The sequence below is a fragment of the Alligator mississippiensis genome, chromosome 1 (assembly GCF_030867095.1).
Source record: "Alligator mississippiensis isolate rAllMis1 chromosome 1, rAllMis1, whole genome shotgun sequence".
NCBI lineage: Eukaryota > Metazoa > Chordata > Crocodylia > Alligatoridae > Alligator > Alligator mississippiensis.
Window position 1 is genome coordinate 463892577 of NC_081824.1, and position 977154 is coordinate 464869730.

At 44.7% G+C, this 977154-nt stretch overlaps 3 protein-coding genes across 10 annotated transcripts; 2 read left to right on the forward strand and 1 right to left on the reverse strand.

Annotated features, from left to right (window-relative positions):
* The first annotated feature begins 6572 nt into the window (after nucleotides 1–6572).
* TENM4 (teneurin transmembrane protein 4) lies at nucleotides 6573–773080 on the forward strand. 6 transcript variants are annotated; one of them, XM_059722139.1, is made up of 32 exons: nucleotides 6573–6973; nucleotides 267745–267828; nucleotides 299212–299267; nucleotides 344628–344916; nucleotides 353352–353621; nucleotides 467697–467906; nucleotides 530940–531192; nucleotides 537827–537925; nucleotides 540116–540351; nucleotides 567677–567847; nucleotides 573720–573934; nucleotides 574821–575031; nucleotides 597619–597720; nucleotides 601866–602060; nucleotides 607123–607323; nucleotides 628743–628928; nucleotides 645238–645384; nucleotides 659256–659472; nucleotides 676309–676428; nucleotides 685088–685349; nucleotides 691427–691694; nucleotides 694161–694304; nucleotides 696896–697145; nucleotides 709186–709418; nucleotides 717680–717834; nucleotides 721298–722175; nucleotides 732618–732790; nucleotides 737136–737371; nucleotides 745015–745311; nucleotides 746083–747697; nucleotides 754457–754599; nucleotides 766161–773080. In XM_059722139.1, the coding sequence occupies exons 4-32, from the start codon at nucleotides 344694–344696 to the stop codon at nucleotides 766917–766919; spliced, it is 8469 nt and encodes a 2822-aa protein (XP_059578122.1). In that variant the 5' UTR covers nucleotides 6573–6973; nucleotides 267745–267828; nucleotides 299212–299267; nucleotides 344628–344693; the 3' UTR covers nucleotides 766920–773080. The 6 variants fall into 6 exon arrangements, with proteins under 6 accessions (XP_059578122.1, XP_019349124.1, XP_059578125.1 ...); XM_019493579.2 differs by lacking the exon at nucleotides 299212–299267; XM_019493580.2 differs by lacking the exons at nucleotides 6573–6973; nucleotides 299212–299267 and adding an exon at nucleotides 7197–7405.
* A 98890-nt stretch (nucleotides 773081–871970) lies between these two features.
* Nucleotides 871971–877072, reverse strand: LOC102576197 (rano class II histocompatibility antigen, A beta chain). The gene is made up of 5 exons (XM_006260855.4): nucleotides 876921–877072; nucleotides 876416–876682; nucleotides 875095–875376; nucleotides 874800–874910; nucleotides 871971–873400 (listed from the first exon to the last, which is right to left on the reverse strand). The coding sequence occupies exons 1-5, from the start codon at nucleotides 877015–877017 to the stop codon at nucleotides 873312–873314; spliced, it is 846 nt and encodes a 281-aa protein (XP_006260917.3). The 5' UTR covers nucleotides 877018–877072; the 3' UTR covers nucleotides 871971–873311.
* Nucleotides 877073–881858: 4786 nt separating this feature from the next.
* On the forward strand, nucleotides 881859–960723 carry NARS2 (asparaginyl-tRNA synthetase 2, mitochondrial). 3 transcript variants are annotated; one of them, XM_019493596.2, is made up of 15 exons: nucleotides 882205–882294; nucleotides 882958–883131; nucleotides 888106–888215; nucleotides 889290–889410; nucleotides 891344–891484; nucleotides 897221–897301; nucleotides 914284–914384; nucleotides 930721–930853; nucleotides 939531–939629; nucleotides 939766–939803; nucleotides 942951–943017; nucleotides 944820–944957; nucleotides 949301–949398; nucleotides 951277–951303; nucleotides 959461–960723. In XM_019493596.2, the coding sequence occupies exons 2-15, from the start codon at nucleotides 883117–883119 to the stop codon at nucleotides 959603–959605; spliced, it is 1314 nt and encodes a 437-aa protein (XP_019349141.1). In that variant the 5' UTR covers nucleotides 882205–882294; nucleotides 882958–883116; the 3' UTR covers nucleotides 959606–960723. The 3 variants fall into 3 exon arrangements, with proteins under 3 accessions (XP_014462087.2, XP_019349142.1, XP_019349141.1); XM_014606601.3 differs by lacking the exon at nucleotides 882958–883131 and having other exon boundaries at nucleotides 881859–882294; XM_019493597.2 differs by lacking the exons at nucleotides 882958–883131; nucleotides 888106–888215 and having other exon boundaries at nucleotides 882189–882294.
* The last annotated feature ends 16431 nt before the right edge of the window (nucleotides 960724–977154 follow it).

Below are 977154 nucleotides of genomic sequence, written 5' to 3' on the forward strand. Positions count from 1 at the left end.
GGGACCTACCCCTCACCCAGTCAGCGGGACTGGTCAAAGGGGGGGCACATGCCCCCCCTGACTAAGGCGGCATGAGTCGCCCATGCATATGTCCGTCCATACCCCATCCAGCCCATGGCTGTCCTCGCAGTGCTCTGCATGGGGCCAAGCCCTACCCACTCCCGTGCCCACCAATGTCCCCAGCCCTGGCCAGCATGCACAGCTACTCAGCAGGGCTGCTCCTGGGGCGGCTGCAGCTGCAGCCGCCCTGGTACTGCTCAGCTCCCCTCACCTCCAGCAGCTCCTCCTCTTCTTTCTCCTCCTCCTCCTGTCCCCACTGTGCTGCTCCAGGCACCAGGTAGCACAGGGAATCAGCAGCGACGTTGGAGATGTGTGCCAGGCACCGCACACCCAGCCAGGCTGCAGGGAAGCTGCAGCCAGGCAGCTCCTGCCCCTGTGAGCGGGGCTCCAGCTCCAGCTGCCTTAAACCACTCGGCTGCCCACGGGTGACTGCTTATTGCACCGGGTGGGCTGAGTAAGAGCAGTAGTGCAGATGTGGCTGTGTCAGTGAGCTAAGGTAAGCTATCTGTGGAAGCTGCATAGAAATGTATAAATATGAGAAGAAAAGTGAAGGCTCTGCCCATTCCCTCCTCACCTGCACAGAGAGGAGAACAGCAACTCTGTGGTCACTGTTCTTGATCCTTCCACATTGAGGGTCTCATGAATTAGATACCCTTAGTCCTTCATGTGGGCTATCTCCTGTGCTGGGCATTTAGCAGGACGCATGATTAAGCCGAGAAAGACTAGCAAGTAACATAATTGGGTGACAGAGTTAGTAATTAAATGCAGCTCTTCCGTATCATGTCCCAGTATCTTATGCACAGACCCAACTCTCTTGTCTTCATTGATGCCAGAATGTGCTCAAGTTGCCCACCTCCAAGGTTATTAATTAGCTCAAGGTATTTAGAGATGCTAAGATGATTCTTCATTTTATCTAATGCACTATGTGTTAATGGCAGAGGGCCTCTGATTAGGCTGCTTTTTTTGGTAGTACTGTGACTGTTCTCAAGCGAAACGGTTGGTTTACATTTCTGAATAATATACCTGATATATTTGGGTGCTCTCGAGTGAGCTAAATATAGATCTGGTACCAGGATGAACGTGCAGAGAGGCATGTCAAGTTAGCAGAGTTAGGTGGCATTATCTAAGAATGAAGTGATGACGTCAGAGTTTGTGGCAGTGAGGTAAAATCTCCTTCACGATTGCAATAAAAATAGAAAGACAACTTGGTCTCAAACATTGTGTCTTGTTTCAGCTACTGTTTAATATGCTACATGACAGTTTAACAGCAATTTTAGTTCAAGTTGCCATTTTAAATATGTTCTTACGTTGCACCCGTTATCCTGCCACAAGAGGTTTTATTAAAAGCTCTGTATCAGAGCGTCTTCGTTGACAAATCTAAGCATGAAACATTATTAAAAATACTAACAAAAACTGATTTTGTAGCCTGCCAATTTTGTATAGCGAGGTGAACAAAATATAGCAGATGTCAAATAACGCTGCAATTTTAGAGTGATTATAGTTTGGGAGGTCTTTAAATGTGGTTATGGTTACTTCTACAGAGGATATCAAGTAAGTTTTGGAGTTGTTTAAGGCCATTCTATTCTGTCTCCTGGAGTTTAAAAACTTTGATATCTATACCCTGTTTTTGTAGAAGAAAATACACAAATGGAAGGGAATAATTTGGTCCGTTGAGCAATTTGTACAGCTTTTGGCGTGATTCTCACCTTCCGTATGCAAATTTTTTCCTCCTGGAGTAAGGAATTGAGTGGGATTTCTGAAGACAAAAGAATCCTGGTCCCACCTAATTAGAATGAAAGAACTCGTCTCTCATTTGAAGTTGGCCCCATATGGTGTACACAACATGTTTATACAATAACAGACCGCATTATTTCAAGAGCAAGCGCCTTTCATGCACGCTACATCCCGAAATGCCTTCCGTAGTAAAAAAAAAAAAAAGAAAACACAGAGTTAAAATATAAATAATTCAAAAGAAGAGAGAAAATAATAGGCCTAGGCAAGGGAGAATACAGACCTATACACTTTCAGGACCCTACATCTAATTGCCTATAAATAATTGTCTCGTACACATTACCCATAAGAGTGCACAGTCCCTGACAGAATTATAAAACTGGATGTCAGCTGTGGAGCTCAGCTGCTGTTTGTAAATGGTTGTAACTCTGCTCTTGATTTTTACTGTGCTTACCATATATAGTTTTGTTTTATTGGCACTGGACTATAAGCGTATCCTACAATAAGCAAGTAAAAGGGTTTACAAGCATGCGGTCCCCATCCTGCAATATCTATTCAGGCAAAAACTAGACCGACTCATAGGATTTTTGCCTATGCATGAGCTAAGAGTTGGGCCTGTCTTCATCAGCATCTCTGCTACCTCTGCTCATTTCAGTGACTCTCATGTTTAAAGCATCCTTATGTGCAATGAAGGAAAGCAGGGTTTAGGGCATGGTGCTATAGAGAGAGCTTCTGTGAATGACCTGCTGTCTTGAGGGCGAATACAGGATCCTTGCTCAGTTTTGTTGCCTTCAAGCCCCGGGTTCAGTAGAGATCGTGTGGCAAGCCAAGAGGAAGTGTGACATTCCCCACTGTCTGGCACCTGGCTAGAAAAGAGATGATTTCATAGATTTCATAGATTTCTAGGGTCGGAAGGGACCAATTAGATCGTTGAGTCCAACCCCCAGCTCTGGGCAGGAAAGAGCGCTGGGGTTAAGTAACCCCAGCCCGGTGCTTGTCTAATCTCCTTTTAAACACCTCCAAGGTAGGGGAAAGCACCACCTCCCTTGGAAGCCCATTCCAGATTTTGGCAACCCTCACCGGAAAGAATTTCTTCCTGATGATAAGCTGATACAGCCTCATGTATGGAAACACCTCCCCTTCCACTCCATCGAAACACGGTCATGGAGCCGCCCATGAAGCTGCAGCAATGAAAGGTGCAAAGGCTTTGGAGGCAGCATCGAACGGAGGGGACGGAGGTACTGAAACCACATGTGTAAGGAAAGATTTTGGCAGGAGTCCTGAGTCCACTTCTGACAAATGATATAGTCTGACCAAGAGGAGGGCCTGCCAGGTTGGCCATAAAACATCTCGGTGCTTCTACTCCAGCTCTGATCCATGAGGAGGGTTTTGAATTTCCATTATCCCACATGAGGGAAATGTGGCTACAAATCTGGGCTCCGATCCAGATTCCTCTGCGTGGACAGGTCTCCCTACACACCCTCAAATGTCTGCTTCATTTTTTTTTTAAGTCTGTACTACAAACAAGTAGCCTGGAGGCATGTTTTCCTGCTAACTTTAAACTCACCAGCACAGAGCCACTAGCCCCCAAGATGCATTGGCACAGATGTCAGTGCAGGCTGCATGAGCCATTGGGGATGATTCCTACATAGGCAGGTTGCTAGTCTGTGCCATCCACTGCTTCCCTTCTGTTTGTTGCCTGTGTTAGCTAGGTGGTGACTGGCTTGGTTTGCCTGCTGATCTTATACCCTTGTCCATGATCCTACACCCTTGCTCGTGTACAATGTCCCATTAGCTTTACCCGGATGGTGCACATAGGTAAGGGTAGGAGGAACCAACATTTATAACCTGATTCTGTAAACCCTTCTGTATCTGAATTTTCCCATTGCCTTAAAGGGGATTTCTCTCGTGAGCAAACATTTGCAGAATTTGTTTAGTGATAGAAATGGTTTGCTCCTTGGGGGAAAGAGGGAGAAGTGGCATGTTTCTGGATTTGGATTGCATAGATCCTACCAGATTTGGGGGACTTCTCCAAGCAGAACACAAAAGATGATGCAGGATATGACTTCGCATTTAAAAAGAGATCTGATTAGGAAAAATATCCCATCAAATAATGGGCATGCGTTATGTTGTGCTCTCTGAATCAGTGATTCATCCCCCTTGATTAAAACACCAGTAAATGCATTCGTGCCTTTTTATTAACCTCCTGAAAAATCATCTGTAGCAATGGTTGTCAGCTGGCATGGCACCTCTTGGTAAGGGCATCCCAATCAGCAAAAGGCACCTCAGCAGCTGAACTTCTTCAGTGAGACACCTTTGACCACAGCAGATGTTGCTACTTTGGGCTTGATGAATGGGAACTTTATGATCGGTGTTTTCATTGTTTTCTGGGAGCAAATGTCAGCCTGGAAACACAACCTGACATCAGGACCATTAAGTGCTAATCTGAACAACAGCTTCAGGACTTGATCTCGTTGTCCTCTGGAGCACAAGGTCTAATGGGCTAATGCATTAGTCTTTCCAGTCACCTTCTTGCACCACAGACACAGCCTCTTAACAAGTTGGCAAAAAATGCCCTGTTTTGGGAAATAAGCTAACCAAATGCCTAACCTTCACATCAAGCATTGCATTGTCGCTTGTCTGCTGTGTTGCAGAACATGCACATGGCACAGCAACTGAGGCTGGCAAAAGCATTTGAAAATGAACATCTTTATAATGACGCACTCCAAATCTGTATGCCACACACTTCTGCAATCGTGGTAATTTGTACTGAATTGAAGCGGGGGAGGGGGAATTTTCTTAAGCAGAGTAGTTTTCCCCATTAAATTTACTATTGTTTTTTTTTTTCTCCCAAAAGCATCATTGTCTAGTTCAGTTAACAAGAAAAAGCCAATTATAGGATGAATGCTGATCTGTTAAATGTGGATTTAGCTGCCACTGTCCTAATGGGTCCTTGGGTGTTCTGCTTTCTATTAATAATTTTGTTTGAAGTATTAAAAAATAAAATAGCTGCAGTGAACATTTTGTCAACATGGCCGAACTTCAAAAAGTAGTACAGAGCTAGTAAAAACCCTAAACAGACAGGAGAAAGCAAAAGTTAGAGTCAAGTGCAAGTGAAGATGTTCTACTTTCCTTTTCTAAAAATCAAATGCATACTGCTCATGTGACTGATTTAGTATTGAACAAGAAGGGGAAAATTGCCTCTTGGCATTTAAATGGAAATGTTTCTTGTTCAAAAATTTTGGAAGCTTGCACACTGTATGATTTTTGAAAAGCTGATACAATTACCATTGAATTTGGATGAGGTATCTTCTAGAAGATGCATACATTTCCCAATTAATATCTGCCCTTCTAAAGACCCATTCCTGGTTTGGAATGTATTCCAGAATCGATAACGTCAATGCAAATATAGTTCATTTTTAATATATACAATTCAAAAAGCATGAATAACAGCAGCTCTTTTGCATAATAGATTTTTGCATTGAGAATTCTGCCGCCTATGATGATCCTCTGATTTACTGTGTGCCCTTTCACTCTGATTTCTGGTTTGGATTAAAATATAATGGTACCTGCTTGCTCTTATCAGAGGATGGAAAGAGTAGGATGAGAGCTAGAATGAAAAAATCAGGAGACTGCAGGTTTATTATTATGTAGTTTAAACTTATGCTGAAGCATTGCATTATGTATCAGTCTTACTGGTAGTCCTTTTTTACAGCATGGTTTTGGGGCCCAACTTTGCAGTTGTCCTGTGCGTGAAACTTTCCCAGAATTCAGCTTTTATTTTGCATCACGTCCTTCATGTCAGCAGCTTTGGGTGCTATAAACATACTCCAGTGTGTGTGAATACACTAGGAGTTACAGTCCTTGCCGTGGACCCTGTAGCTAGCAGGGACTTGGATGAAACAGGTCAGGTTTGTATCGCATAGTGCATGATGCTTCTCCCCTGAGACCTTTTGGAAACCATGGATACATCGTTACTGAGAGGTTTCATAGGCGAGAATTTTGAGATGAGACTTTAAGAAGGTGAGGAGAGGAAATTGCAAGTAGAAGGCATCCGGGGTTTCGGCCAGAATACAGTTTAGCTAAGGACAGGGATCTAGTCAACAAGATGTGCCTTTATAAAGGCAGCTTCTCCCTAGCCTTTGGGCATGCTGGTGGGTGTCTCACCAATAGTGAATCCACTGGGGGGGGGGTCAAGTGACTTGCCCAAGGTCACACAGGCACTCAGTGTCAGGGCCTGCAACTCCAATCAGTTCCTTATTCCCAGATTGCCCTTCTCCTTTGCAAATCTGAGCTGGCAAAGTGTTGATTTCCCGGTGCCTAAACACGTTCAGGAGGATGATTAAAACCACCAGTCTGGCAGCATTACTCTGTCCCCTCATTCAGAAATCATCTTTGAAGCTCTGGGTCTAAAAAACAGGGCACATTTCCCCCTCCCTCTGGTTATGTGTATTAAAAAAAAAAAGAAAATCTAGATGCCTGGCATTAGAGACATGATTAAAAAAAACCCAGTCTCCTGCCAGTGCTGCTATTTGGTGATCTTGGAGTGAGGGACATGAAAGTCCAGACACAGGGCAAGGAGTGTAACTAGTGGCTGGGAAGGCAGAGCCTGGCATTACGTGTGTGGAGGCTGCAGCAGCTTGAAGGGAGCCCAGCCCCAAAGGTGGAATCCGGCCCGGATTGGAGCGGGAGGGGGAAAAGGGGGCCGTGCTGGGGATGGAGATGGAGCTGCGAAGCATCACCTGAGCAGAGCCTGCCTCCCCCCTGCTCCTGAGTGGTGCAGACCAGCTTTGAATGCATGTGTGCTTGTCATTCCCAGGCATTGTAGGATTGGTTCCTGCCTCCCATTCATGTAACCTGTGTGTGTCTCTCTTTCTCTCTGTGTATGTGTGTAACGGAGGGAGAGAGAGGGAGAGAGAGGCAAGGAGAGGAGGGGAGGGGGGTGGAAGCTTTAAATAAAGCCTTTGGATTGCAGCTGCTTGTACTGGGCAGCCTTACCAGGGACACTTTCTGCCAGGGAAGAAGCTGGACCGGTCTGTGTGGTGGTGGTGGTGGTGGTGGTATTGTTCCTCTGCCTCTTTTTAGGATGAGCTCCTGTGCCTGGCTGTAGTTGCCCACTTTGGGATCCTGCTGAGGAGCTGTACCTATAAGTGGCTTTGCACTGGGGAAGCCTGCAGACATGGTAAGCTTGCCTTTTTTTTTGCCGTGGAAAATAATAATAATTTTAAAAAGGGGCATTTTGTATTTCTTCCTCCAGCTTTTTCCTCTTCCCTCCCCCACACATAGTCTTTTCACCGCTCTCTCGAGCTGTGGGGATTTTTTCCCACCTCTCTGACCACCTTTTCTGCAGTGAGGCACTTTTTCACCTCCCTCCCTCCTTGCCCTTCCCTGCCCTGATCCCCCTTCTGGGGCGGGGAGCAGGAGCCCCTCAGCCCCCTGCATGGCTCTGCTTTCCCAGCCTCTGGCAGACACATTCCAGGCTGCTGCTGCTGCTCCAGCTCCTTCCTTGGGCACAGTTGTGCAGCTGTAGTTCCTGGAGCTCATGGCTCAGTGGCGGGGAGATGCTGGCTGGATTATTGCTGGGGACAAGCTGCCTGGAGCCTGGACAATTTAGGTGTGTGCTGGGTGTGTTTGGGAGGGTTCCCCCCCCCCCCGCAAATGCATCTGGATCAGTGTCTAGATCAGGTCCCTCCAGCAAGACTGGAGAAGGAGGATGGAGACTGGGAGAGGGCTGTAGCTGAGATGGGCTCCTGGAGCAATCAATCCCTGTTATCATTTATTAAGGTGGAATAGCTGCAAAAAAGGGGGGAAAAAAAAGAGCCCTATTATTTCCCATTTGCACAGACCATCTTTCAATTTTTGTGCCCCTCTCTTCATCCTTTAGGTCCTACATGCCCTGGTAGTGTGTGTGCGTGTACAGTGTGTGTGTGTGGGGGGGGGGGTGCGCGCACATTTGGACCGGTGCTGGAGTTGAGGTTGTGTAAGGGGTCCCACATTTTGAGAAGGGTGGACTCCCCCCACCCCTTTATTTTAAAATCAATCTGCTAGACTACAACTTGCCTAAGAAAAGGATTTGTCTCCCATTTCACATGCCTGCTTCCTGCCTTGCTTCCCTTCTCCCCCCCTTCCCTCCCCCTCCCACCCCCAAAAGTAGTTTGGCACTTTGAACGGGTTTTTAATACAAAATACCTGATGAAACATGTCACGTTTTAGATTTGTGTTAGATTCAGATGTCTTTACAAAGCGCTGTTTTATTACAGAACAGGAGCACGCAGACTCCTGCTTAACCACGCATTTATCTGTATTCGCAACATTATTTATTTTGTTTAAAAAAATGAATTCATGGACTAAAATGGCTGGGAGCCTGAACTTTGGAAGTGGCCACTGCTAATACGAATGCAGTACTTTTTGTTTTAAAGAAATGCTGCGAGTGTTACATCAGGAGATATTTATTTACGCTCTAATGCCATACTATAATGGGTTGAAAGTCATTATAGTTTCAACCATGTAAACAAATACTATGTAGTTTGAAAATGATTGGGAAATATGCATTTATGCAATAGTCTTTCCAGTCTATTGGCTGGATTATGCACATTTTCAAAATATTTTATTCATACATTCAAAGCAGGTCTGCCTAAATATTTATTTACTTGATGGACAAGTTTGGGGGTTTTTTTCTGTTTCTTCGGCATGTATTTACTTATGACCTTCCAGGAAAGTTTTATTAAGATTTGCAAGAGAATCCTAACCCCTCCCCACCTTCCAAAAAATCATCCCCTTCCTTCCCCCCAATCATTTTAGGTTTTTATTTTGTATCCCTGCATTAAGCTTTCATAAGCCAAAATGAGACTTTAAAGTTGCAGTTGACTCTTTCCTTTCCACATAAACTTGTGCTTCAGCATTGCAAGTCATTGCATGTTGCTGTGCTACGGACACAGAAGTTGTGGGGGAGGAATTATGGCACTAAACAGCCCGAGTCTAATATATTTCTGTCTGTCTGACCCCAATAAAATGGTTTGCTTCTGGGGTGGCCCCTCCTCTCCCATGAAAAGTGTCGTTCCACCAATGTGTGCGCCATATGTGCTTGCCATAGCCAGGGTCCGCTACGTATGCCTGGACAGCACCACAACCCTACGTACCAGCTGTGCCTGGGCACATATGCCCACATTGGCCCCAGGAACAACAAGTCAAGGGCGGCAGTTCACTCTAACAAATCGAGCTTCCTTGGGAGTAGAGAGCTTTGTGGGAGGATGGCACCAAGTCAGTAATTTGTATTTAATTTATTTCATTGGCCTTTAAAGAGCCAGACACCTCCTACTTGGTGTCTTGGTCTGTAGCACTTGCATAGGCTCAGATGAAGAAACCGGAGCGGTGTGCATGTTTGTATGTACGGCAGAGGGAGAATAAAAATCCCTCTGCACCTTACTATGCTTGGCAAAGACAAGGACTGAGAGTGGCAGGGCTGGGTGTGCACACACTTATTTTTATTTCTGGGGGGGAGGGTTGTGCTTGTGACAAGGTGCTGGCGTTTTATAGCTGCCTGGCTGTTGTGAGTCTCCCTCCCCTCTTATTCCTACATGCTAGCCTTTTCCATTCTGCTGGATAAATCCTCCCAGGCTGAGACTGTTCGGGGCCATTAGGATTTCCTGCTGCCATGATCCTTCCCCGAGCAGTTCAGAAGCAAATGCTTGTGCAAGGGAATGATCAGTGCTTGTGCCCAACAGATTTGGAGGGCATGTGAGGTGCTTGTGGGGGTGGGTGTGTGCATGCACACGTGCGATGGGGGGGTCATTTACTCTGGGGGCTTAGACATGCCTGGTGGTTTTGCTTGCTTCAGGGGTTGGGTCGTCTGCTTTTGCACACTGGATTTCTTTGCGACAGAGGCAAGGGGGGGTCTCTCTGTGTGCAGAGCTGGGGTGAAGGATGTTTGCAAGCAACCTGTTTCCTGCAACCTGTCCCCAAAAGTCACTGCGATGGAGAGCTCCTGCCGTAGCGTACATAACAGGCAAGCATGCGTCCTGTTCCTCCAGCAGCTGCTGAGATCAGCTTCTGTTGCGCTCTCCCCTTCCCCGTGAGTGTGTGTGTGTCTTTGAAAGGGGAAGGAGTCAGTGTGTTCACTTTTTGTGCAATTTACTGGAGAGATCATGGTCTGCTCATTGGAGGGGAAAACATGTTTTGGATTTGGGGGGGCTTTCTCAGACTTTCTTCCTTTGGGGAGCGTGGCGGGGAAAGAGGAGCAGGTCTGTTCTTTAGAAAGAGTTGCCTTCTAGTTGTCTTTTCAGTTTAAAGGGGGCTGGGGCAGGCAAAGCTAAGCTCTGTTTTTAAGTGGGAGGGAGATAAGGAGGGATATTGGGAAAAGGGAATGGGAGGGAGAAGGAAGAAAGAATCTAATTTTCATCTTCTGATCTAATTTTGGTCTTCTCTGGTTCTTTGGTCTTTTGCTAAGCTGGTGGCAAAGGGAAGACTGCCCTCTGTGTTTTTGCAGGTATGGGGTGCACTTGTATTCTGTTTTTCTTGAAACAGCCCTCACAATGATTTGCCTTGCCTAGCTTAACTGCAGTACTTCCATCTATTTTGTGGTCAGGCAGTAGCATGAGAGTTTTTTCTTGTTTCGTTTCAGAGGGTCTCTTCTTGTTGTTATTTAATTTTTCTTTTTTCTTCTTGGGTTGTTTACCTGGAGTGCATGCCAACCCAAATGCCGTTTCATCCTCTTTACAGTGTATCCACTGTCTCAGTTAAATAAGTCTCTCCTCGTCATTTTTTTAAAATCCGGTATTACACCGTTTCTCTTCCCAGGAAAACATAACCAGGCACTAAATGTGGTTTCACTTTAAATAGCCAACACACTTAAAGAAAACTATCCTCCTTTTCCCTGGGAAAGTCATTTCCAGTTCTGTTAGGATTTCCGCATCGTTGGTTCATTTTTTGACAGAATCGCATCCTTGTAGAAGGAGTGCAACCATGATCTTATGTAACTTGATATTTCTAGATCAAAAGTTACAAACATTGCAGTAATAGAGCAATGTGGCAAGATGAATGTCATGTGACAGAAGTGATTTCTGATTAGGACTTCAGGTCACTGGGAGTGTTCGCATTCAGTGCCAACGTAATAGTTGAATAAAGAGCAAACCTTCTCTTTTCTTTGTTACCAGAACTTCTTCTCTTTGTCTTACTGCTTTAGGTACAACAAGCCCACTATGTGCGCTTAGAAAAAAGCCTACATAATATTGAAAAGTGAAACAATTTGAAATTGCCTCTCCCAGACTTGATTTAGAGAGATGAAACTCTGTGCATCAACGTCGCTTCAGATTTAAAGACTGGTGGTTACCTGCCCGGCTACAAGGTCTATCAGTCTAGCTCATTGTAACTAAACGTTAAAATATTCTATTTCTGCTTTGAACTGACAGGCTGGCATTTCTGGGCACTTTGACAGAATAACATGAATTACTTGCTAGTGAATTGGGTATTCATGGATCTCTGACCAATATGTTTTCACAGGCAAAGCTTGTAATTAAATATTTTCTTTAAAATATATGTATATATTTCCACTTTCACGTTGATTAAAAATATATATCCCTGAAATCTGATCGTTACCTGAGCTGCTTTGCCGAGAAGGTGTGGTTCGATGAACTGGTATATTACTTGCATTTCCAAACCGGCAAAAGGGTATAATTTGGATTCTTCTGTGCCATGCTACTGTCACTGTGCTGATAGTCAAATTAGTTTCCTAGAAATATTCTTCTTTGCCAGCTCTCTTGAATCACTCTTTCCAGTGCATCTTTTTAAGCCAGCAGTATAGTTGAAATATGTAGAGTAGGGCAAGCTTGCCTGTGTGGAGTGACAAGCCCGTCTTGCAGAAAGTTGACATTCTTTGGGAAGTTTGATCCTTTTGCACATAAAACCTTACGCCTAGCACAGAAACTAGTGGTGAATGAAGCTGTTTGTTCTGTAGAGGTAGTTAAACACCATCCTGTATTGCCCTGTTGAGCATTCACAAAAACTTTGGCAGAACACTTTTGTTTTTAATGCAAAGATTATCTTAAGAAAGGGCTGTAGACACTGACACGTGTTCATGCAGGAGCACAGAGGTCCTTTGGAGGGTGGCAGAAAGTATTGGCAATCTGGAGAAAAATAAAATAGAAAACCAAATAAAAAAAATAACAGTTTAGATTTTTGGTCCCAAATGAAGCTTGACGGTCAAGATTATCTTAAAGGAGATAAGGGGGAAAAAATCAGTGGGAGAAGTTGCTGATGGCTTGTTTAGGTGAATGGGCCCGCTGAGCCACTTTACCAATTCACATGTATCCATCCATTTACACGGAGAGAATTCAATTAGATTTCATTGTTATCACTTCCAGCTTTTGGCCGGTCGTATGTTCTACAGTATAGGAGAACTGCCGTGGTTCAAGATTCAGCTTCGCAGCTGTAAGTAAGGCTGAGATACTGGCAACATATCTCGTACCGAGAGAGAGGTAGTTAGTCTGAAGTCAGCCAGATGGCAGGGTAGCGATGCACCTTATAGACTAACTCACAGACCAGCCCTCACTGCAGATCCAAGGTGCTGGGGCCAGTCCGGTGTGGATGCTACATGCAGCTTGTGCCCCAGCCTGCCTTGTATGCTGTATCCAGTGCATGGAGTCAGTGTGATACACTCCTCACATGGCACATGCATTGCATTTAGCACGCGGGACCAGTCTGGGGCACAGGCTGCATATGGCATGTCGGGTTGGTCAGGTGTGGACGCTACATGCAACACATGGGGCTGGTGTATGCTGCATGTGATGCCTTGGGCCGGTCTGAGAACCACAGGCAGCACCATAGGCCCGATGATAGGACTTCATGGGCAATATCTTTGGCATCCATGGACTAACTGAATCGGAGCCATAAGCTTTCATGAGCAAGAGCTTGCAGCTGATGAAATGAGCTCTTACTCACTAAAGTTTATGCTTCTCTGATACATTTAGTCCATATGACACATCTCTACCCTGCCTTCTGCCAAAAAATAAATGCAACACGTGTAGTTGAAGGGTATTTGATTGATAATCTAGGTGCTTGAATACTAGTTTGTCTTTAAAAAAAAAACAACCCAAAAGCCAGTGAGTCAACTGTAAACAAAGCCATATTGTCCCTGCATAATCTAAGTAAACAGAAAGCAAATAAAACAATTTGAAAAAGTGTTATTAAGTTTGCAAAATCGAGCACTCAGGATTACGCCATGTCAGAATTCAGACTGCCTTTGCAACCTTCTTTACATGAGTTATGTATGTATAGTCTTAATCATATCTATAGTTATGATACAGTCCTAACAGACATGATCACATCCAATTTTTCTGCGAGACCCATGCCTCATCCAGTACAAAGCATAGCGGAAGTTCACTTAATGAGCAGCTGTACACTTTTTCCCCGCTTCTTCATTGTTCAGTGTGTGGTCCCGGTGCCTCATTCACTGCATGCCATTCAATCTCTTTGCTTCTAATAAAATAACTCATTTCCTTGTGGATTTCCCCATGATGTTCACTGCTGTAGTATCCTGTAGGATCCTTGACAAACTTGAATAAAAACTCCCAGGTAAATGCTGGGATTTTATGAACAAACTACTTCTTGTCCTTGCTGTGGCAGGCCCCTGTGGCCCTCCTCTGGCTGCTTTACCTATAGCAAGTTTAAGGTAGATTTTTTTTTGATGTTTCAGGCATATTTCCCAGTAGTTGTATGACATGGTTGTTCGTGTAGTTTTAAGAATAGGTTAGAGACAAACACTTGGCTGGGATGGTTTAGATAGGGATGATCCTATCTTGAGCAGAGTGCTAGACTCGGTGACCTTGTGAGTTCCCTTCCAGTCCTACTTTTATATAATTGTGTGCCTTATTTAAAGCTGGGAAGCAGGGACATGCCGGTAGTAAGGTCGAAGGTATGTACCAATTTGGAGCATCTAGCTGATGTTTCACAGAGGAGTGTTGGTTCCAAACACACCTCCCATTGACTTCATTTGCTGATGTGGGAGCTCCTTGCTTCTGTATTGACAACAAGGATCTCAGCTCAACTCTCAGAAAAACAAGGCGGATCTCAGAAAACACACGGTGAGGACCAGATTCTGTTCCAGCTATTGGGCCCTGATAGGGGTTTAGATACTTTAGTGTGGTCCTGTTCCACCCTGCTTAAGTTCCCGAAATAAATTTGCTAATATGAAAGGTATCTTAAGGGTGAGATGATGGCATGTTACAAAAGTAGATGCATGAATGCATTTCCAGGGACTAAGACAGCATAAAATATCATCACACTTAGGGCCCAATGTTCCCATAGACACCTAGCAGGTGGCACCGAATCTGGACCTTTCTCAGCATCTGCACAAAATTTGGATTAAGAGAATTGATGAGCATTACATAAGACCTCTGCGGCAAAGATAAGTGTAGAATTCAGTTCCCCATGTTATCCTTCTGCTGCCTTGACTGCACAGGCATCTTTTCTCCTCCTGGATTTTGGTGTCTTATTTATTGTCTGCTTTCTGACCTCTGCAACGGATGGGGCAGGGGTTTTACAGAGCACAGCTTCCTCTATGACACAAACCTGAACTGCTCCCATTGCACATGCACCCATTGCACTCGGTGGGTGTGTCCCCATGAGCAGGAATGTGCCGTTGCAGAGAAAATTGTCACTGCTAGTTGTCCCCAGGGAATGCCCGTGCACATGTGCTCTGGTCCATGGCAAGTTGCCCCGGGTAGGGTAGGGTAGGTTGAGGCCGGCACCTGGGTTGGCCCCAGCAGCCTTACCTGGGGTCCTAGGGGCCTCCCAGGGCTCCAGTGCTGGTGATCCAGGAGTGCAGAGCCTGGCCAGCAACTGGAGTGTGGCTCTGGCCAGCCAGGCTCTGGTTTCAGATGACACATGCTGGCGCCATGTGCACCACCCCGCTTTGTTCTGGCACAGGATTGGTTTTTTTTTATGCCAGGATCTCCCGGTGCCAAAAAACAACTCTGTGCTGCAAATTAGCAGCGCACCAAATATCTGCATGTGTGGCGTGTGAGGTTTGTAGCTCCACAGACAGGTCTGCCACAAACCGCACGTGCACACTTGTCTGGATGCACCCAGTTAGGCAGAGGTTTAATGGGGAAAAAATGCATTGAATCATGCCCCCCATGTTTGATATACTTCTCATCTTGCCTGGCCCATGTCCTCGCTGCTTCTGATCAGGCAGCTTCCTCCTCCATACTACCTGGGATCTGCACAGAAAGCATAAGGAGCACGAGAACGGTGGTCAGTCTCCTTTCTCTTCTGCTGCTGGAAACCAGATCTGGCAGAATAAGTTGCAGCCCGGTACTTTGGCTGCAGGAAAAGTCCTGCCCAGTCTTGAACATGCCCAGCACAGATGGGCTCTTCAGAGATGTTTGTTGGGGAGCTCTACTAAACATCTACTGAGCATTTATTTGCAAGCTGTGACTTATAATTTAGGCAAAATTCTGGGGATGTCAAAAGGCACAGCAGCCCTGACACAGACTATCCCTGGCCAAATTTCAAGTCTCTGCTTCATAGCACCGAGGTGTTAACATGTTTCAAGGAAAAGGTCTCGATATTTTAACATGGGCAAAGTAGCGCTTCCCCCCTTGCCTTGTGTTTAAAAACAGCTAAACCATTTTGATTTATTTATTTTTTTTAATGTAGCTTAGCAAGGAACGTATCAGTCAAAACAGTTAGCTTAGTAAAGTTATAAGCAATTGAACATTGATGATAATATAAGAAGTGTCAGGCAACTCTAATGATAGGCTGTGCCACCAGCTTTACTTGTAAATAATACATATATAATGAAATTTGAGTTTTTGTTATCTTATGTATGTGTGGCTAGCAGCTGACAAAGCCCCGAGCTTCCTGGAAAAGAAGGGAATACAATTAATTAGAAGCCGACAAAGCTACATCAAAGGGATCCCACATTGCCGGATTTGTAGAATGGGATTAAAAGGAAAGAGATCCCAAGAGAGGTTGCCTTGACAAGAGCAATCATACAAATTTCCCAGCATCGCACCTTCATGCTCATTGTCCTTCTGACAGAAGAATTGTGGTGGAGTTAACAGTATTCAATTGCTAATTCTGATTATTAGAAATCAGAGCAAAAATATAGAAAAAAGAAATGCTTGCTTAAGAAAAAGATATACTTTTTAGTTATCAGCTTCCGAATAAGGAGGACTACTAACTTTGCGTCTGGTTCAATGCATTTTTTCATACTAGTTTTTTCAAGGCAGATTCAGAGCCTCAGTCTCATTCATACTAAGGTTCCCTTCATGCTGTTCTGGCAGAGCCTTAACGTAGGCCTCTATTACATAGAGGCTGAAAGCAGATGGACTTTTGTCCCAAGACAAACCATTTAATCCCAGGACAATGTGCAGTTGTTCAGACGTCCATGTCCATTGTTCTGGGATAAGTCCTAAAAAGGGTCCTAGGATAAGAAGTACTAATAGTTTATCCCGGGACACTGCAAAGCATGTCTGAACAGTTATCCTGGGATTGCAGCACTGAATCAATGGCAGAAAAGTGACAATGCATTCAGCTGCTCATTAAACCCTGTTTAAAAGAGGGGTGCGTATACACGTAAGTCCTGGAACAAACACAGGCACAACTCATCCAGGGACAAACGCAATGTCTGTTCCTAGCCGTGCACTAACTTTAAACTTCCTTTTATGCTTCCAGAATGTAATGTAGCAGAGAAGAGGGACCTCAAACTCCTGAAGCTTACTTCCCATCTCATTTGATTCACAAAGGTGGGGTGTCCTTCATAGTCTTGTGAAGCGCTAAGGAAACTCTTCCTAAGTTTTCTTCTCATGTAGTTCATGCTTGTGGTCCTTTGTCACTCTTGGGTAAGGGTTCCCTTTTACAGTGGCTGAACAGCAGAACTGCAGCTTTGTAGCTTCAGGTGGAGATTGAGTGAATGATGGCATGGACAGAGCATTCAGCCATGATGAGCCCATCCTGTAGCAGTTAAATTCTGGAAAACATCGTTTTTTCTTTAGTCTTCCTTCTTGAAACAAGATGTGTATATTACTTTGGGGCATGTGGTATGTGAGTCAATATGGTATCTTGTGGGCTCATTTGGATGGGAGAATGAATGTCCTTGGCCAACAGGTGGAATTGAGCAGGAGGAGTAATAGTTGGTGGAGAAGATTAAGTGGAAAAGTAGCCTCCCGTTGTAACTTTTATTCTTGCTCTCCTGAGGGCAGCCTGGACAGGGATGTGAATAGCAAAACACTGTCATAAAGTGGGAAAAAAAAACTTTTCTATCCACCTTTCCATCCTGCTTATGACTACAGACTATAGAGTTTCCCCTCCAATAAAGTTTTGGTCTCTCACCTGCTATGGAATAGGTAGGTTCTTCTACAGTTCTTTTTAACCACAGTCCCTGCTGTTCCCTCAAGCAGTGTATCATTTCTACAGCCCCAGCCCTACCTTATTACTTCAAGTTGAACACTGGTTTGTGACCCAAACAGGAAGATAAATCCCTTGTTACTAATGAGTTGAGGCCAGTTCACCCTGTCACGGTGACTTCTTTTTCGCACCTCCATTTGCTACAATTTGCTCCCTCAACTCCCAAGATCAATCCAGACTGCTGTTAAAGCATCATTTCTGCACACTTTGTAAATATATTCAGGATTTTTCCAAGACTTGTGACTTGCAAACCAGGTAGTGAGCGGCTGGGTCTCAGGACAGGTGTATGAAGACTGCAGACTGAAAGAGTGAGATTGTCTGTTGTTTGAAATTCAGAGCCATGTGTTCAGCATCTTTGGAAAATATAAGGAACACAAGAAAGAAATTGCTCATACAAAAGAGGCATGCATGGGACTGTGTGGAAAAACTGCCATTTGCACGATTGTACTTTTCAAAGAATATGGTCATGATTATTTATATGCTTAGAAAACCAAAGCTGAGCTATATCTCAGTCTGATAAACAAAAGAGAAGATAGACTTAGTATTAAGAACCAGAAATGGGAAGAACCGGATTTTTGTTCTCTGTACTGTATTAGATTAACTGTAGGACCATGGCCAAGCCTCCTGGGCCTTTGTTGTCAGAAGTGAACCCTCATGTTTGGATACCTCTCATTTTTTGGCTGGGAGCATTCAAGGCATTTACAGACTCAGGTCTTGTGGGCATCACACTGGACCCTACCTTTAGCAGCCAGTTTTCAGAAAAGACAAAAGAATTTATGGACCTGAAGTGCAGGTCAGATCAGTAGTGGATATGCTAGTTATAAAGTGGGGAGGGGGTTACTGATTTTTCCAAAGCAAGAACAGAATTTGAGTTTCTCCCCTTTTGGATGTATAGCTTGGGGATTCTGTGACTGGCTTAGAAAATGTAGGATGCAGCATTTTAACTATTAGGAAATGCCACACTCATTGTTTTTAAAAAGTTCAGACTAGTTGAATCCAGTAAAACTGGTTGCACAAAACACACTACCGTTGCTCCTGGATTCACTAGGTCAATGGGGTTTGGAAGTTACGGGATACCCTCCACGATTCTTTATTAGGCCCTGCAGTGAGGCACTCATGTAAAACCCCGGTAGCCTCAGTGTGTGTGCAGGGATCTGTGGTTCTTGGTGGACTTCCAGTGGTGCAGCCATTGTATCAGCTCAGGTTGGAAGGCAGAAGAAATCACACCTGCGGAGGGGGTGGGAGGAGCCCCTTTTTGCCTCTTTCCACCAGCACACATACCACATTTGCCTCAAAACGTCAGCTGTTGGCAGATGCCTGAGCCAGAAGCTGCTGATCACAGGCTCCAGGGAGTTGTAGTATTATGCACCTGCATCATTTGTTTTTGCATGACTTTATATCTTCTGCATAATTAATGTTTTGTTGAAAAAAAATTGCGTTTTATGTCTACTTCTGAGGTAATCAGGCAGCAAGTGTCTAGCTGGAAGAAAGGAATAAAATCCAAAGGGCTATCAGACTGACACAAGGGTGAGGTGGGGAATGTGGAAAGGCGCTTGCCAACTCCTCTGAAGCACCATGATGCCAGCTCTGTTGAGATTGCAACGCTTCTGCTACATGCAGTGGAGATTGCCCAAGTTTCTGGTTTTTTCCCCCAAGAACAGTGAACTATAAAAAATAATGTAATCTCCATGCTGTGCACAAACCTAAAAAAAGGTCTGGGTTAATTTCTGCACGCTTACTTCCCCAAGCTCGGAAGCACACACGCTGCTGACAAAGTGTGTGCGTGCTCTTCATTTAACTAATCCTCAAATATATTTATCTGTCCCTTCCCTCTATGCAAATAAAAATATCTTGAGTAAGCTTTGCAGACCTTTCACAGACTATATGATAGCTTGCCTTACATCATATTCCTGTGAATATTTCATGAAGGCCTTTCTAAATGCATGCTACTCTTTCAGACTGTGTATTTGGGAGTGGATATTGTACCGTGGAGTGTTTTCTTTCTCTCTCTCTGCTTTGGTGGGGTTGAGCTGGGAACTGGATGCCTTCCATTGGCCTGGAATAAACAGGGTTTGGTATTAAAAGCACTCCAGCCAAAATTAGGGCCATATCCAAAGCTCATTAATGTGAATTGCATTGACCTTAATGGGCTTTACATCAGGCCCTTAGCTCTTGCCAAAGCACAGTGTTGGTTTCCTCTCTACAGAAGCATCAACTGGCGATGAACATCCGACTGCTGGTTGGGAAATAGCTGTGATTGTGAATGCCCGACTAATTAAGTGCGCTAGAATGAGATGGTGGTGGGTTTGGTTTTTTTGTGTTGTTTTTTTTTACCGTCTCCAAGCCAAAGCTGCTGTAATGAAAACATGTAGAGTGTGGTGTTTTGTAACTATTTTTATAACTACATCAGACTTGATGTTAGTGGCTTTGAATTATTTAACATTTTTCTTCCTCAGCTGTCCTCTCCAGTGAGTTTCCATTGCAGGGCTGGAGTTGTTGTATAAGAAACAATGCAGACAGGCTGGCATTGTCTATCTAGGGTTCCCCCCGCCCCCCTTCTCCCTCCTGCTCTGTTTTGTTTTTTAAAATGTATTTTCTCCCTTCTGCTGCTGGTGAGGGGATTACAGGCCAAGGTATTAAATCATGCTGACCAGTGTGTGCTGGAAATGAAGTATATGCCAGCTGAAGACACAACTGCAATTTTCTGCTTAAGCCACTGAACGCCCATGTCTGTCATAGGAGGAGCCAAGTATTCAACACTCAGTCCATTCAAAAAACATTATTACATCCCAAAGGTAATTTAAAACCACATCTGTTAGAGCCATATGTGGGGGAAGCACACCTTTTCTTTCCTTTTTTATTTTTTTATTTTTTGTAAGTTCCAAGTTATCCTCTTGGCAGGGTTATCTTCACCCTGGGTCTCTTTTAAAATTTAAGACTGACAGCCATGCAATGCCTGGAACAAAAATACCTAAATGAATTGAACTCTTATCTTTTTCCCTCCCCTTATATTTAATATGTAGGGTTTTAACAGCTATCTCGGAGTAGATGTCCAGCTTTGAAAGGAAACCCTCTGTAGATTGGGATCCTGCCTCATGCCCTAGAACCCGATATTTGTTTGCATTTCTGGGTCGCTAGAGATTTTGCATGTTTTTCTCTCCGCTGTTCTTTCAGCTTTGCTTTAACAATCTGTGACCTTTTAAAAATGGCTCTTTCAGGCAGTTCGAACTTCCAGGTTTTCACTCGCCTGGCATTGCAGTTGGATTATCCTGTAAAAGCTCCAATGTACAGATCTTAATGCCTTATCTTAAAAGCATCCTGCCATTGTTATTTCGCTGGTAACAAAGAAGCACAAGCTTGAGGTTCTTAACTCACGACCCGCTTGTGCTAATAGCACCGAGCCCTCTTTTGGGGTGACAGCTGTTGGGGCCTAAGAAAGCTTCCTGGCAGCATCCATTTTCACTGTAGGAAAAGTGCTTTGTGTTAATCTTTCAGGATGGGAAACCTACTTCCAACATGCACCAGGCCAGCTCAGGTGGCCGGTGTGTACAAGAAGTGAGATGCTTGCAGGACGTGCGTCTTGCTAGAGTCCATGTGCTCACCTTTCCCCACATCTCCACTCCCCCAAAGTAGACACTGTTGTCTTTGGTTTCTAAGTTGTTGGTAAATGGTAAATGTATCAAGGTGAAGGTTACACATCAGCTTGAGGGATGCCCTGCAGTTTCTGGCCTTTGTTCTTAGGACTCCTGTCTCGGGCCTTGATGTCAGTGAGATTTGGGCTTCGGTGCTGCATTGACCATTGCACCAGCTGAGTTCAACTGCTGTAGTTCAGAATTGGTATAATGCATGTTCACCAAGTACCTTAACTAACACATGGGCTAACTGCAGTGCCCTCATGGCAATGCTTTCTCAAGTACCTGACCTCAATTACCTACTCTGTTGTATGTTGTACTTCCTGAAGAGCTGAATGTGTAAGGCCTTACTCCTACGTGGAAACTTCTTCAACTAATGGGACTCTTTGGGCATGTCTACACATGCACTTTAATGCACGGTAGCCTATTTTTCTACACATTAGAGCATCACGGCAAAATCATACTAATACGCTAATGTGCAGTAAAATTAGTCTACCTTGCATTTAGCATCACTGAAAAAGTGCATGCTTTCACTGTTGCGCATCAGGGCAGCCTAATTTAGTATGTCATGTTAGAGGTACTAAATTTAATGTGCAGTAGCAAAAGTGCACTGATGAATGTGCAGACGCACCCTTTGTTGACATGTGCAGATCCATGACATGTGCAGATCCATGACATGTGGAGGATCAAGCCTTTTGCTGTGGACTACAACTACACCTGTCTTTGTGGGGGTGGCGGTAGAGGGGCAAAGGGCCCCCTCCCTTTCGTTCCAGAAAAGTAAATTTGAACGATGCTCCAGAACCATGTCGAAGCCTGTTTCCAGTGGGCCTGTCTGTAAATAGGTACCTGGTCATTTAGGTTGGGAAGACAAAGGCAGCCAGATGCAATGTTACACATTACTTCCTTGTATACTATAAGCTATAGAAATGTCCCTGTTTTACCCGGAAGCCCTGTGGACTGCCAGGCGTAGGAGGACTTTTTCCTTTTTGTGTTTCTTGGCTTCACTCCCTATGTTAAAGACAGGATTTTGAGAGAGACCTACAAGCAAAGTGGCCTGGAAGTAGGTACATGTGAGAGGAGTTTCATTTGAGAAACCACCACTCACAAGATACAAGAGTTTTGTTTGGCCTTTGCATAGTGTGTTTTACATCAGACTCCCCACTCCAAGGCTTTCTCTGGCTTCTTAACTAGGCAAAATGTTAGTGATGAAGGTATGAAGTACCTGGAAATCCAAAAGTTAGGCATGATGTTATTAGCAGGCCTCCATCTTCCATGCAATGAACTGTACTGTCATTGTGGTTGAATGTGCTGTGGGCTTGTAATGCATTTGAGGAACATATATCTGAAAAAAAACCGAGGTGGTTGTTTTTTATTGTCTGAACAGCCTGGCAGAGCCGTGCCATTCTACATGAAGTTTTACGAGTAGCAATCCAGCAAAGAGGTTTTTTTGCATGTCAACAAGCAACATTTTTTTTTCAATTCATTTTGGGCTAAATAAAGTGCCCGGGTTCAATCCAAATGCATTAATTTGCTCTTAGTTTAAACAAAAACTTTAGTAAGTCCTGGCTGACTTAGGCCTTCCTGTTCAGAGTTTTACATTGGAATGAATTTGCAAGATTGATCATTTCCAGACAAGGGGTGGAAAAAAAAAACAACCCTAAGACGAGAGGCCGTTTCATTTGAGGCGTGTGTATCAGAGGCTTGGGAAAGATGGGAGAGATCTTCAGGAGAGACTTATATTTTTTTATTGTTTGCATGCTCAAAGCTATCGTTTGGAACACAGTGTTTCATGTTCCTGTTCCCTGTCCTTGCATTAGTCACTTGAATGACTAATATAACAGAATCTCTGTCAGTAACACTTGCAAGAAATAATTCATCGCATAAAAATATTTTTATGCGTTCAAAATACAATTCTTACCAAGCACCTTCCCGTTGTGTCCTGGAGGCAATAGGAGAGGGCATTTTGCTTTCCATTTTCTAGACATACCCAGTGTCACCTTTAGGACTTTTCAGAACAACATTCCTATTTCTTTTAGCTCTCTTCATCTGTGAGGTTTCACTGAAGTCGTTCTGGAGCTTCAGCAAAATCACCACAAATGATGCTTTGATTGTTAGATTTCTGCACATGATAGAGTTGGATCAGCTCCAGGTAATTCTTGTCTCGCTAGGTAACTCACTGCAAGGCTTTGGCAGCTGTGACAATGAATAAGGGAAATTTAGGCTAGTTCACTTTTGATTTTAACCCTAGGGCTCCGCTGCTGATTTCAGGCTTATTTCTGAGAAGAGGGCTATTAGACTATCTGTTATAAAGCAGTTAAATTGCACGCAATGTTCTTACTCCTCTATTCATAACACATTGGGCAAAATCTTTGATCAGACTCTGCTTTAACACCCGCATATTCCCACTGGAAAATGAGAGCGGGAGTTGTCCCACCATCTGTTTCGTATAAAAAGCAAGGGGGAAAAATAACCCTCGGAGAAACTATCCCTTTGGAATGATGATCATGTCAAGCCTTGATCTAGAGGGACCACCTGTAAGGGAAAACAAGGCCGGCTGATTGATTGACATTTGAAAGCGAAATCCTTTGAAGCGCTGATTTTTGCATAGTGTATTCTCCATAGGGGAGACCCTGCTGGCAAGGGGGGTTTCCCTGGGGGATTTTATTGTATGATGTACTTTGCTATGGCTTCGAGTATGAGTACATGCTCCATTAGCTCGCACTTGTTGTTACAGCATGTGTATCAGATGGTTTCAGTGGGGAAACATCCTGCCAAACCAGCACGTTATAGGGCAAGTTAAGCGGCCTTTACACCCAGCCCTTGGTCTAGAGATATTCCTGCCGTGCCGGTTCCTGCAAGGAGCAAACTCCCTACCCTGCTTTCCCCCCAGTGCCCTGTTACTAGCACTGTGCAAACACAAGTCTAGTTTAGTTGAAGTGTAAAAGCAGGTCTAGTTGTAAATATTGTCTGGGTTGGGGGTTTTTTTTTGTACATCTAGTTTTACTTGTGCTTACCGAGTCGTTAATGAGAAGGAGTGACCTTAATAGCTAGGCTGAAGAACTAGGACATAAGGACTTCTGCTTCTAGCTCTCATCTTGCTCTGTGATCTTGGATGAGTGTCTTACCCTTTCTGTGACTCAGTTTACCCATCTGTAGAACAAGGAATGTAACAAAAGCAATTTTATGTGCTTTCCTGCTTGCCAAAATACATTGGTATCCTGTCATCATCCTATCTGCCTTCTCTATGGATATACCAGAGCAATATCTGAGCAAGGCTTATTCTCAGGTAGAATATCCCATAGAAATTCAGAGCAGCGTTCTTTGTATGAAACGTACTTAAAAAGGAAGGACACTTGGCAACTGGAATGAGAAGTACGACGCTAGTCAACTTGTCTTTTAGGGTATTTCATTTTACTATATTTCTACATGCGATGGCTTTGATATCTTCACTGCCGTTCTAGAAAAGGATTCCGTGTCTGATCATGAGGCACGCCTTTCTTTAAGAAACCTGTAAGAAATCCTTTCCAAATTTGTCAGTCCAAGTATATTACAAACTCATTGTTCTGTGTAAGACAAAGATTGTTACTTCCATTTTGAAAAGATTACCTATTTAGCTGTCATCGTGGCTCTGAAGATCCAGGATTGCTTGTGTTTAATACGGTGTGTTCAATATAGATGTATTCCCAATATTAATACATCAGTAAAGAGCTATGTGTCAGATTTAGAAATGAATTAAATTCTGCGTTCTGCAGAAAGAGCCGAGTCCTGGGACGTTCCCAGAATTTATGTACTAGTATCTGCTCTGCAGAGCGGCATTTCCAAGATTTGTCAGGGATTAGTAATTTCAGAGTGTGCATTTGAACCTTTGTCCTATGTATTCCGGATGAGACTTTTGCCAACTAAGGGTTCTTTCTTCTCCCCAGAGTCAGCTAGGAATGAGTGCAGAATCACTCACAAGACTGTATTCTGGGTTTATATTTTTTCCTTCCACCATTTCCTTGATGATCTAAGACAAAGGGGAAAATGGAAGACGGCTTAGACCCCATTAGAAATACTCAGTGATGCTTAGGGGAGTATGAAGTATGTAGCTGCATACATTCACCTAGGTGCATTCTCCTGGCACCAGGAAGTTGATCAGTCTTTTCTCACTCAGTTGACCCTGCTGAGGTATCCTGCAACCTCATCAGAAGCGATTACCCTGTAGGGTAGACAAGTTTCTGAAGAGCCTTCTTGGATTTCTTTTCAACCACTGGAGATAAGGCCCAAGAATTGTTGACTTCCTAGGAACTCAAGTTTCTGGGCCCAGATCATCCCAGTTATGGTCCTCAAAGTCAGTAGCTGTCAAAATTGGACATAGGGAGGGGGAGAGGAGGAATCTAACAGAAAAGGTTAGAGCTTACAGCCTCAGATAAAACAGGATGTGTTCCCTTGGACCTCCATGGGTGAGTCCTGTACTGCTCTCCAGTGGAGTGACAAAAGAGGCATCAAAAGGCAAGACAAAAAACACGAAGCTACCCAACTCTTTTTAAAGCTGGTGATGACTCCCACCCAAATCCAGACTTGTCTTTCCCAGTTTGAATCTTAGCTGGGATGCAACCGGAAAAAACAGGCTCAGGACCCCTGTACCCTGACAAAGAGGTTGCCCAAAGAGGGAACCTTGTCAAAGAGACCACCACCGTCAGGTGTTCGTATCAGTTTTAAATGTCTTGGATCAAAGGAGGCACAAGGCATATGGCAAAGTCAGGTGAAATCTAAAAGGGCAAAGCAAAGTGGATCAGGTTCAACTCCCCAACTCGCAGCCTGAGATAAAAAGGGGAGGAAATTGAGCTGATAAATTCAGATATTTTGAGACCTGGCTCAGGAGAGTCGTTCTGGGCTTAGTTCCCTGTCTTAATAAGGCTCCCATAAAAGGAAGAGGAGAGAGAGAGAATACAAAACTACCAGAAAATATTTTCTAGCAAGGTCAAAGCTAGATACATCCATCCATCTCCTTACATGCTGCACTGGGAGATGTGATAAGGACAGACTGGGAAAACTCCCTTAGGCAGTCATGCCAAAATATTTTACAATGTTCATCCAGCTAAAGAAGACTTAGCAAGCCTACCCGAGGTAAATGCAGCTCTCGCTGTCTCAGTAAAGGACACTGCAATACCCACGAATGAGGATTTCCTCCCCAGTGATACCACAGGGTTTTTTATGAAGGAGAAACCTTGAAGTAACCTTCAGACTTATAGGAGTGTCAGCTACTTTTCCCCCTCCTGCTTCATTAGGATGATTGTGGGATGGGCAGATTTCCTATCCGCCTTCACCCTGCAAGAATTAGAAAACTCGGTTGCTTCAGTTCCTTTCTTCCTGAGATTTCCTTGGCAGGGGCATTTGTACCAGATGAGTCCCTGGGAATTCTAGCTAATAAATAATTACATTGGAGGGAATGTTCACCTTTCCCTGTAGCCATACTAATTAGGTTTTTTCCAGCAATTCAGGTCAGTGTGTATTCTTGATGTTAATGTAGAGCAGGCAGGTGGGACTGTATGTTATAGTCCCGTCTAATATGTGAAGTAAACCAGATTCCTAGATTGTGAGCAAGCACCTCGTCAAATTCTGGGCTTCAAAAAGTGGCACCAGGGGGAAGCATTGGAATAACGTCCGCTTTATCTGACTTCTCTGTTGTCTTCGTATTGTAGCAATGCAAATTAAAATATACAACTGATAAGAAGGATGCTATCTGGTTTGGATTGTAGCAGGATAATATGGGTGTCCTTGGCAAACATTCTTCACACCCCTCCCACTCTTTTTGACAAAAAGTTTCACGGGATCATTAATAACTACAAGGCATATTATTTCCTACTTGATAAAGAGCAACTGAAAGACAGAGATAAAAGACAGAGACCCTGCCAAATAATAATTCGCAGAACAATTCTGAGTGCATTTCAGCCAAAAATAGAAAAAGAACCCACACACAAAAAAATGTTTTTACGGTAATGGTAGTTGCTTCCAGAAGTCCCTGCAGTATTCAGTATATGCGAAGACTTATGATAACAGAATGACTGCTCTAGTAATCAGACTGCAGGTAAGAAGAAAATGGGAAGATTAAGGACCCCTTTGTGAGATGATCAAGTGTATACTAGTTTCACTTGCTTTTGTTACACATGATTAGTCTTTTGCAGATTTTAGTTGAATCAAATAACTGCAGTTCATTCATTTGAAATGATTTTTTTTCCTCCTCCATAAAGGATATTGAGCATATTGACATAAATAGGTCAGAATTAGATGGACAAAGGAGGAGCCTTTCCAAGGAGAGATTTATTTCCCAAGTTGTTTCTAACGTAACACTTACATCTCTAATCCTGAGTTTTTGCTGTTTTTTGTTTTTTTTGTATCCTTTTGTACCTTTCTCTCCAACATTTTTCCCAATTTGAGGAATGAGGTGTTAGCCCTACAGTGACCTGAAAGTAACCACGTAATCATCGCACATGACACAGATATTAAGGGGGTCATAAATAATTCCTCCAGATGACGAGGATCTAATTCAGACAGAAGTGGATTTCCTTGGCAAGACACATAAAGGCAAAATATTGTGCCATAATAGGGTCAGACATAATCAGACGCGGAGGAACAAAGAATGCAGGCCGTACTTCCAAGATGCAGGATTCTAGCCTGGAAATCAATGACTGATAAATACTTGAGGGTCATGATGGATTAGTTGAACGTCATACAGCATGGCCCTTTCAGGGGAATCTGCTTCGGGACTCCCCAAGAAGAAGCCTTCTTTGGTCTCCCACTCCCCAAGGACCCCCTGAAGCTAGCCCTGGCAAGGCTTCTTGGGGGGCAAGCCCTATATTCAAGACCCCAGCTCTTCTTTGTCCCTAGCTTGTCTGACAAGCCATAGCATTATCTGCATTCGATCCCATCCATGGCACGTTAGGCTTATTTGGAGGGAAGGGTGGCCAGGTTGGGGGTGTAATCCCTGGTCCTTTACTTCTGGGTTTTGGAGAACTGGGTATTTTGGGAGCTGTCCAAGTTCTCCACTGCTTTCGGGCAGCTCTTTCCCCCAAACTGCTGGTCGACTTCATTCCATTTGTGGCAACTGACCAGGCTTTGGGGCATCCCATGCTGATCTGGACCAGAGGAAGGGTGGCCAGAAGGGAAGAGGACTGGGCCACTGCTTCTGTGTTCCCGGGGGGCTGGATGTTTTGGGGGCTGCCCAGCATTTCCAAGGGTTTAAACAGCACTTTTACCTAAGCCACAGTTCAATTTTATTCCACATGTGGCAATTGACTAGGCTTCCAGGCATCCCAGGCTAATTTTGGGCTGGAGGGCAGGGTTGGACAGGAGGGTAGGTGTCCATAAGCTGCCCAGTTAATTGCATTGCTACAGTTTCAGATGTGTATGTATGCAGGGTGGAAATTGTGTTGCTTTAGTGGAGGTCTGTATGAGCCAGAGGTGCAGAGGGGCGCGCGTGTGTTTTTTGTGGTGTCACACATTCACTTGCAAGGGTTACAAATTAGCAGAAGGCTGGCATCTATTAAAGTTAGTACATGATAGGAGATAACCCACTCTTGAAAGGGAATAACTGCAATGCAGTGAGAGCATTTAACATGTGCTAAACTTCTTGAGCGTGCATCTGCTCAGGTTTTCACTGTGCTTAGTAAGTGTTGAATCAAACGTTTGATACTTCTATGTGTGTGTGTCCATGCATGTGTGTAAATTATGCTGCCTTAATGGAGGTCTGGCTTTAGTGGAGATCTGTATAAGAGCCGGGGGTGGGAGGTTGGAAACGGTCCAGGCTGAGAACACACCACCAGTCACTGGATGTGGTAGGGCAGCATTGCAGTTCCTAAAAAGAGACCATATATTTAGACCCCTTGGCAGGGTGTGTGCAGGCACCTCTAAACTGGGACAGTTGTGAACTAGTTCCCAATCAGTGACATTCTTTGAATGGGTAGAAAGTTATGTCTGTCCGCATCCTAGATGTCCTACTTGTGAAACTGTTTACAGCACCTGTTTACATCGATGCATCCTTACATTGAGCCCCAAAAGTTTTATAGATTTCATAGACATAGGCACCCACAAGAACTCAGCACTTTGTCTCTCCAGTCACAATGAACAAGAGCCTCCAGTGCAATTCTGTGGTCCAAAGGACTAAATTGATCCTAAGATGCTTGAATGGGAGTCTGGAGTAGGAGGCTATTTCTTGCCTCATGTGGCAGTGTTGTGTCTACTGCTAAAATACTGCATCTAGCATTGTTGTCCACAGTTGAACAAGGATGTTGGCAAAATGGCAAGGGTTACAGAAGTGTCAAGAGAATGGTTAAACAACTGGAAAACCTGCCATGGTAGTGAAAGACTCTAGGATCTCAGTCTATTTAGGTGATCAAGTGAAGGTTAAAGAGTGACTTGATTACAGCCTATGCATACCTACATGAGAAATGGAAATATGGTTGCAGACAGCTCTTCAGTATCCTAGACAAATGTCTGGGAAACATCTGGAAGGTGAAAAAGAGTCAAAAGAGGAAAAAAAAGAGTTAAAAAAAGTAAAAAGAGTTAAAAAAAGGTTTTGTTTTTTGACAAGTGGGCAAATAGCCATTGGAGCAATTTATGAAGGATGGTGGTGATTCTCCATCACTGGAGAAATCTTTCATCAAGATTCATTTTTTCATCTAATATATATGTTTATTGTTCAAACAAAGATTAGCTCAAGGGAAATTCTATGGCCCATGTTTTGCAGAAGGTCAGATCATCGGGTCCTACCAGTCCATTCTTGCCTTAAAATCTATGAGTACATAATATATAGGCTCGATATTTGAATAATGGGTTGCATCCTTTGTAACCTTATGTGGGGTTAACACTCAGGGTTATTCTCTGGCTTATAGATGTGATTTTGTAACAGCGACAAGTGCAGTTCCAGAGCCTCAATTTCACTTGCAAAACCACCCAGAAGTTTTGCATGCTTATCAGGAGTTGATCTGAATTCCCCAAGCCTCTTTGTCTGGAAACAATATGAGGCTGAAAATTTAAGTAAATGGGCTTGGCTTGCTCATGAAGAGCTTGATTGTCCATTGCCCTGCACCTGCATCGTAGGGGATCAGCATTCACTGTACACAGATGTAAATTACTGCACAGTTTACATCTGTGCAAAGTGAATGCCGATCCCTTATTATTTAGTGCTAGTCTGTATCCCTTCTACATTTACCCCCCGAGGGGAGGCTGGTAACACAGACCATAGGGCAGCAGAGAATAAGGTGTGAAATTTTTGACAGTGCTGCCCAAGGCACAATGATCTTATATTAATTAGATGCAAAAATGAAATTGCTCATGCTGAAAAATGGGCAAAGTTTTGTTGGGTTTTTTTGATGGGGATTTTGGCGTGAGTCTTAATTTGTCTCAGCCTGGATTGTTTACATCTAAGCATAGAGATCCAGGTAGGGGACCTCATTATGGGCTAAATTCTGTTTGCAGGAACATTAAGGTGCCTTGGTAGTGTGGTATCTTTTGCCCATTCTTCAAGAGTGCCTTCTCCTCTATTTTAGCACCAAGTTATGCACTTGTTGAACAAACAAGTCGACTGACAAGCCCGTTTCTCTCACTGCCGGGGACAAAAGAAAGACTATGGCTTCAACACACGTTCATTCAAAGGCGCCATGCGATCTAAGCCCCGATCTCAAAAATGGAACCTCCTGGCATGGTACAGGTTGGGACCAGAGTCAGAGTCGCAGCAGCTGCCCACCCACCTGCAGCCTTGTACTTAAATGTTAAATAGGAAAAATAAAAGCAAATTCTTTTTGGATTTGAGTAAATACAGTATAGAGGTTTTGCAATGGTTTAAGATAAACCTAAGCAACCTCTGGGTGTAGGCAAGCCTAGGGGTGCAGACAGGTGGAACAAAACGTTTCAGATGTGTACATGCCGCAGGACAGGTGTACATGCCCTTTGAAGCATTCCAAAAGCAGCTGAAACTCCCCAAAGTAAGACCTCTTTGAATGAAATACCACTTTGAGGGGTTTAACTTTTGGTTATGTGTGCACGAGGCAGCACATGAGAGCTGGGTTGAGGCTGGGGCTTGACCCCTGGACCCCACTCCTTGCCAGACCTCTGGGGCCTCCACTGATGCAGGAGCTGGACCAAATCCCAACACCATCTATGTCGCAGCCCTGGGCAGGGGGGGAGAACTGGGGACAGAGCCACAAGTTGCTGCACCCTGCTCTGGCACCCCTTGGCCAGGGCTAGAGAAGATAGCAGCGCTTTGAAATGTGGCCTGGAAGGGTACTGGTGGCTAGATGTGTGTCCCCAGCTGAAACATCCCCTTCGGGAAGCCTTTTGCATAGAAACATTGCAGTTGTTATGTCTGTCTGCACCGCAGTTCCTCATTCTCCTGTTCTTTTTGGTGCTATTTACACCAAAGTAAAATAAGGGTGAGAGAAACCCATTGGATGAAAATAATAGTATTTTATGCTTGTGTGCCAATGACTCTGCAGTGGTTTACGTAAGGGCACAAGATGCAGGGCAGTAGAGAAATAGGGTGTTTCTATATTATGCAGTTTGAATCCTCTGGGCAGCAGAAGCCAAGCAGGAGGCTAGTTTCTTCCAAATCTGTCCCTGGTGCAGGCAGATGGCTGAAATAGAGTTGTGCTGGCATGAATTTGGCCCATGCACTTTTTAATGCTTTAAGGTCAAGCAGAAGGAAGGGCATGCTTTTAGTAGGATGGTAACCTGCCAAACGACCAAGTAGGAGAGAATTCAACCTGGCTTTTCTTTGTATTCCCAGCTATTCCCAATCTTCCTTCCCAATTAGGGCAGTGATTAGCAAAGATTTGCATTGTCAGAGAGCTGGAAGCAAGGACAAGGGCCCTGGATAGATGTGAATAGTTTGGCTGCTTTTGGAACCGGAGAGGCAGAAGTGAAGAGTCTATTCAGTGTTATGGAACCACATTATTCCTCTTCAAGAAACTCTTGGGCCTTGAAAAACTTAGCAGAGCTTTATTTCACATAGTTATGGGCAGCAGTAATTGATGAGTGTAAAGGTATACAGGGTTTGCTGCTGTTTTTCTCAAACCGTTTAGTTTGGCATTCATTACAAGCTGAAACCCTGGACAACTGACGATTGAACCAATAATTGGTATTGCAGAAGTCTACTCCTCTACCACAGAGGTAGAAACGGGCTGCTTATTTCTCAGTATAACCCACTTCACTGACATTAGGCCAACGTTATACACTTAGGCTTGTTATTCTTCTTATCAATTTTCTTCCTTTAATAGATAACTACCAAAATACTTAAGGAATTGATATGAAGCTCCTTCCCCCTCACCCCTTAATTAACAAAGAATAATGCATAATTTTCCTCCCTTCTAAGGGATTTTCTCACCAACTGGGATCCAAAATATCCAATGCTGTTAATAACGTGCCATTGTTTTAATGACTGAGGGCCACTGGCAATTTAAAAAGTGGCTGGTTCCTAATTAATCTGGAAGCTAATTGTTTGTTTTCTGTGATACTCTTAACCAGTTTTCTCATTGGCTTTGTCTTTCTCATTTGCCCCAAGCACCGTCTCTCTCCACCTCTTGGAGGTTAGCAAAGCTTCTCATGTTTAAAAATATAGGTGAAGGCTATTAGCCAATGTATTGTGCTAGGTTGTCCATTTTTATTTCATGTCTTAGGAACCTAGGAAATTAAGGCTGGGAGAGACCCCAGAGCGACATCTAGTCCAGCCCCTGGTCCTCATGGCAGGATCATCCCTAAATAAACTCATCTCAGTCAAGTTTCTTCTAACGGTGTCTGTCTAATCTTACCTGTTCTTATCTTTGGAACTGCTTTTCCTTTCCTTTAGTCCCACCACAGCCCTAGTATAACTCCCCAGAAAGTGTGTTATATGGGGCAGTGCAGGTGATGTAACAGAACAGGGCATCAGGACCATCCTTGCTAGAATCCTATATCCAATATAGACATATGTTATCAATGCTAAGAGTGTGGCCCTTTGTCTCCCTCTCGTGCCGACAAGCTGCACACTGGGTTCGGTGCTTGCTCCCGTCTCTGAGATGGCGGGCCTGATTTGCTAGCTCACACTTCGGAGCCATAGCTTTTTGATTATTCACTCCCCAGAGATGACCTATTCTAGAGCAGTGTTGCATGTATCAATGGAGTTGCTGTGGGTCAATAATCTTTCACTAGCCCTGTCTAATGTTTGGGGCAGTGCTCCACCTAACTATGCCAGAATGAGCTCAGAGAAGACGACAATAGGATGCATTTATTTCTCCCTCATTACATTCCCCTGCCATCGTAACCTGCCCTATGTAGTGTTGCCCCAGAAGGAGACAAAGAGCCCTATGCTGAAAATAAATGCCCAGATGTGTAAAGGGTTGAATTACTCCAGCAGGGTAGCGAGGAGGGCATATTTGAATGAGGAGGCTTAGAGTTTGCAGGCATCATGAAAGCAGTGAGTGTTTAGGAAGGATCTGAATGAATCAGCAGAAATGTCCTGTCATGTCAGAATTTGGGATGCTGGGCAGAGCTCGGCGTGCACAGAAAATACAGCTGGAAACGTCACGTAGGCAAGCGCTGGTCCGTAGCTCTGCTTTCTCTCCTGTCGAAGGGGTGGTTAAGCCCCTGTTCAGAAAGCTGCCCCTTCAGCTGTCTTTGCAGTCACCGTGGTTTCATTAGCTTTGGAAAACAGTGATGCCATTTGCTGCCCAGCTGTGGGTAAGATAAATGTAAAGCAAACAGCTGTCCTGTTTCCTAGAGCTGTCCCAAACCTGGTGGCCATACCTTGGTCCTCCCCAAAATGAGACTCCCGCTCCTAGAACTCTTCCTGAATCCATCGACTCTCCCCCCACACCCTGTTTCCCCAAAATATTTTCACAGCCCAAGGCAGCAGCCCCAGAGGCAAAACTAAATAGGCCAGGCACAGCCCTGTGTGAGTGTGTCCCTTGACTTCCAGTAGCTGCAAGCTCTGCTGGATTTACTGCTTCCAGTGTGGGAGCTAAGTAGTACTCCCCCCGCACTGTGCCAAGGTGGTTATGCTAATCACAACTGGAGGGGTTGTAGACGGCTTCTGGTTCTGAAGTCTGCTTTGCTACCCAAAAGCCACTTGCTTCAGCTGAGCACAGGATGGCTGCACAGTTTTCACAGAAGGTCGTAAAAAGCAGAGAGAGACCCAGTTCCTCAAGGAGTTTGGGATGACATGATGGGATATTTGGAGGCCAGGGACCTTCTCATGTGTTTTGACAAATCTCCGTAGCTCCATTGACTTCAGCAGAGCCAGGGCCATTTAGGTCAGCCAAGGACTTGCCCGCTCATGAATACATTGACAGGAGCTTGAATGGTATTCCAGTTGAGGCATCCTTTATTAGGGCCCTAATTTTTTAAGGTCCTGCAGCACATGCTTAATGTCAACCCTACAAGTAGCACCCTTCCCTTTGGCAGCACCCTTCATGTGCTTAAAGTTTAGGTACCTGCTTTACTACTTTGCTGAACCAGAACCGGAGACTGCACGTGCTGTACCCCGAGCTCTAGAGTATAGAACAGCTGTACTCTGGGTAGCGGGTAGCAATGTGAAACCCGGTTGATGCTGCTTGCAGTAGGCAGGTCACCTACCCCTTCAATAAATGGTTGGAAGGGAAGAGTGGAAAAAAAAATCAGGGAAAGCTGCAGTATGGTCTCCTTGCTATAAGCCATTCCAGGCCAGGGCCTGCAAACAGCAGCCATTGATCCAGCAGCTTGTGCATATGTGTTTGTTTGTGTCACATCAACAATGGAAGGTCACATTTAATTTTCTCCCTGAAGAGCACCCTCTGAGCTGACACATGGAGATAAAGATACTACTCATTACAGCGGTTGTGATTTTTCAACCCAAATGGGTTGTGGAGGAGGGGGGAGGGAGCCAGGCTCCAGTCCCTGGAGTGCAGCACAATCCATAAGCCAGCCTCAGTTTGCTGAGCCAGCAAAGCAGCTCTTGCTTTCTTTCTCATTTCAGATAAGAGTTAAACATAAATAATAATACCAGGAGGGGGAAAAAAAAAGCCTGATTATCTAGCAAGACGGTTTAAGTGCTACATATAATCTCTGTATTAAAAGAAAATAATAATAATAAAAAACCCTTCCAAACTGAGTGTTTAATTCCTTAGTTTTGAGGCAGCCAGAGCTGGAAACAGATGCCTTGTTTTCAGGGGGCGGAGTGCGGGGGTGGGGCGCTATGTGCGGCAGAATTTAACTCCTCTTTATATCTGGATGAAGTCTGGAAAATGTAAAGCCATGACTGCTAAGGACATCTCAAACTGCAGTGATTTGTTCAAGTCAAGTTCAGGGTTTCCAGCCCAAGGCCAGATCTTTGGCAGGCCTGAATCGGGACATCTCCTTTGGAGGTAACGTCACTATATGTCAACTGAAGATTCAGCCATTGCTTGCAAACCCCCCCTGAGATTGGCCCAGGTAACTTGTAGGGCTTGCTAATGTTCTGTAATTGGCTCCAATGCTGACTGTATATTCATCCAAACCTTGCTTTACCAGACCCAATGGTAAGTGGGTACCTAATACAGGGCTTTTTGACTTCTGGGTGCCTGGGGATGGCAAACCACACACCTCATGGTCCTTACACCCCCTTGACCACGTGCTATACTGTGTGCCATGCCTTGCAGTCCCCTGCTGCACTGCTTAGCAAGCAACCACACTGCACCACACCAGTGCCCTGGGTCCTTCTGGTCCCCTAGCTGCCCTGAGTCTCCCTGGGGTTGTGGTAGGAACAAAAAGGTAGAGAAGGGAAGGGGAACCTGGACAACAGCAGCAGGATCGTGTTGGGAGCAGTGACTTCCAGATAACAGGAGGCTGGGAGCTGAATTGTAACCCCTTGGGGTCTGCATGCAGCCTGCAAGCCACCAATTGGATAGCCCTGACCCAACAGATCCTCAAAATGTGATTCTTCTTTTGTCAAGTGTTTTGGAGATGGAGTAGGAGTTCCAGGAAGATCAAAAGGATAGAAGTGGGCAGGCCTCAAACAGAACTGGAGGAGGAAGGGTTATAGAAGTACCCTGCAGAGGATAGAGGTAGGGGGTGGACAGTTGACGGGGGCAAGGAAAGAAGTACAGGAGATGGTAGAGATAGGGCTCTTTTATAGAGAGCAGCATATGCAATGGGGAGAACTGGCATTGAAATTATGGGTGAGGCTTTCTAAGAGAAGGAGTAAACAGAATTGGTAAGATACAGAATCATAGAAAATGAGGGTTGGCAGGGACCTCAGGAGGTCACATCTAGTCCAACCCCCTGCTCAAAGCTGGACTAGACCATCCCCAACTAGATCATCCCAGCCAAGGCTCTATCCTAAAACCCCCCAAGGATGGAGACTCCACAACCTCTCTGGGTATCTTGTTACTCCCCTTCTCATGAGAGAGTTTTTCCTAATCTCGAACCTAAATTTCTCTTGCTGCAACTTGAGACTGGTGGTCCGTCTTCTGTTATCTGCCACCACTGAGAACAGTCCAGCTCCATCCTCTTTTGAACCGCACCTCAGGTAGTTGAAAGCTGCTACTAAATCCCTTTTCAGTCTCCTCTTCTCCAGACTAAATAACCCCAGTTCCCTCAGCCTCTCTTCAGAAGTCATGTCCCCCAGCCCCCTCACCATTTTCATTGCCCTCCAGTGGACTCTCTCTCCAATTGGTCTACATCCTTTCTGTAGTGGGGGGCCCAAAACTGAACACAGTACTGCAGATGTGGCCTCACCAGTGCTGAATAGAGGGGAAGAATCACTTCTCTTAATCTGCTGGCAATGCTTCTACTGATGCAGCACAGTATGCCATTAGCCTTCTTGGCAAGAAGGGCACACTGTTGGCTCATATCTGGGCATGCAGCCCACAGAAATAAAGTAGACCCTTGAAAACCTAAGAGGTGAACTACCAGGAATGACCAAGTATCCCCTGTAAGAAACCTTGTAGGCTGAAAGTTCATATTCTTCACTATTCAAGCATTAAGGCATGTCACTGTGTTTCAGGGCTATTACTGAATGCCTTAGGTGATGCACAATGCTGGACAACCAAGGCCAAGTGACTAACCACTTAAGAAGCGCAATAATTGCCTTGAAATGAGCTGCCTGGGGATACTCATTGCCAATGCAAAATAGAATTTGTACAAATAAAATATGAAAAACAGCTAAACCCCTCGATGTATTCCTGCTGAGGAGCACAACAGAGCAGAAAGTGGTCGGCAATCACAAAGCTACTCTTGTGTCTAGAATGCTAGAAAGATTAAAAAAAAAACCTCAACAATGTTCCTTTTTGTGTATCTTGTGTGTAGAGGGCGAGCAAAGGGACTTTGGGAACTATTCAGGATTCTTCCCTTTGCTAGCACATTTCCTGGGTTTGTTTAAACCATCTCCTGTAGACATCTGAATTCCTGAGAACTGGTCTCTGACTAGAGTGGAAAGGAATGGACTGGAAAGAGTCACTATGGAGGTAATTTGTTAAAGAAGAAGGTCGGTTTTTTATATTTTTTATATATGTATTTCCATCACGTAGAACGGAAAGATGTGGTTTTCAGAGGGAATTGTATGGGTGTTGTAATCATCATTATTATGTCAGGATTGGTGGGCCTGGCTGCAAAGTCTAGATCCCATCCTCTATTTTGGGATACAAGACTCAGAACTGAAGGGCGCTACAGCAGTCTGTGGTTGCTCTTGTGCATGTATGAAGTAATGTTCAGATACTTTAAGCATTTGGTACCAGTTCTTCATGTTCTAACCATACAGGCCTCCGAATCTGTAGGCAGCTTTGAAATCATCACTGATTTTTGCTTTTGATTCATGGACTGATGTACAACCACCTATATTCTGCTCTTGTGCCCCACATCGTGTGGATCATAGCAGTGATGCACAGTTTAGAAACTGGTGCTGGTTTTGTTCATCATGTCCACAGTCCTCATCTCTACCAAATAGACACCCAACTGTTGTCACTTCATGCCCTGAGCTCAGTGGAAATCATGGAATGGATTGCCAGGAGCATAAACCATCTTTTAGCTTCTTCCAGAGTCTTGGTCCTTTAATCTACAGCATATCTTTCCAATTCATTATAGAGTTTATGAAGGAGATCAGTTCTATTTGGAGAAATAGCATAGTGTAAAGGTTGAGTGCAGGTGACTTGTAGGTGTCAGGAGTGGTTGGACACTTCTCCTTTTACTGGTATATGATGTTGAGTGAGCCATTTGATTTTTTTTTTTTTCAGCTCCAGCCTTCTAGCACCTGTCTCTCTCATAAGCCATATGTGTGGAAAGTATTATTATTATTAATGCTCATGTACTGTCTCTGTGCTTCCTTCTTTGTTGATCTAGTGAAGCGATATTTAAATGAGCAAGGTGTAAAAACTTATTACCATGGTGTAGGTTGGGAACGTTGCCACAGAATTCAGTGGAGTTATTTCAGATTTACAGCCGTGTGAGAGCAGAATTTGACACAGCATTTTTGTTGGGTTTTTTATGTATTCTTTTCTTTGTTACTTTTAGCATTTTGGTTGCTTTGTGTGCAATTTTCTTTCTGTTGCTCTTTCATTTGAAGGAAAGGTTTTTTGGGGATATTTTTTAAATAAAAAGAGTCTCCGAATGTGTAAGTTCTGTCAGTCATGCATACAAATAAGGGAACCATGGCATGTAATTGTCCATTTTCATGAGTGTTGCTTACAAATAGATGTGTATATGCATTTTCCCATTTGCACATGCAAGGGAGAATATGTAAAAATGGCGTGTGAGTTGCTCCTAGGAAGAAGTACTCACAAAAATGAACAGTGGCTTGAAAAAGTTGCTGTAGAGGTTCTGATTCTCTGTGGTCTGACACTGAAACCAGGGATAATGAAAATACCTGTATGAATGATTAAAAAATAAGTGGCAACCCTGGAGAAACAAAGAAGGAATAAAGATTTTTTTTTTTCTCACTGTGAACGCCCATAGCATTCGAGGAAGGAGGAGTTGCTCCTAAAGAGGATGGTTGCCAAAGTTTTTCCATGAGATGGAAGTTTTCTAAAGCGTGAGTATTGGGATGGCAGGAAGAACACAAGTTCATGCAGGGAAAAGCACCAAGAGGGAGATAGACTAAATGGAAAACATTTTCAATTTGCCTGCGTGTTGCTTGGAAGAAAGAGATGTTGTTCAGCATGTTGCTTATCATGAAGAAGCAACAGAAAACCATCAATCCTTCCCCAGCATTGGTACAGCTCATTATTTTCTATGGTGAAATAAATACAGGTTGAATCCGTCCAGCAGAATAGCAGTAGGAAAGTATTGTTTCTGGTTTTATAAAATGTTGAGGGTAGTGCCTCTCTCACTGAATATAATACATTTAGGGGGAAAAAAGAACAAGTGCAGCAAGTCTAAGTAGGGGGGCAATGTGCTCTTTCAGTGTGATGAATGTCCTGCTGTTACTTACATATGGTCCATACTCTGTGAATGGGCAAAGGTAGTCAACCTTGAAATCAGCATGCAAACTTATTTAGCCTTAATTAGAAATTTCTAAGGCCCGGGTTGCCAGGCCAGGCATTTCCTCTGATTGAAATTGTGAATGAAGTCAATGAGAAACATTAACAATTATCATATGACCGAGTGCTTAAAAAGAGTAACCTCTTAAGAGGTCTGTGATGTTCCAGCAGACAGCAAACATGGAAACAGAAAAGGAAAAGATGGGTCTATTAATTAGCGTCTTCATTAACAGTAATAGTGTCTTATTTCTGCAGAACAAAAGAATTAAGATAATCCTTTTTGCACAGGCTGCCCACAGAATATTTGAAATCCTCATATGTTCTTCCTGCTTAGCCCTTACCACGGAAGTCCCGCAGGGATCACTACTGAAATCCGAGACAAGAGACGGGACTAGAAGTATCAGTAACCTATTTAAAAAGCAAATGGATCAGATGTATGTCCACGGTGAGGGACAGATGGGATTTAACTGTGATTCTTGTGTGTGTACGTGTTTACCATAAATCTTTAATTTGGGGCTGGCTTTGTGGTGATGAAGAACTGTTGAGCTTTATTTCAAACCTTTATTTTTAAGAGCATCCTTGAAGTTCCTTCTTTCACTGTGTCTGGCCTCCCCTCTCAGATCCGCACATGCAAAATATCATGAACATGTATCTCAGCCTCCTCTCATCTAAAACATGACCCAAATCCAGTAGCATCTACTCTGCTTTCATTCAGTCCTACAGCTTTGTTCTGTCCGATATGGTCTTTCACTTGTATGAATAGGCAACAGCCTTTGATATTTTGCAAACAACTTGTACAAGAGATGAATGGTCCCATGTTCCCTTGTCAGTTAGCTTATTTTCCAGTGTTTTTCTCTGATTTATTCCACTGGATTTGGGAGCTGGAGGTAGTGGGACTTTTTTTTTCCAGAATCTGAGCGTGATTTTCTAAGATTGTCTTATTTTCAACTATGCGTGCATGGTTGAAAGAAAGAAGCGTGGTCAGTCTGTACCTCAGGGCAGAACTCTTCTTTACTACTTTGGGGTCTGCTGTTGCCTTTCTCTCTCACTTTGGGTTTCACTAGTCCTTTGTGCATCACTTAATCCACCTGTAAAACAAGGGAATTAATGGGTTTCTTTAGAAGCTTGGAGAGCTAAATTCAGCCAAAGGGTTTGTACTTATTACGCTCTACAAATACACAATATTATAAACAAGGAAAAGTTTTCTAATTATGAGCCAGACTGAATGAAAGCATAATCTTTCAGGGAAGAGGACAAAACCCCACCCCTTAGGAAATTTCAAAACTGCCTTAACAAAACTGAGTCCAGGAGAGAGATGGGACGAATAACTTAGGGAGTGTTTCTCATGCTTCTGAGATGTTCGGTTGCTTTAAGTTGATAAGGACAGATGCTAAAAAATAAAACAGCTCATTCACCCCCTCAGGTCCCCTCCGCTCAAGAAACAACGACTTCACGAGATGTGATTGAAAGTGCAGACTACCACGGACACAGCAAATTTAGCCTGAGTTGTGTACTGATGCAGCATTGTAGCAGGTGGTGTTTTTGAAGAGCTCTGTATTTGCTGTACATCTGCCTGTGCTTAATGCGCTGCCATTAGAAAAAGTTCCCAAATAGCTTTTCTTTATTTTAAGTAGTCTCTGGGAAAAAAAAAAAACAACTCTGGCAAGTTTTTGCTATTATTAATTCATTCCTAATCAAATGTATTGCAAGGAGAGACTTGCCAGGAGACTGAAACATGATCCGAAAGGTGCTAATTTGATAAGAAGAGCAAGCTGCATTGTGTCTTTGTGCACGTTTCCTATATAATTCTTTCCGATCCTGTTCCCCTGCCTTGTGCCAAACTGGGCAGCTGGGGTAATTCCAGTTGTCTGCTTCCCTCTGTTTTGAGATTTTTCTTTGGGGCTCTTCAGAAAGTTTGACACTCACTGTTTTCTGTCCTGCTGCAGTTAATGCCTCCATGTTTAACGAGCCATTTGGACTTCTAGAACGAACACAGTCTTGGACCATGGAGCTCTCAGTTGTCCTTGCTCAGTTTATTAGTAGGTACCTTTGCATACAGCGTTTCTTCTTCATTCAGTGAGATGCATTCGTGATGGAGGCAGTCATAGAATGGGAACTGTGATCTGCAGTCACTACAGTGATCACATCTTCCTGGCAGTGAGGAAGCATACAGGGGATATCCTTCTCCATTTTCTTGCCTTCAGACTTGCCAGTGTGGCCCGCATTGGGGCATGTTTTGTTTGGTGACTATTAATAAATACAACCAGGTATTGTAAAAGCATAGTGGACATGGTGCTAAACCCTTGTCATAGTCTCCTCCCATTAAAGGCTAGTCTACTTGAAATCATACTGAAAAAGAAATGCTAGCAGCACAATTCAGTCTGTGGTTTGGCTGCTGCTGTAAAGTGGCCATATGCACCCCTGGTCTGACTTGAAAAGAGGGACTATGGACTGGGTAGGGGACATGTCCTTCAAGCCCTGCAGTGTGCAATGAGGCAAAAAGCTTGATGGGTCTTCCTAAAGTTGCTTTCCTTCACCCAAGTGGTGCTGGCAGACTAGCACCAAAGGTACTCTGCTGTCCTTGGTGGGTCTTATGACAGCTGTGCTCTCTGATTCCCTCTTAGTTGGGACCAAATGAGAATAGGAGTGAGGGAGATATTAAAGATCCTCTGTTGCCAGATAATTCTCAGATTTAGTCAAGGTTTCACCAGACAGTTGTCAGATTTAGTCACCAACGCATCACCTTATGTTCTGACCTGACCACTTTTCCTTCATACGGGGCCTAAGCTAGGTGCAGGGTTTGCAAGCAGTTTCGCAGGGAGCGAGTGTTTGTTCCCACCTAATCTTTTCCCCCTGTCATTGCATTTGGCCATGGTTGTCACACAGTTCAAGGGACCCTGAGCGTTCCCAGGGCAGGGAGAATGTGTCTATGTAAAGCAAAGCCCAGCAGACATTTGAGCTTATATGGCCCTGCAGCAAATAGATGAGACTTGGCGTGGATGTGGAAGAGTGGACCTTTGTAACAGTTGCACGTTTAGGCTATAAACACAGGTTGCATTTGTCCTGGAATAAACTAGGTGTCCCCTGTCTGTTGTCCTGGGCTAAATCCTAAAAAGGTTTATGGGATAAGAAATACTAACAGTTTACCCCAGGACATCACAAAGCACATCTTAATGGTTATCCTGGGATTGCATCATTGAATCAAAGCTGCAGTGCATTCAGCTGCTCACTAAACACTGATTATAAGTGTGATATGTGGTCACACCGGTCCCGGGACATTTTTGTTCTGGGACAAACACAGGCACATCTTGTCCAGGGACAAATGCAATGTCTGTTTCTAGCCCAAGAGCTTATAACTAGGACCCTGTGGATCTCTGCAATCTGTGTCTCAGAATTAACAACCCATCACTGCAGGATAATGGGGCTTAGGAAACATGGTCCAGCATCAACCTTAGACATCTGAATTAGGGAAAGCAAGCCGAAGGCCTCCTGGAGGTTTGTGCAGGGTGGTAAACAGTCTCTTTGTAATTTATTCATTGCAGCAAATTGATGGCAAGTGAAAGATGGGCTGTGATAAAGCAAACTGCTTTGTGGGGTCTTGTTATGGTGAGGTGGGAAGCATCATATTTTGTTCTTGATTGCATGTTTTAGTTGTAGTACAAAGTGGGTAATAGTGTGAGGCCTTGCCAAACAGCCTTGTTACCAATTAAAAGAGGAAGGTTCTGCCTCTGGGTTGGCACACCGGTATGGCAGCTCTGACAGACAAACCAGCCAAATGTATATAGTAGTCACTAGTAAGAAAAAATAGGCTGTTTTTACATGCCAGAATGTTATACCCAATATTCGCTCTGTTGTGCCTGCTTTTGATAGCCATATTCACATGGGGTATAAACTTGACCTCAGTAGCCAAATTTCCATAGATTTTCCTGGGGTCAAGATTTCACCCATTTGCTTTTCTATGATCAAAGTCCTTGTGAAGTGACTGAAGCCTCTTTTGGAGTAAAGCACCAATGTTGTTTAGGGTATCAGAACATGGACCTAGATTTAAAATAAGTCAATGTTTTCTATTTGCAGGGAAATGCTAACAGCTGTATGGCAACCACTCTCGTAATAACAGCAAACTATGAATTACCATGCAAAGGAGGAGCCTTTTGCCCATCGTGGACAAAGTAATTCTGTTAGTTATAACTGAATATGCTTGTTCAGCTCACCATTCCTCTTGCTATATATTGCTACATATTTCTGCAAGAGCAAATAGTGACATAATACAAATGGTCAAGCGATCAACAAGTACATAGCAATTTGTTGTGACCCAGTGTAGTATATATCCTCTTGGCGTAAAAAGGGAACAACAACAACAACAAAGTTTTCCTCCACACAAGATCCAATCCAAATGTGAAGCCATGATATTTTGTCTGTGTTCGTAAGGGACATAAATGGAAGAAGTGCTGTGGTATAGAGGGCTGAAAAACCTGCCTCTGGTTGGGTAGTCCACTGTGGGGAGGGTGGTGGATTTGGTTATAAGCTTATTGGCCTTTCAAGTCAAGGCAACATATTACGCTATCCTATCCATCCCATTTCCATTTCAACTGTTCTGTTCTAGTCTCACCTCTAACTATTCAGAATCTCGTCAAGTCTTCTTGTTTCGTCTTTTCTAACGGCAACAACACCCTGGCCCAGGATGAATTGTTTCACTCTTCAGCCAGTACCGTTTTCCTCTCTTCTAGCTCCTTCACATCTTGCATCACCTAAAATAACTCCGTCTACAAGTCTGCTGATCAGAGCACCATCCTCTATCACTGCTGTCACCACATCTTCTCTCTTGTCTTCTCCTTTCATTGTCTTACCTCTCCCCTTCCTAATGACATTCAGACTCCTCATCTTCACATCAATATCTTTGAATAGCATTTCCCCATTTACATTTCTGCTCTCGCATTTTTTTTCCTTTCAATCCTTTTCATCCATCTTGGCCATTCCTTTGTCTGTTCATACAGAGGGTTGGACTAGGTGACCCCTGAAATCCCTTCCAGCCCTTGGATTTTGTGATTCTGCTCTTGGCTTGAAACATTCCTTCAAGCTGCACTTATGTTTCCAAAGTCCTCCTATATCGACTTTAAGTCTTTTAACCAAAAGGCATAACTGTGATAGCCTTTTAATCCATCCTGGGTGATACTGAGTGCTACTTTTTTTTTTAAGAGAGAAGAATGAAGCCTATGAAGACAGCTTCATGAACAAATGATTGTTGATGGTTCTTGGATGTTTGCTATTTGAATCCTGATTCGGTTTTGTGGTGCTCAGTTTATGAGATTAATGTTAGGTCCCAGGATAAGATGGCATGGCTGTAGACAACTTACTGCCATCTTCTGTTATTAAATTATGCATGATTAGAGATACCGCCATCAGATCAGTTGGTCCATCTGGTCAATACTATAACTTTGACAGTGGCCAGTACTGGAATAAGTTAGAAACTGGTAACTGCTATGGAATAAGTTGCCCTCATGGAAAGTTTCCTCCCCACCCACATCAGACAAAGCTTGAATGTTTCTGTGTGTTCAAAAGCTCTTAAGTTACCTTTGGATACTCTCATTTTTCATATCAATATTTCCTATTCCTTTGAATCCTCCTCAGTTCTTGGCCCCAGCAGGATCTTGTGACCGAGATCCACATGGAGCGCAACATGGAGTACCTCGCATTTCTGGATGGAAACAAAAGGTAGTCCATTTGAGTAGAGCCAATTCCACTTTTTTACTTAGCAGAAGGTCTAGTGATTATAGTTCCCAAGCAGATCTAGGGGTTTGAAGTACTTTGAATTCTGTCCCCCAAAGCACCATAGAGGCACACGGGGAAGTAATTAGGCTTAGTGTGCTTTAATTAAATTTTCCATTTTTTAATTCTTCCGAACGTCGGGGGTGCTGGCATCCAGCATAATAAAAGCAGCAGATGTGGCAAGAGATCTTATTCCGTGGCTCCCCTTCATGATGAAGAGAGAAAGAGAGATAATCACATGCAGAGTGGGGCAGACTCATTATCTCTATACTTTGTGAACTACAATATAGAGTGTACCTACTAAAACTGTTGAATAATATGTAACGGTCTCAGGGTTGTCAGAATGGCAGTATCTGCTCATCACATCCAAATGATTATTTGTACTATATTACCACTATTATCCTTGTCTGTCCATTGAAACATATGCATGTTTAAGTACACTAGATATGGAGGTTTATAGGTTTTGAGTGGTAGACTCCTGTGCTGTTTGCATTAGCTTGTAGGTAGGTGGGCTGTGGTTATTGTCCTGTGTTTGCAAGTGGTTCAGAAGCACAGCCCAGCAAGATTTAATGGGAAGATGCTGTGCAGCAAGTTGGCAATTTCTCCATTAGCTACCACTGTGTTTTATTTACTTATGTATTTCTTTTAAATGGCCCATGCCATCCCTTATTGACTCCCCACTGGTGTTGGGAGGCTGAAGACATAATCAACTGCTGTCTCCTGGCTTTCCAGTGGATTTTCTGACACCTGCCTCTGTGCCAGCCTGACATGAACCTAAGTTGAATTTATTGTTGGCTTTCTGGGTTTTTGGTTGCAGCCGTGTTGGTCTAAGGACACAGGCAGGCAAGGTTTTTGGGTAGATGTGATGTCTTTTATTAAACCCACTGAGTAGTTGGGAAAAAATTCTTAGCAAGCTTTTGGGTGCAGTCATCCTTCACGCATAGGAAGTCTCTGCTGGTCTGAGACTCCAAGAAATGAGAGAAGCTAAAAGTTTGGCAGGGTGTCAGTGAGAATGTAAATAGGTAGAAATTAGAAAGACAAAAGGTAAAGCAGGGCTTGTTGGCTTTCTGCCTTTGTTGTCCAAGGAATAGAGCCATCGGGCTGAAAGTTAAGGCTACTGGCACCTACTCCCCACCTTACCATTGTCTCGCTGTTCAACCTGGACACTCACACTCTCCATTCTTCAACTTCCTACTCTGGAGACTGGTGATAAGGGTGCTTGCCCAGCTTTACAGGGTGCTTTGAGAGCTGTAGATAAAATGCTCCATCAGTAGCAAATACTGGATTTTCAAAACATAATATATTTTGCTGCCAAGAGCATGTACCATGTTGGTACCACCATTATATACATTTTAATCATGTTTTTCTTTAGAAGTCTCCCAATTAATGGTAGTTAAGCCTTTGCCAGTTTGTCTCACCACCTGCCCTTTTTTCTTAATTGAAGTAAAATTGTGAAAGTAGAGACAGGTAAAGGAAGGACAGTAAAGAAGAAAGTAGCCTGAGGAACAGTGAGAGATGAAGTGCGGGTAGCAAAAGCTCTTGGATGTCTCCTCCTCTTTCTCTCACTTCTTTTTTTCCCCTTCTTCCTCCACAAAGCTGGACATTTGTTGAGCTGCTAAACCTGGCATGGAGCAAGTTAAAAAGACTGCTTCCCTTCTTCAATGTCAGTCCTTTTAATGTCCCGCTTCGAACTTCAGTGGCTTCTGTACTGAAGGACTAACCTCTGTTCGTCTCCATTTCTTTGTACCCCATTTGTCGTTGTCAGGGAAGGAGAGGGGAGAGAATGAAAGAAAGGGCTGAAAGCAAATGATAATCACTGTGAGATGCAGTTTTCCTGCCTGAATCTACAAGAGTAGATATTATGTATGCTGATTCCATCTTCCTCTTAACTCGGGGATAACAAGCCACGTACACAGAAGGCGATTTAGGCTTCGGTATCTAAACATATTTTGATGAAGTTTTCCAGCCTTCACTCACTGGCAAAATGTTTCTCTTTGGCATGTATTGTCTTGATGCCTTTGGTTCCAGAAATCAGAACTTAGCACCAAAACAACTACATCCTGCTTTTAAAAAAATGGGCCTGGTCAGAATATGATGCTTCTTATCTGCTGAAAACATATCTGTTGTACAATTAAAAAAGAGGTTTGGCAGAAATTTGATAAAAGAAAAATCCTGGTAAAGGAAATGGATGTGTATGTGCTGAAAATTCAGCAGCCCTCTCAAAAAAGTTTGAAAAGTCTTGTAATAGAATCAAGAACAATAAATATCTTGGGGATTTCATATAATCATAGAAAATGAGGGTTGGCAGGGACTTCAGGAGGTCACATCTACTCCAACCCCCTGCTCAAAGCAGGACCAGCCCCAACGATATCATTCCAGCCAGGGCTTTGTCTAGCTAGGTCTTAAAAACCTCCAAGGATGGAGAGTCCACAAGCTCTCGGAGTAACCTGTTCCAGTGCTTTACTGCCCTCCTAGTGAGGAAGTTTTTCCTAATATCTAACCTAAACTTCCCTTTTTGCAACTTGAAACCACTGCTCCTTGTTCTGTCATCTGCCACCACTGAGACCAGTCCAGCTCCATCCTCTTTCGAACTCCTCTTCAGGTAGCTGAAGGCTGCTATTAAATCCCCTCTTGGTCTCCTGTTCTGTAGACTAAATAAGCCCAGTTCCCTCAGTCTTTCCTCATAAGTCATGCCCCCTATCCCTCTCACCATTTTCACATTACTCCAGATATGGCCTCACCAGTGCTGAATAGAGGGGAATAATCACTTCCCTTGACCTGCTGGCAACACACCTACCAATGCAGCCCAATATGCCATTGCCTTCTTGGCAACAAGGGCACACTGTTGGCTCATACCCATCTTATTGTCCACTGTAACCCGTAGGTCCTTTTCTGCAGAGCTGCTGCCCAGCCAGTCAGCCTCCAGCCTCTACCAGTGCATGGGATTGTTCTGTCCTAAGTGCAGGACTTTGCACTTGTCCTTGTTGAACTTCATGACATTTCTTTTGGGCCAATCCTCCAATTTGTCTAGGCCACTCTGAATCCTAGCCTACCCTCCAGCATATTTAGTACTCCCCCCAGCTTAGTGTGATCTGCAAACTTGCTGAAGGTGCACTCTATGCCATCTGCCAGGTCATTGATAAAGACATTGAACAAAACCAGCACCAGGACTGACCCCTGGCTGCCAAATAGATATTGAACCATTGATTACTACGCTTTGAGCCAAATGCTTCAGCCAGTTTTCTGCCCACCAAGCGCACACAGCCCCAGTGGCGTCTCTGGGCCAATGCTTAGACTTGAGCTTGCAACCTTTCCACCAAAAGGTCATCACACAAACCCCCGAATCACAGAAGAAGTGGTTTGATAGGTGTGGGAGCCAGGGCAAGTAATTCGTTTCTTCCAGGCCTCGCTATATACATGTGCAAGGTTTCCTCACTTCTAGGGGAAGATTAGATACTTGAAATTGCCATGTCTTTGCATGCTTAACTCTTGCAGCAAAGTAGAAGTCCTTAGCTTCTTGTGTCATATCTAGTCATGGAAACTGACTCTATTGCTGCTATTAATACTGCATGAAAGAGACTGGAAATTTATATCATACAAAACTATAAGACACCCCAGAAGACAGAGAAGTAGCATACCAAACTGTGGCCATTGCAAGGCTCGAAGGAAGGATGTGGCTTTTCAACGCAGGCAAACTGTTCACGTCACACTTGTTTTGTAATCCCTTGTTTTATTCTGTCCCAAGCATTTGGATCTAGAAAAGATTAGCTCCCCACCCCCACAGTCTCCGCTGGGTGTTGACATAAAGAATTAACACAAGCGTATTATTACTAAAAACTCCAATATACAAGCCAGAGGAAATGATTAACAAATACCTAAGTGCAGTTGTTTGTTTGTTTCTTTGTTTGTTTGCAAACTGTCATTGACAAAATGAAGGTGATTTGTGCATTATCTGCAATCAATAACAGATGCATTTTGAGGAGGCTGTGATATGTGCTGCCTTAGCCTCTGGCAAAGAGGAGAGAAAGCATTTAGGAAGAACAGTTTTCCCTCCAATTTGAATACTTAGCTGTGCTCCATGTAGAAAATATAGTTTAGCACCACACTGTGTAAATATTCTCCCATTATCAAGCTTACATCATTCGCTTGACCCAGCAGACGTTAGTTGTTGGGGCAGGAGGGTGGTTGATTAAGCTCCAGTTGCAGCTGATCTGGGGAGAGAAGCTGCATGTCTGAAGTATCTGTCCCCTAGCCCTGCCCCCACTCTCCAAGCTCCCGTGCTGTCTCAGGATGGGTGGGAGGGAAGGCAGGGGAATGAGGTCCATTCTGGGGTTTCCTCAGATGCACTGGTATGTGTGTGTGGGGGGGGGGGGAATTGGACCTCCCACCTTGGGGAACCTCTAATCCACCTGCCCCACCCTCCAGTGCTGGCTCGGGAACCCCCAAAACGAGCTCCTTCCACTCCCTTTCCTCCCTCCCATTTTGGAAACAGCACTGGGAGCACTGCTGGGCTATGTCAGTTGAGCCCTGCTCCCAGCACGTGCAGGCATGTTAGTGAAGGCACTCCACTTAAGAGCACCTTCATCTGAACCCTCATTTAATGAGGGTTTAGCTTTTTGTGGGATTGGACTCTTTTAAAGTGCTCTGCAGCTGTGCATGTGTGTTTGATCACAGCTGTAAAGCACTTTCAGGGTCCAGGTTAACCAAAAATTCTCACTTCTGTCTGCACCTTTAGAGAGCTGCTCTCTGCTGAAGCCCTTGGCTATCATACTGCATATGCATCTGGATCCAGAAAATCTCTCCATCATGAGCTTTCTTGACCTTGAGCAGTCTTGTGGAAGTCAGCAGGATTTATGGAAGTACCTAAGTGCTTTTTAGGATTAAAGACTTGATAAGTGCAGTTGTTATAAAGACATAAAATCATCAGAAGATGGGGCTAAAAGGGACCTCAGCAGTCATTCGGTACCTGCTCCAGGCAGGATCATCCTTGGTGAAACCATTCATAGCATCATAGAAAATTAGGGTTGGAAAGGATCTCAGGAGGTCATCTAGTCCAACCCATGCCATTCCATTCAAGTGTTTGTCTAACCTGCTTCTAAACACGTCCGAAGAGGGAAATTCTCCAATGTCTCTGGGTAGCCTTTGTCAACATTTAATCACCTTCATAGAGGGGAGGTTCTTTCTACAATCCACCCCAAATTTCCCTTCCCACAGTTTAAGACCAGGGCTCCTGCCCTGTCCCCTGGGTCCACATACCATTGACTATCTTCATCCTCTTTGTAATTGCTCTTTAGGTATTTGGAGAGTGATGTTAAATCCTTTCTCAGTCATTCTTCTCCAGACTGGATAATTCCAGTTCTTTCAGCTTTTTTTTCACAAGTCATGTTTCTCAGACTTCTCATCATTTTGTTGCTCTATGCTGGATTCTTTCTAATTTTCCCACATTGATCTTGGTGTGGGGCCAGAACTGAAAACAGTGCTCCAGGTAAGGCCTCACCAGTGCTGAATAGAGCAGAAGCATCACTTGCAAGTGACAGTCCTATTTATAAAGCCAAATATGCTGCTGGCTACTTTTTTTTGTCCAAGAAGACTACACTGTTGGCTTATATTCCTGCTGTTCTCCACTGTAACCCCTTGGCCCTTTCCCTCAGTATTGCAACCTACCCATTAATTTCCCAGCCTGTATTTGTGCTTGTGAGCCTGCTTCTCAGTCAGGATGTTGCACGTGTCCTTATTTGATTTTATCTAATTAGTTTCAGACCATTTCTCCAGTTTATCAAAGTCATTCTGAATCCTAAGCCTATCCTCTGGAAAGTCCCTAGCTCCACCCAACTTGGTGTCATCTGAAAATTTGCTAAGTGTGCCCTCAGTCTCATTCTCCAAATCATTAATAAAGTTATTAAATAACAGCAGACCTAGGACTGGCCCTTTTTACCTCCTTGCAATTAGATGTTGTCAGCCCTTGATGACTACTTGTTGAATATGATATCCAACCAGTTATGTGTCCACCTTCTAGTACTTTCATCTAGACTGAAGTGACCAGCCTACAGCACGTGTACCACAGGTGAGATGGGCATGAGACAGGCACCACAAAGGCAGACAGGGCAGGAAGCCCAAAGCCAAGCAGCCAATGGGGATTGGAGTAACATTTGGGGATGGCGAGAAGCAAATTTCTGGCACACCTGCCAAAAAGGTTGGTCCCTATTGATCTAGATCATATTTCCTTAGCTTACTAATAAGAACTGTCATGGAAGACCATGTCAAAAGCCTTGCCAAAATCAAACATCAGCTGTTCTTCCTTATCCACAGAGCCCATCTTCTTGTCATAGAAAGAAGTCATGTTGATCAGGCGTGACTTGCTCTTCATGAATCCTTATGGGGGCTCTGCTAAAACATGCAGCTCTTAATCAAAAATGAATTGCATGGGGCTTTGAGTAGCAAGGTAGAACAGATAATATCCTTTAGCAGAGCTTGCTTTGTAGCAACTGGACTCACTAGATATGCTTTGCATAGTCCCACAACAGTCTCACCCTGATATATCACCCTTTGTTTCAGTGGAGTTGACTTGTGATTTGCACTGGGATGAATGAGAGGAGAAGTCCCAATTACTGTACCCTACATTCTTCCATAAACATGTCTTGATGCACAAACACTGTGACCCATTGGTAACAGCAAGAATATTGGTAAGGTAGGTATATTTCCAAATTTGGACTCGTAGAAAAACTGGCAAGCTGCATGTGTCCTAGAAAATATTCTCTATTTGCACCCTGAGATATCAGGGTACTTTACAAACCACAGCTAAAGCAGCCCTGTGAATAAGGATTGTTTCCATTTTACACATGGGAAGGCTGAATCTGGGGGGGGAAAGTGATTTCCAGCAATCAGGGGCCGAGTCAGGAGTAGAACTCAGGCATCCTCCATCAAAAAGCCCTGCTCTAACCACTATGGTTAAATAAATTAAAAACCCTGACGGCCATGTCCAGATGACCATGGACGTTTGGTTCCCCAGGGATAAGTAGCAGTGGTTCACCTGGCGCCGCAGCTACTTGTTCCTGGGGAATGCCTGTGCCACACATGCTTTGGCGTGCAGCAAGTTACCCCAGGGGCAATAGGGGAGGCCAGGGCCAGCACTGTACTGACCTTGGCACCTTTACCTGGGTTCTTGGGGGTCTCCCAGGGCTTCAGCGGCAGTGATCCTGCCAGACAGACCCTGGCTGGCAGCCTCAGCGCGACGTTAGGTGACCCGGCTCCACTTTTCAGCAGTGCATGCTGCCCATGTACATGCTGCTCTGTTGGGTTTTTTTCCATGGGTATCCAGGAGTCAAAAAAACCTGCAGAGAAAAAAAAACTAGAGCAGTGTACGTATGGGCAGCACGCCCTTGCAAAGTGGAGAACACCCAACAATGTGGTAAGTTGGCACTACAGACATGTTTGCAGCACCACATACCGCACGGCTGCGCTCGTCTGGACGCACCCTATAATTTTGTACAGATATGGTCCAAAATGCTGCAGTATCACCATCATAGGCATCACTTTCACATGCACATAACCATTACATGGACTCAGTTTAAATATTCAAAATAAAGAATCACTTTCTGTTGTCTGAAAACAAAACTAACGATACAATAAAAGACAGTATTTCCATAACTTTGCCTCACGCATGTGTATTCAGTATTTGGAAGGCAATGAGAACCATGTGGATAAGTGCTGTGTGACTCTGGAAACAGAAAGGGAGTCTGTCTGCCTTCCTTGTGGCAGGCACAGCACTGTCCTCTAGCAGAGGAATGTGATTTGCATTTGATAAGCAGACTGTATCCAAACCATAGGAGATGCACATTTTAGCAACTCGGGAGACAAAAAAAAAAAAGAGTTGAGTCTGGCAAGCATAAGAGGCACTTTCCTACTGGAGGCTGCCAGCTCTAGAAAGGGAAGAAGTGGTCTTGTGGTTAAAGTTCAGCCCTACAGGTTGAGTGAAGGATTCGCTTTTTTCTAGTAACATCTTGAGCAAAGTGTTTATAAAGGTTTTCAACTTCCCATGGTGTTTAGATAGTTTTGTTTTTTTCAGCTGGAGGAGTAAGGGGCACAGACTGAATAGATTCTACATGGAAAAACAGGAGAATTGCCTACTGCGTACGGGCCCGCCTATGTGGCTCTGTTAGTAGAATAAGATGCTTAAGTATCTAAAAGAGGATGTGTGCAAGTGAGTTATGCTGAATTAATCTCTGTTTATGTGCTTTGAGATTCCTAAGCTTTATTGTTATACTCCTGTGCTTGTGAATCAGAAGACAATTCCTTCCTATCTGTTTGCTAATTCCACATCATTGAAACTTTGAAATTGGATGCATTTCTACGACAGTCTGAATGACAATTGGTAATCAGAAATGTTATGGACTATCAGGTCAGCAATAAGAGAATTATTAGCAATGTGGATTGAACCAGCGAGCTTTCTGTGGCGACTGTTACTTTCATTAAATACTACTGCAATGGGAATTCAGCTACAGTAGTATAAACCCAATGCTTGCCAGAATCCAGAACTAGGGGAGATGCAATCTCCACCAAAACCAAAATCAGACCCAGATTAAATATTTGGGTTTTTTATTGTGGCTTCATCTGCTATTCCTCTTGTCATGGTTCATCATTTGACTGTTATAGCAAGGGTATGCATATCCCTGGGGGTACTTGGGAAGGCCCCAGGGGTATATGGCAGTGGTGCGGAGAAGCAGGGGCACTTCCAGTTTCGCTGGCAGCACTTCTGGTTTTGTCACTGGCACTTCTAGTCTTGCTGCTGCTGTGCACGGGGGACATTGCCCCCGCTTGTCTGTCAGCTGCCGGGGATCCCCCTCCCCTATTCCGCCCCGCTTTCATCGACTGGCCAGGGAACTCCCTGCTTCTCAACCAGCCACCAGGGGTACACCAACTAAAAAAGGTTGAAAACCCCTGTACTACCCCTGGATTGCAGGTGATAAGGCACCTTCTTCTTAGACCCCTTCGTTAGGCCCAAGGCATAACAAGATCAAAAGAAAACAGAGGAAGAGGAAGAATGTTACTGAACTGGCCTAAAGAAGGTTTCAAATCTTCACACTCAGGTTTGAGGCAATGGCTGTCAAATGTATGTGCATTTATTCTAAATCAGGAGTACCCAAACCGCAGCCCATGGGCCAGATCTGGCCCGCAGAGCTATGTCTTCTGCCTGAGTCTGGAAATTTGGAAGCAGGTGAGTGGTAATGACTCCTCCCAGCGCTCTGTCACTGCCAAATTTCTAGACCAGTGGAGAACCTGGTGGCCTGGATAGCGTGGCCCTGCACACTAGATTAGAGTACGATCCAGATGCGTGGGGCCAAGCCAAGGTGGCAGGGGGCCTGATCCAGACCTGTGGGGCCCTGCAAGGGATCCTGTCCAAGGACCAGCCCTGTGCCACTCATCCAGCCTGGAGCCCAAAGGCTATTCGAATTAAATCACAGCAGCATAACAGTGTAGGTTTTCAGCCTTCAATCCACATTTCCTTGCTTCTTTAGGCATGAATTAGTACTTCACTGTTACTCCTGCCTGCAGCTCTCTAGCGCATTTTTGTCTGCTTAGATGTGCAGGAAATTGTTCCACATAGGATCGAATCATCTTCAGTACAGAGGACATTGGCTGGTCCAAAGCACTGCTGAGGCCCCAACTCAGATATGCAGTGAGACAGCTACAGGAAGTGTAACTGCCTAGAGGAGGAGAGGTTCTCTCCAGCTCAGTGCCAGTCCTGCAGGGATATCGATTGCAGCCCTGGGAGCTGCACCTGTATAGATGAGGTGGCTTTTATAGCAGACACGTTGAGGCCAGAGTCTCTAATTAAATGCAGCGAGGAGTGCAATCTCTGGAGGTTTTGTCCTGCAGTCTGATCCTGAATGGGGTGGCTGAAAGTCTGGGGGCCCCCTGATTCTCTTGGGTCCACGTCTATAGATCTCTTCATTGCATGGAGCTTGTCTCATCATTCTGCTGCACTTCAGGGATAAGAAAGCATCTTGCCTTACAGCCATAAAGTCAGATAAAATCATCTTCCTTTTTAATGCCACTCTTCGTAGCATTAAAATACCTGATTACGCTTGAGGAGGAAAGTGCATTGGATATTGCAGGCGTGAGACTAATCAATGCTGTATGTTTCCCTCTGATTACTGCTGCCAGCCGTGTTGCCACATACATTTCACTTTTCATGGAGCGGGCAGCTAATGGTGGGAGGAGGCAGGCTTTGTAACCTACCATTTAGACCTCTTCCCAGTTCACATCTTGCCCTCAGTTGCTGATGGAGCCATGGGAGGTGTTTTGCTCCATGGGCCACATCACAGGAAATGAGGCCATTTGCATGTTTCTTTTTAGCAAACATCATGCCATAAAAATGAAGCAAAAGTTGAATTCAAACTTATGTGAATAAAGCCGTGGCATGGGAGAACCATGCAGTCTTCTGCAGCCATAGGTGCCTGATTCTGCAGTACACAGATAGCTCCTGTTGAACCAAAGTGGGGGCTGGTGTGTGTAGGAATGATGTGTTTGGATCCAACGTCTGTCAAGCCAAGAACAACATTTGTAACTTGTCGGGAGTGGAAGGAATCTTGTATGACTGACTTGCATGGGAAGGTGGACAACATGCTGAAGCTTTTAAGATGGGGACAACCTGTGGAGATAGCAGGTCACAGCTATTACCACCTAATTCTGGGGCTAAGTACAGACAATCAAAAAGCCCAAGCCTGAATTGATTCATTCTTTGCAGGTTAGTTTAACATGCGTAGATTGAACCAGTAAGCAAGTGAACAGACATTCACTTTTGGTTCTGGAAATGCACCCACGTGCCTGCAGTGGCTCAGGCCAGAAGTTGGGAGCACTAGAGCGAGCCCTCCCTTCCCTTTGGTAGTAGCAGGAAGGCTGGAGGGAAGGTGAGCTGAGAGGGGTTGGATCCAGGGCCCAGTAGGCTGCTGAGCGTGATTGGGCAGGGGTTTACACCCCCCCCCCCCGGCCTGCAGGGATGCAAGCCTGGGGTCTGATGGCTTTTCCCCAACCGGACTGGCACGGGACCCCAGCCAAGGTCTGCCAGCCAGGTGGGAAAAGCTGGCAGACCCCAGCTGGGGTCCTTTGCTGGTGGGAGAGGTGAGGCAGGGAGTGTTAATCCCCCCCGACTCCCATCTGCCTGAGCCTGCTGCCCCTCACCCCTGCCCCCTCCACTCCAGTGAGGAAATGTCTGGCAGGGGCTGCTCTGCCCACCCCCAGGCAAACCAGCCGGGTTTCCCACCCCACCCCCTTGTCATCCAGCCCTCATTGCTCCAGCTGGGGAGCAGAGGAGTAGGGCCACCCCAGCTCTGCTTGAGCAGACCAGCCCAGGGCTGCAAATCATCCTGGGATGTGAGGGACTGTGGTTTAATTTGAACCAGGAAGGTGTCTGGGGACAGAAGTTCCACAAACCGGTTTGACCTAAATCACTTAAGTCTGATACTACATTGAACCAGGTTTATCTTAAACTAGTTTTGGCCATTTTCAAACTGGTTTATGTGTACTGAACTTCTGTTCTGTTACAGGTTTAAACCAGTTTCTGGTCACTTGAACCAGTTTTATGTGTTACTTCTGTCCCCAGCCTAGAAGAACAAGGTGGAGAACTGCATTCTAGGACCTGACCCACATGCTCCGGACTAGATTAGATTAGACTATACAGTCCCAATTTAGGAAGGCATGTAAGGACGTGATTCATTTTCAGTGTGTACTCACCTAACTCAAGTGCAGTCCCTTTGGCATCAGTACGACTGTCCACAAGCTTAAATACCTTCCTAAACAGGGAACTAAGTGATTTGTTGAATCTGAGCCTAGAACTCTAAGTCAGATCTGGCTCTTTGCATTTAATACTTGAAGCTGCTCAAAGGTCTCTAAGATAATTTATTGCCTGTCCTGTTTAGAGGGAAACATTTACTGAACAGAGTAAAAATATTTAATATGTTGTAAATTCCTTGATGGATTTTCTGCAAGTTGGTTCTTTGGTTCACTGTTCAGTTTTTCCCAGAGCTGAGGAGCATGTTAAAGAATTCACCGAGATATTTAGTATCATGCTTATCACCCTAGAGTATCAGCTTCAAGAGGAGGCATTATAATAGGGGCTTTTATTTTCCTTCCTTTTATGAGGAACACACAATGTTAGTAAATATAGTTTTGAATATGGTAATTACCGTGTTAACATTTGAATGTGGAAATCTTTCCATTCCATTTAGAATATTTCCATCTTACAGTTACCTAATGCACAGTCATGCGGACGATCTCTTTAGATATTCCAGGAACTGCGTATCTAAAGAATACAATATTTGCTTATAAATAAATATCTCACTTAGACCCATTATTTCTATAGAAGTTATCAGAAGCTGATAAGATGACTGCAGCCCACTAATTGAAAGGCAAAATAATTCCATGAGTTTTGTTCTCCTGCCTTCCCCACCACAAAAAAAAAAAAAAAAAAAAAATTCATATTGAATATAGATAGACCACAGAAACACAGGAAATAACACAGACAATTGGAAAACGAAACTATATACAGATGCATTTCATTATCTCTTTTCTGAATAACCATTAGATTTTTAAAAGTCATGGATTTTTTATTTTGGCAAAATAATACATTTTATGTTTCATTGTACTGTAATGCTTATTTTTGGTATTTCACTTGGTTTGGATAGTGATTGTTCAAATGAAAAATGTATTAAAATTCATTTTATTTCTCATTATTTAGGATCTTAGGTTATTTGGGGTATTCCCTTTAATTATATTCAATTACCCTTATTATTCTTAGAGCTGCAAATATTAAGGTATATCACCTTAATATAAGGGAATATTTCTTTAATAACTATTTGGATGTTATTTGAAGGAAATCTTTACTCTGATTCTTGAATTATATCATTTTTTTTTTTTACACCAAAAAGAGCCAAATGTAAAATCCAATTCAGGGCCACACCTAAATTTGGGAACTTAAACCTGTGGTTAATTTTAAGTACTGTTAAACAGCTTTATTGAATAAAGGTTTACTTCAAGCACCAACTTAATTTTAAAATGGTAGCACTTTGCCTAATTTGGGCACTAAAGGAATGTTATTTTAATTAAATTATTTATTTATTCATATAGCTTTGGCACCTAGAAACCTTAATAAGGATGAAGATCTCATTCTGCTGCTGGGCACAGTCCAAACACATAGTAAGAGACAGGGCTTGCTACTGGTAGTATACAAGCAAGTACGGTGCTGACCGAGAGAGAGAAAAGAAACTGCTGTATAATAAAAAGAGCTTTATTCTTCAAATCTACTGTCATACAGATTCCTTCAGCACTTTGCTGTCCTTTCATAAAATGGCATCCTCGCATAGGTTTCAACTGAAACGAAACTTGATTTGCAAATTTCCTCGATGGGAAAGTGTATCCAGAGATGCCAAAGGCCATCAGCCATCAGTTTTCAAACCTCATTCTAGAGGTCTCACATACCTTCTGGAGACAAAATCAGCAGATAATGGGCCTGCCCATAATCTGAGAAAGCGGTGGGGAGCAAAGGCATAAAACCTTGCAGATCTTCCGTGGTTAAAAAAGAATTGCACACAAATAGTGCTAAAGTGAAACTCCTTTAAAATCTTTAAAGACTACCTCAACAGCCTTGCAAGCTCCAGCCAGAAATGCTGAAGAGCAAAGCTGTGTGGGGCTGGTCTTCATAAAACTCGAGATTGAATACAATTCCCTTGGAAGCCGGGGGGACAAGGGCAAAGCAATTCAACAGCAGCGCACACATTTTAAGAAGCGTTTTACTGCCCTGGCTCCTCTGACCTCTGCAGTGGTCTCGCTGTTACTCAGAATGGAGCAGGTTTATATTTCTCCTCTTTTGAAAAGTTGTTTATGCAACGCTCTGCCTCCCTTTGTTCTGCATCGTCTTCCCCGTCAGCTATTCCTGCGTCTTGCCAGAAACAAGGGGCTGCAAAAGGAGCAGGCTAGCAAAAAGCAAGGCTAGCCACTTGCTCAGGGCACAAACATCATCTGCTCTGAAAGAGCCAAATCCTCCACATGTCTTGGCATGTACACATGCAAACTCTGGCACTGGACTGGGAGCCTCTAATTTATTTATTATACGTACCCTGGTATTTGCTAGAAGATTCATCCAAGATCATGTTTGCATTTAGTTAGGCATTGCAAAGTCACACAGTATAATACATTCTCTGTCCCAGAGCTTATGCTCTATTCTAAAAGAAAGACACAGGGGCCACGTCTGCATGTGCGCATTTACTGCACAATAACCCAAATTATTGCGCAGTACAGGCGCACATCTACATATGCATGCCCATACTGCGTAGTAAATATGGTGAATTACACCGACTTGAGTGTAAGTTTGATACCTGCATTATGCAGGTATCTAATTTACACCCAATCAGTTACTGCCTAAAGTGTACATGCCTGACTGTGCAGTAACACTACATGTATGTCAACTGACTTGGGACTAACTTTAGTCCCAAGTCAGTCCACACACAGTGTTCATGCACTTTACTACCTGCATATGTAGACGCTGGCCTATTCTCGCTTACTGCAGAGTAAATTACTACGCAGTAAATTTAAGCCAGCGTGAATGCACGTGTAGACATGCCAAGGGAGTTGAAATGACTCAGTGAGGCTTGTCTAGCATGTTGGCCAAGGAACCCAGAATAAAACTCATGCCCTGGACTTTGTCAGTTGTACTGCTGCCTCCCTGCAGCTGGAACTGCACGTAGGACTCCTCCCTAGCTCTTTTCCATGCAGAGTCGGGTATGGAGGACAATGGCCACTGACTGTGGAAATTCTTCTCCTTTGCTGAAATCCCTTCCACTGTTCAGACCTTCATGCTCACAAGATCACATGCTCCTTGGGGTAGCAACCAGGCCTTTGTGTCTGAACTATTCAGTGTTTAGCACCTGTTTGGGCATGGTGGCAGGGATTTGGATTTAATTTTCAAATCCCACCATATTCAATAAGAGTAGGGCAAAATCCTGAAAAATGGAGTGTGCGCTCATGGGCTGCCCTTTGCTCTACCATAGAGAAAAAGACATGGCATCACTTCACAGTGCTGCTAGCAGTACAGTTGAGCAATAAAAACCAAAGCTGCACTTGTTCCTGCTTATTTCATATTTAGCAGGCAAAGGCCAGTGTTTACCAGCTTTACAAATTTAGGTGCAAAAACTTGGGTGTGCCTCAGCCTGTGGCCTGACTTTTTTTTCAGTTCCCTTGGCTTTGATGACAACACCAAACTTCTTTTAAGGGAGATCATGTAAAGCATGGCTTGGTTTCTCTAATGCTTTATCTCTGAGAGGGGAGGACTGAACTTAAGCATAGCAAGAAAGAAAGGAAATGAAGCAAATGCTTTTTCCTTGGACAGATTCTCACATCCTTTCTGGATGGAAAATATAATTCCCATGTAAATGTTGGTGGCTGTGCATTAGTGAATACAGGTTCCTCCTGTACGGTGTGTTCCCTAGAACATTATCTCCTCGTTGTTCCCACTCACTGGCCTCGTCTACGTGAGTGGCGGACTGCACAGTTGTTACTCCACAGTCATTTAGGACTTGCATAAGTACTTACTGACTGGCAGGCAGGGAGGAATAGTCACTAGGGAGACGAGAGGCAACACAGCAGTTCCTGGCATGCTTTAAGTATAGACATTTGGGGGAACAGAACCCCGAATTCCCTGCCCTCACCCAACAGGGGTACATTCCTGATCCCTTATGTACTCCCTCCAACAGAATAAGTAACTTGCATAAGCAAATACTAAATGGCTGTGCACTATCCAACATTACTACACAGTACCATCCCCACATGTTTTTTTCAGACACTACTGTGCAGTAGCAATGAGCTATTGCTCAGTAGCTCATTACTATTGTGCAGTAGTGTTGCATCATGGTTAGTGCCCATCAGTGCTACTGCGCAGTAGTGTCTCTTGTAGACATGAGCGCTAATTAGGAGAGAGTTGTATAAACCTCCAATGAGTCAGGGTACCGTAACTTCAAGTTTTGGGGGTTTTTTTAACTTGAAGCTCAAGGCCCACAGCCACAGAGCAGTGTGTCAGCTCTCCATAAACACCTTGTTTTTGTCTTGCACTGCTCCTAGGTCGGGTTGCATCATACTTTGTGCAAGCGATGCTCTCCTGGAGTTGTGCTGTCTGCGTCCAAAAAAATAATAATAAAACAAAAAAGCTTTAATCACACTTGCCTGACAGCTGCTTTTTAAACCAAGATCCATCAGGAGAGAGAGGGAGAGCAAATGGGGCTGTTTCTCACACTCCAAGAACATCCCTTCTGCTAAGCATAAGAAACATGGTTTTTTTTTAAGGTAGCTCAAGTTTGTGACTGCCGGCTCATGCAACCTCTGTCATTTAAATTTCTGTCAAGCTCATCAGCCCAAATATTTGCACATGCTAATTTGTTCAGCTGAGGCCTCTTGGTCTGTCATATTCCTGCAGCCCATGCGTTCTGTTGGCTCGCTCTTTGGGACAGATTGCCTACTTTTGGATTTGTTATTAAAAGATAATATTGACTTAGTTTCCTTTGCATGGAGCTGCAGTCTTGTCTCCTAAATGCTGGAGGTGGTTTTCTTTTGGTGGTTGCAAGCTGCTTACAAAGCACTCTGTCCTCCTGCTTTCAATGACACCAATCATTATTGACTCTTTCCCAGGGCTGCCAAGTGTCTGGCACCTTACAGCCCAGCCGTGTCATACCCACCAGCATCTCTACCTCATTCTCAGCTTCTGGCTGAACTTGGGGCCAGCAGCAGTCACTAGCCTGTACTTGCTCATCTGGGATGCTTGTACACGCCACAGGAGGTTAATTTGGTTTAGTACTCCTTAAATTGAAACGGTGGGTTTTTAAAAACACAGCTTCGATTTAGGGAGAATTAAACCGAACTAAACCCCTGTAGCATGTACACAAGGGTGGGGGCCCGATCCTTACCTGCCTCTTTGGCAGTGGGAGGGGCGAGCTGCTGGCAGACCAAGCGGTCCCTGAGCTACGTGGGGGCCCCCAGGCAGCACCTGCCCGCTGGCTCCTGGCCCGGGCGGTCCCAGGGGGAGCCACAGCCACGGAGGGAAGCATCGGGCCCCGCACAGCTCAGGCAGGCAGGCAGGCTCTGGGGAAGGGGAAAAAAAAAGATCAGACTCGCAACCATTTTTTTCCTTCAGCGGAGCCTGCGTGCATGGGCTGCCGCCGGGTCCCACAGCCCCTGAGCTGTGCAGGGCCCACCAAGCCCTGAGCACGTTGGCTTCCAGCACCCCATGCGCTGTCACACTTTGTTAGGTAGCAACCTAAAACACCTCGGAGGTGCTTTATCTTGCTACATACCAAAGTCATTTAAAGCAGAGCACGCCATCAAGCATGCAAACAGCAGTGCCATTAAAGCAGAATACACCGCCGAGCGTGCAAACAGCAACACCATTAAAGCGGTGCAGGAGGGCATTTGAGCTGCTTTAAAATCCAATTGTGTGGCATGTACAAAGGCCCCTGATCTGTCAAGAGCTGAGCCAGCCTCTCTGCTCCCTGTGCTGGGTCCCAGGAAGGAAGGCACAGTGGGAGGAGGAGGAGGAGCAGCATGTGGCTGAGCAGCCCAACAACCATCCTTTATCTCTGACCTCCTTGGTGAGCTGCACTGGCTCTCCCCATCACAACACTTCCCTGCTCCCTTCCCCAACATCTATGCTCAGTCTTAAGTCTCCCCAGCTATCATAGCCCTAACCCCTCCCCTACCTCATACCTTCCCTCCATGGCAGCCTAAGCTTTCTTATCTGGCACCATCCCTAACTACTCTGCAGCCCAGGACCAGCTGTGCCAGTGCTTCTCTCCAAGCACACCAGGTGTCCACCACCCACGCAGCTGGCCTGATCATCTCTTCTCTTGCTTCCCTCAGCCTCCTTGATGTACCAGTAGGGGCCTTGGAGGCTGGAGTGGGTCCTGAGACAGTTGTGGACTATGAGCAGCTGTTTGCATTCATGGACTATGGAGGGGATGGGCAGTCTGCTCTTTTTTTCCCTGCTCTCGACTGGCAGGCAGGGAGGAATAGTCACTGGGGAGAAGAGAGGCAACACAGCAGTTCCTGGCATGCTTTAAGTATAGACATTTTGGGGAACATAACCCTGAATTCCCCCCCCCGCCCCTTCCCACCTGACAGGGATGCATTCCTGATCCCTTATCTACCCCCTCCAGCAGGATCTCAGCCCTGTGCCACAGGTCACCTACAGGGCAGCTCAGGTGCGGTACCTGTGCTTTACCCGTCTGTTCATTCCCCATGGGATACACGCCTGTAAGGAAGACCAGACATGATGGGGGTTGTTTGCAGGCAAAGAAGGTGAGGCAAGGACTCAGATTTGTGAAGGTACTTAGGCATCTAAATGCCTTAACAAAATTGACCCTGATGGCATTTGTGAAAGACACAGAGAAGCCAAAGCTTATGGCAGAACCTATGTTCCTCAAACACCCCTGCCAGGTGGATTATCCTTCCTGATATGGCCCACCAGGTAAATACAGGGGGCAGGGGCTGTGCCAGTTGCCCTGTGGAAAGGCCAAACCATGCATGCTTGTGCAGGAAGGGAAGCCCCAGCCCCAGCTGAGTGAGGTGCCAGGGGACCATACATGATTCATCCACCTTTGGAGAAGCCACTCGCATAGCACCTGAACCTTTCCTAGGATCCTGCCCCTTTCATTTCTCATTCTTTGCCTGGGCTCCCTCCATCTGTTACTCTGTCAACTGAGTACTGTCAGCTTCTCGCAGGGGGATTAGCTGGGGTGAGAAAAACCTAAGGGCTTTGGCACCAGTTCCAGAACCGTCACATTGCACAGGGCTGTTATCCTGGAGGAGGTCCCAGGGTGAGGACCAGAAAGCATGAGTCCCTGCCTATTCTGACATGGTTGGGATGCTCAGCACGAGTCTGTGACAGCTGTATCAGTCCAGAGAGTGCTGCTGATCTCAGGGTCCCAGTGGAGGTGGTCTAGAAAGGTATAGAGGTGGGAGAGGACCTCATGCCTCTGGTGGCATGAGAAAGAGGTGGGTTGCAACAAGGCTGCAGAAGAGGTGAATGAACTCTGATTCTATCCTTTAACATGGAGATGCGTATGACCCTAACATTGTGCAAGTTAAAGGGTAATGGCTTTCTGTCCCATTTCTAAGCTCACACATTGGCCCTCACTCCAGCTTCCGTATGCTCTTTTTAAATTGCCTTATAGACCACTGGCAAGGGAAATTGGGGTTAACCCTTTCTTTAGAGCAGCATTGGTCAACGGCATGTTGGTCATGCTCTCATTGCATTTAAAAACATGCATGGAAATACCCAAAGCAATTGTGAGAGACAGGCTGCAGAGGAGCAAAATGAGGCCTTGTACCTGTCTCTCTTCTCCGCTGTGCCCAGCTCCTGCTGCAGCATAACAGCTGGCTCATGACACCAGCAGAGGCAGCCTCAGCTGGAATACCAGTACTGAAACAGCCTGGCCGGGCTGGAGAAGTTGTGAGTTAGAGGGCCATTGTTAAGCTAATTTCTAAAAATCTCAATAAAACACTTATATGTTTTCCTCCTGGTTTCAGCAATGACTCGAGGCTGTTTAAAGTGAAATTGGATTTTTATTATCTCCTTTTTTTATTCCCTTTTGCTGTGTGTTTAATTTTAATTTTATTTTGCGTTCCACCCAGCTTGAAATATGAAAGCCAGCCCAGCCAAGTCCGTGTGTGTTTGTAATGGGCTTTCTCAGTCTTGGAAACAGAATGAAACACAGATCAGGAGGAGTCTGGCTCTGAAGCAGAAGGGTTTGGCAGCTAGAGAGTCTCCTGGTCTGCTTTGGGTTTGCTCTGTGACACTGAGCAATGCACCTGTGTTGTGTGAAATAGTGACCATAGCACTTCCATCCTTCAAATGAGAGGTGCACAGTTCCCATATACAGCCTGATTCTGCTGTCAAAATTGAGAGAATTGACTTTGCCCATTGACTTCGGATGCAGCTGCCTTGAAAGCAAGACATCCAAGTCTAAATTGTGTGACCCTGTTCCCAGGCTCAAGGAAGCATCCTCCATTCTCAGCTAACACAGGAAATTGCCTTGCTCAAGGTTCAAGGGAGTGGGTTTTGTTAAACCTGATAGTGCAAAATGTTCCTTAATAATAATGTGAACTGCCAACTTTTTGCAGCTAATATTCAGGGGCTCACACATGCACACACTTATTGAGAGGACATATGCTTCTTCCTTTGCTGATTGCCCTTTTTCAGGCTCCTGTAATCTATTTCTAGGTTGGTAGAAACGGTGCTTATTCTCACTTTCCTTTCTTCTCCCCAGACTTCAGCAGGAAACCAGGCCAGGGACCAGGCGTATGGATTACTGTGCTTCACTGAGTGTAGAAAATAAATAATTGTTGTCTCTAGCACCCATTACTTATCCTTGCTGCATGTTTTTAGCTTCCCTCTTCTAAAACAGGAAGCTAATTTATAATCATGTTGTTTGTCGGGAGTGTTTGTTCACATCTGTCTGTCGGCAAGTTTTATAAATCAATTAGCCCCAGACAGACACACTCTGTAGCTTTCCATGTTCCCACAGATGTCACTTACTCATCAGCTAGAAAGAAAGAAAAAAAAAACAACCCTTGCCTCTGCTGCCTCTTAATTTGGGTGCATGTGAAAAGCAATTAAGTATGTCTCTTGCACACGTGTATGGATAGTGTTCTAGTTACCTGGCAACCAGTGGAAAATTTTGTTGGAGGGCCAAACATCTGAATAAAACAGAATACTGTACATATCTGCATCAACACAGGGCTGCTTATGCAGGTTGTCAGAGGGGTAAATGAGGGGCTGCTTTTGGAGCCAGGCGCTGCTCGGGCTAGCACTGCTGATCACTCGGCGTTAACCTCCTTGCCTCACCAGAAGCCGATCGGGAGCAGTAGGAGTGTGAAAGAGATTTGGAAGAAACTGGGCAGCTGAAACAGTGCTAAGGGCAGAGGCAGTTTTGAGAAAGTCTAAATGGGAGGGTAAAATTCACAAGCAGAATATGTAAGATGACTGCTTGGTTTTAACTGGACAATAGATAGGAGCACAAGTGCAAGAGTAACTCAGACCACGGGTCCATTGAGCCCAGTATCCTGTGTCTCACAGTGGCTGAGGGAGTGCTAAAGGGCAATCAGGACTCGTAGTAGAGATGGTATCTTTTATTTAGCTCAACAAGATTTTTGCAAAAAAATATATATCTGTATTTATTTATTTATTTATTTAATTGCAAGCTTTTGGGCACTTTCCTCAGGCGTTGGAGAAAAGATTGCAAAAGTTCTCCTGGGTAGAAATGAAAGTTCATATTTCATAGGATTTCACAAAGGAGTCAATAGATGGAAAACTCCTCTGGGCAGTCAGTTCACAGCTGGTGTGAAGCCTCTCACCTCCTGTGAGGATCTGTGATGATGCAAATTACCTTGAAACAAAGGCAGGAGCAGGGTTTCAGGTTTCACGTGGTCACAGTTGCTTCCTGCTTGGGAAAATATGAAGGGGAAGGCTATTTATTCAGGGTCTGTTTAGACTTATCTGTTCTCTGTCCCCCCTTCCTTACAGGTCCCAGCACTCAGAGGCTTAGGAAACCCTGGTTTAGAGCTTACACCCATAGCTGGGATGTTCAATGCCCAGGAATGGACCTGTCCTGTGTGAATTTGACTAACCATCATTTGCACCTGGTTTAATTGTCAGCTTCTACATCATCCTGTGGCAGTGAGTTCCAGAAGTATATTAAATAGTAGAGCCTCCATTTGTTTTCACCCTGCTTCCCAATACTTTTTTTGCTGGGGTTAGTTCACCCCAGCAGTCTTTCCTGCCCAGAGCAGGGGGGCCAGACTCAATGATCTGACGAGGTCCCTTCCAGCCCTAAACTTCTGTGAATCTGTAGTACCGATCCTTCTGGATCATGGTGTATGTGTGAGAGGTCACCAGGACCTTCAACACAAATGCCTAGGCAGGAGTATGGAGGAGCGGAGGCTGCCCAGACCTTCCACCCCCCACATTAGACCATTGAGACAGAATCCAAAGGCCAAATCATGTCTGGACGCTCGGTGCCTCCATGACTGTAGTTATAGGCCAGGGGTGGGCAATTATTTCGGGCAGAGGGACGCTTACTGAGTTTTGGCAAGCCATTGAGGGCCTCATGACAAGCAGCCAGGGGCAGATAAATATTGATTTTCTAAATTTTTTAGGGGCCCCATGGGCCCAATAGAATGGCCTGGCAGGTCACATTTTGCCCACCCCTGTTATAAGCACATCCAGGAATTGAACCCCAGTCTCCCTCATGGCAGACAAGGATTCTGCCTTGTTATGCCTCATTCTTGCGCTAATTTTGCTAATTTGCTTATGGAATCACAGTCCATAGATGATTACTCTGGTTCACACACACACAAACAAAAGCATGATTGCATGCTGGCTGTTAACTATGAAACGAAACGGTGGCTATGGAAGCAACCCATGAGTCAGTTAATAGGCCCTCACTCCACCCACTGCATGGAGCGATTGGGTAGGCAAGCTCTGGTGAAAGAATACATTTGCTTAAGCCTGTTTAGGCCACGTCTACATGTTAAGCTCAGTCTCTAGGGGTGCTGATCATGGCAGGCTGCCTCCTGAACTGTGCCCACCTTAGGAGTGGTCTACTTGGCAGTGACACTCAGAAGGGCTAATTAACTTGCCCCTGTCCTCCAATGGCTGGACACTGCCTTTCAGTCAGGAGGCAGCTCACCTAGAACAGTGCAGCATGCTGGAAGTCACTGCCCATCGGGATGTGAGCGCACCAAGTAGACATGGCCTCAGGGTTCGAGGACTTTGGATGCATATAGAAGTTGGGGGGTGGGGGGGTTGTTCACCATTTAAAGCGCTTTATTCCTGTGACTTAACAGAAGTGCACAACTTTACAGGACTTTAAAAACGGATACAGCACTTTAAATTAACCATTGTTAAATGAGGTATTGCATTTGAAGTGCTCTATTTTACAGCACTTTAGTAACCTACAGCACTTTAAATCATTTCTCTATGCCAGTCAAATTTCTGACAAGTAGAGAAGCCCCAGGAAGCTGTGGAGTGCCCCCTGCCGCCTAGCCTGGAAAGTGCAGGGAGGCTCAGAGTCCCTTCACCACCAAACACTGCACTTCTGTCATCTTTAAGAGCACTGTAACTTTATAGTGCTATAAAAATACTCTAAATTACTGCACTTTAAAACACGCATGGAGCACTTTTATCCGTGCTCTTTGTGTTGGGGTTACACAGCCCTATTAGTGATTCACTTTATAACCTCAGACTAGCCAGTGAAGCATTCTGCATCTCAGTTTTCACCCCTGGGAAATTGCTTGCATAGGGACTTCTTTTCATTTGAGTATGTGTGTGGGGCTGGGGAACCAGCACACTGGATCTGGGGGGTTGGATCTAGTAATGGAGAGGAGGTGATACAAATGTGGGGTATGGAACAATGGAGGGGAGAGTGAATGGAAGTGAAGAAGAAATGAGGATAGAGCAAAAGGAGGAAGGAGTGGGGAGGGGAGAGGTTTCCATCTTGTAGGTTTTAAACTAGGGTCTGGATGGTTATTTGTACATAGCAAAACAGAGGGAACATTGGCAGGATGTGACATACGTGGAAGGGTGTCCCAGGATCACTTGTGCACCAGACTATGAGCCTCGGGGAGTTATAGCATGTTGCATTATAGAAATAGAGGTAATAGTCCTTTCTGCACTGGCTTTTTAAACCTTAAATTTCTTCACCTTCATGCTACTGGTTTATTTTCCATAGACCAGTGGAGGGGTTAATCTTTAATACCTTGCAGTAATAAAACTGTTTTAATTAGCATTAGCTTGGAATGACAAGACTACAAGTAATTAAGTTACGCTGGGATCTAGTTGGAATAAAATTGATACCAGGGGATAGTATAAACATAAATCAGCATTTAAATAAACTGAAATCAGATTGCTGTAATTAAAAGGAAAATCCATTGGTATTAAGATGTAAAAATAACTGATACCGATTTAATAAACACAGGGAAAGAGAAAGCTAGAGAAATGTAAATCAGACCTGTCTCCTCCCATCAAAAAAAGAAGAAAAGAGACTCACACTTGGGTGAGTGTTAAGAAAATATAATTGCAGGGTTGGGAGCAAAAAAGTTAGAAGACTGAATAAACATTGAGAGCAGCTGTGTGGAAGGCTATTAACATTAACCTGTTGCATTGCAAGTGAGTTGTAGTTATAAAAGTAATTACAAGAAAGGAAATCTATTTGGAATCCACAATCAAATGAGAAAGCAAGAAGAAGAAGAGCTTAGAAGAAAGTTATTACCTCTAGGAAGTTATGAAAGCCACATGCAGTTGGAAGCTAGCAGCTGACAACTTCTGTCAGGAGTTTTATCAAACTACAGAAAGAAGAAGCCAAAATGTACCCAGCAACATATATTGTTTTTTAGATTGCTTGCTATTATAAGACACGGCATTTTTGTATGATTAAAAAATGGTTCATTAGCCTTTTGGATTAAAGGAACCATTGTGCCGTCTTTTAAATGTTACAGTAATTAAGGTATAATAGATGGAGTGCCCTAGTTTTTTTACAAGGCAATAATCTCCTTTCACAGAACAGCTACCGAGATGATAAAGAGTCCAGAGTAATTGATGTAAGAGAGAAGATTAAGAGAATTCGGCATGAGGAGATTCAGAATTAGTTGTAACCTCTCAGGAAGCAGACTCCTCGCCGTGGCTGGGGTTAGCTCAGTAGAGATGTTCACTCGGCGCTCAGTCACAGGCAAGTGAATATGTACTTAGGCTGTGTGAGAGAGGAGGTCAAGGATGCAACACCAAAGCCTATCCTACCGTTGTATCTGTTGTGCCATTGAGCATGGCATCCTTTCTTTGAATGTGGTTCCTTTTGGTCACATCTGCTAAAATTGGATAAGGAAAGAAGAAGTGCAGAGGAAACGAATATAAAATCTTTGAGAATCGGGGTGGTTTGTGAGAGTGGGCATGTTTTTCTAAAGAGAAGTCATAAAAACAAGGACTGCTTTACCTGTAAACAGCCAAGGAATGGCAAATTGTGTAGAAGAACAGGAACTACCTTTGACCTTCGCCTAAAAAAAGGCTAAAGACGTGATATAATATATACCGTGTGTGTGTGTGTGTACACACACACACAAACACACACACACACACAAGGCTCTGCCTTGTTACACCTTGTTGAGACCAACACTTGTTCTTCCCCATCTTCTGAAGTCTTTCTCTTCCAGCCCCAGTTTGAATCTTCAGTGTCCACAAAATATAACCCCTTTTTATGTTATATGTATGTGTATACACACACGTATACATATACATATATAGACTTCAGAAGATGAAGAAGAACAAGTGTTGGTCTCAACAGGGTGTTACAAGGCAGAGCCTTGTGTGTGGGTGTGTGTATATATGTATATATATGTGTGTGTGTGTATGTATATGTGTGTGTGTTTACTGTGTGCGTGTGTGTACACACACATGCACACATACACAGACACGCACATCACACACAGCGAACAAGCAACAGCCTGGGGAGGGTTAAATGGAGACATACACTGAGGTCTTGTCTACATGCAGGCTTGACTCAGTGTGATGTGAAATGGATTTACTGTATTTATTCATTTACAACCTCCCTGCCCCAATCAGCCATTCAAAATTGGGTTGTGTGCCTTTAGTAGGGGAGGTGATTTGTCTTTGCTGGAATAGCAGCACGGAGGAATAGAAGCAAGGAGACATGGCTGCAAGATGGCTGCTGTGCTTCTTCCTTCACTGGCCTCAGGGAGGGAGCGGGGCTGAGTTCACCCTTCAGGGTCAGAGCTACAGTATTAATCCTCTCGGAGCCACAGCTGCTGGAGTCAGGATCTCATGCAGTCAGCATTTAGCCATGACTGGAAACATCTTTTTTATCTTCATTTGGCCTTCTCAAAACAAAATTGTACGTTTTATTTGGGGACGTTGGGGTGTATGGGGAAACACAGTAATTAAAGAGGTGGGGAAACTTTTGTAGACAATTTTAATTTGGTTCTGCCCATGCTCATGTCAGTTTAGTAGAAGCCATTAAGTGGCTAGGAAAAGTTTGAAGTAGAACAGAATTAAACCATTTCTGTCTCAACGTAAGTGTGTATGCATAGGGGGTTACACTGGTTCAACCGAACTGGTGGCATTTTGTGTTCTGGGCAGGGACATGGTGTAATTATGGGGCTTGAGGAGCATAAAGAAGGGGTTACATCTTGTGGACACAAGATTCAAACTGGGGCTGGAAGAGAAAGACTTGAGAAGATGGGGAAGAAGAAGTGTTGGTCTCAGCAAGGAGTTACAAGGCAGAGCCTTGTTTCGCTCTTGTTATAGTAAATCCAAGGCAAGTCTGAATTCCGTGGAATTCACAACGAGGTGAGCGAGAAAAAAAATGGGAAACCTTGGCCCCGTTGAGGTCAGTGGGAGTTCTGCCAGTGGCTTCAAAGGAGCTGAGATTTCATCCTCAGTCTTTAATGAGCAGAAATGCCATTTTATTTAGGGGGTAATGGGAGAGCAATTCTGCACCGCAGATTAGAGCATGCACTTAAATACATCAAAGATGTTCCTTGCATGTTGATCGTGCTCCTTAGCACAGGATAATTAGCTTTAATAATGGTGTTGCCATGTGCCAGAAAAGAGTAGGGATCAAACAGGAACATTAGTAGAATAACTTTCTGATATAAATGAAACAGGCATTATTCAGGCTTGCTTGACCACACATTCAACTCCTTGCACAAAATGAGACCTTGTAATACAGATCTGCTAGTTAATATTGGAAGATGAAGTCTTAAGGGCCGGGTCTTATTTCCCCTTCACACACTTGAGTGGCATTTTCATGAGCATGTAAGTGTAGGTTTTGGTACTTCTGCGTGGTTTGGGATTCAACATAGCTGTCTGCTCCCTGGGAAAGTGCCCTAGCCACTAAACTGTTGGGTTAAACATTGGGAAGGACTATTTTCCTTTTCACTTTTGACAAGTATTTACACAGGGCTGTCCTGTTTTCTGTGTGAAACAGAATCCCTGAAGTGCCAAAAACTGGTTTTGTACCTGTGTACATGACACTAAGGAACATGAGAGATAAATAGGATTTGGCCCTGAATTGCTTTCTATGAATGAGTGGATCTTTCCAGGTGTATTTGTAGCCCTGGATGGTGCAAAACTGAAGAATAATTTGATATAAGTCCTTCACTTGGCTTTTAAAAGCTTGATGGCAACTTGTTGATCAATCCCTTGAGAAACACTGTATCAGAGATAGGGGACTGACTGGCTGCAGCCTGGTTGTGATGGTTCTAGTTCTGCATTTCCATAACCCCATCTGAAACCCCGAATCCTTTTATTAGATATTGCTGGCTGTGACTGTGCTGTGGGTCCATCCAGCTCTGATGTGCTCATGGCTGAAGCACGGCAGCTGAGTGACGGTGGAGTGCATCATTACATGACAAATTTGTTGCATAAATGAGAGAGAGCGTTACCAGTTGATGTATGGGAACAGCTTACATTGACATTTGTAATGACTGATGACGAAATTAGGCCAAGACCAAAACATAAACAACTCTATATCAATATATACAGGGAGAAAAGCCATGGAATTAGTTGCTGTCTTTCCTTTCAGATGTAGCTTTTTTTTTTCACTGTATGGAATATCCCTTGTTACTGGAGGTTTAGCGGCAAGAGGGCTCAACTTCAGCTCCAAGGGTCCTCTGAAAGATGGTGCTGCCAGCAGCACAGTGCCGGTCCTCTCCTGCTGCCTTTGCTGAATCAGCAAGAAGAGCGTCACCTATTTCCTGACGCATCCATACTTGCTGTCCAAATCCTCATTTGGTCTGACCATGTTTTTTTTTCTTGGGCAATGTCACAGAATCACTGCCTGAAAGGGCACGGCTGCACAGTGCCTGGATTTACCATTCGCTGTGTTTCCCAGTGGGCAAAAGCAGATGAATGTGCTATGCTACAGTGCCCCCGCATAAGAATGTCAGACAGTTCTTTAGTGCAGCATTGGTGTCAGGTCGAGAGAGCGCTGCTATCTCTTTCCCTTGCTTTTGGAAGCTGGAGCTTAACTTAAAACTGTCAAGATGAAAGACTTTGAGACCAGGGAGAAAGGAGAGGACAAATTTGATATCAGAAGGTACAAAGTCCCTAGAAACCCGTAGTGTGCTCTCTAAAATGCAGCTCATTTTGCAGTATCAGATCTTTTTTGCCAAAAGCCTCATGTTCATTTTTTTTAACAAAATATATATCATGTTTGCAGGCTAAAAAATAACAAAGCCACCTACTAAAAATCAGTGAGGCTGACAAAATGTCAACAATTCTGTAAGAATTTTTCAGCCCTGACTAAGCCAAACAACAGGGTATGCTCGAATAAAGTGATTAGATCCTGAAATATCCCCTGGTGGTTAATAAGACCCTGTTGACTGCAATAAAAAGAAAAAATAGCTTTCAAAGTCAAGGATCATTCCCTGAGAATATTGTACTTATGACATACAAATCAACAGATCTGAGGTCATAAGCAGGAATACAAGAAAGGAAAAGAACTCAAAGCATCAGTCATAAGAAATACCTTGAATTGCACCTATAAAGCGAATGAGATAACTAGGTGGCCTACGGAGAACAGATGTTCTAGGTGCTATGTATGAAACACCGTTAAGGAAGCAGATCATCCGTATTTGCACGAGCTGCAATTTATGGATGAGTTCCAATTTTAGGAGTAAATCATCCTAGCATTGATTTAGCTTGGGAGCGGTGTTATCTCTGATGTCTACCCTCCACCCACAGGAAATACCCAAGTTAGAATTTCTGCACTATTGTCAGTGTTTCTCACTTCTTTTTGCAAGGAGTTGAATGTATGGTCAAGCAAGCCTGAATAATACCTGTTTCATTTATTCTATATAGTAGAATATGGGGCTTCTTCCCTCCAGTGAAGGAGGTGACACCGGTCTACTGGTCAGAGCGCTAGAATGGGATTTTAGAGAATTGGGTTCTCTTTCTGGCTCTGGCGGTGGCCATCTAGGAGACTGTAGCACATGGCTTCACCTCCCTATCTATACAAACAGGGGCAATAAGACTTACCTCCTTGGTACAGCACCTGGAAAGGCATTATACAAGAGCTGGATTGTGTTGTTAATTTATGTAATTATTTTCAGGCTGCTCGATTCAAGATGTAGCATTGCATTAAGGATCTCCTAGTTTCCTCTGTAATTGCTCCCAATTACAAATGTCACCAAGCCACTCCTTTGTTTTTTAAAATGCTATATGATAATACGGTGTGTATAATACTGTTCTGGGCTCTGGCTTCTAGCAAGTTACTGAGCAAACGCAACATGTTCCTCTTGCTACCTGCAGAGTCTAGTGGTTGAGTACAGATTACCGCAGGTCAGGGGAGTGTCTGTGACAGTGAGACCTTCCAGTGTCTTTTGGCTACTGCCTTGTCCAATGCATCAGTTAAGGCATGGGATCGTGGGGGTTTGTGGGGTTTTTTTGATTTGTTTTGCTGGCATGCTATCTAACTGATTTGTGTAGAGTCAGATACTCATTAGAAAACAGCTGAGCAGGCAGCAGCAGCCTGCACTCAGGGAAACTGGTCCAGGGGCATCCCCGCTCTATGAAGAGCACGTATGCAGGCGAGAGATGGAGAGAATCAATCCCTGTTGGGAAATCAAATTAAGGCTGCATTGAAATGCACAAGCTGTTCATCGAAACAGAGTCCAACTTGGGGTGGGAGAAATGTGCACAATGGGAATGGGGGGAGGGAAACCAGGCTTCTCCTAGGAAGCAACATGTCAGCAAAGCTGCTTAGTTAAACCACAAAGTTTCTTTGCCAGCATGGAAAGATAACAAAGCTGGCCTTGCAGTGCTGTTGTGAATCTCTTGATACAAGGAGCCGGGTCTGGGGCTGCAGCATTCCCTGGAAAGGAATCGCTTTCTCTGTATGGGCTTCTCTGTCTTGCTAGGAGAAAGAAAGATCACACTTCTGGGAATGTACTTGGTAGCCGTGTTGATCTAAGACAAAAAGAAATGCAAAAATCTAGACCTCTTGGTTCAGAAATGATACTTTTTATTAGGCCAATCAGGAAATCGCCAAAAAATTACCTTTTTCTGCAAGTTTTTGGGCTCAAACGCCCTTCATCAGGCTCTGGGAGATTAAAGATGGTAAAAAGGGAGGACTCTTTACCATCTTTAATTTTCCCAGAGCCTGATGAAGGCATGTTTGAGCCCAAAAGCTTGCAGAAAAAGCTAATCTTTCTTTTGGTTTCTTGTCTCCCAGCTTCCCCATGCCGAGTTTTACTGAAAAAAAACCCCCAACCAGCAACCACTGAAAAGTCTCCCACTCAGATGGTGCTGGCTTTGCTCCCAGACCTCCATAAGTAAATCTTCTCAGCCAGGATAGCTGCCTTACTCTTGCTTTCTCTTCTGCATGGCGGTGTTTGCTTGTTGATCCATGCCTCAGCAGAGAGCACCGTTAAATGAAGAAAAATGAAAATGTGGTGCTATGCCGAGCCGTCTTACTGATCAAGAAAGATGAGTTTGAAACTCGGCAAACAGACAACAAATGTTTAAAATGGAGCCCTTGATGCATCTCTGCCCCTGCTAAAAGCTCAGTTACACTACTGCAGTTTGCTTTGTCCCCTGCGCTCTCTTGGCAGCGGGAGAAGATGGGAGCAGGGATGCAGGTGGGAGCTGTCCTAGACGGTTCTCAGTGGTGGCAGATAACGAAACAAGGAGCAATGGTCTCAAGTTGCAGCAAAGGAAGTTTAGGTTGGATATTAGGAAGAATTTTCTCACTAGGAGGGTAGTAAAACACTGGAACAGGTTACCCAGAGAGGTGGTAGACTCTCCATCCTTGGAGGTTTTTAAGACCCAGCTAGACAAAGCCTTAGTTGGGATGATCTAGTTGGGGTTGGTCCTGCTTTAAGCAGGGGGTTGGACTAGATGACCTCCTGAGGTCCCTGCCAAACTTGATTTTCTGTGATTCTTGTTGTGCACATTTCTTATGAGGCAGGCTGCAGCATTGAACACATGGCTGCGTGATGTCCATTGACAGTATTATTTCACAGTAACTGTGGGGGTGTGACATGAAGTCAGCGCTTGATGGAAGATCTTTTGGCATCTTTTATCAAAAGGTCCCATGACATACTTGGCCTGAGTGCAAGGAGGTGGGCCCTAGCATGCCAATCGTTTTAGATAACTCCTTTCTGTTTGCTTGTGCTTCTTTTGCCATTTCAATTGCATTCATTGCTCTTCTTGACTTTCTGGCCTGAATTGTTGTGTAAAGTGCCTATTATTTTTTTCTAATAAAAAGTAGCTGCTGTCTTGGAACAGACAGCTGCCTTTTAGTGGTGGCTGAAGTCAGTTCTGTGCTTAAAAGTAGCAATGGAAATGCCTCATAGAAAATCACTCATAATTACTCATTTGTGTTATGTTAGGGTAACATTTCACAAGAGCTAGAAACATTTAGCCTGAGTCCCATTTTCAAAAGCGGAATTCATAATGCATTGAGCCACTCCCCACTTACCTTTAGGGCCATATCCTGTTCTGTCTCTAAGCATGATTTTGTTCCACCTAGCTCAAGTCCCTGAAGATCTGCTAGTGCATCTAGTTTTGTAACACACCATCAGCTTAGTATTAAGGCTAAGCCACAAAAACAGTGAAGAAGAGGGGTTGGAACCATCCAACTTCGTATTAATGGTTTTCAGGGACTGCAGCAGAGTCAACAGGATTACACTTAGGCACTGAAGTCCACTTCAGTACCTTATAAGGAGCAAAGGAACTGGCCTTTGGTGTCTTTTGGCCCTAGCTATGTCAGGGGGCTCAGTTTGCTGGACAAGCTAAATAAATGTAGAAACAAATCCTAGAAACAATCCTCAAATAATTTATAATCTAAATAGGCAAAGCACAAAAGGTGGGAAGTAAAGGGAGCAAAGCTGCTATTCACTTCATTCACAGAAGGAGGGAGTGACTTCCCCAAGGTCAGACAAGAGACCTGTGGCAGGGAGACAAACTCAGGCCATCTGCTTTTCTTTCTTGTGCCCTACCCCCAAGGTCACCTTTTTATTGCTTTTTTTTTTGCAATTTTAATAACAGAGCGTGACCTGTGCCATGAGACAGTATAAGTAGTGCCTAGGGATTTATAAGTTAGTGAAAGCAGTTACGTGTAATATAACATGATCTCCCAAAACTTTCTGTTCTTAACTGGAATAATTACTGCCCAGACTCTGACTCCTGGTCCGATCTCTGCATGTGCTCTCCTGCTGATTGCCACTTTAAAATACATGATCAAACAAAATGCTTTACTGAGCAAGGAGGTCCTGTGCTGTGCTATCTGAGATGCCGATATCGGCTCCCTGTTTGTGCAGAAGGGACAATAGGGTGTGTCAGCCCCTATTTTGTAGTAACCATTGGTAAATGTTGGCTGTTTACGGCATTGGCCGCAACTCCTGTTATACAGTGTCTGGGGATACCAGCTGCTCGAAGCACTTTTACATTATTTCTGGAGACTGATTCTGTGTAAATTGGGATTTGGAGCTTCCAAGCCCTAACAGGAGAAGAGGTGAATATTATGCAGCATAGGTAAAAGCTCAAGGTTTAGGTGTTCTTCAGATAACAAGCCCAAGGTACCATGTAACATTAAAGGTATGCAGGAGACAGCATCCATGTTCCACGTCTCCCATCCAGAGCTTTCCTCAATGCTCACACAAGCACAAGGGAGATGTGTCCCGTGATAGAGAGAGCAGCTGGGAGTCGAGGCTTCTGAATTCCTTGTTCAGAGACAATCCTTGCCTGATACGGGGCAAGTCATTTCCGTCTCCCTGTTAGCTAAATAGTCATGATCCTGCTTGCCCAGTCACAGTGCTGTAGACTAGACATGTTTGTAGAAACACTTTGTGATCTCTGGATGAAGAGCGTGCCATGTTTGCTGAAAGCAGCACAGGCCAGAGTGTCCCATCCTTCTACCTTTCAGTACTTCCACTCCTCACCCCTGCTAATACGAGGAGGAAAGAGGCATACAGAAACAGCCGTAGAAAATTAAAAATAAATTTGACTGCCTTCCAGATCATGGCTCATTTCAGCTGGAGCAGAACTGATTTGTTTCTCTAGGCTTCTTTGTGCTCATTGGATCTGAACCCAATCCCATTGGTTCAGTTCATGCAGGGAGGCAGTAGGGTTGAAAGGAGACAACAAGAAACCGAGGCTCAGGAGACCTGGACTCTGTCACGAGTGGCTGCAGGCCTGCTGGGTTGACCTCCAGCAAGTTATTTCACTTCTCTGTGCCTCAGTTTCCCCATCTCTAAAGTGGGGCTAATGCTAATGGCTGCCTTTGTAAAGCACTTTGAAAGCTATTGATAAAAGATGCCACATAAAGGCTTAGGTGACAGATGGATTTTATTTTTGCACTGATTTTTCAATTGGAGCAGAACAGGACAGTGGGAAATGTATTGAGATGCTTCTGTTTATTCTAACCATACACGCGATTTTACCTGCCACGATAAAGCTCAATCCATTTTTCTTTTAGAACAAACCTTTCTGGGAGGTTTTTAATCTCTCTTTAAAATTAAAAAAAAAAGAAAGGAGCGAGTCAAGTCACAACACAGCTAGTATAAAGGGAAAGAGCCCCAGCAATGCAACACACAGCACCTTGGACATTATAATTGTAGATGCTGCAGAGGAGAAGGAGGAACAGATGTATTTGCATTACTGTCAGAGGTACTCCACGGTACACCATTATAGTGTGTAATTGTATTATCATGCTGCCAAGGAAGTCAAGTGCTTTGCAGAAACTTCTGAGTGCGTTTGCCTCGTATCCCTGATTTAGGCAGCAGTTTCCTTGTGCCGTGACCAAAATCAAAGGCAGACAGTTGCTTTCTGGAAAGGAGGGGAAAGTGGGTTGAACTCAAAGAAAGGAAGGAGGCGACACCTTTATTTACTTCTGTGATGAATCATCTCTTATTGATTTGGGTTTATTCAGACACTTGATTCTGCAGGTGAAGGGGTTGTGTTTTCCTCCAAAACGCCAGCCTCACAAGATATGATTAATCATTGTTTAAATAAAATGCAAAAGCTTAAACTTGTCTTCCCAGCTTTCATCTCTGTGTGATTTTAGTTTCAGTAGCAATGTTGTCGGTGTCCTGAATGACTCCCCCCCACTCCCCTACCCCCAAACACTCTTAAACACAAAAATAAAACGGGATGAATTTAGCCTCAATGAAAGACAACCAGTTAGACGGCCAATGGGGCTGTGTTCAGCACAAGGATATACAGTGCAAGCTGATTCATACGCTGTACTGAAACACTGGCCAGAAACAGCCGCCAGGAAGGAAGGAATAGGTTAGGATTGGGTGCAGCCCTTGACTGTGTTATCAACTCTGTGAACATCTGCACTTGACTCACTCTCTCTGTGTCTCCACGCTAAAAAAAGAATGGTAATACTGCCTTTTCCCCACCCTTTTTCTGTCTTACCTATATTGATTGTGAGATCCGTGGGGCAGGATTGGGCACATACAGGGTATGTGCACAATAGCTGACATCATGGAGCCTCACACTTGGCAGGGCCACCACAAGCAGATCTATCATCATCATCATCATCACCTGCTTTCAGCTGCCCCAAAGTAATTTCAATATGAGTCATTTCAGCCTTAAGAACAATTGGGTCTTTTCACTCTGCACCTTGCAAAGGTGCCAAATTCTGCCTCGAAATAACTGCCCTTTTTTCCGGTGTCCTGCTCCTCTCTCTCAATGGGTGGTTTGGGGCACTGCCATCTCAGATTCCCTCCGCAGCTGTTGGGATTTTGCCTTTGTTTCTATTACAGGAGCACCCGGCAATGCTAAACAAGGATTAAAGTCTCTAACAAGCAGTAGCAAAGCACACTGTGAGTTGGACAGGTCGCAACTGGTGGATGAAAAGAAAGAATAGCTGAGTAACCCTGCAGCACAAAGTATAAAGGCAGAAGCCTCACTTCAGCAGCTGCCTAGCCAGAGCCATAGTCATTTGTGATTGTCAGCCTGACCGCTGGAAATCTCGTATGGACTCATGCAGGATTTTCAGCCACCTTGTAGCCGAATGTTATTAGTTGTATTCATAGACTGGAATGTGTGTGGGCATGCGTGTATAATAAATGCACAAAGTATCTATCCCAAATCCTAATGTGTCTTGGGATCATGGACATGCCTGTTCCATTTAATTGCTTGAATTGAGTAAGAGGCGAGGGCACTGAGTCCTTCGGCAAAATTAGGCTTATAATGAATGATGAGCATAAATATGACGAAAGACTATGTGGCAGCTTTAACTTGGCCTTTGTTATGCAGGAACTCAGAGTAGACAATCTCTCCCGGCCTCCAGATCTATGAATTTATGCTGCCAACAAGGTTAAATATGTCCAGCTCTGCTTCTGCCTTTCCATCGTTTTCCACAGTTTTGTTTATGATAAAGTAAAACATTATATAAACATATAATAAAAATAAAACAGCATTAATTAAGCTCCATAACCTTCCCACAAATTAGGGAAGTGTGGTGAATCACATTTGGGAGACTGGGAACGTGAGGCTCAGAGATGCAGAAGTAACTTGGCTGAGGTCATATATGAACGTGGTAATAGACTGCCTCCAACATCTGGAATACCTGCCTTTCACTCCTGGGCCTGGATCCATTTTGGGTGGAAAAAGGCTCTGATCCAGCAAGGAATTCAAGTTTTTGCTGTGTTGTAAGTTCATGAGTTAGCCACTCTCATGCTTCAAGTAACTCACCATTGCATTGACACTCGATTGAAATAAAAGATACCCCCTTCCTCTACCTCCTCCTCTGTTCCATTCAGCTCCTCCTCCTCCATGAGTATTTACCCCCAACTCAAATTTAATCTGAATATTGTCTTGAGATTCAAAAGGTTTGGGGGACCTTTCCCTTTGCTTCAGATTTTAACTAATGACCAGTGTTTCCTGCTTGTGGCTCTGAATAGAAATGTTCATGAGGATCCTCAATCTAGGATGGCCAGAAATAGGTTCTGGACTATATTATAAAATGCTTAATCACTTCTGTTTTGAAAAAGGGCTCTCATCTAGTGTGTACTTCATATTAAGCTATACCACTGGCCTCTACACCAGTGGTTCTCAACTCCGCTGCCTGCAGGCCACTTGCAGCCCAGTTTAGCACACTGCTGCAGCCCATGTGGCACCCATTAAAACATTTTTTAAATGGATGCACAGGAAGTAAGTTGTGTGGGTGCAGTCCACATAACACGCTGAGAGCTGCATGCATGGCCCGTGATGGCAAATAGGTTGAGAACCACTGCTCTACACCCAGTAGCGGCCTTAGGGGAGGGCAAACGGGGGGACCGCCTGGGTCCCCACACTTTAGGGAGCCCCAAAATTTTGCAACAAATGTCCAACTTGCTTATAGGTCATCAAAATTAAGCCTTTAAGGGGCCCCAAATGACTCTCTTGCCCAGGGCCCCAACAACTCTAAGGCCACCACTGCTATACCAGCACCGTACCTAGACTCCTGGTGGCCCTGGGCAAACTTTTAGTATTGGGCCCCCCTTTGCTAGCAATAATGATGATAATAATTGGACAAGGGGGAAAAAATTACCATTTCAGCCCCCCCATGTGCCTGGGCCCATGATGGCCACCCAGGTCGCCCCTGCCTCTGTCTAGCCCTGCTCTACACCCATAGACTTCCAGTGACCTGACAATATTGTACAAGTACTTAGGGCTGGACACTTAAGTCACTTCTGGCTGCTGTGGACCCAGGTGGCATAAGAGATATTGGAACTTCCCACAATCCTCCCATTACTGGGAAAGTCTTTGCTGATATAAGTGAACTACAGCTGCCTTCTGTATCATTGCCTTCCTCTGACCTGGTGCATGGAGCACGAGAGAGCAAGGAAATGGCCTGGTACAAATGAGATCTGTCTCTCTATGACATTATCTGATCCCAGAGCCAGGCATCACAGGATGGGGGAGATGCAGGTGTCAACCTGGGAAACCTCCAGCCCCTTTCCCTCCATCATTGTGTCTGCAGAGAGTTGAGATGCAGTAGAGAACCAAACCGTTTGCAGCTCACCAACTGGAATCAGGCCAGATCTCCTGTCCACAGTCGCTGCTGGCTGGACTGAAGCATGTGATCAGGCCTGAGCTTTCTAGGAATATGCCCACAAGGGCTAGTTCCACTTCTCAGTGAATGGGACAGGATCGGTTTCGCTACCTCTGAGGGCGAAATAGCAGCAATATATGGAGCTCGCCAAGGGTCAAAAAACCAAATTTGATTTTTCAGTGATGGGTCTGTCTGCAACGGAGTGAACAAATTCTCCATTGTATTCAACACAAACAGGCTTTTCTTCTCCTATCAGCCTGCAAGGCCTCTTTGTTCCAACTATTTTTTTTTCTGCCGTAGAACAAACATATTTATTGTCAACAGTGCAAGAAAACCCTGCTTCCCTTATGTCTGAGTTCCCATGTGTCTCTCTTACACTATCCCAGGGCATTGATAGACTGCAGGATCTTGTTCCAGACCCTTATCTGGCTTTTATTTCATTAGCCCCTTTGAGTCTACTCCCATACAGCAACTCACCAGCGTATCTCTGTGACCTTCTGCACTAGAAGCTGCTCCATCCTTTAAGCACTGAAATAGATTTCCCTCCTCTCATCAGTTCGGCATGTGAAGATCCAGACTTTGCCCCCAGCCCCATTGCTGTGGAGCTTCTATTGATACCGAGAGCAAAGCAGGAACTTGGTTGGAGGCTGTTAGTGTTTGAACTGAAATATTGTAGTGTCACAGAAATATCATGGACCAAGGCACTCCTGGTTGCGCTCCATTGGGATCACGGAATGGAACAGGATCACTTCTACAGGTGTGCAAGGTGAATTGTTACTTGTATGCAGGAAGAAGGGCTTTGTGGTTAAGATCCTGGGCTAAAGCTCAGACCTTTTGGGATCAGGTCACAGCTCTACCCCAGGTTTCATGTGTGGCCTTGGGCAAACCACCTAGGTGTAAACGTTTTCATGGTGGCTTGAGTTTTCAGGTGTCCCACTTGTGACCGTTGAAGAAATGGCTGTAGTACTGAGCATTTCCTTTCCAATACTAGAATTTTAAAAGGTCCAGAAGATCCAAATACTGGGATGTGTCCAGCCATCAGCCAGTTTAGGAAATGTGACCCTTAGTTTCTCTGTGCCACAGCTCTCCACCTATAGAAGAATGAAATAGTACCCCCTTTCTTCCACCTTTTGTCTTCATCGAGAGCAGCAACACTTAGTTCTGACTAGCTCAAGAGCCATAGGAGCTGTCAGTATTCACCGAAGAGCTGCAGTACCATATATTCCCCTGTGTGAACTGTGGCTAGACTGACATAGCTGATGCATGCAGAAGGGATAAGGGTGAGGAGGAAACTGGAAAAAAAAGAAAAAACTTATCATAACCACTTTTGCCTAAAGCCACAAGTGATAAGCGGAGGAGCCATTTGTAACTTGGGAGCAATGGCTCAGACTGTCCCTGTGCATTTCTAAAGCACTTAACACAATTGGGTCCCTGACACAGCATATCTTTTGCAGATGATGTGAAACGTCTGTTATCATCCGGTGTCACTCAAAGGATGTGCTCATTATGAGATACCCCTTTCTCCCCCTGTCCTCCCTCCAATGACAGAAGCCTCTAATTGATCATCCTAAGAAGGGTATTGGGCAAATTAGGGTGCATCTGAAAGGTGACTCAGACATTCATCTCTCCAGATGTGCATTGGATCTGCAAATAAAAGTTTTCCTGTTCAAGGAAATGGCCACTCACTATTTGATGATTAAGAGCTGCTTAATCATCAAATGAAGTTGCAGAGCGCAACAGTATTATTTCAGGGGAATGCATCATTGCAATCTGGCAGCCTCCCATATTGACGCAAGGCTGTGATGCAAAAATGGCAGCGTGATACCAGGATGGCACCTGTGAGTATTTTGGGCTTCCTTGCCTTTCTGTTTAATACAGACTCTCTCCTCTTTGCTGCAAGGATGCAAATGAAGATCCTGATGTGCTCAGTCCAGTTGCTCATTTCTAACTGTGCTGCCTTGCGGGTGTTGGGCAGTTCATTCCTGTGATCAGCGTTCTTCAGGGCCTGAGCTCAAATTGCCTGAGTTTGCAGGGAGCTGCATGTAGCTGTACAACCAGAGGCTTTGTGCCACTGGGCCTTTCAGAGGATCCTGTAGCTACAGCAAGAGGGAATTATCAGTTGCTTAAGAGCCAGCATGTCAAATAAATGAAATCTGGCGGAGATGTCCAGCGGATTTTGTATAGGTCTAAACACCAAGGGCCAGATGTTCTGTTGCATTCAGCTTTCGGCTGTGGTCCAGGTACAAGTCAGAGCAGGATACAGGCTGCTGTGGTGTATACTGGCTGGCTTTGGTCTTTATAGGACATTTGCCAGTGGAGGACTGCCAGTGCACAACATGCTCCCACCACTCCCATCACCTTATACCCATAGGAAGTTGGTGTAGGAACCGGCTCTACTGGTTCTGTGCCTGCCTGGGAATTTCCATATATTGAAGAAATCCTGATTGTTGGCTTTACGGTCTTCTCTACCCCTGGGTGGCGCAAAGGGAGCAAGGGATCTGCCCTGAATAGGGGGAAACCCTAGTTCCCAGTATTTGGGAGCTGGACACTGAAGCAGTGCTGTTTACACTTGGTGATGATTAACAATAAGCATTCCCCACAGCATGGCTAATGCCGGGGATGCATAAGCGAGGAAGCAAATGCAGGAACTCATACTGGTATTCATTTTTAGAAACACAGAAGGAGGTGGGCAGGGAATCAAGCGATAAAACTAATAAGGCACAATAGAAAATAATATGGAAACGTGTCCACAAACGGAGATGCCGCTTAAAGCTCTTCTGGCAACAGTTATATTTTAAACACAGTGAAACCCTCACTAATGATCAACCCTCCAAAAGGCAGTGTCTTGGCTAATGTGACCATTTTAAACTGTCCCCAAGGCTTCTGGTGTAATTATGTTGGACTGTTAAAGACCAACTCTACAACACAGCTAATTTTTGCCAATCCCCAGGGAGCTTCCTTAAGACAAGTTTTATTGCCTACTGAATGCTGCAGCAGTCCAGATGTTTTTCTCAGGCGGATCGTCCCTGACTCAAGATTCAGCTGTATCTTTCTGAGCAGTTGCTCTGTATGTACAAAGTGACTGTCCCCGAAGCTGCAATTCAGAATGTGTATTTCTTCTCCCCCCTACAATATCATTGAAGCTCCCTACACAGCTCCAAAAACTCAAATAGGTTCCTGTTTAAAAAGTGTGGTTCCAAAGTGGCGTCATTGGTTTAAAAACTTCTGGAAGATGGTAGCTTTAGATGGTGAATGCTCTGTGGTTTATTTTAGTAGGATCCTTCAAGAAAAGCCCATTCTCACTGCAAGGAGCTTTCAATCTCCTTTGCAAAAGCAATTGATTGGATTCAGGGTCGTCTTTATGGAGCCGAGATAGCGGTGTCAAAACAAAAGCAAACAAGGTCATGTAATACCGCTAAGCTTAGTTTCTGGGGATTGCTGGCTGAATCCATCGGAGTTCCTCACTTTAAGTGCTAACTTTTGGTTCCTTGGCCAATTAAATCACTCTGGTATCTTTCTGAGTGCTAAGTCCTGTTTAATTTGCTTTCTGAACTCACGGGTTTAAAAAAAAAAAATCCAGATAGATCTGGAAATAATTAAGATGGCTGGAACCACGTCAGCCACGAGACCCTGTGACCTGCCCACCAAGATGCTTGGAGCCTATGAATCCCCTTGTTCATGCCTTTGCTCCAGGGGCCTAGAGAGAATACTCTCTTTTTTACTCAATACTTGCAGCTCGGCTTTAAGACAATGGCTAAAATCATAATAAAAGATCTTGCTTCGAAGCTGCAGCCAAATCGCTTGCAAGGGGTCAGGAAAGATTTTATTTTTTTTCAATTAACTGATACACACACGTCTGAATGAATATATTCTGTCATTGGTTTGGTGGGTTTTGTTAGGGACCAGGGCATGGGCAGTTGAGGAAGATCACTTGGTTAAAGCAGGCAAAGTCCAGGACCTAGGTTCAGAGGGAGCCAGGAGTCAAAGCCAGCATCACAGTAACCCAGGAGTGTAGCCTGGAGGTCCACGTAAGCTGGGTGCCTAGGCCTGAGCCAGGCATCAGAGCCAGCGTCAGGCTGAGCCAGGAGTCAAAAACTGTGAAACCATCAGGAGCAAACATTGGTGCCTTTGGACAGACAGTGTACTGCTGTCTGCAGCAAGCTTTTAGGAGCAGGTGGAGCCTGTTCCTTGCAGCATCAGGAGATTGATTATCACCTTCCTTCTTCTGGGACCAGCTGTCCTCTGGCCCCGATCTGAGCACATTACAGGCTTTTTGGGTTTCTTCTGAAACAGAAGAGCTGGCAAGTGCTGTGCGGGGGTGGAGAGGGTCATTTCCTTGGATGTGTGGCTGCTGTGTTTTGCTCAGAAGCTGGGTGTCATTGTGGTTGCTGCAGGTGGGGTAAGGAAGGACTTTTTCCGCCCCTCCCAAGTTGGTTTCGCAGGGGTCATGTTGTCCCAACCCCACCCCCAATTTTCTCTGCATCAACTTATAGGCATCATCTGCACGTCCATCACCAATTCAGCTTCCTAACATTGCAACACCTTTGGACCTTGCTTGAACTTTAGGTTTGTTCCCTTCCTCTGATACATCACGTTTAACACTGTGACACTTCATCCAGCTCAAGTTATGGGGCTGCATGTAGGGGTAATAGGGTGCAATTCAACTCTATATAATACATACACGGTAGATTTGGTTGGATGACCTAACAGACTCTTCTGACCTGATCCTCGTTGACCATAGAAGCAGTAGTATGTTTTCAGAAATCCACATGTATTGGCGCAGTCCTCCTTAAACCAAGTCACTGAAAGGGTAGGCAGATTTCAAAACTAAGAGACAGCAGGGAAACAAACAGCTGCCTCTGAATCAGCACAAGCTGCACAGAAACCCGCCTGCTGCACCTGGGTAACAAAGAGAGTTATTTACAGGGAAAAAAAGACTAAAAAGATTAAACAATACTACCATGAAGCTGTCAACTGTATTATGTCAACTGAGTACATAGCTCCTGGGTCTCCCTCCAGGGGATGAAAATTCTGATCCAAGAAGCTTTTTATATGAATAGTTCACAAAACTATGGGATTGAGAGAGGAGAGGGTATCAATTAAAAAGAGAGGGAGCCCATCATGAGCTAGTCTTCATCCACTTCTCCATCCTGTAACGGTAGAGGCTGCCATGAAGGTGGCTGATCTTACTAAACCATACTGGAGGCTGAAGAACCGAATAACTTAACTTAGACATTTTAAAGATGTTTCCTGCTCTTAACTTAGTGTTGCTATGTAATGTAAAATGGCAGTAATGAATATTAATTGAAATAAATACAGCTAATTCAATTTTTCTTATTAATCATGCTCCTGTTCTTGGCTCTAGTGATGGTGTCTTAAGTTAATAAGGGAGCATTCTCTGTAACAATTTCGTAAGTCTCTTAACTTTGCTTTTGAGTGTGTGTGTGTGTGTGTGTGTGTGTGTGCGCGCGCGCGCACGCACGCATGCGTGCATGTGTGGTATCCCATGTGGTGTAATGCTCTGTGTTCTTTCAAAGCTGTGTACCACTTTTTCTCCTCCTTGGAAGTAACACATTCTCGGTCGCTTGCTTGGAGGAGGTCATTCAGGCTCCTTCAAATCTGAATGATATAAATTCAACAAAACGATGACCCTTCCATTCTGTCCTTCTGACCAAAACTGTTGACGTCTGGAGGCATCAAAGCCCGGTGACAGAAGCTTGACTTTCCCATTCCAAAGTCTGTGATTTCTCCTTGATAATTCCTTTGCTTTTCAGTATGGATTTAGCTTCATGATGCACTGTTTGCCTTGGATCATGCTGTAATATATACCTGTGTTGAAACGGTTTGGCAAGGACCAGAAAGCCAGAGGAAGAGGTGTTTCTTTTATAAAAAAGAAAAGCCTTTATGTATTTAATCAATGATGCTATGCAATGAAATTTTGAAGTAAATTATGACAGGCTATATTCTCATAAGTAGTTTAAAACAGGGATGTTTAACCTGTGGCTTCTGGGCCAGATCCAGCCCGTACAGCTGTATCATCTGATCCATGGGGCTCCCCAAGTGTCTGGAAATTTGGTGGCAAGGATGCAATGCTATTAATTACAGTTCCCCTGCTGCCAAATTTCCAAACCCCTGGGTAGCCCCACGGGCTGGATATGATGGTCTTGCACACCAGATCATGTTGGCTTGTGGCCAGATGTGGTAGGCAGGTGGTGTGTGGCTGGATCGGGGTTGTGTGTGGCCCAGGGCTGAGCCAGAGTGGCGTGCATCTGAATCTGGTAGGCACACAGCTGGATCAGGGTGGCATGGATTTAGGCCCATGCACCAGTCCTGCACAAGACCTGGCCCATGTACTGACCTCACACCATTCATCCAGCCCATGGGGCCAGAAGGTTTGGTGACACTGGTTTTAATAAGTCTTCTAGGTACATTTTAATACAATATCCTTTAGATAGTGGCATATGACATAGGCTGAAAGATCTTTTAGCAGAATCATTCATCTCAGAGAAGAAAGTACAGTTGACTGTCACTTGCAAAAATATTTGGTAATAATCATAAAATCATAGAAAATTTGGGTTTGAAGGGATCTCAAGAGGTCATCTAGTCCAACCCTGTGCTCAAAGCAGGGCCATCCCCTGGTAAAACTGACTGTGGCTAGCAGAGAGTCAGTAAGGCTACAGCACCATCTATACAAAGATGAGATCAGTTCTGATTCCTATTTAATCGAATCCATTCCTGTCTCTATCTGGGTAAAATGCAACTGGAGAAGATGATGGTGGTGATGGTTAACATGCTGACACATGGCAAAGTCTTAAACTGGTGGTTACACCTACTGTCCATTATCAGATTAGTTTTAATCACAAGATACTGTGCACCTATGAAAACCACAAGATATCCTATGAAAAACAGTTCTTTAGTAGGCAACTAATGATCCTCTGGATCGTGGTGTACACATAAGAGGTCTAGTCAGGTGCCTGATTAATCCATTTGTAGCTGAGAAGCCCAGTTTGAGACTGACACAGCTTGTTTCAAGTTTCACAGATCCATATGTTGTCTGAGCTGGAGTCCAAGTTTACAGCACACTACTTCCTTCAAACTTGCTCTGCTTCCATCCTCTGGATCAAAGCCGCTTCATGTTGAGGTATAAGATTTTCCCTCCATATTGAATGAGATTTCGTGTGCTCCTCCCAGCCTTCTACACTGATGTTGAATGATTTCATATAATTTTTACACACATCATGGTACTGTCATAGAGGGTGACCCCACTTTCTAGAGCTGTCTCAAATCTCACTATATTAAATATTCTTAGGGATGCGGTCTTTTGCCATTATTACGACGTGGCCGATCCATTGCAACCCGCTCTTCTTGATAGAGGTTTCTAAGTGTTTCAGTCCTGCATGCTCCAGTACCTCTGTGTTTGGTATTCTGTCTTCCCACTTTATTTTCAGGATCTTAGACATCTCATGTGGCAGCTGTTCGTTCTCTTGACATGCGTAGCATATGTAGTCACAGTCCACGTTCCTGAACCATAAAGCAGGGGTGACAGCACATGTGTCGTAGATTCGCATCTTCACATTAGCTGATAGTTTGCTGTTATTCCATGCACATTTCTGTAATAGCCTGAAATTCTTAGCAGCTTTTCCAGTTTTGTTAGTCAGTTCAGTCAAAAGGTCAAGATTCCTGCTGATTGTTGAACCCAAGTAGCAAAAGCTGTCAATGACACAAAGAGATTTATCTTCCAGAGTGATGTCAGGTATTGGTTCTTTCACCCCCTTGGTGCATCATCACAGGCTTCTTGAGACTAATTGCCATCCCAAAGCTCTTGCATGATTCAGAAAATTTGCCCAAGAGATTTTGCAAGGAAGGTTAATGGTGGGCAGCTTGAAGCCATGTCATCCACAAACAGCAAATCTCTCAGAACCAGCCCTTTCACCCTGGTTTTTGCCCTAAACCTTGCTATGTTGAACAAGCCTCCATCTACTCTGGTCTGAAGATAAATGCCATCGCTTCTGTCCTTAAATGCATGAAGAAGCAGGAATGAAAAGTAGATGTTAAAGAGCACAGGGACTAAGACACCCGCCCCCTCCCCACCCCCCATTTTACCCTGTTGCTCATGTCAAAGGCATTTGATTCTTTGCGTTCATGCACTACAGTTGCCTTCAGACCTCGATGTAGTGAGCTCTGGGGGCACAACCCAGTTTCTTCAGAACAGCAAAAAGACCCTGTCTGTTGACCTTATCAGAGGTCTTTGCCAGATCGATTAAGACTATTTACAATGGTATTTGTTTTTCTCTACATTACTTTTGCAGTTGCTTGACCAAAAATATCAAATCAGTGGTGGAGTGTCCTTAGCAAAAACCGCACTGACTTTCAGGATACGTTCTTTCACCTACAGATTGCAGCCTAGGAAGCAAGTTGTGAGTGACAATTTTTCCGACAATGATCACAATAATAGTTGTCACAGTCACTTCTATCCCCTTTGTTTTTTTTATAATTGTACAAACCAAGCCTCTTTGAAATCTTGTGGCACCACTTCCTCTTTCCAACAGAGCAGTATAACTTCAGGAAGCTTTCGAAGTAATTCATCTCTGGCACATTTGTAGATCTCATCAGCCATACAGTCCTTGTCAGATTCCTTGTTCCCAGGAATCGATTTACTGGCTTTCTGCAAATCTCCTAATGTAGGCTCATTGTCTAACTCCATCATAACTTCGAACTGTGGTAATTCTTCGAGCTCTTTGTGTTTGATTTCAGTCTCACTGGAGTATATTATTCCATAGTGTTCAATCCAGTGTTCAAGTTGGGGTTTTTGATCAGTAATGACATTTCTGTTGAAGTCTTTCAGCACAGCTGTTTTCTTCTTGAAGAGACCAATTGCTCCATAGATGCCTTTGTCCGTTCCATGGCTATCACCTGCATCAGCTGCTTTCTGAATATCATCGCAGAGTTTCAGCCAGATATCTTGGGCACATCTCTTAGCCTCCTTTTGCACTTCTCTTTGAGCCTTTCTCAGATTTTCTAAGGGTATTGAATTGAAAGATTTCTTATAGCTGGTTCGTGCTGCCCTTTCATTCTCCACCAGTAGTAGAAGGGTTTCAGCATGTATTTCAAACCAGTCTGCATTTTTCTTGCATTTCTTACCAAATACTGTTATAGCACCACTGTACATGTAATTTTTAAAATTTTCCCAAACCTTGGTGACCAAGTTGTTAGGTACACTTGCTTTCACAACTTCTGGATTGAGTAGTCTCCATTGTTCTATGTCTTTAGTTTAGCTGATGCCTATCTGAGGGCGATCGCTAGTTTTGCTACGGTGGATCTTGTTGACATTGATTTGGATTTTGTGGCAGACTAAGGCATGGGCAGTGTCACAGTCAGCACTGTGATGAGACCTCACATGCAGGATTTCTTTAAGGTGGTTACATCTAGCCAGTACTAGATCTAATTGGTGCCAGCGCCCTGATCTTGGATGTTTCCACAACGTCTTGTGATTTTCTCAGTGAAGTAAGTGTTGGTAACACATAGATTTTGACTTGCACAAAGTTATAGCACTTGCTGGCCATTTGCATACGTATTACCAATTCCATGTTTGTCCAGAATACCAGGCCAGTTTGTAAAACTACATCCAACTCTTGCATTGAAGTCACCAAGTATCATCATGGTCTCGTTTCTGTGAGTTTTCTTAATCTCTTCTTCAGGTTGTTGGAAGAAAACGATCTTGTCTGTCACTAGCTTTAATGTAGGCTCATAGACACTAAAGAACATGATGAAACCATTCTGTGTTAGCACTCTGAGTGTTATGAACCGAATAGATACAGCAATGGGGCTTTCACAGAAACATAGTAAGCTGTTTCTAATAGCAAGCCTACTTCCTGCTCTCTCCTTCTGCTGTTGGTTTCCCATGCCAGAATATCATGCAGTCATTCCCTTGGATACAACCTGTATCTGCAAGGCGAATTTCTGATAATGCAGCAATGTCAATTTTGAGTCTAACCAATTCATAGTTTAACAGCGCCGTTTTCTGTGAGTCCGAACTGAACCTGAGGTCAGAGTCTGAACACGCCAACATGTGAGTTGCTTTATCATTTTGGCTAGTATAGATCACACCAAGACCTTTGGTGCATATGCCTAGGCAAGTGTATGGAGGATTGGAGGCTGCCCTAGACCTACCATCCTCCCTTTAGTTTAGACCATTGAGACAGGGTCCAAAGGCCAAACTGAGCCCAGACATTCAGGCTAGGGACAGAAGTTACACATAAACTGGTTTAAGTGATCAGAAACTGGTTTAAACCTGTAAGAGAACGGAAGTTCAGTGCACATAAACCAGTTTCAAAATGGACAAAACTGGTTTCAGATAATGTAGTATCAGACTTAACTGACTGACGTCAAACCGGTTTATGGAACTTCTGTCCCAGACCTCAATGTCTTGATGGCTGTAGCTTCTGCCAAAAAGCAACAGATAAAAGGTGTTAATGATCGCCAAACACCTCAGTGAGGGCATGTTTAAGTCAGGGAGTTGTCTCTTAGCCTTTTTACAGCCAAGCAATACCCACAAGTCAGCAGGAGAACCCTGTTTAGAAGCACCCTAAATTCACTTTACTCTGGAGGTTGCAGCATTGTGGTATTTTATAGAAACTACCCCGCCACGAGTAGCCCCGTTGCATGGCTACCGGCCATCCAGTTGGTTGCAGTTTATGGTCATACCCAGGAGCGATGTATAGAATGGAACAGAAAAGTAACCTTTCACAATTTTATAGAATTAAATAAAAAATTATATCAAAACTCTGTAGACTTGTTTTTTAAAAGCAAGAGCCTACTGTTTAAAAAAGTCCATTTTTTTCCACCCCCAGTATTGCAGAACCCAGTTCATTTAATCTGTTACGGTCTAAGGATTTTCCTTAAAGATGAGCACTGTAGCCATACAGCATGTTCAGCTTACACACATCTGTAAGGGACAATCAAGTGAACAGGCATCAGGCTGGGGTGTCTGAAACAGCTCATCACTAGTACTCCTGAAAGCACCAGCATCTTAATATAAGGCTACGTTTCTTTTTCCTGACTGGCAAGTGTTCATTTAAGCATTGTGGCAGCTATCTGGTTGTGTGAGAGAAAAAGGAGTGCAGGCTTTTGGGGCTAGCAAGTTTTTTGCAACGTGAAAATAGTGTTAAAGGATGTCCATTTAAAGAAACGAAGAGTGAGCTGTGATTGTCAAAAGAATATTCTATAGACATCTTTTTTAGCGAGCACTGTACATGTACAGATCTCTTACAGTGGAAAAGATGGGTAGGTATCACTATCCCTGATGGATTGATAAAGAAACTGAGACGCAGCAAACTGAAGTCACCTCCCCAAGGTCACAAAGCTGCTTAGTGTTAGGGCAAAGAATCCCACCTGGTTTTCCTGAGTCTTGGGTAGATGCACAGTGTATGCAGTTCCCCAGCCAGGGGGTATCAGAGATGATGATCTTGAATCAAAGTAAGCTGGGGAATCCTGATAGCTTGTGAATATTAACAAACCATTGGCACCAAAGTTACGGTGTGTAGTAATGCAATATCTGCCATGATTATGCTTGTGCAAGACTGTATGAAAAGATGCAATTAAATGTCTTGCCATCACAATATGCAACATGTTAAAATCACTTGGCAATGACTCTGCCACTGCCCTGGACAGCACTTGTATCCCGGGGAAATTCGAATGCATTCGGCTTCCCTCAATTATGTGACATTTGGTCTATATACTGTATCTTCACCTTCTGTCCCATTGCTGTTGAAATCAGCTTTTAGTGGATGTTCTCTTTTCTATATCACAGTAATGAAAAATCGTCTTGGACTCAGATGTGCTCCCTCTCTTTTGTTTTGACTTCTGTGGTATTTAGCATGATCACCATATGTCAAAAGCTTTCCTTGAGACAAGCATTTAATATTTGGGATCTTCATTGTGGGTATTTGTGCCAGATAATTTGGGTTGGAATTGCAGCAAACTTCCTTCATAGTCTCTAGTGCTTCTTGGTTTCCACCGTGCCAAAAAAATAGCATTTTTCCATATCCTGTAGCTGCTAAAATCAAAAGAAGCCAGAAATATGTGGAAACTAAAACAAAAAGAAATAGAATATCTAGAAATGCTGACAAAACTTCAGAAAATATTTGGGTTCCATGTATTATCCTATCTGAACCAAGACTGCATGCCTAGCTTCACCAGTGGTGGCTACCACTGCATACGACACACACTTCACTGTGAACTCAGATACCCAGTACAATCCTTACTCAAAACCCAGTGTCTGGAAGTTGATGTAGTGAAGTTAAAATGGTTTGAAAGAAGATTCAAATTTTTATTAGTGGGGCAAATTGACAATTAGGACTGATTGCGAAAGGCTGAGGTCAATTCTCTGTCACTTGGAATCTTTAAATTCGATGGGTCATTTTTTCAAATGATAAGCTCTATCTCAGGCACAAGTTATTGGGCCTAATATGTAAGTCACTGGGTGAAATTCTCTGGTCTGTGTTATGCAAGAGGTCAGACAAAAGGATTGAAAGGTCCCAACTGGTTTGAAAAGCAATGGAGGTGTTAAACAGGTAGTGATCTATCAGCTTTGACAGAGTTGCAGGCAATTTAACCTGTGTAACTAGCATCCGAATCATTTCTCCTGGTTGTGTGCCCAGCTGTATGCTGCCTCAAGTACCTTGATATCAAAATTAGGTCCTCGTCTTACGGCATCCCAAGTCAGTGAACCAATGAGGTATGACTGCTAAGTTACATCATTTGGCCATGTTTGTGACTCCTTTGACAAAACACATTTCTGACTCTTGTAGGCATGTTGCATCAGATTTCAAACAGGCTCTTGTAATAGAATCAGCTTTTTATCAGAAAAGCCCAGATCCTGGCTCCTCTCCTGTAGCCTGTCTACTGGTTTTTATCCTTTCCTTTGTTGGGCATTCCCCAGTGGGTGTGTATGGGAAGTGTGCAGCAGGCAAGAATAGAAAAATAGGTCCCTATGTTATCTACAGGAAGACCACAGCACAGGAGCAGTGTTGTAGACAGGATGTGTCCAAAGCATATGAAATCAGAGTGGACAGCTCCTCAGGAACAGCTACCAGCTATGTGTGTCAGCTTTTGCTACTTCTATGACCCTATTCCTGTAGTACCCGAGCATCTCAACATTACGGTGATGCAGGAAACTAATGATGTTTCCCATATTTATACATGAGGACCAGAGAAATGTAAGTGCCTTGCCAAGAGTCAAATCAGTCGTAAAGCAGGGAATGTATTTGGCATCTTCTGAGTTTCAAGACAGTCTAGTAGGACATCTGTACTCCGTTAGTGGTTATCTGATTGAGGTATCTTGATTTATTAAGGACCTCATTGATCTCAATGATGTCACGAGGTCCCTTCCAGCCCTAATGTCTGTGCATCTATAAACCAATGGGCTGCTGACTCTTCTGGTCTGTATCTAGATAGGGTTTTGGAGGTGAAGTCTAAAACGGAGTGAAGTTTTCTTACCAGATCTTTTGTTCAGGGGCTTGTAGCATTTTTGTTTGTGAATGAATTGTTTGTAGAATCTGTTGCTTTTCATGAATTTGGTTCTTATTTATGACTGCCTGGTTCAATGTCGGTTCTGCTTTGGACATGGGCAGATCTCACACAATTAAAGTAAATGGTGGTTGTACCATTGATTTCAATCAGAGGAAGTGCCTGCATTCCCAGGTCAAGGGTCTTGTTTTCGGCGGGTGGCAGTTGGCATTCCTCCATTGATTTCAATGGAGTGGTACTCACGCACAGCAAGAGGATCTTGCCAAGGCACTGCCACTTAGGGTTGAATTATGCAGCGGGCTTGGTAGTAATTTCCATATTTCTTCTGGCTCCGGTTCTTAGATGTGGAGGGTGGTCTAATTTCTCTACAATGCTGACCCTTAATGTGATTGTTCATTCTGTTTCTAATATTCTGTTTTTTCAGCCTTTCTAGTCCATCGTGTAGCTTGACTTCCATTGTTTGTTATGTATTTTAGAAAAAATGCAAGCATTCTTGAGGGATCCTCCAACAGATCCCCTTCCCTTTCTGCTTGGCATGATAAAGCTTTGTGGGTGAACCCTGTTTTGCAGACATAGCATTCTGTACGTGATTAAAGGGCTTCAGTGTGCAACGCGCATTTCCTAGCTCCCTTTTCTTTTTCTTTTTTTTTACCCGTCACAAGTTGTGAATTTATCACTATTACCTGAGACTAAGGAGAGTCATCAAAAGCAAACAAATTATGAGTTGCTTTCAGCACCAAAAGGATCTCCAGTTTCCTGAGGGCTATGACTGTTTGTTTATTTCCCAGCAAGAATTAGGTAGTTAACTCCCCAGCATTTCTTGCTGGTCTTTTACATCAGCTTCTTTGATAAATCATTTGGGACATCACATAATCAAGTGTTGCCATAAAACCTTTATACAGATCTATAAACTAGATTACATTGTGTGGGAAATCATTAAGCTGCTCCACTTGAATTGGGCTGTTTGGATTAAAATGTGCAGATGTGCATGGGTACCGCACGGTTATCCCAGTAGTAACTTTCACATTTACCCCTGTACCGCGGAGGCCGAGTTTAGCACCAAAGACCCTGGGATTCCATGTTCCTGGTTTCTTCTCTTTTCTTGATCTCTAATTTCTCTTCAGTGTTGCTACTCTTAGTCCAGGGCAACGGCAGAGTCATTGCCGAGTGATTTTAAAATATTGCATCATGTGACAGCAAGGCTTTTAATCGAATCTTTTCATGCTGTCTTGCACTGGCGTAATCATGAGGGATATAATTTTACTGCACACCACAATGTAGGTGCTAAAATAAGTGGAATGGATGTGGCTGCTAATTATATGGGGACCCTTTGTGAACTTTGCCTTCAATGCAAAATTTCATACCCGCGTGATAAAGCTCAGTTCCTCCCTTTCACTTGATACTAGCAAAGGCAGATCTTGCTGTGGAGACGTGAGGGCATCCTCATATGATCCAGCAAGCTGCTAAGTACTTGATTGGTAAGGTCCAGTTCACTGATGTGTTACTCTTCTTTTACACCGTTGTTTCCAACATAATTCGATCAAATCTGATTGATCTATCTCTTGATCTTAAGGTTTTATACTGCCACCCATCACTGTATTATCTGAGTGGCTTCCACATAAAATCAATAGCAATAGCAAGGTCCCTATTGATGTGAGACTGCAATTATACTGGTGTAAAGCTGCAAACAGTTCTTCTTTGAGAGAGGCCTTCCACAAAAGCAATAATGATCTTCATAACATTGACACTACTTTGAATCCAAACCCCTAACCCTCCTTGACCCGCTCAAAATAAAATAGATTTAAAAAAAAAAAAACTTGTCTCACAAGCAAATCAGCTGAACAAATGAAAAACTGAAACCAATCAACTAAGCGAAACAAAAAAAGGTACTCCCGAGTTTTTACCTTGGAACGAGGCAGTACCAGAGACTCCAGGATTCAGGGTATAGGTTGTAGCCGTGTTGGTCTAAGGACGTAGGCAGACAAGGTGTTTTGGGTAAATCTGATATCTTTTTGTAGTCTACTGTGTCTAATAAAAGATATTGGATTTACCCAAAGAAACTTTTCTGCCTAGAGACCCAATGAAGTTCTTTAAGGCCTTTGCTATTGCACTTACAGATACTCATGGATTTTTACAGAGAGGCAATGACATAAGATCCTAAGGATAGATTATTGCTGTGGTAACTCAAGGTATTCATTTCGATATAATTTACTTTTTAATCTTGTAAAATCTTCCAAGAGTTTTACTTAAACAATCCTTTTAGGTAGATAAATGTTTTCCTCACTTTCCGGGTGAGGAGATGGAGAGGGGGAGGCCTTCTTGGTAAGCGTCCCATCATTAGGACTTCGGAGAGTCTGGTTTCCCATGTAATACTCAGACCCATTGAGTCTAAGATCATGGAAAACGTGGAACGAACGTACAACTAAATCCTTTTTGATGTCAGAACTACATAAAAATGCAGGCTCATAAAAAGTGAAACATGGTTTTGTTTCTAGAATAAAGTACTTTGTAGGTATGGCATAGTGGTAAGCACGGAGTGGTACTGGAAATTTATATCCACTTTTGGAATATAAAGATAGGATTGTATATTCATAACTGCAAACAACTGCCTCTTGAATTGTGTTTCTGAGCAGATTGGTTACTTATCCCACCCCAGTGTACTTTGTAGTGAGAAAATATAGTTTTTCATCTTGTTGATTTTCCTGTAGCCAGTCCTTATGCCTCACCCAGCATCATAAAGTGTCTTTCACCATTACATTTAAGTACCAGTGTTTCAAATTTTGCGTATAAGCAGATACATGTATTTAAATAAATTTCCATGTCCTTGTTTACCACTGTTATTATTATTTGTGAAAACAGAAAATACAAAAATATAAATTCCCTCCCCTCCTTACTAATTCTTGTCCTTTATTGAGAAATTTGCATTTAACCTTCTCTCAGGTTTGCTACAACATGATGCTTTTGCAGTGCAGGCAAATGATTACTCTAAATGTTCGATTTATTCTTACTCCCAAGCGTTTTATTGCATTTAGAAAAATAATTATTTTATGTTTGCATGATAGTGCTGTGATTTCACGCTCCTACCGTAGAGTTGCCAATGTGCTAAATATTTCAGGGAAAGATCTTGGAAATGCAATGGCTAATGTTCTGGAGGCAATCCTGTCATCTGGGTTTGGCGGCAGGTGTGAAATCCAGAAATTCCACGCTTTGATTAGTTGGAATTGAGCTATTCTTTTTTGTAGATCACCCAGATCATCCATCTGGAAATATCTCCAGATGTGTGCAAAGTACTTTCTCTCTTCCAAAAGCTTTTCTAACCCTGGGGATGAATCACCTTGGGACCCTCTGGCATTAGAAATGACAAAGGTGTTACTGTAGAACATGTGTCGAATTTTAGGAGGCCTGGCAGGCTGGGATAGGACTTTCTTTTGTAGGCTGAAGAAGACACTAGTGCATCTACCTCTACATGGATCCTCCGGTCATCCCCAGACTACAGTAACAGGGACTGCTCCTTACCAGAAGCTGCAATACATGTTTTGCTGGAACTCTGTGGCTTTCATTTGCTCTCTCTAATTTTTCAAGACCAATAGGTTAATAGATTCATAGATTGTCAGGGGCTGGAAGGCACTTCGTAAATCATCGGGTCCAGTCCCCATGCACTAGGCTGGAAGGGACCTTATAGGTCATTGGGTCCAGTCCCCATGTCCCTCCTTTTACCAGTGCAGAATTGCTCTGTATAAGGTATACACCACAATATAAATGAAAAATTATTATATCCTTTAATTGATGAAAATTGCTGTTAGGTTTTACTGTAATGCCACAAAACCATGGTAGCTCTTCTGTTTTCATGTAGACCTCAGCAGTGATAAAGAACATAGGGCTGAGACTTACAAGCAATATACTAACAGAAGTTTAGGGCTAAAAGGGACCTACTAAGTTTAAATGCTGCACCTTTTGGCTGTTCTGCTTGGTTCAGGTTGTTATCCAGGCCTCTTCCCTGTTGTATTGGACCCTCTTTCAGGAGTGCCATAAGTACATAGAGCAGCTCCTGCCTGTGGTAGTTCTTTCTCACTGCCTCTCGAAAGGGGATATTCGAAAAGGACTTTGAATGCTGAAGAAAGCAAGGTGGGAGTTGGTTCTTCGCTCCTTATGGCCATGGCTCCAACATCTTAGACTAGCCCACTCCTCAGTAGCAGCAGAGTTGTTGACTGTGCCTCCTGTCCCCAGGCTTTACATGCCAGCATCCTCTCTGCTCACAGGTCCTTACCATTTTGCATGTTCTAGGAGAAATGAAACAAAAAAAAATTCGGTGGGCTTCAGTCCATCCAGCCCATCAACATTTACCAATGTTCTCCCAGCTATTCATCCTGCCATTTTGAATTATGGCTCCAGTTTGCTGAATGAGTAGATGGGGATGCAGCCAGGTTAGTATTCATCATTCATTAGAGGATTGCAGTGGTTTTGCATTGGGCTCAGGTGAGGATCGGTCCATTCTGTAGGTGAAATCTTCAACAACAACAGGATGAACCAGCTGTACAAATTAAAAGTAGCTTGCACAGTTTGTACTGCCCGGGATTTGCTTGTCGATTGTTTGCCCATCCTTAAATCCAAACAGGGAAGACCTGCTATTTGATCAGATCTGACTCTCAAACAGAGATCTCATTATAGCAGCTTTAAACATCGCAGTCGTGTTTTTAGACTTTCAGATTCACTGTGGCTTGTCGTTATTGCCAAAACCGAGAAGAAGCATGCTCATTTGTTTAATGACCATTAAAAGAGAAATTTCCACTCCCTTTGTACTGTCCGATGAGGGGCTGATTCTGAAAGTGTTAAACATCTCAGCTCTCAATGAGATTTGGGGCAGGGGGCTCATTCTGCAGGAAACCGTGTCCTCAATCCTCATTAATTAAACTAAATAGTCTTCAGTGCCTCACCTGGAGAAGGTGAGGTCACAGATGCTCAGGCCCTCTCTCAGCATCGAATCCAAAGTTTTTCCTCATGCTTATTTTGGCTTAGCAATGAACTATTAATCTTGAGAGCCATCATCTGTCTCTTGTTTTTGACTCAATCCCTTCCCCCCAGCCCCACTCCTTTATCTCAATTCACAATTTACCTTTGCAAATGAGATCTGGATCTCTGGGATTAAAATCTCGTTTGAATTCAGAAACACGGTTTAAGAGTACCTCGGCAAATCTAACAAGACAACATTTGATCCATCCAATCTTTAATCAATTTAATAGGGGCTGGGGAGTAGGTGGACAGGACTTGGCTTTTCCTCTTATTCCCAGGGAACCCTTCTGGGTATTGCACAAAGCTGCTAAAGTTCACATTGTAGGACAAGGTAAAATGTCTTTGAGGCATTGACTAGTGCACATTTAATGAAGATAGAAAGCCAATCACTTAACATCAGATGAGGAACAGCAATTTCCTTCAGTCTGGCACTTTGTGTATTGAACAAAATTGCATGAGAGCTTTGAGCGTTAGGAGAGCTGTCAAGCGACCGTTTGTCTAGGAGCTGGAGCAGTCCCCTTGGAAACAGCTTAAACCTTTTAAATGAAAGCATTACAAAATGTACATCTGTGTGTAATATGTTGTCCGTAGGCTCGGTTGTCGAGGGCCAAGCTGCACAATATTTATGTATTTTTTGTTAGTCATTTTCCTGTTTACGCTCATGAGAAGAACTCTCTTTAGGATTGCAGCATGCTAGGTTACTCAATAATCAAGCGTCCTATATAATGTTTGCCCTTAAAAACTTTTCAATTTGCTTAGCTAACTAAATAGCATTTGCCTTAGCATTTGCAGTATCCCCGAGGTACCTCTAATATGAAGAGCACTGCAAATACCAGGTTCTTCTGGTTAAGATGAGGTGAAGCTGGAAAGAGCTAAGGCCACCATTTTATATTGAGGAGGGGATTAGAGACTTCAGGGAATCCTAACAATAGATTTCCCTGATGGATAACGTACATGTTGGTATCTGTCATCATCACGAGCCAAATTCAAAGACCTTTATTATAGCAATACGTCACAACTGTATGTCAATGAGTAGGGTATTGAGACCTGATTTTCTACCTAAAGTGAGTAGGAGACAGAAGTGCTCAGCACCTTTGAAAACCAGGTGCTTTGTGTGCATGCTTTGGAAATGTTCGGTCATCTGAAAAGTGCATCTGTAGCTTGTGAATGCAAACTCTTAGTGAAATTTGTTACTGTCACAGAACAGGCCCTTATTTATGTTCTTTTATATATTTTTTTTTAATCTTTTTTGCTAGGAAAACAGTTCCTCTTAAAGGAATTAGAGAAGACAGAAAAGAGTAATGGGTTATAAATAGCGAAATGCCTCTCCCTGATATTTGGATTTTATTTATTGGGCCTAATTCTCTTTTCATGCCAGAGTAAAGCCAGGGTCACTACTGAAATCAAAGGCATTATACCACCTTTAAGTGAGAGGTCTGTATTTCTTAATCCTTTTTTCTCTATTTTAATCTATCCTTGATCCTTTTTCCTCCTCATCTTTTCCACACAGAAACATGGCTGTCCTTTCAGCAATGGTTTGTACTACCAACAGGTATTTCCTTCAACCAAACAGCTCTCTGGCCATTAAACAGCTCTCACTTCATTCTTGACACTGGATTTAAAGGGTCTGACAGAGCCACAAAGTACCGCTGGTTGGGCAGCTTGGCACTTGAAATCTGTCATGTTTTCCTTCCTTAGCATCTCACTTTCCCTTTGCAGGCTTCGTCTTTCTCTTTATTTTTCTTAGCCTTCCATCTCTACAGAGGTCTTATTATCCTTGCCTTCCTCTTAGTTGTTCCTCCCTGTCCCAGGCAAAAAACACCTAGGTAAGAAAATGTGTAGGGATATTCTTACATATAGGGAAGTAATGCAGTCCTACCCATGTACTGCTAAAAGCATGTCCTTCTCGAAAAGGCCTGGTTGGCCAACGGAAACATGCCTTTGTTCAGTCAGTCTCCTTAGACAGACTAATGAGTTTTACTTAGTCTGCTAGTTTACATTTTCCCTTGTCAGAAGTTCCCGTAGGACGGCAAAGGAATGTCCTCAGTGGAAGAAGTGCAGGATTTGGTGCACGAGTAATGGATGGTTCTCCAGCTCCTTTCCTCTGGGGATCTCAAAGCACCAAAGAAATGGATTGTGTTTAATATATAAGCCTAGACCACATTTTTGGATCTCTGGGAGGTTCATCGAGAACCTTCTTATGGCCTTCTTATTTGACAGTGACCAATTGAAGGGGGTTGCAAGAATGCTTTGGTAGGCAGATGTGGGATAATCTTCCTTTCTTTCTGAGCAGCACAAAGCTCTGAGCTTTAGTGACCTCCTGTGGCATTGGACCCCATAGTTCAAATATGCATCCCCAGAAAGAATATTTCTTTTTATCAGTATCGAAGTAGCCATTCTTTCATTTCATTAAATGTCCCCATTTTTTTTGTAAATTGGAAACTTGAGGAAACTGAGAAACGGAGAAGTTAAGTGTTTTGCCTAAGGACACAAAAGGGGATTGCTAGGAATAGACTCCAAGAATCTTGAGCCTGGTCCCCTATTACAACCACCAAGAAATCTCTCGTCTTGAGGTAATCATTAAACTTAAAAACTTGAACATTAAAGCTCTACCAGACGTCTGTAGCTGTCACACTTCTGTGACCACATTGCTATAAATGACTGTAACTCAATTTTTCTCTCATTTTCCAAGTTCAGTTTTAGTTGTTTTCCCAGAGTCTATGGGGAGATCAACCCTGAATGTGGGTGAAAATGCAATGACTGAGGATCGGTCCACTATTTCATAGCAGAACAGAGGATCTACGTTGCTCTTTTCTAAGACTTTTCATGATGATAGATGAGCATGCATATTTTGTTTTGAAGACATTATTCATGCCGGGGCAGCGACACATTGGGATTGAAATAAATCCACCACAGTGAGATAAACAAGCATAAAGAAGGGATTATTTTAAACAACTGGGGGAGAAAATGGCAGTTTCAAAATGACAACAGGGCCGATTTCTGAAACGGGAAAACTGGCAAAGACCACAACCCATTATTTACAAGAGGGCAACGACATAAGAAGTAGGAGGTCATAGATCTCTGATGCTGGCTTTTTATCAATTGCCAGTAAAATATTAGGAGCAGCTTAGTGGGATTATCTTCCTGGAAACCATGATGGTTTAGATTCTCATTGAGATGAATTTGGGATGACACTCTAACTTCAGGCCGCGTCTGGAACATATAAACTTTGTGGGAAGTGGGAAGAGACAGAATCCTTTCTATCTACCGTCAAGAAGAGGGTGAATAACTGCTCTATCTTGCCACAGAGGGCAGGACATGAATACATGGGGTGAAACTATTTAAATCAATGAGCAGAATAAACCTCATTGTGCAGGACAGTAGGAGAGTTTGCCCAGGGAAGTTGTGGAGTCTCCTTTACTGGAGGGTTTCAAAAAGAGGCTGGATAGACCCCTGGGATAGCACATGCTGCGTTCATGCACGGGAAGGGACCATTTAAATCCTTTCTAACTCTGATCCTATGCTTCCATCCCCAGGGCATCCCAGTTAAGTTGCTTCTGCTGTGTGCTGTTGCCCTTGCACCGGCTTGCATTGCTCTACATGGAGAGGAATTTGATTAAGAGGTCTAAATAGTCTGGGATTTGCAGCAGTGAAAAGTCCTGCCAGGAGATATACTTCTATCCAACCCCTCCCAGTGCACCCAGTTCTTGGTGTTCAGGCCCACTGTTCTTCCAGCAGTTGAGGACTTCTCCTCCCACTGACAGAAAGGTTTTGATTTCCCCCCACCAATTTGTATCAGTGAGATGGGTTGAAATGCTGTGACAGGTTGTAGGAGCATTGTGATATGCACTGTGACTGGTGTGTGGTGGATACTGTGGATGCTGCCAGAGCCTTGACTGATTCATAGCCAGAGATCTCTGCTCCAGAGAGCTCACAGACCAAATAGACAAAGCAGGAGAAGGAAGTAGAGGTGAGGGAACTAGCTCAAGGATGCACGACAGGTTGGCGGTAGTCCTAGGAATAGAAATGGAGTGTTCTGAATCTGGGGCCTTAGCCAATAGACTAGGGGTGGCCAATCCACAGTATGCATGCCATAGGGGTAGGGACAGCTGCTGTATGTGGCACTGGAGCCTCAGTAAAGGCAAGTGCCAGAAGAGACTCTGGCCATGGTTTGGAGGATGCTATAAGAGCAGATGTCAAATGTCACTGCAAAGAGCCAAGCTAACCCTTACATTGGCCCTGCAACTGCTACTGAAGCAACAGCTTTGGATCCTTGCTCACTGTCTACAATGACAGAGGCTGTGGGGCCAGGGATAGGTTTAACCTGGCTTTTGGAGGTGACCCCTTTCCTGTGCAGCTGGAGGCTCAGCCCCCACTTCTTTCCACCCCAGGGCACAAACTCTTACCAAGTACACTTCTTGGGGGTGGAGGAGGGGAGGTGGCACACAGGAGCAGGGTAGGACTTGACTTGTGGCACACCTGCCAAAAATGTTGGTGACCACTTCATTAGACCAGGCTGCTATGTAGACATTACAAGATTCCCCAGGCCAGCCCATTAATGCAGGATTGTTCCCTGTGGCATCCAGTCTGCTTCCAGGTGCCTCAAGCAAGCAAAGGGAATTGTCCCTTTTCTTCTGGAAAGCTATTCCACAGTTTAGCAGTCACGTCCCAGTACTTAGCCTGCATTTTCCCTTTCTTAAATGAATGCCATTACATTCAGGCCTACAACCCTGAGCTATCAGAAATAAATTCCTCACTCACTCCACTGCTTAGTGATGTAATAAGACAGCGAAGTATGTCTTCACATCCTAAACAAGCTAGTAAATATTTAATATAATGCAATCCCTGAAAAGCAAAGTAAAATTAAATGAAAAGTCAAATAAAATGAGCTTAAATGTAATAAAAAAAACAGTTACTTTTCAGTGCCTTGAAACTGCATGTGTATTTGCTCCCTATGATTTAGCAGTATTGGCAGCCAGAGTCTCTGTGGTTTTCAAATGCCAACACACATCCACTTGCAAGTCTGCTTCACTATGCCATGCCTGTTAAAACAATAATTCACTCATATTGGCTGTCATCTCCACTTCCTCACACATAGCAATAGGAGGTGTTGCTGTGCCTCTGGACATCCTGGAGTTCAGAGGAGATGCAAGTCCAAGGAACTGTCCACTTCCAGTTTTTTGAAAACCGGGTGGCATATTTTCCTTAGTGAGTTTTAACCGAAGCTGAGAACGTTTCTAGGTTTTTTTGTCAAAAGGTTTGAGGTTTGGGTAAAAGAAAAAAGCTTATTTTATTAAAACCCTAAAAAAATCCACTAAAAAGTATATTTTCATAAGAATGTACTAAGTATATTTTAACTACTGCCTTTCTAATTCCCCTGGCAGTTTTGTTTAGGTACAGTACTCTTCATTTATTATCCCAGCCTCTTGTCTGCAGCTGACCAGCTGCTGTGCTCCTTTGAGATGTCTACTTTGCAAGTTGGTGAGATGATCCTTGTGCACACCTGGGGGATTGAAGCACTGAACATCATAGCGCTGGAAAATATTCCTCTGTCCATTCAACTATTAAAAGCTGTGTGACCTTTCCCCAGGAGAAGAAGTTCTCATTCAGCATGCAGGAAAAGAGGCATTAGTTATGTACCAATTGAGAACATGAACTGTATAATGCTGTCTCGAAAGCTTATTGCAGAGCAGGTTTTATTGGTATCCCAGGTTTCCTTTTGGAAGTTCAAGATTAATTATGGTTAGATTTTAGTGCTTGAGAGAAAAAATATTGTCCACAACTTAATTAATTGTTAACCAGAGTGGTACAAATAATGAGCATGTCCTGCTGTCTGGCTATAAGAACACAAGAATGTTAGTCTGTTTAATTATTCTAATTTTAAAAGCACTGAAGCATCCCTCTTTTCCACACTTACTTCTTGAGCACTCACTTGAATGCTGCTGGTTTTTCCTCCCTTAATTCAATCCAAATAGCATTTCCCTATAGGAGGGTAGCCCATGTTTTGCACTGATTATGTAGGATGGTTGAGTCGTATGACCCTGGAGAGTAAATGGGTGAGTCAGGGGACATCTTTTAAGTGTCCGATCATCCTTTATCACCAGGGACCTACTTCTGTAATGGAAATAATAACTACTAATTGTTGATGTCCTGACCCTGACTTAGTGACGAGTCAACTCACTTATCCTCTCTCTGCTTAAAGATTGCATAGCACTCACTTAACTCAGAGGCCTGTTTCAGTATGAAAATAATGGCAGACAGAGGTTGCCTTAGGAGTGAAAAATACTATTATAACAATGACACTATTATAGTATAAAAGTATTCAATTCGAATATTAACTTCTACCTGGTTTTAGACCTGATCCAGCAAAACGTTTCAGCCGTTGCTGGAATGGAAACATGTGAACCACATTGATAAAATGCCACTACCGGCATGTGTCAAGTTATACACTTACGCACATACTTAAATATGTTCCTATGTCTGGGTCAGAAAGAGAAGAATTTTTCCATTTGAATATTTATATTTCTTTGAGTTAAGCATGTACTTATCTTTAAGCACCCACTTAGCTCTTTTGCTGCATTGGAACTGACCTGTAACTGTCCCGGGTGATGATCATCCTGTCAATCAAGCTAGTAGCAGAAGTCAATTCTTACCTGCAGACACCTTTTCTTACCCCTTTTCAGTTCTCCTAGCAAATTCACAGGTTCTGCCTTGCTGACACACACCGAGTGGTTGATTTCATGCAAATGTGTTTTAGTTGAAAGAAATCTGAGAAGGGTTATGGGAAAAAAGTGGGATGAGGTGAGACATGTGGGGTGGTTGTTAGAGGCACACTGCAGGAAGCTGCAAAAGACATTTCTTTTACCCCTAGGTAAGGCTCTGCATCCACCAGACTCATACTTCCCTGACTATTAGTATGGTCATCTGTAGAGATTGATGTCACCAGATGTGGCCTTTGATCTTGACTGTGTTGCTCAGGAGTCTAATAGAAGTCTCTAAGGCCAAATGGTGCCGGGATATGCCTGTGCAACTGCATCATCTTGAAATCATTTTCTCAGTAATGCATGTGCAACCTTCAGCTCCCCTGTTTGGTTGGGATATGGGGTCAATGGTTGGAACTTGTAAGAAGTATGATGATATGCGAGAGAGGCTAAGAAGCCAGTTTACTCCCATGGCTGTGTTGGATATGTAGGGCTCAAGTCAGTAAGTAGGACTCTGAATATAAAAAGAAGATTTTGGCTGAATAAGGGAACACTTTTTGCGTAGTCATTGTTCAGTTTGGACCCACTCTGTCAAACACCTTCAAAATATGCAAAGTGGGAAAAAGCAGGAAGATTACTTTGTAAACACACCCAAAGCAATGTGAAGAGCAGAACCCAATAGCCTCAACAGATTGAATTTAATGACTTCCAGTAGGATGGAGAGAAGATGGCAATGCACAATAGAGCAGTCTCCCTTAGAACAAAGACAAGTTTTAAAAATATATCTTTCTATACTCTATACAACGGATTAGGTATGACAGTGTACTCAAGGTGTCTGATCTTTACGGAACATGTTCCATGTCGTTAAACCAAAAGTATAAATGATAGTTACCTCTGTAACAAAACGAAATTTCTCTCATTGTAATAAACTTAATGTACAGTGTCATATGGTAGGCACACACCTGCAAAGGTGACAGGTTTAATAAGTGTTCAGGGATTATGACATATTGCTTTGCAGAAAAGTAGTTAATTAGTTTGAATTTTCATCTTCAACCTCCTAAAGATTGAGTAAATTTATGAAGTTGAAAATTTGAAGGGAACTGCTGACTGTGGCAGCTAGAGCTGTGCTAATCTGCCTGACCTGTTTTTCTTGGTGCTATTATTTTAGCAGTAGGAAACCACTGCATAGCTTTAGAATGGAAATTTCTCTACTCTATATAAACGTAAGGCTGACAATGTATGGGATTTATTTGGTTTTTTTCTTTATTTGAATTGCTCCGTAGTTTCCATTATCTCTGTTCACTGGAGTCATCTCATTTGCAGGACTAGCTCAAGGTATTTATAATGCCAGTGAGAGACAACGGGATAATGAAAATCATGATTGTGAAATACTTTGTATTAGGTGAGCATCTGTTGTCAGCCTTGAAGTAGAAGGCAAGATAAATTCTTTGGACCAGCTATTGAGAAGCTGGATGCAAGATATAGTATTCCTGCGGTACTCTAACTACCTAGACATTTGCTGGGTAAAAAACAGTTACTCATAGATCATCAAAGACATTCTTAAATTGCATGGAGGAGAAATTGTATGATGCAGAAAGAGTTTGGCCATGCTGATTTTGCTTTTTAGCAAGAGGAGGGAATTGAGAATGAAAGTAAAGAGGGAAGCTGGATACTGGTATGTGCAAGATATTCCAAGTCAACAGGTTTCCAAAATGCAACAGGATCTGATTGGTGGGTTTCAGGAAAGGGATTTTGTCAGAATTTAGACACCTACTGAATATGGCACCGTATTCAAATTCAAATTCAAACGTGCCTGGATGTGAGACTGTTTTTGCAGACTGCAACCCAGCCAGAGATATGTAACACAATGTTGGCTGTTGGAGAGAAGCTCCTGGGATCTGCTTGGTCACAGACCCATTTACTATCTGCACTGAGGATCTTCAAATACACATTTCTTATATTTGCAGCTAATGCTAAAAGCAAGATTCTACCTTGGGTAAAAATTAAGCTGCTAGAAAAGGAGGGTGGATTGGGACCTCATCGCATCTCTAGAAGGGCTGGTCAAGATCTGGCTCAAAATGAGGAAGTATAGTTCAATTCTCAAGCAGATAGAACAATAATTACAAATAATACAGCCCAGCAAGGGAAAATGGGAGATGTCAGAAATATGACCTGCGACTAACATGATGAGATTTGCCTGGAAAAATGCAGGCTAATAAATCTGGGGGAAGATAATCCAAAGCACAGATATGTGGCAAGACAAAGATACCTGTAAAGCAGAAATGTCAAAGGAGGCCCTGGGGCTTTAGCAGACAGCAAATAATATGTATAGGTTTGAAATGCTATAGGATGACAAAATGGGCCAGTGGGGTTTGGGGCTGTAGAAGCAGAGGCATCATTGCTTTGTCCATAGGGAGGTGATATTTTTATGGCACCGGTGTGAATACATCTAGAACATTGTTGATCAATGTTGACAAATTAAAGGAAATTCTGAGACCAGAAGCAAAAATCATCAAGGACTGTAGTAAGCACAACCGTCGATCCTCTGGATCATGGTGTGCACATAAGAGGTCTACTCAGATGCCTGATGCAATGATGCAAGGAAACTACAGTAGACAGTGGAAGGGAGAAAAATCACTTCTGTTATCCCAAAGGTGACAAAAGACAGGAATGATGGGCTTACCATCATATCAAACCATATCAAAATTTGGGCTGCCTATTGAGATACATTTCCCATACATTGAGACTTTATGGAGTCTCAATGAGAGCAAGAGTGGAAGCTGTTTCAGTGACGTAAAGAAGCTAGTGAATCACTTTTTGGATGAAAATTTGTACTTGTACATTTTAAAAATTGTACTTACAGCTGTAAGAACTGAAGGGATTGCGTTAAAAAAAAGTTGTTCTTTTTTTAGTTTGTTCACTTGAGGATGGTGACTACTGTTAGAGAACAGTCAGCGTTACTGTTTTCCAGCTAATTGCATTACATGTCTCCTGAAGTCACTCTCATGAACTATGTTGTGGGAATAAACGTGTTTTACTTTCTCTGGCACTCTGGCCCTTTAAAAAAAACCCAAAACTGCACACTTCTTGGTGGAGCATTGTAATCGTGACATAGATCCTTGGGGCATGTAAAGTCCTAGTACTGGTATTTAATGCAGGAGCACTGAAGTTGAAACTTAGAAAGCAGTAAGGTGTGTACACAGGACAGTAAGGCCAAACCGTATGCACTGGGCTGAGCCAAAAGACTCTTCTAATCATGAACAAGAAAGCAGAAAGATCATTTTACTTTTCTGTCAAGATTACATATGCATGCACATATTCATAGATTCATAGATGTTAGGGTCGGAAGGGACCTCAATAGATCATCGAGTCCGACCCCCTGCATAGGCAGGAAAGAGTGCTGGGTCTAGATGATCCCAGCTAGATACTCATCTCACCTCCTCTTGAAGACCCCCAGGGTAGGGGAGAGCACCACCTCCCTTGGGAGCCCGTTCCAGACCTTGGCCACTCGAACTGTGAAGAAGTTCTTCCTAATGTCCAATCTAAATCTGCTCTCTGCTAGCTTACGGCCATTATTTCTTGTAACCCCCGGGGGCGCCTTGGTGAATAAATCTTCACCAATTCCCTTCTGTGCCCCCGTGATGAACTTATAGGCAGCCACAAGGTCGCCTCTCAACCTTCTCTTGCGGAGGCTGAAAAGGTCCAGTTTCTCTAGTCTCTCCTCGTAGGGCTTGGTCTGCAGGCCCTTGACCATACGAGTTGCCCTTCTCTGGACCCTCTCCAGGTTATCTGCATCCTTCTTGAAGTGTGGCACCCAGAATTGCACGCAGTACTCCAACTGCGGTCTGACCAGCGCCCTATAGAGGGGATGTATCACCTCCTTGGACCTATTCGTCATGCATCTGCTGATGCACAATAAAGTGCCATTGGCTTTTCTGATGGCTTCGTCACACTGCCAGCTCATGTTCATCTTGGAGTCCACTAGGACTCCAAGATCCCTTTCCACCTCTGTGCCACCCAGCAGGTCATTCCCTAGGCTGTAGGTGTGCTGGACATTTTTCCTCCCTAGGTGCAGCACTTTGCATTTCTCCTTGTTGAACTGTATTCTGTTGTTTTCTGCCCACTTGTCCAACCTATCCAGGTCTGCCTGCAGCAGTTCCCTGCCCTCCGGCGTGTCCACTTCTCCCCATAGCTTTGTGTCATCTGCAAACTTGGACAGAGTACATTTCACTCCCACGTCCAAGTCACATATGTGTGTGTATGAGCGATCATTCATAATATATTCATTATACACACACACACATATATATATATGAATGAATTATTCATTATATTTTGTATATATAAATAACATTATTTATTTCTTTTTTTATATTTATAAAAAATTATGAGGTTTTTAGCAACTGCAAACCAATCCTTCTGGATCATGGTGTATATGCATGAGACGTAGGTAGGCAGAGTGGAGGCTGTTGAGACCTTCCATCCCAGCTTTAAAGTATTGAGACAAAATCCAAAAGCCAGACCAAGTCCAGGTGTTTATGCCTTTGTGGCTGTAGTTGTATAAGCATCCGGGAATTGAACCCGTCTCCTGTGCAGCAGACAAGGAGTTAACTACTGAACTACTCCATATATAATCACTTCAAAAGCATTTTCTCCCTGACTTTTCTTTTTTTTTTTTTTAACAATTTGGTCGATTAAAAAAAAAAAGAGTCTGGTTTAAACCTTATGTGAATAGGATAGTTCATCAGAGACTCTATTGTAGAGAACAATTTGCAATGGCAAAGGGATGAATTAATAGGTCTTTCCAGCTGTAATTTAAATTATTTTACGATGAGACTTATTCACCATTTCATGGTGGACTCTCTTCACAGCTAGATCATATGGGGCAATAATACAGGAATCTCATTTCTTCTGCTATTTAGCCATGAAAAATGAATGGCAATTAACTTAAAACCAGTTTACAGAAAATAGAGCTTTAATGTTATTAGAACCTTAAACTATGGAAGCTCTATTTGTTGGGTTTTTTTCCCCTGAAATCTAGTAGTTTCTTAATCTGCTTTAATAATTATGGGTACTGATGCTAATAGTAATTTCTCGGTTGCTTCTCTTTTTTTTTTTTTTATTCCTGTTGTTTGGGAGGTCAGTTCTTTTAAAGAACATACAGCTGTTCTCTGTAGTTGTTTGCAAAGCTTGACTTCAGATATCAAACCTCAAAGTGGCTGTCATATGAATATGCATCCCAACAATAGTGTAAGGAAGGAGGGAGGTATCCCAAGTACTCACTTATGGGGCACAAAAATAGGGGCCAGCTGCAGCTACTGCCCTGTGCACCACTGCTGCCTAGCATACAGAGCTGCCAGTTATGTCTTCGCATGCCGATAAAATGAAACTTGCTGAACCAGACTCTGCACTTGAAGTTCCTTTACATCATGTTGGCCGTGTAAACAGGCTGTAAACTGAGAAGTCATCTCATCGGTGTATGTGAGAATCAGACTGCAGCAGTGCTCTTCTATGATCTGCCCCGTTACCAAAAACGCTTCGTTTTCTTTCAGTCATTGATTTCAATATTGAGTTAACCCTCCATTTGCTTATTCTGGCAGAGGAAGTGGGGATGTGAGCAAAGAACATGCAAATTGAATTATCATGTCTGCAATTCGTCTGACAAGGATCTATTGTAGTGGGCCTCTTTCATTATTTATGGGGGATTATATCCTATTGGCTTCTGTGGGCTTGGAGCGGTGTGAGTAAGGAGCCCAATTTGTTCTTGTAAGTCTGGGCATGATTCTCTGGTTACAAAACCATTTTCCTTTCGTAATCATTTGGCAGGGTGGAAGTGTGTGAGAGATGTGGTACCATTTTATAATCTTTCTATATTCTCCTTGTCTTGAACAAATGACAGTACAAAGGGCAACAAAAAAGCCGGCCCTGTCATTTATTTACTTTAAAAAATATGGATTCCATGATATGCTTAATTTTGATCGTGTCTGTCACCTGATGACCCCAAATTCTCCACAGGCCTTAAATAACTAAACAGGCAGTCACTTTGCTGGGGTCACCTGACCCCCAGTTATCTTTCCTGCTTGGTGCAGGGGGCTGGCCCCGACGATCTTCCGAGGTCCCTTCCAGGCTTACAATCCATTGATCTATGAACTCAACGGCAAAACTCCTCACTGATTTTACAGATGAGAAAAAATGTTGTGCTTGAATATTAGCTCCTGAATAGTAGGCTAACAGGCCATCTAGAAACAGTTTAGGCCCAGATCCTGCAATCACGTAAGCATGTGCTTAGTTTTAAGCCTTTGAGCCCATTGCAAGTACTGAAAGTTGACTTGCTCAAAGTTTAAGCATGAGTGAGGCAGAATCCTTTATTTTACAGATTCATTCCCACCCTCTCCTGCGTGTGCACTCCCTTGTACCCACCACAAAAGCCACTCTCCTTGCACTGCTTATTTCTTGAGCAGGGAACTAAGATGTGTCCAGGTTCCCTCTTAGAGCCTTTTTAGGAATTGGACTTTGGCCTGCTTGTCTCTCCCTCCATGGTTTTCTGTACTTACTAAGGACATGGAGTAGGTCACAAATGGACACCAAGGGCTGGAAGACAGGAACGGGAAGTTGTGGGATTGCTACCGGTGGACTTCTTTGCTGAAGGCCTTCGGTGCTCAAGTGAGTTCCAATACACTTCATGGGGCTTCCACGCATGGGGTGGGATGCTGTCCAGGCTCAGGTTGGGCTGCTATCAATGCTCAAGCATTGAGGAGGTTCTGTATAGATGGGTTTGGCCATGAGAATGGCCTTACAGGCAACCCTAACAGTCAGTATGGACATAGCCATATTGTGACCTGGGCTCTTGACTCCAAGGGTATGTCTGTACAGCTCGAGAGATCCCTGTGGAGAGAGTGCCCTAAGCTAACTCTATACCTGGAAATAACATTTCCATATTAGCATGGCTAATGAGCTCTGCTCTAGCCTCTGAGGCATGCCATGTCCTGGGCTACTCAGCATGATGTTTTTTAGCGTATCCACTAACAGTGTAAGGAGGCACAATTATTAAGTAGCTGCTTAGACAATATATCATGAGTTTTCTAGAGCTAAGTATTGCCTTGTGTTTTAAGGCCCGCAGTCCAAATTTTCCTTTGCTATTTACAAACAGGGCGTAAATCCTAGATTTTAAAATGCCATTCCAAAACCTAGTTCACTTCCAGTGCCTGAAAAGCTGTGCTGTCTGTCGGGTTCAGATCTAGATAGATTTCACACCCACGGAAACTGAATAAGCACCACGTGCTTCTGCCTTTTTTTTTCAGGTTAAGGCAGTGGGTGTATCTTACATTAACCTGAAGGATGTTTACTTTTGCTGTTGGCCTGGTCCCCAGCTGAGTGTTTTGAAGTGGGATGGGGAGAGAAATCTGACAAGGAAGCAATAATTCATAGACAAAATGACAACTATAATGAAGTGCTGAAGTGCTAGCAACACTTACCCAGAAGACACAGCGGTCTCAATTCATTCCTGGTGGAAGTCCATTGACTTCAGCGCCGCTTGCTGTGGCCTGACTTTGGCCCAACATGTATTGCTAAACCATTTCCAGCCTACACTATCAGAGCACTGGTCAACCATGCTGGAATAAAGTTCAACATAACCCTAACAATTGTTATATGAATCAAATCATAGCAACATATGACTTGAGTGCTGATGCTTCAGTATTCTCCCTGAGAAATGTCTTAACCTATGGTAAGAGGTAGTGGATTTCAAATGTTAAGCTCTCCTGTAGATCAGTGGTGCTTAACCTTTTTTTAGAAGCAAGGCACCCCTTGTGAGAGCCAAGGCAGCCCTTGGAAAATGCCAGCTCGTAGTTTTTACTCTTTTTTTTATTTATTTTTTTACTAGAGAGAAATAAAAGAGCAACTTCTCTGTTGCAAAAAGTCAGAAAGACCACAGCAGGGCAGGATGTTTTTGATGTTATGGATCCCTATGTGAAACTGCTGGATTTAACTTGTGAATCATATGCAGGTGTTTGCACACCTAATACCATGTGACATCCTGGGGCACCCTTGAGATCATCCCATGGCATCCCAGAGTGTCACAGCATGCTGGCTGAGAATCACTTTTGTAAATTATTTGTTGCATGAGCAGGTTGGTGGGGTGCTACAAAGAGAAGGGGTGAAAGTCAGAGACTTTAGAAGAGAGTTTGCTTCTCAGGTACCGGTGGCTTTTAACAAAAAAAAAAAAGTTGTCAGTCCCCGTGAGGCCATTCTTTCTGAGGAAAGAAAGTACTTAAGAGCATAATTCTTCCACAGTACCTAGTAACAACCTTTTAATAAGCATCATTAAGCCTTTAGATTGCAATAAGAGGCCATCCACCCTTTTATCCCATATTAGATTGCCCAAATTCTTCCTTGTCCTCTTGTGCTGTGGTTAGATGAAAGCAGCCTGTATTCATATTGATCTCTAAAAGCACTTTCTCTCCCTCTCCTTGTACCAGTTCACTGCATCACTTCTAAATGCAGTTTATCTGATCTCTTACATTGCCTGCTCCCCATTCACGACATACAAAACTGTAGTTTCATGCAGGTCTTGGAACCAAACGATCATGTTTCTTACCTCATTCCAGCAGATAACATTAGGGTCTTTGTTTGGATGGGTTTCAGAGGAAAAATCATGCACGCTTTCCTTTCCTCCTCCCCTCCCTTCCGTAAGTGTCATTTAGATCCAGAAACAGCCAAGACCAGCATGTGTGTGCGTGTTTGTCCCACCCTCACTGCCCTTTCAATTCAGTCCTAGATTTTCCAAATGCTAGGCATGAGAGAGAGGTGTAGCTGTGCTGAAATATAATTCTTAGTACAAACTAAGCCCTTCAAAGCTGTGGACTGAATGGTTCTCAGAGTGATTCTTTTTCACTGGGAAAGAGAAACCTGCTCTTTGACAGGGAAATGAAATGATATAGGCAACAAAGTTATCAGTCTTAGGGTTATCGAGACTATAACCATAAACAGGCCTTGGCTTCGGTTACCCTGTCTGTATCCTTCCAGCTGTATGTCTGTATAGCTCTTATTTCTGCTTTGCTGTTTCTGTTTGAGCAGAATTACCAGGTTGAGAATCAACGCAAGTGTTTCATGTCTTACTTTTCCCCTTTGGACCTTAACCCAGCACAGATCACTTGAATTTCACCTGTGCTGATGCTATTCATGGTGACAAGGGCCATTTCCAAAGCCCCAGATAGCTCCGAATCTAGCACTAGGGTGCTTTCTTCCTGCACTGAATTGAGAAAAGCTGTGTGTATGCACATGGCTGGGCTGATTATAGGAACACGCATCCCTGGACTGATTGCAGATGCTCAGAGGACAAATAATCACACAGGCCACTTGTCTTGCCTAAACCTTTGAAACAATTTGGGTTTCTGATGGGAAATTTATTCCACTTTCCTACCAGTTTTAGCCAGGGCAGTTCCCTGCCTTGTGACCATTCATACTCCCCATGCAGTTTCATTTTAACATGTCCTTCCCTTCTGCATTCCTTGTGTGCGCGCCAATGTGTGCGTGTTCACATTGCATTATATTGCTGTCAGTTGGGAAAATTCCTTTCTGCCTAGTGTTTTTTTTTTTCTTTCCACACGGTAGCGGATCAATTAGCTGTTTCATCATGTGCAGCTTAATCTTATGCAAGGATGTGAAATGGCACATGGTTTTCATCCCAGGGAGATAATTGACCCCCATGTGATTTCAACCAAGTAAGAAGAAGAATTTTTTGCTTTTGGGGGAGGGGCAGTGGAAGAAGATAGACAGGATTTTCACCTTGGAGGATTTTTAGAAGGCTCAATCCTAAAATGTCATCTTTGCCCCTTGTCTCCTCTTTTAAGGAAGGAGACATTTGCATTGGATTTGGAGGCAACTCACCATGGCATTATGTCAAGGTCCTAGAGTATTGCAATTCTGATCCATGACACATCCTGCCCCCGAGTCACTGAGAGGCCTTGCTGCAACCTGTAACCTGACTGGCATAGCACCATCTCTTTCAATTGATGTTTTTATCTGGAGGGGTTAATGTTCTGTGGCCTGCAGCTCCTTTCTCTTTCTAGTTGTCTAACTTAGCAAGCTCTATCAGATCTCTAGCACAGTGATTCTCAACCTTTTGCACCTTACGTCACAATAACCATTGGTCCCAAAAACCCTGGTCCCGCCATGATAAATGACGAGCAGGGGGTGAAGAGGGGGTCTCCTGGCGGCCAGTTGACGAGCAAACCTGGAAGTGCCGGCGGCACACGGTGGCGGAAGTACTAGTGGTAAACCTGGAAGTGCCCGCCACTGCTTCCCTGCGTCCCACCTACATGACCTTTGCGTCCCACCGGTTGAGAAACACTGCTCTAGCACAACTGACTCCTTACAAAACAAGAGAAATGATCTCAATCTCCCAATTCATATATGCTAGTTAGTAGCTAGTAACTATTAGCTAGTAACTAATTACTAGTTAGTAGCTAGTAATTGTGTTCGGTCCACCCCATTCATGCTTCCCAGTGCAGTTCCATCCTGTGACTTCATGTCTATCATTTGCACGTATGCTACATGTAAGCTGTAAAATGGATATAATGCATCTTCCCCTACAGTGTCTATCCTCGTATGTGGTAGAGGCGTGTTTGTAGCATTAGGCTTGCTAGGATAACCTTCCAAATATAAACCAATGCAGGACCACCCTCCAGAGTCATCCTGTTTTTAGGGGCATAACTTTAATTCTTAAACGTCTATGGATTTCTAGTGCTGACATAAAAGTAAGCACCCCAGGTCTTTATTTGGATCTGGCCCTTATCCCGCTGGCTCAATAGTTTCTGGTGAGTGTTTCAAGCCCTGATTCCTTAGTCTTGCTTGAGGCTGAATGCCACTGAGCTTAGCAGCAATCCGTGTCTGCAGCTGAACTGGCTTTTTCAGGCTGGGAAATCCCAGCCTTGTTTTGATGACAGTCCTTCAATCTGTGGGATTTTCCTTTTGCCACCAACCATCTGCCACTTCTCTTTACCACGCAGGTAGAAAGCAGTCTTGCCAACAGGACACTGATAATCACTCAGCAGTGAATTTACAAACAAAGTGTAGCTTCCTGAGGTGGGGGAAGATTTTCTGACTTCCTGATGAAAAGACCTGCTTCTCCTCAACCAAAAACCAGACAAAAATAATCATGTTGAGGTTATTTCTTGCTGATAGGTAAAAGTCAGAAGATGGGAGGCTGTAATAGTTGCTCTGTCTAGAACTACACATGGAGCCCAGTCGCTTCAAAACAAGGAAATGTTGTAAGCTGGACAGGGTGCACAGGTAATAAGGTACTTTCTTTCAAGCCAGGGACCAGCAGCAGTTCAACACAGCACAATGCATCCGAGCCATTTCTGCTGCTGGACTGAGCCTTTCCACACCTGTGAGATGGTAGGGGAGGTCTTTGCAGGGTATTTCCACATGATAATTGCACTGCTTGGAGTAAAAACTAATGCAATGCAAAACATTTTCTCAAAGTATTTTTACCACTTGTAATGCCTGGTAAACTCACCAAGGTTGTGCCTCTATCCCATTCCACTATAGAGGCCTTGTGTCCTGTCATTGTAGAATACATTGGGTTGATACATCTATTTAGGGGCCTACTGAATTCCCAGTGGAAGTCGGCAGCTCCTTTAATCTTGTAGGTTCCCCTGCACCTCCTTCTCCCCACCCCCTGATTGGCGGAGGGGCCCTGCCTCTCGCTTCTGATTGGCAGGGAGGTGAAAATTGCAGTTTTAAATATGGCACCATTTTTGCCTCCCAGCTGGTTAGCAGCAAGTAGCAGAGCCACCATGGCCTCTCAGCCAATCAGCACTGGGGTGGTGGGGGTGCACATGGGGGAACCTGCAAGATTAACGATGCTGCCGCACAGCCCACTTCTGCTGTGAATTCAGAAAGTCCCTATATATATTCCTGCCTGAGTGTTGATGTCCAGTAGTTTAATCTGCATGAAATAATAGTTTGGGTTTACCTAAGTGCCTTTCAAAATGGAGTACGCCCATGAATTAGCCCCTCACGACACTCCTGCGGTGTAGCATTACTCTCATTGTACAGAAGGTCCAGGGAGTATTCAGGATAATATGTCTACAAATGACCCTTGAGATCTTATGTGGTTGCCCAGTTAAAATCCCGGTCCCACGGGGTGAGAAAGTCTGGACCAAGGTGTCTCAAGATGGGTGCTTCCCTCCGAAAAAAGAAATACTACAGGGAGTGTGCCTGAGCTCTCACCTTTCTCAGGAGCTGATACCCCCCGCCCTTGGATGGCAACTTATATGCTTGTCTTCACTTACTTCCAGTCCCACTTCTGAGATGAGGAGCCTACCAGCGGTAACAGTGCTCCACTTACCCTAGCCCATAGCCTGGTGGCTACGGCTGTCTCCTGGGAAGTGGGAGATCTGGGTGTGAATAATTTTTTGTTGAGGATGGTCTAGATATGCACTCTCCCACTTCCTGGGTGAGCTCTCTAACCACTAGGTTTATTATACAAAATGTGGGCACCAACACTAGCACCACCGCCACTGGAGGTTTGAGCAGAACCCAATGCTGTCGGTGTGAGTTAGGGGCTCACAGAGCATGCCTAAAGGATTTGAGTCCCCCTGTTGATCTGGATGGTTTAAATACTCCCATAGCACCAGTCTGGATCACAGCAGATTTTAGACAGGACTGTGTGAAGGAGATCACTTCTGGCTTACTTCTAAGCATGCTCCGAAGCCAAAGTGTAGACACATAGGCAACTTTGCAGTCCAAAATGGAGCCACCTAAACAAAGAGAAAGTGCCCGTTCGAGTTTTGTGGCTTCTGTAGTGAGGTTAACATGAACATTTTTTGTTAACTAAGCACCTCATTCCTCGTAAGTCCTGGTTATGGATCTGGCCCTTATTCATATCTTGGACAAGAAAGTAAGTGTCAGAGCCTGGGATAGACTCCTGGAATAATGAGCTATTCCTCTCCTACTTCACACTCTCCACCCTTCGTGGGACTTAAACATTTTAACTCCTCTGCTGTGGATTCCCTGATGACCCAGATAATGCATATACATGGGGTAATATCCCGTATTTGGTGGATTAAAAAATATCTTTTTGCCAAGCTTGCCAACCTGTCAGCATCTTAATGAGTGAGGTATCCATAAATAATTGAGCTTTCTCAGCTGAAGCAAGGCAACCCTTGGCCTTACTATTATTCATCTCATTTAATAAAGGAAGTTCTCATGATACATGGAGGATCAACAAGAGTTTTGTCAATGCTGTAGGATGGTACTGATATTGTAGCCGATTAATGTGCCTGTTCCTACTAATGATAAATGGGTCTGTTGTCAGTTCATCTGGCGCAGTGCCTCTAGCATTACATAATCATTTGTGGATATACCCGAGGGTTTCAGTAGCTAACATCTCGGCTATTATGGATCATCATAATTCTTTAAGGAAGATATATTTGGTAAATAGCGGCATTCAGCTGAAAGCTGGTGAGGTAAAGGGAAAAAAGCAAAGGTCAATTATGCAGTTGGTTAGAAGCACTGTAAAATGGATTGAAAACTGTCTGGAACAACACAAACCCCAGGGTTAAATGAAGATATATCAGGTCAGGGGGGAGAGGGGAGCACACCTCAAGGGAACTGTGTTGGGTCCACTCTGATTTAACACCTTCATTAGTCATCTCTGTGGAACGGAGGGGCGGGAGTTAAACAGCTCAGTCATGCAATTTGCAGAGGATACGCTATTGAGTAGCATGTATTGCAAGGGCAGAGAGATGCTACAGAGGGATTTCTGGGCAAGGACTAGTAACGTGCCATACAGATGGAGGAGTAATGCAGGCTAAATAATCTGCAATTAAATGACCTGATTTCCAGGTCACTGGTATTCAGAGATTTGTGTGGACTGGTGGACTTCATAGGAAGCTGTGCTCAAATCCCTTGGCAAGGCCCAGGGTGCTGTGGCACTCTGGTAGAGCAGATTGGTCGTCACCTTGATGTCATTTATATAGAAATGGGAGGTATTCAAACATGTTGAAAGCTGGGCCTTGAATAGCTTTGAACTGTTACTGTCCTTGGCTTGTGGTAGAGGACATGGTAGTGGACCGAGGGGAACAGAGTTTGTTGTCACTAGGAGATGAGGTTGTGTTGGGACACCTGGGAGGGGACCCTTCTGGTTAGGTCCATCTCCTGCTGTTTGGCAGAGCCTGCTCTCTGCACGAGAGAACGACTCTGGCTCCTGCCGCTCGCCCCCGTGCTGGGCAGACAGCACAGAAAGAGCTTGGAGGCCGTGGGTGGGCCCTGCTGTGTTAAAGAGGCAGTCAGCAGGTGTACGCTGCACACAGAGATGCAGCACCTGCTCCAGAGAGGCCCCATGGAGGTTGGAAATGGGGGACAAAAGGGGACAGGAGGCACGAGAAAACAAGGGAGGGAGAAGTTGCAATGAAGAGAGGAGGGGAGTGGCAGGGAGCCCAGCTTCCCCAGTGCTTATCGCTCACTTTAAACCTCTCGCTCCCCTACGCTCATCTCTGAGTCTTAAAAGTCAATAGGCTACTTTGTGAGCAGGCGTAAAATGGTGTAGCTCCTTTGCAGTCAATCCTGCCCATAGCATTACCGTCTGTCTCAGCTTGCACGGACTATATGTGTGGGGATGTCACCAACTCATGTTACCTGCATGCTGAAGTATACAAAGGCAGCTGGTAATCTCCTTAAAGCTTTCTGGCCTCAATTCCCCTGTGCTGTACTCGCAGTTGCTCTGTCATCCTGAGTCTTTCAAAAGCCTCTGCAAAAGATGGTGAAAGTGAGGGTTTTATATATTTGTCCCCTTTTCTTTGGATTCATGTAGAAGAAGGTGGAAAGCGCTGGATTGTGTAATTTTTTGCATTATGATATGGCCAAACTCAAAAATTCAAACATGATGAGACAGACAAGCAGACACAGACAGATGCATATGAAAATAGATTAAAAAAGCATGAGATTTGAAAAAAAGTGCCGTTATTTGCCACAGCACTAGTGCGTCACATTCTCCTGGCCGTCACATGGATTTGAGGTTTACCTTTTATTTTTAATGAAATCTTAAACCCTCATATAATCATAGGACTCCAGCAGCTGAAGCTTTAAGACAAAAATCAAATATTACGTAACTTGTGGGGAAATCACTGAGGCTAAAGATTTTGAGCCAGGCCTTTTTTAATCAGTATGGTGTAACTTAGACACATCTTGCTTTGCTCCATTAATTTTAATGAAAGATGTGTGTCGATATCTACTAGATTGCTTTAAAAATCCAATCCTTCTAATTATTTTCCTTCCCTTTTTAGTTCCTCCTATAAATAAATGAATGAAATTGCTGAAGGCAGAAAAATAGAGTTTGGTGCCAAATACTCAGGTGGTGCAAATCAGGATAGCTTCATATTGACCGATGAAACTGCAATAGTCTACACCAGCTAAAAATCTCCCCCTTTAATAACGAAGTTGGAAATAAGTTCTTTATATTTAAACTACATGCAACGTGATCAAAGTTTACAGCATTATCTCTACTGGAATCCATTTATTCCAGGTCTTAGCAATCAAAACAAGTTTTTCAGAAGCGTTTGTACTTTAATTTTCATGGAAAAGCAAGGATATTGCTGTTATGATTTAAGAAGAAGTATAGTCCCAGCACTCACTGACACTTGTATAGCTGCATAACTTCCCACCCTCTTATACTACCACAGAGCTCAGTGAGACAGCTCACAGATGTAAAATGGCAACATTCATTCATGCGTTTTCATAAGATTGGTACTATTGCATTTATGACATTTTCAGCTTCCAGTTAGGTAGTACAATGCTGCCTAAAACGATGAATTCATAAGTATATGAAAGATCTGGGCAAGGTTGCTATTCCAATTTTTTTTTTTTGCTGATAATCTGCAAACTTTTTACTGACAGCCACACTTTTTGACTGAAATATGTTTTACACATTATAAATGTAACACCTCTATAAGGTCCTGGCAGAAAGAAAGGTAAAGAAAGGCAGTAAGAAAGGTAAAATTCAAATTTAGGGGTTTAATACCTATTTTCTAAATCTGGCTGAGCCCCTGCCCAGAAACCTGGGAAAACAATTTTTAACTGGGTGTTCTAAAGTGAGCAAACTTCCCCACTTGAAAGCAGCATTCAAACAAAGCAGTGTTTATTACAGGGGAAAAGGGAATAAACACATGACCTTAGAGAAAACCTTAAGCATTAAACATTAGATGAACCCCAAACTGTCTTGACTACAGCAGTGGTTTTATGTTGTGCTGCCCCCACACCAGGAGTCTCCTATTTACTCTGATACCCCAACCATGACCTGATTTTCATGTCCTGGCATGGACCCCTAACTACCGCCTCTTCTCCCCTCCTGGCCCCACAGCTGTGTCCTGGCCACACCATCATCCTCCCTGTCCCACCTGCTACCTCAGACTACCAAGAACTGTGTGGCACTACCTACCTTCAAGGCAAATGTGTGATTATGGATAGGCTGATGGGGTGCAGCAGCAGCATGGGGCTAGGGCTGGGGAGGGGGTTATGGAGGCTCCTGGAAGCTGTGCTGTGATGGAGAGCTCTCTGTGCTCCTACTCAGACACATGGGACACAGACAGAAGTGACAATTTTTGCCTGAACTGCCCCTAGAAAGCAGTCTACAACCATGACCAAACAGAAGCGCATTCCTGCAGGCCGCTTAAAAGGGATTGACCCTATGAAAATCTGAGCTGGTGACTTTTGTCGGTGGAGCTCCCAACCTGTTGCTTTTTAAGAATGGGAGGGGAGAAAGGGAGTGGAGGGAGTTTGATATAGGCTTTTTTCAGCCTGTGCTGAAGGACAGAGCAGGTGAATTGAAGCATCCCCAAAGTGAGAAGGGGGGCTCTGATCAATACACCCCCACCTGCCAGTGCCAGCTGGGAGCCCCAAGAATGAGCTACCTCTGCTCCCTTCCCCCCAGGCCATTCTGAAAACAGTGTCTGGGATGGGAGCAGGGAGTGGCATTGCTACAGAGACCAGCCTGTAAGCTTGGAGCAAGCAGCTGGACTCCCCAGGTCCTGGACACAGCAGCGAACCTCTGTTAGGTCCATGGGTGCAAAGCACTGTGAATTGCAACAGGGAGCTACTCTTCTGTCAGTGCCCAAGGTGGTGCTGCTCTGCTTTCCTCTGTCTATCTGTTAACACTTGCATCTTGCCTCATTCTGACAATGGATCTCCAATCAAGCTCATGGTTTCTAGGTTTTTTACAAAGTGCTCCATTTTTTCAGACTTTATGGACAAGCACTTTTAGCCTTTTTTATGAACTGTCCATAAATTTACAGTCTGTTGGCAATCCTGGAAATGGGCCAGAGAATAGATTCAGTTTTATGCTGGCACAAGTACCTGGAAACAAGTAGAGTTACATTGATGTAAAACGCAAGAAATACAGTGATGACTCATCTCTACTGTTTTTAAGCCAGGCCGATCCAGCCCTTTAAGAATGTAAAGCCATATGAAATTCTAAGTAAATAAATCTTCCTCCAGAGGTGCTGCAACCACCTACCATGGAAATCTTCAAGAGGAGACTAGACAGTTACCTTGCTGAGGTCACCTGATCCCCAGTTATCTTTCCTGCTTGGTGCAGGGGGGTGGCCCCAATGATCTTCTGAGGTCCCTTCCAGCCTATGAAATCACCTTTATTTCACAAATCTATGTCTTAAACCTAACGAGGGGGAGAAAACCATATTATGAGGTATTTCCTATGTAAAATATAAATGTAGCAGATGAAGGGATATAGTTATTTTCCAATATTTTTCTAAATGCTTCTGTGAAGTCAGCATTTGTGGAAGTGAAGGAGTCAGAGCCAAGGTTCTGGAAGATGCCACACAAGCATCCTGAATAAAGCCATGGCAGACTTCTGACTCACACCTGGATCCTTTTCTGTAGTAAAGATTGCTGGTATATGGCAGTGGTGCACTGATTTCTATGGATGGTGAACACTAAAAGGAGATGGAGAAGAAACTGCCAGATTACTACCTCTCATAGGGTAGTAATCAATGGCTCTATTTCTAGTTGGCAGCCAGTATCAAGTGGAGTGCCCCAGGGGTCCGTCCTGGGGCCAGTTTTGTTCAATATCTTCATCAATGACCTGCAAGATGGCATAGAGTGCACCCTCAGCAAGTCTGCAGATGACACCAAGCTGGGAGGAGTAGTAGATATGCTGGTGAGTTAAGGCTAGGATTCAGAGTGATTTAGACAAATTGGAGGATTGGGCCAAAAGGAATCTCATGAGGTTCAAGAAGGACAAATGCAAAGTCCTGCAGTCAGGACAGAACAATCCCATGCACCAGTACAGGCTGGGGGCTGACTGGCTGGGCAGCAACTCTGTAGAAAAGGACCTAGGAGTTACACTGGATGATAAGATGGACATGAGATCAAGGGAAGTGATTATTCCCCTGTATAAATCACCAATGAAGCCATATCTGGAGTACTGTGTTCAGTTTTGGGCCCCCCCCTACAGAAAGGATGTAAACAAATAGGAGAAAGTCCAGTGGAGGGCAACAAAAATGGTTTGGGGGCTGAGACACATGACTTATGAGGAGAGGCTGAAGAGAAGAGTAGGGCTAAGGACAGCCATTACACATAAACCAGTTTAAGTGATCTGAAACTAGTTTAAACCTGTAACAGAACAGATGTTTGTGCACATAAATACCCAGTTTGAAAATAGTTGGAACCGGTTTGAGATAAACCTGGTTGAATGTAGTATCAGACTTAACTGATTTGGCTCAAATGGTTTATGCAATGTCTGTCCCAGACCCCTTGCTGGTTTAACTTAAACCACACTCCCCCAGAATCCTGGCATCCTCTCTGGCCTGGGCAGGGCTCTCTGCTTCACAGCAGGGCTGGCCTCTCCCCTCTGCTCCCTGGCTGCAACTCCACAGAGACTGCAAGCATCTGCCTGGCATCCTCCTCCCCCCCGATCCTGTTCCCTCTGCCTTACACAGACACCTCTCTGCATTAGCTAGCAGGCCACATGCTGGCTATGATCCATGCTGCAGCAGATGAGACAAAGACAGAGTCAACAGGTAGCTGGTAATGTCCCTCTGCTGTTTTCTTAATGGGGTGATAAACACTGTTATCAATTCCCTGCTGGGTTGGCCAGGAGGTTGGGCAGGGGCTAAGTGGGGGAACCCTTCCTAATCAGAGTGTCCTGCTGAGGCCTGGCCATACCCCACTCCCCGTCAGCTCAGCACTTATGGGAGGAAGCGAGGGCAGCTCTAGCACCCCCCGGCTTCTAGCCTGAGCCACTGCAGGCATGTACATGTATTTCTGGGATGTCTCTGCAGTTACAAACTGATTTAGCCTAGCCAGGTTAAACTAACCTGCAAAGACTGAATCAGTTCAGGCTCAGGCTTTTTAAATGTCTGTCCCTAGCCCGAGAGCTGATTTAATAGCAGCCTGCAGCTCCCTGAAGAGGGGTTCAAAAGAGGATGGAGCTGGACTGTTCTCAGTGGTGACAGATGACAGAACAACAGTCTCAAGTTGCAGCAAGGGAAGTTTAGGTCAGATAGAAAGAATTTTCTCACTAGGAGGGTACTAAAACACTAGAACAGGTTACCCAGAGAGGTGGTGGAGGCTCCATCCTTGGAGGTTTTTCAGACCCAGGTAGATAAAGCCTTGGCTAGGATGATCTGGTTGGGGCTGGTCCTGCTTTGAGCAGGGGGTTGAGCTAGATGATCTCCTGAGGTCCCTTTTAACCCTGCTTTTCTATGATTTTATGATTCTTTTCATGCATTGCTTAGTCAGGATGCAGTCGCTTCCTGTACTTACTAAAATGAAGATCTGAAATATGTAAGTATGCTCTACTTGCTTTTAAGGATTTTTTTCTTTGCAAAAAGAACTAGGGACAGGTATATATATTCCTGCATCTATGACTGACACAAGACCATGAACTCATTTGCTTTCCACCTTCCTAAATGGGGTTGATAAATCAAGCAAGTTCTTGTAAGATTATAAAGTATTGCTATTGGTTTCCAAATTAGATCCATTCTTCTGTTTACAGAAATGAAGAGTGCAGGAAACACTGATAAAAAATATCCTTGCAGTTTAATTTTACTTTATTTTCAGCAATAAATAGTATTCAGATAATATCTGTGTACTTTCTTTTGTGCTCTCAGCAAGAGATTTAACTCACCAATTTCTTGAGTCACCAGAGAAAATTGCATGCTGGGATGTAGAATTCAAGTAGGCTACACCTCCTTTTAATGTTTGTGAATATCTGAAATTCTGGAAATTTCAGGTTTTAAGTTCCACACCATACCTGACTGGTAGGAGGGGTATGGGGGAGGTGGGGCACATGCCCCCCCCCAACAGGGCCATCCCCACCACTGATGCCACTGGCAGCTTCTGCAGGTGTTCGCCAGCCCCGTCCCCACCACCACCGCTGCCAGCGGCTTCTACAGGTGCTCGCCAGCCCCATCCCCACCGCTGATGCCTCTGCCTGCGTCTGTAGGTACCCCCCCAGATTCAGGAGGCACTGGTGGCCTATGTTCCACACTAATTCCCTCTCCTCCCTGTGTCTCTAAACAACCTAGTGTTTGGCACTGTGTCTGCACAGCACGCATGATACATTTCCAGCATGGTCAATGCTGCCCTTTATGCCCACCTGTATTCCTTAAACCGAAACCAGATATAATCTCCTGAATACAGACCCTCTCCGTGACCCTTCCAGCTGAGCAACTGCTCAGCCATTTTCTGTGCCCCTCTTCTCTTGCTTTCTCACCATAGTCAAGAAACAACAGTTTTGCCATCTACTCCTAGCAAAAAGCATCTTGCCCCTACCTGTTCTTCCACTGCTCATTGTATAAAGTACAAACACCACAAGATTCACCTGTACCAGGTGGATCTGGGATTTAATCATCTGTTAACAGTTAGATCTGCCCATTGCTGTATAAAATACTACTTAGTTTGTAGAGATCCTGTTTTCACAGACAGCCCTGAAGAATGGGAGCTATTGTCTCCTGTGCCAGAACACATTTTTGATGTTTTGCAAATACCTGCACTGTGGTCTGTAAACCACAGGATACTGCACCTCATTCTCTCAAAGAATTTTACATCAATAAATATGAGAGGGAGAGGGCAAGAGGAAGTGGACGGATATTTGAAACATCTTTAGGTGCTTGCATGACTGTACTTTAACCTGCTATGTGATAAGTATGATTCTAAGTTTAATTCTGACTGTTCAAGCTTAAAAGTAAATGAACAAACTAACATAAGTGACTGACTTGGAATGCCCTGGTTATTGAGTACAGCTCTACCTGTAGCAGAATATTATTAATTTAGGTTTCTGCACACAAAAAAAATGCCTCTGTTCTGGGAGGGCATTTCCACTGATGTTTCAGTTTAAGCACATGCTTAAGTTTCTGTGGCTTCAAAAGTTAAGTTCATGCTTTATCCCTTAATTATAACCTTCCAGAGTATAGTAGCAATAGAAAAATGAGCCTGCCCCAAGTTCTAGGAGCTTCAGACAATTCTTGAAGAGCATGCGTTGTAACAGAGACAGACAAATTATTTTTGATATATCTTTATAAAAACAACTGCCTCTTAAAGATGGTTTTGGTCTGGGAATATAGAATGTGTTACTCTAGCCGTTTGCTGTAGCTGACCTATTCAGCAGACTGATATTGCAATAACTGTACAGTATCAGGCACTTTAATTTTTATTTGGGGAGTCTCTGGAGATGTCTCAATAAAGACTCTACCGCAACGCCAGTGCAGACATATCCACTGTGTTAGAGGGAAAAATATTTCCAAGCCCAATGAAAAGTGTTGCAAGGTAATATTGGAATTCTCTGATTTCCTGTCAGGAAAAGAATGTAATGGGATGCCTGTGGGCATGCCAAACTGTAAAATGGAGTAGTTAGCCCGTCTCTCTCAGACATTAAAATACACAAAGGAGGTTGATGTTATCATGCAACTTGTAGCCTCCATTTTCAGACATGCACCTCTGCATTGTAACTCATTTAGCAGCTCTTAAACTGTCTCGTTCCTGGGAAGAGCAAGCCCCCTCAGGTATCAATATCAAGAAATGAAAGACACAAAACTGGACTGCCTGAAATAGCAGTTTTTCCTTTAAGAAATGTATCAACTTAATATGGACTTTCTGACATGTGGATAGAAGCCAAAGTTATACTAAAAATAGCCATTGTGCTGGGGTGGCCATTCCCTGCCAGATACCCTGTGGTGTGTAGGTATGTATATGTACACAAGTTTTATGGAAATGCTCCAGCCGAGGGAAAAATCATAACCCTGGAGTGCGTGCTAGGGCCTGGGTGCATGTGGTTACAGTATAGCAAAAGATAGCCAGTGCATTGGTACGTCACACCAGCAAAACAAGGGGAAAACTTTACACTGATGTGTATTTTGCCAATTAGCCAGTCATTCAAGAAGATGATCATCATTATTTTGCATTTGCTAGGAAAGAGTAGAAAGGGAGACCCATTTGTCCTGTTTCTCAGTAATTACTCTATCTGAGAGAGGAATCTGTCCATTTGAAGTTACCAGAGGGTCTGGTCGAACTGCATCGGTACTTCCGGCTCAGTCTTAAAACACCAGGAGCACCACTGCTGTCTGCTGGAAGCATGTAGCAACTTGTGGGCGTTCAGGTCATCAGAGCTATAACCTCCCACATCTGGTATTAGGATTGGGGTATGAATTTACAGGAAAAATAATAGCCTTGCAGAAAGACACAGTAGTTATAAGTGCCTCTGATCAGGAAGAGTCTGGCCAGTTGGGCTCCTGCAGAAATTTTGCCGCATATGGATCTCATCTGCGGTGCTCAGATAGCATCGTGATTAGCGTGGTACAAATACCTAGACAAATCCCTGTGTCACAGAACCAAGCTCAAAGCTTCTGGAAGAAAAGGAGGCCTGAATGTCTTATGATAATGTCTTTATTATTATTTTAACAAATGATGTCTGTGGAGCACTTGCCTACCCACAGATGAAAGGCACTATGTAGTTTTCAAGTAGTATTTTACATTTATATAATACCTTTCAGCCCCTAAAGTATTCCAAGAAAGGCTTGCATTTGGGGGGAGATCATCTTTCCTGGCACACTAAGCCGATCTAAAAGCTGAGTCACTGAGATCCCTTCCTAAACACATTTTGAACCTCCACGGCACGACTACAGAATCCAGCCTATTGTTTTGCTGCTTCTCAAATACTCTGAGACTGAGATCTCTATACAAGCAAATTCTTTTCTAGTTCCTACCAGTAATGCATTAAGAGGAATGAGGACCATTGTTGGTAGTCAGTGGGGCTCACATTTTTAATAACTTGGATCCTCAAGCCCAGGGGGTCTTGGGCATCACTGGGTTTCACTGAGGGGGCTGAACACATCTAGGAATTTTTGAAGGTCCCTACAAATGATTAAACAGGAGCTTTGTCCATAGGAAATTTGTGGTACCTTGTACTTTTCAGTTAGTAAAACTCCTCCCCCTTCAAAAGGATGTCAGCTCTTTGGCCATTTCTGCAACTTAATTAAAGGATGCAGTGCAGCTTAGTCCACAGGACGCTGGGTTGGAGCATGAAAGAGATGGGTTGTGTTCTCTGCTGTGGCATTGTTTTGCTGGGTGACTATAAGCAAATTATGTCCCTTTTGTGCCTCAGTTTTCCCATCAGTCGAATGGGAACAATAGTACTTAACCACCTTTGTAAAGCACTTTGGGGCTTGCGCATGAAAAGCAGTCTCCTAGAGTTGTTCTATTTTATTATTAATGACTGTTTTTGCTTGTCATGGTGATTTCAGGAAGCACGCGTGTTCCAGGGATGTCTAATGCTCTCGGGCTTTTGCAGCCATAGCTATATAAATTGATTTCTACCTCCCTGTCCCTTTGGCTGAACATATTAAACTGCAATACTTCTTTCCTTAGACATGTATCACTTCTACAGCATGCAGCTGACACGCCTGAATGATAGCTTATCACAGGGATTTGGGAACGATGCAGAGTGCCACAAAACTGGCAAATAAAACTGATGCAGTTTTTATGTGTGGAAGAAGTTAAAAAAAAAACCTCTCATATTTGTTGAGGTGGCAGTCATTCTTCTCCTTGCATATACCCATCACAGCTGCCGCGTTTCCCAGAGACATGGCATTCTCCTCAAAAGCAGATTTCCTTCAGAACTATAATAGCTTTAAGGGCTTTGAAAGGGTTGCAATTGTGACAAACTGGGGATTGCTTTCTGCTTCAAATTGCTGCCTTACCAGTTTATTCAGATCATTTTGGATGTGTAAGATAGCCATAATATAGAGACTGATTCTCAGCCTTTTGTAATCTCATGTATCGGCACAAAATGAGTGAAAAAGGCAGCCCAGACAAAGACTACTGGTGGTGTGGCAGGGAAGGTCACATATCCCCAGGGAGCTTCTAGAGTAGCCTTACTTCCCTAGAGGGGACAGGATAGCTATCACCTCTTCTTGGTTCATGTACTCCTTAGCGGGGATGCAATTTTTGTGCTCCTTCACAGCCCCAAGGGTAATATCAGGGAAGGGTATTCTTTGTTCTGGTCGCACAGGTTGATGAAGCTTAACACGTTCAGTTTTCCATTCTTCCAGTGGTAGGGGGCTGCAGCTGCTGGTCCCGGAGTAAATTCCCACTGAGTCCAGGGTCCCAGGCTCGGCAGTGGGATGGGATGTCTTCCAGTGTCTTTGCGGAGCCCTTTCCACCCTTGTGCTAAGCGGATTCTCAAATGACCCTTTCTTCATCCTGTGCTCTCCCTTCCGTATTTCATTGTATGTTGGCTAGTCATTCTTCATCCAAAGTGGCTAAAATGGCTTTGTCCACTTTTTAGTACCCCTGGACATCTATACACATGCTTCAGGCGGTGTGGGGGGTAGGAGGGGTGCTTTAATTAGCACAGCTGCAAGAGCCGCGCTAATTAAAAGCGCCCAGAACGTCACGTGTATCAGCACCCCCACACTGAAAAATGATAGTGCGGTACTTTGAACTAATGCTTTTCTAACAAGCTTTAGTTTAAAGCGCCCCACTGCCATTTTTTAGCACAGGGATGCTGATACACATGATGCCAGAGGCTGCTGGAGCGTGTTAATTTGCACTGGAATTACAGTATTCTTGTGTATAGGAGCCCCGTGTTTCAGAGTATGCCCACCTCTCTCACATCCTGAAAATCCAGTGAGTATCTAAGGCAATGGCTTTTAACTTGCCACCAACAGCAACACAAGACCCATCAGAGGAATCCTCTCCCACCTCTTCTTCCCAGCCTGTTCTCTTAACTTTGCCCCACTTCTTCTCCCCTATTTGCCTTCCCACCCTCAGCACAGGTGGGGGATCACATGGCTCTAGCTGCTTTCCTGGTGCTATAAACCAAAGAGCCAGGGTTTGATTCCCAGGATATGTCAATAGTTCTTCAGGGAACTGCTCCCTGAAACTTGGCTAGAAAGTTCAGTAAGGTTCATGATCTCCTTCTATGGAGCTCCTCATCATTATTTCTTTCAGTGAGACAATGCTCTTGGTTTTCCCAGGAGAGGACATTTGAAATTGTCCCCTCTTTTAAACTTGCTCAGGTATAGGACACACTTGGGGACTGGGTGGCTGGGGTTGGTGTCTCTTCTTGGCCAGTGTGCAGAGGTTTGTTCACTCCAAGCAAGTTCATTTCTACATCTAGGTTTCGAGTCCCAGAAACAATGACTGAGATCCTACTTAGATGGATTTCTTACCCACCACACCCTTGGTAGATGCTTGGGTATTGTGGAGAAACTTGTACATAAAAGGAAGAGGTAATAGTTACCCCACAGGTTTGGTGTGAAGAGTGTATGTGAACCACCACCATTGCTGGGTGGTGGTGGAGAGACTTTACTGACCCCTGCCAAACGAAGTAGTTTCAAGCCCCATCTTATTCGGAATAATTGAACAAGGTTTGGCTATGAAAGCGCTCATGATGAAGCTTCCAAAAAAAGAAGGATATGATGTCTTTTCATTCTTAAAAACTTTTGGCATTTTCCTCCTGGTAGACTAGATAGTAAGAGTCACATTGCATCAGCAAATAAAGCAATTATGTATGTAACACTGGATTTCAAAATGAGTAGAGTGGCCACATAAAAACTCTTTTATTACCTGAATGTTACAAAGATTCAAGGGCCTACTACTAATCTCTTAACTTCCCATTGCAGATAAGGTGAGAGAGAAAGAGCCTGCTTTCCAGGAGAAGGTGAATTCTGTATTTGCATGCGTTCTCTACAGTAGGGAAATGGTTAAGTTCCTGGATAGATTGTCTTCAATGAGTTGGCTTTTTAAAATGAAATTTAATGAAATACCAGTGGGCTTTTCATAAAATATTCAAAGGACTCTTGTTTGATACCACTTGTCAATCAGTCTTGGGCTATTGTTCCTTTTTTTTTTTTTTTTAATTGGCATCTGTCTGGGAGGACACAAACAATTACCAAGCTGGCATCTTAACGAGGGCCTTGTGGAACGGTTCTGCTTCCACCTTTGAACTTGTTTGGTGGAAAGAAAAAATATTTGCACAGTCTATATTCACAGACATCATAAACTGCAAGGGAGAGAGAGCGTGAGAAAGGGGATGAGGGAAGCGGTTTCTGGATACTGTTTGTATGCTTCACCTTGTGCTATAGCAAGATATGCGAGGTTCTGAAAACGTTAGTGCTATTAAACATGGCATGTGCACGGTCCATACAATCAGCCAAAGTCGCAGTGACTGATCATTTAACCTCTGTGTGCCACAAGCTTCCTATACCTAAGACAACCAAACCGACCATCTTCCAAAAAGTTTCCAAGTCTTTGGAGAAAGTCGTTTTTTTCTGTATGTAAAATCAAATGATTGATAATCTGGTTATCTATATTTAATACTCTCATTTACTATTTAAAACCTAAGCCTAGGTTTCTGAGACAGTCTCTGTGATTCATTTACAGTTTGACTGTACTCTAACGCATGAAAGCCAGGACCATTTTATTTTAGATTTGTAGGTGATTCCCATAAACAACAAAGCTGTGTTTACCGATTTAGTCATCAGATCCTTCTTACTCTACACGAAAACCAATAAACCCCACATTATTACTTACCCGGCTTTAGCTGGCACCTAAACTGTTTGGTATACAGTTTAAGGAGGAGATAATAGAGATTCTATTTAAAATAAATCAAACTGTCTGTAGCAACAGTAGGTGGAAGCGTGAGCATGTCCATCAGCAATCAAGACAGTCCAAAAGGATTGTCGAATAGCTTTTCTGGCATAATAATTATTATGCACAAGAAAACAATTTTCTTACTAGGCTGTGTTATGAAACCTTTTATTATGGCATGTTTTGTCAATACTCATGCGAGCTAGAGAGATTCACATTACATTCAGTCATTGCAGCCTGCCAGATGAATAAACTATATTTATAAAATAATAATAACCCCCTGAATCCAATTTTAGTTCAGAAGAGTGAACACAGCTATTGAACAGGAATCTGTCTTTGGGGGGTGTATGGTGATATATATGACACGCCATATGTGTTGCAGTATTGAAATCCATCAGGTTGGATTAAAGAAAGGGGCATCCAGTGTATAACATGAATGCTTTTGACTCTGGTGCAGAATGGCAGCATCACAAGACAGACACATGTTATGGAAGATTCCCATTTCACCTCTTTTTATGCCATTTCCTCCTGATTTTTTGTGTTAATACGCCTCAAGTCTGAAAGCAAAACTTAGAGATAGCCGGGAGCAAAACCTTTGAATTTCTTTGGGTTTAAGCAAAATCGTAGTAAGATTTTGGCATAGAATTGCTTGTAAATGGTTTTCTTGAGAAGTTCAGGAAGCTTGAAAAACCCCATGAAAAACCTAGGTTGTGCCAACATTGTTCATAAGACATTAGACCGTGGGAGGTTAACAGGGAAACAATTGTATGGACCTTGCCAAAGTTGGCTACTTGGGTTGTTTTAGCTTTGCTTGATAATAAGAGGCTATGCGTGGTAGTAGTGCCTGACACTAGCAGGTTCCCTAGGGCCTTGTTGGGTGTCTGCTGAATTTTAAATGTATCTTTAAAATAAAAGTTACTAGCCACTTCTGCCTGACAAGAAAACCAAATGGATGCGATCAGTATAGCACTGCTTGATTGAGCACTTGTTCTATTGGTACAATGATGCTCTATCCTGGGCTTGGGCTTCTTGAATGGTCAGTGGCACAAGCGACAATGGTATAAGGCACCATTGTACCTATTTAATTCTATCCAAACTAGTGGTTGTACAAGTAGAAGTATGTGTAAGAAAGTGCCCTCATTGATACAGTGGTTAAAAATAGAAAACAGTATAAACCTAGAAAGTGACTCTGTAGCGTGTCATAGCAAAGAGAAGAAAAGGCTGCCCCATTTATATTACTGGGAGGGTTGGCTCTGGATCCCAGTGATGGCAAATTAAATGACATCACCCACCACTGGTTACGTTAGCAGAATTGTTTCAGTTCTCCTGAAAACGTGGGTGGCTATTTAAATTGCACATAATGTTTAGGGGCCGCACTGCTTTCCCCGGCTGCCTTCTAACACGGCATACGTGCAACTGGGATGCTGCTATCAGAGTCAAATTGCTGTGCTGTGTGGAAGTAAATAGCCAAGGTGCCAAAAGAGGCGTGTTTTCTTTTTTCTTTTGCTTTTTTTTTTAGAAAACACCACATAAATATGTCTAAAGGACATGGTGGCCTTGGGATTTGATTGGTTGAGAAAGTGTCACAGACCTGAATCTGAATTAGTAGTTAATGGCATCAAGCAACTGCATGGTGTGACATATCAACAGGGATATTGGTTTGTTTGTTTTAATTTAATCAGGCTTCGTATGTTAATGCCTCTGACGGACAAGAAGCCAAGTGACACGTACCAAAATCCCAGGTTTTCCAGCCTTGCTTGGCCACCAGCAGTGCGAGAAGTAGAGAAAACTGGGGAAAATAGGCAGGGTGGGGAAGGAAAGGGGAAGTCAAAACTGAGGGAGAAGCAGCTAAGAGTAAGGATGAAAAAAAGAGCCCAAGATGCAAAGCAAACAGGAAAAAAATAGTGTGTGCAACAGGAAAAATGAGCAACCCTGGGATTGGAGGGAGGAGGAGCAGGGTGAGATTGCTGCCTACTGGAGCTAGAAAAGCTTTAGCCACGCTTAGGTTGATGAAGGGAAGGCACAAAGGAGTTCACTTGTTCCCTTTTAAATTCAGAGACCCAAAGATGGGTAAGACCAGAAGGGACCATCAGCTCATCTAACCTGACCTCCATTGTAAGACTGGCCATAGGACTGCAGGCAGCTACTCCTGCACTGAGCCCAGGTCATTGCCCCATGTCATCTCCCAGCAGCTCCCCAACCACCATTGCTCTTAATTGCTGCTCATATTGGCCAGCATCTTGCTAGCTTGGCCATCGGCTGCACTTCCTTTAGGAACATACGTAACCTAATACATGAACAATAGCGATAGAAAGGAGTGTGACCATAGGAGAGAATTATTAGTCCAGGGGAGGTCATTAATACGCAATGCCCTGTTTGGCAGAGGCACCCATGGGCACCCCAGCTGCTCAGTCCCTGAATCAGGCCACAGTTTTCGACTACAGACACGTATTATTTTTCTTCTCTTTTTTTCCCCCGCCTCCCTCCCTTTCACATGTGTAACGACCACTACTAAGATATGCGATGTGCCAGCATTAACCCTCAGAGAATATTAACAAGTCAGGTTCTGCTTGGCCAATGAGCAGAACCAGACCGTCTGGTTACTTGGCTTCATTATGAGAATCGTGTCTTCATTTTATACTGACAAATCAATTACCGTGCCATTAAAGACACAGGCTTTTAAAAATGCATTTAGACAGTGCTAGCACTAGCCCGGTCAATCACTCCCCCACCTGCTCTCTAATGTTCGCTTGCTTTGTTTTTCCAACTCTTACTCTTTTGTTGAAAGCATCTATTTAGGGGAGAAATTGAAGAAAGATGGAGGTGCTCTGACGGGGTGATCCCTAGAGCTTTGCCTAACTGAAGTTTCACTTCCCAAGGTCTCTTCGATTTCAGTTCACCGAGGTCAGCCCCGCAATTTGCATGGATTTTCAGGTTTAGCACAAAGCCCAAGTTTCATCTGTTTTTGCATTGAAACCATATGAGATTGCAGGGTTTGTATGACTCCGTTCAAAGGTGGGCTGCCATGGACACCTCTGAAATCTGAGGATTTGAACTTAATGATCGCTTGATGGCATGCGTTAGAACCAGGGATCTGAGAACCCAGGAACTCTGGGAAAGTCCAGCTCTGGGTCTGAACTTGTGGGGTGGGTCCATTATCAACCAGGGATCATATTTGCTGGTAAGGTTCAAGAAGCTTTAAGAAATGAATATAATCCCTTACAAAGTCTGTAGTAACACATACTGAGTTTCATGTGATTTCTTGGATCGTTGCGTTCTTTGCCTTCCTTTCCCCTCTCTTCTCCCTGGCCAATCTTCTACTGTGAGACCTCTCCTAGGATTTACTGCTTAAGAAAGTTTGAATTCCTAAATTCCCATGTAGATTGTAGCTGGTGGCCAATGTATTGATCTGCATGGAGCATGTCTCTGCAAGGTCCCTCTATATAGAAGTCCTGGTAACAAAGAGATTTGCTGGATAGGTTTCAGATAATATATTTAGCTTTAAAAAGACCAGTAGAATTAGGCTTACAGCTCTGGGAAGAGTGCCAGTATTGGGTATTAATAATAATTCCATTGTTTTTAATTCACTTGTAATTACATACGTTAGGGGTGTTTAATTACTGTTTATTAATATTATGTAATTGTTTTAGTAATTCAGGATAGTTTTTGATTACAGAACTTTTATAAGCAAAGATGGATGGGAGGACTGGCCATAAGAGATTTGGAAGGCTTGGAACACGCTGCATGCTGGGAGTTACTGTATGAAAACCAGCACTTCTTTTTTTTTCCATAAAGGGACCATGTCAAGACAAAAGAAGTTGATAGACCACAGTGAGGCTAGCATTACACACTACTCAAAAGAACTCTGTTTCAGCTACAGCAATTTGCAAACTAAATGTTAAAGTTAAGCAGCTTCTATTGTTAATAATCACAGATTTGAATAATCACAGAATTGCAGATTCTGTTGTTCATAATCACAAAAGAGGCTGAAACTAGAACATTTTAGTCACTCGGTATAATTGTTGCATAGATTTTTAAAGCCAGATGGGGTCATCTGATCGTCCAGTCTGACCTCCTGGATGACTTGAACATTGTACTCTCTTGCTCTTAGGCAGAGCCCAGTTTGGATCAAACATATCTCCCAGAAAGACGTATAGTCTTGATTTGACTGCTTCAAGGGATGAAGAATATACTGTGGGCTAATCATCCTTGCACTCATTTATGCCTTGGGAATTTAGGCCTGGCAGGGGCCTCCTGGGCCATCAAATTCATTCCCCTGCTTTCACAAGAACACCAGGGACACCCGTGGCCCGTGACAGGTAGAAGCTGGGGAGATGAAGGTCCTGGCAATGCCCAGCTACTGCGAGAACAAGGAAGTAATTGGTTAATATGTGCTCAGAAGATCGTACGAGGAGGATTCTCCTATTTCTAATTTGTCCAGCTTGACCTCAAGCCGTCGCCCCTTGCTTTGGCTTTCTGTCCTAGATACAAAACTCTTTCGTGGCCACTACTGTTTTCTCCCCTTGAAGACACTTATAGAGCCTAATCAAATCACCTCCTGAACTTCTTTGTGAATGCTGTTTGATTGTTTGGGGTTTGGGTGTTTTTGGGGGGGGGGGTTCCGTTTAACTGGGACATTGCAGGCAATCTGGTTTCTGCTCACTTTTACTTACAGTCTGGTTTTCATGTGCTAGCACTGTAGCTTGCCATTTGCTTGCACTGTAGTTTGGTTTCCAGACTCTGAAGATTTTTTTTATTTAATTCACAAATCCATGTCAATCCATCTTTTTTTTTTTTTTAAATAAAAAAGCTTGTATTTTTTTCCCCCTAAAATTCCCCCCAAATATCTTTATACATTTAAAAGCAATGCCTCTACAAGGACCTGGCTCCAAACAAAAGCAGCAGCAGCAGTAGTAGTAATGATTGCTTGCTTATGCACCCACCTGCCTCTGTCCAGTACTTACTAGTAATAAGAAGATTGAAAGGAGTTTGAATATACCAGCTTTTTCCTTGGCCAACTGCCTCCCATTATTGTCCAGCTACTGATCTTACTCTAAAATAATTCCTTGCTGCTATGTCTGTGCTAAAACTACACGAAACATGATTTAATATAGGTGCTTTGTAGCACATTATATGTTACAGATTTCTTTTGAAAGGTTTCAAAGGCACATCTTGACAGTCTCATTTTTGCAGATATGCCTTTAATAAAGGTCCCTTGCTGAACTTCAGAAATGAGGGAGGAAGGCTGAGCTTCAAAGCATTGGCAAAATAAAACGAAATATCCAAATATAGTTGGGAAGTTGCTTCCAGTTACAGCAGTTGCTAATTCAGTAGTGAGCCCTGCTATTCCCCTTCTCCCCCTCCTCTTCCCTCCCTTTCAAGACACCTCCAAGTGTTTCTAATTTAACCCAGGATCTTTGTTGTACCAGTCTCTGTTGCCATTTTTGAGCAACAGGTCCATTATTCACTGGTTTCAAAGAAAGGAATTGGATGTAAGACAAGAAAACAACCCTAAAAGCTACTGGTTAACATAATAATGGGTTGCAGTGCATCTATTTCTATTTTGGTACCCTGGTATAAATAATTTTAACACCAGTGGTTTACACAGGCCTCCATCAATGCAAATCAGAGACTTGGCAGCATGTGTTCCTCCAATATAAGATTAAAGACACCCCAGTAACTCTTAGACAGTAAGGATTACACCTATGTGGTGGTTCTTTTCTTCTTCTGCGATATGGAAACGTAAGAGAAAGTAATAAAATATGTTAATTATTAAATAGCGAATACTACATTATTAATAACATTGTGAGTCACATTAATAAAAGACTCTTGCATATGTTCCCATATCTCTCTTTTATATGAGTCTGTGAATCATGTGGTAACCTTCCTTTACTATTTCTTTGGACCACATGCATTACAGTTGGTTATTACAGGGACTCCACTTGCTGCCCCTCCTCTAAGACTAATTCTCACATGTCCAAATTATAAACAATTAGTTTCAACGTGAGATGTTTCTGTGGGCGTTGAGGGCAGGAAACAGTGTTGGGTTTTTTTCCCCAGATGAGTGACCTGAAGTGGAGCTCAACCATTCACGGGGGCCGTACCCCTGGCAGCTTTTGATGCTACAGATCTAGCAGCTCTGTGCCATTGGGAAGGAAAGAGCCCTAGCTTTTCAGTGGGGAATGCAGCACTCATTATAGCAAGCTGGGCTAAACAGTTGAGAGCTTTAAGGCCCCAGTCTTTCCAAAATGTAATCATTTGCTTTCTTCTACATACCTAGCTTTCCCTTTGAAGTCCAGTTCATATGGACATGGGGCCTCAAGTTAAATACGAGTGTGATTATCTGCAGGGTTGGGGCCCGAGAGCATAAGATTGTTCCTGGCAGACAGACTACTTAAAGGCAATCCTCAGAGAGTTTTCAGTGTTGTTAGGGTTTTTGCTGGGTTTCAGCAACGTGCCGTTGAATCGGATAACCAGGGTTTATTGGCATTCCCATCAAAAGGATAAATTAAATAGTCCCCTTAAAAAAGCTGGAAACAGTTAGGCTTTTCCTTTAACTGTGAGATATGTGCGTGTGCAGTATAGGTGGGGATTTGTTGCAGGGTTTGGTTGGAAAGTTAATTTTTGGCTGGTAAATTTTTTTTCTGGTGGAGACAACTTCCAAGTCTTTCATTTTAGCCCCGCTTGATCCTCCTGCTCAGTTGTTCAGCGGCATGAAAACTTTGCTAAGTGTTGCCTCGGCTTTCCAAGCTGCACGAGAAGCTTGAGCCCTGATGGGGCATGACAGTACAATCTTCCCAGGCTCTGGCTTGTGAGATGATATTTCTCTCTCCTCCTTTCCTGCTGTCTCTCCTTTGCCTCCCATATAAGCTTAGCAGAGTGGCTAAAACCAGCCACAGGCGTGACTCCCAGGCAAAGGGATCTCGTGGGGGAAGCAGGTGTTGCATTATGCAAGGGGAGCGGGGTCCTCAGTGATATTATCCTGGGAATTATCTCCGAGTGATTGACCTGCGAATAATATCCAAGCCTTCAGGGTTAGTCTAACGGTAATTATCCTCTAGACGTTTTCACTAGCTGAATCCTGTCAGGTCAAGAGGCAAACATGAGAACTGACATCAGTGCTTCATGGCAAATTATCATGCAGTTTAAGTGACTTTAGAAGGCTGGCAAATGCAAATAGAATTGTCCTCCCCCAGCTGTACTTATTTTATTTTAATAATTGCAAAGAATTTGAAATGCAAAATTACCAGCAGCGTAGCAGCAACCGCCACCAGAATTTGCAACGGCAATACAGAACTCCTGTTCCAGCGACTTAAGATGTACCTGCGGATCAGCTGTGAGAGGTAGGCTGAGCCCTCACTGCAGAGTTAGCTGGCATTACATGCGCTCGAGTTCACCCCCTCTTCAGTTAGCCTAGCTTGAATGAGTGTCCACACAGCCCCATAACCCTCCAGCAGCATCAAATGATTTATTAACTGCATTTATTAACTGCATCATGTTTGCAGCTGATGAAGAATTATCTCCCGCTGGAGCAAGCAACTTGAATTGAAAGCATCCCTGTACTCAAACGAAAGATTGTGTGTGTGTGTGTGTGTGTGTGTGTGTGTGACTAAGGACTCAAAGGCAAAGCTTGACTTGCAGCTCAAGTTGACTCAGCAGTGAAGGTACACCAGTTTGCAAGCATGAGGAGTTAGCCCCTAAGCCTACAGCAGAAGCAACGTGATATCCATCTTGATGCCTATGTGTGAGAGAGAGGACTGTTCTGTTGAACAAGCAACACTAAAAACCCATGCAAGAGCAAGTTGTATCTTATTTATAGCTACAGCGGTCAAAGGAGTCTTTCATTTCACTGCCTGTGGCATCATTAGCCTGAAAACATTTTTTTTAAAGGCCTTGAAAGGACAGAGTCAACTTAAAATGGTAATTTGTAAACGGGTTTCTTAACCTGGGTTACTGTAATAGCGCCTTAAAAGATGGAGAGGGAAATCATTTAAAAATCCACTTTACTTGTCATTAGTTATTGATGACCTTGATTTGCTTTTTGCATGTCTGTCAGCCGAGATGGTGAGAAATCGATAAAAGCCAGGTTCACCTTTGTTTATAGTGCTTTTCACTCTCGGGGTCCCCAAGCAGGACGGCTGGATTTCAAACCCTCCCCAGGGACACGCTTTTCCAAAAAAACAGGTGTTTGTTATTAGAACTGTGTTGTGTTTCATCTTAGGATTTTTTTAAGGTTTTTAGGTGGAGGGGGTGCCGAGCTGTGAGTTTGGTTTAACAAACCCAAGTTTTGGGCTAAAGTGAAGGTGACGTATGGTTTGAAGAAATAGCCTCTGTCTTGTAAGCTCACGCTGGCAGCTGGTGGAACTTTTGTTGGAATAAAAATGTATTAGGATGTCAATAAATGAGCACAGAGAAACATCAGCACAACGGATAGCCACTGTGGGCTAGTTATTAGGGGGTCAACTGAGACTTGGCAGGCAAGAAGGAACCTGGGTCTGTAGTAAGGACAGCACCAATGGTAGAGGAAGGAAGTCCCGGTTCTCATCCCTGGGGCTTCCCATACATTGTTCATTAAATAGATGCTCGCTCTTCTTGTGCATTATTCATTTCTTTACACCACCTGGGTCAGCTTCGGGGTGGGGAGGGGGCGGTGAAGAATGCCTTCAGGTCTGTCTAGCCCATAGACCCTTGGTTTGGGAGTTGTCTTGGAAAGAGGGAGATGTGTGTTCAAACTCCTTCAAGCTGAGGGCCTAGAAACCAGGCTACCACTTCCTGGGCAATGGTCTAATCATTAAGCTCTTGGGCAGAAGGTATGTGGGACCTTCCCTTTCATCTAGCTGTGATTCAATAAGGCCATGGCTTCAGGTGACTAAGATGAGGCAGGGGTGGTAAATCCCACACAAAAAGAGATGCCTAAATCAGAGGTACAGGGGATAGTATGAATGCTGCCCAATTCCAGGACAGTGGTATTCCAGACATACACCCCTCTTTTCTATTTCACAATTAACAAATGTCTGCATCTCCCTCCTCAGTACATTGGCTGACCCAAATCCTGCCATCATTCAAGGCAAGGGGAAGAGACCTGGGATGCTTAACTCCCTTTTGAATCCCATAACAGAGTTGCTACAACCAGTGTCTTTTTAGTCTAGGTCCAGGTGCAGAATGAGGAGCGCAGGTAGAATCAGGCACCCACATCCACGTGTGAGATCATCATATCCTCATCTAGCCCCACGTGCAACTAATGTCCACAGGTGTCAGGTTAGCACCAGCAAATTTTTCTACGACCCTAAGGTTCTGCTTCTGTGCAGTCACAGAACTGTCTCAATCTTCCAAGTGCAGCCACGTGTATCTCGGGCACAAGCCCCATCAGGATCCACAAGCTCTAGATATTCCCCTGCTTATGTTCCCTGAAGGGCCTGACTGGTTAGTGGACACTGCATAAAGGGCTGTGTGAAGCAACAAGTATTTGCTTCGGGTTTGGATTTGGATGATTTGGAGGGACAGTGATTTGATTCGGTGACTTGAATCATTATCCTGATTCGATTCGGACAATTCAGATCCAGAGATTTGGCGCCGATTTGGAGATAAATAGGCAGCAATCCTCGATGACGCTGGACACAGCGGCCTCCAGCTGGTAAGTCTGTTGTGGTGGGTGGAGAGGGGTGGGAAGGGGTATGGGGGGGAAGATCAGTGCTCCACAGCGAAGGAGGGTTTGGGGCTGGGACAAGCTACCCAGCTGGGAGGGGGGGCACAGGACTCGGGTGGTGGGAGGGGTCCTGCCACTGTGCGCTGCTGTGTGCTGCCAGTCCGGGAGGGCATGGGAGCGGGCGTGTGCCCCTGGATCTGAGGAATGGGAGGCGGAAGGCGCTGGGAGCGGGGGCTATGCCTTCTCGCTGCTCATCCAGCTGGGGCAGGGAGGCGCGGGATGGTGCCGCTGTGCTGCCTTGGACAAGTGGTGTGCAGCAGCAGAATCCACTCCAATCCAGCCTCCCCACACCTCCTGGACAAGCTGTGGCTTCACTGGCTGGGGAAGCACCAGCAGGGCATGGGGGTGGGTGCATGCACCCAGTTGGGGGAGAGTTGGCAGCAGGGGCTATGGCAAGGGCTGCAGCCCCCCCATAGGCCCTGCTGCACTGTGGTCTGCAGGGTGGGCAGAGCCAGGGCTGTGCTCCGGGCTACAGCTGGGGCTAGCCGCTCAGAGTGCAGCCCTGGCTGCACCCGCCCCACGGACTGCAGCCTGGCAGCGAGGGTTTGCTGTCTGGAGCTCAGCCCTGGCTCCACTCACCCTGCAGAGTGCAGCCCAGCTAGCCTCCCGGAGCGCAACAAGCCGGCAGTGGGAGCTTGCTGCCCAGAGTACAGCCCTAGCTCTGCCTGCCCCGTGGAGTGCAGCCCAGCAGCGGGCAACTGGGGCTAGACTCCCAGAGCACAGCCCGGCCCAGCCTCCCCCTCGCAGATCCGGGGGCACATGTCGCTCCCATACCATCCCCGACTGGCAGCAAGAGCAGCTTCCAGAAGAGCAGCTCCTATACTGGTAGTGCGCAGCAGCGCACAGTGGCAGGAGCCCCACTCCCTGAGTCCTGTGCCCCGCCACCCACCCCAGCTGGGCAGCTTGTCCTAGCCCCAATCCCTCCCTCGCTGTGGGGGGTATTGATCTGACCCCCCCCCCGACCACCACAACAGACTTACCAGCTGGAGGCAGCTGTGTCCAGTGTCATCAAGGACTGCTGCCTGTATAGTCCATAGGCGAATCTCTGAATTGATTTGGAGGCTTCTGATTCGATTCAGACCTTTTAATCTGAAATCAGGGTCTGATTTGATTCGGATTTGGACATTCAGCCACCGAATCAGGCCAAATCTCCTTCAAATCAAATCAGCTACCAAAGCTTTGCACAGCCCTAGTAAATAGCCCCTGGATAAAACACAGCAGTAGTCACCACTTTTGTTTGAAAAACATAGCCAAAGAAGGTCTTGGGAAGGAAAGAGGTAGTGGTACCCCTTCTGTAGTGTATTCTAGGTCAAAAAACAATTTGGCCAATTTGGTGCCTCCAATTTAACATGAAATCTAGTTCATAACAGGGCTTATGTGAGAGCTAGATGCCCTAGCTCATTTAACTGGACCATTTCTGTTACTTTTTAGGGCCCTTATTCAACTCAATATTTCAATACATGCTTAACTTTGAGCAGGTGCCCCAGTCCCTCCATACGTAGCAAAAACATATGAGTAAGTTCATTGATACACCTTTCGAAGTACTGGAATGTAGATGGGAAATATTTATGGAATAAAAATATGCTATACTGAAGGCAGGAAAATGAAAAGAGAGTACAGGCAGCAAGAAAAGAAAGGAGAGGATGATACAAGGTTATAACTTAATAAGTCTCAGTTGTGAAGCTGAATTTGATAATTCCCTTCCTACCTTAAAATTGAGCTTATTGGGGGCAGTGACTGCATCTAATATATGTGTGCAGAAAATGTCTACATATTATAATCCCTGAGTAGTTATAGCAATAATTCCAATTAGGACCCTTGGATAGTACCATAGCATAAATATTTCCTATTAATACTAAGTAATAACACACCTGTTGCTAACATTGCTAACACATACTGGTCAGGTTCCTGAAAAGAGACGAGGTAATCAATCTCTAATTGGACTAGTGGTTAATAAAACTTATCATTATGATCTAATGGTTTTGGTTTTCAAGGAGAAAGAAAGAATAAAAAAGAAATGGAAAGAATAATCATTTAGAATATTTAGCCTCCAGTTGACCTGACTGTTCCCCTTTTTTTCTGTGCCCTAATTAGTATGCAAATCAATCTTGAGCATTTCGAGGAAGCAAAAAGTAAATTAAAGGCTCAACTTTACACAGCAATATAGGAATATTAAAGAAGACAAAAAGAAGGCACAATAGCTGAAAGGGTTAAAAAAGAAAAAAGCCTTTTTGCAAGCTTTCCTGGTTAAAAGAATTGAATTTTTATAATTCCTTGGGTATGTTATCAGGCCAGGCTTACTGTAATCCTCCCAGAAGGATCCACAGGTATTTACTGTATTCATGAAGACTGTGCAGGTTTTTGGCAGAATTTGGAGACTGGAATGGGGAATTTCTTCAGCAAGAGTTACTGAGCCAGGACCACTGTTGACTCCTGAATGTTATGTGCAGGAATATATGCAAGACACCATCCGCACTGGGCAACAGAGCTGTATTTATCAACAGGTGTCAAACAGGGGCCTCTCATCAGTCCCCCGCTCCCTCTCTGCTCCCCTGTTGAAATCAATCAGCCTGTTGAGGATGAACAGTTTTTGACACCCTTCGTGGCCAGCCATGCCTGACACTTCATTATACCTGGTGTTTAGTGCGCTTTGCTGTGGTGGGATTTGAATTTCTTTGACCCTGTGCACCAGAAAACAGACGTTTTCAACACCCTGCAACAGGAGAGGTGTTTCTTGACAACCACTGTCAAAAACAGCTCATTTGCCTGGTACGTGTAGAAGAGAAGTGTGGTATCCATTTGCAAACTATTGCTCAGTGGACTCTACTTTTCATCTGGTTTCACAGGTTGGAGAAGTCCACCGGACAGGACCGGGAGTCAAAAGACTTAGTAACTGGCAGACTGAATCAATCCCATGGTTTATCTGGTACAGAGGCTACTAGCACAGGTGTGGGATAATCTTTTCCCTGTATCGGGTCTCATCCTATATTCCATGAATGACCAGTGCTTCCCGAGACTGGTGGGGGCACCATTTGTAGTCGGCAGTGAGTGGGGAGCACCCACAGACACCGGTGACAGTGGCGGGGAGGGGTGGCAAGCTGGGAGTGGTGGGGTGGGAGCAGCGGCGAGCGGGAACTGCCCACAGGCACCTGCAGCAGTGTCAGCTGAGGTGAGGGGGACCACCTGCAGATGCCGGCAGCAGCTTTGGCTGCAGCCAGTCTTAGGGGGGGCATGTGCCCCATCCCCCCGTGCCCTCCCCCTACACATCGCCTATGCTATATTCTAATAATTATTGATACTTAAATATACTTAATAACAGTAAACCCCTGAGGCAAGTAGTTTACTATCCCTTCCAAATTAAGATTTAATTTATCATTACAATGAGAAACTGTGGGATTTATTGGGCATTAAAGAAGTTATCAAAACAGTTGTGCACATTTCCTCAGCTTGAGCAAGTAGCCTCCACGCCGTGAACTTAGCCTAACAGCACTGATGTAAACCAGCCAGTGACCTGGCCCTCTGAGTTTATTTAACAGTAAACTCTCTGAAAATATTGATTTGCACTGTCTGGGCTTCTGCTCTCTGTCTTTGACCTGTGGCCTTGTCTTGTGTAAACACACATTCTTGGGTTAGTGAGAGACATAATGATGATCTGATTCCTTGAGCTGGAATCAGGTTTGTTTAAAAAGCCTCTCTGAGGACACTTCACCCACTGCAAGTCAATGATGATGATCCTTATCAACCATATGCTAATGACAACATCATGACCCAAACAGCAACATGGCAGAGCTGACCAAAAAGCAGCAAAACAGCTAAACAGTGTTTAGCATAATTAAGGCTTCTCCTTTATATGAAGGGAGATTTCAAACCTGAGCTTAGGATGTATTACACGGCTCTAGTATCATTTGTGATTGTAACTACTGTGTCAGGATGGGGCTTAGGGGTGGTCAGGAAGGGGCAACTCATTGAGTTTGGTTTGACATGTTCCTGGAGATGTTAAGCAAGCTGCTACTTCTTGCTATTCATGTCTCTTCATTTTACAAACTTAAGGAGATGGGTCCATGAGAAACCCTCCAACCCCCCATGCACAGGATGCCTGGGTGAGTAGACTGAGCATGGTCAAAGGAGCTACTAGCTCTTTCTCCGGAGAGGTGAAGAGAGGAATGAGCACCTGGTCCACTCTGAAGGATGAAAGGGAGCAAAATATCTGGAGGTCCCTAGGGTGGATGAAAGGGTAGGGATGAGACAGCAAATTAACTCCCTGAGTTAGTAGTTTTTCTCATGGCCTGAAACAGAGTACAATAGCCTTGTTTAAGAGATAGGGTGGAATGAGAGGGGAGCCAGGAGGTGGGGGGGGGGGGGGTTCATTAGGAGCCTGGCATCTTAGGTGTTTCTGAAAATTCAACTAGCTGCCAAAGTCTCTCTGAAGCTCTGGTCCAGAGCACCTGAGTGCAAGAGGAGAGGCTGGCTCCGCTGTGCCCCAGAGTTGAGCTGCCCTGCAAAGTTACAGGTTCAGCAATAAAGGGTCTTATGGCTTGGGGGAAATGATAGATAATTGCTTAGGGGAGCAGCATTAATTAACATGTTGGGCTTGAGGGCTGCATTAAATGACTGTGGGGTAGAGAAATGATTTCTGTTTGGAACAGCGCAATGTTGAATGAAGTGAGAATAGCAGTCCCCTGCTGACCAAGCTGGCTCAAGGGTCCATGAGGAAAAGAAGATATTCTCTCCCTCAGAGGCAGAATTGCAATCAGCCCAAAGTCTGGGACTTTATCTGTGCTTAGTTCGTCCTTTTAATTCTCCTTTGAAAATGCTGAGCACCTTTGATTGCCATTGCCTTCAGTGTGGTAGTTTTGCTTCAGATTGGGCCTGAAGGCTTTAAACTCTGTGAGAAAGGGACCATCACCTCTCCTCTACCTCTATTGATTTTCATCTGTACAATGTATGTATTTGGTAGGGCTTGGTGCGGTACCGATCAATCAGGGGTTAGATGTACTGGGCAAACACATTCCAGATACTAAGGCTTTGATCAGCTATGAAGACATGTAAAGGGCTACAGATAGTAGAGAATGAAGCCCTGTGCCTCAATTAGCCTGGTGGCTCTCATACTTGGCGCACTGTTTAAATAACAGAACATTTTTGTGGTTGTTTTTTAATGATGCACTGGTAGGGGTTTAACTCTGACGCTTTTACACGCTTACAATAATAACACCAAGGCTGAAAATACACGAAGGCAAAACTGGATACACCTGAGAAAAGGAGGAGTTTAAAGGGTGCCTGTAGGAAGCCAGTGAAATGCTGCGACTGTGAAATGCAGGTGGTTTTGAGAAGAGAAATATAAGGAGAGGAGCGAAAAGCAGAGTTAACATCCTTGTAGTGTGCTACAGAGACACTGAGATCCTTGTCGCTTATTAAAGTTTTATTTTGTTCCCCCATGAACAAGACAATTAATTATTTAGAATACCAATCAATCAGGGGTTAGATGTACTAATCAAACGCATTCCAGCTGCTAAGTATTGCTCACTTAAGACATTGATCAGCTGTAGGATGCTCTGTAGACCATTTAAATGCGTATTTTCAGACAGTATGCTTTCAACCCCCTTGAGGTCAAATCCTTGACACCATCTGCTGGACCATGTGGAAGATTGAATGCCAGACAGTCTGATAGACTGTAATTATTTTCCATTCTGATGCCCTTTATGCACTCATTAGGGGATCAAATTTCTGAGAAAGTCAGGAAAGTTCCTTGTACAGCAAGCAGCTAATGGGTTGAAAATAAGCCTCTTTTGCTATGTTGATTATTTAGCCACTTGGTGGTAGTTGAACTCTGGAACTGATTATGAGTGTCTGACTATAGGGTCTCAACACTGGTACTGTCTGGTTCCATGCTGGTTTTGGTCCTGTAGTGGGTAGAATTAAAGCCAAGGGACCTAAGGCGGAAAGGTGTCTCTTGGTCCGTTATGTCCAGCCCTCTGCATTCAGTCAATCACTACTTAAAGAGGTCCTTAAAAAGCAACACTGTGAGCCCTCACCTACAGCTAGAAGGGACAATACCAAAAACACGGTACAACAGGGGTGTCGAACACTGGTCCAGGGACCAGATCCAACCTGTGGAGACACTCTGTCCTGCCTGCTGGGCTACCAGTGAGTCACTAAGGTTGGGGACAGAAGTTTCATAAACCGGTTTGACCCAAAGTGTGGTACTACAATCAACAAGGTTTATCTGAAACCAATTTAGCCATTTTGAAATTGGTTTTATGTGCACCAAGATGTTCTCTTACAGGTTAACACCAGTTTCTGATCACTTAAACCAGTTATGCATAATTTCTGTCCCTAGCCCAGAAGTTGGGGGTGGGGAGGGTGGGCCGCTGCATAACCTAGACCCTGCTAGACATGGCATTGAGTGATGGGAGGGTGAGGAAGGGCTGACAAAACCCAACTTGCCTGCTGGCTGCATTGGGACCATCAGGTATGATATAGTTGCCAATGGTCCTGCTTTGAGCTGGAGGTTGGACTAGATGACTCCCGAGATCCCTTCCAAACCAAATTATGTATGATTCTATGTGACTATCAGAGCCCTGCCTCCCTGGCTGCCACATGCCTCATGCACAGATCCAGCAGGGGACAGGGCATGCAACAGGGTCTGTAAGCAATGCCATATGCCTGTGGTTGGAGCCAGAGCTGTCATCACCACCGCCACTACTGCCATTGCCATTGCTTCTTCAGGGATCTGGCCTGGACCACAAGGTGAGTTTGACACCCCTTAATTAGGGGAACCTCCGTTCTACTGCTCTACTTTGAGCTGCTGCTTTTGTAGGGCTGAGTCTGTGGCACACTAGTTCTTTGAGTTCTCAATCCTTTGAGACTGGTAATGAGGTTTCATTAAGGTTACTGGTGAAAGCAAGGGAAATGAAATGGTACCAAAGCCCTGCCACTGCAGTGACCTGGGAGTAGTTGGTTAATGTGTGTTCAGAAGATCTTAGGAAAAGGATTGTGCCCCACACTACAGAGGAAGGCATCTCCCCCCCCGATCTTTTGTCTGACTAACGTAGGATCAAAATTATCTCCTGATCCCACATTTAATGACTGATATGACCCTGAGTTGAAGAACAAACCCTCTAACCAAGAACATGTGTGTTTCTGGTACCAGCAGGAGCATTGGCACATGCTACCCCTGACCCACACCCCAGTTTACCTTTGACCAACATCTCAGAGAGAGGCAAAGAAAAAGAAAAAAACCATCAGAACCCAGTAGCATTTATGAGAGGAGGAAAAAAATTCTTCCTGACTCCCCTCAAAAAACCACAAAGTAGCTGAAGTCCTTTTAGTTGGATTTTTGGTTTTAAAGGGCAATATAACTATATTCCTGGAAGTTCCATGCAAGTCCTTTCTGCTGAGTAGCTGAAGGAAATTAAGACGACATCCGCAATAAATAATTGAAGAACAAGCCACATTGTTTGCAGTCCCAACATGATTGCAAATTTAGGCTATTGCATAGCAAGTTGCTGTACAATTTCCCCTTATGCTGACCCCTGTGGTAATTGGAATTTCAATTATTCATTTTCAATTACAAGCATGGCATGATGATCACAAATGTCATTAAGTATTAAATTACATCTAATGATGGATGGATGGACAGATAGATGATGCTTTGGATCATTTCTTTATTTAATGCCAGTAAATCAAGCCTATGGTTTGTTTTTTTTTATGGCCAAACTTCTAAAATAGTAAAAGTATGGTAACATGCAATTTATTTGCAGTAAATGAAGCATCCTGTAATGGATACCACTCAAGAGCAGCAGAAGTTTTCTTCATTTGTGGTATTAATAAGTGGTGCCAAATGTGTGTGTATCGGAACTGCAGATAGTCTGGATGGTGCAATTTCTTCCTCATTGCAGATGATGATGATGATACCTCACAGAGCACAAACTTTTCCAACATTGGTGTGTTGTCTAAGGTTGCATGAGCTAAACCACAGGACCAAATGGCAATATCTCAATGTTTAAATGTGGAGTATTGAAATAGTGCTACCAGACCTAGTCTCTGGTTCTCCGTCAGTTGGCATGGTTGACCCTATGGGAATACAATATCCTGTCCAAAACTTTCTAAGGATTTGCTGGACTGTGTGGGCCCAGCTGTAGTGCTTTTTCCAGCACATAGCTGGGTAATTGAGGTCTGCCAGGGCCTGTCCTTTGAGCCCTTCTGTTAGTTGTCTCAAAAAAATGTCTTCTACCTCCCTCTCCACCCTAAGTTGTCTATAGTAGATCTCTTCTCTAACATTACCTGTAATCTATATCCCTTTTATGCTTCACCATGTTGTGTAAGTATTATTGTAAGGCAATCTTTTCCCTCTGCAATTGTAGTAAATGTCTGAATAACCAAGCACTCTCCCCCAAGTAACGTTTCTTTGGCTAGCAGGCTAAGGATGTCCATGGCAGCCAACATCTTGAGCTCCTAATTCTGGCTGCTATTGTGTTGCTCTGTAGACTAGAGAAGTAATTTCTGCCTCTTTCGCTTCTGTTTCTCCAGCTATAAAATGGCAGTAATGAAGCATAACTACTTTCCTATAAACCACCCTTGGGTTGATGCTGTATGGACATGAGTAAGGAATGTCTCCAAACATCTCTGTGAGCTGGGTGCCATTTTTCCTGTTTTATACAAGATGGAGCAGAAGCCCTTGCCTAAGGTCACATAGTGAGTCAGTAGCAGAGGGGGGAGTGGTAGATCTCCATGTATCCTGTCTTGCCTTCTCTTCATTTCCTGGTCCTCTGGCAATGGGGAAGGGATTCATTCCCAACATCTCTGAGAAATCAGGCACTCCAGAATTTGGGGGTGCCTGTCTTTTGTGGAGGTTATTCTCCACCTATCTATTGATGCCTCCTTAGCAGCAGTATCTCCTTCTTTCACACACACCTTCTATTCCCAGCTTTTCCATCTTTTTTCTCCCTTCCCTTTTCTATCCATCCTCCCCCCCACACACCCTTTATATCAAAATATCTTTTTTTTTCCCAGATTCCCCTCATTCTCTCTGTTGTCACAGCCCCTCAGATACCCACCTCTACCCCCACAGCTGCATTTATTTATTTATCTGTTGGCTCCCCTTTTCATCTCTCCCCTCCCAGCCCTTGCCTCCTGTCTTTCCTCTTTGCAGCGCCTGTAGCAGCCACAGGGAATCATCCATCACTGTGATCGCACCTTTGCTCCTGCACAGCACCACTTTTCACAGCGTTGCCAGCAGTGTCACGAAGCTGATTAGAATTGCACAGTCTTGTGTTGCTGGCAAGCACTTCCAGGGGATTACTACTGTGCAGATCGTACAGATGCAGTCTCAGGTCAGCTGATGCATAATGCTGCAGGATTCCTCTCATTCAGGGGAGTGGCAAAAATGCAGGACGGCAGGGTTATCCCCTCGCTGCTCAGGATCCCAACCCTCCCCCTGCAACACACATATACACCATTCATTTCAGTGATGCACCTTCTCCTCAGATGGTTGCCATTGTGGCCTGTAATTTTAGTTTCAGCAAAGCTGAACCTCAAAACAATTAAGCACATGATAATAAAAGCAAGCAAAAGAAGACTGGCCCTAGTCTCTCCTGAGCGTGAAGCTCGTGCTTTCATATGGTCTGTAGGTCATCCTGAATTATTAACTCAATATGATTGCTGGGGTCTAAATTATGGCCTAATGCAGGGCATGATTGTGGAAAGCTTAGGGAATTTCCTACTTAGGGTATGAGAATGCTGAAAAGATTACAACATGGAAGACTGTCGCTGTTTCCATGCAATGCTGTGCTTAGTCCCTGTACTTAAGATAAACAGGCTTAGTGAAAATAGAAGAGGGCCTGAGGTAGGTATGGAAAATAGCTGGTACCAAAGAAAGACTTTGCATGGAGCAAAATAGAAAATATCAGCGTGATTTCAATCTAAAAAGAAGTTGAATAGGCTGTAGACAGGCTAGAAGGGTGTGAAAAAAAAGGAACAGCATGGCTCAGAACAAAACGTCAAGGAGATGGCCAGTAAAACCAACTGGCAGCAAATTTAAGATTGATAAAGACATAATCTTTCATGCAGTGTATCACTTACCCCATAGAACTCATTGCCACAATGTATTGAGGCTAAGGGTAGAAGTGGAAAAGGATCAAATGTTCATGTGTTTGACATGCACATCCACTGTTACGTGAAAGAAGGCATGTTATGTGAGGTGGGGATGGTGGAGGGAGTTGGAGCAACTTCTTGTAAATCAATTATGTTGTAATTAGCCACTGTGTGGTTTGCTAGGCATCCATCTGAAGAATTCGCTGTTGGCCTCTGTCAGAGACAGGCTGTGAGACTTGACTGACGATTATGGATGATGACAGAAGTGATGGTTTGTCATGCGATCAGGCCCCTGAAGCACTCTACAGCCATGCACTGGCAAAAGTGCATGGCTGCAGAGCAGTTTAAAAATGCCCGATAATGCAATAATCTAAACCCTCATTACATGAGGGTTCAGATGAAGGCACTCCAAACTGGGGCTCCAGACTTTGGGTCCAGGGGATTGCTGTAACTCATGGTGCTTCCTGTGAAGTGTCATGAGTTACGGTGGGGAGCTGCACATCTGTCAGTCCACTGTATGGCAATTTCTACCGAAGGTATCTCCACCAGCTCACTGTTGAGTCACTGTTATCTGCTGGTGGCAGGAATCAGAGCTTACTTATCAAAGTTTGACATTCAGAGTTTTGATTTGCACCATGATATGGTGGAATTAAGTCCTTGGTGCAGAGAGACGTTCAAACTAAATCCAATTTGGGATGTCTGGATAAACAAGTCCTTGTCTTTCTGCCCCAATACTTATGCAGCTCGCTGTGCCATAGTTTATGATTGCTTTTCATCTGCATAATACTCCTCTGAGATAGGGAGGTATTATTAGCTTGGATGTAATCCCAATTTAATCCCACCTAATGCAAGACTGGGGAAAATAAAATGCAATTCATACTTGTAGGACAGGAGACTTTTTATCTAGGAAAGCTGTGACCCAGAAAAGGATATGGGGTCTTTGTAAATACCTACCTGATCATGAGCTCTCAAAGCATGTGGCAGCTAAAAAGGCTGACGTGATCCTTGGATGTATGAAAAAAGCAATAAGAAGTAGGAACAGGGGAGCAGTTTTCCTTGGTGTACAGCACTGGTAAAACCACTGCTCAAATGCTGTGTCCAGCTCTGGGCCCACATTTCAAAAGGGAAGTGAAAATACCTGAGAGTTCAAAGGAAACCCACAATACTGATGCAAAGACTGGATAACAGGTTGTGATGTGAAATCCAAGGAGCTAAATCTATTCACCTTATCAAAGAGAAGGTTGAGAGGTGCCTTGATCACTGTGTACAGGTATTTACACACAGAAAAGATATCTGATATGGTACTGAGGGGGGTTGATCATATAGTCAAGGGTACCATAAGACCCACCGGCTGGAAGTTGGGCAAATTCAGCTTTTAAATTAAATGCAATCTCCTAGCACTGCAAGTAATTAAACACTGCAGCAGTTTACCAGGAGTGTCTTTACAGCAAGATTAGGTATGTTTCTAAATGACATGGCTTAATCCAGAAGTGTTTGGCATATAGTTCCATAATTGGTAGGGTTGGAAGGGACATAAGCAGAACATCTAATCCAACCCCCTACCATGGGCAGGAACGGAAAGGATGCTGGGGTCAAAAGACCCCGGTTAGGTGATTGTCTAGCCTCCTTTTGAAGACCCCCAGGGTAGGGGCGAGCACCACTTCCCTTGGAAATTGGCTCCAGATCCTAGCCACCCTGACTGTAAAGTAGTGCCTCCTGCTGTCTAGCCTGAATCTACACCCTGCTGACCCCTGATCATGCCGGTGGCCCTCCTCTGGACCCTCTCAATGCTAGCCACATCCCTCCTGAAGTGCGGCACCCAGAACTGGACGCAGTACTCCAGCTGCAGCCTAACCAGTGTCGCATAGAGGGGGAGGATCACCTCCCTGGACCTGTTCGAGATGCATCTGTGGATGCATGACAAGGTGCGGTCGGCCTTCCTGACCACGTCCCTACATTGGTGGCCCATGTTCATCTTGGAATCAATAATGACTCCAAGGTCCTTTTCTGCCTCTGCACTGGTGAGAAGGGAGTTCCCCAGCCTGCAGGTATGCTGCCATTCTTCCTCCCCAGGTGCAGCACCTTGCACTTGTCAGTGTTGAAACCCATCCTATTCTCATCCGCCCACCTCTGTAACCTTTCCAGATCTGGTTGTAGCCTGTCCCTCTCTTCTAGCATGTTCACTTCTCCCCACATCTTAGTGTCATCTGCGAACTTGAACAAGGTGCTTTTTACCCCCTCGTCCAAGTCGCCAATGAAGATATTGAACAATGTACAGAAGATCAGACTTGATGCTCTTAGTGTTCCTTTTTGGCCTTTGACTCTGTGAATCTTTTTCAAGATGAAGAGCTGCGACACAGAGTGTGAAATTTGTCCCTGGGCAGAAGGATGGTTCAAGGCTTTCCAAAGACTTTCAAGGTCTTCAAAATAAGATTTAATCAGGGCTTAAGCACAGGCTTAGACTTTGTGTTTGTCTGTTGCCCAGTAAAGAATTTCACTCAGGAAACTTTTCTGGGAGTCTCACAAGAAGCCTATGGCAGAACTGGGCATTGAATACAGATTTCATGACTGCTCTTCCAGTACTTTAACTGCAAAAGTATCCTCCCGCTAGGCTTCCTTTTCTGGAACAATGAAAAGTGAAAAGGTGTGATGTTTCAGATGGACATGATTTTAATGTGATTGCAGCATGCTGTCTGTCCTACCTGGCCTTCATCTTCATAGTATCGGAGTGTCACTAGGTTTTCAGCCTGTGTTTAGAGCTGTTTTTTTTATTATTGTAAATAAAGGGTAGTAATCTACTGTGATGTGTATTATTTACTGTCTTCCTGCTGTGCTATGTGCAGGCACTTTCAGCTTGGAAGTGTTGGCGCTGGGATGCTTGGCATTCTTTGTCGGTCCCCTGGGCTGACCTTAGAGGAGGCTCTGAAGCTAGGCTCTGCCAAGACCAAGTCTGGGGCTTGGCCATCTCTGTATTTTGTGGCCCTCTGTCTCATGCAGTTATTTGCCAAGGTTTAAATAGAATCCTTCATTTATTGTTACCAATTAGATGCCTTTGCAGTATGACCTGGAAACCATTTTCCTGACAACTTGGTGTTATTAATAACATGCGCTAAGGCTGGGGTGTGCCACTAGTTCAGGAGTCACAGAGGAGCATGACAGTTTAATTTGGTGCCTTGATGAGATTTCTGCCTGCAAAATTGTACAGAATATAACAGACCCTTCCAGCTTGACATTGGTTTCAGCTCCTTGAGGTTTTTGCCAGCTCTTTTTACCTATTTGGAAACAGGCACATTTAGAAATAGCCAAAAGAAAGCACCTTTCATAAATTATAAGAATGGAAGAAACAGCACTTTACATCTTCACAGTGCTTTGCAAGTGTAACTAATTAGTCAAAATAGCTCCACTAAGGTAAATATCATTATTATGGTTGAACGTTCCATCACTACTAGACGCATAACGAATACTCTCATTAAATGATAAAAGGGACCACTATAATGATCTTGCATGACCTCCTATATAATGCAGGCCATAGAATTTCACTCAATAAACCCTATACCAAGCCATTACCTTGGGGTTGATTTAAAATATTTCAGTAACCGTGGTGTAATTTTACAATAATTCCACCGCAGTCTACATTATAAATTGTTCCATACTTACTGTACGCGAGAAGTTGGTGATACTTATTATTTGTATTGCAGTAGGACCTTGGGCAAGAAGAAAATCCCTGCCCTAAAGATCTTGCTTAGCAGCATTCTGATGACCTTGTGAAACATGAATATCTGAGACAGGGATTTGGATAACACAGTGCCATTTCCAGCATGTTAGTCAAAAGCTGGAAAAGAGTCAACTGGAGGATTTGTAGAAGTCCAGCCAAGCTAAACCCTTCATGTCAGCTTCCATTGTGCTTTTTATAAGCTAAGATATTGTTTAAATAAAAAAAAAGTCTAGGCCATATGATCACACAGCTGACATCTAGGATGTGATGTGGTCCACAATCAACAGTTGCCTGAGTCTGCATAGAGCCTGAAACTGTAGCTCTGAAAGAAACATGAATCACTTCTGTTTCCTCTAATTAGATGCCAATTCTGATACCTAATTTTGGCAGGGCAGGCCCTTTTGGAAAGGCTAAGGGGAGTTACGTATCCAACTCCTACAAGACTTGGGACAGGAGTTGGATGCTTAGTAGTATTACATTTGTTTGTATACCCTGACATTTGGCAGATACCCTGATAGATGCCAGCACTCTTAACTATTTCGCTGCTAGTTTCAGGACACACAAAAAAATGTCTGTACCCTCTTCTGTGTATAGTATCTAGGAATATGCTCTGTACTGGCACAAGACAGTTGAGGATGTAAGGTGTGATCACAACATGATACAAATACTGAAAGTATGAAGAAGATGCTAGTGTAGGTGGAGCACTCAGTCCATCTGACCTGCTGTCAAAAAGGTTATAAAGAAAGAAAGTTTATGATATACATTGAGAAGAAGGGTGCCCGCACCAGAGAAGCAAAAGGCAACGTGTTGCCTACCTTTGTCTGAAGGAACTCTGTGCAAAGTAGCAGTATCACCATGCTTTGTACTGGGCAAAGAGTTTTTGATCTCTTTTTAAAGTTTGCAGTGTCACAATAAAGAAAGAGGGAGCAAATGAATAAACAAGTGGATGATTTCTCCTCTATCAACTCTTTTTTTTCTGAATGAATGTGACTACTGTACTTATATTCCAGCTGGGAAGTGAAATTAAATTGTCTGGGTACTTGATGGCCCACTGTTTTTAGAAAGCTATTAAGATGCTGCTATCAAGTAGAGGACAGGCTTCTTGACCCTCTTTAGCTGGCTTATCTAGTGGCCCCCTGATGACTTCATCACTGTGCACAAGACAGAACACCAGCGGTGTCCATGTTTAGCGTTGTCTTCCACTAAGTGGCAATTTAGTGAGCAGTTGGGAGGAAGCATGTCAGGTTTTTCCTCAATGCAAAAGAAAAAAAAAAACAATAAAAGGAAGGGGGGGGGAGGGGAATATTTTGTGATGTTTGCCTTGTGTCTCATGACTGCAGCGGTACATCAGCTTTTCAGATACTCCAGATCAAACATAAACTTAGTTTGTGCATCAAAAATGTCAGGAATAATAATTCCATCTGAGATCTGAAACCAAAGTGGCTTGCTCTGATCATCGCTTATGAACGTTCGGCTCTGAAAACTGAGTTCAAAAACATTGTTGATGATGCATGAGATGTATGGATCCTGACTTGTAATTCTTACTTGTTTTTGCAGTGTCAACAGCAATAGAAACTTGATTTTGCCGAGGAAGTTAGCAGATTGTACGCTCAAAGCTGATTCCTGCTGGGTTTAACTCATTTCTGACCTGACACTCAGGGAAAGCTCCTACTGACGTCCATGCCTTTGTCTGAGCCAGATCCTCAGGTGCAGATCTGCTGAACCAGAGGATGACCATTTTTAATGACCACTTCAACCACAAACAGCACTTTGGGATGACCTTGCTGCATCTTAACTGTGCTCAGGTTTCAGGGTGCCCCCAATCTACACAAAGCACATTGTGTTGCTTAAGTATGGGTGGGCAAACATGTCATATTGCATTGAAGGTTCAGCAAGTAGTGTTCATCAAGTGTGCTGAAAGGTGTTTTGTTCATTCAAAGGGCTGGTGTCAGGAGGCACCTGTTTTTCAGAGCTTGAATGAGTTTGCACACCGTCTCCCTTTGTGTGCTGGATAGGTTAAAGACAATGCTTCAAGAATGTCTTAGTGCATGGTCTCGTGATCCTCAAATGACTGATTGATGAATCAGACTCAGATTTTGTTGCCTTGAAGACCCAATACTTCCTGCCAGGGGTGTTTTCCCTCTTGTTTCCTTTATTTCTGTCTTTAGTCAATGCCTCTGAAAGGGCACAAAGGTTCGTCTTAAGGGGAATGGAGATAGATACCAGTCACTCATCAAAAAGAGTCCTTTTCAAGGAAGGAGAAGAGGAGAAAAAACAAATGGCAACAAGACCCTCTAGGCAAATGGCTGGTTAAATGCTTTGGGGGCCTCAAGTTCAGACACTTGTGCTAAGAGCAAGCAGCCCCTTTCAAATCCGGTGTTTTCAATGTAGCTGTTTGCGCTGAATCCACACAACAGCACCAAGTTTGCGGTCGCCGGATGGATGAATGAATGAATGGCTGCTTCAGCTGGCTCTGAAGCTTTCACTGAGGATTTCTGAACTATTATCTGCAAAGAGCAAAGCGGCCTGTTAGACAGTGTCATCAAATGACCCAAAAAGAGACCTAGTTTCACTCTGAAGGGAGCTCATTGTTGCAGCACTTTAGCATGTAGCAACATCTGCTTAAGATGCTCCTTTCCTTTTTTCCTCTGTGGATTGTTCTTTTTAAGAAGCTAGCCTTGCATCTGAGCCATGTGATCTAGGAAAAGGATGTGGAAATGGCTTATCTTTTTTGTTTGTATGAGTTCTCTTATCTCACCTAGCTAGTCATCCATTGAAAAGCACCAGGGTTTCATATGATACCCCAGGCCAGATTCTCAGCCACTTGTAAACCAGAGCAGCTCCACTGAAGTTAATTTAATTACACCATTGACTCAACTGACTTTTCAGCAAATGTGCTCTTTGTCAGCTGAGGATCTGGCCCTGCGGGTTGGTAGCTTGTAATATACCAACTTGTAGGAAATAAAGGCATGAATATAATTATAGGGTATAACTCCAAGATAACATAGCTGTGTATTTTATTAGAGCTCTTCAACTCTGGAGCTGCACAACACAACCTCTCCTTTCTTCTCCTCTTTCTTTTTTGGTGAAAGTCATTATGGATCCAATTTCACAGAGGCAATAAAGAAAAAAAAAGAAGACGAAGAAGAAAATGCTTCCCCTGTAATTTTATAGGAATGCTGCCTATAGAGTAGAAGTGTTCTCTCAAAACCCAAATCACCAGCTTGCCATTGACATGAATTGCTTTAATCATTGAAATATTTTCTAAAGCTGGCTAGTAAAGAAAATAATTGTCAACTTGTTGAAATACAGGCTTCTTGTTGTTGCACAAAATCTAGCAGTTTCCATAGGTATTTTTAATTAGACCAATATAAATGGGAGTCGTTTTAATCTACTTGTCCTGACTGCGGTTTCCTGTTCCGACGGGACTTCTGTACATGCAATGACAGCGGGACCAGGCTTTAAAGGAGGCATTCAAGCTAAGTTGCTAACTAATCAGAGGAGGCAGAAGCCCAGGCATAGGGGAAAAATAAGTAGGATCTGGCAAAATACAGACCCATGCTTTGTGCCTTTTGTGCATGTTCCTGCCATTGGTTTTCACTTGTGTGCAAATAGACAAGGAGGACCAACTGGACCTTAACCCCAGGTGTGATGAGATAAAGTGGTGTTCCTTCACTGGCTTTAAAGTATCACTACTTATTTACACTTGTTGAAAATTTGGTGAATAATTTTTTGCGGTGGAGGCCTGTTCAGGCAAGAGGTGTTCTCTTCTGTCTGGCTTGACTCTCTTATATTGACCCTCGGGCTTGACCTTTTTGACCTAGCTTGACTAATCCAAGCACTTCTTTCAGAGATTGAAATTACTCATTGAGAGACTCCTTCAAGGGGAACTGCTTTATTGGATAACAGGTATGACAAGACACCCAAAGGAGTGTGGACTCCTGTTCCCACCATCCTAACATCCTATGTGCCCAGGAAAGTCCAAAATGCCTCTTTTAACCATCTGCCTCCTGTCGTTGTTCTCCCTTAAGAAAAAAAAAAAAACGAAATAAAGCATTAAAAACAAAGGTGAAGTGAGATGAGGAACATTTTGTTCGAAATAAGAAGCATGCATTAGTTGAAGTGTTCACTCTCACCTCACGCACGCACATGCACGCACGAATAATATGCAGGTGACTTGACCATATGCAGCTGAAGACTTACCAGTTGCCATGGCAATTAATGGTGTTAAGTGCTCTTCATAATTCAGAAGGTCTCAAGTTCATAAAAACCCACAAAAACAGAAGAGTAAGGAAATCTTTACTCCAGTGCTCACTGAGAAATTCTTGGGGGAAAAGTCCTTCTGCGGGCACCTCTCTTCTGATGAAATCTGAAAGGTTTGCTGGGATAAAAATATACAAAGCGAATGTACTCTTGTCCTTGTGTAGCCCCTCTCATTTGAGGGTCTCCAGCCACTTTACAAACATTTAATTAATTACGCCGTACAAATCCACTCCAGGCAAGCAAAATAATGTGCATATAAATCAGCTGTGCCTCTTTCCTAAGTTTTCAGTTGGGCGCCTTTCATCTTAAAAGATCTTCAAGGGTTTCACAGGATGTGGGCCCACGTTTAAAAACAGGCACTTTAATCAGACCCCCAAATCCTGAATTTGGCTGTTCCAATCAGGACTCAACCACTCAAGCAGCTGTTCATTAATAACAATTAATTATGTTTCAGTTACCATGTGCAGCGGTTTTGTGTGAAATTTTCTGTTAGATCCTTCCAACAAAACAAGGGCAATAGTATTATCCCCGGCTTTACAAAAATGAGTCATTATTCCCGAGGAATAATTATCTAATTCACAATTAGGTAAAGAAAACATTCCCTAGATTCATCACGCAAATGGAATCCACAGGTGAAATTCGGGCTGCTTTGGAAACCAGTGAAAGTTTTGCCTTTGCCGGCAGTGAAGCCAAGATATTTTTTTTTTATGGACTTCCCGGCTTGCCACCCTTTGATGTGACGGTGATGACTGTCAAAGAGCCATGTTCAGGGACTGATCCAAAATGAACGGACGTCAGCCTTACTATTATCGAGGGGTTCCCAGAAGACAACATCATCGTCCATCCCTACACCACCTTCATCTTCCAAGAGGTCACTCCTTGGGACTTTCTTCTAATTTCCATCATGAGCCAACATCCAGCCTGCCCATTTTGTTCCCAGAATGGATGGTGGACAACATCCTCTTCCTCCTCTCGAGGACAGCTTTAAGGTTTGCTTGACCCCATTTTCTCTTCTGTTTGTCCAAATAACGGCGTCCTCAACTTCCCTTCACAAGTTCTTTCTCTTACAATTTGTTTTCTGTCCCCTGCTTTTTTGAAGTCCCTATACATTTGCCTTGTTTTAGAGAGACTTTTTTTGTGTGAACCTGTTTCCATTGCCCAGGTTCCCCCAACCAGTGTTTGTGTGGCATATCCAGCAGGACTGAGGCAGGGATGATAAGCAATTTCATGAGAGATGGGCTGCTTCTACCATGATTTTCAGCTGTTACTGCAGACCCAAACTACAGTCAGTTAATTGGGATAAACCAACTGGATCTTAAATCAGCAATTTGGAGAATTTCCTAGCACAGATAATGGTTAAAGTTGGCCAGGATTAGGAGGGTAGTCTCCATGGATTTCTTTATTTTGATCTTCAGTAATGTAAATCCTTTGTTTGACCTTGGTGGAGGTCCATGGATTTCGGGAGTGATGCTCTTCCATGATTTGCACTGTGCATGACAGGGTAATCAGACCCAAAGCTTATGATAGTCTTTCTAGGCTTTCTTTAGTCTTTAACAATCAGCCCCAAAAGTAGGGAAGAAAGAGTATTTTCGGGTCAGAAGTGAGCTGTTTCCTAGTCTATGCTGGTAGTCATGGGAAGAAAGGGAGGATGGCCCAATGCTCAGGGCAAGTGGCTGGGCATTTGGGGAACCTGATTTCAGATCCCAGTTTCACCACGTCTCCTTTATGGTCTTGGGCAAGTCAATTTATTTCAAGTGTCTGTTTCCCATCTGTAAATAAGAAATAAAAACACTTGCTTACCTCACAGGAGTACTATTGTCCTTATGGCACACACAGTTACTATGGTAATGGGAGCCATTTTTGTATCTCCGAGAGAAATAAATTACAGTTTTATGTTGATATTTCAGAAGAGCAGTTTTCATGCCTGCTTTTTTATTATTCAAATCAGTACTCTAATGTTATTCATGTTCAGGTTCGTCCTCCTCTTAGCCACAGGGGAGATGGGTTAATGCTTGGAATAATACCACCACCATTTTTAAGAGGATGTTGCAAAGGAGACACTAGCAACCAGTGTTGGTTGTCGTTTTCCTGTTATTTATTTTGGGGACTTTTATACTGTGTCTTTCAAGAGAGATGTCTGTGGTGCAGTTATTAATAACTTTATGGGTTGTTGTATTTTTATTTTTTACTTGCACATGTCCCATTCGCCAAGGCAATTGGTAACACTGAAATGAAGAGCCGGGCTTCTCAAGCTCAGAACAATGATGCTGCTGCTTCTTGGCAACACTAGGATTTGACCTGGGGGTCCTCGGGAGCACAGGCTACAAAAGATTAACATTTCAGTCTGCTGGGCCCACCAGTGGGGTCTTGCCTTACCTTATAAGCTCTTCCAGAGGAATGAATTACCCTAGTTCATTAAGACTGGTTTTGAACTGTGGTGAGAGGTCACCCCCATAAGTCACCTCGAGTCTATTTTGCGAAGAGTATGGATTGTGATAAAAGCTGGCTGGGAGGCTAGGGCTCAAGGATTTTGTTTTCTTTATTCTTCAAGGTGGGCAGAATGGAGGGTGGGGAAACCCTGATCAGGACATTTCCTAACACTGAATAGTAGACTATAGAAAATCCCTTTTTGTTCTTTTTCTAACCCATGAATGGGTGACCTCTTGATCCTCCTGACCCCTTTATTTGTGCCATGAAAGAACTAAAACTAGCCATGCCCATACAAAATCTTCTTTCTTTTCAGTTTTCTCATGATTAAATTCCCCGCTGTGTTTTTGTTTAAGTGCTCTGATGCTGCCTCTCAGAATTGGGCAGATGTTTGACTCTTTGAAACAGCATTTTTTTTCCTCTTAGATTTAACAGTGGGCTGCAATCAAGGCATGTTCATCCATATCAAGAATAGCTAAGAAAAAGTGTTTCTGTAGTGCCATTCATGCCTAACCACCTAAAAGTGCTGTGCAAGTGATACATTTGGATGCAATAATTAGTAATTTACATCAAAACATACTCCGATGTGCATAATGCTGCACATAATAAAACAAAGGCTGTATCAGTGTTGGGTAGATTAGTGGAAATGCGCTAATTACAGTTGTAAACCTCTCCATATATAACCATGTCAAAATAATGTGATGGGGGCGAGGTGGAAAGCAGATGGCACATGGTGATCCATGTTAGTGACTTGTGTAAAAGTGAGCAGAGGCTAAGCATGGGGGGAAACGCATGCATATAATGTTGAAGGAGATAAATGTGCTTTAAAGAGCAGGAGTCAGCTGTTTAGCTGGTACAAAATGCGGAAATTCTGTCATTTCATGAGAGTTTGTAAGTTTACTCTGGTTTTTTATTTCCTTAAAGAAAGAAAGCGTGGATAATGCCTGGTACTTATTCAGGGGCCTTATGGCTAATAGGAATGAGCCAAGTCCTTATTGCAAGGGGCAAGAATTCTTGTGAGTGATGACTTTTATTGGATCAGCTGTATGGTTGGAATAGGCATAGGCATCACTCATAGACACAGGCATAGGTATCATAGTAGCCTTCCTCAGCCTCTGGAAGAGAAACAGATGCAGGCGAGCTATGTAAAACACCAGCTTTTATTCCATCTGCTACTTGGTTGTGCTGTGTCTGCTTCTCTCTGAGGCCTGAAGAAGAGTACTCTGGTACCTGAAAGCTTGCCTGTGTCCATCCCAAGCATGCAGTTGATCCGATAAAAGATATCACCCACAACAATGCTTGCATCTCACATATTTCTTGGACCATCACGGCAACAAAATCACCCCATCGCTTCCAAGTCCTTATTCTGGTTTGTGTCCTTTCTTAGGCTTACCTAGACTCCAGTTATTAAAAATGATTATTTGTACCACAGTAGCATCAAGTTGAGATCAAGACATCATTTTGATAAGCACTATACAAGTAATGACAGTTTTACCTCTAAGGACAGACAGACTTGAGATTTTGCCATGTCAATAATGTACTTAGGAAATGTATTGAAGTTTGTGTACACAATTGTTCCCCCATATGGTTTCCATCCTTTCAATAATCAGAAGGCTGGCGGTGTAATTTGAGCTTCAACTTGAAACACCGTACCTGATCTCCCTCTGACCAGGTGCTGGAATCCCATTTGAATTGAGCTAAACTTTCTGTATTTCTAAGCTAAGTAAATTAAGTCCTACACGCTATTTTGTGTTCTCCGCCCTAGATGTGGCTGCATGTGTGTGGTGCTAAATATACACAATATTGAAGAGATGAGGTAGTATGTAAGTTTGAAGTAAATGCTACTCAGTTTTCCTTTTTATTGCAGAAACCCAAATGTAGGCAAAGCAAAGTTAGGGAGGAATAATCCACAATAAATTTTATATACATGCACTGACAATGAAATCCGGGCCAAAGACTACCTCCACTGAGAAACTTCTGTTTTAATTGACCACCTGAAAATTCTCCAAGGTTTCTAGTATGGTTTTGTTTGACCTTTAGTAAAAACCAGCTTCCACTAAGAACCCAATTTTGTTCTGAACCACGAGGATGTTGCTTACATTGAGTTCATAATTGTACCTATATTCCAAATATTTTAAACCGAGAGATCAGTACACTTGATAGTATACCTATTCTGGCCTTGAACTTGCATTGCCTTGCATATTCTCCATGCATTACATTTATATCACAATTAATGTGTTAATTGAGGCATACATGGCAAAGGGGTTGCATGTGCACCCAATTTAAGGTGCCGTAAAATGGTAAACGAGTCATAAAAAAGTTCCATAAATAATGTAGAACATTTTAATGGCTGTTTTGTATGGCACCATCAATTTAATGTGTGGCGAGGGCTGACAATCATGTGATTGCCTTTCCTAAGGTTGGGACTGCATCAGGGTCTGAAACTAGTGGCCTTGGTGCAATCCCACCCCTGGGACTGCTGATTGTTGGCCCCTACTTGAAGCTGCGGCTGGGAGCAAGGATGGGAAGCCAAAGGCGTCTCCTGCTAGGGACCCCATGTCTGGCAGCTCTGGCCAAGTTTCCAGTGATCAAAGTCTCCCTGCAAGGTTAAAAGTCTTAGTGGGGAAAACCCTTTGGCTCCCCTCACCAGAAACCCCTGACCTGCTAGGCAGCCTGGACAGAGCTTCTGGGCACAGGGTTTTGTCAATCAGATGATTGTCGGCTCCAAACCCAACAGCTGGCTAATTGTCAGTCCCAGTCCCAGACTTCACCAAGGCCACTTTGAGACCCTGGAGCAGTCCCAGGGCCAGAGATGACAATCATCTAATCATTGGCCCCAGTTGGACCTTCAGGCACTCGTTGTTCAACTTCCCCCCGGATTATGAACCTAGACAGGTGATCCTGGGGATCATAATCCCAGCCTCCCTCTGCACTAGTAAGCAGTAACGGTGCAATTGGGACCTGATCCCTGATCTCAAAATCATGCCTCCTACTATACAGATGCGGCATGGTAGGAGGTGTGATTGTTGGTACCAGGGTTCAGATCCCATTGTATGCCAGGGGCCTTAGACATGTAGCAGTGAAGTTTGCAGTGTGAATGAGTTAACAGCATTTGTCTAGTGGCTTTGCCTAAGCTCCTCCATGCTTTGGAATAAGGACAGTCATTTTTTTAAATTTCTGACTCCAGTCTGGGCAGGGGGAGAGCAAACGGTAGTTAAAATGCACCAGCCTTTTCCTGGGAGTGATTGCACTGAAGTAAATTATTGCCTAGCCAGTGAATTATCATTTTTGTGAGATCTTAAAAACCAACAACTGTGAAATTGACTTCTAACCGATTTTAATTGAGATGGGCCAAAACTTAAAATATCAGAAATAAAAATTCTGGACACCCAGTCTCCTGGTTGATATGTGAATTTTCTTATGGCATTGACTGTACATCTGCTTCTTTCAGATATGCACAGAATATGCATTTTGTTATGAGGCGTTACTTCATACAGAACTTTAGGATTATGCTGAAGTTCAGAAATCTATTGACCAAACTTGAAAGGACCATGCCAAGGTGTCTTTTTCAGCTCCCCTAAATCCTGAATTAATTTATGTATTTATTCATACATATTTATGTCAAGCTCAAGGCTTCTTTTCTAGAAGTTAAAAATATGCTTGTGTGAAAGATTAGATCAATATCGACTTCTCCCCAAATGGGAAAGTATCCAACTGGAAATACAATCAGTCCCACAGAAACATCTCACCTCCTCCACAGACGTCTGATCTTATCCCTTCCTTACCAACAGGCTGGTTGAACTCTTGGGATTCCCATTGAGTCTTGAAAGGCAGGCTATTTGGCATATTTCAGACAAAGGGGATATATAATTTCTAAAATCAAGTGTTCCTTTCAAAAAGGCACTTGGTAGGTTAGTTTTTTCAGGGGGCTGAAGGAAGAACGCTTCTATTGACTGTAGCTTTGAGAGCAGTCTTCCTGATAACATTGGAGCATTGGACGTGGAAGCGTTTCACTCAGTGAGCTCTTGAATGAGTAGCCTATCATGCTGTGTACCAGCTGCTATTTCTGGGTTATTCTGAGGCAGGGGTTCATGTGGCAGTACTTCATCTTTTAATCCTATAGTGACTGTCCTGATGATGCATGGGCAGATACCTGCGCCTAGGCCAGGCAAGTCTAAGGGAGGCTTCATATTGGATCAAGGGTGCACTTGGTGCAATGAGTTTGGTTATTGTACAGCATAGTGAGTTACTTTTGAAAACAAAATGGGGCTGCATGTTGTTTTGTCAGATGGCGATTAGATACGTGACCTAACCACTACTGCTTTGTGATTGTCTCATGGTAATAGGAATCCAGTACTATTCCCAGATTGTAAATTCTGCTTAAAATGTAATTGCAAGCTTAAATTGCACAAACACCCTTCATCAAGCATTGGAGAAAAGATTGTAAAAGTTCTCCTGGGTAGAAATGAAAATTCATATTTCATAGGATTTCACAGAGGGGTCAGTAGATGGAAAACTCCTCTGGGCAGGCAGTTCTTAGATGGCAAAGAGTCTCTCAGCTCTCTTGTGAGGCTTTGCTGTGATGCAAATTACCTTGAACCAAGGCAGGAGCAGTATCTCAGGTTTCAAGTGGTCACAGTTGCTTCCTGCTTAAAATGGCTTGCACATATCCTAATTAAAAAGTGGAAATGTAACTTTGGCTATGCCTTCCTTTGATCATCTTGGTCTAATCCTGATTGGCTTTTAGTTGACTGGTTCTCAACCAGGCCATAGTCTGTAGCTGAGTAGAACATTTGATGACACTAGGTAGAAGAAATCTGGGATATATGGCCAGATCTGCTCTCCCAAGCTCTTTGTAAATGATGAAGTTTGCTCACTGAGAAGTTGTTTCCACATTTTAACCACACATACACACTATTCAATCATGGTAGGTTACTCTTGCCTTATATGCACTGGGTCCCTTATCCTCAGCTAGTGTAACCTCTCCAATCCCATTGAAATCATTGGAGCTACGTCAACTGAAGGATCAAACCATCTGCTTTTGCAAAACTGAACTGGGTGTTTGCGGCAATGCAGAGGCAGTATTTGAAGCCTAGGAATGATAAATGGGCATTCATGTAGTACTTTTCACCCAGATAGCCCTAAACACCATATATTTGTCAAGGTTGTACCAAGACTCTGACAAAACAAGGAGGCCTGTAACAAGGGCCACAGCCACACTTTGCTAACAGGTAGTTTAAATGTAGTTGTGACAGACTCATTTTGTAACATGACTTAGTTTTAGCTTCACTCATAATTTCCAACTGTGTTTATCACAGGATTAAGAATTTTTCCTGGATTAGGCCCCTACCTGAGCCTAAAGGCATTTTTTAAACAGATGGTTATAACATACCTTGGCTCCGCTTTAGATAGACAGCTAAAAATGTTCTCATTCCAGTTGGCTGCCATGTTTGGATTGGGAACACATGAAATACTTTAGAAAAGCCTCTGTAAATGTAGATGGGGGCTTTCGGGTAATAGGTAAGCATAATACAACCATTCAAAAGATATGTTGCCAAGTTTCCATTAAGTGAAAGCTTTCTTTTTTAAGAAGAGTACTTTTTTCCTGTAAGACTAAAAGTGGTCAGGAACACCAGCATTTTTACTTTTAAATGTATCCCATCTGAAAAAAAAACATGACCTCCAGCAGGCAATTGCCTTCTAAAATCATGTTGCAAAACAAGTTCAGTCTCAGCTCACAGGAAGGAAGACTCCCGTACCAGATCCTGAAGGCTTTGCAAGTCACAAAAAAAAAAAAAGCAGCAAGATGGACAAAGACCCACTCACCTTTTGTATTAACCATTTTCATGGAGTCAAGCGCAGTGGGACAGATTCGCACTTGGGCACCTAAATCCACCTATGAAACACTGCCCATAGGATCTGACAACAGCACGGTTAAAGAAAGATTAGCTGCAGGAAAGTGTCCATATAGTTGGTTATCACATAGGGCTGCACTGAAACGAAATACCTAGTCACAGCTGGAAGTTAAATTTTCAAGGGTAAAACTACAATTGCTATTCTTGCATTACTTACATAGTCATTTATTTGCCAACGTAAGTGTAGATGGTACACTGGATATATTGTGGATTATTCCTCCTTAACTTCTTTTTGCCTACATTTGGGTGTTTGCAATAAAAATGAAAACTGAGTAGCAACTACTTCAAACTTAGGTATGTATATAGGACCAGGATACATGTGATTTGGGTATGTGCTTATATGTTTAGCTGCTCACCTCCCAGGCTGTTCAAACATCTTGAAACCTTTTTAATCAGTAAGGCTTGCCATGCTGTGTTTGACCAGTTGTCTTTCTAGTTGTACATCCTGTCTTTGACAGAACATCGTAGAAGCAGCTTTATAGAAACCTAGAAACCTCTAGGCTAGGGACAGACATTCAAAAAGCCTGAGCTTGAATTGATTCAGGCTCTGCAAGTTAGTCAACCCTGGCTAGGCTAAATCACTTTGTATCCCAGAAATGCAGGTACATGCCTGCAGTGGCTCAGGCTAGAAGCTGGGGGGTACTAGAGCAGCCCTCCCTTGCACAGAACTGAGCTGAGGTGGGGCATGGACTGGCTGTGGCAGGACTCTCTGATTAGCCCAGTAGTGAATTGATAACACTGTTTATCACCCCATTAAGAAGACAACAGAGGGGCAATACCAGCTTCTTGTTGATTCTATCTGTTGATTCAGCACAAGGCAGAGGGGAGGGGGGAATTCCTGCTTAGCAGAGAGTGGTGAGGTGGAGGAGGGTGAGTAGCCTGCAGTCCCCGCCGGAGCTGTAGCCAAGAAACAGAGGGGAGGGGCCAGTCATGCTGTGGAGCAGAGAGCCCTGCCCAGCCCAGAGAGCATCCTGGGATGCTGGGGAGTTTGATTTATCCTAAACCAACAAGGGGTTTGGGACAGACATTGCATAAACCAGTTGGACACAAATCAGTTAAGTCTGATACTACATTCAGCCAGATTTATCTCAAACCAGTTTCAGCCATTTTCAAACTGGTTTATGCTCACTGAACATCTGTTCTGTTACAGGTTGAAACCAGTTTCTGATCACTTAAACCAGTTTATCTGTAATGTCTGTCCCTAGCCCCTACATGTGTGGCTACAGATTAACCTGCATAAAGGTTAAATTACATATGAACCCTAGGTAGTTAGTGTATGGATTAAGTTCAGAGGCGTAAGACCTGATATCATTTCTGAATACTTATATTCACTAACAGAATAGTGTGCCTTATAGGCTAGGGACAGACATTACACATAAACCGGCTTAAGTGATCATAAACTGGTTTAAACCTGTATCAAAATAGACATTCAGTGCACTTAAACCAGCTTGAAAATGGCTGAAGCCAGTTTGAGATAAACTGGTTGAATGTAGTATCAGATTTAACTGATTTGGGTCAAACCAGTTCATGCAATGCCTATTCTAGACCCTTTGCCGGTTTAAGCTAAACCAGCCTACCCCAGCATCCCAGTATGCTCTCTGATCTGGGCGAGGCTCTCTGCTTCAAAGCATGGCCACCCCTCCACTCTGCTCCCTGACCAGAGCTCCAGCAGAGACTTGCAGGCGTCTGCCTGGCTTCTCCTTGCTAAACAGGGATTATTCTCCCCTCTCCTCTGCCTTATGCAGACACCTCAGCATTAGCTAGCAGACCACATGCTGGCTATGGTCTGTGCTGTGGGAGAGGACAACAGGCTTTTTGGAACTAAACTAAACAACAGGTCCTTCCTTGAAAGAGCTGTTTAAAATGAGCTGTTAGTTAATCAAGAAAGGCTTTGTTTTCTAATTGGTTTGATAAATACTGAGTTGGGGGTGATCAACAGTCCCTGCTGGGCTGCTTAAGAAGGGGGAGGGAATAATCAGAGCATCCTTCTGGGGTCTGGCCACGTCCCCCTCAGCTCAGCCCTGTGTAATAGAAGGGAGGGCTACTCTAGCACCCCCCGGCTTCTAGCCTGAGCCACTGCAGGGACATGCCTCCATTTCTGGGATGTCTGTCTGCTTACAAAACTGATTTAGCCTATCCAAGTTAAACTAACCTGCAAAGATTGAATCAATTCAGGCTCAGGTTTTTTGAATGTATGTCCCTAGCCATATTGTACATTTTGTGGGGTTGGTGGGAGCACCGCGTCATACTACTGTGATCTGAGCCTCAGAACGTTACTAATATCAGTATTGAATAATAACAATAAAAATGTGTGGCAGTGAGTTTTACAGATTAATTATATGTATTTTGTTGTGATTATATTGTGCTTCTTTACATTAATTTATAATTAATGTAATCTCTGCAAATGATGCAGGAAATCTCATCTCCGAAAGTTAGAGTTTCTCATAAAATATGCAGGGCTGCTTAGAGGAATTGATTTGAGCTGCATTTTGGTAAAGAAAAAAAAGAGAAAACAAGCTATTTCACATGAAACAGTAGGCTTCTGGGTAAACTTTTGGGTTTGCTTTTATATTCAGCTCCATTGTTCTATGCCAATACAAGCCACTCTACACAGGGATTCAGATGGTCATTGTCACTATACGCACGGCATTCTCTGTTTTAGTTTCATTACCAGAGTGAATGAGTAGAGCGTAATAGAGCACAGACGGCAATTCACAAATTACTGCCGATGTATTAATCTGTGGGGGCTAATATCATAACGTAATTACTACAACACTGTTCCTGACTTAATTGAAAACTCTATAAAGGACAGTTAATGAGAAATGCATGACTTGGTGATTCAAACGAGACAATATTATGGAACCTATTGGGTATTGCAGAGATACTGGTCTTGGGCTTGACTCTTCTCTGTGACATATGGTGAATTACCTAGATTGATGGATGCAGTGCAGTATCTCACACTCCGTGGGGCTACTCTGCAAAACATGCATGACTACTTACCTCTTTTTTTTTTCTTGAGACTACTGAAGTCATTGGCAAAGCTCTCAGACTGCTGAAGTTAGTGGAATATGTTATAAGTGTCTAAGGACCAGATTCTATTCCACCTGTTAGATGTCTGAGTGGACTTAGATACCTAAATACACTCATTTTCTACCCTGTTGAATTCCTGAAAAATCATTATTTTGTCTACTTTTGTAATGTGCTGCCATCTTACTGTTAGCATTGAGTCACAAAAAAAAAAAAGCAGCAAGATGGACAAAGACCCACTCACCTTTTGTATTAACCATTTTCATGGAGTCAAGCACGGTGGAACAGATTCGCACTTGGGCACCTAAATCCACCTATGCACGTAATATGTGGAATAGAAACTAGTGTTTTATTTTAACTGATGCTAATTGACCAAGTTGCGCTCTCTCGTGTGGCTGGTACCTTCCTGATGCTAGTGCATGTATTATGTGTGAGTTGAGTTGCTTCAGTGGTCTATATTAATTCCTGCCATAAGATCACTGAGGAGAGGTATTTGGTATGAAGTGTCTAGGAAGAAACTGCTCAAAAAAACCTGGTCTGTTCTGTGAAGGCAGTGTTGTCTAGTGATTTGATTGCAAGGCTTAAAGGCAGGTATCCAGGTTGTAGCTATACTGGTGTAGAGGCAAAAAGAATCAGAATTCATGGCAGAGGTGATATCTTTTATTAGAACAACCAGATATTTGCAAAAAAAAGTCTTTATTTGCAACTTTTGAGCAGAGGCACAGTCACAGGCTTAGAAGCAGGAATTGTTGAGGATTTTAGCTAACATTAGTTGCTCGCTTCTTGCACACCAGTCTTTGTCATAATTCTATACATCTCTAAGTGGGTGATAGAAACACCTGCCTCTTTCAATAGTGAGAGATTGTGAGGATTAATTCTTCAAACTTTGATTAGTAAAAAGCAGCACTTATAGACTTGGAACACCCCATGGCTTTAGAGAGTAGGCCAGTGGCTATTGACACCTTGCTGTTTGTTTTTCTTATCCCTGCGGTAGACTTTCTGTCTTTGAACCTCGGCATTCACCGATAAAATGTACTGCCCTTGAAATTTCACAGAGCACAATGCACTATCACTAGCATCGTATTCAAGGACAGTTTATGGGTTTATGAGGACCAGTGACAATTTCTATTCTTTTCCTCCTGCTATACTGTTCCAGTGGAGGTCATCCTATCTGTTTTGGATAGTATGCTTTTTCACTTGTGTTTTTGTCTGGTTTGAGAGAGGATCAAATGAAAAGCCAAGAGTGGGTTGTTTTGGTTAAGGTTTATTTGTTGAGGAACATTGTTTCTTAAATGCAAATTTCTTGGGGGAAAACAGCAGATTAAAATAATCCTTGATGTAGTATAGAGTGCATTTAAACTGTTTGAAGGTGAATTTTATTGATTTTTTGGTGTATTTGCTGCAGATTTCTGAGAGGGAGTTACTTGTATTTTAGTATTCTCTTTTAAATGTTTTGGGGCTTGGTTTATCGGCTAAGAATGAGTGTCTTTGAAAGAATGTGTGTGAGGAAGTTCATTAGTGGATGCCAAGGGAGAAGATGAGCATGAAGGAGAGGAGTCTTCTTAAAGAGGGTGAAGGATATTGAAACAGAGAAAAAAAAAATTCAGTTTGGAAAAAATTAGTTGTACATTTTCCCCCAGAAAAAGAACGGTGATTGTAGCTCTGTCAAGTCAATGTGAATTATTGACCTTATTGGTATGATGTCTAATGGCATCTGCAATACCACGCTGATGGTGCATTCAATAGACAGACAGACAAATACAGTAAATGTTCTGTGGCTTTGCAAATTTTTTGTTAATACACACCTAGACAAGATAGTAACAAGCCAAAAAAACCCAATAACCATCTCATCTACTTTTGTATCCCTGATAGTAACCAAACCTAGATATTTCAGGAGTAATCTTAATGCTCACAACTGTCTGACTACCATGCACCAAGCAAATAGCATAGTGGCACCATTTCTTTCTGACTTCCTAGTGGTCAGTTTACACTGAAACATGGGTTTCAGTGATACTTGGTATGCCATAGATATTTGATTTGACTCCAGGTGCTGTTAATATTCATATAGGTGCCTGAGCTTTTTATTTTCAAAGTTCCAAGTGACTTTCTCCAGCATCTCCAGTGCTGTTTATTAAATGTAAAAAGAAGGCCTGCGTTTAAAAATGCTGCATCTCTATCTTTGGGGACTGCACACTGTACATTGTGTGACATAACTATGGTGGACAGGTGCTTGGGGTAGCTGCAAACATTTATGAATGTTGTGCTTGGATGGTTAATTAGTCCACCTAGAAAAAAAAAACTGAGGGTTGCTATGTCCTCCTGTTTCTGACTTTATCTGAAAACTTCCCTTAAATTCTTGCAGCCCTTCTGTTCCTGACCCCACCTGTCCCATCTTAGCAAGGCACAAAGAGGTTCTTCTAGTTCCTGTCCCCATTCAGAGCACTTCAGATGCTGTTCAAGTGGAAGAATGCTTGAAGGGCAGGTGAGAGGTGGCCAGCAGGAGACAGGAGAAATTGGTGTTAGTAGTTTTATGGGCATGCTGAAAACTGTTTCCATTATGGCTATAATGTTGGGGGCAGGGCCTTCTAAGTCACATAGTGGTAATGTCGCACATCAGTCATTGCTTGCATGTCTTCACTCATGGCCAGCGGCCATACTTATAATGTATTCCATTACCACTCCCAGCACCTTCCTGTCTCCAGCTTCTACAGTGTCTCTTTGCTACACCATTAACCCTGGATTTGCACAAAAACACAATTAACATTTCCCTCCTGGTAGGATAAAGCTGTTGAGAGATGACAATGTGGGCAACATAGTTTTAAAAAGAGGCTCATTTAAACCAACTGGAGCTATGTGCAGTTGTGGTCAGGATCAACCTAAAATATGGACTGCTAATACATAGCTCCTGTATGTTACAAATAAAAAAAACAACAAAGGACTAAACCCAAAAACAACCCCCTCCCTAAAACCCCAGAAAAACTAAAAAGTCATTAACAAATTCTGCTGCAGCTTTGTACACAGAGGGGATGATTGGTTCTAGTAATGTGGTGGCAGCAGTATGCTGGATGTCACTAAAGCCTATTGGCGTTTCACCAGTGGGTTACAGCATTGACCAATCTCCTGAAATACAGTATTTCTATTCTTTGGGCTGAAATCACGTCTTCCCAAGAACTGATATTTCACCCAGGCTGTTTGCAAATCCTTGCCTTAGCATTGCCATGTTTTAGTCCCTCCTGGGCTGAGTAGAGACAGTCAAAAAGCCTGAGGTGGAATCAATTCAGTCTTCTCAGGTTAGTCTAAGCTGCATAGATTGAACCAATAAGCAAGTGAATAGACATTCACTTTTGATTCTGGAAATGCAGCCACCTGCCTGCAGTGGCCCAGGCCAGAAGCCAGGCAGTAGTAGAGCACACAGTAGAACAGACAGCTTGAGCCAAGGCTGGCCTGCACACCCTGCAAAGTGGGGTTTTCAGGGGAGATTCAAAGCATCCAGGGATGCTGGGGGATTCTGAGTTAACTGGAATCTGGAGGGAAGCTGGGACAGAAGTTCAATAAACTGATTTAACCTAAATCAGTTAAGTCTGATACTGCATCCATCCAGGTTTATCATAAACTGGTTTTGGCCATTTGAAAGCAGTTGATATGCACTGAACTTCTGTTGTGTTACAGATCTGATCCAGTTTCCAATCACTTATACCAGTTTATGTGTAATTTCTGTCCCTAACCCTGAAGCACAAACCAGTTCCATCATGGTATTGCAGCAACTGTCTCAGAAAGGATAATAATCTGTGTCTTCATTGATGACCAGTAAACCAATAACACCAAAGCCTTGGAGATTTTCACAGGGGCCTCTTTGCAAACTCCCCTTACATTACAGATAAGAACAGACATTCAAAAAGCCTGAGCCTGAATTTATTCAATCATTGCAGGTTAGTCTAACCTGCCTAGATTGAATCAGTTTGCAACTACGAAGACATTCCCTCTGGACTGAAGAAAAGCAGGCATGTGCCTGCAGTGGCTCAGGCTAGAAGCCGGGGAGTGCTAGAGCAGCCATCCCTTCCCTTCCATAGTGCTGAGCTGAGGGGGCGTAGTCAGGCCTTGGCAGGACATCTGATTAGGGAGGAGTTTAAACCCCCACCCTGGCCTGCACAGTCCCAGGCTTTTCCCTGCTCACTGCTCATGGGGACGGGAGTGGTGCCAGACCCCAGACCCCAGCTAGCACTCTCAGGCAAAGGGCCGAGGGAGGGAGAGAGGACTACTTGTGTGCAGTGCATGCATCTGTTGATGATACTGAGCTTTTCAGTGTCCCTCACCCTGCTTCTTCATACTGTCTGCAAACCTGACAGGTGAGGGAGCCAGCAGGGAGCTGATGACACAGCATTTAGCAGCTCATCAAGAAAACAAAGGCTTGTTTCATTAGTTTAAGCTCTTCTTAAACAGCTTTTTCCAAGGAAGGAATAGACATTACCAGCTGACCTGTTGATTAGCTCCAAAAATCCATAAGCAGACACTGTTCTGTCTGTCTTCGTCCCAGTGAAATTGAAGACACAGACACACAGACACCTCTCAGCATTAGCTAGCATACCACATTTCTAGGGTTCATGGAGCTGGGATCCATGCTGTGGGAGATGGGAGGGAGGGGGGGATCCCAGCTTGAGCAGCGAGCTGGGGGGCGAGCGGGGTCAGGGAGGATATCAGGCAGACCCTGCTGTGTCTGCAGTCTCTGTGAGAGCTATGGTAGGAGCAAAATGGCAGGGTCAGTCTGTTCTCTAGAGCAGAGCGCGCAGCCGAGCCCAGCCCAGCCCTGGGCTGCAAAGCAGCTGGGATGCTGGAGGACTCTGGTTTAACTTAAACCAGGAAGGGGTCTGGAATAGACATTGCATAATCCAGTTTGACTGAAATCAGTTAAGTCTGATACTACATTCAACCAGGTTTATCTTAAACAAGTTCCAGCCATTTTAACATTGCTTTATGTGCACTGAACTTCTGTTCTGTTACAGGTTTAAATCAGTTTCTGATCACTTAAACCAGTTTGTGTGTAATGTCTGTCCCTAGCCTACATGTTGCTAGCAGAGTGCTTTTTCTCAAGGTGATGATCTTGGGCTTACTTCAGTGTCCTCTCAAATGTTTCTGTACAACTCCACTCCTCTCACAAACCCTAGTGCAATGGGAATGATCTGGTGATGTTTGCTGCCAGCCATATCTGGACTGCACTAACTCAGGTAACCTGGTTACAAACAGAGTGCAACAAATTTTGGCAAGTAAAAAGTGATGTTGACTCCACAGAGTGAATTCTGTTCACAGGACTGCTCTCATGCATGCCATGGCTGTGCCAAGAAAAATTAAGGTGGGCTTAGCTCAGCTGATCTCAAGATCTTTTCAATGCAAAGCCTTAAATCTAGGGAGAGAAAAAAAATAAGCCTGAGTCAGTGCAACCAAGCAATTGCAAAACTATTCATTCCCACCTTGTCTTCTGAACACATGCTTTATTTTCACTTAACTGATGGCTACAACAAAAGTATGAAATCGAACTTGGGAAGAAGGTAGAGAATATATTTTAAGAAGCATTTTGCAGCTTGATAAAGCTTGAGGGTTGGTTGGACTAGCACGTGGGATTTTCTCAAAGTGCATTTGTTATTTATGGACATATTCCATGCCTTTGGGAGTAGCTCACAGCAGATCTCACTTTTGGGTCCTATCACTAATATATTTATCTTATTTACTTTAAAGAAGTGGGGGAAACGCCTGGAGGAAGACTGAGGCATTAGGCACTGAAGTCTGTTGTTTCAGGTGCCTTTGGGTGGCTGTGTAGCTTGAAGCAGAATCTGGGTTATTAGCATGCTCTGCTTAATGTGGTTGAGCCTGTTAGCTCTGAGTGAGCTCTCATTACCTCAAATGGATTCTTAGTCATCAAGAACCTTCCCCTTTTAGGAACCATAACATATAAAAGTTAACCAAATGCTCACGGCTGATGCACTCTTGGCTGTGAATACGGGTGTATAAAGCTTTTAGCTGTAACCTGATTCGAGTCTGTTCTGAGCACTTACGATGATGAAAAGTGACAAGCCTGAACCACTGCCACTGACCCAGGCTTTCTCTGTTTTTTTTGTTAAGTAAATGGCACCGAATCATACTAATTATTGATAACAGTCTGTAATTTCCAAACTCTTTACAGCATTATGTGGGCCATTTTCTATGTGTCTCTAAACAGAAAGCACAGTTTTGAAGGGCCATGGACCAGTGAGTCTGACCTGTATTTAGCAATGCTAAGTTATTAAGGGTGGGTGTATGAACAAGCTCAGAAAAAATCATGTTCATTACTACTGACTCCTCTGCTGCCTACAAAATCACAAAAGAAGTTGCTTCACATTTGTGATTTTCAGCTAACTTTAAAATGTGTGTGTGCATGTGCATGTGTACACATAGATATTTTAATTGTACTAGCTGTGGATCAATTGGATTGGATTTGGATATATTTCACTCATATATATCACAGAGGCCTGCCATGTGGAGCTATGGGAAGATCTTTTCTCTGTGTCCAGCTCGCATTGGGTACGTCTGGGTGTTTACCACTCCTAGAAACAGGTCAAAGCTGCACTGTCCCAGAGGGAGTTGAAGCATGGCTGTGTGTTGAGAAGGCATGGCACATCCTGGAGCTCCTTGTGCATAGTAGTAAGGTGTTGCTTCTTTGGGTGATGAAGATTGGGTGTTGGGTACTGCTAGCCAGAGAGGCACTATGGCTTCACCTCCCTCCATCCTGGGGATGACTTATATTTTGGGAGTGATTTTGGATGCACCTGACTGAGGGTAGGAAAAGCTTCTTGCATCTTTCACTCTTAGCGGCATTCCTCCCCACCTCTTGCTGCTCACCAACAAACACACTTGTGCAGGGCGCTGGTCACAACCAGGCCCAGAGTTGCCATGTGGACCAGACCTGAATCCATCTAGTTCAGTGTCCAACTCTGACAGTAGCCACCACTCAGTGCTTCAGTGGAAGGTATAAGAACTCCATTGCAGGTAGATGTGGGATAATCTGCCTCTATATCAGCTCCCATCTTCATTTCTAACACAGACTTCTCCAACCCTGACTCAGGAAACTTAAATATGTATTTTGGAAGGCCATTAGCAGTAGCAGCTATAACTCAAAATATCCTTATTCTCCATGGCTTAGTATAAACAGTCAAAAAGCCCAAGGCTGAAGCGATTCAGTCTTTGCAGGTTAGTTTAAAATGCACAGATTAAACTGAGAAACAACTGGACACACATTTCCTTTTGATTCAGGTAATGCAGCCACATGCCTGCAGTGGCTCAGCCTGGGCATGCTAGAGCATGGCTCACTGGCAGTTCCTCTTTCTGCTGCCCCCAAGGTCTCTGAGATTTGTAGTCCAGCGTCACAAAAGCAGGACTCTGCAGGGTTGCTCATCACTTCTTCTTTCTGCTTCCAGGTGCCTCTGGGATATGTAGTAGGGCTGTGCGAAACAGCACCATGCTGTTTCAAGTTGAGTTTCAAGTTTTCGACAGAATGGCATTTCATTTTGAATTTCATTTTGATTCGAAGCAGCTTTTCTATTTCACTTTGTTGAAACAGTGACTCTGTTTTGATGTTTCGCCCTTTCACTGTAACAAGGAAGCTCGAAACAGCCTCTCTCATCCAGCAGGCAGATCGGGGCCTGCAAACCCGGAGGGCTGCAGGGGCTATGCCAGTCATCCTGGGGCTGTGGGCCCCTGATCTGCCTGGCAGATGAAGGAGGGAAGCAGGGTGCTGCCACCTGGGACCAGGAAGCTGTGGAAGGGAACTGAGCCCGATCACTCAGTTCCCCTCCCCAGCAGTACAATCGGGCTGGGGAAAGAAACTCAGCCCAGCTGAGCTGAGTTCCCCTCCCCAGCACTAGATTGAGCTGGTGATGGGAACTCAACCTGTTCTAGCACTGGGGAGGGGAACTTAGCTCAGCTGGGCTGAGTTTCTTTCCCCGGCCTCATTGTAGGGCTGGGGAGGGGAACTGAGCCCAGTCTCCGTTTTCTTCTCCTGGGCTGTGATCAGCTTCCAGCAGCCTGGCCACGGGAGGTGGGGAGAGCCAGGGCTGTGCTCCCGGCTGAGCCACATGGGGCTGCACAGCCACTGGAAGCACAGCCCTGATTCTCCCCAGTCTCCCACCACCTAGCTGCTGGCTGCTTCGAAACTTGAAACATTTTGAAACTTTCAAAACATTTTGGCTAGCCTCAGTTTGTTTCAAGGCTGTTGTGAAGCCTTTCGTTTCAATTTGATTTTGCTGTTTCGAGCTCAAAATGAGTTGAGACATTGTTGAATCAAAACAGCTGTCAAAATTTCACACAGTCCTAATTTGTAGTCATAGCCAGCAGTAGCTTTCAATAAGTTTAGCTGGGTAGGGCAGCACTGTACTCAGGGGAAGGTGGGTTTAACCCCCATCCCTGGTCCCAGCCCCCAGCCTAGGTTTGCTTGGGGGCAGTCCCTGCCTCTCTCCCACTCCACCCTCCAATCCTTCTCTGCTGGAACAGATAGCACAGCACAGCCCAGGGCTGCAAAGCATGCTGGGATGCTGGGGGACTGTGATTTAACTTGAACCAGGAAGGGGTCTGGGACAGAAGTTTCATAAACTGGTTTCACCCAAATCAGTTAAGTCTGATACTCCACCCAACCAGGTTTATCTTAAACCAGTTTCAGCCATTTTGAAACTGGTTTACGTGCACTGAACTTCTGTTCTGTTACAGGTTTAAACCAGTTTCTGATTACTTAGACTGGTTTATATGCTTCTCTCCCTAGCCAATAAAAATATCCAGCCCCTTTTTCAAATTTGGGAAGATCTTCCCTTCCGTAATGTCTTTGGAAATGGGTCCTGCTGTTTAATCATGCATGGTGAGGAAGAGTGGCTGACCTAACTGAAGACAGGAAGTACTGGGAACCCTGTAAGTGTGTGTCTGTTGTTGGGTTTCTAGCCCCACAACAAAGAAATGCTTTATAAAGAAAAATGTATATAAACATTTCTATATGTGCCTGATCAGAGTCCCCTTGGAGAACTTATTCCAATTACTTATCCCCATTTAGGACCCCCTTAGAGTCTCTCATTTAGGGATTCTTTCAGTACAGTATTGCCAACCCTGACCATTCAAAAACCACGTGTCACCTTCCCAAACAACATGATCTTCATTTGAAAAGCATATGACTTACCATATAAAATAACATTTGCAATGCATAAAAGCAATCACAAAACAAGAATAACAATAAAATGAAGGCCATGTTTACTTTTGTCTTGTGATTTCTGAGCCTTTTATATTCATGCAGTCATATTTTCAAACATTTTTTTCTGCAGCCAGGAAGGCTAGAAACTGACTGTATTTGAAAAAAGGTCAGCTAAGATTTTCACCTCATCACGTGACTCCAGAACCTGAGGTTTTGAGGGCAATTCCAAATAAAGCAAAACTTCCAGTAAAATTACAATGCCTGGAAGCACTGGGTTTGGACTTGTACATGAACCAAAGCCACCTGTATGTGTCTGATCATAAGGAAATATCTCAACCAGAAGTTCTCAGTTGGATCCCATCCCATCTCTTGATGGGGCACTATCCTGTAGCTCATAGCTTTTCAGATTCCCTGATCTAAAATACAGTTAAAAACTCCTGTTTTTTTGAGAATGGAAAGTCACAAGGTTTGGGAAGGCTTTGAGTGAAACTGTTTTTAAGAATCTGTGTGATGGCTTTTCATCTGTGGAGGACCAGGGCACAATTTTCCACTGGCGTGGTAAGAGTCTTTCCTTTTTAATTCTGTCTGGAAGGAATCAGGGCTTCTGGCTTCAAAGCCATGCTGAGATGACAGGTGAAAATGAGTTGGATGGTCTCCTCCTGTCCTCTAGTTCACATCTTTCTATATCCCATACTGTTCCTTTTGATTAACAGGCAAGACCCAGGGTTGGAACTGCAGGCGTGTTGCTTCTCAGGTTGGAGATGTGGCAGAGGAGCTGGGGAGGCAAAACATCCTGTGTCAGATGACAGTGCCTTTGTCTCCATCAGGAAGTCTTGGTTCCCCACGTTGCAAGCAGAGATAAACAATTTACACAGGCTGCCTTTCAATCCCCAATGTTAGTCAATACACTGGAGTTATGTTATGCCAGTATTACTGAAGTTCGAGATAGAGTTATTCCAGACAAGGCGGGGGTCTGTATTCTGTAGAAGCAAGCTCTGTCCAGTATGAACTGATTCAAATGACAGGGTGTCCATCTTGGATGAACTCTGTCACCGTGAAGAGCGTTTCTTTTTTTCCCTGCTAGCCTTAATATTTTCATTTCTTAATTACATCTCAGTGCTCCCAGTTATGATGCCTGGTGCCACCTTGAATAGTTCCTTCTCCTCGTTGATGTTGACATCTCCGACAGTTTGCAGGCTGTTAGACGCATCTTAGTCATCACTTAACCAAATTCCACATATTTAGCTCTGGGAATCATTCCTCATTAGTCAGTCCCTCTCCATGCTGTACATTTATGAGAATAAAATGGGACCCCAGTGACCACTTTTAATGAACCCCCCCATTGTCTTGCTGTAGCTTAGACTACATGACACTTACAGCAAAGAGAGCAGCAATACCCCCGGAAAGCAATGTGCTTTAGGGGCACTTCCTCTGGGTAAGAGCAGATCCTGAAGAGAGGCAATGAAACTCTGTCAAACAGCACTTATTTTGGGCTTTGGCAAAGTGCCTTGCTTATCGCAGAGGATCTTTGGAGTATTTGTGTTCCACTTATTTAGATGTCAAGGATGAATGAGCCCAAGCCATTGCTTGAACCAATTACCCACTGATCCAGAAGGTAAGTTTTGCAACCAGTAAACCATCATACATTTAGCTTGTCAAATTGTTAGACTTTAATCAGGATGGTTTTGGGAGCCATCTCAACGTGATTATTGGTATGGTTTAAAAAAGAAAAGAAAAGATTGTAACTTGGACCATAGGGAAGGCTTTCCAGAACAATCCTAGTTTTCTTCCTTTTTTTGGAGTGACTTTAGTTAGCATCGATGGGCAGTTTTTCTCTCTGCTCCTGACTGCCTGCTGTGGCTGTCTGATCTCCGCAGCATGCTTTGCCCTGCTCACACGGCTGCCAATGGGAAATCCACGTGTGGGACATACCGCTGGCAGCAGAAACAGAGAGTGCTGATGAGGGGATTCCCAGAGAGAAGAACAGGAGCAGAAGGGGTTATAATGAAAATCTTTCCAATAATTGATATCACACTTCTAAATCCCTACAAAGCCTTGTTTAGTTATTAGAGTGGCTCAGTTGCTAATATAACTAAATCTGTATCTTGCACTTCCATCACCTTTTAATAAGGATCTCAAAGTACTTTCAATGTGGGTAAGTTTTAGTATCCCCATTTGATGGATGGAGAAATTGTAGCACAAAAAGACAAAATGATTTGCATAGCAAGTCAGGGACTGAGATTAAACAGCAAAACTGAGAATAGAGTCCTACCTCCTAATATAGGCAATACCAGCATACACATTATATATGTATGCACACAGATGGGAGAAAATAAAATAACTCCTACTATACATAGAAAATCTGTCTTATCTCTGATACAGTACAATAATGGGAAGCTGTATATATACGTGTACGCAAGATTTGAGATTATGTTGTATTTTCTTTGAGCCAATCCTAAAACTGGGTAAAAAAAAATGTCTTTACCCCGAAGGCAGTACAGAAACTTTTGGCTTGCTTAAAAAAAAAAAAGCCATAAAAATCTGAATTTCATTTTGGTTGCTCTATAAGACCTTAAAGGAAGAGATAAGAAAATGTTACCAAATGTGTAAGGCAGGGGAAAGAAAGGCAGTTTGTTTGTATCTGTGCTATCTTTGGATCAGAAATGCTGGAGCATTATGGATTTCTTTCTCTGAGCGGAGATGCTGATTGCTTCCAAGCACTGCAGGATTCCTGCCTGTCTTTTAATTGCTTCCTTCTGTTGCATGTCTGTCTCGAGTTGTGACACCCACTGGCTGAGTTAGGGTCCCGGCCGTGTGGAAATGTAGGGCTGCACATTTCTTATTTGCTTTCAATAAATAGTATCTTCAGAATGACTTGAGTTAGTGGAACTGTCCCAGGCGTACAGTCCTGTGACAAAACTGAATTTTGTCCATCGTCTCATCACCAAAGCACCAATATCAAGAATTGTTTGAGGCAGATCAGACAGCTACTCATTATGGCCATATATGTAATTCAGTGGGCATTGTTCTAGACTGTAAGTGGATTAGGATCCGGCTTTATGTTTATATATATTCACAGTTGATTTTCACAGTTTTATTTTGCTTTCGGAGATTCAGTTCCTAGAGAGAGAGATTGAAGTTTATGAAGCAATATGACTTTTTTCTGTGGCTTGCGGGGCAGGACTAGGAGCAATGAATTAAAGGTGCGGGAGAGGAAATTTAGGTTGGAGATGAGGAGGAACTTTCTGACTATGAACATGGCCAAACATTGGGGAACTTGTGGAATCTCGATCCATGGATATTTTTAAGGGCGGGTTAGTCATGCACTTGTCTGAGATAGTTTAGTTGGGGATGAACCTGCCTTGAGCAGGAGGCTGGACTGGATGACATTCGACGGTCCCCTCCAGCCCTACTTTCCTATGATCCTGTGATGCTAAAAGCAAATAAGACCAGCTGAAGAAGGAAGCAAGCCATTTTAATGAACACTGCAGTTCTGGGAGTAGTCAGGTGGCCCTTGCATATAGGGTTTATGGTATGGACAGACGTTATTATAAGAGCATACTGCTGATCTCTGCCTACATATGGAAACCAGTAATAGATAGCTCTAATCCTGCATTGTTTTTGTAGAACATCACTATCTAGGATGCTGACTAAAGACAATGAGTGGGATATAAGGGAATGGGTGATTTAAAGGTGCCATAATTATGGAACAGTACCCAGTAGAAAGGGAGGGCGAGAACAATAGAGGCAGTGGTATCAAACTAGAACTGATTTTTTTTTTCTGGAAATCATGTATTGAGAAGAGATTTCATTGTTCATAGGATTTTAGGCTCATGGGAAAGTAGGGGTGGAAGGGATCACATAAGGGCATCTAGCCCAGCCTCTTGCTTAAGGTGGGATCACCCCTGACTAAACCTTCACAACCTTTCTTCCGATTTTATCACAAGTCTCATTGCATTTGGTTATATCCCTTACGACCCCAGCTTCTGGAGCCATGTGAGTACATGGGGATCTTACCCCTCAATCTAAAACAAAAAGGTAGTTTCTAGCCCTTTTAGTTGCAGAAGAAGCTTGAAACATGACTCAGCTCTATCCTAAAGACTTAAAAAGGAGAGCAAAAAACCTCCTAAGCCTCCTCCAAAAGTTATGGTTTTAACCTTTTTTTAAAGCCAATCTCATGATATTTGAATATGTGGCATTAGAAATTGGAACTGGGAATAGTGGGAGACAGAAGAGGAAATTATTTATTACTACTTAATAATTGCAGGCTGTGGTTCATGATTTTCATCACAACTCCTCATTCCTATGTCTACAGCAGCAAAAATGGCCAACCCATTGCCTCCTCACCCTCTCTCCACACCTGTCTTCTCAACTCCTTGGTGCAGAGAAGACTACACAGAGCCCAGGATTCATTCTTGAAACAAAGAAATAAATGGTGCCTCGTGAATATGGCGCTAGACTGGAACTCAGGGCCCCTACTTTTGATCCCTGGTTTTGTTCACTAACTTGCTGGGTGTCCCTGAGCAAGTAACTTCACGACCCTGAGCCTCAGTTTCCACACCTGTAAAAGGAAGGTAATGAATTGGGTTCTACTGGAGAGAAATCTATATGAGAGCTGGGTATGGTTATTTAGTCCACATCTTCAAGGAAGAGCAGTAATGTTTTGGCAGGTTTTACTGCACCGCATTGTACCATTTAATGCACTCTGGTTAGAGAGGATACATGTTTTTGAGCAAGATAGGGATCAGTTCTTAAATACAGCATTAATAAAAATAAATTACCCATGGCGAGGGAAGGGGGAACTGATTCTTCTTGAACCACAGAGTGGACTGAGAGAGAAGGAAAATGGAAGGAGACGGTGGCTGAGCATAACCCCATCTCTAGGGTGATAACTCAGTATTGGTGGCGTTGTATGCTGATCAGCTCTGAGGCCACGGTGCTAGCATGTGGACTTGAGGAGCAGCTCTGCATTTTTCATCTAATTAGTACCCTGCCACCTTCTGTCTCTGGCTCAGCACAGGTCAGCAGCCCAAGGCATCCTTATTTCCAAAGAAGAATGCTGTATCCACCATGGCATCTTGAGCTTGAGTCACAGGATCACAATGTTTTTCACGTTACTGAACACAAAACAACCCCACGTGTAGCAGCCCTTACTGCAGAGCAGTCTCACCTGCGCTCGCTGCGGCACTAAAGTACTGCGTGCTTCATGCTAGCGGGCTCTAACCACAAAGGACCAGTAAAAAAGCTCTTTCTGTCCGACATGAATTAGGACGCTCAGTTAAAAATTCATAGGAAGATTACATAAAACCATATGCTGCCTTTATTTTCCCCCTTTTGCATTAAAAATGTACAGCTGCTTTGCATTAGACATTCCATTAGCCTACGAGTCTCACAATCTGGACTTTATAGTTAACGATGGGGAGGGCGGGGGGAATAAAGAGAGAAAGAGAGGCACTGCATTTCAGGTTGCCTTAAAAAGACAGCATTGTTCGGTGAATGGAGAACATTACCGGGGGAGGAGAAGGAGGTCCGACGATGAGAAAACGTGTGTTAGGGGAGAGCTGTTTTCGGAATTAGCAGCTTGCGCGCAGAACCCCGTCGCAGCATCAGCAATAATTAAAATGATATAACCTGTTTCCTGTGGTCATTTGGGAAGAAAATAAAAAATCTATATTTTAAATGGACTCAGGAAATGTTTAGACTCCTTTAACAGCGTTAAGTTGCACAGAGTTTTATGGCTGCTCCATTTCTTCTGCCGAAGACCCTTTAATTTATTTGGAAGACTTGAAGGTTCCAGCTTTATTATTAGATAATTGACTGTGTTGGGCAGTTAATTGTCTTGGAGTGAATATATGGCCACTTAATGTACTGACAAAGTGAATTATTTCACCATAATCTTTCTATATGTGGTAATGAGATGCATTCCAAAGGGTCATCTCGATGCTGGTGTGTCAATAAGTTGCTTAAGGAGTTTTATTATATGCACACCGCTCCAGAGAAGTGCCATAGGTGGTAATGAGGTGGGAAATGGCCCAAACACTGCTGTGGGGTGAGCAGGTTCAGTAGCATTGAATATAGCTGAGTTGTGCTGGCTCATAGCAAGGATGGATGTGGCTTCCTGGATAAAAACAGATAGCCAGGAAGATAGTGTGTATCTGTTTTCTGGCAGTTCAGCTACTGTGGTACGGTTCTTCTTTCTAGCCTCTATGGTAGGATCTCTGCTCTACGTTCTCCAATTATTCCATGTAACATGGGACTTCCATTCATGAACCAAGTATTGACAAGCCACTTGCTACTAAGTGACATCCAGGAGGAAATGTGGTGGTACGGGCTTATTTCACCTATAATTTATGATATGGGATTTGGGGAGGGGGGTAGAGGGGTATTAATTTTATCTTTGCTTATTTGGAGATGTTTTTATTTCACTGTAAACAAAACAGTGCACTACATCCTCGCTGGTCCCTGCAGAGGACCTTGAAGTAGAAGTCTTTTTGGTCTCAATACACATAAAGAAAGAAGAGGAGTTTTGCATGAATCATCTCTAGATTGGGGGGGGAGTTTAGGCTTCGGTTAAAAAAATGCTGGTGATGCATTCTGACAGATGGACTATGGCCTCTGTAGGATTATGGGAAATGAGGAAGTAGAATAAAGAGTTAAATAAATAACATTTAATATGAGAAATGTGTACTGCAGTCACCAATGCTAGGTTCACATTTAATTAACCCCTGTCTGAATACAGTTGCTAGCAATAAGAAGACAGGAGCATGTTGAAACATCTTCTTTAAATTATAGGCATTATGGCCAGATATAATTGTATATGAGGGATACACTCTCAATTTGTCTATGCCCATGGGTCTGATTCTTATGCATCATCAGCTGAATGAAGGTGCTTTACATGCATGTGCTGTTCACTTGGAAATACATTGTATTATATATTACTAGTTGGCCTAGTGAAATGTAATTCACTGTCAACTTTGTCTAAAACAACCCTCAGATAAACAGACCCATTCAAAGGCATTTGGAGCTAATTGTATATCAGCATCCTTACATCAAGCCATCCTCTTTGGAAGCATGTGGAAAATTATGCATGAGATTTTGTCACCATGGCCCTGATCCAGCAGAAAGCTTAAGCAAGCGTGTGAATCCCAATAACTTCAGTGGGGACCTCTGATGTATTTATCTTTACATATGTTCTCCACATTTGGGTTTGTATGCACATTATAGTCAATGCAGGGTAATGTCTCTTGTGCATCAGTCAATTTAAAAAGTTGTCTGGCCATCTTCTAAAAATAGGTTGGCAGGTCTAAAATTAGGAATTAGCAGTTTGGGCAAATGTTTACTTATTTGGTACCAGGGAATACTGCTAGAACTGGCAAATATCCGGTGGCAATTAAAAGTGATTGTGGAAGAAACTGACATTTATCAAACTGATTTTTAAAAGTTTTTAATTAAGGAAAACAAATTTGCTGTAAGGCTGAGACCCGGGTTGCAGCTTGGAGCAAATGTTATGGCCGAGGTATAATCCCTTGTTTCTAGGGAATGCAACAGACTTGCTGGAAAAATCTTTAGCCGCAGAGCCCAGCTGTGAATATGGGGTCTCTTGTGCACATTTTAAACAGTCAGCCTCAGCTTTTTGTTTCAGAAATACTTTTTGTTGTGACTGTGGTTTGGTCTGCATAGGGAACTCCCACTGTTATCAGTCAGAGTCCATCATATTCATTCCTTCCCTCTCCCTTTCGCTCTATAGTTTAAGGACCATATTAGTGCAAATGTAATTTGATAGGGATGACCAGAAAAAATGGAGTTGCACCTTCTTATCCTGAGTTTGAACTTTACCCTCCACGTTACTGTGGGCAAATTCATATGGACCAAAAATAACCTGCTTTGACAATAGTGACCTTGACCTCAGTGGAGCAGATTCATCCCTGCTTGTATGAATGGTGGAACACTATTAATTATTAGCTTTAATTCTGTCTATGCCACAACCCCCTGCCCCTGCAGAGCCACCTGAAGTGTCTGGGAGTTATGCAGAAAGCAAATAGTAGCATCTCCATCTCTACCCAGTGACAGTAGTTTTAGCTTTGTTCATTTTAGACTGGACTGTGCTGCCGTTCCAGGCAAGCTTTTCAAAATGCTCAGCCAGAGGTACTGGGCACCAAATTTTCCTATTCTTGCTAGCAAGCTTCAGTAATGTAAAGTAATAAATATTACTATGAGGGACCTCACTGTGGGAGGCAGCCGATTCCTTAACTGAATCGCCAAAGCGGACACAGCGGTTTGTTTTAAAAAAGTCTTCCTTAATAAAGCTTAAAGAAAGCTGACATTGTGCCAATATTTAAAAATGGTAAATGGGACAATCCAGGCCTGTCAGCCGAACATCGATCCTGAGCAAAATAATGGAATGGCTGATACAGGACTCAAATAATAAAGTATGGGAGGGTAATGTAATTAATGGCAATCAGCATGGGTTTATGAAAAGTAAGTTTTGTCAAGCCAATTTGATGTTTCTTTCCGTGACGTTGCAAGTTTGGTTGGGAAAAGCACCCACGCTGACATATTACATTCAGAATCCTGTAAGACGTTTGCCTTGGTCTTGCACAGCACTTTGAATAGGAAACTGGAATGATAAAAAGTCAGTGTGACACATTACCTGGATTAAAAGCTGGCTAAGTGTTAGATCTCAGAATGTAATTATAACAGGAGGAAAGTCCGTTTTGGCCCTGTGTTACTTAGTATTTTTAGCAATGACCTGGCAGAAAGCATAGTTATCCTCAATAATGTTTGAGGATGCCATGAAGACTGGTATTAGGAAATAATGAAGAGGACCCAATAGTGATAGAGTGAGCTGCATTGCTTGGCTGGGTGGCTTTTCAAGTGCATTTTAATAGGACAGGATATCAAGTCAGATATCTAGGAACAAAGAATACAGACTAGGCTTACACAATGAAGTAATGACTCTGTTAGAGCATTTAGGAGTCTTGAACATCAGGTCCCAGTGTGATAATAGGATCGAAAGGGCTGATGCAATCCTTGAAGGTATCGAGTGGAATATGGAGAGATTATATTAGGTTTGCATTTGGCTTTGTTGGGACCGGTGTTAGCAAGCCGTGCCTGCTCTAGTGCCCACAGCTCAACAAAGATGCGAACACACTGGAAAGGTTTCAGAGGGTTATCACAAGAATGGTGAAAGAAACAGAAAACTTGCCTTGGAATGAAAGACTTGTGGAGCTCAATCTATTTTGTTCCTCTTGAAGAGAGAAGGAGTTTTGAAACAGCACATTTGCCAGGAAGCCCAGGAGAGATCTGGTTCAGAAGAAATGCTATGCTGTGGATATGAAATCTGCTTCCAGTTCCTCTGGGGCAGAAACGTTCCTTTCAGCAGCTGGAGCCCCTGGCTAAGTCTCAGTTAGCTGCCTCTGGACACAAGATTACTCCTTCATTTATGGTCTAGTGGTGTCCCATTTGGCCTGAACTCCTAGCCCTTAGCTATTCTCTGCAGAGAAATGTAAGAGCCGAATGGAGTGCCACGTAGCAGAGATCTCTCTTGCCTAGAGTTAAGAATGCATTTTCTTTCAGCCCTTTGCTGAAGGCCTTGCTACGGGGAGCAAGAGAGACCCCCATTTTCCCCAAACGATTTCTCCATCTAATTAATCAGTTAGTTATATATGCGTTTCAGTTGATAGGCGGAAGTGTATTGGGGAAGATCACTGCCCTTTCCACAACCCTAAAACATTACGCATTTCTGCACTTTATCAGAAAGGCTTTCAGCCCTGCCCCTAGAGGAAAAAGTACACATAACAGTGGGAAGAGCTCTTCAGAGCCTAAGGACATCCATCGATGATACTTTGGAGTCTGCAGCAACGAAGTTAGGTTGGATATATTTCCAGAAAACCATCATCATTCATTTCCTTTTCTTGTTATGTGGAATCCCTTTGCTTCCCTTTACGAGCCTCCTTTCTCTTGCGTCTGGATCTATGTTCAGTAATATTGTTGAGCTTTTACAGTATGGACCACAATAAACTCCACCGCCAAAGCACTTTGCAAGCATTCGTTCATTAATCCTCATGTTATCACTGTACCGCAGGGATCTTCAATGGCATTCTCATTTCACAGCTGCCGTGAAGTTGTGATTTGCCCAAGACTGCAATAGGAGTCCGTGTCAGAGGCACAATTAGGGCTCTAAGCACTAGTCCCCTGTTCTGTGCTCAGACCTGTAGCGACTTTGTAGTGTTGTTTCGGAAAATAAACCAAATGATTTAAGCGCAGGTAGAGGGAGCGCAATAACTATCTTGAAAGAGCTGGAGAAAAAAGTCACCAAGTGCTTGACCCAGCCTCTACAAGCCCATAGCAAGACATCTGTTGACTTGCAAAGGCTGCGGCAGTGCAGTTGCTAGAGGCTGCAAGCTCGAGGCTATTGCAAAAGTGCTCGTGGTGCAGCCATGAATCTGCCAATTCTGCTAAATACCTTGTTACACAAGGACACGAAAAAGAAAAGGTTGACTTGCAGGAATGTTGGCTTAGACCCCAAGAGAGGGAAGAATTATTTAGGGGGAGCCCAAGGGCCCATATCTAGGAGCAGTGAGAAAGGAAAATGCAAATTAGGGAACTTGTCAGAGAAGAAAAACAACTTAATAGTGAAATCCATGAGACTCTGGAGAGCTTGTTGCTTGATACATTTAAAACCATAATGGACCTGACTATCGGGAGCAATCATGCACTTTAGGGAGGTAGAGTAGGTAATACAACAGGACTGTGTCACTTGATTCTGCAAGTCCCATTGATTAAACTGAAACTCAGGACAAAACAGCTCATGTTGTTAACTGAGAGGTGATAAGAAATGAACTTAAAGAATCCATTCAATATTTCTAAATCCCACAGCATGGACCACAAAAGTATGTGGGCTTAATATTTACAACAAAAAGACAGTTAAAGAAAACATCATTTTAAAATTGCATTTCCATTTACTTAGGTATCAGCTCTGACCAGTGATGAATCCTCGCACTTCATGTGGTCCCCAGTAAATATGATAAACGTGTTTCTCTTTACACCGAAAATAAACAAGTAAACATAATGGTGGTGTGAAAGAGGCCAGAATAATTTCCCTGAAGTGGGAGGCCACTTCTTTATTCAAAAAGCTTCTAGCTTTTCCATTTATCAATGAGGAAGCTGCCAGCCTGAGCAGTGGTAGTGCGAGCATCCCTGGATGCATGTCACGTCTACTCTACAATGCCCACCTGTGATAGGAATTCAGACTCTGTGGCCCACTCTGAGCTTGGCCTCTCTGCTGAGACTGCTACCAAGTTGGCCATTTGTTGTGGGATCCAAATGGGCTTCAAGGCTATGAACTGATTTGAGTATGTGAGGGCAGAGTTCCTCAACAGTGGGAGATGCTAGAAAGGGGGTTAAGTGGATTTTAAAAGACATTCCTTGTCATGCCAAGCAACCTTCATCCTCTGGTTGAACATAGGGGCTAATGGTGACAATACCATTTTCTTACCTTGCAGGAGTGTTATGAGGATAAATACAGTACAGACTCCAGTATCCCAGTGGTTGGGAATACTGGAAGTATTCCCCATTTAAGTGCCCAAGTTAAGTAGGTGAAAATGGGGCTCTCAGGATCCCCTAAAATGAGAAGTAGAAAAATCACTTGTTTCTGCCATCTGGATATGCCGTTGCTAATACGATTTCATTTCCCTGACTGCTTGTCCCTGCTTTGACTTTGAGGTGGGATAGTAATATGCCGTGAGTGATAGCATCAGAAGCTGGGGACAAGTCCGGTAATACGAGAAAGGATGTCTACCCCTCGCCCATGAATGGGAGGAGGTCAGTCATTAGCATCAATCAATTTTTGCTTATGTATGAAATGCCGGCCTGAAGCTTTGTAGATGTCTAGGATACAGGTGAAGCTGGAGACAACTCTGCTATCTTTGCAGTCATCTCAATTGAAATTTGGACACTAGAAACTGGATGGGAGTGAAACGAGGTGGTTTTGAATCCTGGCTAGACTGTTGCTTGCATTAACATGAGTGAGAGCTCGCTCATCACGACGGAGACTGTCTCTGGCAGAACGGTCATCAGCTGATCCTGGCAGTTTTTCACAAAGCATTGCAGCGACTCCTGTTTCCTCTAGTTTTCTTTGTTTTTGCTGGTGGGATGATGAAGCCTGGGACATGGGAAGTTTTTGTGCTTCAGGCTAAAGGAAGCACCCCAAGTTCTCGCAGTGAGTCAAGCACCCTCAAGGACTACAAGGCCTGTGTACCCCAGGCGCACAAGGTCCGGAAGCAGTCCAGACCCCTGGGTGGTGGCAGCGGTGACCCCAGGCTTGCAGGTGTGCTCTGGGAAGGGGATCAGCCAAACGTGAGGCACCCCAGGGAGGCACTCGGAGCTTGGTAGGTGGACGGGCACAGTGAGGTGGGTGGCTCAGAGCAGGACCACCCCTTGCTGGCCCACCACATGATCTGGGCTGAGGAAGAGATTTGCAATCTGAAAAAATCCTGACTCACGGTGCTTCAGTAGCTGCTGTGGCAGAGGATAAAAATAGTCCAGGTGTTTTTACCACAGTTGTCAGTCTTTACTAAGACTTCATGGGGCTATAGGAATTGCTTGTGTTGAACTCTATTAGTGACGTCACCAGCAATCATATTCCCTTTTCTCCTGTTATTGAAAGTCACTGAGAGTTGTGGTAAGTTATGAGGGAAGGATATGGTCAGGCCCCCACCCATCAGTGACAATGCCTATTGCACAGTCATAATGTTTCACTGGCTCCTATGCAATTTCGATGTTCAGTTGTGTCGAGACCAGTGGTTTTCAACCTTTTTTAGACTCGAGGCACCCCTCAGAAAATGCCAGCTCTGCATTTTCATTCATTGTTGGCTACAGAAATATAATAGAGCAATTCTTCTATTACCAAGAACTTAGAAGGAGCATAGCAGGGCAGAATGGTTTTGATACTATGGATTCCTAGTTGAAATCTGTGGGTTTATCATATCATGAATCATGGTATTACCCCTAAAAGCACCCTTGAAAGGATCTCAAGGCACCTCAGGGTTGAGAATGACTGGCCTAGACTTCAGGTGTTTAGCCAATGTTAGTCTATAAGTTAGTTAGTCTATATGGTGCAAATCTACCCTGGTGTCTGCCTAGACTTTAGGGTCGTTATAGAATTTAGTTGTTCCCATGAGCTTCTGAGATTGAGGGAAGTGTGAGGATGTGGGGAGAGCTGGATAGTGTTATCTTGGTTTAGGACTTGCTGGAAGGATGGTGAGGGTCTGTCTTAAGGAACAAAATGATTTTTATGCTCTTTACATCTGCTTTCAGTTTGGGATAATGATTTGCATATCTGACCACTTGAACTTGGACTGAGACCACCAATTCATTTCACAAAGGGCAGAGAACAGCCAGCAGCTAGTAATGACTTTTGGTTACTACTAGCGTGAGCTGGGTTTGACCTTTGTACTCCATTATGAAGCCTGAAGCCATTCAGACTACCTCCTGTGATTATTCTAATGAGCTGAAGAAACCCTTTTTGATGTAATTTCTGTCCAGTGTTGAAACATAAATATACCAAGTGAGCACTGTATAAGGTTTTCCTGCTTGTGAATAAAAATAATAGAGCAGTAAGCTGGTGACCCAGAGGTGAAAAGCTTTGCATTGCATATTGCCAATTTATTACATCTGCAAAATTTAGAAAGAAAACTAGATTTCAGTGCTGCGATAGGATTTCACTATGCATTCTCCTCTTGTATTTATCCATTGCCTTCGAATCCAGGCCTTCTAGCGTGATACTATAGTTCCCTCCTTTTTTATTTTTATGGGATACCTCTTGCAGTGCAATAGCAGATGGGTCTCCTCCCCTTCCTTGTGTCTCCTCTTGCCATGACCTGGCACGAATGCTGCAGCCTTCTGTCTCTCTTGGTTGGTGGGTGCTCCAGTGATGGTTTGATAGGATCAGAGCATGCATGTTTTCAGGGCTGAGCTGAGCAGAGCAGCGTGACAGCATGAAGCCAGGATCAATAAGCCGCAAGCTTGGATCCCATTTACCTCAGTTACTTCTGTTAAGCCTGTTGTCCTTTCTTTTACTTACTCATGGTCCCCCCTGAACTACTTTGGTCATAGCACAGGCAGGGAAAAACTAATTTGGTGGCTTATCAAATATAATTAAACTTCAAAATTTAGAGTATGATAGAAATCATCTTCAGAGCTCAGAAAGGAGGTTTTCCTTTCGTATCCAGTATCGCAAGATTGTCTGATTGGGGATGGGACACTTAGGATATCTGGGAAATGGGTCGCCTTCCTCAGATGCTATGCAGGCAGGATACCAGAGCTAAAGCACCAGTAGTTTGTTTCCTGTATGGAAAATAGTCTGTTTCTGAATGGCACTTGTAATACAACTATATGCCATTCTGTATATTAGGTACATAAGTGGACTTAGGCATTTAAGTATGGTTCTATGTCACACATCCCTGAAAAACTGTTAATACAAAAGGTGGATGGGTCCTTCGCCTCCTCTTTGTTCATTTTTTGTGACACAGCTATAAAGGTAAGATGGTGTGTTACAAAGGTAGACCGGAATGGCTTTTCAGGGACTTGAACAACATGGAACAGAACTGCACTTAGGTGCCTCTTAGACACCAAATAGATGGAATAAAATCACATTTGTAACTGCCAGCAGAGAATCTCCTTCCTGTAAAACACTTGATAGTCCCTATATAATCTAAGCAGTGTTTGATGTCTGTAGGCCATGAGAAACCTTATGTCCATAGGAAGAGACAAAAAGCTACCCTTTGTAGTGGCACCTGCCATTTTGGCTTGATTCATGTATAGGCCTCCTTTAAAAAAAAAGGCAAAAGGTAAATGAACATGGAATGAGGAATAGCGAACATCTCTGAAGTAGCCAATTGCAGCTCAGCCACCCCAAACTGGGTTTGCAAGTTGGATAAGGGTCTCTTTGCTATTGATACAGTGAAACTGCTCTGTGGTGCATCTGTGAAGAACGTGGTGTGTGGGACCTAGTGAAAATGATGGCCTCCGCATGTTGAAATCTGGGTTTTATATGGTCCAGAAGTTGTTGTTGTAAATAGCATTACTACCACCATTGTTGTTAACAGACTACTTGAATGTAATCATTAGTTACCTGTCCCTTGTCCTCCCAGCAGCAATGCTGTGTAGACATGCATGTGCAATTAGAATTAATGCAAAGCCACTTAAAATCTGAATGCCTAGTTTATTTCCAAAATGGGAAGGTCAGCATCATTATCCTTAGCGGATTCAATTACCAAATCCTGCATAATCATAGTGCTCGCTTCCTGTCTCTTAATCATGTCTTGCTCTGCAAATATATTTTCAAATGCAACCAAAGGAAGAGATAATATTTTCATCTGTTACACTCTTGTAATTAGTTCTTACAGGTTGGGTTTTGTTGTTTCTTTCTTCTTTTTTTTTTTACCTTCTTAATGCAATGTAGTTTTTTTTATTGTTTTGTTTTAAAATAAAAGCAATTCAAAATGTGTGGCAAAGAAAAATGGACATGAGTCTATGGCAGTTAATCCTTTTGCTTCATTTAGACCCCAAAGGTTCTGTGAATGCAAGTCACTGCCGGAGAGCAAAGTTGTTAAAGTCACGGCATTGGAAAAGCCACTCAGGAAAATGGGAATTGTAATTAATGACCTTGAAAGATTTGCTTCTGTTGTTGTTTTGCATTAGAGGGTGAGCTTTATTAAAGTTATAATTAAGCATTACTATTTCTCTGTGTATTACAGTGCTATTTTCAGTCTTCTCAAGCAAGAAAAACCCTATAATAGATAACAGACGGTATTGACATGCAGTAAAGGAAAAGTCTCCCACTTAAATTTAAAAAGACACTATCTAGAAAGAAGTTACATTTCTTGTATATAGGGAAAGCCTACTGAAATCAATAGATGTCTTTTCATCTAATTCTGTGTACTTTGGATTGATTCCCAAAAACATGCTTCTTGCGTGTGCAAGTGATAATACTCTGGATATTTAAAAGAAAATCTAATTATAGAATCATAGAGTAGTATGTCTGAAAGACACCTCCGGAGGTCCTCTTGTCCAAACCCTTGCTTGAGACAGGATCATCTCCATCCAAACCATCCTATACAAGTCCTTGTCGAATCGTTTCCTAAAACTGCAAAGACAACTCTGTCGTACAACTACAAGGCATATTGTCCAGAAACACAAAAGCCACCTTCACCTGTCAGAGGTAAAGCAGGGAGATGAGCGCTGGCAAAATCCTGCCTCTGCAAAGTTTGTTAAAATGCACTCAATGGATCCAAGGGAGAAGACCGTGTATGCCAAATCCTTTTACACCCTTGATATAACCCCATCTGCCCCCAATATATCTTCATTTTGTTCATCTTGGACAGTGATCTGGGTGGCTAATTTCATCTTCTCTTCTATGTGGGACATGACGTGTATTCATCACCACAGCAGGCAAATGCCTTCCCTTTCTCCTCACTCTCATGCTGCTGATGTTTACACGATGCTGTTGGGGAACCTTGAAGGGATAGTAAATCTCATTGAAAAAAACAAGTTAAAAGTTGCCTTGAGCGCTACAGCTGCCCTGACTGTTTTCATGGTGCTCCAAGCACCTGTTCTGATTTTATTGCCTTGTGAAAGATACTCCATCCCCGAACACTAGGGAAAACTGACTGGCAGTCTGCAGTCCAGTATGGTGATCTACGTGAAGGACTGCTGGGAGCCCAGAGCCACCCTGGAGATCAGCGGACAAGCACAGCAGTCCGCTCCCAGATTGCAATACAGGAGAGAAGCCAAAGAACTTGGAAAAAGCTCTGGGTAACTTTACTGGTACGGGACCAAGTGCTAAGTGACGATAACATTTCTCTCGTTTCTCGCACTGGCAGTTAATATCACCGTTACACATAGTGATGGTAGGTAGGACTATTCAGATAACAGTATGGCTTTTTGTCTTAATGCCACAAAGTTCTCTTTGACATTTTAATTTAAACAGTGTGTGTAAATCCTGGGTTTTCATTTGAAACCCCTCTCTCCCCTTTATTTATTTAATATTTTTCCCCCTCCAGAGGCAAAATTGTGAGCCTAAGCCAATGATGGTGATTGAATCTTACAACAGGAACCCATTTGGCAAGAGAATTTTGCCAGAGGGGAATTAAATATATTTTAAGTGTGCAAATGTAAGGCATGAGGTAGTACATAGCAATTTAAACTGCCAACAAAGGTACTCTAGCATGCTATCAGCATCTGAGGGACTTAAGAAATCAGGGTGGAATAGAGCAGGCCTGCTTCTAATCTTGCTTTATATCAATTTAATCCACTAAAACTTGTGGTGTTTTTGATTACAGTAGCCGAAGAGAGGGCAGAACTGGGCCCCTTGCTTTATAGAACAGGAAGCAGAGGTATCACTAGTAGTAATCCTGGGAATCGTAGTAGCGAGAGGGTCTTTTTTTTTTTAAACAGAAGTCATTTGGAAGTTTCCACCAGCTAGTATTAAAGTAGCCCCTAAAGGTCCCAACTGAGCTTGAGTTTCATAGGGTCCGTGCTGTACAGGCACATAGCACGGGGCACTCCCTGCCCCAGAGAAGCTTAGTTACAGTCTTCCATATTTTCTAACATTCAACATGCCCTGGGATATAATACTGTCATGGAGCCACCACCCTTCTTGGGGGAAAAGCTCTGTCTCAGGACTTCCCAAGAAGCTGCTTATTCAGTCTCCCTTTCCTAAGAGGACCCCCTGAAGTCAGCCACGGCATGGCTTCTCAAGGGGCAAGCCTCTGGCTTTGAAATCCTAGCTCTTTTCAATCCCCAGCTTTCCCAGTGATCATTAGGACCCAAACCCTGACAAGTCCTTCTTTTTGGTCAGCTTTAGGGAAGGATGGTGTGTTTTCAGCTTTAAAGGGAGGGGGAGCATCGAGTGCCAAGGGTCAGTTGTTGAGTGCCAACATCCTAAATAGCACAGCAAAATGCTTCACAACGAATAGTCATTATTGTGCCATTCCAGTTCCCTCTGTCCTCCCTGAGACTGTCTTCCCCCAACCCTCTGGCTCTCTCCATGCCTTACCTTTTCTCCTACTTAAGGTCTTTCATCGCAAATAGGCACCTTTTTTATGAAAAACAATGAAAAAAGATTTTTTTCCAAAGTTATGGCTGCATGGAGCAGAGAGAGAGGCTAATCTTCAGCTGTCTCATCTTCCCTTTCCTGTTTGACTAAAGCTAAAAGTCTAGCTGCTGCTGAAGACTGATTTCCTTGGATGAATCTATGATTTTGGAAACAGCCAAAGAGTCTCTGGGGCTCTGAAATAAGAGGAGAGAGGCCAGGAGCAGCTAACAGACAGCAAAATTGCTCTAAGAGAAATTAGCTTGATTAGTGGAATGTCAAGATCATTAAAAGGAGGAATGATCTTTAATTCCTCCACAATGAAGAACAATAAGCCATTAAGCCAGAAAAATCTCTCAGCTGCCTGAGTAGTAATGCAACAGCTGCTGCACTGTGGAGCAGAAATCAAATCAGGACAATTCTATCCTGGGCAGAAAATCAGCTTCCCTGCTTAATACATGTACCTCAGTTGGGGGGGGGCTGATTTTAGAGGGAAAGGTTGTGTGCTGTATGTGAGAAAACAGGGTAAATAGAGAAGATGATGGGTAAGAGAAAAATAAGATCATCATCATTTTACAGCTGGAAGGTACTGAATCACACAGGAGGGCCACAATTTAAAGGAGAAGTCAAGAGGATAAATCTACAGATCCATGTAGAGAGTGTCTGTAACTGACTCCAGCAAGAGAGGCAGGGTGCTCACCATTTTGGAAAATTAATCCACAAGTAATTCCAGGGAGAGCTGGAAACTGAATCCAGCTACCAAATCATTCAGCTTTTCATTAATGCTTCCCAGTGTGAGAAGCAGAGAAGTAGGAGTCATTGGCCCTCTGGGTTCTCTCCCAAATTGTGGGTCTGATTAGTGCGTGGCTGTGCAGAAGTCCCTGAAAAGCTGTACTGTGAACTGGGTGTGCAACCTGCCTGGTGAGGGTGATGTGAGGCTCCCTTGGTGAATGAATGCATATTCAATGTCCTCGGATGCCTGGTGTTGTATAGAAGTATGATGTATTGTTAGTTTATACAATAGTCAAACTGTAACATTTGGGCAAACGCCTGGGATTTTTCCCCTCCTTTCTGAAACTGCCAATCCGTCTCTGTCAAGGCACATAGCCCCTCTTGCAAGCGTTGTCATAGCCCAGCCTCTGCTGTGCCAAAGTTTGGCTGTTTGGCCTCTGACGAGGCACAGTTTTCCTCGCTTTTTTTCCCTTTCTCTCTTCTGCCCGCTACCAGAACTGCTGCTGCAAATTGAGAGCTTGACTGATGCCTAGTTCTGTCTAAATCAGTCGTGACATTAGCCCCTGTACTAATATCAGTGAAAAACAGATGTAGGTGCAGTGACTCAAAGAAGCAAATACCCGGTAGTTGCTCTGTTGCACAGTTAGCACTGCCCTCTCCTCTCCGGTATCTTCCTCTCCATTCCCTGTCCTTGTCATTTTCCTTCCCCTCCAGGCTCTCAGAGCTTCATGTGTTGCACTCAACATCCATCAGTTCCTGTTCTGATCCCCCTTACAAGGTGTAACTCCATTGGCCTTGACTAGAGGCTACTCCCAATTCTACACACTGGTGTGAAGGAATCCAGGATCAGGCCCGTTTATCTCTGGTCAGAGAATGGCGTGTGCTACTGGTGGTAAGCAAGATCACACAAGAGCCCATGTTGGAAAGAATCCAGCTACGTACTGAGCAGTAAACACAGGTCAAAGTTCTGAATTTTAAGTACCTGAGCATTAAGGGCTTTCTCCTGCGCGACCCATTGTTCACTTGATTTCACCTTCTGCATTGCCAGGTAGGCAGCATATATTAATCAGCTGCAGCTGTGAGTTGCAGGATGTATTCCTGTAGCTCAAGCTGCAGACACTCATGCTTTCAAGCTCTAGAGTTTGTGATGGAGATGGTGGTTTTATATTTACACCGCTGAAGTCAATGAGACTTCTGCCTTCAGCTGTAATAGAGCCCTCCCCTGAGGTACCTTGCATCTTTCTGAAATGGGGGAATCTCAGCATGTTACAAGTGAAGAGACTGACCCTAGAAAGCCCTAGTTACCTGTGTAGCCCAAAGTCCACCTGCACCTAGTGGGCTAACATGATTAAAGCAACCCATTTTCTGTAGCTGAGAGGAAGTGATGTGGGTAAGATCACATCTGGTTATCTTTGATTCCCCAACTTGAATGACCAGAAGTCTACTTGCAGCAGAGCTGACTGGAGACAATCCACAACACATATCTAGTACAGTACCAAAGCTGCTTGAGGCATGGATATGGGGTTAAGCCTGCTCTTGCTTCCACTAGCTAAAGTAATGCATTCATTGGACTTCAATTTACTGAAGCAATCTAATGCATGTGACTCCAGATTTGCATTAGTGTAAGAGCAAGCTCTCTGACTTCTTACCATGGAGGGGCCAGTTCTTCAAAAATGTAGCTGGCTTGGTGTCATGCTTGCTAGCCTGATTAGTTCTTCTGGGCTAAGTACAGACAGTCAAAAAGCTCTAAGTTGAATTCAGTCTTTGCAGGTTAATCTAAACTGTAGAGATTAAACTCAGAAACAACTGTGTAGACATTCACTTTGGATTCAGCAAATGCAGCCACATACCTGTAGTGGCTCAGGCCAGAAGCTAGGGAGTGCTAGAGCATGCCTCTCTGGCACATAGCCAGCATAGACTGTGTGATTGCTTCCTCTTCCTGTTGTTGCCCCTGAGGTCTCTGGGTTTTACAGTGCAGAATTACAGCAGCAGGACTCTGCAGGGCTGATCATCAGTTCCTCTTCCTGTTTCCAGGTGCCTCTGGGATTTGTAGTCCACAGTTGCAGCCAGCAGTAGGTTTAAATGGGGGAAGGGGTGTGTAACCCTGCTCTCTGGCCCCAGACATCAGCTGGGGTTTGCCCCTAGCCCTTCACTGCTAGAGCAGACAGCACAGCACAGGACTGGAAAGCATGCTGGGGGACTGTGATTTAACTTAAAGCAGGTAGGAGTCTGGGACAGAAGTTTCATAAACCAGTTTGACTCAAATCAGTTAAGTCTGGTGCTACATTCAACCAGGTTTAACTTAAACCAGTTTCAGCCATTTTGAAACTGGTTTCTGTGCACCAAACTTCTGTCCCGTTACAGGTTTAAACCACTTTCTGATCGCATAAACCAGTTGATGTGTAACTTCTGTCCCTAGCCCCAATGTCAAAGGGCACTCTGCACAAATCGCTGTGCAGAGTTACAGTACTACTGAAATCCTCCTCAGAAAACTGCACAGGATAGAAAAGTCATTCCAGGCACGGGTTCAGTGCACCCGATTTTGAGGCACAGAAAAAGCAGCTGCTTGGAAGTACTCAGCAGCTCTCTCCTATAGATAAAGACAAGAAGTGAAAGCCAAATACTGTCTCCCACATCAAAAACAGAGGGAAGTCTAAACTATGAAGAATGCAAAGACCCAGACTGGAATTCAGCCACGACTGAAGCCAAACCTCCCTCACAAGAAGCAAGATTGGATCATTAATTATCTCCTGCATAACATGATATGCAAGGAGCGAGGAGGGGTCAGTGCTATCTCTGCTTTTACATGGGTTCTACCAGACTGAATAGGAGGAGAAGAGCTGGCTGCATGGAGCTGCCACTCCCTTTGGTCAGGGGGTATTTGTAGGCAAGGGAACAGGATAAGACTTTGGCATGTGTGGCCTCTTGCCAATAAGAAAGTGAGAAAATACTGAGCAGAAGATAAGTTCTCTGAAGCAAAGGACCTACCTAGGGAGGGACTGGGACTTGTTCATATCCTTGTCTCTTAGGGTGGTGTATCGTTCTGTGGCCTCTTCTCTTCAGTCTTGGTTGTAATATTGTGCTGTATGCTGACAGGGGTTCAAGGGCTTGTGTTTATATGTCCTCTGATAGTACGTCCACTACCATGGTATGTATAAATTCATGCTAAGGCATTTGTTTCTTAAAAATGCCTAAGGCAGGCAAGTACCAAATGAATAAAATGCCAGGAAAACTTCATATTTCCTGTTGTTCTTGCTATGAATTGGACCTGAGCATCTTTGAACACGCAGACTACTTTGGGATGTTCTCTGCTTTCTTCCCAAGTTGAGGGCGCCTCTGTTTTTTAGCACTTGCTCTGGCATGGCTTTTGGGACCTGGCAAATGAAAGGAAGAGGAGCATAGGTTAGTTAGGTTTGGGTTTATTTTAGGAATAAGACTTTTTTTTCTGATCGAAACATTTCCACGGATGCTGCTGCTGTTACATCTCCACCACGAAGCTGGGCAGTTGTTTAACATCAGTTTGCTCATGCAAAGAGCGTTCCTGTTTTTCATGCAAACTGCGCTGCCTTTCTGGGGCGCACTGACTGGAAGGCATTTGCGAAATGTTCCCATCTCCGGTTCCGAGAACTGCCTCCCCATATGTTTTCCTGATTAAGAAATTCACTCTACCAAATGGCAGAGTTTGCTCAGCTGGCGCTGGCTGTTTGGTTGGGATTAATAAGCAGTGTTCCTTTTCTCATACATCTTCCTGTTTAGCATAAAAGCAAACAAATTACTTTTGGGCTTTCCTGTTCATTTGTTCGTACACCGAGTATATTCTGGGAGCTTTTCACATTGCATCTGACTCCTTGCAATAAAGCACTGGCAATGTGAATGAGACTTCCAGACTGCCACAATTGGCTGTCACTGCTTAACGAGGGCTGAACCTGGGCAGTGCAAAACCCATCTAGTTAAGCACTGAATGCTGAGTGAGACCGAAATAACTGACTGATCTGGGTTACTCTAACTCTTGCTGGGATTCATCAGCAGATTTTCTTTAAAGAAAGAGAGTGGGGGTAGAAATTTGGTGTTGGGATTGATAGCTCTGGAAGCTGAAAATCCTTTGAGGATAGGACAGGCCAAAGGCTGACCCCCAAGGGGCCCCACCAATCTTGCTTGGGTGGGAACAGCTCGGCGGGGTGAGAGGGTCTGTTGTGCATTCAAGCTGTGTCCTGTCTGCCGAGACCAGCAACAAAGGTATCGGCTGCAGCAATGGTTCGTGCTGTGTGGGCAGATGACATGGAGGGCCACCAACACAAGCCTCTGCCTGGTTATCTGATGAGCAGGGCTTTGGGCAAGCAATAACTTGGACTGCAGATTTAAAAGAGAATGGAGGTGCATGGAAATTGAAATTCAATAAGATTTGGACCCCTAATTCCCTTAGGCTCCTTTGAATATTCGGGCCTTGGGTGGGATTTGAACATCTGTATTTTATTTATTACTGAGCTACTGCTTCTCACTGGTCATGAGGCCACAAGGGCCCTTCTGACTTTCCTTAGTGCGAAGTAATGATTTTAGGCATATCTTTGAGCTGGATCACCCTAACAGATCAAGATCATTGTGTCTCAGCAATCCACGGCAGAGACACACTCCCTACCAGCTCCTGGGCACTAGTAATCTTCCATCAGCAGATTACTTATCTCTCTTGATGCTGGCACACCTACTTTGGTCTCCAAGCAGTAGATCTGGACCTAAAGTCCCTCCCATCCCTCACCGACTTGCTTTTGTGAAGCACTTGACTTCTTTATGCTGTTCTTGAACGGCTGCACTCCTTGTAGAGAGCTATAAAGGAGTCTCTTACTCCTTTGGAAAAGTGCTTCCTTATTCCCCTGTCTCCAATTACAATCTGCCCATTTTTTTTTTTCAATAACTTCTGGGAGATTTGATTGTGAAATCTATTCTCTTTCCAATTTTTGTTGGTCTGTTTATTTTAGGCTGACTCCTGAGCAGCTCTTGGTTTTTTCAGTCTCAGTAACACGAACATACTCTGTATATTGTTTGCATTTGTCTGGTTCAGTCCGTTACAAATCAGCTTTCATTATAATGCCCTGGTTTTACTTGCCGATATATTTTGTGAAAAGCCCTGCATATGAGTTGAAATTTCACAGTCTCAGCCTCCTCTCAAAGGTGAATATTTCTTTTCAACTGGGAACAACATCTTTTCAGCACTTTGTTTTCGGCTGTGGAGGATAAAGGAAAGAAAACTAGGGAGGCCGTTATCTAAATAATCTAGCTCTGCTTTGTTTGAACAGACTACAGGAACGTGCCTAAATGTGTGGTTAAGCATGGGGTTGGAGATGAGGATTGAGTACAGACAGAGCATGCACTATAGAAAAAGTTGTAAGTAGAGTTGGACCTGATTGAAAAGCCCAGAGACAAATATGTCTTCACTTTGGGCTGAGGATCTTTACTTGGCACTGGCAGCTGCTGGATCCGCACAGATTTTTTCCAGTGAGAAGAGCCAGTAAGGTCTAGGTCTTATCCAGGCCCTCGACACAGAAGTAAATCTCACCTCATTTGAGTGTATTGTGGGACTTGTGCAGTTTCCAAACCCAATTTACGAGGTATAAATCTAGGGGAGCAGTTTGGCTTCACAGCATGCTCCTTCAGTGCTAGGAAGTATTTCCACCTGTCTGCACGAGTAGCTGGGTTATATTGATGCACACGTATAAGAGCTCTGAGCAGTCTTGGTGCTTCATTATACATCATCCAGGAGAAGTGGAAAAGAATTCGCATCATCAAAAGTTAAAAGAGAGTTTCTAGCCTTTTCAATTTCCAGGGCCTATTATAAATTCCCATGTTTAACCAGGCACTTTAGTGCATTCAGACTCTTCAGCAAGCAGCCTTTCAAAGCTGCCAGGTTTCATTCTTTTGACTTGAGAAACACTTACGTTTTGTTGTGCCTCTTTATTGAAGGTAGTGTTACATGGGTGTTTCCTAATATCAGCTGCGTTCAGGAATCTCTGTTGTGCAATCAAAGGATAATTTCCCCTTAAGAAATACACTGGTCTTTTGAAAGGCTATAATATTTCCTGTTTCATTGAGCTGTAGCCTGTGGCATTCTAGCAACAAAAAAAGGAGCAGCAGTCAGGTAAACCGTGATTTCTGGGCGGTTTTGCTGATAGGATAAGCTAAGACGTTTCTTTTTATTGTCCATGTACAGCAAAGTCCTGCAAATGCAGTCGCAAAGGAGTGGAAAGTCGCTTTCTAAAAATATTTCAATTAAGTTTACAAGTGGGTAATATGCCCTTTCTAATGAAGTACAATAATGATCCCTAATATTTCTCAGTTGCCTTAAAAGACTACATATATATTTGCACCAGAGCTCGTTTTTTGGAGTATTTGAGATGCAATAGGTATAGAGATCTCGTAGGTATAGAGAAGGACAAGGGAATCTTTCAGTGTCCAAGTTGAGATGTAGTAAGAGACTGGATTTTGATGAGGTGGGTATGCTGTACTTTCTCAAAGTGTAGCCCCCCCCCAGGAAGTCTCAGCCAAAATCTGAGGCACCCAAATATAACAACACTGATGCCTTTTGGAAAATTTGGCCTTTAGCATCCGATGAAGTAGGCTGCTGCTTAAGACAGCTTATCTCTGGTTAAGTTAGTTTATAAGGTGCAGATGTACTGTGCCTCTCACTCCAATGATATATACTTTCTTGTGTCCTTTTACTCTCCACCTTCTCTGGCTCCTTCAACATGACTCCTGTCTTCTGCCCATTTACACTCCTCATTGAGATAGGGACTCTCTTTTATTTTGGTTTTAAGTAGACATCCCCATGTTGTGAGACCCGAATGCAGACTGGAGTCCTAGAGGACAGCCAGAATGCATGCAAGAAATAAAAATAGGAAGAAATGGGAGGAAATGATGAGAAAACCATAACATTTCAGAAATGAGAAAAGTTGGGAAAAGGAAACAGCTTTCTAATCCCACTCACTGCTTTTCCTTTCTTGCATTAAATAACAATGCGTCTCCAAGGGCTTTTTCAGAGCTTTATTATTTTTATATATATTTATTTGAGTACCCAGTAAATTTAACTGATAGATAGGCAATCCACTCATTTCCCCCTCTGGGCTAAATTTTTTCCCCAGAAAACCTTTCCTCTTCTGGCGAGTGTGGGAGAGCTTGAATTATCTCAAGTCATTGGCAATAGAAATGGAAGTAGCTATTAAGGAAAAAGCACAACTAATATGGTGTGTCTAACTTGGAGAATGCTAACATCCACTTCTCAACCCCAGCCAGTGATTGGTCTGTGTGGCCAGCCTTCCTCTCTTACTTGTTATCTGTGTGCTATCTCGTTTTCATCTCGTATGCCTCCATTCGTCTGTCTGTATCTGTCTGTTCTCTTATACTTCGAATGAAAGACTAATGTGACCCTGGTCCATGCCTTGGGCTTCTAGGCACTCCAGGAATACAAATCAGTAAAATCAGATGAGGGGAATCATATGAACACCTGTGTATACATGACTACACAATCAATTTATCATTAGATGATGTCATCTTTTCACAAATTAACATCTGTTAATTTTTTGCAATGCCATCCTTATCAGAGAACCATAGAAAAGTATAGCCAGAAGTCACCTCAGGAGGTCCAGCCCGCTGTTCAAGGTAAGATCATCCCTGCCTAAACCACCCCAGTCAAGTATCCAACCTGCTCTTAGGAAATCCCAGGGATGGAGATTCTCCAGATTCTCCGAGCAGCCGTTCCCAATGCTTAACCCTGCTTTTAGTGAGAAAGATCTTCCTAAACTCCAACCAGAATTTCTCTTGCTGCAATTTAAAACCATTGTTCCTTGTCCTGTCCATTGTGGCCACAAACAATAGTCTGTGTCCATCTTCTTTATAAACCACACCTCGGGAATTTTAAACCTGCTATCGAATCTTCCCTAGTCCTCTCTTCTCCAGACTAATCCCAGTTCTTTCGGCCTTTCTTCATAAATCATGCTTCCCAGATCTGTAATCATTGTTGTTGCTCTCCAGTGGGCTTTTTCTAGTTTTTCCATATCTTTCTTGAATTGTGGGGCCCAAAACTGGACATTGTACTCCAAATGAGCATTCACCAGACCTGAACAGAACAGGAGAATCACTTCCCCTGACTTGCAAATGGCCTCCAAATAATACTATGCATCATAGCACCAGATTGTCCACAAGACCTTCAAGACAAATTGTTCTGGACATGGCTCATATCAGAGGTGTCAAAATCACCCAGTTCCCTGGCTGTATCCAGACTGTGGGGCTCCTCGTGAGATGGATCTGGACTTGGTGTAATGGCAGGGGTTAACAATGCTGCCGCTTGTCCCCAGCCCACCACGTACACACATCCTCAGTGGGGCCCTGTATCCTAGATTTGGACAGCAAGCCCTGTCCCTAAATCTCAGCCCCTCTGGGTGTCCCACAGGTCAGATGACATATCTCCGCGGGCTAAAGCCGGTCCATGGGCCATGTGTTTGACACCCCTAATTTATATGATGACTAGCCACATAAAAAGTGGTAGGTAACTTTCCAGACGTCCAGGCTGACCCTAGAAGTGCACGGTGTAAGAACAGGAAAGAGGTTATGGGAAGGGAAAGAACAAATGCAATTCAGCTGCATACACAGCAGGGATGAAGCAGGTTTTTGAGGCACACACATGGAGTACAGGGAGGTTGTCAGGACATATGGGCTTCATAGAGAAAAACATTGTATACAGCACCCTTCCTGATGTGGAATCTGGAAGGTGCATTGATTCAATTTGCAATGGAAAATGACTCAATGATGTGTTACCAGTTTTGCAGAGATAAATGTCTGCATTTCATCAAGGCAACTACGTAAATGAGCCTGGCCCCATAATCTGTTCTTCTTGATAGCAGTGGGACTGAGCCCTTTTGGCTCTGACGTTATCAGCTGAGTTGGAACTGGTAACCCTTCCAGTTAAACAGAAACAACCTTAACAAGGGGAGTTTAACGAGGCACTGGAAGGATTTGCAACCCCTTCGCCTCCCTCCCTTTTTCATTCTAAATCGACTACACATTTTGTTTCCATTTTTGTTCTTGGAGCACGCTGCCTTGCTGTAGCTTAGGGACAAGCATTTGAGGTTTTCCTGGAGCCAGACACAGCTGCGTGAATTGGCGTGTAGCATGGTGAATGGTAATATGATAATTCTAGGCATTTTCACCGAACAGATTTGCAGTGTGCTATGTGCTACCCAGCATCGTGCACAGCTCAGGTGAATTTGAGCTTCACGGCTAATCCTGTGCTGACTGCACTGGAAAAAGCTAAAGAAGGAGTCTTGGTGGCAGGGGGTTAAAAGGCTTAGGTCAGTGTTGGTGGGGAATGGAGGAGGGAGAGTATTAATTAATCAGGCAATTAATTAGGGTGTGGACAATCCTATGAGCCATTAATTCAATGTCTTCTAGATAAATGGCACCAAAGCACTCTGAGCATTATTATCCAGTAAGGGAGCTTGAAGCATATTACACATGCAATATGGAAATGTTCATCTTTGGGGGTCCCAAGCTGGCCCACTGGTGTAAGAGGCTGCAACAGTCACCATACACCAAGGCGTATTTGGCCCTTATTTGGCTCTGCCCAGAGCGTGACTGACCACAGGGAGGAGAGCAAATGTAACTAGCCCAGAGCTTCCTGCTGCAAGCAAAGGGGTAGGAAAGGCGCTGAAGGATGTCTTGGTGCCTTGCCTTCCCCCTCACTTGCTGGTCAGAGAACGTGGCTGTCACACAAAGGGATAATCCGCTGTACGAAGCAAGGTTGTAGTTAGTAAGATACTCGCTGCTTCAAGCAAGGGAAGAGCCATGACCGTCTGGGTCACAATGCATTATCTGATCTGCTGCTGGTGAAACCTACTTACTTCCCTTTAATCATGGCAGAGTGTACAGTTACAGTCTGGTCCTGAATGACTACCTACGTCCAGTCAGATTGAACTGATCCAGGGAGCAAATGCAAACTTAGCTCCTTTGATTGGTAGCCTGATAAACAGTTCGCCCTAGACACATCCCAGTTAAGCAGTTACAGTACTTCTCATTGTCAAAATGCTGCTCCAGCTTTCCCTTGTCCATTCTCTCCTGCACTTGCTCTCACCCTACACAACATATTGCCTTTCTTGCCTGACTCTCCAAAGCAATAGATATAGAGCTCCTCACCACAGGAGTGGATAAGAAACAGGGATATATTTCTCTTATTCTTACTGCTGCTTCCGTCAAAGCCTTCATAAAATTGCAGTGTGTCCTACTTTTGCTCTGCAGGTAGCTGTCTCCTGTTTTGCTTTATTTTGTTGTTGGGTTTTTTTGTAGCATGCATTTTAGTAAAAATGACTAATACTGAAATAAGAGCAAAGGGCTGTGTATGTATGGGGCAAAACAGAGGGCACAAAACTGGTCACTGGTCTGTCAGATATTATCAAGCTGAGCTCTGTGAACAACAGAAGGCCTGTGGTCTAAGTGAAATACCTTTGGTGGCCAACTCCTAGTAGAGAAAGGGTCTACATCACTAATGGGAGTCCCAGCAGGTGGGCCAGGGGCTGCATAGGGATTTAACCCAGGACCCACTGAAGTCTGCGGTTGCTTTTCTGTTGACTTCAGCAAGTACTGCATTGGAACCAGAGTGCTAGATTTCCAAGTGGTCAGTGCCTGCTCTTAAAGAACGGTTCCCAGTTAGGCACCAACATTTAGGCACAAATTGTCCATGATGCTCAGCCCTCAGCAGCTCTGCTTGTGATTGATTGCAAGCTTTTTGAGAGCTGAGCAGAGAGTGCGAGCTGAGCCTGTTTTAAAAAACCAGGCATTTATTTCGTAGCCTAAATGGAAACTCAGCTTGGCTAAAAATCTGTCCCCAACTATGTATATTATGTGCATGCTGGCTTTAGAATAAAATAAAAAAAAAAAAAATCTCTATAGGACATAGGGTCCTAAATCACGTAAGCACTTATGAGAATGTTATGGGAGATTGGGATCAAGACTCAGCAGTAAGGCTGTTTGGGGAAGCTGGTGCTGCCGGTGTGTCGGGCCGCACCGGTTCTGTAAAAAATAAATGCCTCCTTTCTGCACTTCCGTCACTGTCCAGCCACGCACCAAACTGGCCCTCCCTTTCATGTAGTAAACTGCTTGGGATGGAGACTATCATCTCCTATCTGTTTATATAGCCTCTACTGGGCTGATGCCTCCAAATGGCACCACAGTATAGCAGAAATGCTAAAGAATAGCAGCTCCATCTAATAAAGGGAATGGAGAACCATGGGGTTGAGAGGAAAGTGTGGGAGCCAATATCCCCACAGTTACTAAAGTGATGTTAATTCTTGTGGCAGTCGAGGGAGAGTTTGAGAACTTCTGACAGTTGCTCTTTGCTTTCATAGCAGAGCGTGTATTTACTTATTAGAAATGCAGGGACAGAGGCATTGCCTTTCTAAAGGCCCAAAACAAAACCCATCCTGACCTTAACTGACAGGGTTTACTCTTGTTTTTGCATGTATTGATAAATAGGACAACAGCAGCCTGGTGGTGTGTAGAGCTCAAGGGAATATTTATAAGGCACATTAGCGTGGTAACAGAAACTAAAACAGCTATTGACAAGCATGAAGTTCAAAAGCTGCAATTTTGCCTGCAGCCATGGCTGCTTTCCCCCCACTTTGAAGCCTCTTGTCAAGACAGATCATCACCAAATAAGGAGGCAGCAACAAGGTGCCATTTCCATGCAGCGAATCCAGGGATAAGGGGAAAGGACAGAAAGGGGAACCATCTAACTCTGGCAGCCGCGGTACAAATTCATCAGGAATGTATATGCCAGGGAAGAATTAGCCTTAGTGTTGATACCCTTCATTGCAGATGGGCTTGAGATTGCATAGAAGTTGGTCAACTTCCATAGGTTTATTTTTTTTAATCTTTGTTCGCTTGTTTAATCAACAATGTCATAGAATATCATAGAGAATTTTATTTCTGATGTGAACGTCTTTAACTTGGTTCAGAAATCCCTTAGTAGGGATGTCATGCTCTGTTAAAGTATAAAGGGCATCAAGCATCGTTTCTATGGAACCCTAGTTACATTTTGCTGCGTTTTCAGTTCAAGGATAAAGGAGTTTTCATTGAGGCAAAAGCAGTGCTACTGTTCTTCTTTTTTTAGGAACATTTTTTTCAGAAAAACTGTAACGTATACTTAAGTATGCTCTAGCGATTTGAATTCTGAATCTGAATGTCATCCTTACTTATTGTTTGACCTGGAGGCAAGTCACTTACATTTCTGTGACTTACTTTTCCTATCTGTAAAATGGAAGGAGCAACATTTAGCCCTACGGTGGGAATGTGTTGTGAACCTTCCTTGACTCCTTCTCCAGTGAGTTTGGTTGCAAATGGTTTAGAAATGCAGAATCTCTCTCTTGCTTTAGTTTACGTTTAAGCACATTTGCATAGAGGAGCAGGGTACTATTTGCATGTTAATAAATGCTGCAATTTAGCAAGTGTTCGGATGAAGTAAAAGTCCACAGTACTGTATTGTAAGATATAAGGTGTGAATTTATATTGGCAAGCAAATTTTGGTTTGTAGTGATGATACCATAGAGACTATTTGTAAATGTTCTGCCAGAGAGACGGCCATGTGTTTAAGATACAGGACTTGGAGCTGGATGGATAACCCAAGCTCTGTTCCTGTCTGTGCTGCAGTAATCCCTGTGTGACCTTGGTAAATCACTTAATCTTTGCATGCCTCAGTGTCTTCCTTTGTAATACCACTCACCTACACTTTGGGGGACACTGGGAAATGTAAATGATGGAAAGCTCTTTGAGAACCTCTGGTAGAGGATGCTATAGAAGTACAAGCACGCTGTAATATCAGAGTGCTATTATTAAATCTGTGCAAAAAATGAAGCAAGGCCACTTGGGCTTTGTGAGTATTATTAAGTTTGTAGCTAAAGGAAGAATTAGCTAAAGACTGCACAGGGGACTGTCATTTATGTACATCTGAGCAGAATAAAGGGGCCTGACCTGCTTGTGGCCTGTAGGAACAACTACTATATAAATGTTATAATGATTTTAATACCACATGAAAAGAAGTGTGTGTCACTTTCTCCCATGCAGTTTAACAGAAAGCATTGACATCTAATACCTCAGCTGCCAAAGGTACTCATCAACCAATATTTATATAGCAAGTATCACAGTACAAAGAGAAATGAGTCTGTGCACATTCATAAAATAGGCTTTCACATTAAATTACATAAAAAATAACTTAATAAGAGGCTTTACATGTTGCCTGATCTCATTTCATGTCATAACTGCATCTTCCCACCATTGCTCATCTTTTCCCCATTGCCTTCCATCCAGCCAGGGCTGGACATAGGCATGGGCGAATCAGGCCCGGATAGAAAGGGGGCCCAAAAATGGTAATTTTTTTTATTATTATTATCATATCTCTGGCAAAGGGGGTCTGATACTAAAAGTTCGCCCAAGGTCACCAGGAGACTAGGTGCGGTACTGCATCCAGCTCTCCTGTCCTTTCTCACCTGTAAACTGTAAGTTGTTTTTATCATGGATTGACATCTTTGTTGGTACAGCTCGTATCCCAGGGGGACCCCAATCCTTGATTGGACTTCCAAGGTGCTGCCATCATACAAATGTTAATAAATAATAATAGTGTATGTCTTAAAATTTGAATAAGCTGCAAGTGAACCAGTTAGTTTTTAATTTTCAGACTTGAAGACAATGTTTGTCAATAGGACCTGGGAAAAAAATGTTATTCATTAAAATATTTCAAAAAGGGGTGCTTGGGAAAGGTCATTGATTTTAAGTACTCTACAGATTTACATGTGAATTACCAGAGGATTCATTGTGTGCTCTAAGAGGGAATGTTATAAATTCAAGGAGAACCAGCCCCACTGTTCATCTAACAATGAGATTTAATCCTTTGCTTTAAGTGCTAACCTCCGGCCTACCTTGGTTATGTACAAACTGTGGTGCCTCGATAAATGTAATGCAGGTTATTGCTGCAGTTGCTCCATCCACCGCTGAAATGCAGCTCTGAATGAAACAGCATTTAGCAGAGCACAGCAAAGCTGTACAACAGTTGTAGCAATCGTTTGGAGGATAAGCTGTGCTCCAATCTGCCCTTTCCTTACACTGCTATGAAATTTCCACTAATTCAGAATGGGGCCTGGATTTATTCTGTATTTCTCAGTGGTGTGTACTGGATCTGATCAAATGCCCATTTTGAGTCCACATAAAAAAATAGCTTCACTAGGCATTGGATTAGGTCACATGAGAGTGTCTGAGGTTCGTAATGAGTTAGACTTCATTACGGCTACATTGGTTAGCGAATTTGCAAGGTTGCCATTAGCAAAAGTTTGGGAGGATGGTGGAAAAATGGCATGGATAACATCGGCACCCTAATCTCAGCGAGCAAGCTGAGTGTGCATCAGCTAAAACATGGAGAACTGTCAGGAAACACTATAGACATTGAGAGAAAGGATTGTATTTATATTATGGTCATGCCTAGATACCTCGATGAAGGTCAGGGTTCCCATTTGTTAAGCACTGCCCAAGTAGAGAGCGCAAGAAGGGTCCCTGAAGAATATATAGTTTAAATGGACAAAATGGGCACAGAGTTTTTCCCAAGGCTGCACAGTAGGACAGTGTGAGTAGAGACCCATGTTACCTACCCTCTGCTCTTGATTCGCTTGCCCTTTTTGGTGCAGCAACATTGGAATTACTGCTCCCTTCTTAGTTAGTTATCAGTGGAGAGTCCAGGTTTTTTGGTGTGTGATGTGGAAGATTCATACCTAGACAGAGCCAATCATGACCACCTCTTCTGACCTAGACTGTATTTTATTGGGGATTGGTGAGAGAAAATCCAGCCTTGATTTAAAACTCCCCAGTTGGAGATGCTTCCTTGACCCTTGGTAGTTATTTCCAGGAGTTAATTGATTTAACTATCCATGTCTTATTTCCAGTTTGAATCTGTCTAGGTTCAGTTTTCATCAATTGGCACTTTTTAAAGCATCCTCAGCAGGAGCAGAGGGCCTTGTACCAGTAGTGACCAGAGTATGAGCCCCAGCCCAGCTGCTACCATTGCCACAGCTGGCTCAGCCCCTGCTGCTGCTGCTGACCTGTTCTGTCATGAGGAGCAAACCTTTGAATGAGCACATCAAGAGGCTGGTGGGAAGAGATGGGGCCTACTTGGCGCATGTAAGGCATGCTCCAAAGTACAAGGACTTAGCATAGACATATCCCAAGAGTCTTCTGCATGACACCCTTTCTATTCTGGGATGTAGGAAGGAGTTTGACTATAGCAATGACTATGGTGTCCTTTGACCTGCCCCACTGCTTCCCAGAAGCATCTAAAAAAGCTTGATATACTCAGATATGAGTGGTCAAGCTATTCAGCTACTCGTTTTCAATCAGTGTAATGCTCCAGTTTTGTTGCTAGGAGCTTAGAGGGTCAGAGTTTCTGGTTTTGGGCAGAACTTGAATCCTTTCACTCCTGCTGATTTATTTAAGCTATTTCAGTTGAGCTAATTTCTTAATAAAATCATTTCTTTTTCTCTACCTTGCCTCTGGAGTCTCAAATATGCCAAACACAGTTAGTTCCATCTCTCCTCTATATGTGTGCTAGTGGGTCTGTACATGGTGAAGACTGGTGGACTTTGCCCAAACAGGGAAATAAATAAATTGATTTAGTGTGTTTGGACACCTAGAAGAAGTTGCCTTTCCTAGAAGTGATTTGAATTTGCATGTGTTTGTCTTCACAGTGCTACACAACATGTTCCATGAGCTTTATATGGCCTCCTAAGTAATTTGTTTAGTTTGGCTATTACAATGCTTAATCCTGCCCGTATCTGAAGTCTGTAAATTCTTGACTAGAGGGTATATGTTTAAGTTTTCATATTCTGTCAGTATAATGCAAGCTGACAAGTACTTGGGGAAATGATAAATCTGGATTTAAGGTCTTTTTCATGGTTGCTGAAGAATGGGTTGGTGATGTTTCTGTGGAGGGATTGAATCCCAGGGGTAAATTTGTAATGCATCCTGTTGCATATTAGTCATATGACTGGCCTCAAGACCAATATGAGTCACATGGCTAAGAGTTCCCAAGTAGTAGCTCTTAAAAAGTGCTCCTGTGGCTTCGTGCTTTTGGCTAGGGACAGAAGTTGCACATAAACTGGTTTAAGTAATCAGAAACTGTTTTAAACCTGCAACAGAACTTAAGTTCAGTGCACATAAACCAGTTTCAAAATGGCCAAAACTGATTTGAGATAAACCTGGTTGAATGTAGTATCAGACTTAACTGATTTGGGTCAAACCAGTTTATGCAACTTCTGTCCCAGACCCTTTCCTGGTTTAACTTAAACCAGAGTCCCCCAGCATCCCAACATGCTCTGCAACCCTGAGCGGGGCTGTGATCTCTACTCTAGCAGAGCAGGGCTGGCCCCACCCCTCCACTCCCCAGCTGGAGCACGGGTGGGCAAGTGCAGCATGGCCAGACCCTGGCCCCTCTAAGGTGAAGGGGGCAGGGAAGAGGTTTATTACCCCCTCCCTCCCCTGTCCCACCAGCATGGACCCCAGCAGGGTTTGACAAGCAGGGGTGCAGCAGCCCCTTCCAGGCATTTTTCCACTTGCTGCTCCAGCAGCAGGGACATGGCCAGCCCTAGCAATAGCCTCAAGTGAACTGGCCAGGATAGTGTTTAATTCCCCATTCCCTGTCCCACCAGCACAGACCCAATCTGGGATCTGCCAGGAACTCCCCCATCGCTGCTCCAGTGGCAGGGGCGGGCAGCCAGACACCAGCCAGCATGGCCCCTAAGGCAGAGGGACAGGAAGGGGATTTATTCCCCACTTCATCCCGTTAGCCCCCAGGGGACTGCAGCCAGTTTCTGCCAGCCCCTCCCTGCATGGGGCAAGTGGTGGAATAAGCCCCTTCTCTGCCCTTGCCTAAGGGGGCCATGCCGGCCGGCCTCTAGCTGCCTCCCCTCCCCTACCACTGGAGTGGCAAGGGGGCAGGGTCCGGGATGGGGGCAGCAGCCCCTCTCATGGTTTTCTGGGGAGTGCAAGCCCCTTCCTGGAGTGGGCACTGTGCTGTGGGGTGCTCAGAGCTGCCGCGGACTGTGCAGGGCAAGCAGCAGCAGTGCTAGGGAGGGTTTGGGGGCTATGGCCACTCCTCCAAGCCCCATTGCTGCCACTTGCCCCACTCTGCCCGCCCCTGCCTGCAGCACAGCCCCCTGCCGGGAAGAGGCTTCAGCTCTGGGAAGCCATGAGAGGTGCTGCTGCCCCATCAGGGACACTCCCCCTCTCGCCACTGCAGCGGCAGGGGAGGGGGCACTGCCAGAGGACAGCCAGCATGGCCCCCTTAGGAGAGGGGCAGGGAGGAGCATTATTTCCCCCCTCCCTCTGGCATCTGGTGGAGGGGGCAGGGAAGGAGCTTATCCCGCCATTCCCTCCATGGTGGCAGCAGTCAGTGGAGGCGGTGTTCGGGGCTGGCAAACACTGGCTGTGGTTCCCCAGGGATGGAGGGGAGAAAACCCCCTCCCTGATGGCTCTGCCTCAGGGGCCATGCTGGCCGGCCTCTCATCACGGCCTTGCCCTAGCCGCTTCAGCAGCTACGGAGGAGTGCCAAGTGGACCCCGGCTCGGGGTCCACTTGCAGTGGGACAGGGATGGGGGGAATTAAACCCCCTCTCTGGCCAGTTCACTTGAGGCTAATGCCAGGGCTAGCTAAGAACCCCCCACTCTCCAAGCACAGCTTCCCTGCAACCAAGGGCTGCTCTAGTGCCCCCCAGCTTCTGGCCTGAGCCACTGCAGGCATGTGCCTGAATTTCCTAGATGTCTATTCGCTTGCAAATTGGTTCAATCTAGGCAGGTTAGACTAACCTGCAAAGATGGATCCAGTTCAGGCTCTGGCTTTTTGAATGTCTGGCCCTAGCCTTTAAGGTCAGGGTTTGAGTTAATCCAATGAATTTCGGGGTATGTGACTGTGCTGTCTGCTCCCATGTTGCAGTATTTAAGGGGGGTGCATACATTATCACACACAGAATTACAGACGTCCTGGAATGGGCTAGTAAAGACTTGACTTAAAGCACCAGCAAGAGGATATTGTCATTTTCCTCTAGTCAGTCTCTTGTGAGCCTGATACAGGTAAAGGTGTTGCTGCAAGGGCCATGTTAAACAAGGGAAATTAGCAAAAAAAATGGTATTGTGCTTTGCAAAAATATAATATGCCATGGTAGACAGTTTTATTTTGCTCATATTACTGTAAAAACAAACAGTTTAATCTTTTCACTCCCTGCCATCTCTTAGAACTTTAATATTTTAGTTGAGCTCCACTTTGGGATCCCTGTCATCTGCTGCTACCCACTTGCCTTAAGCACAGTTAATGTGTAACATACCCCGGAGAGAGTGTGCTTGCATGAGGGATTACAAAGATGACCGAAGGTCACCTGAAGATGGAAAATTTGCCAACTATGGAAATTATTTTTGGAATGCAAGCGTTCTTTGGATGTTCCTGAAGTATCACGTATTTTGGCCACTTGTGCGATTATCCATTGTTTGTCATGCAAGTGTCGAATTTCCCATACACGTATGATTATCGTACATTTGACAGCACTGCCCCAGGGCTGCATTCTCCTCCTGTCTTGATTACGGCAGCCTGCTGTCAGGTCTACCCAGCACCTCTCTTGCCCTTCTCGGTCCCCTCAAGAAAGCAGCTGCAATTGTGACATTCCTTGATTGTTGGTCTTGCTATGTGTAGCGTTCCTCCTCTCCTTTGCTCTGCCAGCAATTTTTTTCCCCTGCCTCAAATTCAGTTTTTCTGTTGACTCCTGTGTCTTCACCTCACCCTTTACTTGTGGAATACCTGCTCTAGGAACTGCTGCCTTGTTTCCCTGCCCAAGAGACTTCTGTCCTTAGGGAAACTTTGGGCTGATAATAGCCAGGAAGCGAATACATGGAGCTGTTCTGTTATTTCATAAGGTTTGAGACTGAGGACTGTTTCTGTGACTCGCTCTTTTCCTCCTTTCCTATTCACCCTTGTTGCATTGTGTTGAATAATGTCTTTCAGTGCCCAGCACAGTGGAATTCAAACTCATATGATCTTGCAAGGGATCGCTAACACTCATTTGGAGTAGGTAGGAACATGTGGACTAATGTTCAGAGCTGCCAGAGTTGCTAAGTGCCTGCAGCTTCAGTTTACAATTATTTAGTTTCCAACTATTTTAATGATATATATATAAGGAGTCAAATATATATATATTATTAAAATTATATACATATTTATTATTATTTATAATATATTCATCTTTATTATTATTAATATGGTACTATTACATTATGTATATATAATACTGTATATATTATTATAATAGTTTCCAACTATTTAGTTGGCCTAATAAAAGATATCAGATTCACCCAAATGACCTTGCCTGCCTATGTCCTTAGACCAACATGGCTACAACCTACACCCCTGCAGCTTATCAGGATCTGCAGGTGCTGAGTCTCTCTAGAAATCATGCCACTGCTTTCTCCGGGCATGGATGTTCATGCAGTGCAGTGCTGTGTAGAGATGCCCAAGCTGTTGGACAATCTAGCTCAGGGGTGGAAGTGGTGCAGCCATGTTAACATGGCCTAATTGTTCAGAGCTGACCTGGTATGTCTGTTCAGCCGTGTTGCACCATGTAGATGTACTCCCATGTGCGACTACACCACGCACATCCCCACCCCGTGTTCCTAGGGCACTATAACAGGGAGCTTCGTGATCCTGTTCCTTTAAGAGGAGAAAGGCTGCAAACAGGGCTCAGGTAGCACTCAAGGGAAGGCACCTGGCTTAGAGAGTATATAAGCCCAGGACCCGAGCTGGGGCAGGCAGTCTGGCCCTGGAGGCCATGGAACAAAGAGTCCCTGACTCACACCGGGGTTACACTTGAGTCCGGGAGCAGAGCAAGCAAGGAGATATTGTGGGCCTGCCTGGAGAACACCCATGGGTTGGGATCAGGACTCAGGGGTGGTGAAGGTCCCAGCTAGGTCTGGGAGCAGGGCCAGAGGTCTGGGAGTAAGCCCAGAACCAGGGTGGGACAGAGACTAAATGGTCAGTGGATGGCATCACAGCCACTCCTAGGGCAGGCCTGTCTTACAGGCACCATAAACTTCTCCCCTTCAAAATGGACTGAAAAACCTCTCTCACAGACAGAGCAGCATGGCACTGAATTGATTTGCTGTGGGAACATGAAGCATTTTATCATCCCAGCTGGGAGCTGGACCCATGAGTCTCTTGCCTCAAGGTGTTAGAGCCACAGACCTTTCTGGCCAGGATACCACCTGGACCACAGCTTCATTTATGTCTGTTATTGGCCTCGAAGTCACAGCTTTTTCTTACTTTGATGTTGTCACCACGGGCATTATCCACGAGACCAAATTGTGCTTTCAGAGCCATACTTTCAAGTCTCTTCTGACTTCTGTGCCTTCACTCACTGTGTGGAGCTTCCATTGATCTTGATGGGAGTTCTCTGTGAGGTTGGAGGGCAGGATATGCAGGAGGAAGGAGATAAGAGGGCTTCTGATAGGAGTTTGCACTTCAGATAAGAGTTCTGCAGTGCAGGCGGGGAATAGCGTTTTCACCTTAATTATCAGTCCCTCCATTCTGTGTTTCCATGGAGGAAAGCTCCCTTTTAATAAAAATCAACCCTGGCACCAAGGAACTGCCTGAATCCTGCTGAAAATGCCACTGCATCACACCTCCACTGTGATTCCTCAACCAAGTGATAGGTAGCCGGAGCAGTGCTTGGCAACAAGGTGTATCGAGAAGCCCAGCCATCAAATGCGTCAGCGATAGACTACGGTGAGCCAGTTCAGTCCCAAGCAAAAAACACACAAGGGAAGGCTTCCGAAAGGATTTGCTGTTGGAGAATGTCCCTTAAAAAAAAAAAATCCACTATTTGAGTTTGCATGACAGAAACACCCAGGTCTATAAAAGCAGAGATGATAACAATAGACTTATTAATACTAAAATCCTAGCCATATAATTATAATAAAACCGTTGAGTTTCATTTCTTTTATACAGATGCCAGAACGCAAATAGGGAGGCGTCTTCCTTGATAACTGCAGAGGCTATGAAAATCCTGGGCTGAAGAATTTAAATCCAGTTTTCCTATTACGTTCAGTACTCAAAGTTAGAAAAGGAGCTCCCACCACCTTGCCCATCCTTCCCCCTCCCCCTTTGCCCTCTCAGTATAACAATGCATTTTAAACTCCAAAATTGCAAAGCTATTTCACAGTTTTGTAGAGAAAAAATGGCTTGAGGGAACCATTTGCTTTTTATGCCTGGAACATCAAAATAAAATACCAAACGGGGAAATGAATTCTCCTCTGCAAAGGGGCGGGAGCACTGTAGAACGGGTGTTTGCCACCGAGGGATCGTCAGCTGAGGGGTCAGAGCAGACGTGCACAGATGTGTCAGGTCAGGCTTGTGAGATGCTGCAGTGCTGCCTGTGCATGATGATGGGATGAATGCATTACAAAGTGAGAGCTCGTTGCCTGCTACTTGGTGAAAGCCATGTCCTGCAAGAAGATTGCAGAGAGCTTGATCTAGTAGAGAGGACAGGAATTCAAGGAAGGAAAACTTGGGTTTTCGTTTGGGGTCTGCAGCTACTGTGAAGTAGAGGCACTGGAGAAGTCAAGTTCATTTCTTCTTTTATCTCCTGCCCTTGCTCTCCCATCAGAGGCATCAAGCTGTTGGGAAAGGTTTGAAGGGGTCCCTAGCTTACTCCTCTGTTTTGGGGTGCATAGTTTACACCTCTGTCCTTGTGTTAAATGTCCTGGCTCTTGCTGTATAAGTGGGATATCTAATTTCAGCTCCAGTACCCAGTGGGTGACTCTACATGTGTGCTTTACTGTGGAGCAGGCTAATTAGCCCTGCAGCAAAGCATCACAGTCTACATATGCACTGGTATTAAGGCATGGTAAATGAATTAACTCCACAGTAGGATAGTACTGTCAGGGAGTATTTTACTACGCCAAAACGCATGTATACATTGCATCTGGTCAGCCCAGCCAACCGGGGCCTGTTCCGCCCCAGCTCAAATTGCTGCTGTCCCAGGCGCACCCAGGAGCAGCTGACTCAAAATGCTCCAGAGTTTATTGCATCACATTAATTGCATGCATACGTGCACCCAGTGTGATGCAAAGTATTCTGCCTTTCTGCTTTTGTATGTTTACCTGCACACGTTGCAATACTGCTCTCCTACCTGAGAGCACTGAGAGTTTAGGTAAAGCTGATTACAGTTATTTGAGGAAAATTAATGCTCTGTGGGTGCTAAGTGTTCATTTTTTTCTGGGACAGCTGTGGGGAGTCATTAAAAAATATTATGTGATCATCATAATAATCCTTACCTTCTTAATTGTTGGAGTGTAGTGCAAAGTGGATAAGGGGAAGAAACATTCTTCCTAAACGATAGCGACCACATTTTCCCCTTGAGTTTTCCTTTAAGTTTTTTCTCCAGCACTTCCAAAGCTCTTTCTCTATATCTCCTCTTCCGAGCAGGAACTGATGCATCTTCTCAGCTATTGAACAGGACTGATTCCCACAAAGTGATGGTGCTCTGGGAATGGTGCATGAGACACAGAGGATGAAATGTGGAGCATCCAAATCCCTCTGAAGAGGTCTGAAAATCTAAGTTTAAAATTTGGCCTGCTCAGCTGTGTGAGGGAGGGGTGAGATTTTCACCAGATGATGTAGCTGTATTGCCAGACCAGACCCTTCTTTGAATGCAGCTATCCTTTTAAAAGAGTGCGGTTTTGGGTTTCTTTTTTGTTTGGGGGGGGGGGTTTTGGTTTCCCTTTTTGTTGTTTGAGGAGGGATGTAGCTATCCTAGCAGACAAAGATGGCTGCATATATTGTCTCCACTAGGGGCCTCTGCTGGCAAAGCTACGTTGGCATAGCTTTAGTGGCACAGGCTCTGCAGTGTAGACGAACCCTCAGCTGCCATCTGGCTGGAAAAGAAAATAGCCTTGTCTGTGATCTGAGATTGGAGACATCAGGACAACCTGAGCAATCTAGGAAAGAGTTAAGGATAATCCATACAAACTAAAAGTTTGCTAGAGTGGCCAAAACCTGCAAACCCTGTTGCTGGGCCCATTGCTTGTACTGTCAAGGGTGTTTCTGTTGGCATAGCTGTAACTGGTTGCTTGAATGCTGTGCTTTGATATATTGGAAGGAGAGTATTTATGTTGCTCCGACAGCATGTCTGTTAGGGCTTTTGGTGGTGTAGATATGTCATAAAAAAATCACCTCCCTCCCCAGCTGGATCCTGTGCAGATGAAATGCAGATAAAATGCACAGTAATAGCACTGTGGGTAAGGAAGGGAGGGAAAATGAGTGTGAAGGAGTCCTTCCTCACAACCCAAACTCCTTGTTAAGATCCCCTGTCTAATAAAAACAGCCAATGGGAAGGTAAAGGTTTTTTAACCAGATCCATTTAAGAGCATTGTCCAGACCTGTCTCAGTTCAGAGGATCAAGTGTTTCTTTGAAAGCCTCAGAAAGGTTTGGGTACCTGAAACAAATGAAGCTTTTCTTAGCCAATGGACTGCAAGAGATGAGATGCATGGAAATACATAAATTGATAAATGTATGCCTAAATGTCCCATTTAGCAATCTGGGGGAACTAACTCCTTGTAAATAAATGAACAAAGAGTGGTTACAAAAGGAAAAAGAAATATTATTTAACATCTTTAGAGATTTTTACTAAGCAGTCCTGATGTCAAGAAGTGATTTGGCAACTGGGCAGTAGTTTGTGGCTTGAGACTTCTGAAGAAGGCCCCCATCCGGGTACCATTTATGATGAGCTCTGTCCTACAGACACAGGACTTTGCTCATTTTGCAAATAATAGAGTTACTCCAGCTAGCACATCCCGACTCTGACACTGAATTCTCTACCGATGGGAGACAGATCTCTAATGGCAAAGGAGACTGGGTAGTGATTTTTAATTCAGGGCGACTGGGGGCTTTTCACTTTGGTGTCACAAATCCAAAACAAAGCTGTGTTCCTCTCAAACATTTTGGGCTGGCCATGATCCCGTTATTCTGGTCTAGTATCACCTTGCTCCAAGGATAGTAAGAGTAGACAATTCTTAGCTTTAAGGTACGAATCAGAGATGTCTTTATAATATATGATGCATCTTCCCGGACAAAAAGGTTGCTCACATGCATTTCTATGAATGTGATCAGTAAAACCAAAGGAAAATGACTGCTTGCCTTCAGCATATCAAAACTCTCTCCATGCTGTTCACCTTTGCATCATTTCCTTTCATCCCATACACAAAACCATCCTCATTCAATCCCTCAAAATTACACTTAAGTGCACAAGGCTAAGCTCTGACTTAAAGAAGATGGAGCTATTTTATAGACAGACACTGTCATACAAGTACAGTTCGTAATTAAATGCTGCTTTAAAAATGCAGGGCTCTAGTCCAGCTGTTTTCCCATTAGCACTGGTTTTTGCCATTTCCAGATGGGCATTGGTTTTGGCCATCAGCTTACATGGTGAAACTCAATGCACTCGGGCAAATTCTAGTGATAATATAAAAACCTTAATATTTTGAGCTCCACCACAAACCCTATGCCTGTGAGTTTGTCAAGGTGAGTGACTAGGTGAAATCTGATGCTTGTACATCATTTGCGTTTCAAAGCTGAGGAGCCCTGGGGTGAAATGGTCCCTATGTCAAAGAGAGAACATGTTAAAATGTTTTTTTATGGCATAAGTTACTCAAAAGCTTTGCCTGGAATGTTAATCAGAATATCCAACAACCTTATGTGTCGTCGTTGTGCAAAATTTGCAAAGAAAATTCAGAGCCAGGCTCTCTGATGGTGTAAACTGAAGCAGCTTTTTGGGATCGTTACTGATACATCCATGTTAATGCTCAGACTTGTGGGACTTGCATATATTCTTATCCATAGGACTAGCCTAAGGAACACAAGTCCATTGTGGACTTCACCCACTCAGAAATGAGCAGACATCTTGATCTTTCCTTGCCATTTCTAAGATGGCTTAGATTCCTCGGTCCTACTATGAGAGCTAAATTCTGGCTTGTGCAAGGAGGGAACTGTCACTCCTACCCACCTGTCTGATCAGGAAGTCAGTATAAGATCTCTGTACTGTGTTGCAAGGGCTTTATAACTGTCTCACTACACAGAGGTAAATGCTTATCCCCAGGCACGGGTCATAGTTAGAACTCGTGTGTGTCGACTGTTGCTCATTCCAGGCAGCTCTATATTTATCTGTTCATTATATATGTTAATCACACTCATCTTCCCAGCCTATTTTACCCTTCTGCAGCGTCAGCCATGTAGAAGCTGCAAAACAGCTTTGCTGCAATGGGAGCAATGTGGTCAACTTCTCTTTTGTTCTTCTGCCGCAAGCCTACAGATATTTTTAGAAAGCTGAATGCAAGGGTGATTGGTCTGTTTTGTAAAGTGCATGGAAAATGAGAGAGAGAGAGCCATCCCTTGGAGAGAAGAGAAGCCAAGGCACTCCAGTAGTTAAGGAACTAGATTTGGGCTCAGAAGGCTGCAAATGTGTATTCAGCCACATGACAGACTGGCCACATGGCTTTTGGCAAGTCATTTAATCTCTTTCTGGTTACCTTTCCCCCTGTAACAGGACTCATGGGTCTGCCGCCCTGGCACCCAGGTGCCCTCTGTGATCCAGCCCGCTTGCCAGATCTCTCCCAGCCCCACCTCACCCCCCAGTGTCTCATCCGTCGTGTCTTCAATGTATCTTTTGGTTTATTGAGGCAGGGGGCTCTGGCGTTGGGAGTAGCCCCACTGGTTCCTTCCATGGCTGGTTCTGTCTTTGTGGCTAGGTCCAACCCACACCTGGGGTCTGTGCTCTCTCACAGTGCTTCCCTTGTAAGTGAGCACCCCCACAGGTCTCCAGGCCCCTTTTGGGGCTTCAGCTGTCCTGGCCTTGGCCTCCTTTTTCTCTGGCTGCATCCTCGCCTTGGCTTACTTTCCCAGATCTTAGCTCCCAGGCATCAGTCCTGACTTGGTTGCAGCTCCTCCTGGGGCTCCAGTTTCACTTTGCCAGCCTCAGCCTCCTTAGCTTGAGTTTGACTCCTGATACTGGTAGTGGAGAGAGCGCCTCCCAGGCTCCCCACCCATGGTTGCCTCCTCCCCTGGTGCTACATCCCAGTTCTCCGGTTCAACTCAAACAAAAACACCCTAACCTAACTGGTCCTAATGCAAATTCTGGTCTCCAGGCACCTCTCCTGGTCTGACCAGATCTCCTGGGAGCTGTGTACTACAGTACCCAAGGCCTGACTGCCCCTCTAACCAGAGGCTGGGTTTATATACCCCAAGCCCAGTCTCTTTCTGGTTAGGTGATGCTGTCTTCTGCACCCAGGGCCCAGGTGCTGTTAATTGAACCATTAACTGCCTCCCTTTTTCTAGGTCCTGGCTCAGTTCACCTGGGCAGCTACTGCTTGCTGCCACTTTGCCCTCAGGCTTCCCATACCACCACCCCCTCCTAGGAAAGGGCAGGGGGTTCCTGCTACACCCCCATCTGACCTACTCTTCAGGGCAGAAGACTGTACCTTTGGATGTATATACATTGCCTAGAGCAGTAGGTCTCTAATCTTATTTGAGGCTGGCAGGAGCAGTTGTAATGTAAATTCATGGTAACAAATGAATACGACTGGTTTGTTTCCTAATAGCGACAAGGAGAGTTTGTTTCACAGTTTGTTTGCTTTTTTTCTGATGCCTTCAAACACGAGGTAGTCATTTCTGTGTTATGGGTAGCTCCCCTTTCTCATCCTCTTCACCGGGACCCATACACTGCTCTAGCAAAGACTCGCTGAGGGGTGGAAAGTGTTACAGAAAAACAGGGTATAACAAGAAAGTCAATTATCAGCTCGGAGATTCCAGCACTACCTCCCAAGGCACAGAATTACAGCCTGCCACTTGCCTTTTGCAGGTCATCTTTCACAGAGTTGCAGACCCACATTAAAATGACTTGTGACTAACGACCGAGCAGAGCTTAGTGCCTCTTTATCACTCCACAGTGAAGGGAAGGTCTTTTCCTTTAATATTGCAGAAGAAGTTTTACAATTGAGACCTTAGACTAGCTGGCTAAGATTTGCATGGCTAAAAAAAATGGCTTGGTTTATGTTTTTACATAATTTATCTCCCTGTTTTGTATTATTCATGTACATGATGAAGTCTTTTTTTTTTCCTATTACACGTTGTATAGTAAATGTTAGTTTTGGTCCATTTCCTGCTAGGATAAACCTTTGCAGTGTAAAATGTGTAATAAACCATTTAAAGAATCAGGGGTTGGTATACTGCATTTGAAGAAGTAGGTCAGTGATGCTGCTTTTTAGCATGTGTGTTTAAAAAAAACCCAGTATAATCTCCATAAAGGGAGACAGTGAGGGATGAATCCTAGAGGACTGATTTCTACTTAGGCAGATATCCCCTTGAAGAAAATATTCTAGACTAGATTCTGAGTGGTGTAAATCAGCATCAAACCCTTGATTTCACACACCTGACAAAACCCTCTGGTCCTCTGGTTTGGTGAATCTGTGTTGCTTTCCACTGGTGGAGAATGATTCCCTCCAATATAGGCACAGTCCCAAGCAAAGAGTGATGCATAAAGTTGTATCATCCCAAGAGATGCCTAGGAGACAGAGGTGTCTGGATCCCTGTGAGTCTTTGTACAGCTTGCTTCTGGAGAACTAAATGCTCAGTAGTCTACTGGTAATGCTAAAACATTAATAATAAAAAATCCACCATCACTTGCATTGACCAGCAAGTACTGGTAATCAAGAAGTAGGGCACTGGTTTTATCCATGTCTGCTCCACCCACCTGATCAAGGATTGGTGAAAACCCAGGAGCTGAGTGAATAACAGATCGTCAGGTCACTTGCAGTTTCCCACAAATGAAAAGCAACTTATTCTTTCAGGATGCCCAAAGTATTTTTGGGGAACTGATGGGCAGGATCCTCTGGGAGGCAAGACTGAAGGGAAAACAAGTCAAGGATAACTTGTTGTATTTTAGAGGATCCTTACTGAAGGTACAGGAATGAACCATCCTGATGCCCAGGAAGAGTAGCAAGTATGGCAGAGGACCAGCTTGGCTTAGCAGGGAACTCTTCAATGAGCTAAAACACAAAAAGGCAGCTTACAAGAAGCGGGAGGGGTATAAGAGTATTGCTTGACAAGGTTTTCTGGGTAAATCTGATATCTTTTATTAGACTAGGTAATATATTTTATTAGTTGGTCTAATAAAAATATCAGATTTACCCAAAGAGCCTTGTCTGCCTATGTCCTTAGACCAACATGACTATGACCTACATCCCCAAGAGTACTCCATGCCTATTTTAACATAGTCTTCACAGGCAAGATCAGGTCCCAGGCTACTGCATCTGGCACCACAGTCTGCAGGGAGATAAGCAACCGACAATGGTGAAAGAATAGCTTAGGGACTATTTTGAAAACCTGGATGTCTACAAGTCTGTGGGACTGGATGCAATGCACCCAACGGTGATGAAGGAGCCGGCCGATATGTTTTCAGAGCCCGTGGCCATTATCTTTGAAAACTCATGGCAATTGAGAGAGGTCCTGGACAACTGGAAAAGGGCAAATATAGAGCCCATCTTTAAGTAGGGGAAGAAGGAGGATCCAGGGAACTACAGACCAGTCAGCATCACCTCAGGCTCTGAAAAAAACGTGGAGTAGGTGTTCAAGGAATCCATTTCTAAGCACTTGGAGGAGGAGATTAGAAACAGTCAGCATGGATTCACCAAGGACAGGTCATGCCTGACCAACCTGATTGCCTTCTACGATGAGATGACTGGCTCTGGGGATGTGGGGAGAGCAGTTAATGTGATATACCTTGTCTTAAGCAAGGCTTTTGATAGTTTCCCACAACATTCTTACAAGCAAGATAAGGAAGTACAGGTTGGATGAATGGACTGTAACATGGATAGAAAATGTCTGGATCATTGGGTTCAAAGGGTAGATGTCTGTTTGGCAGCTGGTCTGAAGTGGAGTGCCCCAGGGGTCGGTCCTGGAGCTGGTCTTGTTCAGTATCTTCATCAATGACTTGGAAGATGGGATGCAGTGCACCCTCAGCAAGTTTGCAGATGACCCCAAACTGTGGGGAGTAGTAGATAGGATGGAGGGTAGAGTTAGGATTCAGAGAGACCTAGACAAATTAGGGGATTGGACCAAAAGAAATCTCATGAGGTTCATTAAAGACAACTGCAAAGTCCTGCACTTAGGATAGAACTGTTCCATGCACCGGTACAAGCTGAGGACCAAGTGGCTAAGCAGCAGCTCAACAGAAAAGGACCTGTGGGTTACAGTGTACAGTAAGCTGAATATGAGCCAACAGTGTGCCCTTGTAGCAAAGAAAGCTAAAGGCATACTGGGCTGCATGAGTAGGAGTGTTGCAAGCAGATCAAGGGGTGTAATTCTTCCACTCTAGTCAGCACTGGTGAGGCCACATCTAGAGTCCTGTGTCCAGTTTTGGCCCCCCCACTACAGAAAGAATGTGGACAAATTGGAAGAAGTCCAGCCGAGGGCAGCAAAAATGATTCAGGGGCTGAGGGACATGACTTCAGAGGAGAGGCGGAGGGAACTGGGCTTATTTAATCTGGAGAAGAGGAAGAGTGAGTGGGGATTTAATAGCAGCTGTCAACTACCTGAAGTGGGGTTTCAAAGAGGATGGAGCTGAACTGGTCTCAGTGGGGGCAGATGACAGAACAAGGAGAACAATGGTCTCAAGTTGCAGCAAGAAAAGTTGAGGTTAGATATTAGGAAAAACTTTCTCACAAGGAGAATAGTAACGCATTGCAACACACTCCCCAGAGAGGTTGTGGAATCTCCATCCTGAACAGTTATTAAGACCCGGTAGACAAGGCTTTGGCTGGGATGATCTAATTGGGGCTGGTCCTGCTTTCAATAGGGGGGTGGGCTAGATACTGCGGCCCCTTCCAACCCTAATTTTCTGATTTTCTGATTTTTAAATGGTATTTGTTTAAATTGTTCACCCTAAAAGTAGGGGGAAATTAATTTTGGATCAAGTTATTTGAGTCAAATGAATGGTGATGAAACTTTCCTTTTTTCCCTCCTTTCTCCGTCCCCCACCCCAGAATTTTAAGGGGTTTTTCACTGGAGTGGTTTGCCAACTCAGTCCAAATTCACAACATTTTTTCAAACCAAATCTAATTTTATTGGGGGACATGGGGAGTGGAGGTGAAACTTGCTCTTTGGAGTGGAGCTTCTGCATAGCCTGTTCCGCAATCCATGTAGCCATCACAGGGGAGTTAACATTTCTGAATCCACATTTTCCAAGTCACAAACTGGCCCATATTACTGATAGAGACTCCTAAAGAGACGCTGTCAAGATTATCATGAAAAATATTAAAATAACCGATATTAGATTCTTTCTTTTATTTGCACACAAGGTTTTGAGCGTTTGTGGCTTGTGATTTCAAGCCTTTCTCTGCAGTCATGACGTCTAGTGACCTCTCATTTTAAACGTAAGCCAAGGTGCCCGTGTAATCAGACTCCAGGTGCCAGAGTTTTAGTATAATAGCAAAACCTGAAATGGGTGCCAATTCCAAAAAGATTTAATGACGGATTCCTTGCCTGGAATATGAGCAGTGCTGAGGGTTACTATATTGGGTAGCCTTCTTTCATTTAAATTGCATAATCTTTCCTTGCCTTCTGTATTTTGTTCACCTTGGATGGTGAAATAAAACAGGGCTTTTTTCACTTTCTGGGAACACTCAGGTTCGCTTCCTGATTCTCACTATCTGGCACAGCGCTGCTGGGATGTTTTCACCGCACAGGGGGAAACATGAATTAATTAAAATGATGACTCTTTTTCTGTCCGTGTGGTGAGTCTCGCATGCCACACATCTGAATCTTCTTCCCATTACTGTGCAGCATTGCTGTGAGCTTATGCACAGGTGTAGGGTTTAATCCGAAAGCTCATTGCAGTGAAGGGAATATTCCTTGAGTGAAGTTTGTATGCGTGTTTCAACTAATCAAAGTCCTCTGAGATGCAAGTAAGTTATATAAAGCCACAGTTGTTGCTACCCTTATTTTTACAACCCCCAAACTATAATGTTGATATTGTTTGACAGCATTTTTTAATGGTATTGTGGTATGTGTTTTCTTAGGGTTTCAGTCTGCAGAAGTCTTTTTCTGAAATAGTGTAGTGCAGTGGTTCTCAACCTTTTTCAGACTCAAAGTGCCCCGTGTTAGAGTCGAGACACCTCTCATTAAATTCAAGGCCCCCTTTCCGCTTCTAGTTTTCACTCCTTCTTTGACTGAGGAAATTATAAAACAAATATTCTGCAAAGACCTCAGGGAGACCACAACAGGTCAGGGTGTTTTCAACACTACGGCTTCTTGTTTTAAATGCTTGGGTTTATCTTGTGAATCATGTTTGCATATGTAGCAGCGCGAACATTGCCTGGCTTTCCCCAGCACCCCTGAAAGGATCTCAAGGCACCGTAGGATGTCGTGGCACCCTCTTTGAGAAACACAGTTGTAGAGAAATTAGAGCAGGCTCTGTGTCCTAATCATTTTTGTTCTGTATCATTTGAAAAGACTGAAACAAAAAAAAAAATTTAAAAAGCAAAATAAAGTCAATCAATTGCCCAGTATTGCATTTAGAGCCGGGTCTTAATTCAAATCGCTATTGGCAATAGGTTATTTAGGAAGCACTTTGTGAACTCGCCAGCCTGGGGAATTAAATATTAAAATCTTATCAATGGACAATGTTACAGAAATCATGAAGAAAGTGTAGCCCCAGCAGAAATAAAAGCAGGCCTTTTCCCTGCCTGCAATCTGTGCTGTATTTTATTTATATGACTGTTCTTAAATGTCTGGTTTGGAAGTCCCTAGTGAACGCGATTACTGTAAATACCATGCCTGGCACGATTTGTACAGTCTTTGGGAATCCTACCCTGACATTTAGAGTTGCTGAAATGTACAGGGCTGCCACTTGCTACCTCGGTGGAGGCTGCATTTCATAATGGGAGGGGTGCACCCCACTTATCTCTGACTGGTACGCTGCACAGCTTTATTAGTGAACGGCTTTCAAGGGTTTTGAGATTCTTGGATGAAAAGTGCCACAGAAGCATATAGTAAAAAATGTATCCCTGCCATTGTCAGTGAGAGAGAGGAAGTGAGCTTCTCCAGAGCAAAATCAAAGTGAAGGTTTCATTGTTTTCATAAGGAATGCCTTTATGTAAAGTGATCCTTAATTGCATTTAGAGTAAATAATAATAATCATATGCTGGGAGCCAGGCAGGCACAGGTTAGACATTAGGGGGACAGCAGCTCTTCATTAGATCTAACGGAAGCTTTGGAATCTAACCCTGAATCCCTCTGCAATGGGCTGGGGACAGACTATTTTATGACTCTGGATGGAGAAGGTTTTTTGCACATCGAGTGAATTTGTAAACCCCACTGGAATGATCTCCCACAGCTATTTGGCTGGCTTTAGCTGATATCCAGTCCTCCTGTCAGTGAATACAAACCCTTCCTCCTTCCAGTAGATGCCTTCTAGGTAGCCATGGTTATTACCTGTCTCCTAAGCTTGATGGCCTTTCTCAGCTTCATTGCAGGATGAGCTTCATGGAACCAGAAAATTCAGTTACTTCCCTATCGTAAGCATCTTTTAATAGAGCAAGTAGCAGGACAGAGCCTGACCTTCCTGTTCAGTATGGAAGAAGGAGAAGGAAGTAGCGCTTTGTAAGACCTAGAGCCATAGGCAAAGGGAGAAAAAGTTATTTCTGGGGGCAGAGCGTACATGCACACATGCACATATACACCCCCCAGCAGATAAGTCTGTGGGGGAAGGGGAGGGGGAAGACCCGTGGAGGCAGATCGAGGCCTCAGCGGTGAGCGAGGGAGCAGGGCACCGGCAGGAGCACGGCTGGGGTGAGTGGGCCCTGGCCAGGGCACCAGGGCCTGGAGGCATGTGCCCCCCCATCTGTGCGCAAGGCAGAGGTGGCTGCTGCCCTGCACTGCACGTTGAGCCCCGCTGCCCCAAGAGCTGCACAATGCCATGTGCATCCTGCCACCAGGCAGGCAGGGGGCACAGGGCAGCTGCACCAGGGAGCAAAGCACAGCGCGCAGTGGCAACCAGCTCTGCCCCGCGCACAGATCAGGGGAGCATGTGCCTGTGCCCTGCTCCCTCCCTCACCACAGGGGTCTCAATTTCCCCCCCCCCCCCCACACACACACACATATACACACACGGGGGTGAGAGAGGGAATGGGGCGGGGCAGGAGCAGGCACTGCACAGCTGGGGTGCCACAAGTGGCTTGTCCAAGGGGCACCCGGCACAGGCGGGGGTGGCAGCTCCCGCTGCTGCATGCACCCTGGGAGAGCATGGGCAGCATGTGCCCCAGATCTGCATGCAGGGCGAGGGTGGGCTGCCACTATAGACTGGGGTCGGGGCAGCGTTGGGCTCTTCCTAGCAAGGAGGGATCCATGCCGCGCCCCACCCCAGCTGTGCAACACCTGCCCCTACCCCAGCCCCAGCCCTTCTCCCTCCCTCGCCACTGCATGTGCGCCCCTCTGTACCCCTGCTGCAGCCACCAGAAGCCTACAGCTGGGCTGCCTTGCGGCCCTACCACCGCCCCATGTTTGGGGGGGGTCTAAGCCCTGTTAGTGCCCCCCTTCCACCACCTATGCCTACAGCAGTAATTAAGGCAACATTTTTCTTGCAAGGATCCAGGGACTTTCCAGGGACAGGGAGTAGGGAGCTCCCATTTCACTGGGCTACACATTTGGGCTCCATCCTTCTGACCCCAGAGGTCTTTGGCTTTTGACTGCCTGATGCCCGAATCTCAGTGGAGGGTGCCTTCAGCTCAGAGCTTTAAGACACTTCCTGGGAAAACAGAGGATGTGGTTTCAGGCTGAGGAGCGGGTACAGACCAGGGCTGCTACTTTATAGGTCAATAGGCTGAGCAAGGGAGTATTGGCTACAAGCTGGGGTGCTCCCTTCTCCTCCCCTTCCTCCTTCTTCTCTCCTAGTTGTGATTCAAAAAGGGGATAGCCTCAGGCAATTAAGTCTAGTCAGGATTTTGACACTGTGAATCCTATATTAACAGAAACGATTAACTCCATGCAAGAGGGGAGTGTATAAATGCTGCTTAGCTCCATGAGGTTGCCCCTCTCCCTTACTCCCTGTGCTGGCCTGTGCGTCCTTCTGTTCAGCATGCCATGTTGCAGTGAATCCAGACCTGCAGCTGCTTAAGTTGATCCATTCAAGGACACCTAACTGAGGCTTTGTTTTGTGGGTTTTTTTAATAATTCACTTATTAGCACACAGGCCTACATTTTTTTTAAAGGAGACACTGCACAGCATTGCCTAAATTAAATTGCTTAGTGACTCTGAGCCCTGGTGTTTAGTGCAGCAGCTGCTACAGCAGTAGGTGGCTGCCTCTTTCTGTACTTCACTGGGCAAGCCACTTTTGTCTTTTGCACAGCTTGCACCCAAGGAGCTAGATAATGAGGAAGGAGCATCAGCTGTATAGACTGGAGGAAAGATTAGAGACATAAGTAGGAAGTTTTGCTAGGTCAGTGCCAGTGGCCCTGCCAAGTTGATGCCCAGGGCTGGTGCCCCACTTATCCACTCTCTGGTTTCACTACTGGGAAAGATTGAGGGAACATGCTGAGACAGTGAAGAAAGAAGGAGGCGTTCAACCCCTGAAAATCAGCAGTGGTAAATAGGTGGGTTCAGGAGTTTAGGTGGCTAGGGCCAGAAGATAGGAGGACTGGAGCTCTACTGTGAATGAGTATAAGTAAGCCGGACCCTGCAGATTTCTTGTACCTCCTTTGCCTTGGATGGAGAGAACGTGGGAAGACAGGAACAGAGGTTGTTGAGACAACAGACACTGCATTTTGACCTCCTTCTGTACAAGCATTTAAGGAAGGGAAACTAGTGCCGTGGGAAGATGTTCTCAGCCAGGTTTCAATCAACTCCTGTTTCCTTATCTCATCTCTAAGGCTGCTTTTCCTTTTAACTGCAGCACTGCACTGGTCACACCAGTTCTCACAGCATCTGTCCGGCCGCACAGGGTGAGCTTGCTATTGAAAGGAAAAGGATGTAAAACATGGCAGGTGACTAGCCCTCTGCAGCAACTCAGTGAAGACTGAAAATCACTCATTAGATTATGGTTATCATCTTCCCTGTGACATTCACATAAAATAAAGGGGAGTCTAGGTTATCATTGGCCTTTTTTTCCCCTGGAAAGATAACAATATTTCCTGTCCGCAGAAAGCTTGAGATATAAAGAGGAAAAGTACGATGTGTCAAATGCATTCCGATTTGTATTATTAAAAGGTAAGGGGATCAAAAGATTTGCATCATTTAAGCATTTCGTTAACCGCTTGACCACATTGAAGGGAGTTAGTTAGCATTACCCATAAGGGTTTTGACCCTGGAGGGTAGGGAGTCTGTTCCCGTATCAAGAACCAAAAGGGCATCACCTAAAATTGATTAAACCACCCGGGCAGAGCAAATAACATGAGTTTTGTGCATGATGGAAAAGAGAATGACTTGGGCCCATAGTCACAAAGGGCACACATCTGGGCTCCTGCAATACTCGTGGAACGACCAACTGCAGGTTTAAGCCGAAAGGGCACGGCTACAGCCATTGCAGAGACACTGAAAGCCAGGTTATGATCTCGCTTTCTCTGTTGTAAGCCCAAAGTAGCTCTGCAGGTGTGCTGGCATAATGGAGATTCAAAATCAGCCTGCTACAATCTATACTATGCTACAAAATACCAGGGCCTGATCAGCTAAAACAAAATTCTCGTATTAAAATAGAAAAGGGTGTCTGTTATTGCAGAACACATCATTTAATGTGACTCACATAAAAGACTAAACCAAGGAAACATATTCTATAGCACAGATGTTATGTTTAAGCAATTTTCATGTCAAGTGAGTGCTGTCCATGATAAGAAGAGATGGTTAAGAGCTTTGTAACTCTTGAATTGAAGGTAGAATGATAGAAAGGGGTTGATTTCCCTTGAAAGAACAAAAGGACTGTCAAGAAGGTAGCAAGGTAATCGGTCGTTTATTATTATTAATAGCAATAATGCTTAATGTTTACATAGCTCTTGTTCTATACAAAGGACTTTACACACAATAGCCAAATAATCCTCCTGTCTCTTTGGAGTAGCAAGGATATAATATTCCCAGATGGAGAAATAAAGGGAGACTGCTGGGGTAACTTGCTCAAGGCTGTAAAAGCGTCAGTCAGTGTCAGAGCCAGGATTATTACTCAGAAATTTCAGTCTCCCACCTTGCGATCCACTATGAAAATACATTCTTGGTCTTATATTTACAATGAGTTCTTCCTATTGGCATTTCTGCAAGCTTTCCTTCCCACCCCCTTCTTCTGTCTTAAATGACCTGATTTTATCATGCTTAACATGAAAAGAAGCACAACAGCACATTTTTGCTGTGTGCCTGGAGAGGCTTACAGGAGAGCTACAAATGTGGGACATCTGGGACTGTAACCCTTTCAGATCCATGATGTCTCCTGCCGCAATGCTTTTGGTTATCTCTTGCCAGCAGTCCCATGCAGAAGCTTTAGGATCAGAGCACGTGACCAGAAATGAAGGGGAGGGGGGAAAGTACATAGAGGAAAGCCCAAAGTGATCTTATATAATATGCTTCCAACTTAGAAATGTTTTACGAAAAAACAACCCACTGGTCCTTATGAGTACTCGAGTGTTTTATATACAAAAACTTATGAGGCTGTTTTTTGATTAACCCTAAAGCACCTAGAAAGAACTATGTTTGTTTCTGTCTGTGAATTTGCAGAAATATATACATCTTTGTGTCTTTTCCCTCTACAGTGTCTCCCTTCCCTAGGATATTTCACTCCTAGAAGTCACAAATGCAGGCAAAAGGAAAAGGGGGCTTTCTGCTACATTGGCACCTGCTCCTTGCTGGATGCTTTTCAGGTGCCTTTTTAAGCTACTCTAACTCTCGTGAAGGGTCTAACTTGATGTACAGGTGCCCCAGTATCCAGGCGCCTTCACCACCCTATCTTGGCAAGGGCCATAGGGAAGAATCAGAGCCCAGCTCTTCCACACTGGGAAGGATGTGCCCTTCCCTCCTTACTGCTTCATGGAGAGACGTCAGTCTTTGTACATGAAGAGATCTTGCCCCCAATTTCACATTTCTCATCACAGGTTCCAGAGATGAAATGCCCTCTGTCTAGTAGCACATCCTTTTCTGTTCCTCCTGCATATGGCTGTTAGCCACCACTTTCCCCTTTGCTGGGGGAACAGCTGGAGTGGGGAACAGCTGGAGTGGCTTCCTCTAGGCCAGGAGGAGCACAAGGCCCATTCTTGCCTTTTCTCGGGAGGTTTTGCATCAGTTCCCTTTTCAGCAGGCCATTCTTGTCAAGCCCCCCAGCCCTCCCAGCTTCCCTTGGGCATGTTATCATGCTCATCCCCATTCAGTGGTGTGGCTCACTAGAGAAGGAAGTGGAGGCTGCAGGGAAGATAATGCCAAGCATATAGTCCCTGCCTTGGTGGCCAATAAGGGCTTTCAACCAACACGGGCAACTTCCCAGGCCCTCTACTGAGAAGTAGTCTGGGCTTTGCCAGTTTAAGGCTATGGCTGATTGCTTTCTTTCAATTACACAATGTTGATTGTCTGGGAAGTTGCCAGGGACCTGATCCTACAGCTTGCATGAGTGGGGCTCCCAGTTGTCTTCATTTGGAGTTTCATATGCAGAAGGCCCCTGAGCAAAACCTGCCAGCCCAGCTCCCTGGGTAGCAATGTCACATAAGCTTTGCTTTTATCTTATCTTCGTCTACTGCTCAGAGAAGTCTCCATTAAACATGCAGCTGGGGGTTTCTTTGTCTATATCAATGATTCTGGGTGTGATTTGTTTTTTAACTCTTTAGTGTAACCCTGTAGGGGTGCGTCCCCATGAGCAGGAACGTGTTTCTCCGAGGACAAAGCAGCAGTGGCACACCTTGTGCAAGTGCTGCTTGTCCCTTGGGAACACCCGTGCCACGTGTGCTCCAGCACTTGGCAAGTTACTTTGGGTGGGGTAGGGGAGGCTGGGGCCAGCAACTGTACTGGCCCCAGCAGCCTTACTTGGGGTGCTGGGGGCCTCAGGGAGCTGCAGCTGTGGTGCTCTTGCAGCAGGGAGCCTGGCAAGCAGCTGGGCTATGGCTCTGGCTGACCAGGCTCCAGTTTTGAACGGCATGCACTGCCACTACGTGTGTCACACTGCTTTTTTTGGTGTGGGATTTTTTGACCCCAGGAACTCCTGAGGTCAAGAAACACCCCCGCGCTGCAAAGTAGTAGTGCGGGGAATTCCTGCATGTGCGGTGTGTGGCACCGCAGACGGGTGGGTGGCACCACATATGGCACCTGCGTGCTCATCTGGACATACCCTAGGAGTCTTCTGACAACCACTGATGAGAATGAGAGAGCAGAGTTGGGCTAAGACTGAGCACTTAGGAAAATCTCATTCTCTTTCGTGAACAAGGCCATCTTTTTCTCTCAGGCAGGTGAAATACAAAGCAGCCCCGTGGAACTGTATGCAGTTTTGCAGGTGTTAAACCAGAGTAAATAAGAGGAGAATTTTCCTGGTGTTTTATTCACAGAAATGGCTTTACATGAAGGAAATAGTTTGTAGTATATGAAACCCTAAGATCCTAGTTTTAAAGCCATATATAGGTGATGGTGAGGATGGTACTTTGGACAGGCACAGTCTCTCTTGCTGCACCTTTGTGTAAGTGCACTATAAGCGTCACCCACTAGAATAAAGATCATTCTAGTGCACCTGCCTCCCAGTGCCAGCGAGCGGTAGGGTGGGGGCGGGGGGGATACTTTTACTGGCCCATCTCTTGCCTTCTGCCTTTTCAACATCCTCTTCCAGAGAAGGGAGCACATCGACTGACTGCTGTTCTGATCCATGCAAGCAGCAGCAGGTTTTTCGACCGTTCTGTCCCAGTCTGGTCATAGTCTAGTCTTGGGTAAAATTCCTATCCAAGCATCATGGTGTCATCCATGGGTGTTTTACCTTTGATTTCAATGGGGCAGGATATCAGCCCAAAGATAAACCCTCTGTTGAATGTACTGTAGACCTCAAATGTACAGCTCATTCAGAGTGACAGGGTTTAGGGGTGTATGTGTGTGTGTGTGTGTGTGTGTACATGGCACCCCTTTGTTATCATGAAATGCCTTGACGAAGGGTACGTGACGTGTGTGCATCAGCTGGTGATAGTTTTGCAAAGCTGCCTTAAACCCTGCTTAGCTAAGGTTTAGTTAATGCCCCTGAGACTTTTCAAACCCTGTCTCCCTCCGCTTTATCGGAAGACTTCTGGATATCTAAGACCTTTCATAAACAAAGGCTTGTATTGTATACCGTGCTTCTGAGTTTCCAGAGAATTATTAAAATGTGGTTTGTTTAATGTGCTTAATGTATGACACTCCCTTCGACGGTGAAAGACATTTCATTTGGATTGGGCTCTGGACTCTTGTTCGCTCCTGTTTCCCTAGACAAGACTGAACATGGCTTCCTTGCTCCTTGTTTACACCACTGAGCAGCAGTGTTTTGCTGTCTGACATGAATTTGGCTTTTTTTTTTCTCTCTCGCTAACTAGCCCTGTTGCTCAGTTCCTTGTGGTTAATTATTGGTCTCATCCTTTTTTCCGGTGTGTCTTTTCCTGCTCTGTTACTAGATCCAGGGAGGAAAAGCGACTGAGGGAACTGAGCACATGACCAAGGAGCAAAGGACTTACTGCCCCCCTGGGGAAGCTTTAGTTACTAGCTGCCGCATTTGCATGGCTAATTGCATGGAAAAGTTGAACAAAGAGCTTTGCACCTAGAGCTGGGTAAACAGAGAAGGGAATGGTGGTTTAGATCATTTTTGTTGCCTGCCCAAGATATTGCACAGCTGTACAGATATGCAGTTCCAGTCTAATTGTTTTTATTGCTTATTTCTGTCGGGATGACATGTACAGGCCCCAGTTGGGTGGAAGCACTGTTGGGTTGGGTGCTTTGCAAGCAATCAGCTAAAGTGCATTAATGCACGTGTAGACACAACCCAGCACTAATTTTAGTGCCAGGTCTGCCCAACCACTAGGGACACATGGCAGGGCTGCAGGGACTTGATACTAACTATACTTGATTGTTTTCTAAACTTGATTGTTTTCTATACTTAATTGTTTTCTAAGTTCATCTATGATGCTTAGGGCTGTGATTTGGTGTTGTCGTTTCCCTAAATAACTATGTCAGTACAAGCCACAATGGGGACACAGTTAATAAGGGCCTCGTGCTGTTGTCATTTATTCCTCTTTCCATATCTAGGTGTAAGCCCTTTAATGCCATTATAACTGGCCGTGTTAAGTGGAGCTGCCCCACTTTCACTGCATTGAAGTAGTTAAAGCAGGAGCATGTTTATTTGTAGATAAGGCCTGGGAAGGGAGAGCTCCAAAGGGCTTACCATCTGAATAGACAAGGCAGACAGAAACGAAAGGGAACTAGAGGCACAGAGAGAGTGAAAAGCCTTGCCAAGCATCACACACGAGGTGAGCAGCAAAGCTGAGAACAGAAGATGAGTCTCCTGAGCTCTGAAACTGCTCTGGAGAGCTGCTGTTCTGCTTTCTGTGGAGTGAGACAGACTGGTCTTCATTGTGCCTTTGTATCAGTATGGCTCTGGACTGGTTCCATCTCAGTCGGCACAAAGGTCATGTAAAGGAGAGGAGATGTAGGCCCTTTTCATCTGTTTTCCTGCAGGCTCCCAAATGCATATTTTACCTGAATAATCTCAAAGTGCTCCGGGGATCAGGGCCAAGTTGTGAAAAAAAAAATCAAAGCAAAAGGTCTCTCTATCATCGTTAGAGATTGAAATTGTATCTGCCATGTTCTGGCACCAGGCAGAAGGTTCAAAACAGTCTGTAACTGTACATACAGAGAGCTTGCTCCTGCCCTGGACAGATGGATTTCCTTAACTCAACTCTCTGGATCCTTTAACTTTGCACTTAGATTAATCACTAAACTTCCGCCTCCCTATTTATTTAAATTGTTTTAAAGCACTATATTTGAAGGCAGTTTGTGAAAGTACCTGGTTATACACCCTTGGAGATTATGTCCTCAAGTCTTCTACCTGGTAGGTACTAGATAGCAAGAGGGCTGACTATGGCAGTGGCTTGCCTATGCTGCCCTGCCAGTTCTGCTTATGAATACATGCCTTGTCTGCCAGCATGCCTTGTGTTTAAGCTAACGTGTATAACCATGACCCATGTTTCAAAAATACTTTTAGGGTGCGTCTACACGAGACTTATTAATGCATGGTAACATAATTTAATGCACATTATGGGTACACATCTACACATGTGCATCCTTAATGTGCATTAAACAGGGCAAAATTAGGCTAATTATACCTAAATTTGATACCTGCAAATGAAGGTATCAAACTTAGGTGTAATTAGTTAAAGTACATTAATGCACATGTAGACACGATCTGGCACTAACTTTAGTGCCAGGTCTGTCCAGCCACTAGGGGCACATGGCATGGCTGAAAGGACTTAGCACTAATTTTAGTGCCAAGTCCCTGCATGTGTAGACACCTGCCAAAAACCGCTTAATGGACATTAAATTTAATCATGCTTAAACGCATGTGTACATGCTCTTACTTACGTTGTCAATTGCATTTTAGCATTGAACATTTTTGTTCCGGGTGCATAAACATGCTGGAAAGATCGGTGTCGCTGCCCAATAAACATGTACTTGGTTGTGGGTTAGTACAGATGCCTTTGAAGCTTTGTTCCCTTTCCTGAATGATTTGTTGGAAACCAGGTAAGAAAATGGTATAGGCAGGTCTGCACAGTTGTGATGGATGTATAGAATATACTATTGGTTTGTCCTTTGTAAACAGGTGGGCTATAACATGGGTTCCTGAAATGCGTAATGAGCTCATTCTGTCTCATGGTTCCTGCCATTAAAGTAGGTCATTCCTTTGGAGTAGTAGTATAAAACTGACTTACTGATTATTTTAGATGTTATAGTCCTAATCAATAAGCTAACTGAGCTTGGTCGGTTTGACCTTTTGATCCCTACTTAAAGATTAACTCTCATTAAAGACAGTAAATAGTTAACACCCTCAGCCATGACTTACTGGGTTACCATATCCAGGGTTGTTCAGTTTCCATGACCAATCCAGTCCCTAATAATTTTTATAGCACTTTCCATACGTAGGTCTCCAAGCATCATCCAAAAAACCTAAACAGCACCATCCCCATGATATGGTTGAAAAAACTGAGACACTGTGAGGTAACTTGCTCAAGGTCACCTGCAATGCAGTGGCAGAGATGGGAAATAAATCCAAGTCTCCTGATTCCTGGCCCAATGCTGTGTTCGTTAAGCCCCACTGCCTCCATCCTTCCTTTCTTCTGAGTCTGACAGTGGAATTGTCAATTAATTTGTGTTGTAATGCGCCCATCTGCCCTCTAGGAACTGGTCTAAGACCACCATTTGCTTAATATAAAACTGCCCTGGTACAACATGAGGACTTATTGGGCTTAATTCAGAGGTCGTTGAATTAAGTTAATTGCAAGTCAAACCTGATGATCAGGTTGATTCCTTGTTGACTCACAAGACTGATTCATTTTAAGGAGACAAGAATCAATGCAGAAAAGGAAATGTTGTTGGGGTAGGTATTCCAGTTTTTTTGAGCATGTACTATGACAAATACATCTGTAGAGCAGGACATGTTGAGGCTCTTCTGATTTTGTGAGTATTTTTTTTTCCTTTAAGGATTAGGATCTCTCTTTTTTTATTATTATTCTACATGAAATGTTACAAACCACGTTCTGAATAGGGTCTAAAAGACGGACATAGCTCATGTCACATAAAATGTCTGCAAGTATGTACCATGTGGTTGCCGAAGTTTGAAGTGTTGCTGCTAGGCTTTCTTGACTGCAGGAATGTAGAGGCACCTCTAAAGGAGAAAAGGATTGCAGATGAGTCATTCCACTTACGGTTAATGGAAGGGCTGAGGGAGAAAAGGTCGGTTTTGGCAAATGTTCCAAATTGTTTTGTATCTTTACAAAATGGTTTTTCCAATGCGTTCTGGGGAACGCAGCTTGTACAATTGGCTTTTGAAGTGATGCCTGATGTTGTTTTATAATTCCTACTGAAGACTCAAAATGTAGTGTCACTCTTTATGAGTTAGCAATCTTTCATCTGGAGCTCAGGCACAACCATATCCTTAGCAGTCAAGGGGTTAGTGCGATATGGAAGATGCCTTTAAAATAACAGATTTGGGTCCTTTGTTTGTTAATGGAAATGCCCAAGTCAATGAGGCTAGGGGTGCTTTTTGGTGCTTGAGCAGAGACCCCTGGACACCTAGGGCAGTTGGTACATTTTCATCTGTGCCTCTGTATGTTCATTCTAATTCCATTCTCACATAGGGTTGCCAACTCCGACTATCCCGGGAGATTTCTTTTTTCCAACATGACGTAATGTCATTAATTGTACTGTTCAACCCGTTCACAATATCAACCTCCCGGATTGATTTCAATAGTCCCCAGGAGATCAATGCTGATTCTGGTAGACTCCTAGCCAATCCAGGAGAGTTGGCAACCCTATTCTTATAGCTAATCTTTTCTGCTTTCTCTGCCAGATGTTTATTCAGTGGGCAAAGAGTGTGAATTATGGTGATCTTGTTTTTGAGGGTACAATCCCAGTGCCTTCTGAATCACCAAGGATGTCTGATTCCCTGATTTCCACTGGCTTGTTCATTTGCAAAGCAAAATCCCAGGGGATTTCCACTGTATCATTTTGTTACCGGGTCAGGGTTGTGATCCCCATCATGTCTAACTCATAGGAAGATGGCATTGGCTGTACAGATCTCACTGAAGGACATGGTCTGTGTTGGCTTTTGAGTGTAAAGGTCTGTACATTGTGAGTTGTTTCTGGTCCTCCTGCGCAGCTGTCTTAATTCTTCCACAGTCTATTATGCAAACAGTGTAAAACATGACAGGGATGGCATGGATATTAATCTAATGGATATTAATACCCAGAAGACATTCTTGGATTACAGGAGTTGACAGATCCTCTTGTACATTACATTATTTTCTTTTTAACATCGGTGTGACTCATGGAGCCTTATTCTAAAATGCCAGTGTACTTGCAGGTTCCTTCATGAGATACAGGGTTGTTTACTTCCTCTAGGATTAAACTTTGACCATCCTCCCCGCCTTGCAACTTTGCTGAAGTTCAAGTGCCTTGTTTGCCTAACTCAAACTGCATGTAGCTCTCACTTGAAAAGCTCTTAACAATCTTTTTCCTTTTCAGTGCTTTCCTTATCCATGAATATGGGGCTAAATCAAATGCCTTCTTGCAATCTATTCCTACTACCTGGAGCCTTCATATCCAGTTTGTCCAGCTGGACTTGGTCTTTGGTCTCTCAGATTTTGTTTGCATCCTTTCTTCTCCCACGTGGCATATCTAACTAAGAAGGTCACAAATGTGATCAACCTCAGCAGTTTCCAAAAGCTTGAGGGACATGTGGTTATGGATGGTAGTTGGGAAATGTCTGATAACCTTTTCTTTTTGTTTTTCATAATTAGCACAGTGCTGCCATTTGTCATCCTTTAAGTGATAGGACTGCTGGGATTTTCTGGAAGTGTTGTGCTAATATAGGGTACAATAGCATAACTGAGGGTGAGGGGGAACATCTGGGTCAGCAACCGAGGCACCATCTTTGTGCAGGGGGGGCACAAAAATAGGCACTGCCAGCGCCACAGCAGTTGATCATCCTGCTGCAATTGGGACGGTGACAGTCCACTCTGCTGTGTGCATCGTGGCTTGTTCAGGAACAGACCTGCCTTGTTATGCCTTTCCTGGGTACAACAACACAAAGTGTTTTAACTACTGATGCCATCTGATCCTGGGGCTTCTTAGTTCTTTGTTTTTTTAAATGGTCTTCTCATTTGTTCTATCCTTCTTTTTCGAGTTTCTTATTGATGAACTTTATTTTGGCATCTTGAATCTGTGCAGCGTTGATGTGGTTAACTTGATTATCTCTTAAAATGTCTTCCTTTGATTAGTAAAAAACTTTACTTATGCTATTATGTCCCTTTTTTTGTTGTTTCTGTGACTGTCTTGTCTCAGTTCTTCCATGGCTATTTTAAGTTGCCTGGCTGGCTCTCACACATTTCTTATGCATTTTCTCATTGTTTTTGATACAATTCCCTTCACAAGTGGCATTAAGTTGACATAATCTCTCGGTTCTCTAAGATCTTTTTTTCTCAAGCTGCTTCTGCCATGAAGATTGTTAATTTTTCTAATGGGTTGCTTGGAGAAAATGAGTTGTAACTTTTAACCCCATAATTTCATAGACTACTTCAACAGAAGCTAATATTAACTGCTGAGTCTCAATAATCCCATGGGTTTGCATTTGGAGTAAAGCTTGATTGACTTGTATTGCCATCCAGTTTAACTTAACATAATTTACAGTTTCTCATAGTGGAATCTTGATGATCTTTCCACAGTCAAACTTTTCTTTGATCTTACTGCCAGTTCAATCATTTTTCCCTTTTATTTTAATTATTTACATTAGCGGTGCTGAACCTTTTGGCCCCATGGTCCAGATGAGTGGCGCAGGGCCAGTCTGCAGGGTGGATTGAGCCCCACACGCCAGGATTGGCCCCATGCCATCTCCACTAGGCCCCAGGAGCTCAGATTGGGCCCTGCACTGCCTCTGCTTGGCTTGGCCCACCCAAATCAGGCCCCATGCTGCCTTTGCCGAGTCCTGTGTGCCCAGATTGGACCCTACACTGTCCCAGCCCTGCACTCCTGGATTGGGCCCTGGGCCACCTCTGCCTGGCCCTGCACATCTGGATCAGTCCTTTGTGCTGTCATTGGGCTTCACTTCACCTTAGCCCCACAGGTTTCCCACAGGTCCAGAAATCTGGCAGCAGTGTGCAAAGTGGCAAATAACATTGCCGCCGCTTCCAACTTTTCAGACCCATGGGCCAAGCAACATGGCTTCACAGGCCAGATCTGGCACCCCTGATTGACCCTACTGCTCTCTTACCAGGTACAGGTTGAATTGTCTCCAATGAGACGTTTTATTTTTCTGACCCTGAAAGACTTAAGAGCAGGAATTGGGATATTTAAGTACCTCTCAGAACATCTTTATTCAATAACTTTTAATGCAAAGTTGAAATTTATGTAGTTATGATGAAATCAAAGTGTAATAAATCATTACAAGAAATGTATCACAGCAGCAAAGAACAGTTAATCACTCAGGCAGGTTCAGCAGTGATAAGAGTGGAAAGGGACAGCGTGTCAGGATGTGTTTCTAACTGGAGGGTCTGATCACAAAATAGCACCTCTTTTTTCTACTTTTTTATTTTCATTATTTAAGCTGCATGGCCTATCATATTAATTTTTTTTCAACCTGGAGATAAAATGTGTTGTCTGAAACTTCTTCAACTCTAATTTATTTTCTCTTCAGAGACACCCCATAATAATTGTGAACTCTCAGTGGCCTAAAACCTTTGCCCTCTTTTGCTTCACATTACACTGTCTAATTACTCCTTTTGCCTTTGCTATTTACAATTTCAAGCCCAGCCTGACTCTTATTTAATTCGGCTTCAGAGCTTTTCTAAAATCTCCATTTTATAAGCAATTAATATAATCTTTCTTGAAACCTTCTTGGGCTGTGATCTGTTAAAAAATCTGTTGCAGTCCCAAGGAAAGCTTCTTTTCTTCAAGGATATCAGTGAAAGCATTGTGTTTTTGTTTGAAAGTAAAGACCCCTACATCTGGGGTTATTCTGCTTGGAAAGCAGTCCGAGATCTACGTTCTCTTTTAATAAAGTCATCCTTGGAGGAACAATTTATGGCTTTTATATTTTATCCAATACATTGGTTTTAATTTCCTCAGTTTCTTTTTGAGTACAACAATGAAACTTTAAAATGATTGTCTTTGTTTTGCTAGGCTCGTTGCACCTATACCCTCGTTCCAGCCACAACGAATGACCTCCTTTGGTCTAGAGGCAAAGGACACCTTTCCTTTCCTCTCTGTGCAAGATCACTTTAGTCTCACTTTCTGTACTGTGCATGGCAGAACAGTTTTCCCATCTGAACAGTCATATTTCCTAGACTACACTCAACTGGGTCCCCCCCAATTTGTTCACAGTCCTGTAGCAAACCTATCGCATGTATTCCAGGAACCCCAGTCACATGCATAGGTCTTCTTTTCCTGGGTGACTTCTGGTCCATCATGGATTTTATGTTTCTAAACATTTCTATGGGTTTCTTAATGACTAGGATACACAGGGTCATACATGGGGTCTTCCCAAACTGAATGCTGAAGTCCCACTATATAGTTGTTATTCATGCTATTTGTATTACTGTGGTATTTGGTCATGGACTGGGACCTCCTTATGTTAGGGGTAGTACAAATGAAGAAGAAAGAGGGTTCTTGCCTCACAGAGCTTGTTCTTGACATGAACAGTGATTGCAGTATTTCCTTCGCCCCTGGTGATTCTATGATGAATCAGATATAAGGCCTGATTTTTCTTCTCATAGTGGTTTAATACAGGGAAGTGAGTGGTGTAAAACTGAAGTGAGGCAAGGATTCATCCTTCTGCATCTCATGTAGTTAAAGACAACTGACTTTGAAATAATTTTAGAAACACAAATAGAATTGCTGGCTGCTTAGAGCCAATCCAACTATATGCCAGCAACCTCTACAGGCAGGAAGGGAACAGCCATTTGCTCCAATAGCTGAGATACCCCAGGCACTTGTTTCTGCTAATACCCATTTTTATAGCACACGTCAACCTACTGATCATGTCAATTAATGCCAGTACTAAATAGGAAGGGTCAGATTCTGATCTCATTTATGTCAGTATAAATCAAGAATAATTAAATTATTCTGGATTTGCATGATGGTAACTGCCATTAGATTGTCATGCACGCAGATGCTCCTGAATGAGTCTATTAACGCTGGTTCACCGTTGCATTATTCTAGTTTTATATCGGTGTAACCCCCGGGACTTGGGTTTTGAAGCCACCCCATGGAGTGTGCAAACAGGTTATGGAGCAAGGCTATAAAGTGATTATAGTTCCACTGACTTCATTGTGACTTCTTGTATTGAAAAAGGGTTGCAGGATTTGGTCTTACATCAGACTTCTTTTCTTCCCAGTCAGTCACTTGCCTTGCGGCCCAGTCCAAGCCCTTGCATAGAAAAAGAAGTAGCATTTATGAAGCATATTCAAGTCATCACAAAATAGCTGTGAGGAAATACAACCCAATACAGCAGGTTGAGGTTAATTTGAGATATAAAGATGCTCTTAATAAATTAATTTAAAAGAGACCATTTTTCACGTGACCCATTAGGATTTTTTAAACCCTCCTTCCCCTTTTCTTCCGTTCTCTGTTTAAGTCTGTTCCTGGTCGGGAATGCCACAACTAATAATTTTGTTAGAAAGCCTTCCTGCCTGGAAATGATCTCTTCCTAATGGATAGATGATTCCATATGGTTTCGTATGTCATAGATGGAGAGAGAACATATTGGACGACTGGCCACATCTGGCAGTTCCTGTTAGTGCCATATGGATAAAAGTGCGACTTCTACTGCATTGTGTATGCCAAGCAAGCCGTTATCTAAACAGGTGCTGCCCCACAGGGGACGCATTTTTATGGTCAGAATTGCAACATGCACGGAGATGAACCATTTTGTGTCCTTTTTCTCCCTGCAATGTGAACAAGGCATTTTATATATTACCTGATGCTGCTCTAAATTACTTGGCTTACACTACATTGGCATCCCTCAAATCACACCTCAAGAAAGCCAGAATCAGGCCTTCCCCCTGAATTTTGGATTCATTAGGTTTCTGCCCCCCTCCCCCCCCCCCAATTCAGACTTGTTCAGAGGAGCAGACTTGTTTGGTGAGGTGCATAAAGAGAAATCCTTGTGTTTCCCTACAGTATCGATGTTCAGTCTTTTATTAAGGATCTTAAAACAGGCTGGTTTATGAAGACAAGGGAAATGCAACATCGGATCTTTTTTTTCCCATTCAAGCTACTCTTATCATGGCTTCAGCCAACATTTTTGCACTCCCTTTTCATTCCATGTCATAATCACTTCTTGTATAAACACATTTTATTTGGGAATGCCTCGAGCAAGCTTTCCTAATATTTGTGAATTAAGGTACCCGTTGACTGATTTATGCAGGCTGTGTGGTTCCTTAGGAAATGGAGCCTAGCACAGTCCATCCACCTGTATAATAAAGCTGGGCAATGTGGAGCTGGAGCAACCAAAGCTGTAGTGGAAATAATCCTTGACTAGATTTTTTTAACTAAGTGACAGATGACAATGCCTAGAGTGTGCTGTTGATTTGTTATGTCAAAATCATGCCGTGGAATAAGAGGTATGTGAAAAATGAAGTCCCTGCCTATGCTGTTCAGTCCGAAGACCGTTAGCCCATGAGAATAACCAAAGAAAAATGATGCATATAATCTACATTTCAAGTAAGGCACCTAAATTCCTTTATGGATCTGGGCCTAGGTCTCTAACTGCAGGGGCACTTAACTTTTAGTTTCAAAATAGCAATCAGACTGCGATAAGAGCCAACAAAGAAGTGTGTTGGGCTCCATTCTACTCTCCCCTGGTAGAGCTCCTTTGACTCCTGGGGAGTAAATCCCAGTTTACCACAGGCTAAATGTGAACAGATTTAAACTGAACGACTAAAAGATCAGTGTCTGATCATTTCCTCAATGACACATGCGCTAGATAAAAATCCAGAGCACGGTATAGCTGTGCCAGCTACACAGTGCTAAAATCTTGGTATGCCCATGGAAGTCAAACAGCATGACTTGGCTGAAGTAAAAAGCTGCAGCATTCATAGCATCGTTAGACCTACTGAGCAACCCATTAATTTACTGCAAACCCCACTGATACTACTAGAATAGCACAAGGACGTGTGATTGTGACTCAAGCCTGCAGTCCTTGCCTAATCACCAACCACCTCCAAACTGAATGGTCCATTCCTTTGGGTTATTTGTGCCAGTGTTGCCCTATGCTAGCTGTAGTAGGGTTGCAGTGTTGCTGTAGCCATGATGCATGAGAGATCGTAAGAGGCAAGAATTTTGGGGGGTATATCTTTTATTTGGACCAACTGTACGTTCAGGACTGTTGACCTTAGGATGGGCATTGGGTGTCCAAAAATCTTGTCCCAACTACCACAAAAGATCCTTGACCTTCATCATGCTGGTTAGGCATTTATAGCAAGTTGATAATAAATTAGTTTGACTGGCAAGTCCTTGGCTGTGTATAGATGTGTGCTGTACTGTGAGGCATTAAAAAGAAAATCAGAAAGTATGTGATGGAGATTAAAACGATTCTGAATGACTGTATATAAGAATGATCCTTCTTTGTGCCGCTTATCTGCTGTTTGGAGTACCATTACTTAAAGCCCAGCATTTTTTTTTTTCTTTTTGGTAGGAGGATGCAAGCAACCATTTCAAAAGATGTTGCCTCTCCAAATAAATAAGGCGCACAGTTTCAGGTCAGGATGGTGGATGAGACAGAGTTGCACCCAAATGAAAGCTTGTTCATCCAGTAGGCTTTCAAATCCCTCTGCTGAGATAAAGAAGATCAAAGCGTTTAAGCAGGTTGATCCACTACTGAGGGAAATTTAGTGCTGGCAACACAGAGCAGCTGCACTATAGCTGGCATGTCTAAATTCACAGCAGGGAGCTAATTGGTCCATTGAAGAGATTGGTTATGCAAAAACAGGTCTGAAGGAATGCCTTTTCCATGCACAGAACAATGGAGATCTATGGGTAACTGGTAAAATGCAGATCTATGGTATGCAACATTATCAGGAGGGGAAAAACAGTTCAGAGAGGAAGATAGTGGGGGTGGAGAGAGATGCATCTCTTCTTTTATTCAATTTGTATTGCACAGAAAGAGATCCTTTCAATTTATTCAAGATTAGAGCATTAGCTTCAAGCTCTCCTTGAGACACATTAAATAATGAAATGAAAGAGAGTAGCTCAAAGTCAAACCATAATGTTATTTGTACAGCATATTTTGCGTGTGGATGGAAGGGGGGAATATTGTAATCAGAGAATTCTGACTTTTTAATTAAAATTGAAATGTTATTTTTATAACGAATGATTAATTTGGGAGCAGGAGAAGTTATGTGCCTTTTTATTCTCTCTCCAAAAAAATCCAGTGAAATATTCCTAGTACAATGATAGCTGCAGCAGTGAAACGGTCATCTCTGATCAGACTCTTATATGACCCTATCATCACAGCATCAGAGTATCCTGCCCTGTAGGCAGGGTGATTATTGTAGATGCCGGGATAGGCAGGGTGGTTATCGTCTTTCTGTCTGGGGGAGGGTGAGGGCATGGAGGGAGGACCAAGATGTAGAGATTAAATGACTTGCTCCAAATGACAGGGGAAGTTAGTGGGAGCACTGGGAACTGAACTAAGTCAGGACATAGCCACAAGCCCTTTCCCCAAGTTCATGAACAAGCTAGGGGTGAAGACGACAGTAACCATTTTGGATTTGGGTGTGAATTCTGTGAGACATTTGCATTCATTCAGACATTGCATGCTGTCTACTGCTTTCTTACCCCAGGTAACTCTAGAGTGACAAGTGTGTAAGGACCTGGCTGTTGGTATCTTACAGGCACAAGTGTGCTCTCTTAGGATCAGTTCAATAGGAAGGGAATTTGGCCCAAGAGAAACTTCTTATGCGCCTGCCTGTGTTTGGGAATTAACCACCTCAATGGCAAAGTCATTGCAATTAAATAAAATGTTAACACAGTCTGTTGAGCCATTATGTTGTGGGTTTGCCTCCCACCATGACAATACCTGATCACACTGTTGAAGGCCAGTTTCACCCTTCCCCATGAACGTGCCTATTGCCTAACTCACTATGCAGTCTTAAATACTGTCTGTCAGTACAGGCTGCAGTCACATCTGCAGCATAGGGACCTACCTAGGGTGGGCATCCCTTGAAGGGGCAGACAAGGACCACTGGATATAGCTTGGACTTCTTTGTTCCTGAATAAATAGATATATACATCAATATGTACAAAAGAGTACATCTTTACTGAGGAGTCAGGCTGGCAACCGTCAGGCTGGTAACCCATCTTCTTTGGATGGAGGGACCTGGCTAAGTCTTTTCTGTACTGTCATTTCTACATTGCCTTCCCACAATTGCTCTGGGTCCTTTAAGAAATGTAGCATCCATTTCAATGTGGGTTTTTTCTCCCCAGTTATCCTAACTATAGGCTAGCTCAGTCATTTCCAAGTTTCTACATAGCTAAATGTAAGTCCTGTTCATAGACTGTATTTTGCATTTGAAGATTAGGGGCTTAAAATAACTTTATTAATGATTGTTGCATCTCATTAGGCTTATATAAGCTTGGTACTCCTAAGTGGGTCATGGGGACATCAGAGGTGACTTAACCCTACATCATCCTTCTTCTGCAACTGCTTTGCAAGCAGCTATTCTGTCGATGTCAGTGGCTCAGTGGTGCAAAGGAGAATGGAGAGTTCCAATATTATATGTAAAACATGAAACCATATCAAATAGTTGACCACATGTTCAAGCAGCCACTGGAACTGAAGAACGTGATGGAGGTAGCACTCATGCTCTAGGTTTTGATTATGCTTTGCATGCTTTCACCCACTTTTGGAGCGTCTGTTGAATGCAGACGCTCCAGGCTCTCTGACATGTATCCAGTCTGATGCAGTTGATTGCAAACGAAGGACCTGCTGAACTGAATCTGTAAGTTTATTGTGCATGGGAGACAGTAACAATGGTAATCTTAGCAAGGGGCTGGGAGTCAAGAAAAAGAAGGGTGGAGTACCAGCATCGGAGACCTTGAGAAGGGGCAGTTTCTCAACCCTATACCCTTGTCTTGAGTTTACTGCTTATTTGCTATAGTTCCTATAAGCTTCTCTGTGTCAGTTTTGCCAGTGGCAAAAGAATTGGAGTGACAATTGTTCTCCATTGCCAAGAGTTTTAAAACTGTTGGATTATGTTTCACTGTTGAACGAATGAAAAATAGACTCTCGCTTCCATTTAACAGCCTTTGCTAAAGAAACTTCTTGGTGCTAAGCTTTCATTTTATTGTTGGGAGAGTTTGTGTTAAAAGACCTGAAGCTGTTACAGGACAATGATCAAAACAACAATTATAAAAACATCTGTTCTGTAGGTGAAAGCATGTTTTTTTCCATATTATGGCACCTTTTAGGCAACATAGCAAGCTAGATTTATTTTTAAAGGCTATTTTTAATACTAGGTACCAGTGAGCCTAGAGAAATATATTTGACTTATGATATGGGAGAAATATATATTTACCTATGAGATGAACACCATAGGAAAGAGAATTTTTTTCCATAGAACATGCAGTAGTTGACAAAAAGGGTAAGAGCCAAAGAAAAGACTTTTTTTTCACCCAAATAGGCCAGGAAAATATTTACTTTGGAGCTGCCACTTCAGAAAAGTGTTTGAATTTAGTGATACGTATTATGAACATTTCAAAGGAAATTTTGCAGGAAGCTCTAAAAGGATTTCTGTGTGCACTGAGAAGGCTTTCTAAACTGCTTAGCAAGCCTTGGTTGGATGGGTATGTTAAATATGACCAACTCCAATATAAGAGAAGAATGCATTTTTGGTTGGATCATTCAAGGAATGTGCATTAATGACCTAGATGCAATGGGCTAAATCCATCCAACAGTAGTGGCTTCATTAAATTGGCTGCCTTTTTGCTTGTGCGGGTTAACCACTTAGATCCAACCTCTGCTTGAGTCACCAATGTTTGAGTATTGTACAGAAGGGCCACTCTCCATTCTTCTGGGATGGTAAAGCAGTAGCATAACGAGGGGTGGGCAAACGGGATGCCAGGTCCAGGGACCGACTGAGAGGGGTTCCTATATGGCTCTCTTCCTCCAGGAGTCTTTGTCACAGCAGAGGCAGCCCTGAGCTGCCCAGCTGTAGGAGCTGGATGGGCACAGACCCATCCTCAGTGGTGAATTGAGCAGGGGGTGAAATGATGCCCCTCTGCCCGTCCCAGGAGGGTGAGGCCAGAGGCAGCACACACTTTGCAGTCCCTGCCCTGGGCCTGAACAGGACCCCAGTCAAAGCCAGAGCCAGAGTTTGAGCCGCAACATGGGGTGTGGGGAAGGCAGCAGGGTGGGCAGGTGGAAGCAGGGGCAAGTGGTGGCAGGGACAGGTGCCAGGGAGTACAGGCACCATGGGGGGGAAGGGGGCAGGTATTGGGCATGCACAAACTGTGGGGGTAAGCAACAAGGGGACAGGTGGCAAGGGGCAGGGGGCAGGCCATTTGATTCCCCCACTGCCTGCCCCTTCTACCACCTGCCTCCCTGCCTCTACTTGCCTTTCTGCAGCTCTGGAGGAGGAGGGAATTTATGACAACCCTCCAATAATTAGATTCTAGACAGGGAAAATTATAATAAATGTATGCATTTTCCCAGTCTAGAATCTAATTATTCGGGGACGGTCTTAAATTCAAAGTTGTCTTGGATGTAGGTAAATACAGCAGTTGTCCCCCCACTCACCCCTGGGCACTGAAAGAGCTTGCTATGCCTCTGTAATAAAGCATATTATTTCCTAACACTAGCGAGCACCACTCACAGGTGAGTCCTGAATGATGACTTTACTAGAACGCTACTTATTTTTAGGATCACTGTGCTAATCACAGGACCATGGGTAACAAAAGATGTTGGCTGTGTTTCAAGGTCCAGGGCTTGATGTTCATGTGGACTGTGGTTCTGGCAGTGTATGCATGTCTAACATAAGCTAGCATAGGAAATAAAGGGGTCAATGTAGATGTGAATCAGAATTATTACAGATCAGTACGGATCCTTACCATCAAATATATGTACCTGTTTGGCTTCCAGCTATTGTGCTGGAGGGAAGATGGCTGCTGGCCTTGCTCTTTGAGCTCAGGGTCTGGAAAGGAGGAAAGTCCTGAAGAGTATCAGATTGTGACTCTGAAGACTCAGTAGCAGGAATACGTCCCATTCTTAGGGGCTCTTTAAAAAATGCTGTCTCCACTCATCAGAGCTCAGTTCTTCGCAAGTGACTGAGTAGTAAGAAAATGGCTTTAATTCAAACTTCTGCAATATTGGTATTAACAGGTGTCCTTTCTAGAAAGCTTCACAAGCATAGTTCACATACAGTTTGCACTTCAAATTCACCCCTTCCCTGAAGTTTGAGGGTATTTAAAAAATAATATAATATTGCTGCACCTTCAGGTCTGATCAGTCCACGCCCCACATCCTCTCTCCATCTGGTGAACCACTTTGCTTTCTCTCCTGTCTGCTAGAATAAGGCATCACAAGGTGGTGTAGTGATGCTGCAGAATCTACTTCATCCTTTCCCAGCAGAATCAACACCTACCAAGGCATAGGGAATTTCAGGCAAATTTTGCCAGCTTTCTACAATAGTCCCCTTGTTGGGTTTCAAAGTACTGTTCTCCCCTTCACTGCAAGCCAAGGACTGATTGTATGGATCACAAGGATGATGATGATAATTATAATAATTTGGGCTGCTGATGATAAAGTGCCTGTTTGTGGCAGAAAAATGCTAGGCTCAAGCCAGCAAGTATTTTTATCAGGGGTTGGATGGATTTAAAAGGAAGAATGTGATCACTTGCAGCATGCTGTGACAGTGAGCAGGACCTGCTCAGTGTGAGGAATATGCTGAGTTGGGAAACGGGGGTCTGCGGCTTGGCCATACCACCAGAGAATTTCCTCCACGCTCCTTTGCTTGGAGCACAGCCATAGGGATCTTTGAATTTATCAGCAATGTTTCCCCTTTCTCCATTAATGGAGAAAAAAAATGTGTGGTGTTCTTGAAACAGGTGCTTGCCCCAGGGAGTGCTTTTCAGCCCTGTCCTGTGTGTGAGGTCTCTGCTCCTGCCTGGTTTCCATGTTATGTGGCTAATTCCATGAGAATCGCTTACTGCAGATGGTGATGATGGAAAAAGAAAATAGCAAAGCACAGAAATAACCTAAAATAGCAGTGACCGCTTGTTATTAAAACAAAAACCAGTGCAGATAATGGAATAAGGCCTAACTCATCAATCTCTTTCAATTCAATGACGTATCCTAAGCACATGCTTAACTTGTTGACTTCGTTGTGACTTAAGCATGAGCTGAAAGAGCTTTGCTAGGAAAGTGCATGGCTACGTGCTTTGCTTAATGGGGACCATTAACAGAGTTCATAGACATAAGGGGCTGGGAGGGACTTTGCAAGATTGAGTCCAGCCACCCTGCCATAGGCAGGAAGTCAGCTGGGGTCAGATCCCCCACAGCAAGATAAGCATCCAAGTGTTTCTTAAAGATATCTAGAGCAGGTGCTTGCACCACCTCTGGGGGGGAGTCTTTTCCAGACCCTGAACACTCGGACTGTAAAGAAGTTTTTCCTTATGTCCAGTCTAAACCAGCCTTCCAGAAGTTTGTGGCCATTAGACCTCATTATCCCTTGGGGAGCCCCGGTGAACAACTGTTCTCCCAGCACCTGGTGCACCCCCCTTATATACTTATAGGCTGCCACCAAGTCCCCAGTGAGCCTTCTCTTCTCCCGGCTGAAGAGTCCCATGTCCCCGAGCTTCTCATAAGGCTTGCTCCCTTGGACTTGGATCATGTGGGTGGCTCTCCTTTGAACTCTCTCAAGCTTATCCATGTCCCTCCTGAAGTGGGGGGCCCAAAACTGGATGCAGTACTCCAGCTGTGGCCTCACTAAGGCTGAGTAGAGCAGGAGGATGACATCCCTGGTTTTGCTTGAGACGTATCACTGGATGCAAGTCAGAGTTTTGTTTGCTTTGCCAGTTATGACATTGCATTGGTAGCCCATGTTCATCATGCGGTCAATCAAGACCCCCAAGTCTCTTTCGGTCATGGTGCTAGTGAGCATAGCATTGTCAAGCCTATAAGTATGATGCTGGTTTTTCCTCCCCTCCAAGGTGCAGCACCCTGAACTTCTCTGCATTAAATGCCATCCAGTTACAGACCACCCGCCTTGTGAGCCTGTCAAGGTTGACCTATATGCCCAGCCTGTCCTCCAGTGTGATCGCCTTCCCCCATAGTTTGATATTGTCTACAAACTTTGCCAGTCTGCGTCTGACGCCCGAGTCTAGGTCATTTATGAAGATTTTGAAGAGTACTGGCCCAAATACTGAGCCCTGAGGGACACCACTGGTCACCTTGCACCAAGTTGATTTGCTCCCATCAACTAATGCTCTTTGGGTTTGACCCCAGAGCCAGTTCCCCAGCCACCTTAATGGTGACTCAGTAGGCTAGGTCACTTAAGCCAAAATAGTCACATCTGAGTTAGCCTTCCAAAACCAGTTGAGGCTCTATAAAGAAATGGCCTGATTTTCAGATGTTCAAAGGTCCAGCAAATACCACTGTCCTGAGCAAGTTCTGGAGGAATCTCATGTTTTTAAACATCACTCCACTTTCTGTAGCCCACCCTACTTAGAAAATATTGGTCTGAAATCATCTCAAAATGCAGGTTCCACATAACCAACAGAAGTATGAACACCTCCATACTAAGCTTTCTGTCCCCAGTCAGGTGTCAGCCTTTGCTTAAGGAGGCCTGCAGTAGATGGTAAAGAATGGTTCAGTCTCCAAAAGCTTCACTTCTTTTCTGTGGTTTCAAAGCATCAATAATTACTGCCATGTCTGGGAGTGTTTTCTTGAAAACAAGACACTTTTCCATGAGTAGCTAAGGAGATGCCACCTTTAACTGAGGGTATGCAGTTGATACGCAATGAGTGCATCTACATGTACAATGAGCATGGCTCAACTAACTCTGGCAGAGTTCACGCCAGAGTCAGCTGCTCCCAGGCACAGCGTATACACGTGCCATCAGCTGTTTGAGCTGGAGCAGAGCAGGTCAGGGCTGGCAGGGGACTCAGGGAGTCAGCTCTGGGTCACAGTATCAAACAATAGAGGGGCTGGCTGGGGCACGAGGGTGCTACAGTGCAGAGCTAGCCAGCAAGTAGCCCCCTGCACTGTATCACCTTTGTACCCCAACCAGCCCCAGTCACCATCTACACATGCGTTTCAATGCACTTAATGACTCCACTTAATGACTTACTGTGTGTCCCAGACAGTACTATTTTACAGCGGAGTTAATTAATTTACTGGACCCTAAAATAGATGCACACATAAGTGGTGATGCTTTATTGTGAAGCTAATTAGTCAACTCTGCAGTAAGGTGCACATGTAGATGCACCCAGTAAGGGTTAATATACACCTGGATGGAACTGAATCGCTAGTCTAGAGGCAAAAAAGCTCCATTGTCCATTTCTAATCCTTCAGTCACAGCTTGACTAGATGGTGCTTCTGGAAAAAAATTGTTTAAAAAAAAATGACGAAGTCTGGGTTAAAGAACACAGATGGCAAGGAATTGCTTTCTCTCGGTGTGTGATCCCTGATGCAAACTCATTGTTTTCAAAACACTGATCATGAAACCATTTTTATGTTTGGATGCTGTGGAGGGTAGAATTCAATAAGTCAAAATAAATCCTGGCGTAATACGTCTGTTACAAATGAAAGCCAATGCACCAAATGTCAAGGTTGCTTGTTTTGATTAATCAATGACTATTACCAATCTTGCTGCTAATATTTGTGAAACAAATGGTAGCGGTTGGAGAAATGCTGATTTGATTGATTTTAGAATTTCAAGTAACTGGGGATTTTCAATGCACACATGCAATGTATTAGATGTTTAGCACTTAGGGAATACTTAGGACTATTGAAAGCTAGCTCAGCCAGTGGGAATATTTGCTGAATAAGACACTTCTTATTATGACGAAAGATGGCAGGATCTGTTCCAAGGGGAAAATTTTTAAATAAAATTCCCTTTATATTTTTCCATTTACAAATAATTTGCTACTCATGGTAGGTTGAAAAAAAATGCCATTCAACTCATAGCAACCACTGAGCTACAGGTTAGGGCAACAATCCTGAAGCCATCCATCCTACATTCTCCCCTTTTCCAATATGGCTTCATTTGAAATTGCCTTTAGGGATGAGCCAGGAGAGCAGGTCAAGGACCGTTTAGAAAAGCGGGACATATACAAGTCTATGGGGCTGGACAAGATGCACTTGAGGGTGCTGACAGAATTGGCCAATGTGATTGCAAAGCCACTGGCAATTATCTTTAAAAACCTGTGGCAGTCGGGAGAGGTCCCAGATGATTGGAAAAGGTACCCATCTTTAAGAAAGGGAAGAAGGAGGACCTGGGGAACTACAGCCCAGTCAGCCTCACCTCAGTCCCTGGAAAAATCATGGTGCAGGTCCACTAGGAACCCATTTCTAAACACTTGAGGGAGAAGAAAGAGATTAGGAACAATCAGCCAGGGGCAAGTCATGCCTGACCAACCTGATTGCCTGAGTCAATGATGAGATAACTGGCTCTGTGGATGTGAGGACAGGAGGGGGTGTGATATACCTTGACTTTGGCAAGGCTTTTGATGTGGTCTCCTACAGCATTCTTACAGACCTGCTAAGGAAGTACAGGTTGGATGAATGGCCTGTAAGGTGGATAGAAAACTGGCTGAATCATTGGGCTCAAAGTGTAATAATCAAGCGCTCAATGTCTAGTTGGCTGGTCTGAAGTGGAGTGCCCCAGGGGTTGGTCCTGGGATCAGTTTTGTTCAATATTTTCATCAGCGACCTGGAAGTTGGGATGCAGTTCACCCTCAGCAAGTCTGCAGATGACACCAAGCTAGGGGTAGTAGTAGGTACATTGGAGGATTCAGAGTGACCTAGACAAATTATGGGGGTTGGGCCAAAAGAAATCTCATGCGGTTCAACAAGGACAAGTGCAAAGTCCTGCACTTGGGATGGAACAATCCCATGCACTGGGACAGGCTGGGGGTGACTGGCTGGGCAGCAGCTCTGCAGAAAAGGACCTGGGGGTTACAGTGGACAATAAGCTAAATATGAGCCAACAGTGTGCCCTTGTAGCAAAGAAAGCTAAAGGCATACTGGGCTGCATTAGTAGGAGTTTTGCTATCAGATCAAGGGCAGTGTTTCTTCCCCTGTGTTCAGCACTGGTGAGGCCACATCTGGAGTACCGTGTCCAGTTTTGGGCCCTCCCTACTACAGAAAGGATGTGTACAAATTGAAGGGAGTCCAGTGGAGGGCAACAAAACTGGTTAGGGGGAATTGAATAGCAGCCTTCAACTCCCTGCAGGGCAGTTCAAGAGAGGATGGAGCTGGACTGTTCTCCATGGTAGCAGATGACAGAACAAGGAGCAATGGTCTCAAGCTGCAGCAAGGGAAGCTGAGCTTAGATATTAAGAAAAAGTTTCTTACTAGGAAGGTAGTAAAGCACTGGAACAGGTTACCCAGAGAGGTGGTGCAATCTCTGCCCTTGACTGGGGTGATCAGACCCTTGACTGAGGTGATCTAGTTGGGGCTGTTCATGCTATGAGCAGGCGGTTGGACTAGATGTGACCTCCTGAGATCCCTCTAACCCTTATTTTCCATGAGTCTGTGATTCTATGATTCTGTAAGTGACTTGCCAGTGTTATGCAGAAATGCTATAGCAGAGCTTTGAAATGAGCCAAGAGCTCCTGCTTTAGGCCCATATTGAATTGCAAAGTCATTCTTCTTCCTCCAAAAGAAAAATAATGGTGGGGGATCTGCTGGCAAAATGCTGTTTCTAATGGGAAAGATCACTCTGTTAAAGGAATCTGTTTTGTTCTTGTAAAAGCTGTTTGGGATGGTGCTGGATAGCAGTTGTTAATCTTAAGTGCCAACTATTATTAGTGTCTTGTCAAGAGTCACTAGCTGGATGGTCTCATGAAAATGAGGTAGAAATTAATAGGAGAACAATTTCAAAAATCATGCAAAATTGGTTTTTGATAAGGTTTTGGTAGAGCTTACACTATGCCGCATGATGATTTATGACATCTGGAATCTCACTATTACTGTAATTAACATTGCTGGATGCTTCCTCTTCAGAGGAATGTTAATCATAATAGTGGAAATAGAAGTATTATTGCAGCTATGCATCAGCCTTCGTCTTTCATATTGAGTCCAAGGTTCAATATGAACACGCAGCTGTAAGGAGCATTCATATTGTACAGATAGATGAATGTGCACCAAAGGTAAAATAACAGAATTAATATGAGCCCGCAGAACACGTCTGATTCATAGCATCGCATTTTCCCATTTTGCTGTAAGGTCCTGATTGTTCAGGCTTTTAAAACCAAAAATAAATTATTGCAATGTATTTGCTAATTATACTATACTGGAGTTCTGTGTAGTATAAATTGCAGCAGTGATGGATTTAGATGAGGTTTCTTAAGCTTATTTTTAGTGATTCAAAGAGAGTTCAGCTCTAGCTGGGTCTCATTTACAAATCTAGAGGGGGGAAAAAAAAACCCTATGCATAATTATTTCTCAAATTTTGGGAACAATACTCTTCATAAACTTGGTGTTTTATAAATCTTTCAGCACTTTGTGTGTTATTGGAAAGGGGAGAAGCCACAATTCATACTAATATTGGTGTGTTTAAAAAACATGATGGGTATTTGAGGCATTTGTGAAATTGGGTTCCTCAAACAGCTCCCAGTTGTTTCCAATTCTGCTCTCGCTGTTTTTTGAATCCCGCAGCGTTCCATTATTCTCTTGCTTAACCCGTGATTACCTTCTCCTTCAGAGCTGATGCATCTTCACACGCCTTTTTGTTTGCTTCTTTCTCTTTTTTTACTTGCATAGACTTTTTATGCAGTGCTGGATGGTCCGAGAATATTTTAAAGGTGATTAGGAAGTTTCAATTAACATTTCTTTAAGAAAAAAAAAAAAAACCTGAACAGCTGCAACAACAAACGATTTCATTGGAAAATCCATTTGTGACTTTTTTCTCTGGATATGAAAGATTCTTTTCTGTACTCACCATTAAGAGCTGCCCTATACCATCCTTGCATTTCTAGGATTTAACCTGTATCCAGACAGGTTGAGAGATGGTTTCCATATTCTTTTCTTCTTGAGAATGGAAGTATGGTCCTTTTTTTAAGGCACTGATTTCAAGTTGTACAGATCTGCGTTCAAGACACTGCTAAAATACAAACTTCCTGTGTGATCCTATTTCAGTTCATTAGTATTTAAGCACTTAATGCACACCACATCCAAATGAACAGGTGAACAATTAAACTATTTAGAAGGTAAAGGGAAGCAGAGTTACCACCGGTGAGTTCAGGTTGGTTAATCCCTGTAACTGTTTTGTATTTCCACTCCTGGTTTGCTTTTCATGATTGAAACAGTTAATCCAGGTAGTAAATGATCATCCCATAGCTTCCTCTTGCTGTGGGATAGTGTGGTCAGAGAAAACAGTTAGAGGGGATTTCACTAAACTTGAGTAAGTCCCTCTTCTCCATTTGTTTCATCTGTCCATACCTTTAAATGCCCAAATACTTTTGAAGTGTCTCCTGTGATGGATTTTGTCTGTGAAGGGCAGTTAATATTCACCTCCTTACCTCCTTACCTCAACAGGTGTATGTGGGCAGCATGTTAGGGCATTTATACACATACTTTTTTGTCCTGCGACACACTGGTGATCCACCGCTTTGAAGCAGGCTCGATTAATCCAGTCTTCTCCGCACGCAAGCTGAGGCGAACTGCGCTGCACCATGTGTAGTTGTATAAGCAGCAAAATGCATGTCAGCGTGCAAAAAACAGTGGCGGTGCCCTTCTGAACTAAAGCACCTCTGATGCGTTTTAGTTCAATAGTGCGCCGCCACCATTTTCTCAGCAATGACACGCATTTCGCCACTTATACAACTGCAAACGTCTTATACAACTGCAAGCGTTTTAAAGCTCCTAGCGCTGCAGTGCTTGCATATGTAAAAATGCCCTGAAAGACTGTAAGAAATGTGGATACTATGCAGCATCTCACTCAGTGAGCTATTCTTGTGACTGATCGTCTCTTCTACCTCTGGCTTTCCAGTCTCTGAAATGAACACCAGAGAGGAGATTGGAGATTAATTCAGATTGCCTTCGATAGGGACTCTGTGAGGCTGATTAATAACCATCCACAGGACCATTAACAAAGGGTAATAATAAATGAAAATGTATTGGAATCTAGGAGTTGTCTAACAGGGAACATTAAGGAGTGGTCCTCTGTCCAGTCATCTTTAACATCTTCATTCATTAGGAGTGGAGTGGGGGGGAGGAGAAGTTCATCTTAATTAAAATCACAGATGATTCCAAATTGGGTGTCATTGCATTAATCACTGAGGGCAGATTATACAAAAGGGACCTAGAGAGATTAGAAATCTAGATAGGAATTGGCAACATGAGATATAGGTGGAAGATTTCAAGCTAATGCTTATAGGGGAGAAACAGTCCTAAATAGATACATGAAAGGCAGGGAAGATAAGGTTGGAAGCATAAATAGGAAAGGGAGCCAAGGGACATGTAATTTGGAGGAGATGGATGCCTAGGAGAGTGCTCAGTCTGATGTGGCCTCAGTCCCTGGTTTGTGAAAGAGTAATCAAGGCTACTAAGAGCCAGCTCCTCAACCGGATTAGGGGGAACGTAGGTGCTGAAGTCAGAGAGACCAGGCATGTCTACACGAGACGTTTACTGAGGAGCTGACTAAAACATCAGCATCTACACATGCAACTCTATTAGTAAACTAATTCACTCCACTGCAGGATAGTACTGTTAGTAAAGTACTCTGCCGCAATGCACATGTAGACAGGGACTAGGCTGGCTGGGGTGCAGTGTAGGAGCTACTTGCCATCTAGCCCCACACTATAGCACCCTCGTGCCCCAGCCAGCCCCTCTGTAGCATGCACTGCCCCAGTCAACGTGTTGTAGTACTGGGTGCACCTGTGGATGTTGTGCCCGGGAGCAATACATTCCCACGCGACCTGTGCTGGAGTTTATTCAGCTGCCTTAATGCACGTGTAGATACACCCACTGTTTCATAAAAACCCAGTCTAACCTCTTGAAAGGCTGTGGTCACCTAAGATTTTGTCAGTGAAGTTACTAATGATTTTCAACTGCGTGTGCCTAGCATTTTCCACTATCTTGACTGAGCTGAGCATCTCAGACCTATCTCTTGCCTAAGGCATTTGGGGTTTTGGGGTCCCTGTACCCAGATCCCCAAAGGGACCCATTTCTGTAGGTGCACTCAGAGCACTAGGGACTGCTTATACATTTAAGAGTCTTGTGCATTTAAGAGTCAGTGCATTAATGGTGTTGGGAGGATGTGACATAATCTATGTCTGCCCCCTTCCAGGAGATTGCCTTCAACATGAGGCTGCCAAGTCAGGCTTATTTTTCCCCTTACTTCTCCTCTGGCCCCATGAATCCTGCATTCCTTTTAGACCATGGCCCAGGTTCACTGGAAGAAGTGGGGAGTTTAGAGGTTGCTGGTTAGGGCACTTTTCTAAGAGGGTGGGAGTGACAGGTGTGAACCCCCCCAGGTCAAGGAACACCTAGGATGCAGACCTACCATTTCCTGGACAGACGTTGCAACCTTTAGGCTGTTCCATGAAAGATGGGTAATAGCAGCCTTATCTACATTTCAAATAAAAAGCGTTCCCCAGGAACAATCTAGGTGCATGAATATAGGCAAGGATGTGAATCCCATTCTCACAGAGGTGCCTAACCCCAGATGTCAGACATTCCCCTCTCTTCAGAGTTTCTTGTTGGCTCTGGTTTTTTAACTGTTGGCAATCTCACGCTTAAGCACCATATTGGAAGCAGAAATCAGACAGAGGACCAAGGGAGATGTAAGCTGGAGGAGATAGATGCCTAGGACAGTGGTCCTCAACCTTTTTTGTACTGGGACCCATTCATAGACATTAGCCAGTCCCAATCCAATGCCCCTCACTCCCAACCCACTGCCCCCAGACCCCAGCCCCCCAATGTATGGGGCAAGGGGTGTGAGTGTGGAGCAGGGGGAGTCCCAAGCAGCCCCTTGCAAGCTGCGACTCTGACAGCCTGCAAGGGAAAAGCCATGGTTTTCTATGTTTTTCTCCTTTAAAGTAGAATCCATTTTTAAAGTGTGTTGATCCATTTTTAAACCTTGTCTGCCACCCTTTCATATATTCTTGCAACCTGATTTTGGGTTGTGACCCACAGGTTGAAAAATGCTGGTCTAGGCGAGTGCTTGGTCTGATGTGGCCCATTCAGCTGTAAGGGGACTTATGGTCCTTAACTTAGGTTTGTGAATTGCACTTCTGCAGTGGAGGCCTAAAGATGTTGGTGCTGAGTCTCACCATGCTTTAGTACTGTTTTTTGGATCTGGGCCTAGGTTTGACACAAGCTGACAATGTGATATGGAGACATTAAAAGTCAATGTGGTTTTGGTCTGTACATGCAAACAGCGAGGAGGTGAAACCCTGTTCCTATAATCATCTGGTACCACCTCACCTGCAATATTAAATTTAATTTCAGGTACCTTGAGGGTAGGCCAAAAAAACAGCAAGGAGACAACATTTGCCAAGATGAGAGGAATATAAACAGTGAGACAGGGCAAGAATTATTGAGGGGCAATCAGGTATCCAGCCAAATTAATTGAATTAAGTTAAAAAGTGAAATATTTAAGGTGGATATAAGAAAAATCTTCCATGCAGGGAAAACTATTAGCCTGTGAAATTGTCTTTGGATAAAAGAAGCAGTTTATGACATTGCTGAGGATACTTGAAACCAGACTAGACCAAGTGCTAGAGTGCTTTAAAGCAAAGTCCTCCTTTGGCAAGGGGATGAAGATTTTCTCTGAACTCTGGGTTTACCCTGTGATGCTTTAATAGCTGGAAAAATCTTGTAATGATCATGGTTGGTATTGACAGTCATTTCTTTACATATGATGTACAAATTAATCTAATGTAATCCCAATGGTAACATTTATACCAGCAATCACAGTAGCATGCAAGACTAGCATTATATGATCCAGATGGCTAATAAGTAGCTATTTTTAATGCTTGACTTGCACATGATTAAGATTAGTTAAATATTGCTGACTGTTTTTATGCACATCTTTCAACAGGTAGACTGAGATTAACACATGTCCAGTTTGAAATTGCATACTTCAAGGAGTATTTGATGGATTATTCCTAGATACTTCAAAAAGGTAAATAATAAAAAAAGACTGATCATTAATTATTTCTGTTTTGTGTTGTTGGGTTGGGTTTGCTCTATGGTGTATGTCAGTTTATAATCAAATAATATCATGTTACTGCAATGTTTTCATTTTACGAGGTGGTAATTTCATGTTTTTGTACAAAATTCTCCAACCAGAAAGGGGGAAATGTGAGTAATTTTGCCACTTTCTCTGCTGACGGCCTGTTTGTCACAGTCATATTTATTGCCTTTAGTACTGTTACATTTGAGTCCTATTTATAGACCAAGACCCCACTGTGTTAAGCACTGTATAAACAGAAAATGAAAAGATGGTCACTACCCTTTGCAAATGTTTATGGGGAACTGTGGGTAGTGGTTTCTGGCATCACAAAGGTGCAAACAGACTTTTTAATGCTGGATGAGGGACAAGCAGGTTTGGATGTGCTGTGAAGGGCTTTGAAGGTAAACAAATGGCATTTCTGTTGGGTCCGGCAAACAAAGAACAGCCAGCAGCAGGATATCTAGTGATGGTGTCAAAAGAATTGGGCCAAAAAATTATCCTTGAAACTCAATCCTGGATTGATATTAGCTGGGGAAGTTTGCATTGCTCAGGTGAAAGGGGAGGGTTTTGCAGTAATGGAGACATGCATGATGAGAGTTTTAGCTGTGCAGATTCATATGGAAATCTGTGTTTTGGGAAATTATACAGAAAGAATATTCAGGTATTACACACAGCCCGAGGATGGAGATCCAAAAGGGTCTGAGATGGGTCTAGGGTTGAGGGAGACAAAGACCTCTGTTTTAGCCATGTTGAGCTACAGGTTAAAGGCATAAACCATGAAGAGATATGAGAAAGAGAAGCTGAGATTTTATTTGGAACAGAAGGAGATAGGTGTGGAAGGGAGGATGTGGTTTTGAGAGTCGTTCTCATGGAGTTAACGGTTTGTGTTGTGTTTCTGGATTAGGATATCCAGAGATTAGGTGTGGAAAGGTGAGAGGAGATACAAGAGAGAGCCCTGGGGGGACCTCCGCTGAAAGCTGGAGGGGCAGGAGGAGCTGTTGTATGAGACACTAGAGCTAAGAAAGCATCGGAAGGAGATAGTCACAAAAACCAAAGGAGGATCTGATTTCCAGAAGCAGCAGCCTGAGCATCTCAATAGAAGGAAGCAGGCAAGTAAAGGAGGAGGAGGAGAACAGAGAACTGAATCAGATAAATTGAAGGATTTGGCTAGAAGAGATTTTGGCAAGATTTTTTTTTTTAAGTGCAAGGGGTGGAAGCTAGTTGAGAACTGGTCTAAGAAATTAGAGGCAAGGTGCTCCAGAGAGTCCTAGAATAGAAACAGTTCAGTCAGTGCGCTTGGAGGTGAAAAGATAGTGGAAGGGTAGCTGGAAAAGCAGGTTGTGGGGGGGGCAGGGTCAAAGACTTTTTTTCTAAGATAGGAGAGGTTAAATTTTTTGTATTGCTGAAAGGAGAGATTAACGAGAAAAGCAGAGAGGGGATGAGAGTTGATGGGAGGGATATCAGGAGACAAGTTGAGATGTGGGTTCAAGGGCAAATGGGAGGATTTGGAGGGGGAGAGAAAAGAAAAAATGTCAGTGCTTATGGCAAGGTAGACAGGGATTGCGGAAGGGGAAAGGAAGATGAGAACAGGGGAAGGGGAAGATCAGGTTGAACTTTACCATTTTTATATTGGTAGAAATGGATGAAGTTGGGTATGAAGAAAGAAGTGGAGGAAGGGAAGGTCTGAGGAACGAGTGAAAGAGGTTTCAGAGATTGCAGGTGTGAGATTTGATTAAACTGGAGAAGTAGGCCTGCTTAGGAAAAATGGTAGAAATGGAGGAAGAGGAAATGAGCTCCTAATGGAGGTGGTTGGACTAGTCAGGGTATCTCCTGCGGGGAGGCTTTGCAGGGTGAGAACAGAAACAGAGGAAGCAGATGTTGTGGGGGATCCAGGCCTGGGACTGGAGGGGACAGAGCTAGCCTTGCAATGGGAGAGAGGGGAAAAAAAGTTGGGAGTGGAGAAGAGTGAAGAAGAGAGAAATCAGAAACTGGATCAGTGGAATAAGCGGGCTGGCCTGGACAGACAAGGGCTGTGAGCACACAAAACAGTGTCATCACTGGCGGACTGGCAGTCCTAGAAAGACTGAGTAGCTGGGCGTGGGGGCGGGGGAGTGGCGTTCAGTAAGACCTCATGAGAGTAGAAGAGAATTTATAAATTGGGTTTTTAAGATTCCCACCTCAGCTACTGAAAACAGGGATAACATCCTTTAAATTACTGCATGGGAGGGCCAAATCCTGAAGTCCTTATTCCAGATCAGCCCTTACAAAGGCAAAATGCTATTGATTTGAATGAGGGGTTTCCCGAGTAAATAATAAAAACAAATTACAGGCCTTCAAATTTTGACCAAATCCTCTTAGAGGCCAAGTTCTCCCAGTACCTTCACATTCTGGTTTCATAGGTTCATAGATGTTAGGGTTGGAAGGTACCTATTAGATCACCGAGTCCAACCCCAAATTTGTTTGCAGAATTTGGGTGGTGGTAGTCAAAAAAGTCAGGGGATCTTCAGTGCTCAGGACCTCCTGAGCTATGTTTAGCACCTTGCAGGATGAGGTTGTAGTTCATTTTGTTTCTACTTATGTTCCACCAGGGAGCCTCCAGCTTTATCTGTGCCTCTGTGGAGTGTCCTTGGACTCTGGGAGAAATCCTGGCCTAATAAAATCAATGGCATGAAGCCAAGATCTGACTATACTGCTATGAATTGTTTGCATTATGGTCACATCTGGAGTCCTCAGACAGGATGAGGCCCATAGTGCTAAGAAATATACCCACACCCAAGGAAAGAAGGAAGTCCCTGGCCCACAACTGTGACAATCTGAGTAACCCTCGAAGACCTTTCCTCTGGCAAAGGCACCCGCATGCTTGTTGCAATTTTGGTGTTTCAGACAGTATTTTTATACTCAAGGCACCATCTCATTTAACAGAGCCCAACAGTGGTAACAGCTTGAGGTTGGCAACAAGCTTATCAAATACATAAGGCTCTGTTTAAGCTGCCTGGGCCCCTCCTCAGCCATTAAAGTCAGTTTTGTCCATGCTGAGTAGCTGAGATAGACAAACTGGATTTTCATGCCTCATTTGTTAACCTATAACTTTTGAAACTATGCAGCCAGAGGCTGAAGTAGTTTCTCCAGCTTCCACAATGCGACAGAGGATGTTACGGAAAAGGAGCGCTCAGGTCCTTAATGTAACTTTGGGGAGCTCACCTGCTGAAAAGCCAGTTATTTGAAAGAAAGGATGGGCTTAGAGTTTGGGAAGTTCTTCATCCTGCCAGCAGTGGTGCATGGGGCAGCAGCATGGGGGCTGCTGTTCTTGCACATTCCCAGGTCGACACCTGGGCATGGTACCCCAGCCACCCCTTCTTCCACTTACTTACTATCCTGCTTACAGTTAACACCTTAGCTTGTGCTTCAGTAGATCTGGAGTCAGTGCCTGGCCCTGCTATAAATGCCTTTCAAGATCATTGACAAATCACTTAATGCTTCTGTGCCTCAACTCTCCATCAATAAAGTGAAGGGCGCTTCTACTCTTTCATCTGCCTTGCCAATTTAGATGGTAAGGTCCTTGGATCAGCTGCTTCTTGCTCAGCGCATGTGCAGCCCCTAGCACAGTGGGATCCTGATTTTGGTAAGGCCATTAGGGCCCCTATAGTCTTTTACCATAATGAAGCTAAATGTATGATGTCTTTTTTGGGATGTTGTACATGGAAAGTGAAATGCTTATAAATACATAAAACATTCACGGGCGGGGGGGTCCTGGAAGTTGTTAGGCTGAATATACAGAGCTGTTTAAACTGTTGCAGGATTTTGTTGACTCGCAAGATATAATGGGAGCGATAAGCTCATGCCAGTGCTTTAATGACCAGGGCTGTGCAGCGGTTGAACATAAATAACAGGAGTCTGTCTCACAAAACTCATCACTACGCTGTCGTATGATGGCCAGGAGTTCATTATTTATTTATTCTTTCAGGAGGAACCACTTTCTGGTATAAGGAATTCATTTTGTTTCCCTTCGTAATAACACTGATCACCAAGAATTAATTGAGCACTCAGAGCCTGTCAGACAGATATATTCGCATATCTGGCCCGACAGAATGAAATACAAAACATGACGGGTCATGGGTTGCAGGGGTTTACACTGGCTAATGTGGAATGAAGCCTTATATTTCTAATATTCTGGAAGTGCATTTAGGCTCCACAAAACCGCATTTTCTGACAGGTCTAATTGCAAGCATTTTGGGGGAAGGAGAGGTTAGGCAATTATTTTAGAAATGATTTGAAAGGGCGGGGAAATAGAGTGGTAACAACAATCAGAAATAGAGGCTTTTTGTCCCCTCTCCGTGCTGAGTAGAATGGAATAGCATAACCAGGCAACAGCCTACAGGAGACCGAATGGGAAACAGTCTTTAAAATTATGCAAGCTGTAAATTATTTTGGGCCAGGGAATGTGACATAAGCTGTGCTTGCAAAGTGCTGTGTGCGTTCCCATTTCTGATACAGATGAGTTTTGGCTGATGACTGATCATTCATTTTCATTGTAAAACTGAACATTTCTATGAAAGCAGAGAGAAGGAAGGTAAGGTCCTTTGGACGTAGGTAACCAAACCAACTAGAGGAAATATGGTTTGAGGTTACTGCTTTAAGCACCTGCTCACTTGTGAGAGAGCAAAATGCATTGCTGAGTTGCTGGGCACGTCTACACATTGCCCTAAGGCAATGCAATACATTACAGTGACATAGCAATCACGTGTTTCTACACACCATTGCCAGCTATGTCGCCATAGCAATGCACTCCCAGGGTATAGCAAACCACTACGACGATGTAGTGGCAAAATCTATCTGTGCACCACATGCACGGCACAGTAACTGCCCATACTGCACCATGCTTTAGTATTTCAAAAGGAAGTACTAAAGAACCACGCCGTAGCAATGTTGCTGTATGGCAACATGTAGACATGGGTACTGAGTGGTAAGCAAGATCCCTGATGGCATCACTGGGGAACCATAAGACACCCCTAAAGGGGTTGGCCAAAATGGTAACTGCTGCAAGAGAGACCCCAGGCCTTCTCCACCTGTTACCTCTTGGAGAGAGGCATCAGCTGCCCCACCAGTTTCTCCCTGTACAGTAGACATGCTGCCTGGCTCTTTGAAGGTACCACCATCCCAAAAGGCACTGGTCTCATTATCAAGTCCACCAAAAAGCAAGAGACACCAGGTTTGTCCCATGTGCTGAGCTGGCGGGAAGAAATGTCTATGCAGTGGCGTCCTTGTGACTGTACAGACTTTAGCACATAAAAATGAGTCAGGATGTTGAAATAAATAGGAATGGTCTCCAAGGGCAATTCCAGTAAAAAGAAAAATGCCTCTCAGGAAATAGAACATCTTCCACAATACATTTTGGCTGAAATGTCCCTTCACACTTCAGGCTCTAAAGTTAAGCAAGTAAATGAAAGTAGCCTGATTTTCAGAGGTGCTGAAAGATGATGGGAGCTGCCACTTACAGCTCTTTTAAGAGGATTTTGCCAGGTATTTTGGTCACGTGGTACCACAGTATGATTTTTGGTGTGTTCTTTTATAGTCTTTTTGTCCAGCTAATTCAGGACTTGCTAACGGATGTGTAGATCTTATTTTTCTGTTCCTCACATCCCCCTTTTCCAAGCCCTATTCTGCTTTTTTATCTTACTTACCTGTTGACTTTTGCCTTTTATCCTGTGAAATCTTTCATACGGGGACTGCGATTTTTCTGTATATTTGTACGGGTAGCACTTAGGGGTCCTCATGTGTCTCAGCCTTCCACATGTTGTAGCAAGGTCTGTGTTCAACAAAAATGATAATAGAAAGACGTTCATTATTTTACTAGGCACCTTACTTTAATCCAGCATTTAGAGAAAGTGTGGTCAAACATGTTCTGTTTATTACAGTCAGTTTATATTAATTAAGCATTAATAAATTGCTGCTATTTTTTATGAAGCTCTGTATTATCAATTGCCTAAATAACTCTTGCAGCTTGGGTTTGAGATATTTGAAGAAAAATGAAATCGGCTTATCCCCTTGACTACTTTTTGCTGTCAAGTACATCTGTCTCCTTGCTCTCCTTAGAAGAAATGGATAAAATGGTTGGAATGATATAATTAATAATCTGATCATTTGAAACAGTGTAGAAGCCAGAAGGTAACACAAGGAAATCACCCACCCCATTTGTATGCTGTCACTCAATCCCTTCTCTGCAATTTAGGTGTCTAAGTGGATCCTAACCTTATCTCCGGCCCCATTTGTTTCTCTTTTGCCGCTTTGTGGCGAGCCTAGTTCAGGACACATTTTCATTCCTCCTGTTCTGACAGGCAAAGAATATGATTTCACGCCCTGCAAAGAACTGACATATGACAGCGATGCAGGGGCAAAGATTCAGTCATTTTGTTGTTTGGGAAAAGAGATCACTTCACACCGGAGCATAGGTAATAGGCTTTCCACCTTAAACTACACATGTTGCTCAGTGTTAATAAAAAAAGCTGTGGGCAGTATCCAAATGAAATCTTTACTTTGGGGTTAATATTTAGCCTGTGTCTTCCTGGATTTAAGGATACTTTACACGTCCATGACAGCTTCTATCTTGGAAAACCCAATGTGATTCATATGCATAAATAAGAATTTCACTCCATGGGAAGCAGAAATGTTACTATGCCCCATACTCTCTCCATGAGGAACACAAAGGTACAAAAGCTGAAGATCATATAGCACTGTGGTGGCTAATATGCTAAGACAACTCAGGTTTTCATATGCCCTTTATTTACCTTTGGCAGGGTGATCTCTCCTCCCATTAGATAAGTAAGGAGAAACCTATTTCAGTGGCCTGTACTATTAAGAGACCTATAGTAGTGGCCCACACTGAGCTAACGCAGCTGGTGGATGCAAGGCATTCAACTGGTGGTGAACGGTCACCAGATACTTTAAGCACAATGTAGACAAGTAGATTGGCAGCTGTTGCATCCCGTGTCCCCTTTCTGGCTCTCCCATTCATTGCTATTTATCTTTGCCACTTGATACCCATGTGTAGATCCCATTAGCTTTGTAGAGTTCTCCTAGGGTAGAGGCAAGTCTGAACTCCATTGTAACCCAGCCAAAGATAATGTTTGTTTAAGCTTCTAGATGCAGACTGAAAATCAGTAGCTCTTCCTCGCTCTCTAATTTTGATTGACTAACACAGCCTGTGGTGCCATGTGCTACCTTGAAAGGGTCTCTGCAAGTCCTGGCTTGTAATAGGCAGTTGTGGAATGGACGGCTGATTTCATTACAGGTCTCAGTGGGAGCTATGTGCATGCAACCAGGGAGGATAGTGATCCCTTTTTGCTTTTGCTTGTCTGTGTCAGGGCAAACCCATCTAATTCACGCTGGAGCTTTCAGATTCTCTCTTTGGCTGGGGCTAGATTTGATTTAATTTACAGAGTCTAATTAGATGTTGATGGATGGGGTTGGGGAGGGGGTGAAATATGCTTTGGGGCATGCGAGCATCAGTTACCAGTTTGCAGAAGAGCCAAAAATGTTTTAGTACAAAGGAGATGAGGCTTTTTGATTTAATATTAATAGTAATTTTAATGTGTATGTGACTTTGTTCCCAACAAGGCTTCTGGGGAAGTTTATTTTCTGCGTGCTTTCTGATTTACATTAAGCAGCATGGCTTTTCTAATATAATTGTGTTAATTATTTAGTAATACAAGGCAACAACTGAAAATAATAGGAGGTTTCCTGATATGCAAGGGGCCAGTTTTCAAATCTGGTGAAAGTGAACTACAGGATCTATTCTTAGCTAGTGTAGGCTGGGCTCCCTGATTGCAGTTAACAAAATACATCAGCACGTGCTTAACTTTGAGTGCATAAGTAATCCTAATGACTTCACTTGGATTATTCCCATGCTTAAAGTCAAGTGCATGTTTAAATGTGGCTGTCAGCTGTAAGTCCACATAGCCCAAAGGGTTTCCTGGTCCATGACTAGGGCTTCCATGTACATGATAATGATGTAACCACTCTTGAAGTGTGTATTAAAAGACTAGATGTGGTCTCTGTCAAAGAGAAAGAGGTAGAGTGCTTCATCATGGACTTTTCATTTCCATTGAAAAAGAAGGTTAATTGGAAGATGCAAGATTGATGGACATGAAGTGTTACAGCAGGAGTCAAAGAAAATCCAGGGTATAAAAAGCATCAGCACAGGCCCAATTATGTGTGGTGCATTGGGATCTCTTGGCTGTGTCAAGAGCTCTGTGTACATTGGAAATTTGGGTTTATTATAAGCTCATGGACCTTTCAGAAGCTAACAGTGAAAGACACCTCTAAAACACAGATGCCTTGCTCTGTATTAGTGACTGTACATCTCCCAAATAGGAGATCCCACATAGCGGAGGGAAAATAACAACATAACAATAAGTAATTGGCTAAAGTCAGTGTGATAGTGGAGCTGGTCAGCGGGGCTCATTACAGGCTGAATGCTTTGCTGGATTGCATGCTGCATTATTTCGGGTAAAACAGATACCGTAAGCCTGATTTTCCTCATGCTTGCTCAGGTGTTGCAGAGCACCTGTATCACTGTTTCATGATTTTAATTGATTGGTCAAAACGGACACTCTAACTCAGCTAAAAACATATCCTGAACTTTTGAGGTGAACGCAGACTGAACCTGACCTTGTATTTTTTGTCTGTGTTTGTTTTTATTTTTAAACACACTAAATTCAAAAGGAAATTGCACATCTCGGCACTTCCTAATTCCAGATTGACCCAAAGGAGCCAAGTCATACATATGAGGCTGACCCCTTATACTGCCCATTCCAGTTCATGGCAGGAAATACTATGCGTTATTGTGAAAATGCAACTGTTGGCATGATACAACCTATTCGACCCATGTGACCAGTGTAAAATTATAGCAATTTGTTTTCTGGATCAAGCCATGTATTCTGTGTTCATGCATGCATACATGTATTATATAGAAGATTACAGTTTCTGCTGGAAGAGCTTAAATCTTCTTGGATAAAAGTCTCAATTTTGCTCGTGTCATTTGGAGTCACCACTCTCTACAAGATGAAAGCGCTGTGAGACTTTATTCCAATTTTTAAATCTTTAGCAAGAAATTCTCAACATTTTCATCCACCAATGAAAGGAAAAAAGTGACTTAATAAGAGAGTTTTCCACTTCCTAGCAAACTTGTTTTCTTTGTTCGCCTTGCTGGGGCTAATATAGGCTATCTTTGAATTAGCTTTATACTTAGTGATGATAAATTGTAGTTATTGCTATAGGTATTTGGGAGATATGAGAATGTGGTGAATCTGCATGCATCATCCATGAATCTTAAATGACTTTCTGTTACTTTCTGTTAAATTAGCTAATGCATGTAGAGTTTTACTTTGTGTTTTCAATGTATTTTGTGCCTGCCAGTCTGGCAGCACTCTTTATCACACTTGTAGCTGGAATCATTTATTTTGAAGACCCTGAGACAAACGTAACTGTACCTAGTACATATGCATCCAATCTTGCTTGCTGTATAAGCCCACATTAGGAAAATACCAGTTACAGCACTCCTAGACGAGACCTGATGGGATTGTGTCGCATGGAGCCTTTGGGGAGGCAGATATAGAAGGCTACAGTTATACTTGGCCTGACAGCAAGAGTGGGCTGGCAGTCCACAACAAGGGTACTCTTTGCACTTTCACCTACAGACCAGGTCACCCTTGATATTTAAAAATGAAGTTATTCTGCCTTTTTTTTTTTCAATGGACTGCCGTTTTCCTAGGTGAACAGCATAGAGCCACAGAACTGCAACTTCAGCGCACATCCCGCCCCTTTGTTTGACGTGAGTTTTGAACCTCTCCAGCATGTATTTTACTCAGCTTCCCAGAACTGTCATAGTTGCAGCGGGAAAGAGGAAATCTGCTCAGTTGACTTGCTTTGACAACAGCCCTTACATTTTCACTTGTTGGCGAACACTGGAACTGTGTACTGATGACATTCTGTGTTATCATATTGAAATACATTTGAATAATTTCCCATGTTACTCCTCCCTTTTTGAACCTCCCTGACTAATCTGCGTCCTGGTGTGCTGTCATCACTTTTAACCTATTGTCAGGAGCTTCCAGCATCTGGGAACAAACCAGTTGGCAGGGGTGGAGGTGGGAAATGGTTTCCCTATAGACAATTATCCTGCTTATTCTCATCGTCACACAGGGACTTTTATTGTTCCAGCAGCAGCCAGCATCTGTGATGGATTTCAGCTTTCCAGCTGGCTCCTGTAGAGATGACAGAGCTCCTAGCTCTCTCATTCTGTTGAGCCACTTGTTGCCGTGTGGCAAATGTGGTGTCTAAATGCGCAATGGTATTTGTTTCTCAGTCCCGACAGCAACTTTGTGCAGTTACAGTTGGCGCAGAGGAAGAAAGCAGGAAATCTACTTAGGGAGGCTGAAGAGCTAATAGCACCTTAAGAAGTAAGCCACCAGCCATTATGCAGTTAAGTGGCTTTGAAAACGAATCGGATTAGTAAGGCCTGTGCAATGGGTGTAAAATTGAGTATCTGAAGAATGTTAATATTCAGAATTGCTGTAACAACGGGCTCAAGGCTGCAGATGGGATGCTTCAGATTTCTGTGGCTATGAAACCTATGGGGAGACTATTCGGCAGTAGGGGCGGGGAGTGCTGGCTCCACTAACAAGCACCTCAGTGGTGGCCATAATATACTAAAGCAGGGTAAGGGTGCACATTATAGACCAGAGTGAACATCTACACTAAGTGTGCCACAAGTGGAATGGGCAGCCTTTACTTGTGGCCCATGGAAAACTGGAGAGGGGACAGCACAGCAGCAGATAGGGCAGGGAGCAGAAAGCAGAGCATCAGATCCATATCTAAGGGAAGGGGATTGGCATGGCACTGAGGGGGAGAGGAGGGAGCTTGGGGCTAATTTGTGGTATGCCTGCCAAACAAGCTGGCCCTCTTATAGGCTAACTAAATCAGCTACCTAAGGGCATGTGTAGACAAAACAGGGGCCCTAAATTGAAGTGGTGGTTTTTAAAAACACTGCTTCAATTTAGGGCTGATTAAACCCCCGTGTCATGCACACACCCCGCTGACTTACCTGCCTCTCCAGTGATGGGGAGGGGAGAGAGCTGCCAGCGGGTGGAGCAGTCCCTGGGCTCCGGAGGGGGCAGGTGCTTCCCTCCGCAGCAGCGGTGGGTCCCCCACTGGCAGCACCCACCTGCAGGCACCCAGCTCTGGCGGTCCCAGGGGGCACCGCAGCCACGGAGGGAAGCACCGAGCCCCCGCACAGCTCAGGCAGGCAGGGTCCAGGGGGCATGGAAAAAGAAAAATCAGGCTCGCCACTTTTCTTGGGCAGAGCCTGCCTTCCCAGGCTGCTGCCAGGCTGCCTGCAGAGCTTCCTGCAGAGCCCCTGAGCTGCACAGAGCCTGGTGCTTCGCTCTGCGACTTTAGGGGCAGCAAAAAGAGTTTTAGTTTGCTGCACCCTAAGTCATTTAAGGCACATTACACCGCCAAATTTCCTACAGTGGCTGGAATTAATGTACAATAGGCCGCTGAAGTGTGCAAACACTGACACCATTAAAGCGGTGCAAAAGCATTCAGCCCACTTTAAAGTATCGTGCACACATGCCTCTCGTTTCGTCTACACGGCCTAAATCAGCATAAGCTAACCACCTTTGTCTGCTTGCGGATAACATACGGTGATGAAGCAATAGAATATCTCAGGAACAGAGAAAAGGCTTACTTTCCTGCCCATTTTGTAAAGTCTGCTGTTACCTCTAGGGAGAAGACCATGAAGGACTCAGGTAGGATGGATGCTGCTCAGTAATTACAGGACCTGTCAAAGCAATAAAATACTTGGGCCTGTCCTGCCCTCATGCATATGCTTCCTCATCAGCAGCTCTCAAGAATAAGGGATTGGGCAAAGGTTTGGTCATTGTGGGCTGACTCCTGTCTTCTAACACAAAGTCCTACAGTGACGTAGCATATCACTACATTGCTGTATGGCATGCTACGGGGCCATAGTGATCACATGGGCCTACACATAATCGCTAGCCATGTCACCGTAGTGGCACGCTTTCCACTTATAGTGCACCGCTATGGTGATGTAGCAGAGAAATGTGTGTGCCATCCACACAGCACAGTATGGGTGGTTACTGCGCCAAGTACTAAAGCGCCAAGTACTAAAGGAAGTGCTAAAGCACGGCAACGTGTAGATGTGCCCTGTGTATGTGCATATCCAGGGTTAGCGCTGGGCCTGCTCTCTATAACGAAACTTTTAGTGAAGTTATCTTTTATAAAAATAAACTAAGAGACTGTGGTCTGTGACCTAGCTGGAACCATCCTAAAGTACAGAAAGGGGTCTTTCATTTTAATAGGCGGGGAAGAAGTGCTGGCTGGTGAGGTACCTGTTTAAGAAAACTCTGCAAGAGCATGTAAAAGTTAGGTGATGGTGGACCAAGACGGGTGATGGTAGGAGCGGGAGCCACTCTGTGAAATGGCTACAGAAAAGAGAAAGAGACAGGCTGAGCACAGTATTCATCAAAGATGTCTGCATATTTTTTGTGATAGGGTGATGAAGAGAGATAAGCCCTGGAACAGATTAGTTTGGGAGCATGCACAATCTCTCCCTTGGAGGTTTGCAAGAACAGGTTAAACAAACATCTATCAGAAAAGCTTTAAGTGTCATTAATCCTGCCTTGGGGCAGAGGGATCGAGGATATGACCTCTCCAAGTCCCTGCCAGCTCTGTTTGCTATGATGCTATGAATTGTTTGATAAGTAGTAGAAGGTGAAAGATTCACCTCGGTCTGTAACTGCAGGTCAAATCTAGCAGACCTTGGGTCATCCGTAGTCTTGCTGCAACAAAACTCTCCAAGGAGTAAGGGGGCAACATGGGACTCTTACGTCATTGTTTGATTCCTGACTCTCCTTTTGCTCCAAGGGGAAATCCTCCACTCCAGTTTATTTGCTGGTACATGGCATTTTCCCGGACACTGCACCTCCAGTGTGCAGCCCAGTAAATCTAGGGCCCTGCCTGAACCAAGTTTCCACCTACATGCATGGTATTGGGGAGCAGCATCAGGTTGCTGATAGTGCTCTCCCATATACCCAGGTATCTACAGTCAGAGCAGCCCTAAAGTGGGGGACTCTGCATCTTTCCTCCCTTGCACCAGCACCTAGCAAGACACCTAACCAAGCCCTAAGATCTCCTCATCTCATTAGATCTCCATGAGTAAGCAGTCACTAAACATCTTATGCATTTGCACCAGATTTAGGCAAATTTGCCAATGCCGCCTGGTTTCCTGAAGTGTCAACCCTCAGTTCCTGTTGCTAATGGGGAACTTTGAATAGTCTGCACCTTGGTGAGAATCAGGTCTTGTAGACACCGCTGTCAAAATATGAACCTGTCTCTGGGCTTGAGCTCTGAAAAATCTTGGGCTTAGCTTTAGGCATTGTAATGGCCCATCACAGTCATATCCAGGCACCGCCCCGACTTTAGAAAACAAGTCCCATTTGTGTAGTGGTTTCCTGCGACAGCCGGGTAGCTCTCTGCCTTTTCCCTTCTTCCCGCCTGCCTCCTGTTCCTTCTCTTTTTTCTCAGCCCTTCAAGCAGACCTCACGAGTGGGTTGACGTCTTAGGTCACTCACTCCCCAGTGAGATGAGCCATCTTGGGAGCATCGTCTGGAGACCCAGGTCAGACATTTAAAAAACAATCCACTTTAGCTCACCAAAGGCCGGGCCACTTGTGTCACTGTCATTTTCTTTACGCGCTCGGCATGAATTTTCATAAGAAAAGGTACCCAGGCCCTCTAGACTAATAACACTTCTCTTTGCTGCACCTCTCCATCAGGCAAGGCCACGGATGGTAAAAAGGGAGATAATTGTGCTTTAATTGGGCTCTGCTTGCTCAAAGAGGGGAGCCTGCCTTTTAGTTCCCATGGCCGCCTCGATCAGTTTTCACATAATGCCAATTAAGAGCCAAATAAAGAATATGCAAAGCAGATGACAACTGCTGCTCAACAGGAATCGCTCTTTTGTGACTAAAACAATGGCGCCTTCAGCTGAAGGGCGCCTTTTGCTGCTTCTGCCTCCCTTGTTCTCTGTCGGCATTTTGCATGGGATTTGCCGCTCAATGGGCTAAGCCTATGGTTAAAGCAAAAGCAGGAGCCTTCCAAATGAGTGTGCTCACCCCAGAGCTGAAAGGAAAGTCAAATTAACTTATCTTTCTTTTGCCTCCTCCTCTGGGGGTAACTATTTTTTTGCAGGAGGAAGGACAATCAAGGGGTTCCCCCTCCTTTCCTTCCCCCCACCCTTATTTTGCATTTTCTCTTCTCCTTGTTTGTTAGTTTTGAGGGTAATTATTCACCAGGACCTTTTCAGCTGTCCAATGTAACAAAAGATAATCTGGCCTCTCCTCTCTGCTTCCCCACCCCCTTCCAATCTCTTCAACAAAGGTAGCCTTTGTTGCGGGGAGGTCATCTCACAGGGAACCCTCTTCATCCCACAACATACAAATACTCCTCTGGTTTGTATCAGGGCCACCTTGAGCAAATGCAGGGAGACTCAGGATCCTTGCAAGTGACTGCTCCACCCTGGGAGAGGTTTCCAGTAGACAGCTGCCAACTTGATAAATTAGGCTCTGATAGATCATCCAAATGTTTCCTTTTGCTCAGAATGGGATTCCTAGACATACAACATGAGCTGGTTTCAATTTATCTACAATAGGTAACCTGGCATTAATCAGTCTCCATCGAACAAGTGGCCTTTTTCCAGTCGCTCAGATTCACAGCTCTGTTTGATTTGGCATGAGACTTGCGACTTATCTGAAGTCACAATTTTTTTGTGGCCTGAGGTTCAGTGTCACTGAAGGAGATGCTACTGTGGAAATGGGATTTGTTCTGCGCTGCTGTATTTTACACACTGGAATCTACCAATGAGCTTAAAAGGAGCACAATCGCATCTCCACCCTCATGTAAACATTTGCTTGGATGCTTAATTGGTCTTGTCCTAGATTTGTCAACTGGAGCTATAATTGAGACTCCATTTAGAAAAAGGAGCCCCTCTGTAATTATGCTTGCTCAGTCAAGGCTGTGTCAGCATTTCACTGATAAACTCCTGTTTTCAATCAAACATGCAGTGTGGGAACTGGTGTTAGCATATTGAGTGCTGGAGTAGGAGGGCTGGTTACATGGCAGTTTTGAAGAGATATAGGTAAACGGATGTGAACGATGTCCAAGGCATTTTAGTCAGATGTGGAAACTAGGTTGGAGAAAATAACCATCCTAAGCTATGATTCAGAACTCAGACCAAATCTCTTTAGAGATTACAAAATCTTTGATTAACATTTCTCCATCTATGTGCTTCCTGTGATCTCAAGTCGAAGCATCAAAATGTTTTTCCCATGGTATTTCAGGGCATTATTATTGTTTATTATTTGTATTAATGTTCCCCGCCACCTTGTGCCTAGACATTGTATATACACATTGTGAGGAATGCTTCCTGTCCCAAAATGCATACAGTCTAAGTTAACAAGACAGATGATGAGCAGGGGGATAGTGTTATCCCTAATTTGCAGATGGGGAATATAGTTACACAGCAATTAAGTAATGCTTGCAGTCGCAAAGAGGGAAGAATTAAATTTAGACCTCCCAACTACCAATCTAATGACTTCATTGCGAAACCACCCTTACTGTTGGCTGATATCTGTTTGACCAGAACCCAGGCACACCCATATCTATGAGATAGGGCCTTGCCCCAATTAAATTCCCAACACTGTTCTTTCAGATTCCAAAACTGGCTATCTTGTAAAAGGCTTGGGGCTAGAGACAGACATTAAAAAAGCCTGAGCCTCAGTTGATTCAATTTTGCAGGTTAGTTTAACCTGCCTAGGTTAAACCAATTTGCAAGTGTACAGACATTCCCTCTGGACTGAGGAAATGCAGGCACATGCCTGCAGTGGCTCAGGTTAGAAGCCGGGGGGTGCTAGAGCAGCCCTCCCTTCTCTTCTACAGAGCTGAGCTGGGGGTGGGGTAGGAGCTTGGTTTAAACCCCCACCCTGCCAGCAGTCCCAGCCTTTTCCCCACTCACTGCTCCAGGGGCAGGAGTGTAGCCAGATCCCAGCCCCTGGCTAGCACTCTGAGACAAAGGGCAGGGGGGAGGGAGGACAACTTGTGTGCAGTGCATGCATCTGTTGATGATATTGAGCTTTTCAATCTCACTCTCCCTACTTCTTCATACTGTCTGCAAACCTGATAGGCGAGGGAGCCAGTGGGGAGCTGATAACACAGCTTTTAGCAGCCCATCAAGAAAACAAAAGTCTCTCTCATTAGTTCAAGCTCTTCTTAAACAGCTTTTTCCAAGAAAAAGTAGCTCCAAAAAGCCCTAAGTGGACACTGTTCTGTCTGCCTTTGTCCTGTCCCAGTGAAATTGGAGACATACACAGAGTCACCTCTCAGCGTTAGCTAGCATACCACATGCTGGCTAGGGTCCATGGGGTTTGGATCCATGCTGTGGGAGATGGGAGGGAGAGATCCCTGCTTGAGCAGCTAGCAGTGAGGGGCAGGGGGGGCAGGGGGAGCCAGGCAGACCCTGCTGTTCCTGCAGTCTCCACCAGAGCTGTGGCTAGGGGGCAGAGGGGTGGGGCCAGCCCTGCTCTCTGAAGCAGAGAGCACAGCCCAGCCCAGCCCAACCCAGGGCTGCAAAGCATCTGGGATGCTGGGGGACTCTGGTTTAACTTAGACCAGGAAGGGGTCTGGGACAGACACTGGATAAACCAGTTTGACCCAAATCAATGAAGTCTGATACTACAGTCAACCAGCTTTGTTTTAAACCAGTTTCAGCGATTTTGAAACTGGTTTATATGCACTGAACTTATGTCCTGTTACAGGTTTAAATCAGTTTCTGAAGACTTAATCCAGTTTATGTGTTATGTCTGTCCCTAGTCTGAATGTGCTTCCAGATTTCAGAATACTTGTCTGAATCTTTCCATTTTTTGAGGTTAGCTCATCATTACTTGTTTTTATTCTTCTGAGTTGAAACTGGCTTCAAAAGTCATGTGCTTTAGTAACTGAAAACATTTATCCTGATCAATATTCCTCCATCAGACCACAAGGTGCTTTCCAAATTGAATGTGCTACGTGCTAATGTGCATTCATCCAGATCACTGCATCCATCACTAAAAATGTAACCACATCTGGGGTGGTTTACAGTACACTTTTATCTAGCTATCTACCTTCAGTAAAGAACAATGTATCAGTGACAAGTTCAAATAGGGTATGATGCACATAAAGATAATGAATTAAGTTATAATTAAGCCCTGCAAATACAAGACCCAGTTTCTAATCCATCAGAATTACTACCCACCTCCTCCTTCCTGATCATCTAAATACAATATAAACACGGGCATTCATCAAAAATAAAATTAAATCATCTGGAGGCATGGTGTTCTGTTGAAGCACGGAGTTCAATCCAAAGACCACATCCATCATTAAGACGTTGAGTAGACAGTCCTCCAAAGTGGCAAACAAGAATAATAAGGGAATAACTCTAGCAATAGTAGAAGGACTGGATTTGCATCATACAACATTTGTGCCTTACCATGCTGCCCTGTCATTAAAGAATCTGTTCCTTACAGTATCAGTAGCAGCAGGGAGTAGTACCTCAGTTGCCTGATAACAGGTGGGGAGACTCTTATCCTCCCCTGGCTTTAGCAGGTAAAAAATATTTGTTCTCTATTTAAATCATATTCTCTTCACTGTCAGGAGCTGTCAGTGCATGTGTGTAAAAAGAGATGGAGGAAGTGGCTTCCTTTCACATATATGAAAATTTTCTTTTTTCCTAGAGCAGTTACTATTATCATCCAGAAGAATAAGAGCAGAAAGGCACATGTATTGTGGGAGCCATGATGTTCTTTAATACCCTTGTTCGTAAGACCACAACACCCTCATAGTAGTTTAGTTTAGTGTATATATAGCATGTTTCTTTTATCATGTGACTTTCAGCTAGCATATTTACTAGTCAGGAAGACAATGAGAAAGACAACTATCCATTTTATAGATGGTTAAAGAGAGTTATTGTGAATTTAAGTGATTTGCCCATCATTTCAAAGCAACGTAACCCTAGGATCTCATTTTCAGTCCCCCATACTGAGCATATTCTTGCCCTCATAAAGTATTATCGGATAGCAAAGCTAGTGCTTTAGGAATGTAACCCTTTGGTTAGCGTGATAGAAAATCATTTACATTTACCCTAAGAGATCCTTGATGAGTGGTCCATGTTGATTGATTGAGAAATTATAAGTAAACTGTGGATAACATGGGCATTAATCATAGCAAGACACACAGTTTAAGAACGTTACAAAGATAAAGCCTGTCTGTGGAACACAGAAGGGGCAAGGTCAGAACTGACATAGAATTATTTCATTTTGATGCATGTCGAATGGTATCCTTTGAGCCAGGGAGGACTTTGGCCATCCGTCTCAGACTATATTAGAATACAGTGCTAAAAACTCTGGTGCTAAAAAAAGGGACGCACTAGAGTCTGACCCTCAGATATGCCCATTAAAGTCAATGGGACCTCATAGTTGGAGTCTTTGGGCATGGTGCGTCTATCCTAAGGCAAGGGGTAGCCAGGAGGCATGAGTGTTAGGTATTTTTATGCTTTGTATGATTGATCAAATAATAAAATAGCTGAAGATCAATCTTCCAAGGTTTTAAGAATCTCCTGTGAATATATCGATCATCCTACAGTCTCAGAGAAGTTATGGCATGGGTGGTATCTTAGTGGCGAACTGGTTACTGGGAGATAGAAGTATTCAACAGATGGGAAGAGTTTTTTACAAGACCAAATTTAAAGCTTTATCCTCTAATTTAAGGCTTGCTAGTAGCACTGTGTCAAGTAGTTTCATGTAATGCTTTTCTTTGTATCAATGGGCATCTAAACCTGGGCAGTCCAGCTGCTAAGCCCCCTGGGCCGCACATCCCAAGGGAAGCACCAGCAGGGGGCTGCACACCACACGGGCTGTGCTGGGTAAGGTCCGAGCCACAGGATTGCACGCCACGTGGGTGTTTCCTTCTTTCACCACTGCGCAGGCACCACTGCACCACATGGCCCGATCCCTCCTCCACCCCTGCACGCAGCCCAGACTCACCTTCAGCTCCCTGTGCTGCATCTCACTGTGCCAACCCCAGGAGGGAAAAACTAGAGGCTCTGGGTGCTGTTGCAGCCAAAGCAGTGCGGGGAATGGCAGCTGGGCAGGAGCCCGAGGGCTGCAACTGAACTTCTCAGCCCATGGGCCACCAGTTGGATAGCCCTATTACAAACGAAATAAGCCGGCCTGCTTTTCTTTTAAGACTTACGCAATCAGTGACCTGGGCTCGTGCTTTTGCTTTGTCCTAATGCTCTAAGGGAAACCCAGGCCTGATTTCCAGTCCTCCTCCTAATTCCCCATAGGCCTGATTCTGTAACACAGAAAAGTGCTTCAATTTCTATTGAAATCTGTGGCATTACAAGCCATTCACCATTTTTCTGGCCCAGTGTATGGAGCTTGAAGACCATCCGTTATCAGGCTTCAGGTGAGCAATCTCTAGGGAATGTTGTAGCAATAGCACCCACATCCCCCGATGAGATGGGGGAAAGTGCTTCTGCTCAAGTGCCACTTATTAAACCCCTTTATTTAAAATTGATGCATCTAAAGTGTGGCGGTTGGGTAAAGTCTCCAGAAACACCTGAGGATACCAGAAATACAACCCCCTTGGATATGTAGACAGATAAGGCCATTTTTCATTGGCAAATAATTGTGCTTGGCACTAGTTCGGTTCTACAAATCCATTTTTTTTTTAAACATCACACTACCATTTTGCAGTTGATGAACTGAGGTGTAGTGAAGTTAAATGATTAGCCTGAAGTGGTCTGCTGAGTCAGTAGCAAAACTCAGAAGAGAACTAGAGAGTCCCTAATCCCTAATGCCTGGATCCCATCTCTTTTCCAGGAACAAGTCAAGAAAAGAACGTAAGACTCAGATAGTCAGACCTGTGCATAAACAGCTGGACTGGGCCGGTTTGTTTGCAGATATTTGTTTGCAGATATTTGTTTGCAGATATTTGTTTGTTTGCAGATATTGCAAGTGCATCGGGTAGAACTTGCAGGCAAGAAATACGGCTGCCTGCTGCTTACATATACGATGAGTAGTCTCAGGATTTAATTTAAAAACCTAGATTGCATAGTACTGTCTGGTTATTATCATTTAATACACTGCATTAAATCTGAGGTATACCTTTATTAAAAACTGATGCATCTAAAGAGTGGAGTTTGGGTAATGTCTCCAAACAACACCCTCCCATACCAAAAACGCAACACCATTTGACATTTAGACAGATAAGGCCATTTTCATTGGCAAATATTTTGCTTGGCACTAGTTCAGCATGTACTAATAGCTTAATAATTTTGGCAGACAAGCCAATGAAAAATGTTACTGAACTAGACCCAATTATGTGTGCAAAATGTAAACAGTTGTGTCTGTTGGGGATAAATGCTGCATGTTGTCAAGCAATGGCTGTAAATTAGATGTGGTAGATTGCTCTAAATTTGTTTTTGACAAATGACCATCTGAAGAGGTTGATCCCGGGCTGTATGACTGATGTACAGGCACTGTCGCTGGAGAGTTAAGCCAACTTTACAAAGTTTGGCAGCTCTGACTTAAGCTCAAGCTGCTTTTCTGTTGATTGCTTTTGGTAGAAAATGCCACAACTTCTCCAGACCCAAGTCATAACAAGATAATTCCCCAGAATTAGTTCTCCTTATCCTCATTAGCCACTAATGTCATGATTGCTTAGACTATTTCTTACCATGGTGAAATAATATGGTACTGGCTATGCCTGAAGTTTTGCAGCGAAGCTTTTCAAGCATAACAAAGCCTTTTCTTGCCTGCATTATATTGACCATTTTGTTAAGTTGTTTGGCTGCTGTTGGAGCTACTATTCAGCGGCATTTACTGAAAGAGAGTCTGAAACTAGCTAAAAAGCTGTCAGGGAGGGAAAAAAAAAAGAGCTAAGCCTTGTCTGTAGTTAAAGGGCAGCAATGGTGAAAAGGAGTGAGGGGTGAGCACTGGAAGGGGAGCGAACACAAAGATTTGGGGTTTCCTTGTCTCTAAATGATGAAATGAGGAGACTTCTCTAGCTAGCACCTGGCAATACCATTGAGCCCGCCTTCCTGCTAGCTTAAATTGGAGTAAAGCTGCAACGCAGCAGGTTCCTGCTAAAAAAAAAAAGGGGGGGGGCAGTCTTAAAGAGCCCTTTCTGATGCATTCAGGTAGAAGAGTGTAAAGTAAATAATGAAGTCTGCAGGCGAAGGGCAGCACACAAGAGCATGACTTTGCATTCCATTCAAGTCGGCTGCCGAGTCGCTCGAGGAGAGCTTAGAAAACGAACGACGTTAAAGAAGAGCCGCTCTCTGGTCCAGCTTTGCCTGGAAATGAAAACCAGCGTTACTTGGGAAAGTAAGTGAGAGCACCAGCCACTTGGAACGCAGGCCACTACCAATCGCGGTCCTTATCAGACTTTTCCAGAGAGCCAATAAACGCACATACTTCAGTAAACGGCATGTTATAAATGTGGGTGACTAACAGCATTGCAGTGGGAAAGAAAACAGGCTATTATTTATCATCACCGTTGTGCAGCCACCCATGCTCTTGTAGCACTGGGCTAGTTGTAGGGAAAGCAATTTCCCAAGGTGGTGTGAAGCTATGCACAAGGTAAGCTTTTTTTTTTTTTTTTTAACTCGTCTTGGTTTATTTATTCCCGGTTTCCATCGCCTAGTTTTCGGTGAAAGGCCCCCAGCTCCAAAAGGGTCACTTCACCTCGTCGTCCAACAGCAATGCCTGTTCTCCCAGGGTTCCCGTGAGCAGGGAGGTTAATTGGGGAACGTGAAGGAAGATTGTAATTGAAGCAGACCAGGAGATATGTTCTGCTGATTGAAACTGTTGGCTTTCTGGCTCTGTTTCATTATGAAGGTTGTAAGATGAATTCATGCTAAACTAAAGGATGAAAAAACATGTTGAGATATGGAGTCCTGTTAATTTTCTTTGCAATATGGTCTTATTTATATGTATTTAAAGCACAGCTAGGAATAAGAAAAATAACTAATAGCTGTTGATTTACAAGATGTGGATAAATACATAATTCTACCTCCTAGGGTAATACTAGTAGAGTATTAGATCAAGGTTGGTTATAGTAGGAGCTGAAGAAAACTGAAGTCAAATTTCAGCAGAGAGAGCGAGCGAGAATAGGACTAAAAGAGGAATCCCTAGAGCGTAAGAAGTAATTTTTTTCTGCATGGAGTTGAACTTGATGAAATCTTCCTCCCCTTCAGTGAAGTGATGTACAGCAGCCTACAATATGCTTCATGGCTGTATAGTTCCCGCCCAAATGACTTCCATTCCCTCCCTGAACTGGGCTAATAACATAAAATCAATTTAAAAAGTAATTATAACTTTAAGCCAGTCTCTTTTTTTGGTCACGCCCTCCTGTTTCTTATCATTTGGGGTGGGTCATTTATTTAGCACAGGCACTGGGAAGGCAGAAAATATAAATGAATAGGTAAGAATTCCTAATTCGGCTTCCTTCGGCTCACCAGCTCAGAACTGATGGGATCAGAATAGCCATCCTCAGTGCTCAGCAGAGCTCGGAGCAAGGGAGGGGCAGGGAAATAGAGCAGTTAGGCCAGGTACAGACCCGACACTTTTACCGGCATAAGTGACTGGAAACTGCTCTGTACCTGTAACAGAACAGAAGTTCAGCACACGTAGACTGGTGTAAAAATGGCGAAACCTGGTCTAAGATTTACCCCCCGCTTCCCCTCCATCGAATGGTGAACGTGTGTTCTGTTTCCTAGTAAAGCTAGACTGCTGCTCTCTTGAGCCTTCATGCAAAGACGTGTGCAGTATTGCCTTAAATATTGCAGAGACCATATGCAGATTCGGCATTCAAAACAGGAGTTTTGGGAGGACGGGGAATGGGGTCTCCATGGGATTTAGATGGGCAGAGAGAGTCACCCTGTGATTTGAGCAAAGACGAAATGTACTTAGGGTTAGTTAGTTAGTTAGTTAGTTAGTTAGTTAGTTAGTTAGTTAGTTGTGAATATTTATTTTTAAAAATGAGGACTAGGTTAGAACGACGTCCAGTTCCTGCCTTCTTAGCATAGCCTTTGGTTGTCATACAGCCCTAGGAATGGGGTGGTTCAGCAGTCACTTCTGGAGTGTGCACAGAGTAATATTACTTCAACATGTAGCATAGAAGATTGTCAAGAATGTACCCAGGGATAACACACAGTTTGAGAATTGTATGTAGGGACAAATCCCAGTAAATATATTGGGAAATGCATGTGTGACACCATGTTCTGAATTTGGTCTGTGTGTGCATGTATATATGTATGTACATATACACATATGTGCCCACATTTGTGTGGAGTGGGGAGGCTTGGGGCAAGAAACAGAGAGGAGATGGGAAGTGCTTGGTTTCAGTGCTTACTTTGGTTATTAGAGATGCTTGGATGTTGTTTGGGTAACCTTTGGAGTCTTGACAAGACTTATTGATCCAGGTTTTCCTTTGATCCTCTTATTTTTTTCTCATTATCCTGCTCTTATGGAAGTTATGTCCCATCAACAATGACTGACTTCTTGTTTTTGTGTTTTTTTCCCATTGCTTCTCATCAGTAGAGTGGTAGGTCCTCCCCCTAATTCAGGTTTTACTTCCCTATCTTCAACTTCCAAGGCCTGCATAATTCTCTTCTTGCAGGCTTCCCCAACCAATTTCCCCTTTATAAAAAGCCCACTTCTTCCACCTCCTTCCACTTCCTATACTACTGCAGTTTTCTCTCACTGTACAACCTTAATTCTCTGTAGGTGCGTATGTCTAAATTTAGACTGTGGCGTTCATGGGGCAGGGACCTTTTCTTTCACTGTGCTTGCAAAACTGTGTGAGGAACTTGAACAGTATGTCCATATCAATAATAATAGATTTTTAAAAGGCAAGACAAGCCTAGGTATTTTAAAATGGGAAGACTTGCCCTATCATATTATACATTTCTAGGTAACTACTCTGTTCAAGCTTAAAGGCCTCTGGAGAGCTACTTTAAGTCCAGAATATGAATTAGAGTTTCCAGTATATTTAAATTTGAGGCATATAAGTGAATTTGTCTTCTATTATTTTTAAGCTGTTGAATACAACCAGCTAAATGTTATTGGCTAGTTGCTGTAATAATTAAAAATCATCCTTCTCTGAGAGCGTGTTGTGCCTGTATGAGTATAAAATACATGGGAACTGAAAAAGCTGAAACTATCTAATAGCTGGAGCAAAGAAGCTGACTCCTTATGTGGCCTAGAACAAGTTATTTAGGAACACAGGACTGGAAGGTCTCCCAAACCATTGTGTCCAGGCCCCTGCATTTGCATGCTACCATTTACTCCAAAGGGTCCACCTCATATACCACAGTCATAATCCCCTCTATGAAAGACCTTCCCATCTCAGTTGGTTGTAGTCTCTCCATCTTTCTAACTTAAATAGCTCTATTCCTTCTCTGGGATTCAGTCATGAATGTATTTATAAACAAATCATTGTAATGCCTGTCAACCCTCAACTAAACTAGCCATGCTCTTTTACTCTCCGCTCACTGGATGATAGGCCTTCCACTCTCTTACCCATCTTAAGAGCTCAGTTTTAAATCAATCCTTTTTGGACATAGGCTACCAAAACTGTATACTGTATTCTGAACTGGGTCTTACTGATGCCTTGTACAGTTTACTAGCATTTCCATGTTGCTACTAAAAATATCCTGCCTGCTAGATCGTAGAATTGCATTAGGTTTTTCTCATGGACTCACCACACTGGCAGGTCATGGTTATCCCATGATGGACTAGCAAACCCAAGTCCCTTTCATCCTCCATTGCCTCCAGTTTATGAGTCCCTATCCTATAGCAGATGTTCTTTCAATTGGTTTGTGAGTGCATGACTTTGCACTCTGTCCAATTACATTTCATACTGTTTTATTGCACCACACTATGAAGGTATAAAACAACCTAATCTTCTTTCATATGGGCAATACGTCCCAGCTTTGCATTGTCCACAGGCTTCATAAGCATGCATCTATTTCTTGTAACAAGGTTGCTAATGAAAACATTAAACAGGAAGGGATGCATTCCAAGCAAGCCCCTTAAGGAGCAAGCCCCTTAAGGAGCATAACCCTATGACACCCTTAAGGGTTCATGACTGAACCCTTAAGGAGCATACACCTATGACTTAGTGGGGCTAACAGAGACCTGGTGGGATTCATCCCATGACTGGGCGGTACATATTGAGGGCTATAGATTGTATAGAAAGGACAGGTCGGGGAAGAAAGGGGGGGGGGGGTTGCACTTTATGTCAGTGAGCAATATACATCAACCCTCATCAAGACAGAATCCGAGGTTGAGGAGGTAGAAGGATTGTGGGTTAGGCTACATGGGGGGCAAGGAGAAAGGGATTTGGTGGTAGGGGTCTGCTACAGACCCCCACACCAAGGGGAAGAAATAGATGCGGGGCTCCTGAGGCAACTCTTGGAGACCATAAAAGCTAAAGAGGCGGTAGTCATGGGGGACCTAAACTACTCGGACATCTGCTGGGAGACGCAGACAGCAAGGTCCCATCGCTCACGCAGGTTTCTAACCTGTGTACAGGACCTCCACCTGACACAGGAGGTGCATGGTCCCACTAGGGGGAATGCCATATTGGATCTGGTGTTGGCAACAGGAGATGACATGATAGGGGACCTCCAGATCGGTAGCCATTTGGGAGACAGTGATCACCTTATAATAGAATTCAACATAAGACGGCGAGTGGGTAAGGTAACTAGTAGGGTGAAAGTGCTAGACTTTAGGAAAGCTGATCTCATTGCACTCAGGCGATTAGTCAAGGAAGCACTGCAGAGTAGGAGTTTTGAAGGGATGGGAGCCCAAGAAGGGTGGCTGTGCCTAAAGGAAACGGTCCTTCGGGCACAAAGCAAGACGATCCCCGACCGAGGCAAAAAAGGGAAAGGGGCCAGGAGGCTTCCATGGCTGACCAGAGAAATCCAGGGCAGCCTAAGGGCCAAAAGGGGAGCACATAAAAAGTGGAAACAGGGTGAGATCACTAAAGATGAATATATCTCCTCTGCTCGTGCTTGTAGGGAGGCAGTTAGGCGGGCCAAAGCTACCATGGAGCTGAGGATGGTAACCCAAGTAAAAGACAACAAGAAATTGTTTTTTAGATATATTGGGAGTAAAAGGAAGGCCCAGGGAGGAATAGGACCACTGCTAAATGGGCAGAAACAATTGGTGACAGACAGGGGGGACAAGGCTGAACTCCTCAACAAGTTCTTTGCCTCAGTGTTCCTAAGTGAGGGGCACGACAAGTCTCTCACTGGGGTTGTAGAGAGGCAGCAGCAAGGCGCCAGACTTCCATACATAGATCCTGAGGTGGTGCAGAGTCACTTGGAAGAACTGGATGCCTTTAAGTCGGCAGGCCCGGATGAGCTCCATCAGAGGGTGTTGAAGGCACTGGCCGACATCATTGCAGAGCCACTGGCAGGAATATTCGAACGCTCGTGGAGCACGGGCCAAGTCCCGGAGGACTGGAAAAGGGCTAACGTGGTCCCCATTTTCAAGAAGGGGAGGAAGGAGGACCCGGGCAACTATAGGCCAGTCAGTCTCACCTCCATCCTTGGTAAAGTCTTTGAAAAAATTATCAAGGCTCACATTTGCGAGAGCCCGGCAGGGCAGATTATGCTGAGGGGAAACCAGCACGGGTTTGTGGCGGGCAGATCGTGCCTGACCAACCTAGTCTCTTTCTATGACCAGGTTACGAAACGCCTGAACGCAGGAGGAGGGGTGGATGTCATATACTTAGACTTCAGGAAGGCCTTCGATACGGTATCCCACCCCATACTGGTGAACAAGTTAAGAGGCTGTGACGTGGATGACTGCACAGTCCGGTGGGTGGCGAATTGGCTAGAGGGTCGCACCCAAAGAGTCGTGGTAGATGGGTCGGTCTCAACCTGGAAGGGTGTGGGCAGTGGGGTCCCGCAGGGCTCGGTCCTTGGACCGATACTCTTTAATGTCTTCATCAGCGACTTGGACGAGGGAGTGAAATGTACTCTGTCCAAGTTTGCAGATGACACAAAGCTATGGGGAGAAGTGGACACGCCGGAGGGCAGGGAACAGCTGCAGGCAGACCTAGATAGGTTGGACAAGTGGGCAGAAAACAACAGAATGCAGTTCAACAAGGACAAATGCAAAGTGCTGCACCTAGGGAGGAAAAATGTCCAGCACACCTACAGCCTAGGGAATGACCTGCTGGGTGGCACAGAGGTGGAAAGGGATCTTGGAGTCCTAGTGGACTCCAAGATGAACATGAGCCGGCAGTGTGACGAAGCCATCAGAAAAGCCAATGGCACTTTATCGTGCATCAGCAGATGCATGACGAATAGGTCCAAGGAGGTGATACTTCCCCTCTATCGGGCGCTGGTCAGACCGCAGTTGGAGTACTGCGTGCAATTCTGGGCGCCACACTTCAAGAAGGATGCAGATAACCTGGAGAGGGTCCAGAGAAGGGTAACTCGTATGGTCAAGGGCTTGCAGACCAAGCCCTACGAGGAGAGACTAGAGAAACTGGACCTTTTCAGCCTCCGCAAGAGAAGGTTGAGAGGCGACCTTGTGGCTGCCTATAAGTTCATCACGGGGGCACAGAAGGGAATTGGTGAGTATTTATTCACCAAGGCGCCCCTGGGGGTTACAAGAAACAATGGCCACAAGCTAGCAGAGAGCAGATTTAGACTGGACATTAGGAAGAACTTCTTCACAGTTCGAGTGGCCGAGATCTGGAACGGGCTCCCAAGGGAGGTGGTGCTCTCCCCTACCCTGGGGGTCTTCAAGAGGAGGTTAGATGAGTATCTAGCTGGGGTCATCTAGACCCAGCACTCTTTCCTGCTTATGCAGGGGGTCGGACTCGATGATCTATTGAGGTCCCTTCCGACCCTAACATCTATGAATCTATGAATCTATGAACCCCATCTGGTAACTCCCACATGCACTCTCTGCCTCTGTTTCCCCACATATGACTTTGGGTTAATGATAATTATTAATCCTTTCCTGGTTTATGGTTGAAAAATGAATAATCATAGAATCATAGAAGTCGGGTCGGAAGGGACCTTGTAGATCTTCAAGTCCGACCCCCTGCCTGGGCAGGAAGAAAACTGGGCTCAAGTGACCCCAGCCAGGTAGGCATCGAGCCGCTTCTTAAATACCCCCAGGGTAGAAGCCAGCACCACTTCCCTTGGAAGTCGGTTCCGATCCTAGCCGCCCTGACTGTGAAGTAGTTCTTACAGATGTCTAATCTAAACCTACTGTCCAACATCTTGTGGCCGTTATTCCTTGTTATCCCGGGGGCGCTAGGGGAAACAAGGTCTTCCCCCAAACGCGTCTGGTCCCCCCTAGTGAGTTTATAGATGGTTACCAGGTCCCCCCTCAGCCTTCTCTTGTGAAGGCTGAACAGGTTCAGGTCCCGTAGCCTCTGATTGTAGGGTCTGCCCTGCTGTCCCCGGATCATGCGGGTGACCCTCCCCTGGACCCTCTCAATGTTGTCCACATCCCTCTTGAAGTGGGGTGCCCAGAACTGGACACAGTACTCCAGCTGTGGCCTGACTAGTGTCACGTAGAGGGGGAGGATCACCTCCTTGGCCCTACTTGAGATGCACCTGTGGATGCACGATAAGGTCCGGTTAGCCCTGCTGACCGTGACCTCGCATTGTCGGCCCATGTTCATCTTGGAGTCAATAATGACTCCCAGATCCCTTTCTGCCTCCGTGCTCTCAAGAAGGGAGTTTCCCATCTTATAAGTGTGCTGCCGGTTACTACTGCCCAAGTGCAGCACCCTGCACTTGTCCGTATTGAAACGCATCCTGTTTTAGTTAACCCACCCCCTGCAACCTATCCAGGTCTTGCTGCAGTCTTTCCCTCCCTACCAGTGTGCCCACCTCACCCCAAAATGTTGGTATCATCAGCAAATTTAAACAAGTTGCTTTTCACCTCGTCGTCCAAATCGCTGATAAAGAAATTGAACAGGGCAGGCCCAAGGACCGAGCCCTGTGGGACTCCGCTGCCCACTTCCCACCAGGTCGAATATGACCCATCCACCACCACCCTCTGAGTACGAACCTTCAGCCAATTCGCAATCCATCTGACTGTGTAGGCATCAGTGCCACAGTTGCCTAGTTTTTTAATGAGGATGGGGTAGGACACAGTGTCAAAAGCCTTGCTGAAGTCCAGAAAGACTACATCCATGGCGACACCTGCATCCAGTGCTTTTGTGACCTGATTGTAAAAAGCAATCAGGTTGGTCTGACATGACCTGCCCTTAATGAAACCGTGCTGGTTGCCCTTGAGCTGGTTGCCCTCATATTGTTACTGTGAGGCCCATTGGCAATGTGTAGAAAGTGCACATAGGTGCACGTGCACCCCCTGAGATCGGCTATGCACCCCTTGGAAGCACCAGCCATGAAACTGGAAGTGCACTTCAGGTTTCACCACTGGCTTGGTGATCAGCCGCTGGCAGACCCCCCCCCCCCGCCCCCCCCGGTTGGCGATCGGCTGCTGGGGTCCCCCACCTGTTGGTGATCTGGTGCCCCTCCCCAGACTCAGGAACCACCATTAACCCATGGTTAGGCCTAATCTTGACCCCCATTTTCAGTTTTTACCTAATCCTGCTCAAGCATCCTTCCAATGATATTAGTAGAGTATTAGTCTGAATGGAAATCAAGGCAAGCGCCGTAGGATTTGGTCCCATATTTGTTCCACTATTTATATTTAGAATTTGATATCCTAAGTTCATAACATCCATATCCTGCCTTAACCAAAGAATTGTGTTACCCCACATCTCTCTTGCAGTCAGAAATTCAGGCATTTATGCCCAGCCAGGTAGAGTAGATTCAATGAGGAGCATAATGAGCTCTGACAGGAATTCACAAAGGTATGAGAAGTGACTGATCCGACATCCTGAAACGATAGTGCTAAATAAACAACATGAGGTTGGCCATGGCCTGTTGTAAATGACTTCATAGTCAGCTTAGGGTTTGAGATAGTCAAAGAGAATAACTAAACATACAGCCCCGTTCTGTCCTACTGTTCTGTTATCAGCTTCACTGGGGGAAGACCTGGAGCTAGAATGACTCATACACTGTATTTATTATAGCACATTTTATTTCAAAAGCTATCCAAATATATTGTACAAAACTCACACCAGCTGCCAAAACACAACCATTTTTACAATGAAGTGAGGGGCAAAGAACTAGTATACAGGGCTAAAGAAAGTAAGGATTACCCAGTAAACAAGGGCAAATATCTTTTTGTTCAAAAAAATACAAACAAGTCTGTGATTTTTCAAGTTCTCATTTGGGGAGAGAAAAAAGATGAATGCGTGCAGCTGAGCTTGTGTGCTTCAGACAAATGAAAGACTAGGTCAGTTTTGCCTGTATTTTAACCTGTAGTTCCAAGGGGTTTTGGAAAATGGTGTTTATACCAGATACTCGGTGTTTAAAATCATTCCCTAGTTTATGTAATGCGGTGCTTACAATTTAACAGTCAGCATTTGCCCAAAGTTTCTGCCCTGTAGGTTTTGAGATAAACAATTGCCCCAACCCCCATATTTTAATACAAATTGACTGTCATTTAGGAGTGGCATCCCATCAGTGTCCTAATAGAATTCCTCAGATTAGTCAATGGGAAATTCTGATTAAAAACTGCAAAAGTATTGTAATTATTTGTATTACAGTAAGCCTCAAGGCCCCATCATCTGAGGCAGTATAGAACTACATAGTAAGAGACTGACTCGACCATGAACTTAGTATCTAAATAGGCAAGGGATGGGAAACACGCCAAGAGAGACGACGTGAAACACCCAAGGTCACATACAATATGAGTAGCAGTGCCAGGAATGAAACCTCTTCAGATCCTGGTAGTTCCCTATTCACCGGGCCACAATGCATGTCTATACATTATTGTATTGATTGGTACATACTGCGCTTAGTAGTGGTGACCACAGTGTTCGTCTTTAACTGCTCTCTCCAAACCATTCTGTTTTCCAATGAGCCACACAATAGTATGTGAAGTTTGATCTCTCTTGTGATTTTAACCAATTATTATTTTCCTCTAAGCTATATAAATTGCGTGCATTTAATATTTAGTTATCTCCAGTCTGTTTACACTAATTTTCATTTATACAATGCTTCTCACAACAGCAATAAAGTGGATTTCTTTTGCTATTTCAGTTTCACATTGAAGCCTTGAGGGAAGCCCACAGCTTTTGAAAACTCTCTGCTTTGATGTAAGCAAATGTTTAAGTTCTGCTCTAGCAGAATTTCTAACGCTCATATTCATGAATGATGCAAGATATTTCCTCCTCCTCTTACTGTTTTCTTTATAGTTACTGTTGTGTTTGTGGGGTTTTTTTGTGCAGTCATGAGCCAGAGAGAGAAAGTGTAAAAGAAACAATTGCCTAATCTCATCGCACTATGTTCCAGTGTCTTGTTTTGTTTTGTTTTGTTTTGTTTCTTTAGCATGTGTAGTAGGATCTTTGTTTCCTAGTGTTGATGTTGGCTCTTTGGCTAAGTACAGACAGTCAAAAAGCCCGAGGCTGAATTGATTCAGTTTTTGCAGGTTAGTTTAAGATGCACAGATTAAATTGAAACAGAAGTGAACAGACATTTACCTTTGATTCAGGAAATGCAGCCACAGGCCAGAGGCCAGGGGACACTAGAGCACAGCTCTCCAGCTGTGTGTTCACTTCCTCTTCCTGCTGCACTTGAGGTCTTTGGGATTTGCAGTCCAGACTTACAGCAGTAGGACTCTGCAGGGTTGCTCATCACTTTTCTTCCTGCTCTCAGGTGCCTCTGAGATTTGTAGTCCATAGTTGCAGCCAGCAATAAGTTTGAGCAGGGGAAGGGGTCCCCTCCCTGGCCCCAGACCTAAAGCAAGATTTACCTGAAGGAGACAGACTCCCCCCGGTAGACTGGGCTCCATCCCTAGCCAGTTTTCCCACCCCCTTCCATTGTTAGCCAACCCTCACTGCTCCACCTAGGGAGCAGAGGGGCAGGGCCAACCCTACTCTGTGAAGCAGACAGCACAGCCAAGCTCAGGGTTGTAAAGCATGCTGGGATGCTGGGGGACTGTGATTTAACTTGAACCAGGAAGGGATCTGGCACAGAAGTGTCATAAACTGGTTTGACCCAAATCACTTAAGTCTAATACTACATTCACCAGGTTTATCTTAAACCAGTTTCAGCCATTTTGAAACTGGTTTATGTGCACCAAACTTCTGTTCTGTTACAGGTTTAAACCAGTTTATGATCACTTAAACTGGTTTATGTGTAACTTCTGTCCCTAGCCTTTATGTCCCTTGACAAATGAAATTCTCTATTGCCTTTTTCCATGTCTGATTATTTTAAAAGGATGTGAAGTAATGCCAGATTTAAATAAGAACATGTCATAGATTCATAGATTCATAGATGTTAGGGTCGGAAGGGACCTCAATAGATCATCAAGTCCGACCCCCTGCATAAGCAGGAAAGAGTGCTGGGTCTAAATGACCCCAGCTAGATACTCGTCTAACCTCCTCTTGAAGACCCCCAGGGTAAGGGAGAGCACCACCTCCCTTGGGAGCCCGTTCCAGACCTTGGCCACTCGAACTGTGAAGAAGTTCTTCCTAATGTCCAGTCTAAATCTGCTCTCTGCTAGCTTGTGGCCATTGTTTCTTGTAACCCCCGGGGGCGCCTTGGTGAATAAATCCTCACCAATTCCCTTCTGTGCCCCCGTGATGAACTTATAGGCAGCCACAAGGTCACCTCTCAACCTTCTCTTGCGGAGGCTGAAAAGGTCCAGTTTCTCTAGTCTCTCCTCGTAGGGCTTGGTCTGCAGGCCCTTGACCATACGAGTTGCCCTTCGCTATACCCTCTCCAGGTTATCCGCATCCTTCTTGAAGTGTGGCGCCCAGAATTGCACGCAGTACTCCAACTGCGGTCTGACCAACGCCCTATAGAGGGGAAGTATCACCTCCCTGGACCTATTTGTCATGCATCTGCTGATGCACGATAAAGTGCCATTGGCTTTTCTGATGGCTTCGTCACACTGCCGGCTCATGTTCAACTTGGAGTCCACTAGGACTCCAAGATCCCTTTCCACCTCCGTGCCACCCAGCAGGTCATTCCCTAGGCTGTAGGTGTGCTGGACATTTTTCCTCCCTAGGTGCAGCACTTTGCATTTGTCCTTGTTGAACTGCATCCTGTTGTTTTCTGCCCACTTGTCCAGCCTATCCAGGTCTGCCTGCAGCTGTTCCCTGCCCTCCGGCGTGTCCACTTCTCCCCATAGCTTTGTGTCATCTGCAAACTTGGACAGAGTACATTTCACTCCCACGTCCAAGTCGCTGATGAAGACATTAAAGAGTATCGGTCCAAGGACCGAACCCTGCGGGACCCCACTGCCCACACCCTTCCAGGTCGAGACCGACCCATCTACCACGACTCTTTGGGTGCGACCCTCTAGCCAATTCGCCACCCACCGGACTGTGCAGTCATCCACATCACAGCCTCTTAATTTGTTCACCAGTATGGGGTGGGATACCGTATCGAAGGCCTTCCTGAAGTCCAGGTATACGACATCCACCCCTCCTCCTGTGTCCAGGCGTTTCGTAACCTGGTCATAGAAAGAGACTAGGTTGGTCAGGCACGATCTGCCCGCCACAAACCCATGCTGGTTTCCCCTCAGCATAATTTGTCCTGCCGGGCTCTCACAAATGTGAGCCTTGATAATTTTTTCAAATACTTTACCAAGGATGGAGGTGAGACTGACCAGCCTATAGTTGCCCGGGTCCTCCTTCCTCCCCTTTTTGAAAATGGGGACCACGTTAGCCCTTTTCCAGTCCTCCGGGACTTGGCCCGTGCGCCACGAGCATTCGAATATTCCTGCCAGTGGCTCTGCAATGACGTCGGCCAGTGCCTTCAGCACCCTCGGATGGAGCCCATCCGGGCCTGCCGACTTAAAGGCATCCAGTTCTTCCAAATGACTCTGCACCACCTCAGGATCTACGCATGGAAGTCTGGCGCCTTGCTGCTGCCTCTCTACAACCCCAGTGAGAGACTTGTCGTGCCCCTCACTTAGGAACACTGAGGCAAAGAACTCGTTGAGGAGTTCAGCCTTGTCCCCTCTATCTGTCACCAATTGCTTCTGCCCATTTAGCAGGGGTCCTATTCCTCCCTGGGCCTTCCTTTTACTCCCTATGTATCTAAAAAACAATTTCTTGTTGTCCTTTACTTGGGTTGCCATCCTCAGCTCCACGGTAGCTTTGGCCCGCCTAACTGCCTCCCTACAAGCACGAGCAGAGGAGGTATATTCATCTTTAGTGATCTCACCCTGTTTCCACTTTTTATGTGCTCCCCTTTTGGCCCTTAGGCTGCCCTGGATTTCTCTGGTCAGCCATGGAAGCCTCCTGGCCCCTTTCCCTCTTTTGCCTCGCTCGGGGATCGTCTTGCTTTGTGCCCAAAGGATCGTTTCCTTTAGGCACAGCCACCCTTCTTGGGCACCCATCCCATCAAAACTCCTACTCTGCAGTGCTTCCTTGACTAATCGCCTGAGTGCATTGAAATCAGCTTTCCTAAAGTCTAGCACTTTCACCCTACTAGTTACCTTACCCACTCGCCGTCTTATGTTGAATTCTATCATAAGGTGATCACTGTCTCCCAGATAGCTACCGATTTGGAGGTCCCCTATCATGTCATCTCCCGTTGCCAATACCAGATCCAGTATGGCATTCCCCCTAGTGGGACCATACACCTCCTGTGTCAGGTGGAGGTCCTGTACACAAGTTAGAAACCTGCGTGAGCGATGGGACCTTGCTGTCTGCGTCTCCCAGCAGATGTCCGGGTAGTTTAGGTCCCCCATGACTACCGCCTCTTTAGCTTTTATGGTCTCCGAGAGTTGCCTCAGGAGCCCCGCATCTATTTCTTCCCCTTGGTGTGGGGGTCTGTAACAGACCCCTACCACCAAATCCCTTTCTCCTTGCCCCCCATGTAGCCTAACCCACAATCCTTCTACTTCCTCAGCCTCGGATTCTGTCTTGATGAGGGTTGATGTATATTGCTCACTGACATAAAGTGCAACCCCCCCCCTTTCTTCCCTGACCTGTCCTTTCTGTACAATCTATAGCCCTCAATATGTACCGCCCAGTCATGGGATGAATCCCACCAGGTCTCTGTTAGCCCCACTAAGTCATAGGTGTTTAGTGCAAGCAGGAGCGCTAGTTCATCCTGCTTGTTCCCCATGCTCCTAGCATTAGTATATAGGCACTTGAGCCCTGCGACTGGCGCCTTTGCTGCCCCCCCGCTCCCAGTCCCATGGGGCCCATTGTTTCTTACCTTCTTGTTCCTTACCTGTTCTGTTGTGCTGGCCTCCCCATGGCTTTCAGGTTCCCAATGTTCTCCTTCTTCAGGCTGGGCTGTCCTTGTGGGTGCCACATGGTTTGGTGGTCCACAGCTTCCCCTGCCCTCGTACTCCCCTCCCCCCGACGAGCCTAGTTTAAAGCCCGCCGGAGGAGATCCGCCAACCTAGAAGAAAACACACGCTTACCTTTGGGGGACAGGTGAAGCCCATCCCAGCTGAGCATGTCCCTCGTCGTGATGTGCGGGTCATGGTCCAGGAAGCCGAAGCCTGCCTCGAGACACCACTGCCGAAGCCGCCAGTTGGTTTCTCGGATGCAGTTCTCCTGCCGTCTTCCTCGTCCGGTCACTGGTAGGATGGAAGAGAAAACCACCTGGGCACCGAACTCCTTCAGCACGCCGCCCAGAGCACAGTAGTCCGCCATCAAGTGATCGGGGGTTCTCCTGGCCGCATCATTAGTACCCACATGGACTAGGACCATGGGGTAATAATCGGTGGGCTTGATCCTGGCCTGGATTACCTCCGTCACATCCCAAATCTTTGCTCCAGGGAGGCAGCATACCTCTCGTGCCGAGGGGTCCTGGCGACAGATGGGTCCTTCCGTACCTCTCAGGATGGAGTCTCCTATGACGAGCACTCGTCGCCTCTTCCTCTGGGTCATCGTGGATCTCTTGATCTGTTTGGGGTGTGAAGAACGTGGTGTTTCTTCTTGCCCAAGGGTGTCCTCCTCCCCTTCCATCTCCTGCAGGGTCGCCAGGGCCTCGTACCTGTTCACCAGTCGGACTGGAGAAGCTGGTACCGGTTCTCTGCGTGCCGCTCCGGTCCTGGCTGTGACCGTCTGCCACTCTGCTGTGGAGGGTATTCCCCGGGGTGCTTCTTCCTTTGGTGCCTGGGCCTGCAGGGAAAGGAAATAACTGTCATATTCCCTTTGTCCTGTTTTAAATAGCTACATAGGTATAAAACAATGGAGAATCAGACCCATTGGACTTTTTAAATTCATCTGTTTAGTGCTGATTACTAATCGTGTATAACGGTGCTGTGTTGACCAAAGGGGTTTTGCTGTTTATTTTTGGTAGTGTGAAATGAAAATGACCCCCTTTTATACAGAGGTGTCCAGACTACACTGTTTAAAGCTAGACTCTGGGTTTTTGTTTTGTTTTTTTATTGAGGGCTTTGATTTGGCCTCTTGTAGAAGAAACCATGAAGTTTGGATGAGAGTTTTCTTGTGTGCTCTGAGCTAGGATTTTGGTGAGCCTCAGTTCTGGCTTCTGGCAATGGGATTTCCTTCTTCAGAGCGGGGTGCATATCCCAATGCAGCTGCAGTTGGTTATTTACTGGAGTAGAATAGGGGGTCAGGGTTGTCCCAAATGCACACCGGTAGCTGATGGAATACATTGCCTCAGCATCATCAGATGGTAGAGCATCTGTTCAGTACCTCCTGGGAAATAAAACTGCCTATCTCTGAAAGAAACCATGGAATAAGGCAGGGAACTAGTTAGAGTGATTGTGATCTTCCCTTTTTTAGATATTTCCTAGATTCAAGAGCAATGCTGTCAGTATATAGAAGTTAAAGGGCTAGGTCTGGCTAATCCACATCATATTATTGAATAAGATGCATCAAACAGATCTTTGGGAAGAGGGTTGGTATGACATGACAACAGAGACAAAATGGTATTCTTTGGAAACAGAAGAGCCTTAACAAAGGGTCCTTAACAAAGGCTGGGAAAGGATGCAGTTAGGCATCCAGGACATGACTTTTCCTCCAGGATAAGCACAGTAGGAAACAACTATTGAATATAAAATCCAGATGATCTTGCATGGGTGCAATAGTAAGATCCAAGAAAATGTGGCCAGTTAGAGTATTAAATAGCACCGGGAGAATCTCCAAAGATTCAGAGATTCGAATCAGATAACTCTCAAGTGAGGATGTGTGGAACTGGACAAAAGCATTGCAGACCAGGCTTAGCCTAACATGGTTTTCACAAGCTGCTGTCTCCATGTGGCTCAGAGCATGGCTGCCAGGCCTGTATGCTTTCTGAGAGTGCATGCTTGCAGATGGACCTTTCTCAGAGCACCTGGAGGCCTGCACATGAATTTTGAGTTGCATGGCTTGCACTGAGTTTTCTTTTATGAGACTTGGGTCCATTCAATTCGGTGTTCATTTCAAATTGTCTTAAAGCAGCTGAAGTAAAGAAAGAACTAAGGGGTTTCACAGAGGTCTGATTCCCAAGAGTCCCACTGGAGCCTCAGCTTTTCAGTGGGAGCTCCCAGGATTTGGCCATTTTCTTACTTCTCTTTTTTAACAAAGAAAGGAGCCCTAAATCTTGTATTTAGACTTTGCACCTCCTGAGCTTCTGCCTTGTAGACCTTCAACATACTAAACATTTTAGGTACCTTTATTCTGTCTCCTAAGCATGTACTTGTGTTTTGAAAACAGAAGCTGTTGGCCTCTTTCAGTGTTTCCCACACTTTTGACAGTTGACCTTTGCTCCTTCATGAAAATAAATCCTGCAGCCCCTCTCCCAGCTCCATAGTGAGGTGTTCAAGGCCTCACTTAATCAACAACATTTCCTCCCAATCCTCTATGCAGTCTCCCTTCCATTCAGGGTATGCCTCAATCAATTGGTCTGCAAGGTGGCTAAATATTGTTATTCCTCTCATTCAGAGAGGTGAACACTGACCCCAGGTTAAATTGCCCCAGCACTGATGGAGGCAAGGCCTATGGAAGTGACTTATACCCATTTCTCCTGGGTCTAAATTAATGTTGAGGGCAGGTTGCATTGTGCTGCCTTTATCTATTGTAATTATACCACAGTCTGTTAATTGTTGGCAAATGAAAGCTGTTTGAATTGCAGCCACTTGTCTGGGTCTCACCTGAGGTCACACAGCACATCAGTGGCACAGAGTACCAGGTCACTGACCATGGAGTACATGCCCGCTGCATCTTGCTCTGTTTCAGGGCTGTAGGTGACCACCTGAGGCAGGTAACCAATGGTCAGATAAGAGCTCAAAGGTCTTATCCTGTAAAAGGCTCATTCCTGAGTCAGAGCAAAGAGATATAAGCCTGAAGGAAAGACTGGGGAGGCCTCTATCTGCAAGATCTGGGCACCAGATCCAGTAGCAGGTCCCCCACTAGGAGCAGAGGAAGAAGCTCCAACAGGGAGAGGCTCTGGGAGGGACTGTGTGCTGCATTTTGGGAAGCAGGTATAGAGTTTACTACACACTGGTGCTGAGCTGAAATCTTTTTTCTTTAAATAAAGAAAACCCTGAAGAAAGAGATTGAAATTCTGCCACTGGTGAAGGCTTTTATGACATACATACAAGATAGTCAAGTGACCCAGTAGCTTACATAGCAACAGATCAAACCTACCACTTCCGACTCCCACCCTTCCCCTTTGTTTCTTCAAAGACAGCAATGGCAAATGCCCAAATGCAATGGCAGAAAAAGAAAAAGCTTTTATTGTTGTTACAGGTCTTGGAGACCCTCAGCTACAGTTATGCTGCCTACAGCCTAGGCTGCCTCTGAAATTTGTCTCCCCATCTGATGGTATCATACAAGTTAAATAAACAGCTATGTTTTGCCATTAGTGGCAAGATTGCACAGTTTCTCCCCACCTTTTGTAGCAAAATAAAATCAAATGTGAAGGGGAAAAGGAAAAAAAATATGAGAAAGAAAACATGGGGAAGGAGGGAGTTGTGCGGGCACAAGGGGCAGCTTGGTTGTGTATTTTTATGAAACCGTTCTCTTCTCAGCCTCCAGATTGTAGCTGCTGCAACATGAGTGCACTCAACAGGGTTCTGCTTGAATTTCAGTTAATATGATTTTCAAAGCATTTTAAAGTACAAAAAACCCATTGGAAATACATCTGAAGTAGCCCTGCAGACTGACTTGACTTCTACCAACTTCCTCTTAAAAAAGAAAAATAGACCACAACAAAGGGCCAGATTTTATTTTCAGGCACACCGGTGAAATAAAGTCCAGAGTATTCCCACTAATGGAAATAAAATTATATTGGAATTTACAACAACATCACTGAGAACAGAATTGGATCCAAAGCAGAGTTTTCTTCCAACTCCTCCTTGTCTTCCTCTTTTTTTTTTTTTTCCTCTTTTTCACAAGTTGCAACTTGATTTGGGCATTGGTTTCGTATGAAATATTCTGTTTGTTTGGGCTGGATTATAGTTCAGTGATTATTGGAAAAGGGATGAAAGCAATGTGAATACCAAATAAAGTGCTTCAAGTTAACGGGCCCCGGCAGTTGCTAGAATTGCATCACGGTAAAACTGGAGTATGTATCAGTGGATCAAACCTTTTGATGTCACACTGACTTTTAAATGTATTCCTAAAGAGAAGGTACCTTTCGATTGAAACCACCCAGCCCGCCCCATATTTCAGCCGTAATCACTGCTGCTGGAGTTCTGTGCTGGAGTACAGTAAAAATTTGGTTAATGTTCTGGAGAAGGTACACAGACTTGGGGATTATTATATCACATTTCATAAGACTTAACTAACACGCTTGCTTATCTTTCATTTGCTTCACATTAGTGGAACAAATTACCACCCTGTACAATTTAATCAACTGCTGTGGATCCCTCCTTCAAACTAAAAATAAATGAGGGTGGATTAGTGCAATAGTCAAGGCATATGTCCAAACACTCAGCTGGTGATTTTTTTCCCAGTATTTTTCTTTCACTGCTGTACTATTAAACTTCCATTATAAAAGTGAAAATTCCATGCGGTAAAGCTGCAGGATGCCTAAATGGGAAGGTATGTGTATGTCCTGGAGTCTTATTGAGCCTGATTTGCCACTGCCTTGAGCCTGTGAGGATAATTTACTCCTGTGTGAAGCATATGTAAAATACTTATCAAATCAGTTCGTAGCTTTTTTCATCGCTGCTTTGTACCTATGCTATTTGTTCCTGTTATCATGATTGTGGCCATTGCTTCTGTTGTTTCCCAGTCCCTGTCAAAGGCCTGGATACCATTACACCAGGCACTGAACAAATACTGCTCTTCCTCTCAAAGCTTAGAGTGTAAAGGACAGATGCCCAATGAAGATGAAAGGCTTGTTTCTTCCCTAGCTTTTGCCCCAAAAGGAAGCACACATTTCTGCTTGATTTCTACTCCCAGGATACTGCCAATGGACTTATGCTTGCTCTTAAAGCCTCCTGCCTTTGACACACTGGTTAATCCTTCTTCCTCTGCATTTCTGCCGCTGCCTTCCTCATTTTCTACCCATCTTGCTGAGTGTTCCTGCAATTCCCCTTTTGCATAGATCGACGGGTTTCACATATAGAAGTGTTACAAGGGCTTCCTGACTCTAATTCCCCATCAGGCTAGTGTGGTTAAATCACAGCAATTTCCCCAGCCAACAGCACACAAGGCAGTGATGTGACCACCTTTGACTCCCCAGCCCAAATAACCAGATGCCTATTTACAGCTGAGACAGCTAGGGGCAGCCTTTGGCATGAGTCAGGGCTTGAACTCATGACTTGATAGAGATGCGATAACTGTTCTGTCACTTTTCAATATATGGTGGGAGTAATTTGTACCCAGAATGAGATCTTCCCATGTTTTGTTGGCCTTGCCTTTTACCTTCTGAGAGGGCTATGGTATCACATCTTGCCTTGTTCTTTTCAGATGCTCTCTTTATGTCCTGAAAAGTAGCTTACTGAGCCATTAAATGTGCTTCCTTAATTATTCCAATTGCACATGCTATAAACCTGTTTGGAGTTTGACCAGTGGGTTTGCCACGTGCAAAATGGATCCACTGTGGGATGGCTGTTATCTAAGCTTAAGCTCTAAGAAAAAGAGCTCACTAGTATAGTACTACCAGTTATAGGATTATTTCTTCAGGTCAAGCAGTTGTGGCATAATCATTTGATGCTGAATTTATAAGTTCTGTGCCTGGTGACAGCCTGTAATGGGGAGGTTGTTAAACAGTTAGAGAAGCTATGGTGGTTATTGATTTTTAAAAGTAACTCATAATAGATTGCATGCATTCACCATGAGCTGCCTCACTACACCTATGCCTGCCTAGCCTTCATGGTGAAACTGGCCTCCGTTATTTCCTCACCTACCAGTCACTCTTTCCCCCTTTCATCTGCCAGCTCCCCAGCAGGTTTACATGACAGGATGCTGAAAAACCCTAAGCTCTGTTCCCACCATCACTTATACCATTTAATGAAGCTGGCCAACCTATTTTCAGAGTAGATGCAGCCTGGGGATACATAGAGATGTGCTATCTGCAGGTATGCAAGTACATAAATAAACCTGGCCCAGATTTCCTTGGGCTGGGTAATGCAAAGCCAACAACAAAACACTTCAGTTAATTTGTACTGGTTTAATCTTCCTCCATTGGAGGAATGCACATAAGAGACATTAGAGACGGTATACATTCATTAAAGGAATGGATAGTGGACAAGAGAAACTTTCGCCCTCTTTTAAGCATCCCTTTGTTCAGTAGACTGCAGTCTGGACTTGTGAGTGGTTCCATGAATGGAAACAGATTGTGTCATACAGGTAGCATATGCTATGTGGGACACTGAAGAAAAATTGAGTGCACAGGGTATTGGATTGGAGGAATCTGACCACTGATAAGGAGTGAAGTAACTGTTTAGATTAAAACTCTGTGCTGGGAGTAGAGTTGCTTGAGATTTCCACCTATGTAAATGAGCACAGAATTTGGCCCTTACTAATTAATCCTGGGACACAGTGAGTCTTTACAGTCCCTTGCTCTGGAAAACCTAAACCAACTTCAAAGAGCATATTTTAATTGACTAGTGTATTCATTGCCGGAGGGGGTTATAACATGAAAAGGGGATTAACACCCAGCTGTGTTCTTGCCAAAACTTAAGGCGCAAACATACGGTAGATTGGATAATGTCTGCATCATCATTTACAAATGAGAATCTTCTTCGTCTTTGCTAATGCTTAGAAAATGCACCACCCCAAATTAAAAGCTTCTCCATGTTGTGCCTTTAATGTTGCATCAACGTTGTGTGCCTTTACTCACCGTGAGGTCACTGTGTTATTACAGTCATATTAACAATACATATTCATCTTCATGGTTGCTTTCTCCTAATGGCATTACAAAGGTAGAGCAGAGTGCACCGGCTCCATCTCTGTAAGGATGTGGTTATGAAACATGGAGACACTAAACAATGGGTCTGAGTTGTCACTGCCTTGTGGTGTGTACTGTCATTCATATCCTGTAAGCAGGCCTTCTGCATTTTCCTCCTGAAGCTGCTCTATACCAAGCCAGATCTCTAAAATGGTTTGAGAGACCTTCTTCTCGGGATGATTAGGGCAGTTGGGGATTACCAAAGAGTAATGGACCTCTAGCCATGCTCCCTACGTTGACTATTAGATATTGCAGCCTTCAAGGCAATCTGTGTATGGAAGACATCAGGAAGCAGAGAGAGCCATCCTTGTAGTGGTGAATCAGGTGGTGTTGGCTGCAGGATAAGGTTATCAGGTTTGAGTTCTATGGGCAGGACCTGCATTGATTCTTCCAGGATTACCCCAATATGCAAGGCAGGCTGCTAGTTATTTAAGACTCAGTCCTCTGCCTGAGACTATGCTCATGCCATGCTACCCTCTTGAATCAGCTCTTGCTCTTTCCAGCAGTGGAAGAAGGGCTAGGGTCATCATCTTCTGACTACCATCTTCCCCAACCCAGGGCCAGGACTGCTTGAGTTACCCTCTCCAAGTATAGTAAGTCTCCCTGCAAACCATTTCTCCTGTTATTTGACAAACTGTTTCTGGTTGAACCTTCCATGATTCATCTTGAGCAGGAAACTGGGCCCAAATGTTGCATCTGTTGCTTTTTCAGAAGTGTTTGTGAGTCCACCAAAGAAGTCCTGACACCCATTCCTGCTGATACTGTCTTTTTATACAAAGGCTTTAGTTTCTCCTTAGTTCAGGGGCAGATATATTGTGTCCACATTCTCTGCCACATGTGGGTCAGTAGACCTTTTCATCCGGCCAGGAAGGAATAGCATCACAGCACAGTCTGTGTCAGAACACAGCTTATTAATTCAAGCTTGTTAATTCAAAGACCTGAAAAGTATGCAACAGGTTGCAGGGGCCCAGAGGCCCTTCACTTGCACATATTTCTCAATTGCAAAGCTAGTTGTAAGAGCCAACCTCCCTTCTGTTACCCTGAACTGACCTCCCTCAGCCCTTTTTAGAAAAACCTTGGCCTTTTCCCAAATGGATCTGATAGTCCAGCTACAACCTCTTATCCCTCAAAGGGGTTGGTTACCTCCTTAGAGGCCCTTCTTCTTCCTTGTGAAGCCAAGGTCTCATCAAGGGAAAAATCTTGGAGAAGAGAGATCAAGGGAAGCTTGGGGTTAAGTGATGCCAAGAGAAGGAATTGGTGGTGTTGGTGTAGAAATGGAAATGAGGAAGGAAAATCATCTACCCTTCTTCCTCGGGGGGAAAAAACACTGTCCAGTCAGTTGCTATGAGAGTGGAGGGATGGTATCACCGACTGTCTTCAAACAAGCAACTTCATGCAAATATGTGTAAATAAAGTGCCAGTTTAACCTCAGGTTTTTTGATAGCTCAGCCTCCATGAGGTTGAAGAGAGAGTTGTTATTAATGTCATTTTCATAGGAAGTCCCTTGTATTTGTGTTAAATCCTGTTCTCTGTCAGGGCTTGAGCTTGCATCATTGAAGTTGATGGGAGTTTAGACACTGTCTTTAACAGGAACAGGGTCAGACTAATTTAAAATTGACCTTCATTTTTCATGCTAGAGAGGCAAAACATATGCGTGCCATTTGCTCTTTGGCCTCTAAAAATACAATCGCTGAGGACTTAAAAGAGCAAAACAAATTAAAAGAAATGTCTCAGAAGCCAGCTCTGTATCATTTAACAAGCTGCTAAAAAGAGAGAAAAAAATGATTAAAACCAAGTTTAAAAAAGTATGCAAAGTCTCCACTAACACATCTACTGTTGTGTTCACTGAATTCCTCTGCTTATTTGAATGCACTTAACAAGGTGGGAAAAAGCTAAGTTTTGTGGCAGGAAGAAGGAAACATTGTAGCTGTTAGGTCAATAAGCATTATGAAAACATGTTTTCTGGCAGACCAAAAGTAGGGGGGATTTTTTCTTTTAAAGCCAAATGTTAGTTTTGGTTTTCTTTCATTAAATAAAGTACAAAGTAAAATGCCGCAGGAAGGCATGAATTATCCAGAAGTCTCTCTTTCTCAACTGGCAAGTTGACTATTCACCAAGACTAAACATGAGGGAAGGCACCCAGCAGAGAGGAACGCTGGGCTGAGAGCTGAGAGATCTGGGTTTGGTTTCTAGTGTGGGCACCAGCTATGCAACCTCAGGCAGGTTACTGCATCCTTCTGTTCCTCAGTTCCCCTTTTTTTTAAAAAAAAAGGGCCATTATCATGTCTGTTCCTATCCAATATCTGTTTTGCCACTTTATCATGTAATGTACATTTTTTAGGACAGAGAGTATTTCCTGGTGTAAGTTGGTCACAAACTTTGCATAGTAGAGCTCTGATCTCAGTTGCTACCCTCTAGACATCGCTGTAATATTAATCAAAGGATAATAGACCAGTCTCATGGTTTGAGCATGATCCAGAAACTAAAATCTGTGAGTTCTAGTCTCAATTCATGCTGCCATTTACAAATACCAGTCTGATTACCATTTATACTGCAGCAGTGCCAAGGAGTGCAGTCAGAAGCAGGTTCCCAGCAAACAAGTCATAGATAAACACATGTGAAAATACAGGTTGATCTTTAAAGAACTTGAAGTCTAGAGGCCAGCTTTAATGGTAATTACACTCCTAATAGTTCAGACACGCACATATACTAAATGTACATTTATTCTCGAAGAAAAGTGGAATGGACCTCTGTATTTCCCTACTGGCTTTGTCATCTTTTTGGATTCACGATTCTAAACATCTGCTACATAGCATTTAATCTGCAGGAAATGCTGTTCTTTGGTGTAAAGTCATTTCTGAGGAACTCTGGAGAAAAATTACTCCAATCTATGTGTTGTATGTATAGCACCATTTTCAATTTCACTCTGGAGTAGCAATTTTCAAAGCAAAATGGCTCCTCAACTGGCTAGTGGTTAATCACTGTAATCGTGTCTACTTTGGGCAGCCTGCTCAAGAGAGCTTGTCGCACATCCACTCCTAACTATAGAGAAGATTTACTGCTAAGTAACATAGTGGGTAAATCACTCTGATTCATATGCCATGTGTCTGCACCCTCAGGGTACATATAGACACCTAGTGAGATGTTTAAAAGCATGTAGGTACCTGCGTCTCATTGAACACAATGGGAGTTTGATGTCCAGGTATTTCAAAAGCATTTGCTCAGGGCCTTTCTGCATCTTTCATGCCTTCAATACCTTTAAAATGTGGGTGTTGCTTCCCAGCGACCTCAGCAGAGGCTATGCTCCAAGGAGTAGTTTGCAAAATGGGGCCAGATTTAATTCAAAATGCAATAATCTTCCTGATCAAATGTCCACTGCAGCAAGTTTATCTGAGCACAGGGCCTGGTATGAGGAATGCATCTGTCTGACTGAAGCCCTATCTACACATTACACTTAAGGCATGGTGATTAACCAGTTAATCACACCTTAGGTTGTGACCCAGCTACATGTTCAATCAATTCTTCTTCTTTGGCAATCCCTTGCAGTCAAGGACGATTGTCTTTCAGGATTGTCTTATCTGTGTATCCGAATGAGATACTGGCTGATGAGGTTTATCCAGGACTGACAGACTCTACTGCAGCTCAGACATGTGTTTCCATGTGGGGTGCATGGTGCTGGTTTCTTCATTTGATCCATAACACACTGTTTCTGCTGCTTTTTCTTTTCCATCTCCTGTTATTGTCATGAGGTTTCAAACTACTGAGATCCCTGCAGCAGACTCTTCATCCATTTGGGGCAGTCCTGGACAATAGTCTCCCACAAGTTGACATTAATGTTGAATATTTTTGACCTGGCCTTGAGGATGTCCCTGAAGTGATTTCTCTGCCCTCCTCTTGAGCATACACCTTACCTGAGCTGGGAATATAAAACTTGCTTCAGGAGTCTGGAATCAGACATCTGGATGGCCAACAAAGTTGATCTTGGGTGATCATCACATCAATAGTCATGGTGTTTGCTTGCAGGAGGATGCTTAATGTTGGAGTATCTGTCTTCCCACTGGATTCAGAGGATCTTCTGCAGGCAGCCTTGATGGTACATCACCAAAAACTTCAGATGTCTCCTGTATGTTGTTCATGTCTTAGCTCTGTACAGCAAGGTGGGGATCACAACTATTTGACAAGCCATGAGCTTGGTTTCAGATCTGATGTTGTGATCTTTGAACACCCGTTTCATCAGGCGTCCAAAGCCTGCACTTACACATTGGAGGCAATGCTCAATTACATCATTGATATCAGCCTTCTGTGAGAGATGGCTTCCAAAGGTACAGAAAATACTCAGCATTCTCCAAAGCCTCACCATGGATCTGGATTGCTAGAGCTGGGACTGTTAATTAGGAGCTTGTTGGTGGCGGACCTTAGTCTTCTGAATGTTAAGCGTCAGTCCCATTTTCTTGTGTGCCTCAGTAAAGATGTCGACGATTGCCTGAAGGTCTGCTTCTGAGTAAGCACGCACTCCAGCACCATCAGTGTACTGGAGCTCAATAATTGAGGTCAGGGTGGTCTTGGTTTTGGCTCACAGTCAGCTGTGGTTAAACAGCTTACCATCCTTTGGGTAGTTTAGCTCCACTCCAGCTGGAAGTTTGTTGGTGTTCAGATGTAGCATCGCAGGAAGGAATATTGAGAAGATTGTTGGAGCGATGACACAGCCTTGCTTAACTCCCATTTTAACCTCAGAGGGATCTGTGATGGATCCATTACTGAGAGCCACCACTCACATACTGTCATGAAGCAGGCAGCGAATGGTGACAGATTTTGGTGGGCATCCATACATACTTCAGAAGGATCCTCCACAATGCTTCTCAGCTGACAGAGTCAAAAGCTTTCATGAGGTCAAAGAAGGCCACGTAGAGAGGCGTATGCTGTCCCCCACATTTCTCCTGCAGATGGCAAGCTGTGAAGGTCATGTCAGTTGTGCCTCTAGATGCCCTAAACCCATACTGAGATTCCAGGAGGAGCTCTTCAACAAGTGGCAGGACAAGATTCAGGAGGGTTCTTGCAATGATCTTTCCTGTGGTGGACAGCAATATGATCCCTCTGTAGTTTCTACAGTTGGACTTGTCTCCTATCTTGAAGATTGTCACAATCATGGGGTCTCTGATGTTATCTGGGATTTCCCCAGCACTGCAGATCCTTAAAATGAGGGCTTGAAGCTGTGATGTGAGCTCCTCCCTCCCCGTCGACCTCACCTCCAACCCCCCAGCATGATAAAACAAGCAATAAGCTGCAAAGTTATTCCACAAAAAATGTGTAATAACTTTGTGGCTTGTTCTTATCACTCCGTTCATTGAACATGTGGCCCCTCAGTTGATGGGGATCTCTGAACTGCCGCGGCTGTGTGCTGTTGGGTTCACAGCAGGGACAGCATGGGAAACATTGCCCCCACTGCAATCCTGGTCAGCTGTGGTGTTTGCAAGGTCAGGGAGAACAGCATGGGGAATGCTACAAGTCTCATCAGCTGATGAGGCTCACAGCCAGGGCAGTGCATTGAGTCCCACCAGCTGCAGGGTCGCAGCAGCAGGAGTCAGTGCAGGGGGAGTCTGGGATCGCGATCCCTGGCTCTCTTTGCCCTAACAATAAGGTGTGATAGGATCTGACATGCAATTCCACAGTCACGCCTCCTGCCATGCACATATGTGATTGTGTGGATTGCAAGTCAGAGCCTATCACATTTTTTCCTGAATATGTAGATGGGCCATGACGGCTCGCTTCACAAGCCCAACCACTTGCCCTCTTCCTCAGCATATGTACGTGACTAATGCCACTTGCATGTCTCTTCCTCTACAGTCGTAATCTAGTCCCACGCCTCACAGGGCTTCTACCTTACTGCAGTGTTGGGAAAGTTATTCCCGTGTTAGCCATTTTGAAGTTTAAGGGCAGCACAGATGACTGTTGTTGCGGCTGGTATCAAGCCCTCTGCTCACGGTGCTTCTGTAAAGGAATTTCCAGAAATACCATCTCCCATTTTCCTATGGTTATATCCCTTTGCTAACAAACCATCCAGATTTTATCTGAGAGACAGGATTCTCGGTAATTTATAGCCTCAATGGGAGTTCTGCGAGGAGGGCGTCCAGGATCAGGCCCTGAACAATCAGGCCTGTACATTTCTGTCCTGGGACTCAGTGCCAAACTGAGTGAGTTGCAATTTTTTTTCTCCTGGGAGGTTTCACACACTTATGCCTTGCCAGTGTTGGCAATGAGTTAAGAGGCAAGAGAAAACATGGCAGGGCTTAACTCCCCCGGCTCCTGGTGAACTGAGCGTTCTTCTTCTTGGCGTGCATATCAGGACTTAGAAATCAATTGCTCATTTTGCGCTTTGCCCAGCATCCTGGTCTGCAAACTGAGAAACTTCTTGATTGCAAAGGCATAGATTTGAAATAAAGGAGAGAGAGAGAGAGAGAGAGAGAGAGGACATCTGTGCCAGTGTGTAATGAAATCGTAGCTCTGTGCAGACATGTGGGAGATCAAGAGATGCTTTTAAAATATTAACACAATTGCAAAACAATCCCCAGGGGAGCTTTAAGAATATTTGATTTGACGATGCTGAGATTCCAATTCACTCTTTTCCAAGAGCCAGGGGAGACAGTGTGCAAGCCCACTAATCCCCCAGAATGGTGCCTTTCTTAAATACTCCTTAGCTATTGCTCACATTGTTTATTGATTTGCAGGGCCTCATGTAATAGCCTGAAATCAGAGATTAGAGCAGGAATGGAAATCTGGCAACATTTTCCTTTGTCTGGTACTACCTTTATCCACAAACAGTGCATCCCAAACTATGACAACACTTTGTATGGACTTCTTAAGAGAAAAATCAGTTCTGGCTAATTCATGGTTAGCGTCTGTTTTAGGAAGATCTGATGCTGCAAACCCATCACATTTCTAAACAGTCTTAAATATTGGTGGCAGGAAAAGGAAAACCAGCTTTAGGAAGATCTTCAAAGCCAGACATGCCAATATTTTACCACCAGCGTAATCAGCAGGGTTTCTCTGATAAAAAATAAATCCTCAATTTTTTTGGTTGGAAAAAGTAACCCAAAATCCACATTTTTCCATGACCAGAATGAAATGACACTATATCTATTTATCTATCTAGCCTGAGCCTTGGCTGCAGGGAAGTATGCTGGGGTGGCATGGCCAGTCTGGGCTGAATTGGCCCAAGAGGGGTTTAATTCCCCCCTGCTGTGCCCTGTCAGAGACCTGAGCCAGGTCTGCCGGGCGCTGTCCCCTCGCTGCTGCAGCGGTGGGCCAGCGTGGCCCCTGATGCAGAGTGGGTAGGGAGGGAGGTTGTTCTCCCCTCTAAGCCCACTGGTCCCAGGGGACCTCATCCAGGTCTGCCCACCCTGACCACCACCAAGCAGCAGAATAAGCCCCCTCCTGTCCCCTGCACTGGATGCCGAACAGAGGGAGAATAACCCCTGTCCCTGCTCCCTCCCTGTCAAAAAGCCCTGTGAGTCAGCATCTGTCCCCACCAGGTGGGCTGTGCAGTGTGGCCCCAGCCCTGAGTGGCGCTGTACAGTGCAGCAGGAGCTGCAGCTGGAGGCAAGGGGAGAAAAACAGCCCTGCCGGGCCAAGCCAACTTCCTCTCACTAGTAGCGGTTTTTTCTCCTCCCATTCCTGCTGCTCCTGAGCCACTCTGGGAGGTGGCAGGGGGTATGGGAGAGCTTCAGCCCAGTGGTTTTTGCAGCCCCAGGTGCTGTCCAGGGCAAGGGGTACAGCAGTGGCAGCTGCCAGGCTTGGGGCCCGCTGGCACCTCCAAGCTGGCCAGGGAAGCCTGCTCCGCAACCAGCCCCAACCTGGTGGGGCCAGATGCCAGCAGGTCCTTCGTGCGGGGCCAGAGACAGGAGATATTCCTCCTCCCTTTGGCATCCAGTGGAGGTGACAGGAGGGGGCTTATTCTGCTGCTCGGCAGATGTCAGGGTGGGCAGACCTGGCTCAATTCCCCCAGGAGCAGTGGTGGTAAAGGGGAGAACACCCCCTCCTTGCCCCCGCTGCATCAGAGGCCATGCTGGCCCACCACTGCAGCAGCAAGCGGGGAGCACCTGGCAGACCCAGCTCAGGTCCCTGCCAACAGGACGGGGGGGCAGAATTAAACCCCTCTCTGGCCTGTCCCCCAACCCTGCCTGTCCCTTTCTGTCCCTGCTCCAGCTGGGGAGCAGAGGGGTGAGGCCAGCTTGGCTGGGAGGGAGCAGAGAGCATGCTGGGATGCTGGGGGACTCTGGTTTAACTTAAACCAGGAAGGGGTTTGGGACAGACATTGCATAAACTGGTTTGAGCCATATCAGTTAAGTCTGATACTACATTCAACCAGGTTTATCTCGAGCCAGTTTCAGCCATTTGGAAACTAGTTTATGTGCCCTGAATGTCTGTTCTGTTACAGGTTTAAACCAGTTTCTGATAGCTTAAACATGGTTTATGTGTAATGTCTGTCCCTAGTGGTTACAAATGTTGAACTATGGGTTTATATAAAATCATGTTTGTAAGAAAGTCCACCACAGTCCCCCCATCTGAATGTCAGGTTCCCAGACAGGTCAAAATAGTGGGAGCCAACTCTAGACAAAGGATATTACAGAGGGAGATTACTAACATATTCATTCCTGGTTTCGCTTTGGGAGTTTCTCTATCTGGGCTCTTAGGGCAGAATTATAACCTGGTCTTCCTCTTCCCTCCTGTATTGCTGCAACCAGCAGTGTGAAGAAGACACTTATGACAAGCATCTTCTAGCAGCAGGAATGTCTATGTGGCATTAGACTAGACATAGTAATGGGGAGTGAATAGTAATAGAGAGAGATGCAGTGAAAAGAAATCTTCATATGTGTTTTACCTCCTGCCCTGGCATTGTTTAGCGTTTGTGCATTGGCTTGGACTGAGGCCAGTGAGTCAAACAAAATTCTCCGTGTAATTATATGCTTAATGAAAACAAGCAGAGGCCTCAGTGGCCTAGATTTGGAGAGGATTGTTTCTTAAGTAGTTGCCTCTATGGAGAGGAAAAGTATCTAAAAGCTATGCTTGGGCAATGCAGATGAGCTGAGTTTGAACACACATCAAGCATAGTGAAGGGCATGAGTCTTGCTGCTCTTTTCAACCTTATCAACACCAGTCAAGGTGCTTTCTAAAGAAATTAAATAGCCAGGAGTTGGTGGGGTTGGAGTGATGGGCCTGCTTTACCAAAATAGATCTCTCTTCCTTGCCTTTCCATTCTCCTATGAGCCCACTGACTGGACTTCTCTATGGTGGACGATCTCAAAACATCATCCTGCTGATTCAGCCAGGTCCTCATGAATATCAAGTGAGTTTGTTTCGAGCCTGGGGTGTAGCTGAAGCTCCTTTTCTGGGTCATCATGGCCATAAATGTGTCACATCATGGTGTGAATGTCTCAAGTCTCATTAGGTGGTTAGGGCCTTTTTGCATCAGTGATCATTGATGTGACTATAATGGAGGAAGGGGACCAACGGGACTGCTGGAGGGGAGGAAGACTGGGCAGTGTGGGCCAAGATCTTGCCCCAATATTTTGGAAGCAAGGAGTGGGTAGTGAGATGTGATGAAAGAAAGAATGATCCAATGTTTAGGGATCCTGCCTTTGGGTCTGGGAGACCCAGTTCATTTCCCATTTTTGACACAGACAACTGGGGGCATGTGGTTTAGGATAAAACTTGCCCCATTCCCCAATCCTGTGTCACTTAAGAACCTGCATCCCAAGTTCATGAGCCAGTTTTAAAATCATAGAAAATTAGAGGTGGAAGGGACCTCAGGAGGTCATCTAGTCCAGTGGATCTCAGCCTTTTTCACACTGGGACCCATTAGCATAACTATCAGGTGGCCATGACCCACACCCTCCCAGTCCTTGACTCACAAAGTGTCTCTTTCTCTCTCTCCCCCACCTTCCCCTCCAGCTGCTGCATCCGGCCCCCTCCCTCCCTCCCTCTTCCTCCTGCTGCTTTACGCTGCCAAGCCGCATGCTCTCTGCGCCTCCCACTGTATGCCGGCCCCATGCAGCCTTGCAGCATTTCCCTCAGACCCCACTGTGACCCTTTAAAATCTTCTTGCAACCCATTTTTGGGTTGCAACCTACAGGTTGAGAAATCCTGATCTAGTCCAACCCCTTGCTCAAAGTAGGACCATGCCCAATTAAATCATTCTAGTCAGGGATTTGTTGAGCTGGTCCTTAAAAACCTCCAAAGTTGGAGATTCTAGGTGGCCCATTCGCCATCCTTCTAGTGCGAGAGTTTTTCCTAATATCCAACCTAAACTTCCCATGCTGCAACTCAAGACCGTTGCTCCTTGTTCTCTCACCTGCTGCCACTGAGAACAGTCTAGCTGCAGTTTTACATTTAGGAGCTTAAGGTGTATCACACCTTAGGTTGTGACCCAGCTACATGTTCAATCAGTTCTTCTTTGACAGTCCCTCGCAGTTGAGGATGACTGTCTTCCAGTATGATGATGTGCGTGTCCGAAGGTGCCTGAAGAGGCTTATCCAGGATTGACAGACTCTATTGCAGCGTGGACATGTTGTTTCCATGTGGATTCTTCATTTGGTTGATGACATGCTGTTTCTGCTGCTTCTGCTTTTCCATCTCCTGCTATTGTCTTGAGGTTTCCAACTACTGAGATCTCTGCAGCAGACTCTTCCTCCATTTGGCGCAGTCCTGGGTAATAGTCTCCCACAAGATGACATTGATGTTGCATTTGTTTTGAGCTGGCCTTGAGGATGTCCCTGACACACTTTCTCTGCCCTCCTCTTGAGCGCACACCTTGGCTGAGCTGGGAGAATAAAACTTGCTTCAAGAGTCTGGGTCAGACATCTGGATGGCCAATGAAGTTGATGTTGGATGATCATCACATCAATACTTGTGAAGTCCTGTGAATTTTCAGTGAGACTTGGGCTTCTGAATAAATCACTTTGGAACATAAGACTTAGGCTCTTAAGGCCTTTGAGTACTTTTTTACTTTTACCCTTCATCACATTGTGGCTTCTTTCCCCATCAATAAAATGGGGAGCACTTTCCTGCCTCACAGGGATATAAGGAGCACACGTATATTAAAGGTCATGAGTTGCTCAGATTTTAGTGACTGGAAGGATGCAAGTACTTAACATCCACTGATTGGAAAACCTAGTGGCATGGAGTCGTTTTTCCCTCTTAGGGGGAGAATAAAATAAAGAGATGTGCAGGAAGGTGGGGAGGGTGCATCATAGTAGTCTGAAATAAGAATTATCACTTAAATCATTAGATTCATTCTCCAAACTAGAGTCTGATCCAGCAACCTGCCTACCTGGCTTTTTTTGAGGCTATCCATCTCTGTGATACCTGGGCGCGCACATAAATTCTGCAGATGAAGGAAAGAATTGCAGATGCTTCAGCCTTTTTCTCAACCTGATGTTCCTGTTGCATGCGACTCCGAACAGCTAAAGGGAACACAACCACTCTGAAGTGAATGAAGCCAAAGAGTATTGCACATCCTGTATATCCCTTTTTAATGAGATACATTTTTGGTTCATTTAACATTTGACTTTTCTTTTAAAAAAAATACTGTTTGTGGGGTGCATGTGCTATCGCGTATGTACAAGGAAACAGCAGCTGCAGGCATGTGTGGATGTGTGTGTGCATGCATTACAACAAATCTGCAAAGAAGTTTCAGTAATAAAGCCAGTAGGGCTGTTTTTGGGATTCAGGACATGAATTGCCCAATTGAGCACGGTTAGCTACAAAGCCACTGGTGTATCACTTTTAACAGCCCAGCATCATTTTGGGGTTGAGTAAGTTCCTTGCCTCTAGTCTGTTCTGTGTGTCTTGTGGTGTCGAGGTTTTCCTTTATATTTCTATTATTATTGCCATTTTATTTGGTGAGGCATTTGTTTACATGGTTCTTCCAAGTTCACCTCTCTCAGGGGACCTGTTAATTTAACTGCATTGGCTTCTGTCAACAGAAGTTGACAGGGGGAGTTACGGGTTAACCGCTCTGTTTAGAACAACTGGCAGGTGCTGGTATCACTCCAGCTAAATGAAAATATAAATGTCTCTCTACCTGCCCAAAAAAGCCACTTACATTCAAGGAATAGACCCATGTGTTTGGGTTCTGTCTGTTTATAAAGCTAATGATTCGGAACGATGTTGCATGTGTTTAATGACAGGCAGCTCGAATACTTGACTGTCCAAGACCCCAGCTAGCTAAAATCACCGAGCAAGAATTTCAGAAGTGACGTGGGTGTCTGTGACTTGAAAGAAGCCACCTTTTCCACAAGGGCTGGGTGCTTAATCTCTGAAAAGAGGTCGTTTCAATGTGCTTCAAACTTAGGCACCCACAGTCTTTAGTCACTTTTGAAAATTAGGCAGCTACATCCATATTATGCACTTAATGAACAAACCATGGCTTCATTTTTAGGGGTGTTTTGCAGCTGATTTTCCTTCAGACTCCATTGCGTCTGAAGATGCACTCAGTGTTCCTTAGGTGATCGTATGCAGAATTTTCTGCTTAGCTTCAGGAAGCCGTGTTTGAAAATATTACCCCTTGGTAGCAGAGAGATTATAATACTTTACAAGGAGACTAGCTAGCTCATTCATGAACAGTTGTGCATAGTTTTCTGCTAAATGCCTTAGTTCCTACTAGTTCATACCCTGCTGACATTGGGTTACTCATTATAGCACACTTTCTAGTGCATTGTCCAAACCAGTAAGGGTTCCACTCATTCTCCTTCTTCTCTGTATAAATTTGACTTGGTAGAAAAAGAAATAGGGTCAAATACTTGTTGCAGGGAGTGGTGGGTGGGGAGACATACTTCATTTTAGAAAACTACTTGTTTGCTATAGGCTGTAACTACAGCCTAGTGAAAACTGCAAATTATGGACGGATGGACTGCAGCCATTCCAACCACTTGCAAACATAATTGCATGTTATGGCCTTGAATCTTTTCTAAAATGAGGTAAAGTCTCCTAATAAATCTCATTTTAGACCCTCAAACAGGTTTTTAGTCAAACATTACAAATCTTAATGAGCCTAAATGACACCTTTAAAAGTAATAATTAAGCCCTATCCCACCACTAAAATGACAAAGAATACCTAGTTCTGCTTTACATTTTTCATCTGGAAGCACCAGGAACCTACGTACCATGTTAAAAAAGTAGTGGCAAATAAAAAGCGGTCCCTGCAGTTTCCCAGTCTCTGGCTTCCAAGCACTAGACATAATTCTTTGTCCACCTAAGGCACAGTTGTGTGGTCCAAAATCCACATGGTTTACTTGATACTTAAATCCGCTGTCTTGTTCACTTAAATCCACTGCCTTATATCCCTGTGCAAGGTAAGAAATGAACACAGTACCCTGTAGAGATGGTGGCATCACAGTAGGTGTCTTGACTTACACAGCTTCTCTCTCCTTTAGGTTTCTATTCTCAGTACAGATACCAAAGCTGTGTTTTATTACTTACATCCAACGAATAAAGGGAGAATATTTCCTTATTTGAAGGTTTCTCCTGAATAAGTGTGTGGCACATGTTCTGCCAGTATCCTGTACACAGGTGGTACTTGTGTCCGTCCAAGTTTGCAGGGAAGTGGGTGTCCATATGCTATCTCATAGAATCATGCACAGGTGACCTCTGGAAGGGACCTTTGGAGATCATCTAGTCCAAATCCCTTCTTGAAACAGGGCCATCCCTATCCAAACCACCCCATAGAAATCCTTATCTAACCAATTACTAAATTATACAGTCAGCCCTGTCACACACCCATAAGGCATAACACCCCTTGCAATGGGTAAAGAGTCCAGGGGAGAGCCACACACATGATCAGAGGTCAAGAGAACAGGACCTAAGAAGAGAGGCTGAGAAGCATGGGACTCTTCAGCCTGGAAAAGCGCAGGCTCAAGGGGAACTTGGTGGCAGCCTATACGTATATCAGGGGTGTGCATCAGGAAGTAGGAGAACATCTCCAAGAATTTGGTCATTCCTTGAGACAATCCTCCAAGCCCAAAGTGTAACAATCCCCACGTGGATCAAAGGGGACAAGAGTGCTCAAAAGCCCCCATGGCTCACCAAAAGCATCCATGAACGCCTCAAAGCCAAAAAGGAGGTGTACACCCAATGGAAGGGAGGGGCCATCACCAAGGAGGATCATCCCTCCTTTGCTCCAGATTGCAGGGGGGCTGTCAGGAAGGCTAAGGCAGAGGTGGAACTGGGACTAGCGACCCAGATCAAAGATAACAAGGAGTCCTTTTTTAAATATATAGGGGGTAAAAAGAAGGTACCAAATAATGTGGGGCCTCTACAGGACATGCTTGGTAATCTGGCGGTCGCACCAGATGACAAAGCTAATCTCTTTAGCAGATTCTTTGCTTCCATTTTTCTGAGCAGGGACAGGGACATCCCCCCCCACCAGGATCCCGGAGAAGAGGCGCAGCCAGGCCCAGGGTCAGTGAGGACCTAGTCAGGGAACTTCTGCTGGGACTGGATGTGTTCAAATCAGCAGGTCCTGACTATCTCCACCCCAGAGTGCTTAGGGAACTGGCAGAGGTCATTGCAGGACCCTTGGCACAGCTTTACAAGCACTCGTAGTGCTCTGGTGAAGTGCCTGACTATTGGAAAAGGGCCAATGTGGTCCCCATCTTCAAAAAAGGGAGGAAAGAAGACCCAGGAAACTATAGGCCCATTAGTCTTACCTCAGTCCTAGGGAAGCTCTTTGAGAAAATTATCTAGGAGCACATCTGCAGGAGGCCATAAGAGGAGTTTATGCTTAGGGGCAATCAACATGGGTTCATTAGAGGCAGGTCCTGTCAGACCAACCTGGTGGCCTTCTACAACCAGGTCACAAAAGCCTTGGAGGCAGGTGTTGCGGTGGACGTAGTCTTTCTGGACTTTAGGAAGGCCTTCGACACTCTCTGTCACCCCATCCTCATTAAAAAATCAGGCATCTGTGGTGTTAAAGCTTACACAGTCAGATGGGTCGCAAATTGGCTGGAGGGCCACACCCAGAGAGTGGTGGTGGATGGGTCACTTTCAACCTGGAGGGATGTGGGCACTGGGGTTCCCCAGGGTTCGGTCCTTGGTCCTGTACTGTTCAACATCTTCATCGGTGATTTCGACAAGGGGGTGAAAAGCACCTTGTTCAAGTTCGCAGATGACACTAAGATGTGGGGAGAAGTGAGCATGCTAGAAGAGAGGTACAGTTAGAGAGCTACAACTAGATCTCGACAGTTTACAGAGATAGGCAGATGAGAATAGGATAGGTTTCAATTCGGACAAGTGCAAGGTGTTGCACCTAGGGAGGAAGAACCAGCAGGAGACCTAGAGGCTGGGGAACTCCTTTCTCGTCAGTTCAGAGGCAGGGACAGATCTTGGAGTCATTATTGATTCCAAGATGAACATGGGCAGACAGTGTGGGGACGCAGTCAGGAAGGCCAACCACACCTTGTCGTGCATCCACAGATGCAACTCGAGCAGGTCCAAGGAGGTGATCCTCCCCCTCTATGTGGCACTGGTCAGGCCGCAGTTGCAGTACTGTGTCCAATTCTGGGTGCCGCATTTTAGGAGGGATGTGGACAGCATTAAGAGGGTCCAGAGGAGGGCCACCCGCATGATCGGGGGCAGCAGGGCAGGCCCTACGCGGAGAAGCTAAGGGACCTGAACCTGTTCAGCCTCCACAAGAGAAGGCTGAGGGGGGGATCTGGTGGCCACCTATAAACTTGCCAAGGGGGACCAGCAGGCAATGGGAGAGTCCCTGTTCCCTTGAACACTACCAGGGGTAACAAGGAGAAATGGCCATAAGTTGACGGACAGTAGATTCAGGCTAGACATCAGGAGGCGCTACTTCACTGTCAGGGTGGCTAGGAGCTGGAACCAACTTCCAAGGGAAGTGGTGCTTGCCCCTACCCTGGGGGGGCTTCAAAAAGAGGCTAGACACCCACCTATCTGGGGTCATTTGACCTCAGCATCCTTTCCTGCCTATGGCAGGGGGTCAGACTTGATGATCTGCTTAGGTCCTTTCCTACCCTACCAACTATGAAACTATGAAACTATGAAATGGGTTCACCAGAGCACCCCAGGGGAAGACAAAGACCAATGGTCACAAACTCTTGCAAGACCATTTTAGACTGGACATAAGGAAAAACTTCTTTACCTTCCAAGTCTCCAGAGTCTGGAATAGACTCCCCCTCAGAAGTGGTGCAGGCACCTACTCTGGATACCTTTGAGACACACTTGGATGCTTATCTTGCTGGGGTGATATCACCCCCGCTGACTTCCTCTCCCTTCGGCAGGGGGCTGGACCTGATGATCTCGCGAGGCCCCTTCCAGCCCTGATGTCTATGAAATGTATGACATCTATGAAACTAGGGAGACAGTGGTGGCCAGAGTTCTGCTGCTGCAAGGGTTGTTAAAAACCATTTGAGATATCCAAGGAAAAGAGCCACAACCCCCGCTACACGGGAAGGCAAAAATTCCCACAGACTGTACCAGTCTGGCCATGGGGTAAAACTCCTTCCTGACCCCAAATGTGGCAATCAGTCTGACCCCAAGGAGAAGGTCAATACTCTGTAGCCAGCAGCCTCCAGGTTTTAGTCCCAGCAGGAACACTGGCCCGCCCCAGTAAACTTTCCCAGCCTTGGCTGCAGCCAACACCCAGTGCCTCTGAGGAAGTTGGAAAAAAACCCTCTTTTTGGAGCTCATTGTTATCATCATCACCACCACCACAGGCAACACGTGGAGGATGGGGGCACAGGGGGGCACATGCCCCTCCCCCCTTACCAGATTTCTGTGCTGACAGTGGGGTAACGGGATACCGGTTGTGCCCCCCACTGTCAACACTTACATGTTGTCTGTGGCCACCACCACCATCACCATATTTTGTCTTTTTCACCCAGTAGCAAATTTGAACAAGATTATTTTCCTTCTGTCTATTCAATGCTAATAAATGCTGATAATTAACATTTATACAGCACTTGACACTTTCTAAGCACTGCACAAACATTAACTAATTACTCTTTGGGTTAGTGTAAATTAATGTAATCCTGTGCTGCTTTACAATCTATTTGCATCTTTTGTTGACCAAGAGCTGGTTCAATTACTTCTGATCTTTGCTCTAACTAGTCATTAAGGAGTTGGCGAGAATGAGGCATTTTTATCCACCATTCCGCCTCCCCATCTCCCCTCCTCCCTTCCCTGTCAGCCTTTTCTTTTTCTCCAGCAATTTTTCTTGGTTCAAACTTCTTCCAAGTGAGTGCCTTGTCTGCTAGTAATTTCCACAAGCAGAACTGTAGATAACGGTACTGCATCTCTTCAGGCAAACCAATGTAAGGTGTGGGTCCTTTTTCCCCCCCAGTTAAATGTTGCAAAGATATCATTGTTCATTACAGTTTCATTAATAAATCTTTCCATTTTTCCACAGATGGAAATATCATCTAGCAGACAGATTAGGGATCTAGGAACCAGGTGTTTGGTATTCTCTTTCTAGCTCCGACACTTAGACTTGGATAAATTGCCTGACCTGTTGGGTATCAAATTGCTTACAGTAAAACGTGAATAATGATTTCCCTATGTGTAAAATTACACAAATTTAGATTCCCTTTTTTTTTAATGTGCTGGGTTGCATGGATAGGAAACTACATGAAGAAAGTGCTAGCCAGCACCATTAGCATGCTTTATAGCATTTTAGGATCTCTGGGTAGAAGGTGCAGTGTGCATCAGCCTGGCAAAACTGCCATACAGAGTCACTGACTAGTTAATTTACTTTCAGGCCTTTTACCCTGGTGACAATGGGGAAAAAACCTGACACTATTTTGCTCTGCCTGGGAAATAGGAGAGTAGGATTTTGCAGGGAACTAGGTGGGGTGCAGTATCTCCCTCTACCATCTAGTTTTTCAACCACATTTTTCCGGTCCTGAGGCACTGGTAAAACATTTCAGTCCTGAATTCTTCTAATGACCTTACAGAGGTTTCAATTCCACGCTGCAACCCACCTCCTGGACTTCATGGGTAAATCTACATGTTGGTAGTTAATACATGTGGATTAGGTGGGAATTCAAATGGAAAACTTGTACCATAGAAAGGATTCCTTTTGCTTAAATCCTCTCACTGGTGTTGATGACACTTCTTGCTGTTCTAATTTGGAAGCTCTAGTTTTTTTAAAAGGAAAGATTTCTAATTTGCTATTTTTATCGGTCTCTTTCCTCAATAGACATTTTACCTAAGGAAAATATACTACCTAGTGCAGACACTTGAAATGTAATTGAAAGTTCAGCTTTGGACACCATAGGGGTTATACTGATTAATCAGTCCCTAGCATCTTTCAATACGCTCTGATTATCTTGCAGAGAAGACCTAAAATAAGTTCGTAGAAAATCAGAAATCAATTCTTGGGCATTTTAAGCCTTTTTACAGATAATTTATATTTTAATAAACTTAGTTTGAGGTTTGACTCTTTATGGGATTTTATCAGGAGAAGAAAATGGGCTTGTTTCTTTGACCACAGAAGGAAGGCAGGGGCAGCTAGCCAGTAATGTCAGGATCATATATATCATCATGGCAATCAGGAGAGGTCCCAGATGATTGGAAAAGGGCAAACATAGTGCCCATATTTAAGAAAGGGAAAAAGGAGGATCCTGGGAACTACAAACCAATCAGCCTCACCTCAGTCCCTGGAAAAATCATGGAGCAGATCCTCAAGGAATCCATTTCTAAGCACTTGGAGAAGAAGAGTGATTAGGAACAGTCAGCATGGATTCACCAAGGGCAAGTCATGCCTGACCAACCTGATTGCTTTCCCTGATGAGAAGACTGGCTCTGCAGATGCAGGGAGACCAGTGGATGTGGTGTATCTTGATTTTAGCAAGACTTTTGATACAGTCTCCCACAACTTTCTCACAGGCAAGCTAAGGAGGTACAGGCTAGACCAATGGACTGTAAAGTGGATGGAAAACTGGCTGGTGCATCAGGCTCAGAGGGTAGTAATTAATGGTTCAATGTCTAGTTGGCAGCCCCAGGGCTTGGTCCTGGAGCCAGTTTTGTTCAATGTCTTCATCAACAACCTGGAAGATGGCATAGCGTGCACCCTCAGCAAGTTTGTAGATGATACCAAGCTGAGGGTAGTAGTAGATATGCCAAAGGGTAGGGCTAGAATTCAGAGTGACCTAGACAAATTGGGCCAAAAGAAATCTCATGTGCTAGGTACAAACAGTCAAAAAGCCTGGAGGTTGAATTGATTAAGTCTTTGCAGGTTAGTCTAAACTACACAGATTAAATTGAAACAGAAGTGAACAGATATTTACCTTTGATTTAGAAAATGCAACCACATGCTTGCACTGGCTCAGGCCAGAGACTGGGGGCACTAGAGCCTGACTCCCTGGCTGTGTGTTCACTTCCTCTTTCTCCTGCCCTTGAGGTCTCTGGGATTTGCAGTCCAGAATTACAGCAGCAGGAATTTGGCCATGATGTTCAACAAGGACAAGTGCAAAGGATGCAACAATACCATGCGCTGGTACAGGCTGGGGGCATACATTGCTGGGCAGCAGCTCTGCAGAAAAGGGGAAGGGGACAGAAAGCTGAATATGAGCCAGCAGTGTGCCCTTGTTGCTAAGAAGGCTAATGGTATACTGTGCTGCATTGGTAGGTGTGTTGCCAGCAGGTCAAGGGAAGTGATTATTCCCCTCTATTCAGCACTGGTGAGACCACATCTGGAGAAATGTGCCCAGTTTTGGGCCCCCTACTAGAGAAAAAAAATGGACAAACTGGAGAGGGTCCAGTGGAGGGCAGCAAAAATGGTGAGAGGGCTGGGGGACATCACTTATGAGGAAACACTGGGAACTGGGCTTATTTAGTCTACAGAAGAGGAGACTGAGAGGGGATTTAATAGCAGCCTTCAGCTACCTGAAGCAGGGTTTGAAGGATACTGGACCTGGATATATTCAATACCTGTTCTCAATGGTGGCAGATGACAGAACAAGGAGCAATGGTCTCAAGATGCAGCAAGGGAAGTTTAAGTTAGATATTAGGAATAATTTTCTCACTAGGAGGGTTGTAAAACACTAGAACAGATTACCCAGAAAGGTAGTGGACTCTCCATCCTTGGAGGTTTGTAAGACCTCGGTAGACAAAGCTTTGTCTGGGATGATGTAGTTGGGGCTGGTCCTGCTTTGAGCAGGGGGTTGGACTAAATAATCTCCTGTGGTGCCTACCAACCCTAATTTTATATGATTCTATGACAGCAACACAAGCTTGGCCATGGTTTATACATAATAATGTATTTAAAAAACGAAAGGATGGTCTTATGGCTAAATCAGGCAAACAGGAGTCTTGCTTGCTACACACTCTCCTTTGACCTTGGGCAAGTCACTTAGTCTTCCTGTGTCCCTCTGTAAAATGGGAACAATGATACTTTTTTTCCTCCTTGGTCTGTCTTTTCTATTTAGATAATAAACACCCTTAGGTAGCAACTGTCTCTTGCTGAGTGTTTGAACAGGGCTGAGAAGAGCGGGATCCTCATATCAGCTGGGGCCTGCTGGAAGTACCGTGGTACAGATAATAGCAGCAATAAATAAGCAGGGCTGAAATGAATCTAACTCTGGCAGTGTTTTCTGACTGTATCAATATATTCTTCTAAATTCAATTGAATCTGTGTTGTCCCTGTGGCCATTCAGCTGCAGAAATGAAGGCCAGTGCAGGCATAAACTATTATTCATTATTGCCAGAGCCAAAACAAAAAAAAAAAGGGAAGGAGGGTGGCATTCAGGAATTGTGAGTTGTACATGTCACTTTAAGGTAACTTCTCCTTGAATTGGAGCTGCTGCCTGATGAGTAGTTCAGACATTGGGCTATAAAAAAGGAAATGTGTTCTGATGTCTGAACTTTAATTCAAATATAAGGTGAACACTAAAGTGACTCTCATTACAGCAGATAGAGAGAGCTGACTAGATAGATGCACGTGCTTGAAACTGCCAGTTTTCTCTTTCATTAGTTTTCCTGTTCCCGTCACTTCAAATACTAATAGTAGTAGTATGTTTTTCGAAGCCAGATTAGATACCACCATAAGGCACGTAGCTCTATCTATAAGCAACTTCAGTCCTCAAAGTTCCCAAACATTTTACAAAGGAATGCATACAGTGCTTTTTAAATTTTGTTTTGGGTTGTTGTTGTTTTTTTTATGGACATGCATCCAGTGCTGAAATGACAGAGCAGATGCCAAGTGACATGCAGTAGAGCTGGAGAAGGGTAATTTTGGGGAGGAGACATAAGGCAAAGCCCTGCTCCCATGAGAAGTCACTCAAGATCTATAATGCCCACACAGAACAGACAAGACCCGTGTGTGTGTTTGAGAGAGACTTTAAGATCTCCGAACAGAATGTGCGGTTCTTGTCTTACATGAGATATGTTAGTGCAGAGGTGGCCAACCCATGCCACATGTACCGCAAGTGGGATAGGGCAGGGAGCAGAAAGCAGAGCAGCAGATCAGGCAGGGAGCAGACAGCAGAATAGCAGATCAGGCTAGGGAAGGGGATTGGACTGTTACTCAGAGAGGGCTTGGGACTTAATTGGTAGCATGCCTGCCGAAAAGGTTGGCCTGCACTGTGTTAGTGAGTCAGGCTACAGAATTTATCCATTTGATAGTTTTCATGTAATTGATGTACAGTGGCGCGTCTACATGTGCATTTATGCGCCATTGCTACTGCACATTGACTTTAGTACCTCTAATATGAGGCACTAACTAAATTTGCAGTAGCCAGCATTACTGCACGGTAGCAACGGCATGCCGTCTTTTCATGACGATTAATGCGCAGTACACTAATTCTACTGTGTAGTAGCACAGCTTTTGATGTGATGGGCTAATCCGCAGTAGAATTAGTCTACTGTGCATTGTCTTGTGTAGATGTGCAGCAAGAGTTTTTCCTGTCTTGACACTGTGGTAAGCCCCTCAAGTTAACACTGTGTGTGGTATTTTTACATATGTAAATGGAGGATAAAATGCTCTGTTGCTTCCAAATGCACCAGACACTTCACAGAAATGCTCCCATCACCTATGACTGGGCAAGCACTGCAAAGAAAAACAGCTTTTGAAGAATTAAAACTATTTGCAATTAGTGGTACTTTGCTGGAGGGCCCTGCTTAAGTCCTCAGGGTCAAACCAATTGCAAGATTTGTGCTCAAGATGGAATTTTTCACCTAGGTTAGATTGGAAAGATCATGTTTTGGGAAAAACATGATTTTCCCTCTCCCTTCCTTTGTAGCGGAGGTCATAATCCTTTCCTTAGGACTCCCTCATCTAAGCGTATATTAATCCAGCCAATTCACTGCCAGTGTGGTGGCAAGGCAATAGCAGTAGTTTTGTCTCCCCTACTCTTCTGACATGTTGTAGGGTTTGCTTAGGGTGCTTTCTGGCTATGGTGTGTGGGTGAGGCCGGGTGTATGTTCTTGTGACACTGTCATTATGAGTCAACATATTATAAGAGGGATCTCCTTTAAGCATCAGTGGTCTGTATCAGTAATGGCCCTAGACACAACATCCTCAAATCAACATGGGCCTTTCAACTGACTTCAGACAGTTTGGGGTCATTGCTTCTTGGGTTGGTTGGAGAGAACTGAGTCTGCTTCACAAAACTACTGAGTCACAGGAGCAAGACCTTTTGACAAGGTTTTATGGACCCACAAGGGAGCCCTGACCCAAAATAGCCATTCACCTACTGGTTAAACATCCCCTGGGAAATGGAGACCCATCTTTAAGACCTTACACTGCCTGATATGGAGTAAGGAACCCAATCCCAAACCTCATGGTTATGCTGCTCTCGGTGTAGGTGTGTCTTTTTCTCTATTTCAGTTTTAGTGAAATAACATTTTGACAATTTAAAAAAATGTTTCTTACAATTTTTTTGAACTAGCTGTATGCCCTGTGGTCCTCTTTGCAAATCCCACGCTATTCTGTGGGTCTCCAGCAGGGGGTAATGGTGCACACCTGTCCCATGGTTTCATCAGCACAAGGAATAGTGGGCTCAAGGTAGCTCTCAGATTCAAACCAGTGTCAGCATGTGCCACATGGAATAACCATCAGAGCAGCTGGGCTGACTTGGGTGGTGTTCATCATTTAAAGACTTTGCACTGTATTTATTAAGCGACTGTTCTAAATAACTCAGTTTTTAGGCCATGAAGGGATTCTCTAAGACAGTCTCTACTGAATGAATAAATAGCATTTAGATATTAAGGTAAAACTGTCTCCAAAGGTACTAGCTTCTTTGGGAAACCTCTGTGTTTAATGAATAGAGGAAGGTTCTGAGTAATACAATAGGAAAGTGCTTACACTAGTCAAAAACTATTTAATACCTTTTTATTTGTGGGCCCATAAATCTTCCAGCAGTGCAAACTGAAGGCTGCAGACAATGGGAGAGTGAGGAAGACCTATGGGATTCCCAAACCAGAAATTATTGGGTAATTGCATCCCAGTCTCCTGCATACAACCTGCCCGCCACGCTTTAAAATTTAACTAGTGTCTTAGGCTTCTCTGGACTTCAAGCTCATTGCACTTTCAGATTTATTTTTAACAAGGCCATAAACCATGTCTGTTGAGTCGGAAATTTCTAATTGTTCAGCCAAGTATTTTACCGGCAAAGGAGAGCCTTAGTGTTCACAACTATTGGTTTGAAACCTTTAGCTTCCCTTGAGTGGTGGGTCCAGCTCTGAGCAGCATTAACTCAGCTTTTCATCCTTTTGACAGAAACTGAGTTCTGGGCAGTGTCTGGTTTTTCCAAAAGCCGGGGCAGGAATTTGGATGGACATTGTATCTACGGCTTAATTTATCAGTATAGAAGACCTTCTAGGATTTGGGCCTTGGTTATAAATCTGAAGTGTAAAGTCTAATAAAGCACAATAGGGAAGTGTCTTTTGCTTTATTTAAGCTCTCCTGAACTGGGGAAATGGCATCAAGTAGTTTATTGTCGTGGGGAATAGGAGAGGAGTTCCCTTTGGGAGAAAAAAAGACTTAAAACAAAGCTTTGACCAAGAGCTCTGTGTCGCTCTTGAGGGCTAGAGCCTCTTTCAGTTTACATACCAAAATGGCATGTAGTAAACCACAGCACTGCAGTGTTCGGCACTTACACACTTCCTGCGATGAAGATCTGACCATGCAAATGTGCATGCTCACACAGAACATGTTCATCATGGTTGTGCTCTAGCCAGGCAGGCACGCAACAGAATAACGTGTCCCCGGTAAGCGTATAACGCTTGTAAGACCCAAAACTCGACTCAGAGAAAAACTACAACCAGTCTAGGAGTTAAGGCACTTATCCCTGGAGCAAGAAACTGGGGATCTCAGCTTTCCCCTCACCAGGGCTAAGTACAGACAGTCAAAAAGCCCAAGGCTGAATTGATTCAGTGTTTGCAGGTTAGTCTAAGCTGCACAGATTAAACTGAGAAACAACTGGACACACATTCACTTTTCATTCAGGAAATGCAGCCAGGCGCCTGCAGTGGCTGAGGCCAGAAGCTGTAGGGTGCTAGAGCATGGCTCTCTGGCATGTAGCCAGCATGGGCTGTGTGTTCGCTTTCTCTTCCTGCTTTCCCCAAGGTCTCTGGGATTTGCAGTCCAGACTCAGAGCAGCAGAACTCTACCTGCTTCCAGGCACACACAGGGGCTACTTCCTGGTGCCTCTGGGGTTTGTAGTCCACCATCGCAGCCAGAAGTAAGTTTGAGCAGAGGAAGGGGTGTTTAACCCTACCTCACCTCCCTGCCCCAGATCGCAGCCAGGGTTTGCCAGGGTGGGAGGGGGGGCGGTCTTTGCCTCTCCTTCCCACTATCCCCCCCTTCTCTGCTGGAGAAGACAGCACAGCCCAGCCTAGCCCAGGGCTGCAAGGCATGCTGGCATGCTGGGGGACTGTGATTTAACTTGAACGATGAAGGGGTCTGAGGCAGAAGTTTCATAAACCGATTTGACTCAAATCAGTTAAGTCTGATACTACATTCAACCAGGTTTATCTTAAACCAGTTTCAGCCATTTTACCTAGGGACAGATATTACACGTAAGCTAGTTTAAGTGATCAGAAACTGGTTTAAACCTGTAACGGAACAGACATTCAGTGCATATAAACCAGTTTCCAAATGGCTGAAACCGGTTTGAGATAAATCTGGTTGAATGTAGTATAAAAAACTGATTTGGCTCAAGTCTTTATTCAGTGTCTGTCCCAGACCCCTTCCTGGTTTAACTTAAACCAGAGTCTCCCAGCATCCTGGCATGCTCTCTGGGCTGGGCTCTCTGCTCCCCAGTCAGAGCAGGGATAGGCAGGGGTGAAGGTCTGGCCAGAGAGGGGTTTAATTCCTCCCTCCTTGTACCACCGGCAGGGACCCAAGCCGGGTCTGCCGGGCACTCCCCTCTCGCTGCTGCAACGGTGGGCCAGCATGGCCCCTGAGGCAGAGGGGGCAGGGAGGTGGTTATTTTCCCCTCTACCCCCACTGTCCCTGGGGAACAGTAGCCAGCTCTGCCCACCACGACTGCTGCTGCTGCTAAGTGGTAGAATAAGCTCCCTCCTGTCCCCTCTGTCAGATGCTGCACGGAGGGGGAATAACCCTTGTCCCTGCCCCCGCAAGGGGCCCTGCTGTTCGACATTTGACTGCACCCCTGCCCCACAGCAGGAGGGGTCAGGGCCCTTGATGGAGGCAGCAGCCCCTTTCATAGTATCAGGTAGGCAGGGGTGCTGCACTGTGGGGTGGGCACAGCTGCAGTCGACTGTGCGCAGCATCACTGGGGCTCAGAGCAGGCCAGAGCCCTCCAAGCCCCCCCTAGCATCATGGTCTGTAGCAGCTTTCCCCACCCCGCAGCATGTCCCCCCGCCCCACCAGGAAGTGGTTCACACTCTGGGAAACCATGGTGGGACTGGTGCTCCCGTCATGGTCACGCCCCACTCACTGCTGCAGAGGTGTCCTGTGGTGCCCTGGGGACAGAGAAGGGAATAACCCCATCCCTGCCCCCGTGTAAGGGGCCTGCTGACAGCATCTGGTCCACCCCCGCCCCTGCCCGGTGAGGCAGGGGAGGGTCCAGATGCCACCAGCAGGGCCCCTTTGGTGGGGGTGGGGACAGGGGTTATTTCCTCTCCCTCTGGCATCTAGCAGAGGGGACAAGAGGGGGCTTATTCTTCTACTCAGCAACAGTGGTAGTCAGGATGGACAGACCCAGCTGTGGTCCCCCGGGGCAGTGGGGCTATAGGGGAGAATAACCCCCCTCCCTGCCCCTCTGCCTCAGGGGCTGCCTCCCAGCACAGCTTCTCTGCAGCCAAGGGCATGCTCTAGCACCCGCCAGCTCCTGGCCTGAGCAGCTGCAGGCATGTGCTCACATTGGCTGAGTCCAGAGGGAATGTCTGTACTGTTACAAACTGGTTCTACTCAAGCAGATTAAACTAACTTGCAAAGGTTGAATCAATTCAGGCTCTGGCTTTTTGAACATCTGTCCCTAGACTTTGAAACTAGTTTATGTGCGCTGAACTTTCTGATGACTTAAACCGGTTTATGTGTAACTTCTGTCCCTAGCCCAAGAGGGAGTTTCAAACTTCATCTGCTGCTTCCCAAGTAAAGTGACCTAACCACAAAGCTGCAAGTTAAGTATCAGCCAGTTCATTTCATGTCATTTCTGCTTCACAATGGCACACACTTTTGTGTTCAAAATGAACTATTCCAGCATGAGAGCATTGTACAGACAAAGCTTTGGGTTAATATAGACCTTTTTATTGTTCTCAAATGTCACAGACTGTACAAACCATGACCATAGCTTTTGGGAAAAAGTGCCTAAAATGAGATAACTTACCCTCAATTTAAATACCTGTATGTATGCTCCGATTTTCAAATATCTGAGTGACTTGTGACCAGGTTTAAAAGGGCAGATCCTTGCTCCTAGATAACATCACAATTCTGAAAATGGCCTCACAGAACAGACAAAGGGTAGGTAGCATTTTCCCTCTGAAAAGGAACTTTGTAAAAATGCTGTTTCCTCCTCATTGTGTTTCAGGTCAGATCTACAGATCATCAGTTAAAAAGAAGTGTGTACAGTTCAAAGATCTGTTGGTACAGCCCTGAGTCAGGGATCCAGATTCTCTTCTCAGTTCTGCTACCAACTGCATATGTTGTTGAGCCACTTCACATTTTGTTGCTTCAGTTTGCCCCACCTCAAAAATGGAGAGACTCATGCTTTCTTATAATGTCCTACTTAGGGCGCCTATACACATGCAGCGAGGATGCTCAAACACACTGTAACTACAGCGCGTTGGAGTAGACTCGATTAATTGAGTCTGCTGGAGTGTGGCAATTGCCGCGCTCGAGCAGACTCCCACATCATGTGTATTAGTATCCCCACGCTGAAAAATGGCAGCAGAGACACGTTAACTAAAGCTCGTTCAACACTCAATGAGGTTTAGTTAAAGCTCCCTTGCCGCCATATTTCAGCATGGGGACAGTGATACACGTGACACTCCAGGTGCTTTAATTAGAGCAGCTCTCAGAGCTGCTCTAATTAAAGTGCCCCCCGTATTCCCAGAACATGTGTATAAATGCTCTTAGATATTAATTCTATCTAACAATTCTGCATCCAGCAATACAGAATTCAATTCACTCTTCAGTGTCCTGTAGCCATGCTGTACAAAAGCTGACAAGCATGACAGAAATTTAATAACTTCCCTTTATCCATAAAACAAGAAGATCTACTTTAAATACCCACAAAGAGTGGGCCTAGCTGGGTAAGATGATTCCATCATGCCAAACAGAGCCTTGCTTGCATAGGATATAGCCTGAAATATCCCCATACAGCAAACTATAGTATATAGTAAATAGCCCCATACAGCAAACTATAGCAGCCATTCAGCTAGCAGAGGAAGAAGATAGGCTGAGTCAGCCTGCCAGGCTTCATACCTGTATAATCATGTGGATAAGACATTTAACTAAACCTGCTGTCTCATAAGCCTGCTGTTGTAACAGCCCAAGAAGCTCATAAAGTTCGCTCTACCTTTTAAACACTTAGTTTTGACAGAAAATTGGATGGTATGACATCTTGCCTTCTAGAAGAGGCGCTGCCTATCACCTTACTGCTAATCTGTTTGATTAGCGAGCTGTAATGTAAGTCATCTGTGAAAGACCACCTGTCCTTTTGCTGCAAGCACCTCTAGCATATCTGTTGGCCGTGTCGCACTTCCATGCATGGTTCTTGATTGATGGAAGTTTGTCTCTCTGAGCCATGGCTTGGAAAATAAATCATTCCCTTTTCCATCCTCTCTGTGCTTTCCACATCACAAAGCCCATGTGGTTCATCAAAACTCCTGAAGAGCAATACTATATACATAATGAGGCGGACGAATAATATGTAATAACAAGGATTATTTGGGAGTTATGCTGTGCAAAATGCAGGATAGAAACAGCTGCAAATAGGAAATATATTTACTCCATCAACAACAAAGATGGGTCGCCTCCCCCCACAATGTCCATCATGTGTGCACAAGACAAGAAACTACATGTGACAAGAAAATACAATTTTCAAGAATGAAAATGACAAAAATGACAAGAAAATACAAACACGAGACAAGAAAATACAATGTGGAAACACATTGGGAACATGTTTCTGTTTTCACTTTCACTAGAGTAAGGAAGAAGAAACTCAGTTATAATTATAAGCAATGGACTTAAACCATTACAGGTCAGAGCACACTCGAGCCTTGTGCCTGTGAGAAATGCAACATGGAGGATTCGATCCTTATTTCTGGGAGCCACCCTTATTGGTGTCAGGAATGCCTTCATAATCAGATGTGTTGCACCACATACAAACCTCATCACAGATTACTTTTCAGGTTACATTGTCAACCAAAAATGCTTGGAATTTCTATTAATGTGGCATGGGAAAGAGAAGAGTGATGTTTTCAGATGAGATCTGAAATGGGATCCTGCAGTGATGAATGTCGTATAAGAACCAGACTGTGTCCGAATAAAAAGAAAGACTTTTCTATGTGGATCAAGCTGCAGAGGAGAAGATCCTTGTCTTAACAGGGTGAGATGTTGTAGAGGGACATGAGAGAAGCCACTGACAAGTGGGGAGGAAAGAAGGGAGTAAAGCCATGTAGAGTGTGGCAAGTCTGTGGAGGTGTTTAAAGTCAGAGGGCAGTTTTGAACTGGATGCAGAAGGGGTAGTTGAACTTGTAACCAATATGATGTGTGTGTGTTTTTGTATATTCGGTGCATACTGGTGATCTGGGGTTTGGGGAATCATGAAGAGTGTAAGGCAATGACTTCACTGATGACAATTTCAGCAGATGTGAATGCAACACATGGGGAGTAACAGATAAAAAGTCATCATGTAGGAAGGCAATATTAGGGGCCAGATTCTCTGCTGACATCACTCCATGGGTGGCAGCATAGCTACAGGATGTGACTTGGATGTGGGTGTGAAGCGTACTCTGTTCAAGTTTGAGGACGATACTAAATTGTGGGGTGAAATGCATGCTCTGGAGGGCAGAGCTGCCTGGCAGCTGGACATGTTAGAAAAGAGGACAGTATGCAATAGGATGCAGTACAACAAGGACAAGTGCAGAGTGCTGCACCTAGGGCGCAAAAATATCCATCACACCGACTGGCTGGGAAGTGACCCTCTCACCAGCACAGAAGCGGAAAGGGATCTCAGAGTCGTATTGGACTCCAAGATAAACATGAGTCGTCAGTGTGACTAAATCATCAGCAAAGCTCCTCGCACGTCATCATGCATCAGCAGATGCATGGCGAATAGATCCAAGGAGGTGATACTTCCCCTCTATATGGCATTGGTTAGACCACAGTTGGAGTACTAAGTCCGGTTTTGGGCGTGCATTTCAAGAGGGATGTTGATAGCTTCGAAAGAGTCCAGAGGAGGGCCACTCATATGGTTAGGGGCTTTGAGGGGAGACTAAGGGACCTGGAGCTCTTCAGCCTCTGCAAGAGAAGGTTGAAAGGGGAACTTGTGGCCACCTACAAATTCATTAGGGGGACACAGCAAGGGATCAGAGATGCTGTGTTCACCAGGATGCCTCTTGGGGTAACAGAAAACAATGGTCACATACTGACAGAGAGCAGATTTAGGCTAGATATCAGGAAAAACTTTGTCATGGTAAGGGTGGCCAAAATTTGGAATGGGCTTCCAAGGCAGGTGGTGCTCTCCTCTACCCTGGGGGTCTTTAAGAGACAGCTGAGTAGGCATCTGGCTGGGGTCATCTGACCCCAGCACTCTTTCCTGCCTATGCAGGAGGTCGGACTCGATGACCTGTTGAGGTCCCTTCCGACTCTAACATCTATGAATCTCGGAGCTGAGAATTTGGATCTGAAAATATAAGAAAAAAAAGGAAAATTGCGATACTTGCACATCCAAAGAGATGCACTGGAAATCCACTTAGATCAGTTGAATACAACAGCTCCTTCTTAAGAAATATGTGCTTTGGGGGGGTGACCTTTCTGTATGAAACATGCCAGCTCACAAAAGAGAGAGAAACAGAGCTGAGGAAAGCTAAATTTATAAAGTTGTGAACGCCCTGGCAATTTGAGCAGTGTTATACAGGAACGCATGTGTGAATTTAGTAGATTTATGGGGCTAGTTTGACGTCCTGTATGAGGAACTTAAAGTTTTTCAACACCTTTCCATAAGCAAAAAGAGCCCCTCGTCTGATGGGAATTCAGTCAATTTCCTTGTGTTTTTTTGGCCGTTTCCTAAGTGGCAAGGTTACTAATGGTAATTACAGACCTGGTTTTTGCCTTGCGAATTCTGGCTGTGCAGAATTGGCTTCTTGGCATACGTTGAGTCTCCCTGCAGAAGGTTTTTAAATAACTGGCCCTCGGTAGGGATTATTGCAACACTTGATTAGACAAAAGCAACCTTTCCTCATCCCTTTCTTTGTAGAATATAGTAACTGCTTTTCTTTCATGTTTTGCCCTCCCTAAGTGGCCATAAACCACAATTTAGATGTTCATTATAACAGCTCCTAGTAGCTTTGCTGCAGTGAAAGAGCTGTTTTCAAGGTATTTTAATAACATTCATAACAAGCTTGCTCCGGTCTAGAATTTGGCACCCAAGTGCTTAGCCTTGGAGTGATATAAATATTCATATATATAAATGCAATGATAGAAAGTTAACTATTCTTTAAGCAAAAAGATGGGAGGGGAAGTGGTTTTTAAGATGGGAAAGCAAAAAACGGTAATTTTTAATAGGGAAAAAGAATATAGAAATAGCAAAATCCCCCTTTAGGTTGTCTGTTCAGTGGGGAATTGCTCCTTACAGAATAACCTTTAGTGCCTTTGGACAGCATCTCTCTTAAATGAGGATGATAAGGGATTCCCGAAGTCCTTTGCAAAGCTGCTCCGTACTGTTTGGGGACTCTTCTTGATGATCTGTCTGGTTCTTGGGTGTGGTTGCTTCCCTTTTATTATATCTCCAGTATATCCTCTCACTCCTTAAACTTTTCACCCTCCTTTGTGTTCATGCCACTTGGGCCTCGACTCAGCAAAGGCGCATTAACTTTAAGCAGGTGAGAAGTTGAATCCATTCAGAGCAAAATGCTTCAACATGTGCCTAAGTCATTGGGCTTGGTGGAATTTAAGCACCTGCTTAAATTTAAGCCTGTGCCAAAATACTTTTTCTGATTTAAAGCCAGAGATATTTGACCCACATGCAAGTCGGGATCACTGTTGTGAGGAAGACAAATACCCTTTCTCATTCAGCATACATAGTCTAAATGTTTTACAGTTAAAGAAGGGGTGAGGTTTTGAAATCTTGGCTAGGTTGAAATCTGGAAATTTTGCCACTTTAACCCTAGAGTCCAGGGGCCTGACACCATATTTGGAGTAAATTTGAATGAGCTCCAGCATGAAAAAAAAGAAAAGTTCCTTTATTTAAGCCAATTAACAAGAGAACGGGTTCACATCCAGTGTCGTAGCCACTGCCAAGTGAATGGCACATTCTAGGGGCAAAATGCCAGGAAAACCCAGAGAACAGCTCCTGTCAGGCCTGAACAGGAACGGCGGCAGATGCACCACACCGCGCCGCTCCCTCCCTGGATCTAGAGTAACCCTTTCACTGTCATCTCCTGGTCCCACTTTATCCTGCCCTATCTCTTTGGTTTCGGGACTCTCCTACTGGCCTGGTGATCTAGCCCTCCTCTGCTAAGAGCGGATGCCACCTGCAAGTCGCTGTATAGTGACTTGGCTGTGTAGATTATCAGACTCTCCATGCAGCATCTTTCATACGACACAGGAGCCGCAAAAACAACAACAAAATGTACCGGTCCAGATTGCTGCGAATACCAGGAACATAGTAGTCATCAGAGAGACAGAATGCATTCTCTCGGCCACGAATGTCTAACTGTGTTGCAGATACTAGTCCCAGGTGGCTGAATTAAAGGTGGAAGCACGGGTTTGCTTTGTTTTTAGATTTTGTTGCTAACTTCACCCTTTAGAGATCTCATGAGTGATCATCATCTACCCCACAACCATGTTTCCCTTTCATGCCAGAGATGAAGGTTTTCCCTTAAAGCCAGTTGTCTGATTTCTGTGTGATTGTGATCTTTGCCCCTTTTAATTATCATCAGAGATCTAAAATTTGTCTTCTAATTTTGTGACACACACCAAGGTGAGGGTGAACAATGAGTATATTTTCATTTTTAAACTGTTTGCTGTTAAAGTTGATATGGAAAGTCCCCAAAAGAGAAGGTTTCTCTTGCCATCTCTACTGTCAAGAAATAGAAGAAAATAACAAGTTTATTAGCCTGCCATTCAAAGATACCGACTGTCCTCGATTCCTGTACGTTTAATGTTAGCAGTGGTCTCATCCCCAGAGATTACCCAGCCACAATTGTTTAAACCTGTCTTCAGTATTTATCTTTTTTCTTCCCACTGAAAATCAGTTTGGATGCAAAGAAACATATTTCACTGCTGTTACTACAATATGTATTGATTTTTTTCCCCTCTATAACTTATGTTGCATTTAATTAAAGTACAATGAACAGCTGATGTACTTCAATAATTAAGACATTTGACAACATGTTTTTTAATAAGTGTTTTCTTTCTCATATCTTTATTGTTTATGTGCGTGCGTGCATGCTGGTATGTGTATACTGCTGCCTGGACCAACTCTCCAAGAGCAAAATCCAAACTATTCATTTACAAATCAGAGTGATATGTTTTATATGCAGCTTCCCAACTCTGTTGCATTTAAAACAATAGGTGAAAAGAAGTGCATCGCATCTGAAGGTATCTTTGTCTAGGTAGCCTTCTAAAACTCACCCTTCATTCTTCTTCTTTCCATCTCTTTAGCTGCTTGGTTTTGCAGATGTACATGCTTTCTCCCATTTACTTTCTTAAATGCTACATAAAGGCAGCCTTGAAAATATAGGCCAACCTTTCCAGAAGCATCTAGTAACTTGGGTACCTCAGATTTTTTGTTCCCAAATTGAGACATCATAGTGTGTTCCCACTTCCAGCACTTGATGGAAATAGGGCTTTTTGGAAATACCCAGCACTTTTTGGAAATAGGGCTCCTATAAGGTGTCTGAAGCTGGTTACAGTAAACATGAGGCACCCAAAATTCCCAGGAACTTTTGCAAATCTCTACATGCGTACTTCAAAGAGATTCAAAAAGTGTGTGTAGCAGCTGTGGCTCTAAGGAAGAGGCATCAGGAATGGTTTGGGACCTACCCACACAATCGATCCTTTCCTTTAACTGGCGATCGTGAGAAGTGGATTTCCCTCTAGTCCAGGGGTTTTCAAACTTTTTCAAGGAGTGTACCCCTTCTGGTGGGTACCCCTTCTAGAGTGTACTCCCTTCTGGATGTGGTGGGGAGGTGCTAACGGATGGCCAGGGAGTGGTGGGGCGGGGAAGCTACCAGCGCGAGGACGCGGCACATGGCGGTGACACAGAGTAGTTGATGGTGGTGGCAGGCTTCCTGCACCACTTCTTTGCACCGCCAGCTTCACGTAACCCCTGGGGCCTTCCCATGTACCCCCGGGAGTACAGACAGCCTCTGCTCTACTCTGTAAGGGCAACCTTTCTTTTGTATGTGTAAGTAGCTGAAACTGAGAGATCAGCCTCCTGCTGTCTGGTGGAATGACCCATGTCTTTTAATTTCATTCTTAGATTATTCCAATCCAGTTGCCACACAGACACTATAATTTTAATGTTGAAGACTCAGACGAGGGGGCCATGGATGTGAAGGAAAGGAAACCGTACCGATCTCTGACCAGGCGCCGCGACACAGAGCGCCGCTACACCAGCTCTTCGGCAGAGAGCGAAGATAACAAAATACCCCAGAAGTCCTACAGCTCCAGTGAGACTCTGAAAGCTTATGATCAAGATTCCAGGTTGACCTACAGTAATCGGGTCAAAGACATGGTACACCAGGAGGCTGATGAATTTTGCCGAACAGGTAAGCACATTTCAGCAGGTGCTGCTGTAAGCAGTGTGAGTTAATCAACTCTGTGCTGAGGTCGAAGGGTGGGCAGGGGGAATTACTCAGAGCGCTAAAGGATTGTGAGACCAAAAAGCCAGAAAATGTCTTTATGACATTGCACAGAATAGGAGAGGAAGAGAGACAAAGCAGCATGCTGTAGTTGGAAGTAAAGACGACACTTATGATGGGCATCTCTAGCTACTGCCACACTTCTTGAGTAGGAGTGACATGGAAAAGTGACACTCCACAGAGAGCACATATGGCTACTCAGCAAGCAGTGATGCCACTGTAGAGCACATTGGCATTAATGAGATGACTTGAATTTAGCTTGGGTGGGTAACAGTAGGAGTGCAGGTGCCTGGGGTTGGGCATCCATCATATTGTATAAGCAGAGATTCTAGGTGCTGCCACATCTTCACAGCTATCACTTGTGCTAGCTAGATTGAAGCCGGCGCATGGATATGTGCCTGCCCATGCTAGAGACACACCTTTGTACTCCTGAAATGGGTAACCAGAGGGAGTGGAGGTGCAGGGGGTGATACAGCGAATGGAAAGACCGACAGAGGTGGATCTAATGGGCTCTCACGGTGCTTATGGCTAGGGACAGAAGTCGCACATAAACTGGTTTAAGTGATCAGGAACTGGTTTAAACCTGTAAACGTACAGAAGTTCAGTGCACTTAAACTGCTTTCAAAATGGCTGAAACTGGTTTAAGATAAACCTGGATGGATGTAGTATCAGACTGCTACTCACTGATCTGACTGACTGATTAACTGATTTAGGATGTATCAGACTTCACTAGGAACTTCTATCCCAGATCCCCTCCTGATTCAACTTCACTCAAAGTCCTCCAGCATCCCAGGATGCTGTGCAGCCCTGGCCTGTGCACTGTGCTCTAGCGTCGCATAGCCCGCCCGGCCCTCAGCTGTCAGTAGCTGGGCGATTCCCCTGGCTTCATTCCCTTCTCAGCCAGGGGAATCAACTCAGCTCCCAGATGTGTGTGTTGGGGGGAGTAAAGCCCCAACTACAGGCTTTCCCCTCCCCGCCCCTCATATGCTGAGCACAGCCTGGCTAAGAATCCAGAGCTGAGCGGGGAGCAAGGAGCGGGGCATTTTCCCTTTTTATTGTTTATGTGTGTGCATGCATGCATGCTGGTATGTGTATATTGCCAGCTCAGGAAGGGCATGGGTGGGTGATCATGCTGGCTCCCAGTTCAGGTGTGGGGAGTAAAGCCCCCATTGCAGGCTCCACCCTGTGTCCCGGACACGGCCTGGCAGGGGGGCTAGAATGGTGGCGACGGGGAGGGGAGAGAGCAGGGACTGCTTTCTTCCCATCTCCCGGCAAGGGAGGGGCTGTGGTGGGGTGATCACCTACAGTGGGGGCTTTGGTCCCTGCCCAAGCTGGGATCTAGGGTGATCACCCAGACACATCCCCTCCCCGGCTGGCAGGCCAGCTGAGGAGGGAGTGGAGGGGAAAAGCAGTCTCCATTGCGTGCTTCCCCGCACAGTCTGGCTGGGGGTCCAGAACCGGGTGAGGGTTGTTTTCCACCCCACACACTCCCTCCTCAGCTGGCCTGCTGGATAATGAGGGTGCATGGCTGGGTGATTGGCTTGACTCCTGGCTCCGGGTGTTGCGGGGAGGAAGAGTTGGAAAAAGGCCCTGCTGGGGGCTTCCCCTCTCCCCTGCTTCCCGCTGTGCTGGGGAGACCCTGGCTGGGGATGCAGTGACAGGCGGCGTGGGGAGGGGAGGGTTCCCCCCGACACCCCGTCCTCAGCCAGCCTGGACTGAGAGAGAGGGAGCTTCCCCTCTTCCCTGATGCCAGGGAGACCCCGGCTGGGGGTCCGGTGGGGAGTGCTTTCCCCCCATGCCCCGTCCTCAGCTGGTTGAAGAGAGGGCCTGGCTGGGGGAATCGCCCGGCTCCTGGCTCTCTGCAGTGGCCGGCAGGCTGGGAGGCATGCTCTAGCGCTCCTGGTATGGGCCACTGCAAGGGTCTGGCTTCCTTTCGGGTTTGAGAAGTGAACTTCAGTTTACTTTCTCATTGGTTCAATCTAAGCAGTTCACAGAAACCTGCAAAGATTGAATCAGTTCATCCTTGGTCTTTTTTACTGTCTGTACTTAGCCTATGAGAGCAGTGCTAAGAAGTACCTTCATATCCAACTGCTCCTACTATGCATATGCCAAACCCATGTAGGAGGCAGGGAAGCTGCCCTGAGGTTGTCCTTCCTGCTGTTTTTAAGGGTGGCTTTCCTGCAGCAGTGCAGACAGGGTGTTTTTCTCCTCCAGGTCTCTCAAAGCAGATCCAGAGGCAGCTGGTAGTGTAAGTGAGAGCTGGGTTCTCAAAAGTGGATATGCACAACTGCACTTATCCAGCTCACTTCCAGAGCTTTCAGTGTTTCATCTGCAAGTGTGTTTTTTATGCGCACCTAAGGAAATAGCATGTATAAAGCCCACAAAAAGCCTGTAATGGGCAGTAGTTAATGGCACAATAAAGTACCCTTACATGCTTTTAATAATACTTTGCAATTAGATAACACCTTCCCATCTAGCAACTCAAAAGAACATCATAATCTCCAAGGAAGGAAAAGAGAAGGCCTTTCAGGTAATTGAATCTGTTCCTCAGCATGTGAGGGATTGCTCCTTAAATGCAGTATGTTCACCCCATGTGGTAGATGTGCATTATTCAAGACGGATAAACTGAATCCAGCAGAAGTGATGAGGTTTGGAGAAGGTCACACAACTGGTCTAGGCATCCCGTCGCCATGTCTGACTAATTGACTACCCACAGATTTTTCATTCCATAATTTTCATCCATTTCCACTGTTCTTGAAATGTCCTGTCTCCTTCACAGCACAATTAGGCTTGACCAGTGGTAACAATTAGCCCTTAGACTTCATGATCTATTTCCTTCCCAGCGGGTGGAAATCAGCATCATTCTGTGACTTTAATGGAGGTACATCAGTTTATACCTGCTAAGAACTGGGCCCCGTTAGCTTCTGGTATTTTTTTGCTTGACACCAACAAGACAAATGTATTTTTTTTTTCCAGAGTTGTCTTGGGAGGCAGAGGAGGGAAACATCTGAATTGACTGAATAAATTCAGTAAATAAACAAGTCAGCATTAAAATTGTTTTAGCCAGAGCGCAAGTGCCAAGAAAGTCAGCGGTGCTAGTCAGCATAGCAAAAAATAGACCAGACCTGAATTAAAAAGTCTCAGATATTTATTATCTTCCTTTTATTGACTTGAGTTCTCCCAGCTTAAAAGGCTACAGTGAGCGTAGAATATGAAAATCAATGCATCTCATGCTGTTTATTGCAAATAAATTTGATTTTGAGTTAATTGTAGCAGTCATTTTTTCATAATTTATGAGCTGCTCTGCTGGAAAATATAACTCAAGCTGCACATTGATGTGTTTGACATTGTAGAGTGTGTTTGGTGGCAGAGAGAGGTTGAACTTGCCACAGTGGATCAGTGGGGCTCACATCAGTACCGTGGAGGACAAAGCAAAAGATTAAACTGTCTGGTGTTGGCCTAATAATTATTCTGGGATCCGAACGAAAGCACAAGCTAGTGGGGTGGACAAATGCTACGTCTCTGAGGAGATGCAGGTGCCCCTGTTGTTCACGCTGCTCACGTTCGCTTGCTGGATAAGGCAGTGGAACGGGAGTGAAGGTTTCTCCCACAGTTGAGCAGCGGCACCAGCATCTGGATTGATTTATCACACGCTTGCTCTGAAATCTCCAGCCTGGACCTTACAGTTTACTAGAGCATACCCCGAGTATCCCTCCCTGTCAACCCTGTCAGAAAACTTCATCTATTTTAGTTAATTAAAAAGGTGTGAAGTTCATGAACAGCTGATGTACTCAGCGCACTGCAGACCAGCGCTTTTAAACTAGGTGAACCAAGCTCATTTCCTTCCCACGTCAGGGAGTTTCTTCGCTGAATTTTATTTAGGACTGGCGTTAAGTCCCTTGTTTTCCACACTCTTTCAGTTCAGAGCTCCTTCCCCTCTCCCTTTTTCACAGACAACGGTAGAGCTAACAGACTTCGGCAGATATTTCTGTCTCGGGAAGAAAAAAGAAAATGCCAGTCGTGTGTTTAGCATTGTTGTAGGCAGGTTTACCCCCTGGAAGGGGCCTTGTGGTGAGCCAGCTCTTCTGCATCTGTAAACCACAAAATCCAGAATATGGCTCAGAACAGTAAAACACTATTGTTTGTAGTTTGGGGCACTTTCCTAGAAATAGACAATTTAATGTCAATGCATGAACGAGTGAGGAGAATTGCAAGCTTTAGCTTGGCTTTGAAGTAGGGAATGAAACATGGTGCTGAACCCAAACTTGAAGTCCAGTGCTGAACTTTGTGTCTAATGGGCAGAATCAAGCATGCCTGATCATAGTCGTTGGCCCACATCTTTCCCAAGCTCATGAATTCAGATTAGGATCGCCAACTCCAGCTGAATGTATTCTGGGAAGCTTCATCACACGACGTCTTGTTATTAATGCCTGTTCTACTATACTTTAAAACTTTACATCAGGAAGGCAAATGCACATGACTATTACATTTTAAAAACCCACTGCATTACTGTATAAATAAGTTTCAACATTTAATATTTATTTTAATGAATGCCCTATCACTTATCTCCCAGGGGACTCTCCTGGAGCTTTCTATCTAATTCCTGGAGACTCCAGGGCAATCCGGGGGAGTTGGCGACCCTCATTCAGACTCACCTCAGAGAAGGAGGTTCAAGCTGTGACCTAGTCTGAAACCGGATCCTGGGTTTAGATGTAAGGGATTTGGTCTTGGCCCATGCTCTTTGAAAAAGAACTGAAGCAATTTCTTCCCCTCTGATTCATTAAGTGATTTATTCTGGCACTTTTGCACAGTGCTTTTCTAGCTTATTGTCCAAACAAACTGTGCCGTACAGTGAGAGTTTGCAGGAAATAAGGATTTTGCTAAATAACAGTTCAGAAGTCAGCTCTTCAACTCTACGAATCATTTGGTCCGCCATTGTTATCCCGCTGCTTCAGAGGAGAAACAGGGCTGCCCTTCAACAGTGCATAGCAACAGGAAGAGAGGAACACCGTATCCACGGGAAACCGCAGGAGAGGTTCGTTAGGCAGAACATAACGACCCAAACTGAAATCTGGCCAAGACACGGGAATTACAGCCCCCGGTGTTACAGCAAGTTCCCTGACTCCAGCCGATTGTGACATACTAGGGGCGCATTGTGCGAGATAAATGCGCAATGCCGATAAAGCCATTCACCGGATGCCACCATCTTTTAAGGAGACTGGATGCTGACAATGGAGGGTGTAAACGAATAAACAAATGTGCAGAAGTGGATCTGAATGGCACCTCTCATGGCTCTCCCAAACACTCTAGCACACCTTCCTGAACAGAGCGTGCTAATATTTGAAGCCTCGTTCACACTGACTTGGGCTGCTTATGAAGCTCTGCAGGTAACTAGAAACAAACTCAAAAGTCATTTTTCAGGTTATATTTTTAGCCAGCTAAACAAGTGCATCTGTTTGCAGCTGAATAACCTCTGCTATGATCATGTCATAGCATATAAATTAAGCTGCCTGGTGAGTGATTCGCACTTGGATGCAAAACCTCCAAAGAAAACCTTGACCCTGCAAGAAGCAGTTTCGATGATCCCCGTATCTGCCCTGAGAGCCAAGGAATCCGTCGCTAAATCAGCACTCCAGGAAGTTTCTGCCTTAAATGGGTCATCCCCTTTCAGTCAAGATTCACAATGCAATCCTGACTCCTGCTCTTCATTTCCCACTTTGTGTTACTTTTCCTAAGAGCCGGTGGATTGTTTGATTATTTCTGGTGGGGTAACAGTGTCTGGTAATTAGAGGAAGAGACCAAGAGGCAGAAATTCTGCCACTCTTTGGTGCTGGACAAATCAGCTAACCTCTCTGGTAGTTTCCTTAATTTATTTGTACAACTTATTTCGGATTTATAAAATATAAAATATTAAATATTAATTTTATATTATATACTATACTATCTTATATGATATAAAATATAAAATATTATATATTAATTTTATATTATATAATATACTATCTTATATAAAATATAAATATCTTTTATAACTAAATCCAAATTGTATAAATCTGAAATGCTAATGCTCAATTTAGCTCATCAATGTTCAGTATCTTGATAGGTGTAAAGTCTATTCTAAGGGAGTAGAAATTATACTTGATACTAATTTTCCTATGTTCTGCTAACAGTAGAAATTACTCCCATTTTACAGATGGGAAAATTGAGGTTCAGAGAGGTCTAGTGTTTTGCCTGGTATCACACAGGAAGCTGCCTACAAATATAGGCTTCCAGTTCTGCGCTTCAGCTGTGTTAGCATTGTGCATCATGTTTCTTGGGGAAGGTGGAATAGTGAATGATAAACCATCCACTGAGGCTATTTATGAATAAATAAGGAAGGATTCAAAGGAGCCAAGGACAAAAGAGCTCAGTCAATTACTTGAAATGTTAGTACCATGATAGCCTACACAGAGAAAAGTACAAGAACAGAAATTGTATTTGTTATCATAAGTATTTGTGGCACAATATGAAAAAAGATAGCAGAGACACATGTTTTACTCACCAGTTCCAAGAACTCAGTGTTCTTTAATGCATAATGCACAGAGTAATACGTTGGCACCTATAGAAAATATCTTATTCAATAGAGTAACTTAAATGATGACCAGGGATCCTGGTTTTCTCTGATGGGAAAAAAAAAAATCCAACAATTTTGGGGTTAAAAAAAGTAACCCAAATCCACATTTTTCCATGATCAAAATGAGACACCACTCTGTGTGTGTGTGTGTGTGTGTGTGTGTGTGTGTGTGTGTGTGTGTGTGTGTGTATTAGTGGCATTTCATTTTAATCATGGAAAAATGTGGATTTTGCGTTACTTTTTTTAATGTGAAAATTGGGATTTTTTTTTTTTATCAGAGAAAACCAGGCTCTCCGGTCCTGACCTGGGGGCATCAGAATGGATTTAATGGCAGCGCTTCCCTAATGCACTACCAGATCCACAGTTGTCCCCTGCCACCAGTCACAGAAACTAAGGGCACTCAGAGATGGGGCAAGAATCAGAGCTATTTCTCTCTTGCAGCTGAGGGAGCAGCTAGGGGCTTGTGTACCAGTATCCCTGGTCCTCTCACCATTCCCCATTAAAGATACTACTACTGCAGGAGGAGGGAGGTGTTGTGTGGCCACAGCCAAGAGGTTGACACAGCTCTCACTATCTTTGTTACCACTGAAAATAGTATTTGATGGGAATCGGTGTGCTTGGCGATGAGGATGAGGTGGGGTGGTGGCTGCAGGAAGGGACTGAGAGAGGGTCTGAGTATTTTGTAGCGTCTGCGTTAACTCTCTGGCTGTTGACCAACACCTCCTCCCACAGCAGCTGCCCAGGGCACAAGCCTTACCGGTTATGCCTCTGATCTTATCACTTTGGGGGCAACACTACTGATAATTAGCATCTCTTTGGCGTTTGTCATATCCCTAGCACTGTTCAAATCACTCACTTTATCCTCATATGAGAGGGAGGTAATTTTCCAAATCATAAAACCGAAACAGAAATGGTCAGAACCATTTTTAAAATGTTTTCCTAACATTAGGTGTCTTCACTTCTGGGTACCCAACATGAGAAACTAAGGGCTCAATTGTCAGAGGTGCTGAGCATCGACAATCGCCATTGAAGTCAGTGGAAGCTGCGAGAGCTTGCCACCTCTGAACATCAGGATGTCCCAGATAAGGCACCAAAAGTCAGAGGCCAGTTGGGAGCATTTTGGGCCTGACTCAATAACCAAAGGCTCTCTATGCACACATGCAACTCTGTACATACAGATCATTTGCATGTGAAATGCTACCACATTAGCATTGCTGCACAGATTGAAAGTTGCAGAAGCTGTTATCTAGGAGTATGGTGGGAGCCAAGAACCCCAATTATAGACCAAGGCTCTATAGTGCTACATACTATACAAATATAGAACAAAAAAAGATTGCCCATACTTGAAAGAATTTTATGTACAAAAAAGATATGAGCCCAGAAGGGAATTTTAAATGGTTAGATGGTAATAAAAATAGCGTTTTGCATATATTATGCAGAAAAAGAAATCTATTGCAATGCAACGATCTAGAAACAAGTCTGAATTGAAGATGACAAACAAGTTGCAGGCCTAAATGATGGGCAGGATGGTGACAGTGTCCATGTTGGCAGGAAAAGGACATGGCAGGGTTACTGAGGGAAAGATTAAAAGTCAAAAAGCAAGTCAACATCAATAGGGAGATTAGAACTGAGGAGCTGCTCTATCTTGGGGGTATGCTTAGGGCACTTGCCTGCTTATATTAGACAGAAGATTGTTAGAAAATAACCACAAGGCTTTGTTTTCTCCTAGGAGCCAACTTCTCTCTGCGAGAGCTGGGCCTGGAGGATGTGAACCCCACCCATGGGACTTTATACAGGACTGAGATGGGGCTGCCCCACTGCGGCTACTCGATCAGTGCCGGCTCCGATGCTGACACGGAGGCCGATGCAGCCATGTCCCCAGAGCCCCCGGTGAGACTCTGGGGGCGCAGCACCAAGTCGGGCCGCAGCTCCTGTTTGTCGAGCCGCGCCAACTCCAACCTCACGCTTACCGACACGGAGCATGAAAACACCGAAACCGGTGAGTGGCATCAAGCTATCAAAAGTGTCTCTCTTTGTCATTTTAATCATCCTTGATTTCTGATCCAGCTAAGAGAAACTGCTCTTCTCTTCACAGCCCGGTGTCAGGGCCTTTTATACTGTCTTGCAAAATATTCATTAATGAACTGTGAGAGAAGCACCTACTTACTCATCACAGAACTGGAGATCATTAAATGGCTGTGTGATATTCTCTCCACTTTTCATAGGAGCACTTCAGACAAAAAGCATTTAGACCCCCCTCTTCCTCCCCCACAACACACTTCTCTTCTGCAGATATTTGAGCAAATAAGTTCCCTTCCCTCCATTTATGTAAATAGGCCGGCTGCTTTCTGAGAGAAGCGACCGTGAAATATTTTTAGCAACCTTTTCTTCCAACCTGAAGGTCATGGATTTTTATCTTTGTAGCCGCGCGGTCCCCAGCCACAGAGAGTCCTGCATACGTGTGGTTGGGGTGGCTGTAGTGTGAACTTTTTGGTCAGCAGTTCTGTGAAGCAGCTTAAGAAGGAGAGAGGATTTTTATACCGTTGTGATTTGACCCTGGTGTTCACGCAGCCAGATATGCCTTTGCACCTTTAATTCAATTACTGCACAGCCTGTTTCTTAATATAGATGCTTTGTACCAGCCATGGAGGAACTTGAGCTCAGCACAGACGGCTGAGATGACATGACTCTATTGCTTGTTCCCTTTCTGCTTCATGCCACTGTTTTCTAGTGACAAATGATGATAATTTTTACTTGGGAAGCCATGACATGGTAAGGCATACGCCACCCACATGATTGTATGTTTAACTCCAACAAATTACAGTTGAAACCTATTAAGCTTCTGTTCAGTAATAATGATATGTTAGGCAAGATTCAGAGATAAACAGCCCTCCATTAAAAGGGTATAGGAAAGGTTTTCTTTTATTATTAGTAGTAGTAGTAGTATCTTTGCAGTTGTTCTTAAACTCCCTAAGTGCTACGTTCTCCGCAGGTTTGCATTTGTTAGAGCACACAAATTTTTCAGTGCCATGGCAAGAGATACGGCCTTGCCCTGTGTATTGCCTATTATTTTGATCCAAAACCTGAGCGATGGTAGGGGGCAGAAGTTCCAGGGTTTTAGGTTTTGGACTTTCTCCTGGATCTTTAATTGAATGAATAAATAAAACACAGGCATTCCTATTCCATTCCCTAATCCTGTGTCTGTCATATGTTATATCCTCCATGTTTTTCTTTTGTCGTGTGCCAAAAGTAAACCACAAAATGTAAATCTTTTATTCACCTTAGTCTCCTAAAGTCTTTTAAATATCTAATGATAGGGGATTCTGTACTGTAGCCTCTCTGTGCACACATGCATTCAGATCATTTGCATGTGAAATGCTAACACGTTAGCATTGGTGCACAGATTGAAAGTTGCAGAAGCTGTTATCTAGGAGTACGGTGGGAGCCAACAACCCCAATTATAGACCAAGGCTCTATAGTGCTACATATTATACAAATATAGAACAAAAAAGATTGCCCATACTTGAAAGAATTTTATATACAAAAAAGATATGAGCCCAGAAGGGAATAGGTGGTTAGATGGTAGTAAGAATAGCATGTTGCATATATTATGCAAAAAAAGAAATCTATGCAGATGCAAAGATCTAGAAACAAGTCTGAATTGAAGATGACAAACAAGTTGCAGGCCTAAATGATGGGCAGGATGGTGACAATGTGCATGTTGGCAGGAAAAGGACATGGCAGGGTTATTGAGGAAAAGATTAAGAGTTAAGTTTTAGCCATTTTGAGCTTGAGCTACTGGAGAGATGTCCACAAGGGGATTTTAGGGACAGGCCAATATTATTGTTTAGAGAGAAGGAAGCAGATCTGGAGAAGAGAAGTAAATCTGTAATTCATTGGCATAGAGCGGGCAGTAGAAGTAGTATTTGCAGATGAGGTTGCCCAGACAGAAAGTACAGAGGAAGAAGAGAATGGGAACAAGTGCAGAGCCCTGTCCTCTTGTCCTGAGCAAACTGCCACCTGTGAGCATATAGTGAACGAAAACCAGGCTTGTGCACATCAATTATGGCACATGTTAGTGCAAATGAAGCTGTGAGAAATGTTCACAAGCCCATTCTTTGTATGTAGATAGCTGTAGTTGCACATGTGGAAGCCAACTTGAGCCCATTTTAAATGTCTAGTTTAGAAAATGTAGAGGTTGCTGTTGGTTTTCCTGTTTTGCAACTAAGGTTTATTGACGTGGGCCCTTCTGGCCTAAGCTGTCAGCTAGGTTATTTTGAGACCCCCAGATTTATGAGAGAGAGATTTCAGAGGACGTGGAATTTTGCTAATGGCAGCATAAAGTAACCTAATGCAATGGCTCAGTTTGCAGGATACCTTGATTAGTCAATATTAATTGTTGACAGTATTGATAAAAGTTATAGCCTTAGCTAAAGTCAATATGGAACTTTATGAAGCCAACATCAATAGAAGATTTTATGGGACCCATTAAAACCAATTTTTCCAATGAAGGTTAATGTCAGCAATTTTTATGCTGTTCATTAATTATCCAAAATAAATATTCAGCATTGAGTTCAGATGTTTGTAATTCCACTGCTCAAGCTGGAGGGAGTTCAGATACAGATGCAAATTTGTCTCCTGAGCAGGTACAGGTACAGAGAAGGTAATAGGAAGGCATTTATTGTGTTTCACTCAGAAAGTGAAAAAATCTGGTTCTTCATAGCCACGTGTTTTGAGAGGCAGGTTTGGACAAGTTTTGGTGGACTTCAGAAGACTCATTTTAGTTACAAAGTAGATGCAGAATGCATCCTCATGTCCTTTGGAGAATAGGTGGAAAGGCATTGGTTGTGACAAGAGTGTAATCTTTCATATACAGAAAGTCATTTGTGAAGGCAGCAGACATGAAAAGTTGTAAGATGCTGTGATCAAGCTGTGCCCAGGCATTTCACACAAGTGAACATTTTTACTAGCCTCACTGAAGACTTAATGTGGGTGTTCACTCAAAAACTGTTAGGCCCTAGGTTCTGGCCCTTACTTCTGGGATCATTTATGCATTTTGCATTAGACAGTTGTTGGTTCAAAATCTGAAATAATCCTTACAACAGGGGCTGGAGTCTGAGATGCCCTCCCCTTCTCCCCCAAGAGACTGCCCTCATCTCCATGCCAGAGTTGCATCACATCTTCTTGTTCTTCTTTTGGACCCCCTAACCAACAGGAGACATGGAGGGTGTTCCCCACCCAGCCTAGTGGTCAGGGCACTCTCCTTGGACATGGGAGATGTGAATTTGAATGACTTCAGGTTGAGATGTGCCTAGAATTCAGGTCCACCATTGTCTTAGTAGGCATCCAAGCCACTAGGCACTTGTATAAGCGTTGGGCTCTACCACCATCTCCAGCTGTGCTTCACACTGCAAGCGACCACAGATGTTGCACTTTATACTGAGTTCAACACCGCTGCACCCCTGGGCCCAACATTTCCTACGGGTTCATTCCAGATGACCCTCCGCCCAGTGCCTTGGTGCTCTGGGTTGCCTTTAGAAAATGGCTAAGGGTTTGTCTATACCAGTGGGAGCCAAGCTTTTCAGCAGGCATGCTATATTTAACCTCTCACCCTCCTCAAGTGCCACTCTGATCCCCTTCCCCTCCCCAATCTGCTCCTCTGCTTTCTACTCCAAGCCCTGTGTTCCTTGTCAGAACTACTGCTCTGCTTTCAGCTTCCTTCCCTGTGCTCTCTGCCTGGTTTGCTGCTCTGCTTTCTGCTTCCTGCTCTATCTGCTGCTATCCTGCCTTTCCCCTCCCCTATTCATCATTTGTCACACACAGAGGCTGCCTGTGCCGCTTGTGGTGCCTGTGCCACAAGTTGGCCACCCCTGATCTACACCATGGTGGAGGTATGTCTAGGCCAGGATGGGCACCCCTACCCAAGCTTTATCTACCTGTTCCCACTTGCACACCTCCATCCTGGGAATATGTGATGGGGTTGCTTCTTGGCTTGTGCCCACTCTGAAGCATAATGAAGACTGAGTGCTTGCTAAATGAATCCTCTGATCCTAAGATGGATACCTCTGGCTGTCCTCACCAGCAAACTGGTGGAATCGGCCTGTGCCCACGGCAAGGACGGGCAAAGCATGAGCAGAATGTGCTTAGACCCAACTGGACCAGGACACATTATAGCTGTGGTATAGACAAGCCCTTACTCTCTCTCTCTCTCGACTATATGAAGATCTTCAGTGCCAAAAGGTCTCACTTTGGATAATCTTCCTGAGGCCATTGTGCATTAGGTGTTGAAATGCCTAAGTGAGAGCACATACAAGAACAATTTGAGTCTGGCCAGTATTTATTTACCCAGTGAATTCTTGGCAGCCTCACACTAGAATTGGACTGACAACATTTTAAAGGATATTTATGTGATAGAGGAGCTCCCTTTTTTTAAAAAAAGTGCATTCCTTTCAGAATCCAGCTATTTTAAAGGAATTTGGTTTAATTAAAGAGCATCCTGCATAGTTAGGATCCCAATTTGGTCCAGTGTTGTTCTGTACCAGTACATACATCTGGTTAAACATGAGAGAGGAAGAGAGTGTATGAGGGAGAAAGCACTCTTCTTCATTAGCAGTAAAAGTCAGCAGTGATTAATATTGTATACATGTGCAGAGTGGAGCTGATGTTTCTCTCTGTCATCATCTTCTCTGGGGAAGAGTGTGGGCAGCATCAGGAGACCAGAAGGATTTCACAGATGGGATGAGTAACATCAGATGATTCAGAGTGGTTCAACATCGCTGAGTACTATATAGAACCAACTGCTTAATTATTATCTTTTGTACAAAGAAGCTATTGCAGCATGATGCTGCTGAGGAGGTACAATGGCATTATCTTGCCTGTCTGATTCGTAGATAGGCACAGATCAAAATCCCAAATCTGACCTTTGAGGGAGTTCACAGCCAGCTGCAAAATTTGTGTCTGGGCCCATCACAATCTAATGAAGCACTGCTGCACATAGTTTTTAACCACCCTAAAAAATTAAGAAGCCTGTACATAAAACAGTATTTTAATGGGGAGAATCCAATAAAAAACTCCCCTGTGAAAGGAGCCAGTATGATACCATTGGAGATCAGATCCCATGTTTAGTAGTGAACTTAGTAGTGGACCTAGTGTGATCAGTGCAAAGCAGTATTCCCCTCAGATCACCTCTTTATTGTGCAACAAATACTGTTTCATTTGCCACTACACCGAGTTGGCTATATATGGGCTTTGCAAAACTATCAGGAAAATTGACGAACCAAGGATAAAATCTGCCTCACTACAGGTATGGACAAGCATGCCTTTCAACTGACTTAAAAGGTATGGGATTGTGCCACTTAAAAGCAAGCATGCATCAGCTGTTAAGGTCTATTATGTCGACATGATCCGGTAGCAATAAACATTAAATGAATTGCTTTAACTTAGACCCTGAATGAGACAAGGTCAGAGTTGAAATACTTATGCTACCCTTGTATTGATAACGAATCATGGAGATGCAAGAGTTACCTCCCAACAGCTTGCATTGGTATAGTTTAATATCAACACAGTTGTTGAGTCTGTTTCTATCCCAGAGTATTGGTGATGGCAAAGAAGCCAATGGGATTTTGCTCAACCATCAAAGCCAAGGGCTCAGACTCCTTGAATATGAGGATGCAATTTTGTAAAACTGGTTTAAAATGCATATCAACAGGTGAAAGGAACCAGAACTCGTGGCAGAGGTGATATCTTTTATTAGACCAACTACATATTAGATGAGATACCTAATAAAAGTTATCACCTCTCCCACGAGTTCTGATTCCTTTTGCCTGTAGACCAATACAGCTGCATCCTGTATCACTATCAAGAGGTGAAAAATTAATATTCCCTTCTTACCTGTTACTTGAGTCCTGCAGTCAGAGACGTAGCTATTTCAGCCTCACGGGCTGAGCTAAGGTGGTTGGGAAGGGGTTGCATTGAGGGTAGATCGGGGGTGGAAGAACCTGCCACATCAGAAGCTCACCTGATGGTGTACCTGATAAGGTTTGCACTCTGGGATAGGAGAGAATAGCTTCTACTATAGTGGGAGGTGTTAACACAGCTGGCACCACTGAATCCTGTATTGCATGATGGTATAAAAGCAAAGGGGGATGTGTGAGGGTTAACCCACTGGCTGCTGGCCACATGGATACCTCCACACCCCACAGTAGCAGCATCCACTACAGGGCAGGGGAGGGGAGACTAATGATGGGACTCTTGCTCTGCACCACCAGAACTTCCCCTCTTCCCCCCACTGCTCCCCATACCTTAATCAGGACCTAGGGCTTGTGCCCCAGTCACCGACCTCTACTTACACTACTGCCTCCAGTGACCCAACTGGTAATAATTGATCCAAGAGATTGCTTGGCAAATTAGGAACTGATACAGTTCCACTAGTGGGGACGGCTTGCAAATGCAAGGGAAAATTTGAGCAGCAAAAAAATGACAGGCTTTGAACCAAATAAGTATTAGAATAGCAGAATGTTGCAAGGATCCTTGATTTTATGTAGCTGGGTTTGAGTTTGCTTTTAATCTTAAAGGCCTGATTTAAGGCTCCCTGAAGTTAGTGGGAAGGAACCTACCGATGAAAAAGGGATTTGGATCCTAGATGGTATGGCAATATTTAAACTTCTTTTTGAATGATAGCCAGAATGCCAGCTTGCTGTGAAGTCCTGTGTCCTTGGCTAAGCACGCTGCTAAGTCCTATTCACCACCAGGTTTCCTGTGTACATATCTGCTGCTTTATTAAATCAGAAAGCTGTCACAATGATCAGACCATAAGCATCAACATCTCATCTGCTTTCTTCCATATACTTTTGCTTCAGGGTTGCATTTCAATAGCTGTGCAAACCTTTGTCAAACTGTAATTATTATTTATGTATGTGTGAGTGTGGGGGGCAAGGGGTAGTTATTTCCCTCAGTGGTCTCTTGTTAATCCATCTGGCATTGTCCATAGGTGCTAGCAGTAGATACATCCTCAATACGTACCTTCTAAGTAATTCTGAATCTCTGAGCAGGATATTTACTTTTTTTTATTCACAGTCTTCTACATTTATCATATTGTTTCCCAGATCGTGCTGACCCAGTTCATTGGCCCCAAATGCAATTCAATGCATCAGTATAATTAGCAGTTCTAAAATTACTGTGTAATCTTAGCATTACAAATTATTTGTTAATACCCCGCTTGATAATCCATGATGACTTTTCTCTTTATGACCGTGTTTTGCTGACTGATTCCTTTTAGGCTTCATATATTCTGTTGTTAATAATGTTACTGTGGGTGCAGGAAATTCATCTTTTTATTATTTTTAAGATTAAATAATGCTTTATAAAGTCCTCTGAGTAAATGAGTGTGGGCTTCAGATATATTTCCTCTCTTGTTCACATGGCATAGGGAAAAAGTAATATCCATAAAAGGGAGATTTTTTAAAAAATTCCATTTTCTTCAAGCCAAAAAGAAAGCACTGTGTTACTTATGTCTCCCTTATGTTTTTGAGTAGATAGAGACAAAAATAAATTAGAATTACCATGTCATGATTGTGTGTTTGTTGCCTATCATTCTTCACTTGGTTCACCTAGCAATAACTTAGTCTTAACAAGAATTTTCATCCTGAAAGAAAAATTAGCCGAAGGTCTTAATGTAAAAGATTCAGCACAAATAACAGAGGGTAACATGAATATAGAAAAAAATGGAGAAACCAAAGGTGTGATCCAAAGTCCACAGAGGTCAATTTGACGCCATTGAATTTTTCAGTCAAGTAAAAACTATAGGCCGGTCAGTCTCACCTCCATCCTTGGTAAAGTATTTGAAAAAAATTATCAAGGCTCACATTTGTGAGAGCCCGGCAGGGCAAATTATGCTGAGGGGAAACCAGCATGGGTTTGTGGCGGGCAGATCGTGCCTGACCAACCTAGTCTCTTTCTATGACCAGGTTACGAAACGCCTGGACACAGGAGGAGGGGTGGATGTCGTATACCTGGACTTCAGGAAGGCCTTCGATACGGTATCCCACCCCATACTGGTGAACAAATTAAGAGGCTGTGATGTGGATGACTGCACAGTTCGGTGGGTGGCGAATTGGCTAGAGGGTCGCACCCAAAGAGTCGTGGTAGATGGGTCGGTCTCGACCTGGAAGGGTGTGGGTAGTGGGGTCCCGCAGGGTTCGGTCCTTGGACTGATACTCTTTAATGTCTTCATCAGCGACTTGGACGTGGGAGTGAAATGTACTCTGTCCAAGTTTGCAGATGACACAAAGCTATGGGGAGAAGTGGACACGCCGGAGGGCAGGGAACAGCTGCAGGCAGACCTGGATAGGCTGGACAAGTGGGCAGAAAACAACAGGATGCAGTTCAACAAGGAGAAATGCAAAGTGCTGCACCTAGGGAGGAAAAATGTCCAGCACACCTACAGCCTAGGGAATGACCTGCTGGGTGGCACGGAGGTGGAAAGGGATCTTGGAGTCCTAGTGGACTCCAAGTTGAACATGAGCCGGCAGTGTGACGAAGCCATCAGAAAAGCCAATGGCACTTTATCGTGCATCAGCAGATGCATGACAAATAGGTCCAGGGAGGTGATACTTCCCCTCTATCGGGCGCTGGTCAGACCGCAGTTGGAGTACTGCGTGCAATTCTGGGCGCCGCACTTCAAGAAGGATGCGGATAACCTGGAGAGGGTACAGCGAAGGGCAGCTCGTATGGTCAAGGGCCTGCAGACCAAGCCCTACGAGGAGAGACTAGTGAAACTGGACCTTTTCAGCCTCCGCAAGAGAAGGTTGAGAGGCGACCTTGTGGCTGCCTATAAGTTCATCACGGGGGCACAGAAGGGAATTGGTGAGGATTTATTCACCAAGGCGTCCCCGGGGGTTACAAGAAACAATGGCCACAAGCTAGCAGAGAGCAGATTTAGACTGGACATTAGGAAGAACTTCTTCACAGTTCGAGTGGCCAAGGTCTGGAACGGGCTCCCAAGGGAGGTGGTGCTCTCCCCTACCCTGGGGGTCTTCAAGAGGAGGTTAGATGAGTATCTAGCTGGGGTCATTTAGACCCAGCACTCTTTCCTGCTTATGCAGGGGGTCGGACTTGATGATCTATTGAGGTCCCTTCCGACCCTAACATCTATGAATCTATGAATCTATGAAAAAGGATCCATCTCATGCATGTTCTCAGACTTATCTGGACAATTTAGATTTCAAGAGTCTGTTAGGACTACCCAGATACTGCAGTCTGCAACACTCACCCCTCCACCCTCCTTGCGAATAAAACTAATCTCAGCCTCAAAATGTTCGTGAAAACTGAAATGACCACCCTGGAAAAGGGAGATGTCTCCATTCAGCCTGTGCAGGTAATAAAGTTCTCGTGGAGATTGCTCTCAACCCTCAAGGCAACTTTAGCTCCCTAGGTTCTCCAAATGCTGCTATTTTATCTGCTGGATCAGTTGTCACGCCATGTTTATCACTTGGGCCCAACTTTCTAATCGCAGAAGTCATTTAACATAAATTCCTAATTCTCCTCTTTACATTTTTCTCTTCATTATTCTTATTCCCATTTTCATTATTAAGGGTTAAGCCCAAGATAGGAAAAGACTAGAAAGAGGCCTTTTGAAAAAAGGTAAGGAGCTTTCTTAGCCTATTCATAGATTCATAGATGTTAGGGTTGGAAGGGACCTCAATAGATCATCAAGTCCGACCCCCTGCATAGGCAGGAAAGAGTGCTGGGTCTAGATGACCCCATAGATGTTCTATATTAATATGGAACACTCTGAATTACAGCTTTATCTTGATAGGATGCTAAATAGGTTGGTTCAAGATGATAGAGCTATACTGTCCCTCCACTGTAGAATATCAGCTTTTAGAGTCGGTAAGAATGTGGCCGTCCCTCTCTGTTGTACATCCATGCACACACAGTCTCTTGGTGTTTCCATTATATCATTATAGATGGCACCTGATTCCAAATCCATCCATGACAGTGATGGTACTCCCATTAACTTCATAAGGTTTTGAATTAGGCCCTAGACTTAAATCAAAAGGATACAGAGAATCTAGCAAATCTGGACCCTACAATAATTAGGCTCCAGGAAGAAAAAAGAAGAAACTTCTGAATAATGTCCTGTCATGGCAAAATTGTCTCCTACAACCTGCATATGGCCGAGTGCTACATTCTGTGTTCTTGTGAACAAAAATGGAGTGCCTTGACTAGGCTATTCTGCCACAAAGAAGTACTGTTTAACATAGACTTTTACCCTCCACTCCCTAGTATCTCAGGGAGGGTCTACTTCGGAACAAGACATCAATGGACTTAGTACTTCCTAAATACTTTCCTTAGTCATTTGGAGAAGCCCATCAGTGTTGCTTTTCGGAGGACCCATAGTCTTAGAAGGTAGCCTAATGAGAAGATTGCCAAATTATGCAGTGCTGTTGTGATATTCCCATCACGACACCAAAGTGCACCACAGATCTTTAGTATTACATTTTTAATGCCATTTCCCATTCCCATTCATAATAATAATAATTAATAATCTCCCCCAATCTCAGTAATATATCATGGATACTAGTATATGAAGATTTGTAGAATCATCCAGTAAGAAATGACTCTTCTTTTCAATTATGGTATTTATTTTATTCTGCCTTTATCCACTTCAAGCTGTCTTGTCATGAAGAGTTCTTTATAAAAAAAAAAGCCGTATTATTAATATTGCTGGTAATCTGCCAACTCTTCTGGATGTAAACCTGTGCATAATGAGTTCTGATATCCTTTCTCTGTGCCTCAAATAACCTTGTCTTTTTGTCCCAACATGCTTGAGGGAATACAGATAGATACAGTGTCAAACACGCTGAGAAATGTTTTAATGCAATGTTTGCTTTCTTGCTCTGCCCTCCTGGCATGTCTGAATCACTCTGGAGCAGGATCACATCACTGTGGTCAGTCTCCATCTCCATTGCCACATGACATCTCCTCCAAAGACTGAAGACTTCTGCTTATCAACAGCAGAGACAGCAAGCTGCAAGTTCTCCCGTTGAGCCTCAGATATAACATCTTGTCTGGTTGTAAGAGAGTTGTGATGAAAAAAGCTGAGTGTTCTTGCAGTTTGTATGTAGAACATTTTGGGGGCTTCAGTGTGAACACAATTTGCTGTAAATTGTTGTTGTAAATATTGTATTTTCTCACATATAACCCACACCTTTTCCTGAAAAACCAGCTGGGGAAAATAGGGGTGCAAATTATATGTGAGGAAAAGGGTTCCTCACAGGTCTGAAAAGTTGGCGGTGGTAGGGGGTAGAGACTGATGGTAGCATTAACTGCTGTAGCTCTGGGAGGTGCAGCAATTAAGGCTGACACTGCTCTCCTCTTCCTGCCCCACTCCCCAACCAAATTTCCAGACTTGTAGGGAGCTCTTCTTCCCAGCTGCTGCATCCCTGACTGAGCCAGTACACAGGGTAAGAGAAGTCCTTCAGGAGAAAGAGACTAAATAAGGCTGCTTCCTGAGGAGTCTCAGGGTGTGTACAGAAGTGCTCCATACACATTTTATAGCACTGTTATTTAGAGTACTTTTTATAGCACTATAAAGTTACAGCACTCATAAACGTGGCAAAAGTAGTGTCTGGTGAGGGAGGGCCTCTGAGGCTCCCTGCACTTTCTAGGCTAGGCGGCAGGGGGGCGCTCCACAGCCTCCTAGGGCTTCTCCTGTGGTCAGAAATTTGACTAGTGTACATAAGTTATTTAAAGCACTGTAGGTTGCTAAAGTGCTGTAAAATATAGTGCTTCAAATTTAATACCTCATTTAACAAGGGTTAATTTAAAGCTCTGTATCCATTTTTTAAATGCTGTAAAGCCATTCACTTATGTTAAGTCATGGCAACGAAGTGCTTTAAATAGCAAAAAAGCAACTTCTGTACCATTAATCCTTTGACAATAGCTCATTCATGTTACAGTCTACAGGGCTGCCATTCAGTGCCAGCAGTGGTGGTGAGTGGTGAGGACACTTCTCTACCAACACCTAGAGGCAAATGATAGTATTTCTTACTGTTATTTCTCCTGCAATAACCCCCAAAAGTGCTGGGTGATGGGTAAGCACAGGATACTTTGTCTTGAGAGTTTACTAAATACTTCACACTTCATTTCACAGAACCTGGTGATTAGCAGTTAGATAGCAAAGACATTTCTTCCAGACTAAAACTGTAGTAAAAAACATGGTACTAACAATCCTGCAAAGTTTTCAGCTTTTATTGTCTTCTAGGCATTTGTCATACTTTATGAGGTGGGTTTTAGTCATCATCAGCATGAGCTACTTTTTGACCAGGCATGTACAGATGAAAGGCTAATCCCTTAAGCCAGGGGCACATCTACACTTTGCTGTATGATGTGAAGTTGCTATGGCACTGTGTTTTAGTACTTCATTTTGGAAATACGAAAGCACAGCGCAGTAACTATATGGCACATGGCTAGTTATCACTGCTACTTCGGTAGTGGCATGCTACAACAAGGGAATGCACTGCTACAGTGAAGTAGCTGCTAATCACGTGTAGACTTATGTGATTGCTACGTCGCTATAGCGCGCTGTACGGCAACATAGCATGTCACTACAGTGATGTAGGGAGACGTGTAGATGTGCCCCAGGTGTATCAAACTCATTTGGTCCCATGGGCCAGAAATGGAGGGCAGCTGATCAACAGGCCAGATCAGGCCTCCAGACTAGCCCCGTGTGCCAGACCCAGCACACAGGACTGGTTCAGTGCGCCATATACAGCAAATGCCTCTGATGAGGCCCACATGCTGCTTACAGCATGCATGCTGACTCCATCCTTATACTCTGCTGACCCCAGCCTTGTAGTGCATGAGGCCAGTCCAGGGCGTGTCCCTGCATGTGACACTGCATGTGGCATCTATACCAGGCTGGCCTAGCACACTGGATCCAGTATTCAGGGTTGGTCTGTAGGATCAATATGGATTGGCCCCAGATCCAGCATATAGGTGCAGTCCAGCATGAGTGTTGCATGCAGCACATACCCCAGACTGGTCCTGTGCACTGTGTACAGCACACACACTGACTCCAGCCCCCGCATTGTGTGTAGCCTATGACAGACAGACTCTGCACCCCATATGCATGCACTGAGCCAGGACCAGCATGTGCTGCATGTGGTGTGCCAGACTGAGACCCACAGGCAGCACTGTGGGTCAGATGATAGGACTCAGTGAGCTAGATCCACCTTTCTGGCTGCATCTTTGACACTCCTGCCCTAAACAACCCAGTCTTTTTGGTAGAGTTTCTAAAAGAAGCTTTAAGAAAGCTCTTCAGCCTATACAAAAGATGGCTGAGGGGGTGACCTTGTGGCTGCCTATAAATTTATCGGGGAGGACAGCAGGGAATTGGGGATGCGCTGTTTACCAGAGTGCCTTGGAGAGTGACTAGGAATAATAGGTGCAAACCAGTGGAGAGTAGATTTAGGTTAGACATTAGGAAGAAATTTTTTACAATAAGGGTGGCCAGAATCTGGAACTGGCTTCCAAGAGGGGTGGTGCTGTCACCTAACTTGAAGGTCTTCAAGAGGAGGCTTGACAATCACCTGGCTGGGGTTGTCTGACCTCGGTCCTGTTTCCTGCCAGGGGCAGAGGATCAGACACAATGATCCATTGGGTCCCTTCCGACTCTATAATCTATGAATCTATGAATCTTTAAATGTGCATAAGCCAAAATAAACCTCCAGTATTTTTCATGTGGTACTCAGTTACAAAATGGAATTTGGGGCATATGAGTTGCTCACATGACTTGAAGGGAAGGTTGTCTGAGGTAGGTACCAGGCTGGGACTCAGATACGGGTTAAATTCCTGGCTGTACTAGACTCTTTGGCTAGGAATAGACATTCAAAACTGTATTGATTCAATCTTTGCAGGTTAAGCTAACCTGCAATGCTTGAACTGGTTTGGAGGTGGATAGGCATTCCCTTTTCATTACAGAAATGCAAGTACACGCCTGCAGTGGCTCAGGCTAGAAGCTGTGGGATGCTAGAGCAGCCCTCCCTTCCCTTCTATAGTGCTGAGCTAAGCGGGGTGTGGCCAGGCCCCAGCAGGACACTCTTGTTAGGGAGGGGTGTAAACCCCAACCTTGCCTGCAGAATCCCAGGCTGTTTCCTGCTCACTACTCAAGGGGTGGCAGTGTTGCTAGACCCTGCATCTGTTGATGATACTGAGCTTTTCAGTGTCCCTCTCCCTGCTTCTTCAGACTGTCTGCAAACCAGGTCATTTCTAACAGCTTTCTGGGTCCCCTTTTAAAGACTGACCAATTGCAGCCCAGCAGGTTGCTTGTCAGAACAAAGTTATCAACCCATCAAACTCTACAGAAGAAAAAATCTCTCTCATTAGTTTCAAGCTCTTTTTATCTGCAGGGTGCATTTGCATTTGCAAGCCTCTAGCTGTCTGACTATATTACAGTAAAATTGGACACACACACAGACACCTCTCAGCAGTTCCTAGCATGAGGGGAGGGGCATAGCCAGATGCCAGGTCCCTGCTCTGGTGTCTCTGCTGTGAGAGAGGGGCAGGAGGGGAGGATCCCTACTTGAGCAGCCAGGGAGGGGTAGCAGGGGGAAGCCTGGCAGTCACTGCAGTCCCTCAACCAGCTGGAGCAGCGATAGTGCTCTGGCTAGGAAGGAGAGGGGTAGGGCCAACCCTGCTCCACTGAAGCAGACAGCACAGCCCCAGTCAAGGCTGCAAAGCATCTGGGATGCTGGACTCTGATTTAACTTAATTAGGAAGGGGTCTGGGACAGACATTGCATAAACCAGTTTGACCCAAATCAGTTAAGGCTGATACTACATTCAACCAGGTTTATCTTAAACCAGTTTCAGCCATTTTGAAACTGGTTTATGTGCACTGAACTTTTGTTCTGTTACAGGTTTAAACCCATTTCTGATCACTTAAACTGGTTTATGTGTAACTTCTGTCCCTAGCCTTTTTCAGCCTTGGTCAAATTTCTTTCTGTCTTTGCCCAAGTTCCACATCTGTAAAATGAAGGCAGTGATACTTCTTCTGTCTTTCTCTTCTCCTTTGTTGTTTAGGTTATAAAACAAAACTGTTTCTTACTCTGTATGTACAGCAAAAAGTAAAGCCTCAAATTAATTGGGACCAGATTTGAATCCTGACCACATTAAACAAACTGACAATACAAGTACACTCAAAATGTTGCCTCAGACAGCATACCTCCAACAGCACATAGTATTAAAAATACACAGTAGGTCTTCTTCACCCTCCAAAAGAGAGAAAGAGAGAAAACTCCTCTTGTTTTTTATTTAAAAGCTATGGAAGTGAATAGCATAGCTGTGAAATAGAGAGGGTCAAATAAGCTGAGTGTAGCATGGGTCATTATACAAAAAGCGCTTCTGGGGATCACAAGAGTTCTGATCTTCCATGGTTCTCTAATGGTCACATATGCCCAGGGCATTTGCTGACAACAGAATGTGAAGGATTTAAAATTACTGTATCTCCCTGTGCTAGAACAAGTAGGCATTGGCATTTTTCCTGTAGCCTTCTCTGTAGGCAAGACCTTTTGATGCCAAGTAGTGTGAATTGGCAGTACGCACAGCCCTATTCTCATCACTATATTTAATGACCTCAAATGTGCTACAGGGTTCCTAAAACCAGCCTTGAAAGTGGCAACCTAAAAAAAGAATTACTTCATCAGAATGGCAGTTTTGTGCTGTATTCCAAAAAATACTTTTTGATTTGCACTTTACATTGCTCACTTTCCCTCAGAGTGGGTAAAAATGATTCTAAAAATTAGAAAACACGTTTGTTTGTTTTTATTTAAAGCAATTTCTTTTTAGAAGTTAAATGGCTTATAATAATGAATTTAAATTTAGCTTATAATAACCTAAATTCAGAATACTCTCTTAAAATAATTTAAATCATATTTTTAACATGTTCAAATAGTACATGTTTGCTGCTGAGCTTTTAAAAAGAAACAGACTACTGAATTGTTAGGAGCAACTGGTAAGCACCCACAACAACAACTCATTGAAGTGCTAAACTAGTTTTTGAACATAGGTGCCGAGAAAATATTTTCTCTGTTTCAGTTTATTAAACTCTTTCTGTTCAGTGAGCAGCAGTGAATTGCAAACCATTAGCTATGACATACCATCCTTCCCTGGAACTTATCCCTGGAAAATCCTCAAACAGTTGCAACCTATACTAGAAGAAGACCCAATTCTTAAAGAGATCTTCCCAGAATCACCCATCCTAGGCTTTAAATAAACTTTGCCAACCTCATCACCAGAAGCAAACTTCCTGTGGCCCAAAGCACACCAAATGGATCTAGACCATGCAGGGACAAGAAATGTGAGACCTACCAATACATTTCCCCCAGCGCCACAATAGGTACACCCCACAACAGAACCATCACCATTCCTGGATCTTACAACTGCACCTCAGAAATGTAATAGATCTCATCCAGTGCACTAAATGCCCTGATGGAAAATATGTAGGAGAAACCAAACAACAACTGTGTACCAGAATGAACGCACATTGAAAATCTATCAAAGACAAAAATACCCAATTACCTGTGGGTACACACTTCTCACAAGACAACCACTCTCTCCAGTCTCTCAGTTCTAATCCTCAAAGGGAATTTACCAAACACCTTTCACAGATGAGCCTACAAACTTTACTTCATAAATCTACTGGATACAAAAAATCACAGATTTAATATAGACATTGCATTTATGGCACATTATAACCTGCCTGATATCCAATAACCCTTGGTCACGTCTATACATTTTATCCCCAGGTCAACATTCCCCCCTTTTCCACCCCCACCTACTTGTCTCCCACCTATTGTTTCCCATCCCCTCTGATCCTCACTGCCATGCATTTGCATTTTCCCAGACCTACTTTTTGCATATTGGCTTTTATGCCACCCAAGAGAGCACAAAACAGCAGTAGATTCTCCCTAACCCTGAAGAAGGGTGTTTGTACCCAAAAGCAATGGCAGTGCATAGGGAGTGCACAGGGGTGCACATGCACCCCCTGAGAGTGCTGGTGCACCCCCCTGACAGCCAGCATTCCCCACTTAGGCAACAGGTGGGGGGGGCAGGCAGGAGCTCTGGTGCCCTGCCTGAGAGCACCAGCCAGGGAGTGGGGGCACCAGGAGAAGTGCTGCTGGCACTTACGGGTGCGACCCTGGCACTTAAGGGTGTGCCCCTGGCACTTCTGGGTCAGTACGATTGGCTGTGGGGGGACCCTCCTCCTGATCTCTGACTGGCTGCTGGGGGGGTAAGTGCCCCTCCTTACTCAGGAGGCACCAGTCACCCATGCTCAAAATCTTGCAAAGAACAATTTTTCCAACTATTTAGTTGATCTAATAAAAGACATCACATTTACCCAAATTTACCTTATTATTCAGTGAGTGGTTCATTCAAACTGAGAAACCAATTGGGACTGAAGAAACCTAAGCTTCCCTTACTCTTCCAGTTCTTGAATAAAAAATAATACAGGATAGGATGATTTCATAGATTTCATAGACATTAGGGCTGGAAGGGACCTCGGAAGATCATCGAGTCCAGCCCCCCGCCCAAAGGGCAGGACGTCAGCTGGGGTCATAGGATCCCAGCAAGATAAGCATCCAGTTTCATCTTGAAGGTGTTCAATGTAGGCGCTTGAACAACCTCCGGTGGCAGGCTGTTCCAGACCTTGGGGGCTCGGACAGTAAAGAAATTCTTCCTTATGTCCAGCCTGAAACGATCTTGTAGTAGTTTGTGACCGTTCGACCTCATCATCCCTTGGGGCGCTCTGGTGAACAAACGTTCCCCCAGATACTGGTGGTCGCCCCTGATAAACTTGTAGGTGGCCATCAGATCACCCCTGAGCCTGCACTTTTCCAGGCTAAAGAGCCCCAGGGCTCTCAGCCTGTCATCGTAGGGTCTGCTTCCCTGACCTCTGATCATGCGCGTGGCTCTTCTCTGGACTCTCTCAAGCTTCTCCACATCCTTTTTGAATTGTGGAGCCCAAAACTGGACGCAGTACTCCAGCTGCGGCCTCACTAAGGCCGAGTACAGGGGGAGAATGACGTCCCGGGATTTGCTTGAGAAGCATCTATGGATGCAAGCCAGCGTTTTGGTCGCTTTACTAGCCGCAGCATCGCATTGCAGGCTCATGTTCATCTTGTGGTCAATGATGACCCCCAAGTCTCTTTCTTCCATAGTGCTAACCAACATAGCACTGTCGAGCCTATAAGGATGCTGCGGGTTTTTTTTCCCAAGGTGGAGAACCTTGCATTTATCGGCGTTGAACACCATCAGATTCTCATCCGCCCACTTGCTGAGCCTGTCCAGGTCAGCCTGGATCATCCGCCTGTCTTCTGGTGTGGATGCTTTGCCCCAAAGTTTGGTGTCATCGGCGAACTTGGCCAGTCCGCTTCTGACTCCAGTGTCCACATCATTAATGAAGATGTTGAACAGTATGGGTCCAAGGACAGAGCCCTGGGGGACCCCACTGGTCACAGGACATCACAATGAGTGACTTCCATCAATTAATACCCTCTGGGTCTGACCCCGGAGCCAATTTTCCAGCCAGTGGATCGTGGAGGACCCAAGGCAACAATTGGCCAGTTTCTCCAAGAGACGATCATGTGACACCAGATCGAAGGCTTTTTTGAAGTCAAGATATATGACATCAATCTCATCTCCCTTGTCCAGGTGATAGGTCACCTGGTCGTAGAAGGAAATGAGATTGGTCAAGCAAGACCTACCCGCAACAAACCCGTGCTGGCTATCCCTTAAGATTTTGGCGTCGGCCAGTCCATTAAGGATGGCCTCCTTAATAAACTTTTCTAAGATCTTCTCCGGGATAGAAGTCAGGCTGATGGGCCTATAGTTAGCCAGATCCACTTTCCTCCCTTTCTTGAAGATAGGCACCACATTGGCCTTCTTCCAGTCTTCGGGCACTACACCAGAGCGCCAAGAGTTTTCAAAGATCCGCGCTAGAGGCTGGGCTATGATGCTCGCCAGCTCCTTGAGTACCCTGGGGTGAAGATTGTCAGGGCCGGCTGACTTGAAGGTACCCAGCTTCTCAAGATGTTCCTTCATGAAGTCAGCATTAATGGAGGGCAGGGGATCACCCTCACCCGGACTTCCCGCCCAGTAGCGGGCATGGGCGTCCCATGGGGCTGATGAAAGACCGACGCAAAGTACCTAATACAGGATAGGATGAGATCTACTAGTTCAAAAATCTTGGGAGACATGATGACCTGAAAAAATTATTAGTTCTATTCACTAACTACAGATAATTCTTCCTTTGCTTAATGAAACTTAGCTTCCAGTGCAAAACATATTTTTTCTCTTGCATATCCAACACGTCCATGTAGTTTTATTTAACTAATTTAAACAATTTTAAAATGCTAATTTTGCAGATTTGTAATTCAATTCGAATATCCACCAAAAGCAGGTTGATATAAATCATTAGTAAAAAGTAATTATCATCCAATAAATATGAAATGTGTCATTCAAACCTTTTTAACATTGAAGTGTAACATAAAATATAAAAATTAAGAATCAAAAATGTATTTTAAGCTGTATAATTGCTTGAATTAATATGTATAGATGGTGTATCATTTTTGTTAGCAAAAAAGAAGTATCACATTATAAAAGCCAATGAGAATCAACTGTTCTTTAAGAAGATAAGTAAAAAGAACAAATGCAAAACAAAATTGAAACTGATTATTTAAATCAAGACTGTCTGCTTGTTGATTTAAATCTTGATTAAAATATGATTTAAATTATTTTGATTTAAATCAAGTCAGCCTGTTTTAAATGGCTCTAAGACAGCGTTCTTCCCCACCTCTTCTACAGTCCTTTTAGGTAATTTGCAAGGCTTTTAACACACAAGTGTCAGATCTGTTTATAGGAAACTTGGGTATAGTGAAACTCCATTTACAGCAAAGTTTCCTAGGTTGGCTTAGTTGTTCATTTTTTATTTTAGTTTGGTTCAGGGGCTTTGAGCAGGCAACTTGCAATTCTCAGCTAAAAGAGTGAACGTAAGGAAACCCACAGGAAACCTGTGAAATGTAAGGGGGTGCAGCACATTTAAAAACTTTATTAAGAAAATGCTAAAAAGAAAACGTTCACAGTGATATGATAGAGTTATAACAGAAAACAGGATCCCATGTCCAATAGCCACATAGGTACAAATGTGTAGGATTTGAAGGCAGTCTTATCACTTAATTAGTCATGCAATCTGTGTTTGCCTGGGGTAGGATAATCAGAAATTTTCACACAATGCTATGGCTGTAAGAGAGAGAGGACCCCATGCATGGTAACTGCATTAGTACATAGTTGTGAAACTGTAAGATATTCTTAGGCATTGACTTTAAGGATGCGGTTTACATTTGACTGAGGTGAAGTATTGTCCATCAGTGGGTGCATCTACAAGTGTGCTTTACTGTGGAGTAGACTAATTAGCTCCTCAGTAAAGTGCCATAGTCTACACAGGTGTGTATTTGGTATCCATGCCGGTCTGAGACAAAAAAGAAATGCTAAACTCTGGAACTCTTGGTTCAGAGATGATACCTTCACTTTTGCGCAGAGAAAGCTGAAGATGGAAGTCTGTCCCTCTGGATCCATGAGAGGGTCTTTGTGAGGTGCTCTTTGATGTGCAGACAAGGCAGTTTCTCTTCCCTGCTGGTGTCGGGTGGCAGAAATGCACAGAGGTGTAGAAATCTTTCTTCTTGTTCAGCAATGAAGTTTAAATCCAAAAATCGGCTAAAATTCAGCATCTTCCATGTTTCATAGATTCATAGATTCATAGATGTTAGGGTTGGAAGGGACCTCAATAGATCATCGAGTCCGACCCCCTGCATAGGCAGGAAAGAGTGCTGGGTCTAGATGACCCCAGCTAGATGCTCATCTAACCTCCTCTTGAAGACCCCCAGGGTAAGGGAGAGCACCACCTCCCTTGGGAGCCCGTTCCAGACCTCGGCCACTCGAACTGTGAAGAAGTTCTTCCTAATGTCCAATCTAAATCTGCTCTCTGCTAGCTTGTTGCCATTATTTCTTGTAACCCCTGGGGGCACCTTGGTGAACTCACCAATTCCCTTCTGTGCCCCCGTGATGAACTTATAGGCAGCCACAAGGTCGCCTCTCAACCTTCTCTTGCGGAGGCTGAAAAGGTCCAGTTTCTCTAGTCTCTCCTCGTAGGGCTTGGTCTGCAGGCCCTTGACCATACGAGTGGCCCTTCTCTGGACCCTCTCCAGGATATCCGCATCCTTCTTGAAGTGTGGCACCCAGAATTGCACGCAGTACTCCAACTGCGGTCTGACCAGTGCCCGATAGAGGGGAAGTATCACCTCCTTGGACCTATTCGTCATGAATCTGCTGATGCACAATAAAGTGCCATTGGCTTTTCTGATGGCTTCGTCACGCTGCCGACTCATGTTCATCTTGGAGGACTCCAAGATCCCTTTCTACTTCCGTGCCACCCAGCAGGTCATTCCCTAGGCTGTAGGTGTGCTGGACATTTTTCCTCCCTAGGTGCAGCACTTTGCATTTGTCCTTGTTGAACTGCATTCTGCCCACTTGTCCAACCTATCCAGGTCTGCTTGCAGCTGTTCCCTGCCCTCCGGCGTGTCCACTTCTCCCCACAGCATGGAAGTCTGGCGCCTTGCTGCTGCCTCTCTACAGCCCCAGTGAGAGACTTGTCGGGCCCCTCGCTTAGGAACACTGAGGCAAAGAACCCATTGAGGATTTCAGCCTTGTCCCCTCTGTCCGTCACCAATTGCTTCTGCCCATTTAGCAGGGGTCCTATTCCTCCCTGGGCCTTCCTTTTACTCCCTATATATCTAAAAAACAATTTCTTGTTTTAGGGATGTATCTGGTAGCTGTGTAGGTCCGAGACAAAAAAGAAATGCAAAACTCAAGAACTCTTGGTTCAATGATGCTACTTTTTACTAGACCAACCAAGAAATCACAAAAAAAATATCTTTTTCTGCAAGCTTTTGGCCCCACACACCCTTCCTCAGGCTCAAGGAAAATTAAAGATGGCAAAAAGTCCCCATAGGTAGAAAATTGTATACACATGTGCTGCTGGTATTAGGGTGCAGTGGATTAATTAACAGTACTATCTTATGGTGGAGTAACTACATGTGATCAAACGCAGGTGTAGACTATGACAGGGGCTGGCTGGGACACAAGGGTGCTAAAGTGTGGGGGCTTCCTGCCAGCTAGCCCTATACTGTAGCACCCTTGTGCCCCAACCAGCCCCTTCACCGTCTGATGCTACCACCCAGAGCCTGTGGCTGACCTTGAATTGCTGCAGGCCTAGGTGCACGTGTAAACGTTGTGCCTGGAGCAGTTTTTTCATGTGCAGACTGTGCCAGAGTTTATTGTTCCAACTTAACTGCACATGCAGATGCACCCAGTAGTGATCAGAATTTATAGTATAGGGGGAGGGGGATTTCATGTAGCTCTCTTCATATCGACAGCAGCTGATGGGGTGGTGTGTCAGTTTAATACATCAACCCAGGAACAAGCTGCAGCATAAACAGTATGGTAGTCCACGGGTAGGAAGATAAACTTGTACCCCCTTTCACAGTAGTAGGTCTTGAATCCTAATCTCCTGTGCAGCTCTCCTTTGAGTAACTGCATTCCACCTAACAAAATTCCACTTACAGTCACATTTGGGTAGGATATTCATATTCATCTCCTGCGTTAATGGCTCTGTTGTGTTGCTGTGCACTATTGAGCAGCTGGTAATGTTCCACCCCAGAGGTATCTGCAGTTCGGTGATGGGTGAAGTGATTATGGCTAACAAGGCACCTGATCATTTGGGATGAAAGGTGTTCCATAAACATAAGCCATTAGTTTAATGCTCAGCAGGTGGCTGGTCCTACTCCACCTACCTGCTTAATAAGATTGTTCATAATTCAGGAGGTGGCAGGCAGAATGCAATATGCATTCAGACCCTACTACTGGCACTACAGTCTCTCTTAAGAACAATATAGTCTTGTTTCTCAGAGAGATCATTTGGGTCAGCACATACTGAGCGAACAGCTATGTAGTGGGTAGCATAAGCGGTGCATTGGAGAAACTCTAGATGGAGTTGTCCAACTGGTGGTCTGGAGGCCACATGCACTCAGAGAGGGGTCAACTTGTGTCCCTAGGGCTCCTGCCTGTCCACCACTGCTCCCCCATTTCTCTGTCTGCAGCAGCATCCAGAGTCTCCATCCTTCCTCTGGCTTTCAGTGCCTGGCTCCATCTCAGGAGTGCTGTGCAGTGTGGACTGGCGAGCTGAGGGTGAAGCTGGGGCTGGCACCGGGGTGTGGAGTGGAGGGGAACACCTGCAGGTGAGCGTAGTGCAGCAGTGGGATATGGAGGGCCCTAGTACATGTGCAGTGCGACAGCAGAGTGGCGGGGGCAATGCATGATGCTGAAATGGGCAGGGGAGCTGCCCACAGGTGTGCAGCCTGCACTGCTGTGGCCCCTACAAGGTGTGCCCACCAGCTGCTAAAAAGTTGGACAGCCTTGCTTTAGAAGATTAGGAGAGTGCTAATGTTGTGGTAAAAGGAAATAGAACTCATGGTAGAGATCTTTTATTAGACCAATTATTTTTTTTGCAAAAAAAGTGTCTTTAATTGCAAGCTTTTGGGCCCAAGCGCCCTTCTTCAGGCATAGGAAACAAGATTGTTAAAGTTCTCCTGGGTAGAAATGAAAGTTCATATTTCATAGGAGTGGCAAAGTTCAAATTTCATAGAAATTTAAAATTTCAAATGAACATCAAAGTTCAAATTTCATAGATTTCATAGACATTAGGGCTGGACAGGACCTCAGAAGATCATCGAGTCCAGCCTCCTGCCAAGTCAGCAGGGGTCATAGGATCCCAGCAAGATAGACATCCAAATGTCTCTTGAAGGCATTCAAGGTGTGGTAAAATCTCCTGCTTGGAACAGTTTATTTTGTATGCAGATTAGGGTCAGAGAAAAGTTGGAATAGTCTGTTTACCTCAAAGTTACTTGGTGGTAAGCAGGATGTATTCATATTTCCTTCAAGTTATGGTGTTTCATATTATGTTGTGGTAATATTCAGAAAGAGGAAGAGCATTTAGCCACACCACTTTAGATCAGCTAGCCTGATACCAAGCACAGGCAAAATAATGCAGCAGCTAGTACATGTTTCAGTTGATGAAGAATTAAAGGGTAATAATATTATTTAGTGTTGGTCAGCATGGCGATACGGAAAAGTCAAACAAATCTCATCTTATTCTTTGAGGATATTACAACCTTAATGGATAAAGGGAACTGGATAAATACCACCTCCTTGCACACTTGAAAAGCATGTGAGTTAAAATAGTATTACATGCCACTGATAAAAAGCTGGCATTTCACAATATCAATACATGGATTGACTGGCTAACTGAGGGCCTTGTTACATTTGATCTGCTCAAATGTTGATCCTTTTTAGCACTAGCTTGAGTTTGAAACAGTCCCACTTACTGCTAAAAACCTTCTCCAATTGTCCCAGACCTGCCTAGCTTTGACTTGCAACTAGAGGGCTGACAGGCAGGAGCTGGACTCAGAGCTGTAGCAGTGAGTTGCTGCTAGAAGTCTGGTGAGCCAGGACAACCTTCTACCCCTGCTCGAGCTGGGGGGGCGGTGCTGGAAAGATGGGGGGCGGGAAGGGGGAGGCAGGAACACGAGGGAGGTGGAGAGTTAATGGGATGGGGTAGGTAATGAAATAGAAGGTAGAAAGGAAATAGGGATTAGGGACGGTGGTAAAATGAAGAAAGTCAGCCCCTGAAGGATAAAATAAAAATAGTAAAAAAGATTAAAATAAACAAGAAATAAACAAGAAGTAAAATAAAGACGGTCTCATGTTTTCATAAATTGGGATTTCAGATTGGGGTATGGGAGCTCCTGCTCATGCTTTCTGGGGTGGCTGGGAGGTGGGAACAGTAATGGAAGGTGCTTTTGTTGGGGCTACTGCCCCTTCCCTAAGGAAGCATCTCACGGGGATCTGATCTGGCCCCCTACCTTGTCATGTTCCCCAGACCCCACTCTCGGACCCACCCTGTGACCTGGCTAGCTGGCATGTGCTGTGCAGGCTGTTTGCATGAGGTTGCACACTTGGGGGTGGGAAGGTTGTACCTCCAGGGATGGGAGGGGGAAATTGGTTTGGTGCCAGAACCTCCCCTCCTCTCCCTGCTCCCTGGGCAGTAGAGTTCATGGGGTGGAAAGTTTGTCAACACAGAGCAGGAGAGGGATGGAGGGGACTCTGCATCCTGAGATGCTGGAGGACTGCAACTTGGGCTGCTCATCTGTGGGGGGTGACCACACATTAATGGAACGTGAGCCGGGTAACCCAGATCAGAGATAAACCTAGGCTGGAGTGGTGTAACTTTAAGCTCCCCAAAGTGTGCTTAAAACTAGTTTCAGGTGTTAATGTGGGGACAATCCAGGGGTTAAGCGCTCCAGTAGCTGCCTTAAATTTATGGTAAGAAGGCCCTGACAGATCTCAGCAAGTTTCCCTCAGTGGGGAATCACCATTGGAAGGGGTTGGATCTCGTGGAGTTGTGCAGGGTACCAGGCATCATACATTTAGGGAAGAATCAGTACAATGATTACAGAAATATTCTATAAGACTTACTTAGAGCATGGACTTTATTTTGAAACTTTTAGAAAAGAACAATGATCCCAGCAAAGGAACTTATTGCTGCTTCCTTCCAAACATGGTTGCTGTAGGTATTCAGATATAAAATGTGTATTATTGTGGTTCCTTCTATCTGAGGTAGAGGCATCCAGAAGGTATCACCTAAGGCAGTGGGGGCCAGTATCTTTTTGGCAGGTATGCCATAGGTAAGCCCTGCACCTTACTGAGTGTTACTCTCATGCCCTTCTCTTACCTAGTGATCTGTTGCTCTGCTTTCTGCTCCCTGCCCTCTCTGTCGCTGTTCCCTGCTCCCTCCCTGATCTGCTGCATGCTATACACAGAGACTTCCCATGCTACTTGTGGCATGCATGCTGCAGGTTGGTCACCCCTGCCCTAAGGCATCTCCACAGTGATGTGTACCTCCTGAGCATTAGCTGGCATGACTGGCGTACTGGTAGACTCTAATCCATTTACCCTTAACCCTTCTTTTTGGTTAGCTGAACAGACTGAGTTCCTGGGATCTTTCATTATGAGACCCACTTTCCAATCTTTAATCATCCGCATGGCTTTTCTTCCCCATGTTGATCATTACTCTTGAACTATGGGAACCTGAAGGACTTGGGCAATTCTTTGGGGCTATGTCTCAATCTCCTCCAAGAGAAGGATGTACAGGCAATTTAGGCCCCTGGGGTGGCAGCGTTCCTCAGTGGACACCCTACCACGCTTTCCTGAAAAAGTTCCTAAAACTCTGTCTTCTGAAAGCAGCTCCCCTGATTGACTCATTGATGGTGGCATGTGGGGGATGATCAGAATGGGAGGGACAGATGGTCTGTCAGGTCCATTTGAGCTGTAGCCAGACGAAGTAAAAGGAAGATTGGTGTTTTTCTGGAAGAGCTTTATTTCCTCCTTGGACTTGTGCTTTGTGTTGAAATTCATCCAACAGGCTCTTTCCGGCCTTTTGGGCTCTAAGAAGAACACAAAGCTGCATTGCCTCACTATTGTTTACCAAGCTGTTGAGACCAACTCTCCCATACCAATAATACCATCTCACCCTCCTCCCACCCCCAGTCTCCTCTATAGTCCATTATAAGGTAGTGAGAATGTTACACATTTGAGGCAACTCACTCTAGACTAAGGAAAAGAATGTATTCGACACCAAAAGATACCATCGGGTCAGGTGGGTTTTACAAGTCCTAAAATTTGCCATTGCTGTCGGCAGCCATGCAGAAAAGGAGTAAATAATCCCTGTACATGGCCTGCCTTTTGGCTTTTTGGCTCACAACTACAGGCACTTGACATGGTTGACTTCTGGTGCAAGGTGTGGGGGTAGGCAGAGTTATAGCTTCCCCAGGATGGAGGTGGTTGAGTCGACAGCTGCCTCCCTACAGATGATTTCTTTTCCATGATACAGCTGTGGGTCCTTGAGACAAAAGGCTGCCTTGGTGCTCCTTATGAAATGGTACATCTACATTTTAGCCTTGACGCCAGGCTGTAACTAGATCCCAGGTGATCTTCCCTGTGACACTGCAAATACCTATGACAGTTGTGAGATGGGTCTGATGGAGCGCATTTTTATTGCAGTAGAAAAGGTCTGTTGTGTGACATTTAAAGCTTCATCCAATTTCCTGACAAAAAGTTTGCAATTTCGAACGCTCAAATTGCATGTTCAAATCCTCTCCTCAAACATCCGCCCCATTTCCTTCTTCCCTTCCTGCACCTTATTTCTTCCTGATGAGCAATTCAGATGGCAAACTGCTTCTATCCCTTATTCCCATCAGTGACTGTTCAAAGTTCTACCCATGTTCTTATTTTCTTTGCTAAGCTATATTCAGTAAACACATTTGTTTCTCTGGATAGCAAACAAAAATATCTGCAAGCAAACTCATTTCCCTTCCAAACTGCTTAGGAGAGCAGCACTGAAACAAAGTGGGAAGGAAAGTGCTTTGTCAAGTCTTAGAGGAACAAGAGAGATTTTTTTTTCTTCACTATTATTATTGGAAAAGTTCTATTAGTCTCTCAACTTCCTTAGGGACTAGTAGTATCGTGAAAAGATCCTTCATGCAGACACATAACAAACTCAGTGAAGGGCTACATAAGAAAGAGGAAAAATTACTTGCCAGCAATGATGTTTGTCACAATCCTTCCTCTTTCTTCAGTCCTGCAAAGGAGATTATCCTTCACATAGGGCCATGTCTGTGCTTTTATTTGGGCATCCTCCCAAAGAGAAGATTCAGTGAGTGCTAGCTTGAATGGTGGAAGTGAGAGCTATGACATGGCTTGAAGGATGTTACAGGATGTTATTTCTTCAAACCAGGATTGATCTGGTAAGATGAAATTCCTCAAAACCCAGGTCCCCTCTGTTCAGCAAATCAGTACAACTATTCATTTTTCTTGGTAAACTTCCTACTCTGATGACTGAATGGACACAGCTTGAATTGAGGCCTATGTCTGGGGAAAATCATACTCCTAGTGGACAGAACCATCTGTTATGTTTGATTCAGACTTTCGATTCAGTTGAAAAGATGGAGTTATCTGTTACTGTATATAGCTCTTTCAGTTGAGATGATGCTCAACTAAAGATTCATAGATGTTAGGGGCTACGAATTCAAGTTAGATTCATAGACGTTAGGGGCCTGGAAAGGACCTTACAAGATCATGTCTGGATTTACCCAGACGTTTTGGTCCAAAGTTGTCCATCATGCCAGTGCATTGTCACTTCCTTTGCACCAGATAGTTGCCACACTCAACTTTAGAGATGGTTAATGTCTTAGAAGGATAATTACCTAATATAATTCCACCTAACAACACCTCTGTAAACTACTGATATGCAGACCCAGTAACAATATATGCAAACTGATTGCTACACACCTGAACAGCCATCTGTGTGTCTAACTCTCCTGTTTGCACCTGGAGTCATGATAATGATGCCTGTTTCATTTTGAATACTCTACCCATAATGACTTGATCAGTGTCCCATTTTTGATTCAGTGGCAAAACTGGGACTAGACTTCATGAGTCCTGACACCCAATCCCTGCTCTACTCCAGAGTTTTTGAAATACCAAATAAGATCCTTAGGGGGTGCAAACTGGCATTACATTATTCATTCAAATTGTGTTAATGGAGACTCCCCAACTTCAGTGTATTTGGAATCAGTGTGGAGCTATACTAGTTCATGCCACCTGAGGATTTGGCCTACTGAATTTACAAGAATGAAAAGACTACCTTTTTCTGGTAGGTGTTCAATATGATTTATTAAGCAACTGGAAATTGAAAATTAAAGCAATTGAATTGAATATATCTCAATTGCCTTTTTTCAGTTGAGGGGAAAAAAGTGTTCTCTAAGGTAACTCTGTTAATAAAAGTAAAGTTAGCACTAGTCTTGCTTGGGGCACAAAGTCTTACACAATGTCTCCACTTGGTAATATTTTACCTAATGGCTCATTAAATGATGATTGAAATATTAGGGTCAGTTGCATTTGAGATGTGGAAGCCCTTGTCAAAGTGGTGAGAACAAAATGTAGTGTTCGTGGAGAAAACTGAAGAGCAAATTAACTGGTTATAAAAAAAAAATGATTTCTACCAATTCTAGAAATCTATACTCTGGAGAATCATAGTTCAGTTTTCAGTATCCCACAGTTTGGATTTTGTAGTAAATGTCAGAGCGCAGTGACTAAAGAGAAGGGGCAGGAATATAACAGAGAAATCATGAACAGGAAACATTTCTTAAAGTATTTCCCCTTAATAAAGAAGATATTTAGGCAAGACAGCATATAAATAAATGTGCGGATTTTAAAAGGATAGGTACTTCATTACCTTCTGAAAATGACCCCTACCTAATCATATATTTCCTAAAAATAAAAAGATCTTCATTCTAATATATGGCAAATATGCAGAAGCACTATTGAATAAACTGGGCCATCTGTTTTGTGCATATATAGTGACACTAATCACGAACACACGACATCAAACTGTCTAGCTTCTGGGGTATGTCTTTATTGTAGAGTTAACTGTGGTAATTCACTCTCAAGCTATGCTTCTCATGTGACTATAGTTTGCAAGAGAGCAACTGCACTGAAAAATGTCACACAAATACCACTCAAATTACTGCATCCAGATGGGCACGATTCTCTCGGGTATGGGGTATTAAGGGTAGCCTTATCCCATGATTCATAAAACTGCAGTAAGCTTAGCTACACTGTGAATCCTTCCTCAGTGGGAGAACTTGTCTGTCCTTTGGAAGCATTATGTGGGGAACTGTAATAAGTCATCAGCACTCGTGCCTGTAGCATCACCCAAAGGGACTAGTCTGCATCCATGCTGGAGCATATTCATGTGAGCACCTGACCACAGAATCAGAGAGTACATGGCTTCAAGAGACCTTGAGAAGTCACCTAGTCCATCCTCCTGCTCCAAGCCAAGGTCAGCAATATCTGAACTGTTGCAGACATATGTTTCCCTAACTTCATTAATGCATCATAGTTACGGTGCATTATGTTTAGGACTTGGTTAACTCTCCTTGCAGTTAGCAAGACTTCCTTAATGTCATGCCTCAATATCCCTAGCCGCAATTTAAGCATATTACTTCTCGTCCTTCTCTGGACACAGAGAACAGTTTGCAACCTTCCTTTTCTGCAGTAACCTTTTGCATATTTGAGGACGGTTCTTGTACCTTCCTGCAGTGTTCTCTACTCTATGCTGAACAAACCGATTTTTTTTTCAATCTTTTCTCAGTGGTCATATTTTTGAGCTCTTGGATCATTTTTGTTGTTCTCTCTGTCTTCTCTCCAGTTGGCCTACATCTGTCTTGAACTATGGAGCCCAAAACTAGATACAATACTCCAAATAAGTGGCTTACCAGTACTGAGAAGAGAGGCAGGATTACTTCACATCTTGCACAGAATGCTCCGTCTTGTACTTATACTCAGAGTTAATATTCTGTTTACAGCTCGCTATAAGCCTCTGATCCTTTTCTGCAGAATTTCTGCTTACTGTATACTTGTGTAGTTGATTATTCCTATCTAACTGCAGTACTTTGCAGTGGTCCTCATTGAATTGCATCCTATTTATTTCAGACCATTACTCGATTTGTCAAAATCAATTTGAATTCTCGTCCTGTCCTCCAAAGCGTTTGCAACTCCTCCCAGCTTGGTATCATCTGCAAATTTAATAAATGTATTCTCTATTCTAATATCCAAGTCCTCACTAAGAATACTGAATAGTACCACACCCAGGACAGATCTCTGTAGAACACCCTTGGATATATCCTTCTAGTTGGACAGTAAATCATTGATAACTACTTTTAAGTACAATTTACCAACTGGATATGTACCTATCTACATTAGTTTCATGTAGCCCATATTTAGCTAATTTGCTTATAAGAATGTCATCTGAGACAATGTCAGAAGTCTCACTAAAGTCAAGATACATCACATCTACTGTTTTTATTCCTATCCACAAGGCTTGTTATCCTGTGATAGAAGGAAATTAGATTAGTTTGATAGGACTAGTTTTTGACAAATCCCTGTTGACTGTTACTTATCTCCTATACATTCTAGGTGTTTGAACATTGATTGCTTACTAGCTTACTAGTATCTCTCCAGGAAATAAAGTTAAGGTTAACTAGCCTATTATTTTCTTGATCATCCCTTTTGCCTCTTTAAAAGGTAGGCATGAGGTTTGCCCTTTTCCAGTCTCCTGGAAACTCGCCCATCCTTCACAAGTTCACAAAGATATTCACCGGAAGCCCTGAGGATACTTCAGCCAGTTTTCTCAGTACTCTCAGATGAATTTCATCAGGCTGAGAAAATGTAAAAGCATCCAACTTATCAAAATGGTCTCTAACCTGCTCTTTCTCAACTCTAGCATGACTTCTTACCCACCGTGTTGCTGCTGCCAGATATGTTAGCCATATGTTAATATTTATAGTGAAGACTAAAGCAATGATGGCATTAAACATTTTGTTCTTTTCGGCATGTCCTGTTATTAATCCAGTCGTCTCTCTATTCAGTAGTGGACCAAGTCTTTCATTTGTCTTCCATGCAGGAGGAATGTAATTACATAAAAACATAAGAAATGTTTTACCGGGTCAGAGCAATTATCCATCTAGCCCAGTATCCTCTTTTGGACAGAGATATCTCCAAACAGAGTAGCATCCACTGGCTTCTTGGACTTGTTCAAGGAGTAATGGGTGCTGGCCAGAGTCCTCTGCTCAGTGTGCCCCAATGGAGTACTTATTACTAATTTTGGCCCACACTCCCATCCCTGTTTTTGCTTTAGTTGTCCCAAGTAATCTTTGTTATGCCCCTACTAGCCTCCCTAATTAAAGGAGGCTTGCAGTTCCCTTGGTGAGCCTAGGCCCATGTTTCTCTCGGCATAAGAAATAGGACTTTGTGCTTTAGAGAGACAGCATATGAACAGGGTGTATCTAGAGTGGTCTATCCCATCATACCTTCCCTGGCAGCTACCATCATCGGTTTAGAGATGCCAGAGGACACATCCTTGACTGTTCTGTTTAATAGTAATGGATCTGCCAGTCCTTTTTTTGAACCTGGCTGTACTCTCTGTCTCTATAACCTCCTGTCGTAATAAGTTCCACAAGTGAACTATGCGCTGGATTAAAAAGCCCTTTCTCTTGTTAGTTTTAAACCTTTCCTGTGCTAACTTCAGTGGGTACCCTATAGTTCTAGCATTCTGGGACCTGGTGGACAACAATTCCCCTTTTCACTTTGTCCACACCCTTCATGATTTTATAGACTTCTGTCATATCCCCTCCCCTAAGTCTTCTCCTTTCCCAACTGAAGAGTCCTAGCCTTTTTAGTCTCTCCTAGTATGGAAGCTGTTTCATACCCCTGATCATCTTAATTACCCTTCTCCATACCTTTTCCAATTCGACAGCCTGTTTGAAATACAGAGACCAGAACTGCACACAGTATTGAAGATTTGGGCATGCCAAGGATTTGTATAGTGGCTGTTTTGTTTTCAGTTCCCTTCTTAATGATGCCCGATATTTCATTACCTTTTTGGTCAGCAGTGGACATTGTGCTGATGTTTTTAAAGAGCTGTCTGCCATGACCACAGAGCATTTGCTTGTTCCCCTTTAAATCCTTTGCTAGCTGTATCTCATTGTGTGGCTTGGTGGTTCTGATTATGTACCTGCCAGATTGCGTGCTCTTTGATGCCCATCTTCAGAGATTTGACCTATTTTCTACTTTTTGTATGGTTCTTTTTTGAATGTGGGGTCATTGAAAAAGCTTGTAATTTACCCAAGTAGATCTTCTACTACATTCCCTGCCTTCCCTGGCATTAGAATAGTTTGTGCTTGACCCTACCTTCAAATACTTTTCACTTTTACTTGTTTCCCATGGCATCTTGCCTACCGACTCTCTGAGCTTGTTGAAGCCTGTTTTCTTTATTCTGTTCTTTTGCCTCTTTCGTTTCCTAAGAATCATGAGCTCCGTCACTCTATGGTCACTGTCACCCAAACGTACATCCACATTTTCTTAACAAGTTCCTCTCTTCTGGTCAGAATCAAGCTAGAAAAGCCTCCCATCTGGTTAGTTTCTCCACCTTCTATACCAGAACCTGTCCAGAACACGTTCCAAAAATCTTTATTGATCGTCTGTGTCCCACCATATTACTTACACAATCTTTTGAAGTCCTTCATTACCACATTGAATTATACTGTTAATTATTCTAAACAAAAGCATCCTCCACCTGATCTTCTGATTTGGTTTGGTAAGATATTCCCCACCATGACATTTATCTTGTTCCTTTACCTTTATCCAGATCTTTTTGCTATTCTAACTCCTGCTACATTCCAGATCCCGGAGCAAGTGCATACATTCTTGATATGCAAGGCACCACTTCCTCCCTTTTTTTCTTCTGTGTATCCTTCTTGTACAAGCTGTGCTCTTTCTTCTTTATAAATATTCCATTCATGCAAGTTATCCTACCATTATGCTAATTAACTGCTGTACTCCTTTGGATAGTACACAGACATCTAAGATGTTCAACAGATTTACGTGCTATTTTACTTCTTGCTCCTCCTTATGATTCTGATGATTCCCCTTGTAGTATTAGCATTTTGTCCATGGCACCATGGCTCATACTTACCTTTGGGCTCATGTCACATGCCTTGATTGAACCAAATTTGAAGTCCTCCTCACTAAGTCAGCAAGTCTGTGACTAGGGATGCTCTTTGTCTTCCTTGTTAGATGGACCTCTTTGCTGATCAGCAGTCACCCTACCTTGGGACATAGTCCCCTAGTTGAGGAACCCAAAGCTCTCCTGGTGACAGCATGCAGGACCATGTATTCCAGGATGCATCTCCCTGCCTGGACATTTACTCTTGACTGGATGGGTTGAAGATGACAGCACCTGTGCCCCTAAAGCAAAGTACTCATGTCTAGACTGAAACCATAAGCTGCTTCCTATGCTACTTCCTTTCGCCATCTCCTCGGGATTCTTCAGGGTTTGTGTCAGTGTGGGCCACTCCTTGCATGGTTTCAACCTATGACGTGAAATTTTATCCCTCTTCTCCTGTCAGCTTCAAAGGAACATAGGAGCAGGAAGTACCCCATATGTCATTGAATCCAGTTCCTGACCATCATAGGCCAATGTCCTATGCATACTGCCCATAAACTTCCTCTACGAGAGTTAGTCCTGGAATTAGTAAAAGCCCTCCCCTTCCAAAAGCTTTTACCTAGGTTCTTCTCCCTACCTAAGCTCCCTTCGTGTCTAAAAAGCTCAGCTCTAACAACTGTGCTTCTTTGTGCCCCTATTTGCTGATTATCCACTCTCCCTTCACCCTCCTTCGTGACTTGGTAGAAATGGTTTGTTTCCATCTCAGTCATTTCCTTTATCCAACCAAAGTATGGTCATCAAGGCTAACAACTCCTGCTTTTGTTCTGTAGCATCCTTCAGATGGTGGGTGTTTCATGTTCAGGACCTTGTCATTCCTGCGCTGACTCATGGAAGACTGAAACATTCAGTGATATGGTAGGTTTCATAAAACTCATCAGGATAAGTTGTAGAGACAAGTTCTCTAACCTGTAGAGACAGGTTGCCTAACCTGAACAAAATTTGGGGAACAAAAACTGTGCTCAGCTGGGGTGCATTACATTTCCTGGGGATTTCTGACCAGTTGAGAGGAACTGATGAAAAAAGATGGAGTTGAGAGCAACTGGTCCCATCTGTCCAGTAGTTCCAGTCAGTAAGTTGTCCGTGTTCAAGTATGTAACAAACAAATCCTCTCTTTATCAGCAGCATTGTTTCACTAAATATATGTCAACTTAAATTACTTTGAAAGGATTCTCAGTGCTGAGCTATCCACCGCTTTCATATGACAAAGGCCCCTACTTTGTACAACACACCGAATGAAAGGGACGATAGAACTGTAATGCACTACTATTATTACATCAACTCTGGGTCTCCTTTTTCTAACAGATGAGCACTCAGATATAAACTGACCAGGGTCTGAGCATTTGAAGTAAGAGTAGAATCCTTTGGGGATAATATTATCAGAAAAGTAATACAAGGCAGTATTTGTACTAGCTACTCTGAAATTTAACAGCAGTCATCCTCGTACTGGCATACTTTTAAATATCATCTTTCATTTCACAGCGAACAGCAATATCCCCTAACAGCATTAGGACAGGAGGCGAAGGAGAATATACTGTGCCCAAATGAATCTTCAGAAGGAAATATTGGTAGGCGCGTGCATAAAAAGCGAAGCCTTGGCGAATTTCTGGGTGTTCTGTAAAAACAGTGACAGTGATGCACCAGGCAGGGGCTCGCATTGAATCTTAAACAGAAAGAGCAAGTAATAGAGTACACTGGTGAGATGCTTCTTGTGAAGGAGCACTCAGGCACTACATGTCACAGTTGAACTGCTACCATGATACCATGATGCCTTTTTATGTACTCGGTACCCTGCGATCTGGAAAGACAGCTTGACAATATGCCTGGAACAAATCCAAGTGGGAGAGCTTTCAGAATATCTTTGTGGGGTGTATTTGTTTATACACAGAAAATACAAATTTATGACACCTGCCTGGGCTCTTGACATTAGCTGAAGGAACAGGGCAAGATGGAAATAAAGAAAAGCAATTGCCCAAGAGTTTAAAGAGCATTTGGAAATAGGAAGAGATTGAAAACATTATTTTTCCCTCTGTGGAAGGTTATATTCTTTATATGCAAAAAGAGCACAGGCTATTGATTAGCCTCATGTTGCACTGAGGTGATTTCCTGAACAAGCTCAATATCAATAACTCAAAATCTGGGAATAAGCCAATGAACATGGACTGTAGTTGACCTTAACAATAACCTCCATGCAATCTTTGTGGTAAAAGGGAAAGGCAAGCATTGATGATAACGAAGGCACTGGTTTGAGCGCATATTAATATGCACAGCCATCAAACACTCTTCTTGCTAGAGTTTCATTTCATGAGCAAATTGGATCAGACTTAAAAGAGCACTGGGTCAAATGTTGATCGCTAGATTCACATATCTGATACCTTATGTCCTTTTGTTCTGACCCCAAGAGTCAAGAGATGTCAACAGGGAAGGTATTAAAGGGAGTGGGCTGAGAGTCAGGAGAGACATCCTGGGTTGTGCCACTGATTTGTGGTGTGACCTTAGGACACTGGTCTTCTCTGGGCTTCCCTTCCCCATGGCAATATTGATTGCCTCTGTAATATCCTCCAAGCAGTAGGGTGCCAGTGATGTCATGGTGATGGTGGTGATGCAGACTGTATATTATAGAGGATAATAGCAAAAACTGCTTCCCTGCTTCCCCCAATAGTCCTGCTATGATAGCATGTACTTCTGAAAGTGGATTTTATTTTTTTCATAACTTCCTACCAGTAATTTACATAGCAGAAAACGTGTGTTGGGCACTTTGGCCTAATTGACTTAGGATCACAAATTTCATTAAGAACCAAGAGAGCCTAGGGGTTTTGGAAAATACTACCATGATACTTACAAATCTAGGTCCATGTGGAGAGAGCGTGTCAGACCTTTCCACACACTTGTGTCAAAATAGCAATCCCTGCACATGAGCAAGTGTGAGCGGTTCCATCGTGTTCCCATAAGGACACATATACCCCTAATACTGGACAGAGACTGGGTCCTTTACCCTTCCATACTGGTCCATGTAGTGCACATCATGACATAGATCCAAAGGAACATTATGAGCCCACCAATGTGATGTCTCCATGAAAAAGGCAATTGACACCCTAGGATGTATCAGGTGAGAGATGCCCAGTAAAAACAGAGCAGTCTTAATGCCTTCTACACGCACTGGTGAAATGTCTTCTGGAATGCGGTGTACAATCTGGTTCCCCATGCTCAAGAAAGATGAACTCAAACAGAACAGGTCAGAGACTGAAATATTTGGTACAAGAAAAATGGGTATAAACTGGCCAGGAATAAATGTTTACTGGGAATTGGAAGAAGGATCCTAATCGTAAGAGCAGTGAGTTTCCAAATCAGCTTTCCAAAGGGAGCAATGTGATAAAAATCTAATAGGTTCAAGGTATAGTTTAACCGGTTTCCAAGAGAATTTCTAATGATATAGTTGCCTTTGATAGCAGGGGACTGGACACAGTGGTTTGGGAGGTATTTTCCAGGCTGCTGTCCTGTGTTCTAGTGGCACTTGAAATCTTCCCAGCACAGTATACTTGTTTAGCTTCTCCCAGGTGTCCCCTTCTCTTTCCCAACAGCTGTTGAGGACAAGAGAGATCCACAGTGCTTCGAGTCACTGTAGTGGGAATGCATTGAAGAATACCTGTATTTGAAAACCTTCTTTCCCAAGTAGGCAAGAGAGGGTACTTTTAATTTGCCAGCTATTCCAGATATAAAGAGTTGACAGGTCACATAGAAGAAACTAAGGAGAGGTAGTGAGGGCTTACATGCATGTATAAGATATCCTGATATATCTGTATTATTTACATCTATTACAAACATGCCTATACCCATTTCCAACCAAGATCCAAGATTGCATTCAGCTTAATACTGAACATGTGCACAGTAAGAGGAAATCCCAGCTCTAAAGAACTTACACTATAAACAGACAAGATAAGAGAAAGAAGGGGTTGTGGTCCCCTGTAGCAGGACCCAGCCCCTGGGGTGGCCATGATGCCCCCCTGGTGGCCATGGTCTCTGTCCCCCTGGCTCCCTGGGTCCCTGGCTCTCTGTCCTTCCCTCTCGCCTGCCGTGCCTTCCTGTAGTTAGTTAAATTGATGGAAAGGGAGAGAAGGTGCTGTAAGATCCCAGAGTGTGCCCTCATCCATGCTTGTAACCAGTGAGTTCCTCCAGGACTATATAGGTCTCAAACTAACCCCATCTGTGCTCCAGCACAATAATCGCCTTGAGGGCTAATTCTGTGGCCTCTGACCTCCCCTACAGCCATGCCCGTGACATGCAGGTATTACCAGCTGTCACTCAGGTGGGACACTTTGTCTCCTGCCATTACAGGCCTTTACACCCTTGTTGAGGCTTGGGTCTGCTCAGCCTTTGCACCTTTTCTCTTGCTGGTCCCTTGTGCCTAAGCCCACAGTACTGGACCTGGCTGCTGCGTTCCACCCCCTGTCTTGCCCTGCTGGGCTCTGTTTTTGCCCGTCCTGGGCTGCATGCCCTTGGCCCTAGCTCTACTCCTTCTGGGGTTTTGTTCTGACCCTCTTGGCCTCAGGCCTGCTATTGCCCTTCTTGGGCTTGCAGTCTGGCCCCCTTGCCCTCAGGCTCTGACTGCCCTGAGCCCACGTCCCTGGCAGGGCTCAAAGTCACCACATTCCTCTTGGGTACTACAAGAATCTCCCAGCTTCTCCGATAGCCCCTTCTGGTGTACCAGTATAACTTAACCAAGTAGGGAGCCCTCTGACTACAACACAAACCTTCCCATCTGGGAAAACAGATGCTATGAAGGAAAAAACATGCTACTACTTTAAAAAGAAAACATCTTCTGCCCCCACATCATTGCACCATTCACTTTGGGAGGAGCCTCCATCCTTGGCTCCCACTGCTCTCTGCTGCTCTGCTCTAGTTTAAGGTTCCTTGGGTAGCTCTTCCCCTCCAAGGAGCTCCTCTCCCTGGAAACAGCAAGGCCAGACTACTTTCCAGGATCTGACCCCTTGGTTTATAAAAATCCCCAAGCCCTGCCCTGGCTAGGTGGCTCCCCAACCACCCACAGGTGTTTCTGATCAGAGCCTATTACCTGCAGTCAGCTCCTCAGGTGCAGTATTTCCCTCTAACTGGGGGGCTCTTTGCTGTATCTTACCCCTTGAAGTAACAGGGAGCCTCTACCCCATTCTGCAGGTAGGGAACCAAAGGGCAGAGTCTATAGGTTAGTTTTCAAAATTAGCCTTAGTGTGATCTCTCAAAGGGTAGGAGGCCAATCAAGAGCCAGTTTGGAGTTGATTGTTAGTCATCTAGGGCAAAGTTGCACTTGAAGCCAGTGGACTATAAAACTACACACTAGCTTAGAAATTCAGGACACCTGTGTCTCAAGTTTGGTGCCAGGAAATGGAACAACCTAAAATCATTTTGTATTTGTGAAAATGGAAGTTATAAATCCTTTGACTCCTGCACCTGCCCCATCCACTGAAGCAGGTTTCCTCCCATGTAGTATCTCCTAGTTGTCGTAGACATCTCGTGTTCAGTACAATATTTAAACAGGGGGAGTAAAAGTTTTCAGTGAAGCTCCATCTGGATGAAGCTTTGAACACAGATCTCAGTTTTCATTTCTGATAAGATTTTCATCCAGACCTTTATTGTTTCATATACTTCCTGTCCTAGTGGAGTTCATTCAGGCTGTAATACTTCATCTGTTCCGTTTCATCGCTGATGCTTTCTGCTTAGCACTATTATCATCACTTCAGTCTAATATTTTCCTTAGTAGCAGTGGCTTAGTATTTATATCTAGCATTTGCCCTCAAAACTTTTGACACTGGGTAGGGGAGCAAAACAATTAAAACATAATATTCTGCTACATGATGATCATTCTCCCTCGTTGGTGAACATTAGGAAATGACATTATTGTAAAGACCCAATTACCTTTTTTATGAGCATTGTATATTTGGAAAGTAATAAAACAGAGTTATAAAACCTAGATGATTAGGAATCTCAAAGATGCTCTGCATTTTAAGAGGGGGGAAAATATTCTGTTAATTGCATCTGAGCTCAGACCAACCAATGATTAGTTACTTTCAAAGCAATAAACATTACCTGGGAGGCAATAAAAGGAAACACAGGAAAGTTATTTGATGAATGGTTCCCAGCAGACACAAGGTACAAAGAGGGAATGTGGTTTAGTGGTTAGAATAACAGCCTGCGAGTCAGAACTCTTGGGATCTATTCTAAGATTTGCTACTGACTTACTGCATGGTCTTGGGCAAGTAGCTTTAGCCTTTCCATACATAATTTTACCCATTGTTAAGTTGGGTCTAATAATATCTACCAAACAGGGGTGTAGTGAAACTTAATTCATTAATGTTTGCCAAATCCTTTAACAGAAGCTAGGTAAGGGCAAAGTATAGCACACACAGCAGTTGCTAAAACTGAAAATAGGCAGAGAGGATGCAAATGGGGTAGGCATAGGTACCAGGACTGTAAAGAAGGGATCAGGGTGGGCACAACTGGTCTTCTAGTTAGTCTTGTCTTGAAACATCTAGTCAAACATTTGGCATTGGGCATCTTCACATTTCTAGAAATGGTTGTAATGGGCTGTGTTGGTTTTGCGATGGTGATGGAAAGGTATGGAGCACAATCCTTGCCTGAATATTTATACCATCCAGGCATCTTACTGCATGCTTGCACTTTGCCACAATGCAGAACTCTTCCTTTCAGACTTGGTTTACCAATCAACCAGTAGAGCTAGGGAGCAGAGGGCAAGCTGGGTATTGGCCATTGCTGAGTCTGAGCAGACTTTCCTAGATACTCCCTAGATATACCTCCCAACTTTTGCCTTTACAGATGCAAATTGAGGGCCACTTTTGTTAGTTATAATGGGTAATGACCAGAACAAAAGTGATCTCCTGGGTGCTGTTTTCTTATACAAAATAGGATGGTGCATCTTCAGGTGAATACAACAAACAATTAAAAACTAAGAGCCTCCTATGTCATTCCTGGATGAAGGCTTGATATTTAAGAGGATGTTGTTGTTAGGTAGGCTTGGCAAAATAGTGTGGGAACTATCTCCTGCATACTAAACCACTTCCTTAAGAAAAATCTGCTACTGCCTGTTAAAATAAGCATTGGAGACTAAGCATTGGAAACCATTCTACTGGCTTCCAAGAATCAAAGTAAAATGTTTGGGCACTCAGTGGTGCTTTCTTAGATCTGTGTTGTCACCACTGGTGATGTTAGAGCACAACAAAAGAAACCCAGGATTCACAAGTGTTAAGTGACCAGAGTTTCTGGATGCTCATTTGAGGTAGAATATATTTCAGCTTTTACAGCCACTATATAGTGGGTGCTTCTGCACTGAGGCTGCCCCTGAGAAGTGTCCTTGCCTTTCTTATCAGCACTAGGCCAAAGACTGGGAAGAAAACTATTTTTAGCCTCTTTGGAACTGCTTGCCCTTATTTCCTCAGTCTCAGCCAGGATATGGTTTGATATCTTGAATACTGCTCTGTTTCTTAAGTCTTTTAGCAGATACTGGATCTTCCTTGGAATACAGAAAGCAAACACACAGCTTCAAATGGGCCATATCCAAACCACGTGCAGCAGGGACACATGCTGTCCAATAAGCCAGTGAGATCATTTCCTCCCACTGTCAAAGCAGCCCCAAAAATCTGATGCTGCATGCATGTTTGGTTTCCTAGGGGTCCAATTTTACACATCATTTACACACATGACCTTACTGAGTCTTCTTGAGCAACTGTTCTAGCTCTTTGCATTCATTTTACTTGCTGTTGCAATCTTTCAGGGTGAGGACACAAGACATTTACTACAGACAATTGAGTTTACTCCATGGTAAAAGTGAACAACATACAGCCCTACTATGGAGTAAGTCTTTCTTTCCCAGGATGAAGTCATTCCTCACAAAGGAACTGTAGGATCTTTACTCCCCTATTCACTTTTACCTGGAGCTAGCTATTTGGTCAATTCAAGTTCCATCTCCATTATCCACTGACTAGATAGCACCTACTAAGGGCAACTTGCTTGAGAGAGATCCCATAATACTTACTAGGCAATACATTTCCTACTAAATAAAACCCAGGATTGATTGCTCAGTAGTAGTCGTGCCGTGTTCCCATGCCTCCACTTCATTGTCTGTCTATATATTTGACATGCAACCGTTTCCTTTGAGGCTGATGCTTGTACCAGGGCTTAGATTGTAGATGTCCAAGGCACTGATATGTCGTTTCAAATGGTCTGCAACTGGGCTCTCTTAGTAGCATCTTTTTACATAGCAAGGCTACTAGCTGGGTTCCTGATTCAGGAAAGCTCTTAAGTGCATATCTAGTTGACTTCAGTGGAATTCAAGCATGTGCTTAAAATTCAGCATGTGTTTAAACACTCTACTTCCTTAGGGCCTTTGAATCCAATCCTGTGAGGACCTTTGCAAGGGTGCCAAAAGCCTTCATTGAAACCAGAGAGAATGGGGAATATACAGGATTGGACCATTACACTGGTGTTTTTGGTTGTGTTTATTTCTATGGTCTATGACTTTCTCGTTCCTAGCAGTGACTCCTCCCTTTGAGCTTCCTAGACACATTGACACTTTTATTCCTTTTATCAGTTTAAACATGCCTGGGACTCGTCAGTATTTGAATGGAAATGTTGATAGGACAGAGTCATTGGAGAGCATCAGCTGTGAACTTATCCAGTCCCCATCATTGCACTGCATTTGTTACATTATTTCCAAGTTAATTTCCCTGAAAGTTTTGATTGATTAGATAGTTGTAGCTTCTGGTAGTAGTTTCTCATATAGAGATGCAGTGTGCTATTAAACAGCTCCTGTTTTCTGCTCCAGAAGTAGTTGCATTATAGTGGATAGTGAAGGGTTTCCCATGTATTCCTTACTTATTTTGCTTTGGAGTTATGAAGCATTAGACAGTATCTGGAAAGCCATAGATGTTTTTCAGTAAAAGGCCATGCAATACACCTTTCAGTCTGCCAAAGCCCAAAGGTGGGCTGTAGTATATGATGAGGACTCAAGATGTGGAGCACACAAATATTTGTGTAGGAAATTTAAAGTGCGTATAGATCCATTCCTTTAAATAAGCAATTCTTTCCACGCCCTCACAACTGTGCATTATTGGGATAATAACCTCAACAAGCATGTCACCAACAAAAAAGTCATACCCAGTAAGTGGGACATTTGAGACACTGGAACTACAAAGTTAACAAACCTCAATTATTACTATCAATGATGTTATACACTGGGAATAGCCTTCTAATCCTTCACAGAATTAGAGTATTTCTGACTCATCAGAGGCTCTTCACTCATCATTTAGGATTTTCTGGCCTGTTAATTTTAATTTTCTCACTCGTTTTGTTTAAAATGTTCATTATCTCATCACCAACAGAGTAAGTCAAGGGTTGTTGGGAGCAGGCTCTATGAAATTGTCCAGCATCAGAGGCACTGCAAAGTTGAATTCACTTCTCAAGTGGTTATGCAAGTTAAATTTTCTGAGTTATTTGATGGTAACAGAAGATAGAAGGACAGTTATTGCAAGGGTAGTAAGGAGAGGAGGGAGAAATGGTGACCAAAATTAGCTGCTAGTAACAATGTCCAGTTACAGAATGTACCTCCCATGTGGTACAATCTGTTGCCTTCTTTCACTATAAGGAGCAGTGATTCCTCTTTGTAGTTAAAGGGATTTTTTTTTTAATTACAAATTACATCTGATGCATATTCATCATCCATCTTGCTTGTATGCGTAAGCTGATGTATTTTCTAGGCAATGTTCAACATTTTTGTTCTACACCGTCTTCAGTGAATGCTTTTGGCACCTTTGAAAAAATCCTCATAGGCCTGGACTCAAAAGCCCTAAGGAGGTTGAGTGCTTAAGCACATACTTAACTATAAGCATGTGCTTGAAATCCTACTGAAATCAACTGGATATGCGCTTACAAGTTTTCCTGAATCAAGAATCCTGCTGGTCTTGCCTGGGGATAGGGCTGTGCAGATCATTGTTCGGGTCTGACACCTGAATGGAGTGACATGGGTAAAAAATGGCTTTGGTCAATATAAGAGCAAAATGTTATGGCCCAATCAAAAATGGATTTCTTTCCAAGTGTTTTTAGTAAAAGCAAAACTCCTGGAGTCTGTTCACAACAATGAAGAGGAGAGGCACTTTCCATTGGGAAGGAGGAAAGAAGGATAGGGAGAAGGAAGACCTACGGTCAAACCCACCTGTATCTGATAGGTACTTTTTCATTTGGGTTTGCTGAGAGAGAATGAAAATATCTGTGACCTGGCTGTTAAGGAAAACACCAGGATTCAAATTCCCTTCCCAATGACTATTCATGTATCGTCCACAAAGTGTACTAGATTCCACCCAAGAGATCATAGGAAACCCACCCCACAACATAGCCCTGTTATTAGGGAAGTCACACAGGAGGCTGAATCAGACCCGTATCTTTCATAACCTGAGTGACTTCTAATGACTGGGCGGTAGCCTCAGGGGGACGCATCAATACTGCTCCTTCCTAGGTGTCCAAGACTCCTTGTGAAGCTATTTAAAAACTAACCAACTGAGTAAAAACAGTTTGTTTGCTAGACATTGAACTCAATTTTTCTGGCATTTATGATTTTTTTTCCTTATTTTTTTCTTTTTTTACTCAGCTGAACTTATTTACCCTATTCATCTCACGTTGTCTAATAGTTTCAAGCTGACCGAATCCACATTTTTCAGTGAATAAACTGTTCCCTGGAAAAAAAAAAATCATCCACACTTACACAGAGAGAAGAGAACTTTTGCACAGCTATTTTTGTCAGGAAGCTTAAAACAGTTTTCAAGCCTCACAGGTTTTAAGCAAAGATGAGCTGATGCGGCGATGTTCGCATTCAGATCTGGGCTGGGTTTTTGATAAGGGTTTCAGGTTGAAGCAGGCCAAAGTGTCAGGTTTGTGCTCTGATTTCATAACAGCAGAACCTTGCAGGCTGCTCAGATAAGGTAATTACCTTCTGCTGAGGAGAACTAAAACTGGAAATGATACAGCCTTTCTAATTTTGGATCTGACTGGGTGCGTCTACAGGAGACGCTACGGCGCAGTAGCAATGAGCTGCTGAGCCATAGCTTGTTGCTACCGTGCAGCAGCATTGCCAGGCAGTAACCATGCAGTGATGACACTGAAGTAATAATGAGCTAATGCGCAGTAGCATTGGAAAAAAACTGCAGTGACGGTACTGGACAACTCCGGTTACTGCGCAGTTATTTAGTACTTGCATATGCAAGTACTAAATGACTGTGCAGTAACAACTGTGCAGTCCACCACTCATATAGACATGGCCACTGAGAACCAAAACAGTACAGCTAGTTTCAAAACCAGAATATTCAGATCCCTTCCCAACTTGCAAATGCAAAGGGATTCACATTCACTCACCTCTGGTTTTCAGATCCAGCATCCTAAGGTATTCTTGCCACTGCAGATTTGGAAATATGAAAATCGAACTTCCAACCTTTTTTTTCACTCCCAAGGTAACCCTGCCCTGCCCTGGCCATGCCCTCCCAGGCTAAGTACGGACAGTTAAAAAGCCCAAAGTTGAATCGATTCAGTCTTTGCAGGTTAGCCTAAGCTGCACAGGTTAAATTGAAACAGAAGTGAACAGACATTTACCTTTGATTCAGGCAATACAGCTACATGCCTGCAGTGGCTCAGGTCAGAAGCCAGGGGGCACTATAGCCTGGCTTTCTGCAACTTCCTTTTCCTGCTGCCCCCGAGGTCTCTGGGATTTGCAGTCCAGCATTACAGCAGCAGGACTCTGCAGGGTTGTCAATCACTTCCTCTTCCTACTTCCAGGTGCCTCTAGGATTTGTCGTTCACAGTCTCAACCAGCAATAACTTTCAGTAAGTTTAGCAGGGCAGGGCAGCTCTACTCAGGGGAAGAGGTGTTTAACTGGGGGAAGGGGGATTTAACCCCAGCTGAGGTTTGCCTTGGGGGCAGGCGTAGGCCCTGCCTCACCCCACCAACCCTTCTCCGCTGGACCAGACAGCCCAGCCCAGCGCTGTAAAGAAGGCTGGGATGCTGGAAGACTGTGATTTAATTTGAACCAGGAAGGGGTCTGGGACAGAAGTTTCATAAACCGGTTTGACCTAAATCAGTTAAGTCTGATACTGCATTCATCCAGGTTTATTTTAACCAGTTTCAGCCATTCTGAAGCTGGTTTATGTGCACTGAACTTCTGTTCTGTCGCAGGTTTAAACCAGTTTCTGATGACTTAAATCAGTTTATGTGCAACTTCTGTCCCTAGTCTGTGTTTTCTGATTTAGACCCTGAGATTCTCATTGGTCCACCATTTAGGAACTCTGTTTTCTGAAGCTCTTCTCTTACGTAGGTAGGGTGACCATATGTTCTGGATTGGCCAGCACTGTCCCAGATTTCGGAAGCTGTCTCAGTGTCCCGGCCCTTTGAGAAAATTGAAGCAGAAGTCCTGGATTGGCAGGAGCCTGCCCGCACTGCAGCTCTTGGGCACGTGCTGGTGGGTTCACACCAATCCAGGACTTTTGCTTCAATTTTCTCCAGGGAGCCCAGCCAATAAGCTGCTCCCTGGCCTGGACCCCGCTGGGCGGCAAGTAAAGTTGCTTGCACAGTAGAGTCAGGGGAGGGGTGCGCACAGAGAGTTGTGAGGTTGTGTGTCTATGCTGGATTTCCCTCAAATTATGATGGTCACCCTATATATAGGGAAGGGAGAGTTAGTGAGCTGTGTTAGACTGAAGTCAAGCAGAAGACAGAGCACTGGCATCTTCAAAACCAACTGGTTCCAATATAAAAAAGAGAAGCTCCCAATTTGCAGAGTCAGGACTGTAAGGACGAGGGTGGATTTTATTGTCAGAGCTTTATGCTCTTTCCCTTGTTTTGCCACTGCCATGCAGTATGATGTTGGGTGAGTCACATCAGGTCAGATTTTTAAAGGTAGTTAGAGTTATTGCAACCGAATTGCTGCAAGGTTCAGTTTGCCAGGGTCTGTAAAGTGCCACAGAGTGCAGTGTCCTGTTGTGAGGGGCCTCTTTGTGTTGTCACTGAACCTCTCTGCATTCTTGCCTTGGCTGTTTCTCTTGCCAGCTTCAGGAAAAAAAGGGAGGGGGGAACCAACCAGAATGCAAACCTGAGAAGAGAAAATAAACTGCTTTTCTCTGTCACGGCACAAGGTGACAGGTGAGGCAGACAGCTGAGTGATGGGTGTGCAAGGCAGGTCGCCTCTTCAGCAAAACGTGACAAAGTGATTGCGGGGGGATGACAGAGTCACTGAACACACACTTTGTCATTTTGTCCGCCGCTGACAAAGAAACCCAAGGCGCCAGAGTTAATAGCAATTACCACATCTTCGAGGCAAATGCCTTGCTGTCCCGGCAACTACATAAGACCTCTTTTTCCTGCACTTTGCTTTCCCATTTTGTCCTACTGAGAGTTCATTTGTACATGTACGAGGCAATCAGCATTTCTCCCTGGTCCTGCTGCGAGGAGATTGGGTTCAAATTTCAGTTGCCTCTTCTCCACTCCAAACTTCTTGGGTTTCTTTCCCCGCAGCTCCCCCAGCTATTTTTTGTTGTGTCACACACCAGTAGTTTGAGCTTTTTGTCAATGCCATCCTGATAAGTGTGTGCTGGGGAGGAATGTGGCACAAAAAGAAGGACCTTACAACCCCGACCCCACCAGTGCTTATCTCGGTCTCCTTGGTGAAGCACAGACTGAGCAGCAGAAGGGCTCATTACTTGAAACTGCAGTTGTGTGCTGGTTAGAGTCATGCCAGCTTCATTTTGAATGGCATATTGTAAAGCCATTAAGGTAATTTGGACTGTGTCCAGCCATCAGTTGGCACCGGGAGAATGCTGATTGTTCTCGACTGAAGCATTACTAAAAGGTAAGAAAGCATTACAAGAATCAGTGCATTTACATTCATTTTTCCCCTATAAACAAGCCTTGAAAACTGGGTAAGCAGAGAAGTATTTGCACTGAGCCTCTTCCAGGCATGAAGCATGAAAGCTAATCCTGTGTATGTGTTCTTGTCACCTGTCATTGCTTTGTTTCTTTATGGCTAGGGACAGAAGTTACACATAAACCAGTTTAACTCATCAGAAACTGGTTAAACCTGTAACAGAACAGCACATAAACCAGTTTCAGAATGGCTGAAACGGGTTTAAGATAAACCTGGTTGACTGTAGTATCAGACTTAACTGATTTGGATCAAACCAGTTTATGAAACTTCTGCCCTAGACCCTTTCCTGGTTTAAGTTAAATCTGAGCTCCCCAGTGTCCCACCATGCTTTCCAGCCCTGGGCTTAGCTGTGCTGTCTGCTCCAGCAGAGAAGCGGGGTGGGGGGGGAGAAGGCAGAGACTTTCCCCCTGGGCAAATCCCAGCTGGGGCCAGGGAAGGGGGTCAAACCCCACTTCCTCCAAGTACAGAGCTGCCTTGCCCTGCTAAACTTACTGAAAGTTACTGCTGGCTGTGACTGTGGACTACAAATCCCAAACACCTGGAAGCAAGAAGAAGAAGTGATGAGCAACCCTGCAGAGTCTTGCTGCTGTAATTCTGGACTGCAAATCCCAGAGAGCTCAAGGGCAGCAGGAGGAGGAAGTGAACACACAGCCCAAGGGCTGTGTTCTAGGGCCCCCTGGCTTCTGGCCTGAGCCACTGCAGGCATGTAACTATTTCCTGAATCAAAAGTGTGTCCAGTTGTTTCTCAATTTAACCTCTGCATCTTAAACTAACCTGCAAAGACTGAATTAATTCAGCCTCTGACTTTTTGACTGTCTGTACTTAGCCCATGTGACTTCTTAGTGGTCCCTTCTAGCATTTAGTCTATGATTTAACACTATCGGTGTCTTTCCCTTTCCCTTAGCCTTCCTCAGAACAAGGGGATGATGAAGCAGCTTTGTGAGTGAATAGATGAGGTCCTTTATGCAGCCATTTATGTCTGTGGGCAATTTCTGATGGTCCAGGGTATTTTCATGCTAATGCAGTCTGGGCATAGTTGTCCCTGGTCCTGTGTGGATCTGCAAGGAAATAGGGTGCACAAAACTCCACTTCTTCATGTTCCCTCCTGTGGAGCCAGACATACTGTGGTATTCAAGGGACCTGATGTGATCAAGGTCAAGGGACATGCCTAAAGATGGCACTCCCTCATTCCTTGTAGGTATGGCCCTAGCCACACCAGTCAGACAGATTGGTTGCTTCAGAGGACCCACCGATGCTTCATCCCCTTCAGAGTGGGTACCACCTGTGGGTTTCTCTTGTGTTTACCAGGGCCCCAGGGAGATGCTCCCCCAGTGCCCCATTGTGGGGCTTTGCCGCAGGACACAATGAAGCTCTGTGCGGCTATAAGCTCCGGCTGGTGGCCAGAATTCAGGGGATGGAGGCAACTCTCTAAAGCCCTGAAGCTATGGGGAAAAGTGTCCTCCAGACAAGGAGTTAAGCCTCTCGCCTGTCCGTCCGTCCCCCTTCCCCCCCAGCTCCACCAAACGCCATGCTAGACAAAAATATAATACTCCTAATTTGACTGGGGGCAGGGATGATGAGATGCCCCCTCCCTTCACTCCATCACTCCTTCCCCTGGAGGCTGGAGCTGCTGCAATAGCAGCATAGCTGCATCTAATTTGGTGACCCCCTAAGTTCATTCTGGTGCTCCCCCATTATTGAGTGCCAGGGACTTGTGCCCCCCTTGCCCACCCCAAGTACACTACTGGTCCTGGCCCCAAGAAACTCAAGTCCATCACACATCTCCCAGCCACAGGCATGCTCCAAATCCCAAAATTCACCTGTGAGGCCAATCTAGGCTTCTCTCCAGGGGCTGCACTCAGGCCCACCAGAGACCTGTGGCTCAAGTATCTGCTGATGTATCCTCACAGGTGAACTGCAGGGTCTGCAGCATGCCTGTGGACACAGGCAGGCAGGGTATAAGCCATGTCCTAAGTGTGTCAGTCCTGGGACTTGCTGGGCTACAGTGCAGGCAAGCTATGTGGGCAGCAATCCTTCCTAGCCCTTAGGCCTCTGCTTCACATAGGGTTAGCATTTTAAAACCTCAGCCTTGCATCAGCAGTTCTAGACTTTACACCCAAACCTGCAAACCCCTTAGCTTCAGCCCACCAAAGTCTTTAAGCACATGTTAAACTTCAATCTGTGAAGTCTGTCACCAGAGTCAGTGGATTTAGGACTGTGGTTAAAGAGTTTAATGAATAGGGATACAATTAGTTAGATGTATATAACTGAGTCTGTGATTCTGTGATTCATAGAACGACTTGCCAGGAGGAGAAAATGACTTAATGGGCATGTCTACACATGCATTTACACCAGCTTAAAGTTACTGCATGATTCAGTGCTTTCCTGAATTGGGCCCTAAGTGCATGGACTTTATTGTCACCTTCATTCTGCCCTCCATGGCGACTGATCTCATTGTTTTTTGTGCATCTTATTTAAATACTAAACTCTTTGGTGGTTAGGGATTGCAGGTAGACAACGAGCAATCCAGGGCATAGATTAGCTTGTTTGAACGGAGCTTATAACAACTAGCACAGCAGGGTCTTGATGCTTGCTTGAGGCCTATAAGAGTGACTGTAGTAATAATCATCTCTTTTGTTTCATCTCAAAGTGGCTAGCCCATTTGGGGAACTTAAAAGGAACTATTAACATCTGGATCGTTTAGAGACCACAGGTGGGCTATCTACCTGGAATGAAAAGTGCTTCTAATGAGCTCATCCACACAGTTTCCAGAAACAAAGGTTCCAATCCACATTTTACTCTTTCTGATTTCCGCAGGTGGGGACACTATGTCCCAGGCTTTGGTTCAACCAATTAAAAATATGGGTGCTGTTTAAAAAGCATGGATTTGGATTAAATGCATGTGTGCTAGGAAGTGAGGTTTGGATTCATGACCTAACAGACAATAAAGAAAATGCAGGAAAGGATTCCCCAGGCCGAACCCCTTTTAAAGTGAGAAAAACAGTTGTGATCATCCAGCCTGACTTTCTATGCAACACTAGGCTGCCTCCACCAGCAGCAGGGCCAGAGCAGAGCCGAGTGGAGTGTGGGAGGATGTGGGCTGCCCACTGCGGGCTTGAGGCTCCTCACCCAGCTGCCTTTCCCTGAGGAACCCCATGCTAGTTGCACACCCCCTGTTCATACGGCAGCAATGGGATGCACAACTCCACACTGCCATCACCCCTGCTTCTGTCAGGTGGGCAGGGGTACCTAGCTAGGTGACATAGGGCTCCCAGAGGAAGGGCAGCAGAGTGGGGGACCCCAAGCCTACAGCAGGGGGGTCCAACCTCTGCCCCAAGCACAAATCTGGGGGGACACATACCTCCCATGGAAAAACAACAGGGAATTGGAGATGTGCTATTTACCAGAGTGCCCCAGGGAGTAACTAGGAATAATGGGTGCAAACTAGTGGAGAGTAGATTCAGGTTAGACATTAGGAAGACATTTTTTACAGTAAGGGCGGCCAGAACCTGGAACGGGCTGCCAAGAAAGGTGGTGCTATCACCTAACGTGGAGGTCGTCAAGAGGAGGCTAGATAGGGACATGGCTGGGGTCATCTGACCTCGGTACTTTTCCTGCCGGGGGCAGGGGGTCAGACACAATGATCCTTTGTAGTCCCTCGTGACTCTACAATCTATGTATCTATGAATCTGTTTCCCATGGATTCCTGCACAACCACACAAATGCTGTCCCAGTGTCATGCAGCCCAGGATTGGGACCTGAGACCTGAGGTTCCTATTCCAGGGCTATCCCACCCAATTCCTCACACCTCACTTGGTAATTTCAGCCTCAAGCCTATCACCTGTGACAAGAAACAGGAAGAAGCAAGTGAGGTAAAGAAGGACGGGAAGATTTAGCAAAACTCCAGTGAAAAATAGCACTCTGCCCTTTCAGGACTGTGAGCAAAGGAAGGGAACCGGTGATGTTGCAGTTCAGCATAACTGTATGCTAAACAGCATACAAATGTTTGACTGCTTTCCATGCAAGGATCATCACGTTGGAGGAGCAGCTGCGCAGGTATTATTTACTGTAGCTAGTAACATGAATCCATCCTACTAATGCTTCACCCTCTGTGCCTTACGTTCATCGAGTGCACAGAGATCTTCTTGTAAACTTTCCCGGTACACTTTCCATTGAAGTCATCAGTGTTTTCCCATGGCCCCCTTCACTGCGCAATTCCACACCTAGCATTACACTCCCTTCAAACCATCTAATGCTTGCTAAAACAGCCATCACATATACTGCCTAGCTCATAGTGCCCTGCATCACTAAACATCAGATAATGACTGATTCGTAACTGCTTTTCCCTTCAAATATGCTACGTCAATTTAAAAAGGTTGTATACAATTCTTGGAAGCAATAATCCCACTGAAATGGACTGTTAATGAATGATTTATTAGAGTGGCAGTAGTAGCTTTCTCTGGGATCATTTCTTAATTAACAACCACTAACTAGTTGATGCCTGTTTAAAAAAAAAAATGGGCCAAAAAGTGTTTTGCCTTTTACTCTCTCCCATGGAGTAGAAGTTTACAGGTTTCTGTCCTGTTTCCACGCCAGAAGCACCCAAAACCCAATAAACATAAAATAACAGGCAATCTGTATTACTTTGTCTTGCATTTGAAAGCTTGCCTAACTCTATCCCAACTACTACTTGGTCCAATAAAAGATATCACCCAGAGAATTCCTTACCTATTTTCATTGGGCATGTCTACACACGCACATTTACTGCACCGTAACCAAAATTCCAGTGCACGTTTAAATACAGGTGCACGTCTACACTGCACACTGATACTGCACAGTGAATATGGTGGCTTACGCCAACTTGGATGTAAATTTGCTACCTGCATCATGCAGGTAGCAAATTTATGCCCAATTGGTTACTGCACAATAACACACCTGTAGACACCTTAATGCGCAGTAACACTGTGTGTAGACTGACTTGGAACTAAAGTCAGTCGATACATAGTGTTAAAGCATTTTAAAGCCCGTATGTGTAAACCTATTCCCACTTACTGCGCAGTAACTTTAAGCTGGCATAAATGCATGTGTAGACATGCCCATTCTCCTTCTGGCAAGCAAGTCGTTCTATGAAAAAAAGATGAGTAATCAAAGCTTGCTTCTTAGTAAAGTAGGGCTTGGACCTTAGCAGCTAGTAGACGATTTGGCAACATTTTGCTCCTGCAACAGGGAAGAAGATATAGGAGCAGCAGCAAGTTCGGGCTGTCACTGATACTAAAGAAAGGAAACTAGAACTAAGAGGTGCTGCCCTGCCTTGGTCCCAAAGCCCGTATTGCAGGGGTGGGCAATTATTTTGGGCAGAGGGCGGCTCACTGAGTTTTGGCAAGCCATTGAGGGCCGCATGACAGGCAGCCCAGGGCATATAAATATTAATTTTCTAAATTGTTTAGGGGCCCCGCGGGCTGGATAGAATGGCCTGGCAGGCCACATCCGGCCCCAGGCCGCATTTTGCCCACCCCGCCATATCATCACACTGGTAATTTATCAAGGACTGTAAATGGTGCAGTACAAGAGGATAAGTGTTCCCCATAACAGGTGTTTCCAGGCTGCTGCTTAAGGCAGGATCAGCCCTGTCTATACCATCCCAGCCAAGTGTTTGTCTCTCACACATATGATCAGCACTAAAGGACCAATCACTTTATCAGACTGACCTCAATACCAGTTCAAATCTGTAAGTTAAAACTTTAAAGTTTAAAAACTGGTGCCTGATAATCGCTGGTCTGGGCAGCTGGCAATCTGAAATCCTGGAATAGGTCCACACTGGCCTCAATGGCTGCATTGCTCGACGACAGTGGGTCAGGACTGACTCCTAAGGAGCTGATGCAGTGAAGTTTTGAGTATTTACTAATAACTCACCATCTGGCATCATCAACCAAGCAGTCACCAGTTTTTTTGCACAGACTAGTATAATTATTACAATTTGTTTCTGATGTACCCTTAAACCAGGTATGGCTTTGGCCAGGTCTTGCCACCTCTGTGATGTAGACAAGTCCACGGTGGTCCTGGAAATAGGAGAGGTTGTTATGACCATCTGTCCCCAAATTCCTAGCTCAACAGGGACCGAGGGCAATGAAAACTTGACTAAACCCTTGCCTGTTTTGTTGGCAGCTGCTGTTATTGAATCCATTGAAAAATAATTAATTTTGTCAATCCAAACTTTAGGCAGGGAAAGAGGGCCTTGTGTTTAAGGTAGGGGTGTCAAAACTGCAGCCCACAGGCTGGATCTAGTTCACAGAGCCCCATCATTTGGCCCTTGGTGCTGCCCCTGGGTTGGAGATGACCCACCTGCTGCTAGATGGGCTCGGCATTCAGGTCGCAGGACACGTGGCACATGCGATGCCTGCTCCAGGATCTGTGCTACATGTGGACCTTGTTGTGGGACCCACACTGCAGGGGGGCCTCTGGGCCCAATCCAGCTTGGCAGGAGTTTGAAACCAAACCTTCCATACTAAACCACAGTTTTTCACAGTCTCCAGTGACTCTCAGTTTATTTTAACAATATAGTGATAGAATTGCTACTGGCTTTTGACATCCTTCCCCTGTTTATCAGTTTGCTTTTGAGGGCACTCTCTCTATCTTTAAAGAATGCAGTTGGAATTTTTCCTCCTTTGTCTTGTCTGTGATTCAAGAGCTCTTCTCATCTAATGCAACTTTATGCCAAGAGGCCAGATTTCCTGGGTTGTATTCTGGGATTGCTAAATAAAACATGTAGCTTTCTGCAAAGCCTTTTACAGTCTGCTCAAGCCTTATGAAGCACACACACGCATTCCTATTGTTAACACTGCCGTTATTATCATACAAAACATTCCCGTCAATATGTATAAAGGCTCTCATCACATTTTCTAATCAACCTCACCCTATAACACCGCAGCCTTCATTTCCATTAGTGCCATTATTTTTCCATGTTTTTTTCTTTCATGCTGGACTGCACCATGATGTTTTCTTAGCTCATGAGTGGTTTGCCTCTCAAGAGACTTAAAAGCATAGCACTGTTACAAAGAGAGGATCAAAGTATTATCCCAGCATCCTGGTTGGTTTACCCCTTTCAAACTACTTGAAAACAGAGAAAATATGCTGTCCGTGATTTGATCCTACCTACTTTGGGGCCTTTTCTTGCACAGATATCATATCTCAATAGCACTAGCCAGGCACTCAGATCCTCTTTTTATTAAACCACCAAATCTGTATTATTCTTCAACAAAAAAAGTTGTGTATTTTAATAGATGCCAAGATATGAGGCATTCATGCACTATCGTGAGTTTAAGACAAGCTAGTGATACTAAAAGGGCTACAAAATGAAGAAAAGGAAGTCAGCTATTAAAATATATGTCTATTATTTCTTCTTGTAAGGGACAGATTTGGTGCACTATGGAAATTGTCGGAATTTATATTATCAGATGTAATAAAAGCATGTTTGGGTTTTTTGGGTTTCTGAGTATTCAATCATATTTACATTTTTTTTAAATGTAAATCTGATATTTCTTAATACAATGCAGCCTTTATAATTTCATATTACACACTGCTGGTTTCATTGGGTTAGAAGAATGAATTTCTCTTCCACACAGGAGTAATAAATTGCCTTTCTAAACTACGCTAGAATCCTCAGGCCAGAACTTTAAGACAGATTTAAGATTGATAATATATTGCCCTTAAAAACCTCAATAATGGGAAAAAATTGACAACTCCCGTGCCCCTGTGCTTGAAATCAGGAAATTCACAACAAAGTTTCTACCACCAACATTGTTAAAACATTGCCCTGGTACCCACGCCCACCCTTCACATATAGTAGCCTTTTTGCACTTCCCACCAAGCAAGGCTTGGGGCATCTAGAGCCCAAGCTTACGGGCCTGGGCCTGCACCTTGGATACTCGCCAAAGGATTTGGAAGCATCTGCAGCTCCAGGTGGGGTGGAGGATGTTTGCTGGTAGTAATGACTCACGGATATGGAATTGATTTGGCTGAGTTGACTTGGAACACAAAACATTTTCTTTAAAAAAACCAAAAAAACCCCAAGCTATCTGACTCCATACATCCTGGACAGTGAAGTCCCATTGCCTACTTTTCCTTTGTCAGAAATATGCTGTTAGAGAGGTTTGCTCCCAAATTCTTCCTTGGTCTCAGTTAAATCGTGACATGTTTCAGACTAGGAGGATGCTTTTTATTTTACTGTTTTTAAATAGATATTTAAATAGATATTTTGTGTGAAGGTGTCAACACTGGACTTTAAGTGGGTTTTCATCCTTGACTGCAGAACCATGGCTCTATAAAATGGCAAGGTCTTGAAAGAATCCCAAAGCCCCCAACAAGGCGTTGAGTGTTAGTAGGTCTGTGTCTATCTGCCCACTAGGACTGCAGTCTCAGTCTGGAGCAAATTTCTGAACCCCGCAGTCAAATCCCTTGAGTAGTCTGGTTTCCAAGGCATAATACATATGAGAGTGTCTATTACAACTGAAAAAATAAGAGGTTTTGAAAATCTTCCTGCATAAGGGAAGGAGGAAAATTTGAAGATGAGAAAAAAGTTGAAGAAAGAGGCTTCTGACCTGATTGTGAGTTGTTGCCGCTCATTGACTACAGTGAAACGCTGCCAGTTTATGCCTTTTAGGATCTGACCCTCAAATTGATGCAGCAAAGTTGCCCGCTCTAAACAAAATGTCAGTTCTGCTCTTCCTGCTCCATGCTATATTCCTGGAGTCACTCCCGTCAAGGCAGAGCTGGGGAGGAAAACTATTTGAATCAGTCTTTCTCCCCATCTCAGAGAACATGTATGATGCCTCGAAGGCTGAAGCAGACCTTGGCTCTCAGGGAAGACAAACTGCTTTCTCACTCCTCTGAAGAAAACTTCATGAAGCATTACAGAAAAATAAATAAAAACTGTGTCATAAACCCTACAGGAGACAAAAATGCACTTCTCGCAGCCTTCACTGAGTGACAGAACTGCCATCTTACAGAGCGCTTTCCTGGCAGGCCCGGATAACATCTTGTCGGAGATGGGGCTTTATGTTAAATTATGCGCTGGGAAAGAAGTGGATCAGAGCAATGAAAACAGTGGTGGGTGTTATTGGATTAACTTTATTGTCTATTGTATGGATTGGAGATAATTTATAGCCTGTATCAACTGAAGTAGGAAAGTAAGAATTTTGCCACCCACAGCTCAGTAATGCTTGGAAGCATCTTTCTTTCCGTCTGTCTGTCTGTCTGTACAACACTAATTAAAGTATCCATCATCAGTATTGCCAATCGAAAGCACTGAAAGATCATGAGTCAGTAAGAAAAAAATCTTAATATCCCAATGCAAAGCTTGCTTTCAAATTGCAAGATTGGAAACAGCATGAATCTATTTTGAGCCTGTTTCCTTGCTTTCTGATTTTTGAGCATTCTCACATTTTCCAACTTTTCTCTGCCATTTTTCCTGGAAGCTGAGTTTAAAAAAAAATGAAAAACTGAGATGAAGCAACTGCCGGGACTGGGTCAAGAAAATTATCAAATATCAGAAGCCTGGCAACTCACCTGCATAGCAGCACTACGTCCTCGGAGGTACTGCACAGAAGTCGGGAGCTGGAAAAATCTCAATTTGTTACTTATGCCCTAAATAGTGACAATTGAAGAATTTTTTTAACTACTATAATTATCATTGGGATCTGATGGGCCAGAGAAGGATGGTCAGTTTAATTTTCCCATTCTCATGGAGTCCTGCTACCAATGAGGTCCGAATAGTCCTCTTGACGTAAGTGGGGCGCCCACACAGAGTTGTGCTTGAGTCTTTAAAGGTTTTTCTGCCTTCATGTTGGACAGAGACATGCTGGAAGAAGCACACCCCACCTCTCCAGTCCTTTGCCCCAAAGCCTGGAAGGGAGGCAATTTAGAGCAGTCCTGATCACCTGCCAAGAGTGATTCCCAGGCTCTTCATCTGGAGCGTGCTTGTTGGTGCAAACTCAGGACTGCTGTGAGATGGACACCCGGCCTCTATGCGAGACGTGAGAACGAAGGGAAAGAGCAAGTTACATGGGAGCACTTCCGGCCCTGAATAGAGGCAAGGGAGATAAGCCCTACATGTGCACAGGGATTTAAAAAACATTTTTTTTTTACATTCAAAGAAAAAAAATGCTTGTTTCAGTGGAAATATGCATCATGCACAGAGGCGTAACTAGGAAGTTTTGTGCCCTTGGTCATGGCAGGGGCAGAGATATCAGCTGGGCCAGTGGCGGTGGTGCGGATAGCAGTGGCTGCAGCTGCTGCCACTATTGCAGCCCCGTAGGAGTTGGCTTCTCGGGCCGGTGCCCGGCTCACTCACCCCTAAATATGTTACTGCATGAAAACTTCTCTATACATCCTAGGCTTGAAGCTTGCTTATTTTATGTCCCTTCGTTATATCGAGTTAAGTTGCCCGCTGTGTTATTTTCTTTGGGCAGTGACAGCTTGCGGTAACGCTTTTGGTGAACCAGGGGGCAACTAATGCCTTGCAAGACTGCTGAAAATACAGCCTGACTTGAGAGAAACACAGATCCAGACTTCCTTTGTTTTCTTACTTCTGATCAGAGAGCTTGTCCATTAGATTGGGTTGTGACACAGCGTGGATTTTGCAAGTGGCTAAGAGACCTAAATTGCAAGCACATGGACTAGATTGTTTAGTAAACTCTACGCTTCATCAGAGCAGTCTCACCGTCTGCTGCTTGACATTTAATACTTGGCACATCTACAATGAAGGGGGATGGGGAGAGTTAGAGAGAGAGGGAAAGGTGTCCAGTAAAGCAGCCAGGTCTTATCTGTGGATTTTATTTCACTAGGGAGAGGCCCTCATTTGTTTCTTGAGTGTTTGAAACCAAAGCACAACCCTATTACCTCTAGCTGATTTCTGCTCTGCAGTGTAATGCACTGGCTAAACAGGCAGGTTTGGCAGCAATGAGCTGTGCATTAAGCCAACGTTAAAAAACAGCAACAAAAAAATCTCACACTCCCGACAGACAGTCTTGGGATCTCACACTGCTTTTGTCATTTAATTTGCGGCAGGGTAATTAGAGCCTCCAAGGGGGGTTTCACTTCGCAAGGGGAAGGCGGGAGAGCCTGCACTGCACTCCCTCTGCAGTTGCATAAGGCATATCGCAAGGGAGGCCGTCCCCAATTTCTTTTCTTACCAGCATGGTGTGACATGCCACATTTAAAGAGCAGTGGTAGAAATGGGCATTGTCTTCCATTTTCCAGGTGAGACAAGCGGGTCAGTTTTGCTGAGACCCTGCCATACTATGGGAATCGATGTGAAGGGGGTCATTTTTGTTTTTGTGTCTGCGGCCCTGTGGGAATGAAAGTAAAACAGAGGGGCCAGATCCACTGGGGTAGATGAGCATGGTTGAACTGACATCAGTTGAATTAACATGGTTGAATTGACATCAGTAGCATCGCACCAGTAGCAGAACAGCATCACACTAGCTGTCCCACTGGATCCAACTAAAACCCCAGTAAGGGCTGGTACCCTTGTTAACCAGGGTACCTGGGGGGCAGCGCTCTAATTAAAGTGCCGCAGCGTCTCATGTAGCAGCATCCCCACACTTACAAATGGTGGCGGGATGGTTGGAATAAAGCTCGTTTGATGAGCTTTAGTTCAAGCACCCCCACTGCCTTTTGGAAGTGCAGAAACTCTGATACATGAGACGTGAGAGGCTGCCAGAGCACAGTAATTACCACACTCCAGCAGACTCAATTAATCGAGTCTGCTCCAATGCGCTGTAATTATAGCACGTCAGAGCAGACACCGCACTTGTGTACAGACACTTACGGAAAACTGAGGCACAAAGATAGTAAGCAACCGGGTGTGTGTGGTTGCCTGCAGGATGCTGAACATCCTGAGCCACATCCCAGTGTCTCTGCTGGACCATCCTTCTCTGTGCAATCTGATAATGCTGATAGTAGTCCCTGTGACATGGTCACCCACATCCTAGGAAGTGGCCTGAGACCACTAAAATTTTCAGCTAGGTTTCAATGACGGTCATTTTGGGACGTTCAACACTGAACCAGGGCTCAGAAGACCTGGTTCCTATGTCTAGCTCTGCCTCTGCTCTTATGGGGGAGCTTAGGTAAGTCATGTCCCCCCCGCTGTGCCTCAGTTTCCCCAACTGTAAAATGGCAATAAAAAATGATCTCATTGTACAGCACATGCAAAAGCTGTAGATGAAGAGGGTTGAGTATTATTGTTGTGATAAACTCACAGCTCAATCTTACAATAACTTAGTTCCTGTTTGTGACAGCACTTAAGCACATAGTTATGTACCAGGGAAGTCAATTGGATGTCAGCGCGTGTTTAAAACAAAGCATGTTTAAATGCAGTCCTGAAGCAGGGGCTTAAATGAGGAAGCAGTGATCCTGTGATGGCCCTGGGGCTGGGACTTAGGAGACCTAAGTTTGCTGCTCGTTTCTGCCATAGATTTACTGGGTGATTTTGACCAGCACACGTAGGATCATTAAAATCAAAGAACTCCCATTGACTTGTGTGGGTTTTGGATTCACACCTTTATTTTCCATGTGCCTCAGCTCTTCATTTGTACAATGAAAGCAATGCAGGTGGTGTGTCAGTAAAGAGTATCAATACTGCTCCAGTGAAGCCAGTGGGGCTTTTGGTGCTGATATCAGTGGGCGCATCTACGTGTGCACTTTACTGCAGAATAGACTAATTAGCTCCACAGTAAAGCATCACTGTCTGCACATGCGTTGGTATTGGGGGGATAAATTGTTCCCAATCATTCCAGCCACTCAGGGGCCTGCTCTGCCCCAGCTCAGATTACTGGTGTCCTGGACACACATATAGACACTGCACGCAGGAGCAGTTTAATCCAACTTGAACTGCTCCAGAGTTTATTGCTTCTCATTAATTGCATGTGTAGATGCATCCATTGGGAACAATATTTGAACCCCATTTCACAAACGTGGGCCGAAGAATAATGGCTCAGTCAGCATGAGTGCCCCTACCCCTTTAAAGAGTCCTGAGGACCCCAGGCTGCGTATAGGAATAGCTTTCCACCAGCCAAAGGGGTTTGCCAGAGCAAGCCATTGGGTTGATGGTAAATCTCTGCATCTGGCATCCAGTCTGCTGTGCCCTCTTCCCTTAGCTTGTGGTTAATTTAACCCCCTTTATGAGGTTTCTATCCATGCCCATTTAAAAAGCTACACCAGATATTGCATCCCCATCTGTTTATATAATAGTTTCTTTTTATTACTATGAAAGGAAGTCTGAGACGCTAGGAGTTTTAGCCTCTCTCTCCCACTAGCACCATTCATTACCTTTCGTATTGCACTTCATTCACCCACATGTATATCTATTTCCGTTATTCTAATACTTACATCGCACAAAATACCTTACAACCACTGCAAGTCTTCCTTTGTGCATTATCGTAAACCGATCCCCTCCACGTGACTCTTCCTCTCCCTATGGAGGAAGATGAAAATTAGTTCCTAAGCAACAAACACTAATTTTAAAAAGAAATTGCTTGTAAATTCAAATAGAGGAGTGAAGATACTGATTGCATTTTTGTGGTAGATAAACCTCTGCGTTTGCCTAGAGCTCTTGGTATGTATCAAATATATTGTGCTTATAAAATGGAGTGGGCTCTGCGTGCGTGCGTGTGTGTTGGAGGTACGGCAGTATATAAAATGTTATGTTGTTTTTAAGTGTCTGCCAGTAATAGATTAAACCCAGTTTTTATACTTAAATATGAGAATTAGATTTCTCCATAAAGCTTGGCACAAACATCATAAGGCTTCTTGAAGCTGTGCTTTAGACTAATCATAGCATTACAGGATCCTGGCTCATATTTGTCAGGAGACAGGAGTGAAATATTCTGGAACCTGCAGCTCCCTGCAGACAAACTTTGTCAAGAAATCTGCATTGCATTAGATGTGTGGAAATGAGCATTTCTTCCACACGTTCACTAAAGAGCAGATTTCTGCGCGGTCTGGGAGAAGCCCTTTCTGTTTTTCCCACAGTCTGAAATACAGGAGGCCTTTAGAGATGCATGAAATATAAGAGCAGCTGCTTGAGGATTTAGCGTGAGATTGGGGAGCCAGGAGAACTGGATTCTATTCCCAAGTCTGCTACCGACTTGCTACTTCACCTTTGATATGTCTTGGACTGCGATGTGTACCAATATCCAGTGCTGCAACAACTCCACTGAAGAGGTCTGCCTGCCCTACCAACTCCTGCTGGTTCATCTCTGTTGTCCAGTGGGCTGAAAAGCTGACGCACGCCCCAGCTGATGTAGCTCTCCTTTGTCCATTTCTTAGGCTTTTTGGCGTCTATTTTCAGGCTCAGATTCAGATTTTTCACAAATCTGCAAAAATCTGTTGGGGAGAGGGGCTCCCTTACCTGGCTGGCCTTGCTGCAGGAAAAAACCCTGCTTCTTTTCCATGTTGGGGTCACCCAGGGCTGAAGGTTTGCCCCCCAAGCTCTCTGGGGTTTCTCCCTGTCCTTTCAGGCCCTCCATTTCAGTGCTGGACTTCTGGGGTCCCCTCACTGTTTTCTCTTGGGAGGGTCAGCTGTTCAGCACCTTTTTTTTTTCCTCCTTCTCTACCCTTTCCATCTCCTCAGTCAATTCTTTTTCCTCCACCACTCTTCACAGGATACAACCATTTTCTTCATCTCTTTCGAGGCTCTCATGTTAGGCCAGCAAAAGTCCTGGTAGGGACACAGCAATGCCACCAGTCGCCTGGGTTCCTGGTTAGCTTGGGTGGTTCAGGGTGGTAAGAAAAGCTCCACCAGCAGAAAAGCTCCTGGATACGCTGCATCTACAATCAGGGACTTCGCCAACGTGGCTACCTGGGTGCAGCTAGAGCACCAGAGGCAATGTAGGATAGACTGACTCTTAGTCAGTAGGAAGTACAAGTGCTATACTCTGTAAATCCAGGGCAAGCTGTTTATTAAAACATGATTTTTTTCAACCTCTCGGCACCTCAGTTCCTTCATCTGCAAGAAGGGGAAATGGTGCTATTTTAAATATATATATATATATTATTTTCAATTTGCCTCTGGTTTACCCTATGTTAGCTTGATAGAAGGAAAGGAATCTGTCACGGCAGGTCTAAAATAAATGCATAAGAAGCAAAACAGCTCCTTCTCCCAGCATGCCAGATAGCCAACGGGAAAGGGAATCCCACACAAGCCATGGCGAAAAATGACCACCCAAGGGAAACGAGTGGAGCAGACTCCACAGCCAGTGCTGGCAAGGGCACAAGGCAAACAAAGTGCGAAGTTGAAGAAAATCTGTTCTCCTCTCTAATCTCATGGAGTGACAGCCGTCTTAGGTTACTTGGAACCGCAGCATGGGAAAATTCTTCAGTGGGATATTCCAGTTGCCTGCATGCCTTTAATTCTGCCTTCAGGGGTAGTGAAATGCAGCGAGGCACTCTGGCTCCTGCCAGCAGTGCTCACTGAAGCCCTGTTCCTGGGTTTTCCAAGCCCATAGTGGAAGGAGGGGAGCGGGTGGTTTTTGGGGGCAGTCCCAGACTGGGATAAAATTGGACTTCAGTGAATTATAGAAAAGGTCGCTGGGGTGAGGGAGGGCAAGGTGGAAAACGGAGCTTGGTGGAGGCTGCTACTCTTCCAAACTTTGAAGGTAACTCTGATTGAAGGCTGGATCCAGCCGTGAGCCTTTCCTGTGACAGGTCACATTCGGTCTATAGAAGCGGCTTTGCAGAAGGGCTCAAGATCAGGGATGAATTGTTGGCCTCACTGAAGTCGCTGGGTGTTTTATCACAGACAGGATCTCACCTCCAATGTTTAAGCACATGCTTCTTGAATTTGGGGTGGGTATTCAAAAGCACCCCCCACCCACCAGCTCTTGGACTGACACTTTATGTCTAGCATTATCTTTCAAAAAGAGCTCTTTCCCTTGTTGCCTAATGGAGAGGCAAGCTCTTCAGCACATGCTGGCCTTAGCGAGGGTTTTCACAGTTTGACCTGCCTAATCAGAGCCAGAGTCCAAACTCCCAGTTATATTTATTAACTTTTTTGTGAAAGAGAAACAACTTCAGATGAAGTTGATGGTAAACAGATGCAGCACGGCTAATAGGACTTAGTTCTTGTAAGCATTCAAACACTGAGGTGGATCCAGACAGAATACAATCTGGCGGGGTTTGTTTTCATGAATAAGCTTTTCTCGGAGGAAAATGTCAAAAGGTAAAAAGATTCCCCCAGGACAGTGGAGCACTCAACATGTGTCATAACCTGGAACCATAGGCTCAGCGTGATGAATTATTGAGATGAGCACAAACAGCTTCTGCAGCCAAACAAACCAGAATAGTTTGCAGTGGCTGCCAGAGGCGTAGCCTTGTGGACCATTGATCTACTCCAACGAAGCAAGTTCCCACATTTCTAAGCCCCTAACGAAGGCATTTCTACCTGCTACCACTGTCGTTAACTCAGATGAGAGTGATAACTGCAGTTCCTCATTGCATGTCCATGGTGTATCCCTCACTAACAAGACTAACAAGGATATGCTGAACATCTACACTTCCGGTTGAATTCAGTGTGAGCCCTTCAGTTGCGTGCCCCTGCTTTCTTACCTTTCTGCTGAAGTGATTATATACTCTCTTCTTTTACAATTCCTTAAACCACTTTCCCTTGAATGTGGAGGAAGCAGCATCCTTATCCCTTAGGCCAGAAAGATGCTTGAGGGCCAAGTAAGATTGCAGGGCAACATCCTCCAAACACTTTATTTCTGATCCTCTTGTAAGACGGGAGGTGGGTTTACCTACCTGCGATGCCCGGGTAGAAGGGGAATCTCATCTGCTTGACCTAGTTGCTGTTTTCTCAGCTTTGGACTCCCTTTGCTGTCAGTCTTCCCTGTCTAGGGACTCAGCAAGCAGCTGCTTCAGGACTACATCGATATTTCTTTTTTATTATTAATTAGATGAATAATGTTAACAATTCAGTGCAGTGTGATTGACTGAGAATCCTTGATGGCTTAGTAGCATTGCTGATGTGCATCACACTTGTGGTGATACAGGTTACTGCACTTACCTGCATCATTTTCCTAACTGCATAGCATGATGCCAGACCCAATTTGTTGCCTGGCAGTCTGACAAACTCCAGGGCTAAGTACAGAAAGTCAGAAAGCCCGAGGGTGAATCAATTCAGTCTTCACAGGTCAGGCTAAGCTGCGTAGATACAACTGATAAACACATGAACAGACGCTCACTTTTGATTCTGGAAATGCAGCCACATGTTTGCAGTGACCCAGCCCAGAAACAAGGGGGCACTAGAGCATGCCTCCCTGCTCAGCTGGAGCAGACAGCTTGGGCCAGGTCTAGCCCACCCACCCTATGGGTGGGGGGGTTTCCAGGGGAGGTGCAAAGCATCCTGGGACGCTGGGGGACTGTGAGTTAACTTGAATCTGGAGGGGAACTGGGACAGAAGTTCAATAAACTGATTTAACCTAAATCAGTTAAATATGATACTACATACATCCAGGTTTATCTTAAAGCAGTTTCAGCCATGTTGACAGTGGTTTAGAGGCACTGAACTTCTGTTGTGTTACAGATTTGAGACGGTGTCTGATCACTTATACCAATTTATGTGTAACTTCGGTCCCTAGCCCAGTTGTCTGTGTATTAGTTAAGTGCATAAACCACTTAATACATAGCATCTTTCAGCCCATTGCTACTTGATAACTTAATTGTTCTCCCTTTACCTGATCCAGGGACAGTAAAGGGGGAACAGCCATCACAGAGTTGTTCTTGCAACCCTTGGAAATGAGGGGAACTTCAGTTTTGGGGCTACTGCCAGCATAGCACAGACAGTGCTGTAAGCAGCACTCATTAAATACACACTGCTGTCCGAATTGAATTAGCAGCCCCAAAACTGATTATCTCCCCTTGTTTTCAAAGTTTCTAATAGTCACTTCTGAGGCTGCTATTGGAGATCTTGAAAATGAAGGGATGTAGTCAGCGTCAGACCTGTTCCTAACAGGATGGGCAGTGCCATGTTCTTATTGAACACTGATTCTTTATGGTGATTTTAGATGAATGTATGCTCCAGGTAAGTGCGTAAAAGTCATAAATACTTAATGGTTGTCTATAAAGGCAGTAACACTGTGTCCATGACAGAAAAAGAAATATTTTTCTTTTTCTATTTTGCCTTTTTTTTAGGTCAAGATAGGTGTGCTGCAAAATATGGCTATCAAACCTCAAGTATCAATGACTATTCTTTGTGCTAATCTTTCCATTTCCTGCTATTACCAGTTCCAGGGTCAGCAGTTTGGGAAAAAGAAAAGATCCTTAACAATTGTAAAATCATCTGTCATTTTATTTTCCCCCCTAGTCTCCTAAAGAGTGTCTGCAATGAATTACCTCCCTGTCTGAAATGAATTACTACTCAATCCCACACAAACACACCATTATTACCTGCCCCAAGCAAGGTCTGGAACTATATTGCTCTTGTATGTTAAACAATAGTCATGCAATGGTGAGATGAAATTGATTATGTGAAACGTTAGAATGCTTTAGTAAATCAGCTTCTTTTAAGTCATGTGGGCTTTAGGTGGAGCTGGTTTTAGTTTTAAAATGTTATTAGGTTTCTTTTTTTCTTTCTTTCAAAATGCTAACCAAAATTCTCCTCTCAGCTATGTGGGCTCAGCTCAACTGCCTTCAGTGATGGAAGTTTCACAAAAAAATTGGCTGGAGATTTTGGGGATATAGATCTTTTCATTCTCACCAATACAGGACATAAGATTGGAAGGGTCCTGGTAGGGCATCAAGTCCAAATTTGGGTTACTGAAGGCAAACGAGTCATAAAATCTCTTTTATAAACCAGTCAAGCTCTATCATAAATCCACCTAGGTTTATTGTCCCTACTACACCTGACTAACTGGTTTAGAGAGGCATAAGTTTTCGTAGGCAACAACTCACAAAAACTAATGCCTCTCTGAACCAATTAGTCTAAGGTGTCACCCTGCCCTGTCTTCTGCTTGACTTCAGACTAACAACTTTTTGTACTATACCTATTGATAGGCTGTCGCCCAACATTACTTCTCCAGTGTTCAGGAGCTTCGTTTGAACTCCCAGTCTAAATTTCTTCATGGCCAATTAATACGTGTTTGTTCCTGTGCCGATATTCTCCTTTTTGCTAAAATAGTTTTTCTTCCTTCCTGGTGTGTATTCCCACTGTACAGAGCAAACGTGTCCCCTTTCATCTCCCCTTCGTTAGGTTAAGCAAGTCAATCTCTTTTCTGTTTCCTCTTGTAAGATAGCCTCTGCAGTGCTTGGTTTATGGCTTGGTTCAAAGCCAGCCTTATTCAGTAGTAACTATGCATTATTATCATCTTAGGAGCCCTTTTCTATACCTGTTCCATTTTGTATTCATCTTTCTTAAACATGAGCGCCCAGAACTGATGTTTTCACTGGGCGTGTCTACATGAGACGCTTAACTTTGCATTAGCATGGTTTACTGCAAAGTAAGCATGTGTGTCTATACGTGCATGTGCTTACTTTGCAGTAAACCTCCCTAATCCTGAGTAATTTTGCTACCTGCAAATGCAAGTAGCAAATTTATTCAGGGTTAGTAATGGTGCCATAGCACTCATGTAGATGTCTGACCGGGAGCAAAATCTGCTCCTGGTCAACTGTCTGCCAAGGGGCAGGAATTTGTTCCCTGCCCCACAGGAGCTGCCCGCTGCCAGGGCGGATCTGCCACAGAAGCCCAAGCAGGGACTATGTCCCCCTGCCCCAGTAGCTGGGAGCTCCAAGGCCATATTCCCTGATCACAACTGGGGAGCAGGGGCTGGGAGATAAGGGTCTTCCAGCCCAAGCCCCATGACCACAGAGCTTGGGCTGGGAGATATGGGTCTCTGAGCCCCATGACCATGGAGCTCAGGCAGAGAGATAAGGGTCTCCCATCAGTGGCCCCATGGTCGTGGAGCCAGCTATGGGAGCTCCTTGCTGAGGGGGCAGGGGGGCTGGGGAGCTTGTTCCCTGCCCAGCTCTGAAAGTGCAGAGCTTTGGGGGGAACAAGCTCCTCAGCTTGTTCGTCCCCAGTTCTTTGTTCACAGAGCTGGGCAGGGAACATGCTCCCCAGCCCCTGCCCTATGTGCCTGGGTAGGGACAATGTCCCCCTTCCCCAGCAGCAGGGAGTTTCCAGCCCCTGTTGCCCAATTGCAGTTGTTATTCTCATCCCTGGCTCCATGATTGTGGAGCAGGGGCATGGAGACAGTTCCTTGCCAAGCCTGGAGCTGGCTGTGACCTGCCCCTGACCAGGGCAGTTCCCAGCCAGCCCCAGGCTGCACAGGGAAACACATGTCCTGTTTTGGGCAGACCCCAGCCGGCTCTGGGATGTGCTTGCAGGCTTCCCCAGGCAGCCCAGGGATGGCCAGGATCTGTCCCGGTCAGGGGCAGGTCTCAGACCTGAGCCCCAATCAGGTGATTGAGGCATGGGGTTTGGAAAGAGCTGCAGGGGTGGGGAGGTCCCAGCCCTGACCTAATCTACTGGTGGGGCTGCTAGCAGCAAACTAGCTGCTAGCTGCCCCACTGGCAGATTGGGACAGGGGCCTGGGACCTGCCCCTCCCCTGCAGCTCTTTCCAAGCCCATGCCCCTGATCGTGGCACCAAGGCCAGGAGCTCCCTGCTGCTAGGGCAAGGGGACATTGTCCCTGCACCAGCAGCAAGCAGCCCCTCAGGGCCAGGAGACTGATGTCTTTTGGCGAAGTGCTTCTTGCCCGCCCCTGGGCTAGGACCCAGGGGGAGCCTGGAGTTCTCCCCAGTGGCGGCAGGGACCCATTGCAGGGCTGCAGGAAACTGGGTGCAAATCTGCTGCCTAATCCCTGCATACATGCCCGTCCAAAAGGGTTTACGCTAGATTAGCTTGCAATTTAGGCTGGAGTAACTGCATGTGTAGACACACTTACTGTGGACTTTTCAGATGAGCTTTTACCACTGCCTTGTACAATGGAATTAAATTTCTACCTCACCTGATACATTTGTGTCATGTGTCTTTTTCATGGCTACATCGCTACATCTCATTGATGGCTCATAGCCATTCTATGATTGATGAATATACCCACTTTCTGACATTTTGAATTGATTGGTTCCCATCTTATGGCAGCAATTCTAGTTATTAGTCACTATGGAATTTGTATTGTACTTTAAACTATCAAATTTAACTCCATTTCTATTACTCTAGGTCCCACATTGGTCCTCAAAGAATTTTGCTAGCAGTCTCACTCTAAACAACAAGTTCCCCTTTCAGTGCAATTTATCATCACTTTCTCAATGGCCAGTTCCTTATTCACCACACGGTTCTTGACCTAATCACTGTCTTTTACAGTAAGCTTAAAAACTATCACATATCTCCAGATAGAGGAGATCTAGTGCTTTTCCTTTGTGTAGTAAATCAGCTATCCTATCAAAGCAAAACAACAGGATAGTCTTCACTGACTGCCTATCTTGCATGCATACCAGCCCAACCTCTGGCTTCTTTACTATCCGTTCCATCCAGAAAGAGCACACACCAACTGCAGAGACTTCCTCAGCCTGATGAAGAGTTTTTAAACCGGAAAACTTACTAAAACATTTTTTTCCAACTATTTAAGTTGATTTAATGAAAAATATCACCCAAAGAACCTTGTCTGCCAGGATAGTCTGACACAATCTGCCAGCACCATGCTGTTGCTGTCAATGGCATGGGGCCACTAGCCATGTTTTTTCTCTAAGGTTTCTAGGACTATCTTACAGTGTAGTGGAATTAGATGCCTAAATGGCTGTCCTGGATCATGTATGGTGAGCCCCCATCTAACTCTGTAGAGAACTTTTCTGTAGCTCAGAGAAACAAGGAATCCAGATGTTGCAGTGGAATTCAGGCTGCTGAGTGGGACAAAATAGGATCATGCTCACAGACCTAAACGTGCAGAAGCTGCATAAATGTCATTTTGATGATGTCTTTGAAACGAGAGAGGGTCTGGGTCTGGGTGTGTAAGTGCAATTCTATCCCACCCACTCCAATCCCTGAAAAACCACTACATGTCTACTTTAGCACATCTTAGCCTTAATACTAAGTCACAGAAAATGCTGAAGAGAAGGTGAATCTTCCTCTTTCTTGTGTAATGGCTTTTCATAGACTCGGCAGGGTGGCTAGGATGACACTTGGATTTCCCACCTGTCTGTCACCTACTGACTACCTCAATTTACATTTTAACTGACTGGCTTTCTTGCATACGTACTGGCCTCCAGCTGCTTTACTTCTCCATCCAGGAAGAGCACAGACCATCTGCAGACACTTTCTCGCCCTGACAAAGGATGTTTGTGCCAGAAAGCTTGCTAAGAAGAATTTTTCCAACTATCTGAGTTGTTCTAATAAAAGATATCAGATTTACCCAAAGAACCTTGTCTGCCTAAGTACCATTTAGGCAGCAAAGAGGTGGAATAGGATCTGGTTTTGAGGCCTTTGTCCACAGAGGAGGTTACATTAGTTTTAACTTAAATCAGTTTTTAAACCGAGTTAGCTACACAGATACAATCCTGTAAGTGGACATGCTTTTGTTGATTTATGAGGGCTTGGCTGGAATGTAGCTTATATCAATGATGAGCAAGTTAAATGAAACCAAAATAAGCAGGTCATGAATTGGGATCAATGTCCATACAGGAATTCCCACTGATTACCCATGTTTAAAATCTGATTCAAACAAGACATGGGACTCTAGAGCTCTGAGAGCACCCTGAGACAGTTTGCACTTGTTCGACTACACATTTAAAATTACATGGGTGCAGCTATGTTGTGTAGTCGAGGAGGTGCTTTCATTAAGGCTATGTATAGTGATGCCCTGGCACCCTATTTCTTACTTTTATGGCTGGCTTTCAATTTCCCTAGTCTGTTTAGGAGGGTCTAAGGAATTGGTTTGATGGGAGACTATGCAGGAGTATGGCATAAATAAAAATGATCACTCCTGAAACTGCTGTAAGAGGAACATAAATCCTACCTCTAAAAGATGCAGGGTGAACTGTGCCTGTGTTGTTTCCATTCTGTGTTCACAAAGGAAATGCATGGAATGAAAAGGGAAAAGGGAAGCAAGGCTTTGGCTATAGGAAGTGTTGTTTAGGACTGTACCATGTTCCCAGAAAACAGCAGACAGTGGAGTCAATGAAGTGGCCCCATTGCATACATGTAACTGCGATTGGAATCCAGCCTAGGAACACACCTTCTTTATCTGTGTGTACAAAAAAAATCTAGATTATGCCTTGCCCTGCAAATATATCATCTGAATGAATGGATCCAAAGGCAAAATCTGACCCATGCAAGTTTTGCCTTTCTGGTGCCATATTAGGATCAAAAGCATGGTGTTATAGACTTGGCTGAATGATGGAATTGGCATGTGAATTAGCACAGTGTGTACATTCTTTTATAACAAATGTGCATTTGATATTCAGCATAAAGGTAATAAATAAACACTTTGCAGAGTAGATCTCTTCCATCTCTTTCCATGTTCCATGCTCTTGCTGCAGACTCACGCTGCAGAAATAGTGCAGCTTGGAAGAGATGATCCTGCACAAATCTCCTTCCTGCCCTTGTCTGGGCATGTCTACACGTACCCCTTGGAGTTTTCTGGAGCATGATAAAGTGCCCGGGTTAACCTAAAATCACCATTTTAAGGTGCATTAAGGATGTGTGTCCACACATGCACACCCTTAATGCACCTTAAAAATGGAGATTTTAGGCTAACCCCTCTAAATTTGATAGTTGTGTAAAGCAAGTATCAAATTTAGGGGCAATTAAATCTCATTAGCCCAATGATGCTTAATGTTCATTAATGCATCCACACATAGGCTAATACGACTCAGCTAATCATGCCTAAAAGTTAATGTGCCTTAATGCGCATTAGTGCAGCTACACGTAGATGCACACCTAAATCGTCTAAATGTGCCTTAAGCGAAGACACATTAAGTTTAGGTGCATGTAAATACACATGTAGACACACCCTCTATGTGCTAATTGTATTGGAGAGCAAGTAGTTAGACCAGCTCCCTGCCTCCAACAGATAATCTAGATTAAAGAGAGTGAGAGACAGACTAACCCTGGGCATGTCTACACCACAGTGGGAGTGTGTCCTGGCAGGGTAAGCATCATTATTGGCATTTTAGAGATGTAGAAGCAGAGGCATAATGCATCGGTATAGTATGCCTTAGAGACAAGTAGTAAGGATTCTCCTGAGTCTCAGTCTAGTGTCCTGTCCAGTAGGTCACATTGCCTATAAACCTGATGGAAACATAGCCAAGGAGTTCTAAAAAGACAAAGAATATTCTGATAACTTCATAACTTAACACCCCCCACCCTCTGCCCCCCACCTCTGTGCTGGTTAGGATGCAGCAAGTGCAGCTGGATGGCTATTTAGGGGACAGCATGCCAAAATCAGACACCCTCAATAAGGAAATCCCCATTTTTCATCATCTCAAGGTAAAGCCACAGTGAGACGTTCTTTCAGAGTATAATTTCTGTACTGTGTGGGAAAGCAGGAGGCGGCTGGTGAGGGAGTGAGCTAGGCTGGGCCTGAAGTATTTGAGTGAACAGACCTTTGCAGTCAACAGCTGAAACCAATAATTATACCTTAAAAAATGCAAGCCTGCAGCAAGCACTGAATGGCGCAGAGGTTGTGTAGGGTTATCATAATACGTATCTTCCCTGGGTTATTTCTAAGCCGGGGGAAAGCCTTCCTATGGCTGTGGCTGATCCCTTGCTTTAGGACTGAACTTTAGATTTCATCAGTGCTTTATCAGTGATAAATCAAGTGTCTCTTGAAGAATCCTGTTAAAACACTAAGTACCAGGAATTCCAGCAGCTCAGTGAACAAGAACAAGGAGCGGGATCTCCGTCTGCAGAGTGGGGAATTACTTGGCAAAAGCGCCGTAGCCCAGGGTGATGCCATTCTTCCTGCCAGACAGAGCAAGAGCATTGATACTATCGGGCGCCCATTTACATACCTCCACCAATGCTTAACACGTCACACCTTGTGATCAGACTCTGCTACCACTTCAAAGCCCTCTGGTATATTTTACCATCATCTACTATTTACAAGACAGCAGTGCTCTCCTGCAAAACAGCATATCATAGGGGAAAAAAAAAGAGGTGAACAAAAATATCTTTAATTAAGCATAATCATTTCCCTTTCATATTGTACCATCTATCTGTTTGTCAGCCTGTCTTTCTTAGTCCCTATTAATCCTGCACTAAATAGCTGCTTATTGCCAAGAGGCTGGTCATAAATCAACTTCTTTGGATGCAGCTTGTGCCCAGCTGGTCCCCCGTCCAAAATAGTTATCTCTGCCTATGCCCAGGGTTGTGTAGCTGGCATATTTAAAATTCAGACCTGCTGTAGACTCCTTGACCTCAGCAGCCATGGCTCTTAGCAATTTTTCCCCTGACGCTGTAAACCAAATCCAGCTGCAGGGTTTTGTGCCAGGGTGCCACAGGTATGTTAGGGTTGCAGAGACATTTCCCTAAATATAAGGGAATCATTCCCCAAAGCAGGTATTTTTTGTCTCTGATTGCTTCCATTCTTCCTGTGTTATAAAGATATATAGGAACCAGGTCCAGAGTAAAGATGGGGAGAGGGGCTTGTGAGGTCTTGTAAGAGGAAAGCTTAAGAATGGATGAAAAGAAGAAAGATAGTTTCTGTGAGTAGGTTGGGAAGCTTCTTTCAAATCAAGCAACTTGCCCTTTCATTGAAATAAACTATCATATATATTTCAATGAGAGTTTTTTGGATAATAGGTCCTGGGCACCTTTAATATTCACAGTGAGAGTACAATAAACCAGTGCTACTTTCCAATTGTCTCCTATAATGGCAGTGCCCGTTGAATCATCGGGTGGGGATTTTTTGTGCTTTAATCAATACAATTCATTAGAAGCTCACTTTTCTCACAAACACTACTCTGCATACAGTATCATTGGGAAGAGATTTTTTTTTTTTATGAAATTAAAAAAAATATTGATTTCTCCAAAGCCATAATGGTTTTTGGCTCGCTAGCGCATAACACAATACCCCTGCTGCATTTCTAACTGCAGGGGCCTACCGCTCACAGCTAGGGAAAATGCCTGCTTTCTTTTTTACGGAGGGAAAATCAAATAGCTTTTTAAATACTTGAAAAACTCATATTGTAATCACTGAGTTGTTTTCCCTTAAAGAAAATATTTCTAATGTTCTCATGAAAAACGCTTGATTGATAGCCTCAAAGGCTGAAGTTCTCCGCTGCTTCACAGAACTAGTCTAATGCAGGCACTGGGGCTAGATACAGGCATTCGAAAAGACAGTGGCAAAATTGATCTAGGTGACACCGTTTTCTATAAGTGGCGTAGCTTAGATTGGTAGCAAACAAAACACACATTCGTCCTTTGGTGGGTGGGGAAGGGGGACTTCAACCAAGTTCCTGCATTTTTAACCCAGTCTATGTATGCTGAACTTCTGCTCTGTTATGGGTATAGACTGGTTTCTGATCACTTATACCAGTAAAAGTGTAATGTCTGTGCTTGGCCTGGATGAGTAAGCCCCTCAGCCTGCTTTATCAAGGTGACTTAACCCCAAGGAACCACTGTTAGATCAATCTTGGTCTTTGCCAGCAAGGCAGCTAATTAATGTTAATTGTGGTGTTGGTACCTGAGAGACAGCTCGTCGAATGTTTAGAAAGCACCAGATACAGTTAACATAGGTGCAAGACTACCAAGCTATCTTGGCTACTCTTTTCATTGCTAGCTTGTGTTGGATTTACTGATCTCCTGAAACATCTCATTCCTCACTGTCCATCTGCCATTTAAATAGATAGGGTAAAAGTCCAAAAAAGTGAAATATTAATTGTTTTTTAAACGCTTCTCAGTTATTGGTATATAGCAAAAGTAATAAAGAGTGCTAAGTCACCACACATGTTCTCTAGGAACCTGAGACTCAGTTGTCCCAGATTTCTATAAAAATGGTCTTATTTAATTAAAATCAACTATGATAGCAGAGAACTGGAAAAAAGCTTGAGGTCTTATGTATAAAAGACCAGTGAACTTCATATCAGTGCCAGGCCAAAAGAGTAATTACAGCAAGTATTATAAATCAGCCATATATACATAGGCAAAGATAGATGTAAAGAAAAAAATGTGCTTTGTCAATCTCCTAGCATTTTTTGAGCATTTGAACAATATAGAGGATAAAGTTTATATTTTTTATACGGACATTAACAAAAGTCTTTTAGCAAGAGGCTGTTAAGGAAGCCTTCTGAAGAGGCACAGGGACTGGTGGCATTTAGTGTATTATTGAATGACTTGCAAAAACTGTGAACAGCAAGGCGGCACAAGGACTACGTACAGACATTCAAAAATCCAGAGGAGGAATCAATCTGTTACGTGTTTTTTTGTGCGCACACACACACACACGCGCGCGCGCGCGCACGCGCATGCATGCATGCACACACACACACAAACACACACAACAGTTATATACATACACACAACATTTATATCTATCTATAACATTTATATATATAACATAACATATGTAATGTTCCATAGATGTATATAGGGTATGTGGCTATACACACACACACACATATTATACTTAAGTATATTGTATATACAATAAAATTTCTGCTATCCGGTACTTTGCCAGCTGGAGTATTCTATTGACCAGAGTTTCCGGACGGCTGGCCGGACGCCGGGGATGTGGAGCGGGCCAAAGCTCACATGCAGTGGTCACCACCACCACCTACCACCCTGCACTGTCACAGCTCTGCGTGCGGCCATCGCCATCACCCCTGCCCTGCACTATCTGAAAACCCTGCCGGATTATTTCAGATAAGCTGAGGTTTTACATAAGCAGAATCCCCTTACCTCAGGGATGCCAGATAACAGAGATGTTACTGTAATATGTATATAATCTATCTATCTATCGAAACCTAAGGAACGCATTGCCACACATAGCTTTGAGGCTAAGAGTTGGAGGTTAACATGTTTCACAAAAAAGGACCTTTATATGAATATGAAAAACATCCATAGTCACCTTAGACTGCAGTTTAAATATAATTCCCTTAGGCATCATGCAAAATCCTACCACTTTCTCCGAGGCTTAGTATGAAACTTCCTCTGTGGTCAGGTTGGTCCATGTTTGACCATTCCTGGAAGATTATAGCCTGTATAATCCTTGGAACATGGTGTAATGTCTTGTGATTATGTATGGAAGCATATAATATTACTGTCAGAGAAAGTATATTGGATTATATGGTCTATCGATCTGACCCAGTAGGTCAATTTCTATGGTTCTGCAAACAAAATCCAGTGGCTCTGTGAGTGGATTTTGCAGAATAATGGCTTTATTTTAAGCATCAATTTGAAATGTTTCTTAGTGCTGCAAAGGCTGCAGAGAGAGTAACTAAATTGTGGGCAATGACATCTCTCTGCAGGGCAGGTTTAGCAGCCATGCAGGTATCTAATGCTTTTACACCATGTGCCAGGGATTATGCAGGCTATAATCTTCTGCATGAGCACTTTGTTTCTTCTGTGCAAGAGATCCCAGAGTTCTGTTCTAAAAACAAAATGAGCAGTCAATGCATGGATCACAATTTACCGAGTGGGGTTAATTTACTAAATAGCAAAGGATTTGGACCATTAATCTTGGGTCACATCCTCAGCGGGTGTAAATAGGTCTAGCACTGTCACTGCTAATTGGCACCAAATGCATGCATGTGTCCAAGTGTTATTATCTCCTTCTATCTCTCATTTGCTGCCTTCTATTTCACTTATTATTGATGCTGTCCTGGAAGAAGCATGGCTCTGTCATATCTAAGAGTGCTGATCAGTGATCATTCGTAAGGTTAGTAAGTGTGAGATGAGAGACTTGTCAGTTCATCTTCTCTCCTTCTTAAGGGGTGAGTTTACATGAGACGCTTAATGTGCCTAATAACACTGAGCAGTAGCACGGTGGGCAAAAACCATGCTAATATGCTACTGTGCAGTAGTATTAGGCTATTGCACAGTAAGCATCACTAAAAACCTGCGTGCTGGCAGTACTGCTCAGTAACTCTAGTTACTGTACATTTAGTTAGCACTTCATTAAGTAAGTACTAAATTAAATGCACAGCAACTACTGCGCATTAATGAACATATAGACACGCCCAGCGAGACACCAGCTTGCAAGAACGGTTTCCGAACTTATCCATGAGAAGCCAAAGACCTGTAGGTTTTAATTTTGTCTTCAATTATTATTCCTGAAAACTAAGCCAAGTGGAGCATTGTACTCACAGCTCTTGAACACAATAAGATCAACACAGCAGCAACAAACATATTGATCAAGCGGTTCAGCAAGAAAAGTCATTGGAGAGAGCAGGCGCTTGGCTGTTGTTAAAGCAGAAGTGGCTACTATTTCGGGAAGATTTGTGAGCCACCCACTATTATTATTTTTTTCCTGTGATGTGGAAATAAATGTATTGGTTCCATTATAAGAGTGTTTTCCATCCTGGGGACTAAGCCAAACTGCGAAGAAAATGGAATCACTCAACCATAGTTGTATGGTATTGAATCTTCCACTGCAGATGCAGTCAAAACAGAGTAAAGTTCTGTATATATTACCAGCTTATCCCTGAGCCCATAGCTGGATCTAGGATTTTGAAAAGGGGGGATGCAGTAGATATAATCAATGCTGTAGGCATGGCTGCAAACTCCTGGGCTCTCAGTGTCCCCCTCCCTGCACCTTGTTTCACTCCACAGCCGCTCCAGCTTGAGCCATTCCACCAGGCACTGCATAGTGTCAAACTGGAGCTGGAAGACATGCCAGTGGCTCCACTTCCACGCAGCTGGAACTGAGGAAGACTTTGGAAGGAATGGAGGTGAGAAGCAACCAGAGGCCCCCAGGCTGACAAAGAGCACCTGAGGTGGGGGGACTCAGCAGGGAGCAAGTACCAAAAGGGGGAACATGCTTGCCACTGCCTCTTTCCCTAGCTGATCTGGGGGTGGAGGGAGCTGCAAGTCCACTCCTACCCCATTCAAGCCGAAGTCTGCAAGGAGCAGTTGTTCGGGTGCCGGGCTCAGGCAGGGAAAGCAGGGGCGGCAGGCAAGTCTATTCTTCAAGCATCTACTTCCTGCCCAGCCATTCTGGGTGTCCAGCACCTGCTGGACCAGGGACTCCAGCTGCATCTCCCCTGCGGTCCGAGCTTGGTTCCTGTTACTCAGACTCCACCCAGGCATCCAGGGCCATTGGGAAGCAGAACCAGTGGCCATGTCTTTCAGAGAGCTCACCGCTCTCTACACCACCACCCCGTCCCCAGATCAGCCCTAGTCTGTGCCCTTAATGCAGACAACAGTAGAAATGGCTTATATATACGGGACCATACGGCTGTTCAGTGGCCCAAGTTTTTTCCATTTCTGTGATAATTTGGCTCAACATCAAGAACACTTGCACCCTGATGTAACACAAGACTGCCCTGCCACCACCACCACTTGAAGAAGCCAGAAACCAAAAAAAATGAGGAGTGGAGAGGGGACAGCCCCGGATAGCAGAGTCCAAAGGAGAGGTGGGAAAGTAAGGCAAAGAATGTGTACAGTGAACCGAGAACAGAGAAGGATGGTGTGCTGGCTGGTTGCTGTGCCCCAGCCCACCCGTGCCCTTGTTATTCAGGTAGAAAAGGCTCTACAGAAGGGAACATATTATTGCAGACCAGAGTTCACCTGTTAAATCTCTGACCTATGTTGGAGGCAGCAAGCAGTTACCACAGCCCAGACCTGCTCACACTTATACAGCGGCATACGCAGCTGCTTTTATACAGCCCAATTCTGCTCTCACTCCACACTGCCGTAGATATGCTGATTGGGCTGGAGCTATCCCTGATAGACATTTGCATAAGTGAAATGAGAACCTGGCCCTTGATATGTTTAATTAAAGATATATACCAAAAAAGGGAGTCTGTTTTGAAACTCAGGAACAGATCCTGCTCTATCTATTAGAGGCCGAAGGCCTAAGTGGACTTACCTGCCAACATGTGAACTTTTTCTACCTTGCTTTAGTCCCTGGAAAACTGTTAATACAAAAGATGGGTGGGTCCCTCTTTTCCTCACTGCTTTTCTGTCCCTTAGTCCAAAGGCTAAGTTGATGGTGTAATAGAAAAATGCAGTCATTTATAGAGATTTCCAGGGACTGGAAATTTCCAGAGTGGATGGAATAGGATCACACTTTGGCATCCATGTCCACTTCAGGGGCCAGATGGGTAGAGTAGTATCCGCCCAGTGTTTGTAGACCCCAGTACAGTAGAAAGGCTCCTATGTTTCAAATATCCAAAACAAGATGGATACCCACAGGTCTCGCAAAATCCAAATAATATGTCATTTAGCTACTGCTGACTCCAGTGCAGCAATTAACAGAGCACCACAATTTTTTAGTCCTGTATCGGTACCACCTAGGCTGCTGATTCTGCAATACTATTATTTAGAAAGGATAAAGCATAATGGGAGCTGTAGATCTCATTAAACGAGCAGCTATAACTATTACAAAATAGCCAAGTTAATTTTTGCTCAGTTAGAAGCACAAGGAAAATAATTTGTCGCTTTCCCTTGATTAGAAAGATCTGTGGGGGGAGCTCAGATAAAACCTAGATAATAGTGGTGATTGTTAAGCTTTTTCTTCATCGAGTTGATAGGCTCTGAATAAAAGCCTGGTTTATATTAGTGTTCCCACTTTACAGGTAGGCGAACAAGGTACAGACAATTGGCGATTTGTCCAAGTCATTACCAAATGTCTTTGACACATCCTGAGCACTTACGTAGTAGTAGTGATAGTAATTATGATAGCAGCCTGTGGACTGACCTGAAGATCTTTCTTTTTGAAGATTGTTTCTGGGACATTTTGTTTTCATTTCTTTCTTCTGAATTGGACTTAGTAGTGGTAAAAGAAGTATTGTGTTTGGGGAGCTAAAGTCTTTCCAGACGTATATAGCTGCTAAGCTATGTTAGTATCTGGTTGATATTTAATACATTTGTTCGGATGTAATTGAGAGCACACCCACCATAAAAGGACAAATTCAAATGGTAACATTGCAACAGCACGAGTGCTTTTCCCATTATTTATCTTTACAACAGAGATAACCTTTTCCTTATTGAAATATAATTGCTTAGGGAGATAGTTGTTTTAAAACAGAATTAGTAGCGCTAGCTAAACATTTGGAAGGAACTTGCCGTAATAACCCTTTTTTCTGTCAACCTCTCTAGAGCATCATGTCACTCATACTTTAAAATTAATTGAAAATTGAAAACTGAACAACAGGTAATCTTTAGGCTTGTTAGAGCACGTCCCTGATATTATCTTGAGTGTAAAAACCACAACTGGAGTTCAGCAATCTACTTCCAGCTCTTACCCCACAACCTTATTGAAGAGGGTTTCCCCCACATGCATATTTAGAAAAGGAAATAGCTATTGCAACTGTTGCTTTGTGTGTTGCATTGGAACTTCAGTCACTGAAGTCCTGTGTATACAGGAGGTGAGCTGCCTCGTTATTTTTGGCAAATCTGTGACAAGACTCAGGATTAAAGCCTGTAGGTTAAATTCTACTCTCTGTTGATAGAAACCTGGTTTATATTGCCATGTGTGAGAAGGCATGCTTCTTTCCCAGAAAAGGTTGTATTCTGATGCCATAAAAAGCATACAGAAATATATTTATAGCTGGAAATGAAGGTATTGATCTTGCAATTCAAATCATTAAGGCTCCTTTGAGGCACAAAGATCTTCCTGTTCAGGTCTGTTGGCAAGGCCGGGATTTTAAAATACAAAGGAAGCAGTGAAAACACATGGAGCAGTAAAGTATATGGGTGAGATCCAAATCATTCTCCTAGGTGCCTAGTAGGACTTAGGTGGCATTGCTGACCTGGATCAACCTGAGTCTGGGATTCAGAGGGTGCATCTACACATGCAAGTAATGTGAAGTGAGAAACTCCAGTGCTTATTGTGCTGGAATTTATTGCTCCCAGGCACACCATTTGAACATGCGCCCAGGACTGCAGCATGTTGAGCTGGGTCAGAGCAGCCCTGGCTAGCAGTGGGCCTGGGGGTCAGCCTGCCAGCCCAGGGCTGCTCTGACCCTGCTGCACATGCTATGGAGGGCATGAGTGTGTTTCAGGGCAGGGTGTCTTTGTGCCCCAGCTGGTGGGGTCAGCGTCTACACATGGGCTGCTGCACATGAAAAACTCCGCAGCAAGGTACTACTTTTATGTACTCCTGCTGCGGAGTTTATTAGTTTCCTGCAGCCTAATAGGGCTGCATGCATAGATGCCAAGACATTTACTGTGAAGTTTATTAGGCAGCTCCACAGTAAATGTCTCTTGTAGACACACCCAGAGAGAACTTGAACTTGTCTTGAAGCCCAAATTATTGGCTTAAGGGTGAGTAAGAATTGATGCGGGGTTACAAGTTTTCCATATCTAAGGACACCACAATCCAGATCCAGCCCAGATCAGGGAAGGTCACTTACCCTGTAGTCTGTTTGCACAGTCTGGTCTGTATGTCTGTACGTTATGAGTTGGTGTTGTCAGTTCAGCCACTGTTCATTGGGCTGCATTGCTGGCAGTCAGTAAAAGTGCTAACTGGTTCTGAAGGCTGAACTCCAGGAGTGATTTTTTCCTCTGAGGGTTCAGGAGGATCGGTGGGGCACCCTGGCAAAGCTGCCACTGTGTGGGTTGCACTTGGTGTGTAGATAATGAGTGGACGTCCATGTCATCGGGTGGGAATTTAGCACCTTTAGTCTTGGGATTCTTTTGCACTTGCTCTCCCCCACTCTCTCCCTGCACCCCCGACCTTCGTAGTCTCTGTCCTCTGTGTTTTTTAACAGTATCTTTAGCTGCTTATACACGTGCTGGTTCACTTTCTAATTAGAACACATCAGAGCAGACTCGATTAATTGAGTCAGCTTTGCATTCTAATTAAAACGCTCCAACGTGGCCTCACTGTCATGTGTATAAGCCCCCATGGGTTTTAAAATGGCCACTGGGGTGTATTATCTACATCTTGTTGAATGAGGTTTAGATAAAGCATCCCAAAGTCATTTTGAAACCCACCGGGGCTTAATACACATGACAGTGAGGTGTTTTAATTAGAGTGGCTCTCCGGGAGGCTCTGTAATTAACACATCACCCCCGCTACACACACACACCGAGCACATATATAGGCAGCCGTTGTGACTTCTCCCCCGCTCCATCAGTAGAAGAAGCAACTGTTGTTTCCTTAAGTAGGGGATCTGTAGGAAGCATCCTCTCTTTCTGTTGTAGGCTGGCACAGAGACCACTTGGGAAAAGGAAAACTGGAGAATGAGAGAATGCATAATGCATTCGTTAACTAAAGGTGAAACCATGAGCCACATTATGGTGTAGGCAAGTGGCTACAACGCAGTTGAGGTAACTCATTACGGATCTAGAGACATGTTTAACCCAGCTGTGACTGGTTACCTCATTGTCTGGACTGTAAGGCCACTTCACTCCCATATGGACTGTGGGCTACACAAGCTGGCATACCTACCTTACTGGGCCACCTAGACTTGGAAAGCTCTTTGACCCATTCCACTGGCAAGCAATTATCCAGACAAGTGGTTTTCGAAGGCTACTTGTCTGTGTCACTGCTCATCAGTATGAGTAAGGGGCTTCCAAGCTGGGCCTGTGTGATAACCCTTATGTTGGCATCTAGTTTTAAAATGAATTCAGCTATTTTAAGCCCCAGTCCTTTGAGATGCTGATTGCCCATGGATGTCAGCATCTCTCAAGAGCCGCTCTGGGCCTGTCAGGATTGGCCATCAGAGTGCCTTTTTTTGAGAGAGACGCCTTTAATTAGGTCCCATGCTCGCTCCTGGGATTTATTAAGCAGAAATCTCTGATCCAGAAAACATTTCCAATATCAAAACTAATTCAGTGCCACAATGTCAGCCAAGGCAAACAAAGCACAAGGGGGAAGAAGCAAACTCTGGAAACAGAATGTGCTTATTGATCACACATCTGCTACTCAGCTCCAGGTCTGTCACTCAAAAAGACAGTCTCCAATAAACTTGATCAAACAAATCCCCTCTCCACTGATAAAGGGGAACAACTCCTTGGGTGGGTTAGGTGTTACTTGTACGCTGTGAAGCAACCTGGTACACAGACATGTGTGCTATGTAGCAGTGAAAGGCCTATTTTCACCCCCCTTTGAGATCAGTTGATAGATTCTTCACTGAGTCTGTGAAGATTTAGGTCAGGTCTTGAGTATCCTCTTGTGTTTTTCTGTTTTTTGAGAAGGAAAAGACCTCATCAAATTTATTTCCTCACTTTTTATTTTTCAAGTGGAGGGTGAATTTTCCACCAGAGCAAAAGTATTACACTCAAAACACGTCTCTTTCCTTCTTCATTCAGCATAGACAATATGCTGTTGAAGTTTCAAAACCCTGCTAAAAACAAGGATTGATTTCTTATGTTCAGATTGGAGCACAAATATCTTGTGTTTATTGCTTTTCATTTTCTTTTTGCAGCTAGTTCGGTATTAAAAAAAAAAACACAAACCAAAAAAACCCTCTTCAAGAAGTAAATCTTTAAAAAAAAAATCTTCACTCATTTTTACTTAAAGAAACCCAAGCTAAATGCATCTCCAGCCTGGCTTTTTCTCTCTTCCCTTATCTTTAAAAATATCTTATGCTGTACTATAAATAACCAGCTGAAAGAAAAAGGAGGCTTCATGCAGAGGAGTAAAGAAACAGCAGTAGTTGTCCTTAATCATGTTCAAATACAAACATCAAGAATGAATGAAGGCCCCTCCATGCATTTTAGGGCTGAACAGGATGGAATAAATCCACGGGGATTTACATTTGAGACCTCGGTGTCAACATGCATTATTGAAGGATCTGAGAGATGCTCTTAAGATATTTTTAAATAACCAAATTAAATGGCTCCCTTTGGCATAACAGTGTATGCCCCTACTCTTTCGAGCTCTTGAGAAGCAGGGGAGGAGGGCAGGGAACCAGGGTGACCTTAGGCCATGGGTAGGCAATTATTCGGGGTGGAGGGCCTCTGCTGGCACCACAAGGTGCTGGGTGGCAGGGCAGGGTTGCTTCTACCCGGCAGCCCTCGCAGTGCCTTGAGTCCAGTCCTGGAAGCCTTGGGCACTGCCTGCCAGCAGAGACCGGGGCCCAAGCACAGCTTGCCTGGGGGCTGCAGGGCTGGACTCCTTCTCCCAGGCTGCTGCATGGTGCCAGGTGGGCAGGCAGGTTGCACTGCTTCCTCCCAGCATCCCTCATGGCACCAGGAGAGGCTGGACCTTGAGCTGCCAACAGCACCACTCACCAGCAGAGGCCAAGGCCCGAGTACAGCTCACTCAGGTCCTGCCGTGTGGTGCCACTGCCTGCACCACCCACCTGCAGGCCAAATGAAGTCAACTGGTTGGCTGGATACGGGCCACGGGCTGTATTTTCCATACCCCTGCCTTAGACAATTAACCTAGGACTCGAACTTTCAAGGGTCTTGGGAATGTAAATTAGTGCGTAACAATTCCTACCTCGCATGGATATTCGGTGTCTGCAAGCAAGTGTGTTAATTTTGTAAAGGTATCCAGGTTGTAGCTATATTGGTCTGGAGGCAGAAGGAATCAGAACTCAGGGTAGAGGTGATATCTTTTATTAGACCAGCTAGATTTTTGCCAAAAAAATGTCTTTAATTGCAAAGTTTTGGGCACAGACACTCTTCTTCAGACATAGGAGAAAAGATTGCAAAAATTCTCCTGAGTAGAAATGGAAGTTCATCCTTTGTAGGAGCTTTTGAAGGTGGTAATATCTCCTGTTTGGAACAGGTAATTTTATATGCAGATTGAGCTCCAAGAAAAGTCAGAGGAGTAAATAGATGGACAGGCATTTTTTACATGGTAAGGTGTCTCTGAGCTCTGTGATAATACAAATTACCTCGAACAAAGGCAGGAGCAGGGTCTCAGGTTTCAGGTGGTCAAACTTGCTTCCTCCTTGTAAAATATAAGAAATGCCTGTCCCGAAAACATTAGAAATGCTTGCCTTAAAAAGTATTCCATCTTTTTACTCCTCTGTGAAATATGAAACACCAAAACCAGGAGGAAATATGAATACGTCCAGCTTACCACCAAACGACTTTGAGGTAAACAGACTATTCCAACTTTTCTCAGAGCCTAATCTGCATATAAAATGACCTGTTCCAAACAGGAGAGTTTACCACACCTTCACCTCTCCTATGAAATATGACCATTCCTTTCTACCCAGGAGAACTTTTACAATCTTGTCTCCAATGCTTGAAGGAAGGTGTTTGTGCCCAAAAGCTTGCAATAAAAGATTTTTTTTGCAAAAATCTAATTGGTCTAATAAAGATATCACCTCTACCATGAGTCCTGATTCTAAATTTTGTAAATACAGGTTGACCACCTTTAAGGTGAATGCAGTCCCCTACGTGGACATAGTTGAGTGGGGCAAGTGTAGAGCCACGGCCTAGTCTGCCTTCATTCTAGGATGACTACACTAAGCCCAGAGACGCTGGTTCTTGCACTGTTGTAGCCAGGGGCAGATTAATGCATGGTCCCGTGGGGCCCAGCTCCAGGGGCCCCTGCCAATGGTAGGGGTACCAGGGGCATCACGGTCCAGGCAGACAATCTGGCCATGGGCATCTGGGGCGGGCAGCATGTTCCTCCTCCTCTCCAGGTGCACTGGGGCCAGAGACTAGGGGCAGGCACAAGGCTCCATGCGAGTGGTAGTGGCTTCCTGGGGCCATCTGTTGAGAGGAGGCCCCTGGGTGGCCTTGCCCACTCTCAGCCATCTGCAGGCAGCTGCCAGTACCAGCGCTGCTGGGACAGGATGGGACAGGACAGCCCCACCGTGCCAGGGCCAGCAAAGGGGAGGGTAGGCAGCCAGGGGTGGCGTGGAGCTCATGCCCCATCTTCCCCTGCAGACCCCGGCCCCAGCTCTGGCTTGTCCCATGGCACTGGAGGACCACAGCCCTGGGTGCACAACACTCGCTGGGCAGAGGGGCCACCTTCACCTAAGTGGCGCTCGTACCTCTGACTCTCCCTGGGCACACCAAGGAAGCCGGGCAGGCCCAGCCGCAGCCCCCTGGCACATGCAGAGGAAACCTGCCTTGGCCTGGTGGAGGGCCTCCAAGCTCCTGTTTGCCCAGGGCCCCAAAAAATCTTAAAACGCCACTGATCATAGCAAGGGTCTGTCTTTCAGTGCTGTTCCCTTGACTTCTATAGAAGTTGCTCATTATACCTCCACACCAGCATGTTGAGGCAGTAGATTTCCCCGGCATCCTTTAGCATCCCAAGGACCAGGCCCGAGTTTGCAGGCATTGAAAAAGTGCAATAAGTACTTGACTGCTTTGTTGTAATGCACATGAAGCACAGCCCAGCCTTGTCTGCCTCTGCATAGGAGACATATTATAGCAGGAAATAATCACCCAGATGACAGGTAAAGATGGTAAGATATGTGTGAAATCTTCTTGTCGCTTTGTCTATCTCAGATCGGAGGGGATTCTAGCATCATTTTATAGAATCGCAACTGATACAGTATAATGCTTATATGCCATGGTGCCCACATTCACTCCTATCAGCTTGTCACCATGGAAGGAGGTCATTTTAATTCTGATGAAGTTAAAATGAACTTTGCTTCCCTTTCAACATGGGTAATGTAACAGTTACCAACTGATTGAGGAAAACATTACCAAGGACCCGTTTAATTGATTTGAATGCACGTATGTTTTCTATTGGTTTAGTTTGAGGGCATTTTTAAACAAATAGCACTGTCATTGTGAGCCTTAATTAGATAATAAATTAATAGATAAATGGATTAGAAAGTTCAGTATGGCTTTCACAATCGCTGCTTACAGCATAAAAACGAGGTGCTTGGTATTAGCAATGCTAATAAATGGCATAAGGAATGCGCTTGGCAATTGGAAGGGCCGGGGAGGGCAATTTTCTCTCCCTTGCCCAAATGTATTTGGGAAATCAGGGTGCTTCTTGGCTTTAGATCTGTCTCTACAGAAGACAGGGTCATGCTGATCCTAGAGGGTAAAAATGTCAGCTCCATCACATACCTGAAATCCTGCATATTTAATGTGCATTTCATGAAAAATTTAGCCGGCACACAGGAGATGGGCTGCAGAGAAATTAGCATGCAGATCTGCAGAAGCAAGCATTAGATGGGGGAAGGAAACTATGTAGCAATGGAAGAATGTCTTGCAATGGAGTTTGGGTTCAGTTTGGATAGGGGACATACACGCTTCATCAGCTCATTTAGGCAGTGTCAGCAAAATGGGTCTGGAAACCCCACATAACCACAGGCCTTCCTGTGAATTTTTCGGTCACTTATTTGATTCTGTCAAGGCCCAGGTACCGGCAGCTGTACCTGGGACCTAAATTCTGACCGTTGTTGAACTGCAGTAACTCGGTGGAGCTAAACAGCAGATTGAGAGTGGTGCAAATGGTCACTGGAGTTACTCCAGATTTGCACCAGTCTAACTGAGGTCAGGATCAGGGGCATATTTTTAAAGGCATAACAGGTGGTGACCATTTATGGGAATGGTGGCATTTGAGATCTAAGTGCCTGCACTATCTAGAGTTGCTATGTTGTGGTCTGCCACTAGAATGAGTGTCATTCTTGGAAATGGTTTTCAGCCTGCATTATGCTAAACAAAATCACTTTGTTTTTAATTTTTATTGCAAGACTTGAGAACAGAGATTTTCTGAAGATACTTTTATTGGAAGACCACTATGCCTAAATTGGTGTGAGTAGTGAAAGGACCTCAGCTGAATGGAAGGAAAGGCAGATGAATAAGTGCTGTTTACTTTACCCCTTATATTTTTGATTCAGAGAGTTTCTCTTCCTCTTCTTCCCCTTTAGCTTTTGCCTGTAATTCCAAAGGCTTTCAAAGTCATATGAGCTCCACCAGCCATCAGCCCACTCTTTGTTAAAAAATAGCCATTGCAATACAAAGACCCCTTGATGGAGCATTACGTGAGGTATTTTCTTTTCTGGAGAAATTCAAATACAGTGGACTGGATTTTGTTTTACTTCTGCAAGGGATTAAAGTTCCATCAGATCGGGGGTCAAGGTTATGAAAAGTCAACAGCGTACTTGCCCCGTCGGCTAAACCATTAATAGTCTGATTAGCAATCTGTTTGAGGCGGAAAATGTTCCTGCACAAACTACTGTAATTACTATGCTGCATGTTGCATGGTGGAGACCTCATCACTTGAGTAATTTAAAGAGAGAACAAAGTACTTGAGAATACATCACAGGGCACAATCACCGTTGCTCTTGGGGTGGAAAGGGATGGGCAGCCTGACCTAATAAGTCTTTTTCATCTCTAATTTCTATTAATAGTGACTTGTATCAGTCAAGTGTCTAATTAGTGACTTGCCTCCATCAAAAAGGGCCACCTCTCAGAAGATTCAAACCAGCTGAGAGGCTAATATGCTGTCCATTTAGTCTGATACTGGGAGGAGAAAGGAAAAAAAGACTTCTGCTGTAGGATTTGGGAGCAAAAACAGACTGTGTAAGAAACAACTCAGGTTTAAGTTAGGTTAGCAAGGAGAGGTCAAGTCGAAGGGGAGAGACCTATGGCCTGTATAATGATGCCTGGGCCTTTGTGTCTCAGCAGACTTGAAAAATGCAGCAATGAAATTATGTGTTGTGTTTTCTACTTTTATTTTATTTTACTTTGCTTTGAGAACAGAGTCAGCACTCCAGTTCATTTAGGCCAGCTTTACAGACATCGTACTTTTGCTCCTATCTTGCTTCTTCATTTTCTAGTGGGTTGAACTGATGTTAATCAAGAAGGCTCCAGCTTGCCTTCTTCCTGCTGTCTGCAAAATTTTACATAAAGTAATAGAGTTGGAAGATAGGTTATAGCCCAGCATGCAGAGATTGGGGTCTCGTCAAAAGGAAGAAAAGCTGAGAGAAACTTTGATCAGAGCTCAGTCTCCTGAATCAAAATGACAGCTAGCTTCATTGGATTTTGGAAAGGCAATAAAAAAAAAAAGTGGGTCCTATTGTGAATAAATTGCTTGCTTCACTTCATGCATAGCGATGTCTGTTGTGATTTCTATTGTAATTTCTCTCTAATTGTGTAAGTTACTTGCCATGAAATTCTATACAAGAAAGCATCGGGTTAGGCATTGTTCTCTTGTTCAGTTTAAGACATATGTTCTCCTGCAGGTAGCATAAATCAACGTGTAATAAATTCATGCACTGAGTCCTCAAGTGTCACACGTGGCCACAAACTGAGTTTTATCAGAAGTTGAACTTCACATGGTCCTTTTCTGCCCATAAAGGTAACGTTAAGTAATTTCCTGTTCTCATAAGATATTAGCCTTTTTTGTTCAGGGCTTACTCTTGCTCCCAGTATAAAATCAAGAGGAGGCTTTCCCCCACTGACCTCAATGGGGCCCTGAATTCATAAAGCCACATCATTCAAGTGGGTTTGCTTTGGTGTAATTACCTGAATTGTATGCACCTGCTTGAATTGGCATGGCAGGATCAGGCTGGTGTTCCCCTCATGGAGTTAATAGAGTAGAATGTATTTGATTAGCACCGCAGACATCTTCACTTGGTACCTGCCCCCCTGCATCCTCCTGTCCCCAAATCCCATCTTACAAAGATGCCCAGACCTGCACATTCAAACCATATGCAGGAATGAAAGCCCTGTTACTGGAACCTCATGAATCAGAGAGACTGTTTGACTGAAACACTCATGACACGAGCCCTGCAATTGCTACCACCACAAACTGGGACAAAAGTGCTAGTTCCATTTGCACCCTGCTTTGGACTCAGCTCTTTGCTCTTCCCTTTACAGTGGCCTGAACCAGAACCGTGGGTGCAAGCACTGTTAACCTTTGACAAGATGTACATTAAAAGTCTGCATCTGTGTCCAAAAGTTTGTGTCCAGTTCAAACTTGGACAGGGGAAAGTTGCTGGGGGAAAATATCCCAGCTGACCTAATGGGTCTTTGCCATTCTGCTGATTCTGTTACCAAACACCTGGGTTTTCCTGGACATGTCCTCTTTTTGAGTCCTACGATCTCCTTCCGGGCTGTTTTTTGAAATAGGAATCAGTGTCTGAGATTTTGCTCTGCTCCGCTGGGGGGAACAGGGGGAGGGCGATTGGAGGCAGAGGCAGCTCTGGGGGAAGCTGTCCAGGCACCGGGGCTGCAGCAGAGTGGGGGAGGCCTTGCCCCTCCAGCATGGGAAGGGGGCAGGAGTGGCTCTTTGAGGGCAGCGGGGAGCGTTGTGGCCAGGCTGGTGCCTGTGCTTGTGGGGACTGGGTGGCGCCAGGAGATGCTGCCCAAGGGCTGGAGGTGCAGTGGGCTGTGGGTTGGGAGTAAGGGGCACCCGCAGGGCCATGGTTCTGCTGTTCGGGAGTGAGGGGCAGCAGCAGGGCCAGAGGGCTAGGAGCTGGCAGTTAGGGATCCCCCCCAAAAGGTGTCCCCTTTTTTTGGAACTGTAAAAATGGTAACCCTAGATTCTGTGAATCAGCAACTAACCAGGCATGTTTGGGCCCTCCTCTCAATTGCTGCTCTGCAGCTTTCCACCTTTAGACCCCTTCTTTCCATTCCCAAGGATCGAGAGAGCTGTGTAGCTCCTGCATCTCCCAGCTCTTCTTGTGCTACAGGTCTTGGCTTGCATTGAAGCGAACGTGTCTTTCCCAAGCTCTCCAGCAGAGCAATGTTCTGTAAGAGATGCTTTCTAACCAGGTTTCCAGCTGATCAGCTGCGGGTCAGCATTGTGCCTCCTGATGAGTTTGGCTGAAGATTAAAACCATTACTTTCTGTGACATAGCTGAAATGCAAAAACCTGGGAGATAAGCTAGGAACTCGGTTTTATTCTGTAACATTTATAGGAGTTTCCTCTCCCCCCTCCCCACCTCCTGATGCCAAAAAGCCCTTGCTAGATAAGACTGAAGAGTGACCATTTGTCTTTAAAAAGTAACAGATCCCCCGCTGGCAAACCTCCCTGCTAGGCCGTCTGTGTGGCAGGCTCGCATGCTTAATGTTCTTCTGCGTTCCCACGTCCTCTGCTTTTTCAGAAGCAATCGCCATGGATGACACCCAGGAAAGCAAGCCACCCCCCAGGGAAGCAACAGGCTCCATATTTTCCTGTGAATCCAGTCTAAAAAGCTCACTCGTCAGTAGCCTTTCCACAGATGCTTAATAAAAATTCATATTCAATGAACCAGAACTGTTTAAACATTCTTCTGCAAACATCCAAGCAGGCAGCGCACCAGTTTTAATGCTTATTAACACCACATCCCCTCGTCTGTGCTGCGAAATTCATGCAGGGCTGCATTCTCCGAGGGCACCTTCCTGAATCTTTTCAGGTAATATCTGAACCCGTCATGTGGAAATTAAACATGGATTTAAATATCCTGGGAAAAGGCAAGGGTTGTTTGTTTGTCTAGTGACTCGAAGGACTGATGGGGGATGCTGCATTGAGAGGGTCTGGAAACAGGTGCCTTGTGTTTACACAGGGTATAGGAACGTGCACGGGCAAAGCTTCTCACGCTGCCCTTCCAGTGTGGCTCAACCCCTGGAAAAGGGCAGTTGTCTTATCCATCTAAATTGCAGATCTGTTCAAAAGACATGATGCCTGCTTTAAAGAGCTCAGTGAGGTCCCAGACTGAGTCAGTGGATACATTTCACGTAGGCCACTGAACACCTATCAAGAGTAGTTATGATCTGGTTATTACTGGGTGCATCTACACGAGACACTTAATACATAGTAGCCTAATAACACTGTGCAGTATGGTGCCAGGCAAAAACCATGCTAATATGCTGCTGTGCAGTAGTATTAAGCTACTGCACAGTAAGCACCACTAAAAACCCATGCCGTGGCTCTACTGTCCAGTAACTCTAATTACTGCACATTTTGTTAGTATTTCATGAAGCAAGTACTAAATGAAATGCACAGTAACTACTGCGCATTAATGAATGTGTAGACACATGCACTGATAAGCAATGGTTTTCAAGTGGGGTTAAAGGTAAAGTCTTCATTACCTCAGTAATAGTTCACAGAGTTCCCCTGTGTCCCGCACATACATGCACAAATGTATGTATGTATACGTGCATACATCCACGCACACACACGCACGTGTTAAAATCAAGGCCTGGGGATTTGCATGTCTTGGATTGAATATGCAACAAGATGTTGGGAGGAGTTCTTCCCCAAAAGGATTAGCTGTCATCTTCTTTTGAGAAATGACCCAGGGTAGCATGAGAGCATGTATTTTCTAGAGTCAAGCTATGTTGCTGTTAGCTTGAACAGCACTGAAAAAGAGCAAGATAAACTAGCAGCTCTTGTGGATTAACTTCAAATTTCGAAGAATAACATAGATAAGGCAGTCTATCTCAGACGTGACTTAAAATCACATGTAATGAATCTGAGGAGGAAGAGATGGCTGTATCTGAAAGAGAAGTTGCCACTGATCTTGTGATAAGCTGTAGATTTTCAGATGAGAAAAAATAAATACCACAGAAGAGGGTCTTTCCTATTTAACCTTTTCAGACAAACTTGCTGGCCTCCTATTCTCTAGCTTGCTCAGTTAGCTTGCTAGCAGTGTCAGCTGGAAAAGAACAGGATAGCTGAAGCACAAAAACGATTTCACATACCAGTTTTCATTTATCCTTTTGAATCATTTTGCAAACGCCAAATTAAACGATCCCCATACTGCAATCACCATGCACGTTGGTATCATTCAGTGAGATCGTGAGTCCCTGCTAATGAAGGAGATTTCCAGCATAAGCATCAGTTCCAAGGCAAGTGGAGATGAATTTGTTTGAAAAAAGTAAATAAGTCTGCGCAACCCGTTGCTATAAAATGCCTCTTTCTACTCATTGCTTTAGCCGCTGATTTTTATGAGCACTGAAATGCACTCACAAAAATTAAACAAAAAGTAGGGATGCATTTCACAAAGATGCTTTGTTTCCCAAAGGTGCTTTTTAAAGGGTGTTGGATTCATTTTCCAGGAGATAAACAGAGAGCCAGCTATCATTATACAACTACTATGAGCTAGATTTGTCCTTAAGGTACGGGTTCTGAAGGTCACTTTGGCAGTGTGCATGTCCATACACCAGCTGCTTCTGTTTAAATATCCCAACAGGGGAAGGAGACATTTGATTTTCATCAAGGAGTTAAGAAACACCATATCTACAGAGGCCAGACATTTTCCGTCTCACTTCATCAGGATGCTTTTCAAGATGGAAATATACAGTGAACAGTTTATCTGGGAGATGACCTGGCTTTGCTCAAGTCTTGGATAGGTCACAAGCTTCCCACTGTCAGCTACATCAAAGCTCTTTTGCCTGAAATGTAGTAGAAACTGGTAGTAGTTTTGAGACTCCTTCTTATACCTTTTGTGTTATATTCTGCACCACCACACATTTTTATACTCACGGTAGTTTTCACAATAAGGTTGAGGCAGAGGCTTATTTGTTTGTGAAAGACTCATTCATTTTTTTATCCTTTTTTTTTTTTTTTTTTGCTTCTTCTGTAAATTGCTCCTTCGGATCAGCCCCTCAGGTCTATAATGAAAGAAGGTTTCATAGTTTCATAGATGATAGGGACTGGAAGGGACCTTAAAGATCATCGGGTCCAGCCCCCCATGCAGTTCTCAGATAGTAAGCATAGACAGTAAAGACCAGCTATACTAGCTTATATGATGAAGGGCCTTATTCTGCAGCCCATTTTCACATATTGGTTTCCTTGTGTCACATGAATAAAGAACTGCAGAATGAGACAGAGAGGTCTGAAACCCAATTAATAAGTCTATAAGTACCATGTGGTTTTCAACTATAAGGTTAATTGAAATCTTTTTGTATGGCATCATGAAAACATCAACTCTGTAATATGTTGGTTCAGATCAAAGTTTTGATCATTCCCAATAATCTACTCCTGTGGGTTTTAACTGCATTACAAAAGAGAAAAAAACTCTTCACTGACTTGCTTACTCACAGCTCCTAAGTCTGAGATAAATTACCCTCTTGATATCTTGACTGTCTAGGATCCAGTGGACAAGAGGTGTGTATCTGAGAAAAAGAAGTTGGGATTGTATCCAGCTAGGGAGTTGGATAGGGGTATGTTTCATCAACCACCCCAGGGAGAGGAGAGAAATAGCTAATAACAGTAATTTACTTTTTTCCAGCTCACCTCCAGGGAGTTGAAGGGATCAGATTTTGTTACTCTTTTTCACATAGACTATTCTCTCAGTAGCCCAATTGATTTCACTGGGGCTACTCACCACCCAGGTAGAGAGGAGCAGCAGAATCAGGCCTGCAGTAATTTTCAAACATTCATGCCTCAGCTGGGTCCCCACCAGCCCCTGTGCATGTTGAGTAGCATCTTACTATCCAAGTAGTTCCAGCAGTATCAGCGGAGTTACCCCATGCAGGTAAGAGATTGAGAAAATGATCCTAAATAATAAATTCCATGATGCTCCTGTGAAGTAAGCACAGTATATTCCCCTTTTACCCACTGTTAAGTGGTGCACAGATACTTGCTGGTCATACAAATGGCAGAGCTGAAGTCAAAACCCAGGAGTCCTGACACCTAGGCCCTGATTCAGGAAAGCAGTTGAACATGGGCTTAACTTTAAGTGCACTCACACGTTCAGCTCTAAGCACATACTTAAATGCTTTGCTGGGTGTGCATCTTAATACCATTCCCTAAAGCTCTGTTTCAGAAGACTCATGTAGAAGACGAGGCAGGAAAGAAGAGGTCTGTGTCTGACTCCCATATCTGCTTTCATCTCAGACTGTTTTTGTCTATATACACTCTATATACAGCTATATATTTAAAACTATATGCAAAACTATAGATATACCCAGACATTCAAGCTAAAAGAACATCAAAGCTGCAGAGTTCGCCGCACAGCCATAGTCCTGGACACTTGTGTGTACAGTTTGATTCATAGATATAATAGGACCTCATCCACCGGCCTTACCTGAAAAGCCATATTCTGTTCTTTTTTCCAGTGGCAAAGTTTTGATTATTATTGGCAACACAGGTGCTTGGTGAGCAGGCAGCTCCTCAGTAATTTTACACTGTGGCTACTATGTTACAATAAAGCATTTTTTATATCCCGTCCGGTGAGCTTTTACACCTGTGTGTCTTTTCAGAAAGCTGCACTTTTCTATTGCCCTTCCCAGATAATATCATTTCTCAAAGGTCAGTCATAAATGTGCACCTCCTTCTCTCTGTTATCTGTAGTTGGTTCTGCTTGATTTCTGACACGTTCGAGTGCCAGGATGGTCTTACAGGCTCATTGTGTGCTTGCAGCGATGCTCCTCTGCCTTTACTGAAAGGACAGTTGGTTGCTGAGTGAGTTCAGAAGAGACTTCTGTACAAACAAAAAAAGCCAGCAGAGAAGCAGAGTCTGGCTTTAAAAAGCTGGTGGAGATATTATCACTGTGCTTATCTGCCTTAACTCTTTCTGTGCTGGTTCATTTGGAGGGGAAATGAAGGATCTAGCTCCGTACTGCCAGGGTGCATCTACATGTGCACTTTACTGCACAGTAGACTAATTAGCTCCACAGTCAAGTGTCACCATCTACACAGGCATCGGTATTAGGGTGCAGTAAACTAATTAACCCTGCCATAAGATAGTACTATCAGGGACAGTACTTTCTTACAGCAGAGTAATTTACTGTGTTGAAAAGCACATGTAAATGCTAACTGTGGGCACAATTTGCACCTGGTCAGCCCAGCCAGCCAGGGGCCTGCTCTGCCCTGGTTCAGACTGCTGCTGTCCTAGGTACATGTGTAGATGCTGGACCCAGGAGAGGTTTACTCAGGTTCAAACTGCTCCAGAGTATGTGTTGCATTAATTGCATGTGTAAATGCACCCCTACACAGTTAATTAACATCTGTAAGCGACTAAGTAGCATTTTGCAGCAAACCTGATCAGTTTGTTCGAGTCCTGTTCCTTTTGCTGGGAATATAGGTCTTATTAAATCAAGTACTTAACAGTATGTATCAGCTAGTAGCAAACTAAACACCTGGTTGGTGGGGGAGAGTCATCTCTTAGTATTGCTTTTCTGTTGTGTTGCCCTCCTCTCTCTCTCTCTCTGATAACTTGTGACTCCCAATCCTCCTTGACCAGACAGGATGATCTAGTAGACAAAGCACTGGAGTAGGAGGCAGGGGATCTGGATTCAATTCTCAGTTCCAGCACTGATTCATGTTGTTTCATTTACTGTACATTCATTTTCCTCATCTATTAAATGTATTTCCCTGGGTACGGCACTTCGCGATCATTTGCCTAGATGTGCTATGTAAATGCTATCCATTATCCTGCCAGCAAAGTTTTGGAAGATCAGTTCCCTTGAGTGGAGTCTGGTGTCATTAAGGCATTGGTTAACAGGTAGCACAGAAGATGTTGTATTTCATAAACTATTATGACAGCATTTTGAGATGTGCGTAATGTTATGAGGCTCTTTTTCCAGCTCTTTTTCCAGAGCATAAACTCATCCCCTGCCATGAAACCACTGGAAACTCATCCCTGTGTATGTGGGTGCACCCCGTGGTACATGGTTCATTTCTCTATAGAACTTGGTATTGGCTCCCATCAAAAAGATGCTGCTGGATTTAGTGGACCAATCAGAATGGACAAATCTAAGGACTTGAGCAGGACTTCTCTAAGAGACTATAATTATACTTCTACCACTTGACGGGCCTTGAAATCATTTTAGTAACCCGGTTTTCCCATTAAAGGGAAAAACCTCCTCACATCAGAATGGATGGGACAAGAGGTGAAAAGAAAAGATTCATTGATCCGTTGCCAGGATCACTTCACATCATCGTGGCAACAGCATCAAGGACAGGCAGAAGAATACACTGTGAAAGCTTCTTCCTCTCCCTTCCCTGCTTAGTGTTTGCACACAGGAAAGGCAGGACTGAATTATTGTCATTTTACAAAAGAAGCCAGCAATAACTGATGCTTGCTGGCTGCAGGCCATTTGAGATTTAATTCATTTTGAATACACTACTTCCTGAAGAGTTGTTGAAGTTAATAGCTTACAGTTTTCTTTTCTTTTTTTTTTTCCAAATTTAGGGGAAAATCCATTGATGTCTCAACTTTAGAACTATGTATTACTGGTTAATCAAATACAGCTATTCCTCCCAAGAAAGAGTTCACCTGCTTCTTTAACTAGCAATACTAACAGGCACCTTTGCTGGGCTAAGAGGGTGTCATGAACTACTGATACCTGGTTGCATTTTTCCCCGCTGGGTTAGCTCGTTACTTACTGCTGATAAAGGCTGTTTTCCCCCAGTAACTTCACTGGATGTATGCATGTTCTGCTAAATAAACCAGCTGGAAAATCATTCATCACTGTTACCCCTTCCCATCTAGCCATTCCCCAGCCACTTCCATTGCCCCAGCTTCCCTATCAACCTGCCATACTTTGCCTCTGCAGCCAGAATAGTCATATAACTCTCATTTATTTTGTTCCTTTCCCAGATTCCCCTCCCCACCTGAGCTTGTTCTTTCCCCTCCCTGTCCAAAACAGTTCTGCATCTTCGATTCCAGCAGGGCTTTCTTTCCCGCTATCAATGTCCCAGCTTCCCTCCGGTGCCCAGGGCTTGAGTTTACAAGATCTTGTGGCCAGGGTCAATGATACGGGTGCCAAGGCCTTGTAAATCCCATGTATAAACCTTGTATAGATCTAAGTTTATTGAGGGAGACTTCTCATCCTATATATTTCTCTGTGTGATATAAAGACTGTGTTACAGCTACTTATTTTTTTAAATAATATTTTTTGTATTAAACAGAGTAAGTCCTTGTTTTCTTTTCTGTTGCCAGAGATAATTGCTCCTGGCTAGTATGCAGGGATGCTGAGAAATCTGTTTAGAAGAAGCTCTCCCTCTCATACCTCACAGTTCAAAAGAGGAGAGCTATACAGCGCAGGTTCTTCAATAGTGGCAGTAGTACAACTGTTGCTCTTGGATTACAGTCTCCAGGTTAATTCTCTGCAAAGACCGATTGTTCAAGGTAGCAGTTTACTTGCACAGAAGGGATTCATGATAAAATCATAAAGGGATAACAAAAAGGAGGAGTTATGCCTTTGGCGCATTTAGCTTTGCAGCTTAGCACACGGTTATTCTGCAAACAGCCACTTTGTCCGGCCAGAATTGCTTTTGAAATATCCTTAGCTGAGCAATGCATTTGGGAATCTTTAGATGCAAGACAGCTTGCCAATAGTGCCTTAAGTTGCTGAGTGCCAGAAATCCCTACTGTAAATGAGTTTCACAGTTGCCTCCCTGTACATGGAGTCTGTAGTGATGGGCATTTTGCTGTTTCTACAGCCTTCCTCAGTCTCACTTTGTTTTCTCTGTGAGTGTGCAGTGGGTTTTGACATTTATATGCCAGTATCTAAAGCTTAGTGCAAATTTTAGGGGGTCAGGACTTTGGAAAATCAGGTCATTTGCCTAAGTATGAAACCCTGGCACCATTGATGGCAAAGGCAAAACTCTTACTAACTCAATGATGTCAAGCTTTCTAGTTTGCTGCTAAATACAGATTTTTGCGCTTCACATTAAGGGCAGCAATTGGATCCTAAGTTTTTAATGTTCTGGTGTATTTTACATTCATTTTGTGGTTCATTATCATTCTTAAGTGTTCTCGAGTAGAAGCCATTTCACATTGTAGTCGGGACATTTGACCATATCTAAACCGCAGGAGGCATATGTCAAGAAAGAAGCTTTTAAACTGTAAAACTTATAAACCTCTTCTGTTCATTTTACTTGGTCTTTCGTCTACACACATTTTTTCACAGACAGATCAGTTGTTATATGGAACTCAAGCATTATGTAGCTTAAATAGAGTGTCTACATACACAGATCACATGAGAGTATAGAAAATTATCCTTATAAAGAAAACCCTGCTTATTTTACCTGTAGTTGTCAGAGGCTTTGCTTATTCAGTATTTTTTCAATTTCTTTTTTAACATTGCTTTACAATCAGCCTTTATATTTTATCTAGGTGTTGGAATAAAATGCAGCAGAAATGCTTGGTAAATGCATTTTTCAGACGTTTCTATGGTGCTTTGATATATGGATATTTTAAAGGGCTAAATAGGTGCTCAATATATACATGATCATTTCACAGGAAGTGACATTCAACAGGAAATACTCCGTGAGCTGCAGAAAAACTGAGCAGAAAGCCCATGGCTGCCATGATTTTTCTCTATATCATTCTGTTTGTAGGAAAAATTGCATTAAACTATCTCTGGGGAATGCAATACATTCAAGATTGTGTCTTTGTAAATCTGTAAAGACGCATACAGCATAATTATTAATTTGTGGAAACCTGGAGTTAAAGTAACCTACTGGTAATTTTACAAATGAAAATCAACTTTTTAATGATTTTCAAGAAGCATAATGGGATCTTGTATGTGTGGGGGTAAGTTTAAAAGACTGTAGGGAAGACAGCTTATATGGAGGGCAGATTGGGAAGTGGGTAAAAACTAGGGTAAAACAGAAGCCAGAGTTTCTCCCTAAAAAGTGATGCAATTGCTATAATAACTATGGAAGCAACTGAACAGCAAGCAATTCCCCATTTAAGCATTTTGGCCAATGCACACATGGACTGTTTTTTGAATCTGATGAATGAGAGTTTGGTAAGCAGGGTGCTTGCAGATCAGTGTACCTTAGTGTGCAAAGAAATGTAAAAGAAAAAAAAAAGCTGTATGCAATAATGAATAGTCAAGTGTATAGAAAAGGTCAGGCAGGTAATCATAGAAATTAAAAATAGAAAGACCTACTTAGCCTATTCACCAGCCAGTGCAGTGAGTGAAATGCGCTGTATTAAGCACACTTCTGATAGTGGGAGGTATTAGGGCTATTAGACTGTGGAATAGTCTGCCAAGTCAAGTCCTGGCAGCTATATTGATCCAGACACTTCAAATTATAATTGACAAAGCATTGGATTTCTAAACTATAGGCAATGATCATGCACAAGCCCTCAAAGATAGACAAGAAGACTAAGAGGTCTTTTCCTTCAGCAATGCAAATTGGAGTCCGTGGCCATGTCAGCCAGAAGGCATGTGATGCAATCAAAAGCCATTCGTTTTAAAAAAGGAGAAAAGGAAATATTTCTATAAAATATTTTGTTAACCTGTGGAACAAATGTCCACGTTATAATATTGAAGAAAATGGCTTAGCAAGAAAATGGCTTTGTGAGGATTAGCAGTTATAGGACATATGGCAAAAACTCGAGTTATTATTTGCTTCACTGCAGAAGCTGATCAGCAAGCGATGTGAGGAAGACGTTTCCCCTGATGGTACATTATTAAGAAATGTTTTAAGCAAGGTTCTGGAATTGACCACTGATGGAAAAAGAAGGGCAAACCAGATGGGCCATTGATTTATGCAGTCTTAGGGTGTGGGATTATTTGGGACCATCCTGTCCGTCTGTCTATCATTCAGTCTGTCAATCTATTGTTACTACCCTGTGACTCCTCCCCCTGCCCCCTAATGAATGGTCACTTCATGAATGGACTGCCCATCAAAACCCAAGATGGATTTATACAGCCGGCCCTGCTCAGTAGGAGGAGGCAATGCCTAATCTAAACGGGGATGTCCCAATAATCATATAAACTAAACAAATAGTCTCAGCAAAGTAAAGTCATACAAAACTCCAAAGCCAAGTTTGCAACTTGACCCAAAATAGCAGCAGACGTGGCCTCTTTGTTCAAGGGCACATTCATCCCATCTGACAGCGATTTCCTCCCCAAAGAGCCTACTGATAGATGGGGAGGATTCTAACACTGTAACTATGATACCTCCTCTCTTGCTGTCCAGGCATCGACAGCTTGTACTTGTTTTCCTTGGACTGTACTTATTTAGGCAGATTATGTTCCTTCCAGAAAAAAGGATGTAAAATCATCGCTCCAAAAGTTCTCCTTGGCTGCAGCTTTCATTTCCAGCATATTCTTGGGCTGTCTCTATTTAAACTTCTAATCCCCTGATAGTGCAACACCTCTAAGCTACGGGCTTGGAAGGGAAATATTAAGATAGAGTGCCTGATGGGATCTTTCCAATGTTTTGAAGCAAGTTGTTTGTAGAACCACAGACAGAAAGGGAGAGGGTGAAGCATCTGCATGGGATTGTCTGTCATCAGGCAGTCTCTAGGGCTAGGGACAGACATTCACAAAGCCAGAGCCAGAAGTGATTCAACTTTTGCAGGTTAGTCTAACCTGCCTAGGCTGAACCACTTTGCAACAGGGCAAACATTCTCTCTGGACTGAGAAAATGCAGGTACATGCCTATAGTTTCTCAGGCCAGGAGCTGGAGGACACTAGCACGTGCCCTCGGCTGCATAAAAGCTGTGCTGGGGGGGCATGGTCAGTCTAGGATGAACTGTCCAGAGAGGGGTTTAATTCCCTCCTCTCTATCCCACCAGACACATGGTAGCACCAGCATCTGGAGTGGACTAGAGCACTTCCAGCCCCACCGCCCCCTGTGCCACCATGCATCTGGAAGAATACGTCCCCTCCTGCTGAGAGGGGGCTGGGGCCAAGAGTAGACTGAGTCTCCCCATCGCTTGGTCTGCAGCCACCACTTGCTCTACGCTCGGGGCCAACCCCCTCCCAGCAGGAGGGGGCATAGTCCACCGGACGCTGCCCCAAGCACAGACCAAGCAGCAGCTGTGGCTGGGACGGGCAGACCTGGCTGCAGTACCCTGGGGGCAGAGCGGGGAACCCCACTCCCTGCCCCCCAGAGGCCCTGCAGGTGGTGTCTGGCCCTGCCATCACCCGGCCGCTGGAGTGGCAAGGAGGGAGCAATTGTGACGGGCAGCCCCTTTCCCTGTCTCCCCAAGTGTGACCAGCTTTCTGGCTGGAGCCGTGCTCCAGAGCCAGCAAAGCTGCTGCAGAGTGTGGTGGCACTGGGGGGAGGGCTCTGGCCCACTCTGGATGCTGGTGCTGCCATGTGCAGCCCACCACAGTGCTGCCAGCCCGCAGGATAGCGCTCCCACAAGGAAGCAGCTCATACTCCTCGGCTTTATGACAGGGGATGCTGCCCCCAACAAGGGCTGTCCCCCTCCTGCTGCAGCAGTGGGGTGGGGGCATGGCCAGATGCTGACCCACAGGGCCCTTTGGGGTGGTCAGGGACAGCAGTTATTCCTCCTCCCTCCAGCGTCCAGTGGAGGGGACAGGATGGGGCCTTATCTGCATCAGGGAGTGAGCACAGTGGCAATGGTAGGCAGACCTGGATGCCAGTGGGGGAAGAGGAGAGACTAACTCTCTTCACTGCCCCCCTCTGCCTCATAGGCCATGGTACCCCACTGCTGCCACAGCGAGGGGGGAGCGCCTGGCAGACCCGGCTCAGGTCCCTGCCGGTGGGATAGAGAGGAGGAATTAAACCTCCTCCTGACCAGACCCCCACCCCTGCCTGTTCCTGTTCCTGCTCCAGCTGGGGAGCAGAGGGGCAGCCAGCCTGACGGATTTTGAGCAGAGAACCCCCAGAGAGCATGCTGGGATGCTGGCGGACTCTGGCTTAAGTTAAACCAGGAAGGCATCTTGGACAAACATTGCATAAACCAGTTTGACCCAAATCAGTTAAGTCTGATACTACATTCAACCAGGTTTTTTCTCAAATCAGTTTCAGCCATTTTGAAACTGGTTTATATACACTGAACATCTCTTCTGTTACAGATTTAAACTAGTTTCTGATCACTTAAACCGGTTTATGTGTAATGTCTGTCTCTAGCCTTAATCACTGGTCCTCAGTTGTGGTGTGTGTCTAATAAGGGTGCCAGCCTGACACTGCTGCCAGGAGAAACTGCCCCACCATGCCTCTGTTTCCAGAAGACACCATGTAGGGCTGGATCAGGAAGTGCCTGCAGTAGGATGGGGTACCCCACTGCAGATTGGCCTGACAGGAGGCTGTTGCTGCGGGCCTGCTTAAGAGTGCAGACTGACAGTGCCACTACTGCAGACAGGATACAGTAAGTGCCCCCTGGGCTTCATCCATCAAGACAAAGGGGGCAGGGGCAGCACATCTCCCCTGAGCAAGGAAAACTAGGTGAGAACCACTGCTTTAGACAGGGTTCAAATTACACTTTGACTCTTGGTAGGGGTCTGCAAAAACAATTGGGGTGCCCATCACAATGTCCTAATAGAATCAGAGATCCCACCTCCAGGTTATGATTTTCAAATCTTACAGAGGGGCTCTCATCTCTTATGGGGGAGCTCCCCCCCCCCGTAATTCAAAATCCTGGCTCTAGACACTTCGGGCCAGATTCTATTCCTTTTTTTACGTGCCGAGGTGGATTTTAGGTTCTTTCCTGTGATTCTATTCCATCCTTCCCAAGTCCCTGAAAAGATATTAATTCAAAAGGTAGGTGGATCACTATCTTCCTCACTGCTTTTTTGTGATTATCCTAAGGGGAGGATGATGACCTGTTAAAAAAGTAGATGCATTAACGGTTTTCCAGAACTTGAACAGGGTAGAATAAAATTGCACTTAGAAACCCAATATGTGGAACAGAAACTGGCACTTACTCTACTATTGCCATTCAGTTTTCCTCTAGAAGACACCTAGGGGTCTCCTACATTGCCCTTCTGCCTTGCCACATCTTCTTTGTTGTAGTCATGATGGGCCTTTGTATACACCACTAAATTGGCCTTTAAAGCAACTTAAATCCCCATTTGCACCACTTTAACGGCGTTGCTGTTTGCACACTCAGTGGCGTATTCCGCTTTAAATGACTTTGCTACGTAGGAAGAAAAAACACCTCCGCCAATGGCGATGCATAGGGGGAGCACAGGGTGCATGTGCACCCCCTGAGAGCACCAGTGCACCCCCAGACTGGTCGAGCTCACTGCTTAGGTGATAGGGGGGGTGGGGAGCTGTGGGAGTGCCGGTACCCCCCCTGCAAGCGCCAGCTGATTGCTGCGATTGCTGCAGCCACTTCCGGGAGTGGCTGCAGCGATCAGCCTGCGCTTGCTCCCAAAAGCAGCCACAGCCACTACTGGAAGTGGCTGCAGCAATTGCAGGATCATCCACAGTGGACCACCCCCCTCCACACCGGTCACCAGAATTGGCCACAGGGAACACCCCCACTGGTTGGTAGGATCGGCTGTGGGGTGATTTTCTCCACCAGTTGGCGAGACTGGTCACGGGGGGGGCATGTGCCCCCTCTGACTAAGGCAGCAGCAGTCACCCATGACCTCCGTGGTGCTTTATTTTGCTACCTAACAAAGTACAACAGTGCATGGGACACTGGAAGCTGACGTGCTCGGGGCTTGGTGGGCCCTGCGCAGCTCAGGGGCTGTGGGACCCAGCGGCAGCCCATGCAGGCAGGCTCCACTGAAGAAAAAAAAAGCGTCAAGTCTGATCTTTTTTTTTTTTCTCCTGGAGCCTGCCTGCCTACGTAAGCTGTGCGGTGGGCCCAGTGCTTCCCTCTGCAGCTGCGGCGGGGGGTAGTGTTTTCCTCCGTGGCTGTGGCACCCCCCAGAACTACCTGGGTGGGTTACAGCAGGCAGGTGCCACCTGGGGGCCCCCGTGCAGCTCAGGGACCGCTCACCCTGCCAACAGCTTGCCCCCTTACCGCCGAAGAGGTAGGTAAGGATCAGGCCCCCACCCTTTTGTACATGCCACGGTGGTTTAGTTCACTTTAATTCTTCCTAAATTTAAACATTTTTTTTTAAAACCCACCATTTCAATTTAGGGAGAACTACACTAAATTAACCCCCCGTGGCATGTACAAGCAGTCCCTAGTAGCAGCTGCCAATAAAACAGAACAAAAACTGCATCTCTCCCCTTTCTTAGCACCATTGCTTGGCCAACAACATATTCTCCAGACTTGGAATAAATACAGTATGTCTGTACCCCTGTTGGACTAGTTTACAAGACTTCAAGCCCTTTGATGAGCTTTTGTTTTGGACCATGTCATTCATTAGTTTCCCCCTCTGATACATGGTACAGTGCAGTTTTATGTTAGTTTTCACTTTTTGACAGGTCTGGCTTCATTGACTTGTTCAAAAGCAATGAGTGTAAATGAGCCTGGCAACATTTCTAACTTTACTAACCTAGCCAAAATTGGGGGGAAATGCTTGACAAAATCCAGTATTAATGAAAAAAAAATACTAATGATATTGTCCACACCAGTTAAACAGCTATGCAGTTGCCTGTGCCCCTGCCCCCTGTCCTTCCCCCACATTGCCAGGGCAAGTAAGTAAAGTTCAACAAGCCTCATGTCAACCTTTTCATTAACAGACTTAGTGAAAGCAATTTCTACAAAATCTAAACTTTGTTTCTGAAACAGGGAGAAAAACGTGCCTTTAAGAAGATTTACATGTTATCATTTGCAGTGACCTTCAGACTTTATATGGGGTGTTCTGGATCAGAGAGAGCATTAGTGTCAGATGGAGACAGGCCATTTCATGGGCAGCTCATCATCCTTCCTACTGATTACGTTATTCTTTTACAAGTTGGGCTTGAGCAAAGCCAAGCAAGCTTTTGTAATGCTGATCCATAATTAGGCCTGTGCTTCCCTTAAAATGTTAGAGGATATGGATGATTTGCATAAAAATTTCACACACAAGAAGAAATAACACAAATGTTAGAGAGATTTACATTGCATATAATAACTATATAAGAAATGTTCTTCCTTCCTTCCTTCCTTCCATATATTTTTTCCTTTATATATCTAGGTTGACCTTTATTCATTTGTTTATTTATTGCTTTGGAGAGAGATACAAGCAGACTCTCTTGCATTTGGAAATGAGATTAATTACTCGTGCTTTAGTGTAACACCAAAGTCACATTTGTTTGGTCTGATTTTCAGAAAATTGTATAGCTAATTTGCATATGCTTTTTTTCCACTCTTGTTCCCACAAATGACCAACAGGGATGGGTAGGTGGGCTGTGGGTATAAGTGTAGGGATGTGTGTGTTCAGCTCATGCAGTTTCTCATTTAATTTTCTGAAACTTGGGCTATTATTCCTAGGGGTGGCAGAATCCGTCTTAAGCAATGTTGTACTACCCCAGGGCACGAAAGGAATTACAGTCCTTCCTTTCTCCTCAGCTCCGTTCAAGGGACAGTCATTTTCTGCTGGCTCATATGCCTGCACTGATTTACTTGGTCCAGACTTTTTCTTGGGGCAGGAGGAGAGAAGAGCATGGTCTCTGTTTCTTGCTCCTCTCATCCCTGTTTCAGGAAGGGAGGAACCTCTGCACCATTACCTTGATAGGCCCACAAACCTCTGCAAGGGTAGAGGAATGCTACTTCCCATTCTGTGCTTGCAGAAAACTGCTCCCTGTATCAAAAGCAAAGCCTCCCTGACAACTGCATTTCTGTCTGACAGCCAGATAGCATCTACCCTGGTGCCATCCCAGAAGAGCCTGCTCTCCAGCAGCCTATTTGTGAAGTATGGTTGATGAGCTATAGACAGAAGGGAGTAGGTGTCCTTCCCATGTCCCTTCACTGGGTTCTTAACCTGGCTGGCCGGCCCCAGTGCTCTCATCATGAGCTTTTGGTGCCTAAGCTCCTCTCTACACTCCTCATCGCTTCCCTGTCAGCCCAAAGGAACTCGCAAGGATAGGCTGGGTTCAGTGAAGGTGAGCAGGGAGAAACTGGGATTCCTGCCCAAAATGTTCATCCATCCTAACTTATTGCATCCATGGGAAAGGCATATTCACCATGACTATGCCCTACTGGCAGGCAGTGGTGTAAAGCAACACTTGCCAACCTTTTTGGGGAGGCAAGCCAGAATGACCCAGCTCAGGTCTAAGGTGGGCAGGCACTAGGATCTGGCCGCTGTTTTTCCCTGCTGCCTGGCTGTGTCATGGGTAATCGGCTGCGGCAGCGTGTGGCAGGTAAAGCCCCCTCCCCACCAGAACGCAGCCGAACTCCCCTGGGTCCGTGGGCCAGATGCAGTGGCTCAACAAGCCGGATCCTGCCTGGGGCTTGTAGGTTGCTAACCTCTGGTGTAAAGCAAATGTCCATTTTCAGAGAGTGAAATGTGCTTTCTTAGAGTGAAATGTGAAATCAGGGCTGCAAAAAATGACGATGTAAGTCACCCGTCCCCCTGGTGACATCTGCCCCATATGACCCTGTCCTTAGCAGCAGTTCAAATGAGTGCAGTTCTCTCACCCTGCCCTCATACGGGCCTGTTTCTAATATGACAGGCTTTTTTAGGGGGGTGCCACCACTCTCTTACATTTTCAAGGCCCACTAGTTATTTCTGAGTTTTGGAGCCGTCGTAACCACCCAGATTTTTCTTGTTAAGCGGATATGCGTTTGTTCCTTTTATTTTTTCCTTTTTCCCTCCTCTCTCTACAGCCATACATCAAACCCACAAAATTGAATCAAATAAAATTTAAAAAAAAGCTCAGGTGAAACCCCAGGAAATATAAATGACTAAGAATAGTTTTCAAAGACTGCTTTAAAAAAAAAAAAAATTTAATCAATTCCTAGCACATGATATATACTTCCTGTTGAACTAACAATGTTGTGACCACCTATTGTTAAAGAACAGCAATAAATTTCAATAACAACTTCTTATTTCTATGATTCACTGCCACGTTTTGCCAGAAAGCTAGCTCGACTTGCTTTTTTCCAGAGGTGTTTTATGCTATCCATATGAAAGGCACAATATGCTGTGAGTCCTCAGGAGAATTCGGGGTGGGGGGAGGATGGGGTTTCACTCCCTACCTGACTCCGAGGCAGCCAGACTTGTGTCAGCTAAAAAAGTTGGTCTAATAAAAGATATCTGATTCACCCAAAGAACCTTGTCTGCCTATGTCCTTAGACCAACACAGCTACAACCTGCATCCCCAGCTAAAAAAGCAGCATTTTAACGTGCACTAAGCAAGGGCCCATTTCAGGTAGCCTGTTCCCCCTCCCCTTAAAAATCTACGTGCCAGACTTGCATGGCTGTTTCTCCCACCGCCCTCTTTAAATCAGCAGGGATTATAATGCCCTGAAATACAAGTGGAGCAAGTTACTGCATTTTATATTCTGCAAAGCACTTTTAAGCAGGCCAGGTAGCTGCCCCACACCTTTTCCCACCTTACCATGTCACAACCCATGTCAAAGGCTGTGGTTTGAGATGCCCTGACGCCAGCTCTGCTGATACTTCTGTGTCACCGTTCATCTTAACCATGCACACGTTAAAGATCTCACCCTTAATGTATTACTTCACGCTTGTGGGTTTGAGTCCATTTGAAATGGTGTGTGCAAAATGGACTGATTCTTCCTCTTTTTTGCCAGTTATAGGTACAAACACATTTCTGTTGTATACGCAGGTCATGGATTTCTTCAGCTTCAAGACTAGATATAGTTTTAATAGAAATCAAAAAGATTTAGTTTGGATGGCAGGCAGGATGGCTCCAAATCATTGTGCAAGGAGGACAGAAAAAAAGATGCATATGTTTTAGCTCCTTTTTTTTTTTTTTTGGTTTGACAGGGTAATGAACTCAGCCAGCACGTTATGGAGTATGCTTTTTTTTCTAAAATTTATCCAGCCTGGCTTTGAATCCAGAATGACTATGAGGCCTCTTTTAAAGGCAAGGCTTTGGGGATAGTGTAATTTTGATTATGATGGTGCTTGGCATTGCCACTATAATTAAGGCTCCACTGGCAGAGTTGTTATCAACTTCAGTTTTTTATGGCTGTAAAATAAGCTGAGCAATTTAGCTGCTGTGACCTGATGCAGACGTTCTGAACTGGTATCTACGGTAGTTCCCGCTTCTAATTAATAGCAACATGACTTTTTTTTCCTGTTTCCTGATATTACGTTATTGTATTTTGCTATTCGAAATGGTATTTTCAGATATGAGAAATAGACTCTGAGTCTGATCCAGCCGAATGAAGAGGCAAGAGAAACAGATTGAAGGGGCTATTTTTGACACTGCCACTGACTTGCTGTGTTACTTGGGACAGGCTACTGTCTGCTTTTCAGGTCCTCTGAGCATAAGGAGTGCTCCATCATGCTGAGGCTGAAATTCTCAGTGTATTGGCAAGCACCTTGCAGTCTGCAGCTGAAAATCGCTAGTGGATGATGCCATAGAAATCTGATGCTAACAATTCATTTATTGTAGACAATATCCTTCTAAATATTTTGGCCAATGTTAAATTAACTCTACTGAAATACCTGCCTTAAGGCATTTGCAATGGGAAAAAATCAGTGTTCATCAGCACCTGATATCTAACCAGTTTGGGACAAATTTAACTTTTATGATGGTCCCAAGAGAGGCATTTTACTGCCCTTAATTGCTGGGCATCTCGTTGTGTGCCCTAAATTACTGACTTCCTAATAGCTGTTCTTAGACTTTCGAAGGGTCCATTCCTGTGAGGTTTTCAATGCCTTTGAAGAGATGCAATGACTTTTGCAAGATTAAACCAAAGTGTATAGTATGAACTGAAGCTTTCCTTATTATTATTTTTCTGAACGTTTTCCTGAAATATTATGGACCAGTGTGGTACTTCTCTGTATTTTCCCTCCAGCTTTTAAGTAGCTGAGTGTATTTTACAGGTTTATTTTAAGTAGGGAAATAGAACCTTTTTGGTAAACCATTTCCAAAATTTGTGATTCTTCAATATATTTCTAAATCTTCTAGAGGTTTCAACATATCTTTCCCTGTTACTGGGGGGTTTGGTTTTTTTTTCCCCCCAAAAATGGTTTAAGCTGAAATACTGGCATATTGGTACAATGAGAAGTTTATGTTTAGCTTTCCCTTAACCAGTGAAAGTAGCATATCATTCATACAGAGCTGTGCAACTTTTTATTATTTGTGCTCCAGGTCCAAAGAACATTTGGACTATTCCTTGTAAAAAAGGATACATGAGATGGATACAAAATGATGCCAAGGGACCCATCATTGGAATTGGTTTTGTTTTTCTTTTCATTAGTTTCCAAATTACAAGGGTGTGCATAATGAATGGGTGATCTGGTCCTTCTGTTTTATATTTTTTTGAAAGAGAAATACCACATGTTGTCAACGGATTTGGCCTATTTGCTCAGGTTCCATAGCAACCCACTGTTGCTGTGAATTCATTTTGTACTAATCAATTAGAAAATTTTCCTCTAGAAGCCGGGACGAAAGCAGATGGGCCAAATCCTACTTGCCTGACTCAGGCACATAGTCCCCCTGGCTTCAGTGAGATTACCTGCATGAGTAAAGTAAAGGATTTAGCTTGGTGTCTTGGACCCACTGCTGGCTTTAGATTTGTTAGATGCTGACATTTATTTTTGGCATTTTGTACAATCAACAAGAAGCAGATAATGCTCTTAGAGAATTGTTTATATGAGGCTATCAGCTACATTTGATTTGTACACCGGAGACGGTTGATACGTTTAACATGAAGGTGTTATTGTGCCTATGTATGTTTTACATGTGAATTGGAAGCCATACAGCTATGAGCAAAACTGACTGATGTCCCCCTTTAAACAATAGCTTGTGGAATCCCCTCTTGTATCCACATAAATCCTGTTTGCATAAGGAGGTGGGGGGATTTTCCAGGATACACAGCAGTATGTGACTGTGCCCTGGAAATGACTGCATATGCGAATAGCATTGTTAGTATGCATGAGCTTACTGAAATCTTCCATATAAAAGGTCAGATCATGCACTCCTTGAAGCCCAAGAGAACTTAAATGTGTATTCGATAAGGGTGTAGGTGATTAAAATCTAGTGCGGACTATAGAGTAGGTTTTCCTTAGCTTTTCTTTTCCCCTTGCCATTATTTCAGTATTGGAGAAGGGTCACACTAGGAAAAATCTAGGGAACTGTAGTATCAAAAACTATTGTAAAATAGTATAAACCGTCTGACACAAACCGACAGAAGCATTGATGTTTTGCACTTGGGACCGTTGTAACTTCACATCGTCATACTCCTGCCATGTGCGCTGCCTGACTTCAGCAAAGCACCAAGAGTATGAGGTGTATTAGGATAGCCCAAGTCTTACCATTCCCATATATTTGTTAAATTTGGTCATCTTATTTGTCTCCCTTTTAATAAAGGTTTCATAAAGAATCTGGGGTTGAAAATATTATGGGCTTGTATGTTAGCTGGTCTTGGGGTTTGTGTGGCTGGAAAGTATTATCTTCTGTCAACTGGAATAGGGCCATTATGAGAGCCCAGGATAGTGAGCTAGATGGACCTGTGGTCTGACCCAAGGTGACATTTCTTATGTCATTATGGGCCTGGAGAGCTAAATTCTGAGAGAGATTTAGGAACTAGGCTTCCTGGAGACATAGATAAAGCATCTTCCAGTTTATTAAGCATCACATTAGGATTCAGGGTTTCACAAGAAATACTAGAAATGTATAGAATTCATATTAGAGTTGAACAATTTTGTGGCAAATTAGGACCATTATAGTTTATACTGGTCACCCCTGCCGCTCTAGAAGCACAACTTGTGCTGAAGGTGAATTATTATAGGGCCTCTGAGCCACAGATAAGCCATTCTGATTCCATTGATTAGAGGCCTGTGGATTAGCTAGTTCACTGCTGGGCCTGATTTGGATCGCCGCTAAACCAGAATTAATCAAGGATAACCTGAAAAGGTCAATGGAATTACACCACTATGCCTGACCTCCGCCAGAGGCCAGTTTGGGGAAGGACAAAGAAGAAAACCCATTCCCCTCACTGGCCTGATCTTTTTAAGGGGGTGTGCTCCTCTGAGTGTGATGGCCACAACTAGATCTTGCCTTTCTGTAGACGGGGTAGAAAAGGGCTAGAAAATGCTTATCTGTTTGTACGAGGCCTGCATGTCCCCCCCACTATGTGTGTTTCATAGATTCATAGATGTTAGTGTGGGAAGGAACCTCAACAGACCATTGAGTCTGACCCCCTGCCTGGGCAGGAAAGAGTGCTGGGGCCAAATGACCCCAGCCAAATGCCTATCCAGCCTCTCTTAAAGACCCCCAAGGTAGGGGAGAGCACCACCTCCCTGGGAAGCCCATGTTCCTCTCATTGCCTCAAAGAGTCAGGGATATGTGGGGTTAACTACATCCATAGGCTATCATTCCCATTTCACAGACTGTGAGATTGAAGTATGGTCAGGCTAAGTGAGGAGCTTAAGGTCACAAAGGAAAGCTGTTGCAGAGCAGTGCTCCGTTCCCAAGTCTTGGGCTAGTGCTCTAACCACTAGACACTGCTTCCCCCTCTCCTACTTCCCCCACCAAACCATTGCACATGCATAAGCCCACGTTCTTGCTGGCTAAAGAATAAATACCCCATCTTTCCCTCCAGCTGCTTTACTACCTACACAGTTATTGCAGAGGGAGATCTACAGCTTTCTGGCTCCCCTAGCAGGAAGGGTGTGTGGCTGTGAGTCCATAGACTGCATTCCAGAGATTTCGAGTTAACCATGTCTTGGAGCTGGGAGGAGGGATCTACACACAGATCAATCCAACTGAGAGCTTAATAAAATACATAGGGTTCATGGCTTCAGGCGCAGACAGCACTGAATGCAATCAAAACACTGTTGGTACATAGGAGTTTAGGCTTCTTAGCCAAGACTGACTACTTCTCAGGGGAGCCACAATTACTCGCAGCACCTCCGAGAACAGGCAGCTTCAGGTTTCATTCCTCTGCATTCTCTAGTACCTTTGCTTTGCAGTCAGCTGCGATCAGACCTTCGCGGAAAAACAATGCAGTCAAATGCTGTAGGACCCTTCTACGAGGTACGGGATCTGCATATACCAGGGAGGCAACTTCCAGAGGCAGGCACCCCGTGTCCATCATGACAAGGTCCAGTGACCAAGACTAAGGTGGGAGGAAACCAAGGGGGCAAAAGAGGCCTTTTATGTTTCTAAACCTTCTCGTGCTCAATTGTTTTGGGGTTGTGTGCTCTTTCTACCGTGTTAACTTTGTGTCTAGTAGGAAATACTGTGCAACTACGCTGTTGTAGCATTGTAGTGTTGTTGCAGCCATGATGGTCCAGGGAATACACAAGCAGCAAGATTTGTGAGGCAAAGCAATGCCTTTTATTGGTCCGGCTTTAGTTGGGATGGATGTTAGACAAGCTTTCAGGCACAAAATGCCCTTCCTCGGATCGGAGAAGGAAGCAAGTATAGTCTGAAGAAGGGCATTGGGTGCCCAAAAGCTTCTCTTAACATTTACCCCAACTATAAAGTTGGTTCAATAACAGATTTTACCTTGCCTCACAAATCTTGCTTCTCACCTATGCTGTGGCATATAATTTTGTTGTGTTCAAATAGAGGTTCTTTACAACAAAAACTTTTACTAAGCCAGACAGTTTCCTTCTGGTGATTTTTCAGCTCTGAGTAATTTTGATGGATTTTTAATGATAACTTTTTGGAAAATGTGAACGATTAATCATTGACTCTCCCAGGAAATGTTTCAAGGAAAAAAAAAACACTTTCAAATGCACTGTCCTGTATTTTAATGTATTATATGTCTGTGCTTATATTCCCCTTGTTTTTAAGTGATGTACTGCACATATTCTGACTGGAGACTTAACTGTGTGAGTAGCTTTCTTTTAGCTACTTGGGGGTTTAGGTTTGCCAGTGTTTTTCCAAAGTCTGCTTGATATCAGGCCCTGATGCTGCAGATCCTTTGCACCATGTTTTTTAGAGCTGGGACCTGAATACTTTCTATGCTCCGGATCCCATTTCCTTCGAAGTCAGCAGGAGTACACTGTATAAATACTGTCTAAGAATCCAATTTAGTGCAACGCTTCTGACTGCATCAGTGAAACTGCGCTGCCTGGATTGACTTTTTGTGCCTGCCCTGTGACTAGTTAGCTCCATTTGCTCTCTGACAGGCACTAATGCAACATTAGTGGATCTCTCTGTACCCTTTACTCATACAAGTAAGGGTTTTACTTTGAGTAAGGGCCTTTTGCTTTATAACCAGCACAGAGGACAAATTAAATGCAACCTCCAAACCAGTTTCAGATACTTTGGTAAGAAAGCATAGGAGCAAATAAATATTGTAAAGTTTTTTTTTTTCTTTTAAAATAAGCTTCGGTTTGGAGCGTGACCTTTTTTTGCTTCACGGTGCCCGTTTCAGTATATCAGCATAGGCACCGTCAGAAGCCACAGGGCTTCCAAGACGCGAACTGCACTATGCGAATATTTGAGTCTATGCATGTCTCTTAAGTCTAGCAAGACATGCCTATGCAGCGTATCTCTTCCCACACAGTGCTAATCACGCAGGCACGTTAATAAATATGTGCAGTATGTCCTGTTTGGAAAGCCCCCTCCCCTTTGTGCATGCTTTCTGTTGACTTTCCTTGTGTCCCTTATAAATTTTTATTTTTTCTGTCTGTGTTTTGTGTTTGTGGTTCACAGGTCCTCCCTTGCATTGTTCATCCGCTTCATCAACCCCTATTGAGCAGTCCCCTTCCCCTCCCCCTTCCCCACCGGCCAATGAGAGCCAGAGAAGGTTGCTAGGCAATGGTGTGGCCCAGCCAACCCAGGACTCTGACTCTGAGGAAGAGTTTGTCCCTAATTCATTCTTAGTTAAAAGTGGCTCTGGAAACCTCTGTGTCCCTGCCAATGGTGAGTTATTCTCTCTACCTACTTTACTGCTTGCTTGTCTTACAAGATGTGTGTGGGCCTGTACAATGAAGGTTTGCTTTGTCTTCTGGGCTTGAATATTAATGCACCCTTTATTGGATGACTCCTGCTTGCAATTTACTGCTAATATCTGGAAAACGATGTTGCATTGAACCTCGCTGTGTTTCCTGCGGATAGCATCCCCTTGTCTGTCTGCTAAATGAACCGTTCGTGCTTGGGTTCGAACAAGCCACCCAACGAGACGGCACCTGAGCCCGGCTCCGAAACTTTTGCTTGTGCAGCAGCGGTGCTGAAATGTCACCCGCCGCCCAGGAGAGTTTTGTTTGCTGGGTTGGGGGGGTGGGTTTCCTCCCCTTTGCTGCAGGAAAAAACAACCAAACTTGTCAAACAAAATCGGGGCCTGTCTGTAAAAGCCAATGACTTTCTTTGTCATTCCTGCTGCAGTTTCATTGCCAGGGACCGGGTGAAAATCATGCTTTACGAAATGTCTCTTTGGGTTGAATGCGAACAGGCCAGGTGGATGTATAGGCCAGGTGGATGTATCCTGGATGACGTCACGCCTGTCAGCAGCAGTTTGTTGAGCCTGATTTTATTGTTTCAGATCGGTGTAGATGTAAAAGTGTCTCAGTGGCTACATTGCAACAATGCTGATGGAAAAAAAGTAACTCCTAAAACCTCAGCCTGTGGGTTTTTAGACTAAAGACAAGTCATGGCAGTTATGTCCACACATTCCCTTCACATACACAGACCACAAATAATTATGGACCCAAATTTCTCCAGGTCCCCTTGAGAAACATCCTCCAGATATATTTAGGGCAAGAGCACAATGCTTCTAGCTTCCCCTACCTCAGTGGGAGTTGAGGGTACTCACTACCTCCCTGCTTTGAGGACCATCCCTACATAGAGCACGCTGCCTAAACAGGGGCAAGGGAAATAAAAGTTTTGTTTTACAACTCTGATTCCTCTAGACAATGAGGCATAACTAGGAAGACAAGGCTTATTGACAAGGACGTGTTAAATTCATCAAGGACGGTGTAACCTGACATAGTGCAGATACCAGCAATGAAATAACAGGGGCCACTCAACCCACAGCCATCCAGCCTGAGTGATAATTGCACACAGGTCTGATATATGAGCAAGGTAAAGCCTTTCATAGATACTTTAAAAAAAAAGGAAAGGTGGAAGAGGTTTAGAGCAGCTGGCAACAACTTAGCCCCATTTATGTTAAGTTGATAGGAAGGTTTCCTTGTAGGATATTTCAAAGTAGAGGGAGAATAGTTTGACATTTTTAAGGTATCCAGGTTGAAGCCATATTGCTCTAGAGGCAAAAGGAATCAGGACTAATAGTAGAGGTGATATCTTTTCTTAGACCGCCTAGATTTTTGCAACAAATGATTAAACCAACTAGATTTTTGCAATTAAAGAAATCTTTTTGCAAAAATCTAGTTGGTCTAATAAAAGATATCACCTCTGCCACGAGTCCTGATTCCTTTTGACATTATTTAATTTATTCCACCCCTCTTCAGTTCCCCCTCCCTTTTTTTTTTTTCTTTTTATTGCATTTGTTATGGTAAAAACAAACTTTCCTTCAGGGCTTTTAGAAGGAGAAGGTTATCTGCTCTGAATTGTCATCATAAGGAAAGCAGGGGGAAATACAATGTTGCATTCATTCAGGAACATGCATAAAATTCATTTCCCCCTCTCTCCCCCCACTCCAGCCCACTGGCGCAGTTAAGTTTGCAACCATGTGGGTGACCCTTTGGTGTTTGCTGTTGGACACCTCTTTATCTCCTCTGTATGTATTCAAAAGGAAATAATGACTGGAGAGAAAGCCAAACTAACACTTGTGGTAATTAAGATCATAATATAGGGATTTTTTTTCTCTGCTCATTTACGCACACGCACACACACACACACACACAGCCCCCAGGTAAAATGCCTGGGAGAGAGAGAGACAGAAAGACACAGAGAGATTAAAGCCCTTAATCTCTTCTTTTACTAATTAACTGAACAACAGAAAAAGCATTGTTCAGAGTCTGCAGTGGGTTGATGACATTATTGTATTATTGATGTGCTGGTGGTGAGTTAGTGAGACTTTAGGTTCTTTGGCTTTCTACTTATTTATCCTACTCCTCTTCTGGCTGCTTTCTGCAGTGGTTTGTAGACACTTTACAGTCCCCGGGGCCTTCTTTGTGTGTAAAATTCTGCAGGTTGGTAATAAATATGTCCCAGTGTGTCTGGGGTCTCATTTGCTTAGTGACTCTAGTTGTTCAATAATGAGAGGTGCAGGTAAATCCAGCACATTTGTGACCTGCTAGGATGTCACCGTCACTCGGCTATCAGCAAAAAACAAAGGTGACCTTTGAAAGCCACTCTGATTTATTTTCCATCCTATCAGTCCATAAGCCGGGAGTTCTCATGAATAAGAAGCACTGAGCATCCAGACCCATCATGTCTAAAAAAACCTAAGACTCTTCTGACCTCTGTAAATGGATTTAATTGCCTTAGTTCCATAAAGTTCTGTTTCTATGAGGCTTAGGCAGCTTAGACTTTAAATGACAAAGGCAGCTCTTTATGTCCCCTAAACAGGGAAAATTAGTAAAAGCTTATTTGGGTTAGAACGAAGTTTAATACAGTTAGAGCACTCATTCGCTGAGCATAGTAGCTGTCTCAACAGCGGGACTGCCTGAGAATGCCTTGCGAAGGATTTGTGTTGCACTTTTTAATTGATCTCTGCTAGGTTTTCTTTCCACAGCTGTGTAAACTCCGTCTGAGAGGAGTCCATCCAAAGTAAGTAACATCCAGGGAGCTGCACCGCTGTTACAAATCCCCATGTAAATCGCAAATACAATGCACATGCAACTTAAGAAATATGCTACTTTTTGAAGATACACTAGACTGGTTTTTTGCTTTCCGTTCCATTCATTCCAAACACTAGTGCTCTAGGAAAACGGTCTGCTAATATTTTAAACAAGTACTGCGAAATTAAGGAAGGAAATTAAGGAAACACCAATGTTTTCTTTCTTTTGCATTTCACTTTGCATTTCTTAATGGCATTTTCAAGATAAAAATCATACAAATTTGATAAAAATGTGTGCAGCTAGATACCAAAAATAAAAAGATTTTTCGCTGTCAAATGGACTTTTCCATTTGATCTATTGGTCCAGATTTGCAAAAGTGGCCGGTGAACTTGAATGCCTCAAGTGTCAGGTACTGAACGTGCAATATCGTAAAAGGACTTAAGTTTTAGGAGGTGCCATTACTCCTCCTTTTTCAGAAAATCAGGGCCTTCTAAAATCCATAAAATTAGGTACCCAGTGTTGATAGTTTTCCCAGGTTTGTTTTTTTTACTCATGTCTCAGTGAATAAAAACCATGCAGTCATGCTGTCTAGCAAGTAGCAAAGACAGGCAGGAGAAGTGATAACTAGAAATCAGTCTAAGTTGCTTATATGAACCATTGCTGATGTCCTCACAATCTTTAATTACTGTCACAGCTTCCCTGTGGAGCAGGGAAGTGCTGTTTATCTCCCCGGAGAGCTGAGAAGCAGGGAGATAAAGCATCAGATTTTCAAAGATAATCAGGTACCTAACTCCAACCCAAGATCTACACCTGAAAGACTTCCTATACTCCCTTGCTGCTGGACCATCTTTAAATATGTGGACCATTGTTAAGTATGTTTAAGTTTTCTTTTTTGCCATCCTGTGTCAGGCATTTGAACTAGACAATAGGAAGGTTAGATGAGGATGCAAAGGTAAAAAAGCATCTTTAAAATCAGCCTTATCTATTCAGTAACTTAGTTGAAGACCCACAGCTTTTAAAAGCACCGGTTTTTTGGCACTCAGAAGTCACAGAACTGAGCATGCACAACATTAGAAGATGCTAAAGAAAAGCAGGCCCATATCAGTGTTTAAAGACGGGCATCCCAAATTCGACTCCGGTACTCAGTGTACCCCCATGGATATGTCTGTGTACCTGAAGAAAGCCCCTACAGAAGCCACAGGTCTCGGGACAGGTATAAGTCTCCGTCTTTTGGTGGAAACTACAGGCTTGAGGTGATAGAGTCCCTTTTGAAAACCTGTGCCCAAGTGTGGTTGACTTCTTCCCATCTATTAAGTCTCTCGCACATAGTGTTCCCAGGACTGCGTCTCTTTAGCCCTTTTTTCTGCGCTAGTCCTGTTCCCTTGTTGCCAGCGAGGACGTTTCTTCACAAACGATTTAGTAGAGATCTCGTTTAGGTTGTTCAGTGTAAATTTACTTCAGTCCAAAGTGAAGCTGAGAGTCACCGTGGCACTCAGTTATTATTATGCCTTGAATCCCAGCACATGCACTCAGCATCAATAAAGCATAGGCAGTGCAAGCATGAGTTTGCAGCCATAGAGGTCAATGAAACTACACACAAGACATAAGTCTTCTCTGGTGGGAGGCTGAGGAGCTGGTGCAGCTCCCATGGGACTCTTTCCGTGGAGAATGAGCGCTTCTTTGAGGACTGGATCAAGAAGCCGTCTCCCCTTAGAGTCAATGGCAGAGGAGTTCTCCTGCAGAGGGCTATGGCCTTGCAAGGAGCTGCATGTACATATCTGCAGTTCCTATAGATTTCTGTCAAACACGGTTTTACTGTGGATCGATTTGCTCCCCATTCCCTTTCTTCTCTTTGTGCCGGGAAGTTGACAGCGACAAGTCCCCAGCACCCACCCTTTGGTTTCTTTGAACGGAGAGAATGAAGAAAGGAATAGTTTCTCATGCAACCACAAGGTTTCCTCTGCCCCGCACTTTGAATTACTCGCTCTTTCTGGGCCTGGGGAAGCATCATAGGAGGAGTTCACATTGTCTCTCCATAAGAGTAGGTTTCTCTGAAGTGTTTCTCACTGAGGTGGTAACGACCGGAAAACTTGTTTTCAGTCCCTAACTTACTTCCCCACACTTACTTTCTCTCCCTCTCTTGTCCCCTCCCTTAGAAGTAGACTTGCACCTACTTAACTGCTGCTACATCCACCTCTCCCCCCCGCCACAACACACTCCAGAATTTACCCAGGATCTCTCACACATGCAAGCTAAACAGGACAGGCTGGTAATACAGTTTGTTTTTTCTCATACCTTCAGCTGGTTAAATTGGAAATGTCAGTGGAGCAATGCCATTTTACACCAGCTGAGCAATAGTATTAGAGGTAGAAAAGGGTTACCAGTAGTAGTAGACAAAGTTCTTTGGGTAAATCCGATATCTTTTATTAGACCAACTCAGATAGTTGGGAAAAAATCTTCTTAGCAAGCTTTTGGGTATAAATACCCTTCGTCAGGGTAGTCAGGTAGTAGTAGTTGGAAATACATGTTCTCTGCTCCAAGTTGCTCACAACTTCAGATATGCCTAGGATTATAGTCCTCATTATTTCTATTTGTGTAGATCAGCAGCGTGTTGGCTGCTGTACATATCTCTAAAATGCATATAGTTTCTGTCACACAGAATTTACAGTTGTGATTCAAAGCCCATTGAAGTCAGTTAGAAGACTTATATTAACTAGTCAGCTTTGAATCGGGTCCTGTGACTACCCTTGCATACACACCCATGTGCGCAACTAGTCCTGGAGGAGTTAAATGTTCACACGTTCAAGCACAGGCTTAGGCGTTTGCAGGATCAGAGCCTAAAAGAGAGACAGAAAAATCAGAATGTGCAAGAGGGCTGAAAAATGGAATAATTAAAGCCCTTTGAAAGATAATGGTGCTTTGCGAGGACAAAGGGGGGAACTTTCAGGGATTTGAAAGGGGACTGCAGCAGAACCTTTGAGGACTTTGATATTATGGCATTAATAAATGATGTTTTTCTCATCTAATTATGAATAATGAATACAGATTATATTAAATTTTCTTTTATGTATGACTTGATGCTTTTTCACAAGGCCCAGGAAAGCCCCTTTGCCTCCTCACAGTGAGTGAACAGGAAGGATGTTCTGCTGCTAAATGCACTAAGTACGAACATGATCATTAGCCATTGCATCCCCTAGTATCTTTACATCGGGGGATCATGGTGCCTGTTGGAAATGTATATTAAACCAATCTCTCGACATCTATGTGAAATCAGCACTGCTTGTGCTTTTAGAGTATGGGAAACTGAGGAACAGGACGTCATAAGCCAAAATTTTCTTCAAGTATGAGGTCAGAGTAGGTCCAAAAAAATTACAAAAATCTGAATTTGAAATAACTTCTGGTTTCTTGATTTTTATTTTTTTTTTATAATTTTTATCAAATATTTTCTGGCAACTTCCCATTTATCCTATCACGCTTTTGTAATGGGCAATAATATTTTGAAACGATGTTATCACCTTATTCACATAGCAGAATTCCCCCCCCCAAAAAAGAAATTCATAATCTAAACAGTTATTTTATAAATGTGTTTTAAAAAAATCAGTAAAAAGGTATTTTAAACTGAACAAAGATAAAGGATAAAGATAAAACAGGGTTTGTTTGGGGTTTTTTGCAACGAAGCGATGTAAAAAGGAGGTATTTTTGACAGGAAAGAATTGTCATGCAATATATTTTGATCTGTTCGAAGGCCCCCGGCACATAGTCATTGAAAGGCACCTCGGATCTGACCTCCAGTCCCAACAATAATGCCTCCTGCCTCCTGCCACTCTACACATGCATAGCAGGTGGTGCAATTTTGGGATTAGGTACCATATCCCAATCACACCCTTTTACTTGCCCGTGCCAGGGTAGCCTTGAATCATGATCCCAGGCTCTGCCTGTGCCCCCAAGTTGAAAGCCATGTGCCCTCAATCCAGCATGACCAGGGCAATCCTCATCTAATTTTCAGCCTCAGATCCAGGACTGCACTGGAAAACCAGGCTGGAGCCAGCAATCAGGTGTTTGTCAACACCAGCCCTGGGACAGCCCTGGACAGGCCACACATTTAGTTTAAGGCACCATAGAAACAGCATTATATGTGAACATTTTTATGATTGGTTTGCCATTTTATAGCACCTTTAATCGGGTGCATGTAGGGCTCCCTTGCCATCTATGCTGCGATTAACACATAAATTGCAGCATAAGTGTAATGCATAGAGGGGGCCCTAAGTTCCTACTTGAGCCCCTCAAGTATTGTGTATCTGGCCTGAATCCCTTTGGACTAGATTTCTGAGCTTCTGAACATCTGCATCTCTTACTGTGTCCACTGAAATCACCCAAATTAGTAGATTTGTTTAGCTGCAGAGCCAGCAAGTGTCTTGCTACATGACCACTTGCCTTGACCATCAAGACCCTCCTTCTTCCTGCCAAAAGAAGAGCTTTTCTAATCATCATTGGTGGGGTGGATCAGATCATGCGTTATTCCCCTCCAGTCCTGCTGGAAAATGGAGCTGTCGTCAGGTGCTGTTCCTCCAATTCCACTCTTACTATTAGTATGAGAGGTTAGACATAGGGCAGCTGTGAGCTAGAAAGCTTTCACGGGATACTTATACTTTAGGTGGCCACTTGCCTTGGTCTTACTGAAGGCTGGCTTGTGTTTTAGGTTTGTGTAATGAGATTATTTGTTTAAACTGGCAATTGCTTGGCTTAAGTATGAACCAGCAAGTCATACACTGTGGGATTGCATCCATCACTGAAGTCAGTGTGAGGCTTTCCATTAACTTCAACAGGATTTGGATCAAGCTCTTACTGTACTAAAGCTCAAATTGGACCCAACTGAGGTCAGTCTGGCTTTAGCAAATGCCAAATGCACAGAAGGTGGTTTCCCTATAGATAATAAACGTCACTCACCACGCTCAAGAGAGCAAAGTTATAATTGTGACATTCAGCAGAAAAGAACAGCCTAGGGAGTCGCTTTTCCAGACCGGCAAGAAACCACACTGAAACAGTTAAAGCAGATTTATAGCACTGTAGTGGCGATAAAACCGTATCTGTGTGCATGCAAATTTTCATAGGAGTGGGCTCCCTCTTTAATGCAAGCCACATTGAAAAGTGTGCACAAAGGAACCCCACTCCGAGGAAAGACAACTGGAACAAATGATATGCATTCAGACTTGTTAAACTGAATTGGCAGCAGAAATACTCCTAGTAACCTGAGCATTACAACAGCACTGGTATAGTTAAGGTTATGTCAGCTTTTCCATTTGAAACCCCTGCTTTCAGAGGTGTATATCTGCAGTAAAAATTCACTGCAGGCTGAAACTTGACAAGCTGTGCAGGGTCTCATCTCAGGAGAAAAAAAAATTATTTTTACAAAATTGGAAAAGGAAAAGAAAAAAAAAGCTATTTGGCTTTAAGGTACTAGAGCACAAACAAAAATAGCAGGTCTTTGATGCCTGTGTTCAAAACTGGCTTTGTGTCTTTAAGTGTGTAACATGCAAATACGTGATGAAGTCTTTGCTCCAGAGAAGGAATTAATCTCTGCACTATTAAAGAAAATGAAGCATTTATTTATTGCCCATTTGATGCTTATTGACCGCAGAGCCTGAAGTGTTTTGATCTGTGTCGGGTCGCACTCATAAAAAGAGCGTAGGGAGATTAGCAGAGAACGAAGCTCCCAGTAGATAAGATCCCACTGGGCAGGTCTAGAAGGGCGACGAAAAGGAGGAAGTGGTTGGAGTAGAGCGGGGATGTGAAAGTTGCATCTGACTGCCACCGACTGCCTAAGTGTTCTTGGTCTAGGCACTTAACCTTTCCCTATCGTATCTGCAGCATGATGATGCAGCAAAGCAGGTGCAATTCTGGGCTCAGTCCTGTTTGCATACCAGCTTCCTGCCTGTGTAGCATGGTTAGCCTAATTGGCGTTGCCCCTGATTCATATCAGTATAAATGAGAAAAGAACCAAGATCCTATGTTACCTTGCTCCCAGTCTTGAGGTAATCAGCGGGTAAATTAATGTTTGGTAAATGCTTTGAGTTTCTTGGTTGAAAGGCATTATGGAAGTACCAGGTAAAAATGATTTATTTGACTTCATTCTGAGCCCAAGGAGGCAGAGGTCAGAGGGCTTCCTGAAGGCACTGTGGGTTGTATGCACCTTGCTGAGTCGTGACGATTATTGATATAGCTCTTCCAGACCCGCAGGGGAAAACTAGCATTTAGAATTGCAAAATGTTTGAAAATACTGTTTGGAGTTTGATGATGGCTCACTCCTGGCTGAATCATGTTTTCACGCTGCAGTTGAGCTCCCAGTTGGGAACGAATTCTGGTTTGGAAAGCTTCTTCCATTAGTGGTTTTCAAATCGCATGTCTCCATTTTAAGTGATGGCCCGGGGGCTCTGAACTGTATTTGTCAACTCTGATTTGCTAGCCACTGTGGGCCACTGATTAATTTTCAAGGAGCAAAGATCCAGGCAATTATTTTCCTTTAAAGTACCTGTTCCCTAGAACTTGAGCATTCAATAATGTGCCAGCCTCCAGAGATATCTCTTCCCCTCCTTTTTACATTTTCTGTGCTTTGCATTATCATTTGCCAGGTAAATTGTGACACACTATTAATCTCAACCCAGAGCAGTGTGTGACCCTCTTCAGCTAAAAAAATCCCCAAATAAAACCACAATATCCTTAGGTGGAAACACTGGGGCTGTATGTGGAGGGGGGCCAGGGCAGGCAACATCTTTGAGGCTGCACTTCATTGATCAAGGGGCTCCTGCCATTGCAAAGTAAGTGTTGGAATATGGACAGAAGAGATTGCTGCTCCTGGTTAGCAGATGTGAACCACACTGTACCATTTAAAGCCACTCACCAGGCATACCCAAGTGCTGCCACCATAGTGGTTTTATTCAAGAAACAAGGGAACACTCCCTCGTGTATCTAACAGCAGGACGAAGTCTTTAGGACCCATGGATAGCAGTAAAGCTGATGTGACAGACAGTTATGGCATAGAAGGAGCCTTTGATCTAGGAAGGATTTATACGAAAGACTGTCACACTTCCTTAAGAGTCAATTGGGTTAAGCCTTTGAGGACAGCAAGCCTAAGTCTGCATGCCCTACATAGGCATTCATTTTGCTGGCAGTTTGGAAAATGGCCAGCCTCGAAGGGTTAACAGTTTTGTTTGCTTGCTTTTCATTCCCATCTTTGGGTATTTACACAAAAGAGCCAAGTGTATCTGGGGTATCTGGTCTTGCCTCTTAGGTCAGTGATTATCATCAACTTAAAGTCCATACATACAGGGTCCCCGTCTCCTAATGCTTCAAGCCTGGGAATGAGAATCAGGGGACTCAGGAACCAGTCCAGTTTACTTTGTAATCTTGGGCAAGATACTTGACGGGTCTGGGCCTGGCTTCCCCACAACCACAGTGGGAATAACAACAGCTACGCTCCCCCACTTTGTAAAGCACCTTGAGACCCTCAGATAATAAGATATGAGGAGAGGCTGACAGGGCTAGGCACGTTCAGCTTGTGGAAAAGGCGCTTAAGAGAGGACATGATAGCAGTCTTCAAATACTTGAAGGGCTGCCATAAAAAGAAGGAAAGCTCCTTTTCTCTCTTGCTGCAGAAAGGAGGACATGGACCAAGGGTTTGAAGTTGCAGCACAGTAAATTTAGATTGAATACCTGAAAAAACATTTTCACTGTGAGAACAGTAAATCAGTGGAATAGACGCCTAGGGAAGTTGTGCACTCTCCATCACTCAAGGTGTTCAAGAAGAGGTTGGACAGCCACTAGTCAGGGATGATATAGGTATAGCTGTGCCTGGTTTCTACCATGGGTGTTTCCCATGCTTCTGGGCTTTGCTGGTTGCTGCTCCCACCCTGACCGTCTTCCCTTTTTCCTGTTATATGTATCAGGGTGTTTCTAAGCCTTCCCAGAGGCATTGGGGGTTGGCTACAGCCAAGGCTGGGGACTTCAACTGGTTCAGCTGGGGATTCTCCTGCTAGGAGCAAAGCCAGAGGTTTCTGGCTAGAGGGGCTTGTCTCTCTACTTTGGGTCAGGTTAATGGCCACATTTGGGGTCAGAAAGGAATTTTACTCCATGGTCAGATTGGTGCAGACTAGGGGGGTTGCCTTCCTTTGTAGCTGGGTGTGTGACCCTTTACCTGGGACCTCTTGAGCATATATTGAAATGGTTTTATAGAACCAGGACATTGGCTGTTGTGTTTTCCCTGCTTTACTTGTGGCAGGTTAGGGTGTTAGGTCAGTGTTGTATCAGGGCTGCGGGTAGAGTTTAAATTATGCTTATATAGGAGAGTTTAGATAGGGATGATCCTGTCTCAGGCAGGGGGTTGGCTTAGATGACCTCTGGAGGTCGCTTCCATCCCTACTTCTCTATGATAAAAATGCAAAGTATTATTATTATGCAGGCACAATATTCTGATAGCAAGTCCAAAGCATAGCTCCTGGAGCCTTCTTGCCAACTTTAAAAAACGTATTCATTTTTGTGTAAATTAGAGGTGCCCTAAGGTTCCTGAGGTATTGTTAACGGAGCCCCCAGCATCACAAAGTTTGGGCTCCCTTGTTGTAATGTGTCCATGAGGTCCTTTGTGGGAAGATTTCATGGGAGATCTTTTCTCTTCCCATTTTACAATTAAACCTACTAAAGAGCAGAGACGTGGAACACAAAAGAACCTGTTTAAATCATATGAGCGTGTGACAGAGATGGATGAAAGCCAGGCATTTAATACAATACATTCCCGTTTATAAAATGTCAGCTCGTGTAGACATCCCAAGGTACCAGAAACTTTGAAAGGCCTTATACAGCAACTCCCTTTGAGGCAGCATTGAAAAACAGGGAACTCTTACTTTGAGCATTTAAGCCTGATTCTGCCACCTTTACTCCTGTTTAATAGGGTCTCAGCAAGCAGTCTCACAACTAAGACTCTGCTCAGCGTAAGAAGACAAAATTGAGCTTTTGGCAGTTGCCTCCTATACAGTACATCCTCGCTTATCCGAATGGCAAGCCAGTCTCCACCGTGATGATTTGACACTATCACACATCCTGATAGTTACCAACAGTGAACAAACTGGCAGGAAGATGCAAGAGGAAGGTAGTAGCAGTGCAAGAGAAACTACATTTTATTAATCAGCGGAAGTCTGGGACCTCAGATAGCATCAGAAGGGATGGTATTAAGGTGAAAGAAAAGAAATGGCTGCACTTCTCATGGACCATGTTACACTTTCACTTATCTAAACGGACTCAGCTGGTCAAGCAGCTTTTTGGCACATGCTTTGCAAAGGGGGTTGGATAGTCAATGATATACTGTAGTTTCTAGTCAGTGCCTGGGAACTGAGTTGTAGGGCCTGTTAGACGTGGCAATCAAATAGGCAAAAGGCTGTGAACCTTGTAACCTGCTTCTCTTAACCACCTTTCTGCAAGGGGCTAGCTGGGCCTGTAACTACAGACAGGTAATACCTGTATTTTCTAAATTTCCTGTAACTTCTGGCCTGGATGTGTGCTTTTTCTTATTATTCCACAGCCCTGCAGACACAGGATCCATTCTTGCCTCTACTACGGAGTCCTTATTTAGCCTTTGGGCAAATCATTTTATCTCACGGTGCTTCATTTCCCCTGTCTTTTAAAGGGACATAGTATACAGGCAAGAACCTGTCTCTCAGGGGTTTTCAGGTGTAGTACAACAATGTTAGAAAGCCTTTTGGAGTCATCAGAAATAGAGGTGCTGCATATATGAACATGCACTTTTCTATGCACATAATTCTTATTGCTGTTGGTGGGTGTTGTGTGTGGGCACAGGCAATGAGATGAGGCTTTGTATCATCATAGGTATAATTCCCAATCATTCAGCCATGGCAGCCCTGGAATTGGACTTGGGATCCTCCTACACAAGCAGAGAATTGAGCTTTGTAACCTGGTTCAAAGAAAGTTGAGGTGGCAACACATGCCTCATTAGCACAACAGCAATGGTAGTGGGCTTGGAATCCAATAAATAAAGCAATGCGCAAAGCCTTGGAGTGCCTCATAAGCAACACACACAACTGGAAAATCAATGCTTTTGAAACATGAGGTGGCAGTGGGAAAAACACAGCGCCGAAGTGGTGTGATCAGATGATTTAGTTATAGCTATAAATCTAGCTGAGGTGTCGCAGCGGCTTGATGGGACTCAGAGAATTTCATAAGACTCTCGGCATACAGCCTTTTGCATTAATCATGTCTGGGGGCGATACGTGCATGGGGGAGGAGCATCAGTGACTTTCTAGAAAGGCTTGTGTCAGCCAATATTGGGAGTGGTAAAACAGGAGCTTAGAGATGGTTATAACCTGATGGCCAAAGTTTTCATTATACAAATACCTACTTTTTTCTAGATATTTATATGAAAAATGTCTCCCTGGACTGAAAAACGAGAGATTACCTTGGTTTCAAATTCATCTGACCCTTTTTTATAGCCCAGGCTTTATGGGGGAGTCGCACATCACACTGCCCAATCCAAAATTGTTTCCCATACAGTAGTTTTTTAAATTGTTTTTAAGCCTGGCTTTAATAATAGGACTGCTATCACCTCCTTTGGAGGCCTGTACCACAGTCTAGTATAGCTCACCCCTTCTTCTTAATAATCAGTCAGAAATGTTGAGATTATTCCTGTGTGCATTATTTTAAACAACTCCTTGCCCGTCAAAATGTAAAGGAAGCCCAGGATATGAAGGTATCACGGATATCCCTGGACTAGTACTACCAATATATTACTTTATCCGAACTATGCACATTCACCTCCCGATATCCTTCCTTATTAGCACCCCCTGATCATTTCTGCTGCTCTTGTTTTAATTATACCTTTCCTGCACATTGCTAATACTGCAGATCAGTGCAGGTTGATACTGTTTCAGATGTGCTGTGAACATCTAGGACTCCCCGGCACATGTTATACTTAAGACGTGATTAATCAGTTAATTGTGTCGTAAGTAATAACATGGCCACAGATCAATGCAGTTAATGGCGAAATAAAATAAGGAATAAGCCATAAAGTTATTAGGCATATTTTGTGTAATAACTTTGTGGCTGGTTACCATCACACCTTCAATTGCATGTGTGGCTAGGCATCAGCTGATTGGGGTTCCCAAACTTGAGTGTGTTCCTGAGCCTGGGCTCCCCCTGCACCGGCGGCATGGCGTGACTGGGACCCGATACCCGATCCTGCAGTTGCACGTCCTGCCATGCATGTGTGGCATAGCATGATTGTTGGGATTGTGCATCAGATCCCATCATGCCTTTAAGCAAATATCTGCCAGGGGCCCTAGAGAGCACAAGATCAAGTAAATGCTAAAGAGGTTCAGCCACAATGTGGAATTCATTTTGTATTTACTTATATAAAAAAAAAGGCAGACCTACGATCAATACTGAGAGGTGGTAAGTGAGAATGCATAGCAGACCTTAGAGATACAGCTGAATGTAGACTGAATTAAAAGCATCCATAACACTTCTGATACACAAATGAAACTTGAAACGAGAGGTTAGCTCAAAGGGTAATAGCTTCCAGCCAGAATCTGCTCTAGGCTACCAGACCACCCATCCCTCCCTCATCAGTAAGGTCAAAACAAATACAGGATTTGACACTTAGGCAGTTATTTGCATGGGCAAGATTGACAAGATTCTGTTGAATCACTAGCAGGTATTTCCAAAAATCTGTTGATTGTCACTATTTTTAATAATAGAAATAATCATGTTGTTCCTTTCCTTGTAGGATCTCAAAGCAATTAGTGAACCAAGCCTCATGGCACCCCTGTGAGTCAAATAAGTATAATTATCCCCATTTTACAAAGAAGAAAATGAGGCAGAGGTCAGATAAATGACTACCCTGAGGTCACACAGGCATTATGTGACAGCATGAGGAATAGAATTTACCTCTCCCTACTCCCAGTCTCTTGTTCCAGCCACTAGACCATGTTCTTTCCAAAAACCATCACAGGCACATTCAGGATGCTTGAATAATATTGATTTCAGTATAAATAGGAAGCCTCAATGCTTTTAATAAAATGAGTCCAGGTCCTGCTTTTGTACCTGACTTCACTAGTTGATGATGGCTCAGTAGGAGAAACACAAGGTTTCTTGTGTTTACACCTACAGATCTCATAGGAACACCTTGAAAGTTAAGCACCCAGGTATGGGATTTGCATACACTAATGCCCAGCTGTGCATACAAATGCAGGTGTTGCAAGTATGGGTGCAGATTTTGCAAGGCAGCTGAAGTGACTGTCTTTGAAAATGTGCTTTTGTTTTCTGAGCTTATGCAGGTTTGACCATTTGAAAACTTTTTTTTTTCATTTTTGTCTTTAGGATTTCAGTTTGTAAAGCCAAAAAATTGACATTCTTTTTTTCAGACAAAATTCTCACTGACTTCATAGTCTCAAAATACCATACATCACACCATTGACCTCCAAAGGACTTTCACCACATTAAGGAGTGAGTTGCAATTGAGAATTGTCCTGACCACTATAGGCTGTATATTAAACTTAGTTTTCAACCTTGAAGCATTTTCATCAGTCCACGGTCAAACTTCCTCTGATCTACCCTGAGATAAAACATCAGCAATTATCTCCAGACATTAACCCATCACAGAAAACTGAATAAGCTCTTTAATTTATTAAAGTTCTCTAAACATTGCCAAGGTATTAATTCATGTTGACTTCACTATCTGTGTTGGAAACCAGTTCCTATATTCACTCTGCTTGTCACAAAAATGGACCCGCCTCAATTTATTTTTACCTCTTCATTTGAGTCTCTGTTACCTAATGAATCCAGTGATCTCGTATAGGTCATACCTCTCTTGTAGCTATTTTGTCCCCACCTTTTTTGACTGTAGCATTGATCTAAAGGTTTTGGAGGTGGCCCGAAAAGCTTTATTCATATTTTTCCAACTGTTTTAGGTTGTTGGGAGTTAGCCCTTTTAAGTGTGCAAATGTATATCCTCTACTATTAGTAAGTAGGTTATGGATGATCCTGAATGAACAGCAGGCTTGCATGCTTCTTTGATTAGTAAATTGTTATTATCCAGAGGCAATTGTTTTATATAAAGCTGTACGGTAAGAATTTAGTCACAAGTTTTTCAGCACGGTAGCTGTAATGAGTGTATTTCTGATAGACTGGGGACGTGAAGAAAGAGAAAGGAACTTTAAAGACTGGCATAAGTGACTTGCATGTCCAAAAGATAATCCTCAAACACACCTGTGCAGTAGAAACACAACACATGGATTAGTGATGTACTTAATCTGTCACTATGGCATTCCCTCGCTGAACTGCCTGAGTGGTTTCTGCTACCCCGGCTCAAGTTCCACTGCAGCTTTATCAGTGTCCACATGAGCTCCAGTGGATTTCGATACCGAACAATGCATGTTTGTTCATTCATTTCAACTGTGATCTCGAAGGTGGAATTTTAATGGAGCGAAAAATGAGGGGAGGAAAGGAAAGACAAAATAATAACCCGTACACTGAAACTCAACGCCCAGTACCGTTGCTCAAGCTTTGCATTCACATCTGCTACTCTTTTCAGAAGCAACTCAACCCCCTTCCCCCATCTCAGTATAGGAGAACTCTTCCCGTGGTATTATTTTATGAAGAGCACAGAGCTTAGAAGGAGTCTTACTATTTATTCCTGAGGTTTTAATCCAGCCAGCTAGCCTCTGTGCTTAGTGAACCACAGCTGGCATCATGTTTTCAGACACCCTCTGCTTTGCGCCCTAAAACTCGCAAAGATCTAAACCCCGAGTCCGGGCTCTGTCATTTCGGGGAAAGGCCTCTCGATTCAAAATGCTCCTGATAAAAGGCAGGAAAATAAGAGAGAAGCAAAAAAGATAAGAATCTGCAATTTGATTTCTGCTGCTGCTGACCATTTGCAGAAAATAACCAACGCCAGCAAAATACAGCGGGTCGCAGAAGCCGACTTCTGGCCAATATGAGCATTAAACCTCCCCGTGCAAACAGCAGCAGAGGAAAGAAGGGGGCGGAAGAGGAGCAGAGACCCAAGCACACGGAAACATGTTTTGTTTTAAATATATTTGAGTTCCCTGACTGGCCTGGTGCACTTCCTGCGGCACTGAAGCACCGTCAATTGAAAAGGCTCAAGTTGGAAACCGAAGCGTTGAATTCCAGGCTGGACGGAGCGGCAGGGGCTGCCAGGATGGTTTATGCAGCTTCCTGGAGGGAAGCCAAAGGAGCTGACCGCCCTGAGTGCTGGAACCAATGCCAGGCAGCCAAAGAAAAACATTGCTTTGACTAAGAAGGCAACTGTTTGTTTGTTCTTCCAGCTAGGAAAAACCGAGCGGCTCTTAGCACTGGCGCTGACGGAAGAGGTTAAAACCGAAGGCAAGGAAATCAGGTTATCGAGGAAAGGGAGCAAAGGTTAGGTGTGGAGGGGGCACAAGTTTGCACTTGGTTCCGCTTCTCCCCCTGTCCTTGTCTTCTGTGGCAGTCGGAGCCTGGTCCTTAATGGTACATTTTCCCTTCTGCAAAAATACAGCAGTTTTCTGATTTCCATGAACTGCTTCAAGAAAGGAGCAATTACCATTATTACTAATGTCTACAGAGGCCCATACTCTGTGGGGACTCCCGGGTGTCACCATGGTAATAGCACGCATTGGAACGTTATTCTTTTTGTGCAGTCTACAAGCGCTGCTAATATAGCGGAGAAAAATGCTTTCCTGGGGGACTCCGCTCTTGAGTGAAACAGCCATTGAGCGCTTGGGATTTCAGGCTTGGTCCCATTGACTTCAGGAGGTATTTTCAGATGAGGCAGAAATGCAGGACCAGGTAATCTGCAAACCTGGCTAATATGCAGGCTGTCTTTCTTCCTAATGCTTTGATAGCCTGGTATTTTCGGGTTTAGGATGAACACTTTCTCCCAACCGCTTCTCTTTTGCTCTGTAGTGTGTTACATTCGCGTGGGCTCCTAGGAGGTTTTGCCATGTGTTCAGTCCAGCACAAGACCTAGGGGGACCTGAGGTTTTGGATAACTCCTTGCCTGATGTTGCCATTTCCTGCATGGCGTTTGACTCGGTCTCTTTTGTTACTTATTTTGGAAACTTTAATACCATTTGAATTCTAATAGGTGCCCTGTTTGCAAGCAGGAGGGCCCTGGCATCGAGCTCGCAATATCCTGCCAGGGGAATTGTTGGCTGCCTGTACAGTGTCAGGTTTAAGGATCCCTGAAGTCCAGCTGGCAGGACACAGGGATATGAGTGGAGCCAAAGATCTGGCTACAAACGACTATCTTCCTCTCATTTTTTACTGCCCTCATCCCCATGTAATGTCTTTCTTGTCCTTGCATTGGTTGCTTAGCCCATGCAGCTGACACAGCTGTTTTTAATAGCATGTTAAATGTTTCTGATCAGCAGTAATTAAGATGAATAATCTCTGATGAAAGATCTTATGAGTGATATTAGTAGCCATTTCTTCTGCACGTGTCAGGCTCCCGCTCTTGAGACAGTGTTTTAAAGCGCCTGCTCCTGGAATTCAGTGATTAGCTGAGACGTTCAGCTGCCATTCAAAACATAGCAAGCTTCTCGTCCATCCCGATTATCAGGGGGAAAAGACTTAAAAATGTAACTTGAGTGAAAAAAAAAAAGAACTATGTGTTTATGATTTGTTAAAGGCTCATGATAAGCCAGATGGTGTGATTTGGGGACTCTGCTTCATGTCTCAATGTCATTGTTAATACTGAATGATGGGTGAAGGAGGCCCCCGCTTTGGTTCTTACCAGGATTTGTGCTGCTTGTTGGCCATGGAAAAGTGTTTTAATTGCTCCCAGGAGGTTGTGTGGGAGGAGGTGGTCCTGCAGATAGGAAGCTATCTCTGGGGAGGCTGTAAATCCCCAGACATAAGGAGCATCACCAAGGAGGAGGCTGCCCATCATATCCACTGCCACTCAGTGGTTATCCAGGTGGATCTTCCTCCTTCCTTTTTCTTCTCAGGGCTTCCCGAATCTATGTCCTTCTTTACCCACTTAGTCTCCTTGCAAGAAGGCCCCTGCTCATGCTAGAAGGACATCCAGTTCACCCCCCTGCATAGCTTACGGGACACTTGCAGACTCCCAGTTAGAAACTGGAGTTGTTAAACACTTCCACAGAGTGTCCCTTTTCTCCACATCCAGAAGGAGTTAACTTAACCATGCAAGGCCCTCAGGTCCATGTAATGCCCCTTAAAGGGTTAAATGGTAACACAGAACCACAAAGGTCCATCGTGTCTAGTCCCTTTGCACTAGGATAAGCTCTGCCCAATAGGTGGAGGGCCCTGCAGTCATAGAGAGTACCTGGGCTTCCTTCTATGCAAGCTGTTATCAACCGGGGGCACACGTACCTCTCCTGGGGTACTTTGAAAGGTCCCAGGGAGTATGCGGGGGTGGGCAGGGATGGAGTGCCACCACCCCGCAATGCTGCTTCACAGGAGGGCCAGGGTGGGGTGAGAGCAGGGTTGCACAGATGCCATGCTGCCACCTCTCCGCTGCCAGCCATTCCCCTGCTCTGTGTGTGGCCACTTCCGCCCCCTGCTCTGTGTCAGGCTGCTCGCCACCCCGCCCCCAGGGGTGCACTTATTAAAAAGGGAGCCGCCAGGGGCATACTTATTAAAAGAGGTTGAAACCTGCATTTGGCAGGACTAGGATTTGGCCCAGTACAGTTGCACAAAGTATAGACCGAGCTTAGCCACCTGTCAGAGAATAAGATAGCACCCCAAGCCAGATGCGCACTACTTTTGAATTGCTGCGCCGGGCATTTAGGGGGGAGGTGGGATGACAGGCTAACATTAGCCTTGCTAATATCTTGAACAAATGTTTTTCCGATTAATTAAAATAAATTGGCATAACAAGAAACACAGTGTGGGTTCTTAAAAGTGCAGAGCTGTTTTCTAATGCGGCTTCCCGTTAGAGCAAGTCCCTTAATTATCTCTGTTTGTGCTCGAAAGCAAATTTGGTGCGTGTGTGAGGGTTTTTTTTCTCTTAGAAATGAGCATTGCCTTGTTCCCTTCGCTGCTTAAAAATCAGGAAGGTGGGTGAAGGAGGAGTAGTTGTGAATGATGGAGTCTGTTTCCTCCTAGAAAAACACACTGCACCTCCTGGCACCCCCTTGGAGTGATGATGGGCATGTTTATAGGGGAAGAAATTTCTCCCGTGTTTCATGATGGTGCCAACCTCCTGAATGTCCTGATTTTATTTTTTAAATCCAGCCGAGCCCAAACAGTTTCGTGGCAGGCACACTGAGAGACCAGCAGTAATGGGAGCAGAAGGACCCACCTACTTCTCTCTCAATGTAAAGTGTAAAACTGATGAAATGACATGGCGAAAATTGTGAGCCATAAAACAATCCTGTCCCTGATGGAGTGAGTGAGAAAGGTGATATTGTTATAGAACCTGTTATTGGCAGTTCTCTCAGCTCCAGAGAATGAGATTTTTATACGAATGTATAATTTGCAGCACCAGATTCCAGACTGTGATGAAAGCTCACATTCATTTTGTTAGTTGCTTCTTAAACTGTAGCTTGTTTAGCAACGTGCGTGCTTCATGCCCACCTACTGTGCAGAGAGGGTAGTATGCTCGCAGGGTTTCAGCCCGCTCTCATAATAAAGAGGTAGAAGGCAGGGTAGATATAAGGTGCAAATCCACCCTGCCTTCTACTTGTCTCTACTTGACTAGCCTGGCTACCAATGTCTATCTGTTAAGAAAGATGTCCCATGCTGGCAGAGTGTATGATGCCATCAGATGGTATAAGCTAAGTAGTGTTGGACTGGGTCAGTTCTTCAAAGGGTGACCTTCCAAGAACACGTGTTGCTGGCCCGTCAGTAAGCAATCTTTTTGCTCGTTAGCTTGCACTGAACCAATGCCCCAGTATCAATTGCTGTCTTTCAGTGGAGCATGCAATCAAAATCTTGACCACTTGGTCACCTAAGGAACTGAAATCATCTCCTGCAGTACAAAGAGCATCAACTCTAGTTCATGCCGATTTGAGTCATTGCATTCTTCCTCTCTACATTTTTCCTCCATTTTCAATTGGTTGTGGCATTTTTTCCCCAATTTCTCTCCTATATTATTGTTTGATTGTTCAAAGAGGTAAAGTTTAATTGCCTGTGACAGCCAGAAAATAAGATTAGATCAGGGGTTGGCAACGTTTTTGGCCGGAGCGCCAAAAACAACCCAACCTCAACCCACACTTGGACTTGGTGTGCCAGGGGCAGGTGGCAGGGGAGCTGTGATGGGCCTGATCCTCATTGCTGGTGGCAGGTGCGTTTGTGCCTCTGGCCGTGTGGCAAGGAGAGGCCAGGATTGCGCAGCCCTGGCCCCTTCCCTGCTGTGCACCCCAAGGCACGTGTGCAGCCACCACTGCCATGAAGCCTAGCCAGAGCTCTGGACACTGGTGCAGCTTTTTGCAGCCTCCCAGCTTCCTACTGCAGCAAACCCAGGCTCTGGGCAGCTGCAGCAGGTGTCAAACAGGCTTCAAACACTGTACCGGTGTCTGGATCCCCAGCATCAGCTCCGTGATTGCAGTGGCTGCACTTGTGCCTCCAGCTGTGGTGGGGCCCAGCTCAGCCACCACAGTGCCAATGTGACTTTAAAGGCAACTTCCTATAGGCCCACTCACTTCCCCCCCGCCCGCCCCCCCAAGTATAATTATAGTGCACAAAGGTGGATTAATGCAGGGCCAGGGCCCCCAGATGCCTGGGGTCCCATGGGAAATGGTGGGTTTTTCCTTACAGGCGAGCAGCATTCTGGGAGCGAGACGCAGTTGTATGCACGCACATGCCCAGAACAGAGCCGGGCAGCGTGGAGAGTGTCTCCCCGCAGGTAGGCGTATTGGGGAGAAGGGGCATGGAGGCCAGATCAAGGGACTATCGGGGACCAGACTAAGGAGATATGTGCGCACCCCCAAGCTGACGCATGAAAGGGCATGTGCTCCCCCATTGCCCCCAGATTTGTGCATGGGGAAGATGCAGTAGCCCGCAGTGCGATCAGGGCTCTCCACCCTCTTGCCTTTGCCTCAGGGACTCAGTGCCAGCCATGCATCAGCTGCCCACCTGACAGCAGTGGGGGCAATGAGTTGTGTGTCCCGCTGCTGGGTGCAGCTGGTGTGGGGTCCCTCAGGGGACCTGCAGCAGAGCCTGCAGCGGGCAGCCCACATCCACCCTTGCCCTGGCTCTGCTTGACTCCACTCCACTCTGGCCATGGCAGTGTGGGCAGAGGGGGCAGGGAACAGGGAGGAGAGGCAGGCATGTGCCACCCCACCCCACCCCCAGCCTGGCCAGGTCCACCCAGTCTCCCCCACAGGGCATGGAGGCCCACCCTGCTGTTGGCAGCTGCAGCACCACAAGGGGAAGGGGCCCCTCCTCCCCCGGGCCCCAGTAAGTCTTAATCTGCCACTGATAGCACAAGCCAATGAGCAGCCCATCTGCTCCCTTTGCAGCCTCCACCAAGAGAGCCAGCAGGACCGGGTAGCAGCAGCTGCAGTCCACCCCACCCCACCCTGTGTTCGAGCCTGAGCTCTGCCCACCACCGCAGGCTGGAAAGGAGAGGAGTGAAGCACAACCCACCTGTGCAGAGGTCCCTGCCGGGACATGCAGACATGGTGGGGCACAGGAGCAGCAGCCAAGAGGCTGCAAACAGCTGCAATGGCATCCAGAGCCCTGGCAGCGACTCCATGGTGGTGGCTGCATGCGCACTTCTGGGTGGATGGTGGTGATAGGGCTGGGGTTGCACTGCCCCAGGCCCCTTCCCAGCTGTGCATCCAGAGGTGCACCTGCAGCCACCGTTTGCAGACTGCCACAGTCCACCCAGGCTCTAGGCAGCTGCTGCCTGCCCTGGAGCCCAGGCTATTTGCAGCATGGCTTGCAGCTTCCCAGGCTCCTGCTGCGAGCAGCCTGGGCGCCATGGCTGGCAGCAGCTGCCCAGAGCCCATGCCGAGCAAAACGGCTTCACTTGCCATGCTCTGGCACATGCTGGGGGTTGTTGAGCCCTGGACTAGATGGTCCAAAGGTTTCTTCTGGCCTTAAAAATCTCTGGATCTAAGAGATACGGTTGTGCAGTGTTAGACAGCTGCTGTGTCTCACCACAGAGGTGGTTGAATGTCAGTGGTGAATGAAATGTTCCTAGCGTATCTCTTAATTACGTCCAAGTGGTGGTGTGAGGTGCAGTTAGTTAACGTCATAAAGCAATTTGAGATCCTCCTATGAACTGCAGAGTGCTTGTATTAACAGTCTGAAAGCATCTGAGGTCTGTGTTCCTCACTTATCCCACCCGGCTGTCTTTAACCTCTCTGCAAATTTTCAGGGGAAGTGCTGTTTGATGAGAAAGCAAATCCCAGGATATAAAAGTTTCAGTCTCACAAAGTAAATCTTTCTAATGCTCGTGATTATGCATCCCAGCTGTCCCTGTTTTGCAAGAGCATTTATTTGTGCTTTTTCTTTTTTTTTTAAGTGTTTATTTATTGTATTCTTGATTTTTTTTCACTTGGGCACCCTGGGAATTTGTTTTGTACTTTAGCCAAGCTTTTATTGCCACTGAAATAAAATAAAACAAACCTTTGCTGATTGGCTCTTTGTTGTCAAATTTTTGACATTTGGCAAACTGAGATGAGAGCAGAGTTCTTCGTGCAGCGGGTGTCAAGGAGCCAGAATTAGTGAATCTTATTTTTCCCAGAGCAGGCCACCACTTCTGTTCATGGGGACTTTGTAGGACGCATTTGTGGAACGCCCCTCTTGCAGCTAACACTGGAAACACTAAACAGACCACTGTTGCCTGGAAAACAGCATTGAGCATTTTGTTTTAATCCTTTGTAAATGAAAATATTTGCTTTCGACTTTAGTTACACAGCTCTTGGCTTGAATGAGAGAGGAGGAGCGAGGAATGCGCCGCTAGGGAAATGGAAAGACCCAGGTAGCAGATACAAGGCCAAACCCAGTCATCCTCATTTGAAGGTCATGCGACTATATCTGAGTGCAGCATTTCATTGACAGGTATTTTGGTGCTGGAGGGTCCAATCCTGCTGTTGCTGATGTCTAGGATAAAAGCCTCATTGTCTCCAGTGCGAATCGCTCAGACCCAGAATCACAGGAGTCAGAGATGAGCAAGACTTCTTACTGTTAGCCGTGCGACCAGCCCCATCCGAGCAGCCCCAGGCTGCTCAGCACAGGACGCTGCTGTTTAGCTAAGTCTGATCTTCCAGAAGTTGAGGACGAGAGTCCACCTGTGAGAAGAGCTGAATCGATTCCTCATTATTAGGAAGCTTCCCTTTGCATTCTGCCTTCGTTTGCCTTCATTTAACGTTGTCCCAATTGCTTCGCTTCCGAGCTTGCTGTTGGGAGGAAGTGGGGAAAGTGGCGTCACACGGGTTTACCTAATGGTTTGATAGTTGAGCTCTTTTTAAAACGGCCAGAAAGCATCTGATCTCTCTCAGCAGCATTCTGCTTGCCTTGAGATGATATCGTTCTTCCTTCTTTTCATTTCAAAACGCTCTGCCTTTGCCTCGGGGCAGCTTGCACGACTCCGTGAGCAAAGAGAGCAGCTCTTGTGAATCTCATTAGGTGACCCCCGCTCGAGTGGAGTCAGCCTTCACGATTTCTTGGGAAGCACGCACAATTTTCAGTAATCAGAGCTCAGAGGCTGTCACTCTCCCTCCCTCCCTCCCTCTCCCTTCTGCCTCTGCGAGTGAACTGGAACCGTACGTAGCCAAATGGAGCTGATGCCCGGTTTTATGGCTCATGGTGGGAGTGGGAGTGGGAGCTGCCCCGTGGCCAGCCAGACCTGGCTTTACTTAGCGTACTCTCTGACGTTATGTGTTTGTCTAAGAGCGCTTCAGTGAAATGGAGAGAAGGCTGGGACTTTGCTTGTCGAATTCAGGCAAAGATCAGACTGTAATTTCAGACTGCACCTCAGCTCCAGGGACTCTTCATTGACCTACAGATTTGCTGCTTCAGGCCACATGCGCTTAGGTGTCAGATAACCTGGAAAAAGACCCCAGGGGCCAACTCTGCCTTGGCTGGACAGTTTTCTTTCACGGGAGAATTGATGAGAGGTGTTTTTTTTCCCTCCCCTTCATATACTCACTTCTCTCCAAATTATGCAAGGACAGTAAATCTGCTATGCAGCTGAAGAAACAGTAGATAGTGCCTGCTGATACACGCATGACAGTTGGTGAGCAAGGAATTTTGCTGGTTGGTTTTCTTTTAGACCTGCGTTTTCAGTGCTCTGAGCTTTATTCCTTGCTTATCCTCTGAGTAAAGCTGAATCTATAGACAAAAATCCAGATACTTGCCCTGCGTTCAGCCACATGAAATGCGTTGTGCTGCTGGCTCTCATTAATAGGGTGACTTGCTGGCGAATACATTTTGTCTACGGAAGAACTGAAGTGCAGTGGTCCAAATCCTAGGAATGTGCTTGCTGGGCAGAATAGTGCTTCAGAGGATGGGGTATGTTGGTGCCACAGAAACACTGGCATTGTGGTACTTTCTATTGTGCTGATTCTGCATACGGGAAAGTGTATTTTAAGACAGTCATTACTATTGGTTGTAGTTGCTGTACAGTCATTGCCTTTTGAGAGACACACTCCTTGTGGTCATGGTTGAATGGCAGATGGTCAGATGGCATCAGCACATTCGTGTGGCCACTTATATCAGGGATCAGTCATGTGATACACTTATATCAGGGATGTCAAACTCATGGGCTGGATGGGAGTGGTCCACAGGCTGGATCTGAAGTGTGGAGGCACGTCATCTGATCCATGGAGCCAGAAATTTGGCAGTGGGGCAAGAGGTGGCAGAATTAATTGCAACAACTCCCAAAACAGCAGCCACTGCAGCTTGTGCAGCCACCAAATTTCCAACCCGTGGGCAGTCCCATGAGCCAGATGACATGGCTCATCACTCTAGAGCCAGCCCACGGGGCCAGAAATTTGGTAATGGGATGATCCGTGACAGCCTCATTGCCCTAGTTCGAGGCTCTTTGACACCCCTGGCTTTTGTGAAGAACTGTAGCGGTTTATACCAGTGGCCAAGTTTTAGCACTGTAGGGCATGTGTAGATGAAATGGGAGCCCTAAATTGAAGCATTGGGTTTGAAGAAACACTGCTTCAATTTAGAGCTGCTTAAACCCCTGTGTCGTGCACGCACCCCACTGCCTTACCTGCCTCTCGGGAGGGGAGGGTGAGCTGCCGGTGAGCCCTGGGCTGCCGGGGGGGTGGGCTGGTGCTTCCATCTGCAGCAGTGGCGGCCCCCCAGGTGGCACCTGTCCACAGCCACCTGGCTCGGGCAGTCCTGGGGAGCACCGCAGCCACGGAGGGAAGCACCAGGCCCCCGCACAGCTCAGGCAGGCTCGGGGGGGAGGGGAAATCAGTCTTGCCACATTTCTTGAACAGAACCTACCTTCCCAGGCTGGTGCCAGGCTGCCTGCAGGGCTTCCTGCAGAGCCCCTGAGTTGCACGGAGCCTGGTGCTTCACTCCACAGCTGTTAAGGGCAGCAAACTAAAACTCCTCAAAGAAGTTTTAGTTTGCTGCACCCCAAGTCATTTAAGGCACATTATGCTGCCAAATTTCCTACAGCAGCTGGAATTAATGCACGGTACACCATCGAGACATGCAAACACCGACACCATTAAAGCAGTGAAAAAGCATTTTGCCCACTTTAAAGTGTCGTGCACACGCCTCTCATTTCGTCTATGCACAGCCATAGTTAGGATATTATTTTACCATGAACCACATGATTATCAGGCAGAGACTTTATAAGCCATGCTGTGATTTCAGTTGTCTCGAGCTCTGCAGATACAAGTTACAAAAGACACTACATTTTGAGACGTCTTTATTCGATACCTTGTGCAATGAGAGGTCAGATTTTCACTTGACTGGCCATTTTTTAAGCTGTTTGCATCTGTGCATTTGTGTTCGGTCACAGCTATAAACTGCTGTGTGTGGCCAGATCAGGCAAAAATTGTCTCTTCTGTCTGCACCCTAAAAGATTTGGTTATTAGGATCCAGAGCCCAGAGCCATGTCATGGGACCAGAAATTTAGCAATGAGGGAAGGGATTTCGGTGTCTACCAATGCCTGTCCCAACTAGGCACCAAAGGCCTCATCCTTCAGGGTGCAGAGCACCTTGTATACTACTGCTCTTGCCTTGAAATGAGCTTATAAGGCTCTCAGTAAGTGCTGAAGAGCAGATTTACAAAGGGATTTAGGTGCCTGCATATGCAGTTAGGCCCTTAATAGGATTTTCAGAAGTGTGCAGTCAGGTTAAGTGCTTAGCATGATTTTCAGAGGGAGTTAAGTTCCTAATGAACTTCAGCACTTTTTGTAAATCCCGTTGGAGTAAAATTTTCAAAAGCAGCCAAGTGATTTGGGAGCCAAAGTCTGCTGAGTTTGTGAGCTGTCGGCTCTCCGATGCCCGTATCACTATGAACTTGGGGCTTCGGTTCTGCAGTCAGGGAGAAGGTGCGATGTCCAGTCTAATCTGAGCCTTTTCAACTTGCAGTTTAACTGCTTTTTAAATGTTCCCCTAAGTGCCTCACTGTACCTTTAGGTACCTAAAATAACTTTGCAAACCTGGCTGGTGAGCCCAGCCCTTTGCAAGAATTTCTCCCAGTGGCAATAACTGATTTAATCATGCTGCCCTTTCTTGTAGAGAAAATACAACTTTTTCAGCTGCTGCTCAGAAACAAATGGGGCTTAGTCCAGCTAAAAGGAAGGATGAGATACTTCCCTAAAAGTGTGTTCCGGGTGATGTGTTAGGGCCGTAGCAGAGAAATGTAATGTGGAGCAAGCAATCTGTGGCTGCTCAAAAACACTGACTTTACGCAACGGAGAGAGAAGGTTAGCACACAGGAGAGGTGTGCTTGCAGCTATCAGAATGATGAAGTGAAATTTAAAATTACATTAGTTGTTTGCTTAAAGAACAACAGATGAGGCCCTGTGGATTCTCAAATCCTCCTTGCAACACTAAAATGAAACCATAACCATTTGTTATCTTTCCATTGGCTTGTAGGAAACCTAGGCAGAAAGGGATGACCTTTTAATGATGCCTTCCCGAGTTTTTGCAGTGTTTTTACTTTTTTACCTTGTGGTTCTATTTTTTTTTTTTGTCTAAATCCATTTTTCAAATCATACCAGAGTATAAAATCTGCTTCCTTTCTACGTGGGTCGCTTGCTAGAAAGTCTCAGGCATGTCTGATATTTGCATCAATTACATTTTCAAGGTATTCCCCCCCTACCACCACCCTCTTAAGAGATTCTGCAAGAAAATCAACAAGTGGCTTGATGTAATATGATAAGAGCTTAAATTAAAGTCACCCCCAGTGTCTGGAGAATTCGTAAATGAATTTGAAAACAAACAGGACGCCGGATCTCACTGAAACCCTCTTGGTTGCTGTGCTGCGCAAATGTTCCTTCCTTTTGTAATTTGAAGGAATATCACTGTTGACATAGCTTATGTTGTAAAATATAAATTAGGACTCGAAAGTATTTAAGTGCTTTAAGTACAAGTTTTCAATTCCCCCAGTGATTGCCGTGTCGTCGTTCTCATCCATGAAGCTCATTTTAATTAGACTTGGAATGGAGCTTTCTCAATAAAATAGGCTCCTGTGGAGGCCTTTGTTTTCACTGTGTTGTGGCTAAAAATGGCACATTTTGCTATAAAGTGATGCATAGCCAGACAATGTTTTCTGGGTTGTGAACTTTTGACACTGATGAGAATAATTCCTGCCAAACAAAAATCTATTGCTGTTCGAATTCCTTGCATGACTGTATTCATGCAAATGTCCCTTATAGTCCAACATGAAGTAGTGTATTATAAACCATTATAACACAGTCATCCTTTTCTCTGCTTCTCAGGTCATTAGCATAGGTCCAACAGCATGGAGGACTAATTTCCATAATAAAGAAAGTCCTCTCCCATTTAATCACTTGCCACCAAATGAACCATTTAATGCCACATTCAGACCTATTGTTTGTGGATTTCCCAGGGCTCTCCTTGATCCACTTATACTCCCTTATCTGCCTTTTGTCTCTTGTTAACCTGCTTGCTTTTTTAAGGGGGGAAAAAATCAAATCCATTGCAAGAAGCATGCAGCTGTTTAATTAAACTCCCCCTACCCCCCTCCACCCCCTCCAAAAGTTGCTTGAGATTTCTTGGGCTTCTCCTTAGCAGTGTCTAATCACTATAATTTAACAGATTCTGTAATTACCTGCCTCTCACGGAAATAGCTTGATTGGTGTTTCTTTGTCCAATCTATTTCAGCTTCAAGTGACAGCTGAATTTGCTTTAGATGAATGGCTTGTGCAGGGTGGTCTAGATTTATACCAAGCCTTTAAGGCTTCCAAAACAAGAGCAAAACATAGCTGTAAGTTCAGAGAGAAATGGGGGTATGAGACTTCTTTATTTATAGTCGCCTGGGCCAGATCCTGTAACCCTTCCTTCATATGAGTAGTGTTCATGGGATCACTCCCATTGGACTCTGTGGGTACTACATGCATTAGCAAATATTATTCCACATAAGCAAAGGCTGTAGGAACCATGCTGGAGTACGTAAGGCAAGCACTTATTCTTTGAATAATGATTTAATTTATTCCTCTGTCTTACCCACGGGTAGAAAGAATATGGGTCTGGCTTGAACCCAACAGCAGGCAGGAGATTCACCATTTGGACTTCTCAGCTCACCCATCTCTGTGCCCAGGCATGGTTCACGTTCAGCGGACTGTGCCTGCCATCACTTTCTTTACATTAAACACCCCATTGGTTTCAGTGGGGGTGTCTGTAGCTGGAGCAAAGACTGTGTGGTCCATTTGTGGGTGATGAGTGCACAGATTGGACAGGAAGATACACTCTTAAAATTTGGTATAAAAATTCTTTCTGTGAGCTCCAAAGAATGAGGAATACTGTCATGAGCATAGACAGAAGACTCTCACTGCCCCCCTCCTCACCGTACATTATTTACCTACAAAGTGGCAGTGATTCAGAGAAGACGCATAGCTGTTAAAGAAAGAAAAAATCAAGTAGGTCCTCCTGCTGCAGGATTGTTTTGTAGAGTCTTATTTTTATAGGTGCCCCCAGACATAAGGTTCCCTTTAAATGCGGTATGAATTCAGATAAAAAACGCATATGCCAAAGATCTGGAAACACTTCATTTTGTACTTATAAGCATAATATATAAAATAATATTTATTTAAACACTGTGCTCACTAGGATAGCCTCATTTCTTAAGGGTCCCAAGGGGAGAGCAGTCATACAGTATAATCTTGTTAATCCAATATACGTCATTACAATGCAAACAGTAAATACAGAGCATTCAGACTAGAAATTGTAGGCAACTGTATTAAGCAATCACAATTTCAGTTCATTATCCACTGACAAGGCGTCTTAAGTTAAAGATATACAATTTTCTTAAACTCAAACAACATGTCACATTTTGGGTAATAATAATATTTAGCACTTACATAGCATTATTCATCTTCAAAGCACTTTAAAAATAATAATGTTTTAATCCCATAGACGTAGGTAGGTAAACATTGTTAGCCCTACCGTGCACATGGAGAGATGGAGACAATGAGGTTAAATATTTTGCCTTGGGCTATAAAGATAGCGGCAAATCAGAGAAGGGATTAAACCTGGTGGAAAGGTGCTGCTTAGTCTTATGCTCAGACCACTGCATCACACTGCTAGTCAATGAGAGTTACTATAAGATTTCTCAGTGGCATTCAGTCTCTCATCCAGTTTGGTCTCAACTCACTAGATCATGTCCTTTTCCCAAGCTATCCCCATTTATTTCTTTCACTTTTTTTGTTTTTTTAAATTCTACAAGTCCTCCCAAAAGACCAGTCGTTTTTTACTCTGTCAGCCTGTAGGACTGCTTAGTCAAGAGAGATGGTCTACTTGGTTAGTACTTTGGATTTACTTCTGCCCTTCTCTTTTAAGAAAACCCAGCCAGACCCATGCTCCCTACATGGGCTAACGTACAAAGTCAGGATTGTTTTTCTTCATCTTTTCTTTATCAAATGCTAGGTTTGGACAAGGAAAATGTAGGGATAGAGTAAGAAGACATCAATGTCTACTGAATCCTTACCCTTGTAAACCTGCAGACTGTTCCAGCTCTTATACATAGAAGATATTTTGTAATTGGAGTTCTTTGTCAATGAAGTGCACTTTAATATCCACACATATGGCTTTGCAGCATTGACTGAAGTAAGAAAGCAGCCAGTGGCTCCACAATGACTTCTGAAAAAGACCCTTTCACCGCTCTTCAGAGTCCTTTGAACAAAAAGGCTGGCTGGAATAGTGGCTGTGGCTCAACATAGTGAAAAAAAGGATAGCCTGAGGACCAAGATTTTCCAAGACTTAGGGAGATCTGTTGGGTCCTCAGCTCTGTTGAAAGTCAGGTGTGTAAATATGGATCCTAAACTTAAAGGCCCTTCCTGAATTATTATGAATGATGCATCTTGCCATTCATGGGCCTGCACCCAAATTGTAGCCCATCTTTCAGTAGATCAGAAGCTCAGAAATCAAAGCAGGTTTTGTACTGTATAAAGAGCTGCATTCACAGAGGTGGTTAACAACCACAGCTCCCATTGCCTTCAACAGGAGCTGTACGGGTTTGCTACCTCTTACCACATCTGGGAGAGGCTTCTGCTTTCCATGGAGTAGCACCTGAGTTTTAAGACTGAATTGTACCTGGGCTAACAACCTTACACCAGCACAAATGTTTGCTACAAGGTAACTTACAGTAAAATGTTATGCAGGCATGGAAACAAAGAGGATGGGATAGTGGGGGGGGGGGGGGGACGGGGGGACAGTGCAGTCTTGCCGCTAACACAAGAAGTAACAGGAGTATTTTGGATTTGGGAAACACAGATCATGGGTGGGTTTGGCATTCCAAGTAGGCAGCTTTTAATAGTCACTACACTCCTATATACAAATGACTGCTCAAAGGACAGGGCAGCCGACAAACCCAGTCTTGTGGCCCCTGTTGCCCTTCCATTGACTTCCTGCATTGCCTACCAGCACCAGTAATTACAGAGATGTCACCACTGGACTATGAATCTGGGCACTAGCAACCAGGTTCAGACAGAAGAGAAGTATAGGACTGCTAAATACTGAGGCTCAAAGTGAGTGATAGGGAAATCACTGACCAGAATGCTGTTTCTATCAGCGAGGAGCCCTGTTGCATAACTTGATGTGACATGAGTGGAAGACTACTAAGAAGTCATACCGTTGCCTACAGAAGTATAACTATGCCTGGGCCTTCAAAGAATTGATGCTGATGGACCTAACATTTACTTCAGTCTTTGTCATGCTGCATTGTATTTTTTTTTCTCCACTTTGCATATCATAGGGCCTGATCCAAAGTGTAGGAAAATACTCCCTTTCACCGCAGTGCGGGGTGGATTAAGGCTAAAGTGAGTCCTGTCTGAGGACTTCCGGCATTTTGCAACAGCTGAGGGTGCTCTACATACCTCACACCAGGATTAACTGGGGGAGAGGGAGGTTAAGTGAGTAACCCAGCCAGTCTGTGCAAGGTTGGGTGCAGCAAAAACTCTTATCCCTGCTCTAAGGACTAAACTCTGCCACTTCCCTTTGAAAATCAGGAGTAACCTCATTGCAATCAGTGGTTTTAAACTGGAGTAAAAGCAAGGGGAATCAGGGCCATTGTCTCTTTAATCTAGAAAATGCTTGTCACACTTTGGTTTGTTGTAGAAATATTCAGTGATATGTGAATATGTCAAACAAGGATGAGTCTTTAATTAAAATTCATTTGGATGCAGGCTGTGAAGCACCCAAAATCTTGCCTGTGGAGGCAAAGGGGAAATTCAGAAACTGGGGGTACTAGTTCTAAATTGGAATGACTACAACATTTCATTATCTTAACAACGATGGGAACTAATGAGCGCCATTGTTCTTCTGCTGTGCTTTATTATTATTGGGCTCTGCATTCCCATAGGGCCTGACCCAAAGCCTATTGAGAGATCCCCCCTCTCTGAAATGCTTGTTGGATCCAACTGAATTGGATCTGGAACTGGAACTTGACAAAAAAGGGGTGATGTTTTTATGTGACATGCAAGTTAACTAGGGTAGCGAGAGGTCTAGTCATATGTCCAGGATCACACAGTTAGTTCTTGATATTGATTTGTATATCGCTTCATTATGATGCAGTATTAAAAGCCTTGTTAAATTGATGCAGATTGTTGTTACATATTGTTAGTATATATTACAGTATTTGCTGAGCTCTGGCAAAACAATGGCATTGTCATCCTCAAGGAATCCATTTCTAAGCACTTGGAGGAGAAGAAGGTAATTAGGAACAGTTAGCATAGATTCACCAGGGGAAGTCATGCCTGACCAACCTGATTGCCTTCTGTGATGAGATGACTATCTCTGTGGATGCAGGGAGACTGGTGGATGTCATGTACCTTGACTTCAGCAAGGCTTTTGATATCGTCTCCCACATCATTCTCCCAGGCAAGCTAAGGAAGTACGGGCTGGATAAATGGACTGTAAGGTGGATAGAAAACTGGCTGGAGCATTGGGTTTAGAGAGTAGTAATCAATGGTTCGATGTCTAGTTGGCAGCCGGTATCAAGGGGAGTGCCCCAGGGGTTGGTCAAGGGGCCGGTTTTGTTCAATGTCTTCATCAATGACCTGGAAGATGGCATAGAGTGCACCCTCAGCAAGTTTGCAGACAACACCAGGCTGGGGGGAGTAGTGGACACGCTGGAGGGCAGGGCTAGGATTTGGAGTGACCTGGACAAATTGGAGAATTGGGCCAAAAGTAATCTCATGAGGTTCAACAAGGACAAGTGCAAAGTCCTGCACTTCAGACGGAGCAATCCCACGCAGCAGTACAGGCTGGGGGCCAACTGGCTGGGCAGCAGCTCTACAGAAAAGGACCTAGGGGTGACAGGGGACAATAAGATGGGTATGAGCCAGCAGTGTGCCCTTGCTGCCAAGAAGGCTAACGGCATCCTGGACTGCATTGGTAGGAGTGTTGCAGGCAGGTCAAGGGAATTGATTCTTCCCCTGTATTCAGCACTGGGGAGGCCACATCTGGAGTCCTGTGTTCAGTTTTGGAGCCCCCACTACAGAAAGGATGTGGGCAAATTGGAGAGAGTCCAGTGGAGGGCAACAAAAATGATTCAGGGGCTGGGGGACATGACTTATGAGGAAAGACTAGGGGAACTGGGTTTATTTAGACTAAAGAAGAGAAGACTAAGAGGCAACGTAATAGCAGCCTGAAGTGGGGTTCAAAAGAGAATGGAGCTAGACTGTTCTCAGTGGTAGCAGATGACAGAACAAGGAGCAATGGTCTCATGTGGCATCAAGGGAAGTTTAGGTTAGATATTAGGAAGAATTTTCTCACTAGGATGGTAGTAAAACACTGCAACAGGTTACCCAGAGAGGTGGTGGAAGCTCCATCCTTGGAGGTTTTCAAAACCCAGCTAGACAAAGCTTTGGCCGGGATGATCTAGCTGGGGACGATCCTGCTTTGAGCAGGGGGGTGGACTAGATGATCTCCTGAGGTCCCTACCAGCCCTAATTTTCTATGATTCTGTTATTCTAATTCATCCATGTGCCATGGGTTTAGGAGACTGCAGTTAGCTAGAAATATTGCATAGGCCCAAAAAACATGAACAGTCTCACATCCCCAAGACTGTGGCTTAACTAAGGTTCAGATAAATGTAGGTTTGCGGCAAATATTATGTCTTTAAGAGCTACTAGAAAACCCCAGTCTATTGCCACTTGAACTAAGGGAAAATCTTCTGTTAGCTGTAATCTTTCTAGGATACTGACTGGTATATGGTTTCCATTACTAGAGTATCTGAACATTTCACTGTTCTTTAATACATCCATGCTCACAGCACTCCTGTGAGGTACAGAACTGATAGCAGGAGAATTATTTGCTGTATAATGTCTCAGAGACACAAATGAGCCGTTCTGATCCCCACAGAGAATAGCTGATGCGTATACTCTGTTGGCCAGATTCTGGTTTGAAATACAGAAGTATGAGCCTGTTGAAGTTAAGGGAATGGCTTTAGACAGATGTAAGTGTAGTGTACATGAGAATCCACCTCCGACGTAGAGTTCATTTTACTACTTTGTTTTGCTCGGGCCAAAACTGATCATAACTGTGCCACAGTTACTGTAAAATATGGTACAGTATGCAAAATAGTTCTGCTGTGAAAATTACCTTGCAGTAGCATGCAATTAGTCTGTGTATCAACACTAGTAGAAAGATGTTAAAACAAAATCCAAACTCTCTGGGACTGGAGACATTTAACATCTCTGAAAAATACCTTGCAGCAGCACTTGTCAAATTCCTTTTCAGCTGTTCTTTCCCCAGTCCGTGCACTGCTCCATTTTTTTTAAAAGAGCGCTGTTGCTCAAGGGTGTACCTTTTAAAATGTCTTTCAGTGCGTGCTAAAAATAATTCCGTCACTGCCTTTAGAAACCCAGGGTGTTGGCTCTGAAGTTGATGAAAATATTTAGACATAGGGAAAACTAGCTTAATAATGATGGGAGTGCTAGCATGCCCATATCTTCATTGAAGTGTTAGGTGTCTTGCTGTCTTCACAAACACCATGGGGACAAATTCTTTTCTACCTCCTGGGCATCTAAATGGACTTAGATGCCTAAACGCAACTATGCTCCTGTCTTCTCAAGTCCCTCAAAATCCATTAATATATCTACTTTTAGAACACAGTGGGCATATCTACATATGCAATTAATGCTCCTGAATTTTCTGCACAGAAAGTTTAGGCACAGTAAACTGCACCCAGGTGTGCATCTACATGTGCACCTGGGTCAGGAGCAAATTGAGCTTGATAGGAGCAGCTTAGTCCAGGGCTGTTGCTGCCCTGCTCTGCCTCCCTGCAGCAGCCAGGGGGAGCTTCAGGCCCTGGCTGCAGCTGCCTGGGTGCCAGCCCCAGGCTGGCAGGGGGCACGGCATCAGCCTTGAGCTGGCAGGGGGCTCTGGAGGCAGCCTTGGGATGGTAGAGAGCATGAGGTTTCAGGCCTGAGCTTGGAGATGGGGGAGCTGTCCCCAGCTCCGAGAGCAACTCCTGCCCCACCACTATGCCAAGCTGCAGTTGTGACTCCCTGCCTACCTGGGAGCAATTTGCTCCCAGATCAGCATCTACATGTGGGTTCAGGCACATTAATGCAAAGGGCCGTTTACTAGCACTTTAATCTGTTGGTATTAACAAACAGCGCTTTACATTAATCTGCTGCACAATAATTGCCATGCACGTGTAGATGGTGATGCTTTACTGCGCATTCGATTAATCTAATGCTCAGTAAAGCGCCCAGTGTCATCTTACCCTTAAGAATGAGGCACAAAAGCAGCCAGGAGGAGGAGCGCTCATCCAGCTTTTTTATTAACAGCTTTCCAGGGACTCAAACAGGGTGGAATAGAATTGCACCTGGGTGCCTAAGCCTGTTCCTGTGTTCAGTCGGTGGACTAGAATCTGGCTCTGTATCTTTCTGTGTCACAGGAAAATCTAGATATTGTACTACATTACTACAGAGCAAACTGGGGCTACTCCTGTATTCATGCCGGACCTTTGTCCTGGATGGGAAAGATGCTGAGTGCAGGCCTTGCTGCTCTTACTGTAGCTCAGATGGATTGTGGGGTGGGGGGGAAGGAGAGAGAAGACGTGGTGCCAAAGTTCCTGCAGATTCTTGAGCAGGGTCAATAGACTTATTTACTGAATTCCATTCACTTACGCCTGGATAAGCCCATTAAAGGCTAAAGGTTGTTTTGCTAACTAATTTGTCCTCAGACACTTTTGCTGGTGATGATGCATGAGGTGGAATTCACCCAGGTTACTTCTCACGTCCCAGGCTAAGTTAGCAGAATTGGCAAGTGGGACTTGTGAACTGAGCACTTTTGACATAAGAGAATAAACACATTTCTTCTCCCTTCTCCAAATCCCCTTGCAGTGTGGCCAATGTTGCAGAACAATTTTTCAGAGCAGGTCAGAACTTTAATGCCTTAAAATGAAGCAACTATATAGCAATAATCCATTTCCTGCCTACAAAGGGCACAAGCATCAGGAACTCAAGGATGTGCATCCCATGCACCAAGGCTTAACAGTTCTATCATTTTCTTCACTGTAGGCATTTTTAAGCCTAAATACATTCATCTTTGAGGCTCGAGTTGAATAAAGATGCTACAAAGTTATAACCGAGTTAAACATCCATTTTGTAGAACTTCTTGCACCTCCTTAGACCCTGCTTCTTCACCAAAGGAGCAAATACAGTGATTATCTAGCAGGGTGCCACAGCACTGGGGGTGCCGTGAGATCCTTTTAAGCATGCCGTGGCACGCAGTGCAATATTAGCAAACGCCTACACGTGATTCACAAAATCAACGCAGAGATTTCAAATAGGAATCCATAGTGTCGAAAATGTTCTGACCTGTTGTGGCCTTTCTGAGTTCTCTGAAACAAAAGAATTGCTCTACTATTTTTCTTTATTCAGAACAAAAATGAAAACTAAGAGCCGGAATTCTCTCCAAGGGGTCTGAAAACATTGAGAATCACTGGATTAATAATTACTCCTGTCACCCCATCATTACAGTGCAGGGTACGGAGGCATGACACAGTAGCTGGCTAATATTTAATATGGCAATGACTCAATCCTTGCTTTCAAAGGTCACCATCATTAAAATCTAGAGCATGAGTTTTACATATGTCATTAAGGAGGCTGACAGATGTTAAATTAAAGGTGTGATGGGATCTGATCCACTGTCCCCAACAAACACACCTCCTGCCATGCCACACGTGCATGGCAGGAAGTGAAAGTGTGAGATCTGAGATCAGATCTCAATTCTACCGTGTCGGTGCAAGGGGAACCCAGGATTAGGATCCCAGGCTCACCCTGTACCAGCAGGTGCTCCTATGGCTGGGACTGCCAGTCAGCAGATCGGTGCTCCCAGCCACAGGTGCGCACCAGAGCCCATCAAGACTCCTTAAAGTCTCCTATGCACTCCCATGGCTGGGAGCACCAACCAGCTGACTGGCACTTCCAGCCTCAGGAGCACACCAAAGTCTTGACAGGCTCCGGTGAGCCCCCGACCCTGGGTGGGGGGTGGTCTGATCTGATCAGCTGATCTGTGCAAGCCAGCCAACCAATTTTGGGGGCAATGGAAACTAGCCACAAAGTTACCTACATATATTTTGTGTAATAACGTTGTGGTTTATTCCCTGTTTTATCACACCATCAGTTGCATGGATGTGTGGCTGGGTGACTATTTACGGATTAATCATGTCATAAGTGTGATGTCTGCCAGGGGCCCCAGAAGATGAAATACAGAGAATAAATTGCAAGGCAAGGTTTCAGAAGCCTGTAATTCTCCCTGGTTTTTAAAGCATTGATTATTAGTACAGGCTATGAGAAGTATGCACCAAGGTTAGTCGGGTATTATGGGTCAGAATATTATGCCTGGGGTGAGTCAGGCAAAAGTAAATACACACACCAGTGTAGACCCAGGGCTGCTGCTGATCCATGGATCGTATCTTGTATTTTATCCATGAAACTGTATTGGGGATTTATTACTGTTATAATAACCTTCACATTACTCCTGGGGGAGACTTCAAACCCATATGCCCACAAGTAATTTGGATGCCTGCATTCTGTGCTCAAGAAGTATTTGTGTGAGTGCGCACACACAACACTAGGTACACCTCAAACAACTGTGTACAATTCTGCACCCTTGTGTTTCAGCAGCTTGGCTCATATGCTCATTCCTGCCTGTGCCTTGTGTATTCTGCATCAGATCTGTTGGTTGTCACACAGTCACACTCTGTGTAATGTCAGTGAGTGTATCTACACATGCACTTTACTGCAGAATTGACTAATTAGCTCCTCAGTAAAGCGTCACTGTCTACACAAGCGCTGGCATTACGGCACAGTAAATTAATTAACTCCACCATAAGATAGTACTTTCCCTGACAGTACTGTCGTACAGCGGAGCCATTTACTAAGTAGAAAGCACATGTGGGCAGTGACCAGGGCTGCAGCAGTTTGAGCTAACACGGAGCAGCCCCAGGCTTAGGGGATCAGCCACACGGCTCCACACTTTGGGCACTCTCATGCCCCAGTTAGTCCCTCCAGCACCCAGCGCTGTCACCTGGAGCCTGGGGCTGACCCCCCGAGCCTGCTCCCAGGTAGGGGCTGCTCCACCCTGACCCTGCGGTCCTGGGTACACGTGAAGATGCTGTGCCCAGGAGCAACTGACTCCAGCATGAACCGCACTGGAGTTTATTGAGGCACACTAATTGAATGTGTAAATGGGCCCAGTGTGTAGATTTTTTTTACCTCTGGTCCTAACCTGGTGAAATGCCTTCCTATGTGCATGTCACATTTCTGATTCTCTTAGCCTGTGGAAAACCAAGGTCAAAGGACCGGGAGCTCAGCTGACATGAATCAGCATAGGTCTGTTGAACTCAGTGTTACAAGTATTAGGGTTTTTATTTCTCATGTTATTTGTGATTCCATATGTGTTTGTATGTAATAGCTTAAACAGTATGTAAAAAGTGTTTTATAAATCAATGCTGATGAGGATAATAGCATTTGAATAGTGCTTTAGAAACAATAAGTAATTAATAGTAGCATCAAACAGGATAGCACTTACTATACTAGCATATTCAGAGAATATGGGGCTAAGTGAGATTCACACATGAGGAAAGATTAAAAAACCAAATTATTTATAGTTGGCTCAAGATGTGACAAGTGGGAGACCCAACAACCTACAAGCATGTAAGGATAAAAATATGCAGGAAGCAAAAGAAAAGCTACAGGAAAGGAAGTTGTAATGCTAATGGTAGGATGAAATTATGAGAAGAAAACTCAGGCTAATTATCAAGCTAGTCTTCTTTATAGGAAGGTTTTTTAGGCCATCAAATAGTCTCGTTATTGCCCGACACTATTAAAATTAGGTTGCACAGAAAGCCAGAACTTTTCCACTAGTGAGCAACCCTTAATTAGCCAAGAGACTGGTGTGTTGCCATGATGATCCGTATTGGAACTTGGCCATTAATTGTGTTAGGAATATGATTGATCTGAATACATGCCTGTAACAATTACCTCTTTGACAGTACAGTAATTAAAAGGCTTAAGTTTAGGGACACAATACTAATAAAGAAATAAGGAATAGTTGATATCTTCTGATCCACATCATTAGACTTGATGCAGGGATTGCTGAATGAAACCGTATGGCCTTTGTCATGGGAAGGTCACCTGAGGTGAGCTTCATGATCCTATCTAGGCTCGAAGTCTGAGACTCCACCAAAGGGAGATAGAGGAGGCAGAGAGGAGAGGACATCTCAAGATATAATATTGTATGATTCAGTGTACTAGACCTCATGAACACCTTTGGTTTCAGTGGGATTGCCTAAGGGCCTTGTTACAGATTAATTTTAGGTGGCTCCTGGAGATCTTAACCTCTGGATTGTCCACACATTAACACCTGAAACGAGTTTTAAGCACACTTTTAAGCGGCTTAAAGTTACGCCACTCCAGCCTAGGTTTATCTCCATGTTATTCAGCTCATGCTCCATTAATATGTGGCCATTCCCCACAGACAAGGGGCCCAAGTTGCAGTCCTCCAGCATCCCAGGGATGCAGAGGTCCCTCCCTTGCCCTCCTCTTCTATGTGGACAAACTTTCCACCCCCTGAACTCTACTGCCCAGGGGGTGGTTCTGGCACCAAGCCAACTCCCCTTCCCACCCCTGGGGGTTGAACCTTCCCAACCCCAGGGGTGCAACCACACGCAAACAGCCTGCAGAGAGCATATGCCAGCTAGCCAGCTAGACAGGTTGTAGGGCACAGATGGGTCCAGGAGTGGGATCTGCAGAGTGGGGGTTAGGGAGAGGGCAAGGTAGGGGGCTGGATCAGGTCCCCATGAGCTCGGCCTTTCTTCCCAGGGAAGGGACAGTAGCTCCCCCAAAGTGCCTTCCCTCACTGTTCCCACTTCCCAGCCACCCTGGGAAGCATAACCAGCACCTGAGACACCCCAGTCGCAAATCCCAGTTTATTAAAACATGACACTTTTAATTTACTTCCTGTAAGTTTCTTTTTTAATTCTTTTTTTTTTAATTTTTTTACTTCTTTTTATTTTATCCTTCAGTGGCTGACTTCCTTCCTTTCACCACCCTTATCCCACCCCCATTTCCTTTCTACCTCCCATTTCATTACCCATCCCCATCCCAATAACTCTTTATATTGCTGCCCCACTTTATATTGCTGCACCACCCACCAACCCACCTCTCACACCCCCACCTTGAGCACCACTAAAAGCCTGTCCTGGCTCATTAGCTCTATAGTGGCAACTCATAGCTGTAGCTCCTAGTCAGGCCCTCTGCACACCAGCCCTCTTATGCAGGGGTGGGCAATTATATGGGCTGGACAGCCACTTAGGGAGGTTTGGTGAGCTGCTATGGGCTGGATCAGAAACCTGTGCCCACCACTGTTTTGGGTCAGCACCACCACCCCCCACACACACCCTACAATAGCTCACCAAAACTCCCTAAATGGTCCAGACAGAGCGGGTGAGTGGAGTCCCCCTGCAAGCAAGGCACACTCAGCTAGGTGCATGGGATCGGGCTGCAGGCGGGCAGGGAGCAGAACAGGCAGGCAGGGGTGGGATGGGGCTGGGATCAGGGCAGTGACATCACGGGGCCAGGGCCAGGGCCGGAGCCAGTGCTGGGGCTGGGGCAGAGCCATGATCTGCTCCTGCACAGTCCTGCTCTTTCACCACCCCACGATCCCAGCCTTGGCCCCACCCCCACCCCAACTCGTCTGTCCTGCTCCTGGACACAGCTCCCTGCCTACCTACAGCCCAGCCAAGCATGGGGGTCCATGGGGGTCCTGGACTGGTCTCCATGGAGACTGCCCATCCGCTCAACATGTCCAGCACCCCCAGTGGTGGGTGCAGACCAAACGGGCTGAGTTGCCCAGGCTGGGGCCAGCAGTGGTGGCAAAACTAGCAGCAGCAGCTGGAAGGAGCTGCCACCGTCCGGGCTACTGCATCGCCCCAGCCCCGCTGCATACCCAGGGGTGGTAAGCCCAGCTACACGCACCATGGCCCGAGCTGCCCTACCATGCCTGGGCTGTGCAGGGCCAAGGGATCCACCATGGGCTGGATTAAATCTGTTGGCAGGCCAGATCCAGCCTGTGGACTGTATTTTGCCCACCCTGCTCTAGTGGCAAGTCAGAGCTGTGCAGGCAGGGGGCAGTCAGAGAAGTATTTTTAGGTGTGACTGTTCCTGACTCGCCCTCGCACTGACACTGATGAACATTTGAGCAGCTCAAAGTGTAACGTGTAACAAGGCACTGACACTGACAGTGGTGTAAACAGGATCAAAATCTGATCCAGCATTGGTCAATTGGACCTAATCTGATCAGAAGAGATATAGCTGGTATCTAAACTAAGGTCCTACCTAAACCCTGGTGGAAGTTCACATCTTTAATCTTGCATTTTTTTTCCTGTCCTCTTTCACCCCCCGCTGCTGAGTCGCCAAGGGGCAATTAATGCTGCGGTTTCTGCCTCTTGGCAACTCAGCATTTGGTGGGGGGGCATGAAAAGAGTGAAATTAAAGGTGCCACTGCACCCTGAATTTCTGTTGCAGTTTAGGTAGGTCCCTGTTTTATGTGTTATGCTGTTGTGATGTTGACCAAAACAGATCTACTCACTCAAAATTTATTCAGTGAGTTTTGGAAGGACAATTAAAAGCAGGAAGGAGATGGGACAGGGAGAGAGTGTTTGGTTTGCCAAGCCATGTTTCATGTCTTCCTTTGAAGGGTGACTTCTAACCTGCATCAGATGGCAGTTTTATTCTAATTTAAATCATTAGATTCAGGGGAGGACAGTGTAATCCATTCTCAGGAATAAAAATCAATGCAAGTAAGTGTAATTAGCAGTACTTTCCCCTGGTAAGTCAATGGTGAAGAGAAAAACTAAAAACCACTGCAGACTACATTTGTTCTTCCTAATGTATTGTGACTCCCTCGCAGCTTTTATAATGAAGTTGTTTAGATCTCCTCTAGGAATGATATGTCTTTTTGTCTGCTTAAACATACTGACAGGCTTTAATATGCCATGGATAATTTTAGCTATCAAAAAAAACCTAGACATGCAGACTCATGTGGGCAGCTGGGGTTTTAATTTTCTTTTTGCTGGAAACCAGAATAAATCTGTAGCAAAAAGCTTACTTCACACTGTATTTTATTTACCAAATTCATTACATATACTCACAGGTGTGAATCCTTAAGGATGCATTTATTTAAATCCAAACCTGTTTCAGATTCCTCTGATGACAGGTATGAAGTGTTGTGTGCTAAATATGTTGTCAAATACTCCTGTATGTTCAATCCAAATTGCCAAGAATGTCTGCTTTTCTTGACAACTCTTGTAGCATAAATTAGAAGCAACAGCAGTAAAAGTCAGAGGATGAGAACATGACTGCTACCTTGGATTACTTTTCTGCAGCATTTGGAGGATTTGTTTCATAAAGTTGAGCTCTCTTGAGCTTGCCCATCTATCTATATTCCACTCTTGATGTGCATGCTGTAGAGCAGTGGGGGCCAACCTGTTGGCAGGCATGAGACAAGTTAGCTCCATAGCCTCTCTTAGGGTACTACTCTGAGCCCATTCTTCTGCCTGCTCTGCTGCTCTGCTTTCTGCTCCCTGCTGTATATGTTGCTGTGCTGCCTGTTCCCTCCCTGGCTGGCTGGCTGGCTGTCACACACACAGAGGCTGCCTGTGCTACTGGGGGCACTTGTGCTGCAGGTTGGCCAACCTTGCTCTAAAGCTTAGAAGCTTTCAGGTAGCAGTGCCCATTGAAAATTAAGCATGTACCCTGACTGCCATTGTTCTCCCATACCGAAAACATGAAGGGTAATGTGGGCTGAATCACTACTTGATTCCTTGTCACTGTGTGTGGCTTCCAGATGAAGCCACCAGCATTTACATCCCAAAGCGATTTCACACCAAATTTTATTGTGATTAGTGCTTGTTCAAAATGGTTTTGCTCACTTTGACAGTTTGCCTCTTGTAAAGTTGTTCGTAGCTTTTACTTGGTCTTCTTAAAGATGCATGCAAGTGAGATACAAAGGCATTTGGAGTTGATCCTGGCCAACAGGAAACTTTGGCAAGAGATGGGAGCAAGTGGCAGCCTTGTCTCCACCAGGGTGTTACAGGAATTGACTCCAACAACTTGAAGAGAAAAGAGTCCATAGAAACCCAACCGTGACACGTACATTTGCAACCACTGCCACAAATCAACGTGCAAATCTCAGATTGGACTATTCAGTGACATGAGACATTGCAAACCATCTGCGTCATAGGCTGCAATTTCCACTCGCTCTCTCAGACAAAAGGATGCCATAAATATTGTGGGTGAGGGGGTTGGATTTTTTTGTATCTCTTGTCCGGATCTTCTCCCCAGTACCAGATATTAAGGCAATTTAAGTTACCAGACTTCTGCCATTGTTCATATTTGAGGCAGTGATACCAATTAAAGGGGCCAGATGCCTTCTTTGTTTTGGGGAGGGATGTATCGAAGGATGTGACGGCCCTGAAGCCAAAATTTCCCTTCTAAGCTCCAGATCAATTAGCTCGGTGAGGTTCTTTCTTCTCCAGTACTATTCAAGCTCCATCTTCAGGGGCTCTTCCATCTGTGAGCATGAATAGTACTGGAGAAGCAAGAACCTCACCGAAAAAAGGACATTTCTTCTCTGGGAGGAGCTTGGGCAGATCCCAACAGGGAAATTTCAGTACAAAAAGGTCCAAGTCACCTCACCGCTCCTGCTCAAAGGTGACTCGGTAGCCCATGCTGGGTGTTGCTGGAGGATTCATAGTGCAAGAAGTCCAATGCCACTCAAGAATCAAAATTATTTGCTTACACTACTAAGACCAAGAGCATCTCAGCAACACATGCATCACCTATTGCAGCACTGGCTCCTTCTATTACTTCCACTGCTTGCTTGGTCACAGAAGTTACACATAGGGACAGAAGTTACACATAAACCGGTTTAAGTGATCAGAAACTGGTTTCAACCTGTAACAGAACAGAAGCTCAATGCACACAAACCAGTTTCAAAAGGGCTAAAACTGGTTTAATATAAACCTGGTTGAATGTAGTATCAGGCTTACATAATTTGGGTCAAGCCGGTTTATAAAACGTCTGTCCTAGACCTGAGTGCAGTAGTACTAGCTGTGTTGGCATTGTCTAGTATGCTGCTGTTCTCTAACATATCAAGGTTCATGACACTGTCCCTGTCCCTTATGACACTGCCCTAAAGAAATTCTCCCTACTGAGGTTTCTTCAGGATGCTGGTGAGCAAGAATCTCTGCTGCTCTCCAAAGACCTAAAGGGCATTTATGCACATGCTCCAGGAGGTGGGGGGAGCACTTTAATTAGAGCAGCTCCGAAGCAGAGAGAGGGCACTTTAATTAAAGCACCCAGAGCATCAGGGCAGCCTCGATGCATGTGTTTAGGTGTCCAAATATTCTGATGTAACAAGGATTATTTACCTCCAGAATACCTGGTGTCACCTCCTTTCTCTCTCCCCTGCTTTGGACTCACCTGCTTTCCCCCCCCCCCCCCCGAGTACCAGGTTATCATAGTTGACTGTTCCCTTTGATACAAGTAGCCAAAAGGTTTTACTATCTTTAGCAATAATTGCCGACCTCAGTTTATCCCATTGCTGGTTATAATATTCTTTTCTCTTATTGTGGAGGAGCAGTTTTCTATGCTTTCCATAGCTTTTAAAGCTCACTCCAAAAAGTTGTCCCAGTGTATCCAATTTTCCTTAATTCCCTGGTTTTCCTATTTAATGATCTTTTCTGTTCTAAACATTCTTTATTGAACCAGGAAGCGCCTCGTTCTTTAAATGTCTGTATGGGATGATAGGTGCCAGTAGCATCAGCCCCACTGGATTTTAGACAGAGTCTCAGCTCTTGTACCAATGGAGAACACAAGAGAAGTCAGACAAAATCCCTGGTCACAATCCCTGTTCTTCTATAAAGAAAGAGCTGTGTTATCCCTAGTTGCCATAAAGTGGCTAGAAACTAATTTTATTAGTTAAACAACATCCATAGCAGCTCAGCCCTCATGCCAGGCTTCAGTGAGAGTAGCAGGTGCCTGCTGAGCTTACCTCTGCTGGAAGCAAGGCTATGGGAGCTCCTGATTTTATTTAATTGCCTGCTTTTTATTTTAATTTGCTCAATATAGTCTCAGTGTCTTTAGAGACTGACCAGTCGAAGCAAAACAGTTTGATTTTCATGCTTAAGTGCCAGTCTGACCAAGTGCTTATATGCATGCTTAAATTTAGGTAGATGAATAGCAGATGTGAAGAAGGTTGCTGCTTCAGGACTTTGGCCACTCTATAGAGCAACAAGGCTGCAAACTTTCTACAGGGTCTTTCAGATCACAGATGGATACTCTGAACTATAAGGAGGCTTGGTCTAGAGAAGGACTCTGTAAGCCTAGACTGAGTCCCTTGTCTTTAACTACATTCAAGTTTACATTTGTTAGTTCAGAGCATACTGCTTTCATGTACAAATTGAGTGCAGGTCCCTTCATCATTTCATTACCTTTAATAATAATCGCCATCATCTTAATCTGGAGCTTGTTAGCCGATGTTCTTAATTAATTAACGTTGTAAATTGCTTGGTGAGTCTAAGGTGAACATTGCTGTTTAACGGTAAAGTATTATTTACGTTTCTGCGGAAAGGCCAGGCTCTTCATGGATATCATAGCACCTATTTTATAAATGTCACATCACTAGTTGGTGGAATATCTTCTAGCTACTCTGCTAAGTTCTGCACAGGCTGCACGGCATCTTCTGGATTTTGTTGCTTTATTAGCAAGGGGCAGGGAGCAAACAATGCAATGCACCGGCCCATTGTTTGTCTGTGTAATCAGGCCATCTGCCACCCCAAAAGATGACAGATAGGCTGGGGTCTGTAGACTCACCTCAAGGAGCTGCCAGATTGGGTCTGCATAGAGTGCCTGAAAAGTCATGAGATCTATGGGCTCCACCTTCTAGGAAACAAGAGATAGTGTTTTGGGAAGGCTTCAGTGTCTAATGCCAGAGCCCAGAACTGGTTTAGTATCACAGAAAATGAGGGTTGGAAGGGACCTCAGGAGGTCATCTAGTCCAACCCCCCTGCTCAAAGCAGGACCAGCCCCAACTAAATCATCCCAGCTAAGGTTTTGTCTAGCCAGGTTTTAAAAATCCCCAAGGATGGAGAGTCCACAACCATCCTGGGTAACCTGGTCCAGTGCTTCACCACCTTCCTCTTGAGAGAGTTTTTCCTAATATCCAGCCTCAACTTCCCTTGCTGCAGTTTGAGCCCTTTGCTCCTTGTTCTGCCACTGCTGAACTCTATCCTCTAGAAGGAGGCTTGTTTTACAGAAAAAGGCAGGGCATGGATCTCGGCTTGGCAAATAGTGTGGAGATCAGGGAAGAACCAGATTAAATTTTCGCTGATTCAGAGAAAAGGCTGAAAAGGGGTATCGGGAACTCCAACCACCTCCTGCCAATCCTTCCCTCTCAGCCAACCCTCCCTGACTCACCTTGGTTCCTTTCTACTGGGTTAGGAGGAAAGCCTTTTATGGTTTTCAGATTAATGCTCTCCTGCTGAAATCTCTTCTGCCATCCACAAACTGCAATCATGGGCAGCCTATCCGCTATACATCCCTGACATCTAAAATGATCTGGAGATATCCCACCCACATTCTGCATTCGTATCTACCACTGACAATAAGCAGGTGGTTGCACTGATCAAGGCACGTACCAACTGAACAGAGCTCTGTTGTTGAAGAAGGGCAGTATAGCACCTGTGGGGTTTTTGTACAAGAGCCTTCTGGGAGCTTATATAGATAGGAGGGAAGATTCATGATCATATGCACAGATAAATCTCCCGGATGGCTTGGAAAATTAGAGGAAGGAGGGGAAGTTACCTAGGGTCTAAATGCTCCGAAAGGCAAAAACACAGTCCTAGCTACTTTGGTTTATTAAATTTCCCAGGAGATTCTTCACAAAAGATTGAGTGTGAAATTCTGGCCCCTTTGAAGTCCCCGGGAGATTTGCCACTGACTTCAACAGAGCCAGAAGCTCACCCCAGATGATAGTCCTTATTCAACAGCTGTCACATTCTGCTACAGAGGTTAAACAATCCCTTTCAATAGTGTGTATATCTGTTTGGTAAATATGTAAAGTGCATTAGGCTCTTTGGGATAAAAGTAAGTCATTTTGGTTCTGCAGTTTTATTTCCATGGATTCCTTGAAATTCAGTCAATGAAAAAAAAATCCGTTTATATCATTCTGTTAAGTTATTGTACTTTCCCTTTGGAAATGATATTTTTAAAAGAAGTTCCCCGACAATAGACCAAATTGCATGTATTATAGTAGGATTAATAAAACCCTCTAGTCAGTTATTCATCCTGTTGTTTAATTTATAGGCTGCGGTTTATGATGGGCCTACTCCACACTGTATTTCATCCAGTTTTAAAGGGGAGAAAAAAACTGCACATGCACTTCTTGAGCTACAGATAATAAAATATATCTTTATGATCATCTGTGTAATTAAACCAAATTTTTGTCATTTTGCCTGAGTGGTGCCATTTGGTGCCTGTGGCACATAGTAAAATAGTTTTAACAAGATTGTCCCCAGAAAAGGGAGGCATCATTTTAATAGGGCTTAGCACTGAACTTGAATTGCACTGTTTAAAGGAAGTTAGAGGAGGTATAAATTTTATAGTGAACACTCCAACATGAAAGTAAATTGCTTTTGCACAATAAATAACTACTGGCTCCTGGAACTGAGGTTTCACTACCAGGTGGAATGCATGATTTTTTGGGTACTTGAAGGTTGCAGAAGTTAATTTCCCTTTCCCCCTCAGTGATCTTTTTATTTTATTTTTTTCTTGCCTTCATTCTGCAAATATTTTACATATGTGTTTATCATTTTGCATGTACTTATTCCTATAGAAATTGCTCAGGTGCAGAATGGCAAGCATGTTTGCTAGGCCTGCAAGTTCCAAGCCATAGTTTGTGAAGTAGTCCTTATCGGCACTTTTGGTCTGTATTATTCTTAGGAAATACTTAGCTTGTTTACGCATTTTTCAAGAAAGCTCCAAAATGGGATTGGCAAATAATCAAGAGCGCTTACGCAAAGTAATAATGTGAACCTCAGAAAATGCATCTGTCATGATCATCCAGGTGAGCTTTTTAGTTTGCACATTTCAGCCAAAGCGCCATACGAGACGGTTGCCACTCTTATAAGCGGCCACTTGATAAGAGAATCTTCAGCTAAGAATAGAAATCGCCTGGTTTTAAAAATATATATATCCAAAGTATACTACTAAATGATGCACCCTAAATGCTTTGTTCCAGGAGTCTACATTACCATTATTAATACAGAGCTTGATCCCAAGACCCTCATGGGAAGACTAAATTTGCGGATGACAACGGGGTGCATAATTACCATTGACTTGCACTGGATTAGTTTATTTTAGGGCTTCTGAAGATCTTTCCCTTAGCAGATTCAAAACCATGACTGATTCAGTAACGGTTCCACGTGGAACTACAGCACAAGCTCATGCACACCCTATTCCTTTTAAAGCATCAACTTGAAAACATCTATGAATCCTAACATCTATGAATCTATGAATTCCTGCTTATGCAGGGGGTCGGACTCGATGATCTATTGAGGTCCCTTCCGACCCTAACATCTATGAATCTAAAAGTTGCATTTCTGTCTAATCGTGTTATACCCACCCTCTTTGTAACTTATGCCTAAGAGGATAATGACAAACAGAAGTTTATGAAGAAAAAAAAATCCCATTTATGCGCTCTTTTTTTCTATTATCTATATCTGTATCTGTATCTATCTTTTTTTTTTTTCAACTTCACTTGTCTGCCGTTGCAGTACAGACAGTTTTTCTCTGTTTCTCCCTTCCTGAAAAGACCCTGGTAAACACGAGGGGAGTTGAAAAATCATTTATATATATATATATATATATATATATATATATATATATATATATATATATATATTCTGTCTATCTATCTATTTATATATATATAAAATTTAAAATTTATTTTTTTTAATGTGGCAGAATAGTCCATGTAAAGGGTTCTCCTCTAGGAATCCCATTTGGTTTTAATAAGCAAATTCCTGCAATGTGCAGTGTCAGTCTTGAGAATACCAATTGGAAGTGGTCTAAGAAAATGTTACAGTTGTGAACTGAGGTAGTATGAAGAGCTTGGGTGACTTCCACAGAGATAAAAAGAATATCTCATATATTGATGCATCTCTCTGCCTGTCTCCAATGAGGAAGGAAAGGTATCCAAGCATATATGCTGAACTAAAAAAGTAAAAGAGCTCTGCTTCAGGATAGGTGTGTAAGTGTCCTTTTGATCCAATAATGCCTCTAAGTGTGTTTGTGCGTGTTTATTGATGTGTCTGCATGGCATTCTGGAAATAATCACATTTGATATTGCAAAGAATGGAAACAAAAAAAATGAACATGATGGATGAGAATAAGCATCATGAATATTTCATATCCTTTATGGGCTGCAGAAGGATTGTATTAGTTGACAGTCCGATATCGTGGTGATAGGGGACCGTCTAAGTGGAGAGATAGATAGACAGACAGACAGAATAAACTACGTTGACCTTCCACTGTGGCATTCTTTTGAACAAAGTGCAATATTACTTTAGGGCATCTTGACAGATTCATAGTTTTGATTTTCTTTTAGTGGCCTCTTCAAGTGTTAATAAAAATATAAAAGTTTTATGTCTGTTTCAGAATAATTTGAAACACAGCCTTCTGCCATCCACGATTCGGAGAATGTCAAAGAGAACCTAAAGGGAAAGGTCACGGAGCCCAGTGCTCACAAATCAGATTCATGTGCCAAAGGGAATAAGGTTTTCCACCTGTGCAGAGAAATTTTACACTTAACTGCACCCATGGTTTTTAGCAAAGGAAATCAGTCAGGCTTTTGTGTACTCGGCGAAGGGGCGGGGGAGCTAGGTATTAATCACTGTGACAGACTTCATGTCCGAGTCGCAGCTGTCAAACAGAATTGTCACTAGTTTATGTCGGGCTTTGGAGATATTTAACAAAAATGGCTTTGTTTAAACTTTTATGGGCAGCAAATAAAATCAAAAAGAAAGCATAAAGAGGAGGCGATGACCAAAAAAAACCAAAGGAAAACCGATGAGCTGGAAAGCCAAATGGGCCAAATTCTGCCCTCAGCAGTGCTCTGGGAGCCCACTTGGTTTGAGGAAGAGTCAAGCCCAAAGAAATGAAAAATCCCTAGCTGGCAAGCAAGGCGCTTAAGTAGTTTATGTCTGCAGCTGCCAATGCAACATCTTCCCCTTTCCTCCTCCAAAGTAAATAATTAAAAGTGTTGCTGCTCATCTGCATTGTGCTGCAGCCCAGCACGTCACGTTCAATAAGCACTTGCCAGTGAAATACGGAATAGTGCGTTTCAAGAGGTTGATTCATTCACAAGCCCAGGATACCTACAGATGAAACACAAGGGGCCAAGTCCTGCCTTTGGATCCACGTGCTTGTGAGTCACTGGCTTCATTAGGAAGCACTTCAAAGAGTTCAGCTCTTTCTGATGAGTATAAATTCAAGAATCAATGCAGTACGCTGCCTAAATATTGCCAGTGTCTCAGTCTTTGCCCAGAAGTATTGGGCCTAGACCCTCCTCAGGCATACTCTGTGTTAGCTGTCTTGACATGGTAGGAGCTGCAAGGACATGGGATCTGGCCTGTGATCGTTTTGTTCAAGGCACAGTGCTGCTGCACAAGTGACATGATTCAGGGCACGTCCTCAACTGGCTGAAATTGCTATAGGGCTATTGATGAAGCTGCTGCAATTTATGCCAGCTATTACATGTGCCACTTGTACCACTTTATTTTTGTGCAGCTGTGTCACAACAGGTTTGCGATTCAGACAGGGATGTTAATGGACTTGATCAGCATGTAAACCATTATTGCTAAGGAAGGAAAGATGGTCTTGTGCCTAAAGGGGCACAGGCCAAGTCCCAAAACTGGTTTCTTGAGATGACTATGTGGAATAGCTCCCAGCTCACCTGAATAGTCTGGCAAAATCCCTAGTGGACCTTCAGTAACTCTGGCAAAGTGGTCCTTCTGCTGCTATAGCTAATATAATTGGAGGTCTACCTTTAAAAAACGCTCTCTAGTGTATCCGAGGCTCAGTCAACTTAAAATTGAGTCATCTTATTCAAAAGATACAAGTAGCTTCAGTCAATCCTCTTTACCTCCCTACAAGTCTCTTGCTAACAACATGGTTTTATAGCCATAGTTTTCTCCATGGAGAAATGTTTCCCCTCACATGATATTGTGTGAAAGACTCACGCAATCAGCAGGGGAATCTGAATGGGCTTTCCAGGGAAACTGGTCAAACTGGCTACATACAGACTGCAGCAAATAAATTGGCTGCCACAGAAAATTAATTTTCTCTATGTCTCTTTCAGTAAGGATAACCTTACATGTTGCAGTGTAATCATGATCATCATCATCACCACTGCTACTTCTAATTCAATATAATATAATATAATATAATATAATATAATATAATATAATATAATATAATATAATATAAATCCAATGTTGATGTGAAAAATGCATGGGAGAGTTGAACTCTTTTATGTGCTTCCTATATGATCTATTTATGACTGAAAAATGGAAGCCTACTTATGCAAACTTACATTTTAAAGAAGAGGTTCTGCTTTATATTTATCCATCAAGTCCAGGGAGGCCAGCAGTCTTGAGACTTGTGGACCGACAAGGCACGTCCCAGCGAGTGCACATATGGTTTGAGGAGCCTCAAACCCATTTGAGAGGCTGCAAACCACATGTGGCGCATGTGCACCTGTTTGCTGTGCTGCACCGGGATCTCCCAGTGTCAGAAAAACCCACCACTATAAAAAGCAGTGCGGTGCACATGGCACTAGCATGAGCCACCACAAAACCAGAGTCTGGCTGGCCAGAGCCATGCTTTGGCTGCCAGACAGTCTTTGAGCACCCAGCTCAGCGTTATTGCTGCTCCAGGAGGCTCCCAAGACTCCAGGTAAGGCTGCTGGGGCCAGCACTGGGGCTGGCTGCTGCCTCCCCACCCCACCTGGGTCACTTCACAGCACGCCAGAGTGCATGTGCAGGTGTGTGCCCAGAAACAAATAGCAGCAGCACAGATATTTGCTGCTGCTCTTTGTCCCACAGGAAATGTGCACCCCTGCACATGCACACTCATCGGGACATGCCCACAAAGGCTAGTTTTGATTCCACTGAACAACATTGGAATGGATTATTAAAGATGTTTTTTTTAGTGAGCCAGGTGACATGCCCAAAGCCTCTGGGACATTAGGTGATTCGTCTCAAAGTAGATTGGACTACACTTAAGAAGACCCTTTCCTGCGTTACCAGTAACTCATTAGGTTATGTAAACTAATGTATCTCATTTACTCACATGTTGGAGAACATCTCTCAGTGAACTCTCATAGCTTCCATAATAATAGGTCACTGTTTTTTGGAGGAGGATGGGTTGTGCACTGGCTCACAAGCATAATCAACCTCTGAAAGTGAAGTAGAGCTGTACTTGTTAAGCTTGTGACTTAATCAGACGCACTCATAGGAAAAACAAATTGTCAAACTCCCTTTGAATATGAGAGCAGAAGCTTGACAGCCTGGCATTGAAAAAAATATTGATTTAAATCCAAAAAGTCAATAATTTTCTTTTGCAAAGGCACTTTGCCACATGAAAAGTTTGTATGTAATGTAGACATTTGATTAGAGAAATACATAAGGAGGTCATTGGACTGAACTTGATACTGAGGAGAAACTCTGTTCTACCTGAGCAAAACTTGCAAGTTGTTCCTTCCCTGGAGCTGACTAAGAACTCATTCTAGTTGTATGTCTCCATATACAGTATTAATCAGATGCTTGATTTTGCAGCCACTTATCCTTCTCTAAATCTAGATTAAGTCTTTTGAAGCCAATGGAGTTACAACTCTACTGGAGTAACACGGACACGTTTCAGAATAGGCCTTCTTAGGTGATCAGTCCTTGAACTCGTACCCAAAACTAGACGTGCCATTGAATGGCCCATTTTAATGGTTGTCTCTATAACCTTCTGTGTGCAAGATGGGAACATGGGAAATGACTGTCTGATATTTTTTCTAGACTTTTGTGTTTTGGAAATGGCATGCTGCTGGAGATTAGGTTGAGCCTTCATTAGCCAAAAATACTGGCATCTGTTTTCCATTGGTTATGGTGCAGTTTTGCCAGTAGTGACCAAGTATAAATGCAGGTTGGAAACATCCACAGGGGCGAGGTACTTTTAATGTGGAAAAAAATTAGCACAGCTGTTACATTGTGCTCTTTTGGCATTAGATCTTCTTAGCAATTACTGTTCCAAGTCCCAACACTCAAAATTGGTGTCCAGGTTGCCTGTTCCAATGAACACGTTCATTCAAATCTATTCAGTATTTCTTAAATTGTTATAATGTAATAAGAAATGCTTGCTTAGGGAGAGCCTAGTTTCCAGCACTGTTTTTGGAGATGTTAATTATAGAAAACCATTGAAAAGTAGAGCTGAAAGGGACCTCCAGAGGTCATTTAACACAACCAGTGATCATGTCAGTGATGGCTATGGTTTATAGTATCAGTAAATAAAGAGCTTCATCTTGCCCAGGAGTGGATCGTTGGGTGTCTAAGCACATAGTAATGAATGAGAGTGGGATTGCAAAAAAGTTATTAATAAAAAGAAAAAAAAATCAATATCCATTGAAGTCAAATGGGGAATACTCCTAGAATCATGAATAGTTTTTAAAAACAGAATGAACTTCTTAAGAGTCTGTGTGTGCACCTTCATGAAAGGTCTCCAAGCATCCTATGTAACACCCAGAGGGTGAGTCTACATGTACACTTTAATGCACATTAGCCTATATTGTGTCATTAAAAAAATGCTCTTTAGCTGATGAGCATTAAAATAGGCTAATTTTTCTAGTACCTCACAATGGAGATACTACATTTAATATGCATTACCTAAAGTGCATTAATGAATGTGTAGACACACACAAAGAGTATTACTTTGTAGGGTGGCACCAAAACATCTACACTGTAGAAATGCTTCTTGTGAGGGCAGTAAAAGTTTGCTTTTATGCCACTTTCAATTTACATTTACTTTAATGTGAGGTTTAGTCGCTCCAAATTTATAGGCCCCCTCAAATATTACCGTTGATTTGCAGTTTGCAGTTAACAAGGAAGGAAACATAGAAGAGCAGCATGTAACCCTGGATAAATCTTCGCAAGTCTGAGAGGCCAGGTTCTTTGGATCGATGGATATTCTTTATTCCAGTTCCCATGGAGCACATATCACCCACTGCCACTTGTGTGATTGGAAGAAAGTAGGAATGTCATGCTTGGGATCTCCCTTTAGTGGAGCATGCCGGGGATACAACATTGAAACAATTAGTGTAATTGATATTCTGGTATGATACCCATCACTGCTCATTGTGAGCCTCATTACAGCAAAGATGTTTAGGCTTCTTCTGGGGAGGAAGGAATCCTTCTCCAACCTGAAGAGTTTCAATGCAAGCTCTGAGGCCAGCCTGCACCATGTCACGAATCTGGCATGGCAAAAGGGCAGCCTTCTCCTTCCATATTTCTGCAGCCCAGACAAATATCATAAGTTCAGTCATGTTCCAAGTAAACAGGAGGGTTTGGGCTACAGCTTGTCCTGGCTGCCACTGGGAACAACATTTTTGCACCAATTGAGCATGTAGCCCCTTTGCCTCCCCTTTCAGTTCCTCTCTATGCTTCAGGCAGCAATCAGGCTTCTCTCTGCAACAGTAAAGCTAGAAATATATTTTTAGAAAATACAGAGTCTCATGTGAAGCTAGAAATAGATTTTTAAAAAGTCCAGAAGCTCAGAGTCTCATGTAATTGAAATCTGGAGCTGGGCTGCAGAAAAAACACCAAAGATGGTGAACCTCATAATACAACCACTAGAGTCAGTAATACTGCAGTTTGTCTATACAGCCATTTTCAGCCCTACAACACACTTGCTAGCACAGAAGGTCTTAATTTGAGTAGAAAGTTTCTGTGCATCATTAAGTGTCTGAAAAGAGACCTCCTCACAGATGCATCTCCATGTGCAAATAATGCAAAGAAATAAACTCTGGAGCAGTTTGCACTGAAGAAAACTACTCCCAGGCACAGCATCTACATCTGCGCCCAGGACAGCAGCAATTTTAGCCAGTTCACACCAGGGCCGCTCAGCCCAAGGCTCTGGGTGGGGCAGCGTTGGGCAGCGGAGGGGCTGGCTGGGGCACAAGGGTGCTGAAAGGCTAGGCAGCAGGCAGAAGTCTGGCCTCCGGCTGGCTGGGCTGACCGGGCACAACTTACACTCATGGTCAGTGTTTATACATGCATGTAATCACAGTAAATTACCCTGGCATAAGATAGTACTGTTCCTAATAGTACTATCTTACGCTGACATAAATTAGTTTACTGCAGCCTAACACTGTTGCTTGTGTAGACAGTGACGCTTTACTCCGCAGCTAATTAGTCTACTCTGAGGTAAAGACACGGCCACAGGCAGTGGAAGAACCCACGGTTCAGAAGTTTCTGATTCTCATCAGCAAGGTGGTGATTCTGTAAGAACAGCATTCATAGGTCCATGAAGAACTCTGAAACGGTAGTACTTTTGTTGCTTCCTCCTGAGTGTCCACAGGGTCATAACGTGTCAACACTCATTTTATTGATCCTGTTTCATAGTTGCAACCCAGACCTCACTGTGTCTTAACTGTGCTGGACAAAAGGGAGGGAAAGGATGAAAACCAATTTTACCCCCAAAGGTCAGCACATAACCTCCCAGCACCATTGCAAAGCCAATCTAACACGCAAGAAGTTTTGTTTTTTACATAGTCTCTTTGCAGAATAAAGTCACACACAAAGATTTGGAAAAATGCACGAAAGAATCCTAGAGGTTCAAATCCATTGTTCAGATGGATATTATTAGCTCCTCACTGGGGGTCGTTTATTGTACACATATATTTGATCCCTTGCTTACAGAGTTCTGTCAAGTCTTGCTATATTGTCTCGGAGTACAAGCTTCATTAGCCGTGTTCTCGCTCAGCTTTTTTTATCTGTGGATACCAAACCAGTGGTAGTCAATGACATTTTAATGTTTCCAAAAAACGCCACCACAACACTTTGATTTCTATTGGCATTTTTTAGCAATCGGATTTCTTATGTTCTGTTACAATTAAATACAATCGTATTTCATTTATGACATGTTTTAGAGTCTCATTAGTGAAAATGAGGCTCACTGGGGTCTTCATTAAGTCCCAGCAGCTTAGACCTCCACAGTGCCAAGCCCATCTCTTTAGAGTGTTGACTGGCACCCCGCATCCAAGGCCTGAAGAAGTACATATGGCTGAACTGTGGATCAGTCTCTCTTGCTGTCCCTTTAAGGCAGAAGCACTCCCAGGGCCGGTGTTGCTGGAAGCTTTTTGGGAGGGAAGGCGGTTGTTGGAGGAATGGCTTGTTTTGTTCCCTGTTGCCTTGTCAGCATTGTCTGAAATGCCCAAGTCCTGCGAACAGCTCAAGTCTGATTTTATGATAACCATAGGGCATTTATACAAATGCTCCGGGAGAGTGTGTGTGTGTATGGGGGGGGGGGGGGTGTGAAGGGGTCTTTAATTAGAGCAGCTCTGAGAGCCACTCTAATTAAAGTACCTGGAGCATCTTGTGTATCAGCGTCCCCACATTGAAACATGGCAGTAGGGGCACTTTCACTAAAGCTCATCGAACGAGCTTTAGTTAAAATTCCCCTGCTGCCATTTTCTGCATGGGGGCGCTGATACATGAAACACTGGAGTAATTACCATGCTCCAGCAGACTCAATTAATCGAGTCTGCTCTTACATGCTGTAATTATACCATGTCGGAACAGCCTTGCTGCTTGTGTATAGGCATGATGGCCCACAGAGGACCTGGTTATCCCATTTCCTGTTGAGGGAGCCTATTTACTTTTTTTATATATATATATGATGATATAATCATCACAAAACAAAGAAAAACATATTCACAATTTTATGTCCATATTTTGTAGCCAGTCGATTGCCTCAAGTGTAATATTATGCAAATCCAATAGAGTTCCATTAAATGCACGGAGAGGGCATTCAGGGGTGATGTGGTTCAGAGTTTGAAAAGGGGCACCACAATCGCAGTTTGTTGAGCTAGTCCAGCCCCATCATTGTAACAAAAATCAGCACCTGCCATGTCCTGTCCTTATTTGATTTAGACAAGACCAAAGATGTCTAGGGAGCTCAAAGCCAGCTGGTCTAATGATGGGATTTGTCAGGGATCCTGTTTTTTTCTGATTTAAAAAACAATCTCCAATTTTTGGTTAAAAATAAGTAACCCCAAATCCACATTTTTCCATGATTAAAAATAAGTAACCCCAAATCCACATTTTTCCATGATTAAAATGAGGCACCACTATATATATATATTTACATATTAGTGGTGTTTCATTTAAATCACGGGGAAAATGTGGATTTGGGGTTACTATCTTTTAACCAAAAATTGAGGATTTTGTTTTAATCAGAGAACACTAGGATCCCTGGTAATAATCATTTATATATTAAGGGGTGAATTGAGCCACTTGTGTCCAGGCTTCTTGGCTGTTAAGTGAGCCTTGCTCAAGCTGAATTGCTGTTCTCCAAGTGGGATGTCTAGATTTTCATCTCAGATGCTGCAGTGGGTTTAAGGGATCTTTGTCTATAAGTCTTTACTTGGAAAAAAATGAGACTGTCCTGTAGGGCAGTGTGAGGAAATCTATGAAGCTTTCCAACTGTTTACTTGGAACGTTTCACAGACCCAGGCGGACACAGAACTTACCCCCTTTCACCTCCCTGGGAAAGGGATCCCCCAACCCAGTGGATCCTTTCCAGTATCTGGAAGGCAAGAGCTCTCCATATAACAGCCACTAGTATCCTATGAATTTCTTTATCCCTGCCATTCTTATAGAGATATAGTGCTAGCTATGCACAGCTTCTCTTGAGTCTGGCTCCACAGGGAATGGGATCTCCAGAAGAGTTAATACATCTGCCATTAGTGAGTGAATGCAGTCCGTCTGAAACTATCCTTCCATAACTTCCATCAACTATAAAATATACACATACACAATCATTGTAACCAGCACAAAGGTCCAACTTCCAGTTTGGTGGAATGTGACAGCTGTTTCACTGCGTGCAGTCACACAGGAGTTTAGAAAAGGAAGCAACAATAACCTGGTTATTTTTTTTTTTTGGAAAGGAGAATGACAATGCTATGTATGAAGGATAATTTGTATTGTGGGAATTTGGTTAGGATTTTCCTTTCTTTTCAAAGCCCCGAAAAATCTTTAATGGCCCCAGGTATTTAAGACATTGACTTTTGTCTTATTCAGAAGTCCTGCACACCTGCAGTTATTTTCATAATGAGCATTTTGCAGCTGGGTACTTTTTCTACCCATCTCTCCCTCTCTTTTTCTCTCTACTGTTTTTTTTTGGTTTTTTTTTTTTAATGGCACCAATTTGAGAAGAATGGGGCAGAAAGATTGTAAAGCAAGAAAAATATGCTCTAATTCTAGTCAAGGTATATTAAGTTCAGTAATACTCAGACATGACATAAGTGTTTGGAATTTGTGTATGAATAAAATTAAGAATTTTCTATGGCTAGAAGGTATCCGACTGTCAGAAAAAGGAATGTAAGCTATAAAATCCCGTGAAAAATCACACAGACAAGAGTTAGACAAATGTGCTGTCTTTACTTAGCAAAGGAATCGTGGTGGATATGCAAATAGAGAAGAAAAATGACACATTTTTGCTTGATTCAAAGGCATTATCCATAATAGCATCTGCAATGTGTCTGCTATAGAAGGGTGTAAATTGGAATTTACATAGCAGCTTTTAAGAGCGAGGCTCTGACTCAGAGTCTGAAGGGGATGACTCTGCTAGGAAAAGTCAGCCCGTATCAGGAGAACTTCACAAAAGACCGATTGTGCCTCCTTGGAGTCACCTGCATGCCCTCTCTGCGATTCACACATACCATACATATCAGGCATCATCTCTAATGGAAACTTGAATAACCAGACTTGGAATCCATCAGTATGTTGAATCTTGTTTGGCAAGTTATTCTCTTTTGGATGAATTAAGTGCTTGTGAAAGGTGAAAGATTGACAGCCCCTGGAAACTGATATCCTCTGGTTCTGTTAGTCTCCCTCAGCCTAAGACTTGAGATGCTACCCCTCTGCATACAGATTGATGAATTATCCCACTGGCTAAATTTTTGACTGCCAAGTTGGCAGGATTTGGACTGCACTTGCCTACATTCCTTCTGCTCTTATCAGTTGTGACATGTATACTGCTGATGATGATCAAGAAAAGCCTGGCTGCTTCTTCTCAAGAGGGAGAAAAGGCCTAGACCATGTCACTGGTGTATCTTAGCTAGGCACAAGATTTCTTTTTTCTGCCACCCCTTCCTGCCAGCTTGATTCTCATTATTGCATACAAGTAGCAGGGGCTGCAAGATCCCCCGGGCTTGGAGCATGGTTGGATGGTTTGGTTGACACTGTACCGTCAGGCTGGAATGAGATCTGATTTGATCCTATTCTTCCTCTGTCCCTCTGCAATCTCAGCCTGCATGACATACCAGCCATTTCCCTTTTCTTAGTGGGTGCTTGGTGGTGTAGAAACATTGGGGAGACTTGAGGATCTAGCTGTGGAGTTGCCAGTTTGGGCTGAAGCTCTGGTGGGATGGGGTCACACCTCCTTATACTCTGTTAGACTCCCTTATACCTCCTTGCCCCTAATCTGTCTGTGTATAAGGAAGCCTTAGCCAGTGTAATTTAGGAGAAGGAAAAGGGCAACTGTTTTAATACACACCTGCGTTTGGCTGCTTCTTATGTTATGATAGACCACCATAAACTCTCTGAGACATTGGTAGAGTTGGATGGGAGGAAAACTCTAGTGTGAGAGGAAGCGGGAAGGTCTCACACAGCACCCCTGATTTTGGTTTTACAATTGCAAACATGGTCTAAAGCAGGGCTGTCCAACTGGTAGCCCGTGGGCTGCATACAGCCCCTTGAAGAGTTAAGCTTGAGACCTACAAGATCCCACCCAACCATCACTCCTCCCCTCAGTTGCTCTTGCCCCACCAGCTGGGAGGCTTCTAGAGTACCCAAGATGCATGAATAGCAAAGAAGGGAACCGGCAAGCACTGCAGATGTTGGTATTCATGGTTGGGAGGGTGCATGTGCTGCACACTTGGCCGGAGCTGGGGGAGGCTAGATAGCCGGTGAGGTGTGCAGCCCCAGTTCTGCAGCCCTTGCAGCCTGCGGTTCCTGGATGCCCAGAAGTTGGACAGCCCCGGTCAGGGCTCAAACCCAAGCTTCAGCTGTGCTCCTCAGTACAGGTTTGTTCCCTTGTCGTGCCCACCACTTCCAATCAAAGATCTTTTGGTGCTTTTGGTAATGCTCTGTGAGTCTCCCCACTCTTTGCACAGCAGCCACTTCATTTCTTTGCCAGTCCTTTTAAGTCTGGTTGGTAGAGGCCACCGCATCAAAGACTGGCCTTGTTCTCAGCTTAGCTGTGACAATTATTATTATTTATAGTGTCATTCAGGAAAGATTATATGTGTTGGTTGGTTGGTTGGTTGGTTGGTTGGTTGGTTGGTGTTACCTGGTAGCGCTTCAGTCATGTGCCAGGACCTCCCTGGGCTAGGGACTGTACAAATCACAGACAAAAATGGCTCTTCTGTGCAACCTGCAATCTAATCACTCATTACTGAGGAAATGTCCCCATTTTTATTGCTCTGGCAGCAGGCTGCAGTCACAGCCTAGGAGGATTATGTACAGGTCTTCAGGTCTGTAAGCTACACTTAAAAAAAAAATGGCAGTTGGAGTTGGAGTTGGGGGGCAAGGGGCCAGAGTTATGACAAGGATACCTGTTTAATAGGATCAGGTCTCAGATGATCACTTCCTTGAGATGGATACCAAGCACCCATGTGTATACAACTTGCAGTTATTAACTCACTGAAATAGGTATGACAGAGGTTAAGCGAACTGCATCCCATTGCAAGTACCCTGAGCTATCCATCTGTCTCCTAAATCCTGCACCGTATTTTACTTTTGCTTATGTTTCCCAGGTAAGATGGGCAAAATCAGTTATTTAGCAGCTAGTTTCAGCCCATAGTCATAATCTGTTCTAGACTTTCCTGATGTTTGTGCACTTTTCTGGATTCATTGAAACATAGACAAATAGGACTGAGGGGAACCTCCGGAGGTTATCTAGTCCAGTCTCCTGCTCAAGGCAAGATCATGCTCGACTACACCATCCCAGTCAAGCATTTGTCCAAAAAGCTATTTGTCTTACTTCTCTCCTACAACTCCATCCTGATCAGGTTTTGGCCAATAATGGTAGTCGCTGGAATTTTATATAAAATCTAACCCTATATGTATCCTTTCTGTTTCTCCCCATTAACTGTTTCATTTAATGGTACTTGTGTTTTTTAGGACCATAAACATTTTTTGTACTCATTTCAGTACTTCTCCATCATTTCATGTTGATCCTTTGCAAATCATGTGAACAAGCATGAATGCAGTATTATGGCTTGGTTGAAATCCAGAATAAATTTATCTAGTCTACTATATTCTCCCTAGCTTCTGGTTTACTGAAAGACTTGGCAAATTCAGACACAATAGTAGGAATAAATTTCAGTTAACTTAAAAATAAATAAACTTATTTTTATCTGACAAAAATATAAGGCTTAAAGCCTTATGGCCCTAGACTGATTTTGTTTTACATGTTCTACCACAAACCTGCATCAGAGCCAATTTGGCTATTGGGGCATCTTTTGAAACACGCTCATCGGGGGGCTGTAGTTTTATTAATCAGTTTGTAGGTCAACACATGTTTAATTAGAAGTAATGGAACAAGAATGACCATGAGTTTCATTTAATACACGTGGCCATATAACCTTGGTATTTCTCTGAATTACCTGTACAGAAATGGAGATTCATTGCTTGAACTGGCTGAAATCCTGAAGTTTACAAATACTTATGTTTTAGATCATCCACCGAATCTTCAGAACCATCCAAGACTTCGGACTCCTCCACCTCCAATATCACATGCTCACACACCAAATCAGCATCATGCGGCCTCCATCAACTCCCTGAACAGAGGGAACTTTACTCCCCGCAGCAACCCCAGCCCTGCTCCTACCGATCACTCTCTTTCTGGAGACCAGCCAGCCAGCACCCAAGAGCCAGCCCATGCTCAGGACAACTGGTTACTCAACAGTAACATCCCACTGGAGACAAGGTAGCCTACTTACTTGAACTGTTTACTGTGCTTTGTGTTCAGATTCCTGTCTACAGCATAGACAAATATATCCATTTAGCCAGCAGTTCAAATTGTAAACCGATGTTTAACTTATGCATTCAGAGTTGTATGTATTATTCCCCGTGTCGTCTATTTAACTTGAGAGAAGAGGAAATTGCTCTGTTTCCACAGGCTGCAAATATTAACAGCTGCTTGTAAGGTTATTGTCCTCATTTAGAATGGGGACAAGGATTGTAGATTATAATTTTTTTTTTTTAATTTTTCCTTTAAAGTCTTCTCGTCCTATGTGGTAAGATAAATCAACATCCTATTTAAGAAAGTAAAGTCAGTCAATATATTGAAAAGATTTAGCCTGCTGGCTGTGCTTCTTCCAGCAGATATAATTGTAGTTTATCATTCAGGAAAGGTTGATCTTGTTAGACCTAATGGGAAGAGGACTGTTGATGCATTTTACTGCCCCACAATAATGCTCCAGCAAGTATGAAGCACTGAATAGCAGTGCATCAGTCAATTAATATTGCTTCCATTAACCTCTCAAGTTCTCTTCCATAAGTTTTGTGCCTTTCTGAGTCTTCAGGATGGTATGTCACAGGACTTTCCTACATAGCTTTAAGTAACTTGTTTGGCTTAAAAGGTGTTTTCATCATAAAATTGCCTGAGATTTCAGCAAACCTATCAGTACTGTGAAAATTGAACAATTTGCCAGCCTTCTTGAAGGAATTTTTTTAGATTTTACATCTAGATAATATTGAACGTTCATATCTGTAAAGAAGTAAACACAATATAAATAAGAAATTGTCAATGGATCTGGTATTCTACCTTTTCCTCAACCAATACACCCAATGAATAATGTGCAAAATTACCTGATTCCTTCCTTTTTTGTTAGCTAGAAGAACAGTCATAAATCTTTATGACTACACTTTCAATAGATTCCTTAGGAGAGTAACTAGAAGGCTAAAGCCAGGGTTGAATGCATCTATTGTAAGTAGGGACTAAAAAATATAAACCACAAAGTTTTGTGTTGCTCCACATCCTTTAGCTCTCCTGGATTTTGCTTGATATCTTGAAAGTGGCTAAATTAATTATAGCATCTCCCAAAAGTTGTTCTTGCTTTCAGAGGGCATCCATTTGTCACTATACCCTCTCAATACCTACATCTGCACACCCATGGTTGTATGGATGATGAAAAAGATACTGCAAACGTTTAAAATCGGTCTTCTTCACCCATTCACTCCAGATAATCTACTAAAACAACTTCTGAAAAGAGTTGGGCTGACACTTCTCTCGCCCTTTATCCACTGATTAGATGAGAGAAAGGGAAAGTGCACACTTACACCCAAATTCTCTATCACAGGGAACCCCTGACATGAGCCATCCTCAACACACACACGCACTGACATTCAATCTGTGATAGACTGGCATGCACATAGTTTTTTCCATTTCCACAGTTTTCTTCCTTCAACTACCATCACACTCCACAATTTCCCTTACCAAGGAAGAGGCTGCAGAGATAGTGGGGTCTTTGGCCTCAGGATTAGTATATTTTCCACTGTCCGTTAGCATGAGGAAGCATCTTTTGGGGGGGGGGGGGGCGTGCGCAAGATTTTCTTAAATGTTGATTACCTATAGATATCACTTAGTGCCAGGGTAGGAAACAACATTTACTAGCCCCCAAGACCAAACTAAGTGCCAAATTTGTCCCTTCGCTGAATGCATAACTCAGGGAGATCAGTGCCAGCTGTGTACGGAAATTTTCTAGAGCAATCTCTAAAGCAAAATCTATCTGCTTTAGCCATCTAGGGGGAGAGGGGCGGGCTCCAGTGAAAGCATAGCTTTAAAAAGCAGGTGTATTTTTGACCTATTTGAGAAGGAACCCTGTTTTCAAGCCCCATCTGAATCCCTGCTTTATGCCTTGGTTTAACATTTTACAGCATTTAGGGCTAATTGATTTCTCTGGGACTGACTGCCTAATAAGACCCAACCAGGAAACAAGCTCTAAAAGATTAGGACAAAATTAAATGTTAGTACTGCAAGTGTGATTTGGCAACAGTTGCAGTAATTATAGAAGGTTACTAATTCTTGAGAGAGAGAGAGTGTGCGTGCACGCACGTGCATGTGTGTGTACATGCAGTGAATGTTATGTGTTATTTCTTCATTAAAGAAAATGAGATAATAGATTGTTTATGTTCCAGTCCTTCAGGCTTTCTATAGCGAGTCCCATTGGTTTCAGGGCATTGTTCATGTGAATAAGCCTGAGGGAGCAAGCCTTTTGCTATCAGGGGTACCTAGCCACCTAACTTCTTCTTAATTTTTTTTTTCACATTTTTCCTTTCCTGTTGTGCACATAATATGTGTTAAGCAGTATGGAAACTGGTTACTGTCAACTAATGCCTTAACACATAGAATAAACGTATGAAGTGAAGATGGTCTGGTTGAGCTGTATCCAGGGCTAGTAGATTTGTATTCATTAAAGAAAAAAGTAGGAGATAACACCTTTCAAGTCATTCATAACAATTGAGTCCTTTTTAGTGGGGGGGAACTACATGGGTATAATGCCATAAGGCTCCTTTCTTTCTTATTGTCTGAGGCATCTTGCCTTAACTGGATTATAAATTCTCTGATGAACGATTGCTTCCTCTCATGTGTGGGTACAGTGCATAACACAATGGGATCCTCAAGTCTAACTGGGACCTCCCAGCACCTATTGTCATACCAAAAGTAAATAGTAATCTGTCTTTGTTGGATCAGGTATCAAAATCCCTCAGCTAACAACATCCCACCCCAAGTCAGATGTCTCAATCCCAGGGCCATGAGACTGAGAAAGACCTAGAGGAATCTTAACAGGTATAGCATAAAGACAGAAAGCTTCTGTTAAGTGTCTGGTGCCCAGTCTTTGCTCTGAATTAAACTAAAAAAACTGGCACATCTCTCCTAATGATATCAGTAGCCCTCCAGCATAGTAGGCCCTGGAGTATATGTCTCCAAATGTGAAGCAGCTGGTTCCAGCTGCATATAACATGACTGTCTTGGAGAGGGTGATACATTCATATTTCCAACCCGAACAAATGGACATCTGAAGTCTTCTTACAAGTGATAGTCCTACTTACTTAAGGCCATCACTTGCTTCTAAAACTACTGTCCTAGTTACTTGACCCTGGATGTCAGCAATTTATAAACTGACATTGAGACGAAAAATGACTATTTGGCAAAACGCCTCCGGTAACTTCTGATACAGCCCCTGGAAAAGGATGGTATTTATGTTCAATTTTGTCCGGTATACTTCCGGACAAAGATTGTGCTTTGAAAGAGTCTAAACTTTTTGTAGTGAGTGGCAAAGCGGTATATCCAGTGTGTATCGTTGAGAGATGGCCATTCCTCACTAAACAAACTGTCAAAAGAATAAAATACACTGGAGAGATGATGACATCTTAATATGTGGAGGTTGCACTCCATGAAGGGTCAGTAATGTATGGCAAATCACCATTGGCAGCACAGATCTTCCATTTGCTTGAGTGGGATTTATGAATGTGCCAGGAGACATGAAGACCAGCACTCAGATATGGTCTTCGGACTGGAGAGCAGAATATTGCCTGTTGAACACACAAACTATGTAGATCTTCCCAATGAAAAAAAGAAACAACCCAAAAACCTAACTAAGTATCTGGGAACCAAAAAGATTCCCAGCTAGTGGAATAATAAATCACAAAAGCTCAACATGTAAAAAATAAATTCTATGCAAGAGACATTAATCCAAGAATTAAGGCCTTTGAAGTGTAGAAATATGGTATTATGATAATCTCATGTCAGAAATGGAATTGTATTTCTGTTAAATATCCCTGTTTTTTTAATCCTACATTAGCCAATGTAGAGAGAGAACATAAAGAAAGCTCTAACTTTTAAATAGAGACCACTGCAAGATGGAAAATGTGCATACAGCACCTGTTTACAAATACATCGGCATCTGAAAGTGCTTGCTTTAAGGGATTAAATGTCGGGACTATTGGCAGAATTCAGAACTGAGTTTGAATTTTGAATGACCCAGCTTGGCTGAGATGCCCGACACCTGGAGTCTATTGGATTTGATGCAAAAGCCAACATAAATTAGTAGCACAGGTGTTTCAATTTCAGATATGCTAGTTTAGTGCTACCTTGTGTCCATGAAAATTTCATATGCTGCTGGAGAAGGAACCCTTCTCCTTCTTCTTTTCCCCTTTTCTTTCTCTTCATTCCTTTTCCCTCACCCCCTTTTTCCTCCATTTCTCTTTCTCCTTCTCGCTTTTCCTCTCTTCACCCTCTTTTGATGTTTGAAAGCAATGTATTGTCACGTGATGGGATGAAAACATCCTTGTTCAGCAGTGAGATCTTCCAGGTGAGTCATTCTTCTCCATATTGCCTTCTGCCATTTCTTCCTCCCTTTTTCTCTGACCTTCCCTTTCTGCTCTAGCAAATGTGAATTTGCCATGAGCAAGTCAATGCCAACTCATTGACCATTCAGTTGGCACACCTGGAGCTCCAGTCCCAGAGAATGTCAACTAATAATTGGGCAGGAACGAAGCCTGCCTCCATGATTCACGTCAGGAGCTTACTCTGAGAGTATTGCAGCTGTTCACACAGTAAGCTCCTAATCAAGCTGGATGAGGGGAGTAGTCTCCAGCCCTGAGTAAGGGGTGGGCTAGGGGGCCATTGCATTACAGTCACCTCTGGAGCCCAGTGTGTGACTGCTTTGTGACTGACACGTGCATGATAAGATTATATACCCCAGCTCTCTCCCATTTTATTGACAATACCCAACCAAAATTCATGGAACCATTGTAAAACGAGTTTTACACAGGTTTTAACTACTGATGAACTTTTATTGATTACCGCATTGCTAGGTGCCTTGTCTTTTATCCATGAAATGCTCCATGTGCACACATGCGTTGATTCTGTATTACCTTGAATTCAATATCCAATGTCTCCTACGTTCCTGGGGAGCTAGTGGAAGGAGCAGATACTCTGGGATGAGTTGATAGCTTGAGTTTGCTCTGTGTCTCAGCCCACGCATGTGAACCACTTTCCTGTGAAAGCTATGGACGTGAATTATGTTCCTGTCACTAACAAGCAGTTGATATCAGCTGTCATAGCTGTCCATAGCCAACAAAGCCAGGAACTTGAATTAAACAAGTACTGGCCTTCACAGGAGGGGAAGGAGGAAGTGGAGATAAAAAATTAGGGTTAAGGAAATGTAAAAAGCCATGGCATTCAAGGTTTGTATAAGGCAGCTGGAAGTTTCTCTTGGTATGGCCTGCTATCTGAATGCAGCTTCATTGATAGAGTTTGCAGCTGAGTTCACCACATATCACTTACATCGTGTATGCGCTTAATCCTGCATTGGTGATAGTGTCACAACGCTGTTCTGTTTTTTTCTTATTAGATTTGACCTGGGAAATTACCCAGGGTTCAAGATTCAGACTTTGATTCTGTTTGGGTGTTGAAAATGGAGATGGGCAAATGGATGGGTTGATTTTTGTTTTGCAAACAACAGGAAGGATGTTCTGACTGGAGATGAGGAAGTCTTAATTCTGTTCCCAGTTGTGCTTCTAACCTGTTGCTTAATGTGGGGACCTTTTGTGTTGATGGCTCAGTTATAAGCTGAGGCTAAGAAAAAGTACCCATATTTGTAAAGCACTTTAAAATCCTGGGCTGGTGGGCATTATAGAAATTCTAAGTATAAAATATTGCAAGTTGGATGGTTGACTCTGGCTCACTTAGAAAAGCATTAAAGCATTGAGCATATATGCTTCTGTCTCTATGAAAGTGGAAGCAGAAGTGGAGAGGGACAGGGCATTGCAGACCCATTGCTGTTGTTTGCGAAACCAAAATCATGGTGTTAACAACCCAACACCAAAAGCAATTGGTGAGCTGAGATGATTGCAAATAACTTCCCATTTTGCCCATCAATTATTGAGAAGCTTTTCATTTGAAACGTGCACATTGAAAAAATTGAGATATTGCAAGTTTACTATTTCAGATTAACACTGTCCCACTAAAATCAGTAAGAGAATTAGATTAATTCAATTGCTAATTCATGCAACAGACAAAGTTGGGACTTGTGCAGGTAAATAAAAGCAATGCCATCTAAATGAGTTCTTAATGTGAAGATAGAAGATGGAGATAGGCTAACTCTCTGGGGCAGAGTAAGCCATCTCCTCAGTGTAACAGCCACCGGTGCAGACGTATTATCGAAGTACAGCTGTGTTAAACTAAGATTTGGTCTTTTGAATCCAGTGTATCAAAAGGTTTTATATATAATTTGTTCTGGACAGCTGCATTGGCAGCACAATACAAATGTATGTAGATAGCAAGTAACTAACGTTATATTTATAAATATATATATATGCACACAGGGATATGTGTGTTTATATATATTTGTATATGAATAGATATAGTATATCTATAGAAGTGAACATTTTTAAATGCTATATATGTATATGTGTAATGTCTTATACATATAAATATATGGTCCATCATTCTAATTCCATGCACAACTGCACTATAACCATTGTGGTTTATAAGATCACACTTCATAGATGCATGACTCACTGGCTTCATTCATGTTTCCATATGTATGTAGAAACATAGCAAAGCAGACATTCCTAGAGACATTGCAGGACAACCTCATTGAGATGGACATTCTCACCTCCTCCCGACATGACGGTGCTTACAATGATGGGTATGTGACACTTATGTGGTCTTCCTGTTTACTGTACAGTCATTATGATCCTTGCATGAAAACATTTGGCCACTTCCATGATTTTTTAAGGGCAACACCATTTTTGCGTTGTCTAAGATGGCTTCCAAAATGAGGTTCCTGAGCTTGAAGCACAGCGTCCTGTACATATTAATGGTGCTTCATTAATATGCTAATGATCCATAGCATCTCATTGGCTTTCTTTGCTGTTTTGAAAGTCATTTCACTAATTAAGATGATATACCTATAGCAATTTGCAGTCCCTTGTGGACTAACGTTCCTTGCATTTCAGTTAAGACTTTAAACTACTTTCTTGCTGGCTCAGTGATACTGATATTCTCCAGGTTCATTGTCTTGGAAAGATGCAGAAGTATCTTTTAACTTTGATGACAGTGATGCTGGTGTAGCTTTTAAAGCCAGGCCTTTGATGTTGAGGCAATATCCTATTCTGACATTTTTATTTAACCTTTGAACATGTAACTTTTAAGTTTTAAACTGCTTCTAACAGCTTAGCTCCCATCAGCCTGTCTGAAGGTTTGCACCTTGGTGGTTTCCTAATTCAGTAGTCATCAAGAGTTCCAGTACTGCTTGGTATAGCTGGTCACTGCAGATGCCTCTTCAATAGGCACCAGTAAACCTGTATCTAAATAAAACAAAGCAAATCAAAATAGTGGAGGCACTGCTAGAATTAAAGTGGTAACATAGTTCCCTAGTAGAAAGGATGAATTGTGCTTTCGCGCACTATACTTATCTCGTATTTCCAAGAAGCACGGTTGCTGTGCTAGTGTAAACACAGATTCAAAGTATCCCATGTTCCTTTAGACTGCACAAATTGTTCTGGGATTTTTTTCATATTGATATGTCTGCATGAGATGATTCCCCACCCCCACCCCCCCCATTAGTATGCATGCATCTAAGAGATAAAAATATAGGGTGCAAACCAAATTTACGCCAAATGAAGGTCTGGCCCATAAAACTGAAGTCAAAAAATACTAGCTGCATCAGGTTCTGATCTTAGTTCTGATCCCATACAATTGAAGATGCTCCAGGTTTTCACTGGAGAATCAGACATGCCACCCAAGTTGTCACTGTTTCGCCTTTTCCTCTTACTCCTGAAAAATATCCTAGAGTAGAGGGATTTAAATGCTCTCCACTGACTTTCCCCCAACTCCCAGGGAAGTCAATGGGATTCCTCCCTCTGACTAACAAGGCTTGGACTAGATGCTTTGTATTGTTCTCTGGGTGTGTCTACACGTTGCCATACAGTGACATTGCTACGGCGCCATGCTTTAGTACTTCCTTTTGGGATTAATTAATGGGATTAATAGGATGCACTTCCTTTTGGAAGTACTAAAGCATGGCGCAGTATGGGTGGTTACTGCACCATATGCACAGCGCATGGGTACATTTTGTTGCTCTGCTGGCATAGCAGCATGTTCGCTAGACCCAGGGAACGCACCTCTACAGCAACATCGCTGGTGGTCGTAAATATGCATGACACACATGATCGTTATGTTGCCGTAGCATGTCGTACAGAGACTGGCACATTGCTATGTTGCTGTAGGGCGACATGTAGACATGCTGTCTCTCAAGCCGTATGTCAAATATAGGGGCCAAAATGTGGCCGCTGCATTAATGTTGCTGCAGTGGAAAAACAAGTGCCACTGCAGCTTGTGAAAAGACCTTTCCCCGTGCCCGCTGAGCGAATCAAAGCAAAAGAGTCTCTCATGCTGTGATCAGTACATTTGGGCAATGCTGGGGTGTCTCTGCCCTCTCACACTGCTCTCATTCAGATCCCCTCAGATGGTTTGGTAGGAGCAGGACGAGGGCCCCTTCAGTACTGCTGGCATGACTGGTCCACCCCAGCTGTATTTGGGATGTCTCATTTCACCACGGTGTCAGCTTCTTAGGGAGACGTCTCTTGCCGCTGAAGGCTTCTCTGTGGTATTCGTTGACACTGTGATGTTTCTCCTGACTCTGTGTGACTTGTCTGTTCTTTTCTTTTCTTTTCTTTTCTTCTTCTCTTCTGTGCATGCAGTCCATGTATTTAGAAAGCATTGTGTGAAGCTGTTTTCCTCGCCCCGACAGCCGCCGCCATGACCATGCTCTGAATTCTCTCTTGGCGTTTATTCTGGGGAGGAGTCACCTGCTTCTTTGTCTTTCTTCCCTCAGGCACTTCCTGTTTAAACCTGGAGGCACCTCGCCCCTCTTTTGTACAACGTCGCCAGGATACCCCCTGACGTCCAGCACTGTGTACTCACCTCCCCCTAGGCCCCTTCCCAGAAGTACATTCTCTAGGCCTGCCTTTAACCTGAAGAAGCCCTATAAGTACTGTAACTGGAAATGTGCCGCTCTGAGTGCCATTATCATCTCAGTCACCCTCGTGATCCTGCTGGCATATTTTATCGGTAAGCTGATTTCTCCTTTCTTTCCTCTATTCTGAGCTCCCTGCGGTGCAAACGTTTGGAAACTGCAGTGCCCAGGCAGTGACACTTGTAGTCACTAACACATAGGCCTCTTAGTTATGCCTGCGCAAGCCCCTTGATTTCACTGGGGTTGCTGGGTGGTCACAGGGAGTAGAATTGGACCTCTTGTGCTTTGCAGTGGGTGCATCTACACGTGCAATTAATATGAAGCAAGAAATGCATCTACCTGCGCAATAAATGCATCTACCTGTGCAATCAATAGGATGCATCTACACGTGCAATTAATATGAAGCAAGAAATGCATCTACCTGCGCAATAAATGCATCTACCTGTGCAATCAATAGGATGCATCTACATGTGCAATTAATGTGAAGCAAGAAATGCATCTACATGTGCAATTATTATGAAGCAAGAAATGCATCTACCTGCGCAATAAATGCATCTACCTGTGCAATCAATAGGATGCATCTACATGTGCAATTAATGTGAAGCAAGCAATGCATCTACATGTGCAATAAATGCATCTACCTGTGCAATTAATGGGATGCATCTACATGTGCAATTAATGTGAAGCAATAAACTCTGGAGTTTATTGCTCCGTGATGCATCGTTTGAATTTGCGCTTGGGAACGCAGCACATCGAGCTGGGTCAGAGCAACCCTGGTTGGCGGGGAGCACCAGGGATCAGCCTACCAGCCTGGGGCTGCTCCATACCAGCTCAATATGCTGTGGAGGGGCTGGCTGGGGCATGAGGGTGCTCCAGTGTGGCTGTAGCCCCCAGGCTGAAGTACTCTCATGCCCCAGCCAGCCCCATCAGTGTCTACACATGCAGTGTTACAGAGTAAAAAACTCTGCAGGAGGATAGTACTTGTATTTACGTGTACTATTCTGGTGTGGAGTTTATTAGTTTACTCCAGCCTAATTGCCCTGCACATGTAGATGCTGAGACATTTACTGCGTAGCTAAATAAGCTACTCTGCAGTAAACGTCTCATGTAGACTCGCCCTCTGGTGCAGAACTGGAGGCAAACCTGTTCCATATGCTGTGCTGTTTCTAAAGAGCATCAGTTGCTTTTCTTGTGGGGAGAATATAGCGAGGTGAAGCAAGTCCTACATTGTCTCCTTGTTAAAAAAAGCAACCTAATCATGCTTCTATCCCAGTCAGTGTGAGCTTCCTTCTTCCACCTTCAATGGAAAGAGGGTCAAAACCCAAACCCTGAAATACAGCCTGTGCCCTTACTCCACTGCTTACTCTGAAGCTAAATCCTGTTTGACAGAAGCCAGGTCCATGGTGCACAGTGCTGTTCTGTCAGCTAGAGGTGTGAAAAAATAACACCTCCTGGCCGAAATGGCTGTGTTGGCAAAACCCCTTATGTATTCACCATTTGGGGAGATGGTGCAGCTACACCAGCAGCAAAACCCTTCTGTCAGAGTGAGCTGCATTTACAGCAGGGGGCTCTGCTAACATAGCTATATAATTATAGCTATAGCAGCAGCAGCTTCGTCATGTAGACAAGTCCTTTGTGGTGTGAGTAATCCTGTTGAAATGAATGGAACGAAGGGTGAAGGAGGAGAACTTGAACTAAGCAAATGGTTCTGGATGTGATCCCTCAGGATCTTCTAAGGGGAAGTGGGAAGAATTTACTTTAAATACAGGTCTGTGTTGCTAATGCAGCACTGGCAGTTTTATTATTTTATTTTTTTGGCTTGTGTGCAGTTAGTTTCCTGGGTTTCAAAGGTTTCTAGTGCTTATTATAAGGAGAAACCAACTATCAAAGGTGAAAAGAATATTCCTTAGCTTACAAGGCTGAGGTGTAACCATTCATTTTTCTCCCCATTTTGCTGATAAACCCGGCATTCAGGTTATAAAGATTCATTGCTAGAAGCCTCTTTTAAATTGGCAGCAATACAAACTCCTGTTATCCTGCCCCTATGGCTGTAACCACAGGTGAAAGAGCCTGTTTCACATGGCACAAGTGAGCCATTTTCTTTGATTTTACAGTAACTTCCTGTAGGTTAATGATCTATAAAATGTTGCGGTTAGAACCAGAAAATCAGAGCCTGCATTGCAAGATTTCTCACAGTCATTTCGCATGTGTATAATTATTGCTGCCACAAAGGATCGCTTTTACCATGTTCCCTTGATGTGCATTTCTTTAATGACTGATTCGTTTCCACTGCTGCCTCGTACCACATTGGTCACTTTTGTAACGATGAGAAGAGGAGCAGAAATGATTAATTTAGCAGTATTAAATCAGTAGTAGCTTGATAGAATGTGCAGCCAAATTTCATCATTTGCTACTTATGCCTGGGCCAGCCTGCCTCATTTATCCTGGTGCACTGAGCAGGGTTCAACTGGACGTTATCGCTGTGTGTCAGGGGAATCTCTGCATAAGTCACTTAGAACGTGGGTGTCCATTAATTATGACTGTGGATATATGTGCAGTTTGATGCATCACAGGTAGCGGCGGATACTGGCTTGCCCCTTAATATTCTTCTGCTTAAACACCTTTACAAAGTTTTGAAGGAAGTCAAAGTCCTGTTTTACTTCAGGCACTCCTGGGTCCATAGAATATGTGAAGGTCCTTTCCAAATGAATTTTGTGGCATTTGCCAGGCATTGTATATGGCTGGCAAGATGCCAGGAATGCTGATCAAGTTGAACTGCTGCAATTATGGGTCATAATGGCTAATTTCTAAAGGAATTATCAATTATTAAAAATCAAATTAATCGGTTCAGCTCAGCACAAACATATTTAACCAAGACTGTCTCAACCAGAGCCAGTGTTCTAATCAGCAGGCAAAAAAGCAGATATTTAATTAGATTTTGATGAAAAATTGTGTTTAATTTCAAGTATAATCAATTATTAATTACTGTAATGAGTGACTCTGACTGGGTTTACTAATTAACTCATTTAAAAATTATGAATAACCTTTTCATTTGTAATTATTTTCTACATCCCGTCAAATTGCAGATAAGAATTGCATCACCTAACCCAAAAGGAAAAAAAAAAAAAAAAGATAAAAAAAATCAAAAGAATTGTATATTTCTCGAGTCCTGGCAAGAAGTGGGGTATTCTGTCAGAAATTACAAAGCGCTCAATAACAAAGCATTTTTTAACGTGCTTATCTGTTTGCAAAATAAATTCTTATTTATTCTCTCAGTATTGATATTTATATATATGCTAATTTGTTTGCATGGCTATATAGATACCGTAACTCAGGTTGACTGTAATTCTCTCCTATTGATTTCACTCAGACTGGTTGAATGGCAAAGGGACTACTGGACACTGGGGGCGTCTATACATGTGCTTTACTGCGGAGTTAACTAATTAGTTCTGCAATAAAGCATCACTGTCTACACATCCAGCGCTATTAGGCGAGAGTAAACTAATGAACTCCTCTGTAGGATAGCACTTCCTGACTGAAGTATTATCCTACGGCCTGTATTATGCACTGCCCTGGCTCCATGTCCTGCAATCCTGAGCTCACGTGTAAAGACTGTGCCAGGAGAAATAAACTGTGGTGCAAACTGTACTGGACTTTATTCAGGCACATTAATTGCTTGTGTAAATGTGCCCACTGGTGGCAAAAGCTAGCCCATATGGTGCCTTCTGAGTGTTGTTAGCTTGGCCCCTTGATCTTATTTGTTAAGAGTAAGTGTGGAAATTGTCCCTTTAGTGGCCATTGGCTTCATCCAATGCTGAACAAAGCCATTGGAAGAATGTTTATTGAAGCACATAGGTTTTGGATCACATCTATGGCAAGGTTTTGCATTTAATTATTCTTTCGCTTGTGTAGCAGTTTATGCTCGAATGGAAGGAAATTCACAGTAGCCACCAAGCCACAGTCTTTCATTTATATTATAGAATATCCCCAGGCAGAGTTTTCTTACACTGAAGAGGGAAAAGAGGAAAAAGTTGAGGAAGTCCACTAGAGATGTTGCTATTGTTGGTATCTTTTCTGTGCCTGGTGTCTGGATTCAACCATGGTGGGCAGAAAGACAGAATAGGCATATCAGCAGTAAAAGAAAGAGACTGCTGGTCTTTTTCTGAAGCTTTCTGCAGGAGCCACTTGCATTTTTGAAACACATCTGAAACATTTAGTAAATCCTCCACTTAAGGCTTAGAGCAGCAAAATGTTTTCCCACTATTTTACTAAAGATTTTATGATCTTTAATAGTCTGTGTCTTATCTTGCTGGGTTGTTTTTTTTTCATTTAAAGATCTGAAGAGAAAAAGTGGGAAATAAGGAAGCGCCCAAAAAACTTCAATGGCTGGTAACCTCTAGGGAGAAATACTTAGCTGTGTTAATCTGAAGTCAGGCAGAAGGCAAGGCAGATTTGCACCTTATAGACTAACTAAATCAGAGATGCATAAGCTATCATAAGCAGAGACAGATGCTGTGAAGGGACTGCAGGAGGCAGAGCTGCTAAATAGGAAGTGGTAATTAGAATACAAAGGGAAGAAAAGGTGGAGGAGAACGGAAAGGACACTGCTGAGAGAGGCAAGGTGGGTAGGAGAGAGAAAAACAAAGCAGTTAACCATTTTAAAGGACACAGCATGTTATAAAAGCTAATCCAGGTAAGAGGATAAGAATCCATAGTCTTGGTTGTGACCAAATTTAACATAATCCAGTCTGGGGATGGTTATTAGGGCTGTGCGAAGCGATGGTCCCTGATTTGATTCAGCAGAGATTCAGCCTGATTCGGTGGCTGAATCTCTGAATCCAAATTGAATCGGAGGACCCTTTAATCTCTCCAAGTCAAATCAGAACCCTCCAAATCGATTCGGAGAGATTCAGAAAGATTCGGAGATTCGGACGTAGACACAGGTTTGCGGGTGGTTCATGATCACTGCGATGCTGGGGTGCATGGAGCGTCCCACAGGACCATGAGGGGCTCGCCAGAGCATTCGGCAGCAGACCCAGAAGTGGACCAGAAGCACTTCTGATCCACTTCTGGGTCCGCCAGGGAGTGCACGGGAGCACCTCTGTGGCCTCCCGGCTCAGTGACTGGCACCCCCTGGGTCTGGGCAGGGGCAGCCGGGGTACCCCTGCAGCCAATCGCCAAGCCGGGGGAGGGGGCAGTGCGGGGGGGGCCCAGCATGCTCTTCGGTAGACCCGGAAGTGGACTTCCAGTTCACTTCTGGGTTTGCCGCTGAGCACATGGAGAGTCCCATCCCACCCTCCCCCCTCCTGTGGGATGCTCCATGCGCCCAAGCATCACAGCAATCACGAGCCATGCCTGCTACCTCAAGGTATGTACAAAAAACTTTTAAAGCTGTGTCCATGTCCAAATTGCTGATTCTCCGACTCAACATTGAATCTTCAGATTTGGATTCAGCCAAATCGAATCAGGGACAGTGATCTGAATCAACTAATCAAATCACTGTCCCTGTATCGGGCTGAATCCAGATTTGGATTCAGCCAAATCGAATCAGGGACAGTGATCTGAATCAACTAATCGAATCACTGTCCCTGATTCAGGCTGAATCCAAATCGAATAGGGCCCGCTTCGCACACCTCTGATGGTGATCATCATGTTATCTTGTATACATTGTGATCTGGTCAAAACTTATACTGGGCTGAGTCACTGTACTTGAGAGAGAATGGCAAGCAAACAAGAACAAAGGGTATTAAGCACCAGAAACTGTATTTCATAGGAATTAACCAGGTTTTTTATTTACTTGGTGCACCCCTTGCAAATGTACAATAAGCTGCCTACTAAGGCAATGGCAACAATGCACAGCAAAGGTTAGTGTGCATGTAGCTTAAGGAGGAAAGGAGCCAAATATCCAAATCTTGCAGGGGCTGGTTTGCTAGGGTGAGCACTCAAAAGAGAAGAACCGTAACAGTGAAACTGCAAAAGTGGTGAAATGAGAGGCAGTGAAAGGAAAGACTTTTTCTCTAGTCCACTTGTAACTAACCCACAAATTTACTGCCCTGTGAGGTCATGATGACAAACATTACGGCTGTAATTTTACTTGTCACTGTCTAGTTATACTGTTTTCAGTTATGCACAGGAAGACTGTACTACAGTGTTTCCTGCTCCATGGTATTTAACCATCTGGCTTGTGGTGAGATCTCCACCCATGTGCCAAGTGACACAGGTGGCCAAATATCACCTCCTTTCCTGCAGATCTGGACGATTTTGCTTGCAGGGGAAAGAGCCTTTTTTCAGTGCAACCTAAAGAGGTAGCATTTGGGGAATCTTATGTGTAGTCTTGTATTGATAGACTTTGAGGGGAAGGTTGGGGCCGATAGGTCTTGGATAGGTCTTAGATAGGCAGATAGTATTCAAAGCTGTTCTGCCTATAGAGTCTTGGTAGTGTTGTAGCCATGATGGTGGAGGAGTTATGTGAAAGGCAAGGATTTTTGGGGCTGATATCTTTTAGAGGACCAACTTTATAGTTGGGATAAAGTTAGACACACTTTTGAATGCAAAACTTTCTTCTTCAGGTCACAGACCTACAGAGTCTTGTATTTGGTATAAGGACTGTCAAGAAAGCCATGCTATCACTCCACAGCTTGGGAGTAAAGCATCTGCCCTCGCAGGCCGCGTCCTGATGACCTTGGATGTTTGGTTTCCCTGGGACAAGTAGCAGCAGCAGTCCCTTGGGAATGCCCAGGCCATGTGCCCTCTGGTGCGTGGCAGATTACCCTAGGTGGAGTAGGGGCGGCTAGGGCCAGCAACTGTGCAGGCCCCAGCAGTCTTACCTGGGGTCCTGGGGGCTGGGAAATCTGCAGCCGCAGCACATCTGGAGCTGGGAGCCTGGGCGGCAGCTGGAGTGTGACTCCAGTCGGCTAGGCTTTGGTTTTGGGCGATGCATACTGCCACCATGTGTGCTGCGCCACCTTTTTTTCCATGTGGATTTTTTTTGACCCCAGGATCTCCCAGGGTCAAAAAAACACGCGGTGCTGCAAAGTAGCAGCCTGAGGAACGCCTGAATGTGTGGTGTGTGGCGCCACAGATGGGTCTGCGGCACCACATACCACATGGCTGCGCTCATCTGGACATGGCCACAGAGATTATAAACATTAGAAATGGAAAAGACCTGGTAGGTCATCCAGATCTTTCATGCCTACCAGCTGTTCGGCTGCTTACTAGAAACAGGGCTGGCTTGTAAGTGAATTAGCGCTGGAGAATAGGTTCTTTCTTCTGAAACAGAAGGTATTATCCACTGCCTGATGCAGATACCGGGCTAGATGGAAGCATAACTTGATGTAGTTAGGCACTTGCTATTTTCCCTCATTTAAGCATGTGCTGCGGTTGTAATGCACAAACAGTAAAAGAGATGAGCATTTGATTCAAATTAAAGCCAGGGATGGAAAATGTATTACGGAGCCAAAACAGGCACTCATTCGATTGGAGTCAGATCTCTCTCTACCATTTCAGCTCTCCATTTGTTTGAACTCCTTACAGCCACAGCTTCACTTAAAAAGCTGCGAAGCTTGCCACAGGCAAAAGGCTTTGACAATAGAGTTGTTCTAGGACTGCGATGTGTTTATAAGGCATCTCTCTTTTTGTTGTTGAAAGATTGTCCCAAAAGCTAACTTCAGCTCAATTTTGCCATGATTCTTCAATGCTGACTACAAAACCTAATTTAAAGCAGTGCTGCAAAGCTTTTAGCTCTCTAACTAGTTTGCTATGCAGTTGTAATACACCAATTACCATGGTGTCTCTGTGCCACCTGAGGTCAGTAAGTGGAGTCAGTAATGCTTCATTCTTCAGCTTGCACTCTATTTATTTAGCCTACATTTATAACTAGGTTTTAATTTATAACTATTAAGACTTTCACTCACCCTAACTATAAGCCAATTTGTTGCCTTGCTAACAGGTTTCTTTAATTTTCTGTTTTCATTTTTATTTTATCGTTCAGGATTAATTCGTTTTCATTTTCTTTTGCGCTTTTGTATGTCGGCATTTGCTTTTTTCCCTGTTCAGTTCACAGGAGCCTCTCCATTCTTTATTTCAATCAAATCTCAGCCTAAGGAGGACACAAATGTCATGCTAACAGATCCTGCCTAGCAGAGCCTTCACACTACACAGAAATGCTGATGTGATGCTCAAAACAGGGGACTTGGCACCAGGGACTTGGCACCAGGGATCTACTCCTTGTTCTGTCACTGAGTTACTGTGCCCATTTTAATTAATATGTTTAAGCCATGATTGTTTCGTGGAGAGAGTAAAACATAATTGATATATGCAAAACATAGTGATCCAGGGATGAAAGGTGATATTGAAGTGTAAGGGGTGTTATTCAACAGAGATTTTTATCATGATGGTCCCTATACATGCATACAAGTTGGGCTCCTTTGTGCTAGGCACTGAAGAAGCATTATAATCCATGACAGTCCCTCAAAAATGGCTGATTGTCTCTCCAGTTTTTCACAGAGGTGCCATCACCACGGCATCTAATCACCTTCCAAGAAACCGCCTACAAGAACATTTATAAAAATGCATTGTGACATGTAATATTTGTCTGAGAACGATGGGCTCGACTCTCTTCTCAAACACATCAGGAGCGATTCCATTTACAGCAAAATGGGTGCCGGGGGCGCATCTACACAAGATACTTTACTGCAGTTGACTAATTAGCTCCGCAGTAAAGCATCACCATCTACATATGTGCCCCTATTAGGCTGGAGTAAACTAATTAACTCCATCATAGGATAGTACTGCCCAACACAAGTACTACCCTATGGCTGAGTTATTGTCTCTGCTACAGTGCACGTGTCGATAGTGACTGGGGCTACCTGGGACATGAGGGTGCTACAGTGCAGGAGCTGCCTGCCACCTAGTCCTGAACTGGAGCACCCTTGTGCCCCAACCAGCCCTTCTGCTGCACATTGAGCCTGGTCAGAGCAGCTCTGGACTAGTAGGGTGACCCCCTGTGCCCTCTGCCATCTGGGGCTGCAGTCCTGGACATGTGTAAATGCTGCACTCAGGAGCAATAAACTCCAGTGAGAACTGCACCAGGGCGTATTGAATTGCAGTAATATAATATGTAAATGTGCCCAGGAAAATCAAACTCAGTCTTCAGGCTCAAATAGAGTCCACAGTATTTTCCCCATGCCCCCAACTGCAACAGGAGTTGGACCAGACCTTGGGAAGGATTACAAACAACAAACCTCCTCATTCTGGAAAGTGATCTGATGAACAGCGGATGATATGCCTGTGCGATGCCAAGCCTACTAGCCAGTGTTAAATGCTCTCATTGGAAATCTCAGTGTGGAACTCCAAATCTTGCTCATGTCCATTACCTCTGGGACTCCGAGGCACGGAAAGGACTCCAGCTGGATGGAAAGGTGCCATCCAAATGGACCTAATGACTGTCACTTGAAAAGGGCTTGATTTGGAGCAGCTCACAGGAATCCCTTAGTTTGTCCCACAGTCTGGGCAAGGGGAATTTCTGAGGCCTGCCCTTCTATGTGCTAGCCTCATTCACACTCTACTGTTGTGAATGAACAGCATCAAGGGCAATGAGGGTGTTCAGTGTACACATGCAGGATGAGCTAGAGCAAGCCACCTGAAGCAAACTGGAAATAGAAGCTTACCCTGGTCAGACTTTCACTGAACAAGCAAATCACTCTAACCTTCCCCCCTTTTCCAAGCCCCAGTCTCTTTCCCCACCTCCCCCACCCTGAAGTTGTATAAAATAGCTACAGCTCTCCAAAGTGCAGTTCAATATATTGCTATCTCAGTTGCAAGGAGAGAGCAGAGAAGGTTGCACTTTAGTACTGTACCTGTAAGCAAGATACCAATCATTGGGGAGAAGAAACAAGTGAAGGACAAAACTCAGGAAGGGCAAGTCATTTCCATTCCTACTCTGTCCATGATTTTTTTTTCTTCTGCTGCTGCTGCTGCTGCTGCTTTAGGCACATTGTGGAGCTGAGAAGAACTGAAATTTGGTTTTATTTGATCCCCAGACCCAGAAGAAACCTTTTGTGTTCTAGGACAGCAAGCGACTCTTTTTTGTTTTGTGTTTTTGGCTTGGCATTATGTCTTTGGACAGCAGCCACAGTTACGTTTATAGCTCAGGCAACGGGAAGCTGAAATGATTTAACTGCAGGTTTCAAATAAAGGTGTCAGAGATACAAGATCCTGCTTTAGAGCTATTCTTGTGGCAATCAATTCATTCAGACAGGTAGTGGGAAACTAACCATGCAAACATGCTTATAGATCATTCTCTGCATTTAGGGCTTCTATACACATGCAGGGATGCTGCTCTGATGTGCTGCAAAGCTAGTGCGGCAGAGCAGACTCAATTAATCAAATCTGCTGGAGCGCAGAAATTAATGCATTCCAGCAGCCTCCAGCATCACGTGTATCAGCGTCCCTGTGCTGAAAAATGGTGGCGGGGCGCTTTGAATCAAAGCCCGTCGAATAAGCTTTAGTTCAAAGTGCCCCGCTGCCATTTTTTCAGTGCAGGGACGGTGATGCACACGATGCTCAGGTGCTTTTAATCAGCGTGGCTCACTAGTTAAAGTGCCCCAACTTCCCTGCCTTGTGGAGCATGTCTCTAAACCCGCTTTGAGTCTAACCAAGTTCCTGATATTAATAATGTAGAGGATGAGGGAAACTCATAATCATTTATAAACCATGGGAGGGGAGCTGTCTTTTGTCAGAAATATTGCTTAAAATGATAGAAGAATTATCTCCTGTTCTTGGCAGAAGCTAACGAGAACTAGCAACACTGACTTCCTTTAGAAGCACTTACCTTATAAACGATGGCCAGCGTGCAGACTTGGAGACAAGTTTAAAACCTGAACATATTTTGAACTTTTATAATTTTAAGGCATGTTCATTTTATAGCTTCAGGGGTTTATTAGCAAATAACTTTGGCTTCTTCAGATTTCCATTTTCCATGCTCAAGAAAGCTGTACACATTCACTGCTGGGTTTTACAAAAGAATTTCACCAGAAATCGATAGTGGCCATGTCATCGTATTTCTGTGGGGCCCTCCATGCAAGCATCTTGAACTGCTTAACAGGAGCTTTAAAAAGTGCATTAAAAAAAAAAAAGCTTGATGAAAATGGAGGCATAATATGGTAACAATTGGTAGTAATCTCTGGCACCAGGACACTGAATTCTTACTTGGAGAAATAGTTCAGTCTTTCAAAACCACACTAAGAAGCATACTGACAAAGGAACTCTCAAAGGGACTCATGATTCTGGGCCTGTTGAAGTCAATGGAAAATTTCAGATGATGTGCAATGGGCTTCTCAGCATTTCATAGAGATTAGGGCCAAAAGGGACCCTTAGCTCATCTAGCCTGACCTACTGCATAATACAGGCTGTAAAAGTTCACCCAGTTGTCTCTGTACTCAGTCCAACAAGTTATTTTTACCTTTCTAAAAGGCATCTGGTCTCGATTTGAAGACACGAAGAAATCGAGAATCCTCCGCTTCCCTCAGTTGTTTATTCCAGTGGCTAATCCAGTGCCTCATTTGAATTTGCCTGGCTTCAGCTTCCAGCAATTAGTCCTCATTATGTCTTTCTCCACTAGATTAAAGAGCCCTTCACTACCAGGTATTTTCTCCCCACGAAAGTACTTACAGGCAGTAATCAAGTCACTTCTCAATCTTCTCTCTGATAAACTAAACAGATTGAGCTATTTAAATCCTTCACTAAGTTTTTTTTCTGCAGCCCTGGAATAATTTTTGTGGCTTTTTCCTGTACCCTCTCCAATATTTCAACATCCTTGCTACAACATAAACTCCAGCACTGGCAGTGCTCCTATATCATTCTCACCAATTTTGTACAGGGGCAAAATGCACCGCTCTTCTGCTCTCTCTTCCTTGGGTTATACACTCAAGGACGACATCAACCCGGCATGTGACAGAGTCAATGAGAGTACTTAGGACAAGTTGCTTGCCCACTACAATCCTTAAATCTTTTACAGAGTCACCGCTTTCTGGGGTGCAGTCCACATTTCTTATGCCTGGCTGTATAAAATGGCATTTGGTGGTAGTAAAATGCATTCCGTTTAAATGGACCTAGTTTATGGAGCAAGTCAAAGCTCTTTGTACAACAGCTCTGTCCTCCTCATTATTTACGCTTGGCCAGTGTTTGCATTGTCTACAAATTAATTTTATGAACCACAAATGTATATCTTCTTCCAGATCATTGATTTAAATGTTGAATAGAATCAGGACAAGTACCAAGCCACTAGGAAGACCCCTACTCAGTGCTGATTCCTTAGCGATGAACACTTTTGGAGTCTGTTCACTAGGCAGTTCTTAATCCCTGTAATGTGTTCTGTCAATAGTATAAAATGTTGGGTTTTTTTAAACAAAATGTCATGCAGAACTGAGTCAAAGCATCTTTCAAACAATAAAATAAGGTTTGTTTGATAAGGCCTGTTTTCCATAAACCATACAGATTGGCTTTATTTACATTCCGATCCTTTAATTCTTTATATATTCTTTTGAAATTTAGTCCTTTTCAGTTATTTTGCCCACATTAGATGTAAATTAACCAGGCTCTAGCTTCCGTATCATTTTTTGAAAAACAGCCCAGCCTTAGCACACTTCTAGCCTTCTGGGCTAGTACAGACAGTCAAAAAGCTAGAGGATGAATCGATTCAGTCATTGCAGGTTAGTCTAAACTGCAGAGATTAAATTGAGAAACAACATATTCACTTTAGATTCAGAAAATGCAGCCACATACATGCAGTGGCTTAGGCCAGAAGCTGTGGGGACACTAGAGCATGGCTTTCTGGTATGTAGCCAGCATGGGCTGTGTATTTACTTCCTCTTCCTGCTGCCCCAAGGTCTCTGGGATTTGCAGTCCAGAATCACAGAAACAGGACTCTGCAGGGTTGCTTATCACTTCTTTTTCCTGTTTCCAGGTGCCTCTGGGATTTGTAGTCCACAGTCACAGCCAGCAGTAACTGTCAGTAAGTTTAGCAGGGCAGGGCAGCTGTACTTGGGGTAAGGCGGGGGGTGGTTCAGCCAGGGAAAGGAGTGTTTTACCCTCCTCCCTTGCCCCAGACCTCAGCCGAGGTTTGCCTGGGGGAGGGGTGCCAGTCTCTGCCCCCTGCCCCAACCCTTCTCTGCTAGAGCAGACAGCACAGCCCAGACCAAGGCAGGAGAGAAAGCTGGGATGCTGGGGAGCTCTAATTTAACTTAAACCAGGAAGGGGTCTGGGACAGAAGTTTGATAAACCACTTTCACCCAAATCAGTTAATTCTGATACTACATTCAACCAGGTTTATCTTAAATCAGTTTCAGTTATTTTGAAATGGGTTGATGTGCACTGAGCTTCTGTTCTGCTACAGGTTTTAACCATTTTCTGATGGCTTAAACCACACCCCGTGTGGTCCATGGTTCCAGGGTATTCCCTGCCATTCCAAGGTTTGTTAAAAATTAACTCATTATTCCAGAGACCTCATCACCTGCTTGTTTCAGAATGATGGGTGCAGGTTATTTGAACCTTCCTATTTTTAAAAGTATCCATCCCTTGTGGATGAATTTTAATATCCTCTTCAGTTACTCATGAACTGCAAAGGACCACTTCATCCTCATAAAATAGCATTTCATCATCCTGCTTCTTTTCACACACAGAATAAAAACAGTTATTAAATGCTTCTACCTTTCATGAAGCAGTATTAACCACATTACCACTTCAGTCTAATAACAAGCTTGTGCTATTCCCAGGATTTCTTTTCTTCCAAATAAACCTTAAAAAAAAACGTCTTATGTCCTTAGTTCAAACAGTCGTGATTTTTCCTCGATGTACTTAATTTCCCCTGATCAGTTTTCTGCACTTTTTAACCTCTGGATTTATAATCATTACCCTCCATTTCCTCTTTGTTCCATTCCTTATATATTGGGTTTTTTTTTTCTTTTAGCCTTTAATTTCTGCCTTTACTTCAACACTGAACTAGGCTGAGCTTTTTACTAAAGTTTTGTCTTTTCTTCTGGTTATGGAACCATTGGAAAATTGCTTCTATTTAGAAATGGGCCAGAACAGTTGAGTGTCGTTGATCAAGAGCTGATCTGGGCTGTACTTCCAGATGGATCTTTCTGAACTTGATGCTTACATTACAACATTGTGAAACCACATGTCAGTGTCACAACATCAAAGCCTCTCTTTCCATGTTTAAGCCATCACTGGTTATAATGATTTTTTTGGAAAACGGTATGCCTTCATTTACTTCCCTTTTCTTTTTCCAGAGGAAGGGAATGGGGATATGGGTTCCCAGCTCTTATCAGTAAATTTTGCTTGTATTGAGATTTTATAGTTTTTATAAACCACCGTTGGGGGGGGGGTGAAACCCCATCAACAGTAAAAGTGCTGGCACAGCCTTTACGACAGTGGCACAGATGTGCTGCTATAATCTTCATTTCACAGCTCAAATTGACCTTTGCACACAAACTCTAAGAAGGAATCAATTTTACAGATCTTAATATCTAGCGAAAGGAGTTTTCTTTGAATCCGTGTTTTTATTTCATACTAATTACTGTGAAATAACATAATTTAATTGCAGTTAAATAGAGAGAGAAAGAAAGAAACATTTCCCATAATGGGTTTTCTTTCACTGTTTTTAAATACCATGCATTTGTGTGGGGTAACTAGTCATAATAATAGGCTCAGTTAGGGGTGTCAGTGACAGTGAGAAACATTCCTCAGTTAGAGTTCAGTGATTCTCCTCCCTCTCTTTTATAGCATGAATTAGAAATTACCTTTAAAGCCTTGTCTGCAGGAACACTACATACACTTCTGTTGGATTATATATTTGCTTGTATCCATTTTTTATGTTTTTAGCTTATTGTGCCATTTGAAATATGAGCATGTTGTATGCAATGTCCACTAGAGATACATATTTGCAACTGTGAGTAAAGTGCTGTTAAACTGTGCTACCAAAGTGATATAATCGGTTGACCTGTTTAACAGCAAGAAATCCAGGCTCTTTTTTTCTGAGAATGAGATGATAGCATCACTGCCCATTTTAAGGCAGATCTGCTCCATGACTGGTCCTTTGGACTTTGGCAGGAGCACCAATGCAATAAACTGTGACTCACCATGACTTTGTCTGCAAATGAATGGAAAGCTGATATTCAGAGTTTCCTTGGAAACTGACCATTAAGTTTAAATGTAAGAATTACTATTCCCTCGCATAGTAACCAGTCTTTCTTGCCTGCCTTTTAGCTTGACTTGGTCATGCCCTGCACTGAAGCCCAGTCCACAGTGCAGTCAGAAGCCTACCAGCAGCAAAAGTGCTGAGAACTGGGTATGGCAACCTGTTTCAAGCATTACCATGCATAACTTAGTTGTTGAATGGCATATGGTCCATTTTCTACAGCTGAACTATGGTTCCCATATCTAATGTAGAAATTTTGTCACCAGTAAGAATGACCTTATCTGCCTTTGTTTGGCTTCTCTAAAATTTTCTACCCCTTTTAACTATGGTTCTAGTGGCAATACAGAAGAGCCACTGTTGTCAGTGAAGGAGTCCATTAAAGAAATAAACTGTATCTGGTAGTATAGAAGGAACTGTCTGCAGTTTCTAATGTTTGATCACTGAGTAGAACAAAATGGCAGGTTTAGACTATAAGGAGAAATAATGCTAGTGGTCAAAGCTAGTTGATTTATATTGGCTATCCTTCCAGAGCTAATGCCCATAGGGAAAGATAAGGCTTGTATGTGCCACATGCCAAGAGTTATCCTGATTGTAACTGGTGATTCTGATATGGCCACATTTGCAGAATAGCTAGATCCAAAATGATGGCTGAAATTGTCTCAAACATTGGCACCTTAGCAGGGTAACGTGCAGTCAGGCACACACGGCCTGGTTCTCCTCCACTTTGCATCTGATGTAGTTGTTCACCAGCATGAAATGTGGCCATTCTGACTCTCTACTATTTTGTACCTATTTTGCAAAGGTGCAGGTGACAGCCCAAGGCTCAGGGTGGTACAGAATCTGCTCAAGAGCCTTGCTGTGGTTGCAGGTAATATGTCGTTGCTGTATCTTTGAAAATCCACCTATATCTGGTAGAACTGAGTCCTCCCTCAGTAGGGTCTTGCTGGTACCTGGCAGCTCTGAGAGGAGTCTGCTTGCACTGAGCATGCCCAGCCCCTCATGCCCTGTGTGGCAACCCTGCAAAGACATTAAGGCAGTATCCCTTCACAGCTCCTTTTTGTATAGGGCAGCACAGGCAGCATCTCCAGAGAGTAGCTAAGCGTGCTGCATCCTCTTGCAAACCTAATGCTGATCGTAACTGCACAGGTCACCTCTTCACTGAGCATGCTCCATCCTGAAGCTTCAGGTTTCCCTGCATTTTGTCCTTCCAGAAGAGGTGAGATGGAAAAATAGCCCGTGAATTTGTATTTAAAGAGTGTCCTAATACATAGGGATATAGTTGCCATTTAAAGTTGTTCAGGCCACTATAATTCTGGCTTTTCCTAGGCTAGGGACAGACATTCAAAAAGCCTGAGCCTGAATTGATTGAAGCTTTGCAGGTTATTCTAACCTGGCTAAGCTGAATCAGTTTGTAACTGTACAGACATCCCAGAAGTGCAGGCATGTGCCTGCAGTGGCTCAGGCTAGAAGCCAGGGGGCACAAGAGCAGTCATCCCTTCCCTTCCACAATGCTGAGCCCTGGCAAGACACTCTGATTAGGAAGGGCCCCTCCCTCCCCCTTCTGACCAGCCCAGCAGGGAATTGATAACACTGTTTTGGTCACCCCTAACTCAGTGTTTATCACCCCATTAAGAAAACAACAGAGGGACACGACCAGTTACCTGTTGATTCTGCCTTTGTCCCATCTGCCACAGCATGGACCGTAGCCAGCATGCTAATGCTAGCTACTAGCTAATGCTGAGAAGTGTCTGTGTAAGGCAGAGGGGACAGGGGATCCCTGCTTAGCAGGGTGTGGGGAGGGGAGGGGAAGAGCAGGGGGAAACCAGGAAGATGCCTGCAGTCACAGCTGGAGCTGCAATCAGGGAACATAGGAGAGGGGCCAGCCCTGCAGTGGAGCAGAGAGCCCCGCCCTGCCTAGAGAGCATGCTGGGGGAGTCTGGTTTAACTTAAACCAGCAAGGGATCTGGGGCAGACATTGCATAAACCAGCTTGACCCAAATCCATTAAGTCTGATACTACATTCAACCAGGTTTATCTCAAACTGGTGTCAGCCATTTTCAAACTGCTTGATGTGCACTGAACATCTGTTCTGTTACAGGTTGAAACCAGTTTCTGATCACTTAAAGTGGTTTATGGGTAATGTCTGTCCCTAGCCCTAATGTTACCTTCTTTTTAGATGGGGGCAGAGGTGGGAATGTAAGCAAATATAAAGATATCTATGGGACCTCATTACAGAGCTTTGTGGGCTGCTGTTGCCCTGGTCTGTGTACTGGATTCAATCTGAGCCCAGAGCGTACAAATTGTCATGTTGCGTTAAATTTTGTTACTGAGAGAGCTTTTAACACTCATCTGTACCATTCACTTAGATTCATAGCTCCCTAGAGTCCTGTGCTGGATTTTGCCCATGGTCTTGAAGGGAGAGGGGGTGTGAGTGGGCGGGGAGATTCCAGTGTCATTAATTTTGCTGTGTCATCCACTTAATCAGCTTCCTAGGTCTGTACATTGGTCTCAGTTTGCCAGCTTTCGCACAGAGAAAGTAGTGAAGATTTTAGCCTCAAATTACCTTTCCTCATGAACGGTTTGGTTTTCTTCAAGCTCGCTTCAGGAAAGATCATAAAATATTCTTCATCTTTTTCTAAATAGGCTTTTAGATATGTCATCTCCTAAGGCTCCTTAAAACTCATACATGAGGAAACCTGTCACATCCTTATGTGTAACGACCAGCACCGAGGACTGTGATTTAGGTGGTCTAAGTGCTTTGCAAAGAACTTTTTTCCAACTACTCTGTTGGTCTAATAAAAGATATCACATCTACCTGAAGAAGCTTGCCTTCTTTTTTATTCAGCATTTGTACAGCACTTAGTATAACCATAACTGGGGATCGCAGATGCTACCACCATATAAATAATAAATAATAACAAATGCTTAATTGACATTTTAGTGATGATGGAATTGACAGGCAAATGGCTGGACGAGAAGACCAGATTTCCATTATGCTGGATGATATAGCAAGACACAGATACAGGAATTATACAACCTTGTGTATCACTGGGAGAAAGCAGTTGTTCTGACAAAACAATCCAGGTGGAGATAATGGGGGACAGGGGGAAGTGTACAGGAGGTACTCTTTAACGATGTGAATTAACTATGTGAATTACCTTCTTTTAATTAGGGATCAGCCATTTATAGGTGCTTAATGAAATGGTGTATGTAAAATTATACTGTCCACATCAGGCTAACCCAGAATTTTAGCAATTACAAAGCAGGGGGGGAGCCCCCCTGTTAAGATCATCTGTCCTCGTTTCTCTAATTGAAGTGAATATCCCAATGGGAAAATCCCTATTTCTAATATTATATACACAAATTAAAACTCCATTTAGAGGTACAGTGGGACTATCTTATAATTGACTTTGACCGTGAAGAAATACATTTGTAATATATAGAGTAATATGGTCCCTGCCATAAAGGGAATCTAGAAGGAAAAATATTATTTTACTGAAAAAGGTCTGAGTATGTATAACACCACATTTACTAGCAGCTGTGGGACTGAAATAAGCTGCTTCAGTGCAGTAAGCTGCCTAATAACAGCAAAATGTTGCTGAGATCCATCTTTCAACTTCCCCTTCTACTTTCTAAGTGGTGTGAGTGAGGAGAAAGAAGGGGGGAAATTACAGATTGTACATAGGCAGACAGCTTTCTTGATAAGCCACGACACCTTTACATAAAACTCATTTATTTTTTTCATAGGCTGACACTTGAAAAAAAATTTTCCTAAAGGAATTAATCTAAATATGCCAAGCATTTTTAAATGATTTTCCCCCTCTGCAGGAAATGACAAGTGTGCTAGTGGCCACTTTAGCACTGGAGGGGCCAGGGATCATCTATTAGTAGTTTGAATGGACAGGCAATCACTTGAAATTCTTTCATCCCCGGGGGTAATTAGGAAGATGCTCAATAGGAAGTGCTGACTCTCTGCATTGAACAAATGTTCAGCTTAACTGCTTCATTGTAGAGCAGGCCTTTCTAGTGCCTTCCTTAAAGGTTTCAAAGGACTGTGATGCTGCAGCTGGAAGGTTGGGGTTTGGGGTGGGAGGTGGGGGGTTGTTTGTTTTACCTACTAAATGCAATCAAGAACTAAATTGCTATTTTGTAGGCCATCTACTTGCCTTTGGAGGCCCCACAGGACACAGGAAAGTGACGGTGCTTGAATGGAGTGGAGGCCATATATCACAGGCCAGAGGTTTCATCTTTATATACACACAGAACACGTCTACATGTACGTTTTAATGCACATTAGCTTATTTTAATGCACCTTAAAGTGTCACCAAAACTGTGCTTACACTAATGTGCATTAAATTAGGCTAACATGACTTTTTCTAGTACCTCACAAAGGGGTACTAAATTTAATGTGTATTAGCAAAAGCACATTAATGAATGTGTAGATGCACCCAGAGAGAACAGCTACAATGGACCTACTCTTACACAGTGTCCAGTCTCACACCAATTGCCATGGGTAGTTGCAGTGAGGTTTCTTGATTCCTGGATCTTCAGTACATTGCATATCTGTTACTCAGGATAAAGTTCAGCCAAGCCTGACTTAAATGGCAGTAGCCACTTCGGAAGGAATGGTTTGTTTGCTTTTTTCCTCTAATGTCTGTTTTACTGTTTTATATTACCCTTAATCTTGCGTGCCTCTTCTTTGCCTTATTGACGATTGACAAACTGGTGATTATTTCTTGATGAAAGTCTCTTTTTCATAACAACATTGAATGTCACAAAAGTATGATTAATTCTGCCTCAGTCAATTCTCCCACTTCTCCAGAAATCATATAATTTAAGTGTAGTGCAAGAGACGGTTATCCAGATAATTATAGTCAAGTTTATCCCAGAGGCAGGAGTGAAAGCAATACATTGACTCGAGGCAGAATTAACCCTGAGTAGAATCCCATTTATTTCAACTAAAAAAAAAAAAAAAAGGACTATCAGGACTCCTCCTAAAGGTGTGGTTGTTGTAAGAGAAGACCGGTGGACATTTAGGCCAGAGTCTGAGAAATACCTGAAAAGGGGCTACACCAAAGAAGTAGACAAGGGAGAAGAATGGAAGATTTAAAATGGGTCCTAAAACCGTCCTGGCCTGTATGAAGAACTCTTCTGTCTGCTCCTTTACCCCTCTCTCTAACTCTTTTATAATCTTTCCTCTCTCCTCACGTTGTCATTCTCCTGGCGTTTTCCTACCTCCCTTCTCTTGCTTTCTTGTTTTCTTCACCCTGTTCCCTTTCTTCTTATTCTTTTGGGGACAGACATTGCACATCAACAGGTGGACGTGATCAGAAACCAGTTTAAACTTGTAACAGAACAGAAGTCCAATGCACATAAACTGGTTTTGAAATGGCTAAAGCCAGTTTTCAGATAGACCTGGATGAATGTAGTCTCCAACTTACCTGAGTTAGGTAATACCAGTTGACTTCATTATCGTTTCATCTACGCAGCTTAGAGAATTCAGCCTCTGGCTTTGTGACTTCTGTACTTCACCATAGTCCTCATCACCTTTTTCTGTTTGTTTCTGCTATACCCGCATAGGCTGTAACTGTGGGGAAGAGAGAGAGAGCATTAGCTTGGGAAAAGCCATTTTCACAAGAACAACCAATTCCTTCCCTGTAGAGGCTGGCCCATCTCTCATTGTACCAGTGCCCCTGAGGTGCTCTGCAGCCGCAGATGAAGTGGCGGCACTTCTCAAAATGGGACCCAGTGGCACCCTGCCTCAACCAGAGGAGGAAGGAGCCATTATGACAGAAAGCTCGGCTTTCCCATTCCCACTGTACGTTCATGTCAAGTGGATTGACATCACGAGGTGGAAGGCAGAGTATAATTGCTGAGCATCATTACCGTTTTAGTGTTGGCTGGGATTTTCAGGGGGCCCTGAGAGAATTACATATCCAAATCTTATTTTAATAGGATCTGCATGCCTAAAACCCTTATGGGGCTTTTGAAAACCAAGGCGATTGTTCCCATTATAATTATCATTATATTAGTATTTGCTCATTGTTCCTGTTGAGCCTCTCTCTGTTCTGAGTAATTCTCTTTTTTGTTTTATAATCACTCAAAGCCAGATCATGGAGCAGTTCTCATTTCCCACTCATTCGGTGGGAATATTGCCTGTGTAAGGAGTGACCAAGCAGTGAGTAATGGCTTCACAGTTTGGCCCTCAGAGACTAGCACAGGACATAACAGCCAGTGGCTGTGAGACTACACCACAAATGCACTTTCCACGGCCTGCTCTGAACACAATGGAAAGCAGCTGGTGTTTTTAGCCAGAGCCTTTCCATTGGGCCTCAATTTCAAATGCCATAATTGATTGTATTGGTTATTTATTACCCCTACCTTGCTGGCCTGGGCAAGTCAACAAGCTAATAAAAGGCCAGCAATGTGTTTTTTCACTTTTTTTGCTGACTTCTGAGGTTTTCGGAGGTCTCTTATGCTTCACTAAGCATGTCTTGTCTTTTCTTCTCCCTGTGATCTATCACAATCATCTGCCTCTTGGTGTGAACTCCCTCACTCCATCAACCTGTCCCAAGAGATGTCCATTTTGTTGACCACGTGAATTACTTTCTTTGTCTTTTTTCATCTGAAATGTTCCTTCAGCTTCTCTCTTCTGCTGAGTACGAGGTTTTTTTTGGACTGCCTCATTTTGCTGTGTCATAAGCCAAGCCACTAATGGAGCGATATCTAAAAGACCCTGACTATTGAAAGCAAACTTTGATCCCCTCTCTCAGTTTTTGCGGCTCTTCAACAGCACAAAATGATGCTCTCTGCTTCCAAGAGGAGCTGTGCGAGAGGAAGAGTGCTGGGCAGAAAAGGAAGCTGTTGTGAAACAAAAATAATGAGCTTGCACGTTCAGTGTCCTCAACATTCGAGTTTCATTTGCAAAGCAAAATTGTTCAGCTCTAGCAAATGAAAGCCACTGGAAGACCCATACCACTGCCTCTCTGCAGTGAATCTGACTCTGGTGCCTTATCAACACATAGCCACATCAAACTGCAGCCGGCTAGCATTAATCAGCATCCCTTGGTAAAAGGCTCAGCAGAAGAGCTGAGGATAGAAAGGACAATAGAGACTAAACCCTGTTTAGCCACTAAAAACAGGGTGGAGACCTGCTGTTGGCGCAGCAATAAAGAAACTTGCCTCTTACTCTCTGTGCTGTTATCTGCGTGGCAAATTTCAGTGTCCAGGACTCCTTCCGTCAGCACTTCAACTCCTTAAAAATGATTTTAAAAAAAACACAAGCCTGATAGGTCACGTGTCCCTCTGCTGTGGCTTTCTCCAGTGGATCGGCGTTGATACGCCCCAGTGAGCACCCTCACTGGATTTCCCTACATACTGTTTCACTTCTAAGCAAGCCCAGATAAAGAGCCTATTAGTTCTATTAACTAATAGAAATGTAACCAGCGCTTCTGAAAAGTGCATGCCAAAAGGTTTCCCAGGCCGTGAAAGCGAAATGATGTTGTACTGAGTGGTACATCTTAATGGCTGCTAATTGCACTGCGCTCTTTTAATATTCAGGGAGCTTTCAATATCAAGATATCTATTGACCTTCACGTTCGGTGGCAGGCAGGGGAAATTATCAGGGTGCAACTTGCACTATGAAAGCCACGTTGTACATTTTGCTGGGGGTGGGGAAGGCAAAGAAAATGTCAGCAGTGGGTTCAACATGACCTGAGAACTAAGAACATCAGGAGTCCCCACTTTTTTATGGCTTCACTTTGCTTTTAGTAACCATTAACACTTCAAAGCATGTGGCTGTGAGTCTCATGCATGGTTCCAGGCCCCCACTCATTCCCCTCTTTTTCACCCAGAAGGACGTTGCTTCCATTTAGCACAAAGCATGATTGAATTGTAAAGCTCTCAAAAACCTTTAAGCAACAGCGGGTATCAACAGTTTATCCCACTGAGATCTACAAACCCAAAGCATCCTTCACAGGTATTGCTTGACATTTCAGCAAAAGGGTGGCATTTAGGGGACAGCAAATGGGAGGCGACTCTTCCTCCAGCTCACAACAGCATACTCTTGGTATTTATAAAACAGTAATAATAATCACCTAATGAGAAGCAAGATATTATGGTTTCTTGTGGAAAGAAGTTGAACCAGAGCCTCCAAAGAAAATGCTGAGTTTCTGTTCTGCTTGGGAGAAAAGTGTTGTGCTTTTTTTATCTGCCTTTGCAGTGGTTGGGTTGCAACTACCTATCGTATATGGCTGCATATCTATCTTTACAGCTGCAGGACATTGTACTCTGTGGTCCTCTGGTTTTACCTGTGGCAGGTTAGGGTGTTATATTGTGTGTTGTGTCAGTAATGCTAAGAGGTTAGACAATGGATTTGTGTAGGATGGTTTGGATAAGGATGATCCTGCCTCGGGCAGTGGGCTGGACTAGATGTGACCTCTGTAGGTCCCTTCCAGCCCCACTTCTCTATGAGTCTGTGATTCTATCCTGTCCAGTCATGTCCTCGTGAGCATCATAGGGCAGTCTCAATGTACCTTACCTCTAGTCTGTTGTGTTTATTCCAGCTCTCTCACTCCAGTTAGCACTTAGAGGGGGTATTATAATAATTCCCCATTAATTAATACATTTTATATTTTGCAAGTACTTCAACACATGTATCTAATCCTTGCATGTTGCCTGTGAGATGCCGGGGTCAACACATGGCAACCACCGCAGCTCTATTTTAGGTGATAGCTTTGTTAGCTGACAACAAAAGCTGGCTTTCTAATTAAGGTTTCCGTGCCAACCTTACATTTCCAACACAGTCTCTAGCCAAAGACCTTCAGGTTCTTTACGAATATTCATGAACCAGGCTTCACAACATCCAGCAGGAGAAGGTAAATATCAATTAGAGCTGTAATACTTGCAGCCTGGCTGGTGCAGCTGCCCAGGGCACAAAGTCATTAAGTGAACCTTTTGGAGTATTTGGTACATTTCTTAGGGTATAGCTGAAATCCAAAGCAGAACAGCCATGTTAGTACAGCCCTGCTCATGGGCTAATTACATCTGCCCATAGACTGGGACACCTTGGGCAACTTTGCACAAGGCATGCAACTCTTCAATAAAGGTACTGATCCTGAAACTATCAGAAGCCTTGAAAGTGAGGGAAGCTAGATAGTGTCTTGTGCTTAATGATCATGGCTTAGAGGTGTCTCCATGCTATGGAATTAGTAGGCCTGAAACTCATCAGTTCCCCTCATTTCCACAACCTCCCATAGGCTATGGGCAGACGTTACACATAAAGCAGTTTAAGTGATCTTAAAAGTGAAAGAGTGAACCCAGCATTCTTTCCTGCCTATGCAGGGGGTTGGACTCGATGATCTATTGAGGTCCCTTCCGGCCCTAACATCTATGAATCGATGAATCTATGACTCTATGATCGGAAATTGGTTTAAACATGCAACAGAACAGAAGTTCATTGCGCATAAACTGCTTCAAAGTGGCCAGAACTAGTTTAAGATAGACCTGCATGAATGTAGTATTAAAAAAAAAAAGTCTTTGGTAGATTTTCAGTGGGCACGTCTACATGTTCATTAATGCGCAGTAGTTACTGCACATTTAATTTAGTAGTTGCTTAATGAAGTACTAACTAAATGTGCAATAATACTGTGCAGTAGCTTATTAGCATGGTTTTCAACCAGCATGCTAATGGGCAGTGTTATTAGGCTACCGCACAGTAAGCGTCTCATGTAGACGCGCCCAGTGTGTGTGTTCATTCTGGTTACACAGTTTTTGTTTGGTTTCTTCTACATATTTTCCATCAGGGCATTCAGTGCACTGGATGAGATATATAACATTTCTGGAGGTGCAGGTGTAAGATCCAGGAATGGGGATGATTCTGTTGTGGGGTGTAGTTATTGTGCAGGGGATAGAGATGTATTGGCAAGTTTTACATTTCTTGTCCTGGCAAGCTGTGAACTCAAGCATGGTCAACTGGTGCTGCCTTAGTCAGGGGGAACACGTACCCTCCCAGTGACCAATCAGTGACTGGGGGCGGGGGACCCCCCCGCGGCCAATCTTGCTGACGGCGGGGGGTGTCCCTGCAGCCGATCGCGAGACAACCAATTACTGCAACCAATCGTTGCAGCTGCTTCTGGCACTTGCAGAAGGGGCACTGCCGCTCCCGCCTGCCCCCCCTGCCCATCACCTAAGTGGCAAGCACGGCCAATCAGGGGTGCACCGGTGCTCTCAGGGGGTGCATGTGCACCTCCCCCCACATGCACCCCCTACGTGTTGCCACTGAGCTCAAGCAGTTTATTTTACATTGGTGGTTCCAGCAAGCTATGCATTTAGCAGTTTATGCACTTAGCGGATGTGTAGTACTGGAGTTTGTTACAAGGTAAGAAATAGGCAGCTATTTGGGACTGGCGTGCAAATTATGCTCTTACCTGGTATGAATAAAAGTGGAATGTCATTGTTTTGGCAGATCAGTGCCTGGAGTTCCCTGCAAGCTCTTCATCCTCCCCATATTTGGTCTGTTTGATTTCTTCCTCTTCCCCCCACCCCATTCCCCCAGCACATATAGTATTTCTGTAGAAACCCACTGGCCTATTTAAAAGCAAAAACACTCACCAGTGTATGCTAAGAGTCATATCTGAATCAACAGCTCTATCTGCAGCTTCCCAGCTCTTTGTGGACCTGTACGTGGACCTGCATAGGAATGTTCTGCTTTTGAACAGGTCCCCAAGAGCCCCGCCTTTCTACTAGTGAATTTTTGAAGGGTTTTTCTTTCCTAATTGATTAATTAAGGCTTTGATAACAAACCCAGTGCCTATTTATTTCATAAAGTGGGAATTCTGCTCTCACTCTGTTTAGCTATGTTCCATTCTCTGTTGCTGCAAGACAGTCTTATTCATGCTAGTGAATGGCCTAATTGTGAGCGCAGCAGAAGAAAGGGGGGATTTTACGGTGTATATCTGGACATCTTATTTTAAAAGAACTCATCACATGATTTTCGATCAACTTATAAAAGATTGTTCCCCATGCAGAGATTTAAATAAACTCTATGTTCCTCATCAGAATGTTTGACAAACTCGAACTTAATTTTGTAAATAAAATGACAGCTTAGCCAACAAAAATAATCTATGCTCTTCCTATTTCCTACCTTCTGTTTATGTTAAATGGTTCTGATGTTTATGTCACTGTACAGTTTCTCAGAGGATCTATAGTATAAGATAGCAGAGTGCACCCTTAATAGGAAAATGTCATTCCAAGTATAGTGGGTATCAGATCATTTAACTGAGAAGAGCTCGAAGGTAAACTGGATAGTAATTAAATATGAAATGTTTATGTTGGAGAAGGAAGGACTGATACAGGAAGCCACACTGTTTACCTTTACATTTTCAGAAGGCAAGTATTAATTGCATAGCATGCCTCTCTCCATACATGCGTTTCCCTTTGCAAGTGCTGTTTCTCGTTCCTTAACTTCACTGCCCTTTATGTAACGTCTTGGAACAGAGTCATGTACTGGATGGCTTTGCATGATCCCAGAAACCTACAACGCACCATCCTGAAATCATGCAAGTCCAGTTGGTGTTATTCAGGGGTTAAATCTCAAGGATGTATTTTTGCCCTTCTTAGGAGAAAACTGGAAATGCACGGAGGAGTGTTCAGTTGCATCTACTCGCACCCATCCACATACAACTAAAAGCATAACACTAACCAAGTGATGAGTTTGAGGCTGACCTTGGAACTCCTAAAAGTTTATTCATCTCTTTCCCAGGCACAATTCCTATGGACTCAGTGAGAGTTTCCCTGGAGGAGGGCTGAATAAAAAAAATTTAAAAAAATTAAATAAGGAATTTGGACAATAACTTGTTCATACACTAATGCACAGCAAAGGTTCCATTTCCTGGACATAGGGAAATAATGTGCACCACCTCCTAAGTTTGGAAGACTGTTCAATGAATTTCCATCCCCAGCTCTGGTGTATGTGGAGACATTGGAGTCAACAGAGCTGGACCAGGGCAAAAGTTGAGTGAGTGGAGGGTAGTCCCAAGAACTTGATATTTTCTTGGTAGTAATGCAGTACCAGCATGAGCTGTGACATGACCTGAAACCCCCTACGTTTCGTTTTAGCAGGGAGTAGCGTACAACCTTAGAATGAGGGTCGGCAGTGTCTCCCTGTAGTTGTGAAGCTCTTCCCAGCAGAAAAAGATGACTTTTCTCATTGCTCACCACAGCCATGCACCTGTTTGGCCTAACCTGGCACCTGCAGCCGATGGAAGGGCAGATGTATGAAATCACGGAAGACACATCCAGCAGTTGGCCAGTGCCAACGGACGTCTCCTTATATCCCTCAGGGGGCACAGGGTTAGAGTTACCTGACAGGAAAGGCAAAGGACCCAGCGAAGGTATGGTTGGTGTGTGTCCATGTTGTCAGTCCTCTGTCTGCCTCTGAACTCCAGCCATCCAATCTCATGCTCCATTCCCCTCCAATACTGCCTTTCCTCCAGCACCGTAGTCTGGTGTTTTTCCAGTCTGTCACGTCTAGAACTAGTAGTCGTCAGTCATGTTCTCATATGTTTCTAAGTGTCCTATCCTTTTAATGTGCACTAACATAGTCCGCATCTTCATCAGTGCTCAAGACGGCTCTCAAGAGGGAAGTGCCTGCCCTGCATTTCATTTGGGTATGGTACCCCCAACACAAAACCCCTACTTCATGTCATCTAAGGACAGATTTCATAAGAAACCACCTTCATGTCTTGCGAGTCAAAATGATACCTTGAGGATTGGGTTGTGCTTTTTCTACAGCAAAACCAAAATGCTTGTTCTCATGTTTCTTTGGGGATATTAGTTGTCTGGGATTTGAGTACCACAATATTTATTAAGGGCTGTAGACCTGGAAAACTTACACTTTCTGAAGTTGGCCATCTCTTGGCAGAACTGGCCAAATGAAGGGCTTCATTCAGCAAAGTGCAAAATCTGCCTGGGATTGACAGATTTCATCTGCACCTGAAGTGGAAGGTACCTGACATGCTGAGAACCATGCAGCATTGGGGTCTAACCTAGGAAACAATATACCATTTGAAGACACTTTGTTTGGAACCAACTGGGCCAGTTGTGGTGATGCTGCCAAGTGCCGTTTTTTGTCACTGCCAAGAAAATGGGTGGAGAAACAGGGAATTCAAACTTGAATCTGATTATCATTTGCTGCATCCTCTTCTCTTAAAGCAAAATTGATATAAAATGTATTTCCATTCCAGCAAAACTATAGTTACTGCCTGGTTTTGGTGGATATTAGTTGTGAGGTGGTGAATAACGGTCTTAAAGAATCCAGGCCTGATTCAAAAAAACATTGAAACTGGTAGAAGTCTCTCTACTGATTTCAACAGGCTTTGGGTCATGTCCTGTGTTAGCCCTGTGGTTTATATGAATTGCACCATTTTTGCTTGAAGGGGTTATCTGTCTTCATTAAAGTGAATGCAGCTGTAATTACATATTTCTTAAAAAAACATCATTGTTAGTAATGATTGGTGAGTGTCAGATGAAATTATTGCAGTGTAAAATTAATTAATCCAAAATGGTGCCAGGCTAGCTACATAGTGCAGAAAACTACAGACCTCCCTTCTAGCTGTATTAGAAAAGGCCTCTTGATCAAGCCTGTTTTTTTTTCTTTTGCCCCCTGCTTAAATGACTGTGTGTGTAATTGGCTAAATATTGCATTTGATCCCCACCTTCCCTCTTAAAAGTCAAAATGAAAAGAAGAAATAGTTTATCTAGAAGTCAGGGGATGCAATCAAAGGTGTCCACTCAATTTTCACTCTGTCTTCCTTAGCTAAATTCCCACTGAATCAATAGGAGTTTTGTCTGACTAGAAGTGCAGGATGTGTCTCTGTATATGCATAAATGAATACACATGTGCATACACTTCAGCTTTCCTGTGGAGTTCTCTGCACGGGGGAACTCTGCTCAATGGGGATTTTGTGCACTGCAGCAGGCTGCTAGAAACCTCAGAGTGGTCTTTCTGTAAGTCTTAGGAAACTTGTGCACTATCTGGAACATGATCTGAGCCCAATGATATAGTAAGAATAAAAACAGATACGGGGTTTCGCCTGAGACAGAGCCTCTTATCCTGGGATCCTACAGAGGTACCAGCCCATTGTCTCACTTAAAGTACCCGTGAAGTGTCTGAGATAAGCCTTTTCCCTGGGACAGTTGGGGTTAATTTGAGTTACTTGCCATTCAAAGCTGTGTATGTAAATCACCTGTTTTGATGAGGAAACACCATGTATTTGGAAGGCAGTTTTCTTTAAACCCCCAGGGGATAACCGCTCTTCTGGCATGGTTTAGTATCCACCGAGGTGTTGGGGCTTAAAGCCCACTTTATGGAAATGGGAGGCTCCTCCCTAGCTTGCTCCTGCAGCCAAATGGCTCAGGGCAGACAAAAATTGGGGGCATCCTAACCCCAAGCCTCCAGGCATGGGCCTGCACATAGGATGCCCGGCAAAGGATTTGGAAACATCTGAAGCCCCAGATGGAGGTGGAGGATGTTTGTTGGTTGTAAGGCTACATGGTTCTGGAGTGACTCATGGGTTTGGACTTGATTTGGCTGATTTGGCTTGGGACACGAAACATTTCTTTAAAAAAAAAAAACACCTTTTGACGGAGTCAAACCCAAGACAGTCAGACCCAGAATAAACCCTAAATGACAACACTGGGGTCTTTCCTTTCCCAGGTGACTACACCCACCCTTGATTTGCTGCTGCCTCAAAAGGTTGGTGATAGGGCAGCCAGTTTGGGCCAGCAATGTTGCAGAGCAGCAATTGTAAATAAGAATTGGTGTAAATGGAACACTGAAAAAATGGTTAAAAATATCCTTGAACAGACGACCTGTCCCATGATGAAATTGGCTCTTTAGGGTGAGGGTTTCCTCCTTGCTGAACTGAATGCAGCATTATCAGCTCAGGTCAATCTCCAGCCATTCATTACTAAACTTCAACCATGATTCCAGTCTCAAAAAAAAAAAATTAAACACGTGCCTGAGTCAACCCCCATTCAGCAAAACTCTTCAGCGCTCCCTCCGATTTAAGTTTAAGCAGGTGATCAGTTATCATTGCAGTCGGTAAGATATAAGCAAGCATGTGCTGAAGTGGTATAATGAATCAGGGTGCCTTGTTGCATCCAAATTATAACCACATTCAGTTGATCCCCAAAATGAAACCATTCATTCTGATAACCAAATAAATTAAGAAGAGTTGCTTAAGGGAACTGAAATGTTCTGTGTGCAAGCGAACATACTGAAAGAGCAGAGAAATTTGACAGCACAATTAGGAATTCAGCGCGGGAGGTCATTTTGCTTCAGGTTAGTTAGTGAAATATTCTGATCTGGACTCTGCTGAAACTACATCCTTATTGGAGTTTATTTCTGAAATATCTGCTGCTTAGGCCTTGATCCAGTCATAGCTGAAACCAATGACAAAACTCCTATTGACTTCAGTGGGCAAAATTCACGTCACTGTACAGAATGTTGCCTTGAACCTTTGCGTTGAGATAAGTCTTGATAGTTTAGAGACATGATAATAACCGTTCTGACTCATTCCAGAAGAAGAACACATAAAACATTTTCACATATATAACTGGCCAAGAAGAGAAGATGTGTATTTTAAAGCTACACGTTCAAACGCATTTAGTTCTGCAAAATGGTCATTTTTTGCTTCAAACTTAGACCAGCATTTTTTTCTGATTTGCCTACTTGAGCAAGCACTGCTTAGTGTATTACAAGGAATTCATCTTATGCTCATTTCCTTCCAGTTATCTACTGCATAGCAGCACTTAGCATTTTAAACTCTCACCCCGCCTAATTTGTTCTGATATAAGATCTTCATTAATGAACAGCCATAGAGCGAACCACGTGCTTTGCTTTTCATTTTAATTTCTCTGAATATATAAAACACATCAGTAAGAATCCCTGAAATGTGTCTTTGAGGTGGACCAAAATATAAAAAGTCTTTTCATCTCTCCGTAGCATTTTGTTACACCCTTTGCATCACATAGCAATGAAGTTGGAAGCTGTGCCCATGGACCTTAGTAGCTGTGTGTTTTAACACAGGCAGTATCCTAAAAATTAGTATTAGGATTAATGAAAAAGGTAATCATCCAATTTACAAAATAAAATCCTTGAAATTAAGCTAATCTGATCTCAACCACACTATTCTTCACTGTTGCCTGTGTCACAGAGGGCTCAATGGTTATTTCCTGTTTATCTCTGATTTGCCTTTTTTAATAGAAATCTTTATTCTGAAAAACAGATAAAAATGGTTTCTAAATGGCTTCCCTTATTTCTTTGAATGCAAGGAAATGGAGTAATATTAGGGTCTGATAACAATAACAGAGCCTGGTTTCTGTGAATCCCTTTTTTAAATTTGTGTGTTTGCTTAGTCAGATTTTTATGCATAAACTTCATAAGATGCAGTATTTAACAGACTAATAATGAGGCATGTGTAGTCCATCAAGCCTTTCAATGCACGCGTAATTTTTAAGTCCAAATGGGACAGCTCCTACTTAAAGTTAAGCATGTACTCAAGTGCTTTGCTGGAATAAAAAATTAAATAGCAGCTTTCCCCATCATGTAAAGATAAAACTGTCCCAGGGCACTTCTTCCTGTTAACATCCATTTTAACTTTTTAATATATATTTTAAACATCTAGCAGTGTGAACCTGATGTGTCTCTGCTGGGAACTTTACATTGGAATGATAACATATGGAGAAGTTTAACATTTACATGAAATATTAATCTCTAAAACAGTAAAATATTTTATTATATGACAACAGGGTTGCCCTACCCAACATCATTCCAGGATTAAATGTAAATTGTTAGAGTATTTGACTAGAATTCTTAATGTCTGGAAAAGACATTTTAATTTCTTATTCCCTAAATGCAGTTTATATATATATATAAAAAATCCCACAACTGTGATTTGTTACAAAAGACTTTATAGTCCTGAAAGTTTCTTTGTCATTTTGTTAGAATAGTTTGATCTGCAAAACATACGGTAGCAAGCCTTAATGGCAAAGAGATGACAGACCAAGTGATTTGAATTTCTAAGAGGAATAAATGCAGCCTTTGATGGTCCTCGTGGCCTCTGATTTTTTCCTATTCAAGATGAAATCTGCCAGGTGATACAAGACCAGCATATGCTTTTCAAATCCAAGCACGTTCATAATCACAAAATTAAGGCTATCTGCTAAGCAATTGCAGTTTTCATCTTCCTCTCCTTTCCCATTATTCCTTTATTTTCCAGTGCATCAGGTAAGGGAGCATGATCCAGTGACTGAGCAAAAGTCTTAGATCAGTGTTCTGGGGTTGTATTTGCTCCTCTGCCCCAATTCACTATTTTTTCCTTAGATCTGTATATTATATACTGTGAATTTAAGTGTAAGAATGTCAAGCCTGAGCGGCCTAAGGCTTCCTTTCCTTATGGAATTAAAGTAATTGATTTGTCCTCCATAGTACTTTAATTTATAATGATTAGTTCATTTAATTCATTTGGAGTTGTGGGTGGTTTCCACCTGTGGATATCAGCCCACAGGTGCTCAAAGGTAAGCTCCTAGAAATGAGGTATCCAGCACTTTTAAAAACCAGTGCCTCAATTTCCCTACCTGCTTAATGCAGCGAAAATCATGACCCGCTTCACCAGGCCCCTTGTTTATCTTGGCAGCCCTTACAGAAGTACAGAATGTTATTTTCCATATCTTTCCTTTATATAACTCTCCTTCCTTCTGTCTTGGTGAGTGTCACCATCCTACGTGTCCACATTACTGTCAGCCCTTAACTTAGCAGTGAGCTGCATCTCTAATTTCTCCCACCACAACTAAGCATCATTAGGCATTATAGATGTCTCTGCATCCTCATCTCACTTCATGGCAACTCATAAATACCTCACTTCTCAATAATGTATTAATGACTTTTCCTCATAAATGAATGTAAATAGCATGAATGCTGTGTAAAGTGATTTAAATAGATACATTTTGAACATCAGATTGTATTTACCCAAGCTCTGTTATGATATAAACAGAGGGCTATTTGAGAATCCTTTTTTCAACAGAAAGAAGGAATTTAGCTGGGCATAACCTTATCAGATATAAGGATTTGGGGTATAATGTCTTCTGAAGACCACCCACTGATCATTTGTCAAGGCAAATGTCAGAGATACCAGTTTGATCAGATTACATGTAGGGTCCTAGGCTAATCCAAGGTTTTCTTTTGTTCCTGTATCTTGGCAGGAAAGCCCAGTAGTTTCTTTCCAGACGACAGTTTTATAGACTCCGGAGAAATTGATGTTGGCAGACGAGCCACACAGAAGATTCCTCCTGGTATCTTTTGGAGATCTCAGGTGTTCATTGATCACCCAGTACATCTGAAGTTCAATGTGTCGCTGGGAAAGGCTGCTCTGGTTGGCATCTATGGCAGAAAGGGCCTTCCTCCTTCACATACGCAGGTAACAGGAGCTCATTTCAGGAGCTATATGGTTGTTCTTCTTGGTTAAGTTTGGATGATTATTTGTCTTTGAGTTGCACGAAAGATGTTGTTGTTCCTTTATTTTACCATTTAGTAAACTTACAGATAACTTGAACGTTATTAGACTTAAATTTTCCAAGCTGGCATGTTTACAGTCCTCAAAGTACATAAAGAAATAAGGATTAAAAAAAAAGTAGGGAAGTAACATTACGGAAATTTCTACACTAACAGCAGTCAGGAGATTAAAAACAACTGTTGCCATATTAGCAGCATTTAGATTGTACATGTTAAGAAATTAAAATTAATATTTGTACAGTGAAAAAATTTACATTTTATATGAGCTGAGCCAAATCTCAGTCCCATCAAAAACAGTGACTCAATCAACAAATTATAATTTAGCTTTACACGTACTATGGGTGTCCTTGTCACTGATGTGAGAACCTCAGCTTTTTTTCTTTAAAGAGGAAAGTTTTCAGATTTTATTAATTAAAATGGTAGCTATAATGTGTTGGAAGTAACCAGAGGAGCCTGGCCCTAATACTCTTTCAGCCAAGGTATAAGAGGAGCTGTGAGAGAAATTAGGGAAAGAGCAGATGAAGAAAAGAGACCAGGAGAAGTAGACTGAGCAATGTGTAAAGAGGTCCTGGGAGTTTCTGAAACAAAACAGGGCCAGTCATGTCTCAGTAGAATGGATCAGAGCACATCATGAGCCACCAGGGAAAATCTCATTTATAAGGTCCCATAAATGTGGGTTTCTTCCATTTAATGCAATGCTCCTCATGCTTTCACAATACAGAAGAAAGCAGGGAGTGATCTTCCAGGAGCCAGAAATGCACAGAGAGCATCTGTCTTGTTTTGTATTTCAGTTTGACTTTGTGGAGCTCCTTGATGGGCGACGTCTGCTTACCCAGGAGGCGAGGAGCTTGGAAGGACCTCAGCGGCAACACAGAGGCTTTGTGCCCATGTCCAGCCATGAGACAGGATTTATCCAGTATTTGGATTCAGGAATATGGCACCTGGCCTTCTACAATGACGGGAAAGAGTCTGAGGTGGTTTCTTTTCTTACGACTGCCATTGGTAAGGACTTACGACATTTCTGTGTATAATCTGTCTACCTTGAGCCATGTTCTAGTGCCTTAGTCTCATTATGCGGCATCCAACTCCACATAGAATCCTATTAACTTCTGTGAAATCATTCTTGGGTTGGGCAGTGGCCAGTCAACCAAGGCCTATCTTGCCTTGGGTAAAATGTGCTTGTGGCGTAATTGCTGGATAATGCTAGGGCTTTCCCTGACCTCACTGCCCATAGCAACAAGGGATTCTTCTTACAGCATATTGATACCACCCTCCACAAACTGGCCCAGGTCTTGCTTCTTTGGCCTATGCTCAGAACTAATTTCTGACTCAGTGGGTGCATCTATGTGAGATTGCTAGTGTGCAGTAGCATCAGAAACAATCCATGCACTGCCAGGACTGCACAATAACGGCAGTGACTGCACAGTCATTTAGTACTTGCTGTGCAGTCAGGGCATGTGTAGACACACCCAGTAATGTTTAATTGTAGATTTGGCTGACCCACATTTATCCCCCACAAAATCCATTTGGTTGTGATTTGAAGAGTCTTCCCTAGAACTAGCACTTAATTTTTTTTGTATCCACAATGATTGTTTAATGGATTTTTCTTCCTATCCTGCAAAAAACAGTCTCTTTCCAGTGCTACTATTAATCCCTCTCCCCAAAGAAGCATTGACGTTGAGTCTCAGCTGTCTGCAGCAGTTACCTGAGAACTATGGGCTGTAATTTGTCTTGGCAAGTTAATTAAAAGTTTAGGTCTTATTAAAGCAGAGTCATTAAGGTTCCAGCATACAGCTTTTACCTCTAAAGTTTATTTAATATGCAAGTTGAAATGCTACCATAATATTCTGTGTTAAAATTAAAACCAAAAACCTTAAACAGCCCTTAGCTGTCAGAAGCCCATGTGTTCAAGGCTGTTCACAGTTAAGTAACACCAGAAATAATTGCACTTGAATCTGATAAATGGAAGGCTTACTCTGTGGAATGCAGATTTATTTTTCACTTGGTTTGCTTCAGCAAAAATGCAATCAAACCAAATGTTACCTTTCCACGGCACCTTCCATCCAGAGGAATCACATGTGCTTATGTACAGTGGGCTCCACTTAAAAAAAAAAAATTCTGTTCCAGAAGATCTGACCAGTTTGGGAGAGCTTTCCCTGCAGATAGAGTTGATAATAGCTCTCCCAGGGGAGGATGTTTTTTATAGAGCCTTCACTCCATTATCCAAACTGACTGCACAGTATGGGCTAGGTCCAGGTTTTCCTCCTTGCATTTTTATCCTTGCATTGAAAACGGGCAGGACACATTCCTAGCACATCCTTGGACATTAAGCAAGTAGGCTGGGTAAGATCTTCAACTTTCCATGGCACTAACGCAGTCTGGTCTCCAGTGTTCAAGCTGATGCCTGCTTACGTTTGGGTTGATCACATAGCATGTGATGCCAGCAGTGAGAATGATTTAGACCAGGGGTGGCCAGAGTTGCTCACCCTGGGAGCCACATCTGATCCTACACCGAAGTTCAAGAGGGGAATGGGGGCAGTGCTGAGCAACCGAGAATGGATTTGACCTCCCCCAAGCCGCTTCGGCTTTCCCCATGAGAAGTGCATCCCAGGTTAAGCAGTGTGGCTGCAGCCCCGGCAGTCCCGGAGGGAGAGAAGGAGGGAGGAGGACAGGCTCGGGGCATGCTTTCTGCGCGGAAAGCCGGAGCAGCGGGAGGTGCCAGGCTGCTCTGCCCCCCGGAGCCGCCTCAGGGAGAAGTGGGCAAGGCTTCGGCCAATTTCCGGAGAGCCGAAAGTATCATGCCAGCAAGCCATGGTTTGGCCACCACTGGTTTAGACTATCTGTAACATGCTACCTGGTTCCCCCAATCATGTTATTCTGACTTTTGCTGACTCGAAGGCTCAAGACCCTCTTTGCACACCCAGCTTAGCTCTTCTTCCCCCATCCATGTTAGCTCGTAATAAGATGGTAACACAGAGAATTTCACCATGCATGTAGAAATCATTTCAGCCACCTGTGGCCACATAACACAAAAATGCCATGTGTAGTTTAAGCTACAAGAGACCCATTTTAGAACAAGGAGACTATGTCCCAGTTAAGGTGAGAGTCTGATTTTTAGATAAGAATGACATGACTACCTGACTGGTGTTTGTGCAGAATACTCCAGCAAAACAGCCCTACCCTTATAAAGAACTGCTGAAAAATGGACTGACTGTAAATGGTCAGCAGTTTTCTTCAACTAGATCTTTTGTTCTGGCTTTTACAAAGACCTGCAGTGAGGTTTCTCTGAAACACAGATTAAAGCAGAGCCTCAAAGCCTTTCTGGTGTATTCATGAGGTCTGACAAGACATGATTGCTGTATTTTAAGTCCGTAAATACTGTAGTAATTTGTGGTGTAATTTCAGTTGACATGGTCATAAAGAGGATATAGCAACCTGACATAAGCCAAGTTTATGAATTGGGATAAACTGAAATGCTGTGCAAATATATTCAGTTATGTATAGGGAGGGTTAGATATCTCTCTGTGTGTATAGGGGAAATTCTGCATGGTGTGGAGCTGTCCCGGGTCAGCTTTCATTCAGTTTTATTTTTGTGGCAGGGATACATGAAAACATCTCTCCTTGTTCTTATAGAAGCCTAATGAAAGACTAAGTGCAGTGAAAGTGCTTTTGAAACGTGCAAGAATGGCCAAAAAAGACAAAGGGCCTAGTGCCTGGAAGAGACCAGGAACATTTATGTTGGAACTAAGCACTAACACTGATTCACTTCTGGCTTATACAAGACATGTCATCTCCCTGTATATCTGCTATATAGAATTAGGATTATACTTATCCACCTGGCACACAGAGGGACTGTAAGAATGAGCTGAGTGATGATGAAAAGCAGTGTATAAATGCTAATTTTTCATAATAATAGAGAATAGTTAATATGATGCACAGATGGTAAGATTCTGCAATCTTTGTATGGGCCTAAGTAAGGACTGCAGCATTTCTTCCAGGGGCAAGAATTTGGGAGGGAAAGAAGCAAAGCGATGCTTATCCCTTTACTTTTATACCAGTAAAATCAGTAAGTGCAGGTCATTGGCTGTGTGTGTTACAACACTGACTGTAATTATTGTGCAGTGCTTGTCTGGATTGATCATCACCTCTGTGCTTCTTCTGGAAACTGGACCAAAATAGAAGCAAAATGTCTTTCCAGTTTGATAATGTGTTTGATTTCATAAATCCCTGAGGCTCTCCCTAGTAGTGTTTGGAATCCTGCACAGCTTTGAAAGAAATCCACTTGCTCAGTAATACTCTCATTTACACTGATAACATATTAACCAGTTTCTTATAAGGAGGCGGATTCACCAGATGTAAAAATATCTCACCTGAATAGACTGGAGTTTGTCCAAACCTGTTCCTGTGCATGGGCCCTGGCTTTGCTTGTAAACCTAGAGAGAATGAAGCATTATACATCCCATCAAAGTTCATGTTGCTGCATAATAATGGCAATTTTGGGGAAGGAGAAAAAGACTATTGTGAAATAGTTTGGAGCGTCTAATCAAATTTTTCTCATCCCATACTTTGTGAGACATAACAAAGAAAAGGAGAACCAAGGTCCCTCAATAATAAATTAACCTTCCTGTAAATGACATTGGCGGTACTTTCTGAAATTTCTAATAGAAACGCTTCTCTAAGAAGCGCCTTGTGGATTCACCTCTGCCTGATAGTGGTGATTTATTCAGAGCAATCTGGTATAAGCGTAACAAAATAGAAGGCTGAGCGAGAGCTGGAGTCAGCACATCTGAGAGAGACGGTGGCCAAAAATCTGTTTGGTGGAAGCAAGAAACATCCGAGAGCCTGAAAACAGAATCTGTGGAGTCAGAGAGGAAGCCTTGCAGCAGCAGCTGCTGCTGAATTACAGCAGGCTGGGGCCAGGGAGAAAGCAAAAGGAAAAAGGCTTCAGCTATCTGTGAAAAAAATTGGTGGTCTGTTTACTGGGGTGTCACTGCTCCAGCAAACAACAGGAGGGACATGTAGAGCACCCATTAATTATGTTTTATCTAGCTTCTGCAAAAGACCTACTTTATGATTAAGAAAAGCCCTATTGTCTCTCCACTGCGCATCAAGAAAACCACCAGCAAGTCCTTTCCTCCATCAAACTACAAAGCGAAGCTAGTGCTGGTGTTGGGAGAGTGCTGGAAGCGTATATAGCACTTTATGATGCCCATCAAAAGACAGACCCTCTTGCTGCGGTAGCCTGATGCATAACCTGGGACAAGGGTTCAAATGCAGTGTGGAGATCAGGAGAGGGAAATGCAACAAACGGTCCTTGGTTTGGAGGAAGACAAGAGAGGGTGCTGTGACCCTGTCAGAAAAGGTCTCTGCAGATTTCAGGGCTTTGTCTGTTCCTAGGGGAGTTTAAAGAAAATGGAAATCCCTCTCGCTTTCTTTCACTACTCTCAGCATCCACGTTATGTCAAATTTGAATCCCAAGCTCGAATTTGTATAAGTGTGATCCACTTACACAAATTTAGAATCCATTAGAGCTACTTATGCCCACTCGACTGCTGTCTGGAGAGTCTAAATTGACCTGATGCACATGCCGAGTGGCCAGGAGAAGGTACACACTAAAACAGAGTGGCATCTGTTTTCATTCATCCCTTCGCTCAGCTCTTCAGTGTCTAAATTACAATTCTAAGGCTCCATTATGCATAGGTGGAGTGGATGTAAGGAGGTCTATGTGAATCTAATTAAGTAGAGGGAAATTTAACTGGCAACATCCTTATCTGTCCTTTCTGAATCTGATATTTAGGCTGTATCCAGCAAGACACTAAAGCACATGCTTAAAGTTAAGCACATGATTGAGTTTTTGCATGTTCCCGGGGCTTCATTTAGCTCCTGCCCCGTTTTTAGGAAAAGCTGTTTTCCCCTTTCATCAATCCATAAATTGCTAGATCGGCGGGTCCAGCCCCTGCGCTTTAGGCAGGAAGACAGCTGGCATCAAGTGACCCCAGCGAGGTGACTGCCCAGTCTCCTCTTTGTTTTTTTGCTTCCCCTGGGTCCTGAGCAAAACCTCGGAGAACGTCTATTTTGCGGGACCTGTGTCTGGGCAGTTAACTAAGAACCTACTGTTTCTTCAACTTGGAGACGTTTCCATCTGTGCAGTCTGTACAGAAATAATTTTGAAAGGAAAAAAAATGGCTGTGGTAGAGAGTCCGAACTTTGCTTTTGCTGAGTTATTGATTTCTCCCTCCTGCCAAATAATAGCGGAGCTTTGCATGCACTGCAAATGGTTTTTGCCTTTAGCCCTCCATGTCCCATTGCACGCCCTTGGCTGACAACCGCTTCATCAGATGGTCAATGCCTTTTTTGCTTACCCCCAAGCCATTCTCCCCACTTCTCCCTGCCTGCTCCTGATGCTTCATATTCCTACGGTTTGGCTTCAGACAGCTCTTCTGCAGCTTCCCCACAGAGTTTTAAAGCCTTGTTAGATTGTACTTAGAGTAGGTATAATAGCTCCATTCAGTTAAAAGACAAAAAAAAAATCCCTTTATGTTTTCATGCTGCTCCGCAATCTTCCTCTGTTATGAAATCACAGGAATATGCCTCCCAGCTTCCCCCATCACACATACTACTTACACTCGCCCAGCAGTCTCTGTTTGTCTTTGCACATATCCAGAGACCCATCTGTTGAATTCCATTTTTTCCCCTCCCCAAAAATTGTAGTGTTCATGAAAGATGCTGGATTGACACTTCCACAAACCAGAATCTCATTGTTAACCATAGACTGAGTTGTGCTAAGGCAGCAGTATTATGAGGCACCCTGTACTACCACCACTATGCAGGGGATATGAAGGAAAATGGGCAAAACGTTCAGAAGCACCCAAGTCATATTTTCCCATTGAATGTCCAAAAAATGGAGCTTGCCTGGGAGCAGGGATACCTATGCTATGGTCTCTGCTCTATTGACTGTTTCAATATTTTATCTCAGACAGTGGTTGAATATGCTAGTGGTCTTTGGAGTAGGGCCTGAAGCCTGGGTCTTTCCACTCTTAGCTGAAGTCCAGGAGATTAGGGAGTCATTCCTTTTCTCCTCGCTCCCAGTTGAGTGCCCTGGCTATTAGGCAAAAGAGTCTTGTTCCTTCCCTTTGCTCCCATCCCCAGCCCAGTTCTTGCTGAGCAGAGCAATGGCAGCAAGAGGAAGTCAGAATGGCCCCCTTGGTACACCAGAGTGGCCTGTATACTGGTGGTTAGGACACACCTAGGGTTAACAGACACAGTTTTGTGTGGAGGCCATTCTAATCTGACCCAATTGGCATGCTGAGAGCCCACTTTAGGCCATACAGGCAGGGAAACAGGTCACTTGTGGATCAAGATGAGGCATAGCCATGAGTGAGACGCCAAGGTGCTCTGCAGCATCACAGCTCTTGTGGTTGCGCTCATGCTCCGAAACCAAATGTTAGGCACTTGAGGAACTTAAAACCTTAAGAGCCTCCAGATGCCCCCAGGGCTAAGCAGCAGCTGAGTGCCCAAAACTGAGGTAGGGTGAGACTAAATCATCAAAGTCTCTTTGCAGATAAGCTGTTGGCCATGTCTACCTAGGCTGGCCAAGAACCGTGGAACCAGAAGCTGCCCAACCTGTGGCCCACTCCCCTTGAGCCATTGCTCCCTAAAGAAAACTATTTTTCTGGGCATGGCATCATGTATCTTAATAATGGTACTTTGCTTTAAGTAGCAGTGGCTTCATTTCAAAAGATTCACTGTCTGGGTTTTCTATCTGCTCCTTAGCCAAAACTAATCTAAATTTCTCACATGGGCAGAACGCAGCTTGAAGCCTGGCAAGTACAGGTTTCCCCACAGTGTTTCAGCACCTGTGATTACCTCTGGCTGGTCAGAGGCAGCTGTGGCAACAAAAAAATGAACGGCTAGATACTTAAACAACCTTTAAGTGGGAGTTTGAGTCTGGCAGTGGAGGAGACTAGTGCTCATATTTCAGGCTGGTTTGTGCGTCTCTAGTACAAAGCCACAGTGACCTTCTTGCATTCAACTTCACTAGAGAAGTCCATCAGTCTAGGGACTTGTATGGTCCTTGCCACGGCAGTATTTGAGTGCCTTCTGTATATTTACCAGTGTTACTATAAGCGCCTAAATCCCTTCATTTTTGCCTCTCTCTGGCAGGTTGCTGAACATTTTCATTTTCACTGATGTGAGCCGAGGGCGGTCAGCCTCTCCCCAGTGTCAGAAGCTCTCTGTCTAGTTGTCCCTTGTATAAGTTGCCGCTGAAGTCGTTCTTTGCATTCTTAACTCCTTTCCCATTTGGCTCGTGTCATTGCCAGGCAAACAACAAAAGAAGCAGATCCCAGACTGGTTCCATATTATCTCCGCTGGAGCAGTTGTCTGACACGTGCCGCGTTGTTGCCGTGCCGTGCCCGTGCAGACTGAGGTGCCGCTGGCTGCACTCTTGTCTAACACCTGTTCCTACGGCACATCATTTTGTCTGTTAAATGGTCCTTTCTACCTGCTTACAGCTGGGGCCTGGGATGCCTCCAAAAACGTGAAGTCACAGCAGTCACTCCACATCTTGGTGTTATTTCGAGTGACCTTTTTGCCTCTTTGCAAGCGTCCAGAGTAATTCTTGTGTAACAACGCTACCTTCCAAGCCCTGGTGGGTATTTACAGGCTTTAGAACTGAAAACTTAAGGCCTCTCTAATAAAGGGGAAATCCAGGACACATCTCAAGGATAACTCAATAGTCAGAAGCCAGTAAAGGTCAGACGCTTGGCACTAACAACTTCCACCGCCTCTGTTTCCACATATGCTGTATCTTTTTATCGATTCTATGAGCAGAAAGGCTACGCTGTAAAATAACTACCTTTATGCAGCAGGGGTTCCTACCTTCAGATTAGACATAAACCATGGATGGAATCAGAAATTCAGCCTTATTAGAAACATTTTTTTTTTCCCATGAACTCCTCTTCAGAGCAGGCCTGGCAGTTTCAGATGAAAGGCTGGGCTTGGAAACGGGCAGATCCAGGATTCCCCAAAGTGGGGTTCAGGAGCACCAACCCGCATTGCAGGGGTGGCTGCACTCCTTGCTCCCAGCTTCCTCCACCCCCACCGATATGGGCAGACTGCCCTCAGGAGCCTCCAGAGACTTTCTGAAGGTGAAATATCCCCTCTCCTTCCCTTCCCCTCGCCCTGCCCTGCCCTGCCTACTCCTGTTGCTTTCCCCACTGCTTTTGGGGGAGCAGGGGAAGCACCAGAGCCATTCCTGTCCACTCCCCCACTCTGTGGGGGCTGTGCTCATTCACAGCAGGGCTGAAGAGTAGTTCCCCACTCCTTCCCCATCCCTTGGGAGCAGGCATGATGAAGGGGATCCTCCCACCCCCACTGCCACTGTCCCTGTCCCCAGCTGAGCCCAGTCTATATGCAGCCCAGCTGGGGGAGGAAGAAGGGAGGGAGATTTTCAGCTCCTGCAAGGGCTTAAAAAAATCCCCAGAGGCTCCTATCGTATGGTCCAATCCAAAAGGGGATGCAGCTGTGCCACCCCATCTGGATCCACCTCTGCTTGAAAGATACACACACACACACACACACACACACCTCTGCTTGAAAGATACACATACACACACACACACACAAATGCAAAAGGAACTCTGAGCTGTATTTTTAAAGCTATTTAGGTGCCTAACCTCCACTGATTTCAAGAAGTATTAGGTGCCAAAATCGCTCTAAAATGTCAGATCTCTATTTTTTTGATTTGCAAGAGAAGAAGGGGGGGAGGTGGAAATCAGGTATGTCACTTTGAAAAGCTGTGCCTACATCTGTACTAACATGGGCAGGTAGCCTTGAACTTGCTTGTCACTGTGCTGTTTGCAGCCAGAGGAGTTTTCTTGATCTGACAGAATTTGTACAAAAGGTTTATTGATTGGGGTAATTACTTTAGCTTTAGGGTCAAGAAAAGGTTTACTTAATTCTAAAGTTACTGACTTTTCTTTTTGAGTGAAGTTTCTCAGAGCAGCAGAATTCTGCCTAATGACAAGACTTCTAGTGTTATCTGAGGGGTTTGGGAGAAATTTGTGAACGAGGACATATGGTTCTAGTTTTTGCACATTTGTATATAGCTCTCCATACATCCCAGACTGGAGGCTAATGTAAGCACAGCTTGTTTTATTCCTGTATCATGTTACTGAGCCCCCCTGACTTTTATTTCGATGAATGCTGGAGTGCTAAAACGCAAAAAAATAGGAGTGCTGAGAGCAGCTTGTGGATTTTGGCAAACAGAAGGAAAAGCCCTTTTTGTACTAGAACAATAGACTTCTTAGGGCTTAATTTTCAAACGTTTGAGCTCAAGTGGTGCCCATAAAATATGTGCTTGTAGGTAATGGGACGCATCCATAGAGTAGAAGCTATGAAGAGACAGCTTCTAACAGTTGCCAGGAATATCTCCCGTACTTCATAGAGAGCAGCATGAGTAGTCTCACCTATTGCTATGTAGCAATTGTTGGCACAAGTTGATTGTCTTATGTGTGAGTATATGCCTACTTCTACCCAGTAAGACTTAGCTGAAGGTAAATGCAACAAGCTGTATGAAACGCAGGTAGACTGTATGGATGAGTAAACCAAGGCACTGAGAGAGTACATTATTTTCCTAGGTCACACAGCAAGCTGACTGAAGAGTAAAAAAGCAGAACTTGCACCCTCTGGGTCTTGCCTACCCCTTCTCTAAAACCAGCCCATTGAACACGGGCCATTCTAACTAATGCATTCCTATCTTATTAGCTGCAAAGTATTTGTTTCAGTGTTTTTGTAAAATGAAATGAATGTACTTTTAATGTACCTATAATGATAGCCCTGCTCTATTTAACGACGTTTGTTTGACTGAACAGACCACATATGAGGTCTGTGTGTATATATGCGTGTGTACATGCACATGCTTTTTTTCCTTTCAAATATATACAACAACTTTCAACGTCATTTAAAATGAAACTCAAAGCTGGCTTGAGCCTTGCCTCAAGCTACAAGAGCCGAAATTGTAACGTACTGAATGTGAAGTTACTTCCCTCTTGCTAGTACAACTCGAGAAGTTGAACCCTGAAGGCTGAATAATTGTTGTTTCCTGCATTAGTCTGTAGCAATTTATAGGAGTGGGAAGGTACAAAAAAATCTTTAGTAGATTTAGGCTTGGAGTCCCTTGGGCACATTGGGGATATGAGAGTTTCATTTACTGGAACAAAATTCAAGTAAAAAAAAATATCCCAGTTGCAAAAAAGAATTAAAAGGAATGAGAAAAGAAAGGAAACATTCCCAAGGTGTTTGTCTAGAGCACCATAACACTGTCATATATTTGCTATGGAAACTGGTGTGGTACCCTCACTGTACCTGGAGGCTTGAGTTTAAATACTCCCTCTCATCTAGGAAGTGTGGGAAATGTATTAAGCTAAGGAGGCTTCAGTACCTGAGGAGCTAAACATCTGTTGAAAGTTCTTCCCCGTTAGCTCATGACGTGCATGATAAACGAAGTGCGCGAGTGTGCCAGAGAGAGAAAGAGCTGAGATTTTGAGCTGGCCAACCTGCACTTCCTTAAGAAACTCTAATTTTCTGGCCCTTTTCTCTCTTCCTTCAGTATCCATGCCTCTCCAAAGTTATTGGAGCAGAAACTGTGTTCCCCATATGAACAACAGCGGCACATTGGTGGGATTGACAGAAGCATTAGAGCGCCATTCTAGCTCTTGTCCCTGGAAGCTAATGGAAGTCGGAGCAGAATTACTATGGACTTCAATGGAAGGATAGTTAGACTGGAAACAAGTGCTTTTGCAGTCCACCCATTATGAATCCAACCAAGCAGTGATTGTCATGTATCAGGCAGGCACTGACAAAGTGTCTCTTAAAAGGGCATACAAAAAGCTAGAACTCTGGGTTCAGAAATCATACCTTTTATTAGACCAACTAGGACATCACAAAAAAAAAAATGAAATCTCTTTTTCTGCAAGCTTTCAGACTCAACCGCCCTTCATCAGGCTCTGGGAAAATTAAAGACGGTACAAAGTCCCCATAGGTAGGAAATACACTTCATTTTTCCACAGAGGGAGCTGGAGATGGAAATTCTGTCTCTCTGGGTCTCTGTGAGTTGTTCTGAGTAGCTCTTTGTTGCCTAGATCAGGTAGGAGTCCTTCCCTGGAGGTGTCAGATGGCGAGCAGAGAGGTTTAAAAATCTTTCATGCTGTTCCGCAATAAAGTTTAAAATCCAAAATCGGCTAAAATTTGGCATCTTCCATATTTCAGAGTTATATTTGGTAGCTGTGTTGGTCTGAGACAAAAAGAAATGCAGAAATCTAGAACTCTTGGTTCAGAGATGAGACCTTTTATTAGGCATCTTAAAAGGGCAGTAAGAGAGAGTTGAACCAGCAAGATTAGGATTCTCCCACAGGAAAACCTTCCCCTGTTTCTAAAACCAAACTCAGACCATGCCTGTCTTCAGGCTTCTAAAAAGACCAGGTGTCCCTGCCTCCCATCTCCAGTGTCTGGCTAGGGATGGAACCAGAGGATATAAATGAAAGGCCGCCTTTGCAGTGTTTCCAACTGGGCTTGGGATCAGATCAGTGCTGTAAGCGAGCTAGGTTCCTGTTGTGATAAGGTGCTTGGATGGATACTTCAAGCTGGGGCTAGAAGCAGGAGAACTGAAATCTCATGGGAAAGTGTGTTCTCACATGATGTGCTGTCAAACCTCACAGATTCAGCAGGTCTAGCAAGTTTGGATAAGCAGCTCAAGCTTTTTGGATGTTTATCCAACCTGATCCCAAGCTTCAGACATTTTGAGCTTCACCATCGTTGGTGTGAAATGATCCAGAAAGCAGTCAGTGCTGCATTGAGCAGGAATGTGTTGCCGATGTGCTGATGGAAATGAGGTGTCCAGCATTGAAAGAGGAGGAAAGGGGAAGAACACAGAGAAATTGGCTGGTGCGATTACTATGCTCCGCACAGACTTTCCGAGGAAGTTATTTAAAGGACTGTCTGCTCAGTGCCCTTTTCTGAATTTAGCATCTTGATACCTGTATGTGAAGGTTAGAGCTCCAGTGGGATTTGAGAGTAGAAAGGGGTTATACACAGGCATCTTTAATTAAATCAGACCTCCTAGCCTCCACAAAAAAAATCAAACTCTGGCAAACCATCAAGTGGCATTAGCAGTATCAGCATCAAACTAAGCGCCCTCCAGAAGAGGAAACTGTGAAAGAGCACTCAGAAATAATGACTGGGTTTCCATGAGGCTGTCAAGACATTCACATCGCCAGCTGCCAGGTGTGGATGACTTGAACTAGAAGTGCAAAAGCCTTATAAAACCCAGCTGAAGCGAAAAAAATCGCAGTCTCGGCAGGTGCCAATGTACCAGAGGAAGGAACCATTCTCCTGCGTGTCAGCTAGAGAAGGAAATGGAGGAATGAGAGAGCACTGCATCCAGCACTTCTGCATTCGCTTTCCAGGAGGGTCTTTGCTCTGCCCATCACATCCAGTTTGATGTTTCAATGTTATCTGGAACCTGTTTTATCTCCTCTTCCCGTTGTTATTTGGCAGTAGCGTTGTTCTTATAGCTATGGGAGCAGCTGCCAATGTGCTAGCTTTATCAACCTTCCTGCCTTGTTGAGGGGATTTCTGTTAAATAGTACAGTTCCTTTAGGAGAAAAGAAAAAACATGCTCCATATCTGCGAGCAGTTATACTTATGGAAGGTCAGAGCTTCCTTCCCCACTTTGCTACCTAAAGATCACTTATAGGAACTGTTAAGCAGGGTCAGCCATGATGAGCATTATTACCGTGGCGGAGAGCCACTATTTGCAGCAAGCTTGTTGGTGAGAGTTGTGTCCTGGGCACGTACCAGGCCTAGTACAAGGGTAGAGAAGAGGTCCATTGCTGGGACTGCTGGGGTCCATTGCTATAGCACAGAAGTGCTTGAACATGAAATAACCTGGCACCCTCTCCCCTTTGAATAGCCCTCACCTGGAAGGAAGTACTGGAGATCCCTTGTGTGTAAGTGCATGGGGAGGATCTTCTGCTTTGTGCATAGTCCCTTTGCAGTGATGTCACAGGTATAACAGGGCTCAAGGGGCACCCATGAATCGGACTCCCTGCTCCTCATGCAGTCCTTTACAACACTGCAGAGTGGGCACAAAATGCTCCCAGATCAGAAAGGACAAGTGAGGCCCTCACTTCAGGCAGGTGGAAGCAACCGGACATGGTGCAAGCTGCAGGAGCCTAATGGCTTTGCTACCCAGGCTCGATGTAATGAACTTACCTAACCTGCAAATGTTCCCTGGGCCCCTGCACAACTGGGTTTTTGTGTTTGCTTTTGTGTCTTGAAATGAAAACATCCGTGCTGTCCAAGAGCAACAAAATAGATGGGGTCAAGCTTACAAGCCATTTTGGAGCAGACAAAGGGACACAGCAGAGTGGAGTTTTCCAGCAAATGCTGAAGTTTGGCCAGGTTTTGTACAAAGGCTCAGTCTGACCCAGGCGTCATGGGGTGCTGCTGGCAGCCTTCTTACGTTGCTGTGGACACTGCCTCATGGGTGAGCTGGCCCAAACAAGTGGTTCAGCTAACAACTTTAATGGTGAACATGTTAGCTGGGTAATAACGTGGCCTGCTGGAAATATTAAAGCAAGAGGCTTGGAGCCCACTTATCTGGAGAGGCAACATGGGGCTTGTCTGCAGTGTGTCAGCGGAGCATGAGACTGAGCATGGTCACTTGATGCGCTCCAGACACAGCTGTTCACCCATGAGGCTGCTCTGGGCTCATCCTCGGTGCCCACTCTACCAAATACAGAGGATTTGGGAATAGGTATTGGGCAGCCTCCTAGGAGAGCTTTGAGCTGTGGAGCCCGTCAGCAAACTTGGGTGGGCAGGGTGTGTTCAGTCCCAGGCTCCCTCAGACCCACCACCGGCCAAGCCCATGGGCTTCTTGCTAATCCAAAGGACAAGGAGCCAGGATTCCTAGGGCCTGTTCTTTGCTCTGGCAGTGGCCTTGAGCTATTCTTTAGCCTTTCTGTGCTTTAAGTTACCTGTCTGTAAACCATTTCTCACTGTACTTTCCTTATAGGAGCTGGCATAAGGATTGCTTCAGTAAGTCGTATTTAGTGTTCATCAGATGAGAAATGCTGACCCAATACAAAGTAGTAATTATTATACTGAATGGTCCCAGGTATGCATGCTAGCAAAAGCATTAGCCATACTCTGATGGTAAAAACACAGTGTGTTAAGTGGCATTTAATCAGTTCTTAGAAAAGAGCCCTGGTCATAGTATCTCCCAGGAAAGGTACTAGCCTTTGGTTGCCAGTTAGCTAACTATTTTTTCTTCACCACCAGACAGCTCCCTCTAAATGCCTTGGGAATGACGATGTTTGGTGGCTACTGCCAGCTATAACATATTTAGTTGTTAACATATAATTGCATTACTGCAGCTTCTAATAGAAAATGGTGTTGGGTAGACATCTGCGTTGGCCTCTGGCCCAAAGATATAGAGTCAAACTATTAAGTTGGAAGTTACATAGTAAATACATAAGAAAGAAATACATTTAAAGTAGCTGTCCTGCTGCCCAGTGAACGTGGTAATTATCTGAAAGAAAAATCTATCAAGGGTCTCCTTAAAATATTCACTATATTTTGTCCAAATGAAGGCAATTCACATAGGCAATTGTAGGCCAGCTTGACATCTTTATAGAGCTCACCACAGTACAGTTGGGCTTTGCAGAGCATTTTGTCAGCAGTGTAAGAATCCAATGAACAGATCACCAGCCAGGGGCCCAACTAGCCTCAGTTCAGCTCCTACCTCTGTTTACTGAGCTAATTTGCAATATGGAGCAAATCATGTAACTGCTCCATGCCTCAGTTTATGTACCTATAAAATGGGAATAACACTGATAATAATAGACCAACTGCTTTCAAGTGTATTTGGATCCTTGGATGATAGATCAACAAGTGGCAAATAGTGTTGTCCTGAGCAGAAAGGTGATTTATACTTTCCCCTTTTCCACTGTGCAAAGATTGCAGTAGAAACACAAGTGATGGGATGAAATGATTGCCAAAAGATTTTAGGCTGAATTCTCAGTAAAGTTCACTCTTTGTGAGATCATTCAGACTGTGAAGTCATCTCTCAGGCAAAGCAGTAAAAAACTCCAAAACCCTGGGACAGAGCTTTATCAAGTATAAATCAGTGTAGTTAGAGAAAAGCCAGATTATAGCAGCTGAGGATCTCCTTTATCAGCTGAAATAATTAAAACAAGGCTGCACAAAATACCTGGCAGTGTGTAGTCAGGGAGAGTTTTGGCCTGTAGGAACTCTCTCACTTTTATTAATCAAAGACACTTTGGCAAATGCATCCTCTTTTCCTAAGTGGGGTGGGTTTGAATGTGGAGTGAGGGTTTGTAATGTCTCTGAGAAGTCATTTCTTGTGTTGTTTCCCAATATGAGACAATATGGAACTGCAGGGAATGAGTCTCATTATGTCATTTAGTCCTTATCTCTGAAGAGTTCTGCCTGTTTTCAATGTTTATTCAGGAAATGACTTGCTTTTTGATTGCTAATTAGATTTTGAAGCTGGCTGGGTGATTCAGCACGCTTCCACATTCAGGCTCCTGCAATCTCCATTAGAAGACAAGCAATCTAAATTTCACTGGTTTGCCCCTGGCATGAGCCATTTGCTTTGTGCTGCCATTTGGTGTTGGAAAGGGGCAAGGATGCAATATTTTCAGAGATCTCCTTGGCCACGATAGCAAAACCATATGTAGGAATTCTTTGTCTTAACCTGTGGTTGACAATCTGGGCCCTCGCCAGCTGGTATCAGTTAAACATTTTTGGTATGATTACAAAGACTCAAGCTAAGAGGAAAATGTGGGAGCCAGAGTAAAAACAATAAATAAATATATTTAAAAATACTGAGTTTTGACAGCATTTAAAACAGAGCATGATTATCATCCTTTCCAATAGTTTTCATCATATTAGCTGTAGCATACCATGTGTGCTACTGTCAGTGCCTAGGGTCTGGGACAGACCTTGCATAAACTGGTTTGACCCAAATCAGTTAAGTCTGATACTACGTTCAACCAGGTTTATCTTAAGCCAGTTTCAGCCATTTTCAAACTGGTTTCTGTGCACCGAACATCTGTTCTGTTACAGACTTAAACCAGTTTCTGATCCCTTAAACTGGTTTATGTGCAATGTCTGTCCCTAGCACAAAAGGTTTCAGCACCAGAAAAATCAGGGTTGAACTGGAAAGTGGAAATCAGCCATGACTCCAGCTGCTTCTGCTTTGTTTTTTAACTGTCCTCTAGCCAATACTGTATCATTGCATACTGGCATACTTAAGGCAGGGGGGAGCAGGGACATTCCTTTAAACACTTACTTAGTGGCACTACCTTAAACGCTTTATGGAGTTGAAGAGTTTAATTAAATGAAATGCAGTTTAAGTAAAGCCCTTTCTTCTTCAGCACATGTGTAAACTTGCCTGTTTCATTTCTCGTGTTTCCATGAGGTTTTGTTTTTCCCCCACGTTTCCTGAAGAGAGTCTCACTTCATCTCCCTTTTATTTTCGAGGCCACAGGTTAGAACAATGTGCTTGCGCATACATGTTTCAGACAAGCTGGGAAACTAGGTCATGCTAGCAGGCTTCCAGCTTGTGCGATGGTTGAGGACACAATACCTCACGTGTTTCTACACTCCTCTCGGGCTGGTCTAAGGCATAAGCCTTTTGTTGCCCCGTGGTCTTGTTCACACATGGCCATTCGTGTGGGCACCTAATCTCCTGTGAGACTGAAATCAGAAGCTGGAGACAGGTGGAGAGTGCACTGCCCATTTGCCGCCCCCAGTAGCTGTAGGTTTTGCCCAACTTACTCAAAGTATCATTGACCTCCCAACTTTTCCACATAGACCTCTAGCCGTGGGGACCAGATCTGGCCCTGTGGTGGAATCATGGGTTTTCATCTGGAGCCTGACCTGGGTACATTTTCTTGTTAGTATATGCAGCCTCCAAAACAGCAAAATCACACAGTTTAGTGGTACCAGCCGTGGTAGGAAAAAATCAGTTTTCTTCTTCTTTCCCCTGCCTTCCTCATAATAGGTTACTGCAGGGCAGCAATCCAAAAAAGTGAGCAGACATAAAATGAGACCGTGATAATAAGTATTATTCTTAGATTCATTAGAAAAGGATCATCTCTCAGATAGCATTTCAGAGTGGTGTTAATGGTTTACGCAGTGGAATGGAGTAGTTGTCATACAGTTAAAAACAACACTAGTATTCAACAAAGTATTTGCTGTTATGAATTTTCACCTAAGCATTCAGGTTTGGTCTGGATTTGATTGCAGTTGCAAGGTCCACATCCTTTTCCTTTGAAAACTGGATAAGGTTTTTAAAAACTGGAATAGCTAGTGAACAAAGCACAGTGGTCCTATTCAATCCTGTATTCTGCTGGAGTTGCACCAATAGCAGCTGAAGTAATGCAGCAGAGGCCATTTATATTGAAGAGCACTCTGGGAAATCGAGAAGTGGGGAGATAGCATTATATAGCGTGCACAACAAGAAAAAGCTGTAACTAACTTGTGTCAATGTGCATGTGTTTTTGTACCCTCTACTATGTGAAAGGTGTGTGTGAATACTATATATTGACCGTTCACATCTGTCACAGGGGGGCTATAAAGCTGAAATGCTATTACCGCTAATGGAGATTGCACTTCAGCTAATGTGGTGGATTGCAGAGTTAGAGGGCCAGTGGTCATGGGTTCTGATTGTGCATGGTGTTTTAGATGCTAATCATCTTGGCTTCTTGTAGTGGGGTCAAAGTGTTGTTGCAGTTGCTGTGGTCTAGGGATTATGCAAGAAGCAAGGCTTCTTTGGTCATAGCTTTTATTGGATAAACTCTGTAGTTGGGAGAGATGTTAAAGAGGTTCTTTTTCTTGGGTCTCTTGAGCGTACTTTAACAAACTACTTCTTGTCCTTGCAGTGATAGGACATTGATAGTTCTCTCGTCCCCTCGCATTACTGTAGCAAGTTATGGTGTTTTTGATATTTCCGGCCATATGCCCTGTAGTTGTGTGCGAGTACCAGTCCCAAAGATTTTAAGAGCAGGGTGAACCAGAAACTGGACTGGGATAGCTTAGATCAGGGCTGACCAACAGTGACATGGGCACATTGTATGGGCTACATGCTGCCTGGGCAGTGCCCCCAAGAAATTCCCTTCTCCCCACCCCACAGGCTGTACTGGTAACACGTGGCTCCCCGTGTCCCTCCATCCCCCACATAAGCAGCACCAGCAGCATGCTGGTCATCCCTGCTGCACAGCAGTGGGAGAGGTGGCTGCAAGGACCCATAGGCAACATGTTAACCACTCATGGGCTCCAGTTGGACAGCCCTGGTTTAGACAGGGGTGATGCTGCCTTGAGCAGGGGGCTGAACTAGAAGACCTCCTTGAGGTCCGTTTCAGCCCTACTTTGATGACTCTGTGGCTTGTCTAATCAATGATATTACCAAACAAACCTAGCCACACATATTAAAGTTATTGAGGGCCTTTTCTCCCTCTGTATTGAGTCTTTGAACATCAGACTTTGGCAAGAATAGGAACTTCCCATTTTCCCTACGTATTGTAGTAACACTGAGAGCCTATCAGACTACATAGCATGGACTGGTGTATTCCCATTGACTACAAAGGCAAGACACAGCATTGTCACTGAGCATGAGAAAGGCTTGCAGAATTCAGCCTATCATGGTAATCTGAGGTCTGTCTGTGGGATCCTTGTTTCATAGTTGGTCGGGTCAGAAGGGACCTGAGCAGATCATCAAGTCCAACCCCCTGCCATGGCAGGAAAGAGTACTGGGGTCAAACGACGCCAGCAAGGTGTTCGTCTAACCTCCTCTTAAAGACCCCCAGGGTAGGAGCCAGCACCACTTCGCTTGGAAGTTGGTTCCAGATCCTAGCCGCCCTGACAGGGAAGTAGCGCCTCCTGATGTCTAGTCTGAATCTCCCCTCGGCCAGGTTGTGACCATTATTTCTAGTCACTCTTGGGAGTGCTCAGGGGAACAGGGACTCCCCCAATGCCTGCTGGTCTCCTCTGACTAGTTTGTAACAGGCCACTAGATCCCCCTCAGCCTTCTCTTGTGGAGGCTGAACAGGTTCAGGCCCCATAGCCTCTCCTCGTAGGGCCTGCCTTGCTGCCCCCGGATCATGCGGGTGGCCCTCCTCTGGACCCTCTCCATGCTGGCCACATCCCTCCTGAAGTGCGATGCCTAGAACTGGGCGCTGTACTCCACCTGCAGCCTGACCAGTGTCACATGGAGGGGGAGGATCACCTCCTTGGACCTGCTTGAGATGCATGTGTGGATGCATGACAAGGTGTGGTTGGCCTTCCCAACCGCGTCCCCACACTGTCGGCCCATGTTCATTTTGCCATCAGTAATGACTCCAAGATCCTTTTCTGCTTCTGCACTGACGAGAAGGGAGTTCCCCAGCCTGTAGGTATGCTGCTGGGTCTTCCTCCCCAGGTGCAGCACCTTGCACTTGTCAGTGTTGAAACCCATCCTGTTCTCATCCGCCCACCCCTGTAACCTGTCTAGGTCTGATTGCAGCCTATTCCTCCCTTCTAGCATGCCCACTTCTCCCCACATCTTAGTGTCATCTGTGAATTTGAACAAGGTGCTTCTCACCCCCTCGTCCAAGTCGCTGATGAAGATGTTGAACAGTGCAGGCCTGAGGACCGAGCCCTGGGGGACCCCACTGCCCACTTCCCTCCAGGTCGAAAATGACCCATCCACCACCACTCTCTGGGTGCGTTCCTCCAGCCAGCTAGCGACCCATCTGACTGTGTAGGTGTCGACACTACAGTCTCCTAGTTTTTTAATGAGAATGGGGTGAGAGACAGTGTCAAAGGCCTTCCTGAAGTCCAAAAAGACTACGTCCACTGCTACCCCTGCGTCTAAGGATTTTGTGATCTGGTTGTAGAAGGCCACCAGGTTGGTCTGTGAGGACCTGCCTCTAATGAACCCGTGTTGGTTGCCCCTAAGCATAATCTCCCCTGCCGGCCCCTCGCGGACACGCACCAGGATAATTCTCTCAAAAAGCTTACCCAGGACCAAGGTAAGACTAACTGGCCTATAGTTCCCTGGGTCCTCCTTCCTCCCTTTTTTGAAAATGGGAACCACATTGGCCCTTTTCCAGTCCTCTGGCACCACACCAGAGCACCACGAGTGCTCGTAAAGCCGTGCCAGGGGTCCTGCAATGACCTCTGCTAATTCCCTTGGCACTCAGGGGTGGAGATCGTCAGGACCTGCTGATTTAAATACGTCCAGTCCCTCCAGAAGTTCCCTGACTAGATCCTCTCTGACCCTGGGCCTGGCTGCGCCTCCCCTGGGGCCTGAGGGGGTCCCAGTGGTGGGGGGGGTGACTCAGTCCCTGCTCAGGAAAACAGAGGCAAAGAAATTGTGTGTGTGGATGCACGCGTGTGTTTCAAACTGCTCAAAAGTATTTATGCGTGTGAAAATTTTCTTTGGAAAAAAACCGGGGAAAAAAACCTAACAAAGATGTTTGCTTTGATACTGAAGCCAAACCCCCATCTACAGGCACCATAAACACAATTATGAAAGTCAGTTATTCATATGCTGAGTTAAATTTTTAACTGACACCAGATGAGCTGTGTAAATACATCTGTTAATAGTGCAAGGTCCTTGCCTTATGCAAACTGATCAACAAACAAAGGGGCTGGGTCATTGCTACATTACTCCTGTCTATGTTAAATCAACAGTGTTGAATCAGGCCAAGGAGTGGACTGGATGGAAACTGTGATTGCATTTTATATGCTGTAAAGCAGATGTCTGCTTTAGCATCAGACTCCTAACACTTCCATATATGTTACCTGCAAAATACGACCCGGTAGCTGTTGGAAGTGTATGTGGGGGGGCCTAAAACACAACTGCCTGAAGCGCATTTTTATTATTTAAAACTACTTTTGCAATCGGCAGGTGATTGAATTATGCCTGATCCCTTAAAGTGGCTTTCAGTAACCCGTGTCACTCTGGGCACAGCCAATCAGAACTAGGCTTCCTTTGGGTTTACAAACTAATGCCATACGCCACTGGTAGCTGTTTCAATTCATTCAGACCCACAGGAAGTTTATGTCTGCTGCCACAAAGCCTCAGAGAGTGCAAAGCTGCTACCCACAGGGCCACCATTCCCAACCTGCTTCAATTAAAAATGTGATGTTAGCACAGCTACTATACGACTGAGTCCAATTTCGTTCCTACATGGAATTTTTTTTTGGAGGAAATTTGAAATAACAGACTAGAATAAAACCCTGGTATTTTGTCATCGTCCCAAGTCTCACAAAAAGTATACCCACACACAAACTTGTGTTAAGAAAGCAACAATTTACATTCCCTCTCTCTGGAAAGTAAGGTCATGGGCTGCTTTTCTTAAATACAAGTGGAAGTGCTGCAAGCTCAAGTCAAATCAAAATAAAAGCACTGGACAATTTTCCCTGCCTCATAACTTTTCTTACAAGATGAAAATCTAATGTTTTGTCGAAGTCGGGGAGTTGGTGGCGTTAACCTGAAACAGAGTGAAGTGTGCAGTAGTCTTCTCAGAGAAACAGAGGCAGCCCTATCCCATAGGACTTTGAATAGTGCATGGCACGACACACTAGAAACTGTACCAGAGGAACCTGCCCTGCCCTGGGGAATGATGGGCAGATCCAACAGATCTTTTCCTGAAAAATTTAGTGTGCAATAGATTTAGTAGGGGGGAAATTTCCATTGCAAATCAGCTCTGTTCAATTCAAACAAAGAGCCCAGATTTGAAATGCTTCCAAGGGTCTCAAATGCACAGATCAGAGCTGGAGGCATTGCAAGAGAGCAAGGTCTGTCAGGAGAGCTCTGGTACCTCTTATCTCCACTCAAATCACAAGCAGCAAATGCTCAGACAAATAGAGGAGAGGTGTTATCGGGGATTTTTCAAGCTCTGGGTGAAGTTTTGACTCAGGCCTTAATTGCACCTCCTTGCCAATCTTTAGTGTGTATTTTTTTAATTCCTGTCCATCAGTAACAAAGGGGCCAAATGAAGTCTTTCCACTCAGTGACTGCTGTGTTCTAAAGTTGACCAAGGATTCATTCATGACTCTTTGGCTTCTTTCTAAGGCACTCAGGAAGTCTCCTGTACAAATGCTAGCCACAATCAAGACTGCTTCGCTTCTAAGACCACAGGTATTCAGGCAATACAGCCATTAGCCCTTATGATGTAGAGTGGTATTAACTCATATGGAAAAATGGTGTTTCCATGTATTTTATCAAACCTTGTGTCTGCCCTTGAGGGGCATGGAGGCACCACGATTCCAGTTGTTTTTGCTCATCCTATAAAAAAATAAAATAAAGCAAGTGGGTTAGGACCAGACTCTCTCCTGGTATAACTGATGCTCCTCCAAGAATCCAGCTCAAACAAATGCTTCCTTCTTCTAAGTGTCTTATATGCTTGTATGCCCTGAGTTATCACCAGCCCTGCCGCAGACAAGGGGCTCTGTCAAATACCGAGGATTTCTCTGTCATTAAAAAAAAAATGTCTCCCATCTCTTTTCTTCTAGAATCCATGGATAACTGTCCCAGTAACTGCTATGGAAATGGAGACTGCGTGTCTGGGACCTGCCATTGCTTCCTTGGCTTTCTGGGCCCTGATTGTGGCCGAGGTAAGAATGCCTAATGGATTGAACCTGTTGTTTCCTCTGGGTAAAATGGTTCAGGACATTTTGGATGCACCCATTTGTGGCATTGTTCTTCTTCGTAAGGAAACCTGCCCTAGATGGGATGCTACAGTAGAATGGGAATGGACTGGGTTGGAGGGTCGGTTTATTTATTACTTGCCATGCTTCTTGCAACCTTGGTGACACAAGCCCCTGAGTGGCATGTGAGTTGACAATGGGAATAATGGCTCATCGGGAGCTTTCTCTTTGGGAGCCAGTTGAGAAAAGGTGGCTTAGAAAAGTTGTGCTATTGTTTCTCCAACAGGCCACTCTATCCATGTGTTAGTAGAACTTCATAATGATGCTTTGTCCTCTGGCATTAAAGGAGACCTCAAGGACCCTTTTCCTTGTGTAAAGCTTCATGGGGCTGCACAACTTATAGGTGATATCTAGTGACCCAGAGAGAGAGGGACTTGAATTAATGCACCCCGCGGCACCACACGGCACTAAAAATGTGAGCCCACATATAGGCTCACTGGTGCTGGAGAGGAATATTGGCAAGCAAAAAATTCAGTTCACTGCCCAAACCAGAAAAATAGGAGGAAAATTATATCTGGTTGAATTCCAGTGGGGGAAAAAAAATCAGGTTTTTTCTGGTAAAATTAAAATATATTTTTTTAGCATGAACATAATGTTTTGTTTGACACATATTGTTCACACATCGTTTTAACCTTTTTGAACATTTTTTTGTTCAACTGAAGTCAGTGCTGCTCTGAATTCAAAAACCAAATGTTTCACATCCAAAATGTGAAAAGGAAAAATGTTAAGTTCCTCTTAAATGGATTTCAGCGTAATTTCTTTTTAAACTGAAATCATTTGATGGATTATACGCCAATTCTCCAAACATTTCTGTGGACCCAAATTACATTTTTTTCAGTGGAAAAAATACTTCAACCAAAGATTTTTGCCCAGTTCTACTGCCCACACAAGAACCTCACTGCTGCTCCTCTTTGGATCAGCAGGCCATCATATCACTTCTTGTCCTAAAGGCAGTCTAGGGTCACTCCCAAAAGAGGTAGGACTGAATCAATCTCATGCACCAGCTGAGCTTGGGTCCCTGCGTGTGAGGCTTCTGCTTGCAGCATCTCAGCACAATGAAGAATGGGGAGGGAGGAAGAAAACCAAGGATCATCTCTATTCTGTCTCCCCGCCCACACCCCACACCCACAGTATTCTCCTCTGGGGAGATGTGGCCCACGGGAGGTAGTTTTCAGAGTTCACAGCCCAGCAAGATGAAAGAGCAGTTCACACCTCATGGATTTTTTTTTTCCCTGTGCTGCCTAGAGATTTAGGCAGACATCACTCTATAAATTATACTGGTTTTTTTCCTTTCCAACTTCTTTCCCTAAACCTGAAGGGCTGCATACATACCTGGAGTTTCCGTGCCTTTTATCTGGCATTCTCAAAGTTTCTATCCGCCGATGAGCTTAGACGGATGGACAGCTCGGTTCCCTGGTCTGATCTGAGTCTTTCTTCTGTCAGAAAATGTTGTGGATAAAATGAGGTGGATCCCCATAATACTGTCTGCATGTGCGTGAACAGATATGTGTTTTTAGTTTGAGCTTCAGCTGCTGCTGCTTTCTGACATATGTGTTAAGCAGAGCATCTTGCTCTGGATATGGCATACCAACCCTTCACAACCTGCATTGGCTACCTGCGGGTTTTAAGCTGCAATTTTTAAAGTGTTGATTTTGACCTGCAAAGCCCTCAAAAGTTAGGGACTTTCCTACCTGAGAGATCACCTCTCTAGGTGTGTGTAGTATGGGTGCTGGGAAGAGCAGCAAAGGTGTTTACAGCACCGCTGGGACCAGCAAGTCATTATTAACTGGGCAGCTCTTCTCAGCCACGTAAGAAAGACCAGGCCACTGGGTTTAGACTGTTGAACCAGAAAACCGAATGGTCCTTAGGGCTACCTGGGACATGGGAGAGGAGCCAAAGAATTCGAGAAGTCCCTTTTGCCCCTGTAACCCTGATATGTTGCAATTACCATTGCCTCAATCTTCTCGGCAGCATTTTTCAGGCGGCCCCAGAGGTGTTCTTACAAGGGGCTGATCTCGTACTGAGTCATCAACAATCTTCTCAGGACACATGCAAATCCTTCTCAGCACCTATACACTCCTCCTAATTAAAGGGGATTATTCTTTCTCTCCACTGAAGACATTTGTGGGCTCTGCCTTCTCTTGGTACCTTGAAAGAGCAGGGTCCATTACAGAGCACTGTACAATTTTAGACAGGCGGATGAAAACCTTTCACTTAGGCCAACTGGGAATATCAATTCCAGAGGTGTTTTTCCTGTGAGCAGTGCTTCCTGTCCAGGTCCTCCAACTCAGGATATGCATAGTATTGTGCACACAGGTATCTCTTTGCAAATGATGCACAAGAAACCCTTAAAGAAGGGTGAGAGGAGACCTGGTAGCAGCTGACCGCTACATCAGGGGAGTACGTCAAGGACTCGGTGAACAGGGCACCCCTGGGGAAGACCAGGAGTAATGGCCACAAACTCCTGGAAGATCAATTCAGGCTCAACATTAGGAAAAACTTCTTCACAGTCAGGATGTTCAGACTGTGGAATAAGCTCCCTCCAGAGGTGGTGCAATCGCACACTCTGGAAATCATGAGGAGACTGGACGGTCACCTCGTTGGGGTCCCCTGACCCCCAGTTGTCTTTCCTGCTTAGTGCAGGAGGCTGGACCCAATGATCTTCCGAGGTCCCTTCTGGCCTTACAATGTATGAATCTATGCATCTATGAAATAGGCAATGGTAGTAACTTCTGGTATTGAACCAGTGTGGTCGTGGTGCACAAATGGGCCAGTCTATCATGAGTCATGAAAACAAGGCTGGAGAAGGGGCAGAACTGAGAGGGAGGGCTCCTTTAACCACTATGGATATCACTCCTGACATGAACTCCAGGTCAGGGATCACTTGAAATAGGTGTGTTGTATCTAGGATATGTCCAATGCAGATGGTTTCCCAAATTACACAAGATAAAGTGTCTTTTATGAAGATATTTATAACATGCCATAGTGAGTGGCACTGCTTATACAGCTGCTCTTAGCTAGGCTGGTGTGGGGGATGTGGGCAGAAGAAATCTGGGTTGAATACCTGTCCTTGGAAATGAGTTTCAATGGAGCTAAAAAATGGGAAAATGCAGCGGAGTGACACAGAGTGTGGAGTTGAAGTGAACAGGTTTTTAGGAAGTATTTGATGAGAGAGAGCATCTTATTTTTAATTAAATGGGGTGACAAAGGGTGGTTGCCCCTGAAGATTCATGGTAAGGCAAAGGAAGGAGGTTTAGAATACATGAGCAAAGACATGGACAGATTTATATATAGACAGAAGGTGGGGGAAGTTAAATGAATGTTTTGAAAAAAACAGGAAGAAGTTTAAATTGTATTTAAGGGTGGCAGGGAGAAGTGATGCAGCGGATGCCCGTTAAAGGGGATGGGGGAAGTGAATTGAAGCTTGAGACTACTCTGACTGCAGCAGTCTGAACCCTCCTGAGCAAAGAACTTGAAGGCCATAAAACTAGAAATTACAAGAGCAAAAACGGTGAATGATTTATGCATTGCTAAGGTTTGCAGGCAGAGACAGGGTCAAGGAAAATACAAAGTCTGGCGGCAATCCAAAGATAGTGATAGGCAGATCTGAAGCCAGTGACAGTAGAGAAGAAGCAAAAAATTTCAAGGTTCTGGAGGACTCCAGTATTTCTGATCTTGGGAATAAATGAAAAGTCTGAATCTAAGCAATCATAAGATGCATCCGAGACATCGGAAAAGGCAGCATTTTAAGCCAGAAGCATTATTTCACACTTTGCTTTAAGCATTTATTTGTAGAAACGTATCATATAGCCAGGAGCCAAGCAAAGCAAGGTAGAGAAATGTGAGATCACACATAATCAGAGAGGGAACCGAAGCCCGTGACAGTGGGTGTTAGCCATATCAAAATGCTGGATTTACTTAGGAATTTGTAGTGGAAGAGTATGTATGGAAAATGTGGTAGGTCCCTCAAACATAGGAGCCTTGAGCTGTCCCTGGTGTGATGAACAAATGGGGTACGTTTATGCTCTAATGTTGTTTCTGTCCATTTGTAGCATCTTGTCCAGTCCTGTGCAGTGGGAATGGACAGTACATGAAGGGGAGGTGCCTGTGCCACAGTGGCTGGAAAGGGGCAGAATGTGACGTTCCAACTAACCAGTGCATAGATGTCTCCTGCAATAACCATGGCACGTGCATCATGGGGACCTGTATCTGCAACCCAGGATATAAAGGCGAGAGCTGTGAAGAAGGTATTTACAAGATACATTCAATTAGCCTTTTGCTTTGATTGTCGTCATCTAATTATGTATACCGAGGCAGCGCTGAATAGTACTAGCACTTAGACACCACAGTAATAGGTACCTTAGAAATACGGTGGATGGATGGAACATGAAAATGATATGTTGTAATAACTTGTAATTATCTATCATATGTGTGCAATAATTGGGTGAAAAGCCATCAGGCAATTCAGACAGACAGATCCGGTTGAAGGGTCAGAACATCTAATCATATGTTCAAATCTTCTTATTAAAGCATCATTTCCATTTACACATCTCAACGTATAATTACTTTTACAGGGGTTTTTTGGTTTTTTCCCTTGGAGCAAATGCTATGCCAAGTGATTACAATTGCTTACATATACAAAATGGTAGAATGTGTGAAAAAGGACCCACTTGCTTTTCAAGTTTAAAAGCTTAGACACATACAGGACTTGAATTAAATTCAACTTCAGAATGAGATATCATATGAAGGAATCTGTCAGAGATTTCTTCAAATTCCTATTACCTCTGGAGCATTTTTCATGTCATTTATTTGTGTGGCTTATAATGAGGATGCCAATAAAGGCCTTATCTTTAGGGTGTCACCATGTCGACATCATGAGACACAACAAGATAAGCCTGTCTGATCCCCAGTGTGTCACTACTATTGAATGCGATTGTTCTCAACAAAAAACTGGGTAGTTGTCTCCATATTTGCAAATTACCTCTCAATCAACCACTTACAAGAATATCTCCTAAAGAGCCTGAGTTTGATTGGTATTGAGGACCAATCTTTCCTGTTATGACTTTGTTTGAAATAACAAGTATTTGGCACTTCTGAAAGTGCTGTTCAATAGAAAATTCCAAAAAAAAGTTAATTCTGGGTTTCTTTAATCTTTCCACAAATGCTTATATGAAAACTATGCAATGCCTGCTTTGTTTCTCACCTCTGCATAGGAGTGGAGTTGATTTCGACTTACGGTCATTTGGAAGGCAGGACAAATCTGCACCTTACAGGCTAACTAAATTAGCTAGCTAGCCAGCTAGCTAGCATAAGCTTTTGGGAGCTGAAGCTCATTTCATCAGAAGCTATGAAAGCTCAGTTGTCAGCATGAGGATGACATGAGGAATTTTCTCATGGTTATGTGCAGTGGCAATAAGTATACCCTGAACTGGATTCAGATGTCCATGTGAGATACGACTTCTTCATTGTATAAAATACATCCAGGATTGAGTATCTGATGTTTGAAATTGTACGTAGGTGGTAGGAGTTCGACACAATGATGAGTAAATGTTGAAAGTCCATCCTGTGAAAAAACTAACCCCAGCTAAAGAATGGGAAAGGCTTGAAACCACAAAGATTTCTGTTATTGAAAAGATTTACAATGTGGGCCCCTGTATCTCTTATGTAGTAGAACATTTATTTTCTATTTATTCAAAAATAGCAACATGGAAACTGTTTAACACAGAGCCAGATTCTGCCCTCAGCTAGACATGTGTGGGACTGTGTTGATGTCAGCAATGTCTAATGTATGCAACGCAGAGCATGATTTGGCCTTTTCCTAGTCTGAACTTCCTTTCACTGACCACATTTGATACAACAGAACAAACCCACTTCAGTTGTTTTATATTATCACTGTGGCAAGGACAGTATCACAGTCCCATTAGGTGGAAACTTGACAAAGGAGTGAAGAACAAAGAGAATATGATTTTCTTGTGAGCTGTTTGGGGGTGGAGGAAGGGGGGTTCCTAGCATACATTTGTTTTTCATATGCAAGGCATAATTTGCATGAAGCCGTGAGCGGGGAAAAATCAACCTAGAACTCATGCTGTGTTGGAAATATGCAGGATATGATTTTAAACCCAGTAAAAAAGTTGATTTATATTATTTTTAAAATTGTGTTTACTTTTTAATTTCTCTTCTAAGGACCATCTGGTATTGATTCCATTTTTTATTATTTCTCAGTTCCTATAGTGTAGCTTCAGTACTTATTCCATGTTTATAATGGATTTCCATTCTAGTGGGTTTTTTTTCTTCCCCCCTACCCCCCAGCGTAGACGTTCCAGCAATGTTTATAAAACATCAGCTAACAATCCTATGTGGTTTTACTTTTTTCTAAAGTTTATTGCCCCATATTTTATAAGGTGCAGACTGAGCCAGCAGGACATTAAAAGGAGGGGAGCAAATTTAAGCAATGAAAAATGAGAAGTTACTCTTTGGGTACTGAGTAAGTCTAATAACTTGTATGACCAATGAAGCATAAAGCATATTGGGGAAAGTATAGTATCTGCAACAGCATTGCTAGCTGCTCGATTTATCTCACTGGCACAGGTTCTATAAAAGGTTTCAACTATAAATGGGGCACTTTCTAAAACAGGAATTAGACCATTTGGGACATTTTCCAAGCAGCAAACCAAATGTATGCAAAACTCTTTTTTTTTTCTTTTTTTCTTTTTTTTCAAATAAACTAGACCTTGTCGCCTCGTTCCTCGTTCCCATTTCACCCCAAGCTGAGCAGCTGAGGTTCTCAAGCAGAACTCTTCAAAATATGCCATTGTCTTTGAAAAGCACCAAAGCAATTGCCAAAGAAGAAAGCAAAAGCCCTTAATCCTGTCCCAGGGTCCCTGCCATGCCAAAGAACGTCTAAAGATATGCGGCTAGTGAGGGCAAGATTAAAGTAGCCATTGTGCGTGACATCTTTTGAAAGGGCTCATTTCAACATGAAAAATGGCCTTGGGATTATGATAAATGTGGTGCTCTGACACACGCGTTCCCCTTCTATAATCTTCTGTGTTAGCGCTGAGGTAGCAGAGCGCCTGCCTCCTCTGATGGAGCCCCCTTTAAAACTCACCTTTTTTCCCCAATCGACTTTCAGAGGGGGATGATTAATTGCCTGGAGGTAGCCTTTTGTCAGATAGCCCGTGATCTTTGTTCTCTGCGTTCAAACCGTCTGCTGAGAACATAGGACTCCGGGGGTGTGTTGCTCAGTCCCTTCACACCCAGAGTAGGAACAGGGCCAGGGGCGTCCAGGGCTCATGCTAAAATTGGCACCCGCACTCCCCGCTCACTAATAGCAGAGGAGATTTATAGGTTTATCTTCTCCAGCATCTTAGGAGTCTCAAAGATTGTTCCAGCCATGAGCAGAGCTCCAGAAATCTGAAAAACAGAAAATACCCTGGGATAGTCGTTGCTGAGCCATTTCTTGTCGGAGTCACAAGGCTTTGTGAAGCCGAGGAATTACCAGCATGGCTTACCCGGGGTAGAGTGTTTCCTTTCAGGGTTTCTGGATCTGAACTAAGTCTTATTACGTCTGGAGAAGAAGAAACAACATTGAACTTTCCAGCGTGTGTTGTGCCATGATCGGCTCAGCTGTCCTAGAGCCCCTAGTCAGACAACTCTGCTTTCCTAACCTGGCCTGACTGACACTTGGCATTGGTCCTCAAGGCCCTGCCACATGCCATTTCAAGAGCTAGGAGTAGCTTGGAAGGACTTTTACTTCCTCCTGCTTGCTGTCTGTACCTTTATTTATTTAAAAATAGATGCTCAGTTCCTGCACTGAGTTGTAACGTGGGGTGAGGGTTGTGTGGTTCCTGCTTTTCATTTGATAGATGAAGTGAAGAATGGCACTAGACCATGTAGACAGCGTCTTGTCTAAGCTAAGATGCTCTTTGGAGGCATACATAAGCCTCATGCAGTAGGATCCTCCTAGACACCCAAATGGCTCCTCTCTCATGCTTTTTAAGAAACTGCCCCTCTTAAGTAGAAGCACTCAAGGAGATTAAAAACAAAATGTTTTACTAAATAAAAATACAAGAACAGAACTACTCATAAGTTATATTTTTTATGCCTTCATTCAGCAAAGTGCATAAACCTTTGACTAAATTGAAGCACATATGCAAATCATATTAACATATATAGGAATTTAGAGTAGGCTTCAAATTAAGCACATGCTTTTTTGTACTTTGCTGAATCAGGGTCTTAATCTCTCTCTGAAAGTTTTGCTATTAAAAGACCACAGTAGCTTAAAATTTTACAACTTAGTGGCTGAGTAGGGATCAGCAACTTGGTGGCGTTGGTTAAACGCATTAGGCATTTCTGCCTGACAGAAATTATGCTAATACGGTCTCAGCTGAGCAGCTGTTCCTGCCGTTCATTGTCACTGCCATTTAATTTAATTGATTTCTTGAGAGATGTCCCAGGTAAACTGGAAATTGTGTTCAGTAGAATGGGCTTTAATATTGTTTCCCTTTACCAGCGAGAGTTATTTAAAATGTCCTTTGAGTGTTTATGTGGCATCACACACATAGGCTGGTTCTGTTAATACCAGTATAAACACATTATCCATTTAGTAGCCCTTAAATATAAAGGACTGCATTTCTGGCACCTGTGGTTTTCAAGCATCAGTCATTAAGTACCTTAGAAACAAAGAGTGCCTGTCATATAGAAATGGCTCAGGATTTGGTTTAAAATTTGCGATTCTGACAGATAGGAGCATTGTAGGCCTGCATTATAATAAATTAGTAAAGCAAAAGTGATTTCAATGTGCAGGCTGACCTACCAGTCCCATCACAGGTCTCACCTGCAGAGTGGAGGACATATCTATGAGTTACTAGAATAGGATGCGGTGCTTTCTATTCCCAACTCTGTCATGGTCTGAGCAAGTGGGTTATATGCTTTGTCTCAGCTTCCTCCTGAGTGTAATGCCGAGCTCCCAAAGTTGCTGTAACTCTTGGAGATCCTTGAATAATTTATTAATAATAATAATAATGCAATATATAATATACTATGCTGAAATATGAAGTATTAATGAATCTCAGTTGATTGTCTCCGATTCATACTAGGTTCTGCACTGATTGAAGCTCCTCAGGTGTGAAGACTGTGTTCAGAGGGGCTGTCTATACGTTCCTTGATCACATCATAGCTGAGCACATGCTGCTCTGCTCCCCTGTTGTACCTCACCATACTCTTGCAGCACAACTTATATACTAGGCCATTCCTAAACTTTATATCTGTACTTCTCTCCTCTGCCCCCCTCTGCCCCTCCTTATGCAGTGGACTGCATGGACCCCACCTGTTCTGGACGAGGCGTGTGCGTTCGGGGAGAATGTCACTGCTCTGTTGGCTGGGGAGGAACCAATTGTGAGACTCCAAGAGCTACCTGTTTGGACCAATGCTCCGGTCACGGGACCTTCCTGCCTGATACCGGGCTCTGCAGCTGTGACCCCAACTGGACTGGACATGATTGCTCAATCGGTAACTTTAGCAGTAGCTTTAAAGCAAAAATGCTTTCTAATATATTAGCACTTAGCTCTGCAAACATACCACTGCCGCTTGTCTTGGGTAAAGCATGCAGAGAACATGACCGGGAGCACAAATGCCATAGCCCAACCACATCATCCTATTTCTATTGGTGATTTTATAGGAATGTGATAAATAGCCCCATTAAAGCCACCTAGGCTTACTATTGTTGATTATATTGCTATGAATTTAATTTATAGCTTGCATAATGCTACCTGTTTTAGTGTTAATTCCTGATGAAGCTCTGTAGCCTCCAATGGGCATGTTGGATTTTTATGAGATTACTAAGTATTCTTTAGCTGGTTGTAAAGCAAAAAGGAAAGATGACCATAAAGGATGGCAGTTGCACTTCAGGTGTGCTCATCTCCTGCTGTTTGAATATAGTGTGCCCCCTGGCTGTGAATCAAATGGAAAAGCCTTAATATAAAAACAAAGCCAAGAAGCAAAAGGTCAGGTATGAAGGGACAGAACAGTCTCATAGATATTTGACCTTGCTGGGGTTAGTTGACCCCAGCAGTCTTGATCTCACAAGGTCCCTTCCAGCCCTTAACTTCTGTGAATCTGTGTGAAAGGTGCAGACACCGACCTGGAAGATGAATATTTATATGGCATCTGCAGGTTTGCTGGGAAATTGGGAGCTCTTAAAATGCCCCCATTCCTCAACTAAACAGGAAGCTTGTTGAAAACCAGCGATGGGGATCTGAACTAGAGGTTATAATAGCCATACAGTTATCGTCCTTCTGTCCTGAGGATAGCTAGTCTTCAAGTAACACCCTAGAAGTACTGTGAACCATTAGATACTCAGGAGCGAATGTTTGCTTGGCCTTTGTTCTTTGTTCACCAATAAGGAGCATAAGGAATGCAGCTGCAAACCACATCTGTTGTAGCTTCTTTATCCTACACAGTTGTGGTTGAACCGCACCAGGATTCCCAAGTACCACAGTAATGTCGACCAGTTGAAACAACCCATAGGGAAGCAACAAAAACAATTAAGAGAACTGGAAGGATTGATGTGGCAGTAAAGCAGACAAATGAACAAGAATAGTTTTGACTAACGAGATACTTGAATGTGCGCGGTGCAAAATCATGTTAACTGTCAATCAACATGTATTTCAAAATCACAAACTCCAAGGATGGGGAGGAGTTATCAAGTGAGGCCCAAGGGAATGATAACCAGGAATGATTTTTCCAAAGTTAAACATCAAAAAACGGTAAAAATGACTAGATAGAAGAATAGCATCTAAAGAGCACAGGTGGAAGCCCCCTCCCTTGACACACAAAAACAAGATTGAGTGAGATTCTTGTGACCATGGCATAGGGGACAGCCTTGCATTGGCAAGGAGACAGATATGGTATTGTTTCCAGCTTCACCATTTTTGGTTCCATGCACTGCAGTATTCTCTAAGACCACAGAAAAAGGAAGGGAAGAGCGGGAGAGTAGCAATATACTTCAGGCAATTTTGTGGTGTGGTTGATAACTGAATTATCCCTCTGAGATATATAGAGGTTTTCAGGTTGAAAGGATAGGTTTGGAAAATGCTTGCTTCTACATGCAAATGCATAAGCCTACCATTTTGCCACCCATGGGGTCCTATAGTATATAACCTTTCTACATACTGCATTTGTAAATCTGCCTAGTGTGAATTTTTTCTGGCAGTGTGAGATTACATAGAAAAAACTTGAGCAACAGCACTGTAAGACTCTTTTCTTCACCGAGCTACTTGTAACATTAAGGTTATTGTGCCTCAGAGCAAAAATCACAGCTAAGGTGATTTGTAAACACCCATTTGTAACCTGGATCTTTCTAGTGGATTGATGACTTGATTCCAAAGGGCAAAATTACTCACAGGATGTCTGATGCTAGTTTTCCATGATTAAAATGTAGTGAGCAAGAACTTTAGTATATGCAGCAGCACACTGTAGTAAGATGGGATTCGGATACATAATAAATAATAAGCTCATGTGGCCAAATTCTAGGTTTTATTATTCAATAAATAATTTTATTATATACAAAAAGGAACAAGGAGAGCAGAAAAAGATATATAGGCCAAGGCCATATTCTGCTCAATTGTACTGGTGGAGGAGTCTCACCTCCTGAAACGCGTAACGATGAATTGAAAGCACATCAGTTAAGCTCATGCTTAGTTCCTAATGAAATCTAAGGGACTTTGGTTGAAAAGTCTATCCATGCCAAACAATAGCCCTTTTTCTGAACCATGATTAGGAATATGGCAGATTCCCCATCTCTTGAAGGCTTTGAATTTAGACTGGATCACTTTCTGAAGAAGTGTGTTATTCAGACACAGGTTATTGTGCTCAGCACAGGAGTAATGGAGTGGAACTTTATAGCCTGTCAGACAAGGTGTTGTAATGGTCTCTTCTGCCCTTAAAGTCTAAGAATCTAGGACATTATCTATGTAAGATTCAATACAGCCCCTAGATGCACAAGAAAAGCAGGACCAGACACTTAGGTCCAAATCCAGATTTATTCACACAACTCTCAGGTATCTAAATTACTAACCAGAGTCTTAACCCACCCCATGCAATGAGCACGAAGCCACCTGAGCATTTCAATTCCTTGCACATCTCTAGATACTCAGGCTCCACGGAGGTTTCTGTCGTCATTCACTTTCTGTTGAAACCTTTGTTTCCCTGAGAGGTGCCAATAGTCCACATAAGTTCTAACTTTTTAATCACAGAACAAAATCATGTCTAGCAACTGTTTGAAATGAGGAGGCAGAACCCCCAACTTTTAGCCCTGTAGCTTAGGAGGTAGGTCACTCGCTTAGGGAATGGGTGGACCCGCGTTCTTCTCTAAGACCATGGAAAAAGGAGGGGACATAGAGAGGGAGAGTAGCAATCTACTTCATCCACTTACCAGCCAGTGGGATTGAATTGATATTTCCTCCTTCCCAGCAAAATGCCTCAATCCCCAGACCTTGGGCTAGGCAGGGCCCAAGGCCATGTATCACCTCTCCTGTTAGCATGGGGCCACAGTACATGAAAGAGTCATGGGGCCAAAAGACATGCATTCAAAAAGAAATAAGACTGTAGGGCCCAGTGAGGAGGGCACTGGCTGGGGATAGAGGAAGCCCTGGGTTCTGGTCTCTGGCTGCAATACTGCCTATGCATTTTATCCAATCACCATCCAGTCACCATAAGGCAAAATGCGTAAGAGCATTGTGAGCAAAGGTCCTCCTTATGGTTGCCTTCCTCAGCATGACCTAGATGCCTATACGATGCGGGCGCATAAGGGCCCTCCACTAACAGAATAAGAAAGAGCTCTGTTTCTTTCCTGGCAGATCTGCATTGGTGAAGGCTGCCCACGGTCAGAATGGGAGAGCTCTTTGTCTATGCAAACAGGATTAGTATTAGTGTCTGTGGGGACAATAAGCTTCCCATTGAGAGAATGGAAGAACCACATATCTCTCTTGGTGGAAGAAACACTTCCAAGGCAGGGCCTTGTCATGGGAAGGATTTAGAGGGTTGATTAGTATTGGGGGTCTTAGTTTTTCATGACTGATATATACTACTGGGGATTGATATTACTGGGGATTGATTACTACTGGGGAAGCAAGGGGGCTTTGGTGCTATCTTTTATTGAACCAACTCTGTGATTGAGGGAGATGTTAGACAAGTGTTTGAGCACAAAGGGGCTTCTTCACCTACTCTAACCCTACAGCAATTTTACTGATAGGTTTTGTTGCCCTTTTATAAGTATCAGTATTTAATTCTAGTCTGGAGTTTGGTTTTGCCATCACCAATAACCACAGCTAGGCAGTTTTTGCAAATTTTGTCATGGTGACATAGGAGGGGAAGAACAAGGAGCTGCATTTTCTTTAAGCACCATTTCTTTTGAAGTATGTGCCCACAGCAGGCCTAGTCTCAAAGAAAGCTGCCCCTGCACTTCCCGGGGCTAGTTGCCTTGAGAGGGGAAAATGTAGGATGAGTCCTTCTCCCATTCGTGGAGGAGATGGTTATTCCAGGTTCCTTTTCTTCCCAGATAAGTAGGCAGTTCAGTTCCCTCCCAGTAGGACTCCAAAATAAACATTTCCACTTCTCATCAGCAGGGAGATAAAGCAAGAGATAACTCTGGGGCACTGACTTCCTACACAGGTGTTTAGGCTTCAAAGGGAAGGGACTTGAGTGCTGGTAGAGCAGTTTCCCCTTCACCACTCCATCAACATGAAAAAGTGCTCGGATAGCTCCCAGCTGTTCAGTAATTCTTCGGTGCTTGGGACAGAGCTCCCACTGGGAAGCTGAGCCATGCCTGAAATGCAGAGTTGGGTGTACAGTGCAGTGTCCCTCCCTGCGTCTATTCTATAAGCACAATGCTCTCACGTGACATAGTGTGCTCTACTGACTCCTGAATGTCCAGACACATGCCAGGAGGCCCACGTCATTCAAAAATTATTCAAAAATCCCTTCTCAGCAGGGTCAGCAGGCAGTAGGAGTTCTCCCTTGTGACTCTGAAAACAAACCCCAAACTGGTCAGTGGAGTGCAAGTGCCAACAAAAGGGTTCCTTCTCAACACCGTTCAGCTCAACGGCTGAGTCTGTGCTTGGTGCAAAAAGGATAATTAAAAAACCTCTTGCCCTAACCCCTCGGCTCCAGACCCTGTAATCTCAGTTTCTCCTTACCAGGAGCTCGTGCTTAGCCAGTTCCTTCCACCCTTTTAATGAACTCCAGCCTAGGGCCCTTCTCTTGGAGCCAGGCAGCTCATAAAGGCTTTATAGGGCAAGTCCCTTAACCTCTTTTTTGTCTGCCTGGGGGAAGGGAAGAGAAGAGGCTGTGTTCAACACAAACTTGAATTTAACATGAAGTAGAATAGTGATTTTTGAATGACTTGGGCTGCATGGCATGTGTCTGGACATTCAGGAGTCAGTAGAGTGCACTGCTTCACATGCAAGCACTGTGCTTACACTGCCCCATGCAGTAGTTGTGCTGAATGCCATGTGTGTACTCATCCAGGGGACCGGTGGGTTGTTGGTCTTTGCTTCCTTGGTGGCAAGTCTTTAGGCATTTAAAACTGAGTAGGACTTAGCACTAATAGAAGTAATACCCAGTATATAGGAAAACTCTGACTCAGTAAAGGCCATATAAAATCAGGCTTCATACAGCTTAGTATTCAGAGCGAGGAACTGGTTGTCAGGACTCCTAGAATATATCCATGCTGTTATTGAGGGGACACATTAACTAGTCCAGCCCACATGGGTTGCTCTGCCCTGTCTGTATCTTATCTTGCTGCAGCCACCTGTCAAACATGGAAGGAGAGGCAAATAAGGGGCAAAATGATTCCTAGAAGGGCTCTCTGCTCAAGTCCTTCTGCACATCAGTTTGCCTCCTCCTTGTCTCTCCTGTTGTACATGAGTGACAAAAAGCTGTGGAGACGGGGAAAAGAATGAAGAATGGCCAGGATGCATGTGCTCATCGACTTTGTGTGTTTGTGGTGCTCCACCTGGGTGAGTTGTGAACACAGTCCTGGGGAGAGATGGGTGACTGGGATGAAAGACTCTAGGCCTGATGCTCATTAGAGCTTGGGGGAGTGAGTTGGGATGCTGCATAGGAGGTGAGTTAAGGGTGTTTTAGTAAGGATGGCCGAGGGACTTGATCTAGAGGATGGATCTGAGGATGACCTTAGGTAGCAGTATAAACATGTATGGAGTATATGGAAACCCATGAATTAATGAGGTCCCAAAGAGAAGTGATTAGAGCAAGACGTGGGTGTCAGGATTCTTAGCTTCCATTCCTGTCTTTGCTGCAAGCAGTGTTTTCTGGAACATGCCACTTATTCTCACTGTACATCAGTTTTCCCTTCTGGAGTATAGAGGTAATATAACATACCAGAAAATAGTTGCAAAACAGCCACTAAATCAGTGGTTCCCAGCCTTCGCTGGTCTGTGGGCAGCAATACTGAGCAAGTAACGAGCTGCAGGCCACATTCTTCTTCACCTCTCCCTGTCAACCTCAGTTTTAACTTTTTTAATTTCCTCTGACTGCAAACAGCATACTGGCTTTTGTCATCGGAGACTGCGCAGGGCATTATCACAGAGGAATACACTATATACGCACACTCACACATGCACCTCGGAATATCAGCAGCTCTAATATATCTTACCAGACAGTGTCATATCTCATTGGTCAAACAGTACCAGGATTAACACAACATGTGTGATGAAAATGGATTCCCTCAGGCTCATTGGTGTCAACTTTATAAAACAAAATCTTATGTTAAATTCATGTCATGCCCAAGGCCACCAAAATAAAAATCTCTCCCTGGAAAATATTCATATAATTTCACCTTTAAACCATCGTTTCCTTCATTATGGAGTGAGAATGTCTCTGTACAAGACGGATGTTACACCAGCTGTCACATAAAATAGGCTTGCACATCACTGGAGTGCAGAGTGCCTCTCCCCGCAATGCCCATGGGGGCATTTGTTTGCCTTTTGCTTTCATCTTGGCTCCAAGATACATTGGAGAAGGCAAGAGAATTGAACCTTGAGATATGGCCTTCTGAAATGGATAAACTTCCATTCGTTTCACATCTTCATGCCTTAAAAAGGAGATTTCAGGCACTGCAGCATAATTGGATGCCACTTTAAATGATCCCTTTTCAACTTGTAACTTGTTTATCTTCCTACCCCTGCAGTCTTCTTGCCTGTAAAACTCTTGGTGAAGGCAACATCGGCTGGCTTAGCATACAGGCTTCAAAGCCACTCAGCAAGATGCTTTCGGAGTCTGTTTTGGCTCAATATGGGCACCACAAGCCAACTCCTGAAGACTTTACTTGGTTCTTAGTCAACACTTCCCTTGACTTCAGCACTATAGCAGGTGTTTTGCATCCTTAAAGAATTCAGTGTCAAGCCCTACATAATCAGTACATACTGGGCGTATCTACACATGCCCTTATGGCACCGTGGTTACTGTGCCATCATTTAGCACTTCCTTTTAAAAGTACTAAATGACAGTACAGTAACAGCCATTACTGCACCCTGCTGGTGGTATATGGTTATTTTTAGCCACTATGGTGACATAGCGGTGGCATCATGGTTTGTGCCCACTGATGCTACATCACTGTAGCTTGTAGCATCACTTCTAGATGCACCCACTGATTCATAAAGCTGTGAACTTCCCTATTTCAGCTGAGAGACCACAGTGAGTCCAGACTTGCACTTGAATGCCAGCTTATAATTGGCTTTGACAGGCACAGGTATTGATTTCAATGCAAGAAATGGGCCCAGAGAGTCAAAAGTGTTAACTAGACCCTGTTATTTTACCACATTGAACAGTTAACATGGTCCAGAGGTCTGCATACAGAAACTGTTTAATCCCATGGCAAAGTCACCATTAAAAATCCTTTTAATCTTTTACTGAAGAAGGGGGAAAAAAACAAGCTAAAGCACTTGAAGTGGAAAGTATTAAGTAAGATTTTCATTTCATAAATATCCCTTATTCTTAATAAAACAATTAGCTGATATGGGCTAGGGCAGCAGTAGTGCTGCAATTGTTGGAATCCAAACCTGTTCCCTTGAAGAGAGAAGAAGAAAAGCACACAAGACAAGAGAGTGGAGACCAGGAATGGCAAGAATTGCAGCTTCTGCCTCTTTGGTGCTGAAAAACAGGCATTGCTCATGGTCTGAACAGCCGCTGTAAAACCTGGCAACCTTTTAACAGTATTGGACCTTGTAAGACATTTCTTTATTGGCCACCTTCCTGGATATAAGCTTGTGGCCATGTTGCCAAAGACGCCCAGACTCTTAACGGAGAGCAAAAAGAGAAGAATTGGACAAAGAAGAAACAATGTGAAGAAGGAAAAGGAGACCCGAGGGATACAGTGACAGAAGAAGCCCAAGATTCACATCCAGGTGTTGTCCAGCAGGTAACTGAGGCAAGTTGGGACAGCGGTGTCATCTGTATCCCTCTTTGCTGCTTGGTCTGATCAGGTCTTCTCTCAGGATCAAGACAATGAAGGCCCAATGGTGTGGCAGGGGTAACCAAGTTTTAAAGAGTTGATGGGGGTGGCAGCTGAGATGATAAGCTCCCTCCTTTTGATCCACCGATTCTTCTAGCATTGATGCCTGGTTATGGATCTCAAGAAGAGGTGATGAGCAGGTGCACCCATTTTCCTATCTTCTTTCCATCAATTAGATCTTATTTCCAACACAGTGATTTTGGTTTGTCAGTTTGTGGTCCTGCACTCCTCTGTTTACCCAGACATGATCTCAACAGTCTCAGCAGTCAATGGACCATTTTTGTTTGGGGCAATTCCATCTTTCCTTCTTTAATATTAGCTAAATTTTACAAGTTTTCTGTCACAGGGCAAGTGTAAGAGGCTGTGTTACCTTTACTATAGGCCTCCAAACAACAGCATGCTAAATTATTCCATTGATTCAGTATATCTGTTCTGGGAAGAAGTAAGTAACGTACACCAGTAGGGAGGAGTTGGCCTGACTATACCTATGCAAAGAGGCTTTTGTGCAGACATAGCCATACTGGTGTCTAGTGGGAGTGCCATGGAGAAGAGAGAGACTCAGAGGCCCTTTGGTCTCCCTTATCACACCAGCATGGACCTGACCAAAGATTGGCCCTTTATGTGCAGCCTGAATAGCTGTCTCAAAGACAGATGACGTTCCATCTTCATAAAACTAAAGCAAGCCAATTCTTTAAAACTGAAGCCGGTGTTCCAATCAGTGTGAACAAAGGGTAAATCCTCCTTTTTGGGGGAGTCAAAGTTGACCTCTGCTGTTGAATATTCTCTGTCTCAGCTGAGGGATCTGGCAGCTCAAATGCATATGTGTAGCTGTGCCATGTCTGTGACTTACCTTGCTCTCAAAACTGAACAGGATGAGCCCAAATGCAGCTTGAGATGGCTCTTCCCTAGCACTTGACTCACATGGCTCAGCAAAGGGAAGTTTAGACACCATGTTATAGACACGCCTCGCATCAGATAGGGTAGCTGTGTTTAGTCAGCTGCATGTCTTAGAGCATGGTTCCTCCAGCTCTCTTCCTCATTGGCCCTTGACTCTATTTTCCGGAGTCCTGCAGGGAAAGGGAAGCATTCATTATATGTAATACATATTAATTATATATATATAAAACATGGTCTCATTCTAACTGGAGCAAAGCCCAACCTTTCAGAATCCATTGTGAAACAGCAGGGTGTTTCAGGGCAGTCTGCTGGACAGGGCCACCAATGAGCCATGTGGCCAGGAAGCCCTGCCTTCGCCAGCTTCAGACAAACCAACTTTGAAGAAGTCTGGAGCCTGGAAGACCTTAGGAGGTGTGATGAAGCCTGAGGACTCAACAGTGGGAGGACTTACAGGATGCTAACTTTCCACCAGCTCACAGGCCCAGGTTCTTGTTGGCTCACCCATGTGGCTTGCAAGAGCCTGCTTGGAGTCCTTCAGATCCTCCCTGAAATTGGGCAGTGTCTGTGGAAGTCAAAGTTACGTATGAGTTTAGTACCTGATCCTTCATCATTAAAATAAGCACGGGCCTTAGCGCTGATTTACAAGTAGAGAAGATCAAGCATTCAGAGAGGTGAGAGAATACACAGCACTCCCTGTAAATCCATGGATACAAGTCATCTGATTAAGAAATAGTACACTACTGTGACAGACAAAGTTCTTTGGGCAAATGCGATACCTTTTATTAGACCAAATCAAATATTTGGAAAACTTCTTAGCAAGCTTTTGGGCACAAACAGCCTTCGTGAAGAATTCTCTAGGCTTTCGTAAGATGTGGTACAACTTTCAAGGTTGTGGGAAGGAATAACTAGATATGGCAATTGCCCCCTGAGCTTGAGGAGTGGAAGTAATGGGGTATGGGTGAACTTTTACCTCAAGTTCACTGGAGACAAGACAATTAATGACCAAAAGTCATGACCATCTTCTTATTGTCTGGTGACCTGCTTGAAGTAGCAAATAGATGGCTACGCTGTAAAAATCACGATCATGATTCACACTTAATTGGTACCCTTTTAGCAGTCTCAGCAGTTGGGTCAAAGCTGGAATATGTCTTGAAGTACATAGTGCTCCTTTCTCTCATAAAGGTGATTCCTCCAGGTCAGTGCTGAGATGTATTAGCACCATGGAGGAGCAAAGTCTTCAGAGCCATTGCCAGCACACACCAGATAAAGGCCTGCAGTTTCTAGGGGGCTATCAGTCCAAACCCTTTCACCAGAGCTAAGTAGATTGAATGCATTTTCTTTAAAGAAAAGAAGGCAAGGGAATGATAACAAAAACACTAATGAATGTTCCAGATTATTGGGTAAACTCTTGTTTAAATCAAAATGTGCTCTCAAACCAAGTTGAGGCTCATCCCACAACAGCGCTGAAATGGGAAATCACAGCTGACTCTGGTGATCACATCAGTGCATAGTTTGGAAAGCATGCATTCAGTTTTAAGTAGAGACAAAATGGAAATTCATCAAATCAGGAAGGAACAAAATGTAATTCTTTATTTGTGACAGAAAAGCGTGAGCAAAACAATTTTTCACTATTGAAATTATCTTCTGGCTGTGGACAGGGGAAAGAAATTAAAATCAGGATACAGAAGCCCTGGTAAGAGATTCATTTATGCACTAGGAATTGTAACTGCTCGGGAAGCCTTAACTCACATTCCAGAAAGCACCAAGATCCAATTAAACATCAAAGAGAAAAACATAATCCAGCTCTTTAGGATATTTATTTTTATTTAACGAATCTCAGCTCTGGAAATCCAGTCCATGGAGACCTGGCATTTCATGTCCTTCCATCCAACAGGAGGTAATGGTGTAAAATAAAGTCCTGAATAATAAATACTGAGAAGATTGACAATGGTGCACAAGTAAATCCTAGCCATGTAGGAGTATCTTCAGATGCAGCGGCATGTTTAGCCCCTCGCATGTAAGGAAAGGATGAAAATAGGCACGGAGAGTCTAATAAATGTTGCAGAAGTTAGCATTGGATAAACTGAAAGCCGGCAGCCTTGCTGGTTAATAAAAAGGCAGCTGACAAAGCAATAGTGTTTCAGAGAGGAGGCGGGAAGCCTTCTTTACACAACTATGCACCTGAAATTATTCCTAACGTGATTTATTTTGCAACTTTCCAAATGATAGTCCTGCATCTGATTTTTGACTGGATTAGAGCATCAGTCTGTTACATCAGGGGTCTTATCTCAGTCCTGAGGGCAATAATGATCATGGTTACTGTTGTTACTGTTCCACTTGAAAGTACCAACAGGATGCCATCGATCTAGGTGCTGCACATCCATATCGAGAGCCAGCTCTGCCCCAAAGAGTATGCAATCCCTGTAGACAAAAGGCAGCAGGAAAGAGTGGTTGTTCTCACCCCATGCCCATCTCCTGCCCCTTTGGTAGATGGAGAAAGGAGGCACAGAGGGAGGGCAAGGTGTTGGACTGTTCTGGTGTACCTGGCTGGTCAGGACCATCAGGCACAGGCTCTCTCTTGTAGGTAGGTACCTGTTTAATTGACCCATGTTTTAGCATCCAAGGCCACCACTGATTTCTCTCCCATCATCTGTCTCCTGCTTCTGTCTGATACCTCTCCTAGGATCACCTTATGTTTCCTGGTGCCTCCAGCTGAGTTTTAGGCAGGTGCTGGGTTGTCCCTCTGCCTACTAGCAGCTTGTATCTGCCCTTCTTCCTACTCTGGGGCCAACAAAGTGTCATTCTGAGACCTGTTCATAACATGTCTACAGGATCAGGCCTCATAGACCAGGTGGTCTAGCTTAGAAACCCTGCTTTGGGTGTCCCAGGGTCAAGCTTGAGCTAGGGCTCTGAGCCTTTACTCAGGTGGGAGGTAGGAGTTATGCTGTGTCTACTTTGAAGGGACCAGTCAGCAGAAATTTCAGCCCCAAGTGAGTAGGTTGGTTGCTTGTAAACTGAAGTCAATGGCACTGAAATGGTTGACATGGGTGCTTACTTCTACCCAAACTGGCTCAGGGCTACCCAGGGAGTCTTTAGCAGAGCCTAGAATTGCACTCACCACTACCACAAGGTGAAGCCTTCCTCTCTGCAAGGGACAGTAAGATGGTCTTGCAAATGAAGCAGAGGAGTGGGAGCTGAAAGAAGTTGGTTCTGTTGATCGCTTTTACCACAGCTTCCTTCTGTGACCAGAAGCAAGTCCCTTATGCTCACTTTTCCTGTCTGTAACTTGGCTTTTATCAGCTTCAGTTCAAGTCCTCTGAGCTCCTCTCACCGAATGTAGGAAGATGTAAAAAGTGTCCTACTGTGCTCTTAGAAGAAGCAACACTCCAGATGTCTTAGACTCATTCAGATTGTGCTTAAATATGGTACTTGCTTGCTGTCATGTTGTAGCTATCCTTCGATCCATTCAAAACTTGCACAGGATGTTTGAATCTAATACTAGGGTAGACAAAGGAGTAGGGGGCACTTTCAGACCCACATCCAGGAACACAGAATTTGTTGCAATACATCAGCTGTAATTGAAACACCCTGTGACCTTCAATTAACGACAGTAGCATAAGTCACATAGCTATTTATCTGGTAATTACAGAGGTGGAGTGCTTTTTAAAGGCTTCATATTGCAAATTTGGTATTGTGGTGGCAAAGAAAGGTCTTCAAAAGCTCTGTATTGGATTGTGTTTTGCTCGGTGGTCTGAAAGGTTCTGGAGCCCCTTTTTTTTAAAAGACTTAAAAGGTAGGCTAAATGCTAATTAGTTGGGTGCCCACCTCGCTTCCAACATAGGAACTGCATTTTCACAATAGGTGTTGATCGAATGACATAAATGAGTTTCATGACACTACCAAATACCTTGACTACTTCATGGGTGTCCTCATTGTGTTTATTATGAAACTTGACATTTTCCCCCCTCACCTTATGTTATAGTCTGCTCCTACACATATCCAATTCCCAACTTTGTGAAATGAATGCAAGCTTTCAATGCAAAGCTTGTCTCCTCACAAAAGAGGTCTTTCCATCCCACTCGTTGTCTCCTTACCATGTTTTGTTTTTCTGGAAGAATCCAGACATTGCTGGAAATTGCCTCCGCTGAGCTAACTTGAAACCAGAAAATCCCCAGTTAAGACAGATTTTTAATTATTAAATTTTCTATTAATATGTTGAAGGTCAGTGGAACTGCCCCTGTTTCTCAAGAAGCTCTGGACAATTTACCCGATCTTATATTTTAACACGAAATCCATATTTATTAAGCGATTTAGCAGGCAGGTCAGAGGCAGCTAAATCTCATATTCTATCCTACTTCACATGAATGCTAATTTTTTTCCATCTGTATTGCTCCTTGCTAAGCTGAAAGGGTTTAACATTTTGTCAAGCCAATAATAGAATTTATTTTTTTTTTGTAAACAGGTACAAACAGATTTGTGATAAATTAAGCAGAAATGGACATCATTTTCCCTTTTCTCCAACCTGACTCTGTAATGCACTGTGAAAATACTGTGAAGCCCCAGATTATATCACATGGTATTCTGTGAAGCTACTATGTATGTAATCTCAATTAAAATGGGTTGTGGAGCAAACATTGTACTGGTGGCTAGGCACTGATGGGGTTTTCTGTTTATTCTGAAGGAATAGACTGAAAAGTAACAATCTGTTGACTTTTGAAGGGGCAGATTTTGATTACTCTCAGGCCTTTGTGCATATGACCACTTCCCAGGATCTTGAAGGAATGCAGTCACTAGTACAGGTATAACCTAGATCAAGACACCAGGACTAGGGACAGAAATTTCACATAAAGTGGTTTAAGTGATCAGAAACTGGTTTGAACCTGTAACAGAACAGATGTTCAGTGCACATTAACCAGTTTGAAAATGACTGAAACCAGTTTGAGACAAAGTGATTGAATGTAGTATAAGACTTAACCGATTTGGGTCATACCGGTTTATGCAATGTGTGTCCCAGACTCCTTGTTGGTTTAAGATAAACCAGATACCCCCAGCATGCTCTCTGGGCTGGGCAGGGCTCTCTGTTCCACAGCAGAGCTGGCCCCTCCCCTCTGTTCCCTGGTTGCAGCTCCGGCAGAGACTGCAGGCATCTGCCTGGCTTTCCCCTGCTCCCCACCTCCCCTCCCCATCCCATCTGCTGTACACAGCCCCCTCTCAGCATTAGCTAGCAGACCACATGCTACAGCAGCAGACCACATGCCACGTGCTATGGCAGGCGGGACAAAGGCAGAATCAACAGGTAGCTGGTAATGTCCCTCTGTTGTTTTCTTAATGGGGTGATAAACACTGAGTTAGGAGTAAGGAGAGTGTGGGGGAGTGAACCTTTCCCTAATCAGAGCATCCTGCCAGGGCCTGGTCACACCCTCCTCAGCTCAGCATAGTGCAAGGGAGGGGAGAGCTGCTCTAGCGCCCCCCAGCTTTTAGCCTGAGACACTGCGGACATGTGCCTGAATATCTGGGATGTCTTCACAGTTACAAACTGGTTTAGCCTAGCAAAGTTAGATTAACCTGCAAAGATTGAATCAATTCAGGCTCAGGCTTTTTGAATGTCTGTCTCTAGCCCAGCACATTTGGAATGTTATTTGCCTCCTTTGGTGTTTTAGAGGAGCTCTTATTATTGCTTCCTGAAGATCCTGTGTTGCTATAGTAGAGCCACCTTCCAGTATATGTAGTGCTGTTGTAATACTTCTCTCATGAAACCCTTATGCCCCATGAATAATTGGCATCAAGCTTACATCTTTCAGGCTCCAGATTTTCTTCAGTTTTTACCATAACTGATCACATCTGTCAATCATTCCTTGTGTTCTCCATTGTTTTTCCTCATCAAATAGAAAAGTTCACTATGAACCACTTTCCTTCCCTCTTTTCCAGAACCAACAGGACTGATCTTCTTGCATATGCACCATGAACACTTAACAAGTGAAAAATCCCATAGTATGTCTATGCTCTTATTCTCTGTAATTTTGTCATACCTATGGGTCACCTTGTAGACCAGGCTTCTTGCAAAGCATTTAAAGGTCAATATTGCCAGATTTGTCATGCTGTTCTTTATATTCATACCTGGTCAATTCACTTCATCCACTTTTATCTAGTCTGGGCCCAGACGCACATCTTATTTTCTGGACTTACAACTTGTCGTAGCAGTGCTCTAGCACCAAGGAATCATGGCAATGGATCAAGACCCCATTTTGATCAGTGTTATTGAATCATACAACAAAAGTCCCCTCCCTTCAAGATGTGGTAGCCAGCATGATAGAAAAGGTGCTTGTTTGAAATTCTCATCAGTGGGTGAAGGAGACAGGCATCATAGGTGGCTGGAGACCAAAGTCAACCTCTTGATGCTGAGAGACTATAGGTAAGGTGGGCATAGGCTGTACAGAGCCTTGAAAAAGATGATGAGCAGCTCATGATCAATGAGTTCTTGCACCCCAGCACAAGAAATAGCTACGATCCTGTTGGAATGAGACCATGACTCAATGACAATGTTGGGCAATGCCTAGAAGCCCTGTGGGCAACTCTCACTAAATTAAGAGATTATAAAACTCCTCCTCACACCTCATTATAAGCACTGCAGTACATTGGGCATAGTCTACCCCAAATTGTGCCTATCCAACCAGTTCCAAGTGTACATGGAAAGAAAAAACTAAAGAGCATGAAACAAAATCCTCCCAAATAAATTTGGCTTCCACTAGCAAGATGGTAAGTGCCCAGTAGTGGGGTGAGAGAGGGTATGCTGGGGAGACAGGATTGGCACCTGCTGCACTAAATACAGGTCCAGGTAGGATCAAGGGGACATAGTAGCCCACTGCTGTGTCTTGGTTCTCTCTGTGGGTGCTGCTCCATTTCAGAGGAGAATCTGTTTTGCTCCTGACACTGAGCCATGTTATCAGAGTCAGCAACCACCTTTGTTTGGTTTTGTTATTCTCTACCATAGGGAAGGGACTGATGGACATTAGAAATGGCTCTGTATTTTCCCCTGTGAGGTACATGGGCTGCTCTCTTCCTTTGAAGCCAGTAGCATCTCCATTCATGCATCTAGCCTCAAAACATGGCCTGAGGTACAGAAGCCCTCCCCGCCCCCGCATTTTGACCAGAAGTGCCTTCGCTTTCCAAGGGTCTGTGGGCAGCACTGAAAGCAAAGAAAGAAAATGAAACCATATTGAAAGGGCATGAGAAAGAACACAATGCACCTAGGAACGGGATCAGAAATGACTCTGCTATTCATGCAAACAGCAAAAGAGATTAAAGATGAAAGGAAATATTTAGCCACCTTTTGGGAACAGCTGGTATGAAAATATTTAGCAAGCAGGGCTTTTATGCCCAAGCAAAGTGCCCTAGCTAAGCTTAATAGGCAGCAGCAGCATAAAGCAGCATTAACCAGAATCTGTGGATACTGTAATAAGGGAATTAAATGTTTTTCTTCTCATTCTCTCACTCGGCTCAAATGTGAGCTAATCATGTTCTTTAATTTTAACAACAGCATTGGGAAATTCACCCCCCTCTCCTCCCCTCCCCAAAAAACCAAAAAAAAAAACAATGCAGCTTGCATTTGAATTCCATCACTTGGACCAAATGGTAACGTAATGATTCACCTGCCCTCATCAACAAATCAGCCTCAGCTGTCTCATGCTGCCTGAAAAGCCCTGCATTTAAAAAAAAAACAACCCCAAAACCCTGAATCCAAATCCCTTCTGAATATTTATTTGAGTGCCACCATAAAAATAAAGGCTACTCTGGGTATTTAATCATCCATTAGTAACCTGTGAGTATTTCAGAGGCCCTTGTTATAAAAGGGGCAGGCTGTACAGCATGCTGTGTGCTGTAAGGCTATTTAAATTGTACTGCTCACATCTATTTTTCAGCTGGCTGTTAAATGGAAGATTTAGATGGGAGAATTCCTGGCTCTCTTTGTCAAGAATAATTAAACTACGTGTTAGTGAGACTGTCTTAAGCGTTTTGCTTCACAAGTGCTTTTCACAGCAGAGATGTGTTAATATGGCTCCTTGGGATTTAGAAGGCAATATACCTAGGACAAAGTTCTCAGCTGGGAAAATTCATCTGAAGTCAATCCCATCTCAGAATCGGGACCCTCAGTGTTAGATCTTAGCTCCGAGTTCGTCAGCTTGAAGGTTGTAAGCGCCTCGCCCTTGCTGTACTGCTCCATGGGAAGGGATCTTTGCAAGATGCGAGGGAGAACCTAGGGAGGGCCGACTTGGAGAAAGAGGGTTCTGATTATGGAAAAGGCTGAAAACAGGTTGCCTGAGATCACTTAGGCCCTTCCCCACCATGCCTGACATTGCATAATTGCTCCCTACAATGTGCATTTTCCAGCTGAAATTAAAGTATTCCCATGGGCTTCCAACCCTCTTCATAGACAACGTACTCCACAGAGAGGTTTCACTGTCAAAAGGGTTATAGCTCCCTATCTTTTATTGAAATTTGTCTCTTTCTTATTGTCATTCTATTATCCTAGTTTCACACTCTTAAGTAATCCCTGAGCAACTTCTGAAAATAAACTCAAAATAGCTTCCTTTGTCTTCCCTCTCGTGCTGCCACAGTATATACAGCACTCTGACCTGCTCAGGTGTCCCTTCGCTCAGTCTCGTGGGCAAGGGTAGAGGGTTGGTTCTTCCTCAGATCAGGGTGCTCTTCCCTGCTTTGTCTCAGAGGGCATTTATACACCTCCCGTTTCATCCCACAGCGCACCAGAGATCCAGCAGGTCAAAGCAGACTTGATTAATCGACTTGATCATTTGCGCTGCGTGCAGGGTGCACCCCCTGAGATCGGCCATGTACCCCCTAGAAGCGCCAGCTGTGATCAGCGGCCGGGGGACCCCTCCCCTCCCTGTCGGTGATCTGGTGCCCACCAAGACTCAGGAGGCACCAGTTGCCCATGGACATGATTAATAGCCTTCACTTTCTCAGCGCTGACTCGCATTTTGCTACTTATACAACTGCCTGTGCCACAACACCGGGTACTTTTTAAAAAGTGCCCAGCGCTGTGGCACAAACATGTACAAATGTCCAGATTGCTTATGTGTGTGTCAATGGGCAAGTAACTCAGCTTCTTTCCACCTCATTTCCCTTTTTCTGTATGGAGAAAAAGCTATGCTGAGAATTGAGGCCTCATCCAGTGTCTTATCTTCCAAGCCGTTCTTCTTCGCTAGGTCATCAGCAGCACTTAAACATGATCAGCCTGTAGTAGAATGGTTCAGTCTGCTGTCCCCAGAAGGGACTTCAGCAATGAAAGAAGTCTCTCCTACACAAGCCTGGAGTAACTCTTTACAAAGCCAAGGAGAGAATCAGCTAAGAGAGATGAATATAAAACTTTTTTCTTAACCTGGACATAAGTACCAGACTTTGTTTAGTCCTGCGGCATTCCTTTTCCTTCTGTGGTTGAGGTTTGGTGCCATAAATCTAGCTGTTTGGGGTTTTTGGTTATTTATGCTCTCCCAGACTTTTGGCTCCATGGTCAGCCAATTGTTTCCATACAAATTTACTCCTACAGTAGTTAACTGGCCCATCTAATGTGTCTGCAGAACATCCCTGTAGGCCTACGCTCTGTTGCACAATTGTCTGGCAAGGGCCAGGAAATAAGGATTACTGAGTTCTCTTCCCAGGTGCTCCACCACCCCTTGTAGTTTTTGACTGATCTGTGCCTCCTTTTCTTAGCGTGCCATGGTATGACTCTACGTATTTACTCCACCTGGGCATGGTTAGGATCAAACTGTTAATTCCAGATAAAACAAGTAAAATAGTGCTTCAGTGTAAGTGTCCAAGGAGCCTATTTTCAAATGAATATGAATTATTATGAATATGATTCTTATTATGAATATACCACCCTAAATATCTTTGTTGTCCCATGACATCTAGACCCCTGATGGTCAGATTTTAAAGGTATTTAGACACCTACTGTCATTTGCAGAAGCATTGCCTCACTCCTATGGCTTCAGTGTTTTGGAAAACCCTATTAGATACCAATCTGTGTCCTGGGTTCCTGATTGCCTTTGAAAACCTGACCCAGTCAGTGTTGAAAATGGGACATATTCAAGCTCCTTGAGTTACTCAAGTACCTTTAAAAATGGTACTCCAGTTTATATCCAAAGGCCTGAGCATGGAAAAGGCAATGTTACCCTTGTCTGTGCATTCCCAAGAGTCCGGAGAGTTGTGAGACATTCGGCCAGAAATTATTACACAGCTCTGAGATGTAAAGTGCTTGATGAGTGAGGTATCTTTTATAGGCACTAGCATAATAAGCAGTGGGCGACTGGGCCACCAGCCCTGGATGTCCACTTACAGGAGGCACAAAAATGGCAGTCACGGCTGTGAATGGGCCATCCATCAGCTTGGCCTCTGCCAACACCCCTTCCACTGCTGCTGCCCTTCATGAAGACCCTGATGGTTATACCTTTTTCTACAAGTTTTAGACACCGTTATGCATTACAGTAACCCTTGTTTGTAAAGAGCTTCCAAGTCCTTGAATGAGGGAATCCATTTAATCACAATCACACCAGTCTTGTGATTGGAATCAGGGACATGTAAAATCGTCCTCTCAAATCCAAATGAGCATACTAGCCCCCGCAAAAGTGGTGTTTAAAAGTCCTGTATGTCCAAAGTTTCCTGTTGCTGGCAGTATTAATTAGGAAAATACTCAGGCCAACTTATGTAAGCCTGAATTTCAGTCAGGTGTGATGTTAATACAGGCTGAGTCGTACTGAATTTTTTATGCGCAGTTAGTGACCTGAAGCAAATGTCTTATGTAAGACCAATCCTCTTCTCCCCCATGGACCTCTAGGACTAGATCCTACCCTTCCTATACTGAGATGCACAAATGGGAAAGACTGGAGCCATTTGGGCTTGCATGGTGTGTGGCTGGCCCATGCTTCTGGGACAGAGCAAAGTGGCCAAGGGGAGCAGAAACCTTCCCTGTAGAACATGTTACTACACCTGCACGCACGGGTATCACACACACATCCTAGTCCTTACTAGCCTTACTATGTTCTGAGCGGTACTGGGAACTTAAATACCCCAAGCAAGTATGCCGTGTGGCAGACCACCTGGTGCATGGACCACTCCTTCACCTGAGGATTTCTCAGCTAGATTCCTGCCTACTTGTACTGAAAGGAGGAATCATCCTTCCTCCTCTCCTGTATCCTCCCTTCCCACTCCTGAATGGCACAGGGGACACAGTTCGTACATAATCAGAAGCCCCATGAAATAGGACCATCTGTAAAGGATGAAAGTACAGAGTGGCTGGATGGATTGATCCTGACTCAGATAGTCTGTCCAAAGAGACATGGGAGGAATAGAGGGAGGGAAAAGAGCGGTCAGTCTAAAATACAGTCAGGGTCTCCCCGCTTGCACATGGATTGAGAGGGGGAGAGTGCCATTAGGTTTGTATTACACAGATAGGAAGTAGGAAGTCAATTGATGAGTCTGGACTCTGGAGAAGCAGAAATAGATGTGTTTCACTTCTTCAGCTGTGTGACAGCACTTTAGGGTTTATTTTATTTTTTCTTACAAGTCCATGTTCTATGGTAATAGCAGAAACTGGGGCTTTACTGTCAGTGTCATGGACATACACTCTACTCCCACCCTTATTTTTCCAGACAGATAATAAAATAGGATACAGGTAAAAATCTTGAGACTCCTAAAACAGGTTTATGAGCAGATTTTGAAGGACAACAAGTTTCCTCAAATCCAGCTAAACTTGGTGAGAGCATTAGGTACCACATCCTCAGGATATTTTCTTACCAGGAAATGAGTGCCCATATAACCAAGCATCATCTATGCCTGCTGACTGCAGAGAGAGCTGAGGGCTCATTGCACCCCACAAAGTCCAAATTAGAAAGCTCCTCAAATAAATCCATAGCTGTGTACCAATGCCTGGAAGTGCATTATTAATTGGGGCAGGCAAAGAACAGAGCCTGAGCAAATCCCCTCTGAGAAAATCCAAATAAAAATGCTCTTTATTAACTTCAGCCAAAAAAGGGACAAGTTAATGAATCCCATCCCCAGAACCACAGGTTCACAAGCCATAGACTGACTTTGCCAGCACTTAACTTTATCACCAGTGATTTATCTGTGCATTGTTTTTACACTTAACCAGTTTTTAATTAAATGTGACTTTTGTTCCGTTGGTTGAAGAGCCTTCCCCTCTGGATTTGACCAGCACAAAAGCTCGAGGAGTGTGATAGAATTAGAAAGCAAACAGGAGGATCAATTGCAGCAGACCTCTGCAATGCATGTCCATCTCTTTTTTTCTTTTTTTTTGTAATCTACTTATTAGATTCTTATTGTCAGAAAGGATTAGTGTTATGAGCTGCAGGAATTCCTTTCATTCGCCATAAGGAGAGGTAGTGAAGTGTGGCTGCTTTTCTTAAAAATAACATTCTGGCTTACTCCCTCCCTTTCCCCCACCCCCCTCTTTTCTCCTCTCCCACAGAGATTTGTGCAGCGGACTGCGGAGGACATGGCATTTGTGTCGGAGGCACCTGCCGCTGCGAGGAGGGTTGGATGGGCACAGCCTGTGATCAGCGGGCGTGTCACCCACGCTGCAATGAGCATGGGACATGCCGGGACGGCAAGTGTGAATGCAGCCCAGGCTGGAACGGAGAGCACTGCACTATTGGTAGGGGGAAAAATACTTTTTTAAAGAATAATTGACGACTGGGGAGGAGAAAAGGAGCATGCTTAATTGAATCCGTGTGACTTAGTGTAGCATGAGCACCTTTGTTCTTGGATTTCAAGTTCGGACATCATACATTTTCATGTGGGAACAAGGCAAAATGTCCTTTCATTTGGTGATGACACAGCCATATATATTTTTTATGATCAGAAGTGAAATATACCTCTCTAGAAAGTTTGACCTCGCAGAGACAAGCCACCAGACCTTAGCTAGATGCTTTGAAAAACACCCCTCTGACTTTTGCAAAAGATCTTCTCATCTGCCTTCGAGACTCCCGTCTGCTGTGTCTACAGCTCATTCAGAAACATGCGGCCTGTTTTAAATTTCCATTACGCTGATTCACTCCATTATTTGCACAACTACTTTGGTTCCCAGCAAAAGAGGAGAATTGTGTTCCGAAAACTTCTCGCTTATTTTCAGAGCAGGCTCACTCGGTCTCTCTCTACCTCTAGCCATCTCACATTTCCTTCTCCCACTGTGTTTGTGTTTCCAGTGCATCTGGCACTTACCTTAAGCTCTGAGCTGATGGCATGCCTATTATTTACAAGGTGCCATCAGTAGGCTTAACGTTATGCAAAATAGCACAGTTTCTGCCTTAAGGAATCTACTGTCTCATTAAAGATCTGGTTCAAGTTTACATTCCCTCTTCATCCGAGTTAACTTTATTCCATGCTGTACTTTTATCTCTTTCTTGTCTTCTTCTATCACCCCTTCACCCATATGATTCCTGTTCAGTGAAATACCCTACCCACCCTACAGAAACCAAATAACTACCAATAGCAGCCAGATCACATGGCAGTGGGCCTGATTGTGCTCTCAGATATGCCAGGGTGGGTCTTGTTCAATTTAGATTTGGCCAATGACACCAGCCACTTTAGATTTACACTGGTGCCATTGAGTGCAAAATCTGGCCCTCTGTTTTTATTACTGTCCTTTAGAGTTCCTTTGTTTTGTCCCTGCATCATTCTGACTATAACAGTGCCCGACAAGACAAACAAATCATGCTATATAAAACCTACCGCTGGTAATAAAACCACCCACCAATCATACCTGGGCATTGCTTTACACTTGTATCTGCGTATGATCAACTCTGCCATGCATGTAGCCAGGTATATCTGCACACACCAAGCTAGTCAATAACTGAAGCCTGATCAAAATGCTTTAATTCCAACATCCAGGTAATGTAATGAGCCCTGCCTGTGTCTCTGTTCTGGCTTATCATTTATTTATGCTAATATCACCAAACCACATTATGGTCCCGGCAAGCATCCCTAATGAAAACTATCTGGCACTCAACAACTCCCCCTAACACATTAGAAATTACATTCTGTTGTCTTTTCCAAGCACCTAACAGCTTTCAGTTTTTCCCATGAATCAGGGGCAAAAGTCCCTCCCTTTAAATGACTTAAAAATGAAAGGAAAGCAATCATGTGTTGATTGAGGTGCTGCAGATTTTGTTTATTTATTTATTTATTTAGCAATATTACTTTATAGTTTCATTAGCAGAACTTTGCTTACCAAACTCTGGAAATTTGGGTGATCGATAGGGATGAAGATTCATCACAGTGTATGAGGGAATATATCCATTTGTAGGAAAACTTCCTGATTGCAGAAGGTGATTAATGTAGAGGCCATTCATGCACCAGAAGACTCACTTCATAGAATGGTTACTATTTTATTAGTGCAAAGGCAAAGACAAAATGCCACTAGTACAGCATTCAGTATTTCAATGCACAGCCCATAGACCTGAATTGTTTGAGAACAAGAGGTTTTCTCTTTCATGGTAATTAAAGTTACCACATTATTTGCGGCAGTCCTCCTTCTAAATAGAAGGTACCCACGTTATTACAGTAAGGGAAACACCGCAATGCAGCAAGAAGCAAGCTTTTAATGACATCCACTATACTTCCACACAGCCCTACACTCCCGTTGCAGGTTTGTCTTCGTTTTAGGAATCATCCTTTATTTTCAGTGCCGAAATAATTCAGTTTCTTCTTCTCCCTCCTCCTCCTACATGGTGGTTTAACAACAAACGTGTACAGACTTATGCCTCTGAAGCTGTAAGCCATATTTCCTAAATGTATAGACTGTAATGGAGATTTGACAAAGTCATAAATATCCAGGCAAATTGAATAATGTGTGAGGGAGTCATACGCAAGTAATATTGGCACAGATGAAAGGACATTGGCTTGGAATTACATTAAATGTGTGGTAAGCATTCCCCTTGTCCTTGTGTAATTTCCCTGCATGGCAGCTTGTTCTGTTGAGAGTAATCCCTTATATGTCTGTGTCATTGTCAGCCTGCTTTAGCACTGACCAGCATAAAACCCCATTGCTGAAGTAATGCTTTAACAATATTGCCATGTGTGCAGGTAACATTGATAGCAATGGATGATACAAGTAAAGGAAGCTTCTCCTTCCATTTCCTGTTGAACACATACAAGAGTAAGAACTCCTTTTATTTCTCCTTTAAGGTCCTAGGAAGCCCTTTCTCATTATGCCACACCACTCTGATCTCAGTGGATTAATTGTGTTTGCTCATACAAAGACTTACGATAGTGAGTACAGTAGCTCAATTCCTCACATTCTGAGATTTTCATTAGCATAACCTCAGTTAATTCCCAACCAGGAGATCGATGCAGAAGCTTGTGTTCCTCATCCTAATTCAGTCATTTTAGTGCATTCAGGCAAGAGAGGAGAACACAACAGTTGATTATAGAACTGCGGGAGTCTTTGAACCCAGCAGAATAGGCAAATGTATTTACTCCAAATTCCTAAAATCAAGAACTAAGGTGCATACACAATGCAGCCCTCAGACAGTGGAAGATTAGAGAAGTAGAGAAGCACCTGTTTTTTTAATAGGTCTCACTATTCATTAGCAGCCCTTGGAGACCACTTGGGTTTTTCAAGGGTTGACAGTGAATGGTGAGGACTACTAAAAAGACCACTGATTTTTCTAAGGGAGCCTGTGTGTTAAGGTGGAATTCCTCCTCCTTCCTATGACTTCTGAAGGGCAAAGTCACAGCCTGGATTTCCAAGAGAGGTTTGTAAGTGGGCCACAGGGACTTGTGGTGGATGAGGCTGTGAATGCCACATCCACCCAAGCCTGGCTACAAGCTTTACATAAAGAGAATAAGGAATTGCATTCACTACTGATGAGTATCCACGCTGCAAAATGTGAAGGATCCTGTCTCCTACCTCTGAGATGCAAGGGCAGGATTCCACCTGGCTGCTTAGGCTTTGTGAAGGGCATTCAGATTTCCTCTGAGTCAGAGATTCCCCTGAATTGCTTTCTACAAGCCAAAAAGCCTTAAGGCTTTGGTCTAGTTTGTGTATGATTGTACATGCGTGCACATGCAGAGGAGAGGGGATAAAGTGCCTCCCTCTACTGAAATCAGCAGTAGTCACAGTCCTTGCAGGATGACAGTCCAAACACAGGGGCCAGGGACAGAAATTATGCATAAACCGGTGTAATGGATTGGAAACCAGTTCAAATCTGTAACACAACAGACGTTCAGTGCACATAAACCACTTTCAAAATGGCCAAAACCGATTTAAGATAAACCTGGATGGATGTAGTATCAGACTTAACTGATTTAGGTTAAATCAGTTTATTGAACTTCTGCCCAGATCCTCTCCAGATTCAAATTCACTCACAGTTCCCCAGCATCCGAGGATGCTTTGCAAACCCTCCCCTCCCTTGCAGCATGGGCCTTGGCCCAAGCTGTCTGCTCCAACTGAGCAGCCAGATGTGCTCTTGCACCCCCCGCTTCTGGCCTGGGCCAATGCAGGCATGTGGCTGCATTTCCAGAATCAAAACTGAATGTCTGTTCACTTGCTTATCAGTTCAACCTATGCAGGTTAAGTTAACCTGCAAAGATTGAATCAATTCAGCCTCAGGCATTTTGACTGTCTATACTTAGCCAAGATGCTAGTGCCAGAGGTAGATTTGCATACTCAGCCAGCAGAGATGGGCAGGGACATATGCTCTACCTAATTGTGGCTAAACACACCTGACTGTTGCATGTCTGCCCAGAACACTAAGGGCCAGATTTTTAAAGCACTTTAGCCAGCTGAAATGGCAGGAGGGCACTTAGTGGGGGTTTTTAAAGCACCTTGGCTCATTAGTCCCACTGATTTCAGAAGGAGTTAAACACCTGGGTGCTTCTGAAAACCCAAGTGAGCGGCTGTCTGAATCTTTAGACACCTCGAACCTGTGATACTGCTCTGAGATACTCCAGCAGTGTGTTCCCCAATAAGACCCAGACAGACAGCCCTGCCTCCTCTACGCATGGGCTGTTGCTTATGGCACAATCAGCTCCTTTTTGTCTTATTTAGATTAACTCTTGATTTTCAGCAGTCTGCCCTGTAGGATTGGCTTTCCTCTATGCTTTTGCGTAAATAATCACACACGCTAGACAGTCTGGGCTGCAATCGGCGCCTCTCAATTTCTGCTTGAGCGGCTGGAATCCAAACAAGACCCAGTGCAGTTGGATTCTGTTCTCTTTTCCTAAGTGCTCAAACATGTCAGTTGTACCAATAAAATGCACTTCCCATTTTGGTCAGCAATAAAACAAGGGGCCTAGCGGTACACTGCCTAGGTCCTGTTCCACCCACTAGGTACATAAATGGATGCAGGCACCTAAGCACAGCTCTATTCTGCCCTGGTTGAGTCCCTGGAAAATTGTTAAGGCAAAAGGTGGGCTGGTCATCATCTTGCCCACTGCTGTTTTGTGACTCAGTCCATAGGGGCAGATGATGGCATGTTACACAAGGTGATGCATTAATGGGTTTTCAGGATTTGAGCAGGGTAGAAGAGAATTACACTTAGGTGCCTAAGTGCCCTTACCTTGGCTCTTGGCTTCTTTAAGACCTGACCCAGGACATTACACGTGCCCTCCCCCTGGTTTCACAGCACCCGTGGCTGAATGCAATGTGGCACTTCGTGTAGACCCAGTCAGTCCAGCCAGGATCAGCCCCCAGGCTCCACAACTCCAAGAAACTTTTCTTCATTGGGCTGAACACAGCTGGTCCCTGGATGACAGGGAGAGTCAGTTCTGCCAGTGAAGACTAAATGCAGACACCAGGGTCAAGTGTGGACACTATATTTATCCTTGTAATGATAGCATAAACTCATATAATCTCCACTGGCTCATTACCTGAGGGCTGCATTCTGGCCCCGTTTACACCAGTGCTGTCTCACTTAAGAGTCCAGTGAATTAACTGGTATTATACCTTATTTTTTTCTGGTGGACAACAGGACAGAATCAGGCTGCATGCACATTATGGCGCCTCTTTTTCCTGCACTCCCTAATTTCATTCCACCTGCCCCCTCTACACCTTTCCAAAAGAGTGCTCACAGGTCAGAGAATGGCCTTTTAAAACCCCAAAACAGAGGCCTGTGGGAATACTATAAACCCAGGAAGGAAGATGTGTGTGCAGATCCACTAGTGTGGCATAAACAGCTGCAGACTGGATATTCTCATAAGAAGCCTGCACGGTCCTTCAAGCCATTAGAATGAAAAGGCAGGATCTACAAATAAATGGCACAGTTGGCTGGACAACTCCCTCCATTTTTCACCCCCTCTAGAAGCATTTTCACATTTTAAAGTTGCAACCACAAAGCAAAAGCTGGCAGAGGTTTTTGCACGCTCTGAAATGTTAAATCCAAATTGCCACTTCCTGGACTGGAGCAGCCATCCAGGCTTGTAGGAAAGCAGTGCTGCTTGTATTCAGTCCTTCTGTGTGGGAGTGATTTGTAAACCTCATTCCCTAGCTACAAAGCTGCCCGGTCAGGTCCAGCTCTGATTATGGAGGCCCTCTCAGCTCACTTACAAAAGTGGGCTTGTGCTTTCACTCACCCATTAGGCTCACAGGAGTCTAGACTCAAAGGAAAAAAGAAAGCTTCTGGGGGTTGTGACCCTCTGCTTGGGTGGTCTCCGTGAACCGATCCATACGGAGAAATTCCTTATTAGGATTCTCGTTTGCGAGTGAGCACGCACGGAGCATAGGAGTAATGCCTGCACAGGCGGCATAACATTTTAACAACTTTTACTTGACAACAGCCATGGGAGAAAAGCATTTGTGGGTGCAGAGACACAAGAGGGGAAAGCAGAAACATTCCCAAGGCTTTTTATATATATATATATATATATATATATATATATATAGAAAGCAACTGCTGTTAAGAAAAGGGAAATGAGGTTAGAGAGGAGATCTCTGCACCCCGCCACTGACTCTTGGACAAATCCATTTGGTGATGGTTTTCAAAGGCACTTGCCTCCCATTGACTTTCAAGTGAGAAATGGGCACCAGATGGCCCTCAATCCTCCAAAACCCCTCTGTGCATCATTAATCCTGCTGCAGAAGGGCTACACTAAGACTTACCTACCTCACTGCATCGCCACGAGGTTAATTTAATATTTGTAAAGCGATTCAGTCCTGGACGAAAAGCTGCTATGTAAATGCAATGTAGAGTGGTCCAGGGTAAAAGCCTTACTGCTTCCAAAAAGGCCACAGGGGACCAATGCTGCTTCATTAAGAAAAGGTAATATAATCAGGCAAAGTGGAAGATGTTCAGAATGGCTCTGTTTCTCCTAAAATAAAGGCAAACAGTGGCTGCAAAGCAGAGGTGGGTTATTGCAGGTGGTCAGAGCCTTACCATGTCCTGCCGTTTATATTTTTTTTACCTTCCTGTTTCTCTTGCTGATCTGATTGAGTCCTTGCAAGCAGACTAAATGGATGTTTGAACACAGCCTTCCTCAGTTCTGCAACTGAGGATAGCTGTGTTCCACCTTTCCCTCCTTCCTTCTCTCCTCGTAATCAAAGTTTTTCTTTTAATACCACAGCAAACTTTCCTTTGCCTCTCTAGCACCTGCACTGTCTTGTAGCAAGCCGTAATGCACTTATTCAATCCTACCTTAAATGTCCTGTCTTTTATCTCCCAAGCTCACTATCTGGATAAGGTAGTGAAAGGTATGGTCTTCCTTCCTCTTTTTTCCTGTTGTCTTTGTGTTTAAAAACAAATGCACCATGAACATGCTGTCTTGAGGTTGCATCTTTCCTCATTGTTACAAAGCTCGCCCTAACTGCCTGGAAGGGATGACTTTTCAGTCATTTCGGCAGGATATATCTCCCTGGAGCTTTGTCCTCTGCTGTGATCTTGTGTTAACATTGTATAAGTCTTCCCTTCCCTTCCCTCCACACCTTCTCTCCATGTCATCTCTCATCCCCACCCCACCCCACCCAGCTGGATAATGAAAGTCAGGAGGAAACAAAAATGTCTGTCCTGCGCAGCGATTGTTTTATAAATGTATGTGAGCCGTACAGTACAAGCAGGTGAGTGTGCTTTCGGTATGAAGTCTCTCTATTTTGTTATTTACCTGATAAAGCTTCTCCAGTCTCCTTAAATGAAGATATTTGCCATTATATGGGAGTGGTATGACCTTTTGCCCAAATTTTCCAGCACTGTGAATCAGCAAAGGTTCACTGAAGTTCATGGAGCTAGTTGATTTGCACCCTGGAAAGATGTGACCCCACGTGCCTATTCATGTTGGTCAACCAGTTCTCTCTCCCAGTGTGAATCAGAAGGAAATGGAGTTACTATATTATGAAGCCAGTGCAAGTTGCTTTCAGGCTACCTGCTTCAGTTGTTCCTGACTCTGAGCTGCAGTTCATTGTCTTATTTAACTTATGAAATTATCACCATAATGGCCAAAATTGACTTTTAATTAGAAATATTGACTGCAGTTCTAACATGCTCGGGAACTTCCTAGAAGTGCCAAGGCACTAAACATTTCCCAGAAAAGTATAACAAAGTGACAATAGATGCGATTGAGTAGGACATGAATGCCCTTCTAGGTGGCTGATTTGACACTAACAGCAACATGATGTTGACACTGTGCAGAACAACGTGTTTGCCATTTAAAAAAAAAAAGACATCAGCTCAAGGGAAGCAGTTTCTACCAAGAAACTGAAGCTTCTTTTAAGGTTATGAGCAATCAGAAATGGCAACCATAAGAGGCTGGCAGAGAAGGACAAACAAGCCAAAATATTTGTCCAGTGAATGGTTAAAATAAAGTGTCTATCTTGTTGCCTTTCAGGGTGTCACCAAAAATGTGGTTTTCCTGCCAACAGCATTTTTCTAGATGAATTTATAATATAGGCTCCCTCTGCAACTTTGGTTGGTATTAAACGAGTTCAAATACGGCCGCAAGTAGGGAAAGATTGCAAGTATCCAAAAATATTTTAATGATATGGAAGCGTCAAAGATTTTAACAAGTAATTACTCCTTTGATGAAAGAGGACCACAGCAATAAGCAAGGCATGTTCCCGAATCTCGGGCTTTAGACTGATTGACTGTTCTGTGGCAGTTAATTTTCTCTAATTGCGCAGGGTCAATGAAACATCCTTGACTTGCTTTAAATTAAAAAAATATAAAAAGGGCTTCTTTGTAAGATCAAGGAACAGGGGAGCCCCTTTGTATATCGTTATGGAGTAACAGTGGTGGCATTCTTAAAAGAACATATAGGTCAGCACGAGGCAGTGTGATCAGACCCTCCTGCTAATGTTGTACATGTCAGTGCTTTACATTTCAAAAACTCTCAGGATTTCTTCCTTTCATCTCCACTTGCATTGGAGAAGATTGGATCAAAAGGTAACAGATAAGCACTAAGGCGAAAGAGAAGATGAAAAATCATTTTGCAGAGGCTATGTCCTTGAGATTCAGGGGCCTGATATAATGATTAGTGTCCCCTTCCCCCATCTCACTCTCCCAACATTTTTTTATTTTTTTTTTTTAAATAAGCTTTCTGTAACTATGCCTTCTTATTCTGGGCAGCCTTCAAACTAGTCCTCATGGCCAAGAAGAAAGGCATATTGTGCTTTTTAAAATTTTGCAGCAGATGAGGGGTTAAGTACCAGGCTACGAATAAACCACTCACTTGTCCTTTACACATTGCCTCCTTTGGAAAGATTAGGAATAAGTGAAACATTCAGCATACAGGATTTTTGCTTGGTTAAATGCGGGGTGTGCATTTCCAAAATGAAATTGCTCATGCCATTTTGGCTTTCTTAATTATTAACATGTTTCTGGTTGAAATCTCTCCCTGGTAATCCTGGCTGGTTGAGGGTCAGACTGATTTCCTGCAGGCTTTCCAACTGCATTAATATAAACCAGGAAGTCAGTCAAGACTTTAGACTAAGTCACTTCTTATTTCAGGCTGGAATGGCAAATTTCATGAGCAAACTCCAGTGTGGTTAAAATCAAGAAGCTATCCGCTAACAAAAGTCCTCTATTTTAGTCAGTTTGGCTTAAGCCTGCCATTGGACCTTCCTGATTAACTAAACCCCTTTGTTGAAAATGTACAGGGATCTCCCTTACATTTTAATTTAGTTTTGGAAGATGTTAGTGGTTTGAAAAAGGTTCCCTGTGTTTAAACTGCTATTGGACGCAGCAATATCACCCCCAAATGATTAATCTCTGATTTTTAGCTGATACCTTCCAATTTATAGTCTAACAAATTAAATCCTAGCAAGGCAAAGGTGCTGCACACGCTCATCTCCCATCAAAGTCAATAAGGATGGTGGGTGCTGAGGTTCTCTGAATACTGGATCGTTTCTTTCGGTGCAGCTCAGTTACAGAGGTTCTCAAGTCTCTGCAGCACCCGTGCCTTGCTTACCCAAGTAGCATGCATCTATTGACATTATTAAGGTCTATAAAATGTAGCCATAGCAGGCTAAGAGTCATCTCCTTCGGTGCTTCTATCACAGGTGACTTTGAAGCTGTTGTCCTTGCTGATCACAGGCAGTTGCAGGTTTTTCATATCATGTTCATCCTGCACCTCTGGACCCAGAGCTTTCCCCAACACCCACTGGGATGCACTAGGCTCATGGAGGAAAGACAAAGAAGAGACTAAATGAATTCTCCTGGCGCTGCTTTGAGATCAGACCCAAGAAAGACTTATCCCTTAAGCCAAATTTTGAGTGGCAATGAGGCTTAACTTGAAAGTAGTCCCAGCTGGACTTAGCTTATAATTGGGACTAATTGGGGGGAGGGGGGGTGCTTAATTGTTCAGATCATTAGCAGTTGATGATTCTGCCTACCAGTCTTAAAATGGCAGGATAATCTCTTGCAAATTCTGGTGAACATCCCCTTCCACCATGATGTTCCCTTTTGCCTAGTTGAAACAAGTCTGTTTTTAATCCCCTGTTTCTCTGTGGCCAGCCCAAAGTCCTCACAAGGGGACAAGGTGGCCTCCCCTTCTTGTCTTAAAACCAGGTTTCTTTCTTAAAGTGGCACCTGAGAGTGTTTCAATTAAAAACTCACATGGGGCTTAGTCCTGCATTACCAGCTCAAGTAACATTTAGTGGCAGCTGAAGAGATTTCTTTCTACAGTCCTGCTCACTTTTTTAATACCCCCAGACCCTCCAAATGTCATTTATTAAAACCAGACAGGCAAAATAGACAATCAAGGACACCGGCCATAAGAGCACAGGACCAATAATCACAAGAAGCATGGGTCTGGGGAATGTTCAGCTACTGCAGAATCCAGCCTGGCTGCTACAGCCCTGCATGGTCTTGCTGCTTTATTACATAGGCTGTACAGGGGAGGAAAGGTTAACTTGCTTTGTCATTTCACAGCATACTTTCAAGCAAGCTGCTGTTATGGAATGCAAAATACTGTCTGTACCCATAGTGGTCATAGCTGTGTCACAGACTTTAGAGCCACATAATAAATAGTATCTACCTGATCAGACAATTATGGTTATTTTTGGGTTGAAAAAACAGAGAACTCTTTCTTTCCTCACCCTTCAAATGTTCAGTCTCCCCCCCCAGCCTCCTTAGAGCAATGTATTCAGAACAGACAAAGTTCCGTCTTCCCACAGTGACAGCTTTTCAGTATCTTAAAATGTCATGACTTTAATATCTGGGATATTATAGCTTTGCAGGGCTAGGAAGAGGTAAAGAATAATTCTTAGCTCGCTAGTGGGACTTACTTCTAGACCTGGAAGACCCCTGTACATTATACATTGGAGTACTGGAATTACTTTAGCTCTCTTTTCTCTCATACACACACACATACTCTTTCATATGAGCACACACACACACACACACACTATATTGAGGCTGTTTAGTCTATCCATCTGCCTTCTAAGCCACGCTAGGGTACAACTGTATATGGTTCAGGAGATATGAAAACCCATTCAAATTGCTTTAAACAGATTTCACTTATATTCAGATGAACTGGCATTCACAATGAAGGATATAAGACTGAAAAAGTCCCCTCCTGATCCAGTCCCCTACAGTAAGAGATAACCAAATCATGTAATGTTTTTTTATAAGCATAGCAATCCCTATGTTAAAACTATTTGGGATTCTCCTCCTTACCGCTCCTCTTAGAACCTGGCTCCTTTAAGATTTAGAAAATAGAAGATTTTTACGTTTCTTTTTTCCAGCATATTTCTTCAGCTCTTTTCCCTTCTGGTGTTCATTCTCCAGATGCATATTGTATTTCCTCTTAGACTGTGTTGGACTAAGCTAAACAAGGCAATTTCTTTAGTCTCCTCTACTAAGACGTTGTCTCAGTGTCACCGTTCATTGTAACTCTTCTCTGTATAAGTTCCAGTTTGAGTTCATCCTTTCTGAACTTAGGTGACCAGAATTATACACGTTAAACCAGAGGTGGTCTTCCGGGGCTCTGTACACAGACATTTATACTAGTTCTGCAGAAAATAAGACCATATTTGCCTTTTCCCTAACCTCATCACATGGGCAGCTCAAAATCAGACTGTGACTGACCCATACACCCAGGTCTTTCTCCTACTCTGAAGTCATGTTAAAAGACCATGGAGTTTGCAGAGTCAGGCACTCAAAAGTTAAGAAAAGCTAATTAAAGATGCTCAGACAACCAGGGTTGCCAACCCAAGAACACTTTTTTTTTTACTGACAATCTGGAAACTTCTTATCAACAACCAGTGGTGTAGGTTGTAGCCGTGTTGGTCTAAGGACATAGGCGGACAAGGTTCTTTGAGTGAATCCAATATCTTTTATTAGACTATCTTAAATAGTTGGAGGAAAACATTTAAGCAAGCTTTTGGGTTTAAAAACCCTTCTTCAGGCTGAGGAAGTTTCTGCAGTTGATGTGTGCTCTTCCTGGTTTATTAACAAGCAAACTTTTTTATTGACATGTTTTTACTGATATATGTTCAACATAATGTAAATGTAGCCCTTTTCCCAGGCCCTGGCTGGCATTTGGAAGGGCTGGGCTCAAATTTAGAGATTTAACACCAGCAATGGTAGAAAAGTTTGGCTGTCACTGAAAAGTTTGCAAATTGTTAGTAAAAAAAAAAATGTTCTTGATTTGGCAACACTGCTTGACCGTAGCAATGATTTTACCCTGTGCTACCTTCATCACAGGGTCCCCTAATCACACCTACACCTTGACACCCATGATTGCACCTTGTACCATGCTGCCTCCCATTCCTAGCCCACCCTGTACCTTAATTCCTGCCAGACTCACTCCCCACATCCCAGCATGGATCCCAACCCACTGCCATTCTTCCTACTTCCCAGGCTTATGGAGCTGTTCTGGCCATGCAGACTCCTTTTCTGTCCTGCCCAGGGCTTCACAGTCCTACCTGTACTCACGGTGAACACAGAGCAGCCATGGCAATGACTGTGACACTGCAGCAGCAACACTTGGCTGGGTCAAGATGGGAAGAAGAGACACCAAGTTGCATTCCCGTTTAGATACCAAGTGCTGCTGTTCTTCTCAATCTATCCAAGGACATCATTTAATCTTATTCTGAAAGCAATGCCAGAGTTTCAAACAAGCTCAGTGTTTCTTAGTTTTCTACGGATGGCTCCATTTTTTTATGAATTTCACAGACAGGCATTTTTAGCCTCTTGTTTTACGGACTGTCCATAAATTTATACACAGTTGGCAACCCTGCAGGAAAGCAGAAGTCTTCCCTCTTGAGGGTATGCATTATGATACAGGGTTTTTTGTTATACAATGACATGCTTTTCTCTACAGGAACTTTGCCTCATTCAGTGCTCAGGATAGAGAGTGTTCCCAGATGGGTAGCTTTTTAATAGTCCTTTTTTCCCATCACTCTTCAGTATGTGACCCCCACATACCCCCTGCATTAAATGTACACTGTTCACTGCATACAGAATCATTCCTTACCTGTCAGATTTTTTGCTGACACACTTACCATGGTATCTCAGTGGTTCACCATTATTTATTTTCATGACACTCCCCATGAGGTGAGGTGGTCACATTATTCCCATTTTACATATGAGAAATTGGCATAGAGATATTGAGGCCCAAACTTTTGGGGATATTTTTTAGTTCCCAACCTGAGACACTAAGGGCCTGTTTTTTTCAAGGCACTTGAGCCTGTTATGTTCAAAGTGGAGCTCCCATTGACCTCAGGCACAGGTATGAACCCTCAGCAGTTCAGCAAATCAGACTCCTGGGATTCAAACTGAGTACCCAAGAAATAAGGACAGTGGCCACCTGTGAAAAGCCTGGTTCTAGGGACTTGCCCAGTTTCACAGAGGCAGGGATACAGTCCTGGTTCAAGGGACTTGCCCAACTCAAGGGCAGAGGTAGGGATACAGTCCATTCCCCTTAGGGGAGGTTCAGTTGCCTTAGCTGCAGGACTGTCTTCTCCTTTCCTGTAGTTCCCTATAGTTTCCTGCCTCATTCACCTTGCACCTTCCAACTTCTGCACCAAATAATTCAGGGAACCTGACAAGAAATAACCACTAGCGTATAACCCTGAGTCAGTCCCACTTCTCCAATAAACACATGAGAGCCATGTGGGGGAAAGCAGAGTATGTGAGCAGGCCAGGAGAGACTATGTATGCATAATGGGGTCCAAGTAAGAGTGCACAGGTGAGCTTTATTCCAGGATTTCCTAACTTCTGAGTGCTTGTCTTAGCTAACTGGGTTTTGATGTTTCATTTACTGCGATGCTATTTTTAAGGGATTTTTTTAACTAACTAAAAAAATCAAACCCCACGAGATCGTATCATGTGGAACGATCCTGACTGCCCCAACCTGGATCTGGAACTTCTCCCCTCTCAAACCAGGAACTGAGTCCAGGAGTATTTAGTTTTTACATTTGTGAGACATCTGTAGATATCTATGAAACCTACCTACAAGGTGTCTCTTCCCCTTCTCAGGACAGGTCCTCACAGAGGATAATAGCCTACTGCTGCTACCAGTCACTCTGTGTGCTCAAGTGATAACATCTTATCCTGCTCACCCCTCTCTTACCCATCTCCTGCCCTTCTCTCTCTTTGGCCCTGTCTGACTTTCCCCTCTCTCCCTGCACGGTAAGTCCTGCACAGCTGTCCCATGACAAAGTTGCTTTATGAGCATTGAACATTCAGAGCCCAATAAACTCAGAGGAGCTGTGAGGAGATGGACAATGACAGTATCTTTGGAGAACATAGCTGCCAACCCACAAGTCTCTACTGAATATGGGTGAACCGTGAATTTTTCTAATCTGGCCAGATTTGGGTAGGTTTTTAAAGGGAAGCCAGACACCAGGGCAACTACTACCAACTTTCAAGTCCCTGCTCAAATGTCTTTGGCTTCCAAAAGGGACAATTGTAAAACAACTCAGCTAATTCCAAAACAACTGAGCCATTTTAGCTGAAACATTTAAAATAAAATTAAAAAGCCTGAAAGAGACATAGAGATCAAAAAAATTCATTTCACAAGTTTGCCCCCACACTAAAGCACCCTCATGCCCCAGCCAGCCACGTCAACATCTACACATGCAGTGCTGCGGAGTGAAATCTCTGCAGCAGAATAGTACCATCCTGCTGTGGAGTAGATTAGTTTACTCCAGCCTAAGAGCCCTGCATGTGTAGATGCTGAGACGCTTACTACGGAGCTAAACATGTCTCGTGTGGATGTGCTCATAGTCTGTCATGGGAAACATCAAGTGGCCTTGCTGTTTTGACTATAGGCTGTGCTATCAGCTCTATCTAAATATAAGTACTAACATTTACCTCTGTGTGTGTTTGCATGCGTGCATGCACACACTATACCCATGTTTAATGGACTGACAACATATGCATGTGTGTAAACATAAAAAATATTTAAAGTCCTTTTTAAGATATTTTTCTTATTCTGTCAGACCCTTGTTTAATTGGATCCTTGTAACTTAAGTCTTTGAAAGCAGATGGATACTAAAAAAAGCACCTAGTAAAAATGTTAAATGCACTATAAATCCTGTTTTTAAAATCAAAATAGCATTTCTCAACTGCATTTTACCCATGCAGAATACTTAACGATGCAGTAAGCTATAAAGTTGGTATCTTTGCTTCCATGGTCATGTTGATACACTCTTCATAGTCTATCTCACCATCGTATTTCCTCTGTCCATTGGTGCATGCCCAGTAGAGTGGGCTTCAACATGGAGCTCTGCGTTCTATTCCTGCCTTAGTTTAAAAGCCTGCTGGGTGACCATAACAATCCAGTTCACTTCCATGACCCTCAGTTTCCCCATCTCTACAGTGTGGATAATAATAATAATGACTTCCATAATAATAAAAATAATGAGCCCTTTGAAACCCTTTGAGGCCTATGGATGAAAAGGACTGTAGAGGCCAGGCAGACCCCATTTTGATTACTGTGCTGATCTGTTTTAAAGGAAGGACTTTACTTTAGACCATCGCAGCAAGGGGTCAACTGGTAAGCAAGGCAAAGCCTGGTTAGCAGACAGAAAATGACTGTAATAGTTACTAAATTATTATCCAAACATCATGTAACCTATATGGCTACACAGCTGGCAAGCTATATCACCTTACCAAAGAGAGAGAGAGCTTGGCTGTGCCATCCAGGTTCTGCTGCCTTCCATACAGCGTTGAAAATCCCCACCCAGCATGAAGCGTAGAGGACTCCAAACCCTTAGGCTTTTGACACTGTAGGATGGGTTACAGCCTGCGCAACTACTACCCTGGAAACCAAACTGCCTCGCTATCCCAGCAACTCATCATTCAACTATTGAGGGTGAGGAGCAAGTCCCATAAACTGGAAGGGACTAATGCCAGGGATGGTGACCACCCTTCAGCTCTCCAGTGGTGCAAAAGAGGCAAGAAACCCTGTACATGGGGAGGAGAAATAAGTGGACAGCAAAGGAAAAAAAGCTGTTGTAACCAGCCTGTTGCAAGTTGTTTCTCTAAGTCCCACCCCCAGGGCATTTGAATTTGTGCTTGTTTTCCTTGCAGAGGGGTGCCCAGGCTTGTGCAACGGCAATGGGAGATGCACTCTGGACATGAATGGCTGGCACTGCGTCTGCCAACTGGGCTGGAGAGGAGCGGGCTGTGACACTTCCATGGAGACAGCCTGCGGGGACGGAAAAGACAACGATGGAGGTAGGAGCCGAGCGCATACGGTCCATCCGCCTCCACACACCCTTTTCCAAGCAAGGCTGGCAACCAGTTGGGAGGACACTGTGTCACGGAGAGTCCTTCCTCAGCAGCTGGTGGAGAAGGGGAAGCAGGCTCTGCCAAATTAATTTGACTTGTGTTGGTCTGAACTGAAGTGGAATGAATGTGGTGCTGGGGTGACAGGGCAGAGGAGAGCAAGGCTTATGTTTCCCCAGAACCAGTGCATTGCAGGTCAGACACTGATGATGTGAATGTCCCTTTGCTTCATGCCACTGTGACACAAAGGGGCCAGAGCTTTACCTCTCTGCTGCGATTGCCACCAAGGCTCTCCTCGGTTGCTATGAACCTGCATATGGATATGAAACAGCAACTTAGAGGCTTAAATGGCTGATCCCCACGCTCCCACCCCATCCAATCCCACTCAATCCATACTTGATTGATTCTAGTTCTGTCTATAATGATGACAGGCCTGTGAATCAGAGCCTAGCGTAATGCAAAGTTAATATTCATAGTTATCTCATTACAAAGGAAACCCTGGTACAGTGTGAAGGTTTGAATTAGAGGGCAGGAGATGAGATATTAAATTTGAGGCATAAGGGAGGCTGCATAATTTGTTTTGTTGTCACTCAGCAAAAGGCTTTGTAAACCACAAGCCTGGGCCAGGACCCAGACTGTGAAGTGGAGACTACATTTGCAAGTGTCTTGTTTTATCATATTAACAAGAGCAGGGCATTTAAAAAAAAAAGAAAACTCTTAAGCCAAGTCTGTGATTATCTGTTTCGCAGCAACCGGGATTTTGATTGAATACTTAAAATGCTTCTGCACATCTGGCATGGTAAATGGACCAAATTGTCCCCTTAGAAAAGATTGGGGGTGGGGGAGAGGAATCAGAGCCCCACACAAAGAGCACAAGCCGTAAAACAAAGATCGCTTATTCCCTTGCATGAAACCGAATACCACTGTATAGGTTTTTTTCTATTTACAACTGACACAAGGCAGCAATAAAGTTCACCACACCAGATGTGTAAAAATATGGTAAGTATATCCAAGCATAATCCCAGCTTCTGTGGAAAAAAGTTGTCATATCTTGGAGAGAGGGCAACAAACCCTAGGAGGTAATCCAGCCCAGAGCACGATGGAGCTCACATATGTAACATCAAAAAGAGCATGGTCAGACTCTTGGTATGTGAGGCTGTAGGGGGAAACCTAGTCAGAAATGCCATAGTCCAAAGTACTTATTACATGGGGGCACAATGGGTAACAGTTACCTTCAACGGGACTGTTGCTCGACTTGTTCCTAAGGCAGTAAGCGTAGATCAGAGAAACAAAGGCAAGTGTTGTGATTGTTCTTCAGGCAATCACAGTGCCAAGAGCACTGAAGGAGCACTGGCTAAAATAGTCCTGCCTTCATCCTAGAGAGCATCCAGGGCACATGTGGGGCCCGGGGCCTTGCAATGGTGCAGTGGTGCCTATTAAAGGCAGCATTTGGTTTATTTCCACATATTCTTGGCATGGCAATGCAGAGCTGGTCACAATGCAGCCTTCAGCTACGCATACCAGTGTGGAAGCAATGCAAGTCACTTCATTCCCAGAATAACCTTCTCTGCACACACAGCCTCCTTACAAAGAAGTTTTTGCTTTGAAACAAGCTGGGGCTTCACCCCTGTCTGCTGCACGTGGACTTTTGCTCCACTCGGGTTCCCCATGCACTGGTTGCAGAGCCTTCTCTGAAATGGGTGTCTGTCTGTTCATCCAAATTCCTCCGGGTAAGGGGAACCTGAAGTGCAATTGCTTTCATTCGGTACTGGGGAAACGTCTAACCTACAGGGGCAGAGTAACAGCTACAGGACGTGGCTTACTCTTCAGTAACGTGAAGGCTACTTAGCCCCAAAGAAGCAAAGTTAGGTAAGTCATGGCCAAAGTCATTCAGAGACTGACTCAATGAAGGAGAATCTTTATTTCAGTTAGAGCAAGGGTATTCCCAAGAGCTCTCCTGCCAAAAATGTAGCATTTGGCAGGCCTATCAGTGCTATTTCAGCACCCTGAGTCCCATTAGCTGTGCCTATGAGGTACCTTTCAGAGTAAGTCTGTTGACTGTTGATTGAACCAGAGGTTACATTACCGTAATAAAGAGCCGCCAGGTATCCAGGTTGTAGCCGTATTGGTCTAAAGGAAAAAAGCAATCAGGACTCATAGTAGAGGTGATATGTTTTATTAGACCAACTAAATCTTTTTCTGCAAAAATCTAGTTGGTCTAATAAAAGATATCACCTCTACTATAAGTCCTGATTGTAATAAAGAGCGGGTAGTCAACTCAGTGTCACTGCACAGAAAACAGCAGAAAGTGGCCCACCTTTAACTAGCCTAAGTAGTGTACAAGGGATTTGCAGGAATTGGAGCATTTATTGCTCCAAATGGCAGAAGTGTTTCCAAAAGGTGTGCAGAGAGGAAGCAGGAATCCCCTTGAGCGACCCTCTTGTACTGTGGGATGTGGCAGAACTGCTCTGTTTCAGCATCTGCACTCTGAATGTGTCTCTGCTGTGGCCCACCTGCCAGGCAGTCACAGCAAGAAAGCCCTGGAAAACTGAAGCAGCCAAGGAGACTAAATGGGGAAATCCCTGTTCACCAAAACACCCCAAGGGATGACAAGGTCCAGTGGTCACAAACTTCTCCAAGACCATTTTAGGCTGAACATAAGGAAAAACTTCTTTACTGTGCGAGCCCCCAAGGTCTGGAATAGACTCCCCCCAGAAGTGATGCAAGCACCTACTCTGGACACTTTCAAGAAACATTTGGATGTTTATCTTGCTGGGATCCTTTGACCCAGCTGACTTCCTCTCCCTTGGGCAGGGTGCTGGACCCGATGATCTTACAAGGTCCCTTCCAGCCCTAATGTCTATGAAGTCTATTAAATTGTCCCTTGAAGGGGTCTGGAAGTCGATTTAAGGGCGTATGCATATCCTCACTTTAGCTCAATGGGCTGTTTCATTTCTAGCAAGCATATCTCCTACCAGCAGTTACCTCTGCCAGGAACAGTGGGTGGGGAATATCCCACACAGCTCATAGCTCATGCTTTGTCTCTCTGCTCTGGGGGAGCCATTGCCCTGCATGAATTGCTGTTAAATTCAGAGTTAAAGAGTTAGAAGTGTTTGGCCAGTTCATCAGTTTTATAGTCTAAAGATCCCTTGCTGGCTAGAGTTTCTAGGGGAGCTATCAACATGGACCTGCAGTCCAAAGGTCCTGTCTGATTTACATATAAAGGCTTTATCCCTGCTTTTGATTTTCTGCAAAGAAGCTGGGTCCGAACCTGGCAGGAAAAGTTCTAAGGTTGAGTAAAACCCCTGAGTCCTGCAGGAAGCAGTGCTGACTACTTGGTAGATGGCTTCCTTCCCTTTCATTCATGATTTGATGAGTTTCTTTCTGTAAGGCGTTTAGTGACATTTGAATGTAGTGGGTAAAATCCAAGTCCTGGCAACACCTGGGCATAAGAGACCTCATGACACCACTGGAAGAAATTGCTGTTCTTTTGCCCTTTCTGGATTCCTACTTTAATTGTCATCCCTACCTTAATTCCCCTCGCAGTTTCAATGGGGCAGGATAGTTCTTCATTTCTTATTACATGATCCACAGAGTGGTAGACACTTTGCTTATAACATGCAGAGGGGTCCTTTGGGATCAAAAATGCTATGTAAATATAAAATGTTATTTGTAACATTGCTAGCTAGATTTGCTCAATCACGAGGGAGGGAGGGAGAGGTCTTTGATCCTTACATGTAAGTCCCCAGAAAAATCTCTGGTGCTTTCCTCCAATTTAAACAGGTCCACAGGACTGTTGCTAGTGACTTCTGGAACTACTGGGCATTTGAAAACTGTTTTTATTTTTCCAATTAGAGTAACCCTGATCCTTCCCAGCTCATTTAGCATACCAGAAGGGCCCTCCTATTTTTACTTCTACATACAGTGGGGTCATGATATTAGCTTGATGATTTTCTCTGGAGACGTGACAGAAGCACTCTACTATTCTCTTTCTTCTGCAGTAGCTGAAATAGCTGCACCTCTGCCCCCCAGCTTGTGTCTTATTCATAAGGTATGAATGATGCACAGTGTTACCACATATGAATGTCAGGCTTCAAACCATGCAGGTCCCCTCCTTCCTCTTTCCAAGTGCAACCTGTGTTCAGCTTGTTCCTGCCCACACATCTGAGAGTCCCACCTTCCTTTCCTCTACCCTGCTCCTTCAGAACCAGTAACTTAAATAACAGACCATCAAACAATCAAGCCATTGCAGTTTGGGTTTTTGCCTTTCTCTGATGCATTTAGTAACAGCTCAGCCATTGCAGTTTGGGTTTTTGCCTTTCTCTGATGCATTTAGTAACAGCTGCTCCTGGCACAAGATACCAGGCCGTCTGATCTGAAGTCTTAGAGCCAGGTTCTCAGCTGGTGGAAATAAGCATTGCTCCAATGACTGCACCAGAGCTCATTGACTTCAGCTGAGTTGGTCAGTGTACACAATGAAGCTCAGATCCTCTAGTTTTGCTCAGTAGGTTGACCAGCAAGTCACGGTGGTGGGAGGAGAGTGGGGGGTGCCTGACATTCCTCACCGGGGAGAAATCTGGCACTGTATACCAAGGCCTTTCTTACCAAACCCCTAGGAATGTTTTGGGAAGGGCTGGCCAGAAGACATAAGATGCTCTTGCACTGCGTAGGGCCCAACTAGAAAAGAAAGGCAAGGAACCATTGCAAAGAAACAGGCAGCATCCCAGGAGACAGATAAGCAAAACTCCATCTTTACAAATGCGTTGGCTGCAGGCAAAGTGATGGAGCTTTTATAATATACACTAGTTCCAGTCTCTTTCCTGCCCACATGCTGTTTAGAACCTGTGCTAGAAGCCTGCAAGGCTTTTATAGAGCAAGAAGATTGACTCTGGGGAATTTCAGGGGAGCTTTCAGGTTCCCTGAAACCATAAAAAACGATGCATGAATGTGCTCGCTGCATTTACAAAGGGTGGGGAAGTGTTGGAAATGGAATGCACTTGGGAAAATAGCCATCATCTATTAACATTTACTGGCATGGAGAGATCCAGTCAGAAAACAGGGTCATCTTGGAAGACCCACTGAACACTGCAAAAGAGGAAGAAGGAGCAAGCTGTACCTGAAGAAGACCTGACTGGTGCCACCCCGTTGTTTGTTGGAAAACGTTGGCTTGATGGAGAATCACTCCTTCCTCAAGTAAGAGAGCAATGTGAGGAGTTCTCATTTTCCAGGTTTTAATTCTGTCGCTCTCTGGTGGGAGAGGTGGCAGTCGGCTCCGTTGGGAGCGTGTTGTGACTCTATACGTGAAGGTACTCCGAAACATAAAGCATATCAAACTTTTTGCTTCACCCCAGGAGAACTGAGGGTCTAAGAGAGACCACCTCTGTCATTCTCCAACTCTGTGGGTTTGGAAGTTCACAATACTTTTGGCTAATTTGCCCAGGCCAAAATGCCTCTGGTTGGTATCATGGAATAATAGTTGCTTCTACTTCTGCGGCCAAAGAAGCATGTCATTTTGGCACAGCCTGACTAGGTGAGAAATGATTGAGAAAAGGAAGGAGTCATGATGATGCTGCGGTTATGCACAATGAAGCAAAGATAGGGATGGACTTTCTCTGGATAAGCTTGAGGGGAAGAACTGGATCAATTCCAAAGGAATCACCGTCACCATCGCTGCCAGCTCTTCTGGCATCAAGAAGAGCTCAGAGGATGCTGCAAGCTTCAATAGCCAGCCACTGGGGGTATGTCTAAAATGGGGGAGCAATCTGTCCTAGCCAGGCTTGTCTCAAGCATGCCACATTCATGCACATTAAACCTGGAAGTCTTCCAGTGAGGCCTCTCCAGAGCACCTCAGTCTCCAACAGTCTGAGAGCGGGTGCTGGGGGGGACCCCAGAGTGGGCTCATTGGTGCATTTCTCAGTTGGGGTGCATGTCGGCAGGGCATGCCTGTGGAGGGGACATCCTGGCTAGTACACACTGCTGTCATGGAGTAGACCCATCTGTGCTACTCATTACTAGAGCTTGGTCACCTAAAGCAATCCAAACAGTTCTTATATCTTTACTGTTTACTTGATCTTCCCACTCTCACTTCTGCATCTCCGTCATGAGTTGAGATACACAAGGGTATGAACTCTGTAATGTAAGAATGTTTTTGTTTTAATGATGCATCTGCTCAAGGGCTCACACTGTGACCTAGCGTCCCAGAAGCTGCTGTGCAGAAAGCTGCTTCTTTTCTTATCATAGTCCCCCTCCCACCCCAACCATGTGCTGGGCACTTGACAAAAGTGGGTAAAGATATATTCCTGTTCCCAGAGAGCTTGAAAAGAGCTCTAGTTCTGAGCACTGTGAATGGACAGGTAAAAACTAGAGCCAGTGTGTAGCAAGAGAAAGGACAAAGGTCACAATGATAGGATGATGTGACTCCACGGAAAGGAAGATCTCATCTCCATCTTTTAATTGCATTTCTCTTTAGTTTTCCTTTGACTCCTCACTCCTTTTGCATGGCCATGCTAATACAGGGCCAGATGCTTCATCTCTGCTTTCTTTGCCAGTGGAATTCATCCCAGAGCAGAGCACAGCAGAAAGCCTCTTCACCCCGCAAGTCCCATCGGTGTCAATCAGGTGCTGGTCCTTTGCACCCTACATGAGTAAGGATTAATCAGCATGAATACTTACATGAGTGATGAAGTAAGTCTGATGCAGCCTATTGGGTTTGTTTCTTTGGCCTGGGTTATGTAGGAAGTCAAATAAGGTAATCACAGTGGCCTTTCTGGCCTTTACATCTCAGAAGCTGTGAATCAATGAGACAGCAAGAATAATCAGCTGTGTTAACTCTAGCTGCAGGCATCCATAGTTTAAAATCTCTTCTTCTCTGTCTGTGTAATACATCTGAAATCATTATAGGGCACTTAATCATCATTTTGACAGATAATGTTGCCAGGAAAGGAATTACGCTGTCATAGAATGGTGACAGAAACGAGAGCGAGGGAAACAGACTTACTAGTTAGGGTCAGATGTGTTGTTTTTAATGCCTTTTCCTCCTGTCCAGACCAAGACAGTGCTCCTTAGCACATGAAGGCGGCTACTGGATTTTTGTTGCTGGCTATGATGCACAAGATTTTTCCTCGCTGCCCTCTCTCAGTGAAATCAGTGGCAAAATTCCCATTGACTGCAGTAGGAGTGGGACCAGCCCTTGAATTTGTCACAAGTACTCGTTGAAGATTGCAGTGCCAAGGTTCACCAGACTCATCCCTTTCAGAACAAATGACCCATCTTCCTGGTTCCAGTTAGGTAGAAGAGCCCCATAATCCACTGTCCATGTCGACACAGTCCCATTCCTGCCGCGGATCCATCACGGCACTCTACATGCAGCACCTGTCAGGCTTTGCTTAAATACATAATAACATTCCTAGCTGAAGGTTATTTGCATTCTGCTATTGATGTTAGCATGACGGATTTTTGTTGCAGCATCCATAACTCTGTAGAAATGCTCTATTATTCAATCTCATGGAGCTAAGACACTGCCCATTAAATCAGCCGACACAATTGTGGGGCCATGAAAAGTCACAACTAATTTGAAATTTTATTAGCTCTCAGCTGATCTTGTTTACAGCAGAAGCAGTCTCTTGAAAGCGGCCCTTTGCTTCTGTATAAAATGTTGATCCTTGGCACCTTGCTGGCGTTGCTTGCGGGAGATGAGAATCTGGGAAACTAGGCTGTGAAAACTTGAAAGGGAAATACAAGTCCTGGGGGTACTTTGTGGCCAGCAAGTGCTGAGAGTACCCACAAGGAATTCAGAAATGAGTTTTGCTGGTCCCTGATTAGATTTTTCTGGGTGAGAACATGACAGTCTGAGTGCAGGAGGGAAAAAAAACCACTTCACACTTGTTTGATTGAAAGGAAGAATAAGTATGAGAGCCACCCTCTCCACATAACCAGGAATGGCCAGTGGGCAGAAAGGGCACCTATACACATGCCAGGTGCCTGCTCCAATTCTTGCTAATTAGCATGCATTGGAGCAGACTCGATTAATTAAGTCTGCTGGAGCGTGCTAACTAGCACACTTCAGCAGCCTTGGCATCACATGTATTCAGTGTTCCTGTGCTTCAAAATGGTAGCGGGGATGCTTTAACTGAAGCTCATTGAATATATGAGATGCTGCAGGTGCTTTAATTAGAGCGGCTCCTGAGAACCGCTCTAATTAAAGTGCTCCCTCCCATCGGTCCCAGAGCACATGTAAAGACACCCAAAGTTTCCTCAAGGTTAGTGACTGGCTTTGCACCTCAGGCTCTTAAACCAGGCCCAGGAAGGGGAGCTTTATGAGGTGTATGGAGTGGAGGCAGGGGGGATTGCAAATAATGTAGTACAGTCAGAAAGCATCTCTGTGTTTATGCAGCCTTTGGACCTTTGGGAATGTGCACCAGGGCAGAGCAGACCCAAGCCCCTGAGGCCAGGTTTCTCCCCTTTCACACATATGTTGCGCTCCACCAACTATCAACCAGGGCAGCTGGGAAAATCCTGATGTCATAAATCCTGATATGATAAAGTAGGCAGGGCAGTTCCATTTTTTAAGAAAAAGAGCTACTTTGGCATTGATCCTGCCAGTCCTTTCCATGGAGGGTGCTTGATCTCCAGATTACCTAACTAAATAAAGCTCTGAGATTTTGGGGTAAGTCCTGTCGATAAAAACCCCAGTGTTGATTTAGGGGTGTAGACTGTAGCCGTGTTGATCTAAAACATAGGCAGACAAGGTTCTTTGGGTGAATCCGGCATCTTTTATTAGACTAAATTAAATAGCTGGAAAAAATTGGTGTTGATTTAGGACATTTGAATTTCTCCAAGCCACTTGACTGAGTGCCACATGAGCTCTCAATTAGAAAGCTGGCATTATATAGAGTTAATAGGGCCTGCAGTGCATAAAACTGGATCACTGACAGATCTCAGTATGTAGTTGGTAATGGGAAGACAATAGTGAATAGAGTCCTATCTAAGGGGGTCTTCCAAGGATCCGTTTCTGAGCCCAATACTATTCTGTGTTTTAGTTAGCAATCTAGAAGGTAAAGGCAGATCTTTGTTGGTGCAAAGGTTGGTGGGGCAGTAAATATAGAGAAGAGGAGATTACTGTTGCAAAGTGATCTGAATCATACGGTTAAATAGTCACGATTCAATAGAGTGCTTTTGAATGTATAGTAATACATCTGGGAACAAAGAAATCTGTTTCTAGCCTGGGAGACACTCAAAAAGAAGTGACTCAAAAAAGCATATGGGAATCATCTTCGATCAGTGTTTCTTAAACTGGCATAAGCAGCAAACTTCTAGAGGATATGTGAGGGAGGAATGGGAAAGCAAAAGGGAAAGAGGGAAAGAAAAAGAAAGAAAAATATTACTGATGACTCCACAGTAGTTTTTTGGTGGCTGGAGATGTTACGGTGCAGCGGTAGTAAACAGAAGGGTTACTTTCTTTTGTTATCCCTAACACCCAACTCATGGGGGCACACTGCTGCTTATCAAACTTGAAGGGGTATGCAATCCAAAATGGTCTGAGGACCACTCTCATAGATAATTTCCCCAGTGTGATTTCTCAGTGCAGTTCTGTGGCAAAAGGGGGCTACTATAATCCTTTCGCCATACAACATGAGAGGCATATCGTGTAAATGTAGTAATTTTTCTTCTCCATACACAGCATTACTAAGACTGCCCTTAGAGTACAGTGTCTTGTCATGGTGTCCTTAGTTCAAAATGGTTGAGGAAATCTGAGAGCGAGCTCAAAGGAAAGCCACAGCAAGGAGCTAGGGGCTAGAAAACAAGCCTCGTGACACAAGGCTTATGGAATTGACTCCTTCCAGCTTGTCAAAGAGAAGGGAGAGAGTTGATCCCCATGAATGGAGAAGGTAGGACCTTTACAGACCTGTAGGCAAAGGCATATCCAGTGGTTCATAGTTGGCATTAGACAAATTCAGCCTTGAAATAAAATGTGCTTTCCTAGCAGTGAGGATAATTAAAGACTGGAATGGATTATCGGGCGGGAGGGGAAGGAAGTGCACTCAGCATTATGTGGAGTCTTTCAAAAAAGACTCCCTGGACGACTGGAGAGCTTTCTGAAAGATATCCTCCATGCTTCGTCCAGGTTCTGGGGGAGCCTCTAAATCCTGTGCATATTGGATGTCAGACTAGACTATTTCCAGCCCCAGAGTCTAGGTTTCAATGAAATATTTTGCAACCCTCCACATCTGGGATTTTCAAATTGTTCAGGACCCTGCAACAAATTCACTCACTGATCTGAAAATCTAGGGCTGTTCCATGACGACTGTAGCTCATCGGATTGAATTTACCCCGGCGCTCTGGGTTGCTTTGAAGCTGAAAGCTATGTAGACATGTGCCATATTTGAGACCTCCCATCTGAGCCTCACCCTGCGGGGTAGCCCTGTTCACACCGTCCAGCTGTTCGGGGGCTGTCAGGAGACCTGTCAGGACAGCCAGCCCGTGCTGCTGCTGAGTGTTGGAAATACTGTCACTCTCTTGTAGATGCAGCTCAGTCCTTTACCTCCTCTTGAAGTTGTTTCAAGGAGGCTTTTTTAGTAAACCTCACATTGAACCTTTTCAGAGGTGCTATATAATATGACCCTCCTCTGTCTTTTTTTAAAGCTTTTTTCCACGATATTCTTCTCTTCTTTTAATACCACCCCCTGCTTTCATTTGTTTTTGTCTCCTTTCGATTATCAGGACACGGTTTTTTCTGGGTTTTTATTTTTTTTGTTAATTGGTGCACCTCCCTGGTGCCTTCAGGTGGGAGGGTGGGCTCTTTCTAAATGTCATTTCTTTTCCTTACCATTCTGGCAGGGATCAGGGGATGCGAGGAGACATAACTGTATGCAATATCTTTTCTTATCGCTTACTGGAAGATGCCAGCTTGTTCGCTGGTGTGGCTCCAGACAATAAAAAGCAAATGCAAAAGCTATTGGGCTGGGCAGCTGCATATCATTATTTATTATCTGGTTTGTAGTATGTGGCTCTTGCGGTTCTTTGTGATATCTGACACAAGCCCTCACATTTTCTAAGCTAAAAGAAGCTTTTTAGTCCTACAAGTCTCATTAAAGTCAATGGGAGTTGTGTAGCTAAATCCCAGGTCAGCTCTTGGGGAACTTAAGGGCTTTACAATGTGAGTGGCAAAACCCTTTGGTGCAGAGTTAAACCTGCCTTTGAAAACCCAAGACTGAAGAGTACTGGGTGAAAGGCTAATCTCCAGCCTGGGTCCAGCGTTCCCACATGCGCAAGGCATTTTTCTCACATATCTGTTCGTGAAATACATATCCGTCACTTCGTGCACAGACAAAATTTTCCTCCCGTCTTACAACTTCAGCTCCCAAACCGAGGCTCTGATGTCTGAAATAAAGACAAGGTAATGAAGAGGTATGGTACAGCAGGCTTGCCAGCCTCTCACTACAGTGTCTGCAGCCTTAGAAAACATTATTAATGTGTGGGAGCAAATGACAAGGTGTCATCTCACTTGAAGCTGTAATCTTTACAGTACCAGGGTTGGTTTGGGGTTTTTTTTTTAAATAGCTAGATATAGATAGGCATATTACTTCTATACCCTTTTTTTTTTTCTTTAAGTTGTATCTTCAACTCCACCTGAGGTTTGACTGGAATCCTGCTAGCCTAATCATCTATAGCAAGTAAATTTTCTTAATTGGCAAAGAAAATATCATTAGAACTTCATCGTTATCACCAGCCATCACAAGAAAAGGTGGATCATGTGCCCAAGCTACTATATTTGCATGGCAATTTTGCATGTCTTTATACAGACATCAAGGTATCAGCACAAACAATTGATGGGATTTTCAGAAGCATCCCAAGTTGCTCCCATTAACGTCAACAGCAGAGTTTAGGACCATCCTGAGTGCTTTTGAAAATCACACTGTGTGCATGCATGTATGGAGGTGCAGGTGTGTGTGTGTGTGTGTATGTGTGTGTGTGTGTGTACTTGCTCACATCTGGACAAGGTTTGCAAGATCTTTGACAGAAGAAAATTGTGGTCTGGTTTCTCTGCAGTATAACTGTGCCAAGGGTCTTGTCCTAGATATTGTAAAGCCCCTAAATCAAAGGTTCCCAACCCCTGGGCCATGGGCTGGTACTGGGCCATGAAGGGTTAGCTGCTGGTCCACAGGAGGGTTGGCTGATGGACTGGAAGTCCAGAAGTGACCGGCATACTGCGGATCGGCAGTCAACCCTTTCTTATACTCAGTATACTGAGTATACTGTATATACTCAGTATACTGAGTATAAAAAAGGGTTGGCTGCTGGCTCACAGCATGCCAGTCACTTCCAGTCTGCAGTATGCCAATCTGCAGTTTGCCAGTCTGCAGTCACTTCCGGTCCGCGGTTGCCAGTCCACAGTCTAAAAAGGTTGGGAAGCACTGCCCTAAATTCTCCCAGAGCTGAGCTGGCCTGGCCTGGTAAGGTCTTAGTTCAAGACCAGAACTCCTAAATCTGATTTAAGTTACAATGGAGTTTCTTTGGTGTAACTCCTTCCTAGTTAGGAGGCGCCCAGTTTATGACAGTTTAACTGGGATCAGCCTCTAGCCTCCAGTCTGTTGTAAAAAGGCAACTTGATTTCCTTCCCATTGCTTCCGTAGAAACTGAACATACATTGTCTTGCCAAAACAGAGCCCCGGCCCTCCTTTGGAGGGGCCTTACCTCTAGGTGCTCTCCCACTCTTTATGCACATTCATTTCTTGCTTCTGTGCTGAGATTGCCAAGAGGATCCTAGCTGAAGTCTGTTTCCCTGATACAGATAATATCCAGGGACTGGCCTGAGACCAAAAACTCATTTCACATAGGTTTGTGAGCTGCCATCACATGGTAACAATTTTCATTCACTATCAAACTGTTTTATTTGAACTGATGACTTAGGAGGGAAGGGCTCCATATTCCATTACCCAAGCCCCAAAACATCCAGTCCCTTAATCTGATTTAAGGAGCCATCTCAACCACATGCTAACCACTTGCATTTCTAGATATAATGCTTCACCAAACTCCCACTAAGCAATTGCACTTTTTTAATATTTTTTTTTTTCCTCTCCCATCATTGCTGATTACCAAGATGTCTGTGAGTAGTGATGGCATCACAGAATAAACTGGGGAAGAGAGAAATGATCCTATAGGGGAAAAACAGGTTTCCATTTACACATGTAATGACTTGGCAAGCAGCAAAGCTTAATTAAATATGCTTTGGTAAGATTTGCTTGGGTATGTGATGCTGCTGTTGCTCCAACCACTAGTAGTATGCTGCTCTTGTCACTACTAGTAGTAGTATTACTGCTGCTAATACTGAAGTTATTATTATAGTGCTACCTGTAAGGTACAAGATAGACTGTATGGGAGTATGAAGCCTTCTACTTTTCCAAAAAATAGATAAAGAAAAGGAAGAGAAAGGATACCCATCCTTTCCTTCCATGTCCTTTACCACCAGTGATTCTGGAGGGACCACTCCTCCCATTGTGAGAGGGTAATTTGTCAAGGGGCAAGCTTGCTTAGTCTTTCACCTCTCTGCTGAGAAAGGCAATGATAGTACCATGTGTGATAATGGTGGCTGTAATGTTCATATGTATCTGTAAGGAACTGGGCTGAGTTCCCACACTCATGTCACATAGCCTACAAAGATCACAAAGGTCTGCTGATTAACTGGTTGCCCAAGAGGTGAAACAATTATATACCCTGTTACCTACCCCTGGGACATTCAGTTCCCTTAATGATTTGGGGTCTTTAAAAGACTGATATTCCATGTCCCTGCTGCCATTAAAACATCCCTTTTCTTTCTGCAGATGGCTTGGTGGACTGCATGGACCCAGACTGCTGCTTGCAGCCTTTGTGTCACATTAACTCGCTGTGCCTGGGCTCCCCTGACCCCCTGGATATCATACAGGAGACGCAAGCCCCCATATTGCAGCAGAACTTGCACTCGTTCTATGACCGAATCAAGTTCCTGGTTGGCAAGGACAGCACTCACGTCATTCCTGGAGAGAATCCATTTGAAGGAGGGTAAGTGAAAAATGTTTTTTTTTCTAATAAGAACTAAACGCCTGAGCTCTTTTTGTTCCCCTTGAAGTATGGGATGGCAAATCAGAAGCAGTGAAGTCCTAATAGAGAATGGCAGAAAGATGCAAGAGACGGAAACTGTGTCGTTAGCAGATTCCCCAGCACCTGCCTCTGGGAAGCAGAGTGCTGAAGAAGTCCATGACTAATGTAATGCCGCTGAACATCTTCTCATAGATAAGGTGCTCACAGATCAGGAAAAGCAAGAGACAAGAGACAAGAGACATGTTTCTAGACTGTCAAATCAATAGCCTCTCTGCTCAATTTGTCATTACGTTCTTGCTTCAAATGATAAAACACTCCACTCATCGTCGCCAGGTGGCAGAATTAATTTTCTATGTTCTGTCTATGTGTTTGTTTCTTTTATTAGTCCACCCTCTTGGGAATGGTTTTATTATTTCCAGCTCACATTTACCTCAACCTGTTGCCCATGGGTCAGAAACCACCTGTGGATTCTTGGAAATGTGGGGCTGCCCTCATAATTATATGAGAAGGGTAGTCTATTTGGACTGTATGAGCATGCCCCAACCTATATCCATTTAGACTGTATGAGCGTGCTCCAGCCTGTATCCATTTGGACAGTATGAGCATGCTGCAAATCAGCAATGATGCTTCTCCTGGGAATATGATCCCAATTTTCAAGGTTTCTTTCAAATCACTTAAGATTCCACTTACTCTGCTCAGGTATCCACTGACCTGGCAACACACCACCGACTAGCAGGAGAATAAGATGCTTCCCACCAGCACAAACAGGCCAAACTCTTTGGACACATGAGATGTTTACTGTGGAGTAACTAATTAGCTCTGCAGGGCAATTAGGCTGGGTAAACAAATAAACTCTGCAACAAGATAGTATTTGTAAATACAGGTACTATTCCTCTGCAGAGTTTTTTACTCCTCAGCACTGCACGTGTAGATGCTGGAGGGACTGGCTGGGACATGAGGGTGCATCAGTGCAGGGTCTGCCTGCTAGCTAGCCCCACGCCAAAGCACCCTCATGCCCCAGCCAGTCCTTCCACAGCACACTGGGCCAGGTAGGAGCAGTCCTGAGCTGGCAGGCTGATCCCGGGACCCCCTGGCAGCCAGGGCTGCTGTGACGTAGCTCAACATGCTGCTGTCACAGGCATACATGTGAACACAGTGCCCAGGAAACAATAAAATCTGGAGCAATAAGCTCTGGAGTTTATTGCTTTGCATTAATTGCCCATGTAGACGCACCCTTTCTGCCTGAGAGCAACCAGTGAGTAGGAGCCATTCAGCCAGTATATTCTCTGCTTTGGATCCCCTTGTTCACATGAATCTCGTTACCCAAAATACTCCACAGGAAGGAGTGCTCTGAGTGCCTGAAAAAGATTCAGAGGTGAATTCACTCTCAAGAAAGTTACTCCAGCATACGTGTTGTGTGTCTGCTACCATGGTCATTTTGCGGTAGCAGTTGATCCGAAGCACACTGGGTCTCCTGCCACCCTGTGGGCTGTTATTGTAACAGCTCCAAATTTGGGCAGCCAGTTTGGGAGAGCCCGTGTTGTGTCCACTCCTTAGTCCTAAGAAAATTTACTCCAGAATAAACTTGTCATGTAGCCACATACTCTCAGTCCCGTACGGGTACAGCCTTTTGAGATTTATCATCACAAGCTAAGCAGCGATTAGAAATTACTGTTAAAGTTACGTATCTTCAGCATTTAAATTCAGTCTAATTATTTTTCCTGGATATTCAGCTCTCCCCACCCCACCCCCAAAAAAAAGTGTTGCAAACATGCCATGCCACAAGTCCATATGTCTGACTCAGTACTTGCAGCTCCACAGCCACTAACAGCCACGGTGAAACTTATCTAGGATTACTCCATGTATCATCCAACAAGAGGATAGTGCCTGCAGCGCCCCATGGGCTCACCTTTTCCAATGGTCCTAGCAGCTGACCTTGGATGTGAGCCTCCTACAAGTACATCACTGTCGCTGAGACAGCTTGATGTGCTAACGTCCGTGATTTGTCTCACTGCCAAGCTCTTTCAGAAACCAAGAAAACTAATGGCAGTGCTTCGGATTAGAGCCAAGTGATCATTATATAGCAAACAAGGTTGCTTTTGTCGGCATTCACAAGACTGTAAATTTGGTAGCTAGATACTAAGCAGTCCCGACTCTTGGTGAAGTGTTAGTTTAGTGGATGTTCAGCTGTCAGATTGATGCTGGCCTCACATTTATTACAGTGAACGTCAAGCATTGGACTGCTGACTAAATTATTTTACTAATTTCCTTTTCAAGCTGTTATTTTTGGTGTGGGGGGAGCATGCCCCATGGCTCAGCTGTCATTTGGAAACCTCATCACAGGGGAATCTGATGTCACTACAATATTTTCGATGGGCAGGAAGGTTTGTTATACATAGGTCTGATATTAGGCTCATGTTCGGAGCGTTCCCTCGTACAGCAAAGAGCTGTAGGCTTCTGCCTCCACACATGCTGCTGCAATCTGTAACATCTCCTTAAGAGGCTGCTCTGCAGTAACAAGCAGGTATTGAGGGAAATAACACGTGTCACCCATTCACCTATTGTGCTGAGAGCAACATTCACTCCTCCACAGAGGACCAACACAAGGCCCGTGTACTTCTTAAGTGCCACTTGTGCCCTTAAAATAGAACCTAAGTGGTTCATAGGCCTTGTGTTAACTCTCTGCACAGTAGAAAATTTCACCTATAAGTATGCAAATTTTCTCCTCTCGAAAAATTTGAGCTCAAAAGAACCATCTGTCACATGAGGGGTTGGTGTTTTGTACATCCCTGGCATGGAAAGCTTTTCCCTTGCCAGAATGGGGGGCATGCAAAAATTAAAGTCAATGGGATGTGTTCATAACCAATTATTTTCCATTTATTGCACTGGAGCTAGTAAATAGGCCTTCCTGGCTAATCTGTTTTTAAGCATGAAGAGTTCTACAATTACGGCAGTTGTTGATGACATTTTGCTCTTCTTTAAATATCAACAGAGGGCAATTATCACTAAACATGTCTTGCAAACGTGCCACCTCAAGCTGTGTTCACATCAAGTCTCGCAAGTTAAATAGTGCTGAACTCTGTGCAGGCACTCATGTGAAAAGCCAGGCACCGCAGAAAGTAGTAGGGGTGACTCAGTAGGTGACGCTATTGTCTCAAAGCAAAGTACTACGCCACAGGTTGAAGAGATAGTGGGGCACTGCAGTTTTAGGAGGGGGAAGGCTCACCAAGTCCCAAGCTGTTGTAGTCATGAACATCCCCTAGAGCGTTTGACAAGAGATGAGGATATTCTGAACTAACTCCAACCTTGGCCATTGCATCCCACCTATCTGACTTCCTCCTTTGGTTTCAATTGTCCACCTTCTACCCCATTGTTTTAGTTGAGGCCATTAAACAGCTGTCACTCGTCACCCTCGAGGGGTCAAATATACAACATGAGACAAATAGGATTTCTCCTTGGAGAGAATGTGGCCCCCACTTTGGGCTGCGTTCCCCCTGGGCATGTCTTGGTGCTCTCAGCAGCCTTTATAAGTGGGTATTGGTTGCTCTTCCCATGTGCAGTTCACCATCCTTCTCCATTCAGCACCTGACAGAAGGAGGCTTCTTTCCTGCCTTATTCTCCACGGGGTAGGACTCCTTTAGCGACTCTATCTGGTGCTGCGTCCCTCTCCACTCCTACCTGCCCACCCCCCCCCCACACCCTCATTGCCAACATAGCAGCATCTTCCAAAGCCACGGCTTAGCCCTCAGGGTCTTAATGACTGTCTATTTATTGCTTGCTGTGGTAATTAATGCTATTCTTGGAAGGGAGGTGTTTGTCATCCCTGGTGAGACCATATAAATACAGTGCGCTTGCATTTCTTACACGGCCTATGTAGAAATGGCAGCAGAATGAAATATATGACTGAATACCTGTACAATACATCCCCTGGGCTTCAGAGACGCAGCTTAGCTACCCTTTAGAGAGAACAGCCGTGCAGATCATCTAATGGAGTACAAATAAACGAATGTCTCGTGACAGCTAGCCTTTGAGTGAATTTATTATTGAATTACACTCCAGCTTTTTAAGAACAAGCTGAGCTGACAAGCTACCTCATCACCGCAAAAGAAAAAGAAAGACAATGATAAATTACCCTGATGGATAAAGGTAAAGACCTTGTCTTCTCTAAAATACCAGCAATTATATATTATTCATGTTTGAGCAAAAAAAAAAAAAAAAGAAGAAGAAAAAAATCACTGCCCATATTGAAATGAGTGTTTATGATGATAAAGCAAGGAGCTAAATTAAATTCAGAATGCACAGGATGTCTTTTCCCATCATTTTGATGAACAGATAACAAGAACTCTCCTGCCACTTGATCATTCTTGTATTGATTTCAAAACCACTTACTCTTGCTGTTTGCTTTGTATCTTTAAGCCATTCTTAGTTGTCCGTCACCATAAGGAGCTGCACAAGATGCAGTGGTGTCAAATTGTTGACTTTCAAGCGGGACACCTGATATTCTTGTTCTCTCTTGAGAGGCGGGTGTGAGAAAATTGCAGGAGCAGGCTAAGCTCACGGCCCATGGAGCCTGTCATGTCAGATGTCAGTGTTGGACTAAGCTACCTCTGGAAGCCCTGAATGGAAATGGCTTTTTCCTATGGAGTATGCAAAAAGAAGTCAGAGAGTTTGTAAGTGAATGGGAGTGTTTTTGATTAAGGGTGCTAAAGCATATTAAATGTTTTGGCCCCTGGATGGTGTGTGACACAGTTTTCATGTAAAGCCATGATTCTCTGCTGTCAATGTAATTAAATTGCTGTGAACACACTGTGAGGACATGAGCAGCTGGAAATAAGGATTTGACCTATGGAAAACAGCTCAGCCTTGGGTCTGAGTGACCTCCTATGAACTGGCCTCTGGATCTAGCTGCAGAAAGTCTCTCTTCCCCCACCCATCTCCAAAGCCAATGTGAAGGAGAGAACGAAGGTCTGTCGGTGTAAATTCCTGAACAGAAGTTAGATTAGTATTTTATAATAAATAGTAAGAAGTCTTTTTATTTTGACGGTGCCTACTCAACCTAGACCTCACCCATTATTTTGAGCCAATCACCTGGAATTTAGAGCAAATTCCAACAACATTGAGGCCATGATCATCCAAAACCAACTTTGCTGGACAGGTCATGTTGTTTGCATGACTGACTCCCACCTTCCAAAGAGATTTTTCTCGCACCTGAAAGAAGGTCAGTGAAATAGCGGAGGGCAAAGGAAGCACTTCAAAGACACCCTGTAGGCAAACATGAAGAGGTGTAACATCGACATCAACACTTGGGAGGAAGGCTTGGGACTGACCAAAATGGAGGAAGGCTCTTTGGGAGGGATCTCAGCACTTTGAAACAGCTCGTCATCAGGCAGAAGAGGAAAAGAGGAACAGGCGAAAAGAACATCAGACCATCCAATGCAGCAACACAGCGCCCATCCCTCCCGGAAACACCTGTCCTCACTGCGACAAGACATGTGGATCTCGAATTGGGCTGTGGAGCCCCCTGCGGACTCACTGTTTAGATCCTGGGAAGACAATATTAGTCATTCACAAGTGACTGCCCGTCATCATCGTCATCATCAGAGCCAATCACCTAATCAGTTAGCTGGGCTAGAGAACGGGAGCATGCAGGGAGGCAGGAAGAAGAAAAGTAAGGCCTTTCAAAACATATGGCCAACCCTTTCAGCTCAGATCTCAGCAGTTTAAAATGAAAAACTGTGTTGTGCTGACAGTCTCTTTGGAAAGGGGCAATCGATGCTTCCATCCTTTTCCTTTGCCCGTGTCTCCCTGTATCTGATGGTAGACCTCTTTCTCAGTGCTGACCTTACCTCTGTTACCAGAGTGCCCTGAGTCCTCTGTGTTTTTACCTTGAAATTGCTTGTGTGTGCTGGTTACTTCAGGGCAAAAAAAATACATCTTTTTTTGTATCACCCGGGTGAGTAATCATGTGATCATGGGAGACAAGAGGGAAGCGAGCAGCTTTTTTATGCATAGTATGGCAACGGTGCCTTTTTTCTATTTGGAAGATCTACATGCAGTTCAGGGGAAATACTTCCTTGTAGTAAAGCCTGACCGCATACTGGAAGGACTGGGAAAGGTGTCTGTTTCCCTCCAGTTTATCTTGGCTTTAATGGGAAGTATTGTGTTTAGGGCACCAGGAAGAGCTTGGCATAGGCAAGTAACATGGTGATGACTCTATGACCTTCTACCTGAGATCCTTTTTGAATGGACTGCAAGGGACCAGTCCATCACAGGAGCTTGTGGGGTCTGCTAATAGACTCTCTGATGTCAGCTAATCTAGCACACAGTCTCCAATTGGCTCCAAGGGGATTGTCACTAGTCATGCTTGATGACCTTGGATTGGAGCAAAATGCCACAACAGTGATAAAACTGATGAAATCCGGATGTATCAGTGTAGAACATAGCTGCTGCCGACCGAACGTTGCAATCTCACAACTGCAGCTCAGGACACAATTTGAAGGATGCCACCACATCTATTTGAAGCCACATCCTGAATGTTAATACATTTGAATAGGCCTTGATATTCAGCATCCCCACGGCACCATTAATACATTCCCACACCTGCCCTTGAGAACAAGGACACATTTTTATATTTAAACAACAAATCATACATGATGCACATCTCCATTTCACCTTTATTGTTTTCCCAAGGCATTGTTTTTCTTGTGTAACTTTCTTCATAAGTGAACTCACTTGAGACCGTGTTTTCTGAAATACAAAAGAACAAAAAACAAGAGGTTAAAAAGACCAAACTCCCTGCTTTTACTTTGGTCATATTCCTCTCATGCAAAAATAAAGAGGCCTTTTCAAAAATGCCCTCTGCTCTGCAAAGGGCAAAATCATTTCAGGCCTTTTTTCTTAATTCAAACGTGTATGGGTTGGAATCATTTCATCTCAATATGATTGTGATGCTCGAATACCAGTATTTCCATACAATAAGATTTTGCAAACTAGTCAGGTACTTAATATTCATGGAATTTGTGTGTACAGGAGTCCTAGGAAAGAGAGCTGAAGTTCCAGTTAATTTTTAAGTGTCGGTCCCTAACTCAGATAATATGTTTCACAACAACTATTTCCCATCTTCAGATCTCCTTAAGCTTTCATTGAGCCATGCTACAATAGAGCGGACCTGTTCTGTCACCAGAGAGTTTGGGGGTGTACTTCCTAAATGCATAGTACAAACTGTCGGATATTTATTACAGAAATGATCCTTTGGTAATTCTTCCTGGGCTTCCTAGTAAAAACAGACCCACTAAAGGAAACAAAGAATTAATCTCTCATCTTCTAGGGGACAATAAACAACCGATAACCTTTCACTGGGAAAAAAGAAAAAGAAAAAATAGCCCAAATTAAAGGAACTCTTCAAAAAAGAACACGGGAGGTGGTTGCCATGAAAAAATTAACGTATCAGTTACATACCCAGCAAAATAACCATAGGACAAATAGATGCTTAGATGTTTGGTAACTGTTTATTTGATGTTCAAAGTCCACTTCCCTTTTAAAAAGTAGCACTTTTGTCTTCTTTTTTTTTAATATAAATGCTTGATAGACATGTCTTGTGTGATAAATGGGAGTAGAGTCAGTAGCTCCACTCAGTGTAATAAAATCACCAGAAGAAACACATCCTGCATGGTATAAGGAAGTTCACTTTGTGATAGGGTAACACCCTGTTGAGTAGAGAGATTTGATGGTAATATTGTTATATTACAGTGCTTCTCTAAACTAGAAAACAAGCTCACTGCTGCAGGGATCATCATTTTTTCCCCTCAAGTGTACACAGGAAACCTGTTAAAACTTCCTAAATAAATACGTAGGCATTTCATTCCCATCCCCTGTCCAAGGCTGTATATCTTCTTAATCCATTTTCGTCCTGACTTCTCCAGTTTACCACGGGCTCTTTACAAACTAGCATACAGCCCCTGTATAGTTAATAATCTTCTTCTGTGGTGCCCACAACACTAAGCTGTTTATATAATTAATGTTTAAACAAGGTGCCCTATTTAATCCTCCTGTCACTGTCTTGTGAGGACTGTGAGCTTGTAGGAGCAGGGACTGCTTTTATTTTGTGTCCAATACCATTGCTGGGGCTTTAAAAAAAGCATCCTCATCATTATTCGCAAGAATAAGACAGAGAGAGTCAAAAGCAGATTAGCAAAATTCTTCACAGTTCAGTTTTGCCAGCTGCAAAGTATATCATTCATTATGAGAGCATGTGCACCATAAATTCCCTCCATCCCATAGAAATGATGGTGTGCGGAAATCTTGTTTTTAAAGTGACCTAATTCTCCATTACAATGAGCAGAACGAGCTTATCTTATCAAAGATCCTGAAACCCACCCTATACACAAGGCCTGAGAAACTAAAGTCCTGATTCTCTTTTCATTTGCATGGGGGTAGATCAGGAATATGCCCTCTTGTAACTATGCTGGCGTAAATGAAAAAAGTTTTAGATCATTCCTTTGCTAGCCTTTGGTGTAATAAAAAGTAATGGATTTCACTTGCACCTGATTGTGCCGCACAGAGCGTCTTAATGTCAGATTGCATCCTCTATAGAAACTGTCCCTTCAAAGTACTTCTGCAGATTAAATAACTCGGTGTCAGCCTTCTCCTCTTTGTTTTCTATCTTCCAACAAGTCTCTCTTTACCTCACCTTCTCCATTTTCCTCTACAAATCTGATGTGGAAAAAACGTATTTTTTTTTCTTTTCATTAAAATGGTGAGTCAATGAGGCAGAGCGATCCAAGATGTTTCAGGCGGCAGAAGCAGCAGAAGAAGCTTCTTTGTCCAAAAGTGGCCAGTTTGTTTGGCAGATCAGAGAGGAAGGGTATGCTTCCAGGAGGAGAGGTCAGGTTTGGAAAGCAGAGTCTCGTCTGCGGAGGGCACAGACACAATACAGGGAGCGTGCAGCAGTCCTGACATGAAGGGATTCTGGAGGGAGTTGTTCTGCGGGTTGTGATCATCTGGTCATGGCTGTTTTATAGGTGGGGCATGGACACCTATATTTTTTTTTTCCACATAACGTTTTGTTAATCAAGTGGCATGGGCTAAAGCTGCTTTCTTTCCCATTCGGGGGACCTACGGTTATGGAGCACTGGCCACTGGAAACAATCATTGTCAGCTCAGAATGAGTGTCAGGAGCAGATTCAAGCTGGCTCCAGAGGTGCCTATACTTAGGCACAGGAATGTCTCAAACAGGGGATCTCAGCCTTTCTAGATTCAATGCCTTCCCAAGTGCCTGCTCTGAGCTTTCACTTGTTTTTGACTATCGAATAAAGAACAATTCTTCCATTGCAGGGAACTCAGAAAGCCCACAAGAGGCCAGGAAGTTTTTGCCACTGTGGCTTCCTGTTTTAAATCTTGGGGTTTGACTTGTGAATCGTGTAGGCGCTGGAATCGTGTAGGTGCAGCACCCATGCTATCCTGAAAAGGATCTTACAGCCCCAGTGTGTAGCACTGGGATTGAGAATTATTGATCAAAAACTTAGGTGCCGTGCCCAGAAGGACAATAAAATTTGACAGGGTTTGCGCACCTACGTTCCACAGACAGTCCCTGGGAAGACCTCCAAGGAGCAGCTCAGAAATGTGGGAAGCACCTAGGGGTAGCCAGCAGGTAACACTCAGGTCTAGGGCGGTGTCTGAACTCCCAGCTCTCTAAGGCACCTGGCTCACGCTTTGACTTTCCTTGCCGCTGGCTTCACACTTGGGTGCCTCAATCAAGAGAGCTGCTCCAATTCCACTATTGACATATTCAGGTCCCTCGTTCTCTCAATGAGCAGCGCAGTGCACCCTCAGCACCTGGCACCGCTCCAAGCTATGGAGATGCAAAGCTCCCCTTAACCAGGGATGAGGAGCAGCCCTCCTGCACGCTCCCAGAAGGCAAACTCATTGCACACACCTATTTCTCCTATTCCTTCAGGGGACAGCATAATACACCTGCATTGAGTTATGCTTCAGCATCTAACTGGCGGGTAGAAGGGGACTGGGAGTGTCATGAACCCGTGCACCTTCTGCCCAAAAGCCTAGTGGCCAGGACACTAGCCTAGAAAGTGGGAGACAAGGCTTCTAAGCCACTTCAGCCAGGAAAGTGCTAACTACCAGTCTGCAAGCTAGACAGCGTTCAATGTGTCCTCCATCTCTTCTCGTGTCCATCTCATGTGTCCTCCATCTCTTCAGACTGAGCAGTCAAGAGTGTAAGAATCCAAGGGCCAGAAGGAGACTAAGCCAGAGGGAGCATAACTCTTAGGTCAGTTGTAAAGGAAGGGAGCCATGGGTTGTGGCCCTTGTTCCTGAAGTTGTTTATCCATTTTATTCAATGCCTGTGTCATATAAAATAAGTAAAGTGCAGCAAGCAAGTGGAGGAAAAGTGACTGTGTTGCTCAGTGGTTAGGGCACTCCGCTGGGTTCTAGCCCCTGCTCTCAATACTATTTGTCCATCTTATCCGATGACTGTTTAGTACATACTGCATAAAGGGAGCCGGCAGTACTTGCAGAACCAGTTTGAATATAGCTACAGGTCTACACCAAGCAGGAAAGATGGCAAAAATACATCATCTGGGGGCTTCAAACTCGGACAGTTACTAAGCAGAGAACTAAATCTGCACATAAGAGATAAATAGCTAGATACAGAAGACAAGGTAGATACTTTATTCTATAGCTTGTATAGCACCTGGCATACATACCCGAACAGAACAGACTATAAAGCTAGAACTGTTATTTTACATCTTGATTAGTAAGAGCTTCATTCAGATACCTCAACTACCAACTTCAGTAGGTATATTCAGAAAACTACCCCAGCATTTTACTGGTATTTTCCCTCCAGTTTTTTTTATCCAGTTTAAGTAATAGACCGTGAATGCAACATTTAACTTAATTGGCTTCGTTATTTAGAGCTGTACATTTTGTGGAAGAGTTGATACGATGCAGAGATTTTTTTTGCAAGACATTAACAGTTCAAAAATCCACACCCATAAACAGGGAGATCATACTTCTCTGACGCTCAAGAATTAGGGGCTCATAAATAGAGCAGATGGATAGCAGAAATAAATAGAGCAGATAGGAGTTATTTGCTGCAGACAGCTTAAATCTGACTTTCTTTTTCAAAGCTCGGTCAGAGCCATTATATTTTTATTCTTCGTTGTTCTGTTCTTTCTCTTCCGGGTCTCCCACTCCATCCATTCCTCCGAAGCAGAGCTGTGGGCTCAGGCACAGGCCAGATCTGTCAGTACCACTTCAGCAAATCCCTGAATGTACTGTTAGTCGGATCGCAATGTGTTAGTTCCTCCTCAATCTCACACTGGCATTCTGGTGCTCCCCTTCTTGGCAAGGCTCTGTGCCTAGCCTAATTAATTGTTTTGCATCCCAGCTGCCTAACATATGCCAAACTCTTGCAGGAGCTCACTTGTGTTAAACACAGCTGTGTGGGAGGCTTTCTGGATGGCTACTCTTTAATTTTCACTTGCCTTTTTCCCTTTCCCCCCGCCCTTACTTTAAGCCCTTTTTTGTTTAATAACCCAAGAACCTTTCACACTTCTGTTTTCTTACCTAAGTGATGCCAATGCATTTGTTGAACCTTGAGTCTGCAAGCTTTCTTCGGTGGTGAACTAACCAGAAAGAGCAAGAGTGTGGCTGACTCAGGGAAAGGAGAAGTACCAAAAAACTTTGCTTCAGTGAAGGGAGAGAGTGTAAAGCACCATCCTCCCACGCCACCAGCAGGCCAGTGTCCTGAAGCTGCTCTAGGCTAGCTCTGCTATTAGTAGAAGCCAGGCATTTTACTGTATAATACCATTCCATATATCAGTGGTGGCCAACCTGCAGCTCCGGAGCCACATGCGGCTACTCAGAAGTTAACATGCATCTCCTTGAATCTTTGCACAAGCACATGGTGATCAGCTTCCATTTGAAGAGCCGCACGTGGCTCCAGAGCCCTGGGTTGGCCACCCCTGCCATATATAAACAAAAAATCCATCCACTGGCGACCTGAGACTACATTTGTAATGCTTTTTTTTATAGGCTTTTCCTACAGCACTAGTCCCTGTGTTGTCTGAGTATGTCACAAGCCAAACACCACAGCACGATAAAAGCCTACAGGCAAAAGAATAAGGCATCACGGTATTTATCCTCCGAAACCCCCATAAGAAGAGGAAGGACCAGAATCTCCATTTTACAGATGGAGAACTGAGACCTAGAAAAATAAATGACTTGACCAGTTCGTACAGGAAGTCTGCAGCAGAGCCTGGAAAAGGCTTAGATCTCTGCACATAGGCATCAAAGGCCTAAAACCAAGAATTCACTTCCTGCCCATTCTCTCTATGCAACTCTGATGCAGCCCCATCTAGAACAGCATGTTCAATCCTGGGCACCTCAGCACCAAAATAATGTCAAGTGAACTGAAAGTAACTTGTAAGCAAATAAAAATAACTATAGGGCTTCCTAATTATAGAAGGAAGGAATTATAAATAGAGATTTAAATAATTTTACCAAATGATGGCAGGGGCAGGGGGGTGGGGGGGGTCATTTTAATCATCTCTATATATTTGCAGCCTTTAAAAAGATGTTTAGGGAGACACAGAGCAAGTCTACCTGTGGATTAATCCACCATAATTGCTTAGTTTTTACAGGTACTAACTTAATGTGTGGTAATCAGCACTACTGTGCAGTAGTGTTGGCACATGTCTTAAGTGATGCTAATGCTCAGTAAACTAATTCTACTGAATATTAACGTATTAGCATGGCTTCCACCATGATGTGCTAATGTGTAGTAGAATTGGTCTACTGTGCTTTTAGTGTCTCATGTAAATGCACCCACAGTGTGTTATGAATTCATGGGGTAATGTGAAGAAAAGAAATGTTTTGCATTACCAGAACATAATACCTAAAGGCAAAAAATCCTGAGGATCACATCATGCTTGTTTGAAGTCTCTGAGGGTGTTCCTGTTGATTCAAACAAGCATTGTATCAGTATCAGGCCATATTACAGTATGGAATAGTTTCCCAAGGGAAGTCCTTCAGAAAAAGAAGCAGCTTTACTTTGCCTGCTATAACATACTGAACACATTGTCAGAACTAAACAAATAACTAAGAATAAGGTGTTGGAAATCCTATGCTTCCGATACTGAAAATTAGACAGGAGTAAAGCATGGGAAGTATTCTGTAGCAAGCAAAGAACTTGGTGGCATGAAAATAAGTTCTGCTTGGCTGGAGAACTGGTTACTTTAGATGACCTGCCTGGGATTTTTTCTTTGCAGATTTTTAGTATTCTGTAACCACAGGCATATTTTGATTTTGCATGTGTGTGAGTGAAAGAGCAAGAGAGAAAAAGTGTACACGCATGCACATCTATGTCTCTGTGTGTGGCAAGTGAAATATAAATATCATCGTAAAGAAAGCCAGACAATTTCTGTAGATATGGAATAAAAAAATAAATGTGCTCCTGTCTTAGCTTGCATTGGGCTGCAGGTTGTAGTCAGGGAATCAAGCTTAATCTGTTGGGGAACTAAGAATTACTTCGCAAAGGGATAGTGTACAATCGCTTTGTCTCCGAATTGCCATCTGGCAAGTCACACGAGAGCAATTCGGCAATGATTTAGCATTCCTCAATTACAGGGAAACCCCAATGGACAGATTTTAAAAAACAGGGGGGTTGGGAAACAGTAATTAAAAATATATGCCAAAGAACTGGTTATTAAAAACAAGGGATTGGTACAGCCCAATGTAAAAGTTGTCTTCAAAAAAAGTAGTGCAGGCAGGAGTTGCAACGTGTCAATTCAGCTGGAAGATAAGTCTTTAGCGAAGAGAGGTTCAGTTTTGCTCAACAACAGAAAACCATTTTGTGTTAGCAGAACTAGACTAATGGAATAAATCTACCCTATTAACATGAAAGATAATTTTATGTAAATGTATTAGGAGACCTTCCTACTAGGGCTAAGAGTCTTTGCAGTACCACTTAACTTGTTTGTAGTATAATTGCATTTAGACCAAGGTCCTCTGAAGGAAACAGCTGACTAAATTAGCATTAACCAGGTTCCTGGGGGGCTTAGTGCATTGTGGGTAGTCCGTCTTGCCTCCAGAAAGGACACATTGACACACAAGAGGCCAGCTGCTTACAATGCATAGTGTTAATTGCTTTCCCTGCCCTCCCTCCCCCAAGTGGGGCAAATTTACTCACCTGGGGAAGCAGAAGATTTGAGTATCTAACTTGGCAGTCTGGGTTTCAGTTGCTTTCTTATTCCCGTCCCCACTTCATCCCCTTTATCTGAACTCAGATTTTTCCTTACTGCAATTTGGGAAAGACGTCCCCTGTGACAGAGAGTTGTCCTTGTCAATAAGAAGTGGTTGTTAATAGTTCTTAGAGGTCTTCTGGATCAGGTGAACTCACCCGAGAGCTACTCATTTCTGAGGATGGCCAGGTGTAGTCTAAATCAATGAGCAAATCAATTAGCAAAAAATAATGGGAGGGTATCAACTTGGAGAGTTGTCGAGCAAGAGCAGAATCACTTGGTGGAATCTGGAAGTGCAAGTGTACTCGTTCACGCTCTTCCTTTCAGGGTAGCTCTTTAGTTGCAGTCCTCCTCTTGCCTGTAACTGTGTAGCCGTTACCTCTCCATGAAGATATAAAGGCTCATGATAAAAGCAAGAGGCCAGGTCCTCAGCTATTATAAGACAGTATAACCCCACTGCCATCAGTTCAGCATCCAGCCCTGTATTATCATGTTACTCAGAAGCTAGTAACTGTTTGGACTTGGAGAGAGTTATTATCCTAATTGCTGATTGCAGGTTGTCGGGGCATCCAGAATGACACCTAAAACTTTTGTTGTCTCTTCGTACCTTTGTATTTAGTTCCTGGGAGGCAAAATAAATCAGAGGCATCCCTTCAGCATGGATTCACAAAACCATGCTATGTCTTTGGCACCTGGATATGCACAGAAGGAGCACAGAGCCATTAGTGATTCAGCATGTGTGATTCCTCCTTCATGGTGATCTGTTGACTTCAGTGATTAGTTTGATCCTTTGTAGTATCGTAGTTGCTCTGTTTGTCAAGTAGGATTATGCATGCTTACCCCCTGCCGCAAAGTAGTGCAAGTTCAGCTGTACATTTGTCCAGTGCTTTTTAATGATGCAGTACAAGCACAGATATTATTTTAACAATTGGCCTCATTCTTCTCTTACATTAGTGTTAATCGGGAATAATTCAGCTGAAACCAGCAGAAATACACCAGGGTAAAACTACTATAAATACATGAAAAGTCAAGTCTGCTATCCTATTTTCTCTTGGACTGAGCCAAAGAAACCTGGGAATCCAATGACATTTTATGTTGCCGCAGCTTCAGATTGAACCTTCAGAAGCTTTTGTTCATCATAAAGCTCCCTGCCTAAGTCAACAGGGAGTTCTGCTTAAGACTCCTTGACATGACAAATAAGTTTACCTTCCGTTTTGTGGAATAAGTGGCCCATTAAGCCCTTCTTCACTACAAATCATCTTTGTTCTCCCTGTGCCATGCAGTTTGTGGCACATTGGTGCGCTACCTTGGCAATATCTTGAGGTACCCGTGGAGTTGCATGTTAAATAAGAGACCATATTTGTCCTTTCCTACGCATTGAGGGCCAAGTCCTCAGCAGCTATAAATCCATATTTTGCTCCACCAAAGTCTCTCACTATAAATAGGTGGATAATAAATAGAGCGCTGATGATTTATGTTAGCTGAGGATTTGTCCCCAAGGCAGCACAAACATTGGCTTTCAAACGCCTCTGCCAGCTAGAATGACATTTTCTGCTAAGTTCACACATTGGGTCCTGCCAATACACAGATACCACAGTTCGTTGCTCTCCCTCAGAAATGGATCATGAATGATCCCTTAGAGATCATTAGAGATGCACATTGATTTATATTTTGAGAAAACTCCTGGCATCACAATGTAGTATGATGTACAAATTAGGGCTTTGAACTGGGACTTTGGAATCAGGACTTGTGTGGTTTCTCTTTGGTCCTGCTACAGATTTGTTGAGTGTCCTTGAGTGATTGAAATCCTTTTTTTATTTTCCCTCCCTGCAAAATGTCCACCTCTTCTTAGGAAGGATCGGGGCTTAGCAAATGCATTGAATGAAAAGCACTGCAGAAGTATGGCACACCCCAAATCGGTGTGACATATAAAAGAGTATAATGCACAAAATATATAACCTGTGAAAGAACCTGCTGTTAACAAACAGTTCCCTAGGCGTTCTCCGAAGGGACCGATCTGATCCTCATGTTGTTGCAGTCACGTTTTCCCCAAGCAATAACTTCTGCTTCTGACCTCTGGAAGAACTCCATCGCTAGGTCCGCTGTGCCTCTTTGATCTTGAGGCCTTTCTCTCCAGAAACAAGCTCAGGCAGGATTTGGTGCATTTCCACTCTCCTGCAGTCTAAAACATGTGTTGTCCGTAAGTAGAACAATATTGTCAAGACACTGTGACATTCAGTGAGCGAGAGCCCAGTGTCAGTATATTATCATGTGCCCTGCAGGAGCAGATTGTGCAGAGAAGTGCACTGCCCAACCGCTGACTGTTCTAAGGGTAGGTTGTGCAGCCAAGTGCTGCCCTCTGTTGTGCATGCACAAGTCAGCAAGAGCTGTGTGCCACTGTCCCTGGGGCATAATTTGGCCCAGTGCATTATGGTACTAGGTATTCCAGGTTGCAAGTGTTCACAGCACTTGGAGATGAGAAACATTTCCCCCATCTCTTGACACCAATCACCGTTTCTTCTTGTTTCTTTCCTTCCTGCAGGCATGCGTGTGTGATTCGAGGTCAGGTGATGACAGCAGACGGGACCCCTCTGGTCGGAGTGAACATCAGCTTTGTCAACAACCCTCTTTTTGGCTACACAATCAGCAGGCAAGATGGCAGGTACGGTAACTGCTGTACAGCTTATTGCACACGTGTGCTGCAAATAGACAACCCTCGCTGGAGACAGACTGTCCCATCAGACAGGAGATGCGACTGTTACTACCTAAATAATGTTATAGACGTGCCAAGAAGTATCGGGGCCCAACTGTACTAGGTGCTGTACATTCATTTAAAATCGAGGGTTCCTGCCCCCAAACAACATATTCTTGATTTTTGATGCAAAATTAATTAAATGTTTAAGATCAGGGTTTTGGTTTTTTAGAGGCAAGAGGCTAATATTTGAACTGTTCCACTGAGCCATAACAAAATCAGCATAAATCAGGACAATCCTCCATTTTATCTTTTGTCTCCCAGTGCTACTTGGTCGTGTCTCTTTTAAAGACAAAAAACAAAAGATGAGGAGTTTTTGACTGTCTGAGCTGCCCCTGTTCTATCTAATGCTGATTAACACCTTGAAGGGGAAGACTTGCCTCCACTGATTTTTAACACTTCTCCAGTCTGCCACTCGCATTAGGGATTCAAACTGGCTGGGCCAGAACAGCCAACAAGGTGATAATGAAAGAGATGAGTTTCATGCAATCTTGTCTCTCTCCCAGGGGACCTGGTGCCTACTGTACCACTGACACCAAATGTGTTCTAGCCATTGGAAGACAGGACAGTAAAAATCAGGGACTTGAGAGATTGTTATGGACAACGGATGGTCTCAGTTAATTGAGGATGCCTTGTAACAGAAGCTGGTGCTTCTCTAAGTCTTATGGTTTAGGAACACTTGAGAAAGACCCTCCATCATTCACAGTTCTGCTGTAGTTTAATGCCGTTTGTCTCAGCGAGGTACTGTTGATTTACACTGAGAGATGAGGGTCAGGCAAAACTTCCTTGCTTGCGGAACAGATGCAGCACAAACAGAGCAAACTTTCCTCAGACAGTCACAGCCCGTGTCTCTATACTGTTCTACAAGGGCCTCCTGTAGGGTGGGTGGGTAAGAGGACAGTGGCCACTTGCAATCCTGCTGACCTTTGCACCTTTAAGGCAGTAATGTCTCATAACCTAAGATGCCTGGTGGAGAGGGGGCTCTCAGCTAGATGATACATACAGCAGTGTAATCTGTGGGAAGCTCCCTCACATCATCCCCTTCCCAACTTCAGGCATAGAAGTGAACCAGGGGCAGGAGGAGCAATAACTGCACCAGTGTGCTCCGGCTGAGTGATGGGAGCTATAGGGAACCATTACCAGTGAGTATACAACCTCACTGCACAGGAGCTGTAAATCCAGCCTCCCTCACAAGTACCAAGGTCGTTTAAAAACAATAAAAAGACCATGCTCAACTAAATGATAGAATAAAAACTAGTCCCCTCGCCACTAGTCATGGCCGGAGTCCAACTCCAAGAGAATAGGTGGAGTTAGACAGCTCTTGCAGACATTGGGATTTTCTGATGCTTTCCTCTTGCTACATTCTGTTGATGGGATGCTGTTGTTCGGTCTGGGGTGTCGTGCTAATGTCTGGTATTCAGCAAACAGCCAGGTTTTAAGTATCTTGAAAGATCAGAATAAGAAGGTAATTGGGGGGGCAGAAATTGAATTTGGCATTTGTTCTCAGCTTCTCTTGCCTGACCTGGTGCAGTGCTACCTGTGTGCACTCGGGGGTAACAGTGTATGAACAGGTCAAGGTGCTAAAGTACAAGGAGATCCCGTCCATTTTTGCTGGTCTTGTCAGCTGCCAAGGAAATCACTTCTGAACAAGAGGTGGCCTGGTCTGAATATCTGAGCACAGAGCAAGGCATCCAAAAGACCCATGTTCTAATCCCACATGTGCTGTTGGTTTTGTGTGATATATCCCCTGGGTTAAACAGCCTGAGAAATGGAGAGACCCCATCCTTGTCTGGCTCAGGGAAGTGTTTATCGATTAAATACTATGTGTAAAGAACTGTCAAAAATGCAAAGCACTATTGATATTATAATTGTTTCCATGTGCTTTGATATGTATCCATAATGGTCCGGATACGGTAGGCAGTTCTTCTCCTAGCCATTTCCACAGACCCATTTTCATCTGAGGCTGTCTGCATAGGGAAGTTGCACTGATTTGGCAAAATCAGCATAGAAACCAATTGAGTTAAATCCATGCAGCTCCTACATGCCTGCAAAATAAAAGGGTGCGCCCAAGGGAATTGCACCAATTTAGCTAAATTGTTTTCTAAACTGGTCTGTTTAAATCAGTGTGGCTTTCCTGAATAGACAGGGCTGACAATGACTATCCAACCTGGCATCTCAAATTGCAAATTGCAATGAACTGGAAGAAACTAGCACTTGGATTTTACGTCACCATAAATAGTTTCACTGTATTCTTGTTTATATAAGCAGGTTTCTCTCTGCTATTACACTAGTGAGCTGTACCATCCAGCGATTAAATTGTGGCCCCGTGTCATTCAATGGCCAAACTTCCATTGACTTATTGCAGGGGTCAGCAACCTACCACCTGCAGAGCTGTGCTGTTTGGCCTGCGAAGTCAGAGGCTTCATCAGCATTCGGGCCTTGAAGGGCTTTGCCCGTGCCATGGCCAGACAGTGAAGAGAAGCAGTGGCAGTGGGCAAGTCAGAAGTGCTGACCTACCTTAAACCTCAGCTGGGTTGTTTGTCCACTGCTCATAAAACACTGATGGCCACTGATTCACTGGTTTTAGAAGTTCACCCCACCTCACCCCCAGTATCCAGATTAAGAAATGAAATGCCTGTATATATTGTCAGACTAGTCCTCATGGTGCACATACATTTTAGGTACTCAGGCATAAGGAAAATGAACAGGTTTCAGAGGGCATTACTAGTTACTTGATTTTCCTTTATGATGAAGACTGCAGGACTGGCTGGTTCAGGGGACTGGTAACAGATTAAAAAGTGTACTTTAAAATGAATCTTTTGCCTTAGATAAAGAATGAAAATGGTGATTAATGGTGGCCAGAAGATGTTACAGGTTGGGTAGTGTTTCTGAAGTAATCTAGGTGGTTGCATTGCTAGGAGGCCTTCCCACAATATTAGCTAGCACCATAATAATGGAAGTGCATGGCTAGGAGGCCTTCCCACCATATTAGCTTGCACCATCATTAGCTGTCTCCTCAGAGAAACCAAAGACCAGCTGGACTGCAAACCCTGCAACTAGGCTATGCAGGTAGCTTGCATTGCTGCTGGCTCTTTTGGGCCCATTGCATGCCTCACTCTTATGGACTGTCCCTCTTGTTGCTAATGCTGTTTCAGTTTTAATTGGAATTGTATCTGTTAGGGTTCAATAAACTTGCTTTTAGTTCAGGACAACCGTGTGTTAGCCTCCTTGCCTTAGCCTCCTATAAGACCCATAGCATCATAGGGACGTAACGCTGGCCTCTTTTCAGATAAACCAGCCTGTAAGTCCATGCCGGAAACAGGATTTTTACAATGGCAAAGAAACACTCCTCAGAGAGCAGGATCCCACCTAGTTCTTTCAGCCTGAAGGGTGTTTTGCTGACATTAATTTTGATTTCACTGCTGTTATTCTCTCACTCTCTTTTTTTTGGCTGGTTCATCAAGGTAACTTCAAGACTGAGCCTACAGAACCAGTAGCTGATGAGTGGCAGCGTCACCTGAAATGCATGGCAAGCCTCTGTGTTTCACAGCTGCTTGAGTCTGACATTAGATCGATGCCTTCCCTTCCATGTCATGTTTTATGTCCACAGGAGAAGCAAGCTTTTTTTTTTCTTTCCCTGCAGGTTAACATGCCTGTCCAAAGCTCATTAGAGCCCAGGGCTCCTAGCAACTCTGCTTACCAATGAGTGAAGTGGAGGCGTTTCCAAAAATAGACCTTTCCTAGTTTTCTAGGCACTTGTTGGACATAATTTTCTTTCTTGTTTTTATGTTTAGCCCTTCCTTTGCCCCCTTTAGTGCTCAGCGTCACGCAGAGTGAGGGCTTGCCAAATGCTAATTGACTGTTAAAAATGTTCTCATCAAAGCCCAAATGCTGTTCAGCTAGCTGGCAAGCAGCAGCGAGCTCCTTGTTAGGTTTTTAAACGCCAAGTACATAGGTCTGGGAAGCTGATGCTCCCACTTCAGTCACCAAATAAACACCTTCCGTAGCATGAACTTCTGTACATGACTTTTTCCGCCCCCTTTGTGGACTTAATTTAGCAGTCCTTTCTAAACAACTTTTTTGGGGTTTTTTGCTTTTTTTCCCCTCAAGCAGAGTTTAGATGCATCCCAAAGGCGTACGATAAGAAACCTAACTGGCTACCTCCCAACATAGTTGTTTAATAATTAGGGGGTGTGTTTTGTTGAAGACCTGAACATCTTTTCATTAAACTGTGAATTTTAAAGGCGGGGGGGGTTGTTTGTTTGTTTGTTTATCAGCCACAGCAATTCTTGCCTTCTCTGGTTTTGCTTGAAAATCCACTGGAGGCTTTACAGCACTCTACGGTCCCAATTCAGGATGGCCCTTAAGCTTAGCTCTAAGGTGCTAAATGTGCTGTTGAAGCCGAGAGGTTGACTATAAGGATGACTTCCTTTACCCAAACTATTAACTAGGTTTTCATTTGAGGTAGGTGTTAGCAAATCTTGTCTGTGAGCTGACTGTACCAGGCAGTGCCAGGGTGAAACACATGGCATTGTTTCACATCCGCTACCCAATGAGCCACGAATAGATGAGCTACTTTTGTGCAGGGCTGTGCATGAGACAAAAGTGATTCGAATAATCCAGGTTCAAAGAAATATACCACTCCACTGGTTTTAAAGTCTAACTAAGGCCATCCCGCCCCGTCAGTGACTCAACTTTCACTTTCTTGACTCCTGTCTTCATGTGGGAGCGAATCCAGGCAGATTTGGATAGACTGGGGAAGTGGGCGGATCAGAATAGGATGCAGTTTAACAAGGATAAGTGCAAGGTGCTGCACCTGGGAAGAAAGACTCTCCAGTACACCTATAGACTGGGAAATACCATTCTGAGTACCACGGCAGTGGAAAGGGATCTCAGAGTTGTAGTCGACGCAAAAATGAACACGAGTCACCAATGTGACGAGGTAATAAGTAAGGCTAACCGCACTCTTTCTTGTATTAGTAGGTGCATCACCTTGGAGGTGTTCAAGAAAAGATTAAACAGGCACCTAGCTGGGGTTATTTAACCCCAGCACTCATTCCTGCCTAGAGCAGGGGCTCGGACTCGATGATCTACAAGGTCCCTTCCGACCCTAGAAACCTGTGAAATCTATCTATGATCAAATGTTCCAAGGTGTGAATTTCTGACATAAAAACAAGCAGGAAAAGTAAATGCAAAGCAATGTCCTTACACAGCTTTCCCCAAAGGAGCACAAGGATATCATCTTAGATTGTAACCTCTCTGGGGCAAGCACTATCCTTTTGTTCATAGATTCATAGATTCATAGATGTTAGGGTCGGAAGGGACCTCAATAGATCATCGAGTCCGACCCCCTGCATAAGCAGGAAAGAGTGCTGGGTCTAGATGACCCCAGCTAGATACTCATCTAACCTCCTCTTGAAGACCCCCAGGGTAGGGGAGAGCACCACCTCCCTTGGGAGCCCGTTCCACTTGCTAGCTTGGCCACTCTAACTGTGAAGAAGTTCTTCCTAATGTCTAGTCTAAATCTGCTCTCTGCTAGCTTGTGGCCATTATTTCTTGTAACCCCCGGGGGCGCCTTGGTGAATAAATCCTCACCAATTCCCTTCTGTGCCCCCGTGATGAACTTATAGGCAGCCACAAGGTCGCCTCTCAACCTTCTCTTGCGGAGGCTGAAAAGGTCCAGTTTCTCTAGTCTCTCCTCGTAGGGCTTGGTCTGCAGGCCCTTGACCATACGAGTTGCCCTTCTCTGGACCCTCTCCAGGTTATCCGCATCCTTCTTGAAGTGTGGCGCCCAGAATTGCACGCAGTACTCCAACTGCGGTCTGACCAGTGCCCGATAGGGAGGAAGTATCACCTCCTTGGACCTATTCATCATGCATCTGCTGATGCACGATAAAGTGCCATTGGCTTTTTTGATGGCTTCGTCACACTGCCGGCTCATGTTCAACTTGGAGTCCACTAGGACTCCAAGATCCCTTTCCACCTCTGTGCCACCCAGCAGGTCATTCCCTAGGCTGTAGGTGTGCTGGACATTTTTCCTCCCTAGGTGCAGCATTTTGCATTTCTCCTTGTTGAGCTGCATCCTGTTGTTTTCTGCCCATTTGTCCAACCTGTCCAGGTCTGCCTGCAGCTGTTCCCTGCCCTCCGGCGTGTCCACTTCTCCCCATAGCTTTGTGTCATCTGCAAACTTGGACAGAGTACATTTGACTCCCTCGTCCAGGTCACTGATGAAGACATTAAAGAGTATCAGTCCAAGGACCGAGCCCTGCGGGACCCCACTGCCCACACCCTTCCAGGTCGAGACCGACCCATCCACCACGACTCTCTGGGTGCGGACCTCTAGCCAATTCGCCACCCACCGGACTGTGTAGTCATCCACGTCACAGCCTCTTAACTTGTTCACCAGTATGGGGTGGGATACCGTATCGAAGGCCTTCCTGAAGTCTAAGTATACGACATCCACCCCTCCTCCTGTGTCCAGGTGTTTCGTAACCTGGTCATAGAAAGAGACTAGATTAGTCAGGCACGATCTGCCCGCCACAAACCCGTGCTGGTTTCCCCTCAGCATAATTTGCCCTGCTGGGCTCTCACAAATGTGAGCCTTGACAATTTTTTCAAAGACTTTACCAAGGATGGAGGTGAGACTGACTGGCCTATAGTTGCCCGGGTCCTCCTTCCTCCCCTTTTTGAAAATGGGGACCACGGTAGCCCTTTTCCAGTCCTCCGGGACTTGGCCCATGCACCACAAGCGTTCGAATATTGTTGTGTGTGTACAGCACCTAGCATAATAGGGTTTTAGTCCAGGGCTGCTCCAGATCCAGCCTGCATGGCTCCCTGTGGGTCTGGGAAGTTGGTGGCAGGGGGGCAGTGATACCCTGCTGCCAAATCTCTGAATCCTGAATGCTGGATCTGGTGCCCAAACCCAGAGTGCAGGGCTTGGCAGGAGTAGCGCTGGGCCCTGGGGCCTAATCTCAGTGTGGGAGCCCAGGAAGGTGCTGTGTCAGACCCCAGTGCATAGGCAGTGGTAGGGGATGGTCCTGGGCTCTTAGGGCTCAATCCTGGTGCTCAAGGGGCAAGAGGGGACAGTGCCAGGCCTCTGGGACCCAATCCTGGCCCTCAGGGGCAGTGTCAGGCCCCCCAGGGCCCAATCCTGGCATACAAGGGGCAGGGGGAGGGTAGTGGTGGGTCATTGGGACATAAGCCCAGCATGCAGGGGATATGAGGGGGCAGTGCGAGACCTGGGGCCTGATCCATCCCATAGACAAGCCCTGCGCCACTCAGCTGGCCTTCTGGGCCAAAAGGTTGAGCACCACTATTGTAGTCCACAGTGTAAATAATCTGTAACAACTATATTTCTTACTCCTTTGCAAGTCACTTTTCAGATAACCACCAGCACTTTTCTTAGAGCATTTAAACACCTGTATAAGGATGACTCAGGCTTCCACTCGGGCTTCCGGCAATGGAAATATTTAGACTGAAGACTTACAGGCATGCATTGAGTGTGATTTTTCAGGCAGCCCTGTGTAGGTATTGCACGTGTGCGGCTCCTCTGACAATCAGGCCATTTCATTTCAAGCCCATTTCCTGAAAAAGCAGCTCCTGCATTTTCTGCACGCCGGTCACAGTTAGAGTTTTGATGGAGCCAGATGTGCCCTACCCTTGGGAGAGATGCTATCACTAGCCCCCCAGATAGTGCAAGAAGCTGAGTTCTTTGTGCTTGATGTGTTAGAAAAGTCAGTAAAAGCTGTGGGAAAACACATAACCCAGGACTCAAGCCTTAGCAGGTAAGTGAAGGAGAAACTGCTTTCCAGAGAGTTTATTTTACTGGGTAATCTATGTGAGTTGTGACTGATGTTGACTGACATCGATTCAATGCAAGACCTTGCCCAAGTCCCTTAAATTCTCTAGGCCAGTGGTTTCCAACCTGTTGTCCATGGACCCCTGGGGGTCCACAGACTATGTCTAAGAGGGGTCAGCAAAAGATGACTATGATCAATCAAAAGTAGGTGAATAGCCACACTTACAATTCCAAGGGGTCTGCACCTCCATTCAGATTTTTTTAGGGGTCCACAAATGAAAAAATGTTGAAAACCACTGCTCTTGATAGACTTCCCTGTCACCTAGTGGAAAACCAAAGTGCAGCCTGTGACCAACTCAGAGTTACCTGACTACTGTATTGTGTGGGAGCATTTGTGTTGCCCCCTCTTGGTGTGTTAGTGCCCCCCAGAGGGAAGAGCATCATCACTTGGAGATACACAGATATCTCACTATAACAATAGTGGGCACATATGCACACAGAGCAAGTAGCAGAATTGCTCCCATGTATTAGGTGCTCAGAATCAGTCTCAAGTGGCATTTTGGTCGTCCGCTAGATGAAATCAAATTCTGTCCTTTGCATCTCAGTCAGTCTGTCTGTAAAATGGGGGTGGTCATGCCTCTAAACTCATATGGGCATTTGAAGCGTTGTCATTAACATGTGCAGAGTGCTATGGGACTGTTGCTTGGAAGGTGCTATAGACATGCAAAGTATCATTAGCATTAATATTTTATTACCTCTCTTAAAAAACAGCTTTGATCTTGTCACTATCGGCGGGATCTCCATTATCCTCCACTTTGAGCGGGCTCCTTTCATCACTCAAGAACACACACTGTGGCTGCCTTGGGATCGCTTTTTTGTAATGGAAACCATTGTCATGAGGCACGAAGAGAATGAGATTCCAAGCTGTGATCTCAGCAACTTCGCCCGCCCCAACCCCATTGTCTCCCCATCCCCGCTGACAGCATTTGCAAGCTCCTGTTCGGAGAAAGGCCCCATTGTTCCTGAAATCCAGGTAGGAATCTTCTGGCTGAAGAAAAGCTCTCACCCCTTTCACTTCACTTGCCTGCCTTAAACCAGGCAAACAGAGCTAAATCCATCCTGGTGCGCACAACGTATTTTGCTCCTGTACTTGTTAAAACAAAGGTGTCCCCATTTTTGTGACACTGATGTGGGCTGTGTTGGCAATTTGCCAGGAAACCAGAGATTTTGCCTGATTTACATATGCATTTACATACTTTTAAAAGTCTCAAGTAGGCACTCAGCCATAATACTTTTTTTTTTTTAACCCCTCCTTAATAGGAAGTGCTTGCTGCTTGCATCTTTCAGCAGGGCAAAGCCTGCATCAGAATTGGTTTTGTCTTTGCTTTGCATCTGCAGGAAAAAGGTTGGCTCTGGGCTGCATTTGAGGAGGTGATGGGCTCCCACCACAAGGCCTCTTTCTTTCTTATGCTGACCAGGGCTAGATTTCACTCACCAGGTAGCAGAGGGGGCCTGAAATACAGTTCTGGATCTGAGCTTCCCCTGAACATATAGATCTCCTGGTGCATGCAGCAATCCAAAATGCATGGCCAATGACCAGACTGTGGAACAAAAGTGTTCTGTTTTCTCTCCTTCCATGACTGCCAGAATTTTTTTTAATTAAAAAAAATTGCTTTTGAAGATTTTTTTTTCTCACTGTATGAGATGAACCAGCTTTGCAATCGGTTATTGGGTAATATGTGATGTGTATGGCTGTCTATTACTTGTTGAATAGAACCTGGGGCTGGACCACTCCCTCTACCCTAGAGGCTTCCCGAGTTTCAATGTGTCCCTGGGGTAACATGTAAGGAACCTGCTTTCATACTGTTCTGTAAAAAGAGAATTTCATACTCCAACACTTGCAGTGTGTTAGGCCATGCTTTTGGTGATAATTAGCAAATATTAATAGCCTGCCATATTGGAGTAATAATGTGAAATTGGCCTCTTTCTTGCTTGATTTCAGCTGGGTTGCCCAGTGTTTATGAAAGGAGAATGCGGTCCATAAATTGTAGTAGAAATGCAAAAGGTAGTACTGTTAATCCCATCCTGAATAACCCCCAATGAGCATCCATTTACCTTTGTTACAGAATCAAATCCTGCAGTCCATGTTCAGACAAAACTCCCATTAGAAATTAGTTTTGTGATTGATTGTGTGTGCTATGTTGAAGAAATTAAACAGGGACCAATAGTTCCTGCATTCTCTGGAGTGGGTCCTTTTGCCTGAATAAAGCCTGAAAGATTTGTTCCAATGTTTTATTTGAAATATTTACGATCCCCGTGTTTTGCGATCTGCCTCAAACTTTGATTCTTGATTCTGCTTTAGTATCTTTTCCCCTAGTCAGCCAAAAACAGAGGAAGGGGAGATTTAGCTCTGAAAGCAAAAAAAAAAGGTTCTGCTCCATTTCATTTCCTACAGGTGTTACTGTAACCAGACAAGAGGCTCCTACTTGGTTTATTTAGACTAGAGATTCATAGGTGGGTTGTTAGATTATAATAACTAGGCTAATAGAAATACAATTACGGTAATTAGAACAAGGCAAGTTGTTCTTTTAGCTTGTGCTGAACTGGTTGAGTTAAAGCATGTTACCCTATTCTACACAAAATTTTCAAGGTTAAAGGAATTTGTAGCATGTAAGTGAATAGGAGAACCAGGTGTTGGGAAGAAGTACCAATCCACTAAGGTTGGTGAGAGTTTTACGACTGATTTCAATAGAGTTGGGTTTCACCCTTGATCTTCCTGATTCCTATGCTTTAGAATATATTTTATAAACCAGCCTAATAGGAAAGTGCTTGAAAAGTGAATGCCATTGCATCCAGTTATGTATAGTTCTCAACAGAGATATGTTAAAAATAATGGACGTTATCACACCTGTTCCTTGGAGGCTTTAAGAATTGAATACTAGTGAAATACTGGAACAAGAGGGCACCCACTGAAATTTTCAGGAAACAGGTTTAAAACTAATAAAAGTACTTTTTTCCACAGCGTATGGTTAATTTGTTCAAAAAGGGACGAGGCAAATTCGTGGATGACGGATCCATTAATAGCTATTAAACATAGTAGTCAGAGTTGTATTCTCTGGCATCTTTAAATCAATGATGGCAGATGCCAAGGAGGTATGATGGGACAGTGCTCTCTATATATTCCCTATTCATATGCTGTCCTTTAAAAATCCATTCTTGCCACTGTTGGGCTAGATGGACCATTGGTCCAATGCAGCATGGCACTTCTTACATGCTTTTGTATTGAACAGGAGAATAATAACACACTTACATGGGATTCCCAAGTGTTCATGCATATTGATAGGCAAACTCTATATAGGAATTGCTTAGGCAAGCATTGAACTGTGGCCATCTCTGAGGTAAAATGTAACATCTACATAACCACATAAGCCAAAATAACAGAATACCACAAGTGAAGGACAATACTCGGTCCATTTAAGTGTCTTAGATAGGCAGAACAAGTGAGTTTCCTTGAGTTGCAAGTCAGGTGGGATATAGGGGCAGATTACCAAGTGGTCAGAACCTTGGTTTAATTTCTCATCCAAAAGGTGAATGTGTTCAGATGTCCCCTATCTTAGGAGACAAAGTACTGTGTTGAAGACTACAAAGTACTGCATAGACTACAGATCTTTCACTCGGTGGAGTAGGTGCATGGTAGCAAGGGAAGGAGTCCTTGTAATGGAAATGTTTGATACCTGGACACTGAGCAGCTTGATTTTTTTAGCATGTCTTAAACAAAACTGGCAGGGTTTGCTCCAAGACAGAGTGCAAGAACAAAGGGCTGAAAGAAAGGAGTGGGAATTTTTTCTAATAACTTTGATTAAGTAGAATGAAGGAGCAACTATTTTGAATCAGTCTAGTGGGTTTGCCACTTGTATAGAGTTGCAGGTAGGCTGGTTATAAAAAAATCAGTAGTATGTAGGAGCCCTGATCTGTTGCCGGGACTCCATGGACTAGACAACATATCAACACAGTGTAACTACCTTGATCTAGTGTCTATACCAGTGGTTTTCAAGCTGTGGTCCACAGACCCCTGGGGATCTAGAGACTATGTCTAAGATGAGTATGATCAACCCAAAGTATGTGAATAGCCAGACTTATTAAAGAGGACCTCACCTCCATTCAAAATTTTTTAGGGGTCCACAAATGAAAAAAGGTTGAAAACCACTGGCCTGTACTAATAATCAGACAGAGGTTTGGGGGCAGTTTCTGCTTCTGTTACTTTTGTGTACTCTAGGCAGATTAGGACCCTCCAGGTTTTTTTCTCCCAGTGGTATTTTTCTGCATGTGCCTTATTGCATTGCCAGCGCAGGACTGTTTGTCAAGTACAAGCATGCAAAATGTAATCATTATAGTTGGTTTCATCCTCACCATCTGAACCAGCTCTTCAAGGAGGATCCTTTAAAAATATTCATCAAGTTGCTTGATGTATGTGTACCGCTGTGCTGACCCTTCCTCTGAAAAGATAATCAGTAGTGACAGATCATGACAGAGCAAAATAATAAATTCTTACCCAGAGGTGAAGCAAACATAGCAAACAGTACCACAGTGGCAATTATTTCTGGCTGGCTTTTTTTCTTATAGAGGTTGGACGTGAAGGCAGATGAGATGAAAAGGACCACCTTCTCTGAAACACAGCTCAGCTACCCTCTGTTGGACTCTGGTCCCAGCATAGCTGGTTGCTAAGCTCATAAAGTATATTTTTAAATTCCTGGGTTTTTCCCAGCTCTATCATTTTTCACCTTCCTAAGCACCAAGAAATGTAAATTGAAAAGGCTGCATTAGGGAACGTAAATATTTATGAGCACAGTGGAACAGTGCTTTAACTTCCTTGATGCATCAGTTTGTCAAGTGCTGCTATGCTCCGAGGTTGTAAGTTATCACTGGAGGAAGTGTTAGGTCTCTGATAATAGCTCAGAATAGTCCCTTTCAGGAGCTTGATTACCAGGTTTAGGTTTATGTATAACTCACACCAGAAAACTTACATGAGAGGAGCATATCAGCACAACTGGAGCTGTTTAAAGACTCTAGCAGAGCCAAGTCTAGTGGTTCGAATGATGAGTTAAAGAGAAGTCGGGATTGCTGTCTTCTGTTCTTGGCAGGGCGACTCTGAGCAGCATGTCACTTCCAGCAAATGCTTTTCATCCCTCTGCCTTGAAGTTTTCCCATCCTTAAATATGTGTGTGGTGGGGAAAGACTCTTAAGAAGCCTGGTTATTGTTTATGAGGAATTTCTTTTCAGATCCAAAATGACACAAGTAACAACATCTACAGTTAAGATTAGGTGACAGTTTACATCGCAAATGCCTCTGTTCGGTTCCTTCTAACATTGGCAAACTACAACTGTTTGCACTGAAAATGTCCTTTGCAGGCGTTTGCCTAATACTGAAATGTTAAGAGATTCAGCTACAATGGCTCAGCTTTGTTCTCCCCTAAGAACAAGGTGAGGGGGAAAATAGATTCGCTGTTTCACTGAGAAGCTCTAGTCTCTTCATGCTTTGCAGCAGGGGTTTGAAATGTGTCATGGCATTCACTTTGGTGCCAGGAAGGTTAATTTTGTCATCCCCAAAGTATTTTGCTCCAGTTTTAACAATAAGTGTCAAAAAAAATCTCATTTCATGAGCATGCAGCTGGGGGCATAGTACAATGTGGGTGCATCTACACATGCATTTACTGTGCAGTAACGTACTGCGCAATAACTTACTGCACAGTAAGTGGTTTTTAGGCTGGTGTCTACACATGCAGCCATTAAAACGCAGTAACACTATGTCTGGACCAATGTGCAACTAAAGTAAGTCCCAGGTCAGTCCATACACAGTGTTACTGCACAGTAAGGCATCTCCATGTGCATTATTATGCAGTAACTAATTGGGTGTAAATTTGATAGCTGCATGATGCAGGTATCAAATTTACGCCTAAGTTGGTGTAAGTTGCCATAGTTACTGCACACTGTGGATGTGCATGTGTAGACACGTGCCTGTACTGTGCCGTAATTTTCAGTTACTGCGCAGTAACCTAAATTACTGTGCAGTAAATGTGCACATGTAGACACAGCCTGTATCAGGTAAGCCTCTGAAGCTTCCCTCTCTATTGACTGTCCTCCAGCCACAAAGTGAAAAAGGACAGGGAGGACATTTCTTTGAAATAGCTCTTCCTCTCTGTCATAGCGTTCTTTAGAGCTGGGCACTGGGACTGAAACCTGGAGACAGTTTCTGCTTGGCTCCCTGAACTCCTCGGGTTGGAAGCAAGCAGGCTGGACAGCAGATAAACAGGTCACGGAGGGGGAAGAAATTTAAGAGGTAGGCAGGCAAGAGCTTGTTGGAGAGATTAGGTGCCAGGAATGGAGAGACGGGCAATAGCCATGTGAGGTACAAGATGAGAGGAGAAAGGGATGATAGGAGCAGGTTTGGGGGAGAGGGGTAGGAGCTGGGGATGGAGAAGGCTAGGAGCAGTGTCAGTGGGATGTTGACAAGGCATAGGGCAGACAGAGGAACAGAGGAAAGTCTCAAGGCAGGAGCTAAGGAAGGAGGGGACAGGGCTAAAATCACAAACTGGGGAGAGTGGGGCAAGATGCCAGCAGGAATGAGGGTGGGAGAAGACTGGGAAAATACAGGCAATGGAACAGCAGCAGGGACAATGAGGTTTCCTGTCTTTAAAAAGCATCCTGGAGACAAAGATTAGCAGCAGCAGGAACGTAGCAAACCAGAGACCATGGAGCAAAGCTGTGTTCATGTTTTGCTTGGCTTGGCGCCTCCAGATTAACAGGCTGCTGCAGCTCTGAATTGCTTGAGCTCTCTTCAGCTGGGATCCCACTGCAAACATTTTTTTAAACTGCCCCATCCCCTCCCACACATACTTAATCCAGAGAGAGAGAGAGAGATGTTCCTTGGCCTCCATGAATAACCCTATAAATTGTGTAGGTTATTTTATAATTGATGCCCACTAAGTGGGTTCTTTTAGAAACTTCCACAAGAGCTTTTATAAAGACATAAGTGTCTGATTAATTACAACTTGGCTACCATTTCCTATCTGTTCAAGCATGATTTAACACCTCCTGTTTGCTCTTCCCCAGGCCTTGCAAGAGGAGATTAACATTTCCGGCAGTAAAATAAAGCTGAGCTACCTGAGCAGTCGCACAGCTGGCTACAAATCAGTCTTGAGGATCAGCATGACGCATCCCACCATCCCCTTCAACCTCATGAAAGTCCACCTCATGGTGGCCGTCGAGGGACGCCTCTTCAGGAAATGGTTTGCTGCTGCCCCGGACCTCTCCTACTACTTCATCTGGGACAAGACAGACGTGTACAGTCAGAAGGTGTATGGGCTGTCGGAGGCCTTCGGTAAGCTGAGCTCAGAACACAGCCCTCCCTGGCCTGTGGCAGCAGTTACACTACCCTTATCCTAGATCATCCCTGTCTTACATTTTCTTCCCATCACTGCCCTTTCCAAAACCCCAGCACAAAGCAAGCAGGGTGGGTCAGATTCTCTCCCCACCCTGCTCCAGCCAGTGCCTGGTTTAGTTCTTTCCTCCATTGCACCATGGCTGAGGTAATGCTGAGTCAGGTGCTAAATGTTTTCTGGACCAAATCAACAGCATCCATGGGTAAAAGCCAGCAATATCTGGGTAGTACACCTGGCTCTGCAGCCTGAGCAGCTACAGGAGGGGAAAACATCCCCTTTGCTGCATGCCTAATACTTGGGGTATAATGCACCTCCTTCCTCTTCTAGCACCCCAAACCTGAATCAACCCATGTGCTTCTGTGAGAAATGACATCAGAAATGAAGGAAGAGTGAGCACCCTTGGTGACTCCACAGAATCAGAGTTATGTCCAATTAAGTTATGTCCAATTAAGACACACTTGGATGATGCTTATCTTGCTGGGGTGATCTGACCCCTGCTGACTTCCTGCCCTTGAGCAGGTGGCTGGACCCAAGGATCTCTTGAGGTCCCTTCCAGCCCTAATGTCTATGAAATCTATGTCTTCATTGCTTCCCAACTGCTTGACAGTCAGCTACAAGGATCAGGAAAGGAGGCTTGGCCTTGATCTCACAGCTCTGTGATACAACTCAGCTGGAGAGACAAGATCAGGCCTTTTGGGGTACTAAGACAGTGGCAGCAGCAAGATGAGGAAGCCTACCCATAAGGTCACTCTGATCTTTCCCCATGGTTGCCACTAAATCAGCTTATGGGTCACTGCAACCCTACTAGAGCCCTCCATGCACCCTTATGGCCTGAGTGGAGATGTGCCTCTCAGAAGGAGACTGGGGGGCTTCTTGCTTGATTCCTGCTAGGAGACAGTGGATCCCTTACTTCCACTGGGCAGAGATGCCCCAGGACAGGCCAGGTAACATGAACTCCTGGCACCTTCTAGCACTACATAAAGCAGAATCAAGAGAGGGCAACTTGCACCGATAACTTGCACAGGAAGAATTATCAGCCTCGTGTTTTTTGGGGCCTGATTTCACGGAGGGCTCAGCCTCGCTCCCAGTTTCCTACCCTCAGTTAGTTCCTGCTACGATGCCCAGGCCTCCCCATCTGGGTTTCTGCAGTGAACCTGGAGGCATACTCTCAAAACAGGCTGCAGAAGGTTTTTGCTCAAATGCAGGGAAGTTATTTTTGGCAGCTCCTTGCTGGATACCCTTCACTTTGTGCCTTCCCCGTGGTTTTTTGCATTATTCAACAAACCTCTGAAGGCAAACGGTGGTTTAAAATTCCACCTCACTGGCCAACTACATGAATAGATTGTAGAATGACAAATACTTTTTTTTTTTCAACAAAGGAGCTGAAAAGAGAATTGTACCAGTAAAGCCCTTTTTGATTATTCAGCTCCACTCCCTGCTAAGGCAAGATTGTTCCCAGTTCAGCACATTCCTCCTTTACCTTTCTGATCCAGCAAGTGTCTAATGCGTCCTGATGAGGCCTGGGTTTCTCCAGTACTCAGAGCTTCTCGTGAGCTGCTTGGCAGCTTGCAAAATCAGATTCCTCTTTCACCTGCTAAATATTAAGCTCTGCCTTCTGCCTGGTGAACAATGTGACACTGAAGATCCCTGCTGGCTATCAGACGTTAGTGTTGAAATCAGGTGTGGCAGGAAAACATTGACCTTGGGTCTCGTTTCCTTTGAGGAAAGCCCAAGGAGTACCTTTCCCATATGAAGACTTTGGCTAGATGTTCAGTAATGGCCCTCATTCGCCTCTCATTTACACCACGCTACACTGATACAGCTCCATTACACCTGATTTCTGCCAAGGGAAGCGAGCCGTGAAATGAACCTCATGGGTCTCTGAGCTTGTCAAAAGCCAAAACCACATTCCACTCCTTACAAAGATATTGCCCCAAAGTCATCTCAGGTCTAACTCCGTTGACTCTGTTGCAGTTACATTTCTTGATCTACTTGGAGGAAGTTTTGATTTCTAAGCAAGATTGTCCTCAGCCCCAGAGAATCACTGACCTGTAGTTTTGTTACCACATAGGAGCAAACCTCATCCCCCTCATTTTGGAATTCTTGGCCAAAATCAATGAATCACCCTTTACCTTTCACTGTGCCTTTTAATCGGTGCCTTATAAATATTTAGCACATTTGTTCAACATCAACTCCAGTGTTGACCTTTTATGCAGAATGGCCTTTAAAGAGGAGACTATTAAGGCTTTGCATTAATGCAATGGTATTTAAAATAGAGTTGGCGCTTGCCTGTCAAAGTGCCCTTCCCCCGGCCCAATTAGCACTCTCAGCTGTGTGCTGAATGTGCATTTCAGACACTGTTAATCCAAGGCTTCCTTCCTTTTCTTTATCCCACTTGTTCCCAGTTTCTGTGGGCTATGAATATGAATCATGTCCTGACCTGATCCTATGGGAGAAGAGGACAGCAGTGCTTCAGGGCTATGAAATCGATGCTTCCAAGCTTGGAGGATGGTCCTTGGACAAGCATCATGCTCTTAACATACAGAGCGGTGAGTTGGCTTTAATGGATGGTATAAGAGGGATGCAGTGATGCAATAGATGTTGACTTTTTGCCTTTAACAGTTCAACCAAAAGGACAGACATGGACATGGATGCACATTACTGACATATTATTTTTTATAACCTACTTTGAGTGGCGGTTGCATGCACACAAATATGCAAGGAATGAGCTACCGTTGCATGCATATATTCCTGAAGCACAATGGTATCCCCAGATTTATAAGGTTTTGGAAGCAGGTTTAAACTCTGATGTTCAATGAAAAAAATGATTTGGGGTGGGGGGGCTACATACCTGCAACATGTGTTTTTGGAAGATAGGATCCACCATTGAAAGCAAACCTATACAGGCATACTCAGAATAATACCAGTTCTTACTGCCAGTGGCAAGAATTCGGTGGCCCTGTGGAGTGCTTCTTCAATGGTAATTCTCCACTATCCCAGGAGAGTAAATAACCAGCTTCAGAAGACTGCTACACCCAAGTTCCCTACCCCATAATCCTTGTGACGTGCTACTCTGGTAGAGCTCACCTTTCGTGGAGACTGTCATGCCGTAGATTGCTTTGCACATGAGTAGTGTTTAGAGACAAATTAGGTGGTCAGTGCCATGGTGTGCCTTAGCATGCAGGAAGGCACTGCTGTGGTCTAACATGGTGAACAAGTTAAGAGGTTGTGACTTGGATGACTACACAGTCCGGTGGGTGGCGAATTGGCTAGAGGGTCGCACCCAGAGAGTCATGGTGGATGGGTCGGTTTTGACCTGGAAGGGTGTGGGCAGTGGGGTCCCGCAGGGCTCGGTCCTTGGACCAATACTCTTTAATGTCTTCATCAGCGACTTGGACAAGGGAGTGAAGTGTACTCTGTCCAAGTTTGCAGATGACACAAAACTATGGGGAGAAGTGGACACGCTGGAGGGCAGGGAACAGCTGCAAGCAGATCTGGACAGGTTGGACAAACGGGCAGAAAACAACAGAATGCAATTCAACAAGGAGAAATGCAAAGTGCTGCACCTAGGGAGGAAAAATGTCCAGCACACCTACTGCCTAGGGAATGACCTGCTGGGTGGCACGGAAGTGGAAAGGGATCTTGGAGTCCTAGTGGACTCCAAGTTGAACATGAGCCGGCAGTGTGACGAAGCCATCAGAAAAGCCAATGGCACTTTATTGTGCATCAGCAGATGCATGACGAATAGGTCCAAGGAGGTGATACTTCCCCTCTATCGGGCGCTGGTCAGACTGCAGTTGGAGTACTGCGTGCAATTCTGGGCGCCACACTTCAAGAAGGATGCGGATAACCTGGAGAGGGTCCAGAGAAGGGCAACTCGTATGGTCAAGGGCCTGCAGACCAAGCCCTATGAGGACAGACTAGAGAACCTGGACCTTTTCAGCCTCCGCAAGAGAAGGTTGAGAGGCGACCTTGCGGCTGCCTATAAGTTCATCACGGGGGCACAGAAGGGAATTGGTGAGGTTTTATTCACCAAGGCGCCCCCGGGGGTTACAAGAAATAATGGCCACAAGCTAGCAGAGAGCAGATTTAGATTGGACATTAGGAAGAACTTCTTCACAGTTCGAGTGGCCAAGGTCTGGAACGGGCTCCCAAGGGAGGTGGTGCTCTCCCCTACCCTGGGGGTCTTCAAGAGGAGGTTGGATATGCATCTGGCTGGGGTCATCTAGATCCAGCACTCTTTCCTGCCTATGCAGGGGGTCAGACTCGATGATCTATTGAGGTCCCTTCCAACCCTAACATCTATGAATCTATTAATGGGGAGAACACAGTCCGTCTTTAGACCAAACACAATCAAAATAGAAACCTGCAGCACTGAGAGGCCCATGGATGGATGGGGAAGAGGGTGGCAGCAGAGTCTTACAGAGCTGGAGGTAGGAAAGTCAACCAGCACATGATCAAAGGGTGGAATTTTTGCAGCGTTCTGTCTGGTAATCATGAATTACCTCCAGCTACCGACTGCCCAGCTAGAGTAAACTTTCCTGGTCTTCTCTTAAGAATAGCAGAGGCTGCCGTGGCTCTGCTGATAAAATCTGCCTGTTACTCTCCCCAAATCTTCCTCTTCCTAAGTAAAAAAGCTGCCACTCAATATGTCCCTTGCCAGCTGGCAGTCCCTCTAATTATTCTCTCTGTAAGAGACAGAAATAGAAGTTTCTGAACCTTCCTATCGCCACATGGGCTATAAGGGTTTCTCAGCTGAAGGCCACAACCCCCAAGGGGAACTCCTGAAAGCCATCAGGGATTTGTGAGGCATTGAATGGCTGTTCCAACTTAAGATAAAGAAAATCTCACCTGTCCTGCATAAATCTTACCCTTCAAAGGCAGCCTTTTGAAAGAGACACACACATAAATTATATAGACCTGTCACTGTTACCACAATACATGGTTTTACTCTGTAATAAATGGGAGAAGTGGGGACCTTCGTGACGTGGCAGCCTACATGACTTAGAAACCTGGACACTGGGCTCTGGTTCCAGTGTGGCCCCAGTTGCATTTCATCATCTGGAATCAGGTACTCTCCCTCTTTGTCACTGTTTCTCCATCTGTCTCTAATTTCCTTATTGCTCTTATCTTTTTCCAGGCATCTTGCATAAAGGAAACGGTGAAAACCAGTTTATCTCTCAGCAGCCGCCTGTCATCGGAAGCATTATGGGCAACGGACGCCGGCGGAGCATTTCCTGTCCAAGCTGTAATGGCCTGGCAGATGGTAACAAGCTCCTGGCTCCTGTTGCCCTAACATGTGGATCAGATGGAAGCCTTTATGTTGGAGACTTCAACTACATCCGAAGGATCTTTCCCTCTGGCAATGTCACCAACATACTGGAGCTCAGGTACCAGGCTGCTTGCAGCCGATTATAATTATTCACCTTTGGTTCCACATATTCTTATATACCCAGGGGGGAAATGAGAACAAAACTCTTTGTTTAAAAATAATAGAGCAAGCCAAATTCATCTCTGGTACAACTTCCCTGACTTTGACTTACACCATAGAGGTGCTGGGCCTAATGAGCTTATCCAGAAGACTTATATACCCAAAATATTCTATTGCACTTCTTGCCAGCTAAGTCACACTGAGTTAATGTCTCCCCCTCAGTCTAGTTAGAGACTAGTGGGAATTCTAAAAATTAACAGTCAGCCTCCAGGATAATCTCATTTTAGAAGGACAGCACACTAATGATGATATGTAAATGGGACTCAGGACAGAAGGTCTTTCATACTGAGGACAGTGGGATCACCACTGGTAGATTTTGGGGAGATGAACACACACGCATTCCTGCATCCAATCCCCCATCATGAAATGGGGCCTGGGTGAAGAGTTTCTTTCCATCTCCCCTGTGGAGAGGAGAAGGACTGCCACTTGCACTAGCAGAGAGAAATCTCCCAGGGGAATAAGGAGACTTGCACAAAAGAGGGGAGGGAAGGAACATTTGGGGAGAAAAATGGCAGATTATAGAATTGTAAAATCATAGAAAGTTAGAGTTGGAAGGGACCTCAAGAGGTCATCTAGTCCAACCCCCTGCTCAAAGCAGGACCAGCCCCAACTAGATCATCTCAGCCAAACCATATTATCCCGGCAGATGGGTTGTGTGTTCTGATTACATAAAATATCTTGTGGCTGAATCAAAATCTGCATGGACTCTTTGGTGACATTTTTCCCCGCATTTCCATGACAAACACGCAACCCTGTTCAAGGCACTGACCCTGATTCTGATCTCCTGCTCAAAATGAATTAAACAGCTAATCAAAATGAATTAAACAAAGTCAGTCAAGTTAAACCAGCTAAGTGACATCTGAATCAGACTTAGCTGCAAAGGCCAGATCCAAAGCCCCTTGAAATTAATGGAAGGGCACCAGTGACTCCAGTGTGCTGTGGATCAGGACCTACACAGCACCTCTGTAGCTGCACTGGAACTTAAACAGGCTTTTGGTGTTGGGAGTTTCACATAGATGGGAATGTCAAGACATCTCCTTAGTGATGTACTTTGGTCAGAGCCCTGTGTTTGTTCGTCAAGTGTAACAGCACGTTGCACATGTGAGGATAAAGACCGGTTGCTGCTGTGACGCCGACTTGCCTATTGACAGCAGTCTCTGCGTTCTTCGTGCTTCAGCTCAGTCACCTCAAACACAAAGACTGCAGGATGTGATATTTTACAGCTTTGTTTTAAGACACATGGAAGGGCCTGCTGTGGCTATAGTGCCTTGTGGCCAGCAGTTTCTTTTCATGCCACTATCTCTGGTCCGATCCAATTGTTTGACATTTCTCTGGTTTCATTTTGTGCCGGAAAGTATTTCTTTTTCAAAACCGAAATGTACCAAAAAAAACCAGCAGGCACAAAAAAATATTACTCCCTCTGGGCACATATCTGTCCTCATTACAAAAATAGGTTCACTCTCCAGAGATATGCAGACACCTCCCTATTCCAACAATGGGAGGCACTTCCTTGTCCAAATCTATCAGATTTGTAAATCAAGAAGTTGGAATTGGGCCAGTAGCCTTGTCTGGATTGTAGTGCATAGCATCCTTCCTTTACTGAAAAGTTATTTTACTGGACAAGGATGTGTTAGTCTAGACCCTATAGCAGTTTCGTGGGATTAGGATGCCATTTTGAAAATCCCACCCTGAGTTGTCTCTGCATTTCAGTTTCATTAGAAACGCCCTGCCACAGAGCATCGGCAGAGCATTTCTTGATTGGAAAAGAGCAAATCAGAAACCTTGAAAGAGCAGCTTTGCCGATTTCTGCGAAAAGCTGCCGAGTGAAGTGCACTCTAATGTTAAGCCTCCTGGAACCAGCATAGCTTCATCTGTGCAGACGCTTAGGTTACTGGATCCAATAAACACTTCTTCACTCCGATGTGCTATAAACCGAATGGGTTCAGATGCAGGCTGCCTAAAAGCCCTCGCTTTGGGTCTAAATGGATTGTGTCTGTGCCTTCTCAAATCAGAGTTTCCTTTGGGATTAACGCTCTCAGCACTCAGTGATATTTTTATTAGAGTGCAGCGCTCTGTTCTGGAGGGGGAAAGATTGCTGCATTTTTGGCTCTCAGATAATTGCAGTGGGGGTTATGTAACCAGGCCCATGAAAAAACAGGGAACCAGCCATGGTTGAATTCTCTGCTGCTGTGTTCGTGAAGTGAAGGCAGTAAACATAAAATATGTTTCCTCTGAACAAAGCCACTGCTCAGCTGCCTTTGTGAATTAGGAAGGACCTCATTGACCAACAGACAAAAAGCTGCAAAGCTTGCTAAAGAAACAAACCTCCATCCTGACAGATTATTTTCCATGCTGTCCGTGTGTGTGTGTGTGTGTGTGTGTAGCAGTTCATTACTTCTCTAAATAATAAAGTGTGCCTGGCCCCATCTCTTGCATAAGTGAATAGCTCTGTGCAGGTAAGATCATACTTCCTTTGTGCTTTTCAGCAGTACATAAGTGAGTTCACTGACAAGTAATATCCAATATCGAGTAAATCAGTGTCATGCCTGCTAAGTCTTTATTTATTATTGCATTGTATGGTACAGTGACTGTCAAGTTTTCAATCTGCTAATAATGCTTCAAACTCTGCCGCTAACACCTCATTCTTTCTTCTATTCCCTGCTTTCCTGTCTTCTGTCAGAAATAAAGATTTCAGACATAGGTAAGCCAACCAGAGGAGAATTTTATGCCTTTCCTTGTCTTGTTGCCTGCTGTTATATGGTGAACAACAAGTGCCATTTCCAGATGATTCAATGGCAAATGAAGCCATTGTGATTAAAACTGATGTAGACAATCAATCATCAAAGCTGGAAGCTATTAATCATGGATCATACAGGACTCTGCTTGGGCTGTAAGAGTCAGAGTCAGTAGAAACACAGACATGAAAAGCAGGGTAATGGTGGGGAGGGAAGCCAGCCAGCAGTTGTAATGTGTGGGATTTTAACCCCATCAGACCCACTGAGGAAGGGGCAGAAGAAGTAAAGCAAGGGTGTCATCCACAGACAAGTGACAGTTTTCCTGGTCGTGGTGGGAAGGTAATACCCAGGATGTAAAAACATGGGACTCAAAATCTGCATTTTAAGCAGACTGCCCAATTTGGCCCTTTGCTGTACCCAACAGAATGAGTCTGGGATGTCGAATCAAAAGTTTCTGTAAGCTGAAGCATGGCAGAGAGCATCCACGTTACAAGAAAATATGTCAGGGCTCGGGTGGGAGATAACACAACTCAAAACCTTTGCCGGAAAACTCAATAAAAAGAAAAAAAAACAGCAAAGAGGAGAAAACAACATGAGAAAGAGACTCCTAAATTGGAGCTTTGCAATGAGAATGTTTGTCACGCCGATTCCCTGGAATTGCAGCGGGTTTGAGCCAAGCAAGTGCATTCAGGAGGATGTCAACATGCCATTGGCATCTGTGCTTGCAAGAACTTTGCTGGCTTCTGGTATATTCCTCCCCCTACCCGTTCTCCCAAGATGTTTTCCAAATTAACAGCTTAGACTTCCCTTTGGCATCTATTCCTTTTTTTATTTCTTTGGCATCGGAAAAGCTATGCAAAAATTAAACTTCTGTGCATGCCAGGGAAAACACAAACAAAACAAGGGCTTATTTTTCCCCATGTGTTAGTGTGTTTCATCTTTGCCTAAGGTAAAAAATTTCCCTTGGGCCAGGCATGCTCAACCCCTGCCCTCAGAGACAGATCTGGCTCCCAGACTCATGTCATCTGGCCTACAGGCATCCCTACAAGTCCAAAAATTTGGTAGTAGAAGAGTGGTAGCAACGTTAATTGCTGCTCCCCTGCTTCCAGGCTGAAGAAATGCAGGGCCCAATCCTGGCACGTGGAGCTGGGTGAGGGTAGCATGGGGCCTGATCCAGGCATACAGGGGCCAGCTGAGACCACACAGGGCCTGATTCTGGGTATGCAGGGCCTGGTAGAAGTCTGAATCTTGCACATGGGGCCTGATCCAGCCTGTAGACTGGTCCTGTGCTACATATCTGGCCTGCAGGACCAAAAGGTTAAGCACCTCTGCCTTGGGTTAAATTCACCATCCCACAATCAGCCATCACAAAACCTAAGCACTGCTGTAATCCCACTGAGTCCAATTCCACTGCCTCTCCTGCCTGGGTGAATTCTGCCCTTTGTTCCTGTATTACTCATCGTTTGAGGACAATGGCAAATCATCTATTCGCTTCATGTAATCCCAGTTTGTGACCTTCACATCCTGTATATACAACCCCACAATAGTGTCACTACCTGTAGGATGGGGGGCAACTGGTGATCAGGCAACTGTATTGCAGTTTGTGGTAGGGGAAGACAATATTTGAATGAAGGCTTACAGGGCTTACAGGGCAAACCAGTGACATTATGAAAAGTCCTTCAGGATTGTTCCTGTCCAAGCACAGCTGGCAGGACCTCAGCTATCAAGTTCCCACCCAAAAAACAAGACATGAAGTAAAGAAGCAAAAACCCAAAAACATCTACTTTAATACACCATGAAAGGGGAAATGGAAGAGAGAAAGGAGATGAGGGGGTGTATGTGTCACAGTCCAGTCCATGGCAAAACTAGGATAGCTCTTGATCCAATTTAAGAGAAATTCTGAATAACCCGGTGTTCGGTGGGCATTAGGGAGTCATCCACAGAGGAGGAAGGTCTGGTTTGGCTCCAAGCTAATCGGTATGGTCTTATCTGTAGCTCTAGTGACTTAAATTCTCAATTCCAGTACGCTCAGACTATGGTAGCTGCCAAAAACAAGTCTTATCTGGGATTAGGATAGCTATGAATCTTAGACATGTACTTCCTTTATCCAGGGGAAATCTTTAGCCCTCAGTGTCTGTGGTGAGGGTTAAAGCCTTTTGAAGCCTGATGCATAAAGGACACAAGACTTCTAGGAGTATCCATTATGGAGGTTGGTCCCGAAACGTAAGTGGGAGGTCCTGTGTTCAGTTCTCAGTGACTACTAGGGTGTGTGAAGCAGGCCCTATTCGATTCAGATTGAGCCTGAATCAGGGACAATGATTCAATTCGTTGATTCAAATCACTGTCCCTGATTCGATTCAGCCAAATCCAAATCTGAAGATTCGATGCTGATTCAGACAATCAGCGATTCGGCCATAGACAAAGCTTTAAATGTTTTTTCTACATACCTCGAGGTACCAGCGCAGCTCATGAATGCTGCGATACTGGGGTGGATGGAGCGTCCCACAGGAGTGCTGGGCGGCCCTCCATGGGCTGAGCGGCAAACCCGGAAGTGGGCTGGATTCCTTCTAGTCCACTTCCAGGTCCACCAGGGAGCACACAGGGAGCACTCCCACACACAGCCCCCCCCCGCCCCGCTCAGCGATCAGCTGTGACGGGACCCCAGGTGTCCCCCCAGACCCAGGAGGCACTAGTTGCTGAGTCAGGGGGTGCAGGGGGGGCCCCTGTGTGCTCCCCGGCAGACCTGGAAGTGGACCAGAAGTGCTTCTGGTCCACTTCTGGGTCTGCTGCCGAGCATGCTGGGGTTCCCCCCCTCCCCCGCACTCCTGTGGGACGCTCCATCCACCCCAGTATCGCAGCATTCATGAGCTGTGCTGGTACCTCGAGGTATGTAGAAAAAACATTTAAAGCTGTGTGTATGTCCAAATCACTGAATCTTTCCGAATTGCTCCGACTCGATTCAGAGGGTTCCGATTCGGAGAGATTAAAGGGTCCTCTTATTCGATTCAGATTCAGAGATTCGGCCACCGAATCTCCACTGAATCGAATCAGGGACCAAAGCTTTGCACAGCCCTAGTGACTACCATGATTACAGTAGTTGTCTAGCACAAATTTTCATTTATGATGGCAACCTGCAAAGGCCCAAAAGGCAGCGCTTGATTTTGCATACAAATTTACCTCCATTCATTCTATAATAAAGGCACAAAACTTACTATGGCATCTGCCTCAACGGATGAACAGCATTGTGACAATAAAAACCTGACCTTGATCAGCAATGGCCTTTCTTGGCGGTGATGGGGAAGCATTTAGTACTGTGTGATAGAGCTCTGCAGCATTTGGCTCTTGGCTATCTCTTTGTAGACTGTGGGTGTGGCCATGTATATGGCTACATTTACACATACTGTCCTGTCCTCTCATTTCCCTTTCAAACTAGAGAGAAGTTCATAAAACCAACCCACAGACAATTGGCCACAAAAAGGGAAACTGGAGAACATTGTTGTAGGTCCTGATCAACAGGCCATTGAGCTCCATGGATTGACTTGTGGCATTATTGTGGGGTCTTAGTCCAGCTGGTAAAACTTGAAAGCATTGATAGCCACAAGAAACTGAAAGAGAACTAAAGAAACAAGTGTACATGTAGTTTGCTGCAACATGTACTGATATAGAGTGTATCATGTAATAATGTAATGTAATAATATATTAGCTGATGTTATCATGTAATAATATATTAGGTGTCAACCAGTAAAAAGAGCACTGGCTTCACACCAGCTAAAGTAAAATGGCCCCTCTGTAATCTGTAAAGTGCTCAGCACAGCAGGCAGAAACCCAGCACCACCAAGATAAAACCTCCTGGCCCTGGGCGTTCAGCGCCTTTTCATTGATAGGAAACGTGTATGATCAGCAGTGCCCACAGCCACATTGGGTGGTCCTTAGAAAAGGAGACAGAGAGGGGAAGAAGGGTAACTAGCATGAAGGAGGTAGCATAGCGATTATTTCATGTATTACAGGAGAGAGAAAATCTGACAAGGAGAGCTCCCTTCCTGCCCCAGTTTGCAGTGTTTTCAGCTGTTCCTCCAAGTGTTACCAGATGCCTCAAGTCAGCTATCTGTCTAGGCTAGTTGGGGCTCATCCTTTGGGCAGACACACCACAAAGTAAGATCTGGTCCCCTTCCCAAGTGCCACTCCAGTCCTCTTCCCCTCCCCAATCTGTTGCTCTGCTTCCTGCCCTGTGTTCCCTGCCTGGCCTCATATATACACATACTTTTCTGTCCCACAATGTGCCAGAGATGCACCACTTTGAAGCAGACTCAATTAATCAAGTCTGCTCTGCACATGAGCTGAGGCGAATTGTGCTGCGCCGCGTGCAGTTGTATAAGTGGAGAAATGCACATCAGCACGTGGAAGTGGCGGCGGTGCGCTTTTAAACTAAAGCATCTCCGACATATTTTAGTTCAAAAGCACGCCACCACCATTTTCTCAGCACTGATGTGCATTTCACTGCTTATAAAACTGCATGTGTCAAAGTGCCAGGCACTTTTCAAATCACCCGGCATTGTGGCACTTGCATGTGTAAAAATGTCCTTAGGTACTTAGGACGTACCTGACCCTATCCTGTGCTACTAATAAGAGGCATGGAAGAAAATCAGTAAAGGGAGGTTGGGGGTCATTTGAATCAAGACTCAACATAATGTGGGCATTTAATGAACCTTGTGTTTTCCCAAGGCAAAATGGATAGCATCTGCAATTTAAAGAAGCTGTCTCGCTTTTGCTGTGTTTTGGAGTGCAAGTCTTCAGCTGATGTAAAGTGCTGGCCTTCACTAGCTCTGGCTAAGGACCTGACCTTTGATACTGAAGACAGTGTGCCACAAACTCTCCCAAGAGCCTGGCTAGGATTCAGCTCACTTAATTACTGCTTCTACAGATTATTCCTTTAGAGCTCTAAAGTACCACAGTGGCCTCACATGGTGTCCTCTGAACATGGGTAATTGCAAGTGGTATCAGGAAAGGTCTGAAATCAACTCGAGGTGCTCACGCTTAGTCCATGGTGGCAGCATCACCATGGAAGACCGTTAAGCTGATCTTGCTTAGTGTTATAGCTTACTCCCTCGGTCTGATTCTTACTGTTAGTTGCCTTCGAGAGTGCAAAGTGGAAAAGCTGTAGGACTCAGCGCAATGCCATGCAATGTAAACCAGTACAAATGAACTAGATGCCTCTTATTCCCTCTCCCTGATCTAAATGCATGGCAGCTGAAATGACAGAGGTTGGGGTAAGACCATTTGCAGCTGCATTTACAAAGATAATACATGCCTCAAGAGCCTTTCACTAACCCCTTACCAGTTGAACTCCAGACCAGCCTTTAAGTGATGCAGTTATTACCCTCTGAGCAGTGCTTTATTTAAAATAAATCTCTTTCTTTGCCTTTTCTGTGTTTCACTTATTAGTAAGTATAATAATGCTTCTCTGGCACTTATAGAGGATTAACACTAAATGCAGGTGGTCAAGTTTGTCATTCTGAATCTACAATGCTTTAGCATCTGTGAAGTAACACTCATTTGAGGAATCTAAAATCAGGACCTAGATCAGTGAGTCTAACCTCAGGTTACCAGCAGTTGCTATTAACATTATACTGATATGACAGCCTTTAATGTCACAATGAAATTCGGACAGGAACTGGCATTTTCATTTTTGTTTCCTTGCTCTTCAGCAACCATGTTGTTCTCACCTGCCACGTGGGTTAGGATTGGGAACCGCTGTGGGGTTCTCTCTTATTAAGGAACATATAGCAAAAAGACATCCTTGGTTATGAAATGCAAACTACCAGACTAAGACTATGAAGAAGAATAGGAATAGCAATAACAGGGCGAGGAAGGACTCTTGGGTTGTATGACAGCTAGGATTCCTGGGTTGTATTGCTAGCACTGTCACTGGCTCATTTCCTCCTTGGGTCAATCAGCTGCCTCCATTTGCCCATGTGAAAATTGGTAGCTCTAAGACTTAATTAAAGCTCTTCTGGATTCCTAGGCAAAAGATGCTAAAGAATTGCAAAACCTTATTTATTATTAACATCCTCCTCTGTCCACGTTCCTCACATAGCAGTGATTCTGGGCAGCTCAAAGGCTGACATTCAGCTGAGCCTTGTGAAGATAGTCAGCTGAAAACACAAGGGCCTGATCAAAGTGGAACAGTAGATTCCCAAAGGAGACTTTTTTCCACCAGGGTTGAAGCCACTTGCTTAGTGTGAGTGACATGCAGGTAAATGAAATAATACCCTACCAGCCTGCTGTCATTGGAAAGGAATGCAGATGGAGATGGAGCTGCCAGGTTGGAGATGTCTTGAAGGTCAGAGCATTTTATTTAGCAAGAATCAGTGTCATTTGTAGAGATGAAATCTGTTCAGACTTTAATAGGATAAATCACAAGGGATGTTCTAGGATAAATCAGAAAGGCTTTTTTATTTCCCAGAGTGTTGGGTAATTTGAATAAAGAACCAACATCACTTTTTAAAACCAAGAAGCATGCGGTATTTAAAAAACAAAGGGGAGAGATTTTTTTTTTTAATATGGAGGGGTGGGGTCAGCATGACTACCGACATTTCTGTCTGGCTGCATATAGAATAATGGATTATTTAACATCTATTGAGTGCAGATTTGTCCTCCATGTTTTGTAAATTTTTGTTCTTGAATTTATTTTTGGATCTGAGGAGTTTGGAGATCTTGTGGATGCTTTGGGAAAATTGGAGTATGTGATGGGAGAATTTTTCAGGCATGTCCTCATAGTTACCTTGCAATTCTGAGAAGGAAATAGAATTGAGTTCATGGAGTAGGTATTATTAGTTTAATCTGTTGGTTCCAGGGCTCAGAAGAGAGTGTAAATCAATAGCTAGTGATAGCAAACATTTAAGCTTAATAAAAGAAGAGATAATATTAAACCGTATATAGTTTCCTCCAAAGACACTGGCTTAAATAAATAAGTCTAAACTGAAGTCTGTTATTGTTTCTGGCTAATTCCATTCTGCAGTCTCTATTTAGGGGCCATTACTATATCTATTTCTGACTTTGGTCTCAGGACAATTTGGTGCAGTGAGCACTTCCAGAAAACAAAATATCGCCTTTCAGTCAGACCACATTGTTTCTCACCCATCCTTTCTCATTTTCCAGAAAGCAGTGAATGAATGTGGTGACAGCAGGGGACTGGAAGCAAGGGTCCTCAGTTCTGTTCCCTTTACTGCCACTGGCTTGCAGTGTTACTTTGGCCAAATCACTCAATCTCTCAGACTGTCATTTTAAGAGTTTGATTGCCAAGGCAAAACTCTCCCTTATTTCCATGGGAGCAGAGTACAGCCCTTAAAGCAGGGGTAGGCAAAATGTGGCCCATGGGCCAGATGCTACCCGCCAGGCCATTCTATCCGGCCCGCGGGGCCCCTCAAAAATTTAGAAAATTAATATTTATCTGTCCTTGGCTGCCTGTCATGCAGCTCTCAATGGCTTGCCAAAACTCAGTAAGCGAAATATTTGCACACCCCTGCCTTAAAGACTTTGTTCAAGAAAACAGTTTTACTGTTGAGTTCAGAGGGAGGAGAATCAAACTCCATTTGAGTAACGTTACTTTGCTCTTCAGTGTGGCCCATAGATCTCAAAGCTCTTTACAAATAGGTTGTTTTCTGTTCATTGCCATCATTTTACACACGGGAAAACTGAGTGACAGAGAGGGAAAGTGGTTTGCCGGAGATTAAACTGCAATGACTCCCAGTCCAGGGCTCTATCATCAGAACCTCACTGCTTCCCCATAAGGTTCATGATTAGGGCCCTGAGAAAATAGCGATTTCGCGGGCTGCACAGAAACCACAAAATTTGCTCCACACCATGATTTTTAAGGGTCGTGAGCATGGGCAGTGGAAGGCCAGGGCTAATAGGGCTTACCCCCACAAATGCAGGGTAGCCCGGGTACGGTGTCTGAGTGTCTGTGCCGTGGGGGACAGGTGCGCACAGAGAGACAGAAAGCCTGCAGGCGGCCGGCATTGCAGCCAGATGGCATGTAGAGCACTGCCCACCACAGCAGGTAGGTCGGGGCAGGGGAAAGGGAAGGGGAAGGAGTGTGGGAGTGTGCAGATTGAGGCCCCCACGGTGAGGGAAGGAGTGGGGCGCAGGCAGGGGTGAATGGGGCCCCAGGGCAGGTTGTGGGATGCTCAGAGCCCAGGCAGCTTGTGCACAGGTGCAGGGGGGCCCAGGTGGGTCATACAGGTGCGGGGAGGCTCAGGAAGCTGAACCTTGGGAGAGGCTCAGGGGGTACGTGCCCCCTGGATTTGTGCGTGGGGCGGAGGCGGACTGCCACTGCGGGCTGGGCTCTGCGTCCCACTGCTGGTGCCTCGGAAGCTGGCTTCGGGAGCCAGTGGCAGCAGGCACATGGTGTCATGCTCAGCAGCTGCTCCCAGGACAGTGGCTACAGCACACACAGCCCAGCCCACAGCAGCAGCCCACTTCTGCCCCACGCACAAATCCGAGCAGCACGTGCCCCCCAGGCCTCTCCCGAGGTGTGTGCAACAGCGGGAGTCCTGCCCCCCACTCCTCTGGACAAGCCACCCAGGCTCCAAGTGCCCTTGGGCTCCCATCCACCCCTGTCCCTTCCTCTGCCCCACTCCCTCCCTCACTGTGGGGGCCTCCATCTGCCCCCCCATGTCCCTTCCCTGACTTGCAGTGCTCCACATGCCATCCGGCTGCAATCACAGCCACCTACAGGCTCCACGTCTGCCTGCACGTGCCCTTCCCTCCACCGCTGCAGCCACCCAGAGCCCACTCCTGGGCTGCCCTGTGGCCTTCTGTGCTGCCCTACATTTGTGGGTGCTAAGACCTGTTAGCCTGGCCTTCCACTGCCTATGGCCATGTGTCTGCCTGCTGCATGTGCGCAGGCAAAGTATCATTTTTCATGGAACTACCGGGACCCATTTGTCAAAATCAATGGTAGTTTTGTGAATAGTCCTTGAAATATGATACTTTACCCACACACATGTTGCAAATTTTCAACGAGAAATCCGTGATTTTCTTAGGGCCCTACTTATGATGCACCCAAAATTAGTGCTAACAGGAGCACGTGCAATAACAAAGAAAGCCCACCGGATCCACCATATTAGTTCTGTGCGTTGTCCTACGGAAATGGATCCTGACATCCACCAAGGAAAGTAACACTCTTGTGTATTTGGTTTTCAGCCACAGCCCAGCACATAAGTATTACCTGACAACAGACCCAATCACTGGCTCCATCTACCTCTCTGACACTAACAGCCGGCGCATCTACAAGATCAAGTCAACCACAGCCGTGAAGGATATTGTCAAGAATTCAGAGGTGGTGGCAGGGACTGGGGATCAGTGCCTTCCTTTTGATGACACCCGCTGCGGAGATGGGGGCAAAGGCACCGAGGCTACGCTGACTAACCCCCGGGGTAAGAAATCAGCTCTTCTTAGCCAGTGTTTTTAAGAGATGGAGTAATAGGCCTGGAAACACAGAGCAGGTAGGGCAAGTGCAACCACGAGCACCCCACAGCCAACACATTATAGTAACTTAGCCTTGAGTAAGGGTTTAAACAAGGTCAAGTAAGTGGCTCTTCCCTAGGCTCATTCAGTCCTTGTCCATTTGGGTTGAAACTGCAAAGAAGAGCTCAAGCTTGGGGGATAATACTGTGGACATAAGTCCAACGAGAACCAAACTAAAATCCACCAGTCAAGTTTCAAACCCCGCTTAGCCACTGAGCCATACTCAGGCAGCATGGTCAGACAAAGAGACAAAGTGCTTTAGAAAGACCATTCTTTACAGTTGATCCACTATAATATTTTCATCTGTCCTCTTTACTCCACACTAAGTGGAAGCTAAACCATTTGAACTTTCAGCTGGTTTCATTGAAATGCAAAGCTATGGTGGCTTAGCTCCACTATGCTGGAATAGGAGCAAGGAGATTAAATTGTTTCAGTCGATCATCTGACATGCACTCCCAAGTTGCCCTGCCCCACTTTTTTTTAAAAAAGTGATATTATATCTGCCCACACAGAGGAAGTAACAATTCTTGGTCTGGATTCAGTTCAATTCAGTCAGTTTAATGAGGCTTTCTTTGCATAAAAAAAAGCTGAACAAATGTCACTACATATCAAATAGAAAGGAACCCACAGGTACCCCTTCATATACCCCAGGGTTATATAAAAGTGCCTGATCACTTGTGTTCCCTTTGATCCCAGCTTTGTCTACAGAAGAAATTTTATTTTAAATCTGGATAGTTAAACCAGTGCACAAGGCTACATGGACACTAATTTTGATAGGAGTGTGTTATTTCAGTGTAGCTTGAACTTGTTTCTGATCAAACGTACCCCCAAAGTGGAAGAAGAATGGTGAAGCCAAAGTAAAAACATCCACCCTGGTTAAACAAAGTGAGTTTTAGTCAAACCGGTGCAGTCTTGTGCGTAGGATTCAGATTGCCCTCAGACTGTCAAGCTCTTTCTACAGTTACCAGTCCCTTGAGCAATCCACTGCTTCTCGGAAAATCAGCTAGCGTCAGGGGGTGATAAACACAGGAAAGAAAGCGCTGCTGGAATGCACATCTAACACAAATGTTGGTGACCAGAAAGCCCACGTTCCATCCAAGGATTAAAACGGAGGCATATTTTCATTTCCATGTATGTGTTTTCTCACTAGCATGGGGGGAAGTTGGCAGGCCTTTTGTTTTCACTCAGTCTTGATAGACTCGGTTACAAAGACTTGTTCTCACTTTAACAGTAGATTGTATTCAAATGCGAGGACTGGGTCACAGCCAAAGGGATGCTTTATTTCACTTGAAGGAAACCCCTTCCTTCCTGCCATGTGAGGGACTGCTGGATGTGTCTGAGAAGGCAGAGCCTCTAGAGAGAGTGGCTCAGGTGGATGCTGTTGCAAACAAGTAATATATTCACAGATGCACAGAAGTTCAGGGACCTGGTGAGATCATCGGGTCCACCCCCCTGCTCTGGGCAGGAAAGACTGCTGGGGTCAAATATTCATGGAGCCCATATTACCTAAACCTCTGTTGTATCTCCTGTGAGTCTTCTTGCCTCTTGGTGAGGACACTGGGTGACTATTTTTGTGGTGTGGGCTCTAAGAGAGCAATATTACACTTGGGGCTGTAGCTGAGCTGTCTGTGCACATCTGGCATCGTCAACGTGTTTCAGGTAGCTAAGAATTTGGAGCACTCCTGTCTCCCCTCTGTACAGCTGTCTCCAAGATGTTGGACATCCCTTGGGATGTCTGCAATAGGATAGCATTGCAAACAAGTTTCTGGGACCTCTTCCCATGCTGCTTTCATCAACAGTTGAGGTGGAGGTAGAGAGGCTGGGTATTTCTTGGCTAGGCAAGTTAGCAAATTCTTTTCCTTGACACGCTGATAACATTACCGTTATTGCATTCAAGAAACGCAGGCTGATGTAGCGACCTTTGTGTCATCTCCAGTTGTGAGTCTTTGTTACGTGCGGGCCTGTTATGTTTCCTGGCAGGATGCAGAGGAAATTAGCTCAAAACACCTTGCGCTGTTGTACACTGAAAAAGACTGAAGGCGTCACTGCTGCCTGCAAAGCATTCAGAGGACCGCTCACGGATGCTTAGAGTGCTCTGGATTACCAATGAAGCTATTGCTAAGCAATATTTACTATAAGCACTGGATTGACAAAGAATATAGCTGCTTGCACAGAGGTTATTGAGAAGAATCCTTCCCATTTTCCAAGGAAAAACAGTGTGAAAGGGAAGTCGAATGACTTGGCCATGAGGTTAATGTACTGTCTAAATATATCAAGCATGGGATAGGGAAACAGAAGGCCTGTTACCCTGTTTCTTTTGTTGCTTTGCTGTTCTATCTTGAGAAAAAAAAATCACTTGCCTCTCTAGGCTTTGATTTCCCCATCTGGAAAAAAAGGGGGATGTATGTATTTCATAGACTTCATAGACATTAGGGGCTGGAAGGGACCTCGCGAGATCATCGAGTCCAGCACCCCCTGCCATAGGTAGGAAGTCTGCTGGGGTCAAACAATCCTAGCAAGATAAACATCCAAATGCCTTTTGAATTAATCCAGACTAGGTGCTTGCACCACCTGTCTGGTGCAAGGGTCTGTTCTAGACCCAGGACACCCGAACTATAAAGAAGTTTTTCCTTATGTCCAGCGTAAACCGGCTTTCCAGGAGTTTGTGGCCATTAGACCTTGTTATCCCTTGGGGAGTGCTGGTGAACAACTGTTCTCCCATGTCCTGATGTACCCCCCTTATATACTTATTTATCTCCCTACATACCATTTTTAGTATGTTATTGTAGACTTATGTAAGGTTTTATCAGGGGAACAAAACTCAGGAGTCTAACGCTTCCAACTCCATAATTGAACAACTGGATCTATCTGGGACACACTTGGGATACACTTGCCAGAGTGCCATACTGCAACATGCTGCACACGTGGGCTACCTCTTGAACAAGAAGCGGTGTAGCTGTCCGTGTACCACTAAGCTCTGCCTCTCAGAAGGGGTGCTCCTCCACCCCCAAAATTCAGAAGGGTCAAGTTTGTCTTTTCATTTCTCTTGCTTCACTACAGAACCTCTGTGGGCTTTGGAAATGTTGCAACATATTCATACGTTGACAGTGGGAGAAGACATCATGTAAAGGCCCCTACACAGATGTTTATAAATGTTATTCCTCGATGTGCGCAAGTTCTGTTTCTATCCGGAGCTTGAAAAGTTAGCAGACGTGGCTCCAACAGGGGCGACTTGATTCCCATTCATCTCAGTAAATAATAAAAGCCAAAAAATAACTCCCACTATATACTGTCGGCATTGTTTGTTAGCTCTCTGCCCCTTGGCCCGGCAGAAGTATCCAGTGGCTGCTCTTGCATAGTGGGGCTTTATTTTGTAGTGCTACAACATGAAAGAGATTTACTAGGAGGTGTATAATCAGTGGTCCTCAAGCTGCCCAATATCAGACTCCATAGCATCTTTGGAGGAACAGCACACCTGTGAGAGAAAAAGGCAGTGGAAAGTAAGAAGGAGGGGCTGCACTTTCTGCCACACTAGCTGAAGATACCCAGAAGCTCGAGCATCTGCTGCCAAGGGAAACCTTTGGAAAGCTCAGCTGACAACTTGGTTCACCACTGCCTACAGGACTCTGATCTTTGTAAGTCTGAAGCTGCTTTTTGATGCACAGGAGCAGAGATTTTTATTTCTAGCAGAAGAGCAAGGACATCTTTCCAAACTGTTTCCATGTGCCAAGGAAGCTTTGGCCTTTGCTTGCACTTGCACAGGGATCTTCGCCTGCCAAAAACGGTTCATGACATAGACCAGCGGTTCCCACTCTGGTTCGCGTATCACCAGTGGTACGCAAACAACCTGTCAGTGGTACGCGTTAACAGATTTATTATAATTACTTTATATGACCAAAATTTGCTGGTGGTACTTAAGGTTGTATCCTTTTAAATTGGTGGTGCGCAATCTGTCAGAGTTTGGGAACCGCTGATGTAGACAGTGGAGAATCAGCCCAATGTAACAGATCCTCTCTTCTGACTCACCGTCGCCTGTTCTATCCAGGACTTCCTGCTGGGACGTATTAAAATGACAATAGATAGATCCACACATAAAATAAGGGCCAGTTGCGGTGGTGATGCTATTTGTCACATCTATTAGGAACTGGTCTGACACTTCCAACTCATTTGCCATAGAGCACAGCAAAGCCTTTCAGATGCTAATGAATTTCAATATACCCTGTAAATGAAAGTGTTATCACTTTCTAATTATCATCTGCTAATACCGATCCTCTTCTACAAGCAATCTAAGCAAAAATTAAAACTCCAGCTTGTCAGAGCGTTTTGTTTTCATCTAAGCACTCGCCAGTGGTTCTCATCAGGAAAATGTTGTGGCAGTCGAAATTACCAAGAAGCCTGCAATTAACAGAGATCCTTGTGACAAGACTGACACAATATGAAGACAGTTTCAGAAGGGGGAAATGAAAAGAGTCCATCCATTTAGCACCACAAAAGAGATGCAAAATGAAGTAATTAATTTGGGGACAGATCATTTCTATCAGCATGTAGTACTGCATGCGTAAACAAAGCCTCAGTTGTTCACTAAGTACTCATCAATTCTACCAGAAATTAAAAAAAAAACAAAATCAAGAACAAAAACAAAACAAAAAAAAAAACCCCCAGGCAAGTCAAGAGGTTGGTCAAGCAAGCAGGAAAGCTTCAGTTAACAGAGTGAAGTTACATATTACGCTTAGACAATAGTACCCTTAAAACATGAGTATCCACATGTTAAAGCTCATTAACTCGTGCTAAGCACCCTCAGGGTTACACCACTTCAGGGGAGGGTTAACTCTGGGCCACGATCCCTAGTTTGTGTTAGGGAAACTTCAGTCTACTCCATGGAGATAAAACGAGCAATTTTGCAGTCCTCCGGCATCCCAGGATGCACTGCTCCCAGCCCTCTCCTCAACCCAGGATAGGCAGAGAGCCCAGGTGTCCTGGCTCTTTGCCCCGCCCCTGCTCACCAGCCCCCCCCTAGTGGCACATCAGAGCTGTGCAGGCAAGAAACAGCATTAACCCTTTCCATGCTACTGCTCGCAGCACTTTCTAACTTAAACACCGCTTAACGTTCCAAACTGAGTGTGGTCTAGGTGTAATTTGTAACTTCACCCAATAGAGTCCTTCACCATCTCTTATTTGATCAGGGTATTTTGCAGAAGACGTCTGCCAGCTATTTGGCCTTCAGAACAAACATCCGACTCTCAGGTATCAATTTGCATTCCAGCCTTACTCTGTTATGTCCTCGTGCTGTGTGGTCCTGGCATGACAAACAAATACCGTTGTGTCAAAGCAGTCCACTAGCACAACTCATCATCGTGACACTTCAGCAACACTGCAAGCCCCGCTTGCTACATGGGATGTCAAACTATCTCCCAGGAACCAGCATGATTTTACAACTGCAGTGTCATCTCAGACCATAATGTTCTGTGGTCCTTTCTCAGGTAACATCAATGAGTAAGGTAACCACCAAGCTTTAACAGTGCATGGCATAAACCAGCACCGAGGATGCTCAACTCAGGGATCAGACCAGCACACAGGACAAAAGGGGATCGACTGGAGCATAAGACAATATCGCACATAGAAACCCCAGTCGTTCTTTTCTGGCAGAACATGATGGTGGGTGCTGGGTTCAGTTTTCGCTCTGAAGGCCCTTGCCTGTGGGGCCCTGCTCATATCCAGACTGTCCTCCCTTCTCAACATCTATGAGTCCACTGTGAGAGACAGTGAGATGCCTGTGGCTCAGCTGCCAGCAGCACACTGATGACACTCCATCATATATTTCATTCTCAACTGACGCCATCACTGCCACCACTAACACATCAGGCTGTCAACAAGAAATCATTGTGAGCAATGAGAGCCTGGCTCAGGTTGAATCCAGGCATGGGAAAGTTGAAATGGAAGCAGACTCCTGAGTCACTGATTACAGCCCCCTGCTATTGCAGGCATCACATCCTATAACTCCCTTTGTAAACCTCCGCAGAATAATTAGGTGCTTTGCTCTCAGCAGTCTTATAGGAATGTTCTTCTAGGCTCCTCCAGTGGATTGGAAGCAGGAAATCCTTCAAAGAGCTAGCCAAGATGATGTCTCCACCAACAGATGCTGTCTCCATCAAAGGCACGGAGCCATGCAGCCCTTGTTCTTCAAGCCTCGATGCACTGTTGCACTCCCCCCCATCTGGTAGCATCAGTACCTAAAACTGACTTTTTCACTTCCTGCTTACTGGGAAAAATTGTCCTTTCCTCCCAGATCAAGACCTGGTGATGAAGTTCTGTGCTTTTGCTACTTCTGAGCAGCCTTCCCTTTGGTGACTCTGACCCTCAACATTAGGAAGATGCCTGGGCCTCACCTGGTTTAGGATCAGGCTGTCTGCCTTCTCCCTGTTCCAGGGCATTGCAGACATCAGGCCTATGTATTGATTCCCCAGAAGTTTCTGGTGCCAGGCTATGGATTTGGTTTTAATCTTTGGAACCGTTACCTGTAAAGCATGGGGACAGCTGTAACCGCACAGAGCCCAGGATGAAGCGGGTGAGAGCAGGGAACAAAGCATTCTGGCCGTGCAACAAACTTCCAGATGAGATTAGGTGAACACAGAGCTTAACCAATGGCAAAACCTTCTTCTTGTAAAAGGTTTTTCTACCATCTGAAGGGTACTCAGAATACTGACACCCTCTAACTAAAAAGCCCCCTATAAACCCAGCCAAACGAAAAAGGAAATGAATAAAAGCTAAGAAATCAAAATCTACCCTCAGCAGAGATGGGGATAGAGAAAGGACATGGTGCCGGGGATTCATGAAATGCACAAAGATCTTTCACTCTTATTACTGAATACACTTGTATGATGCACTGCCTGAGATAGATTAGGTAGAGAGCTCTGTTAACTCCAGTGAAGTTACTCTTGATTTACCTTGGTATGAGAGAGAGGAGCATGGAGCCCTTAGTTTCTCCTTTCTGGCTTGGCCTGTAGCTCAACCGATGACCAGGCAAGTTACTTTGTCTTTCATCCTCCTGATTTGTAAAATGAAGACGATCATGCCTACCTCATAAGGTGCTGCAAGGCCTAATTAGAGAGTGTAAAGCCCCATGAAATCCTGTGATGAAAGATGCTTTAGAAGTGCCAGATACAGATAGCTTGGGAAAAAGAGGTTATGCAAACATGACAGATACTCAGAAAGTGAAGGGGGAAGATAAGGGGAAGGGAAGTGGCCTAGCTTTTTCAGTGAAAACAGTGAAGCAAGGAGCAGTGGTCTGATGCAAAAGGTGGGAAAGTTTCAATCAGAACGTTTGTTGTACGAGAGAAGGGAATTAGGTAATAAAATAAATCACTTAGATCAGGGATGTCAAAGTCACCCCTCCTCGCAGCCTAGATCCAGATGTGGCAACAGCAGGGCAAGCAAACGCAGGGTGAGTGATGGTGATGCGAGGCTGAACTCAGCCATTGCTTGCCCCCCACTGCTGACGGGCATCTCAACAGCACTTTGTAGCCCGGGCTTTGGCAGCAGGCCCACCCCACCCCCTGGTTCCTGTATTCCCTGCACAGGCAAGACAGCATGGCACCACGGGGCAGATTTGGCCTATGGACTATATGTATGATACCCATGACTTAGGTGAATTCAGAAACAACACAGTTAAAAGCCTATTGAGATTAAATCTAGAAAAGGCCCTCCCACATCCAGGAAGTGGAAATTAATCAACCTATCTGGTCTTTCTCATCAGCGATTCTCCGATAAGCACCCTGCAACCATCTCTTCATTAAAACCATTGGACATCAATACCACAAACCAGTATTTCAATGCCTCTGTGTAATGACGCTGAATTACTTAGAAAACGGTTCCTTTCAACAATTCACTGAAAATCACACGCTGTTTCCAAAGAATGAGCAGCGATCACTGGTTAAAGTTGTAGGACCTAGTTCTCTGCTGGTGATGAGTAGAAATGACCTCAGTGGAGCAGGGCCAATATACCCAGTGGAGAACTGGCCCATTACGTAGCCAACTGCAGTAAAATTAATTCTTAATCCATGAAGTGACTTGCATCCAACCCCTTCCCACCCATTTGACTAAGCCGGTTGAATGTGCAGTTACCGTCAGGTGACCTTTCATTTCTAATTGTTCTGGTCTCGTCTTCCTCTAGGCATCACTGTGGACAAGTTTGGGCTGATTTATTTTGTGGATGGCACCATGATCAGACGCATTGACCAGAATGGCATCATCTCGACCATGCTAGGTTCCAACGACCTGACATCTGCCAGGCCCCTTAGCTGCGACTCTGTCATGGACATTTCTCAGGTACCAGAAATGTTATTAAATCTGCTTTACTCCACAATATTTAATACTCACTGTCCTCTAATGGCCAGACAAGCGCTTGCTTTTTTTGTCACTATATAATTCGGCACTGCAGTTTTAGGACTGGCTCAAATTAGCATCTAGGAAATAGTGGCTGGGTGTTGTGGTTGGTGCCAAAATTAGCAACAGCAGGAAAACAAGAATTTTGAATTGCATCAGATTGCAAATCGGTGGCAGCTACCATCATGCTGGGCATTTAAGTCCTGCTGCTTACAGGGGGGAGGGGGGAAATCTCCATTTGATGATTGCTTTATTTCTGGATGATGCAGTATGCAAACGTTTTATAGCCCAGGACTCAGCCCTTCACAGAGTGCCAGTTTGGAGGTACAGTCCTTTAAAACCTTTTATGCCACTTATTATGGCATGACTAGAAGAATGTTGCCCTGTTCTGCAAAACTACAGATCATAGCTGGAGGGCTAAGTACTGTTATTCAGCCACAATGGATGTCAATGGGGTTTCCCTTTTGTAACTGCCTACATAATTTTCATGCTCCCTTATGGAATCTGTTCTTCATGTTTTTTCCCCCCCTAATTTGAAAAGATTACCCTCACTTCTTTGTAACAGGTTCCCACTGTCTGCAATTTATGAACAGGCTAAAATTACAAGTTTAAAAGCTCTCACGCCTCGTAGAGAGAAGTAAATTTTGATGGTTAAAGGCCATCTTGTATTATAATGGCTCCCATCTCGCAACCATATTCTTTTCTGTTAGTGCCAGCTACAGCAAGGTTATTGTGGTCCAGGCTTTAGAAAAAAAAAAACATTTTCAGCCAGGCTCTGGCTTTTATGTAATAATGTGCCCTTTAAACGGTCCTGAGGTAGATTCAGAAATGTATCGTCTGCAGTGCCTTTCTTCTGCTTCTTTCAAATGAAAAGAGCCGTTCTCCAGTACCCCGGTCTGCAATGGAAAGATGCATGACAGACAAGGTTTTAAAAAAAATCAACTTGGGAGCTATCTTTTCATCATTTACAGTGGCTAGAAAGGTCTCCGCAGTCAGGCCCCCGAGGCTCTCTGGGACAAGAGGGCATGAAATATTTAGCTGCCGACACTGACAAGAAATGGGTTTTAAGAAATTGAAAATTCCCTTGTCAGTTCCGAGTAAACCCTGCTCTTGATGCTAACTCAAGGCTGCAGCAGAGCAGTGCTTTCAAGACAATTGGAAAGTATGGAGGCATGCATTATTGAAGAGAAAACCACAGGCTATAGTGTTTTACCACAGGAAGGGTTAAAGCAGGCCAGGGGCCAAGAGAAAAAAGGGATTGTGAGAACAGAGCTTAGCGTGTAGACAGGCCTCAACTTGCTACATGCAGCTCTGAGATGCATGCCTCCGAAGCTGGGCTGTCCGGCTGAGATTCATGCCTCCAAAACTGGGCTGTCCAAAGCAGAGTAGACCAACATCTCTGGCAACTGAGAAATAAATAAGCCTAGAAAGGCTCTGAATATGAGAGATCACAAATAAACCCAGTCTATGGCAGCAACATTGGACAAGTGGATCACAAAGCATGTGAGACTCCTGTGGCACTGGTGGGTCTGACAGGGTCTCCTCTGCTCAGCCTCTTAGAGGGCATTGATACACGTCCCTTTTCATCCCGTGACATGCCAAAGACCCAGCGGGTTGGAGCAGACTCGATTAATTGAGTCCGCTCTAGATGCAAGCCAACGCACGCTACGCTGCAGCACGTGCAGTTGTAGAAGCAGCGAAATGTGCATCAGTGGCGGTGCGCTGTGATGATTAGAAATTAAAGGTGTTTTAGAAATTTAAGTTTCAAATCAAAAATTAAGGTGTTTTAGGTCAAAAGCACACCGTTGCCATTTTCTGCGTGCTGACGCACATTTTGCCATTTCTGCAACTGCACGTGGCGGAGCACCAGGCGTTTTTAAAAACACCCGGCACTGCAGTGCAAGCATGTGTACAAATGCACACAGAGCCCCAGCAAAAGTGAATGTATTGGGCCTGAGGTTGCCGGGGTCCCTTTCACTTCTCTCTGAGCAGGTAGATGACCTGAGAAGATGGGAACGAGGAGGTTTATTACAGAGGCAGGGCGACACCCTGAAACTGCGTTGCACTGTCTGTGCCATGGTGTGTCTCATTCAACAATGCTGGAAGCAATGCAGTGTGGTATTGTTTCACTCCCAGCATACAGGCATGGTGGGGAGGCAAGTTAGGGGATTTAACAAGCAGTGGGGTGGGGAGGATGGGCAAAATACAACTCTGCTCTGTGCCTTCTGATAAGGTAACATATGATCCCTTAGGGACCATAGCGAGCCTTTCTAAATTAGTCATTCTGTGCAACCAAATGGGACTGTATAGCTATGAGACAGCTTTTAATAATAGTCAGTCAACAGGCTATTTAAAAGCTTTATAAACATTCATAGACGACCAAGTACATTGTCCAGAGCTGCTCTCTGAACACAGCACTGCAGATCTCTTTCAATGCACACATGCTGTGCAAGGATTTTGGATCATTAGGTGGCTCCTTTCAGCTCACCGTTGAACCATTCCTGCACTGATGAAACATGAAATAAAATAAAATCATCACCAAATGTATTTCTATACCGATTGGTAATGATCTATAGTCTGGGAATGGAAAAAGGACTCCAAATCATGTTAACATTTCTATGCTAGTCCAACCTGCTCTCAGTGCTGAGGTAAAGTCCTCTTAGGTATGGCATTATTCTTGGCAAATTAAACAGTATCCTCAGTTGAAAGGTGGTGCATGGTTAAAGAACAATATTGGGATCTTTGACTCTCATTTCTATTGCTGGTTCAGTTTATGCATCTCTATAATGGGTCAATACAATATCAATACCTATCTTTTACATTGAACTCAATCTTTAATAAAGCATTATGAAAAACCCACCTGGGAGAAGCAGGCATTTATTTCAAGCTGTGAAATTGAATTCTTTGAGAATTGCTGTTTATGTATGTTCACAGGAATGAGACCCTGAACTAAGTTTTCAAAAAAATGTTCCTAGTTTGTGTACACAGAATTTGTCATTGCAAGGCAGTAGTATAGTTAATGGCACAAGCGGTTGTACACAAGCCATGCAGTATGCACATACAATTTAAGCACTTTTTCTGGAACATCTATCCTGTGCTCTCTAGAACAGGGGCTATCTTTTTATTATTTGATATTATGGCTCCCAATACAGTGTAAATGAATAAGAAGTTAGTCCTTTATCCCTTTTTCAGTATTTCACCACTCACTTCTCCGTTACCCTGTGCCAAACATGCCACATACCTAGATAGCACAATGATTTGGGGAGGGAGGGAGAAAGGAGTGGATGGATGGATGGATGGATGGATGGATGGATGCTTTAGAAGTTTGATTATTAAGGGTGACCGTAGGAATCAAACAGAAAGAACAATGTTTTTAACCATTTCTTTTTCACTGTCATGTTGTTAGGTTCGTCTAGAGTGGCCCACAGACCTGGCAGTCAACCCAATGGATAATTCCCTGTATGTCCTCGACAATAATGTTGTGTTGCAGATCTCTGAGAATCACCAAGTGCGCATTGTGGCAGGAAGGCCTATGCACTGTCAGGTCCCAGGCATTGACCACTTCCTCCTCAGCAAAGTGGCGATCCATGCCACCTTGGAATCTGCTACAGCTTTGGCTGTTTCTCATAACGGGGTCCTGTACATCGCTGAGACGGATGAGAAGAAGATCAACCGCATCAGGCAGGTCACCACCAACGGAGAGATCTCTCTTGTTGCTGGTGCGCCAAGCAGCTGCGACTGCAAGAATGATGCCAACTGTGACTGCTTCTCTGGGGATGATGGGTATGCAAAAGATGCCAAGCTCAATGCCCCTTCCTCCCTGGCAGTGTGTGCAGATGGGGAGTTGTATGTTGCCGATCTTGGAAATATCCGAATCCGCTTCATTCGGAAGAACAAGCCATTCCTCAACACACAGAACCTATACGAGCTGTCCTCCCCTATAGACCAGGAGCTCTACTTGTTTGACACCAGCGGTAAACACCTTTATACCCAGAGCCTTACCACAGGAGATTACCTCTACAATTTCACCTACTCGGGAGATGGAGACATAACCCTGATCACTGATAACAACGGTAACTTAGTCAATATTCGGAGGGATTCCACTGGAATGCCACTCTGGCTAGTGGTGCCAGATGGCCAGGTCTACTGGGTGACAATTGGCACCAACAGCGCACTCAAGAGTGTGACAATGCAAGGGCATGAAGTGGCCATGATGACGTACCATGGCAACTCTGGTCTTCTTGCCACCAAGAGCAATGAAAATGGATGGACAACGTTTTATGAGTAAGTACTATTAGAATGATATGCCATGGGCCTCATGTTGTATTCACTAGTCTGTTTGATGCTTAAAGAATAAAATTCATTGGACAAAAGGTACTTGTAGAATGGCTAGAGTAAGAAGAGAATTTTGCACCATATTAGGTCTGATAGAGAACCTGACAACAGATGTAACAGTGGAAAATGAAACACACTAAGCACTTAACAATCACATTTATCTCCAAAATTAGCTCTTGCATTTAATCTACGAATAAAAATATAGAGGTAAACCAAGAGGAAGAGGAAAAATACAAGTTATTTTGTGGGTATATTTATGACAGTAGTTAGTTATTTCTTGCCACCCAATAAGATGCAAAATATGTGAAACTTGTCTGCTCTGTACCTCCATTCATTTCAGTGGAGCCATATGATAGCTATAAACCCTCCATAGTCCACAGGAACATAGGAAGTATTGTGTAGTGTTTGGAAAAGAGAAATGGGAATCTGGATTTAGGTAGGTCAGAGCAATTAGTTAGCAAGCAGATGTTAAAGGGATTAAGTATTTGCTAACTGACAGATCTCCGGCAGCATTCGTTCATTTGAAATCTCCATCAAAGAGGAGTGTTTCTATTGTGATTCTACTAGGCTTGGATCTTAGCCTGATTGTGTTCAAAACTCACATCAGTGATCGAGATGTCAATATAAAACCAAGGCTGAGAAAATTCACAGGCGGCAACTAAGATGGATAGAGTGGTAAATAATGGGAAGTCATCTGGCAAGATCTGGATTGCCTGGTTAGGTAGACCCATTCCAACAAAATGGCAGAAAATCGTACATGTGGGAACAAGGAATGCAGACCACTGCCACAGGATGGGGCACCGTATCCTGCTAACACTGTGAGGCTGAAAAAGGTCTAGGGATAGTAAGAGACAATCAACTCAACCTGAGCTCCCAGCATACCGCCATATCCAAAAGGGCTAATTTGGTTATACAGAAAAGGCAGCAATGAGTGGGATAAGGGGTGATTTTGCTAGCTTATGTGGCAGCGGTGAGATGGACACTACAATGCTGCCAGTTTTCTTGTTCAAATTTTACAAAGAAATTTGAAAAATTGGAGACAATGAAGAAAAGAGCCACAACCATGATTCAAAGCTTTACAGTGAGAGACTTAAAGAGCTCAGTTTAGTTTATCAAATGGAAAGCTGAGAAGCACCTTGATTATAGCATGCAGGTGCTTTCATGGGCAAAAAATACCTGGTACTGAAAGGTTTTTTAATCTAATGGACAAAGGCATAAAAAGGACCAAGCCAAAGCTGGAAGCTAAAAACAGATAAATTCAAACCAGAAATATAACATGATTTTTGAACAGTGAGGGCACTTACCCAGTTAAATAAACTAATAAAGGAAATGGTGGTTCTTTATTTATTTCTTGATATCTTTTGATTGCCAAATATAAGTTATTCATTCATCAAACAAAGAGTATTGGGCTCAGTACAGAGATAACAACTAAATGAAATGTAAGGTTCTGTGATATAAAAGAGTTCAGTTTGGCTGAGCTAAGGGTCCCTTCTGGCTTAGCGTGTGACTCCGTGGAAGATGTGTGTATTCGTGCCTCAAGAGTACTTCTCTCAGGGCACGTTTAAATCATGTCACAGAATCACGGAGTGGAAGGAACTTCAAGGGTCGTCTCGTGCAGCACTTCACACAGATGCAGGATTCAGCATTTCTATACAGCCCCAGACAGACCCAACCCAGCCTCCTTTTGCAGACCTCCAGCAAAGGAGATTCTGCACTCTGCCTAGGCAGCTTCTTAATATTGTCCTGCTGTTCCAGCAGCTAAGAAGTTTTACTTGCTCTAAATAAGTTTTGCTGCTGTCTAACCCCATGGCTATCCTGCAGGGGAGAACAGCATTTCTTCATCTTCTTTAAGGCATCTTTTCAAACATTTGAAAACTGCATATCCTTTCTTCCAAACTACCCACACCTAGTTCCATCAGCCTTTCCTCACACCTGCTTTCTTCCCAGCCCTTTATCGTCTTTATCATTCACCTTTGGACCTTCTCCTACTTCTCTTCATGCTTTTCATATTGCATACAAATCCTGATGCAATACTCTAGCTGTGGCTTAACCAGCACTCAGTAGAGCGTTACAGTCGCCTCCTGTATCCTGCATATAATGCTGTGTTGTTCTGTTTAGCTTTCACTTAGTCCAGGGTAATTTCAGGCACAAGAGCAATTACCGTGCATCAGCTTTTCCTCAGTAAGTCTCTACCCCCTGTTAATTCAGTTTAATTTGATTATTTGTCCATACCCTAAATGTATCATAATCCAGTTAAAGCCACTAGGAGTCTATATCTTGCCCGTGTTTTCCAGCAATAAATAGATGGCAGGAAACAGCATAGTTCAGTAGGACCATGGCAGTCTTCAGCCACTCACAACTGCTTTTTTTTTTTTTTTGCAAGTAATTTTCTGATATCTCTTATTCTCCCTAAATGTTGTAAATCTGGGGTGTTAGGTCACAGCTTCCATGGGTACATCCAGCCGGGCCATGCTCAGGCTAGGACAGCAATGGGTGGGTTCTCCCTCCCTGCCTGGTCCCCCCTGGCTGTTCTCCGCCAGCCCGAGAGCAGGTGCAGGGATGGGGAACTGCCACTGCTCTCCTGGGCTGAGCCCAGTCCCTGAGCAGCCTGTCCGGAGCTGAGTAGAAATGGCTCAGGAGCTCTCCTAACTCTTGGGACAGTGGCAGGCAGGGAAGGGAAGGGGAAAGGACATGTCTTTGAGCAGGAATTTTTACCTGCTTTGTGGACTTCAAAAAGTCCCTGACTGCTGCTCCTGTGGCATGGTCTGCCCGCCCTGGTGTGGGGGGCAGGGAGGAAGGCTGGGTGCAGGGAATGCAGCCATCCCGGTCCCTGCTTCCACGCCCCATTTTGCAAAATCCTTCTGTGCAAGCGTCATTTCAGGGAGCTAAATGATGGCTATATATTATACTGTACCTCTGCACAGCAGTGAAGTTTGACCTCACTACACAGGGTGTGACATTCACACAGTACAGGTCTGCTTGACCAGCAGCTGAATGAAAAATCCACCTTCATGTTAGGTATTTGGCAGACATAATTAATCGGAAAAGAAGTAGGTCTGGAAACTCTTGCAGGCTAAAACTTTCGTACCATCCATCTCTTCAATCCAAAGCAAAAGGATACAATTTATTGGGTTTTGTTTTCTTAACTTGACCTGAAAGAATGGCAACACATCTGTTTTAATAGCTTAGGAACTGTTCTTGGCTTTTTTTTTAAAGAGAAACAAGAAAGTTGTTAATTTTTTTTAAGAAATCAGGATTGTAGTAATTAACTTGATTACCATAGCTCATTGAGATGGTATCATTGTATGTTAAATAATTTAGCTTCCCTCTAAGCCAAAGTTGCACCTTTTATGTAATCAATGCAAGGCATTTTGTTTTAGGTCTTTTGTGTGCTCAGTTAGTCTTCAAGGTAATTTTTTCAGATGCAAACCTAGTAGGTATTTACACATCACTGCAGCCAAACCTTACAGTCAGGCTGCCCAGAAACCATGTTCACCAAGAAGAAGTGATGCAGACTGGGGATGGGAAGATAGGGTTGTTGAACCAGGTCTTCAGATTTCAGTAAGTGGAATGATACCAATTTATACTATAGTGAACGGACTCAGTGTTTTTGCAAAGGTTTCTGCTTCTGCTTTGGAAAGTGGGAAATGTTTTCTCCAAATTCACATTCATGGACAAATGTTGGTCTCAAAATTGCTCTTGTTAACCCAGTTCTTGGGTTTTTCTTTCTTGTGATCTGTGTACCGTGGTCTGATTTAATGACACAAATGATTAACTTAATGAAAGAATTTTCTGAGGGATCTCTGAACCTTTTGTCAGGAGTCCCCTGAGACATTCAAATAGGGGAATTCTGCTCCAGCTTTGAATACTGGTCCCCAGATAGCTGCATGCTTCTCTCAAACTACACTGTGGCAAATATAGTGGGCAAAAATAGCAGCAAAATGGCATAATTGTTGTCAGTGTGCTTCCGAGTTACCTCTACTGTGCCGTGTCAAGTAGGCTGCACCTTTTGGAGTACATATACCAAGTTCAAGGATCTGAGGCAGTATAGCCCCAGGTGTATGCTAAGAAGCATTCCCTGAATGTGGAACTGGGCTGCTAGGCAGCTACATCAGCTCATTCTCAGGTGGTGCATGCACAGCTCGGGTCAGTGGCTGCCTTGTAGTTCATGGCCGCACTTCCAGGCATGGCATTGATTCAGGATAGACATGTCCTCCGTCACAGAATGCTGCTTCGGGTCTTCTGAGCATGGTTATCTGCTCAGCAACAAAAGGCTAGAGGCTCCAAGTATAGCCTTAACTTCTCAGCCTCTGGGGTCTCTCCAAGGGCTTGTCTGTAATGGGTCAATGATAGGTCTTATGGAGGGTAGGACTGAACAAGCCCCACCCAACCAAGCCTGCCAATGAACTGCAGAGCTGCAAGGCCATGATACTGCTTTAAATTTGCCCTTAGTGGCCTCTCTTAGACACAGGAGTCAAGAGAAGGTGCCGGAGTCAAGTCCACAGATGTGTCATGGGCACACTTCCAGCTTTCGGGCATGGCAGGCAAGTAGGGCATGCTCAGTCGTGCCCTTCCCAAGACCCACCTCTGATGTGATGCAGCCTGAAGCACATACAGCTGTGTTCCAGATCAGTCTAGCCCTTGCGTCTCAGCCCAGTTCTCATACAGTCTCAGCCTGGGCTTCTGTTTTTGCGTATGGGCCTTGTACATTCCCTCCCCTATGCCAAGGTAAAGAAGAATGGGGACAAACAGCTGCCTCTTGAGTATAAAGCAGCATGTATTTAATGTAGCCTCTTACCCAGCGATTATATTCCTGCATGCCTGTGACACTGTTAGGGAATTTCTGTGAAGCTATAAATTACAGCAACCCCAAACAGGGCACAAATCCCTTTATCCTGTCTGAGGTGTACATTTCTCCTCTGCTCCTTGTTCTACCTTAAATATAATACAGAGCCTCGCCATTGCGCCTTTAAAGACAATGGAGCAAAATGGCAATAAGGGAAAATACCACTTTTCTACTGCCCCAGAACAAGTCTTTTCTGTGTCACTAGGTACCCATTAACACAACATTGTTAAAACCAGGGTGTTTTTAGGCTAAGTACAGACAGTCAAAAAGCCTGAGGATTGAATTGATTCAATCTTCATAGGTTAGTCTAAACTGCATAGACTGAACTGATAAGCAAGTGAACAGACATTCACTTTTGATTCCAGAAATGCAGCCACATGTCTGCAGTGGCTCAGGCCAGAAGCTGGGGGGCACTAGAGCACACCTCTCTGATAGGCTGAAGCAGGTAGCTTAGGCCAAAGCTAGCCCGCCCTCCCTGCAAGGGAGGTGCAAAGCATCCTGGGATGCTGGGGGACTGTGAATTAACTTGAATCTGCAATAGAGTCCTGCATCAGGTCAGGTACCCATGGGTTGGGTCCAGGTGGGAACGTGAACTACTTTACATTTTGCAGATCAGGTTTGGGTCTGAAAAAAAAATTTCAGATTAGACTCAGGTCGGGTAAGCCTCACCACCAGCTGCTGACAGATGTAAAAAATCCTACATTTTACCTGAAGAAGCAGTGCAAATGAGATCAAACAAAGAAGAAAGAATGGCCGTGAAGGAGATCAAACAAAAGACAGAGCAGGGTGTGTCACCTTGCTCTATCTTTTGGTTGATCTCCTTCGCAGCCATTTTAAACGTTAACATTCTGCTTTTTCTGGTAAAACGTGGTTTTCTTTTCCAAGTCTGGCAGCAGCTGCCCAACACATGCCCAGAAGAGGCAACGTGTTAGTTTGATTTGACTTGCCCAGCATCTGTATAGATCAGGTGCTTCAGCAGGCCCTTTTTGGTACTTTTATCTATTAGCTGATTGAATCAGCTGTTACATAAAGGTGCCAAAAATCCCTACTGAAACTCCCAATCTATACAGACGCTGTGGAGGCAGGTTGAACTAACACAATGCCGCTTCCAGGAAAGCACAGGGTTATTTTTTTTTTTAGTCTGTCAGCAGTGCAGATCAGGTTGCAGATTTGCCTGAAGCGGGTCAGGTCAGTCCGTGGGTAAGAAGACTTGCTAATGAGGGTTGCGGGTTCAGGTCTGGTTGTATAACATTGAGTGCAGGTCAGAAGTGGGCCTTTAAAATCAGACCCACACAGGTCTCTGATCTGGAGAGGACAGAAGTTCAATAAACTGATTTAACTTAAATTAGTTATGTCTGATACTGCATCCATCCAGGTTTATCTTAAACTGGTTTGGGCCATTTTGAAAGCGGTTTATGTGCACTGAACTTCTGTTGTATTGCAGATTTGAACCACTTTCCGATCAGGTATACTGATTTATGTGTAATTTTGGTTCCTAGGCTTAGTGTCAAAAGGACAGTGAAAGCCCACCAGTCAAATCACCAAGGTTTGGGGAGGTGTTCAAAGCCCACATATGATGTTAACAACCTAGTAAGGAATATATTTCAGCTCCTCTTTTCTGTTGGGCATTGAGGGAAGTGGCAGGTTATAACAGGGTCAGATATACACTGGTTTGGTGCACAGGATGTTATTAAGGAGGGGCTTGCTTTCTGACATACAAGTAGCTTGCTAGGATTGTTACGGATTTTTAAATGTTGGATTTAATGTAATTGCAAACACTGAGTTGGAGGGGGGCAGGTGTGTTGCTGTGCCACCTCATGCACAAGGTATAGTTTGGGAAGCGCCTTGGGAATCTTCAGCACTAACTGTAATATTATTAGAGTGCATTTTTCCAACGCATTTGGCTGCAAGCTCCAGAAGGCTGCTAACAGGTGAAACCACCAAGATGAGGAATCCCAGAGAATCCTGCAAGGAATTGATTTCTGAGTAGACAACGCTTGTGACACTCTCTCAATTCCCAGAACCAATGATTCTGCATAACAGTAATGTGATAAATGCAAGCTCCAAGTGTTTACAAGCTAACAATTAGGCCTCATAAGCACCAAATACCATTTTAATTCTGTGCATTGAACCTTAGCTAAATAAATTTCCAGTTGGGAATTGATGGCAACAGCTTCCTTTGCCGGCCTAATAATTGTCACTGTAATTGTAAATGCCGAGTCTTTGCAGTTGGTGTGAATGGGAGGCAGCAGCTGCATTAGCAGGTGATGAATTCATTGCTCAGAGTGGCTGCTGTGTACATTCCTATGCTTCAGTGTTTCTTTCATTCTGGTGCTTGTGGGGCTTTTGGAGAACACAGAAGTCTTAGGCTGGGATGCAAACTGGGCCACCTCTAAATCCTTAGACTGTGGAAACAGGCCTATCCAGCTTAGCTGTGAAATGAGTTGACTAGGGGAGATTTATCTTACTACAAATACCAGGACGCACCTGCAGCTACATGAAAGCCAGTCACCTGGCCTTCGTCTCCAAGCCGGGGATGTCAAAGAAATGCCTTTGAGAAGGCTGGAAGGGAGATGAAACATTCCTGTCAATCACTTTGCCTTGTTAAAGCCTATTATCCATTCAGAAATGCAGAGGCCTTAAAGTCAGAGGGGCCCAGGAGGTTGGGGGTGTATAATAAACAGCATCATGTATGTGCCGTACCTTCTAATCCAAGCCAAAAGGGCAAAAATGCTCCCATCATATGCAAAATAAGCAGTGAGCAAGGAGGAAAAGAAATGCATGCCATGAGGGGAGCACGCAGCACGCAAAGGAGAATTTCAGCACCCACTCCCATGGGTCGTGTGAGCCACCCTCCCTGCATCATCATCCAGCACGAAAGGGCTTCTTTTTGGGACATGAATTTGTTACACTTCATCTGCTGCTAATTAAAAATTATAATCAAAATGTTAATGGTGCAGTTATGCTACCTTCTCACATCCCCTCCCCTGTAGGATGTGACCTTTTAGCAGCTGCGACTAGGTGAGATATCACCTCTGGAGTAAACTGCTTAGGAGTGCCCTACCCGCCTCACTTTCTAATGCAGATGGGGTAGAAGAGAAACAGGCTTGTTGCATGCATAAAAGGGCAGATGTTTTGAGTTACCCGTAGTCCCAAATTCCACTCCTTGCCCGTAGGTAGAATTCAGCCACGTTGCTGCCCAGTCTTGTTAAACTCTGCATGTGACATATTATGCAAATTGTGTTTATTTTCTTTCTTTGATTTAAATAATAAAAAGCTCTAGGCACCCCGTTCCACACATATGGTTGCTATATATGCATTATTTGCATATGCACCGGTTATTTGCATATTTGCAAATTATTCTTCCCCAAGCAGCAGCAGGGCCAGGAGATGAAGCTGCACAGAGCTTGGCAGCTGTTGCCATGTTAGGTGACAGGAGAGGGGATCTGAAGGACTGCTAGCGTGCATACGTGGGCAAGTGCTGGGGGGTATTTGAGGAGTGCTGACAGGTGGAGGCTGGGTAATGTAGGGGGTTGGGTCGGTGCTAGAAGGTGTCTCAGGGCATTGGATAGATGTAGGGGTGCTTGGGCAAGTTGGGAGTTGCTAGTAGAGGGACTGACATGGGGACTTTATGGATGTGTTGGGAAGAAAGCAGGTGTTTGGAAGGATGGTTTGGGGTGCCAGGGGAAGCTGTGCCCTACAAAGTTGGCTGTTTGTTCAGAGGTGATAACTGAGGGACTGAGGGCCTTTCTTTGGAGCATGGAAGTAAGACATAAATTGTATATAGTCCTTGTGCTGCCTCCCTGCACGGAGCTGAGTGTCATTCACTTCAGATGAATCACAGACTAGTGACTCGGGACTTAAAATGAACCAGGAGTCACTTGTCTATCACACACACACGCACTCTCTCTCTTATATATCCATGGCCCTGATTCTCGTCTCTCTCACATTACCTTTACACCAGCGGACCTCCTCCGACTTCAGTGGTGTTACACTTGACTGGGGCCAGTCTAAGAAAAGGATCAAGATGTAGCTGAGAAGCATCACGTGTTTTTTTTCTGTGATTTTTTTCTTTGCACCATCCTTGCCCTGAGCTTGTTAAGCCTGCCAAGTCTGAGCTGTCAAGTTCAGATACTGACATCCTAACTATCGGGGGGGTTGGGATAGGAGCCCTCTTCACTCTTTAGGCTGCACTTTCCAAACAGGAATACGGATGTCACTTAGAGAAAGCGTGCATGCTATTGCGTGTGCTTCGGATAGCATGACTGTTGCCGTGTCCCTTGGTTGTCATATTATGGGTCTCTCCTCAGAGGTCCTACTCCTCAACCTCTTATCATTCTTGGCATTTGCTACATCTTCCTAAAAGCACAGTGCCCAAAACTGAGCACAGGTCTGCAGCTGAGGCCCCAGCATGTGCCTCCAATGTTTTACATTCAGCACTTCCCAGAACAGCATTTGCTCTTAAGCGCCTGGCAGGCAGGACTTGTGATGGCTTGACTCTCACCCGTGGGTGGGTATTGGTAGCAGAGTTAGACAGGATTGCTTTTATACCTGTTTCTCCTTGCCAGCTTACAGGGCCCTGTGCCTGGTATCTTGTCAGTAGGCCCACGGGCCCTGGGGAGTTGCACTGCGGTGGCTTCCTACCGCGCTGTGCTCTGGTTTACATTTTGGGAAGCTGTCCTTACCCTGAGCTCATTCTTCCTGCTAGAGCCATGCTTTGAACATGCCCAGGGCACTGGGAGCCAACGCTAGGCGGGGAGATGAAGTTTCAGCATGAGAGCACCCATGTGAGCGCTGCTCAGGGAAGTTCCAGCCGCAGGGCTTCTGCGTCTCCTTTTTACTGATAAAACAAACCCCTACCTCATTAGGCGGTCAATGGCCTGTGCAGAAAGAGCTGTTCTCAGCCTGCTTCCTCATGTTCCCATCGCAGCAATCACCCCGGCCAGCGCCTCTCATGAGAGGAAGCCAAGGAGTGACAAGAGAGAGGCCACGTTCTCACCCGCTCAGGTTGGCCCTGCCAGATGACGACTGGGGCACAGGACGGGGCGATGCTAAGCAAGGGTCCCAGGGGCTTCATTCCCTGGGACAGCTAGTCCGGCTCTTCCCTCCAACCCTCGTGTTCACTTTTAAAAGAAGGAGGGAAGCAAAATAATCCGAGTCCCGGAGTACGAAGAGCCAGGAGCACAACCCAGGGAAAGAGCAGACCCTGGGAATACAAAAGCCCTTCTGTTCAGCTGAGACAGACTCATTTAAGCCAATCTGAAAACAGAACAGTGACTGTACCATAAATCAGGAGCAGAGGAGATGTGAGGAAGGCAGGATATATATATTAATATCTAGGTTTGATTACAAGTATTGTGCCAAATCCTGCTCCTCTCCACAGGACAAAGCTCCCTACTCAGATGGTCCTGAGAAACCCCAAAGTTAAGGGCATTGCCTGGGTAAGGGCTTGGGAGGTCAGGACGTGGCCTGTTCTTCGTAGGGCAGCGTGTACCCTCCACTCCTCGGGCCACACTGTTGATCACGCCGTGTTTCTCCCTTCCAGGTACGACAGCTTTGGGCGCCTCACTAACGTGACGTTCCCCACGGGCCAAGTCAGCAGCTTCCGCAGCGATACCGACAGCTCCGTGCACGTCCAGGTCGAGACATCCAGCAAGGACGATGTGACCATAACAACCAATCTATCCGCCTCGGGTGCCTTCTACACCCTCCTGCAAGGTGAGATCCTGAACTGCTGCCCTGGTTGCACAGCACGTGCAGGTTTAAAGACCAGGTAATGGGCCTTGTCTTGATCATTCCAGTGCCAGAAACCCCTTGGTGTCCCGGCTCCCTATTACTCTCCCCATCAGCATGGCAAGCAGGAACTTTAAGCAGCTCACAAGTCCCTCCAGATCTGTTTTCCACTCTCAGTGCAGTACTTAGCTGCCCATTTCTCTCATGGTGCGATATTTCAGCAATGTTCCCATTGTTGTCATAACAAAGGGGCTGCTAAATCTAAGTCCTTTTCCAGCTGATCATGTTACTCCAGCCTTTTAATGCCTTCCAGCTTCAAAACTTAGTGCCCCATTGGAATAGACTTCAGGCTGAGGGTAAGAGACCATCTTTTTTTGTTCACTGATCTCTCAGATGTATACTAAGCACCCCCAAGTCAAGAGCTGATAGACCAAACCTGCCCGGAGGCTCCCACACAAGCTAGAAGGAAGGCAGAAGGAAAGAAGAAATGTGGGACAGGGTTGCACATACAAGGTAGAAACTTAGCACAGCAGGTTCTGCACATGTAGGGCCAGACGTGAGGCTGTTATAAGACGGTACAGTTCTGCCAGCTTTGGTGGGAGGAGATAGAAGGTGTGAGAGGATTAAGGAAGTGGGAGGTGATGGGGTGAGAAGATAGAAAGAGAGTAGTGAAAGGGGAGAAGGCAGAGAAGCACCGGGGTAGGGAGCTGCAATTGGGGTGGAAGTAACGGTGTGGGAGTCCGTTGTGATTCCCTGAGCCCAACTGGCTGAAGGTTCAGGATGCTCCCCAGGGGCTGGGGCTGTGCTCAGTCCTGCTCCCAAGGGCCTGGAGAAACAAGCCAAAGACTGGCAAGACCTCTGCAATCCCCATTCCTTGCTAAAACTAAGAGGAGATACCAGTGGGCCCTGGCTCTCCCTTGCACTCTGCTGACTTATGCTCTTTGCTCAATGAGTTGTAGTCACTCTCTTTTGTGATCAAACAGCCTTAGCTGGAAAGAAATGACCCAGTGAGACCAGTCCACCCATCTGCATTGTTTTTTTAAAAACCACGTCTCTGGGAGAGTCGTTTCTTTTTGGTTTCAGATTAGAAGTTTGCGATGCCCTATGTGCTGCATTCCCCATGGGCCAGAAAAGCTATTTCAGTATCACAAGACCCTTCGTTGCCCTGGGGCATATGCTGGAGTAAACCAAACCAAACCCAAGCCTAGCCAACCCATCCCAAATCCACTGACCTTAAGATGTCTGGCAAATACTCAGACCTGAAGTTGGCTTCACCTCCAGAGCCTAATTAAGCATTAGAAGCTCCAGTTGGGGGTTTTCAGTGAAATAAATGGCTATGATGTGGTTTATGCCTTCAGGGGTGCAGGGATGGGTGCATAATGGTGTCACAGTCAATCATTTCCAAGCTCCCCAAGAAAGGGCATCATTATCATGAGGACACAGGATTACTAAAGGCTTTCCCACTTTAATATTTTGAAGTTAGAGAATGTTTTCATGGTGGGGCAGGGCAATGAATGGCTTGGAATGGACAGGGACATGAATTGTTCCCTAAAAAAATACATTTCCTGACCCTTGAGCTTTCTGAAAGACTCCTGAAAGGTGTGAGCAGAACCAGTGGGAATGAAACTCCATAGCCATGTTCACCAGGGTCTCCTAAAAAGAGGTTATAGTCCACAGCACAGCCAAATGGCCTCATTTGCAAGAGCAGCAAATGCCGCTCCCAGGCAAATCTAACACGTTTCAACTGAGGAACATGTACATTGTGTGCCGCTCCAATAGATGGTCATGCTCATGACTTTCTCATGACTTTTATGACCGTTTTGCCCTCCTGGTGAGAGCACGCATTTCCAAGAGCATCAAAGACCGCCAAGCGTGGAAGTTGGCTGGCACAGAGCTTCCTCATGAGCTCCAAATCCTGGCCAGCTCTGACAAATGGTTCATGAACCTTTCAGAAAACCTGGATGGAGCTACATGCGATGTGGGTTAGAGTCAGTGTGAAACTGAGCGGTAGGTTGCCTCCTATCCAAACCTCAGAAACACACAGGATAAGAGCCTCAGAGATATCCGGCTCCTATGATTTTTATTGGAAGTTATGGCCCAGATGCTCAAAGGTGCTCAGTCACTGCTCTAGACAGGAGTCCAGCACCTAGCCCCGTGGCAGCCTGCCACAGAGTGGAAAACCCAGCCTGGAGGTTGAGGCTCAAGCCCCCTGTATAATGAAAGGATAAGGTGCCTGAAGTAGGGAACCACACAAACTAACTGAGCTTGGACCTGCCCAGCTAGCCAAGAACGGGGAGCACAGAAAAGGAGCAGGCCTTAGATCACCTCATCTGTCATCTCTGCACGTTGGTTGGTGCATATCTTTGGCAAGACAGGTGCCCCCTGCATTTTGGCTTGTCAGATACAAAACTTCATCTGGTACCTAACCCAGGTAAGAGAGCGAGAAAGAGCTTGAAATAGTGGATAACCAGCTGGGTAGGGCACTCACTGTGTATGCAGATTCAAAGCCCAGCTTTGTCTAACTTGGAAGAGGGACTTGAACCCCCATCTCAAGTGAGTGCTTTAACCACCATGCTATTTGGTATGCCATGGTGTGTCCATCTCTTGTTGGCACTAATCCACTTTGAATAAATAGTTATTTATTGGGTCTGTATTGGCCTGTAACCTCAGTTATGGGAAATAACTTGACAGCAGAGTGCCTGGATGTCTTCACAGGTGGTCTCCCTTCAGAGCCTCCTGTAACAGGCTTCTCCCTAATCCTCACGCGCACCGTCTAAGTGCCAAGTGAGAGAGAGGTGCCTTACATGTGAGGACAGCAAAGTGAGGCATGTCACCGCTGGCTTGACCTAAACCTGTTCAATAGCTTTCCAGACAAGGACCAACAGCTAGCTCCCTGACGGTTCCCCTTCTTCGTTGCACCTCCAGATCAAGCTTTGAGTGTTTGTGGCCTTGATCAAGATCCCATTAAAATCAATGGAAAGGGTCTTCAGTGGGCTTTGGCTGCACATGCAAAGGGCTTTAGATCTACTGTCATGGGTCTTTGCTGCAGGCTGATATGCACTGGTGATTTTTAGTGCTCCTGCTGCAATGGCTCAAGCTATCACTTAATCATTTGCTAGATGCTGTCCTGGCCGAGATCAATGGGAAGCCTCTGACCCACTATGGAAGGAGCAGGAACGCAGGTTCATAATGAATGAGACCAGCCAAAGTCAGATGTCCTCTCCCCTCCTGTTGTGCCAAGTGGTGCCATTTGCCAATCTTGCCTGCAGAGAGAGGATTATTTTGTCCTGACTTTGTTCCCTGCTCCCCCCCCCCACACACCCTTCAACTGTGGGAGAACAGCTCATGAACCTATGTGACTTGCCTCCGAATGGAAAAACCATTGTCATGAATTTTTAAAGGCAGTTTTTATTCATGATTGGGTATTTATGGCAGCTGGGGAGACAGGAAGGGTAATGTTCCCCCGCCTGTAAGGAGCTGCAGAGCAGGCAGTGTCTGCATAATGCATTTATAAAATCCTTCCTGCACTGAGCAAGGCCCATGGCCTTCTGCACAGAATTGGAAAATGGTCATTTCAGTTGATGGAGTCTCTCCCTGATTGTCCTGTTTGTGGAGCAAGGAGCAGAGTGCTGCCTTTCTCCCTCTTCCCCCACCCCAGAGCTGATGGAGTTTGACCCCATGGACTCTGTAGGTCTCTTCAGATCTCTGCAGATCTCTTGGGACCCATCCCCACGAAAGCCCTGTATCTCTGGGCCCTCACCCCATGGCAACAAGAGCTCTGTTGGTGCCAAAGAAATCTTTCTTTGGATGAAAGAGAATGACCCTCATCTTTGGAAAAAACAGTTAGCAGTAATTTTCAGTGAGACTCTCCACCGCTTGGGCTGGAGAACATGTCTGGAGGGAGCATTTGCTTCCACTTGCACGTATATGGGACACACACACACTTCAATTGTGTTAGCTCTCCCGATCCTCAGTAGCAAAAGCTCACCTGCTACACGAGTCACAAGTAAGAAGCAGGCATTTTCCTCCTGGACCTGGGGTCAGTTCCAGGGGGAAACCAGAGCACATTCAGTACCAGAATAGGGCACCAATATTCATCAGGAGCATCATTTAGTCCACGTGCCTGGGAATTTTTCTCCAAGTACATGAGCGCCTGAAAAGAAAATTCCCTCTGAACCAACCTGACCTGTTGTCACATTAACAATGGACAGTAAGTATGTTTGGTTTGCGATGATCCAAAATGGTGTTGCTCACTCAGATGAGGAAGCGAATTAAATATGGGTTGACACCCTCAGTCTTTCATCTGAACCCATCTCTCTCTTTCCTCCAGACCAAGTCCGCAACAGCTACTACATAGGTGCTGATGGTTCTCTACGGCTGATGCTTGCTAATGGCATGGAGGTGGCACTGCAGACCGAGCCCCACCTCCTGGCTGGCACGGTGAACCCAACAGTGGGGAAGAGGAACGTGACTCTGCCCATTGATAACGGCCTCAATCTGGTTGAGTGGAGGCAGCGGAAGGAGCAAGCCAGAGGGCAGGTCACCGTCTTCGGGCGCAGGCTGCGGGTGAGTCACTTATGTGTGATGTTGGATTTTAATTGGCAGTCAGATCCAGCCCTCAGTCCCACCAGACAGGGCACTGCTGGTTCACTGTAGTGTTAGGAGAGCTGCACACTTGGACTGGACATAACAATCTTAATGTTCAAATCCAGCACGTTAGGTACTTAAGTTAGAAACAGGCAAAAAAATCTACACGTGCATTCCCAATTGCAGCCAGCACTTTGCCTGCATGTAAGGTTGGACCAGGAAGCTTGGTATGGTCACTCTTAATTCAGCGTACAGGCTCTGAAACACTTCTAAATGCATTCAAGTCACCAATCGGGCAGCACAGTGAGAAACACCTGTAGATAGACTGCCCTGCCCATCTTAGTCCCGCAGGCTGAATTGAGCTCTCTCTCCTCTGGGAATGCACAGTCGATTTTGCACTTGTGACTGGCATGCCTGGAACGCACAGTTGCCACATGACAATGCTTTCTGCCAACTTGTCTGTGCTTTTGAAAGGTCTAGCCCAATAAGCCAGTAATTACAATAATATTCCAAATTGCACGGTCTCAGCATCCATAAATTCAAGCTGCCATTCCTTGAACCAAGGACTGTGCGTGGCTCACAGGAAGCAATATGCACCTGGCAAGATCCAGCCCTCTGAAACTGATGCTCCAAGTGGTGTTTAATGTCACTGGAGAGAGAGGATTCGGCAGTTCTTTCCATGCACTAAAGCTGGACAGTCAATATGAATAAGCCCAGTTTCAGAATATGCATTTCCTGATCTCTGCTTCTAATCATCATTTGTTTTTTGCAGTACGTCCCCTGCACCATTTCTCCTCTTTCCACCTACACTCACACTTGCATGACATGTTTCACATTCTCCCCACCTGTCTGAGTTGCATTTGATCTCCTCCTCCAGCGTAGGCCATATCATGAAGCATCCGTACTTTTCACTTGCTTTCTCTATCACAAATGGAAACCTGTGCCAACAGAACTCAGTGGTCCACGCTTTTCATTTCCCCTGTTTATCAAGGAATAAAACCTGTTGCCAACAGAAGTCAGCGGGAGCTGGGTTACATGCGTCGGAAGCCCTCCTTGGAAGCTGCTTTATGCATGTGGATCAGCTGGCTCAAATATTCTTATTTTTCCATTTAACAACCAATAAAATTGAGACATGAGTCTGGCTGTAGAGGGAGAGGAGCCTGTGAAACCTGAAGCTGTGTCAGAGCAACTTGGTGTTCAAAGCAGTTTCCGCCCATTTAGCTGCAGCTCAGCTGGCCTTGGCAGTATTATTTTCTCAGACCTTCACGTTGGAATGGATTTTTATTGTGTACTTTTGAGCATTTGGAAAATCACTTTATAGGTCTGTTTCCAGGCTGTTGATCTGTGTTTCTGTCACTCTGTTGAGGTTGACTCATGCTCATAGCCTGTTAGGGCCCAGTAAGCAGGCAGGTATATGGCATTATTCAAGGATGAGGCTGCGAGTGGCTCCATGCTGGGGATGCAGCACAGCTGAGAGTGTACAAAGCATTTTCACCTGCCTCCACACACCTGTGCAAGCTGTGTCCACACCCTCCTGGCACCATCCAGAGTTGCTAATTGCCTCCCAGATGGTATCAAGTACCTTTACTTGGCATCATTATAGATCTGTAGTTGTCTCTCTTCCTATATCATAAAAGGCAGAAGGACCCTCCTTTCCCTGGTCAGTGAAAAGCTTGAGGGAAGCTTTAGTTTAACACATGATTGAGAGAGAGAGTTCAGAGCCCAATGAATATTATCCACTCCATGTGAATGTCCCTAAGAGTATACATTTTCCCCCCACCACAACTCTACTAATGGCTATTTGCTGAAAGGCAGCAAAACCAGTCTAGTTCTGCTATACTAAGGAGGCACAGCGTAAAGAGAGCATCTGAAGAGGTTCAGATGTTTGGCCTGCAGCTCTGAACAGCTTAGTTCACAGGAACAGGTCTCAGGAGTGGAGGGAAGGATGTGGTGAATGGATTCTTGGAAAAATAAAGCAAACACAAATCTAACATTTGGTCTGTCACCATCACACCAATTGAACTGCTTTGTACGTTCTTTTCCTTTCCTCTACCCATGGTCTGTCCTGTCTATTTAGCCTGTACATTCTTGGGGGCAGGGATGGACTGGTACCATCTGTACGTCAAGTCTGCTTGGACCTCTCCTGACCTTGAGGCCCAGAAGAGCCCAAGTCTGGATGTCTTTCTCAAGCAGTGCAAGACCTTTCTATTTAGGCAGGCATTTATCAAACAAAGCTAGGCCGAGATACTGTTCAGTGCAGGGGGCCTCTGCCTTTTATGATATAGGAAAAGCGACAACTACAGAGCTATAATGATGCCAAGTAAAGGTACTTGATACCACTGGATGGCAGATCTACAGCTCACGCATCAGATTTGGCGAATGGAGCCATTTGATTCAGCCCCCGCACATGGGACTATGATGGCATTCAGCAGCAGGGAGCTTTGGCAGCAGTCACTTTGCTCAGTGCTGTAGCAAGCTGGGGGAGAGCAGGGTGACCGCGCTGGGCGCCAAAGCAAAGGGGTACCAACAGGCACTGCCCAGCCAAGGCGGGGCACAGGACAGAGCCATAGGTGGCTTTTGGGGGGGGGGCCATGGGGACAGAGGGCGGGTGGCTCCCGCTGCTGCGTGCACTCCCAGGCAAGTATTGGGGGGCATGTGACCCCCCCACCCCAGATCTGTACACAAGGCAGATCTGTACAGTCTGCATTGATTTCGCTGCACCAATGTGGCAAGAAGCACCAGCTGTAGGTGCTGTCCCTGTGACGACAGAGACACAGCAATGGTGGTGGCTGGGTCCTACCACCCACTCACCTCTGACCCGGACTGGATCACTGTGGCACTCAGTCTGAAAGGCTTGTCGCCTGCTGGTTTAGTGGGTCTCTGTTTTATTTTGAATTTCTAGTTGCCCTTTTATGCTCTTCTGTTTTCCTGTTCTGAGCCACCCTGAGCCTTTGTTGTGAAGGGCAGCATATAATTTCATAAGTAAATATCCCTCTGCGCTGAGCAGAGCAGAGCTCCGTTCTTAGCTGCTTCCTAGGCCTTCCCATAGCAAGTGCAATACAGCAGTAACTTAGAAAAACTAATAAATAAGACACATGCAAGGAATAATATCCACGGTAGCAGGGAGGGGGTTTTATTCTGCAGGCTTCGTGGTGCAATAGGAGTTACCGGGTACCTGACACATTTACTATGGAGTTAATCCATATTTCACTTGGCCTTGCAGGCGAAGTGGAGGAAGCACAGCCCGTAAGTCCAAATAAAGTGAGGAGTAATGATATACCAGCAAAAGCTACAGCAGGGCACCTGCAGTATGTCAGCTCCCCAAGACAGTTTCATCCTTTTTCTTAATGCAGACTTTCTTCTCTGCCATCTCGTGGCCAAATGCTGTAACAGCCCCTTCTGCAGACAGCTCCATGTGTCCTCTCCTTATTTTGGAGTAACCACACTACAGAGTAAGATGTGGGGAAATGTCTCCATGACAATCGTGTTGTGTGTGTGTGCCGCCAGAGCAGCTGTACTGTCTCTCTACAGGGACTTCCATTCAGAAGGAAGAGCTAGGGGAGCTTTGTTTGGAGCTTGTACATTTGGGCCCAGCACTGGAGACAGGATTTGGCTCTTAACCTGTGTTAATTTACAGCCTCGCTGAGCTGGGTTGGGTTATAGTGTTTGTCATCTTTCTCCATGGTGCCAGTTTTGCTGACTGGGCTCTTTTGTGCTTCATCAGTCAGCAGCACCGTGCGGCAGCCCGTTCGCTCTGCATCCCCTGCACGGACCCCGCGAAAGCTTCTAATTGGCCCTATCAGCATGGCAGATTGATGGCATTATTGGTTGGCTGGCTGCAAATTCACTGCTGCCAGTAACAAATGGCTGTGCGCAGGCTCCGTCCAAAATTAGCCTCTTAGCTAGAACACTGCTCCTGATAATAGAACTCATTTTTTTTTTATGAGCATGAACTTTTTAATAAAGAAGGATGTAAAATAATCTCTGGCTGAGGAGAATGCAAGGCAGCAGACTGAGACAGGGTTGTTTGCTCGGTCTGTTTTATTTAACCAGAGATCGACCCAGTGGGATGAGTTGTGTTCCCCCTCCCACCCCCCAATCCTGGTAGTAAGACAGCAGCTGCAATGGCATCCCTTGTCACAACAATGAACCCTAGCAGAGCCGGCCGAACTACAGAGATTGTGGATGCAAATTCTGTCGACTTCTTGACTAATTAGGCTAACCAGCCTCTTCCTCAGGATTTCTATCGGGAGCCTGGTCCCAAAGGCAAACACGCCGATCGCTATTCACCATTGAAAGTTGGTATTGCGTTCCACTGGGTTTGAAGGAGCTCTTGCTACAGAGGTATCATTTGCACTCTTATAGTTAAGGTTGCCTCCAGATTTTCATTGTACAGAGGCGATTGCTTCACATGATTTTGTCCATATTTTCACCTACAGAAACACAGTCAGGGATGGGAACAAGGGATGGCTCTGCCCCTGCAGCCCCAAAAAACAGCCTAATTATTTGTTATATCAGCAGTTCCCAATCTGTGGTACGCATACCATCAGTGGTATGCAGACAACCTATCGGGGGTACACATGAACAGATTTATTATAATTACTTTATATGACAAAAATTTGCTGGTGGTACTTAAGGTTGTATCGTTTTAAATGGGTGGTGTGGGAACCGATGTGTTACATTAATCATTCCTGGGGTACAAGTTTGAAGAGCTTTTTGGTTGGGGGTGGTATTTGGGAGGGTTGTTTGGGAGTTTTTTGGTTCCTGAACATTAGCTGGCAATTTAATTATCTATCAAATTGGGAGTTGCATACCTTTAGTGATCACTGCTGTGTTTAAATCTACCCAGTCCAGCGCTCTGGGTGCCTACACACTTGGTCAAGTGTAGCATACAATTCAGATGTATAAATCTGAAAGACTAGAATATAGCTCTTGGACCAATTCCTGAGGTCCTTCCTCAGTCCCTACTTAGCAAACTCCCAGTGACATTAACAGGATATGGACCATAAAAAAGACTTACAGATTTGACCCATATTTATTACTGACCCTCTAAGGTGTGCCTGGCATTGTTCACTTGGCTAGTGCTCTTTCTGCCAGACCCACGGAGCTCATATCCCTGGGGCAGTAACGGATAAGATACCTCAGACGAAAAATCATCCCATGCTACAAATAGGCCATCACAAAGAGGTCTGATCCATGGAGCTGAAAAGGTAGATTTGTGGGTGCTGTTTAAAAACTAAGAGCTGTAGGAATCTGGGAGACGGCTTCCAACAAGAATCCATTGCATGGACTTGTGGTTTAGGGTATAATTAGTTTAATCTGGCATTGCTTGCCAGAGAGTGGGGGACTGAGTGACTTCAGGGCACTAGTAATAGCATACAGAGATTTGAACCAAGCCTAACGGGTGCCAAGGGACCTGTGATTCAGTCCAGTGGCCATGACTGGTGCTGTTGTTGATATACTGAGCACAGAGACCACCGGGAGATAGAATTAGACTCAGCGCTGGAAGAGCTCCATCCAGCTCCGCTGGCGGACGGCCATGCATGGGAGCTTGCGATGTGGGTGCCTGGGCTGTGCTTGTCCTGCGAATAAATTGAAGGCAGATAAGTTTTTCCTTCCCTCTCCTTATGGGTAATTGCTGTTTCTCTATTTATAGTAGCGGAGCCCCTTCTAGATATCAGCTTGCTCTGTTAGTTATGTATGTGCATCTGTAGTTAGTTTTGTTTCCTTCTTAATTATTTCCCGGCTTGCCTGTTATAATGGGATTCTGGCTGATTTCCTGCTTCTCCCATTACCCATTTACATTTTATTTTAAACTCTGCTGCATATTTAATTTGAGCAATGTCTACCTTGGCTCCATGTTAACCTCTAGTTTCCTCTTATCTTCCATTTACCTTTGCTAACCACCATGATGGCATGGCCTTTGTTGTCTCCTTCTCTTCCCGCATCTGTTTAATCTGCAGATCTACCACCAATTCTGCAGTGGTGTTTTGGTCCTGCCGAAGCGTGGAGAGCTGGGACTCTGGGTGGGCAGAGACAAGGGAGTCTTGGTCATTGGTAATGTCTTGAGCTATGGCTGGAGCTGAAAGCAGGGCATTCCTAGTCGCAAGGACAGACCCATCATCTCGCACAGAAACACCTCCATGTCAGGGTGCTTCCTTTCCCAAGCAGTCTACTGCATTTCAGACTGTTTTATTCCTCTTCAGAAACAGGCACAAGTTTTCTGTAGCCTGCATCCTGCTCACTGTCTCTTCCCTTCTCTGTAGCACTGGTTTCTTCAGTTTAATGCCATACGACCTTCTTCTTCCAAGAATAGTATTAGTATTGCTACCACCATTGGGCCTAGAAGCCCCAGTCACAAATGAAGTGTCTTTCCCTTTGCAACTGTGAGCTTTTCCCATTCAGACAAGTCCTCCTCCATTTTTCCCTCTTCTGCTTCAGCTCTTGGTGCAGGACAATCCTGCATTTATTTTCTTTGACCTAGACCATTAACATTTCTCTCTGCTTAGAGGAAGTTTATTTAACTCTGTATTTCCCTCCCTTGCTCCTGCCAGAGAATCACTTGGAATTCAACAATGTGCTCAAAAATAATAGCCCAAGATCAAAACAAAAACAGGGCTGAAACTAGATGTTGCACTCCATTAAGGAGTGCCCTGGATTTTATCCATGGTAAGCTGGAGAACCTACCAGCAAGTTCTCCATGGGGTTGGAGTTTTTTTATTATTCTGTGCACAATGCTTCCATACTATAGTGATGTTGCGTTATAAATGGCTGCACACACATAGATAAAGAGTGATTGTATTACTAGTTAGTATTCATAACACTTTGGATACAGCCTTTGAATGAAAATACATTTTTGCTGTTACCTTTGAAGTATATACCTTTGATCTTGTCTTCAACTGAAGCTGCAGCAGCAATTGAAGCAACAGGAATGTGATTACTTGAGGCAGAATTGAGCTAGGACAATGGTGTCAAGAGCTCCAACTCTTGTTGAAAGGGTCATGGGGTCTATAATGACTCCAGATGGTCAAAGCTTCCATATTACATCCCAGAGGAAAGACTGCAACACTGTTAAGTCACTTGTCACTGTTCAAGTGATTCATGCGGAGTCAAAGGAATGAGTTCAACCTGCTATTCCTTACAGTATTCACAAACACACTGACCTAATGCCATGTCCTTTTTTCAAATTTTTGAACTTGGGTGTCTGTGAAAGTGAGAGGACTTAAGCATCCCAAGCATATTGCAAGTACCCTGCAAGCTACCCCTCTAAAGTCTTGCCAGTGTACTTCCTTCAGACTTAGGCCTTCACTGGTGCAATAGAAAAAGCTACTCTTGGCAAAGACTGTCTGATGGTTTTCTGGTATAGAAGGTGGACGAAAACTAAGGTGGGCTTTCAAACACACTAGGTGTTGTCCGAGTCCTGATGCCAGTGAAATCACTGGTAAAACTCACACTGACATCAGTAGAAGTAGTGGCAAAGCGACAAGTGTTGTGGCTGTCTCACCCTAAGGCTGTTAATACATAGGCGTCTGTAGCATCAAGACTGATTCAAAGGGGCATTTGGTGGGATGAAGCTAGTTCTTGCGATTTCTGACATGCTAATTTGTCTTTCAATCCCCTAGGTGCACAACAGGAACTTGCTATCCTTGGATTTCGATCGCGTAACCAGAACAGAAAAAATCTATGATGATCATCGCAAGTTCACACTGCGGATCCTGTATGACCAAGCAGGGAGGCCCAGCCTCTGGTCTCCTAGCAGCAGACTGAACGGCGTAAATGTGACATATTCCTCCGGGGGACATATTGCAGGCATCCAGAGAGGAACGATGTCAGAGAGGATGGAGTATGATCAGTCAGGCAGAATTATATCCAGAATCTTTGCTGATGGAAAATCATGGAGCTACACTTACTTAGAGAAGGTGTGTCCTCTTACCGACGGCAGCTCATTCTTTTTTCGTACGTGCTACACTCAGTCTAGATCCATTCATTCTAGATACACAGCCAAGGTAGATTGCTTCACTCCTTTGACTTTGTCCCAGCTGAGAATCTGCCCTTTAGAGTTTAATACACACTCATGCGTGTAATCCTATTTAAAGGATGCGGATAACTCTGGTATCCAAGTCTGAGACAACAAAGAAAGCTAGCACTGAGTATTCCCCAAAAAACAAGGCTGTCCCTCTGCTCCTGCCCCATTCCCTATGCATGTGGATTAACCTGCAAATCTTTGGTTACTTAAACAGAGCAGTCTCATGTTGAGTTAGATACCACACATACATTTTTAGGTAAAGATAGATCACATTGGGGTGATCACATTAATCAGATTACATTCATAGAAAAGATACAGTGAGTTCTGATAAAGGTAAGCACACAGTACTGACTGAAAGATTTTTCTATATAATATAGGACCAAACAATCCATAGAGTCCAGCTTCCTATCTTCTGCAAAGACTTATTCCAGATGCTTCATAGGAAAGGAGAAGAGCAAACATGTTAGGTGGCCATATGATGATTGGCTGCATTTTAGTTTCTCTGAGATCTACAATGACTACTTGAGTTATGCAGACCACAAATGCTCCTTGGGGTAGAGTTTAGAGATCCTTTGTCCTGAGAAACTGTCTTTTTTGTGAAAGTTCAGAATGATCACACCTTAGAATGAAGAAAATAATTAATTCATTGTTTTCCCTATTCCAGTCCATGGTGCTGCTTCTTCACAGCCAGAGGCAGTATATCTTTGAGTTTGATAAGAATGATCGATTGTCATCTGTGACAATGCCCAACGTTGCCCGACAGACCTTGGAAACCATCCGCTCTATCGGGTACTACAGGAACATCTATAAGCCTCCGGAGGGCAATGCCTCAGTCATTCAGGATTTCACTGAGGAAGGGCAACTCCTTCATACCCTGTACATGGGGACAGGGAGGCGAGTCATCTACAAGTATGGGAAGTTATCCAAGCTAGCTGAAATGCTCTACGACACCACAAAGATCAGCTTCACTTACGACGAGACCGCAGGCATGTTGAAAACAATCAACCTGCAAAATGAGGGGTTCACCTGCACAATCAGATACAGGCAGATTGGCCCACTCATAGACCGCCAGATCTTCCGCTTCACTGAGGAAGGTATGGTGAACGCCCGCTTTGACTACAATTATGACAACAGCTTTAGGGTGACCAGCATGCAAGCAGTAATCAACGAAACACCATTACCCATCGATCTCTACAGATATGATGATGTGTCAGGCAAAACAGAGCAGTTTGGTAAATTTGGGGTCATCTACTATGACATCAATCAGATCATCACTACCGCCGTTATGACTCACACCAAACACTTTGATGCCTATGGCAGAATGAAAGAGGTTCAGTATGAGATATTCAGGTCACTCATGTACTGGATGACTGTGCAGTATGACAACATGGGAAGAGTGGTGAAAAAGGAGTTGAAAGTTGGTCCATACGCCAACACGACACGGTACTCTTATGAGTATGATGCTGATGGCCAGCTGCAGACCGTGTCTATCAATGACAAACCACTTTGGCGTTACAGTTACGATCTAAATGGAAACCTCCATTTGCTTAGCCCTGGGAACAGTGCCCGCCTTACCCCGCTCAGGTACGATCTCAGGGACAGGATTACAAGACTAGGGGATGTGCAGTACAAAATGGATGAAGACGGTTTCCTAAAACAAAGAGGGAATGACGTTTTTGAGTACAACTCAGCTGGCTTGCTCATCAAAGCCTACAATAAAGCAAGTGGATGGAGTGTGAAATATCGATATGATGGCCTTGGAAGGAGAGTCTCTAGCAAAACAAGCCATGGCCATCATTTACAGTTTTTCTATGCAGACCTAACCAACCCCACCAAAGTCACCCACTTGTACAACCATTCAAGTTCTGAGATCACCTCCCTCTACTATGACCTGCAAGGCCACCTCTTTGCAATGGAGCTCAGCAGTGGAGATGAGTTCTACATCGCTTGTGATAACATTGGGACCCCTCTGGCTGTCTTCAGTGGGACAGGCTTAATGATCAAGCAGATCTTATACACGGCATATGGGGAAATCTACATGGACACCAATCCCAATTTCCAAATCATCATTGGCTACCATGGAGGCCTGTATGACCCTCTCACTAAGCTCATCCACATGGGCAGGAGAGACTATGACGTGCTAGCTGGGCGGTGGACGAGTCCAGACCACAACTTGTGGAAACATCTGAGCAGCAACAACATAATGCCTTTCAACCTTTATATGTTCAAAAACAACAACCCTATTAGCAATTCTCAGGATATCAAATGTTACATGACAGGTAATACTTCTCTTTATCTTTTTAATTAATTTATACTCATGCTGGTTTTGTTCAAACGAGCCCACGGTTGGTAGATAGGTTCCTCCTCCTTCAGCAACCTAGTCACAGGGGGTTTTTTTAGTATAGCTGGAGCCTGAAATTATCATGTAAAATAATCTTTAAAAAAAAACAAAAAACTTGTCAGCCCTTTATCCATTACACACAAGTAAAAAAAGGGCACTTAATATGTTTTTCTTTTGAATGACGCTTTTAACCCTTCTTCAGCAGACACTTATTTGCATCCATAGACCTCATGACATATTTAAGCCAAGATCCCCATGCCTCCCCATTTAGCTTTCTTAGAAAAGAACCCTAGCCAACCCCACCAAGGTCACCCATTTGTACAACCATTCAAGTTTTGAGGTTGCTTCCCTCTATTAGGACATTGAAGGCCACCTCTTTGCAATGGAGCTCAGCAGCGGAGATGAGTTCTACATCACTTGTGCTGAGCATGGGCTTAGCTACCTATCCCCACCTCATTAGGAGCCCTTTACAGGATCTAGCATTACCCTGGGTGAGAATCACTGCCTTAAAGCCTCATCTGAGTATGTGTGACTCACTGTAACGGAGTCAAGCTCCAGGTCCAGATATGGGATGCATAAAAAGATCCAGCATAGCCGGTGTCTTTTCTTCTGTGATCACATGGAATCATAGAAAATTAGGGTTGGAAGGGACCTCAGGAAGTCATCTGGTCCAGCGTTTCTCAACCCATGGGTCGCAACCCAAAAGTGGGTCACAAGAATATATGAAAGAGTCATGAACAAACTTTAAAAAGGGATCAACAAACTTTAAAAATGGATTCTCTTTTATAGGAGAAAAACGTAGGAAACTATGGCTTTTCCCTTGCAGGCTGTCAGAGTCCCAGCCTGCAAGGGGCTGCTTGGGGCCCCCCTTGCCCCACACACCCACCACCTGCCCCACACACTGGGGGGCTGGGGCCTTGGGGCAGGGGGTCAGGAGTGAGAGGCACTGGGTTGGGACTGGCCATTGATGTTTACAAATGGGTCCTGGTACAAAAAAGGTTGAGAACCATTGATCTAGTCCAACCCCCCTGCTCAAAGCAGGACCATCTCCTTCCCTTCGTTCTCTTCCCAGGGGCCCATTTCTTCAAATTTCCCTGTTTCATTGCTGATGGACATCCCAATAATCCTTCCCATTTATGCCGGTAATTTTGTTCGCATCACTTCCAGTGAGCTGCAGGGAAGGAACCCAAACATGGGCTTGTTTCACCAGAATGGCAGGAGCAACCTAAACCTTTTCACAGCCAGGCATCTCTGAGGCCCTTAAAATAACAGTGGGTTTCAAAGTTAATCCATCCTGTAGAGGTAACAATTAATGGTTAAAAGCCAGTACCAACAGCTATTGTGTGTCTTCAAGTTAGATTTAAATAGGGAAAGGTCAGGGCCTTCCCTAATGTCAACAACTAATAAGGTCTACAAAGGGGTTGTTTAAAAAAAAGAATAAGTGGGACCTGAAGTGTAGAAAAGGAGTGGAGTGAGGAGACCTGCCTCACTTGACAGCAGTGCTCAAATCAGATAGAACAAACTCATTGCCCCGTCCTAGGATCCTTCTCTACATGTGTGCATCCAGGCAAACAGGATGCAGGCCATCAAGCACTTATAAAATGTGTGTATGAGCCACAACTCTGTCACATATTTTACAAGAAAAAAGAAAGCCGCTTTAGACATGTTTTCAAAAATTAGATTTGTACCCTATTACACATCCCTGACCTGCAATACTACCTTGACTCGGTTACATTGAAGCAAACATACTCAGATAAAGCTTTAAGGCAGCGCTTCTCAACCAGAGCAATGCTAGATCCTTTGAAGGATCCTAATGAGGTGCTAGGGCATAAGTGAGGTGTGAAAAGATAATCAGCTAAACGTATGCTCAGGCTGGTCCCTGTCTGGGCCATCCTCCACCCCCATTACCTGGCCCCTTTAATAAGGAGGTAAGCACTATATTATATATATTAGTTTTTTAAACTGGGCGCCATTCGGTCATAAAAGTTATAGAGGGGTGCCTCAAGTCCAAAAAGGTTGAGAACCACTGCTTTAAGGAAAACACCAGGAACTCTCACTAAAATCAGATGAGTTGGCATCATTATGGAAGTTAAAGCAAGCAGAGAGTTTTTAAACAAAATATGTATCATCAAAAAGTTTGTGGGAAACAGTCTGTTTTGTTAAATTTCTCATTTAAAAACATGTTTCAAAAAGTTTTGGAAAGCTTTGAGTGGTACATTTCAACATTTTCAAAATAGGACAAGTCTGTTTTTCTGCTTGAAATAACTTTTCAATTCCAATTTAAGCTAATGTTAACCAAAAAAACCCAAGAAAAATTAAAAGGTCAGAAATAAAAATGAAACCTTTAAAATGACGGCACCAAATGGAAGCTTCTTTCCCATTGTCAATTTGTGACAAATGTTGAATTTTTCATTTTTCAGCTCAGTTTGAGACAGAAAATTCATTTTTAACATCTCAACAGCTTTCCAGATGCAGAAATAATATGTTCCCATATTTCAGTTTATCATAGCGCAGAGCTGAGTTTTGGCAGTTCTGGTCATGAACCTGTGCCTGTGATCAGTGTCTATGGTCTGTTCACCATTTTTGTAAGAGTAGAATTATTTCAATTAGGAGCGTGCGTTCTTTAACACAGATGTATTTGTACACCTGTTGTATTGATGCAGTGATATTAATTAGAAAGTCCTTTATGATGACAGGGCTCGTTTCTTTTCCCATATAAGAATAGCTATGCTGATTATTCATCTGTGTTTACCCATATAATGATATCCCCACTGAGCCATTGTGTTTCATTAACTATGCCAGTATAGCTAAAGAGATTCAACCCTGGATACAGGCATGGCCTGCAAAGCTCTTTGGAAATGAAAGGTCCTATGTAAACTCTTAAGCATTATTAATGGCCTTTTCTGTGGTCAGAAGACCTGTGTGTTCCAATGGTCTTGAATGGTCTCAATGGTTCAAACCCAAGCTGGACAGGAGGGATTAGACAAAAAGCAACCCAATGATCATCCAGGATGTCTGATAGACCAGCAGCCCATCCTCAGAAAAACACAGAAGCCCAACAAGGCAGGCACTATAGCAAGCAGCACAGAGACCGCAAGGGAAGGATTTGACGGTATTAAGAGGCCCCTCTCTGCACAGCTCGCTGCGACCTCCTGAGCTCGTATTAATGTGCTGGATGTCTACACTGTGAGTCTCAGGCAAGGAGCATCCCTAGCCAGCATGCTCAAACCTACGAGTGAGCTCCAGGTAGAGAGTTGCCATCATCTTGTGCCCCGCAGCGTGCCGTTGCTTCCCTTGGCAAAGCAGCTGCCGGTTCACAGACTAATGAGACCCACCTCCATCCTGAAGTAAAAGACTTCCGCGCTCATGTATACAAATTGGAAGCACGCAGAGGGGGCGAGCGGGAGAAGCAGGTATTTACGTTTTGAGAGGCCCATTGTTAAACATGAATATTTTAGCAATTGTACACTTCACGGTGCAGTGCTTTGCTGCCAGCCTCAGCAAACCTGATGGATTGAACTGACATTTCCATTACATGTGTCTGCATTAAGCACTCTTTTCCGGTGCCCTCAAATGAATTTACTGTGAAATGTGTTAGCAGGGTTACTGTAGCTGGGGGGAAAAAAACCTACACGATATGAAATATACTTTTCTGTCAAAAAAAAGTTGTCATTGCATTTTGGCAAATTCATATTTTTTCCCCCTGTTCTTGTAGCTCCGCCCTCCCCATGTAATTTTTTTTTCCTCCTGTGCTTTCCAAACCCCTCTCCTCAAAAAGAGCAAACAGATGTTTTCCAAGTCAAATTGGTGAGAAGCAGCAAACAAAGACTGGTTCCAACCTTTTCAGACACATTACATATTTGTCCTCCTGTTCAGCAGCCCCTTCTGTGCCCTTTCAAACATTATTTTGAATGCGCCTGGTGAATGTCTTCTGTATCCCCGCTGCCCTTTGTGGATTTACTTTGTTCTCTTGGCCACCTGGCCTACAATATGCATATCAAAGCTCTTAATTTTGCATTAGGCACATTTGGAAACAGGCTGGAGGAGCACCAAGCAAAAAAAATAATTAAGCGAGGCTTTTATCTCTTCCTACCTCCCTTCAAAGGCCCTCCAAAAACAGTCTGCCCAGTGAGGGAACAGAAGGGTGTTTATTACACATGGATCAGGGCAAGTGCTTTCTGGACTCAAGCCCAAACTCCAAATTTTGGATTGCAGGAAGTGTGCACAGGTGTGTTTGGCCTCTAATTCTCCAGTTAGGTGGACGTGCATTATTTGTAATTCGCATCCAAAATGCTTTTCCAACGGTCCCTTCTATATAAAGCACAATTAAACCATGCAAGGGGGCAAAAAAGAATAGTGGCATATTACTTCATTGGGTATTTTGGTTTTGTTTTTTAACAGAATCACCCCTTTCCCCAACCCCATCCCCAAATCATCCCAGCAGTGTTAGCTTAATTTGCTCAAATGAAAAACAACCCTCTTGTTGAGAGAGCCCGATACAAATGAATCACCAACACAATGCTAATTACCATGTAGAACTCCAGGAGAGCCCCAGGACCTGATAGCTAATTAAACTTTGACCTCCGCTTTTGCTAGCCAGGGTGGTTATTCAGAGCCTGGATAAATAATGGGTAGGTTATGTTGTACCTTCCTCCTGGACTCGGCATAGACAGGCAAGGTTAAGATCATCACACACTCTGAAGTGGATAAAGAGGGCAAAGTCATTCACCTGCCACTCTCAGACAGATCCAAGAATTAGCCTGATTAGTTATTTTTCCCAGCTAGCTACTCACTCAGCTGTCATTCGTAATAGCAATGAAATCAGAGATGTTAGATGTTACTCAGTTATCTAGTCCATCTTCCAGTCCATGTGGGAATGTTCCTGTCCCCTAATCTACTCATAAACAGCAGTCTCCCAGGTAGTGGAGTTTCTTACTATTTCTCTTCTTGCTCTATGTGAAATCAGGAGACTTCTTGACCCATTTGACTGTCACAGATGCAGGCACCACCCCCAGTGGAGGGGCATGCACCATCATCACCACTTTGACTGTGGCTGATTCTGTGTGTATAACCTGGCACGATAACACAGAGTCTTGTTGAACAGGTTTAGGAGAAAAAAAGCGACATGTAGCAATAAGAAGCTACCCTAAAATAATAATGTGTTTGACTTCTGCCTACAAATGCCAGGAAATGCAGGCTACAGGGAAAGAAGGTGTGGATACTCCTTCACGCTATATGTTAGCAGAGTGGATAGACATAATGGTCACCTATGTATAAATTAGGGTTGGCAAGCCAGTCAATTGACCAGTCAAATATTGTCAATTGACTGTTTTTGACTGGTCAAAGATTATGGTAATTTTATTTAAAAAACTGCATTTGTTGGCAGTTTTCTTGATAGAAATATGATGCTTTATTGTTTTGACACATTTCTTAAGGGAAAAAATTATGCTTTTTTGTGTATTATTTAGAACTATTGGTAATTTTTTACAATTTTTGACTAATATTTGAATGGTTAATTGACCAAACTTTATTTGATCAGTATAAATACCCAACCCTAGTATAAATTATATGGATATAAGCTATTACCAGATAACTGGGCATGTCTACATGATACGCTACAGGCACAGTAGACTAATTCTACTATGCGTTAGCGTGTCACGGCAAAAGCTGTGCTAATGCGCAGTAGAATTAGTCTACTGTTCATTAGTGTCACTTAAAAGATGTGCACTGGTGCTACTGTTTACAGCACATTAAGTTAATACCTGTTATTACAGATACTAAACTTAATGTGCCATAATTTTAACGCAGCTCAAAGTTACATCTGTCTACAGTCTAAGAGTCACAGGTTAGCACTTCTATCTCACACACCCAGTCGTGTCCTCCCATGTTACCCTCAAAGTGCTGTTCCCTCCTTGTGTGCCCCTGCTCACCAAAGTTGGACACTCATTTCTTATTAACCTGACCTGTAGATGACCTGGCATGTACCAGCCTTTATTAATATATTTTTATTACCTTGCTTATTCTTTTTGGTAGCAGCATACCCATGCTCAGTGCCATACAAGCCTTACAGGAGCTCTGGAACAGAAAAGATGGTTTAAGTCTTTGACATTTGTCCAGTATTATTAACAAGAGTTTACACTTAGGCCGTGTGAGACATCAGGGATCTTGGGACTGGCGCTGGTTGGTTCAGATCAGTGATCCAAACCTGGATGTCACACTGGGGTGCAGCAAGATCCTTTTAGGGGTGGCACAAAATATTAGCACTATTAGGTGTGCAAAAACCTGCTCATCATTTGGAAGGTAAACACAGAGATTTCAAAGATGAATCCACAGTGCCCTGTTGTGGGCTTTCTGAGTTCTTGGCAACAGAAGGATTGTTCTATTATTTTTCTGTAGGCAAAAATCAAGTGGAAGCAAAGAGCATTTTCCAAGGGGTGCATTGAGTCTAAGAAGGTGGGGAACCACTGGTTTAATGTAATTTTCTTCATCTTCCATTGCTTTGGGATGCATTTTTCAAAGAATCCTTTTGGGTGATGGTACTTCACGGGGATGAACTATAATAAGCAATTCAAGGCTGTTTCTACGGCACCTAGCATGGGGAGTCTGGGTCTATGACTGGGCCTCCTAGACCCTACTGCAACACATGTAACAGTGCATATAACAATAGGTAATCTTTCATCTGTTTCTCCCATTCCAGATGTCAACAGCTGGCTGCTCACCTTTGGGTTCCAACTTCACAATGTTATCCCTGGATATCCCAAGCCGGATATGGATGCAATGGAGCCATCATACGAGCTTATTCACACACAGATGAAGACCCAAGAGTGGGACAACAGCAAGGTGATCCATGCAACTTCATTTTCTATTGTAGACATTTGTGTGACCCTTCTTTCCATAGCATCTGGGTGCAATGCTCATTGTAAAAACAAGTATCAGTCTGCTCTTGCAGACTCTCCTAGAAGTCAGCCTGGAAGTAGGTGCAGTGCCTCCCATCGTAGCAATGAAATGTGGCTACTAGATAACCACATCCAGAGCTCTTTACCACGAGTGGGTCCTTTCTGGTGGTTTAGCAAAATTAATCAGTGATTTTCTTTCCTGCAGAATGCTGTGTTACCCTAGGCTACATGCCAGCCCCTTAAAGCAAGGCATCAGAGGTGATAGAGGACACCTTTTGGTCCTTTCGGTCCTTACACCAATCCCCTGAGAGTGAATTGTTTCCTATGGCTCACCCTCTAATGCTTGTCCAAGCTGATTTCAAGTGACTTCAGGTAGCAGTACTCCCACCACTTCCCTTGGGAGCCTATACTGCCCTGTGGTAGACTGCACCAGAAAAAAAGGTTTTACAACAGTTGGCCTAACTTTTGCTTGGTTTGATTTTTCCCCAAATCGCTGCATACTGCTTTAAAAGATTTAGGCCCATATCACAATGCTTTTAGCTAATTTTAGCAGGCAGTGCTTCTTGAACCAAAACATTTATAACCCACATCTCCATCCTTTCTTCTTCCTGGGAACAGCCTTGTGAAAACACAGGGGATGGCATTGTTCAGGGGGCAGGACACTGGGTCAGGACTCAAGATTCAAGTTCTGTTCCCAGCTCTACTACTTATCAACTGCATGACCCTAAGCAAGTCACTTTACTTTCCAACTCCTGTTTCCCTTTAAAACCATAGCTTGCTTGTCTCATTTGTAGCCCTTTCAGTACATGACCTGCCTCTCCCTATGTGTTTTGCAGGGTACATAATGCAAAGGGTCCCAACCAAAGGACTTTGGTATATTATCAGAATATGAGTAACAATAAAATATGTTAGCACATGAAAGCAGTCAAAGCAGTCTTCCTGGATCCATTATTTTATATGGTTCTTTAAGATTTCTTTATAATAGAAGTCCCATAGGCAGATGTTACTAGAACCAATCCTTCAAACATGCTACAGCAGAAAAAATGCAATTTCCTACTTTCCCAAGTTTAAAAAAAAAATCTCTAGGCTGCTTTGTTTTTACCTTCATGGATAAAACCAGTAGGCTAATTGAGATAATTCCTTTAACCAGGAATGCCTTTCTTATTTTCCTTCCCTTTCATGTGACATAAAGACCCCCACAGGCAGAAGTGCACAGGAAAATGTGATGTAAAAGAGGCTTCCACAGTAGGCAACATGGGTGTATTGCTTTCAATTATTTCAACATGAAACCGATATGAATCTGACATGTGGCTGGTTGTTTCCTATGATTCTTGCAATATCTCATGGTAGCAGAAAGAAAAAAAATGGCTAATGCTCTTTTGGCCTGTGTAGACTGCCTTCCTAGAGCAAAGAGGTTGTTGGCTCTGTTTGTGGGGCAGAGCACAACTGAGAGGGTATGTTCAACTAGGAGGGATCCCATTGCCAGAAAAACATCTAAGTGATTAGGGGGATTGCCACGGGGGAAGAGTAGGGCTCTATATATTGATGCCTTGATTAAAACATGGAGAGGAAAACACACATGTTAAAACCAAAGGAGGAAATTAAGCCAAGCTAAATAGAAGTTCAGGACATATTCCCTGTGAGAAGACCTGGTTAAGTGGTGGAATGGCCTTCCAAGGAGTGTGGAAGAAGTCCCATCATTTAAAAGTAGCCTGGACAAAACACCTGAAAATACAGTTAAGGACAATTTTGCATACACTCCAGTGGGAGCGGCTTGAGGAGGTCACAGGTTTCTCCATTTAACTCTCTCTGCTCTCAAGTCTTAGCAGTTACTCCATCGACTTGAGTGAAGTGGCTTCTAGTTCACATCAATGTAATGACCCAACGCATTGTGCCCCATCCTCGTAGGAGAAGAGCAGAGAGTAAGCACAAAGCAAGCAAGCTCCTCATCCGTGACTGCAGTTTTATCTCCTCCGAGTACATAACCCCAGGAGTCTTGCGGGGGGGGGTGGGGGTTCATTCTGAACTTGAGCATCTTTCAGCCCAGAAATATCCAGCATGTCATAAATGCCGTGCTCAGCTCGGCTTAGCTTAGCTATCCCCCTGCAGCTCCAGAGTGACATTTAAAATCCAATACTCTGTTGGGCAGCACTTTTTTCCCTGCGACTATGAGGCTGTCACTAAATTGTTTGTTGAACAAGTTCAATGTTATTGGCCAGCAGGGGACTCCTGGTGACCTCTGGCATATTGCAAAGCTGCAGCACCTGAATCCAATTTCGCTCCTTTTTCCCTTTTGTCTTGTTGAACTACCAAGTAATTGCTGGAACGCGTACAGCTCTGTCTGTGGGGAGGGGTGTTTTGGAATCAGTCATCATTTCATTAACTGTACTGCTCTTGGCCGTGTGAGCGCTGGGCTCTGATGACAGGCTTGTTTTCTGCAATGCTAGCTATGGGAGCGGGCGAGAGGAACCCAGGCCAGCTGGTGGTATTCCTCCTCTGTACCTGGGCTGAGTCAAACTGTAGCAGTCAGGGAGTAAACTGCATTGTTTTTGCCTGTGAAATGGGGGTGGGGGGCATTTGCATGTGTAACCCTTCTGCCAGGCACCGGTCAACAGCCAAAAGGGCTGGGTTCACATTTTGGGATACCCCATAAATTATACCAGTGGCTCGAGCCCCCACCCAGAAATCTGGGAACATTAGATTTGCTGGGGTGTCCCGTATAAACAAAACCCCCTCCTTCCACCAATATAAACACAAAAAACCAAATTTATTACAGGGAATTAAAAAAACAAACAAAAGAAAACACTAAATATAATATTAAAACACTATTAACTACAAAGCAAAGTCTATAGGTGGCATCCACATGGGGAGACTTCACCCATACCCAGGCAGTCTGGGACTTGGAGCTCCCTAGAGGGTAGCTCTGGGGGCCTGCACCCCTATGCCAGCCCTTCATCAATGGGCTGGAGAGGGGGGCCCACACTGGAGAGTCCTGAGCTGCTCCCTGGGTTCGCCGCGCCATGGGGAGCTGCTCGAGAGCGTGGGTCCTTCTGGCTGCAAGGGGCTCTGTTGCTCCTGGAAATGTGGTAGAGCGCTGACCTCCACTTCTGAATGATGGCTTTGAGGGGTTAACTGCAGCTTTCGTTAGCACACTGCACCCCAAAACTCCTAATCCCAATCCCAGCTCTGCTGGGCAGAAAACTGCAGAAGAACGCAAAGGAAAGGTCAGGCCTATCTTGGCTTGGGCCTGACCTACAGCTAGAGCCCAACCACACCACTTGTTTGGGACATAAATTACAAAAGAGCTAAAAGGAGGTCCGGGCTATCTCGCTGGGCCTGAACTGGGCAGCAGAAGGCAGCTAGACCTATACTGCACTGAGGCCTGGATCAACGAGAAGAAATGCCAGGTCTCACCCTGGTTCAAACCATGCCAGGCTTCACCCTAGCCCCAATCTGTCAGCCAAACATATGGCTGGGGTCAGCCACACAGCTAGGCTAAACGCAATAGCTGTGAAACAACAAAAAGGGCCCAGGCCACAATGGCTGCAGCTTGGACATCCAGTCCCAGCTGTGCCACTGCGCTGAGACAATACAATTGCAAAGAAGAGGAGCTGAGCCCATGTGACCAGTAACTGCCAGGACCTGCTCCTGATCAGCAGGATCCTGGTTTTCCCTGATAAAAATTTGCAAATTCTCTGATAAAAACCACGAAATCCATTATTGAAATGAAAGGTCCCTCACTCTCCCACTCCCCCATTCCCACAGCCTCCCCAGCCCTGCTGGTACCCCTCACCCCCCACCCACAGCCCCCTGACTCCCCAAACCCTGCCACAGGGGGGGACCCTAGCTGCCAGGAGCTGGCGGCTGCTGCAGCGGCGCAGAGCCTGGCTCCCCCCTTGCTGCCTGCCTGGCAGTGAGGGGCACAACCCCGCGCCACTACCCCTGCTGCCGCGCGCGCTGGGGATGTCTCATCAGGGCAGCACGGAGCTCACTGCAGCAAGCAGCTTCCCACACAGCCCTGCTGCACCCTGAAGCACTGGGTCTTTTACTCTGTAAAACTTGCAAAATCTGTGAGTTTCTCCATTAAAATGAGAAATCCACATTTTCCTCCAGTAAAGGGGGAAATCTGTGTTTTTTTCTGGTTTTCCATGGGAAACGGAAAACCCGGATCCCTGTTGATCAGTCTGCTCCAGGGATCAACACCCCCACTCAAAAAAAAATAAAAGGGGGAAAGAAGAAGGAAATAGGAGTCTCAAACTCCAAAACAGACTCTCTCTCCCTGTACCTGAGGCTTTCCCGTCACATAGCTTTTGCTCATCTCTCCAGTGAAAAGGGGTAGAGACCAACCCCCCATGGGGAGCAGGTTTTCTGGTTCCCAATACAAGCCCCAGCTTGCCATGTGCTGAGCACATGGCCAGAACATGCACACTCCAAAGCACACACTTTACCATACACAGCCCAAGTGTGTGTGAGTGTTGCACATGTTATCTTCCCCAGGGAAAATCCTCCAGGATGTATACATCCTGCCTGCTGCATTTGATCGCTCATTGAGGTTGTTCACATGAGTGACTGGTGCCTCCTGAATCTGGCAGGGCACCCACAGGAGGAGTATCCACCATTGGGGGGCACCAGCCCCATCTGGGGGGGCACATGCACCCCCTACCAGTTGCCTATGGTTGTTCACTCAGTCTGGCATTTAAAACACAGGTTTTGGGTTTTAGGCTGCCTGTAGACATGCTCGTTTGCATTCTAACTATAGAGCTCCAGCATCGCTGCAGTGTCACTTGTATTAAGCCCCCTGTGTTTTTAAATGGCTGTGGGGGTGCTTACCTAAAGCTCGTCAAATGAACATCCCACAGCCATTTTTAAATGTGCAGAGGCTTAATACACATGACAGTGAAGTGTTTTAATTAGAATGGTTCTCTGGGAACCATTCTAATTAAAATACCCTCCCCCTGCCCCTAAGCATGTGTATAGGCAGCCTTAGAGATCAGGGCCTATTCCCCAGGTTGTTTGATGTCACTTAGGGTCACATCCTCACCCCAGTGCCCAGGCTGCCCACTGGGAATTTCTGTAGGTCCCATAGAAGCCACTACAGGCCCCCTGTGGTCCTAGCACTTCCGCAGCTGAGTAACGGGCCTGATTTGCAGAGCAGCCTTGACTCAGATGAGAGCCATGGGTATCAGCCTCTCCAAAGATCACACAAATAGGTTTCAAAGCTGGAGACAATTATTAGGAGCCATCCTGGTTTTCTACCTACGTACAAATTCCAGCCCATACTTGTTTGAACAGTAGCGTCTCTTTTAAAGAAATACTTGGTCTTTCTAGAAGGCAAATGTTGGAGGAGTCACCAGTCCACAAATAACTTGCTTGAGTGGTTCCCTGCCCTCACTTGCTAATAAATGCCTTATTTCAAGTCTGAATTCATCTCTTTAATCAAGTCATTAGCTCTCACTATGCATTTGCCTGAGGTATTAAAAAGTTCCCTACTTTCCAAAATCTCCTCCCTTTGCAAGTATTTCTAGACAAGTGATTCTCAGCCAGGATGCCACAGTACCCTGGGGTGCTTTGAGATCCTTTCAGAGGTGCCACGGGATACCATACAATGCTAGCACCGTTAGATGTGCAAACATGATTCACAAGACCAACCCAGATATTTCAAATAGGACTCCATGGTGTTGGAAAAATTCTGACCTGTCAGGATCTTTCTGACTTCAGTGCAACAGAAAAATTGCACTAGCATTTTTCCAGTCAACAAACAAGTGAAAGCTAAGAGCTAGCAAGTTCCAAGAGGTGCTTGGAGTCTAATGAGGGGTGCTTCAAATCTAAAAAAAATTGAGAACCACTTTTGGAAACCATGATCAATTCACCCTTCTCTTTTCCAAACACTTTCCAATTTGCAGTCATCCCATTTAAAGGGTGGGACCAGAAAAAAGCAGTTATGCCACTTCCTAAATATTGATTAACCACAGTTGAATATGCTGCTTAAATCTAATGTGGATAATAACAGTGAGGTTTTAGAAGGTGATAGAAAACTGTTGCTATTATTATTGATATTTCTTCATTACTGCTAGTTGACCAGTCTCATCCGTAAGGACCAATGCAGCTGCAGTCATAGTATAAAGCAGTCTGTTGCTCACCCCTCCCCATCTGGATGACTTTACATATTAAAACCAAGCAATGCTCTTTCCTGTGGGCTTCTAACCAAAGTTCCTTCCTTTGCCCAAATGGCCACTTTTATGGTTGTCAAGAAAGAAAGACAGCACTATCACAGCCAGCAATATCACTTGTCACACCAGAGTTTCCAGAAGTCCTACCCGGGAGATCACCCCATTAGAAATGGCCTGCTGACTGTGATAAGCCCATCCAAGAGAAATCACGTTCCAGGATAGACCAGGAAACCTGCTCAGATGTCTTACATTTTGGATATGACAGAAAACAAAAGCTTTAGGCGTCACACAGGGTAAGGCACTGCATAAACCGGTGAATGAAAGAAACTAGCCATGGTATTTTGAGTCCCCAAGAGATGCAAACAAAATTCAAGAGGCTATTCCAAAACTGCTGTGATGTACTATTCTCTTGAGCTTTGCACAGTAGCAAACAAATGCTGAAGGTCACTCTCTTTTCTCCAGTTGGTAAGATAAAGTGAAAGGACATCTGATTTAAAAAGATAGTAAGGGAAAACCAGCCCAGAATACATATGTCTCTTGCATCCAGTGACATATATTGAAATAAAACAACCATTAAATCCCTTCCTTCTGCTGGTTTTATATGTAACTCTGGTTTATAGCCGCCAAAAGCTACAGAATTTTTATAGATATTTGCTATATGCCCTCTTCAGCTCTTCTGGTAATTCTCTATTGCTCTTCCTTGCTAGTTCATTAAAATGGTTTGCAAGAGGAAAAAAGAAACGATAAGTCTCAAAGACAGATATGCTGTCTCTTTGAACGCTACGTAATCTGTTTGCATCTCCCACTTTCACTTTCAGAGAAGAGTATACAGGCTGGGTTCCCCCCGCCCATTAGATGTTTTAAAAAAATACACTCTTTTATTAAAGAAATATACTCAAGGTCATTAGATCTTAAAAGTAAGCAGCTTTCAAAGTCAGCCTATATTATCGGACTCACCCGTAGATTATCAGAGAAGTGTTTAATTATTATGGGGCTACAGGGATAACGCACTGCACTGCCATGTGGAAGACTTTCGTTTCTGTTCTTGCTTCTCTGGGTGACAATTGCTAGGAGCAATACTGGAGCCGTAAGGCTCTGGGAGACAACCCACGTTTCTGGGTGTTGCTCCATAGCAGTCCCTACATAAATGCCTCAGCTAGGATTGCTATAGCATTAAGCTTTGTCTGGTAGCTGGGCACAGGACAAGGAGTCAGAGCACCCAGTTTGTTGTGCTGTTTTTTCTCACATATGAAACGCACCTTGCCCCCCCTAAACTTAGCTGCTGATAATAAGGAAATACAGGGAGCAGAGGGCCTGATCCTTCAGGAGCAGAATGGCCTGGCCCCTATTTGAGCCAGGATGAGAGCCAGCAGGGCCTGCTAAGGGTCCACCCAGCTCAAGAAATGGAACCGGGCAATTCGGCTCAGCCGGCGACATCAGCTGAGTGCCTGATCCGGCTGGAGCTGAACTGTTCAGGCCTGCTTCTTGAGCTGGGTGGGCTTTGTGTCCTGCAGCTAGGGGGTTAACAGAGCAGCTGCAGGTTTGTACTCCCCAGATTCACCTGGAAATTGTGCAGGACCCTGAGGGAATCCCAGCTTTCCCATCAGCAGTGGTGGACTTTCCTTTGCCTCATCCCTCCCCTGATCCTATGGGAATGGACAGAGGAACGGCTACCTGTGAATGCAGGAACTGGACTGAATAGCCCAGGGGGGCACTTTCCATTCTAGCTTCTTCCTCTGCTTGTGGTCAGTCTTAAAACATAAGAGACAAGCTAGATTGTCCCATGACATAGGCGATGCATAGGGGGGGCACGTGTCCCCTCTGAAATTGGCCCTCGCCGGCCGGAAAATGGGGAGCACCGGCCCTGTGGTTGGCAGGGTTGGCGATCGGCCGCTGGTTCCCTCCCAGAGCCGGGAGGCACCAGTCACCCAAGGTGCAAGAGAATCCCTTCTCCCAAACCACAGCAGTAAGATGAGCTTCTCCAAGTCATCTCTTGTTTTTGGTCTCTGTACAAACTGTGGCAACCTGCTGGTGTCAATAGCAAAGTCTCCTACTGAAGATTCAACTTGGAGCAAGCTCCAAACATGTTTCTCACAAATCTGGCTGAAGCATCTGCCAAGTTGGAGGCTTTGCTCTTTTAGCAAGATGTCTAGGATGGCAAAGTAAATGGGAGATCCATGGGAGCAGCACTAGCCCAGATGAGAGTTTTGGGAGGACCCGGAATCTAGTATTACCATATTTACACTCATACCGCATGCCCTCTTCTCCAAAAAATAGTTATCCGAGATTGGGGCAAGCAAGGAAGCTGATGTGCAGACTGAAATAGAGGGATGGGGATACTATTATGACTGCCAGGGGCTGGCTTTGTGCTGGGCCACCCTTTGCAAGGAAAAGAGTGAGTGACGCTAGCAGCAGAAGTCACTGTGTCACTCGCTCTTTCCTTGGAAACTCTGCAGCTCAAGCTGTAATCCTGCCGAAGTTCTTGCTGACTTGGCAGCAGCTTGGGCTGTGCAGGGGCTGAGCCATGATTGGGAAAATCTTTTATACCTCATTTTGCATTCCCAGAACAAGGTGCGCATCTTATTTGGGAGTTCGTATGCAAGAAAATATAGTAATGGGCTCCCCCGCCCCATCCCATTGCTTTTAAGCTGGTTTGCTCAGGGTGTAAGTCACTGCAGAAATTCACCTTTAGCAACAACCCTAGTGAGTCATTTAGTCTTCCGTGCCAGTTTTCTCACATATAACGTGGGGCTTTGCTGGTGGCTACAAGAGGCCAAGAAGGAATTTTCCTCGCACCTTCTGTTGCTACAAGTCTTGGGGCCCAGGGGGATTTTGCCTTCCTCAGGAGCAATAGGTGTTGACAATAGGTGCCTAGAACTCAAACCCAGAGGTTCCTGGCTAAAGGGTCTTTCCCCACTCCTCAGGAACAGGCTGATTGTCTCATTTGGGATCAGGAAGGAATTTAACCCCATAGTTAGACTGTTACCAACTATGTGGGGGTTTGCCTCCTCCAGGAGTGGGTGGAAGCAGGGAAAATGGTCCTCTTCTTTGGACCTCTCTTGGACCTTCCTTTATATTTATAAACTTTGCAGTGGCAGGACATGGACAGTGCCCTTGTCCCCCTGCTTTACCTGTGGCAGGTGAGGGTGATCTTAGCATCCTTGGGTCATGTGCATTGTATCTGAGTGAAAAGGTTGTTTGTGGAGTTTTAGGAATAGGTTAGATGAGCACTTGCACGGGATGGTTTGGGTTCAGATGAACCTGCCTTGAGCAGAGGCTTGGACTAGATGACCTCCTGAAGTCCTTGCCAGCCCTACTTTTCCATGATTCTGTGATTGCTACGGCTGGTAGTGGGTTCATACATTCATGTAAAACGATTGGAGATTTTCCACCAGAAGATGCTGTCATGAATTCAAAGTCTTGCTACTGTTATAATATAAAAAATAGGGACCTACCAAAATGATGAGTTTTTAGATTTCATGGAAAAATGTAAAATCCAGCATTGCCCACAAAAGCGGGCAATGTCCGCAAAAAATAAAACAATAAAAAAATTAAAATGACTGAAAATAAAATGCTGGCTCCCCCAAGGGAGGGCAAGGGGTAGGGTTCTATGGTAACAGCCCTTGCAGCCAATCAGCAGCAAGGGACAGAGCCACCAGGGTCCCTCAGCCAATCAAAGGCATGGCCGGGGTGGGAGGGGCCATGATAAGCCCTTGAAAATGGCAGTCAGCCCTGTCATCTGCCTATGAAATCGGCTAGCTGCCTCCTCGAGTTGGGTAGACCCCTAATGATAAATCAGGTCTGCAGTGGATGAGCATCTCCATTCTCTTCCTGGTAGACAGGTGTTCACAAAAGCCACCATGTAAATTAGCATTAAGGAGCACTCTTTCTGCAAGCATCAGCTGAGCGTTCAAAGCTGGACAGTGCATTTTCTTTGCTGTTCCTGGAAGGGGCTGACGCACAGTGGGAGCTCATAGGTCCTCTGCCTCCACGCTGGTAATCCAGCCCCTTTCACCAATATTAACTACCCTATAAAAAAAAAAAATAGAAGCACAGCGCACACTTCTCTGTGCTCAGTTTTTAATGCTGGCTGTCATTGCATTATTGAACTACGTCCTTGGCAGGGAAAGGAGACTTTTGTTGTGGAATCCTCTTGCTTTGGTGCAATTTGAGTGAATGATTGTTCATGGACAGGGGCTTGAAAAAAGACTGCACCCCCAGGAACTGATGACCATGGTGCCAGAGACATTTTGCAGTAATGAAAAAGCTTTTGAATTGCTTGGTACATTTACACTAACAGCAAAAGTGACTTTGCATTGTGACTAACTAATTGATCAAAGTCTGCTGCCCCTATTCAGTTTTGTCTCAATACGTGACGGAGCCCCGATCATTGATGATCTGACCCCACAGGGAAACTGGGAGCAGTGTGGTGGTGGGTTGCGAGAGAAAGACATCAAATAGTTTGATCTCACACAGTACCTTTCTTGCAGAGCCTCAAATAGTAATCCCCCTGTGAGTCCCTTAACAAGTAGCGCACTGCTTCTGGAGTCCGGAGGAGGATGCATGCACCGAATCAGTGGTGCTCAACCTTTTTTAAAAGCTGGCCAAACCGTAACATCAGAAAGGGGCTGAGGGCCACATAGAAAAGCATTCCCTGAGCTCTGCACAGTCAATGAGCTCTCTGAGCTTATCAGTTGTTGCTGTGAGCTCCAGAGCCAGGGGAGCGTGGAAATGCCACTGCTGCTCGTCCCCTGTTTTGGCATTCACCCCATCAGGCTTCAGGGCCTCATGAAAGCAGTGACTGGCCAGAGCCCACACTGACATGCCAGTGAGCTCAGGGCGCTCATGCCACATAAGGAGCCCAGGCAAGGTATGAGCCATTCACATGGGCTTCGCATACCAGGTCCAGGCCTCAAGCTGTAAATTGAGCACCACTGCATCAAACAATCAACTTTTCATGAGCTTAAAGAACAAACAGGTGGTCGAGTCTGAGCTAGGACTCAACAGTTGCACGTAATGCAACACTGAGCTAAAAATTCCCTCCACGCTGGTTCCCATCCAGTCCAGCTTTCCACTCTGTTAAAGGAAGTGACATTAAATCAGTTCAGCTCCTTGAAACAATGGCTGTTTGGAAGAGCACCCTTCAAACATGTGAATCTCAATCATTGGGTTAAGAATAATGAATTAATTGTAAAAGCTAAAAAGAAGAATGGGTGAGCAGACCCCTCTGGTGTTTCTCATTAGTTTGTACCATGTTATTCTCTTGTTCTCCCGGATACTTTGTTCACTGCACAGCTTCTCCTAACCTGTTTTTTCTCACTTTCTCCTTGCCCAGTCAATCTTGGGGGTGCAGTGCGAAGTGCAGAAACAGCTGAAGGCCTTCGTCACGTTGGAACGCTTCGAACAAATTTACAGCTCCAGCATTGCCGGGTGCCGACAAGTCAAGGAGAACAACAGGTTTGCCTCAGGAGGGTCTATCTTCGGGAAAGGAGTAAAGTTTGCCATGAAGGACGGGCGAGTGGCCACCGACATCATCAGCATGGCCAACGAGGACGGGCGGAGAATCGCAGCCATCCTGAACAATGCCCACTACCTGGAGAACTTGCACTTCACCATAGATGGAGTGGACACGCACTATTTCATTAAGCAAGGGCCATCGGAAAGTGACCTGTCCATCCTGGGCCTCAGTGGCGGGCGGCGAACCCTGGAGAACGGCGTGAATGTGACGGTGTCCCAAATCAACACAGTGCTTAGTGGAAGGACTAGACGCTACACAGACATCCAGCTCCAGTACGGCGCGCTGTGTCTAAACACCCGCTATGGGACCACCTTGGATGAAGAGAAGGCCCGCATCCTGGAGCTGGCCAGGCAGCGCGCTGTCACCCAGGCCTGGGCCAGGGAGCAGCAGAGACTGCGGGATGGGGAGGAGGGCATTCGCTCGTGGACAGAAGGGGAGAAGCAGCAGGTGCTTAACACAGGTCGGGTACAGGCCTACGATGGCTACTTTGTGATCTCAGTGGAGCAGTACCCAGAACTGTCAGACAGCGCCAACAACATCCATTTTATGAGACAGAGCGAAATGGGCAGAAGGTGACATAGAGGGTCCAGACGCTGACTTCTTGCCAAAGACAGCTACTCTTTTGTGGCCACTTACATGACTGTGTTGTACTCAATCCTTTTTCTAAAAACAAGCAAGGCAGGGGGAGGAAAAGAGAGAGAGAGAGAGATGATAACACGGTTGCACTGTAACTCATGCAACGTACCTTTTTCTTTCCTTTTCTTTTCTTTCAAATTTGGCCTTCACGCGGTTTTTGCAATGAACAGAAGGTATGTTTTGCCGTTGCGTGATCACAGTGAAATTTGCTGTCTTTTGTCCTCCCCGCCCCAACCCCGCAACCTTGTGAGGAATTTCAAGTGGGGAGTCGTCAACGTACGTCCGTAGGTTACTCGATGTGAAGTGAGAAATGGGTGTCTGTGCTAACTCGTTTCATCCTAACCGTTGCCGATTTGGGACAGGGAGAGAGAAGCCTCTCGCCCAAGGAACAAGGACGGGGGCCAAAGCGGAAGATGACACTGATTCCGAACCTCTTAACGTGACTGTCTGAATCGTGTGCCTCAAAAGAGAACTTACCAGTAGTTTTCACGTTTCACTTGGGACAAAGTATTTTTGGGCTCCTGCTGTGCAGAAGTAGATTATAGAGGCAAAGGAGCTGATTATATTAACTTGCAAGATGATTCTCTTCCTTCCTGAACTGGAATAAAAAAAAAAAATCAGTCTTTTTTCATTATGAGAGTAGGTTTTTTTATTTTATTTTATTTTATTTTTTGGTGCGTGTGCAAATCCTGTTTTTAGTTAAAATCCAGTAAAGGCCAAGAAAGATGTTCCCGCTTTACTATGAAAAGCAAAAAAAACAAACCTCTCTGTCTTGCACAGAGCTGTTAAGAGGTGGATTGAATACACCGAAGTTGTACATTTGTTAACCTCATTAAATGTATAGTATTTCAGGTCACCAGGTTACATGGACAGCAGTCCGCTGTCCTGTGTCTGATAAAGGAAGTTAATTTTTAGGAAACTAATTTGAATTTTGTGTTCAAGTGATAGACCATTGAAAAGTCAAACTCTGTCATTCCTGCTTTTGGGGGTTGTTTTTAATTGGCCTGAAAATTAAGCAACACTCTGGCAAGTCATTCAATCATGACTATGGCAAATAGATAACAGTCTCTCTGGGATTTTTGGCAGTGGGCATTTTAAAATGTTTACTAAGCAGCAACAGCATGCAACTGGTAGGATAAGGAGGAAAATATCAGACCCATCGTCTAACTGTTCCTAGTCCCTGGAGTTTGAATTAAAGGAATAGCCCAGGTGAGTGCTAGTTGTGACAAGGAGGCGTTGTAACAGAAAGGCCCGCTGCAGAGGAGACCAAGCAGTTTAATAAGAAACTGCTGACGAAGTTGCTCGGCATGCTAATGTAATTTATATTCATGTAACCCCCTTGCTCTGATTTCTGCAAGAGTCCTTGTGATTCGAGTGAACGAGGAGACTGATCTAAACCTTTCTATCTGAGTTGGGTGGGGATGTGGGACATCTCTGTGCTAAGAGAAAATGAAGCATCACAACATCCAGACCTCTGGGTAAAATTGCTCCAGAACAGACCAATGTCTCACATTCTCCCTGTGACTTCTTGAACTTTCACCCTTGCTCGTAGCCTTTATGAAGGCCCTGAAATGTTTCAGTTCCTTTGCTCCCAGGTTCGAAACAGAGGCCGACTCTGGCTTGTCTGAGCCCAACAAGGGAGAGTTTTTCAAGCTCTTCTTTGGCATATGCAGTCCTACAAGCCGCTGAGATCACTCCCTCACCCACGCTCCCACTACAGCCCAGCCCCATCAGTCCTGCCTTCCTCCAAAAAAAGATGTCCCTGTTTCTGCTCAGGCCTATGCCAACCATGCAAGTTTGAGGGAGAGGGTATCCTGCTGGACCAATGAGTAGAGAAAATGGTGGTAATCTCAATCCTATCTTGGCATTGCCCAAGAGGCTGCTGGACATCTCCCAAGAGACTTTGCTCACTAAAATTTCCAACGCAGTGCTTCAAACCCAAACCCACTGTAAGTGCCAGGTGCTAACATTCACTGAGCCCAAGGGATGTTACAAAGTGGATGGCATTCCACTATCCCCTGTGTCCATGGGGGCGAAGGACACCAAGAGGGGTTCAACTGCAACAGTAGACATTTAGGTTGGAGGTATTAGGACAAACCATGTAACTGAGGGCCAGTGAAGCAGATTACCCAGAGAGGGAGAGACCTCCTGAGGGATCCTCCATCTTTATTTGTCTGTGATTCAAACCCAGATTCTTGCACGGTTCACCCTGTCACTAATCCTCCTCCACAGTCATGGCCTTTCCTGAGTCCTCCCGACTTCCTGGAAGGAAGGTGTGTCTGTGAGAAGGTGTAACCCAGTGTTATTAGTTAAACTCCCCTTGCAGAACGGGAGAACTGGCTACCGGGAAGCAGCCTTTGCAAGGGAATAGCCAGAAGCTGGGTGGAGGTCTTAAAACAGCAGGCCATTGTGTCTGAGCACTTTTGCTACTGCATGGAGGAGCATAGGAGGCAGTGCACACAGCCAAAGCCAGGGAAAACTGTGCAGAAATGAGGCATGGCCCAAATTCAAGGACAGTGTGCTGCAAAATAGGTAGATCCTTTGGTCCTGGTTACATTTCTCTGTGTATGTAGATGAATGAGAAGAGCGGGAATGCACCAGGATCTAGTCCCATCGGCTTGTTACAAGGAGAATGGAAGTGTTATGAGGGTCAGCGGGCTACACTGACATGGAGGAGAAGGGACATTCACGTGAGATTTTTTTTTTAAGACCCAGATAGACAAAGCCTTGGCTGGGATGATCTAGTTGGGGCTGGTCCTGCTTTGAGCAGGGGGTTGGACTAGATGTGACCTTCTGAGGGCCCTTCCAACCCTCATTTTCTATGACTCTATAAAATACCTCATTGCAAACCCTGCTGGACTGTGAGGCCACTTTCACAGCTTTATACAGTCTGTCAAGATTATTAGACAAGTTAATACCCTGGAATCAGCTTCCAGCTATTCTTGAGTCTCACCTACCCACTGCACTCATCATGCCTGTAGGCAGGAGCTGGCCAGAGCCACGCCATGGCCAAAGCCACACAAGTTGGCTTTAACTCTACATGTGCAAGCAGGGTGTAGAGGTGCCTGGCTTCCCACTGAAAGCCGGGGAGGCCTGTAGCAGAAGCTCTGTGTAGCACACCAGAAATACAAGGGTTGTTCTGAATCACTGGTCCTACTCTAGACACTTAAAAAGCCCTTTAAAACCAAGGGACATTGCTCTCATTCTAGCTGGGCCAAACCTATACTGTCCTAATGAGACAGCTGATGATGTAGGTCTGCAGCTAGACACAAAGGCATGAAGAAGCAGCTGAGGGTGTAGGGGAGTGGGTTTCATCTTATCATCAGGGCACAGCAATATGATGGACTAGTTGCAGTTTTGAAGCTACTCCCTGGAGCAGACAGAGCGATGTGTGTGCTGCAGGTCTGTGGAGGCAAGCGGCTGCTTTTTCATCATGGGCAGTAGGTGCTTGTGCCTTTGGCCCCAGGGGTGGCAGGTTCAGTCCTGACGACTGGTCACCCCCTCTAGCATCCTGGCTCCGAACACTCATTAGCCTGCCAGCCCATGCCGTCGTATGGAGCAGCTGACTTCAGCTTTTGGCATTGCCAGTGCTCCTTTCAGCCCCCTGAAGAAGTCCTGCCAGTCTCTCCAGGGATCCTCCAGCAGCTTGAACCAAGGGATGCTAGCTAAAAGTGATCGTTTTTGATCTGCCATGGTTGACCTTTAGCCTAGGTGTCCTAAGGTCTCCTAACTGAGCTCCAACACAGCACTAAGTCCCACAAAATTCCCCCGCTGGCCTGGCCTCTATTTATAGAGATCCTGCAGGCTCAACTCCCCCTCTCCCTGCCCCACCATAAGTAATTATTACTGGTGATGAAATGAGTTTATCTGGAAGCAGAAGCAGAGCAGGCAGTGACCTGGACCAGAGTCAGAGCCCTGGAGCCCAGCACAAATAAATTTGGCTTGTCCATTAACAATCCAGACAATGGACCATTCAGCCCTACCTGAAGGGAGCTCAGGCTCAGGGAAGGATTCCCATAGTTTCCCCCGCCCCACCACCTTGTTCATCCACCACGGCCAGGGCTCGTCATAAATGTTTTTTCCTTAACAAACTTGGCTTCTCGCTTACTCTCATTTATTCCGAAGGCAGCACGTTTGTGCAGCAGTTTCAGCCCCTGCTTGACTAATTTAGCACAACAAGAAGTCCTAAAATGTTTGTTTCTTCCAAGCTTTTTTTTATTTTTTTGGACAGAAATGTTCTGTACCCAGAGCTTGGAAAAAAATCATTAAGCCCCAGTGACCGGAGGGAATCATACAATGCATCATATCTTTGTCATCCCTGCTATTGATCAGAGGCACAGTGAAAATGGGCCAACAAATCTAAAAAAAAATACCATGCGAGAACAGATTAGATGGAGGCCGTTAAGAGACCTGGTGCTTGATTTGGGTTTAAAAGAGAGATGATTGGGAACAGTCCCCGAGACACCATTTGGCTGGAGCTTGGGAACAGTGAGGGATTTCTGTAATATATCTGGAGTTGCTTTATTGAGCTCTAGGAGCAGGGTAAGATTCGGCTCAGTCTATTACACAGACACTGTAACAAGAATAAATCAAAATTGTTAAAAAAAAAAAATCTAATAAAGTACTTTTTCAGCTGTGACTTGTAAGTGTCACCATGATAGATGGCAGCACAATCCATTATGCAAAGACAAGGCTCTTAACATGATATTTTAGAATTCCCGTTCACAATTTATAGCAACCCCCCCCTTTGCCCCCCATATTTACGGCACAGCCGTCTGTTTTGATTCAATCGAGGCATAATTGAAACCAGGGCCACGGATCTCCCTTAGCAATGCAGGCACTCCTTAAACGGGGAGGTAAAATAACTGGATTTAATAGTAATAATGGAGCTAAGGATTGCTTGCCTTGTTAAGTGTTATTTGTTTTATCTTCTTGTCCGGCTGCAAAGGGCTGTCTCTCAGCACTGCTGAGCCTGGGAAATACCCATTAATTACACTGAGGATGGCATGCATAGCAGCAGGATCTTGGATGGGAGTGGGAAAAAAGCTTTGGCCCTTCTTCTACTTAAATACAGAATTCACCTACCTGACTTAGCACAGCAAACCTGGCAGAAATGTAGTGTGTTAGTGACTTGACCTGTTTATTTTTATTCCTGCTATTGCTGTCCTTGTTACGACTACAAAAGAGTGGTTGCCATTTCTTTTCTATTATAGCCCATAGTAAATATTTAGCTTTATTATTTTCCAAAGTTACAATAAAGAGTTTACTGAGTTTAAAAGAAATAAAGCCAATGGACTTCTACGGCAGAGGTACACTTCAGTGAAGTGATTGCAAAGTGATTTGAATAGATGCGCTGCTGGAAGCAAACAGAGCGATCGGTTCAGAACGGCCCTCAAATGGACCTCGACCCAGGGAAGACTGTATCAGGTCCTGCTATATGGGGCAGTCCAGGCTTCCTGCAGTAATATATCAAGCTGTGTTATTTGAAGTGAACAAAGTCTGGAAGTTAAGAGGGAGGGGGGGAAATGCTCATCTCTTTTTCTTTAATTACTATGAAACTTTGTGCAACTGAGAAAAATGTTACGTGTCTTAACAGCCTCCATCCCAGAGGTCAATTCTGCGCAGTCAAAGGAGCCCAGAAAAATCCAAGTGCACACCAACTATAAAGAAATATAATATTTTTTTCAGAGCTCAAAACTGTTCTGGCAAAGACTAGGTTAAACCATAGGACAGTTTCACCGATGTTATTGAAGTAACGAAGAATCACATTTTCTAGTAAAGCAAACCAATCTGCTTGTTTTGCGTGAAGATTTCCGAAGGCAGCTCCAGTCAATGAGGAGGACTCTGTATCAAAGCTGCGTCTACAGAGCAACACTGGAGACTCTTGTCATTACCATGTGTAATAATTTTCCTGAAGTCTGGAACTAATTTTTTGAGAAATTTTTTTTTCTCGACACTTTGTGTTTCTAACACTGTATTCTTGACTGTGTAAATACTCCGAGGCTGTAAATAAGGCAGATGTAGATACCTTCTAGAAAATCAAAAACAGAAGTGACCGTGTGTAGCCTTCGGTGACAAATAAAAGAATATTTTGTGTTTAACGTGGGGTTTGGTTCAGCTTTGTTTAATGGTTAACACAAATGATTAGCTCTAATCCACCTGGCTAATGAGCCAGTACATTTAAAACTACTGTGCGGATGAGGTCTTCCTTCCAGAGCTTGAATATCATATCTCAAGAACTGGCTTCTTGTTTGAATGGTTTTGTTAATGTCTATTCTGCGAGCCCCGGGGAACTGAGCAGGCCACCTCCAGTTTTATGTTCTCTAAAATAAAATATTTAAATATTCATGGCAATAGGGACAGGCACCCAACTTTCCCCCCTCCCGGGAGTAATTGCTAATCAACAGGCTACAGAGGCAGGCTGAGCTGCTCTCAAGCCTAATGAATATTTAAGTATTTTATGCAAAGAAGAGCTTCAACAGGAGTGATTAAGAAAGGCAAACACCCACCCTCAGCATACTCTACCTAGCCCCATGATAAATCACTTGATGTGCATTCAACTCTCTGCTCCAAACCAGGCAGAAGAGGCCTTGGAGCTGGGTTTTGTCCTGCCCACTGAGCAGGGCACCTCTAGCAAGAAAGATCGGCTGACCTGGCTCAGGTACCTAACTAGATCCATGATATGGTTCATGGAGCTGAATCTCCAGGCCAGAGTTAAGTACTGCCTACTGGCTAATTTTGGCAATCCCCCCCCCCAGCCAGCCTGATGGTTTCTGAGAGCCCCATTCCTCAATGGAGATGTGTCCCCAAATATTGTACAGGGAGCCTGATGTCTACTGGCCGCTGTGAATCTCACCAGGTGGCACAGCGTTCAGCCTTGACTTGCTCAAGCCTGCTTTGTGGCACTAGCCCATGCGGCCTTGCCTGCAGGAGAAAGGTTATTTATTCCATTATTAGATGTATATCCAGCCCTATCAGCTGAAATGGTTCCACTTACTCAGTATTTAAACCCTGCTTATTTTGATTTAAACCTGGTGTTTTTCAATTTAGCTTGAAAGCACATGTCCACTCAATTGAAAGTCAGCTTGTGTTCAAGGAAAGACCTCCATGCAGCTTTCTGTAGCAGCAAAATCTGTTTTAAAACGGCTCTTGAAGTCAAACCCATTCAGCTCTCTCAAGCAGCCAAACCCTGTTTCATCCTTGGCTCTTGTCAGTGACTGATTCTGCAAATTTAAGCACGTGACCTAACTGCACTCTGCCTTCCTCTCGAAATGAGTCTCTGTCTCTCTCTGGGCCAAAGCCAAGTTTCTCCCAAGTCCAAAACCCCTGCTCAGCTACAGCCCAGTGTTGGAGATGCCTACACACAGTAAATGCCTTCCTCTTTTGGCCTCCAGGTCTGCTCTAGGCCTGCCTTAACCTCTCCCAGTTTGAGCTGCTTGAACCCAATCTCGCATCTAAACCCGATGTGGATCCAGAAGCTCAGCGTTCTTCCACCCAGGTCCACAAGACAAAAGCTGCGCCCTGAGACCATCTAGCTCTCACTGGCAGAATCAGTGTCCTCACAAAACAGTTTCCTCCACCTTCTTTTAAAGCACCAGCCATGGAAACAGAAGTCATGGTGATGCCGATGCCCATCTGTTGTAGAACAGCTAAGTGATTAGGGCACTTGATGGGGGAGAGATGTACAGTGCCTGCTCAGTCTCAGATGTACAGTCACATCTCAGCTTGTAAGCCAGCAGACCAACCACTGGGCTATGTGCAGACAAGTTCACGTGGACCACTCCCCACCATCTGCTGAAGCTGTGCAGTAGCATATGCAGGTCATTGGACCAGCAAGAGGTCCAACGCATTTTGCATTGAAGTCACTAATACACACAACATGCCTTTGAGACAGGGTATAAAACAAGGCTCCTCTCCGCCAGGGGAGAGCTTGAACAATAAAACATCAGGCTCTCCCTCAGGCCTTATGGCCAGTGCCACAGCTTCAGCAGCAGGGCTAGAACGTGTCCCAAACAATGCTGCCAGAATATCCTGTGGCTTACTGGTTGAACCACCTCAGGCTGAGGGCCTACAGCACTGGTTTCCCACTTTTTGGGCTTGTGTTCAAAACACTGGGCTCTTGCACACCATCTTCCCTACTACCACTGTCACTGCCAGTGGAAGTGGGCATGGTTGCTGAACTCCCTGCTGCCTGTTGGTAGCAGGCATGCTCTGAGGATTAAGCTCCTTGGGTTACTTTTTAGACAGAGGCGCCAAGTTTGCACGTCCCAAACACTGTTAGGTGGGACAGGTGTCTAGGCACCAAACTCAGCCAAGAGGGTCATGCTTCAAGGCAGATACAGTAGCAAAACTTCGTATTCCTAAATTGCATTTTCCTCAGGAAACTAAGGCACCTAGAAGGATCTTGGGCAACTTCTGCCTTTCAAGCTCACAAGGGAATATCCATCTACTTGGGCTAGAAGTCCTTTTGGTTGTAGGAGCATATTTCCTTGAGATTCAGCTTCATCTATGGCACCACAATACCTCCACACTATCCAGTGCCACATTAGCCAAGACTAGCATCTGCCCAAGTATCACTTGGTCATGCAGGTTCAGTGCACGTCAATATGGATAAAAGTGTTATAGACATGGCCTCCTCCATGGCGTCTGTGGCAGATTTTAGGCCTTGGCAACAATACCTATCCTCACCTAGGATGAGATGCACAACTCATATCCCTGTCTATTATCTCCAAGAAATGCTGATCAAAGAGCAGGGGTATCAATTCTTTGGAGGAATTCCTCTGCCCTCTCCCTTTGGCAGCAGGAAGTAAAGTGTCTTCTTTCCATCCTGTGCTAAAGCTTTGTGCAGTTAGAGAAGTAAACCAGACCCTGTACTTAGCCAACATGTTTCCAATTAAGCTATGAAAGCATCAGGGGAGAAAAAGAAGGGACTGAGTATTATATAGATGGAGGAAACAGACAATCAAAGAATTTAATAAGATGCTTGTGTTACTCGGGGGGGGGGGTGCATCTACACATGCTATTAATGTTATAAAGGCTTACTGCACGATAAAAAGTTTGCAGTAAGCCTTCCCTGGGAGCATGTCTACATATGCTCCCTGTTGAGAGAGAATCTGCTCCCAATGGGAGCAGCCCGGTACAGGGCTGCTCCTACCCTGCTCTGGTCCCCAGCAGCAACCAGGGGCAGCTCCAGGCTCTCCCAGGGTGCTAGCCCAGGGGCTGGCAGGTAGCACAGGGCCAGTCCCCATGTGCAAGGGGCCAGGAGAGCTCTGCCAGCTGCAGCAGCAGCTCTCTCCTTGCTCCTTACACATCTGGATGGGTCCTGATATGCACAGGACTGGGAGACAGCTGCTGCTGCAGAGCTCCTGGCCCAGCATGGCTTCTCTGCACAGCCAGGAGCTGGCCTAGAGCTGTCCCACTTCTGGGGCAGCTCCCAGCCAGATCTGACCTGGACAGGGATTTCCCTGAGCAGCCCCTGGCTGTGTGGGGAAGTGGAAAGCTCCCCAGTCCCAGCACTGCTCGACTCCCAGCTCCTGTGGGAAGCCAGAAGCTGAGCTGCACTGGGACAGTAATGGGCAGAGAGCTACCCCATCCTGGCCCTACTGGGGAGCTGGGAGCTAAACAGTGCCCATACCAGGGACGTTCCACTGTAGCCCCTAGTGTTGGGGCTGACTGGGAGCAACTTTGCTCCCAGTCAGCATCTACATGTGCTACTGCACAGTATTTACAGGTAGTAGCTAACTGCACAGTAGCCTGATTTCTGGCGCAGTAAATAGTTTGAACACGTAGACAGTGCTGCTTTACTAAACAGTAGATTAGTCTCATGTACCCAGGAAGGCCATGGCTAAATAGATACATGACATTATCTAACACTTCAACCACACTTGACCACATCTCTCCCCGCACTGGATACAGGTGGATTATGATGGGTTTCCAACATTCATTTAGACAACAAAATAAGTAGCCAGGAACAAGAGCGTCATGTTTGAAGTAGGCAGTGACACACAAAAAACCCTTTTGAAGTAACTGACATCAACCACTCTCAAGGCCTTGGCAAGCCAACTAGTTTGTTATGGCCTTCACTTGTATTAAAAAAAAAAAAAATCATCTATAAAGCTAGGCTCTCTTTTACAAATCCAGGCTATTATTTAAATGGTGATAGGCTAAGAGAAAAGGATCTTGAAGTAGTAATCATAGCATCCACATTTTCTGAAGTTGCCGAAGAACAGCTTATAATGAGATGGCATTGTAATATCAATGACTTACAAGTGGCAAAGACACATGCTAGCTCCAGCTCTCACAACCATCGACCATTTTCAAGAAAGCTTTAAAGAGTGGTTTTTGTCATTGGTGTTGTTGACCTTGCTTTATTCTCACTTGGAAAAGTAATGCTGTAAAACATAATGAGATTTCAATGGTACTTTTTCTCACTGTCACCATGTCAGTGCTAATTGTTTGCAACACAAAGATTATTGCTTTTTTAATAAACAGCCCTCAGCCTTGCAAAAGGACTGGGGTGGCATGGATGCTAAGATTAACAGCCCAGAGGCTGCAAGTTTGAGGCCATAACAGAAGTGCTCATGGCACATCCATGTCAGATTCCAATGAATCTGTGAATTCTGCTTAATACCTGGGCACAGGGACAAGGGCATGAGAAGGAAGGAAGCCTTGCAAACTCAAATGTGAAGTGGAAAGCCCAGCCAAGAAGGGCAGCCCAGGGACTAGATGCAATGCCAGAGAGGTGGGTCAAACCCATTAGTCCTTCAAAAGCCCTCTGTGTGACCCTCAGGAAGTATTTTAAAAGGTATTTGGGTCCCTGAACTCCTGATGAACTCAACCAGCTAATTCAGGGCTAGGAAGCCAGATGCATGTCCCCTTTTCCACATTTCTTTGTACCTGGTTTGTGCATCCCTGTGCTGTATCCAACACCGCCGAGTTCAAGGTCTGGAGACCCAGAACATGACTCAAGCTTTTTTTTTTTTTTAATTCCTCTCAAAAGTACGTACACCTACATTTTACTTGAGACTTCCCAGCATCAAGGTGACTTTTTGAATCTAAGCTTTTCGTAGGGCTGTGTGAAATTTCATCAGCCATTCGTTTCGACACACTTTTGACTCATTTTGAGGTCAAAACAGCAAAATCAAAACTAAACAAAGGGCGTCAAAACAGCCTCGAAACAAAACGAGGCTAGTCAACCATAGCACTGGGGATAGGAAGTCAGTCCAGCTGGGCTGACTTCCCATCTCCGGCACTAGAGCAGGCCTGGGGGCATCAAAACAGCCTCAAAACAAAATGAGGCTAGTTGAAACGTTTCAAAAGTCAAAATGTCTCAACCATAGCGCTGGGAATGGAAAGTCAGCCTAGCTGGGCTGACTTCCTGTCCCTTGCCAAAGTAGTGAAACATCGAAACAGAGTCTAAACAGCCTTACTGCTTCAATGAAGCAAAAAAGAACAGCCGTTTCGAATCAAAATGAAATTCGATACAAAACGCTGTTCTATCCGAACCTCAAAACTCAAGGTGAAACGAAACAGCACCATTTCGCACAGCCCTAGCTTTTAGCATAGGCCTAAAGGATGGTGAGTCTGTGGTTCTATAAATCCAGGACATCCACTGGAAGTTTGTTCCAGTGGTCATTTCCCCCAACCCACCATTCACAGAGAAATGTGCTGGGGGCTGAACAATGCACTCATCCCATTATTTATTGATTTCTTTATTTGAAGAAGTGACCATTTGCAAGTACGGGTCTGCTCGTGGCCTGTACACACACCACAACACTCAGCCGGTGTGGGTCCATTGGAGCCTGCCACTTAGTTGTAACCCTGAGTTCAGAAAAGGTTTCGTTACCTAAGGGGCATCTTTGATGAGAAAATTTCTGAGGTCGTATCATTAGCATGAACATCCTGAGAGAAGCGAGTCCCATAAGTGAAATGTTGTAAACATGCAGGGCTACACAACGCCTTTGATTTATGCCTTTAACCATATAAAACAAGAGGGTTCATCGCTAGTTCATAACTACGTTGCTGTCTATCAGGAAATGCTTATATCCTCTAGGAGTTTTACATAACCATACCTCATCAGCCCCAATCAGGCTGAGCTCTGAAACCCTCAAGGCCTAAAGTGAAGCCCAGAGTGTGACAGGTTTGACAGCAGAGCCTCCCTAACAAGCAATTCTGTTCATCAGCTGCATGCAGATAATCTAGTACCAGGTTAATATCCCATGGAGGTCATAGCTATGCAAAGGACGATGGGAATTTTAGAGATGCTGTGATTCAAAGTGCTTGGTATTTCCTTTATAAAGCTACACATTTATTGATATATATCCGTATGAACTGAAGAGGGCCTTACGAACAGAAAGGGAATTCAAACAAGCTCCAAATACATCTGACAAAATCTTGGAAACAGGGACAATACAGCCGCTCTATACTTTGCACGTCCCTTCCATCTATGTTCCATTCACCTGATACATATTAATTGTGGGGGAGGTATAGAAATTATTAACTTCATTTTACAGTTGGGATGACTGACACGTAGCAAGGTTACGAGCAGGGATCCTGGTTTTTCTCTGACTTAAAAAAATCCCCAATTTTCAGTTTAAAAAGTGTAACCCCAAATCCACATTTTTCCATGATTTAAATGAAACACCAGCAATATACAGATTAGTGGTGTTTCATTTTAGCCCCAAATCCACAGGTTTCCGTGATTTAAATGAAACACCACTAATCTGTATATTAGTGGTGTTTCATTTAAATCACGGAAACCTGTGGATTTGGGGTTACTTTTTTTTAACCAAAAATTGGGGATTTTTTTAAATCAGAGAAAACCAGGATCCCTGGTTCTGAGACTTGACCTAAGATCACACCATTAATTTCCAATACAGTACTGAGCAGGATGTGAATCCCCAACTCCTGCCCTCAGCTGCATACAATACTGCTTCTTTGGGTTGAGACTTGTTTTCAACGTACCTCTTCATGACATCCCTGTGCAAGATCCTCAGGTACAGCATTCCTGATAGCATCCATGTAGCCAAAGACTATTTGGGTAGTAGTTGTTTTTATCCATAGAGTGAACTAGGCAGGAGGCTTCACTTCAGACCAAAGCCAAGTGAATACCCTTCTCATGAGCTGCAGCAACTCCAGTGGAAATATCCCTACTGATACCAGATCTGAATTGAATCGTGAGTTTCAACTACCTGGGGGAATTTTCCTTTGAGTTTGCGAAGCAAATTTGTATTTTCTACTTCTTTCTCAGCATCTTTACAGAAGACTCTCCCTTAGAAACAGAGAGAAAATTTTTCATCTTAAGTCATCTGGAGACCCCTTGGAGAAGGCTCCAGGGCCCTGGTTTTCAAGATGTCCAAATCCAGCCTTCTGATGCTTATTAAAGGGTTTAATCATGATGGAGGAAGATCTCAGCTCTGAGAAACTCCCCTGACTTAGACAAGGTCACACCAAGGAAGAATTTGGCCTGAAATTCCCACTCGATGCACCTAAGTTTTGAGCATACTAATGTGGGAGTGGGAACTGCTCTTAAGAAGCTCTGCCAATAAAAACCAGGGACACAACATTTTCCCATCCAGCTGTGAGGTTTGGTACAGGCATTCAGCATCTTCTCTCCAGGCTTAAAAAGTTGAAGCCCCAGGGCTCTCTGGCATGACCTGAGGTCCCACTAAAGTGGACGGATGAATCACATCCTCTACTGTCCTGAAATCTCACGCTTCTCTTGTTAGAGCAGGTTCTTGAAGAGCCATTTTCATCTACCATTTGGGCTTCTTTGTTGGCATTCACGTTATAGACCTGCCCAGACTCTATCTCTTTAGTAATTCCCCCTAAGGCTCTGTAGCAGGGAGCCTATCCCAGGCCCTGCTATGCTTGCCTTTCCGGATGAGCTTGACCCAGAAGTCCAGCTCCGGAGGAATACCAGGCCAAATACGGAGCAGTTAAAACATGTGCCTCAGCCCAGCAAGGGGAGGCTAACCCCTGGCAGAACCCGGGACTTCTAGTTGTCCTTGAGAGGGAGACCATGGAGGGCACCTGGGCAGGTTTTGTTCCCTGGAAAGGGGCAAAACAGGGACCCATGTGGAGACATGGGCTGATTGCTGCTGCAGAGCCTGGAGGACCTCACCTGCCAGAACAGCGGGGAGATGAATGCCGAGGCTGCCACCATGTAAATCACCACCACAAACCAGTAGGGAAGTGGTCCCGCAGCTGGAGGGGTTTGGGAGTGCTGGTCCCTCTGCCGTAGGGTATAGACAGTCTCTGAAGAAAGGGAAACAAGAGAAATTACAGACACTGGTGAACCAATAGAAAACTGGTATGTGGTCTGAACTGTGTGAAACAAGTGTTTGCCACTAATTAGAGCCTGTAGATGGGAGATTAAGCACCCAGAATTTTGACTGTTACAGAGGTCCCCGGGGGTTATTGAGCGGTTGCCAAACCGAGAGAGGAACAAATTGTGCCAGTACAGACTGGGCCAAAATGGTTTGTGAGCGTTGGAATCCAGGACAAAGCAAGGGAGGAAGATTGATCAACCAGCGTCAGAGCGAGGATAAAGCTGGCTCCGTGTTCAGTGCTAAGCCAATCAGGGTGAATAGAGTGGCTGATTACAGGATTCGTGGGCCGTTTGATGCCAACCCTTGTAAATTAAAGAACTAATAGACCATTCAAGAAAGGGGGATTAGCAGTACTCCCAGCCCAGAATATCGAGCAGACTGGAGATTGTGAACAGAGTCTGGGAAGGAATGGTCTGAGTTAGGTGATAAGACATGAAGTGGACTGATATAAAGAGAGGAACAAAGGGGTTACCAGTCTGTGAACCCAATACCTTTATTTGAGAGTTTAAGTTATGGCTGGAGCACAGTCTTATTAAGACAGACCTAATCGGGAGACGGATTTGCAGAGAGAACCTGTGAAGAGAATTACTTATGTAACAGGCAGTTTAAGGAGCACTTACCTTCAGAGCATCCTATGTCAGGCTCTGCCTGGATGCTTTAAGAGTATCCCAGCAGGGACACCTTACCAGGAACTACCATCCATTTTGTAACAATGGAGATGCCATATATGTTGTCCGGGATTATCCCCAGCAGGAGATTCAAGATTCAAAAGTCAATTCGGGAGCCCGGGAAAATTCCAGTCGAGGGACTGGCTGGGCAGCTCCCCTTAAACCTGGGTGTCTCCCCGCTCCCAGGGGTGGGAATAAGAGACACGTGCTGAGTTGGGAAGCACCTGCAGCACGGTCCCTCCCCACGGGTGCATGCTGAACCCTTTGTCAGCAGGCCGGAGGCCAATGCAGCATCTGGGGGGTCAAGCAGGAGAAAGCAGACCCCTAGAACGGACACACAGAGTTCCTGAGCCAGCTTCATGCATCCCTTCGGGTGGGGACATAGCCCTGGGGAGCCCCTAGAGAGTGGGGTGCTGATTCCCTGCTGGATTTGGAAACTACAAATATTCAATTTGGGCAAATTTAAACCATCCTTTGGGCATAAATTGGGATAAATGGTTATTGGTTGTGAATAATTAATTAGGGGATTAATATTATGAGTATTTAGCATAGTGTACAAGTTATTAGCTTTGTATCCATCAACCTGATCATCTCTTAAGTGTAAACAGTTATTAACTGCTATCTTTGTATATAGTCACCCTTGTTGTATTGTAAATAGAGTATTTCATACTTTTGATATCATTTAATCTTTGTTTCCATACTAAAATTATTCCCTGTATATAATTAAATTCTGTGAATAGTTGTTCCTGAGTCTGCAAGGTCTCTCCATTGTAAAAGGGAGCCCCTCCTCTCAGGGAGCCTCTGGCCACTTCTAGGTGAGCTGAACAGGGGTAAAGCTACCTGGCACCCCAGGTCCCAAACATCTGGACACAGCTGTGGGTAGCATCGCACGCCAAAGGTTACATTTATACTTGGCCAGCCATACTAAGACCAAAATTTGGGTGAGTGATGGCTCAGGGTGTAGGGGAGGAGGAGCCCTGGAAAGGTCTTTGCATAGACATGCAGCAGAAAGTTTCTCTAACTGGGCTAGCACTTTTCCTGACTACCACAATAACATCAAGTCATGGTGGGCAAGTAAGTCAGTGGGCAGTCCAGTGAAAACCCCGAAGGGCAGATCAGGTTGGTGATTCATACAGATCCACTGCTACACATTCCTTTCTACCAATAGCTAGAAACAAGCAATGATGCCATGATGAACCTTCTCTTTACGAAGAACTGATAAAGGACCAGGTATTGGTCTTGCCCATATTATAAGGTCTGGATGAAAAAATGCCACTCAAGTCTCTTCCTCATACTCCCCGCTCTGGTGTTCAGAGCAGAGAATGTATTCTCAAATGGCACAACATTCATGTCATGAATAACCCAAAGAGCTGCCTCCTTAGCTTCTCTTTCACATCCCCCTTTTGGAGCACACAGGACACCCAAAGACCCTCTGGCCTGTCCTGCTCAACAGAAATCATCCTTAAACCGCTATCCTCAGAGGCCTGTTCTGTCCAAATGTGGCCTGGACAACCAATCGTTCTGTTGCTCCTACAAAGCCTGCACCTTGGATCACACCCTTGACTCTGTACGAGTAGGAAAAAAAGTATCATAACCAGTATCTTCTTGTTCACTATCTTTGTCTCCTCAGGAGCCCCTAGTCTCACAATGTCTGTCATAGTACTCTGCCCTGAGGACTAATTCAGGAGCTGACTCCAATAAAGTAGCCTAACAAAATGAGTCCACTGTTTCTGGGAACACTACACACTGTTGCTTCAAGTCTAGAGACTGGCTATAATAGGTTCCCTTCCCACTCTAGCTGTTACCTGTTAACATGACCTTTTGCTACAACCATCATTGGGTTCAAGGTCCCTGCAGGTATCAGTCCTGTAAGCTCCAGGACTAGACTCACAAGGGGGATTTTAATGCTACAATACTTAGCACTGCAAGCCCTAACATTTATGAGAAATGCACATCATCAATGCTAGGAATGCAAGTTTCCAGCACAGTGCATGGGGTGGTTCAAGGACTTACTAGCAGAATTTGCAGAAGCTGATGTGCTAAGAAGGGAAAAGTCTGCAGCAGCCAATAGGAAATATTAAGATAAGGGGTATGTCCTGCTACAGGACATTGGTGCCTTACTTTGAGCTACAGGGGATCAGCTACTTGGGCAACATTGGGGTTGAGCAGGGGTTCCTAGCACATCAGTGGCATATAAGTGTTGGATTTTGGGGGATGAAGTAGCTGCTATGAGTTCCTTTGTGGACTTAGCCCTAAGTGACCTGCTTAAGGTCATCCCGTAAGTCAGTGCTAGAGCCAAGCAAGTAACCCAGATCTCCTCATTCCCAACCCAGGACCTTAGCCATAAGACCCACTCTTTTAATCTTTCTTTAGAAATCAAACATTGGATCAAAGGAGCTGAGTAAGACAAAAGGATAATTATTTAGTGCGACTGACTATGATCTATGTACAGCAGAATGCCAAATAACCACCACACTCCAAACCAGCTGCATGTTCAACCAACCCCACGGTGCTGCACATGGAGAAGGAAAGAAACTGCACAGCCCAAAGCTCTTGAGATATTTTGTGATCCTTTTTTCGGATCAGGACACCTCTCATTAATCACAATCACCTGAAAAAGATACCTGTCTAAATTTCCTTGTATGTTAACATTGTATTTTTTAAATAAAACCGTGGGTTATGGACAGAGGTAACTTTTCAACTCTTCTAAAGGGAAGACGGAGCTGTCTCCGCTGATATGCCGGAGCTGAGATATCTGCAGGCTCCCATGGTGATAAGGATGGGTTCAATACCATACCTTTAATCCCGGATGAGACAGTTAAAGATGCAAAGATTTTGCTGCACTTGTCTGACTACAAGAGCAAGGAGCCACAATGCGTACACTACAGTTACATATGAACCATGTTTTCATGTCCACCTAGGGATTGGTCCCAATTAGTGCAGCTGTTGGCTATTGTAGTGTATTTTAAGAATTTAACAACCCCTTGGAGGACTGTCCTTTTCCTTCCACTCCTGTGCAAACCCACTGGTGCTCTGGGGAGAAAACAAGACAGCACGGGGCTGGCTGGTGCCCTACATACCAAGCTCTCGACATCCAGCAGTTGCTTTTCTAAACCCTGTGCTCTTCCTTCTGGCTACTCTGCAAGGATCCCAAGAAAAAACGTACAGCAAACTTGCCCTGACACTTCAAAGCACGTGCAGGCCGCGATCTGGCAGAGTATTTCTTTCCTTTTTAAAATATCAGTGCCCTTTGGTCTGTTGTGGTTTTGAATCCAGCAATGAACAAAGGCAAAGAAGAGGTCTTTCCATAGGAGGGGGGCTTGGAAGGGGAAAGGTGGAAGGATTTATATTTTGAAATCCCTTCCCAATCCTGTGAAATTTAGCTCAACCCTTATGATTTTCAATTTAAATATTCAATTTGGGCAAATTTAAACCTATTAAGTTCTCTAATCCATCCTCTTCTTACCAGTGCAGAAATGCCACGATGGTGCTCATGATTTCAGTGTTTCTTTTTTATTAACATTTATATGTCCATGCCTAGAGGCCCAGCAAGGTGCAAGTTCCACTGTGCTAGGGGCTGTACAATCACACAGTGAAATTTAAACCCTGACCCAAAGAAACTTTCTGACTACCTAACTACCCAAGCACTGATGAATCTACTTACCTTTATGTTCTGTGAATGTTTAACATTATTTTAACAGTCAGCACAGTCTGTGCCACTTCTTCCCAAGGTAGTACATTGAGCACAGACTTCTGGAGTCTTTCCCCAGCTTGGCCACAAACTTTCTTTATAGCTTTGGGAAAGTCACTGAGCTTTTCTGTCTCCCCTGTAATGATTCTTCCCTACTTCCTGGCAAGGATGTGAGCAAGACTCAGTCTTTGAGGATCAGAGCTGCACATTTCATGAGCCACACAGAAAAACCAATGAAAATATAGACCCTATTATTCTTACCCTTGAATAAACCTCAATGCAGCAATAGGCTTAACCACATGCTTAGGGCTGTGCTATAAAAATGGTATCACAGATGCACCAATGCGTTCTCAAAACCTCAACACCACGTACATTAGAAACAAGAGTCCTATGTTCACATTGGCTATTAATCTGACCTCTGTAAATTTGTCAAAGCAGAAACTACAGACTAGGTAGTGACCTGTTAAAGTGGAGTGAACCCAGTATGTCTCCTGTATTTTCAGTAGGGATGCTCCGGATTCACACAAACAGGAGAGCCAACTCATGCTTTGCCTCATGCGTTTGTTCAGTGCTTCTTACAATTCTGGCGGTGGAGATGCAGTAAAATTTAAAAAACTATTAATAATCAGGCTCATTCTCACCGCTCTCTCACTCATATATGCCAGACACGGACACTGCAAAGGCACTTGAGGACTGCACTGATTAAAACAATCACAGTAAGGACTAGATAAACCCAAGCTTGAATTAAATAGCTCTCTAATGTAGCACAGGAGTTAGATTTAAAACATCGCCAGAAAAGATGCTATTTCAAAGACAGCTAGTGTTGCTCTTAGACAGCTACTACATAAGCCATCTTCCAAATCCCTCATCTGCTGAAATGTTAATGTTTGGTAGTTTCTGTTGCTCATGACAGCAAAAGGAAGTGCAGCAGTCACTGCTCAGCATTGCAGGCTCTTCATTAAACCCATAGGAAGTACCCCAAAAAGTTTCTCTGGGTTGAACTTGGATATAAAGCTTAAGTAGTCATTCCACACATCCCCAAAATAAACTAGGTGCTGCCTTAATGCAACTAATGAAGGCCACAGCTGAAATCAGGGCACACTGTACAATATACATACATCCGCACACTTGCACACACTTACACGTGCGTGAACGTGTATACATACATATAAGTTAGTCCCTGCCTTTAAAAGGAAAGGAAGGTATTGTTATCCCCATTTCAAAGCCATGAAACAGATATTGAGTTTAAGTGACTTGGCAAAGGCCACACAGGAAGTCTATGGTAGACTGGGGAGCTGAATAAGTCCCACGCTTTATCCACAGGACTCACCAAGGGCCTGTCTCTATTTGCTTGCAGTTATGTGGCTGTGTTTTTATTTTTAATTAAGCACTTGTATTCAACTGAGCATGGTACAAGACCACAAATTTAAAAGTTTAGGGCATATTAGCCCACACCAGGAGATTTACTCTAACTTCACTTCAGTGTTAGAGAGAGGCAATGAGGTAAGCGATGCAGGAATATAACGCTGAACAGAAGAGGCAATGAACATGTGGAAAGAGTGGTGATAAACAGGGATGCGAACCAATAGTAAACCTTCAGCTTTTCCCTTCTCTCTGTGTCGTGCCCTATCTAAACTTGGATCTGATGCTGCAAACCCCTACACCAGCGAGTAATCCTGACAAAATGTCAGTGGTACAAGTGGTTAAGTCCCTTTGGGGCAGGAACAATACACCCAAGAGGAGAGCCGATGCAGCTGGCTAAGGAACTGGTAATGAGCCTGGGAAACATGGGCTCTATTCCTTTCCACAGCAACCTCCTGTGTGACTGCATGCAAGTCCTTTAGCCCCAAGTCCTCAAAGGGTAGTGGGGAATTTAACTCTTGTTGAAATTTGAGAGTTGGATGCCCAGATACTGAAATGGTAGAAGCTATAATTTAGAGATGCTGCCTTACTTAGACTACAGAGGTAGGGAAATGGGACATGGTGTCTGAATCAGGTAAGAGATTGTCCAATGGGTCTACAGGGGTGGTCTTTGTTTGTGTGTGCTTCGGCACTGCTAAATTATTTTCCCGCCATTTGTAGCTTTCTTTGCAGGGTGCATTTCTTCGTTGCAACACAGAAATGCACGTTGCAAGGAGTTCCCACCATTTGTATTGAAATTCGTGCCCCACTATTGGTCAGTTCTAAATCATTCCTACGTGGCGGCTAGCGATTGGCTTGCTAGCCGTATAAGAGGCTTGAGTGGTTCCCGTCCAAGTTGGAGGACTTCACAAACATCAGGAGGAAGAGACTTCACGTCTCGTGAAGATCTCTCTAAGCGCTGCGGAGCCTATTGGGCCCAGCGTGAATATCAAGAAGGCAACAGGGGTCTGATCAGCCTCTCGCCTCTCCCTGTCACCGAACGATCCCTCGACATACCCTTCCCTGCGCGCAAAGTTCCACGGAGCCTCGACAACTTCGTGTGAGTGAATCCAGAGCTCTGTCTGAGTCCTAAAACTAGGGCTTAAGCAAAGTATTCCTGGAAACTTTCCAGCCTGCACCGCGGCCATCTACGGTGTAAGTAAACAATCTTAAATAACCACTAAGCGTCCGTGCCTAATTCTAGCGTGCCGCCTGCCTTCCCCGACCCGGCGTGTCCGGGCTGCTGGCCACAGCCCACCGTGCAAAAGAGGGCCTCAGACTGCTCCCGGCCTGCACAGTCTACTGCTCCACAATAAAATTTATCATTAGTTCTCACTCACTGTATGCCTGTGTTTATTGAACTTAGTGATCACTACCTACACCTTCAAGGATTTCAATTGTGCCCTGTCTTTACCAGAGTTGGGTGAGTAATGGATTTCACTTGAGTTGCAGAACCAAAAAATCAGAGGGGAAAAATAATTGATTTGGGTCAAAATTAAACAGCAAATTTGGGGTCTTCTGGCTTAGCAATGACAACAGCCAAAATACACACACACACACACATATCTATTTTGACTTCTTTCCATTCAAAATAAAATATTTTGTATTCTTTCTGGTTTTCCCTGTTTCAGAGCAAAAAGAGTTGAAAACTCCAAAATTTTAATTTCAACGGAATATTTCAAAATTATCAACACAGAATCATTCCTAAGTTTTCATTTAAAAATATTGAAATTAAATCTGTCAACATTTCCTGGGGTTTTTTCCCCATGCCAAAACAATTCACCGAATTCAGCCTAATTTCCAGAGGCGTTCTAGTCCCTACGGAAAGTCTAGTCTGGTTAATATTACTTCAATTTTCACCCTGTGCTACTCTTTAATTCAATTTCCTCTTTTCTAAAATGAGAATAATACATTGCCTTATCAGGGCGTTGCAAAAATAACTATGCTAATTGTTGTGAGGCTCAAATACTTGTAAATGGAGACACATCCCCTGGCTCTCACTTAGGCAAGTGTAATTTGACCAGTAAATGCACTCAGGCCAATGGAGTTGTGTTTGTCTGACCAACTGAAGGGTCTGGCCTGGTGCCTTTCTTCTCTACACAAAAATACCATGCACAAAAGAGCTCTTTCTATAAATGTTAAGGAATACTTCACAAAGCTGAAAACCAATCCAAATCTGCTGCTTCACATTGAGGTCCCTAAGCAGCGTGCAATCATCCTGTGTTGCCGTCATATCAAATGTGATGGTTTCCCTGGTGCCTTGTACTGCTCCCCAAGCTGTCTGTGATCTCTCCCATAGCATGCTCTTTGGGACAGGGAGAGAAAGAAAGAGAGACAGACAGACAGACACACAGAGAGTGCACACACACGTGCATGCATGTGTGTACACAATAGGCTTGCCAACTCTGTTTGAATGTATTCGGGAGGTTTCTGGAACGCCAGCGTGCCCGCGTGTTTGCGCATATGTGTTATGGATTACAATGCACAGATTTTATGTCAGGAAGGCAAATGCACATGACTATTATATTTTAAAAACCCACTGGATTCCTGTACAAGTCGGATTCAACATTTACTATTTATTTTAACGAATGCCCTATCATTTATCTCCCAGGTGACTCTCAGCAGTCTCCTGAAGATTTCTATCTAATTCCTGGAGACTCCGGGGCAATCCTGGAGGTTTGGCAACCCTCGTACACAAACACACACAGTGGCAATCACAATGAGGCCTCTAGACATTGCTGTGATATAAGCCAGCCTACCTCAGCCGGGAAAATGGCCAATCCTAAATGTTTCAAGGGGACTGCATCGCCGAGGCTGGTGGAAGTTGGAATGGGCAGGGTTGTAGGTGGCCAGGCTTAGTGGTTAGACGACTGAGGGAAGGTAGGAGCCAGGACACCGTCTACAACACAGGCTGTGTCACGGTTTGGGAGCCAAGTTACCAGATCCAAGGGGAAATCCAAAACAAAGACTGGGTCAGCATTCGAGAGGCTGAGGCCAAGTTTCCAAATCCAGGGGGAATCCAGGGGCCGAGTCCAAAACACAGGCAAGGTCAGGGGCCAGGAACCAGGTGCCAAGTTACCAGATCCACGGGAAACTTCACAAGCCAGAGTCCAAGAACAGAGCCAAGCAGGTTCTCGAACCAGGAGCAGATGGGCTCACCAATGCAGACCTTGACCAGAACAGCTGGCTGGCCTAATATCTGTTGCAGCAGCTGGAGCTAAATGGAGAAGCCGCTCTCCCAACAGCCAGTCCAGAGGTCGAAATAGTGGCCAGCTGGAGTCATTAGCCAGGCTAGGGCTGCTGATGAAAGCCCCAGGCAAGTGTGGCCCCATGGCAATTAGCCCAGGCTGGGCTGTGTCTTAGAGCCCCTGCTAGAAGCTGACATATGCATCGAGTCATGAGCAATCACCAGAGGCGTACCCACCCAGTTCTGCACCCGGGACAGCCACAGGGGCAGGGGCAGCTGCCATCTTTGTGCCCCTCTCTAAATAGGCACACAGGGCTGGTACCCAGTCCCCTACCCCGAGTTACTACAGAGGCTGATAGACCGGACAGACAAATGGGAAGAGCTGTGACTCGACATCACCAGGATCCACTCCTTCCTCCTGCAAGTGTTTGCCCCGACAACACGCAGATCTCAGCAGTGACTTTACTGCTGCATCGGAAGACAGCCATCTTCTTAGTGAGCGACTGCTGGCAATGATGGGTTACACTACTGGGAGCCATACTACTTCCAGAAACTTTACCCTTCATTTTTCCTCCTTCCTGCTTAGCTTTCTAACTCTGGTGTGGGAGAGGGACAGAGCAGGGGAGAGAGATAGAAAGAGCATGAATGTGTGTGTGCATGCATGCACACATGCATACTCCTCCCCAGACACACACACACAAATGCTGGAGACCTTGCCCACTTCCTCTTAATGGGAGCTGGAATCTCTATGATTTTTTTACAACCAGTTTATTGCATTTTCAGACACTGAAAAAAATAATTAAAAAAAAAAAAAAAAAAACACCTTCCCACAGCCATTTGAGATAAGTCATGGTTCCCTATCTCTTTGCACTGAAAATACCAGTGAAGCCTTTCCCTGTACATTTCCCCATCCTTCTTTGGTCTCCTCTTATTAGTCTTATCATTTTTAGTGCCTTCTTTGATATATAATCCCTTTATGTTGTGCAACAATAAATCAAAATAAAGTGCACCTCGGAGTGATTTTATTGTTATTAAAAGGTCAGCTGTAAGAGTGCTGCATCCAGTCACATTTCCTGAGGAATTCATGGGAGGTGTGCAAAAAAAGGAGACACCGCGCTTCTTGAATACATTTAGGTGCTATGAAACGTCTACAGCCAGGGTCTGTGATGAATGTTGCGGCCAGAGTTAGAGAGGTGGCCTTGGCACAGGCAGCCAGCCCAGCTCCATTTACCGGTTGTAAATATTTAGCGGCGCGCCTCGGCACTTTTGTAGGGGACTTGTTTCAAATGCCACGCGGTGGTACAGCGTGCGGTTGAATTCATAAAGAATCCCCCTGCAGATCATTAGGATGGCACTCCCTACACACGAGCCCCCTGCAGCATAGCAAACCCCCCACGATGGGCTTCTGCACAGCTGTGAGTACCACAGTGCCCGTGGAGGGTGCTCAACCCCTTGCCAAAAGTGCACGCACCAGGCTTGGATGCTGGCCGGCAGCTCTTTCTACAACATTACAGAAACCACAAAAGATCCAACGTCAGCACATCTTTTCCAGCGGCATGTTATATATGGGGACATTCAGACGCACCCCATAAAGAGTTAACAAGTGATGAGCAACCTTCATAAATGGTTAATCAATTGCGAGGGAGTCCAACCGCTTAACAACATCTTCCATCGCAGTTTTTATAACCACCTCTAACACCTACTACCCATGTCTGCAGCTTGCTTCTAACATTTATTAACTATCTATTGATTCGACAGCTATGTATAAGTGTGCCTTTAATATAAAGTGGCTCGTTTTCCAATCACTTGCTTTGCCACAAAGGCCCTGAGTCTGTAACAACTTATATACCACATTCCTTCAAATATACAATAAACCAGATAGCAGCAATTTAAGTCAAAAAGGCATCTAATATACATGAGATAGCTGCTGTATCCTTTTAAATGTTCCTTTAGATGTCTGATGTTTGTTTTTCTCCCCTTAAATTGAAAGGAGGAACATGTTGGTGCATCTTAAATTCAAGAGGCTTTCATTTTCTTCAATTTATTTTTGAAGGAATGCGGTACGTGATTAACTTTCTGCCAGTGACTAAGTCCAGTGAATCCCCATCTTAATTACTTGTGCTGCAGTAGATCCAATCAAGGACCAGATGCATTGCACTGGAAAACAGCACAAACATATGAAGCAAGAGTCAGTACCTGCCTTTAGGTCAGGGAAGAGACATCATCAGGCAGCTGATGCAAACAAACAAGGGAAAACAGGGAGAGGAAGTATAAAGTGAGCAAAGTATACCTCGAACAGAGGTCTCAGCTTGTCTCCTATTAAGGGCTTCGGTGATGTAAAGAATTTAATTGAAACAAGCACCAGCCTTCAAATCCTCTGCCCCTGCCCATCCTCTCCCATGCACACTGCCCAGCAGGTGAGCGTCATACTGGCAAATGCAACAAGACAGAGGCTTTCTTATTTTTCATGGGGAAAATGTCTGTTGGAGAAATATGGTATAAAATACGGTGAAAAATATGGTGCAAATTTGGAGAAATTGCAATGGCAAGGAAAAGTCTTCACTAAAAGAATTCAACAAGCGGCTGTGTTTCTCCAACTCACTCTACAGACAATGCTAAGCCCTGCCGTCATTACACTTTTGTCCCAACTCCGTCACTAGTTTTTCCCCTAAATGGGACTGGTATCAAAGTGTCAGGTCTCTCATCAGTCCCAAAGCAGGAGCAGTTCAGCTGCAGCTAGAGAGAAAGAAGTTCCTCCATTGCCATAAGCACCACCCCACAAACCTCAAAGGCAAGGAACGGCGGTGCTTCCACTCTTGAAGTCAGGCCTGGCGCACGGCATGGTTGCAATCGTACACACAATAGGGTGAAATTCTTTCTTTTCTGGAAAAAAACTGCAGATGTCCCAGACAGCAAATGTTTGGGGAATGTGCATGTATTTCACCAAATGATCCATGTTAGGGAAAATATATTTCTATTACAAAAATTCAAAAATGGCCCAATGTTGACATTTCTACCCTGCTAAAATTGACTTTTTCAGTTCAAAATTTTCCTTTGGAATTTTTATTTTAGGGCCTTCCAAAATTGAAACAAGCCGTTTCCACCTTGGGAAAATGAACTGGTTCAATCCCTCCTGCAACAGCATCAAATCTAGAAGTGAGCTTTTTTTATTTTCTAGTTCACCAGAATCTTAGCAAATCAGTATGAAAAAATGTGGGGGCACTTTTTTTTTTAATTTTCTAAAAGTATCAACAAACTAGAAAAATACTTTTTTCTCCCACTTCTATACAAAAACCAAACAAGGCCACAAATGAACAGGGCTGATGAACCCGAGTCCCTGGGCAGTTCTGTAAAACGCACATCCTGGGACGTAGCTTCTCTCACCCAGAGATTTTCAAGCTCAAGGACTGAAACGCCTACATCAGGTCCTTAGGGAAAAATCAAGACTCCTCCTCTCCTGAGAAAACGAGGTCAAAATTCAGATGGGTGTCTATCCTGGGCTGTGTTAATGCTCTCTTCAGCCCCAGAGATGCCGCCTTGCTGTCCCTCCCAAGCTAGCCTGTCCTTAGTTGTTCCCCTAAAACGGCCTGATATTAGGTCTCTGATCAGCCTGAAAGCTGCAGCAGCTCAGCCTTTCAGTGCCTATTCCACTATATGCAAGAAAAATAAATAGTAGGAGAATAATGGCATATACTGTGTCCCTGCAAGTCACATATTGGGGCAGCACACAGGCTGTTTGCTCACAACAAACCGATCACATGGTATTTGCTCAAAAATGGGTTGGTTGAGCTATTAACACTTCATTAATACGTGATGAAAGGCAAATTTAGAGAGCTCCCCAAAGTGGCGGAGGGCTCCTTGGTGGCCGTAAATGAAATGATAATATAATGCAAATAAGGCTGCAAACACCGAGGTGGTGAGTTTGCTCAGGATCGAAAAACAGCATCTTGCTCTTACAAGAAGTGTATTCCCCAGCCCCTGACTTGACGGACAGTCTGTAAAGGAACAACCGCAAGAGTCTAAATACAAATAAACTGCAATGCGGCCTAAGCTGGAGCAGCACAATTCCTCTACGTCTGACAAATCCTTCTGCTTCTGACTTCCAGGTCCTATTAAAAGTTCTGCATCCCTCATTTGAAATCCTCTGGAAGGGATGTCCACTTGCTGCCTCCTGTGCCACTCAGAGCTAAGCCAGGCCCTGTAGTCAGGCTTGGCTCCATACCAGAGAGAAGAGAATATGGATGAATGATATAAGTTCATTATGACTTTTGTCATCATTGTTCCCTTCACAGTTCAGCTAATAGTCAGTCCGATGCATCAATTTATTTTTCATGATTTTCTTTTTTAATGGGGAAAAGACTGTACCCCTCAAATCAGTCAACCCTCCTCCCCCAATCAGCTTCTTAAGGACCTCTCTCTTTCTTCTTAAATATCTATCTTCCACCAAGCTTCAAAGCCAACGGCTGTTCTACAGATGGACAAGGTGAAAGACGTGCATTAAGGACACTGCCATTAGACCACTGGGAGTCACCATGTGCTAAAGACTTCTTCCCCACCCAGGGGCTCCGGTTAAGTTAATATACAGGCACCCCCACTTAGCGCTCTTACTTGGTTCCTGAAAAACTGAGCGTTAAGCGGAAATATCATTAAACGAAACCAAAGGTTTTTGATGAACCAAGATGACGACCATGAGCGCTAAGTGGAATCAGGTCTGAATGTAAAATGAGCATTATAGCAAAATAGCATTAAGCAAAACCACGTTAAGTGGTGGTTGCCTGTACTGTATTTGTCTGAATCCAAGACGACTCTGAATTGAAGACAGCCTCCCAAAAATTGGATTCTATACATAGAAAATAAAATATCTCTTCTTATAGTCCACGTATAAGACCTAATTATTGGAGGGCTGTCTAAACTTTGTGCCCCCGCCACTGCTGAGGGAGGAAAAGCAGCAGCAGCATGGTGGCAAGCAGTGGGGGAGCACATGGCCTCTTGCCCGCCCTGCACCTTGCTCTCCAACCCATGCCTGGCTCCTCCCTGCACCTTGTCCTCTCTCTGTACCTTCCCCTCTGGTGTTTGCCCCTACTACGCCTACTCTCCCAGCCACTTGCCCCCCTCCTCACGACATACTGCACTTGCACTGAGTCCTTGGGTGACTAGTGCCTCCTGAGTCTGGGGGGTACCTGCAGAAGCTGGCAGCAGCGGCGGCAGCAGGGACAGGCCTGGAGAGCATCCGCAGAAGCCGGTGGCGGCATCAGCACCAGGAACGGGGCTGGCGAGCACCCGCAGAAGCCGGCAGCAGTGAGGGCAGGGCTGGTGACCACCCACAGAAGCTGGCATCAGCATTGGTGGCAGGGACGGCCCTGTTAGGGGGGCACATGCCCGCCCCCATACCTCCCTACCAGTCACCTATGACTGAGTCCCTCTCTACTCTCTACCTACATGGCGGGTCCTGGGCTCCTTGGCTTTGTGCTGATTTCCTCCCCATTGCCCAGCTCAGCAGAGAACCAGGGAGCAGTGTAGGACCCAGCAAGGAGCCAAGGACCAGTGAGAGAATCAGTGTGGAGATGGAGAGCAGGTTTCCCCATGTTGAATGGGGAGAAAACCTCATCTTGGAATCTAGTAATTATGGTAACTTCACATTCAGTTGACTCAAGAGCCTTAGATAATCCTTTCCAATTCTACCAGAAACCCCCAACCTTTATTCATAGATTCATAGATGTTAGGGTCAGAAGGGACCTCAATAGATCATCGAGTCCGACTCCCTGCATAGGCAAGAAAGAGTGCTGGGTCTAGATGACCCCAGCTAGATGGTTATCTAACCTCCTCTTGAAGACCCCCAGGGTAGGGGAGAGCACCACCTCCCTTGGGAGCCCGTTCCAGACCTTGGCCACTCGAACTGTGAAGAAGTTCTTCCTAATGTCCAATCTAAATCTGCTCTCTGCTAGCTTGTAGCCATTATTTCTTGTAACCCCCAGGGGAGCCTTGGTGAATAAAACCTCACCAATTCCCTTCTGTGCCCCCGTGATGAACTTATAGGCAGCCACAAGGTCGCCTCTCAACCTTCTCTTGCGGAGGCTGAAAAGGTCCAGTTTCTCTAGTCTCTCCTCGTAGGGCTTGGTCTGCAGGCCCTTAACCATACGAGTGGCCCTTCTCTGGACCCCCTCCAGGTTATCCACATCCCTTTTGAAGTGTGGCGCCCAGAATTGCACGCAGTACTCCAACTGCGGTCTGACCAGCGCCCGATAGAGGGGAAGTATCACCTCCTTGGACCTATTCGTCATGCATCTGCTGATGCACGATAAAGTGCCATTGGCTTTTCTGATGGCTTCGTCATACGGCCGACTCATGTTCATCTTGGAGTCCACTAGGACTCCAAGATCCCTCTCCACTTCCATGCCACCCAGCAGGTCATTCCCTAGGCTGTAGGTGTGCTGGACATTTTTCCTCCCTAGGTGCAGCACTTTGCATTTCTCCTTGTTCAACTGTATTCTGTTGTTTTCTGCCCACTTGTCCAACCTGTCCAGGTCTGCTTGCAGCTGTTCCCTGCCCTCCCGTGTGTCCACTTCTCCCCATAGCTTTGTGTCATCTGCAAACTTGAACAGAGTACATTTCACTCCCTCGTCCAAGTCGCTGATGAAGACATTAAAGAGTATCGGTCCAAGGACCGAGCCCTGCGGGACCCCACTGCCCACACCCTTCCAGCTCAAAACCGACCCATCCACCACGACTCTCTGGGTGCGACCCTCTAGCCAACTCGCCACCCACCGGACTGTGTAGTCATCCAAGTCACAGCCTCTTAACTTGTTCACCAGTATGGGGTGGGATACCGTATCGAAGGCCTTCCTGAAGTCTAAGTATACGACATTCACCCCTCCTCCTGTGTCCAGGCGTTTCGTAACCTGGTCATAAAAAGAGACTAGATTAGTCAGGCACGATCTGCCTGCCATGAACCCGTGCTGGTTTCCCCTCAGCATAATTTGTCCTGCCGGGCTCTCGCAAATGTGAGCCTTGTTAATTTTTTCAAAGACTTTGCCAAGGATGGAGGTGAGACTGACTGGCCTATAGTTGCCCGGGTCCTCCTTCCTCCCCTTCTTGAAAATGGGGATCACATTGGCCCTTTTCCAGTCCTCCGGGACTTGGCCCGTGCGCCACAAGCGTTCAAATATTCCCGCCAGTGGCTCTGCAATGATGTCGGCCAGTGCCTCCAGCACCCTCGGATGGAGCTCATCCGGGCCTGCCAACTTAAAGGCATCCAGTTCTTCCAAGTGACTCTGCACCATCTCAGGGTCTACGCATGGCAGTCTGGCACCTTGCTGCTGCCTCTCTACAACCCCAGTGAGAGACTTGTCGTGCCCCTCGCTTAGGAACACTGAGGCAAAGAACTCGTTGACGAGTTCAGCCTTGTCCCCCCTGTCCGTCACCAATTGTTTCTGCCCATTTAGCAGGGGTCCTATTCCTCCCTGGGCCTTCCTTTTACTCCCTATATATCTAAAAAACAATTTCTTGTTGTCCTTTACTTGGGATGCCATTCTCAGCTCCATGGTAGCTTTGGCCCGTCTAACTGCCTCCCTACAAGCACAAACAGAGGAGGTATATTCGTCTTTGGTGATCTCTCCCTGTTTCCACTTTATGTGCTCCCCTTTTGGCCCTTAGGCTGCCCTGGATTTCTGTGGTCAGCCAGGGAAGCCTCCTGGCCCCTTTCCCTCTTTTACCTCGCTCGGGGATCGTCTTGCTTTGTGCCCAAAGGATCATTTCCTTAAGGCACAGCCACCTTTCTTGGACTCCCATCACTTCAAAACTCCTACTCTGCAGTGCGTCCTTGACTAATCGCCTGAGTTCATTGAGATCAGCTTTCCTAAAGTCTAGCACTTTCACCCTACTAGTTACCTTACCCGCTCGACGTCTTATGGTGAATTCTATTATTAGGTGATCACTGTCATCTCCATTAGAAGTTATGAACCCAAAAAACAAGTGCTATGAACTACTATGGAAAATGCCAGCATGTGAAGGGGCCTGCAGGGGTTTTTTGGACAATACCCCCACTGCTGGAAGATGACTGCTGGAGAGCAGCACTTTGAGAAGAGTCATTGGCTTGATTGGGAGGACACCATTCAGCATCTGGAAGAGTTGTTCAACCATAGAGCCTGCTCAGGGGTATCAAGGAACACAGGATAATGCTTGAATATCACACGAGTTCTCAGGGCTTTCAGATTTCATGATATCAGCAATCATCTGAATTAGAGAATTATGCTAATTGCTCATCTCTTGTGACAGAGGAGTCACACCCCACTGTCAGTCTATTCAGTGACCAGCTTGGCAAAACTGATCAGTAAGTAATGAACCCCCTTCCAAGTGTTTTCTGCCTAGGGTGACCCTGTGCCCCAGTATGGCAGGGACACTCCTGGACTCCATAGGTCAGCCCTAGCCGCTTGATTAGAAATCCAGGGCCCAGATCCGGACACAGGCTTGAGTGAATCAGGCAGCCGCCTGGGGCCTAGATAGAAAGGGGGCCTGAAAATGAAAAAAGAAAAAATTAAAATTGCAAAAACTGTTTTAATATTGCACATATGCAGGACTGGCAATGTTATGAATTGAGAATGAACTATTTAAAGACATTGATACCACAGATGTGATAAAGACGTTTGCAACAAAAAAGTCATTATGTCTGGCGAAGGGTGGGGCCCGATACTAAAAGTTTGCCCGGGGCTGCCAGGAGTCTAGGTATGGCACTGCCTGGGCCAGAGCACAGCGGGGAGGCAGAGCGGCATGGTGCGCCGGGCAGGCACTGCTACTCCTGTGTGGGGAAAGGTGGGGGACTGAAGCCGGCATTACCCCACCCACACATGACACCTCCTTGCTCCCACACACCAACAGTGGTGCCTGCCTGACGGCCTGCCTGGCACACCATGCCACTTCGCCTCGCTGCCAGATTCCCATGCTGGACTTTTGGCCAATGACCAGGACAGGCCTATGGAAACTGGGAGTGTCCCAGACAAAGCAGGACATAGGATCACCCTATTCCTGCCCCATCAAGGAACTGTAGCCTTAAAAAAAAGCAATGAAGTCACACCTGCTGACCCAAGTGGACTCCACCCTGCTCACACAGCTCTGATGCATGAAGCCACTGGACTCCTTTTGCAGCTTAGAGTAAATTTTCAGGCCCACATGTTCATCCTTTTCTGTGCAAACAGCACAGCATTGATAAATGTACTTTTTGCATCCAGAATATTCCTGGAAAACACATTGTTTCTGACAAGGGTTTCTGCTTCTTTTTATTTTATTTTTGAAATATAGATTTTTTTTTAAATATGAGGTAGTTCCATTGTGTTATATATTGCACATGACAAACTTCCCAGCTGGTAATTTCCAATCATTTATAACGGTGCAGTGAAAGTATATATTTTTATATCAGCCTATATAACTGAAATATGCTGGAAAGTATAAAGTTATATGTAGGAAACTGATAATAAATACGTCTCTATAGATAGACACACACATGAGAAAACTTTCAGACTTTCTTCTTTGGCATATTATGTTTTTTTATCTATTCTCCACATATCTCCTCTCAAAGTGCCTTGCTGGGAGCTTGCCACTGGGAAGTCAGAAGAAGTGAATGTTCTGTGCTGAACCGCCTCCACTAAGTTACAAAGGCTATTGAGGTCTTCCAAGTCTAAGGCAGCAAGCTTTCACAAAGCAATATCTATCATCATACAACCTCTTTGATCTTTAGTTGACATTGTCCAGGAAAGACAATATTCCCAATACCCCTTCCTTACAGGCTGGAGCAGCGAGCAAAAGCCAAAGCAGAAAGCCACCCATATAATTGCTATGGTGAATGTAATTATGCTGTGATTTACAATCTATGTAGCCCCGTGTATTCCAGCAGGCCTACTCTAGGGTTAGGCACTGCATCCTTCAAGTACAGTCCTGCTCTGTAAAAACACCATCACAGGAGTGCCATGTTTATCATCTCTCACTGAAATGCTGAGATGCCAGTGTCTCAATAAGGGGCTTTACCATCTAGATTCAGGGGTGCATCTGCTTGCAGACAGAGAGGCTGAAAGACTGAAAGGTGCGTTCATTTTTTTCCTCCAGTTCCAACGAAAAAAATTTTCTTTGACTTTAACCTGGAGAAAGAAGCAGATTCCCATAGCAAATAGACTCCTTTTAAGTGCACTTGCCTGAAACACATAACTAGTTTCGAGCACTTTTTATAGCACTATAAAGTTACAGCACTCTTAAACATGACAGAAGTGCAGCGCTTGGTGTGGTGGGCAGGGGGGAAGTCTGGTCCACAGCCATGCAGGATCTCAGGAGGAAGGGGTGTGTGTGTGTGTGTGTGTGTGTGTGTGTGTGTGTGTGTGTGTGTGTGTGAGAGAGAGAGTGACCCACGGCATGTCCCCCCCCAGTCATGCAGGGTCTCGGGGGGGGGGGTGCGCGTGCATGAGTGTATGTCCCACCCACAGCATGTCCAAGTGCCTAGTATCCCCCCCACTCCCCCAACCATGCAGGGTCTCAGCAGGGGGATGCATGCGTACATGCATGTGTGTGTATGTGTGTGCATACATGCATGTGTGTGTGTGTGTCCCACTCATGGCATGTCCAAGCATCTGGTCCCCCTAGCCATGCAAGGTCTCAGGGTGTGTGCGTGTGCATGCACGTGTATGCATGTGCATATGTGGGGTTGTGGGGGGGGATGCAGATGCATGCATATAAGTATGCACACGCATGCATGTGTGTATGTGCATACATGTGTGTGTGTGTGTGTGTGTGTGTGTGCGCGCGCGCGCATGTGTGTTGGCCCTTTCACCTGCAGCATGTCCTTTTCACCTCCCCCCCAGCCCCTTTTTGCTGGGAATGGGCACTGTGTCTGCCACATGGGATAGTCCATGGGATACTGGCAGAATTGTAAGAAATGTGACCAGCACACAAAAGTTATTTAAAGCACTGTAGGCCGCTAAAGTGCTGTAAAATACAGCACTTCACATTTAATACCTCATTTGACAAGGGTTAATTTAAAGCACTGTACCCATTTTTAAAGTGCTGTAAAGCCATGCACTTCTGTTAAATCATGGTAATAAAGTGCTTTAAATGGCAGAAAAAGCAACTTCTGTACACACCTTAGAAAGCTATGTTGTGGTTATTGCTATCTTAGAGCAGGATTCATCTTATGTAAAATTCATCTACATCTATGGTCCTCATCTTGGTAGTAATGGAACCCCTAGGAAACATTAATGAATTAATCCTTCAAGCCTCTATTCCTATTTTGAGGGTGGGAAACATTTAGAGGATGAGGGACAAAGGTTATGTACATACATTCAAATAATCTGGAATAATTTTCTCAGGTTTGTTTTCATGGTAAAAAAAAAAAAAAAAAACAACTTACCCACAGCTACAAGTACAGACATTTGAATGTTGAGGCCCAGGAGAGTGGAGAGCTTTCCATGCCAGGTGAGGGACCCTGTACACACATCTCAGTGTGCTCTGCAGTCTCCCCTAATCTGCCTAACAGATGGCAGCAGTGCATAGGGCAGCCCTGATTGGCTAACCCAGACTGCCCATGGTCAACCTGTGTTGTCAGCAGATACAGACATTTGCTGTCGCAGGAGAAACTCTCCTGGAAGTGATTTAACCCTGGATTTTCCCTTGTTATTTTTCTCCTGGAGCAGCCATTTTTACTCTGGAAGAAAAAGCCTGAACAACTGTACACTCATGGCTTCTCCTGGGAAAGCAGCAACTCTCCCAGGAGAAAATGAATGTCTGTATGAGGCCTTGGTGATTTGCCTGAAATCACTTAGGAAGTCAATGGCAGACCCTAAAAATTCAACTCAGAATTCCTGAGACCTACCCTAGTGCTATGATCACAAAGCCTTCCTCCCTCTGAAGCCAGCCATGACAGTTATGAAGATTTTTACAGTAAACTACATAAAATCTATTTATTGGTAGGGGTTTTATGTACAAAGAGGGAAGTCAGGCCTACTTATATAAGCGGGTAGCCATAGGGCTAGAATCCAGTGTCAGTTCCACTGTTATGGAGTCAAGGTAACTTAACTGAATTCAGCTGAGTTACTTTGTATAACAGAAGAAAATTGGCCCACTAAATGGTGTGCGCGTGCCAGCACATGCGTGCATTGTAGATGGTTTGATAAATCCTCAGCTATCTGGATTTGGAAGCAATTTTACACTCTATGTAACCAACATACTGGAACCATTATTTTTTTGGGAAGCAAGAGTAATTCTTTTTAATCATAAATCAGAACTATATAGTAGGGGGAAAGATATATCATAGTACTTTTTTGATTTCTCTTACCAGCAAGACTTACACATGTGGCCACATTAAAGAGCATTTTAAAAAGAAAATTGAAAATAGTTTCAGAAAAAATAGGACAGCAGAAAACTCATGGGGCTTGATTTGATGCTAAGGAAATATAGGCCAACAAGGAGCATTACCAGCTGTGATTCATTAGATGCAATATACTTTGCTTTAAAAAATAGTGTCAGTGCTGCAGAAGGGTCAGAATTGTACCTGGGATTTAAGATTATGTTATCTTCTTCTCTGCAACATGGTGGAAGTGTCATGGATGTGCTGATAGTGGGAATTGGAGCCTGAGGATTAAGCAGCAGAACAGATAGCAATCAGCTTTCTTCTGTTTGCCTATCATAGATTTTAAAAAAGGGTGCTGGTCTGTCTGAAGCAAGAATTAGCTCTATACCTAGTCACTGGATAAGCCAATGGGTAGCAGGGAGAGGGACAGTGAAAGGGAGAGGAATACCAGCCAACAAGGTTCTGGAAAGGTCTGTATTATTATTCAAACTAGGGACTGGAAGAAAGCTGGAGGATTCTAAAGAGAACCTGGGTTTGACAGTGATAAACGCAAATTCAGGGCAATGTGGATCTAAGAGCACAAAGGGTGAAAATGGATGTGCTTTCACAGCTGCACACATTCTCTCTGTGCCTGGAGACAGCCTCAAACAATAAAAAGATAGCACAAGGGTCTATATGTTCTCCAAAAATATGGGCCTGCTGGAGTTTGACAGGAGCTGGAAGAGGCTTTGGGGCCCTGATATAAGATCATATGGCTGAACAAAGAAACAGCCCATCTTGACAAAGGCCATCCAGTGACAATGAAGGCAGTAGGACTGTGCCGACTGGTCACTTAACTATAACGATTGTATTGTGGTAGCACCTAGAAGTTGGCTTCCCTTGAATTGGGGCCTCTTTGAGATAAGTCCTATACTCACATGAGAAGATGGTCCTTGCCCCATGAGTGACTGGTGCCTCCTGAATCTGGGGAGGTACCCACAGAAGCCGCCAACCCTGTCGGGGGGGGCACCAGCCCTACTGACAGCATCAGTGTCGGCCATCGGGGGGGCACGTGCACATCCCCTACCAGTTGCCTATGCCTTGCCCCAAATTGCCTACGGTCCCAAAGCTAAGCTATGACTAGGCCCATGCAATATTCTTGACAGCCTCCTTCCCAGTGGAGCCAACTGTGCCAAGTCTATATCCAACATAATGTGTACCACTGGCTGTGCTGATCTGTGATAGGGTTGGGAAGGAATCCATGCTCTTCCGATTCCCTTCCCTTCCCCATGTTTTTTCTCTGCAGGCTATATCCCTCCCTTCCTCCTCCCCCCACCCGGTGCAATTGGTAGTGCAAGTAGCCAGTGCAATGGAGACACATTACATCCTCATTCTACCTCAAATAGCCAAGCCAGTCAGGTCACAAACCTTCAGCATAGAGACAAAAGGTAGTAACAGCAGGCAGGAGGACCACAAGGGAGCAAAGAAGTGGTCATGTTTAGTGTAATAAGTCATACCCGTACAGACTCAGCCAGTACAGGGTTACCCCGGTGGACTAAGATTGCCTGACGGAAGATGACCAAAGTGCTCGTAGGGCTAGAGAAAGGCCTAGAGCATGATCATTTGAGTTATTATTTAGTTTATTTGCTTCTTTACACAGGCCAAGCCCAGGTAAGCACAGTTTGTAGCAAACCTAAGCAATCGTAGCTGCAATGCGCCAGCTTCAGACAACTCAACTGTTTCCCTCTATGCCTGAGCTACAGAGCAATTGCTCAGGCTGGCTGAACATGTGTATCCAGCACCTACTGGAACCCAGAGTGGAAAGTGGTGGGGTGTAGGGGAGGAGGAGCCCCACAGAACACCTGGATAATGATCCATGCTAACCTCAGCATACTGACTCTCTAAGCAAGTACTACCTCCTTATATGTCTTTTCAACTACACCAAGTCATGGCAGGCACGATTTAAAGCAAAAGAGCAAGACACCTGCTGAGCATGCAGCACGTAGGACCTATCCCAGTGCCGCCACTCAGTCTGGGTGCCCTCTACACCCATATTGAAAATGGGAATAGCACTGAATGTGGCAACAACCCTCGGACCAGAATTGCAACTCTGAAGTTCACAGCTATCTAGAAAAATATTCTAGTGTCTCCAGCTCCTGGTTTCTGCCTTTGATTTTGCCCATGCATAGCCGGACCTCTCTAGATTCCCACTGCTGGGCAGAAGCCCCAAAAATCCACATCTGGAAGGACTCACTGCAAGGAAAAAGTTGTAGTAGCTTCAGGGGAAAATGGCTAGCATGCATCTGATTTCAATGCCTGTGTAACCCACCATCCACTCAAAGTGAAAACACGTTTCTGTCTAGTAGTGACTCAGGGCCACATTGCTCATTACACTCAATACATTAACCGCATTTACAATGCAAGTGTCCATGCATTCAAGCCATAAAACATGTGCTAAGTATGATTGAATTATAGCAAGGTCATGATTTTTCATGGGAGGAGAGTCTCCTGATTGTATTAAGTAGCACATATTCAGCTATCATCAGACCACTCCACAGAGAACAAGAGCAATTTGCAATTCCCCTAGGCATTTATTCAAGTTGTGACACTAGTAAACAGCCCCCAGTCCCCTTCCAGGCTTTACAATCAGCATGCCCTGAAGGGATCACAGCACTGCAGCTCACCTGAGGCCTGATCCTACTTTTTCCTCACTGAAGGGGCTCCAGTGCCAGAGCGAGGACCAACAATCAACTGATTGTCATCCCCAGCCCCCACACCACACCAGAATAAGTATTTCAGTAAAGTTAGGTATGTTTCCCTGTGTAAAGGCATATTTCAGCTTATTTCTTGTACCTATTAAAGAATCTCAGCATTCCTTTCTAATTGTTGATAAAACAAACTAGAAGCATTCAATACAATCAATCTGATTGCTGGTTCCAGCCCCGGGATTGCACTGAACAAAACTCTGGTGCAGCACTGGGGCCAGGGCCCACAATCAGCTGAGCTGTACATGGCCATGGACATAGTAAACCTTCCCATGCAACTACTCAAAACACATTCTGCCTTTTAATACAGCACAATAATGCATACTCCATCTCAAATAAAACATGTACTTAGTGCCCCATGAGTTAAGCCCCTCTGACACAGAGGTTGAGAAGCCTACTGAACTGTTAACCAATAGGTGACTCTTGTAGCCAAAGCAATAGAGACTCCTGCCATAGAGATCTGATGGTTCTGGGTTCAAACTACCTTTGCACTAACCTTCTGCTGCCGGGTGTAAGCAGCAAAGAGACAGCAGCCCTATTTTAGAATGGGTGCAGCTACAGGCATATGCCTGACACTTTGCAGCATCTCCAGACTGCACGCTGCTCAGAGGCCGGTATGGCGGGAGCCTTAAGATGGCAGCTTTGTGCCTTGGAGGAGCTGTGATTGTTGCATTTAATCCATGTCAGAAATCCAACCCATCCAAAACTCTTAGGAGACATTTGTCTGCTGAGGGAACTGAAGAAAAGAGTTTCCACCATGCTGTTTGGTACAATTCAACACAAATAGTAACCCTAGCATTCAAGAGAAAACAAGGGTAGAACAACAATATGAGTGATTTTTCCTGCTGAGCTTAAACATGGGTTATAACAACCCATTGACTTTTCTAGGACCCATTTCCCCAAACAATCTCCTGGCACCTTACTTAGAAGCTGTACTACACCCCTATGGGGTAACTCAAGACCATCACCTACGTTTTATCAACAGGAAAGAGGGGTTGAGGCCCAGATCCTCAAGTTTGGCTCCTTGAAGGATCTCAGCTTGCATGACTGGCCCGACTCATGCATCAAGTGAGCAGCAGAGCCCACAGTGAAGTCTCCAGCTGCTCAGACAGAGCCCAGTGCTCCAGTCATTTGATGTCGCTCCCACCCTGGTTATGATCAGAAGAACAATTGTGTACTAAGGACTCTGCATTTCTGCATTATCCTTGCTTTGAGGCAGATCTGCTTAGCATCCAGCCAACCATTTCTACTCGAGCTTCTGGCATCACTGGGGATACCAGGCAGATGCAGAGCCATCCGTGATGTTCCAGTCTGCCTCATGCATCACCTTTCAGATTACTTGCCAAATCACTTCCAGTATCATCCCTGTGAATGATGAAGTGCAAGCAGAGACAACACAGCTTGATCCTCTCCTGCCAGCTAACTAGCAAGGCCAGCAGCCAGGAGAGTCATATTTTGAAACATAAAAATATACTCCTTCCAAATTGATGCCATTAATGGATACTAACTTGTGGAGCTCCAAATGCCTTTATCCAATTTGCTTTCCATCTAAATTCCTGGAGCTGACAATGGTTGGTGCACAGCTCAGAAGGACTCGAGGGAAGCCCTAAATACAATGGGTGTAACAGTTTCTTCAAAGCTTTTGTCCTCAGCTGTTAGGAATTGCCGGGTCATGTGTAGTAGCCAGTGATCAAACAGTGCTTTACAAGCTTAGCTGTGCAAAGAAGTTGCCTCGCCTGCCCATGATAAGCCATTCTTGGGGCAAAATCATGAAACAGCCGGGCCTGATGGGAGCAATAACCTCACACCTACCTTGAAAGACTTACCTGGAGCCAGAGAACAATTATTGCACCTACTAAAATCCAGAGGATGGGCCACTAAAGAGGAGTCCAAGGTGTGAGTGAAATGAAGGAAGGGCTTCAGGATGCAGCATGCTTTGAGAACCTCTTCTGAGCCAACTCTTATGGTGAGACGTCCCAGGAAAGGTAATCCTATGGCCTGATGGTCCAGGTGAAAACAGGGAATAAGGGGGCAGAGGAAATGGAGCTGGGGGGTGGACCTCAGCTACCTGTGGCAAGCTACAGCTCACTAGACTGGAACTCAATACAGGGAAGGTCTGGTTTCTCCCCTTCATCATAGAGCAGACCATATGCAACCCCTGGTCTGTGGTGTAAGAGCTCTCAAGAAACCTGCTAAGGCTTCCACGCATCTCAGAGTCAATGGCTGAAGGCCTGCTCTACAGTTACTTGGTTTATTGCTTGTGTGGCAAACTTACCAAAACAGCTCAGCACGCACAAGTCAGATGCGCCAAGGGACAAAATGGAGCAGAGCTAGGAAGAGCTACCCAGTGGGGCAGCTCCTGTTGACCCTGAAGAGCCCCAGAAGACTAGCCACAGCAGCAGAGGAGCAGAGGTTGGCTCCAGCTCCAGTACATAGTGCGATGAGTGGTGCACAGGGACTTGATGCCAGGCAGTGCTGCACAGAGCCAGACCCTGGGAGCAAGGGGCTCGGGTCTGTAACCCCTGGCCTGCGACCAGGGTGCAGTGCAGACACCGCTGCATGGAGCTGGATCCCAGGAGGCGTGAAAGGCAGCAAGGGGTTGCAACCCCTGGCAAGTGGCCAGGGCCTCGGTGCACAGGGACAGTGCACAGCAGAACCCAGACCCTGGGAGCCGATAGCAGCGGCTCAAGTCCCTAACCCCTGGCACGGGGCCAGTTGTGAGTTATCTAACAAGGGTTTCCCACAGGGGAGGAGACCCCTTGGAAGGGGTGGCCTGGGGACCTGTGAAAGGGCCCTGAAGGATAAGGGTCCTGGCCATGCCCCAGAGGATGGGGAAATATTGAGAGCCGTCCCTTTTTCCCCTTTCAGGAGCTGGTCCCGGGTTCTTTTCCCCTTGAGGAGATCCTAGTAATCAAAGTAACATTGATAACTGTAGAGTCTATATATATTTTGTATCCAGCACCTCATTAATAACCATTTGTTGTTTATTTGTTATATATGCAGATGTGCATATGTATATATCTTGCTGACCCCCCCCATTGACATCTCCCTCTGATTGCCAGTATTTATCTGGGTGTGCCTGTGTGTTTACTGATGACCTGCACTCACCTGTATTTACCTGTTCCAGATTTCTTATTTAACTGTGTGAGTTCAAGGCCCTTCAGAGCAATCCCCTAGAAGTCAATTATAGATGTAAAGCAATTTTTATATATGTCTAAATAGAGCGTTGACTATATAGAGTTATTAATTTTATTTTTTTCTTCCTGTACGTTGTACATATTTTAATACATTTGTACATGGTTACATTTTATAACTGTCCTGGCCTGGTTCTATAGGGACAGAGGGGAACTGTAAGTGGTCTGTGGTTTCACCTACAGCACACCTGTCAGCTAACAATCCCCCTTCAATCCGAGGAGGGAGAACTTATCTGAGTACACCCAGGCTCCACTTGTGAGACAGTTACCCAAGCAGGGACTGGTTGTGAATGCGACCAGGCTGGAAGGCTGAGTCATGAGAAGAGACAGACCACTGCAGGCATGGGGCAGCTATGGTCAAGGGATGCAGAGAACAGCCATGAGGTCCAGCCATGAGGAGGCCTTCCACAGCTAGATCCTCTGCAGACTTCTTTCTAAAGCTTCCCCTACACTGAGACTGGCCAGCCACAGTCCTCATACTCCTTGGGCATGTCTACACGTTCACTAATGCACCATAATTACAGTGCATTAAGTTTAGTACCTGCAATAACTGGTACTAAACTTAATGCGCCATAATCAGTGCTGCTGTGCATTAGCTCAGATGAACATTTTTAGGTGATGCTTAATGCCCACTGGACTAATTTGACGTGCATTAGCATGTTTTTTGCCAGCCGAGCTAATGTGCAGTAGAATTAGTCCAACGGACATTAAGTGTCTCGTGTAGATGTGCCCCTTAAGTACAAGGAGAGCCTCAGGCTAGCTCCAGCAGCTACATCAGCAGGTGATGAGACTGGGCTGGTGCAATGCAGCTGAAGTGAGTTCTTTGCTCTTTCAACGCTGTTCTGGTGCAAGCCATCTCAGGAGAAATATCCGGTTGATGCTGCAGGCCACCACTTACTCTGGGCCTGTCACTTGTGTCCCATTTTTGTGCAACACTTCTAAGAAACAAGTAAACTGACATGATCTCCAGCTCAGCTGGATGTCAATGCAGAGCCAAACAAATAACTCCACGCTCATTTATTTATTGCATGGGCTGAATAGCTAGACGTACCTCCTGCGCACAAAACAGAATAAGATAAAGATTATCTATAACCCACTGACAGCTATTGATCCCCAAGACAATCAGCAGCCCCAAATGATGCAGATCTTCAACATCTTCAAACTCATGCTTGTGACAACATGAGCAGCAAGGAGACCCAGATGAATTTTGTGACTAATGCCTACCTACTAATAAGACACAGCTAAGTGAGACATCAGAATCCTTTCATACGGTCTTCCAGATGAATTACTATGAGGCAGGTCATTTTTCCTGTAAATTAAAATTGGTGCTATCATTCATGGATTACAGAACAAGTAACATTATTTGAGATTAATAAAAAGTCCAGTTCCTGAATGGCCCAGTATGCCCCCTATAAAGGTAGTCACACTGCTGCTAGACACTAGAAAGACTCCCAGGCAGTCTGTGAGATAGCTAAATTTTTGCATGTCCCAGGTGAAATTTGGGCAAAGAAGCAGTTTCTAATTTGACAGTAAGCTTTTCCTAGTAGCTCTTTCATAGTGAACAGGAAGCATTCCCAGCTTCCACTGTAGGGACAAGCATACACCAATCCATACCCACAGGCAATCCTATTTTATGTTATGAATCTGACACATTCAAGGGAAGCAGGATTAGCATCCCAGCTCATAGCCCATTAGCACTCATATTAACAGGATATTCCAGCTTCTTTAATTGATAGTAAGAGATACCCTATTCTGTTTTGGAGACAGCAGCCAGACAGCATCACCACCAGCTTACTCACAGCTGATATGTTACAAGGACAAAACCTTCTATAGCAAGGTGGAAACTGTTCTTATATTATCGATTGCATCCCTGCCCTCCATACAAAGAGCAACTTCATGTATGAAGTCAGAAGAAAATGTAGTGAGAGAGCAAAAAAAGCCAAGGGGTGTGGGTGTGGCTGGAGGCATGAGCTCTGCACACATGCAGGTCCAGGTCATTACTTTGCAGCCAGGTTGCCTCCGAACACAAAATGGCCATTGCCTCTACAGCCAGAAAGGTGGGTTCTGCCAACGTGAAGGAGCAGGGGGAAAAAAGCAAGCTATAACACACAAACTTTTACACCACCAAGTGTTTGGCACCACTACTACTACTGCACTACTAGTTCAGCAATTATCAGGCCCCAGTTTTCCCTCTCCAATCACAGTACAGTGCCCTGCCCAAAATCTGCAGTAGCAGGAAAGGGAAAGCCCTGCATAGACTGAAGCAAGGCAGACCCCCTTCCACTCTCCCTACATCAAACAGGGCATCCTTCCTCAGGGGTGTAGGGTAAAACATCCAAGGTAGGAAGAGACATCCAATGTCCAAGGGGAGCTGCTAAAAACAACTCCATGTTGATACAGAAATTCTCTGCAAGCGTAAAACCACCTGCCACTCAGAAAGGGACCCAGAAGGCTCACCAGGACCTTTGGAGAACTGGATCTTTTCAGAGCTCACTCGAGGAAGCATGTGTTTTGTTCCCTCACGTACAAACTTCAGAAATATCTGTTTGTACAAGTGAAAGAGGAGCTGACTCTTCAGGGAAATCATGCTTAACAAATGGGTAATCCTAAAGCTTATATTTATTTTGGTGATTCTGCTTTGGCTGCACAGTGACAGTGCCCTCTGCATCTTCCCGCCTCCTTTGCTATTTGCCTATTGGTGTAATTGAAATTTAAGAGCTCTGTTTTGCTCGAGTTGGCACATCTTTTTTATTAACATGCTTCTTCCAAACACAAAACGGGAGCAGGCCAGAGTCTGCTATCATTGCTCACAAAAGTAATACATGCTGACAAAGGAACTCACTGCAAATCATAAAACTACTTATATGAGGATTGGTTGGGAGATCAAGCACAGGTATAAAGGACTTCTGTCTCTAGAGACATCAGCAAGTTAGAGCACCAGTTTATATGAAGGTTCAGATAAGTATCTGATACTGTATGAGTCTGACAGGAATGAAGTAGGTGATGTGGCAGGATCCCTCACTATCCCACTTGCCATCTGCTCTGCTATTTGGACAACAGATACAGGGAAAAGAAAGGGGAAAAGCAATTCTGACTTAATCCCAATTTATATGAAAACGGTGCAGATGAGATGCTACTAGACAGTACAGAGACAAAAGGAGAAAATGATTCATTTTAAACCAATTTTTGCTTTCTGCTACAATGTAGCCACGTTTTCTGTACTGAAGATCATAGGTGGAAGAAGAAAATATTATTTGGGGGGGGCTGAGCCCTGGCAGCAGGGTGCAGAGCCCAGCCCACAGTGGCAGCTGCCTCTACCCCACACACAGATCCAGGGGGCACATGCCCCCTGTGCCTGCCCCAGGGGTGCGTGCAGTGATGAGAGCCCCCTACACCCCTGGACGAGCCACCTGGGCTCCAAGCATCCCACGACCCACCCAGGGGCCCTATTCAACACCCCACATGGGGGCCTTGATCTGCCCCCCTCCCGCCCCTTCCCATCCACACATTTACCCACTGGGCACTGCTCCACACACAGCCGGGCTAGGCTGAGCTCCCAGTCACTTGCTGGCTGCTCGTCTCTGTACACGCCCATTCCCCTGCCCTGCTGCAGTCACCCAGAGCCCGCATCTGGGCTGCTTGCATTTGAGGGGGATAAGCCCTATTAGCCCCAGCCTTCTGCTGCCTATGCTGAAGATGAATTATTCTTGATCACTTCAACTTTGAAACTTTTGGCTAAGAGTACTTCTGCAGCATCATGCAAGAGAGTATCTTCTTTTTAATTAAGCCTCAAATCAGTTTGTCCCAAAAGTTTAACTTTTTGTCCAGTTAACTGATATAAGAGAGATAAATAATAGAGTTACACCACTTTGGCATCACAGTATCTCCTGCTTCTTTGCTTAACTGTGTGTTCTTCCATTCCTCAGTTATTCCTTTCAGTAAGCGAAGAATACATCCTTCTCTAATGTGTTTGTCGAAGTTCCCCAGGAGCTGGCATGTGATTAGATAAATGTCTGCCTGTCTAGAGTGAAGGTAGAAGTAGTCTTTTCAATCACATCTCCAGATATGCTTTTAACAAAGTGGGGTAGCTTCCTCCTCACCTATATCCTTTGGGCCCAAATCACAATACTGATGTAAGAAAGGCAAGGTTAAGGCCTGCTGGACAGACCTGAATACAATGTGATATCCACAAGAAAAAAAAAAAAAATCAATCCTTGGTTATAACAAATGTACTTCAGGGCTAGGTATGGTCAGTCAAAAAGCCTGAGACTGAATCAATTCAGTCTTTGCAGGTTAGTCTAAACTTCACAGATTAAATTGAAACAGAAGTGAACAGACATTTACCTTTGATTCAGGAAATACAGCCACATACCTGCAGTGGCTCAGGCCAGAAGCTGGAGGGTGGTGCTACAGCACTTCCTCTTCCTGCTGCCCCCAAGGTCTCTGGGATTTGCAGTCCAGAATCATAGCAACAGGACTCTGCAGAGTTGCTCATCACTTCTTCTTCCTGCTTCCAGGTACCTCTGGGATTTATAGTCCACAGTTGCTGCCAGCAGTAAATTTGAGCAGGGAAGGGAAGTTTAACCCCACTCCCTGGCCCCAGGCCCCAGTTGGAGTTTGCCTGGGAGGGGGCAATCCCCCTTCCTGCAGACTGGGCTGCATCCCCAGCCCAGCTTGCCCACCCTGCCCCACCCCTTGTTAGCCAGTCCTCACTGCTCCAGCTAGGAGTAGAGGAGTGGGGCCAGCCCTGCTCTCTGGAGCAGACAGCACAGCACAGCCCAACTCAGGACTGCAAAGCATGCTGGGGGGCTGTGATTTAACTTGAACCAGGAAGGGATCTGGGACAGAAGTTTCATAAACTGGTTTGACCCAAATCAGTTAAGTCTGATACTACATTCAACCAGGTTTATCTTAAACCAATTTCAGCCATTTTGAAACTGGTTTATGTGCACTGAACTTCTGTTCCGTTACAGGTTTAAACCAGTTTCTGATCACTTAAACCAGTTTATGTGTAACTTCTGTCCCTAGCCCTGGGGAAGAGAGTAAACAGCTGCTTTTAGAAGTACTTCAACTCTGAATGAAATACCTTCCTAGTTATTTTGACTGGCTTGTTGGTCAGTGGTCACCAGAGCTTGCAAGCCCGAAATAGAAAAGCATGCATGTGTTTTGTTTGACTTTGATAGATTTAAATCACATTGGGTGTTTGTACATGCCATGGGGGTTGACATTGGTTTAATTCTTCCTAAATTGAAACAGGGGGTCTTTAAAAACACTGCTTCAATTTAGGGTGAAGTAAGCCCCCATGGAGTGTACACAAGGGTTAGGCCTGATCCTTACCTGCCTCTCTGGCGGCGGGGAGGAGAGGACAAGCTGCCAGCAGGCTGAGTGGTCCCTGAGCTGCAGGGTTGGAGCTAGTGCGTCCCTCTTTGGCAGTGGCAGCGTCCTCCAGGCAGCACCCACCCGCAGGCACCCAGCCCGGGTGGTCCAAGTGGGGGCACTGCAGCTGCAGAGGGAAGCACCAGGCCCCTGTGCAGCTCAGGCAGGCATGCAAGCTCCGGGGAGAAAAAGAAAAAGATCAGGATCACTGCTTTTTCTTTCCTTCAGTGGAGCCTGCCTGCACGGGCTGCTGCCGGGCTGCTTACATGGGCTGCCTGCACAGGGCCCGGTGCTTCCCTCCATGGAAAACTAAACCACCTCAGAGATGTTTTATTTTGCTGCACCCCAAAGTCATTTAAAGTGCATTACGCTGCCAACACGTGCAAACAGCTGCACCATTAAAGCGGTGCAAAAGGGCACTACGCCACTTTAAAGGCCAATTTTGTGGCATGTACAAATGGCCATTAGTGGGACTTATCCAGTGGGCTGTCCATAAGAGAACACCAACCTCACCTCAGTCCTTATGGTGTATCTTTGTCGTATAACCCGAAAGACTGCATCACCTCCACAGCTTTCTTTATTTTATATAGAGATGCCCAAGCATCCTTCAATGCCCACTGTTGGTGCAGCTGCTATTAGAAGGAGAAACTGAATACATCTTCTGCATTAGGAGCTGAACGCACAGATGACACCGTGTTTAATTACAAGGAATGGAAAAGGCAAAAAAAAGCTATGGGGAAGCCATTTTGACTGGTGTCAAACAAAGCTCACTTTCTAGGGCAGTAAACCTTCTGTAATGTTGTAGTAAAGAAAGCAACTGGGATGCTGAGTTGCACTGCAAGAAGAGTAGCACATAAATCAGAGGGAATGGGAGGTTTTACTATGTAAGGGAACAGTTAAGTCTCACCTAGAGAACTGTATAAGTGATTACTGACCTTGTCTCAGAAACTCTATAATTACCCTTGAGGGACAGAGCACTGGAGAATGACACCAGGCTTCAAAAATTCCAGGCTATTAGCATTAGGGCAAATAAAGGAAATAAGGGTTTATTTTCCCTGCAAGAGGCAGTCTAGAGGTAGTGATCTAATTGCAGTTTTTTGGAAATTATGAAAGGGGCTGAAATGGCTCCTAACCTCTGCACACTGGGGGGAAAAAAGAGAAAATAGGAGTATGTCATGTGAACTTCGGTATCGTTTTCATTTGAAGTATAACAAACATATGGACCCTATTACCAGGGAGATCTAAAAGCAGTAACCAAAGCATGAATGGGATCAAGAGGGAACAGGTGAGAAAACCCAACAGGCTAAAGTATACTGGGACTCCAGAAGCCTTTTCTGACTCTGGGGACAGGCTGCAAGGGCTTACATCAATGTTTTGCTCAGCTCTCCGCCGCCTTCAAAGAAGTTTCGGCACTTCCCTGTCAGCTTGAATTTTAAGCGTGATTTGCAATGGTGTTTCCCACATCTGCACTCACTAAAGCAAAAACCTTGCCGGGGGGGAAAGGGCTTCTCCTCCTAGTGCCAACCAGAAAGCACGGCTCCTTGCAGAGGGCTAGGGCACTTTTGCAGAAGACTTGAGCACCCTCAGATGAAGAGCCTGCTAAAGCCCAGCTGTCATTGAGGGCTCACCTCAGTAGAAAAAAGCTGGCTTTTTCTTAAGACTGTCTTAATCACCATGGATATCTTATGAGTGAGGGAGAGGGGTAGGCACTTCCCAATAGTTGGCTATGGCACAGCCTTGTGCCCTGGCCATTTGTGCTAGGAACGCACCAAGGGCAGACGCAGAAGCCTTAGGCAGGTATGAGAAAGCCAACCGTGGATCATCAGCCAAAGAGAGAGATCGCAAAGCAAGGATCCTACACCACCACAGTCCAGACCAGATTAAGGAACAAGGTGAAGACAGCCACCTGAGGAAGCAAGCACCCAAGAAGGACCTATGTGGGAGCAGGGAGAGGGCCCAGCTCAAGAAGCAGCAGCTGGATGAGAGTTGCCTGCTCCAGGAAGCCAACCCCAAAGTGCAGGACAGATGGGCAAAGACAGTTTGCTCATCACAGAACCTGTCCATGCACAGCTGAACTCAAACCACTTCAGGTGCTTGTCTGATAAAGCCCCTAAGTCTAGAACATGAAATCAATGCAACTTCTGCCCTGGACTTCAAAACCCAGTCCCAGATGGGTAATACAGCATGTAACTATTTTATGTGCCCGGTGCCTACAAACTGCAGTCACAGCTGGGTTTTCACCATAGGATTTTGAACTGGATTGGACCCTGTTTCCCAACCTGTACAGGTTCTACTCTACTGCATCTTCGCTGATGCACCCTCCAGGCTATTACACAGCCTAACACCAGTCACTACCAGGATGTTTTTCCTGATGTTCAACCTAAATGTTCATTTTTCCTGCTTGTTCAGTCCTGTTGCTTATAGTCAGTATCCCCCTGCAGCTCCCAACATACTTTATCTCCTGTTTGCTGCAGTAGCTCTCCCATGGATCTCCTGCACATTGTCTAGCCACTGAAGATGGGGAGAGGTCTGCACTGTGCCACATCCTTTTAAAGAAGCTCATTCCCACCATCACAGATTCACAGAAGCTCAGGGCTGGAAGGGACTTCATGAGATCATCAGGTCCAGCCCCCCTGCTCTGGGCAGGAAAGACTGGTGGGGTCAGATCACCCCAGCAAGGTGTGGATCCAGTCTCCTTTTGAAGATCTCCAGGGTAGGTGCCTGCACCACCCCCGCTGGGAGTCTATTCCAGAGTCTGGTCACACAAATCGTGAAGTTTTTCCTTATAGGCAGTCTGAAATCTTCTTCTAGGAGTTTATGACCATTGCTCCTGGTTTTCCCCTAGGGTGCTTTGGTGAATAGTTGTTGACGTAGCCCCTGATGTTCACCCCTGATATATTTGTAAGCTGCCACCAAATCTCCCCAAAGTCTTCTCTTTTCTAGGCTGAACAGTCCCATATCAGTCAGCCTTTCTTCATATGGCTTGCTCTTCAGGCCCCTAATCATTCGAGTGGCTCTTCTCTGGACTCTCTCAGGCTTTTTCACATCTTTCTTGAAGTGCGGTGCCCAGAAGTGGACGCAGTTCTCCAGCTGCAGCCTCACCAATGCCGAGTAAAGCAGGAGAATAACTTCCTTAGTTTTGCTTGAGATGCATCAGTTGATGCGTGCCAGCATTTTGTTTGGTCTGCTAACTGGAGCATCACACTGGTGGCTTATATTTATTTTCCAGTCCATTATGACCCCCAGGTCCTTTTTTGGATATAGTGCTAGCTGGCATAGCACCACTGTGCCTGTAAGATCCACAGTGACTCTCATCCCTTGCGGGCCAACAATTGCAACAGCATTCCTGGGTGAGTGACAGGTGGTCCATCAAGAGAACAACCTTGAATATGGGGATCTAAAAGCATGAGTCATTGCTGCTTGACCTAAATGACCAGGTTTTAATCCAAAGGCAACAGCTGACACACAAAACAATGTATATAGTTCCCCACTAGAAAGAGACATAAATCCCCATTCCCTCAGTCCAGGTTAAGCAAGCTATTCACACCCTTCAAATACTCAACAGCAAAGGACTATTTAATTCTTAAACATTTGCATTAGAGAAAAAAGGCCATGTAATCTTCATTAGCTAGTCAAGAATTTCAGTGGTATCTGGGAGCATATTAAATGAAAACCTGTATAGTATAGCTAAGAGCTTTCAATGCCACCAGCAGGTAGGTACTCATTTACAGGGAATTTTCTTCCGTGCCAACCATCTGGGAATAAAGATCTGTCATAACAAAAACCTGCATTTAAATTCATTTTTCATCTAGGAGGAGCTTGAAGTGCTATAAGAAGATGCAAGGATCACATACACACACACAACACAAATACATCTACTTCTGGGGAAGGAATACGGCAGCCATTTCATGCACAAGTGTCCCAGGGTTTCTTCAACTTAACTTATGGTTAAGTTTTTCCCAAAAACAAATTGCTGCAACAATAAGCCTGGCCTCATTTACAGAAAACCTGCTCTGCTACTATAAAAGGAGCCTTAGTGTAAATGAAAAGAAAGACCTACACGTGTTATATTTGGCACAGAAGTCCCATCAAGTGTGGAATTAGTCATAGGCACCAGTTGTCCAGGGGTCATAACATTGCAATGATAGATTTAAGTGCAGTGGGCAGCTAGTTAAGAATGTCGAGATGGTGGGTGAAAAAGCTTTGCATGAAGTGAGATGAGCTGTACATAGACTAGGAGGGAGACTTCCTGCAAGGAGAAAGCTGTTTTTCTGAGCTAGGACTTAAATATATGCCATTTTGATATTGAAGAAGAACTGTGGAGGGCATGTACAGAAGGCTGCAAGGGGAAAAGAAGAAATGTTCAGGTCATAAGCTCTCTGCAGAAGACTTGTAGAGTAGTAAAGCACTGCAACAGGTTACCCAGAGAGGTTGTGGAATCTCCATCCTTGGTGGTTTTTAAGACCTGGCTAGACAAAGCCTTGGCTGGGGTGATGTAGTTGGAGATGATCCTGCTTTGAGCAGGGGGTGGGACTAGATGACCTCCTGAGGTCCTTCCAACCCACATTTGCTGTGATTCTGTGATTCTAAGACATCTAGCACAATGGGTCCTCATGATGATGATGATGAATGGTTCCTCATTGCCATAATATTTAACAAGAGGGATCATTTCTCTAGTGGAAAACCACTAAGGCTGTTGAGGCTTAAGTTTTTCCCAGATATTAAGGCTTGATTGCAGAGCAGTGCCAAGCCCCTTGGAGCTGTATGGTGAGTATTTAGGGGGAGGTGTTTCTCTTTCCTATTCTATGAAACTATCCCACATCCTCTGTTTCATGTGTGTGCTGGGTATCTGAATCCCATTGCTTGTGGCTACCCCACAATGGGCCTTAGAAACTAGGAACTGTTTTTATCTGTGCTTTGGGGTGGGGAGGAAGAGACCAGAGTAAGGCTATCTAGAGGTCTGGGAACTCATCTGCCTGAAATCCCATACCATGAGTAGCACTCCTGGCATCGCAGATTGAATCCATGTCCCTGTAGTCTATTCCAGGCCTGTCCAACTTCCAGGCTGTCAGTGGCCACATTACACGCTTAGCTGATTGTCTCCTGGAACCAATAGGCCAGTTCAGAGCTTCCTGTTCACACAGAAGAAAAGGTCTAATGAGGTCTTACATCCCATGTAAACATGGGCCAGGATTTCATTTGATACAACTGCACAGGCTGGTTTCTGGCCAAAGTATCAGGAAGACTACTACAACCATTCTGAGAAGTGCCACAGGATGCTCCATGGCCATAGGCAGAACTCAGTCTAACACAAAAAAGGTGTCATTAAGAGTACAAAACTCCTCAATGACATGCTGGGACATCAGGATACCTGCGTATCTCCTCCAGCCCTTGGGTTTTCATTGGAGCATGCTGTCATTCAGGACCTTACAAATCCAAACTGCAAACCCAAAAATGACAACCCATCATAGATCTTGCCCATTAGGTCCCTTCCACGCAGGGCCTTTATGATGGGAGTGTATGAATTCATTTTTCAAAAAAAGTAGCATCTCTCCAGTAGGGTCCAAGGAGAAGAGACACCACTCATATTTTCAAGGACAAGAGACCTACTATTGGCTTTCCAGATTATTAAAGAAGAGAGCCCCAATTTTGCTTCCAAAGCAAAAGCGCCTCATATAAAATTTGCTAGTAAATTACTACCCAGTTAGTCACACTGAGTGCACTGAAAGAGCAGGTATGGCGTGACTGTAATCTGCTCTATCTTTATTATCAATCACACTTTAATGAGAGTAAATTGAATTTCCAGGCACACATTAATAATGGATGTATGAATTAACTCTTAGGAACCATCTCATGATGGTTTCACTCTGCTGTAATAATTAGACACTGAGGCCGCATCCAGACAAGCACGGCCGTGCAGTATGTGGCGCCACAGACACATCTACGGTGCCACATACCACACGTTCAGTTGTTCTCCGCACTGCAAGGGAGCAGTGGATATCCAGGGGTCAAAAAAACCCAAGGAGAAAAAAACTGAGCAGCACCCGCACAGGCAGCGCACGCCACTCAAAAGCAGAGCCAAGCCACCTGGAGCCGCACTGTGGCTGCCAACCGGGTTCCAAGCAGCAGAATTGCTGCTCCTGCAGCCCCAGGAGGCCCCCAGGACCCCCGGTAAAACTGCTGGGGCCAGTCCAGTGCTGAACCCAGCCTCCCCTATTGCCCCTGGGGTAACTTGCCGAGCACCAGAGCACGCGTGGCACAGGTCTTCCCGGGGAACAACTACCGGCAGTGTAAGGTGCACTGCTGCGAGTTGTCCCCAAGGAACAAAACTTCTATACCACATGTGGACACAGCCTGACACAGCATTAGGAGTGCATCTATATGAGACACTAACATTGCAGTAGGGTAATTGTACTGTGCATTAGTGCAGCAGGCAAAAACTGTACTAATGCACTAATGCATCACTTGGGAAACCCAAAGGCTGGTAGTTCAAGTCTGGGTGTGGGCAAGTGATCTTGGATGCCCACCTTGCTGGGGTCATCTGACTCCAGCAGTCTTTCCTGCCCAAGCACACAGGGGCTGGACCTGATGATCTCAAGAAGTCCCTTCCAGCCACTAACATCTATGAATCTATGAAAAAACATTTGTCTGTGCTAATATGCAGTAGCGCTGATTACAGCACATTAAGTTAGTACCTGGCATTACAGTTATTAAACTTAATGCACTGTAATTAGGGCTCATTAATGAATGTGCAGACATGCCCATGGTGTTATTTTCTAAAGGAGCATGGGCAAAGCCCTAAACTGGCTCTTAGGTTACAAGAGACTTACAGGTTTCTGCTGTGAGAAGATCATGGAAGCATGATCACATCTATGGCATCTATTTGCATTCAGCAAATGCATCAAGGTCTTGCATTCAGCAAATGCATCAAGGTCTTGCTTTTAGGGTTAAATATATAAAATAACATAACACTGGTCTATATAATTGTAACCCACTGGTCAGTGGTGTCCGGCTTAGGAAACCCCATTTTTTTACTATCTGTGCATGTCTACCTCATCTCCTGATGCAACACATACAATGGTGGCTGTCCTAGGAACTGAGATGAGCATGGTTCAGTCAGCTTGTCTTATGGTACAACTATGTCCACCAAGGGCCTTCAGCTCTAAAACGCTCCCCCACCTGAACACCTTGCTGACATCTTTCTTTGCAAGGCTCAGGTTCCTGTTCCTCATTTAGTTTGTGGCTGGAGTTTTTATGGCTGAGGTATATTATTCTTAGATCAATCTTCCATGCAATGAAAGCAAGCTTTCCTGGGGTCTGATCCAAAGCCTACTGAGAGACCTGGGAGCCTTCCTGCTGAGCTTTAAATCACATTGTAGTAGTTCATTATCTGGTCTGTCAAGACACGGCAAAAAACCTTCAGCTCTGTACGAAAACTACCTGCCTCTCCTCACTCCTTCCTTTCCCCCTAAACCCACTGACCGTGTATCTCTGGAAACACCGCTTGAAAAGAAACATTGCTTTTGGGACTAAGTCTAATCTCATTTACACCAGTCGTTTACTAGAATGGCCACTGACCTCCGTGTGGTTATTGTAGAGATGCTCTCCTGTGACCAGGAATCTGCTGCTTGGTCAGAGCAGATTCAGTCAGGATTACACACATACATACATGCACGTGCACTTTTACAGCTAAGACGTGAGAAAGGCAGAGCATGCCCTCCCTTCAAACCTGAGGGGCCAACTCCCTCCCCCGACTGTCATTTGGTTCTCTACCAAAATGACTAGGGTCACTTCTGCTTTAGAGGCATGGGGTCAAAGCCATTGTTTCCCAGAGACTGTCAGATGAATTTAGTAGGACTATGAGAACACAAAGCACATTTGGACCAGGAAGAGGCCATCTGGCTCTTATGTGCTGGCTCCTACATTTTGCTGTATCTTATGCTCACCTCCTCGGGTTTTCCTCCCTGCCTCACCCCCCTACCCCCGCCTGCCACCACCATCACAACAGCCCTTGATCCACTCCATTTTTTCCAGAAACTAGTCTATGGGCCTCTTGAACTTATTTATAGTCTGGGCTTCAGTCGCCTCACTTGCTAACCTGTTCCATATGTTTATTGCCCTTTGTGTGAAACAGTTCAGCGTGAACTCTCCTTTATGTCTCGATCCTATATTTTCAGATGGTGGCCCTTGTTTTTTCAGATTCTCCCTCCCCCCCGCCCGTCTCTTCACTGAAACTCTACAGGCCCTCTGAGAGAATAGACTGGCTTTAAATTATTATAGGAGGATTATAAAAGGAACATGTCTATGCATATAGGACCAGGGAAGTGGCTACAGCATTGCTCCTGCCCCCCAAACCTCAGAAATTATGATCAGGCTCTCCTAAAATCAACATAAAATTGACATGATCTGGAAGTTTTTCGAAAATATATAAATTTTTTTAATTCTTTTGACGTCCCATCTAGTTTCTGTGCCTTTGGAGAGAGAATGTATTCAGGTTGTACTGGGAGGACTAGAAATATGACCCATTTTCAAATAAAAGCAAAGGTCTTTATGAAATAGCACCGTTCTAGGTAATGGGGCCTTTAAGAAAGACAACTGAAATGGCAGGTTACACTCATGTGCACTATACTGCAAAGTTGACTAATTAGGTCCGCAGTAAAGCGTCACTGTCTATACATGTGCGCTACTAAGCCAGAGTAAACTAATGAACTCTACTGTAGGATAGTACTACCCAACACAGTTACTATCCTACCACAGAGTTATTTAGTACAACACAATGCACATGTAGATGGTGACCAGGGCTGGCTAGGGCACAAGGGTGCTACAGTGTGTGTGGGGGGGGGGAATGCCTGCCGGCTAGCCCTGCAGTGAAGCATCCTTGTGCCCCAGCCAGCCCCTCTGCAGCACGCTGAGCTGGGGTGGAGCAGCTCTGGGCTGGCAGGCTGATCCCCTGGACACCCTGCCAGCTGGGGCTGGGGCTGGTGCACCCCAGCTCAACATGCTGCAGTCCCAGGTGCACGTGTAAATGCTGCACCCAGGAGTAATAAACTCCAGTGCCGGAGCTTATTCAGCCATGCTAATTGTAAGTTTAGACCTGTTTTCCCCTTAGAGGCAGAAGCTGTCCCTGGGATGAGGAAACCTTCAAGGACACATGAGCCAGCGGTTACAGACCAAGAGAGGTTCAAATACCACAGTACCATGTCCTTCCTCAAAGTCAGCATGTATATCACAAAAGCTGTAGATGACCTACAAAACAGTTCAAACTTCTTCCCTTAGAATCATAGAAAAGCAGGTCTGGAAGGGACCTACATAGATCATCTGCTCCAATCCCCTTCCTGGAGCAGGATCATCCCTCTCCAAACCATCCAAGCCTTTGTCCAACCTATTCCTTCAAGTCCACTAAAACCTGGCAATGAAAGCATGGTGCCAATGACATCAGCCCCTTTATGCTGTAGTGACATTGGCTTCTTCCTCACTGTTCTGTCCATAACTGGGCTTGGAGACCCTACATGGATCATCTTGACTCTTCTCTCTACTGATGACAGCCAAGTCTCACCTCTTACCTTCCATAAGGGACACTTCAGCATGGTACAAGAATGGGGACCCGATTGTAAAACATGGATTCATGGGTAGGTGGCATGAAACTACCACTAGGAGCAACAGAGCTTGGTAAATCAGAAGTAAAGCAAAATCTTGTTGTGGAAGAGACCCCCAGGACGGCTGCTGTTTGAGAGTGATTCATAGCCTCGCCTTCCTCTCCCCTTCAATGCCTTGCTTTATAGCACACAAGAGTTGGCCACATTGGTATTACTCTTTTACAACGTGGTCTTGACACCCGCTTGCTCCTTTCTGTTGATTGCTTATTTTTGTTTCTGTTCTTCCCTGAATTTCCTTGTGCCTTGGTCCTTCTCCAGCTGGGAAGGTGCTTTCCTCCCACCCCCTAGAAATAAATGGCAGTCAGCTCCACCTCCAGGTGAAGGACAGTGACCAAGGTGCAGTTAGTCTGATCCCAAGGCAGAGATAATGGGCCCAATCCCGCTCATAAGGGACACAGGGGGAATTGAACCTCTGGGTGTAGGGGTTCAGGAGAAGTAGAACTGGACAACCACTGTGCCAGAGACCACAACAAATGGGGAGATATAGTTGAGTAATTAAGACCCAAGGGAAAACATAAGGAGGGAACGACAGAAAGTGGTTTGTGCATTATTTTGGCCTGGTTAGCCATCCCAAGGCAGACAGAGAATTTTTCAGCTGAAGAGATAAAAACTAAATGTACCTACCATTTAGAGGCTCCCACATCCTACCTTAGGGCGTCCTGAATTGGTGCTGGGTCTGCCCAGAAAAATTCCCAAAGCTTCTCATACCCACCCCATTCCTCCATTCTTCTCAAGACCATTCAGAAAGCACTAGAGCAGGGGTGGCCAAACTGCAGCTCCAGAGCCACATGCGGATCTTCAGAAGTTAATATGCATCTCCTTGAATCTTTGCACAAGTACACGGTGACCAGCTTCCTTTTTATGCAGTAGCTCTCACAAATTCATTGTCTTATCAGCACACCTAAGTAAGGTGACCTTGAACAGAGCATCTTCAGCAGTGGCAGTCCTGGTGAAGGTGGAAGAGGTGTTTCAGGGAAGACACAGGAAGGGGAGTGCTAAAAGGCTCCAAAACCACCAGGCACTCTGGGGGCAGGAATGGATGAAAAACACAGAAAGCAGCAGAAGAAAAAGTTAAATAAGTACATGCATGTAAGAGACATTATGTTTCTACTGAGAAGGCAGATAGAGATGCTGCAGAAACTGAGCACCAGATCTAGTGTGCCATGAACTCCCCAGCCCTGCTTCACACCGTGAAGAATATGCCATTTGTGGTGCAGACACTTCCCACAGCCTAAGGCATACCACCTGATACCAGCAGAGGGAAAAGAGAAGTAAAACTCCACATACACTTCTCTGAAGTCAGCGTGCTAAAAGGCACTTTGCACTTCTTCCCTTTCCCCTGCACTTTGCAAATCCCAAAGTTAGCAGTTTTAGGGTTGATTGTTAATAACTTTCTCCCCATCTGCCTCCCTGGGAGGAGATTTTGTAGGCAGGGGGAGCCAAGCAGTACTTGGGCAGCTGCAGCAGCAGCCCCACTGGGAAGCTGTGCGTGCTGGCTAGGTCCGGGCCTGGGGTAGTGTTGTCTGGCTAGCACAGGGTGGGTGCAAGCAGGAGCACAGTATGGGCTGCCCTGAGCAGGAGCAGGCAAGGCTTGGCCCCATGTAGGGTACTGTGGGGGCAGCCGCAGGCAGGGCGTGGGGGGCAGCACCTGCATCACAGTGCCCAGGCAAGCTCTGCAGCATGCTCCCCTGTCCCCCTCTCCCTCCCTCCCCCTACCCCCCAGCCCAGCTCCTAGGAAAGAACAAGCAGGTAGCCCCCCCACATACAGGTGCACACCAACCCCCGCACACTCCCCCACATGCCCAACCCCAAACACACACCCCCCACACACACAATATACAAAAATAAGACTTTATTTTGAGCTATTATGCAATAGCCTATATATATACTACTAAAAATACCATAGATCAGGACAAAAATAGTCTTTAAAATAAAATTAAAATATGTTACAGTAGATGTTTGATCTTTAGTATATGATTTATTTTTATCTATAACTTGTTCAAATGATATCTTCTGAAAGATTTTATGCATGTAGCCCTCCACAGCTCACCAAAACTCATTAAGTGGCCCTCCAGATGAAATAATTGCCCATCCCTGAGATAACACAATCCAAGGATATATTAGTCAGGGCACATCCAGTATAGACAAGGAGGTAGAAGTACCATTGTAAAATGCTCGGTTAAGACCCTATTTAGAATGGCGACCAGAACTCACACAACAGCATTCAATTGATGAACTTAAACTGGAACATATTTAAAAAAAAGGGACACTAAGACAGTTACGGGAACAGCAACTTTTTCTTATGAAAGAAGATTAAAGGAACTTGGCTTGTTTAACTTAACTAAACAGACTGAGCAGGGGTAGGATTACCTTTTACAAGTACATTTGTGGGGTGAATATAGGGAGGGAGAAGAGCTTTTTAGGCTGTAAAAATAGAGAGCACCAGCACAAGATCAAATAGCTATTAACTAGCTACAGATACGTTTAGATTGGAAATTAAAAGATTTCCATCAGAAGGCAGTTTTGGAATGCTCTTCTGAGCCAACTACTGGAGGCAAAGAACATGAAACGCTTGCACAGGATGACTTTATGAAAGGGGTGGTATGACAAGACAGGGTTTGGGATCATGTAAGTGCAACCCCCACACCAGGGAACAGAAGGAAGTCTCCCCCTGTGGTAGCTATCCAGTAATCCCATTCCTCAGGGCTTTTACTGGTAACCAGTAGGAACCAGGAAGAATCCCCTCCACTTCATGGATGCTATGAGAGTCTGAAGAGGTTTTTTAGCTTTCCCCTCAAGCCATTGGAGCATTGACTAGATATAAAAAGATTTTTGACTGGAGTACATCTTTCAGCTCATGCCTCAAATACTCAGGTGTACAATCTCACTCTTCTCCACTCTGCCAAATTCAGGCTCCAGATTGAGTTTTCCCCTAGGTCAGGGTCCCTCAGGTACTGCATCTTGTGTTTGAGGCTCAGAAGTAGCAATTTTGGGGAATTCCCTGGCCAAACAATTATCTGCAGAGAGGAGATTAGACCTAATGGCCTAGGGGGCCCCTTCCAGTCCTATGTTCCTGCAAACATGTGAAGTACTAAGCATAGTCCCCAAGGAACAGCTCCCTTGCCAGAAAGCAGGAACAGCACTCACCTGTGTGCAGAATGGTAACAGAACAGGAACAGACCAGAACAGAATGGAACCCAACTCAACCCAACCCAACCCAACTCAACTCAGCTCAACCCAACCCAACCCAACTCAAATCAATTAAATTCAGCCCAACCCAACCCAACCTTCATCAACGGCTGAGTCCAAAGGGCAGTCTTTTGACTTCTGTATTCACAGTCTCTCCTTCTCTATTTGGATTGGTTCAGGCCTCAGAGAGTGTCTGGCAGGAAGGTGGACCTGCCAGGCAGACTGTCCACAATGGAAACTTCTAGAGAGCTTCAAAAACAGCTACTGCCACTCCCCCCACTACCCCTATGTCTGGATTCTTCTAGGCCTTTCTACCCATGTGTATAAAGATAACCAAAAAAACCCCCAAAAAACCATACTTCCTCTCTACTGATACTTTCCCTCTTGTTTGGGGGAATGCTGACATATAAAGACTGTTACATCTATGCCTGCCTAAGATTTGAAAAAAATTAGCTTTAACAATGTCCTGCTCCATTTACCCTACCTGTGAAATGGACATGATCCTGACTAGTTTGCTTTGTAGTGGTGCATTGGTTACAGATTCTTGCTATAGCTGTAAAGACAAGTTCAAGCCTTGTTCAAGCCCTGGTTTACCCAGCTGCCAAAGGATATCTATTCATTTAGGTTGGGAAGTCAAAAACAACCCCATAGGAGGTCAGTCACATCCTCCATTGGTCGTTGTGAGCTATACAAAGAGCATGGCAGATAAATAACAAGGGGGGGAGGCAGGAGAAAGCAGGAGCTTTAGTAAATATGTTTAGGGCAAGAATGTATAAAAGGATACATCAGAACCAAAAAAGTACTGTAGGTATTTTAAGCAGGCCAAACATCATTTAGATATGCTTTATTTCTTATTTTCTTATACAGGCAAAGACAGTTCCAGCTAATGTATGTGAGTATATGCATGTATAGATGTGTAAGTCAATGTCTCTAGCCATATTTCTGAATATTAATTAATATTATCTTTTCATATATAAATATTATAGTAATAGTACAGATGATAAATTATAAGAATTGTATATTATTTATTTTGTAAATATGTATTAACTCTAACCTCATGCAATTCCTGCGCATGAATCCAGTGTTGGAGTTTTGTTTCTCTATTTATATAAATTAAATACATATATTAGTAGGAGTGATGCCAGCAGATCAAGGGAATTGATTCTTCCCCTCAATTTGGCACTGGTGAGGCCACATCTGGAGTACTGTGTCCAGTTTTGGGCCCCCCCACTACAGAAAGGATGTGGACAAATTGGAGAGAGTCCAGCAGAGGACAACAAAAATGGTTAGGGAACTGGGGCACATGACTTGGGAGGAGAGGCTCAGAAAACTGTGCTTATTTAGTCTGGAGAAGAAAAGTCTAAGAGGGGATTTAGCCTTCAACTCCCTGCAGGGCGGTTCCAAAGAGGATGGAGCTGGACTGTTCTCAGTGGCAGCAGATGACAGACCAAGGAGCAATGATTTCAACCTACAGCAAGGGAAGTTTAGGGTAGATATTAGGACAAACTTTCTCACTAGAAGGGTAGTAAAGCACTGGGACAGGTTACCCAGAGAGGTGGTGGAATCTCCATCCTTGAAAGTTATTCAGACTTAGCTAGACAAAGCCTTGGCTGGGATGATCTAGTTGGGGATGGCCCTGCTTTGAGCAGGGGGTTGGACTAGATGTGACCTCCTGTGGTCCCTTCCAACCCTCATTTTCTATGATTCTATTTGCTTGAATATTAGGGCTGTCAGTTAATTGCAGTTAACTTACACGATTCATGCAAAAACTTAATGTGTTAATTTTTTTTAATTGCATTAATTGCACACATCATTTTGACCAGCAGAGTGGACCAGCTCTGGAGCAGCCGGGACCCATGCGCACAGCCCCGACTCTGGCCCCCTGCTCCAGATCCACCTGCCCACGCTGAGCAATGGCAGCAGCAGCAGCAGCTGAGCAGAAGCTGCTACTTGGCATGGGGGGTGGGGAAACGGGCCCATCTCCCTCACCGCTGCCAGGCCCTTCTTGTTGCAGCCACCTAGAGCCCATGCCCGGGCTGCCCTGCAGCTCCTCTCTGTTGCTGTCACCACTGCCTCACAGCCACCCAGCAGGGTAGCAGTGTCAGTGCAGAGGAGCCGCAGGGCAGCCCAGGTGCAGGGTCCAGGCAGCTGCAGCAAGAAGGGCCCAGCAGTGGTGAGAGGGAAGGGCTGCTTTTCCTTTGCACTGAGCAGCAGTTTCTGCCTGTCTGCTGCCACTGCTCAGCATGGGCAGGTGAATTTGGAGTAGGTGCAGGATGGGCCAGGGTTGGGACTGTTTACACTGGTTCCATCTGGTCCAGAGCTGGTCCGCTCCACTGATCAAAATGACCCTTGGCGTGGGGTGGGCCAGAGTCAGGCCTGGGGCTGTGTGCTGTTGGTGGTGGCAGGGAGAACCTAGAGGGTACACAGGCTCTGGGCTGCTGGGTGGTGGGGTGCTGACTATTGTTTAACTGTGCGATTAAAATTGCAATTAATTACGACTATTTTTTTTAATTTTGCAATTAATTGCAATTAATTTTTTTAATTGTCAGCCCTATTAAATATATACAACTTCCACTGCTTGAGTTGAAAGAGTCACACCTGCTGCTAATAACCACATCATGTTTTTTATCTTCTTGTATGGGCCAAAGACTAGACAGCCACACTCCCCTAGCATGCATTGCAGTAAGACACTGAGTTGTTCATACCAGGTGACTTGTTGCTTTGCACCTGGATTCTGTGCAGCATGGAACCAACCCCTGCAGAGACAATGGCAAGCCTCAGGATGACTGAGACCCCTCAGAACAAAGAGGATGAAAGATGCAACAAGTGACCCCCTAATTGTTGCAAAGGAGAAGCCTCTCAGAAAACAAGAGAAATGTTGAAAGGTGGGAATATTTTTATTCCAGTAGCACCCTAGAGATTTCAGCCAAGATTGTTTGGTGAGCATTGAATGTCACCGTGCAGAAGAGGTTACCATCTGAATAGAATCGACATTGGCAAAGAGGAGGCAGATCCTCTTTTCTAATGGAAAACTGAGGCACAGAAAGATGAAGTGATTTGCCCTGGTCACCCAAGAAGTCTCCAGGAAAGACGAGCACTGAACCCAGAGCTACTTCACAGTCTGGAAAACCATTTGTCTTCTCCATATTTTTCATGCTGCTGAGGTTAGTTGTTCCATCATGTGCACCATTTACACGTGTCCAAGCCACACTAACTCTCAGCAGAGCCAGACACAGGCATGGGCGAACTGGGAGGCCGCCCAGGGACTGGACAGAAAGGGGGCCTGAAAACGGTAAATTCTTTTCTGTTGTTTGATTAGTATCATTATCTCTGGTGAAGGACAGCTCAATACTAAAAGTTGGCCCCGGGCCACCAGGCCTCCAAGAGCCACTCTAATTAAAGAGCCTGGAGCATCATGTGTATCAGCAAGCATCCACATGCTGAAAAATGGTGGTGGGGACACTTAAACTGAAGCTGACCAAACAAGCTTTAGTTGAAGCACCCCTACCACCATTTTTCAGCACAGGGATGCTGATCTACATGACACTGGAGTCTGCTGGAGTGCAGTAATTACCATGCTCCCAACATGCTGTAATTGCAGTACGTTGGACCAGCCTCGCTGCAGGTCTATAGGCACCCTGTGTTACATGAGAGGACTGGCTGAGGAGCTCCTCAGGAAGCAAAGCCCACCTGCAGAAGGCAGCAGGCTAGGTAACCTGTTTACATCATCCAATCTGGATTTTATCCAAGACCCCAGGGTTAAACACAACACTTGCTAAATGTCAAAAGACCCCCAGCATTTAGACCCTGGGTTTTCCAAGCCAAGCGGAACACGTCACTTCCAGATGTATGTGGTCCTGTACCTACCTGCCTGAGCTCGGGGCCCTTTCTTGGCAGGTACTCAGATGCATGACGAATTTTAAGCATCTGAGTAATTTTTTAAGTTTATGCAGGTGCTTCAGTGCCTTGTTGTATCAGAGCCATAGTTTAGTTATGATTCAGAATGAAGAGGCCTAAGACTGTGCCTTTAACACCTTGGGGTTAAAGATTTTACGATGCAGCCTATTTGGACCTTTTACACTTCACAATAAGATTAGAGCGCTAGGGGCCAAGTTTTGAAAGGTACTTCGGCACCTAAATGTGTAGGTGGGATTTTTAAGAGCCCTTATCTGCAACTTTACCTGCCTAAATACCTCTCCTGTATGAACAACTAGTAATAAGGACAAGTCTCACTCACTGAATAGCCAACCCCAGCAAGCAGTTGTTCCCTGGAGGACTCCAATACAAGTGCTGAGCAAGCCCAATGCTGCTTGACTTATGAAATGTCAAAAATCAGAGGCTGATACAGCACTAGGCAGCTTTAGAGGATGACAAGTTAACATGGTGTCTGTTCCATCTCTATTTGCTTCTGCCCCAGTAGAGGTTTTCAGTGCCAGGGCAGCTGAGACATTTTGCCAGGACTCTGAAGATATAGGAGTCTCACTTTAGATTCACACCAAGGTTGTTCACAGTCAGTCCAGCTGTAAATGGCTACTGTTAGTCAAGGGTATTTGGACAAGATACTTTCTTCTGTGCTGTTGGCTATACAAACAGGGCTGCCTTAGTCATTCTAACCCCGTTGGCCGCTAGGCTCAGGTGGACTTCTGATCTATGCACTGAATCCTATCCTATCTCGCTAGCATCTGTAATATAGATCTGACAACTGCAGCCAAGAAGCCCCAAGAAGAGAGGTGTCTGAACCCCACTGGGAGAGGACAGACTGTTTTCCACTTCTCACCTTCTAGGCCTCCACTGCTCCAATCAGTCCTGCTGGCCATTCCCCATACTTCTGGCCCAGTTTCCTTCTTAGTAGCTTTTCTTCTTGACTTGACACTAGCTCCCCCATTTCCCTCATCATCACTAGCTAGACAGATGGCACTGAAGCTTTCCATCACACTTCCTTGATAGCTTCATTCTTCACTGCCCCTGCACTGTAGCCATCTATTAAATCCCATTGTAAAAATCCTAGAATCTGGAAACAGATCTCTTCTTCCCTAATGTTTTCAGCAGCTGTCGATTCTTTTACCTGTCTAAGCAATCACCATCCTTGCTAAAAAAACAATTGTGCCCGCTGCTTTCCAAGTACAAGTAATTAGCATTCCATGTCCACTGGTTTCAGTTTTCTGGTCTACCAAGGAGAAGCAGGCACCAGGGTAGGCCACCAAGACAAGACTTAGCACTCTTTGTATTTTAGGGTTAAGAAAAAAAACCCAAACAAGCCAGGCTTTGTATACTACAAAGGAGAGAAAGAGAGCACAAATTCCTCCCCACATTCCCCAATCAGATTTCTTTCAAGGAAGAGGCAATCAGGACTCATAGCAGAGATGATATCTTTTATTAGACCAACAAGATTTTTGCAAAAATAATTCTTTAATTGCAAGCTTTCAGGCACAAACCCCCTTCATCAGGTGATTTGCAAAAATCTTGTTGGTCTAATAAAAGGTATCATCTCTACTACAAGTCCTGATTGCTTGCCTTTTCCTCTAGACCAATATGGCTACAACCTGGATACCTTTCAAGGAAGTGAACACTTCAGACTGAGAGTATGTCTACACCCACTCCACATCACTCTCAAGGCTGGAAAACAAGCTCCAACCACCCGCTTCCACTCTGCAGGCTCCAAAACCAGAACAGAGGCCGTAAGGATGCTCCAGAGATGCCCTGCACTGTCAGTCTCGGAGCCAGTGTAGATAGAGACTAGAGACCTAGAGAGACTATTAGACAGTAAAATAATCTCTTATGTGGAATGACAGAAGCCCCAGTGCTCTAGAGTCTGGGGGGCATCTTTTTGACAGGCATGGCAAAAATTAGCACTGCACCCTCCCCAGGTGCCACTCCAATCCCCTTCCTCCACCAGAGCCACTGCTCTGCTTTCTGCTCCCTAATCTGTGCTCCCTGCCCGATCTGCTGCTCTGCCTTCTGCTTCCTGGCCTACCTGCTGCTGTGCTGTGCTGCCCATCCCTTCTCTGATCTATTGTATGCCACACACAGAGGCTGCCCATGCCACTTGTGGCACTTGTGCTGTATGTTGACCACCCTTTCTGTAGACCAGGGGTGGGCAATGCCTTGCAGGGGGCAGGCATTTTAAAAGATCTTAGCACAGGCCCTTCCAACTCAGTCCACACTGGAGCTGCACCCACATTCACCGCGCTCCCTCCACAGTGCCGCCATCCTTCTTCCTACTACCTACGTGAAGCTTTCCACTGCCAGAACACCACAGAAACCCCCCAGCTCCATAGGCCAGATAAAATAGCTCTGCAGGCTGCATTTGGCCAATACATTGTAGATTGCTGACCCTTACCCTAGTCCAGACTATCCCAGTCCCAACTTGAGAGCAAAATAGGCTTTGGAAACACCCTTTTGGTGGCCCTTCGCAGCGAGAATCATAGAAACACAGAATCACAGGGAAGCAGGGCTGGAAGGGACCCTCAGAGGTCATCTCATCCAACCCCTTGCCTGAAGTGGGATCAAGAGGGGCTCTCCTCCTAATCTGTTCTCTCTGGTTATTAAATCTACTTGTGCATTAAATCATTAAGTCTACTTGAGCAGCCACAGAATTGCAATTCAATCTCTTTCTATCTGAAAGGGAAGGGTTATATCTTTGGACCTTGCTGTCCTAAGCACACTTTGCAGTTTCACAAGCAAGATAAGCATGGCATCATGAAGGAAAGAATCAGCATTATTCCGATTCATCCAACCCTTTCTCTTGTTCAGAAACTGCCAAACCCACACTGGATTTTGATCCGTTTTGCTTCATAGGAACCTTAGATTCCCACCAAAGACAATCAGCAGAGGTTAGGCTATAGCTGAATCCTCAACAAGTGTTGAAAGTATGCCGGGTTTTATTCAGACGAGGTTCTTTGGGTAAAGCATCCTTGATTAGACCAACTCAAATAGTTGGGACAATTCTTCTTTGCAAGCTTTCGGCTACAAATACCCATCGTCAGGCTGAGGAAGCATCTGCAGCTGGTCTGTGCTCTTCCTGGATGAAAGACTAAAGAAGCCAGAAGCCAGCATGCATGCAAGAAAGCCAGTCAGTGAAAATGTAATTCAGAAAATAGACAGGAACGTGGCATCACATTTTTGTTTAACAATGGCATGAAGACAAGGATGGGAAAGAAAGACCTTTCAACTATAAAGAGGCAAAAAAGTCAGATCCAAATATATCCACCGATAAATATTTTACACGCTTTTGGAACATTTTGGAACATACATCCTCAAACACTACGCTCCTAAAACCTGCTGTGCTGTGCTGTGCTGTGCTGTGCTGCCACCTCCTGGGAAGAACCGCATTCTGCAATACAGCGCAAGGCAGAAGGAACGTCTGTGCCACAGATAAAGTGAAGAAGAGATTTTTTTTTTAATACAGAAATAATCATCTTGCTGGGAAGGAAAACTAATGCCTTTATCTCCAGCTTTTATAGATAGTGGAGAGGTTTTATACGAAGTGGGGTCAAAGTTTAAATTCACAGGTGGAATCATAAAAATAAGAGACAGCTGATGTTCCTTTAGCACTTGAAGTGGCAATACAGGAAACCAAAGCAGCCTGACTGCCATCACTCATACCGCGTGTTTTCCCATTTATTGCAGCTGCTGCTCTTTTATTACAATCGTTTCCCCTGTTACTGTTCCATCACCTAATCTTCAGGAATACCTACTCTCCACCTGTCATCTAAATAGCCCAAAGTGCTTAGCAAAGGAGAGCTTCAAGGAAATGGAGGCATTAAGTAGCTCATCAAGGGTCAGTGGCAGAAGAGGGAATAAGACCTCGCTCTTCTGGCTCACTTGTGATAGCTGCTGTACCATGGCCTACTTCAGGAAGCGCTTTCTTCTTTGTGGATGTACCTGGGGCAAGCACAACACAATGCATTCTCCTTAATCTGGTGAGACTCTACATCTTTGTAATAATTAACTGTGAGCTGTTTGTTCTTCAGCCCCTCCAGCTGCAAGGTACATGACAATAGGATCATGAACTCCTGTAGTACCTAAGGCCCACAGACTCAAAGACATTTAGGTATCTACGTTAATCAAGTGATTTCTATGGAAGGTAAGTACCTAAACACCTTGGATGATATGGGCCTAAGGCAGATTCTGCACGCATATCCCAATATCCAGGAGGAACCCCATTGATTTACCAGGTGGTCTGTCTGTACAGATATTCATTTGGGAGGATTTAGACATTACTAGGTTATCTAAGGTAAAATTAGAGCAGATCTATTTATTCCTTTATGAGTCTTTTGATGCTCTAACATCTTCCTCATATATATATATGGGGAAGATATATATTATATCTATTAGATAGATAGATAGATAGATAGATAGATAGATAGATAGATAGATAGATAGATAGATAGATAGATAGATAGATAAAATTTTGTGGGAAGGAGTCTAGTTAGGATGGGAGATCTCTTTGCAGAACCAGAGAAGAGGGATGGGAAGTCTTGATCATTAACTGGGAAGGTAGAAAAATTATCTCCTTAAAGAATTTTGTTCCTAGGTCCAAAACCTCAAAGACATTTAGGTCTCTACATCAATCAATGATTTCCATAGGAAGTTAGGTACCTAAACACCTTGGATAATTTGGGCCTAAGGCAGACTGCAAGCATATCCCAGTATCTAGGGGGAACCCCATTGACTTACAAGGTGGTCTGTCTGTACAGATGTTCATTTGGGTGGATTTAGGCCCTACTAGGTAAGGTAAAATTGGAGACAAGACAAAAGGTTTCTCTCAGCAACTGGAGTTTTACTGCTTTGTACTTGTGAAGTCAGTCCTGCTAGTTCACCAGATGTTTGTGAAGGCTTCTAAGGGAAAACCAGTCATGGAAGTCCAACTTTAATTTAAAAATCAGTATAAAGACTTTCAAAAATGATCAGCCCTCAGATACGATGAGCAAGAAAAAGGGCAAATTCATTTGTTTGTAAGTTTCCTATAGAAGGGACAGATTTATCAGAGGAAAATGACTCTGATTCCCAGGGATCCATTTTTGGCTTGTGTGTTTACCAATGATCTTGCCAATGATATAAAATCTTTGCTATGCCATGGGTTGCTGGGGTAGATTCATAGATTCATAGATGTTAGGGTCGGAAGGGACCTCAATAGATCATCGAGTCCGACCCCCTGCATAAGCAGGAAAGAGTGCTGGGTCTAGATGACCCCAGCTAGATGCCTATCTAACCTCCTCCTGAAGACCCCCAGGGTAGGGGAGAGCATCACCTCCCTTGGGAGCCCGTTCCAGACCTTGGCCACTCTAACTGTGAAGAAGTTCTTCCTAATGTCCAGTCTAAATCTGCTCTCTGCTAGCTTGTGGCCATTGGTTCTTGTAACCCCCGGGGGCGCCTTGGTGAATAAATACTCACCAATTCCCTTCTGTGCCCCCGTGATGAACTTATAGGCAGCCACAAGGTTGCCTCTCAACCTTCTCTTGCGGAGGCTGAAAAGGTCCAGTTTCTCTAGTCTCTCCTCGTAGGGCTTGGTCTGCAGGCCCTTGACCATACGAGTGGCCCTTCTCTGGACCCTCTCCAGGTTATCCGCATCCTTCTTGAAGTGTGGCGCCCAGAATTGCACGCAGTACTCCAACTGCGGTCTGACCAGCGCCCGATAGAGGGGAAGTATCACCTCCTTGGACCTATTTGTCATGCATCTGCTGATGCACGATAAAGTGCCATTGGCTTTTCTGATGGCTTCATCACACTGCCGGCTCATGTTCATCTTGGAGTCCACTAGGACTCCAAGATCCCTTTCCATCTCTGTGCCACCCAGCAGGTCATTCCCTAGGCTGTAGGTGTGCTGGACATTTTTCCTCCCTAGGTGCAGCACTTTGCATTTCTCCTTGTTGAATTGCATTCTGTTGTTTTCTGCCCACTTGTCCAACCTGTCCAGGTCTGCTTGTAGCTGTTCCCTGCCCTCCGGCGTGTCCACATCTCCCCATAGCTTTGTGTCATCTGCAAACTTGGACAGAGTACATTTGACTCCCTCATCCAAGTCACTGATGAAGACATTAAAGAGTATCGGTCCAAGGACCGAGCCCTGCGGGACCCCACTGCCCACACCCTTCCAGGTCGAGACCGGCCCATCCACCACGACTCTCTGGGTGCGACACTCCAGCCAATTCGCCACCCACCGGACTGTGTAGTCATCCAAGTCACAGCCTCTTAACTTGTTCACCAGTATGGGGTGGGATACCGTATCGAAGGCCTTCCTGAAGTCTAAGTATACGACATCCACCCCTCCTCCTGTGTCCAGGCGTTTCGTAACCTGGTCATAGAAAGAGACTAGATTAGTCAGGCACGATCTGCCCACCACAAACCCATGCTGGTTTCCCCTCAGCATAATTTGTCCTGCTGGGCTCTCACAAATGTGAGCCTTGATAATTTTTTCAAAGACTTTACCAAGGATGGAGGTGAGACTGACTGGCCTATAGTTGCCCGGGTCCTCCTTCCTCCCCTTTTTGAAAATGGGGACCATGTTAGCCCTTTTCCAGTCCTCTGGGACTTGGCCCGTGCGCCACGAGCGTTCGAATATTCCCGCCAGCGGCTCTGCAATGATGTCGGCCAGTGCCTTCAGCACCCTTGGATGGAGCCCATCCGGGCCTGCCGACTTAAAGGCATCCAGTTCTTCCAAGTGACTCTGCACCACCTCAGGATCTACACATGGAAGTCTGGTGCCTTGCTGCTGCCTCTCTACAACCCCAGTGAGAGACTTGTCGTGCCCCTCGCTTAGGAACACTGAGGCAAAGAACTCGTTGAGGAGTTCAGCCTTGTCCCCCCTGTCTGTCACCAGTTGTTTCTGCCCATTTAGCAGGGGTCCTATTCCTCCCTGGGCCTTCCTTTTACTCCCTATATATCTAAAAAACGATTTCTTGTTGTCTTTTACTTGGGTTGCCATCCTCAGCTCCATGGTAGCTTTGGCCCACCTAACTGCCTCCCTACAAGCACGAGCAGAGGAGGTATATTCATCTTTAGTGATCTCACCTTGTTTCCACTTTTTATGTGCTCCCCTTTTGGGGAGTGCATGAGGAAGACAAACTACTGTTACTGAGTGATCTAACTTGCCTTGTTAGCAGTCACAACACATGCGCATAAATATGGAAACAACAAAGGCAAATTAGATCTACAAGAGACCATCATGGAAAATAGTATCAGAGATGGGCTTAAGGGTCATCACAGCTGAACAGTTTATCACGAGTTTTCAATGCAATGTTGAAATTAATGTGATCCTTGGATAAAAAGGGGAATATTAAGGAGAAGTAGAAGTGATCTTGCCTTGCTACCCAACTTTGTTAAGACCATTACTGTGTGCAGGTCTGAGGTCCATGTTTAAAGGACAATGTACAAATATTGGAGAGAGTTCAAAGGGAAAACTCAGATTGATCCTGGGGATGAAAAACAAGCCTTACCCTGTGAGGATTAAAGAGCTCTGCTTGTCAGGGAACAGACAAACAAGTGACATAGTCACTGTGTGGAGGATTTAGATACTGAAAAAAAACTTTCCTTCCAAAATGTACTGTATCTGTATTGCTAACAAAATCATAACAAGATCCAAGGCCCAGAGCAGAATCATAGAATCAAAGGATTAGAAGAGACCGCCGGCATCAACTCCTCCAATCTCCTGAACAAATACATAATTGCTGTTCCTAAAGCCAGCCAAGACAGAGGCCTAGCCAGTGTTTTCTTGAAAAGTTGCAGTGCAAGAAATGCCACAACTTCCCTGGACATCTTGTCCCATTGTCCAACTATTCCTACAGTTAGGAAGGTTATTTTTCCTGAGATTTTATCTAAACCTGCTTTGCTATTTTTAAAAATGATTGCTATGTGCCCTGCCCTCTGTGGTAAAAGAGAACAATGCTTCTCTGTCTTTTTTATGGCAACCTTTCAAAGAGTTGAAAATTGATCTCATATCCCCTCTTAATCTCCTTTTATTTCAAATTAAACATACCTAGCTCCTTCAACCTTTCCTCACCCACCTGGCTGTCCAGTTCCCTATACCATCATTGTCATTTGCTGCTCTAGATCCTCTCCAATTTCTCTACAACCTTCTTATCACCCTGGGCACAGCGCTCCAGCTGAGGTGGAAGTTCAATCAAACTCAATCTTGAAATAAGAGACTTTCCTACCAGTGAAGGTAATTTAACACTAGAGAAGTTTACCTGGTGGGGTGAGGGCATGGACTCAGTGTTACTTGGAGCCTTTCAAATGAGATGTGCATTAGTCCAGCCTCTGGGGAAAATTGTATATCTGCTGGGGGTGGAATCAGGCTAGAGGGTCGTAGTTGTTCGTTTCCACCTTGAAATCTTCAAGTCCATCCTCTAGAAGGAAGAATAGCTCAGCAGGGACGGGTTTATGGGAAGAGCTGTGGAGCACTGGAGGATGGGTTGAAGATAAGTTCTGGTAAGGGACTGGACCAGGGACAGCACGGAGAGATGGCAGGGCTAATGAAGCTCAATTAGGGAAAGGGCTGGGAAGAGCAGTTGTTTCTAATGAGTTTGGAAGTCTTTCTTTCAGATAAGTCTAAACCAGAGGGCAGTTATTGCAGTACTCCTGTTTGTGGGCTTGCACCTGACTCTGGCAGTGAGATGACCCAGTACTGGATAAGACAAGCCCCTTCTAGAGGGTGATGCTCCTTGTTTTCACTAGTTCTAGCGAAAAGACACTGTTGTTTCCTATCATCACCATCATAGGTAAGGGACTAATCCCAAACACCTGGCAAAACCTCGCTTAAAGAAGGCCTGTGACATTCCCCCGTGAAACTTTCATCATAATCATTGGAACAGACATTGAAGTGTTGCTTACCTGCCTGGAGGGCGTCCCACGACAAGGCGTATCTCTTTGGAGACACTGTACTGAGGCAAAGGAAATGTGTCCCAACGGGGACCCTGAACTCAGGGCAAAATGAAGCTGTCCTGGATAGGGACGTCTTTGAAGAGGGAAAGAACCTGGCCAGGGGTTTGAAATCACCAGGGATCCTGGTTTTCTCTGATTTAAAAAAATCTCCAATTTTCAGTTAAAAAAAAGTAACCCAAAACCACATTTTTCCATGATTAAAATGAAACACCACTAAAATATATATATTATATATTACCACTAATATATAACCTGCTTTATATATATATGGTCGTGTTTCATTTTAATCATGGAAGAATGTGGATTTGGGTTACTTCTTCTAAACTGAAAATTGGGGATTTTTTTAAAACAGAAAAAACCAGGATCCCTGGAAATCAGAGACGGACAGTTAGGGAGAGCCCATGAAAATCCCAGGATCAGAGAGGCTTACGCTACTGGGCACCCCGGGATCCCAATGCTCAGATGTGGCGCACGGGCAGTGCCATGTGCCAGGGTTACATAAGAACACATGACTTGCCTGGGGGCTGGGTTGTCCTGGGAGCTGCGGCACATGGTTAACAGTACAGCGGTTGCAAGTTCAAGGCCATAGCAGAAGTGCTTGTGATGTAGTCCTGTCAGACTCCAATGAACCTGTGAATTCTGCTAAATACCTTGTCATGAGAACAAGATTGTCTGTATTGTCTGCTTTTCAAGGGCCCCCAAAGCACTATGACCATGTTAGATCATTGTTCTGCACAGATAGCACAAAGCCTGTGCCCCACTTATAATCCCCAGAAGGGGTCTTGAGTACCGTATAGGGTGCCTATACATGTCCATCAAGGCTGCTCTGATGTGCTGTAATTACAGTGAGTCAGAGCAGACTTGATTAATCGAGCCTGGTGGAACGTGGTAATTACCGCACTCCAGTGTTTCAGCATCCCTGCACTGAAAAATGGCAGTGGGGGCGCTTTAAATAAAGCTTGTTCTCTCTGGGACCCTCTCTGATTAAAGAGTTCCCCCCCTCCCACCTCCTGGAGCATGTTTATAAGCGCCCATAGATCTCAAAAGAGATCCACCCTCATCCAGGATCCTTCACCAGGGCAAACTCCACCCGCTACCAAAAGAAGTCTCCCAACAAAAGGGAAATACATTTATTATTGCCAGCTTTACAAAGTACTGTTTTTATCAGCACAGACAAGGCAGAAAGTACAAACAGTCCCTGCCCTGATGAGCTGACAGTCTAGACTAGACAGGACACGCTGACAAGTCCAAAGATGGGGGGGAAAGTTAATGGTTCTTAAATTGCTGTTTTTCTTTGAAAGTATTATTGACGACTCTTGCAAAAGTCTCTGTAAAAAAACCTAAGTCTTTGAAAAAATACAGGACGAGTCTGTAGTGACTGGACAGATCAAACTGGAGACAGAACTGAGGCAGAGCGAGGTTACGGCCTTAATTCAGCAAAACATGTAAGTATATTAATCCCACTTAAGTCAAAGGGACATAAGTATGTGCTTTAAGTTAACCCTAAGGTAAAATAGTTTGCTGAAGTGGGGCCTATGAGAGTTGCTCATGTTTACACAAGCACTTTCGGACCAACACCATTCCTCACCCACAGTCCCTATAGCAAAGATTTGAATGGGGATTGCAGAGAGTCAACACAGAGAAAACAGCACTGGATTGCTCCCAAGCCCTCCAGCTTCCACCTAGCTGTAAACTCTACTTAATAGCAGCAGACCATGAAGCAGCCCCCAGTGAGGATGCTAGAGGGTTTCTGGGTTTCAGAGGGAAGAATTAAAAACTAATCAGAGGTAATGAGCTTTACAACTGATTGTGAATCCAGTCAGCACCTCAGAGTTTTGGTGAGTTTGAATAATCTAATCAAACAGGACCTACATCCCAGGGAAGGATAACGTGGCAGTCTGGAAATACTGGAAAGCCACTCAGTATTGTTATGAACTGCTGCCCTTCATTTAAGGAAGTTGCAAAAAAGAGTTAAGTTCCTTTATGGAACCAGATAACTGAACCTGCACCAGCCTCCACTGATACATGCCACTGCCCAAAACGTACAAGGCACATATACAGCATTTTCATTGTCTGCTGTTTTGGAAGCATTCATGTCTGCAAGAGAAAGGAAGCAGCCAGTTGTAAGAAGCACCTGACACAGCTGAAAGAAATACTAGAAGCACAGCCCTGAGAAAAGCCTAGAGAAATAGGTTTTTGGGCTGAGTGCTGACTGAAGAGGGGCTGGACCTGTCGGCAGAGTATACAAGCATTTTCATATGTATGTACGTACATATGATTATACATACATACATACATATATATATATGTGTGTGTGTGTGTGTGTGTGTATGTAATATATGTATATGTCTATATATATTCTGCTCTTTAATTCTTGCTTTGTGGGGGGAAGCAGGATTAAGCACATTCTTTGTAAACCATCAGGACTGCATCAAAGATGCCTGGATCCCTCATTAAGTATGCTGCCTAACTGAAATGACCCACAGGGTTCCTAATTTTTAATGAACCACTTGGCCAAAAATGAGTCAGAAAGGAGTAAGAGTATTATAGGAGCAAAGAGATAGGCTTTTTCTGTCTCTCTTTTACTAAACACACATACACACACAGAAAAGGAACTCAGAAAGGATCTCAAATTTTTGTGTATCTGAGTTGACATGCAATAAGAGGTCACTCCACAACTCTTCAATGAGCCTACAGTCTGAGATGCATATAAAACTAAAAGGTATTGGGATAACCTCTGAAACTCTGTGGTGTTGACTTGAATAGAAGATCTTCAAAGAAAATCCTGGCATTATATCTAGGAAGCGGCACTGGAGCTCTCCTTGACTTAGTTTTAAAGTAATGTCCCTGCATGAAAGCGGCCCCTGTGCTGACGATGGTTCCTTCTTTTGTAGAGCATGTCACCCTGAGATATGGACCAGCAGGTTATTAAAACTCCCAGGACATGCTTTGTAAGAGTCAGGCTGTTAATCCAGGTCATCCTTTAGTTGCCATGATTGCACTGTAAAACCATGATGTGCTAACCCCTGAGTTTTCATCATATTTCCTCCAGAGAAGATGGAAAGACAGAACTGGAAGGCATCCTATCCTGGAAAAAAGTGAGAAAGTGCTCAAATGACCACCTTCCCCCAGTGCTATCATGACTCTCAGTAGAGCTACTGTGGATCTGGTAACTGCTCAGCCTTTCTACTCAGCTGTGGCAAGGGCATTTCCAAGGAGCTACAAGATGCCTGAAGACTGAGGTGGATTTATAGTCAACCACACAATTGGGCTGGGGCAAGCGAGTGTTTATCAGGGTGGGCAATTATTTTGGCTGGAGGGCCACTTAACAAGTTTTGGGGACCAGTCAAGGACCATAGCCATCTCTCTCTCTTCTCTTCTCTTCTCTTCTCTTCTCTTCTGTCTTTCTGGGTCCACAGCTGATGCCTGATGCTGCTGGGTGGGAGCTATGCCACCCACCCAGCACCAGCACCACGCAGAGGCCAGAGCCAGCAGCCATCCACCTGTGGGTCAGATCAAATCTGTTGGTGGCCCATATTTTGCCTACGCCAGTCTAGATCATCTATTTATAGATTTATCTTTGCTAAGCATTTTCCAGGGGATTTACAAGTCATTCACTCTCAACCAGGAATCTTCTCACTATAATTCAGAGAAGGAGATTTGAAATGTTCATTTACCAGCTCTGCTTCTTCATCTCTTTTCTTGTCTTTGGAAAAGAAATGCTATCAGCCTTCAGTTACTTACTACTTGAGATTGCAGCCACTGTAAATGAGGACTGTCATTATTAGTGCTGTCACCTAGGCACTTCTATACCACAGGGATCCCATGTTCCACTACTACCTACAAGAAAGCTTCCTTCCTCTGCCAGCACCTCTTGGAGACACCATTCCCAAGGATCACTTCTGTTCATCTCCAAAAGGTTTAAGGAGCACACAATTTTCATACACACATTCTCACATGCCTGCTAATAACTGGTATTGGTGTAGCAACGTTTGTCACAACGGATCTCAAACCATTTTAGAAGCCAGACATGAGTCACCTCACCTTTCACTGGAGTGGAAAAGGGCAGCTGCCATGTGATTATTAAGACTGTATTCTTGGTGTTCGTCAAGTCCCAGAGCGATAGGAGTAAGGGGCACCCACTGAAATTAGTCAGTGGCAGGTTTCAAAATAACGAGAAAGTACTTTTTTATACAATACATAGTTAACTTTTGTAATTCATTGCCACAGGAGGTGGTGGAGTCAGATAGCATAGCCAGGTTCAAAAAGGACTGGCTAAAGGGGACTCCATATATTCATGGATAATATCTCTATTAATGACTCCTGAAAACAATGTTTAGAGATGTTTTCTCTGGCATCTCTAACCCAATAAATGATGGATACCCAGGAAGGAGTATATGTGTATATATTGAATAGGGGATAAATCACTCCAGAGATATCCAGTTCAGTGCTCTCTTTCTATAGCATCTACTTTTGCCACTATTGGAGACAGGATACTAGGCTAGATGGATCATTGATCTGACCTGCTATGGCACTTCTTATACTCTAATTATCAAGGTTTCAACCTCTCCCTGAACAGAATATGCATGCCAGGTTTAATTCTCCCCTCACTTACATCAGTGTAAAACTTTGGCTTTATAAGTAGTCTCAGTTCCTAGTTCCCATTGCCCTAGAGAAAGGCACCCCAGCCTTTCTGAAAGCCTGGTTAGTACTAACAAGATCCACTGGGGAACATGAGCCAGCAGTAATTGCACTGTATCTTTGTGCAGGGCTCCAGTATCTGAACTTAAGGCAACTCAAAGGACTTCTGAATTCCTCTAAGAGATTCTGCATTCCCGTATGGGGGTAGGGACACATACCTTTGCTTGGTAGGGAAACCATTATAATTTCAGCCATCTGGTTCCATAAAAGAGTTTAAATAATCTAACCCACCACCTTGCCTCATTATTACTATTATATCATTATTAACAAGGTGAAGCAACATTACCCATTGGTTCAGGTCAGGATGTGGATGTGAAGACGTGTGTTCCCCTTGCAGTTACAGCTGGGCATTTAGGTAGGCATGGTGTCATTATCAAGCCTGGAATTTGGGCAGTGGGATCATCAACTGTTGTAACTGTGAGCACCATCCTCTCACAGCCAGAATTTGTCAAAGGCTTTTCTTGAGCCTTCCTTTAAAAAACACCACTGACTGCAGCAACACAGCACACTCCTGCACAAGTGCTCAGGCATTATCCAGTCCAAAATGACAAGTGGTTTTATACTGGGCATCACCTTGCATTTCCCTGGGTGATCCATTCTCCAAGTACCTCATTTTGCTTGTCTTAATAGCTCTGACTGGAAATCCAGATGGACATGAAGCCAAGAGGGATTTGCAAGTAAACAACCCTCAATCCTGTCCTCGCAAAGGCATAGGCATACTCTTCTCATCTTCTGGATGAATAACAAGGTTGGGAGCTCTCTTAGCCATGTGGCTTGGCACAAGCATAGGCATGCTGTATTTTTAGCCACTTCTATATGGCTGAGCATAAAAGCATGGAATTAATAAAGCCTCATAAACTTCTCAAGCAGTAGGTGATGTCATTTCCATGATGCAGAAATTCACAGCATAGAGGGATCCCATGAATCACCTATTGAGAGGCTATAACAGAGCAGGGATTTGACCCCTAGACGCCTACGTCCTAGCTTCAGTCAGTAGCTATAGGACCACACTTGCTAGAAAGGAGACCCTTGAGGACAGCACTAGTGATGCTAAGCTATTTCACTTGGCTCTGTGGACTGCTTGCTGGAGCCTCCCACAGCAACAGGCTTCCATGGGCTGTTCCAGGCAAAGGAGCGGATGGGCATGCGTCCTGGCTAGATGCAGCAGAGAATTGCAGGGCCGCTCTGACCTGCACTAGAAATGAAATAGGCCCAGGAAGGTCCAATATAGGCTCTCCCTTCCAGATCCTTTGCCAAGCTATGTACAGCTGCAAGGATTGATTTGGGGCCATGTGTCTGCCGAGATGAATATAACCCACACCTGGGCTCTAAGAATTCAGTGTTTGTGCATGTTTATGTTGACATAAATATTCAAATCCAGAAATAAAGCTTTGACTCCAACAGGAGTATTCCCAGCAGTAAAGGTTTGCAGGGATTGGCTCATGACCTTTAGGCAGAGAGTCTCAGTGAGGTCCAGGGGAGTTTGATGCAATTAGGTTGCATATGGGAATAGGGTGCCTAGTTCCTTCTGTAAGTCCCAGCCTCAATGACAGAAAACTAGGGATGGTTTTTTTTCTCTCCCTGCATCACAAACACAGCACAGTCCTTTTCTCTTCCACTTCCAGTGCTAAGCAACTCTGAAGCACTCGTCTAATCATAAGACGACTCACTCTGACCTGTGACCACAATCAAATTGAAATGTTCATATCGAAAATATTTCCTGTGAGAGTGTATAAAAGGCACATCTGTGATCCACCTGCAATCTGCTCCTTCAATTTCCATCTCAAAACCCTTCTGGGCATTCCCCCTCTCGTGCCCTCCACCCCCATAAAACCTGTTATTGGGCCTGCATCATATAAAGCCCACGTGCATTATGTGAGCCATGTGAACACTCCTGATGTATAAAAATTCGGGGCCCAGCAACCTTGACAGGCTTGCGTTCACAGTGCCTTGGTGAGGTCAGCAGGTGTCTAACTGCGTATGGCAGCGTGCAAGCCTAAGGCAGGGATATACACAGTCAGAGAAATGAATTACCATCCACACCATGACAGGTCACATGTAGCCACCTGGGCTCAAAGGAGATGAGCTGGCTTTTGAATGTCAAAGGACAGGCCTGAGGTGCACGTCTTGCTGCATAAGCAGATGGTGACCGCTTATCGGTGCAGATTCACGGACTAATCGTCATCAACAGTTTATGTGTTTTGGAAAAGGAAGGCAGCAGGAATCCGTTTTTAAAGCAGAACAGGACGAATCCTAAGCCACTTAGCACAAACTTGTTTGCAATGCACTGCTAATCCCCTCATAGCCTGCCTTCATTAACCTCTGGCGCTCTGCACCTGTACAACTGATAACACCGCTCTGTTTGGCAAGAGGATTTCTGCCCTCTCCCCAAAGAGGGGGAAGAGCCAATAACATTCCCAGAGTAGGTTTTGTATCTTGTTGGAAGTTTTTCTCCCACCAGTTTCATGGAAATAAAATGGGCTCCCCAAAAACTAGGCCCTTTCTCAGTATCCCTGGCTTCAAATTCCTATAAAGGATGGAGCTTTTCCTTCTCTACCTGGCATGCTTGTAGTGTATTCTGACCAAATAGCTCCAAGCACTTTGCAAAACATGATCCCTCTCCTTATCCTTATTTTACAGATGGGAAAACTGAGGCTACCAAATGGGGCCCAAGCCAAGCTCTCACCTTGCTTTCAACACAGTGAGCATGTATTGTGTTAATGTCAAAAATTCACCTGCTGCCCAAAGTTTCCCTTTATTAATATTAAAAACAATGAACTCTAAACCTTCCATGAAGCCTTGTGGTTTCTAGGGATTTCTTTTCTCCAGATCCTGTAGAGATGCCCTGTTTTTATCATCTTCTGTGGGATAAGGGGTGGCTGTAATCCTTGCTCAACAAGTTACTTCTGCATCTCCATACAGGTCCCTAGGATCTGACACCTCATTACTCAAAATTATTAGATGAGCCAGTGATGAAGTTAGAGACCCTCATATTTTTATGCTGGGACCAATGCTCTTCCTGCTGGAGCACTGGCTTCTAGTAATCAGATTATCATACTTCCACTGAAGTCAATGGAAATTGTTTTGTTGACTTCATTGAGGATTAGATTGGGCCCCTAGTAGATGCCAAGGGGGCCTGAGATATGTTAGCACTCATGAAATGTCTTGGACCCTTTCTCCTTGCCCACTGGAGCTGGAGTATAGGGCGCTCAGTAGGGCTGTGCAAAACAACACCGTTTCGTTTCTACTTCTGTTTCGCCGTTTTGAAGGGACAGTATTTCATTTCGCTGTTTGGAAGCACTGTTTGGTTCTGTTTCATCAAAACCCTTTCTCTGTTTCAGTGCTGTTTCGACACGTTTCAATGGTTCACCCAAGGGCTATAATGGGGAATCACAAAAATGCCTATAACTTTATCATTTCTTGCCTGATTCAGATGAAAATTGCAGAGATGGTAGCCCCTTCTGAGGGCATGAAGCCTGCCATGTTTCAAGGAGATAGGTGCAGGGGTTTCTGGGAAACTGCACCTCAAACTGCACAAAGCAAAACTCGTATCACTTGCCTGCTGTCATCCCGCATGCAGATCTGGGGGCCTGCACCCCTGGAGGAGTCTGGCACAGCCCCGCAGCCCTCCTGGGGGGCACGGTACCCCAGATCTGGGTGCGGGATGACAGCAGGCTGCCACTGATGGCTAGGGCTAGCGCCAGCCCTGGGTTCTTCCCAGTGTTTGGCGTGGGCTGCGCCAGGCAGACTTGGGTGCTGGCGCTGGCCCCAGCCGGCAGTCATCCTGCACGCAGATCCCCAGCTCTCTGATTGCTTCCCCAGCTTTTCCTGGGGGGGTGCAGGCCCCCAGATCTGCACACTGGGTTTCAGGAGGCTGCCGCTGCCAGCTAGGGCCAGCACCAGGACCCGAGTGCAGATCACAGGGCCGTGCCCCCCAGGAAGAGCTGGGGAAATGATCAGAGAGCTGGGGGAAGCGAACAGAGGGCTGGAGAATCGAACCGGGAGTTAGACATCAATATCAGAGAGCAGTCCTTCCCCCCACGTCCCCCTCCCTCTCCTTCATTTCTCTTTAGCTGCAGCAAGCCCAGCTTCGAAACTTGAAACGTTTCAACACTTTCAAAACACCTGTCAAAATTTCGCACAACCCTAGTGCTCAGGCTCCTTGCTGTAGCTTGTGGAAGGATGTAAAGAAATCAAGATTAATGGAATACAGTGAACTAAACTAGCGACATATGTCTCCATCTTTTTCTCCTATGTCATACAGTCTCTGTTATCCACCGACCATGCAAGTCCCCTATAATCAGTGCAGAGTAATTATGTGATTATCTCAGCCCTCTAAATTACAGCTGTTGCATGGACCCTAGCAATTGCAGGTGACATGGCAAGGATGAGTTCCTCAACTGATTGTTAATTACAATTATCCAAGAAAAAAATCCAATAATCTGCCAGAAAAATGGAACCGCTATTTAGTATTTTCACCTTAATAGTTTATTGTCACAAATAAAATTAGAATGATAACCATTAATAATATGGTAATTCATGATGATAATTTATCAGAGCCCAAGCCCAGAGGCCTTGTGATGCCTTAATAAAACTATCTAAAAGCCAAATTACAATCAACAAAGGCAGTTATGCCTTCCTTGTTATTACAGGAGTCCTGAAATGCCCCACTGTGCTGGGCAACGAATAACTACTGAGACGGGGCCAATCCCAGCCCTGCAGAGACAAGACAGACAAAGGTGGGAAGGAAAAAAGTGACAGAGACTGCTGGCTAGATGACTGCACTGTGGGTCAGGGAGAGAGTTCGGAAGAAAATGGAGGTCTCCTGATTGACTGCCAAGTCTTGTGAACATTGGACTATGCTGCCTCGCACAGACGTCCTAAATATCCAGTTACCTGCAACCTGAGGGGAGATGGACCTGGAGCAATGAAGCCGTGAATTGAGCACAGGATGGAGCCTATCCCATAAGTACACCTGGGAACTGCACTCATGCCTCCTTCCTGTGGGATGGGACAGCAACCCCATCTCTTCCAGGGCTCAATGGTAGATGCAACCAAACATAGGCATCACGTGACCCCTTCCTACGCCAGTCTAGTCTGTAGGTGTCCTCTCCACAGTATCTAAAGTAGAGATGGTTGCAGCAAGGTATGTAGGAAGGGAGCATGAAAACATCATCAGAGATGCATTGTTTTGCCTGTTTTATCTAGAGAAACTGGACCTTTTCAGCCTCCGCAAGAGAAGGTTGAGAGGCAACCTTGTGGCTGCCTTTAAGTTCATCACGGGGGCACAGAAGGGAAGATTGGTGAGTATTTATTCACCAAGGCGCCCCCGGGGGTTACAAGAAATAATGGCCACAAGCTAGCAGAGAGCAGATTTAGACTGGACATTAGAAAGAACTTCTTCACAGTTCGAGTGGCCAAGGTCTGGAACGGGCTCCCAAGGGAGGTGGTGCTCTCCCCTACCCTGGGGGTCTTCAAGAGGAGGTTAGATGAGTATCTAGCTGGGATCATCTAGACCCAGCACTCTTTCCTGCTTATGCAGGGGGTCGGACTCGATGATCTATTGAGGTCCCTTCCGACCCTAACATCTATGAATCTATGAATCTAAATTTAACATTCTGGGACATATTTTCATGGAACTTTTGAAAAATGCAGAGCAGCTGTAACTGGTCAAAATATTAAATGGTTTATTTTAAATGGTGAGCAAAATTTCAGTTCAAATTTGACACCACTATGAACGTTTTCAATGCAATTTCAAAACAGGGGCAGTTCCATTTTGTGCCAATGAACTGACTCGGTCTTTCATCCTTGTCTCTGCTTTTGCTCGTTCCTTCTCATACTTTCTTCTTTCTATTGAAGAGTTGCTGGATGCAGGTCAGACTAGATTCTCCATCATATTAAGTAATTATCTTAGATGGCAGTCACATCATAGGATCATTGGGGCATGGGTTTGGAAGTGCCCATGGGGTCATCTAGGCCAATCCTTGTACAGATGCACTATCAGGTTATCCAGGTACTGATTGGTACCTAAGAGGCATGAAGGGACAATGCATTTGAAGTGTGATTTGATCTATAATAGTCTAAATGATGGCATTTAAGGAAACACATTTTAGATTGCAATGCTGTACAAGGCTGTTTACATAAAGAAATGGTTTTAAGTCATATGCTTTATGCTGGTTATGAGCAGAGCCCTGAAAAATATCATGTATCTAAATGCACAAGTACCCATGAGAGGCTTAGATTTTCCCCAAAGTGACTGAAAGAAACAACATTATGGCTCTACAACCTGGCATTGCAGGATAATAAAAAGAAACATAAAGAAAAGAAAAAATCTGGGAATGAATTGCAAAATAAATTGGCCTCCCAGCTTACACAAGAAAGGGAGAGGGTTATCTCTCATTTGTACAAGGAAGATGGAAAGTGGTGGAGATACGTTTTGCCGCCCGTCAGTGTTGATAAAAACTGGAGTCTTTGCTAATGTTAATTTCACATATTCCTCCCCCCAAAAGAAAATAGAGACAATCTCTATGATTTAAAAAAAAAATGATAACCTGACAATCTTTGACTGCAGGCAAGAGTCATTAAACATTAGCTTCTCTGCTGTACTACACAGCACTCAGTCCTTAGTCCAGTTAAGAGTCCTGTGTTGCCCTTTCCTGTTTATGATCAGAATACACTTCTTTTCTGAAGGAAGTCTGTCTCTGTCCTCTATCCAAGTGGAAATAGCAGGCATTTTTCACCGTTGACCCACTTGGGAACGTGCCGCTAAAGTTCTGCAGGTCTCCGCATGTTGCAGCACTCTTTGAAAAAGGATTAAATTTTGTTTTGCTTCACCACATTTCATAGAAGTAAGAGCAGAAAAGCTTCAGCTGTTGCTTTTTTAATCTGCCCTTATTTATGGGAAATGTTAGCTGTGCCTATGTTGGCAAGTTTCTTTGTTTTCAATTAATGTTAGGACAAAGCAAAGATGGTTGTTAATCATTTCATTTAGAGATCATCGCAGTGGTAGATGTTATAGTGCCTGTAACAGAGAATTAAGCAAGGAAACTGAGGCACAGGAAAGTGATCTGATTTACCCAGGGTGATACAAGTCAGCGGTGGAATCAGGAATGGACCCAGGTGTTCTGATTCATGGAGACCTCCAAGAAATGCATGAGTGCCACAGGCCAGCTGGGCACTGTGAGTGTATCATTTTTATCACAGGCCAACTGGGCTGTTTGATTCAGTTTCGGATCAAGGAGGCAAAGTTGGGAGTGAAATAAAGGCAAATTTATTATAGCTTACACACACACAACAGTTAACAGAAAGATAAATGAGATAAGCAGATAAGGCAGTATAAAAGAGCTAACAGTAAATAATAACAACAGATAATAATAACAGATAGACAGATCAATCTGTCACAGGCCAACCAGGCACTGCGAGGGTATTAGCCACACTGGGCTGTTCAAAACAACAAATAGACAGACATGGGTTGGCAACTTATTGATAGTTCCTCAATGCCAGGTGCACGCCCAGTGATTCCAGTGAAGTCAGGCGTCCCCGATGATCGACACTGTCAGAGGGATTACCAGGGAAGGTCCCTTGATCAGGATCTGATCCTCACTCACACAGGGAGTCTGGGATCTGGGCATGGAACAGAAATGACCATTCTGTTCCCTCCTTCCTGCTGGTTACCTGATGCACGTGCTTTTTATACCTAGTCTTATGTTAATCTGTTGACCTCAGGGCCACTCATAATGTTGCCCTATAGCTGTTATCCTATGGGATTGAAAAGTGTTAAAACTATCATAAAAGGTACTACTCAGACTCAGGTTTATCCAATAAGCAAATTATGATGCAGCACCTTTACGTTGAAATTGACATCGCTCCGCCTAAATCCCAACCACTTTTAGGCTTCATTTGAATATGCTTTTTTGGGCTGTGCTTTCCTGGAACGTGTTGGGTGTGCCTAGCAGTTAGATCCAGTTTTTATCGTTAAGGCTGAACGCTGAGCAAAAAAAAGTTAGGCCAGATAATCTCACAGCTACAGCTTTGCCTCTGGGGCCCAGTCAGTACCATGAACAGTTAATTTATCGTTTTGGTTAAACTTATGACAGATAATTTACATTTGCAGTTTACAAACTTACAAGCTAATATTAACTAATATTACCTGTTTAGGCAAAATACCAAATGCCTCCAAGAAGCACATATCATTGCTTATTAATCCCTCTGGTTCTGGCTGTCACACTATGCCATACCAGTTCTTGTAATAAGTAGAGGTTTCACCGGGTCTATGTTTGTGTAGCCCGCATCAGTGTCCTCTAATGACAGTGGTGGGGGTCAGGCAGGGTGCTGATGGAGGGGCCGACTACTAGAGCAGTTCCCTCTCCTCTCTACAGTCAGGCTGAGACTGAGCTATATACAATTTATTACTATAATAAATACTTAAGATAAAATATAAACTTTTTACAATAAAGCTGAGCATATGACACTACATATAATATCCCACAATCAGCATAAACCATATAACTTACAGCATATATAATAATTAACACATTAAACAAGACAGTTAAGGTTACACCACGATAAACACATATGGGGAATCAACTTATATAACCCAAATAAGTGAATAATAATATTCCCTAGACCTACCAAGTAACAATGCAAATATATATATTAATACATTAAGAACACATGAACCATATAAACTCCCTTAAAGAATACCCATAGCTATACAGACCTTGACGCAACAACAATCACCCAAAATAGGGAGTGCACTCAGCACCTCCTGGAGGGGTTTCCCTGGAGCCCCTCCCCTTTAGGGCCCCGGGATGTGGACAGGCCCCTCCCACAATGGAGGGTGGAAACGGCAGACCCTCCTGTCCCGTGCCCGCTTCCCCTGCAGGGCCCGCTTCCCCAGCAACTCACGCTTCCTCTCTGAAGCAGCCAAGACTCATCCCCTGGACGCCGATCCCATGAGAGCCTCTCCCCAGCGGTGCCTTTGGCTCTCCTTGACTGGGCACCCAGGGCTCTCTCTTCCTCGCGGGAACTGAACCCTTACAGGCTCTGGTTTCCTGGACTCACAACGGGGGTCCTCCCTTTCCCAGGCCCTGGTCTGGGCAGCAGGGGTCTTTTAGTTAAAGGCAGAGCCACACTGCAGGGCTCCGGCCACTCACCTGAGGGCCAGGGCTAACTTAAGCAGCCACGAGCTGCTCCCAGGCAGGTCCTCTGTGCACCAGCCCGTGCACCAGGTAAAGCCCAAGCAGCCACGAGCTGCTCCTAGGATCAGCTCTCTGTGTGCTGATCTGCACACCGTGTGGGGCCCAAGCAGCCTTGAGTTGCTTCCAGGATCAGCTCTCCATGTGCCGATCTACACACTGACTGCCCAGCCGCTTGCCAGGTTCACAGGCTCAAGCCGCCTCAGAGCCTGATCCCCGTGTGCTGATTCATGCACTGCTGAAACTCAAGCAGGCTCCCGAGGACGACCATCTCCAGAACTCCTCTCTCCTCGCTGTCCATCGTTGTCTCTCCCCAGCCTGCCGAGCATGCTCCCCTTTTATACTCTTCAGGGGCTCCGCCTCCGAAGTTCTCCAGACCTGGCTGGTGCAGTCCCGATTCAGGTCCAGCTGCTTTTTGCCCCCTCCCTTAGGAAAAGGGTGGGGCATTGCTTATCTCGTGCTGCCTCTGGATCGGTGGGCGGGCTCCACCAATCAAACAGCAGACCCTCGAACCTGGGGCTCAACCCAAGCCCCCAGAAGGTAAGCCTGCTACATTTGTATAAAAATGACAGTGAAAAATGGAAAATGATTTAAGTGAACTGGATGCTGGTGACAGGTGTTCAAGTCATCCATGATATGTCCTTGGTATACTCACAAGGAGAAGCCCTTCAGCTTTTACTTCACCTTTCACACTGTTGCATACAGTATGAACATTTTCCCCGCAACCTCTCTCCTGTAAACATCTCCATCTCCATCTTCAGTCCTAGAGAGGACACATCCGACACTGATTGTCAGCTGGTTGTTTGCAATGAGGGGTATGTCATGCATAGCCCTCTTCAGAGGACAGAGATCTGTGGGGAGAGGAGCAGAATTTGATGGGCAGAATGATGGGACCTTGCATGAGACCAGTCTGCAGCGCTATGCTGGGTATCAACCTCGCTATCCCTGTGCCTTGCCTCTCCTTCTTCAGTGGCCCAGCTCTCTCTTTAGCAGTGAGGAGCCACTGTCCAGTGTAGGCAGAAGGATCCCTTTCTCCATCGTCTCTGAAAATCCCCATTGGGCAGACCAGTTATTGGGAGCAGGATTTAAACCCTGGATAAGCAGGTGCTTCATTTTAAAGCAAGGCTGTCCAGCTGGCAGCCTGTTGGCAGCATGAAGCCCCAAGGGGTTAAACTGCAGTCCCCAGGTCCACTGCCAATCCACCCTCTGCTTTTTGCAGCTGCTGCTGTTGGGGTCCTCAGGTCCCCCCTCCTTCCTCCAGCATCTGTGGCCTGGCCTGTCACAGGGGGCATCAGGTGTCCATGCAGTGCAGCAGGGAGGGGGTGGTTTGCATGGCATGGAGTGCAGGGTGCATGGCCCATGCAGTGCGTGGCTGGGAGATCTGTGCCCCAGACTCTCAGAAAGTAGGCAGCCCTGGTCTAGTGGCCTCCACACCCCGAGGTAGACCCTAAGGCATCCTGTACAATGCATGGAGAGAGCAATATGCCCCTGAACTGGAAACCAGCTAAGTTAGCCAACAGGAAAGACTCAGGATATGTGCCTTAAGCCCCACCCCTTTCACAGATTTAGGCACCTTCCTCTAGGTTAAAGGGAGGTGCCTAGTTCTCCTAGGACTCACACCCCTGAACTTTCTCTGGGAGTTAGGTCCCTAGACCTAGAGGTGTCTTTCTCAGTGCACAGCTGGGCAAGGCAGCAATGCCATACCCCTCTCCTTTTATCCATTAGCTCAGGAGGCAAAGCATGCATCTAGGATGGAGGAAGCCTACATTCAATTCTGGCCTCTGCCTAAGAGGTTTTGAACCTGCATGCACCAAGCATCTGCTGATGGGGCAGTTTGGGGTGGGAGATGTTCTCAGTCCCTCATATTGAAGCAGTTTCTCTTTGCCTGGAGGAATTAAATTTCCATTGGGTCTGAGAGAAAGAAAGAGAACAAAAGCAATTGTGGCACCACAGTTTATTGGGAAGGTTAGGGCCATCAGCTTATAGAGTAAAGGCCTGGGGTCCAGTCCCATTGAAAATTCATTGGAGCAGGGACTAGAATCCAGCAGGTTTCCTTTCTCTCCGGTGAATGCCCTAATCTCAAGACTGTAGGGTCCCTCTCGTTCTTTCTCGCTGGTCAAATGCGTATTTAATCATTCCATGCAAAATGGAGCAGTTTCCATGGGAGGAGCTGAGAGCACCCTCACCCAAGAGCACCTGACAGTGTTGGAGTTAACATGTTCAACTAATTCAGTTGGAGTTAGCAGATCCTGATCCCCTCAGGCAGAGATGGAAATTGAATGAGTCTTCCACATCCCTCTTTAAACCACTGAGCTATTAGACACTGCCTCTCCTTTGGTTGTACTCTGAGAAGACCTACTGCCCCACAGGCAAGATAGAGCGGGGAGTCCCAAGAGACCTTAGGCAGGATGGAGAGGACAGAGATGCTTAGCTGCTCAGTACGGCCAAGAATCAGGTGCAGGAACACCCAGAATCAGTTCTTTAGAAACCAGAGGAAACTTTACTGGCAAGAACTGAGGTGCCTAAAGAATTTAAGTGCCTCCAGAATTACGCAGGAACCAGACAGGGATTTTGGGGACCTGTATTTTGAGAAGAGGAGACCTCAGGGACAGTTAGGTGGAACAGAGGGCCTTCAGGGTCCTTGGTGAATCAAGATACTGCTGATTTTAGCAGATATGGAAATGTAAGCTCCTACTAATGTGCTTTGCTTAATCAGGCCTTCACCCTGGAAGCCCTCCTTTTGCCTCAAGCATGGCAGGCTGCCTAGTAGCTCAGTTTTTCTTTTCCATTCAGCTCATGTTGTTATGTTTAAAAGATTAATGAGACATATATTCTCAATCAAGAAGCTATTTCAGAAACCCTTACTTCCAATCAGTTGTACAGTTCAGTTAGAAGCATCATTTGCCCTTATTTTGGTGGGGTGTTTTAGCAGAATGATTTATGGATATTTATTTCCCAGAGTAGTGTTCGAACATTGATGGACTGAATGTTGATGCGGCTAAAGCCAGATAATCAATGAGCATCTAACAGCGCATAGAATATACTAAACTGCCTGTCAGTAATTTGGGGCATGGAGGCACATGGCTGAGGATACCTGTGCCGGTTTCTCGACCAGCGCACATGCTTTAGCCTTCACAAAGTTCACATTTGCTGCAGAGCTCTCAGGAAGAAAATAACTGCTTAGAGTCTCCGTCAACATGCAGCAGCTAATTTGGCAGTCCTCAGGCAATGCACGTGGTAATGCAAAGCCCCACTGAAAGGTTTCTCCCATTTATTAGTTTGTTCCCTCAGATAGAAGCACATTTTGATTAGCCCTTGTACAGTTTCACATATGATTATTAAGCAAAAAAAAGAGGTCCATCCCTGTGTGACCCAACAAACAGCTAGGCCACAATAGCAAGTCACGTGAATAAAACACTGCCCTTCTCATCCCAACCAGATGACAATGCATAGGAGGAAGGAGAAGAAAGGGGCCATGGGTCTTGCTCCATTTCCAGACAAGCCTGTGGCACAGATCTGGTGTATCACAGGAAGCAGTTTGATGGACAGTCAGGAGTTGCTGTGACTCAGGAGATGCAGACTTTCCTGGAGTTCCCCATGGACCACACAGTCCCTGAGAGAAAGATCTATGCAAATCACAGAGGGAAGACCCCAGTACACACCTAAGTTTAAACAACTAAACAACACAGAATAAGGTCATTAATTAAGTAATGGGCTGACCCAGGGCCTTTGGTAGTTATTGCAGAGCCATCAAGCATCTGCCTTACCATAAGTCCCCGCATCTCCCACAAGTCCCATATTTCCCTACATATATTTATCTGCATGGGTGACTGGTGCCTCCTGAGACTGGGGGGGCACAGTGTGTGGGCGGCAGCATTGGTGGCGTCGGCAGCAGGGTGGCAAGCGGTGACTGCCCACAAAAGCCAGCAGCAGTGGCAGCAGGAGGGGGGGGAGTGGCAAGCGGTGACCACCCGCAGAAGTTGGTGGCGGGGGCAGTGGCGGCATGGCGAGTGGAAAGTGCCTGCAGAACTGCAGAAGCCAGTGGTGGTGTCAGCAACGGCCAATCTCAGGGGGGCACATGCCCCCCCAGTCCCCCCTACCAGTCACCTATACTTGTCTGACCTCCTGCATCGTAACATTTGAACACCTCACAAGCTTTAATGTATTTATCCCCACCATGTCCCTCTGAGATAGGGATGGTTTAGGTCCCACCATTTTGCAGATCAGCAACCCTACACTACAAGACTAAGAGTATCTTAACTCAACCCCACGTAGTATGTCTATACTGTGTGGTGTTACCCCACCCAAGCTATCTTTAAACAAACTGCCCTGGGTGCTAGGAGGTAGCGTACTTAGTGTGGCATTCTGCCTAGGCTAACATACCCTGCCAAATACCCTGGGATCATGTCACATGAACACAGCTATACTGCTTCCCATACCCAGTCTTGCTTACTCGGCGCTATGTCCAGTATCTTTGACCAGCATTTCATTGTGCTGGGTAGATATACCCTAAGTGACTTCTCCAAGGTGACACAGGAAGCCTGTGGCAGTGCAGGCAATCAAAGCCTGACTACCTCAACCCCAGCCAGTGGGCCATCCTTCTTCTCCACAGGCTTACCATTACTGCCCTTCCTGTCATGTCATTGTACTGCTAGGCAAGATGCCTGGTGATGAAGTCCAGTCTCCAGCCACACATCCGACGCAGCAAAAAGGAGGCCATAAAGACCTTTTCACACCCTCCATCCATAGTGCCTCCAACGCTTGGAGTCAGACAGGCGTGGACTGTGGGGGGTTTTGCCTTCCACTGTAGCAGAGGTTCTCTTCCAGCCCTCTTCCTGGGAGCTCTTGAACGTATATTAACAACTTTTGCAGCAGCAGGATGTTGGTTGCCACAGTCCCCCTGCTTTACCCATGGCTGGTTAGGATGCCTTGTGTTGTGTCAGGGTTGACCATGTAGGTTTGCTAAGAGGTTAGACAATGGATTAGTATTTAAACAGAGGTGATCTTGCCTCAGGAAGGGAGTTGGACTGGATGACCTATGGAGGACCCTTCCAGCCTGACGTCCCTATGATTCGGTGATTTCCTTCGGTGCTTTTAACCTGGGGGCTGGCTGCCAGTGGCTGACATTCCCAGTGCAGGGGGATGTGAGACTCACTCCACACAAATGACCAAACAACTGTCTGCTGGAAACTAATCTGAGTCATTTTCAGAATCCGGCAGATATTCTAGCAGGACCGGGCTTTCCCTCCTCCTAAAAAGTCCTCAACTATTTCAACTTCTTTTAAGTAGCAACAATGCAGGCACAATAATAACGTATTTGTAAGGACCTAGTGAATTTATCATGCTGCATGCACCATTCAAAAATGTCAGGGCACATTCAACAAATTCAATCCTTTATAAAGTAAACCTTCAAAATTATTTTCTCGGCCAACCAATTCTTGCCTGGCTATTCTTTAGGCCTCAACAATTCTTTTTTGACTACTGCATCATAAAAGCAATTGTGTAATTCATTACCAATAAATTCGAGGCTACTGTAAATATTTTATTTTAAAGAAAACTAAAATGCAATGCACATTTAGATTGTTTTAAAAAAAAAAAGCTTTTCTAAGTCCTTAACTGTATTCCTTCCTCAAAACACATGAAACAGTTATCCTTCCACCCCTCAAAATATAATTTCATTCCTTGAAATCCTCTTCTTAAGATTGAATGCCTATCTGGAAAGGCTTGCTTCCGTCAAACACAGGTTATTCAGTCCACTACAGAAGTAACAGTTGTGGCCTGTGTTATACAGGAGGTCATGTGAGATAATCTAATGGTCCTTTCTGGACAGAAAAGCTAGGGTTCTGTAATTTGCCTTTATCTCTTCCTTTTTCTTATTTTACTTGCTAAAAGAAAATGTTCCAAGCAAGCTAAATCTCAGATGTTAAGTATATGTTTCAATACATTTCCTGCGTTCACACATAAATAACCTCATTAGTTTCTATGAATATACAGTAATTAATACAAGGTGTCTTTAGCAAACTCGACCTGTTTTATAGTCTGTAAATTGTCATATATTTTGCCTTTGATGTTGCATGAAGCACTGACATTAACAACTCTATTTTAGATTACAGTGTTTTGTCCTTTCATTATCTCAGGTTTATTTGCTTAGCTGTTATTAGTGTTATCCTTATCCTATTTGATTTGAACAAGAAATATCTTGTATGTCAGGGCGGACGTGACCAGTATCAAAATATTTAAGGCTCTGATCCAGCGAAGCTCTGGAACATTAACTTATATTTAAGCATGCGAATTGCCCCATTGACTATATGAGAAAGCACTGTAAAAACCTACAGGACCCAACATCTCCTTTTACAAGATTTTTGAAGCAACTTATGGAAATCTACAGCAGCAATATAATTCTCCATTAAATTGTGTGAAATGCTTAAAAATTCCTATAGAAATGTTTAATTTTTCCTCTGAAAGGTATCTAAAGGACCCCCATTTTCTAAAGTGAGGCATGACCTGCTCATTTATCACACTCATGTTCTACCCAACAGGCTGGGGCTCAAGAACTCTACAGATCTCTAAAACTATTTTGCAATAGTTCAGAAGCAAAAATAACATGGCTTATGGCTCAAAGGTGTAACATTCTTAGCATACAAGCCTAAAGCATCTTCCAGCAGTGAAAATCCAATCTCTACCAAGAGATACATGAATATGCCTACCCACCCCTAGCTAGAAAATTACCAATTAAGCAAGCAGCAAAGATGATAGAAGAGTTTTCTCATACAGATAAATCTGCAGAATCCAAGGGAAGGGAGCTGTAAAGTTGTTAGGATGAATAAATTTGTGCATAATGCAAAAAAAGCTACAAACTCAAAAAAGCTTACCAGCATCCAACAACTTGACAAACCTTTCTCTTTTCCTGATCATTCTTGATGGTTCCTAATTAAGTCCTATCTGGCAACTTTCGGTGAAAGCCTAATAGCTTAAGAGAGTCATCTCTCATGTTTTCAGGCTTCTCAGCCATCTCTCCCCACACACACCTACCTCCACCCACTTGAGAGATTAAATATAACAGTCCAGACAAGATGAAATGCAATGCTCCTGCAGTTTTATTTGATTTATTAAAAGGAGAGAAATAACCAAGTGGGAGGAAAATAGGTCAAATGTTCTAGTATGTTATAAAAAGCTTTAGCGTTGCTCTTCTTTGTAATGTTTCTTTAAATGTGTGCCACTGATTTTAAGGAGGATGATGAGTTGTTTTTTTTATTAATGTAAAATCAGAGCTGACTGGAAGGAGTAGGAGACTTGGGGGAATCACAACAGAATGGCTCTTTGTTGGCAAACTGAGCTGAAAGGCCAGTCAAAGGCATGATGTTCTTGCGTGACCAAGAGAAAATAGAGTCCATGCTAAACAGAGTCAGATAAGGTTCTTTGGGTAAATCTGATGTCTTTTATTAAACCAACTCAGATAGTTGGAAAAATTCTTCTTTGCAAGCATGGCATTTATAACTGCAATGATGCCCATATTTGTGAGATGAAGGCCCTGCCACCATAGATGCTTCCACTGAACAGAAAACAAGGACAAGTTCCCATAGGGAACTGTAATAAGACCATGCCTCAGGGGTGGCTGTGATACCCCCCAGTGGCCATGAGGCTTCTTTCTATCCCAATCAGTTCCCCAGGGTACGCTCCTTTTTCCTCTTACCTGCCATGCCTTGAAGGAATTATTTTTTTCTGTTGTAGAAGGGAGGCTGGACTGTAAGTAAACCCAACCACTGGAGTCTATATGATTATACAGCCCCCAGGTATAGGTGAATCTAGCCAGTCTTCCTAGCACTGAGTCTCAATGGCATGTTCTCAGGCACAAATCTCTTGTTTTAGCCCTTCCTTGAGACATTGGACTATTGCTAATAGCTAATCCTCAGCTCTGGATTCTAATTTCACCCATTTGAGGACAATGTGACAGGGAAAAAAGGGCTTTACATAGGAACTTCTTAAGCGCAGTCAGTCTACCCTTGAAAATCATTAGAGATTAAGAGATCTTTGCAAAATAAAAAGGCCCAAGGACACTCCGTCCTCCAGTCTGACGTCTGAGAGTTCATGGACTTGTTGGCCTTCTTGGCTAGAAAGAGTTCCTCCTACTTTCTCTCTCTCCACACCAGTCTTCTCACACAAAGCAATGGATAGTCCCACTGTAACAATAAAGAATCTTTCCTTAGATTCGACTCTGCCCAAATTCCACTGGAAGACTTGGCGCTCCTTTGTAGAAAGTTCATTCTTCCTTGGGGATGGGTTCATCAATAAGACACAGATGGAGCCAGTGGCCCAGGATCCTTGTCTCAATGGCTTCTCCAAGATCACCCTGCAACAAGGTATAAAGCACCTCTCTGAGAATGGCTGCTGACTAGAAGAAATCACTGTAACCTTGTCTTGGATGAGGTTAAGCAAGAGGTCCACTCAATGCCTTGATCCTAAATGAAGTTTTCAGTACAAAATGAAAGTCAGAGCTTTATCCACATGACAGTCTTTCTAAAACACATGCTACAGCTGAACCCAACGTTATCGGCTTGGTAGGGGATATTGACTGAGGTTTTTGGACCTGCATTAGGCCAGTTTACATAACCATAAAGATCCCCTCCTGGTTTTCGTTCTTAATAATTATATAACCTCCATCATCACCATAACTGAACACTTCTCAAAAAGTGGTTACACCATGACATATTTTGTGAGGAAGGAAAGCTTTGTTCCCATGTTACAGATGAGGAACCAAAGTGCAGCTTCGGGACAGGCATACCTATGCCTATACTGATATTTAGGGTCAATCATCTTGAGCCTTCTCTGTCTGTACCATAACTTATAGCCTAAACCAAAGCTATTTACATTGTACATTTTATTTGTGAAGCAGAGTGCAAGGCCTCAAAGAAAAATCAGTGACAGAATCAGAATTGCCTAGAAAGGCTATGGAGTCTCCATTATTGAAGGATTTTAAATGTGTGTTACACAAAACATTTGACTGGGATGGTTTAGATAGGGATGAATCTGCCTTGAGCAGAGGATTGGGCTATATGACCTCCTGAGGTCCCTTCCACTCCCCTTTTTCTGTGATTCAGTGATTCTATCAGGAATCCTTGACTACCTATCCAGCCTAATCCAGCCTCGCAGCACTGAGGCACACTGCCTAGCAGTGTAGGTAAGCATGAACTCTGCTTCCTACTGGGTCTGTGTGAGTTTTGCTACTAGCTGGGAGACTGCAGTCTCCAGGGTTGTCAAAGCACCTTTCACCAAAACTGAATTGTAATGTGGCTTATGCAGTTTTGCTTGATTTACTTTGTTCCTTTGATGTGCAAGGATTTAGTGACATGCTTAGCAATACTGTAGCATGAGAGACATTGCATAAAATCAAATCGCTGCTGGTGCAGATGCTTCCAGATTTAAAGGCTCAATTGGTACTGCAGACACGTAGGCACCTAACTGCAAGCTTCTGGCCTAAGACCCAGACTTTCGGAGGATTTCTGGGGACCCCTTGCAGTCCCAGAGCTGCTCTATGCACCATGCTATGAATTTGAAGCTGACATTGAAGTGGACTAGGTCAGAAGTACAGGAGTGACAAGGTAGCATCAGTGTCTAAAAATGCCTTTGTTCGTGTCCAGCTTGCTAGGAAATGTTGTCCTTTTGTCTCAGGGGAGGATTTTGGCTGGGGTGATTCAGGCGTTTGTCACCACCAGACTGGATTAACTTAAGTCACTGGTGCCGAAGCTGAACGTGAAGATGACACACAGGCTCCAGCTGGTTCAGCATGTGGCTGCCTGACTTCTAGGCGATCATGAGCACTTCTGGCCCAGACTCCAGACCCTCCCCTGGCCACCAGTCAGCTACTGATGCCAGATCAAGGCTTTGGTCCTAATCTTCAAAGCAATTAATGGATCAAGTCCCAGCTATGTGGAAAACCCAACTGTGACCTACAAACCACCCTGACAACTGCACTCCCCTAAGACAACAGAGATCACAGAGCATGCAACAGTTGACAAAGCACTCATGCTGATTTCCATAGGAATTAGGCATTTAACCTGTGCAAGCGCTTTTGGAAGTCCCACTAGGCACCTCTCTGCAATTTAAGGAGCCTAAAATATCTTTGCCAATCTGGCACTGATATACTGAGGTGGTGAGTGACCCTAACGAAGATAGATACTGTGCTAGTCCAGCAGGCTGCAGAGAAGACAGTTCTTGAGCTATTTCTCTCTAGAGATGTCTGGTTTCACTTAGAGGAGGAGACAGAGTGATTTAAAACACCCTGTTGTTTCCTCCCCTACCCAAATAGTGTGGAAGCTTGGCTCTGGCCTGGAAGAGAGTAGTACTGGGCAAGTGGGAAACATGAGGCTTTTTAATTTCCTATCACAGTATGGCTTCTCTCTAAGAAGCTTTGCCATGACTACAATGAGCCAACCATCTGCACTGAACGGAAAGCAAAATGGCTGCTTACAGCTGTAGCCGCCCATCCTGTAGAGATTTAAATGTATGGAATGGAGAAAAGAAATCAGAAACATCTATATAAGCTGCAGCACAACCTCTACAACAATGTTTTTTCTTAGTCTCCTATAACAAGATTGAAACCCATCCTCTGGTCTTGCAATATCTGAAATGATCTCCAATATCTCGAGTGCTCTCTTTTATCCAAGGACAAAATCCTGGACCTTGCCCAAAAGCTGCCGGCACTAAAAACTGTTGTAGGGGATTTAGGCTTTAGAACTTTATAATGAAAATCCTCCCTGTGAAATACTGTCCTGCAGTCTCCGATGAAGTGCTGAATAAATTACGTAGACTTTTTCTTCCAAAGTGTCTTGGCCTTTCCTAAGAGCATAGATCACACCACCCACCTGCAGTAACTCTGTACGGATTATGGACCTGATTCTTCAGATAATTCTGTGTCGGGGGGAGGCCAGTATCCATGCAGAGCTCACTGCAAGAATAGGGTCTAAATAAGTCCACTTAATAAGATGCCAGACACAGGACTCAACCTCTTAATTGACTCATGTTTCACCTCACGTTTTCTTCCTGGTTATCTGTACCTGCTAAAGGCATTCCTGATAAAGGAGTCATTTGCAGCTAAATAATGTTTTAAAAAATTCCCTGTTCCACCACTTATCTAACTCCTCTCAATTATCTGGCCCATATTCCACTATGAAGTGGTAATTACTATAGGCACTAAAATCTATACATCCACCTGTCTGTCTGAGGTGCTTACTGTTGCATTTAGGCACCATTTTTGAATACTGCAACAACACATTTTCCTACCCTTTCCCCCCCAAAAGCCATCTATTACTAGTAACCACGGTCAGGCCTGTTGCTGTATATGCACTCATTCTTGGACCAACTTTGCAGTCCTGCAGAGGTTTGCGGGTTACAGCAGGCCTATAGGTTTGCTCCTGTGTGCATTTGAAGGACTGGGGGCTAAAGTAAGACAAAAATGCACTAAGTATGTGTAACAAGCAGAAAGGCGAAAACAGAGCCAGGCAGTGGAAGGTGACTGAGATATGCTGAACACCCGCCACCACAGACCTGCTATGTGCCCAAGTAGGCAGTTTTGAGTCAATTATTATGTTTATATATAAACTATCAGAGAAATAAACAGATAACTAGATATCAGCAGTCCCAGAGGCAACTTTTAACTCTTAACAAGATGTCAAAGCCATGAATTACTATTTGCCTGGGCTGAGTTTGGGCCATAAGTGGTATAAATTGGAAGGGAAAGCTTGGAGTTGTTATTGGGGACAGTATTGGTAGGGGCTTTGCTGACACCTTGTGATGAAAATGAGGAAGCACGTGGAAGCAGAGCACCTTGTGAACTGTGGATAAAGGTAGAGAAGGGTTTAATATGAGAGCTGGGGAGTGAAGGTGGAAGGCAGAAAACACTGCCGTGAACATCTGGAATAAACAACTGGCACTGAGTGACCTCTGCCCATACGACTCCATGCTGATTAAGTCTGGCTAAAGTAGCTCCCCGCTGCAGACTGGCCGTCTGTGGCAAGGGGGGATTCATCTAATGCTGTGGTCGTTGCCCTGTGCAGTTACACTGACTGGGATGACTGGGTTTTAGGGAGACCAGGAGGGGTTGCTAGTGTGGGTGGAAAGGTCTGGATCAGCACACTTGGGGAAAAGCCACCTCCCCAGTCAAAAATCATCTGTCATCTCCTGCTTTTGTCATCCCTGGCCTTTGCTTCTCATGGGCAAGCAGCAACAGGTGGGCAGCTCAAAATGGCCAGCTGGTAGAGAAGGGAAGGCAGATGGGGAACAGGAGGCTCCCTCTGTTCCTATTAACAAGGGTTTTTTTCATGGCTGTGTGGGAGGACCTGTAGGAGGGATGTCACACAACTTGGGAAGAGGTTATTTAGAAAAAAGTCAGGGGGAGGTGAGTACCAGGATGACTATCTGGAGAGGGAGGCAGGAGATGAATTATAGCCTGACTGACCACAGCAAACAGTCAGCTGTCAAGAGCACGGGATTCAGATCCCAGGGGTTATAGTGGCTCCTTGAGCGATCCCATTAGTTCAACAGTGTCAGGATCAACCAGGTCATGGTGATCACCTAGCAAGTTACTGTACACCAGGTATCTGCTGCAGTCTGAGTTGTCAGGGCAAGGGTTGATGTGGATTCATGGTCAGGGCGGATGGTAGATTATAGCCAGGGGGTCCAAACAAGGCTGGAGCAAGGCAGAGGTCCAAGAAGCACACACCCAAGTGATGCTCCTGGGACATGTCCCCAGGAAGTATGATGGGTTTGATAGTGCATCTGCCAGGGTTTCTGTGTGTTTTCCTTCAACACCTGACTCCTCACCAGTGTCCTCATAGGAAAGACCAGCTGCCTGGTGGCGCTGAGGAGTTGGCTGTTCTGGGTTCAAATCCCCATGGTCCTAACAAGCAGACTGTCACACCTCCAAAGTGGAGGATGGCATTTCCTACAGATCCACTTCACAGGGGACAAATGAGTCGTTACTCCCTGCAAAAGGCAGAGCATTATAAAATGCTGGGCACAATCCTGGCCTCTGTGCAAATCACTGAGTTCAGTGGGCTGCAGATTTTACCCATAGAGCATGATTATCTGGTTCCACTTCCTTCCCTCAGGATGCTTTAGGCAAAAAGATTGGCTCCATAGGCCAAGAGGGTTTGATTCTTGTTATTATGGCACTAGGAAGCAATTCTGTGTCTGGGAAAGGGTATAAAAGTCCCCCTCTACTGCCACATGTGCAGTGAGAGAGAAAATATTGAATATGAAGCACTTACAAACCTCCCTGATTTAATATGTTGGTAACAGACCCTTGGTTTATTCTTGATCTCTATGAATCACTCAGTTAGGTTCACAGATCTCCCCAAGGATATTTCAAAGATATTTTTTATCTGGGAAAATAAAATATTGAACACAACCAGTCATTTCTGGTGACAGCTCCTGTATCCACGAACCATTCTTATTCATTAGAAGTCATCTGTTTAAACTGGGAGAAAATAGCTGCAATAAAACACCTCTTAATCCCAAAGCCAGAGTGTAGTTTGAAGGCCTATTTATTTTTTAACCAAGGACAGGCTGTACTCCCTCTCTCCGCCTTTAGAAACAGTTCTGCAGAGACAGCCTGGCTTTCCTGGGGAGTCTCTTTCAAACGGGAACGCCGTGAAAAGTGGCCTGCACTTGTGCCTACCAGGAAATTAAATTTGCTCAACCCTAACTTCACATATCCTGGGACCCAGCAGGGCTGGATGAAAACACTACGCCAAGGGCCTTCGCTCTTGGAGTCGCATTTTAATGACATAATCTCAGTTTTCACTGGGAGAAAAGTAAGTTGCTAGCTCTTATGAGATGGAAGAACATCATGGAAATGGGATGTGAGGCGAGCCTGCCTGAGTTTGCAGCCAGCCTGAAGCAATGGGCTTGAGGGGTGAACTCCCCATACATCTAAATGGGATGCTGACTCCCAACGATCTGAAGTAGGCAGCATGATGTTCTGCATGGCCTGCCAACACTGTCTCAGCAGAGGACTTGTGTCAATGGCAGGCCCATCCCATTTACTCAAGCAAATATACCCCAGCTGCTGAGGTAGAAGGTGAGATACCACTCTAGTGCCATCCCTATCTTCTCAGGGGAGGAGGAGGAGGATCTGCTGCTGTTCCTAGAAAGAAGAAGGGTCCCTTTCCTGGCCCTGTTTCTCTAGAAGGAGAGGTAGTATCATAGTTTCATAGTTGTTAGGGGCTGGAAGGGACCTTACAGATCATTCGGTCCAGCCCCTGCACTTGGGCAGGAAAGACTACTGGGATCAGATGACCCCAGCAAGGTGGGCATCAAGATGTTTTTTAAAGATTGCCAGGATGGATGACTGCACCACCTCTGGGGGGTAGTCTCTTCCAAACCCATGGCACTTGGCTTGTAAAGAAGTTTTTTATTTTCCTTATGTCTAGCCTGAAGTGATCAGTTTGTGCCCATTATTTCTCATCCTCCCCTGGGGAGCCTTGGTGAATAGATGCTCCCCTAAGCCCTGATGTACACCCCTGATATACTTAAAGACTCAAGGCAAGGAAGCATGGCTTAAAGCCCAGTCATGGGTCTGACTTCTTATGTTTTGCCATAACAAGAAGCCACCATACCGCTTCACTCTAAATTGCTTTTATTTTCATAGGATTATAGGAAAGTGGAGCTGGAAGGGACCTCACAAGGTCCTCTAGTCCAGTCCCCTGCTCAAGGCAGGTCTTCCCTAACCAAACCATCCCAGCCAAGTATCAGTCTACATTAAGGAATATAAGAACAGCAGCATCTCCATGAGAGTGAGCACGCAGGGTGTGTGTGTCTCCCTATAGCAGGCTGCCGAGACTCTGAGCACACCATGGTCACTGGCCGTGCGCACAGAAATGCAAAGATGTGGTGTAAGCAAAGGCAACATTTCCTAGCAGCAGACGCTACAGGCTACTAACCTCCGGCAAATACACTGCAGATACATAATAATCGGAGCACAGACTATTCCAAGTGTAGGCTGTCATGGAAACAGTGGCAGCAAGCAGCCTCCGCTGAACAAAGGGAAGACACTCCAAAGGTCTTGATGAGAGCTAAGCTACAGGTTGCCATAGGTTCGAGCATGGATGGGGGAACGTTACCACTGAGCAGTTGACAGGGGTAAGACTTTTTACCTCTTAGGAAATTGTTCAGCTGTCCATACCCAGAGAGCAAGCATGATTCTGTGATTAAGGTCCTGGACTAGGTTTTGGAAAATTTGGGTTCCTCTTTCAGCTCTGTCACAGGCTTGGACAAAGCACAGTCTTTGAATTCCTTATCTGTAAAAGTGGGGAGAGGGCTGATTCTTTTCCGCTCCCCTTGTCAGCCCCCTCTTTTTAGACTGTTAGCTCTTCCAAGAAATCAGCATCTTGTTGTGTTTGTACAGCACCTAGCACAATGCTGCCCCTATGTGTAATAAGAAGTCAAGGCACTGGGGACCCTCTGCCCCTAGACTTTGTCACTGTACAGACTGGCGAAAAAGCAATATAAATCTCCCCCTTATACCAAAAAATGGGGATGAAAAACACCAATAGAGGGCCTTTTGTCCTATTCATGTACAGCACCCAGCATAGTAGGGGTCCTTGGCTATATCTGGAGATCCTAGGTGCTGTGGCAGTACACATAATTAATCTTTCCAACCACTTTTTTTTTCTGGATTAGCAATAGCAAGGAGGATTGTGGCACATTCACTTAAGCCCCTCCTTTCAAGTGTTTGATGTGATATGCCACGGAAAAATTCCAGCGCTGGCAGTTCATTTTGCCCCTGTTCCACTATCTAGTCTCTGTATCTATATTATCCTCATGAATGTGACCTCATACCTACATTGTTTTTTTAAATGGCACCCTTGAAAACTGTCCAGAATGAATGCAGTAGATGAAAGAAATTAAGAAGACATGTTAAAAAAAGTAAAGCCCAACTGTCCTTTCCACAATCCCTCTCTTCCCAGGAAGGAAGAGCAGTTTTATCGTGTCTCTGAAAAAGGAAAGCTAAGCAAAGTACCCCAGCCGTGTAGCAGCAGGGTGCTTGAGATAAGACAAGGAAAATATTTCACTGGTATGGCAACTGTGCTCATCTTGTTGTAACATCCCTGTCCTCTGGAATCCAAGGCAATAATTACAGCAATTTGTAGATAATTATTTGTTAATTAAAAACAGGCTTGCTGGGTACAGTTACCAATTTCCTCCACTAGCTTTCATAGAGCCATGCAGAGAGACACCGGGGGACTGAAGATTTCATAAAATCAGCCACTTGTTTGATTCAAAAGGGATGCTGATGGGTTATAGGGCCTCTCTCTCTGCACCTCAGCGGGATTGATTCATTATCCCTTGACGTCCCAGATTGATGGATGCCTAGGTTTCCCCGAATATAGTATTTCCAATGAAAGTGGCTACACCATCCCTCTTAACAGTTTGTTTCACCAGCTAATGTAATTAATTATGCACATCCTGGTTCATCACCATTGGCACTTCCCTTTTCTTTCTCATGCCCTTGTGTGACAAGATATTTAGCAGAATTCACAGATGTGTTGGAATCTGACAGGGTCACTCCATAAGTGCTTCGGCTTTGGCCTCAAATACTTGACCTCTGGACTTCCAGCCACACACCCCAGTGTCCACACCACTAGAGCCAGGTACCATTGGCACTTACATAGTGCTAATTGCAGGAGGCGATCTAAGGCCTGGGACCTTCAATAAGGAGTCCTATTCATCTGATCTCAGTGGATCTGCTCAAGCCAAGCACCACACCTAGTAGAAGGCTTTTCAAGCTCACGACTTAAGTGACATACCAAGATTTCAAGTCCTGTGATCCCTAGATGTGATATGGGCTCCTACCATATATATGCCACTCCCCACTTCCCTCCACTTTCTGCTAGGTTTACTGCTGCTTTCCAAAGGCACCACTGAGTTTTATTCGGTGCTGCTTCACTGCTGAAACACAGCATACCATAGGCGCCAGCTTTTATTTTTGCCAGGGGGGAGGACCTAAGATGATGGACATGTGGAAAGCTTTACACATTTCAGGTGAGATCCCTCTACCTGAGGGGGGCCAGGGCCCTTGGGTCCCCATGTACTCAGCACCTGTGCAGCCTACCTCAGGCCTGAAATCTGGGTTTTGCTTACTGAACAGGAATAGAAATAGTTCAGAGATTATTTTTAAATAAAATGTCATATTATATATATATAGATACATATATAGATAGATATATATATAGGTACACACATACACACACACACACATATACATACATACATATATACATATACATATATATAAACTATAAAGGCACTGAAATGTTCCCCTGCCATTCCTGGAAAACCAAAGGCAGTCAGACCTGATGGTGACAAACTACAGCATCAACCTTATAGAAGTCCATACCCACCAGAACAAGAACTGAAAATCGAACCTAGTGTAACCTGAGTATACCCAAGGGTATGCCCTATTCTTCGTAGTTTCATAGTTTCATAGTAGTTAGGGGTCAGAAGGGACCTAAATAGATAATCTAGTCTGACCCCCCAGCACTGGCCAGAGCACACGCTGGGATCACTCGACCCCAGACAGGTGTTCATCCAAACTCTTTTTGAATTTACCCAAGGTAGGAGCAAGGGCCACTTCCCTAGGAAGTTGGCTCCAGATCCTAGCCACCCTAACCATGAAATAGTGCCTCCTAATCTCTAACCTGAACCTATTCTCCAGCAGCTTCTGGCCATTGTTCCTCATCACCCCAGGTGCTGCTGGGGGGAATAGGACCCTTCCTATTTGCTGCTGATCTCCCCTAACAAGTTTGTGGGCAGCCACCAAATCCCCCCTCAGCTTCTGTTTGCTGAGGCTCAACAGGGTCAGGTCCCTCAGCCTCTCCTCATAGGGCCTGCCCTGTTGCCCTCCGACCAAGCTGGTGACCCTCTTCTGAACCGTCTCCAGGCTGGCCACATCCTTCTTAAAGTGCGGCGCCCAGTACTGGACACAGTTCTCCAACTGTGGCCTGACCAAAGTCGCATAGAGGGGGAGTATCACCTCTCTGGACCGGCTTCAGATGCACCTTTGGATGCATGACAAGGTATGGCTGGCCTTGCTGGCTGTGGTCTGGCATTGGTGGCTCATGTTCGTCTTGGAGTCAATAATGACTCCAAGATCCTTTTCCACCTCTGTGCTCTCAAGGGGGGAGCTCCCCAGCTTGTATGTATGCTGTGGATTCCTTCTCCCCAGGTGCAGCACTCTGCACTTATCCACATTGAAGCCCATCCTATTACCATCCGCCCACTTCTGTAGTCTGCCTAAATCTAATTGCAGCCTCTCTCCCCCTTCGAGCGTGCCAATCAGATGGGACAGGTAGGCAGGAAGGGGTGCTGTGAGAGGGATGCCAGAATTTCTAGCGGATCCCTCTTTCCGCTATACAGTTAGCCCAAGCCCAAAGTTTTTAACTATATACAATTTATTGAGTTACCAACATATATATATACAACTCTTTAAGATAGATGTAATTACAGATATAGATACAAATATACATATAAAGGTCTGTTAGCTGGAAGAAGTCAGCCCTAGGGAGGGCATTCGCGTAAGTACCCATGCCTAAGGCCCATATGAGGGGTGGATCCCAGGAGAGTCAATCCAGCAAGTTTATAGCACAGGTGGGTTAGCTAATAAAGACATTCTTACAGAGCCCATTATACAGAATTAATACATCCAACTATTTATAACACCACCAATAACAATAGATACCGAATAGGAAATATAACTATACCAGATATTAGATTCACCCTATCTGAGTTCCAACCACTTGGTCCCTCAAGTGGGATAGGGTCTTCTCCCCCTAGGCCCACTCCCCCAGGGTCCCTTGCCCAGGAGCGCCTCCACCAATGTTCCACCAATCCAAAGTGTCCTTCTCTAAGCCGGGCTGGCCATGCAAAAGCAGTGAGCCCGTCACACTAGTTATAAACAAGAGAGGAAACAGATAAGCTGCCTCCTTCCCCTACCGAACCTGAAAGCATTGCCAGAACTGGAAACAGCTGCAGCAGTGAGAACAACCCAACCAGCACAGCAAAAGGGAAACTACATTCTCTCTGTGTTATTACTCTCACGGGTTGTTTGGCACACAAGGCCAGCTATGCCCCTTTCATTTGCCTTGCTACCTGCCTTTCACACATTACATAAGAGCTGGGCAGCCACATCCCAATTAGCCAAAGTGTCTGGGTGTCGTGATATACAAAATTGCAAATCTGCTTCAACAACACAGAAACTTACCAAAGAGCTGAGATTAAACCCCAAGTTAATGAGTATATTTAATTAACTTGGTTATTCCGTTTTTTTCTGGAATGTAAATAGATCACTCCAAGTACAAAATATGTATTCCCTTCCTTTAAACATGCATTTATTGCTCTCTTTCCTGGCCAAGTGGATGACTTGTTGGGAGTGCCTGGCTGTCCATACTCATCTTCATGAGCAGGATCCAGTCTGCTCTGCCCCATGAGTGCATGAAATCAGCTCCTGTGATAACCCCAGGTCTGTAAACAGTTTGTTCCTTTCCCTTCAATTCACAGTTCCTCTAATGGTGCTTTTGGATGCATTGGTTGCGTTAGTGCTGGGGTGGGGGTGGGGTGCAAGACAAGAGAAATTCAATTGCTGAGGGTTTTGCAGGGATGGCCATTCCCCCAGCTGGAGTTAGCACCATATCAACCTTTACAAGAGCACGGAGAGAAGAGACACTGTTGGGAAATGCCCGGCAGCTCATGTTAATACTGAGTGTCATGTGCTTTGGAGGACCATCAAGCCATGAAGTCTTAGCTGCAGTCTTCAAGCAGGTGGGTTGTCGAGATGCCACTTCGCATATCAGCATCCCACGATTGTGCAGCAGCTGGCCACGGGCAACCTGCAGGGAGAGAGGAGAACTGCCTTGAGATGGGTGTGGAGACAGGACTGTCCTCTCCAGGGCTCAGGGCAGCCCAGTAACTCTTCCTGGGAACTTCAGAGATGGGAAATACTTGACCAGGATTCAGGATGTTTTGCTACTGGGGTAATCTCCTACTTTACCCAACTCCAAAGGGCAAAACCTTCCTCTCACCACCCGCTGCCCTTAGAATCTGGGAACTTCTGAAGGATCTGGAGCCCTCAGGTAGGGAGATAAGGAGAGATAAGGCAGAGATCGTGGGCCCAGGAGAAGAGGGATACTGACTCCAACAACCTCCACACTGCTCATGTCTCTAGTTTTATGGAGCATTGAGCTGAAGTGCTTGGACTGGAAGGGAGCATTGAATGGGCTGAGGAAGGAAAAGTGATATTACATGGAATCTGAACAATGGAGCACCCCGAAGAAACAAAAGAAACATGCCCAGAACCAGGGCAGTCATAAACTTCTCCAAGACCGTTTCAGGCTGGACATAAGGAAGAACTTTTTTACTGACCGAGTCCCCAAGACCTGGTACAGACTGCCGCCAGAGGTGGTGCAAGCACCTACTCTGGACTCCTTTAAGAGGCAATCGGATGTATATCTTGCTGGGATCCTGTGACCCCAGCTGACTTCCTGCCCTTGGGGCAGGGGGCTGGACTCAATGATCTTCCGAGGTCCCTTCCAGCCCAAATGTCTATGAATCTATGAATCTATGGTTCCTATTGGGTTGACTCTCCAACTCCTGGTACTTTTAATTTACTGGGAAACTCCAGTGTTTGAGACCTGTTGCCCTAAGGCAGCAGCTCTCGACCTTTTCCATACCAGGCCTCCCTATTTTGCCACTGGTCCCCATCCAGTCAGTACCCCATGCCATCAAATAATACAAGATGAGCAAGGAAGTAATGACCTCCTGATACATGGCTGCAGCCTGAGCTCACAAGCTGAAAGCCCATCTTCTGGGGTGAAAAACAGCTAAGATTCAAGAATGTAAGATTGTTTGCCGAGGAAAAGAGAGACACCTTGTCCTGACATAAGGTGAAGGAAGCTTATGGTGGATACATCCTACAACAGGATTTTAACCAATCGTTTATTTGCTGTCATAGTTCATTTCTGGGGAACAGGTTAAAAGACGAGATAAAGTTATTTACACGAGAGAGACGCAGGCAAGGGACAGAACGATTTGTTGCTCATTCGGCAAGACAAAGCTTGGTTCATCTCAGGGGCTGTTGGTTCGCAACCTAAAAAACCTGAACGGACCCTTGGAACTTGAGCAAATGGTTTTGGTAGCTCTAATCTTAGTAAAATCTTAATGGTTTTAGGACCATCCTGCCCCAGCCCCACCAGGGATGTGTTTTGCCTGCTTTACTCATGGGCTACTCACCTTCCCCATTCTTCAGGTAGAGGACAAGTCCCACCACGATGAGCATCAACCCCAGTACCAGGCTGACAATTCCAGCAATCATTTTGCTCTTGGCAGAGTAAGTCTGTACTTCTGTCACAAAACAAGAGCCCCAAGAGTTAGGCCTCAGCTCTCCCTTTAATACCTTATCTGTTATACCCACAAGTGTGAGGAAGCAGGTCTGCTTCCTACTTCAGAGCAGCCCCTGATGGTCCCCACAGAGCCAGGAGTTTCCCCAAGGGGATCTTTAGGGAGCCCCCCAGTTTCAGACTCTTACCCCACTGCAAGGTCATGGGAGTTTGAAGGCTAATATGGTCCACTTGGCAGGCATAGACATCTCCCCTCCGAGGGACCATTTTCAGCTTCACATGCATTTGGAAGGTCCAGTCGCCATTTGGGAGCAGCTCGCTGGACACAACATTGCCTGTATGCTCCTGCCCATTTTTGAGCCACTTGACCCTAATACCAGAGGGGTAAAACCTTGTCACGGAGCAAACCAGCAGGTTGGGGGTGTGTGAAGACTCCGTTTTCATGGGGTAAATTTTTATTTTGGGCTTCACTGAGAAACAGAGACAGAGAGAAAAACTTGGTAAAATTTTCCTGCTCTAACCCAGCCCACATTGCTCCTAACTGGGTGCATCTATACAAGATGTTGTTTACTGCAGAGTAGACTAATTAGCAGTAAACATCTCATGTCTATATGTGCAGCCCTATTAGGCTGCAGGAAACTAATAAACTTTGCAGTAAAGTAGTTGTCATAAATACAAGTACTATCCTGCTGTGGAGTTTTTTCCTCTAGCCCCACACTAGAGCACCCTTCTGCCCCAGTCAGCCCCTCCGCAGCACATTGAGCCGGGTCGGAGCAGCCCAAGCTGGCCAGAAGCCCAGGGGGTCAGTCTGCCAGTCCAGGGCTGCTTTGACCTGGCTCAATGTGCTGCAGTCCCAGGTGCACATTCAAACAGTGCACCCGGGAGCAATAAACTCAGGAGTTTATTGCTGCATGTTAATAGCACATGTAGATGCTATTAGGAAAAGAGCTACGGGGATCGGGTCAAGTCCATAGCATCTGGATTTCTCCTTCGCACCCAACCTGAATCCACCCCCTCCCAGCCACCTTGCACCCCTACTCTCATCTCCCTTTATCAGGCGAGTGGTCATGACTGTGGTAGATGTTTGCGGTCTCCTTCAGCTCACTCTGATAGTGGGGTTTTAGGAACCCCCTGGGGTACCATTGCCTGAGGGGTGGTAGGCTGGGAAGGCCCCTATGTGGAGCTCTAGACATACTGGCTCCAAGCCTCTCTTGTAGGGCTTCACAGATCATGTCCTTCAGTATCTTATTAAGGGAGATTTCCCCTTGAAACTGAAATTTAAAGTCTACTGCACAAGCCACAAGTGACCTTTTCATTCTGTCCTGAAAAGTCCCATCATCTGTCTCTTACCCCAAAATCAAGCCCCACCTTTCCCATTCCCCATACACAAACAGCCCCACTCAATTGCTCAATTGCTCTCAGGCAGAGAGTTTGCCCAAGCCACTATCAGTTCCCGTTTCCAGCTTGCTTCTCTTTGCTTTTCTTACCTCCAACCCTACCCCCACTCACCTTTCCTGTCCATTGCAACGCTCTTAAACCTCCTGTAGCTGTAGCTGCAGAACTTCTCCACCGAAGCCCACAAGAAGCTCAAGTACTCCAGCCTGTTGCGATACTCAGCAATCCATTGACCCTCCTCTGTGCGGGCCACGTAGTAACCCACATCGCTGTCATAGTAGCAGATCTCCTGCTGGCCCCAGATCACCCGCTCCACGTACCTCGCCTGCTGTGTGCCATTCACATAGTGACACTCGTGATTCTCCTGCAGCAGGAAGTGCTCTGAGAGGAGACGGGCAGCAGATCACGAACCCATCCCACCCGGCTCTGCTGGGGCCTGGGGAGCAGATCACGAACCGGTCCCACCCACCGGTGCTGGGGCCTTGCCCAGCCTTGGATGCTCCCATCCCACCGTGGGTTTCTAGCCCCTTGCGCTGACTCCTGCACAAATGAAGTTCCAGCCCTAAGCTCAGAGCTGGGCAGCAGGAAAGCTCTCCCCAGCACTAGCAGCTTGGCTCACCTGGAGGTTCAGTGCAATGAGCTTTGTTGACTCGCAATGCTATTATCACTATCAGAGCCCCAGTGCAGCCGGCCCCAGCTATCCCTGCAGAAACCATGGCTTCTCAGGAGGGGGAAGTGACAGAGAGCACTGCTGAGAGTAGCAAGGTCTCACTCAAGCCCTTCAGAAGAGGAAGTTCTCTACAAAACCCCAACCACAAGAGCATGAGGAAGTTGCCCAACAATACAATTGGGCAGTCCTCAGCCAACAACCCAGTCAGCATCTAGGCCAGGCCACATCAGTAGTAACCAGGCAGGAGCAATTTCAGCATCTCTCTTCCAGTTGCATACTTTAGTGAGACCAATCCCTCAAGTCGCGCAGGATCAAGTGCAGTTGCTGCGGAAGAGGCGCCTTGGGATGCTGTGATTGTGGCTCTGGCCCACTTCCTGCAATGATGTCTCTGGGCCTTGCTCAGAGGCTTGTGAGAAGCCATGACTGTGACGTGCACATTGTGCAGCAGGCTGGCAAGGTCTAAAGACCTCCCTCGACACCCTAGAGTTGGCAGCTCTGAGAGATGAGTGTGTTGCAGAAAGAAACCCATGGACTCAAGTCAGCTGCACATGCCTGGGTCTCTTACTAACTCCCAGATGCTCCTGGTACCTTCTCCAGTATAAAGGCAATGTTTCCCAGATTTTAATATGCAGGGCGCACTTTTTTTCTGGATTAAAATTGGCAGGACACTGCACTCTCACCCAAAAAGGGGAGCTGGGAGTGGCCATGGCAACGGGAACATGGGGTGCAGATGTCCGGTGCCAGCGCAGCTCCCCAGTGGTTGGAAGGTGCATGCACATGGCAGCTGGGGAGCGGCACCGTGGGAGGTGGTGTCACGCAGAACCAAGGCAGCAGCCTCTCTGACAGGTCACACAGAGATGCTACACTGTGTGCCTGGGGAGCGGGTGCAGGGGGTCATACACCAACTTCACACAGCCCTGGGAAGTTGCAGGGTGCAGGCACAGCTGGAGCAGGGAGGGGGGTGCAGGGACATTACTTGGCGACGGCCCCCTGGAGCTCAGCATGGCAGGGCTGGAGGCTGGGCAAAAGGACTCAGGAAGGGAGGAGAGGGGAGTGATGGGGGGGGATCTGCACCCACCTGCCCAGCAGGGGGGCACAATATGCGTGAAGAGTAGTGGGGAGCAAAGCACGCCATTGGGTGCCCAGGACTACAGTGTGACCATGTCCCTGGGGTGCAGGCAGGGCAGAGAGGTGGCAGTCTGCTGATGTCTGGTCCTGGTGCTGCCACCACTTCTCCCAGCCCTCTGCTCCCTGACTGTGACACATGGGCAGCTTCCAGCCTCTGGGGAGTTGCGCTGGGACCAGACATCTGCACTTTACTGCTACAGCACCTTACACCCTATCTGCACCCCAGGGACACAGCTACAGCATGTTCTGCTGCACCCTGCTTTGTGTCCTGGCACATCCTCCCCTTCCCCATTTATCCATCACACATTCATCCTTATCTATAGCTGCATAATCTCTCCACAGCCAACAATACACAGTCCAGCCTCTCCCTCCAGCTATTCTGATCTTTGATCTTGGGCTGGCTGAGCTTTTCGCAGACCACAGACCAGCACAGGGCTGTCAGATGTCACCGTCTCCTGCCAGCCTGAGCAACTGCTCCATGCCAGCTGTTTTGTGATGTGCAGGAAATGGTCTGAAGGGAGACAGGCCCATGTCAAGGACTCACCATCTTATCTCACCTGCCTATCCCCCACTACCACCTCCTACCCTTTTGCTTTGCCCTTGCATGGTTTATCTTCATTTCCCCCTCCCCAGATTTCTTTTTCTCCAGGTTAGTCTTTCAAGAGAAACTCAAAGCCTTCGGCCTCCTATAACAGGTGGGGGTATCTATAAATTGGGAATAATTGCTGAGGTGGAGAGAGGGCCTCTGATAGCCAAGAAGCTTGAAGAAGCAGCATATTCCAGGTGGCATGAAAGGGGAGTAAAAGCACTGCTACCTGGATTATAGGTAACCTTGCAGGATGGCTATTGATAAAAGAGGCAAGAAACAGATCTGCAGCTTGGCCTTTTACAGCTTATACCCCAAAACACAAAAACAAACAATTATCCCAAAGCCCATCTGGCTACCCCTGACAGCACAACACAGACAATACATACCTATACCAGGCTGGGGAGAGAGGGGAGGGAAGGGGAAGGACATAGTTTGCAGGATGACACTAGGGCTTCTTGAATTTGTTGAGTTCTCCAAATTCCCCTCCAGCTTCTACCCTGTATTTATAGCTTATTCTAATAAGTGCTCTCTGATTGGCTTTATTTAAATGTATTGGTTTCACTGAAGCTCTGGGACTGGACTGAACCAGATCTCTTGTGGGCATGGAAGGTGTCAGTTAGTTGGGATTTATGTCCTTGGGAAAGTAAAAGGGAGCATTTCTTATGTCCTTTCTTTTGCCATTGTGGAATGGTGCTCAACACTGTCCAGGTTCTTCTTCACCTTAGTTTATGGTCTTCTCTGACAAGGCTGTTTTGCTTTTACAACTTATCTAAGAATTTTAACAGTAATGTATCTATGATAGCCAAAAAGCATCTAATATATTTGGTTACATCAATCACTACCACTAACATTTTAAGATAAAGCTATGATAGAGTATATCTGGATGGGGGAGGGAAGGGGAACAGAGCATTTGTTTCCCAGAGATGAGATCTTTGTCCCATATATTTTTATACCTCTGCAGGCAGGGAGGAAGCATGTGACCTCTATCAGAGCTCCCACTCCACATTTTCTACCTGCAAGGATTTAACCAGAAGTGGCAGCTGCTCGGAGGGGTAGAAGACTGGGAATGTGAGGAATAATGTCTAACCTCAAAACTAAAACTTCCATCCCCAAATAAGATACATAGGGTAGGGGATTTGGCAGCCAGGAGGCCAGACAGCAGCATCAGAGATGGTCGACCCAGGTGCCAGGAAGTAGCTGGTGGTGATGGAAGGGCAGTAGCAAAGCAGCTAGCACACATGGAGAGTCATCTCATGCCTAAAAACCCCTTGACCTTTAAGAGCTGCCTTTCATGCCAGGGGCACAATCCTGACTGAGGGTCAGGACTATGGTCTCTGTTGTAATCTAGGGGAAACTCAGGCACTGAGAGGGAAATATCTCTGCCCAAAACACTCAGAAGGTTGTTGTAGGAATAGGACCTGAGAGTCTTGACTCCTACCGTTGCTGTTGTCTGTTTCTACAGAACTGATGAGTTTGAGGCTACTGTGCTAGGTGCTGTACAAACACAGACCAAAAAAAGATAGTTCAAGATAGTCCCAAACAGCTTCCCGTGCAAGAATAAGATAGGAGAAAAAACGAGATAGATTCAGAAGGCCGGGGGAGCGGAGGAACCAGTGAGACAGTGTGGGTCGCATGAGAAGCACGCCAGCATGTGAGCTGCCCAGCCGTGATCAAGATTTTGGGAGATGTCACAGCAAAGAAGAGCTCTAAGGAGGGATTTGGAAGAGGACAATGAAGTCACTTCAAAGGTCTTATTGGGGAGCTTCTCCAGGCCTGTTCAAGGAGCTTAGAGAGAAGAGATGGGGCAGCACTTGCAAGTGGGTGAGCAGTAGGATTTCCAGAGCAAGGCGTGTTTGTGCTGTGAGGTGGAGGCCAGAAGAGGTGGTGGAGGGAGGAGTCACAGAGGGGTTGAGAGGACATGAGGAAGACGGGACAGGGTGGAGCCCGGTGGAAAAGTTAAGAGAGCTCAGTCTTGCCTCCTCTAACCACGAAACCAGTGGCTCTAACCATTAGACCAGTGGCTCTAACCACTAGACCAGTGGTCCTCAGACTTTGTAGTCTCCAGATCACCCTCTTTACACCTGAGGCCCTGCTGGAAAGCGCCAGCTCCAAGCTTTCCCTCTTTACTGGACTCCCGGGGCAACTCTTGCGTGACACAGAGCTCAGGCAGCCCCACGCGTTGAGCTGGGCCATGCATTTCTCCCACTACAGATTCCTATCTGACATCTCGTGGTCCATAGATTCATAGATTCATAGATGTTAGGGTCGGAAGGGACCTCAATAGATCATCGAGTCCGACCCCCTGCATAAGCAGGAGAGAGTGCTGGGTCTAGATGATCCCAGCTAGATACTCATCTAACCTCCTCTTGAAGACCCCCAGGGTAGGGGAGAGCACCACCTCCCTTGGGAGCCCGTTCCAGACCTTGGCCGCTCGAACTGTGAAGAAGTTCTTCCTAATGTCCAATCTAAATCTGCTCTCTGCTAGCTTGTGGCCATTGTTTCTTGTAACCATGTTGTGTCCCTCTGCAAGGTGCTGGCATACGCGGCCCCTGACACAGGCCTGGCGCACCCCGGGGTGCAGAGACACCCAGCGCAGAGCGGGGCTGGCACCCAGCCTGCAAGGGCATCCGCCTGCTCCCCGCCCTCTGTCAGCACACATGGTTGGGCGCATGCAAATCACATGCAAATAGGTACGTGCGATTTGCATAGCAAGTAAATGTACCATATGGCACACAAATTTATGGCGCAATAGGCAAGTTTACTGCCCGCTGTTCAAATGGATCACAACACCCCGTTTATTGCATGCCGTGCAATAACCCTGCGTGTCCTGGTCCATTTGAACAGCGGGCAAAAAATTGCCTATCCCGCCATAAATTCACTTGTAACGATACATTTACAAATCGCGCTATATATAGTGCATGGGGGGGGGATATTTACATAACGCGCAAGGGGCCCTAGAAGGCTCGGAGGTAGGGACTACATTTCCCAGGAGGCTTTGCGCGCACAGAAGGCACTTCCGGGTAGAACTGCGCCTCCCGATTGGCTTCCTCGGCCGCCCGCAAGCGGCCATTGGTTGTGCGCGGGACACGTGAGCGGAAGGGACTCTGCTCTGTTGCCACATGGAGCCTGCAGTGGCTCTGGCTGGGGGCTGTAGCTGAGGCAGGGTATGGTGGGCAGGGGCAGCTGGGGCAAGGCATAGGGGGCAGGGGTAGCTGGGCCCCCCAGGTGCTGTAGGAAGCAGGGCTGTGGGCACAGGCAAGGCCAAGAGCAAGGAGGAGCCACTTCCTGGCCCTAGAAGGTCTCCAGGGCAAGCGAGCGAGTGCCAGGGTCAGAGCTGACAGCCAGGGTCAGAGCTGACAGCCAGGGCTGGCCTTGGGGGCAAGGTCACAGCCCTGAAAGCAGCCTCAGGTGCTGTCCAGAGGGGCAGGGCCCAGCTAGTGTCAGGAGGGGCAGGTGTGACTGGCCATGTTTGGGGTCCGGGGCCTGCTAAGGGCCCTTCGCCGCTGTTCCTCGGCTCCATGTCCCAAGCACGAGCCAGCGGCAAGGCTGAGGGTCCGGGAGGCGCTGGAGGCCCGGGAGCTGCCGGTTGAGGATGTTAAAGTCCAGGTGGGTTGGGAGGGGGCTTCTGCGGTTCATGCCCCTGCATGCTCCTGATTCGGAGGATTCTCCAGCTCGTTGTCCTGCGCAGGCCGTGTGCGCCTGGAGACCCTAATGCTCTGTCTGTCCTGATTGCGGGGATAAGATGGGAAGAGAAAATGTGCATGTGCAGGATACGAGCAATACTTTGTCTTGAAATGGGATGCAAGTTGATGGTGTCTTGCACATAAGTCCCTTTGGGCTGGTTTCTGCTGTTACATCTTGTTTCTAAAGTTTTGCTTTTTAACCTAATCCTCACCCCTCTTTTGCTTTTATACAAGTCTAGCGGTTAGGGGTGTGATGTGCTTTATTGATATCGCGGTACGGCTCTTAGTGGGGATGCAGTTTTATTGTTATTTAGATGCTTTATATTAGAATAGCTTCTTTCCCTTCCTCTGTTACTAAGGATGTCTGCTGGCATGCTGAAGTCAGTTGGGGGTGTGAAGAAGTGAGATTGAAATAGTTGTGCGGGCAGAAGTCCCTTGTGTAGATTCAGTCTGGTGCTTTAACCTTTACCATTTGTTTCTGCTTGGGGGATAGGATCTAATATAATGGTACAGCTTTACTTGTATAGCAGCGTCCATGCTAGAGGCATTTGCTGGTATTCCAATGCTGGTTAATATGCTCTTGCAGCAGGAAAAGAGGGTGTGCCAGTAAAAACAGTCTTACCTCAATGCAATAGTACATGCCTTGTGGGGAGATAGAAGTTGTACTCCTGGACCATACTGCTATAATTAAAGCAGCACAACTTAGACATTCAGACAAGAGGTATGAAATAGCAAGTGAACACCGATGCAGCATCAGCAGGTAATTCTGAACAAACAAAAATCCTTAATACACTGAAAGGGCAAAGATTGTCACCTGCTTATGCAAAACTGCTGGCCTTAAAGCAGTAGATGAAGAGATTGTGTGCTCCAAAGCTGACTGTTGTTGTGATTGAGAGGATTAATTGCTGTGCGAGTTCTGGGTGTGCAATACATAGGGTCAGGGCCAAGCTATGGGTATGATAAGAAGGAAGGCACATGAAGAGAGCAAGGAAGAGCCAGTGAGTAGAGAGATAGATAGTTGGGAAGAGTGCTGATGTAAGTACCCTTGGCAGGGGAAAATTATCAGTTGGATGCTTCTGTCTCTATTAGAATTGTAAAGTGATGGAAATTTACATATACTTTGCATATTCATGATGCCATATAAAGACCCTGGGCCACCTGCTGCATTCATAGAAATCTGTGCTGAAGCTCCCATTTCCATCAGCAAATGCAGCCTCGAGTCCGTGATCTAGCCGAACTTCAGAACAGCCTGCTGAGGTGGGAAGAAACTCTTGGCAGAATGATGGTTCCTCCCCGTTTTGGTTTGTTGGAGCAGATGGTCTTTCCTATGGTCACCGGCGAGGGTGATTTCTGCTTGTCCCAGCATCTGATACAACGTGCTGGGCTTCCTGTGGCGCTAGGGTGATTGACTTTCAAAACAGAGATGACCTGTCACAGTTTCGGCAAATGTTTGACTGACCTGAAAACCACTGGAAGGAAACACTTTCTAAATGCTCTTTTAAATGTGCTTAAGCTTGGTTTCCATGACTAGGCTATTGCTGTGTTAGCAGAGCCTTCTTGATGGACGCATCGCTCTGACAAGTTGTCATGCTGCTCATTTTATAGCAGCTGCTATGGGCTACAGAAGGTTTGTTGGCCAAGCTGTGTCCACACTGGGGGTTTGGCAGCAGAGGTACATCAGCTGTGGGGCGTGATCTTTTCAGCACACCATAACTGGCACAGCCTTGGGATGGAGATGAGGCCTGATCCCAGCAGTTTTTCCTGCCCAAGTGCTCCTTCCAAGCTCCGAACATCTATGAAACCCAAGAGCTGCCAAAGTCGGTCACACCTCTAGCCATTCACACCTGTCTAGCCTCCTTTCCTGCCTTGAGCAGTAGCTACTATAGACTAAAATCCCCCTGGGCACCACCTGGAATAACAAGGAATAACGGCCACAAATTGATTGAGAGCAGGTTCAGGCTTGATATCAGGAGGCATTACTTTATGCTTAGAGCTGCCAGGCTCTGGAACGGGCTCCCAGGAGAGGCAGTGCTCTCCCCTACCTTGGGGTCTTCAAGAGGAGGTTGGATAGATAAGATGGCTGGGGTATTATGATCCCAGCACTCGTTCCTGCCCAGAGCAGGGGGTCGGACTTGATGATCTGTTCAGGTCCCTTCTGACCCTGGAAACTATGAAACTATGCCAACCTCAGAGGAACCACTCCCCAGAGTGCATGTAAGTGTGGAATACCATTTAAGATGGTGACATGGCAGCGTGATTGTCTTGGTGAGCTGCTGGAGGAGTTAGGTTTATGGCTCTGCTACTCTTTCATGGCGAGTTTGATGCAAACTCCGCGCTTCTTGAGAGCATGGAGGCAGAAAGGGATCTTGGAGTCATTATCGATTCCAAGATGAACATGGGCCGACAATGTGAGGTCACGGTCGGCAGGGTCAACCGGACCCTATCGTGCATCCACAGGTGCATCTCAAGTAGGGCCAGGGAGGTGATCCTCCCCCTCTATGTGACACTGGTCAGGCCACAGCTGGAGTACTGTGTCCAGTTCTGGGCACCCCACTTCAAGAGGGATGTGGACAACATGGAGAGGGTCCAGAGGAGGGCCACCCGCATGATCCGGGGACAGCAGGGCAGACCCTACAGTCGGAGGCTACAGGACCTGAACCTGTTCAGCCTTCACAAGAGAAGGCTGAGGGGGGACCTGGTGACTGTCTATAAACTCACTAGGGGGGACCAGAAGGGTTTGGGGGAGACCTTGTTTCCCCTAGCGCCCCCGGGATAACAAGGAATAACGGCCACAAGATGTTGGAGAGTAGGTTTAGATTAGACATCCGTAGGAACTACTTCACAGTTAGGGCAGCTAGGATCTGGAACCGACTTCCAAGGGAAGTGGTGCTGGCTCCTACCCTGGGGGTCTTTAAGAAGCGGCTTGATGCCTACCTGGCTGGGGTCATTTGAGCCCAGTTTCCCTCCTGCCCAGGCAGGGGGTCAGACTTGAAGATCTACAAGGTCCCTTCCAACCGACTTCTTTGATTCTATGAAATATTAGGTATCTGTTTATGTATATTTTAGTCCAGTAGACAACTAGAGCTCAGAAGGACAGCTGATGTTTCTGCACAGACTTGAGGTGAAGATTTAAAATCTGAATAAGGTCTATGGCAAGTACTGTAATCAGAGGTGTGTCTTAGCTGCCAGCTCCTATCTGAATTTGACAGCTCAAGTGTCTGCATGCATTGCTACCTGGAGTTTTAATCTGAGTCCACGTCATTCCTAACTTCTGTTACTAATCACACTGTTGATAATTTTAGTGCAAGTTTGTTTTGTTATACTTTCATAGTTTATATTTTCATAGTTAGGGGCTGGAAGGGACCTTACAGATCGTTGGGTCCAGCTCCCCTGCACTTAGGCAGGAAAGACTGCTGGGCTCAGATGACCCCAGCAAGATGTGATGATTAACTCTTACAGTAGTAAAAAAGAGATGTGTTGTAGCCATGATGGTCCAGAAATTAAAAAGATAAAAACAATTCTCTTAAGAAATCTTTGCCTCTTGCATAACTCTTACAGGTCATTCATCCTGGACTGTGAATCTAGACCAGTGGGGTCCACAGGTGGGCCTCAAATTAAGCTCCAGGTCCTGTCTGATGACTACTCTGATCCCCTTCCCCTTCTGGACCTGTTGCTTTGCTTTCAGCTCCTTGCCCTGTGCACCTTGCCTAATCTATTGTTCTGCTTTCTCCTTCCTGCACTATCTGCTGCTGTGCTGCCTGCCGCCTCCCCGGTCTGCTGTGTGCCATGCATGGAGGCTGCCCCTGCTACTTGGGCAACCTGCGACATGTGTGCTACCTCCCCACCCCCATCTAAACTATTATATTTATTTCCAAGGTCCAGACCCTAGCAACAAGCAGGGCAGGTGTCTGCCCTGCTTGATGTTAAGACTGTTCAAATGCATTAATGGAAGCAGGGGCATAAGTGTGGGCAGAATTTGGACCCACTTGTTTCTAGACAACATAACTTTATGGTTCTTGTGTGGCAGTGCTGTGCAAAAGAGTCATGACCATTTCAACTGAAGTGTTCAAAGGCACCACTGACCAAAAAATGAGTTAGAAACCATTTATTAGAGGTACTGAGGGAGAGCAACACAGTGCCTGTGTTCCTGGGCTACCTCTTATCATTTAAAATCACTCTTCTTTCCTTTTTAAATGAAGAGGAATTTCCCTTCCCTTCAGAGAACTGCTGACAAACAGGAACATTTTACCCAGCTACACAAGGGAAACTTGACTTGACTGTAAGCAAAGTGCTGTGGACTGCACAAAAAACAAACTAACTAGAAAAGTATTCCTTTAAATTTTCTGTATCTAGACATCTTACACATTTTTAGCAATACGAGTAACATTTCAGACTGAAGCAGCTTTCCCTGTGGGGCGGGGGGAAAGTGTTCTAAATTCCATTAGAAACCTGCTTTAATATGAAAGTCTTCAAAGAAATGCCCAGAAAGTGAATCACATCTATTGATTGGTTATAACTCCTTTCTTTCGCTCTTTTTTATTTTTTCCCTTAAGCCAAACCGAAGTTGTAGACCCAGTTTATTAGACACTACCTTCTCTCTCGCTCTCTCTCTCTCTCTCTCTCTCTCATTTGAATTCAGACACTCCTTATTGCAACAAAACAAGTTGCCCTGGGCCTTCCAGGGGCCCTCTGTGTGGTGCAGGACAGACAGCTGGTCCTACATGTGTGGGGCTGTAGTAGATGGGGTTTCAGTCTCTGATGATATGGTGTTTTCTGTTGCTAACAAGTGTTTCATGCTCAGCCCCTGGAAAGGTCACACATGTTTGCACTTGTATCATTTGTTTTTAATATTTGTATAATAAAGGGGTTTTTTTGGTTTTTTTTTAAATCTCTTCCCCCCTACTTTTTAATTAATTAAAGCAGTACAGGTGAACCCAGCTCATTTGCATTTGGGTGGTCTGTCTGCTGACTTTGCAGCAAGTTGTTAGTTGAAGAGCAAGCTGCTCAAGCATTGGCTGCAGTTTTTACTTCCATGGGCGCTGCTCCTCAAATTTGCTGAAGCACCTTAGCAGCCCTGTGTTGATTGGAGACGCAGCACCCTTCCAAATAAAAGCCAGAGCAAGCAACAGGAGCCTTCACAGTCCTGTTGTCCACTGCTATGCATACCCCCAGCTGGTTCACAAACCTCTTCTTTGCAGTGGGTAAGGACCAGTGCCCTGTGAATTATCCAGGGTCTGCCGTACTTCCACACAGCAGAGGGGATCAATAAGCTATTGGGAAACAGATTTCAGTTATAGGCTTCCCATCAGAATAACCTTGCCAGTTTTGTTTAAATGAAATGCATTCCCTTGGTATGTCTAGCTGCAATGCACAATCTTTGTTGTAAGGGGCATAACTAATAATTGTATTTAGAAAGTATAGGCCACTTTCCATCTCTCAAATGCATTGCCGATTTCAGTCTTTGCAGCTTCCAAAAGAAGCAAGTTTGTGCCACATCGACAAGGAAGTTGGTTGGTCTTTGTGCCTGCAGATCTGCCCCTGCTTGCTTTGGTGGCAGTAGCAAAGCTGAGGCTATTTTAATGAATTGGGACTAGGCCCTGCAGAAACGTATTCACAGCTTTCTGTGGGAGCCAGAATGGGCCCAAAAAGACTTGTCCAGCTTGGCTGGTGCATAAGCATAACTTGGCTGGTTGGTATAGCAGACTAACCAGTTTTATTTTCCTTCTTCCTCCAGGGCTGGGTCCGTTCTGTGCGATCCCAGAAAGAAGTTTTGTTTCTGCATATAAATGACGGGAGTTCGCTGGAAAGCCTCCAGGTTGTTGCTGACCCAAGCTTGAAATATAGGTTTGTGGATTTGATGGACTTAAAGAAAGTTCCCTGCAGTTGTTTGGTTTTTTTTGGAGCCGGTTCTAATTGATCTGGCCAAGGCCCCTGTCCTCTGCTTGCACGTCACCAGACCTCTGGGAAGGGATCCAGCAGCAGGAGTAGGGTCTTTCAGGAGTATCCCTTAGGGCAGCATTTCTCAACCTACGAGTCGCGACTCAAAAGTGGGTCGCAAAAAGATATGAAAGGGTTGCAAACAAACTTTAAAAATGAATCCTCTTTTAAAGGAGAAAAATGTGGGAAACCGTGGCTTTTCCCTTGCAGGCTGGCAGAGCTCCAGCCTGCAAGGTGCTGCTTGGGGTTCCCCCACACACTGGGGAGCTGGGAGCAGGGGGGCAGTGGGCTGGGAGTGAGGGCCACTGGGTTGGGACTGGCCATCCATGTTTACAGATGGGTCCTGCTACAAAACAGTTGAGAACCACTGCTTTAGGGTTAGGAAGGAGCTGGGCTGAGTGTTTCTGAAGGGAGCATAAGTAAGGGGTTACTTGCAGGGTGAAATCTTGGCTCCGTTGTTGTCTGTGACAGTGCCAGGGGGCTGATGCTTTTCTATGCCTTGGGATCCACCATCACAGAGTCTTGCCCTTCTCCTGAATTAGGCAGGCTGTGTCCAGCTAGGACATGGTGCTTCCATTCCAGCCTCTCATTTACTGGGTCTCCAGCCTCATCCTGCCTCTTGCAGTAGATACTGTGGTTATCTCTGCCTGGGGGTGGGCACAAGAGATGGTGTGATGGAGGCAGAACATCCCAAGATCCTTCTGAAGAGAAACTGGGGCCAAAGTTGGGGCTACTGTGAAACCCAGGGGAAGCCATTTAACCAGGGTCAGGCCTGTATGAGGAGCCTGTCCTTGATACAGGACATTATTGTTTTACATCTTTTAAATTTAATTAAGAAACCCAGTATAGATTCTTAGACAAGGGTTCAAACAGGGATGATCCTGCCTTCAGCAGGTGTTAGATTAGATGACCATCTGGGGTCCCATCCAATCCTACTTTTCTATGATTCTGTGTATTTTGATAATGTTGTTTCTCCCTTAGAGATTTGAACTTTGGAAGTGCTGTGGAAGTGCAAGGGAAGCTGCTGAAAAGCCTTCATCAAAAGCAGAATGTGGAGCTAAAAGCTGAAAATATCCGTGTGGTGGGACCCTGTGATACTGTGGTATGTGGCTGCATTTCTCAGTTAAGCAAGCAGGGTTTCTTTTGGAGAAACCAGTTTCTAAGTCTTCTAATGGCTAAAGCATGCTTCACAGTGCATTTCCTATTATTTCTTTTATATATATCTTTTATATTTCTTTTATTTATGTCTTTGCTTTTCAATGGTTCTGTGGGATTTTTTAATTCCTCTGTTGATCTGTACAAGGGCCTTCTCATTAAGGAACAACCAAATAGACAGGTACACAGAGGAAACAGGAAACTGACTGCATAGAAAGGGCTGGATTTGCAAAAAAACCACGTATCTCAGCATCTAGGTTTTCTCAGCATCCAATGTGGTGAGCCTTTCTGCAATTCTGACTCTATCCTATGTCTAACTGTTTGTTGCAGCAGTATCTGAGCACCTTCCAGACAGGGCCAGCATCTCTTACTTGTGTTTTACTCTCACTCTGGCCCAGGGAGCTGTAAAACAAAAAACGCCGTACTGGGTCAGACCACAGTACTGTCGAACCTAGTATTCTGTGGGAGTGTTACACATGCGTTTTACTGCCAACATGGAGTTTACTAATTAGCTTCACAGTAAAGTGTCAGAGTCTACATATGCACCCCTATTAGGGCGCAGTAAGCTTTTTCATTTCGCCATAGGATAGTACTGTCTTACGGTGAAGTACTTGTGTGCAATCAAACACGTGTAGACTGTGACTGGGGCTACCTGGGGCACGAGGGTACTAGAGTGTAGGGGCTCCCTGCCAGCTAGCCCTGCACTGTAGCACCCTCATGCCCCAGCCAGCCCCAACACTGCCACCCAGGGCTGATCCCCCACTCTTCCTGCTCTGGATCAGTTGCTCCCGGGTACAGCATCTTCATGTGTGCCTGGGTGCAAGTGAAGACACTGTGCCCAGAAACAGCTGATTCCTGTGCAGACTGCCGTATTTTTTCATGGCGCATTGATAGTATGTGTAGGACATGCTCAGTATCTCACAAGCATTGGGCAGGGGGAATCCAGGTGACTGTGGAGCTCTCTTTTCTGTCGTTCATCCATGCAGGTACGTCTCCAGGCAGAGTTTCACTGGATGGCATCCACAGGCTCCTCAGACATGTTCAAAAGGCAGTGGGCAGTTGCTGGTGTTCTCTGCTTGATGTCTTCCTCCCTGGAAGCCATAGTTATCAACCTATGACCTGCACTCCCGTTACTGTTATTTTTTAATCCTTTGGGCCAACCATTTAGTTGCTATACATTTAGTGGCCTCCTTCTAACCACTGAGTGAGGCTTGTAGTTTCCCTGTGGGCCAAGGCCCACTGTCTGTATAGCAAGTAGCCTTGTATCTCAATGGCAGAGTGGATGTTAAGGGGAAGAGTGTTTAAGCAACGTGTAGCTAAACTGATCTATTCCCTTGATCCTCTCACTCTAGACCAGTGGGTCCCAACCTTTTTAGACTCAAGGGCCCCCTCAAAGAATGCCAGCTGTTAGCTTTCACTTGTTTCTTGACTATGGAAAGATATTAGAGCAGTTCTGGTGCTGCAGAGAACTCAGGAAGCCCATGGTAATTTGAAGGTTTTTGACGTTATGGATTCCTATTTGAAATCTCGGGGTTTATCTCGTGAATCTCATGCAGGTGTTTGCAGACCCCACAGTGCTAATGTTAAGCGACACCCTACAGCACCCTGAAAAGGATCTCATAACACCCTGGTTGAAAATTGCTACTCTAGAGCTTCCAGCATCCTGAAGCTTAGGAAGGCCTAATTTGGAGGCTGCATGGAGATCCAAAAATAAAAAAAGAATAAACTAGAAAGAATAGCAAAAAAATTCCATTTTTCCTCTGATTGACTTGTGTCACTTTCTGAATTGTTGCTGTTCTACAGATGTCACTTAAGTTATATTCATTTCAAGTTTTCATCTTTTTCTGTTCTTTCCCCTTCCCCCCTTGTCCTTTCCTTAGATGTTCCCTTTCAAACCAAGGGAGAAGCACCCTCTGGAATACATCCGGCAGTTCCCTCACTTGCGGTGTAGGACCAACACATTGAGGTCCCTCCTGAGGGTACGAAGTGAAGCAACTGCTGCAATCCACTCATTTTTCCAGGTGACTGCTTCTGGATCTTATTTCTCCATTGCTGTTAATGCAGACAGTGGTGTGATAGAGTAGAGGAGGGAGTATTATGCTGTAGTGTCCGGGGAGAGGTGGGGTCAGGACTGTCTTCAAGTTTGTCCCTGATTTGCTCTGTGACTCTCACCAGTGTCTTGTTTGAGTTCTGTTCAAATCTCTGTGTGTAACCCCAAAAGCCAGGCCTGGGTGTAGCTGCTAGCGAGGGCAGACTCCTTGGTTTCTTGGACTAGACCTGGAGGTAGCTTTTTGGCTGGCACTGACTGCTTGTCTAGCTTGCAGGCTAGACATGCCCTGACCTACAGGCTGTCACATGACATGGCAGCTACCTCACAGTTCTCATTAACATCCTCCATCCTGTAACCATCAGGGTAGATAGAACCTTGCATCAAAGAGAATGGAAACCATCTGAATAAATGACAAAGTAATTCTTGTGGTTTCTGGTTGGCATGTGATACTGCTGCCTTCAACTGGAGCTTCTGGCTAATAATAAAAAATTTGGCTCGTCTCTGGGTCAACCCTGAACCTAGAAAACCAAGCTAAGATTCAAGAGAGCAGTCAACGTGCCAATTTAAAAACAGAAAATGGAAAGAGTAAGAAGTAGCCGTTTCACTCGCTCCCTGAGTTACTTTGCAGCCCAACAGGGATATGTCACTGTGCTTCCCTGTGAGCTTGGGTAGAGGAGCAGTTTGCAAAGCTGACAGTCAAACTGCTAAACACTGTGCTAAAAAAGGACGCTCTTTGGTCATTCCTCCTTAGCAGTCAGTGCTGTTTTGCTGCCACATGCCATTCTTTGCTTCCTCACCTGACCTTCCACTGTAGTGGTGAGTGCTTGGCACCTCTGGAAGTTAGACCCTTGTTGTCTCGGCCTGGGCACCCAGAAGCTGGGGTCTCCAGATTTGGTAGATGCCTCTTTTAATATACGGCTGTTAGGGACATGTAGTTGCCAACAGTGTTTGGGACAGAACGTGCTGGTTCCTGATTCCTCACCCTGTCCTCTGATCAGCTCCGCTTCTTTAAAGAGTGGAAACGGCCCTATGTGCCCTTGAACTCTCCTTAAGTTCTCGCCCTTTCTTTAAACATACTTCTTTCTCTGGGTCCAGTTGTTATTCAATTTATTATCGCAAAAGGATGGGGGAGATCTGGGATTTGAACTTCCGGTTCCAGGGATCCTTTGTATTCTATGCCTGACATTTAGGGAGGGGCAGATCCAGAGATTGTCTGGTGGTATGGTTGCCCTCGCTTTTGACTGCACCCTGCATGCACAGTGAGCATTTGGAGTTCACTGGCACTTTGGCACAGCTCTTGCTGGGAGCTCTGCATGTGCCACGAGCTCTGCGAGCTCACCGCTGGTTGGCGCAAGCTTTGCTGCTTTCTAGCAGCTTCGGAGCCTGCTGCTCTTCACTCTCCCCTGAATTCAGCAGAAGGAGAGGAGCAGCTAGCAACGTGCAACCCCTGCTTCCACTCAGGTCTGGAGACTCAGCACCGCAGCTGCTCCTCCAGCCTCCTCCTTTCTCTAGTGCTGAATTTGGGAAGGAGAAAGGGGGTGGAGGAGCAAAGAGCAGCAGCATCGGGAGTTGCTTCAAAGCAGGCACTCTGGGCAGACTGTGCCCCAGTGAGCTCCGAGCTCACAGCACACATGGAGCTCCCAGCCTGAGCTGCTGAGACCCCACTGGCATCCAGGATCACAGTGAGGGGCTGCAGCCACATCCCCTTCAGTTCTGTGCACAATGACTATTCATCACTCTGAGGATGCCACACCTCTAAGGGCCTACCCCCATGGTGGATCTGCCCATACACTGAGGTGACTAAGGCCATGTACAGGTGTTACGTTCCAACCGGGGCAATCGCCACTCTCCCGGTAGAAATTCTTTTGAACTAAAGCACTTCCAAGGTGTTTTTGTTCAAAAGTGCAACGCCACCTTTTTCTTTGTGCTGACACGCATTTTGCCACTTATACAACTGGATGTGTCGCAGTACCAGGCGCTTTTCAAAGCTCCTGGCGCTGCAGTGCTTGCACGTGTAAAAATGCCCCGGGTTTCCACATTGTACCAATGGTTAATGTATAATCTGATTTAAGGCAATCAGAACTCATAGTAGCAATGATATCTTTTATTAGACCAACATGGTTTTTGCAAAAAAAATGTCTTTAATTGCAACATTTATTTTTTGCAAAAATCTTGTTGGTCTAATAAAAGATATCATCTCTACTATGAGTTCTGATTGCCTTTTCCTCTAAACCAATATACAACCTGGATACCTAATCTGATTTAAATCAGTTCTTGTGTGTGACCACTTGGTGGCAGTATCTACAACCTTTTAATTTCAGATGTTAGCAAAGAGATAGAGATACTAAAATTCACCCTGAAACAGGTAGTAAAGAACAGTAATAAGTGCTCTGACAATTAGAACTGGAAGAATAACATTCTGATAAACTAACTAATGCTATTACATCAAATAGTTTTCAGATATTTTCATCCCAATCTATGTGAAGTATGTGTCCATCCTTAGATTATTACAATTATTTCTTCTGGCTGTGTAACCTAGTCTAAGCATATGCATACTACAGTGCATATGACTTCACTGAATTAGTTGTTTTGAAGGAAGCCAGTGTTTCTTAACCTAGGTTATGTGCAGCACTGGGGATATGCAGCAGGAGAGGAAAGAAATAGGGAAAAGAGAGGGAAAAGGAAAAAATGAAGAGCAGCTCTCCATATGTCCCAGGCTGTGGGAGAAGGTGCAGTGTGGGTATAGTGATATAAAGTATAGTCTTTTGTTACCTGTAACACAGTTGTAGGGGGTACCCAGCAGCCTAACAAACTGCAAAGAAGTCCCAAATGTTTGAGAACCACTGAGCAAGAGCATGTGTCAGGTGGGATTTCTAAAATTCTGATTTATGTGCGGGCCGGGAGCGATCCGGGGCCCTTTTTCCGCGCCACGGGCTATGGCCTGCAGCCCAGACATGCTGGGTTGGAGAAAACAGGCGACACGCTAGAATTAGGCACGGACACGTAATGGTTGATTCAAGACTGTTTACTTACACTGAAGATGGTCGTGGTGTAGGCTGTACAGTTTCCCAGGCACAGCTCCACTTAAATCCTCGTTTGAGGACTACGACAACACTTGGATCTCTCCCACGGAGTTGTCAAGGCTCCGTGGATCCTTTTGCGCGCAGGGAAAGGGATACGTCGAGGATTGCGCTCGGCGACGGGGAGAGGCCAGAGGCTGATCAGACCTCTGTTGCCTGCTTGAAATGCGCTGGGTCTGATAGGCTCCGCAGCGCTTAGAGATCTTCACACAGTGTGAAGTCTCCTCCTCCTGGTGTTCGTGGAGTCCTCCAACTTGGGCGGAAACCACTCAAGCTTTTTATACGGCTAGCAAGCCAGTCACGAGCCGCCACGTGTGAATAATTTAACGCAAACCAATAATGGGGCTCGAATTATAATACAAATGGCGGGAACTCTTTGCAAAGTGCATTTCTGTGCTGCAAAGAAGAAATGCACCCTGCAAAGAAAGCTACAAATTGGCGGGAAAATAATTCAGTGGTGCCAAAGCACACACAAAAAAAAAATCACACCTTTGGGTTGTGACAATTTAAAGTATTCTGTTAAAATTGAGCTTTTATTTTATACCTAAAGGAATTCTTAGAGACGGTGTAAATTCAGATTTGGTCCCAGACTTAAGATTTGGGGGGGGGCAATATCTAACATGCTCGTTATGTAATTTTGACACAGTGGGAAGTGTTTCTTTTTAAAAGAAACCAGAACTTCTCATGCAGAATTTGTAATCCAGATTCACAATGTTGTGCTAATGTATAGGAATGCAAAAGTAAAAGTAGGGCATTTTCATGGTACAAAGTTGATGGTCTCATGCCGTCTTTAAGCCTTCTCTTGCATATTCTAGGATCGGTGCTGTATGAATATCCCTGCTCATCTTGGGGCTGTGTTCATAGGAACAGTGAGACAACTGCAGCACGAATGTCCACCGTGCATCGCTCTGAACTGATGCAGGTTCACATTTGAGTCTGTGCTGGCCCCTTACCACTTGCTTCATGGCTTTATAATGGGAACCATCCCAGACCTTTCCATGGCAGGTGGACTCCAGGCTTTCTGTAGTGACTCGTACTGTCAGGGTCCTTCTTCAAGCAGAGGAGCAGTCTGCCACATGAAATAGCAATATCATGGTAGCAGTTGCCCTGAATTAGGCTTTCCTTCTATTAAGCACACTTAACTGAGATAAAGTATGCCAGGAGGGCGTTTCTAGTATGAATTGTGCCAGGCTGGTAAGCCTGCATCTTGTACTGATGGATTCAAACCCTTCCCCCTCCTCCTGCCACCAGCAATGCTGGGTGTAGTAGTAAAGTATCATTTTGCCAACATAACTGCAGGTACGCATGAGGCATCTGCCAGCACTGCTGTGGGGGTCAGCAGTCCTGCCTAAGACAGCATGTCTAGCCTTGCTGCGGAGCTGTCATCACATCAGCTGAGAGCTAGGACTTATCCCTGGAGCAAGGGGGCATTTCTGCTCCCTCCCTCAGGGAGGCTATGTTGATATTGTTAAAGAAACCTAGTACCTTTTATTTGTCTAAAGCACTAACAGTAGCGTGGCATGGGCATTGTTGTGCACGTTGGTAGTGCCAGGAGGCCTCCATCACAGCTGTGTTCCCTTTGTGCCAGGCACTGCCGGAGTCAGTCCTCAAATACAGAAAAGGTTGTTAGAAAGAGTTAATAGTTCTGTGTCCACTGAGCTCAGAACAAAGAGTATAATGGGCTTACATTGCAACCACAGAGATTTAGGTTAACTACTAGGAAGAATTCATGAACGCCGAGGGTGGTTCAGCCCTGGAACAAATGACCTAGAGAGGCCGTAGAAGCTGTCACTGGAAGGTTTTTCAGTGTGAGGTAGACAGGCATTTGGCTGGAGTGGTTTAGACAGGGATGATCCTGCCTTGAGCAGAGGGTTGGACTAGAGTGACCCCCTGAGATCCTTTCAAGACCTGTTTTTCTGCAACTCTGAGATACACCAGAAGATCGGTTCCTGCTGCTTACAGTCAAAATATGCTGCTCCTAGAGTCTCATTCACCTGAGTTGCCTGAAGCTTTCAAGCCAAACATATGTCTTTCTAGGATTTTGGCAGTCCAGAGGTATTGAGTGTTCTGCTCCCAGCACTGCCACCGCCTTGCTGTGCAGCCTGGTCAAAGCCACTGTATTTTTCAAAGTTGCTTTACAATCAGACATCTTCTGTTTAAAAGCCTGACTGCATGGAGACTAGGTTACCCTCAGCTTCTACAATGGAATAACACAAGCGGCATCCCTCTTCAGGGGCAGGATTTACCCTAGAGAGACCATGCATGCATGCATGAAAAAACAAGCATTAAATACAAATGCTTACAAATCTAGCTGATGTTTAACTATGCCACAGATTGCTTCAGAGTGCAAATTGCAGGACCCAAAGAGCCTGTACCCTGGGGGCATGGGGCCTCTAAGCAGCTCGTTGTTAAGGCCTGTACAGTGCTGCATGTGGCCCATGTTGCTTGTGGTCCAGAGGTCATGTGGCTCCCCGTCCATTCAGAAAATGGACAGTGCTGCCCTAAAATGTTGTGTATGGTGTTGGTTCTGGACAGGTGTAGGCATATCCTGATTTGTGCCTGTTGAAATCCTCCTTGGATTTTACACTTTCTGGATTAGCAACCCTTCCATGTCCTCTCTCTTTCAGGAGAACGGCTATGTGCACATCCATACTCCTGTCATTACATCAAATGACTGCGAAGGTGGTGGGGAGCTCTTCCAAATTGAGGTAAGTTGTGCTTGTAAAATTACTGTAACTGGTAGCTGCTAAAGGAACACACTTGGTCTTATAAATCCTATTTTCCCTGTCCTTCTGAAAGGGATTTTTAATCTACAGCAGTTTATCATGATCCCCACACTAACGACTGAAAGATGAAGCAGCTATTTCATCTTTTTAGTTAATTCTCTGCATTAACCAGCCTTATGTGCATTCATTTCTTTCTTTCTGTCCCCTGTGTATGGAAAAACTTACAAAGGGCACAAGGAGGGGAGGGTGAGCAACCTTAACAAACAGGAAAATGTGGGTGGAAATGCACAAAAGATGGGAAAAGACCTTGGGGACAGGCAGAACACCTGAAACTACTTTCAGCTTCTCCTGTGAATCTTCAAGCTGATCATATCCTCCTCCAAACCACAGAATGACGTCTGACATATGAGCATATTTTGCTGGTCCTTTTTTCTGCTGCCTTTTTCATTTATTTTTTTTTTTTCTTCTTATCCTTCTCTAAGAGCTGCCCGTCCTCTTAGAGTGAGCTGTGCTTTTTCACCTGGGTTGCCAGAAAAGAGCGTAAAGACCTACAAATTGTCACTGTGCTGGCTTTAGGACCTACCAAAACCCTCCGCATCCCCAGTGAAAAACTGCCATGTGAATTTCTTTAGCCAGATTGCAATATTCCTCAAGCTCTCAGTAACCATTCCCTTCCCAATCGTGAACGATCCGATCAGCCCCTGTTACATTTGTCACTACAAAGAGTAGCATCTGCTTCTGCTTATTGGCTGTAGCCTTGCTGGTGAGTCATCCCAAAGCAAAACATTGTCGAGGTAGTCTGCAACTGCTCCTGCATTGTCATTTCTGGGTTCCTCTATCTGCATATCAGAAATCTTCGCCTACTGCTTCTTCATGATGGAAAAACCTGCCCCGCCCTACCGACAGCACCCTCGCGGACCAGTTCAGAACAGCACATGAACCAGCTTTTTTGTTTGCTGTGACAGCAAACTTGACTAGCCAGGCCAAACTGTTCCAGTGAATTGCAGTGTCTCAGCAGAAACAAAAAATCGCTTCTGGCTGTTGCATGCGACTTAAGATGTGATGATAAACACAGTAGACAGCTTACAGTTGTACAGTGTACCAAGTCTTCTGTACAAGCTGTATCCACCCCTGCGCTTGATTGCATTAAGTCCTGCGAGGCTGCCTTGGAGATGGCTTAAGTTGCAGAAGCATTCATGCAGATGTTGGCTGGAGTGGCAAGAGTATGGGATTGCAAGTCTGGGAACTGTCAGGTGAGATGTGGGGCTGAGAGCCATGCACTCTGGGTTTTGTTTTGGGGTGTTGCCTGAGGGTGTTTGCAGAATGAGTTGGTTATGATGCCTACCATGGTGAAGTAAAATGAGATCTGTGATCAAAAGGAGTTGTACAAGTGTGAAATGGGATCCTATTAAATGATGCATATAGCAGGAATGGTGCTTTAATTGCAGAGCTTCATGTATCTGCTAACCATTGGCAAGTGGGAAATTGATCCTGATTTCACTGGTTCTCTAAACCCCTTTCAAGATCTCTGTCCAGATCTTCCTCAACCCTGCATGGAAATGGTTCTGGATACCAGAGATAACATCTCTCCCTCCAGCCATTTCATTGTACAATGAAACTGCTCATCCCAACAAGCAAGGTTTTGGGGGCATATCTTTTATTGTAGTGTTTCATTGGGAAGGATGCTGAAGAAGGGCACTTTGTGTTGAAAAGCTTGTCTAGCATGTCTCCCAACTCTACTGTTGGTCCACCAAAAGATACCACCAGAACCTCTTGCTTCTCGCACGTTTCCTGGACTGTGGCAGCTACAATAACACTCCATCCCTACTCCAGCAATAGCGGGGCAGCTTTCACTTAGACCCTTGAAACAGAAAAGAGGATCTCAGCCTGCCTGCACTCGGAGCTACACACAAGATCTGCCTTTTTACGCAAGCTTTTTCATGGCTGTTAGCTGCCTCAGAGCCACATGCCTACTCTTCTGCCCTGTCACTTGAACTAGTCCTTACTTTGCCTCTTGCTTCCAGGAAGGGGGGGGGGAGAGAGGGGAGTGGAGAATTCATGTCCTTCTTATTTTTGACTGCTGCTCAGATATTATTGAGATAGGCCCCAATAGGAAAAGATGGATGCTGAAGGTTTCCCATCTATCTTCAGAACAGACTCTTTCTTTGAAAGAAAAAGACCCACAAAAATCCTTGGTCTTTTAATTTTTTTTAATGGTTATGTTCTAAGTTAGTGCTGCTCAACCTTTTGATCCTGTGGGCTGGAGGAGTGGGGCAGGGCTGGTCTGCAAGCTGAATCAAGCCCTGTGTGTCAGGATTGGGCCCTGGGGCACCGCTTCCTTGCCCTTCTTCCCCTCTCATGCCAGGTTTGGTCCCCCTGGGCCTGATACCTGGTCCTCTAGCACCTGTGTGCTGAGATTGGGCCCTGGGGTCCAGCGCTGTTCCTGCGTAAATGTGTGTGCTAAAATCCAGTGCACAGGGCTTGGGGCTCCCATGGGCCTAAAAATTTGACAGCGAGAAAGTGGTGCCACTGCCTTCCTACCACCAAATTACTGGACCTATGAGAAGCACTGCAGGGCAGAGGACACAGGGTTACAGCCTGGATTTGGCCTGCAAGCCAGAGATTGAGCATCCCTGTTCTAAAAATGTCTCTGCTATAAATCAACGCACCTGTTGCTTCCTGAAGCTGCTTGTGCCTATAAACCATCTGGTGTCCATCATAGTCTTCAAGTCGTAGGCAATGAAAAATAGGAAAAACATGGATTAGTTTCTCTGCTGTCGCAGTCCTGCCAGTGTCACTCTTCTCCCTGGAGGGGAATGCAGGAAATACTGGAGCTGTGGCTGGATACATGGTGGCAGGACTCTGCTCAAGGCTCCTTCTACCCCTGCTGCTCACCTGCATCTCTCTTCCTCTGACTGGCAGCTTTAATCTTCTGAATAACAAGGCTAGTAGCTGCCCGGCCCTTTGTAGTCCTGAGGGAGGGCAGGGGAGAGAAGAGAGACTTTGGCATGTAATTAGAAGAGAGATGGAAAAATAACATCTTGCTTTTAAAATGAGGGACAGAGCCTTGTGGCCCTTTTGAAGCCATGTGGCCCTTGGTCTGTAGAGCTTTATAATCCAGCAGGCTTTGCATTTGTTTATATGTGTAGTTTCCTCCTGGTCTTTGTTTGGCTTTGTGCAAGCTGATGATGCTGTGTGCAGCACGGGGTGGGCTCTTTCTCATGCTGAGACTGGACATGTGGATCCTTTCCTTTCCCATTGAGCAAACTGTTTAAGAAACCGTTGTAGGATTCTGGTAAGTTTGGGATAATTCATGCCCTGTGTAACTGTGGGTTGGGATAATGAGGGAGCTTACCTGCGCTAGTTAAAACCAACTTTACAGGGATGATGTCAGGCAGCTGCCACCTACAATTCTATATATATTGCAATTTTTTTTCTCTTACTAATGAATAGGCCTAGTTTACTGTAAACCACATCAATGATCTGAGCACTGCTCATGTCAAGAACCTGGTCAGGGATTACATGCTGTTCGCGTATTGCTCCATCAGGAAGTAACTGTTATATCAGGGTCTCCCAGGAAGTTGATGATGTCCTAACTTACCGTGAGAGAAGCTGGATATATTTTAATAACTTTTATTTGAAGAGCTTTGTAGGTGGGAGAGGTGTTGGACAAGGTTGTGGGCACACAGTGCTTCTTCACAGATCTGAAGAAAGATATGTTGTGTCTATAAGCTACTCCAACACCACTGTCATCTAAAAAGTTGGCACACTAAAAGATACTACTAGGTAAATCCTGCCCCTCACATATAGGCAAGATGAACCATGGAATAACAACTCTACAACACTTCTAGTGTAGAAAGGGAAGAATCCTTCAACCAACATAACTGTTAGCATGTACATTAATTGTTCACTGTTCCTTCAGGCCCTCTGCAAATAACTCCTGTTAAAGAAGAACATAATTTGGGGGGGAAATTGGGTTTAAATGCAGCAGTCATCAGTCAGATATTTCTCTTATCATCACTTACTGAGCTGTCACATAGATAGTGCAACTGTGAAGTGATACCAGAGAGCCTGATTCTTTGGATAACACGGGGTGGATCTTTGTGAAGGTGGAGGATGTGTTTGACTCGGCAAAGGGTGGAACAAGGTGTGGCCCACAGCGCTTCTTGGGCTGTCCCATTCTTGATTTCCAAAATCCTGCTTGATTGCAATCTAGCAATCTCTACTAACCTCTCTGTGCCGGCAAATCTAGCTGGTATCAATGAGGGGTTCTCAAAGATGAGGCAAATGCAACAGGGCATATACAGTAGAATAAAGCTCAGAGTCAAGCCTTGAGGTGCAAAGGTTCAGAGCTGGGAATCATGCCACTTTTACTAAAAAAGGCCTAATCATGGTTAGTGTCAAAATACCTCAGAGTGTAATGCATTTCTGCACACTGCTAGATGGGCCACGATGGGGCAGGACAAGGTTCTCCCTCTTGCTAAGTAGTGGGATTACCATAAGCAAACCGGGCATTGTCTGTTGTAGATCCTATACAAGTTTTCCCCTCTGTTCTCTTCTGACGTAGGGGCTGCGAGGGGTAAAACGCAGAATCAATCAGATTAATCTGTCCAAGAGCAATCCAGCAGAATAAGCATAAATACAAGGCGGACACCAAAAGGAGCCACTTAAATTAAGTCATTAGATCCACAACAACCCACAAACAAAATAGATACTACATTTTTCCTGAATACCTTCAACAGCCTTCCTTCTCCCCAGTAAATTGTCCTGTCTCTTGGCAAGGAGCATATCTTATCCAAACAAATAAATACAACTACAAACAAACCCTAATGAAAACAATACAGTCATTCACCCGGCCTATCCCCCAGCCTTCCCTTCTGTCGTGGCTTACTGCCAGCCCTAGCCTTCTAGGACTTATGCACTGTTTGTCTCTCCACAGTCCTATCTAGAGAGTTCCTTCTCCTTTCATAGTCTAGGCCAGACTGCTCAGCTTGTCTCCTGCTTTGGTTTATATAGTTACTAGACCAGGGGCAGGCAATTATTTTGGGCAGAGGGCCGCTTACTGAGTTTTGGCAAGCCATTGAGGGCCACATGACAGGCAGCCCAGGGCAGATTAATATTAATTTTCTACATTTTTAGGGACCCCGCAGGCTGCATAGAATAGCCTGGCAGGCTGCATCCAGCCCCCGGGCTGCATTTTGCCCACCCCTGTACTAGACCCACCCCATCCAGCCAAAAAAGGCCTGGGCTTAAAGGGTCCTCTTTGAAACCCACACTCACACTCTAATCAATAATAGATGTAACCCGGGCAGTACTCCAAGACGTACCCCCTCTCCAATTGAAGGGATCAGAGCAGGTGCATGAGCTCTGTGGGAGGTGTTGTGGATCCATTAAAGGCTGCTAGCCCTGTTGAAATTAATTTATGGAGAGGGAAGTGGCAGAATTATTCTGAGTAGGCCCAGAAGGGAGGCTAAAAATGGGGCTGCTCAGGTCAGTACCAAAGCCTGCTCTATGGTACATAGGCCTACTCTATAGAGCTAATTGAGGGGCCTGGTAGGCTAAGTGAGGGCTACAGGTCCAGTGAGAAGTAACTGAGGATTGAGTGTGGAGCTCTTTAAGGTCTTGTGGATTTGATTTGTGGCATAATGAGGCTCAGGACTGGATGGTAATAGAAAGCTTGGAGCAAGCTGGAGAAACTAATGAGCCTAATAGACTGATTGAATAAGTCCAAAAGCATAGCAGTTGAGACTGGGAGGCCTCTGGGATGCTGGAGTAGAAGAGCAGGCCAGGCAGGACTGACTGCCAGGCATAGTCAGACTGAGAGATGTAACACCAACCCTGCTACATATACTTAACAACGTTAATGTTGTGTGGCACCCCATGGCATGCTTAGAAAGATCTTATGGCATCCCAGGGTGCCTCAACTCACTGCAGATGTATCCCCTTGAGAATCATTGCCCTAGAAGATCAAAAAACATAATTCTTTGTATTGCAGAACCCCATGGTATTCTTAGAGGTCTTCATTAAAATAGCTTCGAAACAAAATGAAGGCATTCAAAACGTTTCAAAAGTTTTGAAACGTTTCAAGTTTCGAAGCAGCCTGGTGGCGGGGGGCAGGGGAGAGCCAGGGCTGTGCTCCGAGCAGCTCCGCCAGCCCCGTGGAGCTCAGCCCGGTGGCGGGAAAGCCAGTGGCAGAGCCGCTTGGAGTGCAGCCCTGGCCACTGGCTCTCCCCCGCCTCCTGCTGCCAGCCTGAGCTCCGTGGGGCTGGTGGAGCCGATTGGAGCGCAGCCCTGGCTCTCTCCCGCCTTGCGCCAGTCCCAGGCAGCAGCAGCAGCCTCTTCTCATCCTGAGCGCAGATCCAGGGGCCTACACCCCCTGGGAGGAGTCCAGCACAGCCCTCCTGGGGGTGTGGGTCCCCAGATCTGCATGAGGGATGACAGGAGGCTGCCACTGCCAGCAAATGCCACGAGTCTTGCTTGTCAGGAACTTGGGGTGCAGTTTTCCAGAAACCCCTGCACCTATCTCCTTGAAACTGGGCAGGCTTCGTGCCCTCAGAAGGGGCTACCATCCCTGCAATTTTCATCTGAATCGGGCAAGAAGTGACAAAGTTATGGGCATTTTCATGATTCCCCATTATAGCCTATGGACGAAACATTGAAACAGTTTCAACGAAACAAAACAAAACCGCGCTTTTGAAACAACGACAGAAACGGTGAAACAGAAGTCGAAACAAAATGGTGCTGTTTCGTGCAGCCCTGCCCTTTGATGCTGACTTCTATCATATGCTTGAAGCTAAGATGCTGGTTAGCAAAGACTTTTTCCCCTTTTGGTGTCCAGGCAATAGGGAGAACTTGAAAGGAAACAAGTGGTTACCCCTGAAATTTTGGATTTGGAAGAGGAGTAAAGGTCCATCTGCTGGCTACAGAAGCAGCGGGAGATTGGCATTTCAGGTGTGGGTTTTAGGCTGGGAATATAACAGTCCTCACACAGTGTTGTCATCTTCCTATTCCTGGTTTAGCCTTTCCTAGCAATTGCATATATCCTCGCCCCTCCATCCCTATGCTACTGAGTAAAGGACTTTAGGCAGCAGCACTTAGCAGAATCCCCTAGCAGCCAAATGCAGCCTGACACCTCTTTGCTCTTGGAAGCCATGTCCCTTTAAGACCTATCAAGCTCTTGTTTGGCATCTTGTGTCCTTTCCCCACCCCCTTCCTCCAATCTATTCCTGTTGCATCTCCTTCCCCACCACCTTCCTTAATTGTAGTTCAGTTTGGGGTGGAAAACAAAAAGAAAGGGAAAATGAGGTGAAATCTCTCTAAATAAACCAGCTCTCAGACTCTGGAGGCGTGGAGGCAACTGTATCCTGTGTGAACTTTCTGGCTGGCTTTCCCGTCTTTCCCCAAACACTGCGTTCAGCGCTGTGCAGCCAGCAGGGGTGTGGATTTGCAGTGTGCCAGCTACAGCACAAACCACCTGGGTGGACACATTTAGTGCGTGCAAAGTGCAAGCAGAGTGAGCTGCCTTGCACAGGGGCACTCTTACTGTACACTAGGAGTAGCCCAATGCAGGGGGCTTCGTGCAGAGTAGCTGGAGTAAATTCACACCTAAGCTTACCTAGCAATAACCCACCCATGTGGATAAGCCCGTTTTCTCTGCTCATTTTCGTCTCGCATCCTGATGCCAAACTCTGCACCAGGTTCTCTTTATTCATCCTAAGGTAGTAGTGCACAGACTTTTTGGCTGGCAGGCAAGACGGGCAGTGACCAGTTGGTCTGCTGGCCGGATGTGGCGGGTGGTCCCGATCTGTCACTGAGGATGGTCATAGTGGAGCCCCATCCAGCCATGTGGAGGGTGGGGGGGGCAGCCAAGTGGGGAGGGGGTATGGCCTGGTCCTGATACAGCTGGGGAGGCAAGGGTTGGGGGGGGGAAGAGGGTGTGGCCCAGCCCGGATTCAGCTGCAGAGGGGGCATGGCCCAGTCCTGATCCGGGGGGGGTGGGGAGTGGGGGCATGGTGTGGCCCCAACCCCTCTTGTGGGGTTTGGAGTTTGAGTATTTGGCAGATGAAGAGGGTGGCAGTATTAATTACCACCTGTCCCCCACTGCCAAATTTCCCAACCTGTGGAGAGCCCAACAGGCTGGATACCGTGGTCCCACCATGAGCCGCATTTGGCCTGCCAGCTGGAAGTGGCACATCCCTGTCCTAAAGGATCTGGGGAGCAAGGAGGGAAGATTTGGGTCCATTAAGGAAATGGGTAACTTAAGCATGGTGCACAGGGCTCCTGCAGTTCTGGTTGGGTTTACATGCTGTGCCCATCACCCTGGTGTCCAAGGGCTCGTTTGGAGAGAGAGTTGAACAAAAGCATTTATTTGCTTGGCAGTGTTATTCTTTATGTTCTTGAATATAATGATCCAGGTTTCTTGGGAGGAACTATTAAGGGCCCTGATTCTGCATCATCCATCTGTTGGAATAACAAATGCAGTGGAGCAAAAGGGTGGGTCCTCAATGATAGGTCTCTTGATTTGCTTCAGCTGAGTTTCTCACCCAGAAACCAGGCCTAGGTGAAGGTGAACTGTCCTTTGCTTGAAGTAGGGAGATGCAGACTTCACCACTCTTTAAACATGAACAGCAGGGCTTCAGGAAGAACACTCCAAGCTAATGAGAGAAATGGAGACTTGAATAGCAAACGCTCTCGACACATGAATGAGCATAACTTTAGCAACTTCCCTGGGGGGCAGCAGTTCCTTCCATGGTGCAGGTTGAGAAATAACACTGCGACTGGTCCCGTGGCATCATTAGGTAGAGCTAGGGGACTCGCACACAGCCAGGCATATAAAGTTAGGCACCTAAATTTATCTTTAGCACCAAGGTAACTGTTCTGAATTTCTTCCCTCCAAACCCTGCTCCCAAATAGTATCTTTCCAGAGCATTGGGGGGGGGGGGGGGGGGTGCGCTCTGATTGTGCTGGTGCTCTGATTGTCCCAGTCCTCTGAAAAACAGTCCATTGATTTAGGGGTTTGGGTTGTAGCTGTGTTGGTCTAAGGACATAGGCAGACAAGGTTCCTTGGGTGAATTCGATATCTTTTATTAGACCAACCCAGATGGTTGGAGAATAGTTATTAAGCAAGCTTTCGGGTTCAAAAACCCTTCATCAGGCTAAGGAGGTTTCAGCAGTTGGTGCGTGCTCTTCCTGGATGGGGTGAAAAGTAAAGAAGCCCGGGGCTGGGCTGGGGAGTCAGTTGCCAGACAGATTATAATGCATCAAAAATCCAATATCTATGTTTAGTCCCTGATCTCTAGTATCCAGGAGGTTGATGAAATGGAGCTCAGGCTCGTCTCTGGGAAGTGTTGTGTAAGTTTCCCTTGAGGATCAGGACTGAGAGATTGGAGAGAGACTGGCCCTCCTGTGAGAAATGTGCCCCCACCGGTAATTGGGTATTTCTGTCTTTGATGGATTTCCGGTGTGCGTTCATTCTGGTGCGCAGGTGTTGTTTGGTCTCCTACATATTTTCCATCAGGGCATTTGGTGCATTGGATGAGGTATATTACATTTCTGGAGGTGCAGCTGTAAGACCCAGGGATGCTGATGGCTCGGTTGTGGGGTGTAGTAATAGTGGGGGTGGTGGAGATGTGGGGGCAGGTTTTGCATTTCTTGTCATGGCATGGTCTGGATCCTTTTGGTGTGTTCTGGGCTTGAGGAAGCTTGCTTCTGGTGATGAGGTTGGCGAGGGTCGGTGCTTGATTGAAGGCTAGGATGGGTGGCTCTGGGAAGATCTTTTTAAGAATAGGGTCTCTTTCTAATACGGGTTGCAATTTTTTGAGGATTTTCCATACGGGTTCAAGGGATGGGTGGTAGGTCATAACCAGCGGTGTGCGATTTGTGGGGGGTTTTCTTCTGTACTGCAGCAGTTTTTCTCGTGGTATCCAGGTGGCTCTTTCAAACGTGCAATGTATCTCTCTGGACAAGTGTCCTTGCTGGGTGAAAGCCTTTTTAAGATTGGTGAGGTGGTGATCCTGGGTGTTCTCTTCAGTACAGATGCGGTGGTATCTGAGGGCTTGGCTGTATATCACAGCTTTTTTGGTGTGTTTAGGGTGATTGCTGGTTCTGTGCAGATATGTGTGTTGGTCTGTGGGTTTCTTGTATACTGTGGTCTGTATTTTACCCTTCTGGATACTGATCTTTGTGCCTAAAAAGGAGATGTTGGTGCTGGAGTATTCTAAAGAAAGTCGGATGGAGGGATGGTGATTGTTGAATTTCTGGTGGAACTCAATCAGAGATTGCAGGTTCTCAGTCCAAATGATGAAGATGTCATCGATACATCTTAAGTATAGCAAGGGTTTGCGGGTGCAGTTCTTGAGGAAGTCTTCTTCCAGGTGGCTCATAAAAAGGTTGGCATACTGTGGGGCCATTTTAGTGCCCATAGCTGTTCCCATCATCTGGAGGAAGTGTTGATTATTAAAAGTGAAATTGTTGTGTGTGAGGATGAAGTGTATAAGCTCAGTAATATCTTTGGGTCTGTATTCTGGGTTGTATTCTGGGTCCATTGATTTAAGCACCTAAGTGGAGTTAGATGACTCCTGGCTCTTTCCTCTAGACAATGATGTCACTACTGATACCAGATTCTGTTCTTCTCATCTTCATCTGTCAAGGTCTGAGTTAGAGCTTCTCCTACATCTGAATTCAGGTGTCAGTAGGTACAGCAGTCATCCCTGGGGGAAAAAGCATAGGAGCAGTAGTAGTGTTGCAGTGCACCATTTGGTACTGTTTCATCCAGAAGGCATAGAAGGCCATGTTCCCCTGCAGGAGAAATCTGAGGTGTAGCAAAATGTCCCCCCACAAAGTGGAAATTAGCTGCTGCCATTACCTTTTAGAAAGCCCTTTAGGATCAAAAATAGTCCCAAGCAACTGGGACATTCATGTCTTGCCCAAAAGGACCAGGGGAGGCATACTGCATTTTGGAAAGGAACATGCTTTGGTAACTTATAAGGAAGCTAATCTCCTCTCGGGGATCAAGTCCAGGCTTCACTATTGCAAATAATTAGGACATATAACATCTGTGCATTTTTTTTTCATTAAAAAAAATGAAGAAATCTAGTGATGGGGCATAATTAAAATAAAGGAAGGAGGTAAAGGAGAGGTTCTTTACTGGAGGTACTAATAGGAAACCGTTGTGGGTTTGTTTGGTGGGTTGTTTGTTTGGTTTTTTGTTTGTTTTTTTTTGGGGGGGGGGGGTTAGCATGGATAGGGACATAATCGACTAGAAACTGAAGGGGAAGCCTGATCTCTCCCCAGAAAACAAATTTAGGATAGAATCATAGAAAAACTGTGCTGGCAGGGCCCTGATGATGTTGCCCTGCCTCTGTTCAAGGCAGGCTCCATCCCTGTCATATGTCTTTCTACCCTGCTCTTAAAACTTTCAGGATGGAGACTCCACAGTCTGGGTAACCTGTTCCAGAGTTGAATCACCCTCATAGCAAGAAAAATGACCCTAATATCCACATTAAATTTCCCTTGTAATTTAGGATTGTTGTTATTTGTCCTGTCCCCTGTGGACACAGAGGCTAGTCTATTGTAATCCTCTTAATCGCTCCCCTTCATGTATTTGAAGACTATTGGCAAATACAGTAATTTATATCTATTGCATGACATAAAGGAAACAATATGTTTAAAATACAAGCTAATTTTAAAAAGGATGCATTTAGTCATGGGTACAAAGCTATTCATTAAAGCAATATCCACCTGCTTTTATTTTATTTTTAATTTCATGCCTAAATAAAAAATTATCTATGGTCCTGTCTTAAAAGGCTTTCTTCTTCTTGCTTTTGCAGCATCAAACCACCAAACGAGCTTAAATCTTTCAGAGTGATTTTTGTGTTACAAAATGTCCACTGACCTGAAAAGATGTGCAAAAACTGGAATGAAAGGGCAATTGTTTCTCAGTCCCTGTGTAATGTTTGATCTGTGAGGTTTCCAGTTTCATATTGTTGCCTTTTGTTTTTTTCCCAAAGCTAGAATAACAATGAAGACTTAACAAAATATTCCATTCCCCGTTTTTTTTTCCCCTCAGGTTTTTGTAGATCTTTTGTGTAATGGAAACAAATATTTCTGTCTGTGAAAGGAAAATAACACTAATTTTAAAAGCCTTTATTAAACTTGAGATACCTACCATGGATGGAAAACACTCCCTGGTGTTTCAAGAACAATGATATGTGAAGCCAAAAATACTCTAATAGAAGAAATTCTTAGATTTTTTTCCCCTCTTTTATCTTTCTGTGGAAGAATGAACTCGTGAGAGTGGCTGAGATAATTGGCTTTGTTCCTCTGTCTACCTTTTGGTGGCACTAAGGTTTTCAATGCGGTCTTTTAAATTTGCATGCCTCCGTCCGCTGCTTAAAAATCGAGGACCATTTTTCCTCCCTTCTCACCCCCTTCCCCAGCCCCAAAGTGGTTCTGAGAAGCCACAGCTTGAAGTAGTTGTATATGCTCATTTTCAAAACCCCAATTTAGACAAGCTGAGTGTTCAGTATTAGAGGTTGTTACTGAAACCTAGGCTGACTCCGCTTTATGAGAGAGCATCTTCCTTCATAAAAATAGAACTAGTGCTTTATCCTCCCTATGCTTTCTCCCCGGTCTTGGTCCAGCTGGCTGTTGGCTCTCCTGCTATAGCCCAGCTGTTTGATCCTCTCCAAACATAAGTTGTACGCTTGTGTGCTGACTCCTGCAAATTGCACAACCATTTACATAGACTCAGGGCAAACTTCTGAGGCTCTGTTTCACTTCTAGGCCTGTAGGCTTGTGTAGCTGGACTGAGAAGAGTCATCTGCATCTGCAAGGGCCCTGTATTAGCATCATCACTTCCATTTAAACATGCAGTTCCTTATTACTGCTTGATTTCTGGACGTGCTTGTAGACACCAACAAAATCAAGGTCATGCCACGCTATATGTATAGAAGGAGATGGTCCCTGCCTTTGGGGAGCTTAACATTTTACAAGAGAAATGGTGGGAGAAAGGAAGTCTTGTCCCTTATCCATTTTTACAGAGCCAGCACTAAAGTATATAGGGACCAACTTGCATAAAAATCACTATGACAGTCTCTTGCAGAGCCATGGAGCTGGGCCCACATCTCCAGAGCACCAGCCCAGTGCCTTGTCCACAAGACCATTCCTTCCTCACTTCTTCCCACCACACTCAGTGGTTTTTCCTTTATGTCTCTCTGTAACAAGTGGGCATCCTGGGGCCGGTCTGAACATAGGCCTGCCCACTTGCCTCCAGGCAAACCCCCCCTGACTACCTCGCCTGCCATGCCTTGATATTAAATGATTATATGATTTCCTTAGGTGAACAAGTAAGAGTGTGGGGCCATTGCTTAACAGCTCGGGACAGCTGGTTACTGACACTCAGGAAAAAACTGAACTCCTGAATGACTACTTTGCCTCTGTATTTCACTAGGCTAAGGGGAAAATCATGCCAGATAGGGTACAGAATGAGCAGGGCAGGAATGACTGCCTTCCTACTGTTGCCGTAGAACTGGTGTGTGATCAGTTAAAGAAATTAGACATATATAAGTCAGCAGGACCGGATGAACTCCATTTGAGAGTGCTAAAGGATCTGGCTGAAGTCATTGCAGAACCCCTGGCAAAGCTGCTCCAAAACTCCTGGCACTCTGGAGAGGTCCCTAAAGACTGAAAGACGGCCAATGTTGTACCCATCTTCAAGAAGGAGAAGAGGGAGGACCCAAATAACTATAGACCAATTAGTCTAACTTCTATCCCAGGGAAAATCCTGGAAAAGTTCATTAAGGAGTCTACAGGTGATAGGCTTGCAGAAGGTAGGATTCGGAACAACAGCCAGCATGCCTTCATCATGGGCAGGTCTTGTCTTGCCAACCTCATCTCCTTTTACTATCAGGTAACTCACCACCTGGATAAGAAAGAGGAGGTTGACATTGTATATCTTGACTTCCAAAAAGCCTTTAGTCTGGTATCCCATGATGTTCTCGTGAGAGAATTAGAGGATTGGGGGGGCTTAACTATCAGACAGTTAGGTGGGTATGAAGCTGGCTGCAGGGTAGGACCAGGGTGTCCTAATGAACAGATCTGTGTCATGCTGGCGAGAAGTGGCCAGTGCTGTTCCATAGAGGTCAGTGTTTGGTCCAGTGCTTTTCAACATCTTTATCAATGATTTGGATGCGGGGGTGAAGAGCTCACTGGCCAAGTTCACAGACAACACCAAGTTATGGGGAAGCATGGTCATGCTTGACAATAGGCTACAGATACAACCAGACCTAGATAGGCTAGCAGGTTGGGAGAGTCAAAACCAGATGAAGTTCAACATTGAAAAATAAACAGTGCTTCACCTTGGGACGAACAACCCCCTACACACCTACAGGCTTGGTGGCACCAAACTGCTAAGCACCATGAGTGAAAGGGACCTGGGGGTAATAATAGACCACAGTATGAATATGAGCAGGGCAAATAACTCTGGCATGCATCAATCGATACATCTCCAGCAAAACCAAGGAAGTCATTCCTCTGCTCTGCTCTGCATTGGCGAGACCACAGCTGGAGTTCTGTGTCCAGTTCTGGGTGCTGCACTTTAACAAGGACGTGGTAAAACTTGAGAGAGTCCAGAGAAGGGCCACCCATATGATTAGAGACTTGCACAGCAAGCCATATGAGGAAATACTGAGAGACCTGGTACTCTTCAGCCTGAAAAAGAGAAGGCATTAGGTTGAGAGAGGACCTGGTAGCAGCTTACCACTACATCAGGGAGTACATCAAGGGCTCGGTGAACAACTGTTCACCAGGGCACCCTTGGGGAAAACTAGAAGTAATGGTCACAAACTCCTGGAAGACCATTTCAGGCTCAACATTAGGAAAAACTTTACAGTCAGGGGGTCCAGACTGTGGAATAAGCTCCTTCCAGAGGTGGTGCAGTCACCTACCCTGGAAATCTTTAAGAGGAGACTGGACAGATATCTTGCTGGGGTCACCTGACCCCCAGTTGCCTTTCCTGCTTGGTGCAGGGGGCTGCACCTGATGATCTTCTGAGGTCCCTTCTGGCCTTACAATCTATGAATCTGTCACTAAGGCAGGAGGCTGCCCATTTACTTGCCCTGGTGACAAGGGCATTACACATGGCTCCAAGCATCCCTTACCATGTCCCATGCCTCACAGATGTTTATCCAGTGGCTCAGGCTGGGATCCAAGCTCCACAGTTTCACATGGGACTCTCACTCCCCACCGGAGCTTGTGGTCCCAGTGCCCTGACACTGGGTTCTTTTCATTCAAACTCCAGCCTCCAAGTCCACACTCTGGGATCAGCCCTGTCCCCCTGGGCTACAACCCCTTATCCCTTTGCCCGGGAGCTTTGCTAATAGCTCCCCAAGGCTCAGGGCCCCATCCTGCTGGAGCCTCACTCCCAGCTCCCTATTGCAGCCTCATGCTTATGGCGAGCCTGGGTGCAAGTCCAGGTCCCTCCACCTGATTTCCTGTGAGTCTGGGCTCCCCCTGCTGCATCTCAGTACCCACCAGGGATGTGGGTGCTGAGGTTATAAGGCACCCCATACTCCCCTTTCACTGGGGAGGCAACTGGCCTGGCATTTCTGGGGAACTGCCCCACCATGGGCAGTTCCCAGCAGGCCATCCTTCCCCAGCAGGGTGCAGCTTTCTGTCATGCCCAGGACAAGGAGCCTCCAGCCCTCCCCATAGCTCCTCCCTTACCTCCAAGGATGTTCCCTGAGCAGCAGCTCAGCTGGTGGTGTCTCTCCAGCTGCTGGCAGCAAACTGCTGTCCTTGGTGTTCAGGGCCCAGTCCTTATAAGGAACATCTGGGCCCTGTTCCCCAATCAGGCAGCTCTGCCTAATTAGGATGACAGCCAGCTGCAGGCTGCCTTGCTGCTGCCCACACCGCTATGCTCTAGTACACTGTCTTTTTTTGTTCTGTTATCTCTTTAGCAAATTATTTAAGGGTGACATAACCTGGCTTAGGTGCTGCACAAAAACATTAAGGGCCACATCTTGCCCCTCTGTGTGGACTGAGAGCTTCCCTTGGAACCAGCGGCAATGAGTCCTCCACCTGCCACTTGCTAGCAGTGCTCTGATCTTGCAGACGCATAAGCTCAGGCATATGTTTACCCATGTCCAGTTGATTTGATGCCTGGATGGGCATGTGCTAATGTGTTCTCTGCTGGGAGTGCCAGAGTTTTATGTGGTGCCTTCTAAGAGTCAAAGATACTGCTCTCCCACTGAAAAGTGTTACAGTGCAGATTATTTGGGTAACAGCTAGGGCTTGAAGAGTAGGAATGCCAGCATCTCTCATAAATCCTATTTCTTGGATTATAATCAAGCAGGTGTAAACCACCATTATCTACCATTTCCCCCCATTATCCCTGCATATGCAATTTGTATCATAGGTTATAGATGCACATTGAATTACAGGCTATTGATATACATTAGCATGCCATTAAATGCTTATCAAGAGACTGTTAAGAGTCTCTTTCTGGTGTATTATCCAACTCTGGATTTGTCCCTCTCCTCGGAAGGCTGCTGCAGTAACAACAGTTTATATCACCTTAAATCACCCCAGACCTTGTCTAGACCAGAGATTAGCCCCAGGTTCCACTAGAGGTGCAAGTCAGGGCTTTTCCTGTCTCCAGCAGGACTTTGAGTGGTTCAGTAACATTGATTGCTGAAATAAATGTTAATCTCCGATTCAGAAGGCCCCCAACCAGGTTTGGAGTGGTTTGGAAATCAACTTAGCTTTGCCAACCAGTTAGGAAAAGCTCCCAGTGTACATAGGTCCATGGAGCATAAGTGTATACCTTGTACTGCTGGAGCTTATCCTTATCTTCTCTTGGAATGAGGTACCTGGGGAGGTGAGAGATGGTAAATGGTGAAGCAGGAGGTATGTTCCTTAACTAACACTTGACAATCAATGTTTGTTGTGCATGCCTGATCTTACAGACAGCAAATAAAGTAAAGGAACCTGAAGGGGAGTCCCATTTCTTCGATGTTCCTGCTTTCCTGACGGTCTCTGGACAGCTCCATCTGGAAGTGATGGCTGGGTAAGAAAAGATGGAAATCTCATCTGTTGCTTTATGGCAGTGCCATGAATCTTGGTCAGAGCCTCTGTTTGATAGGCATGTTATGTATTTTACATCTGGCATGGGCTTGCTAAGCACCCAGGTGGTCAGTGTTGCTGGTGGAAAGTCCAGCTCCAGTTTTTGGATAGGGCTGGATCCTTTTGAATACTGCTCTGAGGGGCAGGATATAAATTAAAGCACGCTCCTCTCCATCAATCATAAGGTACCCACTGGCTCAATAGGAAGTTGCACAAAGACTAAGTGGTGGTGGTGGTATTTATCTTGAATCCTCTGGTCCCATCCAGCATCTCCCAGTTGCAAAGCCTGCTTCTGCTCGTTTTTTCCTGATCTTGCATTCCTTTTTGTTCTCCCCTTCCTTTGCCTCTCTGTGTCTCCTCTTTCCTTCCCTTTGCATCTCCTCCCGTGCAGCAATTTACTATTCACATCTAGAGGAATTTTTCCTTCCAGTGGCTCAAAACTGATAAGCATTTGAGTAATTAATGCCAATTTTTTTTACAGATTGGCCACTTTTTGCTGGTGCAGGCCACCCTTTGTGACCTGGCCCAGGCACAGGCCACAAGTGTCCACCTCCCAGAATAACCAGGTGCCTGGTTCACAGGCTCCACAGCAGAGGGGAGCACTGTGGAGGGGATGGGCAGCACAACACAGGTCTGTGCCACTCATCCTCTATGAGTTTGACCTTCACAGGCTAGGTCAAACCTCTTCCCAGGCCAGATCGAGTCCATGGGCCATAGGTTGTCAATCCCTCTTTTTCTAGTACTGTCAGTAGGTTTCAGTGTTAACATCCCAGTTTGATTGGTGAGGGATGTGAGCATTCACACCTACCAGAGCCACAGTTTGTCTGGTGGCAGGGCCAGGGATCATCTCTACACTAATTTTTCTTGCAGTCAGCCAGCTGATGGGTTTGAGCCCATGAACAATTTACCATGGAATAAAAGGGATGAGGATTTACCATTCCCCTGCAGCTCTGCAGCAGCTTGCTGTGTGCAAGCTCTTACCTTTGATAAGCAGGAGCTATTCCATAGCAACTTAATCCTCAGTGAAACAAAAGGGGTAGAGTTGTGGTTTAGCTTCCTGTCATCGTGGGCTGAGAGCATGCACATGGGCAGTTATCAAGGAACAGCTAATATATGATATCTCCTCACCCCCTTTTACTCTGCATTATATTTTTGTATACCCACATCTTAATCAGGAGATTGACCCAACAGTGTTAAATCACTGCAGCCTCTTGTGTGTGGATCTGGTTCTGTTGATGTAAATATGCTTCACCCATACTGCAGTGATGTAACCAAGCCTGTTTGCCTGCTGATTGAATTAACTCTGGCCAGGTTTGGAATGACAGCACCATGTCAGCTTAACTCTCTCAGTACCCAGTGAGTGCTGTCTTGGCAACTGTGGCAAAACAGAAACCACTGGTTTAAACAAAAGCCTAGTTCCTGTGGGATGGGAATATGCAGGGCTATCCATAAAAATAAATATGTGTTCTACATCCAGCCCATAAGCCAGGTGCTTGAAAACTCAATAAAGAGAATGAACTTGGGAGTCAAAAGCCTTGTGTCCTGTTCTGGAGTTCTGGGCTTATTTGCTGTGTGACCTTGGCTAAGACGCTCTTGGTTTGCCCACAGAAAAACTAGATTTATCTGCCTCAGGCTATTATTGTTAAGTTTAACTCACTTTTACTAAAAGTAGTGCATTTGCAATCCCATTGCGGTTTGTAGGGGTTTTGCTGTAGATTTTAGTGGGACCAGGATGCCATCCTTAGAGATCAGTGGATGTGTGAGATGCCATAGATGAAATTGGACTCCTCTCTGACTTGCACATGCTCCTTTCCAGTAGCCCACCAGATCAGTCAGGGTCAGCTGAGATGCTAACACTACTGATCCCTAAATTTCCCATCAGGATGTCTTTGAAACACTCCCAGGCGTGTTGCCTATGTTGTTGGGAGAGAAGTAGAGCTTTGCTTGGCAGCCGGAGGCTGTTGTATTGTCTCTGGCATTTGCTTGAGGAGTTGCCAAAAGGTCACAAAGGTGATGTGAGAGAGCTTTGGTTATATGGTGTTTTATTTGCACACTGGTGAAAAGCAAGTATTTGTATGTGAACCTGGGATTATCTGGCATTCACCCCTGACCTTTATTGAAGGGCACATAAATCAAAATAAGCATGCTATCTAATTCTTAAGTTAAAAGGCCATCTCACTGTTACGTTAGATCCCTTTCTTCAAATGCCGCATTGCCTGGCACAGGACAGAGGATTAAACCAGATAAATAAAGGGCCCTTTTATCTAAATATTGCTTCAGTGATGTTCTTAAAACCCCATTTTCTAAAGGGACCAAAACATGGAGCCTTTCATCGTACAGTACATTATACTACAGCTTCATGCTCTATTCTGCAATAACAAGTTGTTTTCCTAGGCATTTTAAATGGATCGAATAGCAACTAAATTTAGATGAGCTATATTTGCTTCTGATGATGTGTGGTTGTTCTGTGAACCTGCTCCTCTTATTTTTTTTAAGCACAACATGTTTTTGAGGCTTAGAACTGAAATGTTATTGAATAGCTTTAGTCATCAAAATAGATGGAGTGAAAAGTCCACGTGGATTTAAAAATATCAGTCATAGTGATGCGTCACAGTGAGATTAAGGTATTAACCCTTAAAGTATGGGCTCATGCTTCAGGGTAAACGAGTTCTTTACAAAAATGGTAAGAAATGTTGGAAAGAAAGGACTCTCTCTAGTTATTTTTCAGTTAAAAACTAACGCTGGCCAAAACCAGAAAAAATAGGTTATGTTTCTGGTTCTTGAAAACCAAACATGTCTTTTGTCAAACTAAAAACCATTTGAAAGATTAGAATTTTCATTTCCCGAAAATGGCATTTTTCATAAATGACGCTTTCAGCTGAAAAATATGGGCTTACTGTATATTTTTAAGCCCACAGATTCCTATGGGCTGATGGATTTCTGTGGGTTTGGGAGGGGAAGAGGTGGGCAGCAATGTCCGGAAGTCCCTATATGATCCACCCAGATACTGCCCTTTCTCCTGCCACTTCAGGCCCCGCTGTGGCTTGCTTTGGGAATTGGGCTTGTTAGAACATGGGGCAACAACATATGTGGAAGAAAGAAGTGGCTGTTCAGCAATTGCAGGGCTTGGGAGAAGACCCTGAGAGATATAGGAGAGAACGTCGAAGGGCTGGCTGCAAGTGGCTTTGGGTTGGAGAGTACTAAGCAGCTGAGAGCAAGCAGACATTTTGTCAGTAAATTGTCTCTGAATTTCTCCCTTTTCTGCATCTCATTGGGCAAGGCAACATATGCTCATAGGACAGAGCAATAAATTCTGGTGCATATCGTGCTGGAGCTTATTGCTCTCAGACATCCGTTTACATGTGCTCCTGGGACCGCAGCACGTTGATCCAGGTCAAAAGCAACCCTGGCTGGCAGGGGGCCCAGGGGTCAGCTTGCCTGCCCAGGGCTGCTTTGCACCACTCAACGTGCAGTGGAGAGGCCGGCTGGGGCATGAGGGTGCTCCAGTGCAGGGCTAGCTAGCAGGCAGCCCCTGCACTGAAGCACCCTCATGCCCCAGCAGCGTCTACACGTGCGTAAAGAACTCCGCTGCAGGATAGCGCTTGTATTTACGAGTACTATCCTGTGGCAGAATTGATCAGTTTAATCTGTCCTATTAGCACCACCCATCTAGATGGTGACATTTTACTGCAGACCTAATTAACTCTGCAATAGCTGGGTGCTTTGTTTATATACCAGCTAGCACAGTGCTTTCAGGTGCCACAGCAGTAATCGTCATTGAGCAAGCAGCATGCCCAGCACTCACCACTTGCAGATCTCTCTTTCTCCCTTTTTCTCAAAGAATTAAAATGATGGCTTTTAGGAATACATTTCATAAAGGCTGTGTTGTGTGTGCTTGGCATTGAAGGCAAAGTCACACAAGCATACCTCCTATCTCCTTCTATGGGACTGGATTTTGCAAGGTGACTCTGAGAGGATGAACATTACTGCTTCAGTAACCTCATTTAGTACTAATTTAGTAACCCTATTTGCAGAAATGCTCATTTCATTATTGTTCTTAGCACTGGCTGTATCTTGGTTAGCCACATTGCATCTCTGAATCATCACTTTTTGACCATGGACCCTGTGCTTAATAGATCCCCAGAGGTGTCGTTACTCAGAAATATCCCTCAACCTCGTGGACATCCAAAATGCTGATTAGTCAATGGCCAAACTGTGTTGGAAGCTTGTTTGAACAATGGGTCCTATTGACTGTTGCTTAAATTGCCTGGATTTGGGCTAAACAGTCATTAGTGCTTGTATGTACACAATGACCCATGATCCTCCTGAACATAAAGACCCCTTTACGGCCATGAGATAGGATGGAGGTCCATGACGCACATGATGATGATTCACAGGAGCATTGTGGTTGACCAAGACACTGTCACTGCAGAAATGAAGTCCAAGAATTCATGACAAATGCCATCCCTCTATGGCTGTATAGGGCACTGCACACTAGTGGTCTCAGCAGGGGCCTCTGGTGGGGGTTAGTCCTGCTACGGTGTTCAGGGTTTATGTAGCGTTTTCTTCCTCTTGCCTCTCAAAAGTTGAAGGAACCTCGAGAGTCAGAGTCATTGAATCCAGCCCCTGGCTCTCATCACACCTTTCTTCTGCCTCAGAGCACCTCTCCTTCCTTGTCCTTGCTCCCTGCCAGGTTCTATGACGTTTGCCATCCTGTGGTTCCCGCCAGGGTTTGCCTGTTTCCATTCTCCTTTCTATTCTCATCTTGTCTGTCCTTCCAGCAGTACATATCCAGATCTTACATCCACAGCCCCCTCCTCTTCCTCCTGACCTTTGCCCCAACCCTGATCCCTCTCTCCATAACTACTCTCTTCATTGAATGTCTCTCTCTCTACCAGCCTCCTTCCTCCTCCTGCCTCTGGCCATAACTTCATAACCATCCCACTTCTTCCCTTTTTGCTGTCTCTGCAACTCCCATTCCATCTCTAAAAAAAAGTCTTGGTCTTCTATGACCTTTTCCAAGCTCCCTCCGTCCATCACCTGGCTTTCCTAGAGAGCTGGATCACTCTGAGGATGGGATGGTTTCTCCTCCTCTCATGCTTCCCACACTGGATTACTGTCCTGAAGGAGCTCTGAGGTTTTCCTCTCTTGGCCATATTATTTCCAATGCCTCCTTCATCCCTTTTTTAACTCCTTCTCCTCTTTTTCATCTCCTGGCCTTACAGTCCCTCACTTGACCTTCCGTGCTGATGACCCATCAGGCCCCTTACCTGTTTTTTCTCATTCCGGTGTATTCATTCAATTTTCAGCCCTGGTTCAACTTGCCCACTAGCCAGAAGTGCTCTTCACTTAATGATGGCTTCACCAATCAGTTCCCTCTCCATGACAGCTCTGTTGCTGAGATTCCCCTGTCTAACCATCACTTGATCTCTCAACATTGGCCAGCATGCCCACCCTCTCACTTAGTTTTTCTGACTTGGAGAAGTCATCACTGTTGATGGACCCTTTTCTCCCAGTCTCCTCCTCCTCTTCCTCTTCTCTAAACATGGTAATGATTTTCTCCATGCTTCTTTATCCTCCATCCTCAAGTCTTTTGTTCCTCTCTCCTAATAGAAGGTCCCTGCTACCAACCCCAAGTCCTGGCTCACTTCCAGCATCCACTCTCAGCTGCATAAATGCTGGAGTTTTTCTCCTCTATAAATAATTTCTTTCCTCCTTCAGTTCTATCATCTTACCAGATGAGCAGTTCTGCTTCACCAGCTTAATTTAATCTCATGCTGCAACACCAGAGGCCTCCTACCACCTTTGACTTGCTTCTCAGACTCTTCCCTCTTCTCACTTTGACTTCTTTCTCAGCATAGGATCTTGCCATTTTTTTTTAATGAGAAAATCAGACTTGGCCTTCCACTACCCCTCAGCCATCAAGTACAGTGTAGTTAAAACAGAGCTTCTCTCCGCACAACCTGCTACCCCCTTGCTCAGTTGCTCTGTATAACCTCACCATTGCTGCCTGCTTTTAGCTGTTCTGGTTCAGCAACTTCTGCAACAGTGACTGCCTGAGTTTGCAGAGAGCCTGAAACAATAGCTATGAGATGTTAACTGCTCTACTAGTTTCATCCATTTATTTTTACACAGTCTGATTGTTAAAGGCATAGCCCCTAATAAGCTCACAGGCAGGGTTTCATTTTCCTGAAAAACACTTGTCTTTCAGCTTGGGAAATGATAACCTTGGAAGGTGATAACAGTTGATTGCTAAATGACTTGCTCGTTGTAGAGAATGCAAAATTCTGAAGGATTCCACATATTTTTCTAGGAGCCCCAGCGCTCAGAGTTAGCAAATGTAAGGTGTCATTGTCTAATTTACCTTACTGCAGTTCCCTTTTTTTTAAAAAAAAAGTCTTTGACATATGTTGTGAAACATTTGTCTGAGCCTGACTCATAACAGACTCTTATAATTAGACAGCAAACTAACTTCCATTAATTAAACTGACACTTAATTGTAGCTATAAAAAGCAACCATGACAGTCTTGTTTTTTATTTAATTACTACACACTCCAGTCTTGTTCCTAATTGCAGTAGTGATTTTTTTATGACTTTTTACTACGTGGAGGCAATCTGGTCTCAGTGGTTAAAGCAGCCGCCCAGGGAATCGGGATTCCTGCTGTGAACATTGCAACTCCCTTTGGATAATCAGTCCAGCCTCTCCCTGTCTCTCTCCACCCATTTCTAAACCGGGGTGATTTGTTTGCAGTGGAAAACTTTAGGCAAGGTACAAGCTCTAGGGAAAACATGTTGTTAGTTAGGATGCAGGAGTCGCATGGCAAAAAGGTAGGGTTCTGTGTTCTGCAAGAGATCAGACAATATGATCCCAATGATTCCAGCTGATGTTAGTCATAAACTAGATTAATTGATTTTTTTTTTTTTAGTTCTTTTGGTGCGAGGAACTGCCCATAGAAAATCCAAGTTTTTGTCTTACTGTAAAAAAGCAAAGTGGGAATATTTCTTCTGAATCTAGAGCTTTGCAAAGGGAAGCATTAGCCTGCACTTTCTCTAGTTACATACAGTCAGCCCTGTGCCAAGCAGCAGTAGATTTTTTGAGGTCCAAAAGCACCAGTAACCACACAAGCATTTCATCCTGGTTAGCCCGCTTCTCGTGTGTATATCCAGTGCTGAGCAGAGTGGCCCCCCTCAGTTTAAATGCTGGCACCTGCTTCCAAGGAAACAACTTGGCATCAGGAATTGATTCCAGGAAGGGACATGGAGGCAGAAAGGAAATTTCCTTGCTACTTCCCACAGCTTAAAGCAAACCACACCGCAAAACTAACAGTGCACATTTCCTCAAAAACCACACAGTACTCACAGTCTAAGAAAAAGAACTATGATGGTGACACCTAGCCATGTCACTGGTTAACACTGTCTTAACATCGCCCAGGTTTTTAAAAGCATTGCTCATGTAATTTTGCCTGCCATAGGTTTTGCAACCTACAGGATTGAAACAGGCCCAGGATTTCAAAATGATCTACTCCTGCCCTGTTTTGTTCAGCCGTGCAGCTGGGTACACTGTTTCTGAACACTGCTTGTCTGAACACAAATGATGTCGCCCAGAAATAGGAATTATTTTGACAAACTGGCTCCTCTTGAAAGCCACTGTGCTGTAGTTTATGGGAGGGATGTGCACCTTTTCCAGTATCAAAGGGTCATGTTATAACATAATCACCTAGAATTGTAGAATATGAGGGTTGGAAGGGACCTCAGGAGGTCATCTTGTCAAGGGTCAACCCCCTGATCAAATTAGGACCATCCCCAACTAGATCATCTCAGCCAAGGCTTTGTCTATCCAGGTCTTAAAAACTGCCAAGGCCGGGGAGTCCATATCCTCTGTGGGTAACTTGTTCCAGTGTTTTACTACCTTCCTAGCGAGAGAGTTTTTCTTAATAACCAACCTAAACTTTCCTTGCTGCACCTTGTCGTCATTCTGTCATCTGCCACCACTGAGAACAGTCCAGCTCCATCCTCTTTTGAACCCCCCTTCAGGTATTTGAAGGCTGCTATTAAATCCCTGCTCAGTCTTCTCTTCTCCAAAGTATATAAGCCCCAGTGCCTTCAGTGTCTTCTCAGAAGTCATGTGCCCAAGCCCGTTAACCATTTTCATTGCCCTCCACTGGACTCTCTCCAATTTGTCTACATCCTTCGTGTAGTGGGGGGGGTCCCAAAATGGATGTAGTACTCCAGATGCCGTGCACCAGTGCTGAATAAAAGGGAATAATTGCTTGCCTTGATCTGTTAGCAACGCTTCACGCTTCTCCCAATGCATGCCTGTATGCTGTTAGCTTTCTTCACAACAAGGGCACACTGTGGGCTCATTCAGCTTATTATCCTCTGTAACCCTCAGGTCCTTTTCTGCAGAACTGCTGCTTAGCCAGTTGGTCCCTGGTCTGTACCGATGCATGGGATTGTTCTGTCCTTGTTCTGACTTTGCACTTGTCCTTATTGAACCTTGTAAGATTTCTTTTGGTCCAATCCTCCAAAATATAGAGGTGTCTCTGAATCCTAACCCTACCCTCTAGCGTGTCTACTACTCCCCACAGCTTGGTGTCATCTGCAAACTTGCTGAGAGTGCATCTGTGCCATCTTCCAGGTCGTTAATGAAGATATTGAACAAAACCGGCCCCAGGACCAACCCCTGGGGCACTCCACTTGATACTAGCTGCCAGCTAGACATTGAGCCGTTCATTACTATCCTTTGAGCCTGATGATCCAACCAGTTTCCACCTTACAGTTCATTCATCCAACCTGTACTTCCTTAGCTTGCCTGGGAGAATGTTATGGGAGACCAGATCAAAAGCCTTGCTAAAGTCTAGGTATACAACATCCACTACTTTTCCCACATCCACAGAGCCAGTCACATCATCACGGAAGGCAATCAGGTTGGTCAGGCATGACTTCCCCTGGTGAACCCATGCTAACTGTTCCTCTTCTCCTCCAAGTGCTTAGAAATGGGTTCCTTGAGGACCTGCCGCATCATTTTTCCAGGGACTGAGGTAAGGCTGACCAGTCTATAGTTCCTGGATCCTTCTTCTTCACTTTCTTAAAGATGGGCACTATATTTGCCCTTTTCCAGTCGTCCAGGACCTCTCCCAGTTGCCACAAGTTTTCAAAGGCAATGGCCCAGTGGCTCTGCAATCACATCAGCCAACTCTCTCAACACCATTGGGTTCATCGTGTCCAGCCCCAGGAACTTGCACACATCCAGCTTTTCTCAATTGTCCCTAGCCTGTTCTTTTGCCACTGTCAGCTGCTCACCTCCTCCCCAAACTGCTGCCACATGCAGTAGTCCGCTATAAATATCTAAAACTACTTTGGTTATCTATATATAGATATATAGATTTACTTTGATTAGTCTGTAAGGTGCAGATCTTTCCTGCCTTCCATCAGTGGAGCTAGTCAGGATTTGGCTTTTGTGGAAACTTTTTAAAAATTAGTTTTTTCAGTTTTTGCATGGGGTTTTTTTGCATTTTAAACAGACTTTTTGGTTTTTAATACAGAAACAGTGTAAATAAAAATAGTGGTTTTATGTGTACATTCTTTCTTTTTTTTTCCTTAGAAGAAAAGGGAGGCAAGGAAGGACAAAGGGTGGGCAAAACCAAGCTCTTTTTGCTTTGTCTCCGATTTTTTTTGTGTGTGGTTTTTTTATTTCAGTGTTTTAATGAAGAACTTTTACTTTTAAACAAAAGCCATTTTTCAACTAAAAGGAAATTGCCCATTAAAGCATGTGAGCCCACACTAACCAGCAGCCCTGTTCTATGAATTTTCCTGAGAGCAGCGTTCCTGTGACTCACTGACTTCACAAGGAGCCCTGGGCATTGTAACCCTAGAAAGGCTGGGCCCTGCGTGCATTGGGTCTGCATGCTTGATTAAGCTGTTTTGAGTTTGTGGTGCCATGTGAGCCCACAACTGGTCATGAATCGCATTATGCTTGCAGTGGCAGCCAGCTATGGAACGTGACAGCACTCAAAAATTTGAGGGACGGGGAAATCTTAGCCATGGACCCTGGGGTGTTGCCCATGCTGCCCGACCCCAATACTAAAGAGCAAGGTCAGGTGCAGTACAATGGTACTAAATACAACTGGACCATGTAGTTTGAACTTTTCTTCAACTTCTTCCTCCCCGCTCCCAGAAAGGACAGAGCACTGACAAGTGAGCTGTCTCCGGGTACTGAGGACGGCTTTCCCACCCTTATCTCCTCTTCCTCCTGACGTCAAAGCCCTGCTTTCCACCCTTCGATTTGAAACACTTTTTATGTTTTTTCAACCTGGCATTTTAAAGGGGGCATTCACAGCAGAAGAAGTTGGTGGGGTGGAGGGCAAGGAAAGAAAACAGTTTATATTTCCAAGTCACGTTCTGTGTTCTTGTACTTTTGTTCTCAGATAAAATATTCCAGCTTGGCCCGTATTCCTCTCCAGCTGGAAGACGTCTACAGGGCAGTGACTGTGCATGTGTTTTCAAGGCCCCTGTCATTTAGAGGCAGTACAGCAATGCCAATAAGTATCAAGTGTGTATTTTTTAGGATCTAGTGGCTGGCTCTGAGTCAGGGCTCCTGGGTCCTCCTGGCCTTGTCACCAAGTTGTTGTGTGATCTTGATGTGGCATTAAGGCCAGTATGTTAAACAGATTAAAATGGCCTTGCCTTTCTTGAAGGGCTTGTTTAGAAGGTATGCTGCTGGGTTCAGCAAGACAAGGACACCTTTTCTTTTACTTCCATTAAGGAGAGCAGGACCCTGGCTTTGAAAAAAGGAATCTGATGTTTTCTGGGCTGAAGAATTAATTATATTAGGATCGCAGCCTGAATGTTTCCAATGAAACTAGAAGGCTGAAGCCTGATCTGCACTCAGCATTGCAGTTGATTTAATTAAACGGGTGATTTTTAAGCATCTTTGAGCACGGGCACTTGTAGATGTTTACACTTGACTTGTAATTTATTTTTTTTTAGCCTGCACCTGTAATCATGTGTTTAAAAGCCAGTGTGGATTGAACCAACCTAACTGTTGCGTGTAGACAAGGCCTGAGAAAGGGATGTGGGAACAGCCAGCATCAGCCTCCTTAAGTGTTGATTGAGAGAGAAATTCAGTAGCAAGGAGAATAGGGGTGAGAGATGTGAATTTCTGGGAATGTCGGGAACAGACATACAGATGTAGGAAGGATGGTCCTTGATGACAGTACAAAGATGTGGATAGTCAGGGTTTAATCCAGCAGAGTGCTAAACCCTCTGGCCCTGGTGCAGCAAAGCACTTAGGCACATGCTGGCCTCTGAATGTATATTTTTAATGAGACTTCTCATAGGCCTGGAAAGAAGCACATGCCTAAGAGCTTTATTGGATCAGGGCCTGATTGTTTCAACATGTTGGTGCCTTGGAGAGTCAATGCCTCAAATGGGTTTAGGGGTTCAACTCCAGGCCTGGGTTTTTCATTTCCTTATAGTTTCATAGTTGGTAGGGTCAGAAGGGACCTAAGCAGATCATCAAATCCGACCCCCTGCCATGGACCCCAGGAAAGGATGCTGGGGTCAAATGACCCCGGCTAGGTGCCTGTCTAGCCTCCTTTTGAAGACCCCCAGGGTAGGGGCAAGCACCACTTCCCTTGGAAGTTGGTTCCAGCTTCTAGCTGCCCTGACAGTGAAGTAGTGCCTCCTGATGTCTAGCCTGAATCTACTCTCAGTCAACTTAAGGCTGTTGTTCCTTGTTACCCCTGGTAGTGCTTGGGGGAACAGGGACTCTCCCATTGCCTGCTGCTCCCCCTGGCAAGTTCGTAGGTGACCACCAGATCCCCTTTCAGCCTTCTCTTGTGGAGGCTGAACAGGTTCAGGTCCCGTAGCCTCTCCTCGTAGAGCCTTCCCTGCTGCCTCCTGATCATGCAAGTGGCCCTCCCCTCGACCCTCTCAATGCTGGCCACATCCCTCCTGAAGTGTGGCGCCCAGAACTGGACACAGTACTCCAGCTGTGGCCTGACCAGTGTCCCATAGAGGGGGAGGTTCACCTCCTTGGACCTGCTCGTGATGCAGGCTCATGATGCTGGCTTTCCTGACTGCGTCCCCACACTGTCGGCCCATGTTCATCTTGGAATCAATCATGACTCCAAGTCCTTTTCTGCCTCTGCACTGACAAGAAGGGAGTTCCCCAACCTGTAGGCATGCTGCTGGCTCTTCCCCCCCAGTGCAGCACCTTGCACTTGTCCATATTGAAGCCCATCCTATTCTCATCCACCCACCCCTGTAACCTGTCGAGATCTAGTTGTAGCTCTCTAATTGTCCCTCTCTTCTAGCATGCCCACTTCTCCCCACATCTTAGTGTCATCTGTGAACTCGAACAAGGTGCTTTTTACCCCTTTGTCCAAGTCGCTGATGAAGATGTTGAACAGTGCAGGCCCAAGGGCCGAGCCCTGGGGAACCCCAGTGCCCACATCCCTCCAAGTCGAAAAGGATGTCCACCACCACTCTGGGTGCAGCCCTCCAGGCAGTTGGTGACCCATCTGACTGTGTAGGTGTCAACACCACAGTTGCCTAATGAGGATGGGGTGAGAGACGGTGTCGAAGGCCTTCCTGAAGTCCAGAAAGATTATGTCCACCGCGACACCTGCGTCTAAGGATTTTGTGACCTGGTCGTAGAAGGCCACCAGGTTGGTTTGACAGGACCTGCCTCGAATGAACCCGTGTTGGTTGCCCCTAAGCATAATCTCTCCTGCTGGCCCCTTGCAGATGTGCTCCTGGATAATTTTCTCAAAAAGCTTCCCCAGGCTTGAGGTAAGACTAACAGGCCTATAATTTCCTGAGTCCTCCTTCCTCCCCTTTTTGAAAATGTGGACCACATTGGCCCTTTTCCAGTCGTTGGGCACCTCACCAGAGCACCACGAGTGCTTGTAAAGCCGTGCCAGGGGTCCTGCAATGACCTCTGCTAATTCCCTTGGCACTCAGGGGTGGAGATCGTCAGGACCTGCTGATTTAAATACGTCCAGTTCCTCCAGCAGTTCCCTGACTAGATCCTCACTGACCCTGGGCCTGGGTGCACCTCCCCTGGAGCCTGAGGGGGTCCTGGTGGCGGGGATGACCTGGTCCCTGCTCAGAAAAATGGAAGGAAAGAATCTGTTAAATAGGTTAGCTTTGTCATCTGGTGCGACCACCAGATTACCAAGCATGTCCTGTAGAGGCCCCACGTTATTTGACTCCTTCTTTTTACCCCCTATGTATTTAAAAAAGGACTTCTTGTTATCTTTGATCCGGGTCGCTAGTCCCAGTTCCACCTCTGCCTTAGCCTTCCTGACAGCCCCCCTACAATCTCGAGCCAAGGAGGGATGATCCTCCTTGGTGATGGCCCCTCCCTTCCATTGGGTGTACGCCTCCTTTTTGGCTTTGAGGCGTTCATGGTTACTTTTGGTGAGCCATGGGGGCTTTTGAGCATTCTTGCCCCCTTTGATCGCGTGGGGATTGTCACACTTTGGGCTTGGAGGATCGTCTCCTTAAGGAGCCACTACTCTTATTGGACTCCCAACTCCCCCCCCTTCCGGGACCTCAGTGCCTCCCTAACTAGTCTCCTTACCTCATTGAAATCCACCCTCCTGAAGTCCAGGGCTGCTGCCTTGCTGCAAGCCTTTGCCACCCTTCGCTGGATGGTAAATTCAAGTAGGCAATGGTCACTATTGCCCAGGTGGTCAAGCACCCGCAGTCTGCTCACCAGATCGTCACCTGTGGCCAAGACCAGGTCCAACAAGGCATTTCCCCTGGTGGGACTGTGCACCTCCTGCGTTAGGTGGAAGTCTTGTATCTCAGCCAGGAACCTACGTCAGAGGTCAGATCTGGCTGACTGCTCCTCCCAGCAGATGTCCGGGTAGTTTAGGTCACCCATGATGACCACGTCCCTTGACTTAACTGCCCCCATGAGCAGGGGAATAAAAATGTGTGTGCAAGTTTCAGAGAGACAGAAAGAGTGAAAGCACGGTTTATTCAAGATTGTTGTGCGCACCTATAGCTCTGCTGCTGTTTGATTTCCTATAGCACTGCGGCATTTGTCTTGAATCCAGGACCTTAGTGTGTTAAGTGCTGTACAGACATATCAAAAGAACAAAAAGGCACAGTTTCTGTCACAAAGGCTTAAAAATGCCAGTTTCATGCAAAGTAACAGAAGGGCATTGACAAATGAATGGGGGCATGCACAGAAATAATGGAACAAGACTGGTCTGGTGGAGGGGTGATAGTTGTGGTACACTGGCTGCCTGAACATGGCCATTTTTTGTAGGCATCATGGCAAAGAAATTGAGGACGACAGCGAGCGACTCTAGGGACATTTCTAAAGGGACTTCTCCCTGGCTGGCGAGGTAGGATGGAAGAAAGACCATAGGTGTGTGGTGAGACTTTTGCAATGGAGGCTAGCACTGTGGGCCAAATGGAGGTGGGAGTCTACATCTTGACCCTGGATGAGAGATGAGTAGGATGAGGAATGGGCCAGGCCAGGCTTTGAAAGTGAAGATAAAGTAGTTTGCATGTTGCAGTGGAAAAAGAGGAGCTGGAGAAGGGCTCCAAAGCAGTGATCCAGGAAACAAATCTTTCATGTTCGTCTTACCCTGATAATTGTAGGCAAATCCAAAATTGCTGTCTCCTTAAACCGTAACTGTTCATTACCTCTGACAGTTTGAAGAGTGGAAGGAAGGGACCCCGAGGAATAACATCCATGTTCCTTTATTTTTAGCACTGTGACCCACCCCCACCCCCATTCTCTTTTGACCAGTCTTAATGTTTTGTAGCTTTATTTTAACTTTCTGTTTACTAGAAACACCAAGAACAGAAACTTTGGATGTGGAAGCTGGACATCCTGTTTCATTTCAGCCCCTGCTGAGCAAAACTTAGTTACATACACAGGTTCTCTGACAATTAGCTCACAGCATTACCTGACTTGCACTCCATTTCCCTCCTTGGAGGCTTTTAATACATGGCTAGACAAAGCCTTGGGTGGGATGATATAGATGGGGACGGTCTTATAAACAGGGAGTTGGATTAGATGACCTCCTGAGGTCCCTTCCAACCCTAATTTTCTATGATTTGGAAGAGTTCATGTTTTCCTATATAAGGCCCGCCACTATAGATAAAAGAAGATTAAAGAGGATGGGGAGAGCTCAGTTAATCTCGGTCCAGGCTGCCTGTAGGAGAGCCTCCCTCTGTCCATAGTCATGGCTCTGCTCCGCTGCACTCATGTGGGAGACGAGGCTAGCAAGCAGTTGGCCTGCGGTTTTGGATGTTGCTCATGAACTAGGGCCCCACTGCACATCGCCGTTCTGAGGTCACTATGCACGACTTGTTGCTGTGAGTGTGACCGTCCCGTCAACAACACCGTAAGGCACTGCCTTCTGGTAGGATGGATGTCTGCAGAGAAAGATGGGGATTTGGAAGGCTCTTAGATTCGGTGCTAAGGCATGTAGCTTTGAACACTTGTGGAGAGGGAGAATATATTAATCAAGTTCCATGGTAAGTTATTGGAGAAATAGCCTAAATAATTGTAGGATGCTCCTTGGCCACATCTATGATGATCTCAGTGCATTGTCTACAATGGGAATTGAATGTGGGACATTTGGAAATAAAAACAGTCGCCTCTGTTGCCAGGGCTCTTCTCTCAAAGGCTGCTGCAATCTTATGTGGTCCAGCCTCTAAAGGTAGACAAACAGCTACATCATGTAAAGGAGGGTTACACCTACACAGGGAGGATTTTACCAGCCCCCTATTATTGCAGAAACATCAGTCAGCTGTAGCAGGGAGCCCTGGGTGTGCCAGCTTCCAGGGGCTTGAGGCATTTGTATCACTTGAGCAATTAAATTCACTGAAAAGCAGACTTCTATGACGTGATAGCGTAGTAGGGTGGCTCTGACATCTGTTGTGTATCCAACGGCATGACGTGCTGAGCTGTTTCTACTGAATTTTAGCTTTCATTTGCACAGGAAATGGCTAGGAACAGTGGTGAAAGCCACCTGCTGCCCATGTGAGACTGCAGGCAGTCCGAGTCAATAGCAGAGAGGGGCAAGCAACCTCACATACCTGTGAGCATTTGACCCTGAAGCATAACGACAACAGCATAAACAACATTTATTAATGCAGTCGGCAGAAACATGCACCTGTTCTGGGATGGCGGGAGAAAGATGGGATCAGAGGTGGAGCTTGAAGAGCATGATCCTGTTTCCACGTCTAAACCAATCTCTTGTTTTACTCTGTTTCGACAATGTGTCTTGATTCTTTATGCCTTCCAGGGCATTCACCCAGGTGTTCACCTTTGGGCCAACGTTTCGAGCTGAGAATTCACAGAGTCGCAGGCACCTGTCAGAGTTTTACATGGTTGAAGCCGAGGTGTCGTTCACAGAAAGCCTTCAGGACATCATGCAGGTAGATGTGAACTCTGAACTCTTGGGGCTGTCTCCTTCACTGTGCTCCCCTCCCCTTCCACCCTCTTCACATGCATCCCCAAGTACCTCACTGCCCAGCACCCTGCAGTTATAAATCAGGAGTTAGTTGAAAGGGCTCCCATTGGGTTTCAGTTAAGCATCTTTGATCAGAAGAATGGCCATTGGGGAGGCATATGAGAGATGAGCTGATCTAATGTGCTGCATAGAGAGGAGAGAGCTTTTTTCTGGCCTTTGAGAATGGTTGTGGTTGTCAAATGTCTTGTGAAATCCCAGTTTCTTTGGGGTCTTCCCTCCCCAGCTGTCTCCAGCCACCATCCTAAACTATTAAGAGAGCTTCTCCTTGCGATCACAACCCTGCATTCTACAGATCGCATCTTGATTGCAGCACTCTTCATTCTTGTGATTTGTTCTTTTAAAGAAGTAGAGTTCCGTTTTCCTTTTTCTTTAAGTCATTGGGCAATCCATTAAAAAAATTGACAGCTTCTCTGAAGCCTCAGTTAAGTTTTGCCTTCTCTGTATAATTGACATAAATGCCCTCTCTCCTTCAGATCTCTGTTTCCAGGGCAATTTGTTAATTGCTTGTCATCCAGGTGGTCCTCACTCGTTGAGGAGCACCCCATTGAAAAGCCCTGGAGACTGGCAACCCCATGCTCAAATCTTGACACACAATCAGTATCAACACCACCAGATAGACTGTCTGTATGTGACCGTATTGCAAATAATACGGTCCTTTTAACAACTTTCTCTATAAGCAAATAAGTTTGGTTCTTTAAGAGAGCGCTCACTGGTATTAATGGAATATGTTACAAAGGGCCGGTAGCATTGTCATTGTCTAGTGTTAAGATTGCCTGACTCTTGCCATTATAAGAAGCAGTTTTCCTCTGCTTGTAACTTTTTTGCTGATTCAGCCCAAATGACTCAGTTGTTTCTGAGAACATGGAAAAGGAATGTATGGAGGTTTTGGTCTCACCTTTCCTTTGAAACCTTCTTTCTCATACTTTGGAGCAGGGACTTGAAATTTGGCAGGGATAGAGCCTTTTTGTCAAGAGTGGGTAGTTGCCATTCCTGTGAAAATCCTGAGCCTGGGGGTTGTGGTGTGGAGCCTGGGACTGTCTGGAATGGAAGGGCACGGACATCAGATGAACTGGAGGAGGGAGGCTGGGGCTATCTGGATTAAGGAAATGGTTGGGGAGGAGATTGGGATTGGGTGAGGAAAGAGAGCGGGACTGTAGATGAGAAATCTGAAGAGATTGGGATTTAGTTATGTGAGGCGAGTGGAGGTGGAAAGGGGTGGAATGGATGGAGCATGACAGGCAGGAAATGTGCAGACAGTGACCATGAGGACAAATTGGCGAGTCCAGCGAAGGGCAATGAAAATGGTGACGGGGCTGGGGCACATGGTGTATGAGGAGAGGCTGAGGGGGCACTGGTCTTATTTAGTCTGGAGAAGAGAAGACTAAGGGGGATTTAATAGTAGCCTTCAACTCCCTACAGGGGGGTTGCAAAGAGGATGGAGCTGGACTGTTCTCAGTGGTGGCAGATGACAGGACAAGGAGCAACGGTCTCAAGTTGCAGCAAGGGAAGTTGAGGTTAGATATTAAGAAAAGCTCTCTCCCTAGGAGGGCGGTGAAGCACTGGAACAGGTTACCCAGGGAGGTTGTAGAATCTCCATCCTTGGAGGTTTTTAAGACCCACTTAGGCAAAGCCTTCGCTGGGATGATATGGTTTGAGATGGTCCTGCTTTGAGCAGGGGGTTGGACTAGATGACCTCCTGAGGTCCCTTCCGACCCTAATTTTCTATGATAAGGGCATCTTCCTCTCTCCTCCCTGGACTGGAACTCAGTATCCCCAAGTTTCACCATCCATCATCCAGCAGCAGATATCTGTGGTCCCTCTGTCAACGTGGCCATCCTCTCTGTACCAGCACTGGAGGTGGACAGAACACAAACTGGGACTACCAGTTACACCGCTAGCTTGTGTGGTGCTTCAGCCCTGTGAATGACCTGTGCAGGTCTGATGCCTCTTGATGCAATCTCTTTTTTATTAAGTTTGCTTCTTAAAAAGTGCAAGATACCACATACAAAGAACTCCTGCATTAAAAGAATATTATTATGGCTGAGTTAAGACTGCATGTGTAACCATCTTTCAGCACCCTTGTGTATACACACCATGATACCATCTTTAATTATATGAAGATATGCTATGTTTTATTCAAAGGACCCCTGCCTCATTCAGTGCATAGGATGGAAGGGACTCATTTAATGAGCAGCTGCTCAATATTTTGCTTTACTTGTTGGCCAGAATGTGGAGCTAGGTTTTATTTACCACACAACTCAAATCCTGCTCGGAAGGCGAAATCATTCGTTTCCTCCTAGGCTTTTTCTGTGGTTTTTTGTTGCAGTTTCTGAGTGCTTCACCAGCATAAATTGATTCTCACAACATCCCAGTGGCATTATAGAACATTATTAAGAGCATAGTTCTCTTTTACAGATGGGAAACTGAGGCACAAGGAAACCGAAAGGCCACCTAGTTTGAAGGGTGTAGGAGTTTTCAGAGGACTTGGCATTACATAGTGCTTCAAATCTTCAAAGTACATTTCCTGCTGACTTCGTTGCAGTCGTAAGTGCTCAGTACTTCTGCAGATCAGAGCCCTGGACATCAGAAAGTGCAGAACATGCAATTAGTGACGACTGGTGAGAAGTTCAGTGTAAGTGATTTGCCCAGCATCTCCCAGAAACTCTTTGGCAGGAATTGAATTTTGTTCTTTAGGCAATTCCCTTCTGCCTTAACCCAGGTGCTCTCCTTTCTCTTCCTCCTGTCCCCTTTCAGTCAACATAGCCCTTCCATCCCCTGCAATGAATAAGACAAGGTATCTGTAGATAGGAGACTCCTTCTCTGGACCGTCTTGTTGTACCCACAGCAGGTCCATAAGTGAGGCAGCAGTCCAGTTCTTAAAACTAGTGTATGGTGATATCCTCAAAGACTACCATAGTGCATATCTACACAGAGGCAAATCATGATTGCTGTGGTATACCTCATTTTGGTACCTCCTAATTTTAAAATGCTTGGCTTTGCAATCTAACTGGTCTTTTAATACAATTTTGGGGGGGTGGAATTGGAACATAGGTTGCTCTCAACACTGTGAAAAACTGCATAGAGGATGTGTCTCACCAGATGTTCCTTGCAGTAGCACGTATTTTCTGTACAGATGTGTTGAGATGTTGAACTTCACTTGGACACCAAATTCAGTTTCCCCGGTGCTGTTTTTGCATGACAGTTCTGAATTACATTGTATATCTGTGACATAGTAATGCAGGACTGTGAGTGTAATGTTTTGTTGTGCTATGCAGCAATGAGCCTAGCTCTTTTCTCTAGGAATCTAATTCCCAAAATGATGGCTTTACGCGCTGGAGAGGAAGGTTTGTGAATAGTCATGCATAAGCCTTAGAGAGAGAGAGAAAATGTATATGCGTGTGTGCGCGTATGTGTGTGTATAAACACAAAGGTGATGGAAGTACCAGATCCTGGAAAATGGGAAAATGCCTGACACACAGAAGCCTGCCATCGCATAGAAGCCTGCCCTCTGTTCAAGTAGTGGGGCCCAATCTTTTTGCCACTCACTCCCCAAGTGCTAGGTTGACCATATGGAAATCCAGGATATTTGGTTTTTTTGCTCCCCAGCATACTTCTAGAACGTGCACCCTGGAGCAAAAACTAGAGCATATTGCTCCAGAGTTTTGTTTTGCTGGGTTTTTGTGCACAGCACATGGAGCCCATTCAGAGCAGCCCAGCCCAGCAGGGGACCCAGGGGGTCAGCCTGTCAGCCCAAGGCTGCTCGGACAGGGCTCCATGTTCAGTGGTGGGGCTGGCTGAGGCATGATTATGCTTCAGCACCAGGGCTGCCTGCTAGCTCTGTGCTGAAGCACCAAGATGTATGCTGCTGCGCATGAAAAAGCTCTGCAGCAGGGTAGTACTTGTAGTATTTTACAAGACTACCCTGCTGCGGAGTTCACTAGTTTTATGTGCCCTAATAAGGGTGCACGTGTAGACACCCAAACGTTTACTGTGCAGTTAATTAAGTCAACTGCACCGTAAATGTCTCATGTAGACATGCCCAGTGAAGATCTGAGCAGAGAATCCCTACTGGAAACCTCCGAGAAGTTCTGCAGAAAACTTGGGAAAGCCAGGCTCAGCCAAGCTGCTGCTCTCAGGGCTGATGTTCAGTCTTTGTTGGTGATGTTTTGTAGTTTCAAAAGAAAGAAGCAGGTGAAAAAAATTGATGTACGAGAAAGAAGGGAAAGTCCCCACCCCTCCCCCCAAAATGCACAGCTTTTGGATTTAAGATTAAGAAACAAAAATAGGTAACAGGCCCATTTTTTCCCCCCTCTGCAAGTCTTCTAGGAGGACTGCTAAACTCTAGAACATGTGTAACATTAGCTATGCTTCTCCACTCACCTTTGATTAATCCTATTTTCCAGCCTTCCATTTTGTGGCCTATTTACCCCTGTAACCTCTTTGGGGCCAAGAGCACGATCTTTGACTTTCACCTTAAAGTACGTAGCAAGCTTTTGACATTACATACCTTTACCATTGTAATAGTCAGAAGACCACAAGATGAACCACATTTCTTTCAGTATTGCGAAGAATAAAACCTCGGTCTTGAACCTGGAAATATTTCTCTGTTTATTCTTCCTATACCACCCACTTTTTTTCCACAAGGGGAAGCTACTTGTGTTGAATGCTGTGGGATCCTAAATGTTACTCTATCACAAAGCAAAACAAAAATTAGTGCTGATTAAACAAAATAAATAATTTGCTAAAACCAGCTGATACTTTCATTTTCTAGAAAGAGGAAGTTTAATGAAAAACCCTTTCATCTCTGCTTGAGTAAAACAAAATGAGCTGCTGGGAACTTTTCTAATTTAATCTGTATAAGTCTTTTCCTAGCTATTTTGAAGCAGGTTTGAAGCCAGCTGTTTGGTTACTCGTTGCTGAATTGGTTGTACAGCCATGGTTTTCTATCTTTTATGACTTGAAGTACCCCTGGGTAGGCTTGAGGTGCCTATTGGAAAATGCTAGCTCTCCATTTTCATTCTTTGTTTTAGCCTGGAAAAAGAATAGAGAGTTTCTTTCTGTTTCGGAGAACTCAGGAAGACCGTAACCATGAATTTGTTTGAAATCTCTCAGTTTATTTTGTGAACCACATTTGTAAACCTAACAGTGCTGACATTTTGTGGCACCCTGCATCACATCACCCTTGAAGGGATCTCAAAGCACCCAGCTGAGAGTCACTGTTCTACAGCAAGAAACCCAGGCTTTTAATGTACTGGATATTTGTGTACTCATTACAATAATGCTTTTTATCCACATGCAGTAGTATCATAGTCTGCGCTACATCATCAACCCAATGTTTTTACCCCTAATAGACTTTAGGTGAGCTGGCTTCCAGTTAAGGTTTTGTGAGGAAATTGAAGTGGGCATAACATGAGAATATAAAAGCTGCCATTCTGGGTCAGTCCACCTCACTCTGTATCCTCCCTCTAACAGTAGCAAGTAGCAGATGCTTTAGATGAAGAGTATGAGAGACAGGGCATGTGTAATATTCCAGCCCATCAGACACTCTCAGTTACGTCCCTAACCATTGTGTTTAATAGCCCCCAGTGGGCCTCTCCATAAATTTGGCTGGGTTCCTTTTGAACCCAGTTATACTGTTGTCCTCCATAATATCCTGTGGTAGGGAGTTGCACAGGTTATTTATGCTCTGTGAAAAAGAAAAAAACCTCCTTTGGTTTGTTATAAACCTTAGAGAGAGAAGCCTGCTTTCTTAAAGAAAGTGTCCAAGAAATTTTGGACAGATGTTCTCCAGGGAGATGGGCAATGCAGCAAACTTGTTCACTGGCATGGCGTTGCATCAGATCAAACGTTGTAAAGTTGAAACTAGTTGAAGTTGAACAGGCTGCAGCCTGATCATTTCATTGGACACTGCCTCCTCGTCTTTGTGTTACAAGACATGATAAATAACTGTATTTCATCTGTAGACCTTGCCTGTTCACTTTTCCACATCGTTTGTGAGTATGTTGAACAACACGGGTCCCAGCATCAATCTCCATGGGACCCTACTGTTGATCTTTCTCTCCTAAAAAATGTCCTACACTGTATTTCCTCTCTGAACCACATTTTGATTGTCTCCAGTTTTCGCTTGCCCTCCCTTAATCCCAAGGCAGCTTCGCTTCCTCAAGAGCCTTTGGTGAGGAGCCTTGTGGAAAGCTTTTTTGAAAATCCAAGTACAGGCAGTCCTTGACTTGCAACAATTTGAGTTACAACTTTTCGCACTTACAACCTTTATAAATTGACACCCTGTTTCAACTTTACAACATTTGATCTGATGCAACACTATGCCAGCGAACAAGTTCGCTGCATCGCCCATCTCCCTGGAGAACGTCTGTCCAAACTTCCTTGGACGCTTTCTTTAAGAAAGCAGACCAGACTCCAGACAAACCTGCAGCCGGGACTCCGGAGAAGACTCCAGCCAAGAGCCCTTCAAAAAGTCCAATCAAGAGCCCTTCAAAAAGTCTAGCAAAGTCACCTCAAAGAAGTCCTTCCAAATCAATATGATTGCTATTTACAATATAAATACATTAATGTGGCTATATTACTCATCTATAATTGATCAAGTACAAAATTCTGGGGTATTTTTGGTGAAAATAGGGTATTGGGCCTTGGTTCAGGAACCAATCCCCCATTTATAACATTGTTTCTTATGAAAAAATTGGTTCTGAGTTACAACATTTTGACTTAAGACGGGGTTTTCAGGAACCAATTGTGTTGTAAGTCCAAGGACTGCCTGTATACTGTACTGACTAGTTCTCCTTTATCCAGAGGACAAGCCACCACATGTAGCCTGCCAGGTTCTGGGTTAGGCAGATTGTAACCACTAATTTGGAAGGATCTGGTAGATTCATGCCTTACCCACACTCTGGTACTGTCTCACAACTCTTAAGTCTCCTGCAACCTCAATTCATTATCTATACAATAGAAATAATTATAGTTCCTTTCTTCTGCCCTCCATCATTCAGGTTGTAAGCTCTTCAGCGAAGTGACTGTCATTTTGTTTTATTATAGGGCTTTTAAGTACTGACTCTACTTACTGGGATTCCTTATGCATATTACCATAGTGCCTTGGGACCCTAATCAAGACCCCATAGTGCCAGGTGTAGTACAAACCAGGAACAAATACCTGCTCTGTGTCTCAGCTTCAGTTCTCTGTTTAAGACCAGACTAACAGATGCATGCAGACAGACAAGGGAGTATGATAAGACCATCCTGATACAGATATGCCGTGGGTTCAGCAGACCAGCAAGAAGGTCACCCTGTGAGTCTCCCCACAGCACTTGTACACAAACACACACAGGAATGTTAGCCTGAGATCACTTTAAATGTGGAGTAGTCAAACTGCATTCAAACTCTGTGTGAACACACTTATTCTGAATGAAAGTGTCCTCAATTTTGATTTAGCAGGAACTCAAAGTGAAGGCCACTTTTATTCAGAATAAGTGTGTCCTATTTCACAGTATTTCACAGTCAGGGCAGCTAGGATCTGGAACCAACTTCCAAGGGAAGTGGTGCTGGCTCCTACCCTGGGGGTCTTTAAGAGAAGGCTTAACAATTACCTGACTGGGGTCATATGAGCCCAGGATTCTCTCCTGCCCAGGGCAGGGAGTCGGACTTGATGATCTACTTGGGTCCCTTCCGACCCTACACCTATGAATCTATGAGTCCTCATATGGGTGTAAAATCTCCCCTTTGAAAAATTCAGATTTACTCGTGTCCCTGGGTAGAAAAGCCCCAGCCCCGTCTCATTCCTGGTGTGCTTCCTTTGCCCTTGCTCTTGCAGTGCAGAGCCTCGTTGATGATCAGCAGGGATCCTAGTTTTCTCTGCTAAAATAATCCCCAATTTTCGGATTTAAAAAAATAACCTAAAATCCATGTTTTTCTGTGATTAAAATGAAATACCATTATATATATATCTATATCTAAGATAGATATATTTGTGACATTTCATCATTAAAAAAGTAACCCAAAATGCACGTTTTTCTGTGATTAAAATGAAATTCCACTAATAGATATAATTAATAGCGTTTCATTTTAATCAAGGAAAAATGTGGATTTTGGGTTACTTTTTTAAATCCAAAAATTGGGGATTTTTTTTATAAGAGAAAACTGGATCCCTGGTGATCAGATTGGCTTAGTTCCCCACAGGTTTATCCTCTTCTCCTTTATTCCATCATTTCTAATGCCAGAAAAGAACTGTTTATTCCAGGACAAGCAGGAACAGGCGGTGTCGGCGGTAACCGCTTTTGTTCACAGGTGTCCTTTGCTGCTGTTTGAGTTTTTTAGACACGTATCTTTCACTGCAAATATCTGACTTAAGAACATCAGGTCATCAGCAAGGATCAAACCCACAGCCTCTCATTAAGAGCAGCCCCTACTTCTTCACCTAGAGGGGAAGCCTATTAGCAGAGAGCAGTAACAAGCTGGTGTCCTTCTTTGATTGTCCAACAACAAGACCTCTTTGGCCAGCGCTTAGCATGTTTTATATATAGCCTGGGGATGCATAAGTGACCTCAGTTTTCCTGCTGTTCTGTTTTTCTTCTCAGGTTATAGAGGATCTTTTCAAGACTGCCACAAGCACAGTGCTTTCCAGATGTCCTCACGAAGTCGAGTTTTTTTATAAATACGTAGCTCCTGCCCAAAAGGTAACAGACATGACAGAAAAAGCGGCAGTCCTCTTGTCAGTAAGCCAGCATCGGCAGTGGACAAGCTTCTTACTGTGCTGCCTTGTGCTAGCCATTACGAGGAGTTTCTCATTGTGGTTTGCTTGTTTTAATGAAGGGCAGATTGGAACAAATGCTGAAGAACAAATTTCTAACGTAAGTACCATTTTTTTAACCGAGGACATATCACATGCTGCTGCTTTAGCACCCTTTTACTTTTTTGCCTTTTTCCCCTTTTCCAGCCAATCAGTGGCTTTAAATACACTAGCTGAGATTCCCCATCTGTTTAACCAGAGCCATTTGCCCATGAACAGTTATAGCATCCCTGACCACTGCTTCCTCTGCATCTGCTTCTCTTCCCCTTTGTTTTTTGTCTTTCTAAACTGGAAACACTCTGGTAAGTCTTATCTTACTGTTGCTTGTCTGAAGTGCCTAACACGCTTTGGGCCAGGTTTAATGCCACCTGTTAGATACCTAAGCTGATCCCGTTCCACCCTGCCAAAGCACTTCATAGGGCTTCACCTAGCACAAGTGAGATTCCAGCTGACTTCCTGTGGAGGTGCATAAACTCAGTGCATAGAACAGCATATTCTACACTGAGCCATTTATTCCAGTACATTTCAGTGCATTATTGAATCCTTGTTGATGTAGATGGATGTAAAAGACTTGGATGCATAGTTCTTTAGGAAGCCGGGCCTGCAATTGGTCTGAGTCAGTGATACAGAGAGGTTTAATTAGTGGTACCAGGATATTTTATCTCTCTGTGATTACAGCCTGGTATATAGAAAATGCATCATTAAGCAACTTTTCATTTGGTTTTGGTTTCCAGCTGTGTTTTTGTGGGTTGCAAAGACTTCTCTAGATCAGATTCTCCACTGCACTGACTGTTTGCTTGGCTCTTAATTTACTTATTTAATCTGGTGTAACTAGTCCCGGAGCTGGTGTTTTCGAGCAAGAAAATGTTAATGGAAACAAGTTGTTTGATTCTTACAATGTAAGTGCAGCTTTTCAGCTCTTCTCAGCCTGGGCTGTCCTTTTAGACCAGGGGTGGGAAAAATACAGCCCGGCCTGCAGCAGGTCTTTGTCCGGCCTGTGGCAGGTCCCTCAGTGCCACCTGGCCCAGGCACAGTCCAGTTGTGAGCCGTCCTGCCGCCCCCTGGGCACACAGCAGGGGTGGGGGGGCTTCACAGGTGCACTGCCTTTCTAGGCAGCCCAGGTGGCAGCAGGTCCTTGCAGCTGCCACCGCTGCTGGCTCCAGCCCCTCGATACCGGTAGGGAACCATGCTGCACAGCCCCAACCCCATGCATCCCACACCTGCTCTGGGCTCGCCCACCCAGGCTCAGCAGCAGCAGTGTGGGACAAGCTGTTGCTCAACATGGGAGAAAAGCGGCCCCTTCCCCTCACCGCTGCCAGCCATTCCTGCTGCAGCTGTCCAGAGCCTGCGCTTGGCTGCCCTGAGTCTACACTGCTGTCATTGCCGCCTCCGGGCTGCCCAGCAGGCAAAGCATGGAGCAGATGCAGGGCAGCCCATCATAGGCTCTGGGTGGCTGCAGCAGGAATGGCTGGCAGCAGTGAGAGAGAGGGGCCTCTTTTCCCCCATGCTAAGCAACAGCTTCTGTTCTGCACTGCCGCTGCTAAGCCTGGGTGGGCAAGCCCAGAGCAGGCGTGGGGCCTGCAGAGTTAAGGCTGTGTATTGTGGGTCCTGAGGGGACTGAGGCCAGCAGTGACAGCAGTGGCCGGAATCTGTCCAGCTGCAGAGCTGCCCCAGCCCCACTGCATGCCCTGGGTGCAGCAGGATGCACCACGGGCAGATGGTGTGGAGCAGGGGCGGGGCAGGGTGGGGCTGTGCTTGTGGTCTGGCTGATCCTCTCTGGCACGCGCATGGGGAGTGCTGGGGCTGCATGCTGCTGGCAGTGGCAGGGAGGTACTGCAGGTATGCAGGCCCCAGGCTGTTGCTGGATGGGGATGGGTGCTGACCAGCTCAGGGGGGTGCACACAGGGGAGCTCTCATGCACACCCCTCCCCACATGCACCCCCAGACACACACCCGTGCACTTCTGGGGGGGAACCCTGCTCACTACTGCGTGCACACACTCCACCACACACACCAACCCCCCCACCCAGAGGGTGAGCTGCCTCTGCGGGCTGGGGCAGTACCAAGCTCTTCCTGGCGGGGGGCTGGGCCGGGCTGCACTTAGAGTGGGCGTTGGTGTTGGGAGAGGACCTATGGGGGACGAGTGCTGCAGCCATCCCAAAATTCACTGTAGCCCCCCTCCCAGCACTGGCACTGCCCAACCCAAGCACAGCCCAGCCCAGCCCCCTGCCGGGAAGAGCCCAGTGCCACCCCCAGCCCACAGCAACAGCCTGCCCTCACCCCAGACGCAGATCCAGGGGCACATACCCCTCCATGCCCTCCCAGGGTGCACACAGTGGCGGGAGCCGCCACCCCCTCTTCACGTCCCTGGATGAGCCGCTTGTGGCTCTTCCCACACCCTGCCCTGGCTGTGCAGCACCTGCCCCAACCCTACTACCCTCACTGCTGGGGCCTTGATCCGCCAACGCCCCTTCCCTCACAACAGACTTACCAGCTGGACCTGGCTGCTCTCCACGCTGCCAGGTTGTGCTGCGGCTGCTGCCATGCACAGGACATTTATCGGTGACATTATCAGCCACATCAACCAAAAAAAGCCGATTGCCAATAGTGTCAATTTTCCCTATATCAGTGCCGATCTGATATGGGACTGATGTATCGTTGCACCTCTAAAAAATTCTTCTTTGCAAGCTTTTGGGTACAAACATCCCTCGTCAGGCTGAGGAAGCATCTGCAGTCGGTAGCCTGACAAAGTATTTTTGTACCCGAAAGCTTGCAAAGAATTTTTCCAACTATTTTAGTTGGTTTAATAAAAGATATCGGATTTACCCAAAGAATCTTGCCTGTCTGTGTCCTTAGAAAAACACAGCTACAACCTGTACCCCAGAGACCTCAATCCTGGTATTTAAAACATTAAGGCATTGTGTAAGTTATGGCACTAAGCACTATCAGGCTGGGGCTTTAGTAACTTGGCTGAGTCAGGGGAAAGCTGCCATCTGTTGAACTGCTAGCATCACTTCGTATCACACTCAGGGGTTTCCTTGCTGTCCAAGGTGTTCACCATGCTTGAGCTTGTTTTACTTGAGAAATCCAAGATCATAAAGTAGTGGGTCTGTGGACAGCTTCCCTTCAGTTTTCCACTACAGCCCTTAGCAAGGGACCTTCGTGTTGCTTTCACTTGCTTCCTCAGAGACCTGTTTTCCTCTTACAGACTTTCCTACACCGAAGCAGTTGACATTTTAAAGCGAGCACCTCAGACTTTCACTTTCAAACCAGAGGTAGGTGGTGGTGTCATCCCCCTAGGAGAGAGCTTCTCCTGCATCCCAGCATCTGGGGGCTGTGCATGCAGGGAAACCTCCCTTCCCTCTTTCTGATACTGTAGCAGAGTCTCTTCCATGCAAGGTGGGACAGTCCTTGTGTGGTGTTGGCAACTAGGTGCGATTACCACAGTAGCTTGGAAGGTGAAGTGTAGAGTAATTGATGGGGAACGTTTTATTAGAATGAAGGGTGGACAGCTGGGGTTAGTGGCTTAGGGGAGAAGGCTGCATCCGACTTGGAGAAAGAAATGTCCCTTCCTATGAGTGGGCATGCCTGGATGACGTGGTTATCCAATGCAAGGGTCAGCAACCTATGGCCCATGGAGCCAGGGAGCTTCATGGCCATGGGTTTTTGTCTGTGCCCTGCCACAGCTGGGTGGCAGGGAGAAGCAGCAATGGCCAGGTCCTAGTGCTAACCTGTCTCAGATCTGAGCTGGGCCTTTCCTTCTGCCATTGGAAAATGTTGCCAACCTGTGATCTAATTGGGAAATGAGATTATTTAGGTGGTGCTCAGGGTTTAACTAAGAATAACATGGTGACACTGAATCTAAATAAAATCTTTCCTGGATGTAGATAACAGGAGGCTTTGTTCTTCCAAAAGATTATTATAGTCCTGGAGAGAGAAGTTTACACGCTTCAGGGCAGGGGTATCAAACTTGTCCAGCCCAGATAAGGGGTGTGGGACCAGTCTACAAGCCAGGTTGCACCCACAGACCGACCCTACACGCTGGAGCTGGCGCACAGAGCCAGTCCAGTATGAACACTACATACTGCGTGTGCCCTGGACCAGCCACACAGCAAGTGTGTTGGCTACAGTCCTGTGTGCTGCATTTAGTGCATGCCAGCCCTGGCCCTGTGTGTCACATGTAGCTGGCAGGATCGATTTAAGGTGCACACTGCACATAGCAGGACCTGGGCTGTGGGCCCAATCCAGACCAGCCCTGGATGAAGCACACAGGGCCAATCTGGTGCATATTGGACTTGAGGCCAGTTCGAGACCCACAGGCAGCACCACAGGGTGAATGATAGAGCTCTGTTGGACAGTCCAACCTGCAGCCCAGATCTTTGACCACCACCGTTTTAGAGTTTCTAAAGCTATGGTGTTTATTATCCTGAGCCTTCTGCTTCATTCCTGCTTTGTTAGATGGTGTCCCTGCCTGAGTCCCCATTTCCAGTCTCACACATAGTCATTAGCCTTAATGGCCTTCAATCTGCTGCTTTGAGGGTAAATCTAGTTGGACCTGCCTTCCAGACAGACTGGCCAAGATCAGCAAGATAATTTATCTCTGCATCAGTAGACTCAGAACTGTAAATCCTATATCCAGACATAAGTACTTATCACACCAATAATCCCACCCCCAGCACTTCCCATATTCCTACTATGCAGGATGCAGGCACTAGGCATGATCTTTTGCAGACAAGACTGTGTTTTGCTAAGCCAGAAGCTGCCAGAGGTAGCGTACATCTGGAAGAGCTGTGGCACATCCAGAAAAGCAAGCAACTAGATAAAGTCACTTTCTCTACCCCTTAAAGGAAAGCTAAAATTGGCTTGATTTGCTGTTTCCTTAGGCAACATGAAAGTTTATTCTAGTTGCTTCACTGTTCTCTGGGTGTGTCATGCAGGAGGTTAGAGTAGGTGATCCTAATGGTTCCTTCAGGCTTTAAAGTCTATGAAACTGGTTTTCTTTACCAGTACATTCCCTGTTCAGGGCCTTGTACTGCAGCTGGGTAGGATCCAACCTCTCCTTCTCATGTCTTTACAGTGGGGCCAAGATCTCCAAACCGAGCATGAGAAGTACCTGGTGACGCACTGTGGTGACGTTCCCGTGTTTGTGATTAACTATCCGTATGATCTCAAACCTTTCTACATGCGAGATAATGATGATGGACCTCAGCACACAGTAAGTTTATGCACATCACCATCTTAGTACAGTCATTTGTCCTTCCTTTGCCCATCCAATCTTGGAATGCACAATCTTTTTGCTGAAAAGGACCTGGGAGTTGCAGTGAACAATAAGATGAATATGAGCCAACAGTGTGCCCTTGTTGCAGAGGAGGCTAATGACATACTGGGCTGCGTTGCCAGCAGATAGTGGGATGTGACTTTTCCCCTCTGTTCTGCACGGGTGAGGCCACATTTGGAATCCTTGTGTCCAGTTTTGGGCCCCCCATTACAGAAGGGATGTGAAGAAAGTGGAGAGAGTCCAGCAAAGGCCAACAAAAATGGTTAGGGGGCTGAGGCACATTACATATGAGGAAATGCTGAGGGAACTGGGTTTATTTAATCTGGAGAAGAGAAGATAGAGGGGATTTAATAGCAGCCTTCAGCTACCTGCAGGGGGGTTCCAAGGAGGATGGAGCTGGGCTGTTCTCAGTGGGGGCAGAACAAGGAGCAATGGGCTCCAGTTGCAGCAAGCGAAATTTAGGTTAGATGCTAGGAAAAGCTTTCTCACTTGGAGGGTAGTAAAGTGCTGGAGCAGCTACCCAGAGAAATTGTAGAATCTCCATCCTTGGAAGTTTTTAAGGTCTGGCTAGACAAAGCCTTGGATGGGATGATGTAGTTGGGGATGGTCCTGCTTTGAGTAGCAGGGTTGGACTAGAATCACTAGATGACCTCCTGAGGTCCTTTCCAACCCTTTCTATGATTCATTAGAGCTACCCGTTAGGGAACAGGTAGTGACATGTCTGTCAACTGTTCTAGGGGACATCCAGTCCAGGCTATTATCTTCTTTCCAAGGTGCCCAAAACAGAAGATATTAGGATTAAACAGAAGAAGAATGGATGCAACATATTTTTGGAAAGCAGCCATTTATTTTATTTTCCCTTTTATGGTCTTTTAAGATGGGTTTGTGACAGACCTTGTTTCTAAGGAAAAGTCAAATGTTAAAGAGATTGTATTTTTTAAATAATATTGTTAACATTAAATATATATAATATTTAAATGTAATATGCATTTAACATTATTACCTATAGTATGCATTTTAAAAGTAAACAACTTGTATTTATTCTGTTTTGTAAAATGTTTCTTGAATGACAGCAAAGGCCCATAGAGTCCCATGGCATGAGAAGGTCCGTTCTCTTCCCTTCCAGAAACAGAAGACCAATTTGTGTCTCCATCTCCTCCCAGCAAACGGAAACAGAAAAGGCTCCTCCTTTTGAAACGCATTTTTCTGTATGGAGTTCCAAGGCTCTGTGACTCCTGGGACTCAGGCCCAGGTTCTCAAAAGTATTTTGGTGGCCAACTCATATTTCTTAAATCATTGATTTAATAGATTTCATAGACATTCAGGCTGAAAGGGACTCCAGAGGATCATTGAGTCCAGCCCCCTGCCCCATGGGCAGGAAGTCAGCAGGGATCATAGGATCCCAGCAAGATAAGCATCCAAATGTGTCTTGAAGGTGTTCAAAGTGGGTGCTTGAACTGCCTCTGGTGGCAGTCTGTTCCAAACCTTGGGGGCTCGGACAGTGAAGAAGTTCTTCCTTATGTGCAGCCTGAATCGGTCACGGCGGAGTTTGTGACCGTTTGATCTTGTCATCCCTTGGGGCGCTCTGGTGAACAGATGTTCCCCCAGATCCTGATGAGCACCCCGATAAACTTATAGGTGGCCACCAGATCACCCCTGAGCCTGCGCTTTTCTAGGCTGAAGAGCCCCATGGCTCTCAGCCTGTCATCATAAGGTCTGTTTTCCTGACCTCTGATCATGCGCGTGGCTCTCCTCTGGACTCTCTCAAGCTTCTCCACATCCTCTTTGAATTGTGGAGCCCAAAACTGGATGCAGTACTCTGGCTGCGGCCTCACCAAGGCCGAGTACAAGCGGAGAATGACGTCCCAGGGTTTGTTTGAGAAGCATCTATGGATGCAAGCCAGCGTTTTGCTCGCTTTACTAGCCGCAGCATCACACTGAAGGCTTATGTTCATCTTGTGGTCAACCATGACCCCCAAGTCCCTTTCATCCGTAGTGCTAACCAGCGTAGCACTACTGAGCCTATAAGCGTGCTGCAGGTTTTTCCTCCCAAGGTGAACCTTGCATTTTTCAGTGTTGAATACCATCAGGTTCTCATCCGCCCGTTTCATGAGCCTGTCAAGATCTGCCTGGATCACCCTCCTGTCCTCAGGTGTGGATGCTTTACCCCAGAGTTTGGTATCGTCGGCAAACGTGACCAGTCCACTTCTGACACCAATGTCCACATCGTTGATGAAGATGTTAAACAGTATAGGCCCTAGGACAGAGCCTTGAGGGGCCCCACTGGTCACCGCGCACCATGACGATTGACTTCCGTCAACCACCACCCTCTGGGTCCTGCCGCAGAGCCAGTTCCCCAGCCAGCGGATCGTGGTGAGGTCAAGGCATCAATTAGCCAGTTTTGCCAAGAGGTGATCATGGGTTACAAGATCGAAGGCTTTTTTGAAGTCAAGATATACGACATCCATCTCTTCTCCCTTGTCCAGGTGATAGGTCACCTGGTCGTAAAAGGAAATGAGATTGGTCAAGCAAGACCTACCCGCAACAAACCCATGCTGGGTATCCCTGATATTAGTGGGAATTGGACACCTTAAATTAACTTTGAGGACCTGAGTGCCTGGAAAGCTCAGGACCTAGGGACTCCTTGAACAAAGCATAACTCTGAGTAAGGAGGGAAGAAACCACCTGTGTTGATTTCCATGAGAGTTAGGTGCCTGAAATCCATGGAGGATGTTGGTCTATAGGAATTCCTCAGGTGTCATGAAGGTATGCAGCAATCTACCTGCCTGTGTTTGCCTGACTCACCAGAGGTTGCTCTTGGGTCTTTTTTTTTTTTTGCTTAGGACTTGCCAACTCAGACACGTGCACCAAAATAACTCAGGGCGTATCAGTCCCTACCGTTTATTGTTTTGGTGCAGAGACTCCTAATTCAGGACAAAGGTGTCCTCTTTCAGTTCTGCTTCGACCTCGTATTTCTTACCCAAGCTGGCAGATGGCTTCCAGATCAAGTGACCCCACCCCTCCTCCAGATGCGTTCAAGTTTGAAGCAACTAAGTGAAGCAGTCACCAGTCCTATAAACAGTCACGGCTGGAGGGGCTCTTCTGGAGCATGCATGTGTTTAGACATGTAGTATCCTAGACTCAACAGAGGAAGCTTGAGTAGCTGTCTTAGTGGCTGGATTGGAGAGTCCAGACCACCTCAAAGGGGGGAGGAAGGGGACCAAGGGTTCCTGTCATTGCCTGTATTTTCTTAGGGTGTAGGCACGTGTCACTTCTATACCAGTATAACCGTGCTTGCCAATGAATGTTAAGTGCTGAAATCCAGGGTGAAAGCAATCCGGACACGTAGTAGAGATTATATTTTTTATTAGACCAACAAGATTTTTGCAAAAAAAAAAAATCTTTAATTGCAAGCTTTTGAGCACAAACACCCTTCATGAGGCATTGGAGAAAAGATTGTAAAAGTTCTGCTGCATAGAAATGAAAGTTCATATTTCATAGGATTTCACAGAGAAGTCAGTAGATGGAAAACTCCTCTGGGCAGTCAGTTCATAGCTGATATGGAGTCTCTCACTTCTTGCGAGGCTCTGTGATGCAGATTACCTTGAAACAAAGGCAGGAGCAGTGTCTCATGTTTCAGGTGGTCACAGTTGCTTCCTGCTTGGGAAGATATGAAGATTTCATTTAAAAAAATCAGCTAAAATTTGACACGTGACCATCTTTGGAGGTAGTCACCTGTAATACAAGCCTGTAGCTTGTTTTGAGCAAAAGGTTATCCTTTTGGGATGAAATCAGCTAGAACTGTGGACATACAACTGGTATTCTGGGGTAATTTAGACTAGTGGGCAAAGGCATTGTGCGTCCATACCCTCGCAGTGGTTCTTTGTATCCCTATAATAGCTGTGTGCAGAGGTTTTATTCGGCTCAAGCCTTTGGCTATCAGAGACGGTTCTTATAGCGCAGGCAACAGAGGCTGATGGTTTTCAGTCCAGAGGTCTTTGTCCAACCCATGCTTCCAGCAGTCTGTATGGAATTGTCACTCTGAGATTCAGTTTCTGGTATTTATCATCTAAACTCTTGTCATCAGTTATATTGGTGCCAGTCCAACTACTTGTGCAGTATCCAAGTGCCAGCAGGCTATGTTATTATTGTCTTGGCTCCATCATTAGAACACTAATTAATTTAATAAATATAAATTAATTTCTTCTCCCAGAACACCTTTCTTGGACTCCACAGCTACCCCAGCCTGACCAACCACTTATGGTTTTCTTCTTCCCAAGGTTGCAGCTGTTGATCTTCTGGTTCCAGGAGTAGGGGAGCTATGTGGAGGCAGCCTGAGGGAGGAGCGACTGCATTTCCTACAGTCACGCTTACAGAGGTATGGAGAAACCGTGGGTGACTGACAGAAGTAGCAGAACAGCCTGTGAAGGAGGATGTTGGTAACCATTAGTGTGGTGGGAGAAGAAGGGAAGATGCCCAAACAATAGATGCTGCTTTATAAGGCTTTGTTTATTGGCTTTCAAATCTTTATTTATCCATTAAGCAAACAGTTGCTGTATCCCAAATGGTGACTTGCTTTGGATGTAAATATGCCTCAGGGCTCCAGAAAAGCCATCTGTGCTTGGGTCTGCTCAGTTGGACTCCTCTTTGAGACCCTCTCCACTCACCAGCTGGATTTCACCACTGGTAGTAGCAAAGGTGGAAGTTGTAGTGCAGCCAAGACCTGGGTGTTTTTTTCATGATGTTATCCAGCCCTGGGAAGCTGCACCACAATGAGTTACAGCTGTGGACTTTGCTAATCCAGATGTTACCTCAGTGCTGCCATTTGCCAAAGGATGGTACTGTACTAAGGGATGGCAGGTTCACTGGGAGTGAAATCCCCACTGGGTTGTCCCGGGTCTGGGCTGTTTGAGAGCACCCTTGCTCTGTTGGCTTCTAGCAGTCTGCATGAGTCTGCAAGGTGCTTTCAGTTAAGCCTCAAATGATACAATGGCAAATTATCAATGCTGGCCATCAACCTGCAGTTCATTGACTCTGCAGAGTAAATGACATCTTCTTTACATAGTTTAGGCCAGATCTTGTCTCCATTTTCAAATGAGCCTTCCATAATTTATCCTATCCCTTTCTGCTGGGCACGTGGGCAGTGTTGTTGGAGGATGGATGAGATCCCATCTTAACAAGAATTACATGTTGCAAGTGCACTCGCCATTTAAGTGAGTCACATTTTCAGCAAAAAACATATCTACTTAGAAGCACAATGAAGCCCACCCACTTCAACATAGTAAACCAAGACCAGCAATGAAAATTTTGAAGGGTATGAGCAGGGGGAGAATGGACATTTCCATTCAGGCTGAGACAAAGATCCAGACTATATACTTTACAAAGCAGAAGAGTCCATAATGCAGTGAACATGTTTAAAATAATGAATGGAATATCTCCACTGAGCCTGAAGCACATCATGGACTGGGGAAAAAACATTTCACTCAATGACTTTTTTCCTTGTGAGCATTCATGGTCAAACTGTCTGAACAAAGAGTATTTTCCCTGCTTTAAACTGTGCTTTCTGCAGAGCCAGTGTAACTGGGAGAGAGTTAATTCCAGTCTTGCTGGTCACTGGCGCATCCTTCATAGACCCGTTTACAGCGTTCTGGTCAACTGAGCCTGGGCAAACCCTTGAATGCACTGGGATTATGGAGGCGTCATGGAGGTGTAATCTGGCCTGCAAAGCTCTTTTCTGAATCCAGCTTCCCTCTCAGATCCTGGGGGGAGTTTGCACAGCTGGCAGTTGGAAGAAACCCTGTTTTCCCTTGCAAACTGAGTGCCGCAATTAATAAATAACAATTGGCACAAAGCCACACCTAGAAACTAATGAAACCACAAGGGCCATTTTACCAGCAGCTGCATGGACTCACTAGCCTATGGTTCCTTCCACGGAAAATGTGAAGAAAACCCACAAATATTTTGTTAATTCTCTGTTGCCCTCAGATGCACATGGGAGCTCTTTCTGTATAAGCCCAAGTGTTTCTGTGATTGGGACATGCTGCAGTAAAACATTGAGGCATGTGTTCAGTACTGCCCACAAAGCATTAATTTGCATTTTAGAAACTTTTGTTCTTGTTCATGCCTGTTTCCTTTCTTCCCCTTTTTGTATTTAATGCCTCTTCTTCTAGCATGTGTATTCCTGTGCACTAAACAGCTGTTAGATCACACTGCAGGCATGGACCCTTTTACTTATGATGATTTTTTTCTTCCACAGGTTGGGACTCTCAGACACCTACCAATGGTAAGCCCATAGCTTTGTCATCAGGCAGGATCCATTGTCGTATTACTGTTTCGTTAGGGTCCCTCAGTGAACAGCAAATACCCACAATGAAATTTAGCCAAGTCTTACTCAGTTTATCCTCCTGCATGTGCATCTTTCCTACCTGTCATTTTTACTGTATTTATCTGAATCCAAGATGACTCTGAATTTAAGATGGCCCTCTGATAATTAGATTCTATACATGGAAAATTGTATACATTTGTTACAATTTTCCACATATAGAATCTCTTTATTAGAGGGTCGTCTTAAATTTGTCATCGTCATCATCCCTGCCTTGCCCTTCCTGCTGTAGTGGGAAAGCAGTGGCAGGTGGTGGAAAAAATAGGGCAGGGGGCAGGCAGTGGGAGAGGTTAGTAGCTCCTGGAGCTAGGGCCAGAGCTGCCATGCTCTGTGCCCCAGGATGGAGCAGGCCCAGAGCTTGCCAGACTGGAGCAAGGGTAAAGGTGGGAGGGGAGGGGGAGACAGGCTATGGGGGCTGCAGGGGGAGATGGGAAAGCAGTCAAGGGGATAAAGGCTGTGGGATGGGGGGCAGGGGTGGCAAGAGAACAGGCAGCAGCTGTGGCTCTGGCCCTCACCCCAGATCAGGGCCAGAGCTAGAAGTTACAGCAGCTGCCTGCCGCCCCCCCCTCCCCTCCCCCCAATTCCAAGACGAGGGTCGTCTTTTTTACCAAGTTAAACAGCAGGGAACCTCATCTTGGATTCAGGTAAATATGGTATGTGAAGTTGATTGACTTGTGGCTTCTCAGTCATTTTTAATATTAAATCCTTGAATAGTACATACAGTTACAGTAGACCCTGACTGCTAAAATAAATAGGATACATAAGCCACAAGTGATTTGTATCTGTAACGTACATAATTCCTTTTGCAATCCAAAGAGCCCAGCACAGTGGTTGCAAGGATAAAGACTGTTTCATTACTGAGACAGAACAACTGTTGAATTTAATAGGCAAAAAAGCAAGTTCCTGGAGGTTTTTCCATGCAGAATTGACTGTATGGATTCTCTGCATCCCTTCTGAAATAATAGTTCTCTCTGGGTATCTTTAATCAGCTGTTGGAGGAGTGAAGTTTCTAAGTGTTTGAGAGGTTTGTCAAAAAGGTGCTTGAGTGGATGGCGTGATTGTTAGGGAAAAGGCTTTTAAACTCTTAACTTGTATGAAGAGGCTGGAGCAAATGCAGGATTCCCCAGGCATCTTGCAAACATTTGGGAATAGCACAGCCCACAGTACCACAGAGCTGTACATCACCAACATAGTCATTTCATCTGACCTACTCCATGACAAGAAGTTTCTCCTATTTCTGTTAGCCTTCTCCCCTCTATTTTAGCAAGACATCCTGCCTTGACATAGATGAACCCCTCTAAGTCCCGAAGCACAGCTACTTGCAGGGGGCGACTAAGGGGCAAAACCTATGTTCTTAGAAAGCTGTGGACTTAGATGTTGGTCAGAGTTAGTGACAACGTTCAGTTCATTCCTTGCATCCATGGAATTGAGCACGATGACAGAAGAATCACTGAGCTGCGGGGGCTGTCAGAGCAGATTAAATTATTGGTCTCCCTGTCTCTGACAGCAACCAGCACATGGTGCTTTATAAAGTTGTGGCTACATTACTACAACTAGCTAATTGTACAATTCTCTAGAGCCAGAGTGGGAGACAGGTGACATCTTTCTCTCCCTATGGTTGGTTGAAGGTATATGGAGCTATGCTGGGAGCTTTGGGCAGTTGTGTTTAAGGTAAGGTTTCCCCTGCCATTAGCAAGGGGGCTGGGCTATGCTTATCTTACATTCACCAAGGAACTCAAGGAGGTACCTCTGATAGTGAACAGGGGTTTGTCATGTGTTTCCCTCAATCTCTCCTTTTTTCCTTCTTATTACTTCCATGGGAGCACACTTCAGAGGGTGAGGTCAGTGCTGTGATACTGCTTATGCTGTGGCATGGCAATACCTTCTGATTTCATACTTGGACTCTGCAGTTGACTGGTTTACTCAAACAGCCTAGGGGGGAGTGAGGAGGGTTGATCTCTTCTGAAACTGGGTCTCTGGCTTCTGTTCGGTTTGCCTTGGAGCACTCACTCCCGCTAGTGTCTCAGTACTGTTGAGGTGGCAACAGACCTTCCATAATTAAGATTGCAGCAAGCATTTCAGCAGGACAGAAAATTGATCTGTTTTCCATTTTAATGATTGAATTCAGTTAGTCACAAAAGCTCTTTGAAGGAGAACTGAATCATCTGCCTGAGTCTTCAAGTACAAGTTACTCACTTTTCAGCAACAAACACTGGCAAAGGCTCTCTGCAGAATAGCATACAGGCTACAGTTTCGCTCCCTCCCACTGAGGCCTGTAGGACCCCTTGTGTCACAACCCTGCCACTCCTCAGCAAGGTATTTAAGGAGTGGCCTGCCTCTAATAGACCCATTGTCCCACTGGGAGAAGAGGTGGGAGGAGGGAAGCCAGTGATCTGAAATGGGCTATTTTGCTTTTCAGTCCCACCGTTTAGTCAGCAGCTGAGAGAACTTTAATAACATAAGGTAGAATTCCTTAGTCCCTCTATCTCCCTCACTTGAATACGTTTTTCACGTGCTGTAAGGTTTTCTTTCTTTCCCTGACATTGGGAAGAAACATTCAGAACTGTTTTATGTGGTTACTTACTTTATTTCCGTTGTCCTTTCTTTCATATTGTCAGGGAACTTGGTCACCTCATTTTCATGCTGCTGACTCTCTGTGCTAGCTATAGTCACTGGAAGGCTATAAGCACCAGCAGGGTGGACTGCCCGGTGGGGTACGGGGCACTGGACTGGGTGGTCAAGACCAGGGTCCTATTCTAGCCCCGCTGTGCCTGCCTCTAGACCAAATACACTCAGTCCTGACAGGCTCAGAAACCACATGAACAACCAATGTTAACTAAAGAGCCACAGCAACATCCCCCTCTCCGCCTTGGTGAATCATGCCAAATGCACTCAAAAGAAAAAGGTAGTGTCACAGTTGATAGCATGTGTGTTGCCTTGTTTTGGGTTGCAGGAAAGACTCATGCAGTTAAAAAGATGAAGTGAGATTTCATTTTCTGCAAAGAGACAGAGGTGCTAAGTTGAAGAGGTACTAGTGGTTTGGAGCCCATGATCTGAGTATTGCTGGCTTACACTAAAAGCATCCTGGGGCAGAGACTATCTAACTCCATATTTGCACTGTGCTCGGCACATTGGGGAGCTTATCTTTTTTGAGGTCGTCCAAGTACTACCATAATACAAATAAGAAGAAGGATATTCTGCCACTCAAATGCTAGTTTTTGTTCAGTGCTTACACAGACCGAGCATGACAGCCCTGGGTCTCTCTAGATACTGGACTTTCATCATCATTCTGATTTGAATCGTGCCCATAAACTGTGAAAACAGCTTGATGCTTGACCCTTTAGCAAGCCAGAATCTAGATTTTGTTAGCGTTAACTCGGGGAAAATAGAGAACCCGCTGTGGGTTATTGTCTCATTCAAGGTGGAGGCTCTTGAGAACATAGGACTGGCAGGGGCCTCCTGAACTGTTGAGTGTTCACAGACAACAATTTGTCCAGAAGACACCACAAGCAGATCCACTGTGACTCATCTCATAACTGTAGCCACACAGCCTCAATAAGAAAGAACCTGCCACGTGGTACAGGAAGATGGCAGGAGAGACAAGGGTGCCACCACTATGGAAATGGTGAAGTAAAATGTTCTGCCTGCCATCAGCACTCATTTGTCCTTTGGTTGGAGGAAGGTAAGCCCTGTCTTCTTCATTGAGCTTTCATTGCACTGATGATTCTTCACCAAACTTTCTTCAGCGAGCTTGCTTAGCACGGATAATCTGCTGGACAGTGCAGATCTGAGCCTACACAGAAGAAGAAAAGAACTTCATGATGGTAAAAGTATAAACTGCCAAGGGCCGAATTGGTTTAGCAGCATATGGTACTTCTGTGCTCTTAGGTGCTGTCTCCTTCCTCTGTAATAATGCTGGGGAGTTGCCTAGCAGATGTACCCCCAGATGTGTAAGCGCTAAATTGCTGGCAAGTTTCATCCATCATTTCCTCTCAGTGGCCAATAGCAGTATTGATAGGGCACCTCCGAGTGCAATGCAGATGTTAAGCCCACAACACCTCTCCAGAGGGGGAAGTCCCATCACCCCATTTTCTAGATGGGGAAGCTCAGAAGGTTAGCCTCAGAACCAGATCAGGATTTAGGGCCAGCTGCAAGGCCAGTCGAGGGGAGTTTTCCTCCTGAGTTCGGTGAGTGCCAGTAGGGAGAAGCTTGGCCATTCGGACCTGGTTGTCTCTGTACTGCAGGAGATGATGTATGAACTCAGAGTAGAGGTTATACCTGGCATCAGGAAATAGCAGCATCATATGTTTGTTACCTGAGAGATATGTACATTTTTATGGCCAAGATGATCAGCATTATGATTCTCTAGTCTGTCTTTCTGTACCTAAATGTCACCCTGAACAGCATAGAAATTAGCTGTATAGTCGAGGTTATCTGAGGCCTCCACTGATCAATCCAAGGATTTGACGCTTTTTCCAGTGAGGAAAACAAAATCAATATACCCCTCGTATACCTTAAGCAACACGGTTCTTTGTACTAATGTCCCCCCTCCAGAATCTGGGCCAGTCATTGAAACGATCTGTCTCAGAGTTTGTTATTTTGAAGCCTGGTGTCTTTTTGATTCTACTTTCATTTATTTCATGTTCTCCTGGTTGGATGTCCAGGCTCACAGAGTGCACAGCCACTGTTCTTTCAGCCTCATTTTCCCTAGCCAAGGTTGAGGAGATTTCTGTATAAGCAAAGAGTTAAATAAAAAGGGCTTGGGTTATTTTGTTTGGAAAGCAGACAGAGGAAGCCCGAGCACATTCAGCAGTGAACGGCAGCCAAGACATGGCTCCTATTCACACTGCCTTGCAATGCGGTGCGAGGGCTCTTGATGAAGATAAAAGGATGGAGGTTTCTAAAGGGATGAAAGGAAATGCTTTTTCAACTTGGCGGATAATGAACTCCTGGATTTCGCTGCCAGGGGATGTTGTTGCAGCACATAGCTTAGCAAGACTCGGAGGTTACAAAGGCTATCAACCCTCCAGCTCCAGGGCATAAACTTATTGCCAGCTGGGGTCATGAAGAGAGATTTCTCTTCGTGGCAAAACATTGCACAATCCATCAGGTGCAGGGGGAGAGTTCAATTTTTCCGTCAAGCACCATGCGTTAGTCCCAACAAGAGACAGCTGGAGGAGCCTATGGCTGTTTGTAAGGTGAAAAATATACCAGGTAGGTGAATGAAGAAAAACTCAAGGAGCATTTTCTAGTGCTTCTACAGAAAGATGTGGGGAAAGGAAGAGCTGCACCTGTAAGTCATCAGAAAGTTTTAAAAGATGTGATCCAAAAGCTTTAAAAATCAGTGGGAGCTTTCCATTAGCTTTATTGGGATCTGGGTTCAGCCCAAATGGCTACAGTTTGGCTCGGTGATCTACAAATAAAATACACCACCAACTTGCTCTTTGATAGCAAATTATTGTTTTTCAGCCGTGGAAGGCTTGTATCTATGCCAAGTATCTCTGGGCTGGGCTGGGAGCTATGTAGAGGCAATGCACTTAGCATCTGTGGGCTCTTTCTCTTTGCTCTCTTAACCTTCTCCAGTCAATGCAAGGAACCAGCCTCTGGGTCCAAAACAGGGGTGGGCAATTATTTGGACTGGAGGGCCGCTTAAGGAGTTTCAATGAGTTTTTCCAGGTGAGGCTAGGGGAGGGTGCCAACCTGGCCCAGTGTGGTAGGAGTGCGGCAGCCCCCGTGGTGATAGCTTACTCTCCCCAGCTGCCACTGTTAGTGTCTCTGCTGCTGTTGCTGCCAGACCTGGCCCCCCTGCCAGGTACCCCGGGATGTCTGCCCTGCACCCACTGCTGGGGCACTGGACAGAGCAGGCAGGCAGGGTCTTCATGGAAATCAGCCCAGGGCCCCTGCAGGCAGGACACACACAACTGGGCAGATGGGCCTGGATTGGGGGGAGCGGCATCCAGGAGCAGGATGGATGGGCAGGGGCTGGAATTGCAGGGCAGTGATAGCCCAGAGTCAGGACCCAGGGCAAAGCTGCAACTGGCTGCCTGCACGTCCCTGTGACGGGTGCCAGTTCTGTGCTGTCACCATGCCATGATCCTGGCTCCCGCCCACCCATCCTGCTCCCAGACGCTGCTCCCTACCTGCCCACAGCCCCATCCCACCTGCCCAGCCAAGCGTGCCTTGCCCATGCGAGTCCCAGGCCAACCTCCAATGCTGCAGTTTGAGAGTGGAGGCAAGTACATTTTTGGGTGGAAATGGAAGAGGATAGAAAACCCCTTGAGGACTATTTTATTTATGGTATTCAAGGATCAGTTTGGGAATGCTGCTGTTGCTAATGAGTTCCTAGGAAAAAAATAATACGCCAGCAGTCTTAAATACAAACTGTCCGCTTGTCTGAGTCTGAAAACCTAATTGCCTAACAGCCTTCTTAAAGGATGGGGTGTGAATATGGATATCTGTATTGGAGGCAGAGATCAATCAGTGGAATTACTTTGGCTTTGTAATGGTATAATTTAGGCTGTAGTCCAGTAAACCATTTAAGCATATGAGTAGCTCTACTGAAAGCCTGTAAGCCAGAATTTGGCCCTTAGCCTTTTGAAAAGCAAGCCCTAGCGCTATAGAAAAGCTTGCTTGTTTAAGAATTGGCATGTTTGTTTTCTTTAATCCATCCGATCAAAGAATGAATGCCTGGATATATAGCACTAGGCCCCCCTCCCTTGATTTTGCATTTACTTTCCTCTCCAGCAGAACAATGGTGTGACCTAAACAAATTGAGGAGAACTGGTTGGAATTTTTTCCTATGGAAAATGTTGATTTTTTTATTTTTTTTTTAGCAAAACTGTGAAAACCCCCCAAATTCATGCTAAAAACGAAATGTTGAGGGGAAATAATGCATGGCCCATCGTGCATCATGGGGGAAACTTAGCTGCAAAAAACAGGCCAGGAAGAAACAAAACTACATCTCCCGTGTAGTCCCAGCACCCATCTACGTCTACAGTCCTAGAGCCCACCCGTTTTATTTGTTTGGGGAGTTTTTTGGCCTTGGCATGAAAATTTTCTGTGGAAAGCAAATGTTATTTGCAAAAAGAAGAAAAAGAACAAAGCTGAGGAAGCATACTGTGATCCCCAGATCTTGTCTAGGTCTATCCTAGCTTTGCAGTTGGTCCAATAAAAGATACCACCTACAAAAAATACTTGCTGCTCGCATACTTCCTGGACCATCCCAGCTACAGCAGCACTTCAACACTACTCGAACCCAATTTTCATTCTAAAAGCAATCAGAATATTTGCCCACCACCCAGATGATTTTCATTTGCTTATTACTGAATAAATTAGTGGATTATTTCTGCCAGCCCTACTCACCAGAGTGTCTGAGATGTTTTTGAAGTAGATGTGCTAGAGCGGTAATACAAGTCAGTTCTGCCTTCTGTTCTGCCTTCTGCAAAGGAAGATGCTAAGGTACACGTCAGAAGGACTCTCTTAATAGTGAGACCCATCAGACAGCAGAATAGTCTTCCAAGGAAATTATTGAAACCGCATCGCTTTAGGACATTTAAAAATAGACTAGACAGAAAACTAAAGCTGCTACTATCATGCTAATTCAGCACCTCCAGGGGAAGGATGGAATGAGTCTATTAGGGGTTTTTCTTCACTTGCAACACACATTTCTGATGTTGCAAGAGTCTGAAGCCATGTCTGCTCCAGAAGGCTCTTGACCAGTATAGGATGAGTACTTTATCACCCAGCAATGCATTCCTGGGGTGGGCACAGCTATAGCAGCAAAGCTATAGAGTAAAACCACCCCCATAAGCAAAACTGTCTCAACCAAAGCAGGGAGATATTCCTGGTTGGTGTGAGAGGTTTCGTCCATCTCAGCTGTGGCTGTCGTCTCTCAACACTGCCAGCCCATATAGCCGCGGTAGCAGAAATCCATGGTGGAGCCCTCACCAAGGCTGGGGTCAGGGAAAGTAATTAAATGGAAAAGCCTTGAATACAAAGCATCTCTTTAATTATCTCAGCGTAACGCATTGTGAATGTGACTGTCTGTTTAAATTACAGGTACCTAGATCTCCGGAAGTTTGGATCCATCCCTCATGGAGGCTTCGGCATGGGGTTTGAGCGCTACCTGCAGTGCATCCTGGGCATTAGCAATATCAAAGACGTCATGCCTTTCCCGAGGTTTCCTCACTCCTGTCTGTTGTAGCCCAGTAGCGGCCACCAAAACTTTGGTGGTGTATTTTTGTGTATATATAATGTGTGTGCATAGAATGAAGTATGTTATTGAAGAAAAAAAAAACATTTTTTTTTATTATTAAAAAACCCTGAAAAACTTGTGGTGAATTGAATGGAGGGGGTGAATTTGGTAGCTGTGTTGGTCTGAGACTAAAAGAAATGCAAAACTCTAGAACTTTTGGTTCAGAGATGAGACCTTTTATTAGACCAACTAAGGAGTTGCAAAAAATATGTGTTTTTCTGCAAGCTTTCAGGCACACCTGCCCTTTCTCAGGCTCAGGGCAAATTGAAGATGGTAAAAAGTCCCCATAGGTAAAAAATAAACTTCATTTTTGTACAGAGGACAAAGGTGCACTTTCATGAATCATTTATGAAGCTGTACCTTCATAATTAAATGAAGCTTGTTTTCTACCTGTGGGGACTTTTTGCCATCTTTAATTTTCCCTGAGCCTGAGGAAAGGCAAGTGTGCTGGAAAGCTTTCAGAAAAACATTTTGATTTTTTTTTTTGCTATTTCTTAGTTGGTGTAATAAAAGGTATCAAAACTAAATAGAGGGCATTTAGGAGTATTACTGCTCTTTGAGAAACTTTGAATCCTACTCTGGCTTCGTATTAGTTATACAGCAATTTAAATCTTCAAAGCAAAGCACTTCAGATAAATTAATGAGCCCTACTTAAGTGAAGAGTTAAATTCTTCGTGGGAGTAACACAGGTCACAACTATAATCAATAAGCATTGTTGGGTAATGCTGTTTTTATAATGCAAGACATTAATAAGGGGGTGTGACCCACGCACAGGACTGAGAGACAGGAGGCTTTGAGTACTAATTAAATGTCTGTACAGTGCTTTGAAGATGGAACGGCAGAGAATTGCTAAGTAGTGTCCTTCACTGTGACACGTAGGCTCTTATGAAATAGCCATTTGTAAAGATTCTTCCCTTATTAAAATCAAGTCTAGGCTTATATTGGAAAGTGTACACTTATCAGCTCAGCCTTGCAAGGAAAAGTGTCTTTTTATATATTAACTGTGGGAAGACAGCATGGATGATTTAGCTTTTATGAGCCAACAATAAAGAAGCATGGTAGTCTTTTTTCCCCTGCAGTTTCTTTTGTCATAATATTACAGCATTCATCATCACGGTGATTTCTTCAGACAAGCCTGCATCTGTATCCTTCAGAGAATCAGAATTAAAAGGGACCTCAAAGATTATTGAGTCTGGTCGCTTGCACAGATCCTGGATTCACTGTTCCCAACAATGTTTGCTTCACTTTGCACCACACCCAGAGAGGCAGAGCGTGGAAGAGCCGAGCCGCACATGCTGTCTTAAGGAGAATGCATTTGCATGGGAAGAAAAAAGTGTTCTGTGAAGTGGGAGTGTATCTGGGGCTCAGAAGCCAGCACATGCTTTGAAATGTTTCTGGAGGAAGTATTACCCCTTCAGTTGGCCAAACAAGATTTACCCACATTTCGAAAATGCCCTGCAGCTAACACAAGCTGCAGCCTTATGAGATAATTGTTTTCTTCTCTGCAGGAGCTGAACTCTTGCAGCCGTTAGCATTCCCCAACAGCCTTGCGTGGTGTAGGAGAACAGTCATCCCCATGTTACACATGGGAACTACGGACAGGTTAAGAGACTGGTCCAGGGTCACACAAAAAAAAAGGCTGAGCTGACAGTTGAATTCAAGGTTCAAAAGTTGCAAGGTGGGGACATGTCCCTCTGGTCTTCCAGACAGGGTCATCCTCTGAACCTGTGAGTGCTCTGAGGGAAGGTTTATCTTTAATTTATGTAGGAACATGGCAACATAGGATGGGAAGGGTCTCCTGGCCCATTGTATCCAGTCCCCTGCATTTGCAGGCAACCACTTAACTAAGGGATTTCCCCCAAATTGCTGCTTCCTCTCATACAACTGCAAGGCACAATAGCCAAAACACCAAGAATGTTCCCCCACAGTGGTGCTCACAGATTTTGACTACGCAGGCCAGATGAATGGCGCAGGGCTGGACCATGGGCTGGATCAGGCTCTGACCGGGTGGAGGCAGTATGGGGCCTGATCTTGGCTGGGTGGGAGCAGTGCGGGGCTCCATGCTGCCTCCACCTGCCTGGGATCAGGTTTTGGTGGCTCTACCACCCTTGCCAGGCTGGGATCGGGCCCTTGCCCAGCCCCTGCATGCCAGGATTGGATCCTGCACCACCGTGCTCATCAGATCTAGCAGGGCAATGGATTGCGGAGCTCCTCGCAGGGTCTGTGGGGAGACCCATGAGCCAAATTACATAGCATCAGAGGTCAGCTATGGCCTGCAGACCCCTGAAATACCACATGCCATAAGGCAATTGCAGGAGAGATGAGGATACCACCAATACCCTGCCACTGCATTGAGAGAGAGGCAGTTGGTAGATACATGTTCAAAGATCCTAGGAAAATAACCATGCAAATTAATTACTGGAAAACTTGCACCGTGTCTCTGGTTTGCTGCCAAATGAATAGTACATGAAAAAAAAAACACCTCCAAACCATTGGGTATTCATGTTAAAGGCCCTGGTGCAAATTGTAAAATGGATGCAAAACAGCCCAAAGCAGGTGAAAGAGAAATTAAAAGTGGTGATTGGGTAGTATCACACTGATAATGTCACCCATGCTTGGATGTTGCCGGTGTGTGTGTCACAGTGTAACACTGGCAGTGGCTGTACTGAGTATGGAGGTGAGATTCCTGACTCGGGCTCGTGGGGACCGTGGCCATACAGATAAGTGCCACAAAGCCAGTGTCCCTTGCTGGGCATTGAAGAGTCCTTTGTATATCAGAATTCCCCATGTCATCTTGTCGTGTTTAATGTTGATTCGGGGATTTCTGTTGACTACATGGGGTTTTGGACCCACAGTTATGTTTTGTAATTGCTCCTTTGGAGATGTGAAAAGGGGGCCTGTCACCAAACATCTCCCTGCCTGGCACATTGCTCAGTAGCCTCCTGAGGGATCTTTGCCAAGGTCATTACAAAATGACCAGACTACCACAGTTGCAGTCACTGAGTGAACTGAATAGAAAGAGGGCCTTTCCATGAGGGGCCGGACCCAATGATCTTGTACGGTCCCTTCCAGCCCCTAACTTCTAACATCTGGGAAAAGATTGGTCCCCCATGCTCGGTCGGAAGGAAAATCTGAGTTTGCTGGTTGGCATTTAACAGGTGTTGGGCTGCTGGCGGTGGCAATGTGAAGGCGGCGCTTGGTAGACAGCAAGTTTGTAGATTGGGGGCTAAGTAGTTAAAGACAAAGACAAGGAACTTGTACTTGAGGTGGAGGATATGGAGCTGGTGGAGGATGCCAGGAAAATAGTGTGAGGGCATGTTCAGAATGAGCCAGACAGGAAAATCCTGACAGCCGCTTTTTCACTGCGTTTGCAGCATGGTTGGCACTGGAGCAGCCAGAAAGGAGGCGGCGATATTTGTCAAGGCATGTGATGCTGAGGGCCTCAAGAGATTATTGTCTGTGAGAGCGGGAGATGCCTTCCAGCCTGCACTTCTATCCCTGCACAAGACTGCAGGCAGGACCAGGTTAAATAGGTTGTAGGGAGAAGCAGCAGTGCCTGGATCATAGGCCTGACTGCCTCGGGAAGTGGTTGGAGCCATCTCTAATGATGAATAAATTTGGGAGAGGTGAAGGCTGGGGGTTGCAAGGTAGAGGAAGAGCTTGGTTGAGCTTTGGGGCAATCCACAGTGTATATCTATGCAAGCTGAAGAAGGAAGCCTGTGACCGGGGCTGGGGCTCGTATGGTGGTGTTGCTAGGGCCGATGTTATGACTTGCTCCTACGCATTCAGGAGTTGCAGAGAGCACAGCTTTCATCGTCATGGAGGCTTACTCCATTACACATTGATTTGCCATTAGAGCGAGTGCCAGAGTTTTCCCCCTGCCAAGTATGGTGTTGGTCATCTTGTGCAGCATACATAATGCTAGTGGGTATTGCCAAGGCATGTGACCTGTTTTCCCTGGGATTTCCATGTGGAATGTCATGCATTTCCTTCGCATCTCATATCTCAGAAAGAAAGGAAGTTAATCTAGAGAGTCGGGGAGGCCGTTCCTGTTGCCTTTATAGTCAGGGAAACGCGCTGAGAATCTCTTGGAACTGATTGCATTGTTCCCTTGCAGTATTTTCCTTTAAAACCTGCCTTCATTTACTGGCTGCAGCAAGATACGACTTTACTGCTTTTCCAAGTAAGAGCGTCTTTATTATTTACACCTTGGAATTGGTTTTTAACCTGAATGTGGAGGTTAAGCTGGAGGTGTTTGCACAGAGGAGGAAAGGCGCTGGTCTCCGAGTCCCGGATCTCCAGCTGAGTTAGTGATTGCAATCAAAGTGTTAAAAAGCAAACCAGTGAGCAGGACAAATCAGTATTGCTACTCCTCAGGTTTGACAGCAGTGCAGGGTCTGGAGGGGTAGCACTGATCTGTCTGATTACTTGGCCCCAAGGTTTGCTTGGTTAGAAACCTTGGGAGAGGAGTTAATGGTGTAAAAATAAGGCTATGAACTTTGAGCAGCTATATACTAAACTTCACTGGGGTTCTCAGTAAAGGCAGGTATTTTCAAGAATGCTGAAATCATGATTGGGACAGGTGTAGAGATGGCGCTATTGTGTTTTTTTCATACAATCCAGGGGAGGATCTTGGAAAACTCCATTTTAAATTTGGTGGGGGGAGAGCTTTCCCCCCCCCCCTGAAAATTTTAGGGGACTTAATGGCTTGGAGCTTACTTACCAGAAAAGTTGCCTTCTCATCTTAATTCACTCATGTATTTATGTGTAGGGGCAGCATCTGGAAGCCCCAGTCACAGACCAGATCTTCATTGTGACAGGTGCTGTACAAATGTGGAGCAGACACCGTCCCTGCCCCAGGGAGCTTGCACCCCATGCCACCCATTGACAGGGCAGGCTGCACTCAAGCCCTTGGGGGGCAGCTAACAAGATGCATTGCTTTGGCACATACTTCCCTGCTTGGTCTAAGTTACAGACCATCAAAACCCATTTGTTTTCCACAGTGATAAGGCTGTGATGGGGAGATCTCACAGATGGTTTTGCCTGCTGGGTGGTTGTGGGAGCAGGATTGCAAGAGTGATGATCTGTTTTCATGTGGGTTTAAGAATTATCAAGGGGTGTCTAAAGCAAAGGGTAGGTGTTTGTGAAAGGCAGACAAACAGTAAAAGAGGCTTCTGTGCCATTAAAACTAATATTGGTTGTCACTGTAGTCTTTGCCTCTCCTTTGGAAACAGGTCTGGAGCAGGAAAAGGAGATATTTTATGTAAACACTCTGTGTTGTCATATTCTCAGACCTAGCCAAAGCTATGAAAGGCACAAAAAATGAGATATTGTTACTTCTTGATGGTGAAGCATTGTTCTGGTTTTTTTGGCAATTGCAAAGCAGTGCCCTTTTGAAGGATTGTGATGTTACCTTCGGTGATGCAGATGGTCAGGAGGTGCACGCACTTTTGCAGAAATGTTCCACAGTATTTTCAGCGCTGGTCTAAGAGCGGGTCTGACCTGGAGCTCCCAGACATTGCGTTCCCTCCGTGTTTTGTGATTGTCACTTCATGCAGCACAGTTGTGCCTAGACGCTGCGTCAGAGATTGGGGGTCCGTTGTGTTAGGCACTGTGCTGACAACCAGGAAAGTGATGGTCTTTTCTGTCAAACTAGACAAAGCAAAGGAAGCGTGGGAAAAAGATGCCTTGCTAAAAGACATGCAATACCTCAACCGGATGTTGTTATTGGCTTGATTCAGAAATTATTGGGTGAAATTCAAGGGGTGAGACTTGAGGATCATAACTGTCCCTGTTTAAAAGGAAATCTGTGGCAGAGCCAAGAACTGAACAAACATCAGCTGAGGTCCAGGCGAGTACCTTGTTCACAGCAGTAGAGCAAGTCCAGCCCCAGCATAGGCTGGAGGGAGAAGGAGAGGCCTGCGGCACCCCGTGCTCTGGGCTGGGGTTCCTGCACTGCACTAGGTGGCCGGGCTATGCCTCTCTCCCACCCCGTGGGCAGCATCTCCCAGGTGACCTTCCCCTGTGACCACGGGCACTAGCCTGGCTATGTAGATCCCCCAAAGCGCCCCCTAACCCCCTTCTGCTCCTGCAGGGGCAGGCACTTCCCCCCTATCCCTGTACCCTGCCGTAGCCCTAGAGCATGGACACCATCCCCCAGTGCCAGCAGGCACCTGCTCCCCCCCTCGGTCCCTAAGCCCTCCAACCCCCATAGACTTAACTGCATCCAGCTGCCAAAGCTGCTCCCACCACCCTGCCAAGCTGTATGCCAGCCACCTGCATGTGCGCCTGCAGATGCACATGGTGCCCCCTGCCTCCAATAGCCCTCCCCCTGTTCCCACCAGTGGAGCAGAGCAAAATCCTGGACATTTATTCAGATTTCAGAAAAACACCTGGATGGAAATCAGAGAGCCCAAAAAGAGGACATATCCAGGAAAATCCAGACATATGGTAACCCTCGTTTTCTCCCTTAGAAGTGATGTACAATGTTTGTAACTGGTCTGGTTTAACATAAGTGTAGTACAAGTGACAGCAGACAGATACTAAGACAGAAAACAAAGAGATGATACTGGCTGGGATGATAGCGCTGGTCTCAGTCTGCAGGTACATTGGGCCTGGGTTAATTTATCTGATTCTGCATTTTAAGGAAGTGTCAAACTGGCCAGGAGTTTACTCTTCCAGCCCATTAGGCCTCATCTTCACTAGGGAAAAGACAGGAAGTAGGGTTTGAGATGGAGGAAAAAGGCATATTTTTGACACCCTGATAGTAACTAACCAGTCATAAAATTGGGTGCTGACAGAAGTGCAGCTCCCAGCGTGGAGGCTGAAAACATTCAACTCCTTCTGCTCCTTTTTCTCCCTCCCATTCTGAAAACACCAAAGGCTGGGAGCTCTGCAGACACAAGTTACAAAAGACACTATATTTTGAAATGTCTTTATCCCATACCTCATGCAATGAGAGGTCAGTTTTTCACCGGTTCAGCCATTTTTGCAGCTCTTTGCAGCTGTGCACTTGTGTTTGGTCACAGCTATAAACTGCTTTCTGTGGCCAGATCCGGTGAAAATTGTCACTTCTGTCCGTAGTGAAGTTGCAACGCTGGTTGCTGTAACTGGGTCTGAGTCACCAGCCTCCTTGCTGAAGTCTCTTTGTTGACTTTTTAGAATCTACTCTGATTTTCAAGCCAGGTGGCATTTAAAGCCACAGAAAAGCATAATCCCATTCTAGAGAAGCAAGGGCTGTAGAATAACACTTCCACGGATTTTGAGTGTTAATTAGGCAATGTCCGTGGAGCCCTTTGAAGATGCTAAGCCTAGCTGAAGTGCTTAGTGTTGTTGTTAAACTAGATGCCTTGATAGGAGGTAGAGTTGTCAGGCATGTTTTACCAAGACAAAGGTCCATGCACAATAGCATTTTTCCCTGCATCTTAGAGCATTGTATTAGCGGCGCTGCAACTGTGCTGGTGGAATCGGTGCTGAAGGCCAGCTGTCAGTAGTTATATTGGCTTAGAGCAAGTCTAGACAGCTTAAAAACTAGTGGCCTGTCTGCTCCCTCTAGCTTTGGTGCAGCTGTACTCAGGGTGCAGATTAAGGGGGAACTCCGGCAGGGGGGGGCTCAGCCCCCCCCATAAGTGCCGAGAGCCCCCTGTAAAATTTGAAAATCATAAATTAGGAGGTCTCCGATTGGACTGCTCCTTCACTTAGGTGGACTTGTTAATCAATGAACTGTTTTAATTTATTTTTTTTGCAACCCCCCCCTCCCCTCATCAAGTCAAAGTGTAATTCAAACCCTGGCTGCACTGGAAGTCTTCAGACAACAGCGGAGAAACTGAAGCAAAATGCTAGTGCAGGTGATGTCAGGGACATGCTAAGTGACTTGCCTGAGGCTATGAAGGGAAACAGAATCACAGGGAGGGCTAGAAAGTCAGAGTGCTCCTCTCCCTGAGCTCAGAGCACTTTTCTCCCAGTGAAGTTGCCCAGGGGCTGATCCTCAGCTGGTGGCAATCAGTGTAGAATAGATCACCGAAGCCAGCTGAAAATCTGACCAAAGTATCTTAATTTTGCAGAGCTTTTAGCACGCCTGTGCTGGATGATGTGCTAGGTCTTGTGTTAGGCTTGGGAGGGCTGTGAGAGAGAAGCTCTGGTACACACTTTGGAACACTCTTGCCAGATACAAATGGTTACCGGCTGTGTTCAAACGCTCAACAACATGCCTGCTTGACATCGGCATTGATGAGGGTCTCTACACACCTGCTTGCAAATTTGGCTGCATGCTACCCAATTCTTCTCATGTCTGTCTCTGACCATTATCAGGTGGGAAGAGTGACCCACCCCATCCCCTTATGAGTCTACAGATCTTAGCCACTTCAAAATTAGTGCAAGTCACATGTAAGACCCTTGTTCAAGAGGTGGCTGTAGATGAGATGGGCAGCGCTTTCAAATCCTATTACATTTTATGGTGACTTGTGGGTGTATAGGGATTCAGCTGTCAAACCAACCACGTGCACATGTTTTGTAATGAACCTCTTTAATTACTTGCATAGCAGGATTAGACTGTAAACTCCGTGGGGCTTTTCATCACATGGCTCTGATCCCTGATTTGGGTCTTTAAATGCAAGCTGCTATCCTAGATGATGACAACAGATCATGCTGAACCCTCCCCAGAGCTAAAGGATAATTAAACATTTGTTTTATAGACCATTGGAAACTCAAAAAGGTCCATCTGACCAAAAAGAGATATGTGTATGCAGGCCTCCTACTCAGCTACAAGGGATCTACAGCATAGGGCAAGGAGTCTGGAGACTTGGCCTCTGCTACTGACTGCTGTGTGATGTGACCTTGAGCAAGTTGCTTGGCCTCTCTGTGCCTTGGTTTGCCATCCTGTAAGACAGGCATGGTGATACTAACTGTCTCCATCACTCAGAGGTTTATGAGTGAAGATCGTTATGCAGTTGCTGTGTGTTACCAATTAATTATTCTGTGACTAATGGCAGTCTAAGTGGCTTCTTTAGTGTTCAGACTGACTTGCTGGTGTGAAGTTGTAGGGCAGCACGTAAGATGGACAGAAGTACATTTTTTCAGAGAAGCATCTGAATGCCCAGCTTCTTCTCAAGAACGAGGCCTTAATTTGAAAAAAAGATGAATAGCCATTTTTGTGCCTCTGTTTTTTGGGTGCCCATCATGAAGGGACTCGTTTTTGGGGGTGTACTGAGCCCTTACTTGCATTCAGTTAAGGTGAGTCATGTTGGACACCCAGAAACAGAGGTACCAAGCTCATAGATTTTAAGGTGGAAAGGGACAGTTTTGATCATCTCTTCTGATCCTGATGTGACGCAAACCAGAGTATTTCACCCAATGATTTCTATGTCACATCCCTAGCACCATTTAAAATGTGGGCCCTAGCTCTAGTTTGAATGTGTCTACCTCCAGCTTCAGTCTGTCACATCTCCCAGTATCTGAAATCTATTTTTGTCTTTCTTAAAAAAAAATAAAAAATCATAAGCCCTGGAATCTGCAAAATGTGGCTGGATTTGTCGTGAGCATCGGCTTTCTCATGGAGTTTAGCGCTTTGCTTCAGAGGAGCTGAGGCAGGTCTGAACCTCACGCCATTAGAACAGACGCAGGTAGTTTTGTGACAACGGTTGGTAGTGTTCCCTGACCTATGGGTAGGGACCTACCGAAATTGCAGTTTCATGTACTTTGCAGAAATCCTCAAATTGCCCACGAAATTGGGCAATGCCTGTGAAATCTGCAGGGGGGGGGGGAACCTTACAGAAAATAAAATGCTAGATCCCCAGAGAGAGCCAGCAGTCCTCATGGTGCTACAGCCCAGCTGCGCAGCCTGCCATGGGGTGGTTGGCAGGAAGGGGAGCCCAAGACAGCTGCTGACCCCGCTCCTCTCCACCAATTGGTGGCAAGGGGCAAGGCCACATGTTGGACAGCTTTCGCAGCTAATCAGCAGTGAGGGGCAGGGCCATCGGGGTCCCTCGGCCAGTTGGAGGCATGGGGGGGCCTGCCGCAATCAGCCCACGAAAATGGTAGCCAGTCCCATGATCTCCCCAGCTGCCTCCTCTAGTTGGGTAGACCCCTACCTACCAGCCCCTGCTGCTGAAGACCTCACCACGCTCGTGCGCACACATGCTTCCTCGGGTTTCTCCCTGTGTCAGAAAGGTGCAGCGCACAGGACATCTTCATTATCAATCAGTGATTCATTTAATGAACATTGAGTATCACGTAACCACTCCAGCCTTGGTTTCCACATTTGGATAAGTAGGTAATAATGTTTACGTGCTACAGAGCTTGTGATGCTTAATTACTATTTGTAAACTTCTTTGATATTTTTGGCTGTGAGACCCAAGCTTGGGATATTATTGGAAACAAACATAGGGATGCATTTGCTACATAATTTACGCCTTTTAGGAGAGGCCCGAATGCAATTTGACAGCATCTACTTCCTTTTCTAATAGAATTTTTAGTTCATTATATACAGTGCAACCTCATATCCTGAAGGGGTGTCACTGGGAAGGAAAAAAAAAGGAAAAGGAAAAACATCTGTTTCTATTCTGGCTTCTGTTTTGACCAGCAAATGTAATGGCACATGATCGTTCAGCCGACAGTAATCCAGTTACAAAAGTCTTCAGAGTTACTGCACCAACGAAATTAAACTTGATTACATCCAATTATGCTGAAAAGCCAGACAGCAGCTCCTAGCTTGGGGTGAAGTAACTCCTTGTGATCACTTGTAGGCAGGCCTTGCTGGTTGTCAGAAGGATAAAGGCTGGATTCTTAAAGCACCATCTGCTTCTTGAGTAGTGCTGAAGGATATGAGAGTCTACCAGGGTCAGTAACAAATATAGGCAAACCCTGCTGGGATTTTCCTTTCCTGTTCTGTTGTGATTTGTACATTAGCACCCAGCCAACCCAGCTCAGATCAGCGCCTCACTAGGTAGGGGCTGTACAGACATCAAGCTTACTGTCCCAACTACTCTAGACCAAGGATGAAATGGCCTTCACCCTCAAGATCACTGGCAAATGGTAATGAACCCAGGACTCCTGGTTCCCTGATCCAATGGCCTCCCCATTAGTCCCTGTTGCCACTGTTTTCTTCCCTAAGAAGAGAAGCAAACTTACATAGCAACTTGGGTTTTTTCCTGTGAAAACATTACAAGGGAAGATTAGGCTGAGTCACAGCTGGATCTGAGTCTAGGTGGAAACACTTGGATCTGGAGTATGAATTCAGTTCATGACAGGGCTGAGAACCAGGCAGAAAGCTGAGCCAAAGCTTGGGAAAACTGATAGCTAGAGATTTGTTTTATTATCAGTGATGATGATTTGAAATAAGTGAATAAGAAGGCAGACTGTTCAATATAGGGAAGGGAGCAGGACTGGGCCTTACCTGGCCCCATTAAACCCAGGGCTACACACAGAAAGAGCAATACTGATACACTAGAGCAGTAGTGCTCAACTTATACCCCCGGGGTCAGAGCTGTCCTGCAAAACCGTGTCATCCAGCCCATGGTGCTCCCTCCAGGTCCAGAAGCGGTGGCAGTGTTAATTGCTATAGTCTGCAGCAATTAACACTGCTATCACTCTCCTCCTGCTGAATTTCCAGACCTATGGGGAGCCCGGTGGGCTGGATTATATGGTCTTGTGCACTGGATCCCACTGTGGCTGGATCCAGCAAGCAGGGTCTGGTTGGCGTGCAGCGTTGCTCTGTGGTCAAGACTAGCTGAACTCTGCCTGGCAGGGAATACTTCCGTTCACAGTCGGTGTATCCAGTCCTCGGCCTCCCTGCCACACTGGCAAATTGTGACGCTACCAAGTGGCCCACAGCCATTAGTTCTACACTGCAGTTGTCAGATAGAGATGGCTTCACCTCACCTACTGTCCACATCAGGAAGCCTGAGGCAGTGTATGTAGCCTAAATATTGGTCGCAAGACCCCTTTTGTCCCCTTCTGTATCCAGTCCCCTGCAAAGTGTCTGAGCTACCAGTATCTCAGCCAATGTTTCAAGCCATCTCAATAGCTGATGTCCCCACCATTAATTTTCCATCTGCCCAGGGAAAATGGCTGCTGATGCTGGAGGTTGTGCACATCTCGTGAGATGGTCCTGTGGTCCTATCCAGTCTGGTGCCCATCACTGGGGTCTCCTAGTGTCTTCCAGAATTTGAAAACAAGCTAAAGGAGGAGACCAATGTCTACGATGTATGTAAAGGAGGTGACCAATGTCTATCAGCATAACTAGAGCAGCCTACTGAGAGTAAGGAGAACTGGGTTCAAGTCCTGGTTTTGACACAATATGTAGGCAAGGCACTTAAGCCCGGAGCCTCACAGGTGTTTGGGTGCCAGCTCTCACTGATTTCTATTTTTGAGTCAGGCACTTGAATTCATTTGAGGATATGGGCCTTGGATCTATGCAGCTGCTTTGTGCTGCATCTGTAATGGAAAAAGACTCGGCAGTCTTGGTAGATCCCAGACTCAATATGAGTCTGCAGTGTGCTGAAGCCTCCCAAAAGGCGAATGCAGTTTTGGGATGCATCAGTAGAAGCATGAGGTACGAGACATGGGAGATGATCGTGCCTGTCTACTCAGCATTGGTTAGGCCTCCTCTGGGGTACTGTGTGAAGTCCTGAGCTCCACATTTTGAAAAGGATGTGGAGAACTTAGAGAGGGTCCAGAGTTGGGCAACAAAGATAATAAAGGTCTTGGAAGGCAAATCATGTGAAAAGAGGCTGAAGGGGCTAGGCGTGTTCAGCTTGTGGAAAAGGCGCTTAAGAGGGGACTTGATAGCAGTCTTCAAATACTTGAAGGGTGCCATAAAGAAGAGGAAAAGCACCTTTTCTCTCTTGCTGCAGAGGAGGACACAAACTAATGGCTTGAAGTTGGAGCAAAGTAAGTTTAGATCGGATACCCAGCAACACTTCTTCACTATTGCAACAGTGAGGCAGTGGACTAGACACCCTAGGGAAGTTGTGGACTTTCCATCACTGGAGGTGTTCAAGAAGACGTTGGGCGAATTGCCTGGAGGGTCGCACCCAGAGAGTCATGGTGGATGGGTCGGTTTCAACCTGGAAGGGTGTGGGCAGTGGGGTCCCGCAGGGTTCGGTCCTTGGACCAATACTCTTTAATGTCTTCATCAGTGACTTGGACGAGGGAGTCAAATGTACTCTGTCCAAGTTTGCAGATGACACAAAGCTATGGGGAGATGTAGACACGCCGGAGGGCAGGGAACAGCTGCAAGCAGACCTGGACAGGTTGGACAAGTGGGCAGAAAACAACAGAATGCAGTTCAACAAGGAGAAATGCAAAGTGCTGCACCTAGGGAGGAAAAATGTCCAGCACACCTACAGCCTAGGGAATGACCTGCTGGGTGGCACAGAAGTGGAAAGGGATCTTGGAGTCCTAGTGGACTCCAAGATGAACATGAGCCGGCAGTGTGACGAAGCCATCAAAAAAGCCAATGGCACTTTATCGTGCATCAGCAGATGCATGACAAATAGGTCCAAGGAGGTGATACTTCCCCTCTATCGGGCGCTGGTCAGACCGCAGTTGGAGTACTGAGTGCAATTCTGGGCGCCGCAATTCAAGAGGGATGCGGATAACCTGGAGAGGGTCCAGAGAAGGGCAACTCGTATAGTTAAGGGCCTGCAGTCCAAGCCCTACAAGGAGAGACTAGAGAAACTGGACCTTTTCAGCCTCCGCAAGAGAAGGTTGAGAGGCGACCTTGTGGCTGCCTATAAGTTCATCACGGGGGCACAGAAGGGAATTGGTGAGTATTTATTCACCAAGGCGCCCCCGGGGGTTACAAGAAATAATGGCCACAAGCTAGCAGAGAGCAGATTTAGATTGGACATTAGGAAGAACTTCTTCACAGTTCAAGTGGCCAGGGTCTGGAATGGGCCCCCAAGGGAGGTGGTGCTCTCCCCTACCCTGGGGGTCTTCAAGAGGAGGTTAGATGAGTATCTAGCTGGGGTCATCTAGACCCAGCACTCTTTCCTGCTTATGCAGGGGGTCGGACTCGATGATCTATTGAGGTCCCTTGCGACCCTAACATCTATGAATCTATGAACAGCGACTGGTCAGGGATGATCTAGGCATAGCAATGCCTATGTTATACTATGCTTCTGGGCTTTGTGGGTTGCCCCTGCCTCCACCCTTTCTGTGTCAGGGTATTTTTAAGCCTTCTTCAAGAGGTATTGGGTGTTGCCTACAGCCAGGGCTGGAAACTTTGACTGGGGTGTGCCAATGCTCCTGCTGGGACTAGTCGGAGGTTCTTGGCTATAGGGTCTTGCCCCTCCACTCAGGGGCAGACGGATCACCATATCTGGGGTCAAGAAGGAATTTTACCCCATGGTCGTAATGGTATTTACTGGGGGGGTTGCCTTCCTCTGTGGTGGGTGGCATGGTCCTCTACCCAGATCTCTTGAGCATGTATTGACAACATTTCAAAGAAACAGGACATTGGCTGCCATATTTCCCCTGCTTTACCTGTGGCAGGTTAGGGTGTTGGTTTCTGTTGTGGCAGGGTTAACAGCAGTCTTATGTAGAGTTTAGATTATAGTTTGCATGGGATGGGTTGGATAGGGGTGATCTTGCCTCAGGGAGCGGGTTGGACTAGATAACCTCTGGATCATCTATTGATTTTCTATGATGTTGTATTTCTCTGTGATTCTCTTGCACTGGAGAATTATCATAAATGAGCAGATAAGGATTGTCCCAGACATGAGAGGTCTTATTTGTTATAGAGCCAGCTTAGGCATCTCTATCCCCAGCCATCTCCCTTTCCTCTGGGATGGGTTGAGGCAGAATATACAATGTGGCCCCTGATTCTCAGCCAGGCCAGTGATCACTGTGAGGGTGCTGGAGCTGGTATGATCTGGAGCACCCTTGACACGTCTCCAAGTTGGGTCAGGGATCATTTTAAGTCCAAACTGGTTCAAGACCAGGGGAGCAGAAAACTGGAGTAGAGCCACGCTCTCCCTACCCCATTCTCCTCAGCTTAATCAGACATATATTGAGTGGCCACATTTTCAAAAGCAGCCCAAAAGTCCCACTGAATTCACTTGCAGTTAGATGTCTCAGCCCTAGGCATCTTTCAAAATCGAAATAGGCACCTAAATTTTCTAGTAAACCAGGTCCTGTGCCCTTTCTCCTATCTGTCTAGACACACTATCATAACTCCATTTCTGGATGGTTATAGTAACTTTATCGTAGTTCCAGTCCAGTGAGGACAGGCCAATACTTCCTTTTCTCCTGAGTAGAGTTGCTTGCAACTTTTCTAATAAAAGTTTTTAATTAGAAAACACCAAGTCATCTCATCTGAAATGTTTTGTGAGAATGTGCCAATTACAATTACACACTGCCAGTAATTGGGAAAGGTTTCTCAGCTCTGGGAGAAAATGCAAACTCCAGCCTAGGCAATAGCCTAGTGGTTAGACCTGCTACGTGGGAAATAGGTTCAAGCCTTTACTATAGAGTGGGCTTTAAACTTAGATCTGCTGTATCTGATGAGTGCTCTAAGCACTGGGCTGTTGACTGTTTTGGAGGTAAGGGGAAATGCTCTGCTTGTTGGAGAGACAAAAGATTTTGCAAGTCCTGGGATTGACCCACTGCAGTACAGGGAAAATGTTTGAAATCTTGAAAATGTTAATGGGATGGAAAAATGTTTCCTGCCCAGCTCTGCTCCAGGGAGGTATTTGGGGAAGGTGCATTCACTAATGGCTGTAAGGCATGCAGCTCATGCTGCAATGGGAGCCATGTGAATAGTGAGCAAAACAGGGAAGGAGGCGAATACCATATAGAGCAGCACGGCTGAGTTTTAAGTCTTGTTTCCTCCAATGCGTATAGGTTTATCCCACCAATTGCACCCTCCCTATAGGACATTTTCTGGGGATTAATGACCAGCTGGATGTATAACCCCAAGTACTTTGCCCAGCTGGTCCTTAAGTGCCAGGAAATGCCCTGCATTGCTATCCTTATTGCTTAAACAACAATAACCCAATGGAGAATAAGGTGAGTTATTCTGCCTGCCACTTCCAGCTTTCTCCAATAGATGGTGCAGCTCCTCGCACAAATAACTCCAAAGCACAAAGCAGAAATCAGCCAGGTGGTGTTTCGTAGAAGTTCTGATTTCCAGACACCGATTTCAGTTCCTGTGCAACTTAAAACACGGGAGGAAATTGAAGACAGCGGTAAAAACAAGAAAAATCTGTCTCATTCTTATTGGCAGTGTGCCTAGACTTTGCTAGAAAAGCCATCTCTGGAACTTTTCCTGTACCTCTGCAATGCATTGAATCAGATCCATCCTTCTCACATGTTTTCTCCCTTATTAATTACTCTCTTGCAAACCCTGATCTTGCAGATCAGGCGATCACTGATTTTCCAAAGCTTTGTGTAACTTTTTGGTTGCAATGTTTCCCCACCCACAGCAGATCTGGGGCTATTTGAGTCTTCAGCTAGGGCTCCTGGTTTCTTAGCTCAAGCCCTCTACAGATCCAGTGCTACCAGCTCTGGAGGAGCTTGGTTCACTGTTGGCTTGGAGGGCAGCTTGCAGCCTGTGTTGTTTGTTATAAGAGCAGCATGGCTGGAAATGCTGTCAGGTCAGAGGTGGATTCATTTTATATGGGTATCCAGTTGATACCTTTACTGATCAGCTTGCTTATAAGGTGAGCTTTTTCTTGTCTAACACTATGAAGCACTTTGGGATAGAGATTGTATACCTGAAAGATGTAGCAAATTCATAAAGCATGTATGCAATGCCAAATTTATGTGTTAGGCTCACTCTTGCAATACTGAGTCACAGCACAGAGGCAGGCAGGCAGGTAGTAAGATCTTGGAGGGTTTTATTTTTGCATCCAGTGTGCAGGTTTTTATTTTTTGCACAGGGCTTATATTTCATTTAGAGATGCTAACATATCTAGGTGGAGAGATGACAGCCATTTCGAGCGTCTTTGAGATGTATGTTTGCAGGCTTTTCTCTGGGAGGATGGGCAAAAAACGAAAAAAAGAAAAAAATTCATGCATCTCGAGTGCTGTTTGCATATATTTTGCAATCTAATTGACTGAGCAAACTGGATATAAACAGTGGAAGGGAATGGGATAATTAATCCACAAAATATCACAAAATGTGCTGAATACCTTATTCTATGACTGTCCCCACTCTAACCTTTTATAAATCTATGGTATATGATGACAAATGGTGTGCATCAACCCTGAAACTTGTTAACATAAAAAATCCAGACTGGCTTTGTGATATCATTTAAAGGCAGTTACAGTGGACCCCATCGGTATGAAGTATGGCTCATGAATCATTAACACACACGCTGTAATGACTTTGTATGACATGTTTTCATTGCTCCGACTGCTTAGCACGCAGTACTTTCAGGGATTTGGGGGCTGCCCCAAAGGCTGATTGAAGTCTTTGGAAAGATTCCCGTTGACTTTAAGGGCCCCATCCAAAATCCATTGATTTGGACAATGAAAGGGGAAAATCCCTTTTTTGT

Bases quoted from the DNA above. Each gene is read 5' to 3' on its own strand.
- TENM4 (XM_059722139.1), top strand. From the start codon at position 344,694: ATGGATGTGAAGGAAAGGAAACCGTACCGATCTCTGACCAGGCGCCGC. The intron at 540,352-567,676 runs GTAAGCTGATTT...TGCTCACCACAG, and splicing joins CCTGCTGGCATATTTTATCG to CCATGCACCTGTTTGGCCTA. The intron at 747,698-754,456 runs GTAATACTTCTC...CTCCCATTCCAG, and splicing joins TATCAAATGTTACATGACAG to ATGTCAACAGCTGGCTGCTC.
- LOC102576197 (XM_006260855.4), bottom strand. From the start codon at position 877,017: ATGGTTTCTGCAGGGATAGCTGGGGCCGGCTGCACTGGGGCTCTGATA. The intron at 876,683-876,920 runs GTGAGCCAAGCT...GTCTCCTCTCAG, and splicing joins TCATTGCACTGAACCTCCAG to AGCACTTCCTGCTGCAGGAG. The intron at 873,401-874,799 runs GTGAGTAGCCCA...CTCTCCCTGCAG, and splicing joins CTACCTGAAGAATGGGGAAG to GTTGCCCGTGGCCAGCTGCT.
- NARS2 (XM_014606601.3), top strand. From the start codon at position 882,154: ATGTTTGGGGTCCGGGGCCTGCTAAGGGCCCTTCGCCGCTGTTCCTCG. The intron at 939,630-939,765 runs GTAACAGACATG...GTTTTAATGAAG, and splicing joins ACGTAGCTCCTGCCCAAAAG to GGCAGATTGGAACAAATGCT. The intron at 949,399-951,276 runs GTATGGAGAAAC...TTTCTTCCACAG, and splicing joins CTACAGTCACGCTTACAGAG to GTTGGGACTCTCAGACACCT.